At 38.3% G+C, this 1,153,433-nt stretch overlaps 2 protein-coding genes across 5 annotated transcripts in view; both read right to left on the bottom strand.

Moving 5' to 3' along the window:
- The window catches only part of LOC150075057 (transducin beta-like protein 3), a 472,089-nt gene extending 325,324 nt beyond the window's left edge, over nucleotides 1–146,765 (bottom strand). For all 4 annotated transcript variants that reach the window (XM_090388931.1, XM_090388932.1, XM_090388933.1 and 1 more), the window contains exons 1-5: nucleotides 146,691–146,765; nucleotides 105,747–105,798; nucleotides 66,608–66,703; nucleotides 32,289–32,414; nucleotides 8,502–8,650 (exon numbers count right to left, since the gene is read on the bottom strand). In XM_090388931.1, the coding sequence (XP_090245057.1) occupies nucleotides 8,502–8,650; nucleotides 32,289–32,414; nucleotides 66,608–66,703; nucleotides 105,747–105,798; nucleotides 146,691–146,713 (446 nt within the window). In that variant the 5' untranslated portion in view covers nucleotides 146,714–146,765. The remainder of the gene's footprint in view (nucleotides 1–8,501; nucleotides 8,651–32,288; nucleotides 32,415–66,607; nucleotides 66,704–105,746; nucleotides 105,799–146,690) is intronic.
- A 52,957-nt stretch (nucleotides 146,766–199,722) lies between these two features.
- LOC150075056 (band 3 anion transport protein-like) lies at nucleotides 199,723–1,134,351 on the bottom strand. Its single transcript, XM_090388866.1, has 26 exons — nucleotides 1,134,249–1,134,351; nucleotides 937,826–937,904; nucleotides 903,873–904,041; nucleotides 867,412–867,704; nucleotides 844,700–844,857; nucleotides 766,445–766,599; nucleotides 735,871–735,922; nucleotides 710,079–710,230; nucleotides 672,063–672,214; nucleotides 659,124–659,304; nucleotides 634,956–635,178; nucleotides 585,477–585,582; nucleotides 562,025–562,225; nucleotides 545,125–545,229; nucleotides 495,842–496,025; nucleotides 465,448–465,459; nucleotides 457,006–457,209; nucleotides 414,158–414,306; nucleotides 389,680–389,874; nucleotides 358,676–358,900; nucleotides 324,888–324,977; nucleotides 306,869–307,035; nucleotides 266,117–266,370; nucleotides 263,553–263,722; nucleotides 234,443–234,613; nucleotides 199,723–200,053 (listed from the first exon to the last, which is right to left on the bottom strand). The coding sequence occupies exons 2-26, from the start codon at nucleotides 937,862–937,864 to the stop codon at nucleotides 200,000–200,002; spliced, it is 3,861 nt and encodes a 1,286-aa protein (XP_090244992.1). The 5' UTR covers nucleotides 937,865–937,904; nucleotides 1,134,249–1,134,351; the 3' UTR covers nucleotides 199,723–199,999.
- Between the last annotated feature and the right edge of the window lie 19,082 nt (nucleotides 1,134,352–1,153,433).

The raw sequence follows: 1,153,433 nt of genomic DNA, 5'->3' as shown, positions 1-1,153,433 counted from the left end.
TGGGAACAGTGTTGTTTTTGATTTTCTTAAATGACATCAATGAAGGGATAGACAGTGATGTCTAAATTTGCTGATGATGTAAAGATCTGTAAAGTAGTTAATGATCACAGCCAAGCAGAGCTTCAGAGTGACCTGGATAGACTACAGGAATGGTCAAAAAATGTATGCTATGCTTTAATTCAGCAAAATGCAAGGTCTTACATTTGGGAAAAAGAAACCCCAAAATAACTTATACACTCGAAGTTGAACTAAAGTCAGTAGTGGAAGAAAGGAACTTGTGAGTTATGAGCTCAGAGAACTCGTCAGACAGAGTTCTCTGAGCATTGTAGACAGTTTGCAATGAAGGGCCATGGTGTCCTATTGATGATTTATTGAACATTTGCTAGTAGAGATAAAGACATAATCCCATTATATAATGCTATTGTTAGACTACGCTCGGAATACTGTGCTCAAGTGTGGAGACTGCACAAAAAATGACATCGAGCTTCTTGAAATGGTCCAAAGACAGGTAACTCACCTGGTGAGATCGGTAAGACCAAGCTTGGAATACTATGTTCAAGTGTGGAGGCACCTAAAAAAAGACATCAAGCTCTTCTTGAAAGGGTCCAAAGACAGGTAACTTGCCTAGTTAGATCAGAAAAATGGCATCCATATGAGGAAAGACTTTGAATATGTGGGGTCCACAGCTTAGAGGAGACTTGATTGAGGTGCAAGGCTCTGAGAGGCAAAAGTAAAATGAACAAGGATGAAATTTTCACGGTTATAAATGATTCTAGACCTATGGATTGCAGGAAGTTTTATTTTAGCCAGAGAGTTATAAATTAATGGAGTAAGTTACCTACATGGGTTGTTGAGGCTATGAGTTTAGAGAAATTCAAAGGTAAGCTGGATAGTTACCTACAGAAAGAAGGAAATACATAGGTTGTCTATTTCCTTTTCTTTTATTATTTATTTATTTATTTTATTCTATTTTATTATTATTTTACTCTTTCTTTTTCTTTCTTTCTTTTTTTTTTTTTTTTCTGGCGCAGCTTAAGCCTTAGACTTCCTTGCATCATATGGCCATTGCTAATACTAATACATAATTTGTGTTCTGCTATGCATGTTTTTAATTTGCATTCTGTATTTAATTTGTATAAAATATTCCTAAAATTTACATGTGTTTCTGTATATCAGATCTTCTTTTAACTATAGTTTCTAATCTTTAAATAAGATCCCCAATTTGTTTATCACTTTGAAGACCACTTCTATTCCATAATTTTGTTAAGGTTTCTCTTTTTCTTGACACCGTGGCGATTTTTTCTGATTATTATTCATTTTTATTTGTCTTATGACCTTTTCTCCCTTATGACCTTTTCTACTGTTAAATATTACTTATCCTGAGACAGGCATAAGTAAGAAAGTTCAATTAATTCTATGAATAATAAGTATAAATTATTCAGTAAAAGACACTAAAAAGATGCTAACTTTAAATAAATATTCAGCAGAAATTGTTTTATTGGGTACTGAATGTATCTCCATACATTCTAGTCATTACAACTACCATACAGGTGGAATTTACTTTATATTCAAGCACTAGATAATCCTGCTTTCACAACATTACAAACCCAAATTTGGAAATTTGGGGAAACAATTTTGCTTTGTAGAATACACCAGACTTCATAACAATTGCAAAGTCAAAATAAAGGTGTGCAGGGGCTGTGCTAATTTCATGTATACAGTAGTTTTTAACAACTAATTTATATGGAGACAGTTCAACATCCAACAAAATGACAACTTTAGACAGTAGAAAAGTAGAAATTCGTACTTTTCTACAGTGTTTAATATCTTAGAAACCAATCAAACAACGTTCTCAATAGAATGCAATAATAAATGCTCCCATAGACTATGGATAAGGCTCATAGAGAACATATTCTTAACAAGGGAACACAAGGAAAATGAAACTGCACTCCTTTAGACATTATATGAATAATATAATGAAAAAATAAAATTCAAACTAAAGATTCAAATTAAAATCAAAAATACAGGTGAACAATTAGGAACATGTTTACAGAGAAAACAAACACTGATATATGTTTTCATGTTTGACTACAAGAAGTATGAATGTTGCTTAAAACAATATATCCGTTATATCTTCTTGCCCTCTCATCTGTTTTCACCTACAATGAAACAGCAGAATTCATGGGATACCTTGTTCCTGGGCAACACCCAGGAGAGCACAAAAGGTGATATAGTTGTACACATTGGCACTAATGATATTAAGAGTAGGAGACCGGCAGAATTACTTAACAAGTACAGGTCACTATTGAAAAAAAGCCGTGAATTAGGGCTAAATTTGAAAGTGTCTGCAATTCTGCCCAGACACAATAGGGGGGAGTTTATGATGAGAGCCTTGTGATCAATTCGGCCCTGGAAAGATTGCGCAAGGCTCAAGGGGTAGAATTTTTTTCATCCTGGTCATTACTTGTTAACAGGAGAGACTGCTTCTACAAGGATGGAATACACTTAAACAGAAAGGTGCAAGAATATTTGCTGATGCTATCGAGGCAGTGTTAGGTGGGCCGGAAAACTGCTAGCTTGGGGAGATACAAGGACTAATAGATTAACAGTAGCCACTCTTGCACTGCTTCTATTGGAATGAGCAGCCGCCTAGAAAACAAGATGCAGGATATTTCAGAGACTGCTGGGAGTCATTGCGGTACAAGTAAACACATGGGTTGTGTTAGGGTAGCTAAGAATAGGAACAAGTGTATGCATACTTGCGTGTACATCAATGATAGGAGTTTGGTAAATAAATTTGATGAATTTGAGGTATTGCTCAAAACATCAAAGGCAAATATTGTTGGGATATCAGAGACATGATGTCACCCAGATATAAGGAATACAGAACTGGAATCTGGAGAGTACAATGTGTACAGAAAGGATAGACAGGATAGGAAGGGAGGAGGAGTTATGCTATTAGTTAAGAAACACAAAATCCAAGGAAGTGAAGCCAGTCGACATAGCTGGACAGTGCAGTGTCAAGTCAGTTTGGTGTGATATAAGCATTGGGAGATCAAAATTGACAGTAAGAGTGTGCTATAGGCCTAATGACTCTGATGAGTAAAATAAGAAACTGTACAGGGAAATAGAGTGGGCCAGTAAATCAGAGAGTCTTATAATGGAGGAATTTTAATTTCCCAGATAATGACTGGAATTTGTGGGTTGGTCACCCACACACTAGCAAGGCTTTTTGTGGATTTATTGGATGATTGTTTTCTACATCAGCATGTTCAGGAGGCAACTAGAGGGAGTAATACTCTTGATCTGATTATCAGTAGTGATTCTTCATGCATTAAGAATCTGCAGATAAAGGAACCACTAGGTGGCAGTGACCACAGTGTGCTGAAATGGGATTTACAAAAAGAGGTAACTACCATCAGGGGTAAAGGGAAGGGTTTTAGCTTTTGTAAAGACGACAACGATGGTATGAGACAGTATTTAAATTCTATACAGTGGGACCAACTGATGATGTTACCAACAGCAAATTCAAAATGGGAAGCATTCAAAGAACTTATCTTGGAAGCTACTAGGCTTTACATACCAACTAAGAAATATTGTTCAAGGTTTAGGCCTAAATGGATGTCAGATGAACTAATAAGACATATGGCAGAGAAGAAAAATGCATGGGATACATATTAACATGTGACACAGAAGCCTATGATAGATATAATTTGATCTGTAACCAAGTTACAAAGGAGGTTAGGCAGGCGAAGACAGATTATGAGAAATCTTTGGCAAAGGATGCAAAGAAAAACAGCAAAGAGTTCTTTACTTATGTAAACTCTAGAAGGAAGGGGATGAATCATATTGGTCCACTTGATATCGATGGTTCAACTGTTGATGATCCTGCTCAGGTAGCTAACAAACTAAATGAATATTTTGCATCAACATTCACACATAAGGAGTTATTCAGTGAGGGGAATGCCAGAGGTGTATTCAACTCTGGCAGTAAGCTAGATAATCTTGTAATAACTGAGAGTAAAGTGGAGGAGAAATTGTTGAAGATAAACACAAGAAAGGCACCTGGGGTGGATGGGATCTATCCAGTTATATTAAAGGAGGCAGCAAAGGAAGTAAGCAAACCCTTAACCATAATTATGAGAGCTTCCTTGGACTCAGGGGAGGTATCCATAGACTGGAGAAGTGCAAATGTGACCCCAATTCACAAAGGAGGCTCAAAGGCTGACACAAGTAATTATAGACCTGTGAGTTTAACTTCTGTTCTGGGAAAATTAATGGAGGCACTGGTTAAAGAAGCACTGCAGGATCATCTAGGCAAGACTTCAGTTATAGCTCGGACACAGCATGGTTTTGTTAAGGGAAAGGCTTGCCTGACCAATTTGATTGGATACTATGATGCAGTCACAAAAGAACTGGATGCAAAGGGAATAAGTTTGATATTATATATTTGGATCTTAGAAAGGCTTTTAATACTGTTGCACATGGAAGACTGCTGCACAAATTGGAGCAGTGTGGCATTGGAGGCAAATTGCTGTTATGGATAAAGGGGTGGTTGAGGGGGGGGGAGAAGACAGAGAGTGGTAATCAATGGGCACTGCTCATCGTGGACTAATGTTATTAGTGGAGTCCCTCAGGGTTCAGTGTTCGGTCCATTATTGTTTTCTGTATTTATAAATGATATTGATGACAGTATATCAAGCTTGATGTCCAAGTTTGCAGATGATACAAAGGTTGGCAGGGTTGTTAAGGACACTACTGATGCTATGCTGCTGCAACAGGATTTGGAAAGGTTGAGCAGGCTGAGAGGCGGCAAATGAAGTTTAACATTGACAAATGTAAAGTACTACATATGGGAAACAGCAACCCCAGAGCAACATATCAACTCTGTGGTACTACACTGACAGTGGTAGAGAATTAAAAGGACCTGGGGGTAATTGTGCAGAAAGATTTGAAGTTCTCTGAGTAGTGCAGACGGGCTGCAAGAGTAGCTCATGGTGTCTTGTCAATGATATACAGGAATTTTTCTAGCAGGAATAAGAAGGTGATTATTCCCTTGTATAAGGCAATGGTCAGGTCACACCTTGAGTACTGTATATAGGTCTGGAGGCCTCATTTCAAGAAGGATGTAGAGCTGCTGGAACGAGAAGGGCAACAAGATGAGTGAATGGAATTGGGGAAGGGTTGAATAATTGAGTAAAGGGTTGCTCTTACGAAGAAAGGCTTAAGTTTTCCAAATTACAGTGTCTGGAGACCTGGCACCGGCAAGGTGATCTGATAGAGGTGTATAAAGCCTTGAACGGTTTGAGCGTGCTCGATGCCGATGGGATTTTTCCTCTTGCTCAGAATAATCACCTGAGAGGGCATAAATTCAGATTGAGTAAATACAGGTGTAGGATAGATGTGCGGAAATTTGCCTTTAGCCAGCGGGTAGTTGGTTGGTGGAACAGACTTCCATCCCTTGTTGTGGAAGTTGATAGCCTAAATAAATTTAAGGCTCAGCTGGACAGGTATTTTGAACGAACAGAGGGGTGAAGTGGAAGTGGGTTTTTTTTTTTTTTTTTTTTTTTGGCTGATGCTGCATAAGCTTGCTTTCTTGCATCATACGCCTCTACTAATGCTAACACAAGGCTGTCATCCCTCTAGCTAGTGGACGAACCCACCGTTTGGCAGGTATATAGGTACACTGCATTCATGTAAACTGTAATTCGATGTCAGTGTGGATAAACGTCATGAGTTAGCAGACTTTGAAAGAGGGATGATAGCAGGTGCCCCAACACATGGGTTGCTCTATCATGGAGATGGTACAGAAATTGCACTATCCCCATTCGACAGTATCAACAGTGCATCAGAAATACACCATGTCTGGAATAATATCTCATCATAGACAACGCTGTGGGTGAAGAAAGGCGGTGGATGAAGTAAATATTATACAGTAACGTGGCCATCGACGTCTTCTCACATTGTTTCAGCCAACCAGAGAGCAACATTGGCACAAATCACCACCAACTTCAATGAGGGAGGTGCCAGAAACGTCCCACCAAGACCACCATGTGATCATTAACCGCAATAGATTATGGGAGCCACCGACCCACCACATTCCCATTGCTAAGGCCACGACACAGTATACTACGCTTCAACTGGGCAAAAGAACATCGGCACTGGATTATGGATGACTGGAGACAAGTCTCCTGATCCGATGAGTCCCATTTCCAGTTATTTTGAGTGGACGGGAGGGTGCATATCTAGAGGAAACTGCATGAACCTATGCACCCATCATGTCAACAAGGAACTGTTCAGACAGGTGGATGGTAATAATGGTCTGGGGCACGTTCAACTGGCACAACTTGCTGAACAATCCAGGTTGCATATCCATCCTTGCAGACCATCTGCATCCCTTCATGGTCATTATGCACCTACAGGGCAATAGACTCTTCCAGCAGGACAATGCACCTCTCCACAGAGCGGTAGTGACTAGAACATGGTTCAAATAGCATTCCGCAAATTTTACCACCATAGAATGGCCACCCTGTTCATTGGACATGAACCCTGTGGAGCATCTTTGGGATTCTGTGGAAAGGTCCATTCGAGGTTTGGATCCTCCACCCAGGAATGCAATGGAATTATGGACAGCGGTGCAGCAAGCGTGGATTAAAATACTTGTGGAACACTTTCATGAACTAGTGGATACAATGCCTCACCATTTGACTGATTTCTGTCCACTCAATGTAATGTAGACAGAGTTGGTAAAATATATAGCTAGTAGAGTGTACATTTCTAGCATGATAAATCATTTTGAGCAACACAAGGCAACATTTGTTTGATCAGACTTGCATTTTGGCTGTAAAGGCTTTCAAAATGAAACTATTGCTTTGGGAGCAGTAGCTGAAAAGAGGAAATCACCCGCTTTTCATGTTTGAGAGAACCAGGAAAATTTTTATGTTGATAAACTTCCTGGAATCAGTCACGATCTTTACACTGAATTCTGGGAACAATTTTGGGAACTTTAACAAACTGGAAGAAGAAATTCAGCTACTCCATTCAATAAGGATGCATGCAAACAAAGTCCCATGAAAAATTCAAACAGAAGTTCTCAGACTGCAATGGGATTATCAACTGCTTGAGTTCTATAAATGCACTAGGGCCATTTTCGACACCATATTTACCATGCAAAAGATTTGTCTGCATCAATGTATTTTACAAACAATGAAACTGAACAAAGATTGATTGAGAAACACACTAATTCTCATCAAGGTGATATGCTAAAAGCAGCATCTTCAACACTGGAACAAAACATTTCCCACTTTATATTTCTCATTCTGACTCCAATAAATCAGTGATGTAAATAAAGAATTTACTGGAGTCATCCAGTAAATCTAGTAAATAAGGAATGTCATAAAGCTATCTTGAGATAGCTTTATGACATACCCCATTTCATTGAATTAATAATTTGAAATGAAGTTTCAGATTAAAGTGACCCCAATTATGTATGTTCCTGTTCATGCAGCCAGTAAGATCATAAAGTATAAGCAACCTCTGGGGTATACAACTGCATAAAAAATTGAAGACAAACTTATGACAGACCTTTAAAAAAAAAAAGTGCTTGTCCAACCAAAACATCATCTACTTTAAAAAAAACACTAGATTTCACAGGTTAAAAAAAAAAAAAAAAAAAAAAAAAAAATTTTTTTTTTTTTTTTTTTTTTTTTCAGATATTTTTAAACAAATTAAGTCCTACAACTTTTTGTGATTCTACCTCACACATCAAACACCATTCTTAAAATTTATTTTAAAGCAAAAATTATCTTCATCATTTTAACAGCATAAAATGTTATATTTCTAAATATAAATAAATATTTATAAGTCAATTTCTATTTACTTCTAAACATATAAAAGTAAATACAGTAGACTTTCAGAATAACGGCACCTTCAGGGATTCAAGATGCCGTTAATTTGATTTTTCCGTTATCTAGAAAGTTTTATTTTAAATATATTTAATGCAAAAATAATGAGGCTAAAAAGAAATAGACAGATTACGAATGCAATTTTATTAACTGCACATAAAAAACAAACATGTTGACAATCCAATATTATACTCTGCCATTTAATACACTCCTACTTATGCCCGTTCTGTTTTCTATTTTTATATTGTTTGTCACTAAACTTTAATATTCTTAATTATTTTTCTTTTCTTCTCTGTATGAAGCTTATTAACATTAGGAGCCATAGTAATGGGTTTTTAGTTTAAAATAAATGTAAAACAGAGCATAATCCATGATATTAATACAGAATTCACTTTCAAATTGGGGAACTTAAAATACAGTAATCACATGACTTGCCATTTTCTTTTTTTCAGCATCGATCTCAATGTGCCATTATTTGGGGTGCCGTTATTTCGACAGTCTACTGTATAATATTTACTTCTATAAACTTTATCATATAATGCTACTAAAAATGCCTATAAACAATTATTAGAAAATGTGAAATAAAGTATGGAATACCTAAGAACTCCCTGCACACCTTTCAAACTGTGAGTAATATATTTCCGTACAACATCCCAGATTTTAACAGTAGAATCAGTTCCTCCAGATGCCACAAGGGTACTAGTGTTATCAAAAGCCATACATACCACTGGTCCTAGATGGACAGACTAAGCAAAGGGGAAAAAATTGCTACTTAAAATTTTTCACCTTATGTTCATAAATGGTATATAACTTAGGGAAAAAAATTCTAAATCTTTAAAATCAAGCACTCTCAGGAATTGAGAGGTGCCAGATTTTAAAATTTTCAGGATTTTATAAAGGCATAACTAGTGGTTGAGCAGTTTTGGAGAAGCACATTTCAATGAATATTAATGACTAACAACTGAACTTATTTAGATCTGCAAATGTTTATACTGATTGAAAGATAATGACTATTGGTTAAAATGTAAATAACAGCTTAATTTGTTAAATATGTGAAGAAATGACACAGAGCCACAAAATCAGTTTCTTGAATAATAACAAATCACCAAGTTTCATTTCTGTTGCCATTTTTATAGCACAGCAAAAAAAAACAATATGCTGTTCAAGGTCAATGACTAGCTAGCTATTCCATAGCATTAGTACAGATTGGGAAGAGAGGTGAGTGACCTTGAGCTGCCTATTTTTTTCTCCCTGCTTCAACTCATGTACTGACAAGTTATTTGGCTAGTTTATAGTGAAGGAAAGAAAAAAAATAGTATGTGTGCAGAATTAAATCTATTACTTGTGCACAGCAGCAAGTCATGATTTATAATAGAAATTAACCATTGATATAACAAAGCATACATTTTTCCAGCTGTACAGACTGGGCATTTTCAATCCCTTTGTTTTCAGTTGTCCTAAAGTGATATCAAAGTTGTGAGCACAGAAAAGCACTTTATGACCGGCAGCCAATATACAGCCATACCCCGACTTGCAACGCTTCGCATTTACGGAAGAGAGAGAGCCTAATTGCAGACGTGGAGAGACTTTTAATGATATGGAATGATGATCTGACTAGTCGCCATGTGCCTTTAAGCCACGGTATCATTCAAAATAAAGTCCAAAGCTTATTTGATGAAATGAAGGCTAAGAAAGGTGAGGCAGCTAAGGATGGTAAATTTGGAGCAAGTAGAGGGTGGTTTGATAGGTTTAAGAGACATTCTAACCTACATAATATCAAAGTGCAAGGTGAGGCAGCAGCTGCTGATATTGCTGCAGAAAGCTTTCCATGTGACCTTGCCAAAATTATTAACAACAGTGGCTACTCAAAGGATCAGATTTTTACTGTGGATGAGAATGGGCTGTTTCGGAAAAAGATGCCATCTAGAACGTTCATTGCAAAGGAGGAGAAAACCATGCCAGGCTTGAAGCTGCAAAAAGATAGGCTTTTGTTAGGTGCAAATGCGTCAGGTAGCATTAAGCTAAAGCCTATGCTCATTTACCACTCAGTCAACCCTAGAGCTTTAAAGAACTATGCTAAGACTAGCCTTCCAGTTCTTTGGAAGTCTAATTTGAAGGCATGGGTTACTGTGTCCCTTTTTGAAGAATGGTTTTGCACCTACTTCATACCAATAGTTAAAGGGTATGTAAAGACAATAAGATTCCATTTAAAATTATTCTCCTAGACAATGCACCCGGACACAATCGAATGTTAGATGATTTAAACTCTAACATTTGAATGATATTCTTACCACCAAATATGACCTCACTTCTCCAGCCCATGGATCATTGTGTCATTGCAACCTTCACCAAGCACATTACAGCAATTGACACAGAAGAAGGAAGTAAGCAAGAAGTTGTCAAGAAATTTTGGAAAGGCTTCAACATTTTGGATGGAATAAAGACTATACAAGATGCTGGGAATGATGTGAAGATAACAACACTACAAAGGTTGTGGAAAAAGTTATGCCCACAGTTGCATGATGGCATCGAAGGATTTGGAAATCCCATTCCAGATGTAACTAATAACAATGTACAGATGGCAAGGCAATTAGAACTGGAAGTTGACCCAGAAGATGTAGCTGAACTTCTGGAGTCACATTATGAGCCTCGAAGCAATGAGATCTCCTTGCACTTCATGATAACAGGGCAGATGAAGAAATGTCTGAAGGCATATCAAGCTCTGAGTCTGAAGGGCTAACCACAAATATTCTATCAGAAGCTATCTGGCATTAACCCAAGGGGCTCACATCTGGTGAGTATGGGTTGGCACACCCAGGGTCCTGAGCTGGATATCATCATTCTTCTCTTTTGGTGATTCCTTTCTTTTCTCTCTCTCTCTCTCTCTCTCTCTCTCTCTCTCTCTCTCTCTCTCTCTCTCTCTCTCTCTCGGGGTAACTTAGAGAATTTTTTTTTTTTTATTTTGGCTGGTGCAGCATAAACCTCAGGCTTCCTTGCACCTTATGGCTAATAATAATAATAAAAAGAAAATAATTTTGAAATTGGCATGGCTTTTTTAGAGAAGCATGATAGGGACTTTGAAAGAAGTTCAAAAGTCAATGTTAACCTTGTAAGGGATTATGCTTATTATACCGAAATATACAGGGAAAAAAAAGGCAATCTAGCATGTAAACCTCTTTAGACAGGTACTTAAAAAAAATACCAGCACCCACTGAAAGTCCTACTCAACCATCACAACATCCACCGAAAATCCAGTCACACCATCAACATCAACCCAAAGCCCTACTCCTTCTAGGCCTATTACTGCTTCCAAATCTCCTGCAAGAAAGCATGTAGCCCTCCCCTTCAGATGTCCTCCAATAAATTTCTGTGTCTCTATTTTACAGCTGCCAGCCCTAATAAGGCCTACAGTGTTTATTTTAGTTTCAAATGCATTATTTACATAAGTTATGCCCATATATGCCAATTTCAGTGCAGTACATGCATAAATAAGTGAAAAAAAAAAGGCATTGCTTCGAGTTACGATTTTTGAGTTACAACAGTTGTCTGGAACCTAACATGTCATATGTGCAGGGTATGGTGGTATATAATTTGCAAGAACAGTTTATGCTAAGTGATGAAATTTACTGAATAAGAGAGAGAACTAAAAGAGAGGAACTCAAAGTTATAATATAGATAAATTTATAAGGTTTCAGAAAAATTATAAAATGTTTGCAGAACTAATTATAAAATGTTGGCTTTTCATCTGCTTTTATGGCAAGCAGTATTTAAACTACACTGAAATGCATGGGCATGCAATATACCATACAATTATTTTGTATGGCATATCACACTACTTTCAAACAGATGGCCTTGGCAAAAAGCTATTGTCTAAAAGATGACAGTCTTTCAGGACTAACCAATCTCTCATCAGGTAGCAGGTGATGATACCTGATGAGAGAAATTGAATTTCATCTACTGCATGGTAGCTCACATCAACCAACTTCTTTACAACTGTTTTTGTCAGCATGTTGCCAATAAAGCTCACCTACTATCTGATAAGGAACCAATTGGTCCTGAAAGAGGCTGTCATAGCAGTCATATTTTAGACAAATGGCCAATTAACATTCTAGCAAGGATCCTGTTTGAAAACAGTGCAATATCAGGGGCAAACTCATTGCAAATCAAGTTTATTCCATTCTGCTGTGAGAAGTAAGGACACTACACTGTCTATATAGTTTACTTTTTTGAAGCCAGAAAGACAAAGACAAAATAACAGTTCAAGCGTCTTATACAGAGAGAAACATTACCAGTTTTTTTGCATGGATTTTTAAAGACAAATGCCATTGTTGATACAGTTGCCAGATTTCTTTTTTTTTTAATTTGCCAGTTTTTAAAGAATTACTTGTCAAACACAATTGCTGATTATCGTAATTTACTTATATACCTATCTGTCACCAGTAGCAAAATTATTTTGCATGGCATTCAACTGGCTAATTGTACCAAATGACTAAACATATCAATATGCTTTCATGAAAATAAAATAAAATCGATAAATACACTTTATGACCTAATGTATTCATATACAAAAAAAGGTTTTTAATTCAAAAATCAATATATAGCAGGGCCACCTTTGGTCTTTATGACAGCCTCACCCTCCACGTATACTTTCTACCAATTTCCAATTGTTACTAAATTTACCACCATTCCTTAGGTAAAACAACCATCGGAGCCAGTCTGGAAGGAAACAGATTGGACTGCTTTGGCCACAACCTAATCTGATGCTCCAATTCATCCCAAAAGTGTTCAGTGTGATTGAGGTCTAAGCTTTGAAATAATCAGTCTAACTTTAATATCACTCTCAACCAAATAGTCCTTTGTGACGCTAGCTGCATGACATGGAGTGGCTGATAGGAACAGTACCACTCAAATGCTGTTTAACACTGGTGATATCAATACTAGACTAATACCAGCTTCCTCTACCAAGATTATGCAACTCCCAAGGGATGGTAATAATAATGGATGTTCCACAAGTTTCTTTTACACAGATGATATGTAGAAAGCACAAAATACCCTCTTACGATTTATTGCATGCATTATGTGAGTTTATGAGGAAGAGTGACTGAAGACTATATCACCTACAGGCTTCCATCAGCGGATTTTGGGAGGTTCAGATAAGTCACAGTCACAGTCACACACACACACACACACACACACACACACACACACACACACACACACACACACACACACACACACACACAGGTAATTGATATGGCATCAAACTACCAGTCCATGTTTTGAAAATCTAAGTTATAATCCATGACTCTGGCTTCCAACATACTGCTGCTGCACAGGCATATATAAAATTTATATTGGTATGCTAAGCTAATACATATACACTGGAAACTTCTGTCACAGTACACAATGTTCTCAGATATTTGTGCTGCTTTGGGCCTATGCCTAGCCAGGAATACTATTGTGTTCAATGGTTCTTTATATCAATGGATTCAGGGTACAACTACAGGTGCCCCAATCAGTTCCATCATAGCCAATATCACTACGGAGAAAGCAAAGACAAGCATTTTTTGAATCTATCGGTTCTGGTGAGGTGCTGCCAAAACCTAACGACCAGAACCGACAAGTTCAAAAATATGATTGTCTTTGCTTTCTCCATAGTGATTTTGGCTGTGATGTCATCTCTCAGTGATCAGATCTCTCAAATTCTCTTTCCTCATAAATACAATTCAACATGAAAAATGGAGATCGATACCATTCACCATTTTCTGGATGTTGTAGCACATGTGGGTTCATGCCTTGAAACTTCTATTCTTAAGAAGTCCATAACATAGTGTTGTCACTAACTATAGATAACCTAAGAATCTGAGTTTCATGCTCTGTTTAAATGAGCAGGGTCACACTGAAGCTCTCCCACATACAGAGATGTTGAGATATCTAAGGAAAGGGCAGACCCGACAAAGTGTGGATATTCTATGTTCTGGAGAAGACTGAGCTAGAAACTCTAGTTAAAAACAATGTTATGCAATAAAAGGTAAACTGCAGCTATTATCGATTGACTGCTCCTCAAACAATTCACGTTGAGGGAAATGGACCATCAGTGTAGGTTGGCAGATTGACTATATTTAGGAATCAGGGGCTTGAACCCCGATCTACCCAAAGAGCATGTGCTACAGCACCCCTGCTGCTGACCACTCAGCTACGGAGGTCATTTGTAATGCAATAAGCCTCTCCCAAATATACCAATTTTTTCAATGAACCACACCCAACAATCTAAGTGTTTCTGAGAGTGCAATGGCAAGGTTTCATGGTGTTAACACATTATGTGTGTACGTCTTCCTGTAAGGGAGCTGTAGTTCATTATTACTAACAGAAAAGAACTCATTTGTTTGTCTATGTAGAGCAGTTCTCTTTACCACACAAGGTAATCAGATAGAGGAATAAGTCATGTTGAGAAAAATAGTATTAGTATTAGCAATGGCTACACAGTGCAAGGAAGCCTAAGACTTATGTTACACTAGCAAAAAAATAAATAACTAAATAAAATAAAAATAATAAAATAATAATAAGAAGAAAATTTTAAAAAAATAAATAATTAATAAGAGAAAAGGAAATTGACAACCTATGTGTTTCCCTCCTCCTGCAGGTAATTATCCAAATGACCTTTGAATTTCCTCAAACTGTCAGCCTTTACCACCCATGTAGGTAACTTATTCCAGTAATTTATAACTCGCTGCCTAAAATAAAACTTCCTGCAATCCTGCTCTGCAACCCACACATTCAGTCTTTCCGCATAGGACATCCGTTTGCCAATCTCACCTGGCAAGTTACTCATCTTTGGACCCTTTCAAGAAGCAATGTATTTTTTTAGGTGCAGTCTCCATAAATCATCAATAAATGATTAATCATTTATTGATGATTTATGGATAAATCATTGATAAATGATATATCAGTAAGTCACTGATAGGACACCTTCCTTGCAACCTGTCTACAATGCTCGGAGAACTTCATATCTGTCTGTATTGTAACATCCAAGTCCCTTTCCTCCACTATTGGATTTAGTTCAACCCCACCAAGCATATAAGTTATTTTGGGGTTACTGTTTCTCAGATGTAATACTTTACACTTTGCTGGATTAAAGCATAGCTGCCATTTTTCTGACCATCCCTGAAGTCTATCTAGGTTGCTCTGAAGAAGCTCTGCTTGGCAGTGATCATTAAATGCTCTACAATCTTAACATCATCTGAAAATTTAGACATTGCCCTCTACCCCTTCATCGATGTCATTTATGAAAATCAAAACAACAATGGCCTAATATTGATCCTTGGGAAACCCCACTGCTTACATCGACCCAATCTGAGGAATAACCATTTATCACAACCCTCCTGCCCTGAAGCCATCCAGCTATCCATCTAAGAGTCAACTTTATACTGTCGTATAACATCAGTATGATTATATCAACTCTTAACTGACTTAAGGCCACCATCTTAAGGCAGTTAAGAGTTGATATAATTATCCATCTACGAATTTTCCTTGCGATTCCAACCTGTTCCAGCTTATAAAGTAACCACTCGTGTGGGACTCAGTCAAACGCTTTGCTGAAATCCAAATAAAGAATGTCAAAATTATTCCCTAAATCCAGCTCTTTTAGTTAGCTATTTTCAGTGACCCACTGAAAATAGCTAACCAGATTAGTCAAACATGATTTTTCCTTCACAAAGCCATGCTGAGTATCCTTCAGAATTCCATTTCTATCTAAGTGATCCTGAATTCCAGCCTTGATCATAGTCTCCATGATTTCCCTACTACTGAAGTTAGATTTACCAGCCGATAATTTCCCGCTTCACTCTTAGAACCACCCTTATGTATTGGAGATACATTGGCACTTTTCTAATCCAAAGGAATCAATCCCGAGACCAGTGATTCTATCATAATTAGCCTCAATGGTTCAATGCACTCACTTGCCAACTCCCTTAAAATTATAGGGTATATGCCATCAACCCCAGGATCTGTTATGGACAATGTACGGTGTTTGCACTTTACACCATAAGAGGCACTTCCTTTATGCATTGAAACCATGGCTGGGGCTAAATGTGAGCAGGTTATAATAATAATAAATGCAGAAAAACAAATGGGGTATGGCTTTCCAGTGTTTACGAGTTCGCACCAACAGCTAATGCTGCAACCAACGCCACCAAAACAGTAGTGGCAGGTCCGTGCACCAACCCGGGAAAATTTGAAATTATGTTCATGGAAATTATGTTTGAATTAGCGGTGGAACCGGATTAGCGATGGTTGACCCGTATAGTACAGTATACAATTATTTACAATACAAATTTCACATTACAAAATCAACTGTTCTGTCCAATGGTCATACTCCTTAGCTAAAGCACAACAACCTGCCAAGCAGGCTACAGCAGAAACCATGGAAGAGACACCATGGACAAATAGGCTACATCAGAAACTGATGAAGAGACACTTTCATATTGTGCACAAGCATCACATCCTAGAGATTGATCATCACCGGTATTCTCCAAAAGACGAAGAGTTCAATGAACAGCCAACTACAAGCAGCCAGAGAGCTCAACAGAAGTTACTCATATTAACCAGCAAAACCAAGCTGGAAGAAGGTGTTATTGCAGGATCAAATCCAAGAAAAACAACTAAGGCTTCTTGCCAACTGCTTTCGCAGGAGCAGAAGTGAACACCCACCCATTAAGGAAACAGAGTATCAACAACCTGTCCACTGTTCCTATATAAAAATTAACATACTGTTCCATGTAAAGAAGAGGGTACAGTCCACTAATTCATCCATTATTCAACCTTAACTCTTCCAATTGCAAAAGTATATTTCTTCTCACGAAAGTTGAATTTGCAAAATTTTCCCTTGTTTTAATAAGTAATGGCTCAATCCTATCAACATTATTCAGTAAATCCAAAAGCAAATCAGCATATTCCAAACAATTAAACACATGTTCCCAGATCACCACACGTACAGTTGCATCTTGCTACTATTCCAAGACTATTCAAGTTTAGCAAAAAATGATCCGTGACCTGTTAGTAAGAATGTACAATGTAGATTTGGTACTAACCAGATTGGTTTAATATAATTAACAATATAAGGGAAAATTTTGAATGTTATTCTATCTTTTTCCGAACAATTCCATCTGTTTTGCCATTTTGGTGAAAGGAGCCCCCAAATCCTCTTCTTTTCGTTTCTCAAAATGGTCATTTAAAGTGTTAATTTCAATGCCCAGCAACTCGGATTTTATACCTCTTTTCAAACAAAAGTATAGTCTTATAAATACTAACTGCAAATCAAGCGGCATTTTGCCAGCTAACACTTGCAAAGCTTCTGTGGAAACGGTTGTGCAGGCCATCACCATTTTGAGTAACATAACTTGACGTATAGAACAGAGCTTTCTGGTGTTGTCTATTTTGATTGCATGGCCAACCCAGATTGATGCACCATACATAACAATAGGCAGAAAAATGCAATCATAAATCAAATGGTGTGCTTTCCCCTTTATCCCCATTCCACCTGTATTATTCTTGAGATCATTGTAATAAATTTCTTCACTTTTTCTGATATATAATTAATATGCGAGATAAATTTCAAAGCCACTAGCAATACAGGTATTTAATCATTAACACCTTCTGTAAGGAAATACCATTCAACCTTACAAGCGGAGGTCTACTAAGAGTCAATTTACCCTTCAACATCATGATTTTAGTTTTGGATGTAGAGATTGTCAACTTATGTAAATTACACCATTCGCATAATCCTTTCAATATGCAATCAGACCTCATTTCAAGCTCCTTTCTTGTGTTTCCAGGCACAAATATTACCATATCATCTGCATAAGCTATTGTGTGTGAGTGATCACATTCTCTCTCTTGAGCCAATCTTCCAAAACCAAGTTCCACATTCAAGGACCGAAGACAGATCCCTGCAGACAGCCTCGAGTCACACAACATGTAATTGTTCCAAAATTCAACTTAACTGTCACTGTGCGATCCCTAAAGTAATCTTTAATTATAAAGAAAATTTAGAAACTTTTCTTTATGCGCAACATCATCAGTACATTGTCCCAACTAATGGAATCAAAGGCACCAGCAAAGTCTACAAAAATTCCCAAGGCATATTCATAATTCGATTCCCGAACATTGCGAACTAAAGAGTGAAGTGCATCCTCAGTACCAACACCAAGAGTGAAACCATATTGTTTGACAGAAACACCAATATTACTTCTTTGGTAGATAGCAATCCACATGGCTAAAAGCTTCTCATAAACTTTACCAAGACCAGGAAGCAATGCAATAAGTCTAATGAAGCAGGTGAACTGGTTGGCTTGGTTGGAGATTTAAGGATAATCTTGAGCAGTGCATCCTTCCAAGGAGACAGAAATACACCATCTCTTAGACAGTTATTAAAAACTTGTAACAATTCATTCAAATAAAGATTAGAGAACTTTTTGATTACTCTCCCTCCAGTAGGTCCATACCTGGACATTTGTTATTTTTAATGGACTTAACAACTGTGAGAAGTTCATCATGGGTAAAGGGTAATTCTTCAATGTCGTTACCATATGACTCATTCAATACCTGCACATGATGATGTTCTCGATGGTAAGTCCTGTTACGTCACTTAGGTGGCAACGAACGTGTAGAGTGGATCTCTTCAATTCGCCTGGTCAGCATGAAGAGGAAAAGACCAAACCCTCCACCATATGACAGCACGACAAAACAAATGGCCCTCAGTCCCCAGCAGCTTTCATTCCCCCTCTTACCGCAGCGAGAGGATCAGAGTGGAAGCAGAGGGTGCTAAGAATCTCTGGGTACGACCAGGCTGCCATGCATGGAAACTGAACTTGGACTGTTATAACGTAAGATCATTCATCAGTGAAGACAGGATATTAGAGCTGGAAAAGGAATTAGAAAATGTGAATTGGAATATAATCGGTTTGGCTGAAACAAGAAGAAGAAATGAATCACTTACAAGTTTATCAAGTGGAAATCTGCTGTACACCAATGGAAACAGTGAAAGGAGTGAAGGTGGAGTTGGGTTTCTGGTCCATAAAGATTTTAAAAACAACATTTTGAAATTCAAAAGTACATCACCAAGGGTGTCAAGACTAATACTCAAGATTTCTAAGAAGTACAAGCAAAAGATTATAATGATTTATGCACCAACATCGAGTCATGATGATGAAGAGGTTGAAGAAATGTACACCGAAATTGAGTCTTCTAGATGAGCAGAAAATCCACTACACTATTATTATGGGGGACTTCAATGCTAAGGTTGGAAAAAGGCAAAACAGCACAGAAAGAGGAACTATAGGAAATTTTGGAATTGGTGAAAGAAATAAAAGAGGTGAAAGACTCGTGGAATTTGCAGAATCCCATGCACTGTCAGTAATGAACACTATTTTCAAGAAAAGGGTGAACAGAAAGGGGACAGGGAAGAGTCCAAATGGATTAACAACTAATGAAATCGACTTCATCCTCACTAACATAAGATATATTGTGAATGATGTTACCGTCCTGAATAAGGTAAACGTTGGAAGTGATCACAGAATGGTAAGATGTACACTTGATATAGATGTAGGAAAGGAGGGAAAAAACTGACTCAAGTAAATAATACAAAGGTCTTTGAGATAACAGAGGAGGAGAAAAAGCAGTATGTACTGGAACTTAAGAACAAGTTTGAGCTTCTGCAGACTGCTCAGAACCAAGATAGACGAGAAATATTACAACTTTCTGAAAGTGATAAAGCCCAAGAAACCTATAGGGAAAAAGAAATCCAAAGAAGATAAAATTAGTCAAGAAACACTTGTCTTGATGAACCGAAGACGACAAATGAAGAGCAAGAAAAACACTGACAGGGAGAAAATTGAGTATACTGAGTTATGTAAAGTCATTAGAAAGAGACTCAGAGAGGACATAAGAAGATTTAACACAAGAAAAGTAGAACAAGCATTAAGGGAAAACAAAGGATTTAAATCAGCAGCCATGAGCAGTAATACAGAAAGACAAATGATACTGAAACTGAAGAATAGCAATGGTGTACTTATAAACAGCAGAGAAGGCATAATTCAAATAGCAGAAGACTACTATAGAGAATTAGGAGCGAGAGAATGATGCCAGCAGTGGGGAAGATGGATTGCAAAGTAGCAACACATACGACATACCCGATATTCTTCCTGATGAGGTAGAACATGCATTAAAGAAAATGAAGAATCAGAAAGCCCCAGGGGAAGATGAAGTTACTGTAGAGTTATTAAAATTGGGAGGAAGAGACATAACACAAAAACTGGCAAGGCTCTTCACAAAGTGCATTAGAAAAGGTGTGACACCTAAGCAGTGGAATAATGCAATCATAGTTTTGCTGCATAAGAAAGGAGATAAATCAGAAATTGGAAATTATAGACCAATTAGTTTGTTATCCCAAGTTGTTCACAAGGGTCATTACTAACAGTTTAGAAACAATACTTGATGAAAATCAACCGAAAGAGCAAGCTGGCTTTAGGACAGGATTCTCAACTATGGATCACCTTCACATAATATCACAGCTAATGGAGAAAGCAAATGAATATAAAACACCATTTTGCCTGGCATTTGTAGATTATGAAAAGGCATTTGACTCCATACAGCATAAGGCAATGTTTCAGGCACCGCAAAGACAAGGCATAGATACCTGATATATTATGATTTTGAAGAAAATATATGAGAGTGCTACCTCCTTTATTAGACTAGACAAAAACAGTAGGAAATTTAAAATCGAGAAAGGAGCTCGACAAGGAGACACAATATCTCCGAAGCTGTTTGCTGCTGCCCTTGAGGAAGCTTTCAGAAGATTAGACTGGTCGCAGAAAGGAGTCAACGTGAACAGAGAGTACCTAAACCATTTACGATTTGCAGATGACATTGTGGTCATAAGCCACAATCCCAAAGAATTAGAGGAAAATCTTAATCAGTTATGCACAGTTAGTAAGGATTTTGGACTAAAGATGAATATGGCTAAAACAAAAGTAATGATGAACAAGTATGCCACAGAAAGGGAAATAATGATTGAAGGAGCAGTAATTGAAAAGGTGGAGTCATATACTTATCTGGGACAAGTTATTAGCTGTAATAATGATAAATGGCTGGAAGTCAAGAGAAGAATAAATTTTGGATGGATAGCATTCAGGAAATATAGTCACATACTCAAGAGCAATATCCCAGTTTGTCTGAAACATAAAATAATGAATCAATGTATACTCCCCATCATGACTTATGGAAGTGAAACTTGGGCACTCACCAAAAGAATGGAAGAGAAGCTGAGAACTACACAGCAAAGAATGGAACAAATTATATTGGGAATCAGACTGTTAGATAAGAAGAGAAACACATGGATTAGGCTTAGAGAAACACATGGAAAGGACATTCTTATCAAAACTAAAGAACTAAAATGGTCTTGGGCAGGACACATAGCTCAAAGACATGATGACAGATGAACTAAGAAAATAACAGAATGGTACCCAAGAGGAGCTAGAAGAAAACCTGGAAGATAAAGGCGGAGATGGATAGATGAAATTCATGAGTTTTTGGGTAGTAAATGGATGGCCTGTGCTCAAAACAGAAGGAACTGGAAAGTTGCTGGAGAGGCCTTCATCCTGCAGTGGATCGAAAATGGCTGATGATGATGATGATGTTCTAGATTAACACATGGGTTATCATTACCTATAAGGTGATCTAAGTTTGCACTCATGGAATCTTCCCAACTACACATCTCAGTGGTGCCCTTGCCAATAGAATATATAACATCAGCAGCTGCTCTGAATTTGCCAGTACAAATTTTATAAAGTAATCCACAGGGGTTATTATTTCTTGCTGTTTTCACCAACGTTTTCCAGCAGTCATATTTCTGTTTAGCAATAGCATGGACATACTTATTACGAAGACTTTGATAATATTTCTTTAATTGAATAACTTCCAAGGCACTTTAGCTAAGTTTGCTCTTCTGAAATTGCTTCCTACCCTTATTAACCTGTTTTTTTCAATAGAATAAGCTTAGGTGTCGACCACTTAACTGGTCTGTTTTATCTGTTTTCGTTTCATAGCAGCTATACATGCATCATAGATAAGTTTTTACAAAAACCCCACAGAATTCTCACCTGTCATGTTAGATAACTCAGAGATCACAATCATGGTCCACTGAAGACATCTCTCAAAGTTATCCCAGTTTGCATGCTTAACAGAAAATTGCCATAATTGATTCAAGCCAACACTGTTTTCCCTATGTGTACTGATTTCATAAAACATCGCACGATGATCACTCAATACCTAGTCAGATTTGACTTTCCATCCACAGACAAATCTAGCGCCAATTGAGTTTGTAAAAGTTACGTCTATGTTTGATTCACCATTTACTGTTCAAAAGGTGGATACCTCCCGAGGTTAAGCCTTCAGATGATATTATCATATCATCTAAAGCCTTCCCTCTATGATCAGTAGTGCCACTGAACCAAAGTGAACTCTCAACATTAGAATCAATTGCAAAGAATACAGGCAAATCTCCTAGCTTATCAAAAACACTATCCATATAAACTAAATATGACCGAATGTCAGAGTTATATTTAAAATATATTGAAACAAATACACATGCACCAACAGTAGACTGAATGGTAATGCAAACCACATGACTGCTACTTAAGGAGTCAATTGTGGTTAATACTAAATCAGAATTAAAAACAATTATTGCAGCTCTCACTTCTGGACAAGGATTATATATGACCCTAGAAGAAAGGGGATAACCAACTATCTTATCATTCACATAATAAGGTTCTTGGATGCAAGCAACATTGATATTTTCTAGTTGACATACAATTTTTATTTCATCTGCAACAGATTAAGAATGCTCGCATTCTGCTGCATTATTTTCAAACCTTTAAAGAACTTATATTGTGAGTGTACTGATTTGAGTTACAGTAATTCAGATTATTGGCCATAGTTACAAAAGGACTCGGCTGTATGCGGTTTAATTAGTTTTAAGTACTCTGATATTCTTTTATTTTTATATGTATAGTCTTTCCTAGCACAATTGCTGCACACAGGGTCTCGTCATCTACATGTTTTGGTAGCATGCCCAAAACCTTGACAACTGTAACATACGGTCACAAGACAGAAATCGTTTAACCTGTATGACAACAGTTCAACAAACAAGCACTGCTGTTGCACAGAGGTGTATCACTAAAAATAATAGTACCGGAACACTCGTCGTACAAAAAAATAGTACTGGAACCCTCGTTCTCTCGAAGACTACAGGTGACCCCCGCTTAACGCTATTAATTCGTTCAATGAAAACAGAGCGCTAAGTGAATCCGCGCTAAGCGAGCTCCGCATTCCCATAAGGTAACATATGTATTTGTGAGTTGCGGTCGGTGCCATAGGATATTTCCTAATCAATAATAAACGGTAGGAAAAGATGCACAAATGTCGGTCAAAATATTTAATATTCAAATATTTGTACATATAAAATATTCTGCATTACATACGTATATAATTATGTGGTAACTACTTATGTATCAAAATTAAACTTAAAATTCCAATTAAAATCATGAATTTAATTGATCTAAATTGATTTAATTTAGTTGATGAATTTAATCATGAAAAATGTGTTGATTTTGGGTTGAACTTTGGCCCTCTTCCAAATAAACTAAAAGGGGTATTAATTTTAAATCCCCTGCAGCATTACCACCCAACAATAAAGTGAACCGATCCTTCGCTGCTTTGAAACCTGGCATGTTTTTTTCTTCTTTCAATATGAAACTTCTTTTAGGCATTCGTTTCCACAAAAGTCCTGCTTCATCTATGTTAAAAACTTGTTGAGAAGTACAGTATAACACATAATATCCCTCTTCAATAATTTGAGCAAGTTCTTTTTTGAAAATTTCGGCTCCTTCTGCACTTGCGGCTTCTCCCTGGATTTTAAATCTATTCAACCAGCCCTTACTAGTTTTAAATGGTACCACATTTTTTTTTTTTTTTTTTAGATGAGTTTTCTTCAGATCATCATATTGGCTAATCTCTCTCTCTCTCTCTCTCTCTCTCTCTTTTTTTTTTTTAATAATATTTAACTTAAATGAATTCTGCATTGGATATTATGTTCAATAAAATTAGTTAAAGTCTTTCCATTTCAATCCTAATAGCCGGCCTAGCCCTAGTTGCTTGCAGTGGAACAGCTATCTTTCCCGCTGCTAAACTTAATTCCTTATTTTTTTTTATAATTGTTCTTACAGTTAAACTTGCAAGTCCTAAATTATGGCACACATCCGCTTGTCTTTGACCGGAATCGATTCGCTTCAAAACGTCTAATTTAATTTTCAAATTCAGTCTTTTTCTTACATTTATAGTCTTCGTACTGCGCCCAGACGTTGTTGCTTTTTCATTCTTATCGGCCATTATTAACTCTTTGAAAATCTCTTCTAAAATGTAACTGCGTTGGTTGCATTAATTACGATACAATATTCGAGTAAACTGTCCATTTCGCACGATGTCTAATACTGTACTGAATGATGACTAGACTTCGGATAAATGCATATAACGCAAATATTACAAGCAATATACTTGATCATTTTTTAAAATGTTGATCTCGGAACTACGTAACAGGTGACTGTACTGCAATTAAATTAGCGTGCGAGAAAATTTCACTGAGCGTGGGAAACGTTTTAATGCTGTTTTGGTATTCAATTTCAAGCTATCGACTCCAACAAATGAAATGATTTGTTAAATATGCCAAAAATCCAATCTGTAAAAGAGCATTATAGTGATCTGAGACAGCGTTATAGTCAGATACAGGTTATAATATAAGAACAGCGTTATAGCGAATCAGCGTAAAGCGAACCGCGCTATAACGGGGGCCTGCTGTATATGATAATGGCACATTGATTCAGTTACTGTACAGTCAGACTTCAGACTCACGGTTCATAGAACAACCAGTTCTAGCGTTCAGCTTGGCAAATCAAAATGCAGCATTCGCACACATCACAGTATATCTCATTCGTTGGATCTCTTTATCTAACACATTGTACTTTAGTAAGAAACGTTCAAGTTTCATTGAGAAATTTATATTTTTGTTTTTAAATAAATTTTTAAAGAAATCTATCAATTTTAAAGATTACTATTAATATATATTTTTAGTAGCAATGGGTAAAATAAATATTTCTCCCTCCCCTTTGATTATGCCATTGTTTCATAATATTAGGTGCATAAATTTAATGGTTTTCTATTATGACATTTAGAAAAAGTACGGGAACGTTGTTCCGGCGCATTCGGGCCCGAATAACGACTGCTGTTAAGTTAGAAACATTCTAATTCTTTGTGAAACTTCCAAAATTCAGTTATTCCCGGAATCACTCCTGTTTCTACTTATGAAGCGAACAGTGACCTCAGCGACCATCTCCTCTTTCGTCAATCCCAAATGCAAAAGATTTTTCTCATACATGTCACGTAGAAATTCATCCTTCTGAACTTCCATACTAACATCATACACAATTAACTTCATTTCAGGTCTTTTGGGAAATCCAAGCCATGTCAATTGTTCGCATGTTTTTATTTCTTCTATGTCTTTTTTAGTTTGCATCTCTAAATGGCACGATCAAATACTTTTCTTACCTTCTGTATCCTGACCCCTCTCAACGAGTTTCTCATTTCTGTATCCACAGCAATTCGGACATCTTCACTACATTTAAGTACAGAGTTGTCATTAGCTTGAATTAATAAAATATGCTCTAGACAGTATTCCTCTCATTGAACTCTGATTAATACCACTCTCCTTGGCAAAATGGAAATTTTCCAAATCTCTGCGTAATTTATATTATTTCTGTAAAGCTATGAGTATTATCTCCTCCGAAATCATCATCTGCGTGAGGCAGTTTCTCTCTCCAGAAGAATCATGTTTTTTGACAACAGGATTAAAATCCATGTTTTCATTCCTAATTTCTTTTGAACACGATGACAAGATACTCGCTTCAGTGTTGTTCCCTATCTCAATTTTAGCTAAAGAATTTTTAATTTTTCTCAGCCAAATTCATATCACTCTGAACATTTTTCTTAACTTTACGTAATTCATTATCCCAATCATTTTTAGGCATATTGATCTTGACTTTCCTCTTATTATTTCGTCTTAAAACGGAAGACCTACTGCATGATGAACACAGTGATCCAACTGAACTTTCTTCCTCACCATACCATAACTGCCTTTGACGTGTTTTGATGGAATATTCAGTTGATCTACGTGGTGTCAAAAGTGCAATGTCCTTATCATCCCTATTATCCTCACTATTCATTTCTGTTAACATGATACCTTTACCCGAGAGAATCTCCTCCCATTCCAACATCTTCTCACCTGCACCTCCAGGGATAGACGCTTCAGAAGATTCTTTGCTTTGACTCAGTGAAATTTAGCTCGATATATACTTGGATATTGAAATTCTAGCTTACACGAAGAATTCCAATTCTTCCTTAATCTACGTTTGAAATTTGCAGACTTAGTGGCATGGCACTGTAGCAACAGTGAGATCAGACTCATTAGCACCACTTTCAAGATTCTTAGAACCTGCAACTTCTTTCAATTCAACGCCACAAATTTTTTCATATGTGAGATCAACCCTGTGTGTATCTGACTCTATTTGATAAACAGTTTTTTTTGTTTTTTTTTACTGAGAGGACACTAATAAGGCTGATAGTGGCCCCATATAGGGAGCACTACCAGCCTTCTTCTTTCATTAACAATGGCCATCTAAAATTCTTTCTTAAAATTATATATCTTTTCTGATAAGAAGATATTTTGTTCCAAACTTAGATGAAACTAATCAGCCAGATATACCCTTCCACCTATTTGAAGTCCCCTTCATCCATACCTTGCAGATTTTAAAAAGTAGCTCTTCAAATTTTGAAGTACCAGTGCTATGCTAAAGCACAGGCAGCTGGAACTGACAGTTAGAATTGTCAAACCTAGTAGACCTTATCAGAACATATCCATGTATCACAAGAGTATTTAAAATAAGCACTTTAAAACCATATTTATATTTTTATTTTAATACTTTACACATTAAAGGTTTTAACCTTAAATGGTAAATATGGTATTCCGACCATCTTGACACAATTGACTTAAAACACTTGTAACTTGTTCCTAGAACTTTGTTCAGTTCCTCTAGTAGGACCTCGAACTTTGTTCAGGGTCCTACTAGAGGAACGGAAATTGCAACCCCGAATCACCCGAGCACTACCTTTGTCACTCTTCCTCATGCATTTATTTACTATCCTTATACCCTATTTTGACTTCCTTCTTGAGCACAATTAGATATTCAAAAGCAATCAAGATGCTACTTTCTAATATATTTACCGTTTTTGCTTTACACTAAGTTTAGCGTCCATATCACACAACTTTTACAGTCAATTAGAGAATTCTCTATGCTTTCCTGGGATGCATGCTACACGCATTTAATTCGTTCTCAACCAATCGTAATCCTACTTCTTATTCTTTTCACTTTCCAACACGAGGTCGCTTCACCTCCACATATAAGCTACCTTAAGAGCAGTAAACTTCTTTCTTATTCTCCTACATTGCATGTTGACTTACGCCTCACGGCACACATTTCAGTATTGGCATGGCACATTAGTAAGTACAACTTTGGCCCACTGATTTATATTAACTTCATTTCATTCTTTCTTCGAAACTTAATTATTTTAATTTCGCTTCCTTCTTGCTTCCTAAATTATTTCCTTATTTTCTTGCTTTGTAAAGTATTCTTTACACTGGTTATTATTTTTCATCTCTGCCTCTGTAGGGTCAGTACAAGATATATGTCAGCTATTATACGCTTTCCTCTCTTTTGTTAATTTCTTAAACCTCTAAAATTATGTTCTGAGTATATCTCATGTTCAAAACAGAGGCCTTACTTATTTGTTGCATTTCCCTTGATTTTGGTGGCTGACTCCTGAAGAAAACACTAAAATCATCGTAATTGCAACACTAAATACTTTCACTAAACTTATTTCACATTATTTTCTATACAGGTACTGACGTGCTTTTTAATATAGGTTTTTGACGGATGGGTCTTTACCCCATATTCAAAGCCTATATATATATGTTTATATGTTTCTCTGTATGTGCATATATATGCATATATGTTTCTCTGTATGTGCATATATATGTATGAACACTGGATTTTCTGAAAAGAAAATTCAGAGTTTTATGTTTAAAACAACAACTTTATTCTTATTTTTACATAAATATATAATAAAAACTTTATTTATCATCAATTTACTATACACAGAACAAATAATTTGACCAGTTTCAGAAGGTTTTCGTGGACCCCCCCTGGAACTGGTCTCAGGTGGTGGTAGTAGTAGTAGTAGTAGTAGTGGCATGTGATGCAAGAAAGCAAGTGTATGAGTAGTAAAGAATGGGCCTGGTGTACTGGGGTCCATGGTTTTTTAATAACATACACATATAAGTTATAAATCCAGTTATAAATTCAGTGGAGTAGAAAGCAGCGCACGTCCGTACAACAACAATGACGCATGATTAACATGCCTCACTCAGCTCACTGCACTTATCCGTTGTATTTTGTATTTAAATGTCAGTTGATGAACAGACACGCGTCTCGAAGGCTACTGTTAGTATATATTTGTATTCTTACATTAAACTGGATTTATAACTTATACGTGTATGTTATTAAAAAACAAGTGTATGAGCTTATTCAGAATCAGCCAAAAAAAAAAATTACAAAACAAATCCCTCAATGTTTGTCCAGTTCCTCCTTAAATTTATTTAACCTATTTAAAGTAAGCACTTTAAAACTATATTTAGATTTTTATTTTAACTCTTTACACACTAAAGGTTTGTCTGTCTGTCGTTTACTAAAGGTATACAACAGATGGAAATTTGTTCCAGGAATTAACCACCTGCTGGCTAAAGGCAAATTTCCGCACATATTCTACATCTATCTTCCCTCAATTTGAATTTATGTCCCCTTAGGTTCGTAATCTGAACAAGTGGAAGAATCCCATCAGAATTCAGTGTGCTCAACCCATTCAAGGTCTTATACACCTCAATCAGATCACCACACAGGTGCCTAGTCTTCAGCCACTGCAATTTGCAGAATTTAAGCCTCTCTTGGTAACAGGATCCCTTCATTCCCCTCACAAATCTTGTTGCCACTTGTCTGTACACACTCAAGCAAATCTACATCCTTCCTAAAATGAGGCCTCCAGACCTGTATACAGTACTCCAGGTGCGGCCTGATCATTGCCTTATACAGAGGGACAATCACCGCCTTTTCCCTGCTAGCAAAATTCCTATATATCATTGACAAAACCCCATGACCTGTCCTGGCAGCCTGTCTGCATTGTTCAGAAAACTTCATATCTGACTGCACAATTACTCCCAGGTCTTTTTCATTTTCTACCACCTTAAGTGTAGTACCACACAGTTGGTACGTTTCTCTGGGGTTACTTCAACCCATATGCAGTACTTTGCATTTGTCAAGGTTAAACTTCAGTTGCTACTTCTCAGCCCATCTGCCCGAATTTTCTAGATCCTGTTGCAGTAGCACACTGCCATTACTGTCATTAACAACCCTGCCAACCTTTGTATCATCTGCAAACTTCGACACTAAGCCCGGTATACCTTCATCAATGTCATTGATAAATATACAAAACAACAGTGGACCCAACACTGAACCCTGTGGGACTCCACTAATAACATTAGTCCACGAAGAGCAGCACCCATCGATTACCACCCTCTGTCTTCTCCCACTCAACCATCCTCTTATCCATTGTAGCAACTTACCCTTAATACCATTCTGCTCCAATTTGTACAGTGGTCTAGTCTTCCATGTGCAACAGTGTCAAAAGAAATCCTGAAATCCAAGTATATGATATCAAAATTATTTTTTGCATCCAGTTCCTTTGTAACCACATCATAATATCCAATCAAATTTGTCAGACAACTTTTCCTTAACAAACCCATGCTGTCTGAAGTATTGCTGCAGTGTTGTCTAGATGATCCTGCAATGCATCTTTAACCAGTGACACCATTATTTTACATGGAACAGAAGTTAAACTAACTGGTCTGTAATTACTCGTGTCACTCTTTAATCCCCCTTTGTGAATTGGGGATACATTTGCACATCTCCAGTACGTGGGGAACCCCCCACCCCTGATTCCAAAGATGCTCTCACAATTATGGCTAAAGATTTGCTTACTTCCTTTGCCACCTCCTTTAATATAACTGGATCCCATCCACCCCCAACAGACAACTTGAGTCAAATTTTGACAAGCTGATTATGAGATATTTCCAAAAGTGCAACTTCAACTTTGCATAAGAGTACATTTGCGTACACATTTTACTCTATATTCTATATTATATATATTTGTGAATAGGTTTCCAATAAATGACAGGTTCAGAGCTTCAATCAACTTATAACATCAATCAAATTGAAAAAGACACAAGAAATATTTTAAGAATTAAACATGACCATAAAAATCTTCCTGAAAATATGACCATTCCTTTTTTTTTTTTTTTTTTTTTTACAAGTTTAATAAGTTCAGTCTTCAAAGGTGGTTTTTTTTTTTTTTGCAACAATAAATTTTTTAATAACTATTTTTGACAGATTGAAAATACTTTTAGTCAGCTTTAAAATTTCTTCTTCAACTTCACTGTCACTTTCGTTTTCACTCATGAAAACGAAACCAATTACCTCACCTTCTGTAGCATAATCTTCCGTGTACTGGCCTTATATGTATTTAGGTTTGTGTTAGCTTTATTCAATTTTATTTTAGCAGACAGTGAGTAATACTGTCATCTTCGTAGCCTCTGGAAGGGTTTTCAGGTTCGATAATTACTTTAACTAGAATAACACGTGTAGTTACTTATGGATATATCTGGTCAGAAATGACCAGATATATCCATAAGTAACTACACATTCCTGTAACAAAATACTATTAAAATTCTTTTTTTCATTTCATTTTAGTTTTGGTAAAAAATGAAACATAAAAAATTAAGACTTGCAACTTAAATTTACAGTAAAAAAAAAAAAATCATTTTACTTCCCTCTAAGGAAAACAAAAAGAAAACACTACAAAACAATCAGCTCTTTTTTAAGCTCATTCCAACACAATTCTTTTTTAAGTTGCTACATACTTTGCCGATGTTCTACGAATGATCACATGTGCTCCTACACTTATGAGTACTGGCAGCCATTTTATTCTCGCATAAATTAAGTCTTATTTGGATTAGTTTGTTTTTTAGGAGCATTAGCAACTAAGGTCATGTTGCTCCGGGGATATGCGGTGGTCATTCCCTAACCTTTCCACATTCTCTGTATTTGGTGGGCACAGGCTCGAATCCCAGTCTAATCAAGAAGCGTGTGCTATGCATTATTGTTCCTGCCCATCTGGCTACGGAGGCGCCATATATGAACTAAGTGTAAGTTCTGCAGATACAACAGAATATTTCTTTCCAAAAATAACCATTTTAAAGTAACCTAAATCATTCAATTTTCAATTTCAGATATATATATATATATATATATATCTCAACAATTCTGAATTTTCAAAATACATTAACAGCTAAGCTATTGCTTTTAAATTAAACCATTCAGCTGTTTATCAATATTTTATTATGATCTACAGCATACTATAGCAAAGTGTCTATTAAGATCCTTAACAAATGATTACAGTATTACATCCTAGGTTTTTTATTTCCAACTATAATTTATTTAAATGTCATTTAAATACAGTTTATACTGAAAACTAGCTAGCAGTGCACTGGGCATAGATTTCTCATTAAAATGGGTTTAGTTTGGTTTGGTTTGATTGAGGTTTTTATTACATACCAGTTCCCAAAGCTTTAATGCATCCCACCTAATGTTTAAAGCAGTACCTAAACTTTGGAGGTTAAAATTTCATAGAATATTTCATTCTGCTAATCTACAAGGTTTGAGAATTAAGTTCCAAGATTGAGCCAGTTAAAACAAAACCAGATGTTAGAATAAAAAATAAAAAAAAGTGTGATGGATAAAATATTGCAAATGCTGAAAAAATTATTAAGGAAAGCAGTTCAAGTGACCACACAACTGACAACTGCAGCGCATAACAATAAGAATAAGAAATGCGTATTTTTTATGAGGAAATCTTGCGCTGAAACAAAAATACATTTTCAAGGTCCTCAATCCCGGTACCATATGTATTCAAATAAATGTAGTTCTCAAATGAATACTGTATATAATCAATATGTAATTCATTCTATTTTTATTTAAGTGTTGCAGTTAATATCAAATTACAGCTGCCTACCATTTACATAAAATATATAAATATATAAACTTTTAGGCTCACTTTCCAACTTCTCTCCAAAGAAAAATTTTCTACATTCCAATGCCTTATTAATCCATTTTTTCCTGCAGTAATTAAGATTTTGTCATCAGGACTTAATATAAAAGTAGTCAGTTCACTATCACCTTCCTATTTAAAAAAAACAAACAAAAATCAGGTAAGTAAAAGAAAATCACATTATTTTAAAATATTCCTTTCTTAAAATATTCAAGATAACTATCTTAAATTTAACGGCTAGCTCTGCATTCTCACAGACTGATAATAATTTGAGGTGAGGGGTAGTATTTCATGTGCATTAACAGCAAAAATTCTTATTCAACTAAATGTAATATTAGATATAAAGCCTGTGTCTGTAATTTTATGATTGTGTATTTTCTAATATACACTGGTGTTCGAAGAAAGTGCATCACCCCTTAAAATTGTAATTGTTGCCCAAATAACCTAAGTATACGGCAATATTTCTTACAGAGTGCATCAAATAAGATTTACACGCATAGCATCACTGATGATGTAATATTGCTTCAGCTGTTACTTTCAGCTACATAAGCATGCTCTGCAAGAGTTGCAGTCATTCCTTGCTTGCATCAGGGTGGCGAGTTATGTGCAGTTGACGTCACAAAGAAAGAGTGCTACTGTTGCTTTACATGAGGAAGGATGTTCTTCCCGTCATATTGCTTATAGAGTGTCTTGAATCAGTTGACAGTGAGTAGATTTCTTTCCAAACTCAAGAATACTGGTTCTGCTGATAGAAAAAAAGGAACAGGATGCAAACGAGTCTCTACACCAAAACAGGACCGCATTTTGAAGCACTTATGCCTTAAAAACCATAAAGTTTCTTCGTCTGAGCTGAAAAGAGAATGGGAAGAACATACAGGAGTGGTAGCAAATGCAGTAACAGTCAGAAGACGCATCTTTAAAAATGGACTTGTAGTCCATCATCCTAAGAAGCGGCTCTTCACACAAAAAATGAAAAAGGCCCGATTAATTTGGTGTACGGAGCATGGACTCCCCCCCCGTGTAGTGTAAGTCAGTTAATTTTCTCGGATGAGAAGAAATTCCAATGAGAGACAGATAATTCGCCGTAGTCTGGATGGTAGTCTTCACCACGTCTACGGCGAATTATCTGTCTCTCATTGGAATTTCTTCTCATCCGAGAAAATTAACTGACTTACACTACACGGGGGGGGGGAGTCCATGCTCCGTACACCAAATTAATCGGGCCTTTTTCATTTTTTGTGTGAAGAGCCGCTTCTTAGGATGATGGACTACACTGTACAGTGTCTACAGTGAAATTCACTAGCAGCCAAATGATATGGGGATGCATTTCGTATCGTGGAGTAGATCACCAGCAGTTTATAAAAGGTTCCGTAAATGCCAATGGATACCTGGCTATATTGGAACGCAAATTGCTGCCAACCATTAGAGACCATTTCAACCTGCCAAGTAATTGCATCTCTCAGGATGACTCTGCTCCTTGTCATCAGGTGAAAAGTATAAGTAGGCACTTCTGTAGTTACTTTAGCTTCATTTCTGCATTAGAGGTTCAACATTAATGTGTTTACATTTGTTACAGGTGAAAAAATGGTTGGAAGAACAGTCTATTACAACTCTTAGCTGGCCAGGAAACAGCCCAGACCTGAATCTTATAGAGAACTCTTGGCATTGTGTGGAATCTGCAGTTGCCAGAGAGAAACCAAAGACCCTTCGTGAACTTCAGGAAGCCATAATTCGTGTTTGGAACCATAAACTATCAGTTGATTATCTTCAGAAATTGATCTTGTCAATGCCTCGACAGTGTGCTGCTGTCATCAGGGCCAGAGGCGGTTCAACTAAATAGCAGTTTGCAGCTGGTGAACTTTTCATTTTGTTTTCCATTCAAAATGATAAACTGAAACAAAGTGAGGGTTTCTGATAACATTTCAGCCATAATTGTCATGTTTACCAAAATTGTTGTATAAAGGTTGCAAATGCTCATTTTGGAATATTTTGAGAGCACCTGTCAAATATTACTTAGCTTTACCTTAACTATTAATGAATATCTTTTGTTTATATTTCTATTTGCAATGCTAGTCATTAATGTAACATATCATCCCGAAAAAGGGTTAGAAATGTGAAATTCCTAGGTGATACACTTTCTTTGAACACCAGTGTAACTTTCATAATATACTTACCTTTCACATACTGTATTTGCCCATTTTTTTAATAAAAAGAAAGAAAAATTTAATTAATTAAATTTATTTATTTCCGCTACATACAGTACAAGTATAGGAACAATAATACTCATCACGCAACATGGCCAGAAGTTTTACATTAAAGCAGAAAAAGACATATGGGATTAAAAACTAGGAAAGGGAAAAGTTACATAGGAAATTATAAGTTACATAATTCAAAAAAAGCATATAAAAATTAAATTATAATAAACAGAAAAATTTAAAGAGAAAAAAATATGAACATTGTAGCAAAAAACCAAGAACAATTAAAAACAAAGGCAGAGAAGTTGAATCAAAATCAAACCATGGATTTGATCAAACAAATGCAGATGAGAAAAAAAAAATAAGCCTGCTCTTACGAAGAAAGGCTTAAGTTTTGCAAATTACAGTGTCTGGAGACTAGGCACCAGCGAGGTGATCTGATAGAGGTGTATAAAGCCTTGAATGGTTTGAGCAGCTCAATGCTGATGGGATTCTTTCTCTTGCTCAGAATAATCACCTGAGAGGGCATAAATTCAAATTGAGGAAAGACAGATGTAGGATAGACGTGCAAAAATTTGCCTTTAGCCAGCGGGTGGTTGGTTGGTGGAACAGACTTCCATCCCTTGTCGTGGAAGTTGATAGCCTAAATAAGTTTAAGGCTCAGCTGGACAGGTATTTCGAACGAACAGAGGGGTGAAGTGAAAGTGGTTATTTTTTATTTATTTATTTATTATTTATTTTTTTTTTTGGCTGATGCTGCATAAGCTTGCTTTCTTGCATCAAATGCCTCTACTAATGCTAATTGTTGTTGCCGCTAAAAAACACAGTGCAGTAGGAATTGGTGAGGTGAAAAGCTGGTGTCCGTGTTTAGTAAACTGGCACAGTTTAAACCACAAGATTTGGAAGGAGTTATTCCAGTTGAACAGATTCGATCCACTTTAGGAGAATGCAATGCTGTTTGTAATCAGTAGTCATTCTCAGATTATCTCAGATTATCACTCATGTGAAAATTTTTACCCTAATCATTAAGCACCTGATGTCAATTAACCTTGGGAGCCTGGGTACATTTTGCTCCTCAGCCATGTCAGTGGTTCTTGGCGATACTTATGTGGCCAATTTCAGAGTCCAGTTTTCATATGCGAATGCCTAGATGGTGGGACGAAACCAGATGGTGGGATTAAGATAAGCAACTTTATATCATCAGCATATATTAAAGCATCATCGTGGGGTCTCATAAAAGGAATAAGAATGGCTGAGAAAAGGAGGCCAGAAAGGACAACACCTTGTAGAACTCCTGCAGTGATTTTCTGGGTAAAGTATGACTTCTTCAGTGTGAGGTGGACACTTATATTCCTGAATAAAGTGATGAAGAAAGCTGGAAGATCGCTATTAATCTTGAAGGATTGCAGAAGACTGAGAAGGGATGTGATGTCTATGCTGTCAAAGGCAGCTTCGATATCAGCATACAAAATAGCTAATTTAGATTTAGTTTCGAAGGCCTGAAGGATGGATGGATGTCTGTCTGTTCGTACTGTCACGAGGTTTATTATGAGTGATCTATTTATGACTGCAAAATGGAGCTCTTTCAGTTTCTGTGGCATGAGTGCTTTGCTTAATGTTGGAAGGGGTCAAATTTGTCAAATTTTCTAGGAATTGAGGAGAACAGAAGTTAAGATTGGTCTGAAATATTTTGGGCTTGTTTGCACTTCAGGCAGTGGAATCATAAAGCATCTCAATCTACTGAGTTGTAGATTGAGATACTTTGATTGAGATACGCTAGGTTTAATTAGGACTATACAGCAACAAGCAAAAAATAAATCAAAATCGATATTAATGAGCAGTAACACTGCACATAAATACTTTATTAAAGTTCCTTGTGTACAACAGTGGTATAAACAGTTTATTAATATTTTTAAAAATACAGAATTTAATATAGTGGCACAACCTATAAGTAAACTCCACAATGTATTGAAGATGAAAAAATCCTCAATCTCTAACATGGAACGTACCAACATAGTTTACAGCATTGCATGTGGGGAATGTAACTTTTTTTACATTGGTTCTACCCAAAATTACCTTTCAAAGCAAATACAACAGCAGCAAGCATCAGTGAGGGCAAAAAGGACAGGTGCTTCTGAACATTCCTTTCATGCCATCCATGAGAACCAAGTTTTTATTTTTAATGCTAAAGTTATTAATATACAAAATGAATATATAAAACTCTTAATAGCTCAAACACTTTAAATGAAGTTAAATTTTAATTCTATAAATGTTCGTAGACCATACAGTAAGGTGAGCCCCGCTTAACGCTGATAATTCGTTCCTGAAAAACAGAGCTAAGTGAATCCACGCTAAGTGGATTCACTTAGCGTGGATTCATATTCCCATAATGTAACCTATAAGTGAGCTCCATATTCCCATAATGTAACCTGTGTATTTGTGGATTGCAGTCTATGCCATAGGATATTTCCTAATCAATACTAAACAAACTTTCAGTAGTGAAAAGACGCACAAATGTCGGTCAAAATACTTAATATTAAAAATTTGTACATATAAAATATTCTCCATTATATACGTATATAATTATGTGATAAGTAACTACATCACGTATCAAAATTAAACTTAAAATGCCAATTAAAATCGTGAATTTATTAATCCGATGGCCGTGGGCTGTTGAGTTTTCATATCTTTGGTCGATTTTGGGTTGTACTTTGGTCCTCTTCCTAGTAAACTAAAAGGGGTTTTACTAATAACTACTGCGATGATCTTCAACCAATCTTCACCGCTTTGAAGCCTGGCATGCTTTTTTATTCTTTCGATATGAAACTGCTTTTAGGCATTCATTTCCAAAAAAGGCCTGTTTCATTTATGTTAAAAACTTGTTGAGAAGTATAACACCCCTCTTCAATAATTTTTAGAAGTTCTTTTTTGAAAGTTTTGGCTCCTTGATCTGCACTTGCAACTTCTCCCTGGATTTTAAATCTATTGAACTAGTCCTTACTAGCTTTAAATGGTGCCACTTTTTTTTTTAAGGTGAGCTTTCTTCAGATCATCATATAGGCTAATCGCTTTTTCTTTAATAATATTTAACTTAACGGAATTGTGCATTGGATATTATCTTCAATAAAATTATTTTGAAGTCTCTCCATATGAATTATAATAGCTGGCCTAGACATTACCAATTTAGTTGCTTGCAGTGGAACAGCTGTCTTTCCCACTCTAAAATTAATTCTTTATTTTTTATAATTGTTCTTACAGTTGAACTTGCCAGTCCTAAATAATTGAACACATCCACTTGTCGTTGAACGAAATCGATTTGCTTCAAAACGTATAATTTAATTTTCAAATTCAGTCTTTTTTTTTTACCTTAGTAGGCTTCGTACCGCGTCCAGGCATTGTTGCTTTTTAATTCTTATCTGCCATTATTAATCTTCAAAAATGTAAATGCATTGCATTAATTATGATACAATGTTCAAGTAAACTGTCTGTTACGGATGATGTCTAACACTGTACCGAGTGATGACTAGACTTCAGGTAAATGCATATAACACAAATATTACAAGCAATCTACTTGATCATTTTTTAAAATGTTGATCTTGGAACTATATAACAAGTCTGTACTGCAATTACATTAGCGGGCGAGAAAATTTCACTGAGGGTGGGAAAATTTCGCAAGTTGGTGTGGGAAACTTTGCTATTCATTTTTAAGCTATCGATTACATCAGATGAAAAGTTTTCATTAATTAAACATACCAAAAATTCAATCTGTATGCTGGTAAAAGAGCGTTATAGTGAGTTGTGACAGCATTAGAGTGAGATATGGGTTATAATATAAAAACGGCGTTATAGCGAATGAGCGTAGAGCGAACCGTGTTATGTTGTTGTTGTTATTGTTTTGGTTTTTTAGGAGCATTAGCAACGAAGGCCATATTGCTCCGCAAATATGCGATGGTCATTCCTTGACCTTTCTGCATCCTCTGTATTTGGTGGTGACGGGCTCGAACCCCGGTCTAATCAAGAAGCAGGTGCTATGCACTGCTGCTCCTTCCCACCTGGCTACGGAGGCGCCATGAACCGTGTTATAACGAGGGCCTGCTGTATTCACATTGGTTAACAAAAATAATCTTGATGCGGGGTAGTATTAAATTTGGTTTATAAGAGAGTGGATATTGTTAAGTTTGTCATTTTACTTCTTGTGAGCAAGGGTTTCAACCAATATAACTTAGTAACTTATAAAGAAGTTTAACTAAAAATAATGAGGAAAATTTGCCAATTGTCTTTGATTCCTGGTCTGGATTGTGAGTTGGTTTGGTGTGCATCGACTATGCTTCGCTTTTCCTTTTGGCAGTTGATAGATAATGGGAATTGAACACAAGAGTAGTTTTTTTAATAAAACTGAATGTACTGATAATAAATTTTATGGATAATACGCATTACTAACTTTAATCTTTTTTTTTCATAATGGATTAACTGGATAAGTTGAGGGACAGTGTTAGTTGAAGAGCAATTCCTGTAGTAAGGTATGAGAATTTCTCTTAAATTTAACAATTATAAAAGGAGGTACCTTATCTCAGACTGCCATACTAGATGAAAGCAAGGACTTTATAGCATTTACAGTTGCCTCTGGTGATAGAAATGATGGGTTATGAAGATGGGTTACAAATGAAGTGGATGGCTTTGGGCCTTTCGGCTCATAAAATGGTCTGATTAGGATGCCAATTGGCCAAACTTATGTGGATGAAACATATCCGAAGACCAGACTAACACAAACCATTTTAAAGAGGAGTCATTCAGCTTTTTGAGTAAAGTTGCAGATATTTTGGTATACAGTTCTTGACTCATTGCCACCTCAATATCCTGAACTGTTGTCAGTGGTCCCAGTCAGGAAATAAAAAGGCTTCTGTGATGGGAGGTGGGAGGCTTGTTTCATTGGTCTCAGAATAGGGACATGGAGGTGCCAATCCTAATCTGAAATTTTTCCTTAATGTTAGCAGGGTGACTTAATTTGAGAAAGTGACCCGCAGGAATGAGAGTTCTGACGAGCTATCAATTGAGGAGACAAAACAGAGCGAGTAGTGGCGATTCAGCCCAAGCAGTGGTGTATTCGGGCCGGAACGCACTGGAACAACGTTCCAGTACTTTTTTCCTAAATGTCATAATAGAAAATCATTAACTTTATACACCTAATATTATGAAACAATGGCATAATCAAAGGGGAGGGACATATCTATTTTACTCACTGCTACTAAAAATAAATATTAATAGTAATCTTTAAAATTAACAGATTTCTTTAAAAATTTATTTAAAAACAAAAATATAAATTTTGCAATGAAACTTGAACATTTCTTACTAAAGTACAACGTGTTAGACAAAGAGATCCAACAAATGAGATACAGTGAAACTTCTCCTAACAGACACCTCTCTTTAACGGACATTTTCAAATTCCCCAACTCTCCTCTATTGGTTTTAACGTGTTTTCAGCTTCTGTCTAGCGGACATTCTCTGTAACGGACACGAACAGGCAATCTGCACTGTTTCGTTTAGATTAGCACTTAATTTGATCTCCCCATAACAGACAGTGAGCGAGCTCACGGCCCTTTTTCTAGGAACGTTTCTTCCACGTATTGCCTCAACGTGTGTTTATTTTCTATTTCCGATTCTCTGAATTTTATCAAGGCTTACGTCGCGATTCTAAACCCTTTTTCAAGAATTTTAAGGCACGTGTAAAACTTCTGATGAATTCGGTGTGTCGGGGGGGATTTGGTTGGCCTTTTGTCTTTTGAGTTTCAGTTTTCAGTTTTGTTCAGTGTCGTGTGAAGTGCACAATGTCTTCTCATAAACATTTAACTTTGAAAGATAAAGTCGAACTCATTAATGTGTATGATCGGCAAAAAAATAGTGTTGGCAATCTCGCTGCAAAATTCAAAATCGGAAAGACGAAGGTAAGCGACATCCTAAAGGAAAAAAATGAACTACTCAAACAATTTTGGCAACACGTAAATGATCAGGTTCAAAAATCATTCCCGAAAACTGTTGGACTTCAAATTGACAATGTTACATATCAGAGGTTTTTGTCACGCACGTGCTAAAAAAATTCCCATTAATGGGCCTATTATTAGGGAAAAGGCTTTGGAGGTTGCGAAATCTATGGGAGTAAATGAGTTCAAAGCTTCTGTGGGATGGCTAGACAAGTTCAAAACTCGGCATAAAATTTCTTGGAAAACCGTAAGTGGTGAAGGTGGATCTGTTGATACTGGGGTTGTAACAGAGTGGACCGTCAAATTGGAAGAGTTATGTCGTGATTTTGAAGCTAGGGATATTTACAACCGTGACGAAACAGGGTTGTTTTTTAAAGCTCTTCCTGAAAAAACAATGAGTCTAAAAAACGAAAAGTGCCAGGGCGGAAAAATTTCTAAGGAACGCTTGACTGTACTATTGTGTACAAATATGCTGGGAGACTTCGAACAACCTCTTGTTATAGGAAAACCACAAAATCCTCGTTGTTTCAAGGGCATAAAGTTGAATCTTTTGAATGTTGACTGGAAGTCTAATAAAAAAGCGTGGATGACACAAGATATCATGAGCGAATGGATAAGTCACTTTAACCAAAACATGATTCTTCAAAACAGAAAAATTATTCTTTTCATGGATAATGCTGTATCTCACCCGCACATTGAATTGTCCAACATTCAAATCTTTTTTCTGCCACCGAACACATCTGCAGAGTGTCAGCCCTTGGATCGAGGGATAATAAAAAATTTTAAACTTCACTACAGAAAACGTGTTTTAAGAAATCTCATTGCAAACATGAACGATGTAACATGTGCGAGTGACCTTGCAAAGAAACTCAGCATCCTAGGTCTGATTCAATGGATTTCCTCTTCAGTAAACGCAATTAGAAAACAAACTGTTGTGAACTGTTTTGTAAAGTCTGGCTTCTCAAACGCAAAAATTGAAGTTGTGAACAGCAATGTGGAGCACCAAGAAGAACAAGAACTTCAACATCTATTGATAATGTACTATACTTCCGCTACAAGTGACCCTGGCTACAAAGATACAGACTCGAACCTCACTACAGAAGATGGTGCTCTAGATATCAAAGACATTAACATTGATATTTTTCAAGAAGTTCCTCATGAGGATGAAGAAATGGAAGGAGGTCATTCTGTCGAAGAACATATTAACAACGAACCACTGATGAAAATAGAAGAAGCGCTCATACAAATCAATCGTTTAAAAATGTTTTTTGCCGCTGAAGAAGATACTGAAGGACATTCGATGGTTTCTTCACTCCAAACAAATGTTGAAAACAAAATTATCAGCCGGAAGAAAATAAGTGATTACTGTATGTATTTTTCTTAAGATAAAGTCATAATATGCATAGCACAATTGTATATATATTATTTACAAAAATATTGTGCAAAATCTGTATATAATTTAATTTAATTTAATTTTACATTAAACGTTTAACGATTTTTCTTTATCTCTTGTGTAATTGTATATTATTTACAAAAATATTGTTCAAAATCTGTATATATTTTAATTTAATTTTACATTAAATGTTTAACGATTTTTCTTTCTTTTTTTTTTTTTTCTCCCTCAGACTTCTTGTTAGCGGACACTTCTCCCTAACAGACAAATTCTTGTTCCCCATGGCTGTCCGTTAAAGGGAAGTTTCACTGTGTACTGTGATGCGTGCAAACGCTCCATTTTGATATGCCATGAGCTGAACGCTAGAACTGGTTGTTCTATGAACCGTGAGTCTGAAGTCTGATTCAGTTATTGTACAATCGATGTGGCGGGATCATGTAGTCTTCTGGAGAACGACGTACAGGATTTTTTTTTTTTTTTTCCATATATGTATTATATATGTAATATGTACATGTGAGCTTATGACCGATCTCTACTATTTAGAATAATTAATTTATTTATTACTGTTTCTTCTAAGGTAAAAATTAATTATTACGGGATTAAACATATAAATTTAAATTTATGTAATTTCAGTATTTAAAAATTAAAAGAAATTGCAAAGAAATTTGAAAGAAAGAAAGAAAAGAAGAAATTTTCATTAAATACAAAATGAGCAAAAAATGCAAGAAAACAACATTAAATAGATTTATTGATAAAAAAACTGAAAACTATGCAAGAAAATGTACAAACATGTGGAAATGATAACAACATGCCATGAAGACCTAAAGATGAGAGGAAACAGTGACACAGAATTAAAATTGAATTGGCCCCATGTTTGTTATGCAGACCAGTTAGTTTAACTTCTGTTCTGGGTAAAATAATGGAGTTGCTGGTTAAAGATGCATTGCAGGATCATCTAGACAAGACTGCATGATTTGATTGATTTGGTAGTTGTTGGCGCATCGGCTTCTGTGGCCATATTGCACCTCCCAAGGTTTTTGCAGTACTTTGATCCAAGCCCAAGGCGGGAATCGAACCCGCGACCTTTGGGTTGCCGGGCAGGTACTTTACCCACTCGGCTAGCCCGGTCGGCTGACAAGACTGCAGCAATCATTCAGACACAGTATGGGTTTGTTAAGGGAAAGTCTTGTCTGACAAATTTGATAGGATATTATGATGTGGTTACAAAGGAACTGGATGCAAATATAATTTTGATATAGTAGTAGTAGTAGTAGTGGCACTTGATGCAAGAAAGCAAGTGTAGGAGCTTATGCAGCATCAGCCAAAAAAAAAAAAAAAAAAAAAAAATCACACCATACCCTCCAATTGCCTGTCCAGTTCCTCCTTAAATTTATTTAACCTATCAACTTCCACAACGACAGATGGAAGTTTGTTCCAGCAATTAACCACCCGCTGGCTAAAGGCAAATTTCAGCACATCTATTCTACATCTATCCTTTCTTAATTTGAACTTATGTCCCCGTAGGTTTGTATTCTGAACAAGTGGGAGGATCCCATCAGAATTCAGCGTGCTCAACCCATTCAAGGCCTTATAGACCTCAATCAGATCACCGCGCAGGTGCCTAGTCTCCAGCCACTGCAATTTGCAGAACTTAAGCCTCTCTTGGTAAGAGGATCCCTTCATTCCCCTCACCAATCGTGTTGCTCTTCTCTGTACACGCTCAAGCAAATCTACATCCTTCCTAAAATGAGGCCTCCAGACCTGTACGCAGTACTCAAGGCGTGGCCTGACCATTGCTTTATACAGAGGGACAATCACCTCCTTTTCCCTGATAGCAAAATTCCTATATATCATTGACAAAACCCCATGACCTGCCCTAGCAGCCTGTCTACATTGCTCAGAAAACTTCATATCTGACTGCACAATTACTCCCAGGTCTTTTTCATTTTCTACCACCTTAAGTGTAGTACCACACAGTTGGTACGTTTCTCTGGGGTTACTTCTACCCATATGCAGTACTTTGCATTTGTCAAGGTTAAACTTCAATTGCCACTTCTTAGCCCATCTGCCCAAATTATCTAGATCCTGTTGCAGTAGCACACTGCCATTACTGTCATTAACAACCCTGCCAACCTTCGTGTCATCTGCAAACTTCGACATTAAGCCTGATATACCTTCATCAATATCATTGATAAATATACAAAACAACAGTGGACCCAACACCAAACCCTGTGGGACTCCACTAATAACATTAGTCCACGAAGAGCAGCACCCATTGATTACCACCCTCTGTCTTCTCCCACTTAACCATCCTTTTATCCATTGTAGCAACTTACCCTTAATACCATTCTGCTCCAATTTGTACAGTAGTCTTCCATGCGCAACAGTGTCAAAAGCTTTCCTGAAATCCAAGTATATGATATCAAAATTATTTTTTGCATCCAGTTCCTTTGTGACCACATCATAATAACCAATCAAATTTGTCAGACAAGACTTTCCCTTAACAAACCCATGCTGTGTCTGAATTATTGCTGCAGTCTTGTCTAGATGATCCTGCAATGCATCTTTAACCAGTGACTCCATTATTTTACCCGGAACAGAAGTTAAACTAACTGGTCTGTAATTATTCGTGTCACCCTTCGAACCTCCTTTGTGAATTGGGGATACATTTGCACATCTCCAGTCCGTGGGAACCTCCCCTGAATCCAAGGATGCTCTCATAATTATGGCTAAGGGGTTTGCTTAGTTGCTTTGCCGCCTCCTTTAATATAACTGGATAGATCCCATCCGCCCCAGGTGCCTTTCTTATGTTTAACTTCAACAATTTCTCCTCCACTTTGCTCTCAGTTATTACAAAATCATTAAGCACACTGCTACAATTTGATAACCTTCTTCCATTTTCAAACTGTAATGATTCCTCACGTGTGAATGTAGATGCAAAATACTCATTCAGTTTGTTTGCTATCTGAGCAGGATCATCAACAGTCGAACCATCGATGTCAAGTGGACCAATCATATTCAGCCCCTTCCTTTTAGAGTTTATATAAGTAAAGAAATCCTTGCTGTTTTTCTTAGCATCTTTTGCCAAAGATTTCTCGTAATCCGCCTTTGCCTGCCGAACCTCCTTTGTGACCTGATTACAGACTAGCTTATATCTGCTACAGGCTTCTGCGTCGCCTGATAATTTATATGCATCCCATGCATTTTTCTTCTCTGTCACGAGTCTCATTAGTTCATTTGATAACCATTTAGGCCTAAACCTTGAACAATATTTCTTCATCGGTATGAAAAGTCTAGTAGCTTCCACAATTAATTCCTTGAATGCTTCCCACTTAGAATTTACTGTTTGTAACATCGTCAGTCGATCCCACTGTACAGAATTTAAAAACTGTCTGAGACCACTGTACTCCCCTTTACGGAAGCAAAAACCCTTTCCTTTACCCCTGACGGTAGTTACCTCTTTGAGTAAATCCCACTTCAGCACACTGTGATCACTGCCACCTAGTGGTTCCTTTATCTGCAAATTCTTAATACACGAATGATCACTGCTGATAACCAGATCAAGAGTATTACTTTCTCTGGTTGCCTCTCGAACATGCTGCTGCAGAAAACAATCATCCAATAAATCCACAAAAGTCTGACTAGTGTGTGAGTGACCAACCCACAAGTTCCAGTCAATATCTGGGAAGTTAAAATCCCCCATTATAAGACATTCTGATTTACTGGCCCACTCTATTTCTCTGTACAATTGTTCATTGTACTCATTCGAGTCATTAGGCCTATAACACACTCCTACTCTTATCTTTGCTTTTGCAGTGCTTATGTCACACCAAACTGACTCAACAGTGCACTGTCCATCTATATCAACTGGATGCACTTCTTTTGATTTTATGTTTTTCTTAATTAACAGCATAACACCTCCTCCCTTTCTGTCCTGTCTATCCTTTCTGTACACATTGTACTCCCCAAATTCCAGTTCTGCATTCCTTATATCTTTGTGACACCACGTCTCTGCTATCCCAACAATATCCGCCTTTGATGTCTTGACCAACACTTCAAATTCATCAAATTTATTTACTATACTTCTAGCATTGGTATACATGCAAGCATACATGCTCCTATGCCTATTCCTTGTTACCCTAACACATCCCATATACCCAACTATTCCAGGATGACTGCCATCCGTCCCTGAAACCCCCAACACCCCTCGCTCCAGGTCGCTTCTTATTCTAATAGAAGTTGTGCAAGAATCACCTTCACCTCTGCCTGCGGTTACTGTTAAACTATTAGTCTTTGTATCCCCCCAAGCTAGCAGTTTTCCGACCCACCTAACACTGCCTCGATAGCATCAGCAAATATTCTTGCACCCTTTCTATTTAAGTGTATCCCATCCCTGTAGAAGCAATCTCTCCTGTTAACAAGTACAGTCCAGGCTGAAAAAAATTCTACCCCTTGAGCCTTGCACAATCTTTCCAGGGCCGAATTGATCGACAAGGCTCTCATCATATACTCCCTCCTATCGTGTCTGGGCAGAATTGCAGACACTTTCAAATTCAACCCTAATTCTCGGCTTTTTTTCAACAGTGACCTGTACTTGTTGAGTAATTCTGCCGGTCTCCTACTCTTAATATCATTAGTGCCAACGTGTACAACTATATCACCTTTTGTGCCCTTGAATGATGATATCCGCTCTACAACGTCATCAACCTTGGCCCCTGGCAGACATACCCTGGTCCTGTTCCACCTATCCTTTTTACATAGCATGTTCCCCGTTTCCCTGACAATAGAGTCACCAACAACTAATAGTTCCTGTGGGACCAGCGCATTCTGCCTTGGGGGTTGCCGCTGTGTTGCGTGATGACCAAGTGCAAGCTCTGGCGTTGATGTGGGCAGCTGAGAGCTTGATGGGCCCCTCAATTTATTTCCTTCGAGGGCATCCACCCTGTCCTTCAAACTCTCATATAGGCCCATAACAACGCTGAGTTGTCGCCTGATTTCCTTACACTCCTTACATCGCGCACATCCATTATATCATCCATTTGGATTTCAGGAAAGCTTTTGACACTGTTGGGCATGAAACACTATTGTACAAATTGGAGCAGAATGGTATTAAGCTTAAGTTGCTACAATGGATAAAAGGATGGTTAAATGGGAGAAGACAGAGGGTAGTAATCAATGGGTGCTGCTCTTCGTGGACTAATGTTATTAGTAGAGTCCCACAGGGTTCGGTGTTGGGTCCACTGTTGTTTTGTATATTTATCAATGATATTGATGAAGGTATATATCAGGCTTAATGCTGAAGTTTGCAGATGATACAAAGGATGGCAGGGTTGTTAATGACAGTAATGGCAGTGTGCTACTGCAACAGGATCTAGATAATTTGGGCAGATGGGCTAAGAAGTGACAACTGAAGCTTAACTTTGACAAATACAAAGTACTGCATATGGGTAGAAATAACCCCAGAGAAACGTACCAACTGTGTGGTACTACACTTAAGGTGGTAGAAAATGAAAAAGACCTGGGAGTAATTGTGCAGTCAGATATGAAGTTTTCTGAGCAATGCAGACTGGCTGCCAGGGCAGGTCATGGGGTTTTGTCAATGATATATAGGAATTTTGCTAGCAGTGAAAAGGAGGTGATTATCCCTCTGTATAAGGCAATGGTCAGGCCACGCCTTGAGTACTGTGTACAGGTCTGGAGGCCTCATTTTAGGAAGGATGTAGATTTACTTGAGCGTGTACAGAGAAGGGCAACAAGATTGGTATGGAGAATGAAGGGATCCTCATACTAAGAGAGGCTTAAGATCTGCAAATTGCAGCGGCTGGAGACTAGGCACCTGCGCAGTGATCTGATTGAGGTATATAAGGCCTTGAATGGATTGAGCACACTGAATTCTGATGGAATCCTTCCACTTGTTCAGATTACGAACCTAAGGGGGCATAAATTCAAATTAAGAAAGGACAGATGTAGAATAGATGTGCGGAAATTAATTTTAGCCAGCGGGTGGTTAATTGCTGGAACAAACTTCTATCTGTCGTTGTGGAAGTTGATATGTTGAATAAATTTAAGGAGGAACTGAACAGGCATTTGGAGGGAATGGTGTGATTTTTTTTTTTTTTTTTTGGCTGATGCTGCATAAGCTCATACACATGCTTTCTTGCATCACATGCCACTACTACTAGTACTACATGTGGACTGAGAAGAAAAAAGCATATCCTTGGTTTTTTTTTTTTTTTTTTTCCCAAACACGAGATGTATTAGAACATATAGTACTTAGTACCGTGCTTGGGTTGGAGCTTGAGAAGACATTGGACTTTTTGGAGATATTTGTTGACATTGGACTTGAACTTCTGTAGAATGTAATTTTCAGGAAATACGTATGAAGGAAGGTTGTTCCAGAAAACGGCAGTTGAATGAATAAATGAGGAAGATGAAAAGTTGGTTTTGTGGGTTTGAAGTCGGACAGTAAATGGATGTTGGCGGCACGTGTTCGGACTGTTTTGAAAGAGAGAGAGCGGGAATCATGGAAACCAATTCAGAAGAACAGTGCCCATGGAAGTATCTGTAGAAGAGGCATGCAACAGAAACAGTACGTCTATGAGAATGCGAGTGGAGAGACTCTGTTAGAGATGAATCATTAATTAACCTAACTGCCCTCTTCTGAATGGAATCAAGAAGCCTGAGAGAAGTTTTGGGGGCACCACCCCAGATGTGGGAACAATATTCCATGGCAGGGCGGATTTGCGATTTATACAGAATGAGTAGTTGTTTGGAAGAAAAGTAACGCCGAGAGAGAAAGAGAAAACCAAGTTTTTTAGATGCAGAGGAAGCAATATTTGTAATGTGCTTGTGCCAAGAGAGATTAGAAGTCAGGGTAATCCCCAAAAGAGATATATCATTTTGCCTAGAAATCGGAGTGTCACTAAAGATAAGCATAGGAGCAGAAGAATCCTTTTTGCGAGATATAAGACAAGACTGAGTTTTAGAAGGGTTGAAATCAACTAAGTTGTCTTTGCCCCACTGGAGAATTACCTGAAGATCGGCATTTAAGGAATTGATAGCAGATTTTCAAGAAGTTGAAGCTGATTGAGCAGGACAAGGTTTCTCAAAATGGAAAGTTGAATGCAGTGTGCTATCATCGGCAAAACTATGGATAGGATTTCCAGTCAATGGAAGAAGGCCATTGATATACAAGAGGAAAAGAGTGGGGGAAAGAACTGAACCTTGGGGGACACCGGCATTAGTGGAGAAGTTAGAAGACAGAGAGCCATCTACCATCACCCTCAGTGAGCGATCAGAGAAAAAACAGGATAACCAATTACTAAAAACAGTTGGCAAACCATAAGATGGAAGCTTGTTTATAAGACCTTTATGCCAAACACGATCAAAAGCCTTTGAGATGTCAAGAGCTACTTGTGTTTCACTGAACCTTTCCATTGAATTAGTCCATAAATGGGTAACATAAGCCAGAATATCACCAGTGGATCGACACTGACGGAATCCATACTGGTGATCGTTGATCAGACGGAAGGTTTCTAGGTAGTTTACGAGATTTGTAATAGTTGGCGGTTAATTGATTTCTCCATTACTTTAGAAAGAGTAGAAGTAATTGCAATGGGACGATAATTGGATGGGAGGGATTTGTCACCCTTTTTAGGAACTGGCTGGATATGAGCAAATTTCCAAGCAGAAGGAAAAACATCTTTTGAATAAGAAAGTGAAAAAAGGAGGCAAAGAATAGGAGTAAGTTCAGGAGCACAGGTTTTGAGAACAAGTGGAGAAATACCATCAGGACCTGGAGCTTTCTTAGCGTCAAGATTTATCAAAATCCTTCTGATATCCTTTTGACGGAAGACCACAGGAGGCATTGAATGGAGCGTGTTGGGAATGGTGGGAGGTGTTTTACCAAGATCATTAATACATGAGCTGGAAGAAAAATGGGATGCTAGCAGGTCAGCTTTATCCTTGGCTGAAGTGACAACAGAACCATCTGGTTTAGACAGAGGTGGGAGCAGAGATGGGCAAAAGTTGCGGCCAATAGCTTTGGCAAGAGACCAGAATGCTCGGCTACCATTAGGGCAAGAAGCAAGTTTTCTACTCTTAGCCTGTTCAAACTCTAGTTTGGACTGATTAATAACTGCTTTACAATTGTTGCGACCTTTGGTGTAGGCAGAAAATGAAACTGAAGAATTAGAAACAAGCCAATTACAATATGCAACATTCTTCTCTTGGACAGCCTTAGCACATTTATTGGAAAACCAAGGTTTAGATAAAGGACGAGATTTTAAAGTGGAGTGTGGGATAAAGGATTCCATTCCTGCAAGAATAATTTCACTGACACGATCTGAGCTTACATGCGATGCCGGAAAAGTGGTATGTTTGACTTTTGCTGCTGTAAAAAAATTAGGGCCGTCTAAAACGCAGGAAGTTAGCATTTCAAAGGAATGGAATTTGGTAGTGGTATCATTTTATGGCAAACAGAGAAGTACAAAATTGACATCTTTGCATAAGAAAATTTATGAACATTCAAAAAACTTCACATATACACGCTGAAAAAATCTTGCAAGTTGCAAATGAACAGTTAGAAGCAGCAATTGATGAAATGAATTACTCCGAAATTTCTAGCACCTGTAAGGTTTTTAGAACTGCATATTATATTGCAAAACATGATTGGCCATATGCTGACCATTTTAAGTTGTTACAACTTCAAGAATTGGACGGCACTGTTATTGCTCACAGTGTGTGTTCAAGATTAAATGCTACTAATATAACAGAGCATGTCGCAAGGCAAATGGGAAGGGTTAAAGGGAAGGGCTTTTGCTTTCATAAAGGTGACTACAGAAGTCTCAAACAGTTATTAAACTCTGTACAGTGGGATCAACTGATGATGATGTTACCAATATTGAATTCCAAATGGGAAGTCTTCAGGGACTTAACTTTGGAGGCTACTAGGCTTTTCATTCTAACTAAGAAATATTGTTCAAAGTTTAGGCCTAAATGGAGGTCAGATGAATTAATGGCAGAGAAGAATGTATGGAATGCATATCAAGTATCAGGTGACACAGAAGCCTATGGCATGTATAAACTAGTCTGTAATCAAGTCACAAAGGAAGTTAGGCAGGTGAAGGCATATTGCGAGAAATCTTTGGCAGAGGATGCAAAGAAAAACAACAAAGAGTTCTTTACTTATGTAAACTCTAGAAGGAGAGGGATAAATCAGATTGCACCACTTAACATAGATGGGTTGACTATTGATGATCATGCTCAGGTAGCTGATAAACTGAATGAGTATTTTGCATCTACATCAGGGGTGGTCAACTTTTTTCGTCAGCGGGCCGAATGAAATTTTTGTATCATGACGCGGGCTGGAATAGATTGAACGATTTAACAAAAAAAAATCAGAACCCAAAAAATGTTATAATACTTGAATTACCAAATTATTAATGTATTTTAAAAAAAAGTAAATACAATATTTAAATAGGAGTCTATTATAGATAGGTACAGATAAGAACTACAATTTGGAATAAACATTTTTATTGTTATGATAACAAAGTAAATGCAGAAAACAAAAACTTTAATGTGAGAGATTACATTTGGAATGTTCCTGATTTATGATTTCATCAAAATTGGGATTCAATTCACTAGTGGCTATTCGTAGAACTGCTCCTAAATTTTCATCCGTTATTCTTGATCTAATTTTGCTCTTTGAATTTTTCATTAAAGAAAATGTAGTTTCGCATAGGTATGTCGATCCAAAGAATGCCAAATATTTCTGCGCATTATCCAGAATATTTTTAAACATTTCTGGATTTAACGAGGCATAAAAGTCCATTATTGTTTTTTCAGCAAATTGATTCTTTAATTATTAAATTTGATTGTAAATTTATCAGTTCCAACTGGATACAAGGTGGTGCATCATTGACATTAAAATTAAATGGTAGGCTTACTAAAGATAGATCTTTAGAAATTTTCTGAAAATCATCAAATGTTCTTGTAAATTCATTAAATAAGTCACTTATTATAGCCTCATATTTCTTAAAATCAGCACATTTCAAGTTTTCTCTTTTTTGTAACATTGGAAAGTGAGTTAACTGTTTATTTTGAAATTGTTGCGAAAATAACTTGAGTTTTCTCGTAAACGATGTGACATTTGTATACATATCAAAAATAAATAGTCCTTTCCCTTGTAAAAATAAATTTAATTCATTTTGATGCAAAAACATATCAACGGAGAAGAAAAAGTCGTTCAGCTATTGCTCATCTTTTAATTCACAAAATTCATTCAGTTTGTCCTTAAGAAGTTTACAATTTAATCCAACAAATCATGAAATCGTTTTAACACTTTTGCAAGACCAAGCCATCTTATGTCCATATGGTAAGGAATATCAGTAAAATCACATTCAATTTCTTTCAAAAATGTTATGAATTGCCAGTGGTTTAAAGCTCTTCCACGAATAAAATTAACTACTTTCGTTACAACCGATATAACATGCTTCAGTTTTAGAACTCTTTTGCAAAGGGTTTCTTGATGAATTATACAATGTACGAAAATTATTTCTTTTCCTGGAATACGCCTTATTTTGTCGCTTATTCTTTTTAATAATCCAGTGTTTCTTCCTGTCAAACTAGGACACCCATCGGTTGTGTTGACAATTTTATCCCACTTTATATTGTTTTTGCAAAGCTTCTTGAAGAGCTATAAAAAAATCTTCGCCAGTCGTTCTCTTTCATAGGATATGTGGAAAGTAATTCCTCCGTAATTTCAAATCTATGGTTTATACCTCAAATAAAGATTAAAAGTTGCCTCTTATTGGTAATGTCACATGACTCATCTAAAGCCAGTGCATGGTAAGTACAATCTTCCAATTTTAATTTTAATTGATCACATAAATTACTTGAAATATTATCAATTCGTCTCACAAGAGTTCTTCGTGACAGAGAAATTTTTCCAAATGTCAGTGTTTTATCAGGGCATAATAATTCAGCATCTATCCAACATTCATGGTTTTTTTTTTTTTTTTTTCTCTTTGGCTGGTGCAGCATAAGCCATAGGCTTTCTTGCACCATGTGGCCATTACTAATACTAATTAAAATACTAACATTCCTTCACAAATTCCCCATCAGAAAATGATTTACATTATTTTGCAACCTTATGTGCAACAATGTAACTAGCTTTTGTCAGAGCTCTATCTGTATTTGACAAAATATTCAAAGTATTTCATTTCTCACACAAACCACATTTTAAATTTTCTGCTTCAATTTTCATTTGTTCCGGTGAAAATAGCTTATATTTTAAGAAATATTTTGTTGAAAAATGCCTTTTTAGATTATATTCTTTAAAAATGGAAATAGTTTTGTTACAAACCAAACAAACAGCTTTATCGTCTATATTTGCAATTAAATATTTGAATGTCCAATTATCATTGAAAATGCAGCATTCGGGATCAATTTTTCTTTTTTTTTAATTGGCTCATTTTATGGGCTATAGATTTTACTAAATTAAAAATTGTAATAATTAGAAAGGGCATAAACTGACTTATAAAATATCTTGCACCAATATTATTTTTTTCAATAAGAAGTCAAATCCAAAGGAACTTTGTTCGATCGATGCTACAATAATAATTAGGAAATAATACTCTTTGACACTGCGTAGAATCACCTGGTTAACTGCGCACTGCTTACTGCTGTACACTGCACTGGCCGCGATTCCCGATTGAACCGTATTAGGACGAACATTTACAGCAAGTGTAGTCAGGTATGGATTTTCTATATTTATGCATTTACGGAGAGGGCCGGATTCAACATCGTCGCAGAACGTATATGGCCCTTGGGCCGGCTGTTGCCCGCCCCTGATCTACATTCACACATGAGGAGTTATTCAATGAGGGGAGTGCCAGAAGTTTATCAAACGCTAACAGGGAGCTAAGTAATTTTTTAATAACTAAGAGCAAAGTGGAAGAGAAATTGTTGAAGTTAAACATAAGGAAGGCACCTGGGGTGGAGGGGATCTATCCAGTTATATTAATGGAGGCAGCAAAGAAAGTAAGCAAACCCTTAGCCATAATTATGACAGCTTCCTTGAACTCGGGGGAAATACTCCATGGACTGGAGGTATGCAAATGTATCACCAATTCACAAAGGGGGTTCACAAGTAACTACAGACCTGTTAGTTTAACTTCTGTTCCAGGGAAAATAATGGAGTCACTGGTTAAAGAAGCATTGCAGGATCATCTGGACAAGACTGCAGTTATAGTTTAGGCACAGCATGGGTTTGTTAAGGGGAAGTTTTGTCTGACAAATGTGATTGGATACAATGATTTGGTCACAAAGGAACTGAATGCCAAAAATAATTTTGATATGATATACTTGGATTTCAGGAAAGCTTTTGATACTGTTACACATGAAAGACTGCTGTACAAATTGTAGGGGTATGGCATTAAGGGTAAGTTGCTACAATGGATAAAGGGATGGTTGAGAGGGAGACAACAGAGAGTGGTAATCAATGGACACTGCTCTTCATGGACAAATGTTATTAGTGGAGTTACACAGTGTTTGGTGTTGGGCCCATTGTTGCTTTGTATATTTATCAATGATATTGATGAAGGTATATCAGGTTTAATTTCTAAGTTTGCAGATGATACAAAGGTTGGCAGGGTTGTTAACGACAGTAAAGACAGTATGCTACTCTAACTGGATCTAGATAAGTTTGGAAAATGGGCTGAGAAGTGGCAACTGAAGTTTAACATTGACAAACAAAGTACTGCATATGGGTAGCAATAGCCGAAGAGAAACATATCAAGTGTGCAGTACTGCACTCAGGGAAGTGGAAAGTGAAAAAGACTTAGTGGTAATAGTGCAGTCAAATATGAAGTCCGCTGAGCAGTGCAAACAGGCTGCCAGGGTAGATCATGGAGTCTTGTCAATGATATATAGGAATTTTGCTAGCAGGGACAGGGAAGTGATTACCCCCGTTATACAAGCAATGGTCAGACCACGCCTAGAGTACTGTGTACAGGTCTGGAGGCCTCATTTTAGGAAGAATGTAGAGTTGCTAGAACAAGTAGAAAGAAGGGCAACAAGATTGGGAAGGGGGAACAAAGGGATGCTCTTAACAAGAAGGCTTAAGTTTTGCAGATTACAGTGTCTGCAGACTAGGCACCTGCGAGGTGATCTGATTGAGGTGTATAAATCCCATTTTCAGCAGGGTTCAATGTACTGTGCATTGTGACACATTACTCCTGTCATCAGCATTCCAATTACTGGCGAGTTAAGCCATAGTTGCCCTTCTGTTGTCACATACCATCTGGGTGAGCATTCACTCACCTCAAGCATCGATGAGCCATGGTCATCCAACACCTCACCAGCGATTTGTAGATTCCCACTCCTTGGACCACTTTCGGTAGGTACTAACTACAGCTAACCATGAGCACACCACCAGCCATGCCGTTTTTCATATGCTCTGACCCAGTCGTCTGGCCATTACAATTTGGCCTTTGTCAAACTCGCTTAAGTCTGCTGTTTTTCCCATCTGAAGAACAAGAGTATTACCGATTAATGGAGCTCAGTATCAGTTGTTTTTTATACCGTATCCCAACCCGTGCACACGCCATAATTCGTCTGCAGTTGCTTTGATTTGCATAATGATTTGCTGGTCATAATGTTTTGGCCCATCAGTGTATATTCTATCATCTGGTGTTGTAGAAGTGGGTAGTTTGAATTCAACTAATTGCTGGCTGAAGGCGAATTTCTGTACATCCACCCTGCACCCATCCTTTCTCAATTTGAATTTATTCCCCCTCACATGTATTTTGAACAATCAGATCTCCTTGAAGGAGATCTGATTGCTCAAATTAAACTCCTATTCTCCAGACACTGCAATTTGCAGATCCTAAAAACTACTTTCCTGGTAAGAACACCCTTGTCATTTAACAAACAGATAGTTAAATGCACATCTGAATGGCACAAAGTTTCATGCATATCATCCTACCTCTCGATGACTTCTGAAAACTTTCTGGACACAGGCCTTGTAACAATCTTAAAATGCAAGAATATGTGCCCAATTCACAGAGGGGGACATGAGTAATTACCTGTTAGTCGACTTAATGAGAATAATAGCAATAACAGCTTTACTGATGGTACTCACCTCAAATAATCCTCTTAGTTGTATGGTGTTTAAGGCAAAGTTATGAAAATTCAATTAAGTTGCATAGAAATGGAATTTAAAAATAAATAGAGTAAAGATTATTAAAAAAAACCTGTAATTAAAATTTGCCCAAAGGAAGAAGAAGTGCATCAACTCATCCACTGGTTGTCCTATATAAATTGTTGAAACTATGAAGAATTAATAAATGAAGCCAATAGTCATAACGGATGACTTTCGTAATAACATCTTCGGTTAGCAATAACAAGAGAGAAAAGGAATTGTATATTTAAAGAAATCCTAAGTTTCAGTGATGCATTTCAGGACACGTGGGAACTTTACATGTGCAAGATTCCAGATGGTTGAAAGGTTTGTTGGAAGTTTCATATTCAAAACGTTAAAATTGGTGTTATGGAGACACCATTCTATGACAAGTGCTTCATGTTGGAAAATTTTATAACTTGACTTTAATTTTATAATTGTGATAGCTGAATCAATTAGGGGGCAGTTGTGGTTGTGGAAATGTACATGCTGCGTGAATTCGGTGCTGTCTTGATTGGTCTTAAAGCTGTTATAGTGATAATGTGCACGTGTTGGAAGTTTTAATTGTGCCGTATTTAGTAGCAGTGCTCTCGGATTGGCATTTAATCACCTAAACAATGTTGTTGATATCACTTATTGGATATTCGTGTGTTTCTTTGTATGTGTTAAACATAGTCCCCAGTTTTTGTATCATGAAAATATTAATGTTATGTCTGTGTTGACGAACACTTGACAAAGCTGTCTGACAAGTCAACTGTGATAGGAGAGGACGATACATATGTTTTGTTTGTTGTTCTGGTTGGTGTTGTTATTATGTGGGTTGTTCATCTTATTTTCTGCAACAGAAATTCTGTGTCGTATCAAATGTAAAGGGTATTTCCTAGCTGTGAATGTTTTTGTAAGGTATTGTAATTCTGTTGCCAAATCATCGTGTAAAGAACTGTATTTAATAGCTTTATAGACTTGTTTGTAAAGAATGGACTTTTCAGTACTGAGTGGGTGATGTGATTGAAAGTGTAAATATTTTCTTGTGTGTGTATCTTTTCTATAAATTTTGGTTCCTAGCTTCGGGCCTGTTTTGTATATCGTAAGACTGAAGAAATTAATCTGGTTGTCAGCTTCTATTTCAAGGATGTATTTTAATCTTTCATGTATTGCATTAAATTTAATAAAAAGACTATCAATAGTGGACTTTTCTCCTATTAATAACACATCGTCAGCGTAACACATATAAAGCTTAATACCAGAAGGGAAAGGTTGGAGTAATTGGTGTTCATTAGTGACTAGATAAATTTCCAATGGGGGGGGGGGGGGTTGCAAATGTTTGTTCAAATATTTGGTTTTGAAAATGGAAATGGTCTATCCTTTCTATCCTGTTCCCTAATGGATTCGGACACACTTAACGAGAAATCCCACTATTCCAAGATACTCATTAAATACTTCACGAGTAAACTTCATATTTTGTTTTTGCAAAAATGTTTCGCACCCAACATTATTCTGAAATTCACTCATGTTTGCACTAGGAATACATGTAAGAAGTATCCTCATATCATACATCAAATGTCAACTGCAATTATTCGGGAAGAATTGCACAAAAGGTTCTGGGATCATAAATACCAATCTTTACACCAAATACATCACCTTAGATTTGGATTAAAAAGAAATATTCACCCAAAACATGGTCAGATTTTGTTAATTTTAATAACACATGTATCAAGGCAGTGCTCAACAATGTGACAGAATTTTTTTTAAAAAATGGAACATGCTTACACAAAATACCCGCATCCCTCAGAAATCTTCCATTGTTAACATTTCATCACAATCATTCTCCCCGGCCGAATTATTTGTGTTAAAATATGGGTTTAACTTCACGATAAACAATAATCGTTATCCTATTAAGGACTGAATCGTCAAGTTGCAAGCTAAATTAGGGAATCATCCAGACAAATGGCGAATCATGCACAAGACAAACGGTATTATTAATTCACGGTTGATATCACAACCAAACATGAGTAAACAACAACTTTCCAACATACAAAATATTATCGTACAAAAAGCTGATAAAGAAGACACTATCACAATCTTAGATAAAAGTGCGTACATAGACAAAATGCAACACATTCTCTCTGACACAAATACCTATAAAGTCATAGGTATTTGTGTCAGAGGCTCCAGATTAAAGAACAACCTTGATGGTATCTTAAGGAGGCTAAGGTCCAATAAGGAAATTAGACTACATATGCTACAGCAAATTGGCATACATATCAACATTATTCCACACGTTTGGCATTACCAAACTTTACAAATCTAGCCACCCCTTATGGCCAATCGTTTCTTTCAGCAAATCCACTTTTGCTTACCTATCAACCTTCTTAGTTAAAATTATATTGCCCCTTACAAGATTTTCAAAATTTGGAGTTTGCAACCAACCTTTGAACATATAAATACCACCACAATTTCCTCTTTTGATGTCATTCCTTTATATACCAATATACACCTGGATTTTACACTACAAGCTTTAAGAGAACCTTTAACTGTAAACAACAACTTGGTCAAGCGTATTTCCCTTAGCATTAACAGCATTCTAAAGCTCATTTCGGTTTTACTTCATGCTAGACACTTCCATTTTCAAGACCAAATATTTGAACAAATATTTGGACTCCTCATGGAACTAGGAACTCAGCCCCCCCATCAAAAATTTACCTAGCCACTATTGAACACCAATTACTCCAACCTTTCCCTTCGGGTATTAAGCTTATATGCATTACGCTGATGATGTGTTATTAATAGGAGACAAGTCCACTACTGATAGTCTTTTTATTAAATTTAATGCAATACAGATACACCCTTGAAATAGAAGCTAACAACCAGATTAATTTCCTCATTCTTACAATATACAAAACAGGCACAAAGCTAGGAGCCAATATTTATAGAAAAGATACACAACAACCTGGTTCTTTACAACCAGGTCTATAATGCTATTAAATACAGTTCTTTACAAGATGATTTGGCTACAGAATTACAATACCTTACAAAGAAAGTTCACAGCTAGGAAATACCCATTACAATTGATTCGATACACAATTTCCGTTGTAGAAAATAAGATCAACAACACCAACCAGAACAACAAACAAAACATACGTATCGTCCTCCCCTATCACAGTCGACTTGCAGGACAGCTTCGTCAAGTGTTCGTCAACACAGACATAACATTAATATTTTCATCATACAACAAACTGGGGACTATATTTAACACATACAAAGAAACACACAAATATCCAATATGTGATATCAACATTGTTTAGTTGATTAAATGCCAATCTGATTGTAACGCATGCTATATCGGGAGTACTGCTACTAAATACAGCACAATTAAAACTTTCAACACGTGCATATTATCACTATAACAGTGATATTATGCAATTGTGTTGGAAGTGTCATATACTTATCTGGGACAATGACTTGTCCCAGATAAGTATATGACTCCACTTTTCAATTACTGCTCCTTCAATCATTATATCCCTTTCTGTGGCATACTATTTCATCGTTACTTTTGTTTCAGCCATATTCATCGTTAGTCAGAAATCCTTACTAACTCTGCATAACTGGCTAAGATTTTCCTCTAACTTTGGGATCATGGCTTATGACCACAATGTCATCTGCAAATCGTAAATGGTTTAGGTACTCTCCATTCACATTGTTGTTGTCGTGGTGTTTTCTGGTGCAAGAGCAACTTAGGCCATATTGCGCCTCCCAAATCTATTGAATTTACATATAAGCAGTTAGAAACGGTCATACATTTGAATTTGTTTTAAATAGAAAAAGAATTCAGAGATTTGGTTCCTTACCTATGATGCTATTGAGAAACAGAGGTTGTTGCAGATCTGAAATGAAACTTAAAGCCAATCGTCGGGCGTTGTTAAACAAGCTATGTTGTTGTTATTTGGTTTTTAGGAGCATTAGCAACTAAGGCTATATTGCTCCGGTGCGGTGGTCATTCCCTGACTTTTCCGCATGTTCCGTATTTGGTGGTGACGGGCTCGAACCCCGGTCTAATCAAGAAGCGTGTGCTACCACTGCTGCTCCTTCCCACCTGGCTACGGAGGCGCCTTAAACAAGCTACTTTCAAGGAGTATGTGTTTTACTGTAAGTGGTTGTGAGCAGTTTGCACACTGAGGAGGATCATTGCCTATAAGCAGATATAGATGTGTGAGGTGAGTGTGACCTATTCAGATTCTGGCTAAGATTACTACTTCTTTTCTATTTTTACGAAGACTAGAAGTCCATAATTGTGGTTCGGGTTTTATTTGAAATAGCTTGTTATTTGTTCGCATTTTCAACAGAAGTGTGCATTGTTCCATGCATGTTTTCCGAATACTGTGTCTATAATCACGTTATAGGACTAGATCATTTGTTGAGGCTATGTTGGAAGGATGCTTTGCAGCATCATCTGCACATTTATTTCCCGGAATACCACTGTGACCTGGGATCCAAGAGAAGACAACAGTTTGCTGATGCTTATGAAGACATATCAGCTCATGTTTTATGAGCTTTAATAAAGTATTGCAAGGTGTGGAACTGCTTTTCAAAGCTATAAGAGCACTCTGTGAATCAGTATATATTATACTTTTATTTAGTGACAGCAGTGAGATATTTTTCAGGGAGGGCGAGCTTGATAGTATGGAGCTCTGCAGTATAACTGCTGCATTCAGCCGGAAGTGACACTGAGACAGTTGTATTTTAGGGAGACAGCAGCTGCACCTACTTGACTGTCAGACTTTGAACCATCAGTGTAGATTTTAGTAAAGGTGGGATACTTTTGCGTGTGAGCAAAATGTAGTTGTTGGATATTAATATTTGCTATAGAACCTTTACCCCATTGCTCAAAGTATTTATCACAATAAAGTGTGAAGGTAGTCCACGGGGGATCCTGATCTTTTGATTCTCTGAGAATATTATCAAGTTTAATGTTCCAGCTTTCTGTTAGATTCTGCAGTCTGATACCAGTAGGCCGAATTGATCTTGGATTATTTGAATAGTGAGCTTTCCACAGAGGATCATGCAGTAGTGGCCAAACAGGATGAATAGGCAGGCTTTTAATCTTAGTTGAGTAGTTCATCAATAACATCTTTCTTCTGATGCTAAGTGGAGGTTCATGAGCCTCAACATAAAGACTTTGAACTGGTAATGTTCTGTATGCAGCTGTTAGTATAGCATTTCTCTTAGGATAGCTAAGAGAAGAATGCTGGATGGACGCAAGGTGGGCCAAGGTGCTCTCCCTGGCTGAGTCATAAACAGGTGCTCCGTAATCTAGCCATCTAATTAGGGACTTATATAAGTGGAGCAGAGTATAACGATCTGCACACCAAGATGTACCGGAGATAACCTTGAGTGTGTTCATTTTCTTTGTGCAAGTAGTTCTTAGATATCTGATGTGCTCCTGGAAGTTCAACTTCTTATCAAAAATTAGCCCTAGGAGGCGAATACTGTTCACAATTGGCAGAGGAAGATTGGCCAAGTGCAATTCAGGTTCAGGATGTATTGTGCGCTTGGTGCAGAAATGTATGGCTGTAGATTTGTGGCTTGACAGTTTGTATCCAGTTTGTGCCATCCATAATTCAATGTTATTAATGGATATTTGTAGATGTCTCTCAATATAGTTCATATTCTGAGAATGGCACGATATGGTAAGATCATCTGCATAGCTATACGAATCAACAGTGTTTGGAATGGTGTTTGTGATGTTGTTTATTCGTATTGCAAACAGAGTGGCGCTAAGAACAGAGCCTTGTGGGACTCCTTCTTCTTGTATGTACGTTTGAGATAAAACCTGCCGGTACCTAACTTGGAAAGATCTGTGCCGAAGGAAGCTTTGAATTAAATATGGTAAGTAGCCTCTCAAATGAATAGAATGGAGATCTCGTAGGATACCGTAGCACCATGTGGTATCAAAGGCCTTCTCTATATCGAGGCATAGCATGACAAGATGTTGATTTTTGATGAATGCATTTCTTATGTTTGATTCAGCTTTTGTCATGAGGTCTAGTGAAGATCAATTCTTTTGAAAGCCAAACTGATTATTACTGATTATGTTTTGGGATTCAAGGTACCAGGTGAGTCGAGGGTGAACCATTTTTTCCAAAGTGTTAGTCAGGCAGAGAAATTGGTCTATAGTTGTTGGGAATCAAATGATCTTTTCCAGGTTTAGGTATGGCTATTACATAAGAATGTCACCAGAAAGTGGGGAATATATGTTCTGAGAATATCCTATTGTGTTTGTGTTGTTGTTATTTGGTTTTTAGGAGCATTAGCAACTAAGACCATATTGCTTTGGGGATATGCGATGGTAATTCCCTGACCTTTCCGCATCCTCTGTATTTGGTGGTCACGGGCTCGAACCCCGGTCTAATCAAGAAGCGTGTGCTACGCACTGCTACTCCTGCCCACCTGGCTACGGAGGTGCCTATATATCCTATTGTAAAAGTTTAACAATGACAATAGTGATTTCTGATTGAGGTATTGAAGCATTATATTCTAGATTCCAACAAGACAATGAGAGTTACTTCTTGAGGTATATATAGATTTTTCCAGTTCAGACATTGTGAGTGGTTGGTTATAGGGTAAAGGACATGCAGTTTTGAAGTTCAGCTTCCTTTTCTCAGCTTCAGTTTTAATTTTTTGAAAAGACGGCTGATATGAGGTTGAGGCGGACAATTCACAGAACACTGTTCCTAAGGCATTGGCAATTTCCTCAGCAGACGAGATCTCCTTCCCATTCCAATTAATAATAGGAGAAGGTAACATATGATATTTACCATTTAGTTTCTTTATTTTTTCCCAGATTATTCGGGTATCAGTATCTTTGTTGATTGAGGAGGCAAATTTTATCCACGAGTCTTTTTTAGCCTTCCACCGGATATATCGAGCTTTGGCTCTCAGTCTCTTGAAGTTAATAGGGTTGGCAATGGTGAGATATTTGCAGAAGGTGTTCCATGGTGCATTTTTTTTTTCCTCTCTTCACTTTGTTACAATGAGCAAGGATATGAGCAAATTTCCAAGCAGAAGGAAAAACACTGCTGGAATAAGAAAGTGAAAAAAGGTGGCAAAGAAACAGCAGTAAGTAAGAGAGCACAGGTTTTGAGAACAAGTGGAGAAATACCATCAGGACCTGGAGCTTTCTTAGCATCGAGATTCATCAAAATCCTTCTGATATCCTTTTGACGGAAGACCACAGGAGGCATTGAATGGAGCGTGTTGGGAATGGTGGGAGGTGTTTTACCAAGTTCATTAATACATGAGTTGGAAGAACAGCTTTATCCTTGGCTGAAGTGACAACAGAACCACCTGGTTTTGACAGACGCGGGAACAGAGATGGGCAAAAGTTGCAGCCAATAGCTTTGGCAAGAGACCAGAATGCTCGGCTAATCATTAGGGCAAGAAGAAAGTTTTCTACTCTTAGCCTGTTCAAAATCTAGTTTGGACTGATTAATAACTGCTTTACAATTGTTGCGAGCTTTGGTGTAGGCAGAAAATGAAACTGAAGAATTTGAAACAAGCCAATTACGATATGCAATGTTCTTCTCTTGAACAGCCTTAGCACATTTATTAACAAACCAAGGTTTAGATAAAGGAGGAGATTTTAAAGTGGAGTGTGGAATAAAGGATTCCATTCCTACAAGAATAATTTCACTGACACAATCTGAGCAAACGCTGACATCAGAAGTTTTGAAACAGTAATCCGACCAAGGAAAAGAAATCTCGTAGGTCATCCCATTTTGCATTCTTGTAATGCCAAACAACATGAGGTTGGGAATAGCCATGAGATAAAGGCTCCATTGGAGAAGAGACAATCGCCAAGTTGTGGTCTGAGGTACCTAAAGGACCACTTCACAGGTACATAAACAAACAGAGCAAAACATATGATATATACAAAGTTCAGCTATATTTTTCATCTAATGTCAGTGTTAGCATTAGGAGAGGCATATGATGCAAGAAAGCAAGCTTATAACAACATCAGCCAAAAAAAAATAAAAAGTAAAGAAATAACCCTTCTCATTTCACATATCCATTTGCACTCCAAATGTTTGTCTAGTTCTGCCTTGAATTTATTTAAGCTGTCCACTTCTAAGAGATGGAAGTTTGTTCCAGAAATCAACCACCTGCTGGCTAAAGGAAAATTTCTGCACATCTGTTCTACAACTGTCTTTCCTCAATTTGAATATATGTCCCCTCAGATGATTAATCAGAACAAGAGGAAGAATCCCATCAGCACTGAGCTTACCCAAACCATTCAGGGCCTTATACACCTCAGTCAGATCACCTTGCGGGTGCCTAGTCTCCAGGCACTGTAATTTGCAAAACTTAAGACTTTCTTCATAAGAGAAACCCTTTGATCTATTCACTAATCTTGCTGCCCTTCTCTGTACTTGTTCCAACAGCTCTACATCTTTCTTAAAATGAGGCCTCCAGACCTGTATACAGTACTCAAGGTGTGGCCTGACCATTGCCTTATACAAGGGGTTAATCACCACCTTATCCCTGCTAGAAAAATTCCTGTATATCATTGATCTCACAATTTAAATAAAGATAATTATTACATTAAATGATACTGTTGTAATAACATGTATATTATTGTTAAACTATTCTCAAAGACTTGCTCACTTTAACAAGACCACACATACATATTAACATAAAACACTGAAAGCAAACTGTCTGACAAAAGATTAGCTACCCGTTTTGCCCCACTTTCCCCTATAAGTAAGTAATCTCCGATTTGATGCTTACCATTGGCACATTCATCATTTATTGATTCCAAAAATAGGTGCACATTGTAAAAACAACCAAAAGTATACTGCAATAAATTTTTGATGACAAGTAAAAGCAGAAAAGCAAAAAAGTCCAGCATAACAACAATAATTTTCATTTTTTTTTTGTATACTCATGTTTATTACGTTCATTATTTGTATACTCATGTTCATTGTTCATAAATTATTTTTTTAATTTTTTTTTCCTATACTGATGTGGAGGCCCCTTGTAATGTAAGCTCCTAAGCTGTAGTTGGTCTAGCTTATGCATAAATCCAGCCCTGCCTGGGAGACTCCACTAATAACACAGTCCACAAAGAGCAGTGTCCATTTATTATCACTCTCAATCTTCTCCCACTCAACCAACCCTTTATCCATAGCAGCAATATGCCACCACTGCCACGCTGCTCCAATTTGTACAGCAGTCTTCCATGTGCAACAGTATCAAAAGCCTTCCTAAGATCCTAGTATATGATATCAAAATTATTCTTTGCAGCCAGTTCCTTTGTAACCACTTCATAGTGACCAATCAAATTGGTCAGACAAGACTTCTCCTTAACAAACCCATGCTGTGTCTGAACTATAACTGAAGTCTTGTCTAGATGATCCAGCAGTGCTTCTTTGACCAGTGTCTCGATTAATTTCCACGGAAATTAATCAAGACACTAATCGGAACAGAAATAAAACTAACAGGTCTGTAATAACTTTTGTCACCCTTTGATCCTCCTTTGTGAATTAGGATCACATTTGCACATCTCCAGTCCATGGGTACCTCCCCAGGGTCGAAGGAAGCGCTCATAATTATGGCTAAGGGTTTTCTTACTTCCTTCGCTGCCTCCTTTAATATAACTGGATAGATCCCATCCCCCTCCAGGTGCCTTTCTTATGTTTCTCTTCAACAGTTTCTGTTCCACTTTTCTCTCAGTTATTACAAAATTATTTAGCTCACTGCCAGAGTTTAATACACCTCTGGCATTCCCCTCCCACCTGATACTAGTATAAGTATGTTGTTAACACATACTTATACCAGTAGCATGTGGCCATTATAATTAAATTAACATGAACAAAGATACCTAACATTGACTTATAAGTGCATAAATCATTATATTTAGCAAACATAAACTTGACTAAGAACTAGAATAAAAACAAAACTGTCATCTTACAAATAAATTGGAAGAGTCGATATGTATATGATGTCAGAAGGTTCCTAATGCTGTTTTATTATATTACTGTTGTTTTTTGATTTCCCATTAATTTTTACATTTATTGATTTCTTTGTTCTTTCTTATTACTAGATTGTTAAATCCTGATCCTCTGGCGAGCAAGTGAATCATTTCATGGTGGCAATTAAATTAAGATCTCTCTCTCTCTCTCCCACACACAGATTAAATTATATGCATTTCATGCAATAAATCAGCATATCATCTGGACAATCTCCAATTTATCTAAACAATCTCCACCTTTTACAATTCCAAAGACACTCTCTGGAAAAAGATTAATCAAGGTTCAGGTTTATCTGTATGCAAATATCATCTACCATTACTTACTTCAGCTGCTTGGGATATAATTTTATTGGAGATGAAACATTAGACAAATAAGTTGTGTATTTAATATAATTTATAATATAAAAAAGGTGTGTGTGTGTGTGTGTGTGTGTGTGTGTGTGTGTGTGTGCGCGCGCGCGCGTGCGTGCGCGCGCGCGTGAATAGATAATATTTTATAATTTATTTCCAAATCAAGTTAATTCTGCCTCATTTTATGGAATGCACTCACCTTATATAAAGTGCCTACTAATTTCCCATTTCTGATATCAAGAACCTTTACAATGTTTTCACAACAACAGTATGCAAGCCTACCATCACTGCTGAACTGAAACAAAATAAACATCAGTTAACCAAATTCACACAAGATCAAACATTTTAAAAAATAATAATAATATCCATAGCACTGAAGTATGAAATAATACTTAAAACTACAGGGCATATCAAAATTATAACACTTATATGGAAAAAACATTTATTGTAATCAACATTTATTGTATTGTATGATGGGTGGAATATTATGTATGTAAAATAAAATTCAAATGTTCATTTCATATAAGTGTTAACATAATTTTCACATACCCTGTATAATACTCCACATCACACATATGGAACAAGCAATGAACATCTAAACTTAATTTTTTTTCACTCCAGTTCAGAAAAATCAAAATTTCAGTTCAATTCCAGTTTCACTTGGATAGTCAACAGTGGAACGCTCTGAAGTATTGGATGTTTTAGGGCACGAGGGCAACTGTGACCAAAATGTGCCTATTCTTATGTTATAATTTTATGTACTTAATTGGTCGGATTTTCGCATCATAGGAATTCATATATTCTTATTTCCTTTAGAAAGATAAATAGCTCATTTAGATTCGCATTATTTCCAATAATATGGACAAGTGATATAGGTTCTTGTAATGTTGACAGTGACAGGAAAGTACGTTTTCTGATATGAGCATAATGCATACAATCTAGGAGTATATGTCTGACAGTGAGTGGCGATGAACAGTGCATGCACAGGGGTGACCGCCATGAGTAGGTACATATGGGTTTGGGTGTGTATGTTCTATACATAATCTTACTAGTACAACCTCTTCCTGTCTGTTTTGCCTTAGCAAAAATTCCACGATTCTGTTTTTCCTTTGATTTGGAGCAATCTGTTTTTTTATTTGTGACTTCCAGATTTTGGACCACTGAACTGTAGAGATTTTTTTAATATGCTTTAAATAATCTATATATGGCACTTGGTATTTTGCTGGTGTACTGTTCGGTTGTTTGGCTGCCTGATCTGCTCTCTCTCTCTCTACCTGTGATACCAGAATGCCCAGGGATCCAGCAAAATTTCACTGGATGATTTTTACATTTTAGATGATTTAAACGGGATAAGATTTGTTTTATGATGGGATGTGATATTGAAAACTTATTGTTGTTCAGTACAGAGGCTGCACTCATGGAATCAGTATATATTACACTGCTAGCATTGTGGAAATTCTCTAAGGCTAATTTTATTGCATATAATTCTCCAGTATAACTACTACAGTCAACTGGTAGTGATATGGAAACTGTAAAAGAAGAAAAGGCAACAGCAGTCTGTTTTTGAGCCATTTGTATATTATTATTATTATTATTATTATTACTAGCCATATAGTGCAAGGAAGCCTGAGGCTTATGCTGCACCAGCTAAAAAAAATTTCCAAATTAGGAAATTAGTTAAAAATTTCTCGAGAGAGAGAGAGTCAGAAGGGTCTGATATTATCCAGCTCAGAACCCTGGGTGTGCCAAGACCACCCCTAGGAATATATTAGGGAACTTTGAGCATTGTTGAGTGCATGCCTTTATGAAGTTGATTAATGTTGTCATTTGAGACATTTCTTACCCCATTGATGAAAAATAGATATCACAGTGAATGAGATTTACAGACCAGGGTAGATCAGTTACATTAGTCTCTTGATGTATATTGTCAAATGGAATGTTCCAGGTATGCAAATAAATCTTTCAGACAAATACCAGCGGGTCTATTTTCTGCTGGTTTGCCGTTATAGAATGAGTTCCATTCCGGGTTGAAAAGCATTGGTCGAAGAAGATGGGCTGGAAGACTGAATTTTGGCTGAATAATTGAGAAGCAGCACTTTCCTTCTAAGGTGAAGTGGAGGTTCATGTGCATCTACATAAAGGCTTTGGACAGGGGATGTTCTAAATGCTCCTAGAGCAGTTTGGAGGGCACTGTGTTGGATAGTATTGAGTCTAATCAGTGCACTTTTCTTAGCCGAGTCATAGAAAACAGCACCATAATCTAGACGAGACCTGATAAGGACACGATACAGATGTAGAAACGTGTATATTTATCAGCACCCCATTTCATGGCAGAAATGGATCTGAGCATGTTAAGTTTCTTCAGACATACTGTTCAGAGGTATGCTATAATGAGACAAAGTTGAGTTTGGTATCTATCATTAAACCTAGGAAATGACTGGTGAGAGGCATCAGGTGATTCTTTAGCCGAAGTTCTGGTTCTGGATGCATTTTTTGCAGAAGTGAATTGCAACTGTTTTTTGTTCAGACATATGATATGCATACTGCAGTGTCCATATTTCTAGCTTATTTAGGGATAGTTGTAACTGTCTTTCAATGGTGTTAATATTTTTTGAACTGATATCATCGGCATACATATATAGTTCTACAGTATTAGGAACGTTCTGAGTTATGGTGTTCAGCATAAGTGAAAAAAAAAGCGCAGCATTAAGTATTGATCCTTGTGGGACCCCTTGTTCCCGAGTAAAGATACGAGAAAGAACTGTTTGGTAACATACTTGAAAGATTCTGCTTCGAAGAAAGTTTTGAATGAATTTCGGTAGATGTTCTCATAATCGTAGGGAGTAAAGTTCTCACAATATGCCATACCTTCAAGTTGTATCAAAAGCCTTTTCAATATCCAAATTTACCATTACAAGATGTTCGTTTTCACATAAGCATTACAGATATTAGTCTCTGATTTCACCATGAGATCCAAAGTGAATCTATTTGTCGGAATCCAAACTGATTTTTTAGCAGCTTTTCAGTTTCAAGAACCCAGGAAAATCATCTGTGCATCATCCTTTCTAGAGTTTTACCCAGACAACTGGTGAGAGAGATTGGTCGGTAATTTTTTTGGTGATTGATCTTTTCTGGTTTGGGAAAGGCTAAAATAACGGAATGATGCCAGGTAGATGGATATGTACCTTCAAGAAAGATCTGGTTAAAGAAAGTTATTAGTAAATTCAAATTTGTATTGTTTAGATCAGGGATTCCCAAAATGGTCGGTAGCGACCCACAGGAGTCTTTAGTTCCTAATAAAGTCACTGGGAGTTAAGATTATTTTAGGGGTCTTTAAAGAAATTATTTCCTCACAAAGATAATTTAGAAATATAGAATTAGTATACGAAACAAGTCATTAATGAATATATCGTTAACTCGGGCAGTCAGCAAAGTGGCTTGGGGTGGAATCACACTATTATCACCTCATGTGAGGAAACAAGTCAAACGTATAAGAAAGAGAGAGAGCTATATTTCCCGTTTTGTTTATTTGTCAGAAACAAACTGTTGTTAATGGCTGCAGTCGCAAGATAATGTGTTGGCCTTCAAAGCCGATTCACATCCTCACAAGTTCGTAGTTTTCTATTCAAGCAGAAAATTTCGTACGATGTGAGTTTTCTGTCATGCTGACAGAAGAAAATAGAGGAAATGATAATAGAAACGTCCGGTCACATAGACACTCAAAGACGGCCAAAGGAGGAAAAGAGACCAACAGTATTACAATTTACAAATTTAGAGGAGAAACAAGTCCAATTATTTCACTTTGTACAACTCATAACAATTTCTAACAAGTTCAATTTTTAGCATTGTGAAGTTGTTTTTGTTATTAAATTTAATTTTAAAATATTTTGTTTTGTACTGTGATCAAATAAATCCTTATTCCAAATTAAACTTACAGTATTTCAACTTCCTCACCTGAAGAGGGGCCTCATTTTCAGTGTAAATATTTTCTGAAGTAGTGATAAAAAATTAAAAGTGTACCCAAAATTAAATACGGCCGGGGCCTATTTCATCTTTAATCCACCTCTGTTCTCAGCTATAAAAAAATCATTTCGCTTTAGCTTTCCCCAAAGAGAACAGCACACATATAACGCAGCGTGATAGTAATGTCTCCTACGACCGACTTCGCAGTTTACACTGAACAGTGTGTTTACGGTCAAATGGCACTGGGGAGGGGGGGGGGTTCTCCCTTCTCTGGGTGACACGACGTGAGGTGATAATCACTGTGTGCCCTTGAAAACATAAATAAATTGTTTTAGTTAGTGTCCAAGCAGATTTTAATTTAGTGGTCATACTCAGTTTTCGTTTTACCGCCATTGCTGTTGTCAAACTTCAGTGCTATTTCTAGTGTCAGTAAATATTTTTGTTCTGCAGTGTCTGGGATTGAATTATTCATTTTGTTTTAAAAGTTTATTAAAATTATTTTAGTAAGAGGTCGAGTTGTGTTGAAATAATTTCCTACAGAAAACTCCTAATGATCGTGTCTGACGCAAAAAAGAAGTGTCGTCAATATTCAGTAGAATATTTAAATTTCGGGTTTGTGCCTTCTCCCAGTAATGAAACAAAACTAATGTGTCTTTTATGTGAGAAAACATTTAGTAATGATGCTATGAAACCTTCAAAAATGAGAGAACATTTAAAAAAACAGTATAATGATAAAGGCGACAAAGACCTTGAATATTCCAAGACAACAAAGGAAAAATTTTTTAAATCGTACAACACTTAAGCCCTTTATAAAATCATCTGCAGTAACGGCAGCCAGTGGTGGACAACAGAGGATTGCTGAGAGGGCAAATGATGTCCAAACAACAAATAACTCAGTGGTGGAATTTCTGTCCGAGCAGGATCAATCATTTGCTGATAAATTTAGTCAGTGTAAAAACTACCTCTTTTACCTTGCTGATTTATTTTCAAAATTCAATGAAGCACAAAAAAAACTGCAAGGCAAAGACATTACAATTATACAGAGTAATTTAGTCAGTGTAAAAACCACCTCTTTTACCTTGCTGATTTATTTTCAAAATTCAATGAAGCACACAAAAAAACTGCAAGGCAAAGACATTACAATTATACAGTCGTACAATTATTTTGGAATTTCAAGAAAAGTTAATGCTCTTCAAAACTTCACTGGGTCGTAGAAATTTTCACTTCTTAGCAAATATGTCATCTTTAGAAGAAGCCGAAGGAAATTTTTCAGATGCTGACATATTTATTTATGTAACTCACCTCGAACGCTTAAAAGAGGATTTTAAAAATTGATTCAAGAATCTCGAAGATATGAAAGTTCCAGAATGGATTATGTCTCCATTTTGTGTAGAGGGTGATAGGGACGATTTGGATCTGGATTTGCAAGAGGAAATTATTCAAATGAAGATGGACCTATAAGCTAAATCACTGCACTCAAAAGAAGGTTTCAGGGGATTTTGGACAAGTAAAAATATTATTGAAAACTACCCCAAACTGTATAAAACTGTGGAGCCTTTATTATTGACCTTTCCAAGTTCATACATGGTAAAAGCAAGATTTAGCCATACTAACAGTATTTTAACTAAGCAGAGAAATCAACTAGATCTCAAATTCTAAGATTAAAACTACAAATCTAAGAGATCTAAGATTAAAACTACAAATCACGAATCCAATATTTCCTCTCTTCTAAGTCAATTTCTAAAAGCACATCAACCACATCCTTCACATTAGACATGTGGTAAGTGTTAGTGTTCATTAAATTTTTTTAATATGAATTGCAATTCATAATTGGATACATTTTATAAAAAAATTGTTTATAAAATATATTAACTTGAAGCTTATTGCTCTTGGGAGTCTTTGTTAAAACTGAATTTTTACTTAGGGAGTCTCTGACCAAAAAGTTTGGGAACCCCTGGTTCCCAAACTTTTTGTAATGTAATGTTTATATAATGTTTCAGCATTACATAAAAGATTCCATCAGCTCTAGCAGCGCTATTAGGTGATCTATTTAATGCTGTTTGTCGTATCAATTGGCAATTTGGCAATAGTTCAAATAGACAAAAAGGTTGATTGTAGGCAAGAGACTGTATAGTTTGAAAATTTATCTTGTATCTTTCTGATGAGGGCTTTAATACAAAGGGTACTAGGAAAGTTTTGCAATACAGCTTTGTTTATTTAATTTTTTCAAAGTAATTTCCTCTACATTCAATACACCTCTCCATCCTCCGAAACCAATTTTTAAACCAGTTCTGCCAAGTTTCACTAGGGAGTAAAGCACACTCGTTGTCCCAAGCCCGTAGAAGGTCCTCATTACTGGAAAACCGCCTCCCTTTTAGCTTCATTTTCACATGCGGGAACAGTGCAAAGTCGCAGGGAGCAAGGTCTGGACTGTAGGGAGGGTGCTCGAGAAGTTTCAGTCCCGTCGTGGTCAAATATTCGGTGCAGGCTTTGGCGTGGTGAGCTGCAGCATTATCGTGATGGAGGTACCAGGTGTCCATTCTTGACTTTGGCCACAGGTTCTTCATAGATCCAATGACTTTAGGCAGGCATTGTTCATTATACCACTTAGCTGTGACTGTCTTCTGCGTGTCCAAAACGACACGTTCCACAATTCCACTCGATTTGAAAAATACAGCTATCATTTTCTTCTTTACAGATCGGGATTTTCTGACAATTACGGGTGTGTCGTCATCATCAAAGACCCAAACTTTGTTTTGAGCCTTGGTCGGCAGATCGTAATAGTACAGCCAAGTCTTGTCACCTGTCACGATGTTGTTCACATACCGAGATTGTCCCTTATCAAACTTTTTTAACATCTCCCGGCACCAAGTCACACGTCGTGTCATCTGCTCTTCAGTCAGTTGATGTGGCACCCAGAGAGAACAAAGTTTCTTCACGTGCAAATGATCTTGCAGAATCGAACGAATTGCTGGTGCATTTAGGCCCAAAGTATCCTCTATCTGTTGGTAGGTCACTCGCCTGTTTTCGTCAAGCATTTTCCTCACAGCAGTGAAATTTCCCCTTTGGAATTCTCTATACCACCTGAATATCGTTGTACGATGTGGACAATCATCATCTAGTGCAAGAGTCATTTCTTCTAAGCACTGGTCTATGGTTAAACCACGCACGAAATTATACCGCAAAACTGTCCTTATCTCATTTCGTGACCACGATGCCATCGCAAGCACTTTACACTCTCACTACTAATGAATAACTGAGCCCATCGACTTGGCGCGGCGGCTACTATGCACGTATGAACATGTCTCAACATGCAGCAACAAGCAGCTTCCTGTGATTCATTGTTGCGTCATATTGCAAAACATTCCTAGTACCCTTTGTATGTAGAAAGGAAGATCTTAAGTTGTAGTGGCAGACATTTCAGAGACAGTTTCTGCTAGTGCATTAGCTATTTCTTGTCCATTCTTGGTTAAGATTGGAACAGAAACTAGTAGATATTTTCCATTCAGTTGTCGAATTTTTCCAAATAATTAGACTGCTAATATCCTTTGTGATAGAGGAGGCAAACTGTATCCATGAATATTTTTTGGCTTTTCTTCCAATCTGTGTTGCTTTTCCCTTAAGCCTTTTAAACTGAAAAAAACGGTTGCCATTTTTAAACGGTTGCCAGTGGTTAACTTACAGAACAGATTCCAAGCTTTATTTCTTTCCCATTTTGCTATGGTACACGCATTATTCTACCAGTGTGTTAGGTTTCTTTGTTTGAATGCAGAAGACTGTGGTATTGCTTCAGAAGCTGCTGCCAGTATTTCCTTAGTAATGTGCTCAGTTACATCATCAATGGATGATAGTCGTATCAATTAGCAATAGTCATATCAATCTTATCAATTCCAAAGAAGATGGAGGTAGAATACTTTTCCCAATCTGCTTTAGAAAATTTCCATATTACCCAATGATCAGGGCACGGCATTTGCTTTGTTTGAATTCTGCATATAATTGGGAAATGATCACTGTTGTGCAGCTCATTTAAAACTATCCAATCTATAATAGGAAATAATTGAGAGAAACAAATAGATAAGTCAATTGTTGACATAGATCCCGTAGAGCGGTGAGTGTAGGTGTTATGACCAATGTTCAGCAATGTTAGGTCCAGTTGGTCTAGGATCTTTTCTATCATGTCCTCTATTATCCATGTAGGCAGATCCCCATAGCAGATGATGTGCATTGAAGTCACCAAGAAGATAAAAAAGAGATAGTATTTTTTTTATAAGATCTTCCAATTCTTTGAGAACGTGTAGATATTGTTAGGTGGAAGGTATAATGAGACCAGAGTTCTTCTTTGTCTCATTGCTACACATACTGCAACAACATTAAGTGGGTCTGAAGCAGAATGTTTCTAGCTGGTATTTTACAATCCACTAGAATTGCGATGCCTCCGTGTGCATGGCTTGAAGAATTTCTATCTTTTCTGTAGGCTTATAATTTTTAATTGAACAAGTTACCTGTGGATTTAATTAAGTCTCTTGCAAGCAAATGGCTACAGGGTTATATTGTGAAATCAAATCGTAGACATCATCAGTATTACTGTGTAAACCTCTGCAATTCCAATGTACAATGTGCTGCATTATTTGGTTTTAAAGAGGGAAGATGAGTCTGTCTATTCCTTGTAAGAGGGTGCAGTTTGCTTTTGCCTATCATATTTAGTCTTATCCTTTCTAGGGAAAAAAAAAAGGGCATCCGTATTCTGTACTCTCTTCTACAGCTTCAGTTCCAGTAAGTGAAAATCCAGTCTCCATATCATCTTCTGCATGAAGATCAAGGACTGTTTCTTCTTGTGCATTTAACCTTCGCTGTCCACATTGCTTGAATTTGGTTGTGGCAATTCAGTGGCGCACTGCCTTTGTGGTTTCCTTTATACTTTATCAATTGATGTAATTTTAGATGGATCTGAGAATGGTGTATTGTTTATTTCACCCACTGAAACAGGTTTGTTAGCAGGCTGATTTGTCAGTAGTACAGATTGTGCCCATTCTGCAATGGATGTGTTAGGCGGGATTGACATCTCAGTTTGGATCACAACAGCTTGACAATTTTGGGTAGCAGTAGCATAGCTGCGTTTTGGCATAGTTACCTTGACTTGCAATCTTGCTTCTTGATATGATACTTTGTTTTCAATCTTATACTTCTGTATATTTTTTTTTTTCCATTTTATATAGATCATATGATTTTGAACAAGCTGGGCGATCCCTCTTATAATTTGGACACTGGAGATTTTGCAGTACAATTTGCTTGAGAATGGTTTTTTGACCCACAATTAGGACACGTAATTTCACCTCTGCATGTTGTTTGAGAAGGGCCAAATTTTTGGCATTTGAAACATCTTAAGGGATTTGGAATGTATACACAGACTCAAACAATGCAGATAGCCTGCCTTCACTGAATTTGGTAAATTTCGTGTACTGAAAGTCAATATGATATTTCGTGTTGGAACTAGTTTATTGTTCTTCCGGATCATAATTCGCCTTGTTTGTGTTATTTTTTGTTCTTGTAATTCCATAACTATCTCCTCTTCGATGACATTCAATAAATCCCACCCACTTATCACTCCTTTTGAGGAATTCAGTGTTATGCAGCATGACTTTGATTGGGATTTCACTTATAGATGACAGTTTCGATAACAGTTCAGTGTCTTGCTTGTGTGGTTTCAATTAACAGATCTCCTGACTGGAGTCGTTTCACCATTTTTGGTGTATCTGCCGAATTTTCAAGACATCTCTGAATGATAAAGGGAGACAATTTGCTTACCGGATGAGACAATAATGAATGCATTATCAGAAAAGCTGGTGGTTCTGGTTTGCTAGAATCTGTTCTCATTCTTTTTGGGAGACTAATATCATGTTCCCTTGTACGGGTGTCAATATGTTGAGAGCCTGTTGGCTCTAGTGGTGAATAATCATCGCAATCCATTGTTGTTCCTTTTAGCCCAGGGAAAGGGACATCCTTCTCCCAGATTACTGGGCCCACCACGTGGAGGCAGGAGCACCAAATTTTCGGATCCTGTTTGAACTGAAAGAGTTTATCAGAGGGCTGTCCATTCTGATAGGCATGCAGCATTAAAGACCAATGTATAGTCTGATGCTGGAACACATATTGGTTAAATCAAGGGTGGATGGATTTTTATCCATCCACCCTTGATTTAACCAATATACCAGAATGTGCCAGAATCCAACAGAAAGTTACCCGTTGATGGCATTCTTCAATCTGCAGTAATAATCTTCTAATTTCATTTATAACAGAGTGAACTTTATTTGAGGAATAATCCAATGCCTTGATTGAGCTGAGGGAATCAGTATAAATAACAGCTTTTAAAGAACAGTCAGAACAGAGATTTTCTAAGGCTAGTTTAATTGAATGTAATTCCGGTGAGAATATACTGAATTCAGATGGGAGTGACGCTGAAATAATGGTATTCGGAAACACTGCGGCTGCTCCAAGTTTGAGTTCGATTTAGACCCATCTGTATAAATTGGGGGAAAATCAGTATATCGTTGAGTGTGAAATGCATGAAGCTGCTTGATAGTGGAAGCTGGTAAAACACTCTTTCCCATTGGCAGAGTTGAGTGTCAGAAAGCTGTATAGAAGGAGGATCCCATGGTGGTTGAAAGCAAGTTTCTATCTGTTGTATGGAATGGATGGAAACATTCCAAATCTACATCATTTCAAGAAGGCAAAGAACAGCTGGCTTCACTATGCTAGGTTTATTTCTGTAGTGGTTTTCTAATGGTGGATTGAATAGGCATAGCTGAATGGGATGTGACACACACAACTTTGTATCTTAACAGCATACTTCAGTAACTGCTTTCTCTACTTAAAGTTAGTGGGGCTCATGAGCATAAATGTAGGGACTGTGTGCTGGCAATGTGCTGAATGCACTAAGTGCAATTCTCAAAGCACTGTGTTGAACTGCGTCAAGCCAACGCGATGCACTCGCTCTGGCAGAATCATAGATAGCAGCTACATAATCCACACGTGATCTGATTAAAGCACTGTATAGATGAAGCAGGGAGGTACGATCTGCACCCCCATGTTTGGACAGATATAGCTCTGAGTATGTTCAACTTTTTTAGACAGCCAGTATGTACATTTTTAATATGCTCTAAGAAGTTTAATTTATTATCTAGGATTAAACCTAGAAATCGGATGTTATTAGTGGCTGGGATGGATATATTAGAGATTTGAAGTTCAGAATCCAGGTGAAACTTGCATTGTCTACAGAAATGGATAGCAACCGTTTTCTGCTGCGAGAGTCGATAGCCATTGAGGCTGGTCCATTGCTGTATTTTATTAAGAGATATTTGAAGCTGTCTTTCAACAGATCTCATGTTTTGGGAATGGCAGGAGATAGAAAGGTCATCTGCATAAAGGTAAGTTTCTACTGTATTTGGAAGCTGTTTAGTGATGGAATCTATTCTAAGAGTGAAAAGAGTGATACTCAGTACTGATCCCCTGAGGAACACCTTCTTCTTGAATAAACGCATGCATGCTGGTATCGAACTTGAAATGATCTAGTATGTAGAAAATTCTTCACAAATATAGGAAGGTTGCCCCGTAGACCAAGGGAGTAAAGATCTCTTAAGTATGCCATGCCGCCAGGTGGTGTCAAAAGCCTTCTCTATATCTACTGAAACCATTACTAGATATTCACGTTTAACAAAGGCATTACGAATAGCAAACTCAGTCTTAACCATAAGGTCCAAGCATGACCTGTTTTGATGAAAGCCATATTGAGTATGGCCCATTAACTGTTCTGACTCTATGATCCAGATGAGTCTACTGTGGACAATTTTTTCAAGGATTCTGCTAAGACAGCTTGAGAGAGATATCAGTCTGTAGCTATGGGGGTTGGTTGGATCTTTTCCAGGTTTTAGGAAAGCCAAAACAGTAGAATGATGCCAAGAAGCTGGATAAATATTTTCTAAAAAAATACGGTTGTAAAAGACCAGGAGGAGGCGCAAAGCTTTTTCATCAAGATATTGTAGAATAACATAATAGATCCCATCTGGTCTGGTAGCACCATTATGGGCTGTTCTAATAGCATGCAAGAGTTCAGAATATTGCAGAGGTTTGTTATATGGCAGAAGACAGGTAGTTTTAAAATTACTGTTCTGTTGTGTTTCAGAATACTGTTCTGATGTGTTTTTAATTCACTGAAAAGATTAAGGATAAGCTGATGCTGCTGAGATTTCAGCAAATGTATTGCTCTATGATCCAGACATGTCTACTGTGGACAATTTTTTGTCCACAGTAGACTATATATTAGCTATATCCAAAGGATTAGATAGCTCTTGCCCATTCATTCCAGGAGAAGATTGGTGAAGGTGTGGTTGGAAACTTACCAGAAAGCTGTCTAATTTTTTTCCAAATTAATTTGCTGTCAGTGTTTCTGTTAATGCTGAATGCAAAATGGATCCAGGATTCCTTCTTGGCTTGTCTTTGTATGAAACGTGATTTTGCCTTTAACTTCTTATAATTTATCAGACTGGTTGTGGTTGGATATTGCCAAAACAAATTCTAGGCTTTATTTTTTGCTTTTGTGCATTCCTCATTCCACCAATAATTATAATGCTTATGGCATGGAGGATTTGATAGTGGTATTGTCTTTAGCCACATTTAGGAGATGCGACGTCACATCATCAATAGGCTGGAGACGCATTTTTCCCTCATCGAAAGATATTCGTGGCTGGAATTTTGCCCAGTTTGCTCAGACAAATTTCCATTTTCTGCATGGTTGAGCTAGAGGAGTCAGTGCTATCAAGAAGTTGCATACTATTGGGAAGTGGTCACTGCCCATGGGATTATTTATTACGTACCACTCTATGGTTGGAACCAATACTGGAGAACAAATTGAGAGATCTATTGCTGAGGTGTGTCCAGTTGCGAACTGTATGTGCGTGGGTGCACCAGTATTAAGTATGGTGAGATTTAGTGCCTCTAAAAAGCTTTCAATTAGTCAACCCCCGCCTATCTAATTTAGTAGCCCCCTATAAGGGGTGATGCCCATTAAAGTCCCCTAATATACAGATTAGTGGAGGTATCTGTATGAAGAAGTCTTCAAGATCTTTTAAAGAGTTAAAAATGGTTTGGCTGAGACAAGTGTTATTGCAATATGGAGAGTTATACGAACAGCAACAGCTTCTATTTCCATTTTAAGTAGTATATGTTTAGTTAGGATCTTTGAATTTATTAGGATTGCCACATCACCATGGCCAGCATTAGCCGTATTTCAATCTCTTCGATAAAGGCAATAATTCTTTATCGAAGGAGAAATTTGCAGGTTTAGGTAAGTTTTCTGAAGATAAAGAGCAAGTGGAGAAAATCAATTAATTAGATCCTAGATATCATCTGTATTGCAACAAAAGCCTCTGCAGTTCCATTGTAAAATACAAGGCATTATTTCTTGTTAGTTGATGGAGCTGATTCTGACTGCTTTTTGAAGGTTATGGTGTTCCAATTTCTGTTTGTCTTTTTTTAGTAAAACTGGCCGACCAGTGTCCATTTCTTCTTCTTCGGCATGGATTTCTAAAATAGTAAGTTCCTGTACAGATGTGCCATCTGTGTCCATGGTTGTGTCCTCAATATTTTTCATAGCATTTGTGTTTGTAATACAGGATGTGGTAGCAATCACTGGAGAAGGAGGTGCCACTGGTATTGACAGAGGAGTATTATTTGCTTGGTCTATGGTCTTGGATTGTTGCTTGAGTACAGTTGGTGAACTACATAAGTAGTATAAAAAGCATAGTTTTAATTGTATCTCATATTGTGGTTAGAGATACAATTAAAACGATGCCTTCTATACTACTTATGTAGTTCAAATTTATGGGTTAACTATGGTGTATTTACACCAATATTATATAGTTAAATACCAAAACCTATAAGAATTATGCCTTGTGCATTTCATTTTCAAATTACATTTTTACCAACACCCTTTGGCATCTCTCATATTGTGGATATAACTTCGCAACTGTGATGGCATATTGCATTACCAGGGTACCTGTGTGCCCACTGATGATGAAGCCCAATAGCTTTGAAACGATCATCTGGGTGGTGGTATCCTCTGAAAATAAATAACAGTACACCTAATTCTGTTTTTACACGATAGATACGTTCCTGAAAAATACGTGTAAAAAAAATTCGTGTAAAAAAAGACATTGTATTTATGGAAGAAAAGAAGATTGGTTCCGGATCTAAAAAAAATCAGTAAAAATAATTAAAAAAAAAACACATAAAAATATTCATTTTAAGCTTATTATTTTATTTAAACAAAATACACATGTAATAATATGTAATTAAAATGTATTAAAATAAATTTGTATGCATATGAAATGAAAAAAAATTCTTCATGAACAAAAAAATCTGTTTTACGCATAACAAGATTTTATTCATTTTCACTTTCTGATAATAAACGGCGCATATGTTTGCGTACGACTGGAATATCACTGCCATCACTAGAAATGTTGTGGACATTGTCTTCTTCCTCTATTAATGAAATTCTTTCTGTGATCTCTTGAGCAAAATCAGCACGAGTCTCCTCTGGTGCTGATGTTTCACCGGTTTTACGAACGAATTCAGTTATTAATGGTTGTGTTCGTGTTTTGGTTAGGCCGTTATATAATTCTCTGTAAGAGGCTGTCAACAACTTCAGTTCACGTTGAAACTTCCCAGCGCGTTCCTCATTAGGGTCATTTTTGACAAAATGATTACCTAATTTTCTGGCCAGTTCCAGACCTTCTTTTATTAAATCTGCATTTAGAACAGGATCATTTTCTTCATTATCACTACGTTCTGTGGGATAAGGAGTCCCAAGGACAACCTCTAATATTTCATCTTCGCTTAGGGCTTTGTCGGTTAACAATTCATCAATATCTTCAAACGATAGATCATCGAATCCTTCTCCACCAATTTTGTGTGCCATTGTAATGATGTTGGGAAATTCGGTCGTATTAGGGATGATGGGATCTTTGCTTTTTACACATTGTGGCCAAACCGCTTTCCAACACGCATTTAAAGTTGCTGGTTTTAATTCAGTTAACGCTAATCCAACTTGATTGATACAATCCATAATTGAGAATTTCTTCCACACATCAATGACTGTTAGTGTTTCATCATTCAGCTTGTCCAAAACGTGTTGGAATGCTCGTTTTACGTAGTATGTTTTAATTGTCGCAATTATACCTTGGTCTAGCGGTTGTATCAAAGATGTAGTATTAGGTGGCAGAAATAAAATTTGTACGTTTGGGTGTTCCAAGACAGGATGGCCGGGTGCATTGTCAAGAATCAGAAGAACTTTAAATTCGAGACCTTTCAAATTCATATAACGTCTGACTTCTGGGATGAAACATTTGTTGAACCATTCTGTAAAAATAGTAGTGGTCACCCAGGCCTTCTTGTTTGCCATCCAGTGAACAGGCAGTTTATTGATATCTACACCTTTCGTTGAACGTGGGTTTAGGGCTCGATTTACCAGCAGTGGTTTCAACATACGATCTCCTGAAGCGTTGGAGGAAAATAATAACGTCACGCGATCCTTAGCTACCTTAAAACCACCAGCAGTTTTCTGCGATTTGGCTACATACGTTCTGTTGCATTCGTTTCCAGAAGAAACCAGTTTCATCTGCATTCCACACTTGATCAGGAGTGTATCCTCCATCTTCAATAATTTTTGAAAGTTCCTGCTGGAATACTTTAGCAGCCGATTCATCTGCAGATGCAGTTTCACCTTTAATTTTTATATTATGAAGAGCATTCCTTTTAAGAAACCCTGTCATCCAACCTGTACTCACAGAAAATTCATACTTTCTGTTTAACTGAGATGAAGTGCTTGGCTCCTTTTCTTTAATCTGTTTGTAAATTCTTAGTGCTGTTTGCTTGATGCCATTTCCATCTACTGGTACTCTTTTTTGTGACTGATCTTCTATCCATATTACCAGGGCCTTTTCCATTTCTTCCTTGACAATATCTCTTGTATATGATGATGAATTAACACTTACTTTTGTTCCAGAACATACCGACTTCCTAATTGCAGCTTCATTTTTCTTAATAGTTCTTACGGTAGCTTCATGTACACCAAAATGCTTTCCTAGAGACGTAGCCACTTGTCCAGTTGCAAGACGATCTAAAATTTGAATTTTAAGTTCCAAAGAAATCGTTTTCCTTTTCATTTTGGTAATAGGCGAATTATTCGACATTATATAAGGGCTACCGAAAAATATCTCAGTTATAATTAATAAAAAAAGGTATGAAAAATTTGTAAACTTACAATTTATTGACTATCGGCAAAATTAATAAATTTATATGTGCACAAATTTCACTAAAGATTCTTTCACTTTGAAATAGAGCTTACTACTACATGTCTTCCGAAGGTACAATGCACGAATACCGTAAATGTGCACAAAATTCAATAAAAACGTTGATGATTCATAGATACCTAGATGTACACATTGGTAAGCAAAAGCACGTGTTTCAAAACGCACACACTAGCTGTTATCCAATCTATTGGTGCGTGTAATATAGAAATGATACTAATATGCCACAAATAAAAAAAAAATTCTTACAATTTAGGCAAAAAAAAATTCATAGAAATCGTGTTAAATCAAAATGACTCGTATAAAAAGAGAATGAAATATTTATTTAGAATTCGTGTTAAATCGAATTCGTGTAAAAAAAGTTCGTGCAAAAACAGAATTAGGTGTAATCTTCTTTACTACAGAAGCGTTATTTATTGAAGCAGTGCAATACCGCTATCTCGTTATGAAGGCAACCACAATATAAGATACAATTAAAACGATGCCTTCTATACTACTTATGTAGTTCAAATTTATGGGTTAACTACGGTGTATTTACACCAATATTATATAGTTAAATACCAAAACCATAAGAATTATGCCTTGTGCATTTCATTTTCAAAAAAAATCATGGATAAATAAAGAAAGGTGGGTTTCCTTTCTGTGTTAACTTAGGAACTTAGAAATAACTTTAGTTGCTTTTGAAGATCACACTATATATTGCAGAAATATCGCTTGGCACCCGGGACCGCATCATTTTTTTATGTAGTGTTATATCATGGCAACTTGTGAAGGTTTTAACATTATGAGATACAACTAAAATGATGCCAATTTATCTAAAAACACTACGTACAAAAATGATTTATCTTCACTAACTCGCCATTCAGTAAACAGCTTGCTGATTACTATTGTATTTGGGGCAATCAATGAGAACACGTTGGACAGTGAGCTAAGTGTTGCAGTTTGTGCAGTGTGGTGGATGAGTGCCTGCCAGCAACTAAAGGTGTGGTAGGTTTACGACTTCTTCATGCCTGTTCTCACGTATACTAGATTTTCAAAGTTTGAGATCTTTCTTTATATGGTAGCTCGTCCAGATGTGTTTTCATTGTTCAAGACATCACAATTGCTTCTTTGTAATTAACTTGTAATTTGAGACTGGTACTAAAAGACTGATCTATAGCAGTTTGGCAGCTAGGTCAGCACATTCATTTCCAGCAATTCTAATGTGACCAGGGATCCAACAAAAGAGAACTTTTTTGTTCTTATTTAACTTGGTCATGGTATTCCAAATCTGTATGAGTAAGGGGTTATCATGATTTTTATTCTGCTTTATAGCTTGGATAGCACTAATGGAGTCTGTATAGATAACACTGTGCAATTTGTTTTGTGAGAATGTGAAATTTAAGGCTATGTAAATAGCACAGTACTGCAGTGTAGCTGCTACATTCAAATAGGGAGTTCCTTGGCTATGGTAAGGTTAGGAAATAATGCTGCTGCGCCAAAATGGGTGTCAGTTTTAGATTCATCCATATAGATTGGCATGTACTGTGCATGCTGGATTCTCAATGAGATTGAATTTGCAGTACATTATGTTGGGATAAGGTGTGTTTCCCCAACAATGTGAGTGAAAGGTCGCACGGCAATGTGTGATACATTTCATGGTGGGACTGTACAAGAGGCAGTAGACTGTATCATACCAAGTTCAAGTTGCCAGTCAGTGAGTAGCAGGGAACGAAGGCGTATCCCTGTTGATGGGTAAGATATGTAAAGGTTCTCCCATTTGGGTGAGAAAAGTCCATTCCAGGTAGGGTTGTCCGGTTGATTGCAAGGTGCCATCAACAAAGTTGATGGCACCTTGCAATCAACAAAGTTGTTAAATGGTCACAAACTGTTTTTGCCTTTCACCACAAAAGACTGTCGGGATACATTTCTATAGGAAGTATAACCTACATCCAGACCAGGAACTTCACTGAGAAAATCAAATCATTCACACTATTCAACCGAGCGACCACTTTACACATATTATTATGTCGACGCCATAAAATGTCCCACATAAAATGTAGAGGGATGACAGAGTAAGTCAAATCTTCAACACATCTTGTGGCGAGCTATTGAACCAAGTGACTACTTTACACATATTTTTACGTCAATGTCATTTATTTCCTGTTTTGTCCCACATAAAATGTAGAGATATGATGGAGTAAGTTAAATCATCTACACCTGTCTTGTAATTATACTAATTATAATGCAGTAATTAATTAAATATGAAATTATAATGCACTGATCGAAATCTAATCAGGAAATCACCTGTGTAAATATTTACCTGCCCATTTGTAGTGACGTAATTGCCCCGCCCACTTGTACGTCACCCCGCATAATTCTTCAAAATTAGTTGGCCGAAACTACCAGCTGCTGACTGGTAAAGAGATCGAAGCTATGACAGAAGGAGAGACCTACAAATACCTAGGGATGATGCAGGCTGAGCAGTTAAAACACAAGGAAATCAAGAAGTGCCTGACCGAAAAATATCATCAGAGGCTCAGAAGCCTGCTGAAAGCAAAATTGAATGGAGGGAATACAATTAAAGCCATAAACACCTATGCAGCTCCAGTATTAACATACACATTTGGGGTCATAGATTGGACTAACACCAAGCTAGAAGATATCATTAGAAAGACAAGGACAATGATGACCAAGAGTCGCCAACACCACCTGAAGTAAGCAGAGAATAACAATACCTCAGAAAGAGGGAGGAAGAGGCCTGATAGACTTAATAGAACAACAGAATACAGCGATAGTTAACCTGGAAGATTACTTCGAGAACAACACAGCACCACTCCACCAGGCCATAAGGAAGAGAGATAAGTAGTATACCCCACTCAACCTAAGCGAGGAAACCCCTCCCACTCAGACGTTACAAGAAACGAAGTTAGAAAGATGGGCAAAGAAGACACTCCGTGGCAGACACTACAATGACCTCCATCAAGATCACATCGATAACAATGCTTCCAATGCATGGCTCACAAGCGGGACGCTCTTCCCTGAGACTGAAGGATTCATGCTGGCCATCCAAGACCAGGTAATCAACACCAGAAACTATAGAAAATACATCGCAAAGGAGCCTGGAATGTCAGATGACACACGTCGACCATACCACCTGGCCTCAGAAACAATCCAACACATCACCGCGGGTTGCAAGGTGATCACCCAGACTGAGTACACTCATAGTACACTCAGAGACATAGACTGAGTACACTCAAAATGGGTGTCAGTTTTAGATTCATCCATATAGATTGGCATGTACTGTGCATGCTGGATTCTCAATGAGATTGAATTTGCAGTACATTATGTTGGGATAAGGTGTGTTTCCCCAACAATGTGAGTGAAAGGTCGCACGGCAATGTGTGATACATTTCATGGTGGGACTGTACAAGAGGCAGTAGACTGTATCATACCAAGTTCAAGTTGCCAGTCAGTGAGTAGCAGGGAATGAAGGCGTATCCCTGTTGATGGGTAAGATATGTAAAGGTTCTCCCATTTGGGTGAGAAAAGTCCATTCCAGGTAGGGTTGTCCGGTTGATTGCAAGGTTCCACAACAAAGTTGATGGCACCTTGCAATCAACAAAGTTGTTAAATGGTCACGAACTGTTTTCGCCTTTCACCACAAAAGACTGTCGGGATACATTTCTATAGGCACGACCAGGTAGCCAGGATGGCCATACTACAAGTACGAACCCCAAGTACTGGAGACCAGAACCCACAAGCTGTACTGGGACCACACCATAACAACGGACAAGACCATCCCGCACAATAGACCTGACATAACCCTTGTGGACAAGATGGAAAAGGCTAACCAACCTGATCGACATAGCGGTGCCGAACACTGGCAATCTCCAGAAAACCCATGAAGTAAAAATTAGGAAAACTTGAGACATGAGATCAAGGAGATGTGGCATATGCAAGAAGTATCGAGCATCCCGATCATCGTGTCAACCACTGGTATGGTACCAAAGACTCTACATAGCAGCCTAGCAGCAATAGGTCTCCCAGAGAACACCTACAATCAACTCCAGAAAGTCGAAATCCTGAACACCTGTAGGATAGTCAGAGATTCCTCGGCCGACAGTAACACCAGACATTACAACCACCCTGTGTACATGGTAGCTTGTTTGTTATTTGGTTTTTAGGAGCATTAGCAACTAAGGCCATATTGCTCCGGGAATATGCGGTGGTCATTCCCTGACCTTTCCGCATCCTCCGTATTTGGTGGTGACGGGCTCGAACCCCGGTCTAATCAAGAAGAAAAAATATAAGAGCAATAATAATAATAATGATGATGTCTAATTAGTTCATCTGACATCCATTTAGGCCAAAATCTTGAACAATATTTCTTAGTTGGTATGAAAAGCCTAGTAGCTTCCAAGATTAATTCTTTGAATGCTTCCCATTTTGAATTTGCTGTTGGTAACAAGTTGGTCTCACCATACAGAATTTAAATACTGTCTCAGAATACCGCAGTCACCTTTACAAAAGCAAAAACTCTTCCCTTTATCCCTGATGGTAGTTACCTCTTTGAGTAAATCCTACTTAAAGCACACTGTGATCACTGCCACCTAGTGGTTCCTTAATCTACAGATTCTTAATGCATGAAGAATTGATAATCAGATCAAGAGTATTATTACCTCTAGTTGCCTGCCGAACATGCTGATGTAGAAAACAATCATCCAATAAATCCACAAAAGCCTTGCTAGTGTGTATGACCAACCCACAAATTCCAGTCAATATCTGGAAAATTAAAATCCCCCATTATAAAACACTCTGATTTACTGGCCCCCTCTATTTCTCGGTACAGTTGTTCAATATACTCAACAGAGTCATTAGGCCTATAACACACTCCTACTCTCAATTTTGCTTTCCCACTGCTAACTGACTCGACACTGCACTGCCAGCCATGTCGACTGGCTGTACTTCCTTGGATTTTATGTTTCTTAACCAATAGCACAACTCCCCTCTTCCCTTACTATCCTGTCTATTCTTCCTGTACACACTGTACTCCCCAAATTCCAGTTCGCATTCTTTATATCTGTGTGACACCACGTCTCTGTTATCCCAACAATATCTGCCTTTGAAGTTTTGACCAACACCTCAAATGCATCAAATTTATTTACCAAACTCCTAGCATTGGTGTACATACAAACACCTGTTCCTATTCTTAGCTATGCTAACACAGCCCATGTATTTACTTGTTCTGCAATGACTCTCGGGAATCTCCTGCACCTTGTTTTCCAGACTGCTGCTCATTTCAATAGAAGCAGTGCAAGAATCACTTTCACCTCTGCCAGTGACTACTGTTAATCTACTAGTCTGTATCCCCCCAAGCTAGCAGTTTTACAATCCACCTAACTCTGCTTCAATAGCATCAGCAAATATTCTTGCACCCTTTCTATTTAAGTGTATCCCATCCCTGTAGAAGTAGTCTCTCCTGCTAACAAGCACAGACCAGACTGAGAAAAATTCTACCCCTTGAACCTTGCACAATCTCTCCAGGGCCGAATTGATCGACACAGCTCTCATCATATACTCCTTCCTATCGTGTCTGGGCAGAATTGCAGACACTTTCAAATTCAACCCTAACTCCTGGCTTTTTTTTCGACATTGACCTGTACTTGTTAAGTAATTCTACCAGTCTCCTACTCTTAATATTATTAGTGCCAATGTGTACAACAATATCACCTTTTGTGCCCTTAAAAGATATCTGCTCTACAGCATCATCAACCTTTGCCCCTGGCAGACAAACCCTGCTCTTGTTCTTCCGCCTATCCTTTTTGCACAATATGTTCCCTGTTTCCCTGACAATAGAGTCACCGACAACAAGTAGTCCTTTAGGATCAGCGGAACATCTATTAAAACCATTAAGAATGTCTATGAGACAGAGTGGAGAGACTGTTAGAGATGGGTCATTAATTAACAAGACTGCCCTTCTGAATGGAATCTAGAAGCCAAGTTTTGTTTGGGGGGGGGGGGGGGGGGGGAACCACCCCCAGTTCTTGGAAAAATATTCGATGGTTAGGCAGATTTGGCTTTGTAAAGTGAGCAGCTATTTGGAAAAAAAGCTGAGAGCAAAAGAGAAAACCCAGTTTTTCAGATGCAAAGGAAGCAATATTTGTGATGTGCTTATGCAAGAGAAATTAAAATTCAGGGTAATCCCGACCTTGTCTAGAAATCTGGGTGTCATCAAAGATGAGCATAGAAGCAGAAAAATCCTTTTTTGTGGGATATAAGACAAGATTGAGTTTTAGAAGAACTGAAATAAAATAAGTTATCTTTGCTCCACTAGAGAATTAACTGGAGATCCGCATTTAAGGAATTCATAGAAGATATTCAAGAAGTTTGAATAAAAGGAAGTACTAGTTAAATTATCAGAGAGGGTAGCAGAGTGGTGTGTCTGCGTGTGTGCGCGTCCATTTGCAGCTACTAATACCAATATGAAAAATTCCACATATCAATTTTAATGAATCATAGCAGTTAATAGATAACGGCCAGACAAAAGTTCCCATTAACAAATCCATTCTGTGATTGTCATACGCACGAATGTATCCCCAATTCAATGACATTGATGAAGGCATATCAGGCTTACTGTTCATGTGTGCAGTTTATACAAAGGTTGGCAGAGTGGTTAATGATAGTTATGATAGTATGCTAATGCAACAGAATCTAGAAAAGTTAGGCAAATGGGCTATGAAATGGCAACTGAAGTTTAACGTTGACAAATGCAAATACAGGCAATCCCCGTATAACACAGTACTTCTACAACATGGTTTCGCTCTAACATGATTGATAAATTGCGGTAATCCTCGCACAGCATGGTTTCGCTCTAATATGGTTAGGAATTTTGGTAAAAATTGCATACACGGGTATTTTTGAGCTTTTGTGCAAGGAAAACCTTGCTATTATGTTTGATGCAATTTTTCAAAATTTCCACTCTTTTTCAATTCCCACTGTTGACTTGCTAGTCAAAAAAAAAAAAATTATTGAGAAATCCCAGTACAGGTGACCCCCACTTAAAGCTGAAATTCATTCCGGAAAAACAGAGCACTAAGTGAATCCGCGCTAAGCGAGCGCCGCATTCCCATAAGGTAACATATGTATTTGTGAGTTGCGGTCTGTGCCATAGGATATTTCCTAATCAATAATAAACGGTAGTGAAAAGATGCACAAATGTCGGTCAAAATATTTAATATTCAAATATATGTACATATAAAATATTCTGCATTACATACGTATATAATTATGTGGTAACTACTTACGTATCAAAATTAAACTTAAAATTCCAATTAAAATCCTGAATTTAATTGATTTAATTTAATTGATGAATTTAATCAAGAAAACTGTGTCAATTTTGGGTTGAACTTTGGCCCTCTTCCAAATAAACTAAAAGGGGTATTAATTTTAAATCACCTGCAGAGTTATCGCCCAACAATAAAGTCAACCGATCCTTCGCCGCTTTGAAACCTGGCATGTTTTTTTCTTCTTTCAATATGAAACTTATTTTAGGTATTCGTTTCCACAAAAGTCCTGCTTCATCTATGTTAAAAACTTGTTGAGAAGTATAACACATAATATCCCTCTTCAATAATTTTAACAAGTTTTTTTTTGAAAGTTTCGGCTCCTTAATCTGCACTTGCGGCTTCTCCCGGGATTTTAAATCTATTCAACCAGCCCTTACTAGTTTTAAACGGTTCCACATTTTTTTTTTTAGGTGAGTTTTCTTCAGATCATCATATTAGCTAATCTCTCTCTCTCTCTCTCTCTCTTTTTATAATATTTAACTTAACTGAATTCTGCATTGGATATTATTTTCAATAAAATCCTAATAGATGGCCTAGCCCTAGTTGCTTGCAATGGAACAGCTATCTTTCCCACTGCTAAAATTAATTCTTTATTTTTTTTTATAATTGTTCTTACAGTTAAACTTGCAAGTCCTAAATTATGGCACACATCCGTATTTCTTTGACCGGAATCGATTTGCTTCAAAACGTCTAATTTAATTTTCAAATTCAGTCTTTTTCTTACATTTGTAGTCTTGGTACTGCATCCAGACGTTGTTGCTTTTTCATTCTTATCCGCCATTATTAACTCTTCGAAAATGTAACTGGGTTGGTTGCATTAATTATGATACAATGTTCGAGTAAACTGTCCGTTACGCACGATGTCTAATACTGTACTGAATGATGACTAGACCGGATAAATGCATATAACGCAAATATTACAAGCAATATCTTGATCATTTTTTTTAAAATGTTGATCTCGGAACTACATAACAAGTCACTGTACTGCAACTAAATTAGTGTACGAGAAAATATCACTGAGCGTGGTAAAATTTCTCAAGTCGGCGTGGGAAACGTTTTAATGCTGCTTTGATATTCATTTTCAAGCTATCGACTCCATCAAATAAAATGATTTCATTAAATATGCCAAAAATGCAATCTGTAAAAGAGCGTTATAGTGATCTGAGACAGCTTTATAGTCAGATACGGGTTATAATATAAGAACAGTGTTATAGCGAATCAGCGTAAAGCGAACCGCGTTATAACGGGGGCCTGCTGTATTTTATTTTGTTGGGAAATCCCCATATTACATTCTGTGTTATTGAACTTTTGCTTATTGATCTTGGGGAAAAATCTAGATTTCAAAGTTTATTACTAATAGCAACACCAGGCCATCCAAAAGATTTAAGTCATCCAAACATTGAAGTTATATTCCTACCACCCCAGTTGTACTAGGTTAATACAACTTCTTTCATTCAGCCATTAGATCAAGGCATTATATCAACCTTTAAAATTCATTACATCAGAAAATCATTGCAATGGATTTTGGAAAAAAATTGATTCCGAATCTACTGAAGTAATGGAGGAATGGAAACAGTTCTCAATTGTGGACTGTATCAGAATCAGAGCTTTATCGCTGAAAGAAGTAAAACCGTCAATGTTAAATGCGTGTGGAAGAATGTTTGGCCAGAGTCAGTTCATTCAGGAAATATGGTCAAACCGGCAGAAAATACAATCAGTGCAATAGTAGAACTTCCTACATCGGTAGGAGGGGAAGGTTTTGATGATATGACTGCTAAATCCCTCATGGGTAGCACAGTTGATAGAATCTCCCACCACTCCACACTGGGTAGAAAAGACCTGAGTTTGAATCCCATCAATGATGGGAGGAATTTTTATGGGTATTTTTCACAATGTGGCCAAGTTGGTTGAGTGACAGTAGCGTGGTTTTCATCTCCTGAAAACACGAGTTTTTAATCCACCAAAACATGAAATCATTCTCACTACACACGCACAATTTATAGACTATATACACAGAGTAATAGGGCCTTTGATTAAGGCCATAGAGTTATATACACACAGAGTAATATAGCCTTTGACTAAGATGAGAAATGCTGACTGTATTAATAATGGCCGCTGCTCCTAAAAAAATTTTAAAAAAGATATGAGTACTGAAGACATTCAAGAATTACTGGTAGAAAAAGAGGCTGGCGACCCAATTTGGTGGAAATGGCATCGGAGGTAAAACCAAATCAATTCAGAAAATGATAATGCAGATGAAAATTCTAAACTTCCAAATTTTACACTAAAAAGCATACGGGAAGGCATAAAGTTAGCCAAGCAATTAGAATCTTATTTTTTGAATTCAGATTCTTCGACTGAAAGGAGCCCAAAGTTCAAAAATGCTAAGTTCCACACAATGAAATTCACAAAGATTTATCAAGCAAAAGTAAACAAACCCAGTTTACTGATTTTTTAAAGAGAGCAGAAGATACACATAATCTAGTATGGTCTATTTTTGTTAACATTTTGTTAACGAAATAGTGTATTTTTGTTATCTTTTGGTACGTAACCCCGCCTTTTTTGTACTTTTTCTTAGTCCAGTATAACACAGTTTCTCGCAACATGACATTTTATAAAACCTAACTACTGTGTATTATACGAGGGTTACCTGTACTGCATATGGGTAGCAGTAACCCAAAATAAACGTAACAACTGTGTGCTACTACGAGGGCAACGAGATTGGTGAGAGCAACAAAGTGGTGCTCTTATTCAAGAAAGTTGATGCACATGAGGTGTTTATGGCTTTGAATGGATTTAACAAACTCAATGCTGATAGAATTCTTCCTTGTGCTTAGACTACACACATGATGGGGCACAAATTTAATTTGAGGAAGGATGGTTGCAGAACAGATGTGTGGAAGTTTACCTTTAGTAAGCATCAATGGTGGACTGCTGGAACAAACTTCCATCTGTCGTTGTGGAAGTTGATAGCTTAAATAAATTCAAGGAAGACCTAAACAAACTAATGGAGCAAATGAATAGGTGAAATGGGAACTGTCATGATTTTTTTCTTTATTGGCTGATGCCGTATAAGCTTGCTTTCTTTCATTTGCCACTACTAATGCGAATGCTAGTTTAGAAAGCACTGGATTAACCCACATTTATTAAAAAAAAGGCCACGTAATATCTGATGAGGGAGGGATCACTAAATCCTCAAAAAGGTTGCCAATAGAAGTCTCATATTTTAAATATATGGAAGAATAATCTTCCAGCAATGACATTTGTGAAAGTAAAATTCTACTTGTGAGCAATAACACCTTATCACTGTAATACACACTAGCTAATGTGTTATCTAACATGTTATCTGATAACATTACATAACACATTAACTAGGCAATTTAAAATCCTGATGGCCACAGTAATACATGTAAAGATTAGACAGTCCTCTCAATTTCATATAAAAGGTCAAATAATAACATTAGTTATTTTATAATTATGAAGCTCTAACTGTGCACAATTAGAACTTCATAAATTTCATTTGCATAATATCAAAAAATAAAATTTATATACAGTGGATTCCGGTTATTTGGGCCACCGGTTAATCGAGGCAGCCGTTGGGGCAAATCTTAAAAAACAGAAACCAATCGAAAAAATAGCCAGGGTTTACTTTGCTTAATTTGGACAGCATGCCGTTTAATCAGGGAAGGAGACTGCAGTACTGGAGATTACGCTATGATTGTCTCTGACGGTACCACGTGGTTCAGTCGAAATTCTGGAGGTCACAACCATAAAACAATAAAAAATATTAGCAGTCACCTGTTTATTGGGCTTTTCTGTTAGTGAAATCTATCATAAAAGGACAGTAAACTCGACCTTACTGAATCTGCGATAACACCGACAGCTGGAATTCTGTGGGTTATTATGGTGAAATGTGTTTACACTTCCATGAAATCTTCAATTATATAAAAAATGATTTTCAGATCTTCTCTTCATTCCTATTTTTAAAGCTTTGTAACTTGTTACTCTGTAATTTGTAACTAATTACTTTGTATTACTTGTTACTTTGTAATTTGTAACTAATTTTATTGAAGATAATATGCAATGCAGAATTCAGTTAAGTTAAATATTATAAAAAAAAGAGAGAGAGAGAGAGAGAGAGAGAGAGAGATTAGCCAATATGATGATCTGAAGAAAACTCACCTAAAAAAAAAAAAAAAAAAACTGTGGAACCATTTAAAACACTCAGAGCTGGTTGAATATATTTAAAATCCAGGGAGAAGCTGCAAGTGCAGATCAAGGAGCCGAAACTTTCAAAAAAGAACTTGCTAAAATTATTGAAGAGGGGTATTATGTGTTATACTTCTCAACAAGTTTTTAACATAGATTAAGCAGGACTTTTGTGGAAACGAATGCCTAAAAGAAGTTTCATATTGAAAGAAGACAAAAACATGCCAGGTTTCAAAGCAGTGAAGGATCGGTTGACTTTATTGTTGGGCAGTAACACTGCAGGGGATTTAAAATTAATACCCTTTTTAGTTTATTTGGAAGAGGGCCAAAGTTCAACCCAAAATAGACACATTTTTCATGATTAAATTCATCAATTAAATTAAATCAATTCAGATCAATTAAATTCAAGATTTTAATTGGAATTTTAAGTTTAATTTTGATACGTAAGTAGTTACCACATAATTATATACGTATGTAATGCAGAATATTTTTATATACAAATATTTGACTATTAAATATTTTGACCGACATTTGAACATCTTTTCACTACTGTTTATTATTGATTAGGAAATATCCTATGGCACTAACCACAACTCACAAATACATATGTTACCTTATGAGAATGCGGCGCTTGCTTAGCGCGGATTCACTTAGCGCTCTGTTTTTCCGGAACGAATTATCAGCGTCAAGAGGGGGTCACCTGTATATACGGGGGTCACATAGGTGCCTCCATAGCCAGGTGGGAAGGAGCAGCAGTGCGTAGCACACGCTTCTTGATTAGACCGGGGTTCAAGCCCGTCACCACCAAATACGGAGGATGCGGAAAGGTCAGGGAATGACCACCGCACTGGAGCAATATGGCTTTAGTTGCTAATGCTCCCAAAAAAAACCAAATAACAACAATAACAATATGGGGGTCACCTGTGTGTATATATATATATATATACAGGTGACCCCCGTATCCGCAGGGGATAAGTTCCAAGTCTTACCACAGATGGCTGAAACCACAGTTATTAACATTAGCATTAGTAGAGGCATACTATGCAAGAAAGCAAGCTTATGCAGCGTCAGCCAAATAAAAAAAAAAAAAACCCGCTCCCATTTCACCCCTAAGTTTATTCCAAATACCTGTCCAGCTCAGCCTTAAATTTATTTAGGCTATCAACTACCACAATAAAAGATGAAAGTCTATTCCACCAATCAACTACCCGCTGGCTAAAGTCAAACTTACCGCACATCTATCCTACAACTGTCTTTCCTCAAATTGAATTTATTCCCTCTCAGGTGATTATTCAAAACCATGCTCAGACACAGCATGGTTTTGAATAAATGAATAAGAGAAAATTTGTGCTTCTTGAATAAGTGAATTCGTGAATAATGAGTTTGCTGATATGGAAGGTAAAGCACATTACTGAAATGATCTATGTGATTAGGCAGCTCATTTCAATAATTACATCATGTTTTTCATTAATTAGGGCATATTTTTTAGATTTGCTGTAGCCTAATGGTTAGGCGCGTGGGTGCATAAGCTCACGTGCCTTGTGTGAGTGAGGTTCAAGCCCGTGACTGCTGAATATGGTGCTGTTTCTTGTATTCTATGTTGTGAACTCCTCTGACCATTTGATCAATCTGGAGTATAAACAGAAAATTTATTTATTATTATATATACACACAGTAAGACCCCCAGTATCCGCGGGGGATAGGTTCCAAGACTTACCATGGATGATTGAATCCGCGGATATATAAGCAAACACCTGCTGACCCCATATATAACGTGATTTTCTTGTACATACATGCGTATAATAAAGTTTAATTGATAAATTATACACACTGTAAGACATTATCAACATTAAATACAGTAATAATAAAGTACAGCAGACTCTCGATTTACCGGGAGACTCCCAATTAAAAAAAAACAAAAAAAAAAAAACCAGAAATCATAAAATTCAAGTAATAACTAGGAGAGGTATAAACAGATATTTTGCAAGTCGTAAATAAGCGACAAGAATCGGCATTATAAGTTGTCTTTGGGAGATTAGTCTCCCAAAGTCGACTTATCATCTTACAACCCCCACTGTCTTCAACACCTACCGCTCAAAACAAAAACAATAAAAAGGAGACCAAATGTTTAGCTTGATTTAGTGCATCGCATCGATTGTTGTGTTCCGTCACACCTCAAAAGGACAAATTTTGTTTCGTTATTTATGTCAGGGATGTCGGAATTCTTTTTTATAGTAACTATTTTTTTTTTGTTTAGAAATCGCAAAAATGATGGGCAAACATAAGAGTTGTGCTTTCAATTAAACAAAAACTTGAGATTAATCAAAAAATTTGAAAACGGTGCGTCCATTAAATCTGTAAAGAACCATTATAATGTTGGTGACCAAATCATATGCAACATTGTAAAAAATAAAGGGAAGCTATTCGATTTAAAATCGACATCAAAAAAAATAAAGGGAAGCATCGTACTGGACATGCAAGTAGTACGTGTTAAGTTTTTCGGTTTTTTTTCGTGGTTAACTGCAGGTAACTGAATCAGCGGGGGCACAACTGTGTGTATGTATATATATATATATATACAAAGGGTACTAGGAAAGTTTTGCAATACAGCTTTGTTTATTTAATTTTTTCAAAGTAATTTCCTCTACATTCAATACACCTCTCCATCCTCCGAAACCAATCTTTAAACCAGTTCTGCCAAGTTTAACTAGGGAGTAAAGCACACTCGTTGTCCCAAGCCCGTAGAAGGTCCTCATCACTGGAAAACCGCCTCCCTTTTAGCTTCATTTTCACATGCTGGAACAGTGCAAAGTCGCAGGGAGCAAGGTCTGGACTGTAGGGAGGGTGCTTGAGAAGTTTCAGTCCTGTCGTGGTCAAATATTCGGTGCAGGCTTTGGCGCGGTGAGCTGGAGCATTTTCATGATGGAGGTACCAGGTGTCCATTCTTGACTTTGGCCGCAGGTTCTTCATAGATCCAATGACTTTAGGCAGGCATTATTCAGTATACCACTTAGCTGTGACTGTCTTCTGCGTGTCCAAAATGACACGTTCCACAATTCCACTCGATTTGAAAAATACAGCTATCATTTTCTTCTTTACAGATCTGGATTTTCTGACAATTACGGGTGTGTCGTCATCATCAAAGACCCAAACTTTGTTTTGAGCCTTGGTCGGCAGATCGCAATAGTACAGCCAAGTCTCATCACCTGTCACGATGTTGTTCACATACCGAGATTGTCCCTTATCAAACTTTTTTAACATCTCCCGGCACCAAGTCACACGTCGTGTCATCTGCTCTTCAATCAGTTGATGCGGCACCCAGAGAGAACAAAGTTTCTTCACGTGCAAATAATCTTGCAGAATCGAACGAATTGCTGGTGCATTTAGGCCCAAAGTATCCTCTATCTGTTGGTAGGTCACTCGCCTGTTTTCGTCAAGCATTTTCCTCAAAGCAGTAACGTTTTCCTCCGTAACTGACGTTCGTGGCCTTCCCGGCCTCTCAGAGTCCTCCAGAGTGAAATTTCCCCTTTGGATTTCTCTATACCACCTGAATATCGTTGTACGATGTGGACAATCATCATCTAGTGCAAAAGTCATTTCTTCTAAACACTGGTCTATGGTTAAACCACGCACGAAATTATACCGCAAAACTGTCCTTATCTCATTTCGTGACCACGATGCCATCGCAAGCACTTTACACTCTCACTACTAATGAATAACTGAGACCATCGACTTGGCGCGGCGGCTACTATGCACGTATGAACATGTCTCAACATGCAGCAACAAGCAGCTTCCTGTGATTCATTGTTGCGTCATATTGCAAAACTTTCCTAGTACCCTTTGTATATACAGGTAGCCCTCGTATAACACGGTAGTTAGGTTCCTATAAAATGTCATGTTGTGTGAAACCGTGTTATACAAGACAAAGAAAAAGTATAAAAAGTGAGGTTACGTTCCAAAAGCTAACAAAAATACACTATTTCGTTAAAAAAATGTTAATAAAAATACACCATTCTAGATTTCTTGTTTCTTTTGCTCTCTTTAAAAAAAATTAGTAATCTGGGTTTGTTTGCTTTTGCTTGATAAACCTTTGTGAATTTCATCATATGGAACTAAGCATTTTTGAAGCCCCCTTTTGAACTTTGGGCTCCTTTCAATCAAGAATCTGCATTCAAAAAATAAGATTCTAATTGCTCGGCTAACTTCCCGTATGCTTTTTAGTGTAAAATTTGGAAGTTTAGAATTTTCATCTGTATTATTAGCTTCTGAATTGATTTAGTTTTACCTCTGGTGTCATTTCCACCAAATCCATTTGCCAGCCTCTTTTTCTACCAGTAATTCTTGAAAGTCTTCAGTAATCATATCTTTTTTTATTTTTTCAGGACCATCAGCGCCTAAGGTCATGTTACTCTGTTCATTGTCTATAAATTGCATGTGTCCTGAGGTAAATTTTCTGTTTTGCTGGATGAAAAACCATGCTACCCTCACCTGACTAACTCAGCCACGTTGTAAAAAATACCCATAAAAATTCCTCCCGTCATCGATGGGATTTGAACTCGGGTCTTTTCCACCCAGTGTGGAGTGGAGGGCAATTTTATCAACTGTGCTACCCACGAGGGCATCAGTAGTCATATGAAAACCTTCCCCTCCTACCGACGTAGCAAGTTCTGCTATCGCACTGTTTTCTCTCGGTTCGACCATATTTCCTGAATGAACTGACTCTGGCCATATATTTTTCCACACACATTTAACATTGACAGTTTTACTTCTTTCAACAATAAAGCTATGATTCTGATATAGTCCACAATTGAGAAATGTTTTCATGCCTCCTTACATAATTCAATAGATTCAGAATCAATTTTTTTACAAAATCCATTGTAACAATTCTCTGATACGAGTTTTAAAGGTGGATATAATGCCTTGATCTAATGGCTGAAAATGAAAGAAGTTGGTTTTGGTTTTTATTATTTTTTTATTTTTTTAGTTGTTGGCACACTGGCTTCTGTGGCCATAATGCACCTCCCAAAGTTTTTTGCATTTTACTCTGATCCAAGCCGGAGGCGGGATTCGAACCTGCAACCTTTGGGTTGCCAAGGCACTTTACCCACCTGGCTAGCCCGGTTAGCAAAAAAAGTTGTATTAACTTAGTACAACTATGGTGGAAGGAACATAACTTCAATGTTTGGATGACTTAAATCTTTTGGATGGCCTGGTGTGCTATCCAATAGTAATAAAACTTTGAAATCTAGATTTTTCCACAAGTTCAATAGCAGAGAATGTAACACGGGGATTTGCCAACAAAATAAAATACAGGGATTTCTCAATAACTTTTTGGACTGGCAAGTGAACAGCGGGGATTCAAAAATGTAGACATGTTGAAAAATTACATTCAACATAATAGCAAGGTTTTTCCTGCATAAAAGCTGAAAAACACCCTGATTGTCTTCGCGTGTGGCACAGTGGTATCGTCACCATCCTCCCCCACCAGGTGGAAAAGGCATGGCGTCGAATCCCGTTGTTGACGCGAGGAACTTTAATAAGCTTTTTTCACTCAGTGGCTGAGTCAGTCAGTCTCAGGCATAAATAGCAAGGTTTTTCCCCAGAAACTGATGTTTTTTCGTCCAGCAAAACAGGCAAATTGACCAAAGAACACACGGAAGTTAGAGACGCAATACATAAGTGGTTATATGTAATCATTTACGGACGACCCTAATATAATAATTAATAATTTGTTATGCGAGGTTTACCAAAATTCTCTAACTGCAATTTATCAATCATGTTAGAGCAAAACCGTGTTGGAGAAGTACATGTTATATGGGGGTTGCCTGTATATATATCATTACTACTGTAAGAGGTAATTGGTACCATATAGGTATCCAAAAGAACTTTAGCATAAAAGTACTAGGCAGGCCACTGTGCCAAAAAACCTATAAAGACTAAGATAGCCTGTGTTGGTTTACTTCGTTATACCCTAGAAATAAACATATAATTAGCAATAAAATAAAAAATATAAAATAGAATAAAATAAAATAGTGATTTTGTGGCTAATTATTGATAACTGGATACAATGAATGGCATTTTTTTGAGGGCTAACACCATTCAAAAAATCCCGTCAATACTCAGCAAGGCTACCTGTTTCTGATTGTTATCAGCCTGTTTAACTAGGTCCAAATAATAAACATTAAGGCAATCTATAGTTAAATTTAAATTTAACAGCAAACAGGCAAGGTAGCTAGCCCGACAGACAGCTTTGAAACAAATAATACAGAAAATAGTGTCAACCATAATTTTCACTTGAGTTGTGGCGTTTTTTATTTAAATTTATACATGTATAAAAGAAAGCTTATGCTGACATAAGTAGAAAGGAGGTAAGAATAAGTAAAGTAACAATACCTCAATTTCCCCCAATTACATTCGATTACGATTACACTCTTAGAGTAGTAATTAGAATACAAACTGATGTAATGTTTAATCTATAATCAATGCATTAATCTGATCTTATATACCTTTTACATTCATTCCATTATTTCATAATGATATACTTATTAGATTCATTCCATTATTTCATAATGATATACCTTTTACATTCATTCCATCATTTCATAATAGATTAAATACTATATATACAGGGTGTCTCAAAAATATTGGTGCAAACGTTTAGGGGAGGTAGATAACATCTAAAGGAATGTGAATCCCATAGGAACCCATAACCAGAAACGTCATGGGAAAGTAGCAGCAGAGGCACAAGAAGCAGAAACGACACAAAACTTTCTGAGTGGTCGCAGAAAGTTTTTAAATTCTGTACAGTGGGATCAACTGACGATGTTACCAACAGTAAATTCTAAGTGGGAAGCATTCAAGGAATTAATCGTGGATGCTACTAAACGTTTCATACCTATTAAGAAATATTGTTCAAGGTTTAGGCCTAAATGGTTATCAAATGAACTAATGAGACTCGTAACAGAGAAGAAAAATGCATGGGATGCATATAAATTATCAAACGACTCCGAAGCCTATGGCAGATATAAGCTAGTCTGTAATCAGGTGACAAAGGAGTTTAGGCAGGCAAAGGCAGATTACGAGAAATCCTTGGCAAAAGATGCTACGAAAAACAGCAAGGATTTCTTTACTTTTATAAACTCTAAAAGGAAGGGGATGAATCTGATTGGTCCACTTGACACAGATGGTTCGACTGTTGATGATCCTGCTCAGATAGCAAACAAACTGAATGAGCATTTTGCATCTACATTCACATATGAGGAATTATTAAGGTTTGAAAATGGCAGAAGGTTATCAAATTGTAACAGGATACTTAATGATTTTGTAATAACTGAAAGCAAAGTGGAGGAGAAATTGTTGAAGTTAAACATAAGAAAAGCATCTGGGATGGATGGGATCTATCCAGTTATATTAAAGGAGGCGGCAAAGCAACTAAGCAAACCCTTAGCCATAATTATGAGAGCGTCCTTGGACTCAGGAGAGGTTCACACGGACTGGAGATGTGCAAATGCATCCCCAATTCACAAAGTGGGATCGAAAGGTGAAACGAGTAATTACAGACCAGTTTAACTTCTGTTCAGGGTAAAATAATGGAGTCACTGGTTAAAGATGCATTGCAGGATCATCTAGACAAGGCTGCAGCAATTATTCAGACACAGCATGGGTTTGTTAAGGGAATGTCTTGTCTGACAAATTTGATAGGATATTATGATGTGGTTACAAAGGAACTGGATGCAAAAAAAATTTTGATATCATATATTTGGATTTCAGGAAAGCTTTTGACACTGTTGCGCATGGAAGACTATTGTACAAATTGGAGCAGAATGGTATTAAGGGTAAGTTGCTACAATGGATAAAAGGATGGTTAGGTGGGAGAAGACAGAGGGTGGTAATCAATGGGTGCTGCTATTCGTGGAGTAATGTTATTAGTGGAGTCCCACAGGGTTCGGCGTTGGGTCCACTGTTGTTTTGTATATTTATCAATGATATTGATGAAGGTATATCAGGCTTAATGTCGAAGTTTGCATATGATACAAAGGTTGGCAGGGTTGTTAATGACAGCAATGGCAGTGTGCTACTGCAACAATTCTAAGTTGATCTAGATAATTTGGGCAAATGGGCTAAGAAGTGACAACTGAAGCTTAACTTTGACAAATACAAAGTACTGCATATGGGTAGAAATAACCCCAGAGAAACGTACCAACTGTGTGGTACTACACTTAAGGTGGTAGAAAATGAAAAAGACCTGGGAGTAATTGTGCAGTCAGATATGAAGTTTTCTGAGCAATGCAGACAGGCTGCCAGGGCAGGTCATGGGGGTTTTGTCAATTATAGGAATATATAGGAATTTTGCTAGCAGGGAAAAGGAGGTGTTTGTCCCTCTGTATACGGCAATGGTCAGGCCACGCCTTGAGTACTACGTACAGGTCTGGAGGCCTCATTTTAGGAAGGATGTAGATTTGCTTGAGCATGTACAGAGAAGGGCAACAAGATTGGTGAGGGGAATGAAGGGATCCTCTTACCAAGAGAGACTTAAGTTCTGCAAATTGCAGTGGCTGGAGACTAGGCACCTGTGCGGTGATCTGATTGAGGTGTATAAGGCCTTGAATGGGTTGAGCACACTGAATTCTGATGGGATCCTTCCACTTGTTCACATTACGAACCTAAGGGGGCATAAATTCAAATTAAGAAAGGACAGATGTAGAATAGATGTGCGGAAATTTACCTTTAGCAGCGGGTGGTTAATTGCTGGAACAAGCTTCTATCTGTCGTTGTGGAAGTTGATATGTTGAATAAATTTAAGGAGGAACTGAACAGGCATTTGGAGGGGATGGTGTGATTTTTTTTTTTTTTTGGCTGATGCTGCATAAGCTCATACACTTGCTTTCTTGCATCACATGCCACTACTACTACTGCAAGTTAGTAATTAGTGGGAAACATTTATTTGACATAATATTAACAATGGAGTACGAGTGGATGCATTTCGTGATGTTACAACACATGCCCGAAGGTTCCACCATGAGACGCGATGTATGCATGACACCGACGCAGCAAAGATTGGCGGACATGGTCGAACACACCTGGAGTTTCTTTCACAGTAGCAGCAGCACAGAGTCTCACCATGAGATCAATTTCCATCTCCACAGGCGATTCATACACGATAGATTCGAGGCCCCCCCCACAGAAAGAAATCAAGGCTTGATAAATCAGGTGAGCGTGGGGGCCAGGCATAACGTCACGTTGAAACCAAATGTTGCGTCTCACATTTGCTGGAACATTGTCAAGTAACCCTGGTAGAACTTGTTCAAGAAAGATCCGATATTTAGCGGAGTTCATGTGAGATGGTAACAGGTATGGGCCGACTAAGCAGTCACCGACAACACCTGTCCACACATTTATTGCGAAGCGATGTTATGCCACATGGGGGTGCACACTGTGTGGGTTGTCGTGAGCCCGCACATGAGCATTGTGCTGATTGAATAAGTCTTTCCAAGTGAAATAAGCCTCATCCGTGAACAAAACATAGGCTAGAAAATTCAAGTCTTTCTTGAGGAGAAACCACTTTCTTGGAGAAACCACTGTGCAAAAGCCCCACGGGTAGGATGATCTTGGAGGCAGTAACTGAACCCTTAGAGATGAAAGGAGTATAAGGAATCGTTGTGCCAGACCTGCTGCACACTGCAACAAGACACTCCTAAGGCAGAGGCAATGGCACGTGTGCTGGTAGTAGGATTATTCTGGACGGCATTCAACACACTTTCTTCTATGGCAGGAGTTCGCGTCGAACGTGGTCTGCCCACACTACTCCTGTTACCTCTAAATGACCCATAATCGCACAAATTTTGATTCATGTGTGCAAACAAACAGTGGTCCGGTACAGGTCTGTCTGGGAAGCGTTCTCCATAAATTCGTCGAGCGGCTCGTCCATTGCCCTCAGCTAATCCATACACTAGGTGCATGTCTGCCAGCTCACGGTTCGTATATCGATGCATGCTCTTCGTGCGGCGACTACTGCTTGAATGAGTAAACCAGAAATTTTCCCTCTGATGAACAGCGCCGTCTACCAACTTACATTGATGTTTCCGGTTATGGGTTCCTATGCAATTCACATTCCTTTAGATGTTACCTACCTCCCCTAAACGTTTGTACCAATATTTTTGAGACACCCTGTATATATATATATATATATACACACACACACACACACACACAAGGGGTTTCCGAAAAGTAAGGTAACACATTTTTTCTCTCGATGATGTTTAACAATACAAAGTTGAAATTACACACCAAGAAATAGGTGAACATGCACTACTTCTCCACAAAGACTCCAGTTTTATTGATGCAATGGTCCCACGATTGATCAGTTTATCAATACCAGTATTGAAGAAGTCCGTGCCCACATGCAGTAACCAACATCGCACTGCCTGATGAACTTCCTCATCCGTGGTGAAATGCTTTCCTGAAAGGTGCTTTTTCAGAGGACCAAACAAATGGAAGTCTGAAAGCATAAGTCTGGGCTGTAGGGGGGGGATGTGACGGTTTCCCAACAATTATGACACAACCACTCACGAGTGGTGTGGGCAGTGTGTGGAGTTGCACTGTCGTGCAACAAACTCACGCCGCTTGTCAGGAGTCCTGGTTGCTTGCGTTGAATGTTGGCTTTCAGTTTTTCCAACGTTGCACAGTAAAGCTGTGCATTGATTGTTCCTCCCTTCAGCAAGAAATCCACCAACAAAATACCTTGGCAATCCCAGAACACTGTGGCCATGACTTTTCAGACACTGGGAACAGTTTTGAATTTTTTGCACACAAGAGATTGTGGATGTTTCCAGATCATGCATGGTTAAGGGGTTAATAAGCTGCATCTGTCCACCCCCTCTAAATCTGACCCCAGACTCGAGATATCATACCGGTCAAGAAAAATGGGTTACTTGCTCTAATCACACTAGTAGTACGAGTGTGGGAAGCATCTCCAGCGGAAGCGTCGGATGACGTCACTTCCGTGACCGATCAAATTTACCCGGTAGAAAGTTGGAAAAACTGCGAGCCCATTGTTAAAATATTCACAGCTCACCACTATATATATATATATATATATATATATATTCTTTCTAAAGTCATCTTATAATTTTAAGGACATCAAAATCCCAGCTCTAGTAATCAGTATTAGTATTAATAGAAGCAAAATTATGCCACAGAAGTCAGTTTTATATAGTATTATGTATTTTAAAAAAAATGCTATCACCCAATTTCATCTATTCCATACAACATATAATGCCACATCTGACTGAATGTTACTGATATGGGATATTCTGGATGAATCACCATCCTTGTAGAACAACAACATAAAAACTAACAAAAAATCCCTCCACGTCCCCCAACAGAGACATTAACTAAGTTTCTATCTTAATCCAATAGTTCAAATTGCCAATTTATATATTAAAAATAAGATTTTGGAGTTAAAAAAACTGCTTACCTGAATTGGACCTCCTTTATAGAAAGCTTCATACTTGGCTACAACTGCAAATCTGTACAAAGATTTCAATTTATTTCCAAAACAATATTTCTATGAAACTATATATTAAAATGCAAAGTATGAGATATGGAACCTGGAAAGCAGATTTCATATAACAGATACAAAATTACTTTAAAAATGATATCAAATACTATATATAATCCTTGTAATTTGTTAATGTAAAATTTCATGTTAAAGCCTTCACAAAACATAACGTAAAACAGAAATAAAACTATAATATGCAATATAGTGTAAAACAGAAATAAAACTATAATATGCAATATAGTGTAAAACAGAAATAAAACTATAATATGCAATATAGTGTAAAACAGAAATAAAACTATAATATGCAATATAGTGTAAAACAGAAATAAAACTATAATATGCATATATACTGCATTTTACAGCAAACTATTCTTTTTTTTTTTTTTTTTTTACAGAAAGCTTCGTACTTAGCTACAACTGCAAATCTGTATAATGATTTCAATTTATTCCCAAATCTACAAGCATGAAGTCAAGGACAATACACCACAGTGGTTCCCAACCAGTCGTTTGTGAACCACTGGGGGTTTGCAAAAGTGTTTCCAGGTGGTTAGCACTAAATGTTCTGTAATGGAGGCTGCTTAGATTTACATAGGTATATTTTTGTCAACTACAAAATAGTTTAATATTAATTTATGCAGTCTGGTTCAAAATTTATATTTAGTTGTGGTTGGGGTCACACTCCCTTACATAGTGACCATGCACGACAAGATGTTAGTTGGGGGCGGGAGGTGCAAAAGTGCCGATATGATTGCACCATTTGCCTGTGGTAAAAGTGTTATAAAAATTATAACTAATAATAAACAAATATAAAATCAAGTAAAATAAAATTAAATATAGAATTAAGTATTGCCAACAAAAGAAACTAACCTCCAATAATTTCTTATTGGTTTACTATCTTACAGTATATCGTGTTAAATAAATGTTTTAGGACGTACATGTTAATGCAATTGCATTGTTTCTGTACAGAGCCAACTATTTAAGTAGTTATAAATTGGCATCATTAAATATATCTCATATTGTGAATACCTTCAACGAGTTGCCATGATATTGCACTACCTGAAATAAGTAACATTTTACCGTAACAATAGTCTTGTTAACATTTTAACAAGACTATTGTTACTTATTCTCAACAGATACCATCACCCATACAGCACCGTTTCGGAGTTTATTGGCTCCTCAACAGTGGGTGGGTGGGCAGGTACCCTGGTGTTGCAATGATGGCAACCAAGTTACGAAGTATAACTCCACAATATGAGAGATGCCTGATGGTGTGGAGTAATTTACGGTGCTGTATGGGTGATGGCATACGCTCAGAATAGGTAACAACAGTCTTCTCCTATGGTGAGCGTTACTTATTCAAGGTAGTGCAATATCATGGCAACTCATTCCTATTGTGAAGGTATTCACAATATGAGATGTATTTAATGATGCCAATTTATAACTACTTAAGTAGTTGGCTACATACAGAAATGATGCACTTGCACTAACTTGTACATCAGTTCACTCTATACATAACCTGAGGCTTTAGCCCTAAACTATTCTGTAATCTAAATTACTCCACACCATCAGGCATCTCTCTCATATTGTGCAGTTATACTTCACAACTGGGTTGCCATCATTGCAACTCCAGGGTACTTGCCCACCCACTGACGAGACGGCAATAAGTTCTGAAACGGTGCAGTATGAGGAGGGGCCTGATGGCCATTGAGAATAGGTAACAACAATCTTCTCTACTGGGGAAGCTTTGCCTATTTTAGGAATTTATGAGTTTTTGAGTAGTGTGAGTTGAAGGAGTAACTCTCCTTTTCTTTCTTTGACGGTATTTATTCCTCTTCCACACCTACTATCACCTTCCTACATCTTTTTTGCTTTCCTAAGTCTAATAGGGATAGTATGAGGATAATAGAGATCTTTATCCCATACCATATTTCAAACGGTGCCGTATGGGTGATGGTATCTGCTCAGAATAAGTAACAATAGTCTTCTCCTATGGTGAAGAATTATTTATTCAAGGTAGTGTAATATCATGGCAACTCATTGTGACGGTATTCACAATGAGATATATTTAATGATGCCAATTTATAACTACTTAAATAGTTGGCTACATACAGAAATGATGCAATTGCACTCAGTTAACTCCCTGCATAACCTGAGGCTTTAGCCTAAACTATTCTGTAATCTAAATTACTCCACACCATCAGGCAGCTCTTATATTGTGGAGTTATACTTTGCAACTGGGTTGTTATCATTGCAACACCAGGGTACCTGTCCATTCACTGATGAGGAGCCAATAAGCTCCGAAACGGTGCCATACGTGATGGTATCCACTGAGAATACCATCTATGGTGAAAGTATTACTTATTCAAGGTAGTGCAATATCATGTCAACTCGTTGTGAAGGTATCTACAATATGAGATATATTTAATGATGCCAATTTATAACTATTTAAGTAGTTGGCTATGTACAGAAGTGATGCAATTGCACTAACTTGTACATCAGTTAACTTCCTACGTAACCTGAGGCTTTAGCCCTAAACTATTCTGTAATGTTTTCCATACTAAATTTTTTTTCTTTCTCAAAGACCATTGTTATGTACAGGTACTTAATAATAATTTTAGGCTAAGGTAAAGAAAGCCAACACAAGAACCATGGGAAACTTCGGGAAACTTTTAACGGTCAAAAGCATTTCCCGGTACTGCAGCTTCTCCCTGCATTCTCGGTAAACATATGATGCGTGTTATCGGTAGTGGCAGTAGAAGTTGATAATGATGTATTGATTAGTTTTTTCATATTATTAAAAGCAGATTATCGGAGTTCATGAGTGGGCTGAAATTTACTTTTAGGTACACCTTCCAGACTGCCTCAGCCTTAGGGTGTTCATCTCCCCCTACCGCTCGCTCTTTTAACCCGATACGAAAACGACTTCTACAGGAGGTGCATGTTATCGGCAGTTGCAGTAGAAGTAGTTTTCCTATTGGATTAAAACAGCGGGAATAGGGGATAAACACCCTAAGACTGAGCCAGTCTGGAGGGTGTACCCGTAAGTAAATTTTAGCTGCAAAGGCACTACACTCATGAACTCCAATAATCTGTTTTCAATAATGAGAAAAAACTAATCAATACATCATTATCGACTTCTACTGCCATTACGGATAACACATACCATCTTTATACCAAGACTGCAGGGAGAAGCTGCAATACCGGGAAACGCGTTTGACCACTAAAAGTTTCTCGTGGTTCTTGTGTTGGCTTTTTTTTTCTTTGCCTAATTTTATATTATTATGCAATATCGCTTATAAAAAAGTGGTGCTGGAAATATTTTATAATAAAAATTTGGAACTATTATACAATTTCAGAGAATATAGGCAACTACACACTGACTGAAGACAAATTTAAGCATATCTATCCTGCAACCATTCTTCCTCAATTTGAATTTATACTCCCTCATGTTATTATCGCTGTTATGAAGGTTTCCTAGCATCAGGGCTACTCAGGCTATATTGCACAGTTCAGGGAAATTGCAATAACAGGTGATGACTGCAAAGAAATCAGTCACAAGTGGTCATGCATTTGTATTTCTTTTAAGTAGGAAAGAAAAAAGTTCAGAAACATTTGCCTATGATATGAGGAAAGTGATAGAGGTTCTTGTAGATTGGAGAGGAAGCTGAATGCAAAGTATCGAGGCTGAAAAAAGGAACATTCGATAAGTATATGCTTTCTCGTGAGTGGTGTGAAGTGTGAGTGAGTGTGACCTATTTGATTTCTTGCTAGAACAACTTCTCTTCTGAAGAAGAGAAGAAGTTGTTCTAGCAAACTGTTCTTTTACGAAGGCTAGAGATCCAATATTGTGGTTAAAGTTTGAGTTAAAACAGCTTGTTGTCTTATGTTTTCCATAGGAGCGTCCACTGCTCCATGCAAGCAAAACATCCTTCCAGCACTGCCTCAATGCTGAGATTGTGCTGGAGGGATGCTTTGCAGCATGATCAGCACATTTGTTGCCTGGAATTCTGGTATGGCCTGGGATTAAGCAGAAGATAACTGTTTGTGGATTATCATGGAGATATATGTCTTGTTTCATGTTTTAATAGAGATTTAAATTCATGTTTTAATAGAGAATTGTTAGGTGGGTGGTTATTTTTTAAGGCTAGGACAGCACTCTATAAGTCAGTATATACATTATACTTTTGTTGACTGACAGGCATAAAATATTTTCTAGGGAATTTTAATGGCATATAATTTGCAATATAACTGCTGCACTCTGAAAGAAGTGAAACAGAAACTGTTGTTATAGAGGAAGACAGAAGCTGCGCCTACTTTATTTTCAGACTTCGAACCATCGGTGTAGATCTTAGTACATTAAGAATATTTTTCTTTGTGAGCAAGATGTAGTTGTCGGATGTTGACATTTGCTGGAGTAGTCATCACAAGGAAATGTGAAGGATATCCACAAGGGTTCCGAGTTCATGGGTCTCCAAAGATTTTACATGTTGAATATTCTAGAATTCTATAAGGTTCTGTAGTCTGATGCTGGTAGGTTGACTCAATCTAAGTGTGTTTCTACAGTGGGCCGGCAACTTTGATCATTCAGTAGAGGCCAAATAGGATGGGTGGTAAGGCTTTTAATTTTAGCTGCATAGTTAAGGAGTAACTTTTTTCTTGTGATACTGAGTGGAGGTTCATGTGATTCACCATACAGACTTTGAACTGGAGATGTTTTGTATGCACCTAGGGTAATAGGTCCAGAGTGTTGAACAGGTGCAAGACATACCAAGGTACTCACCCAAGCATTCGAGACCTATGTAAGTGGAGCAGGGTATAGCGATCTGCTCCCAATGTTATACTGGAAACAACTTGGAGAATATTCATTTTCTTTGCACAAGTATTTCAAAGATATTTTACATTTTCTTGGAAGTTCAGCTTGTTGTCAAATAGTAGGCTAAGAAGATGTGTACCATTTAATATTCACAGAGGGTGGTTGATTAATATTAGCTCAGGCTCAGGATGCATCTTGCACTTGTTGCAGAAAGGTATGGCTGTGGATTTCTGATAAGATTTTCTATATCCATTCTGTGTCATCCACTGCTCAATGTTTTTTACTGAGATTTGCAGTTGTTTCACAATATAGTTCATGTCCTGGGAGTGACAGTATATGGTAAGGTTGTCAACACAGAAGAATGAATCAACAGGGTTTGGAATACTGTTTATAACAGTGTTTCTCAACCTGTGTGCCATGGAAAATGCAAATTTAACAAACTAGTAAATCCAAGTTTTATAATAAAAATTAATTCAAACAAAAAATTAGTTTATTTAAGCTGTACCAATCTGAGCGCCTTCCAGCAGTCGATGTGATGTCATGTGTCGATTCATAGTACTAGATCTATTCATCTATACTACACAAATACAGGCACTCCCTGACTTACACAATACTCGACTTCTGTAAATTCAACTTTATGTAAGTTTTTGCAGATGTGTAAGCTTAAAAAAATTGTGGAAGCATATTTTGTATCCTGTAGGAATATAGGGAGGTATTGTTGTTTTTGTTATTTGGTTTTTAGAAGCATTAGCAACTAAGGCCATATTGCTCCAGGGATATGCAGTGGTCGTTTCTTGACCTTCCGCATTCTCTGTATTTGGTGGTCACGGGCTCGAACCCTGGTCTAATCAAGAAGCGTGTGCTACACACTACTGCTCTTGCCCACCTAGCTATGGAGGCGCCTGGAGGTATTGTGAAAACATCACAATGTGAACCCAATAACACTGTTTCTTTTGGTAATTCATTTCAAGACCTCGGAAGTTGAAATTTTCGGAAGGGGAATTTTACACCCCCTCCCCCACCCAGAAACAATATACACGCATTTTTTAAAATTTTTTTTTTTATTTATAAAAAAAATTCACATACAAAATATAAATTAAATACATATACAGGGTTGTCAAATTTAAAGTATCCCTACGTAGAGGGCGCTGGAGTGAGTACTGAAGAGAAATTTGGACAACGGGTACAACAAAGAATGCACTAGTCATTTATTGGGAAAAAAAATTAATTACAAAATTTGTCACTGTATGGTGCGTAACTATCTTAGTTACAATTATGCAAATAACTTAGGTTATTTCCATAATCATAAGTTATTGCCAAAGTGCCACTACTCAGCTCTCCTTACTGTATAAAAGCAAAGCAGTCTCTTCAAAATCATACAGTAGATGTTTGCTTGCACTACAGCAGCAATGCCAACAACGTTGCAGGAAAAGGCGCTATTAGTGAAGCTGTACTATCAGAGAAGCAGCTGCAGCTATCAGAGAATTCCAGCGTCAGAAGCACACAAGGCGTGGACCTATGACTGTTTGCGCTGTCTGCAAAATGATTGTGAAATTTGAAACGACAGGACATCTTGGTGTTCAACCAGGTAGAGGTCGAAAACAAGTGGACTCCTCTTGTGTTGAAGATGTGGCTATGGCTGCCATACATTTATCAAGTCAATCGCAATGTGTGCCAGCTGTTTCTCATGAAGTGGACGTGCATATTCCACTGTAGGCTAGTAATGCGTCAGGTATTGCGGTACTATCCTTAAAGATGCACATGCTACAGCAGCTAAAGCATGATGATGCAGATATTCGTTTCACATACACACAAGTTTCTGGCGTGAATTACAGTGGATATCGCTTGGCCATGGAACATCCAATGGAGTGATGAAGCCCACTTCTGCTTAAATGGACAAGTGAATATGCACAAATGTTACATTTGGGCAACAGAAAACCCTCGAGTTATCCAAGAGGTCCCGTTGCATTCTCCAAAAGTGACAGTGTGGTGTGGATTTACAGCCACATTCATGATTGGGCCATTTTTTTTTTTTTTTTTATGAAAACCCCAAACACGAAAGGTATCAAAACCTATAGTACTTAGTACCATGCATGGGTTGAAGGAGAAGTATAGGGGGAGGGGGATGCCGGAAACTTTGCTCTAGAGACTAAACATGGGTTTCACCACTTCAAGCCTCTAATAAGCAAAGTGGTGGTATTTCACCGGTTGATGAAAGTCATCTGCCACCTACGAACAGGTAACATTGATTGGATCCTGCACCAGCGAAATTATGAAATGTTGGCAATTTTGCAATACCAGAGCTGCAACAACGTGGGTGCCTTCAGGATACCATATTCATGAAAGATGGTGCGCCACCCCACATCCACTGTTGTGTCCAAAGGTTGTTAAGGTAACACTTTACAGACGAATGGGTCATCAGCCGTTGTTTCCCAACATCTTGGCCACACCAATCACCGGACCTCACCCCATGCGACTTCTGGTTGTGGGGTTTTTTGAAGAACCAGGTGTATTGGGAAGGATGTCACACTCTGGCAGCTCTGAAGGACAGCATTAGACGTCAAGTGCTGGCTATTCCAGTTGACATATTACGTTCTCTTGTAGAAAATGCTGTTCTTTGAATGGAAACTGTTGTTGACCAAAATGGAGGACACATTGAACAATTGTAGCACTGGTCTAGTGATATGTATTGCCACAGCACCATATAGTCATAAATTTTGTAACTAATTTTTTTTTTACAATAAATGGTGAGTGCATTCTTTATTGTGTCTGTTGTTAAAATTTCTCTTCAGTACGAGCCTTAGAACTCGTTCCAGAGCCCTCTACATAGGGATACTTTAATTTAAACAACCCTGCACTTCTTTGAACTAAACTTATAAAATATCACACTTCTTAAAAAAAAACAAAAAACAAATATAGCCACTATATATATATATACACACACACACACACACACAGTGGATTCCAGTTATTTGGGTCAACGGTTAATCGGGTCATCCGTTTATTATTCAGGACAAATCTTAAAGAAAAGAACCTAATTGAGAATACAGCCAAAGTTTTCTCCACTTAATTGGGATAACATGCCGTTTAATCGGGGCAGGAGACCGCAGCACTCGAGATTACTCTACAATGGTCTCCGGCCATACCACGTGGTCTGGTCAGATTTCTGGAGGTCCCTACCATATAACAATTAGCAGATTCTGGTTTATTGGGCTTTTCTGTTAGTGCAATCTATTATAAACGGATAGTAAACTTGATCTTATTGAATTTGCAATAATACGAACAGCTGGAATTCTGTGGGTTTTTATATTATTGTGGTGAAATGTTCCCCCTTTCATGAAATCTTCAATCATATAAAAAACAAATAAATTTTCAGAATCTTCTCTTCATTCCTATTTTTCAAGCTTCGTAACTTGTTACTCCATTCTCACTTGCACATGTCGCGTTAGTTGCAATTTGTGTGGGCCGTGTTCTTTGTTATTGATTGCTTATCTTTTTTACTGTTTTAAATTTTAACCCCTCACCCAAATGTCAGTGAACAGAAATATCAACTAGTTAGCATGTACATATTACAGTATGTATTAATTAAGCTATGCACGTATCATTTAATTTTTAATTGGTAAGGTAATAAAGTGTAAATTTGTGCTTAATACATCTTTACTTTTATAGTCTGTGGATAATATTCCTCCCATTTTCGGTTATTAGAATCGCTGTTTAAAAGAATTAAAATTAAATTCTGAAACATGATCACAATAACTGCCGCTTACTACATTTCGTATAGTGAACGGTACTTTACTATGGTGAGTCCATCGTAACATGATTTGATTGTAGAAAATCAATTGTAAAGCAGGGGTCTACGGTATTTTTAACTATTTATATGAAACTTTTCATAATTGGGGCAGTCGCTTAATCGGGCCAAAATGCACTAGTCTGAATATGTCCCAAATAACAGGAACTGACTCTGTGTGTGTGTGTGTGTGTGTGTGTGTGTGTGTGTGTGTGTGTGTGTGTGTGTGTGTGTGTGTGTGTGTGTGTGTGTGTGTGTGTGTGCGTGTGTGTGTGTGTGTGCGTGTGTGTGTGCGTGTGTGCGTGTGTGTGTGCGCTTGTGCGTGCGTGTGCGTGTGTGTGTGTAATTTTTTTTTTTTTTTTCTTTCACAGAAAAGCTGAAATTCCGCATAGGCACCCCCTCATGTTGGAAAGACAACTTGTGTGTTCGAGACCTGCTAATATTTGTAAAATCGGACAAATGCTAACACTGTGATTTTCTGTTATAGAAAAGCTGTCTTAATTCTGAATTTAAAATGATGTTTTGAATTGAGACCAAATAAAAATAGGATAATAAATATAAAGGATATTAAGAAATATTAAAATTTTGAAATATCATATTTTAAGTCAGGAAAGGTATCCCTCATGTTATGCTACATGACGAACAGCATGAAGGACATGAACTAAGAAAAATAGTTGTTATTAGAAGTGAAAAAAAAAAAAAAAAAAAAACTTATTTGAGGGGTCATGTGTTTAATCAACTTTCACTTTTGTTTAGTGAAAAAATGCTATGTTTTTTCTGTATAATAATACTAATAATAAAAATACATACTTCTTTTAACAATAAAAACAAAAGAAATTAAATAATATAATTAAACATATTTTTCTGAGTGAATTTTTCTTAATAATTCTTTGTTATTTTGTAGTATTGCTTTTAGCGTTTCTACGGTCAGGTTTTTTTTTTTTTTTTTTGTTTACTTATTTACTACTAAAAACACTCTTTCCGTTGTACTATTTGTTCCTGGCAAATAATGCAAATTTGCATTGTGTTTACTTAAGGGCAAACATAATGCAAATCATTTGCATTATGTTTGCCATAAAGTATGGAGGCTACATGTTCAATCCAGGACATTTTCTGGGATAGTTTGCAATGCTGGGAAAACAACTGAAATCGAGGACTGTCCCACATAATCTGGGACGTCTGGTCACTTTAACTATATAATTAAACTATTTATCTTTCTGAAAGGTAATTTTTATGATGGAGCACTACCCTTTCATCATTATCATATGTTCCGTTATAAGAATCAATTTTGAACGGCTTTGTTGATATTTTTCTAAAACATTTCTGGAGGTCATGACCATAAAACAATAAAAAAATTTGCACTTTCCAGTTTATTGGGCTTTTCTGTTAGTGCATCTAATTATAAACGGGTAGTAAACTCGATCTTATTGTATCTGCGATAAATCCCGATAAATGGAATTGTGTAGGTTTTTACGTTATTATGGTGAAATATGTTTCCCCTTCACTGAAATATTCAATCATATAAGAAACAAATAAATTTTCAGAATCTTCTCTTTGTTCCTATTTACTTATTACAATGATGAATGGAAAGCGACCAACGGAAAGTGCAAGTGGTAGAAGTGCTAGGAAACCAAAAAAAATTGATTTAGAAACGAAGATGAAAATGATTAAGCAAGAAGTAGGGCAAAATTTGCCATCCATTACATGAGAATTAAGTCTCGCTGCTTCAAGAGTAAATGCTATTTTAAAGTACAGTGTGCTCATAAAAGAACATGTTAAAGAATCAACGCATTTAAGATTAACAGTGATCACAAAACAGCGTTCAGATTCTATATAGAATATGGAAAAGCTATTAATAATATGAATTGAAAATCAGATTCAGAAGCAAGTGCTTCTGAGTCTAATGGCCATTCAAGCAAAAGCAGCAAGTATTTATGAAGATATTAAGGATAAGTATAGCAAACCCCAAGTCAAGTTTGTGGCATTCAACAGGTGGTTTAATAGGTTCAAGCATAGCACTGGTTTCCACAACTTTAAAGTATGCAGTGAAGTCACCAGTGCCAATTCTGCAGCACCAGACAAATTTTGTGATGTGTTGGAAAAACCCCTTTTAAATTTCCACAGCACTCAACCTCTGCAGCAGCGTAGTTATCAGCTGGAGACACTGATTCTGGCAACTATGGTCGAAAGGTAAAACTTGCTGACTTATGCCTTTCCCCTCCCTGTTTTTGTAATTTTATAATTTTGAAATTTTTGTAATTGTATACTTATGTAATTTTCCTATGCATGAGATAAAAAAAATTGAATAAATAATTCTATTTACATGTTTGTCGAACATTTCTTTTTTTTTTTTTTGCTTCAATCAAATTCTGCAAGCATAGTTGCAAGTGCTGAATAAGCCTTTACGGAAATTCCGTCTTACGTAAAATTCAACTTATTATTATTATAGCCATATGGTGCAAGGAAGTCTGAGGCTTATGCTGCACCAGACAAAAAAAAAAAAAAAAAAATTCTGAATTACCCAGAGAGAGAGAGAGAGAGAGAGAGAGAAGTAGAAGGGAAGAGAAGAAAGAGAAGACTAATGATATCCAGCTCAGGACCCTGGATGTGCCAAGCCCATACTCACCAAATGTGAGCCCCTGGGACTTATGCAGAGTTCCACGGAATGCAACCCTTACATAACTCGGGGAGTGCCTTTAATAAGTGCATTAATAAATATACCCAACAGAAATAACTTCCTGTATGTGAATATACGAGTATTGTAGTGTGTCGCAAAATTTTAGCATCATTAAAAGTGTACCGCAGCAACATTGTTGGGAAACACTGGTTTATAATATTGCTTATTCATATTGCAAGTTGCTTACTCATATTGCAATTCATTATTCATGAATATTGCTTATTCATTATTCTTGTTGCATAATACTGCTTATTCATATTGTAAATGTAAATAATGTGCCGCTGAAAACAGCGGCACATTATTTAGAATTACTTGTAGAATTCCTTCTTCTTGTATGCAGTATAGTAAAGTATTATATATAGCAGGAGTGGAGAACTTAATTTGTGATGCGATCTACTTTTTCCTTCAAAATGTGCCGCGATCTAGCATCTCAAAAATTTCATTGCACAAGGTGCACAAATCGAGAGATAACTGTATATTTAAAATTCGTCGTGATCGACCAAAATTAAATCCGCGTATATCAAGCTTAATGTCCAAGTTTGCAGACGATACAAAGGTTGGCAGGGTTGTCAGGGACACTACTGACACTATGCTGCTGCAACAGGATATGGAAAGGTTGAGCAGATGGGCTGAGAGGTGGCAAATGAAGTTTAACATTGACAAATGTAAAGTACTACATATGGGAAACAGCAACCCCAGAGCAACGTATCAACTCTGTGGTACTACACTGACAGTGGTAGAGAATGAAAGGGACCTGTGGGGTGGTTGTGCAGGTAGATATGAAGTTCTCTGAGCAGTGCAGACGGGCTGCAAGAGTAGCTCATGGTGTATTGGCAATGATATATAGGAATTTTTCTAGCAGGGATAAGGAGGTGATTATTCCCTTGTATAAGGCAATGGTCAGGCCACACCTAGAGTACTGTATACAGGTCTGGAGGCCTCATTTCACGAAGGATGTAGAGATGCTGGAACGAGTACAGAGAAGGGCAACAAGATTAGTGAATGGAACAAAGGGGTGCTCTTACGAAGAAAGGCTTACCTTTTGCAAATTACAGTGTCTGGAGACTAGGCACCGGCGAGGTGATCTGATAGAGGTGTATAAAGCCTTGAATGGTTTGAGCATGCTCAATGCTGATGGGATTCTTCCTCTTGCTCAGAATAATCACCTGAGAGGGCATAAATTCAAATTGAGGAAAGACAGATGTAGGATAGACGTGCGGAAATTTGCCTTTAGCCAGCGGGTAATCGGTTGCTGGAACAGCCTTCCATCCCTTGTCGTGGAAGTTGATAGGCTAAATAAGTTTAAGGCTCAGCTGGACAGGTATTTCGAACAAACAGAGGGGTGAAGTGGACGTGGTTATTTTTTATTTATTTATTTTTTTTTTTTTTTTGGCTGATGCTGCATAAGCTTGCTTTCTTACATCAAATGCCTCTTCTATCAAATGCCTCTGCTAATGGCTAACTGGTTCATCATCATCATCAGCCATTTTCAATCCACTGCAGGATAAAGGCCTCTCCAGCAACTTTCCAATTCCTTTTGTTTTGAGCACTGGCCATCCATTTACTACCACAAACTCATGAATTTCATCTATCCATCTCCGCCTTTGTCTTCCAGGTTTTCTTCTAGCTCCTCTTGGATACCATTCTGTTATTTTCTTAGTTCATCTGTCATCATGTCTTTGAGCCATGTGTCCTGCCCAAGACCATTTTAGTTCTTTAGTTTTGATAAGAATGTCCTTTACTTGAGTTTGCTGCCTAATCCATGTGTTTCTCTTCTTATCTAACAGTCTGATTCCCAATATAATTTGTTCCATTCTTCGCTGTGCAGCTCAGCTTCTCTTCCATTCTTTTGGTGAGAGAGTTTTACTTCCATAAGTCATGGTGGGGAGTATACATTGGTTCATTATTTTACGTTTCCGACAAACTAGGATATTGCTCTTCAGTATGTGACTATATTTCCTGAATGCTATCCATCCAAAATTTATTCTTCTCTTGACTTCCAGCCATTTATCATTATTACAGCTAATAACATGTCCCAGATAAGTATATGACTCCACCTTTTCAATTACTGCTCCTTCGATCATTATTTCCCTTTCTGTGGCATACTTGTTCATCATTACTTTTGTTTTAGCCATATTCATCTTTAGTCCAAAATCCTTACTAACTGTGCATAACTGATTAAGATTTTCCTCTAATTCTTTGGGATCGTGGCTTATGACCACAATGTCATCTGCAAATCGTAAATTATTTAGGAACTCTCCGTTCACACTGACTCCTTTCTGCAATCAGTCTAATCTTCTGAAAGCTTCCTCAAGGGCAGCAGTAAACAGCTTCGGATATATTGTGTCTCCCTGTCGAACTCCTTTCTCAATTTTAAATTTCCTACTGTCTTTGTCTAGTCTAATAAAGGAGGTAGCACTCTCATATATTTTCTTCAAAATCATAATATATCAGGTATCTATGCCTTGTCTTTGCAGTGCCCGAAACATTGCCTTATGCTGCATGGAGTCAAATGCCTTTTCATAATGCCTCTATTGGAATGAGCCTCAAATGTCTGTCAAATGCCTCTATTGGAATGAGCAGAAGCCTGAAAAACAAGATGCAGGATATTTCAGAGACTGCTGGAAGTCATTGCGGTACAAGTAAACACATGGGTTGTGTTAGGGTAGCTAAGAATAGAAACAGGTGCATGTATACTTGCGTGTACACTAATGCTAGGAGTTTAGTAAATAAATTTGATGAATTTGAGGTATTACTCAAAACATCAAAGGCAGATATTGTTGGGATATCAGAGACGTGGTGTCACACAGATATAAGGAATGCAGAACTGGAATTTGGGGAGTACAACGTCTACAGAAAGGATAGACAGGATAGGAAGGGAGGAGGGGTTATGCTATTAGTTAAAAAACACATAAAATCCAAGGAAGTGAAGCCAGTTGACATCGCTGGACAGTGCAGTGTTGAGTCAGTTTGGTGTGACATAAGCATAGGTAAATCAAAATTGAGAGTAGGAGTGTGCTATAGGCCTAATGACTCTGATGAGTATAATAAGATACTGTACAGGGATGTAGAATGGGCGTAGTAAATGGATGTAGTAAATCAGAGTCTTATAATGGGGGATTTTAATTTCCCAGATATTGACTGGAATTTGTGGGTTGGTCACTCACACACTAGCAAGGCTTTTGTGGATTTATTGGATGATTGTTTTCTACACCAGCATGTTCGGGAGGCAACTAGAGGGAGTAATACTCTTGATCTGATTATCAGTAGTGATTCTTCATGCATTAGGAATCTGCAGATAAATGAACCACTGGGTGGCAGTGATCACAGTGTGCTGAAGTGGGATTTACTCAAGGAGGTAACTACCATCAGAGGTAAAGGGAAGGGTTTTTGCTTTCGTAAAGGCGACTATGCTGGTCTGAGACAGTATTTAAATTCTATACAGTGGGACCAACTGATGATGTTACCAACAGCAAATTCAAAATGGGAAGCATTCAAGGAACTAATCTTGGAAGCTACCAGGCTTTACATACCAACCAAGAAATATTGTTCAAGGTTCAGGCCTAAATGGTTGTCAGATGAACTAATGAGACATATGGCAGAGAAGAAAAATGCATGGGATACATACAAATTAATGGGTGACATGGAAGCCTATGATAGATATAAGTTGGTCTGTAACCAAGTCACAAAGGAGATTAGGCAGGCAAAGGCAGATTATAAGAAATCCTTGGCAAAGGATGCAAAGAAAAACAGAAAAGAGTTCTTTACCTATTTAAACTCAAGAAGGAAAGGGATGAATCAGATTGGTCCACTGGATGTTGATGGTTCAACAGTTGAGGATCCAGCTCAGGTGGCTAACAATCTAAACGAGTATTTTGCATCTACATTCACACATCAAGAGTTATTCAGGAAGGGGAATGTCGTAGGTGAAGTAAACATTGGCAGTGAGCTAGATGATTTTCTAATAACTGAGAGGAAAGTGGAGGAGAAATTGTTGAGGATAAACATAAAAAAGGCACCCGGGGTGGATGGGATCTATCCAGTTATATTAAAGGAGGCAGCAAAGGAAGTAAGCAAACCCCTAGCCATAATTATGAGAGCTTCTTTGGACTCAGGGGAGGTACCCATGGACTGGAGATGTGCAAATGTAACCCCAATTCACAAAGGAGGATCAAAGGCTGACACCAGTAATTATAGACCTGTTAGTTTAACTTCGGTTCCAGGAAAATTAATGGAGGCACTGGTTAAAGAAGCACTGCAGGATCATCTGGACAAGAATTCAGTTATAGCTCAGACACAGCATGGGTTTGTTAAGGGCAGGTCTTGTCTGACCAATTTGATTGGATACTATGATGTAGTCACAAAAGAACTGGATGCAGGGAATAACTTTGATATTATATATTTGGATCTTAGAAAGGCTTTTGATACTGTTGCGCATGGAAGACTGCTGCACAAATTGGAGAAGTGTGGCATTCGAGGCAAATTGCTGCTATGGATAAAGGGATGGTTGAGTGGCAGAAGACAGAGAGTGGTAATCAATGGACACTGCTCAACGTGGACTAATGTTATTAGTGGAGTTCCTCAGGGTTCAGTGTTGGGTCCATTGTTGTTTTCTGTATTTATAAATGATACTGATGATGGTGTATCAGGCTTAATGTCCAAGTTTGCAGACAATACAAAGGTTGGCAGGGTTGTTAAGGACACTACTGATACTATGCTGCTGCAACAGGATCTGGAAAGGTTGAGCAGATGGGCTGAGAGGTGGCAAATGAAGTTTAACATTGACAAATGTAAAGTACTACATATGGGAAACAGTAACCCCAGATCAACGTATCAACTCTGTGGTACTACGCTGACAGTGGTAGAGAATGAAAAGGACCTGGGGGTAATTGTGCAGGCAGATATGAAGTTCTCTGAGCAGTGCAGACGAGCTGCAAGAGTAGCTCATGGTGTCTTGTCAATGATATACAGGAATTTTTCTAGCAGGGACAGGGATGTGATTATTCCCTTGTATAAGGCATTGGTCAGGCCACACCTTGAGTACTGTATACAGGTCTGGAGGCCTCATTTCAAGAAGGATGTAGAGCTGCTGGAACGAGTACAGAGAAGGGCAACAAGATTAGTGAATGGAACAAAGGGTTGCTCTTACGAAGAAAGGTTTAAGTTTTGCAAATTACAGAGCCTGGAGACTAGGCATCGCCGAGGTGATCTGATAGAGGTGTACAAGGCTTTGAATGGCTTGAGCATGCTCAATGCCGATGGGATTCTTCCTCTTGCTCAGAATAATCACCTGAGAGGGCATAAATTCAAATTGAGGAAGGACGGATGTCGGATAGATGTGCAGAAATTCGCCTTTAGCCAGCGGGCAGTTGGTTTGTGGAATAGACTTCCATCGCTTGTTGTTGAAGTTGATAGCCTAAACAAATTTAAGGCTCAGCTGGACAGGTATTTCGAACGAATTGAGGGGTGAAATGGGAGTAGTGGTTGTTTTTTTTGTTTTTTTTTTTGGCTGATGCTGAATAAGCTTGCTTTCTTGCATCATATGCCTCTACTAATGCTAATGCTAATGCTAATAATCCACAAATGCCAGGCAAAATGGTGTTTTATATTCATTTGCTTTCTCCATTAGCTCTGATATTACGTGAAGGTGATCCATAGTTGAGAATCCCGTCCTAAAGCCAGCTTGCTCTTTTGGTTGATTCTCATCAAGTATTGTTTCTAAACTGTTAGTAATAACCCTTGTGAACAACTTGTAGATGTGGGATAACAAGCTAATTTGTCTATAATTTCCAATTTCTGATTTATCTCCTTTCTTATACAGCAAAACTATGATTGCATTATTCCACTGATTAGGTGTCACACCTTTTCTAATGCACTTTGTGAAGAGCCTTGCCAGTTTTTGTGTTATGTCTCTTCCTCCCAATTTTAACAACTCTACAGTAACTTCATCTTCCCCCAGGACCTTCTGATTCTTCATTTTCTTCAATGCATGTTCTACCTCATCAGGAAGAATATCGGGTATGTCGTATGTGTTGCTACTTTGCAATCCATCTTCCCCACTTCTGGCATCATTCTCTCGCTCCTTGTATAATTCTCTATAGTAGTCTTCTGCTATTTGAATTATGCCTTCTCTGCTGTTTATAAGTGCACCATCGCTATTCTTCAGTTTCAGTATCATTTGTCTTTCTGTATTACTGCTCATGGCTGCTGATTTTGTTTTCCCTTAATGCTTGTTCTACTTTTCTTGTGTTAAATCTTCTTATGTCCTCTCTGAGTCTCTTTCTAATGGCTTTGCATAACTCAGTATACTCAATTTTCTCCCTGTCAGTGTTTTTCTTGCTTTTCATTTGTTGTCTTCGGTTCATCATGACTAGTGTTTCTTGACTAATTTTTTCTTCTTTGGAATTTTTTTCCCTTTCGGTTTCTTGGGCTTTATCACTTTCAGAAAGTTGTAATATTCCTCGTCGATATCTTGGTTCTGAGCAGTCTGCAGAAGCTCAAACTTGTTCTTAAGTTCCAGTACATACTGCTTTTTTCTCCTCTTCTGTTATCTCAAAGACCTTTCTATTATTTACTCGAGTCAGTTTTTTCCCTTCCTTTCCTACATCTATATCAAGTCTAGGGCGCTGACTCTACAGCGCCCTAGACTTGATATAGTTACAGCTGACAGTTACAGCTGTAACTGTCAGCTGTAAAAGTTACAGCTGACAGTTACAGGCTCCGCAAAAACGATAAGTGTTTGCCTTTTATTTACATGATTGTTGGTTTTTATTGTACTTAATACGTAGTCATATAGTTATAGTTACGCTGGTTATTTTTTATTTTAATTTAGATAAAGAGTTTTCTGGATTTTACTTACGATAGGTAAAACCGTTATTTTTGTTCGATTTTTGTAGCCATTGTTTTTGTATATAGGGAATTCAAAGTTTTTGTAGGGAATTCAAATTTTTTAATTGAGGTAGCTCTAACGCATAATTATATAGTAATACGCTTTACTGTTTCTATTTCATAGTTTCTATTCAAATACTACTGACATTTAATTTATTGATTTTATTAATTTAAACTACCATGCCCCGAACTAGAGCAGCAAAGCAACGGGCACAAAGTGGCAGGAGTGTTGTGACTCGGGGGAGAACTGAGGGGGGCGATTCTCCAACGCGTCACAGCCTAAAAAAATGTGCAACTTGTGAAATGTTTGCCGAACTCTCTGGAACAGAACATGATATTGCCATGGGGGATGTCTTTGTGTGTGCGCGATGTAAGGAGTGTAAGAAAATCAGGCGACAACTCAGCGTTGTTATGGGCCTATATGAGAGTTTGAAGGACAGGGTGGATGCCCTCGAAGGAAATAAATTGAGGGGCCCATCAAGCTCTCAGCTGCCCACATCAACGCCAGAGCTTGCACTTGGTCATCACGCAACACAGCGGCAACCCCCAAGGCAGAATGCGCTGGTCCCACAGGAACTATTAGTTGTTGGTGACTCTATTGTCAGGGAAACGGGGAACATGCTATGTAAAAAGGATAGGTGGAACAGGACCAGGGTATGTCTGCCAGGGGCAAAGGTTGATGACGTTGTAGAGTGGATATCATCTTTCAAGGGCACAAAAGGTGATATAGTTGTACACGTTGGCACTAATGATATTAAGAGTAGGAGACCGGCAGAATTACTCAACAAGTACAGGTCACTGTTGAAAAAAAGCCGAGAATTAGGGTTGAATTTGAAAGTGTCTGCAATTCTGCCCAGACACGATAGGAGGGAGTATATGATGAGAGCCTTGTCGATCAATTCGGCCCTGGAAAGATTGTGCAAGGCTCAAGGGGTAGAATTTTTTTCAGCCTGGACTGTACTTGTTAACAGGAGAGATTGCTTCTACAGGGATGGGATACACTTAAATAGAAAGGGTGCAAGAATATTTGCTGATGCTATCGAGGCAGTGTTAGGTGGGTCGGAAAACTGCTAGCTTGGGGGGATACAAAGACTAATAGTTTAACAGTAACCGCAGGCAGAGGTGAAGGTGATTCTTGCACAACTTCTATTAGAATAAGAAGCGACCTGGAGCGAGGAGTGTTGGGGGTTTCGGGGACGGATGGCAGTCATCCTGGAATAGTTGGGTATATGGGATGTGTTAGGGTAACAAGGAATAGGCATAGGAGCATGTATGCTTGCATGTATACCAATGCTAGAAGTATAGTAAATAAATTTGATGAATTTGAAGTGTTGGTCAAGACATCAAAGGCGGATATTGTTGGGATAGCAGAGACGTGGTGTCACAAAGATATAAGGAATGCAGAACTGGAATTTGGGGAGTACAATGTGTACAGAAAGGATAGACAGGACAGAAAGGGAGGAGGTGTTATGCTGTTAATTAAGAAAAACATAAAATCAAAAGAAGTGCATCCAGTTGATATAGATGGACAGTGCACTGTTGAGTCAGTTTGGTGTGACATAAGCACTGCAAAAGCAAAGATAAGAGTAGGAGTGTGTTATAGGCCTAATTACTCGAATGAGTACAATGAACAATTGTACAGAGAAATAGAGTGGGCCAGTAAATCAGAATGTCTTATAATGGGGGATTTTAACTTCCCAGATATTGACTGGAACTTGTGGGTTGGTCACTCACACACTAGTCAGACTTTTGTGGATTTATTGGATGATTGTTTTCTGCAGCAGCATGTTCGAGAGGCAACCAGAGAAAGTAATACTCTTGATCTGGTTATCAGCAGTGATCATTCGTGTATTAAGAATTTGCAGATAAAGGAACCACTAGGTGGCAGTGATCACAGTGTGCTGAAGTGGGATTTACTCAAAGAGGTAACTACCGTCAGGGGTAAAGGAAAGGGTTTTTGCTTCCGTAAAGGGGAGTACAGTGGTCTCAGACAGTTTTTAAATTCTGTACAGTGGGATCGACTGACGATGTTACAAACAGTAAATTCTAAGTGGGAAGCATTCAAGGAATTAATCGTGGAAGCTACTAGACTTTTCATACCGATGAAGAAATATTGTTCAAGGTTTAGGCCTAAATGGTTATCAAATGAACTAATGAGACTCGTGACAGAGAAGAAAAATGCATGGGATGCATATAAATTATCAGGCGACGCAGAAGCCTGTAGCAGATATAAGCTAGTCTGTAATCAGGTCACAAAGGAGGTTCGGCAGGCAAAGGCGGATTACGAGAAATCTTTGGCAAAAGATGCTAAGAAAAACAGCAAGGATTTCTTTACTTATATAAACTCTAAAAGGAAGGGGCTGAATATGATTGGTCCACTTGACATCGATGGTTCGACTGTTGATGATCCTGCTCAGATAGCAAACAAACTGAATGAGTATTTTGCATCTACATTCACACGTGAGGAATCATTACAGTTTGAAAATGGAAGAAGGTTATCAAATTGTAGCAGTGTGCTTAATGATTTTGTAATAACTGAGAGCAAAGTGGAGGAGAAATTGTTGAAGTTAAACATAAGAAAGGCACCTGGGGCGGAAGGGATCTATCCAGTTATATTAAAGGAGGCGGCAAAGCAACTAAGCAAACCCCTTAGCCATAATTATGAGAGCATCCTTGGATTCAGGGGAGGTTCCCACGGACTGGAGATGTGCAAATGTATCCCCAATTCACAAAGGAGGTTCGAAGGGTGACACGAATAATTACAGACCAGTTAGTTTAACTTCTGTTCCGGGTAAAATAATGGAGTCACTGGTTAAAGATGCATTGCAGGATCATCTAGACAAGACTGCAGCAATAATTCAGACACAGCATGGGTTTGTTAAGGGAAAGTCTTGTCTGACAAATTTGATTGGTTATTATGATGTGGTCACAAAGGAACTGGATGCAAAAAATAATTTTGATATCATATACTTGGATTTCAGGAAAGCTTTTGACACTGTTGCGCATGGAAGACTACTGTACAAATTGGAGCAGAATGGTATTAAGGGTAAGTTGCTACAATGGATAAAAGGATGGTTAAGTGGGAGAAGACAGAGGGTGGTAATCAATGGGTGCTGCTCTTCGTGGACTAATGTTATTAGTGGAGTCCCACAGGGTTCGGTGTTGGGTCCACTGTTGTTTTGTATATTTATCAATGATATTGATGAAGGTATATCAGGCTTAATGTCGAAGTTTGCAGATGACACGAAGGTTGGCAGGGTTGTTAATGACAGTAATGGCAGTGTGCTACTGCAACAGGATCTAGATAATTTGGGCAGATGGGCTAAGAAGTGGCAACTGAAGTTTAACCTTGACAAATGCAAAGTACTGCATATGGGTAGAAGTAACCCCAGAGAAACGTACCAACTGTGTGGTACTACACTTAAGGTGGTAGAAAATGAAAAAGACCTGGGAGTAATTGTGCAGTCAGATATGAAGTTTTCTGAGCAATGTAGACAGGCTGCTAGGGCAGGTCATGGGGTTTTGTCAATGATATATAGGAATTTTGCTAGCAGGGAAAAGGAGGTGATTGTCCCTCTGTATAAGGCAATGGTCAGGCCACGCCTTGAGTACTGCGTACAGGTCTGGAGGCCTCATTTTAGGAAGAATGTAGATTTGCTTGAGCATGTACAGAGAAGAGCAACACGATTGGTGAGGGGAATGAAGGGATCCTCTTACCAAGAGAGGCTTAAGTTCTGCAAATTGCAGTGGCTGGAGACTAGGCACCTGCGCGGTGATCTGATTGAGGTCTATAAGGCCTTGAATGGGTTGAGCACGCTGAATTCTGATGGGATCCTCCCACTTGTTCAGAATACGAACCTACGGGGACATAAGTTCAAATTAAGAAAGGATAGATGTAGAATAGATGTGCGGAAATTTGCCTTTAGCCAGCGGCTGGTTAATTGCTGGAACAAACTTCCATCTGTCGTTGTGGAAGTTGATAGGTTAAATAAATTTAAGGAGGAACTGGACAGGCAATTGGAGGGTATGGTGTGATTTTTTTTTTTTTTTTTTTGGCTGATGCTGCATAAGCTCCTACACTTGCTTTCTTGCATCAAGTGCCACTACTACTACTACTACTACATCTTACCATTCTGTGATCACTCCCAACATTTACCTTATTCAGGACGGTAACATCATTCACAATATATCTTCTGTTAGTGAGGATGTAGTAGATTTCATTAGTAGTTAATCCATTTGGACTCTTCCATGTCCACTTTCTGTTCACCCTTTTCTTGAAAAAAGTGTTCATTACTGACAGTCCTTGAGATTCTGCAAATTCCACAAGTCTTTCACCTCTTTCATTTCTTTCACCAATTCCAAAATTTACTATAGTTCCACTTTCTGCGCTGTTTTGGCTTTTTCCAACCTTAGCATTAAAGTCCCCCATAATAATAGTGTAGTGGGTTTTCTGCTCATCTAGAAGACTCTCAGTTTCAGTGTACATTTCTTCAACCTCTTCATCATCATGGCTCGATGTTGGTGCATAAATCATTATAATCTTTAGCTTGTACCTCTTAGAAATCTTGAGTATTAGTCTTGACACCCTTGGTGATGTACTTTTGAATTCCAAAATGTTGTTTTTAAATTCTTTATGGACCAGAAACCCAACTCCACCTTCACTCCTTTCACTGTTTCCATTGGTGTACAGCAGATTTCCACTTGATAAGCTTATAAGTGATTCATTTCTTCTTGTTGTTTCAGCCAAACCGATGATATTCGAATTCACATTTTCTAATTCCTTTTTCAGCTCTAATATCCTGTCTTCACCGATGGTTAACTGGTTAAGATATGTCAAATTAGGGTAACAAAAATTAGTCTGCATACTGCCTTCCCCCAAACTAACAGTTACCAATCACCTAACACTGCCTCAACAGCATCAGGAAATATTCTTGAACCCCATCTATTTAAGTGTAATCCAACCTGTAAAACCAATCCTGTTTCTTAACAAGTACTGCCCATGGTGACAAAAATGTCCCACAATGAGCCTTCCACAAGCTCCCCAGAGCCATATTGATTAACAAAGCTCTGACTGTAAATTCCCTATTATGTCACAGCAAAATTCCAGACAATTTCAAATTCGCACCTAACTTGTGGCTTTTCTCAACATCACCGACATATTTGTTTAAGAAAAGCATCAGAATGACTATGCTTAACTACAACAATATCATCTTTTGTGCTCTTAAAGATGAGAGTACCCATATATTTTAAATAACAGCTACGATAACTAACTTGTAAATTCTGACACCTTCAGCATTAAGATGTGCTAGATTTTAAAGATTTTACTTTATGGTTCGAATTCAATTCAGTTCAGTTCAATTCAGTTTTGTTCGAATTCAATGAACATCAGGCACAAACAAGTGAACTTATAACATCTGTAAATGTTTTTAATAACTGAATTGTCTCTTCTGTTTTTGCAAGCAAACTGTGTGATAATGCACTGGTCTTAATACTTGCTGCAGAACAAACTTCTCTTTTTAATGAGAAGCACTGGAATTGCACTACTTTCAACAAGTAACTTTATCGCAACTTTGAAAACTGATTTCAACACAACTGCTCACAATGAACAACTTCTTAACTGTTTTGCCTGCCAATTGCCAGTAGAAGCAATCAGCTATACGATAAGGAACTAATTATTCCTGAAACAAGTTATTATAGTCTCATCTGTTAAAGAAGTGGTCAATTAACCTATCAGCAAGCCAACTGTTTTAAATCCTTAAGGAAATGGGAAATATATTGTTCAAGAATAGGACCAGCATATGTACGAGAGGAGCAAAGGCAGATGACATAGACCAGACATCATTTTTAAGGGCAGAAGGATTACATTGTAATGTTGGCACTAATAATATTAATAGTAGATCTGAGGACTTAATTAACAAGAACATGGCAATGTTTGGAAAAGGTCTGAGTTATGATTCAATTTCAGTTGTTGTTGTTGTTGTTTGGTTTTTAGGAGCATTAGCAACTAAGGCCATATTGCTCCGGGATATGCGGTGGTCAGTCCCCGACCTCTCCGCATGCTCCGTATTTGGTGGTGACAGGCTCGAACCCCGGTCTAATCAAGAAGCGTGTGCTACACACTGCTGCTCCTTCCCACCTGGCTACGGAGGCGCCATTCAATTTCAGAGTTTCTGCAATTCTGCCCAGACACGATAGGATGGACTGAAGAGAATGTGCAAGGCTCATGGAGGTACAAATTTTCACAGCATGGTCTGTGGTTGTTGTTAACAGGAGAGACTGTTTTTACAGGGATGGTATCCATTTATATAGAACGTGGTGCAAAAATATTCATTCATGAAAGGAACATCAGAGCTAGTGCACATGGGAAATTGTTAGCCGCTTAGCCATACAATGTTTTAACCACCTTGACAGAACACATTATTGTATATGGTCATTTTATATGGTCAGTTAAAAATGCAACAATTTCCATTTTGGCAGAGGTGCAATTCCTGCAGTGGCAAATTAAACATGTACACATGCATGCATGAGCAGTCAAACAACTGCTTCAGCAATACTGCAACAAACAGGTCACTGAATAACATATTTTTAAAATGGCTTTTCATTCAGGTTATTTTTGTAGAGAAAAATCATTTATCGAAGTTGAAAAAAAAACTCGCACTTTATAAAAAAAACATACTGGAATATAGTAACTGTAACATATGTAATAATTCATTGAAATTCTCTGACTCATTCTAAAATATTCAAAAAAATATTTTTTAATACATACACAACGTGTCATCTAATTTCTAAAACTGGCCTTTTAGAACACTTTGGCTTATAAATGGATGGACCCAACTTTTCTTTTTGTTTTTTTCGAAAATGTAATAAAAAGGCACATGCTGCAGCTTTTCCATGAAATTCATTTTCATCTGCATTCATTAGAATGCAGTTGTTTGAATGCTCATGCACACGTGTTAATATGTTCTATAAAGGCAAATAAAAATAGTGTGATGTTTAAGCAGCGAACAAACATGTTGACTGTGCACACAAGCTCTTGGGAAGTTGGGAACTACTGGCTTGGGGGGGGGGGAGGTTAGATTAACTAGAGCCACAGGCAGATGTGAAAGTGATTCTGGCACTGTTTCTATTATTCCATGCAGAAGCCTCGGAAGCAAGATGTTCAGGATTTCAAACCCTGTTGTGGGTCATCAGGGAACAAGCAAATACGTGAGCTAAGTCAGAATAACTAGGAGTAAGAACAGGTGCATGTATACTGATTGATGTATTTGATAATATATTTGAAATACTGATTAAGTCATCAAATGCAGACACTGTAGGGATATGGAAGACAAGGTGTCACTCAGACATAAGTGATGCTGAATTTGAATATGAGGAGTACATGAACACAGGAAGGACACACTTAACAGGAAGAGAGGAGTTAGCTCTTAGTTAGAAGCATATTAAATATAAGACAGTGAATTCAGTCAACACGGTGGCCAAAGCAATGTTGAATCAGTTTGGTGTGAAATAAGCACTAAGAAAATGAAAATAATAGTAGGAGTGCATTATAAGCCAATGATTGTTATGAGTATAACAAACAACTACACAGAGAAACAGAGTGGGCCAGTAAATCAGAATGTCTTACAATGAAGTATTTTAACTTTCCAGATGTTGACTGGAATTTGTGAGTTGATCAGTGACTGACACACTAGGAAGACTTTTGTGATTTTATTGGATGACTGTTTTCTACAGCAGTATGTGAGAGGCAACAAGAAGAAGCATAATCTTGATCTGGTTGTCAGCAGCAATTCTTCAAGCATTTAAAGATCTACAGAAAACAGACCACTGGGTAGCAGTGATCACAGTTTACTGATGTAGAATTCACTTAAAGACATAACTACTATGAAGAGTAAAGGAAAAGGTTTTAATTTTACACAGTGGGATCGACTAATGATGTTACCAACAGCAAAATCTAGGAATACAGTTCAAGGCCCATAACTAAAGGGATATCAGATGAAACTGACACATGTGGCAGAGAAGAAAAATGCAAGCATATAATGCATATAAATTATCAGGTGATACAGAAGCCTATGGTAGTTATAAACTGTCTGCAATAAAGTCACAAAGTAAATTACGAGAAGTCTGGCAAAGAATGCCAAGAAAAGTAACAAAGACTCCATTAATTATATTAACAGTAGAATTAGATGAATAGATAACAGAGCAGAAAAAGGCTCGATATAAATAAATCATTTTATAAATGGAGGAATTATCTCTATAATGTCTTGTAGAACACTTCAGCACTGATACTCTCCTTTGTTGAATAACTATACAAATAGATTACATGTATTCCATACCCTGATAGAAAAAATCAATGATCCAATGTACCACGGAATAGGAGGCCCGCAGACACCAAGCACAACCCCAAAATACACTGAATCACCAGCCCTAATCTTTGAGCGAGAGAATACAATATGTCCATATTTTAAAAACAATTTAAATGCTTTGAAACCAAAAAATAATGAATCCATACTTTTAAACTTTAAAAACTAATATTAAACCATAAAAAACATTGACTCCTCTGAAACATTAAGAAATTAAAGAATTTTGTTACTTCCCTAAGGGAAGTAACAAAATTCTTTAGTTCTAACAAAATTCTAATACTTTAAAAACTAATATTAAAACATAAACAACATTAAGACTCCTCTGAAACATCAACTAAAGAATTTTGTTACTTCCCTTAAGGAAGCAACAAAATTCTTGTTCATTCTTATTAACAATATTTAGTTCCTTAGTAAAGTAACAAAATTCTTAAGAAACTAAAGAATTTTGTTACTTCCCTTAATTTGATGAATTTGATGATTCAGTTTTAGCTCGGACACAGCATGGTTTTGTTACGAGTAAGTCTTGTCTGACCAATTTGATTGGATACTATGATGTGGTCACAAAGGAACTGGATGCAGGGAACAACTTTGATATCGAATATTTGGACCTTAGAAAGGCTTTTGATACTGTTGCACATGGAAGACTGCTGCACGAATTAGAGCAATGTGGAATTGAAGACAAACTGCTGCTAGGGATAAAGGAATGGTTGAGTGGTAGAAGACAAAGTGGTAATCAATGGACACTGCTCTTTATGGACTAATGTTATTAGTGGAGTCAGTCCCTCAGGGTTCAGTGTTGGGTCCATTGTTGTTTTCTGTACAAGTGACCCCTGCTTAACGCTGATAATTTGTTCCGGAAAAACAGAGCACTAAGTGAATCCGCACTAAGCAACTGTCGCATTCCCATAAGGTAACATATGTATTTATGAGTTGTGTTCAGTACCATAGGATATTTCCTAAACAATAATAAATGGTAGTGAAAAGATGCACACACATAGTCAAAATATTTAATATTCAAATATTTATACATATAAAATATTCTGCATTACATTCATATATAATTATAAGTATTAGTAATTGCCGCATGGTGCAAGAAAGCCTATGTGTTATGCTGCACCAGCCAGAAAAAAAAAAAATAACCGAATAAAACAATGATAAAAAAAAAATAAGAAGAAAAATTAATAAAAGAAAAGGAAATTAAACCTATCATCCTAGTGTTTCCCTCACCCGAAGGTACTATCCAGATGACCTTTGAATTTTCCCAAACTGTCAACCTCTACCACCCATGTAGGCAACTTATTCCAGTAATTTATAACTCGCTGGCTAAAATAAAACTTCCTGCAGTCCAATCTAAAAATCATCTCTTCCCGTAATTTCAATTTGTCCCCTAGTTCTAGCATCATTTATAATGTTGAAAATTTCGTCCTCATTCATTTTACTGATGCCTCTCACAGCCTTAAACACCTCAATCAAATCTCCTCTAAGGTGTCTAGTTTCCAAACTCTGCAACCCACATATTCGAAGTCTTTCTTCATAAGGACACCCTTTTGCCAATCTCACCAGGTGAGTTACCTGTCTTTGACCCTTTCAAGAAGTTCAATGTCTTTCTTTAGGCACGGTCTCCCTACTTGAACATAGTATTCCAAGTGTGGTCTAACAAAAGCCTTATACAATGAGATTATCACTTCCCTATCTCTACTTGCAAAAGTTTGATAGATCATTGACAGGACACTATGGGCCTTCCTTGTAACCAGTTTACAATGCTCAGAGAATTTCATGTCTGACCGTATAGTAACACCCAAGTCCCTTTCCTCCAGTACTGGGTTTAGTTGAACTTCACCAAGTGAATAAGTTATTTTGGGATTACTGTTTCCCAGGTGTAATACCTTACACTTTGTTGGATTAAAGCATAGCTGCAATTTTTCTGACCATTCCTGAAGTCTATCTAGGTCTCTCTCTGAAGAAGCTCAGCTTGACAGTGATCATTAACTACTCCACCAATTTTAACATCATCTGCAAAGTTAGACATCACACCCACTATCCCTTCATCAATGTCGTTTATGAAAATTAAAAACTAGAGGTACTAATACTGATCCTTGGGGAACCCCACTTTTTACATCAACCCAATCGGAATAGCCATTTATCACAACCCTCTGCCTCCTACCCTGAAGTCATCCTGATTCTAAGGATTTTCCCAGTGATTCCAACCTGTTCCAGCTTATAAAGCAACCGCTCATGTGGGACTGAGTCAAAAGCTTTGCTGAAATCTAAATAAACAATATCGAAATTATTCCCTAAATCCAGCTCGTGAGTGACCCTTTCAAAATAGCGAACTAGATTTGTTAAACATGATTTTCCCTTTACAAAACCATGCTGAGTATCCTTGAGAATTTCAATTCTATCCAAATGATCCTGAATTCCACCCTTGATCATTGCCTCCATGATTTTCCTATCACTGAAGTCAGACTGACAGGTCGATAATTTCCAACTTTACTCTTAGAACCACCCTTATATATGGGAGATACATTAGCACTTTTCCAATCCAATGGAATCTCCACAGTCTAGTGATGCCCACATAATTAGCCTCGATGGTTCAATGCATTCACTTGCTGCTTCCCTTAAGGTTATAGGGTATATTCCATCAACTCCAGGAGCCTTACTGGCCTGTAGGCTCAAAAGTTTTTTCATTAAATAATCTTGCAAAATTTCAATATCATTAATTACATATTTTTCAACTTCACTCCCACAATATTCCATTGCCACAAAAGGTTTTTTTTCTGTAAATAAATTATGTGGTAACTACTTATGTATCAAAATTAAACTTAAAATTCAAATTAAAATCATGAATTTTTTTTTATTTTAATTGATTTAATTTAATTGATGAATTTAATCATGAAAAATGTGTCGATTTTGGGTTGTAGTTTGGCCCTCTTCCTGGTAAACTAAAAGGGGTTTTAATTAAAAATCCCCGGCAGCGTTACCATCCAACAATAAAGTCAACCGATCCTTCGCTGCTTTGAAACCTGGCATGTTTTTTTCTTCTTTCAGGCATTCGTTTCCAAAAAAGTCCTGCTTCATCTATGTTAAAAACTTGTTGAGAAGTATAACACATAAATACCCTTCTTCAATAATTTTAACAAGTTCTTTTTTAAAAGTTTTGGCTCCTTCATCTGCACTTGCGACATCTCCCTGAATTTTAAATCTATTCAACCAGCCGTTACCAGTTTTAAATGGTTCCATTTTTTTTTTTTTAGATGGGCTTTCTTCAGATCATCATATAGGCTAATCTCTCTTTTTTCCTTTTTTTTTTATAATATTTAACTTAACTAAATTCTGCATTGTATATTATCTTCAATAAAATTAGTCAAAGTCTCTCCATTTCAATCCTAATTGCTGGCCTAGTCCTAGTTGCTTGCAGTGGAACAACTGTCTTTCCTGCTGATAAAATTAATTCTTTATTTTTATAACTGTTCTTACAGTTAAACCTGCCAGTCCTAAATTATGGCACACATCCACTTGTTGCTGAGCAGAATTGATTCACTTCAAAACGTCTAATTTAATTTTCAAATTCAGTCTTTTTCTTACATTTGTAGTCTTTGTACTGAGTCCAGACGTTGTTGCTTTTTCATTGTTATCTGCCATTATTAACTCTTCGAAAATGTAACTGCGTTGGTTGCATAATTATGATACAATGTTCGAGTGTACAGTCTGTTATGCCTGAAGTGTAATACTGTACTGAGTGCTGACTAAACTTCGGATAAATGCATATAACACAAATATTACAAACAATACTCTTGACCATTTTTTAAAATCTTGATCTCGGAACTACGTAACACATCCCTGTACCGCAATTAAATTAGTGTGCGAGAAACTTTCACTGAGCGTGGGAATATTTCTTAAGTTGTCGTGGGAAATGTTTTAATGCAGTTTTGCTATTCATTTTCAAGCTATCAACTCCATCAGATAAAATGTTTTTGTTAAAAATGCAATCTGTACACTGGTAAAAGGGCGTTATAGTGATTTATGACAGCGTTATAGTCAGATACCGGTTTAAAATATAAGAACAGCATTATAGCGAATCAGCGTAAAGCGAACTGCGTTATAATGAGGGCCTGCTGTATTTATTAATGATATTGATAATGGTATATCAGGCTTAATTTCCAAATTTGCAGACTATATGAAGGTTGGCAGAGTTTTAAATGACACTAATGACAGTACGCTGCTGCAACAGGATCTAAAAAAGACGAGCAGATGGGCTGATAGGTGGCAACTGAAGTTTAACATTGACAAATGTAAAGTACAGGTAGTTCTCGACTTTACGAGTTACTTCATTCCTAGCATGCGCTTGTAAAGCAAAAACTCGTAAAGCAGGAATTTATTTCCCATAAACATAAGGTTAAAAATAGGGGTTACGTTCTCAACAATAAAATTAGTTAGCTAATTAGTTTATGCGTTTAAACAGTGGTTGATTTATCGAAAGAAATGAAAATGCAGCCTGCAAAATCAAGCAAATTATAATTAAAGAGAGAAAGTATTTACAACTTACAAATGTTAAAGAATGTTATTCTTCTTCATCATCAACTAAATGCACACTCGTTGATCACTCATTATTGGCTCAACACTTGTTGGTTTGTTGCACATGGAGTCGTCTTCAGAAATGCTTCAATAGGCATTTATTTCCAAGATAATCTTCTCTTTTAATTATAAATTTCACGATTGCATGCATAAGACTTTGCTTATTGGAGGCTTGAAGTGGTGAAACCCATGTTTAGTCTCTAGAGCAAAGTTTCCAGTATCCCTCCACCATACTTCTCCTTCAAACCGTGCACGGTACTAAGTACTATAAGTTTTGATACCTTTTGGGTTTGGGGAGTTTTCATAAAAAAATAAAAAAATAAGCATTTTTTAAAGGCACACACAAATTGCAACTAACATGATTCGTGTGGAGTAAGTAACAAGTATACAAAGCTTAAATAAAAAGGAATGAAGAGAAGATTCATAAAATTTATTTATGTTTTTTATACGATTGAAGATTGATTGAAGTAAAGGGGAAACACATTTCATCATAATAATGTAAAAAATCACACAATTCCAGCTACTGGTATTTTCGCAAATGCAAGAAGATTGAGTTTACTACCCGTTTATAATTGCTTGTAGTAACAGAAAATCCCAATAAACTGAAAAGTACAAATTGTTTTTATTGTTTTGTGGTTGTGACTTCCAAAAATGTCACAAAAATTAGAAAAATATCACAAAGCCATTTAAAATTGATTCTTATAACAGAACATATGATAACGATGAAAGTGTAGTGCATTTTAATGATTTGAATTGGTAACTAATATCGTAATATCGTAATAAATTCGTAACTAATATCGTAATGTGAACCCAATAACAATGTGTTATTGGGTTCACATTACGATATTTTAATGATACGACGGTGTCTCTGGAACTGATTAATATCGTAAAGCGGGATACACTGTATTGTATAGCTACACACATGGATTGGAATGCGGTATTTATAAATGTTTCATTCATTTTTTTTGCAATTAATGTTCATATTTTCGATTTGTTGATACTTGATATTTGGGGGGGAAAAACTCGTAAACCCGGGAACTTGTAAAGCGAGAACTGCCTGTACTGCATATGGGAAGCAGTAACCCCAGAGTAACGTATCAACTGTGTGGAACTACGCTGACAGTGGTAAAGAATGAAAAGGACCTGGTGGTAATTGTGCAGCCAGATATGAAGTTTTCTGAGCAGTGCAGATGGTCTGCAAGAGTGGCTCATGGCATCTTGTCAATGATATACGGGAATTTTTCTAGCAGGGATAAGGAGGTGATTATCCCCATGTATAAGGCAATGGTCCGGCCACACCTTGAGTACTGTATACAGGTCTGGAGGCCTCACTTTAGGATGTAGAGTTGCTAGAACGAGTGCAGAGAAGGGCAGCAAGATTAGTGAATGGAACAAAGGGTTGTTCTTGCAAAGAGTTATGGGAGTTTAATGGCACATAAGCTACTATGGCTATAATGCTCTTACAAAGAAAGGCTAAAGCTTTGCAAATTAGTGTCTAGAGGCACCTACAAAGTGATCTGACGGGTATAAAGCCTTGAATGGTTTGTGCATGCTCAATGCTGATGGGATTCTTCCTCTTGTTCAGAATAATCACCTTAGAGGGCATAAATTCAAATTGAGGAAAGGCAGTTGTAGGATAGATGTGCAGAAGTTTGCCTTTAGGCAGCGTGTGGTTGATTGCTAAACCAAACCTCCATCTGTTGTAGAAGTTGGTAGCTTAAACAGATTCAAGGCAGAAAAAAGGAGAGCAAGAGTGTGTTATAGGCCTAATTACTCTGATGAGTACAACAAACAATTGTATAGAGAAATAGAATGGGCCAGTAAATCAGATTGTGTTATAATGGGGGATTTTAACTTCTCAGATATTGACTGGAATTAGTGGGTTGGTCACTCGCACGCTAGCACGGCTTTTGTGGATTTATTGGATAATTGCTTTCTGCAGCAGCATATTTCAGAGGCAACCAGAGAGAGAGAGAGTTACACTCTTGATATGATTATCAGCAGTGATTTTTCGTGCATTAAGAATATGCAGATAAAAGAAACACATTTGCAGATAAAGGTGGCAGTGATCACAGTGTACTGATGTGGGATTTACTTAAAAGATATAATTACCATCAGGAGTAAAGGGAAGAGTTTTTGCTTCCATATAGGTGACTACAGTGGTCTCAGACAGTTTTTAAATTCTGTACAGTGGGACACACTGATGATGTTACCAACAGAAAATTCTAATTGGGAAGAATTCAAGGAACTAATCATGAAAGCCGATTAAGAAATATTGTTCAAGGTTTAGGCCTCGATGGATGTCAGATGAACTAATGTGACTCTTGGCAAAAAAGAAAAATGCATTGGATGCATATAAATTAACAGGTAATACAGGCAAAACCTATGGGAGATTGGCAGATATAAGCTAATCTGTAATCAAGTCACAAAGGAGATTATGCAAGCGAAGGCAAATTATGAGAAATCATTGGCAAAGGATGCTAAGAAAAACAGAAAGGACTTCTTTACTTTTATAAATTCTAGAAAGAAGGGGGATGAATCAGATTGATCCACTTGATAGTTGGTTGGGTTTTATTGGCACATTAGCAACTAATGCACCAAAACCTGGTCATAAAATAGTAAAACTTTCAGTGGCCTAATGAATTAGGTCACTAAGTCAAGGTATAAAAACAAGTATAAACTGTAAAAGACAAATATCAATAACAAGGAAGATTTTTTAAATACCAGTAAAAAGGTTTACTGATTTCAAAAAGCTAAAAATAGCAGACACATGGTCATTGTCAGATAAAATCTGACTGAATTTTAACTCAGTCAGCTCAGTGACAGCTCAGTCAGATAGTTAAAAGGCGGTAAAATGTATATTGCTAAAAACTGGACAGTCAATTAAAATGTGTCTGATTGATAAAATTGTGTCACAGGACTCACACACAGGAGGATCATTAGCCCTCAGCAAATACGAATGAGTCAAATGACTATGTCCTATGCGGATCCGGGCAAGAACAACTTCCTCCTTACGATTCCTGCGCAGACTAGACTGCCACGGTTCAATTACAGGCTTTATACGATATAATTTATTCGTAGTCTGTCTATTCCATGAATCCTGCCAATGGGAGTGTATCTTTTGGTGTGACTATTGATAATCCTGCTCAGATAGCTGATAATCTAAATGAGTATTTTGCATCTACATTCACACGAGGTGTTATTAAGGGAGGAAAATGAGAGAACTGTAATCAAACTGTATCAGGGTGCTTAATGATTTTGTAATAACTGAGGGCAAAGTAAAGGAGAAATTGTTGACATTAAACATAAGAAAGGTACCTGAGGTGGATGGGATCTATCCAGTTATATTAAAGGAGGTGGCAAAGGAAATAAATCATTAGCCATAATTATGAGAGCATTCTTGGATTCAGGGGATGTTCCCACAGACAGGAGATGTGCAAATGTATCTCCAATTCACAAAGGGGGGATCTAAGGGTGAGACCAGTTGTTTAACTTCTGTTCTGGGGAAAATAACGGAGTCACTGGTTAAAGATGCATTGCAGGATCATCTAGACCAGTGGTTCTCAACCTTTTTTTGCTTGCGGCACACTTCTGAGTTTCGACCACCTCTGTAGACCCATCCCTCAAACTGTTTAATTATAAAAATGTAATATTTATAATAAAAAGGTCGCTGTAGCCGACTGGTCAGGCACGCGTGTGCATAAGTTGCCTTGATTGACTGGGGTTCAAGCCCATGACTGCTAAATACGGTGCTGTTTCTTGTATTCTCTCTACCTTGTGAACTCCTCTGAACATTTTTGGTCGTCCCGGTGTATAAACAGAAAATTTATTTAAATATGTACTTTATCAACTGCACTTTTTATTTATAACATAGTATAAGGAATATTAATACTAAAAAGGGGTTAATTAACTACAAACTTTATTTATGGGTTAATTAACTACAAACTTTATTTATAATAGAATTTTTACACATATAATATTGTTTAGTCACAATATACAATTATGCTCCTAACAAAAAATATTACAATAATATTATTGTAATATTTTAAATTAATAATAATTTTATTTTAGAAGTGAACTTTTTATGGCACAATTAACAGTTTCCATGGCCCCCAATTTTACGAATTTTACCTGTGGCCCCTCAGAAATACGACATAGCCCCCCCATTGAGAACCACTGATCTAGACAAGACTGCAGTAATAATTCAGACATAGCATGGGTTTGTTAATGGATAGGCTTGTCTAACAAATTTCACTGGATACTATGTTGTGGTTACAAAGGAACTGGATGCAAAAAATAATTTTGATATCATATATATGTACTTGGATTTCAGGAAAACTTTTGACACTGTTGCACAAGGAAGACTACTGTACAAATTGGAGCAGTATGGTATTAAAGGTAAGTTGCTACGATGGATAAAAGGGTGGTTGAGTTGGAGAAGATAGAGAGTGGTAATCAATAAACACAGCTCTTCATGGACTAATGTTATTAGTAGAGTGGTGGGTCCACTGTTGTTTTGTATATTTATCAATGATAAATATCGATGAAGGTATATCAGGCTTATTGTCAAAGTTTGCAGATGATACAAAGATTGGCAGGATTGTTAATGACAGTAATTTCAGTGTGCTATTGCAACAGGATCTAGAAAATAGGCAGATGGGCTGAGAAGTGGCAACTGAAGTTTAACCTTGACAAATGCAAAGTACAGTACTGCATATGGGTAGAAGTAACCCCAGAGAAACATACCAACTGTGTGGTACTACACTTAAGGTGGTAGAAAATGAAAAAGACCCGGGGGTAATTGCGCAGTCAGACATGAAGTTTTCTGACAATGAAGACACACTGCCAGGGCAAGTCATGGGGTTTTGTCAATGATATATAGGAATTTTGCTAGCAGGGAAAAGGAGATGACGTCCCTTTGTAAAAGGCAATGGTCAGGCTATGCCTTAAGTACTGTGTACAGGTCTGGTGGCCTCATTTTAGGAAGGATGTAGAGTTTCTTGAGCGTGTACAGAGAAGGGCAACAAGATTGGTGTAGGGAATAAAACAGTCTTCTCATTAAGAAAGGCTTTAGTTCTGCAAATCTCTGATTGAAGTGTTTAAGGCCTTGAATGAACTGAGTAAGATCAATGTTGATGGCATTCTTTTTCTTGCTGAGACTATACCCATGAGGGAGACAAATTCAAATAAAGGAAAGATGGATGCAGAAAAGATATGTGAGTTTGCCTTCAGCCAGCAGATGGCTGATTGTTGGAACAAACTTCACTTTGTTGTTTTTGTGGAAGTGACTAGTTTGAATAAATTCAAGGAAAAACTAGAGAAATTCATGGAAGGGATAGTAAGGAAGGTGTGCAGGTTTTTTTTTTTTTTTTTGGCTGATGGTCTATAAGCTTGCTTTCTTCAATCATTTACCACTACTATTACTAATTAGTGTAATACTAAACAAATAGATTTGTTAAGAGGCAACCTTATCTGCAGTAACAAAGGAAATAGATGGCAAAAGTAATTTTGATATCATATGCTTGGATTGCCGGACAGCTTTTGATGCTGCTGACTGCTACACATAAACGACTGCTGTACAAATTGTAGCAATGTGCCAATAAAGTGACTGCTACTGATAAAGGGATGGGTGAGGAAGAGAGGACAGAGAGTGGTTTTCAATGGATACCGCTCTTCATTGACGAATATTATTAATGGAGTCTGCTGTTGGTTTCTATACTTATTTATGATACTGATGAAGGTAAATCATGCTTAATGTCCAAATTTGCAGAGGAGAGAAAGATTGAAGGGAGGTAAATAACAGTAATCAAGGTATGCTACTGCAACAAGATCAAAAAAAATTAGGTATATGGACTTAGAAATGGCACCTGAAGTTTAATATTGACAAATACAATCTACTTCATATGGGAAGCAGAAATTCCAGATTACCATAATCATTCTCCACTTCCCTGAGTGTGATAATACATCCAGGAGAGTGGAGAAGAGAGAATACCAGGGAGTAATTGTGCCATCATATATGAAATTCTCTGAGAAGTGCAGACATGTGGCCAGGACAGCTCATGGGGTTTTTTCAATTTTATTTCTTACTTCAACGATAATCCTGGATTACTTTCTTATTATTCCCAGATTTCAAACACTGCTTTACATAAAATGGGGCGATTTTATGAACCGCTGGTTTATTAAGTGCCAGATTTTCTATGATTTATTGTATGTTTCTCTACTGCTTAAAAAAATGCAATACAGATTTCTTCAAGATATCTGTATTGGCTGAAACAGTATAATAAGTTATTACAGTAATCCTGCACTTTAGTGTCGTGAGTCACAGTCAACCCGCAAGTCACTGCCAGCTCCAACCTGTCGTGAATCGTATTTTGACGGGCAGTTCGGCTTGCTGGGCATGCATGACACACACTATCTGCCAGTCTGTGCTGGAAATTGTTGCGGAGCATGCGCGACACTGCCGGCCCACATATTCTGATGGAGCAGTTCCAACTGGGCTGAGCATGCACGACACTCACTGTATCTGCCAGTCTGTATACCATACTGGCAATGTACTAGGTACTTGCAGTATTTTTTTTTTTTTTTTTTGTTTTTGGAAAGAATAAAAACAATTTTTCCTGATTACATAAGAATTTGATAATAAAAATAAAAGTAGATAGTTATAAAAACACAAATGGACAAACCTATATACTTTTTTTTTCATTTTCAGAAAAAATAAAAAACATTTTCCTGAATACATAAGAATATAATTATAAAAATAAAAGTAGGTAATATCATTAATTTTTAATTATTATTTTCAGGTAATATATTTTGTATTCCCCGAAAATAATAATATGAGTATATTTTGTGATTATTTGTAATAATTTGTGAATTATTACACTTGTGAAAAGGTGAATTAAATAAAAATACATATATTACTTAATGCTATTGATCCAATGATTTTACTTTCTATCTAATATATTGAGACACCCTATATATATATAGGGTGTCTCAAAAATACACAGCATAACTTCAGGAATGAGTTCCTCATATGTACACAATAAAAATATTTCATATCAACATAGTTCCGGAAATGCTTGGTTTCCAAGTTTTGACGGTCTGTCTATGACACTTACCTGTTCACATCACCTTATAGTAATTGTTCAAATTGTCCACCTCCTGCCTGAATACAGGCCTCACATCGACATCTCATGGACTCGCAAAGTCGATGCCAAATTCCTGGCATGTTTCGTATTGTCTCTCAACCTGCCACAATTTGACTGCGGAGAGTTTCCACATCAGCTACCGAAGTCGAATACACCAATGACTTTAAATGGCCCGACAAGAAGAAATCTTTAAATCAGGTGAGCATGGAGGCCAGGCAGTTGATCCACCTCTAACTATTCACCAACCAGGAAACCTTAGATTCAGGTAATTGCCGGCTAGGTGGCTGAAATGTGCGGAAGCACCATCGTGCATGAAGTGTGTTTGTTGATGAATGAAGTGGCATGTCGTCCAAGAAATCAGGCATGTTTTTTCCAGAAAGTTTCCATACGCCTGCCCTGTGATTTTTTTTTGGAAGTATATGGGGCTCAAATAACTTATCACCAAAAACACCCACTCAGATGTTGAGGCTGAACCGCTATTGGTAATGTGATGGAAGAATTACATGTGGGTTTTCCTCAGCCCATACATGCTGGTTGTGAAAGTTTTGGATTCTGTCTCATGTGAACTGTGCTCCATTTGTGAACATCACTAAGGCAGGAAAGTGAGGAGTTATACCACACTGCTGCAAGAACTACTGGCAAAACATTACTCGTGCAGGGTAATCTGTTGATGACAAGGCCTGTACCCATTGCAGATGGTAAGGATACAGTTGGTGTTCTCGCAACAAATAATCGAACATTGAACAGCCAGTTGCATTGCTGTTCTGCATGTGCTGATTCCAGGAGTGGCATGCACAGCATCCAAAATCTCCTCTACTTCAGGAGGAGTCTTAGATCTTGGTCGTCCTCTGTTGGCAGCATGAGGTGTAAAGGTCTCATGTTCACAAAGTCAGTGATGGATGGAGTGATTGAAAACCTTCAAACGTTTTCCTGTCTGGACATCTTCGTTCTGGGAACCTTTCGTGGTAAAAACGAGCCTCCAGAGAATTGCTGTCCACCAAACCGTACATAAAGTGCATATCTCCTTGCTCCTGATTTGAGTACAGGGTCGGAATGGAAAACCACCAGATTCTGTTAGTACCTTGTAATGAAGGAAATCACCTGCGGAAGATAAGACATTCTGGTTAATAACTCGGGAACCAAGCATTTCTGGAACTATGTTGATATAAAATATTTTTATTGTCTACATATGAGGAACTCATTCCCGAAGTTATGCCGTGTATTTTTGAGACACTGTGTGTGTGTGTGTGTGTTATTAGCCATATGGTGCAAGGAAGCCTGAGGCTTATGCTGAACCAGCCAAAAAAAAAAAAAAAATTTCCCACATTACCCTGGGAGAGAGATAAGTAGAAGGGAATCACCAAGAAGGCAAGGAAAAGAAGAATGATGATATCCAGTTCAGGAACCTAAGTTTGCCAAGACCATACTCACCAGATGTGAGCCCCTATATAAAACTTTCCATTTCAAGTGAAAATAACTGAACATGTGCAATGAAGATGTACTGTATTATTTTAATTGAATTTTTCTCCCTTTTGCCGACGCAAAATCATCAATAATTTTATCCTAATTTATGTTTTGTGCAACGTGAGTTTCAGTGGATACAATTCATATATTGGTTAGTCGTTCTTGCCTGAGTTTTTAATCTAAGGTGATTTTTAATCAATTTGAGTTTACTCGAGGACCTTTCACAAGAAGCTATTATTACAGGCAGGATAAGAAAAATTCGTAACGCTATATCTGTCTGGATAAGTTTCAATTATACAGTACTCCTGAATCAATTGGGCAAGATACATGTAATATATAAATAGAAAGTTAAAATCAATGGATCTAGCATTATGTACTATATGTATTTTTATTTAATTCAACTTTTCACAAATGTAATAATTCACAAATTATTACTAATATATACAAATAATCACAAAATATTTTCATTTTGTGATTTTCAGGTAATACAAAATATATTACCTGAAAATAATAATTAAAAATTAATAATAATTACCTATTTCAATTATTGTTTTTATAACTATCTACTTTTATTTCCATAATCAATTTCTTATGTAGTCATAAAATTGTTTTTTATTCTTTTTGAAATATATACAATACAAATTATTACATTAAGGCCACCCGTAATTTCTTACATATATTCTTTCTGGAAACGAAAAATTACTGCACGTACGTAGTACATTACCACTCAATGTACTGACTATATACATTGCCACTCAATGTAAATAGTCAGTCGCGCATGTTCAGTCAAGTCAGAACTGCCCGACTGAATACTATTCACGGCAGGTTGGAGCTGGCGACGACCGGGCTGACCGTGATAGTGATTCGCGGCACTAAAACGCAGGATTAACGACAGAATAAGGCCAGTTGGCAAACCCAGAGTATAAAGTGGTCTGCTACTTGCTTTTATTGAAAATGTTAGAAAATCTTATCAAGGTAATACAGATTTATTGAAAATGAACTAAATATTCTTAATCCAAGTTCAAAAACAGTGAAAAAGTTACTGCACCATAAGCAATAACTCATTTCACCGTTGATACGTCTATACTATACAATTGCATTTTAGAAATCATCTGAATATCTATAACTTATCAAGGTAAAAGCCGACTTACTTTTCAATATGCAGAGATGCCATATCAAAAATTAAATAGTAGACAAAAAAAAATTTAAATTATAATTAAAAAAAATGAACACACCGGCATTGAACACCACGAGTGAAAAAGCCAAAGACGCCCTCTCTTTAGCTCAAGATAAAACGTAAAACTAGATAGAGTAATAATTATTACTGCATTTATTATTAGCCACATGGTACAAGGAAACTTGAGGCTTTTGTTGCACCAGACAAAAAGAAATTTCTGAGTTACCCAGTGAGAGAGAGGGAGAGAGTCCAAAGTAGAAGGAAATCACCAAGAAAGAGAAGAATGATGATATCCAGCTCAAGACTCTGCCAAGCCCGTACTGACCAAATTTGAGCCCCTGGAATCAGGAATTATAAGTGCAGTATTGACAATTAGTTAATTAAATTCATTAATCTTTATTAATTTTCATTATTAATGATTATATTCAAACAGAAATCATTCCCCAGACTAGAGCAACAAAGTAACGTTCGCAAAGCATCGAGAGTGCTGAAACTCTTGAGAACACTGAAAGGGACAATTCTCCAAAGCATCAGAGCTTAAAAAAATGTGAAACTTGTGAAATGGTTGCCGCTCGATGGAATAGGGCATGATCTAGCCAAGGAGGATGACTTTGTGAGTGCAAGGTGCGGAAAATGTCAAGAAATTAGGTGCCGACTCATCGTTCTGATGGACGTATTGAGAGTTTGAAGAGTCAGGAAGATACCCTTGGAGGAATTAAATTTGCGAACCCATTAAGCACTGAACTGAACATCTCAACGCCAGAGTTTACTCTTGTGAATCAGGCAACATAGTGGCACTCTTCAAGGCAGAATGCGTTGGTCCCAAAGAAGCTAGTTATTGCTGGTGACTTAACTGTCAAGGAAATATATTGTGAAAAAAAAAAAAAAAGATATCGTCTGCGCTAGTGGCACAGTGGTATCGTCACCGTCCTCGCCACGCCCGTCGTGGGGAGGACGGTGGTGATTTTAATGGGCTTTTTTCACTCCGATGCTGAGTTAGTCGGTCTCAGGCGTAGAGGGCAGGGTTTTTTCCCCCAGAAACTGGGTTTTTTCTTTAAGTAAAGGAAGCAAGTCGACCCGAGAAAACAGGCAATTTACAGATATAATTCATAAACGGGTATATGTAATCATTTACTGAATACCCTAATATAATAATTTTTTTCTGAAACACGAATAGATCGAATAGAACCATGTCTGCAAGCGGCAAAAATTGAACACATTTTAGAGCAGATATCATTTTCTTAAGGGTACAAAGGTTGATATTGTTGTTCCCGTTGCCACGAATAGCATTAAAAGAAGGAGATCTGCAGATTTACGAAACAAGCACAGGTCAATTTTGAAAAAAAAGTTGCGAGTTAGAATAAAATTTGAAAATGTCTGCAATTCTGCCAAAACACGATAGGAGGCAGAATAAGATGACAGCCTTGTCAATCAATTCGGCCCTGTACAGATTGTGCAAGGTTCACAGGGTAGAATTTTTTTTTCAGTGCGGTCTGTGCTCGTTAACATGAGAGTTTGTTTCTACACGGATAGGATACATTTAAACAGAAAGGGTGCAAGAATATTTGCTGATGCTATCGAAGCACTATTAGCTATGTCGAAAAACTGCTAACTTGGGAGGATTTGCAGAGCAACAGGTTAACGGAAGCCACAGGCAGAGGTGAAAGTGATTCTTGCACTGCTTCTAATAGATTTAGCAGCAGCCTGAATTAGTGGTGCTGGGGATTTCAGGGAAAGGCAGAAATAATCATGGAACAAGTAAATACATAGGCTGTGTTAGTTTAACTGAGAGTAAGAACAGGTGGAAGTATACTTGCATGTACACCAATGCTAAGAGTATAGTAAATAAATTTGATGAATTTGAAGTGCTCGTCAACGCATCAAAGGCAGATATTGTTGGGACATCACAGGCATGGTGTCACACAGATATAAGCAGTGCATACTTAGAATTTGGAAAGTACATTATGTACAGAAAGGATATACAGTGTAGCATTAGCATTAGTAGAGGCATTTGATGCAAGAAAGCAAGCTTATGCAGCATCAGCCAAAAAAAAAAAAAAAAAACCCACTTCCACTTCACCCCTCTGTTCGTTCAAAATACCTGTCCAGCTGAGCCTTAAACTTATTTAGGCTATCAACCTCCACCACAAGGGATGGAAGTCTGTTCCACCAACCAACCACCTGCTGGCTAAAGGCAAATTTCCGCACGTCTATCCTACATCTGTCTTTCCTCAATTTGAATTTATGCCCTCTCAGGTGATTTTTCTAAGCTAGAGGAAGAATCCCATCAGCATTGAGCACGCTTAAACCATTCAAGGCTTTATACGCCTCTATCAGATCACCTCGCTGGTGCTTAGTCTCCAGACACTGTAATTTGCAAAACTTAAGCCTTTCTTCGTAAGGGCACCCCTTTGTTCCATTCACTAATCTTGTTGCCGTTCTCTGTACTCGTTCCAGCAGCTCTACATCCTTCTTGAAATGAGGCCTCCAGACCTGTATACAGTACTCTAGGTGTGGCCTGACCATTGCCTTATACAATGGAATGATCACCTCCTTATCCCTGCTGGAAAAATTCCTGTATATCATTGACAATACTCCATGAGCTACTCTTGCAGCCCATCTGCACTGCTCAGAGAACTTCATATCTGCCTGCACAACCACCCCCAAGTCCCTTTCATTCTCTACCACTGTCAGTGTAGTACCACAGAGTTGATACGTTGCTCTGGGGTTGCTGTTTCCCATGTGTAGTACTTTACATTTGTCAATGTTAAACTTCATTTGCCACCTCTCAGCCCATCTGCTCAACCTTTCCAGATCCTGTTGCAGCAGCATAGTGTCAGTAGTGTCCTTGACAACCCTGCCAACCTTTGTATCGTCTGCAAACTTGGACATTAAGCTTGATATACCATCATCAATATCATTTATAAATACAGAAAACAATAATGGACACAACACTGAGCCCTGAAGGACTCCACTAATAACATTAGTCCACGATGAGCAGTGTCCATTGATTACCACTCTCTGTCTTCTCCCCATCAACCACCCCTTTATCCATAGCAGCAATTTGCCTCCAATGTCACACTGCTCCAATTTGTATAGCAGTCTTCCATGTGCAACAGTATCAAAAGCCTTTCTAAGATCCAAGTATATAATATCAAAGTTATTCCCTGCATCCAGTTCTTTTGTGACTGCATCATAGTATCCAATCAAGTTGGTCAGGCAAGATTTCCCCTTAACAAAACCATGCTGTGTCTGAGCTATAACTGAAGTCTTGTCGAAATGATCCTGCAGTGCTTCTTTAACCAGTGCCTCCATTAATTTTCCTGGAACAGAAGTTAAGCTCACAGGTCTATAATTACTTGTGTCAACCTTTGATCCTCCTTTGTGAATTGGGGTCACATTTGCACATTTCCAGTCTATGGGTACCTCCCCTGAGTCCAAGGAAGCTCTCATAATTATGGCTAAGGGTTTGCTTACTTCCTTTGCTGCCTTCTTTAATATAACTGGATAGATCCCATCCACCCCGGGTGCCTTTCTTGTGTTTATCTTCAACAGTTTCTCCTCCACTTTACCCCCAGTTATTTCAAGATTCTGTAGCTTACTGCTAGAGTTGAATACACCTCTGGCATTCCCCTTGCTGAATAACTCCTCATGTGTGAATGTCGATGCAAAATATTCATTTAGTTTGTTAGCTACCTGAGCAGGATCATCAACAGTTGACCATCAATATCAAGGGGACCAATCTGATTCATCCCCTTCCTTCTAGAGTTTACATAAGTAAAGAACTCTTTGCTGTTTTTCTTTGCATCCCTTGCCAAGGATTTCTCGTAATCTGCCTTCGCCTGCCTAACCTCCTTTGTAACTTGGTTGCATATCAACTTGTATCTATCATAGGCTTCTGTGTCATGTGTTAATTTGTAAGTATCCCATGCATTTTTCTTCTCTGCCATATGCCTCATTAGTTCATCTGACATCCATTTTGGCCTAAACCTTGAACAATATTTCTTAGTTGGTATGTAAAGCCTAGTAGCTTCCAAGATAAGTTCTTTGAATGCTTCCCATTTTGAATTTGCTGTTGGTAACATCATCAGTTGGTCCCACTGTATAGAATTTAAATACTGTCTCAGTCCATCGTATCGCTTTTACGGAAGCAATAACCCTTCCCTTTACCCCTAATGGTAGTTACCTCTTTGAGTAAATCCCACTTCAGCACACTGTGATCACTGCCACCTAGTGGTTCATTTATCTGCAGATTCTTAATGCATGAAGAATCACTGCTGATAATCAAATCAAGAGTATTACTCCCTCTAGTTGCCTCCCGAACATGCTGATGTAGAAAACAATCATCCAATAAATCCACAAAAGCCCTGCTAGTGCGTGAGTAACCAGCCCCCAAATTCCAGTCAATATCTGGGAAATTAAAATCTCCCATTATAAGACTCTCTGATTTACTGGCCCACTCTATTTCCCTGTACAGTTCCTTATTATACTCATCAGAGTCATTAGGCCTATAGGACACTCTTACTCTCAATTTTGATCTCCCAATGCTTATGTCACACCAAACTGACTCAACACTGCACTGTCCAGCGATGTCGACTGGCTTCACTTCCTTGGTTTTTATGTGTTTCTTATCTAATAGCATAACCCCTCCCCCCTTCCTATCCTGTCTATCCTTCCTGTAGACGTTGTACTCCCCAAATTGCAGTTCTGCATCCCTTATATCTGTGTGACACCACGTCTCTGATATCCCAACAATATCTGCCTTTGATGTTTTGAGCAATACCTCAAATTCATCAAATTTATTTACTAAACTCCTAGCATTGGTGTACACGCAAGTATACCTGCACCTGTTTCTATTCTTAGCTACCCTAACACAACCCATGTGTTTACTTGTACCGCAATGGCTCCCAGCAGTCTCTGAAATACCATGCATCTTGTTTTTCAGGTTTCTGCTCATTCTAATAGAAGCAGTGCAAAAATCTCTTTCACCTCTGCCAGTGGCTAAAAGGGAGGAAGGGTTATTCTGTTAGGAAACATATAAAATCTAAGGAAATGCTTCCAGTTGACATAGGTGGATAATGCAATGTTGAGTCAGTTTGGTGTGACATAAACACTGGGAAAGAGAAAATGAGTGCGGGAGTGCGTTACAGGCCTAATGACCCTGATGAGTACAACGAACAGTTGTGCAGAGAAATAGATGGGCCAGTAAATCAGAATGTCTTGTAATCAGGGATTTTAACGTCCCTGATATTGAATGAAACTTTTGGTTGTCACTAGCAAGACATTTGTGGATTTTCTAAAACAGAGGAAGTACTACTCTGAATCTGATTATTAGCAGTGCATTAAGAATTTGCAGATAAATGAACCACTAGTTGGCAGTGATCACAATGTACTGATGTGGGATTTAGTTAAAGACGTAACTACCATCAGCGGTGGTGAAAAAAAGGGTTTTTGTTCCTTAAAGATGACTACACTGGTCTCACACAGTTTTTAAATTCTATACAGTGGGACCAATTGATGATGATGGTAACAACAGCCAATTCTAAATTGGAAACATTCAAGGAGTTAATCTTGGAAGCCACTACGCTTTTCGTACCAACTAAGAAATCCTGTTCAATTTTTAGGTCTAAATGGACGTCAGACGAACTAATCAGACTCGTGGCAGAGAAGGAAATTGCATAGGATACATATAAATTATCAGGCGACACAAAAGCTTGTGGTAGATAAAAACTAGTCTGTTATCAAATCACAAAAGAGGTCAGGCACGCGAAGGCAGATTACGAGAAATCTTTAGCAAATGTTACAAAGAAAAACAGCGGAGACTTCTTTCTTATACCTACTTTATCAGGAAGGGATTGAATCAGATAAATCCACTTGATATCGGTGGTTCGACTTTTGATCCTGCTCTGGTAGCTGAAAAACTGAATGATTATTTTGCACCTACACTCACACATGAGGAATTGTGTAGGAAAGTGAAGGCCAAACGATTATCAAACTCTGACAGGGCTCAAAATGATTTTGTTATTAACTGAGAGCAAAGTGTAGGGGAAATTGTTGAAGTTAAACATAAGAAAGGAACTAAGGGTGAAAAGGATTTACCCAGTTATATCAGAGGAGGCCGCAAAGGAAGTAGGAAAACCTTTGGCCATAATTAGTATAATTACAGTCCAAGGACGCTATATCTGATATAGCCTCCTTGGACTCAAGGGAGGTTCCAAAGGACTAGAGCTCTGGATATGAATCCCCAATTCAGAAAGAGTAATCCAAGGGTGACACGCGTAATTACATTTCTGTTAATTTAACTCCTGTTCCAGGGAAAATAAGGGAGTCACCAGTAAAAGAAGCATTACAAGATCATCTAGACAAGACTTCCGTAATAATTCAAACACAGCATGGGTCTGTTAAGGGGAATTTGATTGGATACTGTGATTACAAAATAATGAATGCAAAAAATAATAATTTTGATCTTATAAACTTGGATTTAGGGAAAGCTTTTGATACTGTTGCACATGATAGACTGCTGTACATTATTGTTGTTGTTGTTGATGTGCGAATTCATAACCGGATCGGCAACTATGATCATAGTGCTCCCATACATAAGGTAAGTACTCATGCTATTTCCTATCAAATTGAGATAATGGCAAAAAAAAAAAAAATAGTACCAGCAAGTTAGTTTTTAACTAGCTAAAGGAGGCGGTACACATTAATCATTTTGAGAAAACAGGAGACTTTTTTTTTTTTTTGCCTAAAAGGGAAGTGAGTTTAAGATCTTCGGTTGTGGCTGGCTGGAGTGAACAGATTCTGGCGTTCTCTTGCATATTTTAGGCATTCGTCGAGGATATGTTTTACTGCAAGCACTGTGTTGCAGTGATGACACTCGGGGAGGTCTCCCCTCTTAAAAGATAATTATGGATGATATTTGTGTGACCTATTCATAGGAGTGACAACTTTATTGGCACTGTTGTCGAATTGGGCTGAAGTTTGAAGGCCATCGCTCACGATTTGGCTTGCTACTTCGAAGCCTATTGTTATATTGATTTTTCCATCATAATTATCACTGGTAGATGCATTTTCCCTGGATTATTGATTTATAGTCTTAATAAGGGGCTTTCCAATTGTCATCTGGTGAAAAGACGGCCAATTTTGCAGATTGTCGACTATTTCATTTCCTGGAACACCCATATGTGCAGGGAACCAGCAGAGGTATATTGTAAAAATGCTTTCATTTTTACCTCTTGGCTTGCCTTTTAGAAGCAGTATTCTGCTCCAATGCGCCCTGTATTTTGCTACTGCTATGTTTGGAGAATAACGACCCCTTTCAGCAGAAGATTATTTTTGTCTGCTCTTGCAGGTGCCCTTTGACGCCTTGCTACAGAAAACAGCAATTGAGAGGCTTTCCCACGTTATGAGTCCGGCTGGTTCACAGCGAGAGATCGTCACTCGATCTGATCAGACAAACGTCGCGGACATAATAATCATGAAAACTATGGGAAAGCATTTGACTCTCGGCGGAGAGATGAGAGTAATGTCAGTTACGGGTCATGCTTTTGGGTGAAATCTGAACTGGGGTAATTGTTATTTGAAAATTCATAGTAATGAACAGACTTTAGATCTAGTGACGAACGCCGGACAGTCTGGAAATGCCACCTCCATGCAGACGCGACGTTCCTCTTTCTTCTCATAAATTCCACTTTTGACTGTGTCAGGTCATCAAGACAATAGTCCCTGGAAATGTCTTTTCCCCACAAAAGTAGCCTCTTTGACCAATACGAGGGTTCGAAACTAGAAAAGGGGGGGGGGGTCATATATATATGTTGAAGGGAGAAAAGAGAGAAGTTCGGGGGAGCTTACTGATGTTGGATAGTCGGGAAAAAACGAAAGGGATTGAGACGGAAAATCGAGGAAACGGAGAAAACGAGGACCAAGGAAAGGCTGAAAAAAGCCAGAGTGAAAAATCGTTTCTGACGGACTGCTACTCTCAGTTCACACCCCTAGAGTCACGCAGGAGTTTTTCTGGTAAATCCACCCTAGTTTTTAATGGTTAACCGGACGAAATCATCTTACAATGAGACGTACCCCTTTTCTTACTGATGTCACAAACAGACATCCCTCCTCCTAAGTAATCACTGTAATGAATATCTATTTTATCACACTTCGATTCTGGAATGTTGTACCAGTACGATCCCCTATTAATTGTAGCATTATCAGTTATTATCAAGTATACATGCCAACCTTACACTATACCTGGTTATCTACCAAAGGTTACATTAAGAACCTAAACAAAGGAGTATTGAGGAGAATATTGAGTTTTACCTCTTTTCTTTTTATCATTAGCCAGTTACCACTCCTAATTACCCTATAAGGTATATGTTTTAAGGGCACAAAAGGTGATATAGTTGTACACGTTGGCACTAACGATATTAAGAGTAGGAGACCGGCGGAATTACTTAACAAGTACAGGTCACTGTTGAAAAAAAGCGGTGAATTAGGGTTGAATTTGAAAGTGTCTGCAGTTCTGCCAAGACACGATAGGAGGCAGTATATGCTGAGAGCCTTGTCGATCAATTCGGCCCTGGAAAAATTGTGCAAGGCTCAAGGGGTAGAATTTTTTTTAGCCTGGTCTGTACTTGTTAACAGGAGACACTGCTTCCACAGGGATGGGATACACTTAAATAGAAAGGGTGCAAGAATGTTTGCTGATGCTATCGAGGCACTGTTAGGTGGGTCGGAAAACTGCTAGCTTGGGGATCATATAAGGATTAATAGATTAACAGTAACCACTGGCAGAGGTGAAAGTGATTCTTGCACTGCTTCTACTGGAATGAACCGCAGCCTGGAAAATAAGATGCAAGATATTTCAGAGACTGCTGGGAATCATTTGGGTACAAATAAACACATGGGTTGTGTTAGGGTAGCTAAGAAAAAGAACAGGTGCATGTACACTTGCATGTACACCAATGCTAGGAGTTTGGTAAATAAATTTGATGAATTTGAGGTATTGACCAAGTTACAAAGGAGGTTAGGCAGGCGAAGGCAGATTACGAGAAATCTTTGGCAAGGGATGCAAAGAAAAACAGCAAAGAGTTCTTTACTTATGTAGAGTGGGCCAGTAAATCAGAGAGTCTTATAATGGGGGATTTTAATTTCCCAGATATTGACTGGAATTTGGGGGCTGGTCACTTACACACTAGCAAGGCTTTTGTGGATTTATTGGATGATTGTTTTCTACATCAGCATGTTCGGGAGGCAACTAGAGGGAGTAATACTCTTGATTTGATTATCAGTAGTGATTCTTCATGCATTAAGAATCTGCAGGTAAATGAACCACTAGGTGGCAGTGATCACAGTGTGCTGAAGTGGGATTTACTCAAAGATGTAACTACCATTAGGGTAAAAGGAAGGGTTATTGCTTTCATAAAGGCGAATACGATGGACTGAGACAGTAGTTAAATTCTATACAGTGGGACCAACTGATGAGGTTACCAAAAGCAAATTCAAAATGGGAAGCATTCAAAGAACTTATCTTGGAAGCTACTAGGCTTTACATACCAACTAACAAATATTGTCCAAGGTTTAGGCCTAAGTGGATGTCAGATGAACTAATAAGTCATATGGCAGAGAAGAAAAATGCATGGGATACATACAAATTAACACGTGACACAGAAGCCTATGATAGATACAAGTTGATCTGTAACCAAGTTACAAAGGAGGTTAGGCAGGCGAAGGCAGATTACGAGAAATCTTTGGCAAGGGATGCAAAGAAAAACAGCAAAGAGTTCTTTACTTATGTAAACTCTAGAAGAAAGGTGATGAATCAGATTGGTCCACTTGATATCGATGGGTCAACTGTTGATGATCCTCTCAGGTAGCTAACAAACTAAATGAATATTTTGCATCGACATTCACACATGAGGAGTTATTCGGCGAGGGGACTGCCAGAGGTGTATTCAACTCTGGCAGTAAGCTCGAGAATCTTGTAATAACTGAGAGTAAAGTGGAGGGCAAATTGTTGAAGATAAATACAAGAAAGGTACCTGGGGTGGATGGGATCTATCCAGTTATATTAAAGGAGGCAGCAAAGGAAGTAAGCAAACCCTTAGCTATAATTATGAGAGCTTTCTTGGACTCAGGGGAAGTACCCATGGACTGGAGATGTGCAAATGTGACCCCAATTCACAAAGGATGATCAAAGGACGACACAAGTAATTATAGACCTGTTAGTTTAACTTTTGTTCCCGGAAAATTAATGGAGGCACCCGTTAAAGAAGCACTGCAGGATCATCTAGACAAGGCTTCAGTTATAGCTCAGACACAGCATGGTTTTGTTAAGGGGAAGTCTTGGCTGACCAATTTGATTGGAGTACTGTATACAGTTCTGGTGGCCTCATTTTAAGAAGGATGTAGAGAGGCTGGAACGAGTACAGAGAAGGGCAACAAGATTAGTGAATCGAACAAAGGGATGCGCTTACGAAGAAAAGCTTAAGTTTTGCAAATTAGTGTCTGTTGACTAGGCACGAGCGAGGTGATCTGATAGAGATGTATAAAGCTTTAAATGATTTGAGCATGATTAATGCTGATGGGATTCTTCCTTTTACTCAGAGTAATCACCTTAGAGGGCATAAGTTCAAATTGAGGAAGGACAGATGTAGGATAGACTTGAGGAAATTTGCCTTTAGCCGGCGAGTGGTTTGTTGGTGGAACAGACTTCCATCCCTTGTCGTGGAAATTGATAGCCTAAAAAGTTTAAGGCTCAGCTGGACCGGTATTTCGAACGAACAGAGGGTTGAAGTGGAAGTGGTTATTTTTTATTTATTTATTTATTATTTATTTTTTTCTTTTGGCTGATGTTGCATAAGCTTGCTTCTTGCATCAAATGCCTCTACTAATGCTAATGCTAATGCTAATGTTTATTCTGTATGATATATGTTTATATTTAATAAATCATGTTTTGTTTATTCATCCTTGCCTCTTAGCCATTCTCTTGTCACACACTATCCACAGCTCAAGTTATAATAAAAGAACCATTTTTCGGCACTCTGGGGCCTAACTTCAGGGAGGATTTCAGAGTGAAAATCACAGCGCTACCTTGATGTTGCGAGTCTATTTTCTATGCCTCAGAATAGATCTTGAGAACACGATATTTTGCCCTAAATTTAAACTAGTCGATCATGAAAGCACAGGCATCTTCTGGAAAATTAATATTAGTGATTGAACTTGCCGGAGAACCACATAGTACACATTTTTGAACGTCGAATGATAGTAAGACATGATTGCCTTGATCGTCTTGTGAAGAAAGTTATCTAGCAAGCACACTATAACGGAGGAGGCCTGTGGAAAAATATGCTTTTCCAAGTTCGGATAAAGTATGCAAAGAGGAGGTTATTTCCTTTAAGATTGGATGGGTGATATTCATGTCATTTTTCAGGGCTTGAAATGCATTTAAAAATTATACTGTTTTCAATATTGGAGGACTCGATATGCTTCAGTGCAATCTCAATTTCCATTAGTTGGCAGAAAATACACTGAACTCATATGGCAATTCATAGGCCGATGTGATGTTCGGAAAAACTGCTGCAATTCCGACGTGGGCTTCATTCTTTGATCCGTCTGTACGCACAACGACGAAGTTGTGCAACTGATCCACTATTGCATGACACAGTTGTAAGAAATTTTCTTTATGTAATGTAGAAATGTTCCATTGATGTAGGATAATATAAATCGCCTGAAAGTGAAAAAAAATCAAATTATTATTTTAGCGTCTTCCGTAAATGATTGCATATACCCGTTTAGGAATTATGTCTATAAATTGTGTGTGTTCTCTGTTTGATTTGAATGTTTTGCTGGAAGAAAAACCCCAGTTCCTTGGGGGGAAAACTTTGCTATCTACGCCTGAGACCGACTAACTCAGCCACGGAGTGAAAAAAGCCCGTTAAAGTTCCTGACGTCATTGATGGGATTGGAATCCGGACCTTTTCCACCCAGTGGCATGAAGGTGAAGTAATGTCCCAATGAGCACAGGAAATTGGAAAGATATTTGCAATATTATTAAAAGACAAATTAAGTTCTTCGGAAAATTTTATTCACATATCTAATGGTCGATTAGCAGAAGGGCGGTTTCGGTATAACATGTGCTGTTGTATGAAAAGTATTTGTCCCTTAGGGCGATCAGGCATAGATCTAATTTTATATGCATAGCGTGATATAAGTAGCGGTCTTCTGATAAAAAGAGGGAGTTCCTGCGCTTCAGCATGAACTTCCTTTCTCTATCAGAAGACCACAACTTATCTTGGAGACGTGCAATATGCTCCTAGGGCAATGCGTATTGAATTGTGATGAATAGGATCAAGCCAGCGAAGGAAACTATGTCTTGCTGAGCTATACATTGGTGCTCCGTAGTCGAGCTTTGATCTTATTAAAGCTTTGTATAATCGTAACATGGTAACAGACCAGCTCTCCACTTAGTTGCTGAGAGAACCCGAATTATACTTAGCTTTTGCTGACAGGATTTTCTTAGTTTTTTAATATGCTCTAAAAAGGTAAGTTTATGATCTAATGTGATTCCTAAGAACCGTATGCTGGGATGAACCGCTATTGGTTGGCCATTCAGTTGTAGTTTCGGATGTGGGTGAAGTTTACGTTGGCGGTAAAAATGGATGCAACGTTTTATGCGGACAGTGCTGAAATCCAATAGTTTGTATCCATGATCTGCTCTTAGTTGTTGCTCCTTGTAACTGTCTTTCGTCTACGTGAGTAGCACAGTGGTATCGTCACCATCCTCCCCACACCGGGTGGAAAAGGCCCGGGTTCGAATCCCGTCGATGACGCGAGGAACTTTAGTGGGCTTTTTTCACTCGGTGGCTGAGTTAGTCGGTCTCAGGCGTAGATAACAAGGTTTTTTTCCCTCAGAAACTGAGGTTTTTTCGTCCAGCAAAACAGGAAAATCGACCAGAGAACACACGCAATTTACAGACACGAATACGGGTTAATGTAATCATTTACGGGTAACCCTAATATAGTAATTTGATTCTTTTTTTTTTTTTTTTTTTTTTTGTAACTGTCTTTCAACGGTATTCATGTTTTTTGGATGAAACGAAATGCTAAAATCAACTACAAATAGTGTTGTATCAATAATTTGGAATTTATTTGGCAATGTTGTTTATTGCAATTATTGCACTAAGTACAACGTTTTATGCAGACAGTGCTGAAATCCAATAGCCTTCGGGGAACTCTTCTTTTAAGAACACTTGGGAAAATGTAGTTTTAAAACGAACATAAAATGTGTGTTTGTACAGAAACTTCGGAATGAAAATCGATAGATGATTCCGTAGTCCATGGTGATATAATTCGCGGAACTTTTATGTGGAATCATACGCCTTACTGATATCAAAGCAGGCCAGGACTTGATGTTCCGATCTAAGGAATGCATTTCGGATGGAGTTCTGAAGTCTTATTAGCATGGGCGCTGGAAGGATATTTTCAAGAGTGGTGGAAAAAAAAAAAAAACTACTGTAGAACGTCGATTATCCGAACCTTGATGGGCTACCCCACATCGTACAAAATTGTCCTCTGTACAAATGACCAACCATGGGCTGCGATTGTCATCAACAACCCTGGCATCGCAGCAACCAAAATCACCCCACTATGCACTTCCATCAGTGCCTGTGCGCAAATCATGACTTCACTTGAATCGCTGTTCCTCCTCTCCCTCTATAGCCATCACTGCTTCGATCTCCCTGATTGAAATGGCACTCTAGCTCCTTCTGGGTAGGCGGCTACTGTTAGGTATGGACTCAAACTGTCGCTGGCCACTGTGGTACAGTCAGCCGCCAGATAGGAATGCCGTAGGACAGCGTTTCCCAAACTGGGGTCCTCGAAACGATCAGAAGTTATGAAATACTTTGTATGCGTTTATTTTTTTTAAAAATATACTGATAGAACCATAATGAACTTCTCAAAGAACATTACTTATTTTCGATAAGATTAGTGAATATAATTTTATGCATATTTGCATTGTGTGATAAATAAAGTTATTATTATGTATCTGCATAAAATAAGAATAAAGTTGAGTTGTTTCACTCATCAAACTTTCTTTTCAGAAAACGCAGTGTTCAAACTGGGTTTTCTTTTTTGAAGGAGGTTCCCAAACTTCTTTGTTTTGATTTTTGAAGAAGTCCGTAAATCTCAGTAGTTCGAAAACCACTGTCCTAGGAAATGTCTCAAGACTTGAGGAATTTATTTTCACATAAGGCTTGCAAATCTTAAACCGTCCAGGACATCTACCCACCTACAGCAGTTCACTCTGGGAGAGCGATATTGATATCACAATAGCTACGCATGACTTGGCCAACAAATTATCGGTTTGACGTTCAAGGAGTCCTGGAATACGTCGGACCACAGAGCGATAACATTCTCCCTTGTTCGCTCTGTGGAACGCCGCATCGATTCCTAGGGACGCAGCATTCATGGGAAACTACGCCAACAGGAGAAATTACCAGAACATTCGCCCCATCCATTGACATGATTTTCCGAAAGCCCCCTCCCTGGTTTTCTCCTGATCTGCAAGTTACTTTCCTAAGCATATGACATGTACCCTTTCAGAAGAAATTAACAGTAAGGGGAATTGAGAGAAATCCATTCTGCCACTGTGGCAAAGAGGAGTAGTGAGCGCACCTTGTGTATGAGTGCCTTGCTTACGATTTTTATAGGCTCAAGTTTTTTTACTGAAATCCAGGGAAGCCCTCAACAATCAGGAAACATACCTCCTTCAGGATGAAACAACATACAAAGCCCTGAGTTATGTGCAAGCTGTCTTTACCATCAGACGAGAAAAGCTTGCTGAACTTAGAGCTGCTCAGAACAACGAACCTCAAGTACAAACAAAAACTGCAGTCAGATAGCATTTTACACACTGATAAAAGAGTTAGACAAAAGATTGTGTTAACGATGAAGATACTATGCTGGCATCATCATCGTGGTTCGCCCTCCTTGGAGTGCCGACTCCCATTGAGTGTTTGATGGGCACCTGCCCCTGTGATTTTTATCCCTCTCCCCAACCTCTATTTCGCCTTACTCCGGTGGACTGCCTTCGCTATCTGTTCACCTTAACTTTTCCCCCCACATCCGGACTTCCCTTCCTCTCGTTCCCCAGGTCTTCTTTCTTTTTTTTTTTTTTTTTTTTTTTTTTAACTTGGTCTTAGTTTAGAAGGCTCAGGCGACCCTGGCGGAGACCAGCCAGAGAATAATGGGCAGCCTCACTACCTCCTAGCGGTGGGTGCGGGCAACATGCGGGTTCCACTAGGGGCCCTGTGGTCAAATGCCAGTACACACAACAGAACCTAACGCAATATTATATACAACATATGTTATATACAACGCACAATACTTTTCTGGCATTTACAGTAGTACTGCATTTCTTCACAGCATACATATGGTGCAGACGTGAGAAACCACAGGTGGTGCCTGACCCCAACACTATATCCGAACCACCGTCCACCCAAATTACAGTATCTACTTTTAGTGCACTGGTTGTTACACTGAAATATTACTCGTCCCGCTTGATGCGTTTGTTTACGATTATTTATTTGAAGATATATGCAGTACAGCCTAGAAATAGCATTTTGTTTCTAATCACTCAAAGTTCAAAATTTATTCATGGCTGTTTCTTTGGGAAATGCTGTTGCATTTTGCTTTTTAATTTTAATACTGTTGTCCCTTTGTTAATAATGGCGTCTACAGGCAAAAGAAACCACGTGTTGTGAATAGAAGACAAGATAACAATTATTAACAGACTGGAAAAAGGCGAAACGTGTGTATCTCTTGCTAAGATTTTTAACGTTGATAAAGCAACCATATCTGACATAAACAACAGAATAAAAAAAGAAATTCCACCTGGGCCTTTTCCAACTGGTGGAACAATGGCGGCAAGTTAAGAAAGGTAAATCTACGGACTCGAGGTATCATTTACTTTCCAAATCTTGCTATCTAAATTCAAAATAAACCACGGAGCTTGACTAGGCCTATAAGCTACTTAAAGAAAATAATTTAATCTAACAATCAAGTCAATAAAGCGGCTAAATATAATTAAAAACGTAGCGTTCGCAGGAGCTCCAAAACTTGTCAAGCAGGTGGATTTGATACCCTTACCGATAATAAGTAATAACCTACAAAACCTCTTAAGTTCAAATTAAACTAAAGTATTGTTACTAGGAATATAAAGCAACTCTAGAAAATAAATTAATATGTCAATTTAAGTCAATAAAAAAGCAAAAACTTCTCTATTAGCTGGAGCTGTAAAAACTTCGCCTGTTCGCGTGTACTCTCGCACCCAATCTTGTCCCTACCAAGTTCTCCGTACCAAATCTAACATCGGCACGGCAAGACTCCGTCAGCGAAGATACGCCATTAACAATGAAGATTCGAACTGCTTTGAAGAAGCCATTCAAAATATCCAAACAAATATGGATGTAAACCGCCTTGACTTATACCCACGAGCTCTCACTGACGCCATCGCATAGGCGGTAGACTGTGTATCAAAAAGAAGATAACCGCCATGGTGCTGTCCCCCTGGTGGCTCTGGTAACTCCAAAATCTCATATATGAAGTTCATACCAAGAGATTAGCATTAGTGGAGGCATATGATGCAAGAAAGTAAGCTTATGGAGCATCAGCCAAAAGAAAAAAAAAAAAAAAACAGCTCCCATTCCACCCCTCCTTCGTTCCAAATACCTGTCCACCTCAGCCTTAAACTTATTTAGGCTATCAACTTCCACAACAAAGGATGGAAGTCTGCACCACCAACCAACTACCCGCTGGCTAAAGGCAAACTTCCGCATATCTATCCTACAACTTTTTTCCTCAATTTGAATTTATGCCCTCTCAGGTGATTATTCTGAGCAATAGGAAGAATCCCATCAGCTTTAGTAGCAGTAGTAGTAGTAGTAGTAGTAGTAGCAGCAGTAGCATTTGAGGCAAGAAAGCAAGTGTATGAGCTTATGCAGCATCAACCAAAAAAAAAAAAAAAAAAATCACACCATTCCCTCCAAATGTCTGTCCAGTTCCTCCTTAAATTTATTCAACCTATCAACTTCCACAACGACAGATGGAAGTTTGTTCCAGCAATTAACCAGCCGCTGGCTAAAGGCAATTTTCCGCACATCTAATCTAGATCTGTCTTTTCTTAATTTGAATTTATACCCCCTTAGGTTCGTAATCTGAACAAGTGGAAGGATCCCATCAGAATTCAGCGTGCTCAACCCATTCAAGGCCTTATATACCTCAATCAGATCACCGCGCAGGGGCCTAGTCTCCAGCCACTGCAATTAGCAGAACTTAAGCCTCTCTTGATAAGAGGATCCCTTCATTCCCCTCACCAATCTTGTTCCCTTCTCTGTACACGCTCAAGTAAACCTACATCCTTCCTAAAATGAGGCCTCCAGACCTGTACGCAGTACTCACGGCGTGGCCTGACTATTGCCTTATACAGACGGATAATCACCTCCTTTTTCCTGCTATATAAAATTCCTATATGTCATTGACAAAATTCCATGACCTGCCCTGTCAGCCTGTCTGCATTGCTCAGAAAACTTCATATCTGACTGCACAATTACTCCCAGGTCTTTTTCATTTTCTACCACCTTAAGTGTAGTACCACACAGTTGGTACGTTTCTCTGGGGTTACTTCTACCCATATGCAGTACTTTGCATTTGTCAAGGTTAAACTTCAGTTGCCACTTCTTAGCCCATCTGCCCAAATTATCTAGATCCTGTTGCAGTAGCATCTGCCATTACTGTCATTAACAACCCTGTCAACCTTTGTGTCATCTGCAAACTTCGACATTAAGCCTGATATACTTTCATCAATATCATTGATAAATATACAAAACAACAGTGGACCTAACACCGAACCCTGCGGGACTCCACTAATAACATTAGTCCAAGAAGAGCAGCACCCATTGATTACGACCCTCTGTGTTCTCCCACTTAACCATCCTTTTATCCATTGTAGCAACTTACCCTTAATACCATTCTGCTCCAATTTGTACAATAGTCTTCCATGCGCAACAGTGTCAAAAGCTTTCCTGAAATCCAAATATATGATATCAAAATTATTTTTTGCATCCAGATCCTTTGTAACCACATCATAATATTCTATCAAATTTGTCAGACAAGACTTTCCCTTAACAAACCCATGCTGTGTCTGAATAATTGCTGCAGCCTTGTCTAGATGATCCTGCAATGCATCTTTAACCAGTGACTTCATTATTTTACCCTGAACAGAAGCTAAACTAACTGGTCTGTAACTGGTCGTTTCACCTTTCGATCCCACTTTGTGAATTGGGGATGCATTTGCACATCTCCAGTCCGTGTGAACCTCTCCTGAGTCCAAGGACGCTCTCATAATTATGGCTAAGGGTTTGCTTAGTTGCTTTGCCGCCTCCTTTAATATAACTGGATAGATCCCATCCATCCCAGATGCTTTTCTTATGTTTAACTTCAACAATTTCTCCTCCACTTTGCTTTCAGTTATTACAAAATCATTAAGTATCCTGTTACAATTTGATAACCTTCTGCCATTTTCAAACCTTAATAATTCGTCATGTGTGAATGTAGATGCAAAATACTCATTCAGTTTGTTTGCTATCTGAGCAGGATCATCAACAGTCGAACCATCGATGTCAATTGGACCAATCAGATTCATCCCCTTCCTTTTAGAGTTTATATAAGTAAAGAAATCGTTGCTGTTTTTCTTAGCATCTTTTCCCAAGGATTTCTCGTAATCTGCCTTCGCCTGCATATCCTCCTTTGTCAACTGATTACAGACTAGTTTATATGAAAGTGTGCAAAAAAAACTTATGAAAGGGTGCAAAGAAGGGTAATTCGCCTGGTGAGATCGGCAAAAGGGCGTCCTTATGAAGAAAGACTTCGAATATGTGGGTTGCAGAGTTTGGAAACTAGACACCTTAGAGGAGATTTGATTGAGGTGTTTAAGGCTCTGAGAGGCATCAGTAAAATGAATGAGGACAAAATTTTCAAGATTATAAATGATGCTAGAACTAGGGGACATAAATTCAAGTTACGCGGGGAAATGTTTAGATTGGACTGCAGGAAGTTTTATTTTAGCCAGCGAGTTATAAATTACTGGAATAAGTTGCCTTCATGGGTGGTGGAGGCCGACAGTTTGGGGAAATTCAAAGGTCATCTGGATAGTACTTTCGGGTAAGGGAAGCGCATAGGATGATAGGATTAATTTCCTTTTTATTTAATTTTTAATTTCATTTTATTATTTTTATTTATTAATTATTATTATTTATTTATTTAATTTTTGTTTTTATCATTGTTTTGTTCGGATTTTTTTTTTTTTTTTGGCTGGTGCAGCATAAGCCATAGGCTTTCTTGCACCATACGGCCGTTACTAATACTAATACTAATACTAATATCTGCCATAGGCTTCTCGAACATGCTCAATGCCATAGGCATTGAGCATGTTCGAACCATTCAAGGCTTTATACAACTCAATCAGATCAACTAGCAGGTGTCTAGTCTCCAGACACTGTAATTTGCAAAACTTAAGCCTTTGTTCGTAAGAACAACCTTTGTTCCATTAACTAACCTTGTTGCCCTTCTCTGTATTCGTTCCAACAGCTCTACATCCTTCTTAAAATGAGGCCACCAGAACTGTATACAGTACTCAAGGTGTGGCCTGACCATTGCCTTCTACAAGGGGATAATCACTTCCTTAACCCTGCTATAAAAATTCCTGTATATCAACGCCATGAGCTGCTCAGAAAACTTCATATCTGCCTGCAGAATGAGCCCCAGGTCCTTTTCCTAACACTGTCGGTGTAGTACCACACAGTTTGTACGTTACTCTGGGGTTACTGCTTCCCATAGTAGCACTTTACATTTATTTACCTAATTGTTATTTTATACTATACTTTATTCGTAGTCTTACGCTTATAGTTACGCTGGTTATTTTTAATTTAGATAAAGAGTTTTTGAAGATTACTACTTCATATAAGTAGTAATCTTCAGAGACAAAAGGTTAAAAGCAGCTGCAGGCAGAGGTGAAGGTGATTCTTGCACAACTTCTATTAGAATAAGTAACGACCTGGAGCGAGGAATTCCGGGGGTTTCAGGGACTGATGGCTATCATCCTGAAACAGGTGGGTATATGGGATGTGTTAAGGTAACTAATAATAAGAATAGGAACATGGATACTATGGAGACTCGTGATACTATGGAGACCAATGCTAGAAGTATAGTAAATAAATTTGATGAATTTGAAGTGTTGGTCAAGACATCAAAGACTGATATTGCTGGGATAGCAGAGACGTGGTATCACACAGATATAAGGAATGCAGAATTGGAATTTTGGGAGTACGATGTGTACAGAATGGATAGACATGATAGGAAGGGAGGAGGTGTTATGCTGTTAATTAAGAAAAACATAAAATCAAAACAAGTGCATCCAGTTGATATAGATGAACAGTGCACTGTTGAGTCAGTTTGGTGTGACATAAGCAAGGCGAAAGCAAAAATTAGAGTAGGAATGTGTTATAGGCCTAATGACACGAATGAGTACAATGAACCATTGTACAGAGAAATAGAGTGGGCTAATAAATCAGAATGTCTTATAATGGGGGATTTTAACTTCCCAGATATTGCCTGGAACTTGTGGATTGGTCACTCACACACTAGTAAGACTTTTGTGGATTTATTGGATGATTATTTTCTGCAGCAGTATGTTCGAGAGGCAACCAGAGAGGGTAAAACTCTTGATCTGGTTATCAGCAGTGATCATTCGTGTATTAAGAATTTGCAGATAAAGGAACTACTAGGTGGCAGTGATCACAGTGATGTGGGATTTACTTAAAGAAATAATTACCAGCAGGGGTAAAGGAAAGGATTTTTGCTTTCGTAAAGTTGAGTACAGTGGTTTCAGACAGTTTTTAAAATCTGTACAGCCGGATCAATTGACGATGTTACCAACAGTAAATTCTAAGTGGGAAGCATTCAAGAAATTAATCGTGGATGCTACTAAACGTTTCATTCATATTAAGAAATACTGTTCAAGGTTTAGGCCTAAATGGTTATCAAATGAACTAATGAGACTCGTGACAGAGAAGAAAAATGCATGGGATGCATATAAATTATCAAGCGACTCAGAAGCCTATGGCAGATAAATGCTAGTCTGTAATCAGGTCACAAAGGAATTTAGGCTGGCGAAGGCACATTACGAGAAATCTTTAGCAAAAGATGCTAAGAAAAACAGCAAGGATTTCTTTATTTAAATAAACTCTAAAAGGAAGGCGATAAATCTGATTGTTCCACTGGATATCGATGGTTCGGCTGTTGATGATCCTGCTCAGATAGCAAACAAACCTGAATGAGTATTTTGCATCTACATTCACACATGAGGAGTCATTAAGGTCTGAAAATGCCAGAAGGTTATCAAATTGTAGCAGGGTCCTTAAATGATTTGTAATAACTGAGAGCAAAGTGGAGGAGAAATTGTTAAAATTAAACCTAAGAAAGGCACCTGGGGTGGATGGGATTTATTCAGTTATATTAAAGGAGGCGGCAAAGAAACTAAGCAAACCCGTAGCCATAATTATGAGAGCATCCTTGGACTCAGAGGAGGTCACGACGGACTGGAGTTGTAAAAATGTGTCTCCAATTCACAAAGAGGGATCGAAGGGTGACACGAACTAAGCAAACTAAGCAAAACTAACGCCATATTACTCTGTGCATATTTTTCTAAGGTCGATTCTGTGTCTGCTGGTTGAAAAACTGTTTCCAGGAGAAAAATCATGCTACCCTCGCCTGTGACCGACTAACTTAGCCATATTGTGAAAAAGGCCATTAATGATTCCTCACATCATCGTTGCAACTGAAACAAAGGTGTTCTCCATCATGTGAGGAGGATGGCGATTCTACCAACTGTGTTAACCACGGCTCCTGCGTTTCCTGTCCCCTTAAAACCCAATTAAACCACCCGTAAATTGCTGTTTTCTTCAAACCATCATCTCAAACCTTTTGTCATTCTTGCAGCGTCACTGTAGCACTGAACTCAAGTTTAAAAAAGAAACACGTTAACATGCTGCTCAAACTGTGACATTCCACAAGAGATCTGCTGCAATGCTGCCTGCAAGGCTTTAAAAAGTGTTGGAAGAGGTGAGGGTTTAATGTTGTTTTATGGTTTAATGTATACATATGTAGCCCTGATGGGTATTAGAGTTGGTATAATCGCCGTCCTCCACCCTCGTGGGTAGCATAACTGGCAGGATTGCAGTCATCCCCACACAGGGTGGAAAAGACCCGATTTTGAATCCCGTCGATGACAAAAATTTTAAAACTCAGCAGATGTGCCTACGCACGTAATTCTCTGCAAGACCCACCTTCAAGTTTTGTAGAATAAATGGGAGCCCTATTGATGCTGTAGAAGGGAATGACACATCTGAGATGGTAGAAAATCAGTAGACTACTCCAGACTCTATTGGATTGGATTAAGTTTCTACCCAATGTAGGGATGAAACATGAAGTTAAATTCTCTTATGCAACCAGATGAATTTATAGAAGGACAGACTTCAGCAAAAAGACAGTTTCATCAAGTTGTACAAAGCGACAGTGGCAAATTTTATTACAGTTGCCTGTTTATTTTCAGATCAAATTCAATTGGATCAAAGTTGTATCTATAGTCTTTACAATATCAATACAGCAATGGGTGAACTTATATCGGACTCTTTCCTTTTGGATTATCTGCTGTGAACAAAATATTTTTATCACTAATTAACAATGCTCCGAAAAGCCGCTGACTGGCAGAACAGCAACAAACAGTACATTACTGTTCAAAAATACTCTAACCCTTTCATAAATAAACTACAACTGTCCAAGTAGATTTCTATATTGTTAAACAACTGTCATTACATGACTGTTTTCAAACTGGTTGAAGCTTTCTAAGTAATTTTGGATCTGAAATAAACCATTGGTCTGTCAATAGTTAAACGATATTTTTTTTTCTCTTTCATTATATGGTGCAATGAGTGAGTACAAAGAACAATTTTTGGTCTTGAGAAAACATATACTCAGTGTTCACAAAATTATTACCAGCTGTGTTGAGCCACCATTCACGTGGATAATGAAAAAACTTTCGAGCCTACAGGCCAGTAAGGCTCCTGGAGTTAGCATTAGCATAAGTAGAGGCATATGATGCAAGATAGCAAGCTTATGCAGCATCGGCCAAAGGGAAAAAAAAAAAATTCCACTTCACCCCTCCGTTCGTTCGAAATACCTGTCCAGCTGAGCCTTAAGTTTATTTAGGCTATCAACTTATACAACAAGTGATGGAAGTATGTTCCACCAACCAACTACCCGCTGGCTAAAGGCAAATTTCCGCACATCTACCCTAAATCTGCCTTTCCTCCATTTGAATTTATACCGTCTCAGGTGATTATTCTGAGCAAGATGCAGAATCCATCAGCATTGAGCATGCTCCAACCATTCAATGCTTTATGCACCTCTATCAGATCAGCTCGCCGGTGCCTAGTCTCCAGACACTGTAATTTGCAAAACATAGCCCTTTCTTCGTAAGAGCAACCCTTTGTTCCCTTCACTAACCTTGTTGCCCTTCTTTGTACTTGTTCCAGCAGCTCTACATCCTTCTTGAAATGAGGCCTCCAGACCTGTATACAATACTCAAGGTGTGGGCTCACCATTGCCTTATACAAGGGAATAATCACCTCCTTAGCCGTGCTAGAAAAATTCCTGTAAATCCTTGATAAGACATCATGAGCTACTCTTGCAGCCCGTCTGCACTGCTCAGAGAACTACATAGGTGCTTGCACAATTAACCCCAGGTGATTTTCATTCTCTACCACTGTCAGTGTAGTACCGCAAAGTTGATACATTGCACTAGGGTTGCTGTTTACCATATGTAGTACTTTACATTTGTCAATGTTAAACTTAATTTGCCACCTCTCAGCCCATCTGCTCAACCTTTCCAGTTCCTGTTGCAGCAGCATAGCGTCATTAGTGTCCTTAACAACCCTGCCAACCTTTGTATCGTCTGAAAACTTGGACATTAAGCTTGATATACCATCATCAATATTATTTATAAATACAGAAAACAATAATGGACCCAACATTGAATCCTGAGGGACTCCACTAATAACATTAGTCCACGATGAGCAGTGTCCATTGATTACCACTCTCTGTATTCTCCTCCTCAACCACCCCTTTATCCATATCTGCAATTTGCATCCAATGCCACACTGTTCCAATTTGTGCAGCAATCTTCCATGTGACACAGTATCAAAAGCCTTTCTAAGATCCAAGTATTAAATATCAAAGTTATTCCCTGCATCCAGTTCTTTGACTGCATTATAGTATCCAGTCAAATTGGTCAGGCAAGACTTCCCCTTAACAAAACCATGCTGTGTCCGAGCTATAACTGAAGTCTTGTCTAGATAATCCTGCAGTGCTTCTTTAACCAGTGCATCCATTAATTTTCCTGGAACAGAAGTTAAACTCACAGGTCTATAATTACTTGTGTCAGCCTTTGATCCCCCTCTATGAATTGGGGTCACATTTGCACATCGCCAGTCTACGGATACCTCCCCTGAGTCCATGGAAGCTCTCATAATTATGGCTAAGAGTTTGCTTACTTCCTTTGCTGCCTCCTTTAATATAACCGGATAGATCCCATCCACCCCAGGTGCCTTTCTTGTGTTTATCTTCAACAATTTCTCCTCCACTTTACTCTCAGTTATTACAAGATTCTCTAACTTACTGCTAGAGTTGAATACACCTCTGGCATTCCCCTCGTTAAATAACTCCTCACGTGTGAATGTCGATGCAAAATATTCATTTAGTTTGTTAGCTACCTGAGCAGGATCATCAACAGTTGAACCATCGATATCAAGTGGACCAACCTGATTCATCCCCTTCCTTCTAGAATTTACATAAGTAACGAACTCTTTGCCGTTTTTCTTTGCATCCGTTGCCATAGATTTCTCGTAATCTGCCTTCGCCTGCCTAACCTCCTTTGTAACTTGGTTACAGATCAACTTATATCTATCATAGGCTTCTCTGTCACGTGTTAGTTTATATGTATCCCATGCATTTTTCTTCTCTGCCATTTGTCTCATTAGTTCATCTGACATCCATTTAGGCCTAAACTTTGAACAATATTTCTTAGTTGGTATGTAAAGCCTAGTAGCTTCCACGTTCTTTGAATGCTTCCCATTTTGAATTTGCTGTTGGAAATCTCATCAGTTGGTCCCACTGTACAGAGTTTAAATACTGTCTCAGACAATCGTAGTCGCCTTTACGAAAGCAATAACCCTTCCCTTTACACCTCATGGTAGTTACATCTTTGAGTAAATCCCACTTCAGCACACTGTGATCACTGCCACTTAGTGGTTCCTTTATCTGCAGATTCTTAATGCATGAAGAATCACTACTGATAATCAAATCAAGAGTATTACTCCCTCTAATTGCCTCCCGAACATGCGGATGTAGAAAAGAATCAACCAATAAATGCACAAAAGCCTTGCTAGTGACCAACCCACAAATTCCAGACGTTATCTGGGAAATTAAAATCCCCCATTATAACACTCTCTGATTTACTGGCCCACTCTATTTCCCTGTACAGTTTCTTATTATTCTCATCAGAGTCATTAGAGTCATCGCTGCACTGTCCAGCGATGTGGACTGGCTTCACTTCCTTGGATTTTATGTGTTTCTTAACTAATAGCATAACCCCTCCTCCCTTCCTATCCTGTCTATATTTTCTGTAGACGTTGTACTCCCCAAATTCCAGTTCTGCCTTCCTTATATCTGTGACACCTCGTATGATATCCCAACAATATCCACATTTGATGCTTTGAACAATACCTCAAATTCATCAAATTTATTTACCAAACTCCTAGCATTGGTGTACACGCCAGTATACATGCACCTGTTCCTACCCTAACACAACCCATGTGTTTACTTGTACCGCAATAACTCCCAACAGTCTCTGAAATATCCTGCATCTAATTTTCCAGACTGCTGCATCATTCCAATAGAAGCAGTGCAAGAATCACTTTCACCTCTCCCAGTGGCTACTGTTAATCTATTAATCCTTATATGTCTCCCAAGCTAGCAATTTTCCGATCCACCTAACACTGCCTTGATAAAATCAGCAAATATTCTTGCACCCTTTCTATTTAAGTGTATCCCATCCCTGTAGAAGTAGTCCCTTCTGTTAACAAGTAAAGACCAGGCTGAAAAAAATTCTACCTCTTGAACCTTGCACAATCTTTCCAGGGCCGAATTGATCGACAAGGCTCTCATCACATACTCCCTCCTATCGTGTCTGGGCAGAATTGCAGACACTTTCAAATTCAACCCTAATTCCCGGCTTTTTTCAACAGTGACTGTACTTGTTAAGTAATTCTGCCAGTCTCCTACTCTTAATATCACTAGTGCCAACGTGTACAACAGTATCACCCTTTATGCCCTTAAAAGATGATATCCGCTCTACACCGTCATCAACCTCTGCCCCTGGCAGACATACCCTGGTCCTGTTCCACCTATCCTTTTTTCAAAGCATTTTCCCCGTTTCCCTGACAATAGAGTCAACAACAACTACTAGTTCCTGTGGGACCAGCGCATTCTGCCTTGGGGGTTGCCGCTGTGTTGCGCGATGACCAAGTGCAAGCTCTGGCATTGGTGTGGGCAGCTGAGAGCTTGATGGGCCCCTCAATTTAGATCCTTCGAGGGCATCCACCCTGTCCTTCAAGCTCTCATATAGGCTCTTAACAACACTGAGTTGTCGCCCGATTTCCTTACACTCCTTGCTTCGCGCACAGACAAAGACATCCCCCATGGCAATATCATGTCCCGTAGCCGATTGCTCCACAAACATTATGCAAGCAGTGCATTTTAAAAGGCTGTGATTCAAAGGGCAACTGTACCCCTCAGTTCTCCCGAGCCGCAGCACTCCCATTCGCTTCAGCCTTTTGCTTTGCTGCTCTGAGTCATGATTTAGATTTAATTTAAAGAAAATTTCAATTTCAGTACAAAATTATAACCCTAAACCTGTATCCCAACACAGTTATAACGCTATATATATTTTTTCAGTATCAAATATTATCTACGAGTTCCGTTTATATAGCTTCCGTATCAAGTTATGTATTAATTAATTATGTTACGTTTGTAATCTAAGTCGTTATATGTATTTAGTTAAAAGTGCAATTTAATTGACAACGAAGTTTAACAAAATTAATAGATTTTGCTAATTAATTGACAATATTATATTATAGACTATACTATACTATACTAACGCTATCTAGTTCGGATATAACGTTGTATCGTATAATAATAGAGCAAGTTACGAACGGTAAATCTAAGGACACTTAAGTATTAATTAACTTCCAAATCTCGCTGTCTCAGTTCATAATTAACTAAGGATCCCGACTTGGTCTGTAAGCTTCTTATAGAAAATAATTTGATGTATTAATTGGTCAATAAAGCGGCTAAATAACTACTCGTTCAGCGGAGCTGCAACTTGTAACACGTGGATATGATACCCTTATAGATAGTTTTACGCAATTACAAGGCCCAGTACAGAATAAATACACCAGATTAATCAGAAAATCACAAAATAATGCTATACTACTAAATTTAAATCAAAAGTTTTACGAAAACAATAATTTCAAATCAATAAATAAGTAAATCTACTTAGCGGCTTTGAACACGTCTGGCTCCCACTAGCCTCGTCAGCAGACAGTCTGCAGTCTGCTGAATGTCAACTCCTCGTCAGCAAGAGTTGATGGAATATACCCTATAATCTTAAGGGAAGCGGCAAGTGAGTGCATTGAACCATTGAGGCTAATTATGCGAGCATCACTAGACACTGGAGAGATTCCCTTGGATTGGAAAAGTGCAAATGTATCTCCCATACAAAAGGGTGGCTCTAAGAGTGAAGTGGGAAATTATCGACCTGTCAGTCTGACTTCAGTGGTAGGGAAAATCATGGAGGCAATGATCAAGGGTGGAATTCAGGATCATTTGGATAGAATTGAAATTCTCAAGGATACTCAGCATGGTTTTATAAAGGGAAAATCATGTTTAACAAATCTGGTTCGCTATTTTGAATGGGTCACTCACGAGCTGGATTTAGGGAAGAATTTCAAAATTGTTTATTTAGATTTCAGCAAAGCTTTTGACTCAGTCCCACATGAGCGGTTGCTTTATAAGCTGGAACAGGTTGGAATCACTGGAAAAATCCTTAGATGGATATCAGGATGACTTCAGGGTAGGAGGCTGTTGTTGTTGTTGATGGGGTTTTAAGTGCAATGGCTACTTAGGCCATATTGCACTTGGAAAGGTGGTTCATTCTGCCTGTGTTGGTTCATGTAGAAGCAGTTAGAAACGGCTATATAATCCTATTCGTTTTAGGAAGGAGAAGAATTCTGCGAATTTGATTTTTCGCCTATGATATGGCTAAGTGACAAAGGTTCCTTTAAGCTTGCCAGAGAACTGAATGACACTAGTCGGGCATTATTATACAGAGTACATTCCAGAAGTATGTGTTTGACTGTGAGTGGTGTCTAACAATTGTTACACTGAGGTTTTTTTTTTTTTTTTTTGATTTGGTAGTTGTTGGCGCATCGGCTTCTGTGGCCATATTGCACCTCCCAAGGTTTTTGCAGTACTTTGATCCAAGCCCGAGGCGGGAATCGAACCCGCGACCTTTGGGTTGCCGGGCAGGTACTTTACCCACTCGGCTAGCCCGGTCGGCCAAACACACTGAGGTGGGTCATTTCCTGACAGGAGGAACAAGTGAGTTAAATGAGTATGGCCGATTCTGGCTCTGGCTAGAATTACTTTTTCTTGTCTGTTTGCAATGAAGGTTGAAACCCATAATTTTGGTACACGTTTAATTTGACAAAGTTTATTATGAATTTGCGCTTGCCATTGAAGAGTGCATCGATCTTTACATATACTTCGGATCTTCATTTTATAATCCCCGGGGGCTCACATCTGGTGAGTATGGGCTTGGCACACCCAGGGTCCTGAGCTGGATATCATCATTCTTCTCTTTCTTGGTGATTCCCTTCTACTTTTGACACTCTCTCTCTCCCTCCCCCCTCTCTCTCAGGGTTACTCGGGAACTTTTTTTTTTTTTTTTTTTTTCCTGGTGCATCATAAGCCTCAGGCTTCCTTGCATCATATGGATATTATTAATAATAATAATAATAATAATAATAATAATAATCTGTGAACGGTAAGGAATTCGTTGGGGCTGCTCTCGATGGATGTTTGGCAGCATCATCCGCAATAACACTTCCTGGTGTTCCAGTATGGCCAGGTATCCAGCAGAAAATAACCTTTTGTTGATGCTCTCTCAAACGTATCAACTCTGTTCTAATGAGCTTTATTAGAGGGTGAGTAGATGGGGAGTTGTTTTGCAAGGCTAACAAGGAACTCTGCGAGTCTGTGTATATTAAACTCTTTTGAATTGACATATGGAAAATATGTTCTATAGCAAGCTTTATGGCATATAATTCAGTCTTGTAACTACTTCACTCTGTTGGGAGAGATAGAGAAATGATAGTATCACGGAGTACTACTGCTGCGCCCGTTCCACTCTCAGACTTCGATCCATCTGCATAAATTTTAATGAAGTCAGGATAACGTTGAGTATGCGCTATGTGTAGCTGTTGGATGTTAATATCTGATAGGGAGTGTTTACCCTATTGTTGGAAATAATTGTCACAAGATGGCATGATGACAGACCATGGAGGGTCGGGATCTATAGGATCTTGTAATATTTTATTGAAGTGTTTATCCCAATCTTCTGCTAGTTGTTTTAGTCTAATACCAGGAGGCCGAACTGACTGTGGTTTGTTTCTATAGAAGGTCGTAAACTGTGGATTATAAAGTATTGACCAATTAGGATGGGTCATCTGGCTTTGGCAGATGACCCATCCAAATTTCAGCAGCAGCATCTTTCTCCTGATATTCAGGGGACGTTCATGAGCTTCAACATACAAACTTTGCACTGGAGATGTTCTGAACGCATCTAGTGCTGTTCTGAGAGCTCAATGTTGAATAGGGTTATAAAGCACTCTCCCTAGCAGAGTCGAAGACAGGTTCGCCGTAGTCCAGTCGTGATCTGATTATGGTTCTATATAAATGAAGCAGGCCGTAACGATCTGCTCCCCATGTTGTGGCTGATAAGACTCTGGGTATGTTCAGTTTTTTTTTGACAAGTAGTCCGGAGATGTTCAATGTGCTTTTGGAAATTTAACTTATTGTCAAAGAACAATCATAGAAGACGAATACAATTAGCTATGGGAAGAGGATGGTTATTCAAGTGCAGCTCGGGTTCCGGATGCATATTGCGTCTGGAGCAGAAGTGAATGGCAGTAGATTTCTGGCTGGATAGTCTATAACCATTTTGTGTCATCCATTTCAGAATGCGATTCATTGATATTTGAAGTTGGCGTTCAATGTAATGCATGTTTTGAGAATGACAAGAAATTGAGAGATCGTCTGCGAAAAGGTATGAATCCACAGATTTCGGAATGAGTTCAATTATATGATTCATTCTCATTGCAAACAAGGTAGCGCTGAGAACAGACCCTTGTGGAATTCCTTCTTCTTGGATAAAGTTTTTAGAGAGGTTTCTCGATAACGAACTTGAAAGGGTCTCCGTTGAAGGAAATTTTGGAAAAAATATGGTAAATTACCTCTCAGGCCAAGAGAATGTAGATCCTTTAAGATGGCAAAACGCCACGTAGTGTCAAAGGCTTTCTCAACGTCAAGACAGACCATGACGAGATGTTCCTTTTTGATGAAAGAATTTCTGATATTTGTCTCGGCTTTGATCATGAGATCCAATGAGGATCGGCTTTTCCGGAAACCGAATTGGTTGTTATTTATCAAGTTTTGAGACTCGAGGAACCAAGTGAGACGGCGATGTATCATTTTCTCAAGAGTTTTGCTGAGACAGCTGCTAAGGGATATCGGTGTGTAATTTTGAGGAACAGAATTATCTTTACTGGGTTTTGCAATCGGTAGTACATATCAATGACTCCAGGAGCTTGGGAAGGTATGTTCAGAAAAAATTCGATTATAAAATAGGAGCAGCGAAGAGAGTGATCTTTGATCCAGATTTCGGAGCATTACATAATATATCCCATCAGGCCCAGCAGCACTGTTTTTTGAGTTTGTAAGAGATTTCTGTAGCTCAAACATGGTAAATGGTTGATTGTAAAATAAAGCAGAATTGTCAGTGTAATTCAGTCTGGATTTCTCTGCAACTGTTTTACGTTTTTGGAATGATTGATCATAAGCATTACAAGAAGACAACAGAGAAAATACAATTCCCAGTGCATTTGATATTTCTGTGGGATTAGAGAGTTCTTGTCCATTCCAGTTTAGTAGCGGGGTGGATAGAGGTAGAAATTTATTGTTCAAACATTTTATTTTTCTCCAGATTAATCTGATATCGGTATTTTTATTAACTGATGAGGCGAATTTAATCCAAGTTTCTTTTCTTGCTTTGCTTCTGATATAGCGACGCTTTAGCTCTGAGCCTTTTATAGTTAATAAGATTGGAGGTGGTTGGATATTTGCGGAAAAGATTCTATGCTTTGTTTTTCTCTTTTTTTTGCATTATTGCAATCTTCATTCCTCCAGTAATTTATTTTTCGTCTATTTCATGCTTGGTATTCAGGAATTGCGACGGATGCGGCTGCCAGCATTTGATTCGTGATGTGCTCGGTACACGAAGAAAGGCTTAAGTTTTGCAAATTACAGTGTCTGGGGACTAGGCACCAGCGAGGTGATCTGATAGAGGTGTATAAAGCCTTGAATGGTTTGAGCATGCTCAGTGCTGATGAGAATTTTCCTCTTGCTCAGAATAATCACCTGAGAGGGCATAAATTCAAATTGAGAAAAGACAGATGTAAGATAGACGTGAGGAAATTTGCCTTTAGCCAGCGGGTGGTTGGTTGGTGGAATAGACTTCCATCCCTTGTCGTGGAAGTTGATAGCCTAAATAAGTTTAAGGCTCAGCTGGACAGGTATTTCGAACGAAAAGAGGGGTGAAGTGGAAGTGGTTATTTTTTATTTATTTATTTATTATTATTTTATTTTATTTTTATTTTTATTTTTATTTTTTGGCTGATGCTGCATAAGCTTGCTTTCTTGCATCAATTGCCTCTACTAATGCTAACACTATTGATGGAACTGGACTGAATGATATCGAATGATATTATTATTATTATCCATATGGTGCAAGGAAGCCTAAGGCTTTTGCTGCACCAGCCAAAAAAAAAAAAAAAAAATTTCTGAGTTACCCCTGAGAGAGAGAGAGAGAGAGAGAGAGAGAGAGAGAGAGAGAGAGAGAGAGTCAGAAATAGAAGGAAATCACCAAGAAAGAGAAGAATGATGATATCCAGCTCAGGACCCTGGGTGTGCCAAGCCCATACTCACCAGATGTGAGCCCCTGGGGGTAATCGTTGTCAAATGAGATGTGCAATCTGTATTTTGCCCAGTCAGCCTTTGAAAATTTCCATTTAATTGGACTTTTTGTTGGAAAGGAATAGGATGTTTGAATTTTGCAGATTAACGGATAATGGTCGCTACTATAAGGACCGCTCAGAGATATCCAATCTATACTTGGAAAGAGGATTGGGAACAGATGGAAAGGTCTATGGCAGATGTTGAGCCCGTAGGGAGATGCACATATGTAGGACCCAGTATTCAGTAATGATAAATTCTGCCTATCGATCAACATTTCGATAAGCTTTCCTCGTCTGTCTGAGGTGGGGGAACCCCATAATGGTGATGTGCATTAAAGTCTCCTAGTAAACAAAACGGTGATGGTTATTGCATAACAAGATCTTCAAGTTCCTGAATAGTATATTGATGATTACGCAGAAGATAAATGGAGACCAATGTCAGAGTAATACCATTAACAACACGCATGGCAGCGACTTCCAAGGATGTTTTTAATGGAATACGTCGGGCGGGAATGTTTGATTCCACTAGTATCGCTACTCCTCCATGAGCGTTATTGGAGTCAGCCCAGTCATGCCTGAATACAGTGTTATTAATTAATTCATGTATATCATCTATGTTACTGCGAAGACCTCTACAGTTCCATTGGATAATATGTTCCATTATTTGGTTTTGTAAGAGGAAGATGAATCTGTCTGCTTTTTATGCGTGGGTTTTTTATAACAGTCAGATTTAGATTTTTCTTTTCTGGGAAAATTAGGGCGTCCTGAATCATTTTTATCCTCCATATCTCCATCTGCATGTTATTCAAGAAATTCTTCTTGGTTGGGCATATCATCTGTCTCCCTGCTTGTTGGTTGTTTCACCTCCACAGGATCTGATTTATGCAATTTTTCTGCCATTGTACTGTGGGGTTGCGTTTTGAGTTGGAACTGTGAGTGCGTATTATTTTGCCTCTACATTCACACACGAGAAGTTATTAAGGTTTGGAAATGGCAGAAGGTTATCAAATTGCAGCAGGATACTTAATAATTTTGTAATAACTGAGAGCAAAGTGGAAGAGTAATTGTTGAAGTTAAACATAAGAAAAGCACCTGGGGTGGATGGGATCTATCCAGTTATATTAAAGGAGGCGGCAAAGCAACTAAGCAAACCTTTGGCCATAATTATGAAAGCATCCTTGGACTCAGGGGGGGTTCCCACGGACTAGAGATGTGAAATGTATCCCCAATTCACAAAGGGGGATCGAAGGGTGACATGAGTAATTACAGACCAGTTAGTTTAACTTCTATTCCGGGTAAAATAATGGAGTCACTGGTTAAAGATGCATTGCAGGATCATCTAGACAAGACTGCAGCAATAATTCAGACACAGCATGGGTTTGTTAAGGGAAAGTCTTGTCTGACAAATTTGATAGGATATTATGATGTGGTTACAAAGGAACTGGATGCAAAAAATAATTCTGAAATCATATATTTGGATTTCAGGAAAGCTTTTGACACTGTTGCGCATGGAAGACTATTGTACAAATTGGAGCAGAATGGTATTAAGGGTAAGTTGCTACAATGGATAAAAGGATGGTTAAGTGGGAGAAAACAGAGGGTGGTAATCAATGGATGCTGCTCTTCTTGGACTAATGTTATTAGTGCAGTCCCACAGGGTTCGGTGTTGGGTCTACTGTTGTTTTGTATATTTATCAATGATATTGATGAAGGTATATCTGGCTTAATGTCGAAGTTTGCAGATGATACAAAGCTTGGCAGGGTTGTTAAAGACACTAATGGCAGTGTGCTACTGCAACAGGATCTAGATAATTTGGGCAGATGGGCTAAGAAGTGGCAACTGAAGTTTAACCTTGTCAAATGCAAAGTACTGCATATGGATAGAAGTAACCTCAGAGAAACGTACCAACTGTGTAGTACTACACTTAAGGTGATAGAAAATGAAAAAGACCTGGGAGTAATTGTGCAGTTAGATATGAAGTTTTCTGAGCAATGCAGACAGGCTGCCAGGGCAGGTCATTGGGTTTTGTCAATGATATATAGGAATTTTGCTAGCAGGGAAAAGGAGGTGATTGTCCCTCTGTATAAGGCAATGGTTAAGCCATACCTTGAGTATTGCGTACAGGTCTGGAGGCCCCATTTTAGAAAGGATGTAGATTTACTTGAGCGTGTACAGAGAAGGGCAACAAGATTGGTGAGGGGAATGAAGGGATCCTCTTACCAAGAGAGGCTTAAGTTCTGCAAATTGCAGTGGCTGGAGACTAGGCACCTGCCCGGTGATCTGATTGAGGTATATAAGGACTTCAATGGCTTGAGCACGCTGAATTCTGATGGGATCCTTCCATTTGTTCAGATTACGACCTAAGGGGGCATAAATTCAAATTAAGAAAGGACAGATGTAGAATAGATGTGCGTAAATTTGCCTTTAACGAGCGGGTGGTTAATTGCTGGAACAAACTTCTATCTGTCGTTGTGGAAGTTGATAGGTTGAATAAATTTTAAGAGGAACTGGACAGGCATTTAGAGGGAATGGTGTGATTTTTTTTTTTTTTTTTTTTTTTTTTGGCTGATGCTGCATAAGCTCATACACATGCTCTCTTGTATCACATGCCACCTACTACTACTACTGATCAAGCCCAGTCGGCGATCGATTTGTCGGGAGAAACTGACACTTCTGTCTGACATGCTACTGATTTGTAACTATGGGTAGCCGAAGTATGTGATTTTTGGAATACTTGATTTTACTTGTCTTCTAGTTTCTTGAAAAGATACTTTATTTTCAGTCATGTATTTCTGTATTTTTTTTTTCCTAACTTCCAGAGATCACAATCTTTGGAGTAAACTGGATGATTGCCCTTGCAATTTGGACAGTGCAGAGTTTGGGCCTTGCATTCATATTGAGTATGAGTTTTGCAACCGGAGTTTGGACATGCTGCATCTCCACGGCATGCTGTCTGGGAGTGGCCAAATTTCTGACATTTGTAGCATCTCAGTGGGTTTGGGATAAAGGGCCAAACACGACAGTTTAAATAGCCTGCTTTCACTGAGGATGGTAAATTCGGTGAACTAAAGGTTAAAATTATGCTACGTGTTGGAACTAAGATGCCGTCTTTTCGTATCATAATTCCCTTGGCCTGAGTGACATTTTGATCCTTTAGTTCCTGGATTATTTCTTCCTCGGAAACGTTCAATAGGTCCCATTCACTGATCACTCCCTTGGAAGAATTCAGGGTGTTATGTGGAGTGACTTGAATTGGAATTCCACTTAAAGATGTAAGTTTTAACAGGAGGTCAGAGTGTCTTGGGTGAGAGGTCTCTATTAGCAAGTCACCAGATTGAAGACGTTTCACCATTTTTGGAGATGCTGCTGCATTTACAAGGCATTGTTGTATGATGAAAGGAGAGAGCTTGCTGACAGGTTGTGAAGACAGAGAATGGATGATCAGGAAAGCTAGAGGTTCCTGCTTGTTTTCATCCTTTTTGACAATGAGAAGTCATGATCAGTTTCGTGGTTTTCATGTTGAGAGCTCTTTGGCTCTAATCGTGGGAAATCAGTAGTGTCCATGTATACTCCTTTTAGCCCTGGGAGAAGGGCTTTCTTCTCCTAGATTGGGTAGGAGGCAGAGCGTTGTGGTAAATGGCTATTCATCAGATTGGGTTGATGTAAGAAGAGTGGTTCCCCAAGGATCAGTATTAGGACCACTGTTGTTTTTAATTTTCATAAACGACATCGATGAAGGGATAGAGGGTGTGATGTGGATAAAGGGGTGGTTGGGGGAGAGAAGACAGAGAGTGGTAATCAATGGACACTGCTCATCGTGGACTAATGTTATTAGTGGAGTCCCTCAGGGCTCAGTTTTGGGTCCATTATTGTTTTCTGTATTTATAAATGATATTGATGATGGTATATCAAGCTTAATGTCCAAGTTTGCAGATGATACAAAGGTTGGCAGGGTTGTCAAGGACACTACTGACACTATGCTGCTGCAACAGGATCTGGAAAGGTTGAGCAGATGGGCTGAGAGGTGGCAAATGAAGTTTAACATTGACAAATGTAAAGTACTACACATGGGAAACAGCAACCCCAGAGCAACGTATCAACTCTGTGGTACTACACTGACAGTGGTAGAGAATGAAAGGGACCTGGGGGTGGTTGTGCAGGCAGATATGAAGTGCTCTGAGCAGTGCAGACGGGCTGCAAGAGTAGCTCATGGAGCATTGTCAATGATATACAGGAATTTTTCCAGCAGGGATAAGGAGGTGATTATTCCATTGTATAAGGCAATGGTCAGGCCACACCTAGAGTACTGTATACAGGTCTGGAGGCCTCATTTCAAGAAGGATGTAGAGATGCTGGAACGAGTACAGAGAAGGGCAACAAGATTAGTGAATGGAACAAAGGGGTGCTCTTACGAAGAAAGGCTTAAGTTTTGCAAATTACAGTGTCTGGAGACTAGGCACCAGCGAGGTGATGTGATAGAGGTGTATAAAGCCTTGAATGGTTTAAGCATGCTCAATGCTGATGGGATTCTTCCTCTAGCTCAGAAAAATCACCTGAGAGGGCATAAATTCAAATTGAGGAAAGACAGATGTAGGATAGACGTGTGGAAATTTGCCTTTAGCCAGCAGGTGGTTGGTTGGTGGAACAGACTTCCATCCCTTGTGGTGGAGGTTGATAGCCTAAATAAGTTTAAGGCTCAGCTGGACAGGTATTTTGAACGAACCGAGGGGGTTTTTTTTTTTTTTTTTTGGCTGATGCTGCATAAGCTTGCTTTCTTGCATCAAATGCCTTTACTAATGCTAATGGCTTTCCACAGTGTCTAAATTTGCAGATGATGTTAAAATTGCTAGAGTAGTTAATGATCACTGTCAAGCTGAGCTTCTTCAGAGAGACCTAGACAGAGTTCAGGAATGGTCAGAAAAATAGCAGCTATGCTTTAATCCAACAAAGTGTAAGGTATTACAACTGGGAAACAGTAATCCCAGAATAACTTATTCACTTGGTGGAGTTAAACTAAACCGAGTACTGGAGGAAAGGGACTTGGGTGTTACGATATGGTCAGACACGAAATTCTCTGAGCATTGTAAACTGGTTGCAAGGAAGGCCCATGGTGTCCTATCAATGATCTATCACTTTTGCAAGTAGAGATAGGGGCGATAACCCCATTATTTAAGGCTTTTGTTAGACTACACTTGGAACACTGTGTTCAAGTATGGAGACCGCACCTAAAGGAAGACATCGAGCTTCTTGAAAGGATGCAAAGATGGGTAACTCGCCTTGTGAGATCAGCAAAAGGGCATCCTTATGAAGAAAGCCTTCGAGTATGTGGGTTGCAGAGTTTGGAAACTAGACACCTTAGAGAATTTCGTGTGACCATAAATTTAAGTTACGGGGAGAGATGATTTTTAGATTGGACTTCAGGAAGTTTTATTTTAGCCAGCGAGTTATAAATTACTGGAATAAGATGCCTATATGTGTGGTAGAGGCTGACAGTTTGGGAAAATTCAAAGGTCATCTGGATAGTACCTTTGGGTCAGGGAAGCGCATAGGATGACAGGTTTAATTTCCTTTTCTTTTATTAATTATTATTTTTTTATCATTGTTTTATTCGGTTTTTTTTTTTGGCTGGTGCAGCATAAGCCATAGGCTTTCTTCCACCATTCAGCCATTACTAATACTAATAACAAAAGCTATTCGCATCAACAGATCTCTGAAGAGATCTGCTGCAATGCTGACTGCAAGGCTTTCAAAAGTGTCAGAAGAGATGTGGGTTGCATGTCCACCTTCCTCATTTCCCATTCCACATGTGTTCAATTGAGGTCACATGAATTTGGAGGCCAATTAAGGTGGGTGATACTGTTCCTCGAACCAGTCGTGCACATGGCGAGCCTGATGACATTACTGTCTTGGAAGATCCCATTTCTCTCCAGGAAAAAATGCAAATAGCAGGATGTACATGGTGTCTTAAGAGCTGCCATGCTAGTTTTTTTAAGATTTCACTCGTGAAACGTTTGTCCATATGCACCAGGAACCTACTTCTTGCTAGCAAAACGCCCCATATTAAGCGTCCACCACCATCTGGAGCATGGGTACCATGCCTCTGTGGACTCTTGTTGCTTGGGCAATACACAAAAGGGTCCATCAGTGTCTCAAAATTGGATGAGTCAAAATACCTGGTTGCACCAGGTATTTTGACTCATCCAACCAGCACTTCTTTCCAGTCCTCCAATATCTAATCAGCACCTTATTCCCACCTCAGCATTCACCATCGATGATCAGCAGCGAGAGGGTGTTTTTTTATCTGCTGTGGAACCCCATATGTCTGTGTGACAGATTGTCATTTGGGGTATTGTTCTTGCATTCCTATTGTATTGTAATGTCAGCTGTCACATGGCCTGCAAATGAGCCCATATAACACAATGCAACCTGTGCTCACGGGCATCCACCTTACGTAATCGTTTACAGTTTTCAGCGAGGTGGTTTGACACATTCAACCCCATTCTTTGAACACTTTAACCAGTGGTCCAACAAGCAACCAACGAGACTTGCCATTACCGCACCGACAAGACTTGCCATTACAGATATATGGAAGCACCCAACACACAAGCTCCCACAACTTGCTTATTTGAAATTCCGCGATATCTTTGCTACATCCCATAACTGCTACTTTATCACTTTTACTTGTACGACTAAATGCAAATTTCCATTGCTCTAGTATATATGTACAGGTCCACCTTCTGATGACAGGGACAAGTGTATTCTGGTGATTGCTTCCTCCTAGTAGCTGAGTGGCTAGTCTACATCACTAGAACATAACCAACATAACTCTCACAATATACACTTCATTGGCTTTCACTTTTTGTTGCTAACAAATGTAACCCTAACATGACAGTTACAAAAATCTGTCATATTAGGGTCACACCCAAATAACCTTACCTCATCTACCCATGTGTATTCTGTTCCATTTGCTTGTTTTGTGGACAAGAAACTAGCTTCTGGGGGAAGAGAAAGTTATAAGGCATATTTTGGTTAACTCTGAGCTGTCAAGATGGAGACACTTACGTGTATGTACATATCCTGCACCTGCCAAAAAAAAAAAAAAAAACTTTTTATATTATCCCCATAGTCAAAATGTGCCTATTAATTCTTGAATTTTGTCAAAGTCTGATTTGCTACACTTACAAATAATTCATTCCAATGTAAAGTCCACTAACATTTTGTATTTGTATCCTCTGGTTCTTGTATCACCCAGTAATGAGAATATTCCTGCATTCATTTTATCAATTCCCTTCATAGTCTTATATACCACAATCAAATCCCTGTCCATGGGGACACGGATTTGATTGTGGTCAGGGATTTGATTAATGTCAGAGATTTGATTGTGGTATAGTCAGTCCTCGTATAACTTGTTTACACTACACAAATTTGATCATACACGATTTATAAATAGGGGAACAATATCTTATATAACACGAACCGAATTCGCTTATGCATGACTCGCCTTTGTGTTTAGAAGAAATGGCAGTCGAACCTGGAATCACCCCAACCGAACGAAACACGATAGGAATGAAGAAAAGATTCCGAAAATGTATTTGTTTTTCATATCAGTGAAGGGGAAACACATTTCACCATAATAACGTAAAAACCCACACAATTCCAGCTACTGTATTATCACAAATGCAATTAGATTGAATTTACTACCCGTTTATAACAGATTCCACTAGCAGAAATGCAACTGGAAATTGTTTTTATTGTTTTATGGTAGTAACCTCCAGAAATGTGCTTTAGTAAAACTTGAGCCAGTGAGGTATTAATGGTGTGTCTCTGCATTTACGGTGTTGTTTATTCAGTTGCTACAGGTGTGCAGCTTTGTTTATGTGTATCAAGCGTGTCTCCTCATTTTGTAATTGTGCTTTATTCCCTAAAAATGAGTAAAATTCTTAAAAGGTGTGAAAAGGAAGCATCCTGGTGAAGACACTACATTCAAAGAGAAAAAGAAAAGCAATATCAATAGACAGAGGTGGACTGGGTCAAAAATTCTTACCCGCGAAAATTTGTAGTAGCCTCATACTAGCGTTTATGGCCCAAATCACACCGGCCTCCAGCCCACCGGGGTTTTGCTGGTAAGGCTTATGGCCAGTCTGCCTCTGTCAATAGAGAAAAAAATATGAAATTGTGAAATGCTTTGAACGAAATGAAAGAACACATGATATTGCACGTGCTGCAGGCACGTGCAATATCATGTGTTCATGAGGTAATGCTGAGAATTAGAAATAATGAGGTAATGCTGAGAATTAGAAATAATGCAGAGAAAATAAAAACAACTTTCATAGCAGGAACAACTCAATGTGTGTTTTTTTTTTTTTTTTTTGGCTGATGCTATATAAGCTTGCTTTCTTGCATCATGTGCCATTGCTAATGCCTAATGCTAAAAATCCATTAGATCAAGACACAAAGAATTGGAAGGGATGGAACAGCTGTCATCTGTTTGGAGAGAAGATCACACAAAGCACAAGATGGAAGTTTGTTCCAGAAATCAACCACCCACTGGCTAGTGTTTCTGCCAGTAAATTAAAGGTAAATTTCTGCACATCTATTCTAAAACTAGCTTTCCTCGATTTGAATTTATGTGCCCTAATCTGGGCAAGAGGTAGAATCGCATCAGCACTGAGCTTAAGATAGAAGCAAAAGCATTAGCAATATTTTATTACATAATAGTCATAATAAAATACGTAAGTATTTTATTACGATTATTTATTGTGTTTGGTAATGTTTTGGTTACAAATGTGTGTTCAATCTTGAGTGGTTGGCATCTAATGCTTTTGCTCAGGTGATTAATCTGGGCAAGAGGAAGAATCCCAGCACTGAGCTTAAGATAGAAGCAAAAGCATTAGCAATATTTTATTACATAACAGTCATAATAAAATACCTAAGTATTTTATTACGATTATTTATTGTGTTTGGTAATGTTTTGGTTACAAATGTGTGTGTTAAATCTTGGGTGGTTGGCACCTAACCCTATTTTTCCCATAAGACCTGTTATTTATATTGCACAAGGGTTTCTAGGAACACAACTATCGTGCTATACAAGGACTGACTGTATATAAGATTATGAAGCTTAGAGCTGTTGACCAGTCTAGTTGCTATAGCCTGCATTCACACCTGCCTGGATACAATATTCCAAATTGGTCACATTGTCTTATAAAGGGAGGGTGGGGATAATCTCCTACTTGCAAAATTCCAATCAATCATACACTGAATACCACATGACATTCTTTCTATGTGCTTAACACTGCACATTGATCTTCATATATTTCTGTATTGCAATCCACAATTTGCAAATTTTTAAACTACTGCTGGGTTTCTGTATCCCAACTGCAATACTTTGAATTTAGTAGTATTCAACTTTGGGTGCCATTTTTCAAACCATACTCAACTAACCCTTAATTAATTCACTGAATATTCCTTGTTAATCGAACCTTCTCTGGTTCATACAATAGCCTCTCACGAGGAACTGTATAGCAATTTACAAGATTTTTCAGGCAAGACCTCCCCTTCATGGAACAATGTTAGAAACCCATTTAGGATAACATGGATTAGGAATCAGGATTTTTGTTGAGACGATCCTGTATCTTAAACCAGACATTCCATAATCTTACTAACCACAGAAGTCAAACTCAATAGTCTATAATTGCCCATCACTTCTTTAGCTCCTCTCCTATGGATTGGGAAAGATGTTGGCACTTCTCCAGAAAAGAAATAATCCCTAAATCTAAAGATCTCATTAATATTATTAATGGCTGGATGTACTCTCACTTGTATTTTCAGTAAAATTGGATGATACTGTTACTAAGGCAATGCATGTCATTTCTACTCAGCCTCAGTACCTTTTTAAGAAAGACCCATCTCTAATACCATTATAACACTTATTTTGGTCATTCTTCTGTGGCACTTTTCAACTGGAATGAATGTGCTTGTGACAGGATAAATCACTTACCTCCCATAATGCTTTACTGTATACCATAATGGCATATAGTAATTAGCATTAGTAGAAGCATATGATGCAAGAAAGCAAGCTTATACAGCATCAGCCAAAAAAAAAAAAAAAAAAAAAAAAAAGCTTTCCATTTCACCAATCATTTCATTCGCTTCATTTCTTCCCATTTCATTCGCTTCATTTATTCCCATTTCATTTGCTCCAAATGTTTGTCTAGTTCTGCCTTGAATTTATTTAAGCTGTCCACTTCTACAACGACAGATAGAAATTTGTTCCAGAAATCAACCACCTGCTGGCTAGTGTTTCTGCCAGTAAATTAAGGTAAATTAAATTTAAATTTCTGCACATTTATTCTACAATTAGCTTTCCTCGATTTGAATTTATGTGCCCTCAGGTGATTAATCTGGGCAAGAGGAAGAATCCCATCAGCACTGAGCTTTCTCAAACCATTCAAGGCCTTATACACCTCAGTCAGATCACCTCACAGGTGCCTAGTCTCCAGACACTGTAATTTGCAAAACTTAAGTGTTTCTTCATAAGAGCAACCCTTTGTTCATTCACTAATCTTGTTGCCTTTCTCTGTACTGATTCCAGCAGCTCTACATTCTTCCTAAATTGAGGCCTCCAGACCTGTAATACAGTACTCAAGTTGTGGCCTGACCATTGCCTTATACAAGGGGATAAACACTTCCTTATCCCTGCTAGAAAATTTCTTGTATATCATTGACAAGACACCATGGGCTACTCTTGCAGACTGTCTGCACTGCTCAGAAAACTTTATATCTGACTGCACAATTACCCCCAGGTCCCTGAGTGTAGTACCACACAGTTGATATATTACTCTGGGGTTACTGCTACTCGTATGCATACTTTATATTTTACAATGTTAACTTCAGTTGCCACCTTTCAGCCCATCTGCTCAACTTTTCTAGATCCTGTAATAGCTTCAGTTAACAGAGTTTAAGGAATACCATAGTCCTTAAAGTAATTAAGCCCTGACCTTTTCCTATGACCTCCAAAATTTCTTTAGATGCCAGCTATTTTATGACAATTCAATCCCTGAACTGCCATATTTTTTAATATTGCTTGGATCCTTGTTGAGAACTACATAAGGATATTTTATCATATTATGCTTTCTCTGAGTTAAAATAAGTCACCTAATTAATTCAAGAAATTATTCCTGCATTTCCATGATTTTCAATCTGTAAGACGGAAATTATAGTTGATCATAATGATGCACTGGCTCTTGCCTGCATTACATAAAGAGATTTTTATTATACGTTTTAGAATCATTTGGCCTGTAATGCCCCCCCCCCCCTCTCCACCATCATCATATATCCTTAACCACCATTCATTGCACACCACACAGACCTAACCTCTGCCTGGACTTGATCAAGCTTTAGACACAACAACAATGTTATGCACATATGTACAAGCAGCATAACCCTCCGCCTCTTTGCTCCCATCTCTCTTAAACACACTGTATCAACAAAGTTAAAAATTGTCATCCCCTATGTCAGAAGATTGGCATCTTTCAGTTAGTCCAATATCAGTGTTAGTTGATCTTGCCAGAAGCTCAGGTTTGCCATTTTATTTACAAAACTCCTGGAATTACTACATAGATTAAATTTTGTAATTTTTTTAATTATCATAGATAGATTAAATTTTGTAGTTTTTTTAATTATCAGGTGATATATATATGAGATGCGGAAATAAAGTTCCCAGACTGGTGTTACCAAAGTCATGTTCGATGAGTTTGAAAATTTGACAAACACTGATAAATGCAATGTATTGCAACAATCCTAGATTAATGTATCAAATGTTGGGTACTAGACTAAAAAAGGAAAGAATTCACTGGATACCCGGTTCCTGGGCAACGCGATGCTGTCATCCTTCTTGCTAGTGGGATCAACCAATCGTTGGCAGGTATATAGGAACACTGCATTCACATAGACGGTAATTCGATGTCAGTATGGATAAACGTCGTGAGATTTTTCAATATGGATAAACCAACTTTGAAAGAGAGATGACATAGGGTGCCAGACGCACGGGTCACTCTATCGTGGAGGTGGTACAGAAAATGCACTATCCTCGTTTGACAGTATCAAGCATGTATTGGGAATATGCCACTTCAGCCACGTTCATCCACCACCTTTCTTCTCCCACATCTCATCGTAGGCAGCGCTGTGGGAGAAAAAAGGTGGTGGATGAACGTGGCTGTCGACGTCTGTCTCGCACTGTTTCAGCCAACCGGAGAGCGACATTGGCAAAAATCACCATCGACTTCAACGAGGGATGTGCCAGAAACATCTCCACCAAGACCATCAGTTGATCATTAGCCACAATAGGTTATGGGAGCTGCTGACCCACCAGAGTCATTATATACTGATCCATCAGTACCCACTCCAATTATCCAAGGTCCATGCCAATGATGAACATTGGCATGGACCTGGGATGATTGGAGACGGATCTCCTGGTCCAATGAGTCCCCTTTTCCAGTTATTTCGAGCGGATGAGAGGGTGCATATCTAGCAGAAACCGTATGAGTCGCCAACAAGGAACTGTTCAGGCAGATGGACAGTCGGTAATGGTCTGGGGCATGTTCAACTGGCACATTTTGGGACCTCTGGTATGTATAGACACATTTCTGAATGGTCCAGGATGCATGCCCATCCTTGCAGACCATCTGCATCCCTTCATGGTCATTGTGCACTCACAGGGAAATGGACTCTTCCAGCAGGACAATGTGCCTCCCCACAGAGCCATGGTGACTAGAACATGGTTTGAAGAGCATTCTGCAGTTTTACCACCATGGAATGGCCTCCCTATTCACCAGACATGAAGACTGTGGAGCATCTTTGGGATGATATAGAAAGGTCCGTTCAAGCTTTGGATCTTCCACCCAGGAATGCGACAGAATTATGGACAGCGGTGCAGCAAGGATTGATGGAAATACCTGTGGAATGCTTTCACGAACTAGTGGACTCAATGCCTTGCCATGTGACTGCCCTTATCTGAGTGAAAGGTGGGTACTAGGTACGTTTCCAATATCTCATGATTTCTGAGGTATTGAGATATTGGAAAATGAAAGATATGATATGAAGTTTTATGAGCAATGCAGACATGCTCCAAGGACAACTCAATGACACTTCAATGAGATACAGGACCTCTGCTAGCAAGGATAAGGAAATTATTATTCTACTGCACAAGGAAATTGTGCAATGAAATAATTTTGAGTTCTGCATAAAGGTCTGGAGGCCTCATTTTAGGAAGGATGTAGATCTGCTGGAATTGGTGCAAAGAAGAGTAACAAGATTTGTGAAGGAAACAAAAGGGTGGTCTTACCAGATTTGAGCATCTGGAGGCTAGGCACCAGTGAGGTGATCTGGTAGAGGTGTTTAAAGCTTTGAATGGATGGAGCAAACTCAATGCTGATGGGATTCTTCCTCTTGCTCAAGCTATGCACATGAGGGGATATAAATTTAAATTGAGGAAGGATGGTTGCAGAACAGATGTTTACCCTTGGCCAGTGGGTGGTTAATTATTTGAACAAACTTCCTTCAGTTGTTGTGGAAGTGAATATGTAAGTGTTTGAATAAATTCAAGGAAGAACTAGATAAACTACTGGAGGAGATGGAAGGTGATGTTGTATAAGCTTATAAGCTTGCTTTCTCGAATTACATAACACTACAAATACTAACAACTCTTTCTCCTGTTAAGAAATATGGACCTAGTATAGCCATCCATGAGAGTCAGATAACTCAAAGACAAATATCTGCTGGAACGAGGTCATGGGATCCTTTTGGAATTGCTGAAAAATGCCTGTGCACTGGAAATACTCTCATGTGAGCTTTCAGTTTTTGTAAGGTAGTTGTGCATCATCTTACATAAAGACTGTGGAATGCATATGTATTTGGTACGGTATGCATTCTCTCCCCATCCTCTATTCAAGCAGTGCTAGTACTGCATCAATCAATCAATGTACCATATTGTTCGGCATCACTGAACAATACTGTAACCGATTTCATGCAGTATTTTTCCAAGTTGTTTGGGTTTGTCTCTTCCAAATGATGAACTCGTGCACACTGATATTGCTGGCAATGCTGAAAGGAACTTTCTTTGCTAGGCTATTGGGTTAATCATGTTCAAGAAGAATTGTTTGACAAAGTAAGCACATTTATCTGGATCCATAAGAAGCTCCATAGCTTGGACATGTTGAAGCACATAAGTATTCATCTTCAGGGTAGTATTAGCACTTCTTCTAACATCCATGGTTGAGAAACACCAGAAGAGATGATGAGAGATCGCCAATCGATTTGTTTATCACAGGGGCAGCCCATTTTCAATTTTCTCAATAAGATTGAAAAAGGTCAACAGAGTCCACAATACTTTGCCGCTGTTGCAGCATTGCTGCTATAGTTTTACAATATGACTTCTTTGCTTGCCTATTTACAGTGCCGGATTAAGATTTTTAAGCACATTTTTTCTGCACCAGCTTTCAGGTGGTGCAGAAATTTCATTTTGCACCACCTGAAAGCTAGTGCCTATATGTATTAAAATACCATATTATTTTATATAGTAGCCAGTATGTTTAGTTTTTCTATTAAACATGACGAAACAAAAAAACTTTTGCAATAACAGTTTTAATGCACATTAACAAATAAACACTCATGCTGGATTAATGTCTCTTTTAAAATAATTTTACAGTGAAAACAAAAATAGTACACAATTGCAGAATTGTTTTCAGTATAATAAGGCAGTTCTCGCTTTACGAGTTTTTTTTTTTCTCAAAGTATCAATTATCAACAAAATCGAAAATATGAACATTAATTGCAAAAAACGAATGTACCCCCAGGGGCTCACATCTGGTGAGTATGGGATTGGCACACCCAGGGTCCTGAGCCGGAATTCTTCTCTTTCTTGGTGATTCCCTTCTATTTCTGCCTCTCTCTCTCTCTCTCTCTCTCTCTCTCTCAGGGGTAACTCAAATTTTTTTTGGTCTGGTGCAGCAAAAGCCTCAGGCTTCCTTGCACCATATGGCTAATTATAATAATAATAACATTCATAAATACCACATTTCAAACCACGTGCATAGCTATAAAATGCAGTGTACCCAGCTTTACGATATTAATCTGTTCTAGAGACACCATCGTAATCGTGAAAATATCGTAATGTGAACCCAATAAGACATTTTTTTTTGGTAATTCGTTTCACGACCTCGGAAGTTGAAATTTTCGCTATATAACTCACTAAAAGGTAGCATTTTTATGGTGCAAATTGTATTAGTTACCAATTCAAATCACTAAAATGCACTACACTTTCATCATTATCATATGTTCTGTTATAAGAACCAATTTTGAACGGTTCTGTGACATTTTTCTAAAGCACATTTCTGGAGGTCACGACCATAAAACAATAAAAACAATTTGCACTTTCCGGTTTATTAGGTTTTTCTGTTAGTGCAAGCGATTATAAACGGGTAGTAAAGTCAATGTTATTGTATTTGCGAAAATACTGATAGCTGGAATTGTGTGGTTTTTTGTGTTATTATGGTGAAATGTGTTTCCCCTTTACTGAAATCTTCAATTGTATAAAAAAAATAAACAAATTTTCAGAATCTTCACTTCATTTCTTTTTTTTTCAAGTTTCATAAACTTGTTACTCTGTGCAAATCGTGTTAGTTGCAATTTGTGCGTTCCGATAAAAAATGCTTATGCATCTATTGAAATTTATAAAGAAAAGAGAAGATTATCTTGGAAACAAATGCCTCTTGAAGCATTTCTGAAGACGACTCTTTGTGCAACAAACCAACGAGTGCCGAGCCAATAATAAGTGATCAGCGAGTGTGCATCTTTTTTTATGAGAACCCCAAACACGAGAGGTATTATAACCTATAGTACTTAGTACCGTGCTTGGGTTGGAGGTTGAGAAGACGAAAGAAGATATTTGTTGATATTGGACTTGAACTTCTGTAGATTGTAATTTTCAGGAAATATGTATCAAGGAAGGTTGTTCCAGAAAACGGCAGTTGAATGAATAAATGAGGAAGATGAAAAGTTGGTTCTGTGGGTTTGAAGTTGGACAGTAAATGGATGTTGGCTGGTGGCGGCACGTGTTCGGACTGTTTTGAAAGGGAGAGCGGGAATTATAGAAGCCAATTCAGAAGAACAGTGCCCATGGAAGTATCTGTAGAAGAGGCATGCAGCAGAAACAGTGCGTCTATGAGAAAGCGAGTGGAGAGACTCTGTTAGAGCTGAATCATTAATTAACCTAACTGCCCTCTTCTGAATGGAATCAAGAAGCCTGAGAGAGGTTTTGGGGGCACCACCCCAGATGTGGGAACAATATTCCATGGCAGGGCGGATTTGCGATTTATACAGAGTGAGTAGCTGTTTGGGAGAAAAGTAACACCGAGAGCGAAAGAGAAAACCAAGTTTTTTAGATGCAGAGGAAGCAATATTTGTAATGTGCTTGTGCCAAGAGAGATTAGAAGTCAGGGTAATCCCCAAAAGAGATATATCATTATGCCTAGAAATCGGAGTGTCACTAAAGATAAGCATAGGAGCAGAAGAATCCTTTTTGCGAGATATAAGACAAGATTGAGTTTTAGAAGGGTTGAAATCAACTAAGTTGTCTTTGCCCCACTGGAGAATTACCTGAAGATCGGCATTTAAGGAATTGGCAGCAGATTTTCGAGAACTTGAAGCTGATTGAGCTGGACAAGGTTTCTCAAAATGGAAAGTTGAATGCAATGTGCTATCATCAGCAAAACTATGGATAGGATTTCCAGTCAATGGAAGAAGGTCATTGATATACAAGAGGAAAAGAGTGGGGGAAAGAACTGAACCTTGGGGGACACCGGCATTAGTGGAGAAGTTAGAAGACAGAGAGCCATCTACCATCACCCTCAGCGAGCGATCAGAGAGAAAACTGGATAACCAATTACTAAAAACAGTTGGCAAACCATAAGATGGAAGCTTGTTTAGAAGACCTTTATGCCAAACACGATCAAAAGCCTTTGAGATGTCAAGAGCAACTACTTGTGTTTCACCGAACCTTTCCATTGAATTAGTCCATAAATGGGTAACATAAGCCAGAATATCACCAGTGGATCGACACCGACAGAATCCATACTGGTGATCGTTGATCAGACGGAAGGTTTCTAGGTAGTTTGATTTCTCCATTACTTTAGAAAGAGTAGAAGTAATTGCAATGGGACGATAATTGGATGGGAGGGATTTGTCACCCTTTTTAGGAACTGGCTGGATATGAGCAAATTTCCAAGCAGAAGGAAAAACACGTTTGGAATAAGAAAGTGAAAAAAGGCGGCAAAGAATAGGAGTAAGTTCAGGAGCACAGGTTTTGAGAACAAGTGGAGAAATATCATCAGGACCTGGAGCTTTCTTAGCATCAAGATTCATCAAAATTCTTCTGATATCCTTTTGACGGAAGACCACAGGGGGCATTGAATGGAGCGTGTTAGGAATGGTGGGAGGTGTTTTACCAAGATCATTAATACATGAGCTCGAAGAAAAATGGGATGCTAGCAGGTCAGCTTTATCCTTGGCTAAAGTGACAACAGAACCATCTGGTTTGGACAGAGGTGGGAGCAGAGATGGGCAAAAGTTGCGGCCAATAGCTTTGGCAAGAAACCAGAATGCTCAGCTACCATTAGGGCAAGAAGCAAGTTTTCTACTCTTAGCCTGTTCAAACTCTAGTTTGGACTGATTAATAACTGCTTTACAATTGTTGCGAGCTTTGGTGTAGGCAGAAAATGAAACTGAAGAATTAGAAACAAGCCAATTACGATATGCAACGTTCTTCTCTTGGACAGCCTTAGCACATTTATTGGAAAACCAAGGTTTAGATAAAGGACGAGATTTTAAAGTGGAGTGTGGGATAAAGGATTCCATTCCTGCAAGAATAATTTCACTGACACGATCTGAGCAAACATTGACATCAGAAGTTTTGAAACAGTAATCAGACCAAGGAAAAGAAGAAAAGAAGTCTCGCAGGTCATCCCATTTTGCATTCTTGTAATGCCAAACAATACGAGGTTCGGAATAGCCATGAGATAAAGGTTCCATTGGAGAAGAGACAATCACCAAGTTGTGATCTGAAGTGCCTAAAGGACCTCTCACTTCAACCTTATACTTAGAAGGGTTGTTTGTGAGAAAAAGATCAAGCGTATTGGCTGTATGATTAGGATTGTCCGGTATTCTTGTAGGTAAATGAACAATCTGTGCTAGGTCATTAGTAATTGCAAAAGCCTCAGTATCGCGACCTGCTGGGTCGGTGTGACTAGAAAATGGAAGCCAGCTGGAGTTGTGAACGTTAAAATCACCAAGGAAAATTACCTCACTGTTAGGAAAGTTGGACTGGAGAAAGTCAAGTTGCAAAGAGAGGAAGTCAAAGAGCTCCAAGTGATTAGTGGAGTTGGGAGAACGGTAGAGACAACAGATGAATTTTACACAATGAGGTAGAGAGATTTTAAGCCAGAGAAGATCAAAGAGAGGAGATTCCAAATTGCCAAGTCTCTGACAGGGAATATCAGAATGGACATATGCACAAGTACCACCTTTGAGGCGAAAGGAATCATACAGCAAATAATTTGGACATCTGAGATGAGCAGTAGTTGAATCAACTGATAACTGAGATTCAGTCAGAAAAAGTACATGGGGTTTGGAAGACTGCAAGTGGAAATGGACATCGTTGAGATTAGAATTGAGACCACGTATATTTGTGAAATGAATTAGGAAGTCCTTGGGAGGTTTAAATCTTTTTGCAGATAAGCTTGCTCTATTATTTTGACAATTCATGGTGTATTCAATAGTAAGAAAAAGTGGGTGGGACATGCTGTATGAAGTAATGAAATTTTTGGATATGGCTTACATGTGGTAAGAATATACCCATGAATATATCTAGTCGATGATGAAGAATAAACATTCTTTAAAATTTGTAAGTCATAAATAATTTCTTTATTATTATAATTGCCTGATTTTACAGGCTGCATTTTAATTTCTTTGGATAAATCAATCATTGTTTAAACATAAACTAATTAGATAGCTAATTTCATTGTTGAGAACATAACCCCTATTTTTAACATGTCTATGGGATATAATTCCCGCTTTACGAGGGCGCTAGGAATGAATTAACTTGTAAAGTCAATAACTACCTGTACATGATTTAAACATGACAGCTTTTTGTAATAAAAATAAATTTTAATTATATCCTTAAAATAAATTCACATATATTTGTGAAGTGAGTATTTTTTTTTATTTAAAGGAAAGTGCTTCTAAAGTGCAACAAATGAATAACAATTTCAAAAATTGCTGAATCTTTTTACATGAAGTTTATAAGTTTTATAATCTATCAAAAGAATATTTTTGATATATGTTAAAAAAAAAAACCTGAAAAAAAAAAAAATTCAAAAAACAAAGCTTTTTAATACATAAAAGAATACTCTTTTACACATTTAAAGTTAAAATATTCAGCTTAATGTCTGTGAAATGCATTTTGTTTCCTTCATTTATGCTATTTAGTTTCCTATATTTATGCTAAAAATATTCTGAAATGTCTCATATGACTGATTCAGGAAGACAGAAATAATGTGATTTTGATATTCCAATTTTTACTATAGCTATATTATTTTCCCTTACTGATAATAGTACATAATTTTTTACAAGCAATCTTGATGTAAACAATGATTATTAACACGTATTTTCCCGATACTAGTCAAACCATATGTAGTACCTAATAATAAAAGCAAATGCCAACTGGATATGAAAATATATCACATATACAAAAATTTTTTATCACTTTTCATGTATAACTAAAATATTCTTACAAAACATTTTAATGAAAGAACAGACACAACATGTAGAACAGCTATCACAGAATTGAAGAAATTAAATTGCAAGAAGTCAATTTAAGAAACAAATAAATATTTCAGATAAATTGAATATTTCTATACCTTTCTAAGAAACTAGAAAAAAAAAGTTCTAAAGGAGCTTTTCATTACATTATGTGGTGTGCTATTTACAGCTAGAATAGAAAGCTGATATATATATAAAAAAAAAAAAACCTCTTAAGAATGTATTCAAGCAAAGCTTATATATAAGAATTTCATGTATTTAAAGTAGAAATATTAAAAAAGTGAAAAGAAATTGTCAAGCAGCCACTGGCATTAATGTATAGAAAATTTTTAAAATGTAAATAGCTATAGACCTTTTATTCAATATCAGACAAGTAATCTTCACATTTAAGATGGGATAAGTCAAAAATATTTCACTTTCTAAAAAAATAGGCCTCTAAAGTACACATTATGTTTAAGGATACAATTTTGGCTGAATGTAACATTACTATACCAGCTACATCCAAAGTATACATCTTTTAATATTATCGCTTAAATTTAAAGGCATAATAATAATAATACAGCTATACAAAATCCTCCTGCAATATTATGAAAGGTAAAGTCATATATCCAGGCTAAGATAATCGTATGGTCCCATTAGACAAAGGCTTTTTGAATCATTACTATATATATTCATTCAATCACTCACTCACACAAACGCTAGCTCATTCACTCCTTTGCATCCATAGATTACTGGCTAAAGAATTAAAACGTGATAGTCTATCAAGATGAGTTAATAAAAGATATTTTACACAATATAAGATCTATTTAATATCACAAAAAAATTATTATTTTTTTTCCTGACACCATGGTACAGAAATATGAAAAATAAATCAGCAAGTATTCATTCATTTTAGAGATCTGTATCTTCATCATCACTTTCATCTTTTATTTCTTCTCCATCAAGCTGGAATTAATAAGTTAATTTTGAGCTTGAGAATTTTACTATATATGTAAAAAATAATTTTATCTATAAATATTTCAAAGCTTGACTAGTGAATGTATTATCAACACTTTTGATTAAATCATTAAAAATGTTCAATTTTCTTAATTTATACTCAAAGTTCTCACTTGAAGAAAATCAGAAATATATTTTTCCCAAAAGTTATATTTCATATTTAAAGTGGGGAAAAATCCAAATATGCTGTACTTGTTCAATACCTTTTCTCCAAAGGATGGCCAAGTGATAATAAACTACAGTTAAGTTAAGTGAGTGTGGACACAATAACTTAATTTTGAAAAGTAATTTATAAACTTGCTAAAAATTTCTTAATTGTAAATACTTTTAATACTCAGGGCCCACATAACACATCAAGTATGGTTGTGATTCTGTGTATATTGGTCAATTGTATAGAAGGTTTAGTGTTCAGTGAAATGAACATATCAAGGACATTCAATATGCAAGGGTCAAGAAGTCTGAAAAATAGTAGCACATTCACAGAATTTTCATTCAATACTCATTAAATGAAACTCTAATTCTTCATATCATTGGAGAGAATATTGATGGGATTCAAGGCTGTTTTCTTTATTAAGATTTTCAGGACTACAGTGATTAAAACAGCAAGAAGTAAACTAATGTGGCCTACTTCAATCTATTTCAATAATAAATTTTTGCCACGATAAAAACTAAGTGAAAAAACACCTGGTTTCAGCTTTAATAACCAATATAATAACAATATATTAATTAAACAACAGCAGAGTATGATCTCTCCAACCTGAGTGAAACATCCAAATCAATAGCCGAAGATGAAAACATCCCATAATTATAACTAACACAATAAGACTGTCTCAGTCCTTTTTCATCACAATAAGAAAACAAAAGTTGCCAAAGTTAGAAAGAATAATGGCCAGTAAAAGCATCATTATAATAATTCATAATAATAATTCAACCATTCCAAAAATGGACCTACCATTAACTTCTTTCTGGTTCTTGCAGAAAAGCAGTATTATCATAATTAATTTGGAACTGTATCTTTTATAACAATACATAATAATTCAAGTAAAACCAATACTCCAACTCTTTTTGGCAAAAATCTTGATTTAATTTCCTGACAATTCTGGTTTAAATGGGTCTAAGCTTATTTTATTTTTATACATTTATTTTTATTTTTGTCCTGTTTTACTTTTCTTCAATCCCATTTCCATTGGCTGTTTAATTTCACCAGTCTTATTCTACATTTCACCAATCAACAAGTCATCTAAGTCTGTTATTTTGAGTGTAAGTGCAGGCTCCATATAATCCTTGTTCACCTTTACTAAGATTAGTCTCAGACTTGTTTTCAACTGTGCATAATCTGGCTTCCAGAGTATTACTAATCTTATAAATAGGGTAGGTGGGTCATTTGTATTAGTTACTTCGTTTCTTAGTTGTATTTATATAGTGGTCACATTTTCTTCGTTGAGATATGCTTTTTATTTCTTAAACATCACAAAGTTATGCTGCTATGTTTTGGTCGTCTTTAATAAGTGTATTATTTCAAGATACCTTATATCATACCTTTAATTACAGTTATATTTCATCTAGCTTTGGCCAGTTATAAGAAAACCTTTTAGAGTTTATCTCAAGGGCAATTTTAACTTAGCAATACATACATATTAATTTTGAATTAATTAATTCTATTATTTAATGTTAAATATGTCATGGCTTCGTGTTTTCAAGGTTCAGTTTAGCAGTGGCATTTCCATTTCCTTAATGTGTTATAGGGAGTTCGACTAGAAGTCCACCTAATCTGAATCCCCAAATTAATATTAGCATCAACAGAGGCATATGATGCCCCGAAGAAAGCTTATACAGCATCAGCCAAAAAAAAAAATTTCTCTTTCACCTATCCATTTCCTCCAAAAATTTGTCTAGTTCTATGTTGAATTTATTTAAGCTGTCAACTTCCAAGACAAATGGAAGTTTCTTCAAGCAATCAACCACCAGCTGGCTAAAGGCAAATTTCTGCACATCTATTTTACAACTGTCTTTCCTCAATTCGAATTTATGCCCCCTGAGATGCTTAATCTGAACAAGAGTAAGAATCCCATCAGTGTTCAGCTTAACGTACCAACTGTGTGGTACTACACTTAAGGTGGTAGAAAATGAAAAAGACCTGGGAGTAATTGTGCAGTCAGATATGAAGTTTTCTGAGCAGTGCAGACAGGCTGCTAGGGCGGGTCATGGGGTTTTGTCAATGATAAATAGGAATTTTGCTAGCAGGAAAAAGGAGGTGATTGTCCCTCTGTATAAGGCAATGGTCAGGCCACGCCTTGAGTACTGCGTACAGGTCTGGAGGCCTCATTTTAGGAAGGATGTAGATTTGCTTGAGCGTGTACAGAGAAGAGCAACACGATTGGTGAGGGGAATGAAGGGATTCTCTTACCAAGAGAGGCTTAAGTTCTGCAAATTGCAGTGGCTGGAGACTAGGTACCTGCGCGGTGATCTGATTGAGGTCTATAAGGCCTTGAATGGGTTGAGCACGCTGAATTCTGATGGGATCCTTCCACTTGTTCAGATTACCAACCTACAGGGACATAAGTTCAAATTAAGAAAGGACAGATGTAGAATAGATGTGCGGAAATTTGCCTTTAGCCAGCGGGTGGTTAATTGCTGGAACAAACTTCCATCTGTCGTTGTGGAAGTTGATAGGTTAAATAAATTCAAGGAGGAACTGGACAGGCATTTGGAGGGAATGGTGTGATTTTTTTTTTTTTTTTTTTTTGGCTGATGCTGCATAAGCTCCTACACTTGCTTTCTTGCATCATGTGCCACTACTACTACTACTAATCAAACCATTCAAAGCCTTATACACCTCAATCAGATCACCTCACAGGTGCCTAGTCTCCACACACACCTTTCTTGGTAAGAGCAACCATTTATTCCTCTCACCAATCTCACCCTTCTCTGTACTTATTCTAGCAGCTATACATCCTTCCTAAAATGAGGCTGCCAGACCTGTACGCAGTACTCAAGGTGTAGCCCGACCACTGCCTTATATAAAGGAGTAATCATCTCCTTATCCCTGCTAGCAAAATTCCTGTATATCAATATAATACATTAATAAATGAGCTGCTTTTGCAACCTGTCTGTACTGCTCAGAAAACTTCATATCTGATGGCACAATTACTCCCAGGTCTTTTTTATTCTCCACTAGCCCAGTTTGATGCCACACAGTTGGTATGTTACTGAGGGGTTACTGCCTCCCATATGCAGTACTTTACATTTGTCGATGTTAAACTTCAGTTGCCACCTCTCAGTCCATCTGCCCAAATTTTCTAGATCCTGTTGCAGTAGCATACTGTCATTAATGTCATTAACAACCCTGACAACCAAAATTAATGTCATTAACAATCCTGTATTATCTGCAAATTTGGACCTTAAGTCTGATATACCTTCATTAATATCATTGATAAATATTAAAAACAACAATTGGCCCACCGCTGAACTCTGGGGGACTCTACTAATAACATTAGTCCATGAATAGCAGTGTCCATTGATTATCAAAAGATTTTCTAAAATCCAAGTATAGCTCTATGGCACCTTTGGTGCTGTACATAGCTTATTAAGACAAGTTTATCTAGTCTTTAGCAATGCTATTAGTAGTGGAATATGATGCAATAAAGCAAGCTCATACAGAAAAACTTGGATCATCAACAACCAAAGCTCTTAGAAGCTGAATATTAGCAGCAAAAGAGTGCAATAGGCAGGAGCGGTTTAAGGTCGGTTGAGGCCCCGGGCGCAGAAGAAAATATTGGGCCCCTTAAAAAAAAGAGAGAGACAGGGAAAATAAAAATACATGTTAACCATTTTTTTAAATAAATAAAAAATATTATGTACTATTAATGTTTTATTTCCAATAAAATTTGAATATAATATATGTATAATATAAGTAATAATAGCATAATAATAATCTCAAAAAATTTTGAACTAATAGTTGAACATATTAGTTCAACTATTAGTTGGACTAATATGTTGAACTAATTTGTTGGGGTTTTGCGTGGGCCCTTCAGAAGTCGGGCCCAGGGCGCGTGCCCGGTGCGCCCGCCGTTAAATCCGCCTCTGGCAATAGGAAGTATTTCCTCCTGGTCTCTGTCGACTTGGCGGGGCATGTGGCTCACTTTGTGGCCAAGCGTCCTTGGCAGACTCAGAGAGGCTAAAATGCCTATTAATCTATACAAAGTTATAACAACCTACCTAACAGAAAGAGAAATAGAGATAAACATTCCATATAGGAAACTTACAAGGCCAGTATACAGGAGCTCCCACAAGGGTCAGTGCTGGGCCTCTTATTCTAGAACATAGTATTCAATGAGTTTCTAAAGGTGGATCTGGGACCTGTCAAGGCACAGGCCTTTGCAAGATGACCTCATCCTAACTGTGGAGGCAGACTCCAGAATACAACTGGAGACCCAGCCAATTATGCCCTACAACTACTCGAGCACTGGGCAATTAGAAACTTTCTCACCATCTCACCGACCTAAACATCATCAGTCCTGTTGAAGGGGACTCTGGACTTTCGACAGTCTCCACTGATCAAAATTCACAGGTCCACAATTAAACTTGCCAATGAAATAAAATATCTAGTCATAATATTGGACAGTAAACTCTCCTTTCAACCCCACCTCAAGTCCTTAAGAACAAAGATCAGGAACTACTCAGCACTGGTGACTAGAGTTACAAGACACAATTAGGCCTTAACGCTATACTACAAGTCAACATTCATACCCGTTATTACATACGCCTCTGTGGTGTGGTAATGATAAAACCAAACAAGTGGTGAACAAAAGAACCCTGGACACGACCCAACGCACCATCTTACTGACTATTACCCGCACCTGCAGAAAGGTGAGTACTCCAGCAGTTCAGGTGCTGGCGGGAATGCTCCCACTAGACCTAGAAATAATGTCATTAACATTATTTCTAAATAAAGGACTTTAGATAGGAAATAAAGGACTTCTTTATTTCCTATCTAAAGGACAAACTGTCACCTTTCTAAACTTTACAACAAACCTGGAAAACAACCACAAAGCAGAAAATTTCCTGTTGCAGATGTATCAAGGTAGATGGACTGAAACAACCAAAGGGGGAAGTCACCTGGAAGCTGAGCGGAATCTACCCAAAAACACTTACGTGGCTCTGCCCAGGGCTAGATACAACGTATTTACAGATGGAGCATGGCTCCTTCAATGCAAAACTCTCCAACTTTGGTCTCACCGAGGTTACACCGAGGCTTCTATGGAGGGATTGAGGACTGGAACCACTTTATGTTTGAATGCCAAGAATATGAAGAATTCAGAAGCATGTTGATCACAAGGATAAGATTCCTTCCGAGGAGACGAGAGTCTCATCTCCTGGACACAGAAGAGGAATACAAAGCCCTAACAAAGTTTGCACAAGACCACTTAACAAGGAGGAGAACTTTAACAGCTATTTGCCAAAACTGAGAGAAAACAACCCTGCAATCAGCAGCCAAAGATCATAATCCAACGCTGCTCAGAAAACAAGAAACCAGTTTAAAACTGACTAAGATGGACAACCCTGACAGCCACTGACATCTTGCCTGGACAGGCTCCGTCCCTGGAGAAATATCATCAGAACTGAAAACCAACTGATACTGGACTGGTGCTACACTGTCACCAACTTCACATATGTGAAGTATTATGGGAAGTGACACCCGAGTGCAGTATTACGGGAAGTGACCACAACTCCCAGATGGACTCAATCCCACGTGTAACAGTACTTGTACCAGGAAGAATGACAAAACATGGACTGGACTGGCACTACATCGCCATATTGAGAAACACCAGAAGAGATGACAAGAGATCGGCAATCCTAGATAAGACCCAGTCCCAGGAACGAAAACCCACGTGGACTTGGATGGACGCGGTCCAAATAATGGAAGGCACCTGAACCTAGGAAGATCACAAAGTTGAAGATGACAAAGTTCACACAGCTGTTGGCCATATTGGCCCTCCAAACCACATTTCCTTGTGTGGCCTTATCATTCCTTTCTTCCACTGTGTGTAGGGGGGGAGAGTTTTCTGTCTCCTCTGCCCCTCTTTTTTTGCCGACCGGGCTAGCCGGGTGGGTAAAGTGCCTGCCTAGCAACCCAAAGGTCGCGGGTTCGATACTGCAGTGGTTTTCAACCTTTTTTTTTAATAATGGCACCCTAAGTAATTTATTTTATTTTGCGACACCCCTACTCAATTTTCTGCCTGTTTGATCCAATTCTCACTCTCTCTCTCTCTCTGTATATATCCGTGTATACAGTGGTGGGATTCAGCCGGTTCGCACCGGTTCGGCAGAACCGATGCCTAATTTTTTGTTGAGTTCAGCGAACCGGTTGTTAAAATGGCACTTGTGATCAGGGTTCTCTCTAAGGTGGGCGCCTGTTATTCTATGCCATTTATTAATTCAGCAAGAAATTTTCGTTTAGTATCGATAAAATGAAGAAAATGTATGTTCTGACTGATGTTTATCAATGGTATAAGCATAGTGCTTTGTTTATAAAAGTTTATGATATGCCCACACGTGGACAGAACCAGTAAAAATATTCAAATATATTGGCACATATCCGCTCCTGCTCTATAATATATTAAAATAAAACATTTTTAAAATTTTTGGCATCAATGCCAAATAAACATCAATTGATGTTTATCAATGGTATAAGCATAGTGCTTTGTTTATAAAAGTTTATGATATGCCCACACGTGGACAGAACCAGTAAAAATATTCAAATATATTGGCACATATCCGCTCCTGCTCTATAATATATTAAAATAAAACATTTTTAAAATTTTTGGCAGTAGCTCTTAAAAGGACGAAAAGGCAACAGAGTTTGGCAGATTTTTTTCAATAAGAAACCAAAATCAGAATTTGTTGTATTAGAATTGGCCTTGGATTCAGTTCCAACAATTTTCGTTGAACTAGTTGAATTGGAAAAACAAGATGCAGAGACAATATGTTCTTCAGTTATGGAAAGTTTAAATAATGTTGGGCTTACTAAGAACTACCTAGAAAAAAATTTAATAGGATTTTGCTCCGATGGTGCCAGCGTTATGCTTGGGAGAAAATCTGGAGTGAGCACTAGGATTGCAAAAAAGTTTCCAAACATAATAATATGGCACTGTTTAAATCATCGCCTCCATCTTGTTTTAGATGATTCGATAAAGGAAACAAAGCAAGTAAATCATTTTAAAATATTTATTGATAAGATATATACTAATTTTCATCAATCCAATAAGAACCAAATTGAACTTTCCAAAATATCCGAACAACTTGGAATTGAAATTATAAAGATTGGTAGAGTTTTGGGACCAAGATGGGCTGCCTGTAGTTTAAGGTCAACCCTAGCTGATGTAGCGCTGGATAAGTGCTGCATCACTATTTCTATTCAAATAAAAAGTACTTAGGTATGGCTGCCCTTCTTGAAAATATATATTTTATATTTTATAACTGATTTGGCATTGATGATTGATATTTTAAACGAAATTTCTCTTCTTTCAAATGCACTGCAAGCAAGAAATATAGACATAATAAAGGCTGAAAAACTCGTGATAAGATCTATTAAAGCATTTCAAATGCTTGGAAAGGAAAAGGGTCCATACGAAAAAAAGTTGATGAATTAATTACTTCCGAAACCTTCAAAAATATAAAATTTGTAGAAAATCATCAATTTGTCTTGGGCTTCCTCGAGAAAGACTTTTAGAAAACATCGTAAAGAATTTGAAAAAAAAAAAGACTAATGGATTGTGAACATTTAAAAGCAAGTTGCAGCCAGTTTCAAGATAGGAATAAATTACAATTTCTCAATTTTTTGGAGTCAGATTACTGGAATATTGAAGAAGTACTAGTTCCATGGAAAGCAGCTGAAGAACAATTGCTCGTATTTAATGACATTTTTAATTACCAAATTGATATTAATGATTATCGAGATTTCTTGGAAAACGTTTTAAAAAATTCCCAGAATTATGCAATTTCAGAATTATGCTGAAAGTGTTCAAAGAGCTAAAAATATTGTCAGAACAATTTCTGTAAGTTCAGCAGAAGCGGAAAGGGGTTTTTCAAAGATGAACATAATATGTTCAGAGAAGAGAAGTCGCCTAACTGTTTCTAATATATCAAACACAATGACTATTAGTCTAATCGGCCTACCTCTAAAGGAATGGGATCCTACTCCTACAGTGAGTGATTAAGGATTAATCACTCAGCCGATGATGCTCGGATAAAAGCGAAGAAAATTGCAAGCGAGGACGCCAATCAAGAAGCAATATGGAAATATCTTAAATAACAGTTTTAGTCTTTTGTCAGGTATTATTTAATATTTTTTCATTAATATTTTAAAACTCCTTCTTATACCATAATCTAGTTTTGTGGACCTCTTTTGTTGTTCTTATTTAAGTATTAACTGCATGAAATAATAAACTACCTTTCGGTATATAGTTTTTTTATACTTAGAATGGTCATTAGGGCAGCGAACCGGTTGTTAAATTATTTGTATCCCACCACTGCTTGTATATATATATATATATACATAATATTAAGAAATATATATGTTATATGATATTTATTACAATAATATAATTATAAAAATTACATTTCATAATACAAATTATATACAGGGTGATTCACTACCAGTGCGACAAACTTGCAGGAGGTGTAGGGGGCACAAAGACGAATCGGAATCACATAGCATTGCAGGGTCCGAAATGCCTTCGTCATGTGGTAGAGGACGTTGAATGGGAGGTTGTGTGAACAGCGATCCCGCTGGAAGTCAGCATTTGCGAACCGGTTCCCGGAATTCAAAAGTTGAACTGGCCGACATGCACCTCACGTATGGAGATGCGGACTGTAACGGGCGTGCCGCTCTGCGCTTGTACCAGGAATGTTTCCCGCACAGGCGTGCTTCTCATCATACGATTTTTGCACGTATGCACAGAAGGTTACGTGAGACTGGTTGTTTCACGAGAGGTATCATGAATCGAGAGCGAACGACGAGGACGCCAGACAATGAGGAGAATGTCCTACGTCTTGCAGAAGGCAATCCGAGTACGAGTACTCGAGCGATAGGCCAACAATTGGATATTTCCCAATCCACTGTATGGAGGATACTGTCAACAAACCAAATGAGTTCATACCATCTGCAACGTGTCCAATCATTGGAGCCTGCGGATTATCCACTCCGGAGGACTTTTGCTACTTGGTTTCTTCAACAGAAACGGTTCGCAAATTCTGACTTCCAGCGAGATCGCTGTTCATGCAACCTCCCGTTCAATGTCCTCTACTGCATGATGAAGGCATTTCGGACCCTGCAATGCTATGTGATTCCGATTCGTCTTTGTGCCCCCTACACCTCCTGCAAGTTTGTCGCACTGGTAGTGAATCACCCTGTATATAGAGTATATAATAATTTTATTCTTTATATAGAAATACTAAGTAAACGTCAATTATAGATCACCAGAAAATTAAAAAGATACTGTACACCTTTTTATAATGAAATAAACATATAAGTTAAAAAATAATAATAAGTTTAAGTAACTTAAACCCAAATTACTTGGCACTCCTGGAATGTTGTTGCGGCACCCTCGGTTGAAAACCACTGTGCTAGTGTATGCCCATAAAAGCTGTCAAAATCTAATAACGTTCAAATCTAAATCGTGTCTGTATAAACCTCTTTCGGCCTATCCTATTCCCAGGGCTTAACCATCTTTCTTTTTTTGAGCCTTTGCCACTGAAATCTCAGGAAACTAGGTGGCAGGGCCTGCCAGAGTAAATATAAATCTACTGGGTACCTGGCCTGGCTCCATGGGGCAAAGTGCGGAAACGGCGGGTCCCAATAGGGTGGACCCAATGGCTAAATGGCCAGAAGAACAACGGTACGTAACACTACACATATACACAGCCCATACACTTTTCAATCTCTGGCCTTGACAGTGTATTGTCTCACACTCATGAAAATTACAGGCAGATGGGGGAAATCTCTAATGCTGTAAGACCCTGAACACACTTTACACTTTACAGCATCATCCAAAAAAAAAAAAAAAAAAACAAACCACACACATGCACTTCCCATTTCCACAATTCATTCACTCCAAACGTCTGTCTAGTTCTTCCTTAAATTTATTTAAGCTATCACCTTCCACAATAACAGATGGAAGTACGTTCCAGCAGTCAACCACTTGCTTGCTAAATGAAAATTTCTTCACATCTATTATATATATACAGTCTACTCCGGTTATTTGGGACACATCAGGACTAGTACATTTTGGCCCGATTAAGCGGCTGCCCCAATTATCCGAAGTTTCACGTAAATAGTTAAAAAATTGGTTCACTGTACAATCAAATCACGTTACGACGAACTCAACATAGTAAAGTACCGTTCACTATACGATGTGCAGTAAGCGCCGGTCATTGTAATCACATTTGTGAATTGAATTTTAATTCTATTAAACGGCGATTCTAATTAGCGAAAATAGGAGAAATATTATCCACAGGCTATAATAGCAAAGTTATAAGCAGAAATTTACCCTTTATTACCTTACCAATTAAAAAATACGTGAAAATCGTAAGAATATACGTGATAATTGGAATAATTAATACGTACTGTAATATGTACATACGAACTAGTTGACATTTCTGTTTACTGACATTTGTGGGTGGGGGTTAAAATTTAAAACAGTAAAAAGATAAGTAATCAATAACAAAGAACACGGCACACACAAATTGCAAGGCCGACCGGGCTAGCCAGGTGGGTAAAGCGCCTGCCTGGAAACCCAAAGGTCGCGGGTTCGAATCCCGCCTCGGGCTTGGACCAAAGTACTGCAAAAACCTAGGGAGGTGCATTATGGCCACAAAAGCCAATGCGCCAACAACTACAAAAAAAAAAAAAAAAAAAACAAATTGCAAGTAATACAATATGCGCAAGTGAGGCCGAGTAACGAGTTACAAAGCTTTAAAAATACGAATGAAGAGAAGATCTGAAAATTAATTTTTTTATATGATTGAAGATTTCACCATAATAACCCACAGAATTCCAGCTGTCAGTATTATTGCAAATTCAGTAAGATCGAGTTTACTGTCCATTTATGATAGATTTCACTAAAAGAAAAGCTCAATAAACAGGTGACTGCTAATTGTTTTTATTGTTTTATGGTTGTGACCTCCAGAATTTCGACCGAACCACGTGGTACCGTCGGGGACAATCGTAGGGTAATCTACAGTGCTGCGGTCTCCTGCCTCGATTAAACAGCATGCTGTCCCAATTAAGCGAAGTAAACCCTGGCTATTTTCTCAATTGGTTTCTGTTTTTTAAGATTTGCCCCAAATAAACGGCTGCCCCAATTAACCGGTGGCCCAAATAACTGGAATCCACTGTATTTATATATATTCACATGTATATAAGGGGTTGCTCTTACGAAGAAAGGCTTAAGTTTTGCAAATTACAGTGTCTGGAGATTAGGCACCGGCGAGGTGATCTGATAGAGGTGTATAAATCCTTGAATGGTTTGAGCATGCTCAATGCTGGGAGCTTCCCTTTGAGCATGCTCAATGCATGCTCAAAGGGAAGGGGTATTGCTTTCGTAAAGGCGACTACAATGGACTGAGACAGTATTTAAATTCTATACAGTGGGATCAACTGATGATATTGCCAACAGCAAATTCAAAATGGGAAGCATTCAAAGAACTTATTGTGGAAGCTACTAGGCTTTACATACCAACTAAGAAATATTGTTCAAGGTTTAGGCCTAAATGGTTGTCAGATGAACTAATGAGACATGTGGCAGAGAAGAAAAATGCATGGGATACATATAAATTAATGGGTGACATGGAAGCCTATGATAGATACAAGTTGATCTGTAACCAAGTTACAAAGGAGGTTAGGCAGGCGAAGGCAGATTACGAGAGATCCTTGGCAAGGGATGCGAAGAAAAACAGCAAAGAGTTCTTTACTTATGTAAACTCTAGAAGGAAGGGGATGAATCAGATTGGTCCACTTGAGATCGATGGGTCAACTGTTGATGACCCTGCTCGGGTAGCTAACAAACTAAATGAATATTTTGCATCGACATTCACACATGAGGAGTTATTCAGCGAGGGGAATGCCAGAGGTGTATTCAACTCTAGCAGTAAGCTAGAGAATCTTGTAATAACTGAGAGCAAAGTGGAGGAGAAAATGTTGAAGATAAACACAAGAAAGGCACCTGGGGTGGATGGGATCTATCCAGTTATATTAAAGGAGGCAGCAAAGGAGGTAAGCAAACCCTTAGCCATAATTATGAGAGCTTCCTTGGACTCAGGGGAGGTACCCATTGACTGGAGATGTGCAAATGTGACCCCAATTCACAAAGGGGGATCAAAGGCTGACACAAGTAATTATAGACCTGTGAGTTTAACTTCTGTTCCCGGAAAATTAATGGAGGCACTGGTGAAAGAAGCACTGCAGGATCATCTAGACAAGACTTCAGTTATAGCTAGGACACAGCATGGTTTTGTTAAGGGGAAGTCTTGCCTGACCAATTTGATTGGATACTATGATGCAGTCACAAAAGAACTGGATGCAGGGAATAACTTTGATATTATATACTTGGATCTTAGAAAGGCTTTTGATACTGTTGCACATGGAAGACTGCTGCACAAATTGGAGCAGTGTGGCATTGGAGGCAAGTTGCTGCTATGGATAAAGGGGTGGTTGAGGGGGAGAAGACAGAGAGTGGTAATCAATGGACACTGCTCATCGTGGACTAATGTTATTAGTGGAGTCCCTCAGGGTTCAGTATTGGGGCCTTTATTGTTTTCTGTATTTATAAATGATATTGATGATGGTATATCAGGCTTAATGTCCAAGTTTGCAGACGATACGAAGGTTGGCAGGGTTGTCAAGGACACTACTGACACTATGCTGCTGCAACAGGATTTGGAAAGGTTGAGCAGATGGGCTTCGAGGTGGCAAATGAAGTTTAACATTGACAAATGTAAAGTACTACATATGGGAAACAGCAACCCCAGAGCAACGTATCAACTCTGTGGTACTACACTGACAGTGGTAGAGAATGAAAGGGACCTGGGGGTGGTGGTGCAGGCAGATATGAAGTTCTCTGAGCAGTGCAGACGAGCTGCAAGAGTAGCTCATGGTGTATTGTCAATGATATATAGGAATTTTTCTAGCAGGGATAAGGAGGTGATTATTCCCTTGTATAAGGCAATGGTCAGGCCACACCTAGAGTACTGTATACAGGCCTGGAGGCCTCATTTCAGGAAGGATGTAGAGCTGCTGGAACGAGTACAGAGAAGGGCAACTAGATTGGTGAATGGGACAAAGGGGTTCTCTTACGAAGAAAGGCTTAAGTTTTGCAAATTACAGTGTCTGGAAACTAGGTACCAGCGGGGTGATCTGATAGAGGTGTACAAAGCCTTGAATGGTTTGAGCATGCTCAATGCTGATGGGATTCTTCCTCTAGCTCAGAAAAATCACCTGAGAGGGCATAAATTCAAATTGAGGAAAGACAGATGTAGGATAGATGTGCGGAAATTTGCCTTTAGCCAGCGGGTGGTTGGTGGGTGGAACAGACTTCCATCCCTTGTCGTGGAAGTTGATAGCCTAAATAAGTTTAAGGCTCAGCTGGACAGGTATTTTGAACGAACAGAGGGGTGAAGTGGAAGTGGGTTTTTTTTTTTTTTTTTTTTTTTGGCTGATGCTGCATAAGCTTGCTTTCTTGCATCAAATGCCTCTACTAATGCTAATGCTAAAAAATGCTAATGCTAATGCTGATGGGATTCTTCCTCTTGCTCAGAATAATCACCTGAGAGCAGTGGCATATTACCCATTAAGGCAATGAATGCACGTGCCTAGGGGCCCCCAGGCTTTGGGGCCTCCAAGTCAAGACATTTTCCTATAGTGTTCTAAAATAGATTAATGTTTTCAGTAAACATCATAAAAATCTTGATTAATTTAAGCAAAAAATTCAAAAGTAAAAAATTTCATTTATTTGCCACCTAACTTTTATTTATTTTTTATAATTTTTTTTTATTATTATTATTTTTTGGGGGGCCCCCCAAATATAATTTGCCTAGGGGCCCCAACTATCCTTAATCCACCACTGCCTGAGAGGGCATAAATTCAAATTGAGGAAAGACAGATGTAGGTTAGATGTGCGGAAATTTGCCTTTAGCCAGCGGGTAGTTGGTTGGTGGAACAGACTTCCATCCCTTGTTGTGGAAGTTGATAGCCTAAATAAATTTGAGGCTCAGCTGGACAGGTATTTCGAACGAATGGAGGGGTGAACTGGAAGTGTTTTTTTTTTTTTGGCTGATGCTGCATAAGCTTGCTTCCTTGCATCATATGCCTCTACTAATGCTAATGCTATTCTGCAACCATACTTTCTCAATTTGAATTTATGCCCCCAAATGTGTAATCTGAGAAAGAAGCAGATTCCCATTAGCAATGAGCTTCCCCAAACAATTCAAAGCCTTAAATACCCCAATCAGATTATCTCACATGTGTCTAGTCACCAGATGCAGCAATTGGAAGAACTGAAGCCTTTCCTAGGTAAGGGAACACCTTTGTTCCCTTCACCAATCTTGTTGCCTTTCTCTGTACTTCTTCCACCAACTCTACATCCCTCCAAAAATGAGATGTTCAGACCTGTATGCAGTACTCAATTGAGTACTGCATTACCTATCCTGACCATTACCTTATACAAAGGGATAACCACCTCCTTATCACTGCTAGCAAAATTCCTGTATATCATTGACAAAACCCCATGAGCTAACTTGGCTGCCTGTCTGCGCTGCTCAGGGAACTTCATATCTGACTGCTCAATTACCACCAGGTCTTTCATTCTCTACTACTCTGAGGGCAGTATCACACAGTTGGTAGATTATTCTGGAGTAACTGCTACCCATTGCTCAACTTCAGTTGCCATTTCACGGCTAATGTGCCAACTTTTCTAGATCCTGTTGCAGTAGCTTACTGTCACATTATTGTCATTAACAAACCTGCCAAACTTGATCTCATCTGAAAACTTGGACTTTAAGGCTGATATTTCTTCATCAATATCATTGATAAATATTGAAAACAACAATGGGTCCAGCACTGAACCCTAGGGGGACTCTACTAATAACATTAGTCCACGAAAAACAATATCCATTGATTACTACTTTCTGTTTTCTCCCACACACAATCATCCCATAATCCAAGCAGCAACTTGCCCTTAATGCCACACTGCTCCAATTTGTACAGCAGTCTTTTATGTGCAACAGCATCAAAAGTCTTCCTGAAACCCAAGAATATATCAAAATTATTTTGTTCACCTAGTTCCTTTGTGATCACACTGTAGTATGCAATGAAGCTGTTCAGACAATACTTCCCTTTAACAAACCCATGCTGTGTCTGAACTATAACCCTGCACTCCTGTCTAGATGATACTGCATTACTTCTTTAATCAGTGACTTGATTATTTTCCCTGGAACAGCAGTTAAACTAACAGGTTTCTAATTATGCATGTCACCCTTTGATCCCTCTTTGTGAATTGCATGCACACACACCTCAAATCCATTTTGACCTCCCCTAAATCCAATGATGCAATTATAATTATGGCTAACAGCTTGCTTACTTCATTTTCTTCTTGTCTTAATATAATTAGATAGATCCCTTCCACCCCAGGGTGCCTTTCTTATGTTTAACTTCAACAATTTCTCTTCCACTTTCTTCTCAGTTATTACAAAATTATTTAGCTTTCTGTTAGAGTCTGATAAACTTCTGGACTCCACTTCCATAGAGTATTACTCATGTGTGAATATACATACAAACTACTCATTCAGTTTGTCATCTACCTGAGCAGGATCATCAATAGTCGATCCATCAATATCAAGTAGCCCAATCGGATTCATCTCCTTCCTTCTAGAGTTCACATAAGTAAAAAAGTCTTTGCTGTTTTTCTTTGCATCTTTTACCAACCATTTCTTATTATATGCCTTTGGAAGTCTATGGTAGCTGATATCAACCATAGGTTTCCATGTCACCTGATAATTTATATGCATTCCATACATATTTTTTCTCTGTCATGAGTCTCATTAGTTCAGCTGACGTACATTTAGGCCTAAACCTTGTATATTATTATTATCATTATTGTTATTATTATTATTAGCCATATGGTGCAAGGAAGCCTGAGGCTTATGCTGCACCAGGCAAAAAAAAAAAAAAATTTCCCTATTACCCTGAGAGAGAGAGAGAGAGAGAGAGAGAGAGAGAGAGAGAGAGAGAGAGAGAGAGAGAGAGAGAGAGAGAAAGTAGAAAGGAATCACCAAGAAAGAGAAGAATGATGATATCCAGCTCAGGATCCTGGGTGTGCCAAGCCCATACTCACCAGATGTGAGCCCCTGGGGGTAATATTTCTTGGTTGGAATGAAAAGCTTTAGTAGCTTCCATGTTTAATTTCTTAAATGCATCTCATTTAGAATTTGCTATTGGTCTCACTGTATAGAGTTTAAAAGTGTCTGAGACCACTGTAGTCACCTTTATGAAAGCAAAGTCCCTTCCCATTAACTCTGATGGCACTGTGATCACTGCCACCTAGTGGTTCCTCTGTCTGCAGATTCTTAATGTATTAATAATCAGTGCTGGTAATCAGATCAAGAGTCAAGTCGATAAAACATCGCAAGTGAGAATTGAATTTGAACACGTGTGCAATACTGACTAGATACGATAGTAGGGAGTATACTTTGAGAGCCTTGACAATCAATTGACCCTGGAGAGAGTGTGCAAGGCTCATGGCATAGAATTTTCTGTCAGTGTGATCTGAGCTTGTTAACAGGAGAGATTGCTTCTACAGGGATGGATACACTTAAATAGAATGGGTGCAAGAATATTTGCTGATGCTATTGAGACGGTGATAGGTGGGTTGGAAAACTGTTAGTTTGGAGAGACACCCAGAATAATAGCTTAACTAGAGCCACAATCAGAGGTAAAAGTGATTCTTGAACTGCTAGTATTGGTACATGCCTCAGCCTGGAAAGAAAAGTTTCTGAGACTTCAGGCCTTGCTGTGGGTCATCATGGAATTAATAAATACATGGGCTGTGTTAAGGTAACTATGAGTAAGAACATTTGTATGTATAATTGCAAGTACACTAATGCTAAGATCATTGTAAATAAATTTGATGAATTGAAGTACTGATTAAATCAGTGTTTCTCAACCTTTTAATTGTTGCAGCACACTTTTAAAGATGGTAAAATTTTGCAGCACACTACAATCACTATTATACTCATATATATTATAAATGTCTATAAATAAAATTTATAATAAACAATTATATATATATTCACAAATTGGAAGTTATTTTTGTTGGGTACATTTATTAATACATTTATTTGTTTAAATGATTTAATTTTGAACAAACATGAATTGCATGAAATTTAAAAGAAAATATGTAAAAAATTAACAATAGTGAAATTATATTAACCTTATAATACCGTGATAAATCTGATTAAAAAATGAATAGCAAATGCTTATAAAACGGTACTCACCTTGTATAAATCTGCAATAAAATATTTTTGGTAGATGGTGGTTAAATTTAGGTTGGAAGAAGCATTAAAAAGAACTAAGGCGGGGAATGGGGTGAAAATATTTTAAACAGATTTTAAAATGAGTGCAAGGAAGTAGAAATGCAGATCTCCAATCCTTGGTTGTCATAAAGAGGTTAAAAAACGTAAGTGAAAAAAAGATTATATAAATTTCTTCCGATTATATAAATACAAAAAATATACAATTATAACATTTTAATCAGTCTTCTCTCTTTTTTTCACTTACGTTTTTTAACCTCTTTATGACAACCAAGGATTGGAGATCTGCATTTCTACTTCCTTGGGCTCATTTTAAAATCTGTTTAAAATATTTTCACCCCATTCCCCGCCTTAGTTCTTTTTAATGCTTCTTCCAACCTAAATTTAACCACCATCTACCAAAAATATTTTATTGCAGATTTATACAAGGTGAGTACCGTTTTCTAAGAATTTGCTATTCATTTTTTAGTAAAAAATTAACATAATTATATAAATACAAAAAATATACAATTATAACATTTTAATCAGTGAGATGGTTGGGTTTAATAGGAGGCACAGTTTTTTAATACGAGGATTTATTGTGGATAGGCTTACTCTTAACTCTCTTCAAATGACTTTAGTCTCTCTCTCTCTCTTTTTTTTTTGTTTAATCTCATTTAAGGGGGAAAACCAAGTTTTGCACAAGTAGGAAGTGGAACTGGCAATAAAATTCTAATTGCCCTTTCGGAAATTCGTGGATTCTCTTTTTAATTCAAAAAATTTATTGCTAATACAGTAAATCTCCACTATTCGCAGGGGTTACATTCCTCAGAAATTCCGCGAATACCGAAAACACGAATAGTGAGTTATGGCTCCCATAGTAATAAAGGGGTTCTGTTCCAATGTATGAAATATATAAGAAAAACTAGTCTAAAATTTTGTCTATGTATGTATTATATGTACCTTCATAATATGACTATGTACATAGACAGTATATAGTAAAATGCAAGCATATGGCATCGAAATGAGAGTAAGAAACAATTTAATATTAAATGTAATATTTATTAGAAATTTCAAACCAGTGCCTTTGCTAGCTAAAAAACTTATCCCGCCAGTGCTATCACCAGTTTCACTAAAGTGTTAATAAAGGAATTTTGCCTTTTCGCGAATGATGAGTGAACTTAAGGGAATTTTATTTTGGTTCGGTCTTCTATCCACAGATTTAAAGCCTTTTACATTTTTTCTAATTTAACATCACGAGTTACAGAGCAAATTTTTGAAGCAATTAGCGCGTTTTCACGGACACTACGGTGGATTTTATCTTCCGATTTCTTGATTGATCGAATCGTTGACTCATTGATTTTATAATGTTTTGCCACTGAGGAGACACTTTCACCATTAGAAATTTTATATAATAACTCAATTTTATTCGCTAATGTCATCACCTTTGATCTTTTCACATTTCCCTTGTTATTCGTAGCCATATTTTTGTACAGGTTAGAAAGAACTTGTCCACAATAAAGTCACTTTCTTCCATTAACACACTTGAAAAAAGTCTGTTTTACACTGCAAAACAGTAGATTTATTACTTGTGTAAGCATATAAATTTATAAATTGATAAATTTATTCAATTTATAAGCATATAAATTTATAAATTGATAAATTTATTCAATTTATAAGCATATAAATTAAAAGCAAACGAAGAAAGCTTCCATGACAAGTGCATCACACATACTGAATAAGGATTAGCGAGAAACATCGACACTCGCGATTTTGTCACCTCTCGCCCCCACCACTCAGCGCTGTTTTGACCGGAGAAGTAATTTTAGCCACGCCCATGTTTTTTTATGGCGGAAAATGTTCACGGCACTTTAAAATTCAAATTTTTTTATGTTTCATTTTATATTAAATCAGTGACCGCGAATAGCGGGGATTAACTGTATTAGTTTTTTTTATGAAAACCCCAAACACGAGAGGTATTAGAACCTACAGTATTTAGTACCGTGCTTGGGATTGGAGGTTGAGAAGACGAAAAAAGATATTTGTTGACATTAAACTTGAACATCTGTGGACTGTAATTTTCAGGAAATACGTAGGAATGAAGGTTGTTCCAGAAAACAGCAGTTGAATGAATAAACGAGGAGGATGAAAAGTTGGTTCTGTGAGTTTCAAGTTGGACAGTAAATGGATGTTGGCTGCTGGCAGCAAGGGTTCGGACTGTTTTGAAAGAGAGAGCAGAAATTATAGAAGCCAATTCAGAAGAACAGTGCCCATGGAAGTAAGTGTAGAAAAGGCATGCAGCAGAAATAGTACATCTATGAGACAGCGATGGAGAGAATCTGTTAGAGAGGAGCCATTAATTAACTTAACTGCCCACTTCTGAATGTCATGTAGAAGCCTGAGAGTTGTTTTGGGGGCACTGCCCCAGATGTGGTAACAATATTCCATGGTAGGGTGGATTTGCAATTTGTACAGAGTGAACAGCTGTTTGGAAGAAAAGTAACACCGAGAGCGAAAGAAAAAAACCAAGTTTTTTAGATGCAGAAGAAGAAATATTTGTAATGTGCTTGTGCCAAGAGAGATTAGAAGTCAGGGTAATCCCCAAAAGAGATATATCATTTTGCCTAGAAATCGGAGTGTCACTAAAGATAAGCATAGGAGCAGGCGAATCCTTTTTGTGAGATATGAGACAAGACTGAGTTTTAGAAGGATTGAAATCAACTAAATTGTCTTTGCCCCACTGGAGAATTACCTGAAGATCGGCATTTAAGGAATTGGCAGCAGATTTTCGAGAACTTGAAGCTGATTGAGCTGGACAAGGTTTCTCAAAATGGAAAGCGGAACGCAATGTGCTATCATCGGCAAAACTATGGATAGGATTTCTACTCAATGGAAGAAGGTCATTAATATACAAGAGGAAAAGAACTGAAACCTTGAAGGAGACCAGAATTAGTGGAGAAGTTAGAAGACAGAGAGCCATCTACCATCACCTTCAGTGAGCAATCAGAGAGAAAACTGGATAATCAATTACTAAAAACAGTTGGCAAACCATAAGATGGAAGCTTCTTTAGAAGAGTTTTATGCCAATCACAATCGAAAGCATTTGAGATGTTAAGAGCAACTGCTTGTGTTGCACAGAACTTTTCCATTGATTTTGTCCATAAATGGGTAACATAAGCTAGAATATCAAGTAGATCGACATTGACAGAATCCATAGTGGCGATCGTTTTTCAGATGGAAGGTTTCTAGGTAGTTTAAGAGTTGGCGGTTAATTGATTTCTCCACTACTTTAGAAAGAATAGAAGTAATTGTAATGGGACGATAATTGGATGGGAGGGATTTGTCACCATTTTTAGGAACTGGCTGGATATGAGCAAATTTCCAAGCACCTTTGGATGAAATACACCTTTGGATGTATACACCTTTAGATGAAAAAAGGCAGCAAAGAACAGGAGTAAGTTCAGGAGCACAAGTTTTGAGAACAAGTGGAGAAATACCATCAGGACCTGGAGCTTTCTTAGCATCAAGATTCGTCAAAATCCTTCTGACATCCTTTTGACAGAAGACCATAGGAGGCATTGAATGGAGCATGTTGGGAATGGTGGGAGATGTCTTATCAAAATCATTGATACATGAGTTGGAAGAAAAATGGGATGCTAGCAGGTCAGCTTTATCCTTGGCTGAAGTGACAATAGAACCATTTTGGTTTTGACAGAGGTGGGAGCAGAGATGGGAAAAGTTGTGGCTAATAGCTTTGGCAAGAGACCAGAATGCTCGGCTACCATTAGGGCAAGAAGAAAATTTTCTACTCTAAGCCTGTTCAAAATCTAATTTGGACTGATTAATAACTGCTTTACAATTGATGCGAGCTTTGGTGTAGGCAGAAAATAAAATTGAAGAATTGGAAACAAGCCAATTACGATATGCAACATTCTTCTCTTGAACAGTCTTAGCACATTTATTGGAAAACCAAGGTTTAGACAAAGGACGAGATTTTAAGGTGGAGTTTGGGATAAAGGATTCCATTCCTACAAGAATAATTTCACTGACATGATCTCAGCAAATGTTGACATCAGAAGTTTTTAAAAAGTAATCAGACCAAGGGAAAGAAGAAAAGAAATCTCGCAGGTCATCCCATTTTGCATTCTTGTAATGCCAAACAATATGAGGTTGGGAATAGCTATGAGATAAAGGCTCCATTGGAGAAGAGACAATCACCAAGGTGTGATCTGAGGTGCCTAAACCACTCACTTTGATGGTGTGCTTAGAAGGGTTGTTTGTGTGAAAAAGATCAAGTGTGTTGGCTGTATGGTTAGGATTGTCTGGTTAGGATTCTTGTAGGTAAATGAATAACCTGTGCAAGGTCATTAGTAATTGCAAAAGCCTCACCATCTCGACCAGCTGGGTCGGTGTGACTAGAAAACGTAAGCCAGTTGGAGTTGTAAATGTGCATAAAAGTTATTAATTTAAATATTCACCCAACAACCAATTCTCTTGTTGTCTGTTTTCAACATTTTCACAGCAAAAAATTCGTTACTACCAAGTGAGCAGTGAGGAGAGAAGTATGTGGATGGACAATGGGTGCATAAATCATAAATGTAACCTAAGAAACTACTGTGTGAGATTAGAGCTTTTGCTGATAAAGAATAAACATAACAGGTACGTGTTTTCATTTTGTGCATACACTGCAAGGCTTATTTATTTTAATGTAGTGTAATTTAATTTAGGGCACCCACACAGAAATGTTTAAGTCAGGTTTGGGTCATTACAAAGTTTTTATACATTCGAAAAGAGAAAAAATAGTTTGTGCTCTGTAAGCAAAGAATTATTATTATTATAGGTTCAGCCATGTCAGATAGGAAAACAAAACGTCAGTCCGGAGCTTTTTATCGCAAGCGGAAGAATGAAAGTGATAAGGAAAAGGAAAAATTATGAGGATCCATGCTGAAATTCGTAAAGTTGGACAAGGGTGACCCGACATCAGTCGCTTTGGAATTCATTTCAGACAGTAAGGACGAAATGGAAGGTGAAAAATCAACTTCCATTTCATCAAGGAAGGTGATTTTAACTTCTTCACTTGACAAGAAATATCAGTGCCTGAATCAAGCTTGGTGAGGATAATTTAGAAAATAATAATTATGTTGAATTGACGGCCGAATATGATACACAGGATCCTTTTAGCTGGCCACCAATTACACTGGTTTACAGTGTATCTGGGGTTTGAGTAAAAGTATGTGGCAGTTATTTATGCATGTTTACTGATTATTAAACAGAAGTCCGTTTGTTTCTATCACGTAAAGAATTTTTAAAATTCATTAACAAAATATTACCTTAGGTATTATATGCAAATGTGTACATAACTATAGTTTCTGCAATGGTTTACAAGTTTTATACCCCTATATTTGTAATCAGTATCAAATATTTGCCTCAAATACAAAGATTGTGCATGTTTAACCCGTAACTACACACACTGCAAGGTAGCTGACCTTGACCCAGGAAGGTAAACAGCCCCCTACCTGGCTTTTCCGGCCCATCTGTGATTCCCAGAATTTTATTTTCCAAGTGGAGTCTAGGAGACTCCTTTGTGTAGTTACAGGTTAAACTTGTCTGAGAATACACTAACTTGTTTGTACAGTCCACTCAACCACAGAGCCTATATAAGTGGCACATCCCTTATGCGGTCACAGTACTCCTGTAAAAACCGTCTTGAGCTCTCATTGTGTGTTAGTTTTCTTTTAGTATGGCAACCAGAAAGTGTATAAACAGTCCCGACATATTTTGTTACATATGTGGTTGTTTTGTTCCTGTAAAGCAGATGCAAAATATTACTGATTTTGTAAAAAAAATTGTATTATGCATACTTTGACATAAAACTAGGTGAACAGGATAAATCGTGGGCATCAAATAAAGTATGTCATACCTGTGTCGAACATCTTAGAAAATGGAGTCAAGGAAAAAAGGTGTGCTTGCCATTTCCTATTCCTATGGTGTGGCGCAAGCCAGTAAGCCATGCCAAATGTTATTTTTGTGTATGTGATGTTAAAGGTTACAATTCAAAAAATAAAAAGGACATCAAATATCCAGATCAACCGTCAACCATAAGACTGGTTCAGCATGGACCTGATCTGCCGGTAAAACCACCACCAGAAACTTTGGAGTTGACATCTTCTTCCACCAAAGCAGCTAAAGAGGTTAGTGAAGAGGAATGTTATCAACCAGAAAATATTTTAACGCCACAGCAATTCATGCAAGTCGAACTGAATGATTTAGTAAGGGACTTGGGTCTTCCAAAGTACACTGCGGAAATTCTGGGATCCAGACTTCAAGCGATGAACTTACTTGAATGGGTTCAGCACGCTGAATTCTGATTGGATCCTTCCACTTGTTCAGATTACGAACCTAAGGGGGCATAAATTCAAATTAAGAAAAGACAGATGTAGATTAGATGTGCGGAAATTTGCCTTTAGCCAGTGGGTGGTTAATTGCTGGAACAAACTTCCATCTGTCGTTGTGGAAGTTGATAGGTTGAATAAATTTAAGGAGGAACTGGACAGGCATTTGGAGGGAATGGTGTGATTTTTTTTTTTTTTTTGGCTGATGCTGCATAAGCTCATACACTTGCGTTCTTGCATCACATGCCACTACTACTACTACTACATCATTTTCCTGGTACAGAAATCGTGAAAGGGAGTTTATACAGTATTTTTCACAAGGTCCTCTCGTATATTGCAGTGATATTGCTGGTTTAATAAGTGCCTTAGGAGCTCCATCATATGTTCCTAGTGAATGGAGACTATTTATAGACTCTTCTAAGACTAGTTTAAAAGGTGTTCTTTTGTATAATGGGGATAAGTACACATCTGTGCCAGTTGCTCATTCAGTCTACTGAAAAGAAACTTATGACAATCTAAAGTTGCTTCTGGAGAAAATTAAATATCAAGATCACGAATGGCAACTATGTGGAGACTTAAAAGTGTTGTGTATGTTGTTTGTTGTTAGTTTGTTATTTGGTTTTTAGGAGCATTAGCAACTAAGGCCATATTGCTCCGGGAATATGCGGTGGTCATTCCCTGACCTTTCTGCATCCTCCATATTTGGTGGTGACGGGCTCGAACCCTGGTCTAATCAAGAAGCGTGTGCTATGCACTGCTGCTCCTACCCACCTGGCTACAGAGGCGCCATATGTATGTTGTATTTATACGTATTTTAGTGTATCCACCCAACAGGGTGGATACACTAAAATGACATGTTTTATTTGTGAATGGTATAGCAGAGCTAAAGCGCTGCACTGGACAAAGAAGCAATGGTCTCGGAAGGACAATCTTACACCGGGGTAAAAAAATATTGTGCACGAAAGTTTGGTGAAGCCAGATAAAATACTTTTACCTCCACTGCATATCAAGTTAGGCATAATGAAGCAATTTGTTGAAGCATTGAATAAGGATGGCAACTGCTTTAAGTACCTTTGCAGTAAATTTCCCGGTTTATCTGATGCAAAACTTAAGGAGGGTATCTTCATTGGTCCCCAAACTAGAAAATTGGTTTTAGACGGTCAGTTTGAAACTACTATGACTGACGTTGAAAGGGCTTCAGTGTAATGGAAAACTTTCTAGGAAATCATAAATCACAGGATTATGATAAAATTGTTCAAAATATGCTCGAAAAGCTGCGCAATTTAGGTTGCAATATGAGCATCGAAATTCACTTTTTGCATGCCCATCTTCATTTTTCCCCCCCGAAAATCTTCCACAGGTGAGCAAAGAACAAGGGAAGAAATTCCATCAGGACATAAAGGAAATGGAGCAGAGGTACCAGGGAAGGTGGAATACAAGCATGATGCCGACTACTGCTGGTGTTTAAAAAGAGAGAAACCTGGCACTGTACATAAAAGAAAAACGATTAAACATTCTTTTCAAACAAAGAGACAAAGGTCTGATTAATGAAAGTTTCAGAATTTTGATTAATACATTTTAGTATTTACGTATTTTTTAATATATGAAAATGTAATCCTATCAATTTATCATTACTAAATACAATAAACAGTATTTAGTAATGATAAATTGATAATAAAATGATAAAAAACTACCAACTGTGTGGTACTATGCTTAAGGTGGTAGAAAATGAAAAAGACCTGGGAGTAATTGTTCAGTCAGATATGAAGTTTTCTGAAGAAAAAAATTGTTTGTTGTTGTTGTTGTTTGTTTGGTTTTTAGGAGCATTAGCAACTAAGGCCATATTGCTCCGGGATATGCGGTGGTCATTCCTTGACCTTTCCGCATCCTCCGTATTTGTTGGTGACGGGCTCGAACCCCAGTCTAATCAAGAAGTGTATGCTGCGCACTGCTGCTCCTTCCCACCTGGCTACGGAGGCGCCAAGAAAAAAATCCAAGTCACATTTGAAATCACAGCAACATATTCGGCAGTAGGACCTATTGAAATTCAAACCCCAGTGAACAAACTTTAATTTGTAAACTAGTATTATTAATAATCAGTTATTAGAACTCATAATTCAGAAGGGACCTGTAACGCTCCAAAATATGAAATTTCCTAAAGATAACAATGGAAGATAATTTTCTGTGTCACAATATATGAGACTTTTACCTAATGGTGAAAAAGTTCAAAGAACTTGGTTAATCTATTCTACAAAATCGAATAGTGTGTTTTGCGTTTGTTGAAAGTTGTTTGCTTTAAAGCAAAACAAAGTAACGATAGTCAGGGGTTTTCAGATTGGCGACATTTAGCCACTCATTAATCACAAAATGAAACAAGTGTAGAACATATGCAAAATTGTAAAAAGTGGTATGAAGTAAAAACACGCCTTGACAACAATTGTACAACTGACAAAGAACAACAACGGTACTTTGAATCTCAAAAAAGACAATGGTGAGCCACTATTGAAAGAATCATTGCGATTGCCCAGTTTTTAGCTTGTTTATCTTTCAGAGGTAAAAATGATAAATAATGAAATATTTTATAATAAAATAAAATTTTTATTTTATAAAAATTTCCAAATAATGGAAATTTTTTAAAGACTATAGAAATTTTGGCAAAATTTAACCCATTATCTCAGAGCATGCCAATAACATAATACAATCTCAACCTGCTAAAAGTAATATACCTCATTACTTAGCCCATGTTTTTCAAAATGAAACGATATTTGTTTTAGTAAGAAAATAAAATCAAAAATCAAGGAATTTGTAAATAAAGCAAAATATTTTTCGGTAATTTTCAACTGCACTGTAGATGCCACTCACACGGAACAGATAGCATTTGTAGTAAGAATTGTAAATATTTTTCAACCTGGTCTGTACTTGTTAACAGGAGAGACTGCTTCTACTGGGATGGGATACACTTAAATAGAAAGGGTGCAAGAATATTTGCTGATGCTATCGAGGCAGTGTTAGGTGGGTCGGAAAATTGCTAGCTTGGGGGGATACAAGGACCAATAGATTATCAGTAGCCACTGGCAGAGGTGAAAGTGATTCTTGCACTGCTTCTATTGGAATGAGCAGCAGACTGGAAAACAAGATGCAGGATATTTCAGAGACTGCTGGGAATCATTACGGTACAAGTAAACACATGGGTTGTGTCAGGGTAGCTACGAATAGGAACAGGTGCATGTATACTTGCATGTACACCAATGCTAGGAGTTTGGTAAATAAATTTGATGAATTTGAGGTATTGCTCAAAACATCAAAGGCAGATACTGTTGGGATATCAGAGACGTGGTGTCACACAGATATAAGGAATGCAGAACTGGAATTTGGGGGAGTGCCATGTGTACAGAAAAGATACACAGGATAAGAAGTGAGGAGGGGTTATGCTATTAGTTAAGAAATACATAAAATGCAAGGAAGTGAAGCCAGTCGACATCGCTGGACAGTGCAGTGTTGAGTCAGTTTGCTGTGACATAAGCATTGGGAGATCAAAATTGAGAGTAGGAGTGTGCTATAGGCCTAATGACTCTGATGAGAATAATAAGAAACTGTACAGGGAAATAGAGTGGGCCAGTAAATCAGAGAGTCTTATAATGGGGGATATTAATTTCCCAGATAATGACTGGAATTTGTGGGTTGATCACTTACACACTAGCAAGGCTTTTGTGGATTTATTGGATGAATTGTTTTCTACATCAGCATGTTAGGAAGGCAACTAGAGGGAGTAATACTCTTGACCTGATTATCAGTAGTGATTCTTCGGGCATTAAGAATGTGCAGATAAAGGAACCACTAAGTGGCAGTGATCACAGTGTGCTGAAGTGGGATTTACTCAAAGAGGTAACTACCATCAGGGGTAAAGGGAAGGGTTTTGTTTTCGTAAAGGCGACTTACATAAAGTCGCCTTTTCGTAAAGGTTACAAAGAGCAAATTCAAAATGGGAAGCATTCAAAGAACTTATCTCGAAAGCTACTAGGCTTTACATACCAACTAAGAAATATTGTTCAAGGTTTAGGCCTAAATGGATGTCAGATGAACTAATGAGATATATGGCAGAGAAGAAAAATGCATGGGATACATATAAATTAATAGGTGACATGGAAGCCTATGATAGATATAAGCTGGTCTCTAACCGTCACAAAGGAGATTAGGCAGGCAAAGGCAGATTATGAGAAATCCTTGGCAAAGGATGCAAAGAAAAACAGAAAAGACTTCTTTACTTATGTAAACTCTAGAAGGAAAGGGATGAATCAGATTAAACGAGTATTTTGCATCTACATTCACGCTTGAGGAGTTATTCATGAAGGGGAATGCTAGAGGTGAAGTAAACTCTGGCAGTGAGCTAGATGATTTTGTAATAACTGAGAGAAACGTGGAGGAGAAATTGTTGAGAGTAAACATAAAAAAAGGCACCCGGGGTGGATGGGATCAATCCAGTTATATTAAAAGAGGCAGCAAAGGAAGTAAGAAAAACCCTTAGCCATAATTATGAGAGCTTCTCTGGACTCAGGGGAGGTACCCATAGACTGGAGATGTGCAAATGTGACCCCAATTCACAAAGGAGGATCAAAAGCTGACACAAGTAATTATAGACCAGTGAGTTTAACTTCTGTTCCCGGAAAATTAATGGAGGCACTGATTAAAGAAGCACTGCCGGATCATCTAGACAAGAATTCAGTTATAGCTCGGACACAGCATGGTTTTGTTAAGGGAAAGTTTTGCCTGACCAATTTTATTGGATACTATGATGGTGTCACAAAAGAACTGGATGCAGGGAATAATTTTGATATTATATATTTGGATCTTAGAAAGGCTTTTGATACTGTTGCACATGGAAGACTGCTGCAAAAATTGGAGCAGTGTGGCATTGGAGGCAAATTGCAGCTATGGATAAAGGGAGGGCTGACTGGGAGAAGATAGAGAGGTAATCAATGGACACTGCTCATCGTGGAGTCCCTCAGGGTTCAGTGTTGGGTCCATTATTGTTTTCTGTATTTATAAATGATATTGATAATGGTATATCAAGCTTAATGTCCAAGTTTGCATACGATACAAAGGTTGGAAGGGTTGTTAAGGACACTACTGACGCTATGCTGCTGCAACAGGATCTGGAAAGGTTGAGCAGATGGGCTGAGAGGTGGAAAATGAAGTTTATCATTGATGCAATCATGCAATAATAATATCCAAGGATGTCTTTGTGTATGTTTGATGCAGAGAGTGAGAGGATATTAAGCATTATTTCAGCATTCTGATGAGTGTTTATGAGAGCTTGAAGAGCAGAGTGAATGCCCTCACAGGAATCGAGGAAGCCCAACACAATCATCCCATAATCTTCAAGGCGAGCTTTCACTTATGCATTGAGCACAGCATCAACCCCACAAGACAGAATGTGCTGGTCCCACAGGAGGCAGCTTTAGTCAGTGACTTCATTGTCAGGGAAAAGGAATATATATTGTGCAAAAAAGATAACTGAAATAGCACCAGCGCATGTCTGTCATGGATAAAAGTTCATGACAACATACAGTAGATATCAACTTTTAAAGACACATCAATGATATTTTTGCTTACAACAGCCTAATGACATTAAGAGTAGGAGATCCAAGGCAAGGCAATGTTAAGAAAGCGTCACAAGTTGGGGTGTTAAATTTGAAAGTGTCTGCAATTCTGCCCAGACAGGATATGAGGGAGTACATGCTGAGAACCTTGTCAATCAATTTTACAGTGGAGACATTAAAGCAAAGCCTCACAGGGTTGAATTTTTCTCAGCATGGTGTGTGTGCTTGTTAACAGGAGAGAATGCTTCTACAGGGATGGGATACTCTTAAATAGAAAGGGGACAATAATATTTGCTGACGCTGAAAAAAGTCATTTTTGCACTGCTTCAATTTGAACATTCAGCAGCCCAGTAAGGTACTGATTATCAAGGCCTGCTGTGGGTTATCATGGAAATACGTGGGCTGTGTTACGATAACTAACGCAGCCCAGAGAAAGAACAGGTGCACATATACATGCATATACACCAATATTAGGAACATAGTAAATAACTTTGATGAATTTGAAGTGGTAGTCAAGTCATCAAATGCAAATATTATGGGGATATCAAAGACGTTTTATTACTCAGATATAAGGAATACAGAATTTGAATACATTTGTGGAGTACAATGTATACAGGCGCCTCCGTAGCCAGATGGGAAGGGGCAGCTGGGCATAACACACACTTCTTGATTAGACCGGGGTTCGATCCCATCACCACCAAATACAGAGGATGTGGAAAGGTCAGGGAATGACCCCCGCATATTCCTGGAGCAATATGGTCTTAGTTGCTAATACTCCTAAAAACCAAATAACAACGACAACAATGCATACAGAAAGGACATAGTGTTACAAAGAACATAATGTTACAGGTCTTGCGGCCCAAGGGGGTTCCCCCAACTCAACAATGATCTTTTGTGATCATTGCAGATGAGTAAGAGTGTGTTAGAGGCCTAATGACTCTGATGAGTAAAACGAACAACGGTACAGAGAAATCAGAATGTCTTATAATGGGAGATTTTAACTGGAACTTGTGGATTGTTCCCTCACACACTAGCAAGACTTTTGTGGAATTGCTGGATGACTGTTTTCTACAGAAGCATGTGAGAGAGGCAAACAGAGGGAGTAATACTCATGATCTGATTATCAGTAGTGATTATTCCTACATTAAGAATCTGCAGATAAAAGAACCACAGTTTATTGATGTAGAATTTACTTAAAGTTGTAATGACCATCAAGTGTAAAGGGAAAGGTTTTTGCTTTCGTGAAGACAACTACAGTGGTATCAGATAGTTTTTAAATTTCATACAGGGACCAACTAAAGGTGTTACCAACAACAAATTCTATATAGGAAGCATTCAAGGAATTAATCTTGGAAGCTACTAGGCTTTTCATAAACTAAGAAATACTGTTCAAGGCTTCAACCTAAATGGATGTCAGCGGAAATACTGACACATGAAGCAGAGAAGAAAAATGCATGAGATGCATATAAATTATCAGGTGATACCGAAGCCTTTGGTAGATATAAACTGGTCCGCAATCAAGTCACAAAGCAGTTCAAGTAAGCTATGGCAGATTATGAGAAGGCTCTGCCAAAGAATGCCAAGATAAACAGAAAAGGCTTCTTTACTTATTGTTCAAGGTTTAGGCCTAAATGGCTATCAAATGAACTAATGAGCTCGTGACCGAGAAGAAAAATGCACGGGATGCATATAAATTATCAAGCGACTCAGAAGCCTATGGCAGATATAAGCTAGTATGTAATCAGGAGGTTAAGCAGGCGAAGGCGGATTATGAGAAATCTTTGGCAAAAGATGCTAAGAAAAACAGCAAGGATTTCTTTACTTATATAAACTCTAAAAGGTAGGGGATGAATCTGATTGGTCCACTTGATATCAATGGATCCACTGTTGATGATCCTACTCAGATAGCAAACAAACTGAATGAGTATTTTGCATCTACATTCACACAAGAGGAGTTCTTAAGGTTTGAAAATGGCAGAAGGTTATCAAATTGTAGCAGGGTGCTTAAAGATTTTGTGATAACTGAGAGCAAAGTGGAGGAGAAATTGTTGAAGTTAAACATAAGAAAGGCACCTGGGGTGCCTTTCTTATGTTTAACCAGGATGGGTGGATAGATCCCATCCACCATTCCTGGGGTGGATGGGATATATCCAGTTATATTAAAGGAGGCGGCAAAGCAACTAAGCAAACCCTTAGCCATAATTATGAGAGCATCCTTGGACTCAGGGGAGGTTCCCACGGACTGGAGATGTGCAAATGTATCCCCAATTCACAAAGGGGGATCGAAGGGTGACACGAGTAATTACAGACCAGTTAGTTTAACTTCTGTTCCGGGTAAAATAATGGAGTCACTGGTTAAAGATGCATTGCAGGATCATCTAGACAAGACTGCAGCAATAATTCAGACACAGCATGGGTTTGTTAAGGGAAGGTCTTGTCTGACAAATCTGATAGGATATTATGGTGTGGTTACAAAGGAACTGGATGCAAAAAATAATTTTGTTATCATATATTTGGATTTCAGGAAAGATTTTGACACTGTTGCACATGGAAGACTATTGCACAAATTGGAGCAGAATGGTATTAAGAGTAAGTTGCTACAATGGATAAAAGGATGGTTGAATGGGAGAAGACAGAAGGTGGTAATTAATGGGTGCTGCTCTTCATGGACTAATGTTATTAGTGGAGTCCCACAAGGTTTGGTGTTGGGTCCTCTGTTCTTTTGTACATTTATCAATGATATTGATGAAGGTATATCAGGCTTAGTATCGAAGTTTGCAGATGATACAAAGGTTGGCAGGGTTGTTAATGACAGTAATGGTAGTGTGCTAATGCAACAGGATCTAGATAATTTGGGCAGATGGGCTAAGAAGTCACAACAGAAGTTTAACCTTGACAAATGCAAAGTACTGCATATAGGTAGAAGTAACCCCAGAGAAACGTACCAATTGTGTGGTACTACACTTAAGGTAGTAGAAAATGAAAAAGACCTGGGAGTAATTGTGCAGTCAGATATGAAGTTTTCTGAGCAATGCAGACAGGCTGCCAGGGCAGGTCATGGGGTTTTGTCAATGATATATAGGAATTTTGCTAGCAGGGAAAAGGAGGTGATTGTCCCTCTGTATAAGGCAATGGTCAGGCCATGCCTTGAGTACTGCGTACAGGTCTGGAGGCCTCATTTTAGGAAGGATGTAGATTTGCTTGAGCGTGTACAGAGAAGGGCAACAAGATTGGTGAGGGGAATGAAGGGATCCTCTTACCAAGAGGCTTAAGTTCTGCAAATTGCAGTGGCTGGAGACTAGGCGTCTGCGCGGTGATCTGATCGAGGTGTATAAGGCCTTGAATGGGTTGAGCATGCTGAATTCTGATGGGATCCTTCCACTTGTTCAGAATACGAACCTAAGGGGGCATAAATTCAAACTAAGAAACGACAGATGTAGATTAGATGTGCGGAAATTTGTCTTTAGCCAGCGGGTGGTTAATTGCTGGAACAAACTTCCATCTGTCGTTGTGGAAGTTGATATGTTGAATAAATTTAAGGAGGAACTGGACAGGCATTTGGAGGGAATGGTGTGATTTTTTTGGCTGATGCTGCATAAGCTCATACACTTGCGTTCTTGCATCACATGCCACTACTACTACTACTTATATTAACAGTAGAAGGAAGGGGTTGAATCACATTAGTCCACATGATATGAATGGTTTTACTGTTGATGATCCTGCTCAGGTTAAATAGATATTCTGCATCTGCATTCACACGTGAAGAATTATTTAGGGAGGGGGAAGCCAGAAGTTTGAAGTTCACCAAACTCTAACAAACAGCTGAAAGATTTTGTGGTAACCGAGAGGAAAATGGAAGATAAATTCTTGATGTTATGAAAGGCACCTTGGGTGGAGGATCTATTCAAATATATTAAGGGTATTGGTGAAGGAAGTAAGCAAACCTTAGCAATAATTATGAGAGCATTCTTGGATTCAGGGGACATCCCTGCAGACTGGAGATGTGCAAAGGCAACTCCAATTCACAAAGAGGAATAAGTGTAACATGAGAAATTATAGACCGGTTAGCTTAACTTATGTTCTAGGGAAAATAATGGAGTTACTGGTTAAAGAAATTATGCATGACCATCTAGACAGTAGGGTAGTTATACTTCAGTCAGCATGGGTTTGTTGTAAGGGGAGATCTTGTCTAACCAATTTGATTGGATACTATGATTCAGTAACAAAGGAACCTGATGAAAAAAAAATAAATTGATATCATATACTTGAACTTCAGGAGAGCTTCTGACACAGTCGCACATAACAGACCACTAGAGCAGTGTGGCATTAAGGGAAAGTTACTGCTATGGTAAAGGGATGGTGGAATATTCAGTTATTTAAAGAATACAATTTAACATGCTAATCAAGTCAATAAAATGGCAAAAATTTTTAAAACCTTATCTGTTTCCAAGAGCTCAAATTCTTCTACTAGCACATGGATAGTGGATATTGAATTCAGACATGTAGGTGTTGACTTTCTGGATTTTACATTGGATTGGGTCACTGATATAGCCAAGCTGTGTTCCCAGAATTGATAACAGTGAGCAATTTTATATTATCAGCAAAGGTGATGATGATGTTACTTTTTTTTATGTTTATATTTATATATGAACACCTTATATTTTATATATTAAACGCAAAAAAAAAATAAACAAGTGGTAGGAAATGACTTAAAAGTAAGCATATTATAATGTTTACTTAAAAATATTTTTACTTATACAACATTAAAAATTAAGTATACATACTGCTTGTAATTCACTTTCTGAGAAGCAGTCTTTTAGTCGCCAGCGTACAAACACCATAGAAAGTACGACAAATGGGAAGGCTATAGCTGCATCTGTTGATTTTACTGTCCACAGCACAGCAAAGCAGATTATTTGAATCGTGGTGTAAAAATGCATCTTTAGAGTTTTCACCTGTAAAACAGCACCATATTTATTCATGTACAATTACAATGTATTATAAAGAGAAACTAATGACATTGGTCCAGATACACTAAATGCATTGCAATATAATGAATAGTACTATATTCGTAAACAGTACATTTTAAAGGGAAAGTCAATCACATTTTCCAAATTTGCACTCAATATTTAGCATCATAATGAAGTATGGTAAAACTGAATTAGAGCAAACAACATTTTAATGAAAATTTCACTGTAACAATTATAGGTCCTGGTTGATGTATCCTATTGTTAGTGCTGGGTAGGTCTAGTCTGAACTAAGCAGTTTTGATTTAAAATTAAGTACGATCCATTGATTTAAAATCTAACTGGATTACAATGAAAGAAAATTTTAATCGAAAATTAAGAATGGCATTGTGCAGCCAATATTGTAAATACAACTACGAAAGCATTTGCTTGAATAAAAAATTTAAGTTTGAAAAAGATGCATAAAAAAGAATTATCACACTATTAGCTATGTTTCTTGATGTTTTTTTTAAGCATGCAGCACCCACATAATTTCATAATAATGCAGTTGAAAAGGGGGTAAAATTTATCAGACTTCACAACGGCTTTATTTCTGTGATTTCTCATTTCCACTGAGAGAATATGCACAGATAATATAAATGAAGACTAAAATCTTCATTAATATCACATAAGTAAAATTAAATTGTAGCTATTGCACCATATTTAGCATTAGCATTAGTAGAGGCATTTGATGCAAGAAAGCAGGTTTATGCAGCATCAGCCAAAAAAAAATAAAAATAAAAATAAAATAAAATAAAATAAATAAATAAAAAAAAAACAAAAAAAAAACCACTTCCACTTCACCCCTCTGTTCGTTCGAAATACCTGTCCAGGTGAGCCTTAAACTTATTTAGGCTATCAACTTCCACGACAAGGGATGGAAGTCTGTTCCACCAACCAACCACCGCTGGCTAAAGGCAAATTTCCGCACATCTATCCTACATCTGTCTTTCCTCAATTTGAATTTATGCCCTCTCAGGTGATTACTCTGAGCAAGAGGAAGAATCCCATCAGCATTGAGCATGCTCAAACCATTCAAGGCTTTATACACCTCTATCAGATCACCTCGCCGGTGCCTAGTCTCCAGACACTGTAATTTGCAAAACGTAAGCCTTTCTTCGTAAGAGCACCCCTTTGTTCCATTCACTAATCTTGTTGCCCTTCTCTGTACTCGTTCCAGCAGCTCTACATCCTTCTTAAAATGAGGCCTCCAGGCCTGTATACAGTACTCTAGGTGTGGCCTGACCATTGCCTTATACAAGGGAATAATCACCTCCTTATCCCTACTAGAAATATTCCTATATATCATTGATAATACACCATGAGCTACTCTTGCAGCACGTCTGCACTGCTCAGAGAACTTAATATCTGCCTGCACAACCACCCCTAGGTCCCTTTCATTCTCTACAACTGTCAGTGTAGTGCCACAGAGTTGATACGTTGCCCTGGGGTTGCTGTTTCCCATATGTAGTACTTTACATTTGTCAATGTTAAACTTCGTTTGCTACCTCTCAGCCCATCTGCTCAAACTTTCTAGATCCTGTTGCAGCAGCACAGTGTCAGTAGTGTCCTTGACAACCCTGCCAACCTTCGTATCGTCTGCAAACTTGGACCTTAAGCTTGATATACCATCATCAATATCATTTATAAATACAGAAAACAATAATGGACCCAATACTGAACCCTGAGGGGGTCTCCACTAATAACATTATTCCATTAATTACCACTCTCTGTCTTCTCCCCCTCAACCATCCCTTTATCCATAGCAGCAATTTGACTCCAATGCCACACTGCTCCAATTTGTGCAGCAGTCTTCCAAATGCAACAGTATCAAAAGCCTTTATAAGATCCAAGTATATAATATCAAAGTTATTCCCTGAATCCAGTTCTTTTGTGACTGCATCATAGTATCCAATCAAATTGGTCAGGCAAGACTTCCCCTTAACAAAACCATGCTGTGTCCGAGCTATAACTGAAGTCTTGTCCAGATGATCCTGCAGTGCTTCTTTGACCAGTGCCTCCATTAATTTTCCGGGAACAGAAGTTAAACTCGCAGGTCTATAAATACTTGTGTCAGCCGTTGATCCTCCTTTGTGAATTGGGGTCACATTTGCACATCTCCAGTCCATGGGTACCTCCCCTGAGTCCAAGGAAGCTCTCAAAATTATGGCTAAGGGTTTGCTTACTTCCTTTGCTGCCTCCTTTAATATAACTGGATAGATCCCATCCACCCCAGGTACCTTTCTTGTGCTTATCTTCAACAATTTCTCCTCCACTTTATTCTCAGTTATTACAAGATTCTCTAGCTTATTGCCAGAGTGGAATACACCTCTGGCATTCCCCTCACTGAATAACTCCTCATGTGTGAATGTCGATGCAAAATATTGATTTAGTTTGTTAGCTACCTGAGCAGGATCATCAACAGTTGACCCATCGATATCAAGTGGACCAATCTGATTCATCCCCTTCCTTCTAGAGTTTACATAAGTAAAGAACTCCTTGCTGTTTTTCTTTGCATCCCTTGCCAAAGATTTCTCGTAATCTGCCTTCGCCTGCCTAACCTCCTTTGTAACTTGGTTACAGATCAACTTCTATCTATCATAGGCTTCTGTGTCATGTGTTAATTTGTATGTATCCCATGCATTTTTCTTCTCTGCCATATGTCTCATTAGTTCATCTGACATCCACTTAGGCCTAAACCTTGAACAGTATTTCTTAGTTGGTATGTAAAGCCTAGTAGCTTCCAAGATAAGTTCTTTGAATGCTTCCCATTTTGAATTTGCTGTTGGTAACATCATCAGTTGGTCCCACTGTATAGAATTTAAATACTGTCTCAGTCCATCGTAGTCGCCTTTATGAAAGCAAAACCCTTCCCCTTACCCCTAATGGTAGTTACCTCTTTGAGTAAATCCCACTTCAGCACACTGTGATCACTGCCACCTAGTGGTTCATTTATCTGCAGATTCTTAATGCATGAAGAATCACTACTGATAATCAAATCAAGGGTATTACTCCCTCTAACTGCCTCCCGAACATGCTGATGTAGAAAACAATCATCCAATAAATCCACAAAAGCCTTGCTAGTGTGTGAGTGACCAGCCCCCAAATTCCAGTCAATATCTGGGAAATTAAAATCCTCCATTATAAGACTCTCTGATTTACTGGCCCACTCTATTTCCCTGTACAGTTTCTTATTATTCTCATCAGAGTCATTAGGCCTATAGCACACTCCTACTCTCAATTTTGATCTCCCAATGCTTATGTCACACCAAACTGACTCAACACTGCACTCTCCAGCAATGTCGACTGGCTTCACTTCCTTGGATTTTATGTATTTCTTAACTAATAGCATAACCCGTCCTCCCTTCCTATCCTGTCTATCCTTTCTGTAGACATTGTACTCCCCAAATTCCAGTTCTGCTTTACTTATATCTGTGTGACACCACGTCTCTGAAATCCCAACAATATCTGCCTTTGATGTTTTGAGCAATACCTCAAATTCATCAAATTTATTTACTAAACTCCTAGCATTGGTGTACACGCAAGTATACATGCACCTGTTCTTTTTCTTAGCTCCCCTAACACAACCCATGTGTTTACTTGTACCCCAGTGACTCGCAGCAGTCTCTGAAATATCCTGCATCTTATTTTCCAGGCTGCTGCTCATTCCAATAGAAGCAGTGCAAGAATCACTTTCACCTCTGCCAGTGGCTACTGTTAATCTATTAGTCCTTGTATCCCCCCAATCTAGCAGTTTTCCGACCCACCTAACACTGCCTTGATAGCATCAGCAAACATTCTTGCACCCTTTCTATTTAAGTGTATCCCATCCCTGTAGAAGCAGTCTCTCCTTTAAAACACACACACACACACACTAGGTAGGACTTAATAAGAATCATTGATTAACTGAATCAGCCAGTATTGAATCAAAACAGATATTTTATATGTTACATTGTGTAAAGTTCTTCTCTTATTTCTAATAAAAAAAAAACTCCTCCTCTATTAGTCAATTTATTCAAACTACCCACCTCTATGACACCAGATGGAAGTTTGTTCCAACAAGCAACTACCTGCTGGTTGAAAACAAATTTCCATACATCAATACTGCACCAATTCTTCCTCAACTTGAATTTATGCTCCTTCATGTGTGCAGAATGAGCAAGAGGAGGAATGATATAAGCAGTGAGCTTACTCAATCCATTCAAAGCCTTAAGTACATCAATCAGACCTTGCAGGTCTGACCGATGGGCTTACTCTCCAGATGCTGCAATTTGCAGAACACAGGTACTCTTACCAAGCCTTTCTTGGTAAGAGTGCCTTTTTTTCCTATATCAATCTCATTGTTCTCTGCACATCTTCCTACATATCCACAATCTTCCTAAAGATGAGGCTTCCACACCTGCATTCAGTTACCTAGTTATAGCTTGGCCTTTGTCATTTCCTAATCCATGAGGTCAAAAAGTCTGTATATAATCAACAATACCTCAGGAACTGTCATGCCAGCCTGTCTGCACTGCTCAGAGAACTTCTTATATGACTGCACAATTATTCCCAGGTTTTTTTCATTCTTCACTTCTCCGCATGTGATACTACACTCAGGGAAGTGGACAATTAATCTTTCATTATTATTCCCCATATTAAGTACCTTGTATTTGCCAATATGAAACTTCAATTGCCATTTCTCAGCTCATCTCTCAAATTTTTCTAGATCTTATTGCAGTAGCTACCTTGATTACTGTCATTAACTACCCTGCAAAACTTTGTATACTCTGTAAACTTTGAAATTAAGCCTGATATGCTTTCATCAATATTATTAATAAATACAGAAAACAACAATGGGCCTAGCCATGAACCATGGGTGACTACACTAATAACATTAGTCTAAGAACAGCAGTAACTATTCTGATTCTTTTCCCACTCAACCAACCCTTTATCCACAGCAGTAACCTGCCCTTAACACCACACTGCTCTAGTTGCACTGCAGTCTTTTATGTGTAGAAGTATCAAAAGCTTCTCCGAAATCTAAGTATATGATGCGAAAATAATTTTTTCCATTCGGTTCCTTGGTTACTGCATCATCGAATCTGATGAGATTGGTCAGACAAGATTACTCTAAACTAATCCATGCTATAATGCAACACAGCGACAACCCCCAAGTCAGAATGCGCTGGTCCCAAAGGAACTAATAGTTGTTGGTGACTCTATTGTCAGGGAAAGGGGAAACATGCTTTGTAAAAAGGATAGGTAGAACAGGACCAGGGTATGTCTGCCAGGGGCAAAGGTTGATGACATTGTAGAGCGGATATCATCTTTTAAGGGCACAAAAGGTGATATAGTATTACATGTTGCCACTAATGATATTACGAGTAGGAGACCGGCGGAATTACTTAACAAGTACAGGTCACTGTTGAAAAAAAGCCGTGAATTAAGGTTGAATTTGAAAGTGTCTGCAATTCTGCCCAGACACGATAGGAGGGAGTATATGATGAGAGCCCTGTCGATCAATTTGGCCCTGGAAAGATTGTGCAAGACTCAAGGGGCAGAATTTTTTTCAGCCTGGTCTGTGCTTGTTAACAGGAGAGACTGCTTCTACTGGGATGGGATACACTTAAATAGAAAGGATGCAAGAATGTTTGCTGATGATATCGAGGCAGTGTTAGGTGGGTCGGAAAACTGCTAGAAAACTGCTTAACAAAACCATGCTGTGTTTGAACTATAACTGAAGTCTTGTCTAGATGACAAAACTTCTTTAACCAGTGCTTGTCTTGACTAGATGACAAGACAAGCAATTAATGGAAGCAAGACAAGTGCCTCCATTAATTTCCCTGGAACAGAAGTTAAAGTAACAAGTCTGTAATTACCCATGTCTCCCTTTGATCCTCCTATGTGGATTGGGGTCACATTTGCATCTCCAGTCCGTGAGTACCTCACCTTAGTCCAAGGAAGCTCTCATAATTTTGGCTAAGGGTTTGCTTACTTCCTTTGCTGCCTCCTTTAATATAAATGGATAGATCCCATCCACCCCAGGTGCCTTTCTTTCTCCTCCACGTTGCTCCCTTTGCTGCCTCCTTTAATATAAATGGATAGATCCCATCCACCCCAGGTGCCTTTCTTTCTCCTCCACGTTGCTCCCTTTGCTGCCTCCTTTAATATAAATGGATAGATCCCATCCACCCCAGGTGCCTTTCTTTCTCTTCCACGTTGCTCAGAGTTATTACAAAATCATTTAGCTTACTGCCAGAGTTTTTAATACACCTCTGGAATCCCCCTCCCCACAAATAACTCCTCATGTGTAAATGTAGATGCAAAATACTAATTCAGTTTGCTAGCTAACTGAGAAGGATCATCAACAGTTGAACCATCAATATTCAAGTGGACCAATCTGATTCATCCCTTTCTTTCTAGAGTTTACATAAGAACTCTTTGCTGTTTTTCATTGCATCCATTGCCAAAGATTTCTCATAATCTGCCATTGCCTGCCTAACCTTCTTTGTGACTTGATTACAGACTAGCTTATATCAACCATAGGCTTCTGTGTCACGTGTTAATTTATATGTATCCCATGCATTTTTCTTCTCTTCCACATGTCTCATTAGTTCATCTGACATCCATTTAGGCCTAAACCTTGAACAATATTTCTTAGTTGGTATGAAAAGCCTAGTAGTTTCTTTGAATGCTTCACATTTAGAATTTGCTGTTGGTAACATCATAAGTTGGTCCCACTGTATAGAATTTAAAAACTGACTCGGACCACTGTAGTCACCTTTACCAAAGTAAAAACCCTTCCGTTTACTCCTGATGGCAGTTACCTCTTTGGGTAAATCCCACATCAGCACACTGTCATCACTGCAACCTAGTGGTTCCTATATCTGCAGATTCTTAATGCATGAAGAATCACTACTGATAATCAGATCAAGAGTGTTACTCCCTCTAGTTGCCTCCCAAACATGCTGCTGCTGCTGTAGAAAACAATCATCCAATAAATCTACAAAAGTCTTGCTAGTGTGTGAGTGACCAACCCCCAAGTTCCAAGCAATATCTGGGAAATTAAAATCCCCCATTGTAAGACAATCCTGGCCCACTCTATTTCTCTGTTCAGTTTTTCATTATACACATCAGAGTCATTTTTGGTCTACAACACACTCCTACTCTCAGTTTGGCTTTCGCAGTGCTTATGTCACACTAAACTGACCCAACACTGCACTGTACACCCATGTCAACTGGCTGCACTTCCTTAGATTTTATGTGTTTCTTAACTAACAGCATCCTCTTCCCTTCCTACTCTGTCTATCCTGCCTGTACACATTGTACTCCCCAAATTCCAATTCTTTATTCCTTATATCTGTATAACATCAAGTCTCTGATATTCCAACAATATCTGCCTTTGATGTTCTGATCAACACCAAAAATTCATCAAATATATTTACCAAACTCATAGCATTGGTACACAGAGCTGGATTAAGGATTAAACAGACCTATAATTAAATTTGAGGCCCCTTTAATATATATAGACTGTTGTTGTTGTTATTTGGTTTCTAGGAGCATTAGCAACTAAGGCCATATTGCTCCATGATATGCGGTGGTCATTCCATGACCTTTCCGCATCCTCCGTATTTGGTGGTGACGGGCTCGAACCCCGGTCTAATCAAGGAGCGTGTGCTACGCGCTGCTGCTCCTTCCCACCTGGCTGGGAAGGAGCAGCAGATGTTCTGATCTGCTGCTCTGATCTGCAGAGGCACCTGAATATATATAGATTGCACATACATATAAATACTGTACAAATACTACCTAGGTTTTTATATTTATAATTGTGAATAATATACTACATAGGTTTTTATATTTATAATTGTGAATAATATACTACATAGGTCGGTTTTTATATTTATATAGGTTTTTATATTTATAATTGTGAATAATAAATTCTTGACAAAAATGTAAAATAAGAAGTCAAAAATGTTTTGTTTTTTCACTTGGAAAAATAAAATAACATTAAAAACAATTTTAAAAGAAACTTTTGACTTATTTATTGTACAATAAAAAGGTATAAGAATAAAATGTAAACACTTAACAAGTTAAGTTTAAGCATGCTTTTATATTACATATTTTCTTGGTTTATTGTTATTATTAGAAATTTTTATCACTACTTCAGAACATATTTACACTGAAAATGAAGCCCTTATTTGGGTGAGGGCTCCCTGGCCATGGCCAGTTTGGCCATAGTATTAACACGGCCCTGGGTGTACACACAAGTATACATACACCTGTTCTTATTCTTATCTCCCCTAACACAGCCCATGTATTTACTTGTTCCGTGATGACTCCCAGCAGTCTCTGAAATCCCCCCCCCCCAGGACCATATTTTCCAACCTGCTGCTCATTCCAATAGAAGCAGTGCAAGAAACACTTTCACCTCTGCCAACAGTTACTGTTAATCTATTAGTCCGTGTATCCCCCCCCCAAGCTAGCAGTTTTCCGACCCACCTATCACTGCTTCAATAGCATCAGCAAATATTCTTGCACCCTTTCTATTTAAGTGTATTCTATTCCTGTAGAAGCAGTCTCTCCTGTTAACAAGCGCAGACCAGGCTGAGAAAAATTCTACCCTGTGAGCCTTGCACACAGGGTAGAATCTTGCATCTCTCCAGGACTGAATTGACTGAACAGACAAAGCTCTCGTCATATACTTCCTTGTATTGTGTATGGGCAGAATTGCAGATACTTTCAAATTTAACCCTAACTCATGGCTTTTTTCCAGCATTGATCTGTACTTGTTAAGTATTTCCGCCAGTCTCCTACTCTTAATATCATTAGTTCCAATGTGTGCAACAATACAGGTGACTCCCGCTTAACGCTGATAATTTGTTCCCGAAAAACAGAGCGCTAAGTGAGTGCCATATTGCTGTAATGTAGCATATGTATTTGTGAATTGCGATCTATGCCATAGGATATTTCCTAATCAGTAATAAACGATAGCGAAAAGATGCACAAATATCGGTCAAAATATTTAGTATTAAAAATTTGCACATATAAAATATTCTCCATTACATACGTATATAATTATGTGGTAAGTAACTACATTATGTGTCAAAATTTAACTTAAAATCATGAATTTATTAATCCGATGGCCCCGGGCTGTCGATTTTTCGTAACTTTTGGTCGATTTTGGGTTGTACTTTGGCTGTCGTCCTAGTAAATTAAAAGGGGTTTTACTTTAAAATCCCCGCAGCATTACCACCCAACAATAAAGGGGACCGCTCTGAAGCCTGACGAAATGAATGCCTTCTTTTAGGCATTCATTTCCAAAAAAAAAAAAGTCCTGTTTCACCTATGTTAAAAACTTGTTAAGAAGTTTAACACCACTCTTCAATAATTTTTAGAAGTTCTTTTTGGAAAGTTTTGGCTCCTTCTTGATCTGCACTTGCGGCTTCTCCCTGGATTTTAAATCTCTCTTACCAGCCCTTACTAGCTTTAAATGCTTCCACATTTTACTTTTTTTTTAAAGGTGAGCTTTTTTCCGATCATCATATAGGCTAATCGATTTTTCTTTAATAATATTTAACTTAACGGAATTGTGCATTGGATATTACCTTCAATAAAATTATTTAGAAGTCTCTCCATTTCAATTATAATAGCCAACCTAGTTGCTTGCAGTGGGACAGCTGTCTTTCCCACTGCTAAAATTAATTCTTTATTTTTTATAATTGTCCTTACAGTGGAATCTGCCAGTCTTAAATTATTGCACACATCCACTTGTCGTTGAACGGAATCGATTCGCTTCAAAACGTATATTTTAATTTTCAAATTTAGTATTTTTCTTACCTTAGTAGGCTTCGTACCGCGTCCAGACGTTGTTCCTTTTTAATTCTTATCTGCCATTATTAATCTTCGAAAATGTAAGAGCATTGCATTAATTATGATACAATGTTCAAGTAAACTAACGATGTCTAAAACTCTACCGAGTGATGACTAGACTTTGGATAAATACATGTAATGCAAATATTACAAGCAATATACTTTATGATTTTTTTAAAATGTTGATCTCGGAACTACGTAACAAGTCACCATAGTGCAATTAAATTAGCACTAGTGGGAGAAAATTTCACTGAGCATGGGATAATTTCACAAATCAGCACGGAAAACTTTGCTATTCATTTTCAACATATCGATTTCGATATGTTTCGATTTCGATAGATGAAACATTTTCGGAAACATGGCAAAAATTCAACCATTCTGTGCGCTGGTAAAAGAGCATTATAGCGAGTTGTGACAGCGTTAGAGTGAGATATAGGTTATAATATAAAAACAGCGTTATAGCAAATCAGCGTAGAGTGAACTATGTTATAATGAGGGCCTGCTGTATCACCTTTTGTGCCTTTAAAAGATGACATCTGCCCTACAATGTAATCAACCTTTGCTCCTGGCAGACATACCGTGGTCCTGTTCCATCTATCCTTCTTGCACAATATATTCCCTATTTCCCTGACAATAAAGTCACATACAACAACTAGTTCCTGTGGGATCAGTGCAATCTGCCTTGGGGATTGCCGCTGTGGCACGTGATATTCAAGTGCAAGCTCTGACTTTGATGTTGACAGTTGAGAGCTTGATGGGCCCCTCAATTTAAATCCTTTGAGGGAATCTATCCTATTCTTCAAGCTCTTATATAGGTCCATAACAATGCTGAGTTGGCACCTGATTTCCTCACACTCTTTACATCAAGCACACACAAGACATTTCATTCCCCCTTGGCAATACTATGTCCCATTCCTGAATGCTCCACAAACATCAAACAAAACATTACATTTCAAAAGGCTGTGATTCAGAAGACAACCTCCCCCCACTCAGTTCTCCTCTGAGCAACATCATTTCCACTAGCTTGAGCCTTTTACTTTGTTGCTCTGGTCTGATGCACGATTTTGATTCAATTTCAATTAAAATTTCAAATTCAATACAATTAAAAATATAACACTAAACTTATATCCGAATGCAGTTACGACACTATATATATTTCAGTATCGTGTTTTATCTCCATCTGAGTTACGTTATATGAATTTCATATCTCCTATCAAGTTATATGTATTAAGTTGTTGTTGTTGTGGGGGTTTTATGGCGCATAAGCTGCTTTGGCTATAATGCGCCTATTCCTTTATTGTAATAAAATATGAGAATTTATTGTCACGTCAGAAAAGGCTGAAATCAGAAATGACTAAAAACTCCAATTTTCTTCAGAAAGTTAAAAAATTCAGGAATATTTTTGCATTGTCAACAATGACATTCTCTAGAGTTACTGGTTTCCAAAATTTAACCAACGATAGCAAGGTTGAATTTCTGTCTTGTTTATAGTATGGGCATTCAATGAGAATCTGTTTCACAGTCAAATTTAGAGAACAATGTGGACACTGTGATGGATCATCTCCTGTGAGTAAATAAAGGTGAGTCAAATGTGTATGGTCTATTCTTGCTCTTGAAAGGAGTACTTCTTCTCTTGATGAATGGACACGGGAATGCCAAATTCTAGGATTCTGTTTAAATTGAAAAAGTTTGTTATTTGTTTGAGAGTGCCAGAGTGCGGTCCATTTTGTTAGGCATGCACCATGAATGATTTGTGGATAGTCTGATGCTGGAACAGGGATATTGGTTAAATCTAAGATAGTTGGATTTTTTGCAGCTTTATCAGCCAGTTCATTACAGAAATTCCAGAATGTGCCGGAATCCAGCAGAAGGTGATCAGTTGGTGGCACTCTTTAATCTGCAGAAATAATCTTCTAATTTCATTTAGAAAAGGGTGAACTTTATCTGAGGAGTTAGATAATGCCATAATTGAGCTGAGGGAGTCAGTGTAAATGACAAATTTTAATTGAGCAGTCAGAACAGAGATTTTCTAAGGCTAGTTTGATTGCATATAATTCTGCTGAGAAGATGCTGAATTCAGGTGGAAGGGATGCTGAAATAGTGGTATTTAGGAAAACTTCTGCTGCTCCAAATTTAGAGCCATCTGTATAAATTGGAGAAAAATCAAAATATCTGTGAGTGTGACTTGCATGAAGTTGTTTCACATTTGATGCTTGAAGAACATTTTTTCCCCACTGGCAAAGGTAAGTGTCACAGGTGGATAGAGGAGTAAGAGTCCATGGTGGTGGAGTGCACGTTACTACCTCTTGTACAGAATGAATGGGAAAATTCCAAACCTGCATCAGTTCAAGATGGCGAAGACCAGCTGGTTTTACTATACTAGGCTTAATTCTGTAGAGGTTTTCTAATGGTGGATTAAATAGGTATGACTGAATTGGATGCGAGGCACAACTTTGTATTTTGACAGCATACTTCAGTAGCAGTGTTTTCCTAAGAGTTAAAGGGCACTCATGAGCGTCAATGTAGAGGCTATGTGCTGGTGATGTTCTGAAAGCCCCAACGGCAATCCTCAAGACTGTGCTGAACTGGTTCAAGCCAGTGCAAAGCACTTGCTCTGGCAGAATCATAGACAGGAGCACCATAACCGAGATGGGATCAGATTAATGCCCTGTATAACCAAAGTAGGGAGGTGCGATCTGCACCCCATGTTAGGGCGGATAAAGTTCTGAGTATATTTAACTTTTTTAAACAGGAAGTACGTACATTTTTAATATGGTCTAAAAAACTTAATTTGTTGTCAAGGATTAATCCTAGAAATCTGATGTTAGTAGTGACTGGGATGGAGACGTTAGAAATTTGAAGTTCAGGATCCAGATGGAGTTTGTGTTGTCTACAAAAATGGATAGCAACTGTTTTCTGTTGTGAGAGACGATAGCCGTTAAGGTTGGCCCATTGTTGTATTTTATTTAGTGATATCTGAAGCTGCCTTTCAATAGATCTCATGTTTTGGGAATGGCAAGAGATGGAAAGGTCATCCGTATAAAGGTACGTCTCAACTGTGTTTGGAAGCTGTTTAGTGATGGAATCGATTCTAAGAGCAAAAAGAGTGGCACTCAGTACAGATCCCTGAGGAACACCTTCTTCCTGAATGAAAGTTGTAGAGAGGTCATTTTGGTATTTTACTTGAAACGATCTAGTCTGTAGATTTGGATTTGGATTTTGATTTTATTGGCGCAAAAACGACTAAGGTTATACTGCGCCAAGAAAAGATTAAAATATCAACAAAGATAAATTCTGGTAACCTTTAAAAAGGTTACCTCGTCAAACTGTTATTTATATATATATATATATATATAAGGCAGTATAAGTTTAAAAGTAAATTATCCAATTTATATATGTGTGTATATATTAATAGCTTATAAAAACTTAAAAACTGCTGACATGTGGTCGTTGTCTAAAATCTGACTGAGTGTATAAGGCTTAGTCGGATGAGTAAAAATGGTAAAATATATATTGCGAACATGGGTAAAATTAACGAAATCTATTAAAATATGCTTTAATGATAAAATGGTGTCGCACGACTCGCACATAGGAGGGTCACCTGACCTCAGCAGAAACGAATGTGACAGATGACTGTCCTATGCGGAGTCGAGCAAGAACAACTTCCTCGCTCTGATTCCTGCACAGACTGGACTGCCATGTTTCTATTACAGGCTTTATTTGGTATAATTTATTTGTTCTCTCTATGCCATTGGGAATATATCTTGTTGCATATTATTTGCCTGTAGTCTGTATAGGGGACTGACAGGCAAAAGTTATTAGTGGGAGCTGCCAATCTGGCTGCAGGGTCAGCCAAATCATTTCTCCTTATCCCAATGTGGCTAGGAATCCAGCAGAAGCGGATATCAAACTTGTATTCATGAAGAGAATCTACCTTCTGCTGAACCCAATAGAGAGAGAACTGGATGACAGTTGTGTCTCAAAGATAATAAAGCCTGTAATACACTCAAAGAATCAGAACATATTATTGACCTTTGGCATTGACAAGTTCAAATGTGATCCAAGGCTAACTCTATAGCATGCAGCTCTGCAGTGTATATGTTGGATTCAGGAAGAATCTGCTGAGATATTATAGTGTCCGGAAAGACAACAGCAGATCCTACAAACGATTCAGACTTCGAGCCGTCTGTGTAAACAGGCAGGAAGTCGGAGTGATTAGCTTGGTTGCAGAATAGAGCTGCTGGTAGACAGATGATGGAGTGTCAGACTTCACCCATTTCTTAAGGGAAAAGCCGCACGATGGGGTATGAGCATGCCAGGGTGGAAGAGTTTCTTTTGGTGTTTGTGCAACCTTGTTTGCCATGATGTTAACTCTCTGAGTAGCTCTTGGACACAAATACCAAAAGGTCGGTTGGCAGTCTGACGGATATTATACAAGTTTTCCCAACATGGCTCAAAAACAGATGTTCACGTAGGATGGTCTGGCAGGGATTTAAACTTTAAAGCATAGTTTAAAGACAACTGCTTACGTTGAAGGGATAACGGTGGTTCATTTGCTTCGACATATAAGCTCTTGACAGGAGATGTTCGAAATGCTCCAGTAGCGATACGGATAGCCTGATGGTGGACAGGGTCCAGCCATCGAAGGACACTGTCTCTGGCTGAGGAGTATACCTGGGTCCCGTAGTCTAATTTGGATCATACAAGTGCACAAAAAATACGTAGTAGGGTGCACCTGTCTGCTCCCCAATGCGTAGAGGAGAGAGAGCGAATAATATTTAGTCCCCTCGTGCATTTTGTACGAAGTTGACGAATATGTTCTAGAAAGGTCAACTTTTTATCAAACACAAGTCCCAAGAATTTTGTGTCTGACACTACTGGAATAGCATTTTGTCCAAGCTTTAATTCAGGTTCAGGATGAAGATTACGCTTACGACAAAAGTGTACACAAACGGTCTTCTCCGGCGAGAACCTGAAGCCATTAGCAAGTGCCCAGGAATTAAGGTGATTGATGGCTTGTTGCAGTTGTCTTTCAATAACCCTCATGTTGCATGACTGATAAAATATGCTAAAGTCATCAACATAGAGGGCACTATTTACCGTTGGAGGAAGTTGTTCTGTGATGGAATTTACTTTGATGGCGAAAAGCATGATACTTAAAACTGATCCTTGTGGTACTCCCTCCTCTTGGCTAAAGGAACGAGAGAGTGAGGATCCCACACAAACTTGGAAAGATCGATTGGCTAGAAAGTTTTTAATAAAAATGGGGAGATGCCCTCTAAGACCAAGGCTATGCAAATCTTTTAAGATGCCAAATCTCCAAGTTGTGTCATACGCTTTTCCATGTCAAAGAACACAGACACCAAATGTTCACGTTTTAGGAAAGCATCCCGGATGGATGTTTCCAGTCTAATTAAGTGATCAAGAGTTGATCTATTTTTTTGGAAGCCGCACTGGATGCTGGAGAGAAGATCATTCGATTCTAAATACCACATTAACTGAAAATTAACCATTCTCTCCAGAATTTTGCACAGACAGCTAGTCAGAGCTATAGGATGGTAATTAGTAGCGAGTTTAGGATCCTTTCCTGGCTTCGCAAAGGCAAGTGCCATGCGCCAGGAATCTGGAAATTGCTCTTTTATATAGATTCTGTTATACAGAACAAGCAGGTGATCCATAGATGTAGGTGAGAGATGTTTAAGCATTTCATAATGGATGCCATCTGGTCCAACAGCACTTGCCTTGGAATGGTAGAGAGCTCTTTTTAGTTCCTGCAGAGTGAAAGGCACGTTGTAGGGAAAAAGGCCTTTCGATGTGAAATTTAGTGCCTATTTTTCTCTTTTATGCTTCAGGACCAGGAACTCTGGGGAATAGGATGATATCCCAGAGATGTTTGAAAATGTTTCCCCAAGAGCATTGGCTATTGCAGTGGGCTCTGCTATAGTGCATCCATTATAGTCTAGGATCAATGAAGGGTGGGATGTATATTTTCCCTTCATTTTTCAGATTTTATCCCAGACTACCTTAGAGTTGGTAGACTAGTTAATAGATGATGTAAAACGGATCCATGATTCCTTTTGACTCTGACGGCGAATGTAGTGTGCTTTGGCTCGTGCACGCTTGAAGGCTATTAGGTTAACAGTGGTAGGATATCGGCGGAATATCCCCCATGCTTTGTTTTGAGCCTTTTTTGCTTCTGTGCATTGTGAATTCCACCAAGGTTTGGGAAATGGTGGAAACCGGGCAGATGTTTTTGGAACAGCATTCGCAGTTGCTTGGACAATAATTTCTGTGATGTACGTTACTGCATCATTGATTGGCTCCTGACTGATGGTACTGAGGTCAAAATTTGTCTGATGTTGGAAGGCAGTCCAGTCAGCCTGATCAGTCTTCCACTGTGGTAACCTGAAAGGAAGACATGATCTTCCACTGTGTAACGAGGTTATCACAGGGAAGTGATCACTTCCGTATGGGTTCGCCTCCACTTCCCCAGTGAGTGAAGGGAGTAGAGAAGGGGAGCAGATAGAGAGATCAATGTCAGAAAAAGTACGGGTAGGCATGTGGAAGAAGGTGTTTGTTCCAGTATTTAGAAGGGAAAGTCATTGTCATTTAGCATACGCTCTATGACTCGTCCCTTTCCATTGATGTTAGCACTACCCCACAGGGTGTTATGTCCATTAAAATCCCCGAGAAGTAAGAAAGTGGGAGGCAATTGCGTTACAAGATCATCAAGGTCTTCCTGGGAGATGTCAGTCCCAGGTAGCAAATAAATAGAGCACACGGTTAATAAAAATCCCACTGTAAGGCAAATTGCAACAGCCTCTATGCTGGTTGTAAATAGCAAGGGCTGAACTGGGGTCTGGTTGCCTACAAGGATAGCCACTCCTCCATGAGCAGGACCATCCAAAATTCTGTCCTTATGAAAAATTGTGATGTTATGCATGGTGGGGGTCATCATTTGCCTTTAGATAAGTCTCCTGCAAGCAAAAGCAAACTGGCTCGTGTTTATGCAGGAGGGCCTTGATGTCATCAGCAGTTCGCCAGAATCCACAACAATTCCATTGTAGGAATTTAGCCATTATTTTGGCTTGGTGGGTCCATCAGGCGGCTTCCGAGGTGCTGAGGGCTTACTTTTGTCAGTCTTGGATTTATCTTTTTTTGGGGAAGTGTGGACACTGTCCCGTGTCCATTTCTTTTAGGAGATGAGACGTGATGTAATCTGTCACATCATCAATAGGCTGAAGACGAATTTCTTCCTCGTCGAAAGAGATTAATGACTGAAATTTTGCCCAGTTTGCTCGGGCAAATGTCCATTTCCTGCAGGGTTTAGTTAAAGGAGCCTGTGCTATCAATAACTTGTATACGATTGGGAAGTGATCACTGCCCATATGATCATTTATAACAAACCACTCTATGGTCGGGTCCAGTACTGGTGTACAAATGGAGAGATCTATTTCTGATGTATATCCAGTTGGGAGCTGAATGTGAGTGTGCGAACCAGTATTCAGTATGGCAAGGTTTAGTGCATCTAAAAGGCTTTCAATGAGTCGACCCCATGTAGCTAATTTAGAAGCACCCCATAGGGGGTTGTGCCCATTAAAGTTGCCTAATATATAGAAAGGTGGAGGTATCTGTATGAAGAGGTCTTCAAGTTCTTTTAAACAATAAGTATGGTTTAGCTGTAAGTAGATTGAGACTAGTGTTATTGCAATATGGAGAGTTATATGGACAGCAACAACTTCTATTTCAGTTTGAAGTGGGATGTGCTTAGTTGGGATCTTTGAATTTATCAGGATTGCTACACCACCATGGGCAGCATTTGCTATATTGCGATCTCTTCGATAAAGGCAGTAGTTCTTTATCGAAGGAGAAATTTGCGAGGTTAAGTAAGTTTCTTGAAGACAAAGAGCAACTGGAGAATACTGGTTAATTCGATTATGGATATCATCAGTGTTGCAACGAAAGCCTCTGCAGTTCCATTGTACAATGAAGGCGATTATTTGTGTTTAATTGTTGGAGATGTATCTGACTGTTTTTTGAATGTGACTGGCTTATGAAGTTCCAATTTTTGTTTGTCTTTTTTTTAGGAAAACTGGCCAACCAGTGTCCATTTCTTCTTCATCGGCATGAATTTCTAAAATCGGATCTTCCTGTATAGATGTGCCATCTGTGTCCATGGTTGTGTCTCGAATATTTTTCATTATATAATACATGGTGCGGTGGCATTCATTGAAGGAGGAGATTCCGCTGGTATTGTAAGAGAAGTATTATTTGCTTGGTCTGAGAGTTTGGGTTGTTGTTTACATACATTTGGTTTTTCCTCAGAGATGACAGTTCTAGCCCAATCTGAAATTGAATTATTAGTAGGAAGAGTGACATTAGTTTGAGTAGAGACTGTTTGGTATTTTTTAACTCCATTAGCATAGGAAATATTTTTATTCATAGTAGGTGCCACTAGTCTTCTCGCTTCTGGGTAACTGACTTTATTCTCGACCTTGTATTTTACTATTTGTTTCTCAGTTTTCCATTTGGCTCTCTGTCATCTAACTTCTCCACTAATGCCGGTGTCCCCCAAGGTTCAGTTCTTTCTCCCACTCTTTTCCTCTTGTATATTAATGACCTTCTTCCATTGACTGGAAATCCTATCCATAGTTTTGCTGATGATACCACATTGCATTCCACTTTCCATTTTGAGAAACCTTGTCCTGCTCAATCAGCTTCAACTTCTCGAAAATCTGCTACCAATTCCTTAAATGCTGATCTTCAGGTAATTCTCCAGTGGGGCAAAGACAACCTAGTTGATTTCAACCCTTCTAAAACTCAGTCTTGTCTTATATCTCGCAAAAGGATTCTTCTGCTCCTATGCTTATCTTTAGTGACACTCCGATTTCTAGGCAAAATGATATATCTCTTTCCTTGACTTCTAATCTCTCTTGGCACAAGCACATTAGAAATATCACTTCCTCTGCATCTAAAAAACTTGGTTTTCTCTTTCGCCCTCGGCGTTACTTTTCTTCCAACAGCTGCTCACTGTGTATAAATCGCAAATCCACCCTGCCATGGAATATTGTTCCCACATCTGGGGTGGTGCCCCCAAAACCTCTCTCAGGCTTCTTGATTCCATTTAGAAAAGGGAAGTTAGGTTAATTAATGATTCATCTCTAACAGAGTCTCTCCACTCGCTTTCCCATAGACGTACTGTTTCTGCTGCATGCCTCTTCTACAGATACTTCCATAGGCACTGTACTTCTGAATTGGCTTCTATAATTCATGCTCTCTCTTTCAAAACAATCCGAACACGTGCCGCCACCAGCCAACATTCATTTGCTGTCCAACTTGAAACTCACAGAACCAACTTTTCATCTTCCTCGTTCATTCATTCAACAGCTGTTTTCTGGAACAACCTTCCTTAATACATATTTCCTGAAAATTACAGTCTACAGAAGTTCAAGTTCAGTGTCAACAAATATCTTCTTTCGTCTTTGTTTATCAATGATATGATGAATGTATATTAGGCTTAATATTTAACTTTGCAGATGATACAAAGGTTGGCAGGGTGGTTAACAACAGTCATCACAGTGAGCTACTGCAACAGAATGAATGAAAATTGGTCGATAGGCTGAGAAATTGCAATTGAAGCATGTTACCCATGTGCAAGGTACTGCACATGGGTAACAGAAACCCCAGAGTAATTTATCAACTGTGTGGTACTACACTCTAGGTAGTGGAAAATGAAAAAGTCCTGGGTATAATTGGGCAGTCAGACATGAAATTCTCTGAGCAGTGCAGAAACCCTAGGCACCCCCGTAGCCAGGTGGGCAGGAGCAGCAGTGAGTAGCACATGCTTCTTGATTAGACCGGGGTTCGAGCCTGTGACCACCAAATACGGAGGATGCGGAAAGGTCAGAGAATGACCATCGCATATCCCTGGAGAAATATGGCCTTAGTTGCTAATGCTCCTAAAAACCAAATAACAACAAAACAAACAAGTAGAAACACTGTCAGGATAGCCCACGGTGTTTTGCCAATGATACTTTGTTAGCAGGGATAAGGAGGTGTTATCCCTTTGTATAAGACCATGGTTAGGTCACATCTTTAGTACTGTACACAGGTCTGGAGCCTCACTTTATATAAGGATGTTGAAACGGGTGCAGAGAAGGCCAACCAGATTGTTGAAGGGAATAAAAGGATACTCTTACCTAGAAAGGCATCTGCCTGGAGATCTGATTGAAGTGTTTAAAGCTGTGAATCGACTGAGTAAGCTGAATGCTAATGGTATTCTTCCACTTGCTGAGACTACACACAAAAGGGAATAAACTAAAGTTGAGGAAGGATGGTTAGAGGACAGATGTGCAGAAGTTTGCCTTCACGCAGCAGGTTGTTGAGTGTTGGAAGAGGCTTCCATCAGTTGTTGCGGATTTTTTTATATAAATATAAATTTTTTTGGCTGATGCTATAGAAACTTGCTTTCTTGCATCATATGTCATTACTACCACTACTACTTTGGTTGCAAGATAGATGTACAGAAATCTGCCTTCAACCAGCAGTTGGTTGATTGTTGTAACAAGCTTTTATCTGTTGTTGTATAAGTGAGTCATTTTAAATAAATTCAAAGAAAAACTACACAAATTCTTGGAGGGTATGAATGGGTTAAGTGTGTAGATTTTTATTTTTTTGGCTGATGCTATATAAGCTTCATTTCTTGCATCATTTGCTACTACTACTTCTAAAAATGCAAGCTTGTTTAGAAGGCCTTTAAGCCAAACACAACTAAAAGCCTTGAAAGTTTCACAGGCAACTACTTGAATTTTAGCAAATGCTTCCATTGAATCTGTTCAGAGAAGAGTATCAAAAGCAAAGATATCATATTAGCAGTTTGACACAGACAGAATCCATATTGGCAATCACTGATCAAAGAGAAAGTTTTGAGAAAGTGTAATAGTTGGCAGTTGATGATGAATGGATGTCAGATGAACTAATGAGGCATATGGCAGAGAAGAAAAATGCATGGGATACATACAAATTAACACGTGACACAGAAGCCTATGATAGATACAAGTTGATCTGTAACCAAGTTATTAGGCAGGCGAAGGCAGATTATGAGAAATCCTTGGCAAGGGATGCGAAGAAAAACAGCAAAGAGTTCTTTACTTATGTAAACTCTAGAAGGAAGGGGAAGATTCAGATTGGTCCACTTGATATCGATGGGTCAACTGTTGATGATCCTGCTCAGGTAGCTAACAAACTAAATGAATATTTTGCATCGACATTCACACATGAGGAGTTATTCAGCGAGGGGAATGCCAGAGGTGTATTCAATTCTGGCAGTAAGCTAGAGAATCTTGTAATAACTGAGAGTAAAGTGGAGGAGAAATTGTTCAAGATAAACACAAGAAAGGCACCTGGGGTGGATGGGATCTACCCAGTTATATTAAAGGAGGCAGCAATGGAAGTAAGCAAACCCTTAGCCATAATTATGAGAGCTTCCTTGGACTCAGGGGAGGTACCCATGGACTGGAGATGTGCAAATGTGACCCCAATTCACAAAGGAGGATCAAAGGCTGACACAAGTAATTATAGACCTGTGAGTTTAACTTCTATTCCCGGAAAATTAATGGAGGCACCAGTTAAAGAAGCACTGCAGGATCATCTAGAGAAGACTTCAGTTATAGCTCGGACACAGCATGGTTTTGTTAAGGGGAAGTCTTGCCTGACCAATTTGATTGGATACTATGATGCAGTCACAAAAGAACTGGATGCAGGGAATAACTTTGATATTATATACTTGGATCTTATAAAGGCTTTTGATACTGTTTCACGTGGAAGACTGCTATACAAATTGGAGAGGTATGGCATTAAGGGTAATTTGCTACAATGGATAAAGGGATGGTTGAGTGGAGACAACAGAGAGTGGTAATCAACGGACACTGCTCATCGTGGACTAATGTTATTAGTGGAGTCCCTCAGGGTTCAGTGTTGGGTCCATTGTTGTTTTCTCTATTTATAAATGATACTGATGATGGTATATCAAACTTAATGTCGAAGTTTGCAGATGATACAAAGGCTGGCAGGGTTGTTAAGGACACTACTGACGCTATGCTGCTGCAACAGGATCTGGAAAGTTGAGCAGGTGGGCTGAGAGGTGGCAAATGAAGTTTAACATTGACAAATGTAAAGTACTACATATGGGAAACAGCAACCCCAGAGCAACGTATCAACTCTGTGGTACTACACTGACAGTGGTAGAGAATGAAAGGGACTTGGGGGTGGTTGTGCAGGCAGATATGAAGTTCTCTGAGCAGTGCAGACGGGCTGCAAGAGTAGCTCATGGTGTATTGTCAATGATATATAGGAATTTTTCTAGCAGGGATAAGGAGGTGATTATTCCCTTGTATAAGGGAATGGTCAGGCCACACCTAGAGTACTGTATACAGGAATGGAGGCCTCATTTCAAGAAGGATGTAGAGCTGCTGGAACAAGTACAGAGAAGGGCAACAAGATTAGTGAATGGAACAAAGGGGTGCTCTTACAAAGAAAGGCTTAAGTTTTGCGAATTACAGTGTCTGGAGACTAGGCACCGGCGAGGTGATCTGATAGAGGTGTACAAAGCCTTGAATGGTTTGAGCATGCTCAATGCTAATGGAATTCTTCCTCTTGCTCAGAATAATCACCTGAGAGGGCATAAATTCAAATTGAGGAAAAAGAGATGTAGGATAGACGTGCGGAAATTTGCCTTTCGCCAGCGGGTGGTTGGTTGGTGGAACAGACTTCCATCCCTTGTCGTGGAAGTTGATAGCCTAAATAAGTTTAAGGCTCAGCTGGACAGGTATTTTGAACGAACAGAGGGGTGAAGTGGAAGTGGTTATTTTTTATTATTTTTTTTTTTATTTTATTTTATATTTTTTATTTATTTTTTTATTTTTGGCTAATGCTGCGTAAGCTTGCTTTCTTGCATCAAATGCCGCTACTAATTTCTCTATTACTTTGTAAAGAACAAAGGGAAGTGCCATGGGGCAGTATAACTGGGAGGGGAGGGAGCTGGCTGGATATGAGTAAACACTCTTAGGAACTGGTTGGATATGAGTAAATCTTGATGCAGAAGGAAAAACACAAATGGAATAAAAGTACAAAAAAGGTGACACAAAACAGTAGCAAGCTCTGAAGCACAGGTTTTAAAAACATGTGAAAAAAACAAAATCAGGACTCAGAGACTCCTTAGCAGATTGTTCAGAATTCCTCTAATGTTCTTGTGTTGGAAAAGCAGGTTGGCATTGAGTGGAATGTGTTATGGTGTGGTAGGATTTAATTTACTAATATCGTCAATGCTTAGAAGAAAAGTAGATTCCTAATAAATCAGCTTTATCTTTAGCTGAGGATGCAACAGAATCAGACTGTAACAGAGAAGGACTTAAGACTGGGCAAAAATTATGTCCAATAGTTTTAGCCTGAGACCAGAGGCCTGACAACCATCGAGCCAAGAAGCATGTGTCTTACTCATAGCCTATTCGAAATCAGTTTGAATTGATTATTAACATTTTTTTTTTACAATTGTTGCAAAGCTGAGTGAGTTGGAAAATGAAGCTGGAGATCTGGATACAAACTAAGGGTAGCATTAGCATTAGTAGAGGCATTTGATGCAAGAAAGCAAGCTTATGCAGCATCAGCCAAAAAAAAAAAAAAAAAAAAAACCCACTTCCACTTCACCCCTCTGTTCGTTCAAAATACCTGTCCAGCTGAGCCTTAAACTTATTTAGGCTATCAACCTCCACCACAAGGGATGGAAGTCTGTTCCACCAACCAACTACCCGCTGGCTAAAGGCAAATTTCCGCACGTCTATCCTACATCTGTCTTTCCTCAATTTGAATTTATGCCCTCTCAGGTGATTTTTCTGAGATAGAGGAAGAATCCCATCAGCATTGAGCATGCTTAAACCATTCAAGGCTTTATACACCTCTATCAGATCACCTCGCTGGTGCCTAGTCTCCAGACACTGTAATTTGCAAAACTTAAGCCTTTCTTCGTAAGAGCACCCCTTTGTTCCATTCAATAATCTTGTTGCCCTTCTCTGTACTCGTTCCAGCAGCTCTACATCCTTCTTGAAATGAGGCCTCCAGACCTGTATACAGTACTCTAGGTGTGGCCTGACCATTGCCTTATACAATGGAATAATCACCTCCTTATCCCTGCTGGAAAAATTCCTGTATATCATTGACAACACTCCATGAGCTACTCTTGCAGCCCGTCTGCACTGCTCCCTTCATATCTGCCTGCACAACCACCCCCAAGTCCCTTTCATTCTCTACCACTGTCAGTGTAGTACCACAGAGTTGATACGTTGCTCTGGGGTTGCTGTTTCCCATGTGTAGTACTTTACATTTGTCAATGTTAAACTTCATTTGCCACCTCTCAGCCCATCTGCTCAACCTTTCCAGATCCTGTTGCAGCAGCATAGTGTCAGTAGTGTCCTTGACAACCCTGCCAACCTTCGTATCGTCTGCAAACTTGGACATTAAGCTTGATATGCCATCATCAATATCATTTATAAATACAGAAAACAATAATGGACCCAACACTGAGCCCTGAGGTACTCCACTAATAACATTAGTCCACGATGAGCAGTGTCCATTGATTACCACTCTGTGTCTTCTCCCCCTCAACCACCCCTTTATCCATAGCAGCAATTTGCCTCCAATGTCACACTGCTCCAATTTGTGTAGCAGTCTTCCATGTGCAACAGTATCAAAAGCCTTTCTAAGATCCAAGTATATAATATCAAAGTTATTCCCTGCATCCAGTTCTTTTGTGACTGCATCATAGTATCCAATCAAGTTGGTCAGGCAAGACTTCCCCTTAACAAAACCATGCTGTGTCTGAGCTATAACTGAAGTCTTGTCTAAATGATTCTGCAGTGCTTCTTTAACCAGTGCCTCCATTAATTTTCCTGGAACAGAAGTTAAGCTCACAGGTCTATAATTACTTGTGTCAACCTTTGATCCTCCTTTGTGAATTGGGGTCACATTTGCACATTTCCAGTCTATGGGTACCTCCCCCGAGTCCAAGGAAGCTCTCATAATTATGGCTAAGGGTTTGCTTACTTCCTTTGCTGCCTCCTTTAATATAACTGGATAGATCCCATCCACCCCGGGTGCCTTTCTTGTGTTTATCTTCAACAGTTTCTCCTCCACTTTACTCCCAGTTATTTCAAGATTCTGTAGCTTACTGCTAGAGTTGAATACACCTCTGGCATTCCCCTTGCTGAATAACTCCTCATGTGTGAATGTCGATGCAAAATATTCATTTAGTTTGTTAGCTACCTGAGCAGGTTCATCAACAGTTGACCCATCAATATCAAGTGGACCAATCTGATTCATCCCCTTCCTTCTAGAGTTTACATAAGTAAAGAACTCTTTGCTGTTTTTCTTTGCATCCCTTGCCAAGGATTTCTCGTAATCTGCCTTCGCCTGCCTAACCTCCTTTGTAACTTGGTTGCATATCAACTTGTATCTATCATAGGATTCTGTGTCATGTGTTAATTTGTAAGTATCCCATGCATTTTTCTTCTCCGCCATATGCCTCATTAGTTCATCTGACATCCATTTTGGCCTAAACCTTGAACAATATTTCTTAGTTGGTATGTAAAGCCTAGTAGCTTCCAAGATAAGTTCTTTGAATGCTTCCCATTTTGAATTTGCTGTTGGTAACATCATCAGTTGGTCCCACTGTATAGAATTTAAATACTGTCTCAGTCCATCGTAGTCGCCTTTACGGAAGCAATAACCCTTCCCTTTACCCCTAATGGTAGTTACCTCTTTGAGTAAATCCCACTTCAGCACACTGTGATCACTGCCACCTAGTGGTTCATTTATCTGCAGATTCTTAATGCATGAAGAATCACTGCTGATAATCAAATCAAGAGTATTACTCCCTCTAGTTGCCTCCCAAACATGCTGATGTAGAAAACAATCATCCAATAAATCCACAAAAGCCCTGCTAGTGCGTGAGTAACCAGCCCCCAAATTCCAGTCAATATCTGGGAAATTAAAATCTCCCATTATAAGACTCTCTGATTTACTGGCCCACTCTATTTCCCTGTACAGTTCCTTATTATACTCATCAGAGTCATTAGGCCTATAGCACACTCCTACTCTCAATTTTGATCTCCCAATGCTTATGTCACACCAAACTGACTCAACACTGCACTGTCCAGCGATGTCGACTGGCTTCACTTCCTTGGTTTTTATGTGTTTCTTACCTAATAGCATAACCCCTCCCCCCTTCCTATCCTGTCTATCCTTTCTGTAGACGTTGTACTCCTCAAATTGCAGTTCTGCATCCCTTATATCTGTGTGACACCACGTCTCTGATATCCCAACAATATCTGCCTTTGATGTTTTGAGCAATACCTCAAATTCATCAAATTTATTTACTAAACTCCTAGCATTGGTGTACACACAAGTATACCTGCACCTGTTTCTATTCTTAGCTACCCTAACACAACCCATGTGTTTACTTGTACCGCAATGGCTCCCAGCAGTCTCTGAAATACCATGCATCTTGTTTTTCAGGCTTCTGCTCATTCTAATAGAAGCAGTGCAAGAATCTCTTTCACCTCTGCCAGTGGCTACTGTCAATCTATTGGTCTTTGTCTCCCCCCAAGCTAGCAGTTTTCCGACCCACCTAACACTGCCTCGATAGCATCAGCAAATATTCTTGCACCCTTTCTATTTAAGTGTATCCCATCCCTGTAGAAGCAATCTCTCCTGTTAACAAGTACAGTCCAGGCTGAAAAAAATTCTACCCCTTGAGCCTTGCACAATCTTTCTAGGGCCGAATTGATCGACAAGGCTCTCATCATATACTCCCTCCTATCGTGTCTGGGCAGAATTGCAGACACTTTCAAATTCAACCCTAATTCTCGGCTTTTGTTCAGCAGTGACCTGTACTTGTTAAGTAATTCTGCCGGTCTCCTACTCTTAATATTATTAGTGCCAACGTGTACAACTATATCACCTTTTCTTATCTTATCAGCCTTAGTACATATAACAGAAAACCAAGATTTAGATGGACTGCTACAGAAACCTTTCCATAGATCTCACACAATTGGTTGTATCCTATAACTGATGTTACCTGTTATTGGCTTGAATTTCACTGATACTTTACAGTTGGGCATCTTTTGTTTTAGTTAACATGAAGTCACTGCTCTTGTTTAGAATTTTAAGAGGAGGAAAAAAGTTTGTTGAGTGTTAAATGATAAAAAGAAAACAGTATATTTGCAAGAGTTAAAACTTACAGTGAATTTTAGGTCTGAGGGGAGTTCACTGATTGGCTTTTAGAACATTTTTGAAACTTTACTATCCCATAAAAACAATAATAAATCTTGTGTGAAAATATAGATCCAGAATGCCAAGTTTATCACTCTAATTTGTGGATTGGTAGAAAAACAGCAGTAGCAGTATAGTATGATATACCAAGGAACAGTATTTTTACTGATACATTTTTAATATAATGTAGAATATATACTTTCACAGAATGATTTAGAAGATTCCACTGTTGTAGCCTCGAAGCCAAAAGCTATGCCTTATTCTTTGGCAGTTTGAGATCCCTGATGAGGTCATTAAGCTTACTTCCTGTGATTTTATGTGGTTTAGAAGGATAAAGGTTAGGATAAAATGATGGATCCCTTGATGTAGACAGCTGCGTACTTCTTTGTGTATATCAAGTTGATATTCATCAGTGTCTTCATCTTCATCAGGATGTACAGCAAAATGGTTGGGGGGGAAGGGGTTCAGGAATAGGTAGTACTTGACCGTGAGGCATGGGATGAATTGCAGATGGTATATTTAGGTACATCACTGTCCACTTTTTCTTCATTGTCATCCCTTTGCAGACGATATAAAGATTGGCAGGGTTGTTAATGACACTAATGACAGTACGCTGCTGCAACAGGATCTAGAAAAGTAAGCAGATGGGCTGAGAGGTAGTAACTGAAGTTTAACATTGACAAATGTAAAGTACTGCGTATGGGAAGCAGTACTCCAAAGTAATGTATCAACTGTGTGGTACTACACCAACAGTGGTAGAGAATGAAAAGGACCTGGAGTAATTGTGCAGGCAGATATGAAGTTTTCTGAGAAGTGCAGACAGTCTGCAAGAGTAGCTCATGGTGTCTTGTCAATTATATACAGGAATTTTTCTAGCAGGGATAAGGAGGTGATTATTCCCTTGTACAAGGAAATGGTCAGGCCACACCTTGAGTACTGCATACAGGTCTGGCGGCCTCATTTTAGGAAGGATGTAGAACTGCTGGAGTGAGTGCAGAGAACGGCAACAAGATTATTGAATGGAACAAAGGGTTGCTCTTACGAAGAAACGCTTAAGGTTTGCAAATTACAGTGTTTGGAGGGTAGGGACCTGCGAGGTGATCTGACTGAGGTGTATAAAGCCTTGAATGGTTTGAGCATGCTCAATGCTGATAGGATTCTTCCTTTTGCTTAGAATAATCGCCTGAGAGGGCATAAATTCAAATTGAGGAAAGATAGTTGTAGGATAGATGTGCAGAAGTTTGCCTTTGGTCAGTGTGTGGTTGATTGCTGGAACAAACTTCCATCTGTCATTGTAGAAGTTGATAGCTTAAATAGATTCAAGGCAAAAATAGACAAACATTTGGAATGAGTGGATGGGTGAAATTAGAAGATTTGGGTTTTTTTTTTTTTTTTTTTTTTTGACTGATGCTATATAAGCTTGCTTTCTTGCATCATGTGCCTTTACTAATGCTAATGCTTTTCTAATAGGAGACACTATACATAACAGTCTGTGACATGATTTGTTGGTTGTGTTTGTAAAGCTGTGTTTATGTGTAAAGTCTATGCTATCTTGTCACAGGATAAGAACTTTAAGGAGAGTTCAAAATACATAACTTTTAAAGTAGTTAATATAAATTAAATCCTGGTGTTCAGCCAACAATTCAATCCTTGTAATAAATTTAATCCTAATGAATTCACCTAAGCTAAAATTGAGGCATATAGAAATAATAACCTTCTGCACATAAGGAACAACAGGATGATGTTTTACAGGAACAAACATTAACACTACACGATCGAAAAAGAGGACACCAGTCATAGATGATACTCCCATATATAAAAAGACTCCAAAGAGAACAGCCACTGGAACTTGCTGCAGTATTGGTGCCATTAAAACAGAGATACCTAGTAAAAACAATAATAATTGTCAATATAAAAAAAAAAATAAATAAAAATAAAGAATGTTTTAAAGAAACATTTTAACTTAAAATGTTTTTTTTTTTATTCTCTGAGGCAGCCACACTTGAGAAGCTAGCATAAGCATTTTAGAAGATATTGGTTAGTTAACTAACACTACACCAAACATGTTATTACCAGAAATGTGTCTGTTCAGATTTAAACATGCAATTTGTTTAATTTTTTACCAGTTTGCTCCCCAGTGGATTATGGATGAATATGATTCTGTTTGTATATACAATTTTTGGGTTTTAAAGGAGAGATAAATCCCATTTAATTAGTTATGTGACGACTGTTCAGGAAAGATCAGTAATAGTACAACATGTAGTGTAGAAAAAGTCATAAATCTCTTTTTTTTTCTAAATAATAAAATGCCAAGTACTGTGAATAACTCATCCATATTTTCAGAATAAATCAGAAACTCAAACAGACGTTTATATTCCACTTATTTTTCATAAAGCAGTTTTGCTGCAGCAGTCATTTAAATGACTGCTGCAGCAAAACAATGTTGATTTCAGCAAACTTTCCATTACTTTCCCATGTATATCATTCAATTGATGTGGAATTTATGGTAAATTCTTTCCTTCAGAAATCTCCAAATGAAGCCAGAAGGCATCCTACATCAGTTTATGGAAGGTCACTTTTTGGAAATGATCTGTATAACAGATAGGTCTTGCAGCATAAGTGGATCCATCCCACTACACCTATATAAAAAAAAAAAAAAAACACTCCAGAGGCCTTTATAGCTGGATTTGGAAATTCACAATCATTTCTCCTATTTATAAGCACTGAAATGATGTGTTCAAAAAGTTGTATAGTGCAATTCAAGTGGGAACTAATCTATAAAGCAAAAAAGACAAAGCATATTTGCAGTAATGAAATATAAGATCATGCTGGGTCAAATGTTACTGTCTGCAATTATGCCCAGAAATAACAGGAGGGAACATATGATAATAGACTCATTGATTAACTTACTGACAGACTTCAGAGATCTCAAAGGCTTATGGGGATATTTTTCTTAGCATAGGCTGCCCTACTATATACAGGGTGTTTCAAAAGTGATGGTCAATAATTTAAAGATGAACTGTAGAGACTACAATATGCAAAAAAAGCCTAATAAACCTGGGTCCTTAAGTGAATCGTTTTTGAGATATTGCACATTTCTAGTTGGGATCCGCCACTAACAAGGTGAACTGTACAGAGTTGGGATCCACCACTGACTTGTCTGTTTAAGTTAGGTTATGCTCATTCTCTCCCTTTCCCCTCTCTCAATGCTCTGAGACGTGGCAGGCATACTAGTACTTGTCAAAGGATAGTCAACATGGAAAGAGGTTACGGCAATGAAGAGTATGCAGACATGTATTTCATGTATGGAAAAGCCAACGGCAGTGCACTTGAGGCTGCATGTTTGTACCAAGGAGCATTTCCCCTGCGGAAGGCAGCCCAATAGGCACACATTCATCAGGGTATGTCAATGCCTTAGAGAACTTGGGTGCTTTGCACATGGAGTATGAGCAGGTAGGCCCAGAAGCATAATACCTGATGTTGAGGAAAGGGTGTTAGAAAGAACATCCTGTAATATGTAACATCTGTAAAATCCTGTAGTGTTGAAACCAAAAATTAAAACTGTATTATCTTATGTTTAATAAAACCACCCTTAGCAAAGGCTTCACAGCTTTTTGCTAAACTAGTGCTCCCATAGTCAGTGGCGGATCTTAATAGAAAATATGCATTATCTCGAAAACGGTTCATTTGCAGCCCAATGTTCAATGGGACTTTTTTGCTTATTTTAGTTTGAACTTTTCACCTTTAAATTATTGACCATCATTTTTGAAACACCCTGTATAATGAATTAAGTCAAGATGGTGCAAGAAAGCTCAAGGTTTTTGCTTACTAACAAAAAAAACAAAGCCGCATGTGTACCTTGTCACTTAACCCATTCAGCAAACTGAATTAATTTTCATAAAGTTTAATTAATTAATTTTATTTATTTTCATAAAGTTTGCTGAATAGGTAAACAACATCAAACACATTCACCAACTATGACTTTTGCTAAAGGTTTGATCTGGAGTCTTTGGGGTTACTATGTTTAGGTTTTAGGTTTCCTATCACTTTTCAAGGTCATAGAAGGGTAGAGAAAAAATAAAGCCTCCAATCCATTTTGAAACAAATGTGATATTATATAGTATTATACATGCTTTCAGAATGTGAGTTACAAAAGAAATCCTTGTTGTATTTTTATCCTAATAAATCTCATTTAACAAATTAATTTTCATTTACAAAAACTGAAAATAAATAAATTAACAAATATATGTATATTTAAATTTAATCTAAAATACATACCTATGAAAAGGGCAACAAGAAATGTGGATAACCTTTGCTCTTTGACTTCGACAATATGAGGTGATTCCCCTGGTGCATGTGTCCTACTCATAACTGTGACACTAATGACATGAGAAACGGAGCGCACAGTTGCAGCTGACATCCAAGGACCTCCGAGCAAGGCACAGCCTATTTGCATGTAACCAATTAGAAGAAGATCTAGATGAAAACCTGAGCCTTTCTTCAGTTTTCTTTCCTTTTTACATATGATCAATCTGGGAAAAAAAAAATATATATATATATATATATATATTCATTACCACTACTCATTATTATCATTATTAGCCATATGGTGCAAGGAAGTTTGAGGCTTATGCTGCACCAGCCAAAAGAAAAAATTCCAAAGTTACCCTGAGAGAGAGAGAGAGAGAGAGAGAGAGAGAGAGAGAGAGAGAGAGAGAAGTAGAAAGGAATCACCAAGAAAGAGAAGAATGATGATATCCAGCTCAGGACCCTGCCAAGCCCATACTCATCAGGTATGAGCCCCTGGGGTTAATTATCAACATCAGAAGAGTTATTTAATATTATAAAACATTAGAATAACATATAATATTATACAGTATAGTACTTCAATTTGAATTCTTAAATAAGCAGAATTTTTTGATATTGCCAACTCCAACCTTCACAATGATGAGACTGTTAGTAACCCTGGGTTTAACTCCCATGTGCAAGTCCTGAAATATGGCATCTGGCACACTGTAGGTGACCACAGGTGCAAACCAACGTAAGCAGGAGGTCAAGGTGTGGCACCTATGCTACAAAGAGGAATGTCACACCTCGGTGTTACCAGGCAATACTACATGGTGGATATTTTCTGACAAGTGGTGGTATTGCGCTGGTTGATGACTCTCATCAACCGGTGCAATACCACCACTTTGCTTATTGGAAGCTCAAAGTGATGGAACCCACGTTTAGTCTCCAGAGCAAAGCTCCAACAAACCTTCCCCATCTCTTCCATCATGCAATATGATTGATGTGGTTATGATGGGCATCATGGAGAGATCCAATCTTCCTTACATTTCGAGGTTACAGCTCAAACAGAGTGTTCACAGGCCAGTCGCTAGATAGTCCACCAGACCGAACCTATTAGTAACTTTCTAGGAGGCTTCCAGATCAGCTACTGTATAATCTCACTACCTGAACTTTGCCAGATAGCGAGTGGATGGAGTCTGAGTAATGTGTATGCTGGGGGCATTGTTGAGGCCACGTTGTTTCAAGAAGCTGGATATATTCTTGCCACATGTATCAAAAAGTTTTTCATTACTTCATGCAGCATTCCCCCCACCTTTTCTTACTACTGAATACACCATGAATTGTCAAACAAATAGAACAAAGTTATTTGCGAAAAGATCTAAACCTCTCAGACACTTCCTTGTTCATTTCACAAATACACGTGGTCTCACTTCTAATCTCAATTTCCAATGTCCATTTCCACTTACAGTCTGCCAAACCCCATGCACTTTTCTGACAGAATCCCAGTTATCTGATGGTTCAACCACTGCTTATCTCAGTTGTCCAAGTTATTTGTTGTATGGTTCCTTTATCTTCAAAGGTGGTACTTGTGCATATGTCTGTTCGGAAATTCCCTGTTAGAGACAGTAATTTGGAATCTCCTATTATCGATTTTCTCTGGCTTAAAATCTCTCTACCACATTCCATAAAATTCATTTGTTGCCTCTATCATTCTCCCAACTCCACTAATCACTTGGAACTCTGAGTTCTGCTCTTTGAAACTTGACTTTCTCCATTCAACTTTTCTAACAGTGAGGTAATTTTCCTTTGGTGATTTTAATGTTCAAACTCCAGCTGGCTTCATTTTATAGTCACATGGACACAGCTGGTCGAGATGATGAGGCTTTTGCAATTACTAATGCTCTCACACAGATTTTTCATTTACCTATCAGAATAACAGACAGTCCTAACCACACAGCCAAAATGTATAATCTTTTTCTCAAAAACAACCATTTAAGTACACGGTTGAGAAAAGTGGCCCTCTAGGCACCTCAGACCACAACTTGGTGATGATCTTTTTAGCATTAGCATTTAGCATTAGTAGAGGCATTTGATGCAAGAAAGCAAGCTTATGCAGCATCAGCCAAAAAAAAAAATAAATAAATAAAAAAATAATAATAAATAAAAAAATAAAAATAAATAAATAAATAAAAAACAACCACTTCCACTTCACCCCTCTGTTCGTTCGAAATACCTGTCCAGCTGAGCCTTAAACTTATTTAGGCTATCAACTTCCACGACAAGGGATGGAAGTCTATTCCAGCAACCAACCACCCGCTGGCTAAAGGCAAATTTCCTCATGTCTATCCTACATCTGTCTTTCCTCAATTTGAATTTATGCCCTCTCAGGTGATTATTCTGAGCAAGAGGAAGAATCCCATCAGCATTGAGCATGCTCAAACCATTCAAGGCTTTATACACCTCTATCAGATCACCTCGCCGGTGCCTAGTCTCCAGACACTGTAATTTGCAAAACGTAAGCCTTTCTTCGTAAGAGCACCCCTTTGTTCCATTCACTAATCTTGTTGCCTTTCTGTGTACTCGTCCCAGCAGCTCTACATCCTTTCTGAAATGAGGCCTCCAGAACTGTATACAGTACTCTAGGTGCGGTCTGACCATTGCCTTATACAAGGGAATAATCACCTCCTTATCCCTGCTAGAAAAATTCCTATATATCATCGACAATACACCATGAGCTATTCTTGCAGCCCATCTGCACTGCTCAGAAAACTTCATATCTGCCTGCACAACCACCCCCAGGTCCTTTTCATTCTCTACCACTGTTGATACGTTGCTCTGGGGTTGCTGTTTCCCATATGTAGTACTTTACATTTGTCAATGTTAAACTTCATTTGCCACCTCTCAGCCCATCTGATCAACCTTTCCGGATCCTGTTGCAGTAGCATAGTGTCAGTAGTGTCCTTGACAACCCTGCCAACCTTCGTATCGTCTGCAAACTTGGACATTAAGCTTGATATACCATCATCAATATCATTTATAAATACAGAAAACAATAATGGACCCAATACTGAACCCTGAGGGACTCCACTAATAACATTAGTCCACGATGAGCAGTGTCCATTGATTACCACTCTCTGTCTTCTCCCCCTCAACCACCCCTTTATCCATAGCAGCAATTTGCCTCCAATGTCACACTGCTCCAATTTGTGTAGCAGTCTTCCATGTGCAACAGTATCAAAAGCCTTTCTAAGATCCAAGTATATAATATCAAAGTTATTCACTTCACCCAGTTCTTTTGTGACTGCATCATAGTATCCAATCAAATTGGTCAGGCAAGATTTCCCCTTAACAAAACCATGCTGTGTCTGAGCTATAACTGAAGTCTTGTCTAGATGATCCTGCAGTGCTTCTTTAACCAGTGCCTCCATTAATTTTCCTGGAACAGAAGTTAAACTAACAGTTCTATAATTACTTCTGTCGCCCTTTGATCCTCCTTTGTGAATGGGGTCACATTTGCACATCTCCAGTCCATGGGTACTTCCCCTGAGTCCAAGGAAGCTCTCATAATTATGGCTAAGGGTTTGCTTACTTCCTTTGCTGCTTCCTTTAATATAACTGGATAGATCCCATCCACTACAGGAGCCTTTCTTGTATTTATTTTCAACAATTTCTTCTCCACTTTACTCTCAGTTATTACAAGATTCTCTAGCTTACTGCCAGAGTTGAATACACCTCTAGCATTCCCCTCGCTGAATAACTCCTCGTGTGTGAATGTTGATGCAAAATATTCATTTAGTTTGTTAGCTACCCGAGCAGCATCATCAACAGTTGACCCATCGATATCAAGTGGACCAATCGGATTCATCCCTTTCCTTTTAGAGTTTACATAAGTAAAGAACTTTTTGCTGTTTTTCTTTGCATCCCTTGCCAAAGATTTCTCGTAATCTGCCTTCGCCTGCCTAACCTCCTTTGTAACTTGGCTACAGATCAACTTGTATCTATCATAGGCTTCTGTGTCACATGTCAATTTGTATGTATCCCATGCATTTTTCTTTTCTGCCATATGTCTCATTAGTTCATCTGACATCCACTTAGGCCTAAACCTTGAACAATATTTCTTAGTTGGTATATAAAGCCTAGCAGCTTCCAAGATAAGTTCTTTGAATGCTTCCCATTTTGAATTTGCTGTTCATAACATCATCAGTTGGTCCCACTGTATAGAATTTAAATACTGTCTCAGTCCATCGTAGTCGCCTTTACGAAAGCAATAACCCTTCCCTTTACCCCTAATGGTAGTTACCTCTTTGAGTAAATCCCACTTCAGCATACTGTGATCACTGCCACTTAGTGGTTCCTTTATCTGCAGATTCTTAATGCATGAAGAATCACTATAGATAATCAGATCAAGAGTATTACTCCCTCTAATTGCCTCCCGAACATGTTGATGTAGAACACAATCATCCATTAAATCCACAAAAGCTTTGCTAGTGTGTGAGTGACCAACCCACAAATTCCAGTGAATATCTGGGAAATTAAAATCCTCCATTATAAGACTCTCTGATTTACTGGCCCACTCTATTTCCCTGTCCAATTTCTTATTATACTCATCAGAGTCATTAGGCCTATAGCACACTCCTACTCTCATTTTTGATCTCCCATTGCTAATGTCACACCAAACTGACTCGACACTGCAGTGTCCAGCGATGTCAACTCGCTTTACTTCCTTGGATTTTATGTGTTTCTTAACTAATAGCATAACCCCTCCTCTCTTCCTATCCTGTCTATCCTTTCTGTAGATATTGTACTCCCCAAATTCCAGTTCTGCATTCCTTATATCTGTGTGACACCACGTCTCTGAAATCCCCACAATATCTGCCTTTGATGTTTTGAGCAATACCTCAAATTCATCAAATTTATTTACTAAACTCCTAGCATTGGTGTACACGCAAGTATACATGCACCTGTTCTTTTTCTTAGCTACCCTAACACAACCTATGTGTTTATTTGTACCCCAATGATTCCCAGCAGTCTCTGAATATTTCAGAAACTGCTGGGAATCACTGGGGTACAAATCTTATTTCCCAGGCTGCGGCTCATTCCAATAGAAGCAGTGCAAGAATCACTTTCACCTCTGCCAGTGGCTACTGTTAATCTATTAGTCCTTGTATCCCCCCAATCTAGCAGTTTTCCGACCCACCTAACACTGCCTTGATAGCATCAGCAAGCATTCTTGCACCCTTTCTATTTAAGTGTATCCCATCCCTGTAGAAGCAGTCTCTCCTGTTAACAAGTACAGACCAGGCTGAAAAAAATTCTACCCCTTGAGCCTTGCACTATCCTTCCAGGGCCGAATTGATCGACAGGGCTCTCATCATATACTCCCTCCTATCGTGTCTGGGCAGAATTGCAGACACTTTCAAATTCAACCCTAATTCACGGCTTTTTTTTCAACAGTGACCTGTACTTGTTAAGTAATTCCGCCGGTCTCCTACTCTTAATATCATTAGTGTCAACATGAACAACTATATCACCTTTTGTGCCCTTAAAAGATGATATCCGCTCTACAACGTCATCAACCTTTGCTCCTGGCAGACATACCCTGGTCCTGTTCCACCTATCCTTTTTACAAATCATGTTTCCCGTTTCCCTGACAATAGAGTCACCAATAACTACTAGTTCCTTTGGGACCAGCGCATTCTGCCTTGGGGGCTGCCACTGTGTTGCGTGATGACCAAGTGCAAGCTCTGGCATTGGTGTGGACAGCTGAGAGCTTGATGGGCCCCTCACTTTTAATCCTTTGAGGGCATCCACCCTGTCCTTCAAGCTCTCATATAGGCCCATAACAATGCTGAGTTGTCCCCTGATTTCCTTACACTCCTTGCATTGCGCACACAAAAAGACATCCCCCATGGCAGTATCATGTCCCGTACCTGACTGCTCCACAAACATCAAGGAAGTAGTGCATTTTAATAGGCTGTGATTCAGAGGGCAACTGCCCACTGAGTTCTCCCCTGAGCCACAGCACTCCCATTAGCTTGAGCCTTTTGCTTTGCTGCTCTGGTCAGAGTCATGATTTCGATTTAATTTCAATAAAATTTCAATTTCAGTACAAAATTAAAACCCTAAACTTATATCTCAACACAGTTATAACGCTATATTTATGTTTCAGTATCAGGAAGTTATATAAAGGCATTTTGTAGATAACATCTACGAAATGCCTTTATATAACTTCCGTATCAAGTTAAGTATTAATTATTTATTTTTTACTAATTATTTATGTTACGTAACCCAAGTCGTTTTATGTATAATTATAAGTACAATTTAATTGACAATGAAGTTCAACAAGATTAATTATCTGATTAATTGACAATATTATGTACTATTCTATACTATATTAAGCTTATGCTATCTATTTCGAGATATTTTGTATCGCGTTACAATGGCGGCAAAATCTTTTTTCCAATGGAGTCTTTCTCTCATTGCCATTGTCAACTTCATGTTGTTTAGCATTACAAGAAAGCAAAATGGGATGATCTGTGAGATTTCTTTTCTTATTTTCATTGGTTGGATTACTGTTTCAACTCTTCTGATGTCAACATTTGCTCAGATTGTGTCAGTGAAATTATTCTTCTAGGGATGGAATCCTTTATTCCACACTCCACCTTAAAATCTCATCCTTTATCTAAAACTTGGTTTTCCCATAAATGTGCTACAGCTATTTAAGAAAAAGAATGTTTTATATCATAACTGGCTTGTATTCAAATCTCCAGATTCATTTTCTGCCTACACCAAAGCTCGCAACAATTCTAAAGCAGTTATTAATCAGTCCAAACTAGTTTTGAACAGGCAAAGGGTAGAAAACTTGCTTCTTCTCCAAATGGTAGCCAAGCATTCTAGTCTCTTGCCAAAACTAGTGGAACAACTTTTGCCCATCTCTGTTAAAACCAAATGAGTCTATTGTCACTTCAGCATAAATTAAACAAGACCTGCTAGCATCCCGTTTTTCTTCCAGCTCATGAATTGATGATCTCGGCAAACCACCTTCTACCATTCCCAGTAATTCATTCAATGCCACCTGTGATATTCCCTCAAAAGGATGTCAGAAGAATTTTGACGAACCTTGATACTAAGAATCTCTAGGTCCTGATGGTATTTCACCACTTGTTCAAAACTTGTTCTGTGTCATCTTTTTTTCACTTTCTTATTCCAAAGATGTTTTTCCTTTTTTTTGGAAATTCATAAAAAGAGTGACAAGGTAAGACAAATCCCTCCCATCAAATTATTGTCCCACTGCACTTACTTCTACTCTTACTAAAGTAATCAATTAACTACCAACTCTTAAATTACCTAGAAACATTCTGTCTGATCAATGATCGCCAGCATCAGTGTCGATCCACTGGTTATATTCTGGCTTATGTTACCCATTTATGGACTTTGTTTGTTTGGTTTTATTGGCGCATTAGCTACTAAGGCTATAATGCGCCAAACTATCCATTTATGGACAAATTCGTTTTGTTTGCTCTTGACATTTCAAAGGCATTTATTCGTGTCTGGCATAAAGGCCCCTTCTAAATAAGCTCCAATCTTATGGTTTGCCAACTGTTTTTTGTAATTGGGTATCCTGTTTTCTCTCTGATTGCTCCCTGCAGGTGATGGTAGATGGCTCTGTCTTCTAACTTCTCCACTAATGCTAGTGTTCCCCAAGGTTCAATTCTTTCTTCCATTCTTTTCCTCTTTTAATTAATGATTTTTTTCCATTGACTGGAAATCCTATCCATAGTTTTACTGATGATGGCACATTGTATTCCAACTTCCAGTTTGAGAAATTTTGCCCTGCACAAACAGCATCAACTTCTCAAATAACCACTGCCAATTCCATAAATGCTGATCTTCACATATTCTCCAGTGGGGCAAAGATAACTTAGTTGATTTTGATCTTTCTAAAATTCATATCTTGCAAAAAAGATTCTTCTGCTCCTATGCTTATTTTCGATGACACTCCGATTTCTAGGCAAGTTCATATATCTCTATTAGGGTTGTTTGGTTTTTAGGGGCATTAGCAACTAAGGCCATATTGCTCCAGGATATGCGGTGGTCATTCCCTGACCTTTCCGCATCCTCCGTATTTGGTGGTGACGGGCTCGAACCCCGGTCTAATCAAGAAGCATGTGCTACGCACTGCTGCTCCTTCCCACCTGGATACAAAGGGGCCCTCTATTGGGGATAACCGACTTCTAATCTATCTTGGCATAAGCACATTACAAATATTGCTTCTTCTGAATCTAAAAAACTGTTTTCTCTTTGGCCCTTGGCATTACTTTTCTTGCAAACACCTGTTCACTGTATAAATTGCAAATCCACCCTACCATGGCATATTTTTCCCACATCTGGAGTAGTGCCCCAGAACATCTTTCAGACCTCTAGATTCCATTCAAAAGAGGGCAGTTAGGTTAATTAATGAATCATTACTAACAGAGTCTCTCCATTCACTGTGTCATAAACGTTCTGTTTCTGCTGTGTGCCTTTTCTATAGATACTTCCATCTTTCATGGGCAATGTTTTGAATTGCCATCTTTAATTCCCACTCTCTCTCTTCCAAAGCAGTCTGAACATGTGCCACAACCAGTCAACATCCTCTTACTGTCCAACTTCGAACTCAAAGAACCAACTTTATTCTTCCTCAATAATTCATTCAAATTCTGTTTTCTGGACCAATCTTCCTTCATATGCATTTCCTGAAAATTACAATCTACAGAAGTTCAAGTCTAATATCAATAAATATCTTCTTTCAACTTCTCAACCTTCAACCCATGCATGATACTAAGTACTATAGGTTATAATACCTCTCGTGTTTTAGGTTTTCACTTAAAAAAAAAACACAATATTGCCTTCAAAACCCTACAGAAATAATGTTTAAAGAAAAATTTCAAGCTAGCAATAACTACATTAAATTCAAAACTGAATTTATTGCAGTTCAATAGCTTGAAATGTTTGCAATTGGATTTTGTATAATTAGCTCAACATAAAATGTATCATGAATCTTATTCCAAAAAGAAGTACTCAGGGAGCACATCAGCACCACAGTCTTTATATCAGTTCATGAGAGTTGGATAGTTGGATTCTTTTCCAGTGAATCACTGGCAAAATCAAGCAATCTTCTCCTGTCAGTCAAATAACCCTCCATAAGTGCAAAGAGTATGAGGAGAATGGGTGCAAACTCTACTGGCCTTTAGCCAGTGGGTAGTTGATTGTTGGAACAGACTTCCATCTGTTGTTGTGGAAGTTGATAGCTTAAATAAATTTAAGGCTGAACTAGACAAACATTTGGAGTGACTGGATGGGTGAAATGGGAAGGATTTTTTTTTTTTTTTTTGCTGATGCTGTATAAGCTTGCTTTCTTGCATCATATGCCTCAACTAATGCTAATGCTAACTCAGCATTGTGATGAGCATTTATGAGAGTTTGACGAACAGGGAAGATGCTGTCAAAAGGATTAAAATAGGGTTCCCATCAAGCTCTCAGTTGCCCAATTCAACACTAGAGCTTACACCTACACATCATGAAACAAAGCATCAATCTCCAAGGCAGAATATGTTAGTCCCAAAGTAGGTAGATATTGTCAGTGACTCTACTGCCAGGGAAGCAAGAAATATATGGTAAAACAAGGATAAGCAGAATATGATGAGAGAAAGTTGGCAGAAGTAAATTCATGTGACGTTGTAGAGCATATATCATCTTTTATCTTTTAAGGGCACAAAAGGTGATATTGTATATACATGGACACTTATGTAATATACAGAAAAATATTATCAAAAAGTCACGAGTCAGGATTAAATTTGAAAGTGACTACAATTTTGCCAAAATGTGCCAGTAGGGAGTACATGTTGATAGCTTTGCAAACCAATTCAATCCTGGAGAGAATGTTCAAGCCTCATGGGACAGAATTTTTCACAACACAGTTTGTGCTTATTAACAGGAGAGACTTTTTACAAGAATATTACCTGATGCTATCAATGGATTAGAGGGGAACAGGTATTCTGTGTGTTATCAGACACTCAGTCTAAAACACTGATGGATCCAATATCTTTCTATTACAGAAGATTTAGAAGAAGTCCGGTTGGCCTGCCTCCCTAAAATCCACTCATGCACACCTTCTCGATGGTAAGCCCTGTTATGTCACACAGCTGGAAACGGAATTAGAAAATGTGAATTGGAATATCATCGGTTTGGCTGAAACAAGAAGAAGAAATGAATCACTTATAAGTTTATCAAGTGGAAATCTACTATACACCAATGGAAACAGTGAAAGGAGTGAAGGTTGAGTTGGGTTTCTGGTCCATAAAGATTTAAAAAACAACATTTTAGAATTCAAAAGTACATCACCAAAGGTGTCAAGACTAATACTCAAGATTTCTAAGACGTACAAGCTAAAAGTTATAATGATTTATGCACCAACATCAAGCCATGATGATGAAGAGGTTGAAGAAATGTACACCGAAATTGAGAGTCTTCTAGATGAGCAGAAAACCCACTACACTATTATTATGGGGGACTGCAATGCTAAGGTTGGAAAAAGACAAAACAGTGCAGAAATGGGAACTATAGGAAATTTTGGAATTGGTGAAAGAAATGAAAGAGGCGAAAGACTTTTGGAATTTGCAGAATCTCAAGGATTATCAGTAATGAACACTTTTTCCAAGAAAAGGGTGAACAGAAAGTGGACATGGAAGAGTCCAAATGGATTAACAACTAATGAAATCGACTAAATTCTCACTAACAGAAGATATATTGTGAATGATATTACCATCCTGAATAAGGTAAATGTTGGAAGTGATTACAGGATGGTAAGATGTACACTTGATATAGATGTAGGAAAGGAAAAGAAAAAAACTGACTCAAGTAAATAATACAACGGTCTCTGAGATAACAGAAGAGGAGAAAAAGCAGTATGTACTGGAACTTTAAAACAAGTTTGAGCTTCTGCAGACTGCTCAGGTCCAAGATATCAACAAGGAATATTACAACTTTCTGAAAGTGATAGAACCCAAGAAACCTATAGGGAAAAAGAAATCCAAAGAAGAAAAAATCAGTCAAGAAACACTTGTTATGATGAACTGAAGGCAAAAAATTAGTAGAAAGATAAACACTGACAAGGAAAAAATTGAGTATACTGAGTTATGCAAAGCCACTAGGAAAAGACTCAGAGAGGACATAAGAAGATTTAACACACGAAAAGTAGAACAAGCATTAAGGGAAAACAAAGGATATAAATCAGCAGCCATGAGCAGTAATACAGAAAGACAAATGATACTGAAACTGAAGAATATTGATGGTGTACTTATAAACAGCAGAGAAGGCATAATTCAAATAGCAGAAGACTACTATGGAGAATTATACAAGGAGCGAGGGAATGATTCCAGCAGTGGGGAAGATGGATTGCAAATTAGAAACACATACGACATACCCGATATTCTTCCTGATGAGGTAGACCATGCATTGAAGAAAATGAAGAATCAGAAAGCCCTGGGGGAAGATGAAGTTACTGTAGAGTTGTTAAAATTGGGAGGAAGAGATGGATTATAACACAAAAACTGGCAAGGCTCTTCACAAAGTGCATTAGAAAAGGTGTGATGCCTAAGAAGTGGAATAATCCAATCATAGTTTTGCTGCATAAGAAAGGAGATAAATCAGAAATTGGAAATTATAGACCAATTATCTTGTTATCCCACATCTACAAGTTGTTCACAAGGGTCATTACTAACAGATTAGAAAGAATACTTGATGAGAATCAACCGAAAGAGCAAGCTGGCTTTAGGACAGGATTCTCAACTATGGATCACCTTCACGTAATATCACAGCTAATGGAGAAAGCAAATGAATATAAAACACCATTATGCCTGGCATTTGTGGATTATGAAAAGGCATTTGTCTCCATACAGCATAAGGCATTGTTTTGGGCACTGGAAAGACAAGGCATAGATACCCCACATATTATGGTTTTGAAGAAAATATACGAGAATGCTACCTACAAAGACAGTAGGAAATTTAAAATTGCAAAAGGAGTTCGACAAGGAGACACAATATCTCCGAAGCTGTTTGCTGCTGCCCTTGAGGAAGCTTTTAGAAGATTAGACTGGTCGCAGAAAGGAGTCAATGTGAATGGAGAGTACCTGAACCATTTACGATTTGCAGATGACATTGTGGTCATGAGCCATGATCCCAAAGAATTAGAGGAAAATCTTAATCAGTTATGCAAGTTAGTAAGGATTTTGGACTAAATATGAATATGGCTAAAACAAAGGTAATGATGAACAAGTATGCCACAGAAAAGGAAATAATGACTGAAGGAGCAGTAATTGAAAAGGTGGAGGAGTAGCTAAACCATTTGCGATTTGCAGATGACATTGTGGTCATGAGCCATGATCCCAAAGAATTAGAGGAAAATCTTAATCAGTTATGCAAGTTAGTAAGGATTTTGGACTAAATATGAATATGGCTAAAACAAAGGTAATGATGAACAAGTATGCCACAGAAAGGGAAATAATGACTGAAGGAGCAGTAATTGAAAAGGTGGAGTCATATACTTATCTGGGACAAGTTATTAGCTGTAATAATGATAAATGGTTTGAAGTCAAGAGAAGAATAAATTTTGGATGGATAGCATTCAGGAAATATAGTCACATACTGAAGAGCGATATCCTAGTTTGTCGGAAACGTAAAATAATGAACCAATGTATACTCCCCACCATGACTTATGGAAGTAAAACTTGGGCACGCACTCACCAAAAGAATGGAAGAGAAGCTGAGCTGCACAGCGAAGAATGGAACAAATTATATTGGGAATCAGACTGTTAGATAAGAAAAACACATGGATTAGGCAGCAAACTCAAGTAAAGGACATTCTTATCAAAACTAAAGAACTAAACTGGTTCTGGGCAGGAGACATAGCTCGAAGACATGATGACAGAGGGACTAAGAAGATAACAGAATGGTACCCAAGAGGAGCTAGAAGAAAACCTGGAAGACAAAGGCAGAGATGGATAGATGAAATTCATGAGTTTGTGGGTAGTAAATGGTGGCCTGTGCTCAAAACAGAAGGAACTGGAAAGTTGCTGGAGAGGCCTTCATCCAACAGTGGATTGAAAATGGCTGATGATGATAATGATGCTATCAATGAGGATGGAAAACAGAGTTTGGTGGTGATACAGCCTAATAGATTAACAAAAGCTGCAAGTATATTTGAAAGTGATTCTTGCAATACTTCTATTTTAATATGTAGCAGTCTGAAAAGCAAGTGCCAGGGATTTCAAGTCCTGCTGTGAGACATCATGGAACAAGTAAATAAAAGGATATATACTTGAAATTCTGGGAGCATATTAAATAAATCTGATGAATTTGAAGTATTCATTAAGTCATCAAATACAGATACTGGCAATATGGTATCACTTAGATATAAGAGAATGTCAGCATGTCTTACAATGGGGGATTTTAACTTTTCAGATATAAACTGGAACTTGTGGGTTGGTCACACAAACACTAACAAGACATTAGAAACTTGTCATGATGAACCAAAGACAACAAATGAACAGTTAGATGAACAATGACAAGGACAAAATTGAATATACTGAGCTATGCAAAACCATTAGAAAAAAAATCAGAGCGGATATAAGAAGATTTAACACAAGGAAGTAGAACAAGCATTAAGGGAAAGCAAATGGCTTAAATCACAGTCATTAGCAGCAATAAAGAAAGACAAATGATACTAAATCTGAAGATTTGTTTGTTTGTTATTTGGTTTTTAGGAGCATTAGCAACTAAGGCCATATTACTCCAGGATATGCAGTGGTCATTCCCTGACCTTTCCGTATCCTCTGTATTTGGTCATGACGGGCTTGAACCCTGGTCTAATCAAGAAGCATGTGCTATGCACTGCTGCTCCTTCCCACCTGGCTATGGAGGCGCCCACTAAATCTGAAGAATAGAGATAGTGTACTTGTACATGTTGATGGTAAGTACATGTTGATGAGCAGATGGGCTGAGAGAGGTGGAAAATGAAGTTGAACAATGACAAATGTAAAGTACTACATATGGGAAACAGTAATCTCAGAGCAACATATCAACTCTGTGGCACTACATTGACAGTGGTAGAGAATGAAAAGGACCTGGGGGTAATTGTGCAGGCAGATATGAATTTTTCTGAGCAGTACAGATGGGCTGCAAGAGTAGCTCATGGTGTCTTATCAATGATATACAGGAAGTTTTCTACCAGGGATAAGGAGGTGATTATTCCCTTGTATAAGGCAATGGTCAGGCCACACCTTGAGTAATGTATACAGGTGTGGAGGCCTCATTTCAAGCATGATGTAGAGCTGCTGGAACGAGTACAAATTACAGTGTCTGGAGACTAGGCACTGGCGAGGTGGTCTGATTGAGGTGTATAAAGCCTTGAATGGTTTGAGCATGCTTAATTCCGGGGAGATTCTTCCTCTTGCTCAGAATAACCACCTGAGAAGGCATAAATTCAAATTGAGGAAAGACAGATGTAGGACAGATGTGCGGAAATTTGCCTTTAGCCAGCGGGTAGTTGGTTGGTGGAACAGCCTTCCATCCCTTGTTGTGGAAGTTGATAGCCTAAATAAAAATAAGGCTCAGCTGGACAGGTATTTCGAACCAACGGAGGGGTGAAATGGGAGTGGTTTGTTTTGGCTGATGCTGCATAAGCTTGCTTTCCTGCATCATATGCTTCTACTAATGCTAATGCTAAATTGCAGAGAAAGCATAATTCAAATAGCAGAAGACTACTATCAAGTATTATATTACATAAGGAGCAAGGGAATGATGCCAGCAGTAGGAAGATGGATCATAAATTAGCAACACATATGACATACCAGATATCCTTCCTGATGAGGGAGAACATATATTGAAGAAAATTATGAATCAAAAAGCCCCAGGTGAACATGAAGTTACTGTACAGTTGTTAAAATTAGGAGGAAGAGGCATGGCACAGAAACTGGCAAGACTGCACAAAACACATTAGGAAATGTGTGACGCCTAGAGAGTGAAATAATACAATCATAATTTTGCTGCATAAGAAAGGAGATAAATCAGAAATTGAAAATTATAGGCCAGTTACCTTGTTAACCTACATCTACAATTTGTTCACAAGGGTTATTACTAACAGATTAGAAAGAATGCTTGATGAGAATCAACCGAAAGAGCAAGATGGCTTTAGGACAAGATTCTCATCTATCTGAATATCAAACACCATTATGTCTGGCACTTGTGGATTATGAAAAGGAATTTGCCTCCATAAAGCAAAAGGCAATGTTTTGGGCAAAAGGAAAGAGAAGGCATAGACATCTCATACATCAGAATTTTAAAAAAAATATAAGAAAATGGTACCTCCTAGCATGGGGGAAAATCTTTTGGTCATCATCTCGCTTCATTTTGGATATTTCTTTACAAAATTTGGTTAGCTAACATTAGCTAATGGTATTTACTAGGAAACACTCAGTTTTTAAAGTAATCCTTAAAACTAATAAAGATGTGTGAGAGTGTCTGCCTCCCATAATAAAGTATGGGAAAACAGTTTCCCTCTTCTTCTTCCGGTCACATAGTTCCCCGAGGAGCTGCTGTGGCCACTAACAAATTCCTCCAACTGCATCGATCATATGCTATACGAACGGCATCATAAAATGTCAACCCCCAAAAGTCCGCTGATCCCATCCTTCCACCAATCGCAGGTCTTCCATTAACAGCAGTTTTTGGAGTTGGTTTTGTTATGGTCTCTGTGGCATCAGATAATGAGGTGGTATGCCATTGCCTTTGATTGTGTTCAGCATGAGACACCATGGGAAATGATGACTAATATGGGTTTCCCAATCCACATAATTCAGCAGATTAAGCTCTTATACCAGGAACAGGAAGGAACTGTGAGAACCAACGTAGGAAACATGGACGTTTTCACAATACGTAACGGTGTCAGACAGGGCTGTATTTTGTCACCTCACCTTTTTAATCTTTATGCCGAAGATATCATGCTTGAAGCTTTGGAAGATTTAGAGACTGGCATAAAATTGGAGGACTGAAAATAAACAAGATAAACAGCCTTCGTTATGCAGATGATACTGTGCTAATGTGCAATTCTAAGGATCATCTTAAAGAAACTCTGAGGAGAGTATTTGGAGCAAGTAAGAAAAAAGGATTGTTTCTGAATCTGTGTAAAACTAAAATTATGGTGATTAGTGACAATCTTGGTTCCAGTCAAGTGAAGGTTAATGGTCAAGATCAAGATATCGAAGAAGTTGATGAATCTGATTACTTAGGGTCAAGAATAAATAAAAATAGTGACTGCTCAAACAATGTAAAGAGACGACAGGCAATTGCTAAAACGTTGGTCACTGATCTGACAAAATTATGGAGAGATCAAGATCTACCTCTAAAGATGAAAATGAGAATCATTGATTTGTTAATTTTTTCAGTTCCCCCTTATGGATGTGAAGGATGGAATCTGAAAAGAGTTGACAAGAAGAAAATTGAGGCATCTGAAATGTGGTGTTACAGGATAATCCTGCATAAATCTTACTTGGATCGAAGAAAAATGAATGGGTATTGAATAAAATTAGCAGGCTTAAAATTCTTCTTCATAGCATCAACAAAAAAAACTGAAGTTTTTTGGTCATATAGTAAGAAGGGAAAAATTTCTGTGGAAGAATATAATGGAAGGAAAAATTGAGGGGAAGAGGTGCAGAAGAAGACCTGCAACTAGGTGGAAGAATGAGATCAGTGAACTTCTGGGCATGATACTTTGCGATACCGCTCATAGAGCACATGATCGATGCAGTTGGAAGAATTTGTTGGTGACCACAACAGCTCCTCAGGGAGCTATGTGACTGGAAGAAGAAGACCTCCTTTATTAGACTAGACAAAGATAGTAGCAACTTTAAAATTGAGAAAGGAGATCAACAAGGAGACAAAATCTCTAGAGTTGTTAACTGCTGTCCTTGAAAAAGCTTTTAGAAGATTGGATTGGTCACAGAAAGGAGTTAATGTGAATGGAGAGTACCTAAACCATTAAAATTTGCAGATGACATTGTGATCATAAGCCATAATCCTGAAGAATTAGAGGAAAATCTTAATCAATTATGTAGAGGTAGTAAGGATTTTGGACTAAAGATGAATACAGTTAAAGCAAAATAATGATGAACAGGTATTCCACAGGAAGGGATATAATCATTGAAGAAGTAGAAATTGAAAAGTTAGATTCATCTGCTTATCTTGGACAAGTCATTAGCTATAATAATGTTAAATGGCTGGACGTCAAGAGAAGAATAAATTTTGGATGGATAGCATTCAGGAAATATAGTCAACTACGTACATTCTTATCAAAACTAAAGAACTGAAATGGACTTGGTCGGGACACAGTGCAGCTTGAAGACATGACGACAGAAGGACTAAGAAAATAACAAAATGGTACCCATGAGAAGCTAAAAGAAAACCTGGAAGACAACAACAGAGATGGACAGATGAAATTCAAGAGTTTGTGAGCAGTAAATGGATGGCCATAGCACAAAAAGAGAAGGAACTAGAAAGGCCTTCATCCTGCAGTTGATTAAAAATGGTTGATGATGACTCTCATTTTTGGTTCCCATTGCTTATGTCACACCAAACTGATGCATTGCACTGGCCAGCCATGTCAACTGGATGCACTGTCTTAGATTTTATGTGCTTCTTAACTAAGAGCACAACCCCTTTCCCTCTACTATCCTGTATATCCTTTCTGCATACATTGTACTTCCCACATTAAAGTTCTGCATCCTTTATATAGGCGCCTCTGTAGCCAGGTGGGAAGGAGCAGCAGTGCGTAGCACACGCTTCTTGATTAGACCGGGGTTCGAGCCCGTCATCACCAAATACGTAGGATGCGGAGAGGTCAAGGAATGACCACCGCATATCCCAGAGCAATATGGCCTTAGCTGCTAATGCTCCAAATAACTCCTTTATATCTGAGTGACACTATCTCTCTGATACCCCCAACAGTGCCTCAATTTGATGTCTTGACCAGAACTCTATGGAACAGAAGTTAAGCTAACAGGTTTGTAATTACTCATGTCACCTTTTGATCTCCCTTTGTGAAATTGGGACACATTTGCATATCTCTAGTCCATCACTTCCTCCATTAATTTAAAGATGGTTTCATAATTACGGCTAAGAGTTTGCTTACCTCCTTAGCCACTGCTCTTAATATAATTGGATAAATCCCATTCACCCTAGGCTCTTTTTTATCTTTATTTTAAACAATTTCTCTTCTACTTTCCTTTTAGATGTCACAAAATCAATTAGCTTTCCAGATTTATTGGATGATTGTTTTCTCCAGCAGCATGTTCGAGAGGCAACCAGAGAGAGTAATACTCTTGATCTGGTTATCAGCAGTGATCATTCGTGTATTAAGAATTTGCAGATAAAGGAACCACTAGGTGGCAGTGATCACAGTGTACTGATGTGATATTTACTTAAAGATATGTGGCTTCTCCGTAGCCAGGTGGGAAGGAGCAGCAGTGCATAGCACACACTTCTTGATTAGACCGGGGTTCGAGCCTGTCACCACCAAATACGGAGGATGCGGGGAGGTCAGGGGATGACCACCGCATATCCTAGAGCAATATGGCCTTAGTTGCTAATGCTCCTAAAAAAAAAAAAACCAAATAACAATAACGTAAAGATATAATTACCATCAGGGGTAAAGAAAAGGGTTTTTGCTTCCGTAAAGATGAGTACAGTGGTCTCAGAAAGTTTTTAAATTCTGTATGGTGGGATAAACTGACGATGTTACCAACAGTAAATTCTAAGTGGGAAGCATTCAAGGAATTAATCTTGGATGCTACTGTGGGGAGCTTGAGTGCTGGGAGCACATTATGTATGATTGCACCCATTATTAGGACCTCAGGTGCAGACTGATCACTGCAATACACTACCTCCCCAAGAACTTGGAATCACATCTATTGGACTCACTTGAGAAATACAGGGAGCTAAAGGAATATGCCCAAAACTATTTGGTAGGCGTAAAACATTGATAGCCATCTACAGAAGATAAAAAAAAAAAAAAAAAAAAACACAGAATATGCGTGGAGAGGACTCAAGGAGAACCTCGCCCAGGAACCTGCTTACTACTAATCATCTAAAACCAGTGATCACAAGAATAACCCCATGGAGCTGCGGATCTTCCCATGATGAAGAGAACCACAGCCATAGCTAACAGACCAACAATGGACCTGACCAGTGTTCATAGCTGAGGAAAAATATGGCTACCAATGACAGAGAAGACCAACGAAGATAGAGAAACTCCAAGTTGCTGCCTCAACGGAGCCATATTGGCTCTATGCTCTGCACTCTCTTGTGCAGTGCAATTCTTTTACTCCCACACCCGGCAGGGGAGGGAGGTGACGGCTTGCTGTCGCCTCTCTTCCCTGCCACACCATTTCTTCCCTCTGGTGGGGCATGGGCATGCCTCACTGAAAAATTGGGGGTCACCTACCCTATCGACCCTCTTCTTCCTATTTCACCCACCAGCCTTCATTCTCCCCTCCCAGCACTTTTTCTTGCACAGCGTATAGCCCTACACGTCCAAATTTAAATACACCAAAAAATTTCGCCCAACCTTTTAGGCACTTCAGAAACAGGCTTTCAGCGTCAAACCCCATATCAGTGCTTTAATGTAAGTGATTTAAAATCAACCGCGGTCGTTCCAATTTTTTTTTTAAGGTCCTAGCCACTAAAATCCCAGGAAAGTAAGTGGCAGGACCTGCCAGAGTACAATTGACTCAATGGTAACACCCGGCTAGCCTCCACGTGGCGAGGTATGGACAACGTCTGGTCCCATTAGGGGCCTGGCGGCCAATAAGCCGGATAAACAATGGGCACAACATATAACACTACTCATGACTCACACACTTCTAAATCTCTGGCTTTGACAGGGTACTGTCACCGATACATAGAACATTCGCGGAGATGGGAGAAATCCCAGGAGCCGCTAGACCCTCAATATACCTCATACCTATTAAGAAATATTGTTCAAGGTTTAGCCCTAAATGGTTATCTAATGAACTAATGAGACTCATAACAGGGAAGAAAAATGCATGGGATGCATATAAATTATCAATTGACTCAGAAGCCTATGGCAGATATAAGCTAGTCTGTAATCAGGTCACAAAGGAGGTTGAGCAGGCGAAGGCAGATTACGAGAAATCCTTGGCAAAAGATGCTAAGAAAAACAGCAAGGATTCCTTTACTTATATAAAGTCTAAAAGGAAGGGGATGAATCTGATTGGTCCACTTGACATCGATGGTTCAACTGTTGATGACCATGCTCAGATAGCAAACAAACTGAATGAGTATTTTGCATCTACATTCACACATGAGGAATTATTAAGGTTTGAAAATGGTAAAAGTTGTCAAATTGTAGAAGGATACTTAATGATTTTGTAATAACTGAGAGCAAAGTGGAGGCGAAATTGTTGAAGTTAAACATAAGAAAAGCACCTGGTGTGGATGGGATCTATCCAGTTATATTAAACGAGGCGGCAAAGCAACTAAGCAAACCCTTAGCCATAATTACGAGAGCATACTTGGACTCAGGGGAGGTTCCCATGGACTGGAGATGTGCAAATGTATCCCCAATTCACAAAGGGGGATCGAAGGGTGACACGAGTAATTACAGACCAGTTAGTTTAACTTCTGTTCCGGGTAAAATAATGGAGTCACTGGTTAAAGATGCATTGCAGGATCATCTAGACAAGACTGCAGCAATAATCCAGACATAGCATGGGTTTGTTAAGGGAAAGTCTTGTCTCACAAATTTGATAGGATATTATGATGTGGTTACAAAGGAACTGGATGCAAAAAATAATTTTGATATCATATATTTGGATTTCAGGAAAGCTTTTGACACTGTTGCGCATGAAAGACTATTGTACAAATTGGATGAGAATGGTATTAAGGGTAAGTTGCTACAATGGATAAAAGGAAGGTTAAGTGGGAGAAGACAAAGGGTGGTAATCAATGGGTGCAGCTCTTCGTGGACTAATGTTATTAGTGGAGTCCCAGAGGGTTCGGTGTTGGGTCCATTGTTGTTTTGTATATTTATCAATGATACTGATGAAGGTATATCAGGCTTAATGTCGAAGTTTGCAGATGATACAAAGGTTGGCAGGGTTGTTAATGATAGTAATGGCAGTGTGCTACTGCAACAGGATCTAGATAATTTGGGCAGATGGGCTAAGAAGTGGCAACTGAAGTTTAACCTTGACAAATGCAAAGTACTGCATATGGGTAGAAGTAACCCCAGAGAAACTGGGGTTACTTCTACTTAAGTGTAGTACCAACTGTGTGGTACTACACTTAAGGTGGTAGAAAATGAAAAAGACCTGGGAGTAATTGTGCAGTCAGATATGAAGTTTTCTGAGCAATGCAGATAGGCTGCTAGGGCAGGTCATGGGGTTATGTAAATGATATATAGGAATTTTGCTAGCAGGGAAAAGGAGGTGATTATCCCTCTGTATAAGGCAATAGTCAGGCCACGCCTTGAGTACTGCGTACAGGTCTGGAGGCCTCATTTTAGGAAGGATGTAGATTTACCTGAGCGTGTACAGAGAAGGGCAACAAGATTGGTGAGGGGAATGAAGGGATCCTCTTACCAAGAGAGGCTTAAGTTCTGCAAATTGCAGTGGCTGGAGATTAGGCACCTGCGGGGTGATCTGATTGAGGTGTATAAGGCCTTGAATGGGTAGAGCACACTGAATTCTGATGGGATCCTTCCACTTGTTTACGAACCTAAGGTGGCATAAATTCAAATTAAGAAAAGACAGATGTAGAATAGATGTGCGGAAATTTGCCTTTAGCCAGCGGGTGGTTAATTGCTGGAACAAACTTCCATCTGTCGTTGTGGAAGTTGATAGGTTGAATAAATTTAAGGAGGAATTGGACAGGAATTTGGAGGGAATGGTGTGATTTTTTTTTGGCTGATGCGGCATAAGCTCATACACATGCTTTCTTGCATCACATGCCGCCACTACTACTACTACTACTACTACTACTACTATGAGTAATTACAGACTTGTTAGTTTCACCTTTGTTCCAGAGGAAAATAATGGAGTCACTGGTTAAAGAAGCATTACAGGATCATCTAGATGAGACTGCAGTAATAATTTATACATAGCATGAGTTTGTTGAGGGGAAATCTTGTCAGACCAATTTGATTGTATACTATGATGTAGTCACAAAGAAACTGGATGCAAAAAATAATTTTGATATTATATACTTGTATTTCCGGTACAAATTCGACATTATGGTATTAAGGGCAAATTGCTACAACGGATGAAATGATGGTTGAGTGGGAGAAGACAGAGAGTGGTAATCAGTGGACACTGCTCTTCGTGGACTATTATTAGTGCATCCCCCAGATTTGGTGTTGGACAAGTTGTTTTGAATATTCATCAATGATATTTATGAAGGTATATCAAGCTTAATGTCAAAGTTTTCAGATAATACAAAGGTTGGTAGGGTTGTTAATAACAGTAATGACAGTATGCTAATGCAACAGGATCTGGAAACGTTGGGCAGATGGGGTGATAAGTGGCAACTGAAGTTTAACATTGACAAATATAAAGTACTACATATGGGTAGCAGTAATAACTCCAGAGAAATGTACCAACTGTTTGGTATTACACTCAGGATAGTGGAGAATGAAAGAGACCTGGGGGTAATTGTCCAGTCAGATATGAAGTTTTCTGAAGAGTGTAGACAGGCTGCCAGTGTACGTCATGGGGTCTTGTAAATGATATACCCGAATTTTGCCAGCAGGAATAAGGAGGTGATTATCCTCTTGTATAAGGCAATGTTCAGTCCACACCTTGAGTACTGTGTACAGGTCTGGAAGCAGCATTTTAGAAAGGATGTAGAGTTGCCAGAACAAGGACACAAAAGGCTTAGGCTCTGCAAATTGGTGTGTCTGGAGACTAGGCATCTACGAGGTCATTTGATTGAGGTGTATAATTCCTTGAATGGATTGAGCAGGCTCAATGCTAATGCGACTCTTCTTCTTGCTCAGATTACAAACCTGAGTCGCAAAAACTGAAATTGAGGAAAATCAGTTGTCAAATAGATGTGCAGAAATTTCCCTTTAGCCAGTAGTAGTTGATTGCTGGAAAAAACTTCCATGTGTCGTTGTGTTTAAATGAATTCAGGAAGAAGTGGACAAACTTTTGGATCTAATGGATGGGTGAAATGGGAAGGTGTTTTTTTTTTTTTTTTTGTTTTGGTTGATGCTGTATAAGCTAGCTTTTTTGAATCACGTGCCTTTAATAATGCTAATACTAAAAGAGTATTACTCCCTTTGGTTGTCTCTTGAACATGCTGCTGTAGAAAATAATCATCTAATAAATCCACAAAAGTCTTGCTAGCGTGTGAGTGACCAACCCACAAGTTCTAGTCTATATCTGGGAAGTTAAAATCCTCTTTTATAACACAATCTGATTTACTGGCCCATTTCCCTCTATTTCCCTCTACAGTTGTTCAATGTACTCATCAGAGTCATCAGGCCTATAACAGACTCTCAACTTGAATTTCCCTGTGCTTATGTCACACCAAACTGACTCAACACTGCACTGTCCACCCATGTCAACTGGATGCATTTCCTTAGATTTTATGTGTTTCTTAACTAACAGCATCATCCTCCCTTCCCTTCTATTATGTCTATCCTTTTTTTGTACACTGCACTTCCCAAATTCTAATTCTGCATTCCTCATCTCTGTGTGACACCATATATCTAATATCCCAACAACATCAGCCTTTGATGTCTTCATCAGTACCTCAAATTTATTTACTATACTTCTAGCATTGGTGTACATGCAAGTATACATGCACTTATTCTTACTCTCAGTTATCCTAACACAAGCCATGTATTTACTTGTTCCATGATGACTCCGAGCAACCGTTGAAATCCCCAGCACTTCGCTTTAAAGACTCCTACTCATTCCAATAGAATCAATGCAAGAATCACTTTCACCTGTGCCTGTGGCTACCGTTAATCTATTAGTCTGTGAATTCCCCCAAGCTAGCTGTTTTCCAACATACCTAACAATGCCTCGATACCATCACAAATATTCTTGCACCCTTTTTATATGTAAGTGTATCCAATCCCTGTAGAAACAAACCCTCCTGTGAACAAGCAGAGACCACACTGAAAAAAATTCTACACTGTGAGCCTTGCATACTCCCTCCAGGGCCGAATTAATTGACAATGCTCTCATCACATACTCCCTCCTACTATGTATCGGCACAATCTGAGTCCCACCTAGCCTCGTCAGGTCTGCTGACGAGGCTAGTGGGAGTCAGAAATGTTCAAAGCCGCTAAGTGGATTTTCTTATTTATTGATTTGAAATTATTTTTTTTCTAAAACTTTTGATTTAAATTTAGTAGTATAGCATTATTTTGTGATTTTCTGATTAATCTGGTGTATTTATTCTTTACTCGGCCTTGTAATTGAATTGTAAAGCAGAGCTGCAACGTATCAAATCCACGTGATACAAGTTGCAGCTCCGCTGAACGAGAAGTTTTTTAGCCATATTTAGTCGCTTTATTGACCTATTGTTACATCAAATTATTTTCTATAAGTAGCTTATAGACCTAGTCAGGATCCTTAGTTTATTCTCAATTGAGACAGCGAGATTTGGAAGTTAATTAATACTTAAGTGTCTGTAGATTTATCGTTCTTAACTAGCCACCATTGTTATATGACACAACGTTATATCCTGAACTAGATAGGGTAAGCTTAGTATAGTACAGTATATAATATAATATTGTCAATTAATCAGTAAAATCTATTAATTTTGTTAAACTTCGTTGTCAATTAAATTGTACTTTTAACTAAATACATATAACGACTTAGATTACAAACATAACATAATTAATTAATACATAACTTGATACGGAAGTTATATAAATGGAACTCGTAGATAATACTCAATACTAAAAAATATATATATATATATAGCATTATAACAGTGTTGGGATACATTTTAGGGTTATAATTTTGTACTAAAATTGAAATTTTATTGAAATTAAATCGAAATCATGACTCAGACCAGAGCAGCAAAGCAAAAGGCTCAAGATAATGGGAGTGCTGTGGTTCAGGGGAGAACTGAGGGGGTGCAGTGCCAGGTATTTACTTGTACCATGATGACTCCGAGCAACCGTTGAAATTCCCAGCACTTCGCTTTAAAGACTCCTACTCATTCCAATAGAATCAATGCAAGAATCACTTTCACCTGTGCCTGTGGCTACCGTTAATCTATTAGTCTGTGAATTCCCCCAAGCTAGCCGTTTTCCAACATAACTAACAATGCCTCGATACCATCGCAAATATTCTTGCACCCTTTTTATATGTAAGTGTATCCAATCCCTGTAGAAACAAACCCTCCTGTGAACAAGCAGAGACCACACTGAAAAAAATTCTACACTGTGAGCCTTGCATACTCCCTCCAGGGCCGAATTAATTGACAATGCTCTCATCACATACTCCCTCCTACTATGTATGGGCACAATCTGAGTCCCACCTAGCCTCGTCAGGTCTGCTGACGAGGCTAGTGGGAGTCAGAAATGTTCAAAGCCGCTAAGTGGATTTTCTTATTTATTGATTTGAAATTATTTTTTTTCTAAAACTTTTGATTTAAATTTAGTAGTATAGCATTATTTTGTGATTTTCTGATTAATCTGGTGTATTTATTCTTTACTCGGCCTTGTAATTGAATTGTAAAGCGGAGCTGCAATGTATCAAATCCACGTGATACAAGTTGCAGCTCCGCTGAACGAGAAGTTTTTTAGCCATATTTAGTCGCTTTATTGACCTATTGTTACATCAAATTATTTTCTATAAGTAGCTTATAGACCTAGTCAGGATCCTTAGTTTATTCTCAACTGAGACAGCGAGATTTGGAAGTTAATTAATACTTAAGTGTCTGTAGATTTATCGTTCTTAACTAGCCACCATTGTTATATGACACAACGTTATATCCTGAACTAGATAGGGTAAGCTTAGTATAGTACAGTCTATAATATAATATTGTCAATTAATCAGTAAAATCTATTAATTTTGTTAAACTTCGTTGTCAATTAAATTGTACTTTTAACTAAATACATATAACGACTTAGATTACAAACATAACATAATTAATTAATACATAACTTGATACGGAAGTTATATAAATGGAACTCGTAGATAATACTCAATACTAAAAAAAATATATATATATATATAGCATTATAACAGTGTTGGGATACATTTTAGGGTTATAATTTTGTACTAAAATTGAAATTTTATTGAAATTAAATCGAAATCATGACTCAGACCAGAGCAGCAAAGCAAAAGGCTCAAGATAATGGGAGTGCTGTGGCTCAGGGGAGAACTGAGGGGGTGCAGTTGCCCTCCGAATCAGCCTTTAAAAATGCACTGCCTTGCATGATCTTTGTGGAGCAATCAGGTACGGAACATGATATTTCCATGGGGGATGTCTTTGTGTGTGCGGGATGCAAGGAGTGTCATGAAATCAGGCGACTCAGCGTTGTTATGGGCCTATCATCATGATAGGCCCATAACAACACTGAGTTGTTGCCTGATTTCGTTACACTCCTTGCATCCCGCACACACAAAGACATCCCCCATGGAAATATCATGTTCCGTACCTGATTACAATAGGAACAGGTGCATGTATACTTGCATGTACACCAATGCTAGGAGTTTGGTAAATAAATTTAATGAATTTGAGGTATTGCACAAAACAGCCAAGGCAGATATTGTTGGGATATCAGATACATGGTGTCACACAGATATAAGGAATGCAGAACTGGAATTTGGGGAGTACAATGTGTACAGAAAGGATAGACAGGATAGGAAGGGAGGAGGGGTGATGATATTAGTTAAGAAACATATAAAATCCAAGGAAGTGAAGCCAGACGACATCGCTGGACAGTGCAGTGTCGAGTCAGTTTGGTGTGACATAAGCACTGGGAGATCAAAATTGAGAGAAGGAGTGTGCTATAGTCCTAATGACTCTGATGAGTATAATAAGAAACTGTACAGGGAAATAGAGTGGGCCAGTAAATCAGAGAGTCTTATTATGGGGGATTTTAATTTCTCAGATATTGACTGGAATTTTTGTGTTGGTAATTCACACACTAGCAAGGCTTTTGTGGATTTATTGGATGATTGTTTGCTAAATCAGCATGATCGGGAGGCAACTAGAGGGAGTAATACTCTTCAGCAGTAGTGATTCTTCATGCATTAAGAATCGGCAGATAAAGGAACCACTAGGTGGCAGTGATCACAGTGTGCTGAAGTGGCATTTACTCAAAGAGGTAACTACCATCAGGGAAGGGTTTTTGCTTTCGTAAAGGCGACTACGATGGTCTGAGACAGTATTTAAACTCTGTACAGTGGGACCAACTGATGATGTTTCCAACAGCAAATTCAAAATAGGAAGCATTCAAAGAACTTATCTTGGAAGCTACTAGGCTTTACATACCAACTAAAAAATATTGTTCAAGGTTTAGGCCTAAATGGACCTCAGATGAACTAATGAGACATATGGCAGAGAAGAAAAATGCATGGGATATATATAAATTAACCTGTGACAGAGAAGCCTATGATAGATATAAGCTGGTCTGTGACCAAGTTACAAAGGAGGTTAGGCAGGCGAAGGCAGATTACGAGAAATCTTTGGCAAACGATGCAAAGAAAAACAGCAAAGAGTTCTTTACTTATGTAAACTCTAGAAGGAAGGGGATGAATCAGATTGGTCCACTTGATATCGATGGTTCAACTGTTGATGATCCTGCTCAGGTAGCTAACACACTAAATGAATATTTTGCATCGACATTCACACATGAGGAGTTACTCAGCGAGGGGAATGTCGGAGGTGTATTCAACTCTGGCAGTAAGCTAGATAATCTTGCAATAACTGAGAGTAAAGTGGAGGAGAAATTGTTGAAAATAAACACAAGAAAGGGACCTGTGGTGGATGTGATCTATCCAGTTATATTAAAGGAGGCAACAAAGGAAGTAAGCAAACCCTTAGCCATAATTATGAGAGCTTCCTTGGACTCAGGGGAGGTACCCATAAACTGGAGTTGTGCAAATGTGACCCTAATTCACAAAGGAGGATCAAAGGCTGACAAAGTAATTATAGACCTGTGAGTTTAACTTCTGTTCCAGGAAAATTAATGGAGGCACTGGTTAAAGAAGCACTGCAGGATCATCTAGACAAGACTTCAGTTATAGATTGGACATAGCATGGTTTTGTTAAGGGAAAGTCTTGCCTGACCAATCTGACTGGATATTATGATGCAGTCACAAAAGAACTGGATGCAGGGAATAACTCTGATATTCCCTGCATCCTTTGGATCTTAGAAAGGCTTTTGATACTGTTGCAAATGGAAGACTGCTATACAAATTGGAGAGGTATGGCATTAAGGGTAATTTGCTACAATGGATAAAGGGATGGTTGAGTGGAGACAACAGAGAGTGGTAATCAATGGACACTGCTCATCGTGGACTAATGTTATTAGTGGAGTCCCTCAGGGTTCAGTGTTGTTTTCTCTATTTATAAATGATACTGATGATGGTATATCAAACTTAATGTCGAAGTTTGCAGATGATACAAAGGCTGGCAGGGTTGTTAAGGACACTACTGATGCTATGCTGCTGCAACAGGATCTGGAAAGTTGAGCAGGTGGGCTGAGAGGTGGCAAATGAAGTTTAACACTGACAAATGTAAAGTACTACATATGGGAAACAGCAACCCCAGAGCAACGTATCAACTCTATGGTACTACACTGACAGTAGTAGACAATGAAAAGGACCTGGGGGTAATTGTGCAGGCAGATATGAAGTTCTCTGAGCAGTGCAGATGGGCTGCAAGAGTAGCTCATGGTGTCTTGTGAATGATATACAGGAATTTTTCTAGCAGGGATGAGGAGGTGATTATTCCCTTGTATAAGGCAATAGTCAGGCCACACCTTGAGTACTGTATACAAGTTTGGAGGCCTCATTTCAAGAAGGATGTAGAGCTGAAACGAGTACAGAGAAGGGCAATAAGATTAGTGAATGGAACAAAGGGTTGCTCTTATGAAGAAAGGCTTAATTTTGCAAATTACAATGTCTGGAGACTAGGCACCGGGCGAGGTGATCTGATAGAGGTGTATAAAGCCTTTAATGGTTTTAGCCTGCTCAATGCCAATGGGATTGTTCCTCTTGCTCAGAATAATCACCTGAGAGGGCATAAATTCGGATTGAGGAAAGACATATGTAGAATAGATGTGCAGAAATTTGCCTTTAGCCAGCAGGTAGTTGGTAGGTGGAACAGACTTCCATCCCTTGTTGCGGAAGTTGATAGCCTAAATAAATTTAAGGGTCAGCTGGACAGGTATTTCGAACGAATAGAGGGGTGAAGTGGAAGTGGTTTTTTTTTTTTTGGCCGATGCTGCATAAGCTTGCTTTCTTGCATCATATGCCTCTACTAATGCTAATGGCAGACATTTTCAAATTTTACCATAACTCACAATGTTTTTTCAACATTGAACTGTACTTGTTTAGTAAATCTGCAGATCACCTTTTTTTAATGTTACTGGTGGCAATTTGTAGAACAATATCCCCCTTCGCCCCTGGCAGACATACTCCTGGTGCTATTCAACCTATCCTTTTTTGCACAATACATCAGCATTAGTGTTAGCAAAGGCACATGATGCAAGAAAGCAAGCTTATAGAGCATCAGCCAGAAAAAAAAAAAAAAAAAAACCCTTTCTCATTTCACCCATCCACTCATTCCAAATGTTTGTCAGTTCTGCCTTGAATCTATTTAAGCAATCAACTTCTACAACGACAGATGGAAGTCTATTCGAACAATCAACCACTCGCTGGCTAAACGCAAACTTCCGATATCTATTCTACAACTATCTTTTCTCAATTTGAATTTATGCCCCCTCAGGCAATTATTTTGATCAAGAGGAATAATCCCATCAGCACTGAGCATGCTCAAACCATTCAAGGCTTTATACACCTCAATGAGATCATTTCGCAAGTGCCTTGTCTCCAAACACTGTAATTTGCAAAACTTAAGCCTTTCTTCGTAAGAGCAATCCTTTGTTCCATTCACTAATCTTGTTGCCCTTCTCTGTACTCATTCCACCAGTTCTACATCCTTCTTAAAAAGAGGCCATCAGACCTACATACAGTACTCAAGGTGTGACTTGACAATTGCATTATACAAGGGGACAATCACATCCTTATTCCTGCTAGAAAAATTCCTGTACATCACTGATATAATTCCATGGGCTACTCTTGCAGACTGTTTGCACTGCTTAGTAAAACTTCATATCTGCCTGTACAATTACCCCCAAGTTCCTTTTCATTCTCTACCACTGTCAGTGTAGTACCACACAATTGATATGTTACTCAGGGGTTACTGCTTCACGGGCGCCTCCGTAGCCAGGTGGGAAGGAGCAGCAGTGCGTAGCACACGCTTCTTGGTTAGACCGGGGTTCGAGCCTGTCACCACCAAATACGGAGGATGTGGAAAGGTCAGGGTATGGCCACCGCATATCCCGGAGCAATATGGCCTTAGTTGCTAATGCTCCTAAAAACCAAATAACTAACTAACTAACTACTGCTTCACATATGCAGTACTTTACATTTATTAATGTTAAACTTCAGTTGCCACATCTTAGCCCATCTGCTGACCTTTTCTAGATGCTGTTGCAGCAGTGTACTGTCATTAGCAACCCTCCCGACCTTCGTATCGTCTGCAAACTTGGACATTAAACCTGATGAACATCATCAATACCATTAATAAATACAGAAAACAACAATGGACCCAACACTGAACCCTGGGGGACTCCATTAATAATATTAGTCGACATAGAGACGTGTCTATTGATTACTACGCTCTGTCTTCTCCCACTCAACCATTCCTTTCATATATTTGGATATCATATATTTGGATCTTTCTAAGATCCAAATATATGATATCAAAATTATTCTTCACATCCAGTTCCTTTGTGACCACATCATAGTATCCAATCAAACTGATCAGACAAGACTTCTTCTTAACAAACCCATGCTGTGTCTGAGTTATAACTGAATTCTTGTTTAGATGATCCTGCATTGCTTCTTTAACCAGTGCCTCCATTAATTTCTCTGGAACAGAAGTTAAACTAACAGGTCTGTAATTACTTGTGTCGCCCTCTGATCTTCCTTTGTGAATTGGGGTCACGAATTTCCTGTATCCCTGACAATAGAGTCACCGACAGTAACTGGCTCCTGTGGGACCAGTGCATTCTGCCCTGCAGGTTGCCACTGTGTTGCGTCATAATCAAGTGCAAGCTCTGGCATTGATGTGGGCAGCTGAGAGGTTGATGGAGCCCCAGCTTAAGTCCTTCGAGAGAATCTACCCTGTTATTCAAGCTCTCATAAAGGCCCATAACAATGCTAATTTGGCAGCTAACTTCTTCACGCTGCTTACATCAAGCACACTCAAAGACATCCTCCTGGGTATATCATGTCCCGTTCTAGAAAGTTCCGCAAACATTTCACAAGTTGCACATTTTTTTAGGCTGTGAAGCGTTGGAGACTCGCCCCCTTCAGTCCCCCCCCCCTCCCCAAGCCACAGCACTCCCACTACTTTGTGCACATTGTTTGCTGCTCTATTCTGGTGTATGATTTCCGTTTATATACGATTTAATTAATTAGCAATGAAAATTAATAAGGCTAATAAATATAATTGATTAATTTACTATACTGTACAATACTAATGCAGTAATATGTATTCCGCTATATAGTTTTACATTATAGCTGTTGTTTTAACATATACCTTAGCCATTAAGTTCGAGATATACATTATCAAGTCATGTTATATCATAAGGATCACAATGTTAAATAATTACATTTTTAGCTAAATACAAAAGATATATGCCCAAAAAGTAATTAAAACATTCAAGATACTTATTTATTATAATTAAAACCCTACTATTCTCCTGCATACTGGTTATGCTACGATATTCCAACAAAAATACTAATACGATAGCGGTAGGAGTAGAGTTGTAAGTTACAAAGTCACTAGTTAAATTTTAAAAATATGCTAACGAATGCAACTAAGTCTATTTCAAACAAAAATTAATATGTTAACTAATCAAAAATATGATAAAATACAAATGATATATGCCCAAGAGGTGATTAAAACTTCAAAATACTTATTTATTACAATTTAAACTGTACTATTCTTCTGAGCTACTTGTTACGCTACAATATTCCTGCCAAAACACCAGCATGAAAGCAGTATGAGTAGCAAGTTGTAACTTACAAAATCGCTAGCTAAATTTAAAAAAATAAGCTAACAAATGCTACTAAGCCTATGTAATCCATTTGTATAACATAAAATAATACATGAAAATCTGAAAAAAAATGAAGGAATTCACAATTTATGTAATGCAAAGAGGGAGAGGGGAGGAGAGTGGATAAAACGTGATGATGCATTGTAGATGAAGCACACAAATATTAACAACTTCTTTTATAGAAAAAAGTGCATTGAATTATGCTGTTTCATTAAATAATTATGGAGATCAAAGCTGTTATACTCTAGAATTTGGGTACAAGTTTTCTATGCTCAGTGGCGTGGTCTTAAACTATGCCCACTGGAGACAGAGTGGAGTTCTGTGATTGGATGATTACTGTAAATGCGTAATTTTTGCTTCTGATTGTTTCATTGGATGTGAATTTAGTTTGGTTGAGGGAAATATGAAGTTATCATTTGCACGTGTGTTTGGTTCTTTTCTGGTGCTGTTAGTATATTTTGTGCTACCTTTTGCTTGTCATGTTAGGTGTTTAATGCTTTCGTTATTGTGCCATTTATGCATATTACTCTCTGCTGCCATGTGCTCTACTGCCGTCACGTGTTATTTTCCCTTTTAGTTGTTTTTATTCCTTGTTTAGTCCCAAAGGAACGAGTGAATGCGAAATGTGAATGTGAAATGTGAATGTTGCGTTTACCCCCCCACCATAGAGCTGTTTTTGTAGTGGAAAGGGAGTCCACTATTTTTTTTTTTTTTTTATGTGAACCCCAAACACGAGAGGTATTAGAACCTATAGTACTTAGTACCGTGATTGGGTTACAGGATGAGAAGACGAAAGAAGATATTTGTTGACATTGGACTTGAACTTCTGTAGATTGTAATATTCAGGAAATACGTATGAAGGAAGGTTGTTCCAGAAAACGGCAGTTGAATGAATAAATGAGGAAGATGAAAAGTTGGCTGGTGGCAGCACATGTTCAGACTGTTTTGAAAGAGAGAGCGGGAATTATAGAAGCCAATTCAGAAGAACAGTGCCCATGGAAGTATCTGTAGAAGAGGCATGCAGCAGAAACAGTACGGAGTGGAGACACTCTGTTAGAGATGAATCATTAATTAATCTAACTGCCCTCTTCTGAATGGAATCTAGAATCCTGAGAGAGGTTTTGGGGGCACCACCCCAGATGTGGGAACAATATTCCATGGCAAAGTGGATTTGCGATTTATACAGAGTGAGCAGCTGTTTGGAAGAAAAGTAACGCCGAGAGCGAAAGAGAAAACCAAGTTTTTTAGATGCAGAGGAAGCAATATTTTTAATGTGCTTGTGCCAAGAGAGATTAGAAGTCATGGTAATCCCCAAAGGAGATATATCATTTTGCCCCCTAAACCGTAGTGTCACTAAAGATAAGCATAGGAGCAGAAGAATCCTTTTTGCGAGATATAAGACAAGATTGAGTTTTAGAAGGGTTGAAATCAACTAAGTTGTCTTTGCCCCACTGGAGAATTACCTGAAGATAGGCATTTAAGGAATTGGTAGCCAATTTTCGAGAAGTTGAAGCTGATTGAACAGGACATGGTTTCTCAAAATGGAAAGTGGAATGCAATGTGCTATTATCAGCAAAACTATGGATAGGATTTCCAGTCAATGGGGCGCCTCCGTAGCCAGGTGGGAAGGAGCAGCAGTGCGTAGCACACGCTTCTTGATTAGACCGGGGTTCGAGCCCGTCACCACCAAATACGGAGGATGCGGAAAGGTTAAGGAATGACCACCGCATATCCTGGAGCAATATGGCCTTAGTTGCTAATGCTCCTAAAAAAAAACCAAACAACAACAACAACAATCCAGTCAATGGAAGAAGGTCATTAATATACAAGAGGAAAAGAGTGCGGGAAAGAACTGAACCTTGGGGGACACCAGCATTGGTGGAGAAGTTAGAAGACAGAGAGCCATCTACCATCACCCTCAGTGAGCGATCAGAGAGAAAACTGGATAACCAATTACTAAAAACAGTTGGCAAACCATAAGATGGAAGCTTGTTTAGAAGGCCTTTATGCCAAACACGATCAAAAGCCTTCGAGATGTCAAGAGCAACTACTTGTGTTTCACCGAACCTTTCCACTGAATTAGTCCACAAATGGGTAACATAAGCCAGAATATCACCAGTGGATCGACACTGAAGGAATTCATACTGGCGATCGTTGATCAGACGGTAGGTTTCTAGGTAGTTTAAGAGTTGGCAGTTAATTGATTTCTCCATTTTAGAACGAGTAGAAGTAATAGCAATGGGACGATAATTGGATGGGAGGGATTTGTCACCCTTTTTAGGGACAGGCTAGATATGAGCAAATTTTCAAGCAGAAGGAAAAACACCTTTGAAATAAGAGAGTGAAAAAAAGGCGGCAAAGAATAGGAGGAAGTTCAGGAGCACAGGTTTTGAGAACAAGTGGAGGAATACCATCAGGACCAGGAGCTTTCTTAGCATCAAGATTCATCAAAATCCTTTTGATATCCTTTTGAAGGAACACCACAGGAGGCATTGAATGGAGCGTGTTGGGAATGGTGGGAGGTGTTTTACCAAGTTCATCAATACATGAGCTGGAAGAAAAATGGGATGCTAGCAGGTCAGCTTTATCCTTGGCTTAAGTGACAATAGAACCATTTGGTTTGGACAGAGGTGGGAGCAGAGATGGGCAAAAGTTGCGGCCAATAGGTTTGGCAAGAGACCAGAATGCTCGGCTACCATTAGGGCAAGAAGCAAGTTTTCGACTCTTAGCCTGTTCACACTCTAGTTTGGACTGATTAATTGGAAAACGAAGGTTTAGATAAAATACGAGATTTTAAAGTGGAGTGTGGGATAAAGGATTCCATTCCTGCAAGAATAATTTCACTGACACGATCTGAGCAAACGTTGACATCAGAAGTTTTGAAAGAGTAATCCGACCAAGGAAAAGAAGAAAAGAAGTCTCGCAGGTCATCCCATTTTGCATTCTTGTAATGCCAAACAACACGAGGTTGGGAATAGCCATGAGATAAAGGTTCCATTGGAGAAGAGACAATCACCAAGTTGTGATCTGAAGTGCCTAAAGGACCTCTCACTTCGACCGTGTACTTAGAAGGGTTGTTTGTGAGAAAAAGATCAAGTGTATTGGCTGTATGATTAGGATTATCTGGTATTCTTGTAGGTAAATGAAAAATCTGTGCAAGGTCATTAGTAACTGAAAAGCCTCAGCATCTCGACCTGCTGGGTCGGTGTGACTAGAAAACGGAAGCCAGCTGGAGTTGTGAACAATAAAATCGCCAAGGAAAATTACCTCGCTGTTAGGAAAGTTGGACTGGAGAAAGTCAAGTTGCAAAGAGAGGAAGTCAAAGAGCTCCAAGTGATTAGTGGAGTTGGGAGAACGGTAGAGACAACAGATGAATTTGACACAATGAGGTAGAGAGATTTTAAGCTAGAGAAGATCAAAGAGAGGAGATTTCAAATTGCCAAGTCTCTGACAGGGAATATCAGAACGGACATATGCACAAGTACCACCTTTGAGGCGAAAGGAATCATACAGCGAATAATTTGGACATCTGAGATGAGCAGTAGTTGGATCAACCGATAACTGAGATTCTGTCAGAAAAAGTACATGGGGTTTGGCAGACTGCAAGTGGAAATGGACATCATTGAGATTAGAATTGAGACCACGTATATTTGTGAAATGAATTAGGAAATGCTTGGGAGGTTTAGATCTTTTCGCAGATAAGCTTGCTCTATTAGTTTGACAAGTCATGGTTTATTCAATAGTAAGAAAAAGTGGGTGGGACATGCTGTATGAAGTAATGAAATTTTTGGATATGGCATACACATGGTAAGAATATACCCAGATCCTTGACATAACGTGGCCTCGACAATGCTCCCCGCATATACACGACTCGGACTCCCTCCAGTCACTATCTGGCAGAGTAGAGGTAGCAAGAGGTATACACTAGCTGATCCGGAAGCCTCCTAGAGAGTTACCAATAGGTTCGTTCCAGTGTACTAACTAGCGGCCGGCTGCGAACACCGTTTTAGAGCTGTATCCTCGAAATGTAAGGAATATTGGATCTCGCCACGCCGTTCATCATAACCTCAAAAGTCATCAATCATACTGCATGATGGAAGAGATAGGGAAGGGTTGACCGGAACTTAGCTGTGGAGACTAAATGTGGGTTCCACCAATTCAAGCCTCCAATAAGCAAAGTGGTGGTATTGCACGAGAGAGTCATCTACCACCTAGTACTGCCTGGTAACATAGAGGGGCAGCGTTCCTCCATGTGGTGTGGGCGCCACACCCCAACCCCTGCTTACGTTGGTTCACACCTGTGTGGTCACCCACAATGTACTTGTGCATGGAGGTTATACCCAGGATTACTAACAGTCCCACCATCGTGAAGGTGCAAGCAGAGGATTTGGCTGTCACAGACCGTCCGGACTTCGCCGAAATTTGGTCCACTTGACTTGAGTGTTACTCGAATATCAGTTCCATCGGCGTTTTAGATCCGCAGGTAGCAAGTACAGCTTGTCTTGCATATCTGATAGAATGTCTGTGACAACCTCAAGGACCAAAAACAGTGGTAATGGATATTCTATTCCAAGATTATGCCCAGCCCTCACTATCTGCAGTTTTGGTTAAGGTATTTATCCCCCACCATACTGCGGTTTTTGTAGTGTAAAACGAGTTCCCTATTTAAAAACAATTATTAAAAATTAAAAACAATCAAAAAAATGCCCAGCCCTCGCTATCTGCAGTTTTAATTAGGGTTTTTATCCCCCACCATACCACTGCTTTTTTGGGGAAATGAGTTCCCTATTTAAAAACAGTGGTAACGGATATTCTATCCAAAGATTATGCCCAGCCCTCGCTATCTGTAGTCTTAGTTAGGGTGTTTATTCCCCTCCTTACCTCTGTTTTTATAGTGGAAAATGACTTCCCTATTTAAAAACAGCGGTAATGGATATTCTAACCAAAGATTATGCCCGACCCTTGCTAACTGGAATCTTAGTTAGGCTTTTAATTCCCTTCCTCACCACTGTTTTATAGTGAAAAAAAAGAGATCCCTATTCAAAAAAACAGCTGTAAAAGATATTTAAACCAAAGATTATGTTTTTACGAAACTTCGGAAGATATTTAATTAAAAAACGGACTTATTTTTCAAAACTTATAATTATTTTTACTTATTTTAATAACGCATTGTAGTTTCCCTTTATGTTCATTTAGGCTTTGATGTATTACGATATCACGTGACTTTGGCGTGTTACACGTGGGCATGGAAAGCAGTGAGTGGCAGCTGTCAATCACTGCATTGTTTCTGACCGTTAGTCGAAATATGGACTTGTACCCAAGATCTGGAGTATTACAGGAAGAGGAGTTCAGAAGTTAAAAAATCATGCTAAATCATCATAATTTTTAAGTAGTCACTAAGATTGTGAGTATTTCATATATTCCACGGTCAATTTGTCTGCTCTGCTAAATGAAATACAGGTCGACCATCACTAATCTGGCCACCGGTAATCTGGTTCCACTACTAATTTGGACATAATTTCTGCGAACGTAATTTCAAATTTCCTGGGTCGGCGCACCGACCTACTGCTACTGTTTTGGTGACATTGGTTGCAGCATCAACTGTCGGCGCGAACTCATAAACACTGGCAAGCCATTCCCACTTGTTTTTCTGCATTCATTATTATAACCTGCTCACCTTTAGCTCCAGCCATGGTTCCAATGCATAAAGGAAGTGCCTCTCGTGGTGTAAAGCGCAAACATCGTACATTGTCCGTAACAGATAACGTTGAACTTCTGAAAAAACTCGACAGCGGTGTGTTTGTGAGAAGTTTAACTCTGCTTAATTGTAAATTTCAGCAATTTTTCTCAGTTCCTCTTATCTTAGTAATTTTCTTTTGGCCATTCCTTTTTTGATTTTTTTTTTTTTTTACAACACACTTATGCAAACTTGCGGAAAAACACCACACAATATAATGGATAATACAGCGCACTAACGATCACAAAATTTTTTCACAAAATCTCTCACAATACTGACAAACTTATTGCGATGTTTGAGAGTTTATTTTATCGTAATTAGTTTTATTGCAGCGCTTGCAATGAACTAATCACAAATGACTTTCATATGTATGCCGTAATAGCATCACACATATGTGGCTGACACAGTTTCTCAAGAAATAAAGTAACCAACATATGTAGCCACGTTGACCACATATATGTGACATAAAAAAATACTTTTTTTAATATATATTTTAAGCGAAAAAACGACAACCCTGACATTACAATATTTATTTTAGAATTACTAATCAAATTATTTCCTAAATATTTTTTGGCCTCTGGGGAATTTTTTTCTTAAACTAGCTTGGCAGTTAATGTGTTAAAGGCAGAACGAGGTGGTTAGCTATTGGATAAAATGTATGTGCTAAAATAACCACCAGTGATCTGGCAAACTCACTAATCCAGCACCCCACAGGTCCCAATGCTGCCCGATTAGTGATGGTCGACCTGTACTAGTTTCTAAGAATTAAAACCATACAATCTGGCCTGATTAACCTAGTCAAAATATAAAAAAATAAAATAAAAAATAAATAATTCCTCCTATCTAAAAGGACTCGAACATAGGCCTAAGAATAGTGTTTCTAGATACTGTATTACCTCCTAGGGCTTGATAGTTTTAGGATTTTTTTTTTTTTTTTTTTTAGAAAGCTGATTGTTTTGATGTAAAAGTCAGTACTATTTGCAGATTTTGGGACTGAAAGACTCATGGGTGAAAAACTCTTGCCTGAGATCAAAGGCACCTTTAATAAATCCTCTGATAAGATCTGAACCCAGAGCTCTCCAAATGAGTAACAAGTAGAAAATTCCCTATACTGTCACAGAAGACTTACAAGGACAATGTGGTTGATACTTATTGAGGTCTGATAAAAATTATTTGGATAAAATAATCAAAAAATGTTATGCAAATTAAAAAGCTAAACATGTTGTTATAAAGCTCAAATTTATATTTATAATATTTAAATATGAGGTAAAACATAACTCAACAAAACATAGAGTAAGTTTAAATTATACTGTGTTTTATTTAATATGCACCAGCTGTTAACTTGATTAGTTTTGATTTTAGAAAAATTTAATGCACAGGCTACTTTTGCGATATTTCCTGAACTTCAAGATATCCCATAAAAAACAAGATAAGTGAACATGTAAGATTTTATAATTTCTGTCTTCAGAATATATCTGTTCAATTGCTTTTTTTTTTTACCAATTCAAAAATTTTCCACCATCACTATTTAAAAATAAACAGCGATGGTGAAATGTGATAGCGTATCTTCAAATCTCCAAACTTGAAACTCTGTACTTAATAAGTACAGAATTTCATTATCTATGCATTACTGTTGTTGCTTACACTTAATTAATGGATCTGAATAATTACAACATAAATCATTAATTACTGAATATTAGTATTAGCATTAGTAGTGAAAAATGATGCAACAAAGCAAGATTATCCCCCTCCCCCTAAAAAACCTACCCACCTTATTTATCCATCTAGACAGATTATTAGAGGAAATAATCTGTCTAGTTCTTTGATAAATTTATTTAAACTGCCTACTTCCACAACATCATATGGAAGTTTGTTCAAAAAAGTCAATCACTCCCTAATTGAAAGAAAATTTTCACACAACTAATTTGCATGCATCCTTTTTTTAATTTAAGTTTATATCTTCTCATTATTCCTACAAGATGTAAAAGCAAGTTCTCTCTGTATGTTAGAATCCTTCATCCTTAAAAATAGCTTTACTGACAAACTGAACATGGTTGTCATTGATAGAAGACAATTCCTTTTTACATAATAAATCAGGTTTAAAGGGGGATTTGAAATTAAATTGTTCTTGTTTTAGGCAACATATGATATGGAACAACTTTCTCATTGAGAAGAAGAGCAACTAATTAAACAAACTTTAAAATCAGCTTGCAAAATTGTATCTCTAAGCTTTGTTTTGATTTTGACTAGATAACTTGAAAGTTAAAGAAAAATATAGTATAAGAGTTCCCCGAATAACGTTTTCTAAGATCAAAACTGAGTGAGTTAACAACTGGTACACATTAAATGAAATGTTTGATGTATACTGTTTATTACAAAAAAAAAAAAAAAAATGATTTCAGAAATTAAGCTTCTTTTCTTTTCTAAGGAATTTGAAAATCTGTATTTCTTAAAAATATAATTTTATCACATTTTTATTTATATTTTAATAGTGAAAAAAATCACTAAAACAATTCAACATAAAAATAGCAGATAATAGCAAAGTAAATATTTCAATCATACATACTCACAAATCTCTACTTCTAGGAAGAGTAAAATGAATATCAATAATGAGCCAACTGATGCTGCAAATGCATGCCAAACAAGAATATTCTGCTGAAGACCTAAGGGAGAAATGATCCAACCCCTAACTGCACTGTTTGTAGGACTTAGTCCTTCAGGAACACTAAGCTTCTAGAAAACAAAATTATAACATAAAGAATTAAATAATCTTTAAATCTCAGCAGGCCAATGACAGAATCAAACTGAAAACTTGAAAATGCACTTTCTGAATTGAAAATGATGAGGAAAATAGCATATATTACACAGTGATTATAAAACAATTTACATTTTCAAAAACACAAATTTGCTAAAGTTCTTGGCTCATTCATCTGCAGTTTAATATTTCTATATTTATAGGGTAATTAATGAAGCTAAAAGTAAATATGGCACCTAGGGATGATAGGATTTATTCAATTATATTAAAAGAAGCAAAAGATGGGGTAAGCAAACACTTGGCCATAATTATAAGAGCATCCTTGGATTGGGGAGGTTCCTATAGACTGGAGATGTGCAAATAAATTTCCTATTCACAAAAGGGGATCAAAAGGCAATATAGGTATTTATAGACCTATAAGCTCAACTTCTGTTCCAGGGAAAATAATAGAGTCAGTGGCTAAATAAATATTAAAGAATCATCTTTACATGAATGCAATTATATGGAAATCATAGCATGAGTTTTTAAAAGAAGATATAGTCTAACCAATCTGATTAGTTACTATGATCCAATAACGAGGCAAAAGGTTGCAAAAAATAATTTCAACATAAACTTAGATGTCAGTAAAGCTTTTGACACTATTCCACATGAAGACCATTGTACAAGTTAGAACAGTGTATTAGGGGTATTAGGGAACAAGTTACTGCTATGGATAAAGTGGCTTTCATTGGTAGAAGACAGAGGGTGATTGTCAAAGAGGCCTTGCTCATCTTGGAGTAATCTTTTTAGTGAAGTCCCTCAGGGTTCAGGCCCTTTTACTGTTTTCAGTATTTATAAACCAAATTTTTTGTCTAAGTTTGCAGATGATACAAAGTATGGCAGATGGTTAATGATAAGAATCAAGGCCTACTACTGCAACAAGACATAGATAAATTAGGTAGATGAGCTGAAACGTGGCAACTGATGTTTAGCATTGGTAAATACACTGATACTGTGAATGGGAACAGTAATTCCAGAATAAGATAAAAATTAGGTATCACTCAAGGTAGTGGAGAACTAAAGACATCTAGGGATAATTTGAAGTCCAACATGAATTTCTCTGAGCAGTGTAGGCAGGCTACCAGAACAGTTCATGGAGTTCTGTCAATGATATATATGAACTTTGCCAGCAGGGATAAAAAAATGATTATCCCATGGTGTAAGGCAATGGTTAGGCCACACCTTGAATACTACAAACAGAGCTAGAAACTTCATTTTAAGAATGATGTGTATAACCTTGGAATGGGTGCAGAGAAGAGAAGAGAAACCAGATTAATATCAAGAACATAAAGGACTCTTACCACAAAAGACTTTGGTTCTGTAAATTGCAGCACTTGAAAACTAGGCAAGTTGTGAAGAGACCTGACTGAAGAGTTTAATGGATAGAGTAAACTTGATGATAGCAATTGAATTCTTTCTGACAATGTACACACAAGGGGAGGTATAAATTTAAACTGGAAAAGAATGACTGTAGGATAGATATGTGAAAATTTGCATTCGGCCAGAGAGTAACTGACTGTTTGAACAAAACTACCATCTGATATTGTGGAAGTGGGTATTCTGAATAAATTTAAGGAAGAATTAGACTTATTATTAGATGGGCTGGACAGATGAAGTGGGCAGTGCTGTTGGTTTTTTTTTTTTTTTTTTTTTTTCTGCTGTTGCTGTATGATCTTGCTTGTTGGGTTTGTTGTTGGTTTTTTATTGGCTTGTACTGTATGACTTGCTTCCTTGCAATTTTTGAGTATTGCTACTACTAATAACAATAATAATCATACATTCAAACATAGTAAGTGATATTAAATAAAACGAGTGGTATGAAATATAATAATAATAATCATATGACTTTTTAGAGTGGGCTGAGTAATGCCTTGTACAACAGAATTTCTAAAGGACACTTAGAGATAAATTAAAGAGAAAAAACTTCCTTGATAATAAAAAAAAAGCTTTAATTTAATGTATAATTTTTCTATATATGTCTCACCTAACTCAATATATTTTTTCCAATGCTTATAATGAATTTGTGGATGCCATTTGAGTAAAATTCTTTCAGATGAGAGGCCAGCTATCTCCTTGCAGCTGCTTTAACTTCTGTTGGTCATATCAGTTGCCCTGAAAGTGTCCTTCAAGCTTTGTAAGAGGGAAAAAAAAATAAATAAACAGTTACATGTGCTCAACCTGAACTATAGGGGGGGGGGATACAGAGCAACTTCAAATCCCAGCAATAAAACTCTTGCCAATTTTACTGCTGCCAGTGAGGTCATGTACTGTCATATTGAAGCAACATTACTATAATCCCGGGGCCTTCTTCATCTTTGAGCTTGTTCAGCACCTTGATATATTGAACTGAACTGACTGCGAGTCCTCTTCTCAAAAATCTGGTGTAGATAATACTTACTGAATTTTTTTGGATACAGAATTGTCTTATGGTGAAATGTTGTTGTTATTTGGTTTTTAGGAGCATTAGCAACTAAGGCCACATTGCTCTGGGGATATGCGGTGGTCATTCCCTGACCTTTCTGCATCCTCCATATTTGGTGGGCACGAGCTCGAACCCCGGTCTAATCAAGAAGCGTGTGTTATGCACTGCTGCTCCTGCCCACCTGGCTATGAAGGTGCCGATAGTGAAATTCCTTGGACTATCTCCTTTTGTGGATCATAGTGGATAACCTGTGTTTCATCTCAAGTCACAATAACTCACTGAAAATGCAACCTGCTTGCATTCCAAATGGAGACAAAAGTGGGTGGTTGATTGACTTCTGCTTGTCTTTTCATTTCTTCCATAAACCTCTTGGGGACCTATTTGGCACATATCTTTCAAAATATGTGTGATTTCTAAAGAATATCCGGAGCACATTCTTTAGAAATTGCTAAAGTTTTAGTAATATCTGATTATTTCATCTGAAAACCACCACCACCACCACCACGAAAAACAAGTTCATCTGCTTTTTTGTTTATGTGTTTTGTTATTCAACATTACTGGTCATCCACTTCAATTTTGATCATTGAAAACAGGTTTACCAACTTCAAACTACCTTTAACTTATAAAACAACTGATGAACAGTGATAATATCAATAGCTTTATCCTTATATATGACTAGTAACCATCAATGAATACATTTTCAGCAGTCAGAAACTCAATAATTGCTTGTTGTTTGAGTAATGTGTTCAAATATGATTTAAAACACCTTAACCTAACTGAAAAACCATACAGAAATGTAACTGCACATTTACTAAGCAGAAACCATTAGCTACATTAGCTGCATCAGCATTAGTAGAGGCATACAATGCAAGAAAGCAAGCTTATGCAGCATCAGCCAAAAAAAAAAAAAAAAAAAAACCACCCCCATTTCACCCCTCCATTTGTTCCAAATGCCTGTCCAGCTCAGCCTTAAATTTATTTAGCTTTATTTAGGCTATTAGCCTCCAAAACAAAAGATGGAAGCCTGTTCCACCAATAAACTACCCGCTGGCTAAATGCAAATTTCAGCACATCTATTCTACAACTATCTTTCCTCAGTTCGAAACTGTGTCCCCTCAGGTTCTTAGTCTGAGCAAGAGGAACAATCCCATCAGCATTCAGCTTGATCAACCCATTCAAGGCCTTATACACCTCAATCAGATCACCTCGCAGGTGCTTACTCTCCAGATCTTGCAATTTGCAGAACTCAAGCGTTTCTTGTTAAGAGCACCCCTTTGTTCCCCTCTAAATATTGTTGCCCTTCTTTGTACTCGTTCTAGAAACTCCACATCCTTCCTAAAATGAGGCCTCCAGACCTGTACACAGTGCTCTAGGTGCAGACTGACCAGCGCCTTGTATAACGGCATAATCACCTCCTTGTCCCTGCTAGCAAAATTCCTATATATCATTGACAAGACTCTATGACCTGTGCAGGCAGCCCTTCTGCATTGCTCAGCGAACTTCATATTTGACTGCACAATTATCCCCAGATCTTTTTCACTTTCCACAACTCTCAGTGTAGTACTACAGAGTTGGTATGTTTCTATTTGGTTATCGCTACCCATATGCAGTACTTTGCATTTGTCAATGTTAAATTCTTAGCCCATTTTCCCAACTTATCTAGATCCAGTTGGAGTAGCATACTGTCTTTACTATCGTTAACAACCCTGCCAACCTTTGTATCATCTGCAAACTTGGACATGATATACCTAATAACATGATAAACCTGATATACATTCATCAATATCATTGATAAATATATAAAACAACAATGGGCCCAACATCGAATCCAGGGGAACCCCACTAACATTTGTCCATGAACAGTAGTGTCCATTGATAACCACTCTCTGTTGTCTCCCACTCAACCGTCCCTTTATCCATTGTAGCAACTTACCCTTAATGCCATACCTCTCCAATTTGTAGAGCAGTCATCCATGTGCAACAGTATCAAAAGCTTTCTTGAAATCCAAGTATATGATATCAAAATTATTTTTGGCATTCAGTTACTTTGTGACCGCATCATAGTATCCGATCAAATTGGTCAGACAAGACCTCCCTTTAACAAACCCATGCTGTGTCTTAACTATTACTGCAGCCTTGTCTAGATGATCCTGCAATGATTTTTAACCAGTGATTCCATTATTTTCCCAGGAATACAAGTTAAACAAACAGGTCTGTAGTTAACTCGTATCACCTTTTGAACCCCCTTTGTGAATTGGTGATACATTTGCACACCTCCAGTCCATGGTGACCTTTCCTGAGTCCAAGGAAGCTCTCATAATTACGGCTAAGGGTTTGCTTACTTCCTTTGCTACCTCCTTTAATATAACTGGATAGATCCCATCCACCAAAGGTGCCTTCCTTATGTTTAACGTCAACGATTTCTCCTCCACTTTGCTCTCAGTTTTTACAAAATCACTTAGCTCCCTGTTAGAGTTTGATAAACCTCTGGCATTCCCCTCATTGAATAACTCCTCATGTGTGAATGTAGATGTAAAATACTCATTCAGTATATCAGATACCCGAGCATGATCATCAATAGTCAATTAAATCTATGTTAAGTGGTCCAATCCGATTCATCCCTTTCCTTCTAGAGTTCACATAAGTAAAGAACTCTTTGCTGTTTTTCTTTGCATCCTTTACCAAAGATTTCTCATATTCTGCCTTCGCCTGCCTAACCTCCTTTGCGACTTGATTACAGACTACTTTATACCTGCCATAGGCTTCTATGTCACTTGATACTTTATATGCATCCCATACATTCTTCTTCTTCTCTGCCACGAGCCTCATTAATTCATCTGACATTCATTTCTGCCTAAACCTTGAACAGTATTTCTTAGTTGGAATGAAAAGCCTAGTAGCCTCCAAAATTAAGTCCTGATGACTTCCCATTTAGAACTGAACATTGGTAACATCATCAGTTCATCCTGTTGTACAGAATTTAAGAACTGTTTCAGACCACTGTAGTCACCTTTACGAAAGCAAAAGTCCTTCACTTTAGCCTTGATGGTAGTTACATTTTTAAGTAATTCCCACATCAGTATATTGTGATCACTGTCACCCAGTGGCTCCTTTATCTGTAGATTCTTAATGCATGAACAGTCACTGCTGATAATCAGATCAAGAGTATTACTCCCTCTGGTTGCCTCTCAAAGATGTCTCTGTAGAAAACAGTCATCCAATAAATCCACAAGTCTTGTTAGTGCGAGTGACGAATCCACAAGTTCCAGTGAATATCTGGAAAGTTAAAATTCCCCATTATAAGACATTCTGATTTACCCACTCTATTTCTCTGCACAATTGCTCATTATACTCATGAGATCGATTAGGCCTATAACACACACACACACACACACACACACACACACACACACACACACACACACACACACACACACACACACACACACACACCTATTCTAATTTTTCCTTTGCCAGTGCTTATTTCACCCCAAACAGAATCAACACTGCATTGTCCACCAACATAAATTGGATGCACTTCCTTAGATTTTATGTGTTTCTTAACTAACAGCATAACTCCTCTTCCCTTCATATCCTGTCTATCCTTCCTGTACGCATTGTACTCCCCCAAATTCCAATTCTGCTTCCATCTTATGGTTTGCCAACTGTTTTTAGTAATTGGTTATTCTGTTTTCTCTCTGATCGCTCACTGAGGGTGATGGTTGCTCTAAAAATTTTTTTCTAAAAGTTTTTCAGTCATTCATTCTTTTTTTTTTCCCCCTAATAATAGTGCTAGTAGTGGCATGGGATGCAAGAAAGCAAGTGTATAAGCTTAAGCAGCATCAGCTAAAAAAAAAAAATTACAAAACAATCCCCTCTAAATGTTTGTTCAGTTCCTCATTAAATTTATTTAAACTATCAACTTCCACGACAGATGGAAGTTTGTTCCAGCAATTAACCACCCACTGGCTAAAGGCATTTTTCTGCACATCTATTCTACATCTGTCCTTCCTCAATTTCAATTTATGCCCCCTTGGCTTCGTAATCTGAACAAGTGGAAGAATCCCATCAGAATTCAGCATGCTCAACCCATTCAAGGCCTTATACACCTCAATCAGATCACCACGCAGATGCCTAGTCTCCAGCTGCTGCAATTTCCAGAACTTAAGCTCCTGGTAAGAGGACCCCTTCATTCCCCTCACCAATCTTGTTGCCCTTCTCATCTACATCCTTCCTAAAATGAGGCCTCCAGAACTACACGCAGTACTCAAGGTGTGGCCTGACAACTGCCTTATACAGAGGGACAATCACCTCCTTTTCCCTGCTAGCAAAATTCCTGTATATCATTGACAACACCCCATGACCTGCCCTGGCACCTGTCTGCATTGTTCAGAAAACTTCATATCTGACTGCACAATTACTCCCAGGTCTTTTTCATTTTCTACCACCTTAAGTGTAGTACCACACAGTTGGTACATTTCTCTGGGGTTACTTCTACTCATATATAGTACTTTGCATTTTTCAATGTTAAACTTCAGTTGCCACTTCTCACCCCATCTGCCCAAATTTTCTAGATCCTGTTGCAGTAACACACTGCCATTATTTTCATTAACAACCCTGGTAACCTTTGTATCATCTGCAAACTTCGATACTAAGCCTGATATACCTTCATCAATATCATTGATAAATATACAAAACAACAGTGGACCCAACACAAAACCCTGTGGGATTCCACTAATAACATTAGTCCACGAAGAGCAACACCCATTGATTACCACCCTCTGTCTTCTCCCACTCAACCATCCTTTATCCATTGTAGCAACTTACCCTTAATACCATTCTGCTCCAATTTGTACAGTAGTCTTCCATGCACAACAGTGTCAAAAGCTTTACTGAAATCCAAGTACATGATATCAAAATTATGTTTTGTATCCAGTTCCTTTGTAACCACATCATAATAACCAATCAAATTTGTCAGACAAGACTTTCCCTTAACAAACTCATGCTGTGTCTGAATTACTGCTGCAGTCTTCTCTAGATGATCCTGCAATGCATCTTTAACCAGTGACTCCATTATTTTAACCGGAACAGAATTCAAACTACCTGGTGTGTAATTACTCGTGTCACCCATCTGTCGTTGTGGACGTTGATAGGTTGAATAAATTTAAGGAGGAACTGGACAGGCATTTGGAGGGAATGGTGTGATTTTTTTTTTTTTTTTTGCTGATGCTGCTTAAGCTCATACACTTGCTTTCTTGCATCACATGCCACTACTACTACTATCCTTCGATCTTCCTTTGTGAATTGGTGATACATTTGCACGTCTTGAACAATTAAACTTTACACCAGCCGGTATTCAAATAAACAAATTCCAATTCTGCAACTAAAACACTTTATTTACAATAAAATAAAATAAAATACGAGCATATAAAATGAAATTAAATGAAATAAAATAAAATATATAGTAGTCTAAAACTGATGTGATTTAATTTACAATAAAATACAAAAAATATAAAATATATAAAATATGATGATAAAAGCGATAAAAACAGTTAATAAAATACCGTAACAACCAAGCAGTTGTTACAGTATTTTATTAACTTTTTGTTGCTTTTATTATCATATTTTATATTTTTTGCACAGTTGTTACGGTATTTTATTAACTGTTTTTATCGCTTTTATCATCATATTTTATATATTTTATATTTTTTGTATTTTATTGTAAATTAAATCACATCAGTTTTAGACTACTATATATTTTATTTTATTTCATTTAATTTTATTTTATTTTATTGTAAATAAAGTGTTTTAGTTGCAGGATTGCAATTTGTTTATTTGAATACCGGCTGGTGTAAAGTTTAATTGTTCAATATGAATTGTTCCAGCCTTGTAGGCCTAATTAGAGACATTTGCACATCTCCAGTTCGTGGGAACCTCCCCTGAGTCCAAGGACGCTATCATAATTATGGCTAAGGGTTTGCTTACTTCCTTTTCTGCCTCCTTTAATATAACTGGATAGATCTCATCCACCCCAGGTGCCTTTCTTATGTTTAACTTCAACAATCTCACCTCCACTTTGTTCTCAGTTATTACAAATCATTAAGCACCCTGTTACAATTTGATAACCTTGTGACATTTTCAAACCTTAATAACTCCTCGTGTGAATGTAGATGCAAAATACTCATTCAGTTTGTTTGCTCTCTGAGCAGGATCATCAACAGTCGAACCATTGATATCAAGTGGACCAATCAGATTCATCCCCTTACTTTTAGAGTTTATATAAGTAAAGAAATCCTTGCTGTTTTTCTTAGCATCCTTTGCCAAAGATTTCTCGTAATCTGCCTAATCTCCTTTGTGATTTGATTACAGACTAGCTTATATATATGATAGGCTTCTGTTTTGCCTGATAATTTATATGCATTACATGCATTTTTCTTCTCTGCCACGAGTCTCATTAGTACATTTGACAACGATTTAGGACTAAACCTTGAACAATATTTCTTAATAAGTGCGAAACGTTTAGTAGCTTCCACTATTAATTCTTTGAATGCTTCCCACTTAAAATTTGCTGTTGGTAACATCATCAGTTGGTCCCACAGTACAGAATTTAAAAATTGTCTGAGACCACTGTAGTCACCTTCACGGAAGCAAAAACCCCTTCCTTTACCCCCAATTATATCTTTAAGTAAATCCCACATCAGTACACTGTGATCACTGCCACCTAGTGGTTCCTTTATCTGCAAATTCTTAATGCACGAATAATTACTGCTGATAACCAGATAAAGAGTATTACCCTCTCCGGTTTCCTCTCGAATATGCTGCTCCAGAAAACAATCATCCAATAAATCCACAAAATCTTACTAGTGTGCGAGTGACCAACCCATAAGTTCCAGTCTATATCTGGGAAGTTACAATCCCCCATTATAAGACATTCTGATTTACTAGCCCTCTCTATTTCTCTGTACAATTGTTCACTGTACTCATTCAAGTCATTAGGCCTATAACACACTCCTACTCTTATTTTTGCTTTCACAGTGCTTAACAGGAGAGACTGCTTCTACAGAGATGGGATACACTTAAATAGAAAGCGTGCAAGAATATTTGCTGATGCTATCGACGCAGTATTAGGTGGGTTGGAAAACTGCTAGCTTGGGGGGATACAAGGAATAATAGATTAACAGTAGCCACTGGCAGAGGTGAAAGTGATTCTTGCATTGCTTCTATTGGAATGAGCAGAAGCCTGAAAAACAAGATGCAGGATATTTCAGAGACTGCTGGGAGACATTTCTGCACAAGTAAACACATGGGTTGTGTTAGGGTAGCTAAGAATAGAAACAGATGCATGTATACTTGCGTGTGCACCAATGCTAAGAGTTTGGTAAATAAATTTGATGAATTTGAGGTGTTGTTCAAAGCATCAAAGGCGGATATTGTTGGGATATCAGAGATGTGGTGTCACACATATATAAGTAATGCAGAACTGGAATTTGGGGAGTACAATATCTACAGAAAGGATAGACAGGATAGGAAGGGAGGAGGGGTTATGCTATTAGTTAAGAAACACAAAATCCAAGGAAGTAAAGCCAGTTGACATCGCTGGACACTGCAGTGTCGAGTCAGTTTGGTGTGACATAAGCAATGGGAGATCAAAAATGAGAGTAGGAGTGTGCTATAGGCCTAATGACTCTGATGAGTATAATAAGAAACTGTACAGGGAAATAGAGTGGGCCAGTAAATCAGAGAGTCTTATAATGGAGGATTTTAATTTCCCAGATATTCACTGGAATTTGTGGGTTGGTCACTCACACACTAGCAAGGCTTTTGTGGATTTAATGGATGATTGTGTTCTACATCAACATGTTCGGGAGGCAATTAAAGGGAGTAATACTCTTGATCTGATTATCTATAGTGATTCTTCACGCATTAAGAATCTGCAGCTAAAGGAACCACTAAGTGACAGTGATCACAGTGTGCTGAAGTTGGATTTACTCAAAGAGGTAACTACCATCAGGGATAAAAGGAATGGTTAATGCTTTCATAAAGGTGACTACGATGGTCTGAGACAGTATTTAATTTCTATACAGTGGGACCAACTGATGATGTTACCAACAGCAAATTCAAAATTGGAAGCATTCAAAGAACTTATCTTGGAAGCTACTAGGCTTTACATACCAACTAAAAAATATTGTTCAAGGTTTAGGCCTAAATGGATGTCAGATGAACTAATGAGACATATGGCAGTGAAGAAAAATGCATGGTATACATATAAATGAACATGTGACAGAGAAGCCTATGATAGATATAAGCTGGTCTGTAACAAAGTTACAAAGGAGGTTAGGTAGGCGGAGGCAGATTACGAGAAATCTTTGGCAAAGGATGTAAAGAAAAACAGCAAAGAGTTCTTTACTTATGTAAACTCTAGAAGGAAGGGGATGAATCAGATTGGTCCACTTGATATCGATGGTTCAACTGTTGATGATCCTGCTCAGGTAGCGAAAAAACTAAATGAATATTTTGCATCAACATTCACACATGAGGAGTTATTCAGCGAGGTTAATGCAGAGGTGTATTCAACTCTGGTAGTAAGCTAGATAACCTTGTAATAACTGAGAGTAAAGTGGAGGAGAAACTGTTGAAGATAAACACAAGAAAGGCACCTGGGGTGGATGGGATCTATCCAGTTATATTAAAGGAAGCAGCAAAGTAAGTAAGCAAACCCTGAGCCATAATTATGAGAGCCTCCTTGGACTCAGGAGAGGTACCCATAGACTGGAGATGTGCAAATGTGACCCCAATTCAAAAAGGAGGATCAAAGGCTGACACAAGTAATTATAGACCTGTGAGTTTAACTTCTGTTTCAGGAAAATTAATGGAGGCACTGGTTAAAGAAGCACTGCAGAATCATCTAGACAAGACTTCAGTTATAGCTCGGAGACACAGCATGGTTTTGTTAAGGGGAAGTCTTGCCTGACCAATTTGATTGGATACTATGATGCAGTCACAAAAGAACTAGGTGAAGTGAATAACTTTGATATTATATACTTGGATCTTAGAAAGGCTTTTGATACTGTTGCACATGGAAGACTGCTGCACAAATTGGAGCAGTGTGGCATTGGAGGCAAATTGCAGATATGGATAAAGGGGTGGTTGAGGAGGAGAAGACAGAGAGTGGTAATCAATGGACACTGCTCATCGTGGACTAATGTTATTAGTGGAGTCCCTCAGGGTTCAGCGTTGGGTCCATTATTGTTTTCTGTATTTATAAATAATATTGATAATAGTATATCAAGCTTAATGTCCAAGTTTGTAGATGATACAAAGGTTGGCAGAGTTGTTAAGGACACTACTGATGCTATGCTGCTGCAACAGGATATGGAAAGGTTGGGCAGATGGGCTGAGAGGTGGCAAATGAAGTTTAACATTGACAAATGTTAAGTACTACATATGGGAAACAGCAACCCCAGAGCAACGTATCAACTCTGTGGTACTACACTGACAGTGGTAGAGAATGAAAAGGGCCTGGGAGTAATTGTGCAGGCAGATATGAAGTTCTATGAGCAGTGCAGATGGCTGCAAGAGTAGCTCATGGTGTCTTGTCAATGATATACAGGAATTTTTATAGCAGGGATAAGGAGGTGATTATTCCCTTGTATAAGGCAATGGTCAGGCCACTCCTTGAGTACTGTATGCAGGTCTGGAGGGCTCATTTCAAGAAGGATGTAGAGCTGCTGGAACGAGTACAGAGAAGGGCAACAAGATTAGTGAATGGAACAAAGGGTTGCTCTTACGAAGAAAGGCTTAAGTTTTCCAAATTACAGTGTCTGGAGACTAGGCACCAGTGAGGTGATTTGATAGAGGTGTATAAAGCCTTGAATGGTTTGAGCATGCTCAATGCTGATGGGATTCTGCCTCTTGCTCAGAATAATCACCTGAGAGGGCATAAATTCAAATAGAGGAAAGACAGATGTAGGAAAGATGTGCGGAAATTTGCCTTTAGCCAGCGGGTGGTTGGTTGGTGGAACAGATTTCCATCCCTTGTCGTGGAAGTTGATAGCCTAAATAAATTTAAGGCTCAGCTGGACAGGTATTTCGAATGAACGGAGGAGTGAAGTGAAATTTTTTTTTTTTTTTTTTTTATCTGATGCTGTATAAGCTTGCTTTCTTGCATCATATGCCTCTACTAATGCAAATGCTAATGTCACACAAACTGACTGAACAGTGCACTGTTTATCTATATCAACTGGATGCACTTCTTTTGATTTTTATGTTTTTCTTAATTAACAGCATAAACTCCTCCCTTCCTATCCTTTCTGTACACATTGTACTCCCCAAATTCCAGTTCTGCATTCCTTATATCTGTGTGACACTACGTCTCTGCTATTTCAACAATAACCGCCTTTGATGTCTTGACCAACCCTTCAAATTCATCAGATTTATTTACTATACTTCTGGCACTGGTATTCACGTAACTATTCTTATTATTAATTACCCTAACGCATCCCATATATCCACCTGTTTCTCGATGACTGCCATCAGTCCCTGAAATCCCCAACACTCCTCGCTCCAAGCCGCTGCTTATTCTAATAGAAGTTGTGCAAGAATCACCTACACCTCTGCCTGCGGCTACTTTTAACCTTTTAGTCTAATGATGACAATGATACCAATATATAGCATCAAAGTAGGGAAACAGGGTTATTTATACTGTAATCAATTGTTGTATCTCAACACTTTACTTTACTTATACAGTGAATGGAAAATATTTACTCATTTAGCTTAACAAAAAAAAAAAAAAAAAAAAACTATAAAGATAATTATGAGTGCTAAAACAACTTATAAGTAACCTGACAGTTACTCAACTAATATAATACATCATTATAATGCTGACAATGTTTTTGCAATACATTCAACAATTAAAAAACAATATTACTCAGTAGCAACAGAATTGATTGAAAAGATCATTTTTCTTCAAGTTGTCTTTCAAACAGTTCATCACCCAGCATAGTGTTTAAAAAGGAATATTAAAATGTCTCTAACCTCTACACTCTCATCTGTGTCATTCAAAAAGTGTAAGGATGCCACCAACACTTAATTTACTCAATTCATTCAGTGTCTTAAATATTTCAATCAGGTCAACTTCCAGGTGCCTAGTTTTCAAATGCTGCAGTTTACACAACTCAAATCTTTCTTTGTAATACACTTTTTCGTGTCCACAACTAATCTTGCCACTCTTTTAAATAAATAAATTTTCTGTTTATACTCCGGCACATGTTCTGTTTATACTCTGACATTCTGTTTATACTCTGACAACCAAGTCAGTAGAGTTTACAATAAATCGTCAATACAAATATTTATCATATTTAGTAGTCACGGGCTTGAACCTCGGTCACTCAAGGAACGCGTGCTATGCACTCTCACTCCTGACCACTCGGCTACGTCAGGCCTTGTTAATTTTTCTGTGCCCATTCCAACAGATCTATATCCTTCCTAAAGTGAAGCTTTGAAACCTATATATGCTGTATTCGAAACAGCTTAACCACTGCCTTATACAACAAGAAAATCATCTCTTTGTCTTTGCTGGCAAAATCCTTGTATCGTTGACAGAACCATGGGCTGTCCTAGAAACCTGCCTGCAATGCTCAGCGAATTTCACACTGCACAACTGCCCCTGGGATCTTTTCTATTCTCCATTAGCTTAACATATTATTTAGTACTACCCATATAGTATGTTATTATGGAATGCAATGAGATGCAAAAGTACAAGGATGCCACCAATTTACTCAACATGTTCAAAGTTTTAAACACCTTAATCAGGTCTCCTTGTACATCTACAAACGTATAAGGAGACCTGTGTTCTACAAACTGCAGTATTTATTTTCTAGATGCTGCAATTTGTAGAACAAAGGTCTTTCTTGGTAGGTACCATTTTATACTCTGACTAGTCTCTTTGTTCTTCTCTGTGCCAGTTCCAACAGAACTACAAACCTATTAAAATGAGACTTCCAAACCTGTATATATGGGAATAATCATTTCCTTGTTCTTGCTGCAAAATGTATATCACTGACAGGAGCTGTCCCTAATAGCCTATCTGCATGGCTCAAAGAACTTCACGCCTGACTCCTTCATTTCTTCCCTTGATATCTTTTTCATCTGCATTTCAGTGATACCAAACCTTTAGTTCGATATTATCCAAATAGTATGCTATTCTGTGATTGTTGTTACCTAAAAGCAGTAACTTGCATATAACAAAATTAAACCTCAATTGTCCCTTTTCCGCTCATCAGCCTAATTTATCCAGGTCTTGGAGTGGCATACCCTGATTATTGTCATCAATAGCAAAATTAGACAATAAAACTTGATATGCCTACATCAATAAACATAAAAACAAAGGGACCAGCACTGAGCCCTGAGGGTCTGATTCATATTGTTAGTCCATTCATATAGTATTAAATCACTGATTCAATATGAAATGAAACCTAAAAAAAAATGTGAATTTTAAAGCGACATGAACATTTTTCACCATAAAAAAACATGGGCGTGGCTAAAATCTTTCATGGTCAAAACAGTGCTCAGTGGGTGGGGGAGAGGGGTGACAAAATCGCGAGCGTGGATATTTCCTGCTAATCCTTGTTCAGTATGTCTTATGCTCTTGTTGTGGAAGGTTTCGAGTTTGCTTTTAAATGCTTATAAATTGAATAAATTTATCAATTTATAAATTGATATGCTTACAAAAGTGAAAAATCTACCGTTTTGCAGTGTGTTAGTGTAAACAGACTTTTTCGAGCATGTTAACAGTTAAAAGAAAGTGACTTTATTGTGGACAAGTTCTTTTCTAACCCCTACAAAAATATGGCTACAAATAACAAGGGAACTGTGAAAAGATCAAAGGATGATACATTAGCAAGTAAAATTGAGTTATTAGACAAAATTTCTAATGGTGGAAGTGTCTCGTCAGTGGCAAAACATTATAAAATCAATGAGTCAACGGTACGATCAATCAATCAAGAAATCGGAAGAAAAAATCCACCGTAGTGTCCGTGAAAACGCACTAATTTCTTCAAAAATTTGCTCTGTAACTCATGATGTTAAATTAGAAAAAATCGAAAAAGCTTCAAATCTGTGGATAAAAGACCGAACTAAAAATAAAATTCCGTTAAGTTCACTTATCATTCGTGAAAAGGCAAAACACCTTTATCAACACTTTAGAGAAACTGGTGATAGCACTGGGGGGGGGGGATAAGTTTTTTAGCTAGCAAAGGCACTGGTTTGAAAGATTTGTTTGAAATTTCTAATAAATATTACATTTAATATTAAATTGTTTCTTATTTTCATTTCGATGACTTATGCTTATATTTTACTATGTACTGTCTATGTACATAGTCATATTATCTCTGTATATCACGTATTTGTTAGCATGTCTTGCTGAGAAAATGAAGGTTGAGGCACTCTTTTAATAGGAAATAAAAATTCCTTATTAAAAAAATAAGGAATTTTTATTCCTTTTTTTTTTTTTTTTAAAGGTACATACAAAGACAAATTTTAGACAAATTTTTTTTCTTATATATTTTATACTTTGGAACAGAACCCTTTTATTACTACGGGAGCCATAACTCAGTATTCATATTTTCAGTATTCACGGCATTTCTCAGGAATGTAACCCCTGCAAATAGTGGGGGTTTACTGTAGTTGGTTATTTTCATATAAATAAATACAGTATAGATTTACTGTATTTATTCACATTAAAATAAAATTTATTTATTTATTTATATAAATATACAGTATATATTTACATGAAACAAATGTATTCTTGTTTTATTTTTAAGCATTTATATTTAGCTTAAAGATTTTATTATTCCAAATTTTTATGTTTACCAATTGAAATTTATGATTTTATTTTTTTACTGATATTTAAAAGTGGAGATCTTATATAATGTTAGTTCACTTTCTCTGTATATCACATATTTGTTAGCATAAAGCCTTTTCTGTCTCTGTATATCACATATTTGTTAGTATAAAGCCTTTTCTTTCTCTGTATATCACATATTTGTTAGCATAAAGCCTTTTCTTTCTCTGTATATCACATATTTGTTAGCATAAAGCCTTTTCTTTCTCTGTATATCACGTATTTGTTAGCATGTCTTGCTGAGAAAATGAAGGTTGAGGCACTCTTTTAATAAGAAATAAAAATTCCTTATTAAAAAAATAAGGAATTTTTATTCCTTTTTTTTTTTTTAAATAAGGAATAAAAATACAGAATAAGAATGTTAAATACTTGTACATAACAGAGTTTTTGTTTTAACATTTCGCTTTCAGCGCTACAGGTTTAAAAAGAAATGTTGAAATAAATTTAAGTAATATCGAATGCATGCTGGCTATTCTTAATGAAAGGAATAAAATGGTCAAAAGCAAGAACTGCAACAAAGATAAGCTTCAACTATTAATATTAATTTTTTGGAGCTAACTTTGCTACATAAGCCTAATTCAATTCAGCATTTAAAAGGCAAGGAAGAACACTACCAGAATAATGTTCAGGTTAATGTTGTTGAAGTTTAATGCTATCCTACTTCTATTAGATACAAGAAATACAATGCATTTAAGTAATAACAGGATAAACAGAGATTATATATTTTTTATTAGTAATGCAGATATAGAATTAAATCCTCTTTTATATGCAACTATTGTGTATCAAAGAGGCTGGACTTTATTGTAATGCAGTTAGTCAAGTTAAACTAATGATAGCAATTCTTCTATGGGAACGAAGTGTGAATCTTAATTATGTTGTATTATGTAATATATCTTATTCTCTTAAACAAAACTTGTCATTATAATTTACTTAATATTTCTAGAAATTTATAGTTTCTTTTTTGAAGAGTGAAATTATTAAATTATTATAAGATTAAACTTATCAATTCAAAGGATGAAACCAAAACCTTAGTCACTCATTTTTCCACAAAATTTGATGGGTGATTTGACTAATCTGTACAATTAAAGAAAAAAAAAAAAATCAATTTGACAGAGGGCCCATTTTTCCCTATTTGGAAACTCAAATTTTTCAAGCCTGGTATGAGAATGGTAGTTTCTTTAGATTTTTCAATTATTTGTTTGCATTCGGGCATTAGATATGGACAAAAAAAAAAAAAAAAAACACCTAACTCATACTGACTTCTCTATGCAAACATAATTTTTAATAGTTGTCATGCCAGGTCTCAAGTGTGCTGCCTACTGACTTTATTCACCCTGTCAATCAAACAGTTTTTCTAAACAATGAGACAGTCCATTTTTCTCATTCTTATTTACTTTAGCAACAAAAAAGTTGTCAAGCTAATTTGCTTTCATCATATGTTACAAATAAATTATGAAGAATAAACTCACTTGTGTATATACATCTTCAATTACGAAATCCAAAATAACCATGATCACAATTGCAATAGGAACCCCAAAATCTGACAGTATTCGCCTAGCCTAGAAGAGAAAAATAATGACACAAAACATATTTTTCTGAGATAAAATTATAATACTCATATCATAATGAATTTTTATCATTAATAATGTTGTTAATAATAATGTACAATAACATTAGTTATTATATGTATAATATTATTGTCTAAACAGGCATACTAGCTGTCGCTTCATTTTGTATATAGTAATGAGCAAAATAAAGAACACGAGCTTTCTCCTTATGTGCCTATCTTACTATGAGTTGTGTGAGTACAGCACTACTCTAAATAAAAAGCGGTGAGCCAGTGTAAACCTATATTGCTTTTGTTTAAAATAAATACCATTGCTTATACTGAATATCTAACCTTCTCTAGGGACTCATCAGTGGGCAGTGAGTATTGTAAAAACTTTAAGAACTCATTGAGAAGATATATCTACAATATGTGAGATGCAAGATGGCAGAACAGACAGGGCCACATATACACTTTTGGAGACCCTAGGTGCAACAGAATTATTAGGCCTCAAAAGGTCAGGTCAAGTCAGTAGAAAGTAAAAAAAAATTCTTTCAAACATTTATTTCAGTTAAACAAACTCATAAATATTTTTTTTAATTTATTGAAAATAAAAGTCAACATTTCTATAAAAACTCATTTTAATAAAATAAAAATAACACAGCATAGGTATGTATGTATTAAAAATAAAGTATTATACATACATACACAAGTATATATGTATTAAATTAAAAAAAAAATAACTAAAAGTTTTTTTTTTCTGGCTTTGGTCTTAGCAAATATATCTATAATATCATCATAAGTAATTGAGTCCATTGCATCTGATTCAATGAATAATAATGATAGGTCATTTGTTTTATTTTGGTGCAGGTTACTTCTTAAATAATTTTTAATTTGTTTCAATACCGAAAATGAGTGTTCAGAACTTGCATTTGAAATAGGCATAGTCAAAAATATTTTTAAAACAGTTTCTACATTTGGGAAGGTAGACCTTAACCCGCTGTTTATAAATTTGTACATATTTTTAATTAAAAATTTTCTTCTTTCATCATTATTAAAAATTGTTTAATTTCGTCAATAAATTTTTCCGAGTCAATATCAGTCCTATAAGTTTGTAAAATTTGGTTAATACTAGTCATGTACTTGTCTTGATCTATATCTTTCTTTAAAAATATGTCAAACATATCTAATATGTCTAAATATCCTTTCGTCCTTTCGTTAATTTCCAAAATTAGCTTATCGCAAATGACGTTAAAAGTATTAAACAAAGAAATTTTCTTTCCCATGTAATAAAATGTCATTGTCAGATTGTGAAATGTCATCACACATTTTTTTGTTTTTTTTCATTCTTTTCTTCCCATCTTTAAATTGTGTCTCATCTGTTAATAAATTCGCTTCTTCATTAAAAGCAGCTAAACTATTTCTTATATCTAAAATAAAACCGACAAAACACTGTAACAAATTATTAGCTAATAGCAAATCCATATCGGGATCTTGTAGAGATTTACTAGTCGCATTTATTCGATGTAAAATTTTGTCCCACACAATTGTTGAAATCATCATCATCATCAGCCATTTTCAATTCACTGCAGGATGAAAGCCTCTCCAGCAACTTTCCAGTTCCTTCTGTTTTGAGCACTGGCCATCCATTTACTACCCACAAACTCATGAATTTCATATATCCATCTCCACCTTTGTCTTCCAGGATTTCTTCTAGCTCCTCTTGGGTAACATTCTGCTATTTTTTAGCCCATCTGTCATCATGTCTTCGAGCTATGTGTCCTGCCCAAGACCATTTTAGTTCTTTAGTTTTGATAAGAATTTCCTTTACTTGAGTTTGCTGCCTAATCCATGTGTTTCTCTTCTTATCTAACAGTCTGATTCCCAATATAATTCGTTCCATTCTTCGCTGTGTAGTTCTCAGCTTCTCTTCCATTCTTTTGGTGAATGCCCACGTTTCACTTCCATAAGTCATGGTGGGGAGTATACATTGGTTCATTATTTTAAGTTTCAGACAAACTGGGATATTGCTCTTTAGTATGTGACTATATTTCCTGAATGCTATCCATCCAAAATTTATTCTTCTCTTGATCTCCAGCCATTTATCATTATTAAAGCTAATAACTTGTCTCAGATAAGTATATGACTCCACCTTCTCAATTACTGCTCCTTCAATCATTATTTCCCATTCTGTGGCATACTTGTTCATCATTACTTTTGTTTTAGCCATATTCATCTTTAGTCCTAAATCCTTACTAACTTGCATAACTGATTAAGATTTTCCTCTAATTCTTTGAGATCGTTGCTTATGACCACAATGTCATCTGCAAATCGTAAATGGTTTAAGTACTCTCCGTTCACATTGACTCCTTTCTGCGACCAGTCTAATCTTCTGAAAGCTTCCTCAAGGGCAGCAGTAAACAGCTTCGGAGATATTGTGTCTCCTTGTCGAACTCCTTTCTCGATTTTAAATTTCCTACTGTCTTTGTCTAGTCTAATAAAGGAGGTAGCACTCTCATATATTTTCTTCAAAATCATAATATGTGGGGTATCTATGCCTTGTCTTTCTAGTGCCCGAAACATTGCCTTATGCTGTATGGAGTCAAGTGCTTTTTCATAATCCACAAATGCCAGGCATAATGGTGTTTTATATTCATTTGCTTTCTCCATTAGCTGTGATATTACATGAAGGTAGGTGATTTTTTTAGCATTAGCATTAGTAGAGGCATTTGATGCAAGAAAGCAAGCTTATGCAGCATCAGCCAAAAAAAAAAGAAAAAAAAAAAAACCCACTTCCACGTCACCCCTCTGTTCGTTCAAAATACCTGTCCAGCTGAGCCTTAAACTTATTTAGGCTATCAACCTCCACCACAAGGGATGGAAGTCTGTTCCACCAACCAACCACCCGCTGGCTAAAGGCAAATTTCCGCACATCTATCCTACATCTGTCTTTCCTCAATTTGAATTTATGCCTTCTCAGGTGATTTTTCTGAGCTTGAGGAAGAATCCCATCAGCATTGAGCATGCTTAAACCATTCAAGGCTTTATACACCTCTATCAGATCACCTCGCTGGTGCCTAGTCTCCAGACACTGTAATTTGCAAAACTTAAGCCTTTCTTCGTAAGAGCACCCCTTTGTTCCATTCACTAATCTTGTTGCCCTTCTCTGTACTCGTTCCAGCAGCTCTACATCCTTCTTGAAATGAGGCCTCCAGACCTGTATACAGTACTCTAGATGTGGCCTGACCATTGCCTTATACAATGGAATAATCACCTCCTTATCCCTGCTGGAAAAATTCCTGTATATCATTGACAATACTCCATGAGCTACTCTTGCAGCCCGTCTGCACTGCTCAGAGAACTTCATATCTGCCTGCACAACCTGTCCGTTAGAGAGAAGTGTCCGCTAACAAGAAGTCTGAGGGAGAAAAAAAAAAGAAAGAACGAAAAATCGTTAAACGTTTAATGTAAAATTAAATTAAATTATATACAGATTTTGCACAATATTTTTGTAAATAATATGCATACAATTGTGCTATGCATATTATGACTTTATCTTAAGAAAAATATATACAGTAATCACTTATTTTCTTCTCCACCTTCTTCCGGCTGATAATTTTGTTTTCAACATTTGTTTGGAGTGAAGAAACCATCGAAAGTCCTTCAGTATCTTCTTCAGCGGCGAAAAACATTTTTAAATGATTGATTTGTATGAGCGCTTCTATTTTCATCGGTGGTTCGTCGTTAATATGTTCTTCGACAGAATGACCTCCTTCCATTTCTTCATCCTCATGAGGAACTTCTTGAAAAATATTGATGATAATGTTGTTGATATCTAGAGCACCATCTTCTGTAGTGAGGTTCGAATCTATATCTTTGTAGCCAGGGTCACTTGTAGCTGAAGTATCGTACATTATCAATGGATGTTGAAGTTCTTGTTCTTCTTGGTGCTCCACATTGCTGTTCACAACTTCAATTTTTGCGTTTGAGAAGCCAGACTTTACAAAACAGTTCACGACAGTTTGTTTTCTAATTGCGTTTACTGAAGAGGAAATCCATTGAATCGCATCTAGGATGCTGAGCTTCTTTGCAAGGTCACTCGCACATGTTACATCGTTCATGTTTGCAATGAGATGTCTTAAAACACGTTTTCTGTAGTGAAGTTTAAAATTTTTTATTATCCCTTGATCCAAGGGCTGACACTCTGCAGATGTGTTTGGTGGCAGAAAAACGATTTGAATGTTGGACAATTCAATGTGCGAGTGAGATGCAGCATTATCCATGAAAAGAATAATTTTTCTGTTTTGACGAATCATGTTTTGGTTAAAGTGACTTATCCATTCGCTCATGATATCTCGTGTCATCCACGCTTTTTTATTAGACTTCCAGTCAACATTCAAAAGATTCAACTTTATGCCCTTGAAACAACGAGGATTTTGTGGTTTTCCTATAACATATTTGTAGTCTCCCAGCATATTTGTACACAATAGTACAGTCAAGCGTTCCTTAGAAATTTTTCCGCCCTGGCACTTTTCGTTTTTTAGACTCATTGTTTTTTCAGGAAGAGCTTAAAAAACAACCCTGTTTCATCACGGTTGTAAATATCCTTAGCTTCAAAATCACGACATAACTCTCCCAATTTGACGGTCCACTCTGTTACAATCCCAGTATCAACAGATCCATCTTCACCACTTACGGTTTTCCAAGAAATTTTATGCCGAGTTTTGAACTTGTCTAGCCATCCCACAGAAGCTTTGAACTCATTTACTCCCATAGATTTTGCAACCTCCAAAGCCTTTTCCCTAATAATAGGCCCATTAATGGGAATTTTTTTAGCACATGCGCGACAAAACCACTCGTACGTAACATTGTCAATTTGAAGTCCAACAGTTTTCGGGAATGATTTTTGAACGTGATCATTTCCATGTTGCCAAAATTGTTTGAGTAGTTCATTTTTTTTCTTTAGGATGTCGCTTACCTGCATCTTCCCGATTTTGAATTTTGCAGCGAGATTGCGAACACTATTTTTTTGCCGATTATAAGCATTAATGAGTTCGACTTTATCTTTTAAAGTTAAATGTTTACGAGAAGACATTGTGCACTTCACACGACACTGAACAAAACTGAAAACTGAAACTCAAAAGACGAAAGGCCGACCAAATTCACCCCGCCCCCTGCACACACCAAATTCATCAGAAGTTGTACAAGTGCCTTAAAAATTCTTGAAAAAGGGTTTACAACCGCGACGTGAACCTTGATAAAATTCAGAGAATCGGAAATAGAAAATAGATTGAGGCAATATGTGGAAGAAAAGTTCCTAGAAAAAGGGCAGTGAGCTCTCCCGCAGTCCGTTATGGGGAGATCAAATTAAGTGCTAATCTAAACGAAACAGTGCAGATTGCCTGTCTGCATCCGTTACAGAGAAAGTCCGCTAGACAGAAGCTGAAAACACGTTAAAACCAATGGAGGTGAGTTGGGGAATTTGAAAATGTCCGTTGTAGAGAGATATCCGTTAACGAGAGGTGTCCGTTAGGAGAAGTTTCACTGTATATAATTAGGTATATGTCTTGTATACTGCTATACAAATACTAATGGTAACTAAACTCTCGGTCATTACGCATGCTTATGAACGACGGTTAACTTCGATCAGTTACAGCCGTGCGATAAAACAATATTTCAAATGGAGGCGGGAGTCCTCACAAATTTTTCAGGGACTCTAGTTTTTATGTTATGAATTTAATATTTAAAAATAAGTATTTTATTTTGAAACTATAGCTAGACTGTTTTTTATATACAGTAGTTGTTTGTGAGGAGTTAGGTTTTAAAGTTAGGCCCCCAGCTGGGGGCTAATGCGCCTTATGGTAAATGCGGCCCTGAGAACAGATAAAACAAACTCAAGTAAATTTAGAGTGAATATGGCACAAGGCTTTTATCCTAAATCTACTTGAGTTTCTTTAATAATAAAAGCAATTTATTAAGCAACAATTAAAGTAACAGCTATGACCACTTAGAAAAGCAAAGGTGACAAAATGGATAGCACAATAATGACCTCTGTGTGGTTAGCATCACTCACATTAACTTACAAATGCCATAGTAATTAGTATTGGTCATAAGTGCAAGGAAGACACAGGCTTTTTGTTCCACTGGCCTAGAAATAAATAAATTAAATAAAACAAAATAAATTAAAAAATAAAACAAAAACAAAATAAATTCAAATATAACACAAACAAAATTAAATTAAGAAAAGAAAAGAAATATATAAATAAATATAGAAGTATATATATATAAATAAATAATAAAAAATTAATGTAAAAATAAAAAATAAATATATATATATATATACAGTATATATATAAAAGAAAATAATGTATCTGTGTCCATCCTCATAGCTGACCACCAATTTCCCCAAGTGGTGAGCGTCAACCAACCAGAGGTAACTTATTCAAGCAATTAACAAATTGCTGACTAAAAGAAAACTTCCTACAATTCAGTCTAAATCTCATTCCCTGTAATATGAATATATGGCCCTGAGTTCTGGAATCATAACAGTGAAAATTTTGGTTCCAATCATTTTGCAATTTCCTCTCAGAGCCTTACCAACCCAAATCACGTCCCCTCTAATAAGCCCAGTAAACAAGGTCCAGACCAAATATTTTAAATCTTTCTTCATATGAGGTTCCTTTTGCAGCCCTCACCAAGCAGTTAAACCTGACACAATATTTTAAGTGTGGTCTTAAAATTGCCTTATATAGTGGGATAATAACCTAATCTCTCTCTCTCTCTCTCTCTCTCTCTCTCTCTCTCTCTCTCTCTAAGCAAATGTTCAATAAATCATCAATAGGACACCAAGAACCTTTCCTGCCACCTGTCCACACTGGAGAACAGCATATCTAACCATATCATAACTTCAAAATCTCTTTCCTCTTTTGCTCTTTTTAATTCTAATCTTCACCCCCTGATTATATAAATTATAAAAGAACACAGACAGTAAGTACAAACTATTCTGCACCCAAGTGACTAAGGGGGTTAAGCAAGTTAAGGCAAATTATGAGAAGTCTTTAGTTAAGAATACAAAGAATTCTTTACCTATGTTAACACTATGATTACAGGTGACCCCATCTTAATGCTGATAATTCATTCTGGGAAAAACAGAGCGCTAAGTGAATCCGTGCTAAGCGAGCACCGCATTCCCATAAGGTAACATATGTATTTGTGAGTTGTGGTCGGTGCCATAGGATATTTCCTAATCAATAATAAATGGCAGTGAAAAGATGCACAAATGTCGGTCAAAATATTTAATATTCAAATATTTGTACATATAAAATATTCTGCATTACATACGTATATAATTATGTGGTAACTACTTACATATCAAAAGTAAACTTAATTCCAATTAAAATAATGAATTTAATTGATTTTAATTGATTTAATTTAATTGATGAATTTAATCATGAAAAATGTGTGGATTTTGGGTTGAACTTTGGCCCTCTTCTAAATAAACTAAAAGGGGTATTAATTTTAAATCCCCTGCAGCATTACCACCCAACAATAAAGTCAACCGATCCTTCGCCGCTTTGAAACCTGGCATGTTTTTTCTTCTTTCAATATGAATCTTCTTTTAGGCATTCGTTTCCACAAAAGTCCTGCTTCATCTATGTTAAAAGCTTGTAGTAGTAGTAGTAGTAGTAGTAGTAGTAGTAGTGGCACATGATGCAAGAAAGCAAGTGTAGGAGCTTATGCAGCATCAGCCAAAAAAAAAAAAAAAAAATCACACCATTCCCTCCAAATGCCTGTCCAGTTCCTCCTTAAATTTATTTAACCTATCAACTTCTACAACGACAGATGGAAGTTTGTTCCAGCAATTAACCACCCGCTGGCTAAAGGCAAATTTCCGCACATCTATTCTACATCTGTCCTTTCTTAATTTGAACTTATGTCCCCGTAGGTTGGTAATCTGAACAAGTGGAAGGATCCCATCAGAATTCAGCGTGCTCAACCCATTCAAGGCCTTATAGACCTCAATCAGATCACCGCGCAGGTGCCTAGTCTCCAGCCACTGCAATTTGCAGAACTTAAGCCTCTCTTGGTAAGAGAATCCCTTCATTCCCCTCACCAATCGTGTTGCTCTTCTCTGTACACGCTCAAGCAAATCTACATCCTTCCTAAAATGAGGCCTCCAGACCTGTACGCAGTACTCAAGGCGTGGCCTGACCATTGCCTTATACAGAGGGACAATCACCTCCTTTTCCCTGCTAGCAAAATTCCTATATATCATTGACAAAACCCCATGACCCGCCCTAGCAGCCTGTCTGCACTGCTCAGAAAACTTCATATCTGACTGCACAATTACTCCCAGGTCTTTTTCATTTTCTACCACCTTAAGTGTAGTACCACACAGTTGGTACGTTTCTCTGGGGTTATTTCTACCCATATGCAGTACTTTGCATTTGTCAAGGTTGAACTTCAGTTGCCACTTCTTAGCCCATCTGCCCAAATTATCTAGATCCTGTTGCAGTAGCACACTGCCATTACTGTCATTAACAACCCTGCCAACCTTTGTGTCATCTGCAAACTTCGACATTAAGCCTGATATACCTTCATCAATATCATTGATAAATACACAAAACAACAGTGGACCCAACACCGAACCCTGTGGGACTCCACTAATAACATTAGTCCACGAAGAGCAGCACCCATTGATTACCACCCTCTGTCTTCTCCCACTTAACCATCCTTTTATCCATTGTAGCAACTTACCCTTAATACCATTCTGCTCCAATTTGTACAGTAGTCTTCCATGCGCAACAGTGTCAAAAGCTTTCCTGAAATCCAAGTATATGATATCAAAATTATTTTTTGCATCCAGTTCCTTTGTGACCACATCATAATAACCAATCAAATTTGTCAGACAAGACTTTCCCTTAACAAACCCATGCTGTGTTTGAGTTATCGCTGCAGTCTTGTCTAGATGATCCTGCAATGCATCTTTAACCAGCGACTCCATTATTTTACCCGGAACAGAAGTTAAACTAACTGGTCTGTAATTACTCGTGTCACCCTTCGATCCACCTTTGTGAATTGGGGACACATTTGCACATCTCCAGTCCGTGGGAACCTCCCCTGAGTCCAAGGATGCTCTCATAATTATGGCTAAGGGTTTGCTTAGTTGCTTTGCCGCCTCCTTTAAAATAACTGGATAGATCCCATCCACCCCAGGTGCCTTTCTTATGTTTAACTTCAACAATTTCTCCTCCACTTTGCTCTCAGTTATTACAAAATCATTAAGCACACTGCTACAATTTGATAACCTTCTTCCATTTTCAAATTGTAATAATTCCTCACGTGTGAATGTAGATGCAAAATACTCATTCAGTTTGTTTGCTATCTGAGCAGGATCATCAACAGTCGAACCATCGATGTCAAGTGGACCAATCAGATTCATCCCCTTCCTTTTAGAGTTTATATAAGTAAAGAAATCCTTGCTGTTTTTCTTAGCATCTTTTGCCAAAGATTTCTCGTAATCCGCCTTCGCCTGCCGAACCTCCTTTGTGACCTGATTACAGACTAGCTTATATCTGCCACAGGCTTCTGTGTCACCTGATAATTTATATGCATCCCATGCATTTTTCTTCTCTGTCACGAGTCTCATTAGTTCATTTGATAACCATTTAGGCCTAAACCTTGAACGATATTTCTTAATCGGTATATAAAGTCTAGTAGCTTCCGCGATTAATTCTTTGAATGCTTCCCACTTAGAATTTACTGTTTGTAACATCGTCAGTTGATCCCACTGTACAGAATTTAAAAACTGTCTGAGACCACTGTACTCCCCTTTACGGAAGCAAAAACCCTTTCCTTTACCCCTGACGGTAGTTACCTCTTTGAGTAAATCCCACTTCAGCACACTGTGATCACTGCCACCTAGTGGTTCCTTTATCTGCAAATTCTTAATACACGAATGATCACTGCTGATAACCAGATCAAGAGTGTTACTTTCTCTGGTTGCCTCTCGAACATGCTGCTGCAGAAAACAATCATCCAATAACTCCACAAAAGTCTGACTAGTGTGTGAGTGACCAATCCACAAGTTCCAGGCAATATCTGGGAAGTTAAAATCCCCCATTATAAGACATTCTGATTTATTAGCCCACTCTATTTCTCTGTACAATTGTTCATTGTACTCATTTGAGTCATTAGGCCTATAACACACTCCTACTCTTATTTTTCCTTTCGCAGTGCTTATCTCACACCAAACTGACTCAACAGAGCACTGTTCATCTATATTAACTGGGTGCACTTCCTTTGATTTTATGTTTTTCTTAATTAACAGCATAACACCCCCTCCCTTTCTGTCCTGTCTATCCTTTCTGTACACATTGTACTCCCCAAATTCCAGTTCTGCATTCCTTATATCTTTGTGACACCACGTCTCTGCTATCCCAACAATATCCGCCTTTGATGTCTTGACCAACACTTCAAATTCATCAAATTTATTTACTATACTTCTAGCATTGGTATACATGCAAGCATACATGCTCCTATGCCTATTCCCTGTTACCCTAACACATCCCATATACCCAACTATTCCATGATGACTGCCATCCGTCCCTGAAACCCCCAACACCCCTCGCTCCAGGTCGCTTCTTATTCTAATAGAAGTTGTGCAAGAATCACCTTCACCTCTGCCTGCGGTTACTGTTAAACTATTAGTCTTTGTATCCCCCCAAACTAGCAGTTTTCCGACCCACCTAACACTGCCTCGATAGCATCAGCAAATATTCTTGCACCCTTTCTATTTAAGTGTATCCCATCCCTGTAGAAGCAATCTCTCCTGTTAACAAGTACAGTCCAGGCTGAAAAAAATTCTACCCCTTGAGCCTTGCACAATCTTTCCAGGGCCGAATTGATCGACAAGGCTCTCATCATGTACTCCCTCCTATCGTGTCTGGGCAGAATTGCAGACACTTTCAAATTCAACCCTATTTCACGACTTTTTTTCAACAGTGACCTGTACTTGTTGAGTAATTCCGCCGGTCTCCTACTCTTAATATCATTAGTACCAACGTGTACAACTATATCACCTTTTGTGCCCTTGAAAGATGATATCCGCTCTACAACGTCATCAACCTTTGCCCCTGGCAGACATACCCTGGTCCTGTTCCACCTATCCTTTTTACAAAATATATTCCCCGTCTCCCTGACAATAGAGTCACCAACAATAACTAGTTCCTTTGGGACCAGCGCATTCTGCTTTGGAGATTGCCGCCGTGTTGCCCGATGCCCAGGAGTGAGCTCTGGCGTTGAGGTGGGCAGCTGAGAGCCTGATGGGCCCCTCAATTTAGATCTTTCGAGGGCATCCACCCTGTCCTTCAAACTCTCATATAGGCCCATAACAACGCTGAGTTGTCGCCTGATTTCCTTACACTCCTTACATCGCGCACACACAAAGACATCCCCCATGGCAATATCATGTTCCGTTCCAGAGAGTTCAGCAAACATTTCACAAGTTGCACATTTTTTTAGGCTGTGATGCGTTGGAGAATTGCCCCCCTCAGTTCTCCCCCGATTCACAGCACTCCTGCCACTTTGTGCCCGTTGCTTTGCTGCTCTAGTCTGGGGCATGGTAGTTTAAATTAATAAAATCAATAAATTAAATATCAATAGTATTTGAATAGAAACTATTAAATAGAAACAGTGAAGCGTATTACTATATAATTATGCGCTAGAGCTACCTCAATTAAAAAATTTGAATTCCCTACCACTATATCCAAAAACAATGGCTACAAAATGGAACGAAATAACGGTTTTACCTATCGTAAGTAAAATCCACAAAAACTCTTTATCTAAATTAAAAATAAAAAATAACCAGCGTAACTATAACTATATGACTACATATTAAGTACAATATAAAATAACAATCATGTAAATAAAAGGCAAACACTTATCGTTTTTGCGGAGCCTGTAACTGTCAGCTGTAACTTTTAAAGAGATTCAGCCTTTGTTGAGAAGTATAACACATAATACCCCTCTTCAATAATTTTAACAAGTTCTTTTTTGAAAGTTTCGGCTCCTTGATCTGCACTAGCAGCTTCTCCCTGGATTTTAAATCTATTCTACCAGCCCTTACCAGTTTTAAATGGTTCCACATTTTTTTTCCCTTTTAGGCGAGTTTTCTTCAGATAATCATATTGGCTAATCTCTTTCTCTCTCTCTCTTTTTTTTTTGGAACAGCTATCTTTCTCGCTGCTAAAATTAATTCTTTATTTTTTTATAATTGTTCTTACAGTTAAAGTTGCAAGTCCTAAATTATGGCACACATCCGCTTGTCGTTGACCGGAATCGATTTGCTTCAAAACATCTAATTCAATTTTCAAATTCAGTCTTTTTCTTACATTTATAGTCTTCGTACTGCGCCCTGACCTTGTTGCTTTTTCATTTCTATCAGTCATTATTAGCTCTTCGAAAATGTAACTGCATTGGTTGCATTAATTACGATACAATGTTCTAGTAAACTGTCCGTTATGCACAATGTCTAATACTGTACTGAGTGATGACTAGACTTCGGATAAATGCATATAAAGCAAATATTACAAGCAATATACTTGATCATTTTTTAAAATGTTGATCTCGGAACTATGTAACAAGTCACTGTACTTCAATTAAATTAGCGTGCGAGAAAATTTCACCGAGCGTGGGAAACGTTTTAATACTGTTTTGCTATTCATTTTCAAGCTATCGACTCCATTAAATGAAACGATTTCGTTAAATATGCCAAAAATGCAATCTGTAAAAAAACAGAGTGTTATAGTGATTTGTGACAGCGTTATAGTCAGATACGAGTTATAATATAAGAACAGCGTTATAGCGAATCTGTGTAAAGCAAACCGTATTATAGCGGGGGCCTGCTGTACTTGAAGAAAAGGGAATTCCCATTAGACATGAGTGGCATAACTGCTGATGATTCTGTTCAGGTTGCTCTCTCCTATTCACAAGGGAGAACAAAGAGCAACATCAGTAATTGCAGACTAAGTTTGACCTCTGTTCCAGGGAAAATTATGGAATCACCAGTTAATAGTGATTTCATAATCTGCAGGACTGTTTTTACAGGTACAGAGTTATACAGAAATCACAGAATGGATTTGTTAAGGAAAGATATTAACTGACCAAATGATTAGCTATAATTTTAGCACTGGCATTAGTAGAGGCATATGATGTAAGAAAGCAAGCTTATACAGTATCAGTTAATGAAAAAGAAAAAAATAATAAATAATAAAATAAAATAAAATAACAAAAAAATATAAAATATTAAGAATAAAAATAAAATAATAATAATATGAAGAAAACTAAAAAAAAAGAATAACTAATAAGAGAAAAGGAGATGGACAACCTATGCATTTCCCTCCTCCTGTAGATGATTCAGCTGACATTTGAATTTCCACACTGTCACCCTCTACTACTCATGTAGGTAACTTATTCCACTAATTTATAACTCACTGGCTAAAATAAAACTTCCTGCAATCCAGTCTAAACAACTCCTCCCCGTAACTTGAAATTATGACCCCTTGTTCTAGAATAATTTCTAAAACCATGAAAATTTTGTCCTCATTCATTTTTCTTTTGCTTCTCAGAGCCTTAAACACCTCAATCAAGTCTCCTCTAAAGGTGCTTAGTTTCAAGCTCAGCAACCCACATATTCGAAGTCTTTCCTCATATGGACGCCCTTTTGCCAATCTCACCAGGTGAGTTACCCGTCTTTGGACCCTTTCAAGAAGCACAATGCCTTTCTTTAGGTGTGATCTCCATACTTGAACACAATATTCCAAGTGTGGTTTAACAATAGACTTATATAATAGGATTATGATGTCCTTATCTCTACTAGCAATTGTTCGATAAATCACCGATGGGGCACCATGGGCCTTTCTTCCAAACAGTCTACAACGCTGGGAGAAATTCATATCTGACAGTATCGTAATACTCAAGTCCCTTTACTCCACTAATTGTTTGTTATTTGGTTTTTAGGAGAATTAGCAACTAAGGCCATATTGCTCCGGGAATATGCGGTGGTCATTCCCTGACCTTTCCGCATCCTCCGTATTTGGTGGTGACGGCTCGAACCCCGGTCTAATCAAGAAGCATGTGCTACTCACTGCTGCTCCTTCCCACCTAGCTACGGAGGTGCCTTACTCCACTAATGGCTTTAGTTCAACTCCACCAAGTGTATAAGTTATTTTGGGATTAGTGTTCCCCAGGAACAATACCTTACACTTTGCTGGATTAAAGCATAGCTGCTATTTATCTGACCATCCCTGAAGTCTATCTAGGTCATCCTGAAGAAGCTCTGCTTGGCAGCAATCATTAATTACTCTACCTATCTTTATATAATCTGCAAATTTAGACATCACCTCCCTCTATCTCTTCATGATGTCATTTATGAAAATTAAAAACAAGAGTGGTCCTAATACTGATACATGGGGAAACCCCACTTCTTATGTCAACCCAATCTGAGGAATAACCATTTATCACAACCCTCTGCCTCCTGCCATCCAGCTATCCATCTAAAGATTTTCCCTGTGATTCCAACCACTCATGTGGGACAGAGTCAAATGCATTGCCGAAATCCAAATAAACAATGTTGAAATTATTCCCAAAGTTCAGTGCTTGAGTGACCCTGTCAAAATAGCTACCTAGATTAGTTAAAAATGATTTTCCCTTTAAAAAACCATGTGCTGAGTATCTTTCAGAATTCCATATCTCTCTAAGTTATCCTGAATTCCACCCTTGATCATTGCCTCCATGATTTTCCCTACTACTGAAGTTAGACTATCTGGCTGGTAATTTTCCTCTTCACTCTTAGAACCACCCTTATGTATGGCAGATACGTTGGCACTTTTCCAATCCAACAGAATCAATCCCAAGTCCAGTGATGCTCTCATAATTAGCCTCAATGGTTCAATGCACTCACGTGCCCCCTCCCTTAAGATTATAGGGTACATCCAATCAATCACAGGAGCCTTACTGGCCTGTAAGCTTTATATTTTTTTAAACTTTACTCCCATAATTTCTCATTGATGTAAAGGGTTTTCCTTCTGTAAATATCGATGAAAAGTAACTGTTGACTTCATCTGCAACTTCAGCTAGGGTATTTAATACTATCCCAAGTCCATTACAAAGGGTCTGATCTGGTTTGTACATAAGGGTCTGATCTGGTTTGTACATAAGGGTCTGATCTGGTTTGTTTGTTTTTTTTTTTTTATTTTTTTATATTTTTTTTTTTAGGAGCATTAGTAACTAAGGCCATATTGCTCCAGGGATATGTGGTGGTCATTCCCTGACCTTTCCACATCCTCCGTATTTGGTGGACACAGGCTCGAACCCCGGTCTAATCAAGAAGCGTGTGCTACGCACTGCTACTCCTGCCCACCTGGCTACGGAGGCACCAATCTGATCTGTGTTGTCCTCTTTGCATATATATACGTGAAGAATTCCTTATTCCCTCCCCCCCCTTTGCTCTCTTAGCCAGCGATTTCTCATAATCTGCCTTTGCCAACCTAACCTTTTCTGTGGCACTATTACAGATAAATTTGTAGCTAATATAGGCTTCAGTACTTTTAATTGCTCTGTTACTTTTCCATGCCATCTTTTTCTACTCAAGTAATCTGGCAACTTCATTATTCATCCAACTTGGAATCCTCCTAGTGGAGTATTTTTAATGGTATATAAATATTCAAGGCTTCTGTGATTAATATTTTAAAGGTATACCCTAATTCAATTGTATTCGCTCGTTGTGAGATATCTACCCAGTCAATAGAGGCCATGTAGCATTTAAGCCATCATAATTTCCTTTCCTGAAATTATAACACATTCCTTTGCCTTTAACTACTGCTACATCTTTCTTATTACGGTGGACGATGAAGAAAGATGTAACTACCGCTACATCTTTCTTCATCAAACATTGTAGAACTCTGTGATCACTTCTTGCTATTGGTTCCTGTTCTCTCAGCCCTATTATGTCATCTGGTTCATCGGTGATGATGAGGTATAGAGTATTCCTTTCCCTAGTACTTCCCTGACGTGTTGATACAAATAGCAATCATCTGGATGATTTAAAAATTTTGTCCCCAGGTGGAGTTTCCCTCCCATTTGCTCCAATCAATTAAAGGCAAATTAAAATCACCCATAAGAAGACATTCACACTTACTAGCCCATTCCACTGCATGTAGAGGCTCTCATCATAATCTTCACAATCCTGTAGATTATTCCCATTCTCATTATACCTTTGCTTCGAACTATCTCACACCATACAGATTCTATACTAGCATGCAAAAAGTCTCAATCCAGGAAAGCTTTCATCGTTCCTGGGCTGCTTTGGATAAGAAGCATGACCCCACTGCCCCGTCTATCTTTCCTATTCTTCCTAAATACAGTATACATACCATACTGAAACTGAAATTGAAACCAAGATACGATTCTAACAATAGAATAGTCGAATAGAAGAGTTTTAAAGAAGCATGGTTTTAATAATTTAAAATATCCTAAGACACTGAAACAGCCATTTATTATTTAATTATTTCCGCCTGATTATTGAGAGATACGAAACTCTCGGTTAACAGAAGGCTGTTGTTACTCATTCTCAGTGGATACCACCACCCAGATGGCACCATTTCAGGGCTATTTGGCCCTTCGTCGGTGGGTGGGTAAACAGTTATGAAGTATAACTCCACAATATGAGAGATGCATGATGGTGTATAAGATGAATTAAGACTAAGATGCATTTGCACTTGTATGATCTAATTTTCTTGCAGCCTGAGGCATAAGCCCTTAAGGCATCTTAGTCTTAATTCATACAACATCAGGCACCTCTCATATTGTGGAGTTATACTTCATAAATGTTTTGCCATCATGACATCACTAGGATACCTACCCATCCATCGAAGAAGGACCAAACAGCCCTGAAACGTTGTCATCGGGGATGTGAAATGGTTCTGTCTGGGTGGTATATCCACTGAGAGTAAGTAACAACAGTCTTCTCCTTTGGTAAAATGTTACTTATTCGAAGTAGTGCAATATCATGGCAACTCGTTGTGAAGGTATTCACAACATGAGATATAACTTAAACGATGCTGCCTTTGCAAAAAATTTGATAATTCAGAGTTTAGCTATGTACTAATATGATGCATTTGCACTAACTTATATGTACCAAAATTAAATCCATTTTAAATGATCATACTATTGATTGCTTAATTTCTTAAGAGCTCACTTTATTCAGACAGGTAGTGTGGATGCTTAAAAATCACTAAAATTTGTTATATATATATATTTTTTTTTTGTTTTTAGAATAATTGTAAGTTTAATAATTTTTTTTCGGAATATTTATTACTGTAATAAACGTTTGATTTGAAACATGAATTCAAGTAATTTCTTGTTTTTTTTCATACTTTATTATAACTAATTGTCATCAAAATTTATGGCGAAAAATGTTTTTTGGAATACCACTATTAATCAATGGACACTGCTCAACGTGGACTAATGTTATTAGTGGAGTTCCTCAAGGTTCAGTGTTGGGTCCGTTGTTGTTTTCGGTGTTTATGAATGATATTGATGATGGGATATCAAGTTTAATGTCCAAGTTTGCAGATGATACAAAGGTTGGCAGGGTCGTTAAGGACACTACTGACGCTATGCTGCTGCAACAGGATCTGGAAAGGTTGAACAGATGGGCTGAGAGGTGGCAAATGAAGTTTAACATTGACAAATGTAAAGTACTACATATGGGAAACAGTAACCCCAGAGCAACGTATCAACTCTGCGGTACTACACTGACAGTGGTGAAGAATGAAAAGGACCTGGGGGTAATTGTGCAGGCAGATATGAAGTTCTCTGAGCAGTGCAGACGAGCTGCAAGAGTAGCTCATGGTGTCTTGTCAATGATATACAGGAATTTTTCTAGCAGGGATAAGGAGGTGATTATTCCCTTGTATAAGGCAATGGTTAGGCCACATCTTGAGTACTGTATACAGGTCTGGAGGCCTCAGTTCAAGAAGGATGTAGAGCTGCTGGAACGGGTACAGAGAAGGGCAACAAGATTAGTAAATGGAACAAAGGGTTGCTCTTACGAAGAAAGGCTTAAGTTTTGCAAATTGCAGAGTCTGGAGACTAGGCACCGGCGAGGTGATCTGATAGAGGTGTATAAGGCTTTGAATGGTTTGAGCATGCTCAATGCCAATGGGATTCTTCATCATGCTCAGAATAATCACCTCAGAGGGCATAAATTCAAATTGAGGAAGGACGGATGTCGGATAGATGCGCGGAAATTTGCCTTTGGCCAGCGGGTGGTTGGTTGGTGGAACCGACTTCCATCACTTGTTGTTGGAAGTTGATAGCCTAAACAAATTTAAAGCTCGACTGGACAGGTATTTCGAACGAACGGAGGGGTGAAATGGGAGTGGGTTTTTTTTTTTTTTTTTTTTTTGGCTGATGCTGAATAAGCTTGCTTTCTTGCATCATATGCCTCTACTAATGCTAATGCTAATGCTAATACCGGTATCCCGGTTTCATAAATTAAAAATACCGAAATACTAGTATTAAGAAGTTGACCAGTATTGTGAACCTTGTTCCTTCCTAATCGGAAGGAATGAGAGGTTAGGTTATTAATTAAGAAAACATAAAATCTAAGGAAGTGTATCCAGCTGACATGGATGGACCATGCAATGATGAGTTGACATAAGCATTGTGAAAGCAAAAATCAGGGTAGGAGTCTGTTATAGGCCTAATGATTCTAATGAGTACAATGAACAATTGTACAGAGAAATAAAATGGGCTAATAAATCAGATTGTGCTATAATGTGGGATTTTAACTTTCCAGATACTGAATGGAACTTGTTTGTTGTTTGTTTGTTATTTGGTTTTTAGGAGCATTAGCAACTAAGGCCATATTGCTCCGGGATATGCGATGGCCATTCCCTGACCTTTCTGCATTCTCTGTATTTGGTGGTGACGGGCTCGAACCTCAGTCTAATCAAGAAGCGTGTGCTATGCACTGCTGCTCCTACCCACCTGGCTATGGAGGCGCCAAATGGAACTTGTGGGTGGTCAATTGCATACTAGAAAGAATTTTGTGGATTTATTGGATAATTACTTTCTGTAGCAGCATATTTGAGAGGCAACCAGAGAGAGAGAGTGTAACACTCTTGATATGATTATCAGCAGTGATTATTCATGAATTAAGAATTTACAGATAAAAAACCATTAGGTGGCAGTGATCACAGTGTACTGAAGTTTACTTAAAGATGTAACGGCCATCAGGGATAAAGGAAAGGGCTTTTACTTTCATAAAGGTGATTACAGTGGTCACAGATTTTTTAAGTCCATACAGTGAGACCAACTTATTAAATTTACCAACAGCAAATTCTAAATGTGAAGCATTGAAGGAAGTAATCTCGGAAGCTACTAGGCTTTTCATTCCTACTAAGAAATACTTTTCTAGGTTTAGGCCGAAATAGATGTCAGATGAACTGAGATTCGTAGCAGAGAAGAAAAATGCACGAGATGCATATTAATTATCAGGCGACACTGAAGCCTATGGCAGATATAAGCTAGTCTGTAATAAAGTCACAAAGGAGATTAGGCAATCGAAGGCAGATTATGGGAAATCTTTGGTAAAGGATGCTAAGAAAAACAGCAAGAAAGAGAAATTGTTGAGTTAAACATAAAAAAAAGGACCTGGGGCAGATGAGTCATGATTTCGATTTAATCTCAATAAAATTTCAATTTCAGTACAAAACTATAACCCTAACTTGTATCCCAACACACTTATAACGCTATATATATTTTTCAGTATTGAGTATTATCTACGAGTTCCGTTTATATAACTTCCGTATCAAATTATGTATTAATTAATTATGTTATGTTTGTAATCTAAGTCGTTATATGTATTTAGTTAAAAGTATAATTTAACTGACAATGAAGTTTAACAAGATTAATAGAATTTTTTGATTAATTGACAATATTATATTATATATACTGTACTATACTATACTAAGCTTATGCTATCTAGTTCGGGATATAACTTTGTGTCATGTAACAATGGCAGCAAGATATGAACGATAAATCTACGGACACTTTACTATTAATTAACTTCCAAATCTCGCTGTCTCGATTCAGAATAAACTAAGGATCCTGACTAGGTCTATAAGCTACTTATGGAAAATAATTTGGTGTAACAATTGGTCAATAAAGCAGCTAAATATGGCTAAAAAAACTTGTAACACGTGGATTTGATACCCTTACCGATACTTTTCTGCAATTACAAGACTGAGTAAAGAATAAATAAACCAGATTAATCAGAAAATCACAAAATAATGTTATACTACTAAATTTAAATCAAAAATTTTAGAAAAACAATAATTTCAAATCAATAAATAAGAAAATCCACTTAGCGGCTTTGAACATTTCTGACTCCCACTAGCCTCGTCAGCAGACTTAAAAGTGTTATGTATGTTGTTGGGCAACAGGGTGGATACACTAAAATGCCATGCTTTATTTGTGAATGGGATAGCAGAGCTAAAGCGCTGCATTGGACAAAGAAGCAATGGCATCGAATGCACAATCTTACACCGGGGTAAAAAAATATTGTGCACGAAAGTTTGGTGAAGCCAGATAAAATACTTTTACCTCCACTGCATATAAAGTTAGGCATAATTAAGCAATTTGTTAAAGCATTGAATAAGGATGGCAACTGCTTTAAGTACCTTGGAAGTAAATTTCCCAGTTTACTGATGAAAAAGGAGAAGGGTATCTTCATTGGTCCCCAAATTAGAAAATTGGTTTTAGACAGTCAGTTTGAAACTGCTATGACTGACACTGAAAGGGAAGCCTGGATTGCTTTTAAAAGTGTAATGGAAAACTTTCTAGGAAATCATAAATCACAGGATTATGAGAAAATTGTTCACAATGTGCTTGAAAAGCTTTGCAATTTAGGTTATAATATCAGCATCAAAATTCACTTTTTACATGCCCATCTTGATTTTTTGTCCCAAAAATCTTGCTCAAATGAGTGAAAAATAATGGGAAAGATTCCATCAGCACATAAATGAAATGGAGCAGAGGTACCAGGGAAGGTGGAATACAAGCGTGATGGCCAACTACTGCTGGTGCTTAAAAAGAGAGAAACCTGGCACTGTACATAAAAGAAAAACGATTATACGTTCTTTTCAAACAAAGAGATGAAGGTCTGATTTATGAAAGTTGCAGAATTTTGATTAATACTTGTTAGTATTTACATATTTTTTGATATATGAAAATGTAATCCTATCAATTTGTCATTACTAAATACAATAAAATTATATACTTTCGAAAAAAACAATACTTTTTTTATTTCTTAAATTGTGATGTTTCTGGATGTAATAGAAAAAATCTAAGTCATATTTGAAATCACAGACACATTTCGGCAGTAGGACCTATTGAAATTCAAACCCCAGTGAACAAACTTAAATTTGTAAACTAGTGTTATTTGTGTCACCCTTTGAATCCCCTTTGTGAATTGAGGATATGTTTGCACATTTGGAATGTAAATCCTCACTGGGCAGCTTAAGTACCCTGCCTTGATGGAACTTGGAGGCCGCGGGTGTTAAATCATCCTTTCGCATGGATATTCACTTGACAGCTGTCACTCCTTGTTCTTTTAATTAAGAGCAGATCTCTTCTTCAGAAATGAAGAAGATTTCACTCTGATATGACACCTCGTGACGAGTTCAGAGTTTTGTGAGGGAGGTTATGATGATGGGTATTTCCCCCTATAGATGTGGCTTTCAAAATTTTTTTTCAGCATGCATTGTATTTTGATGCTTTGATTAAAATATCTCCAGAACGCAGCCTTTTTACAGATTTAGATGATCCTGCCATCCCTTCTAATCCTTTCTGGATAAGGAAGGGTGACATTTTCCAAATTGGCTGCTTTCTGGTGGAATGGAGAATGAGGAAAAAAAAAAAAAAAGTGTCACAGATGGTGTTTTCTCCTCAGTGCTGGCTCTTTTAACAGAATTGGTGAATAAGGTAGGGGACTAGTTGGGGGCCCCTGAAGAAGTATGATTCATATTACTCATAAGAGTAAGATAAATATTTCCGATGCCCTAAGTATATCATCCACCATGGAGCCCTACGAGGGGACGTCCACTCGTGAACTAGCAGGTACTGCGTACACGAATGGAATGCCAAGTTTGCTTGGGAGCACCACACCCACATTTCCAATAATCCTTGATCCCATTCCAGGACCAAAGGGAGGGAGATTTATTGGAATGCAGTTGACCCTAGCAGTAAGAACCACCCACCGATTGATCCCAGTCGGGCCGGTCTAGGATTACCTGTCTTGTTGAAGCAGGGGCTGAAGTGGTGTATTAAGGCTGGGCCCCTCAACCACCAGGATCCCCTTTTCTGAGTTTCCACGGGTTGCGCCGCACGGCTGCACAAGTTGGATTCCAACGATGTAACCATGGAACCAAGGTATGGGTGTTAGATCACACTGATGCTAATCTGGAAGGCCAGCAGCACCACTGGGAGGTCCCCCTCACCACGTATAGGTACCCACATTGAGTGGTGTGCTTATCTAAGATGAGATATCTATGCCTCTTGTCCTCTACTATTGGAGTTGAACTAGATGGAGCTTCTGATAAGGGAGAAAACGATCTTTAAGAGAGAGCAATAAAGCTTGGGAGTGGAGTGGAGAGCAGGCTGGGGGATCCTCCAACACGTTGTTACAAATGTTGAGTGCTGAGATTCTACCAGTGATCATTTTGATGGTACAGATTAGTCTTCTTTCATGGATTAAGGCTGAAAGTCTAGTTAAATTCAGTGCTTTGGCCATCGGTGTTGTGTGCTGCTGTGGTGGAAGACGACACTTCCAGGTTGCCCACTTCAGGAACTAGTATTCTGAGGCATTTAATGGTTTAATTGTTGTGTTTGCAGCCAAGCCCCACAACTCTACTCCATACATTATGCCTTTGAAAATCAGCATCCTGATATATATATTTTTATCAGATTTATTTTCTGAATATGTAATAAGTGCTGCTTGGCAATCCACCATTTCCTATTGAATTTGGCCCGGAGCTGAATAAAAAGATGGAATTTTAGTTTTTGGTCAAAGATCACACCCAGATCTCTTTGCTTTTCAGTGTGTGTGGGGGGGGGGAATCAAAACTCCTCCAATTGCTGGCTGAATTAATGTTGGTGTGGGTTTCAGTAAGAAGACCACAATGGAGGATTTTTTCAGGGTTAACTTGCAAGTTAAATCTTGTGTATTTCTGATAAGGTCTTATTGATGGTTTCTGTAATCTATTGCAATGTCAGCTGATTTTATTTTTGTTAAGAGCTTCAAGTGATCGGTATATGATAATATATCTGTTCTGTTGTGTATTAATGGGTCAATTATAGTTGTAAAAAGAAGGCTTCAGAATAGAACCATCCATCTGGACAAATGGATGGTTCTATTCTGAAGAAGGGATGTCAGAAACTTCAATACTTTGCCCGTGATGTGATAATAATTTTGAATGAGCTTATGCAAAGCTGTGAGGTTAACACTATCGAAAGCAGTTTGTAGGTCTAGATAAGTGATTGCAATTTCTTCTTTCTCCTCAAATGATTCAAGGACGGCATTGGCAGTTATAAGTACATTACTAACCGTTGATCTATTCTGCAGAACATAATGAATTTGTTGAGGCCTGTGAGGAAGGATGAGCATGGTAAGTGTTTTCAGCAATGTTTTCTCAAGCAACTTCAGTATTCAACCTCGGATTCCAGTGTTGGCATTCGAGGTGAGCGAACGCGCTTCGTCAGGGTTCCTCAGTTAAGTGGATTGTTGATTAGTGCTTTTAAATATTTGATTTATTTAGATACTGTTGGATTATTTTGTTATAGGTTTTTCTGTAACAGTTTGATTTTAATAATATTATAGATATAATTTTTTAAAGTTCATTTTCATTGATATTTAGCTAATTTTATAATGGTAGTTACAAGATCTGCCTCAAACACGTCACAGGGTATCGTGACTCACACGGAAATAGCTGATGGCGGTTTACGGGTGAGTCATGATTTAATCCGTTGCAGAACCTGTGGAATGTTTTCCAAGGTCAACCTGGTGATTAATCACAGATCAGTTAGGGATTCTTTTCTTTGTGATCGATGTAAGGTGTGCACCGATCTTAAATTACAATTTGGTGCACTGATGGAACAATTTGAGTCCCTGAAAAAACGGGTGCTTGCCCTCGAGAATAATGTGGGAGCTCGTCAGGGACTGAAGACTCCAGCATTCTACCAAGTGATGCACACCTGATTTGGGCCTCAAAACAGAAAAACCAAGTGCAAACTACTCTGGTTAAAAAGGACATTGTTTTATTAGGAGATTCCATTGTCAGGGAAACAGGAAATATTTTTGTAATAAGGATAGGTGGAGTAGAACCAGGGTATATCTGCCGGGAGCAACTATTAATGATGTCACCAACAGATAGCCAGATTTTAAGGGGGAGGTAAACAGAATATTATAATTCATGTGGGGACTAATGATATTAAACGTACACGATCTGACAATTTGTTGGAAAAATACAGGACCATGATGAGGAAATGCCGCGAGCTAGGCCACAATGTCAATGTGTCTGCAATTCTGCCCAGACACGACAGTAGGGATTATATGTTAAAAGCCTTGTGGATTAACTCAAGACTTGAAGGACTCTGCAAGGCTTTAAGGGGGGAAATTTTTATCAGCTTGGCCCACACTTGTAGGTAGAAGGAATTTGTTTTGTAGAGACGGGATACACTTAAACAAAGGTGGTGCAAAGGTTTTTGCCAGTATTATTGAAGATACCTTAAAGGTTCAGGGAAACTGCTAGTTAGGGGGGATGTGGGTAGTACTGACACGCATTTATCTGATAATATTGGTCAAAGTAACTCTTGCACATACCTTAAGAGTTTTTATCTGTTACCCCAACTGGACGTATTATCTAGATGTTCTTGGGGGCAGAAACGTTTCACGTGAGTGGGTAGCTAATATCAGGGAAGAGAGCCTAAAAAACTTCAAGGGTTGTGTTAGGGTTGTTAAATATAGAAGAACAGTAAATCTTAATTGTTTATACAGTAACGTTAGAAGTGTTGTCAATAAAATGAGCAAATTTGAACTGCTGGTTAAAACAAGTAACGTGGATATAATAGGGCTTACAGAGACGTGGTGCCACCCGGAAATTGGGGATGATGAGTTTAAGTACAGCTTGTATAATGTATTTAGGAAGGATAGAGTAGATAGAAGGGGTGGTGGGGTAATGCTTCTTAAGAAGCAGCCTGAGTGCGACGATAGCTTTCCCGGATTCAGACATTTCACATGCTAGTATAGAGTCTGTATGGTGTGAGATAGTTGGAAACAAAGGTATAATGCGAGTAGGAGTAATCTACAGACCAGGTGATTGTGAAGATTATAACGAAAGTCTCTACATGCAAATGAAATGGGCAAGTAAGCGTCAATGCCTTATTATGGGTGATTTCAATTTGCCTCTAATTGATTGGAGTAAATGGGAAGGAAACTCGACATGGGAAACAAAATTTTTAAATCAACTAGATGACAGTTATTTGTATCAACATCTCAGGGAAAGTACTAGAGAAAAGAATATCCTAGACCTCATCATCACACATGAATCAGATGACATAACAGGGCTGACAGTAGAGGAACCAGTAGCAGGAAGTGATCACGGAGTTCTACGGTGGATGATGATGAGAGAGGTAGCAGAAGTAAATGGCAAAGGAATGGGTTTTAATTTCAGAAAAGGAAATTATGATGCCTTAAGGTACTACACGGCCTCTATTAACTGGGCAGATATTGTGCAGAAAATGAATACATTTGAACTGTGGTACGCTTTTAAAACATTAATCACAGATGCCTTTAATGCGTATATACCATTAAAAAAAATACTCCATGAGGAGGGTTCCAGGTTGGATGAATAGTGAAGTCGCTACATTACTTAAGCAGAAAAAGGTGGCATGGAAAGGTTACAGAGTAATAAAAAGTACTGAAGCCTATAACAGCTACAAGGTGATACGTAATAGAGCCACAGAAAAGGTTCGACAGGCAAAGGCAGTTTATGAGAAATCACTAGCAAACAGAGCAAAGAAGGGGGATAGAGAATTCTTCACATATATAAATGCCAAAAAGAGCAGGACAAACCAGATCGGACCTTTACTTAAGGGGAAAGGGGATAGTATTAAATACACCAGCTGCTGTTGCAGATGAACTCAATTGAAATTTTGCAAGATTATTTAATGAAAAAACTTTCGAGCCTACAGACCAGTAAGGCTCCTGGAGTTGATGGAATATACCCTATAATCTTAAGGGAGGTGGCAAGCGAGTGCATTGAACCATTGAGGCTAATTATGCGAGCATCACTAGACTCTGGGGAGATTCGTTTGGATTGGAAAAGTGCAAATGCATCTCCCATACATAAGGGTGGCTCTAAAAGTGAAGTGGGAATTTATCGCCCTGTCAGTCTGACTTCAGTGGTAGGGAAAATCATGGAGGCAATGATCAAGGGTGTAATTCAGCATCATTTGGATCGAATTGAAATTCTCAACGATACTCAGCATGGTTTTGTAAAGGGAAAATCATGTTTAACCAGTCTGGTTTGCTATTTTGAAAGGGTCACTCACAAGCTGGATTTAGGGAATAATTTCGACATTGTTTATTTAGATTTCAGCAAAGCTTTTGACTCAGTCCCACATGAGCGGTTGCTTTATAAGCTGGAACAGGTTGGAATCACTGGGAAAATCCTTAGATGGATAGCAGGATGGCTTCAGAGCAGGAGGCAGAGGTTTGTGATAAATGGCTATTCCTCAGATCGGGTTGATGTAAGAAGTGGGGTTCCCCAAGGATCAGTATTAGGACCACTGTTGTTTTTGATTTTCATAAACAACATCGATGAAGGGATAGAGGGCGTGATGTCTAAATTTGCAGATGATGTTAAAATTGGTAGAGTAGTTAATGATCACTGTCAAGCTGAGCTTCTTCAGAGAGACCTAGATAGACTTCAGGAATGGTCAGAAAAATGGCAGCTGTGCTTTAATCCAACAAAGTGTAAGGTCCCAAAATAACTTATTCACTTGGTGGAGTTCAACTAAACCCAGTACTGGAGGAAAGGGACTTGGGTGTTACGATACGGTTAGACATGAAATTCTCTGAGCATTGTAAACAGGTTGCAAGGAAGGCCCATGGTGTCCTATCGATGGTCTATCGAACTTTTGCCAGTATTATTTAGAATACCTTAAAGGTTCAGGGAAACTGCTAGTTAGGGGGGATGTGGGTAATACTGACACACGTTTATCTGATAACATTGGTCAAAGTACCTCAAGAGTTCTTATCTGTTACCCCAAATGGACATATTATCTAGATGTTCTGGGGACAGAAACGTTTCAAGTGAGCGGTAACTAATGCCAGGGAAGAGAGCCTAAAAATCTTCAAGGGTTGTGTTAGGGATGTTAAATATACAAGAACAGTAATTGTTTATACAGTAATGTTAGAAGTGTCGTCAATAAAATGAGCGAATTCGAACTGCTGGTTAAAACAAGTAACGCGGACATAATAGGGCTTACGGGAGACGTGGTGCCACCTGAAAATTGGGGATGATGAGTTTCAGTACGGCTTTTATAATGTATTTAGGAAGGATAGGGTAGATAGAAGGGGTGGTGGGGTAATGCTTCTTATCAGAAGCAGCCTGAGTGCGATGATAGCTTTCCCGGATTCAGACGTTTCACATGCTAGTATAGAATCTGTATGGTGTGAGATAGTTGGAAACAAAGGTATAATGCGAGTAGGAGTAATCAACAGACTAGGCGATTGTGAAGATTATGACGAAAGCCTCTACATGCAAATGGAATGGGCAAGTAAGTGTCGATGTCTTATTATGGGTGATTTCAATTTGCCTCTAATTGATTGGAGTAAATGGGAAGGAAACTCGACATGGGGAACAAAATTTTTAAATCAAATAGATGACTGTTATTTGTATCAACATGTCAGGGAAAGTTCTAGAGAAAAGAATATCCTAGACCTCATCATCGTCCATGAATCAGATGACATAACAAGGCTGAAAGTGGAGGAACCAGTAGCAGGAAGTGATCATGGAGTTCTACGGTGGATGATGATGAGAGAGGTAGCAACAGTAAAAGGCAAAGGAATGGGTTTTAATTTCAGAAAAGGAAAAGGAAATTACGATGCCTTAAGGTACCACATGGCCTCTATTAACTGGGTAGATATCGCGCAGAGAATGAATACATTTAAACTGTGGTATGCTTTTAAAACATTAATCACAGATGCCTGGAATGTGTATATACCATTAAAAAAATACTCCATGAGGAGGGTTCCAAGTTAAATGAATAGTGAAGTTGCCACATTACTTGAGCAGAAAAAGGTGGCATGGAAAAGCTACAGAGCAATAAAAAGTACTGAAGCCTATAACAGCTACAAGGTGATCTGTAAGAGAGCCACAGAAAAGGTTCGTCAGGCAAAGGCAGTTTATGAGAAATCACAAGCAAACAGAGCAAAGAGGGGAGATAAGGAATTCTTCACATATATAAATGCCAAGAAGAGCAGGACAAACCAGATCGGACCTTTACATAAGGGAAAGGGGATAGTATTAAATACACCAGCTGCTGTTGCAGATGAACTCAACAGTTATTTTGCATCGATATTTACAAATAAAAAACCTTTTGTGGCAATGGAAAACTGTGGGAGCGAAGTTGAAAAATATGTAATTAATGATATTGAAATTTCGCAAGATTATTTAACGCAAAAAACTTTCGAGCCTACAGGCCAGTAAGGCTCCCGGAGTTGATGGAATATACCCTATAATCTTAAAGGAGGTGGCAAGTGAGTGCATCGAACCATTGAGGCTAATTATGCGAGCATCACTAGACTCTGAGGAGATTCCCTTGGATTGGAAAAGTGCCAATGTATCTCCAATACATAAGGGTGGCTCTAAGAGTGAAGTGGGAAAATATCAACCTGTCAGTCTGACTTCAGTGGTAGGGAAAATCATGGAGGCAATGATCACGGGTGGAATTCAGGATCATTTGGATAGAATTGAAATTCTCAAGGATACTCAGCGTGATTTTGTAAAGGGAAAATCATGTTTAACAAATCTGGTTCACTATTTTGAAAGGGTCACTCACGAGCTCGATTTAAGGAATAATTTCAACACTGTTTATTTAGATTTCAGCAAAGCTTTTGACTCAGTCCCACATGAGCGGCTGCTTTATAAGCTGGAACAGGTTGGAATCACTGGGAAAATCCTTAGATGGATAGAAGAATGGCTTCAGGAAAGGAGGCAGAGGGTTGTGATAAATGGCTATTCCTCAGATTGGGTTGATGTAAGAAGTGGGGTTCCCCAAGGATCAGTATTAGGACCACTGTTGTTTTTAATTTTCATAAACGACATCCATGAAGGGATAGAGGGCGTGATGTCTAAATTTGCAGATGATGTTAAAATTGGTAGAGTATTTAATGATCACTGTCAGTATTAAATGAGCTTCTTCAGAGAGACCTAGATAGACTTCAGGAATGGTCAGAAAAATGGCAGCTATGCTTTAATCCAACAAAGTGTAAGGTATTATACTTGGGAAACAGTAATCTCAAAATAACTTATTCACTTGGTGGAGTTCAACTAAACTCAGTACTGGTGGAAAGGGACTTGGGTGTTTCGATACGGTCAGACATGAAATTCTCTGAGCATTGTAAACAGGTTGCAAGGAAGGCCCATGGTGTCCTATCGATGATCTATCGAACTTTTGCAAGTAGAGATAGGGACGTGATAATCCTAATATATAAGGCTTTTGTTAGACCACAATTGGAATACCGTGTTCAAGTATGGAGACCGCACCTAAAGAAAGACATCGAGCTTCTTGAACTCGCCTGGTGAGATCGGCAAAAGAGTGTCCATATGAAGAAAGACTTCGAATATGTGGGTTGCAGAGTTTGGAAACTAGACACCTTAGAGGAGATTTGATTGAGGTGTTTAAGGCTGTGAGAGGCATCAGTAAAATGAATGAGGACAGAATTTTCAAGGTTATAAATGATGCTAGAACTAGGGGACATAAATTCAAGTTACGAGGGGAAAAGTTTAGATTGGACTGCAGGAAGTTTTATTTTAGCCAACGAGTTATAAATTACTGGAATAAGTTGCCTACATGGGTGGTAGAGGCTGACAGTTTGGGGAAATTCAAAGGTCATCTGGATAGTATCTTCGGGTCAGGGAAGCACATAGGATGATAGGTTTAATTTCCTTTTCTTTTACTAATTATTATTATTTATTTATTTTATTTATTTATTTTTTTTATCATTGTTTTATTGTTTTTTTTTTTTTTTTTTTTTTTTTCCCCGCCGGTGCAGCATAAGCCATAGGCTTTCTTGCACCATGCAGCTATTACTAATACTAAACAGGAGGATCATGAGATGGGTCTAAAGTGCCTGGCTTCAGTTGGCTGGGAAACTTTGGGAGTGGCTTAACAGGATACATATTCCATGTTGGAGGGAAAATTCTCCTTTTAATATGGTGTTAAAAATCATTAAGAGAGGATCAATAAGATATGGGCTCAAATATTTGATGATAAATTGTGGAACTTTGTCAATCCCTGAAGTACCAGTTTTAGGCAATTGATTAATTGCAGATATAAGATCATGTCTTGTGATTAAGATGGTTGCAAGTGCATCTCTGGGAACATAATCATCAAACATGGGAATATAAAATAAAAAAAATAATAAATAAATTTTCTGTTTATACACTGGGACGACCAAATGGTCAGAAGAGTTCACAAAATAGACAAAATACAAGAAACAGCATAGTATTCAGCAATCATGGGCTTGAACCCCAGTCACTCAAGGAATGTGTACTTACGCACCCACGCACATGACCACTCGGCTACGGCCACCAGACTCATGGTGACCTTGCTGAAATCGTGCAATAAAGTCCATCCAGACATCAGGATCGAGCTGTAAGGAAAGTTCATAGTGTTTCTGTGGGTGTTTCATAGTGGTTCATAGTGTTTCAAAATGTGGCTTCAACATGATGTTTTATGGCTTGAGACTTCAGGCGGTTGAAGCTTGCTTGTGCTTTGGAGTATGCAGTTCGGTCTGGAATTTGTCCTATCCTTTTCCATTGTTTGTAGAGTTGCTGTTGTTCAGCTCAGGGGGCGTTGCGAGATCCTTATTTTCTTTGAGGCTACAAAGTTAGAAATTGTGATGAGCCAGATAGTTAACAGATACAAGGCAAGTTGACTATCACACCTTGGAATGCTCATGTGCATTCCAAGGGACTGCTTCAAGGCATTTAATAATGTTGATTAATTTCGGGCTCGTTATTACCGTGGTGTGGATCCGAGTCAAGACATTGTAATTTGGAGTGGGTAAAGACATGTTAATGAAAATTGGTATATGGTCAGATTGAAAGGCCGTTTCTGCTGTTGAATCAAGTTCACAGTCACTTGATGATAGCAAAAGATCAAAATGGTTGTCACCCCTTGCTGGAGATTATGAATTAGATGGATTCCTAACAGATGAAGGTTATTTAGCATTCTGGACTGAAGATGCACAAGTTGAAGGGATAAATTGAAATCTCCACAGATTACACGCCTTGCAGAAGAACTAATTGGCCCAGGAACAAACCAATTAGTTATCTCATTTATGGTTTCAGCATCAGGTCCCAAGAGGGTATAGATAACTGAAATATCAATGTGGGCTGATTTAAATTGGCATGATGCAATTAGGCCTTCGAACTTAGTGGAATGGCTTTTGTAATTCTTGATAAGCATTAACACTATTTAAGAGTGGTTCACAAAGGGAAATTTTAAGTTCATATAAATTTAAAACTTTAAAAAACTCTTTATTTATATCCTGTTTATATTTATTAATAGCCTGAGGAAGTCATCTAAATAGCAGCACTTTTATATGCTTTTTAATAGATATTATTTCGTGAAACATCCGAGTTTCAGTGACTGTTGTTTAATGGGTCAGGCACATATTAGATTGGCATGGTGTAAGTTATGAGATGAAATGTGTATTCACTGAAGTCAGAAAAGTTAAGAACACTGTAGTTTCAGGTTCATTCATGATATAGAGGCAACTAAACAGTACCTGTGGTTGTTTTCCAACAAATAACAATTATTGAAAATGAAATCTGCTATTGGAAACAAGTCTTTTATATGGCAAAGTTCTTTTACAACACAAAAAGAAATCAAGATAACAGCTGTTTGGAGGTACTTCCTGCTTGTGTTCAACAGGCAGACAGTCAATTCATTACATAGGAAGTCTTCTTCCAGTTTTTCAGTTTATAATTCCAAAATGGAGTCAAAATATTAAATAGGCAGAAATTCTTTTTTCCATACAAACTGTTTGGAAAAAAAAAAAAAAAAAATTCATTGAAATTCAAATTAAATGTACTTTCAATGCAGTATTATTAGCTTTAGACAATTTGTGCATGCTACTTGTGTAAAATTTAAAACATTTTATGCAAGACCCATGAATGTGATGTCACCTGTGAAGAGAGACATGTATACAGAGTGAAAAGAGACTTAAAAAAAAAAAAAAAGAAGAAGAAGTAATACAGGAGGAGAGTAATAAATAATTATAGAGTCGTAATAAAATTGAATGGCCAAGTCTATATATTTTTATTAAGTGTTCTATAAAGTTATCATCTTAGTAATTAATTAGTATATAGCTAGCTAGCTATATATTAATAGATAATACAATAATAGCTAGCTAAATATTAATAAATAGAGAGCTACATTTACTTTTCTGTTCTATTAATCACAGAAAAAGAAAGAAAAAAAAAATTAATTTAAGAAACAATCAGACAGGCCATTTGCAAGTGTCTGTATTTTTGACAATTAAAGATCTTAATGGATTTGGTACATATGACTTGACTGGCAGTGTAGGTACCTAGCTGTGATGGAATTGGGAGACATCAGGGAGTTGAAAGGAGAGTTCTAAAGAGAAGATTCCCATCCCTATGCACGAATATTCTCTTTACAGCTATCACTCCTTGTGATTTAAGTTTGGAACAGATTTCTTCCTCCAACACTTCCATAAGATCCCACTTGGATATCATGAGACGCGATCAATTTATCAATTTTATACCAGTATTCTATAAATGGTTATACAGTATTTTCGGTTTTCACTTCATTATACTATGATTTATGAGACAATTTTTTGAATGGCATTTAACAAACATCAGGGACCAAAGTGTACATCGTCCTTCTCCACAATTCCCATTCCTACGTGGCACTTGTGAGATACCAGTAACAAGTGTGTCATCTATTTGCAACAAGAAGATCAAGATTAGTGAGAGTAATGAAAATGTACTCTTACCAAGAAAGACTTCAATCTTGCAAATAGAAGCTTCTGGAAACTAGATGAGATCTGGAAATGTAAGGAGATTTTAGGCTTTAAATGGAATTAGTAAGCTAAATGTTAATGGCATCCTTACTCATGTTGAAACAACATACACGAGTGGGCATAAATTAAAAGGTGGGAACTTTTTTTTTTTCTAACACTGTATAAGTTTGCCTCCTTGTATCATTTTACACTACTAATATTAACTTTTGGACATCAATATACGTTTCAAATACAAACACATATATGAAATGAGAGGAGACTAAGCAACACAAAATCTTATTCCATATTAATTAAAACAAACTTACTGTTCTTCCTAAAAATTTACTATGTCTAAAAGGTCTGAAGAATAGAGCTATAATAAATGTGCCAAAAGCTAAAAATAAAGAAAGTAAAGCAGTATTTGGTTGATGAGTGGGTAGGTGACCAGGTAGATATCTTTCTTTAGGATCCCAATATCCTATAGCAGCAGAGGAAGAGGAATTCGAAGAAATATTACAATAGTTGGGAAGAAGTGGATTTTCACGAAATACCTAAACAATCAACAAAGTTTGCTATGAGATCCTTCAAGTATACAAAAATGCAGTAAGATACATGAAATTCTAAACATAAAATAACATGATCATTAAACGAAAAAAAAACAGTATTTTTATTTTTGATAAAATTTGAAATTAAATAAAATTAAATTTGAAAATTTATTTGTATTTCTTAATATTTCAACACACACACACACACACACACACACACACACACACACACACACACACACACACACACACACACACACACACACACACACACACCTTTATGATGAATAGCTGTATCTTAATTGTATTTGTGTTTCTAAGGTTCATAATTTCTCGTGTTATTTTTTCTGTTAAAACCAATTACACTTTAAAAAAAGTGAAACAAATGCACCTTAAATTTCAAACAAATTCAGTGTTTTTGTTAAAATATGCAAATCATATGAAAATGCTATACTTACATATGATCATACACTTTTTAATGCTAGTTTTGCGATCTGAAACAATTTTGTTATAAATTTTTAAAATGTCATAAATATGGCACGTGACTAGGTTTACAATGGTCTGATCTAGTAATACCTCTTCTGAAAAAATAAATACAAAGAAATAGTGCATAGTTTCTTGTTTCTCAAACAAATGGAAAGAATAAAAAATGGTAAATCTACTTTCACTAGCAATAGTATAAAGAAAGGTTAGATATTTACACAATGAAATGAGAATACAGCACCTATATATACATTTATTCAGAATATAACACTGAAAAGAGGTGGATTTTTTTTTTTTTTTTTTTAAATTCTGAATTACAAAAGTATAAAATTTAAATTACATTTAGATATTCATTAAACTAAACAACCCTTATTCAAAAATAAAAATATATGAAAGAAATAAGAAATAAAAAAATATATATATATGTATATATACATTAGAACAATTTTTGGTTTTAATTTTCACAATTCAGAAGAACTCAGATTGCAAAATAATAATTGTTTATTCCAATTAATATTTCTAGAATTTCTTGGCAAGTCACTTAGTAATTCATTTGGACTATTAACTAATCAGAAGTTGCGCAAAAATTTGAAGTTCCTCTGCATATGAAAATTTGAAAAATCAGCAAAAAATTATTCAAAATTGTTCATTTTTTAAAATGCCACCTATATTTTCCATATTTTCTGTGAAAAATGCATGTTCTATATTAAAAACTTATAGTTTTAATTAAACCTCTCTTCAGATCTAATGGTGAGCACATGCAAATTTATAAACTGCACCCTCCAGTGTATGTAAGCCATTCACAGGAGCACCTGGCAAGAAATGTACACAGAATCATTTTGATGCCAGATGATGCATCAATGTCACTAAGCCAGAGAGCATTACTGATTAGAGGGAAGTGCACAGCAGTAAGGAAAACTTACTATCAATAACTCTTCACGACATATGTCAATATGCATGATCTCTCTCTCTCTCTCTCTCTCTCTCTCTCTCTCTCTCTCTCTCTCTCTCTCTCTCTCTGATACTAATATAATTAAATTTAACTTAATCATGGTTTTTTTAAAATTATGCTATAGTTAACAGACATTCTGGAATTTTTTTCTAATGAATTCAAATAAAACCATTTCAACAAGAGATTATTACGAGTTTCAGCTATGTGGATGAAGTAGATGAAGCACAAATTGCTGAAATATTGTCAGGATTGAATCAATCCCATGACTGAAACAGGATTAAGAGAGATTTTCAGTTTCAACAGTCATCAACCACTTTCCCACTTTCCAAAAATTGTAACCAGCAAAAAAAATTCTCTCTCAAATGCAAACACATTAAAAGAACTGGAGTAATTTTCTTGAATCTTGGGGTCAAATACAATACCATTTGTATAGCTGCCACTTCAGACTTTCAAAAAGCAGGATCAAGTAATTATAAGCAAGAGAAAAACAGTCAAAACAGCCAAAAAACAGAAATTTTTTACAAAAAAGTAGGAGTTCTCCACAAAACCCAGATTCTTTTTTTGGAAAAAGCAGGTGGTTTATTTAAGTCCACACTGCACTAAGAATTAAATTTCACTGATAACATACACATTTTATATTGAAATACAGCCACAGGATTCCTTACGAGTAAAGAAATTTGCTCTGATTATAACTGTTTTGAGAACGATACTGTTTCAGATTTTGCCTTCTGCAGAAATGTCAAGTCAAACTTTTTTTTATAACAAAGTACTACCTTTCAATGCTTGGCTCTAAAAGAACATTTTCAAACCTTCACCAGAAAGAGATCCAATTTGTTTACCCCCCCACCTCACCTGGTTGAATATTCTCTCACACTCAGCATTGATATAAGGAATTATTAAAATGTCAAGAATGATTAGTGAAAACCTATTGTATTTGATGCTTTGCAGTGCACTTTTCAGTTCCCCAACAAAGGACCCTGTATATCAATTCTTTCATTACAACAGTCTTCAATGATACTAAGAAGTACTGGAAACAGTGTGTGTGTGTGTGTGTGTGTTTTGCAAAATTGATTTATTTCAATTTAGTTAAAAACAATCTGTTCTCCAGATGCTACTGGACAATGAATTCATTCTCCAAATACAATTATATTTAAGTTAAAGTTAAGTAAAATTAAATGCAAAAGGAATCATATCTTTAAGAGTATAGTAATCCATATAATATTGGTGTAAACACACCATAGACAACTCTTAAGCAACTTAAACTCTTAGACAACTCGACCTTAAACTTAACCAACTTAAACTCTTAAAAAAACTATGTTAGTAGCTTGAAGGGCATCATTTTATCTGTATCTCATATTGTGCTCTTCCTTCACAATGAGTTGCCATGTATTTCACTACCTCAAATAAGTAACCTTTCACTAAAAGAGAAGACTGTTACTTATTCTGGTGGGCACAACAACCCAGACGGCACTGTTTCGAGGCTTTTTGTTTATGTGTGAGATAACAACTCTATTATCCACTTGTCCCTATCAGACTTAGAAAAGCAAAAAGTTGAGGGAAGGCTATAGTAGGAGTGGAAGAAGAAAAGAAATGGTTTAGAAGCATGAAAGGGACAGTAACTCCTTCAACTCATACCACTCAAAAAACTCCTCATATAGGCAATGCTTCCCCAGTAGAGAAGACTGTTGTTACCTATTCTCAGAAACTCTGTGAATATCAGGTTCCCCCTGGTGACTGATTCAAGGCTTGCTGACCTTTCATCGGTGGGTGGGCAGGTATCCTGGTATTGCAGACATGACAATCGAGTTGCGGAGATAATCCCACAATATGAGAGAGACCAGAAGGTGTAGGTGATAATATTTAAGTAAAATTAAATGCAGCGAGGCATCATATCTTTAAGAGTATAATAATCTATATAATATTGGTGTAAACACATCATAGACAACTCTTAAACAAAAAACTACATTAGTAGTTTGAAGGGCATCAAATTTATCTGTACCTCGTATTGTGCTCTTTCTTCACAATGAGTTGCCATGTATAGCATTACATCAAATTACTAATAATTTTTTATTTAATAATTACGAATAATTACTTAGTCAAGGTAGTGCAATACATAGCAACTCACTGTGAAGGAAGAGCATAATATGAGATACAGAAAAAATGATGCTCTTCAAACTACTAAAGTAGTTTTTTGTTTAAGAGTTGTCTATGGTGTGTTTACACCAATATTATATAGATTATTATACTCTTTAACTTATACTCTTAAGTTAAAGTTAAACAATATTTAACTCAATACTTCTGAAAACTCAGTTTGGCAATTTGCTGTGAATTCTGTTTGAAGCCAGCTGACATTTGAATGTTGTAAGTTAATAGTCTGGATTTATATATTCACAGCAGAAGGTCAGTCGAAGCCAAAACTAAGTCCATTACTAAATGTATTTCTAAAGTCTATAACTTCTTCTATATTAGCATTAGTAGAGGCATATGATGCAAGAAAGCAAGCTTATGCAGCATCAGCCAAAGAAAAAAAAAAAAAAAAATTCCACTTCACCCCTCCGTTCGTTTGAAATACCTGTCCAGCTGAGCCTTAAATTTATTTAGGCTATCAACTTCCATGACAAGGGATGGAAATCTGTTCCACCAACCAACTACCGGATGGCTAAAGGCAAATTTCTGCACACCTGTCTTTCTTCAATTTGAAATTATGCCCTCTCGGGTGATTATTCTGAGGAAGAGGAAGAGAATCCCATTGGCATTGAGCATAATCAAAAAATTCAAGATCACCTTGCCGGAGCCTAGTCTCCAGACACTGTAATTTGCAAAATTTAAGCCTTTCTTCGTAAGAGCAACCCTTTGTTCCATTCACTAACCTTGTTGCCCTTCTCTGTACTCGCTCCAGTAGCTCCACATCCTTCTTGAAATGAGGCATCCAGACCTGTATACAGTACTCAAGGTGTGGCCTGACCATTGCCTTATACAAGGGAATAATCACCTCCTTATTCCTGCTAGAAAAATTCCTGTTTATCATTGACAAGACACCATGAGCTACTCTTGAGACCCGTCTGCACTGATCAGAGAACTTCATATCTGCCTGCACAATTACCCCCAGGTCCTTTTCATTCTCTACCACTGTCACTGTAGTACCACAGAGTTGATACATTGCACTAGGGTTACTGTTTCCCATATGTAGTACGTTACATTTGTCAATGTTAAACTTCATTTGCCACCTCTCAGCCCATCTGCTCAACCTTTCCAGATCCTGTTGCAGCAGCATAGCGTCAGTAGTGTCCTTAAAAATCTGCACAACCTTTGTATCTTCTGCAAACTTGGACATTAAGCTTGATATACCATCATCAATATCATTTATAAATACAGAAAACAATAATGGACCCAACACTGAACCCTGAGGTACTCCACTATTAACATTAGTCCACGATGAGCAGTGTCCTTTGATTACCACTCTCTGTCTTCTCCCCCTCAACCACTCCTTTATCCATAGCAGCAATTTGCCTCCAATGCCACACTGCTCCAATTTGTGCAGCAGTCTTCCATGTGCAACAGTATCAAAAGCCTTCCTCAGATCCAAGTATATAATATCAAAGTTATTCACTGCATCCAATTCTTTTGTGACTGCATCATAGTATCCAATCCAATTGGTCAGGCAAGACTTTCCCTTAACAAAACCATGCTGTATCCGAGCTATAACTGAAGTCTTGTCTAGATGATCCTGCAGTGCTTCTTTAACCAGTGCCTCCATTAATTTTCCTGGAACAGAAGTTAAACTCACAGGTGTATAATTACTTGTGTCAGCCTTTGTCCTCCTTTATGAATTGGGGTCACATTTGCACATCTCCAGTCCATGGGTATCTCCCCTGAGTTCAAAGAAGCTCTGATAACTATGGCTAAGGGTTCGCTTACTTCCTTTGCTGCCTCCTTTAATATAACTGGATAGATCCCATCTACCCTGGGTGCCTTTTTTATGTTTATCCTCAACAATTTCAATTCCACTTTCCTCTGAGTTATTACAAAATCATCTAGGTCACTCCCAGAGTTTACTTCACCTCTGACATTCCCCTTTCTGAATAACTCCTCATGTGTGAATGTAGATGCAAAATACTTGTTTAGTTTGTTAGCCACCTGAGCAGGATCCTCAACTGTTGAACCATCAATATCCAGCGGACCAATCTAATTCATCCCTTTCCTTCTAGAGTTTACATAGGTAAAGAACTCTTTTCTGTTTTTCTTTGCATCCCTTGCCAAAGATTTCTCGTAATCTGCCTTTGCCTGCCTAATCTCCTTTGTGACATGGTTACAGACCAGCTTATATCTATCATAGGCTTCCATGTCACCCATTAATTTATATGTATCCCATGCATTTTTCTTCTCTTCCATAGGTCCCAATAGTTCATCTGACATCCGTTTAGGCCTAAACCTTGAACAATATTTCTTAGTTGGTATGTAAAGCCTAGTAGCTTCCAAGATAAGTTCTTTGAATGCTTCCAATTTTGAATTTACTGTTCGTAACATCATCAGTTGGTCCCACTGTATAGAATTTAAAACTGTCTCAGACCATCGTAGTCGTACGAAAGCAAAAACCGTTCCCTTTACTCCTGATGGTAGTTACATTTTTGAGTAAATCCCACTGTGATCACTGCCACCTAGTGGTTCCATTATCTGCAGATTCTTAATGCATGAAGAATCACTACTGCTCAAGAGTACTACTCCCTCTAGTTGAATCCTGAACATCCTGAATTATTGGATGATAGAAAACTATCATCCAATAAATGCACAAAAGCCTTGCTAGTGTATGAGTGACCAACCCACAAATTAAAGTCAATATCTGGGAAATCAAACCCCCCCCCATTATAAGGCTCTCTGATTTACTGGCCCTCTCTATTTCCCTGAACAGTTTCTTATTATACTCATTAGACCTATAGCACACTCCTACACTCAATTTTGATCTCCCAATGCTTATGTCCAGCGATGTCAACTGGCTTCACTTCCTTGGATTTTATGTGTTTCTTAACTAATAGCATAACCCCTCCTCCCTTCCTATCCTGTCTATCCTTTATGTACACATTGTATTCCCCAAATTCCTGTTCTGCATTCCTTATATCTGTGTGACCCCACTTCTCTGATATCCCAACAATATCTGCCTTTGATGTTTTGAGCAATACTTCAAATTCATCAAATTTATTTACCAAACTCCTAGCATTGGTGTACACGCAAGTATACATGCACCTGTTTCTATTCTTAGCTAACCATGTGTTTACTTGTACTGCAATGACTCACAGCAGTCTCGGAAATACCCTGCATCTTGTTTTTCAGGCTTCTGCTCATTCTAATAGAAGCAGTGCAAGAAACACTTTCACCTCTGCCAGTGGCTACTGTTAATCTATTAGTCCTTTTATCCCCCCAAGCTAGCAGTTTTCCGACCCACCCAACACTGCCTCGATAGCATCAGCAAATATTCTTGCACCCTTTCTATTTAAATGTATCCCATCCCTGTAGAAGCAGTCTCTCCTGTTAGCAAGTACAGAGCAGGCTGAAAAAAAATTCTACCCCTTGTGCTTTGCACAATCTTTCCAGGGCCGAATGGATTGACAAGGCTCTCATCATATACTCCCTCCTATCGTGTCTGGGAAGAATTGCAGACACTTTCAAATTCAACCCTAATTCACGGCTTTTTTTCAACAGTGACCTGTACTTGTTAAGCAATTCTGCCGGTCTCCTACTCTTAATATCATTAGTGCAATGTGTACAACTATATGACCTTTTGTGCCTTTAAAAGATGATATCCACTCTACAACGTTATCAACCTTTACCCCTAGCAGACATACCCTAGTCCTGTTCCACTATCCTTTTTACAAAGCATGTTCCCCATTTTCCTGACAATAGAGTCATTAACAACTACTAGTTCCTGTGGGACCAGTGCATTCTGTCTTGGGGGTTGCCGCTGCGTTGCTTTCTGTGATGACAAAGTGCAAGCTCTGGCATTGATGGGCCCCTTTAATTTAGATCCCTCGATGGCATCCACCCTGTCCTTCAAGCTCTCACATAGGCCCATAACAACGCTGAGTTGTTGCCTGAATTTCTTACTCTCCTTACATCGTGCACGCACGCACGCACGCGCGCGCGCGCACACACGCGCGCGCGCACACACACACACACACACACACACACACACACACACACACACACACACACACCCCCCGCTTGGCAATATCATGTCCTGTACCCGATTGCTCCACAAACATCAAGCAAGCAGTGCATTTTAAAAGGCTGTGATTCAGAGGGCGAATACCCCCCTCAGTTCTCCCCTGAGCCTTTTGCTTTGCTGCTCTGGTCTGAGTCATGATTTTGATTTAATTTCAATAAAATTTCAATTTCAGTACAAAATCATAACCCTAAACTTGTATCCCAACACAGTTATAATGCTATACTGTATATATTTTTTTTCAGTATTGAGTATTATCTACGAGTTCCGTTTATGTAACTTGCGTATCAAATTATGTATCAATTAATTATGTTATGTTTGTAATCTAAGTTGTTATATGTATTTAGTCAAAAACTACAATTTAATTGACAATGAACTTTATATTATATACAATATTATATTATATACTATACTATACTAATGCTATCTAGTTCGGGATGTATCGTATAACAATGGCGGCAAGTTATGAACGGTAAATCTACGGACATGTAAGTATTAAGTTACTTTCAAATCTCACACTGTCAACTCAGAATAAACTAAGGATCCTGAGTAGATCTATAAGCTACTTACAGAAAATAATTTAATATTACAATTGGTCAATAAAGTGGCTAAATATGGCTAAAAAACTTCTCGTTCAGCGGAGCTGCAACTTGTAACATGTGGATTTGATACCCTTACCGATACTAAGTAATACCTACAAAATCTCTATCTAAGTTAAACTTTAAACTAAGTATCGTAGCTAGGAATATAAAGCTACTCTAGAAAATAAGTTAATATGCAATTTAGGCTAATAAAACAGAAAAAACTTCTCTATTCCAGGAGCAGTGAAAACTTCGCCTGGACAAGGCTACCCTCATTCTCTACCATGTAAAGTAAAGTTGTAAAGTTTATTAGATCATATCAGCACAAATCACCTTTAGAGCAAAAACAATGGTAGAACTACACTAATTCTTCTCTCTCTCTCTCTCTTTCTCTAAAGCAACTTACTAGAGTAAAATTTGCTGCATTAACCTGTTTTGATGTTCATCACATATTGTCTTTCCACTTGTCTCTGAATGGTCTTTTGCAGTTGTGACTGTCAATGAAAGCAGCATTTACCACAGACATTTTCCCAGGTATGAGAGAATGTCTGGGGCAAGACAAGCAAGGGCTTGCTACTTGGAAGCCTGAAACACCAATGGAAATGATATTCAAGTGACACTTGTGAGTCAAGTAGACTGAATTTCACTGAAGTCCAGTCATACTGAAAACAACCAAATCTTATTCATGTATCTTCATGACGGTGGGACTGTTACTAACCCTTGGTATATCTGCCCCATGTGCAAGTTCTAAAACACTGCACCAAGTATACTGGAGGTGACCACCCAGGTGTGAATCAACGTAAGAAGGAGCCAAGGTGTGGCATCCATACAACACAGAGGAATGCTGCTCAATTGTGTCAGCAGGCAATACTAAGTGGTAGACGCCTCTCATCAACAGCTGCAATACCACCACTTTGCTTATTGGAAGTGGTGAAATGCTCAGTCTTGACATCTCTTCCATCCTGCAACATGAGTGATAGCTTTTGAGGTTATGGTAGGCATCAAGGTGAGATCCAATCTTCCATACATTTCATGGGTACAGCTCTAAAACAGGCTTTCAAAGGCTAGGTGCTAGATAGTCCAGTGGACCAAACCTAATGTTAACTCTCTAGGAGACAACTGGATCAGTTAGTGTATAATCTTGCTGTTTCTATTCTGCAAGCTATTTAGGAGAGAATCTGAGTAGCATATATGGAGGCCACTGTCAAGGCCCCATTATACCAAGGAACTAGGTATATTCTTGATGTCTGTGTACAACATACCTAAAAATTTCATCCTTCATGAACAATCAAACTAATAGAAAAAACTTATCTGCAAAAAGATCTGTACCTCCTAAAAACTTCCTCATTAACTTCACAAATATATGAGGTCTCAAATGAAACTCAATGACATCCATTTCCACCGATGGTCTGCCAAGCCACACTTATTTTTTCTGACAGAATCCCTCAGTTGTCCTAAATTAATCACTGTATGATTCCTTTCGCTTCAAAGGTGGTACTTGTGCAAATGTCCACTCTGATATTCCTTGTAAAAGACTTAATAAAATTATTAAAATCACATTTTAATCTTCTCTGGCTTAAAATCTTTCAAATACATCTATTGCTCCAATTGTTCGCTCAACTCTATTATTCACTTGGAACTCTCTGACTCTGAAACTTTATTTTCTCCAGTCCAAATGTCCTAATATCGAGGGAATTTTGCTAAAACAATATACAATGCAAAATGGGAAGATCTATGAGATTTCTTGTCTTCTTTTCTTTGGTTAGATTAATGTTTTAAATCTTTTGATGTCAGTGTGTCAGTGCTCAGATCAGGTCAGTGAAATTATTCTTGTAGGGATAAAATTCTTTACTCCACACTCCACCTTAAAATCTAGTCCTTTATCTGAACCTTGGGTTTCCAACAAATGTGCCAAGGCTGTTCAAGATAACAATGTTGCATATTGCAATTGGCTTGCATTCAAATCTCCAGGTTTATTTTTTCCTACACCAAAGCTTGCAACAAAAGTAAAACAGTTTTTAGTCAATCAAAACTAAATTTTGAACAGGCCAAGAGTACAAAATTTGCTTGAACACAGAGGACCTTCTTGTCCAAACAGTAGTTGAGCATTCTTGTCTCTTGCCAAAGCTACTTGCTACAACTTTAGTCCTTCTATACCTCTGTTAAAATCTAATGGTTCTATTGCCTCCTCAGCTTAAGATAGAGCCAATTTACTAACATCCTACTTTTTCTCTAAAGCTACCCACACAGAGGACCTTCTGTCGTCTCATTAATGTCACAAATGACTGCAGTACAATACAACAGTTTTGATGCTGTACCTCTGCACACCAACAACTAAAATATTTTCTAGTTACCCAGATTCAAGGTGGATTTCGATGATAATATGAATGAGAAAGAAAAAGAGAATTCTGGGACAGCAAAAGTTCACTAAAGGAAAATTCTATATAATGTACGATGAGTTGTGAGATTATTCTCTCAAGTTCTATTCATATTTCAGAATGAGTATTACCAACTTTGATGAATTATTACCAAAAATATATATTCTTAAACAAAAATATAAACACATTAAGGTAAGTACACAAATTTTATTAGAACAAATTCTCTTCATTTTCTAATAAACAATTATGTACTTTAAAACGTGTAAAAATATATTTTTTAATAATACAGTCGATTCCGGTTATTTGGGACACATCGGGACTAGTGCAATTTGGCCTGATTATCCGAAGTAAATAGTTAAAAATACAATGAACCCCCGCTTTACAATTGGTGCGCTGCAAAATTAAATCACATTACAATGGACTCACCATAGTAAAGTACCATTCACTATATGATGTGTAGTAAGCACCGGTCGTTGTGATCACGTTTGTGAGTTGAATTTTAATTCTCTGAAACAGAGATTCTAATTAGCAAAAATAGATGGAATATTATCCACAGGTATAAAAGTAAAGATATATTAAGCACAAATTTACCCTTTATTACCTTATCAATTAAAACATTAAATGAGCAAAAGGCTCAAGTTAATGGAAGTACTGTGGCTCAGAGGAGAACTGAGGGGGGCAGTTGCCTTATGAATCACAGCCTTTTAAAATGCACTGCTTGCATGATGTTTGTGAAGCATTCAGGTACGGGACATGATATTGCCATGGGGATGTCTTCATATGTGCGAGATGCAAGGAGTGTATAGAAATCAGCTCAACAACTCAGCGTTGTTATGGGCGTATATGAGAGCTTGAAGGACAGGGTGGATGCCCTCGAAGGAACTAAATTGAGGGGCCCATCAAGCTGTAAGCTGCCCACATCAACGCCAGAGTTTGCACTTGGTCATCACGCAACACAGCGGCAACCCCCAAGGCAGAATGTGCTGGTCCCATAGGAACTAGTAGTTCTTGGTGACTCTATTGTTAGGGAAACGGGGAACATGCACTGTAAAAAGGATAGGTGGAACAGGACCAGGGTATGTCTGCCAGGGGCAAAGGTTGATGACGTTGTAGAGCGGATATCATTTTTTAAAGACACAAAAGGTGATATAGTAGGAGTCCGGCAGAATTACTTAACAAGTACAGGTCACTTTTGAAAAAAAGCCGTGAATTAGGGTTGAATTTGAATGTGTCTGCAATTTTGTCCAGACACGATAAGAGGGAGTATATGATGAGAGCCTTGTCGATCAATTCGGCCCTGGAAAGATTGTGCAAGGCACAAGGGATAGAATTTTTTTCAGCCTGGACTGTACTTGTTAACAGGAGAGACTGCTTCTACAGGGATGGGATACACTTAAATAGAAAGGGTGCAAGAATATTTGCTGATGCTATCGAGGCAATGATAGGTGGGTCGGAAAACTGCTAGCTTGGGGGGAGACAAGACTAATAGATTAACAGTAGCCACTGGCAGAGGTGAAAGATATTCTTGCACTGCTTCTATTGGAATGAGCAGAAGCCTAAAAAACAAGATGCAGGATATTTCAGAGACTGCTGGGAGTCATTGCGGTACAAGTAAACACATGGATCGTGTTAGAGTAGCTAAGAATAGAAACAGGTGCATGTATACTTGCGTGTACACCAATGCTAGGAGTTTGGTAAATAAATTTGATGAATTTGAGGTATTGTTTAAAACATCAAAGGCAGATATTGTTGGGATATCAGAGAAGTGGTGTCACACAGCTATAAGGAATGTAGAACTAGAATTTGGGAAGTACAAAGTCTCCTGAAAGGATAGACAAGATAGGAAGGGAGGAGGGGTTATGCTATTAGTTAAGAAACACATAAAATCCAAGGAAGTGAAGTCAGTTGACATCGCTGGACAGTGCAGTGTCGAGTCAGTTTGGTGTGACATAAGCATTGGGAGATCAAAATTGAGAGTACGAGTGTGCTATAGGCCTAATGACTCTGATGAGTATAATAAAAAACTGTACAGGGAAATAAAGTGGGCCAGTAAATCAGAGAGTCTTATAATGGGGGATTTTAATATCCCAGATATTGACTGGAATTTGTGGGTTAGTCACTCAAACACTAGCAAGGCATTTGTGGATTTATTGGATGATTTTTTTCTACATCAGCGTGTTCGGGAGGTAAATAGAGGGAGTAATACTCTTGATTTGATTATCAGTAGTGATTCTTCATGCATTAAGAATGCAGATAAAGGAACCACTAGGTGGCAGTGATCACAGTGTGCTGAAGTTGGATTTACTCAAAGAGGTAACTACCATTAGGGGTAAAGGGAAGGGTTATTGCTTTCGTAAATGCGACTACGATGAACTGAGACAGTATTTAAATTCTATACAGTGGGACCAACTGATGATGTTATCAACAGCAAATTCAAAATGGGAAGCATTCAAAGAACTTATCTTGGAAGCTACTAGGCTTTACATACCAACTAAGAAATATTGTTCAAGGTTTAGGCCTAAATGGATGTCAGATGAACTAATGAGACATATGGCAGAGAAGAAAAATGCGTGGGATACACACAAATTAACAAGTGACAGAGAAGCCTATGACAGATACAAGTTTATCTGTAATCAAGTTACAAAGGAGGTTAGGCGGGCGAAGGCAGATTACGAGAAATCTTTGGCAAGGGATGCAAAGAAAAACAGCAAAGAGTTCTTTATTTATGTAAACTCTAGAAGGAAGTGGATGAATCAGATTGGTCCGCTTGATATCGATGGGTCAACTGTTGATGATCCTGCTCAGGTAGCTAACAAACTAAATGAATATTTTCCATCGACATTCACACATGAGGAGTTATTCAGCGAGGGGAATACAAGAGGTGTATTCAACTCTGGCAGTAAGCTAGAGAATCTTGTAATAAATGAGAGTAAAGTGGAGGAGAAATTGTTGAAGATAAACACAAGAAAGACACCTGGGGTGGATGAGATCTATCTTGTTATATTAAAGGAGGCAGCAAAGGAAGTAAGGAAACCCTTAGCCATAATTATGAGAGCTTCCTTGGACTCAGGGGAGGTACCCATGGACTGGAGATGTGAAAATGTGACCACAATTCACAAAGGAGGAACAAAGGCTGACACAAGTAATTATAGACCTGCGAGTTTAACTTCTGTTCGAGGAAAATTAATGGAGGCACTAGTTAAAGAAACACTGCAGGATCATCTAGACAAGACATCAGTTTTAGCTCAGATACAGTATAGTTTTGTTAAGGGGAAATCTTACCTGACCAATTTGATTGGATACTATGATGCAGTCACAAAAGAACTGGATGCAGGGAATAACTTTGATATTATATACTTTGATCTTAGAAAGACTTTTGATACTGTTGCACATGGAAGACTGCTGCACAAATTGGAGCAGTGTGGCATAGGAGGCAAATTGCTGCTATGGATAAAGTGGTGGTTGAGGGGGAGAAGACAGAGAGTGGTAATCAATGGACACTGCTCATCGTGGACTAATGTTATTAGTGGAGTTCCTCAGGGTTCGGTGTTGGGTCTTATTGTTTTCTGTATTTATAAATGATATTGATGATGGTATATCAAGCTTAATGTCCAAGTTTGCAGAAGATACAAAGGTTGGCAGGGTTGTTGTTATTTGGTTTTTAGGAGCATTAGCAACTAAGGCCATATTGCTCCGGTGGTCATTCCCTGACCTTTCCGCATATTCCGTATTTGGTGGTGACGGGCTCGAACCCCGGTCTAATCAAGAAGCGTATGCTACGCACTGCTGCTCCTTCCCACCTGGCTACGGAAGCGCCTAAAGGCAGGGTTGTCAAGGAGACTACTGACACTATGCTGCCTGCAACAGGATCTGGAAAGGTTCAACAGATGGGATGAGAGGTGGCAAATGAAGTTTAACACTGACAAATGTAAAGTACTACATATGGGAAACAGCAACTCCAGAGAAACATATCAACTCCGTGGTACTACACTGACAGTGGTAGAGAATGAAAGGGACCTGGGGGTGGTTGTGCAAGCAGATATGAAGTTCTCTGAGCAGTGCAGATGGGCTGCAAGAGTAGCTCATGGTGTACTGTTAATGATATATAGGAATTTTTCTAGTAGGGATAAGGAGATGATTATTCTCTTGTATAAGGCAATGGTCAAGCCACAGACCTGTATTGTATACAGGTCTAAAGGCCTAATTTCAAGAAAGATTTAGAGCTGCTGGAACGAGTACAGAGAAGGGTAACAAGATTAGTGAATGGAACAAAGGGGTGCTCTTACAAAGAAAGGCTTAAGTTTTGCAAATTACAGCGTCTGGAGACTAGGCACCAGCAAGGTGATCTGATAGAGGTGTATAAAGCCTTGAATGGTTTAAGCATGCTCAATGCTGATGGGATTCTTCCTCTTCCTCAGAATAATCACCTGAGAGGGCATAAATTCAAATTGAGGAAAGACAGATGTACGGAAATTTGCCTTTAGCCAGAGGGTGGTTGGTTGGTGGAACAGACTTCCATCCCTTGTCGTGGAAGTTGATAGCCTAAATAAGTTTAAGGCTCAGCTGGACAGGTATTTCGAACGAACGGAGGGGTGAAGTGGAAGGGTTTTTTTTTTTTTTTTTTTTGGCTGATGCTGCATAAGCTTGCTTTCTTGCATCAAATCCCTCTACTAATGCTAATGCTAATGTTCGTCGTAACGTGATTTGATTGTACAGTGAACCAATTGTAAAGGGGGTACATTGTATTTTTAACTATTTACGTGAAACTGCGGATAATTGGGGCAGCCGCTTAATCGGGCCAAAATCCACTAGTCCCAAATAACTGGAATGGACTACAGAAATTTTACAAGCATGGATAATAAGGTGATTGCCCCCTTGTATAAGGTAATGGCCAGGCATCGCCTTGAGTACTGTATACAGGTCTGGAGGTCTCATTTTAGGAAAGATGTAGAGGTGCTGGAATGAGTGCAGAGAAGGGCAACGAGATTAGTGAGGGGAACAAAGGTTGGTTGTTGTTGTTTGGTTTTTAGAAGCATTAGCAACTAAGGCCATATTGCTCCGGGAATATGCAGTGGTCATTCCCTGACCTTTCTGCATCCTCTGTATTTGGTGGTGACGGGCTCGAACCCCTGTTTAATCAAGAAGCGTGTGCTACGCAGTGCTGCTCCTTCCCACCTGACGCCTCCGTAGCCAGGTGGGAAGGAGCAGCAAAGGGTGCTCTTACGAAGAAAGGCTTACATTTTGCAAATTGCAGCTTCTGGAGACTGGGCACCTCTGAGATGATCTAATTGAGGTGTATAAGGCCTTGAATGGATTCAGCAAGCTCAATGCTACTGGGATTCTTCCTCTTTCTCAGATTACTCACCTGAGGGGGGGCACAGATTCAAACTGAGGAAAGACAATTGTAGAATAGATGTGCAATAATTTGCCTTTAGCCAGCAGGTGCTTGATAGTTGGAACAAACTTCCATCTGTTATAGTGGAGATCAGCAAATTAAATAAGTTCAAAACAGAACTAAACAAATATTTGGGGTGAATGGATGGGTGAAATGGGAATGGTGTTTTTTTTTTTTTTTCTGATGCTATATAAGCTTGCTTTTTTGCATCATATGTCCCTATTAATGCTAATGCTAAGAGTAGAAGCAAGTGAAATGAAATGAAAATTGAACAGGAGGGATTTGTCACCATTTTTAAGAACTGGCTGGATATGGGCAAATTTCCAACCTGGATATGGGCAAATTTCCAAGCCGTGGAATAACAAAGTGTAAAAACAGGCAAAACAGAACTGGAGGAAGTTCAGGAGCACAGGTTCTGAGCATAACTAGAGAAAAACCATCAGGACCTGGAGCTTTTTTGGCATCCTTCTTACAGAAGACCACAGGAAGCATTGAATGGAGCATACAGGGAATACAGGAGGTAGGTTACAAAGATCATCAATAGAAGACTTAGAATAAAAGTACGATGCTAGCAGGTCAGCTTTACCTTTAAATGGCAACAAAATCATCAGGAAGTAACAGAGCTGGGAGTACAGATGGACAAAAAGTTGCAGCCAATAATTTTGGCAAGAGAGACCAGAATGCTCAACTACCATCAGGACATGAAGCAAGTTTTCTACCCTTAGGTTGTTCAAAATATAGTTTGGAAAGATTAATAACTGCTTTACAATTGTTTGGAGCTTTGGTGTAGGTAGAAAATGAACATTGAGATGTGGATGCAAGACAACTGTAATATGCAACATTATGTTGAACAGTGTTAGCACATTTATTGGAAAAACAAAGTTCAGACAAAGATAAGATTTTAAGGTGGAATGTGTAATAAAGGACATCATCTCTACAAGAATAATTTCACTGGCATGACCTCAGCAAAAATTGGCATCAGAAGATTTAAAACAGCAATCCAACTAAGGAAAAGATCAGAAATCTCATAGTTCAGTTCATCTCATTTTGCATTCTTCTAGTACAAAAACAACATGAGACTAAGAAAAGCTCCCTTGGCAAAGTGACCATCACCAAGTTGTGATTGGAGGTGCATTGAGGACCATTCACTTTGACCATATACTTGGAAGGGTTGTTCACTGAGGAAAAAACCAAGAGTTTTGGCTGTGTGTTTAGGATTGTCTGGTAATCTGGTAGGATCTGTGCAAGGTCATTAGTAATTGCAAAAAACTCAGCATCTAGATCAGCAGGATCAGTGTGACTAGAAAAGCAAAGCTAGCTGGAGTGCAAATATTAACATCATGAAGGAAAATTACTTCACTATTAAGAAAGTTGGACTGCAAGAAATTCGAGTTTTAAAGAGAGGAGTAGTAAAGAAAAAGTGTGTGTGTGTGGGGGGGGGGCATTGTAGTAGTAGTGGCATGTGATGCAAGAACGCAAATGTGTGAGCGTACGCAGCATCAGCCAAAAAAAAAAAAAAGAAAAAAAAAAAAAAAAAATCACACCATTCCTTCCAAATGCCTGTCCAGTTCCTCCTTAAATTTATTTAACCTATCAACTTCCACGACGACAGATGGAAGTTTATTCCAGCAATTAACCACCCGCTGGCTAAAGGCAAATTTCAGCACATCTATTCTACATCTGTTTTTTCTTAATTTGAATTTATGTCCCCTTAGGTTCGTAATCTGAACAAGTGGAAGAATCCCATCAGAATTCAGCGTGCTGAACCCATTCAAGGCCTTATACACCTCAATCAGATCACCGCGCAGGTGCCTAGTCTCCAGCCACTGCAATTTGCAGAACTTAAGCCTCTCTTGGTAAGAGGGTCCCCTTCATTCCTCTCACCAATCTTGTTGCCCTTCTCTGTACACGTTCAAGCAAATCTACATCCTTCCTAAAATGAGGCCTCCAGACCTGTACGCAGTACTCAAGGTGTGGCCTGACCATTGCCTTTGCCTTATACAGAAGGACAATCACCTCCTTTTCCCTGCTAGCAAAATTCCTATATATCATTGACAAAACCCCATGATCTGCCCTGGCAGATTATCTGCATTGCTCAGAAAACTTCATATTTGACTGCACAATTAATCCCAGGTCTTTTTCATTTTCTACCACCTTTCTACACACAGTTGGTATGTTTCTCTGGGGTTACTTCTATCCATATGCAGTACTTTGCATTTGTCAAGGTTAAACTTCAGTTGCTACTTCTTAGCCTATCTGCCCAAATTTTCTAGATGTTGTTGCAGTAGCACACTGCCATTGCTGTCACTAACAACCCTGCCAACCTTTGTTTCATCTGCAAACTTCGACACTAAGCCTGATATACTTTCATCAATATCATTGATAAATATACAAAACAACAGTGGACCCAAATCGAACCCTGTGGGACTCCACTAATAACATTAGTCCACAAAGAGCAGCACCCAATGTTTACCATCCTCTGTCTTCTCCCACTCAACCATCCTTTTATCCATTGTAGCAACTTACCCTTAATACCATTCTGCTCCAATTTGTACAATAGTCTTCCATGCGCAACAGTGTCAAAAGCTTTCCTGAAATCCAAATATATGATATCAAAATTATTTTTTGCATCCAGTTCCTTTGTAACCACATCATAATATCCTATCAAATTTGTCAGACAAGACTTTCCCTTAACAAACCCATGCTGTGTCTGAATTATTGCTGCAGTCTTGTCTAGATGATCCTGCAATGCATCTTTAACCAGTGACTCCATTATTTTACCCAGAACAGAAGTTAAACTAACTGGTCTGTAATTACTCGTGTCACCCTTCGATCCCCCTTTGTGAATTGGGGATACATCTGCACATCTCCAGTCCGTGGGGACCGTCCCTGAGTCCAAGGATGCTCTCATAATTATGGCTAATGGTTTGCTTAGTTGCTTTGCTGCCTCCTTTAACATAACTGGATAGATCCCATCCACCCCAGGTGCCTTTCTTAATTTCAACAATTTCTCCTCCACTTTCCTCTCAGTTATTACAAAATCATTAAGCAACCTGCTATAATTTGATAACCTTGTGGCATTTTCAAACCTTAATAACTCCTTGTGTGAATGTAGATGCAAAATACTCATTCAGTTTGTTTGCTATCTGAGCAAGATCAACAGTCGAACCATCAATATCAAGTAGACCAATCAGATTCATCCCCTTCCTCTTTGAGGTTATATAAGTAAAGAAATCCTTGCTGTTTTTCTTAGCATCCTTTGCCAAAGATGTCTCGTAATCTGCCTTCACCTGCCTTATACACCTCAATCATAGATATAAGCTGGTCTGTAATCAAGTTTGTAACTTGATTACAGACCAGCTTACATCTATCATAGGCTTCTGTGTCACATGTTAATTTATATGTATCTCATGCATTTTTTCTCTCTGTCACACATCTAATTAGTTTGTCTGACATCCATTTAGGCCTAAATCTTAAACAGTATTTCTTTGTTGGTATGAAAAGCCTAGTAACTTCCAAGGTTAATTCTTTGAATGCTTTCCAGTTTGAATTTACTGTTGGTAACATCGTCAGTTGATCCCACTGTACAGAATTTAAAAACTGTCTGAGACCACTGTACTCACCTTTACGGAAGCAAAAACCCTTTCCTTTACCCCTAATTGTAATTATTTCTTTAAGTAAATCCCACATCAGTACACTGTGATCACTGCCACCTAGCGGTTCCTTTATCTGCAAATTCTTAATACACGAATGATCACTGCTGATAACCAGATCAAGAGTATTACCCTCTCTCTGGTTGCCTCTCGAACATGCTGCTGAAGAAAACAATCATCCAATAAATCCACAAAAGTCTTACTAGTGTGTGAGTGACCAACACACAAGTTACAGTTAATATCTGGGAAGTTAAAATCCCCCATTATAAGATATTCTGATTTACTAGCCCACTCTATTTCTCTATACAATTTTTCATTGTACTCATTCAAGTCTTTTTTTTTTTGGTAGTTGTTGGCGCATAGGCTTCTTGTGGCCATAATGCACCTCCCAAGGTTTTTGCAGTACTTTGATCCAAGCCCTAGGCGGGAATCGAACCCGCGACCTTTGGGTTGCCAGGCAGGCACTTTACCCACCCGGCTAGCCCGGCCGGCACTCATTCAAGTCATTAGGCCTATAACACACACCATCTTTTAAGGTGGGGGGGGGGGTTGTTCAGTAAAAGTTAATCGCAATCCAGGTGTAAACCTTGGACTGCTACTAACTTTGTCAGGAAGGGGACCTAGGAGAAAAAAAAAAGAATAGAAGAGGAAAATGTGAAAGGGATAACAGTGAAGAGGGAGGGAACAGATTAAGAAGATCAATGTGGATTATAGGAAGGCTATCTACCTGGAATTAGGAAGTTAAAGGGATAGAGGTGAGGTGCACCCGTGTGAGAGGAGCCCATCCTCACAAGGGGGGGGGGGAGATTGGAGTGGGGAAGAAAACAAACCATAGGGTCAGAGTGTTCTATATGAGGGAGAGGGATCCATTCTGCATGAAATTCCACGCCAATCCCACAGTGTCAGCAGTTCCCAAACCAGAAGTTCCCAAAAGAGAAGATGCATGGTATCAGCAAGACAGGGGTGGTTCCCTGTGGGTAACCCCACTGCAGTCCAAGTAGGGGTGTGGTGCCTGCTGGAACACTACAGACACTCTTCATATGTTCAAAACTTACATATACTTTCCACTCTTACAGATACACAAATATGCACATTCCTTTTTATTATTATTATTCATTTAGGGGTGTACTGGTAAGTAATAATGGACAACAATCATTCCCTAATGTGTCTCTTTTCGAACTCAAGAGACAGGACACATATACCAGCAAAATAAACACAACTATCAAGACATCCACACATATTTTTTTTTTTTTTTTTTGACTCATTACAATTAAATTCACTCGGCCGCAGCACATTTTACACAAGTGACTATACTTGCATTCACATTTGTACATTTTAACCAGGAAAGATACTTTTTTTATGCGGGCACACACACGCACACCAATCCCTTTTATAACTGTATCCTGAATAGATGTAGCACACATATACACACAGATTTTGTGTGTATATGTGGACTCATTTCCCACCCAGCAAGTTACACATATCAACACACACACACACACATCATCAAAAACACCTCCCTTCATACTGGCACTGGTGGGAAACATATTCTAGCAGGCCTGTCATTATCAGTAGTTGTCACCGTCAGGGAGAGAAACTTTTCAAGGTAGAGGCAGGTGTCACAGTTTAGGTTATCACTCCATGGTTGCTTCTCCTAGTCTCTAAATTCAGAGAAGGCCATGTAATGCACCTCATCAGATGTGAGTTGTTCGTCTTCATGGCTCATGAGTCCTATTATTGTCACGAGTGTACATCTGTAGGGATGATAATTGGGGCAGTCATATAAGACATGGGCTCAAACCTTATCAGCACCACACGTACATTTTGGGTCCTGTGTGAGGCCAAGTTGACATAGTTTTGCATTCAGAGAGTTCATGCCCTGTTAGCAAAAATGTAGTGTATAAGCCTGGTGCAAACCAGGGTAGAAGTTTGGGGGAGACTAGGGTTACCTCTGGGAGGAACCTCCTATTGACAGACGCTTTATCTGATTGGTCCCATTTATCTTGCCATTGCTGGTATTGACAGATCAGTATCCTTTTCTTTTCCTGTTTAGGATCAGCTGTTAGGCCCATGTTGATTCCTATAATGTCAATAGGGCTATATCTGAGACCTCTTCGAATTATTTCCAAATCTAATGGCAGTGCACCAGCCAGAACCTGCAGGGATGCTGACTGTGTGGCTGCCCTGGTAATTGTAAGTAGGATGACATGCTGGACGGATCCTAGTTTAGCTCTATTGTTGATTAGTAACATAATAGAAAATACAGTCTGGGAGGAGACTTTAGCCCTCATTTGTAAGGCTGTCTGGGAGGAAGACAGCCTTACAAATGAGGGCTAAAGTCTTTTTAAACCACAATCGGCTCTACTTATTCTGGCAAGTTGCCGCATACCTTCTCACTTTTTTTTTTTTTATAAACATTTGTTAGATGAGGGTGAAACGTTAGCTTGGAGTCAATCATGACTCCAAGGTATTTTAGTTCTGTTGTGAGGACTACTGTTTTTCCTGAAATCTTCATTGGAGGTGATCTTAATTTCCCTTTTAGTAGGATGGATTTAGTTTTTGTAATAGAAATTACCAGCTTAATGGGTTTGTGCCCAGTTCTGTAGAAGGTTTAGGGCGTGATCATGATTTGCCAGGTCTTCCATAGCCCTTCTGGTATTACCCTTTACAAGGAGAACAAGGTCATTCACAGAGGTGGATGACCTTGTCCACTTGGTCTGAGTCAGCCTCCAGGAAATTGTCCAGTACAAGGTTCCAAAAACAGGGATCCAGCACTGAACCCTGATGTGAGGGCATCCACAGAGAACATTTCTCTTTATACTTTGAAATCTAGTTTGCACTGCTATTTTCCTGTTATTAAGATAATTGTTGATACAATTATACAGGTTCCGTGGAAGACCAGCATGGCATATTCTCCTGAGAATGCTGGCTACCATAAGGTATCAAAGACACAAGCCAAATCAATTAAAACTGCCAGCATGGAAGTTTCCTGGGTGGTTTGAGCTGCAGTCATTAATCTGTTCATTGCATTCTCAGTCAAACATCCAGATTTAAAGATAAACTGTCTGTCCAACTGAAGGTTTGCATTTAGATAATGTGCTTCTAAGTGGTATACTATGAGCCTTTCCAATACTTTGCCGATAACTAGTAATTTTTTGTCCAGAACAAGACTATTGGCCTGTATGATTTAGGTTCATTTGGAGGTTTTTCTGGATTCTTTAAGATTAAAATCACTTTTGGTAAAAATTTTTATCATTTCTGATTCAATTAAATTGTGGCCAGGGCATTTCTTTTCCTTGGTAATATTAAGAGTATTTGTTAGTTGTTCTATTGTGAAGGGGCTTTTCTATATCTGGTGTTACATAGGCCTCATTCTCATCTGGGAACAGAGGGTCAAGGATGTTATTGATTGTTCCATCCCAAGTGTATGTCGGTAGTCCTGTCACACTATGATTGGTGTGAACTACATCACCTTTTGACAGTTTGTGGAAACTATGTGGTATACAATAACCCAGGGGTCCAAATTACTGGAGGTACCAACAAGAGCCCTCCATGTTTCTTTTTTCTTTTGTCTTATTAGTTGGGTATAGTTATTTCTTGGGGAGCTGGGATATGTCTCCCTTCGGGCATTTACCTCAGCCAGAGGCCAGCTATATCTAGATCTTTGAAAATGCTTCCTTGCCTTACTATTCACCTTCCAGTTCAGGGCACCACCATGGAACTGCATTTGTTTGGGGCCTTTTCTATCTAAGGTAACATCAATGGCCTTTATAATTAGTTTAGTAAATTTAAACACCTGTTCATCAGTGTGTGATTGATTATTATGTTGTGGGGGGATTCCCTGAAAGGCAGACAGTGCTTCAATAAATTTGGTCCAATTTGCGTTATTAATATTATTAATATACTGATGATATTATATACTTGGGGAGGAATCTGATCTAGCTGATGAACCAGTTGGAAAGTGACTGTACAGTGGCCGGATGTAGTCCAGGACTCCTGCACTCTCCAATTCATGAACTTGTGTGCAATGGCATTTGTGGCCATTGTTACATCAATAACACATTCATACAATGTACTACTGTAAGTTCCAATATTGTGTGGGTGGTTTAAAACTCTAAATGGTGAAGTAGCAAAGAGTCCTCCAAGTCATGCCTGTCCCGAGTGCCTGTTCTGTCTGAATTAGGTCTGTCAGAGTTGCCAAGATTTTACTGTCCAGTAAGGATAGTAAATCTGTTTGCACATATTTTAAGTTTTTAAAACAGCCCAGCAGTTTTACAATTTGTGCACTTCACCTCATGAGTCTTTCTACATTCCTTGCAGTCATGGCCTCTGACAGTGCAGTGGCCACATGTTTGATCTTTTTGGGAGCAGGTGTGTGAAGTGTGCCTGAACTTCAAATACCTGTAGCATTTAGGTATTGGAAAATGTTCTCTATACCTATGGCCTCCCCAGCCAATGTATATTCTCTGTTGGTTGCTAAGTAATTGTCATACTCTAGGTGAGATTTCAGCAATCCACTTGGTGGATTGTGTTGACTTGGCTTTAGAGTTATATCTTAGTGTAAATTCACTCTTCAGTTCTTCTTTAGTAATCTTGGAAATTCTTTTTTATAAATTTCTGCAATGATATCACTTTTGGCCTTGTTGTTGTCAATATCAAAGATAATAATGTTTGGACCCCTGATTTCGGGTTTGTCCATTTTCAGACCCATCTCATTTACCTTGGGACTATGCCTGATTTTATCTGCATCAGCTTTAGTGGCTGTCTCAAATACCAGTCAGATTTTCACAAGTCCCTTGATTTTTAATGACTTAAATTCATTTTCCAAGGTTTTTTTTTGTGATGACTTGTTTTATGGCTTCACTTGTGTCAAGTTTAGAGCCTTCAGAAGGTCTTAAGATGACCACATTTTCATCTTTGTCCTATTTATGTGGAGTTTCTTGCTTCCTAGATTTACTGGGAATCTTGCTGTTCTTTAATGCTTGTGCACAAGACAGTGTTTGGTGCTTCTGTATTTCAATTTCTGTTTTTTTTTTGTGTCTACTTTTGTTCTCAAAATTTTTGATTTTCTATGTGCAGGTCACTCACTGCATGTTCAAGTATTGTCCAGTACTGTATCATCTTTTCTCTAGTTGTAGTGGTGATTCTGCTAGTTCCTTTATCATTAAGTGCTCAAGTTTGAGCCTGGTCATGATAATTTTATCCAGGGCAGTGCCAGCTGCCTGAGGAAGTATCTATGTTCTCTATATTGGCCTCATTAGAATCCTGGGTATTTTCCTCAGGTTTTGAGGACTCAGTGGTAGATCTGGTTTTCGCATTTTGCTTCTTTTTTTGAAGCAGAAGCTGGAGGGATTTCTTCATCCTCTGAGTTGATTTCACATTTACTTTATTGTTTGTGCAAGTATGGCACACTTTATGTTGCAGATTACGTATGACTAATCAAAGATTTGTTCAGTTTAAGCTTAGCTTCTGAACTTCCAGGGTACAAGGAATCCAGAAATAAGTCATAAATAAAGTAGCTCTTAACTGTAGGCTCAGTAAAAGAGTGTAAGCTTAGTTCTGCAAACAGGGGAGGGATGAAATCGAGCAGTAAAGTAGAGTGGACAGTTGATTCGAAAATTATAAATGTTTTGGCACAGCAGTCTTACACAAATTACACGTAGTTTTAGTAGGCTCTCATATTCACCTTTGAAGTTCAGCTAGATGTGAGCATGGGAAGAGAATCCTTCCAAAAAGCAAATAACTCTAAACAATAACAACAGCAATCACAATTGAGACCACCATTGTTAGTGCTCAAAAAGTTGGAGTGGTCAGATCCAGCAAAAAACCTCAGCTCAGAAATATTCTTAGAATGAATCTCAATAATGTATCTATATTTTCCTGCATTTAAGGAAATAACACATTTTCACAACTCCAAGCATCTAATAAGTAAAGGGGTAGTACGGCACTGGCTGAAAAGAGTCATCTATCATCTAGGATTGCCTGGTAACAGAGGAATGGCATTCCTCTTGTGGTGTTGATGTCACACCACCAGAGGCATTTTGTACATTAATGATTTTCTTCCACTGACTGGAAAACCTGAATAAACAGTTTCAACTGATCAAATGTCCAATATCAATTCCTAAAATGCTGATCTCCAGGTAATACTATAATGGGATAAAGATAATCTGGTGAATTTCAATCCTTCTAAATCTCAGTCCTGTCTTATATCTTGCAAAAAAAAAAAAAAAAAAAAAGCATCCACTTCTTCCATGCCAATCTTTGATGACACTTTTGATGATTTTTAAACAAGATAAACAACCTCCATTAGGGATTACCCTGACTTCTAATCTCTCTCTCGGCATAAGCATATCACAAATATCATTTCCTCTGTATCTAAAAAAATGGGTTTCCTTTTTTCAGTCTCGGAGTTACTTTTCTTCTAAACTACTCACTCTCTCTCTCTCTACAAATCTGCCTTACCCATGGAAAATTGATCACACATCTAAATGGTTAATGAATGAATGACCTGTCCCTTATACAAAGTCTTTCCTGAAATCCAAATATATGATATCAAAATTATTTTTTGCAACTAGTTCCTCTGTGACCACATCACAGTATCCAATGAAATCGGTCAGACAAGACTTTCACTTAACAAACCCATGATGTGTCTGAATTATAACTGCAGTCTTGCCTAGATGATCCTGCAATGCTTCTTTAACCAGTGACTCATTCAGTATGATTATACTGATTCAGTATGTCTGAGCAAGATCATCAACAGTTGAACCATCAATATTAAGTGGACCAATCTGATTTTTCTATACAGTTGTTTGCTGTACTCATCAGAGTGATCTCAAAATCAACTCTAAACTCATGCACAGTACTAAGTGTTTTAAGTTCTAAATACCTTTTGGTGTTTGGGGCTTTTCATAAAAAGAAATGAAAAGAGGAATACAGAAGTAAAGTGTGTTAGGAGTAAAAAACCCAAAATTTATTTACTTTGAAAATAAATCAAAGTAAATTTGAATGATATTAGTTTCTAAGAATCTTTTATTAATCTTTATTGTTTTCTAAATTGAGAGATGGTATCTTTCATTCCTGTGTTGCAATGCATGTCTTGAAAATGAAAAACCTGAAGAAAAGTTTGCTTTTTTTTTTTTTTTATGGATAACTGAACACTTTTGGCAACTATAGTCAGGTATTTACATCCATATTCATTAATTAAAATAGGAACAAATTCAAGTAATTTTTAAAAAATAAAATTTCTATTTAGTTACAGAAGGACACTACATGGTTGTTTTCGGTTATTATTAGTAATATATTATTGGTAATTGTAATTGCAAATTGGTATTGTAATTTTATTATTGGTAATTGTAATATTCTAATTCATTCAAATTTATTTGTAACCCTTTCTGTTTTCTGTTCCCCCAACAACTTGGTCTGATGATGGGCATCAGTAAGATACCCGAAACATCACCCTAATGCAGTGGTTCTCAAAGTGGGTGCTGCTTACTCTTTATAGGGGTACAGTGATGTCAAATTTAGCACTGGCTTACATCGTGGCTGTTGCTACAAAAGGTCATTGATTTTCATGCAACTGTGTAAATTAGAAGTCATCATGAAATAATTGCTGACCGCATTGTAGTGTTCATGTTCATACACCTACATATACAGAACAGCTGAGGCGAGATGTCTGTTGAGTATATTATATTTCAAACAGCACAGCGCCACTGCGAATGCTCATACTCACTTAGCAGATCTTAGCCCTTAGTTTGCATTCCTCCTTTGGCATATAAGTGTGCCTAGTTGGGCATACAGTTGAGCATGTTTTATATGTTAAAGTTTTAGTTAATATTTCTATTTCAAATACTTTAAAACAGTGGCCATGGAAAACTTTATTCTTAAAAAGAGAAAAAAATCAAGATAGTACTGAACATTTGAATCAAGAAATAGTGGCATACAACGAAGATACTTCACAGAGCAGCAGAAAAACTGAAGTAAGCACAAGTTCAACTATAATAAAAAGAAAAAAAAAGTAATATTAGCAAATGATGCTCTGAATCCAAGCAAATTATCGGGACATTTCACTACAAAACATAGTAACCTTTCAATCAGGCACCAGATTACTTCAAAAGATTATTAAAATCACAAGAAAAACAAAGTACTAGTTTTATAAAATAATTTAAAGTTGCTGAGCGAGCACAAGAAACCAGTTATTTAGTGATAGAAATAATAGCAAAGAAATGAAACCACATACTATTGCAGAGAAACTAATTCCCCCATCTGCAGTAATTTGTAAAACAATGTTTGGGATAGAAGAAAAAGAATTAAAGCAAATTCCTTTGTCTGATGATAGGATTCACAGACGTATTTGCGATATGTCAGATAATATTGAAAAATTGTTTCTTCTAAAATTAAAGAATCTCCTATATTTGCATTACAAGTAGACGAATCTACAGATATAGGAGATAAAGCCCAACTATTGGCATTTGTTCGTATTACTGAAAATGATAAAATAATAGAATAATTTTTATGTTGCCAAGAATTAGAACAAACCACAACAGGTAAAGATGGTTTTAACATTTTGAATGAATATTTAATATCTATAGATGTATCTTGGGAATCATGTGTGGGAATATGCACAGATGGGTAGCAATTATACAAATATACAAGAATTATACAACCAGTGAGGGAATGATGCCAACAGTGGGGAAGCTGGATCACATATTAGCAACACATACAACATACCCGATATCCTTCCTGATAAGGGAAAACGTGCATTGAAAAAAATGATGAATCAAAAAGCCCCAGGTGAATATGAAGTTACTGTAGAGTTGTTGAAATTAGGAGGAAGAGACATGGCACAGAAACTGGCAAGATGCTTCAGAAATAAATTAGGAAAGGTGTGACACCTAAAAAGTGGAATAATGCAATCATAATTTTGCTGCATAAGAAAGGAAATAAATCAGAAAATGGAAATTATAGACCAATTAGCATGTTAACCCACATCTACAATTTGTTCACAAGGGTTATTACTAACAGATTAGATAGAATACTTGATGAGAATCAACTGAAAGAGCAAACAGTTTTTAGGATAGGATTCTTAACTCTGGATCACCTTCACATAATATCACAGCTAATGGAGAAAGAAAATGAATATAAAATGTCATTATACCTGGCATTTTTGGATTATGAAAGGGAATTTAACTCCATAAAGCATAAGGCAAAACACTGCCTTATGCTTTATGGAAATACAAGGAATACATTATGAATACATTATGAATTTGAAGAAAATATGAGAATGCTACCTCCTCAAAAATGTTTTTTTGTTTTTTTCCTAAATAATCTTTACTAAATTATGGGTGTGTATTATGGAGGAAATAAGGTAATTGCAAAGATCCCATCCATCCCTTAAGATGGGCCTTTACTTCTTGAACAAAATTATTTTCATATGAAATAGATTTTGCCTGAAATTGTGAAAGGTGAATTACACATGTCCTTTATAATGCTGGGAAAGGCTATCACATTCTCTCTCTAAGTATCAATTAGTAGTAGTACTACTACTATTACCAATTATGAATTTTGCCAACTTTTTAGCCACACAGATTTTCCTCCAAAAATGTAATTAGTTTGCACTGCTCATGACAAAAAATTTAGATATGTTAAAAAATATTTCTTTCATCTGGGAATTCTTATTTGCATACACTGGTGTGAAGGACTCTATTACAATCCAGCTTATACAGGTCCTCAAGAAAGGTTACTGTATAAGCTGGAACATGATGAGATTATGGGAAAGATTCTAAGATAGAACACAAGAAGGCATCTGGAGGCAGAAAGTTCTGATTAATGAATATTCTTCAGACTGGTGAAATGTTAGAAGTTGCATTCCCTAAGAATTGGTTCTTCTGATTTTCATAAACAACATCAATAAAGGGATAGAGGGTGTGAAGTCAAAATTTGCAAATGATGAAAAGATTGGGAGAGCCATTAATGATCAGTGCCAAGCAGCACTTCTTCAGGATGACTTGAACAGGCTTCAAGATCAGAAAACTGGCAGCTATGTTTTAATGCAACAAAATGCAAGGCTTACACTTGGGAATAGCAACTTCAAAATAATTTATACACCTGGTGGGGCTGAACTGAAAACAGTAGAGGAAGAAAGAGATCTGGTAGTTACGATATCAGCATAAATGAAGTTCTCTGAGCAGCGTGAAGGTCAGCACATATCAGAACCAAGGTACATCAAGTGACAGAAAAACCATGGCGTCCTAATCCCACTGCATAAGGTAATTGTAAGACTGCATTTGGAATATTGAGACCTCATCATTAAAAAAGACACTGAGCTTCTTGAAAGGGTCCAAAGATGGATAATTTGCAAGGTGAGGGCAGCAAAGGGGGACATACTATGTATGAGAAAAGACTTCAGTTATATGGGCAACAGAACTTGGCAACCAGATATTTTAGAGGGGAACCTGATTGAGTTTTATAAGGCTATAAGAGGGGTCAGTAAAACCAATTTTCACTGTTATAAAGAATTCCAGATTCACGTTGCAGAGGAAGAGGTTTAAACTACATTGCAGGAAAGTTTTGAGGCTAAGTTTGAAGAAATTCAAAAAAGTCAGCAGGATAATTACCTACACAAGGGGGGAAATGCATGTTTTAAATTTTTTTGGCCAGTGCAACAAAAGCATGTGGCTTCTTTGCACTATAGAGCTAATAATTTATTTGTTTTTTTAAATTAGGTTAAAGGGCATAATTTATTTTGCTAACATTATTACTTCTGTATTGGTGTGTGTGGGGGGAAGAGGTCTAATAAGATGTTCCATGAAATGCAGGAGAACTACATTTTAGTTTCTTTCTATGTGGTAAAATCATCCAGTCAATCCATAATATTATTTTAATTATATAGGTTTATTTTATGGTTCAGTAAGTTTCTTCTACATGTAAGAATAGTGTACAATTAGTATAACAATCATGCAATGGGAGATTAATGTTAACTTATGTTAACAAAAGTTGGAATTTGAACAAATTCCAACTAATTTGAACAAATATCAACAAAAGTTGGAATTTGAACAAATTGTAATCAGTAAACATTACACTGTAATGACAGAAGATTTATGCATATTGCAGGTGTGAAATATACTTACATGTATCAATTTCCGAATACTTTCATATATAAACAGTACAGAAATCAAAGCAGAAAATATTTCTTGTGTAAATCTGCTAAAATACCGAACTAGAACAGACCCTTCAAAAGCAACTACAACTGTTACTAAAAATGCCAACCATAAGCTTATCCACATTCGGAAAGGAAGAAATTCGATACCATTGTCTTCACAAAACTGTAATAAAGAAAACTTACACATAAGCATTCAGTTAAAATGGCATTTACTGCTATAAATCAACCAATAAAACATTACAAAATTAAATGTTACCCATAGTTATTATACATAATAATTTGGATGACCGTTATAATATGACAAATGGAATAACAGGATTTCTATAAGCATGTGGAATAAAGATAGAAAATAACACATATAAACTAACTTTTAATTTTACTTTCTAATGATGTTCTGCTGGATAATTACAGAAATGCTGTTGACATCCAGGAATATCAAGTCATTCGCACAAAATAATATAAAATAACTACAATGAAAATGAAATAACAAAATAAAAATAAAATCTCAGAAATAGAAAAAAAAAAAACAATGAATTATACTGATTTTTTCATGCATGTTGCATTTTGAAATAAAGAATGGTTGACACATATTGTACACAGAGGTTAAACCTACAATTTTCCAATAAGTTCAAATTTAGATTCCAGTATTAACCTCATAAGAAATTCATAAAATTCCCTACCTAAGTCATTATAATAAATGTGGGTACAAATCTTAGAGAACTAAACATCTTAAGGGAAAAACTTACCAGGCAGAAGAATTAATGTATTTCAAAACATCTTAATTCATTTTTCTTATCTAGTAGCAATGCACCACATTACTGATAAAATGAGTCTCATTCTTGAAACAAAACATTTGTTAGCAGAGAGCAGCAAATCCTTGAAAAGAACATTTAAGAAATACACACAGATTCTGTGTACTGACTGCATCTTTAAATATTAATCTTAAAGATTTAAGTATCTCTGAATTAACAAATGCTTAACTGTAGACTATAGACTCGTAGACTTCAGACCTGTATCTGAAAACTGGGAATCCATATTTTCAAAGGACTGAAAAATGGGGATTCTTGTTTCAAAGAACATTTTAACTGAGATATTACTAATGGGGATATATTAAGACAGACAGATTTTCACTTTCTTTAATAATGTCCAGATGAAGAATTTTTTATAGTAAAATTTTCTACAGGAAACGTCTTTATACTAAAGATTTTCATTAAGAAATGCAATAAAGGTAATTATTACTTGAATTTCTATTTCTACCATTCCTTCACTACTAAGAAAGTAGTTTTATACAGACAGTTGCAAAATGCAAATGCATTTAAATACAGTTTTAAAAATTACAAGATCTCAATGCCAGTATGTAGTATTTAATCTCAGCCTTTAAAAACTGAAAATTTTTGCTCATTATTAGGGCCATTCTAAAAATAATTAAAAGTAAGTTTAATTAAAAATTAATAGAAAGCTTAAGAAGCAGAATGTCACATATCAGTAGGAAATGCACAAATGCATGCACTAGTAGGAGTTTAGTGCATAAACATTGTGCTAAATTTATGCTTCTAAATATGGTTATTATTTTTTACAGCACATTATAATGAATAGAATCTTCCTCTCCAATCAGTATTAACAGTAATTTTTTTATGAAATGAACTAAATGGCCAGCCTGACAGAAATGAACTTTATAAATTTTGGTTAGTATTTTGAAGAATCAAAATCATAATTTGTTATGTGATTGTTACAGTTAATTTGTATATTCCTTTATCTTTATGTTGTCTAATCCAAAATAATCCTTATTATTTAGAAATAGTGATGAATACAACTATTATTTTATTTAACATTTGTCCCTATATATTCACTGCACTTCAGCTTACTGCAACATATGCTTTTCCCATTATTATATATGGTTTAGTTTATCACTGTGTTTGAATATACTACAACCAGCAATTAAACAAGTTTACAGTTTTAGTCATCGTACTGTGATTAGCATTTTGAAGCACTGTCAGGCACATTGTTGTAACATGACGTGTTTGAGTGAAAACATAGAAAGAAAAAGGAAATGAGAAGGTCCTTTTAAATAGAATTAGAAATATTAGGCAATAGTATCTTCCTTAGTTTTTAAATATTCAAGTTATGAGTGTGATAAGTGCAATCATACAGGAAAGTTTCCAGTATTTATATGGAGCCTGAAATGTGCTTAATTTTAATTTAATTTAAAAAAAACAACTTTTGAAAATATTGTTAGCATTGACATTAGTTGAGGCATATGATACAAGAAAACAAGCTTATATAGCATCAGCCAAAAAAAAAAAAATCTTCCCATTTCACCCATCTGGTCACTCCAAATGTTTGTCTAGTTCAGCCTTAAATTTATTTAAGCCATCAACTTCCACAACAACAGATAGAAATCTGTTCCAGTAATCAAATACCCACTGGCTAAAGGCAAACTTCCAAACATCTACTTTACAACTATCTTTCCACACTTTGAATCTATGCCCCCTGAGGTTCTTAATCTCAATAAGCGGAAGTATCCCATCAGATTTGAGCCTGCTCAAAGCATTCAAGGGATTATACACCTCAATCAGATCACCTCACAGGTGCCTAGTTTATAGATGCTGCAACTTGCGGAATTTAAGCCTCTCATGGTAAGAGCACCCCTTTGTTTCTCTTACCAATCTTGTTGCCCTTCTTTATACTTGTTCAAGCAACACTGCATCCTTCCAGCTCAGGAAAATAGAGAAGCTATTTCTTTTATTAACGTAAATTTCTTATTAACTTATTTTCTAGAGTAGCTTTATATTCCTAGTTACGATACTTAGTTTATATTTTAACTTAGATAGAGATGTTGTAGGTTATTACTTAGTATCGGTAAGGGTATCCAATCCACATGTTTTATAAATTTTCCAGAGCCGGTGAACAGGAAGTTTTTTTAGCTATATTTAGCTGCTTTATTGACTAATTATTATATTAAATTATTTTCTATAAGTAGCTTATAGACCAAGTCAAGATCCTTGGTTTATTCTGAATTGAGACAGCAAGATTTTGGAAGTTAATTAATACTTAAGGGTCCATTGATTTAGTGTTTGTAACTTGCCGCCATTGTTATACGATACAACATTATATCCTGAACTAGATAGTGTGAGCTTAGTATAGTATAGTATATAATATTATCAATTAATCGGTGAAATTTATTAACCTTGTTGAACTTCATTGTCAACTAAATTGTACTTATTAACTAAATACATATAACGACTTAGATTTTACAAACGTAACATAATTAATTAACATATAACTAATATGGAAGTTATATAAAGAAACTCGAAGATAATACTTGATACTGAAAAAAAAATATATAGATATATAGTGTTACAACTGCGTTGGGATACAAGTTTAGAGTTAAATTTTTGTACTGAAATTGAAATTTTAATGGAATTCAATCAAAATCATGACTCAGATCTGAGCAGCAAAGCAAAAGGTTCAAGCTAAATGGAGTGCTGTGGCACAGGGGAGAACTGAGGAAGGGCAGTTGCCCTCTGAATCACAGCCTTTTAAAATGCACTGCTTTCCTGATGTTTGTGGAGCAATCAGGTATGGGACATGATATTGCCAAGGGAGATGTCTTTGTGTGTAAGGAGTGCAAGGAAATCAGACGAAACTCAGCGTTGTTATATGAGAGCTTGAAGGACAGGGTGGATGCTTTCGAAGGATCTAAATTGAAGGGGGCCCATCAGGCTCTCAGCTGCCCCCATCAACGCTAGAGCTTGCACTTGATCATCATGCAACACAGGGGCAACCCCCAAGGCAGAATGCACTGGTCCCACAGGAACTAGTAGTTGTTGGTGTTTCTCTGTCAGTAGAGTCGCCAACAACTAGTAGTTGTTGGTGACTCTACTGACAGAGAAACGGGGAACATGCTCTGTAAAAAGGATAGGTGAAACAGCACTGGGGTATGATTTCCAGGGGCAAAGGTTGATGACGTTGTAGAGCGGATATCATCTTCTAAGGGTACAAAAGGTGATATTGTTGTACACATTGACACTAATGATATTAAGAGTAGGAGACCGACAGAACTGCTTAACAAGTACAGGACACAGTAGAAAAAAACCATGAATTAGGGTTGAATTTGAAAGTGTCGGCAATTCTGCCCAGACACAATAGGAGCGAGTATATGATGAGAGCCTTGTCGATCAATTCGGTGCTGGAAAGATTGTGCAAGGCTCAAGGGGCAGAATTTTTTTCAGCCTGTGTGTACTTGTTAACAGGAGAGACAGCTTCTACAGGGATGGGATACACTTATATAGAATGGGTGCAAGAATATTTGCTGATGCTATCGAGGCAGTGTTAGGTGGGTCGGAAAACTGCTAGCTTGGGGGGGGGATACAAGGACTAATAGATTAACAGTAACCAGTGGCAGAAGTGAAAGTGATTCTTGCACTGCTTCTATTGGAATGAGCAGCAGCCTGGAAAACAAGATGCAGGGTATTTCAAAGACTGCTGGGAGTCATTGCGGTACAAGAAAACACATGGGCTGTTTTAGGGTAGCTAAGAATAGGAACAGGTGCATGTATACTTACATGTACACCAATGCTAGGAGTTTGGTAAATAAATTTGATGAATTTGAGGTATTGCTCAAAACATCAAAGACAGATGTTGGGATATCAGAGACGTGGTGTCACACAGATATAAGGAATGCAGAACTGGAATTTGGGGAGTACATGTACAGAAAGGATAGACAGGATAGGAAGGGAGGATGGGTTATGCTGTTAGTTAAGAAACACATAAAATCCAAGGAAGCGAAGGCCAGTCGACATCGCCAGACAGTGCAGTGTCGAGTCAGTTTGGTGTGACATAAGCATTGGGAGATCGAAATTGAGAGTAGGAGTGTGCTATAGGCCTAATGACTCTGATGAGTATAATTTCCCTCTATTTCCCACTCTATTTCCCTGTAAAATGTACAGGGAAATAGAGTGGGCCAGTAAATTAGAGAGAGTCCTATAATGGCGGATTTTAATTTCCCAGATATTGACTGGAATTTGTGGGTTGGTCACACACACTAGCAAGGCTTTTGTGGATTTATTGGATGATTGTTTTCTACATCAGCATGTTCGGGAGGCAACTAGAGAGAGTAATACTCTTGATTTCATTATCAGTAGTGATTCTTCATGCATTAATAATCTGCAGATAGAGGAACCACTAGGCGGCAGTGATCACAGTGTGCTGAAGTGGCATTTACTCAAAGAGATAACTACCATCAGGGGTAAAGGGAAGGGTTATCGCTTTCATTAAGGCGACTATGATGGTCTGAGATAGTATTTAAATTCTATGCAGTGGGACCAACTGATGATGTTACCAACAGCAAATTCAAAATGGGAAGCAGGAAGCATTCAAAGAACTTATCTTGGAAGCTACTAGGCTTTACATACCAACTAAGAAATATTGTTCAAGGTTTAGGCCTAAATGGATGTCAGATGAACTAATGCGACATGGCAGAGAAGAAAAATGCTTGAAATACATATAAATTAACACGTGATGCAGAAGCCTATGATAGATATAAGTTGATCTGCAAGCAAGTTACAAAGGAGGTTAGGCAGGCGAAGGCAGATTACGAGAAATCTTTGGCAAGGGATGCAAAGAAAAACAGCAAAGGGTTCTTTACTCGTGTAAACTCTAGAAGGAAGGGGATGAATCAGATTGGTCCACTTGATATTGATGGTTCTACTGTTGATGATCCTGCTCAGGTAGCTAACAAACTAAATGAATATTTTGCATTGACATTCACACATGAGGAGTTATTCAGCGAGACAAATGCCAGAGGTGTATTCAACTCTGGCAGATAATCTTGTAATAACTGAGAGTAAAGTGGAGGAGAAATTGTTGAAGATAAACACAAGAAAGGCACCTGGGGTGGATGGGATCTATCCAGTTATATTAAAGGAGGCAGCAAAGGAAGTAAGCAAACCCTTAGCCATAATTATGAGAGCTTCCTTGGACTCAGGGGAGGTACCCATAGACTGGAGACGTGGAAATCTGATCCCAATTCACAAAGGAGGATCAAAGGCTGACACAAGTAATTATAGACCTGTGAGTGACAATAGTGAAATTATAGTATCCTTATAATACCGTGATAAATCTGACTAAAAAATGAATAGCAAATGCTTAGAAAACGGTACTCACCTTGTATAAATCTGCAATAAAATTTTTAGTAGATGGTGGTTAAATTTAGGTTGAAAGAAGCATTAAATAGAACTAAGGCGGGGAATGGGGTGAAAATATTTTAAACAGATTTTAAAATGAGTGCAAGGAAGTAGAAATGCAGATCTCCAATTCTTGGTTGTCATAAAGAGGTTAAATGACGTAAATGAAAAAAAGAGAGAAAACCGGTGGTGCCAATAGTCCTTACGATATACTTTCGTGAGTAAACCGTCATCAGTTGGCAAATGGAAGAGAAGTGAGCACGTGTTGTATTTAAAGTTTTTCTAAACTCCCATGATGCTCTTTTTGACATGTGGGAACTTTAGCCGCGAGAAGTTCCAAGCCCGTGAAAGGTTGAAGGGAAGTTTAGCGTTAATAATGTTGAGATCAGAATGGTGTCGGTACCATTCGATGGAGAGCTCTTCATATTGAAGAATTCTGTAGCTCGATCTAAGTTTAATAATAGTGATGGCAGAGTCAACAAGGGGGGTGTGGTTGTGGGTTTGAGAATGGGTTGTTAACTCAGTGCAGGATTCACTTGTCTTGAAACTGTTAAAGTGGTAGTATGCACGGGTATTGGAAGTTGTGGAGGAACCGAATTTGGTGGTTGTGCTGCCGATGTAACCGAACTGCGACACCTGTTATATCGGCAGCACAACCACCAAATTCGGTTCCTCCACAACTTCCAATACCCGTGCATACTACCACTTTAACAGTTTCAAGACAAGTGATTCCTGCACTGAGTTAACAACCCATTCTCAAACCCACAACCACACCCCCCTTGTTGACTCTGCCATCACTATTATTAAACTTAGATCGAGCTACAGAATTCTTCAATATGAAGCCCTCACCATCGAATGGTACCGACACCATTCTGATCTCAACATTATTAACGCTAAACTTCCCTTCAACCTTTCACCGGCTTGGAACTTCTCACGGCTAAAGTTCCCACATGTCAAAAAGAGCATCATGGGAGTTTAGATAAACTTTAAATACAACACGCGCTCACTTCTCTTCCATTTGCCAACTGATGACGGTTTACTCACGAAAGTCCATCGTAAGGACTATTGGCACCACCGGTCTTCTCTCTTTTTTTCATTTACGTCTTTTAACCTCTTTATGACAATCAAGGATTGGAGATCTGCATTTCTACTTCCTTGTGCTAATTTTAAAATCTGTTAAAAATATTTTCACCCCATTCCCCGCCTTAGTTCTATTTAATGCTTCTTTCAACCTAAATTTAACCACCATCTACTAAAAATTTCATTGCAGATTTATACAAGGTGAGTACCATTTTCTAAGCATTTGCTATTCATTTTTTAGTCAGATCTGTGAGTTTAACTTCTGTTCCAGGAAAATTAATGGAGTCACTGGTTAAAGAAGCACTACAGGATCATCTAGACAAGACTTGAGTTATAGCTCGGACACAGCATGATTTTGTTAAGGGAAGTCTTGCCTGACCAATTTGATTGGATACTATGATGCAGTCACAAAAGAACTGGATGCAGGGAATCATTTTGTTATTATATACTTGGATCTTGGAAAGGCTTTTGATACTGTTGCACATGGAAGATTGCTGCACAAATTGGAGCAGTGTGGCATGGAGGCAAATTGCTGCTATGGATAAAGGGGTGGTTGAGGGGGAGAAGACAGAGAGTGGTAATCAATGGACACTGCTCATCGTGGACTAATGCTATCAATGGAGTCCCTCAGGGTGCAGTGTTGGGTCCATTATTGTTTTCTGTATTTATAAATAATATTGATGATGGTATATCAAGCTTAATGTCCAAGTTTGCAGACGATACAAAAATTGGCAGGGTTGTTAAGGACACTACTGACGCTATGCTGCTGCAACAGGATCAGGAAAGGTTGAGAGGTGGCAAATGAAGTTTAACATTGACAAATGTAAAGTACTACATATGGGAAACAGCAATCCCAGAGCAACATATCAACTCTGTGGCAATACACAGACAGTGGTAGAGAATGAAAAGGACCTGGGGGTAATTGTGCAGGCAGATATGAAGTTCTCTGAGCAGTGCAGACGGGCTTCAAGAGTAGCTCATGGTGTCTTATCAATGATATACAGGAATTTTTCTAGCAGGGATAAGGAGGTGATTATTCCCTTGTATAAGGCAATGGTCAGGCCACACATTGAGTACTGTATACAGGTCTGGAGGTCTCATTTCAAGAAGGATGTGGAGCTACTGGAGCGAGTACAGAGAAGGGCAACAAGGGTAGTGAATGGAACAAAGGGTTGCTCTTACGAAGAAAGGCTTAAATTTTGCAAATTACAGTGTCTGGAGACTAGGCACCGGCGAGGTGATCTGATAGAGGTGTATAAAGCCTTGAATGGTTTGAGCATGCTCAATGCTGCTGGGACTCTGCCTCTTGCTCAGAATAATCACCTGAGAGGGCATAAATTCAAATTGAGGAAAGACAGATGTAGGATAGATGTGCGGAAATTTGCCTTTAGCCAGCGGGTAGTTGGTTGGTGGAACAGACTTCCATCCCTTTTTGTGGAAGTTGATAGCCTAAATAAATTTAAGGCTCAGCTGGACAGGTATTTTGAACGAACAGAGTGGTGAAGTTTAAGTTTTTTTTTTTTTTTTCTGGCTGATGCTGCATAAGCTTGCTTTCTTGCATCATATGCCTCTACTAATGCTAATGCTAATCTGACAATTTATATGCATCCCATGCTTGGTTTGGTTTGTTTTGTACTGCGGTTTAGTGATGCAGGGATTACGTGGGTCCTAATGCACCAGTTCATTTGGCATGATGTGTTTCAGAGGTATTTACTTTGGATTTAAATTGTTCCTTGTAACCTGATTTGTGCTTCATTGGGATAGTCTGTTGCTTATGTTTACTTCCTTATAGGAGATGGTATAAATTAATAGCTTTAAGGAAGGTGAAAACATCTGTGAAGTCATCTATATCGTTCAAGAGATCCCTCAGTGTAATGGTATGATGTGCCCTTTAAGTTTCTTTGAAGGCTTGTTTGCATTCATTTTTATAAAGAGATCGGTCTATAAATATATCTGTGGGATTGACTGGATAGTGTCCCAAGTCTGGCCTCGCTGTGTGGATTCTGCTCGCAACAAGAAAGAATGCATAATATTGGCATGTCTGATTCTTAGTCTAGCGAACACAGTTTCTTCTTTTCTCAACTTTCGTGTGCTATAAACCTAGTTTTCAATATTCAGCTTTATTTGGTTTAATTTGTTAGCAGTTTGCTGGTGCCACGTTTCTTGCCATTGCAAGTATGCCATATTGCAGGCTTGTAATCGTAATACACTATAATTATGGGGGACTTCAATGCTAAGGTTGGAAAAAGACAAAACAATGCAGAAAGGGGAACTAAAGAATTTTGGAATTGGTTAAAAAAATGAGAGGTGAAAGACTTGTGGAATTTGCAGAATCTCAAGGATTGTCAGTAATGAACACTTTTTCACTTTTTTCAAGGAAAGGTTGAACACAAAGTGGACATGGAAGAGTCCAAATGGATTAACAACTAATGAAATCGACTTCATCCTCACTAACAGAAGATACATCGTGAATGATGTTACCGTCCTGAATAAGGTAAATGTTGGAAATGATCACAGAATGGTAAGAAGTACACTTGATATAGATGTAGGAAAGGAAAAAACTGACTCGAGTAAATAATACTAAGGTCTTTGAGATAACAGAAGAGGAGAAAAAGCAGTATGTACTGGAACTTAAGAACAAGTTTGAGCTTCTGCAGACTGCTCAGGACCAAGATATCGACGAGGAATATTACAACTTTCTGAAAGTGATAAAGCCCAAGAAACCTATAGGGAAACAGAAATCCAAAGAAGAAAAAATTAGTCAAGAAACACTTGTCATGATGAACCAAAGACGACAAATGAAGAGCAAGAAAAACACTGACAGGGAGAAAATTGAGTATACTGAGTTATGCAAAGCCATTAGAAAGAGACTCAGAGAGGACATAGGAAGATTTAACATAAGAAAAGTAGAAAAAGCATTAAGGGAAAACAAAGGATTTAAATCAGCAGCCATGAGTAGTAATACAGAAAGACAAATGATACTGAAACCGAAGAATAGCGATGGTGTACTTATAAACAGCAGAGAAGGCATAATTCAAATAGCAGAAGACTACCATTATAATTATACAAGGAGCGAGGGAATGATGCCAGCAGTGGGGAAGACTGATTGGAAATTAGCAACACATACGACATACCCGATATTCTTCCTGATGAGGTAGAACATGCATTGAAGAAAATGAAGAATCAGAAAACCCCGGGGGAAGATGAAGTTATTGTAGAGTTGTTAAAATTGGGAGGAAGAGACATAACACAAAAACTGGCAAGGCTCTTCACAAAGTGCATTAGAAAAGGTGTGATGCCTAAGCAGTGGAATAATGCAATCATAGTTTTGCTGCATAAGAAAGGAGATAAATCAGAAATTGGAAATAATAGACCAGTTAGCTTGTTATCCCACATCTACAAGTTGTTCACAAGGGTCATTACTAACAGATTAGAAAGAATACTTGATGAGAATCAACCGAAAGAGCAAGCTGGCTTTAGGACAGGATTCTTAACTATGGATCACCTTCACGTAATATCAGAGCTAATGGAGAAAGCAAATGAATATAAAACACCATTATGCCTCGCATTTGTGGCTTATGAAAAGGCATTTGACTCCATACGGCATAAGGCAATGTTTCGGGCACTGGAAAGACAAGGCATAGATACTCCATATATTATGATTTTGAAGAAAATATATGAGAGTGCTACATCCTTTATTAGACTAGACAAAGACAGTAGCAAATTTAAAATCGAGAAAGGAGTTCGACAAGGAGACACAATATCTCCGAAGCTGTTTACTGCTGCCCTTGAGGAAGCTTTCAGAAGTTTAGACTGGTCGCAGAAAGGAGTCAATGTGAACGGAGAGTACCTAAACCATTTACGATTTGCAGATGACATTGTGGTCATAAGCCACGATCCCAAAGAATTAGAGGAAAATCTTAATCAGTTATGCACAGTTAGTAAGGATTTTGGACTCAAGATGAATATGGCTAAAACAAAAGTAATGATGAACAAGTATGCCACGGAAAGGGAAATAATGATTGAAGGAGCAGTAATTGAAAAGGTGGAGTCATATACTTATCTGGGACAAGTTATTAGCTTTAATAATGATAAATGGCTGGAAGTCAAGAGAAGAATAAATTTTGGATGGACAGCATTCAGGAAATATAGTCATATACTGAAGAGCAATATCCCAGTTTGTTTGAAACGTAAAATAATGAACCAATGTATACTCCCCACCATGACTTATGGAAATTAAACTTGGGCATTCACCAAAAGAATGGAAGAGAAGCTGAGAACTACACAGCGAAGAATGGAACGAATTATATTGGGAATCAGACTGTTATATAAGAAGAGAAACACATGGATTAGGCAGCAAACTCGAGTAAAAGACATTCTTATCAAAACTAAGGAACTAAAATGGTCTTGGGCAGGACATATAGCTCGAATACATGATGGACTAAGAAAATAACAGAATTGTACCCAAGAGGAGCTAGAAGAAAACCTGGAAGACAAAGGCTTAGATGGATAGATGAAATTCACGAGTTCGTGGGTAATAAATGGATGGCCAGTGCTCAAAACAGAAGGAACTGGAAAGTTGCTGGAGAAGCCTTCATCCTGCAGTGGATTGAAAATGGCTGATGATGATGATGAATTGTAATACAACACTGATATACCTTCTCCAATGTGTAGTTTGGCTTCTTTTGCTAATTTGTATGCTGCTTCATTTCCAGCAATCCCTGTATGCCCTGGGATTCAGCAGAAAAGAGTATCCTGTTCATTTCTGGCGGTCAGTTAGTATTTGTCATATGTGCCAAAGGACTATGTGTTTGGGTGTACCTATGTTTTGCATGGCCTGCAAAAAACTCAAAGAATCTGTATATATTACACTTCTCATGTAACTCTTACCTTGTAGATGAGTTAAGGCTATGTTTATTGCGTATAATTCTGCCATGTAGACGCTGCACTCTTTCAGTAGTTGTTGGGTTAAAGTAATATCTTGCTGCTCCCACTAAAGTGTCTGTTTTCAAGCCATCTATGTATGTTGGAATATAGTCAGGAAACTGAAGTCTGTGTGCTGCATGTAACTATTGCAAGATTGTTGCAGGTATTGCTTTTTTATTCCATTTTTGAAAGGAGAAGTCACATATCGGGATATGCGAATCCCATGGTGAAGTGTGAACTAGCAGGTGTTCTGTCTATATTAAGGTTATGTACTGCTAAAAAGTCTTGCAATCTGATTGCTAGAGGTTGATTTGTTGTTGGCAATTCTGGTAGATATTTCTGCAATGTGGATCAAAGAGGGTCTCCCAAGTAGGGTGTCCAGGCATAGATTTTATTTTAAATGTACAGTCTAACGCCAATTGTCGTCACCTAAGAGTTAAATGTGGTTCATTGTCTTCAGCATAGAGACTATATATATGGGAGAGGTACGATAGGCGGCAGTAGCTATACGCAGTGCATTATGAAGAACTGGGTCCAGCCATTTCAGAGCTGTTTTCGTGCTGAATCGTACACTGGAGCTCCATAGTCCAACTTTGATCTAATTAGTGCTTTATATAGGTTAAATAAGGAATATCTGTCTGCTCCCCATGCTGTTGATAAAAGGACTTTATAAGTATGTTCAGCTGTTTTGTACAGCTTTTACGTAGCTCCCGGATGTGTTCCATGAATGTGAGTTTTTTATCTAAGATTAGCCCAAGAAATTTTGCTTTTGGCTGCGTTGTATATTCTGGGCTTCTAGTTTTAATTCAGGATCAGGATGGAGATTTCTTTTGCGGCAGAAATGTACACATATTGTTTTTTGTGTTGACAGTCTCAATCCATTATCTAGGGCCCACTTAGTTGTTGTTGTTGTTGTTGAATTTTACGACACATAGGCTGCTGGGGCCATATTGTGTCTTTCTAATGGTGAATGTGAAACAATAACTACTATATTTTATGATATATTTCTATCCAATTTAGGAAAGTAAATAGTTCCTTTTTATTAGGATCATGTCCCAGAATCTGCATTAAATTTATTGATGACTGTGTATTAGAAATTGACTTAAAGGTGTCTAAGCGGATGGTTTGAAAGTGGGGACAGTCCACTAGCAAATGGTGAATGGTCAGTTGAACTTGGCATGATGTGCATTGGGGAGCGCTGTCATTAGTTAATAGATACAGGTGAGTGAGGTGAGTATGCCCAATCCTAAAATTATTTCTTCTTGTCTATTTTTCCGGAAACTGGAGAGCTACAGCTTTGGTACTGGTTTTATTTGGTATAGTTTGTTTCCTGGATAACCTCTCCAGATCAGTGACCAGCTATTGTAACATGCTTTATGGATGATATGTTTGAAATCAGAATACGGAACTTGACAATTCTGTAAAATAGAGGTATTTGGTTGTTTGGCTGCAAGATATGCTCTTTCATTTCCTGCTATACCAGAATGCCCTGATATCCAGCAGAATGTCACAGTTTTGTTTGACTCATTGCACACAAGTAATTTAGAATGGATTTGTTTGATAACAGGGTGAGAGGAGGTGGTATTACTATTTATGGCAGACACAGCACTGAGGGAGTCAGTGTATATTAAGGCAAATGAAATTAGAATTTGAGCAATGTTACCTAGAGGCAAGTTAATAGCATAAAGCTCAGCAGTGAAGATACTGCATTCTACAGGTAATGAGACAGAAGCGGTGAATGATGGAAAGATTGTCGCAGCGCCTACTTGGGTCTCAGTTTTTGATCCATCTGTATATATCTTACAGGCCTGTGAATTAGAAGCAGAATGAGTTTTGTGTAACTGTGCGATATTGAAGGGACACAAGGTGTTCTTTCCCCGCTATTGGAAATAGTCATCGTAAATTGCAGGGATAATTGTCCATGGTGGATCAGGTGGTGTTATGTCCTGATATATATATTGCCGATTTCAATATTCCGTGTTTGAGTTAGTTCTTTAAGTCTAAGTGCAGCAGGTCTGTTTTCATTTGGTTTACTGTTGTAAAATGAGTCCCATTCGGTATTGTACAGACATCTCCAATTCGGGTGAGCGGGAAGACTGCGGATTTTTGTGGCATATATCAAAAGCAATGTTTTCCTCTGAAGATGTAAGGGAGGTTTGTGGGCTTCAATGTAAAGACTCTGGACTGGGGGGGGGGGGGGTTCTGAAAGCCTCTAGAGAAACTTGAAGGGCACTGTGCTGGATGGTATTTAATCTCTCTAAAGTACTCTTCCTCGCAGAGTCATACACTAGAGAACTGTAGTCCAAACAGGATCTGATGAGAGCTCTATAAATATGGATAAGCGTATGCCGATCAGCGTCCTATGACATGGATGACACACACACCGAAGGATATTCAATTTCTTCAAGCAGATGGTTCGAAGATAGGCCACATGTGCTTGAAAGTTCAGTTTTCTATCTAGTATCAGTCCAAGAAAGACCAGAGGAACCAACATATTTTTTATCTTTAACTCAGGATCAGGATGAAATGATCGGAGTTTGCAGAAATGAGTGGTAGTGGATTTCTGTTCAGCAAGATGGTGATGAGTGGTAGTGGATTTCTGTTCAGCAAGATGGTGTCCATTGTGTAAAGTCCACGATTCTATTCTGTTTAGAGTAATTTGTAACTGTCTTTCGATAGTATTCATATTTTGTGATTGGCAAGGTGAGGTCATCTGCATACATATATACTTCAATAGTTTTTGGAAGGTCTTCCAATATATTGTTGACCCTAATTGCAAATAGGGTTGGACTCAGTACGAAACCCTGTGGGACACCCTCTTCTTGAATGTGTTCCAATGATAGGAAGTTTTGATATCTGACTTGAAAGGTACATAACTTTAAAAAGTTCTGAATAATTTGAGGGAGATAGCCTCTCAACCCTAACTGATGCATATCTTTGATAATACCATGATGCCATGTGGTTGAATGCTTTCTGAATATCCAGGTTGACGATAACTAAATGTTGTCTCCTGATGAAGGTGCTACGTATGTTGGATTCAATTTTGACAAGTAAATCTAGGGTGGACCTATTTTTGTGGAAGCCATATTGGTGATCAGAAAGCAGATTTTGGGAGTCTAGAATCCAGGTGAGCCTCTTATGCATCATCCTTTCGAAGATCTTACCCAAACAGCTTGTCAATGATATTAGTCTGTAATTTTGAATTAGAGAGGTGTCTTTTCCCGGTTTTGGTATTGCACAAATATAGGAATGATGCCATGAGAGAGGATATGTGTTTTCTGAGAAGATCCTGTTATAAAATAGCAATAGTGTGTACAGATCAGCTTCACACAGATGTTTAAGCATTCTGTAGTGAATGCTGTCTGGTCCTGCTGCACTATTTGGAGATTTACTCAAGGATTCTTTGAGTTCAGCTATAGTAAAGGGCTGGTTATATGGAAGTGGGAGTTTAGTTGAAAAATTCAATTTTTTACGTTCTTCATTAATTTTAATTCTCTTAAAAGCAGTCACATAAGTGGTAGAGGTGGAAGTATTATAGAAAGATTCTGCTAAAGCATTTGCAATGTCAGTAGGAGAGAATAGGTCCTGCCCATTCCACTGTATTATTGGAGACTGTAATGGTAGAAACTTTCCATTGAGAGCTTGTACTTTTTTCCAGATAATCCGAGTGTCAGTATTTTTGTTAATAGTTGAGGCAAAGTTAATCCAGGAGTCACGTTTTGCTTTTTTCCTAATTTGTCTTGCTTTGGCTCTCAGTTTTTAGAAAACTATAAGGTTGGCGGTAGTGGGGAATTTGCGAAATTGGTTCCAAGCACGGTTTTTTTTTTTTTTTTTATACTTTCGCTATGGTACAATCTTGATTCCACCACTGGTTTTGGTGTACCCGCTTGCTCTGGTTGGATTTTGGAATAGAAATTTCAGCTGCTGATAATATATGGCTGGTAATGTGTTCGGTTACATCATCAATATGTTGTTGCTGTACAAACTGTTTGTTTAGTAGGACACAAATAGAGTAGTTTTTCCAGTCTGCTTTGTGGAAATTCCAAGATATACGGGCTTTAGGGCATGATACGACCTGTGTTTGAATTGAGCTGATGATGGGAAAATGGTCACTGTGGAATGGATCATTCAACACCAACCATTCCATGCTTGGAAAAAGAGATGCTGAACAGATAGATAAGTCTACGGCAGATGTTGTACCTGTAGGTAATCGAACATGGGTTGGAGAGCCAGTGTTTAATACAGTCAGATTATGAATGTTTCAATTAATTGGCCTCTCTTATCCATAGTGGAGGATCCCCACAATGGATGGTGACCGTTGAAATCACTGAGTAAACAGACAGGAGGTGGCAGTTGTGTTAAAAGGTTGTCAAGTTCAGTCTGGGAACAAGGATAAAATTATGTGGTATATAAACAGATGCAAGAATTAATGATATTCCCATTGCTATCCGAACTGCTACAACTTCTAGGGAGGTTTCTAGTTGGAGATGTCTTGATGGTATGGTAGTTTTGACAAGAATACTTACCCCTCCACGAGAAGAAGAGTCAGAATCCCTGTCTTACCTAAACATAATATAGTTTTTGAATATGAGTGAAACTTTTGGTGATAAAAATGTTTCCTGTAAGCATACTCCTAATGCGTTAGTTTGTATGAGTAAATCAATCAGGTCATCTATATTACTGCGTAATCCTCTGCAGTTCCATTGTAGGAATTTGCTCATTGATTGGGTTTATTTGAGAAAGATTGAATTGGTGATTTTTCATTTCTGGGAAAGGTTGGGCGTCCTGTGTCCATGGTATCATTGGCATGTAATTCTAGTACTGTGTCTTCGTCCTCTGAGTGAACCTCCATTTCCATGTTGCTATAGTTGTTTCATTGTCTTTTGATTTTCAACACTAACAGATTTTGTTCTTTCGGGCAAGGTTGAAATGGCATTAGTTGGGATGCTGATTGGCGTGTTACTGGTTTCATTAACTGTAGATTTTTTTATTGCACGTTAGCATAGTTTTGGCCCAGGTGGCAAATGAAATGTTTGGTTCTATGGAGACATCTATTTGAGTTGCATTTGACCGGCTGTTTTTAGTGACCGAAGCGTATGATCGGCTAGGCATGGTTAACAGTATTTGCTTCCTTGCTTCAGGGTATGTGACTTTATGCTCTACCTTATATTTCTGGATTTGTTTGCCTGTTTTCCAAAGGTCACATGCTTTAGAAAAGGCAGGATGGCTTCCTTTACAGTTAGGGGCAAGTAGGAGTGGAAGCTGTACAGTCTCCTTGGGAATGCTCCTTAGAGCCACAAATAGGACACACAGCATAGTCTCGGCATGCCGTCTGAGAATGGCCATACTTCTTGCACTGGGTGCCTCCGTAGCCAGGTGGAAAGGAGCGGCAGTGCGTAGCACACGCTTCTTGATTAGACCGGGGTTCGAGACCATCACCACCAAATACGGAGGATGCGGAAAGGTCAGGGAATGACCACCGCATATCCTGGAGCAATATGGCCTTAGTTGCTAATGCTCCTAAAAACCAAATAACAACAACAACTTCTGGCACTTAAAGCAACGAATGGGATTTGGGGTGTAGGGCCGAATCTTGCGGTTTAAATAACCTGCTTTAACAGAAGATGGAAGAGTCGGAGTACTAAATGTCAAAATGATGGACATGGTTGGTAGTAGGTTGCCATCTTTTTTGGTCATTATTCTCTGTGCATGAGTCACTTTTTGTTCCTTGAGTTCTTGTATTATCTCTTCTTCTGACATGGATAGCAAGTCCCATTCGCTGATAACGCCTCTAGAGGTGTGAAGAGTGTTATGGGGCATAACTGACACTGGAATACTGTTAAATGATGTTAATTTTAACAGCTTCTCTGAGTGAGTTGTCTTAGAAGTTTCAATTAGAAGGTTTCCAGATTGGAGACGCTTAACCATTTTAGGAGATCCACAAAACGATTCTAAACATTTCTGTATAAGAAAAGGCGACAGTTTGCCAACAGGTTGCGTGGATAATGAGTGCATTATAAGAACTACTGGCACATCTTTATTCTGATTTTCCGTCCTTAGTCACTTCGGACGATTGGAGTCATGGTCGTTGTCAGGAATTTCTGATCTTGAGCTCGAGGGCTCTAACAGTGGATAGTTATTTATATCCATGTCGGCTCCTTTTGGCCCTGGGGGTTTGTCTTTACCACCCAGGTTACCGGCCCCACCACGGGGAGGCAGGAGCAGTGCCACGAGGTGACCAAGCAGCTATTAGTTGTATTAGTAATAAAGAAAATGAAACAGAAAGGTTTCTTTCCTTTCTGGGCCTTTGCCTACTTCTTGTAGAACAAAATAGCTACTTAAATATAAAATGAGAAAAACGGTATTCAGAAATAAACAGAATATATACAATGGCAAAAGCTCTTTAGATAGCTCGCTTTGAGAAACGCACTGAGAACGCTTGGCACCCGGGGCCAAGACTTTTTGGATGAAAAAGTCCAAAAATGGGGATTTCTTTCCTAATGTCTCCTCTCCAGTGGAGTAATTGATTAGGAATAGGGATGTTGGTTTTGAACTGTCTGTCCTTTGCCTTTAGGCAGTGTTTTCAGGATCTTCAGCAATTCGATTTATTGGGATCTTCTCTGAAGTCCCTTGGGATTTAGTGACTTTACTACTCATGTTTTGCTCTTTTTAGCCCTGGGAGAGATTTGAAATTCCACCATCATTCAATTTCCCCTCCAGTGCCTTATACAATTCAACCAGATTGCCTCTCCTCATATCCTTTTGCTATCATCAGCAGAAAAGTCCCTGTCTTTGGACCCTTTCACGTAACTCAATCTTTCCTTGAATGCAGTATTCATACTAAACCTGAATGCAGTATTCTAAATTCAGCCTCACCAGTGACATGTATAAAGATGCGATATCCTCCTTCTCCATAGAAGCAAAGGTATAGTAAATTGCCGATGCCACACTATGTGTCTTTCTGGCCACTTACTTACATTGCATGTCTTAATGCGTCATATCAACCAAGCCTCTTTCTCCATTTATACCCTTCATATCCCACTTAGTTATGTTATTTTCAGATTATTATTTCTTTTCATGTGGCATATTTCATATCTCATACTTTTCTTTCATATTTCCTTACATGTGACAACATCAAAACATAAATGCCATCGGTATCTTAGTTGCATTGTTAATGCCTTTTGCATGCTTCTCGTGAAATTTCAATGAAATTTACCGGTAAAAGTACTTTGCCATAACGGCATTTGTATTGCTGCTCGCTCGGTAAACAGACGGTGGGTGTTATAGGTCAGGAGTAGAAATTGTATCCCATGGGAGTTTGAAACCCTCTCGAAGTGGAGGGGTAACCTGACCTTTTTTCTTTGGAATCACTGGTGGACTAGTGGATAAATTGTTTATTAAGAAAAAAAAAAAAAAAAGGCAAAGGAAGCCCACACGAGAAGCATTGCAAACTTCAAAAAGTTTAGCAGTGGAACTGTGTTACGAACATTTTTTACGATGCCAGAACTTCCAATATGACTCTGTTCATAATTCAATTAGTTAATCCAATTAGTGACTCTAAAGAAAAAAGGTGAGGTTCCCCCCCCCACACACTTCGGGAGGGTTTCAAGCTTCTGTGGGATTCAACTTCTACTCCAGACTGATAACACCCACTGTCTGTTTACCAAGCGAGCAACAATACAAATGCCGTTACAGCAAAGTACTTTTACCGGTAAATTTCATCAAACTTTTGCAAGCTTCTCGTGCAGGCAAATGTTCTTCCACAAATGTTTTTTTTTTTTTTTTTACTACTTCACTATTGAAAAACAGTTCTGAACAATATGTTTGCCTGCATGATTAGCTCTGAGGAACATTATGTTCTATGACAAAGAATACAAATAAACACTCAGCTTGTGTGAAATCATCGCTACAAAATCCACTTTTCCATTTATTTCTATGCACCGAATGCCATCTTTATACTTATTTGTTTACAAATAAAAATCAGATCTACATGGAAAATCTTGCATATATGTCTTCTGAAATTCTACATCATATATCTTTGACATCTTACTGAACATTAATTAGTTTTGTACTACACAATTGAAATGAAATTAATAAACAAAGCATATCTCAGTTTTGCAACACAGACTACCACAGAACACCCAACAGTCAATCTGTTAGTGAAAATAAGGTGAAATTCGCAAAATTAAAAATTTGATAGTATATAACAGAGCTATGGTGCTCAATACATTCTACATTAATATCAATATTTGTAGAAGAATAAGAGAAATTTACCTCAATATTATACGTAGAACACTTCCGTATGATAATCCCCAGAAATTAAAACAAATAAAAGATTAATGCAAAATGATTACCGAAAAAATCAATTGAACGTAATTCAAAAATTAACTGAAATTCAAAAAACAATTTTAAAAAATTAATTAAAAAATCAATCAAAGTTAAACGTGAATTTTGAAAAACAATTTTTCTTCATGAAGCAGACAATACTTTTCGACCATGTTTCGCGATCACAGGAATGAAAATTACGAAGTGTGTGAGCTTAAATAGAGAGATTTGCCCTTATGCATGTGTGTGAAATGCTGCGATTATTTCTCTTCGTGCATGTTTGCAAAAGACCACGAATCGGAGATTAGATATGGATGACGAACATTAATAGAATTCTCATAATTTTATTTTGACAGCTCCTGCAATTAATAGTCTCATATAATTACATTGGACACTAAGTATTTTGACCTCATTAAATAAAAATGTATGTTTTTTCTTAACAGCATGAAAGGCCAATTCTAACGCTGCTGAACTCAAAGCATGAACTAAGATTCTGTTTTATGCAAACAATGAGTGAAAATTGCATAGATCCTAGATAAGATGAGTCACAATCACTGCAAGAAATGTTGTATACCAAGTCATTTATTTGTGTTGCGAAAGAAGAAAGGAACGAGCGATTTTTCAGTATAGCATGTAATTTCCATATTGGTCTGGCCACAATCTTAAATTCGGTATCTTTAAAGAATCTGTTAAGCTGCTTGTGCCATTATTCCATGCATAGGACAGAAATAAAGTATTTTTTGATGTTACTATTGTCGGTTGGTGTAGTATTTTATATCCTTTCTTAGCTTGTACCCCAATTCAGTTTATTGTAGAAAGGGGGTAACCCCTGTTTAAGAATCTTCTGGTTAATATCCATATTAGCATTAGTAGAGGCATTTGATGAAAGAAAGCAAGCTTATGCAGCATCAGCCAAAAAAAAAAAAAATAATAAAAATAAATAAAAAAATAAAAATAAATAAATAAATAAAAATAACCACTTCCACTTCACCCCTATGTTCGTTCGAAATACCTGTCCAGCTGAGCCTTAAACTTATTTAGGCTATCGACTTCCACGACAACAGATGGAAGTCTATTCCACCAACCAACCAACCACCCGCTGGCTGAAGGCAAATTTCCTCACGTCTATCCTACATCTGTCTTTCCTCAATTTGAATTTATGCCCTCTCAGGTGATTATTCTGAGCAAGAGGAAGAATCCCATCAGCATTGAGCATGCTCAAACCATTCAAGGCTTTATACACCTCTATCAGATCACCTCGCCGGTGCCTAGTCTCCAGACACTGTGATTTGCAAAACTTAAGCCTTTCTTCGTAAGAGCACCCCTTTGTTCCATTCACTAATCTTGTTGCCCTTCTCTGTACTCGTTCCAGCATCTCTACATCCTTCTTGAAATGAGGCCTCCAGACCTGTATACAGTACTCAAGGTGTGGTCTGACCATTGCCTTATACAATGGAATAATCACCTCCCTATCCCTGCTAGAAAAATTCCTATATATCATCGACAATACACCATGAGCTACTCTTGCAGCCCGTCTGCACTGCTCAGAAAACTTCATATCTGCCTGCACAACCACCCCCAGGTCCCTTTCATTCTCTACCACTGTCAGTGTAGTACCACAGAGTTGATACATTGCTCTGGGGTTGCTGTTCCCCATATGCAGTACTTTACATTTGTCAATGTTAAACTTCATTTGCCACCTCTCAGCCCATCTGCTCAACCTTTCCAGATCCTGTTGCAGTAGCATAGTGTCAGTAGTGTCCTTGACAACCCTGCCAACCTTCGTATTGTCTGCAAACTTGGACATTAAGCTTGATATACCATCATCAATATCATTTATAAATACAGAAAACAATAATGGACCCAATACTGAACCCTGAGGGACTCCACTAATAACATTAGTCCACGATGAGCAGTGTCCATTAATTACTACTCTCTGTCTTCTCCCCCTCAACCCCTTTATCCATAGCAGCAATTTGCCTTCAATGCCACACTGCTCCAATTTGTGCAGCAGTCTTCCATGTGCAACAGTATCAAAAGCCTTTCTAAGATCCAAGTATATAATATCAAAGTTATTCCCTGCATCCAGTTCTTTTGTGACTGCATCATAGTATCCAATCAAGTTGGTCAGGCAAGACTCCCCCTTAACAAAACCATGCTGTGTCTGAGATATAACTGAAGTCTTGTCTAGATGATCCTGCAGTGCTTCTTTAACCAGTGCCTCCTTTAATTTTCCAGGAACAGAAGTTAAACTAACAGGTCTATAATTACTTGTGTTGCCCTTTGATTCTCCTTTGTGAATTGGGGTCACATTTGCACATCTCCAACAAAGTCATATGCTTTGTTGGAGATGATTTGGGGTGAGCAACAAAGTCATATGCACTTGGCCAAAAGCTCGCGAGCATGCGTTTGAACTTGTATCAACTTGTCTTGATACCCACTATAATGTATTCAATTTGTTAGTGTGTCTATTTTTTATTTCTGTGGCCTGTTCTTCACATTGTAAATCTATGGAGGCTTTCAATATGGACCAATCATTTGGATGTAGATAGTTTTTTAATCTGTTGCAACTTTTCTAACCTGGGAAAGGTATCTTTGTTTATTGGAATACCGAGATTTTAAGGAAAGTTTAACTAAATTATTTGATGTTCTTTGGGCAAAGGTAAAGAAAGCCAACACGAGAATCCTGGAAAACTTCGAGTACCTTACTGGACAAACTGGTTTCCCACTACTGCAGTTTCTTCCTGCATTCTGGCATTCTGGTAAACAGACGGAGTGTGTTATCAGTAGTGGCAATAGAAGTTGATAAAGATGTATTATTTAGTTTTTTCTCATAATAAAAAACAGATTATTTAAGGTCATGAGTGTAATGCCTAAGTGGCTGAAATTTACTTACGGGTACACCCTCCAGACGTAGGGTGTTTATCCCCCTCCCACTGTTTTTAAATAGGAAAACGACTTCTACAGACGCACATGGTTTCGTTAGTAGCAGTAGAAGTTGTTTTCCTATTTTAAAACAGCAGGAAGAGGGGGGATAAACACCCTAAGGCCTAGGCAGTCTGGAGGGTGTACCAGTAAATAAATTTCAGCTGCAAAAACACTCATGAACTCTAATAATCTGTTTTTAAAAATGAGAAAAAATTAATCCATACAACGTTATCTACTTCTACTGCCACTACCGATAACATGCACCATCTGTTTACTGAGAATGCAGGGAGAAACTGTGGGAGTGGGAAACCAGTTTGCCCAGTGAGTTTTCTGATATTTGCAGTAGTTCTTGTGTTGGCTTTCTTTACCTTAGCCATTCTTTGTACTTGCATTATTCTTGGTTATGTTCATATCTCACTTGGCTTTGCCATTCTGCATTACTAATTTTAATTTTGCAATTGACATATATAAACACATGATCATACTTATTGAATAGTCTGCTAAAAGTCAATAAAGACTTTTTAGCAGACTGTTTTGAGCTTTGCTGTGCTTCTTTTTAACATAATTAATGATCTATTTTTCACTTGCTCAAAAGATTCCTTCTGGAACAACCTGTAATTTTGTTGATTTGAGTGATTAAAGTTCAGTACAGAATTATATAACATAAATACTATGTGCAAATTTGCAGAGAAATAAATAAATAATCATCATTTACATACATGAAAAACTAAGCTTTCATACAATGCAACTATTCATGATTTGAAAATCAACATTTAGATAAACTGTTGTTTCACTCTTATTTATATCAAATTATGTTTCATATATTCGGTCTTTTTACATACAAATTTCCACAGGGAATACAAATTTATATTGCATACCATAAAACCGAAATGATATTGATATCTAAGTTGCAGCTTGTTTTTCAAATCTTGACAATCTGGTCTGTTTTTTAAAATTAAAAAAAAAAAAAAAAAAAACATTTAATATAATAAACCACCTTACCTTGTACAAGATTTCATCAAAAAGCATTACTGGTCCAGTTATACCAACAATCAGAAGAGGTTGTGCACTGAATAAAGAAAATATCACTCCAGTCACTGCAGTACTTATAAGGGTTTCTGATACCCCAATTAACTGTCCAGTTTTATCAGCTGAAAATTATATGAGACCTCAAATATTTAACATAAAAGGCAAATTAGGTAAATGTAGATTAAAAATTTCAGGTAAACAATGTTCTGCAACTGAATATAAATGTATTTTATAAAACAGAATACCAGTTAAAATATTCGCAAAGAGTAATTATATAAAAAAAAAATAAGTTTCTGAGTTCTAGCATAATCTCACGAAAATTCTGATGTGATATAATCCTATGAGTATGTGCCCAGTTACTCGATATTTGAGAAGTAAAGGGCAATAGTCTTAATTTTTTCACAAGGTGTCAGCCATAATTAATTTCAGCTGCAAATTTCTCAAGACATTCTAAAATGCTTAAAAAAATGCATATATATATATATATATATATATATATATATATACTGCATTCAACCTCCCTGTCTTAACCTTATTTTACAATAGAATAAAAGGAATAAAAACTAGTTCAGTGGGCTCTAACATGCACCAATTTCATGGAAGTTAAAGAAAGTGGGAAGAAGTTGGGGAAGGACGTTACGTGGTTGCTTTCCATTAAGATTAATACTATATTTAATATCACTTATATACCATGTGAAATTAATAATATAGTTTATAAAGCTATTTGCCTAAACTTATATGTTAAGGTGATGTTTCGGACATCTTTCCGATACCCATCATGGTGTGATGATGAGCATTGGTAAGATGCCTGAAATGTCACTTTAACATATAGTAGTTTAGGTGAATGGCTTAATAAATTATATTATTAATTTCACATTGTATATGAGTGGTATTAAATATAGTAATAATCTTAAAATGACAAGAATCATAGATGCAAACTGGATGGTGAAAACTAACCATGGAAGTTGGTTATAAACAATAATGGAGCAGACACTCCATTAACAAAAAATGAAAGATACAAGAAGACATACACTGGGTTTCAAAGATATGATATGGATTCATTGCAAAATATTTATTTAATTGAAATAGTTATTGCTAGTGATACCAAAGTTAGGCCAAATGCAGTCTCCATCAAAAGGAAGAAGCTACACAACACAGAACAAATTCCAGAAATGAACAGTTTCCGTGACTTTGAACTCAAAGTTACTGATATCTCAGATAAATAGTGGAATTGCAAAGATTTTCAAATATCCTATCATTGTTGAATAAAATACTTCACTTTCCCTGTTCTTGCCAATAATTTGTCCATTAAAAAATTTATTCAAATTATCCCCCCCCCCCGCTGAATGCCAAGTTCCACTTATCTATTCTGCAACTGCCTGTTTCTATTTAAATTTATGTCCCATTTTGGGTGTGTGTGTCACCCGAGAAAGAGCAAAGATGCATTTAGTTTACTCAGCCCTTTTAAAACCTTATACATTTCAACTAGGTCATCACACAGTTGGTCAAGTTTCCAAAGATTGCAATTTACAGAACTCCAGTCATTCTTGGGTAGGATGTTGGATATCCAGAAAAGGATATCCTTTTCTGCCTGCAACTAATCTTGTTGCTTTTCTCTCCATCCTTTCCAACAGACCTGTCTACCTAAAATGAAATTTATAAAGCTATATATCTGATGTATATCAGCAATATCATTTAACCATTGTCCCTACTGGTTACACTGGTTACATTGCCAGCAGACACAATACCTCTTTAACCCTGCTGGCAATGTTCCTATATCATTTACAGAATCCTATGGTCTGCCCTAACATTGCTCAGAGAATTTCATGTCAAAGTCACAGGAATACACCCACAATTTATTACCAGTAATGATGGTAGAAACACAGGGTAGGTCAACAGCAGCATGTTGACAAAAGTTCCTGCTATGCAAGAACTTGTCACTCTCTCTCTCTCTCTCTCTCTCTCTCTCTGTGATCATCAGTGAGGAGGTGAGGCACAAACTTTGCAAAAACATGTCACATTTCCAAATCTTGTATTGAAATTGATTGACATGTTTTATAAGAAATACCAATTTGCTAGAAACATCAAAATTGATAACTCACGGATAGTTTAATGTTGATCACTGCTTGTTCAATGAAAATGAGTGATTGAATCATTAATTTTTGAAGTTAAAGGGCAGCCAGACTAAGTATCATCTTTGATGGAATAAGCAGTGTTCCCTTTAAAATCTGTGAACTGAACAATCTTTGAATAACATATAGCATCTCCTCTGTAAGCTGTTTTTTTAATATTTCATGGGTTTCTGACAAAATTTTCCTTAATTTGAAATAAAATTTGTTGCAATTTGGTTGCCCGATTAAATCTCTTATTTTGAAATGCAATGCAACACTATATCTAGATGACTTATTTTGTGACAAACTGCAATGCATTATGATCTTACAAATTCAAGATACAAAATCAGTCCCAGAACTTTTAACTACACCTCATAAAATTAATTGGCACAATGAGTTACATAATTTCAGGTTGGCCGTGTTCATTTTTTATATGCAAAGTAAACATTAAAGTTGCAAGCTCAGCCCAGTGGTTTCAAGGTAGTAGACAAATGCCAAAGATGTCTCTGGTAAGATGTATAGCAAAGGTCACTTGAAAGAATCTGTTAATCTGTCTGTTCAGTAATCTCAATCCATTTCGAAATTAACAATATCTGACATTTATGCTTATAAGTTCTTTTCTTCTTCTTTAAATGTTAATATTAAACAAAAATATACTGAAATTTGTATTACTTTACAACCATGTATGGACTGAGAATGAGGAAGCCGGGATTGAACTTGAATTTCTGTAAATTATTTTAAGCTAATAGATGAAAATGAGATTGGAAGAAATTAAAAAGCAGATCTGTAGGTGGGTTTAAACTAATAAGAAAAAAAAGAGTAAGTGAAAGAAGAGAACCTGAATACTCCGGCTCTGTTCTTTCATTTACTCTTTCTCATTAATGAGAGTTTTGTTGATGAAGGAAAATTAGGCCCAATTTTCATGAATCGCTATCCACAAACAGCCACATTATCCATAAATTATCCATAAATAGCCATAAACTCAAATATCTTTATTAGTTCCTTAAATGATTATCTCTAGGTAATTCTCCAGAAGAGAATAACTTCAGTCTTTATAAAAGCCATCCCTTTTCCCAACTTCTCTACTATTTCTTGTTAGAGAAACAGTGAATATATTTTATGAAAAGGATGAAACAACATATCTTCCAGGAGCAAAAGTTAATGATATCATAGGACAATTATCAATTTTAAGGGCACAAAAGATGATATTATTGTACATGTAGGCACTAATGATATTAAACATGGACAATCTCAGGTTTTGCTTAATGGAAATGAGATGATTTTGGGAAAAAGCAACAGATTAGGATTCACTGTGTTGGGAAAAAGTCAAAGGTTATCAATGTGAAAGTATCAGGAATTTTACCTAAGCATGAGAGGTAGGTGTATATCACTAAAAGCATGTCAATCAGTTCCAGCCAGGAAAGACTGTGCAAAGCTCAGGTGGTAATATTTTTAATGGCATGGATTACACTTACTGAAAGAAGGGAGTGATTTTGTGAGAAGGGATATACTTGAATAGAAGTACAAGAATATTTTACAAGGACAAAAAAATGTTATTGTGGCTGAAAGCAGAGGTAGATTTGATTCTTGCATTTCTTTTCAACTGTTAGGCTATATTGTGAAGAATTATAGCTCTAAGGCTTCTAGTTTTTGAATTTCAACAGTAATGGTTTAGAAACGTTTTCAAGAACAACTCACCACTTTATTCCACATACTTAAATTTTTCATGTGGTAAAGGATTAAATTAAAAGAAAGAAGGCTAATAAGTTAAAACTGTTAAAACACTGCCTCCTTGATTGGTTGGTTGATTGGGGATTTTTTTGGCACATCAGCATCTATGGCCATAGTGTGCCATATACAGTGAAACTTCCCTTTAACGGACAGCCATGGGGAACGAAAATGTGTCCATTAGAGAGAAGTGTCCACTAACAAGAAGTCTGAGGGAGAAAAAAAAAAAGAATGAAAGAAAAATCGTTAAACGTTTAATGTAAAATTAAATTAAAATATATACAGATTTTGAACAATATTTTTGTAAATAATATACAATTACATACACAAGAGATAAAGAAAAATCGTTAAACGTTTAATGTAAAATTAAATTAAATTATATACAGATTTTGCACAATATTTTTGTAAATAATATACATACAATTGTGCTATGCATATTATGACTTTATCTTAAGAAAAATACATACAGTAATCACTTATTTTCTTCTGCACCTTCTTCCGGCTGATAATTTTGTTTTCAACATTTGTTTGGAGTGAAGAAACCATCGAAAGTCCTTCAGTATCTTCTTCAGCGGCGAAAAACATTTTTAAACGATTGATTTGTATCAGCACTTCTGCTATTTTCATCAGTGGTTCGTCGTTAATATGTTCTTCGACAGAATGACCTCCTTCCATTTCTTCATCCTCATGAAGAACTTCTTGAAAAATATCGATGATAATGTCGTTGATATCTAGAGCACCATCTTCTGTAGTGAGGCTTGAGTCTATATCTTTGTAGCCAGGGTCACTTGCAGCGGAAGTATCGTACATTATCAATAGATGTTGAAGTTCTTGTTCTTCTTGGTGCTCCGCATTGCTGTTCACAACTTCAATTTTTGCATTTGAGAAGCCAGACTTTACAAAACAGTTCACGACAGTTTGTTTTCTAATTGCGTTTACTAAAGAGGAAATCCACTGAATCGCATCTAGGATGCTGATTTTCTTTGCAAGGTCACTCGCACATGTTACATCGTTCATGTTTGCAATGAGATGTCTTAAAACACGTTTTCTGTAGTGAAGTTTAAAATTTTTTATTATCCCTTGATCCAAGGGCTGACACTCTGCAGATGTGTTTGGTGGCAGAAAACGATTTGAATTTTGGACAATTCAATGTGCGGGTGAGATGCAGCATTATCCATGAAAAGAATAATTTCTCTGTTTTGACGAATCATGTTTTGGTTAAAGTGACTTATCCATTCGCTCATGATATCTCGTGTCATCCACGCTTTTTTATTAGACTTCCAGTCAACATTCAAAAGGTTCAACTTTATGCCCTTGAAACAACGAGGATTTTGTGGTTTTCCTATAAAAAGAGGTTGTTCAAAGTCTCCCAGCATATTTGTACACAATAGTACAGTCAAGCGTTCCTTAGAAATTTTTCCGCCCTGGCACTTTTCGTTTTTAAGACTCATTGTTTTTTCAGGAAGAGCTTTAAAAAAACAACCCTGTTTCGTTACAGTTGTAAATATCCTTAGCTTCAAAATCACGACATAAATCTTCCAATTTGACGGTCCACTCTGTTACAACCCCAGTATCAAACAGATTCACCTTCACTACTTACGGTTTTCCAAGAAATTTTATGCCGAGTTTTGAACTTGTCTAGCCATCCCACAGAAGCTTTGAACTCATTTACTCCCATAGATTTCGCAACCTCCAAAGCCTTTTCCCTAATAATAGGCCCATTAATGGGAATTTTTTTAGCATGTGCGCGACAAATTTGAAGTCCAACAATTTTCGGGAATGATTTTTGAACCTGATCATTTCCGTGTTGCCAAAATTGTTTGAGCAGTTCATTTTTTTTCCTTTAGGATGTCGCTTACCTGCGTCTTCCCGATTTTGAATTTTGCAGCGAGAGTGCGAACACTATTTTTTTGCCGATCATACGCATTAATGAGTTCGACTTTATCTTTTAAAGTTAAATGTTTACGAGAAGACATTGTGCACTTCACACGACACTGAACAAAACTGAAACTGAAAAGACGAAAGGCCGACCATATCCCCCCCCCCTCCGCACACACCGAATTCATCAAAAGTTTTACACGTGCCTTAAAATTCTTGAAAAAGGGTTTAGAACCGCGACGTAAACCTTGACAAAATTCAGAGAATCGGAAATAGAAAATAAACACACGATTGAGGCAATACGTGGAAGAAACGTTCCTAGAAAAAGAGCGGTGAGCTCGCCCGCTGTCCGTTATGAGGAGATCAAATTAAGTGCTAATCTAAGCGAAACAGTGCAGATTGCCTATCCGCGTCCGTTGTAGAGAGATGTCCGCTAGACAGAAGCTGCAAACACGTTAAAACCAATGGAGGTGAGTTGGGGAATTTGAAAATGTCCGTTGTAGAGAGATGTCCGTTAGGAGAAGTTTCACTGTATATGGTAAGTATAGATGTTATTTCTTGCAGGTAGGGATAATTTCCTAACTATAGCTACAAAATTATTATTATTATTTTTTTTATTAGCTAAAGAAGGTGATATATATTAATTTTGAGAAAAGTAATGATGTTTGAGACATTTATTTTATTATCCATGATTGAAGTAAGTATAAGAGGGTCTTTCGTTATGTCAGTAGTAAGATAGTTCTGGCGTTCTCTTGAATATTTTGTGCATTCGACAAAGATATGTTTCACAGAAAGTGTAGTGTTACAGTGATGACACTGAGGGGGAGTCTTCCCTTTTAAGAGATAACTATGAGTAATGTTAGTGTGGCCAATTCTCAAGCGAGCTAATATTACCTCCTGCTGTCGAATTGAACTGAAGCTTGATGGCCATTGCTCAAGATTTGGTTTAATACTTCGAAGTTTATTGCTAAGCTGTTGCTGCCATGATAACTGCCACCAGTACGTGCATTTTTCCTGGAATATTGGTCTATAGTCTTCATGAGGGGCTTTCCACTTGCTGTCGGGTAGTAGGTTAGCAAATTTGGCAGCATTGTCTGATAGTTCATTCCCAGGAATTGCCATATGTCCTAGGACCAAACAGAAACATATGTTTCTCCCAAATTCTGATAATGTATGCAATGAGGTGATTATTTCTTTTACAAATGGGTGAGTGATGTTCATGGTGTTTTTCAGTTCCTGAACTCCTCCTTCTTAAAGAATCTGAGAAAATCAGGTTGTTTTTAATATCAGAGGACTCAATGTAATTCAGTTCAACCTGAATTGCTATTAGTTCGGCTGAGAATATACTGAACTCACATGAAAACTGATATGCTAATGTGATGTTTGGGAAAACTGCGGTGATTCCAATGTGGGCATCATTCTTTGATCCATCAGTATGTATACTATGACGAAGTTAGGAAACTGGTCACTGCTGCATGGTATAGCTGCAAGAAATTTTTTCTATGTAAAGTAGATTTATTCCATTCATGAATGTGTAAGTCGCATGAAGGTGGAGTGATATTCCAAGGAGCAAGAGAGAGAATGGGAGGGTTTAAGGTTAAATTTAGTTCTTCTAAGAGGTGTTTTATTCTCATACCCAAAGGACGATTTTTAGTAGGGCAGTTTTGGTATAACCTGCTATGCTGTGATGTGAAAAGTATCTGCCAGTTTGGGTGTTCTGGCATAGATATAATTTTATATGCATAGCATAGTATCAGCTGTTGTCTTCTGATGGAGAGAGGGGGTTCATGTGCTTCGGCATGTAAACTATGTATTGGAGACGTGCAATATGCTCCTAAGGCAATGCATATTGCACTATGATGGATAGGGTCAAGCCAGTGAAGGGCACTGGTCTTGCTGATCTATACATTGGTGCTCCATAGTCAAGCTTCAATCTGATTAAGGCTCTATATAATTGTAACAAGGTAAGGCGATCGGCTAACCACTTAGTTGCTGAAAGAACCAGATGATATTTAGCTTTTTCTGACAGGATAGTCTTAGTTTTTTAATGTGTTCTAAAAAGGTAAGTTTATGATCTAATGTGATTCCTAAGAACCGTATGGTGGAATGAATTTCTAATGGTTGTCCATTCAGTAGTAGTTCGGGGTGTGGGTAGAGTTTATATTGGCGGCAAAAATGGATGCATAATGTTTTTTTGGGGACAGAGTTGGTAGCCATTAGTTTGTGTCCATCAACTGATTTTATTTATTACCCCTTATAACTGTCTCTCAACAGTATTCATGTTCTTCGCATGACATGAAATGCTAAGATCATCTACAAATAGTGGTATCAACAGTCTTCGGAAGTTGTTCAGCAATGGTGTTTATTGCAATTATAAAAAGTGTAGCACTTACAACTGAGCCTTGGGGAACTCCTTCTTCTTGTAAGTATACTTGGGATAACGAAGTTTTAAATCAGACCTGAAATGTGCATTTGTACAGGAAGTTCTGTATGAAAATCGGTAGATGATCTTGAAGTCCAAGGTGATGTAATTCATGGAGAATGCCATACTTCCACATGGAATCATATGCTTTATTGATATTGAAGCAAACCATTACATGATGTTGTGATCTGAGGAATGCATTCCGAATGGAGTTCTCTAGTCTTACTAGTATATCTAGGGTTGATCTGTTTTGGTGAATACCAAATTGTGCAGAACGTAGAAGATTAAAGTTTTCTAGGTACCATATCAGTTGACGGTTTATCATCTTTTCAATAATTTTGCAGAGGCAACTAGTAAAGGCAATGGGTCTATAACACGTGGGGTTTGTTGGGTCTCTTCCTGGTTTCAGGAAGGCAAGGACTGTGGCATGATATCATTGTTTAGGGAATGTATCTTCTAGGTAGTCTATTAAACAGATCAAGGAGTGACTGCAATGATTCAGCACTTAGTTCCTGTATCATTGAATAGTGGATACTGTCAGGTCCTACTGCGCTGCATCTAGATGTTTACAGAGCTCTAAGCAGTTTGTGGATAGTGAACGGTAGGTTATATTGTTCTTTCCCTTTTGATGAGAATTTTAATTTTTGTTTTTCTGTATTTGTTTTAAATCTCCTGAAAGTTGGTGTATAACTTTCCATTGATGATGCTTTGGTAAAAGTTTCCCCTAAGATATTGGCAATTTGAATAGGGTCAGAAATGTTCTGTCCCCTCCATTCCATGACAGGCACAGGAGTTGTCTGGTATTTGCCACTTATTTTTCTGATTATTTTCTAAATTTTATGTGTAGGGGCTTCTTGATTGATGGTTGAAGTAAAGCGGATCCAAGCTGCCTTTTTATTACTACATCTAACATACCTTGCTCTTGCTCTGGAATGCTTATAGTGGATAAGATTAGCTTTAGTTGGACTGCAGTGAAAGTTATTCTAGGCTTTATTTTGCTCTTATTAGCCGTATGGCATTCATCACTCTGCCAGATTTTTGGTGTATCAGCAATTTTGAAGAGGATTTTGGTATGGGTTTTTCAGCTGCATGTAATATTGTTTTTGTGACATAGTCAACCACTTCATCAGTTGGGGATTCATGAATTATATCCGGGTTAAATTTAGCTAGTTTTTTATAGGTCTGTGAATCTGCTTTATCAGCGAGCCACTGCGGAATTTTAGTAGGTTGATAAGAGGGCTTGTTCATCAAATCAATTGGTATGGGAAAATGATCATTATACAAAAGATCATCATTTATTGTCCACTTTAGAGTAGTATACAGGGTTGTTGAACAGATGGACAAGTCTACTGCAGTATTAGTTCCAGAAGGAAGGTGAACATATGCTGGTGACCCATCATTTAGAAGAAGGTTGTTGTTGTCTTCTAAACATTTTTCAATTAATTTTCCTCTTTGATCTATGTGGTTGTTACCCCATAGTGTGTGATATCCATTTAAATCTTCCAGAATGAGGAAAGGTGTGGGGAGCTGGGCAATGAGACTATTTAGATCATTTTGTCAAACGATATCACTTGGTGGAATGTATAAGGAGCAGATTAAAATGTGAATGTCGCAGCTACATTGACGGCTACTGCCTCAAGTGGAGAATTCAGTGAGACAAGATTGGAAGGAACATGTGGGTTTACTAAAACAGCTACACCACCAGTATTTTGTTGTAGCTGCCCAAAATATTTGGGCAGTATTTTGGTGGATTCTATCTTTTCTAAAGATATTATACTGAGACAGCTTTGGTGTATCTGGAGGTTTTAAATATGTCCCTCGAAGGCAGAGACATATTGGCATATATTTAGAGGTAAGGTCATACATATCATCAATATTGGCACAGAAACCACGACAATTCCATTGAATTATTACGTTCATTATTTGTTTCTTGTTAGGCTTTCACAGAGTTTTCGTGTTAGTGAAGTTCTCTGATTTTCACCCGTGTTTTTATCTTTCTTTGGAAAGTAAGGCTTTCCTGTGTCCATGTCTTCTTCGACAAAAATTTCTAGGATACCATCATCTGTAGATTTTTCATTAATATCCATTTTTTCTTGATGTCTGGAAGTTCTGATTTGTTTTTCTTTGCATTCTTTATCCGAGGGATATAGTTTTTCGCGTGGTATGGATATTGGTGTATTGACTGTTTGAGTTTGGGTTGTACTGTACACATTTTTGACGTAATTTGACAAAGACTCTTTTGGGGGTACTGATAATTCAGTTTGCACTGCTGATGACTGGTATGTTTTGGTGATTTGGGAGTATGCAGGTCTGTTTGGATGGGTTAGCATTAGCAAGGGCACATGATGGAAGAAAGCAACCTTATATAGCATCAGTCAAAAAAAAAAAAAAAAAAAAAAAAAACACACACACACCCTTCTCATTTCACCCATCCACTCAATCCAAATGTTTGTCTAGTTCTGCCTTGAATCTGTTTAAGCTATCAACTTCTACAATGGATGTTTGTTCCAGTAATCAACCACCTGCTGGCTAAAGGCAAACTTCTGCACAGCTATCCTACAACTGCTTTTCATCAATTTGAATTTATGCCCTCTCAGGCGATTATTCTCAGCAAGAGGAAAAATCCTATTAGTATCGAGCATGCTCAAACCATTCAAGGCTTTATAAATCTCAATCAGATCACCTAGCAGGTGCCTAGTCTCCAGACACTGTAATTTGCAAAACTTAAGCATTTCTTCGTAAGAGCAACCCTTTGTTCCATTCACTAATCTTGTTGCGCTTCTCTGTACTCATTCCAACAGCTCTACATGCTTCTTAAAATGAGGCCTCCACACCTGTATACAGTACACAAGGTGTGGCCTGACCATTGTGTTATACAAGGGGATTATCACCTACTTATCTATGCTAAAAAAATTACTGTGTATCATTGACAAGACACAATGAGTTACTCTTGCAGACCATCTGCACTGCTCAGAAAACTTCATATCTGCCTGCAAAATTACTCCCAGGGCTTTTTCATTTTCTACCACCCTAATTGTAGTACCACACAGTTGATATGCTACTCTGGGGTTACTGCTTCCCATATGCAGTACTTTACATTTATCAATGTTAAACTTCAATTGCCACCTCTTAGCCCATCTGCTCAACTTTTCTAGATCCTGTTGCAGCAGTGTACTGTCATTAGTGTCATTAACAACCCTGCTGACCTTCGTATCTTCTGTAAACTTGAACATTAAACCTGATATACCATCATCAATATCGCTGATGAATACAGAAAACAACAACAGACCCCACGCTGAACTCTGGGGGACTCCACTAATAACATTAGTCCACGAAGAGCAGAGTCCATTGATTACCACTCTCTGTCTTCTCCCACCCAAGCATCCCTTTATCCATAGCAGCAATTTGCCTCCAATACCACACTGCTCCAATCTGTGCAGCAGTCTTCCATGTGCAACAGTAACAAAAGCCTTTCTAAGATCCAAATATATGATATCAAAATTATTCTTTGCATCCAGTTCCTCTGTGATTACATCATAGTATCCAATCAAATTGGTCAGACAAGACTTCCCCTTAACAAACTGATGCTGTGTCCGAGCTATAACTGAAGGCTTGTCTAGATGATCCTGCAATGCTTGTTTAACCAGTGCCTCCATTAATTTCCTGGAACAGAAGTTAAACTAACAGGTTTGTAATTACCTGTCTCTCTTTGATCCCCATTTGTGGATTGGGGTCACATTTGAGTCCAAGGAACCTCTCATAATTATGGCTAAGGGTTTGCTTACTTCCTTTGCTGCCTCCTTTAATATAACTGGATAGATTCCATCCACCACAGGTGCCTTTCTTATGTTTATCTTCAACAATTTCTCCTCCACTTTACTCTCAGTTATTACAAGATTATCTCGCTTACTGCCAAAGTTTAATACACCTCTGGCATTCCCCCTCCCTAAATAACTCCTCATGTGTGAATGTAGATGCAAAATATTCATTTAGTTTGTTAGCTACCTGAGCAGGATCACCAACAGTTGAACCATTGATATCAAGTGGACCAATCTGATTCATCCCATTCCTTCTAGAGTTTACATGAGTAAAGAACCCTTTGCTGTTTTTCTTTCCATCCTTTGCCAAAGATTTCTTGTAATCTATCTTTGCCTGCCTAACCTCCTTTGTGACTTTGTTACCTACCAGTTTATATATATCATAGGCGTCTGTGTCACCTGTTCATTTATATGTATCCCATGCATTTTTCTTCTCACCCACATGTCTAATTAGCACAATATTTCTTAGCTGATATGAAAAGCTTAGTAGCTTCTAAGATTAATTCTTTGAATGCTTCCATTTTGAATTTGCTGTTGGTAACATCATCAGTTGATCCCAAAAAGTTGGTCCCACATATAGAATTTAAAAACTGTCTGAGACCACCATTTTAATCTTTACGAAAGCAAAAACCCTACCCTTTAACCCTGATGATAGTTATTTCTCTGAGTTATTTCTTCAGCACACTGTGATCACTGCCACCTAGTGGTTCCTTTATCTGCAGATTCTTAATGCATGAAAAATCACTACTGATAATCAGATCAAGAGTAATACTCCCGAACATGCTGCTGTAGAAAACAATCATCCAATAAATCCACAAAAGCCTTGCTAGTGTATGAGTGACCAATTCACAAATTCCAGTCAATCTCAATCTCTGGGAAATTAAATCCCTCATTATAAGACAATCCTCTTTACTGGCCCACTCTATTTCTCTGCACAATTGCTCATTATACTCATCAGATTCGTTAGGCCTATAACACACACTTATTCTCATTTTTCCTTTCCCAGTGCTTATGTCACACCAAACAGACTCAACAATACATTGTCCACCAACATCAATTGAATACACTTCTTTAGATTTTATGCGTTTCTTAACTAACAGCATAACCCCTCCTCCCTTCCTATCCTGCCTGTACACATTGTACTCCCCAAATTCCAGTTCTGCATTCCTTATATCTGTGTGACACTGCATCTCTGATATCCCAACAATCTGCCTTTGATGTTATGAGCAATACCTCAAATTCATCAAATTTATTTCCAAACTCCTAACATTGGTGTATACGCAAGTATACATGCAGCTGTTCCTATTCTTAGCTACCCTAACACAACCCATGTATTTACTCTCTCCTGTTCACAAGCACAGACCGGGCTGAGAAAAATTCTACCCCTTGAGCCTTGAATAATCTCTCCAGGGCTGAATTGATCGACAAGGCTCTCATTGTATATTCCCTTCTATTGTATATGGGCAGAATTGCAGACACTTTCAAATTCAACCCTAATTCACGGTTTGTGGTGAGATGATCTACTTTGCTTCTTGATAGGAAACATTGTGGTTTGTTTTGTACTTCTGAATAGGTTTTTCATTTTTCCAGCGCTCAAACGTTTTAGCATAGGCAGGGTGGTCTTTTTTACAGTTTGGGCATATTGGTTGAGGGACAGTACAGGCTTCGCAGTCATGTTCTACTGAACTGCATTTTGCACAAGTAGGGGTTCCCTGGCAAGCTGTCTGGGAATGCCTGTACTTTTGACGTCGGAAACACCATAGCGGGTTTGGAATATATGGCCTGACATTGCATACCAGATATCCGGCCTTAATGGATGTTGGACGATGCAGTGTGTTAAATTCAAGATGAGATTTCATGTAGGGGTCAGACTGCCATCTTTTCTGGTGGAGATCCTTTTGATTTGAATTACTCCTTAATCTTTGAGTTCTTCTAGCATTTCCTCTTCAGATACATCTAATATAGATGTATAAATCACAGATATAAATCACAGTCTGAGATCACTCCTTTAGAGGTGTCAAGTGATCTGTGGGGTGTCACAATTACTGGTAAAACTCCAAAGAGATTAATGCTCAAAAGTTGCTCAGAATGTTTGGCATTGGAGGTCTCGATAAGAATATCTCCTGACCTCAGTCTGTTTATGGACTTGGGAGATCCAGCTCTATTTTCTAATTCCTTTTGGACTTTGAATGGTGAGAGTTGCCAATTGCATTTTCACCAGTTGAGTGATGTGTCTCTGTCTCAGTTTTCTGGCATTTGGAAGTTTTTGAATGGAACTATCTTTCTTTTTAGATGTCTGGGGGGTGCATCTGGCAGCCCAGATAAGTCAGAGTTTAATTTACTTGTGACGTGCTTTTTTTGGCCCTGGGAGATTACCTTTTTCTCCCAGGTTACCAGCCCTGCCACATGGAGGCAAGAGTGGTAAAATGATAAAATATAATACACGGTTAACAATATAATATACTCAATTTTATTGCATTTCTTTGTCCAATGTTATAAATTTGTCATTACAAAATGTTCACTAATGCAGAACTTGATCCCTTGCAATTTGGTGTTAGATTTGTGGTATGTCAAATAAATTACACAATAAAAGATGCTATTGTTGAAACAAAAATTAAATTAAGAAACACCTATCTTTCAACAACTAAACAGAGCCCTTAACCCAGAAATAAAATGCAAATCCAATTTAAACTTATCATAATTACATCCCTTAAAAATGCTTAGTAACAACAGTCAGATAGTTATAAAAAAAACTGACAAAGGCAATAAAATTGTCTTAATGGACAAAGTTATTATGAGAAAACACTAGACCAAATCATTCAACATACAAATACCTATAAAATTAACAATTATTTTAGTATGTCAGTAAAAATAGCCAATACCTTTCTCAGAAATTTAAGAAAAAAGAAAGAGTGTTTTTGAAAACAACACTTCCTTGCTCGTTGTTCAAAATAAGTTTATTGATCCTACATAATATTGGTATATGAAATATGGTAATGCCCTTTATGTTCTGAACTGTAAAAATTTATAAATCAGGCCACAATTACATCCAGTCATTTTATATAAACTGTCTGCTTTCTTCATAAACAGTAAACATTATTTCAGCTTCAGCTATCTTGACGTAAGCATTGAGAATTAACAACAAAGAAGAGGTCTTCTCCTGGTCCAGTTTAACGGAAAACTGAACCAAAAGGACATTTTGGCCCTCACATTACATAGTTTCCATTCACACAACTGTAGACATCACTTTTACAATGGGGGAAAAAAAAAAAAAAAAAACCACTAGAGGTATTAAGACTGGATACCATGCTAAAAACAAAGTACAAAATTAACTCTGGAAGACATTGTAAAACTGACTTCTTTTCTCTTAGTTGAACCGTGTTTTGTATATAAATTTTGCACTAATGAGCACATTTTTGGACACCTGATTGGTTTAGCTATATCAGCCCAAATTTCAGATATTTCTTTATCTAATATTGAAAATGAAATATTAACTTCATACTGTAAGCCAAAAATTAAGTTTTTTGCAAGGTTTGCCAATGACATTCTTCTAATAAGCCATAAATCAACTACAGACAACCTATTAAGTAAATTCAATTCATTCATCCAAGAATGAAATATACCACTGAAGTAGAAAAGATAACAGTATTAATTCCTTGAATTTAACCATTTTATATAACTATAAAACAAGGCCTTTCCTTTGGCACCCGTATTTACAGGAAGCCTCTCATTCTGGCCAGTTTTGCATTATATTTCCCATCACTCACCCTTTGGATATGCAAGTCATTGATGCAAAAAATACTGCACTTTTACTTCAAATCTGGAACAGAACTTCCTTACCTTTGTTTGTCTTTCTGCATGAGTGGTTATACCCATCATAAATGAAATAATAACACTTATCATACATTCGCCTTCACCATCAACAATAATAATTTGTTAGAAAACTTTATTAAAATTGTATCCTTGCCTTATCACAGTTCTCTAGCTAACATAATTAAAGATATATTTACACATACAAAGTAAAATTAGTCTTTTCATCATACTGAACCACTGGTTCAATGTTCTGCAATAAACAAATTCACTTAAAAAATTAATAATTTAAATAATATATATCTAATTAGATGTCAACAACAATTTTCAACCCTGATATAATGGGTCAACTTCCATCAGGTATGGACATTCCAACATATTAAACACACATGCTTACTTTTATGAATACAGCATATGTATTAAAAGGAATTAAAAAACTTATAAAACAAGCACATAATAATAATGAATATAAACCAAAATCCCAATTAAAAAAAAAAAAAAAAATTATAAATTTCTAACCACAGAAGCACTCACCATAATGAAAAATATAAGAAAACTGGTACACATTAAATTCCAGACCCCCCTTCCCCGATTGATTATTCTATTGTCTGATGTCTCGAGAAAGTTAAGGTCTGGGCTAGCCAATCAGAAATAATAATAATAATAATAATTTATTTATCCCTATTTTATGTTACACTTTTTTATGAGATAACACCAAAAAGGGAGGGAGAACACACAAGCCAATGGCTTTTTCGGGGGTGTTCCCTTAAAAAAATTATGAATATACAAATATACAACTGAAAAATGTACAGTTCTGAAATTGTACAGGTAATGTTCAACAGGAAAGACATAAATAAATTTGAGTTTTTTTATACATTTCTTTACAGAAGACTTCAAAAAAGCATCACTACTTATAACATCATTGTGAGCTCTGCATTCATCAGATTTCTCACAATATTTAAAAACCATTATCTTCCATGTGCACATTACATAATATGGCAATTAACAATATGCTTATGAAAAAATTAGTTCTCTTCTTGCCATTATGTTTGTTGTGTCCCTGAATTCAATTTTATGTTTTGTTGCCATTTGACAGGTTTCACCGGACTCAGTGAAATGCAATTTTGGAGATATAGCATTTTAACGGTTTTAAGTTTTTAGTCTTCTTTCTTTTAACCCATTCACTGCCTTTATGCATATACGTTTAAAACAGCACTAGAAGTGATGTGCTACATGCCACATATGTGTTCAAAATGCACCCAAGCACTGTGCTGTAGCACGCATGAACAGTCATTCTTAAGCAGTCAACTGTGTGCTGTAAACATAAAGGCACATGAAATTAATGATTACTGAGTACTGGCACACTGATTGAACACTTTGCAGCAATATTGGGCTTTTGTTTATAAGCATGATATAGAATTTTATTTATTTCTTGCCTATGTTAGTTTATGAACATGAATAAACTTTTTATAAAATTTTAAGTTCTGTTCTAATTTACAGCTGAACACAAAAGTGTTCACTATTAGCACTGAATTCCAAACTTTTAATTTTCAATCATTATTACAAATTTCAGAATGCCAAGGATGACAGAATGTTGATTTTTTTCAATATTCCAAAAAATTATGGCACACCAAATAAGTTTTCTCACATTAAGGTGGTTTAGCCATTTACCATGGGAAAATTTAAATATGCAGAATAAAGAGGCGAGTTGTCTCTGAAGACGTTCCTAAACATTGCTGTTAAGTTCAGTTCTGCAAAAAGGTGCCTCTGTAGCCAGGTGGGAAGGAGCAGCAGTGTGTAGCACACGCTTCTTGATTAGACCGGGGTTCGAGCCCATCACCACCAAATATGGAGGATGCGGAAAGGTCAGGGAATGACTACCGCATATCCCGGAGCAATATAGCCTTAGTTGCTAATGCTCCTAAAAACCAAATAACAACAACAACAGTTCTGCAAACTGCAGCATCTAGAAACTAAGCACCTGTGAGGAGATCTGATTGAGGAGTTAAGCCTGAATGTACTGAGTAAGCAAAATGTTCATTTCATCTTCCTCTTGCTCATATAATACACATAAAGATCCATAAATTTAAATTTAGGAAGGATGGTTGCAGGAGAGTTGATCATTGGAACAAACTTCCATGTGGTATTGTAGAAGTGGGCTGTCTGAATCCATTTAAGGAAGAATTACAAAAATTATTAGTGGCTGGATTGGTAATATTGGAAGTATTTGGCTTTATTTGCTAATGCTGCTTACTCTACTAATAATAACAATTAAATTACTCTAAAAAATTACTCTACTGCTAATAATGATCATAACAGACTTTTGTAACTGTCATCACAAAGAACTGGAAAGGCATTGTGAGGATGTGATTAAATGCTAACAGTCCCAATGTCATGTCCGATTTACATATGGTAGTGTTGTTATACTCTTTAGTTTCCAAGCATTAGAGATAATGAGGTTTCTCAGATTTACTGTCTCTCAGCATAAAAGAATTTCAAAATGAACGAAATGTGTGTGTAACGTTACTGAAAAATTCAAAGTTTTTTGTGATTGGAAATGACAATGTATCAACTTGGATGTGCTTTCACTATTTGCACCAATGGATTGATGATGCATAGGGTAACTCGGGATTTTTTTTTTTTTTTTTTGGCTGGTGCAGCATAAGCCTCAGGCTTCCTTGCACCATATAGCTAATAATAATAATAATAACTGATCTTACTGTAAAAAATGCAATTTGAATCAAGTATCCTGAAGGTCACTGCAGTGTAGGTAACAGATTTCGAAAAGTATATATATATTTTTTACCCCAGAACATCTAAACTAGAAGAGTTTACAAGGATGATGTGTTATGCATGGTCTCTACCAAGATACAAAAGATGGTCTACTAGATAAATTACAAACCATCACAACAATACATTAAAAACCAGTTAATCCCACCTTATATGTAAATTTTTGTAGCTATCATCATTTAATTATAAAATGTTAATACAGTTAGTATTTCTTAGAGATCTTACCATCTGAATTACAGTTACTAAGAGGGAGGAGTGAAAGAGAGAGAGAGAGAGAGAGATTAACTAAAAGGAATTACTCCATTACAGTTTGGCTCAGCAGTGTAGCTACATACACTGCTGAGCCAAAACATTATGACCACCAACCTAATATGATGTTGGTCCTCCATGTGCAGCCAAACCATCTCGTACCCACCGAGGCATGGATGCTACAAGATTTCTAAATGTGTCTTGTCGTATCTGGTACCAACACGTAACCAGCAGATCCTTTAACTCCTGTAAGGTAAGTGGTTGAGACGCTGCAGATCACAGTTGCTGTTCCAACACAAACTACAGATGCTCAATGGGATTAATGTCTGGGGAATTTGTAGGCCAGGGCAATACCTGGTAGTCTTCCTCATATTCCACGAACCAGTCTCGAAGAATCTGGGCAGTGTGGCATGGCGCATTATCCTGCTGAAAGACGGCACCGCCAGAGGGGAAGACCGTTGGCACAGAAGGGCGTACCTGGTCAGTAATGATGTTTAGGTAGGTGGTAGACGCCAGAGTCCTGGCACATAGATGACTGGACCCAAGGTATCCCAGCAGAACATCGCCTGAAGTATGACACTGCCGACACCGGCTTGTTTTCGTCCCATGGTGCATCCAGGCACCATCACTTCACCAGTTAAATGACGCACACGTCCCCGTACCAGGTAAATGACGCACATGTCCACATGGTGCAACAGGAAACATGATTCATTGGACCCGATGACCTTCCAATCATTCAAGGTATAGTTTTGATGCTTGCATGCCCATTGTAGGCACCGTCGCCAGTAAACTGTGGTTAGCATGGGCACTCGGAGCAGCCTGCTGCTACGCAGCCCCATTTTCTCACAGTATTTAAAAACCATTATCTTCCATGTACACATCATAATATGGCAATTAACAATATGCTTATGAAAAAATTAGTTCTCTTCTTGCCATTATGTTTGTTGTGTCCCTGAATTCAATTAATGTGTAATGCGGAAGTAATGTGTCACAAATATGTTGTGACACATTACTTCCGCCACCAGCATTCCAATTAACAGTGAGTTGTGCCATAGTCGCCCTTCTGTTGCCACGTTCCATCCGGGAGAGCTTCCGCTCACCTCGAGCATCGATGAGCTGTGGTTGTCCAACACCTCACGGGCAGTTTGTGGGTTTTCCCTCCTTGGACCACTTTCGGTAGGTACTAACATGGCTGACCGTGGCACTCCATATGCTTTGACCCAATCGTCTGGCCATTACAATTTGGCCTTTGTCGAACTCACTTCAGTCCGCTGCCTTTCCCATCTGAAGAACAAGGATAACACTGATTAACGGAGCTTGGTATCAGGTGGTTTTTATGCCGTGTCCTGACCCACGCACGTGCCATCGCTCACTTGCAGTTGCTGCGATTTGCATAACGACTTGCTGGTCATAATCTTTTGGATCATCAGTGTATAATGCAGAATAGCTTCCCAACTCCTGCCATATGATGTATGCCAAGAATATCATTTGACTTTCTTTGTGAGTGCAAAAGTGCAAATTACTGACTGTTCAGTGGCATTACAACAACTTGAATGCAAGAAGAAATTTTCTGATGTTTTTATAACATTACATAACTTTTTATATATTATTTTTATATATTATATAACCGCTTATATAACATTAATGTGATATATTTAACATCACATTCAATTCTAAATTGTGTTTTATGGGATAGATAAAGGTAACGTGTAAAATCTGTTGGTGCATACATGGAAGATACGTCCAAATTACATCATACCATTTCTAACCACAACAACCCAGAATTATCCCTAACAGACAGTTATTTTAGGTACATTATTTAGGTAATAGGCATGATGCACCTATTGTATTCAACATATCCATCCAACTCTCCACCTGCATGTAATAAGTCATTTCTCCAGTGGATGGATTTTTATTAAATTTTATATTTGGGCCTTTCAGAAAGTTTTATTAAGCTATCCCAAATTTCATTAAAATTGGACGAGTCGAAACTGCAGTTATTATATATATATATATATATAATAACTTATATTATATATATAATTATATATATTATATATAATTATATATATAATATATATATAATTATATTTTTATAATTATATTAGTGATAAAAAAGGAAAGAAAGAAAGTTAAAACGACAATAACTAATATTTATAGGTCAATGCAGTTGCAAGCAATCATGCAATACACCTATAATGTCTATAGAATATTAAGAATAATAGAAAATTATTAGAAAAAGTAAATCAATCCAATAATAATACCATAAAGGACCTAAGAAAACGGAAAGAGAAAAAAAAAAAAAAAATTTATCGCTTTTTACCGACAATCTAGATGACTTCAACTGGGGCCAACCACCCAGAATGAAGGCAAAAAACGAAAAGAGGTTCTCTGTTTCTGTGATGATCAATATATGCTAAGTAATTTAAATCTAAACCAAATATAAACCAGTATAGGCCAAATATAAATCGAATATAAATAAATCGAATGATGATAAAAGTTAAGAAAATTTAGAAATATTAGAATCAAAGGTAAGAAATATAAGTAAAATATAAATGTAAGCATATTTAATCATCGTTGACCCAACAGAGAACGTAATTTAATGATTAAAATAAGATCAAATATATAATACATACTACATATTTACCGTATCTAGGACATAATGTAATAGTCGTCAAAATAATATGTGGTGCCCCCTATGTGATGGATACGGTAAAAATAAATAAATAATTAAATTACCACAAAGAGAAACATGCAGATAGTAAGAAGAAAAACTAAAGGAGTAGGAATAATAGAACCTGAACTCCACAAAGGCAAAAAATAGTGGTATAGATAAGAAATAGTTTCTTCTACGTCCTCGGATTGCCCTAATAATTTCGGAGAAATAAAAATAAAGAGTGTAGGACAGTTTAAAGACATTACAAGATATAAGTTGTGGCTCGGGTCTGCATTGGTAGAGGCATTTGATGCAAGAAAGCAAGCTTATGCAGCATCAGCCAAAAAAAAAAATGAAGTAAAATAAATAAATAAAAAATAACCACTTCCTCTTCACCCCTCTGTTCTTTCGAAATACCTGTCCAGCTGAGCCTTAAACTTATTTAGGCTATCAACTTCCACGACAAGGGATGGAGGTCTGTTCAACCTACTAACCACCCGCTGGCTAAAGGCAAATTTCCACACATCTATCCTACATCTGTCTTTCCTCAATTTGAATTTATGCCCCCTCAGGTGATTATTCTGAGCAAGAGGAAGAATCCTATCAGATTTGAGCATGCTCAATCCATTCAAGGCTTTGTACACCTCTACACTTTGTACACCTTTGTACATCTCTCAGATCACCTCGCTGGTGCCTAGTCTCCAGACACTGTAATTTGCAAAACTTAAGCCTTTCTTCGTAAGAGCACCCCTTTGTTCCATTCACTAATTTTGTTGGCCTTCTCTGTACTCGTTCCAGCAGCTCTACATCCTTCTTGAAATGAGGCCTCCAGGCCTGTATACAGTACTCTAGGTGTGGTCTGACCATTGCCTTATACAAGGGAATAATCACCTCCTTATCCCTGCTAGAAAAATTCCTATCTATCATTGATAATACAACATGAGCTACTCTTGCAGCCCGTCTGCACTGCTCAGAGAACTTCATATCTGCCTGCACAACCACCCTCAGGTCCCTTTCATTCTCTACCACTGTCAGTGTAGTACCACAGGGTTGATACGTTGCTGTGGGGTTGCTGTTTCCCATATGTAGTACTTTACATTTGTCAATGTTAAACTTCATTTGCCACCTCTCAAGCCCATCTGCTCAACCTTTCCAGATCCTGTTGCAGTAGCATAGTGTCAGTAGTGTCCTTGACAACCCTGACAACCTTCGTATCGTCTGCAAACTTGGACATTAAGCTTGATATACCATCATCAATATCATTTATAAATACAGAAAACAATAAAGGACCCAATACTGAACCCTGAGGGACTCCACTAATAACATTAGTCCACGATGAGCAGTGTTCAATAATTACTAGTCTCTGCCTTCTCCCCCTCAACCACCCCTTTATAGCAGCAATTTGCCTCCAATGCCACACTGCTCCAATTTGTGCAGCAGTCTTCCATGTGCAACAGTATCAAAAGCCTTTCTAAGATCCAAGTATATAATATCAAAGTTATTCCCTGCATCCAGTTCTTTTGTGACTGCATCATAGTATCCAATCAAATTGGTCAGGCAAGACTTCCCCTTAACAAAACCATGCTGTGTCTGAGCTATAACTGAAGTCTTGTCTAGATGATCCTGCAGTGCTTCTTTAACCAGTGCCTCCATTAATTTTCTGGGAACAGAAGTTAAACTCACAGGTCTATAATTACTTGTGTCAGCCTTTGATCCTCCTTTGTGAATTGGGATCACATTTGCACTTCTCCAGTCCATTGGTACCTCCCCTGAGTCCAAAGAAGCTCTCATAATTATGGCTAAGGGTTTGCTTACTTCCTTCCTTTGCTGCCTCCTTTAATATAACTGGATAGATCCCGTCCACCCCAGGTGCCTTTCTTGTGTTTATCTTCAACAATTTCTCCTCCACTTTACTCTCAGTTATTACAAGATTCTCTAGCTTACTGCCAGAGTTGAATACACCTCTGGCATTCCCCTCGCTGAATAACTCCTCATGTGTGAATGCCAATGCAAAATATTCATTTAGTTTGTTAGCTACCTGAGCAGGATCATCAACAGTTGACCCATCGATATCAAGTGGACCAATCTGATTCATCTCCTTCCTTCTAGAGTTTACATAAGTAAAGAACTCTTTGCTGTTTTTCTTTGCATCCCTTGCCAAGGATTTCTCTTAATCTGCCTTCGTCTGACTAACCTCCTTTGTAACTTGGTTACAGATCAACTTGTATCTATCATAGGCTTCTGTGTCACGTGTCAATTTGTATGTATCCCATGCATTTTTCTTTTCTGCCATATGCCTCATTAGTTCATCTGACATCCATTTAGGCCTAAACCTTGAACAATATTTCTTAGTTGGTATGTAAAGCCTAGTAGCTTCCAAGATAAGTTCTTTGAATGCTTCCCATTTTGAATTTGCTGTTGGTAACACCATCAGTTGATCCCACTGTATAGAATTTAAATACTGTCTCAGTCCATCGTAGTCGCCTTTACGAAAGCAATACCCCTTTCCTTTACCCCAAATGGTAGTTACTTCTTTGAGTAAATCCCACTTCAGAACACTGTGATCATTCATTTATCTGCAGATTTTTAATGCATGAAGAATCACTACTGATAATCAAATCAAGAGTATTACTCCCTCTAGTTGCCTCCCAAACATGCTGATGTAGAAAACAATCATCCAATAAATCCAAAAAAACCTTGCTAAGTGTGTGAGTGACCAGCCCCCAAATTCCAGTCAATATCTGGGAAATTAAAATCGCCCATTATAAGACTCTCTGATTTACTGGCCCACTCTATTTCTCTGTACAATTTCTTATTATACTCATCAGAGTCATTACGCCTATAGCGCACTCCTATTCTCAATTTTGATCTCCCAATGCTTATGTCACAACAAACTGACTCGACACTGCACTGTCCAGCGATGTCGACTGGCTTCACTTCCTTGGATTTTATGTGTTTCTTAACTAATAGCATAACCCCTCCTCCCTTCCTATCCTGTCTATCCTTTCTGTAGACATTGTACTCCCCAAATTCCAGTTCTGCATTCCTTATATCTGTGTGATACCACGTCTCTGAAATCCCAACAATATCTGCCTTTGATGTTTTGAGCAATACCTCAAATTTATTTACTAAACTCCTAGCATTGGTGTACACGCAAGTATACATGCTCTTCCTCTTAGCCACCCTAATACAACCCATGTGTTTACTTGTACCCCCATGATTCCCAGCAGTCTCTGAAATATCCTGCATCTTATTTTCCAGGCTGCTGCTCATTCCAATAGAAGCAGTGCAAGAATCACTTTCTGCTCTGCCAGTGGCTACTGTTAATCTATTAGTCCTTGTATCCCCCCCCAATCTAGCAGTTTTCCGACCCACCTAACACTGCCTTGATAGCATCAGCAAACATTCTTGCACCCTTTCTATTTAAGTGTATCCCATCCCTGTAGAAGCAGTCTCTCCTGTTAACAAGTACAGACCAGGCTGAAAAAAATTCTACCCCTTGAGCCCTGCACAATCTTTCCAGGGCCGAACTGATCGACAGGGCTCTCATCATATACTCCCTCCTATTGTGTCTGGGCAGAGTTGCAGACACTTTCAAATTCAAACCTAATTCACGGCTTTTTTTTTATCAGTGACCTGTACTTGTTAAGTAATTCCGCCGGTCTCCTACTCCTAATATCATTAGTGCCAACGTGTAAACTATATCACCTTTTGTGCCCTTAAAAGATGATATCCGCTCTACAAGTCAACCTTTGCCCCTGGCAGGCAAACCCGTTCCTATAGTAGGACCCTGAGCTGAATTTGCATGTTATCTCAGCCTGAACTTAAGTAAATTTAAATGAATTTAACTATATGTGTATATATCTTAAAAAAAAAAAAAAATTATACACTGCAATTTGATACACTGTATATATATATATACAGGGTGTCTCAAAAATATTGGTACAAACATTTAGGGAAGGTAGGTAACATCTAAAGGAATGTGAATCGCATAGGAACCCATGAAAAGAAGGAAAAAAATACCCATGAGAAAAAGGAAAAAAATACCCAGAATTAGAAAATGAAACTTGGCTTTCTGACTTAATGTTCCTTACAGACATTATAGAACATTTGCAAACACTTAATTTGGCTTTACAAGGAAAGGAAAAAATTATTATTGATTTGTCACAAACTGTATTTAGTTTTGAAGCTAAACTTTGGCTTTTTGTGTACAGTCTTAAGAACAAAATATTTAATCATTTTCCACGAGTAAAAGCAAATATAATTAATACCAAAGACGAAAAGTTAGACAAATACAAAGAAAAACTGGAAGAATTGCAAGTAGATTTCAAAAATAGGTTTGAAGATTTGAAAAGTTTGAAATCTACATTTGCATATTTGTGAACCCATTTATTTGTGATATTATTAAAGATGGATTTCCAATTTCTGAAATAATACTTGTTGAAAAAGCGGCTGGGGAATTGGAGTTATTAGAGATGAAAGAGGATCAGGCAATTCAAATACAGCACAAATCTACTTCTATAATTGAATTTTGGAAACTCGTGCCAGAATCAAAATATCCACATTTAAAGAAATCTGCTTGCTATCTAATTTCAATTTTTGGTACAACATATTGGTGTGAATCTTTGTACTCCACAATGAAGTTTGTGAAGTCGAAATATCGTTCACAGTTGACCAATATCATCATCTCACAGAATTGCTGCGAATGGCTTTAACAAATTTTACGCCAAATTTCAAAGATTTGACCAAATTTTTCATTAAATGTTATACTTTTTATTAATGCATTTTTATTATATTTTATTTTTATTATTAAAATTTTGAAATAATTATTTTGTATTTTCTTTCTCTTAATTATATTTTCTTATATATGTATACATTTTACATAGCAATTAAGACTTGTGTAGAATATGTAATCATATTAATTAAATTAAATTAAATTAAATTTGAATTTGTGTATTTAATACTATGTAACTATGGTGTGGCTCTTTATAATATATGAAAAACCTGACCTCATGCATGCCCACCCCTGGTATATACCCCATAATTTTGAGAGTGGCAGCAAGTGAGTACGTTGAACCGTTAAGGTTAATTACAAGAGCATCGTTGGACTCAGGAGAGATTCCATTGGATTGGAAAAGTGCCAATGTATAGCCTACACATAAAGGCAGTTCTAAGAGTATAGTGGGAAATTACCAACTGGTCAGTCTAATGAGGATTCCATTGGATTGGAAAAGTGCCAATGTATAGCCTACACATAAAGGCAGTTCTAAGAGTATAGTGGGAAATTACCAACTGGTCAGTCTAATTTCAATAGTAAGGAAAATCATGGAGGCAATGATCAAGGGTGGAATTTAGGATCATTTAGATAGAAATGGAATTCAGAAGGATAACACAGCATTGTTTTTTAAAAGGGAAAATCATGTTTGACAGAGCTGGTTAACTATTTCAACAGGGTCACTCATCAGCTGGATTTAGGGAATGATTTTGACACTGTTTATTTAGATTTCAGCAAAGCATTTACCTCAGTCCCACATGAATGGTTACTTTATAAGCTGGAAAAGGTTGGAATCACATGGAAAATCAGTAGTAGGATCGCTTCAGGGCAGGAGGCAGTGGGTTGTGATAAATAGTTATTCCTTAGATTGGGTTAATGTAAGCAGGGGGTTCCCCCAAGGATCAGTATTGGGACCACTGTTGTTTTTGATTTTCTTAAATGATATCGATGAAGAGATAGAGGGCATGATGTTTAAATTTGCAGATGATGTAAAGATCAGTAGAGTAGTTAATGATCACCACCAAGCAGAGCTTCTTCAGAGTGAGAGCCTCTACATGCAAACTGAATGGGGATGTACGCATCAATGACTTATTATGGGTGATTTTAATTTGCCTCTAATTGACTGGAGCAAATGGGAAGGAAACTCGACAAGGGGGGGAAAATTTTAAATCAACTAGATGATTGTTATTTGTATCAACATGTCAGATGGATAGATAGTCAGATGTTCAGGGATGGTCAAGTGACAGCTATGCTTTAATTCAGCAAAATGCAAGGTTTCCACCTGAGGAACGGCAAGCCCAAAATAACTTATACACTGGGTGGAGTTGAACTAAAGTCAGTAGTGGAAGAAACGAACAGGGGAATTACGATTCGGACAGACATGAAATTCTCTGAGCACTGTAGACAGGTTGCAAGGAAGACCCATGGTGTGTTAACAATGATTTATCAAACATTTGCTGGTAGAGATGAGGATATCATAATCCCATTATACAAGGCTATTGTTAGACCACCCTTAGAATACTGTGTTGAAGTATGGAGATTACACTTAAAAAAGACACTAAACTTCTTAAAAGGGCTCAAAGAATGGTAACTTGCCTGGTGAGATCGGCAAAAGGGCATTTAAGATGTTTAAGGTGCTGAGAGGCATAAGGAAAATATATGAGCTAGAAATTTTCACGGTTATAAATGATTCTAGAACTAGGGACCATAAATTGAAATTATGGTGGGAGATGTTTAGACTGGAAGTTTTATTTTAGCCAGCAAATGATAAATTACTGAAATAAGTTACTTATGTGTGTGGTTGAGATTGACAATTTGGGGAAATTCAAAGATCAGGCAGATAGTTACCTATGGGAGGAGAGAAAGGCATAGGCATTGTCTATTTCCTTTTGTTTTATTATTTATTAGTTATTTATTGCTGCCTTTCTCTGTAAAAGTTCAAGCAACTCTATATCCTTCCTAAAATGAGGCCTCCAGACCTGTACACAGTACTCAAGGTGTGGCCTGACCATTGCCTGATACAAAGGGATAATCACTTCCTTTTCCCCACTAGCAAAACTCCTGTATATCATTGACAATACCCCATGACCTCTCTGGCACCCTGTCTGCACTGCTCAGAAAACTTCATATCTGACTGCACAATTACTCCCGGATCTTTTTCATTTTCTACCACCTTAAATGTAGTACCCAGAGTTGGTACGTTTCTCTGGGGTTATTTCTACCCATATGCAGTAATTTACATTTGTCAAGGTTAAACTTCAGTTGCCACTTATCAGCCCATCTGCCTAAATTTTCTAGATCCTGTTGCAGTAGCACACTGCCAATATTGTCATTAACAACCCTGTCAACCTTGGTATCATCTGCACACTTCAATATTGAGCCTGATATACCTTCATCAATATCACTGATAAATATACAAAACATCAGTGGGCCCAACACTGAACCCTAGGGAACTCCACTAATAATAGTATTCCACAAAGACCAGAGTTCATTGATTACGACACTCTGTCTTCTCCTACTCAACCACCCTTTTATCCATTGTAGCAACTAGCTCTTAATGCCATAATGCTCCAATTTATACATTAGTCTTCTATGCACAACAGTGTAAAAAGCTGTCATGAAATCCAAGGATAAGATTAAAATTATTTTTTTGCATTCAGTTCCTTTGTGACCATATTATGGTATCCAATCAAATTTTTAAACAAGACTTTCCCATAACAAACCCATGCTGTGTCTGAATAACCACTGCAATCTTGTCTAGTTGATCCTGCAATGCATCATTAACCAGTGACCCCATTATTTTCCCTGGATCAGAAGTTAAACTAACTGTTCTGCAATTACTCGTGTCACCGTTAGATTCCCCTTTGTGAATTGCTGACACATTTGCACATCTCCAGTCTGTGGGGACTTCCCTGAGTCCAAGGATGCTTTCATAATTATGGCTAAGGGTTTGCTTAGTTCTTGTGCCGCCTCCTTTAATATAATTGGATAGATCCCATCAACCCTCGGTGCCTGTCTTATATTTAACTTCAACAATTTCTCCTCCTTTTGTTCTCGGTTATTACAAAATCATTAAGCATCATGTTACAGTTTGATAATTTTTTCTGGCATTTTTCTCCCTTACTAACTCCTCATGTATGACTAGATCCAAAATACTCCTGCAGATAATCAGCTATCTGAGCAGAATCATCAACAGTCAAAGTATCGATATCAAGTGGACCAATCTGATTCATCCCTTTCCTTCTAGAGTTTATATAAGTAAAGAAGCCCTTGGTGTTTTTCTTTGCGTCCTTTCCCAAAAATTTCTCGTAATCTGCCTTGCTTGCGTAATGTCCTTTGTCACTTGATTGGCTTATATCACTAGCTTATATCAGCCATAGGCTTCTGTGTCACCTGATAATTTATATGCATCCCATGCATTTTTCTTCTCTGCCATGAGTCTCATTAGTTCATCTCACATCCATTTAGGCTTAAACCTTTAACAATATTTCTTAATCGGTATAAAAAGCCTAGTTGCTTCCACGATTAGTTCTGTGAATGCTTCTCACTTCGAATTTGTTGACAACATTAGTTGGTTCCACTGTACAGAATTTAAAAACTGACTGAGACTATTGTGGTCACCTTTATGGAAGCTAAAAACCTTCCCTTTACCCCTGATGGTAATTATATCTTTAAGTAAATCCTACATAAGTACACTGTGATCGATGCCACCTAATGTTCCTTTATCTGCAAGTTCTTTATACACGAATAATCACTGCTGATAACCAGATCAAGAGTATTACCTTCTCTGCTTACCTCATGAACATGCTGCTGCAGAAAACAATTATCCAATAAATCCGCAAAAGTCTTGCTAGTGTGGAAGTGACCAATCCACAAGTTCCAATCAATATCAGAGAAGTTAAAATCACCTATTATAACACAATCTGATTTACTGGCCCATTCCATTTCTCGGTTCAATAGTTCGTTGTACTCATTAGACCTATAACACACTCTTACTCTCATTTTTCTTTTCCCAGTGCTTAGGTCACACCAAACTGACTGAACGTTGCACTGTTCATCCTTGTCAACTGGATGCATTTCCTTAGATTTTATGTTTTTCTTAATTAACAGCATAAATCCTCTTCCCTTCCTATCCTGTCTATCCTTTCTGTACACATTGTACTCCCCAAATTCCAATTCTGCACTGCTTATATCTGTGTGACACCATATCTCTGATATCTCAACAATATCTGTCTTTCATATCTTGATCAGCACTTCAAATTCATCAAATTTATTTACTATACTTCTAGCATCGGTATACATGCACCTATTCTTATTCTTAGTTACTCTAAAACAACCCATGTATTTATTTGTTTCATGATGACTCCCACCAATCTCTGAACCCCCCTCAGCACCCTACCCTCCCGGCAGCTGCTCATTCTATTAGAAGCAGTGCAAGAATCACTTTCACCTCTGCCTGCAATTACTATTAACTTTTTAGTCTGTGAATCCCCCAAGCTAGCAGTTTTCCGACCGACCTAACGCTGCCTCAATAGCATCAGCAAACACTCTTGCACCCCTTCTATTTAAGTGTATCCCATCCCTGTAGAATCAGTCTCTCTTGGTAACAAGCAGAGACAACACTGAGAAAAATTCTACCCCACAAAGCTTGCACAATCCCTTTAGGGCCGAAATGATTTACAAGGCTCTCATCATACACTCCCTCCTATCGTGTCTGGGCGGAATTGCAGACACTTTCAAATTAACTCTAACTCATGACTTTTTTTCAGCATTACCCTGCACTTGTTAAGTAAATCTGCAGATCTCCTACTCTTAATGTCATTAGTGCCAATGTGTACAACAATATCACCTTTTGTGCCCTTAAAAGATGATATCTGTTCTACAACATCAACTTTTGCCCATGGCAGACATACCCTGGTCCTAATCCACCTATCCTTTTTACGCAAAATATTACCTGTCTGCATGACAATAGAGCCATCGACAATAACTAACTCCTGTGGGACTAGTGCATTCTGCCTTGAAGATGGCCGCTGTGTTGCCTGATGCACAAGAGTTGGGCAGCTGAGAGCTTGATGGGTTCCCTATTTTAACACCTTTAAGTGCACTACTCTTCAAACTGTCATAAGTGCCCATCAGAATGGTGAGTTGGCACCTAATTTCTTGACACTCTTTACACCTAGCATGCACAAAAACACTCTTCTTGGCTAGATTGTGGCTTCCAATGGATGAATTTCCTTTATTTTCTGTTAGTAGATACAATACACATTGAAGAAAGGAAGTACAATCTTTTCATTTTTCAAAAACAATTCGTTGCAATTCTTTAAGTTATCATGCCAAGGAATAGTTGTGTGCTCTTTTTTTCCTCCTGTATCACGCTCGTGAGTGACGGGGCCTTCTCGTCACTTACTGCTCTGTGTCCCAACTTATAATTCCCTTTAGCCAGCAGCGAAACACACACGCAGGAACTTCAAACAAATTCAGTGATGCGTTCTATAATCAAAGTCAATGCCTGATTGTTTTTCTTGGGAATAATTAGAAAATGCATAGTGAATGTACATTTTTGCTGTTTGAGCATTTATAGAATTTTCTGAATTTTAAAGTTGGGATATCAAAGAAAACACTTCTATTTATGTATATTGAGAGTTTAAATTTTGTAAGGATAGAAATTATAGAAATAATTAGTTAATTTCACTATGGTAATTTTCACCACAAAAGATTAACAACGCTTGAAAACGTGACAGGACTTTATTGCAGGGTATTTGTTGGAAATAATATTCCTGCAAAATTGCTAGCTGAGATAATCCCACATAGGCTGCCATGTAGGGAAGGGGATGGTGGAAAGGAAGCACAAAAGGTGATGAAATAAGCGTGCCTCGGCTGGATTACAAGCTTTTTGCCCAAATCTACAGTTTAAAGTCCTTGTCGGTTTACATACTGGCTTGCAAAATTCATGAAAATTTAACAACTGGGTCGTGCGAGTCAGTTCTAGCATACCACTGATATATACACATTCAAGGCTTCTGTGGTTAATGTTTTAAAGGCATACCATTTCTCAATTGTATTTGCTCTCTGTGAGATATCTACCCAGTTAACAGAGGCCATGTAGCACCTTAAGCTGTCATCATTTCCTTTCCTGAAATTATAACCCTTTCCTTTGCCTTTAACTACTGCTATCTCTCATCATCCACCGTAAAACTCCATGATCACTTCCTGCTACTGGTTCCTGTACTCTCAGCCTGATTATGTCATCTGGTTCATGGATGATGATCAGGTCTAGATTATTCTTTTCCCTAGTACTTTCCCCAACATGTTGATACAAATAACAGTCATCTAGTTGATTGAAAAATTTTGTCTCCATGTCAAGTTTCCTTCCCATTTGCTTCAATCAATTAGAGGCAAATGAAAATCGCCCATAAGACATTCATGCTTGCTTACCCATTCCATTGGCATGTCATGACTCTCATTATAATCTCCCACTCTCAATACACTTTTGCTTCCAATTATCTCATACCGTAGATAATTGGAAGATTATCTATACTATAGATTCTATACTAGCATGCAAAACTTCTGAATCCAGAAAAGCTTTTGCTGCACTCAGGCTGCTTTAGATAAGAAGCATGATCCCCACAACCCCTTATATCTGCCCTATCCTTCCTAAATACATTGTACATACCACACTGAAACTCATCATCCCTTATTTCCAGGTGGCACCAAGTTTCTGTAAGCCCTATTTTATGTCAGAGTTACTTGTCCTAACCAGCAGTTCGAATCACCTCATTTTATTGATGACACTTCTGACATTACTGTATAAACAAGTCTTACTTGTTTATACAGTAATAAACAACACACACCCCCTTGAAGTCATTTAAGCTTGCTTTTTTGGCATTAGCTACCCACTCATTTGAAACATTTCTGTCCCCAGAACATCTTGCTAATATGATCTGTTGTAGTAACAAACAAGAATGCTTAAGGCATATGCAAGTGTTACTTTGACCAATATTATTAGATAAATGCATATTGATATTACCATGTCACCCTACAAATTAGCAGTTTGTAGGGTGACATTAAGGATACTGGAAAATAACTCTGCACCACCTTTGTTTAAATGTATCCATTCTCTACAAAACAGATTCCTTCTACCTATAAGTGTGGGCAAGCTGTTAAAAATTTCCACCCCAAAAGGCTTGAAGAGTCCTTCAAGTGTTGAGTTAATCCACAAGGCTTTTACAGCATAGAACCTCTCCTATCCTCTCATGCCTGGGCAGAATTGCAGAAATATAGGCATTCTGATCTAAATTGCAGAATTTCTTCAGCATGATAATATTCTCTTTGCCACTCTTAAAATCTGACAATCTGTTGGTGACATCATTAATTGTTGCTCACAGAAGACATACCCTGGTTTTAGTCCAATTATCCTAATTAGAAAAAATATTTCCCATTTCCCTGACAATGGAGTCTCCTAATAGCATTAGCATTAGTAGAGGCAAATTATGCAGGAAAGCAAGCTTATTTAGCATCAGCCAAAAAAAAAAAAATTATCCCATTTCACACATTTATTCGCTCTAAATGTTTGTCCAGTTTTATCTTGAATTTATTTAAACTGTCAACATCCACAACAACAGATAGAAGTTTGTTGCAGCAATCAACCATCTGGGCTAAAGGCAAATTTCTGCACATCCATTCTACAACCGTCTTTCCTCTATTTGAATTCATGCTGTTGTTGTTGTTGTTGTGTTTAACGACACATAGGCTACTTGAGCCATATTGTGTCTTTCTAATGGTGAATATGGAATAACTATATTTTATTAAATATTCCTATCCGGTTTAGGAAAGTAAATAGTTCTTTTTTATTAGGATCATCTCCCAGAATCTGCATTAAATTTATTGATGTCTGCATATTAGTAAATGATTTAAAAGTGTCTAAGCAGATGTTTTGAAAGTGGGGACAGTCCACTAACAAATGGCGAATGGTCAGTTGTACTTGACATGATGTACATTGTGGAGCGCTGTCATTAGTTAATTGATACAGGTGAGTGAGATGAGTATGCCCAATTCTGAGCCTTCCTAAAACTGTTTCTTCTCGTCTGCTTTTCTGGAAGCTGGAGGGCCACAGCTTTGGTTCCGGTTTTATTTGGTAGAGTTTATTTCCTGGATAGCCTTTCCAGATTAATGACCAGCTGTTATAACATGCTTTACGGATAATGTGTTTGTAATCTGTATATGGAACTTGAAAATTCTGCGAAATAGTAGTTTCTGGTTGTTTGGCTGCATGATCTGCTCTTTCATTGCCGGCTATTCCAGAATGTCCTGGAATCCAGCAGAATGTCACAGTTTGGTTCAATTCCTTACAGGCAAGTAACTTAGAATGAATCTGTTTTATTACAGGGTGAGAGGAGTTGGTATTAGTATTTATGGCAGAGACAGCACTGAGTGAGTCAGTGTATATTAAAGTAGTCGTAATTAAAAATTCAGTTATCCGATCGAGAGCTAAATTAATAGCATAAAGCTCAGCAGTAAAGATACTGCATTCTGTTGGTAATGAAACAGAAATGGTGAATGAAGGGAAGACTGCTGCAGCACCTACTTGGGTCTCAGTTTTTGATCCATCTGTATAGATTTTACAGGCCTCTGAGTTAGAAGAGTGAGTTTCATGTAATTGTGCAATATTGGAGGGCGACAAGGTGTTCTTACCCCACTGTTGAAAATAATCGTCGTAATTAACAGAAATATTTGTCCAAGGTGGATCAGGAGGTGTCATGTCCTGAAATATATTGCTGATGTCTATATTCCATGCTTGAATGAGTTCTTTAAGTCTAAGTGCAGCAGGTCGGTTTTCATTTGGCTTACTGTTATAAAATGACTCCCATTCGGTATTATACAGATATTTCCAACTAGGGTGGGAGGGAAGACTTGAATTTTTGCGGCATACATCAGAAGTAATGTTTTCCTCCGATGATGTAAAGGTGGTTCATGAGCTTCGATATAAAGGCTCTGAACTGGGGAGGTTCTGAAAGCCCCTAGAGAAACTCTCAGCGCACTGTGCTGGATCGTATTCAATCGCTCTAAAGTAGTTCTTCTCACAGAGTCATACACTGGAGAGCCATAGTCTAAGCAGGACCTGATGAGAGCTCGATAAAGATGGATCAGGGTATGTCGATCAGCACCCCATGACATAGATGACACACACCGGAGAATATTCAACTTTTTCAAACAGATAGTTCTAAGATAAGCCATATGTGCTTTAAAGTTCAGTTTCTTATCCAGTACGAGACCAAGAACACTGACAGTGTGAACAAGAGGAATTGAAATGTTATTGATCTTTAGCTCAGGATCGGGATGTAGTGAGTGTAATTTGCAAAAATGAGTAGTGATGGATTTCTGCTCAGCTAGGCGGTATCCATTACGTAAGGTCCATGATTCTATTCTGGCGAGAGCAATTTGTAACTGTCTTTCAACAGTATTCATACTTTGTGACTGGCAGGATATGGTGAGGTCATCTGCATACATGTATATTTGGATGGTTTATGGAAGTTCTTCCAATATGTTGTTGACCCGAATCGCAAATAGGGTAGCACTCAGTATGGAACCCTGTGGAACACCCTCTTCTTGAATGTGAGTTGTTGATAGCACGTTTTGATATCGGACTTGAAAGGTGCGTAACCTTAAAAAGTTCTGGATGAATTGTGGAAGGTAGCCTCTCAGCCCCAACTGACGTATATCTTTAATAATACCATGACGCCAAGTGGTATCAAATGCTTTCTGAATATCTAGGTTCACCATCACCAGATGTTGTCTCATGACAAAAGCATTACGTATGTTAGTTTCAATTTTGAGTAGTAAATCTAGGGTAGATCTGTTTTTACGGAAGCCATATTAGTGATCGGAAAGAACGTTTCGGGAGTCTAGAACCCAGATGAGCCTCTTTTATGCACCATCCTTTCAAAGATTTTGCCCAAACAGCTTGTCATTAGTTGGTTCCACTGTACAGAATTTAGTTGGTAGAATTTCAACTATGGAAGGATCTTTACCTGGTTTTAGAATAGCACAAATATAGGAATGACGCCATGAGAGAGGATATGTATTTTCTGCGAAGATCCGGTTATAAAAGTGTAATAGTATGTAGAGATCAGCTTCACATAGATGCTTCAGCATACTGTAGTGAATGCCATCTGGTCCTGCTGCACTATTTGGAGATTTGCTCAAGGATTCTTTGAGTTCAGCTATAGAAATGGGTTGGTTATACGGAAGTGAGAGTCTATTTGAAAAATTAAATTTATGACGTTCCTCAACAGTTTTAATGCGTTGAAAGGAGGTGACATAAGAAGAGGAGGCGAAAATGTTATAGAAAGATTCTGCTAAAGCATTTGCAATGTCAGTAGAAGAGGATAGGTCCTGCCCATTCCACTGTATTATCGGAGACTGCTGTGGAGGAAATTTTCCATTGAGAGCTTGTATTTTTTTCCATATAATTCGAGTGTCAGTATTTTTGTTAATAATTGATGCGAAGTCGATCCAGGAGTCACGTTTTGCTTTCTTCCTAATTTGCCTTGCTTTTGCTCTGAGTTTTTTGTATAAAATTAGATTGGCAGTAGTTGGGCATTTGCGGAACTGGTTCCAAGCACGGTTTTTTCTACTTTCGCTTTAAAGCAATCCGCATTCCACCACTGGTTTTTGTGTACACGCTTGCATTGGTCTGATTTTGGGATGGAAATTTCTGCTGCAGATAAGATTTGGCTGGTAATATGGTCAGTTACGTCATCAATATGTTGATGTTGAACATATTGAGTGTCGAGTAGGACACAATTTGAGTAGTTTACCCAGTCTGCTTTATAAAAATTTCAAGAAGTACGGCCTTTAGGACATGACACGACCTGGGTTTCAATTGAACTGATAATAGGAAAATGGTCACTGTGGAATGGATCATTCAGCACTAACCATTCCATGCTTGCAAAAAGAGATGCTGAACAGATGAATAAGTCTATGGCTGAGGTAGTACCTGTAGGTAGTTGTATAAAAGTTGGAGAGCCAGAATTCAGCAGGGTCAGGTTATGGTTATCCAGGAATGTTTCAATTATTTGGCCTTTCCTATCCATGGTGGAAGATCCCCACAATGGATGGTGGCCGTTGAAATCACCGAATAAGCAGACAGGAGGCGGAAGTTGTGCGATTAGATTGTCAAGTTCAGTCTGGGAGCAAAGATAATTGGGCGAGATATAAATGGATGCAAGCGTTAATGATACTCCCATTGCCATCCGAACTGCTACAACTTCTAAGGAGGTTTCTAGCTGGATATGTCTTGACGGTATAGTAGATTTTATGAGAACAGCTACCCCTACACGGGCAGGACCATCAGAATCTCTGTCTCGTCTAAACATGGTGTAATTTTTGAATCTGAGAGAGACTTTTGGTGATAGAAATGTTTCCTGTAAGCATACACCTACTGCATTTGTTTGAAAAAGTAAATCACTCAGGTCATCAAAATTACTGCGTAATCCTCTACAGTTCCATTGTATGAATTTATTCATTGTTTGGATTTGATTGAATAAGATTGATCTGACTGTTTTTTCTGAGAAGGTTTCAGTCTGCTTTGTTTCGATTTTTCATTCCTTGAAAAGGTTGGGTGTCCTGTTTCTATGGTATCATTAGCATATAATTCTAAAACCGATTCTTCATCCTCTGGTTGAATATTAATTTCCATTTTCCTATTGCATTGTTTCACTTTTTCCTGGTCTTCAATGTTTGCTGATTTTGCTGTTTTGGGCAAAGATGGGATAGCATCAGTTGGGATACTAATTGGTGTATTGCTGGTCTCGTTCACTGTAAGTTTCTTTTTGGATGTTAGCGCAGTTTTGGCCCAGGTGGAAAACAAACTGCTTGGTTCTATGGATACATCTGTTGAATTCATGCATCCTCAGGTGTGGAATCTGAGCAAGAGGAAAAATCTCATTAGCACTAAGCTTGCTCAAACCATTCAAGGCCTTATACACCTCAATCAGATAACCTCGCAGGTTCCTAGTCTCCAGATGCTGCAATTTGCAGAACTTAAACCTATCTTCGTAACAGCAACCCTTTGTTCTACTAATCTCGATGCCTTTCTCTGCACTCATTCTAGTAGCTGAACACCTTTTCTAAAATGATGCCTCCAGACCTGTATGCAGTACTCAAGGAGTGGCCTGATCATTGCCTTATACAAAAGGATAATCACCTCCTTATCCCTGCTAGAAAAATTCTTATATATTATTGACAACATGCCATGAGCTACTCTTGCAGTGCTCAGAAACTTCATTTCTGAGTGCACAATTACCCCCAGATCTTTTTCATTCTCCACTACCTCAGTGCAGTAAAGCACAGTTGGTATGTTACTCTGGGGTTATTGCTACACATATGCAGTACTTGACATTTGTCAGTGTTAAACTTCAGTTGCCACCTCTCAAACACATCTGCTCAACTTTTCTAGATCCTGTTGCAGTAGTGTACCATTTTTACTGTCATTAACAACCCTACCAATCTCTGTATTGTCTGCAAACTTGTACATTAAGCCTGATATACTTTCATCAATATCATTAATAAATACAGAAAACAACAATGGACCCAAGATTGAACTTTAGGGGACTCCATGAATATAATTAGTCCACAAAAAACAGTGTCCATTGATTATACACTATCTCTGTCTTCTCCCACTCAGTCATCCCTCTATGCATTAGCAGCAGCTTGTCCTTAATGCCATTCTGCTCCAATTCGTACAGCAGTCGTTTATGTGCAACAGAATCAAAAGCTTTCCTGAAATCTAAGTACAGTCAGTCTTCGTATAGCACGATCGTTGTGTTCCTAGAAACCCTCATGCAATGCAAAATCGTGCAATATAAACAACAGGCCCTATGGGAAAAATAGAGTTAGGTGCTGACCACCCAAGATTGAACACACATTTGTAACCAAAACATTACCAAAGACAATAAATAATCGTAATAAAATACATAAGTATTTTATTACGACTATTACGTAATAAAATATTGCTAATGCTTTTGCTTCTATCGTAAGCAATCTTGTTTTTCATTTGATTTTCTTTCCAAACAGATAACAGCCATTCCATCTCTTCCAGTTCTTTTTGTCTTAATCTAATGGATTTTAATTACGCTTTGAGTTGTTCCTGATATGAAAGTTGTTTTTATTTTCTCTAAATTCTTTGTAATTCTTGGCGTTGCCTCATTTAGGCCTGTAGCACGTGTAATATCACATGGTCTTTCATTTCGCTCAAAGCGTTTCACAATTTCATATTTTTTTCTCTATCAACAGAGGCGGACTGGCCATAAGCTTACTGGGGAAACCCAGTAAGGCTTATCACACCGGCCTCCGACACTATAAATTTTCCCAGGTAAGATTTTTTTGACCCAGTCCGCCTCCGTTTATCGACATTGCTTTTCTTTTTCTCTCTCAATCTGTAGTGTCTTCACCGGGACGCTTCCTTTTCACACCTTTTAAGTACTTTACTCATTTTTAGGGAATAAAGCAAAACGAGGAGGCACGCTTGATACACATAAACAAAGCTGTGCGCGGGTAGTAACTGAATAAACAACACCGTAAAGGCAGAGGTACACTATTAACACCTGACATTTTACTAAAGCACATTTCTAGGGGTTACTACCATAAAACAATAAAAACAATTTCCAGTTGCATTTCTGCCAGTGGAATCTGTTATAAACTGGTAGTAAACTCGATCTAATTGCATTTGCGATTATACCGATAGCTGGAATTGTGTTGGTTTTTACATTATTATGGTGAAGTTGTTGTTGTTATTATTTGGTTTTTAGGAGCATTAGCAACTAAGGCCATATTGCTCCGGGATATGCCATGGTCATTCCCTGACCTTTCCGCATCCTCCGTATTTGGTGGTGATGGACTCGAACCCCAGTCTACCTGGCTACGGAGGCGCCTCATTATGGTGAAGTGTGTTTCCCCTTCACTGAAATAAAAAACACTGAAAAATACATTTTCAGAATCTTCTCTTCATTCCTATCGTGTTGCGTTTGACTGCCATTTCTTGTAAACACAAAGGCGAATCGTGCATAAGCGAATTCGATTCATGCTATATAAGATATCGTTCTCCTATTTATAAATCGTGTATGATCGAATTCGTGTAAAGTAAACACGTGTTATATGAGGACTGACTGTATATGATATTAAAATTATTTTTTGCATCCAGTTCCTTTGTGAGCACATTGTGGTATCCAATCAAATTGGTGAGAAAAGACTTCACTTAACAAACCCATGCTGTGTCTGAACTATAACTGCAGTCTTGTCTACATGATTCTGCAGTGTTTCTTTAACTAGTGACTCCATTATTTTCCCCAGAAGAGAAGTTAAACTAACAGGTCTGTAATTACTCATGTCACCTTTCTAATCTTCTCTAACAGACTCATCTCTAACAGAGTCTCTCCACTCTCTGTCTCATAGATGTTCTGTTTCTGCTGCATGTCTTTTCTACAGATACTTTCACGGGCACTGTTCTTCTGAATTAGCTTCTATAATTCCTGCTCTATCTCTTTCAAAACAGTCTGAACATGTGCCGCCACCAGCCAACATCCATTTACTGTTAAACTTCAAACTTCCTCATTTATTCATTCAACTGCCATTTTCTGGAATAACCTTCCTTCATATGTATTTCCTGAAAATTACAGTTTACAGAAGTTCAAGTCTAATGTCAACAAATATCTTCTTTCGTCTTCTCAACCTCCAACCGATGCACGGTACTAAGTTCTATAGGTTCTAATACCTCTAGTGTTTGGGAGTTTCATAAAAAAAAAAAAAAAAAAAAAACTTATAGAACTAAGTCCTTTGAACCAGAGCAGTTTTCACTTGGTATTCTGTTCTGGGAGAACAAATTGGGAGTACATCTTTGTGGGTTACTAGAGCCTTGAGTCTCTGACATGCTCGAAGTTACATTATTCTCGAGGGCAAGCACCCGTTTTTTTCAGTGACTCAAATTCTTCTAGCAAAGCACCAAATTTTAATTTTAGATTAATAACCTCCGTAAAACAGTGAAAAAGAAAAGAATCGCCAGGTGAGCTATAATTATCCAGTAGGTCAACCTTGGAATACATATCACGAGTTCTGCAAACAATGAAATCATGATTCACCCAAAAATCACCATTGGCTATTTCTGTATTCATGTTACCCTCTGATGAAGTGTTCAACATTCATAACCATTGTTTAAATTTACTAAATATTACAGAAAATAACTTTTAAAAAATTATATTTCTCTCTTATACATTAAAAAAGTTTTCCTTCTAGTGATATCTAGTCGAGCCAATGGGATAAGAGGGTGGGGGGGGCGATATTACATCACTTATTTGAGCTAACTGGAGAAGAGGGTGGGCCAATTACGTCCCTACAAATGTGCAGGTAAGTAATTACATCGTTGTCTTCCATTAAAAGACAACTGCCTCCAAACATTCCAAACCCATGCACATGCTTCATTGTCTAATACCTGACCACGGCTGGCATTATTTGATCTTCCATTGTAATGTCAGCTGATGAAGGGACCCGATATAGTTTGTATACTTGTAAATGGTTTAGTGTTTTGTAAATATTTTAAATATTTGTATAGTTTATAAATATTTTAGTCCTGCTCTTTCGGATGCAACAATATTCCTCATGCATTATGGAACCTAAAGCAAAAGGCCTTTTCCTAAGTGATCTATGTAAATGTGGGTAAATAATTACATAGTGTTATTTATTCCACCTTGAGAATGCCAATTAGTGGGGTAGCCAATGGGAGAAGAGGGATACGGGTCACATGGTAAAAGTGGGTTGGGCAATTACATCACTACAAATGCACAGGTAAATAATTACACAGGTCATTTCCTAATAAGATATCGATCGGTAAGCTTCGACAGGTGTGTCTTTTAAGTAGAAAAGATTTTACTTACTCCATGATACCTCTACATTTTACGTAGAAAAGCATGCAATTGGGTTGGTGAGCAAAGCGAGAAGGGGGAGAAGCCCCCTAGTATAACAATACAAAAATTAAATTTACAAACTATTACAGAAAAACAGAAAAAACTTATATAAAAATACATTTTACAATATATTAAAGAAAATAACTAAAAGCAATTATCTAACCTCTCTAATCACTATGCTCTCCCTGCACTTAATCCTACAGCACTATGAAAACACGTTTGCTCACTAGGAATATTTACTAAACATTCACAATATTAAAATTTTATAAGGAATGTATTTCTTTTAAATAATATCAGAACATATATTTTTAGTTCTGCAGTACATAATTTGTAATTTTATATATTATTGATTTTAAAGTCAGTATATAAGTAAAATAAGTTGGAAATTGCTGCTCTTCTGTGTGAGAAATCTACAGCAGAACTTATTTGAATAAATAATGTCTCTTGATATAATTTTCAGTGACAATCATTAAAATGAAAATTCAGTACAATAAAATCATTCATGCATACCTGAGAAGTTTGTTGTAATGCGATTATACATCTATTCATATTAGATTATACATCTATTCATATTAAATTTTGCATCCTATTCATATTAAATACATAATGAAAGAACTAATATTCATTACCCATCAATCCACCAAAGGTAATAGATGCAGAAAGAGCAGCAAAATAGATAAAAACTGATGAAGCAAGGCACTGGCCATTTAAACCATCTAAGATATCGCTAAGATACCAGGGATATCGATTTTTAACATCACTAATTAGACCACCAAAGCATCGATGTGTACGACTGAGGGGATCATATGGGATCTTGCCATCGCCTTCAATTCCTGAAAAAAGAAATGCATTATATAATGTTTCTAAATATATTTAAGCACATATATGTAACTACCGCGTGAGAGCAATTTTCAAACCTGCAAAGTACATTTTTTATACTTCCTAAAACTGTTTCCTTACCCCCAACAACTTTGTTTAAAATTAGTAATGCAGTATTATTTGTGTCTATCTGATAAAGTAAGTGAAACTACTTCATACTTGGCCTCGGGAGATTGCTCAATTGTTATTGTTATTGTTATTTGGTTTTTTAGGAGCATTAGCAACTAAGGCCATATTGCTCCAGGGATATGCGGTGGTCATTCCCTGACCTTTCCGCATCTTCCATATTTGGTGGTCATGGGCTCGAACCCCGGTCCAATCAAGAAGCGTGTGCTACGCGCTGCTGCTGCTCCTGCCCACCTGGCTACGGAGGCACCAGATTGCTCAAGAACAACAGCTGAAGTGGAAAGGAATTCTGGCACCACTATTCAATGTTTATTGCATTCATATAAGAACAACATAATGTAGGTTATTTAATATTCTTTTACATAATTCTGTTTGAGTATAATTAACATTAGAAGTGTTTTTATTAAGTCTGTAAACTATAAATTTATAACAATACAAATACAGTCTCATAGCATAATTTTATAAGAATACATGAAGTAATTTGATAACACAGTATTACTACCCATAACCTGGGAATAACATTGGTTGGTTAGTTGCTGTTTTATGTCACAATAGCATGAGAATAATGTAGTTTTATTACTGTTCTTATGTATCTTAGTTTAGTGTGGCATTTTTAATTTAAATATAACCTAAAATCATATCACAGACATATCAGAGCAAAATCCACAAAGTAGTGAGAATTCTTTGGCTTGGGAAAGAACGTGGTTTTATAAAACTCGCTACCAATGGCTTATTTGCAAGGTTATCAGTTATCCATTGTTTGTTTTCAATGCAAACATTATAAGGAGATTAAGTGAAAATTCAGCATTCTGATGGGTGAATATGAGACCTCCAAGAATATAGTTGATTAAAGGAATTAAAACGAGGGACACCATCAAGCAATCAGCTGCCCGGCTCAATGCTAGAGCCTGTATCAGACAAGAAAGAAGCACTCCAAAGCAGAATACACTGATCCCAATGTATTCACTGTACTGAGTACAATATATACAGAAAGGAAAGAAAAGAAAAGGCAGGAGCAGGGAAGGAGTTATATTCTTGGTTAAGAAGCACTTAGAATTTAGGCAGTGCACCCAGTTAAAGAATGAGCACGAGCATCATGTTATTTGTACCTTTTTTCCTTGAATGCATTGCTTATCTTGTTCCAGTTCCTTTGATGCGGTCTCAAAGGAACTGGATGCAGGGAATAACTTTGACACATATATTTGGATCTTAGAAAGGCTTTTGATACTGTTGCACATGGAAGACTGCTGAACAAATTGGAGTAGTGTGGCAATGGAGGCAAATTGCTGTTATGGATAAAGGGATGGTTGAGTGGGGGAAGCCAGAGAGTGGTAATCAATGGACACTGCTCATTGTGGACTAATGTTATTAGTGGAGTCACTCAGGGTTCAGTGTTGGGTCCATTGTTGTTTTTTGTATTTATAAATGATACTGATGATGGTATATCAGGCTTAAGGTCCAAGTTTGCAGAAGATACGAAGGTTGGCAGGGTTGTTAAGGACACTAATGACAGTAACGCCGTCGCAACTGGATCTAGAAAAGTTGAGCAGATGGGCTGAGAGGTAGAAAATGAAGTTTAACATTCAGAAATGTTAAGTACTACATTTGGGAAGCAGCAAGCCCAGAGTGACATATCAACTCTGTGGTACTACACTGACAGTGGTAGAGAATAAAAACAGACCTGGGGGTAATTGTGTAGGCAGAAAGGAATTTTCAAAGCAGTGCAGACAATCTGCAAGGAAACTCATGGTGTCTTGTCAATGATATACAGGAATTTTTCTAGCCGGGATGAGGAGGTGATTATCCCCTTGTAAAAGGCAATGGTCAGGCCACACCTTGAGTACTGTATACAGGTCTGGAGGCCTCATTTTAAGAAGGATGTACAGCTGTTGGAACGAGTACAGAGAAGTGCAACAAGATTAGTGAACGGAATAAAGGGTTGCTGTTACAAAGAAAGGTTTAAGTTTTGCAAATTACAGTGTCTGGAGACTAGGCACCAGCGAGGTGATGTGATAGAGGTGTATAAAGGCTTGAATGGTTTGAGCATGCTCAATGCTGATGGGATTCTTCCTCTTGCTCAGAATACTCACCTGAGAGGTCATAAATTCAAATTGAGGAAAGACAGATGTAGGATAGATGTGTGGAAGTTTGCCTTTAGTCATCAGTTGGTTGTTGGAACAGACTTCCATCCTTTGTTGTGGAAGTTGATAGCCTAAATAAATTTAAGGCTGAGATGGACAGATATTTGAATCGAACGGAAGGATGAAATGGGAGCATTTTTTTTTTTTTCTGCTGATGCTGCAATCAGCTGGCTTTCTTGCATCATATGCCTCTACTAATGCTAATTAATTCTGATATATCTTCATCAATATCATTGATAAATATACAAAACAAAAATGGGCCCAACAGCGAACTCCACTAATAACATTAGTCCACAAAGAGAAGTGTCCATTGATAACCACTCTCTGTCTTCTCCCACTCAACCTTCCCTTTATCCATTGTAGCAACTTTTCCTTAATACTACACTGCTCCAATTTGTACAGTAGCCTTCCATGTGCAACATTATCAAAAGATTTCCTGAAATCCGAGTATATGATATCAAAATTATTTTTGACATTCAGTTCCGTTAATCGGATTCATCACAGTATCCAATTAAATTGGTCACACAAGACCTCCCTTTAACAAACCCATGCTGTGTCTTAACTACAATGCAGTCTTGTCTAGATGATCCTGCAATGCTTCTTACCTTGTGTCTCCAGAACATAAGTTAAACTAACAGGTATATAGTTACTTGTGTCACCTTTTGAACCCCCCTTTGTGAATTAGAGAGATTAAGAATTCAATTTTATTAATTGCACACAAAAAACATAAACATGTTGACAATCCAATGTTATATTCTGCCATTATTACACTCCTATTTAAACCTGTTCTAATTTCTATTATTATATCAAGTTTGTCATTAAGCTTTAATGTTCTTAATTATTCTACTTTTCTTCTCTATATGAGGCTTATTAACTTTAGGAGCCACAGTGTGGGGATTTTAATTTAAAATAAATGTAAAACAGTGCCATAATCAGTGATATCAGTAGAGAGTTCACTTCAAAATGGTGAATTTAAACAAAAAAGTAACCATGTGATGCCATTTTCTTTTTTTTCGGCACTGCAAGACATCTGCACTGTATGTAAACATTCGATCTCAATGTGCCATTATTTCAACAGTCTACTGTACTCAGTGTACTTCTGGTATTCCCAATCCTAAAAACTGTTTTACATACAAAATATTTATTCAGTTTTTCAGACACCTGAACAAGTGCATCAGAAGTTACACCATTCATGTCTAGTGGGCCAAAGTGTTTCATCCCTTTCCTTCTAGGGTAACATAAGCAAAGAATTCTTTGCTACTTTTCTTTGAAATTTTACCAATGATTTCTCAGAATCTGCTTTAGCAACTTGATTGCATACACTAATTTCAGGTGCTGTTGGTTTCTGTGTCCCTTGCCAATTGCATAGGATGATTTATAATCATCCTATGCATTTTTCTTCTCTGCCACAAGTTTCATCATGTCTTCTGACATTCATTTAGGTCTAAACATGGCCCTTAGTTGGAATGGAATAAAAAGAATACTGGCATATACGATGGCCTTAATAAATGCTATCCATTTAGAATTTGTAGATGGTCCCACTGAAGCAAATTTAAAAACTGTCTATAATGACTATACATGCCTTTATGAAGGCAAAATCCCTTCTGTTTACCTTGACAGTAACCCAAATACAGAAAAGTCTTCTTGCTGCTGTGCAAGTTGCAAGTGACCAAATCACAAGTTATCTGGAAAGTTAAAATCCCCCATTACTGGTCTATGAAATTAGCATTAGCATTACCAGAGGCATATGATGCAAGAAAGCAAGTTTATGCAGCATTAGCCAAAAAAAAATAAACACTCCCATTCCACCCCTCCATTCGTTCGATATACCTGTCCAGGTCAACCTTAAATTTATTTAGGCTATCAACTTCCACAACAAGGGAAGGCAAAAGGAATGCTGGCTAAAGGCAAACTTCTGCACATCTATACTACATCCATCTTTCCTCAATTTGAATTTATGCTCTCTCAGGTGATTATTCTGAGCAAGAGGAAGAATCCCATCAGCATTGAGCATGCTCAAACCATTCAAGCCTTTATACACCTCAGTCAGAACACGTCACAGGTGCCTAGTCTCCAGACACTGCAATCTGCAAAGTTTAAGCCTTTCTTCGTAAGAGCAACCCTTTGTTCCATTTACTAATCTTGTTGCCCTTCTCTGTACTCATTCCAACAGCTCTACATCCTTCTTAAAATGAGGCCTCCAAACCTGTATATACAGTACACAAGGTGTGGCCTGACAATTGCCTTATATAAGGGGATAATCATCTCCTTATCCCTGCTAGAAAAATTCTTGTATATCACTGACAAGACACCATGAGCTACTCTTGCAGACCGCCTGCACTGCTCAGAATACTTCATATCTGCTGCACAATTATCCCCAGGTCATTTTCGTTATCTACCACTGTCAGTGTTGTATCACAGAGTTGATACGTTACTCTGGGGTTACTGCTTCCCATATGTAGTACTTTACATTTGTCAATATTAAATTTCATTTGCTACCTCTCAGCCCATCTGCTCAACTTTTCTAGATCCTGTTGCAGCAGCGTACTGCCATTAGCGTCCTTAACAACCCTGCCAACCTTCATATCGTCTGCAAACTTGGACATTAAACTTGATATACCATCATCAATATCATTTATAAATACAGAAAAGAACAATGGACCCCAACGCTGAACCCTGAAGGAATCCACTAATAACATTAGTCCACGAAGAGCAGTGTCCATTGATTACCACTCTGTCTTCTCCCACTCAATCATCCCTTTATCCATAGCAACAATTTGCCTCCAATGCCACACTACTCCAATTTATTCAGCAGTCTTCCATGTACAACAGTATCAAAAACATTTCTAAGATCGAAATATATGATATCAAAGTTATTCCCTTCATCCAGTTCCTTTGTGACCACATCATAGTATTCAGTCAAATTGGTCAGGCAAGACTTCCCCTTAACAAAACCATGCTGTGTCCGAGCTATAACTGAAGTCTTGTCTAGATGATCCTGCAGTGCTTCTTTAACCAGTGCTCCCATTAATTGTCCTGGAACAATAGTTAAACTAACAGGTCTATAGTTACTTGTGTTGCTATTTGATCCTCCTTTGTGTATTTGGGTCCCATTTGCACATCTCCAGTTCATGGGTGCCTCCCCTGAGTCTAAGGAAGCTCTCATAATTATGGTTAGGGGTTTGCTTACTTCCTTTGCTGCCTCCTTTAATATAACCGGATAGATCCCATCCACCCCGGGTGCCTTTTTTTATGTTTATCTTCAACAATTTCTCCTCTACGATCCTCTCAGTTATTACAAAATCATCTAGCTCACTGCCAGGGTTTAATTCACCTCTGGCATTCCCCTCCCTGAATAACTCATGTGTGAATGTAAATGCAAAATACTCATTTAGTTTGTTAGCCACCTGAGCAGGTTCATCAACAGTTGAACCATCAATATCCAGTTGACCAATCTGATTCATTCCTTTCCTTCTAGAGTTTACATAGGTAAAGAACTCTTTGCTGTTTTTCTTTACATCCTTTGACAAAGATATCTCATAATCTATCTTTGCCTGCCTAATCTCCTTTGTGACATGGTTACAGACCAGCTTATATCTATCATAGGCTTCCATGTCACCCATTAATTTATATATATCCCATGCATTTTTCTTCTCTTCCATAGGTCCCATTAGTTCATCTGACATCCGTTTAGGCCTAAACCTTGAACAATATTTCTTAGTTGGTATGTAAAGCCTAGTAGCTTCCAAGATAAGTTCTTTGAATACTTCCCATTTTGAATTTGCTGTTGGTAACATCATCAGTTGGTCCCACTGTATAGAATTTAAATACTGTCTCAGACCATCGTAGTCACCTTTACAAAAGCAAAAAGCCTTCCCTTTTACCCTTGATGGTAGTTACCTCTTTGAGTAAATCCCACTTCAGCACACTGTGATCACTGCCACCTAGCGGTTCCTTTATCTGCAGATTCTTAATGCCTGAAGAATCACTACTGATAATCAGATCAAGAGTATTACTCCCTCTAGTTGTCTCCCAAACATGCTGATGTAGGAAACAATCATCCAATAAATCCATAAAAGCCTTGCTAGTGTGTGAGTGACCAACCCACAAATTCCAGTCAATATCTGGGAAATTAAATCCCTCATTATAAGTTTCTGTGATATACTGGCCCACTCTATTTCCCTGTACAGTTTCTTATTATACCCATCAGAGTCATTAGGCCTATAACACACCCCTACTCTCAATTTTGATCTCCCAATGCTTACGTCACACGAAACTAATTCGACACTGCACTTCCTTGGATTTTACGTGTTTCTTAACTAATAGCATAAGCCCTCCTCCCTTCCTATCCTGTCAATCCTTTCTGTAGACGTTGTACTCCACAAATTCCAGTTCTGAATTACTTATATCTGTGTGACACCACGTCTCTGATATCCCAACAATATTCGCCTTTGATGTTTTGAGCAATACCTCAAATTCATCAAATTTATTTACCAAACTCCTAGCATTGGTGTACACGCAAGTATACATGGACCTGTTCTTTTTCTCACTACCATAACACAACCCATGTGTTTACTTGTACCGCAATGACTCCCAGCAGTCTCTGAAATATCCTGCATCTTGTTTTCCAGGCTTCTGCTCATTCCAATAGAAGCAGTGCAAGAATCACTTTCACCTCTGCCAGTGGCTACTGTTAATCTATTTGTCTTTGTCTCCCCCTAAGCTAGCAGTTTTCCAACCCACCCAATACTGCCTCAATAGCATCAGCAAATATTCTTGCACCCTTTCTATTTAAGTGTATCCCATCCCTGTATAAGCAGTCTCTCCTGTTAGCAAGTACAGACCAGGCTGTAAAAAATTCTACCCCTTGAGCCTTGCACCATCTTTCCAGGGCCGAATTGAATTGCAATAATCACAAGCTGCACCTCTTAAGTTTCCTGTTAAATATTGATTTTACATCTTCACCTACCGATTCTATAAATATTTTAGGGGGGGGGGGATCTTACACCTCCGTATAATCTAGGTGCTTTATATTCACCTCATATTGAATATCATTAAGTTATTTAACATAATAAAGAAACTCACAAGTTTACGTTTTTGCTAATTCATTGTATAAGAATCTTTGGAATTTGATCTAGCAGTATGCATTTTTTCGATATTATTTTCAAAATCTGCATATATAACAAATGGAATTTTTAACGAATAATTATAAATTTTAAAAATGCTGAATCACTTTCAGGCATTTTAACTTTTACAGGTTTTTGTTCTTCCCAATTTATTACATATTGTTTTTTTTTTAATTTTTCTTCTGAATAAAAATATGTTAAACACATATCACATACACATTATTTCTTTGTGATTCTTCACCTGTGAACATGTATATTATCATATTTAGGATAGGTGTAGTATTATTATGGTGAACATATATTTGAGATATTTTGGGATATGTTAAATTGACATTTTTTTTTATCCAATAATAATGATCTTTAATAATATTGTCAGTTTCAACATGTTCCTTCATACAGAACAGATTCTCATGCTTATCTAATTTATTATTAGTTATATGTAAAGAAAAAATTGAACTTTTTTTGTAATGATAAACATTAATAGAAATATTGTTTTGATTTTCAAATTTAATGATGCTATCTAGTGAAATGGGAAATGAAATTCCTTTATAATTTAATTCATTTTCATATTTTTTATAATTTGAAATTCTTTGAGGATTTCTTTCTACTGAATGTAAAGCAGCTAATATGCTCCATTTAAAACATCATTATCTTGATTTTCACATAAACAATAGTTTTTTACTCTTAATAGTTTGAGCTAAATCATTTAAGAATTCCCTCATAAAGGATTACATACATTAATATTAAGATATAAATATTCAACACCACACATAACCTAAGCAAAATCATGAAATATTACTTGCGTCATTTTCTTTTGCATTTCATTCAAAGGTAAATTAGAATAGTCATTTAAGTTAGCCCTGGTAGAATTCTACGATTTTCACTTTGAAATTACATAATACTCGACTTATGGAAATTTGACTTTACTTAAGTTTTTGCCGGCCAGTGCAAACTTAAAAAAATTGTGGAAACATTTTTTTCTAAAACACATTTCTGGAGGTCACATAAGACAATAAAAAAAAATTGCACTTTCTGGTTTATTGGGCTTTTCAGTTAGCGCAATCTATTATAAATGGGTAGTAAACTTTATCTTATTGCATTTGCAATAATACCAATAACTGGAATTCTGTGGCATTTTACATTACTGTATTATGGTGAAATGTGTTTCCCCTTCACTGAAATCTTCAATCATATAAAAAAACATAAATAAATTTTCAGAATCTTCTCTTCATTCCTATTTACTTATTACAATGGTGAAGGAAAAATGACCAACGGAAAGTGCAAGTGGTGTCAGAGCTAGGAAACGAAACAAAATTGGTTTAGAAATGAAGATGACTACGAAGTACGAAGCAGGACAAAGTTTATCATCTATTGCACGGAATTAGATCTCACTGCACATATGTTTGTTTGTTATTTGGTTTTTAGGAGCATTAGCAACTAAGGCCATATTGCTCCGGGTTATAGTGGTGGTCATTCCCTAACCTTTCCGCATCCAACGTATTTGGTGGTGACGGGCTCGATACTGCACATATAAAAGAACATGTTAAAGGATCAACACATGTAAGATCACCGGTGATCACAAAACAGCGTTGAGGTACTGTATCAAACATAGAAAAGATATTAATAATATGGATGGAAAATCAGATTCAGAAGCAAGTGCTTCTGAGTCCAATGGTCATTCAAGAAAATGCAAGAAGTATTTATGAGGGATAAGTATGGCAAAACTCCAGCCAGTTTCGTTGCAAGCAATGGGTGGTTTAATAGGTTTAAGCATTGCGCTGGTTTCCAAAATATTAAGGTATGCAGTGAAGTCACCAGTGCTGATTCTGCAGCTGCAGAGAAATTTTGGGATGTGTTGGGAAAAAACCCTTCTAAATCTCCACAGCCCTCAACCTCTGCAGTGGTGTGCTTATCAGCTGGAGAGTTAATTCCAGCAATGATGCACGAAAGATAAAACTTGCTGACATTATGCCTGTCTCCTCTCTTTGTAATTTTATAATTTTTGTAATTTTTCCTGCGAATGAAATAAAATTGAATAAATAATTCTATTTACACGTTCATTGAACATTTCTTTTTTTGCTTCAATCAAATTCAGCATGCATAGTTGCACGCTGAATTTGATTGAAGCAAAAAAGAGTGCTGCATAAACATTTGGGGAATTTCCGACTTACGTAAAATTCGACTGTGCAAAGTTCCACGGAACGCAACCCATACGTAAGTCGGGGAGTGGCTGTATAGCAAATTCATCTTGTTTACAAATTTCAACTGTTCAGTTTATTTCACAATGGTGAAGGGAAAGTGACTAACGGAAAGTGCAAGTGGTGGCAGGGCTAGGAAACAAAACAAAACAAAATTGGTTTAGAAATGAAGATGAGTATGAAGCAGGCCAAAGTTTATCATCTATTGCATCTGAACTTTAAAAATCATTTGCTGTGAATTTGCTTTTACTTTTTTAATAATAGTATCTTTTTTTATTTTTTAAGAATATCATAGGATCTAATTCACTTATCGAATTTCTAATGGAAGGATTATAATATTTCACAAGTTTCAAATTTTATGAATCATGTAAAACATTTTCTTAATTTTGCTTTAGGAATTAACACATTAGCATTAAGTATACCAAATATTCTAGCAAATATTTGTCTTTTTTCTTCTTTCATGTTATGTTTCTCACTTTTTTTGTTTTTCATTCATTATAAACTGAATTAAATCTTGTCTATGTTTTTTGTTTTATTCTTGTATAGCCACCATTTGATTTTCATCACAATATTTTTTGAATTCACCAACTCTTTTATTTTTAAGAATATATTGAATGCTATTGTTTTTACATAACTCTGTTTTTCACATTATAAAATTAATTAAATTTTCTCTTTAAATTTGTATATCCTATAAATTGGCTGTATTTTGCGCTCATGAAATTGGATAAGCTTTTTGGAAATTACTACTGTTGTTTTGATTAATAAACATATTAAATTGTGTTTTACAAATAGTTTAAACAGTCTTAGTCATGTTCATTAGCTTATTTTTAAATTTAGCTCGTGATATTGTAAATTATGACTGACCATTCGTACTGCTAATGTATAGGTGTTTTAGTTCAAATATCATGTTAGTTTGTTTGTTAGTTATTTTGGTTTTTAGGAGCTTAAGAAACTAAGGCCATATTGCTCCGGGGATATGCGGTGGTCATTCTCTGACCTTTCCGCATCCTCCGTATTTGGTGGGCACTGGCTCGAACCCCGATCTAATCAAGAAGCGTGTGATACGCACTGCTGCTCCTGCCCACCTGGCTATGGAGGCGCCACAAATATCATAGCACGTAACAAATAGTGCAGAGGAATAGCAGGGTTTTAACTGCAATAAATATGTAAGGTTCTAATCATTATTGGGCATGTAACTTTTTTGTTTTTAGTTGAGGAATTTTTACCTTTTAGCAAGGATTTAACAAATTTAACATTGTAATCATTGTAGCGTAAAGTACATCTTGAACTTAATAGCGAACTATATAACATAAAACTAGATAGCGTAATACATATCACTGCATTTAGGAATCTATTAGCTTAGAGTAGTATTAATAATCAATTAAATTTATTAATCTTAATAATTTTCACTGTTAATGAATTAAACTGTATTTAAACAGAAATCATGCTCCAGACTAGAGCAGCAAAACAATGGGCATAGAGTAGCAGGAGTGCTGTGGCTTAGGGAGAAACAAAAGGGGGAGTTTCTGCAAATAATCACAGCCTAAAAAAATGTGCAACTTTTGAAATGTTTGCAGAGCTTTTATCCAGCAAAGGAGGATGTCTTTGTGTGTGCTAGCTGCAGAAAGTTCGAAGAAATTAAGCAACAACTCAGCATTCTCATGGACGTTTATGAGAATTTGAAGAGTTGAGGCTCTCAAAGGAATTAAAATGGGGGCAACATCAAGCTCCCATCTATCCAACTCAATGTCAGAGCTCACACTTATGCATCAGGCACCACAGTGGCAATCTCTAAGGCAGAATACACTGGTCCCACAGGAGGTTATTATTGTCGGTGACTCTATTGTCAGGGAAATGGGAAATATATTGTGCAAGAAGGATAGGTGGAATAGGACCATGGTATGTCTGCCACAGGCAAAAGTAGTAATGCAGAGCAGATATCATCTTTTAAGGGTACAAAAGTTGATATTGTTGTAAAAATTGGCATAACAATATTAAGAGTAAGAGATCAGAGGATTTACAAGTACAGGGCAATGTTGAGAAAAGGTCGTGAATTGGGATTGAATTTGAACGTGTCTGCAATTCTGCCGGGTCACATAGGTACATGTTGAGAGCCTTGTCAATCAATTCGATCCTGAAGAGAATGTGCAAAGCTCGTGGAGTAGAATTTTTCTCAGTGTGGTCTGTTCTTGTTATGGGATACAATTGAATAGAAGGGATGCAAGAGTATTTGCTGATACTATTGAGGCAGTGATAGGTGAGTCAGAAAACTGCTAGCTTGAGAGGATACACAAACTAATAGTTTAAACAGAGCTGCAGGAGGATTTGAAAGTGATTCTTGCATTGCCGCTGTTATTCAAACATGCAGCAGACTGGAAAGCAAGGTGTCTGGAATTTCAGGACTTGCTTTGAGTCATTAGCATTAGTAGAGGCATTTGATGCAAGAAAGCTAGCTTATGCAGCATAAGCTAAAAAAAAAAAAAAAAAACCACTTCACCCCTCTGTTCTTTCGAAATACCTGTCCAGCTGAGCCTTAAACGTATTTAGGATATCAACTTCCACGACAAGGGATGGAAATCTGTTCCACCAACCAACCTTTGGTCCTTGAGGTTGTCACAGACATTCTCTCAGATATGCCAGACAAGCTGTTCTTGCTACCTGGAAGTCTAAAACGCTGATGGAACTGATATTCGGGTGACACTCAAGTCAAGTGGACCCAATTTCGGCGAAGTCCGGACGGTCTATGATGGCCAAATCCTCTGCTTGCACCTTCACGATGGTGGGACTGTTAGTAATCCTAGGTATAACCTCCATGCACAAGTACATGGTGGGTGACCACCCAGGTGTGAACCAACGTAAGCAGGGGTCGAGGTGTGGCGCCCACACCACATGGAGGAACGCCGCCCCTCTATGTTACCAGGCAGTACTAGGTGGTAGATGACTCTCATCAACCGGCGAAATACCACCACTTTGCTTATTGGAGGCTTGAAGTGGTCGAACACATGTTTAGTCTCTAGAGCTAAGTTCCGGCCAACCCTTCCCTATCTCTTCCATCATGCAGTATGATTGATGATTTTTGAGGTTATGATGAATCTCGTGGTGAGATCCAATATTCCTTACATTTCGAGGGTACAGCTCTAAAATGGTGTTCGCAGGCCGGCCGCTAGATAGTACACTGGACGAAACCTATTGGTAACTCTCTAGGAGGCTTCCGGATCAGCTAGTGTATAATCTTGCTACCTCTACTCTGCCAGATAGTGACTGGAGGGAGTCCGAGTAGTGTGTATGCGGGGAGCATTGTCGAGGCCACGTTATGTCAAGGATCTGGGTATATTCTTACCACATGTATGCAATATCCAAAAATTTCATTACTTCATACAGCATGTCCCACCCACTTTTTCTTACTATTGAATACACCATGAATTGTCAAAATAATAGAGGGAGCTTATCTGAGAAAAGATCTAAACCTCCCAAGGACTTCCTAATTCATTTCACAAATATACGTGGTCTCAATTCCATCTCGATGTCCATTTCCACTTGCAGTCTTCCAAACCCCATGTACTATTTCTGACTGAATCTCAGTTATCAGTTGATTCAACTACTGCTCATCTCAGATGACCAAATGATTTGCTATATGATTCCTTTTGCCTCAAAGGTGTTACTTGTACATATGTCTGTTCTGATATTGCCTGTCAGAGACTTGGCAATTTGGAATCTCCTCTCTTTGATCTTCTCTGGCTTAAAATCTCTCTACCTCATTGTGTCAAATTCATCTGTTGTCTCTACCGTTCTCCCAACTCCATTAATCACTTGGAGCTCTTTGACTTCCTCTCTTTGCAACTTGACTTTCTCCAGTCCAACTTTCCTAACAGTGAGGTAATTTTCCTTGGTGATTTTAACGTTCACAACTCCAGCTGGCTTCCGTTTTCTAGTCACACCGACCCAGCAGGTCGAGATGCTGAGGCTTTTGCAATTACTAATGACCTAGCACAGATTGTTCATTTACCTACACGAATACCGGACAATCCTAGTCATACAGCCAATACGCTTGATCTTTTTCTCACAAACAACCCTTCTAAGTACAAGGTCGAAGTGACAGGTCCTTTAGGCACTTCAGATCACAACTTGGTGATTGTCTCTTCTCCAATGGAACCTTTATTTCATGGCTATTCCCAACCTCGTATTGTTTGGCATTACAAGAATGCAAAATGGAATGACCTGCGAGACTTCTTTCTTCATTTCCTTGGTCTGATTACTGTTTCAAAACTTCTGATGTCAACGTTTGCTCAGATCGTGTCAGTGAAATTATTCTTGCAGGAATGGAATCCTTTATTCCACACTCCACTTTAAAATCTCGTCCTTTATCTAAACATTGGTTTTCCAATAAATGTGCTATGGGTGTCCAAGAGAAGAATGTTGCATATCGTAATTGGCTTGTTTCTAATTCTTCAGTTTCATTTTCTGCCTACACCAAAGCTCGCAACAATTGTAAAGCAGTTATTAATCAGTCCAAACAAGAGTTTGAACAGGCTAAGAGTAGAAAACTTGCTTCTTGCCCTAATGGTAGCCGAGCATTCTGGTCTCTTGCCAAAGCTATTGGCCGCAACTTTTGCCCATCTCTGCTCCCACCTCTGTCCAAACAAGATGGTTCTGTTGTCACTTCAGCCAAGGATAAAGCTGACCTGCTAGCAACCCATTTTTCTTCCAGCACATGAATTAATGATCTTGGTAAAACACCTCCCACCATTCCTAACATGCTCCATTCAATGCCTCCTGTGGTCTTCCGTCAAAAGGATATCAGAAGGATTTTGATGAATCTTGATGCTAAGAAAGCTCCAGGTCCTGATGGTATTTCTCCACTTGTTCTCAAAACCTGTGCTCCTGAACTTACTCCTATTCTTTGCCGCCATTTTTTACTTTCTTATTCCAAAGGTGTTTTTCCTTCTGCATGGAAATTTGCTCACATCCAGCCAGTTCCTAAAAAGGGTGACAAATCCCTCCCATCCAATTATCGTCCCATTGCAATTACTTCCACTCTTTCTAAAGTAATGGAGAAATCAATTAACCGCCAACTATTACAAATCTCTTAAACTACCTAGAAACCTTCCGTCTGATCAACGATCACCAGTATGGATTCTGTCAGTGTCGATCCACTGGTGATATTCTGGCTTATGTTATCCATTTATGGACTAATTCAATGGAGAGGTTCGGTGAAACACAAGTAGTTGCTCTTGACATCTCAAAGGCTTTTGATCGTGTCTGGCATAAAGGTCTTCTAAACAAGCTTCCATCTTATGGTTTGCCAACTGTTTTTAGTAATTGGTTATCCAGTTTTCTCTCTGATTGCTCACTGAGGGTGATGGTAGATGGCTCTCTGTCTTCTAACTTCTCCATTAATGCCGGTGTCCCCCAAGGTTCAGTTCTTTCCCCCACTCTTTTCCTCTTGTATATCAATGACCTTCTTCCATTGACTGGAAATCCTATCCATAGTTTTGCCGATGATAGCACATTGCATTCAACTTTCCATTTTGAGAAACCTTGTCCTGCTCAATCAGCTTCCAGTTCTCGAAAATCTGCTGCCAATTCCTTAAATGCTGATCTTCAGGTAATTCTCCAGTGGGGCAAAGACAACTTAGTTGATTTCAACCCTTCTAAAACTCAGTCTTGTCTTATATCTCGCAAAAAGGATTCTTCTGCTCCTATGCTTATCTTTAGTGACACTCCAGTTTCTAGGCAAAATGATATATCTCTTTTGGGGATTACCCTGACTTCTAATCTCTCTTGGCACAAGCACATTACAAATATTGCTTCCTCTGCATCTAAAAAACTTGGTTTTCTCTTTCGCTCTCGGCGTTACTTTTCTTCCAAACAGCTGCTCACTCTGTATAAATCGCAAATCCGCCCTGCCATGGAATATTGTTCCCACATCTGGGGTGGTGCCCCCAAAACCTCTCTCAGGCTTCTTGATTCCATTCAGAAGAGGGCAGTTAGGTTAATTAATGATTCATCTCTAACAGAGTCTCTCCACTCGCTTTCTCATAGACGCACTGTTTCTGCTGCATGCCTCTTCAACAGATACTTCCATGGGCACTGTTCTTCTGAATTGGTTTCTATAATTCCCGCTCTCTCTTTCAAAACAGTCCGAACACGTGCCGCCACCAGCCAACATCCATTTACTGTCCAACTTCAAACCCACAGAACCAACATTTTTTATCTACCTCATTTATTCATTCAACTGCCGTTTTCTGGAACAACCTTCCTTCATACGTATTTCCTGAAAATTACAATCTTCAGAAGTTCAAGTCCAATATTAACAAATATCTTCTTTCATCTTCTCAACCTCCAACCCAAGCACGGTACTAAGTACTATAGGTTCTAATACCTCTCGTGTTTGGGGTTTTCATAAAAAAAAAAAAAAACCGCCCGCTGGCTAAAGGAAAATTTTCGCACGCCTATCCTACATCTGTCTCTCCTCAATTTGAATTTATGCCTTCTCAGGTGATTATTCTGAGCAAGAGGAAGGATCCCATCAGCATTGAGCATGCTCAAACCATTCAACGCTTTATACACCTCTGTCAGATCACCTCGCCGGTGCCTAGTCTCCAGACACTGTAATTTGCAAAACTTAAGCCTTTCTTCGTAAGAGCACCCCTTTGTTCCATGCACTAATCTTGTTGCCCTTCTCTGTACTCGTTCCAGCAGCTCTACATCCTTCTTGAAATGAGGCCTCCAGACCTGTAAACAGTACTCTAGGTGTTGCCTGGCCACTGACTTATACAAGGGAATAATCACCTTATCCCTGCTAGAAAAATTCCTATATATCATTGACAATACACCATGAGCTACTCTTGCAGCCCGTCTGCACTGCTCAGAGAACGTCATATCTGCCTGCACAACCACCCCCAGGTCCCTCTCATTCTCTACCACTGTCAGTGTAGTACCACAGAGTTGATACGTTGCTCTGGGGTTGCTGTTTCCCATATGTAGTACTTTACATTTGTCAACGTTAAACTTCATTTGCCACCTCTCACCCCATCTGCTCAACCTTTCCAGATTCTGTTGCAGCAGCATAGTGTCAGTAGTGTCCTTGACAACTCTGCCAACCTTCCTATCGACTGCAAACTTGGACATTAAGCTTGATATACCATCATCAATATCATTTATAAATACAGAAAACAATAATGGACCCAACACTGAACCCTGAGGGACTTCACTAATAACATTAGTCCATGATGAGCAGTGTCCATTGATTACCACTCTCTGTCTTCTCCCCCTCAACCATCCCTTTATGCCTAGCAGCAATTTGCCTCCAATGCCACACTGCTTCAATTTGTGAAGCAGTCTTACACGTGCAACAGTATCAAACGCATTTCTAAGATCCAAGTATATAATATCAAAGTTATTCCCTGCATCCAGTTCTTTTGTGACTGCATCATAGTATCCAATCAAATTGGTCAGGCAAGACTTCCCCTTATCAAAACCATGCTGTGCCCGAGCAATAACTGAAGTCTTGTCTAGATGATCCTGCAGTGCTTCTTTAACCAGTGCCTCCATTAATTTTCCTGGAACAGAAGTTAAACTAACAGTTCTATAATTACTTCTGTCGCCCTTTGATCCTCCTTTGTGAATTGGGGTCACATTTGCACATCTCCAGTCCATGGGTACTTCCCCTGAGTCCAAGGAAGCTCTCATAATTATGGTTAAGGGTTTGCTTACTTCCTTTGCTGCCTCCTTTAATATAACTGGATAGATCCCATCCACCCCGGGTGCCTTTCTTGTGTTTATCTTCAACAGTTTCTCCTCCACTTTACTCCCAGTTATTTCAAGATTCTCTAGCTTACTGCCATATTTGAATACACCTATGGCATTCCCCTCGCTGAATAACTCCTCATGTGTGAATGCCAATGCAAAATATTCATTTAGTTTGTTAGCTACCTGAGCAGGATCATCAACAATTGACGCATCGATATCAAGTGGACCAATCTGATTCATCTCCTTCCTTCTAGAGTTTACATAAGTAAATAACTCTTTGCTGTTTTTCTTTGCATCCGTTGCGAAAGATTTCTCATAATCTGCCTCCGCCTGCCTAACCTCCTTTGTAACTTGGTTACAGATCAACTTGTATCTATCATAGGCTTCTCTGTCACTTGTTAATTTTTTGTATCCCATGCATTTTTCTTCTCTGCCATATGTCTCATTAGTTCATCTGACATCCATTTAGGCCTAAACCTTGAACAATATTTCTTAGTTGGTATGTAAAGCCTAGTAGCTTCCAAGATAAGTTCTTTGAATGCTTTCCATTTTGAATTTGCTGTTGGTAACATCATCAGTTGGTCCCACTGTATAGAATTTAAATACTGTCTCAGTCCATCGTAGTCGCCTTTACAAAAGCAATAACCCTTCCCTTTACCCCTAATGGTAGTTACCTCTTTGAGTAAATCCCACTGCAGCACACTGTGATCACTGCCACCTAGTGGTTCATTTATCTGCAGATTCTTAATGCATGAAGAATCACTACTGATAATCAAATCAAGAGTATTACTCCCTCTAGTTGCCTCCCGAACATGCTGATGTAGAAAACAATCATCCAATAAATTCACAAAAGCCTTGCTAGTGTGTTTGTGACCAGGCCCCAAATTCCAGTCAATATCTGGGAAATTAAAATTCCCCATTATAAGACTCTCTGATTTACTGGCACACTATTTCCCTGTACAATTTCTTATTATACTCATCAGAGTCATTAGGCCTATAGCACACTCCTACTCTCAATTGTGATCTCCCAATGCTTATGTCACACCAAACTGACTTGACACTGCACTGTCCAGTGATGTCGAATGGCTTCACTTCCTTGGATTTTATGTGTTTCTTAACTAATAGCATAACCCCTCCTCCCTTCCTATCCTGTCTATCCTTTCTGTAGACGCTGTATTCCCCAAATTCCAGTTCTGCATTCCTTATATCTGTGTGACACAACATCTCTGATATCCCAACAATATCTGCCTTTGATGTTTTGAGCAACACCACAAATTCATCAAATTTATTTACTAAACTCCTAGCATTGGTGTACACGCAAGTATACATGCACCTGTTTCTATTCTTAGCTACCCTAACACAACCCATGTCTTTACTTGTACCGTAATGACTCCCAGCAGTCTCTGAAATATCCTGCATCTTGTTTTTCAGGCTTCTGCTCATTCCAATGGAAGCAGTTCAAGAATTGCTTTCACCTCTGCAGTGGCTTCTGTTAATCTATTAGTCTTTGTCTCCCCCCCAAGCTAGCAGTTTTCCGACCCACCTAAAACTGCCTCGATAGCATCAGCAAATATTCTTCAAATTATGGAACAAATGAATACATGGGCTGTGTTCAGGTAACTAGGAGTAAGAACATGTACACATATACTTGCTGTACACTAATGCTAGCAGCACTGTAAATAGATTTTATGAATTTAAGTACTGATTGAGTTTTTGAATGCAGACATTGTAGAAATAGCAAAGACGTGGCGTCGTCATCGCTGTCACTCAGACATAAGTGATGCTGAATTTGAATATGGGAGTATAATTTATACAGAAAGGACAGACAAGAGGGGAGAGGTGGAGGGGTTAAATCTAAGGCAGTTCATTCAGTTCATCCAGATTTTTTCTGGGAAAACAAAACCGAGAGTAGGAGTATGTTATAGGCCTAATGACTGTGATGAGTAAACCAAACAGCTATATACTTTTGTAGCATGTTAGAGAGGCAACAAGAAGAAGCAATATGTGATTCTAAATGTGTTAAGAATAAACAGGTAAAAGAGGCACTGGGTGGCAGCGATACAATATACCATTGTGAAATTTAATTCAAGACATACCTACTTGTCAAGGATAAAGGGAAAGGCATTTGCTTTCGTAATGGTGATACAGTGGTCTCAGACAGGTTTTAAATTGTATGCAGTAGGACCAACCAATGATGTTACCAAAATCAAATTCTAAATGAGAAGTATTGAGAGAAGTAATAAAGAAGCTAGTAGGATTTTCCTACTAGGCTGTTCAAGGCTTAGACCTAGATAGATGTTAGATGGAATTATGAGACACATGGCAGGGAAGAAACGTGCACGGGATGCATATAAATTATGAGGTGATATAGAAACTTATTGTAGATATAATTTAGTCTGTAATCAAGTCACAGAGCAGGTTAGCCAAGCTAAGGCAGACTATGAAATGTCTGTGGCAAAGAATGCAAAGACTTCTATGCTCATATTAACAGAAGAAGAAAGGGCCCAAATCACTTTGGGCAACTTGATGTCTATGGGTTAACTGTTGATAACCCTGATCAGGTTGTGGAAAAATTGTATGTTGCATCAACATTCACACACAAGTAATGGAACTTTAGGGAATGGAATGCTAGATGCTCATACTCTAATGAGGAGCTAAATGACTTTATCATAACTGAAAGGGAAGTGGAGGAGAAATTGTTGATGATGGACATAAAAAAAGGAGCCTGGGACAGATGGAATTTATCCAATTATATTAAAGGAGGTGGCAAAGGAAGTAATAAACCCTTAGCAATAATTATGAGAGCATCCTGGGATTAGGGGAGGTTGCAATGGACTGGAGAAATGCAAATAAGTCTCCAATTCATAATGGATGATCAAAGGGTGACACATGTAAATACAGACCTCTAAGCTTAACATCTGTTCCAGGGAAATAATGGAATCACTGGTTAAAGAAGTAATGTAGGACCATTTCGGCAGGCATGTAATTATACTGCAATCACAGCATGGATTTGTCAAGGGACGTTCTTGTCAAGACCGCCCCTTGACAAATCCATGCTGTGTTTGCAGTATAATTACAAGACCACTCAATAATCACTATGATGCACTGACCAAGAAACTAGATGCAAAAAATAATTTTGACATCATATACTTAGGTTTCAGGAAGGCTTTTGATACTGTTGCACATAAAAGACTGCTGTACAAACTGGAGCAATGTGGCATTAAGGAAAAGAAGACAGAGAGTGGTTATCAATGAGCATTGCTCTTTATGGACTAATGTTATTAGTGGAGTTAGCATTAGCATTAGTAGAGGCATTTGATGCAAGAAAGCAAGCTTATGCAGCATCAGCCAAAAAAAAAAAAAAAAAAACCCACTTCCACTTCACCCCTCTGTTCGTTCAAAATACCTGTCCAGCTGAGCCTTAAACTTATTTAGGCTATCAACCTCCCCTACAAGGGATGGAAGTCTGTTCCACCAACCAACCACCCGCTGGCTAAAGGCAAATTTCCGCACGTCTATCCTACATCTGTCTTTCCTCAATTTGAATTTATGCCCTCTCAGGTGATTATTCTGAGCTAGAGGAAGAATCCCATCAGCATTGAGCATGCTCAAACCATTCAAGGCTTTATACACCTCTATCAGATCACCTCGCTGGTGCCTAGTCTCCAGACACTGTAATTTGCAAAACTGAAGCCTTTCTTCGTAAGAGCGCCCCTTTGTTCCATTCACTAATCTTGTTGCCCTTCTCTGTACTCGTTCCAGCAGCTCTACATCCTTCTTGAAATGAGGCTTCCAGACCTGTATACAGTACTCTAGGTGTGGCCTGACCATTGCCTTATACAAAGGAATAATCACCTCCTTATCCCTGCTGGAAAAATTCCTGTATAACATTGACAATACTCCATGAGCTACTCTTGCAGCCCGTCTGCACTGCTCAGAGAACTTCATATCTGCCTGCGCAACCACCCCCAAGTACCTTTCATTCTCTACCACTGTCAGTGTAGTACCATAGAGTTGATACGTTGCTCTGGGGTTGCTGTTTCCCATGTGTAGTACTTTACATTTGTCAATGTTAAACTTCATTTGCCACCTCTCAGCCCATCTGCTCAACCTTTCCAGATCCTGTTGCAGCAGCATAGTGTCAGTAGTGTCCTTGACAACCCTGCCAACCTTTGTATCGTCTGCAAACTTGGACATTAAGCTTGATATACCATCATCAATATCATTTATAAATACAGAAAACAATAATGGACCCAACACTGAGCCCTGAGGGACTCCACTAATAACATTAGTCCACGATGAGCAGTGTCCATTGATTACCACTCTCTGTCTTCTCCCCCTCAACCACCCCTTTATCCATAGCAGCAATTTGCCTCCAATGTCACACTGCTCCAATTTGTGTAGCAGTCTTCCATGTGCAACAGTATCAAAAGCCTTTCTAAGATCCAAGTATATAATATCAAAGCTATTCCCTGCATCCAGTTCTTTTGTGACTGCATCATAGTATCCAATCAAATTGGTCAGGCAAGACTTCCCCTTAACAAAACCATGCTGTGTCCGAGCTATAACTGAAGTCTTGTCTAAATGATCCTGCAGTGCTTCTTTAACCAGTGCCTCCATTAATTTTCCTGGAACAGAAGTTATGCTCCAGGGTTTCCAGGGTTCAGTGCTGGGTCCTTTATTGTTTTCAATATTTATTGATGATAGTGATGAAGGTATATCAAGCGTAATGTCGATGTTTGCAGACAAAGATACAAAAGTTGTATCTTTGATACAAAGGGATATGGAAGGGATCATCCCTTTGTATAAAGCTGTGGTTAGGTTGCATCTTGAGTACTTTTACAGGTCTGGAGGCCTCATTTTAGGAAGGAAGCAGATTTGCTGGAACAGGTGAAGAGAAGAGGAACCAGATTGGTGAAGGGAACAAAAGGGTGCTCTTATGTAGAAAGCTTCAATTCTGCAAATTGCAGCTTCTGGAGACTAGGGGTTGATATGATTGAAAATGGAAACTGTGGGTTGATGCGATTGAGGCATTTAAGGCCTTCAATTGATTGAGTAAGCTGAATGCGAATAGCACATTCTTCCTTTTTCTCAGACTACACACATGCGGGGGCATAAATTTAAGTTGAGGAAGGATGGTTACATGATAGATGTGCAGAAGTTTGCCTTCAGCCCACAGGGGTTGATTGCTAGAACAGGCTTCCATCTGTTGTTGTCATTTAAGTGGATGGTTGAATAAATTCAAGGGAAAATGAGACAAATTCTTGGAACGTATGGATTGGTGAACTTTTTTTGTTTTATTTGGCTGTGCTATATAAGCTTCCTTTCTTGCAACATTTACCATTACAACTACTACTATTTGTAAATATCTTTTAAGTCTCTAACAGTCATTTGACTTAATACAGAGTACTCTTTCTTACTCATATACAGTGGATTCCAGTTATTTGGGACATCGGGATAGTGCTTTTTGGCTTGATTAAGCGGCTGCCCCAATTATTTTTCAACTATTTTTTAACTATTTTATCTATTTACGTGAAGATTCACATAAATAGTTACGTGAAATAGTTAAAATAGTTAAAAATACAGTGTACCCCTGCTTTACGATTAATTCTCCACGAACAAATCACAGTACAATGGACTCACCATAGGAAAGTACATTCACTATACGATATGTAGCAAGCACCAGTCATTGTGATCACATTTGTGAATTAAATTTTACTTCTATTAAACAGTGATTCTAATAAGCAAAAATAGGAGGGATATTATCTACAGGATATAAAAGTAAAGACAAAGCACAAATTTACACTTTATTACCTTACCAATTAAAAAATTATACGATATGTGAAAATTGGAAGAATATTTTCCCCAGATTAGCAAAATAAAAATAAATTTATGCTTATGTGCATAACTTAATCAGTATGCACTGTGATATGTATATACTACCTAGTTGATATTTCTGTTCACTGACATTGGGGGGGGGGGGGAGTTTAAAATGTAAAACAATAAAAAAGATAAGCAATCAATAACAAAGGACATAGCACACACAAATTGCAACTAACAGGATATGAGCAAGTGAAAACAGAGTAACAAGTTACAAAGCTTAAAAAATAAGAATGAAGAAAAGATTCTGAAATTTATTTATGTTTTTTATATGATTGAAGATTTCACGGAAGGGAAAACACATTTCACCACAATAACGCAAAACTCCACAGAATTCCAGGTGTCGGTATTATCACAAATTCAATAAGATCAAGTTTACTATCAGTTTATAATAGATTTCACTAACAGAAAAGCCCAATAAACCGGAAACTGATAATTATTTTTATTGTTTTATAGTTGTGACTTCCATAAATCCGAATGGACCACGTGTTATGGTCAGAGACAATCGTAGGGTAATCTCAAGTGCTGTGGTTTCCTGCAGCACATTGTCCCAAATAAATGGCTGCCCCGATTAACTGGTGGCCCAAATAACCGGAATCCACTTACTAGAGAAAAATTTATGAAATAAAAATCACTTATTAAAGCTTGATTTTTTCAACTTTTTTTAATGGTCAAATGAATAAAAAAATTCAGTGATTTTTGCATGATTTTAAAATTAATTCATTTTTTCTCACATTTTTTTTTTTTTTTTTTTCTAGAAGATTCGTTTTATATTGGTCTGATTTTCTATGATTATACATACTTAATCTTCAAACTTTCATTCTGCATTCACAATCTATGACATAATTACACTTGCTAATGAGATAATTTTTTGCATGTTCTTTACATACTCTTCTTCGATAAATATCACATCTTGAATATTTTGGAAATTCTGAAATAAGCTTCTCTTTTTTATAATTTTTGCTTACTTTTTTTCCCTTTAGTTCCATAAGACTTCTTACATTTAAATCTGTATTTCTGTTTCTCCAAATAAGTTTTTTGCATTTCTCTTTCAAATTCACATGAAATAACTTCTGTATTTTTGAGTGATATTTTAGATTTATAACATTCTTTCTGATATGCTTTATTAAAATCTCTACAATATGGATGAGATTTGATAACTTCACTCTTTTTTTTCTTGCTCAGATTCCTTGCAAAATTTTATTTCCAAAAATATTTGAAAAAAATATGTTTTTATAAATGGAACTAATAAAATGACTACAACGTAACAGTTGGCAATTTCGATGTATTCCATTAAAAAAATTACAAGACTTAGATCTTAATGAAAAAATTACTTAAAATTTTTTCTCTTAAAAAATTTGAAATAATTTTTTTTATTTCAAATTTTTTAAGAGAAAAAGGAGATAATGTATTTTTACTAAAAAGATTCAGCCACAAAATAACATAAAGATATTGAAGATTACAATATAATAAAAATGAAACTAATTTATGGAAAAAAGGAGGAAAAAATAAAACTCAATTGATTTCGAAACAGAAAATATGAAAAATAAATAAATTTATTAAAAAGGGAGACTTTTTTTGTCATTTTTTGTTTAAACATAGATTATTTTCTTAAAAAAAATTAAATAATTGGAATTTTTCAATTTTTATAGTTTATTTTGGGACATTGCTCCTTAAAGCTCTTCAAACAGAGAAGTTTTTCCTGATTTATTTTCTGCTTTATTAGTTTAAATTGTCATATTAACTTATTTTCTAGAGTAGCTTTATATTCCTAGTTACGATACTTAGTTTAAAGTTTAACTTAGACAGAGATTTTGTAGATATTACTTAGTATCGGTAACGGTATCAAATCCACGTGTCACAAACCAAATTTTTTTTTTTTTTAACCAAATTTAGTCGATTTATTAACCAACTGTTATATCAAATTATCTTCTATAAGTAGATTATAGACCTAGTCAGGATCCTTAGTTTATTCTAAATTGAGATAGCGAGATTTGGAAGCTAATCAATACTTACGAGTCCGTAGAAATACCGTTCGTGAATTCCCGCCATTTTTACACGATAGCATAAGCTTAGTGTCGTATAGTGCATAATATAATATTGTCAACTAATCAGTAAATCTATTAATCTTGATAAACTTTATTGTCAATTAAATTGTACTTTTAACTCTATATATATATATATATATATATATATATAACGACTTAATCTAACAAATAATTAATACATAACTATAGTGGTACACGTGATACGGAAGTTGTATAAAGGGAACTCGTAGAAAACACTAGATACCGAAAAAAATATATATATAACATAACTGTTTTGGGATATAACTTAAGGATTTAATTTTTGTTTTGAATTTTATTGAATTAAATCGGAATCATGACTCTGACCAGAGCAGCAAAGCAAAAGGCTCAAGCTAATGGGAGTGCTGTGGTTCAGGGGAGAACTGAGGGGGGCAGTTGCCCTCTGAATCACAGTCTAGTAAAATGCACTGTTTGCTTGATGTTTGCGGAGCAGTCGGGTACGGGACATGATACTGCCAAGGGGGATGTCTTTGTGTGTGCACGATGTAAGGAGTGCAAGGAAATCAGGCGACAACTCAGCGTTGTTATGGGCCTTTATGAGAGCTTGAAGGACAGGGTGGATGCCCTCGAAGGAAATAAATTGAGGGGCCCATCAAGCTCTCAGCTGCCCACATCAACGCCAGAGCTTGCACTTGGTCATCAGGCAACACAGAAGCAGCCCCCTAGGCAGAATGCGCTGGTCCCACAGGAACTAGTAGTTGTTGGTGACTCTATTGTCAGGGAAACGGGGAACATCCTTTGTAAAAAGGATAGGTGGAATAGGACCAGGGTATGTCTGCCAGGGGCAAAGGTTGATGACGTTGTAGAGCGGATATCATCTTTTAAGGGCACAAAAGGTGATATAGTTGTACACGTTGGCACTAATGATATTAAGAGTAGGAGACCGGCGGAATTACTTAGCAAGTACAGGTCACTGTTGAAAAAAAGCCGTGAATTAGGGTTGAACTTGAAAGTGTCTGCAATTCTGCCCAGACACGATAGGAGGGAGTATATGATGAGAGCCTTGTCGATCAATTCGGCCCTGGAGGGATTGTGCAAGGCTCAAGGGGTAGAATTTTTTTCAGCCTGGACTGTACTTGTTAACAGGAGAGATTGCTTCTACAGGGATGGGATACACTTAAATAGAAAGGGTGCAAGAATTTTTGCTGATGCTGTCGAGGCAGTGTTAGGTGGGTCGGAAAACTGCTAGTTGGGGGGGATACAAGGACTAATAGATTAACAGTAGCCAGTGGCAGAGGTGGAAGTGATTCTTGCACTGCTTCTATTGAAATGAGCAGAAGTCTGAAAAACAGGATGCAGGATATTTCAGAGACTGCTGGTAGTCATTGCGGTACAAGTAAACACATGGGTTGTGTTAGGGTAGCTAAGAATAGAAACAGGTGCATGTATACCTGCGTGTACACCAATGCTAGGAGTTTGGTAAATAAATTTGATGAATTTGAGGTATTGCTCAAAACATCAAAGGCAGATATTGTTGGGATATCAGAGACGTGGTGTCACACAGATATAAGTAATGCGGAACTGGAATTTGGGGAATACAATGTGTATAGAAAGGATAGACAGGACAGGAGGGGAGGAGGGGTCATGCTATTAATTAAGAAACACATAAAGTCCAAGGAAGTGAAGCCAGTCGACATCGATGGACAGGGCAGCGTCGAGTCAGTTTGGTGTGACATAAGCATAGGGAAATCAAAATTGAGAGTAGGAGTGTGCTATAGGCCTAATGACTCTGATGAGTATAATAAGATATTGTACAGGGAAATAGAGTGGGCCAGTAAATCAGAGAGTCTTATTATGGGGGACTTTAATTTCCCAGATATTGACTGGAAATTGTGGGTTGGTCACTCGCACACTAGCAAGGCTTTTGTGGATTTATTGGATGATTGTTTTCTACATCAGCATGTTCGTGAGGCAACAAGAGGGAGCAATACTCTTGATCTGATTATCAGTAGTGATTCTTCATGCATTAAGAACCTGCAGATAAATGAACCACTAGGTGGCAGTGATCACAGTGTGTTGAAGTGGGATTTACTCAAGGAGGTAACTACCATCAGAGGTAAAGGGAAGGGTTTTTGTTTTCGTAAAGGCGACTATGATGGTCTGAGACAGTATTTAAATTCTATACAGTGGGACCAACTGATGATGTTACCAACAGCAAACTCAAAATGGGAAGCATTCAAGGAACTAATCTTGGAGGCTACCAGGCTTTACATACCAACTAAGAAATATTGTTCAAGGTTTAGGCCTAAATGGTTGTCAGATGAACTAATGAGACATGTGGCAGAGAAGAAAAATGCATGGGATACATACAAATTAATGGGTGACATGGAAGCCTATGATAGATATAAGTTGGTCTGTAACCAAGTCACAAAGGAGATTAGGCAGGCAAAGGCAGACTATGAAAAATCCTTGGCAAAGGATGCAAAGAAAAACAGAAAAGAGTTCTTTACATACTTGAACTCGAAAAGGAAAGGGATGAATCAGATTGGTCCACTGGATATTGATGGTTCAACAGTTGAGGATCCTGCTCAGGTGGCTAACAATCTAAACGAGTATTTTGCATCTACATTCACGCATGAGGAGTTATTCAGGAAGGAGAATGATGTAGGTAAAGTAAACATTGGCAGTGAGCTGGATGATTTTGTAATAACTGAGAGGAAAGTGGAGGAGAGATTGTTGAGGATAAACATAAAAAAGGCACCTGGGGTGGATGGGATCTATCCAGTTATATTAAAGGAGGCAGCAAAGGAAGTAAGCAAACCCTTAGCCATAATTATGAGAGCTTCCTTGGACTCAGGGGAGGTACCTATGGACTGGAGATGTGCAAATGTGACCCCAATTCACAAAGGAGGTTCAAAGGCTGACACAAGTAATTATAGACCTGTTAGTTTAACTTCTGTTCCAGGTAAATTAATGGAGGCACTGGTTAAAGAAGCACTGCAGGATCATCTAGACAAGAATTCAGTTATAGCTCAGACGCAGCATGGTTTTGTTAAGGGCAGGTCTTGCCTGACCAATTTGATTGGATACTATGATGTAGTCACAAAAGAACTGGATGCAGGGAATAACTTTGATATTATATATTTGGATCTTAGAAAGGCTTTTGATACTGTTGCACATGGAAGACTGCTGCACAAATTGGAGCAGTGTGGCATTGGAGGCAAATTGCTGCTATGGATAAGGGGATGGTTGAGTGGCAGAAGACAGAGAGTGGTAATCAATGGACACTGCTCAACGTGGACTAATGTTATTAGTGGAGTTCCTCAAGGTTCAGTGTTGGGTCCGTTGTTGTTTTCGGTGTTTATGAATGATATTGATGATGGGATATCAAGTTTAATGTCCAAGTTTGCAGATGATACAAAGGTTGGCAGGGTCGTTAAGGACAATACTGACGCTATGCTGCTGCAACAGGATCTGGACAGGTTGAACAGATGGGCTGAGAGGTGGCAAATGAGGTTTAACATCGACAAATGTAAAGTGCTGCATATGGGAAACAGTAACCCCAGATCAACGTATCAACTCTGCGGTACTACACTGACAGTGGTGGAGAATGAAAAGGACCTGGGGGTAATTGTGCAGGCAGATATGAAGTTCTCTGAGCAGTGCAGACGAGCTGCAAGAGTAGCTCATGGTGTCTTGTCAATGATAAAGAGGAATTTTTCTAGCAGGGATAAGGAGGTGATTATTCCCTTGTATAAGGCAATGGTAAGGCCACATCTTGAGTACTGTATACAGGTCTGGAGGCCTCATTTCAAGAAGGATGTAGAGCTGCTGGAACGGGTACAGAGAAGGGCAACAAGATTAGTAAATGGAACAAAGGGTTGCTCTTACGAAGAAAGGCTTAAGTTTTGCAAATTACAGAGTCTGGAGACTAGGCACCGGCGAGGTGATCTGATAGAGGTGTATAAGGCTTTGAATGGTTTGAGCATGCTCAATGCCAATGGGATTCTTCATCTTTCTCAGAATAATCACCTCAGAGGGCATAAATTCAAATTGAGGAAGGACGGATGTCGGATAGATGTGCGGAAATTTGCCTTTGGCCAGCGGGTGGTTGGTTGGTGGAACCGACTTCCATCACTGGTTGTTGAAGTTGATAGCCTAAACAAATTTAAAGCTCAACTGGACAGGTATTTCGAACGAACGGAGGGGTGAAATGGGAGTGGGTTTTTTTGTTTTTTTTTTTTTGTTTTTTTTTTGGCTGATGCTGAATAAGCTTGCTTTCTTGCATCATATGCTAATGCTAATGCTAATGCTAATTTTAGAAAAATGAATGATTTTAAGGAAAAATGAGGTGTTTTTAGAGAATTTATTTTTTTTTGTGTTTGTAAAAGTGGAAAAGTGTGCTAGAATCCTCATTTTTAATTCTATTGAGTGCCCTTAAGATCTATTGGCTACCAGATAGAAATCCTTCAATAAGTAGTCACCTTTTTTTTTTTTTTTTTTTTGTCAAAGATTTAAGGTCAGATGCCTGCAAAGAATTTGGAGTGCTGGCAAGGTTTTCTGAATATATTTTCTCAAAAGTATAGGAACGTCTAGTTATTTCTATATTTGATTCCTTAGCACTCCAAATTCTTTGTAGTGCATTAGTATTTAAAAATACAGTTGACTCTGCTATAACACACAACCAGTGGTGGACTGGTCAGGGTGTCAGCTTGCTTGATTACAAGTGGGGCCCTTGCAATAACATTAGACTATATGTTTAAAATGTTAATGACCTTTTAGTAGCTTGAAAATATAATAGTTGTGGGTGGGGCCCCTTTTTCTCCTGGCAACCAATATTTTTAGACCCAGTCTGCCACTGCACACAACATACATTAAAAAAATCGTGAGTAATGCATACTACACACACTACAGCATGCACATTTAGATGTATCAGTCATGGATATGCTCCATAAAAGCTATAAATCAAGCTAAAAGCTATAAGAAGTCACATCATTACTTACTATTTTAAAATTTATTTTTATGAATACAGTACATATAGTATTATAAGTACTTTTCATATATTATGCTATGACTGGTAAATAACATAGTAAAACTCAAAGGTTATTAAATAAAAGTAATAAAAAGTTATTGAAATAAAATATACATGGCATGGCAATATTGTTTTGTTTTTGATGACTAATTTTCATTTTTAAAGAATGAATTTAAGGTCAGATGTCTAGCATGTCTTTTTTATTTTTATTTCTTTTAAATAAATTAGTCAATAATTTGTTTTTAAATAAACTGATCATCATATTATCCAATTTTCTTTTTCTTTTGAAGGGACATCTTTCAATCTATTTTCACCAAAACTTTAAAACTTCCATTTTTATTTCAGCATTTATTTCATTGTTTGTTACAGGTAGTATGAATTTAAGTATGAATATGTATATACAGGAAGTGTATAAAAATTTGTAAAATAATAAGAGAAGTTTACCTCAAAATAGTGCGTAGAACACTTCCATATGATACTCTCCAGAAATTAAAACGAAAAAACTGAAAAACTTACATTAGAGTAACAAATAATTTTAAAAAATAATTAAAAATCAATTTAACACAATTAAATATCAATTTAACACAATAAAACAGAATTAAATATCAATTTAACACAATAAAACAGAATTAACAATCAATTTACCGCAATTAAAAAAAAGAAAATTAATTAAAAGAATTTAACGAAAAAAATTGCAAAACGATTTTCTAAATGCCTACAAATATTCAATGACAGAATCTGCTTTGGGCTCAGAAATACAAATATTAACCAGCAGATTCTTAAATAGGGGTTATTCTTGCTACAATAAACCGAATTAGGGTACAAGCTAAGGATAGGATAAAAAATACTATACCAACCAACAACAGGAATATCAAAAAATACTTCATTTCTGTCCCATATGTTGAACAGTGGTGCAAACAGCTTAACAGGTTCTTTAAAGATACTGAATTTAAAATTATGGCCAGGCCAATACGGAAATTACACACTATACTGAACTCAGTCCTTTCCTCGTTCGCAACACAAATTAATGACCTGGTATACAACATTTCTTGCGGTGATTGCAACTCATCTTACCAGGGTTCGACACGTTTTCCTTTGAATATTCGTGTTAATCAACATGCAGCCTCAGTTCATGCCTCTCATTCAGCAGCATCAGAATTAGTCTTTCACGCTTTTAACGAAAAACACTTTTTTATTTAACGGGGCCAAAGGCTTTTTTTATTACGTGTCAAACGTAATTATATGCGACTATTAATTGCAGAAACCGTAGAAATAAAATTACATGAAAATTCTGTTAATGTTTGTCGGCCCTATCTCATCTCTGTTTTGTAGGCTTTTATGCGCATGTGCGAAGAAAAATAATCTCTATTTAAGTTCCATACTCACCCCTATTTGGTAATTTTCATTCCTGTGATCACGACATACGGTCAAAAAGCGGTCAGCTTCAGGAAGAAAATCGTTTTGCAATTTTTTCTCATTAAATTGATTTTTAATTTTGTTAAATTGAGTTTTATTGTGTTAAATTTATTTTTAATTATTTTTAAAAATTATTTGTTACTCTAATGTAAGTTTTTCGATTTTTTCGTTTTAATTTCTGGAGAGTATCATACGGAAGTGTTCTACGTACTATATTGAGGTAAACTTCTCTTATTATTTTATAAATATTGAGATCAGCATAGAACGTATTAAGCATTACAGCTCTGGTTCATATTATCAAATAGAAATTTGTATACACAAATTGTGCAACATGCATTCACAGACAACCATAGAATGAAATAACACTAATGAGAAAGAAGTATGCAGGCATGGGGGTTCGTGTTGTAACTTTGAGTTTTAATGTGAAATGCATATTGTAAGATGGCACGCTATAGAAGGATGTGCTGTATAAGAATCATTACAAGTCCTGAAATATGTTTTCGAAAACAAATATTCATTACATATTAAAAAAATAATTACCCAATTTTCTCACTTTTCCACTTTAGAGAAGAAACATTTTGTTCAGTCTTTGTGACAAAACAAATATGAGATTGTTAGTTATTTTCAACACTTTTCTATTTTTACCTTCTCATTGATAAACTTTCAACTCTGTTTCTCCTGTTTTTTAAGCCACCTCTCATGGTAATATGTGATTCACTGTGATTCACGGCACCTCCATAGCCAGGTGGGAAGGAGCAGCAGTGCATAGCACACGCTTCTTGATTAGACCGGGGTTCGAGCCCATCACCACCAAATACATAGGATGCGGAAAGGTCAGGGAATGACCACTGCATATCCTGGAGCAATATTGCCTTAGTTGCTAATGCTCCTAAAAACTAAATAACAAACAAACAAACAAACTGTGATTCACTATGTAACATGTGCTTGCTTATGACAGTAAACTAAAGTAGTGCTGCCAAGAACTATGACTCCACCAAAGTACATTAAACCAATTTTAACAGTACTTTTATCAGATTGCATTGTAGCTACCTTATATTAATATGACACAAGGTACGTTATAAACTATATTAAACAACAGAGATGCAGGGTGAAAATTATTATTAATAAAATTTCAATAACAATTCTCTTGTTCATGCTCTTCTTGTGAATAAAACAGTTCAAATATTTTCCCACTCTGAATGAAAAGTCTTTAAAAAATATTCACTAGTATATAATATATTTTTAAAATAATGTATTTTTTTTAAATAATCTACACATTCTGCAATGTGAGTGGTTGAACAAAAGGGAAAAGTTAATGCCATTTGATATATTCATGATGCAGAGAGAGCCAGAAGACTAATGATGTGGAGGGAGCCAAAAAACCACAATGACTGTTATTTTGTAATATAAATGTAAGTGGATCCTCAGCAGAGAATAAGCGCAAAACTGTTTATCCAATCTGTATTCAGCAATGAGACCAATCCCTCACAATGAGCAATTAGTCTGATCACAATAAACCAAATCTGGTACTTCTGTAGCATGGACTAGATTCTTCATATGACAAAATGAAATTTGATGAAGGCGTAATTGATGAAGACCTGAGAATATCAGCCATTCCCAAACACACCCTGCAAACATCGGTGTCACAACTATTAAGATGAATTGAATAAGCTCATTAGAGCCTAGCCATCTCCAGAGATAAAGCTGAACTTCTCGCCTCGATACTAAAGTAGAAACATTTGGTTAAGAAGAACACCAAAGCATCTCACTATAAAAAAATAAACCAAGTTATGGCAACATCCTTTACAGTAAATGGTTTGCTCTGCTACTGCCATTAACAATAGAGATTTTAGGGAATTGTCTAAAGTGTATGGTACATCTGAATGGAATTTCTTCATTAACCCCTCACAGTTGAAAATGGTCCTCTTGCATAATAGTAACTTAAAGTCATCCATTCCGATCTTTAGAAAAGTGAGTTTACTTCTTTGGTAAAAAAAAAAATTCATTTTGTTAAACCACATAAAACTTCATGTTGGATTGTACAATCATCCCTTTCTTACTGTCTGCCACCTTGAATTTTGTACCACACAAGTGTTATGTTTATTTTGGCATTATTTCCCAAAATGAGGTACATTACATTTATCAATTTTAAAACTCAACTATCATTTTTTGGCTGGTCTGCCAAATTTATCCAGATATTATGGGGTAGCATACACTAATCTCTGTAATTAACCACCTTTTCCATCTTTACATCATCAACAAACGTAAACATTAAAACTGATGTGTCGGCATCAATATCATAATAAATACTGAAAACAGTAAAAGATCCAATACAAAATGACGTTTTGTCCATAATAATAATAATAAACTATTAATAATAATAATTATCCTCAGTCTCCTGCTACTCAGCTATCCCTTTATCCATAGCAGTAAATTGGCTCCAATTTGCATTGCATTGCAATTCCTGTGGATCAGTATTAAATCTTCACTGAAATCTATAGAATATCAAAATTATTTTTTGCATCTATTAACATATGCAAATTACTGCTACCCATATTCAAAGTACTGCACATGGGTAACAGATATAAAGGTTGGCAGGGTTGTATGCTGCAGCAACAGGATCTGTAAAAGTTGGGCAAATGGGCTGAGAAGTGGCAACTGAAGTTTAACATTGACAAATACAAAGTACTGCATATGAGTAGCAGTAACACCAGAGAAATGAACCAACTGGGTGGTGTTACACTTAGGATAGTGGAGAATGAAAGAGACCTGGGGGTAATGGTATGAAGTTTTCTGATCAGTGCAGACAGGCTGCCAGAGTAGGTCATGGGGCCTTGCCAATGATATACAGGAATTTTGCTAGAAGGGATAAGGAGGTGATTGTCCCCTTGTATAAGCAATGATCAGGCCACACCTTGAGTACTGCATATAGATCTGGAGGCCTTATTTTAGGAATGATGTAGAGCTGCTGGAACAAGTACAGAGAAGGGCAATGAGATTTGTGAGTGGAAGAAAGTTTTTATGTTACCAAGAAAGATTTAAGTTCTGCAAATTGCAGCATCTGGAGTCTAGGCACTTGCGAGGTAATCTAATTGAGGTGTATAAGGCCTTGAATGGTTTCAGCAAGCTCAATGCTGATGGAATTATACCTCTTGCTCAGATTTCTCACCTGAGGGGAAATAAATTCAAATTCAATAAAGACAATTGTAACATAGATGTGCGGAAATTTCCTTTAGCCAGCGGGTGGTTGATAGTTGGAACAAACTTTATCTGTTATAGTGGAGGTCAACGACTTAAATAAGTTCAAGACAGAACTAGACAAACATCTGGAGTGATGGAAGGGTGAAATGGGAAGTGGTTTTTTTTTTTTTTTTTTTTTTGCTGATGCTATATAAGCGTGCTTTCTTGCATCATATGCCTCTACTAATGCTAATGATAATTGTGTGGCACTACACTCAGGACAGTAGAAAATGAAAAAGACTCCCCAGAGGAGCATACAAACTGTGTGGTACTTGGGTGGCAGAAAATGATAAAGACCTGGGAGTAATTGTGCAGTCAGATATAAAGTTTTCTGAGCATGCAGACAGGCCGCAAGAGCAGGTCATGGGGTTTTGTCAATGCTATACACGAATTTTGCTAGCAGGGAAAAGGAAGTGATTATCCCTTTATATAAGGCAATGGTCAGGTCATGCCTTGAGTACTGCCTACAGGTCTGGAGGCCTCATTTTAGGAAGGATATAGATTTGCTTGAGCATGTACAGAGAAGGGCAACAAGATTGGTGAGGAGAATGAAGGGATCCTCTTACCAAGAGAGGCTTAAGTTCTGCAAATTGCAGGGGCTGGAAACTAGGCACCTGCGCGGTGATCTGATTGAGGTCTATATGGCCTTGAATGGGTTGAGCACACTGAATTCTGATAGGATTATTCCACTTACTCAGATTAAGAACCTGAGGGGCATAAATTCCAATTCAGGAAAGACAGTTTTAGAATAGATGTGCAGAAATTTGCTTTTAGCCAGTGGTGTTTATTTGCTGGAATAACTTCCATCTTTCATTGTGGAAGTTGATAGCTTAAGTAAATTCAAGAGGAACTGGACAAACATTTAGAGGGAATGGTTGTGTGAATTTATTTATTATTATTTTTTTTTTTTTGGCTGATGCCACAAAGTCATATGTTTGCTTTCTTGCATCACATGTCTCTTTTACTATTACTATATAGAAAAAATTTGCTAGCATGGATTATCTCTTTGTACAAGGTGCAGCCTAACCATTGTACAAGGTTAGGCTGCACCTTGAATATTGGATACAGATCTGGAGGCCTCACTTTAGGAAGGATGTAGATCCATTGGAATGGGTGCAGCAAACAGATTGGTGAAGGGGAACGAAAGGGCGCTCTTACCTAGAAAGGCTTCAGTTATGCAAATTGCAGCTTCTGGAGACTACACTCACAGGGTGATCTGATTGAGTTGTTTGTTTGTTATTTGGCTTTTTTGCTGCTCCTGTCCACCTGGCTACAAAGGCACCCTGATCGAGTTGTTTAAGGCCTTTAATCGATTGAGTAAGCTGAATGTGAATGACTTTCCTCATTTTTCTGAGCCTACATAAGCGAAGGGGAATAAATTCAAGTTGAGAAGGACTGTTGCAGGATAGGAGTTTTTTTTTTTTTTTTGGATCATGCTATATAAGCTTCCTGTTTTTTGATTGTTGTTGTTTTGGTTTTTAGGAGCATTAGCAACTAAGGCCATATTGCTCCGGGAAATGCGGTGGTCATTTCCTGACCTTTCCTCATCCTCCGTATTTGGTGGTGACGGGCTCGAACCCCTGTCTAATCAAGAAGCGTGTGCTACGTACTACTGCTCCTTCCCACCTGGCTACGGAGGCGCCAACCTGTTTTTTGATCATTTGCCCCTTTTACTACTACTAAAATTATTTGATAATTATAATCATCCCATGAAAATATTTCTCCTCATAAGCTAATGTCATCAATTCATTTGATATTTCCTTTCTGTAAACAAATGTCCTTTCTCTTTCCAGTAGTTATTTTTCAATATATCTCGTATTAATAATACACTGATTATATCATGTTAGTGGTTTCCTCACTGGAAGATTTATAAATGTCCACCAAACCTTTGCTGATAATTAGATCAACAATATTGCTTTCCATAAGGTCATCAATTCATTTGACATTTCCTTTCTGAAAACAAATGTCTTTTCTCTTTCTAGTAGTTATTTGTAAATAAATCCAGTATAAATACAGTGATTTTTGAAACCACTAACATGATGTAATCAGTGTAATACACTGATTACATCATGTTAGTGGTTTCTTCACTTTAAGATTCATAAATGTCCACCATATAACCTTTGTTGATAATAAGATCAAGGATATTATTTTCCATAGTGACATGTCCAATATGCTGCTGCAAGAAAGCAAGCTTATAACAGCATTAGCCAAAAAAATAAAAAAATAAAAATCCATTTCACCTATCCATCCCCACCAACAGTTCATCTAGTTCTTCCTTGACTTTATTCAAACTATCCTTTTCCACAATAACAGACAGAAACTTGTTCCAGTAATCAACCACCAGTTGAGTGAAAGCAAATCATTTATTATTTAGTATGACTGCATTAATTAGTTGATGTTATATAGACCTTTAATTTTTTATCATTAGTTGACCTTTTGCCGGATATAGCTGTGATCATGAGTGTGTAACATAGAATCGTCCTAGAAGACTGAAATTTAGTACAGTACAGTACAGTACAGAACACGTACAGTAACTTAGAAGCTTATTAACTCCTGATAATTGGAATAATTTCCATTAATTTGTTCAAAATTTAGAAGATCAAAATTCACCTTTAATGATCCAGGCCGTCAGGTAACAACTCCAATTTTTTTTTTTTTTTTTGACTTGCTTATGATCACAAAAGTGAGAACTATACAACAGATTTATTTTTCTAATTTTATTCATGAAAATAAGAGTAGAATTATGTGTGGTAAAATGGCTAAAGATCTAATAAAGAAGATTTAGGTTAGGATGTTATAAAAGCTAAAAGGAATAACTGAATTAACAGTATAATAGAAGAAATGGTATTGGGTAACACTGCAATAAACAGACAATACATTGAAATAAAATAAAATAAACAGAGAATCAGCCTTTCCATTCTACTGAAAATTAAGCAGATGAAACTATGGCTGTACAATAAATGCACTCTAGAAGTTATAGATAAATGTCGGTGGGAAATAGAGGCCCATGAGGACAGTTTAAAATAATGAAAACTGACATAATCAAGGAAATAATCAAAATTTTGAACAATTAAAAAATAGCAGCATTACAGAGCAGAGTAAATGATTGCAATGGAATCCTATAATAATAAGACAGCCAACCTATAGCCAAGTTGTGGCAAAGACTGTGGTGAACACAAAAAAAAAAAAAAAAATCAGCCTCTACCCCAACTAAAATTACCATATCTATGAAAGAATGCTTGAAAGGCATAAAGATAAGAAGTATGAGGAGAATGTCATGAGTGGGGGCATTCATTAAAGCAGAGTTCCAAAAATGATATTCTATGTAAAAAAGACTGTGAAAAGTTCAAAAAGAGTAGAAATAACCATAAAAGAACCAAAGGGTTCCCTCCCCCGTGATGAGAGACCTAACAAATTAAGAGATCATGACAAGTAAATATTTTGAGGAGTACTTCACTAAGGATGAAATGCAAAAGGAAATAAATATCAAATCAAGTGATATAAATAGGAGGATAGGGAGAAACAGGACGATTGTGTGTGTGTGTGTGTGTGTGTGTGTGTGTGTGTGTGTGTGTGTGTGTGTGTGTGTGTGTGTGTGTGTGTGTGTGTGTGTGTGTGTGTGTGTGTGTGTGTGCATTCTATTCATACCTTTTTCTGGTTCCCCCTTTCTTTTCTTTAACTGTGCTGTTTTCTTTCGTAGATCTTGTATGGGAAGTAAGGATTGTTTTTTCCAGTCACCAGGTGGAAGCACTATGCTGTCATCCAAAAATTCATTAATGGCACTGAGAAGATCTTTTCTTTCTTCAGCTTTATATGCCACTTCATGAAAATCCTGCATTATGAAGAGTAATTTGTTGTTACTAACCAATAAAATACTTACTGAAAGCTGAAATATTAAATTTTTTATTTTATTACTATGAAATTGTTCTGAAATTTATTTTCAAAGGAATGCCCATTTTCATCCATTTACGAGCAATAAATTATAAATGCAAACTCAACAGATGTATTTTAAGGAAGATGCTACATTGAGCATTCAAAATTCCACATAAACACACTGGAATATATCTAGTGTATCTCTACGCAGCAGTCTAGATAAGCACTGGAAATGGCACGTTGGATGGAATTCATTTTACTATGTCTCGATTGGATAGAACACTGCCTGTGATATTCAGCCCACCCAACACACCCCAATACATTTTTAAAACTAGATGAGTGATTAACATGTTTTCTCCAATGAGCAGCAGAGTATTGCTGTATCAACTATAGTGATGGTGTTAGAATCTCATAGTGAAAAATTTATTAAGTAACCCAAAATTTTTGCTATTTGCTTTTCTGTATACTCTTTATTTTGTTTCATCTGAATATTATTTTATGCACTAAATTAAAAATACATAAAACTATAAAGGAATATTATTATTTTTTAAAATAAATTATATAAAATTAGAGATCAAATTATAAGAGCTAATATTATTTGGCCTTACTGAAATCATATGAGATTAGGAAAAATGTCTTGCCTTTTCATGTGTGCCAGCAGGATTTAAACTGTCCAGTAAATGCAATGGTTTTATTGCTCATAGCACCCAGATCCAGAACTGAAACTGGAAGTCCAATACTGGTACAGGGCCACAACAGGACATTTATTTTTCAAGAATAATACTCATCATAAACTGATCCTCTTCAAACACATTAAACAGATGAGAACCAACAAACGTTGCTTTTGCAACAACTACACAAAGCAGCAGTATATATTTGCTGAACTTACAGTGATAGTAGTATAGTAATAATATTCATCATATAGTGCAAGGAAGCCACAGTCTTTTGCTACACTGGGAAAAAAACAAAAACCCAACCAAGTAGATTAGAAACACAAATTATATGATTCCCTCCTCACACAGGTAACTATCCAGTTCACCTTTGAATTTATTCAAATTATCCACCTCAACTACCTGTGAGCACAAATTGAACCAGCAATCAACAACTCAGTGGCTAAAAGAAAGCTTCCTACAATCTAATCTAAACCTCAACCACGGTAATTTTAATTTATAACCCTTAGTTCTAGAATTCTTTACATAGGGGATCCTCGTTATCCGAAGATAACTGGTTCCAGAAAATTCCACTTAAAACGGGGACAAATTTTCATAATGTTTATTATTTAAATAAACCTAAATGCTTTTTTTTTTTTTTTTGTTAGTTGTTGGTGCATCGGCTTCTGTGGCCATAATGCACCTCCCAAAGTTTTTGCATTTTACTATGATCCAAGCCCACGGCGGGATTCGAACCCGCAACCTTACCCACCTGGCTAGCCCAGTCAGCATTTAAATAAAACTAAAATGCAACTAGGCATAATATTTTAGGAGTTTAAGATTCTATATCTATATAATATCGGTGTAGATACACCATAGACAACTCTTAAAGAAAAACTATGATAGAAGTGTGAAAAGCATCATTTCATCTGTATCTCATATTGTGCTTATCCTTCACAATGAGTTGCACATTTATTGCACTACCTCAAATAAGTAACAAAAGAGAAGACTTGTTACTTATTGTCGGTGAGCGCCGCCACCCAGACGGCACTGTTTCAAAGCTAGTTGGCTTTTCATCGGTAGGTGGGCAAGTAACCCTGGTATTGCAAGTGAAGCGTTACTTATTCGAAGTAGTGTAACACGGGGGCAACTCGTTGAGAAGGATGAGTAGATATGGTGTATCTACACTGATATTTAAGTAAGACTAAATGCAACTGGGCATTTACACCGATATTATACAGTATTACATCTACACCAATATTATATAGTAATGTTTATTATGTACTTCTACATAGCAAAAAATGAATTGAAGGAACTGAAAATAAGGAGAAAATTATTTTATTAGACATTTTTTATTATAATATGCTACACAATGTAAGGTTAAATAAAGTTTATTGAAGTTACACTATTTTTCAGTTGTACGAATAAAGAATGAATCCAGAGTTGTTCGTGTTTTTTTTTTTTTCTTTTTCTTCTTCTTTTTCTGTTGTCTTTTTTCATATAAAATTGTGTCATAGCATTTATTATGTCTTTAACTTTGCGCTTAACATTTGTTGCATGATCGTGAGGAAAATCTTTCTCACAAGAAAAAAAAAAAAAAGAAAAAAAAGGGTGCTTGGTCAATTTTCTCAAGGGAAAAAGCTTTAATTCTTTAATTTTCAAATCCTCAAAACGGCAGGGACTCAGATAATGAAGACTCAGATACAGGGGACCCCCTGTAACAGTGAAAATTCCACCTTCATTCATTATACTAATGCCTCTCAGAGCCTTGCAAACCTCAATCAGGTCACCTCTGAGGTGCCTGGTTGCCAAGCTATGTAGCCCACATAATCGATTTTCCTCATACAGTTGTCCTGTCGATCTCACCATTCAAGTTGCCTGTCTTTGGATTCTTTCAAGAAGCTCAATGTCTTTTTTCAGATGAGGTCTCCATACTTGAACACAGTATTCCAAATGTGGTCTTACAATTGGCTTATACAGTGGGATTATGACTTCCTGATCTCTAAAGGATAACATACTTGCATGTATACCAATGCTAGAAGTATAGTAAATAAATTTGATGAATTTGAAGTGTTGGTCAAGACATCAAAGGCAGATATTGTTGGGATATCAGAGACGTGGTGTCACCCAGATATAAGGAATGCTGAACTGGAATTTGGGGAGTACAATGTGTACACAAAGGATAGACAGGATAGGAAGGGAGGAGGTATTATGCTGTTAATAAAGAAAAACATAAAATCAAAAGAAGTGCATCCAGTTGATATAGATGAACAGTGCACTGTTGACTCAGTCTGTTGTGACATAAGCACTGCGAAAGCAAAAATTAGAGTAGGAGTGCGTTATAGGCCTAATGACTCGAATGAGTACAATGAACAATTGTACAGAGAAATAGAGTGGGCTAGTAAATCAGAATGTCTTATAATGGGGGATTTTAACTTCCCAGATATTGACTGGAACTTGTGGGTTGGGCACTCACACACTAGTCAGACTTTTGTGGATTTATTGGATGATTGTTTTCTGCAGCAGCATGTTCGAGAGGCAACCAGAGAAAGTAATACTCTTGATCTGGTTATCAGCAGTGATCATTCATGTATTAGGAATTTGCAGATAAAAGAACCACTAGGTGCCAGTGATCACAGTGTACTGACGTGGGATTTACTTAAAGATTTAATTACCATCAGGGGTAAAGGAAAGGGTTTTTGCTTCCGTAAAGGCGAGTACAGTGGTCTCCGACAGTTTTTAAATTCTGTACAGTGGGATCAACTGACGATGTTACCAACAGTAAATTCTAAGTGGGAAGCATTCAAGGAATTAAGCGTGGAAGCTACTAAAAGTTTCATACCTATTAAGAAATATTGTTCAAGGTTTAGGCCTAAATGGTTGTCAAATGAACTAATGAGACTCGTAACAGAGAAGAAAAATGCATGGGATGCATATAAATTATCAAGCGACTCAGAAGCCTATGGCAGATACAAGTTAATCTGTAATCAGGTCACAAAGGAGGTTCAGCAGGCGAAGGCAGATTACGAGAAATCCTTGGCAAAAGATGCTAAGAAAAACAGCAAGGATTTCTTTACTTATATAAACTCTAAAAGGAAGGGGATGAATCTGATTGGTCCACTTGACATCGATGGTTCGACTGTTGATGATCCTGCTCAGATAGCAAACAAACTCAATGAGTATTTTGCATCTACATTCACACGTGAGGAATTATTAAGGTTTGAAAATGGCAGAAGGTTATCAAATTGTAGCAGGGTGCTTAATGATCTTGTAATAACTGAGAGCAAAGTGGAAGAGAAATTGTTAAAGTTAAACGTAAGAAAAGCACCTGGGGTGGATGGGATCTATCCAGTTATATTAAAGGAGGCGGCAAAGCAACTAAGCAAACCCTTAGCCATAATTATGAGAGCATCCTTGGACTCAGGGGAGGTTCGCACGGACTGGAGATGTGCAAATGTATCCCCAATTCACAAAGGGGGATCGAAGGGTGACACGAGTAATTACAGATCAGTTAGTTTAACTTCTGTTCCGGGTAAAATAATGGAGTCGCTGGTTAAAGATGCATTGCAGGATCATCTAGACAAGACTGCAGCAATAATTCAGACACAGCATGGGTTTGTTAAGGGAAAGTCTTGTCTGACAAATTTGATAGGATATTATGACGTGGTTACAAAGGAACTGGATGCAAAAAACAATTTTGATATCATATATGTGGATTTCAGGAAAGCTTCTGACACTGTTGCGCATGGAAAACTGCTGTACAAATTGGAGCAGAATGGTATTAAGGGTAAGTTGCTACAATGGATAAAAGGATGGTTAAGTGCGAGAAGACAGAGGGTGGTAATCAATGGGTGCTGCTCTTCTTGGACTAATGTTATTAGTGGAGTCCCACAGGGTTCGGTGTTAAGTCCACTGTTGTTTTGTATATTTATCAATGATATTGATGAAGGTATATCAGGCTTAATGTCGAAGTTTGCAGATGATACAAAGGTTGGCAGGGTTTTTAATGACAGTAATGGCAGTCTGCTACTGCAACAGGATCTAGATAATTTGGGCAGATGGGCTAAGAAGTGGCAACTGAAGTTTAACCTTGACAAATGCAAAGTATTGCATATGGGAAGAAATAACCCCAGAGAAATGTACCAACTGTGTGGTACTACACTTAAGGTGGTAGAAAATGAAAAAGACCTGGGAGTAATTGTGCAGTCAGATATGAAATTCTCTGAGCAATGCAGACAGGCTGCCAGGGCAGGTCATGGCGTTTTGTCAATGATATATAGGAATTTTGCTAGCAGGGAAAAGGAGGTGATTATCCCTCTGTATAAGGCAATGGTCAGGCCACGCCTTGAGTACTGCGTGCAGATCTGGAGACCTCATTTTAGGAAGGATGTAGATTTACTTGAGCGGATACAGAGAAGGGCAACAAGATTGGTGAGGGGAATGAAGGGATCCTCTTACCAAGAGAGGCTTAAGTTCTGCAAATTGCAGTGGCTGGAGACTAGGCACCTGCGCGGTGATCTGACTGAGGTATATAAGGCCTTGAATGGATTGAGCACGCTGAATTCTGATGGGATCCTTCCACTTGTTCAGATTACGAACCTAAGGGGGCATAAATTCAAATTAAGAAAAGACAGATGTAGAATAGATGTGCGGAAATTTGCCTTTAGCCAGCGAGTGGTTAATTGCTGGAACAAACTTCCATCTGTCATTGTGGAAGTTGATAGGTTGAATAAATTTAAGGAGGAACTGGACAGGCATTTGGAGGGAATGGTGTGATTTTTTTTTTTTTTTTTTTGGCTGATGCTGCATAAGCTCATACATTTGCTTTCTTGCATCACATGCCACTACTACTACTACTACTACATTAGATAAATCATCAATAGGATGCCATAGCTTTCCTGGCTGCCTGTTTACACTGTTCAGAAAACTTCATATCTGCCCGTATTGTAACTCCCAGATCCCTTTCCTCCTCCAAGGTTTTCAATTCGACCCCACCAAATGTAAGACTTTACATTTAGCAGAATTAAAACATACCTGCCACTTTTCTGATGATCTTTGAAAGTCTGTTCAAGTCATCCTGAAGGAGTATAAAATCACTGTTCAATCTATCCTCCATACATTATAAAACAGCTCATCCCTTGTTATTCATTTGGAAAGGTCTTGGTTAGAATCATGTCACAGACTGGAGAGAAAAAACACTATACTCTCTAGTTTCAGCCAGAGTGGGTAGGGCTTCCCTCTTGAGTTGCTTTGGGGTTCTTGGCCAATGCAAGGGGCCAAGAACCCCAAAACAGGCAGGCTTAAAAATCAAATTTACAGACATAATACACAACAATTCAATATAGTAGTAAGTTGCAGATGTGTCTAAAAACCAAAACAACTACTACAACAGCTTCACAAGAAGCTGCCTTAGTACTGTCCTAGATTTGATTGAGCTAATCTTTGCACTATCTGGTAGCTTTGTACCTAGAGTTTCTTGTGCCAATATTTCTTAATTGTTAGAAGAAAACATACCATTAGAAATTTGACAATGCACTCAAGTTCATAAAAAATGAGGCAACAATGCACTTTATAAAAATGAGAGAGAGAGAGAGAGAGAGATTTTCTGAATGCTTAATGTTCTCAACAATGGACAGGGAAAGTCAATCCCACACACACACACACACACATTCAATTTGTTTGCCAGCAATAAATCTATCAACTTTAAATTCTAGGGTGATTTTGATTAGATTGAGGTTTTAATCGTGCAAAAACAACTGACGTTATAATGCAGCATCAGTGAGCAGAATTAAAATAAAAATAAACTGTCTTATTTCTTATTTGTCTTATTTTATATAAGTGTATACAGATTATCTGTTTGTTAAAAATTAAAAACTGCTGACACGACACAAAAAAAACTGACTGAGAGTAAAGACTCAGTCAAATGGTTAAAAGCAGTAAAATGAGCATTTCTAAAACTGGTACTTTCGGTTAAAACATACTTAGTGGTTAAAACAGTGTCATACAGGATGTTCATCAGCAGAAAGGAATATGTCAGATGACCATGTCCGATGAAGAGCTGAGTAAGAACAACTTTTCTTCTCTATAATTTGTGCACAGACAAGACCTGCCGCCATGTTTTGATCACAAGCTTAATCTGATACAATTTGTTTGGCTTGCCCATGCTACAAATCTGGTTACTGTGAACATATCTTATTACTGATTATTTGCCTGTAATCTGTATAGGGAAAACTGGCAGGCCAAGATTATTTGTGGAGGCAGCTGATTTGGCTGATACTGCAGTCGAATCATTTCCACTAATGCCGATGTGTTTGGGGATTCATGAGAAGCGGACACCAAATCGACCTTCATAGAAAGAGAGAGAGAGAGAGAGAGAGAGAGAGCTTATCATATGCTGAAACTGAGATGGGTTGGATACGTAATGAGTAAAGCCTGCAAAACAATCGGTAAATATAGTAAACTGCTGGCATCAGCAAGTTCTTATATGATTCAAGGCCACCTCTATATAGCATGCAGCCCTGCAAATATTGGAGAGCAGAAAATCTAAAATTGGTACATTCTGTTGGATACGATATCACACTGTTTTGCACATAGGAAGGTCATCAGCCCTCAGCAGAAAGGAATATGTCAGATGACTATATATATTCTGTATTGAGTGAGGATTCTGCTCATACAGCACTTTCTGAAAAGACAGTAGATCCTACATATGATTTTGACATTGAGCCATCTGTGTAAATATTCAAAAGATGTTAGAAGGCTCAGCTCAGGGTAGTGAACAGAACTGAAAGTAGATGGAAGACAAAGCATCAGGCTTCATCCAGTTATTAAGGGAGAAGCTGCATGCTGGTACTTGAGTATTCCAGAGTGGAAGGGGCTGCTTTGATGATCAGGCAATATTGTCTACCATGATGTTAAGCTCTTTTAATAGTTCTTGGACGTGTATACTAAATGGTCAGTTGGCAGTCTGATGAGTGTCATAAACAATTTCCTATCATGGACCAAAAACGGATGTCCACATAGTATGGTCTGGCAGACTTCAGCTTAAAAGCATACTGTACAGATAACTATTATCAGTGAAGTGACAAGAATGGTTCTTTTGCTACCACATATATACTTTGGATAGGAGATGTTCTTAATGCACTAGAAGCAATATAAATAGTCTGGGGATCAAACCACTGAAGGATGCTATTTATAACAGATGCAGATACCTGAGACCCATAATCTAATTTTGATCGCACAAGTGCACAATATAAATCGAGTAAAGTGTACTGATCTGCAACAAGTGGAGGGGAGAGAGAGAGAGAGCACCGAGAATATTTAAGCCTCCTATGTACGTGTGGTTGATGCTTATATTAAGAGAGTAAACGATGAATATGTATTTGGAATGAATGGAGGGGAGAAACTGGAGCTTTTTTTTTTTTTTTGGCTAATACAGCATAAGCTTGCTTTCATGCATCGTGTGTCTCTACTAATAGTAGTAGTAGTGGCATGTGATGCAAGAAAGCAAGTGTATGAGTTTATGCAGCAAGAGCCAAAAAAAAAAAATTCACGCAACCATTCCCTCTAAATGTTTGTAAAGTTCCTCCTTAAATTTATTTAACCTATCAACATCCACAACGACAGATGGAAGTTTCTTCCAGCAATTAACTATATACTGGCTTAAAGGAAATTTCTGTACTTTTATTCTACATCTGTCTTTCCTTAATTTGAATTTCTGCCCGCCTAGGTTCGTAATCTGAACAAGTGGAAGAATCCCTTCAGAATTCAGTGTGCTCAACCCATTCAAGGACTTATATATCTGCGTGGATCACCGTGCATGTGCCTAGCCTCCAGCCACTGCAGTTTGCAGAACTTAAGCCTCTCTTGGTAAGAGGATCCCTTCATTCCCTTCACCAATCTTGTTGCCCTTCTCTGTACACGTTGAAGCAAATCTACATCCTTCCTAAAATGAGGCCTCCAGACCTGTACACAATACTCAGGCATGGCCTGGCCATTGCCTTATACAGAGGGACAATCACCTCCTTTTCCCTGCTAGCAAAATTCCTATATATCATTGACAAAACCCAATAACCTGCCCTGGCAGCCTGTCTGCATTGCTCAGAAAACTTCATATCTAATTGCACAATTACTCCCAGGTCTTTTTCATTTTCTACCACCTTAAGTGTAGTACCACACAGTTGGTACATTTCTCTGGGGTTACTTCTACTCATATGCAGTACTTTGCATTTGTCAAGGTTAAACTTCAGTTGCCACTTCTCAGCCCATCAGCCCAAATTTTCTGGATCCTGTTGCAGTAGCAAACTGCCATTACTGTCATTAACAACCCTGCCAACCTTTGTATCATTTGAAAACTTCAACACTAAGCCTAATATATCTTCATCAATATCATTGATAAATATACAAAACAACAGTGGACCAAACACCGAACCCTGTGGGACTCCACTAATAACATTAGTCCACGAAGCACCCATTGATTAGCACCCTCTGTCTTCTCCCACTCAACCATCCTTTTATCCATTGTAGCAACTTACCCTGAATACCATTCTGCTCCAATTTGTACAGTAGTCTTCCATGCGCAACAGTGTCAAAACCTTTCCTGAAATCCAAGTATATGATATCAAAATTATTTACTGCATCCAGTTCCTTTGTAACCACATCATAATATCCTATCAAATTTGTCAGACAAGACTTTCCCTTAACAAACATATGCTGTGTCTGAATTATTGCTGCAGTCTTGTCTAGATGATCCTGCAATGCATCTTTAACCAGCGACTCCATTATTTTATCTGGAAAATAAGTTAAACTAACTAGTTTGTAATTACTCGTGCCACCCTTCGATCCCCCTTTGTGAATTGGGGATACATTTGCATATCTCCAGTCCGTGGGGACCTCCCCTGAGTCCAAGAATGCTCTCATAATTATGGCTAAGGGTTTGCTTACTTCCTTTGCCTCCTTTAATACAACTGGATAGATCAAATCCACCCCAGGTGCCTTTCTTATGTTTAACTTCAACAATTTCTCCTCCACTTTGCTCTCAGTTATTACAAAATCATTAAGCACCCTGCTACAATTTGATAACCTTCTGCCATTTTCAAACCTTAATAAGTCTTCATGTGTGAATGTAGATGCAAAATACTCATTCAGTTTGTTTGCTATCTGTGCACAATCATTAACAGTCGAACCATCAATATCAAGTGGACCAATCAGATTCGTCCCCTTCCTTTTAGAGTTTATATAAGTAAAGACACTGTACGTCTATAAGGCAACGAGTGGAGAGACTCTGTTAGAGATGAATCATTAATTAACCTAACTGCCCTCTTCTGAATGGAATCAAGAAGCCTGAGAGAGGTTTTGGGGGCACTACCCCAGATGTGGGAACAATATTCCATGTAGGGCGGATTTGCGATTTGTGCAGAGTGAAGAGCTGTTTGGAAGAACAGTACCGCAGACAGCGAAAGAGAAAACCAAGTTTTTTAGATGGAGTGGAAGTAATATTTGTAATGTGATTGTGCCAAGAGAGATTAGAAGTCAGGGAAATCCCAAAAGAGACATATCATCTTGCCTAGAAATCGGAGCGTCACCAAAGATAAGCATAGGAGCAGAAGAATTGTTTTTGCGAGATATAAGACACTACTGAGTTTTAGAAGGATTGAAATCAACTAAGTTGTCTTTGTCCCACTGGAGAATTACCTGGAGATAGGCATTTAAGGAATTGGTAGCAAATATTTGAGAAGTTGAAGCTGATTGAGCAGAGCAAGCTTTCTCAAGATGGAAAGTGGAATGCAATGTGCTATCACTGCATTCCATTGCATAGGCAAAACTATGATAGCACATAGTTCAGTGAGTTGTGTGGTACTACACTTAAGGTGGTAGAAAATGAAAAAGACATGAGAGTAATTGTGCAGTCAGATATGAAGTTTTCTGAGCAATGCAGACAGGCTGCCAGGGCAAGTCATGGGGTTTTGTCAATGATATATAATAATTTTGCTAGCAGAGAAAAGGAGGTGATTGTCCCTCTGTATAAGGCAATGGTCAGGCCATGCCTTGAGTACTTCGTACAGGTCTGGAGGCCTCATTTTAGGAAGGATGTCGATTTGCTTGAGCGTGTACAGAGAAAGGCAACAAAATTGGTGAGGGGAATGAAGGGATCCTCTTACCAAGAGAGACTAAAGTTCTGCAAATTGCAGTGGCTGGAGACGAGGCACCTGCGCGGTGATCTGATTGAGGTATATAAGGCCTTGAATGGGTTGAGCACACTGAATTCTGATGGGATCCTTCCACTTGTTCAGATTATGAACCTAAGGGGGCATAAATTCAAATTAAGAAAAGACAGATGTAGAATAGTTGTGCGGAAATTTGCCTTTAGCCAGCGAGTGGTTAATTGCTGGAACAAACTTCCATCTGTTGTTGTGGAAGTTGATAGGTTGAATAAATTTAAGGAGGAACGGAACAGGCATTTAGAGGGAATGGTTGTGTGGATTTTTTTTTTTTTTTTTTTTGGCTGATGCTGCATAAGCTCCTACACTTGCTTTCTTGCATCACATGCCACTACTATGGATAGGATTTCTAGTCAATGGAAGAAGGTCACTAATATACAAGAGGGAAAGAGTGGGGAAAAGAACTGAACCTTGAGGGAAACCAGCAATAGTGGAGAAATCAGAAGACAGAGTGCCATCTACTATCACCCTCAGTGAGCACTCAGAGAGAAAACTGAATAACCAATTACAAAAAACAGTTGGCAAACTATAAGATGGAAGCTTGTTTAGAAGACCTTTATGCCAAACATGATTGAAAGCCTTTGAGATATCAAGATCAACTGCTGTGTGTTTCACCAAATTTTTCCATTGAATTTATCAATAAATTGGTAACACAGGCCAGAATATCACCTGTGGATCGACACTGACTGAATCCATGCTGGCGATCATTGATCAGACGGAAGGTTTCTAGATAGTTTAAGAGTTGACGGTTCAGTGATTTCTCCATTACTTGAGAAAGAGTAGAAGTAATTGGATGGGATGGATTTGTCAGCCTTTTTAGGAACTGGCTGGATATGAGCAAATTTCGAAGCTGAAGGAAAAACACCTTTGGAATAAGGAAGTGAATAAAGGTGGCATAGAACAGGAGTAAGTTCAGGAGCGCAGGTTTTGAGAACAAGTGGAGAAATACCATCAGGAGCTCCATCGAGAATTACCATCAGGACATAATGTTCATTATGTTTTGAGATTGATGTCACAAATTTGCAACCAAATGTTGAACAATTATTTAAAAATATCCAGCCTCAATCACCTCATTAAATGTTAAGTTTTGTCCAGTAAATGTTATTGTGTATTGTTCTTAATAAAATTTTTGAATATTTCGATTTTATTTATTTACCTTAATATCGAAAAGCAGTGATCCTTTCAGGTTGTAAATTTTCTAAAATGAGCATTTAAAAGCAAAAGTAAAGTATTTCTTTTTTTTTAAACAAAAGTCAAGTATTTCAAACCGAAACAAAAGTGTAGTACACCTAAACCTCTTTTTATGCGAATTTTTTTTACGCGAATTGGAACATCAAAAATAATTGTTTTTACGCGATTTTTTATTCACTTTTACGTGACCAACCTAAAGTCTAAGTTAGGAAAAAATCTGTAATTCAAGAAAATTCTGAGAATTCTGTAGAATTGCATTCTCTTTTCAATTAAGAAAATTCTAAATTCCCCAAATTACAATACTTACTGCGCATAAATAAAAAAAAACAGCAGTTGTTTGCAGTTTGAATTCGGTTTCTTGTATCAACTTAGAAAATTCTTATGAATTTCATTTATTGGGAATTCCCCAAATTACATAACTGACTGCGCATAAAAAGGAAGTTCTTAGCAGTTTGAATTTGATGTTTGAGTAAACAACACAGTTACCGCATTTTTTGCATTTGCATTTTTTAAGTGAAATCAAAATAAAAATCGCGTTATAAAATTAAAAATTTTGCGAAGAAATAACAAATGGTAAGCTACATTTTATGTAATTTTCAAACTTTCATTTCATTAACCAAAGATTTAAATCCAGCCCTCACATGGTGTTGCCAATAACCAAAAAAATAAGGAAAGCCGTTTACTTGAATATAAAAATTCAAATTTTAGATCGTCTTCAAACTGGAGAAGGTGCGACGGCTCTGGGTAAGCATTTTGGAGTCCGTGAATCAACTATCAGATCTATAAAGAAAAATGAAGATGCTATCAGAAAAGCGGTATGTTCTTATACAAAATCGAGTGTGAAATTATCATCATACACAAGAGAAGTTGTTCTAGAAAAGGCCGAAAAAGCTTTATTGATGTGGATAGAAAATAACATACAAAAAAGAATGCCAGTTGACGGAAATTCCATCAAGCAATCAGCATTGAGATTTTATGAACAGATTAAAAAACTGCAGCCAGATACTTCATCTCAATTGAGGAAAAAAATATGAATTTCATGCAAGCAATGGTTGGCTGGCTAAGTTTATTAAAAGACATGATCTTCATAATATAAAAATTAAAGGTGAAACGGCTTCCTGATGAAATAACTGCTAAAGCATTTCCACAAAAACTTGCTAAAATAATTGAAGATGGAGGTTACACTCGTGAACAAGTCTAGAATATGGATGAAACTGGCCTTTCCTGGAAAAAAATGCTAAACAGAACTTACATATCAAAAATGCAAAAAACTGTTGGTGAGTTCAAAGCAGCAAAGGATCGCATAACCTCCTATTTTGTTCAAACGCTTTAGGAGATCGGATGTTAAAACCACTGCTCATAAATCAATCATTAAGACCACGGCCAATGAAAGGCGTAGTTTTCGAAAATTGCCAGTTCATTGGAGGGCCAACAAAAGAGCTTGGGTGACCATTGATGTTTTCACTGAGTGGTTCTACAAACGTTTTGTGCCAGAAGTTAGACACTATTTGAATAACAAGTGTCTCGAATTTAAAGTGCTTTTGATTCTTGATAATGCACCCGGTCATCCTGCCATAGAACACCCAAAAGTGCAATTTTGTTTTCTGCAGCCCAATACCACATCATTGCTACAACCTCTTGATCAGGGTATAATTGCAACTTTTAAAACATATTATGTCAGATGAACATTTCAGTTCGTTTTGAACAAGCTAAATAATAATGAAACACTATCAGTTATGGATGTGTGGAAAAAATTTTCAATTATGGATTGTATTGATCAGGTTTGATTTTCATTATCAGAATTGAGACCAGAAACTATGAATGCATGCTGGAATGCTATTTGGCCCACATGTGTTAAAGAGAATGCTCCTGTTCCCTTCAACCATACTGCAGAATTCCCCAATATAATAAGTTTGGCATGTGAAATTGATGGAGCAGGATTCGATGATCTTACGTTGGCAGATATCGAAGAATTGTTAATTGATAAACCTCTTGTTATGTTTGTTTGTTATTTGGTTTTTAGAAGCATTAGCAACTAAGGCCATATTGCTCCAGGGATATGCGGTGGTCATTCCCTGACCTTTCCACATCCTCTGTATTTGGTGGTCACGGGTTCGAACCCCGGTCTAATCAAGAAGTGTGTGCTACACACTGCTGCTCCTGCCCACCTGGCTACGGAGGCACCTGATAAACATCTTAGCCAAGACGAAATAGTATTGATCAGGTTTGATTTTCTCCTGAAAGCGAAGACGTTAATGATAATGATCAAGATAATCCTACTTTTACTGCAGGTATAATTAAAGAAGGTCTTAAACTGGCCAGTAATTTAGGCAATTATCTTGCCCGACATGATCCAAATGAAGAACGTGCTGGGAAGTTTTCATGTGAGCTTAAGCTGTTAATGTCTTCATACAGAGAGTTATATCTCAACTTATCTAAAGCATCAACACAGAGATTAATAACTGAGTTCATGCCTAAAACTACTGAAACAACCAGTGGTACTTTTGTTCAAGACATGACTAGGAGTTATCTTACCAAGAAAGGCTTAACTTCAGCAAATTGCAGCGGCTGGAGACTAGGCACCAGCAAGGTGATCTGACTGAGGTGTACAAGTTGAATGGGTCGAGCATGCTGAATTCTGATGGGATTCTTCCGCTTGCTCACATTACGAACCTGAGGGGCATAAATTGAAATTGAGAAAAGACAGTTGTAGAATAGATTTGCAGAAATTTGTCTTTAGCCAGTGGGTGGTTAATTGCTGGAAGAAATTTCCATCTGTCATTGTGGAAGTTGATAGCTTAAATAAATTCAAGGAGGAACTGAACAGACTTTTAGAGGGAATGGTTGTGTGAAATTGTTTTTTTTATTTTAGCTGATGCTACATAAGCTCACACGCTTGCTTTCTTGCATCACATGTCTCTATTACTACTACTACTACTCTACTATACAGTTTAAGTTCTGTGCCTCATTGCTGAATTGGTGGTGTCTTTTTTTTTTTTTTTTTTTTATGTAAACCCAAAACATGAGATGTATTAGAACCTATAGTACTTAGTACCGTGCTTGGGTTGGAGGTTGAGAACACGAAAGAAGATATTTGTTGAGATTGGACTTGAACTTCTGTAGACTGTAATTTTCAGGAAATACATATGAAGGAAGGTTGTTCCAGAAAACAGCAGTTGAATGAATAAACAAGGAAGATGAAAAGTTGGTTTTGTGAATTTCAAGTTGGACAGTTAATGAATGTTGGGTGGTGGCGGCACCTGTTCGGACTGGTTTGAAAGAAAGAAAGAAAGAGAGAGAGAGAGAGAGAGAGAGAGAGAGAGAGAGAGAGAGAGAGAGAGAGGGGGAGAGAGAGAGAGAGAGAGAGAGAGAGAGAGCGGGAATTATAGAAGCCAATTCAGAAGAATAGTGCTCATGGAAGTATCTGTAGAAGAGGCATGCAGCAGAAACAGTACGTCTATGAGACAGCAAGTGGACTCTGTTAGAGATCAATCATTAATTAACCTAACTGCCCTCTTCTGAATGGAATCAAGAAGCCTGAGAGAGGTTTTGGGGGAACCACCCCATATGTGGGAACAATATTCCATGGCTGTGCGGATTTGCAATTTATACAGAGTGAGCAGCTGTTTGGAAGAAAAGTAATGCCGAGAGCGAAAGAGAAAACCAAGTTTTTTAGATGCAGAGAAAGCAATATATGTAATTTGCTTCTGCCAAGAGAGATCAGAAGTCAAGTTAATCCCCAAAAGAGATATATCATTTTGCCTAGAAATCGGAGTGTCACTAAAGATAAGCATAGGAGCAGAAGAATCCTTTTTGCGAGATATAAGACAAGATTGAGTTTTAGAACGGTTGAAATTAACTATGTTGTCTTTACCCCATTGCAGAATTACCTGAAGATCTGCATTTAAGGAATTGGTAGCAGATTTTCGAGAAGTTGAAGCTGATTGAGCAAAACAAGTTTTCTCAAAATGAAAAGTGGAATGCAATGTGCTATCATTGGCAAAACAATGGATAGGATTTCCCGTCAATGGAATAAGGTCATTAATATCCAAGAGGAAAAGAGTGGGGGGAAAAGAACTGAACCTTGGGGGACACCGGCATTAGTGGAGAAGTTAGAAGACAGAGAGCCATCTACCATCACCCTCAGTGAGCAATCAGAGAGAAAACTGGATAACCAATTACTAAAAACTGTTGGCAAACCAAAAGGTGGAAGCTTGTTCAGAAGACATTTAGGCCAAACATGATCGAAAGCCTTTGAGATGTCAAGAGCAACTACTTGTGTTTCACCGACCTTTCCTTTGAATTAGTCCATAAATGGGTAACATAAGCCAGAATATCACCAGTGGATCGACACTGACAGAATCCATACTGGTGATCGTTGATCAGACGGAAGGTTTCTAGGTAGTTTAAGAGATTTGTAATAGTTGGCGGTTAATTGATTTCTCCATTACTTTAGAAAGAGTGGAAGTAATTGCAATGGGATGATAATTGGATGGGAGGGATTTGTCACACTTTTCAGGAACTGGCTGGATATGAGCAAATTTCCAAGCAGAAGGAAAAACACCTTTGGAATAAGAAAGTGAAAAATGGCGGCAAAGAATAGGAGTAAGTTCAGGAGCACAGGATTTGAGAACAAGTGGAGAAAAACCATCGGGACCTGGAGCTTTCTTAGCATCAAGATTCATCAAAATCCTTCTGATATCCTTTTGACGGAAGACAACAGGAGGCATTGAATGGAGCGTGCTGGAAAAGGTGGGAGGTGTTTTACCAAGTTCATTAATACATGAGTTAAAAGCAAAATGGGATCCTAGCAGGTCAGCTTTATCCTTGGCTGAAGTGACAACAGAACCATCTGGTTTGGACAGAGGTGGGAGCAGAGAGGGGCAAAAGTTGTGGCCAATAGCTTTGGCAGGAGATCAGAATGCTCGGCTGCCATTAGATCAAGTAGCAAGTTTTCTACTCTTAGCCCATTCAAACTCTAGTTTGGACTGATTAATAACTGCTTTACAATTGTTGCGAGTTTTGGTGTAGGCAGAAAATGAAACTGGAGAATTAGAAACAAGCCAATTACGATATGCAACATTCTTCTCTTGAACAGCCTTAGCACATTTATTGGAAAACCAAGGTTTAGATAAAGGACAAGATTTTAAAGCAGAGTGTGGGATAAAGGATTCCATTCCTCAAAGAATAATTTCACTGACATGATCTGAGCAAATGTTGACATCAGAAGTTTTGAAACAGTAATCCGACCAAGGAAAAGAAGAAAAGAAGTCTCACAGGTCATCCCATTTTGCATTCTTGTAATGCCAAACAACACAAGGCTGGGAATAGCCATGAGATAAAGGTTCCATTGGAGAAGAGACAATCACTAAATTGTGATCTGAAGTGCCTAAAGGACCTCTCACTTCGACTGTGTACTTAGAAGAGTTGTTTGTGAGAAAAATATCAAGCATATTGGCTGTATGATTAGGATTGTCCGGTATTCTTGTAGGTAAATGAACAATCTGTAAGGTCATTAGTAATTGCAAAAGCATCAGCATCTCGACCAGCTGGGTCCGTGTGACTAGAAAATGGAAGCCAGCTGGAGTTGTGAACATTAAAATCATCAAGGAAAATTACCTCACTGTTAGGAAAGTTGGACTGTAGAAAGTCAAGTTGCAAAGAGAGGAAGTCAAAGAGCTCCAAGTGATTAGTGGAGTTTGGAGAACGGTAGAGACAACAGATGAATTTGACACAATGAGGTAGAGAGATTTTAAGCCAGAGAAGATCAAAGAGAGGAGATTCCAAATTGCCAAGTCTCTGACAGGCAATATCAGAACAGACATATGTACAAGTAACACCTTTGAGGTGAGAGGAATCATACAGCGAATAATTTGGGCATCTGAGATGAGCAGTAGTTGAATCAACCGATAACTGAGATTCTGTCAGAAAAAGTACATGGGGTTTGGCAGACTGCAAGTGGAAATGGACATCATTAAGATTAGAATTGAGACCATGTATATATTTGTGAAATGAATTAGGAAGTGCTTGGGAGGTTTAGATCTTTTCACAGATAAGCTTGCTCTATTAGTTTGACAATTCGTGGTGTATTCAATAGTAAGAAAAAGTGGGTGGGACCTGCTGTATGAAGTAATGGAATTTTTGGATATGGTGTACACATGGTTAGAATATACCCAGATCCTTGACATAACGTGGCCTCGACAATGCTGTCCGCATACACACTACTCGGACTCCCTCCAGTCTCTATCTGGCAGAGTAGAGGTAGCAGGATTATACACTAGCTGATCCAGAAGCATCCTAGAGAGTTACCAATAGGTTCGGTCCGGTGTACTAACTAGCGGCCAGCCTGCGAACATCATTTTAGAGCTGTACTCTCGAAATGTAAGGAATATTGGATTTCGCAACGATGTTCATCATAATCTCAAAAGTCATCGATTATGCTGCATGATGGAAGAGAAAGGGAAGGGTTGAAGAGAACTTAGCTCTAGAGACTAAACACGCGTTCCATCACTTCAAGCCTCCAATAAGCAAAGTGGTGGTATTGCACCGGTTGATGAGAGTCATCTACCACTTAGTACTACCTGGTAACATAGAGGGGTGGCATTCCTCCATGTGGTGTGGGTGCCACACCTCGACCCCTGCTTACGTTGGTTCACACCTGGGTGGTCACCCACCATGTACTTGTGCATGGAGACCATACCCAGGATTACTAACAGTCCCACCATCGTGAAGTGCAAGCAGAGGATTTGGCTGTCACAGACCGTCCGGATTTCGCCGAAATTGGATCCACTTGAGTTGAGTGTCACCCGAATATCAGTTCCATCAGTGTTTTAGACTCTCAGATAAGCCAAACAAGCAAGTACAGCTTGTTTGGCTTATCTGAGAGAATGTCTGTGACAACCTCAAGGACCAATATATCGATATCGATGTCATTATTTTCCTGTGGGTAATGTCTTGGGGCCTCATAAGAAAAGTTTAGATTATCAGAATTCATAGTGTTTTTTTATTTTTTTCCACACCCACCCCAGAGCCCAAATGGTACCTCCTTAACTGACAAGAAATAAATCCACTCAGTAGTGGGATGCCAGGGCTACCCAGGCACTATACTGACACAACCAGAAACTCTGATTTCATGGCTGAAACTCTGATTCTGGTGGTTAAGGTGCCTGAACCACCAGGATCCGAGTTTCAGTGGATAACAGCACACAGCAGATATGCCAATTCCTATGATGTTAGCCTGGAACCTAGGCTGTGAGATTGGATCTTAGTGACACTAATCTGTAGAACAAGCAGCACTCACTGCTGGTCCTACAAATTTTAACATCAAATTCAGAAATTCTCAAATAGGACAAAAAAACCCAAATGACAAACAGCCTAAAACTAAAAAGCAGGAGAAAACCCCATGCCTTTTATTTGTAACAACCTGTATTAATAAAAAATAAATAAATTTCCATTTCACACTCTGGCCAGCCAAAGCCAGAAGAGTTTACAGTTTCTCTCATAGTAACTGATTATTTTAATTTCTTATGTTTTTATTTTTTTATAACAAGCAGTCTCAGCTTGTCCCAAGAAAACCAGGTGAATGTGATGGTGGCACAATGCCTAATAAGAATGAACATAATAAAGAAACATGGGAATGGATGGAAAACATAAGAGAACCAACTGAATTAACAGATCAGAATATTGAGACAGCTTATAGAGTTTCGCTGAAATCTTGTAAGCCCAATTCATGCAGGAGAAATTGCAAGGGTAATTCTCATTGTCTTATTGGTTTAGGAGAAAGGGGATGGATGCAAGATATTGCAGATGAAGACTGGCATGGAATTTAAGATCCAAATTGAGAAAGGAGGCCACAGGATTCATGTTGGATTGAAAAATTTGGGTGCCACATGCTATGTGAACAGTTTTTTGCAGGTATCATATCACAATCATGTACTTAGAAATCCATATACCTGAGGAAAATCCACAAGGAGCTAGAAAGTATAGCTAATAGAAAACAATCTGATCAAGGAGCGTTAATCAAACTCACGTTATGCGAGGCCTACCTGTATATTTTATATTTATGTTTGAATTTTATTCCTTCCTTTTGGTCTCTGTCAGGTCAGCTACGATTTAAACGTTTCGTATGTTTACATCATAACATCATAAGAGAAACAGAGACAGAAACTGTTCAATTTTTTCCTACGGTTTTGGCTGCTGACCCTTTGATGAAGTAGTTAAAGTCCTAGGACCCCACTGCTTTAGGTTTGATTTGATTTTGATTTGATTTCGATTTTATTGGCGCATTAGCAGCTAGGGCTATAATGCGCCAAGACCAACTGCTTTAGGTACCATCGTTGTTATCATTATTATTTTTATGTTAATCTTAAGTTCACTTAATTCCAGGTAATCTGCTTTTACCCTGCAAGCATTCTCAATTTTTTCCATGATAATTACACTTGACGGGTCAGCACCCCTACCCAATACACTGAAAATATACATATATATATATATATATATATATATTGTCTTTTAATAGTTTTAAATTTTTACACACATCTTTTCCACTACACATGCTAATTATCATTATATATATATAATTATAATATAATATATAAAATATTATATATAAAATAAATAATATAACATCTTATGATTTCAACGATGTTGAAATCAGGAGAGTCTATATGCTTCCACTGTATGGAGTGGTGTTGGCTAACCTAGGTCTCGTTGCCAGTCATTAGTCAGAGTAACAAAGGATCACCATCCTCTGCAGAAATATTAATGTGCTTACCACTCATCCTGCTTTGCTAACATTTCGGCTAACATTTTGGATATCCATCAGACACAATCTACAGCAGTTCAGATGCTGTTTTGCAATTCATGAAGGAACTTGAGTTATCAGGGAAACTGTTTATGATTATCATAAATTGTTTGGCTCTTGTCCTCACAAATTCATTCTTAAACACTAGGAATCAGATTGTTGAAAAAAAAAAAAAGTTGTGAGTTAGGGTTAAATTTAAAAGTGCCTGTAATTCTTCCTAGACACAACAGGAGGGAATATATGATGAGAGCCTTGTCAATGAAATGTGGTCCTAGAGAGATTTGGCAAGGCTAATGGGATAGAATTTTTCTCAACATAGTCTGTGCTCATTAAAGAGAGGATGCTTCTAAAGGGGTAGGATACACTTAAATAGAAAGGGTGCAAGAATATTTGCTGATGCTATCGAGGCAGGGTTAGGTGGGTTGGAAAACTGCTAGCTTGAAGAAATATACAAATAAATAAATTAACAAAAGCCGCAGGCAGAGGTGAAAGCGATCTTGCACTGCTTCAAATCATCATAAAACAAGTAAATACATGGGCTGTGTTAGAGTAACTAAGAGTAAGAACAGGTGCATGTATATTTGCATGAATACCAGTGCTAGGAGTATAGTAGATTAACTTGAAGTGCTGATCAAAACATAGGGGCCATAAATTCAAGTTTAGGAAGGATGGTTGCAGGACAGATGTGTGGAATTTTGCCTTCAGCCAGCGGGTTGTTGATTCTTGGAACACGTTTCCATCTGTTGCGAACATGTTTCCATCTGTTTCCATCTGTAGTTGCAAAAGTGGATGTGCTGTTTAAATTCAAGGAAGAACTAAACAAATTATTGGAGGGTACGGATGGGTGAACTGTGGACCATTTCCCCCCCCCCTGGCTAATGCTATACAAGCTTGCATCCTTACATCACTTGGCATTACTACTATTACTATTACATCAAATGCAGATATTACTGGGATAAGAGACCTGTGTCACTCAGTTTTAAGGGATGCAGAATTTCAATACGGGAAGTACAATATACAGTGGTACCTTGGTTTGCTAGCATAATTCGTTCTGGAAACGTGCTCGTAATCCAAAGCACTCGTATATCAAAGTGAATTTCCCCATAAGAAATAATGGAAACCCAGATGATTTGTTCCAAAACTCAAAAATATTCATATACTGTAAAAATAATTAATACAAAATACATACATACCTTTTTATATTTTTAATATTTAAATTTATTATACATAAAGCAATCGAATTTATTAATTATTGGGTAGGACGACTTTCACTGTCACTAACGGAATCACTGCTATCTGTTGACTTTTTCTTTTTGTGCAACTTTAACAAGGAACCTATCCAGTGACACTTGCTTTTGCCTCCTTTTGAGGATTTCACGGAAATATGACATTGCATTGTCGTTAAACAGATTCATCGCTCGCACTGCCACAGTTTTATTCGGGTGGTGCTTTTCTACAAAATTTTGCACTGTTTCCCACATTTTACACACATCCCTAATCTCATTTGAAGAGAGGGATGTCTCCATTTTTTTCTCCTCATCCTCAGATGACATCTCCTCCATAACCTCTTGCTGTTGCTCGTGATGCAGATCCACAGTTCGTCGGTGGTAAACTCCTGGCCATGTTCCTCCACCAGCTCTTGAATGTCATCCTTATTCACCTCCAGTCCCATGGTTGTCCCCAAGGACACAATTTCATCGACAACTGGCAGCTCCTGTTCATGAGCAAACCCCTCAACGCAATCAGACCACAGTTTTCTCCAAGCAGAATTGAGTGTTCTCTTGGTGACCCCATCTCAGGCTTTATCGATGATCTTGAGGCAGTTTACAATGTAGAAATGATTTTTCCAAAACTCTCGGAGGGTAAGGTTAGTTCCTTCACTGTACAGTCACTGTGCCTTGATGTAAAGCTTTTTAAAGTTCGAAATGACCTGCTGATCCATGGGCTGGAGTAATGGAGTAGTGTTGGGAGGAAGGAACTTGAACTTGACCTTAATGAACTCAAATTCTTCCAGTAAGTCGTTCTCAAGGTCTGGAGGATGAGAAGAGCATTATCCATAACCAGCAAGACTTTGAGTGGGAGTTTTTTTTCTAAAAGGTATTTCTTCACTGTAGGACTGAAGACCTTGTTGATCCACTCAACAAACAAGATACAAGTGACCCAAGCCTTGTTGTTGGACCTCCACATAACGTTTAACTGGCTCTTCTGCACTTTGCATTTGTTGAAGGCTTGTGTATTCTCAGAATGATACACGAGCAGGGGCTTGACTTTGAAATCGCCACTTGCATTAGCACACAGCAAGAGGGTGAGACGGTCTTTCATGGGCTTGTGACTGAGCATTGCATTCTCTTCTGCTGTAATGTAGGTCCTCTTAGGCATCTCTTTCCAAAAAATCCCCTTCTCATCGCAATTAAAAACTTGCTGTGGCAGGAAACACTCGAAAACCACGAGTTTCTGGAACTCGGGAACATCTGAACTCGCAGCCTCCCCGTGCCTCACAACACTATGGATGCCACTTCTCCTCTTAAAGTTATCAAACCATCCCATCGCCTTGAAGCCTTGTTCGTTTTCTGTAGACGTACCTGGCAGTTTACTTACAAGGTCAGCGTACAAGGCCTTTCCCTTCTCACAGATCAAGTTCTCGGTCACAGTATCACCTGCTAGTTGCTTCTCGTTTATCCACACCAAAAGCAACTTTTCTACATCTTCCAGAATACGTGGCCATTTGCTTTGATATTCTCGTGATTCCTTTTGCTACATCTAGTTCCCTTAGTTCTTTAATACTGTGCAAATCGTTAACATAGACTTCTTATAAAATCTTGCAATGGCGGCCACTTTCATACCTTGTTCGTGCTTCCTGATGATTTCCTTCTTAACTTCTACCGTAATCATCTCCTTCTTCTTACCGCCTTCCTTTTCAACCCTTTTCTTCATTGGGGCCATTTTCGTAGTGTACAGTTAATAAAGAAATTTTTTTTTTTTTTTTTGGTAGTTGTTGGCGCATCGGCTTCTGTGGCCATAATGCACCTCCCAAGGTTTTTTTTGCAGTACTTTGAACCAAGCCCGAGGCGGGATTCGAACCCGCAACCTTTGGGTTGCCAGGCAGGTACTTTACCCACCTGGTTAGCCCAGTCGGCTAATAAAGAACAGTCACTACATTTGAACAGAAAATAAAAAAATGCTTTACGCACATACACGTGGTCACAATGCTAGCACGAATGTTGACTACAATGCTGACTGTATACGAATGAGGTATGCCGACTGAGACCGAGCATGCGAGACGATTACCCACAATCTCGATCAGCATGTGATCACGTGACGCTCGGCTGAAATTTTTAGGGAATAAAGCACAATTACAAAATGAGGAGGCACCCTTGATACACATGAACAAAGCTGCGCACGTGTAGCAACTGAATAAACAAAACCGTAAAGGCAGAGATAGGCTATTAACACCTCACATTTTATTAAAGCACATTTCTAGGGGTTACTAGAAACAATAAAAACAATTTCCAGTTGCGTTCCTGCTAATGGAATCTGTTATAAACTGGTAGTAAACTCGATCTAATTGCATTTGCAATTATACTGATAGCTGGAATTGTGTTGGTTTTTACGTTATTATGGTGAAATGTGTTTCCCCTTCACTGATATAAAAAACATAAATACATTTTCAGAATCTTCTCTTCATTCCTATCGTGTTGCGTTCGGTTGGGGTGATTCTGCATTTGACTGCCATTTCTTGTAAACACAAAGGTGAATTGTGCATAAGCAAATTCGGTTCGAGTTATATAAGATATCGTTCCCCTATTTATAAATCGTGTATGTTCGAATTCGTGTAGTGTAAACACGTGTTATACGAGGACTGACTGTACTCGTATTACAAGACCTCGCTCGTTTATCAAGTTAAAATTTATTAAAAATTTTTGCTCATCTTGCAAAACACTCGCAGACCAAGTTACTCGCAATTCAAGGTACCACTGTATATACAAAAAAGAGAGGAGAACCACATCAAATATAAAGCAGAGCATCCAGTTGACACGGACACCAGTCCAAGGTTGAGTCAATTTGGTGTGACATAAGCACTGGGAAAGCAAAAATGACGGTAGGAGTGTATTATAGGCTTAATGACTATGACGAGTACAATGAACAACTGTACAGAGAAATATGGTGGGTCAGTATATCAGAATATCTTCTGATGAGGGATTTTACCTTTCCAGATATTGACTGGATCTTGTGGATTGGTCACTCACAGACTAACAAAACTTTTGTGGATTTATTGGATGACTGTTTTCTACAGCAGCATGTTGAAGAGTCAACTAGAAGGAATAATACTCTTGATCTGATTATTAGCAGTGATTATACATGCATTAAGATTCTACCTATAAAAGTCCCACTAGGTGGCAGCAATCACAGTGTACTGATTTGAGATTTATTTAAAGATATAACTACAATCAAGGGTAATGGGAAGAGTTTTTGCTTTCTTAAAGATGATTACAGTGGTCTCAAACAGTTTTTAAATTCCATACAGTGGGCCCAACTGATGATGTCATTATCAGCAAATTCTAAATGGGAAGAACTCAGGGAAGTAATCACAGAAGCTACTATGCTTTTCATACCTACTAAAATATACCATTCCAGGATTAGATCTAAACCGATGTTGGATGAAATGATGAGACTTGTGGCAGAAAAGAAAAATTCATGGGAATGCATATAAATTACCAGGTGTTACAGAAGCCTATGGAAAATATAAACTAGTCTGTAATCAAGTAACATAGGAGGATATGCAAGCTAAGGCAGATTACGAGAAGTTACTGGCGAAGAATTCAAAGAAAAGCAGCAAAGACTTCTTTACTTTTATTAACAGTAGAAGGAAGGGCTTGAATCACATTGGTCCACTTGACTTTAATTGTTTTCCAGTTGATGATCTTGCTCAAGTTGCTGAAAAACTGAATAAGTATTTTTCATTTACATTCAGACATGATGAATTCCTTAGGGAACTGGGGTACCAGGATTTTATCAAACTCTAACAGAAAGCTATATGATTTTGTAATAACTGAGAAGAAAATGGAAGAGAAATTGCTGAGGTTAAACACAAGAAAGGAACCTGAGGTTGTGGGATCAATCCAATTATATTCAGGAAGTCGGCAAGGGAAGTAAGCAAACTCTTAGCCATAATTATGAGAGCATCCTCGGCTTCAAAGGAGGTCCCCACAGACAGAAGATGTGCAAATGTAACCCCAATTCACAAAAGGGATCAAAGGGTGGCACAAGTAATTACAGACTTTTTAGTTTAACTTGTGTTACAGGGAAAATAATGCCATCAGCGGTAAATGAAGTAATGCAGGATCATCTAAACAATGCTGCAATTATACTTCAGACACAGCACGGGTTTTCTGAATGGGATATGTTATTTGACAAATATGATTGGGTTCAGGTTCAATGATGTTGTCAAAAAAAAGAACTGTCTGCAAAAAAATAATTTTGATATCATATACTTAGATTTCAGGAACGCTTTTGATACTGTTGCACATAAGAGACTGCTGTACAAATTGGAGCAGCGTAGCATTATGGGCAAGTTGCTGCTAGGATAAATGGATGGTTGGGTAGGAGAAGACAGAGAGTGGTAATCAACGGACAGTGCTTTTCGTGGACTAATGTTATTAATGGAGGCCCTGGAGTTCAGAGTTGGGCCAACTGTTTTCTATATTTATAAACGATACTGATGAAGACATGTTAAGCTTAATGTTGAAATTGCAGATGATACAAAGGTTGGCAGTTTGGTTAAATACAGGAATGACAGTATGCTACTGTAACAGGATCAAGAAAAGTTAGGCATATGGGCTGGGAAATAGCAAGTTGTAGTTTAACACTGATTACAAATGCAAACAATTGGATATAGATAGCAGTAACTTCAGAGTAACATACCAACTGTGTGTTACCACACTCGGGCTAGAGGCAAATAAAGAAGACCTGCGTGAAATTGTGCAGTCAGATATGAAGTTCTTGGAGCAATGCTGGCATGCTGCCAGGACAGCTCACGAGGTTTTGCTAATGATATACAGGAAATTTGCTAACAAGAATAAGAAGGTGGTTAGCTTTTTGTATAAGGCAATGGTCAGGTCACATCTTGACTACTGCATACAGGTCTAGGCACCTCATATTAGGAAGGATGTAGAGCTGCTAGAATGAGTGCAGAGAATGGCAACAAGATTGGTGAAGGGAAGAAAGGAGTGATTTTACCAAGAAAGGCTTCATTTTTGCAAATTGCACCATACGGAGACTAGGAACCTACAAAATGTAATCTAATTGAGGTGTTTAAGGCTTTGAATGGATTGAACAAGCTCAATGCTGATGAGATTCTTCCTCTTGCTCAGTCTACACACATAAGTGGCAGAAATTCAAATTAAGAAAGGATGGTTGCTGAACAGATGTATGGAAGTTTGCCTTTGGCCAGAAGGTGTTTGATTGCTGGAACAAAGTTTTATATTTTGTAGTGGAAGTTGAGAGCTTAAATAAATTCAAGAAACAACTAGACAAACTATTAGAGGGAATGAATAGGTGGGCGAAAGTAAAGAAAGCCAACACGAGAACGATGAAAAACGTCGGATAACTTACGCGGAATATTAGTTTTCCGATACGGCACTCTAGTGTGGCTCGCTCAGTAAACAGACAGTAGGTGTTATCGGTCTGGAGAAAAGTCGAGAATGATATATTGATTGACAGGTAGGTGTGACAAACGATTTGCTGATTGGCACACGATAACATCAGGTTAGTATCATTTTAGTAGCACTCAGAAGCACTAACGGTAACTTGCCCTAATGGACGCTTTCCATAATGGTGAAAAAAGGTCAGGTTAGCTCCACTTGAATCCCATGGGAGCTTGAACCCCTCCTGAAGTGGTGGGGTAACCAAACCTTTTTTCTTCAGAATCACAGTCATATTTAGAAATACATTCATAAAAAATTAAGTTTTTTTATGACTGTATTTTCATTCTCTTGTTCAATAATATGCCCTAATGGTGAAAAAAGGTCAGGTTACCTCCACTTGAATCCCAGTGGAGCTTGAACCTCTCCCGAAATGGAGGGGGTAACATAACCTTTTTTCTTTAGAATCATGTGGACTAGCGCATAAATTGTTTATTAACAAAATATTATTTTTTTTTATTACTGTGCTTTTATTTTTAAAGACACTTGTGCAGATACACACATATCATAACGTCAATCAACATGCCAACAGCTATTCACTATATATATATATATATACATATATACAGTATATAGAATCTTTCTTTCTTTTCTTATATTATATTATTTCCTAACCTAACATTTAAGGTTAGGTCACTAAATATAAGGAAACCTTTTCAATTATTTCCTAACCTACCATTTAAGGCCAGGTTACGAAATAACGAAAAATAAAGAAACCTCTTCCTTTTTTCGTAACCAAAATTAAGTCAACAGTATAGTAAAAACATTCACGAACTCCAAAAATCTGATTTTAATAATGAGAAAAAAAACATAATAAAGATCGTAAAAATGAACAGAACGAAACTTTTATTAATTTAGTTTTCATCAAAAAATCAACCAACGTTTTATTTTTCCTACAAATTTCTTCCATCTTTAAAAGATTCATCGCTACTATTACCTGTTTACCGTTCATTACAAAACTATTATGCACCGTTCTTTACTCATAAATACACATTATAATGCCAACCAATTACTACACATTAGCTTGTCCTCTATCGCGCCCACCACCAATCATTTCAACATTTGCCACGCCTACATGTCAATCAATACATCCTTCTCGATTTCGGCTTCAGACCGATAACACCTACCGTCTGTTTACAGCGCGAGCAGCACTAGAGTCCAGTGTCAGGAAACTAATTTTCCGCGTAAGTTATCCGACGTTTCTCGTGTTGGCTTTCTTTACCTTAGCCAATAGGTGAAATTGGAAGTGTTTTTTTTTTTTTTTTTTGGCTGATGCTGTATATAAGCTTGCTTTCTTGCATCATTTACTACTAATAATGCTAATCGTGGATCATCTTCCACTCCTTTTTTGTTTTTAAGTAGCTCTCAGATGTTTTTTAAGTAGATCTCAGATGTCCTATATGCTTGCAACGTTTTATCCATAAGTGTCTATTAAGTACTGTTGAATGTCAGCAAGCTGAACAACCCTAAAACTTAAAAATCTGAACAGAATGAACCTTACATTTGATGTGAGTTTAAATGTGTGCTCATTTCTTTTAAGTTTTACCACAAAGTATTCAGTATAAAAACAATGGCTTGATTAAGTGAACTAGCATACTATATTACTGACTTAATGTGTAGTACCACTTGGTCACCATGGCAGCTCTATCCCCCATTCCATTTGTTGTATGGCTGATGTATGCATCAGTTCATTATTTCCTGGCCACAACATGTAAATGGAACTCTATTCTATTTTTTATAAAATATATAGGCACTCCCAGGCTTACGTAACACTCAACTTACGGAAATTCGACTTTATCTAAGTTTTTGCCAGTCAGTGCAAACTTAAAAAAATCGTGGAAACGTATTTTATATCCCGTAGGAATAAATGGAAGTATTGTGAAAATATCGTAATGTGAACCCAAAACACATTTTTTTTTGGTAAATCATTCCATGACCTCACAAGTTGAAATTTTCGCGGTAACAACTTAGCCATCTATTTTTCTAAAAGGTCATTTTTATAAAGGAAATTGCACTACACTTTCATCGTTATCATATGTTCTGTTATAAAAATCAATTTTGAACGCCTTTGTTAATATTTTTCTAAAATACATTTCTGGAGGTCACCACCATAAAACAATTTACACTTTCCCGTTTATTGGGCTTTTCTGTTAGTGCAATCTATTATAAACAGGTAAAAAATTCAATCATACTGCATTTGTGATATTACCAATAAATGGAATCCTGTGGGTTTTTACGTTATGGTATTATGGTGAAATGTGTTTCACCTTCACTGAAATCTTCATTCTTATAAAAAACATAAATAAATTTTCAGAATCTTCTCTTCATTTCTATTTACTTATTACAACAGTGAAGGGAAAGAGACCAACGGAAAGTTCAAGTGCTGGCAGTGCTAGGAAACGAAACAAAATTTATTTAGAAATGAAGTTGATTAATTAAGAAATACAAAACAGGACAAAGTTTGTCATCTTTTGCATGGAATTAGGTCTCGCCGCTTCAACAGTGAATACTATTTTAAGGGACAGCATGTGTATAAAATAACATGTTATAGGATCAAAGCATTTAAGATCAACAGTGATCACAAAACAGCGTTCAGGTACTATATTGAAGATGGAAAAGGTATTAATAATAGGGATGGAAAATCAAATTCAGAAGCGAATGCCAGAGTCCAATGGCCATTCAAGCAAAAGCAAGAAGTATTTATGAAGACATTAAGGATAAGTACGGTGAACCCCAAACCAGTTTTGTGGCAAGCAACGGGTGGTTTAATAGTTTCAAGCATTGTGCTGGTTTCCAAAACATTAAAGTATGTGGTGAAGTCGCCAGTACCAATTCTGCAGCTGCAGAGAAATTTTGTGATGTGTTGGAAAAAACCCCTTCTAAATCTCCACAGCCCTCAACTGTCGCAGCGGCGAGCTTATCAGCTGGAGGGTTAATTTTGATAACGATGCTCAAAGGTAGAACTTGCTGATGTTCTATGCCTGTCTGTTCTTTCATTTTATAATATTATTTGAAATTTTTGTAATTCTGTACACTTTTATAATTTTTCCTGCACATGAGATAAAAAAATTGAATAAATAATTCTATTTACATGTTCATCGATAATTTTTTTTTTTGCTTCAATCAAATTCAGCATGCATAATTGTGAGTGCTGCGGAACACATCCCTTATGTAATTCAGGGAGTGGCTGTATTTGGTAAACTTGAACCAAACGGGCCTCAAATACATGAGATACACAGGTAAGGAAATGGATCACAAAACCTAAGTCAGATATTAAAAATATTATTACTGTTGCTCTTATATTATTTATCCCTGATCGGGGGATTCCACTCTGTGACGGGTACTGCTACCAAGTACACAGGGTGGTTGTAATGTCTGGTGTTACTGTTGGTAGAGGAACTCTCTGACTATCTTACAGGTGTTCAGGATCCTATTGCTCCTAGGCTGCTATGTACGGTTATTGGCACCATACCGGTGGTTGACAAGTTGATTGGGATGGTCGTTACTTCTTGCATATGCCACATCTCCTTGACCTCATGTCTCAGGTTCGTGTACTTCTGAATTTTTTTCCTCATGGGTTTTCTGGAGAGTGCTAGTGTTCGGCACCACTATGTCAATCAGGTAGGTAACCTTTTCCATCTTGTCCACAAGGGTTATGTCCGATGTGTTGTGCGGGATGGTATTATCCGTTATTTTGGCATGGTCCCAGTACAACTTATGGGTTGGGGTCTCTAGCACCCTGGGGGTTCGTATTTGTAGTATGTTACACTTTCTTTGGTCAACTGGTATTTCCTCTCTAGCTTCTGATGTATTATCCTGGCTACCTGGTCGTGTCTATGAGTGTACTCGGTGTGAGAGGTCACCTTGCACCATGCGTTGATGTGTTGGATCATTTATAAGGCCAGGTGGCATCATCGACATGTGTCTTCTGACATTCCGGGCTCCTTCGCAATGTATTTTCTATAGTTTCTGGTGTTGATTACCTGTCTTGGATGGCCAGCATGAATCCTTCAGTCTTGGGGAAGGGTGTGTCCTGCTTGTGAGCCATGCATTGTAAGCAATGTTATCGATGTGATCTTGATGGAGGTCATTGTAGTGTCTTCTTTGCACATCTTTTTAGGTTCATTTCTTGTGCCATCTGGGCAGGAGGTGGCTCCTTGCTTAGGTTGAGTGAGGTATACCACTTATCTACCTTCCTTATGGCCTGGTGGAGTGGTGCTGTGTTGTTCTCGAAGTAATCCTTCAGGTTAACTATCGCTGTTTTCTGTTGCTCTATCAGGCCCCCCTTCCTTCCTCTTTCTGATCTACTATTAGTCTCTCCACTGCTGACTTCAGATGGTGTTGGTGGCTCTTGGTCATCATTGTCTTTGTCAGGATCTTGTACATCATTGGGAGGCAGGTGATTGGTCTGTATTTCGCTGTGTTTCTTGTATCTTCATCTTTAGGCTTCAGATATGTGACTCCTTCAGTGAGAAACTACGGGATTGTCTCCGGGTGTCTTATTATTCGAGTGAACTACTCTGATAAGTGCTTGTTTGTGCAAGTGAGCTTTTTGTACCAGTAGTTGTGGATTATCAATTCCTCGGGTTCGCCAGTTGTGGGTGTTCCCGATCGACTGTTTTACTACTTCTCGAATCTCCCACTCTCTCATCTCTTGTACATCCTTGGTTTTCTTCCATTCTACTTCTATCCAGGGAGCTCAGCTGTTATGTCTTACTTCACTGCTCCATTTATTTCCCCAGAACCCCTCGATCGTCTTCTTCTCAGTGGGTCTGTTTCCTCATCTTCTCCCAGATTCCTGTAGAAGGCTCTTTGATCCTCATCAAAGATTCGGTTGTTTATTTTCCTCTGAAAGCTCTCTTTGTAACAGGATAGGTCTTTTGCTGAGTGTGAGGCGGTTCTGCTTCAGTGTATCCAAGTATTCTCCTATTCTCTGATTTCATGGTTGCATGTGGACACTATCTCTCTTGAGGATGCTCTTCACCTTTTCAATCAATTTCTTACTTCTATTACCCTGTTGCTATTGGGTCAACTGACCTATCTTGACTCCAAATTCTTCTATCTTCTGCTGAAGTCTTCTTTCCCAAGCTGGTAGTTCCTTCTGTTTTCTGTTCTTCTACTGCAAGTCTCTCGTTTCTTTTCCATTAATCCTAGTAGTTGCTATGGCAGCACAGTATACGGCTGTGTGGATAGCCTCCAGCATTGCACCATTGCTGTCAAGGTAATGTGGTATTATTTACCAATTGAGGTGGTCTGTTACTCTCCACAGAATTTTATTTGGCCTTTGCTTAGGTATCCCGTGGGTTCTTGTAGGTAGAATCCTTAATATTCTGTTAAGGTCTTCTTCCTGGATATCATGACTTTGTCTCTTTCCACTTTGGCTATTCTGGGTTATATTTCTTCTTGCTCTTCTTCCTCTGGTTCCATAGTATGCTGTTCCTCCTCTGGTTCCATATTGACCATATTCTTTGTTCTTTGTAATTGATCGCTCACAACCGGCTTGAATTTTTCTAAGATGACAGGAGCTATTAGGTTCTTCATGACGATGGTCCCTCTTTGGTCTGCTAATCACTGTTAGGTGACCTGAATATCTGGGAATTGTTCCAACCATTTGGCATGTATTCGCGACCTGCACATTGTCATATTGGTCTCTTGGTTATTTCATAGTATGCTCACGCGATGTACGTATTCATTTCAATGCTCTACTTTGCGTTGGCGTCTTCTTCCTTCCTGGGTGGTCACTAGTGCAGTTGCCCAGGAAGCACTTCCAGTTGGTGGGACTGGATGGTCATGCCCTTCTCTTGTGGTAGCCATAGGGTGCACAGCGAGTGACTTTATCCTTCACCACACTCGATGCAGTATGATTAATATTTCTCTGCAACATCATCCATCTATGGAAGTCAGCTTGTTTTAGCTTCAGCTTATGTCCAGTGGATTTTTAGTTCTCCTGCATGACACCAGATGGTGCCATTATCTGCCTCAGCCATCACTCCAATCTTGCGGAAGGTAAGCCCAATGGAGAAACTTTTGCAATGTTTTTTTTTATTCTTCTTCTTCTTATTATTATTATATCGGTCTCCCCGCGTAACAGAGCAACGCTCGTTTCCACAAAGGTGGGATTTGAACTCGAGTCCACATGCTGGTAGTCTGGTGTCTTAACCACTTATTATTATTATTATTAGTCATATGGTGCAAGGTAGCCTGAGGCTTATGCTGCACCAGACAAAAAAATATTTGAGTACCCTGAGAGAGAGAGAGAGAGAGAGAGAGAGAGAGAGAGAGAGAGAGAGAGAGAGAGAGAGAGAGAGAGGGAATCACCAAAAGAGAGAAGAATGATGATATCCAGCTCACGACAATGGGTATACCTAGCCCATAATCACCAGATGTGAGCCCCCTGGGGTTGTTCACTACGCACCAGCAGGAACAGGCAAAATTCTCGGTTTTCAACAACTTTCTCCCATACGGTTTTTTTTTTTTTTTTTTTTTTTTTGATTTGGTAGTTGTTGGCGCATCGGCTTCTATGGCCATATTGCACCTCCCAAGGTTTTTGCAGTACTTTGATCCAAGCCCGGGGCGGGAATCGAACCCGCGACCTTTGGGTTGCCGGGCAGGTACTTTACCCACTCGGCTAGCCCGGTCGGCCTCCCATACGGGAAATATATACGTCAGCTGTAACTTTGATTGCTTCCTGTGATATCATTACCTGGAAATCCCTACAAAGTTTGTGGTTTTATGAGAGCAAATAATCTTTAAAATTCACCCAGCAACCTATTGTTTGGGAAATTCATGTTTCAGACAGGCATAGACATCAGATTAAAAATGTGGAGGTGTCCATTCCTCCCATTGAGAAAACACTAACAAGTCCAGAAACATGTTTCTTCTATAGCAAGATTGTGTCATTAGCAGTAGTAAGGTAGACATGTAATGCAAGAAGGGAAGCAAATGAGCTTATGTAGCATCAGCCAAAGAAAAAAATAATAATAAAATAAAAACTAATAATAATTTCACACATCCATTGCCTCTAAAGGTTTGTCCAGTTCCTCCTTGAATATATTTAAGCTATTAACTTCCACAACAACAGATGGAAGTTTCTTCCAGCAATTAACCACCCGCTGGCAAAAGGCAAATTTCCGCACATCTATTCTACAACTGTCTTTACTCAGTTACAATCTATGCCCCCTCGGGTTCTTAATCTGAGCAAGCAGAAGTATCCCGTCAGCACTGAACCGGTTCAAACTATTCAAAGCCTTATACACCTCAATCAGATCACCTCACAGGTGCCTAGTCTCCAGACTGTAATTTGCAAAACTTAAGCCTTTCTTTATAAGAGCAAACCTTTGTTCTTTGCCCTTCTCTGTTCTTGTTCCAGCAGTCTATATCCTTCTTAAAATGAGGCCTTCAGACATGTATACAATACTCAAGGTGTAGCCTGAACATTGCCATATACAAGGGGATCATTACCTCCTTATCCTAGAAAATTCCTCTATATCATTGACAAGACACCATAAGCTGCTCTTGCAGGGACCGTCTACACCGCTCAGAAAATTTCATATCTGATTGCTCAATTACCCCCATGTCTTTTTCATTATCTACCACCCTCAGTGCAGTAGCACACAGTTGATGCGTTACTTTGGGGTTACTGATACCCATATGCAGTACTTTACATTTGTCAATATTAAACTTCAGTTGCCACCTCTCAGTCCATCTGCTCAACCTTTCTAGATCCTGTTGCAGCAGTGTATTGTCATTAGTGTCATTAACAACCCTGCCGACCTTAGTATCATCTGCAAACTTGGACATTAAGCTTAATATACCATCATCAATATCATTAAAATATACAGAAAACAACAAAAATAAAATTAGTCCACAAAGATCAGTGTCCATTTATTACACTCTCTGCCTTCTCCCACGCAACCATCCCATTGCAGCAATTTTCCTCCAATACCACACTGCTCCAATTTTTGCAGCAGTTTTCCATGTGAAACAATATAAAAAGCCTTTCTAAGATCCAAATATACAAAATCAAAATTATTCTTTGCATCCAGTTACTTTGTGACTACACAATAGTATTCAATCAAATTGGTCATGCAAGACTTTCCCTTAACAAACCCATGCTGTGTCCAAGCTAAAACTGAAGTCTTGTGTAGATGATCCTGCAATGCTTCTTTAACCAGTACCTCCATTAATTTCCCTGGAACAAAAGTTAAACTAACAGGTCTGTAATTACTTGTGTCACTCTTCGACCTTCTTTTCTGACTTGGGGTCACATTTGCACATCTCCAGTCCATGGGTACCTCTCCTGAGTCGAAGGAAGCTCTCATAATTATGGCTACGAGTTTCATTACTTCCTTTGCTGTCTCCTTTAATATAACTCGATAGATTACATCCACCCCAAGTGCCTTTCTTATGTTTATCTTCAACAAACCATTCAAGACCTTCAACAATTTCTCCTCCACTTTTCTCTCAATTATTACAAAATCATCTAGCTCACTGCCAGAGTTTAATATATCTCCCGCATTCCCCTCCCCGAATAACACTTCATGTGTGAATGTAGATGCAAAATACTCATTTAGTTTGTTAACTACCTGAGAAGGATCATCAAATGTAGAACTCGATATCAAGTGAACCAATCTGATTCATCCGCTTCCTTCTAGAGTTTACATAAGTAAAGAACTCTTTGCTGTTTTTCTTTCCATCCTTTGCCAAAGATTTCTTGTAATCTCTCTTTGCCTGCCTAACCTCCTTTGTGACTTGGTTATAGACCAGCTTATATCTAACATAGGCTTCCGTGTCACCTGTTAATTTATATCTTTCTGCAGCATTTTTCTTCAATGTTTCATGTCTCATTTGTTCAACTGACATCCATTTAGACCTAAACCTTGAACAATATTTCTTAACCGGTATGAATAGCCTAGTAGCTTCCAAGATTAATTCATTGAATGCTTCTCATTTTGAATTTGCTGTTGGTAACATCATCAGTTGTCCCACCATATAAAACTATCTCAGACCACCGTAGTCACCTCTACGAAAGCAAAAACCCTCACCCCCTGATGGTAGTTACCTCTTTGAGTAAATTCCACTTCAGCACACTACGTTCACTGCCACCTAGTGGTTCATTTATCTGCAGATTCTTAATGCACGAAGAATCGCTACTGATGAGATCAAGAGTATTATTCTCCCTAGTTGCCTCCCGAACATGCTGCTCTAGAAAACAATCACCCAATAAATCCAGAAAAGTCTTGCTAGTGTGTATGTAAGCAATCCACAAATTGCAGTAAATATCTGAGAAATTAAAATCCCCCATTATAAGACAATCTGATTTACTGGCCTCTATTTCTATTTCTATTTTTCTCTATACAGTTGTGTATTATACTCATCAGAGTCATTAAGCCTATAACACAGTCCTACTTTCAATTTTGCTTTCCTAGTGCTTATGTCACACCAAATTGACTTGACACTGCTCTGTCCGCCCATGTCGAATGACTGTACTTTCTTGGATTGTGTTTCTTAACTAATAGCATAATTCCTCCTCCCTTCCTATCCTGTCTTCCTTCCTGTAACCATTATACACTTCTATTTCGGCATTTCTTATATCTGTGTGATACCATGTCACTGACATCCTAACAATATCTGCCTTTGATGTTTTTAGCAACACCTCAAATTCATCAAATTTATTTACCAAACTCCTAGCATTGGTGTACAAGCAGGTATACATGCACCGGTACCTATTCTTAGCTACCCAAGGAAATCCCATGAATTTATTTGTTCCGCAATGACTCTCAGCAGTCTCTGAATTCCCTCACTCATTGTTTTCAAGGCCGCTGCTCATTCCAGTAGAAGCAGTGCAAGAATCACTTTTACCTTTGCCAGCAGCTACTGTTAAATTATTAGTCCGTGTATCCTCCCAAAGCTAGCAGTTTTCCGAGCCAAATAACACTGCCTCGATAGCATCAGAAAATATCCTTGCACCTTTTCTATTAAAGTGTATCTCATTCCTGTAGAAGCAGTCTCTCCTGTTAATAAGCACAGACCACGCTGAGAAAAATTCTACCCCTTGAGCCTTGCACAATCTCTCCAGGGCCGAATTGTTTGACAAGGCTCTCATCATATCTCCCTCCTATCATATCAGGGCAGAATTGCAGACACTTTCATATTCAACCCTAAAAATTCACAGTTTTTTTCCCATACTGATGTGCTTGTTAAGTAATTCCATCGGTCTCCTACTCTTAATATCATTAATGCCAATTTGTACAACAATATCACCCTTTGTGCCCTTAAAAGATGATATCTGTTCTACGTCATCAACTTTGCCTCTGGCAGACATACCCTGATCCTGCTCTACTATCCTTTTTGCACAATATATTCCCCGTTTTCCTGACAATAGAGTTACCAACAATAACCAATTCCTGTGGGACCAGCACATTCTGCCTTGGGGGTTGCCACTGTTTTTGCATGATGTTCAAGTGCAAGCTCTGGGAGGTCCCTCAATTTAAATTATTCGTGGGCATCTACCCTGTTCTTCAAGCTCTTTTATAGGCCCATAACAGTGCTAAGTTGGCACCTAATTTCCTCACACTCTTTACATTGTGCACACACACACACACAAAGACATTGCCCTTGGCAATATCATATCCCATTCCTGATTGCTCCACAAACATCAAACAAGCAGTACATTTCAAAAGGCTGTGATATAGAGGACATCCCCTCCCCCTCAATTCTCCCCTAAGCCACAGCACTCCCATTAGCTTGAAGCCTTTACTTTGCTGCTCTGGTCTAAGTCATGTTTTCGATTCATTTTCAATACAAAAATATAACATTAAACTTTTATAAAAATGCAGTTATAACACTATATATATATATATATATATATATATATATATATATATATATATATATATATATAAATTATTTATTTTTTTATTATTATTATTAGTCATATGGTGCAAGGAAGCCTGAGGCTTATGCTGCACCAACAAAAAATATATCTAAATACTTACGAGTCCGTAGAAATACCGTTCGTGAATTCCCGCCATTTTTACACGATAGCATAAGCTTAGTGTAGTATACTGCATAATATAATATTGTCAATTAATCAGTAAATCTATTAATCTTGATAAACTTTATTGTCAATTAAATTGTATTTTAACTCTATAAATATATATAACGACTTAATCGTAACAAATAATTAATACATAACTATAGTGGTACACGTGATACGGAAGTTGTATAAAGGGAACACTAGATACCGAAAAAAAAAAAAAAAAAAATATATATATATATATATAACATAACTGTTTTGGGATATAACTTAAGGATTTAATTTTTGTTTTAAATTTTATTGAATTAAATTGGAATCATGACTCTGACCAGAGCAGCAAAGCAAAAGGCTCAAGCTAATGGGAGTGCTGTGGTTCAGGGGAGAACTGGGGGGGGGGGGGGGGGGCAGTTGCCCTCTGAATCACAGTCTATTAAAATGCACTGTTTGCTTGATGTTTGCGGAGCAGTCGGGTACGGGACATGATACTGCCAAGGGGGATGTCTTTGTGTGTGCACGATGTAAGGAGTGCAAGGAAATCAGGCGACAACTCAGCGTTGTTATGGGCCTTTATGAGACCTTGAAGGACAGGGTGGATGCCCTCGACGGAAATAAATTGAGGGGCCCATCAAGCTCTCAGCTGCCCACATCAACGCCAGAGCTTGCACTTGGTCATCAGGCAACACAGGGGCAGCCCCCCAGGCAGAATGCGCTGGTCCCACAGGAACTAGTAGTTGTTGGTGACTCTATTGTCAGGGAAACGGGGAACATGCTTTGTAAAAAGGATAGGTGGAATAGGACCAGGGTATGTCTGCCAGGGGCAAAGGTTGATGACGTTGTAGAGCGGATATCATCTTTTAAGGGCACAAAAGGTGATATAGTTGTACACGTTGGCACTAATGATATTAAGAGTAGGAGACCGGCGGAATTACTTAGCAAGTACAGGTCACTGTTGAAAAAAAGCCGTGAATTAGGGTTGAACTTGAAAGTGTCTGCAATTCTGCCCAAGCACGATAGGAGGGAGTATATGATGAGAGCCTTGTCGATCAATTCGGCCCTGGAGGGATTGTGCAAGGCTCAAGGGGTAGAATTTTTTTCAGCCTGGACTGTACTTGTTAACAGGAGAGATTGCTTCTACAGGGATGGGATACACTTAAATAGAAAGGGTGCAAGAATTTTTGCTGATGCTGTCGAGGCAGTGTTAGGTGGGTCGGAAAACTGCTAGTTGGGGGGGATACAAGGACTAATAGATTAACAGTAGCCACTGGCAGAATTGGAAGTGATTCTTGCACTGCTTCTATTCAAATGAGCAGAAGTCTGAAAAACAAGATGCAGGATATTTCAGAGACTGCTGGTAGTCATTGCGTTACAAGTAAACACATGGGTTGTGTTAGGGTAGCTAAGAATAGAAACAGGTGCATGTATACCTGCGTGTACACCAATGCTAGGAGTTTGGTAAATAAATTTGATGAATTTGAGGTATTGCTCAAAACATCAAAGGCAGATATTGTTGGGATATCAGAGACGTGGTGTCACACAGATATAAGTAATGCGGAACTGGAATTTGGGGAATACAATGTATATAGAAAGGATAGACAGGACAGGAGGGGAGGAGGGGTTATGCTATTAATTAAGAAACACAAAGTCAAAGGAAGTGAAGCCAGTTGACATCGATGGACAGGGCAGTGTCGAGTCAGTTTGGTGTGACATAAGCATAGGGAAATCAAAATTGAGAGTAGGAGTGTGCTATAGGCCTAATGACTCTGATGAGTATAATAATATATTGTACAGGGAAATAGAGTGGGCCAGTAAATCAGAGAGTCTTATAATGGGGGATTTTAATTTCCCAGATATTGACTGGAATTTGTGGGTTGTTGTTGTTGTTGTTTGGTTTTTAGGAGCATTAGCAACTAAGGCCATATTGCTCCGGGAATATGCGGTGGTCATTCCTTGACCTTTCCGCATCCTCCGTATTTGGTGGTGACGGGCTCGAACCCCGGTCTAATCAAGAAGCGTGTGCTACGCACTGCTGCTCCTTCCCACCTCGCTACGGAGGCGCCGCCTTAATTTGTGGGTTGGTCACTCGCACACTAGCAAGGCTTTTGTGGATTTATTGGATGATTGTTTTCTACATAAGCATGTTCGTGAGGCAACAAGAGGGAGCAATACTCTTGATCTGATTATCAGTAGTGATTCTTCATGCATTAAGAACCTGCAGATAAATGAACCACTAGGTGGCAGTGATCACAGTGTGTTGAAGTGGGATTTACTCAAGGAGGTAACTACCATCAGAGGTAAAGGGAAGGGTTTTTGTTTTCGTAAAGGCGACTATGATGGTCTGAGACAGTATTTAAATTCTATACAGTGGGACCAACTGATGATGTTACCAACAGCAAACTCAAAATGGGAAGCATTCAAGGAACTAATCTTGGTGGCTACCAAGCTTTACATACCAACTAAGAAATATTGTTCAAGGTTTAGGCCTAAATGGTTGTCAGATGGACTAATGAGACATGCGGCAGAGAAGAAAAATGCATGGGATACATACAAATTAATGGGTGACATGGAAGCCTATGATAGTTATAAGTTGGTCTGTAACCAAGTCACAAAGGAGAATAGGCAGGCAAAGGCAGACTACGAAAAAGCCTTGGCAAAGGATGCAAAGAAAAACAGAAAGGAGTTCTTTACATACTTGAACTCGAGAAGGAAAGGGATGAATCAGATTGGTCCACTGGATATTGATGGTTCAACAGTTGAGGATCCTGCTCAGGTGGCTAACAATCTAAACGAGTATTTTGCATCTACATTCACACATGAGGAGTTATTCAGGAAGGAGAATGATGTAGGTAAAGTAAACATTGGCAGTGAGCTGGATGATTTTGTAATAACTGAGAGGAAAATGGAGGAGAGATTGTTGAGGATAAACATAAAAAAGGCACCTGGGGTGGATGGGATCTATCCAGTTATATTAAAGGAGGCAGCAAAGGAAGTATGCAAACCCCTAGCCATAATCATGAGAGCTTCTTTGGACTCAGGGGAGGTACCCATAGACTGGAGATGTGCAAATGTAACCCCAATTCACAAAGGAGGATCAAAGGCTGACACAAGTAATTATAGACCTGTTAGTTTAACTTCTGTTCCAGGTAAATTAATGGAGGCACTGGTTAAAGAAGCACTGCAGGATCATCTAGACAAGAATTCAGTTATAGCTCAGACGCAGCATGGTTTTGTTAAGGGCAGGTCTTGCCTGACCAATTTGATTGGATACTATGATGTAGTCACAAAAGAACTGGATGCAGGGAATAACTTTGATATTATATATTTGGATCTTAGAAAGGCTTTTGATACTGTTGCACATGGAAGACTGCTGCACAAATTGGAGCAGTGTGGCATTGGAGGCAAATTGCTGCTATGGATAAGGGGATGGTTGAGTGGCAGAAGACAGAGAGTGGTAATCAATGGACACTGCTCAACGTGGACTAATGTTATTAGTGGAGTTCCTCAAGGTTCAGTGTTGGGTCCATTGTTGTTTTCGGTGTTTATGAATGATATTGATGATGGGATATCAAGTTTAATGTCTAAGTTTGCAGATGATACAAAGGTTGGCAGGGTCGTTAAGGACACTACTGACGCTATGCTGCTGCAACAGGATCTGGAAAGGTTGAACAGATGGGCTGAGAGGTGGCAAATGAAGTTTAACATTGACAAATGTAAAGTACTACATATGGGTAACAGTAACCCCAGAGCAATGTATCAACTCTGCGGTACTACACTGACAGTGGTGGAGAATGAAAAGGACCTGGGGGTAATTGTGCAGGCAGATATGAAGTTCTCTGAGCAGTGCAGACGAGCTGCAAGAGTAGCTCATGGTGTCTTGTCAATGATATACAGGAATTTTTCTAGCAGGGATAAGGAGGTGATTATTCCCTTGTATAAGGCAATGGTTAGGCCACATCTTGAGTACTGTATACAGGTCTGGAGGCCTCATTTCAAGAAGGATGTAGAGCTGCTGGAACGGGTACAGAGAAGGGCAACAAGATTATTAAATGGAACAAAGGGTTGCTCTTACGAAGAAAGGCTTAAGGTTTGCAAATTACAGAGTCTGGAGACTAGGCACCGGCGAGGTGATCTGATAGAGGTGTATAAGGCTTTGAATGGTTTGAGCATGCTCAATGCCAATGGGATTCTTCATCTTTCTCAGAATAATCACCTCAGAGGGCATAAATTCAAATTGAGGAAGGACGGATGTCGGATAGATGTGCGGAAATTTGCCTTTGCCCAGCGGGTGGTTGGTTGGTGGAACCGACTTCCATCACTTGTTGTTGAAGTTGATAGCCTAAACAAATTTAAAGCTCAACTGGACAGGTATTTCGAACGAACGGAGGGGTGAAATGGGAGAGGGTTTTTTTTTTTTTTTTTTTTTTTTGGCTGATGCTGAATAAGCTTGCTTTCTTGCATCATATGCCTCTACTAATGCTAATGGTAATGCTAATGCTAATGCTAAATTACCACAAAAGAGAGAGAGAGACAGAAGTAGAAGGGAATTACAAAGAAAGAGAAGAATGATGATATCCAACTAAGGACACTGGGTGTGTCAAGTCCATACTCACCCGATGTGAGCCCTTGGACTGAAGTAAATGCTTTGCTGAAATCTAAATAAAGAGTGTCAAAATTATGTTTCAGTATTGAGTTACGTTATATGAATTTCACATCTCCTATCAAGTTATATGTAATAATTTTTAATGTTTATGTCATTGATAAATATACCAAACAACAATGGGTCCAACACCGAACTCTGGGGGACTCCACCAATAACATTAGTCCATGAAGAGCAACATCCACTGATTACTATTCTCTGTCTTCTCCCACTCAACCATGCTTTTATCCATTGTAGCAACTTACCCTTAATACTATACTGCTCCAATTTGTACAGTAGTCTTCCATGCACAACAGTGTCAAAAGAAATCGAAATTAATTTTTGCATCCAGTTCCTTTGTAATCACATCATAGTTTTATTTGACAATCAAATTTGTCAAATAAAACTTTCCCTTAACAAACCCATGCTGTGTCTGAATTATTACAGCAGTCTTGTCTAGATGATAGTGTAATGCATTTTTAACCAATCACTCTATTATTTTCCCGGAACACAAGTTAAACTAGTCTGTAATTACTCGTGTCACCCTCAGATTCCCCCTTTTTTTTTTTTTTTTGGTAGTTGTTGGGGCATCGGCTTCTGTGGCCATAATGCACCTCCCAAGGTTTTTGCAGTACTTTGATCCAAGCCCGAGGCGGGATTCTAACCCGCGACCTTTGGGTTGCCAGGTCCCCTTTGTGAATTGGAGATACACTTGCACATCTCCAGTCCATTGGGACTTGACCTGAGTCCACGAATTTAAATTTAAGAACTGAAAAACTGTCTGAGACCACTGTAGTCACCTTTATGGAAGCAAAAACGCTTCCCTTTACCCTTGATGATAATTATATCTTTAAGTAAATTCCACATCAGTACACTGTGATCACTGCCACCTAGTGGTTCCTTTATCTGCAAATTCTTAATGCACGAATAATCACTGCTGATAACCAGGTCAAGAGTATTACGCTCTCTTGCCCCCAGAACATGCTGCTGCAGAAAACAATCATCCAAAAAATCCACAGAAGTCTTTCTAGTGTCCGAGTGACCTTTGCACAAGTTCCATTCAATATCTGGGAAGTTAAAATCCCCTATTAGAACACAATCTGATTTACTGGCCAATTCTATTTCTCTGTACAATTGTTCATTGTACCCATTAGAGTCATTAGGCCTATAATGCATTCCTACTTTCATTCATTAAGAATTCAAGATAACTCTGCCTAGTAGCAGTATCATTAAATCTGTAAGTGCTGATTGTCCCAAGAGGAAAGTTTCACATCTTTCTAGGCATTTTTACATCTTTCTAGAGAGTGAGGTGAGGAATTGGCTCCCGTCCAGTAAACGCAGATGTGACAATTTAAATGGTCATTTGAATTCTCACAACTTCATAAAAGCAAGCTAGTTCATGCTTACACAGGAGGGCCTTTATGTCATCACTATTTTGATTGAATCCACGACAGTTCCTTTGTAAGAATTTGGATGTGGTCTTTATTTAATCTGATGATTCTGTTTGTCAACTTTCAAATGCTAAGGCCTCGTTTTTCTCAGCCTTGGATTTATCTTCTTTTGGGACTCTGCTTTGTGTCCATTTTTCCCTCTGCAAAAAAAAAAATTTCCGCGATTGAGTCTTGTGTCGCCTTCTCCTGTACTTTTTTTGTTCTTGAGATGGAAGTGATTTTTGCTCTTTTCTTACTCTCTCACATTTTTTTCGGAGGCAGTTGCATAGGAGATATGGATATAGGTTTGGTGGTGGTGGCTGATTGGCTCTTTTGAGTTGGTTTTAATAAACTAAGTAAATGGTGATGAGAGGTGTACAGTAGGGCATTGATAATCTAAACTAATTGGGACTGGAGTAATTCAGACTTACGATTTGTTTGGATTTTCAAACTTATCAAAAATAATGTTCTGGAGAGTAAAAAAAATACGGTTCAGTAAGCTTAGAAATAAAAACACTAAGTTGTATTTATGCATTTTTATTCATGGGTAACAAAACAAATAGAACTTTCTGTCACAATAACATGTATAGGCCTTTAACGAAAATAATTACGGTACTTATTTTTTGCTGCACCTTTTTTGACTTTCCTTTCTTTGCTGCCATATCTCTCACTCTTGTCAGAAACAGTGGTTGAGTTGGATAGCATTCAGTTTGTTTGTAAATTTTCATATCATTTAATTTTGATAATTGGTAAGCTAATAAAAGTGTAAATTTGTGTTTTATATCTTAATTTTTATAGCCTGTGGATAATGTTCATCCGATTTTTGCTTATTAGAATTGCTGTTTAAAAGAATCAAAATTCAATTTGCAAATGTGATCACAATAACCACCACTTACTGTAATTGTTTTATGGCACCAGAATAAAAAAAAATAAATGCTGGCTCGTTTGGATTACTGACATTTTGAATTATTGACATTCAGATTTTCGATACTCTACTGTAATTTATGCTGACAGCAGAATGGCCATCTCTGTTTGTGTTCTGACAGTACACTTCCAAGAAACTTTCTGGGCATATAGATATTTATTTAAAGTATACCCAGTATAAAATAAAATAAAATAAAATACTTTCAGTAGCTTTCGGAACTCGTGTCCCTTCGTCAACTGACAAATTTGAATACATTACAAGCAAAGTGTGGCACGTTACTCATTCGTCATTGTTGTAGCACGGACGTGTGCTGCCTTGCGCCAGTGATCATCCATCAATAAAACGGTTGTCTCCAGGATTGGATGTATACGGATGCCTTTCTGGCGATTTAATGCCTTAGGGTTGTTCATTATGTTTAGTGACTCTAGCCATAGGCGGTGGCGAAAGTGTCGCGCGTGGTCCACTATCTCAAAGTCGCGCTTGGGGTCAAGATCGTGGTTGGTAGCCCAAAAATGTTCTGCAAGCGCGGACTGGTCAGTTTCGGCAAGCCGGATTGCTCTGTCGTGTTCCGTGAGGCGATCCTGGAGACGTCTCGATGTCTCACCTACGTAGCAACTGTTACAGGCCCTACAGGTGATACGGTACACTACATTGCTGCGTAAGACAGGTGTGACAGGGGTCTTCACACTGGAGACAAGTGAACGTAGGTTCCTACCTGGTAATTGTACACATTTTATGTTGTAACTTCTCAGGATCTTCGAGATACGTCCTGACACTCCTGGATAGTACGGAATGTAGGCGGATGATATGCCGACTTGCTTCGGAGGTCTTGGGTTGGAAGTAAGTTCTTGTGCCTGTAACAAGCATCTGTTTAGTACATGGGATGGATAACCGCATCTGGTTAAGTCCGCCTTCACACGGGAGATCTCGTTACGTCTAATTGTGTCGGTGCTGGAATGGCTCCAGGCCCTGGAGAACAGGGTGCGGGCAGTGCTATTGAGATGGCTTGGAGCGTGGCTGGACCCGTAGTTGGTGAATTGACCGCACCACATGGGTTTGCGGTATACTGAGGTCTCTAGATGTGGGCCTACGCGATGCACTAGCACGTCCAGAAACGGGAGCGAACCGTCCACCTCTGATTCTACGGTAAACTTGATGAAATTGGATAGAGAGTTGAGGTATTCTAGTAGTACGGTTTCAGAACCACGTGGTATTATGGTAAAAATATCGTCGACATATCTACACCACGTTGTAATAGGTGTAGGTGGGTTCTGGTGTATCTGCTTTCTGGGCATATGTTGTCTTTCTGCTATATACAGATTGGATGCATTTTCTGGCCTTTTGATATAAAAACAATCAGCTCTGTTTTCACTTTTTGAATTTCTTTTTCTTCCTTCTGCCACTTGCATGCTCTAGAATAGCAGGGTGCTCTCCTTGGCAATTTGTACAAATTAGCTTTGAAGTTGGCATTCCTTGTTTCTGGCCTCTGGCACTACATCAAGCACAGGCAGGATTGTCACAACTGGCTGTATGCAAGCGGGCATACCTTTGGCACTTTAAACAGCTCAGTAGATTTGGAATGTCTATCCTTATGTCTTGATGGAACTTAGAGGCCATAGGGTGTTGAATGTAAGGAAGAACTTGAGAAGGAACAAGATTCCCATACTTTTGAATCAATATTCACTTGACAGCTGTCACTCCTTGATCTTTTAAAAAGAGCAGATCTCCTTGTAAGAACATGAAGATCCCACTCTGATATGACACCACGTGAAGAGTTCAGGATTTTACTGTGGATGTGGCTCTCAGAATTTGTTGGGTACATCTGGCACACAAGGCTTCAACTAAAAATCTCCAGATCATAGAATTTTCGCAGATTTTGGGCATCTTTCCAACCTTTCCAAATCCTTCCTAGATGAAGAATGGTGACGTTTTCTCAACTACCTGCTCACCACTGGAAAGGAGGACGAAGAAAAACAGTATCACTGATGGTGGCATAGCCTTAGTTCTGGCTCGTTTTAAAGAATTGGTATAACAGCTGTTCGATTAGGCGGGACCTGTTGGGGACCAGAAGAAAAAGAAGGATTTATATTGCTCGTGGGAGTAAAATTAAAAACTTCTGATGCCTTAAGTATCTCACCTACCACAGAGCCTGATGAGGTGGTGCCCACTCACAAACTACCTAGTTAGGTACTGTGTCCCATTTGTACACAGCTACTGTGTGCGAATGGGATGACAAGTCCACTTAGGGCATCATATCTACATTAAGTTTTGACCCTCTCCGAGGACCAAAGGGAAGGAGACCTAATGGAATGCAGTAGACCCTAGCAGTAAGAACCACCTGCCAAATGATCCATCAGGCAATTCTGGGACCTCCTTGATGAAGCAGGGGCCCAAAGTGGTGTATTAAGGCTGAGCATTCACCTACCAAGATTCCCCCCCCCCATTTCTGAGTATCCATGGATCATGGTGCATGGCTGCACATTCAGATTGCAGTAATGTAACCCTGGAACCAAGGACAGTTGCTAGCAATACAAAACAGTAACCACTATATAGTCGTGTTCAAAAAAAAAAACGGAAGGAGGGGCAATCAGTCAGGATCTGGCAAAGAAAAACAATATATAAGGGGGACACAAAAAGTACACTACTGATCATTATACTGTAAGAATGGATACCTCCGGTTCAATTAGTACTGTTAACCTGATGTAAGAATATGAAGGGCCTAGAATCACAAGCCGTTCAGGAAAACTGAACAACATAAAACAAGCCTACACGATAACTGTGGGAATGATCAACAACTCAGTATTATAATGGTTAAGCTGGTCTTGATAGTCATGCTAAAAGCCAAATTCTTACATAGAGTCACAAAATTATTCACAATTTTTGGGGAAGGCCTGTATAAATCCAGTTATGGAGGTAGCCATTTTACAACATGACCTGTCAAATTTGGTACATACTTTTTGCTGTAATTCTACAGTGCTAGACACTGGCCGATTATTCCTCTTACTTTTTTTTTTTTTGTAATGGTATTAGTGTCTAGCATATCAAGCTGGTGAAGAAGCAACTTACTTCAAAAAATTCTCACTATAGTATATTTTATTATTATATTTTTACTATTTGATTTATTCTTTTTATCTCATAATATTATACATCTACATTTTATTTTACCATTAGTCTGTTTAGCCAGCAGTGACAGGAATTTTATGCTTGGATTATCAAATCAGCATCTGCTATGACTCATGGACATTATCTTAGAGGGACCATAGTAAAATGGGAAAAGGTTTCAGAGAATCCAAACAATAACAAATGCTAAATTCCATTTCTAGGAGTTTTTGAAACAATTTAATTTTTTTTGAATCACCTTAAATACGAATAACCTTAAAAATTCTTCTGTTAAGAAAAAGGAAAAATTATCTTGTTAAATATACCCTATTTTATTTAAAATTGCATGCCATAACTCTCTAAAAACATACCCTGTTAGACATAAGTGTTGACATTGAACGTCCAACTTCATGATAGTCTAAATCAGAATTTACAGGTCCAAGAACCACGAACAAAAATCTTATAGGAATGGGAACCTTGGAAGAGAAAAAAGGAGTAATTTATTATTTATTTTTATTTATTTTAATCAAATTTAAATTCATACATTTCACCACTGGTACAATATAGAGCTGGGGAGGGTTAATTTTTTTTTTGGTATTTTTTCTGTTCAAATAATATATAAATAAATAAAAAAAACTCAGTCAAATATATGAATATGTAAGATAATTTCAAACAAAACATTTCAACATCCTCTTACATAGAAAAACTGTTAATCTGAAAATGAAGAAAACTAAAATTCTAAGGTTTGCATTAAACGAGTTTAAGTAATCTCTTTCATTCTGATGACAAAATTTAAAATTTGATACAGCATATCAGCTACTGCTTTTGATAAATTTTTAACAGAAAAAATAAACAATTAGCCTTTTTTTTAAAGGAATTTGCAATTGGAAAAGAAACTACTTCTCGTCCGTGCAGAAAGTCCCTTTCTGTTGGGACAAGAAGTAGTCTGTGTTATCTTCACTTAATCAAACTGCTAAATTGGATTTAACAGTGAAGATACACTAATGAGCCAAAACATTACCCCAGGGTCCTGAGCTGTAGATCATTCTTCTTTTTCTTGCTTTCTTGAATTCTCTTCTACTTTTCTTTCTCTCTCTCTCTCTCTCTCTCTCTCTCTCTCTCTCTCTCTCTCTCTCTCTCTCTCTCTCTCTCTCTCCCTCCCTCTCAGGGTAATGCGGAATTTTTTTTTTTTTTTTTTTTGGCTGTTGCAGCATAAGCCTCAGCTTCCTTACATCATAGGGCTAATAATAATAATAATTATGACCACCTACCTAATGTGATTTTGGTCCTCTACATGCAGCCAAAACAGCTCGTACCTGGAAAGGCATGGATGCTACAAGATTTCTAAATGTGTCTTGTGGTAGCTGGTACCAACACGTAACTAACAGATCCAAGGTCCGTGGTTGAGACGCCATAGATGGGAGTTGCGGTTACAACACAAACTACAGATGCTCGATGGGATTGATGTCTGGGAAATTTGGAGGCCAGGGCAATACCGGGAAGTCTTCCTCATGTTCTGTGAACCAGTCTTGAACAATCCGGGTGGTGTGGCATGGCATATTATCCTGCTGAAAGGTGGCACTGCCAGAGGAGAAGACCGCAGCCATGAGGGGATGTACCCAGTCGGCAATGATGTTTAGGTAGTGGCAGATGTCAGAGTGCCTGGCACATGGATGACTGGACCCAGGGTACCCCAGCAGAACATCACCCAAAGCATGACACTGCCACCACTGGCTTGTTTTTGTCCCACGGTGCATCCAGGTGCCATCACTTCCCCAGGTAATTGACGCACACATACCCAGCCGTCCACATGGTGCAACGGGGAACATCATTCATCGGACCAGACAACCTTCTTCCAATCACTCAAGGTCCAGTTTCGATGCTCAGCTGCCCATTGTCAGCGCTGTCGCCGGTGAACCGTGGTTAGAATGGACACTCGGAGTGGTCTGTGGCTATATAGCCCCATTTTCAGCAGGGTTCGATGTACTATGTGTTGTGACACATTACTCCCGTCACCAGCATTCCAATCACTTGTAAGGTGTGCCACAGTTGCCCTTCTATTGCCACATGCCATCCAGGAGAGCCTTTGCTCACCTCAAGCATCGATGAGCCATGGTCGTCCAACACCTCGCTGGTGGTTTGTGGGTTTCCCCTCCTCGGACCACTTTCAGTAGGTACAAACCACGGTTGACAGTGACACCCCATATGCTCTGACCCCAGTCGTCTGGCCATTACAATTTGGCCTTTGTCAAACTTGGTTAAGTCCACTGCCTTTCCCATCTGAAGAACAAGAGTAACACTGATTAACGGAGATCAGTATCAGGTGTTTTTTATACCATGTCCCATCCCACGCACACACTGTAGTTCACCTGCAGTTGCTTCAATTTGCATAACGACTCACTGGTCATAATGTTTTGGCTCATCAGTTTATAACCAATATAAACTTACAAGACAAAATGAAATTAATAAAAATTAAAGTTGCATTGCTTGCTTTCACCTCTAAAAGCAAGAAAATAGGTCATCAACTAAACCATATCCTGCTTAACATTTAGAACTCCTAATCACAACTAATATATACCTTATTCTTTAGAAACTGAGTAAAAGAAGAACACTGATTTAATGACAGTTAATAACCAAATGACTCAAGCTTAAAATAATATTCCAACTTAAATAAGTAAAAAACTAATAATATTTAAATAACTAAATTAAATTAAAATAAATAAAACATTAAAAATATTAATTTAAATAAAATAAATATACAAGGGATGATCACTTAATTTGCAGACTGGTGCAAGATCTTATCTTAACTGTCATCATCTGAATCTTCTATGGATTTCTCCTAAAAATACTCTCCCTTGAACTTTCACCACTGTTGTACCCATGCATTAAATGCTTCTTGCAAGCAATTTTTCGAAAGACTGCGAAGTGCTTCCGTTGTTGCTCTGCAAGCATTGTTGTAGGATATGAAACGCTTGGCATTCAGAGCTTTCTTCACACATGGAAACAGGAAAAAATCACACAAGATAACGAATAAGGGGGGGTTTGGCAGAACCTCAGCACCTATGGCAGTGATCACTGCCATAGGTGCTGAGGCCTTTGATGGTGAAATCGTTTCACAACTGGAAAGTTCTTGATGTTTCTCATGAATTGAGCCGCAAAGTTTTGACCCCAAGAACCTCAGAGTATGCTTTCTTATTCGTGGTTGTTCCACAAGGCACAAAATGTATAACAGGAATGCCTTTTATGTCAAAAAACACAAGAACCATTTGTTTTCAGCAGAATGAGAAGTTCGAAATTTCTTAGGTCTTGGTGAATCAGAATGCTTTCACTCACTCGACTGTTGTTTTGTCTCTGGATCACAGTGAAAAATCCAAGTTCCATCACAAGTCATATTTGATTTAAGAAGTTTTGGCCCTGTGTTTCAAAACGATCAAGCATTTCTTAGCACAAGTCAACTCTCCTGATTCACGACATTTTCAGGTGATCTTTCACAATAATGTAAGCACTATCATAAGAAAAAAAGATTCTAATAGCTAATTCACAAAGTGTAATTTGCTTGTCTTCATCCAAGATTTCCTGGGCTTTTGCAATTTGCTTAGGGTTATTGAGGAGGAAGGCTGACCAGGTCATGGGTCATCTGCAACAGACTCATGGCTTTTAGTGAATCACTTGTGCCATTTAAAGATGGCCAGTCTACTGAGACACTCAATACCATATACTTCATTCATTTCTTTAACTGTTTCCAATGCATTTAAGCCCAGTCTAACACAATAACAAATCACATATCACTGTTTGGTCTGTATGTCCGACAAGACACCTACTTCCTCCACTCAGTATCTGTATACCTGAGACTACTGTAACTATATATCAGTGACATGTGGCGAAAGAAAACTCTCTTTGCGCAACACTAGCTCGACAAGTATTGACATGCACACACAGTCTGCTCAGTAGCGACCAGGGAGAGCACCTCTAGAGGCAGTTATGGAAATTTCACACGGTAAACATAAAATCTTGCACTGGTCTGTGAATTAAATAATCACCCATTGTACATATGCACTCTTATGTACAAAAGAACCATTTAAATGCTTGTTAAGCATTTTGCTAGAAAGAATGTTAGAGAAGCAGGGTGTACACAGTCAGCAAGCAGCTGACGATAGCGAAGACCACTGATTTGTTGTTCCATATGCACCAGGGGTCCAAGTTCCTGCCGGTGAAACATGCCCCACAACATATAACTGCCTCCACTGCCATGCGCTTTTGATATCATGCATGATGGATGAAGAGCCTCATGTTGTTGATGCCGAATCCGTACACGACTATCCACAGTGTGGAGTAAATAACATTACTCATCCAACGAGCACACCTTCTTCCAGTCTTCTAATGTCCAACTTGCATGCTCTTTGCACCAGGCAAGTCTTTTACGCCGATGAAACTTCATTAGGAGAGAATGCCGCAGGGGTTGTCTGCTGGTATAGCCCATACGTGCGAGCGTGCGACGCATGGTCATGCCAGATATTGTTCCAGGCTGGCCCATGTTGTTCTGGGTAGTCAACTCTTCAACAGTGCTGTGTCTGTTCGCCTGTATGAGTCATCTGACCCAGCACTCACCTCTAACATCAACATTTTGTTGACCTCCGCAGTTTTCCTGTCGGGTCATTGTTTGACCATTTTGAAGCCAGTCCTGGTACACTTTAACTGCAGCGGCTCTTGAACACCCCACCAGTTCAGCCATTTTGGAAATCGAAGCACCAGCTTGTCGAGCACCCACAATCTCTCCTTTATCAAAGTCCGATAAATCCTTCCTTTTATCCATCATGCTTGGAATTTTGCTACCTACTGAACCATTGACACCTTATCTATGCTACATAGGTCGACAAACTAAGCACTCTTGTACCTCACGTGGTCAATGGGTTGCATTCAGTTTTCATAGGATTGGTCATAATTCAGTGTTCACTCAGTGTATATTATTTCCAACCATTTGGAAATACAACACATGAAGCTTTTTCTTTAATTTCGAATTTTTGGTTTGGGGGCTCTATTCCCCTGAATATGCTCCTGGCCGGCACGGGAGATAACTTTATTCATTATGAGAGGCGCTTCCGTAGCCAGGTGGGAAGGAGCAGTAGTGCGTAGCACACGCTTCTTGATTAGACTGGGGTTCGAGCCCGTCACCACCAAATACGGAGGATGCAGAAAGGTCAGGGAATGACCACCGCATATCCCGGAGCAATATGGCCTTAGTTGCTAATGCTTCTAAAAACCAAACAACAAAAACATATTTATTATGAGTTCCTTGCCTGCCTACACATTTATTATTAATTTTTCAGCGTTTTCAGAGGATATTGCCAATACTTCTGGAATATGTTCCTTTAAGTGTACGTACCAACATGTGGTTTCAGCATGATGGAGTGCCTCCACATTTTGGGCAACGAGTAAAAACATTCTTAAATGATCATTAGTGGAATCACTTGACTGTTTGCGGAGGTCCCATTTCCTAGTCATCTCACTCTCCTGATGTTAACCCACTGGATTTTTATGTGTGGGGTCACATGAAACGAACTGTTTATGCTGCAAAGATTTACACTACTGGGATGGCTTGTTGAATCATATCCATGAAGCTGTTGCTAGTAAAAATAACACAGTGCTATTCGCACATGTATGGGATTCTTTCTCAAGCTGTGTCAAAGCCCATCTCCTCATATGACACTCATTTCAAAAATCTTTTGTGATATTTCTTTTGATTGTGCTTCAGTTTGATTGCAGTGTTTATAAATTTCATTTACTCCTGCTGTGTAATGTTATTCTAGAAAAACAAACCAGGGAAAGTGCCATGGAATTATTCAATTAGAGAAAGACTCAAAGTCTTTGTAACATAACAAGTATGTTCATGCTATCACAAAACTGAAATATAACTGCTGAAAAACAGTGAAAACAGCAAGGAATAATCTGGTGATTGGTTTATAAAATTTTGTACTGACAAATTTAGATGAGCTGCTAATGTTATACATTCTATTGGCAAGGGCACTGTTGATACAAGTAATTGGGAAGATTCCATAAGTGCAATCTTAGATCACCTTATAGGTAATGATAAAATGACTGATAACCCATGTGTTAATCTAGAACATCATCATATGCTTGCATTGAATAAGCCTTATGGTAATGAAATTGAAGAATTACCCTTTACCCTTGATGAACTTCTCAATGTTGTTAAGTCCATAAAAAATAACAAATGTCCTGGTAGGGACCTACTGGAGGGAGAGATAATCAAAAGTTCTCTAATCATTATTCGAATGAACTGTTATAAGTTTTTAATAATTTTCTAAGGGATGGTGTGTTTCCAACTCCCTGGTAAGATGGACTGCTCAAGATTATCCTAGTCTTCAACCAACCAAACTAATGAGTTTGTCTGCTTCATACAGACCTATTGCATTGCTTCCTGGTCTTGATAAAGTTTACGAGAAGCTTTTAGCCATGCAGATTGCTGTCAACCAAAATAATAATGTTGGCCTTTCAAACTAACACATGGCTTCACTGCTGGTGTTGGCACTGAGGATGTGGCGCACTCTTTAGTTTGCAATATTCAAGTATCAAATTATAAATATACCTTGGGAATTTTTGTAGACTTTGCTGGCATCTTTGATTCCATTAGTTGGGACAGTGTTTTGATGACATTAACCTGGCTAAATGTTCTTTTAACATTTTCTCTGTAATTAAAGATTACTTTAGAGATCACACTGTAACAGCAAAATTGAATTTTGGATCAATTGCACGTTGTGTTAGGCTATCCATAGGGATCTGTCTTTGGCCCTTTGAGGTGGAACTTCGTTATGGAAATTTGGCTAAAGACAGACTTTGAACACTTGCATACAACAGCTTATGCAGATGATGCGGTAATACTTGTGTACAGAAATTCCAGGAAGGAGTGTGAAATAAGATCTGTTCACATATTGAAAGAATTATGCAAATGGTGTGGTTTACATAAGTTAACAATCGCTACATCCAAAACCAAGATCATGATGTTAAAGGCTAAATTCGCTCTTAGCAGACCTCCTTTTGTAAGGTTAAATGGCATCCCCTCTTATGGCAGGTGTTAATGGTTAAGTACTGGGGAATATGTATTGCTAGTGGCTTGAACTTTATCTCACATATTAACTATATATATCAGAGAAAGCAAAAAAGTTTATTGCACTGATCTCGAAAATAACACAGGCGGAATGGGGATAAAGGGGGAAGCACTCCATTTAATTTATAATTGTATCTTTCTTTCAATTGTTATATATGGTGCATCAATCTGGGATGGCCATGTGGTCAAGGTAAGAAACTTGATAAAAAGCTTTATTCTATACAGTGAATTATATCACTCAAAATGATAATGGCCTGAAACACAGTTTCCACAGAAGCTTTGCAGGTGTTGGCTGGCAAAATGCCACTTGATTTACAGTTAGTATTTAGAGGCCTGTCATTTTATTTGAGAAGGGAAATAAAATCTGGGTTGATGGACATTGAAATTAACACTTTAAATCACTTAAAAAATGAAAAGAGGAGGATTTAGCAGCTCCTTCTACAAAAATGGGAAAGCAGATGGAATTGTTCGGAAAAAGGTAGAATAACGTTCAAATTTTTCCCTTATGTCAATGGTGTAAATTATATTAAACCGATCTGGTTAGTACCTAATTTCTGTTGTATATTCTTATTCACTGTTCATGGATTATTTTTTGCTAAACTGCATACTCCTGGAATATTAGAAAGATGCAACTGTATTTTTGGTAATCTAGAAATAAAGGAACATGTTATATTTGATTGTTTGCAATATGTTGATTTATGTCTGGAATTACTAGATAATGTTACTTGTTTGGTAGATGGGATTACTTATAAAAACATGGAAAAATTTTATTGTCTTTTAAAACTTTCCAAATTCAATTTTTGCAATAAGGAATATTCTTTTGCAATTGGAAGGGTTCAGATTACATAATGGATGAATTGGTGGACTGTACCCAATTTACAGGGAATAGTATGTTATTTTTTTTACGTAGGAACAGAGAAAGTTCTTTTCAGAAGTGGACAGGATGGTGGTACCCTGTTTCCTTCATGGGTGGGTGTCCACTTCTGCTCCTGCCAATGCTGTTGGCAAGAAGCCTTTGTTGTTTTTCTTGGGTTTTATCGTGCAATAACACCTTCTTCCAGCTTGTTTTGGCGGTTAATATGGGTAACTTCTGTTGCACTCCCTGACTGCTGTTCCTTGGATTGTTTATCTTTTTGGAGATTACTGTGGGCTTCCTGCAATGTATTATTAGTTGTTGTTGTTGGTGACTTTATAGTAGTAGTAGTTGTTGGTGACTCTATTGTCAGGGAAACAGGGAACATGCTTTGTAAAAAAGATAGGTGGAACAGGACTAGGGTATGCCTGCCAAGAGCAAAGGTTGATGACGTTGTAGAGCGGATATCATCTTTAAGGGCACAAAAGGTGATATAGTTGTTCATGTTGGCACAAATAATATTAAGAGTAGGAGACCGGCGGAATTACTTAACAAGTACAGGTCACTGTTGAAAAAAAAAGCCTTGAATTACGGTTGAATTTGAAAGTGTCTGCAATTCTGCCCAGACACGATAGGAGGGAGTATATGATGAGAGCCCTGTCGATCAATTCGGCCATGGAAGGATTGTGCAAGGCTCAAGGGGTAGAATTTTTTTCACCCCGGTCTGTACTTATTAACAGGAGAGACTGCTTCTACAGGGATGGGATACACTTAAATAGAAAGGGTGCAAGAATATTTGCTGATGCTATCGAAGCAGTGTTAGATGGGTCGGAAAACTGCTAGCTTAGGGGGAGACAAAGACAAATCGATTAACAGTAGCCACTGGCAGAGGTGAAAGTGATTCTTGCACTGCTTCTATTGGAATGAACAGAAGCCTGAAAAACAAAATGCAGGATATTTCAGAGACTGCTGGGTGTCATTGCGGTACAAGTAAACACATGGGTTGTGTTAGGATAGCTAAGAAAAGAAACAGGTGCATGTATACTTGCGTGTACACCAATGCTAGGAGTTTAGTAAATAAATTTGATGAATTTGAGGTATTGCTCAAAACATCAAAGGCAGATATTGTTGGGATATCAGAGACGTGGTGTCGCACAGATATAAGGAATGCAGAACTGGAATTTGGGGAGTACGTCTACAGAAAGGATAGACAGGATAGGAAAGGAGGAGGGGTTATGCTATTAGTTAAGAAACACAAAATCCAAGGAAGCGAAGCCAGTCGACATTGCTGTACAGTGCAGTGTCGAGTCAGTTTGGTGTGACATAAGCATTGGGAGATCAAAATTGAGAGTAGGAGTGTGCTATAGGCCTAATGACTCTGGTGAGTATAATAAGAAACTGTACACGGAAATAGAGTGGGTCAGTATATCAGAGAGTCTTATAATGGGGGATTTTAATTTCCCAGATATTGACTGGAATTTTTGGGTTGATCACTCGCACACTAGCAAGGCTTTTGTGGATTTATTGGATTATTGTTTTCTACATCAGCATGTTCGGGAGGCAACTAGAGGGAGTAATACTCTTGATTTGATTATCAGTAGTGATTTTTCATGCATTAAGAATCTGCAGATAAAGGAACCACTAGGTGGCAGTGATCACAGTGTGCTGAAGTGGGATTTACTCAAAGAGGTAACTAACATTAGGGGTAAAGGGAAAGGTTATTGCTTACGTAAAGGCAACTACGATGGTCTGAGACAGTATTGAAATTCTATACAGTGGAAACAACTGATGATGTTACCAACAGCAAATTCAAAATGGGAAGCATTCAAAGAACTTATCTTGGAAGTTACTAGGATTTAGATACCAACTAAGAAATATTGTTCAAGGTTTAGGCCTAAATGGATGTCAGATGAACTAATGAGACATATGGCGCCGACTGGGCTAGCCGAGTGGGTAAAGTACCTGCCCGGCAACCCAAAGGTCGCGGGTTCGATTCCCGCCTCGGGCTTGGATCAAAGTACTGCAAAAACCTTGGGAGGTGTAATATGGCCACAGAAGCCAATGTGCCAACAACTACCAAATCAAAAAAAAAAAAAAAAAAAAAAAGAGACATATGGCAGAGAAGAAAAATGCATGGGAAACATACAAATTAACATGTGATACTGAAGCCTATGATAGATACAAGTTGATCTCTAACCAAGTTATAAAGCAGGTTAGGCAAGCAAAGGCAGATTACAAGAAATCTTTGGCAAGGGATGCGAAGAAAAACAGCAAAAAGTTCTTTACTTATGTAAACTCTAGAAGGAAGGGGATGAATCAGATTGGTCCACTTGATATCGATGGGTCAACTGTTGATGATCCTGCTCAGGGAGCTAACAAACTAAATGAATATTTTGCATCGACATTCACACATGAGGAGTTATTCAGCAAGGGGAATGCCAGAGGTGTATTCAACTCTGGCAGTAAGCTAGAGAATTTTGTAATAACTGAGAGTAAAGTGGAGGAGAAATTGTTGAAGATAAACACAAGAAAGACACCTGGGGTGGATGGGATCTATCCAGTTATATTAAAGGAGGCAGCAAAGAAAGTAAGCAAACCCTTAGCCATAATTATGTTCCTTGGACTCAGGGGAGGTACCTACAGACTGGAGATGTGCAAATGTGACCCCAATTTACAAAGGTGGATAAAAGGCTGACACAAATAATTATAGATCTGGGAGTTTAACTTCTGTTCGAGGAAAATTAATGGAGGCACTGGTTAAAGAAGCACTGCATGATGATCTAGACAAGACTTCAGTTATAGCTCGGACACAGCACGGTTTTGTTAAGGGCAGGTCTTGCCTGACCAATTTGATTGGATACTATGATGCAGTCACAAAAGAACTGGATGCAGGGAATAACTTTGATATTATATACTTGGATCTTAGAAAGGCTTTTGATACTGTTGCACATGGAAGACTGCTGCACAAATTGGAGCAGTGTGACATGGGAGGCAAATTGCTGCTATGGATAAAGGGGTGGTTGAGGGGGGAGAAGACAGAGAGTGGTAATCAATGGACACTGCTCATCGTGGACTAATGTTATTAGTGGAGTCCCTCAGAGTTCAGTGTTGGGTCCATTATTGTTTTCCTTATTAATAAATGATATTGATGATGGTATATATTAAGCTTAATGTCCAAGTTTGCAGACGATACATAGGTTGGCGAGGTTGTCAAGGACACTACTAACACTATGCTGCTGCAACAGGATCTGGAAAGGTTGAGCAGATGGGGTGAGAGGTGGCAAATGAAGTTTAACATTGACAAATGTAAAGTTGGATTTGATTTGATTTGGATTTAATTGCGCATTAGCAACTAAGGCTATAATGCGCCAAGACCAGGTCAAATGTAAAGTACTACATATGGGAAACAGCAACCCCAGAGCAACGTATCAACTCTGTGGTACTATACTGACAGCGGGAGAGAATGAAAAGGACCTGGGGGTAATTGTGCAGGCAGATATGAAGTTCTCTGAGCAGTGCAGACGGGTTACAAGAGTAGCTCATGGTGTATTGTCAATGATATACAGGAATTTTTCTAGCAGGGATAAGGAGGTGATTATCCCCTTGTATAAGGCAATGGTCAGGTCCCACCTTGAGTACTGTATACAGGTCTGGAGGCCTCATTTTAAGAAGGATGTAGAGTAGTTGGAACAAGTACAGAGAAGGGCAACAAGATTACTGAATGGAACAGAGGGTTGTTCTAACGAAGAAAGGCTTAAATTTTGCAAATTACAATGTCTAGAGACTAGGCACCACGAGGTGATCTGATAGAGGTGTATAAAGCCTTGAATGGTTTGAGCATGCTCAATGCTGATGGGATTCTTCCTTTTGCTCAGAATAATCACCTGAGAGGGCATAAATTCAAATTGAGGTAAGACAAATGTAGGATAGACGTGCGTAAATTTGCCTTCAGCCAGCGGGTAGTTGGTTGGTGGAACAGACTTCCACCCCTTGTCGTGGAAGTTGATAGCCTAAATAAATTGAAGGCTCAGCTGGACAGGTATTTCGAACAAACAGAGGGGTGAAGTGGAAGTGGTTTTTTTTTTTTTTTTTTTGGCTGATGCTGCATAAGCTTGCTTTCTCACATCAAATGCCTCTACTAATGCTAATGCTAATTATAGCTATGTGATGATTAGTCTCTGGGATGTGGTGCTCATCTGTGGACAATGTCTCTAAAGCGTTACTACTGCACAATATAGTTGGTTTGTCATGTGTGCTAATTGAACTAAGTGATGACGTACAATGTTTTCTTGTATATAAGATATTGTTAATTTGTAATAGAGAAGTGAAACTTCTCTATTACAAACTTCTATTTAACAAATTTCTCTATATTACGAATTGTTTTGCCAAAAGTTGCACCTTAAAATGAAATTACATGTAACATTAACCCATGTAGTGAAGTGTTAATCTCTCTATAACAAATTTTTAAAAAAATTAGCAAAAAATATTTTAAAGATTTTTAAGCATTTACTGCTAAACATCAGCTCAAATATAATACAGTCTCCTTCCTTCTAAAATTGCTCATTAGCACCTGGAATCCTTTTAGTAAACATTTGTGGTCACCGATGCCCATAGGACGTCATTAATTTGTTTTTCATTTTTGTTATGGGATAAAACCAAATGGTCTTAAAAGTGGTCATAAACTTTGCAATAAATAGGGAAGATTTGTAAATTGATGTTGGCTAAGGGGAAAACTGTTAGTGATCTGTGGCGGCAATACACAGAATGCTTTGGTAGTCAGTTTTTAGTAACGCCTACTGAGTGACATTCACCTCAACATTACCACGTGATCGTTCTGTCAATCATTATACATACGATAGTTTCATCTAACTGGACACCCGGTAGATGGTTTTCATGAAATTTTTTAAATTTGTTTTTGAATGATTTGTCATCAATCACATAGGCTATATGCTCTATCCCCCCCACCAAAGTAACATACAGCATACATTAGCAATAAATTTTCTTTCATGTATATATGAATGAAAGCAGAATAAAAGGAAATCACAAAGTGATTGATAAGAAAGCTCACGTGATACTGTTGAATCGTCAAGTGAATGTCATTGAGCAAGCGGTATTAATAATTCACTATATGGTCAGTGCAGAGAACACTGTGGTGGCTACAATGTATACTCATTGTATACATTGTATTGGCATTGAGCTACAGCCTGTCGCAGCCAAGTAATTTTTACCATTGTGGAAACAATGTTGAAGAGAAAATGTTTAAGTGTTCATTGTGATTCTTCATAAAGTGAAGATTCTTCATAAAGTGAAGATTCTTCATAAAGTGAAGATTCTTCATGATATTGCCCAGGGCTTTAGGGGAAAAGATACTGTGGAGAAATATAGCATACCTGCAAGCAGTTTATCTATGATTTTAAAAAATCAAGAATTGATTTTAAATGCAATTGAAGAAGAAGGAACAGACAAGAAGCGAATTAAGTCGTGTGTATACGAAGATGTTGATAAAGCTGTTCTAAAATGGGCGCAAATGATACGCGAAAAGAATATAGCAATATCAGGTCCAATAATTAAGCTAAAAGCTCTGAAATTTGCACAGCCTCTTGGACATACATATATAGAATTTAATGAGAGCAGTGGGTAGTTAGATAAATTTAAGTAGTGCCACCAAATTGTGGAGAAGATTATTTCTGGAGAAAGTGTTGATGTAAGTGAAGAAGATTGCGGCCATTGGAGGAACAATACCTAAACGAAGATTTTGGAAGAATATGAACCTAAGGATGTTTTTAATGCTTACGAAATGGATTTATTCTTTAAATGTGTACCTAATAGAACACTTGCTTTTAAGAATCATAAATGTTTTGGTGAAAAACAAAGCAGAGAAAGAATCACTGTGCTAGCTGGAACTAATATTACAGGAAGTGAAAAATTAAGACTTTTAGTCATCGGAAAATCAAAAAAACCCAAGATGTTTTATAGGCACAAAATCATTGAGAGTTGACTACACCTTTAATGAAAAAGCATGGATGACAAGCGATATTTTCGAAGAATGGATATTAAAACTAGACAAGCTTATAACAAGAGAAAAAAGAAAAATAATGTTGATTACTGATAACTGTCCGGCACATCCTGTCAGTATTTCTGCCAAACAAACTTAAATTTGTAAAGTTGTTTTTAATGTCAAAACTCCAGCCAATAGACCAAGGCATTATTAAAAATTTTAAATTTCATTATTGAAAGAGAATATTAATGAATATTATCAATGCATTAAAAGAAAACAGAACTTGGAAATTACAATAAAGCTTAGAGATTGCATCTCTGAACTGGCAAAAGTTTGGACAAACAATGTTACACTATTCAAAATTGTTTTTTGAAAGTGGGGTTTGCATTGGATACAGAAGTCATATGACAACCGGACAAACAAGATTAACTGCCATTTTCACAATTGAAAAACTTTTGCATTATTAGAATCGTCTAGAAACACCAAAAATCAAGATCTGGCTAAAACAGAACATCCAAATGAAGATGAAATACTGCTGCACAGTATTAGATGTGACCATGATCAGAAATTAACGATAATGCTGAAGACACATCAGAACAACCCACAGAAAAGCCAACTCACAAAGAAATGATTCATGCTTTTAAAACGGTTCATCTGGGTCTACAGTTTTGTGAAAATGTTCTTGATAATGTTTTTAATACTCTGAATAAATGTGAGGTTTTCTTCGAGAATCAGACATTTTTTAATTGTACTGTACTCACAAAAATTACCGATTTTTTAAAATTGTAATGCTTACCTGCGAACATTGTGTAAACATGTAATTTAAATAAGTATGTTTTTGAAATAAAATACATTAAAAATAAATTTGATACTAGAGAGCTATTACGTGCTCAATAATTCCTATATTCTATTATATTATGAATCAACAGGGCTTACCTTTATTTTTTGATATAGGAAGCTTCTTTTCCAACTCTCCTTGTCCAACTCGCTAATAATTCATGGGGAAGGCGATATCAATTTTGCAAAACATTGTCATAAAGTAATGTCACTAACTTTATGACAATGTTTTGCAAAATTGATATCGCCTTCCCCATGAATTATTAGCGAGTTGGACAAGGAGAGTTGGAAAAGAAGCTTCCTATATCAAAAAATAAAGGTAAGCCCTGTTGATTCATAATTAAAAATAAATGTATGTTCGTTTTCATTTTCTAATTAGATAATTTCCAATAAAAAAGATATTCTCTGTATAACGAGATTTCACTATAATGAATTATCTTGCTGGATTAATTGAATTCGTTAGAGGGAAGGCTGACTGTATTTGTATATTGTACCATGTGTACAATATGTATAACGGATTTACCAGTTTTTTGGCTAGGGGCCACTTTACTCAATAAAAAAAATAATAATAATAATAAAAAAAAGAAATGTACAATGTTATCGAGTTTCTGACAGCTCTTCAATTCATAGCTAAATTTTAATCAATAAACATTTATTGTTCTGGATCTATTGATAATCCATGTACAGTACAAGTAACATTATTCAGATACTTTGATAATTAAAATAAAAATGTTTTTACATAAATAAAAGATTTCTAATTAAAGCAAACTTTTCCATAATGACTGCTTTTTCAAAAATTTACTATTATAGGCAAAATGCTAGAAGTGGAAATGACATCACTAATTTGTTTAACGCTCTAACTCAAAACTCATTGATTCTACTTCAAAATGAGTGTACACTTTCCATCTTGCATTTTAATGAACCATTCCCTGATTAGATATCGACAGGGATATTCAGGACATCCTGTATAAGGCAATGCCTGATCTACATATTGGGTATTGTATAGAGGTCTAAAAGCCTGAGTTTAGGAAGAATGTGGATCAGTTAGAATGGGTATAGAGAAGAGTAACAAGATTAGTCAATGACACAAAAGGGTAATCTTAACAAGAAAGACTTGAGCTCTGTTAGTTCAGTTCTGTAGCCTGAGATGAAGAAAAACTTCAGATCTGAAAGTTAGTGCTGTAATTTATTGCAGCACTAACTTAATAATTTTCATCTAGTTTCCAGATGCACCAGTATGGGGACCAATTTAAAGTATTAAGCCTTAAAATGGGTTGAGTAAACTAAATGTTGATAGCATCTTCAAGCTTTCTCAGATGACATTCACTGTAGAACAGTATCTTAAAGAAGGCTTAGTGAAATTATTCAAGGGATTGATAAATGAAATTTGTAGGGATTTTTTTTTTTTTTTTTTTCCCTTTTCCATGGCTGAAACTGTATGAGCTTCCTTCCTTTCATCGTTTTCCTAATATTAATATTAATATCCAGCAGATAACTATATTGAATCATTATGGCATGACATGAGCAAAATACAATGATGGGAATATGACAGTGTTATATATAGCTCAGAGGATGGCAATAAGTATGATGAGGTAGCTAATAACGGACTATTGGAACAAACTCCCAACTGCACTTTTAGTAGATGTCAGAAGTTTATATAAATGAAGTGAAGGAAGGTGACATTGGTTACCTTACTTTATTTTTTAATTCAATTTAAATTTGATTGATCTATTTATTTTTATTTTATATATATATTTTTAAGATGGTGCTACATAAGCTTGCTTTTTTTTGTATCACTTTGCCAATACGAATATTAATATTATTGTTATTTTTGGGATGACACACTGATATGGGTTAAATAAATAACACATTAAACCAATTATGAATACTGAATTACATAAATTTAGATCTTTGTCTGGAAACACCTTTTTAATATCACATAAATCTTATCTTAGTGCTACAGAACTTTATTTTCATTTACATTTACAATTTTAGGAATTCTCCCCTACACAGAAGAAGAACCTTTGTTAAACCCATTTTGAAAGCAACTCTTTTTAAATTTGCACTTCCTGACACATTCAATGCCTAATATGATTATGCCAACTATTGACATCACTATAAACATTCTAAAAAACTGCAGAAAATTTATTTTCTCTTGAAATATTTTTAAGGAAAGCTTGAATGTTTTCTGGAACGTCATAACACATTATATAGCATATTTACTATTATTTTGTATAATACATATTTTGAAAATAAGTGACATCATCTTATTTGAGTGAATTTATTATGATCCTCTTGAAACTACAACTTAAATGACACATTTATGGCAAAAAATACACAATGTCAATAAGGTAAAACACATCAGCTGCAATGAATGGAAATTCTCTACAGTTTGATAACTGTCAAATGAGATTTAAAAGAAATGGCAAAGGCATTATTTCTGTTAAAAGAACTACTTGCCTCAATTAAATTCGACATAGTATGCCCTTCTGAAAGTCGTACAAAAGATGCAGCAGGCTTATCTAGGAAATTAAGAGCACCCACCAAGACCAAGGTTGCTTCGGAGCCTACAGGTATTCTTCTTAATATTGCACTATCAGTTTTAGACTGAAAGTCTTCAACAGAAAATGACTTTTTAACTGAAAATACATCCTGATTACTCTGAAAAATAAAAAACAGGGGGATAACTCCTTATTATCTTAACAAAAAAATAGCATTCACAGTACAAAAAAAAAAAAAAAAAAAAAAAAAAAAATTCAGTAGAATTTTTTTTTTTTTTTAACAATCTCTGAAATTTGAATCTGAAACTAAAAAAATTAAAAAAAATCCCCAAAAAAAAAACATTAAATAGTATATTTTCCTGAAAAATAGTTTCTCCATTTCTCCTATACACAATCTGATGACTGGTTAACCCTTTAGCAAAGTGCACACTCACACTTGGACAAATACATCTGACATATGCTAATAAATGAGAATAACAAAATACCTTAAACAGTACATATATACAAAACTGGTCTCAATACAGGATGTGGTGAGTTGTACAGACAAACTGCACAACATGAATTTATCCATCATCACTGGCATGGATAAGAACATAATAGCAGAACAAACAAAATATGCTTCACATTAAATAAAACATGTTCATCTTATTATAATCTTCAGTATTTTTCATGAAAATTATAGAGAATCATCAGAAATAAACCCCATTTAAGTTCTGTTTGTTTGTTATTTGGTTTTTAGAAGCATTAGAAACTAAGGCCATATTGCTCCGGGATATGCAGTGGTCATTCCCTGACCTTTCCGCATCCTCCATATTTGGTGATGATGGACTCGAACCCCGGTCTAATCAAGAAGCGTGTGCTATGCACTGCTGCTCCTTCCCACCTGGCTACAGAGGCTTGTTTGTTGTTTGTTATTTGGTTTTTAGGAGCATTAGCAACTAAGGCCATATTGCTCCGGGAATATGCGGTGGTCATTCCCTGACCTTTCCGCATCCTCCATATTTGGTGGTGATGGGCTCGAACCCCGGTCTAATCAAGAAGCATGTGCTACGCACTGCTGCTCCTTCTCACCTGGCTACGGAGGTGCCCATTTAAGTTCTCTAACTGTGAACAATGCCAGTCAAAAAAATCTTGAGAAAGATTTTTTTCTCATCAGCTCTATACAGGTAGTTCCCAACTTTATGAATTAATTTGTTCCTAGCGTGCACTCATAAAGCAGAAATTTATTTCCCATAGACATAATGCTAAAAATGGGTTACATTCTCAACAATGAAATTTGACCATAGAAATGTTAAGTAAAAGTCAACAAATAATACTTTATGCTTATATAATGATTTATTTATCCACAGAAATGAAACCACAGCCTTTAAAATTATGTAAATTATAATAATAAAGGAATTATTTGTATTCCACAAATGTTAAAGAATATTTATTCTTCATCATCATTGACTAAATGCACACTCGTTGAGGGTTCAGCACTCATTGTTGGAAGCTTGAGGAGTCATCTTCTTCTTCTTTGCAAATGCTTCAAGAGTCATTTGTTTCCAAGACAATCTTTTCTTATCTTTATAAATTTCACAATAGCATGCATAAGCATTTTTTAGATCTGTAACAATTGAGATTTTTGAGTCACAAGATTCAAAGGTCGAATCTTGTGACTCGAAAATCTCAATTGCTTTTTCTGTGTTGAAAAGCTTCGTCACCCTTGAGAGTGAAGGAATGAACAGGAGTTTCAGCTGTTAAACCTTTTCCCTCAGCTTCTTCAGATTTTGCCATTTCAATGAGGTCGTGATTTGAGAGCTCTCAATTGTGTACTTGAAGCAGATCACTGACTTCAGTTGTAGAAACCTCAAGCTGAAAATGGTAAGCAACATTTACAACCTCTTCTGTTTTATTTTGTACGATCTCTGCTGGTTTCAAAGTTACCAATAACCTGATGTGAAAGTTTATCACAAACACACTTCATGTTTCTCTCTGTAATTTTGTCTCATGCTCATTTTATTTTGATTGCACCTAAAATATGGAATTCTTTAAGAACTGGACTTCCCTCATTATCTCTGCCTGAACAAACAAATGCATGCACAGTAGTACTATACGGGGATTTGATAACGAGAGTTATTATATAGCTATGCATGCGGTTTCAAATGTTGTATTTATGAATGTTTAGTATTTATTTATTGTAATTAATATTCATATTTTCGATTTTGTTGATACTTGAAAAAAAGAAATCATAAACCTGGGAACTTTCAAAGTGGGAACTGCCTGTACTTTGTTTTTGTGAGTGTATTTAGAAATGCATTCACTACACAGCAGATTATTCCACAATCCAAGAAGCAGGTAATCGACATGTTTACGGAGAAGAGTCTGTGGATAGTGAGCCTGGTCGACCAATCACATCCAGTTAACCCTACCGTTAGACCTGGCTGAATGGAGCAATCATGTGACTTGGTTCTTCAAAACAGACAATGAAGCAGCAGGCTTCCCCTCGAATAGTACATACCCACTATGACATAACTAACCCTAATAAAGTTTCGCTATGCAAAGAGGAGCCAATCAAGACCATCAATGCCCTGGTCATAAGAAAATGATTGGAAGTGACTGAATTCCCACCTTTTTTCCTAAAAATTGCTACCTACTTCGTCAATAAGGAACTGATGAAATTGTACAACAGAATATAACAACAGGGAGTCATCCCAGTCACTTGGTTGAATTACAGAGTCATCCCAGTTCCCAAGGTGCAAAACCCCAACTAACTACTGACTATGGGCCAATTTATATTTCCTCACCTTTTTCAATGCTTAGAAAAATGCATTTTCAAAGATCACCAATAACATGTCTACAGGCTCTGAATTTGAAAACCCTACAAGGCTCTGTTCTTCATGCTGTTTTTCTGTATCTGAAAGCTATCTCAGTATGGATTAATCCTCTTGTGTGCCTCCTGGAGAACTACTACGGTTTCACATGTAATGTCTCTAAGCTTCTCAGAAGCCTACTCATCAAGAGATTTCACACCTTCAGCAAGGGAATCACTGCATCACCAAGCAGGCAGAAGTTCGTATACCCCAAGGTGAATGCTTTTCGGCAATATTTCTACCGCTAATGAATGAGATACCTGCATTTATGGCTTATGCCAACAATATTGTATGCTATCTACCAAGACCTACTAACACCGCACCAGACCTGGCAAAGGATTTATCGAATTCTGTTACCTTCAACAAATATCTGTCCTCCTTCTGTGAATATGCTGCTTTTTTGGGCTAAAACTAAACCCGGAAAAATCAAAGTATATCATCTTCTCACCAAGAGCACAAGCAGACCTCAATCCAGCAGTCTCTCTGAAGCCCTCAATTGCGGGGCATTTTCTCGCCACTGCTCATTCAGCTAAATTCTTAGTGGTTAAATTCTTAGGTGATAATGGACGAAAATCTGACTTATAAGGATCAAATCCAGCAACTGCGCTCAAACGTGCTACGGGCCTTCTGGGGAGTAAAACTCAAACTCTGCAGTCAGGAAATTTCTCTTCTACTACTTCGGCTCAATCATCGGTTACGGTATCGAAGTCTGGTCTGCAGCTCCTTTGTTCAGCCAGAAGACACTTTGCAGCCTAGAATTCTGGACCCTGAAGTGGGCAAACAATTGGGCTCACCTTCCCTATATGACATCAAGATCACAGCTCTGTAAAGATCTAAGCTAAACCCCAGCCCAGAACTTGACATAAGTGTGGAAGCTCAAAATATGGCACTCAATCTGTGCTCTGCAGCTCATGACTTTATCAACATGTGGGAATTCATGGGCTGTAAAATCCCAGGTAGAGCTCTCAGAAACCCTTCGGTGCTCTGCTCAAACCTGCAGAAGCTCTCGACCTTCTAGTGGCACTTTCCAAACAGCATCATCAGAACACTAAGTTCTGCCAATATTGATTTTGATCTGTGGTCCACTGATTCAACCTACAGAGGAAAAAAGAGAAAATCCATATTCACATGCTGTCAGAATTCCTGCAACTATCGTTAGAACTAATACTGACTCCAAGTGAAAGATTTCCAAGACTGGCTCGACCTGGTCGAGCAGGTTATGCCTAGATCGTATTCCTCACTACGGCCCTATATCATCGGTATCTCAGAAGAACCAGTTGAAATGCAATTTCCACTGGTTCTTAATTTTATTAGCATTAGCATTAGTAGAGGCATTTGATGCAAGAAAGCAAGCTTATGCAGCATCAACCAAAAAAAAAAAAAAAAAAAAACCCACTTCCACTTCACCCCTCTGTTCGTTCAAAATACCTGTCCAGCTGAGCCTTAAACTTATTTAGGCTATCAACCTCCACTACAAGGGATGGAAGTCTGTTCCACCAACCAACCACCCACTGGCTAAAGGCAAATTTCCGCACGTCTATCCTACATCTGTCTTTCCTCAATTTGAATTTATGCCCTCTCAGGTGATTATTCTGAGCTAAAGGAAGAATCCCATCAGCATTGAGCATGCTCAAACCATTCAAGGCTTTATACACCTCTATCAGATCACCTCGCTGGTGCCTAGTCTCCAGACACTGTAATTTGCAAAACTTAAGCCTTTCTTCGTAAGAGCACCCCTTTGTTCCATTCACTAATCTTGTTGCCCTTCTCTGTACCCGTTCCAGCAGCTCTACATCCTTCTTGAAATGAGGCCTCCAGACCTGTATACAGTACTCTAGGTGTGGCCTGACCATTGCCTTATACAAGGGAATAATCACCTCCTTATCCCTGCTGGAAAAATTCCTGTATATCATTGACAATACTCCATGAGCTACTCTTGCAGCCCGTCTGCACTGCTCAGAGAACTTCATATCTGCCTGCACAACCACCCCCAAGTCCCTTTCATTCTCTACCACTGTCAGTGTAGTACCACAGAGTTGATACGTTGCTCTGGGGTCGCTGTTTCCCATGTGTAGTACTTTACATTTGTCAATGTTAAACTTCATTTGCCACCTCTCAGCCCATCTGCTCAACCTTTCCAGATCCTGTTGCAGCAGCATAGTGTCAGTAGTGTCCTTGACAACCCTGCCAACCTTTGTATCATCTGCAAACTTGGACATTAAGCTTGATATACCATCATCAATATCATTTATAAATACAGAAAACAATAATGGGCCCAACACTGAGCCCTGAGGGACTCCACTAATAACATTAGTTCACGATGAGCAGTGTCCATTGATTACCACTCTCTGTCTTCACCCCCTCAACCACCCCTTTATCCATAGCAGCAATTTGCCTCCAATGTCACACTGCTCCAATTTGTGTAGCAGTCTTGCATGTGCAACAGTATCAAAAGCCTTTCTAAGATCCAAGTATATAATATCAAAGCTATTCCCTGCATCCAGTTCTTTTGTGACTGCATCATAGTATCCAATCAAATTGGTCAGGCAAGACTTCCCCTTAACAAAACCATGCTGTGTCCGAGCTATAACTGAAGTCTTGTCTAAATGATCCTGCAGTGCTTCTTTAACCAGTGCCTCCATTAATTTTCCTGGAACAGAAGTTAAGCTCACAGGTCTATAATTACTTGTGTCAGCCTTTGATCCTCCTTTGTGAATTGGGGTCACATTTGCACATTTCCAGTCTATGGGTACCTCCCCTGAGTCCAAGGAAGCTCTCATAATTATGGCTAAGGGTTTGCTTACTTCCTTTGCTGCCTCCTTTAATATAACTGGATAGATCCCATCCACCCTGGGTGCCTTTCTTGTGTTTATCTTCAACAGTTTCTCCTCCACTTTACTCCCAGTTATTTCAAGATTCTGTAGCTTGCTGCTAGAGTTGAATACACCTCTGGCATTCCCCTCACTTATATGGGAGAAGCAATGAATTCACTGTGATCTTTGTATTCTATGGTTTTTCTATGCATTATATGGATGTTATGTAAGTAAATATAATGTCTCCAATTAGATTGTTAGATTCTTCTGGATGCCTGTAATGGGAATCGTATCCTTGTAAAATTTTGGGAATAAAGAATTTTATTATTATTATTATTATTATGAAGAAGACATAAAACCATGGGAGGTTTGTGGTATGTACGTACTACTCATTTTATTTGAAAGTTATTACTTCATGTTTAGTAGTGTGAAAATTTTAACCAAAAATCTGCTTCTTTACTCATTTAAAAAAACAAAACTATTACAACTATGGAAATGACAATTTATTTTTAGAATATTATTAATTACAAGTAGAATAACAATTCATTAATAAACACAACAGCATATATTAGCTTTTGAATAATAGTATGTGACTCTATAGATGACTGAAAATCAACACTTTAAGTATTAAAGTGTTGATTTTCTTATTTTTCTTATAATTTCCCAAGATTGTAAGAATTGTGTGTATGTATGTATGTATGTATGTGTGTATGTGTGTGCGTGTGTGCGTGTGTGTGTGTGTGTGTGTGTGTGTGTGTGTGTGTGCGTGTGCGTACGTGCGGTTACACTATGGTGTTGATGGTATGAAAAGAGGTACTATGAAAATGGCTCTATATGATGTCTTAGAACACATATATCATGAATTAATAAATGGATTTTTAAACAAAAAAAAAAAAAAAAAAAAAAAAAAAGTATATATTTATGAAACCCTAACCACAAAATGTACTAGAACCTACAGTACTTAGTACTGTGCACAGGTTGAAAGTTGAGAAGACAAAAGATACTTGTTGAAAAGTTAAATTTAAGGCTGAGCTGGACAGGCATTTGCAACGAATGGAGGGGTGAAATGGGAGGGTTTTTTTTTTTGGTTTATGCTGCATAAGCTTGCTTTCTTGCATTGTATGCCTCTACTAATAATGCTAATGATAATAATGCATGTGGAAGTGATGGAATGTATTCAAATATACAAGAAAGAAGCAGCAAAAGAGGAAAGCAAACTTTAGGCATATCATGAGAACATCTCTGGATACTGGGGAAGTCTCTACAGATTGTAGTGTGAAAGTATCTCTCCTATTGTCAGAAGGTAGCAGAGGGAAAGGCGAGTAATCATAAACCTATAATAATAATTATTATTAATTGTTATTATAGGTATAAACACAGATCTATAATAATTATTATTAATTGTTATTATAGGTTTAATCATAGACTTATAATAATTATTATTATACATCTATGATTAACCTTCTTGCTCACACAAAAGTCAATGATTATGATCATTGACTTTTGTGTCAGGAAGAAGGCTAATTGAATCAGTGGATAAAGAAGTAATGCAGGATCATCTTGACAGGAATGCAATCACACCAAAATTAAAGCATTTATTTCTTAATTGGAGGTCTTATCTGACAAATACGATTAGTTACTGTCAGGCAGTCCCAAATGAACTGGATGCAAAAAATAATCAATATCACGCTTTTAGTTTTCAGATCAGTTTTTGAAAGCATTAGAAATTATTGTGGTATTAGAGGCAAGTTAGTGCTATTACGAGAGAGAGAGAGAGAGATTATTGAGTGGCAAGAGACAAAGCAGTTACTAATGTTATTAGTAGAGGCATATGATGCTAGAAAGCAAGCTTATGCAAAATCAGCCAGAAAAAAAAAAAAAACACTTCCATTTCACTCCCCATTCGTTCGAAACACCTGTCCAGCTGAGCCTTAAATTTATTTAGGCTATCAACTTCCACAACAAGAGATGGAAATCTGTTCCACCAACCAACTACACGCTAGCTAAAGGCATATTTACGCACACCTATCCTACATCTGTCTTTCCTCAATTTGAATTTATGCCCTCTCAGGTGATTATTCTGAGCAAGAGAAAGAATCCCATCGGAATTGAGCATGCTCAAACCATTCAAGGCTTTATACACATCTATCAGATCACCTCGCCAGTGCCTAGTCTCCAGACACTGTAATTTGCAAATCTTAAGCCTTTCGTCGTAAGAGCAACCCTTTGTTCCATTCACTAATCTTGTTGCCCTTCTCTGTACTCGTTCCAGCAGCTCTACATCGATCTTGAAATGAGGCCTCCAGACCTGAATACAGTACTCAAAGTGTGGGCTCACCATTGCCTTATACAATGGAATAATCACTTCCTTATCCCTGAAAGAAAAATTCTTGTATATCATTGACAAGACACCAAGAACTACACTTGCAGCCCATCTGCACTGCTCAGAGAACTTCATATCTGCCTGCACAATTACTCCCAGGTCCTTTTCATTCTCTACCACTGTCAGTGTAGTACCACATAGTTGATACTACACTGACAGTGTGGTACCACAGAGTTGATACGTTGCTCTGCAGTTGCTGTTTCCCCATATATAGTACTTTACATTTGTCAATGTTAAACTTCATTTGCCACCTCTCAGTCCATCTACTCAACCTTTCCAGATCCTATTGCAGCAGCATAGCGTCAGTAGTGTCCTTAACAACCCTGCCAACCTTTCTATTGTCTGCAAACTTGGACATTAAGCTTGATATACCATCATCAATATCATTTATAAATACAGAAAACAATAATGGACCCAACACTGAACCCTAAGGGACTCCACTAATAACATTAGTCCACGATGAGCAGTGTCCATTGATTACCACTGTCTGTCTTCTCCCCCTCAACCATCCCTTTATCCATAACAGCGATTTGCCTCCAATTTGTGCAGCAGTCTTCCATGTGCAACAGTATCAAAAGCCTTTCTAAGATCCAAATATATAATATCAAAGTTATTCCCTGCATCCATTTCTTTTGTCACTGCATCATAGTATCCAATCAAACTGGTCAAACAAGACTTTCACATAACAAAACCATGCTGTGTCCAAGCTATAACGGAAGTCTTGTCTAGATGATCCTGCAGTGCTTCTTTAACCAGTGCCTCTATTAATTTTCCTGGAACAGAAGTTAAACTCACAGGTCTATAATTACTTGTGTCGGCCTTTGATCCTCCTTTGTGAATTGGGGTCACATTTGAACATCTCCAGCCTATGGGTACTTCCTCTGAGTCCAAGGAAGTGCTCATAATTATAGCTAAGGGTTTGTTTACTTCCTTTGCTGCCTCCTTTAATATAACTGATAGATCAGATCCACCCCAGGTGCCTTTCTTGTGTTTATCTTCAACAATTTCTCCTCCATTTTACTCTCAGTTATTCCAAGACTATCTAGCTTACTGCCAGAGTTGAATAAACATCTGGCATTCCCCTCGCTGAATAACTCCTCATGTGTGAATGTCGATGCAAAATATTCATTTAGATTGTTACTTACCTGAGCAGGATCATCAATGGTTAAACCATCGATATCAAGTGGATCAATCTGATTCATCCCCTTCCTTTTAGAGTTTACATAAGTAAAGAACTCTTTGCTGTTTTTCTTTGCCAAAGAGTTCTCGTAATCTGCCTTCGCCTGCCTAACCTCCTTTGTAACTTGGTTACAGACCAGCTTATATCTATCATAGGCTTCTGTGTCACATGTTAATTTATATGTATCCCATGCATTTTTCTTCTCTGCCATATAAGTTCTCATTAGTTCATCTGACATTGATTTAGGCCTAAACCTCAAAGAATATTTCTTAGTTAGTATGTAAATTCTAGTAGCTTCCAAGATAAGTTCTTTGAATGCTTCCCATTTTGAATTTGCTGTTGATAGCATTATCAGTTAGTCCCACTGTGTAGAATTTAAATACTGTCTTAGACCATCGTAGTCTCCTTTACGAAAGCAAAAACCCTTTCCTTTACCTCTGATGGTAGCTACCTCTTTGAGTAAATCCCACTTAAGCACACTGTGATCAGTGCCACCTAGTGGTTCCTCTATCTGCAGATTCTTAATGCATGAAGAATCACTACTGATAATCAAATCAAGAGTATTACTCCCTCTAGTTGCCTCCCGAACATACTGATGTAGAAAACAATCATCCAATAAATCCACAAAAGCCTTGCTAGTGTGTGAGTGACCAGCCCCCAAATTCCAGTCAATATCTGGGAAATTAAAATCCCCCATTATAAGACTCTCTGATTTACTGGCCCACTCTATTTCCCTGTACAGTTTCTTATTATACTCATCAGAGTCATTAGGCGTATAGCACACTCCTACTCTCAATTTTGATCTCCCAATGCTTATGTCACACCAAACTGACTCGACACTGCACTGTCCAGCGATGTCGACTGGCTTCACTTCCTTGGGTTTTATGTGTTTCTTAACTAATAGCACAACCCCTCCTCACTTCCTATCCTGTCTATCCTTTCTGTACACAGTGTACTTCCCAAATTACAGTTCTGCATTCCTTATATCTGTGTGACACCACGTCTCTGATATCCCAACAATATCTGCCTTTGATGTTTTGAGCAATACTTCAAATTCATCAAATTTATTTACCAAACTCCTAGCATTGGTGTACACGCAAGTATACATGCATCTTTTCCTATTCTTAGCTACCCTAACACAACCCATGTGTTTACTTGTACCGCAATGACTCCCAGCAGTCTCGGAAATATCCTTCATCTTGTTTTCCAGGCTGCTGCTCATTCCAACAGAAGCAGTGCAAGAATCACTTTCACCTCTGCCAGTGGCTACTGTTAATCTATTAGTCCTTGTATCCCTCCAAGCTAGCAGTTTTCCGACTCACCTACTCTGCCTCGATAGCATCAGCAAATATTCTTGCACCCTTTCTATTTAAGTGTATTCCATCCCTGTAGAAGCAGTCTCTCCTGTTAAAAAGTACAGACCAGGCTGAAAAAAATTAGCATTAGCATTAGTAGAGGCATTTGATGCAAGAAAGCAAGCTTATGCAGCATCAGCCAAAAAAAAAAAAAAAAAACCCACTTCCACTTCACCCCTCTGTTCGTTCCAAATGCCTGTCCAGCTGAGCCTTAAACTTATTTAGGCTATCAACCTCCACCACAAGGGATGGAAGTCTGTTCCACCAACCAACCACCCGCTGGCTAAAGGCAAATTTCCTCACATCTATCCTACATCTGTCTTTCCTCAATTTGAATTTATGCCCTGTCAGGTGATTTTTCTGAGCGAGAGGAAGAATCCCATCAGCATTGAGCATGCTTAAACCATTCAAGGCTTTATACACCTCTATCAGATCACCTCGCTGGTGCCTAGTCTCCAGACACTGTAATTTGCAAAACTTAAGCCTTTCTTCGTAAGAGCACCCCTTTGTTCCATTCACTAATCTTGTTGCCCTTCTCTGTACTCGTTCCAGCAGCTCTACATCCTTCTTGAAATGAGGCCTCCAGACCTGTATACAGTACTCTAGGTGTGGCCTGACCATTGCCTGATACAATGGAATAATCACCTCCTTATCCCTGCTGGAAAAATTCCTGTATATCATTGACAATACTCCATGAGCTACTCTTGCAGCCCATCTGCACTGCTCAGAGAACTTCATATCTGCCTGCACAACCACCCCCAAGTCCCTTTCATTCTCTACCACTGTCAGTGTAGTACCACAGAGTTGATATGTTGCTCTGGGGTTGCTGTTTCCCATGTGTAGTACTTTACATTTGTCAATGTTAAACTTCATTTGCCACCTCTCAGCCCATCTGCTCAACCTTTCCAGATCCTGTTGCAGAAGCATAGTGTCAGTAGTGTCCTTGACAACCCTGCCAACCTTTGTATCGTCTGCAAACTTGGACATTAAGCTTGATATACCATCATCAATATCATTTATAAATACAGAAAACAATAATGGAACCAACACTGAGCCCTGAGGGACTCCACTAATAACATTAGTCACGATGAGCAGTGTCCATTGATTACCACTCTCTGTCTTCTCCCCCTCAACCACCCCTTTATCCATAGCAGCAATTTGCCTCCAATGTCACACTGCTCCAATTTGTGTAGCAGTCTTCCATGTGCAACAGTATCAAAAGCCTTTCTAAGATCCAAGTATATAATATCAAAGTTATTCCCTGCATCCAGTTCTTTTGTGACTGCATCATAATATCCAATCAAGTTGGTCAGACAAGACTTCCCCTTAACAAAACTATGCTGTGTCTGAGCTATAACTGAAGTCTTGTCTAAATGATCCTGCATTGCTTCTTTAACCAGTGCCTCCATTAATTTTCCTGGAACAGAAGTTAAGCTCACAGGTCTATAATTACTTGTGTCAGCCTTTGATCCTCCTTTGTGAATTGGGGTCACATTTGCACATTTCCAGCCTATGGGTACCTCCCCTGAGTCCAAGGAAGCTCTCATAATTATGGCTAAGGGTTTGCTTACTTCCTTTGCTGCCTCCTTTAATATAACCTGATAGATCCCATCCACCCCGGGTGCCTTTCTTGTGTTTATCTTCAACAGTTTCTCCTCCACTTTACTCCCAGTTATTAAATTCTACCCCTTGAGCCTTGCACAATCTTACAGGGCCGAATTGATAGACAAGGCTCTCATCATATACTCCCTCCTATCGTGTCTGGGCAGAATTGCAGACACTTTCAAATTCAACAATAATTCGCAGCTTTTTTTCAACAGTGACCTATACTTGTTAAGTAATTCTGCCGGTCTCCTACTCCCTATAGAGTTTTTATCTATTAGGGTTCGGTGCTGGATCCTTGCTGTTTTCAATATTCACTAACAATACTGAGAAAAGCAGATCAAGTTTAATGTCTAAATGTGCTGAGGATAAAAATATTGCTATGGTCAGTCATTCGCTCACTCATACATAAATACATGAATTGTCCATCCCTTCTAAGAATGTGTATATTTTTTCCTTAACATTATTCAAACTAACCACTTTCACAACATCAGTATATTCCGTTAACTATCTTCCTCAATTGAAATTTATGTCCCCTCATGTGTGCTGGCTGAACAAGAGGAAGGATACCATCAGCATTTTACTTACTCAATCCACTGAAAGCTTAAACACCTCAATCAGATATCCTCATGGCCTGAAATTAGGCAGATCAAATGAACAGTGATGACTGAGATTTAATTTTGATAAATGCAAATTACTGCATACAGATAATCTCAGAAATCTTATTCTCTACAGATATTGCATGAAATAAGAATAAGCTGGCCTGCTTCATTGTAACACATTCCAGGCAGTAAAGAATGAAAAAAGACCTAGAGGTAATTGCACAGCCGAACATTAAGAACTCTCAATATTAAAATTACATCAGATAACTGAATGAACTTTAATAAAATAAATATACAGATATAAGTAAAAATAGATAAAAATTAGTTAAGAATGAATACAACAAATAATTTTTTTTGAGCATCAACACGTCCTTAAGACATACTCAATGATATGAAAAAACTGATATTAATATCATATCAACTAATATTTATCATATCATGCCATGCACTATTTTGTTGAAAAAGAGGTACCTTGCCTTGAAAGCGACACATTATATCTTGATGTTTCGTGATTTAATTAATTTTATCCAGCGATGTTTATTATTGTATCATGCACTATTTTGAAATAAGTATGTAGCTTTCTGGCTTGAAAGCTACACACTTATGTTTTGTGATTTTAATTAATTTTATCCTGTATATATTTTATCACTTTTAGTATATTATTTGTATTCAGTCTTAATTTGTTTTTAATTGTTTCTGTATATTTATTTTAATAAAGTTTAGTTAGTTTTCTCAAGTAATTTTATTATTGATATCATCACTGATGCATAAAGCCTTTTTTTTTTTCCTAATAAATTTGCCTCTGCAGTGCAGGCAGGTTGCCAGAATAGCTCATTTGGTTCCTACATTCAAGAACTTTTCCTGCATGGAGAAGAAGGTGATTATCCTGCTGTATAAGCAATGGTTGCGCTACATCTTGAGTACTGTAATGAGGTCTGGAGGCCTCATTTTAAAAAGGAAGTGGAGCTGCTGAAATTGGTAAAGAGGAGAGCAACAAAATTAGTCAGAGGCACAAATGGATACTCTTACCAAGAAATATTTTAGTCCTACAAATTGTAGAATCTGAAAACTAGGCACTTTCAAGGAGACCTGACTGAAGTGTTTAAGACTGTAAATGGATTGAGTAAATTAAATTCTGATGGCAACTTTACTCTTTCTCAAAGGACAACACACATACACAAGAGTACACAAATTTAAATTGAAAAGAGTATGGTTGCAGGAAGATATGCAAAAATTTGCTTTCAGCCAGAGAGTAACTGACTGTTTGAATAAATTTTCATCTGGTGTTGTGAAATTTGGTAGTTTGAATAAATTTAAAGAATGAAGGAATATATAAATTATTGTGAGCAACGGGAAAATTAAACAGCTTTTCATTTATTTATGGTATTTTATTTTTTGGCTGATGTTGTATAAGGTAGCTTGCTTCCTTGCATCATTTACCGTTACTAATACTAATAATTCATTTATTATTCGGCTGCTTCCGTAGCCAGGTGGGCAGGAGCTGCAGTGTGTAGCACACACTTCTGGATTAGACCGGAGTTCGAGCCCGTGAACACCAAATACGGAGGATGCGGAAAGGTCAGGGAATGACCACCGCATATCCCCGGAGCAATATGGCTTTAGTTGCTAATGCTCCTATATATATATATAAAAAAAAAATTATTATTCAAACTATTAATATTGCCATTAATATCCATACACACACAAATTCTTGTAAACAAATGTTTTCTTAGCATTTCTCAAGACAGAAACAATGATCTGAGATCATGCATTCTGAATATGTCCTTCTGGTGTCTGTTTATATGTGCATTTTTTGCAATTTCTCTTGAACACCTGTACAGCAAGGGCAAATGCATCAGTCTGACAATTGAATTGCCCATATGTGGTACATGCACCACATGTTTTATGCAACTTGCATTAGCATTATGTGATTTATCTGTAAAATTATAATTTTTTTTCTCTAAGGTAATTTGCCTATTGTTTAATAGATGGTCACTTTCAGGTAGCAATAGATGTTTTACTTTTACATGAGGGAAAGAAGCTGGTATTATGTGAAATATAATAGAAGTTATTCCAATTGCTTTTATATTAACAACTTTTCAAATGAAAATGGCAGGTAGTAACAATTCTGAAATGGATATTCCCTTTCTGAACTGCTACTGCCAGCAATATAGATAGTAGCAATTCTTTTATTTATTTTATTATTATTTATTTTTTATTATTTTTCTTTAAATCCAGAACCTGATTCTTAGTGAATCAGATTCTGGATCAAAATATAAACAAAGAAATAAAATTAGCATTAGCATAGGCACATGATGCAAGAAAGCAAGATTATATAGGATCGGCCAAAAAAAAAAAAAAAAAAAATCCTTATTTCACCTGTCAATTCGCTCCAAATGTTTGTCAAGTTATGCCTTGAATCTATTTAAGCTATCAACTTCTACAACAACAGATGGAAGTTTGTTCCAGCAATCAACCACCCACTGGCTAAAGGCAAACTTCTGCACATCTATCCTACATCTGTCTTTCCTCAATTTGAATTTATGCCATCTCAGGTGATCATTCTGAGACAGCGGAAGAACCCCCATCAGCATTGAGCATGCTCAAACCATTCAGGGCTTTATACACCTCAATCAGATCACCTCGCAAGTGTCTAGTCTCCAGACACAGTAATTTGCGAAATTTAGCCTTTCTTCATTAGACCCTCTGTTCCATTCAGTAATCTTGTTGTCCTTCTCTGTACTTGTTCCAACAGCTCTACATCCTTTTTAAAATGAGGCCTCCAGACCTGTATACAGTACTCAAGGTGGAACCTGACCATTGCCTTATACAAGGGGATAATCACCTCCTTATCCCTGCTAGAAAAATTCCTGTATATCATTGACAGGACACCATGAGCTATTCTTGCAGACCTTCTGCACTGCTCAGAAAACTTCATATCTGCCTGCACAGTTACCCCCAGGTCCTTTTCATTCTCTACCACAATCAGTGTGGTACCACAGAGTTGATACGTTACTCTGGGATTACTGCTTCCCATATGTAGTACTTTACATTTGTCAATGTTAAACTTCATTTGCCACCTCTCAGCCCATTTGCTCAACGTTTCTAGATCCTGTTGCAGCAGTGTACTGTCATTAGTGTCATTAACAACCCTGCCAACCTTTGTATCGTCTGCAAACTTGGACATTAAGCCTGATATACCATCATCAATATCGTTTATAAAGACAGAAAACAAATGGACCCAACACTGAACCCTTAGGGTCTCCACTAATAACATTAGTCCACGAAGAGCAGTGTCCACTGATTACCACTCTCTGTCTTCTCCCACTCAACCATCCCTTTATCCATAGCAGCAATTTGCCTCCAATGCCACACTGCTCCAATTTGTGCAGCAGTCTTCCATGTGTAACAGTATCAAATGCCTTTCTAAGATCCAAATATATGATATCAAAGTTATTCTTTGCATCCAGTTCCTTTGTGACTACATCATAGTATCCAATCAAATTAGTCAGACAAGACTTCCCCTTAACAAACCCATGCTGTGTCCGAGCTATAACTGAAGTCTTGTCTAGATGATCCTGCAATGCTTCTTTAACCAGTGCCTCCATTAATTTCCCTTGAACAGAAGTTAAACTAACAGGTCTGTAATTACCTGTGTCAGCCTTTGATCCTCCTTTGTGGATTGGGATCACATTTGCACATCTACATCTCCAGTTCATGGGTGCGCCTCCGTAGCCAGGTGGGAAGGAGCAGCAGTGCGTAGCACACGCTTCTTGATTAGACCGGGGTTCGAGCCCGTCACCACCAAATATGGAGGATGCGGAAAGGTCAGGGAATGACCACCGCATATCCCGGAGCAATATGGCCTTAGTTGCTAATGCTCCTAAAAAAAAAAAAAAAAAAAAACCAAAAACCAAAACCAAAAGTTCATGGGTACGTCCCCCTGAGTCCAGGGGAGCGCTCATAATTATGGCTAAGGGTTTGCTTACTTCCTTTTCCACCTCCTTTAATATAACTGGATAGATTTCAAACACCCCAGGTGACTTTCTTGTGTTTATCTAAAACAATTTCTCCTCCACTTTACTCTCAGTTATTATAAGATTATCTAGCTTACTGCCAGAGTTGAATACACCTCTTGCATTCCACTCCCTGAGTAACTCCTCATGTGTGAATGTCAATGCAAAATATACATTTAGTTTGTTAGCTACCTGAGCAGGATCATAAACAGTTGAACCATCGATATCAAGTGGACCAATCTGATTCATCCCCTTCCTTCTAGGGTTTACATAAGTAGAAAACTCTTTGCTGTTTTTCTTTGCATCCTTTGTCAAGGATTTCTTGTAATCTGCCTTCGCCTGCCTAACCTTCTTTGTAACTTGGTTACAGACCAGCTTATATCTATCATAGGCTTCATTTATATGAGTAAATCTTGAACCTATTAGCCTAAATCTTGAACAATATTTCTTTGTTGATATGAAAACCCTAGTAGCTTCGAAGATTAATTCTTTCAATGCTTCCCATTTTGAATTTGCTTTTGGTAACATCATCAGTTGGTTCCACCGTATAGAGTTTAAATACTGTCTCAGACCACCGTAGTGATCTTTACGAAAGCAAAAACCTTTTCCTTTACCTTTGATGGTAGTTACCTCTTTGAGTAAATCCCACTTCAGCACACTGTAATCACTGCCACCTAGTGGTTCCTTTATTTGCAGATTCTTGATGCATGAAGAATCACTACTGATAATCAGATCAAGAGTATTACTTCCTCTGGTTGCCTTCCGAACATGCTGCTGTAGAAAACAATCATCCAATAAATCCACAAAAGCCTTGCTAGTGTGGAGTGACCAACCCACAAATTCCGGTCAATATCTGGGAAATTAAAATCTCCCCCATTATAAGACACTTTAATTTACTGGCCCACTCTATTTCTCTGCACAATTGCTCATTATACTCATCAGATTCATTAGGCCTAGAACACACACACCTACTCTCATTTTTCCTTTCCCAGTGCTTATGTCACACCAAACAGACTCAACATTGCATTGTCCACCAACATCAATTGGATGCACTTCCTTATATTTTATGTGTTTCTTAACTAACAGCATAACACATCCTCCCTTCCTGTCCTGTCTATCCTTTATGTGCACATTGTACTCCCCAAATTCCAGTTCTGCACTGCTTATGTCTGTGTGACACAATGTCTCTGATATCCCAACAATATCTGCCTTTCATGTCTTGACTAGCACTTCAAGCTCATGAAATTTATTAACTGTACTCCTGGCATTGGTGTGCATGCAAGTATACATGCACCTGTTTCTACTCTTAGTTACCATAACATAGCCCATGTATTTACTTGTTGCACTATGACTCCCAGCAGTCCTTGAAATTCCCATTGCCTTGCTTTCCAGACTGCTGCTCAATTGCATTTCAATGGAAGTAGTGCAAGAATCACTTTTACCTCTGCCGGCGGCTACTGTCCGTGTATCCCCCGAAGCTAGCAGTTTTCCGACCCACCTAAATCTGCCTTGATAGCATGAGCAAATAAAAAATAAAAATAAAATAAAATAAAATAAATAAAATTTTATTAGTTCACAGCTGATCATATTTTTATATTAGAAGTACAGTCAAAGCTCTTTATAGTGACCCTCTTTATAACATCCAACCATGTTATCCTATGGTTGATCCCAGCCAATTTCTCATTAACCTAATGCTACATTCAATATAATGATCTTTAAAATAAAAGGATTTCTCTATAAACGGCGCCTCCATAGCCAGGAGCAGCAGTACGTAGCACACGCTTCTTGATTAGACCGGGGTTTGAGCCTGTGACCACCAAATATGGAGGATGCAGAAAGGTCAGGGAATGACCACCGCATATTCACGGAGCAATATGACCTTAGTTGCTAATGCTCCAAAAAACCAAATAACAAACAAACATTTCTCTATAACGACTATAAATTTCTACCTATTAATCTAAATTTTCACCACCATAGTACCTACCACCAAATGTCAGTTCTTCAGCCACTTAATCAAAGTGTAATCCAGTTTATTAAAAAAAACCACCAAAGAATGCAATTAAACAAAATTGTGCTATGTCTTGAAAGCAAAATTCATCCTTCAAGGCAACGTATTTATGTGTTTAAGCATGGAATTAAGTTGATGAAAAACTGATTACCAACTGCTTCAAACATGCAGGATTTAGTGCCTTGAATGATGCAATGTATGAAGTTTTGCAACCTTCGCGTGCTTCTTTTTCTATTAATTTAATATTCTAGTATATATTGTAAATAAGATACTACATTCCATTTTAGAATTACATTAAATAATCAAGCTTTTACTTGTTTTGCTGGGGATTTTATGAACAAATGTTATTAACTGTTGTTATATGGAAGGATATAACATCCTTCCATATAACAACAGTTTTTCTCATTCCCTGGAGGGTTGTTATATAGAGCGTCGGCTGAATTACAAAGAAAATTAAAGTATTTTACTTTATTATATAATTATAAATTACATTACAACTACTTATACATACACTGGAAAGTTAAAGCCACAGAAAATAGATGTTTCTCTCTTTGCTCTGTAGATGGGTGGATAAAGAATTCAGTAGGCATATATCTTTCACATAATGTAAATTTAATTTTTTATAAATTTTGAAGCTACTTTTTTTTCTTTTTTTTCTTTTGTAAATTTAATTCTTACTTTTTGCAAAGCTAATTCTGTTTAAAGTAAATTCTTTAAAGTTTAATGTATAAAGCCTTAAGTTAAAGCAGTTGAAAATTTTTGGTATATATCTAATTATTTATGTAATATTCAGTAAAGTTAATTCTATAATCTTTAGTAAATTTAATTCCCGCCTTAACAATGTCCGTTACAAGATCAACAATGAATACTTCTTCCAAGGATATTGTGACTTAGACAAAAATGGCTGTAGATGACTCCAGCAGGAGTCATGAATTCGTCGCTTGCATAGCCCGTGGCACATATTCAATGTTTGATCTAGTTGATAGTCATATTCACTGACATTTCTTTGTTCCAAATTGTAAGGAACCAATCTCAAATTAAAAATTATTGCATTTCTAAAAGAATTTGAGTCGCAGATGACACAGGTGCTTGCCCAAGAGAAAATTTTAAAAAATTCATACGTGATGTTCTCATATAATTCAAAAACACAATTTGAGCAGTAAATATATTGTTTCAAGGTGACAGCTTGAAAGGCAAGTAATCCTATCACAAAGCACCACCCCTGCCTCCCCCACCAAAAATTATTGTAAATTTCATTTGGATAGGGGTGAAATACACGTTCTGAACAGGTGGCATTTACACTCAGTGATCAATGAATTATGATCATCTCATCCATAACGGACTATGCCACATGGCTCATATAAAAAGCAGAATAATTTTTTATGCTAGAGCAGCGGTAATTTGAATCTGGTCATGCAAATCAAAGTGATAAAGTAGCAGTTATAGGAAGTAGTAAATATATTAGAGTTTCAAAAGGGCATGATTGTGGGAGCTCATGCATGGGGTGTTTCTATATCGGAAAGGGCACATCTTGTCAGTTGTTGATGGGCCACCACAGTTAATGTGTACAAAGCATGGTGTCGAACATATCAAACTACCTTCCACCGATAGCACTGTAAAGGATTACACAACGTGCACGATCATGGTAAGTGAAGGGTGCAGCACACTTTATGTGCTCATTAGCAACAGTTTAGGTCACAATAAAATAAAGTGAATGCAAGAACAACATCCTAAATAACGATGTGCTGTACACTCAGCCATGCAGAATTTCACAGCAGACAACCCAAGAGACACCCTCTCCTCACATCTGATCAACACTGACGGCAAATGCTGTGGCATCAAAAACACGCTAGTTGAACACTGGATACGAGTGTGCTGGTCAGATGAGCACAGCATACTGATGTATGCTGTGTGGTGCAAGCAACACAAATCCACAGCCCACTGTGCATAGTGCCCACTATCCAGGCAGGTAGTGTTGGTTGCTTAATATGGGGCACACTTTTCTGGCAAGAACTAAAACCCCTGGTGTATATGCATCAATGTTTCACTGGCAAGGTCTACCAGCAGATTTTAGGAGAACACGAGCACCCTGCCATGTTCCATTTTTCTAAGGGGTCTTCCATCTTGGAAGATCCCCAAGATCTGCCAAAATGATAATGTGCAGTGTCTTCATGCCCACACTGTGCACAAGTGGTTTGAAGAACACAGTGAAGATATCAACCCACCTTGATTGACCTCCAGTATTTGACTGACCTAAATTTAATTTAACAGCTGTGACTTGTTTTGGAACAGGAAGTGCACATGCAACTGTCATCTATTCCAATACTGTGGAAGGCCTTGCAAGCAGCATGGCTATTATCCTTGGAAATGGTGGCTAAACACCGTATTAGGTAGGTAGCCATAACTCGGTGATTATTCAGTGAATATTGAATGGTGGCCATCTTGTTTCAAGGTGTGAGATTAAAATAAATATAGTCTCAGCAGTGTTCTCTTATACTGTCTTATACAGGGAATAACTTTGATATCATATATTTGGATCATAGAAAGGCTTTTGATACTGTTGCACATGGAAGACTACTGAACAAATTGGAGAAGTGCGGCATTGGAGGCAAATTGCTGCTATGGATAAAGGGATGGTTGAGTGAGAGAAGACCATCCCAGAGAGTGGTAATCAATGGGCACTGCTCATCGTGGACTAATGTTATTAGTGGAGTTCCTCAGGGTTCAGTGTTGGGTCCATTGTTGTTTTCTGTATTTATAAATGATATTGATGATGGTATATCAAGCTTAATGTCCAAGTTTGCAGACGATACGAAGGTTGGCAGGGTTGTTAAGGACACTAATGACAGTACACTGCTGCAACAGGATCTAGAAAAGTTGAGCAGATGGGCTGAGAGGTGGCAAATGAAGTTTAACATTGACAAAGGTAAAATGGGAAGCAGTAACATTGACATATGGGAAGCATTAACCCCAGAGTGACGTATCAACTCTGTGGTAATACACTGACATTGGTAGAGAACGAAAAGGACTTGGGGGTAATTGTGCAGGCAGATATGAAGTTTACAGAGCAGTGCAGATGGTCTGCAAGAGTAGCTCATAGTGTCTTGTCAAGGATATACAGGAATTTTTCTAGCAGGGATAAGGAATGATTATCCCCTTGTAAAAAGGCAATGGTCAAGCTACACCTTAAGTACTGTAAAAAAGTCTGGAGGCCACATTTTAAGAAGGATGTAATGCTGTTGGAATGAGTAAAGAGAAGGGCAACAAGATTAGTGAATAGAACAAAGGGTTGCTCTTACGAATAAAGGCTTAAATTTTGCAAATTACAGTTTCCAGTGTCTGGAGACTAGGCACCTGAGAGGTGATCTGATTGAGGTGTATAAAGCTTTGAATGGTTTGAGCATGCTCAATGCTGATGGGATTCTTCCTCTTGCTCAGAATAATCACCTAAGAGGGCATAAATTCAAATTGAGGAAAGACAGATGTAGGAAGTTTGCTTTTAGCCAGTAGGTAGTTGGTTGGTGGAACAGACTTCCATCCTTTGTTGTGGAAGTTGATAGCCTAAATAAATTTAAGGCTGAGCTGGACAGGTATTTGGAATGAATGGAGGGGTGAAATAGGAGCAGGTTTTTTTTTTTGGCTGATGCTGCATAAGCTTGCTTTCTTGCATCATATGCCTCTAGTAATGCTAACTGCAGTTTAACAAATGCTAACTTTCATCTCCTTTTGTTTTCAATCAGACTGTAACCAAAAGAGTTCCAGATTCACCTGTAATTCCAGTGGCAGCCATCATTTCAAGATAGTTCAAAACAGAAACAGTGAAGGTGTACCCAACAGGTGTACTCTTCTCCACTACCACCTCCCCCTTAAAGAGACTAATTTTGGTTGGAACTGGAATGGAGACAGTTCTAAACAGGTGGTTCAAACCATATTTGATGGGCATGGTTTGATTTCTGCACCCAAGTACCCTCTCCTCCCCACCAATGTGCATGGTAAATCTGGTTTCAATCAGACTGTAAACAGAAAGGGCATTAGAATGGGAGGACAGACACAAAGGTTTTCAAAAGCAGACTAAAGAATTGAGAAAAGTTTTTAATGTTTTTAATTAGTTAATCTGTTAAGTGGTTTCAAATTAGGACTTAATTGGCAAATTGGTTGTTAATTGGCTAATAAGTTTTTAATTAGTCAATCAGTTGTTTAATTCATTTCAATTAGATACTGCATGGAATAAAAATATGATGTCTGATAGAACTATTTACATAAACTTACTTTGCGGGCATCACATCATCATATTCTAAAAATTCATATATGAGAAAAGGTTCTGACAGAATTTTCTAGATAAATTGATATAATAACTACACTAAGCTTTAAACATCACAAAGACATTTTTGTCTATAAAAAGGCAGCCATCGCACACTACCATCCTCATATAATTTTTTATATTTTATATTTTCCTGTTAATCATAAATTTTTTTTTTTTTTTTTTAATTTTCACAGAATTACATTTATGCTATTTTTTTATCCAAATAAAATAGTCAAAAAATAATAAAATAATAATAGAGAAATCAAATGAAGTGAAGTAAAATGTTTAATAACCTACAATTAGTGCTTTCTCTGGCATCTGGATCCTCATTTCTGATACAGTATTTTCCTCTTGATGACATGCACCAGATTTACTCTTTGACAGAGGGCTGAAGTGTGGTGATCTAAAAATTTGTTTCACAATATATTACTATTTAAAATTAAATGTGAGAATAATTAAATAATGATATGACTGTTAAACAAGAATGTTAAGTTCATAAACCTTAATGTCATCACTTTATTTCGAATTAATTATCTGTAATTTATCCTGAGGTTCTACAAACTACCAAATTTGCGATGTATCTACTCTTATTTTACTATCATGAATACTGCATTAAAATTATGAAGTACACAAGCCAATTAACTGCAATTGGTATTTCTAAACCTGCCATTTGCAATTGTCAAGTTATTATCAAGGTAAGCAATACTTCACTTAGCACAGCTATAAACAGCACGGGTTTCACTATAACACGGTTTTCAATTAAGTTTAAGTCAAAAATTTACTGTACACATTAAAACCCATTCAATAGCCTAGACACATACTCTACATATATGCTGTGTTGTCGTAGCCTAGGTATGCATACATATATGCTGCAGTGCTAACTCTATTGTCTCACATGCACATGCACCAACAGCTCCCCTCAGGCAGTCAATGGCAACGTCCAACAATGTTCAGTATTCTTAATTCCATCCTGATGAGATGACGTGATAGATTTCAAAGTTTTCATTTCACAATTTATTTTTTACCCCTTTAAATACGATCGAAAATATATCTGCATCTTGGCTAGAAATCACTGCCAATGACATGTATTCTGTTTGGCAGAATGTTTTGTCCCATTTGGCAAATGATTTCACTGGTTTTGAATCACAAGTTCAGAAAATTGCCAAAGAAATTGTGAAAATCGGAAAAGACGGGATTTGAAACTTTGGACACTGGCAATGTATGTGACTGCATTGACTCACATGCAAATCTCTTCATTTTCCTCTTCATCGTCTAAGAGATGATGAAGGAAGAAGAAGAGGAAAACAATTCTGAAGTGGCAACAAAAGAATTTTCAGCAGAAGAATTGGAGAAAGTTTTTCGGGGGATTGACATGGCCTATGAGGCTATTATGAATGGAGATCAGAATGTTGAATGCAGCATCAAGATATGGAAAATTTTATAAGATGAGATTCAATGCTACAAAGACCTGTATGCCAAGAAAAAGAAGAGATGACTTCACCAAATTTCATTATTAAAATAGCTAAATAAACAAAGTTTTTTTTCTCATCTCTCAGGATGTTACCTTTTCATTAATAAAATTTTTGCAGTATTTTTTATTTCAAATCCTTTTAATTGGCTATCAAGTGCAAATTGTTTATAGATTTATTATAATTTGTTTATAGACTGTTTCTCTGGTACACAAACCATTAAAACCCATTATAATTAAACCTCGATCAGCATGGTTTCACATAGCACGGAACAGTTTCGGTACCAATTATCAGTGCTAGGCAGTGTATTGCTGTAATCCTTAAGAACTCTGAAGCTGATGCAATGACTTTCAAAAAGATGGAGATTCGGTAAGTGATAATTTGTTCATTGACAACATACACTTTTGGAAGGTTTGTTTGGGGATTTTTTAGGTGCATCAGCATCTATTGCTATAGCATGCCACTTTAGGAAGAAGGCCTCACTTTATGAAGGATGTAGATTTGCTGTAACAGGTGCAGGGATGGGCAATGTGATTGGTATAGGGAATACAAGGGTGCTCTTACCTAGAAAGACTTCAGTTCTGCAAATTGCATATCTTGCGACTAGTCACCTGCAGGGAGACCTGATTGAGGTGTTTACGACCTTGAATGGACTGGGTAAGCTGTATTTGAATGGCATTCTTCCTCTTGCTGAGGCTACACATATGAGAGGCATAACTTTAAATTTAGGAAGGATGGGTGCAGGGGAGATGTACAGATGCTTGCCTTCAGCCAGTAAGTGGTTGATTGTTGGAACAGACTTCCATGTGTAGTTGTGAAAGTGGATGGTCTGAATAAATTCAGGGAAGAACTAGACAAATTTATGGAGGGTATGGATGAGTGAAGTGTGTAGTGTTTTTTTATTATTTTTTTTTACTGATGCTATTTAAGCTTACTTTCTTGCATCATTTACCACTCCTACTACTAATACACATTTTATACTAAATACAGATAGAGGACTGTTTGTTGGTACAATACTTTCAACATTTACTTACCTAAGATTTTTCTGTCTGTGGATTTCAGTTTGAATACTCTATTGATATCAATTGATTATCATTGCTTCAAGAAAGATACTCTGGCAGATATCTCCTTAGGAAATGTTGCTTCCTGTAGCGCTTTTAACATCCTCTTGAATACTTTCACGAGTGCGGTGTCTGCCTTGTCACTTTTTTTTTTTCATGCAATAAAATGGCTTCTGCATTTTTCCATGCTACAGGCACTTTGTTAAGTAGAATGCATTTTGAAAATAGTTTGTCTAGAGTTTTATATATCAGCTGGTCTCCAGATTTGTCCCTTTTCATTAAATTTATAGCATCTTCTATTTCTACCAAAATTTCTGGTACAGCATCTGCATCTGGTGTTGGATTCAGTTGCAGTCTTTATCCTTATAGAGATTTGCAAAAAATTCTTCAACTCATTTTAGTATTTGTTGTTAGGTTTTTGTTGTTGTGCCATCTCCAAGATTCAAAGCAAACATCTGGCTTTATGTGTAACCATTTTTCATTAACATTTATATTAACATTTGCTTCATTTCTAATCATGGCAATTCATCATTTTAACATTCTGATAGGTTTTTCTTGTTTTGCAGTAGGTGCAAGTGCAAACATTTATATAAGTAGCATCTACAATAGTTTTAATGACTTTGTCATTATTGGTTGAAATAGCTGTATCCTGAAGGCCTTGGGCAGCACACAAAAATGAATGAATAGTTCTAGTATTGACAATATTTCAATAATTGGTTATCATCGATCCACTTCACTTTAGTTGACTTGACCAATTTTTGTTCTTTCTTGCAATCAACCTTGATTTTTGCTATCAGTAACTGATGATGGTCATTTCCAACAAGAAAATGGTGCAAGACTGAGCAGTCAGTGAATATTGTTTTATTGTTTGTCAGTATGGAGTCATTAGTATTTCCAAGAGGGCTCTTCCACATCCATTTTCATTGGGCCTTTAGAATGACTTTAGGACTTTAGAATGAAAGGAAAGTAATGGCATTTCGGTAACTCACATCTGGTGAGTATGGGTTTGGCTTACCTAGGGTCCTGAACTGGATATGATCATACTTCTCTTTCTTGGTGATTCTTCTCTCTCTCTCTCTCTCTCTCTCTCTCTCTCTCTCTCTCTCTCTCTCTCTCTCTCTCTCTCTCTCACAGGGGTAACTCAGAAAATTTTTTTTGGCTGGTGCAGCAAAAGCCTCAGGCTTCCTTGCACCATATGGCTAATTATAATAATAATAATAATAATAAAGTTTATGAAGCTTAAAAAAATAGGAACGAAGAGAAGGCTGAAAATGTATTTATGTTTTTTCTATGATTGAAGATTTCATGGAAGGGGAAACACATTTCACTGGAATAACGTAAAAACCCAGAGAATTCCAGCTATCGATATTATTGCAAATGCAGTAAGATCAAGTTTACTACTCATTTATAATTAGATTGTACCTACTGATGAAAAGCCCAATAAACTGGAAACTGCAAATTGTTTTTATTGTTTTATCGTAGTGACCTCCAGAAATGTGCTCTTCTGCTCACGCTATCACGTCTCACAAAATTTCTGTTCGAACAGAAAACTGTAAGCTCTGTAGTGTGTTTCCAACCAATACAACTACAGTAAATGAGAAATATAGCTGTCACACATTTGATGTTTCACATTTTTTAAGCTTCGTAAACCTGTATCTATTAATGCGCTAAGTTCAGCTTGGTGCCAAGTTTTGCGTTCACCTAGTGTTACTTGCAGAGGTATTCGTGCATGAGCCAATGCAAAAATCACATTATATTCACATTGTTCCCTAACCCTAATATATCAGTTGGAGCAAATTTGCATTACAGCAGAACTGACTAGTAGTTCTTGGATTCACTGACACATGAAATACTCCTGCCAGAATAAGGTATCAATCCATGGGAATGTGCATTTAAATATAAAAGCATCAATTGGAAAATATCATAAAAATATTAAAAAATGCATTAAAAATAAAAATAGGTGATAACTTATTTTTTTCTTTGACGTAAATATACTCTGCATATCATTTGTTCAGCTTCATAAAATTCTGGATCTGAATTACAGAAAATTTCTTCAATTCTTGGCTTATGTAAGACCACACCATATCGAAGCAGTTAAATGAGCCACACTCTCCTACAATTTTCAAAACTATTATAAATATAGAAACAGCTACTATTACTTGTAAACATGGTTGACAGAAGCAATGTGTCTCAGTAAAGGTTCAGGTAAATCTATACACATACGGATGTAATTTGCTGCCTATGCATAATAGAAACTTGAAAAAGGTTTCGCTGGTCCTTTGTATGGAAAAAAAAAAAAACATAATTATGTACACGAATGCTCCATTGGTCTCTTAAATGGGAAAAAAAAACACATATATCTGCATATTCAAAGAATAAAACAGACTTCTGAGAGATGCAAGTCTAGAGTTTACTATTTTACTAATCTAGTTAAATCAGTCAATCGGTATACATTCACATTTTTCAAAATCTTTTTTTACTTCACTGGCATGTACAGCGGATTCCGGTTATTTGGGACACCGGTTAATCGAGGCAGCCATTTATTTGGGGCAAATCTTAAAAAAACAGAAACCAATCGAGAAAATAGCCAGGGTTTACTTCACTTAATTGGGACAGCATGCCATTGAATCAGGGCAGGAGACTGCAGCACTGGAGATTACCCTACGATTGGCTCCGACGGTACCACATGGTTCGGTCGAAATTCTGGAGGTCACAACCATAAAACAATAAAAACAATTAGCAGTCACCTGTTTATTGGGCTTTTCTGTTAGTGAAATCTATCATAAACGGACAATAAACTCGATCTTACTGAATTTGCGATAATACCAACAGCTGGAATTCTGTGGGTTATTATGGTGAAATGTGTTTACACTTCCAGGAAATCTTCAATCATATAAAAAAATTAATTTTAAGACCTTCTCTTCATTCGTATTTTTAAAGCTTTGTAACTCGTTACTCGGTTCTCACTTGCGCGTATCGTGTTACTTGCAATTTGTGTGTGCCGTGTTCTTTGTCATTGATTGCTTATCTTTTTACTCTTTTAAATTTTAACCCCTACCCACAAATGTCAGTGAACAGAAATGTCAACTAGTTCGTATGTACATATTACAGTAGGTATTAATTATTCGGATTATCACATATTTTTTAATTGGTAAGGTAATAAAGGGTAAATTTGTGCTTAATATATCTTTACTTTTATAGCCTGTGGATAATATTCCTCTTATTTTTGCTAATTAGAATCACTGTTTAATAGAATTAAAATTCAATTCACAAACGTGATCACAATGACCGGCGCTTACTGCACATCATATAGTGAACGGTACTTTGCTATGTTGAGTTCTTCGTAACGTGATTTGATTGTAAAGTGAACCAATTGTAAAAAAAGGGGGATGCATTGTATTTTTAACCATTTATGTGAAACTTCGAATAATTCGGGCAGCCGCTTAATCGGGCCAAAATGCACTAGTCCCGATGTGTCCCAAATAACCAGAATAGACTGTATTAAGGTTTTAATTAATTTATGTTTAAATCTATCTTTCTTTTTAGCAGTTATTTCTAATTATTAGTAAATGTTCATCAAATATTCATCTCCTTTCATATGAAGGTATGTAGCCCCAGTTTTTAGCATTCAAATTAATCAGATAACAAGAATATCTGATACCTGTTACCACCAAGTGGTCAAGCTCTTCTTTCAATATGTCTGCCACTCAGTTTTTAGGCCTAACATAACAGACACATTATAAGCACTATATGCAAGACAATTTTCTAAAAGAATCGCACACACATTCGGGTGTGTCCAGAAGAAGATACCGAATGTTGCACCTTAAAGAATCACCTCTCTTACAAAACTGACAATAAGAGCAAGTTGCTTGCTTTCCATTTGAAAATCTTTTTTTTCATTAACTTGCATGAAAGCAAGCTTATACAGCATTAGTTGAGGGGGGAAGACACCCCATTTCACCTATTCATTTCCATACAATAGTTTGTCTTCGAATTTATTTAAACTATCAACTTCCACAACAACAAATGGAAGCATATTCCATCAATCAACCACCCACTGGATAAACGCAAACCTCGCACATCTGTTCTGCATATGTCCTATCTCAATTTGAATTTTTGCCACTCCCTCATGTGTGTGTGTGGTCTGAGCAAGAGGAAGAATCACATCATCATTGAGCTTGCTCAATCCATTCAAAGCCTTAAATACTTCAATCAGATCACCTCGCAGGTGTCTAGTCTCCAGATGCTGCAATCTACAGAACTGAAGCCTTTCTTAGTAAGGGCACCCCTTTGTTTCACTCACCAATCTCATTGTCCTTCTCTGTACTTGTTCCAGCCGCTCCACATGTTTCCTAAAATGAAGCCTCCAGACCTGAATACAGTATTCAAGATGTGTTCTGACCATAGCCTTATACAATGGGATAATCACCTCCTTATACCTGCTAGCAAAATTCCTGTATATCATTGACAAAACTCCACGAGCTGTCTTGGTAGTCTGTCTGCATTGCTCGGAGAACTTCATATCTGACTACACAATTCCTCCCATGTCTTATTCATTTTCCACTAGTATGAGAGTAATGCCACACAGTTGGTATGTTACTCTGGGGTTACTGCTATGCATGTGCAGTAATTTGCATATATCAATGTTAAACTTCAACTGCCATTTTTCAACCCAGAGGACTAACTTTTCTGGATTCTATGGCAGTAGCATACCATCACTACTGTCATTAATCACCCTGCCCTAAAGCCTGAGATGCCTTCATCAATTATCACTAATAAATATAGACAACAACAATGGACTAAATGCCAAACCCTGAGGGACTCCACTAATAACATTATTCCACAAAGAGTGGTAATCTGTGAACTACAAAGTCCACTGACTACCACTTTACCATCCCTTTATTCAGAGCAGCAAGTTGCCCTTAATGCCAAATTGCTCTAATTTAAGCAACAGCCTTTTATTTGCAATAGTATCAAAAGCTTTGCTGAAATCCAGGTATATGATATCAAAATTATTTTTTGCATCCAGTTCTTTTGTGTCCCCTTCATACTATCCAAGCAATTGGTCAAACAAGATTTCCCTTCAATAAACCTATGCTGTGTTTGAAGTATAACAGCAGCCTTGTGTAGACGATCCTGCATTACTTCTTTTACCAGTATTATTTTCCATGGAACCCCGGGGGCTCACATCTGGTGAGTATGGGCTTGGCAAACCCAGGGTCCTGAGCTGGATATCATCATTCTTCTCTTTCTTGGTGATTCCTTTCTACTTCTCTCTCTCTCTCTCTCTCTCTCTCTCTCTCTCTCTCTCTCTCTCTCTCTCTCTCTCTCTCTCTCTCTCACAGGAGGGTAACTTGGGAATTTTTTTTTTTTTTTTTGGCTGGTGCAGCATAAGCCTCAGGCTTCCTTGTACCATATGGCCATTAATAATAATAATAATAATAATAATAATAATACTAAACTAACAGGTCTGTAATTACTTGTGTCACCCTTTGATTTCCCCCCTTTGTGAATTGGGGATAAATTTGCACGTCTCCAGTCTGAGGGGACCTTCCCTGAATCCAAGGATACTTCCATATATATGGCTATGTGTTTGCTCACTTCCTTCACTGCCTCCCTTCATATAAATGGATAGATCCCATCCACACTAGGTACCTTTTTATGTTTAACTTCAACAAACACTCTTCCACTTTTTTCTCAGTTATTAGATTTCTTCTCAGTTTTTTTTTAAATCATTTAGCTCCCCATTAGAGCTTTATAAACTTCTGGCCTCCCCTACCCTAAAAAAATTCCTCATGTGTGAATGTAGATGCAAAATACTCATTCAGGTTGTCATCAACCTGAGCCGGATCATCAACAAACTGATATGGAGCGGACCAATTTGATTCACCCCCTTCCTTCTTGTGTTTACATAAGTAAAGAAGTCTTTGTTGTATTTCTCTGCATCCTTTTCCAAAGATTTCTCATAATCTGTTTTTGCTTACCTAACATCCTTTGCAACCTGATTACAGACAATTTATATCTACCATAGGCTTCTGTGTCACCTGATAATTTATATGCATCCCATGCATTCTTCTACTCTGCCCCAAGCCTCATTAATTCATCCGACATCCATTTAAGCCTGAACCTTGAACAGTATTTCTTAGTTGGTATGAAAAGCCTAGTAGCCTCCAAGATTAAGTCCCTGAAGGCTTCCCATTTAGAATTCACCATTGGTAAACATCATCAGCTGGTCCCATTGTATAGAATTTAAAAACTGTCTGAGACCACTGTAGTCATCTTTACGAAAAAAAAAACCCTTCCCTTGATGGTAGTTGCATCTTTAAATATATCCCGCATCAGTACACTATGATCACTGTCACTTAGTGGTTCCTTTATCTGAAAATTCTTAATGCATGAATAATCGCTGCTGATAATCAGATCAGGAGTGTTACTCCCTCTGGTTGCCCCTCGAATATGTTGCTGTAGAAAACAATCCTCCAATATATCCACAAAGTCTTGCTAGCGTGCGTGACCAACCCACATTTAATCACTCCATGATGGATGCAAGGTGTCCTATCTACACTAAAGCAGTAAACCAGCTTAAACAGAAAATAGATTATGGATATTCTCCATAATTCCAATAATGACCAGGCTTTAAGGTTCTTACAGTTAAATGCCCAGTGTGAATGTTCAGTGGTAGACAGGGAATAAATCTGAAGAGCAGATTGGTAGATAGAGTGCAAGAAAAATAAAATAAAAATAAAACAAAACATCCAATTCTGCTTTGAATTTAGCCAGATTCACTATCCCTACCACTGTGGCAAGTAACTTTTTCCCTTAGATGTCTAGTTTATCAAACCTTGCAGGCCATATCTTCTAAGCACTATTTCACATGTGCATTGATTGCATTCATCACTAATCTGGTTTCCCTTATTGGAACTCTCTCCATACACATTCCTAGCTGCCTGTTTAGGCTGCATCCAAAATTTAAATCCAGGTTGAATGATAACGCCTAAGCCTTTTTCATATTGAACTATTTTTGGGTTAGTTTATTAGCGACTTCGTGAGTTTGGTTCTCTCGAAATGCATAACCTTACATTTAGAAGCATTAAACTTTAATTGCCATTTATCAGAACATACAAGTAACTAATTCAATCTTTTTGAAGCATCGTCCCACCTTCAAAAATCTTCAAGAAACTTAGACAACTTCCCTTGAATACCTTCATCAATATCATTTACGAAAACTAAAAATAAAAAGGGAATGAACACCAAGACCTCAAGAACTCCAATTTTTGCAATGAAAACTGACCATTTAAATAGCATTCTTCCATGAAGGATGTATCAAAAGCTTTAATAAAGACTATGTGTTTGTCAGTAACTATTCTATGCCTGTTTCTTTTGAACACTTAAACAATTCTTCAACCCAATAATCCATTTTGGCATCTTATATTTATGGAACTTGCTCACTGGTGTGAATCCATTTGTGGCTTCAAGGATAAATCCCATGAAATGGTTAGTACATTAAACTGCTAAATAACTGTGTTATAGTACCAAGTTGGTCTGACATGACCTTCCCTTAAGAGATGCATGTTTCTATCTATTCGTGGTACCATGATTCATGAGAAGGTTATTTCTTGCCTTCTTAACCACATGCCTACTGTATATATTATATATATGTATATACAGCAGGCCCTCAATTTAATAGACTTTAGATTTAAAGGGAAAAAAATTTCAGTCCTAAAGGAGAAATTTAGAACATATCTGATAGCGTTGCACATCAGACAGATGTGCTGAAAATTCCCTCTAATAAAATAAAGGCTACTTTTACTGCTAGAAAATGCACCTGCTCACCCTAATGCTGAGAGTTTAGTTAGCAGGGATGGGAGAATTAAATGTTTATTTTCTGCCTCCTAACACTACTTCACTAATACAGTCAATAGATCAAGGTGTAATCATTGCTTGTAAGAGATTGTATAAGAAGAAGTTTTTGGAAGAGGTGATGGTTGTTTTGGAAGAAACAGAAGACACAGAAGAAGATACAAGAGGCATCAGGACACTGCAAAATTTACATGCATACAACATCAGATCTGCTATCTTCAACTTAGCAGCTGTGTAGAAAGATATGGAGATTACAATCTTGATCAATGCTTGGAAGAAGTTGTTGTGCGACGCAGAACCTGAAATGGACTTCAGGTTCTACGTCACAGGGAGAGATTGCAGAAAATTTTCTTCATGGAGAACAAGAGGACGATCATGATGACAAAGACAAAGAATAAGTTTCACCTCATCCTAAATTGTGTGTGTTATGTTATTTATTTGTTGTTATTTGGTTTTTTAGGAGCATTAGCAACTAAGGCCGTATTGCTCGGGGGACATGCGGTGGTCATTCCCTGACCTTTCCACATCCTCCGTATTGGTGTCATGGGCTCGAACCCCCGTCTAATCAAGAAGCGTGTGCTACACACTGCCATTCCTGCCCACCTGGCTACGGATGTGCCCAATGTCTGTTATAAGACAATCTATGGATTACATCATATATTATATTCAATTATCATCATCAGATCCTGATGTGCTTCCTCATTATGAACATTTTAGAGAATTTCGATCTACAGTAATAAGGAAGGAGCACCAAGGTGTAAGGCAACTACTTCTCCAGGACCACTTCATCAACTGGACCTGTTTCGCCAGAACCCTTTACCAGCAACACTTACTTATTTAACCCTAAAGGGGTTAAATATGTAAGTGTCAGGAACGTAACCCCGCTATTCGTGGGGGTTACGTTCCTGAGAAATTCCGCAAATACCGAAAACGCGAATAATGAGTTATGGCTCCCATAGCAAAGGAGTTCCGTTCCAAAGTATGAAATATATAAGAAAAATTAGTCTAAAATTTTGTCTATGTATGTATTATATGTACCTTCATAATATGCATAGTCAAATGCAAGCATATGGCATCAAAATGAAAATAAGAAACAATTTAATATTAAATGTAATATTTATTAGAAATTTTAATGCCATATGTTTGCATTTCAAATCAATGCTAAAGTATTGATAAAGGAGTCTTGCCTTTTCACGAATGATGAGTGAACTTAACGGAATTTTATTTTGAGTTCGGTCTTCTATCCACAGATTTAAAGCTTTTTCCATTTTTTCTAATTTAACATCACGAGTTACAGAGCAAATTTTTGAAGCAATTAGTGCATGTTGACGGACACTATGGCGGATTTTTTATTCCGATTTCTTGATTGATTGTACCATTGTCTCATTGATTTCATAATGTTTTGCCACTGAGGAGACATTTTCACCATTAGAAATTTTATCTAATAACTCAATTTTATTCGCTAATGTCATCACCTTCTTTGATCTTTTCACATTTCCCTTGTTATTCACAGCCATATTTTTGTACGGGTTAGAAAGAACTTGTCCACAATAAACTCACTTTCTTCCATTAACACACTCGAAAAAGTCTGTTTTACACTGCAAAATGGTAGATTTATCACTTTTGTAAGCATATCAATTTATAAATTGATAAATTTATTCAATTTATAAGCATATAAATTAAAAGCAAATGATGAAACCTTCCATGACAAGCGCATAACACATACTGAACAAGGATTAGCGAGAAACATCCACGCTCGCAATTTTGTCACCCTTCTCCCCCCACCCACTGAGCGCTGTTTTGACCGGGAAAGATAATTTTAGCAAGCCCGTGTTTTTTTATGGGGGAAAATGTTCACGGTGTTTTAACATTCACATTTGTTTAGGTTTCATTTTAAATTAAATCAGCGACCACAAATACGTGAAACCGCGAATAGCGGGGGTTTACTGTATATATATAAATATATATATATTTATCAATGATGAATATATCAGGCTTAAGGTCCAAGTTTGCAGACAATAGAAAGGTTGGCAGGGTTCTTAATGACACTAATGACAGTAAGCTGCTGCAACAGGATCTAGAGAAGTTCAGAAGATGTGCTGAGAGGTGGCAACTGAAGTTTAATGTTGACAAATGTAAAGTACTGCACATGGGAAGCAGTAACCCCAGAGTAATGTATTTCATATATGCCTGCACAATTACCCTGGGGTAATTGTGCAGGCAGATATGAAGTTTTCTGAGCAGTGTACACAATCTGGAAGAGTTGCTCATGGTGTCTTGTCAATGATATACAGGAATTTTTCCAAGTTGTTGGAAGAAGACGATCTGGAAGAGTAGCTCATGGTGTCTTGTTAATGATATACAGGAATTTTTCTAGCAGAGATAAGGAGGTGATTATCCCCTTATATAAGGCAATAGTCGGGCCACACCTTGAGTACTGTCAGTACAAGGTACTGTCAGTACTTCAGTACGTCAGTACTTGAGAACAAGGCAATAGTCAGGCCACACCTTGAATACAGGTCTGGAGGCCTCATTTTAAGAAGCATGTAGAGCTGTTGGAATGAGTATAGAGAAGGGCAACAAGATTAGTGAATGGAACAAAGGGTTGCTCTTATGAAGAAAGGCTTAAGTTTTACAAATTACAGTGTCTGCAGACTAGGCATCTGCAAGGTGATCTGACTAAGGTGTATAAAGCCTTGAATGGTTTGAGAATGCTCAATGCTGATGGGATTCTTACTCTTGCTCAGAATAATTGCCTGAGAGGGCATAAATTCAAATTGAGGAAAGACAGTTCTAGGATAGATGTGCGGAAGTTTGCCTTTGGCCAGCGGGTGGTTGATTGCTGCAACAAACTTCCGTTTGTCATTGTAGAAGTAGAGAGCATAAAGGATTCAAGGCAGAACTAGACAAACAGTTGGAGCGAGTGGATAGGTGAAATGAGAAGGGTCTGTGTGTTTTTTTTTTTTTTTTTGGCTGATGCTATATAAGCTGGCTTTCTTGCATCTTGCCTTGCTAATGCTAATATAAAAGTGAGAATGGATGACAGCAGAACAAATAAAAGTATAATGAAATGGAAACAGAACAAATAAAAGTATAATGAAATGGAAACCTACCAGTAGGAGGACAAGAGGAAGACTGCAGAAAAGATGGATGGATGACATAGAGGAGGACATAAAGATCACGAGAATAAGAAGTTGGAGTTGGAGAAGTTTGACTTCTGGGAGGGATAAGATCCACCCTGGGTTATAACGCCACACAATGCTGATGAGATTCTTCCTCTTACTCAGAATAATCACCTGAGAGGGCATAAATTCAAATTGAGGAGATACAGATGTAGGATAGATGTGCAGAAATTTGCCTTTAGCCATTTACACATTTCACCATAATAACGTAAAAACCGAAACAATTCCAGCTATCGGTATTATCACAAATGCAATAAGATCAAGTTTAGTGCCATTTATAATAGCATTAGCATTAGTAGAGGCATATGATGGAAGAAAGCAAGCTTATGCAGCATCAGCCAAAAAAAAAAAAAACCCACTCCCATTTCACTCCTCTGTTTGTTCGAAATATCTGTCCAGCGGGTAGTTGGTTGGTCAAACAGACTTCCATCCCTTGTTGTGGAAGTTGATAACCTAAATAAATTTAAGGCTCAGCTGGACAGGTATTTTGAACAAACGGAGGAATGAAATGGGAGTGGGTTTTTTTTTTTTTGGCTGATGCTGCATAAGCTTGCTTTCTTGCATCATATGCCTCTACTAATGCTATTATAAATGGGTACTAAACTCGATCTTATTGCATTTGCAATAATACCGATAGCTGGAATTGTTTAGGTTTTTACGTTATTAGGGTGAAATGTGTTCCCTTCACTGAAATCTTCAATCATATAAAAAACAAATAAATTTTCAGAATCTTCTTTTCATTCCTATTTACTTATTACAATGATGAAAAGAAAGTGACCAATGGAAAAAGTGCATGTGGTGGCAGTGGTAGGAAACCAAAAAAATTGATTTAGAAATGAAGATGAAAATGATTAAGTACAAAGCAGGACAGAGTTTGTCGCCTATTACATGGAATTAGGTTTTATTGCTTTAAAAGTGACTACTATTTTAAGTGATAGTGAACATATTACAGAACATGTTAAAGGATGAACACATTTAAGATCAACAGTGATCACAAAACAGCTTTCGGTGCTAAATCGAAGATGGAAAAGCTATTAATAATATGGATGGAAAATCAGATCTGAGTCTAATGACTATTCAAGCAAAAGAAAGAAGTATTTTTGAAGATATTAAGGATAAGTAAGGCAAACCCCAAGCTAAGTTCATGGCAAGTAATGGGTAGTTTAATAGGTTCAAGCATTGTGCTAGTTTCCAAAACATTAAAGTACGCGGTGAAGTCGCCAGTGCCGATTCTGCAGCTGCAGAGAAATTTTGTGATGTGTTGGAAAAAAATCTCTTCTAAATCTCCACAGCACTCAACTTCCACAGTGGTGCACTTATGAGCTGGAGAGTTAATTCTGGCAATGATGCTCGAAAGGTAAAACTTGCTGATGTTATGCCTGTCTCCTCTCTTTGTAATTTTATAATTTTTCCTGTGCATGAGATAAAAAAACTGAATAAATAATTCTATTTACATGTTGGTCGATCATTTCTTTTTTGCTTCAATCAAATTTTTGAGTGCTGATTAAGCATTTAGGGAGATTCCAACTAATGTTGAGTTCTGCGGAACACAACCCTTACGTAAGTCAGAGAGTGGCTGTATACCATATTCAATTGTATTCGCTCTGTGCGATATCTACTCAGTTAATATAGACCATGCAACATCTTAAGCCGTCGTAATTTTCTTTCCTGAAATTAAAACCCATTCCTTTGCCTTTGACTACTGATACCTCTCTCTCTCTCTCTCTCTCTCTTCATCGTCAACCATAGAACTCCGTGATCAATTCTTACCACTTGTTCCTGTACTGTCAGTCCTATTATGTCAACTGGTTCGTGGATGATGATGATGATGTCTTAAGTTTTCTTTTCCCTAGTAGTTTCCCTGATATGTTGATACAAATAGCAATCATCTAGATGATTTAAAAATTTTGTCCCCAATGTAGAGTTTCCTTCCTATTTCCTCCAATTAATCAGAGGCACATTAGAATCACCCAAATAAGATATTCACGCTTACTTGCTCATTTCATTTGCATTGGTTGTCCAGAATCAGTGTGTCTGCCAGACACTACAATTGATGATGTCACCAACAGATTGTGAGATTTTAAGGGAGTTAAAGAGAGCATTATTATTCTTGTGAGGACTAATGATATTAAATGAATATAAACTAACCATTTGTTGGATAAAGATAGGATAATAAAAATTTGTCACGGGTTAGGTAAGAATGGGTTTGTGACTGTAGTTCTGCCAAGACATGATAGGAGAGATTATATGCTGATAGCCTTATGTATTAACTGAAGATTTGAGAGAATCTCCAAAGCTCTAGGAGGGCAATCTTTATCAGCGTGACCTGCATTTGTAGGTACAGTAGAACTTCAATTATCCATCAGAGTATGGGACCGAGACCATGACGTATAACCAAATAGATGGATAATAGAATATGTACTTATACACAGTACATATATAATAGAATATATACATTAAAAACATTATATATATAATAGAGTGGATCAACTAATGTGTTTATTTTATTACATAATACATATTCTAATGAAATTTAATTAAACTTTATTATTATTTTTTTTTGGGTCATCAAAAAAATCACAGTACAGATATTTACATACATATCTATTTTTAATATTTTAACTTACATTTATATAGCAATGTCATAAAATTTAAAAGAAAACAATATTACACAATTAAATTTCTTTTGTTTCATTACCCCTCGAGCCTTTTCCGAGGCACTGTTATGAACTTTTACTCAATAAATTTATTTAGGCTACCAACTTCCACAACAAGGGATGGAAGTCTCTTCGACCAACCAACTACCCACTGGCTAAAGGCAAATTTCTGCACATCTATCCTACATCTGTCTTTCCTCAATCTGAATTTATTCCCTCTCAGATGATTATTCTGAGCAAGAGGAAGAATCCCATTGGCATTCAGCATGCTCAAACCATTCAAGGCTTTATATAACTCTATCAGATCACCTTGCCGGTGCCTAGTCTCTAGACACTGTAATTTGCAAAACTTAAGCCTTTCTTCGTAAGAGCAACCCTTTGTTCCATTCACTAATCTTGTTGCCCTTCTCTGTACTCATTCCAGCAGCTCTATATCCTTGAAATGAGGCTCCAGACCTGTATACAGTACTCAAGGTGTGGCCTGGCCATTGCCTTAGGGAATAATCACCTCCTTATCCCTGATAGAAAAATTCCTGTATATCATTGACATGACACCATAAGCTACTCTTGCAGCCCGTCTGCACTGCTCAGAGAACTTCATATCTGCCTGCACAATTACCCCCAGATCCTTTTCATTCTCTACCACTGTCAGTGTAGTACCACAGGTTGCTGTTTCCCATATGTAGTACTTTACATTTCTCAATGTTAAACTTCATTTGCCACTTCTCAGCCCATCTTCTCAACCTTTCCAGATCTTGTTACAGCAGCATAGCATCAGTAGTGTTCTTAACAACCCTGCCAACCTTTGTATCGTCTGCAAACATTAAGCTTGATATACCATCATCAATATCATTTATAAATACAGAAAACAATAATGGACCCAACACTGAACCCTCAGGGACGCCACTAATAACATTAGTCCATGATGAGCAGTGTCCATTGATTACCACTCTCTGTCTTCTTGTACTCAACCATCCCTTTATCCATAGCAGCAATTTGCCTCCAATTCCACACTGCTCCAATTTGTGCAGCAGTCTTCCATGTGCGACAGTATCAAAAGCCTTTCTAAGATCCAAATATATGATATCAAAGTTATTCCCTGCATCCAGTTTTTTTTGACTGCATCATAGTATCCAATCAAATTGGTCAGGAAAGACTTTCCCTTAACAAAACCATGCTGAGTCCGAGCTATAACTGAAGTCTTGTCTAGATGATCCTGCAGTGCTTCTTTAACCAGTGCCTCCATTAATTTTCCTGGAACAGAAGTTAAACTCACAGGTCTATAATTGCTTTTGTAAGCCTTTGATCCTGCTTTGTGAATTGGGGTCACATGTGCACATTTCCAGTCTATGGGTACCTCCCCTGAGTCCAAGGAAGCTCTCATAATTATGGCTAAGGGTTTGCTTACTTCCTTTGCTCATTAGTTCATCTGACATCCATTTAGGCCTAAACCTTGAACAATATTTCTTAGTTGGTATGCAAAGCCTAGTAGCTTCTAAGATAAGTTCTTTGAATGCTTCTCATTTTGAATTGAACACTTTCATTTTGAACTTTGATGGTCTGAAGTGTTCATTTTGAACACTTCAGACCATCATATTCACCTTTATGAAAGCAAAAACCCCTCCCTTTACCCCTGATGGTTGTTACCTCTTTGAGTAAATCCACTTCAGCACATTGTGATCACTGCCACCTAATCGTTCCTTTATCTGAAGATTCCTGATTTCATTACACTCCTTGCATCGTGCACACACAAAGACCTCCCCCATGGCAATATCATGTCCCGTACCCGATTGCTCCACAAACATCACGCAAGCAGTGCATTTTAAAAGGCTGTGATTCAGAGGGCAACTGCCCCCCCTCAGTTCTCCTCTGAGCCACAGCACTCCCATTAGCTTGAACCTTTTGCTTTGCTGCTCTGGTCTTTATCAGATTTCGATTTAATTTCAATAAAATTTCAATTTCAGTACAAAATTATAACCCTAAACTTGTATCCCAACACAGTTATAACACTATATATATTTTTCAGTATTGAGTATTATCTACGAGTTCCGTTTATATAACTTTCGTATCAAGTTATGTATTAATTAATTATGTTACGTTTGTAATCTAAGTCGTTATATGTATTTAGTTAAAAGTACAATTTAATTGACAATGAAGTTTAACAAAATTAACAGATTTTACTGATCAATTGACAATATTATATTATATACTGCACTATACTAAGCTTACGCTATCTAGTTCGGGATATAACGTTGTGTTGTATAACAATGGCGGCAAGTTACGAACGGTAAATCTACGGACACTTAAGCATTAATTAACTTCCAAATCTCGCTGTCTCAATTCAGAATAAACTAAGGATCCTGACTAGATCTATAAGCTACTTAGAGAAAAAAATTTTATGTAACAATTGGTCAATAAAGCGGCTAAATATGGCTAAAAAATTTCTCGTTCAGCGGAGCTGCAACTTGTAACACGTGGATTTGATACCCTTACTGATACTTTTATGCAATTACAAGGTCGAGTAAACAATAAATACACCAGATTAATCAGAAATCACAACTAAATTTAAATCAATAGTTTTAGAAAAACAATAATTTCAAATCAATAAATGAGAAAATCCACTTAGCGGCTTTGAACACTTCTGACTCCCACTAGCCCCGTCAGCAGACCAGTTTCAATAGTTTCAACTTCACAGTGGCTAATTATGTTTGTTGTTCCATCAGCAGCAGCAGCTTTTTTCTTCTTCTTCTTCAGTTTCAGAATCATTCGAAATTGTCATTACTCTTTGCACAATTTCGTCATTGTCTAAAATTTCACATCCAATGACTATTTTGTTCATATTTAGCCAATCATTTACTTTCTCCATTGAAATATTTTTAAAACCAGGAAAATTCGAACATAACTGCAAAACTTCAGTTTCTTTTGGAATGGTTTCTGTATCAGTTGAATATATTTCTGGCCTCAACTTACTCCAGCTTCTTTGTATTGTTTGAACTGGTACATCATTCCAGGCATCAGTGACAATGAAAACTGCATCTTTTATAGTGTAGATTTTCCAAAACTTTATCGCATCTAATTTATTTTCTGCCAAAACAAGTTTTGAATGAACATTTTGTGATAACGACGTTTCATACTCTCAATCATGCTTTGGTCCATCAGTTGAATGAGAGGTGTCATGTTTGCTGGCAGAAAGTGGCATGATATTTTGCCATCCATCATCACTTTTTAAATCACATACTTGTATGGGATGAGTAGGTGCAATGTACATCAGTTGCTTTGCATATTGTGGTAAACCCTTTGGGTAATCCTGTGCTTTAGTGTCGTGAGTCACGGTCAGCCCGCAAGTCACTGCCAGCTTCACTATTCTGACAGGCAGTTCCGACTTGCGGAGCATACGCAACACTCACTCTATCTGCTGGTCAACATATTCTGATGGAGCAGTTCCGACTTGACTGAGCATGCACAACACTCACTATATCTGCCAGTGTTGGGAATTGTCAAGGAGCACGTACGACACTCACTGTATCTGCCAGTCTGTATACTGTACTGGCAATGTACTATGTACTTGCAGTCATTTTTTTTTTCCCCCCCCGTTTTTGGAAAGAATAAAAACAATTTCCTGACTACATAAGAATTTGATAATAAAAATAAAAGTAGACAGTTAAAAAAACAATAATGGACAAACCTATATACTTTTTTTTTTTCGTTTTCAGAAAGAATAAAAAACAATTTCCTGACTACATAAGAATTTGATTATAAAAATAAAAATAGATACAGGCAGGCCTCGCATAACGCGAGTTCGATTAACGCGATTTTCAGTTAACGCTATTTGAAAAATTATACCACTTTTCACTTTACACGATGAAAATTTCCAGTTAACGCGATCTTTTATGCGATAGTTGAAAAAGATTTGAATCGCGCGTTAGTTGAGTCATACTGGCAATAAACAAATGTTTGCCTGCTGCCCGCGTCGGTATGTTCCATCAACCATCGGAAGAAGACGTGTGACTTGTTTGTCTCCTGCTAATAAAGTCAATGCACACTTGCATAAAAATTCAAATTTTTAAATGAGCCAGATGAAAATGTTACCGCGAAGGAGATAACGGTAAAAGAATTAGATGAAATCTTTCCTATCGCAGAGAACCTCAAACAAAAGGTTTGAGGTTTTCTGCGATATTTATTTCGCCAGGGCCCAGAGAAGATTGTTGTCGGCTATTGGAAATTGATTGATGAAAAGAGAAAGCCAACACTGTTCAAATATTTCCGCAACAGTCATTTCTTTATTGTGTATTTTATGTCAGAGGTTTCCAAACCTTGGTTCACGGCGCCCTTAGTGTCTCAGTAATTTTTTCAAGGCGCACCCAGACCAAAAGAAATATCTAACAGTTCCATTTAGTAGTTAGGTCCAAACAACTTAATAAGAAATGCTGAAACTGTGAACTACTTCGAGCTAGTAGTTCGCGCAGTGTCCGACAGATGTCGAGTATCGCTGTGTTTCCTCGAAAATTTAAAATATTCCGCGGTGCGCAGTTTGGGAACCGCTGTTTTATGCAATAAACATTTAATTCCATAATTATTTTCATTATCATTTACATTGTATACAGTTAAAAAGTTATTTAAAAGGTATTTTTAAAATTCTTTATGGACATTCCAGAAGGTCAAGGACCAATTATAATTTTTCCTATTGACTATTATATTCAATTAACGCGTTTCCGTTTTGCGCGATGCGCTCGCGGGACGAATTAATCGCGTTAATCGAGGCCAGCCTGTAGTTATAAAAACGATAATGGAAATAGGTAATTATTATTTAATACTTGTAGTACTTAATACTATAGATCCAATGATTTTAACTTTCTATCTATATATATATATATTAAACTTTCCAAATGTAGTAGTACATTTATTAAAAACCATTTGTAAGTGACAATAAAATGAACACGTGCAATGAAGATGTATTATTTTAATTGAATTTTTCTCAAATTTTGTTGATGCAAAATCATCAATAATTTTATCCTAATTTATATTTAGTGCAACGTGAGTTTCAATGGAGTTACAATTCATATATTGGGTAGTCATTCTTATCCAGTTGTTGATCTAAGGTGATTTTTAATCAATTTGAGTTTACTCGAGGACCTATTACAGGCAGGGTAAGAATAATTGGATACTACAATGTTTCAATGGTTTGTTCAAAAAGGTAAATTCATAATGCTATTTCTGTGTTTGGATGCTTTGATAACACAATACTCCTGAATCAATTGGGGAGGATACACATATATATAAATATATATAGATAAAAATTAAAATCATTGGATTTATATCATTAAGTACTATATGTATTTTTATTTAACCTTTTCACAAATGTAGTAATTCACAAACTATTACAAATATACACAAATAATCACAAAATATACTCATATTGTTTTCAGGCAATACAAAATATATTACCTGAAAACAGTAATTACCTATTTCCATTACCGTTTTTATAACTATATACTCCTATTTTTATAATCAAATTCTCATGTAGTGAGGAAATTGTGTTTTATTCTTTCTGAAAACATAAAAAAAAAAAAAAATTACTGCATGTACGTAGTACATTGCCAGTATACATATATAGTCAGTGTCACTAATGCTCAGTAGTCAAGTCGGAACTGCCCATCAGAATACGATTCACGTCAGGTTGGAGCTGGCTGTGACTTGCGGGCTGACCATGACTCACAACACTAAAGTGCAGGATTACCAACTCTTTGATGCCAAATGTGATCTTACACATGGTATAAATATTTTATGAAACCAATCATGAAATATAATGTACATTATATCTTGGCTCATCCATATGCTGTTTTGTGAGAAATATTTAACTGGCAAAGCATTTAAATTAATATTTTTAAATGATCTAGGCTTTTTTTGGTTTTCCTATAATAACTAAAGGCAATTTATGACTACGCTGGCATCAGCACATACTATTATAGTTATGAGATCTTTTTGCATCTTATATTCTGGTGCCATATGTTCAGTCATTGAGGCCAGTGTCTTTTGAGGTAGTGCCTTCCAATTAAGGCCAGTCTCATTGCAGTTGTATATTTGGTCTCTAACCAAACTAAATTGCTGTGCTATTTGCACTTAGCTCCTCACCCCGGATCACAACTGCCGTATACCACAGCAAAACTTAAATTTGTCCAACCATCCAATGCTGGCCTTGAATGAAAAATCACTGCCCAGTTTTTTATTGATTTCAATGGCTTTCTCAATTATTATAAATCCTGACAATGGAATTCCTTGGCTACCTTTTTGAACAAACCATTGAAACATTGTAGTATCCAATTATTCATTTTTTACCATCAGTGGTCCAGGAACCTTGGCATGCTAATAGAGATGGAGACAAAGGAAGAAGCAGAAAAGATCATCAATAACCCAAAAATCCCAGAACTAGCTTACAGCGACCTTGCCCAAGCAGAAAAGGTGTCCATAACAATATATGACTTAGAAAATGACCTGACACCAAACCAGTTGGCAGATGAAATCTACCAGAGAAATCTCTCCAACTATCTACCTAACTCTGACATCCAAAACCTGCTCACCCCAAATGATACTCCTACAAATCCAAAGATGCTAGATCCACTAACTGGATTGTGGAACTTATACGGCTGGGAAAGAGTTTTCAAGGTGTAAGCATGATTTCTTATGCAGATGACCTTGTAATTCTGATTAAAGGTAACTTGAGGAAAACTTTAGAGGAGACTGCAAATTTTGTACTAGCACTGGACAAAAATCACAAGCTTTAGGTCTCTATTACAAAGACGCATCAAATGCTTCTAAAGGGAAAGTTGGATCTGGATGTCCTCCTGTCATTAAATATAATGAGAAGGTAATCAAATATGGTGTTACAGTGAAATATTTAGGCATACTATTGGACGATCGAAGGAGTTTCTTACTGCATGTAAAATATGTCAAGGGCAAATGCAAAGTTCTTGGCCAAATTACGACAAATCACACATAAAGAATGGGGTTTGAAGAGTGGAACCTTAAGGTTATATTATAACTGTATATTTTTGGAATATTTAACTTATGGGGCTTGTGCCTGGGGCTATAGATCTGATAAAGTGATAATAATTAAGCAATTGCAACAAGCTCAGAGAGCAGCCATGCTCCTGATGTTCAGAGCCTGCAAAACCACTTCTACTGCAGCTCTTCAAGTGCTCCTTTGTAAACTTCCAATACAGTACCAGGTGCAATTTAGATATTTAGTTTATCATCATAGGAGACAAATTCATGTAACAATTGGTGGCATCAGTCTTAACTTGGAGAATAGCCAAACCCAAGAAAAGAAAAGGCTTTGGATGCTTTTTGTCAATAAATGGCAATAGGATTGGACTGCAACTGATGTCGGTATAATCACTTAAGGTTTTTTTTTTTCATTTGTTAGGGAGTTTGTCAAGAAAGATTTCCTCTGGCTATTCCCAAGCCTTCATACCATTTTTAATTACCGGTCATGGTACTTTAAACAGCAAACTGTATAAATTAAAACTGGCAACTTTTCTATTATGTCACTGTAGTGAAAAAGAAACTGTAGATCACATCTTGTATCACTGTTCATCTTACAGTGACCTGCGGATGGACTTAGAGGATCATGCTGATGACTTTTCTCATGGAAATAAAATGGTGTTGGTTTCTTCTCAAACTGCCTTTGTAAGATTCAATACATTTGTCAATCGTGCTTTCGAAAGAAGAGAGCATTTGCAACAAGCTTCTTGATATGCATATGGTGAATTGTTTATGAAAAATTTCAACCTTGGAATTACGTATGGGAAAAAGTTTTTTAATGTTTCTTGGATTATTTTGGAAGGCATCACTTATATATGTGGCTACTATACTGACCTAGTGAATCTCACAGTGGGCATGAACTTTCGCAACTACTGGAAGTCACTGCTGCTGTGCCTATCATATAGCTCTGAATATACTGGTACTCATCTTCCTCTCGAACTTTCACATATGGAAGTCGATTATAGGACTTTTGATGAGTTTTATAAGTTATTGAATTGATCCTTCTAGATCTTGTGATACCTTGTTACTTATGTATATTATGTATTTATATTGTTAATTAAGGGTCTTTATAACATTTCTAACTCGGGTCCCTATGAACTTTCACCTACTGGAAGTGATGGGAAATTGGTGACCTTTCGGACTTTCATTTTGGAAGTCAAGGGTATTTTGCTATGTGTTATACAGATGATATATTTGCTATGTATTACAATCAATTTTTCTTTAGTTATTTTGGCAAATGTTTTTGACATAATATTGTTAAATTAATCATGATGCTAGCTCTGGCTGGGCTAATCGTTGGACCACAATTGATTGAATATTAATTGGATTGAATCATATCGATTCAATATTAATTGAATTGATATGATGTTTGTTAGCTAAACCTCTTTATTACCTTTTTAATTGAGTTAACTGCTATATGTTAATTACTTACATCTAAAGTTTACTGATGTAACTGAATTGTCTATTTAACTTGTCATTTTTGTATGAAAGTCTTATGGTGTCAGTTTGATGTCTTGGTTGTTACTAGGAATTACTATGTAATGGCAAATGCTATATAAGCTGTAATATACAGTAAATTTTGTTGTAAATTATTGCTATTCTTCAAAGCTTGAAGATGTGTCTGAAAACAAACTCCCACTTTATATATACTGTTTCCATATGATGTGAATAGTTGCAACTTTTCATGTTGTAAATAATTGCATCTCTTCAAGGTTTTAAGATATGTTTGGAAGATGACTCCTGCTTTTATCTGATGTAATTATATGCTGTACATTACTTCATTTCGTCAGAGTTTTTTGAGGTGATAGGACAGTCAGCTACCTCCACTCTCTTTGACTTTTGCTGTTTTATATGATGTAAATATACACTGTAAACAATTTAATTTCTTCAGAATTTGGAAAGGCGCCAGGAAGACAACTTCCACTTTCTATACTGCTACTTTCCTTTTTCATTCTATTAACTTCTATTTCATGACGGGTACCTCTGTGATCCTTCTCTTTTCTACTCTATTTACCCAATCCCATTCATTACCCATACTTTACCTAACTTGTATATATACCCTTTCTATTTATTCTCAATTGCACTCACAGAGCCTTGACCTCTGTAAGTGTGGCAATATGTAAGTTGATCCTGGCCACCTTGCATGGCCAACATTTGCATTGGCTTCACCACAAGATGTTTACAAGTGGCTAATACGGGAAAAACCTGGGGTCCGCTAATTTTACCATATGAATATAAATATATATGGCACCAGGGGTTCCCCCATCTCAGCATTGCTTTCATTGTGGATGTACCAGTTTGCTGGGAAATGCCAGAGATTTAAAAGTGTGCGGGAGTTGTTCATGTGTAGTGTCATGTATCGTTGTTCATCTGGTAATTTAGCCGCTAGACCCCTACTGAGGCCCAACACTGCCCCACTTATGCCCAATGGAGGCAGACCAGGAACCCAGTACACTCAGTTTTACTCTGGCAGGTCCTGCCGCTTACTTTTCTGAGATTTTGGCACCTAGGACCTAAAAAAAAAAAAAAAAAAAAAAAAAAAAAGGAAAAAAAAAAATCTGTTAGGTTAGGTTATGTTAGTGACGATGCGTACACACACACACACACACACACACACACACACACACACATATATATATATATATATATATACACACACACACACACATGTACAATTACATACACATATATACAAACACATATTTGTTGGCGTGGGAGCATGATTGCTAAGGTTGTTATATCGAATTATGGGTGCAAAGGATTTTTGGCACATTAAGTTTTTGTTGCGTGGGGCTTTCGCTAGAGTAAACATAAAGGTTGAGGGGAGACAGAAAACTGGGGGGGGGGTGAGAAACAGAAATATGGGACCAATAGGGTAGGTAGTTTTCAGTGAGGCATGCCCATGCCCCACCAGAGTAGAAGATGTAGAGGTGGAGAGAACAAAGGTCGTCGTGCCCTCCCCCAAGGATGTGGGAATAAAAGGTGAAGGGGGCTAGGATGCCCTCTTCAGGCTGCCATCAGTCTGTTGGCAGTTATGCTGCTTTTAGTCTCTTCTCAGTTTTCGGTGTCACTCATGGGGGAAATCCCCATCCTGGTGTCTCCTCCAGTGATCAGCGTACTGCCTTTTGTCTCTTCTCTGTTTTCAGTGTCACTCATAGGGTAATCCCTGTCCTAATGCCTCTTCCAGTTGTCAGCGTTCCACTCGGTCGAGTCTGGTGTCCCGCGAATTTCGATTTTCTGTTTCATCAGGTAGCATTTCTTGTCACTCTCTGTGCTGAGTGCTGTAAATTGCAATTAGCATTTTCCTCCTGCCGAATAGATCCTGCATGAAGAGGGAGAGCACCCTGTATTCTTCCTATGATTCCAGGAAGTGAGACTCCAATCCCTTCGGAAGGTATCTGATTCTTGTTAGGAGAATCCCTCTGAGGTCCTCACATTGTGGACATTCATAAGCTATGTGGCTTCAGCTTTTTCTCTCCCCACATGTACAGCTGGGATCATCGATGAGGCCCAGCCTGAAAAGCTTTTCATTGTAGGAGCCATGTCCTGTAAACAGCGTTGTCATGGTATCCTCGGAACTATCACACCGGTTGTTTTGGATATATCTTGCGGATGTCCAGTAGGAATTTTTTTGTCACTCCACCCTTGGTGGTCTCAGTCCACCTTCTCTGCCAAAGGTTTAGGAGATGGGTCTGTAACCTGACTTTTTTCATTCTTTAGGCTGTTTGCCAGATCAGTCATGTAGCCGTGGTGGGTGGCAGCCACTCCCCTGAACAGCACCCCCCCCATAACCTCCAGATCCATGGGAAGCACTCAGACAAGCACATGCAGTGATGGGGTGCTTACTGTGGTGCAAGCTCGTGTTGTTGTGAGTAATATGGTCCTTTGGATTGTTTGAAGTGTTCTTCTGTTCATAGCCAGTGCTGCTTTGGGAAACCACACCACTGCTGCATAGGTGATTGCTGGTAGGAAAGTTGTTTTGTAGTATATTGACAGGGTTCTCTTTTTGAGACCCCAGTCTTTCTTTGTGGTCCTGGCTACCATTCCAGAGTAGCCCCTGATTTTTCTCTGGATGTATTTCAGGTGCTGCTGGAAAGACAAGTTATTATCCTGGATTACACCTAAGTACTTTAGCTAGCTCGCGAATTTTATGGTGACATTTTCAATTTTTATTTGCCGGGGCCACCGCAATTGTAGTTTCCCTTTGAGGAGCATTGATGAGGTCTTTTCTGGTGAAATTCTTAATTGGTTTTTGGAAGCCCATTATTGTTGCCGCTGTAGTGCCCGATTTGCCAACGACTCCAGTTGGGCACTGGAGTCTGCCTCCACTGTCAAGGTACAGTCATCTGTGAATGCATGCACTCTCACAAGTCCCAGGTCCATTTCCTGGAACTCACCGAGGACCATGTTCCACAGGAGTGGCCCCAGAACCGACCCCTGCAGACGTCCTCTGTGCATCTCTTTCATAAGTTTCTGGTACTGCACGTTTATCTCCACTCTTCATTGGGTTAGACAACTTTCGATTACTTTATACAAGTTGATTGGCACTCGGGCCTCCTTCGGCTTCACCAGGAAGCTTAGCCACCAAAGTGAGTCAAACACCCTGGCAAAGTCAACAGATATGAGCAGCAAGTACTTTTGTACTCAAGATAGTGCAGTCCTGCACTATCTTGAGCAGGTTCCCCAGTGCAAGCACAGTTGAGTTCCCCGGTCTGAAGCCATACTGGTTTGCGGACTGGAGGCCTGTTGTTTCATAGTGATTTGTTATTCTTTTATGGAGCAATCTTTCAAACAGCTTACTAGCCACTGGGAGCAGTGTGATTGGTCAATAGGCCTCAGGGTTTTCTGGATTCTTTGTAGGATTTTTTTAGGATTAATTTTAGGTTAGCTATTTTCCATGTAGTTGGGAATAGACCGGTTTCTAAGCATCTATTGTATAATGTGAGGAGTAATTGTGGCTGAAATTCCACTGTTTTCTTCAGTATTTCGGGCTCGATGAGATCAAGGCCTGGGCATTTCTTGTTTCTGATTCAACATGTAGCCTCCCCGAGTTCATTCAGGGTAAAAGAAGATTCTATCTCTTGATTGTTGTAGTTGTTGTTTTCACATATGTGTTGCTGTGCTGGTAAGATTGGCATTTCTAGTTTTAGGAATATTGCATCTAGGATGTTATTTATCGACTGCTCCCAAGTGGTGGTAAAATTTCCATGCCGGTTCCTGGTGGTAGCAGTCACCTCTCCCCTGGGCAGCTTATTGGTAGTTCCCTTATAGATTACTCCCCAGGGGTCAGTGTTTCTGGTTGTGGAGACTAGGAGCTGCCAAGATCATCTTTTGCTTTTCCTGATGGCTTCGGTATATTGGTTTCTGGCTTGTTTATATCTCCGTCTCAATGTTTCAACTTCATTTGCTGGCCATGTTCTTCGGACTCTTTGAATGTCTTTTCTTTCTTTCATCATTTGCCGCAGGAGCGCTGCAATCTCCCAGGTCCACCAAGGGATCGCTCCCATTTGGGGGTGTTTTCTCCAGAGGGTCTGATTGCTTATGTCAAATATCAGTTCCGTGATTGCCTTCTGCAGGTCATGTGGGTTGTTTCGTGGATCCAGGGACAGTGGTCTGTTAAGAATCGCTGTAGTTAAAAGCTCCTTATATTTTGGCCAGTCTGCCTTGGCGGCTGTGCATCTGTGGCGGCTGTGCATCTGTGGCATATTTTCTTTACTATTTTTTCTCTTGTCAGTGTTCTAGTCATTTTGCAGGTGATGACTCAGTGGTCCACGGTGGTCCATGCTTCCTCCACTCTCCAGTCGGCCATGTGGTTTGCCAGGTTTCTAGTTGCCAGGGTGATATCTATAGTGGCCTCCCAGAGGTTTTTGTTTGTTTGTTATTTGGTTTTTTAGGAGCATTAGCAACTAAGGCCATATTGCTCCGGGAATATGTGGTGGTCATTCCGACCTTTCCGCATCCTCCATATTTGGTGGTGACGGGCTCGAACCCTAGTCTAATCAAGAAGCGTGTGTTACGAACTGCTGCTCCTTCCCACCTGGCTACAGAGGCTCCCGCCTCCCAGAGGGTATCGCAGTATGTTGATAGCTGGTGTGGCTGGTTCAATACTGTGAACTACGAATCCAATATGAAATCCTTGAGCTGAAGTTCATTTGCGGTTCCCCTTCAGTCAGCAGTGGCACTATGCCATAGCAGGGAGCGACAGTTGACATCTGCTCCTATAATTATTTTTTTGTTTGGTAGGGTGTTCTGGAGGTGATGTAAGTAGCTAATTGTGGTCTCCATTTCCTGTTCCAGCCTGCTGTTGAGGGCCACAACATAAAAGGAGCCCAGTGCTATGATAATCTGGGCACAAGCAGTCCAGGCCATACAGAGTTGGGTTATTTTGGTTGCGGTTATGTTTGAATTTCTGATTAGAACCACTACCCATGGGGTGTCCTCTTCCATGTGGATTATCTTATATCAAAGTGGGTACCTCACTACCCACCCTGCGTGGACATATGGCTCCTGTAGAATAATTATGTCTATATTTTCCTCGTCTGCCTTGACCCTGATTTGGTCTGCCACTGCTTTGGCTCGCTGTGCATTTGTTTGTATTATTTTTATCATTGTTTTATTATATTCTTTAGTTCTTGTCCCCATAGATGATTCTATTTTGGTAGATGCTCTTGGCTTTGGGATAGGTTTGGGCAATTGGGGTCCCTGATTGAGTGGGCATTATCCAACTTCATGGACTTGCTGTTTGAACAGGCAGCTTCTTTGTCTTTGTGCAAACACTCCTTAAACTTGGGAACTGCCACTCATTCCCGAAAGTGATAGCTGCCCCATTCTATGTATATTCTTGTCCTATCTTTTAAGACTTGCCACGACTCCGGGCTGAGTTCAAAGCTCCAACTATTATTGATTCCTCCCCTTGCCTTTATGTTGAATTTTGGAGTTATTTCATTATGTGGTTTTTTATCTGGTATTTCCTTTGGAATTTTTTTTGTAGTATAGTTCTTCCACGAGCTGTGTGGCTGTAACTTCCATCAAAGATTAATATTGATAGTACAGAGCTGTGTGGCTGTAACTTCCAGGCTGTAACTTACATCAAAGATTAATATTGATAGTACATTCCTTTTGGGTGGCAGGGCTGTAAGACAAAGGGCATCTATTTTAGGGTTTTCTATTATGCTCTGTGCTTCTTGTCTGGTTTCTGTTTCTATCACCAGCCCTACGTCTCTCATTTTTTGCATTCCTTTATTCTCGTGTGCCTGAGGCCCTCCCTCATGTTATTGATTATCTTTGTTTTAAGCTCCTCGCTTGTGGGGATTTTACATGCCTCCTTAGGTTTAAGGACCACTAGGTTGGTGTGGGTAATAGGGCTCTCTTCCTCTAGTGCTTCTCTGTGGTCAGCTGAGCTTCATTCGTTAATGGAGTCCTCAGCGCTTCCAAGTATGTTGGGGCATGCTGTGGCATTTATTTGACTCCGCATTCTATATCGGCTTGTAGCGTTGTAGCGTTGGCTTTCTCGGTATGTGGCATGGAGGACTGTCTCCATTTTGTAAAATATGATCACTATTTGGGACCTCAGACCCGTAGATATCCTATTGGGGTTTTCTTTAAAAATATTCTTTAGGGTCATTTTCAGTCTGAGGGATTGTTCATAGACTTAGCCTTCCGGCAGTGCATGATGCAGGTGTGGCTCCTGCTGTCTTTCATCATTTTGCACCTCTTTGCAATGCTCCCTTGTTTCGGCCTGCGAGCGGGTTTCCCTTTCGAATTTAGGGACCACTTCCTTTCGGTTCTTCCTTTTGCTTAAGGTAGCCCTGGAATGGGCCTCCTCCATCTCATCTGGTTGATCTATTATGGTCAGTTCGTCACTTTGATTCTGCATCCGGGAGACCTTAATTTTTCAGGTCTCCCTTCCATTGTTATGTATTCCGAATAATTGGGAATAGTTCAGTATATTCTGTAGCTCTTTTAAAAAGATGGCAGTTGTTGCACACACCACAAGTTCATAGGTTTATCTGTTGCTGCACAAACAGTTTTCAAAGATTTAGGCTATCCCTACTTCACTTTGAGGGGAGGAGAGAGCCAAATGCAAAAATACCCCTAGAAGAGTGGAACTTCTTCTCTAGGGGCTTTCTGCGGGCGGTGAGCACGATGGTGGCATTTAAAATCCAGTAGTGTGGTTGAGAAGATAATTCGCCCTTTACCACGGAAAGTTTATTGCAGAAGGCGGGGACTACATGATATCCCATAGCTTTCTTCATAAAATCACTCACAGTTTGTTAAAAGGTTGGGATCCAGTCACTTTCCAAAAGTTATAGTCGCTATAGCACCTCCCTAGTCGAGGTGTCAGGCTGAGAGGTGGCCGCCGGGTTATATCGGCAGCCTCTCTATAGCCGTGCTGCCAGCCACATGGTGACCACGCGGTCTGGCAACAAAGGATACAGATAAAAAACGCTTCAACCAGACAATATTCCCAAATAAATGAAAAAACTTTCTCACCAGCATGATCCTCTGTTCTTTATAATCCTGTGTGCATACTTTTCTTGGGTTAAATAATATTTAAAATAAAAAAAAATGCAGCTGACTAAAACACATCCGCAGGGTAAGACGGCCATATTGGCTATCCTTACCTGGAGATTGTGGGCAAAGGATTACTTTACCACCTGGCAGAGGGCACCTCAAGGACTTGTCTTGGGCATACAACTAACCCAGCAAATAACCGCACTGCTGAAAAGAAGAGGCTCTTCTTTTCAGCAGTGCTTGCCACACCAGCAGCTCACCTGCTGCTGGTGTGGCAAGATGGATGGACGAACTCCCACACAGGGGAGATAACTAGAAAATTTATACCTGATGTTGGCAGGGTTTACCCTAAGTTCCCAACCTGGTTCTCACCTGGACTCCATGCAGCATACCTGCTCACCGGACATGGCGCCATCAACGGAAAACTTTTCCTTTTGGGAATTGAAGAGGACCCTACCTGTGTCTGCAGTGGTCTGGAGAGCTGGCAACACCTAATGTATGATTGCCAGCTTCATGATGACCTCCGCAACATCCTAATAACAAAGATCCTATATTGTCCTAGAGGACAGGAGCTCAACATACTGGATACAAAAGACGAGTACTGGGCTTTCTCCTGTTACGCCCAAGAGCTCTTCACAAAAAGACAAGTGCTCACTGCGATGGAGCGCAATTGATCCCTACACATGACAACCAGGAACAAAAACTAAACATACCTAACAAATAACAAGAACTGTATAAACCCCCAGAACTGGGTGGCACGAACCAGACTACCACACCTGTACTCACAACCGACAGGTGCTCTATGCCATTATATGCAAAACAACCTGCGAGGATGATATGCACAGACATAGCCCCTGGCTGGTGAACTTGATCAGGAAGAAATACCAGCTAATGGCATGAATTGAGCAATGGACTGGACTGTAACTAGAACCAGCAAATTCCACCGAAACTGGCCATAGACCAGTAACTCTGACAATGACCGGCAACCCTCTGTGACAAAAGCGCACAAAGAATTAAGGAAAAGACAATTCCCCCCCCCTTTCCTGAAATCCTGAAGGAACATGATCACTGCACTTCATATGGATCCTGGAATTGACACCTCTACTACCTGGACAAGACTTGGCCAACAGTGATAAACCACTAGACTTGACATTTATCAATACTGACTTGAATGAACTGGGTGGGACCTGGTCCCATGAGTGATATCCCAAATGGGAACACCAATATGACTGAACATCAACCACAGCTTGCTGCCGGCCATCTTGGCTCTCAAACAATGCTCCCTTGCAGGGTCCTATCTTCCCTCTCTTTTCTGTCCACTCCTCTCTTCGCCTGGTGGGGCTTGGCCTGCCCCACTGATTATCTGGGGTCGTCTTCTCTATCGTCCCCGAATTTCGGTGTTTTCCCCCCAGCCTTCAGTCTCCTCCCCACTCTACCTAATACACTAGTGTATACCCCACATAAGTTACAAAATTTAATAAAGACTAAATTTAATTGCATTCACACTAACCTCATTTGGCTTTCCTACTTAATTTGCTTAACCCCCACCGAGCAAGATTTTTTTTTTTTTTAGATCCTAGCCACTGAAATCTCAGGAAATTAGGTAGCAGGACCTGCCAGAGTAATTACCTAAATACTAGAGTACCTGGTCTGCCTCCACAAGGCACAGTGTGGGCAACGCTGGGCCCAGCAGGTGTCTAGCTGCTAAATGGCCAAAAGAACAACGATACACAACACTACACTTACAAAATCCATACACTTTTAAATCTTTGGCCTTTACGGTGAACTGTTACACCTACAATGAAAGCAACATAGAGATGGGGGAAACCCTTGGTGCCATTAGACACGAACACACTATACACTAGATACCATGAGTGGTTTTCATTTTTGACATGTGGTTTTCATTTTTTTCTACATCATGCTTTATATCATTTATTGTTGTTCTTCCTATTCCATAAACCAATGCTATACTTATAGCACTTTCACTTTTTCCTAGACGATTGATTATTTCAATTTTTGTGAAATCTGAACACTACTTGTTTACGTTTCGCTGTCATTTCAATGGGTTTACTAAATAATAAAAATTATTAAAATATAAAATGAGTTTAAAGTACAACTGTATACAGTAAGTTGTAAACAATGACTGAGTGATATGTGGTGCCAATATTACTATGCATTATGGCATAGTGGGGTTAAGTGACGGTTAACAGAGACTGACGGTAAACAGGGTAATGGGCAATCGAAGTTCTGCTGTAGAAGGAACCTATTTTGTAGAGGTGGTATTCATTTGAACAAAGGTTGTGCAAGGAATTTTGCCAGTGTCACTAAGAGTACCTTAAGGGTTCAGAGAAACTGCTAGTTGGGAGGGGGGGGTCATTTAGATCCACATTTATCAGATCATATGGGATCTTACCTCAGAGAAACTGCTAGTTGGGAGGGGGGGGTCATTTAGATCCACATTTATCAGATCATATGGGATCTTACCTCAGACTAAACACGGAGTGGGCATAAATTCAAATTGAGGAAGGATGGTTACAGAATAGATGTGCAGAAGTTTGCCTTCAGTCAACAGGTGGCTGAGTGCTCGAACAAGCTTCCACCTGTTGTTGTGGAAGTGGGTAGTTTGAATAAGTTCAAGGAAGAACTAGACAAACTATTTAGAGCGATGGATAAGTGAAATGGATTTTTTTTTATTAGCTGATGCTGTATAAGCTTGCTTTTCTTATGTCATTCACCCTTATTAATACTAATACTAACTCGAATGGTAAACCGAGTGGGTAAAGTACCTGCCCGGCAACCCAAAGGTCGCGGGTTCGATTCCCGCCTCGGGCTTGGATCAAAGTACTGCAAAAAAACCTTGGGAGGTGCAATATGGCCACTGAAGCCGATGCACCAACAACTACCAAATCAAAAAAAAAAAAAAAAAAAAACTGAATGGTAAGATCGGTACGAGGTAAGTCTCCAATTATGTGGGCTACAGAGCTTGGCCACCAAGGCATCTCAGAGGAGTTGGTAAAATGAATGAAGGTGGAATTTTCACTGTTATAAAGAATTCCAGAACTAGGGCCCATAAATTAAAATTATAGGGGATGGGGTTTAGAATAGCTTGTAGGAAGTTTACATTTTGTCAGCTAGTCATTGATTGCTGGAACAAGATACCTTGCAGGTAATTGAGCCTGATGGTTTCAATATATTCAAAAATCAACTGGATAATTACCAATATGAAAAGGGAAGCATATAATTCGCATATTCTGATTTTTTTTTCAGTATGGCAAAAGGCTTCCTTGCTCTATACGGAAAATAATATTACTATTACTGTTGTTATTATTATTATTATTATTATTATTAGCTATATGGTGCAAGGAAGACTGGGGCTTATGCTGCACCAGCCAAAAAAAAATTCCCAAGTTACCTGAGAGAAAAAGAGAGTGAGAGAGAGAGAGAGAGAGAGTCAAAAGTAGAAGGGAATAACAAAGAAAAGGAGAATGATGATATCCAGTTCAGGACCATGGGTGTGGCAAGCCCATACTCACCAGATGTAAGCTCTTGGAGTTTACCAAGAGGCACAAGATGACTAAAAAAAAAGGAGGTTGACTTACAGGGCAAATAGGTGATATTCAAGCACTAGAATACACATAATTTAAAAAAATTTATTTTCCAGTGCTGTTACATGTCTCGGTCTCATCACCTCTGATATTTAAGATCCCACTAAATAATTTTTGGGACAACTCATACAAGACACATTGAATTCAAAAACAAAACATGCTTTTGTTTTTTTTGTTTTTGCAAAATGAGAAGCATTCAAAGAATTCATCTGGAAAGCTACTAGAATTTACATACTAACTAAGAAATATTCTTTGAGGTTTAGGCCTAAATCGATGTCAGATGAACTAATGAGACATATCGCAGAGAAGAAAAATGCATGGGATACATATAAATTAATGGGTGACATGGAAGCTTGTAATAGATATAAGCTGGTCTGTAACCAAGTCACAAAGGAGATTAGGCAAGTAAAGGAAGATTATGAGAAATCTTTGGCAAAGGATGCAAAGAAAAACAGCAAAGAGTTCTTTACCTATGTAAACTCTAGAAGGAAAGGGATTAATCAGATTGGTCCAATGGATACTGATGGTTCAACTGTTGATGATCCTGCTCAGGTGGCATACAAACAAAATGAGTATTTTGGCATCAATATTCACACATGAGGAATTATTTAGGGAGGGGAATGCCAGGGATGAATTGAACTCTGGTAGTGAGCTAGATGATTTTGTAATAACTGAGAGGAAAGTGGAGGAGAAATTGTTGAAGATAAATATAAAAAAGGCACCCGGAGTGGATGGTATCTGTCGAGTTATATTAAAGGAGGCAGCAAAGGAAGTAAGCAAACCCTTAGCCATAATTATGGTAGCTTCTTTGGACTCAGGGGAAGTACCCATGGACTGGAGATGGCAAATATGACCCCAATTCACAAAGGAGGATCAAAGGGTGACACAAGTAATTATAGACGCGTCAGTTTAACTTCTGTTCCAGGAAAATTAATGGAGGCACTGGTAAAAGAAGCACTGCAGGATCATCTAGAGAAGACCAGTTATAGCTCGAACACAGCACAGTTTTGTTAATGGAAAGTCTTGCCTGACCAATTTGATTGGATACTATGATGTGGTCACAAAGGAACTGATGCAGGGAACAACTTTGATATCATATATTTGGATCTTAGAAAGGCTTTTGATATTGTTGCACATGGAAGACCTGAACAAATTGGAGCAGTGTGGCAATGGAGGCAAATTGCTGCTATGGATAAAGGGATGGTTGAGTGGGAGAAGACAGAGAGTGGCAATCAATGGTCACTGTTCATCATGGACTAATGTTATTAGTGGAGTCACTCAGGATTTAGTGTTGGGGTCATTGTTGTTTTCTGTATTTATAAATGATAATGATGATGGTATATCAAGCTTAATGTCAAGTTTGCAGACAATACGAAAGTTGGCAGAGTTGTTAAGGACACTAATGACAGTACACCGCTGCAACAGGTTCTAAAAAAGTTGAGTAGATGGGCTGAGAAACCCCAGAGTAACGTATCAACTCTGTGGTACTACACTGACAGTGGTAGAGAACGAAAAGGACCTGGAGGTAATTGTGCAGGCAGATATGAAGTTCTCTGAGCAGTGCAGACGGTCTGCAAGAGTAGCTCATGGTGTCTTGTGAATGATATACAGGAATTTTTCTAGCAGGGATAAGGAGGTGATTATCCCCTTGTATAAGGCAATGATCAGGCCACACCTTGAGTACTGTATACAGTACAGTACTCAAGGTGTGGCCTGAGTCCTGTATACAGGTCTGGAGGCCTCAGTTTAAGAAGGATGTTGAGCTATTGGAACAAGTACAGAGAAGGGCAACAAGATTAGTGAATGGGACAAAGGGTTGCTCTTACGAAGAAGGGCTTAAGTTTTGCAAATTACAGTGTCTGGAGACTAGGCACCGGCGAGGTGATCTGATAGAGTATAAAGCCTTTAATGGTTTTAGCATGCTCAATGCCGATGGGATTCTTGCTCAGAATAATCACCTGAAAGGGCATAAATTCAAATTGGGGAAAGACAGATGTAGGATAGGTGTGCGGAACAAACATAGGGGTGAAATGGAAGAGGTTTTTTTTTTTTTTTTTTTCGCTGATGCTGCATAAGCTTGCTTTCTTTCATCATGTGCCTCTACTAACTAATGCTAATGGTTATGTTTGTCAATGTAGCCACTATGCCGACTTATGTAAGTTGAATTTTATGTGTTGGAATTTCCCTAAAGGCTTATGCAGCACTCGCAACTATGCGTACTGAATTTAATCGAATCAAAAAAAAAAAAAAAAAAAACAGAAATGTTTGGGGAACATGCAAATAGTATTATCTATTCAATTTATTTTAATCTTATCCAAAGGAAAAGATTCAAAAGTGCACAAAATTACAAAAATTTTACTTTAACTTTGTGGACCAGAGGATGCTTGAACCTATAAAACCACCCTTTGCTTGCAAAACATGGCTTGGGGTTCACCTTACCTATCTTAATATCTTCATAAATACTTTTGAATTTTGCTTGAATGGCCATTAGATTCAGGGGCACTTGTTTCTGAATGTGATTTTTCCATCCATATTATTAATAGCTTTTCCATCTTCAATATAGCACCTGAACGCTGTTTTGTGATCATTGCTGATCTTAAATGCATTGATCCTTTAACATGTTCATTTATATGCACACTGTCCTTTAAAATAATATTCATTGTTGAAGCAGTGAGACTTAATTCCTGTGCAATAGATGACATATTTTGTCCTACTTGTTACTTCTTAATCATTTTCATCTTCATTTCTAATAAGTAAATATGAATGAAGAAAAGATTCTGAAAATTTATTGATGTTTTTTATATCATCGAAGATTTCAGTGAAGACGAAACAAATTTCACCCTAATAACATAAAAACCCACACAATTCCAATTATTGGTATTATCAAAAAAAGCAATGAGATCAAGTTTACTACCCATTTATAACCAATTTCACTAACAGAAAAGCCCAATAAGCCAGAAAGTGAAAATTGTTTTTATTATTTTATGGTAGTGACCTCCAGAAATGTGCTTTAGAAAAATGCGTTCAAAATTGATTCTTATAATCGAACATACGATCATGATGAAAGTGTAGTGCATTCCATGATTGGACTGCATAGCCCTTCCTCAGCCAATAGTAGCGTTTGTAAACGTGTTTTGTTTTTGCATCCTTTAGTTAAAAGGGATTTTGTGTTGTGTTTATTTGACATAAATTTATATAAAACAATACAATTTCCATTAAAAATATGACCTTTTAGAGAGTTAAATAGCTTAGTTATATAGCAAAAATTTCAACTTCTCTGGTCGTGCCTCTTAACAAATTACCAAAAAAAAAAAAAAAATTTTTTTTTTAGGTTCACATTACAATATTTTCACAATACCTCCATTTATTCCTACAGGACGCAAAATATGTTTCCATATATATATATATTTTTTTTTCAGATTGCACTGGCTGGCAAAAACATACATAAAGTTGACTTTATGTGAGTCAAGGGTTATGTAAGTCTGGGAGTGCCAGTGTATTGTTAACAGGAGATATTGCTTCTACAGGGATAGGATACACTTAAACAGAAGGGGTGCAAAAATATTTGCTGATGCTATCGAGGCAAGGTTAGGTTCGTCGGAAAACTGCTAGCTCGTTGGGATTCATAGACTAATAGATTAATGGTAGCCACCGGCAAAGGTGGAAATGATTCTTGCACTGCTTCTATTAGAATGGGCAGCAGCCTGGAAAGGCAGTTGCTGGGGATTTCAGGAACTACTGGAGGTCATGAAACAAGCAAAAAAAATGGGCTGTGTTAGAGTAACTAAGAGTAAGAACAGGCACATGTATACTTGCATGATGACCGGGCTAGCCGGGTGGGTAAAGTACTTGCCTGGCAACCCAAAGGTCACGGGTTCGAATCCCGCCTCGGGCATGGATCAGAGTAGTGCAAAAACGTTGGGAGGTGCATTATGGCCACAGAAGCCGATTCGCCAACAACTAAAAAAAAAAAAAAAAACTTGCATGTACACCAATACTAGGAGTATAGTAAATAAATTTGATGAATTTTAAGTGCTGATTAAAACATCCAAGGCGGATATTGTTGGGAAATCAGAGACGTGGTGAAACTCAGATATTAGGAATGCAGAATTGGAATTTGAGGAGTACAATGTGTACAGAAAGGATAGGAAGGGAGGAGGGGTTATGCTGTTAGTTAAGAAACACAAAATCTAAGGAAGTGCATCCAGTTGACAAAGATGGCAAGTGCAATGTTGAGTCAGTTTGGTGTGACATAAGCACTGGGAAAGCAAAAATGAGGGTAGAAGTTTGTTGTACGCCTAATGACTCTGATGACTGCAATGAACAATTATACAGAGAAACAGAGAGCGGGCCAGTAAATCACAGTCTTATTATGGGGGATTTTAACTTCCTCCAGATAAAGAGTGGAACTTGTGGGTTGGTCACGTGCAGACTAGCAAGGCTTTTGTGGATTTAACGGATGATTATTTTCGACAGCAGCATGTTAGAGGCAACAAAAGGGAGTAACACTCTTGTTCTGATTATCAGCAGTGATTATTCATGTATTAAGAATTTACACATAATAAAACCTCTAGGTGGCAACGATCACAGTGTACAGATGTTGGATTTACTTAAAGATGTAAGTACCATCAGGGGGAAAGGGAAGGTTTTTGCTTTCGTAAAAGTTACTACAGTGGTCTCAGAGATTTTTTAGGTTCTATACAGTGGGACCAACTGATGATGTTACCAACAACAAATTATAAATGGGAAGCATTCAAGGATGTAATTTTGGAAGCTACTAGGCTTTTTGTTCCAACTAAGAAATACTGCTCTAGGTTTAGGCCCAAATGAATGTGAGACTCGTAGCAGAGCAGAATAATTCAAGGGATTGACAGGCCACTCAGAATCCTATGGTAGATACAAGCTAGTCTGTAATCAAGTCACAAGGTTAGGCAAGCGAAGGCAGATTATAAAAGATCTTTAGCAAAGGATGCAAAAAAAAAAAAAAAAAAAACCAGCAAAGACTTCTTTATTTATATAAACTCTAAAAGGAAAGGGATGAATCAGATTGGTCCACTAGATATCAATGGTTTGTCTGTAGATGATCATTCTCAGATAGCTGCTGAACTAAATGAGTATTTTGCATCTACAATTTCACATGCGGAATTATTCAAGGAGGAGAGGGCCAGATGTTTATCAAACTCTAACAGGGAGTTAAATGATTTTGTAATAACCGAGAGCAAAGAGGATGAGAAATTGTTGAAGTTAAACATAAAAAAAGGCACCTGGGGTAAGCAGGATCTATCCAGTTATATTAAAGGAGGTGGCAAAGGAAGCAAGCAAACCCTTAGCCCTAATTATGAGAGCATCCTTGGACTCGGAGAAAGTCCCTTCGACTGGAGATGTGCAAATGTATCTCCAATTCAAAAAGGCCGGATCAAAGATTGACACAAATAATTATAGACCTGTAAGTTTAAATTCTGTTCTGGGGAAAATAATGGAGTCACTACTTAAAGAAGTGAAAGAGGATCATCCAGATAAGACTTCAGTAATAGTTCAGACTAGAGCTTACAATACCGGGATACGGATAATTTTTTCCGGTACTGAAATACTGGTATTGATACAAAAAATACCACTTTTTCGGGACTAATTTAAAAAAAATAATTGTTTATAATTTAATCACATAAAAGTTATAAAATCACCTTTATGTGATTATGATGTCCTTATCTCTACCAGCAAATGTTCGATAAATCATCAATAGGACACCATGCAACATTGCAACCTGTCCTCAACTTCATGTTTGACCGTATCGTAACTCCCAAGTCCCGTTCCTCCACTACTGACTTTAGTTCAACTGCACCAAGCGTATAAGTTATTTTTGGGTTGCTATTGCCCAGGTGTAAGACCTTGCATTTTGCTGAATTAAAGCATAGCTGCCACTTTTCTGACCATCCTGGAAGTCTATCTAGGTCACTCTGAAGAAGCTCTGCTTGGCGGCGATGATTAACTACTTTACTGATCTTTATATCATCTGCAAGTTTAGACCTCATGCCCTCCATCCCTTCCTACATGTCATTTAAGATAATCAAAAACAACAGTGGTACCAATACTGATCCTTGGGGAACCCCAGTTCTTATATTAACCCAATCTGAGGAATAACCATTTATCACAACCCTCTGCCTGGTGCCCTCAAGCCATTGTGCTATCCATCTAAGGATTTTCCCTATGATTCCAACCTGCTCCAACTTAAACTAACCATTCATGTTGGAAATGCTTTGCTGAAATCCAAATAAACAATGTCGAAATTATTCCCTAAATCCAGATCACAAGTGACCTGTCAAAATGGCTAACCAGATTTGTTAAACATGAGTTTCCCTTTACAAAACCATGCTGTGTATCCTACAGAAATCCGTTTCCATCTAAATGATCCTGAATTCCACTTTTGATCATTGCCTCCATGATTTTCCCTACTACTAAAGTTAGACTGTCCGGTTGGTAATTTCCCGTTACACTCCTTTATCTTCCAATTTACACCAATCCAACAGAGCCTCTCCTGAGTCCAATGATGCTCTGATAACTAGCCTTAATGGTTCAATGCACTCACTTGCCACTCCTTAAGATTATAGGGTATATACCATCAACCACAGGAGCCTTACTCGGCGGTAGGCACGAACGTTCTCATTAAATAATCATTTGAAATTTCAACATCATTAATTACATTTTTTTCAACTTCACTTCCATAATATCTTATTGACAAAAAGGGGTTTTTTTATTTAAATATCGATGCAAAGTAACTGTTGAGTTCGTCTGCAACTTCAGCTATGCTATCTAATACTGTCCCGCATTCATTACATAAGGGTCCAATCTGATTTGTCCTTCCGATCTTTGCATTTATATATGTGAAGAATTCCTTAACTGCACTCTTTATTCCTTATCACCATGGTTGTAGATTTTTTTTTAATTGCATTTCCCGCTTTTTCGCGCTTACTTGCATTTCCCGCCTGTTGTCCTTGCGCTCATTTTTTCGCACTTGTTACCAGTATATTAGGTTACGTTTTGCCACGTTCTGCCCAGAAATGGCTCAGAAAAGATTTTTGTACAGTGCTGAATTCAAGTTAAAAGTGATTCAGTTTGCAAAAGTGAATGGAAATCGTGCTGCTGAACATAAGTTTGGTCCTCCTCCAACTGAGAAAACAATCCGAGACTGGCTATGGGAAGAAGAAACCTTACTGAAAGCGCCACGGCAGAAGAAGGCCATTAGAGGCAAGTCAGCAAAATGGCCTGATTTAGAGACGGAATTGAAGATATAGATTGAGGAGCAAAGAGCAATTGGAATTTCTGTGTCCACAAAGATGGTTCAGCATGAGGCAAGAAGAATTGCTGATGAAAAAGAAGTTACTGATTTCAAAGGAGGACACAATTGATGCTTCAGGTTTATGAAACGGAATGGACTAAGCATGCATACATGCACCAGACCTGCACAAAAGATGCCTGAAAGCTATGAGTAGAAGGTCCTTGAATTTCATCGTTTTGTCATTCAATGTCGAAAGACACATCAGTTTGAGTTGGGACAGATTGCAAATATGGACGAAGTCCCCCTACGCAAACCTGCCCTATTGATGCTTGATCAGTTCAGGGCACACATAACAAAAAATACAAAGAAGATTGCTGCAGAGCAAAAAACAAAACTTGCCGTCATACCTGGAGGCTTGACATCCCAGCTCCAACCACTTGATGTCAGCATTAACAAACCCTTCAAAGCTGCCATGAGAGACGAATGGAACCAATGGATGAAGTCTTCTTGGGACAATTTGACACCAGCATGAAGAGTGAAGAAACCAACTGTAGGAGAAGTTTGTATCTGGGTGAAAACATCCTGGGATAATATCAAGATTGAGATCGTCGTCAAGTCATTTAAGAAGTGTGGCATTTCAAATGCCATAGATGGAACTGAGGACAAGGCAATATATGAAGACAGTGATTCGTCATCAGACACAGATGAGGACAAGCTAATGGATGGGAGTTTTGACAGTGATGAGTTGTATGAATTTTATGATGAATAAAACTTGAGTTCAATAACTTTATGTAATACATTTTTTTTTAAATTTGGGGCCCCAAATTTAAGGTGCATCTTATATATGGGAGCGTCTAATACATGGGGAAATACGGTATGTACCAAAAATAGATCCATTTTAAACAATCATACTATTCATTGCTTATGTTTCTTAAGAGCTCATTTTATTCGGACAGGAATGTGGATGCTTAAACATAAATAAATTTAGCAGTAACAATAAGCATTTCTTTATTTTTAGAATAACTGTATTTTAATGATTTTTTTCACAATATTTATTATTGCAATAAATGTTTATTTAAAACTTGAATTCAAGTAATTACAGTACTTGTTTTTTCCTTACTTTATTGCACCTAACTGTCATCAAAATTTATTGAGAAAAACGTTTGTTTTTGGAATACCAGTATCCCAGTTTCATAAATTAAAAATACCGAAATACCGGTATTAAGATTTTGACTAGTATTGTAAGCCCTAGTTCAGACACAGAATGGGTTTGTCATGGGGAAGTCTTGTCTGACTAATTTGATCGGATACTATGATGTGGTCACAAAGGAACTGGATGCAAAAAATAATTTTGATATCATATACTTAGATTTTAGGAAAACTATTGATACTCTTGCACATGGAAGACTACTGTATAAATTGGAGCAGTATGGCATTAAGGGCAAGTTGCTCCAATGGATAAAAGGATGGCTGAGTGGGAGAAAACAGAGAATGGTAATCAATGGTTACTGGTCTATGTGGACTAATGTTATTAATGGTGTCTCTCAGGGTTCGTTGTTGGGTCCATTGTTGTTTTGTATATTTAGCATTAGCATTAGTAGAGGCATTTGATGCAAGAAAGCAAGCTTATGCAGCATCAGCCAAAAAAAAAAAAAAAAAAAAAAAAACCCACTTCCACTTCACCCCTCTGTTCGTTCAAAATACCTGTCCAGCTGAGCCTTAAACTTATTTAGGCTATCAACCTCCACCACAAGGGATGGCAGTCTGTTCCACCAACCAACCACCCGCTGGCTAAAGGCAAATTTCCGCACGTCTATCCTACATCTGTCTTTCCTCAATTTGAATTTATGCCCTCTCAGGTGATTTTTCTGAGCTAGAGGAAGAATCCCATCAGCATTGAGCATGCTTAAACCATTCAAGGCTTTATACACCTCTATCAGATCACCTCGCTGGTGCCTAGTCTCCAGACACTGTAATTTGCAAAACTTAAGCCTTTCTTCGTAAGAGCACCCCTTTGTTCCATTCACTAATCTTGTTGCCCTTCTCTGTACTCGTTCCAGCAGCTCTACATCCTTCTTGAAATGAGGCCTCCAGACCTGTATACAGTACTCTAGGTGTGGCCTGACCATTGCCTTATACAATGGAATAATCACCTCCTTATCCCTGCTGGAAAAATTCCTGTATATCATTGACAATACTCCATGAGCTACTCTTGCAGCCCGTCTGCACTGCTCAGAGAACTTCATATCTGCCTGCACAATTACCCTCAAGTCCCTTTCATTCTCTACCACTGTCAGTGTAGTACCACAGAGTTGATACGTTGCTCTGGGGTTGCTTTTTCCCATGTGTAGTACTTTACATTTGTCAATGTTAAACTTCATTTGCCACCTCTCAGCCCATCTGCTCAACCTTTCCAGATCCTGTTGCAGCAGCATAGTGTCAGTAGTGTCCTTGACAACCCTGCCAACCTTTGTATCATCTGCAAACTTGGACATTAAGCTTGATATACCATCATCAATATCATTTATAAATACAGAAAACAATAATGGACCCAACACTGAGCCCTGAGGGACTCCACTAATAACATTAGTCCACGATGAGCAGTGTCCATTGATTACCACTCTCTGTCTTCTCCCCCTCAACCACCCCTTTATCCATAGCAGCAATTTGCCACCAATGTCACACTGCTCCAATTTGTGTAGCAGTCTTCCATGTGCAACAGTATCAAAAGCCTTTCTAAGATCCAAGTATATAATATCAAAGTTATTCCCTGCATCCAGTTCTTTTGTGACTGCATCATAGTATCCAATCAAGTTGGTCAGGCAAGACTTCCCCTTAACAAAACCATGCTGTGTCTGAGCTATAACTGAAGTCTTGTCTAAATGATCCTGCAGTGCTTCTTTAACCAGTGCCTCCATTAATTTTCCTGGAACAGAAGTTAAGCTCACAGGTCTATAATTACTTGTGTCAGCCTTTGATCCTCCTTTGTGAATTGGGGTCACATTTGCACATTTCCAGTCTATGGGTACCTCCCCTGAGTCCAAGGAAGCTCTCATAATTATGGCTAAGGGTTTGCTTACTTCCTTTGCTGCCTCCTTTAATATAACTGGATAGATCCCATCCACCCCGGGTGCCTTTCTTGTGTTTATCTTCAACAGTTTCTCCTCCACTTTACTCCCAGTTATTTCAAGATTCTGTAGCTTACTGCTAGAGTTGAATACACCTCTGGCATTCCCCTTGCTGAATAACTCCTCATGTGTGAATGTCGATGCAAAATATTCATTTAGTTTGTTAGCTACCTGAGCAGGATCATCAACAGTTGACTCATCAATATCAAGTGGACCAATCTGATTCATCCCCTTCCTTCTAGAGTTTACATAAGTAAAGAACTCTTTGCTGTTTTTCTTTGCATCCCTTGCCAAGGATTTCTCGTAATCTGCCTTCGCCTGCCTAACCTCCTTTGTAACTTGGTTGCATATCAACTTGTATCTATCATAGGCTTCTGTGTCATGTGTTAATTTGTAAGTATCCCATGCATTTTTCTTCTCTGCCATATGCCTCATTAGTTCATCTGACATCCATTTTGGCCTAAACCTTGAACAATATTTATTAGTTGGTATGTAAAGCCTAGTAGCTTCCAAGATAAGTTCTTTGAATGCTTCCCATTTTGAATTTGCTGTTGGTAACATCATCAGTTGGTCCCACTGTATAGAATTTAAATACTGTCGCAGTCCATCGTAGTCGCCTTTACGGAAGCAATAACCCTTCCCTTTACCCCTAATGGTAGTTACCTCTTTCAGTAAATCCCACTTCAGCACACTGTGATCACTGCCACCTAGTGGTTCATTTATCTGCAGATTCTTAATGCATGAAGAATCACTGCTGATAATCAAATCAAGAGTATTACTCCCTCTAGTTGCCTCCCGAACATGCTGATGTAGAAAACAAACATCCAATAAATCCACAAAAGCCCTGCTAGTGTGTGAGTAACCAGCCCCCAAATTCCAGTCAATATCTGGGAAATTAAAATCTCCCATTATAAGACTCTCTGATTTACTGGCCCACTCTATTTCCCAGTACAGTTCCTTATTATACTCATCAGAGTCATTAGGCCTATAGCACACTCCTACTCTCAATTTTGATCTCCCAATGCTTATGTCACACCCAACAGACTCAACACTGCACTGTCCAGCGATGTCGACTGGCTTCACTTCCTTGGTTTTTATGTGTTTCTTAACTAATAGCATAACTCCTCCCCCCCTTCCTATCCTGTCTATCCTTTCTGTAGACGTTGTACTCCCCAAATTGCATTTCTGCATCCCTTATATCTGTGTGACACCACGTCTCTGATATCCCAACAATATCTGCCTTTGATGTTTTGAGCAAGACCTCAAATTCATCAAATTTATTTACTAAACTCCTAGCATTGGTGTACATGCAAGTATACCTGCACCTGTTTCTATTCTTTGCTACCCTAACACAACCCATGTGTTTACTTGTACCGCAATGGCTCCCAGCAGTCTCTGAAATACCATGCATCTTGTTTTTCGGGCTTCTGCTCATTCTAATAGAAGCAGTGCAAGAATCTCTTTCACCTCTGCCAGTGGCTACTGTCAATCTATTGGTCTTTGTCTCCCCCCAAGCTAGCAGTTTTCCGACCCACCTAACACTGCCTCGATAGCATCAGCAAATATTCTTGCACCCTTTCTATTTAAGTGTATCCCATCCCTGTAGAAGCAATCTCTCCTGTTAACAAGTACAGTCCAGGCTGAAAAAAATTCTACCCCTTGAGCCTTGCACAATCTTTCCAGGGCCAAATTGATCGACAAGACTCTCATCATATACTCCCTCCTATCGTGTCTGGGCAGAATTGCAGACACTTTCAAATTCAACCCTAATTCTCGGCTTTTGTTCAACAGTGACCTGTACTTGTTAAGTAATTCTGCCAGTCTCCTACTCTTAATATCGTTAGTGCCAACGTGTACAACTATATCACCTTTTGTGCCCTTAAAAGATGATATTCGCTCTACAACGTCATCAATCTTTGCCCCTGGCAGACATACCCTGGTCCTGTTCCACCTATCTTTTTTACAAAGCATGTTCCCCGTTTCCCTGACAATAGAGTCACCAACAACTACTAGTTCCTTCGGGACCAGCGCATTCTGCCTTGGGGGTTGTCTCTGTGTCACGCGATGCCCAAGTGCAAGCTCTGGCGTTGATGTGGGCAGCTGAGAGCTTGATGGGCCCCTCAATTTAGTTTCTTCGAGGGCATCCACCCTGTCCTTCAAGCTCTCATATAGGCCCACAAGAACGCCGAGTTGTTGCCTGATATCGATACACTCCTTGCATCGCGCACACACAAAGACATCCCCCTTGGCAGTATCATGTCCCGTACCCGATTGCTCTGCAAACATCAAGCAAACAGTGCATTTTATAAGGCTGTGAGTCAGAGGACAACTTCCCCCCTCAGTTCTGCTCTGAGCCACAGCGCTTCCATTAGCTTGAGCCTTTTGCTTTGCTGCTCTGGTCTGAGTCATGATTCTATTAATTAATTAATTAATTATGTTATGTTATTAATTATGTTAAATATAATTAATAATATTACGTTTGTAATCTAAGTCGTTATATGTATTTATTTAAACGTACAATTTAACTGCTAACGAAGTTCAACTAACGCTATCTAGTACGGCATACAACTATCGTATCACAATGGCGGGAAAATTACGAACGGTACCGGAGTTGAAACACATGGAAACCTTTACCGATACTTTTATGCAATTACAAGGCCGAGTAAAGAATAATTACACCAAGTTAATCAGAAAATCACAAAATAATGTTATACTACTAAATTTAAATCAAAAGTTTTAGAAAAACAATAATTTCAAATCAATAAATAAGAAAAATCCACTTAGCGGCTTGGAACACGACCGTCTCTAGTAGCCTCGTCAGCATATCAAGCTTAATGTCAAAGTTTGTAGATGATACAAAGGTTTACAGGGTTGTTAATAACAGTAATCACAGTATGCTGTGATTACTGTGATTACAGTATGTTGCCTGCAATAGGATCTGGAAAAGTTGGGTAGACGGGCTGAGAAGCGGCAACTGAAGTTTAATATGCCTCATAGAAATGTAGTGTTACACTCAGGGTAGTGGAGAATGAAAAGAGACCTGGGGGTAATTGTGCAGTCAGATAAAAAGTTTTCTGAGCAGTGCACACAGGCTGCTAGAGTAGGTCTGGAGTCTTGTCAATGATATAGAGGAATTTTGTGAGCAGGTATAAGGCAGTGATAATCCCGTTGTATAAGGCAATGGTCAGGCTACAAATTGAGCACTGCATACAGGTAAGGAAACCTCATTTTCGGGAGGATGTAGAGTTGCTAGAATGAGTACAGAGAAGGGCAACAAGACTGGTGAATGGAACAAAGGTACAGAGAAAAAAAGGCTTAAGTTTTGCAAATTGCAGCTTCTGGAGACTAGGCACCTGCAAGGTGCCTAGTCTCCAGAATGGATTTAAGAGGCTCAATTCTGATGGGATTCTTCCTCTTGCTCAGATTACAAACCTGAGGAGGCATAGATGCAAAGAGGAAAGACAGTTGTAGAATAGATGTGCAGAAGTTTGCCTACAGCCAGCGGAAACTTGATTGCTGGAACAGACTTCCACCTGTTGTTGTGGAAGTTGATAGCTTAAATAAATTCAAAGCAGAACTAAACAAACATTTGGAATGAATGGATCAGTGAAATGGGAAGGTTTTTTTTTTTTTTTTTGGCTTATGCTGTATAAACTTGCTTTCTTGCATCATGTGCCTCTAATAATGTAAATACTAATATATTACATAAACTGTGTAACCTGCAAATTCCTTAAAATTCTGAATAAGAAGACAAAGTTTGAAGAATATACTTCATTAGAAATCACTCTTTTTCCCCATTATGGAAAGAAAATATAACTTTATACACTTGTGTGAAAAAATATTATAAATATAACTTTAGAGCAGTAGCCATTAAAACGAAAAAACTAAAAAAATTAAAATTCAAGTTCAGGTGTACTGCTGAATTAGTGTTATAATGATAAATTATAATTAACTAGAGGAAGTGTAATACAACCAAAAGGTCTTACTTTCTATCATGCCCTAGCATGTTTAAATTAGCATATCCTGAGCTATTTCGCCGCATTGAAAATCCAAATGGTTTTTCATGAACATGGCGATGTCTAAGAAGTAGAACTTCCATTACTGCTTCTTTTTCTTCTGACTGTATTTGATCAGAGTTTATCATACTTTCGACTATGCAGATGGAAATACCTGCAAGATCTTTTGCCTCTACATCTAAAAGAACTGAAGCTGAAAAGAAAATTACAATAAAATTACAATATTTAATTTCAAAGAAAAAAATTCTAAAGAATAATGATAATGTGCTATTTTTTAAAGAACAAAAGTTTTTTCTTACCCATAAAATGATATAATTAGTTCATTATTTAAACAAAATCTCCATTGGCCATTAAATAATAATAAAATTAATTATGAAGGTATCTAAACCAATTATTTCTGAAAACAAGATTTTTTTTGTGTCCGTTTCTGTTTCCTCAAACAAAAAAACAGATTATAGTGCTATTTCATATATATTATGCAAGAAATCTTCCCCTTCATTCAACAGACCAGAAAAAAAATACTTGGAATTTAGAAATTTTTATGGGAGCCATTTTATACCCTAGAAAACAATAAGGCTGATCTACATCCCAATCATATTACTAGAATCACAGCTTCTTTTTAATGGAAGTACTTCTTTACATTGTGAAAAGCAGGAAAAAAAACTTACAGCACAGTAATTTCAAATAACACTAACTGTCACCAGTAATAAATTCGAACAACATGCAAACTGTTTTTCAGTTTGCATTTTGTTGAAAATTCTATCTTCGTTAAGCAGCTTGAGATTTTTGCTATTCTAAATTATCATCATATTATTAATTGTTATTATTAATATTATCTACATGGTGCAAGGAAGCCAGAGGCTTAGGCTGCACCAGCCAAAAAAAAAATTCCCAAGTTACCCTGACAGAGAGAGAGAGAGAGACTAAAGTAGAAGGGAATCATCAAGAAAGAGAAGAATAATCATATCCAGCTCAGGACCCTGGGTGTGCCAAGCCCACAGTCATGAGATGTGAGCCCCTGGGGTTATCTAAGAATACATCACAGTGCTTGGCAATACCTGAACAAAACCTCATATACATTGGTAACTCTATTAACTTCATAATTAAAAACTCTAAAAGATCACTTGGCCCCACCCAACAACCTGATTTTTAGACATTGTAGGACAGGTTTACTAACAATGCCATCTGGAGGCAGATCTACTGACACAACTTAAAATGACATTATTAATGATTCAAAGTTATGACCTTACACACTGACCATTCTATAAATAAAATTATGTATAAAAACCATTTTTATATACATGCCTTTTCATTAATAAGCTATTCACATTTACAATAAAAACTTTCCTTCTGGAGTGACATAAACATTAGGAAAGCAAAAATGAGAGTAGGAATGTTTTAGCATTAGCATTAGTAGTGGCATATGATGCAAGAAAGCAATCTTATGCATTGCTTTCTTGCATCTTTCAACAAAAAAAAAAAAAAAAAAAAAAAACACTCCAATTTCACCCCTCTGTTCATTCGAAATACCTCTCCAGCTGAGCCTTAAATTTATTTAGGCTATCAACTTCCACAACAAGCGATGGAAGTCTGTTCCACCAACCAACTACCTGGCTAAAGGCAAATTTACACACACCTATCCTACATCCGTCTTTCCTCAATTTGAATTTATGCCCTCTCAGGTGATTATTCTGAACAAGAATCCCATCGGCATTGAGCACGCTCAAACCATTCAAGGCTTCATACCCCTCTATCAGATCACCTCGCCGGTGCCTAGTCTCCAGACACTGTAATTTGCAAAACTTAAGCCTTTCTTCGTCAGAACAACCCTTTGTTCCATTCACTAATCTTGTTGCCCTTCTCTGTACTCGTTCCAGCAGCTCTAAATCCTTCTTGAAATTAGGCCTCCAGACCTGTATACAGTGCTCAAGGTGTAGCCTGACCATTGCCTTATACAAGGGAATAATCACTTCCTTATCCCTGCTAGAAAAATTCCTGTATATCATTGACAGGACACCATGAGCTACTCTTGCAGCCCATCTGCACTGCTCAGAGAACTTCATAACTGCCTGCACAATTACCCCCAGATTCTTTTCATTCTCTATTACTGCCAGTGTAGTACCACAGAGTTAATACGTTGCTCTGGGGTTGCTGTTTCCCATATGTAGTACTTTACATTTGTCAATGATAAATTTCATTTGCCACCTCTCAGCCCACCTGCTCAACCTTTCCAGATCCTGTTGCAGCAGCATAGCATCAGTAGTGTCCATAACCCTGCCAACGTTTGTATCGTCTGCAAACTTGGACATTAAGCATGATATCATCAATATCATTTATAAATTCAGAAAACAACAATGGACCCAACATTGAACCCTGAGGGACTCCACTAATAACACTAGTCCATGATGAGCAGTGTCCACTGATTACCACTCTCTGTCTTCTCCCCCTCAGCCAACCCTTTATCCATAGCAGCAATTTGCCTCCAATGCCACACAGCTCCACATTGTGCAGCAGTCTTCCATGTGCAACAGTATGAAAAGCCTTTCTAAGATCCAAATATATAATATCAAAGTTATTCCCTTCATCATAATATCCAATCAAATCGGTCAGGCAAGACTTTCCCTTCACAAAACTATGCTGTGTCCGAGCTATAACTGAAGTCTTGTCTAGATGATCCTACAGGGCTTCTTTAACCAGTGCCTCCATTAATTTTCCTGGAACAGAAGTTAAACTCACAGGTCTATAATTACTTGTGTCAGTCTTTGTCCTCCTTTGGGAATTGGGGTCACATTTGCACATCTCCAGTCTATGGGTACCTACCCTGAGTGCAAAGAAGCTCTCATAATTATGGCTAAGGGTTTGCTTACTTCCTTTGTTGCCTCCTTTCATATAACTGGATAGATCCCATCCACCCCCGGTTACCTTTTTTTGTTTATCCTCAACAATTTCTCATTCACTTTCCTCTCAGTTATTACAAAATCATCTAGCTCACTGCCAGAGTTTACTTCACCTCTGGCATTCCCCTTCCTGCATAACTGCTCATGTGTGAATGTAGATGCAAAATACTCTTTTAGTTTGTTAGGCACCTGAGCTGGATCCTCAACTGTTGAACCATCGATATCCAGTGGACCTATCTGATTCATCCCTTTCTTTCTAGAGTTCACATAGATAAAGAACTCTTTTCTGTTTTATTTTGCATCCTTTCCCAAGGATTTCTCATAATCTGCCTTTGCCTGTCTAATCTCCTTTGTAATTTGGTTACAGACCAGCTTATATCTATCATAGGCTTCCATGTCACCCATTAATTTATATGTATCCAATGCATTTTTATTCTCTGCCATATGTCTCATTAGTTCATCTGACATCCACTTAGGCCTAAACCTTGAACAATATTTCTTAGTTGGTATGTAAAGCCTAGTAGCTTCTAAGATAAGTTCTTTGAATACTTCCCATTTTGAATTTGCTGTTGGTAACATCATCAGTTGGTTTGTTGTTTGTTTGTTTGTTTGTCTTTTTAGTTAGTTGTTGGCGCATCAGCTTCTGTTGCCATAATGCACCTCCCAAAGTTTTAGCAGTACTCTGAGACAAGCCCGAGGCGGGATTTGAACCCACAACCTTTGAGTTGCCAGGCAGGTACTTTACCCAACCGGCTAGCCCGGCCGGCCATCAGTTGGTCCCACTGTATAGAATTTAAATACTGTCTCAGACCATCGTAGTCGCCTTTACAAAAGCAAAAACTCTTCCCTTTACTCCTGATGGTAGTTACCTCTTTGAGTAAATCCCACTTCAGCACACAGTGATCACTGCCACCTAGTGGCTCCTTTATCTGCAGATTCTTAATGCATGAAGAATCACTACTGACAATCAGATCAAGAGTATTACTTTCTCTAGTTGCCTCCCGAATATGCTGATGTAGACAACAATCATCCAAAAATCCACAAAAGCCTTGCTAGTGTGTGTGTGACCAACCCACAAATTCCAGTCAATATCTGGGAAATCAAAATCTCCCATTATAAGACTCTCTGATTTACTGGCCCACTCTATTTCCCTGTACAGTTTCTTATTATACTCATTAGAGTCATTAGGCCTATAGCACACTCCTACTCTCAATTATGATCTCCCAATGCTTATGTCACCAAATTGACTCGACACTGCACTGTCCAGCGATGTCGACTGGCTTCATTTCCTTGGATTTTATGTGTTTCTTAACTAATAGCATAACCCCTCCTTCCTTCCTATCCTACTTATCCTTTCTGTATTCATTGTACTCCCCAAATGCCAGTTCTGCATTCCTTATATCTGTGTGACACCACGTCTCTGATATCCCAACAATATCTGCCTTTGATGTTTTGAGCAATACCTCAAATTCATTAAATTTATTTACCAAACTCCTAGCATTGGTGTACATGGAAGTATACATGCACCTCTTCCTATTCTTAGCTACCCTAACACAACCCATGTGTTTACTTGTACCGCAATGACTCTCAGCCATCTTTGAAATATCGTCCATCTTGTTTTCCAGTCTGCTGCTCATTCCAATAGAAGCATTGCAAAAATCACTTTCGCCTCTGCCAGTGGCTACGGTTAATCTATTAGTCCTTGTATCCCCCAAGCTAGCAGTTTTCAGACCTACCTAACACTGCCTCGATAGCATCAGCAATTATTCTTGCACCCTTTCTATTTAAGTGTATCCCATCCCTGTAGAAGTAGTCTCTCCTGTTTATAGGTCTAATGACTCCGATGAGTACAACAAACAACTGCACAGAGAAAGAGAGTGGGCCAGTAAATTAGATTGTCTTACAATTGAGGATTTTAACTTTCCTGATATTGACTCGAACTTGTGGGGTGGTCACTCACACGCAAGAAGACTTTTGTGAATTTACTGAATTACTGTTTTCCACAGCAGCGTGTTAGAGAGGCAACAAGAGGGAGTAATACTCTTGATCTTGATACACTGATCACTGCCACCTAGTGGTTCTTTTATTCATTCAGTAAAACCTGCAGATAAAAGAACCACAAGGTGGCAGTGATCAGCGTATTGATTTAGGATTTACTTAAAGATGTAATTAATATCACGGGTAAAGGGAAGATTTTTGCTTAATGGAAGGGTCTTTTTTTTTTTTTTCTTTCATAAAGGGGTTACCATGGTCTCAGACAGTTTTTAAATTCTATACAGTGGGACTGACTGATGATGTTACCATCAGTTTGTTTGTATTAAAGTTTAGTGGCACATGGACTATGTGGGTCATAATGTGCCAGTTCATATGGTGTGATGTGTTTCACAGGTCTTTCACTTTGGATTTAAATTGTTCCTTCTAGCCTGATTCGTACTTCATTGGATCATTCTTTTGCTTATGTTTACTTCCTTAGAGGAAGTATAAATTAATAGCTTTAAGGAAGTTGAAAACATCTGTGAAGCCATCTCTATTATTCAAGAAGTCCGTTAGAGTAATGGTGTGATGTGTCCTATAAATATCCTTGAAGGCTTGTTTGTATTCATTTGCTTATGTAGGACAGTTTATTAATATGTGTTAAACTGATTGGATAGTGTCAAGTCTGGCATTGTACTGATTCTTCTGCACACAACAAGAAACAGTGTGTAATATGGGTAGGCCCAATTCTTAGTCTGTCCAGTGCTGTTTCTTCTTTTCTTGACTTTCATGTGCTATAAATTCAATTTTCGATTTTTTTTTTTTTTTTTATGTGAACCCCAAACACGAGAGCTATTAGAACCTACAGTACTTAGTACCGTGCTTGGGTTGGAGGTTGGGAAGATGAAAGAAGATATTTGTTGACATTGGACTTGAACTTCTGTAGATTGTAATTTTCAGGAAATACGTATGAAGGAAGGCTGTTCCAGGAAACGGCAGTTGAATGAATAAATGAGGCAGATGAAAAGTTTGTTCTGTGGGTTTGAAGTTGGATAGTAAATGGATGTTGGCTGGTGGCGGCACGTGTTTGGACTGTTTTGAAAAAGAGAGCGGGAATTATAGAAGCCAATTCAGAAGAACAGTGCCCATGGAAGTATCTGTAGAAGAGGCATGCAGCAGAAACAGTACGTCTATGAGAAAGCGAGTGGAGAGACTCTGTTAGAGATGAATCATTAATTAACCTAACTGCCCTCTTCTGAATGGAATCAAGAAGCCTGAGAGAGGTTTTGGGGGCACCACCCCAGATGTGGGAACAATATTCCATGGCAGGGTGGATTTGCGATTTATACAGAGTGAGCAGCTGTTTGGAAGAAAAGTAACGCCGAGAGTGAAAGAGAAAACCAAGTTTTTTAGATGCAGAGGAAGCAATATTTGTAATGTGCTTGTGCCAAGAGAGATTAGAAGTCACGGTAATCCCCAAAAGAGATATATCATTTTGCCTAGAAATCGGAGTGTCACTAAAGATAAGCATAGGAGAAGAAGAATCCTTTTTGCGAGACATAACACAAGACTTGTGTTATGTCAAGAGTTTTAGAAGGGTTGAAATCAACTAAGTTGTCTTTGCCCCACTGGAGAATTACCTGAAGATCGGCATTTAAGGAATTGGTAGCAGATTTTCGAGAAGTTGAAGCTGATTGAGCAGGACAAGGTTTCTCAAAATGGAAAGTGGAATGCAATGAGCTATCATCGGCAAAACTATGGATAGGATTTCCAGTCAATGGAAGAAGGTCATTAATATACAAGAGGAAAAGAGCGGGGGAAAGAACTGATCCATGGAGGACACCAGCATTAGTGGAGAAGTTAGAAGACAGAGAGCCATCTACCATCACCCTCAGTGAGCGATCAGAGAGAAAACTGGATAACCAATTACTAAAAACAGTTCGAAAATCATGTTTGCGAACTGTTTGTTTGGAAGCTTGTTTAGAAGACCTTTATGCCAAACACAATCAAAAGCCTTTGAGATGTCAAGAGCAACTACTTGTGTTTCACCGAACCTTTCATTGAATTAGTCCATAAATGGATAACATAAGCCAGAATATCACCAGTGGATCGACACTGACGGAATCCATACTGGCGATCGTTGATCAGACGGAAGGTTTCTAGGTAGTTTAAGAGTTGGCAGTTAATTGATTTCTCCATTACTTTAGAAAGAGTAGAAGTAATTGCAATGGGGCGATAATTGGATGGGAGGGATTTGTCACCCTTTTTAGGAAATGGCTGGATATGAGCAAATTTCCAAGCAGAAGGAAAAACACCTTTGGAATAAGAAAGTGAAAAAAGGCGGCAAAGAACACGAGTAAATTGAGGAGCACAGGTTTTGAGAACAAGTGGAGAAATACCATCAGGACCTGGAGCTTTCTTAGCTTCAAGATTCATCAAAATCCTTCTGATATCCTTTTGACGGAAGACCACAGGAGGCATTGAATGGAGCGTGTTGGGAAAGGTGGGAGATGTTTTACCAAGATCATTAATACATGAGCTGGAAGAAAAATGGGATGCTAGCAGGTCAGGTTTATCCTTGGCTGAAGTGACAACAGAATCATCTGGTTTGGTCAGAGGTGGGAGCAGAGAGGGGCAAAAGTTGCATCCAATAGCTTTGGCAAGAGACCAGAATGCTCGGCTACCATTAGGGCAAGAAGCAAGTTTTCGACTCTTAGCCTGTTCAAACTCTAGTTTGGACTGATTAATAACTGCTTTACAATTGTTGCGAGCTTTGGTGTAGGCAGAAAATGAAACTGAAGAATTAGAAACAAGCCAATTACGATACGGAACATTCTTCTCTTGAACAGCCTTAGCACATTTATTGGAAAACCAAGGTTTAGATAAAGGATGAGATTTTAAAGTGGAGTGTGGGATAAAGGATTCCATTCCTAGAAGAATAATTTCACTGACACGATCTGAGCAAACATTGACATCAGAAGTTTTGAAACAGTAATCCGACCATGGAAATGAAGAAAAGAAGTCTCGCAGGTCATCCCATTTTGCAATATTGTAATGCCAAACAACACGAGGTTGGGAATAGCCATGAGATAAAGGTTCCATTGGAGAAGAGACAATCGCCAAGTTGTGATCTGAAGTGCCTAAAGGACCTCTCACTTCAACCGTGTACTTAGAAGGGTTGTTTGTGAGAAAAAGATCAAGCTTAAGTGGAAGTATGATTAGGATTATCTGGAATTCTTGTAGGTAAATGAACAATCTGTGCTAGGTCATTAGTAATTGCAAAAGCCTCGGCATCTCGACCTGCTGGGTCGGTGTAACTAGAAAACGGAAGCCAGCTGGAGTTGTGAACATTAAAATCACCAAGGAAAATTAGACTGGAGAAAGTTAAGTTGCAAAGAGAGGAAGTCGAAGAGCTCCAAGTGATTAGTGGAGTTGGGAGAACGGTAGAGACAACAGATGAATTTGACACAATGAAGCAGAGAGATTTTAAGCCAGAGAAGATCAAAGAGAGGAGATTCCAAATTGCCAAGTCTCTGACAGAGAATATCAGAATGGACATATGCAAATGTACCACCTTTGAGGCGAAAGGAATCATACAACAAATAATTTGGGCATCTGAGATGAGCAGTAGTTGAATCAACCGATAATTGAGATTCTGTCAGAAAAAGTACATGGGGTTTGGCAGACCGCAAGTGGAAATGGACATCGATGAGATTAGAATTGAGACCACATATATTTGTGAAATGAATTAGGAAGTGCTTGGGAGGTTTAGATCTTTTCGCAGATAAGCTTGCTCTATTAGTTTGACAAGTCATGATTTATTCAATAGTAAGAAAAAGTGAGTGGGACATGCTGCATGAAGTAATGAAATTTTTGGATATGGCGTACACGTGGTAAGAATATACCCAGATCCTTGACATAACGTGGCCTCGACAATGCTCCCCGCATACACACTACTCGGACTCCCTCCAGTCATTATCTGGCAGAGTAGAGGTAGCAAGATTATACACTAGCTGATCCGGAAGCCTCCTAGAGAGTTACCAATAGGTTCGGTCAGGTGTACTAACTAGCGGCCAGCCTGCGAACACCGTTTTAGAGCTGTACCCTCGAAATGTAAAGAATATTGGATCTCGCCATGACATTCATCATAACCTCAAAAGTCATCAATCATACTGCATGATGGAAGATATAGGGAAGGATTGGCCGGAACTTAGCTCTAGAGATTAAACATGGGTTCCACCACTTCAAGCCTCCAAAAAGCAAAGAGGTGGAATTTCACCGGTTGATGAGAGTCTTCTACCACTTAGTACTACCTGGTAACATAGAGGGGTGGCGTTCCTCCATGTGGTGTGGGCACCACACCTCGTCCCCTGCTTACGTTGCTTCACACCTGGGTGGTCACCCACCATGTACTTGTGCATGAAGGTTATACCCAGGATTACTAACAGTCCCACCATCGTGAAGGTGCAAGCAGAGGATTTGGCTGTCACAGACCGTCCGGACTTCGCCGAAATTGGGTCCACTTGACTTGAGTGTCACCCGAATATCAGTTCCATCAGCATTTTAGACTCCCAGGTAGCAAGTACAGCTTGTCTGGCATATCTGAGAGAATGTCTGTGACAACCTCAAGGACCATTTGGCTTTATTTGGTACAATTTGTTTGCAGTTTGCTGACTGCAAGTATCTTGCCATTGCAACTGGCAAGTATGCTGTATTGCAGGCTTGTAATCGAAATACGGCACTGATATATCTTCTCCAATCTGTAGTATGGCTTCTTTTGCTGACTTGTCTACTGCTTCATTTCCAGATATCCTGGATGTCCTGGGATCCAGCAGAAAAGTGCATCCTGTTCATTTATGGCACAGTCAGTATTTGTCGTATGTGCCAAAGGATTGGGTGTTTGGGTGTACTTATGTTTTGCCTGGCTTGTGAGGAATTCGTATATATATTACACTTATCGGGTAACACTTATCTTGTACATGAGTTAAGGCCATTTTTATTGTGTATAATTCTGCTGTGTATACACTGCACTCTTTAGTAGCTGTTATATATCTGTAGTAATATCTGGGAATACAGCTGCTGCTTCCACTTAAGTGACTGTTTTCGAACCATCTTTGTATATTGGAATATAGTCAGGAAATTTAGTTCTGCGCACTGCATCTAACTGTTGGAAGATTGTTGCATGTGTCGCTTTTTTATTCCATTTCTGAAAGTAGAAGTCGCATATTGGGATATGCTATTCCCACGGTGGAGTGTGAACTGGCAGGTGGGCTACATTGTCTTTGTTAAGGTTATGCTAAAAAGTTTTGCTAAAAAGACCCGAAGGGAATCTGCTTCAGGTCTGTGAACCCGAAAAGAAGATTCGGTAAGCAGACAGCACGGTCTGATGATGGGTATCGGCAAGGTACCTGAAACGTTACCCAATGTATATTAGTTTAGGCTAATGTTTAAATAAAATATATTTGTAACTCCACATGGTATAAGAGTGGTTTATGATATATATTAATAATTCATAATGAATAACAACCACGTAACATCGTTCCCAAACTATATTTGTATGAAGTATTTAGAAGAGAAATCCTTCTTTACAGTCTGCTCTAGATCCTTTTTTGTGAATGGGACTTATTACGTTTTCTTTCCATTGATCAGGTAATTGTTCTTTTCTCCAGATTTGTGTTATTAGGTTGTAAATGGCTTTATGCAGGATTTCCCCTCCACCTTGATGAGTTCAGCAGGTATCACTTCCAGATGCTTTGTGATTTGTCAGTTTGAGGATACCAGATTTTACTTCTTCTAGTGTGGGTTTCTGGCTCTACAGGGTGGATTTCCTCTTTTTGTCCATCCTCTTCTTCCATTTTTACATTCAGAAGTTCATTGAAATGTTCCTTCCATCATTTAAGAATCTCATCTTTGGATATTAGGAAGTTTTGGTCAGTGTCTTGGATAGGGGTGTATGGTCCTTGGTCCTTGTCTTGGATAGGGGAATAAACCAGTGGAAGAATAAACCATTCTTCCACTGGTTTATTCCACTATACAACTGCCTTATATTTTTGTCTTTGTGGTTGTTTTCCATGTTTACTATTTGGTCTTCTTGGAAGTGTCCTTTCTTCTTTCTAACGAAAGCCTTAGTTTCTTTGCAATGTTGTACTGTACTGTTCATACTTCTTCTCATGGTTGGGACTCCTTTGCCATTCTAATCGTTTGACTCTTCTTCCCTCCACCTTTTGTAACATTCCCCATCATACTATTTCTTAACCTTTGTCTTAGATTCTAATCCCAGAATGTCTTTTGCCAATTCCAGGATAGCATCTTTTATGTATTTCCAAATGCTATTAACATCACTAAATTCATGTTTCTCTGATTGACCAGTGATTATATTTTATATATTTCTTTGAAAGTTAAGCTTATTTTCATTGTCTTTTTGTCTATTATGTTGATTTTTAGTGGAGCAGATCTTTTTTCATGGCCTGTTGCTGACAGTCTTTCTTTTAGCTTTCCAATGACAAAAAATATGATCTGAATCAACATCAGCACCTCTTTACAATCTAATATCTGCGATTGTCTTCTTTTTCCGACTAAAACATGGTCAATTTGGTTAAATGTTTTTCCATCTGGTGACATCCAGTTTTCTTATGTATTTGTTTATGCGGGAACACTATGCTTCTAATTATCATATTTTTGGATGTTGCAAATGATATGGGCTCACATATCATTTGCAACATCTGGTGAGTATGGACTTGGCACACCCAGGGTCCTGAGCTGGATATCATCATTCTTCTCTTCCTTGATGATTCCCTTCTACTCTCTCTCTCAGGGTAACTTAGAATTTTTTTGGCTGGTACAGCAAAAGCCTCAGGCTTTCTTCTTCTTCTTCTTCTTCTTTGGTCCTTAGCTGGCAGCTGGGGGAGGCGGTTGGCCACGCAACCAGTATGCTGCTGTAGGTGCCGCAGGGTTTCTGACTTGCTCTGTGATGTTCTTCCATACCTTACGATCCATGGCTTCAGTCCTGGCCTGGTTAAGGTCGAGACGTCGGCTCTTCAAGTCATCTTCCACTTGCTTGGCCCACGTTTTCCTAGGCACGGTCCGCTGGATGCTCCATTGGGTGGGTCGTTGTCTCCAAAGGAGTGTGGATGGTATTCTGTTCGTGCCCATTCTACATACGTGGCCAAACCATCTGAGCCTTCGCTTCTGGATTTGGTCGGCAATGGTTGGTTGCTGTTGGCATCTGGCGCAGATGGTATCATTAGTGATGCGGTCGCGAAGAGAGATGCCCAAGATCTGCCGCAGGCATCGCATTTGGAATACCTCAAGTTTGTTCAAATCTAACTTGAGACAAATCCATGTTTCCGATCCGTAAAGAAGAATGGGCAGGATCAAAGTCCGGAAGAGTCGGATTTTAGTCTTTGTGGAAATGTTGGTCCTCTTCCACAGACACCATTTGAGCGAGGCGAACGCAGTGGCCGCCTGTCCAATTCTGCTGTGGATTTCCATGGTGGATGCAACTTTCTTCTCCTGGACCAGCGACCCAAGGTATTTAAAGTCCTGCACTTGCTCGATCTGGATGCCTTCGAGATAGATGGTGGCTTGCGACCCATCTGTTGTCAGGGCCTTTGTCTTACCAGCATTGATCTTCAAACCGTATGGTCGGGCAATGCGGGCAATGTCGTAGAGGATGTCCGTGGCTTCAGCGTCGTTACCGGCAAGGATAGCACTATCATCAGCAAACATCAGGTCAGTCACATAGTGATCCTTGTCATATTGTATGCCCTGTCTGTTTCTGAATGCTTGCCTCATAATGGCGTCGACCACGATGTTGAAAAGCAACGGGGAAGCTACATCCCCTTGGCGGACTCCAGTTTGGATGGTAAATTCCTCAGATAAATCATTCTGGATGCGCACCTGGCTGGTTAAACCGTTGTATGCAGTTTGGAGGAGTGTGATGACTTTTCGAGGTACATGTTCAACCTCTAGTAGTTTCCATAAGGCAGGCCGGTGGACACAGGCTTTCTTCAACCTATGGTTAATGATAATAATAATATCAATCTTGTGTCATTGTCATTAGGCATTTTGTGAAGGCTTTCTTTCCCAATGGTTGGCCACCATATGCCTTCTCTTCCAATTTTTGCATTGCAAATCCCCAGGATGATTTTGCAATCATATTTTGGCAATTTATTATTTAGTTCTTCAAGATCTTGGTAGAATATATCTTTAATTTCCTTTTTTCATTTTTGTCTTCTGTTGGGGCATGTACATTGATAAAAAAACATGTTGAACCAGTTACCTTTAATATTTATATAGGATCTGTCTGAGTTGAATTCCATCTTTAAGATATTTTCTAATAGTTTGCTGTTAACTACAAACCCTGTTCCAAATTCATGTTTTGTATTTAAACAGCTCATAAATCAGTTTTTTGAGTGTGCCAGTTATAAAAAGGCTTCTTACATTCCACAACCCGAAATATAGTCCTTTTTGCCATAGCCAGGAGAGGCAGTCTGTTTAATTAGCTGTTTTGGTTTCATAACGGATATGTTTTTTTATCAAAGTACTATAGATTTAATATATTTCATGTCTGGGATTACCATTGAAAAAAAGAAACTGTTGTCTTTTACTAATTACCAGCTCATGTAGAAATATTCCCTTTCTGCAGCATGTCCAAGAATAATTTTTGTTGGCAGTTGTAACAAACTGTTAAGACCCGTACCATGTATGTGTTATCTTTTCCTGTTAATTACTGTAAATTAGTATAAAAAATCACTGTAAAATAATGTTGTTTGCCAGTTGTCTAATATAGCTTTAGTTTTACTCTGAAATTTAATTTCGATTCTAAACTACCAAAAATAAATTCTTTAGATACCAGGGGTATCTGTTTGTTGAGTAGGGAGTTCAAAATTGAGAGCATATTTCCAGAAATATGCTCTCATTTGAGAACAAGGGTAGCCTGTGCAGATATAGCTTTTTGCCGCTCCTGGAACAGAGAAGTTTTTTCTGATTTATTTTCCATTTTATTAGCTTAAATTGGCATATTAACTTATTTTCTAGAGTAGCTTTATATTCCTATTTACGATACTTAGTTTAAAGTAACTTAGATAGAGATTTTGTAGGTATTACTAGTATCGGTAAGGTAACAAATCCACGTGTTTACCGTTCGTAAATTGCTGCCATTGTTAGGCGATACAAAATATCTCGAACTAGTAAGCATAAGCTTAATATAGTATAGTATAGTACATAATATTGTCAATTAATCAGTAAAATCTATTAATCTTGTTGAACTCCACTGTCAGTTAAATTGTACTTTTAACTATACATATAACGACTTAGGTAACATAACATAAATAATAAGTAAAAATAAATAATTAATACTTAACTTGATACGGAAGTCACATAAAGGGATTTCGTAGCTAACACTCGATACTGAAACATAAATATAGCGTTATAACTGTGTTGGGATACAAGTTTAAGGTTTTAATTTTGTACTGAAATTGAAATTTTATTGAAATTAAATCGAAATCATGACTCAGACCAGAGCAGCAAAGCAAAAGGCTCAAGCTAATGGGATTACTGAGGGGACAGTTGCCCTCTGAATCACAGCCTTTTAAAATGCACTACTTGCTTGTTAAATTATTGTGGAGCTGTCGGGTACGGGACATGATATTGCCATGGGGGATGTCTTTGTGTGTGCGCAATGCAAGGAGTGTAAGGAAATCAGGCGACAACTCAGCATTGTTATGGGCCTATATGAGAGCTTGAAGGACAGGGTGGATGCCCTCGAAGGATTAAAAGTGAGGGGCCCATCAAGCTCTCAGCTGCCCACACCAATGCCAGAGCTTGCACTTGGTCATCACACAACACAGCGGCAGTCCCCAAGGCAGAATGCGCTGGTCCCAAAGGAACTAGTAGTTGTGGGTGACTCTATTGTCAGGGAAACGGGAAACATGCTTTGTAAAAAGGATAGGTGGAACAGGACAAGGGTATGTCTGCAAGGGGCAAAGGTTGATGACGTTGTAGAGCGGTTATCATCTTTTAAGGGCACAAAAGGTGATATAGTTGTACACGTTGGCACTAATGATATTAAGAGTAGGAGACCGGCGGAATTACTTAACAAGTGCAGGTCACTGTTGAAATACAGCCGTGAATTAAAGTTGAATTTGAAAGTGTCTGCAATTCTGCCCAGACACGATAGGAGGGAGTATATGATGAGAGCCCTGTCGATCAATTCAGCCCTGGAAAGGTTGTGCAGGGCTCAAGGAGTAGAATTTTTTTTCGGCCTGGTCTGTACTTGTTAACAGGAAAGACTGCTTCTACAGGGATGGGATACACTTAAATAGAAAGGGTGCAAGAATGTTTGCTGATGCTATCGAGGCATTGTTAGGTGGGTCGGAAAACGTCTAGATTGGAGGGACAAGGACTAATAGATTAACAGTAGCCACTGGCAGAGGTGAAAGTGATTCTTGCACTGCTTCTATTGGAATGAGCAGCAGCCTGGAAAATAAGATGCAGGATATTTCAGAGACTGCTGGGAATCATTGGGGTACAAGTAAACACATGGGTTGTGTTAGGGTAGCTAAGAAAAAGAACAGGTGCATGTATACTTGCGTGTACACCAATGCTAGGAGTTTAGTAAATAAATTTGATGAATTTGAAGTATTGCTCAAAATATCAAAGGCAGATATTGTTGGGATTTCAGAGACGTGGTGTCACACAGATATAAGGAATGCAGAACTGGAATTTGGGGAGTACAATATCTACAGAAAGGATAGACAGGATAGGAAGGGAGGAGGGGTTATGCTATTAGTTAAGAAATACATAAAATCCAAGGAAGTGAAGCCAGTCGACATCGCTGGACAGTGCAGTGTCGAGTCGGTTTGGTGTGACATAAGCATTGGGAGATCAAAATTGAGAGTAGGAGTGTGCTACAGGCCTAATGACTTTGATGAGTATAATAAGAAACTGTACAGGGAAATAGAGTGGGCCAGTAAATCAGAGAGTCTTATAATGGGGGATTTTAATTTCCCAGATATTGACTGGAATTTGGGGGCTGGTCACTCACACACTAGCAAGGCTTCTGTGGATTTATTGGATGATTGTTTTCTACATCAGCATGTTTGGGAGGCAACTAGAGGGAGTAATACTCTTGATTTGATTATCAGTAGTGATTCTTCATGCAGTAAGAATATGCAGATAAATGAACCACCAGGTGGCAGTGATCACAGTGTGCTGAAGTGGGATTTACTCAAAGAGGTAACTACCATTTGGGGTAAAGGGAAGGGTTATTGCTTTCGTAAAGGCAACTATGATGGACTGAGACAGTATTTAAATTCTATACAGTGGGACCAACTGATGATGTTACCAACAGCAAATTCAAAATGGGAAGCATTCAAAGAACTTATCTTGGAAGCTACTAGGCTTTACATACCAACTAAGCAATATTGTTCAAGGTTTAGGCCAAAATGGATGTCAGATGAACTAATGAGGCATATGGCAGAGAAGAAAAATGCATGGGATACATACAAATTAACACATGACACAGAAGCCTATGATAGATACAAGTTGATATGCAACCAAGTTACAAAGGAGGTTAGGCAGGCGAAGGCAGATTACGAGAAATCCTTGGCAAGGGATGCAAAGAAAAACAGCAAAGAGTTATTTACTTATGTAAACTCTAGAAGGAAGGGGATGAATCAGATTGGTCCACTTGATATTGATGGGTCAAGTGTTGATGATCCTGCTCAGGTAGCTAACAAACTAAATGAATATTTTGCATCGACATTCACACATGAGGAGTTATTCAGCGAGGGGAATGCCAGAGGTGTATTCAACTCTAGCAGTAAGCTACAGAATCTTGAAATAACTGGGAGTAAAGTGGAGGAGAAACTGTTGAAGATAAACACAAGAAAGGCACCCGGGGTGGATGGGATCTATCCAGTTATATTAAAGGAGGCAGCAAAGGAAGTAAGCAAACCCTTAGCCATAATTATGAGAGCTTCCTTGGACTCAGGGGAGGTACCCATAGACTGGAAATGTGCAAATGTGACCCCAATTCACAAAGGAGGATCAAAGGCACTAATAATATTAAGAGGTAGGAGACCGGCAGAATTACTTAACAAGTACAGGTCACTGTTGAACAAAAGCCGAGAATTAGGGTTGAATTTGAAAGTGTCTGCAATTCTGCCCAGACACGATAGGAGGGAGTATATGATGAGAGCCTTGTCGATCAATTCGGCCCTGGAAAGATTGTGCAAGGCTCAAGGGGTAGAATTTTTTTCCGCCTGGACTGTACTTGTTAACAGGAGAGATTGCTTCTACAGGGATGGGATACACTTAAATAGAAAGGGTGCAAGAATATTTGCTGATGCTATCGAGGCAGTGTCAGGTCAGAAAACTGCTAGCTTGGGGGGAGACAAAGACCAATAGATTGACAGTAGCCACTGGCAGAGGTGAAAGAGATTCTTGCACTGCTTCTATTAGAATGAGCAGAAGACTGAAAAACAAGATGCATGGTATTTCAGAGACTGCTGGGAGCCATTGCGGTACAAGTAAACACATGGGTTGTGTTAGGGTAGCTAAGAATAGAAACAGGTGCAGGTATACTTGCGTGTACACCAATGCTAGGAGTTTAGTAAATAAATTTGATCGGAAAACTGCTAGCTTGTGGGTCGGAAAACTGCTAGCTTGGGGGGAGACAAAGACCAATAGATTGACAGTAGCCACTGGCAGAGGTGAAAGAGATTCTTGCACTGCTTCTATTAGAATGAGCAGAAGCCTGAAAAACAAGATGCATGGTATTTCAGAGACTGCTGGGAGCCATTGCGGTACAAGTAAACACATGGGTTGTGTTAGGGTAGCTAAGAATAGAAACAGGTGCAGGTATACTTGCGTGTACACCAATGCTAGGAGTTTAGTAAATAAATTTGATGAATTTGAGGTATTGCTCAAAACATCGAAGGCAGATATTGTTGGGATATCAGAGCCGTGGTGTCACACAGATATAAGGGATGCAGAACTGCAATTTGGGGAGTACAACGTCTACAGAAAGGATAGACAGGATAGGAAGGGAGGAGGGGTTATGCTATTAGTTAAGAAACACATAAAAACCAAGGAAGTGAAGCCAGTCGACATCGCTGGACAGTGCAGTGTGGAGTCAGTTTGGTGTGATATAAACATTGGGAGATCAAAATTGAGAGTAGGAGTGTGCTATAGGCCTAATGACTCTGATGAGTATAATAAGGAACTGTACAGGGAAATAGAGTGGGCCAGTAAATCAGAGTGTCTTATAATGGGAGATTTTAATTTCCCAGTTATTGACTGGAATTTGGGGGCTGGTCACTCACACACTAGCAGGACTTTTGTGGATTTATTGGATGATTGTTTTCTACATCAGCATGTTCATAAGGCAACTAGAGGGAGTAATACTCTTGATTTGATTATCAGCAGTGATTCTTCATGCATTAAGAATCTGCAGATAAATGAACCACTAGGTGGCAGTGATCACAGTGTGCTGAAGTGGGATTTACTCAAAGAGGTAACTACCATCAGGGGTAAAGGGAAGGGTTATTGCTTCCGTAAAGGCAACTACGATGGACTGAGACAGTATTTAAATTCTATACAGTGGGACCAACTGATGATGTTACCAACAGCAAATTCAAAATGGGAAGCATTCAAAGAACTTATCTTGGAAGCTACTAGGCTTTACATACCAACTAAGAAATATTGTTCAAGGTTTAGGCCAAAATGGATGTCAGATGAACTAATGAGGCATATGGCAGAGAAGAAAAATGCATGGGATACATACAAATTAACACATGACACAGAAGCCTATGATAGATACAAGTTGATATGCAACCAAGTTACAAAGGAGGTTAGGCAGGCGAAGGCAGATTACGAGAAATCCTTGGCAAGGGATGCAAAGAAAAACAGCAAAGAGTTATTTACTTATGTAAACTCTAGAAGGAAGGGGATGAATCAGATTGGTCCACTTGATATTGATGGGTCAACTGTTGATGATCCTGATCAGGTAGCTAACAAACTAAATGAATATTTTGCATCGACATTCACACATGAGGAGTTATTCAGCGAGGGGAATGCCAGAGGTGTATTCAACTCTAGCAGTAAGCTACAGAATCTTGAAATAACTGAGAGTAAAGTGGAGGAGAAACTGTTGAAGATAAACACAAGAAAGGCACCCGGGGTGGATGGGATCTATCCAGTTATATTAAAGGAGGCAGCAAAGGAAGTAAGCAAACCCTTAGCCAGAATTATGAGAGCTTCCTTGGACTCAGGGGAGGTACCCATAGACTGAAAATGTGCAAATGTGACCCCAATTCACAAAGGAGGATCAAAGGCTGACACAAGTAATTATAGACCTGTGAGCTTAACTTCTGTTCCAGGAAAATTAATGGAGGCACTGGTTAAAGAAGCACTGCAGGATCATTTAGACAAGACTTCAGTTATAGCTCAGACACAGCATGGTTTTGTTAAGGGGAAGTCTTGCCTGACCAACTTGATTGGATACTATGATGCAGTCACAAAAGAACTGGATGCAGGGAATAACTTTGATATTATATACTTGGATCTTAGAAAGGCTTTTGATACTGTTGCACATGGAAGACTGCTACACAAATTGGAGCAGTGTGACATTGGAGGCAAATTGCTGCTATGAATAAAGGGGTGGTTGAGGGGGAGAAGACAGAGAGTGGTAATCAATGGACACTGCTCATCGTGGACTGATGTTATTAGTGGAGTCCCTCAGGGCTCAGTGTTGGGTCCATTATTGTTTTCTGTATTTATAAATGATATTGATGATGGTATATCGGGCTTAATGTCCAAGTTTGCAGACGATACAAAGGTTGGCAGGGTTGTCAAGGACACTACTGACACTATGCTGCTGCAAAAGGATCTGGAAAGGTTGAGCAGATGGGCTGAGAGGTGGCAAATGAAGTTTAACATTGACAAATGTAAAGTACTACACATGGGAAACAGCAACCCCAGAGAACGTATCAACTCTGTGGTACTACACTGACAGTGGTAGAGAATGAAAGGGACTTGGGGGTGGTTGTGCAGGCAGATATGAAGTTCTCTGAGCAGTGCAGACGGGCTGCAAGAGCTTGCAGCCCGTCTGCACTGCTCATGAGAATTCATATACTGATTGCACAGCACCCCAAGTCCTTTCATTGTATAAGGCGATGGTCAGGCCACACCTAGAGTACTGTATACAGGTCTGGAGGCCTCATTTCAAGAAGGATGTAGAGCTGCTGGAACGAGTACAGAGAAGGGCAACAAGATTAGTGAATGGAACAAAGGGGTGCTCTTACGAAGAAAGGCTTAAGTTTTGCAAATTACAGTGTCTGGAGACTAGGCACCAGCGAGGTGATCTGATAGAGGTGTATAAAGCCTTGAATGGTTTAAGCATGCTCAATGCTGATGGGATTCTTCCTCTAGCTCAGAAAAATCACCTGAGAGGGCATAAATTCAAATTGAGGAAAGACAGATGTAGGACAGATGTGCGGAAATTTGCCTTTAGCCAGCGGGTGGTTGGTTGGTGGAACAGACTTCCATCCCTTGTGGTGGAGGTTGATAGCCTAAATAAGTTTAAGGCTCAGCTGGACAGGTATTTTGAACGAACAGAGGGGTGAAGTGGAAGTGGGGTTTTTTTTTTTTTTTTTTTTGGCTGATGCTGTATAAGCTTGCTTTCTTGCATCAAATGCCTCTACTAATGCTAATGCTAATGCTAAATGGTCAGGCCACAACTAGAGTACTGTATACAGGCCTGGAGACCTCATTTCAAGAAGGATGTAGAGTTGCTGGAATGAGTACAGAGAAGGGCAACAAGATTAGTGAATGGAACAAAGGGTTGCTCTTACGAAGAAAGGCTTAAGTTTTGCAAATTACAGTGTCTGGAGACTAGGCACCAGTGTGGTGTTCTGATAGAGGTGTATAAAGCCTTGAATTGTTTGAGCATGCACAATGCTGATGGGATTCTTCCTCTTGCTCAGAATAATCACTTGAGAGGCCATAAATTCAAATTGAGGAAAGACAGATGTAGGATAGACGTGCGGAAATTTGCCTTTAGCCAACGTGTGGTTGGTTGGTGGAACAGACTTCCATCCCTTGTCGTGGAAGTTGATAGCCTAAATAAGTTTAAGGCTCAGCTGGACAGGTATTTCGAATGAACAGAGGGGGTGATGTGGTTATTTTTTGTTTATTTATTTATTTTTTTTGGCTGATTCTGCATAAGCTTGCTTTCTTGCATCAAATGTCTCTACTAATGCTAATGCTAATGCTAATATGGAAGTGCCTCTGACAAAGTAGGAGGAGTGCTGATACAAAATGGTCCTCCTTGTTGAGGTTCAGTGATGTGTGCCGTTCGTATATCTTTCTCATGGCTTGGTAAATTGGTGCTGTAATTTTCTGTAAATAACCCCTCAGGTTCTTAATCCTCTTCCGTTGTTCAATGAGATCTATCACACCTCTCCTTCGATTCTCCTTGAGGTTCAGTGATGTGTGCCATTCATATATCTTTCTCGTGGCTTGGTAAATTGGTACTGTGATTTTCTTTAAGTAATCTCTCGGGTTCTTAATCACCTTCTGTTGTTAAATGAGATCTGTCACACCTCTTCCTCCTTTCTGGGCTATGAGCAATGGTAAAATTCAGGTGATGTTGGTGCCCATGGTTAATCTCATTATGTCATCCATATCAATATTGTCTGATCATTGATGAGACAATATTGATCTGGGGCTGCACAGTGTTTAGAGCTCTGATCATGTTGATATTAACAAGCTTCTCAGTCTCTGATGGTGTTTCTCAATCAGGTGGGCCTTGATCTTCATGTTTTATGGCTGTTAAGCCTGCATTATCCCCAGATATTTGTTGGTCCCTCCCTCTGTCATGGTATTAATCTCTTCACCAGTCTTCAGCTGGTAGTTTCAGCCAACTGGATTTCCCTGATGCAATAAATGGGTCTTGCATTTGTCTAGGCTAAATTGCATCCTGATGTCAGTACTAAACTCTTTGGTGATCCCGAGTAACTGTTGGAGTTGATTCTCAGTTTCCGCAGAATTTGATGTCATCCATGTACATCAGGTGAGAGGTGTATAGGTTCTTCCTACCCTCATTTAGGTTATTAGAACCTCATTTAGAACCACCATGCTCAACAATAGCAAGTACAGTGGACAGCGGGTTGAGTGCTAAAGAGAACCACAGTATCTCCCTGTAAGAATTCTCATCTGATGGCAATTTGTCTGGTTGTGATGTTCTGGACCTTGATTCTAGCAAGTGTGTCAGTGTCAGGCTGACTTTGTAGATTTAGTGTCTCTACCAGCCAGCTAAGGGGCACAGCGTTGAAGGTCTTCACAGAATGAGACAAAGAGTGGCACCAGATGGTGCCGCTCTCCGCCTTAACTATCACTTTGACCTTGGAGGAGGTAGATCCAATGAAGCAACTTTCATGATTTTTTTCCCACCCATGTGATTTTTTAAAATTTTTTCTTCACGGTGGGATTCAAACTCAGGTCCGTCAACATTGGTGGTTGGTGCATCGTCATAATCACTGGGCTAATCGCATCCCTTTATTATTATCAATGTCATACATGTAGGAAAAGCCAGTGTGAAGTATTATTTGCAATGACTGAGCTTCAAAACAGACTTTAAGAAGATTAATCCACAGGCCTGCAGCAAACAATTTTATGCAACAATCTTGTTAATGTTATTTATTACCCACAAAATAGATTACGAAGGATTCACCATCATAAGCAATTTTAGAAAGAACTGTAAATAATGTAATTGTTATTCTAATCAACTTTAAGCATACTCTCTCTTGTACACCATTAATACTGCGTCCCTTATAGGTTGTAATGTATGTAACACATCTACACAACCACAATAATATAAAGTGATAATTTTACAGTTTAATTCGGAAAACAAAATGTGAAAAGTTAACTGTTATCTCATAAATAAGTGCATTTAATATATATACTATATAACAGGGGTGGCCAACAAGTCGATCACAACAAATTTTAAATATATATAAAAAATAGATTAGTCAAAATCTAAATGTTATTATTATTATTATGAGCCCCACTACACTTGCTAATTACAAATCTGTTGAACCACATGATTACTCTTGTCACGCTTGTCTAGTGAAAATTCACGCAGTTACATTGTGGAGAGCATAGTTTCTGTGTCGAATTTTTATTTAGTTTACTTAATATTAATAACTGGACAGTTATTAATATGTTAATTTTATACCCTTTGTTTTAAAATGAATACTAGAAAAAATAGCAAAATGTATCATTTTCATCAAGAGTGGAAACTAGAATACTTTTTTGTAATGATAAAAGAAAAATGTTGTTTGATTTGCAATGCTTCCATGGCTATACCCAAAAAAGGAAATTTAGAAAGGCACTTCAACACACTCCACGGTAAATACCAATCAGATTTTCCGTCTAATAGTGACTTTAGAAAAAATAAATTAAAAGAACTTAAATCCAGACAATTCGCACAACAAAATTTCTTCATGGCACCTAATTTACAAACTAAAGCAGTAACTGTAGCATCATTTAAAGTGGGTCATCTTCTTGCAAAAAAATGCTAACCATTTTCCATTCATGGTCCATTCATCAAAGACACATTTTTAGAAATAACAGATTCTCTTTTTGAAAATTTTAAAAACAAAATTGAAATTAAAAGTGCTCTTCAATATCTGCAATATTCTCTCCTGATTCTCTAATAGGATTCTTATTATAGAAAACAGATTGACCAGATCCAATGCCCACATCAGGAATATGCCTTACCCTTTGCCAAAGGTTGTGGACAGCTGAGCAGCAGGACTTCTTGGTATAGTAGTGTATAAGTTGTATTGGTTTTACTTATTTTTAGCCATTGCTGACGCTCTGCTGCGGTGCAAAGGCCTCTCCCAGAACCTTCCATCTTTTTCTATCCCACACCGTGGTTGGCCAGTGCCTGCAGGGTTTAACAGGCACAATTAAATTGTAAAATGTTTTAGCTCTCAATTCATGGAATTAACGCCTTTAGCTATTAAAGCTAAATTTGTGCTTTCTATAGCATCAGCTCTATTGCCTAAAGGCCAGAGGTGCAAACAATGGTCTCTCAAAATCAGTTCGTTATACGGAAACTACTTTCAATACAATGACTAAGGGGAAATCAAAATAGTTCGGTACATAGAAAATTTCGCTATACGAAAGTTTGTTAAAGAGAGGTCCAACTGTATATTATCATATGTAAAAGTTAATAAATATTTTTAAATATTCAAACCTTGTTCAAGACACTTGCGGAGATTAAGTAAGCTGTGAAAAGATAAGGAAGCAACATGAGGTTTTCCCCATCTATCAATGCCTTCTTCAACATCTTCTTCATATTTTATCCAACGTGCTGTCTCTTTCCATTCTAGTCTTCCATCAAATGCCACTTCAAGTTCATCAAGCTCAACAAAGATCTTTAAAAAAAAAAAAAATAAAGAAACTTCACAATAAAATTCTAAGGAATTATGATATAAACTAAATCTCATAAAATACAAATACCATTAAATTCATATTTCACTACAATAAAAATATTTCCAGTTTATGAATAACTTTCAACATTAATAGCACAGGATGAGTGAATCACATTAAAAAAAAATTCATAAGTTGGCTGTTCGGGATAGAAAACACAATTTTCTGTAGAAACAATGTGGGAATCATTTAACATAAACTATGGAATAAAAATTAAATCAATAAAAAAATTGGGAATTCACAAGGCTGATTCTAACACAGAAATTAGTAATTCAAATATGGAACATACCAGTATGTAGGTATTGATAAAATAAGAATTAACCAGGTTACACTGCTTTGCAAAGATATAATTTATAACATTTAATAAATAACAATGTACCTTGAGACTTTTCACATTCTGGCATGGTTAAACCTCTTCCATGACAGTAAATACAACCACTCAATAAAAACCTTTTCAGTGACAGGACAGTAACATCTTACAATATATGTACATTCAAAGAGCATAGGACATCCTCCTACACTCTTTTACACTAATAAGTGACACCAACATTGGAGTGATAACCTGTAGCCTTGCTCTAATAGACAGAACAGAAGCAGACTAAGACTATTTACCACAGTTCATTTTAGAGATTATTACACATCCTTTCTGTCATATCTAGATAAATTCCAATACCCCTTTATTCTAAGCTCCAACTTCTGTTTTCTTAGCATTATATTACAACTTAGATTGGTGTCTTCAGTTTGCATATCTCTAATGTCATAAATTCTTACATTAATAGCAACACAACCTGAGGATACCAATATTTCTACCATGACAAGTTGGGGGACATTGGCATTTACGGCTTCCAATCCCCTCCACACCTTTTAATTAGTATGGTGCTTATGTGTTTTGATCTATCTCTTTCATTTGAATAACATATCAATTTTTTCAAAACATAAATAAATTGTTCAAATTTTTTATAAGAAGAAAAAAATTAACATATACCCCCTCCCCCCGTGTATGATGAATGTGGAAAGCCTTCAATAATGCAAATGACATTGCCAGTGAATTCAAAAGGTACTTTGCATCAATCTTTACAGAAGAAAGACATTAATAAATAGTAGAAAAAACTTAATTTTCAGTACTTACTTTAATATAATCTGCAGTTGGGCTTAGAGTGAATAAGGCGGAATAGGCTAAAAATTGGATTTAATGCGGATGAGCTTAAACACACACAAGATAGAGAGTTTCGTCGAATATTTGCAAATACCGACATTACACTCAAATTTTCAACATACAATAAACTAGGATCCATGTTTAATTCTTATAAAGAAACTTATAAATACCAAATCTGTGATTTGAACAATATAGTATATTTAATAAAATGCCAGCAAAAATGTAATGCATGCTATATCGGTATAGCATGCTACAAATGTAATGCTACAAAAACATCAAATACATGAGCATACTATCATTATAATAGCTTTAGAACTGGGCAAGCAAATACAGAACTGACTTTATATGTACAATCCCATAACCACACACCTCTAGTAGATTCAGCATCCCCCATTATTAAATTACAATCTAGTTTCAGAATTTATCAGTATGAAGCCCTTATCATAGAATGGTTTCGGCATCAATCCAAATTAAACGTATAAAATGCAAAATAACCCTACAACCTCTCCCCTGTCTGGAATCTCATGCACCTGAGATTCCCACATGCATCAAAGAGCATCACGGGAACTTAAGAGTTCTTTTAAAATACACGCGCTCTCTCTCTCTTTCTTCACTATTACCAACTGAGGACATTAATAATGAAAGCTTAATGTTACGGCTATTGGTCTCTTGATTATACTCTCACAGTCTCAATTCTTTTGAACTTTAATTCATGACAACCAAGGATGAAGATGTGCACTTCTATTTCCTTGAGCATATTTTAACTCCGTTTCAAAAATTTAAGCCCAACTGCAGATTATATTAAGGTAAGTACTGAAAATTAAGCTACTGCTACTATTTATTAAGTCAATCAAATCGGTACCCTAAGGAATCCTACAATTTATCCAATCGTTAGAATAAAGACTTTTCATAATGATAAGAGGCTGCAAGAGTGAGGCTGAGCAATATGAAATTAGCAGTCACAGTGAAATTACACAGTGAAATTACAGAATATTGTTTATTAGGAAACTTTTGATCTAAATGCAAGTAAAGCCCTTGGAGTTGATGAAACATAGCGAGTAATTTTAAGGGAGGCAGCAGAGAGAGAGAGAGAGAGAGAGAGAGAGAGAGAGAGAGAGAGAGAGAGTTTATATGTGCATTAAACCATTAAAGGTAATTAGAAGGACATTACTAGACTCAGAAAAAATTACTTTGGAGAATGGCCAATGTATCAGCAATACATGAGGGCAGTAGTAGATATATAGGCATGTAATGCTGTTTGTTTGTTTGGGATTTATTGGGCGCATCGGCAACTATGACCATAGTGCGCCATACATATGATAATTATGCGTGCCATTTCTTCTCAAATAGAGAAAATGGAAAAAAGGAACCAGAAAGTAATTTTTTTTTTTTTTTTTTTTTTTGCTAACTAAAGGAGGTGATATACTTTAATCATCTTGAGAAAGTTATATATGCTTGAAACATTTGTTTCATTGTTTAAAAGTGAGGTAAGTGTAGGATCTTTTGTTGTGGCTGAAGTGCAAAGATTCTGGCGTTCTCTTGTATATTTTGTGCATTCAACCAGAATGTGTTTCAATGAGAGTATTGTATTACAGTGATGACATTGAGGGGGGTATCTCTCTCCTCTTAAAAGATAACCATGAGTGATATTTGTGTCACCTATTCGCAGACGAGCCAATATTACCTCCTGATGTCGGATTCAACTAAAGCTGGAAGGCCATCGCTCAAGGTTTGGCTTGATACTTGAAGTTTATTATTAGGTTGATTTTCCCACGATAACTGCCATTGGCACATGCATTTTTCCTGGATTAGTAGTAGTAGCAGTAGTCGCATGTGATGCAAGAAAGCAAGTGTATGAGCTTATGCAGCATCAGCCAAAAAAAAAAAAAAATCACACCATTCCCTCCAAATGCCTGTCCAGTTCTTCCTTAAATTTATTCAACCTATCAACTTCCACAACGACAGATGGAAGTTTGTTCCAGCAATTAACCACCCGCTGGCTAAAGGCAAATTTCCGCACATCTATTCTACATCTGTCCTCTCTTAATTTGAATTTATGCCCCCTTAGGTTTGTAATCTGAACAACTGGAAGGATCCCATCAGAATTCAGCGTGTTCAACCCATTCAAGGCCTTATACACCTCAATCAGATCACCGCACAGGTGCCTAGTCTCCAGCCACTGCAATTTGCAGAACTTAAGCCTCTCTTGGTAAGAGGATCCCTTCATTCCCTTCACCAATCTTGTTGCCCTTCTCTGTACACGCTCAAGTAAATCTACATCCTTCCTAAAATGAGGCCCCGAGACCTGTACTCAAGGTCTCGGGGTACTCAAGGCAGTACTCAAGGCATGGCCTGACCATTGCCTTATACAGAGGGACAATCACCTCCTTCTCCCTGCTAGCAAAATTCCTATATATCATTGACAAAACCCCATGACCTGCCCTGGCAGCCTGTCTGCATTGCTCAGAAAACTTCATATCTGACTGCACAATTACTCCCAGGTCTTTTTCATTTTCTACCACCTTAAGTGTAGTATCACACAGTTGGTACGTTTCTCTGCGGTTACTTCTACCCGTATGCAGTACTTTGCATTTGTCTGGAAAACAGATTGCAATTGCTGGGATGAACTGCTATTGGTTGGCGATTCAGTTGCAGCTCCGGATTGGATGCAAAATGATTTTTCCGGACAAAGTTGAATTTGATTATTGGTCGATAGTCTTGATGAGGCACTTTCCACTTATTCTCGGGTGATAGGTGAGCTAATTTGGCAGCATTGTCCGTTAGTTCATTTCCAGGAATTGCCATATGTCCTGGGACCCAGCAGAAGTGTATGTTTTTTCCAAGTTCTGATAAGGTATGTAAAGAGCTGACTATTCTTTTCACGACTGGGTGGGTGATGTTCATGGTGTTTTTTAGTGCTTGAAGTGCACTTAAAGAATCTGTAAAAATTATGCTATTGTTAATATCAGAGGACTCAATATGATTCAGTGCAACCTGAATTGCTATTAGTTCGGCGGAAAATATACTGAACTCACATGACAACTGATAAGCTAATGTGATGTTTGGAAAAACTGCAGCGATTCCAACGTGTACATCATTCTTTGATCCATGTACTATGGAGTATGTACTATGGAAAAGCTGGGAAACTGGTCCACTACTGCATGGTATAGTTGCAAGAAGTTTTCTCTTTGCAATGTAGATTTATTCCATTCATGCAGATGTAAGTCACATGAGCGTGGAATGATATTCCAAGGAGCAAGAGAGGATGGGAGGCTATGTGCCACATTGTCTAAGGTTAAATTTATTTCTTCTAAGAGGTGTTTTATTCTCATACCCAAAGGACGATTAGCATTAGGGCGGTTTTGGTATAACCTGCTGTGCTGTGATGTGAAAAGTATGGGCCAGTTTGGGTGTTCTGGCATAGATCTAATTTTATAGGCATAACGTAATATCAGTTGTTGTCGCCTGATTGAGAGAAGGGGTTCGTGTGCTTCAGCATATAAATTTTGTGTTGGAGACGTGTGATATGCCCCTAAAGCAACGTGTATTCCACTATGATGGATAGGGTCAAGCCAGCGAAGGGCACTAGGTCTTGCTGAACTGTAGACTGGTGCTCCGTAGTCAAGTTTCGATCTTATTAATGCTCTATATAACCATAATAAAGTAAGATGATCAGCTCCCCAATTAGTTGCAGAGAGAAACAGGATGATATTTAGTTTTTGTTGAATGATGTTCTTAGTCTTTTGATATGCTCAACGAAAGTGAGTTTATGGTCTAAAGTGATTCCTAAGAACTGTATGCTGGGATGAACTGCTATTGGTTGGCAATTCAGTTGTAGCGCCAGATTGGGATGGAGTTTGCATTGGCGGCAAAACTGGATGCAAAATATTTTTTCCGGACAAAGTTGAAATCCATTAGTCTGAGCCCATGAACAGATCTTAGTTATTGCCCCTTGCAACTGTCTCTCAATAGTATTCATGTTTTTCGCATGACACTAAATACTAAGGTTGTCTACAAACAGTGCTTTATCAATAGTGTCTGGAATTTGTCCAGCAATGGTGTTTATTGGAATTATAAAAAGTGAAGCACTGAGGACAGAGCCTTGAGGAACTCCTTCTTCTTGTGAAAATACTTGGGACAGTGAGGTTTTAAATCGAACCTGGAATGTAGGCTTGCATAGGAAATTTTGTATGAAAATCGGGAGGTGACCCCAAAGTCCATGGCGATGTAATTCATAGAGTATTCCATACTTCCACGTGGAATCATAGGCCTTACTGATATCAAAGCAGACTAACACATGATGTTCCGATCTGGGGAATCCATTCCGAATGGAATTCTCTAGTCTGACTAGTATATCTAGTGTAGATCTGTTTTGTTGAACACTGAATTGTGCAGAATGTAGTAGATTGAAATTTTCAAGATACCAGATCAGTCGGCGGTTCACCACCTTTTCGAGAATTTTGCAAATGCAACTGGTCAAGGTGATTGGTCTATAATGAGTGGGATTTGTAAGATCTTTACCTGGTTTAGGGAAGGCAAGGACCGTAGCATGATGCCATTGATTAGGGAATTTATCTTCCAGGAACAGTCTATTGAATAGATGAAGAAGTGACTGTAATGATTCGGTACTTAGTTTCTGTATCATAGAATAATGAATATTATCTGGTCCTACAGCACTGCTTCTAGATGTTGACAAGGTTCTATGTAATTCGTGGATGGTAAAAGGTAAGTTGTATTGTTCATCTCCTTTTGAAGAGAAGTTTAACTTTTGTTTTTCTAAACTTGTTTTTAATCTTCTGAAGGTCACTGTATAACTTTCTATTGCTGATGTTTTTGCAAAGGTTTCACCTAGTATATTGGCAATTCCAGCAGGATCATTTACATTCTGCCCTCTCCATTCCATGATGGGTAGAGGTATCATTTTATATTTACCACTCATTTTTCTGATTGCTTTCCAAATTTTATGTGTAGGAGTTGCTTGATTGATAGTCGAAGTGAAGCGGATCCAAGCAGCCTTTTTATTGCAGCGCCTAACATATCTCGCTCTTGCTCTAATGCACTTATATTGAATGAGATTGGTTGTAGTTGGACTCCGGCGAAAAGAATTCCATGCTATGCTTTGCTCTATTTTAGTCACAAAGCATTGATCACTCCACCAGGTTTTTGGATGAATCAGTAAATTTGAAGAGGATTTCGGCATGGTTTTTTCTGCTGCATGTAATATCGTTTTTCTGACATAGTCAACTGCTTCATCAGTTGTGGAATTTTGGATTATTTCGGGATCAAGCTTAGTTAATTTTTTATAGGACTCCAATCTGCTTTATCAGTGAGCCAATGTGGAATTTTAGTAGGATGATGAGAGGGCTTATTAAGTAATTCAATTATTATGGGGAAATGATTGCTATGTAGTGGATCGTTGTTTAACGTCCACTTTAGAGTAGGATATAAGGTTGCTGAACAGATAGACAAGTCTATCGCAGTTTTTGTTCCTGAAGGAAGGTGAACGTATGTAGGTGAACCGTCATTTAGAAGAAGGAGGTTGTTATTATCTAGACACTGTTCAATTAGTTTTCCTCTTTGATCGATATTGTTGTTACCCCATAGAGTGTGATGCCCATTTAAGTCTCCCAGAATGAGGAAAGGTGTTGGGAGTTGAGCTATAAGATTGCTGAGATAATTATGTTGGAAGGTATAGCTTGGTGGGATGTATAAGGAGCAGATTGTCATATGGATGTCAGCAGCTAAACGGACTGCTATTGCCTCGAGGGGGGGGGGAAAGTTCAGTAAGACCTGTTTGGTAGGAATATGTGGGTTTGTTAAAATAGCTACACCACATGTGCAATATTCTGATTGGTTCTGTCTTTTCTAATAATGTTATAACGAGACAGTTTTGGTGTATTTTGGGGTTTTAAATTAGCATTAGTAGAGGCATTTGATGCAAGAAAGCAAGCTTATGCAGCATCAGCCATAAAAAATAAATTAAAATAAATAAATAAAAAATAACCACTTCCACTTCACCCCTCTGTTTGTTCGAAATACCTGTCCAGTTGAGCCTTAAACTTATTTAGGCTATCAACTTCCACGACAAGGGATGGAAGTCTATTCAACCAACCAACCACCCGCTGGCTAAAGACAAATTTCCTCACGTCTATCCTACATCTGTCTTTTCTCAATTTGAATTTATGCCCTCTCAGGTGATTATTCTGAGCAAGAGGAAGAATCTCATCAGCATTGAGCATGCTCAAACCATTCAAGGCTTTAAACACCTCTATCAAATCACCTCACTGGTGCCTAGTCTCCAGACACTGTAATTTGCAAAACTTAAGCCTTTCTTCGTAAGAGCAACCCTTTGTTCCATTCACTAATCTTGCTGACCTTCTCTGTACTCGTTCCAGCATCTCTACACCCTTCTTGAAATGAGGCCTCCAGACCTGTATACAGTACTCTAGATGTGGCCTGACCATTGCCTTCTACAAGGGAATAATCACCTTCTTATCCCTGCTAGAAAAATTCCTATATATCATCGACAATACACCATGAGCTACTCTTGCAGACCGTCTGCACTGCTCAGAAAACTTCATATCTGCCGGCACAACCACCCCCAGGTCCCTTTCATTCTCTACCACTGTCAGTGTAGTACCACAGAGTTGATACGTTGCTCTGGGGTTGCTGTTTCCCATACGTAGTACTTCACATTTGTCAATGTTAAACTTTATTTGTCACCTCTCAGCCCATCTGCTCAACCTTTCCAGATCCTGTTGCAGTAGCATAGTGTCAGTAGTGTCCTTGACAACCCTGCCAACCTTCGTATTGTCTGCAAACTTGGACATTAAGCTTGATATACAATCATCAATATCATTTATAAATTCAGAAAACAATAATGGACCCAATACTGAACCCTCAGGGACTCCACTAATAACATTAGTCCACGATGAGCAGTGTCCATTGATTACCACTCTCTGTCCTCTTCCCCCTCAACCACCCCTTTATCAATAGCAGCAATTTGCCTCCAATGCCACACTGCTCCAATTTGTGCAGCAGTCTTCCATGTGCAACAGTATCAAAAGACTTTCTAAGATCCAAGTATATAATATCAAAGTTATTCCCTGCATCCAGTTCTTTTGTGACTGCATCATAGTATCCAATCAAATTAGTCAGGCAAGACTTCCCCTTAACAAAACCATGCTGTGTCTGAGCTATAACTGAAGTCTTGTGTAGATGATCCTGCAGTGCTTCTTTAACCAGTGCCTCCATTAATTTTCCAGGAACAGAAGTTAAACTAACAGGTGTATAATTACTTGTGTCGCCCTTTGATCCTCCTTTGTGAATTGGGGTCACATTTGCACATCTCCAGTCCATAGGTACTTCCCCTGAGTCCAAGGAAGCTCTCATAATTATGACTAAGGGTTTGCTTACTTCCTTTGCTGCCTCCTTTAATATAACTGGATAGATCCCATCCACCCCAGGTGCCTTTCTTGTATTTATCTTCAACAATTTCTCCTCCACTTTACTCTCAGTTATTACAAGATTCTCCAGCTTACTGCCAGAGTTGAATACACCTCTGGCATTCCCCTCACTGAATAACTCCTCATGTGTGAATGTCGATGCAAAATATTCATTCAGTTTGTTAGCTACCTGAGCATAATCATCAACAGTTGACACATCGATATCAAGTGGACCAATCTGATTCATCCCCTTCCTTCTAGAGTTTACATAAGTAAAGAACTCTTTGCTGTTTTTTTTTGTATCCCTTGCCAAAGATTTCTCGTAATCTGCCTTCGCCTGCCTAACCTCCTTTGTAACTTGGTTACAGATCAATTTGTATCTATCATAGGCTTCTGTGTCACGTGTTAATTTGCATGTATCCCATGCATTTTTCTTCTCTGCCATATGTCTCATTAATTCATCTGACATCCATTTAGGCCTGAACCTTGAACAGTATTTCTTAGTTGGCCTAGTAGCTTCCAAGATAAGCTCTTTGAATGCTTCCCATTTTGAATTTGCTGTTGGTAACATCATCAGTTGGTTCTACTATATAGAATTTAAATACTGTCTCAGTCCATCGTAGTCGCCTTTACAAAAGCAATAACCCTTCCCTTTACCCCTAATGGTAGTTACCTCTTTGAGTAAATCCCACTTTAGCACACTGTGATCACTGCCACCTAGTGGTTCATTTACCTTCAGATTCTTAATGCATGAAGAATCACTACCGATAATCAAATCAAGAGTATTACTACCTCTAGTTGCCTCCCGAACATGCTGATGTAGAAATCAATCATCCAATAAATCCACAAAAGCCTTGCTAGTGTGTGAGTGACCAGCCCCCAAATTCCTGTCAATATCTGGGAAATTAAAATCCCCCATTATAAGACTCTCTGATTTACTGGCACACTCTATTTCCCCGTACAGTTTCTTATTATACTCATCAGAGTCATTAGGCCTATAGCACAATCCTACTCTCAATTTTCATCTCCCAATGCTTATGTCACACCAAACCGACTCGACACTGCACTGTCCAGCAATGTCGACTGGCTTCACTTCCTTGGATTTTATGTATTTCTTAACTAATAGCATAATCCCTCCTCCCTTCCTATCCTGTCAATCCTTTCTGTAGGCGCCTCTGTAGCCGGGTGGGAAGGAGCAGCAGTGCGTAGCACTCGCTTCTTGATTAGACCGGGATTCGAGCCCGTCACCACCAAATACGGAGGATGCGGAAAGGTCAGGGAATGACCACCGCATATCCCGGAGCAAAATGGCCTTAGTTGCTAATGCTCCTAAAAAAAAAAAATCAAAACCAAACCAATCCTTTCTGTAGACATTGTACTCCCCAAATTCCATTTCTGCATTCCTTATATCTGTGTGACACCACGTCTCTGAAATCCCAACAATATCTGCCTTTGATGTTTTGAGCAATACCTCAAATTCATCAAATTTATTTACTCAACTAATTGCATTGGTGTACACGCAAGTATACATGCACCTGTTCTTTTTCTTAGCTACCTAACACAACCTATGTGTTTATTTGTACCCCAATGATTCCCAGAAGTCTCTGAAATATCCTGCAACTTATTTTCCAGGCTGCTGCTCATTCCAATACAAGCAATGCAAGAATCACTTTCTCCTCTGCTAGTGGCTACTGTTAATCTATTAGTCCTTGTATCCACCCAATCTAGAGGTTTCCAACCCACCTAACACTGCCTCGATAGCATCAGCAAACATTCTTGCACCCTTTCTATTTAAGTGTATCCCATCCCTGTAGAAGCAGTCTCTCCTGTTAACAAGTACAGACCAGGCTGAAAAAAATTCTACCCCTTGAGCCCTACACAATCTTTCCAGGGCCGAATTGATCGACAGGGCTCTCATCATATACTCCCTCCTATCGTGTCTGGGCAGAATTGCAGACACTTTCAAATTCAACCCTAATTCACGGCTTTTTTTTCAACAGTGACCTGTACTTGTTAAGTAATTCCACCGGTCTCCTACTCTTAATACCATTAGTGCCAACGTGTACAACTATATCACCTTTTGTGCCCTTAAAACATGATATCCGCTCTACAACGTCATCAACCTTTGCCCCTGGCAGACATGCCCCTGTGTAGTACCACACAGTTGGTACATTTCCTTGGGGTTACTTCTCCTGATATACAGTACTTAGCATTAGCATTAGTAGAGGCATATGATGCAAGAAAGCAAGTTTATGCAGCATCAGTCGAAAAAAAAAAAAAAAAAAAACCACTTCCATTTCATCCCTCCGTTCATTCGAAATACCTGTCCACCTGAGCCTTAAATTTATTTAAGCTATCAACTTCCACAACAAGGGATGGAAGTCTGTTCCACCAACCAACTACCTGCGGGCTAAAGGCAAATTTCCGCACATCTGTCTTTCCTCAATCTGAATTTATGCCCTCTCATGTGATTATTCTGAGTACGAGGAAGAATCCCATCACCATTGAGCATTCTTACGAAGAAGGGCAACAAGATTGGTGAGTTGAACAAATGGGTACTCTTACCAAGAAAGGCTTATGTTCTGCAAATTGCTGTTCCTGATGAGTAAGCACTTGTGAGGTTATCTGATTGGTGTGTATAAGGCCTTGAATGGGTTGAGCAAGCTAAATCCTGATGCAATTCTTCCTCATGCTCACATTAAGAACCTGAGTGGGCATAGGTACAAATTGAGGAAAGACTGTTGTAGATGGATGTGTTGAAATTTGCCTTTTTCCAGCAGGTGGTTGATTGGTGGAACAGACTTCCATCTTTTGTTGTGGAAGTTGATAGCCTAAATAAATTTAAGGCTGATCTGGACAGGCATCTGGAAAGAATGGAATGGTGAAATGAGAATGGAAAAGTTCGGTGAAACACAAGCAGTTCCTCTTGACATCTCAAAGGCTTTTGATCATGTTTGGCATAAAGGTCTTCTAAACAAGCTTCCACCTTATGGGTTGCCAAGTTTTTTTGTAATTAGTTATCCAGTTTTCTCTCTGACCGCTCACTGAGGGTGATGGTAGATGGCTCTCAGTCAATGCATGTCGACTGGCTGTATTTCCTTGTATTTTATAGGGGTTATGCTATCTTAACTAATAGCATAACCCCTCCTCCTTCCTATCCTGTCTACCTTTCCTGTACACACTGTACTCCCCAAATTCCATTTCTTCATTCCTTCTACCAGTGACACCATGTCTCTGATATCCCAACAATATCTGCCGTTGATGTTTTGACCAGCACCTCAAATTCCTCAAATTTACTTACAAAACTCTTAGCATTGGTGTATATGCAAGTATACATGCATCTGTTCCTATTCTTGGCTACCCTAACACAGCCAATGTATTTACTTCTTCCGAAATGACTCCTAGCAGTCTTTGAAATCCCCCGCACCTTGTTTTCCAGGCTGCTGCTGCTCATTCCAATAGAAGCAGTACAAGAATGACGTTCCCCTCTCCCAGCGGCTACTGTTAATCTATTAGTCCATGTATCCCTCAAAGCTTCTAGTTTTCCAACCCAAATAACACTGCCTCAATAGCATCAGCAAATATTCTTGCACCCTTTCTATCAGATGTGAAAGAGGTTCTCCCCTCGTGGTTATAAGTACAAGCACCAGTGGGGTACATTTCATAGACATATGCTTTTCCATTCCTCGCTTCCCCTCACTTTCTTTTATTTTTCTTAATTCTCTTAGACATGAGTTATCTTTGTAAGGAAGTTTCTATTTCATTTATGACTGCTGCTTGGATAATTAGGATTGCACAGGATTTAACCCACTAAGAGGGTTTTTTCAACTAACAGTAATGTGGAATTTCAGGTAGTAGGGCATAGCAAATATAGTCCTTTCAGCAAACGTTTTGCTGAAAGGACTATATTTCCTATGGATAGCATCACTTTAATGCATGCTATGTAATTCTCCGCCATAAGCAAATGAAGTGGCTGCATCAATAAAAAATAACTTTATATATATTTTCGGATTCACAGTCATTTAGTTATTCTTAATAACAGTACTATAAAAGTTGATTACATCAAACTGATATAATATCATCATAAAAAGTTCAGACAAACCTCATGAGGTTGATGATCATATAATTTTTTGACATAAGGAAATGATGTGCCATCTTCCCCATCTTTACGGCTCAGATGGATGAATGAAGCTACTGAACTTTTAGCTTGAATTTTGTGTCGCCGAATTGCTCTTGGATCTTCAAATCGATGACCTGTTAGGGGAGGAGGGAGAGAGAAGAGTCCTTCTTAAATATTTAATTATAACAACAGTAAAGTAAATTCTGAATATGGAACTTATAATAACCATGCCCTCATTCAAGATAATATATGAGGTCTGATCAAAAAAGCTCTAAGACTTTGTTTATTACAAAAGCAGTGGACAAGTAGAGGACCAAAACACAAGCAAGTATAGGAGATGAATCAGTATATTACTGTTTTGTGCCACTTCCTGCTCCCATCAGACGAATAATGAATGGCACATTTTTAAGATCAGACGAGTCTTAAGCCTCTATTACAATCATAACGGAAAGAATGGTGCAAAAATTCTCCAATAGCTAAACATTAAATTCAGTGATGCCGGTTTAAGTAAAGGTTTCATCTATTAGAGGATGGAAATCCTCTAATAAATGATAGCTTTACATGAATCTGCTGACGAAGTTAGGGGGAGCCAGACGTGTTGAAAGCTGCTAAGTGGATTTTCTTATTTATCGATTTGAAATTATTGTTTTCCTAAAACTTTTGATTTAAATTTAGTAGTATAGCATTATTTTGTGATTTTCTGATTAATCTGGTGTATTTATTCTTTACTCGGTCTTGTAATTGCATAAAAGAATCGGTAAGGGTATCAAATCCAAGTGTTACAAGTTTCAGCTCCGCTGAATGAGAACATTTTTTAGCCATATTTAGATGCTTTATTGACCAATTGTTAAATGAAATTATTTTCTATAAGTAGCTTATAGACCTAGTCAGGTTCGTTAGTTTATTCTGAATTGAGACAGCGAGATTTTAAAGTTAATTAATACTTAAGTGTCCGTAGATTTCCCATTCGTAACTTGCTGCGTTTCTTATACGATACGTTATATACGAACTAGATAGCATTAGTAAGTATACTATAGTATATAATATAATATTGTCAATTCATCAGTAAAATCTATTAATTTTGTTAAATTCGTTGTCAATTAAATTGTACTTTTAACTAAATACATATAACGACTTAGATTACAAACATAACATAATTAATTAATACATAACTTGATACGGAAGTTATATAAATGGAACTCGTAGAAAATACTTGATACTGAAAAATATAAATAGCGTTATAACTCTGTTGGGATACAAGTTTAGGGTTATACTTTTGTACTGAAATTGAAATTTTATTAAAATTAAATCAAAATCATGACTCAGACCAGAGCAGCAAAGCAAAAGGCTCAAGCTAATGGGAGTGCTGTGGCTCAGAGGAGAACTGAGGGGGGCAGTTGCCCTATGAATCACAGCCTTTTAAAATGCACTGCTTGCATGATGTTTGTGGAGCAATCAGGTACGGGACATGATATTGCCATGGGGAATGACTTTCTGTGTGCGCGAAGTAAGGAGTGTAACGAAATCGGACGACAACTCAGCGTTGTCATGGGCCTATATGAGAGCTTGAAGGACAGGGTGGATCCCCTCGAAGAATCTAAATTGAGGGGCCCATCAAGCACTCAGGGGAACATGCTTTGTAAAAAGGATAGGTGGAACAGGACCAAGGTATGTCTGCCAGGGGCAAAGGTTGATGACGTGGTAGAGCGGATATCATCTTTTAAGGATACAAAAGGTGATATAGTTGTACACGTTGGCACTAATGATATTAAGAGTAGGAGACCGGCGGAATTACTCAACAAGTACAGATCACTGTTAAAAAAAGCCGTGAATTAGGGTTGAATTTGAAAGTGTCTGCAATTCTGCCCAGACATGATAGGAGGGAGTATATGATGAGAGCCCTGTCGATCAATTCAGCCCTGGAAAGATTGTGCAAGACTCAAGAGGTAGAATTTTTTTCAGCCTGGTCTCTACTTGTTAACAGCAGAGACTTCTTCTACAGGGATGGGATACACTTAAATAGAAAGGGTGCAAGAATGTTTGCTGATGCTATTGAGGCAGTGCTAGGTGGGTCGGAAAACTGCTAGATTGGGGGGATACAAGGATTAATAGATTAACAGTAGCGAATAGCAAAGGTGAAATTGATTCTTGCACTGCTTCTATTGGAATGAGCAGCAGCCTGGAAAATAAGATACAGGATATTTCAGAGACTGCTGGGAATCATTGGGGTACAAGTAAACACATGGGTTGTGTTAGGGTAGCTAAGAAAAAGAACAGGTGCATGTATACTTGCTTGTACACCAATGCTAGGAGTTTAGTAAATAAATTTGATGAATTTGGGGTATTGCTCAAAACATCAAAGGCAGATATTGTTGGGATTTCAGAGACGTGGTGTCACACAGATATAAGGAATGCAGAACTGGAATTTGGGGAGTACAATATCTACAGAAAGGATTGACAGGATAGGAAGGGAGGAGGGGTTATGCTATTAGTTAAGAAATACATAAAATCCAAGGAAGTGAAGCCAGTCGACATCGCTGGACAGTGCAGTGTCGAGTCGGTTTGGTGTGACATAGGCATTGGGCGATCAAAATTGAGAGTAGGATTGTGCTATAGGCCTAATGACGCTGAGTATAATAAGAAATTATACTGAGTATAAAAAGACTTATGAGTATAATAAGAAACTGTACAAGGAAATAGAGTGGGCCAGTAAATCAGAGAGTCATATAATGGGGGATTTTAATTTCCCAGATATTGACTGGAATTTGGGGGCTGGTCACTCCACACTAGCAAGGCTTTTGTGGATTTATTGGATGATTGTTTTCTACATCAGCATGTTCGGGAGTAAACTGGAGGGAGCAATACTCTTGATTTGATTATCAGTAGTGATTCTTCATGCATTAAGAATCTGCAGATAAATGAACCACTAGGTGTCAGTGATCACAGTGTGCTGAAGTGGGATTTACTCAAAGAGGTAACTACCATTAGGGGTAAAGGGAAGGGTTACTGCTTTCGTAAAGGCGACTATGATGGACTGAGACAGTATTTAAATTCTATACATTGGGACCAACTGATGATGTTACCAACAGCAAATTCAAAATGGGAAGCATTCAAAGAACTTATCTTGGAGCTACTAGGCCAACTAAGAAATACTGTTCAAGGTTCAGGCCTAAATGGATGTCAGATGAACTAATGAGACATATGGCAGAGAAGAAAAATGCATGGGATACATACAAATTAACATGTGATAGCTATGATAGATCTCCCAATGCTTATGTCACACCAAACTGACTCAACACTGCACTGTCCAGCGATGTCGACTGGCTTCACTTCCTTGGTTTTTATATGTTTCTTAACTAATAGCATAACCCCTCCCCCCTTCCTATCCTGTCTATCCTTTCTGTAGACGTTGTACTCACCAAATTGCAGTTCTGCATCCCTTATATCTGTGTGACACCACGTCTCTGATATCCCAACAATATCTGCCTTTGATGTTTTGAGTAATACCTCAAATTCATCAAATTTATTTACTAAACTCCTAGCATTGGTGTACACGCAAGTATACCTGCACCTGTTTCTATTCTTAGCTACCCTAACACAACCCATGTGTTTACTTGTACCACAATGGCTCCCAGCAGTCTCTGAAATACCATGCATCTTGTTTTTCAGGCTTCTGCTCATTCTAATAGAAGCAGTGCAAGAATCTCTTTCACCTCTGCCAGTGGCTACTGTCAATCTATTGGTCTTTGTCTCCCCCCAAGCTAGCAGTTTTCCGACCCACCTAACACTGCCTCGATAGCATCAGCAAATATTCTTGCACCCTTTCTATTTAAGTGTATCCCATCCCTGTAGAAGCAGTCTCTCCTGTTAACAAGTACATACCAGGCTGAAAAAAATTCTACCCCTTGAGCCTTGCACAATCTTTCCAGGGCCGAATTGATCGACAAGGCTCTCATCATATACTCCCTCCTATTGTGTCTGGGCAGAATTGCAGACACTTTCAAATTCAACCCTAATTCACGGCTTTTTTTTCAACAGTGACCTGTACTTGTTAAGTAATTCCGCCGGTCTCCTACTCTTAATATTATTAGTGCCAACGTGTACAACTATATCACCTTTTGTGCCCTTAAACTCTGTGGTACTACACTGACAGTGTAGTATCAACTCTGTGGTACTACGCTGACAGTGGTAGAGAATGAAAGGGACCTGGGGGTGGTTGTGCAGGCAGATATGAAGTTCTCTGAGCAGTGCAGACAGGCTGCAAGAGTAGCTCATCATGTATTGTCAATGATATATAGGAATTTTTCTAGCAGGGATAAGGAGGTGATTATTCCCTTGTATAGGGTCAATGGTCAGACCACACCTAGAGTACTGTATACAGGCCTGGAGGCCTCATTTCAAGAAGGATATAGAGCTGCTGGAACGAGTACAGAGAAAGGTAAAAAGATTAGTGGATGGAACAAAGGGGTGCTCTTACGAAGAAAGGCTTAAGTTTTGCAAATTACAGTGTCTGGAGACTAGGCACCAGGGAGGTGATCTGATAGAGGTGTATAAAGCCTCGAATGATTTGAGCATGCTCAATGCTGATGGGATTCTGCTTCTTGCTCAGAATAATCACCTGAGAGGGCATAAATTCAAATTGAGGAAAGACAGATGTAGGATAGACGTGAGGAAATTTGCCTTTAGCCAGCGGGTGGTTGGTTGGTGGAACAGACTTCCATCCCTTGTCACGGAAGTTGATAGCCTAAATAAGTTTAAGGCTCAGTTGGACAGGTATTTCGAACGAACAGAGGGGTGAAGTGGAAGTGGTTATTTTTTTTTTGGCTGATGCTGCATAAGCTTGCTTTCTTGCATCAAATGCCTCTACCAATGCTAATGCTAGTATTTTGCATCGACATTCACACAAGAGGAGTTATTCAGCGAGTGGAATTCCAGAGGTATATTCAACTCTGGCAGTAAGCTAGAGAATCTTTTAATAACTGAGAGTAAAGTGGAGGAGAAATTGTTGAAGATAAACACAAGAAAGGTACCTGGGGTGGATGGGATCTATCCAGTTATATTAAAGGAGGCAGCAAAGGAAATAAGCAAACCCTTAACCATAATTATGAGAGCTTTCTTGGACTCAGGGGAGGTACCCATAGATAGTAGATGTGCAAATGTGACCCCAATTCACAAAATAGGATCAAAGGCTGACACAAGTAATTATAGACCTGTGAGTTCAACTTCTATTCCAGGAAAATTAATGGAGGCACTAGTTAAAGAAACACTGTAGGATCATCTAGACAAGATTTCAGTTACAGCTCGGACACAGCATTGTTTTGTTAAGGGGATGTCTTGCCTGACCAATTTGATTGGATACTATGATGCAGTCACAAAAGAGCTGGATACAGGGAATAACTTTGATATTATATACTTGGATCTTAGAAAGGCTTTTGATATTGTTGCACATGGACGACTGCTGCACAAATTGGAGCAGTCTGGCATTGGAGGCAAATTGCTGCTATGGATAAAGGGGTGGTTGAGGGGGAAGAGGACAGAGAGTGGTAATTAATGGACACTGCTCATCGTGGACTAATGTTATTAGTGGAGTCCCTTGGGGTTCAGTGTTTAGGTCCATTATTGTTTTCTGTATTTACAAATAATATTGATGATGGTATATCAAGCTTAATGTCCAAGTTTGCATACGATACAAAGGTTGGAAGGGTTGTTAAGGACATTACTGACGTTATGCTGCTGCAACAGGATCTGGAAAGGTTGAGCAGTTGGGCTGAGAGGTGGAAAATGAAGTTTAACATTGAGAAATCTAAAATACTACATATGGGAAACAGCGACCCTAGAGCAACGTATCAACTCTGTGGTCCTACACTCACGGTGGTAGAGAATGAAAATCACCTGGGGGTAATTGTGCAGGCAGATATGAAGTTCTCTGAGCAGTGCAGATGGGCTACAAGAGTAGCTCATGGTGTATTGTCAATGATATACAGAAATTTTTCTAGCAGGGATAAGGAGGTGATTATTCCCTTGTATAAGGCAATGGTCAGGCCACACCTTGAGTACTGTATACAGGTCTGGAGGCCTCATTTCAAGAAGGATGTAGAGATGCTGGAACGTGTACAGAGAAGGGCAACAAGATTAGTGAATGGAGCAGAGGGGTGCTCTTATGAAGAAAGGCTTAAGTTTTGCAAATTGCAGTGTCTGGAGACTAGGCACCGGCGAGGTGATCTGATAGAGGTGTATAAAGCCTCGAATGGTTTGAACATGCTCAATGCTGACAGGATTCTTCCTCTTGCTCTGAATAATCACCTGAGAGGGCATAAATTGAAATTGAGGAAAGACAGATGTACGATAGATGTGCGGAAATTTGCCTTTAGCCAGCGGGTAGTTGGTTGGTGGAACAGACTTCCATCCCTCGTTGTGGAAGTTGATAGCCTAAATAAATTTAAGGCACAGCTGGACAGGTATTTCGAATGAACGGAGTGTTGAAGTGGTTTTTTTTTTTTTTTTTTTTTGGCTGATGCTGCATAAGCTTGCTTTCTTGCATCATATGCTTCTACTAATGGTAATGCTAATGCTAAATCAACAGAAATCTGTGGAAGGTTGATTGATTTAGTTTTCAATAGTGCATTAGCTACTAAAACATAATGTGCCAAGTCAAAATAAAGGCAAAAAAAAATTTTTGGTAGCCTATAAATACTATATACAGGGTGTTTCAAAAATATTGGCACAAACGTTTAGGGGAGGTAGGTAACATCTAACGGAATGTGATTCGCATAAGAACCCATAACCGGAAATGTCACGGGAAAGTAGTAGCAGAGGCACAAGAAGCAGAAATGACGCAAGACAGTAATTAGTGGCAAACATTTATTTGACTTAATATTAACAATGGAGTACGAGATGGATGCATTTCATGATGTTACAACAGATGCTAGAAGGTTCCACCATGAGACGCGATGCATGCATGACACCAATGCAGCATGGATTGACGGACATGGTTGAACACAGTTGGAATTTCTTTGACAATAGCAGCAGTGCAGACGAGTCTCGCCACGAGATCCATTTCCATCTCCACAGGAGATTCATACAGAATAGATTTGAGGGACCCTCACAGAAAGAAATCAAGGTTCGATAAATCAGGTGAGCGTGGGGCCAGGCAACGGGTCCACCACGGCCAATCCATTGACGCCCAAAACGCTTGTTCAGATGGTCACGAACATGCCTTCCATAATGGGCAGGCGCCCCGTCATGTTGAAACGAAATGTTGCATCTCACATTTGCTGGAACGTCATCAAGTAACTCTGATAGAACTTGTTCAAGAAAGACCGGATATTTAGCGGAGTTCATGCAGGATGGTAACAGGTATGGGCCGACTAAGCAGTCACCGACCATACCTGCCTACACATTTATTGCGAAGCGATGTTGTGTGCGCATGGGGGTGCACACTGTGTGGGTCCTCTACTAATCCATACACTAGGTGCATGTCTGCCAGCTCACAGTTCGTATAACAATGCATGCTCTTTGTGCGGCAACTACCTTGAATGAGTAAACCAGAAACTTTCCCTCTCACGAACTGATGAACAGCGCCATGTACCGACTTATGGTGCCGTTTCCGGTTATGGGTTCCTATGCGATTCACATTCCTTTAGATGTTACCTACCTCCCCTAAATGTTTGTACCAATATTTTTGGGACACCCTGTATAATGGTAAGCTACAATGTCAAAAAGATAAATACGATATACTATGGCATACAGTTAAACAGAAAATATAAAAATATAAACCTTTATATATAAATTAATCGGGTGTAAAAAGTTAAAAATGTCAGACATATTGTCTCTGTCACCTAAAATCTGACTGAGTGTTAATCGTTCAGCCAGATTATTAAAAGTCCTAAAAAATAAGCAGCATACTTCTCTAAAAACAAGACATTCATTAAAACGGGGTGAACAGTAAAAATAGTGTTGTATTCCTCACACATAGGTGGTTCCTCCGTATCCAGGTGGGCAGGACCAGCAGTCCAAAGCACACGCTTCTTGATTAGACTGGGGTTCGAGCCCGTAACCACCAAATACGGAGGATGCAGACAGGTCAGGGACTGACCACCATATATACCCGGAGCATATGGCCTTAGTTGCTAATGCTCCTAAAAACCAAATAACAACAACAACGCACATAGGTGGGTCATCCGCCCTCATCAAAAAGGAGTGTGTAAGATGACTATGACCTATGAGGAGCCAAGCAAGAACAACTTCCTCCCTTCGGACCCTGCGTAGACTGGGCTACCATTATGTGATCACCGGCTTAATGTGATGTAGTTTATTTGTAGCCTGTCCTTACCAAGAAGCTTACCAATGGGAATATAGTTTAGCGTGCATTATTTGCCTGTAGTCTGTATAGGAGATTAACAGGCAAAGATTATCCAAGGAAATGATTTGGCAGCAGTATCCTCCGTATTTGGTGGTCACAAGCTCGAACCCTGGTCTAATTAAGAAGCGTGTGCTATGCACCGCTGCTCCTGCCCACCTGGTTACGGAGGCATCTCGGCTAATTCATTTTCCTGGATCCCACTGCAGCTTGGGATCCAGCTGAAGTGAATGTCAAATTCCGATTCTACAAGAGAAAAAAAGCATCTGCCAGATCTGGGACAAGACCGAATGAGGGTGATACTTCATCGACAGTAGAGACTGTAAAACGTTTAATGATTTATTATAAATCATATTTCTTTGGTAATCACTGTTTATAATGTAATCAAGGGCTATTTTTATTGCATTTAAACTGCAACTATGAAGTATTATTGGTAGTTTCTTGTGGGATCTTCTTGAATAAAGTTTTGTGAGGAAACACAACAGCACATCCCACATAAGATTCTGACTTAGACTGGCAGAAAGTTAGAATACTGCATTCTATGAGATGCAAAGAGTTGCTAGTAGACACTTGCCCCAGTAATAGGCCTTCTCCAAGATCTTAAGGGAGAAGTCACAAGGTGGAAGATGAGCATGCCAGGGTAGAAGCAGTTGTCTTGGTGACTGGGCAATGCTGTGTACCATCATGCTTCGTTTGTTTAACAGCCCTTTGATCTGAATACCAAAAGGTTCGTTGGCAGTCTGACGGGTGTTGTAGAGATTTTCCCATCATGGCTTGAAAACTGATGCCCACGTGCAATGATCAGGCAGGGATTTCAATTTAAAGTCATACTGTAAAAACAACTGCTTATGTCAAGTGATAGAGATGGTTCATTTGCTTCAACATAAAGGCTTTGGACGGGAAATGTGCGAAATACTCCAGTAGCTGTCCGGAACCACCGAAGTACACTATCTCTAGCAGAACCATGAACCTGAGACCCATAATCAAGTTTGGAATGGTCAAGGGCCTGATAGAGACGAAAAACGGTAGAACAATCTGCATCCCATGAAGTTGACAAAAGGGCATGGAGGATGTTAAGCCCTTTAACACACCTTGTCTTAAGCTGACGAATATGTTGTAGAAATGTCAGCTTCTTGTTGAAAATAAGTCCAAGGAATTTGACTTCTGCTACAACTGGGATGTTGTGTTGCCTAATCCTTAAATCTGGGTCAGGATGAAGATTACATCTGCAACAGAAGTGTACACAATCGGTCTTCTGTGATGAAAACCTGAATCCATTAGCCAATGACCAAGATGTAAGGTGATCAATGGTTTTTTGCAGCTGCCTTTCAATGACCCTCATATTGAATGAATGAAAAAATATAGTAAAATTGTCAATGTAGAGGGCATTGTTTACCTTGGGCGGAAGTTGTTCTGTAATAGTTTGTTTTGATTGCGAAAAGCATGACACTTAGAACGGATCCTTGTGGGCACCCTCCTCCAGACAAAATACTCAAAAGAGCGCGGAATCTAAATGGACCTGAAATTGGCAATTCGCAAGAAAGTTTTTAACAAAAAGAAGAGGTTTAACCCAAAGACCAAAGTCATAGATGTCTTGCAATATGCCAAATCTGTGTCATACACCACTTTTTCAATATCAAAGAAAACTGCTACCAGATGCTCAGATTTAATAAAAGCATCATGAATATATGTTTCAAATTGGATTAAATGATCCAAAGTGGTACTATTTCTTTGGAAGCCACACTGTGTCCTGGAAAACAGACCATTTGTTTCCAAATATACTACGTTAAAATTAACCGTTCTTTCCGGAACCTTGCCCAAACAGCTTGTCAGAGCAATAGGATGGTACTCACTTGGATTTCTAGGATCTTTTCCTGGTTTTGGGAAGGCTGTTGTTGTTATTATTTGGTTTTTTTAGGGGCATTAGCAACTAAGGCCATATCCGGGGATATGCGGTGGTTATTCCCTGTCCTTTCCGCATCCTCCGTATTTGGTGGTGACGGGTTTGAACCCCGATCTAATCAAGAAGCGTGTGCTAAGCACTGCTGCTCCTTCCCACCTGGCTATGGAGGTGCCACTTTGGGAAGGCACAAGAATGATAGCCTTTTGCCAGGAATACGGTAATTGTTTATTAAGAAAAACTCTATTAAAATTAAAAGGTGATCCTTAGATTGTGGAGAGGTGTTTTATGATTTCGTAGTGGATGTCATCTGGCCCGACAGCACTTGCACATGTGAGAAAGAGTGTTGCATTTAACTCTTCCTTTCTACAGGGCTTGTTATACGGTTCAAGTCCTTTTGAAGAGAAGTTTAATGGATATTTCTCATATTTCTCTTTCAGGTCCAAAAACTCTGGGGGAATAATGTTATTGCAGAGGTTTTTGCAAATGATTCCACTACTAGAATAGTGTTTCTCAACCTGTGGTCCACGGACCACCAGTAGTCTGTGAGTTGGCTGTAGGTGGTCCGTGGGAAGGTAAATTTTATTGTAAGTATAAAATATAATCACAAATATAAAATTAAAATTGGCAATCAACTGTTTACTTTGTTGTCACAAATCAAGATGTATCCCATACAATGTACATTGTATTGGATTTGTTTTTTTGTATTCGTAAAGTATTTTTTACATTTTCACAAAATCAGAATAAGCAGTGTGAGGAAAGTGAGAGAAAATGGGATTGCTACTGGAAGTAGGAAGCCCATTATACTGGAAGTAGCAAACAAAGAAGATTGGAAAAAGGTAGAAACTAACTCTGAAATCTTAAAACTTGGTTTAAAACCAGAGAAACCAAAGGGAAAGCACCCACATATTCTACTATTTAATGTCATACAATATACTCCAGAGAAAGAATTAATGATAGATATATATTATAAAAATTCCCAAGAAATAATGGATATATATGGCTGAACAGTTTCAACTCAAAAAAGCCACAAAAAGCAGGAAAAATGGCCAGATAAATAAATATTTCTGGGGCTTTTCCCAAAAATCTGGAGACATCTACAAGGACAGCAAAGGATTAATGCTGGCTGGATCAGCCACAGATTTAGGGAGCACATCACTGTAACATGATGTTATTGTAATAAATTTGGATACACTGCCAGGGACAGCAGTTGGGAAGAACTTGTCTGTGGTCACTGCGCATGACTATAAAAACTAGAAATAAAAATTAGCAGCCAAAAAGTGATACTGGAAAAGCAGCATGTCTGACTGACATGTGCCCATATCACCAGTGCAGTAAGACAGTTTATATCATATCTCTTTATGCAAGACCAGACGAAGACATAAACCTTACTATAGCCTCCATAGCCGAGTAGTCAGGAGCAGGAGTGCAGTACAAAACGCTCTTTGAGTAGACTGGGGTTCAAGCCCCTGACTGCTGAATACGGTCGATCTGCCAACCCGCAATGGACCAGCGTGGCAGATTATGGTCCATTTCCCTCAGCATGAATTGTTGAGGAGGCTTCCATCCTGCAGTGGGTTGATAATGGCTGAACTTTACCTTTTATAGATTACTTAGAAGCAGTCATAAATTTGTTACCTACTGCTAGTGCTTTTTTTGTAAAAGAATAGGTGCCGGTACTGATTCTTTGCTATCAGGAAAAATTGAAAGTTAAAAGGACATGAAAAGTATTGTACTCTGAAAAATTATTTCCTAATACTGCTACTTTAGTAGTAATGTTTTTGGAATAGGAACAACAAATTAAGTATATTAACACACAGTTTATTAAGCATAAATTTATTATTCAAGTACATATACTAGGGTGCTTCACCCTCTGCTCACTGCTCTCGCTTCTTTTGATAAAATAAAACAAAACACTTAACAGAAACTTTCGACACAGCGTGTGTCTCTTTCTTAGCTATGAATACATATATACGTTACATAAGAAAATCAAGAATGGTACCACGTGGTCATGTTGGATAAACAAAGCAAGTGCACGAGTTTATCTAGCATGTGCATGCTTAAGGAGAAGCTTGTTTTACCACAGTATTAGCATTAGTAGAGGCATATGATGCAAGAAAGCAAGCTTATGCAGCATCAGCCAAAAAAAAAAAAAAAAAAACACACTTTCACTTCACCCCTCCGTTCTCGTTCGAAATACCTGTCCAGTTAAGCCTTAAATTTATTTAGGCTATCAACTTCAACAACAAGGGATGGAAATCTGTTCCACCAACCAACTACCCGCTGGCGGAAGGCAAATTTCCGCACCACATCAATCCTCATCTGTCTTTCCTCAATCTGAATTTATGCCCTCTCAGGTGATTATTCTGAGCAAGAGGAGGAATCCCATCAGCATTGAGCATGCTCAAACCATTCAAGGCTTTATACACCTCTATCAGATCACCTCGCTGGAGCCTAGTCTCCAGACACTGTAATTTGCAAAACTTAATCCTTTCTTCGTAAGAACAACCCTTTGTTCCATTCACTAATCTTGTTGCCCTTCTCCGTACTCATTCCAGCAGCTCTACATCCTTCTTGAAATGAGGCCTCCAGACCTGTATACAGTACTCAAGGTGTGGCCTGACCACTGCCTTATACAAGGGGATAACACCTCCTTATCCCTGCTAGAAAAATTACTGTATATCATTGACAAGACATCATGAGCTATTCTTGCAGCCCATCTGTACTGCTCAGAGAATTTCATATCTGCCTGCACAATTACCCCCAGGTCCTTTTCATTCTCTACCACTGTCAGTGTAGTACCACAGGGTTGATACGTTGCTCTGGGGTTGCTGTTTCCTATATGTAGTACTTTACATTTGTCAATGTTCATTTGCCACCTTTCAGCCCATCTACTCAACCTTTCCAAATCCTGTTGCAGCAGCATAACGTCAGTATTGTCCTTAATAACCCTGCCAACTTTTGTATTGTCTGCAAACTTGGACATTAAGCTTGATATACCATCATCAATATTATTTATAAATACAGAAAACAATAATGGATCCAACACTGAACCCCGAGGGACTCCATTAATAACATTAGTCCCCGATGAGCAGTGTCCATTGATTACCACTCTCTGTCTTCTCCCCCTCAACCACCCCTTTATCCATAGCAGCAATTTGCCTCCAATGCCACACTGCTACAATTTGTGCAGCAGTCTTCCATGTGCAACAGTATCAAAAGCCTTTCTAAGATCCAAGTATATAATATCAAAGTTATTCCCTGCATCCAGTTCTTTTGTGACCATCATAGTATCCAATCAAATTGGTCAGGCAAGACTTCCCCTTAACAAAACCATGCTGTGTCTGAGCTATAACTGAAGTCTTGTGTAGATGATCCTGCAGTGCTTCTTTAACCAGTGCCTCCATTAATTTTCCTGGAACAGAAGTTAAACTCACAGGTCTATAATTACTTGTGCCAGCCTTTGATCCTCCTTTGTGAATTGGGGTCACATTTGCACATCTCCAGTCTATGGGTACCTCCCCTGAGTCCAAGGAAGCTCTCATAATTATGGCTAAGGGTTTGCTTACTTCCATTGCTGCCTCCTTTAATATAACTGGGTAGATCCCATCCACCCCAGGTGCCTTTCTTGTGTTTATCTTGAACAATTTCTCCTCCACTTTACTCTCAGTTATTACAAGATTATCTAGCTCACTGCCAGAGTTTACTTCACCTCTGGCATTCCCTTTCCTGAATAGCTCCTCATGTGTGAATGTAGATGCAAAATATTCATTTAGTTTGTTAGCTACCTGAGCAGGATCATCAACAGTTGAACCATCGATATCAAGTGGACCAATCTGATTCATCCCCTTCCTTCTAGAGTTTACATAAGTAAAGAACTCTTTGCTGTTTTTATTTGCATACTTTGCCAAAGATTTCTCGTAATCTGCCTTCGCCTGCCTAACCTCCTTGTAACTTGGTTACAGATCAACTTATATCTATCATAGTCTTCTGTGTCACATGTTAATTTATATGTATCCCATGCATTTTTCTTCTCTGCCAGTAAAACAAGCTTCCGTTACGTATTCTAGTATTTGTTGCGTATTGCCACGTAACCTGCATCTTTCTTTCTCCATTTGAATAAATATCACTAGGAGGAAAATTATTTTAATGTATATAAAGATAAAAAATAAGTAATAAGTAAAAAATAATAAGCAAAAATTAGTAAAAAAAATTTTCATAATAAAGTTTTTATAGATTATTCTAAATTTTTACTGAGTAAAAATTTGGAATAAAAATTTGTTGTTCCACCTACTTCTTTTCTCGTTTGTGTCTGTTGCTGAATGACATTTCTGGAGCAGTCACGAATCAACATATTTTGCTGCATCGTAGTGTGTCGGTGGTGGGCCTACAATTTTAAGAAACAGTAGTGAAGAAACTGTTTTTATCATCAACGAAACTCTGGTTGGGCTTGCAATCAGATTCATTTGTGAAAATCCTCTTTCACATTCACCCGATGAAATTGGTATCCTATTCAGAGCGTCCATCAAATACTTAAATTCTTCCGAAACCATCTTTTCAATTAGGTATTCCCAAAATCCTCGAATTGTATTTCTTTCATTTAAATGTAACCTCATTGACAATTTCCTAACTTCATTTTCACCAAATGCCAATAGTTCATGTCTAGAAGGTTTAATAACTTTGTTGTCCTCGTTTTCTTTCTCTTGTCATCGGTATTGTCACTAGTTATATAATTTGAATTTTTTTTTTTTTTTTTTTTTAATTGTCCAAAATGTCAGTGTACTGCAACCATGTAAACAGAGAAAGGGAAAATTTACAGAAAAATGTGAATAACGCACGTCTGCTAAACAACAGATGATTATTTGTCAGGGTAAAAGAAAATCGCTCTCCCCTAATTCTCAGAGGGGGGGGGGGCGCTCACATTTGGTTCACAGAGGTGTCCAACCTGCGGCCCGTTTGCAAAGTGAATTAAAACAGCATTTTAAATTTTGCTAATTATGAAAAAAATTTCAATAGGCAATTTCTATTGGCTTTGCTGGGCCATTTAACTCACTCTGGTGGTCTAGTATCCTTAGGAGACTCCACCAGGCAAATGCTACCTTACAGACAGAAGTGTCTCAGCATGCACAATTTTCTAGGAATTGACAAGCCCTGTGAATAAAGGCTGCCTGCATGGTTCAATCCTTGGCCCTTTCTTCTGGATCATTATTCTGGATGAATTTCTGGCCTTGTATCTGGACCCCGTGGAAAGACTGGCCTTTGAAGATGACATGATTTTCCTTGTAAAAGTTAACACATTAGTGGTTTAGAGCAAATTAAATGCCATCCTTTTGAAGCTGCAGGAGTGGGCACAAATGCACATGTTCAAAATATCGCCTGCCAAAACCAAACAAATACTTCTAAAAGGCAATTTGTACATAAGAAGACGTCCACAAATCAAAATAAACACAGCCACTACAAAAATGGTAACGGAACTAAAATATCTTGGAGTAGTTTTCGAATCAAAATTAGCTTTTTATCCCCATTAGACCTACTTGGGGAAGAAAATGAGAAATTGTGCAGGTATGATTGTCAGGATTAGTCGAACATACTGGAGGCTGAAAAGAAAAACCCTAGCAATCATATACCATGCAATGTTCCTACCTGTTATCACCTATGGAGATGGTGTGTGGTTCACCTGCTTGGCCATAGTAAGAAACACGAATAAATTAGAATCAATACAAAGAACAATACTTCTCACTATTACCAGAACATATTGCACAGTTCGCACATCTACACTACAGATATTGACTGGAGCTCTCCTACTTTACCTGGAAGTAGCCAAGAGAAGCTTGTATTATAGACTTAAAAAGGGCATACCCACAGATTTTCTGGAGACAGCCCTCAACACAGCCAACACCATCAAGACTGAAAGAAAAAGAATAGCCACAAAGCTCCATGAGCTAGGGCTAACAAATTGGGAGTAGGAAAACAGAGGACTGGTTACCAAAAGGTTTCTGCCATGGGTGCCAATGGTTAGCCCAAAGCCACCTAAGTGGTATGCCCCTGGATGTTTTACAACATTTATATTGAGAGGTCATGGCTCACTAAAGACGAAACTAACCTCCTTGGGGGCTTACTGATGACCCAACCTGCAACTGTAGCAAGAGTAAAGACTGGGCACACATTCTATATGAATGTATAATTTGTGACATCCCCAGAACACAGCTAATAGCACAGACTGGGCCCCTTCCCAGGGGAGAACATCTATACATCACATAAGAGGAAAATTATAAAGCCTTTATAACCTTCACACAGAAAGTATTCGAAATGTGCAGAACTATCCAAAGAAAGGCAATTCGGCCCCTAACAATTAAATAATAATCAATAGTTAAACCTGCCTATGTCTCGCACTATGCCCAGATTATAACTTAAAAACTGTCAGGATAGCAGTACTCTACACCCTGACAGAAACCTGACATGACAAAACTGGATTGACCTGGGTACCCCCCCACTACTACCCTGCCAAGATTGCTGATGCTTTTGCAGAAGCAATGTCAATTGAATTTGTGGTACTGCAGCACCCACCCTATTCTTCTGACCTACCTCCGTAAGACTTCTTGTTTTGAGAAATGAAGAAACCATTGTGTGGACGCCACTTTTGATTCATCTCAGGAAGTCATCAACAAAGTGGAATCATGGTTTCAGGTAAAAAGTGGATTTCTATGATCAAGGCAATAAACAACTGATCCATAGATGAGTGAAATGTGGAGAGTACATAGAAAAGGATTAAAGTTCCTATGAAGTTTCACCTTTCTAGGGCTATTATTTTTAGGTAAGGGTACAAACTTTTTGATACCCCCTTGTATACATAAAAAATACATATAACCTAATAGGAAAAAAAAAAGTATAAAAATATAATGCAAGTAGAGTGAGAATGCAGATTATGAATGAAGTAAATGTGTCTCTCCCCCCCCCCCAACACCTGATAACATGCAGCTCTGCTGCCAGCACCATTAGGTGCCTCCGTAGCCAGGTGGGAAGGAGCAGCAGTGTGTAGCACATGCTTCTTGATTAGACCGGGGTTCGAGCCCGTCACCACCAAATACGGCGGATGCGGAAAGGTCAGGGAATGACCACCGCATATTCCCGGAGCAATATGGCCTTAGTTGCTAATGCTCCTAAAAACCAAATAACAAACAAACCAGCACCATTTGGTGATCTGTATAGCACTCCCTGGCATGGTATCTCTATTCCCCTTCCCCTGGTGGAAGGATCATTTCCTACCCCCCTTCCTCTGGTGGGGCTTATCCCCACTGATATTTCTGGGGCCACCTTCCCTATCATCCCCGTACTTCTGTTCTCCCCCCCCCAGCCTTCAGTCTTCTTCCCTACTCTAACTTACCCAACCATCGTGCTTTGCTTTTAATCTAAATTAAACTTAACTTAGCATCTAAATTTAACTCAACCCTAACTTTAAACTGCAATTCTGCCTTAACCTAATTTCCATGGCTTAAAAAAAATGTTTTTTCCTTTTTTTTTATATATAGGCCCTAGCCACTTAGGAAACTAGGTGGCAGAGCCTGCCAGAGTACTATTAAAAATCATTGGGTGCCTGACCTGCCTCCCTGTGGCAAAGTGTGGACAATGTTGGGTCCCACTAGGAGCCCAACGGCCAAATGGTCAGAGATACAACAGTAACAACACTACACAACATTTCACTCCCCCATACACCTTTAAATCTCTGGCAATCACAGAGTTCTGTGTCACATGAGTATTCTTTGTACATGTGGGAAATCCCTGGTGCCATCAGACAACTAACACACTTTCTGAATGTCCACGGATCGCAGCGCACGGCAAAGACGCTGGATTCATATGATGTTAGCCTGGAACCTAATCTGTGGGCACTGGATCCCAGTGATGCTAATCTAGAGGACCAGCAACATCACTGGAAGGTCCCCTCACCACACACAGGTACCCACATCGAGAGGGGCTGTGGAAGGAGACCAATGTTAAGGCTGATAAACTACAACAGTAATGTACTGGTTGCTAAGGTGCATCAAAAACTCATTCAGATCTGTAATTAACTATCCAAGAATTACTAATTAAGTGGTAATCACCTTTTACAGTGATTTTTCCCAAAAACCTTGGCATGCAACAAAAACGTTTTCCTAGATTGTTGAATGGTGACCGAGAGGTTAACCATCAGAAAATTGGGTTTTTTAAAAGAAGAATGAAAGTGATCTGTTATTTCATCAATTGCATTGCTACTGGTTATAGAACATTTGTATGGTAATAAACCTGAAATTAGATTCCAGTGAGGTGAGTGGAAGTCAACAAAATTCACCCTGTCCAAAAAAAAAAAGTATGCCAGATTTGATCAAATGTGAAAATTGGGTTTTTTGACATTCAGGATATCATTCATAACCATTTGTTCACAAAGTCAGACAGTAAACCATGACTGCTACAAAAGGGGTTCTGATTCAACTGACAGAGAAAGTGGAGAGAAAATTCCATCAGCTGTTTCAAAATGGTACATGATATCTCTTCATGATAATGCTCCTGTACACATCACATTTCCATTCAACAGTTTTTGGCACAAAGAAAATACAATATTCCTGTAGCCTCTCACCTTCCATATTCACCTGATCTTACCAGACAAGTTTCATCTTCCAATAACTCAAAACAAAACAGTAAGGATGACATTCTAATTATCAACTTAACTAGCTAACAGTTAAAAGAGTTAAATAGTGATGCTTCTGGGGTATAGAAACATTGGGGCTTGCATATTAATGGGGAAATACTTTGGATGGGACCATTTTTTTTTTCTTTAATAGAGTCTTAAAAATTTCTGATCAGATATCTTAGTCTAACTAAACAATATGTATTTCATTAGAGTGATTATAAAATTTACACTAATTGCTAGTTCAATTTTGAAATTCACTTATGCATCAATAGCTGGTGTTATCAGTATTGAAATACAAAAAAAAAAAAAAAAAAAAAAATGTTTTCAGGGTAATAACCATTTATTTATACATTAAATGCCTTATTTTTAGAATACAAAAAATACTGATTTTTTTTAAATTTAAATGCTTTTTTTTTAAGGTGGTTACACAAATCATTCCTAATATGGCTACAGCAGAAAATATCACCAGGAAATACAAAGTAATCCAATTAACCTGGTGGTGGAGCTCCCAAGTGTACCGAATGAACTGCATGACACCTAACAGGTGGCAATTTTCATTTTCATTTCTATTAAAGATTTTAAATTTTTTTGAATTCTGCTTGAAAAATATGAATACAGTATTTAGATTTTCTTAATGAATTGCAATAATTATCATATGTAACCTTTTAATTTAAAATAATAAACCTTTCTTTTCAGAAAAAGTAAAAATAAATAAATGCAAACCTTGGTATTAAGACAGTCACAGACAGAAGAAATGTAAACAGAGGCATAGAAAACTGTGACATAGGGTGATGACATGTTGCCTTGTTGAGACTAAAGACTGCACATGCTGTTCAACTGCAGTAATCTGAAGCCAGAATGGTGAAAATATATGAAAATGTGTGATCTATCAGATGTTAGAAAAGTCTTATCACAGGTGCATATTTAGCAGGAGCCATGATTCAAGAAATGAAGGGCATGACTGATTTTTCAAAACCATCCATTGTTGTTGTTGATGGTGGTGGTGGTTTTTAGGAGCATTAGCAACTAAGGCCATATTGCTCCGGGAATATGCGGTGGTCATTCCCTGACCTTTCCGCATCCTCCGTATTTGGTAGTGATGGGATCGAAACCCGGTCTAATCAAGAAGCGTGTGTTACGCACTGCTGCTCCTTCCCACCTGGCTAAGGAGCACCTAAAACCATCCATCTCAAAGGTTTGTAATGACTGGAAAGCAAGCAGTTCTCCCTCATCTTAAAGATACAAATGTGGAAGAAAAACAATACACCAAGAGCAAAGCTATCATACTCTAAGACGGGCAGTATGGAAAAATGATATTTCTATTATTCTATTAGAATAAGTAGCGACCTGGAGCGAGGGGTGTTGGGGGTTTCAGGGATGGATGGCAGTCATCGTGAAACAGGTGTGTATAAGGGATGTGTTAGAGTGGCTGGGAATAGGAATAGGTGCATGTATACCAATGCTAGAAGTATAGTAAATAAATTTGATGAATTTGAAGTGTTGGTCAAGACATCAAAGGCGGATATTGTTGGGATATCAGAGACATGGTGTCACACAGATATAAGGAATGCCGAACTGGAATTTGGGGAGTACAATGTGTACACAAAGGATAGACAGGATAGGAAGGGAGGAGGTGTTATGCTGTTAATAAAGAAAACCATAAAACCAAAAGAAGTGCATCCAGTTGATACAGATGAACAGTGCACTGTTGAGTCAGTTTGGTGTGACATAAGCACTGCGAAAGCAAAAATTAGAGTAGGAGTGTGTTATAGGCCTAAAGACTCGAATGAGTACAATGAACAATTGTACAGAGAAATATAGTGGGCTAGTAAATCGGAATGTCTTATAATGGGGGATTTTAACTTCCCGGATATTGACTGGAACTTGTGGGTTGGGCACTCACACACTAGTCAGACTTTTGTGGATTTATTGGATGATTGTTTTCTGAAGCAGCATGTTCGAGAGGCAACCAGAGAAAGTAATACTCTTGATCTGGTTATCAGCAGTGATCATTCATGTATTAGGAATTTGCAGATAAAAGAACCACTAGGTGGCAGTGATCACAGTGTACTGACGTGGGATTTACTTAAAGATTTAATTACCATCAGGGGTAAAGGAAAAGGTTTTTGCTTCCGTAAAGGCGAGTACAGTGGTCTCCGACAGTTTTTAAATTCTGTACAGTGGGATCAACTGATGATGTTACCAACAGTAGATTCTAAGTGGGAAGCATTCAAGGAATTAATCGTGGAAGCTACTAAAAGTTTCATACCTATTAAGAAATATTGTTCAAGGTTTAGGCCTAAATGGTTGCCAAATGAACTAATGAGACTCGTAACAGAGAAGGAAAATGCATGGGATGCATATAAATTATCAAGCGACTCAGAAGCCTATGGCAGATATAAGTTAATCTGTAATCAGGTCACAAAGGAGGTTCGGCAGGCAAAGGCAGATTACGAGAAATCCTTGGCAAAAGATGCTAAGAAAAACAGCAAAGATTTCTTTACTTATATAAACTCTAAAAGGAAGGGAATGAATCTGATTGGTCCACTTGACATCGATGGTTCGACTGTTGATGATCCTGCTCAGATAGCAAACAAACTGAATGAGTATTTTGCATCTACATTCACACGTGAGGAATTATTAAGGTTTGAAAATGGCAGAAGGTTATCAAATTGTAGCAAGATACTTAATGATTTTGTAATAACTGAGAGCAAAGTGGAAGAGAAATTGAAGTTAAACGTAAGAAAAGCACCTGGGGTGGATGGGATCTATCCAGTTATATTATAGGAGGCAGCAAAGCAACTAAGAAAACCCTTAGCCATAATTATGAGAGCATCCTTGGACTCAAGGGAGGTTCCCACGGACTGGAGATGTGCAAATGTATCCCCAATTCACAAAGGGGGATCGAAGGGTGACATGAGTAATTACAGACCAGTTAGTTTAACTTCTGTTCCGGGTAAAATAATGGAGTCGCTGGTTAAAGATGCATTGCAGGATCATCTAGACAAGACTGCAGCAATAATTCAGACACAGCATGGGTTTGTTAAGGGAAAGTCTTGTCTGACAAATTTGATAGGATATTATGATGTGGTTACAAAGGAACTGGATGCAAAAAACAATTTTGATATCATATATTTGGATTTCAGGAAAGCTTTTGACACTGTTGCGCATGGAAGACTATTGTACAAATTGGAGCAGAATGGTATTAAGGGTAAGTTGCTACAATGGATAAAAGGATGGTTAAGTGGGAGAAGACAGAGGGTGGTAATCAATGGGTGCTGCTCTTCTTGGACTAATGTTATTAGTGGAGTCCCACAGGGTTCGGTGTTAGGTCCACTGTTGTTTTGTATATTTATCAATGATATTGATGAAGGTATATCAGGCTTAATGTCGAAGTTTGCAGATGATACAAAGGTTGGCAGGGTTGTTAATGACAGTAATGGCAGTGTGCTACTGCAACAGGATCTAGATAATTTGGGCAGATGGGCTAAGAAGTGGCAACTGAAGTTTAACCTTGACAAATGCAAAGTACTGCATATGGATAGAAGTAACCCCAGAGAAACTTACCAACTGTGTGATACTACACTTAAGGTGGTAGAAAATGAAAAAGACCTGGGAGTAATTGTGCAGGCAGATATGAAGTTCTCTGAGCAATGCAGACAGGCTGCCAGGGCAGGTCATGGGGTTTTGTCAATGATATATAGGAATTTTGCTACCAGGGAAAAGGAGGTGATTATCCCTCTGTATAAGGCAATGATCAGGCAATGCCTTGAGTACTGCGTACAGGTCTTGAGGCCTCATTTTAGGAAGGATGTAGATTTACTTGAGCGTGTACAGAGAAGGGCAACAAGATTGGTGAGGGGAATGAAGGGATCCTCTTACCAAGAGAGGCTTAAGTTCTGCAAATTGCAGTGGCTGGAGACTAGAGGCACCTGCACGGTGATTTGACTGAGGTATATAAGGCCTTGAATGGGTTGAGCACGCTGAATTCTGATGGGATCCTTCCAGTTGTTCAGATTACAAATGTAAGGGGGCATAAATTCAAATTAAGAGAGGACAGATGTAGAATAGATGTGCGGAAATTTGCCTTTAGCCAGCGGGTGGTTAATTGCTGGAACAAACTTCCATCTGTTGTTTTGGAAGTTGACAGGTTGAATAAATTTAAGGAGGAACTGGACAGGCATTTGGAGGGAATGGTGTGATTTTTTTTTTTGGCTGATGCTGCATAAGCTCATACATTTGCTTTCTTGCATCACATGCCACTACTACTACTACTACTACTACTATTAGTATTAATGGCAAAAGATACAAGAAAGCAAGCTTATACATCACCAGCAAAAAAAAAAAAAAAATTCCATTGCTCTTATCTATCACCTGCAATAGTTTGTCTAATTCTTCTTTTAGTTTATTCAAACTATCTACTTCCAACAATGGATGGTAGCTTGTTCCAACAATCAACCACCAATTATGAACTTGGCAGAAGGCAAACTTCTGCACATCTATTCTGCAACCATATTTTTTCAATTTTAATTTATATACTTTATGTGCACAGTCTAAGTAAGAGGAAGAATCCCGTCGACATTGAGTTTGCTCAAGCCATTCAAGGCCTTAAACACCTCAATCAAATCACTTCGCAAGTGCCTACTGACTAGACACAGCAATTTCCAGAACTAAAGCCTTTTTTTTTTTGTAAGAGCATCTCTTTGTTACCGTCACCAGTCTCATTGCCCTTCTCTACCCACTCCAGCAGTTCAACATTCTTCCTGGTCAAAATCTTACAAAAAATGGACTCCGCTTCGATTGTTAAGACAATACAAGCATTGGAAGGTGGTATCATTTTATGGAGAATATTCATTGGTGCAAACTGGGGCTGTTAATACTAGTGTAAGGTCAAATGTCATCCTTAAAGTACCAGAAGTTTCTATCAGATCTACTGCATCCTGAAATGTTTCTTTTTAATCCCAAAGGTGATGGCCACTTAACTAATGATAATATAACAGCATATCAATCCAGAATCATGAAAGATTGGCTTGGTGAACATGAAATGGACTTCCACCATCTTCCGTGGCCCCCACATTCACCTGATCTCAAAAATAGTATCAAGAGTGTGTGGGATATGCTGGAGAGAGTTATTCAACATCGAAGTCTTTTTCCTTCAACTTTGTCACAGCTGCTCAATATTTTGCTGTAAAAATTGTTACAATTAAACCAAAATGCACTAATACCTTGCAGAATCTAAGCGACGCCGCACACTTGCTGTTATTTGGAACAAAACCGGCCCAATTCAATATACTAAATAAAGGTTCGTATTTGCTGCCCAGTGTGTGTGTGTGTGCGTGTATTAGCATTAGAATTTGATGCAAGAAAGCAAGCTTATGCAGCATCAGCCAAAAAAAAAAAAAAAAAAAAAAAAACCACTTCCACTTCACCCCTCTGTTGGTTCAAAATACCTGTCCAGCTGAGCCTTAAACTTATTTAGGCTATCAACTTCCACGACAAGGGATGGAAGTCTGTTCCACCAACCAACCACCCGCTGGCTAAAGGCAAATTTCCGCACGTCTATCCTACATCTGTCTTTCCTCGATTTGAATTTATGCCCTCTCAGGTGATTATTCTGAGCGAGAGGAAGAATCCAATCAGCATTGAGCATGCTCAAACCATTCAAGGCTTTATACACCTCTATCAGAGCACCTCGCTGGTGCCTAGTCTCCAGACACTGTAATTTGCAAAACTTAAGCCTTTCTTCGTAAGAGCACCCCTTTGTTCCATTCACTAATCTGGTTGCCCTTCTCTGTATTCGTTCCAGCAGCTCTACATCCTTCTTGAAATGAGGCCTCCAGACCTGTATACAGTACTCTAGGTATGGCCTGACCATTGCCTTATACAAGGGAATAATCACCTCCTTATCCCTGCTAGAAAAATTCCTATATATCATTGACAATACACCATGAGCTACTCTTGCAGCCCCTCTGCACTGCTCAGAGAACTTCATATCTGCCTGCACAACCACCCCCAGGTCCCATTCATTCTCTACCACTGTCAGTGTAGTACCACAGAGTTGATACGTTGCTCTGGGGTTGCTGTTTCCCATGTGTAGTACTTTACATTTGTCAATGTTAAACTTCATTTGCCACCGTTCAGCCCATCTGCTCAATCTTTCCAGATACTGTTGCAGCAGCATAGTGTCAGTAGTGTCCTTGACAACCCTGCCTACCTTTGTATCGTCTGCAAACTTCGACATTAAGCTTGATATACCATCATCAATATCATTTATGAATACAGAAAACAATAATGGACCCAACACTGAGCCCTGAGGGACTCCACTAATAACATTAGTCCATGACGAGCAGTGTCCATTGATTACCACTCTCTGTCTTCTCCCCCTCAGCCACCCCTTTATCCACAGCAGCAATTTGCCTCCAATGTCACACTGCTCCAATTTGTGCAGTAGTCTTCCATGTGCAACAGTATCAAAAGCCTATCTAAGATCCAAGTATATAATATCAGAGTTATTCCCTGCATCCAGTTCCTTTGTGACTGCATCATAGTATCCAATCAAATTGGTCAGGCAAGACTTCCCCTTAACAAAACCATGCTGTGTCCGAGCTATAACTGAAGTCTTGTCTAAATGATCCTGCAGTACTTCTTTAACTAGGGCCTCCATTAATTTTCCTGGAACAGAAGTTAAACTCACAGGTCTATAATTACTTGTGTCAGCCTTTGATCCTCCTTTGTGAATTGGGGTCACATTTGCACATCTCCAGTCCGTGGGTACCTCCCCTGAGTCCAAGGAAGCTCTCATAATTATGGCTAAGGGTTTGCTTACTTCCTCTGCTGCCTCCTTTAATATAACTGGATAGATCCCATCCACCCCGGGTGCCTTTCTTGTGTTTATCTTCAACAATTTCTCCTCCACTTTACTCTCAGTTATTACAAGATTCTCTAGCTTACTGCTAGAGGTGAATACACCTCTGGCTTTCCCCTCGCTAAATAACTCCTCATGAGTGAATGTCGATGCAAAATATTCATTTAGTTTGTTACCTACCTGAGCAGGATCATCAACAGTTGACCCATCGATATCAAGTGGACCAATCTGATTCATCCCCTTCCTTCTAGAGTTTAGATAAGTAAAGAACTCTTTGCCATGAATAGCCATGAATCTATCAGTCACTTCCACTTTCCAGTTTAAAAGACTGTTAAGCATGTGAATGTTCAAACGTTGGTCACCCGACAGGCGACCAATTTCATTTGTGCTCAATCACTTTGGGAAAAACAAAAATATCACTTCAAACACTACACGAAGTAAAAATTTGGTCTATATTTTTAAAAGTTGTGGTCTATATTTGGTAGTGTCTGGTGGGGGAACACCTGTCAGGCAGCTCCTCCCCCAGGACCTACTACTGTAGTGCAAATTACTTATTTCACAGCAAACCTTTGAAAAATAAATGAAGGTGGAAATATTATAATTCTCAATTTCTTATCTACTTTACACTTCTAGTCACACTCTTGGCATTCTTTCTGGTATGATGTATAGTCCTTGCACTGTAACTTAGTGCATGGAAAAATGGCTCTATTTTATGGCCCCTCATAATAGTGCCTGCACTATCCCAGAGGGTATTATGTCCATTAATATCTCCTAATAAAAGATTAGGGACAGGCAGTTGTACAATGGGATCATCAAGATCTGTCTGTGAGATATTGATTCCAGGTGGCAAATATACCACACAAACTGTAAAAAGAAACACAACAACCAGGTAAATAGCAACTGCGTCTACAGTGGTTGTCAGAGGGATTACTTGAAAAGCAGTATGGATCACAATACCACCATGAGCAAGACCAACCCATCTTCTGTCTCTACCTGTCATACTGACATTATAATATTATTATTATTGTCGCTCTTATATTATTTCTCCCTGATTTGAGGATTCCACCATGGGACTGGTACTGCTATCAAGTACACAGAGCAGTTGTAATGTCTGGTATTACTGTTGGTCGAGGAAATCTGACTATCGAAAAGGTGTGCAGGATTGCGACTTTCTGGAGTTCCTTGTAGGTGTTCTCTGGGAGACCTATTGCTGCTAGGCTGCTATGTAGAGTCTTTGGTACCATACTGATAATTGACATGATGATCGGGATGGTCAATACTTCTTCCATATGCCACATTTCCATGATTTCCTAATTTTCCTAATTTACTACTTTATTTAATTACTTCCTAATTTTTTCTTCGTGGGTTTTCTGGACATTGCTAGTGTTGGGCACTGCTATGTCAATCAGGTAGGTAGCCTTTTCCATCTTGTTCACAAGGGTTATGTCCGGTCTGCTGTGCAGGATGGTCTTATCTGTTATTATTGCGTGGTCCCTGTACAGCATGAGGATTCAGGTCTCTAGTACTGCCTGGGGTTCGTACTTGTAGTATGGTACACTTTCTTTGGTCAACTGGTATTTCCTCGCTAGCTTCTGATGTATTATCCTGGCTACCTGGTCGTGTCTATGACTGTACTCAGTCTGGGTGATCACCTTGCACCCCACGGTGATATGTTGAATAGTTTCTGAGGTCAGGTGGCATCATCGACATGTCTGACATTCCAGGCTCCTTTGCGATGTATTTTCTATAGTTTCTGGTGTTGATTACCTGGTCTTGGATGGCCAGCATGACTCCTTCAGTCTCAGAGAAGAGTGCCCGCTTGTGAGCCATGCATTGGAAGCAATGTTATCAATGTGATCTTGATGGAGGTCATTGTAGTGTCTGCCATGGAGTGTCTCTTGTTTGCCCAGCTTTCTAACTTCGCATCTTGTACCGCCTGGGCAGGAGGGGGTTCCTCGCTTAGGTTGAGTAGGGTATACTACTTATCTATCTTCCTTATGGCCTGGTGGAGTGGTGCTGTGTTGTTCTCGAAGTTATCATTCAGGTTAACTATCGCTGTTTTCTGTTGCTCTATCATGTTGATCAGGCCCCTTTCTCCCTCTTTCTGAGCTACTGTTAGTCTCTCCACTACTGACTTCAGGTGGTACTGGTGCCTCTTGGCCATCATTGTCCTTGTCTTTCGCATGACATCTTCTAGCTCCGTTTAGTCCAATCTATGACACTGAAGGTGTATGTTACTACCGGAGCTGCATAGGTGTTTATAGCATTAACTGTGTTCCCTCCATTGAATTTTTCTTTCAGCAGGCTTCTGAGTCTCTGTTGATATTTTTCGGTCAGGCCCTTCTTGATTTCCTTGTGCTCTAACTGCTGAGCCTGCATCATCCCTAGGTATTTGTAGGTCTCTCCTTCTGTCATAGCTTTGATCTCTTTACCAGTCACCAGCTGGAAGTTTCAGCCAACTAATTTTCCCTGCTGCAGTGTGTGGGTCTTGCATTTGTCTAGACCAAATTCCATCCTGATGTCCTTCCTGAATTCTTCGGTGAGCAAGAGTAGTCACCAGCTGGAAGTTTCAGCCAACTAATTTTCCCTGCTGCAGTGTGTGGGTCTTGCATTTGTCTAGACCAAATTCCATCCTGATGTCCTTCCTGAATTCTTCGGTGAGCAAGAGTAGTTCCTGGAGTTGATTCTCGGTTGCTGCATAGAGCTTGATGTCATCCATGTACATCAGGTGGGTGAGGATATATAGATTCTTTCTTCCTTCTTTGAGGTTATATCCATATTTGCTGGCATTAAGCATGGTGGATAACAGGTTGAGTGCTAGACAGAACAACAGTGGGCTCAGAGCATTTCCCTGAAAGATTCCTCTTCTAATGGGGATTGGTCTGGTTGTGATATTCTTGACCTTAATGGTGGTACTCCATTTCAACATTGTTGCTCCTAGGAAGTTTGTCACTATTGGATTGACCTTGTAGATCTTCAGGGTCTCTATTAGCCAGCTATGAGGTATGGAATCGAAGGCCTTGCGGTAATCGATGTAGGCCGTGTATAGTTTGCAATGCTTCTTGTAGGTTTGCTCCATAACTGGGGCATCTATGATTAACTGCTCCTTGCATCATTTGCTCCTCCACTTGCATCCTTTCTGCTGTTCGGCCGTTATGTTCTGACTCTCTAACTGGTCTGATATCTTCTTGATTATGCAGTTGGTCAGGATCTTGTACATCATTGGGAGGCAGGTGATTGGCCTTTATTTTGCTGAGATTCTTATATCTTCATCTTTAGGCTTCAGATATGTGACTCCTTCGTGATTGTCTCTGGGTGTCTTATCATTCGAGTGAACTGCTCTGCTAGGTACTTGTGTGTGTGTGTGTGTGCAGGTGAGATTCTTGTACCAGTAGTTGTTGTGGATTTCATTAGTTCCTGGGGTTCGCCAGTTCTGGGTGTTCCTGATTGACTGTTTTACTTCTTCTTCTAGAATCTCCCACTCTCTCATCTCTTGTATGTCCTTGGTTTTCTTCCGTGCTACTTCTATCCAGGGTGCTCTGCTGTTATGTCTTACTTTACTGCTCCAGATATTTCCCCAGAACTTCTTGATCGTCTTCTTCTCAGGTGGTCCATTTCATGCTTTCTCATCTTCAGTTAGTTTCCTGTAGAAAGCTCTTTGGTCCTCATTGAAGATTTTGTTGATTATTTTCCTCTGGGAGCTCTCTTTGTATCTGTGTAGTCAATTGCTGAGTGTGAGGAGGTTCTGCTTCAGTGTGTCCAAATATTCTCCTATTCTCTGATTTCTGGTCTTGTGTTTGCTGTCTCTCTTGAGGATGCTCTTCACCTTTCCAATCAATTTCTTACTTCTATTACCCTGTTGGTACTACGTCAACTGACCTATCTTGACTCTTAATTCTTCTAGATTCTGCTGAAGCCTTCTTTCCCAAGCTGGCAGTTCCTTCTGTTTTATGTTCTTCTACTGCAGGTATCTCATTTCTTTTCCATTAATCCTAGTAGCTGCTATGGCAGCACAGTATACGGCTGTGTAGATAGCCTCCAGCGTTGCACCATTGTTGTCATGGTAATGTGGCATTAATTGCCAATTGAGGTGGTCTGTTACTCTCCACAGAATTTTATTTGGCCTCTGCTTAGGTATCACATGGGTTCTTGTGGGGTCCATTCCTTTGAATTCTGTTAGGGCCTTCTTCCACTCATCTTCTATTCTGGATATCATGACGTCATCTCTTTCCACTTCAGCTACTCAGGGTTGTATTTCTTCTTGCTGTTCCTCCTCTGGTTCCATACTGACCATATTCTTTGCGCTTTGTAGTTGATTGCTGACATCCTGCTTGATTTTTTCAAGATGGTAGGAGCTATTAGGTTCTTCGTGACGATGGTCCTTCTTTGGTCTGCTAATCGTTGTTCGGTGACCTGAATATCCGGGTATCATTCCAACCACTTGGTATGTTGTCACGACCTGTACATTGTCATATCAGTCTCTAGCCTGGTTATTTCATAGTATGCTCGCATGATGTACATATTCATTTCAATGCTCCACTTCATGCGTTGGCATTTTCTTCCTTCCTGGGTGATCACTAGCGCAGTTGCCCAGGAAGCACTTCCAGTCAGTGGGGGTGAATGGTCTTGCCCTTCTCTTATGGTAGCCTTACAAGGGACAGCAGCATTTGCTCCACTGGCTTGCTCGGGAGACCGTCCCCAACTTTTCGAACCAACCCCTCTGCCTGAACGCGAGTGAATTTATCTTGCGCCACACTCGATGCAGTATGAATAATATTTCTCTGCGACATCATCCATCTATGGAGGTGGACTTGTTTGTTTAGCTTCAGCTTATGTCCAGTGGTTTATTTTATGTATTTATTTATTTTTAGTTCTTGCGAGTGACACCAGATGGTGCCACTATCTACCTCAGCCGTCAACTCCAACCTTGGGGAAGCTAAGTCCAATGGGCTGATATAATAATTATTATTATTATTCGTATTATTAGCCACCTGGTGCAAGGAAGCCTGAAGCTTTTGCAGCACCAGCCACAAAAAAATTGAGTTACCCCCCAAGAGGGAAAACAAGAGTCAGAAGTAGAAGGGAATCACCAAGAAAGAGAAAAATGATGATATCCAGCTCAAGACCCTAGATGTGCCAAGTCCATACTCACCAGATGCGAGGCCCTAAGATAGGGTCTTCATTTGCTTTTAAATATGTCTTGTGCAAATAGAGGTACATTGATTTATGCCTATGGAGGATGGCCTTCGTGTCATCAATATTCTGTCAGAATCCATGGCAGATTCTGAATTCCAAATTCCAAATTCCACTGTATGAATTTGACCATTATTTTGGATTTGTGGAAAACATCCGATGACGTCCAAAGTGTGTCAAACTTTACAGTTGACACATGTAGGTTTGGTGGTGGTACATTCATTGCTTTTGTGGTCTTTTGCACCATACCAAACACAGGCAGATGAACCATGGCAGGCCATTTGTGAATTCCCATATTTCTGGCCTTTTAAACGTCGCAGTGAGTTTGAAATATATGGCTTTACATTGCAATTTATGTACCTAGCTGTTACTGAATTAGGAGATGGTGAAGTATTAAATGTAAGGACAATGTTTCTCATTGGTACTGATTTCACATCCCTATATACGGCAATTATTTTAACAGGTATCACTCCCTGTGGCTTCAGATCAAAGCAAACAAATTTCCTCTTCTGAAACCTCAAGGAGGCCCCACTCTGAAATGCAAAGGCATTCCTAAGGAATGTGGTGCCCAGGTGCCAATTGCAATTTGGCACCCCCTCGAAAATATTTATATATTTTGTTGTACTTTTATTCCTATAATGATAATTAATAACAAAAGCAATACACAATTATAATTATTGACAACAAAATGTATATAATCACAATTAATAAAAAGTATAACTTCAAAATTAATTAGAAAAGAAACAATGAAGTAATGGTTATACATACAAAAGTATTATGTTTATACATATAAATTATATAACAAAGAAGAATACAATAATATCATAGTAAGAAACTAAATAATGTTTATTCTTCTTGATTTTCTTATTGAAAAATCGTTCACAATTTCAGAAATATTGAAACTGGACAGAATAATAATAGTTTGAAAATTACTTACCTTAGTACCACTATGACAATACTATTCAAAATCACTATTATTAGTAAAAATTTATTTAAAATAATTAAATGCACAAGGCATAATACATTAAGAGTTTAATATCTATATAATATCGCTGTGTAGATACACCATAGGCAACTCTTAAAAAACTACAAAGTAGTTGTTGTGGGCATCATTTGCTCTTTCTCATATTGTGCTCTGCCTTCACGACAAGTTGCCATGATATTGCACTACCTCAAATAAGTAACGCTTCACTAATAGAGAAGACAATTGTTACTTATTCTCAGTAAAAATTTATGAACCGACCAACAATCAGCTTTGATATTCATTATCGAATAACAAATAATGTATACACAGTAGAAAATCTTAGCAGCATGTCACTTCAATTCAACAAGCAAAACCACATTGAAGCAGCAACTCAATGGATGCTGATCGCAACAGGCCACTGCACATTTTTAGGTAGGAGTCTCAAAACTTAGCTTGTCTTAAGTAGACCCAGGGCAAGAACAAGCTGCACAGTCTTCCTAAGCAGATTAGCTCCTCCTCAAAATTCCATTCATAAATAGAATAAGCGAATGAGTCTTGCACAATTTTAGAGAGGTGCTGTGAACAGTGTTTCTGGTAATATTTTGACCAACGTACACCCACGTAAAAAAAGCTTCTGTTCCAACTACACCTCATGCAAGTATCGAAGGGTTAATTTATATAGTAAATTTTAGAGTAGACTAGCAATATGCACACAACAACAAAATTTCAATAGCATGTTCATTATCCGAAAAATATGAAATATTTAAAATTTTCTTTATATGTATATGTAAGTTTCATGTTTTCAAGCATCCCTTCAACATTGGACCCTGTGTGTAGTGCACCTCAGGCACCCTCGGGGTGGCCTCCCCCTGCTGAAATGACACCTCTCAATGAATTCAGTGGACTGTGTGGTGCACAGTAATTGGTGTTCCTCCAATTCATGTTGCTCAGAGGAGCTGCTCAGAGTGCCTGTAACTTTTTCTTATTAAGAGGTCCCAAAAATGAAGCTTCTTAACTGATTTTAGGGAACCTCCTGACCCCTCTAAACTCTTCTGTATAAAAAATGGTTATAATTTTACAATAGGTTTATCAGATTTTGAATGCATTATTAAAAATCTTGGGATGTCACTGGATATTACTTCTGTCTTTGGGGACTTTCTGTTGCATTGGGTTTCTGTTTCATGGTCTTTATTTTCTGACAGAGACCGTGGTGGAGACCCCTGAAGAAATAACATTATCATTCCTAGTGTCTTTTTTTTTTCTTTTTTTTTTTTTTTTGTTTGGGAATGGGATGTCAGTGCTATCCAGACACTATACCTGCACCGCTGCCAGCCTCAATCCTGTCCCTCGGACCATGAGGATGGGGCATGACATTGACACAATTCACAGTTTACACTTTCAGGCAGACCCACTAGCCAAATGATCCTGGCCAAGCCATCCAGGACCAGCAGTCTTGTAGAAGCAAAGGCCAAAGTGGTGTGTTGAAGATGGGCCCTCTCAACCACCAGAATCCCCCTTTCTAAATTTCCACAGGTTGTTGTAGCTCACAGCAAACAGGCCAGATTGCTATGGTGTTAGCCAGGAAATACCACAACTGTTAGCCACTAGACTGTTGGTGTTGGATCCCAGTGATGTTAATCTGGAGGATCAGAAGCATCACTGGGAGGTCTCCTCACAATGTAGAAGTGCCCACATCGAGGGGGGTGCAAGCCAATGCTGACGTGCAATATTCTTATATTGAACAGATTTAGCACATTTATTGGAAAACCAAGGTTTAGATAAAGGACAAGATTTTAAGGGAGAGTGTGGAATAAAGGATTTCATCCCTACAAGAATAATTTTGCTGACATGATTTGAGCAAACACTGATATCAGATGACTAAAAACAGCAATACAACCAAGGAAAAGAATAAAAGAAATCTTGCATGTCATTCCATTATGCATTCTTGTAATGACAAACAACACAAGAGATAGGGAAAATCACCTCACTGTTAGGAAACTTAGACTGGAGAAAATAAGTCAAATTTCAAAGAGAGGAAGTCAAAGAGTTCCAAGTGATTAGAGAAGTTAGGAGAACAATAGAGACAACAGATGAATTTAACAGAGTGGGTAGAGAGATTTTAAGCCAGAGAAGATTCTAAATTACTAAGTCTCTAACAGAATATCACAACAGACATGCACAAGTATCACCTTTGAACAAAAAGGAATCATACAGAAAATAATTCGATAACTGAGATAAGCAGTAGTTGAATCAACGAACAATTGGGATTCTGTCAGAAAAAGAACATGGATTTTGGCAGACTGTAAGTGGAAATAGACATCACTGAGATCAAAAGTGAAATCACATATATTTGTGAAATGAATGAGAAAGTGTTTGGGGGGGGGGTTAGTCTTTCCACAGATAAGTTTGTTCTGTTGGTTTGACAATTTATGGTGTATTCAGTAATAAGAAAGGGAAGGGGAATAGAAAATTTTTGGATACACATGGTAAGAACATATTCAGCTCATTGACATAACATGGCCTCCACAATATGCTCCCCCCCCACGCACCCACTACTCGGATTCCCTCCAATCACTATCTGGCAGAATAGAGCAAAAAGATTATACACTAGCTGATCCGGAAGCTGTTTGTTGTTTGTTTGTTATTTGGTTTTAAGGAGCATTAGCAACTAAGGCCATATTGCTCCGGGAATATGCTGTGGTCATTCCCTTGACCTTTCCTCATCCTCCGTATTTGGTGGTGACGGGCTCGAACCCCAGTCTAATCAAGAAGCGTGTGCTACGCACCGCTGCTCCTTCCCACCTGGCCACGGAGGCGCCCAATCCGGAAGCCTCCTAGAGAGTTACCAATAGGTTTGGTTCAGTGGACTATCTAGTAACTGGCCTGTAAACACCGTTTTAGAGCTTTACCCTGAAATGTAAGGAAGATTGGATCTCGCCATGATGTCCATCATAACCTCGAAAGACATTAATCATACTGCATGATGGAAGAGATGGGAGGGAGGGGGGGATCTGCTGTAGCTTTGCTCTGAAAACTAAACATGGATTCCACCACTTCAATCCTCCAGTAATGAAAGTTGTGGTATTTCACAGGTGGAAGAGAGTCATCCACCACCTAGTTTTGCCTAGTAACACAGACTGGTGGCATTCCTATGTGCGATGTGGGCGCCACACCTTTAGCCCTGCTTACGTTGGTTTGCACTTGGATGGTCACCTAGAGTGTGCTAGGTGCCGTATTTCAGAACTTTCACATGGGGTTATACCCAGGGTTACTAACAGTCCCACCACTGTGAAGGCAAGCAGAGGGTCTGGCTGTCGCAGACCAACCAGATATTGCCAAAATTAGATGCACGACTTGAGTGTCATCCGAATATCAGTTCCATCAGTGTTTTAGACTACCAGCATAGCTTGACATATCTGAGAATGTCGGCAACAGCATCTGAATAGTTAAAATTCCCCATTATAAGTCATTCTGATTTACTGGCTCACTATTTCTCTATATGGTTGTTTATTATCCACACCATTATCCACACCACAATGGATCAATAATATACTCATACTCTCATTTTTTTTTCATTTTCCCAATGCTTATGTCACACCAAACTGACTCAACATGGCAGTGGCCATCTATCTCAAGTAGATGCAGTGCCTTAGATATATTAAGCTTCTTATCTAAGCATATAATCCTCTCTCCTGTCTTGTCCATCCTTTCTGTATACATTGTACTTCCCATATTCAAATTCTGCATCCCTTATGTCTGAGTGACATCATTCATATAGCCCCACAATCTCCGCATTTTACAACTTCAACAGCACTTCAAATTCATCAAATTTATTATACTATGCTCCTAGCATTAGTGCACTTGCAAGTATGCATGCACCTGTACCTATTATTAGTTACCATGACATGGCCCATGTATTTGCTTGTTCTGAGGACCTTCAGCAGGCATTGAAATCTGTAGAACCTTGCTTTCCAGGTTGCTGCATGTTTGAATAAAAGCAGTGCAAGGATCACTTACACCTCTGCTGCAGTTCTAGTTAATCTAATAGTCTGATTATCCCACCAAGCTAGCAGTTTCTGATCCACTAACATAGCTGAATAGCATCAGCAAATATTCTTGCACCCCTTCTATTTAAGTATATTCCATCCCTCTAAGAACAACAGTCTCTCCTGTTAACAAACACAGTTCACACTGAGAAAAATTCTACCCTATGAGCTTTGCACAGTCTGTCTTATTAAGATTAATCATGCTAGTCTATACAAAACTGTCTTTAGACAGAAAACATTTTTGTGGAGAGGAAAAGGCCCATGCCTGGACTTACCTCTGCCTATTACCGATGCAGTCACAAAAGTACTGGACGCAGGGAATAACTTTGATATTGTATACTTGGACCTTAGAAAGGCTTTTGATACTGTTACACATGGAAAACTGCTGCACAAATTGGAGCAGTGTGGCATTGGAGGCAAATTGCTGCTATGGATAAAGGGGTGGTTGAGCGGGAGAAGACAGAGAGTGGTAATCAATGGACACTGCTCATCGTGGAATAATGTTAGCATTAGCATTAGTAGAGGCATTTGATGCAAGAAAGCAAGCTTATGCAGCATCAGCCAAAAAAAAAAAAAAATAAATAAATAAATTTTAAAAAAATAATAAATAAATAAATAAAAAATAACCACTTCCACTTCACCCCTCTGTTCTTTCGAAATACCTGTCCAGCTAAGCATTAAACTTATTTAGGCTATCAACTTCCACGACAAGGGATGGAAGTCTATTCCACCAACCAACCACCCGCTGGCTAAAGGCAAATTTCCTCACGTCTATCTATCTCACGTCTATATGTTATTAGTGGAGTCCCTCGGGGTTCAGTGTTGGGTCCATTATTGTTTTCTGTATTTATAAATAATATTGATGATGGTATATCAAGCTTAATGTCCAAGTTTGCAGATGATACAAAGGTTGGCAGGGTTGTTAAGGACACTACTGACACTATGCTGCTCTAACAGGATCTGGAAAGGTTGAGCAGATGGGCTGAGAGGTGGCAAATGAAGTTTAACATTGACAAATGCAAAGTACTACATATGGGAAACAGCAACCCCAGAGCAACGTATCAACCTACACTGACAGTGGTAGAGAATGAAAAGGATCTGGGGGTAATTGCGCAGGCAGATATGAATTTCTCCGAGCAGTGCAGATGGGCTGCAAGAGTAGTTCATGGCATCTTATCAATGATATACAGGAATTTTTCTAGCAGGGATAAGGAGGTGATTATTCCCTTGTATAAGGCAATGGTCAGGCCACACCTTGAGTACTGTATACAGGTCTGGAGGCCTCATTTAAAGAAGGATGTAGAGCTGCTGGAACGAGTACAGAGAAGGGCAACAAGATTGGTGAATGGAACAAAGGGTTGCTCTTACGAAGAAAGGCTTAAGTTTTGCAAATTACAGTGTCTGGAGACTAGACACCGGTGAGGTGATCTGATATAGATGTATAAAGGCTTGATTGGTTTGAGCATGCTCAATGCTGACGGGATTCTGCCTCTTGCTCAGAATAATCACCTGAGAGGGCATAAATTCAAATTGAGGAAAGATAGATGTAGGATAGATGTGAGGAAATTTGCCTTTCGCCAGCGGGTAGTTGGCTGGTGGAACAGATTTCCATCCCTTGCTGTGGAAGTTGATAGCCTAAATAAATTCTAGCCTAAGGCTCAGCTGGACAGGTATTTCGAACGAAAGGAGGGATGAAGTGGAAGTTTTTTTGTTTTTTTTCGGCTGATGCTGCATAAGCTTGCTTTCTTGCATCACATGCCTCTACTAATGCCTCCAATGCCTCTATTAGTTTCATTCCTGTTTTCAAAGCATCATGTAACAATATATCAAGCTTTTAAAAAAAATAATACTAAATATATGGCAGAATATATACATTTTATGCACACAATCTTTAATAATCGTTTCACAAGTTTAACTCTTAATGCTCTAAATGGATATTATGTTTACTTGCACATTTAGAAAGAAGTGCTACTAAGAAAAACAAAATATTGTTATCTAGATCTTACTAGTCAAATCATCAATATCCATCATCTGCAACAATTCTGCTTCTTCAGGTTCCAGCACCTCAGAAAAATTCTTGGATGCAAAGTCACTGCCTTGATGTTGCCGTTTTGATAAACTATGATCATGGTCTTTATGACGCTTTCCATGATGATTTCTAAAATAAAATTAAAAAATAAAATGAAAAATATAACAAATTTTCATTTCTCATTTATACATGTTAGTTTCCCGTTTCTAGTTAATTTTATATCTTTTTTCATGTGATTATTTTTGATTGATTGATTTCGAATGTTATTTTGATTGTTGGAAAAATGTGAATATTTAAAAACAATGTGACACAACATAAAAAAGTGACTAATTCATTATACATGATTTTTTAGCTGAAAAATAAAAATAAATGTAAATATGTGACTAAGTGGAAGAATGTTATGGAAGAGTGGGAAAAGCAATTTTCTAATATAACATTTTTTTATATATATATAAACCGTAAAACACAAAAGGTATTAGAAATTATTGTACTTAGTACCATGAATGGATCGAAAGCTGAAAAGATGAAAGAAAATACTTATTGACATTAGACTTAAATTTCGGTACACTGTAATTTTCAGAAAATACATGTGATGGGAGGATGTTCTATAAAATGAAATTTGAAGGAATAAATGTGAAAGAAAAAAAGTTGGACCTGTGAATTTGAAGTTGGACGGTAAAAAGAGGGTTACTGGGTGTGGTACATACTCGGACTGATTTGGAAGAGAGAGCAGGAATTATAGAATCCAATTAAAAAAACAAGAAAGTATCCAATTCAAAAGAACATGAAAGAATCCATATAGAAAAGGCATGAAGCAAAAACAGAACATACATGAGATGGACAGGCAAGAGAATTTCTAAGAGACAAGTCATTAATTAACCTAACTGCCTTCTTTTGAATGGAGTTTAGAAGGCAGAGAGGTTATGGGGTGCCACCCCAAATGTGAGAACAATATTCATTGGTGGGGCAGATTTGATGTTTGTACAGTGCAAGTAGCTGTTTAGAAGATGAGTAACCCCAAGAGCAAAAGAAAGAGAACCACAGTTTCTTTTTTAAGCAGATGAAGCAATATTTGTGAATGAGTACACCAAGGGAGATTAGAAGAGGGTGTATTCCCTAATAGTGATATGTGGTCATGTCTAGAAATCCGAGTATCATCGAAGATAAGCGTAGGAACAGAATAATCCTTTTTATGACACATAACAAGAACTGAGTTTTAGAAGGATTGAAATCAAATAAGTTATTTTTGCCTGAGTGGAGAATTAACTAGAAATCAGCATTTAAGGAATTGGTAGTGGATATTCGAGAAGTTGAAGCTGCTGTTTCTGCAGGGCAAGGTTTCGTCAACTGGAAGATGGAATGCAATGTACTATCATCAGCAAAACTAGGGTTAGGCCATCCAACCAATGGAAGAAGAAGGTCATTAATACACAATAGAAAAAGATTGGGTGAAAGAACTGAACCTTAGGAAACACAGCTCAGTAGAGAAGTGACTGCCATCTTCCACAACACACAGTGAGTGGTCAGAGAGAAACTGGGATACCCAATTAGAAAAAAACATAATTTGGCAAACCATATGATGGAAGCGTATTTAGATGAGATTCATGCCAAACATGATCAAAAGCCTTTGAAATGTCAAGAGCAACTGCTTGAGTTTCAATAAACTTTTCCACTGAATTTGTCCATAAGCATGTCACCAGGAGATCAACACTGATGGAATCCATACAGGCAATCATTGATCAGATGGCAGGTTTTTAGATAGTTTAGGAGTTGGCAGTTTTTTGGATTTCTCCATATCTTTAGAAAGAGTAGAAGTAAGTGCAATGGGACAATAACTGAGTAGGAAGGATTTATCACCCTTTTTAGAAACTGGCTGTATATGACCAAATTTCCAAGCAGAAGGAAAACACCAATCAAACACAGTGTAAAACAGAACACAGAATAGCGTTAAGCTCAGGCGTGCAGGTTTTTCTCAGGACCCAGCACTTTACTGGCATTAAGACGGTTCAAAATTCTTCTGACATCCTTTTGAGGAAGACCACAGGTGTTGAATGGAATGTACTGGGAATGGTAGGAGTTAGTTTACCAAGATCATTGAAGATATACAAGAGTTAGAAGAAAAGTAGCATGCTAGCAGGCTGGTTTATCTTTAGCTAAGGTGGCAATAGAATCATTGGTTTTAACACAGATGGGAGTACCAATCAGCAAGAGACCAGAATTCTTGAATACCATTTGGACTGTTCAATAACAGCTTTACAATTGTTGGTGTTTTCACGTTGGCAGAAAATGAAGCTTGTATGCAAGCAAACTGCAATATGAAACATACAGTAAACCCTCGCTAATCCAGATCGAAATATCAAAAATTCTGTTCACAGTTGAATTCTTTGAATGACATGAGATTTAGGAAGGCATATGAGTTACTCTGACTACATGCTGATTGACTGTGCAGAAAGAGACAGATCAGGCGATACTGAACAACACGCAAGACTGTCTTGATTTGTTGTTCAGTATCATTTTTAACTCTCAGTGTGAAGGATGTTATTGCTTATATCGCTTCATTTGGGTACTTCTTTATACGTACAGTATATATATGTATATAAGTTAAAATATAACTTATTTTTATATTTTAACTTATAAAAAGTTAAAATATAAAACTTTTTTATATAAAAAAAAAGTTTTTTTAAAAAACTTTTAAAAAGTTTAAAAGTTTTTTTAAAAATTCGGCCCTGGAGGGATTGTGCAAGGCTCAAGGGGTAGAATTTTTTTCAGCCTGGACTGTACTTGTTAACAGGAGAGATTGCTTCTACAGGGATGGGATACACTTAAATAGAAAGGGTGCAAGAATTTTTGCTGATGCTGTCGAGGCAGTGTTAGGTGGGTCGGAAAACTGCTAGTTGGGGGGATACAAGGACTTATAGATTAACAGCAGCCACTGGCAGAGGTGGAAGTGATTCTTGCACTGCTTCTATTGAAATGAGCAGAAGCCTGAAAAACAAGATGCAGGATATTTCAGAGACTGCTGGGAGTCATTGCGGTACAAGTAAACACATGGGATGTGTTAGGGTAGCTAAGAATAGAAACAGGTGCATGAATACCTGCGTGTACACCAATGCTAGGAGTTTGGTAAATAAATTTGATGAATTTGGGGTATTGCTCAAAACATCAAAGGCAGATATTGTTGGGATATCAGAGACGTGGTGTCACACAGATATAAGTAATGAGGAACTGGAATTTGGGGAATACAATGTGTATAGAAAGGATAGACAGGACAGGAGGGGAGGAGGGGTTATGCTATTAATTAAGAAACACATAAAGCCCAAGGAAGTGAAGCCAGTCGACATCGATGGACAGGGCAGTGTCGAGTCAGTCTGGTGTGACATAAGCATAGGGAAATCAAAATTGAGAGTAGGAGTGTGCTTTAGGCCTAATGACTCTGATGAGTATAATAAGATATTGTACAGGGAAATAGAGTGGGCCAGTATATCAGAGAGTCTTATAATGGGGGATTTTAATTTCCCAGATATTGACTGGAATTTGTGGGTTGGTCACTCGCACACTACCAAGGCTTTTGTGAATTTATTGGATGATTGTTTTCTACATCAGCATGTTCGTGGGGCAACAAGAGGGAGCAATATTCTTGATCTGATTATCAGTAGTGATTCTTCGTGCATTAAGAATCTGCAGATAAATGAACCACTAGGTGGCAGTGATCACAGTGTGTTGAAGTGGGATTTACTCAAGGAGGTAACTACTATCAGAGGTAAAGGGAAGGGTTTTTGTTTTCGTAAAGGCGACTATGATGGTCTGAGACAGTATTTAAATTCTATACAGTGGGACCAACTGATGATGTTACCAACAGCAAACTCAAAATGGGAAGCATTCAAGGAACTAATCTTGGAGGCTACCAGGCTTTACATACCAACTAAGAAATATTGTTCAAGGTTTAGGCCTAAATGGTTGTCAGATGAACTAATGAGACATGTGGCAGAGAAGAAAAATGCATGGGATACATACAAATTAATGGGTGACATGGAAGCCTATGGTAGATATAAGTTGGTCTGTAACCAAGTCACAAAGGAGATTAGGCAGGCAAAGGCAGACTACGAAAAATCCTTGGCAAAGGATGCAAAGAAAAACAGAAAAGAGTTCTTTACATATTTAAACTCGAGAAGGAAAGGGATGAATCAGATTGGTCCACTGGATATTGATGGTTCAACACTTGAGGATCCTGCTCAGGTGGCTAACAATCTAAACGAGTATTTTGCATCTACATTCACGCATGAGGAGTTATTCAGGAAGGAGAATGATGTAGGTAAAGTAAACATTGGCAGTGAGCTGGATGATTTTGTAATAACTGAGAGGAAAGTGGAGAAGAGATTGTTGAGGATAAACATAAAAAAGGCACCTGGGGTGGATGGGATCTATCCAGTTATATTAAAGGAGGCAGCAAAGGAAGTAAGCAAACCCCTAGCCATAATTATGAGAGCTTCTTTGGACTCACGGGAGGTACCCATAGACTGGAGATGTGCAAATGTAACCCCAATTCACAAAGGAGGATCAAAGGCTGACACAAGTAATTATAGACCTGTTAGTTTAACTTCTGTTCCAGGTAAATTAATGGGGGCACTGTTTAAAGAAGCACTGCAGGATCATCTAGACAAGAATTCAGTTATAGCTCAGACGCAGCACGGTTGTCTTGCCTGACCAATTTGATTGGATACTATGATGTAGTCACAAAAGAACTGGATGCAGGGAATAACTTTGATATTATATATTTGGATCTTAGAAAGGCTTTTGATACTGTTGCACATGGAAGACTGCTGCACAAATTGGAACAGTGTGGCATTGGAGGCAAATTGCTGCTATGGATAAGGGGATGGTTGAGTGGCAGAAGACAGAGAGTGGTAATCAATGGACACTGCTCAATGTGGACTAATGTTATTAGTGGAGTTCCTCAGGGTTCAGTGTTGGGTCCATTGTTGTTTTCGGTGTTTATGAATGATATTGATGATGGGATATCAAGTTTAATGTCCAAGTTTGCAGATGATACAAAGGTTGGCAGGGTTGTTAAGGACACTACTGACGCTATGCTGGTGCAACAGGATCTGGAAAGGTTGAACAGATGGGCTGAGAGGTGGCAAATGAAGTTTAACATTGACAAATGTAAAGTACTACATATGGGAAACAGTAACCCCAGAGCAATGTATCAACTCTGCGGTACTACACTGACAGTGGTGGAGAATGAAAAGGACCTGGGGGTAATTGTGCAGGTAGTTTTATGAAGTTCTCTGAGCAGTGCAGACGAGCTGCAAGAGTAGCTCATGGTGTCTTGTCAATGATATACAGGAATTTTTCTAGCAGGGATAAGGAGGTGATTATTCCCTTGTATAAGGCAATGGTTAGGCCACATCTTGAGTACTGTATACAGGTCTGGCCTCATTTCAAGAAGGATGTAGAGCTGCTGGAACGGGTACAGAGAAGGGCAACAAGATTAGTGAATGGAACAAAGGGTTGCTCTTACGAAGAAAGGCTTAAGTTTTGCAAATTACAGAGTCTGGAGACTAGGCACCGGCGAGGTGATCTGATAGAGGTGTATAAGGCTTTGAATGGTTTGAGCATGCTCAATGCCAATGGGATTCTTCATCTTGCTCAGAATAATCACCTCAGAAGGCATAAATTCAAATTGAGGAAGGACGGATGTCGGATAGATGTGCGGAAATTTGCCTTTGGCCAGCGGGTGGTTGGTTGGTGGAACCAACTTCCATCACTTGTTGTTGAAGTAGATAGCCTAAACAAATTTAAAGCTCAACTGGACAGGTATTTCGAACAAATGGAGGGGTGAAATGGGAGTGGTTTTTTTTTTTTTTTTTTTTTTTGGCTGATGCTGAATAAGCTTGCTTTCTTGCATCATATGCCTCTACTAATGCTAATGCTAATGAAGCAGGACTTTTGTGGAAACGAATGCCTAAAAGAAGTTTCATATTGAAAGAAGGAAAAAACATGCCAGGTTTCAAAGCGGCGAAGGATTTAAAATTAATACCCCTTTTAATTTATTTAGAAGAGGGCCAAAGTTCAACCCAAAATCGACACATTTTTCATGATTAAATTCATCAATTAAATTAAATCAATTAAAATTAATTTAGATCAATTAAATTCATGATTTTAATTGGAATTTTAAGTTTAATTCCGATACGTAAGTAGCTACCACATAATTATATACGTATGTAATGTAGAATATTTTATATGTACAAATTTTTGAATATTAAATATTTTGACCGACATTTGTGCATCTTTTCACTACCATTTATTGTTGATCAGGAAATATCCTATGGCACCGACCGCAACTTACAAATACATATGTTACTTTATGGGAATGCGGAGCTCGGTTAGCATGGATTCAATTAGCGCTGTGTTTTTCCAGAACGAATTATCAGCGTTAACCGGGGTGTCACCTGTACTAAATTAAGAACTTCAGCTTGTATGTCTTGATATTCTCTACCTCCTCCTTCACAGATTTCAACAACCCTTCAACTGTTATCTATCGTAGATATGGGAATTAATAAACAATATTATCTAATTTAGGATGATTTGCTAGTCACCACTGAACAAGCAGGTGGCACTCCTGTAGTTCTTTTAACTCATGAAGGAGACATCCAAATGGCTAACTTGGTTGAATTACCATGACCGTGGGATTTACAAAAATTAATAACTCAATAAGAAATGAATATTTTTAACTACAAATAGATACCCTGGAAACCTCTACAGAAAATCTATCAAGTAGCACAGCTCTTCTGTTAAGAAGAGCTGTGCTACTTGATAGATCTGGTAAAAAGAAGTCCCAGTGACCTTAAAATTTTATTGACCGTGACATTTCCTATGCTTTTCTACACTTAAAAAAAAAAAAAAAAAAAATTTATATGAAATACTATTTCTTAATAATTACAATATACTTCAAAATAATGATCCCTGAATATATATTTTAATTTTTATGGTACATGTTTTTGTATATGTTGCTATTACTGATTTTAATGTTGATATTTGAATAAAATAAAGAGGAAATACTATATAGGCAACCCTTGTATAACACGGACCTTCTACAATACAGTTTTGCTCTAACACGATTGATAAATTGCAGCAATCCTTGAAGAACATGGTACTTATATAAAGCGGTTTCGTTCTAACATGGTATTTTTAAGCTTTTGTACAATGAAAACCCTGTTGGATGTAATTTTTCAAAATTTCCATTCTTTTTTGTTTTTGTGAATCTCTGCTGTTGACTCACTAGTCATTATTCACTAGTCACTAGTCCCATGTTAGGTTCTGTGCTACTGAACTTGTGATTGTTTCAAACCAGAAAAAATTTTAACTTTGAAGCATGCAGTTCGTGATTTTTAAGGTTTTTGTGAGGTTATTTTAGTTTTTATTTGATCGTTTATAAATTTTTTTGGGTATGTATTACTAAACTTTGTTCTTAAGAACCATATTGGAATAATTTCTTTCTTGTGAATTAAATTCCAGCCCTAAATTATGCCTAAGGAACTTTGGCATAATTAGGGTATATTTAGAGATCTATTTAAAGAATGGTTTCTAAATTGTTTTTTTGCAGGCTAGGGAAAACTATTTAAAGTGGAAAAATTTATATTTCAAAGTTTTATTACTAGAGGATAACACGCGAGGCCATCCAAAAGATTTAAGTGGTCCAAAATGTTGAAGAAATGTTCCTACTACTTAATACAACTTCTTTAATTCAGCCATTAGATCAAGGCATATCTACCTATAAAACTAATTACAATAGAAAATCATTACAATGGATTTTGGAAAAATTTGATTCTGAATCTACTGAAGTGATAGAGGCATGGAAACATTGGAAACATTTTTCAATTGTGGACTGTATCGGAATCACAGCTTTATCATTCAAAGAAGTAAAACCATCAGTATTAAATGCATGTTGGAAAAATCTAGGGCCAGAGTCAGTTCATTCAGGAAATATGGTCAAACCAGCAAAAAATAGTATTGGTGTGATAATAGAACTTGCTAAGTCGGTAGGAGGAGAAGGTTTTGAGGACACGACTACTGAAGCATTCATGAATTACTGGTAGAAAAAGAGGCTGGCAAAGTGGATTTGGTGGAAATAGAATCGGAGGCAAATCAAATCAATTCAGATGACAGCTCAGATGAAAATTTTGAAGTTCGAAATTTTACACCAAAAAGCATACAAGAAGGCATAAACTCAGCCGAGCAATGAGAATCTTATTTTTTGAATGCAGATCATTCAACTGAAAGGAATACAAAATTCAAAAGGGAACTTCAAAAATGCTTAGTTACATACTATACAATATGTTCCATGTCGCATGGTTCCATATCATGCAATTAATCTCTCGCCGACAGGGCTAGCTGGGTAGGTAAAGTGCCTGCCTGGCAAACCAAAGGTTGCAGGTTGAATCCCGCCTCGGGCTTGGATCAGAGTACTGCAAAAACCTTGGGAGGTGCATTATGCCCACAGAAGCCGATGCGCAACTAACTAAAACAAACAAACTAAAACAAAACAAATTAATCTCTCAAGCAAAAGCAAACAATCCCAGAATATTGATTTTTTAAAGTTCAAAAGGTGAATAAATTCTGCAACAGAGAAAATATTCTCATTTGATTGTGCTTAGCAGCAATGAAGAGGAATAAAATTAAATGAACATATATTATCTAACTTATATGAATCACAGTAAGGCATTTGTTCAGTTATTACTATTTTTAATAAAAAATTAAGTTTCTAAGGGTTATAAAAAAATTTATTTTTTCAGCTTTTGGAACTTAACCACCCTTTCTGTACTGGTTCTTAGTCCCTTATAACATAGTTTCGCACTACAAAAGATTTTGTAGGAATCTAACTACTGTGTTATATGAGGGTTACCTGTATGTGGAAATTTCTAGATATAGTTCTATACAGAGAAAAGTGCAGCAGAATTTATTTGAACAAATAACAGCCTTTGGAAAAAATTTCAGTGATATTCATTTTAGCGTAATTTCCGTTGTTGTTGTTGTTTGTTTTTTAGGAGCATTAGCAACTAAGGCCATATAGCTCCGGGATATGCGGTCATTCCCTGACCTTTCCGCATCCTCCGTATTTGGTGGTGACGGGCTCGAACCCCAGTCTAATCAAGAAGCGTGTGCTACGCACTGCTGCTCCTTCCCACCTGGCTACGGAGATGCCGTAATTTCCGTACAAAAAAATGATTCATGAAGAGTTTTGTTTTAACAGAATTTTCATGTATACCTAATATGCTGCTAAAAATAACTTCAGAAAGACTACTCTAAGATCTTTCCACTCAGTCAGTGATGAAGTACTACAGCAGAAACTGGTGCTTACCCAATGAATATTAATAAACTCTGGTTTAGACTAAAAAGGTTTTAGGGCTAAAAGCCTCAGCCTACGGAATATTCACTTATCGAACAAGTTAGTGCAGAGCATCATACTAGTTTATAGTAAATCCTTGGAGTAGGAGAAATGGCATCGTTATATCTCAAACTGTGAATGCCTTCACAATGAGTTGTCCTGCTTTTGCACTACATCGAATAAGCAACACTTGGCCAGTGATGAAGACTAATGTCACAATACGAGAAATAACAAAAACAATGCCATTGTTTTTGTCCTGAGGCTTTTAGTCTTAAAACCTTTTGAGTCTATACTGTTGCATCATCTGGCATCTCTCATATTGTGGAGTTATACTTCATAACGAGAAATCCTTGGCAAGAAATCCTTTACGAGAAATCCTTGGCAAGGGATGCGAAGAAAAACAGCAAAGAGTTCTTTACTTGTGTAAACTCTAGAAGGAAGGGGATGAATCAGATTGGCCCACTTGATATCGACGGGTCAACTGTTGATGATCCTGCTCAGGTAGCTAACAAACTAAATGAATATTTTGCATCGACATTCACACATGAGGAGTTATTCAGCGAGGCGAATGCCAGAGGTGTATTCAACTCTGGCAGTAAGCTAGAGAATCTTGTAATAACTGAGAGTAAAGTGGAGGAGAAATTGTTGAAGATAAACACAAGAAAGACACCTGGGGTGGATGGAATCTATCCAGTTATATTAAAGGAGGCAGCAAAGGAAGTAAGCAAACCCTTAGCCATAATTATGAGAGCTTCCTTGGACTCAGGGGAGGTACCCATGGACTGGAGATGTGCAAATGTGACCCCAATTCACAAAGGAGGATCAAAGGCTGACACAAGTAATTATAGACCTGTGAGTTTAACTTTTGTTCCCGGGAAATTAATGGAGGCACTGGTTAAAGAAGCACTTCAGGATCATCTAGACAAGAATTCAGTTATAGCTTGGACACAGCATGGTTTTGTTAAGGGGAAGTCTTGCCTGACCAATTTGATTGGATACTATGATGCAGTCACAAAAGAAATGGATTCAGGGAATAACTTTGATATTAGATACTTGAATCTTAGAAAGGCTTTTGATACTGTTGCACATGGAAGACTGCTGCACAAATTGGAGCAGTGTGGCACTGGAGGCAAATTGCTGCTATGGATAAAGGGGTGGTTGAAAGGGAGAAGACAGAGAGTGGTAATCAATGGACACTGCTCATTGTGGACTAATGTTATTAGTGGAGTCCCTCAGGGTTCATTATTGGGTTCTTTATTTTTTCTGTATTTATAAATGATATTGATGATGGTATATCAAGCTTAATGTCCAAGTTTGCAGACGATACGAAGGTAGGCAGGGTTGTCAAGGACACTACTGACACTATGCTGCTGCAACAGGATCTGGAAAGGTTGAGCAGATGGGCTGAGAGGTGGCAAATGAAGTTTAACATTGACAAATGTAAAATACTACATATGGGAAACAGCAACCCCAGAGCAACATATCAACTCTGTGGTACTACACTGACAGTGGTAGAGAATGAAAGGGACCTGGGGGTGGTTGTGCAGGCAGATATGAAGTTCTCTGAGCAGTGCAGAGGGGCTGCAAGAGTAGCTCATGGTGTATTGTCAATGATATATAGGAATTTTTCTAGCAGGGATAAGGAGGTGATTATTCCCTTGTATAAGGCAATGGTCAGGCCACACCTAGAGTACTGTATACAGGCCTGGAGGCCTCATTTCAAGAAAGATGTAGAGCTGCTGGAACGAGTACAGAGAAGGGCAACAAGATTAGTGAATGGAACAAAGGGGTGCTCTTACGAAGAAAGGCTTAAGTTTTGCAAATTACAGTGTCTGGAGACTAGGCACCAGCGAGGTGATCTGATAGAGGTGTACAAAGCCTTGAATGGTTTGAGCATGCTCAATGCTGATGGGATTCTTCCTCTTGCTCAGAATAATCACCTGAGAGGGCATAAATTCAAATTGAGGAAAGACAGATGTAGGATAGATGTGCAGAAATTTGCCTTTAGCCAGCGGGTGGTTGGTAGATGGAACAGACTTCCATCCCTTGTTGTGGAAGTTGATAGCCTAAATAAGTTTAAGGCTCAGCTGGACAGGTATTTCGAAGGAACAGAGGGGTGAAGTGGAAGTGGTTATTTTTTTTTTATTTATTTTACTTTATTTTTTTTTTGGCTTATGCTGCATAAGCTTGCTTTCTTGCATCAAATGCCTCTACTAATGCTAATGCTAATGCTAATAACTGGGTTGTCACTTAGTGTAAAACCAGGGTACCCGCCCACTGATGAGAGGCCAAAAAGCCTTGAAAAGGTGACATCTGGGTGGTGGACTCTGCCAAGAATAAGAAACATTAGTCTTCACTGTTCGTGAAGCATTGCTCATTTGAGGAGGTGCAACATCAGGAAAACTCCTTGTGACGACATTCACAATATGAGATATAACAAAAACGATGCCATTTCACCTACTCCAGTAATTGACTATGAACTAAATTATGAACAATAAACCAGAATTTATTGAACTTTGTTCAATAAACTCTGATTTTTGAGAAAGTATTTTTATATCATTAATACTGGAGTGGCTATTATCATATAAAGTTTATCAAGAAAACCTTAATTAGGTCTAAAAGAATGGAAGATATCATGGGTGCTGGTCAGTCAGGACACTCAGGGTATCAGACCTTGTTTAGGATGCCTTTAAGGTTCTAGCTTAAGATCATCCTAACGTATTGACACAGTGACCTAAAAATATACCGTATTTCCCCATGTAAAAGACACACCTTTTTTTTTGAAAAATTTGGGGTAAAAAAACTGGGTGCATCTTATACAGTGGTTGTAGATTTTTTTAATTGCATTTCACGCTTTTTCACGCTTGTTGTCTTTGCACTCATTGTTTCGCACTTGTTACCGGTATATTAGGTTACGTTTTGCCACGTTCTGCCCAGAAATGGCTCAGAAAAGATTTTCGTACAGTGCTGAATTCAAGTTATGAGGAGCTGTATGAATTTTATGATGAATAAAACTTGAGTTCAATAACTTTATGTAATAGATTTTTTTTCAAATTTCAGGCCCCAAAATTAAGGTGCGTCTTGTACATGGGGAAATACGGTAGATCACTATATCAAAAAAGGCATAAAGTATCTCAAAGAGGTATAAAAGATACATTTGATATAACAGTAAAAATGATTTAGAGCTTTTAAGTAATTAAAATTGGCTGACAGCTGATCACAGTCAGATAAAATCTGACAGTGTATAAGGTTCAGTCAGAGGACTAAAAACAGTAAAATAAAAGACACATTCATGTCTATAACGTGAAAACTCAGATAAAATATTTGATGAATTTGAACTGCTGATCAAGGCATCAAAGGCAGATATTGTTCAGATATCAGAGACATTGTGTCACACAGATATAATCAGTGCAGAATTAGAATTTGGGGAGTACAGTGTGTACAGAAAGGAGTGAGAGGGTAGGAAGGAAGGAGGGGTTATGCTGTTAGTTAAGAATCACATAAAATATAAGGAAGTGCATCCAGTTGACAAGAATGGTCAGTGCAATGTTGAGTCAGTTTGGTGCGACATAAACACAGGAAAAGAGAAAATGAGAGTAGGAGTGTGTTATAGGCCTAATGACTCTGATGAGTACAATGAACAATTTTGCAAAGAAATAGTGGGCCAGTAAATCAGAATGTCATGTAATGAAGGATTTTAACTTTCCAGATATTGACTGGAACTTGTGGATTGGTCACTCGCACGCTAGCAAGACTTTTGTGGAATTATTGGAGGATTGTTTTCTACAGCAACATGTTCAAGTGGCAACCAGAGGGGATAATACTCTTCATCTGATTATCAGTAGTGATGAGTCATGCATTAAGAATTTGCAGATAAAGGAACCACTAGATGACAATGATCACAGTCTACTGATGTGGAATTTAAATAGAGATGTAATTACCATCGAGGATAAAGGGTAGGGTGTTTGTTTTTGTTTGGGTTTGGTTTGGTTTTTAATGGCGCATTGGCAGCTAAGGCCATAATGCGCCAAGACAAATTTAAAATCTTATTAAACATTTTGGTAGCAAAGGCTACCACGTCAAACAATTAATTATTATGTTTAAAAAGGTATAAAAGTAAAAGCATAAAACTTAGATCTTTGTATAAACATTAATAAATTGTAAAAAGTTAAAAACGTCAGACATATTGTCTCTGTCACATATTATCTGACTGAGTGTAAATGGCTCAGTCAAATTATTAAAATCAGTAAAACACAAGCGTCGTGCTTCAATAAAAACAGGACATTCTACAAAAATGTGACTGACGGTTAAAATTACGTTACATATCTCGCACATAGGTGGGTCATCCGCCCTCAGCAAGTAGGAATGTGTTAGATGACTATGACCTATGTGGAGCCGAGCAAGAACAACTTCCTCTTTTCGGTCCCTGCGTAGACTGGACTGCCATTGCGCAATTACAGGCTTAATGCGATGTAATTTATTTGTGGCCTGTCCGTGCCAAGAATCTTGCCATTGGGAGAGTAATTTAGAACGTATTATTTGCCTGTAGTCTGTATAGGGGACTGACAGACAATGATTATCCAAAGAAATGGCTGATTTAGCAGCGGCATCAGCCGATTCATTTCCCCGGATCCCAATGTGGCTTGGGATCCAGCAAAAGCGAATATCATATTCCAATTCTATGAGAGAAAAAAGAATCTGCCAGATCCTGGACAGGATCGGATGAGGGTTAAAACTCACCAATACCAGAGCCTGTAACGGGCTTGATGAATCACAATAAATCATATACCTCTGGTAGTCGCGATTTTTAATGTGATCTAGGGCTGATTGTATTGCATGCAACTCAGCAGTATAGATGCTAGTTTCTTGTGGGATCTTATAGGATAATGTTTTGTGAGGGAACACAACAGCAGATCCCACATGACATTCTAACTTTGAGCCATCTGTATAGATTGGCAGAAAGTCAGAATACTGCTGTCTATGTGATGCAAAGAGTTGCTGGTAGACAGATGGCGGTGTCGTAGCCTTCTCCCGTTTGTTTTTGTAAAGGTGACTTGTTAATTAAGAAAAACATAAAATGTAAAAAGTGCATCCAGTTCACACAGATGAACAGTGCAATGTTGAGTAAGTTTGGTGTGGGAAAGCACTGGGAAAGCAAAAATAAGAGTAGGAGTGTGTTATAAGCCTAATGACTCTAATGAGTGCAAAGAACAATTGTACAGCGAAATAGAGTGGGCTAGTAAATCAGAATGTCTTATAATGGGGAATTTTAACTTCCAGATATTGACTGGAACTTCTCGGATGGTCACCCGCACAACAGCAAGGCTTTTGTGGATTTATTGGATGACTGTTTTCTGCAGCAGCATGTTAGAGAGGCAACCAGAGAGAGTAATACTCATGATCTGGTTATCAACAGTGATTATTCCTGTATTAAGAATTTGCAGATACAGTAACCACTATATGGTAGGGATCGCAGTGTACTGATGTGGGATTTACTTAGATATGATTATCATCAGCAGTAAAGGGAAGGGTTTTACTTCTGTAAAGGTGACTAGTGGTCTCAGATAGTTTTTAAATTCTATACAGTGGGACCAACTGTTGATGTTCCCAACAGCAATTTTCTAAGTGAAGTATTTAAGGAATTAATCGTGGAAGCTACTAGGCTTTTCATACCGATTAAGAAATATTCTTTCAGGTTTAGGTCTAAATGGTTGTCAAATGAACCAATAAGACTCGCGGCAGGGAAGAAAAATGCATGGGATACATATAAATTATCAGGCAACACCAAAACCTATGGCAGATACAAGCTAGTCTGTAATCAAGTCACAAAGGAGATTAGGCAAGTGAAGGCAGATTAAGAGAAATCTTTGGGAAAGGATTCTAAGAAGAAAAAAAAAAAAGCATGTCTTTACTTATATAAACGCTAAAAGGATGGGGATGAATCAGATTGGTCCACTTTATATCGATAGTTCGACTGTTGATGATCCTGCTCAGATAACCAACAAACAGAATGAGTATTGTCCATCTACATCCATACATCAGGAGTTATTAAGGAAGGAAAATTCCAGAAGTCTATCAAACTGTAACAGGGTGCTTAATGATTTTGTAATAACTGAGAGCAAAGTGGGGAGAAATTGTTCAAGTTAACCATAAGAAAGCCTACTGGAGTGGATGGGATCTATCCAGTTATTTTAAAATGAGGAGACAAAGGAACTAAGCAAACCCTTAGCCATAATTATGAGAGGATCCTTGGACTCAGAGGAAGTCCCGACAGACTGGAGATGTGCAAATGTATCCCAAATTCGCAAAGGGGGATCGAAAGGTGACACGAGTAATTACAGACCAGTAAGTTAAACTTCTGTTCTGGGTAAAATAATGGAGTCACTGGTTAAAGATGCATTGCAAAAATATCTAGAAAAGACTAGCAATAATTCAGACATAGCATGGGTTTGTTAAAGGAAAGTATTGTCTGACAAATTTCACTGGATAATATGATGTGGTTACAAAAGAACTGGATGCAAAAAATAATTTTTGATATCATATACTTGGATTTCAGGAAAGCTTTTGACACACTTCTGCATTGAAGACTATTGTACAAATTGGAGCAGAATTGTATTAAGGGTAAGTTGCTACAATGGATAAAAGGGTGGTTAAGTGGGAGAAGACACAGAGTGGTAATCAATGGTTCCTGCTCTACGTGGACTAATGTCATTAGTAGAGTCCCACAGGGTTCAGTGTTGGGCCCACTGTTGTTTTCTTTATTTATCAATGATATTGATGAAATTTACATCAGGCTTAGTTTAAAAGTTGCAGATGATAGAAAGGTTGCAGGGTTGTTAATGACAGTAATGGTAGTGTGCTACTGCAGCAGGATCTAGAAAATTTGGCCAGATGGCTGAGAAATGGCAACTGAAGTTAACATTCACAAATGCAAAGTACTGCATATGGGTAGAAGTAACCCCAGAGGAACGTAACACTTAGGGTGCTAGAAAATGAAAAAGACCTGGGAGTAATTGTGCAGTCAATTATGAAGTTTTCTGAGCAATGCAGACAGGATGCAAGAGCAGGTCATGGGCTTTGTCAGTGATATACAGGAATTTTGCTAGGAGAAAAAGGAGGTGATTATCCCTTTGTACAAGGCAATGGCAATTATCCCTTTGTACAAGGCTGCACCTTGAGTACTGCATACAGGTCTGGAGGCCTAATTTTAGGAAGGATGTAGATTTGTTTGAGCATCTGCAGACAAGGGCAACAAGTTTGGTGAGTAGAACGAACACATCCTCTTACCAACAGAGAGGCTTAAAATCTGCAAATTGCAGTGGCTGGCGACTAGGCACCTGCAAGGTGGTCTGATTGAGGTGTACAAGGCCTTGAATGGGTTGAGCACAATGAATTCTGATGGGATTCTTCTGCTTGCTCACATTACAAACCTAATGTGGCATAACTTCAAATTGAGGAAAGACAGCTATAGAATAGATGTGCGGAAATTTGCCTTTAGCCAGCGGGTGGTTAATTGCTGGAACAAAATTCCATCTGTCGTGAAAGTTGATAGCTTAATAAATTCAAGGAATGGTGTGTGATTTTTTTTTTTTTTTTTTTGTCAGATGAACTAATGAGGTGTGTGGCAGAAAAGTAAAATGCGTGGGATGTATATAAATTAGTAGGTGATACAGAAGCCTACGGCAGATATACACCAATGAACCACAACCTTATGACGACTTAACTAATATGATGTTAGTCCTCCACGTGCAGTCAAAACAGCTCATACCAGCAAGCCATGGATGCTACAAGATTTCTAAATGTGTCTTGTGGTATCTGATACCAACACGTAACCAGCAGATCCTTTAACTCCAGTAAGGTCTGTGGTTCAGACGCTGTAGATCAGATTTACTGTTGCAGCTCAAACCACAGATGCTCGATGACATTGATGCCTGGGGAATTTGGAAGCCAGGGCAATACCCGAAAATCTTCCTCATATTCCATGAACGAGTCTCGAACAATCTGGGCGGTGTGGCATGGCGCATTATCCTGCTGAAAGACGTTACCGCCAGAGGGGAAGACCATTGCCATGAAAGGGTGTACCTGGTCAGCAATGATGTTTAGGAAGGTGGTAGATGTCAGAGTGTCTGGCAGAACAGGCACTAACCCAGCAGAACACTGCCAAAGCATGACACCGCTGCCACTGGCTTGTTTTTGTCAAATGCTGCATCTAGACATCATCAGTTCCCCAGGTAAACGATGCACACGTACCAAGCCTTTTCACATGGTGCAACAGGAAATGTGATTCATCGGACCAAACCACCTTCTTCCAATTACTCAAGGTCCAGTTTCGATGCTAGTATGCCAATTGTAGGCACTGTCGCCGGTGAACCATGGTTACCATGGGTACTCGGAGCGGCCTGCAGCTACACAGCCCCATTTTCAGCAGGGTTCGATGTATTGTGTGTGTTGTGACACATTACTCTCATCACCAGCATTCCAATTACCAGCTAGATGCACCACATTCACCATTCCATTGCCACATACAGTCCAGGAGAGCCTTCACTCACCTTGAGCATCGATGAGCCGTTGTCGTCCAACACCTCGCCATCGGTTCGTGGGTTCTCCCTCCTCGGATCACTTTCAGTAGGTTCTAACCACAGCTGACCATGAGCATTACACCAGCCGTGCCGTTGCAGATATGCTCTGTCCCAGTAGTCTGGCCATTACAATTTGGCCTTTGTCAAACTCGCTTAAGTCTGCTGCCTTTCCCATCTGAAGAACAAGAGTAACACTGATTAGGGGAGCTCAGTATCGGGTGCTTTTTATACCATGTCCCGAATAGCGCACATGCCGTAGTTCACCTGCAGTTGATTCGATTTGCATAATAACTCACTGGTCATAATGTTTTGGCTCATCACTGTAAGCTAGTTTGTAATCAAGTGACAAAGGAGGTTAGGCAAGTGAAGGCTGATTACGAGAAATCCATTGCAAAGGATGCAAAGAAAAACAACAGACTTCTTTACTTATGTAAACCCTAGAAGGAAGGGGGATGAATCAGATTGGTCCACTTGATGTTGGTTGTTGACTGTTGATGATCCTGCTAAGATAGCTGACAAACTGAATGAATATTGTCCATTTACATTCACACATTAGGAATTCTGTAAGGAAGGAAAGGACAGAAGTTTACTAAACTCTAAGAGGGAGATAAATGATTTTGTAATAAAGGAAAACAAAGTGGAGGAGAAATTGTTGAATTAAAACTAAAAAAGGCAACTGGAACAGATGGAGTCTATCCAGTTATATTGAAAAAGGCAGTGAGGGGAAGTAAACAAACCATTAGCCAAAATTATGAGAGCATCCTTAAATTCAGGAGCGGTCCCCCTGGACTGGAGATGTGCAAATGTATCCACAATTCAAAAGGGGGTTCAAAAGGTGACACAAATAATTATAGACCAGTTAGTTTAACTTCTCTTCCGGGAAAATAATGGATCACTGGTTAAGGAAGTGATGCAGGATCGCCTAGACAAGAATGCAGTAATAGTTCAGATACAGCATGGGTTTGTTAAGGGGAAGTCTTGTCTGACCAATTTGATTGGATACTACGATGTGGTCACAAAGGAACAGAATGAAAAAAATAATTTTGATATCGTATACTTGGATTTCAGGAAATCCAAGTAAATGATACTTTTGCACATGAAAGACTGCTGTACAAATTGGAGCGGTATGGCATTAAGGGCAAGTTGCTGCAATGCATAAAGGGATGGTTAATCACCTCTTTATCCCTACTGGTAAAACTTCTTTATTTCACTGACAAGCCCCATGACCTGCTCTGGTGCCTGTCTGCACTGAGAAAATTCATATCTGATTGCACAATTACCTCCACATCTTTTTCATTCTCCACTACCCTGAGTGTAATGCCACAAAGTTGGTATATTTCTCTGGAGTTACTGCTACCGATATGCAGTACTTTGCATTTCTCAAAGTTAAACTTTAGTTGTCACTTTTCATCCCATCTTTTCTATATCCTCTTGTAGTAGCATACAGTCATTACTGTCAATAACAACCCTGCCAACCTTTGTATGATCTGTAAACTTCGACATTAGCCAGATATAAAGGCCTCCGTAGCCGAGTGGTCAGGAGCGGGAGTGCAGTAGCACACGCTCTTTGAGTATACCGGGGTTCAAGCCCCTGACTGCTGAATACGGTCGATCTGCCAACCTGCAATGGACCAGTGTGGCAGATTATGGACCATTTCCCTCAGCATGAATTGTTGAGGAGGCTTCCATCCTGCATTGGGTTGATAATCGCTGCACTTTATCTTTTTTTTTACCTTCATCAATATCATTGAAAAATATACAAAACAACAATGGGCCCAGCTGAACCATGGCGGTCTCTCTAATAACATTAATCAACCCAGAGCAGTGTCCATTGCAATCAATGAACAGTGCTCTTCATGGAATACTGCTGCATCAATAATAGTCTTCCATCTGCAACAGTATCAAAAGCTTTACTGAAATCCAAGTACATGTTTTCAACCTTATTTTTTGTATCCTATTGCTTTGTGACCACATCACAGTATCCAATCAAATTGGACAGACAAGACTTCCCCTTAACAATCCCATGCTGTGTCTGAATTTCTACTGCAGTCTTCTCTAGATGATTCTGCAATGCTTCATTAAGCAGTGACTCGATTATTTTCCATGTAACAGAAGTTAAACTAATTTAACAGGCCTGTAATTACTCGTGTCACATGTGAATTACAGATATATTTGCACATCTCAAGTCCATGGAGACTTCCCTTGAATCCAATGATGCTCTCATAATTATGGTGACGGGTTTACTTACTACCTTTGCCACTTGCTTTAATATAACTGGATAGATCTCATCCACCCAACATACCTTTCTTATGTTTAACTTCAACAATTTCTCCTCCACTTTTCTCTCAGTTATTACAGAATCATTTAGCTCACTGTTAGAGTTTAATAAGCTTCTGCTCTCCACTCCCCTACAGGATTCCTCGTGCGTGTGAATGTAGATGCAAAATACTCATTCAGTTTGTCAGCTATATGAGCAGAATCATCAACAGTCAATCCATCGATATCAAGTGGACCAATCTGATTAATCCCCTTCCTTCCTTCCTTCCTTCTAGAGTTTATTTTGGTAGTATAAAACAGAGCTATGGAGCTATTGATATTAAATTCTACATATCAATATTTGTAGAAAATAAAAGAAATTTACCTCAATATCATAAGTAGAACACTTCTGTATGATACTTTACAGGAATCAAAACAAATAAATAATTAAAGCAAAATGATTGCAGTAAAAAATCAATTGAAAACAATTCAAAAATTAATTAAAATTCAAAATATATATATATACAGTCGATTCCGGTTATTTGGGACACATCGGGACTAGTGCATTTTGGCCCGATTAAGCGGCTGCCCCAATTATCCGAAGTTTCACGTAAATAGTTAAAAATACAATTTACCCCCCCCCCCCTTTACAATTAGTTCATTGTACAATCAAATCACGTTACGACGAACTCAAAATAGTAAAGTACCGTTCACTATACGATGTGCACTAAGCGCCGTACATTCTGATCACGTTTGTGAACTGAATTTTAATTCTATTAAACAGCGATTCTAATTAGCGAAAATAGGAGAAATATTATCCACAGGTTATAAAAGTAAAGATATATTAAGCACAAATTTACCCTTTATTACCTTACCAATTAAAAAATTAAATGATACGTGAAAATCTGAAGAATATACGTGATAATCGGAATAATTAATACGCACTGTAATATACATACTAACTAAACTAGTTGACATTTCTGTTCATTGACATTTGTTGGTGGGGGCTGAAATTTAAAACTAAAAAGATAAGCAATCAATAACAAAGAACAGGGCACACACAAATTGCAAGTAACACAACACGCGCAAGTGAGAACAGAGTAACAAATTAGGAAGCTTTAAAAATAGGAATGAAGAGAAGATTGTGAAAATTATTTTTTTTATATGATTGAAGAGTCCATGGAAGTGTAAACACATTTTACCATAATAACCCACAGAATTCCAGCTGTCGGTATTATTGCAAATTCAATAAGATCGAGTTTACTGTCCGTTTATGATAGATTGCACTAACAGAAAAGCCCAAATAAACAGGTGACTGCTAATTGTTTTTATTGTTTTATGGTTGTGACCTCCAGAAATCCGACCGAACTAAGTGGTACGGTCAGAGACAATCGTAGGGTAATCTCCAGTGCTGAGGTCTCCTGCCCCGATTAAACGGCATTTTGTCCCAATTAAGCGAAGTAAACCCTGGTTATTTTCTCCATTGGTTTTTGTTTTTTAAGATTTGCCCCAAATAAACGGCTGCCCCGATTAACCGGTGGCCCAAATAACCGAAAAAATTAAAGTTAAACAAATTTTGAAAAACAATTTTCCTTCCTGAAGTAGACAATTCCTGTGACAGAGATATACTTTTTGACCATATGTCGTGATTACAGGGATGGAAATACATTTAACTTTAATTAATTTTTGAATTAATTTCAATTGATTTTTTACTGTAATCATTTTATGTTAATCCTTTATTCGTTTTAATTTCTGGAGAGTATCGTACGGCAGTGTTCTAGTTATCATACTGAGGTGGTGCCTCCATAGCCAGGTGCGTAGCATACTCTTCTTGATTAGACTGGGGTTCGAGCCTGTGACCACCAAATACGGAGGATGCTGAAAGGTCAGGGAATGACCACTGCATATCCCCGGAGCAAATGGCCTTAGTTGCTAATGCTCTTAAAACCAAATAACAACAACAACAACAACAACAACAACATATTGAGGTAAATTTGTCTTATTCTTCTACAAATTCTAGAGTTTATATAATGACGAAGTCTTTCCTGCTTTTCTTTGCATCTTTTGCCAAAGATTTCTCGTAATGTGCCTTCGCTTGTCTAACCTTCTTTGTGACTTGATTACAGACTAGTTTATATTTACCATAGACTTCTACATCACCTGATAATTCATATACATCCCATGCGTTTTTCTTCTCTGCTACCGTATGGCGCCTCTGTAGCCGGGAGCAACAGTGCATACCACACACTTCTTGATTAGACCGTGGTTTGAGCCCGTGACCACCAAATACGGAGGATGCAGAAAGGTAAGGGAATGACCACCGCATATCCCCAGATCAATATGGCCTTAGTTGCTAATGCTCCTAAAAAAAAAAAAAAAAAAAAAACAAACAAACAACAACTGCCACCTGATAATTTATATTCACCTGATATAATTTATATTCACCCACGTCACCTGATAATTTATATACATCCCATGCATTTTCTTCTCTGCCACAAGTCTCATTAGTTCATCTGACATTCATTAAGCCTAAACCTTGAACAGTATTTCTTAGTTGGTATGAAAAGCCTAGTAGCTTCCAAGATTAGTTCCTTGAATGAAGAATTTGGAATTTGTTCATTTAGAATTTGCTGTTAGTAACATCAACAGTTGGTCCCACTGTGTAGAATTTAAAATCTGAGACCACTATAGTCACCTTTACAAAAGAAAAAAAACCTTTCCCTTTATCCCTGATGGTAGTTACATCTTTACGTATATCCCACATCAGTAAACTGTGTGGGTTCATTTATCTCTAAATTCTTAATGCTTGATTAATCACTGCTGTAAATTCTTAATGCTTGATTAATCACAAATCGAGAGTATTACTCCCTCTGGTTGCCTTTTGAACGTCCTGCTGTAGAAAACCATCATCGAATAAATCCACAAAAGTCTTGCTAGTGCATGAATGACCAAATCGCAAGTTCCAATCAATATCTGGGAAGTTAAAATCCCCCATTATAAGACGTTCTGATTTACTGCACTGCTCTATTTCTCTGTACAGTTGTTCGTTGTATTCATCAGAGTCATTTGGTCTATAACACACTCCTAATCTCAATTTTGCTTTCTCAGTGCTTATGTCACTGACTCAAAATTGCACTGTCCACTCATGTCAAGTGGATGCACTGCCTTAGAGTTTATGTTTCTCAACTAACAGCACAAACCCCCCTCCTCCTTTTCTATCCTGTCTATCCTTGCTATATACATTATACTCCCCAAAGTCCAATTTTGCATTCCTTATCTCAAGGTGACACCACTTCTCTGAATCCCAATATCTGCCTTTGATGTCTTCACCAGCACCACAAATTCATTAAATTTATTTATTATACTCCTAGCATTGGTGTACATGCATGCACCTATTCTTACTCTTAGTTATCTTAACACAGCCCATGTATTTACTTGTTCCATGATGACTCCCAGAAGTCCTTTAAATCCCCAGTACCTCACTTTTCAGACTGCTGCACATTGCAATAGAAGCAGTGCAAGCATCACTTCCACCTCTGCCTGCGGCTACTGCTAATCTATCAGTATGTGTACTTCCTGCAACTACTGCTAATCTATCAATCTGTGTCAATCCCCTCCAAGCTAGCAGTTTTCCGACCCACCTAACATTGCCTTGATAGCATCAGCAAATATTATTACACTCTTTCAATTTAAGTGTAGAAACAATCTCTCCTGTTAACAAAGACATCTCTTATTTTAGAGATATCAGTCACAATACATAAAAAAGGGAATACGGGAAGCAAAAGAAAGAAAAGCAAAGGAAAATCTGAAACTTTTCTGTGGAATTCAAAACAGTTTTGGCTATTTCGGGCTTTTTATAAGCAAACTTGCAGTAGCACAACAGACCAAATCATCATCCTGTAGTATCACATAGGCAAGTACCAGCTTAGCCTTTCCTCTAAAGGGTATGGATTATACACCAAAATCCCTTGTTATATTTATCACTGATGGTGATATTTCACATAAATTTGGACCTGGTGCCCGTCAGAGGGGGCACCGTTAAATTTCTATTTAATTGGCTTTTAAAACTCAATGAATTATTATTCATATATTTAGATTTTCTAAATTATTTTAGAGAGTTTCTGCTGCAATATTTTTACTCTTATTACCCCTCTCTTCCCTCCCTGCTTGGTTTAATTTAATTTAGGTTAAATGTTTATTGCTCTTGTCTTGCCATACTGCTGGCATTATTTTATTTTTATCCTTATTCTAATTTATTTGTATGGTTATATTTCAAGCATCATGTAGAGGAATATGCTTTTTGCTTCCTCTGATGTATGCTGTACCCTTCCGTTTCGTGGAAACGGAAGCTTTCATTTAAACGTTATTCAAATATATGTATATATATATATATATATATATATATATATATATATATATGAGGTATTAGCCAAAAAAAAAAAAAAAAAAAAATATATATATATATATATATATATATATGTGTGTGTGTCTGTGTCTGTGTGTAGTGGCTAGCACCTAATCTTATCTAACATACTAGAGGTAACAGAATGCTTATTAAAAATTATGTCAACATAACAACGTAAACAGAAAGTGCTGAAAATGTGGTTATTAGAGAATGATTGGACTTGGATGAAATTCTACATACATTCAAATAAATAACATCAGATTTTAGACTTTCATGCGGCCGCCCATTTGGTATCTGTTATTATTAAACTTGGTAAAATAATATCTAAATTTTTGAGTCCCCTTGAGTTTTCCATTAATGAAGTTTTCATGCAGCTATTGTCTTTATAAATTTAGCAAAGTTCAGTAATTTCTATGTTAGCATTAGATGAGGCATATGATGCAAGAAAGCAAGCTTATACAGCATCAGCCAAATAAAAAAAAAAAAAAAAAAAACACCTTCCCATTTCACCCATCCATTTACTCCAAATGTTTGTCTAGTTCAGCCTTAAATTTATTTAAGCTATCAACTTCCACCAACAACAAGTGGAACTCTGTTCCAGAAATCAACTACCTGCTGACTATAGGCAAACTTCCAAACATCTATTCTGCAACTGTCTTTCCTCAATTTGAATCTTGCTCTGCCAGGTTTTTAATCTGAGCAAGAGAAAGAATCCCATCAGCATTGCTCCTGATCAAACCATTCAAGGCCTTATACCCGTCAATCATAACACATTGCAGGTGCCTAGTCTCCATATGCTGCAACTTTTGGACTTGAGCCTTTCTTGGTAAAGAGCTCCCCCTTTGTTCCTCTCACCAATCTTGTTGCCCTTCTTTGTACTCATTCTAGCAACTCAACATCCTTCCTAAAAAGAGACCTCCCGACCTGTATGCAGTACTCAAGGTGTGGCCTGACCATTGCCGTATACAAGGGGATAATCACCCCCTTGTCTCTACTAGCAAAATTCCTATATATCATTGGCAAGACTCCATGACCCGCTCTGGCAGCTCTGGAATTTAACATTTATGTTAAATGTTATTTAATATTTAACATGTATAATTTTTTCTTATCTTAATACATTGTGTACATCTATCAAACTTGCCTGTCTTTCTGAGATTTTTTCTTTGTATCTTCTTCGTGTTCTGCTTCTTCACCTAAAAAAAGTTATATATTTGTTTATTTCAATATCATTCAAGCAGGTTGCTCAGCTGCATGGTAGAAAGGATACTTATAGGTATATATACAAAAAAATTTAAATAAAAATGTACAGTCATCCCTCGATTCGCTCGGGGGTTACTTTCTGGGAAAACACCGCACAGTCTGAATCTGAGCAACGTGAAATGTAGTTTATATGACAAAATGAGGGTTCCGTACCTGTACACAAAAAAATGTTCCAAAAAAAAAATTAAATTGAAAAAAATCGTATTCTTTTTTTATTATTATTACTATTATCATTAGCCATATGGTGCAAGGAAGCCTGAGGCTTATGCTGCACCAGCCAAAAAAAATTTCTGAATTACTCTGAGAGAGAGAGAGAGAGAGAGAGAGAGAGAGAAACAAGAGTCAGAAGTAGAGGGGATTCATCAAGAAACAGAAGAATGATGATATCCAGCTCAGGACCCTGGGTGTGCCAAGCCCAAACTCACCAGATGTGAGTCCCTGGGGTTAATTTTAATCGGTAAGAAAAAAGAAAACAATTACAAACATATCTTATAATTAATCTTGCTAATACATACCTCTAGATTTTTAATCTAAATTCATTGCTTCTTTGTCACTTTTCCTGTGACAAACTTACAACAGTATCCGGCACTTTTTGGAAAAAATTAGTTAAAACTGTTTGCTTAGAAGCATACTGTTTTTCTCTATAAATTTCTTCATAAGGACCTAAAGCTAATGATTAGATTCTGTGAAAATTTAAACTACTCTCCAAATTAGGATCCATGCCCAGAGCTTCTTGGCTAAGCTGATTTACAAGTCTTAAAATCTCAGGTAGTCTCTTCGCGGTCAAATTTTTGTGTGCATCTTCTTCCTTTTTATCATTTTTGTTATCTTCTTCCCATTGTGAAAAAATATCGTCCACTGATAATTGTTTCTATAAGATTCAAGGACTTCTGTGATATCTGCTGGTTCCAGTTCTTAAAATCCCTCTCAGCTAATCATTTTGCCAAGTCTCACAATCTCAACTATCTCCAGAATTTCAAACAAGGCTTCTTTTGCAGCTTTGTGGCCATAGCTTTTTCCACACTGCATTCACTGTTGAGTTCTTAACCCATTAACAGCCATTGTCCCATTTATGGGATGCAACTTTTAATGAAAATAAAAATAATGGAAATGCAGAAAACTGGATTACAAGCAGCACAGTAGTTTGAAACTGATCTATAATCACAGTGTTTATTGTCAGATGGCGCTGAAATACAAAAAGTTAGGACAGAAAGCATTTACAAATTTTTCGTTTTCAAGCATGTGTGTGTCATAAGAATGATAAGTGTATAAAAGTTTCTCTGTTTTTTCAAACACTATAAGGGCTCTAGAAATATATTCTAGAATAGTTGCTTTCTGTGATTCAACTAAAAGGGTAAGCCACCTACACTATTATTTATTGCAAATTTGTTATTTATGTTGATGTTCCATTTTTAGGACATTGGCTGAAAATAACATCAGCAAGCACTTGGATGTTTCTCGCGTCAAAACGAAATTTTAGTAGTTTACCTTTGTAAAAATATTATATAACAAAGCCATGAGTGGTGGAAAGTACACTGTTAGAAAATATCTAACTACAAAAGAGACAGAGGAAATGTTTGCGGATCCTGCATTTTAGGAAGACAGGGATAATGACGATGTTGATGTTCCAATCCAATGTTGAAGAAAATAATCTTGAAGGAGAAGAAGTGGAAGATGTTGCAGGTACCCTAGAGTTGTTTACACCTATAAATGATGAATCTGAATTGAGCAGCGATGACGACGCACTGGCTGTAAAAAAACGTAAGCTGTGTAAAGTGACAAACCATCTTCTGCATAATGAAGATACATCAGAAAGCTTTTCAAGCCTATCAGAAACTCGCAATAAATACAAAAAATCAATTTCTCAAACAGTTGCAAAAACAAGTCACATAAAAGGAAAAACACCAGAGTGGACAAAGAATCAAATATAGTACACTGAGACGAACAGTTTATCCCAAAATAATTTTGAAAATGTTACATCTCTTTTATACGGTAAAACAGCAGTTGAAATTTTTGAAGAGTTTGTCTCTCAAGGCATTATAGATCATATAGTAGAGCAAAGCACATTGTACGCACAACAAAAAAATTGCCCAAATTTTTTGCTTAGTGCCGATGAATTGAGAAGTTTTATTGGGGTTCTATTGTTTAGTGGTTATCACAAACTTCCAAAAGAGGACATGTATTGGGAACAAGCCCCGGATGCTCGTATACCTTTAGCATACAATGCCATGCCAAGAAGACGATTTAAAGAAATAAAAAAGTATCTCCATTTAGTGGACAATTCACACCTTGATATAAACTACAAAATGTTCAAAGTACAACCATATTTTGATATGCTAAAGCAAAATTTTTAAAATTTGGTATGATTGACGCCCATTTATTAATAGATGAAATGATGATTCGATATTATGGACGACATTCTGCAAAAATGTTTATGTGTGGAAAACCAATCAAATTTGGTTACAAACTCTGGTGTTTATGCAGTTCAAGCGGTTATTTATATAATTTTGAAACATATTGTGGCAAAAGTGAGAAAATGGAGGGACCGTTCGTTGGGAGTTCGAGTTATTACAAACCTAATTTCATCAATACCTGCTGACCAATATAAAAAACATGAACTGCTTTTCGATAATTTCTTCACCGGCCATGAACCTTAGAGAGCTGAGAATGACAGCAACCGGAACAGTCCAAGAAAACTGAACACAGAAAACTGAACACAAAGGGTCCTTTGATTTCTAGCAAGCAAATTTTTTTCGAAAAAGAGAAGAATCAGGGCTATTTTGATTATAGATTCGACCAATCAAATGAAGTACTTGTGCTAAAATGGAATGATAATAAACCGGTTTCACTTTCCACTAATTACAGTTGCATTGAGCCATTAGGACAAATTAGACGTTACTCCCGTAAAGACAGAAAGCAAATTCAAATTCCTATACCAAAGGTCATACAAGAATAAAATTCACATATGGGTGGAGTGGACATGTTAGATAAGCAAGTTTCACTTTATAGAATCAGAATTCGTTCAAAAAAATGATGGTGGCCATTATTTACACAACTCCTGGATATGCATTGTCAACACTTGGAGATTGTATCAAATTACAAATTCTCAAGAAAATGTATCGCTTCTGGATGTACGCAGGAAAGTAGTGTTGGCCTACCTTTCTAAAACAACTTCTTCTGCTTCAAAAAGGCCGGGTCCACAAAAGTCTAAACTTCTAAACTTCTAGGTGTACGAGTGAGCTTGGATGTGAGATTTGATGGCAATGGACATTTGGTAGTTCCAATAACGACACAACGAAGATGTGCTTTATGTGGTAAAAAAACAAAGAGACTTTGCAACAAATATGATGTACCCCTACATGATATGTTTTGTTCCCTTTCACACAAAATTACTTTTTTATTATTATATGTTTGATACATAGTTAGTGTAAAACACCATTGTTTGGTTTTGAATAATTTTTTTTTTTCCCTTTGTCTAATATCCTAAATATTTCTTATTCTCAGCCAATGTCCCTGGTTACAATTTTTTCTGTAACCAGGGAGTTTTTTGAATAAAATTTTTTTACAATGTCTTCATTTGATTGCTTTTAGCTGATATTAAGCGAGAAAATGGCGTTTTTCTTTTAAATTAAATTATGGCTGGTAATGGGTTAACTTTACCCCAACAGAACTAATATTTTTTTACAGCATCAAGAATTTTTTTATTCCACCAATAATCTCGAATTGAAACACTGCCTATTCCATCAGTAGCATTTACCAATTGCAAAAAAGATCTTCTTAGGTAATAAAGTTTGAAGAAAGCTATAACACCATGGTCCATTGGCTAAATTAACAAACTTGTATTCACTGGAAGAAAGGTAACTTTCATATTTGGGTGCAGATCAGACAAATGGGCAGGATGAATGGGAAGAGTTTGAATGCTATGTTCTTCTTCAGACAATATCTTTTTGTTTCGATGCAAAAGTAATTTAAAAAATCAAATCTCGAAGCTTTTAGCTGTCATCCAGGCTTTCTTGCTAGATTTCCAGTTAACTGGTAAGTAGCTTTTTCATATTCCTTTAAAAGCACAAGGATTTTCTGACATATAAATTAGAAGCAGTTTACACTTAAAGTCACCCTCTGCATTGCCACATAACAAAAAATGTTAACCTACATTTTGCAGCTTTGAAACCTTGGGCGGTTTCTCTTCTTCTGAAATTAACATTGGGCTTGGCATACACTTCCAAAATAAGCCGCTAATCGGCATTAAACACTTGATTGCTAGATAGCCCTCAGTCGCAATAACATCCTTTAAAGTTTTTGGATACAAAGAAGCAGCTTCCGTATCTGCACTGGATGCTTTGCCCATTAATTTTAGATTGTGAAGACTGAAGTTTTTTTTAAATTTTCAATTCAACCCTTATTGGCCTGAAAGATGTCTGCACTGGATGGACCTTCTTGTAAGCGATTAAAAATTTACCGTGCAAATAATATTTGAACAAAAAAGCATTATTTTTTGATTAAGATCTTCTATCCAGAAAAAGAAAGTAAGTTTTCAGTTTCAGTTTTCAATTTCAGTTTTTTTTTATTAAAGGATTTCTCACTTTTGTAGTGCTTTTTGCAGCCAATGAAGTTGAATGGATAATTGAACTTTTAATTTTCTCAAAATTTTTCCTAATTCATCGAATGATAAATTCATTTATGCTGTATTTCTTGGCCAAAGGCACAAACCTTTTGCCATTTTCTAACTGCTTAACAATTTTTAATTTTATCCTCTAAATTTAAAATTTTTTTGTTGTAGCTTTCTTCATTTTAGGCACAAATTAATATAGACAAGAAATATTAAATCAGCAAAAGCAAGGTTTACCGATTAAAACACTTTACATTGTGTGAACCAGTAAAAGATTCTGTTTGAACAGCTAACATAGGAAAACTGAGAATGGAGTTCCCGAATTAGGAAGTTGTTTCAAAAATAAGTGGAAAAAACACAACACTGTTTATTGCTATGTTTCGTTACAGGAATCAGTTTTGAACGCCATTGTGATATTTTTCTAAAGCACATTTCTGGAAGTCACGACCATAAAACAATAAAAAAAATTTCTCTTTCCAGTTTATTCAGCTTTTTAGTTAGTGCAATCTAATTATAAATGGGTAGTAAACTCGATCTTATTGCATTTGCAATAATACTGATAGCTGGAATTCTGTGGAAATGTACATTATTATGGCGAAATGTGTTTCCCCTTTAATGAAATCTTCAATCATGTAAAAAAATTAAATAAATTCTCAAAATCCTAACACAGGATAGGATTTCCTATTTTTGAAGCTTTGTAAACAAAAATCGCGCAGGTAGCAAAACTCACCGCACAAGAGCAGAATGGCGCAAATCAAAGGATGACTGTATATACATATTTCTGTCAGTCTGTGATGTGTGTGTGTGTGTGTGTGTGTGTGTGTGTGTGTGTGTGTGTGTGTGTGTGTGTGTGTGTGTGTGTGTGTGTGTGTGTGTGTGTGTGCGCGCATGCATATATATATAATATTTCATATATTATTTCATATTTATATTATATTTCATATATATATATATTGGATTAAATTATATACCATGTTTACTAAATATGGTATGCAATTAAAAAATATTCACTACTGTGGTTCAAATATGTGATAATGAAACCACTAAAAAATATTTAGCAGTTTCATTATCATATATTTGAACAAGTATGTGCTACTTACTTACCTATATAAAGTGTTTAATAAACCAGTAACTTGTTTACTTAAAAACATTTCACATAAGTGAAATGTTTTAAAGAAATATAAAGATGTATAAAAGCAGTAATTAATTTTAATAAATTTACAGTGTAAAGCTTTCATCATGAATCCAAGAGTAAAAGGTTTTGTATAGCTTTCCTATATTTGAACAGACTGTACATACATTAATATTATACAATAAAACTTCTCAAAATAAATACCATTAGGATCTAACAATTTTCATTTTTAATAACAATGCCCAATAAAAAATAACCTCACCTTGCACAAAGAATAAATCAGCCTACACTGATTTATTCTTTGTTTTTACATATCATTTAAATACAATATATACTCTATGTAAAAAAAAAAAAAAATGAAATAAAGAAAAAAGAAAATTAAAAGAACCATTTCTTTTTTATTTACTTAGTATACCATCTTTTTCATTCCTAAAAGTGAAGTATGGAGGGAGAAAAAAATATTAATTTTAATAATAATTAAAATTATTAAAAATGTTTAAAAATGCAACAGACAAGGAAATAGTGGATATGAAGCAATAGAGATGCATGTTACAATGATGGTTTGAGGAATGTAATCAAGTAGAGCGCTATTTTTCAGATAAATAAACACCAGCTAAAACTAGTTTAATGATAATTTTACTGATTTAAATGCAACATTGATTTTACTGGTTTTTGATTTAAACACATATATCGGTTTACTCCTTGAAGGATATACAGTGACTTCTTACTTTATGCATGTTTAAATTACACAAATTTAAAATAACATGCAGTAACCATATTTACATAAAGCGACACGAGAGGGGGTCCTCTCGTGTTGCTTTATGTTTCCATACCCAAACAGATATTCAACCTTGATGAAACAGGTTTATATTGGAAAAAAATGCCTGATCACATTTATATTTCCATTGCTGAAAAGATGTGCCTGGCTTTAAGGTGGCAAAAGATCAGCTAACACTTCTGTTTGGTGGGTCAAAATCTTGTCTAATAGGGTCTAATATGGAGGGCCTAAAAAGCTGGTCTAATATGGAGGGTCATAAACTGAAACTTGTGCATTTAACACTATCAAAACCCTCATGCCCTTAAAGGTTACAACAGGTTGTACATTTGTTTGTTTGTTATTTTGGTTTTTAGCTGCATTAGCAGCTAAGGCCATATTGCTCCATTGATATGCAGTGATCATTCCTTGACCTTTCCACATTCTCCATATTTGATGGGCACGAGCTCGAATCCCAGTCTAATCAAGAAGCGTGTGTGACACACTGCTACTCCTGCCTACCTGGCTACGGAGGCACCCAGGTTGTACGTGCCTGTGTACTAGTACACAAACCCTAAAGGGCGGATGACGGCTGTTATTTTCAGAAGTTAAATTGGATCTCAGTTACAACGTGAATTGGAAGTGTATTTCAAGGCAGAAGAATCCCATTCAACATCTTACTAATTCTTGATAATGCCACTAGCCATCCAACCAGTATTGTTGATGTCTGTTTCAATATCAAGATTGATTTTTCCCTAGCTAATAGCAGCTCAATATTCCAGCCTATGGACCAACATGTGATTAAAAAGCTCAGTATCTAAAGTGTATCGTGACTGATCTATAGTTGACACAAGCAACCATGAACAGATGAGAATGCAGCAATACTGGCGACCCTTCAATATAAAAGATGCTTTAAAATTCATTGATGCTGCATGGCACGAAGTTCCATATAACTGTATTCAAAGTTTGTGGAATAAGTTTGTCCTGATCTTAGCAGCTCCTTCAAAGGCTCTAATATCGATGAAGATTATGCACAAGCTAAAGACAAATGCATGAAACTCGCTAAAAAGATAGGGCTCACTGAAGTGGAGGCAATTGATGTTGATAATTTAACTGATTTGCATCATCAAGAATTGTCAAATGAAGATCTGTTTCCACTGGGGCACCATCACATTCAAGAGGAGGATGCAGGTACAGCAGCAAGTGAAAGCCCAAGTGGTTAAAGGAGAATGGAGTCTGAGAGTGAAAGGAATATCGAAATCATTAAATCTTATAGATGAATGCCTAAATCTGTTAGTTGATGACGATCTTAATCTTCAGCAAAGCTCTAAACTTACACAAGAACTTGGTTGCTACTACGAGTTGTTGCAAAAGAGGCAACATGCAAAACAACTAACTCTGGATTCCTTTTACAAGGGCTCAAGGGAGCAGTCAAGTGAACTCTCCACTTCCCGGGTTAGCATGACACCCCCCACTTATCCGGTCCAAATCCGAGGGAATGGAATCTGACCATGCTGATCCCTTTCATCTGTCTAAGGCCACCTTCAACCACAATCTCTCTTCCTCTCTCTCAATTGTTGTTTGTGTTGTACTGTATATGATGGTTATAGTGAACATACTTTTTCTTACTGTACAAAAAAAATAAGTAAATAATAAAGATCAATGAATCTCTTTGGTTGCACATCATTTTCTTTAGAGAGTGCAGCCTTCCAACCAAGGAAAATGAATGGTATATACTGGCAGGGTAACATATCTATATGTGAGAGTTACTCTCATAGGCCTATTATCATATTTTTTGGTGATTATTTACATTATACATGAATTTAAATTGTGCGAGACATTCTGGAATGAAACCCTCACATAAATTAAGAAGTCACTGTACCAGGAATTTAAAATCTAGAAGATGAGGGCTATAAATTTCTGGAACACAATCCTTCTTCTTCCAAAAGTAATCTAGAGTTAGTTGCATCTTTGCCTTCCTCTCACTGATTCAGCAGAACCTCCAAGTCCACTGCAGAATATCTCCTTATTTAAGCACTCAACAAAATATTCCATTTCCTCTCAATGCATGAACAAATCTGTCAAAACAAAGTACCTTCTTTTCTTTTTCTTCTTTTCCACCTCATTTTGGTGACCAACAGTATTTTAAACAATCTGCAATGACTTCTCTGACCCATGGCAGTCCCACTCTTAGAACAAGGCCCTAGTTACCCAAGATTTCTTATTCAAAACCACAGGAAGCTGAAGTCTTTCAAAGCTGTTGGATTATTGTACTGGAAACCAAGTTCACATTCTAACTGAAATTCCAAGCAGCATATTTCCCAGAAGAAGTCAGTTGATTCTAGAAAAAAAAATTAGGACCTAACAAGCTCTTTTCCTTTATTATCAAAGCTTTATTATGTAACTTCTTCGTGCACAGCCCTGTGTCATCAATGACAAAGACTTTGGCAATGTATCCAAGCCCCCTAATAATTTCTATGGTATGTAAATCCCTGCTAACTGGATATAAGTACTGAATGATTAACAATCAAATAAATTAGTACACACAGAAGGAAAAAAAAAAAAAAACCAAAGGAAGGATGCCAAGCTTTTTGATGCATCAGCCAAAACAAAAAATAAATAAATAATTAAAAAATAAAATAAAATGATTTAGCCAACAAAATGATGTCCAATGTACTAGTTTCCCTCAATATTTTGAAATTATATTCCCCGGTTTTTGAGTTCCATTTCAGATGCTCTCGCTCTCTCAATCCACACACCAAAATTATGCCTGGTTTCCCTAGTCTGTAACAAATACCTTTGTAGTTTCTCCTCATACATATATACTTTTGCTATTCTCACCAGCTGGTTTGTCTGACTTTGTACCTATCATGAATCTTAATTCCGTTCTTTACATGTTGCCTCCAAAACTGAATACAATGTTCCAAATGTCGTCCCATTAGTCCTTTAAATTTATCAAAAAATCTGCCAAAAATCTGCAATTTTCTTCATGCACCTTGAAATAACTGAACATGCTCTTAGCCTACAGCTGTATTAAAATGTAATTCACATTACACATTAACTCCCTTAGCATGCTGGCCAGAAATCCATATCAAAACTAATTTTCCCATTTTCGGCAAATGGTTTCTCTGGTTCTCAAACATTTAATTATAAAGCACTACTAATTTTGCAACATCTAAAGTTATATTTTTGTTTATTTATCAACTACAAATATTTTTAATATTGTACACCATATTCCATGTATGTGTGAAAAATGAAATGCTCACTTGCAAATTTAAAAGCAAGCAATAATTTTCAATTTCTTTTTTAAAAGTGGGGACTACTTGGACTCTTATCTCGAAAAGTAGCCACCTCAGAAGAGATTTCATTGAGGTGTAAAAGGCTCTGGGAGATAAAAGTAAAATAAATGAGGGTGAAATTTTTTCTGTTAAGTATGATTACAGAACTAGCAGCCATAAATGTGAATTACAGAGGAAAAGGTTTAAACTGGATTGTAAGAAGTTTCCTTTTAGCAGATAAGAAATTCTAGCTAAGAAATGCATACTATATTGTATTTTAGGTTCACTTGCAATAGAGCTAAAGTACAATGAAGCATGCATTTCTTAGGCAGTATTTCTATATAATTCTTAATTGTTTGACATGTAGTTAACGGCACAATATGGCCTGAGCAGCCCTTGCGCCAAAAATAACAACAACAACAACAACAACATGTAGTAATGGTAGTAGCAGTAGTTAGAAGAAAAAGAAGGGCGGCACCGTAGCCAGGTGGGCAGGAGCAGAGTGCATAGCACATGCTTCTTGATTAGACCGGGGTTCGAGCCCGTGACCACCAAATACGGAGGATGTGGAAAGGTTAGGAAATGACCACCGCATATCCCCGGAGCAATATAGCCTTAGTTGCTAATGCTCCTAAAAACCAAACAAACAAACTAAAAGAAGAAGAAGAAGAAGAATTAAATGTCAAGATAGGCCAATTGACCCAGTACCAACGGTGTAATAGGAGTAAGAAACTGATAGGAAAATTAAAGAGAATCCTTAAGACAGACAGCATCCATAGCAAACACAAGATCAAAAATCAGAGAACACTTAGACACACACTGAAGCAGAACCTCGTCAAAATCAGCAAGAGACTATGCTGATACAAAGAGGGCTCCTAGAGAAAAATAAACAAACGAATCTTTGATGAGGAGCAAAGAGCCTTCTACAGGAGGCTCGGGGAAGATGGGAAAGACTGAAACACACCACACAAGCAGAAGACAATCAAGGAGTTCTGGGGAAACATATGGAGCAATGAAGTAAGACATAACAGACAAACCTCCCCCCCCCCTGGATAGAACTAGAATGGAAGAAAACCAAGGACATACAAAAGATGAGCGAGTCGGATATTCGGGAGGAAGAAGTAAACAGTCGATCGGTAACTGCCACAACTGGTGAAACCCAGAAAAAAATAACATCCACAACTACTGGTACAAAAAGGTCACTTGCGCACGCATACGCACGCACGCACGCACACACACACACACACGCACGCACGCACACGCACACCTATACCTAACAGAGCAGTTCACCTGATGATAAGGCACCCAGAGAAGTCCCAAAGTTTCTCACTCAAGGAATCACATATCTGAAGCCTAAAGACCAAAATCAAAGAAACCAGGCAAAATACAATCACCTGTTTACCAACAATGTACAAGATCCTAAGCAAAAAAATATCAGACCACTTGGAGAGCCAGAACATAATGGCCAAACAACAGAAAGGATGCAAGGAGAAATTAACCACAGATGCCACAGTTATAAAGCAAGCTTACAAGAAGCGCTGCAACCCGAATACAGCCTACATTGATTACCACAAGACCTTCAGCTCTGTGCCTCATAGCTGGCTAATAGAGAAGCTGAAGATCTACAAAGCCAATCCAACAGTGATAAACTTCCTAGAAGAAACTATTGGCAAATTGGAGTACCACCATCAAGGTCAAGAACTTCAAAACCAAGATCCTCATCAGAAAGGAATCTTTCAGGGAGATGCCCTGAGCCCAATGTGGTTCTGTCTAGCACTCAACACGCTATCCACCATGCTCAAGAGCAGTAAGTATGGACATAACCTCAAAGAAGGAAGGAAAATCCTGTACCTCACCCACTTGATGTACGGGGATGACATCAAGCAGAAGCAACTCCAACAACTACTCCAGATCACCAAAGAATTCAGCAAAGATATCAAGATGTAATTTAGCCTAAGCAAATGCAAGACCCACGGATTGCATCAGGGGAAATTAGTTAATCGAAACTACCAGCTGCAGACTGGTAAAGAGATTGACGCCATGACAGAGGGAGAGACGTACAAATACATGGGGATGATGCAGGCCCAGCAGTTACAGCACAAAGAAATCAAGGCCTTCCTAACCAAAAAACACCATCAGAGACTTAGAAGCCAGCAGAAAGTAAAGCTGAACAGAGGAAACACATTAAAATGATAAACATCTATGCAGGCCCAGTGTTAACATACTCCTTCAGGATCATAGATTGGGCTAACACCAAACTAGAGGATATCATGAAGAAGACAAGGACAATGATGACCACAAGCCATCAATGCCACCAGAAGTCAGCTGTGCAGAGACTGACAATAGCTTAAAAAGAGGGAGGAAGGGGGTCTGACAGACCTCATCAAGCAACTCAAAACAGTGATAGCTAACCTGAAGGATTACTTCCAGAAAAATGCAGCAGCACTCTACTAGGCCATAAGGAAGCTAGACAAACAGCATACCCCATTCAACCTAAGTAAGGAGTCACCTCCTGCACAGAAGGTATAAATGAAAATAGAGAGATGGGCAAAGAAGACACTCAGAGGCAGATTCTAAAAAATTCTAATGAATGACTCCTGAGCACGATGCTCTTTCCTGAGACTGAAAGATTCATGCTCACTGTCCAAGACCATCCATAATCAATACCACAAACTATAGAACAGTGTTTCTCGACCCATGTATTACAGAAGATCAGTGTGCCACGATTATGCTTAAAGTGTGAATAACAAAAATTAATAAATCCAATTTTTATAATAAATATCTGTTTATTTATGCTGCACCAATCCGAGCCCCTTCTGGCAGTCAATGTTACATCACGTTTTTATTCTTAGAATTAGATCTGTTCACTTTTATTCACCTTTTGTTTCCTAGTACTAGAATTGTTCACCTTAATTCAACCATTGTTAACACCGAGTCTCTCTCTCTCTCTCTCTCTCTCTCTCTCTCTCTCTCTCTCTCTCTCTCTCTCCCCCCCCCCAGGCACCCTACAGTGCATTTTGCAGTTGTATAAGTCAAAAGTGCAACACTTGTAAACAGCATAGTAAGAAATTTCCTTTTTATTTTAAAGTACTTTTTTGTGTTTTTATCTATAAAACGTCATATTCACTTAATTCGTATAGAACAGGTATTTTCAATTAACTGTATTAGTTTCTAGAAGTAACTTTAATAATTTTTTTAGATATTATTAGCAATGAATAAATATTTAGTGAAAGAAAATGAGAAGAGGCAACTTGGAGAAAATGATAAAAACAAAATCGAGCAACCACCAACATCAAAAAAGAAGAAAACATCATAAATATGATGATGATTATCTGGTGATGGGATTTTCTTATACTGGTACCCAAGATTTTCCTCAGTCTTTATGTGTGCAATGTGGTTTAAAATTGTCGAACGAATCAATGGTGCCGAGTAAATTACAGCGCCATTTTTCTACGAAACATGAGAATTTATCATCAAAAACTATGGAGTATTTTAAAAAGACTGCAGGCCTCTACTAGAAAACAAGGTACAGAATTTTATAATATGGCTAAAATATCTGATAAAGCCAGGAAGCCAGCTATTTAGTAGCCTAACTGATGGCAAAAAAAAAAAAAAAAAAAAAAAAGAGAGAGATCCCACCTGATTGCAGAAAGTCTGATTATACCAGCATGTGTATTGTGAAAAGTATTTTGGGAGAAGAAGCTGGGAAAAAAATGACAGTACCACTTTCAAAAGGCACAATTAGCAAGCATTTAAAAGAAATGCCCGATTATATTGAATAACAAGTTATTCCACCTATTAATAATTTTGGGCTACTGTTTGCATTGCAAGTAGATAATTCTACAGATATTAGTGGGAAAGCCTAATTTATTGCCAGATTTATCAAAAACAACACAATTATTAATCTTTTCTTTCATTTTTTTTTTTTTTTGTTGTAAAAAACTCACTGAAATAACAACTGGCCAAGATATTTTCAAAGTAATGAATAATTATTTACAAAGGTGTGGTATATTATGGAAGTTGTGTGTTGGCATTTTTACTGACAGTGCTGCTCCCGCAATGACAGGAGCACTAAAAAGATTCGTAAACAGCAAAAAACACAATTCAAATATTATTACAACACACACACACACACACACACACACACACACACACACACACACACACACACACACACACACACACACACACACACACACACACACTGTTTTATACACAGACAAATTCTAGAAGCGAAGAGTCATACCCAATTTAAAAATTGCACTTGATCAAGTGCAATTTTTAAAGTGCAATCAAACCAGACCACAAAAAAATACGTATTTTTGAAAATTATGTGAGGAACTAGAGTCCAATTTTTTTTTAATAATGCATACTGAGGTTCTGTGGCTATCAAAAGGTAATGTACTTAAGCATACATACGAGCTGCATAAGGAAATGCTCATATTTTTTTCACTGGAGCAATCAGAATTTTATGATTATTTAAGTGATGAAATTTGGTGATGCAAATTAGCTTTTCTAGTAGATTTATTTGTGCAACTAAATAAATTAAATATCAGTATGGAAGGCTCAGAGAAAACCTGTCACTTCTACAGACAAGTTTCTACTGACACTAATATTAATTAATTAATTGTGATATTATTTAAATGTGATATTAATATCACAATTTCACAAATGTTGGATCAAAATTCAAAATGAATTTTCACGAATTTCGGAAAACGTAATTCGAATTTTATTGCTTTTCCACTTTGTACTTGTACGAGACAGGGTTCCCCTTTAAACAAGATTAAACAAAAAAAAAGAGAGAGAGAGAGAGAGAGACTAAAGTCGGTAGAAGAGTTGCTGAGAATAAGCTTATCCTGAATAAATCCTCATATTAAAAAACTGTGCCTCCCATCAAACCCACCTTCTCGCTGATTAAAAAAATATAATTGTATATTTTTTTGTTTTTATATAATTATGTTAATTTTTTATATATTTTCTTTAAATTTTTTTTTTTAATTTCACACAATTAATGTAAATTCAAAAAAGAGACATTTAAGCATTTAAAACAAATAATAAACTGTATTATTAAATATACCCAAACAGAAATAATTTCCATTTGTGAATATATATATATATATATATATATATATATTCACAAATGGAATAATTATTTATTCATTTTATTATAATTTAACTTTATTTAATATAATTCAATGATAGTATATATTTCGGCTTCATATGGAGGAATTGCAAGTTGCTGCCTCTAATGAATGCTTAATTATTTTAATTTTTTATTATAATTTAATTTTCGTCAACATTTAATATAATTCAATAGTAATGGGTCGATATGCTAATTTAGCAACGCCTGTGCCGCCATCTATTTTCTTTTTTTCTTCAATATAAGCTGATTCAGCTTACAGTATGTCAGTGGTGTGGCTCTGCTTTAGAGTGCTGTCTGTTCTATAGTTTATTTTCGCTGCATAAGGACCACCGCCATGCAAATCCTCTGCATTGGTTGATCTATCGGAGTATGGAAGGGTGGTTTGGTTCTTCGATATTTCCGCCTTTGCGATGTTTTGTATGACGATTGAAATGCAGCGATTCCATGACCATTATTGGCCTCGTGGTCCTCTGTCGATATGGGGCATGATGGTCAGTCTATTTTATTTTAGTTTATTTTGATTTTGTTATCGTTTGGTAGTTCCTTTAACCCTCTTTGGGTGATATTTCACGTCTTTCGGAACTGGTACCTCTCGGGGGGGTACCGCTAAATTAATAACTAATTGGCATTATCCTAAAATTTGTATAGTTTTTGTTAATTGGATTTAAAGATCGAAATTATATTAGGGTTTCTGGGCTACTATTTATATCTATTCTTTCTTTTCGTTCGATTGTTTATTTGGGTTATTTTTATGTTAATTTTCGCTCTACAGTTTAGCCATACTACTGGCTTATGTTTTATTTAATTTAAAATAATGGATGTATTTCAGCTTCATATGGAGGAATTGCATGTCGCTGCCTCTAATGAATGCTTAATTATTTATTCATTTTATTATAATTTAACTTTATTTAATATAATTCAATGATAGTATATATATATATATATATATATATATATATATATATAGAGAGAGAGAGAGAGAGAGAGATGTATTATACATATTGTAAATATTATAATATATATATTATTTATATAATTTAATTTATTTTTATTGATAATATTTATAATGTTCAGACCACTTGCAACACCAGAATATCACAGCCAAGAAACAGAAGGGATGTAAATAGATGAGCAAAGGATGCAGGGAGCAATTGACAAATGATGCAGTGGTTATGTTGCAGACCTACAAGAAGCAGAACAATTTTTATATGGTCTACATAGACAATTGCAATGTCTTCCAGCTCCATCCCCAATTCTTGGCTGACAGAGACACTTAAGATCTACAAAGTCAACCCATCACTGACAGACTTCCTAGAAGAAGCACAACAATTTTTATATGGTCTACATAAACAACTGCAATGTCTTCCAGCTCCATCCCCAATTGTTGGCTGACAGAGACACTTAAGATCTACAAAGTCAACCCATCACTGACAGACTTCCGAGAACCAACCATGGAAATGTGGGGGACTACCATCAAGGTCAAGAACATCATGACCAGACTGATCCTCATTAGAAGAGTAACCTTCTAACTGATGCCCTGGGTCCACTATGGTTCTGTCTAGCACTCAACCCACTGTCCATCATACTCAACAACAGCAAGTACAAATATATCCTTAAAGAAGGGAGAAAGAACCTGTATATCCTCTCTCACCTGATGCACACAGATGACATAAAACCCTATGCAGCAACTAAGAATCAACTCCAAAAGCTCCACTATCAGCTGAAGACCAGTGGAAGAGAGAGAGAGAGAGAGAGAGAGAGAGAGAGAGAGAGAGAGACCAACAAATATCTGGGGATGATGCAGGCTCAACAGCTAGAATGCAAGGAGATCAAGGACTGCCTGTTGAAAAATACCATCAAAGAAGAGGAGTCTGCTGAAATAAAAGCTGAATAACGTTATGTTATTTGGTTTTTTTAGGAGCATTAGCAACTAAGGCCATATTGCTCCGGGATATGCGGTGGTCATTCCCTGACTTTTCCACATCCTCCGTATTTGGTGGAGATGGGCTCGAACCCTGGTCTAATCAAGAAACGTGTACTACACACTGCTGCTCCTTCCCACTTGGCTACAGAGGTGCAAAGCTGAATAACAGGAAATGGTCAGAGCCATAAACACCTATGCAGTCCCAGTATAAACACACTCCTTTGAGATCACAGATTAGGCCAACACCAAGCTGGAGGAGATTGACCAGGATAATGATAACCAAAATGATAACCAAAAGCCCTAACACTCCCATAGTTGTTCCTCAAGAGATAGCCTAGTAAGGAGGGAGGAGGCAAGGTTTGAGAGACCTCATTAGACAACAAAAGAAGGTAATTAAGGACCTGAAGTGTTATTTCCAGGAAAATGCAGTACCAATCTACCAAGCCAAAAGGAAGACAGACAAATAGCACAAGCCATTCAACCTCAACAAGGAGACCCCACTCACACAGACAAAAAAAGATGGGCAAAAGCACACCATGGCAGGCACTACAATGGCTTCCATCAAAACTACATAGTCCAACATGTGGCTCATGAGAAGGAGGCTCTTCCCTAGACAAGGTAATCAACACCAGGAACTACAAGGTTTTTTTTTTTTTTTTAGGAGCATTAGCAACTAAGGCCATATTGTTCGGGGATATGCGGTGGTCATTCCCTGACCTTTCCGCATCCTCCGTATTTGGTGGTGACGGGCTCGAACCCCGGTCTAATCAAGAAGCGTGTGCTATGCACTGCTGCTCCTTCCCACCTGGCTACGTAGGCGCCGGAACTACAAGAAATGCACTACTGCCAATAACCCCACAGTGACAGAGGACAAATTCTGACGTTGACACCTGGCTCCAGAAACAGTGCAGCACATCAGTGCAGGGATTGCAGGGTGACCACCCACACATAATACACTTAAAGGCATGACCAGGAAAATACATTAAAAGCTAGCAAAGAAATACCAGTTGACCAAAGAAAGTATATCATGCTGCAAGTCCATACTTCAGACCATACTAGAAATCCCTACCCATGAGTTGTACTGGAACTGTTCCATAGGAATGAACAAGATTATCCCACACAAGAGACCAGGAGTTTTTTTCCCACCCTGTGAAGGGTGGGAAAAAAACTCCCTATGGAGAAAATGTCATGATAATAATAATTATAATAACAATGTCATAAAATGACCTATCACAATTTTTCACAAGTGCATCTCTATTTTAACTAAAATTCACTAGCTGTAAAATGATTATAATTTTTTTATCAAAATAAACACATTAGATAAGTAGGTGCCTAACAATATGAAGTTAACCAAAAACAAAAATATTAGGAAAGTAATCAATGAGATTTCTAGTATTTGTGAAAATAAAATTTAATTTTTGCCAGAAAATAAGATTACATTTTCATTTCTATGCACTGAATATCTGCTAACCCTTTTTTTAAACTATAGCATGGATAACCCGGAAGTTAGAAATCTAATTAGAAGTATGTTATCACAGTCCTTTTAGTCAGTTCCCCCAAATAAATAAACAATTAACAAATTGATTTCTTAGGTAGAAAGCAATCTAAAAAAAAAATTTTTTTCCATTCATATCACTGATTTTGAAAAGGTGGCAACGCTACGTCAAACTGATCAGTTCATAGTTAGATCACCAGCAAAAAAAAAAAAAAAAGCACATCTATTTTTTCTGGATTTCTAACAAGTTAAGTAAACACTCCAAGAATGGAAAATCCCAGACAAAAGCAGCTATTCATTGCTTAAATCCATGCAGGTCACACCCACGCCCCCATTTGTATATGCTAATGAGAAACAATTCTCTCCTTGGTTCTTCTCTATTCTTCCAATGCACATTGATGTATTGAATTGCAGCATCTCGCAGGGAATGATTCTATTCTATGTTGAATCATGACCAAGACTAGAGAAGCAAAGCAACGAGCACAAAGTAGCAAGAGTACTGTGGCTCGGCGGAGAAATAATGGAGCAATTCTCCAATGCATCACAGTCTAAAAAAAATTGTGCAAAATGTGTTATGTTTGCAGACCTGTCTTAGAACAGGACATGATCTAGCCAAAGAGAATGTGTGCGTGCGTGCACCAGATGCAGAGACTGAAGAAATTAGATGCCAACTCAGTGTTCCGATGGGAGACTATGATAACTTGAGGTGTAGGGTCGATGCCCTCAAAGAAATCAATATGATGGGCCCCATCAAGCTCTCAGCTGCCCAACTCAATGCCAGAGCTAACTCCTGTGCATCAGGCAACACAGGGCAATCTCTAAAGCAGAATGCACTAGTCCTACAGGAGCCAGTTATTGTCGGTGACTCAATTGTCAGGGAGACAGGGAATATATTATGCAAAAAGGATAGGTAGAGCAAGACCAGGGTGTGTCTGCCAAGGGAAAAAGATGATGACGTAGAGCAGATATCATCTTTTAAGGGCACAAAAGGTGATACTGTTGTACACGTTGGCACTGATGACCTTAAGAGTAAGAGATCTACAGATTTACTTAACAAGTACAGGTGAATACTGAAAAAAAGTTGCGAGTTAGGGTTAAATTTTAAAGTGTCTGCAATTCTGTCCAGACACAATAGGAGGGAGTATATGACCAGAGCCTTCTAAATCAATTTGGCCCTGAAGAGAGAGAGAGAGAGAGAGAGAGAGAGAGAGAGAGAGAGAGAGAGAGAGATTGTGCAAGGCTCACGGGGCAGAATTTTTTTCAGCGTGGTCTGTGCTTGCTAACAGGAGAGACTGCTCCTAAAGGGAAGGCATACACTTAAACTGTAAGGGTGCAAGAATATTTGCTGATGCTATTAAGGCAGTGTTAGGTAGGGCAGAATTTTGGAGGGGTTCACTGACTAAAAGATTAACAGTAGCCGCAGGCAGAAGTGAAAGTGATCCTTGCATTGCTTCTATTGTAATGAGCAGCAGCCAGGAGAGCAGATTGATGGGGATTTCAAGAGCTGCTAGGAGTCATTAGGGAACAAGTACAGTAGACTCTCGATTTTCCAAGATAGATGGTAAAAAGCAAATCCAGGATAATCGATTTCACGGTTAATTCAAAAATACAGAAGACCTCGACATATACGTTCCAGGACTTCTTAATTCGTCGAATTTAACGTAACTCAGGAATTATTATTAGCCATATGGCGCAAGGAAGCCTGAGGCTTATGCTGCATCGGCCAAAAAAAAAAATTTTCCCTATTACCCTGAGAGAGAGAGAGAGAAAAGTAGAAAGGAATCACCAAGAAAGAGAAGGATGATGATATCCAGCTCAGGACCCTGGGTATGCCAAGCCCATACTCACCAGATGTGAGCCCCTGGGGGTAGCAACATATTGCTACTATATTATTATTGACAAATCTGAATTCAGTGCAATACTTGTTAATGTTTGACCATTTTCATGTATTCTTATTAGTTTAATATACTGATCCAAATCAATCACTTTCCTTTTCTTGATAGATTTGCTAGTACCGCTGTCACTTATTCTCATAGTCGGCACCATAATAACGGTCAAAATGAAATTTTCTGTAAAGAACTTCACAGGGTTAAGGTGAAAACTCACTATTATCACCCGGCGTGAGCTCACATTTTACTAAATCACCTGGAGGTCAACAAAAAACAATAAAGACAATCTGCACTCTCCATTTTATTGGATGTTTTTCTTAGCGCAATCTATTATAAACGGTTAGTAAACTCCGTCCAATTGCATTTGCGATAATACCAATAGCTGGAATTCTGTGGGTTTTTATGTTATTATGATGAAATGTGTGTCCCCTGCACTGAAATCGTCAGTCAAATATAAATAAAACCATAAATAATTGTAAGAACCTTCTCTTTTTTTCCTATTTTTTTGCTTATTACTCTGATCTCAATTGTGCAATTTGTGCGTGCCATGATATTCATTATTGATTGCTTATTATTATTATTTTTTTGTTCTTTTAAATTTTATATTTCTAAAAATAAAAAAAATTGAGTGAAAACAAATTTATGTAAATCCGTAGTTGCGTAAGTCGAGGACTTACTGTATCGAAAAGTGTTTGGCAACCTATGTAAAAAATATGGCGATAGAAAAAAAACTTACCACGTACTACTCGTGTGTCCAATACGATGCTTCCCTTTATTTTTCGCGATGTCGATTTTAAATCTAATAGCTTCCCTTTAATTTTTACAATATCGCGTATGGTTTGGTTACCAACATTATAATGGTTCTTTAGAGATTTAACAGATGCACCGTTTTCAAACTTTTGAATAATTTCAAGTCTTTGTTTAACTGAAAGTGCAACTCTTTTGCATTTACCCATCATTATCACGATTTCTAAACAAAAAAATTTACATATATATTTACTATAAAAAAAATTTTGACATCCCTGACATAAATAATGAAACAAAATTTGTCTTTTTGCGGTGCGACGGAACACAACAATCGCCATGATTCACTAAAACAAACTAAGCATTTATTCTCTCTCTCTCTCTCTCTCTCTCTCTCTCTTTTTTTTATAGTGGTGGGTGTGACGACAGCAGGGTTGTAAGATAACAGGCAAATTATTCTCCCAATTATGACTTAAAACGCCACTTCTTGTCACTTATTTACGACTTACAAAACATCCGTTTATAGCTATTCCAGTTATTACTTGAATTTTATGATTTCTGGTTGATTTTTTTTTTTTTTTTTAATTTGAAGTCTTGAAGTGTCCCGGTGAATCCAATCTCGGTAAATCGAGAGTCTGCTGTAAATACATGGGGCTGTATTAGGGTAACTAAAAGTAGAAACAGGTGCATGTATACCAATGCTAGAAGTATAGTAAATAAATTTTATGAATTTGAGGTACTGATCAAGACATCAAAGGCAAATATTGTTGGGATATCAGACATGGTGTCACACAGATATAAGCAAAGCAGAACTGGAATCTGGGGAGTACAATGTGTACAAAAAAGATAGACAAGACAGGAAGGGAGGAGGGGTTATGCTGTTAGTTTAGAAACACATAAAATGTAAGGAAGTGCATCTAGTTGATAGGGGTGGACATTGCAATGTTGAGTCAGTTTGGTGTGACATAAGCACTGGGAAAGTGAAAATGAGAGTAGGAGTGTGTTACAGACCTAATGACTCTGATCAGTAAAATGAATAATTGTGCAGAGAAATAAAGTGGGCCAGTAAATCAGAATGTCTTGTAATGGGGAATTTTAATTTCCAGATATTGACTGGAACTTGAGCATTTGGTCAATTGCACACTAGCAAGACTTTTGTGAATTTATTGGAGGATTGTTTTCTACAGCAACTTGTTTGAGGGGAAACCAGAGGGATAATACTCTTGATCTGATTATCAGCAGTGATTATTCACTAGGTGACAGTGATCAAAGTCTACTGATGTGGGATTTACTTAAACATGTAACTACCATTAAGGGAAGGGTTTTTGTTTTCATAAAGGTGACTACAGTGGTCTCAGACAGTTTTTAAATTCTATACAGTGGGATAAACTCATGATGTTTAAAGCAGGGAATTCTAAATGGTAAGCCTTCAAGGAATTAATCTTGGAAGTTACTAAGCTTTTCATACCAACTAAGAAATACTATTCAAGATTTAGACCTGAATGCATGTCAAATGAACTGATGAGGCTCGGTGCAGAGAAAAAATGTGTATGATGCATATAAATTATCACGTGACTCAGAAGCCTATGGCAGGTATCAGCTAGTCTGTAATCAAGTCACAAAGGAGGTTAAGCAAGCAAAGATTGATTATGAGAAATCCTTGGCAAAGGATGCAAATAAAAACAACAAATACTTCTTTACCTATGTAAACTCTAGAAGGAAAGGGATGAATCAGAGATTGGTCCACTTGATGTTGGCGGTTCGACTGTTGATGATCCTGCTCAGATAACTGATAAACTGAATGAGTATTTTGCACCTACATTCACACATGAGGAATTCTGTAAGGAAGAGGAGGACAGAAGTTTACTAAACTGTAACAGGGAGCTAAATGATTTTGAAATAACAGAGGGCAAAGTGGAGGAGAAATTGTTGAAGTTAAACATAAAAAAGGTACCCGAGGTTGAAGGAATCTATTCAGTTATATTAAAGAAGGCAGCGAGAGAAGTTAGCAAATCCTTAGCCATAATTATGAGAACATTTAAATTCAGGGGAGGTCCCCATGGACTAGAGATGTGCAGATGTATTACCAATTCAGAAAGGGGATTCAAAGGATGACAAATAATTATAGGCCTGTTAGTTTAAGTTGTGTTCCGGGGAAAATAATGGAGTCATCGGTAAAAGAAGACATGCAGGAAGGCATACACAAGACTGCAGTAATAGTTCAGACACAGCATAGTTTTTTTAAGGGGAAGTCTTGTCTGACCAATTTGATTGGATATTACAATGAGGTCGCAAAGGAACTGGATGCTAAAAATCATCGTGATATCATATACAGTCGATTCCGGTTATTTGGAACACATCGAGACTAGTGCATTTTGACCAGATTAAGCAGCTGCCCCAATTATCCGAAGTTTCATATAAATAGTTAAAAATACAATGGACCCCGCTTTACAATTGGTTCACTATACAATCAAATCACGTTACGATGGACTCACCATAGTAAAGTACCGTTCACCATATACGATGTGTAGTAAGCACCAGTCATTGTGATCGCGTTTTTGAATTGAATTTTAATTCTATTAAACAGCGATTCTAATTAGCGAAAATAGAACGAATATTACCACAGGCTATGAAAGTAAAGATATATTAAGCACAAATTTATCCTTTATTACCTTACCAATTAAAAAATTAAATGATACGTGAAAATCAGAAGAATATATGTGAAAATCGGAAGAATATATGTGATAATCAGAATAATTAATATGTACATACTAACTAGTTAATGTCAGTGTAATAAGTACATACTAACGAGTTAATGTCAGTGAACATTTCTTTCCACTGACATTTGTGAGTGGGGGTTAAAATTTCAAACAGTAAAATGATAAGCAATCAATAACAAAGAACACGGCACACACAAATTGCAAGTGACATGATAAGTGCCAGTGAGAACGGAGTAACAAGTAACTGCATTCTCACTGGCAGTTCTCTCTATTCATTCCTATTTAAATATAAAAATGGAGAGAAGATTCTAAAAATTAATTTTTTTTATATGTTTCCTGTTTTGGTTTTTAGGAGCATTAGCAACTAAGGCCATATTGCTCCGGGATATGCAGTGGTCATTCCCTGACCTTTCCGCACCCTCCATATTTGGTGGTGACGGGATCAAACCCCGATCTAACAAGAAGCACGTGCTACATTTTTTTTTTTTTTTTTTTTATATGATTGAAGATTTCATGGAAGTGTAAACACATTTCACCATAATAACCCACAGAATTCCAGCTGTCGGTATTGTCGCAAATTCAATAAGATCGAGTTTACTATCTGTTTATGATAGATTGCAGTAACATAAAAGCCCAATAAACAGGTGGCTGCTATTTGTTTTTATTGTTTTATGGTTGTGACCTCCAGAAATCCGATCGAACCACGTGGTATGGATGAGACAATCATAGGGTAATCTCCAGTGCTGCGGTCTCCTGCCCTGATTAAACGGCATGTTGTCCCAAATAAGCGAAGTAAACCGTGGCTATTTTCTCGAATGGGTTCTGTTTTTTTTAAGATTTCATCCAAATAAATGGCTGCCCCGATTATCCACTGTATTTGTATTTCAGGAAAGCTTTTGATACTGTTGCACATGGAAGGTAAAATAAAAAAAAAAGGAAAACTGCAGCCATTATAAACCCACTGCAGGATGGACGCCTCCTCAACAATTCATGTTGAGGGAAATGGAACATAATCTGTCACGCTGGTCCAGTGCGGGTTGGCAGATCGACTGTATTTAGCAGCCAGGGGCTTGAACCCCTGTCTACTCAAAGGGCGTGTCCTACTGCACTCCCGCTCCTGACCACTCGGCTATGGCGGCTGCACATGGAAGACTACTGTACAAATTGGAGCAGTATGGCATTAAGGACAAGTTGCTACAATGGATAAAGGGATGGTTGAGCAGGAGATGGCAGAGAGTGCTAATAAATGGACATTGCTCTACATTCACTAATGTTATTAGTGGAGTCCCCCAGGGTTCGGTGCTGGGCCTATTGTTGCTTTGGGTATTTATCAATGATATCAATGAAAGTATATCAGGCTTAATGTCCAAGTTTTCAGATGATACAAAGGTTGGCAGGGTTGTTAATGACAGTAAAGAAAGTATGCTACTGCATCAGCATCTAGAAAAGTTAGGCAGCTGGGCTGAGAAGCGGCAACTCAAGTTTAACATTGACAAATGCAAAGTACTGCATATGGGTAGTAGTAACCCTAGAGAAATATACCAACTGTATGGTACTACACTCAGGAGGTGGAGAATGAAAGAGACCTGGGAGTAATTGTGCAGTCAGATATGAAGTTCTCTGAGCAATGCAGTTGGGCTGCCAGAGCAGGTAATGCAATTCTGTCAATGATATATAGGAATTTTGCTAGCAGAGACAAGGAGGTAATTATCCCCTTGTATAAGACAATGGTCAGGCCACACCTTGAGTACTGCATACAGGTCTTGAGGCTTCATTTTTGGACGGATGTAGAGTTGGTGAGTGGAACAAAGGGGTGATCTTACCAAGAGAAGCTTAAGTTCTGCAAGTTGCAGCATCTGGAAACTAGGCACATGCAAGCTGATCTGATTGAGGTGTATAAGGCCTTGAATGGTTTGAGCAGGCTTGATGCTGACGGGATACTTCTGCTTGCTCAGATTAAGAACCCGAGTGGGCATAGATTAACTGAGGAAAGACAGTTGTAGAATAGATGTGCAGAAGTTTGCCTTTAGCCAGTGGGTAGGTGATTGCTGGAACAGACTTCCATCCCTTGTTGTGGAAGTTGATTGCCTAAATAAATTTAAGGCTCAGCTGGACAGGTATTTTGAACGAACGGAGGGGTGAAGTGGAAGTTTTTTTTTTTTTTTTTGGCTGATGCTGCATAAGCTTGCTTTCTTGCATCATATGCCTCTACTAATGCTAACTTATACTCGAAATGTAGAAAACAACAGGAAACTCTCATATATCCATATAATTGTGCAAGATTTTGAAGCCATAGAATAGCCATACGTTAATGGCACACTAATAAAATGACTGACAGTACGTAATTATGAAAGATTCACTTCAGCAGGCTGACAAAGAACTATCTGTTAAAAGATTATTTGCTAATCAAATGCAAATACTTTTAACTTAACTACAACAGTGGATAGGAATACCATCTTATAATACTAGAATTTTAGATTATTCGTATTAGTAATGGCTGCATGGTGCAAGAAAGCCTATGGCTTATGCTGCACCAGCCAAAAAAAAAAAAAAAATCCGAACAAAACAATGATAAAAAAAAAATAATAAAAATAAATAAATAAATAAATAATAATAATTAATAAAAAAAAAAAAAAAAAAAGGAAATTAAACCTATCATCCTATGCGATTTCCTTACCCGAAAGTACTATCCAGATGACCTTTGAATTTCCCCAAACTGTTGGCCTCTACCACCCATGAAGGCAACTTATTCCAGTAATTTATAACTCGCTGGCTAAAATAAAACTTCCTGCAGTCCAATCTAAACATTTCCCCTCGTATCTTGAATTTATGTCCCCTAGCTCTAGCATCATTTATAATCTTGAAAATTTCATCCTCATTCATTTTATTGATGCCTTGCAGAGCCTTAAACACCTCAATCAAATCTCCTCTAAGGTGTCTAGTTTCCAAACTCTGCAACCCACATATTCGAAGTCTTTCTTCATAAGGACGCCCTTTTGCCGATCTCACCAGGCGAGTTACCCTTCTTTGCACCCTTTCAAGAAGCTCGATGTCTTTCTTTAGGTGCGGTCTCCATACTTGAACACAGTATTCCAAGTGTGGTCTAACATAAGCCTTATATAATGGGATTATCACGTCCCTATCTCTACTTGCAAAAGTTCGATAGACCATCGATAGGACACCATGGGCCTTCCGTGCAACCTGTTTACAATGCTCAGAGAATTTCATGTCTAACCGTATCGTAACACCCAAGTCCCTTTCCTCCAGTACTGGGTTTAGTTGAACTCCACCAAGTGAATAAGTTATTTTGGGACCTTACACTTTGTTGGATTAAAGCACAGCTGCCATTTTTCTGACCATTCCTGAAGTCTATCTAGGTCTCTCTGAAGAAGCTCAGCTTGACAGTGATCATTAACTACTCTACCAATTTTAACATCATCTGCAAATTTAGACATCACGCCCTCTATCCCTTCATCAATGTTGTTTATGAAAATCAAAAACAACAGTGGTCCTAATACTGATCCTTGGGGAACCCCACTTCTTACATCAACCCGATCTGAGGAATAGCCATTTATCACAAACCTCTGCCTCCTGCTCTGAAGCCATCCTGCTATCCATCTAAGGATTTTCCCAGTGATTCCAACCTGTTCCAGCTTATAAAGCAACCGCTCATGTGGGACTGAGTCAAAAGCTTTGCTGAAATCTAAATAAACAATGTCGAAATTATTCCCTAAATCCAGCTTGTGAGTGACCCTTTCAAAATAGCAAACCAGACTGGTTAAACATGATTTTCCCTTTACAAAACCATGCTGAGTATCGTTGAGAATTTCAATTCGATTCAAATGATGCTGAATTACACCCTTGATCATTGCCTCCATGATTTTCCCTACCACTGAAGTCAGACTGACAGGGCGATAAATTCCCACTTCACTTTTAGAGCCACCCTTATGTATGGGAGATACATTTGCACTTTTCCAATACAAACGAATCTCCCCAGAGTCTAGTGATGCTCGCATAATTAGCCTCAATGGTTCAATGCACTCGCTTGCCACCTCCCTTAAGATTATAGGGTATATTCCATCAACTCCAGGAGCCTTACTGGTCTGTAGGCTCGAAAGTTTTTTCATTAAATAATCTTGCAAAATTTCAATTGAGTTCATCTGCAACAGCAGCTGGTGTATTTAATACTATCCCCTTTCCCCTTAAGTAAAGGTCCGATCTGGTTTGTCCTGCTCTTTTTGGCATTTATATATGTGAAGAATTCTTTATCCCCCTTCTTTGCTCTGTTTGCTAGTGATTTCTCATAAACTGCCTTTGCCTGTCGAACCTTTTCTGTGGCTCTATTACGTATCACCTTGTAGCTGTTATAGGCTTCAGTACTTTTTATTACTCTGTAACCTTTCCATGCCACCTTTTTCTGCTCAAGTAATGTAGCGACTTCACTATTCATCCAACTTGGAACCCTCCTCATGGAGTATTTTTTTAATGGTATATACGCATTAAAGGCATCTGTGATTAATGTTTTAAAAGCGTACCACAGTTCAAATGTATTCATTTTCTGCACAATATCTGCCCAGTTAATAGAGGCCGTGTAGTACCTTAAGGCATCATAATTTCCTTTTCTGAAATTAAAACCCATTCCTTTGCCATTTACTTCTGCTACTTCTCTCATCATCATCCACCGTAGAACTCCGTGATCACTTCCTGCTACTGGTTCCTCTACTGTCAGCCCTGTTATGTCATCTGATTCATGTGTGATGATGAGGTCTAGGATATTCTCTTCTCTAGTACTTTCCCTGACATGTTGATACAAATAACTGTCATCTAGTTGATTTAAAAATTTTGTTCCCCATGTCGAGTTTCCTTCCCATTTACTCCAATCAATTAGAGGCAAATTGAAATCACCCATAATAAGGCATTGACGCTTACTTGCCCATTCCATTTGCATGTAGAGACTTTCGTTATAATCTTCACAATCACCTGGTCTGTAGATTACTCCTACTCGCATTATACCTTTGTTTCCAACTATCTCACACCATACAGACTCTATACTAGCATGTGAAATGTCTGAATCCGGGAAAGCTATCGTCGCACTCAGGCTGCTTCTTAAGAAGCATTACCCCACCACCCCTTCTATCTACTCTATCCTTCCTAAATACATTATACAAGCTGTACTTAAACTCATCATCCCCAATTTCCGGGTGGCACCACGTCTCTGTAAGCCCTATTATATCCACGTTACTTGTTTTAACCAGCAGTTCAAATTCGCTCATTTTATTGACAACACTTCTAACGTTACTGTATAAACAATTAAGATTTACTGTTCTTCTATATTTAACAACCCTAACACAACCCTTGAAGTTTTTTAGGCTCTCTTCCCTGATATTAGCTACCCACTCACGTGAAACGTTTCTGCCCCCAAGAACATCTAGATAATACGTCCAGTTGGGGTAACAGATAAAAACTCTTAAGGTATGTGCAAGAGTTACTTTGACCAATATTATCAGATAAATGCGTGTCAGTACTACCCACATCCCCCCTAACTAGCAGTTTCCCTGAACCTTTAAGGTATCTTCAATAATACTGGCAAAAACCTTTGCACCACCTTTGTTTAAGTGTATCCCGTCTCTACAAAACAAATTCCTTCTACCTACAAGTGTGAGCCATGCTGATAGAAATTTCCCCCCTAAAGCCTTGCAGATTCCTTCAAGTCTTAAGTTAATCCACAAGGCTATTAACATATAATCCCTCCTATCGTGTCTGGGCAGAATTGCAGACACATAGACATTATGGCCTAGCATGCGACATTTCCTCAGCATGGTCCTCTGTTTTTCCAACAAATCGTCAGATCATGTATGTTTAATATCATTAGTCCCCACATGAATAATAATATTTTCTTTACCCCCTTTAAAATCTGACAATCTATTGGTGACATCATCAATAGTTGCTCCCGGCAGACGTACCCTGGTTCTGCTCCACCTATCCTTATTACAAAAAATATTCCCCGTTTCCCTGACAATGGAGTCTCCTAATAAAACAATGTCCTTTTTAACCAGAGTAGTTTGCACTTGGTTTTTCTGTTTTGAGGCTCGAATCGGGTGTGCATCACTTGGTACATTGCTGGAGTTTTGAGTCCCTGACGAGCTCCCAGGTGCATTATTCTCAAGGGCAAGCACCCGTTTTTTTAGGCACTCAAATTGTTCCATCAGTGCACCAAATTGTAATTTAAGATCGGTGCACTCCTTACATCGATCACAAAGAAAGGAATCTCCAGGTGAGGTAGGATTAGTCACCAGGTCGACCTTGGAAAACATTCCACAGGTTCCACAACGGATTAAATCATTACTCACCCGTAAATCGCCATTGGCTATTTCCGTGTGAGTCACAATACCCTGTGACGTGTTTAAGGCAGATCTCGTAACTACCATTATAAAATTAAATAAATATCAATGAAAGTTAACTTTAAAAAGTTATATCTATAATATTATTAAAATCAAACTGTTACAGGGAAACCTATAACAAAATAATCCAACAATATCTAAATAAATTAAATATTTAAAAGCACTATCCAAAAGTAAACCACTTAACTGAGGAGCCCTGACTAAGCGCGTCCGCCCACCTCGAATGCCAACACTGAACTAGTTTAAGGCTTTATACAAAAGAGGGATCAGCAAAATATTTAATAGTGTTAAAAAAAAAAAAAAAACAATAACTTCATTATAACCTTCTTCACATTACATTAAATTTTAAAATATTTTAATTCATACCTAATAGAAATGTAACTTTAGGCTTTGAAGAGGAGTCATCTGAAGTATCTCTGCCACTGTCGGTAATCGAGAGAAATGAACCACTATCTTTAACAAGTTTCTCTTTGGATGTGGATGGATACATGGAACAACTTTGCAATTGGCTAGTGCTAGAGCTGGAAGGTAAGATGGTTTGTCTTCACACATAGAAGCTGTGTAAGGAGAAGAAATGCTCAGAGAAAATAATAATGCCTGATAAAAAATTGGAGTTAAGATGGGATATACAGGGGCTCACGCCTTTTTTTTTTTTTCTTTATTTTTGTTCTCGTAAATGTTATGAAATTTAGATGAAAATGGAATTTTACAAAAATAACTACAATTCATTATAATAAATTTTCAAAAAAAAAAAAAAATTTCTGCTGCAATTCTGGAAAATGTTGATATGCTACTCAAAGCAAAAACATGTATTGTACAAGATGATTCAAAACTCGTGAAACCCAAAATGAAAGCTAATTTTTCTCTTATTTCAGAACCATGCACAATTCTTACAAAAGCACATGGGTGGCAACACAGTATACTTCTGCATAGCAGGTGTAGTGAACAGGGTGTTCAGTTAACTTAAACAAACTGGTATGGATAAGTTTGTGAAATTGTAGTTGAGCTAGATATCCTCATTCTTCTCTTTCTTGGTGATTCCCTTTTGTCTGTCTCTCTCTCTCTCTCTCTCTCTCTCTCTCTCTCTCTCTCTCTCTCTCTCTCTCTCTCTCACACGGGGTGGCTCAGGAATTTTTTTTTTTTTTTTTGGCTGGTGCAGAATAAGCCTCAGGCTTCCTTGCACCATATAGCTAATAATAATAATAATATCATGACATATTCCCTGTTGGAATGAATGGTATAGTCAATAATACATTCATTCAAAATCATCTGTGAATGAAAAAGTCTAATTTCTTCTTAACGAATATTTAATTCCTAATAAATTGAATAAATATTTCAATTTATTCAAATTCATATATTTCAATTTTTTCAACTGAAGAACAAATCAATTCAAGTGCAGAGTTTATCCAATTTACAAGAGAATTAAATTGTAAAGAATGTGATAGATACTGGTATCGTTTAACATGGTTTGCAATTATGCATGAAATACTTAAATGTAAAATTCGAGTTGAAAAAAAAAAAAAAAGACTGAACTCTATGAGAGAACTAAATTAAATAATACTGATATCTCCGACGATATAAATTTATTGTCACGACACTACTTTTGTTTTTTTAATATTATTATAAACAAACGTGGATTGGCAATGGGATCGTCCATCGTGTCTACAGTGCTAAGGAGAGCACTGATCCTCAGTTATGGAGAAGTTAGAAGAAAAAATCAGGACACAAAAGAAGGAGGAAGAAGGACGCTATATCATATCTAGGTATCGAGACACTATATTGATGATCTATTCATCATAATTCCCAAAGGCCAAATAAAGAACATCTCAAATTATCTAAACCAACTATGAGAAAGATTCCTTTGAACTGGAAAAGTGCCAGCATATCACCAATACATAAAGATGGCTCTAAGAGTGAAGTGGGTAACTACAACCTGGTCAACCTGACTTCAGTGATTGGCAAAATCTTGTTGGCAATAATAAAGAGTGCAATTCAGGGACATTAGATAGAATTCTGAAGGATACAACATGGTTTTGATAAGGGAAAATTATACTTAACTAACCTGGTTAGCTATTTTGACATAGTTACTCTGGATGTAAGGAATAATTCTGATACAGCTTATTTGGATTTTAGCAAAGCATTTGGCTCAGTCCATCATGAGAGGTTACTACATAACCTAACACATATTGGGATCATAGGAAAGATTCTAAGATGGATTGCAAGAGGCAGAGGGTTGAGATTAATAATCCCCACTTCTAACATTACACTAATCTGAAGAATATTGTTTTTTGTTTTTTTTTTATTCCTCAGATTGGTGTAATGTTAGAAGTTGGGGAGGGTTCCCCAAGGATTGGTTCTTGGACCACTGTTGTTTTTGATTTTCATAAACAACATCGACAAAGGGATAGGTGTAACAGCGATGTAAAGATTGTCATTGATGGCCAATGCAAAGTGGTGTTCCTTCAGAATGACTTGAACAGACATCAAGAATAGTCAGAAAGTGACAGCTGTTTTAATTCAACGAAATACAGTAAAATCTCGTTAATACAAACTTCGTTTATACAAAGTACTCGTTTATATGAAGAACATACCATTCCCCTGCGAAAGGATAGGCTTTTCTATGTAAATATATTCGTTTATTACAAAATTCAGTTAATATGTATTACAAAGTTCTTTTTCACCCCTTGAAAAATAAATACTGTCATTTTGTATGTTTAATACAAATCTTGGCAGAGTGATCCGATTATTGGCCACAGCCACCTGGCTCCCTACTTCCCGATGGATGGCACTGACTTGTTAGAAATTAGTTTTGTGTAAACAAAAGCAGTTTATGGTAGCTACAATGTCAAGTGCACTCTGAAAACATCTTTCTGAAGGATGAGTTGTTAAATTAACAAAAGAATAAAAAGTTTTTCTAAGTTGTTTACATGCATTCCCTCACTCTCGGAATAAGGTCAATTGCAATTGTTACATCAGTTCAAAGAGTCTTTTGCTATCATATACAGCAATCTGTTTTTTGTGCCATTTTATCTGAGCTGATGTCTTTTTTGGAACTTGTGTCTTTAAATTAATTTAAATTTTCTTTATATTAAATCTTATCTAGCAGTGTTATGGCGACAAAAGGTAGACAGACAGAATTAAGCCTGGAAATTAAAATAAAAATTAAAAAACAGGATGAAAAGGAAAACAGACATTGCAAAGGAATACAACATCCCTTTACCTACTTTATCTACAATAATGAAAAACCTAAAAAGACTTGAAGAAGTGCATGACACTGGAGAAGCAATGAAAAACATGAAACGAATTCGTGGTGCAAAACACAAGGAGCTTGAAACAAAACTTTTCAAGTGGTACCAACAAATGCGTGCATCTAATTTGCCAATATCAGGTCCGATTTTGCAAGAAAAGGCAAATTATCTAGTTCAGCAACATGGGATTAGCAACTTCAAATGAAGCAGTGGCTGGCTCCAAAAATTTAAAGACAGGAATAACTTGGTTTCATGAAATTTTTATGGTGAGTCTGGATTAGTCGACAAAGAAAAGGCTACAGACTGGTTGTGTTCTGTACAGTCCATCCTTGAAAAATATGAGGCAAAGGATATTTTTAATCTTGATTAGTCAGGTTTATTTTATAATTTGCTGACAAACAAAACATTTGCTGTTGGAGGAGAGTCTTGTCATGGTGGAAAATTATGTAAACAAAGACTTACTGTTCTGTTATGCTGCAATCTAGCTGGCAGTAAAAAACTACGTTCACCTGTGACTGGTAAGTTTTCCAAGCCAAGATGTTTTAAAGCAGTTAACCAACTTCCCTATGATTATAAGGCCAACAGAAGTGCTTGGCTTATGGTCAAAATTTTTCAGTCTTGGTTATCAAAATTGGACAAAAGAATGGCTTTAGAAAAAAGGACCATTTTGATGATTCTAGACCGTACTGCACATTCTGCCGAGACACTTAAGTTGACAAATATACAGCTGTTGTTTTTAACCCCCAAATACCACCAGTTTAATGCAACCACTGGATCAAGGCATTATTTATAACCTCAAAAGAGCATATAGAGCCCACCTGATAAGGTACTTGATCCGCAACATTGGAGGGAACAATTTGCAGCCAAATTGGAATGTCTTGGATGCTATCCATAATTTTTTATTGCTTGGGAAAGTCTTACATCAAGTGTAACAATCAACTGCTTCAGAAAGAGTGGCTTTGGAGAGAACATCATCGAAATACATGGTGACGAATGGAGAAATTTGAAGGAGCATATGGATTTTGCTGGTGAATTTAAAAAGTTTGTGAAGGTAAATAATGAACACTGCAACACCAACAACACCAGAAGAGCTGCTGGGTACCAAACAAAACGATGATGTTTTTTTTACCAGTGACAGCAAACAAGAGCGCACACTGCCATCTAAAAAAGATGCCCAAAATGCATTGAAAATAACAGAGAATGTGTTGGCCTGCAGTAACGTTGATAAAGAAACAACTATTGCATTTGATAACATCTGTACTGTAGTTAAAAATGTATATAGGACAAAAACTGCGCAAACAACATTGGATTCTTTCTTTAAATGAGATTAATTTATTAAAAAGTTAATGGTTTGTATGTCTCCTTTTATATTAAGATTGTAATTCTTTTTACCGTAATACTAAAATATTGTATATATCAAAATATATACTGTACAATATTTTCATTTCCATTAATATTGCTTTTTTCTTAGTTTATCTTACAAATGAAATGTTTAAAAAATATGTTATTCCTATTACTGTATTATTAGACAAGACTTTTGTTTTTATTTTATTTTATTTTTATTATTTTATTTTATTAATTTATTTTTGATATTATTATTATTTATTATTATTCTTAGATATACAGTATGTACCAAAAAAAAAAAAAAAAATGGTAAAATTTTGTCACTTTTGGGGGACCTTGTTACTACAAACCTCGATATTACAAAATGTGAAAATTTAGATCCCTTGAACTTTGTATTAACGAGATTCCACTGTATTCCACTTGTCATACACCAGCCTAAAAAAAATAGTAGTTTGTGCACTAACAAACAGAGCTAGGTCATATGGCAGCAAGATGGAAACCAGACAACAGGAGGTCATCAGTATGCACAAGTCTTCAGGCATGTGGTTTCATAGAACAGATCTTCAACAGGCATAAAATTATAGCCAGTCATAACTCTGGACGAAGAGAATGCTCAACTAATGCTGGTATGGCATGAACCCCATTCTATCTCAGAATGTCTTATAAGATTTCCAGAATACTTATGTAATATAACATCCAATGCCAGGATACTTATGTAATATAACATCCAATAACTAATGCTGGTATGGCATGAACCCCATTCTATCTCGGAATGTCTTATAAGATTTCCACGATACTTATGTAATATAACATCCAATGCTCCCTCAGACCTGAAATGTTTAGAAGTAGGGCAATTTACAAAATTAAGTACTCTGAATGCAATGGAATACATCTACCACAACTTAAGGGCAAGCCCAACCAACTGGAAGTACTTCCTGTGAAACTGCATTAGTGACCACCCAGAAAGGAAGAAAGAGCCAACACATGAAGTGGAACATTGAAATGAATGCATCCATCATGTGAGCATATTACAAAATAATCAAGCTACAAACCAAAATGACAATGTACAGCAGGGGTACACAACCTTTTGCTAATCCCGACCTCTAAATTTAGATGGCAAATGATGGTACTTTGCTGTCCACGCATTTAACCAAAAATGTCATGCCCATGAAACAGAATAACAAGTTTCAGTAACAAGTACAATAACAGACATCATAGACAGTATAAGCTCATAAGACTTATTCAAACTGTTCACCTACATTTATGGTATCATGTCTTGTGGAATTATAGGAACTAAAATGGGGCTGTGAGGGAATGTTGCCAAATATGGAATTTTGGATGAAATAAGACCCGAACATAATACTTTTATCATTTAGCATGGAATTGTAGTTCCTACAATACTCAGTACTTTAATCATATTGCATGCATTGTAGGAAGTACAATGTCGTGCGATATGATAAAATTATTATGTTTGGGTATGATTTCTTTTTCAATGTTCCTTAAGTGGTGATCCTTCCCTTGCGACCCCTCAAACCACTTCTGCAAAAGGGGTTGCAACCCCTGGGTTGAGCATGCCTGATGTACAGGATAAAACTACAGACCAAGTGGTTGTAACAGTACCTGACTAGGTATTATTACAATCACCAAACAGCAAACCAGAGAAGAACCATCATCATGAAAAACCTGACAGCTCTGCAAACTTGAAAAAAATCGAGCAAAATGTGAGCTTGGTTTGTAAATTGTATTAGTTACCAATTCAAATCATTAAAATGCACTACACTTTCATCGTTAACATATGTTCCATTATAACAATCAATTATAAATGCCTTTGTGATAATTTTCTTAAGCACATTTCTGGAGGTCATGACCATAAAACAATTAAAAACAATTTGCACTTTTCTGTTGCTGCAAGCAATTATAAACGGGTAGTAAACTTGATCTTTTTGCATTTCCTAAAATATCGATAGCTGGAATTTTGTGGTTTTTTACGTTAGTATGGTGAATGAAATATGTTTCCCCATTACTGAAATCTTCAATTGCATAAAAAACATAAATAAATTTTCAGAATTTTCTCTTCATTCCTTTTTTTTTAAGCTTTGTAAACTTGTTACTCCACGCGAATCGTGTTAGTTGCAATTTGTGTGCTGTTAAAAAATGCTTATGTATGCAATTGTGAAATTTATAATTAAAAGAGATTATCTTAGAAACAAATGCCTCTTGGAAAATTTCTGAAGAAGATGACTCCTTGTGCAACAAACCAATGAGTGCCGAGCCAATAATTGGCACACCCAGGGTCCTGAGCTGGGTATCATCATTCTTCTCTTTCTTGGTGATTCCCTCCTACTTCTGACTCTCTCTTGGGCTAATTCAGAAAAAAAAATAAATTTTTTTTTGGCTGGTGCACCATAAGCCTCAGGCTTCCTTGTACCATATGGCTAATAATAATAGTAATAATGAGTGATCAACGAGTGTGCATTTAGTCAATGATGATGAAGAATAAACATTATTTAACATTTAGCATGAAGGTAAAGAAAGCCTGCACGAGAAGCATGCAAAAGTTCATTTACCGGTAAAAGTGTAAAAGTACTTTGCCATAATGGCATTTGAATTGTTGCTCGCTCGGTAAACAGACGGTGGGTGTTATTGGTCAGGAGTAAAAATTGAATCCCATGGGAGGTTGAAATCCTCCCGAAGTGGAGGGGGTAACTTGACCTTTTTTCTTTAGAATCACTGGTGGACTAGTGGATAAATTGTTTATTAAAAAAAGAAAAAGGCAAAGGAAGTCCACACGAGAAGCACGGCAATTTTCAAAAAGGTTTACTGGTGAAACTACGTTACGAACATTTTTTACGATGCCAGAACATCCAATATGACTGTTCGTGATTCAATTTGTTAATTCAATTAGTGATTCTAAAGAAAAAAGGTCAAGTTACCCCCCCCCCCAAATTCGGGAGAGTTTCAAGCTCCCATGGGATTCAACTTCTACTCCAGAAAGATGATACCAACCGTCTGTTTACCGCGCAAGGAACAATACAAATGCCGTTATGGCAAAGTACTTTTACCGGTAATTTCAACGAACTTTTGTGCTTCTCATGCAGTCTTTCTTTACCTTAGCCACATTTGTAAGTAGTAAATAATTTCTCTATTATTATAACTTGCTTTACTGGTTACGTTTTCATTTCTTTCGATAAATCAATCACTGTTTAAACATAAACTAATTAGCTAACTAATTTCATTGTTGAGAACTTAACCCTTATTTTTAACCTTATGTCCTTGGGAAATAAATTCCCAAGGACATAAGGTTAACTATATCCTTGGGAATTTCCGAACGAATTAACTCGTAAAGTCGAGAACTACCTGTATATTGAAGGGCTTTTCTTTCTGATTGTTTTGTGTCATCAAGGAATGGGGGGCCAACCAGGCTAGACAGGTGGGTAAAGTGCCATGCTGGCAGCCCAAAGGTTGCAGGTCCGAATCCCGCCTCGGGCTTGGATCAGAGTAAAATGCAAAAACTTTTAGGAGGTGCATTATGGCCACAGAAGCCAATGTGCCAAGTAACAAAAAAAAAAAAAAAAAAAAAAAAAAGGGAGTGAGGGTGCTTAACTTAGGTAGAGGGTTCTACCCCCTCCCCCATCCGGCTGTTTTAAAATCGATAAACGAGTTTGTGATTTAAAACCAGCATCACGTGGGGGGAAAACACCCTAGGCACTGATTGTATGGTCGAATTCTGTAATTGGGTGATTATTCTGAAGGCGTTTTCTTTCTGATTGCTTTTGTCTTGGAGGAGGGTGGTGATTAACTGAGGTAGGGTGTTTCCCTCCCAATATACTGCTGTTTTAAAATCGGTAAAGAGTTCGCGATTTAAAAACAGCATCAAGTGGGGGTAAAAGACATTAGGGGGAAAGCAGAGTGGCACCTGTCAATCAATGATCTGGAGTTTTACCTACTTATTTAATCTTATTATAATAATAACAAGAAAATGTGATATTTTTACCGGAGATATTTTTTTCCGGGATTCATCTCATTGGCATTGAAAACCGGATGCACTTTCCACTTGAATTTTTATGTAATGTAATAATAAGCGGTTTTTAAATGGCTCAAACCAAAGTTTACTGGCAGCAAACTCCGGCTAAACAGATGATTCTCCATTTTCTTTTAAATGTTTAGTGCCTTTTGTTTAATTTCATTGCCATCTAATGGGATCCATTTTTTATTGCTATAGTTAAGCCAAATACTGAGTGCTTTTTCCATTTTCTCAATTATTGGCGCTCGGGCAAGAGCTGCCAAATTCGCAGAAATGAAAGATCCTGCAGCAACAGCAGTTCTAAGTTTCTGTTCATTTTTCTTTATAGTCTGGATTGTTGCTTCATTTAAATTTAAACTTTTTGTAACATATGATACCTTTCCCCTTTTTCAAGACATTTCAAAATTTGTATCTTTCATTCTAGAGAAATAAAGTTTCTTTTGAGTGGTGCTTTTTTACTTTCCTTAGGCATAATTTAGGGCTGGAATTTCATCCACAACAAAGAAATTATTCCAACACGGTTCTTAAGAACAAAGTTTAGTAACACATACCCGGAAAAATTTATAAACAATCAAATTTAAACCAAAATAACCTTACAGAAACCTTAAAAGTTATGAACTGCATGCTTCACAGTCACAATTTTGAGTGGTACTCTGTGGCGTAGCTACCATGTAGGCAGACAAGGCAATCGTCTCCGGGCCCGGGCACTTTACGGGTCCGGCATCTTTCGCTGTCTCCTCTTTTTGCAATTTCTATTAATTAAGTAGGGGCCCGGACATGTTCTTTGCCTCCGGGCCCAAAAAAGGGTAGCTACGCTACTGGTGCTACTACAGCGTGCGGCCTACCAGATGCTAGAGTGTGGAAATACACTACGGGCACTATAGCATGTGGTCTACCGGGCACTATAGTGGAGGCTAAAAATATGATATATGAATAAATAAGAAAAATATGATATATGATAAAAACACAAATTTATGTGATAAATGATTTTTAATAAAGACTAAATATTAGTTACTCTAATTTTATGTAGTGCAGTATTAACACATAGTTATGTGCTAATGTTTGTTTGTTGGTTTTACGGTGCAAGGACAGCAAGGCCATAATGTGCCTACCTTATGTACTGAATGAGTTTTGATGCGACATCCGCACACTATAGCTTGCGGTCTACCTTCAGCTAAAAATAAGAAACCTGAAGTTTGAGAATAACAGTCTAAAAATTTTACCCTATACAATGCTGTCGAAAGATTTCTACAGAAGTGTCATCTTGACATAAGACCTAAGGGAGCATAAATTCAAATTGAGGAAAGACAGCTGCAGAACAGATGTGCGTAAATTTGCCTTTAGCCAGCAGGCGGTTAATTGCTGGAACAAACTTCCATCTGTCGTTGTGGAAGTCAACAGCTTAAATAAATTCAAGGAGGAACTGGACAAACTTTTAGAGGGAATGATTGTGTGATTTTTTTTTTTTTTTTGGCTGAGGCTACATAAGCTCATACACTTGCTTTCTTGCATCACATGCCTCTATTACTATTACATAAGGCACTGCGGCTGTATTTCTATGTGAACACCATCTTCTGGATGTACTCCGACTGTATTTCTATGTGAACACCATCTTCTGGATGTACTCCGAGAAGTATGGCCTTGTCACCGATGTGGTAACATCATGCAAGAAAAAATAAAATGTGACAGAGGTGGACAACACTGATTAACAGCAAGCTTTTTCAATCTGACCTTGATGACTTCTGCTGGAAAGTGCTAAGAAAAGATGCAGATGATTTATTTGGAACATTTTTAAATGATATTTGAAGTGTATATCGTTAAAAAGTAAGTCTTTAATTTAAATGTACTATTTAACCTGTTTGTGTATAATTCATAGAGAATATCATTTAAGCTAATATTTAGTCTTTATTAGAAATCATTTAGCACATAATTTTATGTTTTTAATCCATTCATATTTTTCATATTTATTCATAAATCATATTTTTAGTATGCACTATAGCATCTGGTAGACCGTATGCTATATTGGCGGAAGACCACACTTTATAGTGCAGTGGTCCACGAGAGAATTTTGGTGGTCCACAGAGTGATTTGAATATATTTGCAATTTTCATGTTTATTAAAATGTTTCATTATATTCTGATTCTACTTTTTTGCAATTTTCACCTTATTACGTAGCATGTTTATAAAAGGTCCAGTGCAATATCCAGTATTAGCGATGCTTTTATTGTAAAAAAATATACAAAGCTATTTCTATTTCTTATCGATGGCCTAGCCTGGGCACGGCGCAGTTCGCAAGACCTGCCCGAGCGGCAAGCAGGATGGCAAGTTACAGCTCAATTGGCGAAAAAGAGAAAAACACTACTTTGACATCTGTCCTTGTCTACGCTCGGGGAAAGATCTGCGCCACGATAAGCAATGCTGCTCAGCACTGTCAGTAGTGCTTCTGCCGTCAACAGTCAATTTGCTCAGTGAATAACTGATTCTAGTCTGATTGTTTCGTTTTGTTCGGCTTATTCAAGAAGCGAATTTTCGTCATCGCTATACTGGTGTTTATTCAACACGATATTCTTCTTAGGTAAGTGACCAGTGATATTTTTATGCTGGAAAGTGCTAAGAAAAGATGCAGATGATTTATTTGGAACATTTTTAAATGATATTTGAAGTGTATATCGTTAAAAAGTAAGTCTTTAATTTAAATGTACTATTTAACCTGTTTGTGTATAATTCATAGAGAATATCATTTAAGCTAATATTTAGTCTTTATTAGAAATCATTTAGCACATAATTTTATGTTTTTAATCCATTCATATTTTTCATATTTATTCATAAATCATATTTTTAGTATGCACTATAGCATCTGGTAGACCGTATGCTATATTGGCGGAAGACCACACTTTATAGTGCAGTGGTCCACGAGAGAATTTTGGTGGTCCACAGAGTGATTTGAATATATTTGCAATTTTCATGTTTATTAAAATGTTTCATTATATTCTGATTCTACTTTTTTGCAATTTTCACCTTATTACGTTGCATGTTTATAAAAGGTCCAGTGCAATATCCAGTATTAGCGATGCTTTTATTGTAAAAAAATATACAAAGCTATTTCTATTTCTTATCGATGGCCTAGCCTGGGCACGGCGCAGTTCGCAAGACCTGCCCGAGCGGCAAGCAGGATGGCAAGTTACAGCTCAATTGGCGAAAAAGAGAAAAACACTACTTTGACATCTGTCCTTGTCTACGCTCGGGGAAAGATCTGCGCCACGATAAGCAATGCTGCTCAGCACTGTCAGTAGTGCTTCTGCCGTCAACAGTCAATTTGCTCAGTGAATAACTGATTCTAGTCTGATTGTTTCGTTTTGTTCGGCTTATTCAAGAAGCGAATTTTCGTCATCGCTATACTGGTGTTTATTCAACACGATATTCTTCTTAGGTAAGTGATCAGTGATATTTTTATTTTAACTGTGCACAGTGTGATATATAATGGCATCAAAGAACTTGAGTTTGATAACTACCTTATATCTTGTTGGGTTTTAGCGAATAAAGTAACCCCAATGAGTGAGAAAAAGCAAGCAAGCATTTTGCGCTTCTTAGGTAATACATTGCGTTGTCATGAGTTGGTTAATAAATCAGGGCCTCCACAGCCACCACAAGGAAGGACATTAGAACTGGAGGCGAGACATCTTGTTTACTCATTGTATTATACATCGTGAGCAACTTGTGGTGAAAAGATTATCTCAAGAACTGCACCAAGTATTCTCTGATGTAATTAAAATTGAAAAAGAAATTCGCCACAAAGTGCTCAATTCTCGAATATTTGAGGCACTTTGTGAAGAAATTGGCTCTCGGCATACTCATATTCTTCTTCACGCTGAGGTGAGATGGCTGTTGAGGGGCAAAGTACTAACCCGATTGTTTGACCTGCGCCAAGAAGTCAAGTTATTCTTCCAGCAGCAAAATAATTTGAGGTTCCATGATCTCTTGTCCGACAATGATCGGCAGATATTTTTTCTCTGTTAAATCGAATAGCTTCCCTTTATTTTTTACAATACCCATTTTAAATTGAATAGCTTCCCTTTATTTTTTACGATGCCCATTTTAAATCAAATAGCTTTCCTATTTTTTATGCACGTATGGCTCGGTCATCAACATTATAACGATTCTTTAGAGATTTAATGGGCGCACCATTTTCAAACTTTTGAATAATTTCAAGTTTTTTAAGTTTTTTGTTTAAATGAAAGCACCACTCTTGTGTTTGCCCATCATTTTTGCAATTTGTAAATAAAAATAAATAAAATAAAAATAGTTACTATAAAAAAAAATTCCGACATCCTGACATAAATAATGAAACAAAATTTGTCCTTTTGCGGTGAGATGGAACACAACAATCGATGCGACACACTAAATCAAACTAAACATTTGGTCTCTTTTTTTTTTTTTGAGCGGTAGGTGTGAAGACAGCGGGTGTTGCAAGATAATAGGTACGCTAATCTCCCAATAACGACTTATAACGCCAGTTCTTGTCGCATATTCATGACTTGCAAAATATCTGTTTCTACCTATTCTAGTTATTATTTGAATTTTATGATTTCTGGTTGATTTTTTAATTTGGTGTCCAGATTGGTGTCCCCATTCCCTGGACATGATCCCTGTGGAGCATGCTTGGGATGCTGTGGAAAGGGGTCCATTCGAGCTTTGGATGCTCCATCCAGGAATGCAATGGAATTATGGACAGCAGTGCAGCAAGCATGGATAGAAATACCCGTGGAACGCCGCCAAGTGTCCTGGTTAATCCAATCCCGGTAAATCGACAGTCTGCTGTACTTTATTATTACCATATTTAATGCCGGTAATGTCTTACAGCATGTTTAATTTATCAATTAAACTTTATTATATGTATGTTCAAGAAAATCGCGTTATTTATATATGGGGTCAGTAGGTGTTCGCTTATATTCGCGGTTTCAGCCATCCACATTAGGTCTTGGAACGTATCCCATGCAGATACGGGGATATTACTGTACATTTCTGCCTAATGCACAAAAAACCCTAGCGTCACGCCTGCGTGCAACACACTTGATATGTATATTTACTGCTGCCACACATTAGAATTTGTGCTGTAGGAAGCACGAATTAAGAGCTAAAGGCAGGGCTGGATTTTGGTGTTCGTAAGCACTTGGGACTTTTATTCTGAAATGTGCAAAAAAAAGGAGTAACATTTTTCTTCTATTTTAACACTTTAACTGCAAATCACGTCAATTGACGTGACTATAATAATTTCAACTATAATAATTGATAACTACCTCAATCGATGGAGTGACCATCACTTTGATTCTTCTAGTTTCGAGAACAGTCACTAGATAGCATATGTGTATTGAATTGAAGTTCATAGAGTCGATTGCGGATATGTTTTCTCGGCTCGTTTTTCGTTAGTCACAGGGAAAAGAGTGAAGCACTTTTTTTTTTAAATTTTTACCTTCCTTCGTAGGCCCTAGGTAGTGCCTATGGTGACAATAGGAAATCCGGCCCTGGCTAAAGGAATTAATTGAGTAGTACTTCTCAGTACCACTCGGCATTTGATTAGTACTGAGAAGTAGCACTAGTCAGCTGTTTATTGTGTCCATAGCCACACTAGTCAGCTGCTTTTTGTGTATCCATAGCCAGTGAGCAAATTAAGGTGTATTCCTGACGCGGTGGGCAGTAGGGTTCATTCTTATCTCAGACTTAATTTGAATAGCAAGGTCTCTACACCTACAGTATTGAAGAAGTAATTTTAACAACAGGTTTATAGCTTTTATGTACACAAAAAATAAATTTATTTAAAAATTTCCATGACCCCTCTGGGGCCATGCCCCAAAGGTCTGGGGGTGTGTTTAACTGGCACACATTGCGACCTCTGGTACATCTAGATGCATCTCTGAACAGTCAGGTTAAGTGTCCATCCTTGCACACCATCGGCATATCAGTGGGGAGGTGCACTGTCCAGCTGTTCTATTCACCACGGCTCTGTGGGGAGGTGCACAGAGATTACACTACCGTGGAATGGCCTCCCCATTCCCTGGACATGATCCCTGTGGACCATGCTTGGGATGCTGTGGAAAGGTCCATTCAAGCTTTCGATCCTCCATCCAGGAATGCAACGGAATTATGGACAGCAGTGCAGCAAGCATGGATGGATGGAAATACCCATGGAATGCCTTCGTGAACTGGCGAACGCAATGCTTCCCCATGTGACTGCCCATATTCGGGCGAAAGTGGGCCTACCCGTTACTAGGTAGGTATCCCATGATTTCTGTCCACTCAGTGTATATCCTGAAGTTAAATATATATATATTTTTTTTATTTTCGTGTTAACTTTTGTCCTTATCACTATTGTCTTTTTTTCTTTTCTGAAAATAAAGCATTCCCTGTATAACACGGTACTTCTACAACACACTTTCGCTCTAACGCAATTGATAAATTGCGGAAATCATTGCACAACACAGTACTTATATTACACAGTTTCCCTCTAACACGTTTAGAGAATTGCAGAAAACCTTGCATAACACAGTATTTTTGAGCTTTTGTGCAGGGAAAACACTGCTATTATGTTTGATGTAATTTTTCAACGTTTCAATTCTTTTTTTTGTGAATCCCCACTGTTGACTCACTAGTCGTTCTGGGAGGGGGGGGAATGTTGCGAAAATCCCATATTTTATTTTGTTGCAAAATCCCCATGTCAGGTTCTGTACTATTGAACTTGTACTTGTTTGAAACCATAAAAAATTGGGTGCTACTATAGCGTGCGGTTTACCCCGTATACCGGCGTTGCCACCATAATATTATTATTATTATTATTATGGTGCCGACGATACTGGACGCTATAGTGTGAGATTATACTATAACAGCGCTCACCAACCTTTCGGACCTCACGGACCATTAAACTGAAAATTTTGAATCCCAAGGACCACTAACATGATTTTTTCCATAAAAGTAATATTCTAAATATGAAATGGTGCTTACACTTTTTTTTTTTTTTGCCCTCGTTTTTGCACTCCAAGTTATTTGAAAAAAATTAGATATCATTAATGTTAATATAATTAATAATATAATGGCCTTATAATGATAAAAAAAGTATAATAAATAAACGCAGATACATTCATTGTAAAAAATGCAAAAAAACATTTTAAATTTCATTTTATTAAAAAAGAATTAATAGAAACGATTAATATTAACAATTATCAAATATCGAGTGCACCTCGACATAGAGGTGTATAAAGGATTAATTATAACAAAATAATCAGTGTGACATTTGTTGTTGCTTGTTTGAAACAGCTGTTGGATTCTTGACTCCAGTGACGTTACTGCAACACGGAGAGCCATTTGCATTTCTAGCCGACAGTGGTACTTGTTTTTAATTGCCATAACTGATGAAAATGTCTTTTCACACATATATGTAATTGCGAATGGAATTAAAATTTTGATGGCCTTTTCACTCAGCACTCAATTTTTAAGGAAAGCCAAAAATGAGATCGTGTTAGGGATGAATGGAATTGACCTTTGAGACTGTCGTCGGATGATAGATTGATTAGGTTTTCTCTTTCTTTCATGATCAAATTACTATCCTCGCTTTTTGCCAAAAATGGATCTATTATCATCCACGTATTCCTTTGGGTAATAATGACCAAAAGAGTCAGTGAGCGACTGTAAGTGCAATCGAACAAGAGTTATTACCTGTCGGTTGACATCCTCCTGTTTAATATAATCATGAAAATTTGGGAACATTTGCAGATCTTCTTCAGCCAACTGGTTTTGCCACAGCAATATCTTCCTTTGCAATGCATGCATTTTGCCTCGCAGTATGAACACGTCCGTAAGCTGTCCTTGCAAGGAGGTGTTCAGCTCATTTAAGAGCAGTCAGAAATGTATTCGAATGTTCAAATATACAGGAGTAACTACAGTTATTTCTTTTTTCGTTGCCATTTGGAAAGGTCCAAGTTCGATCCTTCCTGCTAGCTGGAGGAACTACTCGAAACCTAGATGGAGAAACAGGATGGAGGTGCAGGTCTACCGAAAGTTCCCCCCCCCCATATAACGCAAATACAGTAATTGGCCAGACCATTTGTGTGAAACACAAATGGTCCGTACCCATAATTATGGAAACAGCGATCCATCTTGGTTAATTATCAGACCGACTAACCTCACCTTCTTTGCAGACACCTAAAAGTAATCGACACCACAAAACAGCTGAGAATCACTGTATTAAGAAACATTCGCTTAGTGGAAGATTCAAATGGATGTGAAATCAAGTTTGTATACAACACATGATGTAAAAAAAAATGTGGCTGTTCAGTTATACTCTGTGCAGTTATGCTCTTTTAAGAAAAATTTTGAATGGCACAAGTACAAGTAGGAAAATTGAAAAGGAAAAAAAAATCATATGGTTATATTATTATTATTGCTGCTCTTACATTATTTCTCCCTGATTGGGGGTTCCACCACATGACGGGTATTGCTACCAAGTACACTGGGTCATTGTTGTTATGTCTGATGTTACTGTTGGTCGAGGAACTCTGACAATTCTACAGGTCTTCAGGATTGCAACTTTCTGGAGTTCCTTGTAGGTGTTCGCTGGGAGACCTATTGCTGCTAGGCTGTTATGTAGGGTCTTCGGCACCATAAGTAGTATTGCAATACCGTATGAACTCATTTTACCCAGAATCCTTTGCAAAGGGGTGGGGGTACACAAAGGGCAGTGGGAAAAAAAGTGGTTTATATTTTTCTGGTGTTAGTTTGATTTTCCCTCAATAGATGGCATTAGTTGTAATTTCTGAATTTAATTTTCAGATTAACCTGAGAATAATGAACTTTGGATGGTAGGCATGATCTCTGGTTGTCATGCTTGGTGAGTGGGCATCTTAGCTTGTGACTGTGCTGGGTTCCCCCGTTATATTTGGGTTAGATGTTGGTTTTGAATATATCAATTGTGGCATCATAGCGAATTTTTGTTAATAATTTAAACATTACTTTGGTAGCAATGCATTGTGGGTGTTAATAGGTAGTGTGTATTTTGGGGATGTTTATGGTGGGGGAGAGCTGCCGCCGTCGCCCGCGTTGCAGATGAGGCACCTTGTGTGCGGGATGAAAAGCCAATTGAGATGATTTTTTTTTTTTTTTTTTCTGAAAGATTATAGGGAAGGTGTACTTTGGGGATGCTTATGCTGTGGGGCGAGGGACGCCGCATTCATCACCCGCCCGAACCACCACAGCACCGTCGCCCGCCCATACCACTGTACCCCCTCCCGGCCCAACATCGGCGACATGGTACCTTGTGTGCGGGATGAAATTTTTTTTTTTTTTTCCTGGAAGATTCCTTGTCGATTCCAACTGTTGTGTGAGATCTGAAAATAAAATCCGCATTCTTCAAGTTTTATCCTTCCAAAGTTCCATCTGTACTTGAAAAAACTGAAAATTTAAACTGTGTATTTCATTGCAGTTTATCTGCAATGTTGTTGTGTAAAATTTATTCCAAAGTAAAATTTAGCAGTTGGTAAAAGGTTATTACCTGTTCTTGAAAAGCTGAAAATTAAACTTGTGTATGTGTTATTTGGTTTTTAGGAGCATTAGCAACTAAGGCCATATTGCTCCGGGATATGCGGTGGTCATTCCCTGACCTTTCCGCATCCTCCGTATTTGGTGGTGACGGGCTCGAATCCCGGTCTAATCAAGAAGCGTGTGCTACGCACTGCTGCTCCTTCCCAACTGGCTACGGAGGCACCTGTGTGTGTGTGTGTGTGTGTGTGTGTGTGTGTGTGTGTGTGTGTGTGTGTGTGTGTGTGTGTGTGTGTGTGTGTGTGTGTGTGTAGTCTTGTCTGAAAGCAATGATTGTAATTTTTTTTTTTTTTTTTTTGTAACTTCTGTATATGTTGTTGGTGTGTAAAATTTAAGATTTGAAGATTAAGTTCATCCCACTTAATCCGAAAATTTGAACAGACTGAAAATAGAAAACAGACTGTTTTCTATTTTCGGAAAAAGGAGACGTTATTCGAGTTTTAAATAAACTTGAAGTTTGGAAGTATACAGTGTGAGAAAAAACGTGTACGTGAAATGTCGTAAATTTTACAAATAAACCCACTTGCTCATATGTCCCCCCCATTTTTTTCTTGACCCCCTCAGCCCAGGGGGGGGAGATTTAAACGAATCAGAGTTTGATTTGTTTTTAAAAACTGACCAATCAGTGTTCGAAAGTTCAGTTCGGGATCGAACTTTCCCAACCGCCATAGTTACAAATGACGAGACACTTTGTCTATTCGTTACACAAACGAAAAGGAAACCGTCAGCAATGAAAATTTATCCCTTAAAATGAGAGCTTTTCAATAATTTCCAGAGCGATAGTTACAGCGTAATTCGTGATAGTATCAGTTCTAAATATCAATTCCGAATTCACAGCTCGGAGAACTAGTTCCAGGTTTAAAGTATTTAAATATAAGTGTTTAAAAAGCCATATTTCTCTATTTGTGTGTGGAGTTAATGTACATGTAATTACTATCTGTTTCTCGGTAGAATGCAAAGATTGTGAATAGTTAAAATAGACCCTCGTGTTTGTTTCCGATATAAATGAGCGTGTTTTTCAATGAAAACTCAGGCGAAAAATAAGAATTTTTCCATTTGGTTTTAAACGAAAAATGTCGATTTTAATTCAGATGACAGAAACGAAAATACGTTATTACGTATAATTTTATTCTGTATACATGGAAACATGGCAATTTTTTATTCAGCATATCAGTTAAGTGTATTTTTCCCTTATAGACTGCATTTTGGATCTATCATAAAAACGTAATCACATGTCTTGAAAATAAAAAAACGGGTAATTTCGTTCTCTTCAAACTGATCGGAACAAGAATCGAATGCATCGGTGTCTTCAAAGCTATATTCTTCTTTGAGCGGATATCAGTTAAACTGGTTGTTTGTACTATGTATATAAAGTGCTTAGCATCATAATACACAGCCATTTCTGAATAAACAGAAAATTTTTAAGGTGGCATCGTTTTAGGTTATATCTCATATTGTGAATGCCTTCACAACGAGTTGCCATGATATTGCACTACTTCGAATAAGTAACGCTTCACCTAAGGAGAAGACTAGTGTTACTTATTCTCAGATAGGTACCACCACCCAGACAGCACTGTTTCAGGGCTATTTGGCCCTTCGTCAGTGAGTGGGTAGGTACCCAAGTGATGCAATGATGGCAAAAACAGTTATGAAGTATAACTCCACAATATGAGAGATGCCTGATGGTGTATGATGTATTTAGACTAAGGCGCATTTAGGGCTAGAGCCTCAAGCTGCGAACAAATTTAGACTATGTATATAAAGTGCTTAGCATCATAATACACAGCCATTTCTGAATAAACAGAAAATTTTTAAGGTGGCATCGTTTTAGGTTATATCTCATATTGTGAATGCCTTCACAACGAGTTGCCATGATATTGCACTACTTCGAATAAGTAACGCTTCACCTAAGGAGAAGACTAGTGTTACTTATTCTCAGATAGGTAACACCACCCAGACAGCACTGTTTCAGGGCTATTTGGCCCTTCGTCAGTGCTAAGCACTTTATATACATAGTCTAAATTTGTTCGCAGCTTGAGGCTCTAGCCCTAAATGCGCCTTAGTCTAAATACATCATACACCATCAGGCATCTCTCATATTGTGGAGTTATACTTCATAACTGTTTTTGCCATCATTGCATCACTTGAGTACCTACCCACTCACTGACGAAGGGCCAAATAGCCCTGAAACAGTGCTGTCTGGGTGGTGGTACCTATCTGAGAATAAGTAACACTAGTCTTCTCCTTAGGTGAAGCGTTACTTATTCGAAGTAGTGCAATATCATGGCAACTCGTTGTGAAGGCATTCACAATATGAGATATAACCTAAAACGATGCCACCTTAAAAATTTTCTGTTTATTCAGAAATGGCTGTGTATTATGATGCTAAGCACTTTATATACATAGTCTAAATTTGTTCGCAGCTTGAGGCTCTAGCCCTAAATGCGCCTTAGACTGGTTGTTTGTTTGTTTGTTTGTTCGGGGATTTTTTTGGCGCATGGGCGTCTATGGCCATAGTGCGCCATACATAGGTTAGTATTTATGCAGTTAAACTGGTAGAAACGGTGTGTACAGGGGAGTTTTCGCTAGTGATATTCAAGTGAAAAAAAAAGGGGGGGGGGGAATTAAAAAGAAACTATGTTATTTCTGTCGGTTGAAGTTGTATACGTGTTGTGCTTTCATACAGCTAAGTGGGAAAATGTGTTTTCTTGTTTACCTTGTGATACAGTTGACATGGGGTTGAATATATTTCCAGTGAATAATACGAAAATCTTGAAATGTATGTGAATTATCGTTTTGTGTTTGTGCTTCGCGAAGCAGCTGCACAATTCTGCTTCCACAATGGAGCAGTCCTGGCGAGTTTTCGATTCAGCTTGTCTGTGCGATTCCAAAACAAAAGCTTTAGTGACTATACCCTTATTAAGCCGTTAAATAGTTTTTTGGCTTTTGTAAATGCTATCAGCACCTATGTTTACTACGAGTAAGCTTAAGTAGATTTTAAATTCAATCTTATAAACTTTTAACTTTAGGAATTTTTACCATTAGGTCGATCTGCAGATTGTGAAAACACAGAGACACTCGCTCATGCGTTGCACATTGGAATACATGAAATCATACATGAAAATGCTTTCAATGTGGAATCATACATGAAATTCCTACAGTGGAATCATACATGAAAATGCTTTCAATCACACACACGGTAATTTTCACTTTGACAAACATACTTAATGTCGCTGAATATACACTTTTATTGTAGTTGTGACAGCTAAAACGTCGAACTTAAAGTTGGTAATTTTCTCATTAACGTCTTGTGCTAACAACTAAAACGGCAAAATTACAATCTAAAGGAAAAACTAACTACAGTCACTAAGAAATAGTTTGCGAAAAAATGAACACAAACGGACGTGGGAAAAACAAAATATATTTCATTCAGAAGAAAGGAAATAAATATCAGGTTTATTTTCAACCAATCAGAAATCGTTTGCAGATACAGTTGAATCAACAATTAAAACGTTTTTAGACACACGCACACACACGTCTTGTACTTTTAAAACTTTTTTCCCAATTTGGATCCATCAGAAATTGTATTCACGTCTTGAACATAAAACGAATGATTCTGTTCGTTTCGGACAGGAAATGTCCCCCCCCTCCCCCAAAATGGATTGGTACCTCCCAAAAGCGATGTTCGGTACTTCTCTTTTCAAGCGGAAATGGTCAGCTGCATTCACTGGAGTTGGTGGCATGTAGACGTGATTTGTGAAGATGAAAGCTGATGATATTCAAAAATAACCAGTGAAAATAAACAAGAAAAATAATTTACATTAGGTCGTTTCAATATGTAAATGGTTTGTGTTTCCCAGAAATTTTCTACTTTGCTAACTGCAATTATCTCTTGTGACAATGTAAATTCGTATTCTGTTTAAATGAAAATAATCTTTTGTGTGGTTCTTTCCGGAAAAAGTGTAAACAAGGACTTTCATTACACTTGAGAAGTTCATTTCCACTCAGCAATGACAATAGGACAGAAATCGTGGAATGTTCTTTCCAACTCAGTTAGAATCAATAGGGGCTGATTCTAACAACTCGGCAGATGTAGTTTTCGAACGCAGGCAAAAGTGTAACTCCGGGCAGATTGAATTTATGTTCTGCTGTTAATATGTAAGTAAACTCATTTACATTCAATCAACTGAAAAAGGACTAAAATCTTAGAGAGAATAATAACTTTTTAAGAGTTTAATTTTAAATCTTACCTTGGAATAGATTTCACACATCAAGTATATACGGAGGTTACAAAAAAAATACAATCAGTGCAGAAAAACAAGACAAGACTTCAAGGAAGCAGAAAAATCATCTTTTAACAACTCAATCTTAAAATCTTAAATTTTACACACGAACAACATATACAGAGGTTACAAAAAATTACAATCATTGCTTTCAGACAAGACTTCAAGCGCAGACGCCCACACGTTTAATTTTCAGCTTTTCAAGAACAGGTAATAACCTTTTACCAACTGCTAAATTTTACTTTGGAATAGATTTTACACATCAAAATTGCAGATAAACTTGATAAATCTGAATTAAACTTTCAGTTTTTTCAAGAAAAGATGGAATTTTGGAAGGAAAAAACTTGAAGAATACGGATTTTATTTTCAGGTCTCAGCAACAGTTGGAAACAACAAGGAATTTGTCTTCCAGAAAAAAAAATTTCATCCCGTACACAAGGTATCACCGTTGCCGCCATGCCGTGCTGCGGGAGTGGTACGGGCGGGCGACGGTGCCGTGCTGCGTTGGTTCGGCCGAGCGACGGATGCGGCATCCTTACCTCCCCACACAGCATAAGCATCCCCAAAATACACCTTCCCTATTAATTTTTCAGAGGAAAAAAAAAAAAAAAAGTTTTTCATCCTGTAAATAAGGTGCCGCGTCTGCAACGCAGGCGGCGGTGCGGCGGGCGACAGCCTTCCCCCACCATAAACATCCCCAAAATACATAGTCCCTATTAACACCCACAATGCATTGCCACAAAAGTAACGTTGAAATTATTCACAAAAATTCACTATGACGTCATATTTTTTTTTTTTTTTGATTTGGTAGTTGTTGGCGCATCGGCTTCTGTGGCCATATTGCACCTCCCAAGGTTTTTGCAGTACTTTGATCCAAGCCCGAGGCGGGAATCGAACCCGCGACCTTTGGGTTGCCGGGCAGGTACTTTACCCACTCGGCTAGCCCGGTCGGCACGTCACAATTGATACATTCAAAACCAACATCCAACCCAAATCTAACGGAGGAACCCAGCACAGGCACGAGCTAAGTTGCCCCCACTCACCAAGCATGACAACCAGAGATCGCACTTACCATCCAAAGTTAATATTAATAATCTGAAAATTAAATTCAGAAATTACAACTAGCACCATCTATTGAGGGAAAAACAAACTAACACCAATTTTTTCCACTCACCTTGTGTACCCCACCCCTTTGCAAAGGGCTCTGGGTAAAATCGGTTCATACAGTATCCCAATACTTTACCATACCTGTAGTTGACACTACTTGTTGCATATGCCACATCTCTTTGATCTCCTATCTTAGGTTCGTGTACTTCCCGATTTTTTTTCCCCCATGGGTTTTCTGCAGGTTGCCAGCGTTGGCTACCGCTGGTCTGTTGTGTGGGATTGTCCTATCTGTTATTAGGTACGGTCCTAGTACTGCCTTGGGTTCATACTTTTAGTACGGTACACTTACTTCGATCAACTGGTATTTCCTTGCTAGCTTCTGATGTATTATCCTGGCTCCCCGGTCGTGTCTATGAAAGTACTCAATCTGGGTGATCACCTCGCATCCCACAGTGAAGTGTTCAATCGTTTCTGAGGCCAGGTGGCATCGTCGACATGTGTCATCTAACACTCCGGGCTCCTTGGCAATGTATTTTCTACAGTTCCTGGTGTTGATTACCTTTACCTGGTCTTGGATGGCAAGCATGAATCCTTCAGTCTCGGGGAAGAGTGTCCCGCTCGTGAGCCATGCATTGGAAGCAATTTTATCTATGTGACCCTGATGGAGATCTTTGTAGTGTCCTCTCTGCCCATCTTTCTAGCTTCGTTTGTATCTCCTGAGACAAAACCCCAATCCCACCCAACCTAAGCAGTATAGGTTGGGTGGGATAAAAAAAAGAAAGACAAGCAGTTGCTGAAGGTGCTTCTCGGTTCCCATGTAGAGTATTCCCCCCAAGGGGGGACTCCTCGCTTAGGTTGGGTGGGATATACTGCTTGCCTATCTTCCTTATGGCCTGGTGGAGTGCTGCTGTGTTTCTGGAAGTAATCCTTCAGGTTAACTATCGCTGTCTTCTGTTGCTCAATGAGGTCTATCAGGCTCCTTCCCGAGCAATTGTCAGTCTCTCCATGGCAGCAATCGGGTGCTGATGGCGACCCCAAAGCAGTATGTTCTGAGACTGCATAGATGTTCATGGCTTTAACTGTGTTCCCTCCATTCAGCTTTGCTTTCAGCAGGCTTCTGCGTCTCTGATGGTATTTTTCGGTCAGGCAGGCCTTAATTTCCTTGTGCTGTAACTGCTGAGCCTGCATCATCCCCAAGTATTTGTAGGCCTCTCCCTCTGCCATGGCTTTGATCTCTTTACCACTCTGCAGCTGGTAGTTTCGGTTGACTAATTTTCCATGACGCAATCCGTGGGTCTTGCATTTGTCTAGACCAGATTCCAACCTAATATCATTGCTGAATTCTTCGGTGATCTGGAATAGTTGCTGAAGGTGCTTCTCGGTTCCCATGTAGAGCTTGATGTCATCCATATACATCAAGTGGGCGAGGGTGTACAGGTTCTTCCTTTGAGGTTACATCCGTATTTGCTACTGTTGAACATGGTAGATATCAGGTTAAGTGCTAGACAAAACCACAATGGGCTCAGGACATCTCCCTGAAAGATTCCTCTCCTGATGGCGATTGGCCTGGTTGTGATGTTTTCGACCTTAACAATGAGAAACAATGGCGAAATGGTGGTACTCCATTTCGCCATTGTTTCTCCTAGGAAGTTTTTCACTATCATATTGACTTTGTAGATTTTCGGCGCCTCTATTAGCCAGGTATGAGGCACGGAGTCGAAGGCCTTGTGGTAATCGATGTAGGCGGGGTACATGTTGCAGAGCTTCTTGTAAGCTTGCTCCATAACCACAGCATCTATGGTTAATTGCTCCTTGCATCCTTTGCTCAGCCGCTTGCATCCTTTCTGCTGTTCGGCCATTATGCTCTGGCTCTCCAAGTGGTCTATTATCTTCCTGGTTATGCAGTTGGTCAGGATCTTGTACATTGTTGGGAGGCATGTGATTGGACTATATTTTGCCGGGTTTCTTGTATCTTTGTCTTTAGGCTTCAGATATGTGATTCCTTGATTGAGAAACTTCGAGATTAACTCTGGGTGCCTTATCATTTCGGTGAACTGCTCTGCCAGGTGCTTGTGTGTGCAAGTGAGCTTCTTGCACACATCCCCAAACATCCAGTGGTTGTGGACGTTATCTATTCCTGGAATTCGCCAGTTGTGAGAGTTTTTGATCATCTGTTTTACTTCTTCTTCCCGAATCTCCCATCCTCTCATTTCTTGTACGTTCTTCGTTTTCTTGCGTTCTAGTTCTATCCATGTGGCTCGGCTGTTATGTTTTACTTCCTTGCTCCATATGTTCCCCCATAAATCCTCAATCGTCTTCTTCTCAGGTTGTCCATTCCCTTGTTTCCCGTCTTCTATGAGATTCCTGTAGAAACCTCATCAAAGATTCAGTTGTTTATTTTCCTCTTGGAGCTCTCTTTGTATCGGCGTAGTCTCTTGCTGAGTGCAAGGAAGTTCTGCTTCAATGTGTCCAAGTACTCTCCTATTCTCTGATTTTTTTTTTGTCTGATGTTCTCTGTGGACGCGCTCTCTCTCTCTCTCTCTCTCTCTCTCTCTCTCTCTCTCTCTCTCTCTCTCTCTCTCTCTCTCTCGAGGATGCTCTTCACTTTTTCAATCACTTTTCTTACTCCTATTGCCCCATTGGTACTGAGTCAATTGGCCTATCTTGACTCTATTCTTCTATCTTCTGCTGAAGTCTTCTTTCCCAAGCTGGTGGTTCCTTCGGTTATTATTATTAGCTATATGGAGGAAGGAAGCCTGAGGCTTTTGCTGCACAAGCAAAAAAAGAAAAAGAAAATCCCGATTTACTCAGAGAGGGAGAGTCAGAGGTAGAAGGGAATCACCAAGAAAGAGAAGAATGATGATATCCAACTTAGGACCCTGGGTGTGCCAAGCCTATACTCACCAGATGTGAGCCCCTGGTGTTATGGTTCATTTATTTTAAATATAAATTATTTGTCCATATATACATACGCATTGCAATAATTTTAAGTAAAGAAAGAAAATAAATAATAAGAAGAACAGAATGTATATGTGTACACTGAAAGGAGAGAATTCATGGGATATCTGGTTGCTGGGAAACGCAACGCTTTCACCCCTCTCGCTAGTGGACGAACCCTCCGCTTGGTAGGTATATAGGTACACTGCATTCACGTCGATGGTAATTCGGTGTCAGTAAGGATAAACGTCGTGAGGTAACCAACTTTGAAAGAGGGATGATAGTGGGTGCCCGTGGATGATATGGGCCACTATATCGCGGAGCTGGTACAGAAATTGCACTGTCCCCGTTGACAGTATCAAGAATGTATTGGGAAACGCCATTTCCGGAATAACATCTCAGCGTGGGCAGAGAAAGATGGTGGATGGACGTGACCGTCGTCTGTCTCGCATTGTTTGGGCGGAAGAACATCGGCAGTGGACCTTGGATGACTAGAAACGGGTCTCCTCGTCTGATGAGTCCCGTTTCCAGTTATACGGGAGCGTGCGTAGCTAGCGGAAACTGCAAAAAGCTATGCACCCATCATGAAAACTTCTGAGCATTTTGAAAACTTCTGAGTATTAATATATTTGTTCCCTATCCTAGAAGACTTAAATTTAAATCATTGTATATCAACGAGGTTGCAAAGTTTTCCAAGCCATTTTTTAATTGTAAACAATTGAGCAAGATTCTGATCTGTATCTGATAAATACAATAAAACTTCATATCAAAAAGACGTCGCAACACTTTACCACTGGACAACCACCTCACACTATGATTTTTTAGTGTTTCTCACCAACCATAGAAGTAAAAACGAAAGACGAAAAACCAAATTCTTAAAATTTTAATATTTACAATAAATTTATTTACAAACAAAACAAAATACCATATTACTGATGATAGCAATTTTAAAATAAGACAACTGTGATATACAGTAAATATACAAGGTGATAATACAAATACCGAATTTAAAATACAATAAAATATACTAGGTTAAAAGCGCTAAAATACTAACTGAAGCTTTCAAAGGCTTCTGCCTTCTTTCTCAACAGTGTACTTCTATTCTGCGGTGCATCATTAAATACCAGCAGGTTCGCGGTGCGTCTCACGTAAACGTATACTGTTCCCGTCGGAACCGGAAGTGGCTCGGGAGCGTTTCAGGCAAAAACGTTCATCCCCTCCAAGGATTACCGCCTCAAAGAGGGGATGAATGCGTGTGCCCCTATCTCTATTTATATTATTCTCAATAGAACTAATTCGTAAGCTCTCGAGCCACTTGCAGTCCCAAAATCTATGCGCCCGATCAGTGATGATAGCTTCGTCTGGGGAGATTTGATGTTGCTTCTCCCAGAAGTGTTCAGCTACGGCGGATTTACCATAGTCTGCATTTCTTATCGCATTTGTGTGCTCCCCCAGACGATCTTTGAGACGCCGTTTTGTTTCTCCCACATAATACTCCCCACACTCCGGGCATTTAATACTATATACGACCCCACTTATATTTTCATTTAAGACAGGGTCCTTGACCTGTGACACAATTGTGTGCAGCTTCCTGCCTGGGAGCTGCACACAACGTGTCTGGTAATTCCTTAATATACGAGCTAAACGTTCGGATAAACCCGGATAGTAGGGGATGTATGCAGTGGCTATTGGCGTGAAGGACTCACTTCTACTCTGCCCTCCACTAATGTATTTCTCTATGATCCTCCGGGGGCAGCCACACTTCAAAAGATCCGCCGTAACACGTTCATACTCCATTTTTCTATCCTCTGAGGTATTACAATGAGATTTTGCCCTATCCACTAATGCCCTTACCACACTGTTCCTGTGATGATTAGTCTGAGCTGAGTTGTAGTGTGAGTATTGGCCTTTGCACATAGATTTTCTAAATACTTTTGTTTTCAAATGCTGGCCTTCTCTACAAATCAGCACATCCAGGAACGGCAAAACCCCTCCTTCCTCTACCTCAGAGGTGAATTGTATGAACGGGGAGAAGCTATTAAGAAACTTCAACATATCATTCTCACTCCCTTTCCGAATAACTGAAAACGTATCATCAACATACCTTTTCCACGGACGCATAGGGAGAACTGTAGTATTAAACAGTCTAGACTCGAGCTCCTCCATCGCTAAATTAGCTATGATGGCACTGATGGGGGAGCCCATAGCTGCACCGTTAACCTGCTTGTACATGGTATTGTTAAATACCATAGTAGTGCTCGAAAGGCATAACTCTATGCCTTTACATATGTCCTCTAAGTTTAGTTGCGTCCTATTGTTCAAGGTGGTGTCTCTTTCTAAGGCCATGTACGCACAATGTATTCCATGGTCAATTGGGATGCAGGTAAACAACGATGTCACATCAAAGGATATCATAACCTCGTTTTCTTCTATACATTGTCCTCTTATGAATTGTACAAATTCTTTGCTATCTCTGATACTATGTTCAGAGAGTCCAACTAATGCAGGACGATAATGTTGTGATCCTTCCAGCTGACAAAGGTAGAGCAATGGTGGTTTTGGATAAAGAGGCATATGTAAGTAAAGCATTAGATTTATTAAATGATCACACAACCTATATGAGTATCCATAAGAATCCATTGTCGAATCTGGAACGACAAGTTAATAAAATGGTGCAGGGTTGGATGAAATCCAATAAGATTTCAAAGGAGCGGTATTGGGCATTACACGCCACAGAAAGCCAGATACCGAGGTTTTACAGTTTGCCAAAAATACATAAAGTGGGTGTGCCACTCAGACCGATAGTCTCGTTTATAGGTAGCCCCACGTATGCATTATCTGGTTTCCTAGCCAAACTACTGTCACCATTAGTTGTGACAGTAGTTTGACATTAGAAGTAAAGAAAGGAAAGTGTGCAGCTTCCTGCCTGGAAGCTGCACACAATTGTGTCACAGATCAAGGACCCTGTCTTAAATGAAAATAAAAGTGGGGTCGTATATAGTATTAAATGCCCGGAGTGTGGGGAGTGTTATGTGGGAGAAACAAAACGGCGTCTCAAAGATCGTCTGGGGGAGCACACAAATGCGATAAGAAATGCAGACTATGGTAAATCCGCCGTAGCTGAACACTTCTGGGAGAAGCAACATCAAATCTCCCCAGACGAAGCTGTCATCACCGATCGGGCGCATAGATTTTGGGACCGCAAGTGGCTCGAGAGCTTACGAATTAGTTCTATTGAGAATAATATAAATAGAGATAGGGGCACACGCATTCATCCCCTCTTTGAGGCGGTAATCCTTGGAGGGGATGAACGTTTTTGCCTGAAACGCTCCCGAGCCACTTCCGGTTCAGACGGGAACAGTATACGTTTACGTGAGACGCACCGCGAACCTGCTGGTATTTAATGATGCACCGCAGAATAGAAGTACACTGTTGAGAAAGAAGGCAGAAGCCTTTGAAAGCTTCAGTTAGTATTTTAGCGCTTTTAACCTAGTATATTTTATTGTATTTTAAATTCGGTATTTGTATTATCACCTTGTATATTTACTGTATATCACAGTTGTCTTATTTTAAAATTGCTATCATCAGTAATATGGTATTTTGTTTTGTTTGTAAATAAATTTATTGTAAATATTAAAATTTTAAGAATTTGGTTTTCGTCTTTCGTTTTTACTTCAATGGTTGGTGAGAAACACTAAAAAATCATAGTATGAATATACCCAACCCCAGAGGCCTATTTGAACAACCACCTCACTTTCGTATATAAAAGAAGCGTTTCATAAGTGGATCCCATTTCATTACAAAGTATAGTGAAAAGTCTACTTTCAATAAAGTTGATCACATTTACTGCACCTTTCAAAACTTCGTGCAAATCAGTTTGCATTTCCTTCGCTACTAATACTTCCCTATGTTATTATGTGTTGTGTTATTATTATTAGCCATATGGTGCAAGGAATCCTGAGACTTATGCTGCACCAGCCAAAAAAAATTTCTCAGTTACCCTGAGAGAGAGAAAGAAGGGAATCACCAAGAAAGAGAAGAATGATGATATCCAGCTCAGGACCCTGGGTGTGCCAATGTATAATGCAATGATTAAAAACTATATTTGGAGTAATTTCCTTTACTTTGTCTTTTAAATCTTTATTTTCTCCTGTTAATGCAATCATCAGTACAAATCGCAACACAGTTGTTCCAAGTTAGATTATTTGTTTGAAAGAAAATATTTATAACATCAAAAATCTTCTGGCCCTCGTTCTTCCTTCCAAAGCTTTGCAAAATAGAATATCCTCCAAAATATCCCCCTTGTAGCAGTATTCAACATATACAATAAGTTGAGCAGGGTTTGAAATATCTGTGGATTCATCTAACTGTATTTAAAAAATTGGACTTTCTCTCATTCGATTTAATAAATTGAATTTTACGTTGTCCGATAACTGTAATACATCTCGAAACTGTCTCTGGACAGAGGAATGGTTTTTAAATCGTTGCTGTACTTTTGTCCATGCATTTCATATAATTTTTATTGCAGCAAGGAAAATGCACCGAATTACGAAGAAGAATAAAGCTTGTGTGTAACCAGGGCCGACGGAACACGGTAAGCCTGGTAAGCAGGGCTTAGGGGGCGACAACGTCTTGGAGCGCAAAAATTCCAGATTTTTATTATAATGATATTTAATAAAAGTATCTCAACGGCGCCAAATACAGTTGTGACCCCATATCCGCTGGTTCAGTTACCCGCGGTTAATCATGGAAAAAAAACGAAAAATCTTAACACGTATTACTCGCGTTTCCAATACGATGCTTCCCTTTATTTTCAGGCACCTCCGTAGCCAGGTGGGAAGGAGCAGCAGTGCGTAGCACACGCTTCTTGATTAGACCGCGGTTCCAACCCGTCACCACCAAATACGGAGGATGCAGAAAGGTCAGGAAATGACCACCGCATATCCCAGAGCAATATGCCCTTAGTTGCTAATGCTCCTAAAAACCAAATAACAAATCCCTTTATTTTCTATGATGCCCAAATTTTAAATCGAATAGCTTCCCTTTATTTTTTACGATGCCCATTTTAAACATGCTTAGTTCAAGCTCTGAGATTAGCTAAAAATTCAGATCTTAAATTAACTGCCAAAAAGCTGAAAATAAGGAAATGGGCATTAAACAGCTTCAATAAGAATATAACCGGTATTAATGATAATGGGCGTTCATTCCATAAGATCAGAGCTGTAATACAATCAATTTTTTTTTCAAATTAGAGACTAGATATTTAGCTCTTAAAGCATATTGCAAAGTTATATGGGCAAGATTTTTACGAAAGTAACTTTATTGAAACTAATTCTTAACACCAACTAGGTAAAGGTTTACACATAAAATGTAAACAATTCATGTTATAAAGTAAAGTATACATACATTTAAGTGCTCTTCTGGTGATGTTTTCTGAGATAAAGAAAACAGTTGGGATTTAAAGAACAAATAACACCTGATCGAAAAGATACCGCAACACGTGATCCGATTTATTATTATTATTATTTTTTTTTCTCCTTACATAGTTGCGCTATTATACAACTGAGTTTGAATTGTTTTTTTTTTTCGTTTAAGTACAAAATTTTCTTCAACAACATTAAATATTTTAAAAAGTGAGTAAACAATTTTAAGAAGGCTAAGGCTTCTGCAGAAATGATCAATGGCTGTCAACACATAAATAAAATCAAAGTCTGTGCTGCATAAAACCATTGAATACCTTGTATTTTCTAGTGTGATCACTAAACATTGAGCAGTTCGTTTATACTGGTCGCAGCTGATCAGAAAAGATTAAAAATACGATTACTGATTTGCAAATCTATTGGACACTTGTTGGTCGGTATATTCCCCTTTAAGCAAACTTGCTGCAGAAAGTTGTGTATGGCCTAGAGAGAAAGGCCCCATTGCGGAACAGACGTCACAAAATTATGATCTAAGGTGCCTAGGGTGGTTAATAACAGTAAAAGATCGAGTGTTGGCTGTATGGTTAGAATCGTCTGATATTCTGGTAGGTAAATGAACTGCAAAAGCCTCAACATCTCGACAGTTTGGGTCCGTGTAACTCGAAAACGGAAATCGGCTGGAATTGCGAATACATTAAAATCACTTCACTGTTAGGAAAGTTGGACTAAGGAAAGTCAAGTTTCAAAGAAAGTCAAAGAATTCCAAGTGATTAGTGAAGTTGGGAGAACGATAGAGGCAACAGATGAATTTGACAGAACGAAGCAGAAAGAAATTTCAAGCCAGGGAAGACGGAAATGGGGTTATTCCAAATTTACTGAGTCTCTGACAGCGAAAATCAGCGCGGATATATGAAGAAGTACTGCCTTTGAAGCAAAACGAATCGTACAGTGAATAATTAGAATAATTGAGATGAACAGTGGTTGAATCAACGGATAACTAGGATTCTGTCAGAAAAATTATGTGGTGTTTGGCAGGCTGTAAGTGGAAATGGACTTCATTGAGTTGGAACTGAGACAACGTATACAGTATTTGTAAAATTAATATCTGGGAGGTTTAGGTCTTTTCGCAGATAAGTTTGTTCCATTAGTTTGACTATTCATGACGGTATTCAGTTGGAAGAATAGGTAGGGAGGACATGTAATTCAGTAGTAAGAATAAACTTCTTTAGTCACGGAACACTTTTCATCTCACAATATATTTACGGAACACTTACGAAACATAAGTTTAGCGGGAATCGAAGAACTATTTGCTAATATTTTATTACATACGACGCACTGTACAGATGCTCCTGCTTTTTATCAGGAGCATCTTTATCTTCAACACATGTAAAGCCGAAATTAAAATAACTGTCATCATACTTTAGTATTGGTCTTTTATTAGTTGCTTCCTGTTTTTTCACTTCAGATTTTTGGGGAACACAACGCTGCGATTCATCCTCAGATGAATCGCAGTCTTTAGGCTGAGGATTTTCATCCTCACTTTGAAGTGTGACAATATTGTGTTCCTTTTTATCGACCACAGTTGATAAAATAAATGATCATGGATTTGTGGTTGAAAAAAGTTTTTTTTTTTTTCAACCACAAATCCATGATCATTTATTTTAATAATAATATTTCGCAATACTGATAATTATCGGGAAAAAAAATTAATATCGGTTCGCTTCCCCTCTCCTCAACCCGTGTATTCCAGGCTAAATCGCATACGAATGGCATAATTAGAATCACTACATTGCTACTTTTTCGTAGATGTCATTACTGTACCTCTACGCATACTTCTCTATCCAAAAGCCTATAGGCAAAAAGACATCCGTGTTATCCTATAGGCAAAAAGACATCTGCTTAGGGCCCCGATCAGAGGGGGGGGGGGAGGCCAAAATCACTGTTTTTACTAATATTTTTAAGCGATTTTTATCGGAAACTGAACTTTCTACCTGCCAAGGTCAATGAACTTTACTTCACGAAAATTAAATTTTTTTTTTTTTTCTTTCCAAAAATGATTTTACCAATTTCGACGAAACTATATTTAGTTCTAGTCATATAATTTGTTGTCACAATAAAATGTTCTTTATTAGTTTTTTTTTAGATGGAGCCACCAAATTCCATTTTGCCTTGAACCCCATGAGCGTACAGATGGAAACCGCATATTCCATTTGGCCTTGATCCCCCATGAAGGTATAACGCACCAGTAGTAACGGAGGTCGGTATGAACCGATTTCACAGTGGACGGGTCCCAAGGAGGAGGCGGGTCCAGACAATATGAACAGGTCTTGCGGGCGCGGAGTGATCCCGATTTAGTATTAGTAATGGCCGCATGGTGCAAGAAAGCCTATAGCTTATGCTTCCTTTTTTTTTCATTCTGCTTGTTGACATCCTGGCCGACGCTCTATTCCTTTTTTCCTTGCTGGTCAAGGTTGTGGGATTTAAACTTTTTTTTTTTTTCTTTTTAAACTAAACTTTTTCCTTTTTTTTTTTTTCGCGTTCTGACCTGGGTTGGGGCTCCGGAGACCAGGAAAGCTCCTCTCTCACACTATACGTTTATTTATTTATTTATTTTTATTATTATCTTTTTAAAATTATTTATTTATTATTATTATATTTTAAATTATTTATTTATTATTTTTTAAATTATTTATTTATTATTTTTTTTTTTGTTTGTTTGCGTTGTTGTTCTAGCAATCCATCCTGGATTGGGACTTTCCTGGGCTGGGATAGTCCTTCTCCTCTTTACTCCTCCCTTCTCTTCATCTTATACAAGTTTTTCTTTCCTCCCTGGAAACTCTTTCCCCAGGGAGGAGGGCGTGCAGATAGTAGGGGAGGCCTTGCCCTCCTTTTGCTAGGGACGAGTACCTGGAGGAAGTCGTCCAGGTGATCACTGCTTCCAGGTAGCCAAAAGGCCAAAACACAACATTACGCTACAGAACACACACACATAAGCTCACAAACACAGTTTTTCTTTCCTATCACTTTCTTCCGTGCGGGATGAAAAACATTTTTTTTTTTTTTTTTTCTCTCGCCTTCCTTTTCATCTCATCATCATCAGCCATTTTCAATCCACTGCAGGATGAAGGCCTCTCCAGCAACTTTCCAGTTCCTTCTGTTTTGAGCACTGGCCATCCATTTACTACTCAAAAACTCATGAATTTCATCTATCCATCTCCGCCTTTGTCTTCCAGGTTTTCTTCTAGCTCCTCTTGGGTACCATTCTGTTATTTTCTTAGTCCATCTGTCATCATGTCTTCGAGCTATGTGTCCTGCCCAAGACCATTTTAGTTCTTTAGTTTTGATAAGAATGTCCTTTACTTGAGTTTGCTGCCTAATCCATGTGTTTCTCTTCTTATCTAACAGTCTGATTCCCAATATAATTCGTTCCATTCTTCGCTGTGTAGTTCTTAGCTTTTCTTCCATTCTTTTGGTGAGTGCCCAAGTTTCACTTCCATAAGTCATGGTGGGGAGTATACATTGATTCATTATTTTACGTTTCAGACAAACTGGGATATTGCTCTTCAGTATGTGACTATATTTCCTGAATGCTATCCATCCAGAATTTATTCTTCTCTTGACTTCCAGCCATTTATCATTATTACAGCTAATAACTTGTCCCAGATAAGTATATGACTCCACTTTTTCAATTACTGCTCCTTCAATCATTATTTCCCTTTCCGTGGCATACTTCTTCATCATTACTTTTGTTTTAGCCATATTCATCTTTAGTCCAAAATCCTTACTATCCTTTCTATCCTTTTCATCTATCCTCATCCAACCTGGGATTTTCTGTGTGGATTTGGTTTGAGGGGGAAAATTTATTTATTTTTATTATCTTTTTATTTATTTATTTTTTACACGACACACACTGGCCTCACCTCGACAGAGTGTAAAAACTGAACAGAGCAACGAGGCGGAGATGAACTTCTGTTCTAGGAGCCGCCCATACAAAAACACAAAAAAAAAAAAAAAAAAAAAAAAATATGGCTTATGCTGCACCAGCCAAAAAAAAAAACATTTCGCAGGAATAAAAAGGTTTGTTTTTCTCTTGATCCACGGCGTTAGTTGTAATTTCAGAATTTAATTTTCAATATATTTTTGGGCTGGGACGCTTTCTGAGTTTTGTCTGGGGGGCGTGTATCTGCGTTTCCTGGGGCTACGTTGTTTATTGGGAGATATTGTATAGGTGGTAGTTCAAGGTCATAACGGTCTATGACTTCAAAAGAGTTTGTGAATGTGTAATTAGGTTTGCGCTTTGAACTATGGGTCTTAATTGGGGAGCAGTGTTGCCAATTTAGCGGTTTTCCCGCTAGATTTAGCGAAATTGCTTCAGGCTTGGCGGATTAAATATGTAATAGCGGATAACGTTTTTTTTTTAGCGGAATGAGTTTAAATGTAAACAATTTAAATATGTTTAGCATTTCATATATTTTACCAATGAAACATTTAAATTAAAAAATATTTTATTGATATACATCGTAAACATAGTAGGGATATCTTATTTTATTGTTTTTTTTTTTTTGTTTTTTTTTTTTATAAAGCGAAGAATCGGTTTTATATTATTCAGGGATCCCCTGAGGGGAACCACAACAATTTCAATACGTAGTTACATTCGCGGTCAAACGATATGTCAGGTACAAGAATCATCAGTGATGGATGGCCTACATATAAAGATCTCTACCGAGACATTAATTATACCCATGATGAGGTTATTCATCGCTATAATTTTGTAATTTTGTTTCTCCAGATAATTCAAGTACGACGAAGAAAAATAATCGGTTCATAGCTTTAAATAATTTGGTTCATAGCTTTAAATTGCTGAATCAAATCTAAAAATGTGGAAAAAATTCTAATGAATTAGCCCCACTTTTTTTTGAAACCGCGAAGGAATGCCATTCGATTATTTTTCTTCGTCGTACTTGAAGCATCTGGAGAAACAAAATTATAGCGATGAATAACCTCATCATGGGTATAATTAATGTCTCGGTAGAGATCTTTATATGCAGGCCATCCATCACTGATGATTCTTGTACCTGACAATATTCTCTCTTATAATTGATAATAGTTACATATTTTATTATCAGTGATATTGCCAATTCATCAACTCTGTTAAACGGTAGTTGTTATTTTTGACTTCTTCCTCACAATAAACTGCATTTGATATGCAATTTGGAGGTTTTTGTCTGGATATAATGTAGGGTCTTAATTTTTTATGGCGCCCATTAATAGGATTTAACCCAAATGAAAAATTAAAAAGTTGGCGGGTTAAGTGTTAAAAATAGCTGATTTTGAGCATGCGGCTAGCGGGAAGTATTATTAAGAGTTGGCAACACTGTTGGGGAGGTGTATTCTGGTAAGTTTATTTTGGGGTGGTTCCGCCCGCCGGCTCCCCCGCGTGTGCGGGATGAAAAACAGTTTTTTTTTCCTTAAAGATAAAAATTCCTTGCTGTTTCCACCTGTTGTTGAGACCTAACGATAAATTTATCTGTATTCTTAAAAAGTTTTTCTACTGAAGTTCCACCTGTTCTTGAAAAACTGAAAAATTAAACCTGTCTGTTTGTTTGAAGTCTTATCTAGTTTATCTGCAATGATTGTTATTTTCTCAAACCTCTGTATATACTTGATGTGTAAAATGTAGTGAAAACTGTCTGTATCTTTGAAACCTAATCCAAACAATTAAAAAAATGTTGGTGGATGACAGGTACAAAATCCTTTCTTCTGGAGCCCTGGTGGTTGTGACGTCCGTTGGTGTTCATTTTTGGCAAAACTATTTTCAGTGACTCCAGTTAGTTTTTCTTAAGATTGTAATTTCCAACGTTAAGTTCAACGTTTTAACTGTCACAACAACAATAAAAGTGTATATTAAGCGTGCTTGCTTAAATGAGTTTAATTGAAAATTACCAACGTTGCGGTAGGCATTTAGGCTATTTTCGATGTCACCTCAAGAATAAAACTGTATATTTAGCATTATCAATTGCGGTATTTTAATTCGATTTAAATTTCCAAAAACAAACCAAACACACATGTTAAGCTTAACCGTTTATTTTTGTCATGCAATTAAAGTGTGTATGCAAAACCGACATGCGCTTCTTAAGTGACCAACAAATAACATTGTTTTTCTCAAAAACTTAAAATTACCAATATCAACGTTGACATCTAACAGGCCAGAAAATAACGTGAACAAATAGCAAATAACAGCAACAGTTTAGCAATTAAAAAAAAAATATTGTGCTCACGTGTGTATGTGCTTGTGCGTATTTTTCAAATGCGTTTTCTTAAAGTCTACTTAAACTTTCTGAAAGTATTAAGATGATAGTTTTTATTGTCTATTTGGTTTTCAGGAGCATTAGCAACTAAGGCCATATTGCTCCGGGGATATGCGGTGGTCATTCCCTGACCTTTCCGCATCCTCCGTATTTGGTGGTGACCGGCTCGAACCGCGGTCTAATCAAGAAGCGTGTGCTATGCACTGCTGCTCCTTCCCACCTGGCTACGGAGGCGCCTAAAAAACAAGTAATTACCATATTATTTGTAACAAAAATTAACACCACGTGCAACGATTGTGATCGGACGATTTCACGAGTAATAACACTGAAAATTGCTGATGCCCGTCAACAGAAATGCTAAAAGGACAGAAACCACTCACCTCATCAATCGAATTATGTTTTCTAAACGATCCAACATTTTTGCACTGATATTTTGCAGGAATAAATCATCCAATTGAAGAGACACTTGCACTTAACAAAGGCAAAGAGAAAAAGAAAATCACAAGCAATCGAATAATCACTGATAACTACACGATTTCGCGCTTAAAATTGCCGATGCCCGTCAACAGAAATGCTAAAAAGACAGAAAACCATCACCTCATCAATCGAATTATATTTTCTAAACGACGCAACATTTTCGAATTAATATTTCGCAGGAAAAAATCACCCAATAAAACAGACACCTGCACTCAACCAAAAAGTAAATCACAAGCAATCGAATATGCAAATAGGGAAATTTTTTTCCCCCCAGACCCCTGCTTCTGTGGGGTTTCCTGCCCCCACATCCCCGATACATGTATTATTCAGCGTTTTCCAAAACCAAACAACTTTTTTGTTTTTAATTACGCATCCATAAAATTAAATAATCAGCTAATCCAATTCAGTGGATTCCGGTTATTTGGGTCACCGGTTAATCGGTCAAATTTTAAAAAACAGAACCCAATCGAAAAAAGAGCCAGGGTTTACTTCGCTTAATTGGGACAACATGCCGTTTAATCGGGGAGAGGAGACCGCAGCACTGGTGATTACCTTACGATTGTCTCTGACTGGTCACGTGGTTCGGTCAGATTTCTGGAGGTAATAACCATAAAACAAATAGCAGTCACCTGTTTATTGGGCTTTTCTTCCAGTGCAATCTATCATAAACGGATAGTAAACTCGATCTTATTGAATTTCTGATAATACTGGCAGCTGGAATTTTGTGAGTTATTATGGTTAAATGTGTTCACACTTCCATGGAATCTTTAATCATATAAAAAAAAATTAGTTTTCGGAATCTTCTCTTCATTCCTATTTTTAAAGCTTCTTAACTTGTTACTCCGTTCTCACTTATGCGTATCGTGTTACTTGCAAATTGTGTGTGCCGTCTTCTTTCTTACTGATTGCTTATCTTTTTACTGTTTTAAATTTTAACCCCCCCACCCACAAATGTCTGTAAACAGAAATGTCAACTAGTTAGTATGTACATATTACAGTACGTATTATTTATTCCGATTATCATGTATATTCTTCCGATTTTCAGTATAATTTAATTTTTTTAATTGGTAAGGTAATAAAAAGTAAATTTCTGCTTAATATATCTTTACTTTTATAGCATGTGGATAAATTTCCTCATATTTTTGTTTAATTCTCTTAAACGGCGATTAGAATCGCCGTTTAAGAGAATTAAAATTCAATTCACAAACGTGATCACAATGACCGGTGCTTCCTACACATCGTATAGTGAACGGTACTTTACTATGGTGAGTCCATCGTAACGTGATTTGATTGTACAGTGAACCAATTGTAAAGCGGGGTCCATTGTATTTTTAACTATTTACGTGAAACTTCGGATAATTGGGGCAGCCGCTTAATCGGGGCAAAATGCACTAGTCCCGATGTGTCCCAAATAACCGGAATCGACTGTATTAACACTATGTGATATTTCGAACAGCGAAGTTCATAACCTGAACATCTGGTACGCGTGCCAACAGTGCGTTTGTTTTGTTGTTTGTTTATTTTGGTTTTTAGGAGCATTAGCAACTAAGGCCATATTGCTCCGGGATATGCGATCATATCACGGAGGATGCAGAAACGTATTTGGTGGTGACGGGCTCGAACCGCGGTCTAATCAAGAAGCATGTGCTACGCACTGCTGCTCCTTCCCACTTGGCTACAGAGGCGCCATCATGAGTGCGTGTCACCCGTGCCATATGTTTCCGTGTTAAGAAGATGACGTGACACTGGGAGGAGTCAGCACCCGTCAATCACAGCCGTATCGCCGAGGTCTGTAAGCAGTCGGAATGTTGTACCCTTAATTGAGTTTAAGTGAAAATTACTAAATTTAACGTTCACATTTTAGGTTATTTTCGATGTTACCTCAAGAATAAAACTGTATAATTAGCATTATCAAGTGTACTTTTGGCTGGACTTAAATTTCCAAAAACAAACCAAAACACACGAGCTTAACCATTTAGTTTTGTCAAGCAATTGAAGCATGTATGCAAAACTGAGATGCACTTTTTAAGAGACCAACAAATAACATTGTTTTTCTCAAAAAAATTAAAATTACCAATATTGATGTTGACATCTGCTTCTTAACAGACCAGCAAATAACATTAACAGTTCAGCAATTAGAATTTTTTTTTATTACTTTTCTCTCAGTCAGCAAATAACTGGTTTTTTCCCCTTAGTTTCCAAAGTTTGAAAGAGAAAAACCAGACTAAGTTTATTTGTCAAACTCTTTAAACCCAATTAAGGTGGTTAGACTTATTAGTTGTTAATTAATGGGGCTTAGAGGGGAACAGCTATCCTGTGTGTTATCAGACATCCAGTCTAAAACACTGATCGATCCAATATCTTTCTATTACAGAAGACTTAGGAGAAGTCCGGTTGGCCTGCCTCCCTAAAATCCACTCATGCACACCTTCTCGATGGCAAGCCCTGTTACATCACTTAGGTGGCAACGAACATGTAGAGTGGTTCTCTTCAAGATGCCTGGTCAGCGTGAAGAGGAAAAGACCAAACCCTCCAGCATATGACAGCACAACAAAATAAATGGCCCTCAATACCCAGCAGCTTTCATTCCCCCTCTTACGGCAGCGAGAGGATCAGAGTGGAAGCAGAGGGTGCTAAGAATCTCTGGGTACACCCAGGCTGCCATACACGGAAACTGAACTTGGCCTGTTACAATGTAAGATCACTCATCGGTGAAGACAGGATATTAGAGCTGGAAAAGGAATTAGAAAATGTGAACTGGAATATCATCGGTTTGGCTGAAACGAGAAGAAAAAATGAATCACTTATAAGTTTATCAAGTGGAAATCTGTTGTACACCAAGGGAAACAGTGAAAGGAGTGAAGGTGGAGTGGGGTTTCTGGTCCATAAAGATTTAAAAAACATTTTGGAATTCAAAAGTACATCACAAAGGGTGTGAAGACTAATACTCAAGATTTCTAAGAGGTACGAGCTAAAGGTTATAATGATTTATGCACCAACATCGAGCCATGATGATGAAGAGGTTGAAGAAATGTACACCGAAATTGAGAGTCTTCTAGATGAGCAGAAACTACACTATTATTATGGGGGACTTCAATGCTAAGGTTAGAAAAAGACAAAACAGTGCAGAAAGGGGAACTATAGGAAATTTTGGAATTGGTGAAAGAAATGAAAGACTTGTGGAATTTGCAGAATCTCAAGGACTGTCAGTAATGAACACTTTTTTCAAGAAAAGGGTGAACAGAAAGGGGACATGGAAGAGTCCAAATGGATTAACAACTAATGAAATCGACTTCATCCTCATAACAGAAGATATATTGTGAATGATGGTACCAACCTGAATAAGGAAAATGTTGGAAGTGATCACAGAATGGTAAGATATATACGATATAGATGTAGGAAAGGAAAGGAAAGGAAAAACCTGACTCGAGTAAATAATAGAAAGGTCTTTGAGAAAACAGAAGAGGAGAAAAAGCAGTTATGTACTGGAACTTAAGAACAAGTTTGAGCTTCTACAGACCGCTCAGGACCAAGATATCGACGAGGAATATTACAACTTTCTGAAAGTGATAAAGCCCAAGAAACCTATAGGGAAAAAGAAATCCAAAGAAAAAAAATTAGTCAAGAAACACTTGTTATGATGAACCGAAGGGAAAAAATTAAGAGCAAGATAAACACTGACAAGGAAAAAATTGAGTATACTGAGTTATGCAAAACCATTACAAAGAGAATCAGAGAGGACCATAAGAAGATTTAACACAAGAAAAGTAGAACAAGCATTAAGGGAAAACAAAGGATTTAAATCAGCAGCCATGAGCAGTAATACAGAAAGACAAATGATACTGAAACTGAAGAACAGCAATAGTGTTCTTATAAACAGCAAAAAGGCATAATTCAAATAGCAGAAGACTACTATAGAGAATTATACAAGGAGTGAGGGAATGATGCCAGCAGTGGGGAAGATGGATTGCAAATTAGCAACACATACGACATACCCGATATTCTTCCTAATGAGGTAGAACATGCATTGAAGAAAATGAAGAATCAGAAAGCCCCGGGGGAAGATGAAGTTACTGTAGAGTTGTTAAAATTGGGAGGAAGAGACATAACACAAAAACTGGCAAGGCTCTTCACAAAGTCCATTAGAAAAGGTGTGACGCCTAAGCAGTGGAATAATGAAATCATAGTTTTGCTGCATAAGAAAGGAGATAAATCAGAAATTGGAAATTATAGACCAATTAGCTTGTTATCCCACATCTACAAGTTGTTCACAAGCGTCATTACTAACGGATTAGAAAGAATACTTAATGAGAATCAACCGAAAGAGCAAGCTGGCTTTAGGACAGGATTCTCAACTATGGATCACCTTCACGTACTATCACAGCTAATGGAGAAAGCAAATGAATATGAAACACCATTATGCCTGGCATTTGTGGATTATGAAAAGGCATTTGAATCCATGCAGCATAAGGCAATGTTTCGGGGCACTGGAAAGACAAGGCATAGATACCCTACATGTTATGATTTTGAAGAAAATATATGACTTATGGAAGTGAAACTTGGTCACTCACCAAAAGAATGCAAGAGAAGCTGAGAACTATACAGCAAAGTATGGAACGAATTACTGTATACTGCGATTCATACTGTTAGATAAGAAGAGAAACACATGGATTAGGCAGCAAACTCAAGTAAAGGACATTCTTATCAAAACTAAAGAACTAAAATGGTCTTCGGCAGGACACATAGCTCGAAGACATAATGACAGATGGGCTAAGAAAATAACAGAATGCTACCCAAGAGGAGCTAGAAGAAAAACTGGAAGACAAATGCAGAGATGGATAGACGAAATTCATGAGTGTGTGGGTAGTAAATGGATTGCCAGTGCTGAAAACAGAAGGAACTGGAAAGTTGCTGGAGAGGCCTTCATCCTGCAGTGGATTGAAAATGGCTGCTGATGATGATCCTTAACTTGACAAGCTAGCATTACTGCTAGCTTGTAAAGTTTTCTCAGAAAAAAAAAAAAGAAAAAAAAAGGGTATATTAACGTGAAATTTACATTCTGTTTATAATCTTGGAAAATAAATTTTGTATGAACAATAAGTTATCCTTTTTTGTAAATTTTATCAGTATCTGTGTTCCTTTTTAATAGTTAATTTTTTTGCTTTATTACTTAGCCTTACTAACCACAGACGCTTGTAGAATTTTCAAAAAGCAAAGTAAACAAAAGCACACAAATTATTTACAAGCTTAATAAGAGGGACCAGGAAGCAGATGTGATGTTTGTAAGTGGAATGAAAAAACGTTAAACTTACTATTTCTCTGTTGATAAAGGTCTGAGCACCATCATGTTGTTTGTTGACCTAATGTGATGTGTAAAGTGGACACTTCCAGCTTTTATAGGGTTAAAAACCTTAAATTTAGAATTTGTGTGCGTGCGTGCGTGTGTGCGTGCCCGTGTAACATTTTCAAAAAATGTTAAGTTGTTATCGTCATGAGTTTATACTAACCCATATATCTCTATCTACAATAATTATGTTTAGGAATCACAACTCCAGTTAGTTTTTCCAGTTAGATTGTAATTTTGCCATTTTAGTTGTTAGCACAATATTTTTATGTGAAAATTCTCAACGTTATATTCGACATTTTAGCTGTCACAACAACAATAGTGTCTATTAAGCGACAACAAGTGTATGTGATTAAATGAGTATAATTGAAAATTACCAACTTTAACATTGACATTTTAGGTTATTTTCGATGGTACCCCAAGAATAAAACTACATATTTTAGCATTAACAAGTGTACTTTCTGACTTGACTTTAATTTCCAAAAGCAAACCAAAACACATTACTCTTAACCGTTTAGTTTTGTTGTTTGATTTTTAGGAGCATTAGCAACTAAGGCCATATTGCTCCGGGGATATGCGGTGGTCATTCCCTGATCTTTCCGCATTCTTCGTATTTGGTGGTCACGGCTCAAACCCCGGTCTAAATCAAGAAGCGTGTGCTATGCAATGCTGCTTCTGCCCACCTGGCTATGGAGGCGCTGTTTAGTTTTTTCAAGTAATTGAAGTGTGTATGCAAAACCGAGATGCACTTTGTCAGAGACCAATAAATAACACTGATTTTCACAAAAACTTAAAATTACCAATATTAACGTGGACATCTGCTTCATATCTAGAAAAACTAAATGGAGTTAATGAGAAATAGTTTTGCAAAAAATGAACACAACCGGATGTCAGGACCACTAGGGCTCCAGAACAAAGGATTTTGTACATGTTATCTACCAACATTTTTTTTTAATTGTTTGAATTAAGATTCAAAGATAGAAATAGAGAGTTTTCACTATATTCTGCACTTCAAGTATTTACAGAGGTTTGAGAAAATACCAATCATTGCAGCTAAACTAGATAAGACTTCAAACAAACACACAGGTTTAATTTTTCAGTTTTTAAAGAACAAGTGGAACTTCGGAAGAAAAACTTTAAGAATACAGATAATTTTATTTTCAGGTCTCAAAAACAGATGGAAACAGCAAGGAATTTTTATTATTCAGGGAAAAAAAAGGTTTTTCATCGCACACACAAACAAGGTGCTGCGTTTGCGACGCAGATGCGTCGATGGCTGCGGCAGCTGGTGGCCCACTGCATAACCACCCCAAAATAAACTAACCAGAATACTCCTCCCCACAATTCAAAGTGCAACCTAATTACACATTCACAAACTGTTTTGACGTCACAGACCGCTACCTTCAACTACCACCTTTACTCTCAATCTCCCAATAAACAACTTAGCCCCAAGGAAACGCTGATAGACGCCAGCCAGACAAACCCCAGATTGCATCCTGACCCAAAAATAAACTGAAAATTAAATTCTGAAATTAAAACTAACACCATCTCACAAGACAAAAACAAACCTTTTTATTCCCAAACGCCATTTTCCGCCAAATCGGAACCCGCCTCCGCCCCAGCAAAATCGGTTCATTTGTTGGGACTGGTCCCCGTGAAATAGGTTCATACAAACCTCCATTACTACTGGCGCCACTCTGTATGACGGTAGAGGTGAGCAGGTTGCGGGGGCTTTTACCTGAAAACTAAACATGGGGTTCCACGACTCCAATCCTTCAATAAGCAAAATGGTGGTATTGCACAGGTTTAGTCATCTGTATTGCCTGGTAACAAAGAGGGGCTGCATTCCGCATGTGGTGTGGCCGCCACAACTCAAACTCTGCTTATGTTGGTTCGGACCTGAGTCAGCTACAGTGTGCTAAGTGCCGTATTTTAGGACTTGCAAATGGCGGGGATTATATCCAGGGTTACTACAGTAGCACCATCGTGGAGGTGCAAGCAGAGCATCTGGTAGTCACAGAATGACCAGACTTCACCAAAATTCAGTCCACCTGACTTGAGTATCACTGAATATCGGTTACATCAGAGTTTTAGACTCGAAGGTAACAAGCCCAAATTGATATATGTGCAAGAATGTCTGTGACAGCTTCAAGCACTCTCATTTCCTATTATAGAATAAATACACCAATGAGTGAAAACATTACGACAAGTGAGTCATTATGCAAATCGAAGCAACTGCAGCACATGTGCATTTGAGGACATGGTATAAAAAAACACTCAATACTGAGCTCCGTTAATCAGCGTTAGCCTTGTTCTTCAGATGGGAAAGGCAGCGGACTTAGGTGAGTTTGACAAAGGCTAAATTGTAATGGCCAGACGACTGGGTCAGAGCATATCCGAAATGGCGCAGTTGGTGGGATGCTCATGGTCAGCCGTAGTTAGTACCTACCAAACATGGTCCAAGGATGGAAACCCCACGAACCGCCAGCGAGGTGTTGGATGACCAAGGTGGATCGATGTTCGAGGTGAGCGAAGGCTCTCCCGGATGCTACGTGTCAACAGAAGGGAGACTGTGGTGCAACTCACCGATAATTGGAATGGTGATGAAGAGAGTAATGTGTCACAACACACAGTACATCAAACCCTGCTAAAAATGGGGCTGCATAGCCGCAGTTGCCACGAGTGCCCATGCTAACCACAGTTCAAAGGTGACAGTGCCTACACTGAGCACGCGAGCTGGTCTGATGAAACATGATTCCTGTTGCACCATGTGGATGGCCTGGTAGTTGTGCATCTGGAGAACTGATGGTGCATGGATGCACCGTGGGATGAAAACAAGCCAGTGGCCACAGTGTCATGCTTTGGGCGATGGTCTGCTGGGATACACTGTGTTCAGTGATCCATGTGCCAGGCACTCTGATATCTACCACCTACCTAAACATCATTGTGACCAGGTACACCCTTTCATGGCAAAGGTCTTCACCTCTGGCAGTGCTGAAAGACAGCACTGCCAGAGGGGAAGACCAGAGGGGTTGTGCCATGCCATACGCCCGAATTGTTCGAGACTGGTTTGCGGAACACGAGGAAGACTTCCAGGTATTGCCTTGGCCTCCTAATTCCCCAGATATCAATCCCATCCAGCATCTGTGGTTTGTGTTGGAACAGCAACTTCGATCTGCGACGTTTTTTTTTTTTGTTTTGTTTTTTTTTGTTAGTTGTTGGCGCATCAGCTTCTGTGGCCATAATGCACCTCCCACAGGTTTTGCATTTTTACTCTGATCCAAGCCCAAGGCAGGATTCGAACCCGTGACCTTTGGGTTGTCAGGCAGACACTTTACCCACCTCGCTAGCCCGGTCAGCGATCTGCGGTGTCTGAAGCACAGACCTTACAGGAGTTAGAGAAGCTGCTGGTTATGCACTGGTACCAGATACCAGATACCACAAGAAACATTTACAAATCTTGTAGCGTCCAAGCCTCGCTGGGTACGAGCTGTTTTGGCTGTACGAGGAATACCAACATATTAGGCAGGTGGTCATAACGTTTTGACTCGTCAGTGTATATATTTTTTGGATGATAATGAATTGTAATGACAACATATGACACCAAAGCCCACCACAACAAGGGATTAAAACAGTTTGAGGTCCAAGGCACAAAGGATTTTTGAAGCCCAAACCATTAACTCCAGTGGCTCACACCTGGTAAGTATGGGCTTGCCACACCCAGGGTCCTGGGCTGGATATCACCAATCTTCTCTTTCTTGGTGATTCCCTTCGGCTTCTCTCTCTCTCTCTCTCTCTCTCTCTCTCTCTCTCTCTCTCTCTCTCTTCAGGATAATTCAGTAAATTTTTTTTTTTGGCTGGCCCAGCATAAGCCTCAAGCTTCCTTGCACATAATAATAATTATAATACAGTTCTTATGTTATATAGCGGCATGTTTTATTATTTTAATTTCAATAGCTTTAAAGTTTTGTTTTTAAATAAAAAAACACATAGCATACAACACCATTTTGTATTACTTATTATATCACAAAACTGTGTATTGCAAATCATAAATGTAACATCTGGGGTGATCTGACTGAGGTGTATAAGGGCTTGAACGGTTTCAGCAAGCTCAATGTTGATGGGATTCTTCCTCTTGCCCAGATTAATAGCCTGAGGGGACATAAAGTCAAGTTGACTCAAAACAGCTGTAGAATAGATGTGCGGAATTTTTGTCTTTACCCAGTGGGTGGTTGATTACTGGAACAAGCTTCCATTTGTCGTTGTACAAGTTGACTGCAAATAAAGCGTTTAGGGCGTAAGCCTCAAGCTATGGAAAAGTCTAGATGATGTATAAGTATAGTGCGAAAGCATCAATAATACATAGCCAAATCTGAATGAACAGAATATTCGCAAAGCGGCATCATTTTAAGTTATATCTCATATTGTGAATACCTTCACAATGAGTTGCGATGATATTGCACTACTTCGAATAAGTAATGCTTCCCCTGAGGAGAAGACTAACGTTACTTATTCTCAGATGGATACCACCACCCAGACGGCACCATTTCAGGGCTATTTTGTATTTGTGTGGGATAATAACTCGACTATCCAGTTGTCCCTATTAGACTTAGAAAAGCAAAAAGGTAGAGGGAAAGTAACAGTAGGAGTGGAAGAAGAAAAGAAACGGTGTAGAAGAATGAAAGGGATAGTAACTCCAACTCACACCACTCAAAAACTCAAACTCCTCGAATAGGCAATGCTTCGCCAGTGGAGAAGGCTGTTGTTACCTATTCTTGGAAACTCCAGATATCATCAGGCTCCCCCTGGTGCTTTGTTTGTTTGTTTGTTATTTTGGAGCATTAGCAACTAAGGCCATATTGCTCCGGGGATATGCGGTGGTCATTCCTTGACCTTTCCGCATCTTCCGTATTTGGTGGTGACGGGTTCGAACCCCGGTCTAATCAAGAAGCGTGTGGTACCCACTGCTGCTCCTTCCCACCTGGCTACGGAGGCCCCCCCCGGTGCCGTTTCAAGGCTATTTGGCCCTTCTTCGGTGGGTGGGTAGGTACCCGAGTGGAAAAACAGTTATGAAGTATAACTCCACAATAGGAGAGATGCCTGATGGTGTATGATGTATTTAGACTATAAAGCATTTAGGGCGTAAGCCTCAAGCTATAGAGAAGTGTGAAAGCATCAATAATACATAGCCAAATCTAAATGAACAGAATATTAGCAAAGACGCATCGTTTTAAGTTATATCTCATATTGTGAATATCTTCAAAACGAACTGCCATGATATTGCACTACTTCGAATAAGTAAAGCTTTACCTGAGGAGAAGACTAGTCTTCTCCTCAGGTGGGTGCGATAAAGGATTCTATTCCTGCAAGAATAATTTCACTGACACAATCTGAGCAAACATTGACATCAGAAGTTTTGAAACAGTAATCCGACCAAGGAAAAGAAGAAAAGAAATTCTCGCAGGTCATCCCATTTTGCATTCTTGTAATGCCAACCAACACAAGGTTGGGAATAGCCATGAGATAAAGGCTCCATTGGAGAAGAGATAATCACCAAGTTGTGATCTGAGGTTCCTAAAGGACCACTCACTTCGACCGTGTACTTAGAATGGTTGTTTGTGAGAAAAAGATCAACCGTGTTGGCTGTGGAATTAGAATTCTCCGGTATTCTTGTAGGCAAATGAACAATCTGTGCAAGGTCATTAGTAGCATCTCGACCAGCTGGGTAGGAGCGACTAGAAAACGGAAGCCAGGTAGAGTTGTGAACGTTAAAATCACCAAGGAAAATTACCTCACTGTTAGGGAAGTTCGACTGGACAAAGTCAAGTTGCAAAGATAGGAAGTCAAAGAGCTCCATGTGATTAGTGGAGTTGGGAGAACGGTAGAGACAACAGATGAATTTGGAACAATGAGTTAGAGAGATTTTGAGCCAGAGAAGATCGAAAAGAGGAGAATCCAAATTACCAAGTGTCTGACAGAGAATATCGGAATGAACATATGCACAAGTACCATGTTTGAGGCGAAATGAATAATACAGCGAATAATTTGGGAAATTGAGGTGAGCAGTAGTTGAATCAACTGATAACTGTGATTCTGTCAGAAAAAGTATGTGGAGTTTGGCAGACTGCAAGTGGAAATGGACATCGTTGAGATTAGAATTGAGACCATGCATATTTGTGAAATGAACTAGGAAGTGTTTGGAAGGTTTAGATCTTATTGCAGATAAGCTTACTCTATTAGTTTGACAATCATTGTATATTCAATATTAAGAAAACGTGGGGGGGAGACATGCTGTAGGTAGTAGTGAAATTTTTGTATAAGGCATACACTTTGTAAGAATATACCCAGATTCTTGACATAACGTGGCCTCGGTAATCTCCCTGCATACACTACTTGGACTCTCTCCAGTCTGGCAGAGTAGAGATCTGGCAGAGTAGAGCTAGCAAGATTATACACTAGCTGATCCGCAAGCCTCCTAAAGCATTACCAATAGGTTCGGTCCGGTGTACTAACTAGTGGCCAGCCTGCGAACGCCTTTTTAGAGCTGTACCTTTGAAATGTAAGGAAGATTGGATCTCGCCATGATGTTCATCATAACCTCAAAAGCCATCAATCAAACTGCATAAGGGAACAGATGTGGAAGGGTTCACGGGAAATTAGTTCTGGAGACTAAACATGGGATCCACCACTTCAAGCCCCGAATAAGCAAAGTGACTGGTATGGGACCAGTTGATGAGAGTCATCTACCACCTAGTATTGCCTGGTAACACAGAGGGGGTGGCATTCCTCTATGTGGTGTGGGCACGACACCTCAACCCCTGCTTACATTGGTTCACACCTGGGTGGTCACCCACATTGTGCTTGTGCATGTAGGTTATACCCAGGATTACTAACAGTCCCACCATCATCAAGGTGGTAGCAGAGGACTTGGCTGTCACAAACTGTCTGGACTTCGCCGAAATTGGATCAATTTCACTTGAAATTCATCCGAATATCAGTTCCATCAGCGTTTTAGACTCCCAGTTAGCAAGTACAGCTTATCTGGCATATTTGGGAGAATATATGACAACCTAAAGGACCATATATCTGTATATATATTTTTTTATTGTTTTTATTTTTTTATTTTTATTTATTTATTTTTTGTCATTATTATTTTTTATTTATTATTATTTTTTAATTTTTTCAATTTTTTTGTAATTTTTATTTTTTAATTTATTTTATTTTTTTGTTTCCCAGGTGTGGGCAGCTTGGAAGTAGGGGGAGTCGGCACCCAGTAGGGCTATTGCACTACATCTGATGGGTGCGGTGTTTTGTGCTCAATGCACTGACAGTGAAGTAGACCCAGGCCCGGATCCTCGTGTCCAGGATGGGCACCAGGATCCATGCCTGGGTCCTGGTGGTTGAGATTGTCACAGACATTCTCTCAGATATACCAGACAAGCTGTACTTGCTACCTGAGAGTCTAAAACGCTGATGGAACTGATATTCGGGTGACACTTAAGTCAATTGGACCCAATTTTGGCGAAGTCTGGACAGTCTGTGACAGCAAAATCCTCTGCTTGCATCTTCAAGATGGTGGGACTGTTAGTAATCCTGGGTATAACCTCCATGCACAAGTACATGGTGGGCGACCACCCAGGAGCGAACCAGCATAAGCAGGGGTTGAGGTGTGGTGCCCAGACCACATGGAGGAATGCCGTCCCTCTATGTTACCAGGCAGTACTAGGTGGTAGATGACTCTCATCAACCAGTGCAATACTACCACTTTGCTTATTGGAGGCTTGAAGTGGTGGAACCCATGTTAAGTCTCTAGAGCTAAGAGTTCCGGTCAACCCTTCCCTCATCATGCAGTATGATTGATGACTTTTGAGGTTATGATGAACATCATGGCGAGATCCAATATTCCTTACATTTCGAGGGTACAGCTCTAAAACGGTGTTTGCAGGCTGGCCGCTATTTAGTACACTGGACCGGACCTATTGGTAACTCTCTAGGAGGCTTCCGGATCAGCTAGTGTATAATCTTGCTGCCTCTACTCTGCCAGATAGTGACTGGAGGAAGTCCGAATAGTGTGTATGTGGGTAGCATTGTCGAGGCCACGTTACGTCAAGGATCTGGGTATATTATTAGAATGTAGGAATATACATGGTAAGAATATACCCAAATCCTTGACATAACATGGATATGTACATCATATCCAAAAATTTCCTTACTTCATACAGCATATCCCAACCACTTTTTCTTACTATTGAATACACCATGACTTGTCAAACTAATAGAGCAAGCTCATCTGTGAAAAGATCTAAACCTCCCAAGCACTTCCTAATTCATTTCACAAATATATGTGGTCTCAATTCTAGTCTCAACGATGTCCATTTCCACTTGCAGTCTGCCAAACCCAACGTACTTTTTCTGACAGAATCTCAGTTATCGGTTGATTCAAGTACTGCTCATCTCAGATGCCCAAGTTATTCCCTGTATGATTCCTTTCGCCTCCAAGGTGGTATTTGTGCATATTTCCGTTCTGCTTTTCCCTGTCAGAGACTTGGCAATTTGGATCTCCTCTCTTTGATCTTCTCTGGCTTAAAATCTCTCTACCTCATTGTGTCAATTTCATCTGCTGTCTCTATCGTTCTCCCAACTCCACTAATAACTTGGAGCTTTTTGACTTCCTCTGTTTACAACTTGATTTTCTCTAGTCCAGATTTCCTAACAGTGAGGTAATTTTCCTTGGTAATTTTAATATTCACAACTCCAGTTGGCTTCCATTTTCTAGTCACACCGACCAAGGTGGTAGAGATGCTGAGGCTTTTGCAATTACTAATGATCTTGCACTGATTGGTCATTTGCGTTCAAGAATACTGGACAATCCTAATCATACAGCCAACATGCTTGATCTTTTTCTCACAAACAACCCTTCTAAGTATGCAGCCGAAGTGAGAGGTCCTTCAGGCACTTCAAATCACAACTTGGTGATTGTCTCTACTGCAATGGAGCCTTTATCTCATGGCTATTCCCAACCGCGTGTTGTTTGGGAATAGCCATGCACCCGGATTGTTCGAGACTGGTTTGGGGAACACGAGGAAGACTTTTCGCAGGTCCTCCCATTTTGCAAGGAATGCAAAATGGGAGGACCTGCGAGATTTCTTTTCTTCTTCTTTTCCTTGGTTCAATTACTGTTACAAAACTTCTGATGTCAATATTTGCTCAGATTGTATCAGTGAAATTATTCTTGCAGAAATGGAATCCTTTATCCCACACTCCACTTTAAAATCTTCCTTTATCTAAACCTTGGTTTTCCAATAAATGTACTATGGCTGTTCACGGGAAGAATGTTGAATTTCGTAATTCGCTTGTTTCTAATTCTTCAGTTTCATTTTGTGCCTAACCAAAGCTCGCAACAATTGTAAAGCAGATATTAATCAGTCCAAACTAGAGTTTGAACAGGCTAAGAGTAGAGAACTTGCTTCTTACCCTAATAGTAGCCAGGCATTCTGATCTCTTGCCAAAGCTATTCGCCGCAACTTTTGCCCATCTCTGCTCCCACCTTTGTCCAAACCAGATGGTTCTGTTGTCACTTCAGCTAAGGATAAAGTTGACCTGCTAGCATCCCATTTTTCTTCCAACTCATGTATTAATGATCTTGGTAAAACACCTCCCACCATTCCCAACACGCCCCATTCAATGCCTTCTGTGATCTTCCGTTAAAAGGATGTCAGAAGGATTTTGACAAATCTTGATGCTAAGAAAGCTCCAGATCCCGATGGTATTTCTCCACTTGTTCTCAAAACCTGTGCTCCTGAACTTACTCCTATTCTTTGCTGCCTTTTTTCACTTTCTTATTCCAAAGATGTTTTTCCTTCTGCTTGGAAATTTGCTCATATCCAGCCAGTTCCTAAAAAGATTGATAAATCCCTCCCATCCAATTATTGTCTCATTGCAATTACTTCTACTCTTTCTAAAGTAATGGAGAAATCAATTAACCACCAATATTTAAACTACCTAGAAACCTTCCTGATCAACGATCGCCAGTATGGATTCCGTCAGTGTCAATCCACTGGCGATATTCTGGCTTATGTTAACCATTTATGGACTAATTCAATGGAAAGGTTCAGTGAAACACAAGTAGTTGCTCTTGACATCTCAAAGGCTTTCGATCATGTTTGGCATAAAGGTCTTCTAAACAAGGTTCCATCTTATGGTTTCCCAACTGCGTTTAGTAATTGGTTATTCAGTTTTCTCTCTGATCACTCACTGAGAGTGATGGTAAATTGCTCTCTGTCTTCTAACTTCTCCATTAATGCCAGTGTCCCCCACCCCAAGGTTCAGTTCTTTCCTCCACTTTTTTCCTCTTGTATATTAATGATCTTCTTCCATTGACTGGAAATCCTATCCATAGTTTTGTCGATGATAACATTGACACTGCATTCCACTTTTCATTTTGAGAAACCTTGCCCTGCTCAATTAGTTTAAACTTCTCGAAAATCTGCTACCAATTCCTTAAATGACGATCCTCAAATAATTCTCCAGTGGGGCAAAGACAACTTAGTTGATTTCAACCCTTCTAAATCTCAGTCTTGTCTTATATCTCGCAAAAAGGATATCTCTCTCTCTTTTGGGGATTACCTTGACTTCTAATCTCTCTTGCCACAAGCACATTACAAATCTTGCTTCCTCTGCATCTAAAAAACTTGGTTTTCTCTTTCACTCTCGGTATTACTTTTCTTCCAAACAGCTGCTCACTCTGTATAAATCGCAAATTCGCCCTACCATGGAATATTGTTTCCACATCTGGGGTGGTGCCCCCAAAACCTCTCTTAGGCTTCTTGATTTCATTCAGAAGAGGGCAGTTAGGTTAATTAATGATTCATCTCTAACAGAGTTTCTCCACTCGCTGTCTCATAGTCGTACTCTTTCTGCTGCATGCCTCTTCTACAGATACTTCCATGGGCACTGTTCTGAATTGGCTTCTATAATTCCCGCTCTCTCTTTCAAAACAGCCGAACATGTGCCGCCAAGAGCCAACATCCATTTACTGTCCAACTTCAAACTCAAAGAACCAACTTTTCATCTTCCTCGTTTATTCATTCAACTGTCGTTTTCTGGAACAACCTTCCTTCATACGTATTTCCTGAAAATTACAGTCTATATAGAAGTTCAAGTCCAATGTCAACAAATATTTTCTTTCGTCCTCTCAACCTCCAACCCAAGCATGGTACTTAGTACTATAGGTTAGGTTCTAATACCTCCTGTCATGTTTGGGGTTTACATAAAAAAAAAAAAAAAAAAAAAGGAAACAGCCTCCCTGTTTGCAAAACTGCCTCTTTTTTTTTTTTTTTTTTTTTTACATTCATACTAAACGCGCACTTTTTCACTCACACTGCGGGTCCATTTGTAGAGGTTCTACTTGCATACAGAGGATACTGGTGGAGATGGATACTGGTCCAGGTGCCACCTTAGACATATACATATACAAAATAAACTCCCCAGAATATATCTTCAGAATTAAGACCCACAATGCAACGCCACATAATTAACATTAAAAATATGCACAAAAATTCACTTTGATTCACAGCCGATACGTTCAAAGGTTACATCTAACCAAAACTAATGGGGGACCCACACAGTCGTGAGGAAATGTCAATGCCTGCCAAATACAACAATCCCAGATTGAGCCCCGGCACAAAAAATAAATTGAAAATCTAAATTCTGAAATTAACGCTAATGCCATCTACTGAGCAAAAAAACAAACCAATGCCAGAAAAATTGAAATATTTTTTTCCTGACCCCCTCACGCCATGGTCAAGTCAGACACGTGTACTGAGAAGCATTCAGTTACTATTCTATCCCATTACTACTCACATGCTCTTTGAGTAGACCAGGGTTCAGGCCCCTGACTGCTAAATACAGCTGATCTGCCGGCTCGCACTGAACCAGCGTGGCAGATTATGGTTCATTTTCCTCAATATGAATTGTTCAGGAGCCTTCCATCCTGCAGTGGATTGATAATGGCTGCTACTTACCTATTTATTACATCAGTATTATTATCATATAAAACCTTAATTGCTGATAATAACTGTGAATTTACACCATAAAATTTTAAAATTTTTCACAGAGTTGGAGGGTATATCCTATCATGTGCTTGCTTACACTCATCAAGCAGTAGGAGTTACAGCAATTTCAGAATGACAGCTAAGGCAGCTAGTGGCACATCTGGTATCACTCCTAAGAACTGATAACTGGGAGTAAGCTGAAACTAAACAGGTCCACTTCTATAGATGGATGATGTCACAGAGAAATAATAATCATACTGTATCAAGTGTGGTGCCAGATAAAGTCACTCGCATTCAGGCCTTAGGCAGAGGGATCAGTTTGAAAAGTCAGAGATGGTCTCCCAAGAGGGACAGTGGTGCAAGTAGTGCTGTCCCCTGTATGGCTACCACAAGAGAAGGGCAAGACCATTCAGTCCCCACCAACTGAACGTTTCTGAGCAACTGCACTGGTGACCACCCAGGAAGGAAGCAAATGCCAATGCGTGAAGTGGAGGATTGAAATAAATACATACATCATGCAAGCACACTATGAAATAACCAAGCTCAAGAATGATATGACAGGTACAAGTCAAGACTACATACCAAGTGGTTGGAACAATTCTTGGATATTCAGGTCACTGAACAGCAAATAGAGGCCCACAGAAGGGCCATCATCAAGAAGAACCTGATAGCTCCTACAATCATGGAAAAAAAATCAAACAGAGCATGAGCGATCAACAACAAAGAATATGGACAGCACAGAACCAGAGGAGGAAGAGCAAGAAGAAACACAACCCAGAGCAACTGAAGTGGAAAGAGACAAGGCCATGATATCCAGAACAGAAGACAAGAGGAAAAAGGCCCTAACAGAATTCGAAGAAATGGACCTCACAAGGACTAACGAGCTACCAATGCACAGACCCAATAAATTTTCTGTGGAGAGCCACAGACCACTTCAATCAGAAAATAATACCGCATCATCCTTGACAGCAATGGTGCAACACTGAAGGTCATCCACACAGCTCTATACTCTGCTGCCACAACAGCCACTAAAGGAAGAAAAATGAGAGACCAGCACCAGAACTGAAAAAAGAATGAACCACCAGCATGGAAAAGAAGACAGGGTAATAGGAGTAAGAAATTGATTGGAAAAGAGAAGAGTATCCTCAAGAGAGAGTCCACAGCAAATACAAGACCAAAAATTAGAGAATACTTGGACACACTGAAGCAGAACCTCCTTGCAATCAGCAAGAGACTGTGCTGATACAAAGAGGGCTCCCAGAGAAAAATAAACAACCAAATCTTAGATGAGGACCAAAGGACCTCCTACAAAATTCTTGGAGAAGAGGGAAATGAACCACCAGAGCAGAAGACGATAGAGGGGTTCTGGGGCAACATATGGAGCATTGAAGTAAGACATAATAGCCGAGCTCCCTTGGAGAGAACTAGAACGGAAGAAAACCAACGACATACAAGAGATGAAAGAGTGGAATATTTGGGAGGAAGAAGAAAAACAGTTGATCAGGAACTCCCAAGTGAACCCCAGGAATAGATAACGTCCCCAACTACTAGTACAAGGAGCTCACTTGAGAAGCACCTAGCAGAGCAGTTCATCTGAACGATAAGGCACCAATAGGCAAATCGGAAATTTCTCATTCGAGGAATCACATATCTGAAGCCTGAAGACCAAGATCCAAGAAACTTGGCAAAAATAGAGGCCAATCACATGTCTCACAATGTCATACAACATCCTGGCCAGCTGCATAACCAAAAAGATATCAGACCACTTGGAGAGACAGAACATAATGGCCTCACAGCAGAAAGGATGCACGGAGTAATTAACCATAAATGCCATAGTTATAGAGCAAGCCTACAAGACATGCAGCAACCTGTACACAGCCTATATCAATTACCACAAGGCCTTCAACTCCGTGTCTCATAGCTGGTTAATCAAGATGTTGAAGACCTACAAAGTCAATCCAACAATGAAAAACCTCCAGAAGCAACAAGGGCAAAATGGAGTACCACCATTAAGAACAAGAACATCACAACCAGACTGATCCCCATCAGGAGAGGAATCTTTCAGAGAGATTCCCTGAGCCCAGTGAAGTTCTCTGTATCTGTATATCCGTACCTACTACTATCCAACAGTAAGTATGAATATAACCTCAAAAAATGAAGGAAAAACCTGTACACTCTCACCCACTTGATGTACATGGATGACATCAAGCAGAAGCAATTCCAGCAACTACTCCAGATTATCAAAGAATTCAGTAATGATATCAGGATGGCATTAGGTGTAGACAAATGCAAGACCCACGGATTACATCAGGGGAAATTAGTTGGACGAAGCTAGCAGCTGTAGACTGGTAAAGAGATTGCATAACAGAGAGGGAGAGACCAACAAATACCTGGGGTGATGCAGACTCAGCAGTTAGAGCAAACGAAATTAAGGCCTGCCTGGCTTAAAAATATCATCAGAGACTCAGAAGCCTGTTGAAAGCAAAGACGACCGGAGGCAACACAATTAAAGTCATAAACACCAATGCACCCCCAGTGCCAACATTCTCCTTCAGGATCATAAATTGGACTAACACAGAGCTGGAGGATATCACGAGAAAGATAAGTACAATTATGACCAAGAGCCGCCAACATCATTTGAAGTCAGCCGTGAAGAGACTGACAATAGCTCGGAAAGAGGGAGGAAGGGCCCTGAGAGACGTCATCAACCGAAAATGGCAACAGATAACTTGAAGCATTACTTCCAGGAAAATGCAGCAGCACTCTACCAGGCCAAAGGAAGACAGACAAATGGCATACCCCCACCAAACCTAAGCAAGGAGTCCCGTCCCACGCAGCAATCACAAATGAAAATAGAAAGATTGGGAAAGAAGACACTCCATATAGACACTGCAATGATCTCCATCAAGATCACATAGATATAATTGCTTCTAATGCATGGCTCACGAGTGGGATGTTCTTCTTCGAGACTGAAGGATTGATGCTTGAAATCCAAGCCCATGAAATCAACACCAGAAACTATAGAAAATACATCACAAGGAGCCTGGAATTTCAGATGACACATGTTGACGAGGCCACCTGGCATCAGAAATGATCCAACGTATCATCGCGGAATGCAAGATGATCACCCAGACTGAGTACACTCGTAAACACGACGAGGTAGCCAGGGTAATACATCAGAAGCTAACAAGGAAACACCAGTTGATCAAAGAAAGTGTACCATATTACAAGTACAAACCCCAGGCATTACTAGAGAACCCAATCCACATCTGTACTTCAACCTCACCATAACAGACAAGATAATCCAGCACAAGACCAGGCTTAACCTTGTTGACAAGAAGGAAAAGGCTACCTATCTGATTGACATAGCAGTGCCCAAAACATGCAACCGCCAGAAAACACGAGGAAAAAATCAGGAAGTACATAAACCTATGACAGGAGATCAAAGAGATGGCATATGCAACAAGTAACGTAGTTGCGATCATCGTGTAAACCACCTGTATGGTGCCAAAGACCCTACATAACAGCCTAGCAGCAATAGGTCTCCCAGGAAACACCTGGAAGGAACCTGCAAAGTCATAATCTTGAACATGTATAGGATAGTCAGAGATTGCCTAGAGCCCTAGACCAACAGTAACACCAAACATACAACTGCCCTGTGTTCTTGGTAGCAATACCCTTCACGGGGTGGAATCCCGATCAGGGAAAAATTATATAAGGGCAACAACAATAATAATAATGATAATTGCCTTTATGTACTGGCAATACATTAGCACTTCTCCGATCTGAGAGTATCCGAGTGCACTGGCACTCGGATACTGTCAAATTACTGGGTATATGCCATCAACTCAAGCAGCTTAACTTGCCTTTAGGATTCAACTTTTTATAATAAATAATCATTTGAAATTTCAATTTTCTAATTAATTTTATGCTTTCCAGCTTCACCTCATCACGGCAGGTCTTTCTTCTACAGGTACAAGTTGTTGTTGTTATTTGGTTTTTAGGAGCATTAGCAACTAAGGCCATATTGCTCAGGTGCGGTGGTCATTCCCTGACTTTTCCGCATGCTCCGTATTTGGTGGTGACGGGCTCGAACCCCGGTCTAATCAAGAAGCGTGTGCTACCACTGCTGCTCCTACAGGTACAAGTACCTGTTCAAATCATCTAAAACATCAGCTGGGTTATCTAAGACTTTCCCACACCCATTACATAAAAGTCCAAACCGATTCTTTTATTCTCTTAGTTTTATTCACATACATATGAAAGTCCCTGTCCTGCTCTTTACTTTCTTAGCCAATGATTTCTCATTATCTGTGTTTGCTATCCTACCATTTTCTGTTAGCATTAGCATTAGTAGAGGCATATGATGCAAGAAAGCAGGCTTATGCAGCATCAGCCAAAAAAAAAAAAAAACACGCTCCCATTTCTCCCCCTCCGTTCGTTCCAAGTACCTGTCCAGCTCAGCCTTAAATTTATTTAGGCTATCAGCTTCCACAACAAAGGATGGAAGTCTGTTCCACCAACCAACCACCCGCTGGCTAAAGGCAAACTTCCGCACATCAATCCTACATCTGTCTTTCCTCAATTTGAATTTATGCCCTCTCAAATGATTATTCTGAGCAAGAGGAAGAATTCCATCAACATTCAGCATGCTCAAACCCTTCACGGCTTTATACGCCTCAATCAGATCACCTCGCAGGTGCTCTGACAAATTACAGTGTCTCTAGACACTGTAATTTGCAAAATTTAAGCCTTTCTTCGTAAGAGCATCCCTTTGTTCCATTCATTAATCTTGTTGCCCTTCTCTGTACTCATTCCAACAGCTCTACATCCTTCTTAAAATGAGGCCTCCAGACCTGTATATAGTACTCAAGGTGTGGCCTGACCATTGCCTTATATATAAGTGGATAATCACATCCTTATCTCTGCTAGAAACATTCCTGTATATCATTGACAAGACACTATGAGCTACTCTTACAGACCGTCTGCACTGCTCAGAAAACTTCATATCTGCCTGCACAATTACCCCCAGGTCCTTTTCATTCTCTACCACTGTCAGTGTAGTACCACAGAGTTGATACGTCACTCTGGGGTTGCTGCTTCCCATATGTAGTACTTTACATTTGTTAATGTTAAACTTCATTTGCCACCTCTCAGCCCATCTTGCCAACTTTTCTAGATCCTGTTCCAGCAGCGTACTGTCATTAGTGTCATTAACAACCCTGCTGACCTTCATATCATCTGCAAACTTGGATATTAAGCCCTGATATACCATCATCAATATCATTTATAAATACAGAAAACAACAATGGACCCAACACTGAACCCTGAGGAACTCCACTAATAACATTAGTTCACGATGAGCAGTGTCCATCGATTACCACTCTCTGTCTTCTCCCACTCAACCATCCCTTTATCCATAGCAGCAATTTGCCTCCAATGCCACACTGCACCAATTTGCGCAGCAGTCTTCCATGTGTAATAGTATCAAAAGCCTTTCTAAGATCCAAATATATGATATCAAAGTTATTCCCTGCATCCAGTTCCTTTGTGACCACATCATAGTATCCAATCAAATTGGTCAGACAAGAGTTTCCCTTATCAAAACTATGCTGTGTCCGAGCTGTACTATTACTGATCAATTTATAGTTTTAATAGACCTTCAGTGCTTTTAATTGCTGTATAACTTTTCCATGCCATTTTTTTCTACTCTGTTAAACTGGCTAGCTCATTATTCATCCATCTCAGAATCCTCCTCATGCTATATTTTCTTAATAGTATATATGTATTCAAGGCTAATGTTTGCATAGATTTAAAAGTACAGTATACCATAATAATTGTACACTTGAATTTCTAGGGATTATATGGGTTGCAGGTCAACTGGGATCTCTGCTGCCCACAAAGTTTAAAAACAGTCTAAATTTGATAACCAAAAGAAATACATGGAATCATTTACAGGTGTTTGTGTGCATTTTGTCATGTTCAATATGTTTAATTTTAACATTCTTTTCAGGTTTTTTCTCTTTGCATCCATTGTATTAAAACCGAAATGGTTTGTTCTTTCTACTGAACAGAAACTTCAGGTCTGTCTATAAACTTGGAACAGGGGGCTAAAGTGTCAACTTTAATGTCTCTGCTATCTTTACAAAGTCATAAGATGCTACTTCAGTAACAGATCAATTCAGGTCACTGTCTACACCTGACATATTAAAAATTTATAAACAGAGGTTGCACTGTTAAAAATCTATAAACAGAGGTCCTAGCACTGACCCCTGACCCACAGGGATCAGTGCTAGGACCACTCCTTTGGAACTCCATACTTGACCAGTGGCTCACCAGAAGCTTTGACAACTGCATCAATTTCACTTATGCAGACGATTTGGTTATTTGCATTGCAGGAAGATCCAGGAGAACCCTTGAGGACCGAGCAAAGATTGTCCTGGATGCACTGGCAAGCTGGACCCTCACAAATAAATTAAAAATATCAAACACAAAAACAATGCTAATGATCTTAAAAAACAGGTTGGATTACCACAGACCCCCCCCCCCTAAAGTGCTTATTCACAGGAAGCAAATTCCATATGTGGCACAAACTACATACCTTGGCATCATATTGGACAACAAGCTCAGTTTACAACGAGACATGAACAGTTTAGCAAACTGTTCACGGGTTTGGACTGGGGACTCACCAAAAGAACCTCTCTCTCTCTCTCTCTCTCTCTCTCTCTCTCTCTCTCTCTCTCTCTCTCTCTAATATAAAGCTATGTTCATGCCAATTGCCTCCTATGCTGCTGGTGGGTCTGGTTCCATATCCTACATCCTAACAGTTCCATGTCCTACATCCTAACAGTAAAATCCAGGCCAAACTCCATTCCATGCAAAGAACCATGTTGCTTGCGACACACTGAATACCAAGAACAACCTCAAATAATGCACTGCAGGTTCTATCAGAGGTCCTTCCCATGGACCTATATAGAGCTTATAGAGGCTGCACCTACAAACAAAAAAAAGGCCTACCAACCTCACTCCTTGGAATAGATTGCGATCCTGCTACAAATATCAAACAGGAAAAAATAAACCTATGGAATAAACTCCACTCCCTTTGGCAGGTTAGATGAGATGAAAGTTCCACTGGAGAGGTCACCAGACTATTTATCCTGGATGTCACCTTTGCCACGAATAAGCTGCATTGTAATTGGTTATACCATTCCATGAGCATGTCCTACATCCTAACAGGACATGGCACTCTTAAAGCGAAACTGTTCCAGTTCGGACTGGCTACAAATCCTCATTGCTCCTGTGGAGAAGAGGAATCCTGAAACCACATCTTATTGTCCTGCCCAACTATATAGAACAACGGACAACACTTAAAAATAAGGTTCAGAAAATCTCAGAAGTCAATCTTAAAGCCTTAATTGAAAATGAGACTAACTTTCAAGCCCTTCAAACCTTCACCAACGATGTCTTCAGCAGAAGACTGCAGATGCTTCATCACACTGGATAATTCAACAAGCTCTTGCTGAGCTATTCCCTGTGTCACCTACCAGTCATCCTGGACTTGAATTCTTTTGATCTCTGAGGTTGTTCAGAGATGTCAACCACTGGTGGGTTTTTTTTTTATTATTATTTTATTTATTTATTATTATTAATTTATTTTATTTGTATTTATTTATTATTATTTTTTTTTTCTTTCTGGTGGTACTCAGGACTGGGAATTCTGAGTATGGGATTACTGGCATCCACTGTTATTGCACTACCTCCAGTGTATGCGGGATTTTAGCGCACTACTGAGGTGCAGATAGTAGATTATGCCTGGCTCCACATGCCATGGGACCTGGCTAGGGTATACTTACAAACGACATCGCAGGAACTGGCCACCCCCTGACATCGAAAGTCTTAAAACAGAATATCAGGTTCTCAAAAGACAGTACGTCAAGACCATCACCATCTGTAAAATAAAATCTTGGCAGAACTTGGTTACTTCTACTGGCAATTGGGAGCCATGGGGGCCTTGTTTATCACCTTACCAGAAACAAATCCTATTCCCCTGCTGTTTATTGTTAGGTACCTGCAAACGGCACTGAAACTCTCAACGGGAAGGATACCATCAACACTTATCTTGGACAACCTGTTTCCTTCTGATCACCCAGAGGATGGACGACTTGGCTACTCATTTGGCTCAATAACTCCTACACTACTACTTCTGAATCTCAGCCATTTATGCAGCTGGAGGTGGATACAGCTGTTCTAAAAATTAACAAATCTGGTTGTCCAGGCCTCGACCTTCATGAGGGCATCTTTATCAAACAATTCCACAAGCTATGTCCAACGGTTCTTCCTACTCTATTCAACAAATGTCTGAATGAAAGCACTTTCCCTGTTATCTGGAAGACAGCTCTTTTTAAACTAATTCCTAAACCTTTAAACACCCCGAATGGCAAGTCCATCCTATTGCTCTGTCATCGCATTTGGCCAAAACACTTGAAAGATTGATTGCTATAAGACTCACTTCTCTTTTCATAACACCTCTCTTGTATCAGATGATCAATATGGTTTCCGAACTGGACGAGGCACTGAAGAAGCAGTCGAATTCCTTTCTCAAGTTAACTCTGCAAACTCTAAATACATTCTTGCTATTTTTGTTGATTTCTCTGCAGCCTTTGATCTGTTATGGTGGTCTAGTTTGTTTGCTCGCCTACATGCTGCCGATTGTCCTCTTCCTCTTTATAACATTCTAAGAAACTATTTTGAAAATCGTAGTTTCTATTATTTCTAGGTCTAACTCCGTCTCCTGCTCTGTCACTAGGGGCTGCCCCCAGGGCTCTGTTGTTGGACCACTCGTCTGGAACATCATTCTTGACAAATGGCTCCTCAAAACTATTCCTTATACTTCCAAATTGGCTTATGCAGATGATCTCACCCTGCTGATCCAAGGCAATTCCCATGCCTTTCTTGAAAGTACTTCCAATTTAGTCATGTCAGATCTCTCTCAATGGTCCACCATAAATAAATTATCCATATCCACCACGAAAACTAAAATGATGCTGGTTAAGGGTTCGCTTAATATTTCACGGCCACCTGTTGTAAAATTTCAAACCAAATCACTGTCCATGGTTTCTTCTCTAAAATTTCTTGGTCTGATCATTAATAGTAAACTTACATTTACTAAACACTTGGAAGATCTCTCAGAGAAAGTCAAAACTTACCTTCTCACTTTTGCGTCTCTCTCTAAACAGGCTTAGAGTCTTAATTCTCACTCTCTACAGTAACATTACAAAGCTGTGTTTCTGCCAATTTGTTCCTATGGCGCAGCCGCCTGGTTCCGGCATGTTAAGAATGTTTCAGTCCAGACTAAACTTCATAGCATTCAATGTAAAGTACCTTTAACAATGTGCAGGGCCTATAGGACTGTGTCTAGTCTTGGGGTCTTAATTCTTGCTCTTTATGGTTATATTACAAAGCTATGTTTCTCTACCAATTTGTTTCCTATGGCGTGTTAAGAAGGTTTCAGTCCAGACTAAACTTCATAGCATTCAACAAAAAATGCCTTTAGCAATGTGCAGGGTCTGTAGGACTGTGTCTACTCCTGCCTTGCAGTTCCTTAATGGCTATCTGCCCCTCAATCTCTTTCTTCTGTACCAAGGTCTGTGCTTCTACATTAGGCTCGCTGTCCCTATGACCTTCCTGGGTATTACTATCAATGTCACTGTGAATCCCAAGGCAGAGAAAATATGCCATTGGAATATCTGATGCAGCGTTGGCAAGACAGATGGTCCGCTATCTCTAAGGGTCTTGTTACTTTGAAGTTCATCCCTAACATCACCTTTGCCATGTTAGAGTCCACTCAGAAACGGTTTCACCCCGGTGTGAACACTCTCTACTTACTCTCTGGTCATGGCTCCCTTAATGCCAAACTAGCAACTTTCAACCTTACTAATTCACCTCTCTGCTCTTGTGGTGCCCCAGAAGACTGGGATCATATTTTATACCGCTGCCATCAATACCTAAATCTTCAACAGAATCTTCTTCTCTCAACTAGTACAGTCCCCGGAAATGAGCTGGACTTACCGAGCACCAGAGAAAATTTCCAGTCCCTGCAAGAATTTGCTCATCACACTTTTGATTGCCAGAGATACCTTCTAACTCAAATACGGAATACTTCCTAGCCTTCCTAGTGAAGACTTCTGCTGGCACTGGCTTTTGGCCAGTGTGGGTTCAGATATATATAAAAGCAATATTTTTATTTCTAAATTTTTTTTTTTTTTTTATTAGTAGAGCTTTAGTTATTCGGAATAATTTATGTCAGACCTCTTCCAGAAAGCCAAATTTTCCAGATCATTTTTCCGGTAAGATTAAATAAATTTAATTAAATAAAATGAAATAATTCAGATTAATTAAATTTAAAATATTATAAACTAATATATATATATATAGGTTAAAAGATATATATACGTTTTCTTTCTCGTACTTTGCTTAACCAAAGCAAACTTACTTAATAATTTCCATTTTTTGTTTCAATATTAAAACTATGCGTTTTATTTCCATTCACATTTGACTGTAAAAAAATGAGAATAATAATAAATCACAGAGTTTCGGGCTGATATTATTTTTACCAAATCTGGAGCTAAACTAATCTGAAATTCACTCAGATTAGTTTAGCTCCAGTGAAATTCACTCATGGTTTCTAAAAAAACCCAGTAGTCTTCTGTAATATTTTTCTAAAGCACATTTCTGAAGGTCACATAGAATTCTAGAGCTCACAACCATAAAACAATTAAAAAAAATTGCAGTTTTCTGTTTATTGGGCTTTTTGTTTGTACAATTGGGCTTTTTGTTTTTAAACGGGTAGTAAACTCGATCTTTCACATATTATAATCGAAATTCAATTTGCAAACGTGTGATCACTATAATCGGTGCTTTTTGTACTACTTTTAATAAAAAAAAAATAAAAAAAAGAAGAAGAAAGATCAGACTTTCAAATTATTCCAGATAGCCAACGTTCTACTGCAATTCATTTTATTTCACTTTTTATTTTTATTTATTTACTGATTTATTTTTGCTGGTATCCTAGGTTTGGGCTGCCCGAGGGACAAAATTTTTATTATTAACTTGCATATTTTTTTTCTTTTTATTTATTATTAATTTTTGTGTTTTATATATATATACAAAGGGTACTAGGAAAGTTTTGCAATATGACGCAACAATGAATCACAGGAAGCTGCTTGTTGCTGCATGTTGAGACATGTTCATACGTGCATATTAGCCGCCGCGCCAAGTCGATGGGCTCAGTTATTCATTAGTAGTGAGAGTGTAAAGTGCTTGCGATGGCATCGTGGTCACGAAACGAGATAAGGACAGTTTTGCGGTATAATTTCGTGCGTGGTTTAACCATAGACCAGTGCTTAGAAGAAATGACTCTTGCACTAGATGATGATTGTCCACATCGTACAACGATATTCAGGTGGTATAGAGAATTCCAAAGGGGAAATTTCACTCTGGAGGATTCTGAGAGGCCGGGAAGGCCACGAACGTCAGTTACGGAGGAAAACGTTACTGCTGTGAGGAAAATACTTGACGAAAACAGGCGAGTGACCTACCAACAGATAGAGGATACTTTGGGCCTAAATGCACCAGCAATTCGTTCGATTCTGCAAGATCATTTGCACGTGAAGAAACTTTGTTCTCTCTGGGTGCCGCATCAACTGACTGAAGAGCAGATGACACGACGTGTGACTTGGTGCCGGGAGATGTTAAAAAAGTTTGATAAGGGACAATCTCGGTATGTGAACAACATCGTGACAGGTGACGAGACTTGGCTGTACTATTACGATCTGCCGACCAAAACAAAGTTTGGGTCTTTGATGATGACGACACACCCGTAATTGTCAGAAAATCCCGATCTGTAAAGAAGAAAATGATAGCTGTATTTTTCAAATCGAGTGGAATTGTGGAACGTGTCGTTTTGGACACGCAGAAGACAGTCACAGCTAAGTGGTATACTGAACAATGCCTGCCTAAAGTCATTGGATCTATGAAGAACCTGCGGCCAAAGTCAAGAATGGACACCTGGTACCTCCAACACGATAATGCTAAAGCTCACCGCGGCAAAGCCTGCACCGAATATCTAACCACGACAGGACTGAAACTTCTCGAGCACCCTCCCTACAGTCCAGACCTTGCTCCCTGCGACTTTGCACTGTTCCCGCATGTGAAAATGAAGCTAAAAGGGAGGCGGTTTTCCAGTGATGAGGACCTTCTACGGGCTTGGGACAACGAGTGTGCTTTACTCCCTAGTGAAACTTGGCAGAACTGGTTCAAAGATTGGTTTAGGAGGATGGAGAGGTGTATTGAATGTATAGGAAATTACTTTGAAAAAAATTAAATAAACAAAGCTGTATTGCAAAACTTTCCTAGTACCCTTTGTATATATATATATATATATATTGTTGCTCTGATATTAGGGCAGTAACAGCTGGTAAACCAGAGGGTTCAGAGGTCGACTGCGATACATGCATAGGTGTGGCCTACCTCCCCGTGGTGTAGACGGACACTGGCAGACTTTCCAGGCGATCGCCTGCCTGGTGACAAAATGGCCATAAACAACACAAAACATACACTGCCCAAACATAAAATTACACATGTTTCTGACTTTTTACAGTTCTCTGTAATAATGATAGTGTACAAAGGCAGAGTTGAACTGATGTTCAGGTGCCACCCTACATAAGATACCATACATGTCTACATGCTCACATTTCAGGCCCTGTTTACACAGATTCTGTAGTCAATACAGAGAAGTTTGCAGAGATGGACCCAGGTCGTGGAGCCGCTACAAACCATCCACATACATACATGCACATATACATAAATGTCAATGAGTGTGCATACATGCATTTCTTTTACTTTTGAGTCTTTGAGAGTTTTGTTGCATTTTACAATTTTGTAAGAGAAGCTCCATTTTCTCCTGGAGTTTCTTACACAGGTTCGAATTATTGTAAATAGAGAGTGTTTCTGTTTATGTATTTTTGTATTTATGTGCATAAATAAAAATAATACGCTACATAAAATAAAAACACACTGCTCTCCCTGGCAAGGTAATGCCTTGAAATTTATGTAGTACCATTTGCAGTAATGTAAATCAAGATAAAAAGTGAACAAGGGAATTAATCCATAAAGTTTTCAGCATGTAGTCCTTTCTATCGTGCCTGGGCAGAACTACAAACATTCTCAATTAATTCATAGCATTTTTTCAGCACAGTCCTTTAATTATTCAATGAACTGTCAGTTTGTTATTTACCTTAATATCCTCAGTCTGCATATGAATAATAATAATCCCTTTACCCCCCCCCTTACAAACTTAAATTCTTTTGGGACAATGTTCATTATTAATTATTATAAATAGTAGACTAGAATCATGGTGTGTCTGCTCCCAATAGGCCCAGGATATATCTGCCAAGGCAAAAGTCAATGATATTGTACAGCAGATATCATCTTTTAAGGGTACAAAAGGTGATATTGTACGCGTTGGCAATAATCACATTAAGAGTGGGAGATATGTAAACTTACTTAGCAAGTACAGGTCAGTGTCAAAAAAAATCATGATTTAGGATTAAATTTGAAAGTGTCTGCAATTCTGCAAAGAGACAAGATAGGAGGAAGTATATGGTGAGAGCCTTGTCAATCAATTGGGGCCCTGCAGAGATTGTGCAAGGCTCATGGGGTAGAATTTTTACAACATGGTCTGTGCTTGTTAACAGGAGAGACTTCTTCTACAGGGATAGGATACACTTAAATAGAAAGGGAGAAAGAATAATTGCTGATGCTATTGAGGCAGTGTTAGGTGGGTGCAAAAACTGCAAGCTTAAGGGGGGGGGGGGATTCCAGTCTAATAGATTAACAGTACCTGCAACCAGAGGTGGAAGTGATTCTTGCACTACCACTACTGGAATGAGCAACAGCCTGGAATGCAAGGTGCTGGAGATTTCAAGAACTGCTGGAATTCATCATGGAACAAGTAAATACATGGGGTGTGTTAGGGTAACTAACATTAAGAACAGGTGAATGTATACTTGCATGTACACCAATATCTGAGGTATAGTGAATACATTTGATAAATTTGAAGTGCTGGTCAATGAAAGGGGGATAGTGTTGGGATATTACAGATGTGGTGTCACACAGATATAAGGAATGCAGAATTGAAATTTGTGGAATACAATGTGTACCGAAAGAACAGACAGGATAGGAAAGAAGTAGGGGTTATGATGTTAGTTAAGAAACACAAAATCTAAGGCAGTGCATCCAGTTGACATCAGAGTACAGAGCAATACTGAGTCAGGTTGGTGTGACAAAAGCACTGGGAAAGCAAACACGAGGGTAGGAGTGTGTTATGGGCCTAATAACTCTGATGACTACAATGAACAACTGTACAGAAAAATAGTGTGATGAGTCAATAAATCAAAATGTCTAATAATGGGGGATTTTAACTTTCCAGATATTGACTGGAACTTGTGGATTGGTGACTCGCACACTAGCAAGACTTTTGTGGATTTATTGGATGATTGTTTTCTACAGCAGGACATTCAAAAGGCAACCACAGGGAGTAATACTCTTGATCTGATTCTCAGCAGTGATTATTCATATATTAAGAATCTTCAGATAAAGGAACCACTAGGTGGCAATGATCACAGTGTACAGATGATATTTGCCAGAGAGTTCTCATAATAAGTGTTTGCTTGTCTAGCCTCCTTTGTGCCTTGATTACTATATCTACCATAGCCTTCTGTGTCACCTGATAATTTATATTAATCCCATGCACTTTTCTTCTCTGTCATGAGTCTCATTAGTTTATCTGATATTGATTTAAGCCTAAACTTTGAACGGTATTTCTTATTTGGTATGAAAAGCCTACTAGCTTCCAAGATTCATTCCTTGAATGCTTCCCATTTAGAATTTCCTGATGGTAATATCAGTCAGTCCTACTGTATAGAATTTAAAACCTGTCTGAGACCACTGCAGTCAATGGTCTCAGAGCTTTTTCAACCATTGAGTGCATATTGATATATCAGTTAGTAACTGTAATTAAATATTAGTCATTTTTTACATTGCATTGCAAGATAATTGAGGAGTTGATTAATACCTAGAAGGATCTAATTTATACGTATCGGAGAAGGTAAAGAAAGCCTGCACGAGAAGCATGCAAAAATTCGATGAAATTTACCAGTAAAAGTACTTTGCTGTAACGGCATTTGTATTGTTGCTTGCTCGGTAAACAGACGGTGGGTGTTATCGGTCAGGAGTAGAAATTGAATCCCATGAAAGATTGAAACCCTCCCAAAGTGGAGGGGGTAAACTGACCTTTTTTCTTTAGAATTACTGGTGGACTAGTGGATAAACTGTTTAGTAAGAGGAAAAAAAAAAAAAAAAAAAAAGGCAAAGAAAGCCCACACGAGAAGCACAGCAATTTTCGAAAAAGTTTACCGGTGAAACTAAGTTACGAAAATTTTTTTACGACCGCAGAACTTCCAATCTAACTCTGTTCATTATTAAATTAGTTAATTCAATTAGTGATTCTAAAGAAAAAGGTCAGGTTACCCCCCCCCCACACACACACTTTCGGAGGGGTTTCAAGCTCCCGTGAGATTCAACTTCTACTCCAGACCGATAACACCCATCGTCTGTTTCCCAAGCAAGCAACAATACAAATGCCGTTACGGCAAAGTACTTTTACCAGTAATTTCATCGAACTTTTGTGTGCTTCTCGTACAGGCTTTCTTTACCTTAGCCTAGGCATCTAAACAAGCATCTCTAAAATTTTAAATATATCAGGTAATAAGAGCACATCAGTTTTTAGATACAAATCAGAATATTCACCCGTTTTTAGGTTCAATTCTTTCCTATCTTTTTGTCTGTGAATAAAACCTTCTTCAGATATCACTTTCATTTAATATGATATAAAATTTTTCTTTTTTAGGTAATTTAGGTTCTTCACATTTTTTCTAATGAGTTCATGTCATCATAAAGGTATAGACCTTTTCTTATCACTAAATCTAGCTTATTTTCTGCAAAGTATTTCTTTATGTTTCTGAACTGATATATTTTAAGATTACTAGGAAACTTATCTACACCAGTTCCCGTAAATCTGAATGAATCTAAAAATCTCAAATAATGTTTTGAAAATCATTGCTTTGAATTTTCTTCATCATCTACAAAATACTCATCATTTTCAAGTTTAATTTCCTTATCAAAACTGATATATACAGGGTGTTTCAAAAGTGATGGTCAATAATTTAAAGGTGAACGTATCAACTGTGTGTTACTACACTGACAGTGGTAGAGAGTGAAAAGGACCTGGGGGTAATTGTGCAGGCAGATATGAAGTTTTCTGAGCAGTGCACACGGTCTGCAAGAGTAGCTCATGGTGTCTTGTCAATGATATACAGGAATTTTTCTAGCAGGGATAAGGAGGTGATTACCCCCTTCTATAAGGCAATGGTCAATATGCAAAAAAAAAGCCTAGTAAACATGGTCCTTAAGTGACTCATTTTAGAGATAATGCACATTTCTAGTTGGGATCCACCACTGACTTGTTTGTTTAGCTCATTCTTTCTCTTTTCCCTTTTTCAATGCTCTGAGAAGTAGCAGGCAAACTAGTACTTGTCAAAGGATAGTCAACATGGAAAGAGGTTACAGCAACGAAGAGTATGCAGACATGCACTTCGTGTATGGTAAAGCCAACGTAAGATCACGCTTTTGTTCTCTTCATCAATCTGGCTGCCCTTCTCTGCACCCATTTCAACAGCTCTACATCCTTCCTAAAGGTAAGCCTCCGGAACTGTACACGGTACTCAAGATGCAGCCTAACCATGGCCTTTTATAAAGGGATAATCACCTCCTTATTCCTGTTATCAATGTTTCTGTATATCATTAACAAAATGTATGTCCTGGCAGCAGGTCTGCACTGTCAGAGAATTTCATGTCTGACTGCACAATTATCCCCGGCTCTTTTCACTCTCCACTACTTTTCACTCTCCAATTGTGTAGTACACCACACAATTGATGTTACTCTGGGGTTACTGCTACCCATATACAATACCTTGAACTTGTCAATGTATTATATATGGGTCAATTGCCATTTCTCAGCCCATTGATCCTATTTTCCTACATCTTTTTGCAGTAGCTCACCCTGATGACTGTCATTAACCACCGTGGCAACCTTTGTAACTTTGTCTGCAAATGTAGACATTAAGCCTTCATCAATATCTCAAGAATATTGAAAATAACAATGGACCCCCACACTAAACCCCGGGGAACTCTACTAATAACATTAGTCCACGAAGAACAGTACCTACTGATAACCACTCTCTCTTTTCTTCAACTTAGCCATGCTTTTATCCTTAGCAGTAACTTGCCCTTAATGCCACAATACTCTAGTTTCTACAGCAGCCTTTTATGCACAACAGTATATGTTTGTTGTTTTGTTTGTTATTTGGTTTTTAGGAGCATTAGTAACTAAGGCCATATTGCTCTGGGATATGCAGTGGTCATTCCCTGACCTTTCCGCATCATCCGTATTTGGTGGTGACGGGCTTGAACCCCGGTCTAATCAAGAAGCGTGTGCTACGCACTGCTGCTCCTTCCCACCTGGCTACGGAGGCACCACAACAGTATCAAAAGCCTTCCTGATATCAAAATCTATGATATCAAAATTATTTTTTACATCCATTCCCTTGGTCACTGCATCATAGTAACCTACAGATTGGTTACACAAGACCAGACCTTTAAAAATCCATGCTCAGATTGCAGTATAATTCCATGCCTGTCCAAACGTTCATGCATTACTTCTTTAACCAGTGATTCCATTATTTTCCCTGGAACAGATATTAAGCTATCAGGTCTGTAATTACTCTTGTCACTTTTTGATCCCCGTTTATGAACTACGGAAATATTTGCACTTCTCCAGTCCATAGAGACCTCCCCTAAATCCAAGGATATTCCATAATTAGGGCTAATGGTTTACTTACCTCCGTTGCTGACTCCATTAACACAATTGGATAGATTCTAGATTTGATCTGCAACAAATGCCTTTTTTATGTCCATCCTCAACAATTTCTCCTCCACTTTCCTTTAAGTTATCACAAAGTTATTTTGCTCCTTGTTAGAGTTTTAGAAACTGCTGGCATCTCTACCCTAAAGAATTCCTCATGATGTAGATGCAAAATACATATTCAATTTGTCTGCAACCTGAACAGGGTCATCAACAGTTAACCCGTAAACATCAAGTGGTTCAATGTGATTCAACCCCTTCCTTCTACTGTTAAAATAACCCCAGGGGCTCACATCTGGTGAGCATGGGCTTGGCACACCCAGGGTCCTGAGCTGGATATCATCATTCTTCTCTTCCTTGATGATTTCCTTCTACTTCTCTCTCTCTCTCTCTCTTAGGGTAAATTAGAATTTTTTTTTTTTTTTTGGCTGGTGCAGCAAAAGCCTCAGGCTTCCTTGCACCATATGGCTAATGATAATAATAATAATAATAATAATAATAATAATATAAGCATAAAACTCTTTGTTGTTTTCTTGGCATTCTTTGCCTAAGACTTCTCATAATCTGCCTTAGATAGCCTAACCTCCTTTGCGACTTGATTACAGACTAATTGATATCTACCCTAGGCATCTGTATCACCGGATAATTTATATGCAATCCATGCACTTTTCTTCTCAGCAACTGAATAGTTCACCTGACACACAATTAGGCCTAAGCCTTGAACAGTATGATCTCCTAACATCTCCCCTTAGACCTCAGAAGTGAAAAGTTGGTCCATATGCAACAGTGTTTTGCCAGCAAAACATGCCCCATATTAAGCAACCACCACCACCTGCCTGAATAGTGAGCACCATACACAATGGGTCCATGGACTCAGATTGCATGTGCCACACAAAAAGGCATCGATAAGCATGTTGTATCAGGTATTCGACCCATTCGACCAGTGCACTCATTTCCCATCAAGCAGTGTAAAACCAGCATGTTGTCAACAGAAAACACATTATTCAGCATCGATGATGATCAGCAGTGAGGAGAGGATGTCTCTTGGAGGGGTCACCTGTTGTGGAACTCCCCTATGCCTGAGTGTGCCACACATTGTCATTTGAAATACTTTCTTGCATCCCCTACAACTGATAAGACATGCAATTTCCAATATGGAACCACCCAATGCATGAGCTCCCACAATTATGCCGTTTTGAAACACCGTGATTTCGATACTATATCTCATAACTGCTACTTCATCACTAACAGGAGAGACTGCTTCTACAGGGATGGGATACACTTAAATAGAAAGGGTGCAAGAATGTTTGCTGATGCTATCGAGGCAGTGTTAGGTGGGTGGGAAAACTGCTAGATTGGGGGGGGATACAAGGACTAATAGATTAACAGTAGCCACTGGCAGAGGAGAAAGTAATTCTTGCATGCCTTCTAGTGGAATGAGCAGCAGCCTGGAAAATAAGATGCAGGATATTTCAGAGACTGCTGGGAATCATGGAGGTACAAGCGAACACATGGGTTGTGTTAGGGTGGCTAAGAGGAAGAGCAGGTGCATGTATATTTGCATTTACACCAATGCTAGGAGTTTAGTAAATAAATTTGATGAATTTGAGGTATTGCTCAAAACATCAAAGGCAGATATTGTTGGGATTTCAGAGATGTGGTGTCACACAGATATAAGGAATGCAGAACTGGAATTTGGGGAGTACAATGTCTACAGAAAGGATAGACAGGATAGGAAGGGAGGAGGGGTTATGCAATTAGTTAAGAAACACATAAAATCCAAGGAAGTGAAGCCAGTCGACATCGCTGGACATTGCAGTGTCGAGTCAGTTTGGTGTGACATAAGCATTGGGAGATCAAAATTGAGAGTAGGAGTGTGCTATAGGCCTAATGACTCTGATGAGTATAATAAGAAACTGTACAGAGAAATAGAGTGGGCCAGTAAATCAGAGAGTCTTATAATGGGGGATTTTAATTTCCCAGATATTGACTGGAATTTGGGGGCTAGTCACTCACACACTAGCAAGGCTTTTGTGGATTTATTGGATGATTGTTTTCTACATCAGCATGTTCGGGAGGCAACTAGAGGGAGTAATACTCTTGATTTGATTATCAGTAGTGATTCTTCATGCATTAAGAATCTGCGGATAAATGAACCACTAGGTGGCAGTGATCACAGTGTTCTGAAGTGGGAGTTACTCAAAGAGGTAACTACCATTAGGGGTAAAGGGAAGGGGTATCGCTTTCGTAAAGGCGACTACGATGGACTGAGACAGTATTTAAATTCTATACAGTGGGATCCACTGATGATGTTACCAACAGCAAATTCAAAATGGGAAGCATTCAAAGAACTTATCTTGGAAGCTACTAGGCTTTACATACCAACTAAGAAATACTGTTCAAGGTTTAGGCCTAAATGGATGTCAGATTAACTAATGAGGCATATGGCAGAGAAGAAAAATGCATGGGATACATACAAATTAACACACGACACAGAAGCCTATGATAGATAAAAGTTGATCTGTAACCAAGTTACAAAGGAGGTTAGGCAGGCGAAGGCAGCTTACGAGAGATCCTTGGCAAGGGATGTGAAGAAAAACAGCAAAGAGTTCTTTACTTATGTAAACTCTAGAAGGAAGGGGATGAATCAGATTGGTCCACTTGATATCGATGGGTCAACTGTTGATGACCCTGCTCAGGTAGCTAACAAACTAAATGAATATTTTCATCGACATTCACACATGAGGAGTTATTCAGTGAGGGGAATGCCAGAGGTGTACTCAACTCTAGCAGGAAGCTAAAGAATCTTGTAATAACTGAGAGTAAAGTGGAGGAGAAATTGTTGAAGATAAACACAAGAAAGGCACCTGGGGTGTATGGGATCTATCCAGTTATATTAAAGGAGGTAGCAAAGGAAGTAAGCAAACCCTTAGCCATAATTATGAGAGCTTCCTTGGACTCAGGGGAGGTACCCATGGACTGGAGATGTACAAACGTGACCCCAATTCACAAGGGAGGATCAAAGGCTGACACAAGTAATTATAGACCTGTGAGTTTAACTTCTGTTCCTGGAAAATTAATGGAGGCACTGGTTAAAGAAGCACTGCAGGATCATCTAGACAAGACTTCAGTTATAGCTCGGACACAGCATGGTTTTGTTTTGGGGAAGTCTTGTCTGACCAATTTGATTGGATACTATGATGCAGTTACAAAAGAACTGGATGCAGGGAATAACTTTGATATCAGAATAATCACCTGAGAGGGCATAAATTCAAATTGAGGAAAGACAGATTAGCATTAGTAGAGGCATTTGATGCAAGAAAGCAAGCTTATGCAGCATCAGCCAAAAAAAAAAAAAAAAACCCACTTCCACTTCACCCCTCTGTTCGTTCAAAATACCTGTGCAGCTGAGCCTTAAACTTATTTAGGCTATCAACCTCCACTAAATAACTCCTCATGTGTGAATGTCGATGCAAAATATTCATTTAGTTTGTTAGCTACCTGAGCAGGATCATCAACAGTTGACCCATCAATATCAAGTGGACCAATCTGATTCATCCCCTTCATTCTAGAGTTTACATAAGTAAAGAACTCTATGATCTATAAAGATGTAGGATAGATGTGCGGAAATTTGCCTTTAGCCAGCGGGTGGTTGGTAGGTGGAACAGACTTCCATCCCTTGTCGTGGAAGTTGATAGCCTAAATAAGTTTAAGGCTCAGCTGGACAGGTATTTCAAACGAACAGAGGGGTGAAGTGGAAGTGGTTATTTTTTATTTATTTATTTTACTTTATTTATTTTTTTTTTTTTGGCTGATGCTGCATAAGCTTGCTTTCTTGCATCAAATGCCTCTACTAATGCTAATGCTAATGACTTTGCTTGACCAGGTGCAAATTACCATTGCTCTAGTGAATTGAAGCAGTCTGGCTTTTTACATTTCAAGCTATGGGGCATATCCATTACAGATCAGGTGGTCATAATTCAGTGATTACTTAGTCTATTTCACACGATTTTGTTATTCTACCATTATTCAGTCCATTTTTATTTTCAAAATATACTATATCAGCAAACTATCCAACAACAATCAAGTGAACTATTCAAACTGAATTATTTTATTCTTTTCTACAGAAAATCAGAAATAGGATAACCCTTATTCAGTGGCATACCTAGATATATCTTAATAAACAGAATCCCTAAAAGGCACACTTTTCTACCTCAATATATAGTTGCAAAGAACCTTTGCAACTATATATGCTGCCCAACCTAAACTACACTGGGGCCATGACTCTTTCCAGCCTCCTGGCATGCAGCAGCCCTTACATTTTCCATTACACGTGATTTAAATTATACATGATTTCAGTGATAATTAACACAATATTTAAAGTGTTCCTATAACATAGAAAAAATAACTAAATATTCTAACTAATAACAAACAACTTAAAGGCAACTCACCTTAGAGAAGCTGCTGTTTGCTTTGCTGTTTTTAAAGCAGATTTCAGTGGGCTGTAGTGTGCACTTGATATCTTCGGCATAAGTTCATCTCTTGAAAGTTGTGTAGAACTACCCAAAACAAAGTGGACATCCTTTTTATTTGATAAATCAGCTTTATCCTGAAAAGTAGATATTAAAACAGATTATTAACCTCATAAGTAAAATGACTTAAATAAATCTAAGATATGTACGTAATGATCTTTCACTTATCTACAGCTGATGTCTGAAGAGAGGAACACACATGTGAATGCACATACACACAAGTGTGTGCAGATTTCCAACACTGATTGATTTCCAACATTTTCATTTTATCTTGTATATAGAGCTGGCAATATAACCTATTAAAAAGTAGGGAGTACCTGTTTCACATTTTCCAATGTGCAGGCAATCAATCTAATCAATGGAAAAGTGAGCAGCTGAGATCTAATTGAGCCTCTTGTACACCATCTTTATAAATATTTTGTCCAAACAGCTTGGCAAAGAGTAAAGGCTCCTTGCATGGTTTTGGTATGGCACAAATTTAAGGGTGGTGCCATGAAAGAGGATAGGGGTTTCCTGAAAATATCCGGTTGCAAAAAAATTAATACAATGCACAGGTCAGCTTTGGTCAGATTCCCAGGCAAATTGTATTGAAAAGTATCTAGTTCTGCTGCACTATGTGGAGGAGATTCAGTGTTCTCCCGAGAGCCTATCAAATGGGCACACCGCTCGGCGAATTTAACTGACTGCTCGGTGAATTAAACTGACCGCCCAGTTAAAGTTTAAGCGATTCTCGAGGTACCATATGGTATTGCTCACTGATCTCAATCAATATTAATTCTAACGTACTATGCGATCAAGGCCAATGCGACAGGAACAAATAATGTAAAATTATGCAATTAATTTTTGCTCTGTATTGCTTAAGTCACATTTATAAATAACAGAAAATTTTATAATATTGGAAAGTATTACACTTCCCTGCCCGGCTACTTCATAATGCCGCGAGGCTGGCAAAATTTTCTAAGGAGAACACTGAGATTTGATTAATGATTCTTTTAACTCAGCTAGAGTAAAAGGTTGATGTTGTCGGAGTGAGAGATTTGCCGAGAACTTACCTTTGTAACTCTCATCATCAGTTTTAATGAACTAAAAACAGGATATATATATATATATATGAGGAAGTTCAGATATTATAAAAATATTCATCTAAAACATTGCAATATCAGTAGGAGAGAACAGCTCATGTCCATTCCATCATATTATTAGAGGATGAAGTGGTAGAAGTTTCGTTCTTTCGTTTCATTGAAAGTTATGTTTGGGTTGCCACTCGGCTGTAGTTTCAAGTGGCTGATGCAACATATTAGTTAAAAAAACAGAACTTGTTTACATGCCCCAAGATACATAATTCTAGATATTTTTGAATTATGAATAGCAATAGCCTGCCTATAGACTGAGCAGATAGAGAATGTATCACAAGAAAAACTGGAATGTCACAATTTTGTATTTCTTTCTGCTGTCTCTTTGGTTTGTTATTTGGTTTTTAAGAGCATTAGCAACTAAGGCCATATTGCTCAGAGAATATGCGGTGGTCATTCCCTGACCTTTCCGCATCCTCCGTATTTGGTGGTGACGGGATCGAACCCCGGTCTAATCAAGAAGCATGTGTTACAAACTGCTGTTCCTTCCCACCTGGCTACAGAGGTGCCGCTGTCTCCTTGCAAAGTTGGAGTTATGTTCCATTACAGTCTTAAGTCATGAACTTGAAAGCTCTAATAATGAGCAGTAGCTGGAAAGCAAGGGGGCTAGAGATTTCAAGAGCAACTGAGAGTTATCATGGAACAAGTAAATACACGGGCTGTCTTAGGGTAACTAAGAATAAGAACTGAAGCATGTATACATGCATGTACAACAATTCTAGGAGAGTAAAGTAAAAAAAATTTATGAATTTGAAGTGCTGGTCAAGGCATCAAAGGCAGGGATATTGTAGGGATATCAGAGACGTAGTATCACACAGGTATAAGGAATGTAGAATTGGAATTCAGGGAGTAAAATATGTATAAAAAGAACAGACAGGATGCGAAAGAAGTAGGGGTTATGCTGTTAGTTAAGAAACACAAAAAAATCTAAGGAAGTGCATCCAGTTGACATGGGAGAACAGAGCAATGTTGAGTCAGGTTGGTGTGTGACAAAAGCACTGGGAAAGCAAAAATGAGGGTAGGAGTGTGTTATAGGCCTAATGACTCTGATGACTACAAGAAAAAACCGTACAGAAAAAAGGTGTGGGCCAGGAAATCAGAATGTCTTATAATGTGGGATTTTAACTTTCCAGATATTGACTGTAACTTGTGAATTGGTCACTCACACATTAGAAAGAGTTTTGTTGATTTATTGAATTATGATTGTTTTTCTACAACAGCATGTTAAAGAGACAACCAGAGGGAGTAATACGCTTGATCTGATTATCAGCAGTGATTATTCTCGCATTAAGAATCTACAGATAAAGAAACCACTAGATGGCAGTGATTACAGTTTACTGATATGGGATTTACTTAAAGATGTAACTAACATCATGGGTAAAAGGAAGATTTTTGCTTTCATAAAGGTGGCCTCAGACAGTTTTTAAATTGTATATCGTAGGATCAACTGATAACATTACCAACAGCAAATTCTAAATGGATAGCATTCAAGGAATTAATCATGAAGCTACTAGGCATTTCATACTAACTAAGAAATACGTTTCATGGTTTAGGCATAAATGGACGGCAGATGAACTAATGAAACTCATGGCACAGAAGAAAAATGATTGAGATGCATATAAATTATCAGGCAACACAGAAGCCTATGGTGGATATAAACTAGTCTTTAAAGTGGTCACAAAGTACATTAGGGAAGCGATGGCAGATTATGAGAAATCTCTGGCAAAGGATGCAAAGAAAAAAGCAAAGACTTCTTTACTTATGTAAACTCTAGAAAAAAAAGGATTAATCAGATTGGCCTACTTGATAACAATGATTCGAATGTGGTAATCCTGCTCAAGTAGCTGACAAACTGATTGAGTATTTAGCATCTACATTCACACATGTGGAATTCTGTAGGAAAGTGGAGGCAAGGAGCTTATCAAACTCTAACAGGGAGCGAAATGCTTTTGCAATAACTGAGAGCAAAATGGAGAAGCAAATGTTGAAATTAAACATAAGAAGGCATCTGGGTGGCTTTCTTAAGGAGGTAGCAAAGAAAGTAAGCAAACCCTTAGCCATAATTATGAGATCATCCTTTAGAATCAGAAGAGGTCCCCAAGGATTGGTGATGTGCAAATTTATCCTCAATTCACAAAGGGAGTGATCAAAGGTTGATATGAGTAAGTCCAGACCTGTTAGTTTGACTTCTTTTCAGGGATTAATAATGGAGTCACTGGTTAAAGAAGCATTGCAGGATCATCTACACACGATTGCAGTTAAAATTCAGACACAGCAGGGTTTGTTACAGGGAAGTCTTGACTGACAAATTTAACTGGATAATATCATGTAGCCACAAAGGAACTGGATGCAAAAAATAATTTTATTGTCATACTTGGATTTAAGGAATATGATGCAAGAAAGCAAGCTTCTACAGCATCAGCCAAAAAAAAGTCACCGAGAATCACTACATCCTGTGGGACCAGCGCATTCTGCCATGGAGATTGCCGTTGTGTTGCCTGATGCACAGGAGTTAGCTCTGGCATTCAGTTGGGCAGCTGAGAGCGTGACAGGCCCCTCATCTTAATTTCTTCGAGGGCATATACCCTACACTCAAACTCTCATAAATGCCCATCAGAATGCTGAGTTGGTGTTTGATTTCTTCAGTGTCTCTCCTAGTTCTCCTTGGCTAGATCATTTCCTATTCTAGACAGCTCTGCAAACATTTCACATTTTTTTAGACTGAGATGCGTTGGAGAATTGCCCCTTCGGTTCTTCCACAAGACACAGTACTACTGCTAATTTGGGCTCGCTGCTTTGCTGTTCTAGTCTGGGTCATGATTCCCTTTCAGTATAATTTAATTAACAACGAAATTTAATAAAATTAAAATAAATCTTACTGATTAATTGATAATATTATCAATCTAACAGATTTCAAATACAGTGCTACGTATTTCGCAATTCAGTTTTACATTAAACCTTATGATATGAAGTTCGGGATTTACGTTACGCTATTCCGTATTGTATAACAATGGCGGAAAGTTACGAAAAGTAAGATCTACGGACTCCAAGTATTAATTTTCAAAATCTTGATCTATATTCAAATAAACCAAGGAGCTTGACTAGGACTATAAACTACTCATAGAAAATAATTTAGTATACAATTAAGTCAAAATAATGACTAAATATATATAAAAACTTAGTTTTCGCCGGATCTGCAAAAATCTTATCAAACATGGTAATATTTTCGAACCCAGGTCAAATCTGTAATGGCATACAGCAGACTACTGTAAAAACTGAAGTAGTATGACATTAAGGGTAAGTTGATGCTATGGATAAAGGGTTGGTTGAGTGGGAGAAGACAGGGTGGTAATTAGCATTAGAATTAGTAGAGACATATGATGCAAGAAAGCAAGCTTATGTAGCATCAGCCAAAAAAAAACCCCACTTCCACTTCACCCCTCCATTCATTCGAAATACCTGTCCAGCTGAGGCTTAAATTTATTTAGGCTATCAACTTCCACGACAAGGGATGGAAGTCTGTTCCACAAACCAACTATCCGCTGGCTAAAGGCAAATTTCTGCACGTCTATCCTACATCTGTCTTTCCTCAATTTGAATTTATGCCCTCTCAGGTGATTATTCTGAGGAAGAGGAAGAATCCCATCAGCACAGAGCATGCTCAAACCATTCAAGGCTTTATACACCTCTATCAGATCACCTCGCTGGTGCCTAGTCTCCAGACACTGTAATTTGCAAAATTTAAGCCTTTCTTCGTAAGAGCAACCCTTTGTTTCATTCACTAACCTTGTTGCCCTTCACTGTACTTGTTCCAGCAGCTCTACATCCTTCTTGAAATGAGGCCTCCAGACCTGTACACAATACTCAAGGTGTGGCCTGACCATTGCCTTATACAAGGGAATAATCACCTCCTTATCCCTGCTACAAAAATTCCTGTATATCATTGACAAGACACCATGAGCTACTCTTGCAACCCGTCTGCACTGCTCAGAGAACTTCATATCTGCCTGCACAATTACCCCCAGGTCCTTTTCCTTCTCTACCACTATCAGCGTAGTACCACAGATTTGATACATTGCTCTGGGGTTGCTGCTTCCCATATGTAGTCCTTTACATTTGTCAAAGTTAAACTTCATTTGCCACCTCTCAGCCCATCTGCTTAACTTTCCAGATCCTGTTGCAGCACCATAGTGTCAGTAGTGTCCTTGACAACCCTGCCAACTTTGTATCATCTGCAAACTTGAACATTAAGCTTGATATACCATCATCAATATCATTTATAAATACAGAAAACAACAATGGACCCAACACTGAACCCTGAGGGACTCCACTAATAACATTAGTCCACTATGAGCAGTGTCCATTGATTACCACTCACTGTCTTCTCTCCCTCAACCACCCCTTTATCCATAGCAGCAATTTGCCTCCAATGCCACACTGCTCCAATTTGTGCAGCAGTCTTCCATGTGCAACAGTATTAAAAGCCTTTGTAAGATCCAAGTACATAATATCAAAGTCATCATAGTATCCAATCAAATTGGCCAGGCAAGACTTCCCCTTAACAAAACCATGCTGTGTGTGTGTGAGCTATAACTGAAGTCTTCTCTAGATGATCCTGCAGTGCTTCTTTAACCAGTGCCTCCATTAATTTTCCTGGAACAGAAGTTAAGCTCACAGGTCTATAATTACTTGTGTCAGCCTTTGATCCTTCTTTGTGAATTGGGGTCACATTTGCACATTTCCAGTCTATGGGTACCTCCCCTGAGTCTAAGGAAGCTCTCATAATTATGGCTAAGGGTTTGCTTACTTCCTTTGCTGCCTCCTTTAATATAACTGGATAGATCCCATCCACCCCCGGGTGCCTTTCTTGTGTTTATCTTCAACAGTTTCTCCTCCACTTTACTCCCAGTTATTTCAAGATTCTGTAGCTTACTGCTAGAGTTGAATACACCTCTGGCATTCCCCTCGCTGAATAACTCCTCATGTGTGAATGTCGATGCAAAATATTCATTTAGTTTGTTAGCTACCTGAGCAGGATCATCAACAGTTGACCCATCAATATCAAGTGGACCAATCTGATTCATCCCCTTCCTTCTAGAGGTTACATAAGTAAAGAACTCTTTGCTGTTTTTCTTTGCATCCCTTGCCAAAGATTTCTCGTAATCTGCCTTTGCCTGCCTAACCTTTTTTGTAACTTGGTTACAGATCAACTTGTATCTATCATAGGCTTCTGTGTCACATGTTAATTTATATGTATCCCATGCATTTTTCTTCTTTGTCATATGTCTCATTAGTTCATCTGACATCCATTTAGGCCTAAACCTTGAACAATATTTATTAGTTGGTATGTAAAGCCTAGTAGCTTCCAAGATAAGTTCTTTGAATGCTTCCCATTTTGAATTTGCTGTTGGTAACATCTTCAGTTAGTTCCACTGTATAGAATTTAAATACTGTCTCAGACCATCGTAGTCGCCTTTATAAAAGCGATACCCCTTCCCTTTACCCCTAATGGTAGTTACCTCTTTAAGTAAATCCCACTTCAGCACACTGTGATCACTGCCACCTAGTGGTTCCTTTATCTGCAGATTCTTAATGCATGAAGAATCACTACTGATAATCAAATCAAGAGTATTACTCCCTCTAGTTGTCTCCCGAACATGCTTTGTCTTTAGCCAGCAAGGTTTATCATTATCATTAGCCATATGGTGCAAGGAAGCCTGAGGCTTACGCTGGCACCAGCCAAAAAAAAAATTTCTGAATTACCCTTAGAGAGAGAGAGAAAAAAACAGTCAGAATTAGAGGGGATTCATCACGAAAGAGAAGAATGATGATATCCAGCTCAGGACCCTGGGTGTGCCAGGCCCATACTCACCAGATGTGAGCCCCTGAGGTCAGTGGTAGATTGCTGGAACAAGCTTCCAACTGTCATTGTGGAAGTTGATAACTTATATAAATTCAAAGAACAACTGGACAAACTATTGGAGCGAATGGATAGGTAAAATGCAAAGGGTTGTGTTTTTTTGTTTTTTTGGTTGAGGCTGTATAACCTTTTATTCTAGTATCATATGCCTCTACTAATGCTAATCAGAATATATAATTATATCAATACCCATATTAATTGGGACTTTATTTGGCCTGAGTGATCTCTTTTAACAAGAGTGGGGAATGTCGGAGACAACCCAGTATGATGTTGCTGATCAACTTATAAGTAGGGAGCACTGATCTGTACTGAAAAAAAAAAAGACCCTCGATTGTGAGGAGAGGCTGTGCAAGTGAGACTGAGTTATATGAAATTAGCAATTTCAAAATTAACGATGACTGTTTATTAGAAAAACATTTGGGCCTAAAGGCTCGTGAAGTTGAGAGCACATGATGATTAATTCTGAGAGAAGTAGCCAGAGTGCATTGAACTATTGAGATTAGCATTAGTAGAGGCATATGCTACAAGAAAGCAAAATAATGCAGCATCAGCCAAAAAAAAAAAAAAAAAAATCTCCCATTTCATTCTTCCATTCATTCCAAATGCCTGTTCAACTCAGCCTTAAATTTATTTAGGCTATCAACTTCCACAACAAGAAATGGAAGTATGTTCCAGCAATCAACTACCCACTGGCTAAAGGCAAATTTCCAGACACCTATTCTACAACTGTCTTTCCTCAATTTTAATCTATACCCCCCCATCAGATTCTTAATCAGAGCAAGAGGAAAAATCCCATCAGAATTCAGCCTGCTCAAACCATTCAAGACCTTATACACCTCAATCAGATCACCTCATATGTGCCTACACTCCAGACATTGCATTTGCAGAACTTAAGCCTTTTTTGGTTTGTTTGTTTGTTATTTGGTTTTTAGGAGCATTAGCAACTAAGACCATATTGCTCCGGGATATGTGGTGGTCATTCCCTGACCTTTCCGCATCCTCCGTATTTGGTGGTGACGGGCGCAAACCCCGGTCTAATCAAGAAGCGTGTGCTACGCACTGCTGCTCCTTCCCACCTGGCTACGGAGGCACCTTTTTTTTTTTTTGGTAAGAGCACCCCTTTGTTCCCCTCACCAATCTTGTTGCCCTTCTTTGTACTCGTTCTACCAACTCTACATCCTTCCTAAAATGAGGCCTCCAGACCTGTACAGTACTCATGGTGTGGCCTGACCCTTGCATTGTACAATAGGATAATCACCTCCCTGTCATTGCTACCAAAATTCCTATATATCATTGACAAGACTCTATGACTTGCCCTGGCAGCCCGTCTGCGCTGCTCAATGAACTTCATATCTGACTGCACAATTACCCCCAAGGTCTTTAACACTTTCCACTTCCCTGAGTATAGAACCAGACAGTTGGTATATTTCTCTTGAGTTATAGCTACACGTATGTAGTACTTTCCATTTGTCACCATTAAACTTCAGTTGCCACTTCTCAGACTATTTTCCCAACTTATCTAGATCCTGTTTTACTAGCATATTGTCTTTACTGTCATTAGCAACCTGGCCAATCTTTCTATCATCTGCAAACTTGGACATTCAGCACGATATACCTTCATCAATATCATTGATGAATACACAAAACAACAACGGGACAGTACCAAACCCTGGAAAACTTCACTAATAATATTCATCCACGAAGAACCCATTGATTACCATTCTGTCGTCTCCCACTCAGCCATCAGTTTATCCATTGTAGCGACTTACCCTTAATGCCATACCTCTCCAATTTGTACAGCAGTCTTCCATGTGCAACAGTATCAAAAGCTTTCCTGAAATCCAAGTATATGATATCAAAATTATTTTTGGCATTCAGTTCCTTTGTGACCACATCATAGTATCCAATCAAATTGGTCAGACAAGACCTCCCTTTAACAAACCTATGCTGTGTCCTAACTATTACTTCAGACTTGTCTAGATGATGATCCTGCAATGCTTCTTTAACCAGTGATTCCATTATTTTCCTCGGAACATAGATTAAACTAACAGATCTTTAGTTACTTGTTAACTTTTGAACCCCCTTTGTGAATTGGTAATTCATTTGGACACCTCAAGTAAATGGGGTGTGCAAATGAATTACCAATTCACAAGTAAATGGGGAACTCCACTGTGTCTAAGGGAGCTCTCATAATTATAGCTAAGGGTTTGTTTACTTCCTTTGCTGCCTCCTTTAATATAACTGGATAGATCCCGTCCACCCTAGGTGACTTTTTTTTATGTTTATCTTCAAAACTTTCTCCTCCACTTTGCTCTCAGTTATTACAAAATCACTTAGCTTCCTGTTAGAGTTTGATAAACTTCTGGCACTCCCCTCATTGAATAACTCCTCATGTGTGAATGTTGATGCAAAATACTCATTCAGTTTTTCAGCTACCTGAGCATGATCATCAATAGTCAACCCATCTATGTTAAGTGGCCCAATATGATTCATCCCTTTCCTTCTCGAGTTTACATAAGTAAAGAACTCTTTGCTGTTTTTCTTTGCATCCTTTTCCAAAGATATCTCGTATTCTGTGTTCGCCTGCCTACCCTTCTTTGTGACTTGATTAGAGACTAGTTTATATCTGCCATAGGCTTCTGTGTAACCTGATAATTAATATGCATTCCATACATTTTTCTTCTCTGCGACGAGATTGGTTTAGTTCATTAGTTCATCTGACATCCAATTAGGACTAAATCTTCAACAGTATTTCTTAGTTGGAAACATTCCCATTTAGAATTCAACGCTGGTAGCATCATCAGTTGATCCCACTGTATAGAATTTAAAAACTGTCTCAGACCGCTATAGTTACCTTTACGAAAGCAAAAAGCAAATGCTCTTCCCTTTACCCTTGATGGTAGTTACAACATTATGTAATTCCCACATCACTACATTGTTATCACTGTCACCCAGTGGTTCCTTTATCTGCAAATTCTTAGTGCATGAATAATCACTGCTGATAATCAGATCAAGAGTACTACTCCCTCTGGCTGCCTCTCGAATGTGTTGCTGTAAAAAACAGTCATCTTCACCTGTCTTAGACCACTGTAAGTAACTACAGTGGTCTCAGACAGTTTTTAAATTCTATGCAGTGGGACCAACAGTTGATGTTACCATCAGCAAATTCTAAGTGGCAAATTCTTCATGGCCAAGAAGAAATGTGCATGGGATGCATATAAATTATCAGGGGATACAGCAGCCCATGGTAGATATATACTTGTTTGCAATCAAGTCATTATGGATGCTAAGCAACCTAAGGCACATTATGCCTTAGCTTTGGCCAAGACTCTTTATGTAAACACCAGAAGGAAGAGGAGGGATCATGTTGGTCCACTTGATATGATGGTTCAATTGTTGATAATCCTGCTCAGGTTGCTAAAAAGCTGAACAAGTACTTTGCATCTACGTTCACAGACAATGAATTCTTTAGGGGAGTGGATGCCAGAGGTTAATGAAACTATAATGGAGCTAAATGATTTTGTAATAACTGAGAGGTAAGCGGAAGAGAAATTTTTACACAAGAAAAAAAAGGCACCTGAGGTGGGTGGGATCTATCCAATTATATTATGGGAGGTAAACAAACCCTTGGTCATAGTTATGAGAGCATCCTTGAGGGAAATTCCCGTGGACAGGAGACATCCGAATGTGTCCTCAAATCACAAAATGTGACATGAGTAATTACATATGTGTTTAAATTCTGTTGAAAGGAAAATAATCGAATTACTGTTTAAAGAATTAATGCAGAACCATGTAGACAGAAGTGCCATTATAATAATTCAGTCAAAGGAACTGGATGCAAAAAATAATTCTGATATCATATACTTGGATTTCAGGGCAAATTTTGATACTCTTACATTTAACAGAGTGCTATTTAAATTGGAGCACTGTGGCATTAAGGGCAAGTTACTACTATAGAAAAAGGGATAGCTGAGTTTGAGAAGACAGACAGTTATTATTAATGGACACTACTCATTGTGGACTAATGTTATCACTGGAATTCCGCAGAGTTCGGAGCTGGGCCCATCACTGCATCAGGCTTAATCTCTAAGTTCACATTTGAGCATTAGTAAAGGCACACGATGCAAGAAAGCAAGCTTATGCTGCATCAGCCAAAAAAAAAACAAATTCTGATTTCACCCCTCCATTCATTCCAAATACCTGTCCAATTCAGCTTAAATTTATTTAGGCTATCAACTTCCACAACAAAAGATGTAAGTTTATGCCACCAATCATCTACCCGCTGGCTAAAGGCAAACTTCCGCATATCTATCCTACAACTGTCTTTCCTCAATTTGAATTTATGCCCTCTCAGGTGATTATTCTGCGCAAGAGGAAGAATCCCATCAGCATTCAGCATGCTAAAACCTCAATCAGATCACCTCGCAGGTGCCTAGTCTCCAAACACTATAATCTGCAAAACTTAAGCCTTTCTTCATAAGAGCAACCCTTTGTTTCATTCACTAATCTTGTTGCCCTTCTCTGTACTTGTTCCAGCAGCTCTATATTCTTCTTAAAATTAGGCTTTCAGACCTGTAAACAGTACTCAAGATGTGGCCTGACCATTGCCTTATACAAGGGGATAATCACCTCCTTAACAATGCTAGAAAAATTCCTGTATATCACTATGAGCTACTCTTGCAGACCGTCTGCATGGCTCAAAAAACTTCATATCTGCCTACACAATTACCCCCCAGGTCCTTTTCATTCTCTACCAATGTCAATGTAGTTCCACAGAGTTGATAGATTACTATCAACTCTGTGGAACTACAATGCTACACTGCTCCAATTTGTGCAGCTGTCTTCCATGTGCAAAAGTATCAAAAGCCTTTCTAAGATCCAAATATATGATATCAAAGTTATTCCCTGCATCCAGGTACTTTGCGTGTATACTTGCGTATACACCAATGCTAGGAGTTTAGTAAATAAATTTGATGCATTTGAGGTATTGCTCAAAACATCAAAGGCAGATATTGTGGGGATCTCAGAGACGTGGTGTCACACAGATATAAGGAATGCAGAACTGGAATTTGGGGAGTACAATATCTACAGAAAGGATAGACAGGGTAGGAAGGGAGGAGGGGTTATGCTATTAGTTAAGAAATACATAAAATCCAAGGAAGTGAAGCCAGTAGACATTGCTGGACAGTGCAGTGTCGAGTCAGTTTGGTGTGACATAAGCATTGGGAGATCAAAATTGAGAGTAGGAGTGTGCTATAAGCCTAATGACTCTGATGAGTATAATATGAAACTGTACGGGGAAATAGAGTGGGCCAGTAAATCAGAGAGTCTTATAATGGGGGATTTTAATTTCCCAGATATTGACTGGAATTTGGGGGCTGGTCACTCACACACTAGCAAGGCTTTTGTGGATTTATTGGATGACTGTTTTCTACATCAGCATGTTCGGGAGGCAACTAGAGGGAGTAATACTCTTGATTTGATTATCAGTAGTGATTCTTCATGCATTAAGAATCTGCAGATAAATGAACCACTAGGTGGCAGTGATCACAGTGTGCTGAAGTGGGATTTACTCAAAGAGGTAACTACCATTAGGGGTAAAGGGAAGGGTTACTGCTTTCGTAAAGGCGACTACGATGGACTGAGACAGTATTTAAATTCTATACAGTGGAACCAACTGATGATGTTACCAACAGCAAATTCAAAATGGGAAGCATTCAAAGAACTTATCTTGGAAGCTACTAGGCTTTACATACCAACTAAGAAATATTGTTCAAGGTTTGGGCCTAAGTGGATGTCAGATGAACTAATGAGACATATGGCAGAGAAGAAAAATGCATGGAATACATACAAATTAACACGTGACACAGAAGCCTATGATAGATACAAGTTGATCAGTAACCAAGTTACAAAGGAGGTTAGGCAGGCGAAGGCAGATTACGAGAAATCTTTGGCAAGGGATGCAAAGAAAAACAGCAAAGAGTTCTTTACTTATGTAAACTCTAGAAGGAAGGAGATGATTCAGATTGGTCCACTTGATATCGATGGATCAACTGTTGATGATCCTGCTCAGGTAGCTAACAAACTGAATGAATATTTTGCATCGACATTCACACATGAGGAGTTATTCAGCGAGGGGAATGCCAGAGGTGTATTCAATTCTGGCAGTAAGCTAGAGAATCTTGTAATAACTCAGAGTAAAGTGGAGGAGAAATTGTTGAAGATAAATACAAGAAAGGCACCTGGGGTGGATGGGATCTATCCAGTTATATTAAAGGAAGCAGCAAAGGAAGTAAGCAAACCCCTAGCCATAATTATGAGAGCTTCCTTGGACTCAGGGGAAGTACCCATGGACTGGAAATGTGCAAATGTAACCGCAATTCACAAAGGAGGATCAAAGGACTGCTGCACAAATTGGAGCAGTTTGGCACTGGAGGTAAATTGCTGCTATGGATAAAGGGGTGGTTGAGGGGGAGAAGACAGAGAGTGGTAATCAATGGACACTGCTCATCGTGGACTAATGTTATTAGTGGAGTCCCTCAGGGTTCAGTATTGGGTCCATTATTGTTTTCTGTATTTATAAATGATATTGATGATGGTATATCAAGCTTAATGTCCAAGTTTGCAGACGATACGAAAGTTGGCAGGGTTGTCAAGGACACTACTGACACTATGCTACTGCAACAGGATCTGGAAAGGTTGGCCAGATGGGCTTCGAGGTGGCAAATGAAGTTTAACATTGACAAATGTAAAGTACTACATATGGGAAACAGCAACCCCAGAGCAACGTATCAACTCTGTTTTACTACACTGACAGTGGTAGAGAATGAAAGGGACCTGGGGGTGATTGTGCAGGCAGATATGAAGTTTTCTGAGCAGTGCAGATGGCTGCAAGAGTAGCTCATGGTGTATTGTCGATGATATATAGGAATTTTTCTAGCAGGGATAAGGAGGTGATTATTCCCTTGTATAAGGCAATGGTCAGACCACACCTAGAGTACTGTATACAAGTCTGGAGGCCTCATTTCAAGAAGGATCTAGAGATGCTGGAACGCGTACAGAGAAGGGCAACAAGGTTAGTGAATGGAACAAAGAGGTGCTCTTACGAAGAAAGGCTTAAGTTTTGCAGATTACAATGTTTGGAGACTATGCACCTGCGAGGTGATCTGATTGAGAGGCATAAAGCCTTGAATGGTTTGAGCATGCTAAGTGCTGATGGGATTCTTCCTCTTACTCAGAATAATCACCTGAGAGGGTATAAATTCAAATTGAGAAAAGACAGATGTAGGATAGACATGAGGAAATTTGCCTTTAGCCAAAGGGTGGTTGGTTGGTAGAATAGACTTCCATCCCTTGTCGTGGAAGTTGATAGCCTAAATAAGTTTAAGGCTCAGCTGGACAGGTATTTCGAACGAACAGAGGGGTGAAGTGGAAGTGGTTATTTTTTATTTATTTATTTATTTTATTTATTTATTTTTTTTATTTATTTATTTATTTATTTTTTATTTTTTTGATTTTTTTTTGGCTGATGCTGCATAAGCTTGCTTTCTTGAATCAAATGCCTCTAATAATGCTAATCCTAATGCTTTGTGACCACATCATAGTATCCAATCAAAATGGTCAGACAAGACTTCCCCTTAACAAACCCATGCTGTGTTTGAGCTATAACTGAAGTCTTGTCTAAATGATCCTGCAGTGCTTCTTTAAACAGTGCCTCCGTTAATTTCCCTAGAACAGAAGCTAACAGGTCTATAATTACTTGTGTCACCCTTTGATCCTCCTTTGTGAATTGGGGTCACATTTGCACATCTCCATTCCATCGGTACCTCCCCCGAGTCCAAGGAAGCTCTCATAATTATGGCTAATGATTTGCTTACTTCCTTTGCTGCCTCCTTTAATATAACTGGATAGATCTCATCCGCCCAAGGTGCCGACGATACAGAGGTTGGCAGGATTGTTATTGAGAGTCATTACAGTATTCTACCAAAACAAGATCTAAAAAAATTAGGCAGTTGGGCTGAGAAATGGCAACTAATATTAGTAGTAGTAGTAGTGGCATGTGATGCAAGAAAGCAAGTGTAAGAGCTTATGCAACATCAGCCAAAAACAAAAAATCACACCCACCAAATGCCTGTCCAGTTCCTCTTTAAATTAATTAAACCTATCAACTTCCACAACGACAGACGGAAGTTTGTTCCAGCAAATAACCACCTACTGGCTAAAGGCAAATTTCCGCACATCTATTCTACATCTTTTTATTTTTAATTTGAATTTATGCCCCCTTAGGTTCGTAATCTGAACAAGTGGAAGGATCCCATTAGTATTCAGCATGCTCAATCCATTCAAGGCCTTATACACCTCAATCAGATCACTGTGCAGGTGCCTGGTCTTCAGCCACTGCAATTTGCAGAACTTAAGCCTCTCTTGGTAAGAGGATCCCTTCATTCCCCTCACCAATCTTGTTGCCCTTCTCTGTACACACTAAAGCAAATCTATAACCTTCCTAAAATGAGCCTTCAGACCTGTATGCAGTACTCAAGGTGTGGCCTGACCATTGCCTTATACAGAGGGACAATTACCTCCTTTTCCCTGCTAGCAAAATTCCTATATATCATTGACAAAACCCCATGACCTGCCCTGGCAGCCTGTCTGCATTGCTCAGAAAACTTCATATCTGACTGCACAATTACTCCCAGGTCGTTTTCATTTTCAACCACCTTAAGTGTAGTACCACACACTTGGTACGTTTCTCTGGGGTTACTTCTACCCATACGCAGAATTTTTGCATATGGGTAGAAGTAACCCATATGCAAAACATTTCTTTGCATTCGTCAGAGTTAAATTGACACTGCTTAGCCAATCTGCCCAAATTATCTAGATCCTGTTACAGTAGCACACTGCCATTACTGTCATTAACAACCCTGCCGACCTTTGTATCATCTGCAAACTTCGACACTAAGCCTGATATACCTTCATCAATATCATTGATAAATATACAAAACAACAGTAGAACCAACACCAAACCCTGTGGGACTCCACTAATAACATTAGTCCACGAAGAGCAGCACCCATTGATTACCACCCTCTGTCTTCTCCCACTCAACCATCCTTTATTCATTGTAGCAACTTACCCTTAATACCATTCTGATCCAATTTCTACAGTAGTCTTCCATTTGCAACAGTGTCAAAAGCTTTCCTGAAATCAAAGTATATGGTATCAAAATTAATTTTTGCATCCATTTCCTTTTGTAACCACATAAAAACCAATCAATTTTGTCAGACAAGACTTTCCCTTAACAAACCAATGCTGTGTCTGAATTATTGCTGCAGTCTTGTCTAGATGATCCTGCAATGCATCTTTAACCAGTGACTCCCTTATTTTACCTGGAAGAGAAGTTAAACTAACTGGTCTGTAATTACTCGTGTCACCTTTTGATCCCCCTTTGTGAATTGGGGATACATTTGCACATCTCCAATCTGTGGGGACCTCCACTGAGTCCAAAGAGGCTCTCATAATTATCGCTAAGGGTTACTGGACAAGGGTAGCAGTAATCCCAGATTAACGTAACAACTGTGTGATACTGCAGTCAGGGTAGTTGAAAATGAAAAAGACCTGGGGTAATTGTGCAGTTAGATATAAAATTCTGTAAACAGTGCAGACAGGTAGCCATGCCATTGGGTTTTATCCATGATATACAGGAATTTTTCTTGAAGGGATAAGGAGGTGATTATTCTATTGTAAAGGCAATGGTCAGTCACATCTTGAGTACCGCGTACAGGTCTAAAGACATCATTTTAGGAAGGAATTCAGGCTGCTGGAGGGGGGGGATACAGTGTAGGGCAAACAAGATTGGGGAAGGAAACAATGGAGTGCTCTTACAAATAAAGGCTTCAGTTATACAAATTGCAACATCTGGAGACTAGGCGCCTGCAAGGAGATCTCATTGAGTTGTTTAAGACTGAATGGATTGAGGCTCATTGCTGATGGGATTGTTCCTCTTGCTCAGACTATGCACATGAGCAAGCAAAAATTCAAATTGAGGAAGGATTGTTGCAGAATAGATACGTGGATATATGCCTTTATCCAGCAGGTGGTTGACTGCAGGAACAAACTTCTATCTGATGTTGTGGAATGGATATTTTAAATAAGTTCAAGATAGAACTAGACAAACTGTTGTGGGAATGGATATATGAAATAGGAAGGTGTTTTTTTTTTTTTTTTTTGCTGATGCCGTATAAGCTTGCTTTCTCACATCATTAGTAATACTAATACTAACCAAGTGAATAGTATGTACTTTGTTAAAAGAAGGGAAAAAAATGTATGGTATTATGGTCTTTACATCCTGGATGCACTATCTGGTCTGCATGCAAGCAGGAATGAATGATGGGCAAATAGTGAGTGAAAATATGTGACAGTGCCTGTACATCTGTTTTTGCTCACAAGAATATATATCTATATGTAATTTAAAAAAAAAAAAAAAAAAAAGAATAGAAAAGTGTGCTGCATACATGTAGGCACGAGAGGGGTGAGATTGATTGGAGCGTATGTGTTGACCCTTGTGTCTGACAGGTGTCCTCTCCCAACTTGAATGAAATGCAGGAGGCAACCTACCTTGGAAACACCACCTTTGCTGATACCATGCTTTTTCTGTTTCTCAGGCAGAATAGCATGGGATGCTGGCAATGGCTTCAGCTGGGCTGCCTGGTGTGGGACATCAGAGTACCGACAAAAAAAATGCGTAGATGGTGAGCAAAACCCCACACTGGGCCCCCTGGTCCTATGAGTGTTCTCACAGTCTCTCATAAGGGCTCTTCCCTCACCTCTCCCAACACATTTTTCCTGGTGGTACCCTAGAACTCTTCTTTCCCAATTCTTCTATTTCCTGGTGGGAGCCTCCCTATCATTCACCCCTTTTCTCCAAGATTCAAACTGTCAACCCTGTACCTGTTTCAATAATCCCCCCCCCCACTTTGGGTCCTCCCTGGCAAGCTCAGCCGTTCCCAGGGTTTGTCCAACCAGAAACATATGCAACCCACTGCTTGGTCCGCATCCATGTGGTAAAGGATAGGCATTTGTGGGACTTTGATCTTCCAAAAAAGCAAAAAGGCCAGATGAACAACAGGCAAATATGCCTCAACACTACATTATGCAGACTACACTATAATCTACATTTTTCTGGCCTTTACAGAGTCTGTTCATCACAAAAGATCATCATGGAGTTGACAGCAACTCATAGGCCACAAGACCTGTAACCTTATACCGTATGTCACCAAGACATCAAGACAGTTCTAAAAATGTTGTTGTTGTTGTTGTTGTTGTTGTTTTGGTTTTTAGGAGCATTAGCAACTAAGGCCATATTGCTCCGGAATATGCGGTGGTCATTCCCTGACCTTTCCGCATCCTTCGTATTTGGTGGTGACGGGCTCGAACCCCGGTCTAATCAAGAAGCATGTGCTATGCACTGCTGCTTCTTCCCACCTGGCTACGGAGGCGCGTTGTTGTTGTTGTGGGGGTTTTATGGCGCATAAGCTGCGTTGGCTATAATGCGCCTATTCTTTTATTGTAATAATATATAAGAAATTCTTGTCACGTCAGAAAGGGCAGTAATCAGAGATGACTAAAAACTCCAATTTGTTTCAGAAAGTTAAAAAATTCCGGAATGTTTGCATTGTCACCAATGATATTCTCTAGAGTTATTGGTTTTCGAGGGTTAACCAAAGATAGCAGGGTTGATGTTCTGTCTTGTCTATAGTAGGGGCAGTCAATAAGTATGTGTTTAACAGTCAGATTTATAGAACAATGTGGACACTGTGGTGGATCGTCTCCTCTAAGTAAATAAAGATGGGTTAGATGGGTATGCCCTATTCTTGCCCTTGACAGGACTACTTCTTCTCGTCTTGATGTACGGATACTGGAGCTCCAAATTTTTGGATCATGTTTAAATTGAAAGAGTTTATTATTTGTTTGAGAGTGCCAGATTGTTGTCCATTCTGACATGCAGGCAGCTTGAATAGTTAAGACAAAATCTGACGGCGGAACAGGGATGTTAGTTAAGTCTAAGCTAGATGGATTTTTTGCAGCTTTATCAGCCAGTTCATTGCCCAAAATACCAGAATGTGCTGGAATCCAACAGAAGATGACCTGTTGATGCCGTTCTTCAATTTTTAATAATATACTTTGAATTTCGTCTATAAAAGGGTGAACTTTATCTGAGAAATTACATAAAGCCATGATTGAACTAAGCGAATCGGTGTAAATAACAGATTTTAAAGATCGATCAGCACAGAGATTTTGTAAGGCCAGTTTAATAGCATATAATTCAGCTGAAAAGATACTAAATTCAGGTGGAAGTGATACTGAAATAACAGTATTCGGAAACACCGCAGCTGCTCCAACGTTTGAATTAGATTTAGATCCATCTGTATAAATTGGGGTAAAATCACTATATCTTTGAGTGTGAGCTGCATGAAGCTGTATGATATTAGATGCTTGTAAAACTCCCTTTCCCCATTGGCAGAGATAAGTGTCACAAGTCACCAGAGGAAGAGAAGCCCATGGTGGTTGACAGCAGGTTGCTACCTGTTGTGCGGAATGAAAGGAAAGATTCCAAACTTCCATCAGTTCAAGGAGACGTAGACCAGCTGGCTTTACTATGCTAGGTTTATTTCTGAAGAGGTTTTCTAATGGGGGGATTGAACAAGTAGGACTGAATGGGATGTGCGGCACAACTTTGTATCTTAGCAGCATATTTCAGTAACAGTGTTTTTCTACGTAACGATAGTGGGGGCTCGTGAGCATCAATATAGAGACTGTGTGTGGGCGACGTTCTAAAAGCACCAAGTGCAATCCTCAAAGCACTGTGTTGAATGGGATCAAGCCAGCGTAATGCGCTCATTCTGGCAGAATCATAGATGGGAGCTCCATAATCAAGGCGGGATCTGATTAATGACCTGTATAGCCGAAGCAGAGAAGTACGATCTGCACCCCATGTTTGAGCGGATAAAGCTTTGAGTATGTTTAACTTTTTAAGACAGGAAGTACGTACATTTTTAATATGGTCTATAAAATTTAACTTGTTGTCAAGGGTTAATCCTAGAAATCTGATATTATTGGTGACCGGGATGGAGACATTAGAAATTTGAAGTTCGGGATCCGGATGAAGTTTGCGCTGCCTACAAAAATGGATAGCAACTGTTTTTTGCTGCGAGAGCCGATAGCCGATAGCTCTCTTTTGCTCTTAGCTTCTTGTAATTAATGAAGTTGGTTGTGGTTGGACAACGCCGAAATAAATTCCAGGCTTTAATTTTTGCTTTCTTTGCTTTGGTGCATTCCACCAGCAATTATAATGTTTGCGACCAGGGGGATTTGATAAGGGTATTGTGTCCTTGGCCACTTTTAGAAGATGTGACGTGATGAAATCTGTTACATTATCTATATTCTGGAACTGGATTTTTTTCTCATCAAGAGAGATTGATGTTCGAAATTTTGCCCAGTCTGCCCAAACAAATTTCCATTTCCTGGGGGGTTCGTTTGGAGGAGTTTTTGATATTAAAAAATTACATATGATTGGGAAGTGATCACTGCCCATAGGATCATTTGAAATATGCCACTCTATGCTTGGGACCAGCACTGGAGAACAAATTGAGAGATCTATTGCTGAGGTGTGTCCAGTTGGGAGTTGTATGTGAGTGTGTGCACCACTATTGAGTATGGTAAGATTTTGCGTTCTAAAAAATGAAGTTAGTAACTATACGCCAGTTAGACTGACTTTAGTGGTTATAAAATTTAAAACGCAATAATTAGGAGTGTAATTCAAGGCTATTCATATATAAATGGCATTCTGAAGGACACAACATGAATTTTATAAGGGAAAACCATGTTTAACTAAATATGCAGCTATTTCAACATAGTTTCTCATCCAGCTTGCAAGATGACAAGACCAATTTTCACATAGCTTATTTGTATTTTAGCAAGGCATTTGGCTCAGTTTCACATGAGAAGTTATTGTATAAGCTGGAACATGTTGGGATTTCTGGAAAGATTCTAAGGTAATCGCAGCAGGGCTGCTGAAGAGAAAAAAGGAAGAGGGTTGCGACTAATGGTTATTCTTCAGAATGCTGTAACATGAGAAGTGGGATCCTCAAGGAATATGGCCTTAGTTGCTAATACTCCTAAAAACCAAATAACAAACAAACAAACTATAGGTTCTAACACCATTGTGTTTGGGGTTTCATAAAAAAAAAAATGCTGATGGCATCTTTACTCTTTTTAGGACAATGCACATAAGGGATAAATTTAAATTTAAAAAGGATGGTTTTCAGTACAAATGTGCAAAAATTCCTTTCAACCCAAGAGTAACTGATTCTGGGAACAAACTTCAAACTAACCACTTTCCTGATACCATCAGGTGTCACAGAAGTGAGTAGTTAGACATATTATTAGACAGGATTGAGAGGTGAGGTGGGTGGTGTTGCTGATTTTTTTTTTTTTTTTTTTTGATAACACTGTGTAAGCTTGCTACCCTGCATCATTTGTTACAACTAAGGATAACAGCAGAAAAATTGGAATGGAAAATATAAAATACTGTTTACTAACATGGAGAAGATGGAGATGGGTGCAAGCTGAAGGCTTTAGGCCCAAAGTCAAAAATGGTACCAGCACACAAGGAGTGGGGAAAAAAAAAGTTTGTTATATTACAGGACAGCTGTGTGGCAAAAGAAATTATACTAAAAACTTACCATTACAGAAACCCAGGCATAGCATTCTGTTGCCAAATAGGCCTTGTATATTCTGTGGGGTCATGTGGATCTTAAAAATCATATGCAGAGTTATGTAGGTGTTCAAACACTGTAGTATAAAATCACCAGTATTCAAGTATCACTGTTCAATACTTGTATCATAAGTACAGGTCATATTCTCTAAATTTCAGTGTAAATGATTCAAACTGATGTGATAAAACTAGTATGAGACACAGAGGGGCAAGGAATTGACAGTCTTCTCTTGAACTCACCAAAAAAATAACAAAAGTAACTGAATGAAAATAAAAATATAAAATTCTTCATTATAAAACTTAATAATTAAAATAAAAAAAATATAAAAAAAATTTAAAAATAAACAACCTGATGCGTTTCCCTCCTCGTGTGAATTTCCCCAAGCTATCATTCTCAACCACTCACAGAGGTAACTTATTATAGAAATTAAGAACTTGTTGGCTAAAACAAAAAAATTTGTTTGTTTTAGTAGCAAGTTTTTTTTTTTTTTTTTTGTTTTAGTGAACATTTTGTCGTTATTTGTTTTAATATCTTCTCTCACAGCTTTATAATAGACCTTGGTAAGGTTCCCTTAGAGGGCTTCAGGGGTCCCCTCAGTGAGCCACAGAGCCCACTGAGGGGACTTCGATACTTGGACACAGTATTCCAACTGCAGTTGAAATGGATATAACTGATATAAATTAAATCTTATTTCTAGGAAAATAACAATAACTGATTACAGTAATGATAGGCATATGCTTCTAAAAAAGAAAATATAAGGATGAAAGGTAAGAAATTATTCCATTAATAATAAAATGTGTAACTACCTCATCAACTGGACTTGCAGTATTACTACTAAGTTCAATAAGTGGATGCGAAGAAGAAAATTCTACAACATTTAGATCCTGCTGAGATCTGGTTAATAATGGCTGTTTGGAAACAAGATCTTCCTGTTCTTGTGCTTCCACCTCCTCCTCTTCCACCTCTTTTGCTTCATGGGCCACCTCTGTATGAAGCCCAGTTTCATCTTCCTGTTCATGATCTTTATGTGAAATATGTCTATGTCGATGATGTAGTCGATGAAGTGGCTGATGATGGTGAAGGCTAGTAACTCTGTGCACTATTCAAAAAAATATGAATAGTGAACATTCTAAAGTTTAATTACTGTATATATCTACAGAAAATATTAAAATCAGTTTACACAAAACTGATCCATTTCTTTTAAAATATTTAGTAAGAAGCACACAAATCAATTTAAATACTTTATCTATTAATACAATATGATAACTGCAAGCATTTTCAATTTCAAAATAATAATAACCTAAAGTAGTAGTAGAAGTGGCATGTGATGCAAGAAAGCAAGTGTATGAGCTTATGCAGCATCAGCCAAAAAAAAAATTACAAAATTCGCTCCAAATGCCTACCAGTTCCTCCTTAAATTTATTTAACCTATCAACTTCCACAACGACAGATGTTTGTTTGTTCCTGAAATTAACCAACCGCTGGCTAAAGGCAAATTTATTTCCGCACATCTAGTCTACATGTCTTTTCTTAATTTAAATTTATGCCCCCTTAGGTTCGTAATCTGAACAAGTGGAAGGTTCCCATTCAAGGCCTTATACACCTCAATCAGATCATCGTGCAGATGCTTAGTCTCCAGCCACTGCAATTTGCAGAACTTAAGCCTCTCTTCGTAAGAGGATCCCTTCATTCCCCTCACCAATCTTGTTGCCCTTCTCTGTACACATTCAAGCAAATCTACAACCTTCCTAAAATGAGGCCTCCAGACCTGTACGCAGTACTCAAGGTGTGGCTTGACCATTGCCTTATAAAGAGGGACAATCACCTCCTTTTCCCTGCTAGCAAAATTGCTATATATCATTGACAAAACCCCATGACCTGCCCTGGCAGCCTGTCTGCATTGCTCAGAAAACTTCATATCTGACTGCACAATTACTCCCAGGTCTTTTTCATTTTCTACCACCTTAAGTGTAGTACCACACAGTTGGCAAATTTCTCTGGGGTTTTTTCTACCCATATGCAGTATTTTGCATTTGTCAAGGTTAAACTTCAGTTGCCACTTCTTAGCCCATCTGCCCAAATTATCTAGATCCTGTTGCAGTAGCACACTGCCATTACTGTCATTAACAACGCTGCCAACCTTTGTATCATCTGCAAACTTCGACACTAAGCCTGATATACCTTCATCAATATCATTGATAAATAGACAAAACAACAGAGGACCCGAAACTGAACCCTGTGGGACTCCACTAATAACATTAGTCCATGAAGAGCAGCACCCATTGATTGCCGCCCTCTGTCTTCTCCCGCTCAACCATCCTTGTATCCATTGTAGCAACTTTCCCTTAATACCATTCTGCTCCAATTTGTACAATAGTCTTCCATGCGCAACAGTGTCAAAAGCTTTCCTGAAATCCAAATATATGATATCAAAATTATTTTTTGCATCCAGTTCCTTTGTAACCACATCATAATATCCTTTCAAATTTGTCAGACAAGACTTTCCCTTCACAAACCCATGCTGTGTCTGAATTATTGCTGCAGTCTTGATGATCCTGCAATGCATCTTTAACAAGTCACTCCATTATTTTACCTGGAATAGAAGTTAAACTAACTGGTCTGTAATTACTTCTGTCACCCTTCGATCCCCCCCCCCTTTGTGAATTGGGGATACATTTACACATCTCCAGTCCGTGGGGACCTCCCCTGAGTCCAAGGATGCTCTCATAATTATGGCTAAGGGTTTCTTTAGTTGCTTTGCCACCACCTTTAATATAACTGGATAGATCCCATCCACCCCAGGTGCCTTTCTTATGTTTAACTTCAACAATTTCTCCTCCATTTTGCTCTCAGTTATTACAAAATCATTAAGCACCCTGCTACAATTTGATAACTTCCTGCCATTTTCAAACCTTAATAACTCCTCATGTGTGAATGTAGATGCAAAATACTCATTCAGTTTATTTGCTATCTGAGCAGGATCATCAACAGTGAATCATCGATATCAAGTGGACCAATCAGATTCATCCCCTTCCTTTTAGAGTTAATATAAGTAAAGAAATCCTTGCTGTTTTTCTTAGCATCTTTTGCCAAAGATTTCTCGTAATCTGCCTTCGCCTGCCTAACCTCCTTTGTGACCTGATTTATCAAATGAACTAATGAGACGAGTCTCATTAGTTCATTTGATAACCATTTAGGCCTAACAATATAACCTTGAACAATATTTCTTAATTTATGAAACTTTTAGTAGCATCCACGATTAATTCCTTGAATGCTTCCCACTTAGAATTTACTGTTGGTAACATCGTCAGTTGATCCCATTGGCTGATGCTGCATAAGCTTGCTTTCTTGCATCAAATGCCTCAACTAATGCTAATGCAGAATTTAAAAACTGTCTCAGACCACTGTACTCACCTTTACGGAAGCAAAAACCCTTTCCTTTACCTCTGACGGTAATTATATCTTTAAGTAAATCCCACATCAGTACACTGTGATCACTGTCACCTAGTGGTTCCTTTATTTGCAAATTCTTAATACACGAATGAATATTAAGAAAGTATGGTGGCAAAGACCCTACACAGCAGCCTAGCAGGAATGGGTCTCCCAGAGAACACTTACAAGGAAGTCCAGAAAGTTGCAATCCTGAACATCTGTAGGATAATCAGAGAATTCCTCAACCAACAGTAACACCAGACATTACAACCATCCTATGTACTTGGTAGCAGTACCCGTCACAGAGTGGAATCCCCCAATCAGGGAGAAATAATATAAGAGCAACAATAATAATAATAATCAGGAAGTACACGAATCTAAGACTGGAGATCAAAGAGATGTGGCATATGCAACAAGTTACAACCATCCCAATCATCACGTCAGCCACCGCTATGGTGTCAGAGACCCTATGTAGCAGCCCAGCAGCAATAGGTCTCCCAGAGAACACCTACAAGAAACTCCAGAAAGTCACAATCCTGAACACCTGTACAATAGTCTAAGAGTTCCTCAACCATCAGTAACACCAGACACAACAAAAACCACCCTGTGTACTTGGTAGCAATACCCGTCACAAGGTGGAACCCCCAATCAGAGAGAAATAATATAAGAGCAATAATAATAATAATAGAAGTGTGGATTTTTTTGTTTTGAAGTGCATTTGAGTTTATCACGATTGCTCATTACTGAAACACAGTGAATATAAATTCACCTGAAGTGTAAACAACGCTGTTGTCATAAACACAACAGAATTATAATGGTATAAAGCTGGGCAATGTAATGTACATTTTTCAGTATAATGTACATGAGAAAAAAGTGGTCTCCATAGCCAAGTTGTCAGGAGTGGGAGTGCAGTAGCACATGCTGTTTGAATAAACCAGGGTTCAAGCCCCTGACTGCTAAATGCGGTCAATCTGCCAACCCGCACTGGACCAGCATGGCAGATTACAGTCCATTTCTCTCAACACAAATTGTTGAGGAGGCTTCTATCCTGCAGTGGTGGATTGATAATGGCTGTAGTTTACCTTTTTTTAACATGAAAAAATAAAATAAAAAAAACTGCCGTCCAAGCATCAGGAATAGGTATAAAATATACACTGCTCTATCATTAATATCCAGACACCTGCCTTTAGATAATAAAAAAGAGCTTTTATTGTGTCATTTAATATTTTGTGCTAAAAACCTTTTGCTTTTATGATGGCCTTCAATCTTCACGTCGTAATCTCAACTAACTTTTTATAAATGTTAGGTGATATGTTCCTCCATTTGGCCTTTAATGCAGCCACTAGTTGCCCTTCTTCTTTGGGCAATCTTGACATGCACATACCCGATGATCCAATACATCCTAAGATGCTCGATAGGGTTCAGATCAGAACTCTGGGCTGGCCAATCCAACTTTTCAACACCCATGTCCTGAAACTACTCTGTTACGACCCAAGCAGAATGAGCTTCCACAGTGCATTGTCTTGCTGATACCGGTATGGGCCTTCCCCAAAGTATTGCCATAGTGCATAAATGTCCAGGCTGTCTTGGTATTACACAGCATTCATGGTTTTGTCGATAACGACTAATGGGCCCAAGCCAAATCATGAAAAGCAGTCCCATACCATCACACTGCCTCCACCAAACTTCATTGTTGGGAGGATACAATCAGGAAGCAACTGTTCCCCTGGCATTCACCACATCCAGGAACAGCCATCAGACTGGTAGAGTGCGAGCCTTGACTCATCTGTCCATAGGACTGTTTTCCACTGCTCTACAGTCCAGGATTCGCGCTCCTTACACTATGTTAATTGGCATCTAGCATTGTTGAGACGATTAATGGCTTGTGAACAGATGCATGACCACTGTAACCCATATCATGAGAGTCCTTCATATTGTACTAGTGCTGACATTTAGTACCAATACTCTCACAGAGGGTTTCTGTGACTTGAGACAATAGACAATGGCAAATTACAATTTAGTGCACAGTTCTTTGCAGAATTAGTCCCGTTCTGTTAGTTTTTGGGGTTTACCTGGCCATTTTTGGCAGATTCAGTCCGATTCCTCTTCCATTTGCATATGATGTCACTAACTATTGATCTAGGGATCCCCAGAGTGACTGTGATGTCTCGTACAGAATGCTTGCTTATGAGGCATCCTACTATCATTCCACATTGGAAGCCTGTTAATTCTGCTGAACGTGTCATCTTGCGTGCCCACTTCTGCAATTGTCTGTTCGAAGCCCAGTGTGCATATTTATAGCAAGTTCTGTGACACGTGTTGCAAGCATAGGACCTGTTTCCCCATCTATGGAGGGGTGTCCGGATATCGATGGTAGGGCAGTGTATATATAAATAAAATAAACTTTCTTCAAACAGGCCCCTGAGGTTGGATAAATTCATATTGTAGTTTTAAATGTTTTTCACCAACCTTATGTAGAAATAAAACACAATGAAAACGAAAACTGGAATCTTGATAACTATTTATTTATAATAAATTATATTTGCCTGTATTTACAATAAATTATATTTAACTTTACAACTAAAATATATGAAATATACATTAAAATATACTGGGTTAAGAACAATAAAATACATTAAAATATACTAAATTAAAAGCGATAAAACCATAGCTTTCGAAGGCTCCTGCCTTCTTCTTCAGCGGTATTTTCTTTGTTCTGCGGTGCATCTTTAAATACCAGCAGTTTCACGGTACTCATCACGTGTTTCATTCCCATGTGTTCTGTTCTCTTGTGTTATGGAATCAGAAGTGGCTCGAGAGTGGGTCATATGGAACCGTTCATCCCTTCTGAGGATGGTAGCCTCAAAGAGGGGATGGATCTGCGTTCCTCTATCTCTATTAATGTTCACTTTGGAACAGATCCGCAAACTCTCGAGCCACTTGCGGTCCCAGAACTTATGCGCCCGATCGGTGATGATAGCATCGTCCAGGGAGATCTGGTGCTGCTTCTCCCAAAAATGCTCGCCCATGGCGGACTTACCATACTCCGCATTTCTTATTGCCTTAGGCTGAACACAATCGTGTCACAAGTAAAGGACCCCATTCAAAAAGAGAATGCAAGTGGGGTCGTATATAGTATTAGATGCCCGGATTGTGGGGAGTGTTATGTAGGGGAAACAAAACGCTGTCTCAAAGATTGTCTGGGGGAGCACACTAAGGCAATAAGAAATGCGGAGTATGGTAAGTCCGCCTTGGCCGAGCATTTTTGGGAGAAGCAGCACCAGATCTCCCCGGACAATGCTCTCATCACCGATCGAGCGCATAAGTTCTGGGACCGAAAGTGGCTCGAGAGTTTGCAAATCTGTTCCACAGTGAACATTAATAGAGATAGAGGAACGCGGATCCATCCCCTCTTTGAGGCTACTATCCTCAGAAGGGATGAACGGTTCCATATGACCCACTCTCGAGCCACTTCCGATTCCATAACACAAGAGAACGGAACACGTGGGAATGAAACACATGATGAGTACCGTGAAACTGCTGGTATTTAAAGATGCACCGCAGAACAAAGAAAATACCGCTGAAGAAGAAGGCAGGAGCCTTTGAAACTTTGGTTTTATCGCTTTTAATTTAGTATATTTTTATGTATTTTACTGTTCTTAACCCAGTATATTTTAATGTATATTTTATATGCATATTTCATATATTTTAGTTGTAAAGTTAAATATAATTTATTGTAAATACAGGAAAATATAATTTATTATAAATACATAGTTATCAAGATTCCAGTTTTCGTTTTTGTTGTGTTTTATTTCTACATAAGGTTGGTGAAAAACATTTAAAACTACAATATAAAATAAACTGTATTCATGCTATGAGTAAGCAAATCCGCAAAATGTAATAGTGGGTCAAGGTCGAGCTTAGCAACTTCCACAGGGGGTCGTCACTGGAGGCCACTGCAGCAAAACTGAAATGCTCTACATCAATGATGGCTGATGTAATCACCAAATGCCATGCAGCAAATATTTAGGTAGACCACAAAAAATTCACAGAAAAACAATGTGCATTCAAAAGTGTGATGCACAGATCCTGTCAGCCTTTATCAAATATCATATTACGTTCTTAGCGTTTTTTCACCAACCTTTCATGGAGTAAAATAAAATTAAAATAAAATAAAACAAAACAAATCTTGATAACTATATTTACAATAACCTGTATTTACAAAATTAATATACGTATTACAATGTTAAAAGTATTAAAACACAAGATTAAAATGCATTAAAATATACTAAGTTAAAAGCGATAAAATCCCGTAGCTTTCAAAGGCTCCAGCCTTCTTCTTCAGCAGTACTCTCTATTATTCAGTACACCTTTAAATATCAGCAGGGTAATGGTAGGCATCACATGTTTCCATTCTCACGTGTTCCGCTCTCTTGCATTGTGGAACCGGAAGTGGCTCGAACGGAAGTCGTACGGAACCGTTCATCCTTTTTTAGGGTAATAGTCTCTAAAAGGGGGTGAATCCGTACACCCCTATCCCTATTAATGTTGGTTGTAGAGCTGATCCGCAAACTCTCGAGCCACTTACGGTCCCAGAACCTATGCGCCCAATCGGTGATAGTGGCATCGTCTGGGGAGATCTGGTGCTGCTTCTCCCAAAAATGTTCGGCCACGGCGGACTTGTCATATTCTGCATTTCTTATTGCTTTTTTTTTTTTTTTTTAATCCGGGCTTGACGGATTATATAACTAGAGTATTAAGAAAATATCAGACACGCTGTGTGCAGCTTCCGGGACGAAGACTGCGCACAGTTGTGTCTCAAGTTAAGGACCCCATTCAAAAAGAGGATGCTAGTGGGGTCGTATATAATATTAGATGCCCGGATTGTGGGGAATGTTATGTAGGGGAGACAAAACGTCGGCTCAAAGATCGTCTGGGGGGAACACAAAAAAAAAAAAAAAAAAAAAGCAATAAGAAATGCGGAATATGACAAGTCCGCCGTGGCCGAACATTTTTGGGAGAAGCAGCACCAGATCTCCCCAGACGATGCCACTATCACCGATCGGGCGCATAGGTTCTGGGACCGTAAGTGGCTCGAGAGTTTGCGGATCAGCTCTACAACCAACATTAATAGGGATAGGGGTGTACGGATTCATCCCCTTTTAGAGACTATTATCCTAAAAAAGGATGAACGGTTCCGTACGACTTCCGTTCGAGCCACTTCCGGTTCCACAATGCAAGAGAGCGGAACACGTGAGAATGGAAACATGTGATGCCTACCATTACCCTGCTGATATTTAAAGGTGTACTGACTGAATAATAGAGAGTACTGCTGAAGAAGAAGGCTGGAGCCTTTGAAAGCTACGGGATTTTATCGCTTTTAACTTAGTATATTTTAATGCATTTTAATCTTGTGTTTTAATACTTTTAACATTGTAATACGTATATTAATTTTGTAAATACAGGTTATTGTAAATATAGTTATCAAGATTTGTTTTGTTTTATTTTATTTTAATTTTATTTTACTCCATGAAAGGTTGGTGAAAAAACGCTAAGAACGTAATATGAATATACCCAACCTCAGAGGCCTATTTGAGGAGTTTATCAAATATCATCTACCAGGTGTTCACAGAAACTGATATTAATAGAGCAAGGATACATAGGGAGACACACAGAACTGTACTTTTCAGAACAGCTCTGGCACACAAAGCCAAATATTGCAGCATGGAGTTCTCAACTTGCTTGGTGCACAATACATTGTAACTGCTCTCATGAAAGTTAGAAAACTGTAATAGAGTAAAAAAATCGGGATCTGCTATATGAATATTAATTTCTTAATTGAATCTGCTAGAGGAAACACACAGCTATCACATGGTTTTCCATCTGACAGCTGTATTTTTCTCTAGCAGATTCAATAAAGAAATCAGCAGATTCAAATTTGAATGAATAGTTCACTACACCCGATTCTGACATATTAGAAACCTCATAAATCTGAAAATATTAAAAATCTTGCATGTTTTGAATATTTTGCTGACCGTATAGGGGCAGGGGGGGGAGAAGAACCACAAGTATAGTAGTTATGCATTATGTTCCCTTAATAATTTCTAAACACCACTCTCATACTGCTTCACATATTTTCTGGACTGTATGTCATTGTCCCATTTGTATTTGCAACAAATCATTTATTTTGTGAGACATTCAGTACTAATTCAAAGTATAATACTTAGTAGTAGAGTAGTATATATTTAGTTCTTAAGGCAAATTGATTGCTAAAATCATATCATGCCATTTGTCCCACATATTAGAATATATTGGACTTTCACAAGAAATGACCTAAGAAATGACCTTCATTTCTTAGGCAAGCACACTATTCATCAGACCAAGTCGGTAGCACAGGCTCACACTTTGAGTTTAACTCTCTGTGATATCACACTTTGAGTTTAACTCTCTGTTTCTATAACCTTCACAGAGATATGTCTCTATGAAGGTTATAGAAATCGAGGGTAGTGTATTAATTAATAAAAATATTTAAATGTTATTTTCAACAACATTTTCAGATTATTTAGTTAGCAAAAGCCATATTTATTTTATTAGGCAATCTAAAGCTCTTCCTGAATTCACAAAGGTAAAGTTAAAATTTTGTATCTGATCATGTAGTTGCACTGAATTATGTTATCTGTTCACCTAAGCTTGCTGAGTATAGATATATACATACATAATATAAATTACCAATGAATACTTAGGCAATTTGTATAACCTTAAAAAAAAAAAACAGAACCTTCAAAAATATGGAATGTGCTGTCTTAAATATGCTAGATTTATGAGATTCTACAGTATTTTTGCATTTGTTGATACACTAATGCTTTACACTGGACATGCATAAAAATTAATTATTATACATTAATAACCACACTTATACCACGTGAAATTAATAATATAGTTTATTAAGCTTATAGCCCAAGCCACTATACATTTAAGGTGACATTTCAGACATCTTACTGATATGCACAATCAGACCATGCCGTTAGAGGTAGAAAATAGAAAGAGTTACAATTTGAGAACATTTGTAATTAATTATAATCCAATAAATATTAATTGTGAATTTTAAGTATAAAGAATTTTAGGTTAAATTTCTGTTTGGGTTACACTAGAAAACAGATATTAAGAATAAGTAAAAAAATACAGATAAACATGCATAAAAATTAAATTCTTAACAGCTGTCAGACCCCTGCTTGCCAATACTTCCAAAACCAGATGTGCATATTGGCAAGAGGTGCTGCCAATAGTTAATTTATGGGAGAGGCATTAAATCTATTAACCAATAATAAGCTACCAAGTTAATTTATGGGTGAGGAATCAAATCTATTAACCAATTATAAGATACCAAGTTTTACTCTCCTAGATCCAGTAGTTCTGGTTGGAGTGGAAACCTTGGAGTGAACTTTACCCTTATACTCCGATTGTCAGTGTTTGTTGTGCACATGCGTTCTGGGAGTCTGGAGGGGGTTATATGTGGGCTGCTCTTCCAGATATCTGAACTATTTTCTTTTTTTATATATTTTCTTCTATTTTCTTGTTGAATAGATGGAAATATTGAGGGCAGAATTCAATGCCTTGTTTTATTGATGAGGCCCCAAACATTTTTATGAAGAAGGCTTATTTAAATTTTCTTCTGTTGTGCTGGTTGTATGTAGAAAGGATGCTAGTATTGGTAAAGTCCCGTGTGTCACCACATTGGAATGCATATAGGGCTGTGTCAGATTCTTTCATATTGTACATCTTTTTGATGTTCTTTGATTCTGCAGTTCAGTCTGCTATATGATTCTCCTATGTATGTACCCACCACACCTAGTCTATGTTATAAACAGGTCCTCTAGGATTTTGGGGTTATTGGACTGTTGTTTTAGAATCGGCTTAACCGAGACCAAACCGTTGAAAAAGGTGGTAATTCCATATTTTCTTGCTTCTGTTGCTATTTTCTGTACTGATTGTTGGTATGTAAGGTATGCATATGGTGGTTCGTCTGTCCCTGCTTGGTTGGGATTATGTGAAGGTCTTGGAGATGTCTTCTATTGCTCTGTTCTTAACATGTAGATGATTGCATTTTATTATGCAATGTTTTATTGCATAATAAATTCATAAACAAAAGTTTTAGTGTACATTTTCTGAAACTGCTGTTGTTAATATAGGCAATGTCTTCAGAACTTAGTGCAGATTCCCAAATACGTTCAAATTAATCAGGCATTTTTTTTTATATTTAATTCATAAAATTATAGGTTTTTCTTCCTTTTCATGTGGCTCATAATCTGCATTAGAACCATTACATGGATCTAATGCAGAGTGATTGAAGAAGCTCAGTAATTACTAAACTATGCAGTGCAATTAACACACTGGGTTGTTGCACCTGGTCTACAAGAAAATTTGACTTTTTTTTCCTTTTTTTTTAATCCAGAAAATTACTTCCCATGTGGTTTGAATGTACAAAATTTGTTAGGGCACAGGATTTTTTAATTGCTGTTTACAAACAAGATTAATGACTTCTGATAATAAGTAATTTGATTCTTGCACTACTTCTATTGGAATGAGCAGAAGCCTGGAAAACAAGATGCAGGGTATTTCAGAGACTGCTGTGACTCATTGCACTATAAGTAAACACATGGGTTGTGTTAGGGTAGCTAAGAATAGAAACAAGTGCATGCATACTTGCATATACACCAATGCTAGGAGCTTGGTAAATAAATTTGATGAATTTGAGGTATTGGCCAAAACATCAAAGGCAGATATTGTGTGGGATATCATAGATATGGTGTCATACGGATATAAGGAATGCAGAACTAGAATTTTGGGAGCACAATATGTACAGCAAGGATACACAGGATAGCAAGGGAGCAGAGGTTATGCTATTAGTTAAGAAACACATGAAATCCAAGGAAATGTAGCCAGTCAACATCGCTGGACAGTGCAGTGTCGACTCAGTTTGGAGTGACATAAGCACTGAGAGATCAAAATTGACAGTAGGAGAGTGTTATAGGCCTAATGACTCTGATGAGTATAAATAAACTGTACAGGGAAATAGAGTGGGCCAGTAAATCAGAGAGTCTTATAATGGGGGATTATAATTACCTGGATATTGATTGGAATTTGTGAGATGGTCACTAGCAAGGCCTCTGTGGATTTATTAGATGATTGTTTTCTACATCAGCATGTTCGGGAGGCAACTACAGGGAGTAATACTCTTGATCTGATTATCAGTATTGATTCTTAATGCATGAAGAATCTACATAGAAAGGAACCACTAGGTGGCAGTGATCACAGTGTGCTGAAGTGGGATTTACTCAAAGAGGTAACTACTGTCAGGGGTAAAGGGAAGGATTTTTGCTTTCGTAAAGGCAACTATGGTGGTCTTAGACAGTATTTAAATTCTATACAGTGGGACCAACTGAGGATGTTACCAACAGAAAATTCAAAATGGGAGGCATTCAAAGAATTAATCTTGGAAGCTACTAGGCTTTACATACCAACTAAGCAATATTGTTCAAGGTTTAGGCCTAAATGGATGTCAGATGAACTAATGAGACATGTGGCAGAGAAAAAAAATGCATGGGATACATATAAATTAATTATTTATTTATTTATTTTTAATCGGTGACATGGAAGCCTCTGACAGATATAAGCTGGTCTGTAACCAAGTCACAAAGGACACTAGGCAGGCTAAGGCAGTTTATGAGAAATCTTTGGCGAAGGATGCCAAGAAACACAGCAAAGAGTTCTTTACCTAAGTAAAATCTAGAAGGAACGGGATGAATCAGATTGGGACACTGGATATTGATGGTTCAACTGTTGATGATCATGCTCTGGTGGCTAACAAAGTAAATGAGTATTTTGCATCTACATTCACACATGAAGAGTTATTCGGGGAGGAGAATGCCAAAGGTGAATTAAACTCTGGCAGTGAGCTAGATGATTTTGTAATAACTGAGAGTAAAGTGGAGGAGAAATTGTTGAAGATAAGGATAAAAAAGGCACCCAGGGTGGATGGGATATATTCAGTTATATTAAGGGAGGCAGCAAAGGAAGTAAGCAAATCCTTAGCCATAATTATGAGAGCTTCCTTGGACTCAGGAGGGGTACCCATGGACTGGACACTTGCAAATGTGACCCCAATTCACAAAAGAGGATCAAAGGGAGACACAAGTAATTATAGACCTGTTAGTTTAACTTCTGTTGCAGGGAAATTAATGTAGGCACTGGTTAACGAAGCATTGTAGGATCATCTAGACAAGACTTCAGTTATAGCTCGGACACAGCAACGTTTTTAAGGGGAAGTCTTGTCTGATCAATTTGACTGGATACTACGATGTGTTTACAAAGGAAGTGGATGCAGGGAATAACTTTGATATCATATATTTGGATCTTAGAAAGGCTTTCGATACTGTTGCACATGGAAGACTGCTGCACAAATTCGAGCAGTGTGGCATTGGAGGGAAATTGCTGCTATGGATAAAGAGATGGTTGAGTGGGAGTAGATCGAGAGTGGTAATCAATGGACACTGCTCTTCATGTATTAATGTTATTAGTGGAGTCCCTCAGGGTTCAGTTTTGGGTCCATTGTTGTTTTCTATATTTATAAATGATATTGATGATGATATATCAGGCTTAATGTCCAAGTTTGCAGATGATACGAAGGGTTGCAGGATACTAATGACAGTACGCTGCTGCAAAAGGATCTAGAAAAGTTGAGCAGATGGGCTGAGAGGTGGCAAATGAAGTTTAACATTGACAAATGTAAAGTACTACAAATGGGAAGCAATAACTCCATAGTAACGTATCAACTCTGTGGTACTACACTGACAGTGCTAGAGAATGAAAGGGACCTGGGGGTGGTTGTGCAGGCAGATATGAAGTTCTCTGAGCAGTGCAGACGGGCTGCAAGAACATAACATAATTAATTATAATTAATTAATAAATTAATAGAATCATGACTCAGACCAGAGCAGCAAAGCAAAAGGCTCAAGCTAAAGGAAGCGCTGTGGCTCAGAGCAGAACTGAGGGGGGCAGTTGTCCTCTGACTCACAGCCTTATAAAATGCACTGTTTGCTTGATGTTTGCAGAGCAATCGGGTACGGGACATGATACTGCCAAGGGGGATGTCTTTGTGTGTGCGCGATGCAAGGAGTGTATCGATATCAGGCAACAACTCGGCGTTCTTGTGGGCCTATATGAGAACTTGAAGGACAGGGTGGATGCCCTCGAAGAAACTAAATTGAGGGGCCCATCAAGCTCTCAGCTGCCCACATCAACGCCAGAGCTTGGGCATCGCGTGACACAGAGACAACCCCCAAGGCAGAATGCGCTGGTCCCGAAGGAACTAGTAGTTGTTGGTGACTCTATTGTCAGGGAAACGGGGAACATGCTTTGTAAAAAAGATAGGTGGAACAGGACCAGGGTATGTCTGCCAGGGGCAAAGGTTGATGACGTTGTAGAGCGAATATCATCTTTTAAGGGCACAAAAGGTGATATAGTTGTACACGTTGGCACTAATAATATTAAGAGTAGGAGACCGGCAGAATTACTTAACAAGTACAGGTCACTGTTGAACAAAAGCCGAGAATTAGGGTTGAATTTGAAAGTGTCTGCAATTCTGCCCAGACACGATAGGAGGGAGTATATGATGAGAGCCTTGTCGATCAATTCGGCCCTGGAAAGATTGTGCAAGGCTCAAGGGGTAGAATTTTTTTCAGCCTGGACTGTACTTGTTAACAGGAGAGATTGCTTCTACAGGGATGGGATACACTTAAATAGAAAGGGTGCAAGAATATTTGCTGATGCTATCGGGGCAGTGTTAGGTGGGTCGGAAAACTGCTAGCTTGGGGGGGAGACAAAGACCAATAGATTGACGGTAGCCACTGGCAGAGGTGAAAGAGATTCTTGAACAGCTTCGATCAGAATGAGCAGAAGCCTGAAAAACAAGATGCATGGTATTTCAGAGACTGCTGGGAGCCATTGGTGTACAAATAAACACATGGGTTGTGTTAGGGTAGCTAAGAATAGAAACAGGTGCAGGTATACTTGCGTGTACACCAATGCTAGGAGTTTAGTAAATAAATTTGATGAATTTGAGGTATTGCTCAAAACATCAAAGGCAGATATTGTTGGGATATCAGAGACGTGGTGTCACACAGATATAAGGGATGCAGAACTGCAATTTGGGGAGTACAACGTCTACAGAAAGGATAGACAGGATAGGAAGGGGGGAGGGGTTATGCTATTAGTTAAGAAACACATAAAAACCAAGGAAGTGAAGCCAGTCGACATCGCTGGACAGTGCAGTGTTGAGTCAGTTTGGTGTGACATAAGCATTGGGAGATCAAAATTGAGAGTAGGAGTGTGCAATAGGCCTAATGACTCTGATGAGTATAATAAGGAACTGTACAGGGAAATAGAGTGGGCTAGTAAATCAGAGAGTCTTATAATGGGAGATTTTAATTTCCCAGATATTGACTGGAATTTGGGGGCTGGTTACTCACACACTAGCAGGGCTTTTGTGGATTTATTGGATGATTGTTTTCTACATCAGCATGTTCAGGAGCCAACTAGAGGGAGTAATACTCTTGATTTGATTATCAGCAGTGATTCTTCATGCATTAAGAATCTGCAGATAAATGAACCACTAGGTGGCAGTGATCACAGTGTGCTGAAGTGGGATTTACTGAAAGAGGTAACTACCATTAGGGGTAAAGGGAAGGGTTATTGCTTCCGTAAAGGCGACTACGATGGACTGAGACAGTATTTAAATTCTATACAGTGGGACCAACTGATGATGTTACCAACAGCAAATTCAAAATGGGAAGCATTTTGAATTTGCTGTTGGAGCAAATTCAAAACTGTCCAAGAACGCTGTTGGAGCAAATTCAAACTGTCAAAGAACGTATCTTGGAAGCTACTAGGCTTTACATACCAACTAAGAAATATTGTTCAAGGTTTAGGCCAAAATGGATGTCAGATGAACTAATGAGGCATATGGCAGAGAAGAAAAATGCATGGGATACTTACAAATTAACACATGACACAGAAGCCTATGATAGATACAAGTTGATATGCAACCAAGTTACAAAGGAGGTTAGGCAGGCGAAGGCAGATTACGAGAAATCCTTGGCAAGGGATGCAAAGAAAAACAGCAAAGAGTTCTTTACTTATGTAAACTCTAGAAGGGGATGAATCAGATTGGTCCACTTGATATTGATGGGTCAACTGTTGATGATCCTGCTCAGGTAGCTAACAAACTAAATGAATATTTTGCATCGACATTCACACATGAGGAGTTATTCAGCAAGGGGAATGCCAGAGGTGTATTCAACTCTAGCAGTAAGCTACAGAATCTTGAAATAACTGGGAGTAAAGTGGAGGAGAAACTGTTGAAGATAAACACAAGAAAGGCACCCGGGGTGGATGGGATCTATCCAGTTATATTAAAGGAGGCAGCAAAGGAAGTAAGTAAACCCTTAGCCATAATTATGAGAGCTTCCTTGGACTCAGGGGAGGTACCCATAGACTGGAAATGTGCAAATGTGACCCCAATTCACAAAGGAGGATCAAAGGCTGACACAAGTAACTACAGACCTGTGAGCTTAACTTCTGTTCCAGGAAAATTAATGGAGGCACTGGTTAAAGAAGCACTGCAGGATCATTTAGACAAGACTTCAGTTATAGCTCAGACACAGCATGGTTTTGTTAAGGGGAAGTCTTGCCTGACCAACTTGATTGGATACTATGATGCAGTCACAAAAGAACTGGATGCAAGGAATAACTTTGATATTATATACATGGATCTTAGAAAGGCTTTTGATACTGTTGCACATGGAAGACTGCTACACAAATTGGAGCAGTGTGACATTGGAGGCAAATTGCTGCTATGGATAAAGGGGTGGTTGAGTGGGAGAAGACAGAGAGTGGTAATCAATGGACACTGCTCCTCGTGGACTAATGTTATTAGTGGAGTCCCTCAGGGCTCAGTGTTGGGTCCATTATTGTTTTCTGTATTTATAAATGATATTGATGATGGTATATCAAGCTTAATGTCCAAGTTTGCAGATGATAAAAAGGTTGGCAGGGTTGTCAAGGACACTGCTGACACTACACTGCTGCAACAGGATCTGGAAAGGTTGAGCAGATGGGCTGAGAGGTGGCAAATGAAGTTTAACATTGACAAATGTAAAGTACTACACATGGGAAACAGCAACCCCAGAGCAACGTATCAACTCTGTGGTACTACACTGACAGTGGTAGAGAATGAAAGGGACTTGGGGGTGGTTGTGCAGGCAGATATGAAGTTCTCTGAGCAGTGCAGATGGGCTGCAAGAGTAGCTCATGGAGTATTGTCAATGATATACAGGAATTTTTCCAGCAGGGATAAGGAGGTGATTATTCCATTGTATAAGGCAATGGTCAGGCCACACCTAGAGTACTGTATACAGGTCTGGAGGCCTCATTTCAAGAAGGATGTAGAGCTGCTGGAACAAGTACAGAGAAGGGCAACAAGATTAGTGAATGGAACAAAGGGGTGCTCTTACGAAGAAAGGCTTAAGTTTTGCAAATTACAGTGTCTGGAGACTAGGCACCAGCAAGGTGATCTGATAGAGGTGTATAAAGCCTTGAATGGTTTAAGCATGCTCAATGCTGATGGGATTCTTCCTCTAGCTCAGAAAAATCACCTGAGAGGGCATAAATTCAAATTGAGGAAAGACAGATGTAGGATAGACGTGCGGAAATTTGCCTTTAGCCAGCGGGTGGTTGGTTGGTGGAACAGACTGCCATCCCTTGTGGTGGAGGTTGATAGCCTAAATAAGTTTAAGGCTCAGCTGGACAGGTATTTTGAACGAACAGAGGGGTGAAGTGGAAGTGGGGTTTTTTTTTTGTTTTTTTTTTGGCTGATGCTGCATAAGCTTGCTTTCTTGCATCAAATGCCTCTACTAATGCTAATGCTATTGTCAATGATATATAGGAATTTTTCTAGCAGGGATAAGGAGGTGATTATTCCCTTGTATAGGGCAATGGTCAGGCCACACCTAGAGTACTGTATACAGGTCTATAGGCCTCATTTCAAGAAGGATGTAGAGCTGCTGGAACGAGTACAGAGAAGGGCAACAAGATTAGTGAATGGAACAAAGGGGTGCTCTAACGAAGAAAGGCTTAAGTTTTGCAAATTACAGTGTCTGGAGACTAGGCACCAGCGAGGTGATCTGATAGAGGTGTATAAAGCCTTGAATGGTTTGAGCATGCTCAATGCTGATGGGATTCTTCCTCTCGCTCAAAATAATGACCTGAGAGGGCATAGGTTCAAATTGAGGAAGGACAAATGTAGGATGGACGTGCGGAAATTTGCCTTTAGCCAGCGGGTGGTTGTTTGGTGGAACAGACTTCCATCCCTTGCCGTGGAAGTTGATAGCTTAAATAAGTTTAAGGTTCAGCTGGACAGGTATTTTGAACGAACAGAGTGGTGAAGTGAAAGTGGTTTTTTTTTTTTTTTTTGGCTGATGCTGCATAAGCTTGCTTTCTTGCATCAAATGCCTCTACTAATGCTAATGCTAATGTGCTTGTGCCAAGAGAGATTAGAAGTCAGGTTAATCCCCAAAATTGATATATCATTTTGCTTAGAAATCGGAGTGTCACTAAAGATAAGCATAGGAGCAGAAGAATCCTTTTTGCGAGATATAAGACAAGACTGAGTTTTAGAAGGGTTGAAATCAACTAAGTTGTCTTTGCTCCAATGGAGAATTACCTTAAGATCGGCATTTAAGGAATTGGTAGCAGATTTTCGAGAAGTTGAAGCTGATTGAGCAGGACAAGGTTTCTCAAAATGAAAAGTGGAATGCAATGTGCTATCATTGGCAAAACTATGGATAGGATTTCCAGTTGATGGAAGAAGGTCATTAATGTACAAGAGGAAAAGAGTGGGGGAAAGAACTGAACTTTGGGGGACACCGGCATTAGTTGAGAAGTTAGAAGACAGAGAGCCATCTACCATCACCCTCAGTGAGCGATCAGAGAGAAAACTGGATAACCAATTACTAAAAACAGTTGGCAAACCATAAGATGGAAGCTTGTTTAGAAGACCTTTATGCCAAACACGATCAAAAGCCTTTGAGATGTCATGAGCAACTACCTGTGTTTCACCGAACCTTTCCAATGAATTAGTCCATAAATGGGTAACATAAACCAATGGTGTTATGTTATGGGTAACATAACACTAGTGGATCGACACTGACGGTATCCATACTGGCAATCGTTGATCAGACGAAAAGTTTCTAGGTAGTTTAAGAGTTGGCGGTTAATTGATTTCTCCATTACTTTAGAAAGAGTAGAAGTAATTGCAATGGGACGATAATTGGATGGGAGGGATTTGTCACCCTTTTTAGGAACTGGCTGGATATGAGCAAATTTCCAAGCAGAAGGAAAAACACCTTTGGAATAAGAAAGTGAAAAAAGGCGGCAAACAATAGGAGTAAGTTCAGGAGCACAGGTTTTGAGAACAAGTGGAGAAATACCATCAGGACCTGGAGCTTTCTTACCATCAAGATTCATCAAAATCCTTCTGATATCCTTTTGACGGTAGACCACAGGAGGCATTGAATGGAGCGTGTTGGGAATGGTGGGAGGTGTTTTACCAAGATCATTAATACACGAGCTTTAAGAAAAATGGTATGCTAGCAGGTCAGCTTTATCCTTGGCTGAAGTGACAACAGAACCATCTGGTTTGGACAGAGGTGGGAGCAGAGATGGGCAAAAGTTGCAGCCAATAGCTTTGGCAAGAGACCAGAATGCTCAGCTACCATTAGGGCAAGAAGCAAGTTTTCTACTCTTAGCCTGTTCAAACTCTAGTTTGGACTGATTAATAACTGCTTTACAATTGTTGCGAGCTTTGGTGTAGGCAGAAAATGAAACTGAAGAATTAGAAACAAGCCAATTACGATATGCAACATTCTTCTCTTGAACAGCCTTAGCACATTTATTGGAAAACCAAGGTTTAGATAAAGGACGAGATTTTAAAGTGGAGTGTGGGATAAAGGATTCCATTCCTGCAAGAATAATTTCACTGACACGATCTGAACAAACGTTGACATCAGAAGTTTTGAAACAGTAATCCGACCAAGGAAAAGAAGAAAAGAAGTCTCGCAGGTCATCCCATTTTGCATTCTTGTAATGCCAAACAACACAAGGTTGGGAATAGCCATGAGATAAAGGTCCCATTGGAGAAGAGACAATCACCAAGTTGTGATCTGAAGTGCCTAAAGGACCTCTCACTTCAACCGTGTACTTAGAAGGGTTGTTTGTGAGAAAAAGATCAAGCGTATTGGCTGTATGATTAGGATTGTCCGGAATTCTTGTAGGTAACTGAACAATCTGTGCTAGGTCATAAGTAATTGCAAAAACCTCAGCATCTCGACCTGCTGGGTCAGTGTGACTAGAAAACGGAAGCCAGCTGGAGTTGTGAACATTAAAATCACCAAGGAAAATTACCTCACTGTTAGGAAAGTTGGACTGGAGAAAGTCAAGTTGCAAAGAGAGGAAGTCAAAGAGCTCCAAGTGATTAGTGGAGTTGGGAGAATGGTAGAGACAACAGATGCATTTGACACAATGAGGTAGAGAGATTTTAAGCCAATGGTCTATATAATCCCTGATTATATAGATAAACAATGAACTATGGATGACAGCACAGGCGCAACATTAGCAAATCCGCCCACTACTGTCATGTGATATAAATAAATTTGAATAATGTTTGAAATGGTTGAAAACTGCATCTTTTATAATAAAAAAAAGAAGTAAATTATAATGATAATTAAAAATAAATAAATAAATAAAAATATAAAAATAAAAATTTTTAAAATAAATAAATAATACCAGTAGCATGGCAAGACAGAAGAGCAAAAATAGTCAAAATTAAACATAACGATCAAACAACAGGGAGGGAAGAGAAGGGTGACAAGAGTAAAAATATTGCAGCAGAAACTCTCCAAGCTAATTTAGAAAATTTAAATGCAAAGATAATAATCAATTAAATTTTGAAAGCCAGTTAAATAGAAATTTAACGACTCCCCCTCTGAAGGACACCAAGGCCAAATTATTGTGAAATATCACCAGCAGAGATGTAAACCAACTACAATAAAATAAAACAAATATAGAATGACCATTACATCCCCATCTCAACAGCAATTACCTGACCATTATTGACCACAAGGTCAATAATGGTCAGGGAATTGACCATTATTGCTAATGCTGCACCCGTGCTGCCATCCAAAGTTCATTGTTCGTCTATATAATCTGGTTAAGATTACTTTTGTCAGTAGTGTGGCTTTGCATTGGAGTGTTTCTATCTGTGCTATTTTTAATTTTCGCTGCACCAGGACCACTGCTATTCAGGTTCTCCGCATTGGCAGTTCGATCTGGGGATCGGATGGCGGACTGATCTTTCGGTCGACTCACCTTTGCGGCAATTTGTCTAGCAATTTAAATGCAGCGATTCCCTGACCATAATAGGCCTTGTGGTCCTCTGTTGAGATGAGGCATAATGGTCAGTCAATTTTTGGTTTATTTTTGTTTTATTTTTATTGTAGTTGGTTTACATCTCTGCTGGTGATATTTCACATAAATTTGGACTTGGTGCCAATCAGAGGAGGGGAGGAGCCGTTAAATTTCTATTTAATTGGTTTTCAAATTTTAATTGATTATTACATTTGAATTTAGATTTTCTAAATTATCTTGGAGAGTTTCTGCTAGAATAATTTTACTCTTGTTACCCTTCTCTTCCTTCCCTGTTGGTTTGGTCGTTATGTATAATTTTTACTATTTTCACTCTTCTGTCTTGCCATGCTACTGGAATTATTTATTTACTATATTTATTTATTTTTTTTAATTATCATTCTAATTTACTTTTATATTTCAAGCATTATGTAAAGGAAAGGTTTTTTCTGCCTCTAATGTTTGCTTTATCTTTCCATTTACCTATATATGTGGGACCAACTGATGATGTTATCAACAGCAAATTCAAAATGGGAAGCATTCAAAGAATTTATCTTGAAAGCTACTAGGCTTTACATACCAACTAAGAAATATTGTTCAAGGTTTAAGCCGAAATGGATGTCAGATAAACTAATGGGTGATATGGAAGCCTATGATAGATATAAACTGGTCTGTAACCAAGTCACAAAGGAGATTATGCAGGCAAAGGCAGATTATGAGAAATATTTGGCAATGGATGCAAAGAAAAACAACAAAGAGTTCTATACCTATGTAAACTCTAGAAGGAAAGAGATGTACCAGATTATCCACTGGATATTGACAGTTCGACTGTTGATGATCCTGCTCAGGTGGATAACAAACTAAATGAGTATTTTGCATCTACATTCACACATGAAGAGTTATTCAGAGGTGAGTTAACTCACCTCTGAATAACTCCTCATGTGTGAATCTAGCTCACTGCCAGAGGTGAGTTAACTCTGGCAGTGAGCTATATGATTTTGTAATAACTGAGAGGAAAGTGGAGGGGGAATTGTTGAAGATAAACATAAAAAAGGCACGCGGGGTGGATGAGATCTATCCAGTTATATTAATGGAGGCAGCAAAGGAAGTAAGCAAACTCTTAGCCATAATTATGAGAGCTTCTTTGGACTCAGGGGAGGTACCCATGGACTGGAGATGTGCAAATGTGACCCCAATTCACAAAGGAGGATCAAAGGGCGCCACAAGTAATTATAGATCTGTTAGTTTAACTTCTGTTCCAGGAAAATTAATGGAGGCGCTGGTTAAAGAAGCACTGCAGGATCATCTAGACAAGCCTACAGTTATAGCTCGGATACAGCAAAGTTTTTAAGGGGAAGTCTTGCTTGACCAATTTGATTGGATACTATTATGTGGTCACAAAGGAACTAGATGCAGGGAATAAATTTGATATCATATATTTGGATCTTAGAAAGGCTTCTGACACTGTTGCACATGAAAAACTGCTGCACAAATTGGAGCAGTGTGGCATTGGAGGCAAATTGCTGCTATGGATAAAGGGATGGTTGAGGGGGAGAAGACAGAGAGTGGTAAACAATGGACACTGCTCGTCGTGGACTAATGTTATTAGTGGAGTCGAGTCCCTCGTGGTTCAGTGTTGGGTCTATTGTTGTTTTCTGTATTTATAAATGATATTGATAATGGTATATCAAGCTTAATGTCCAAGTTTGCAGAAAATACGAAGGTTGGCAGGGCTGTTAAGGCCACTAATGTCAGTATGCTGCTGCAACAGGATCTAGAAAAGTTGAGTAGATGGGCTGAGAGATGGCAAATGAAGTGGAATTTTAACATTGACAAATGTAAAGTACTACATATGGGAAGCAGTAACCCCAGAGTAATGTATCAACTCTGTGGTACTACACTGACAGTGGTAGAGAACAAAAAGGACCTGGAGGTAATTGTGCACGCAGATATGAAGTTTTCTGAGCAGTGAAGACTGTCTGCAAGAGTAGCTCATGGTGTCCTGTCAAAGATTTACAGGAATAAGGAGGTGATTATCCCCTTGTATAAGGCAATGGTCAGGCCACACCTTGAGTACTGTATACAGGTCTGAAGGCCTCATTTTAAGAAGGATGTAGAGCTGTTGGAATGAGTACATAGAAGGGCAACAAGATTAGTGAATAGAACAAAGGGTTGCTCTTATGAAGAAAGGCTTAAGTTTTGCAGATTACAGTATTGGAGACTAGGAACCTGCAAGGTAATCTGATTGTGGTGCATAAAGCCTTGAATGGTTTGAGCATGTTCAATGCTGATGGGATTCTTCCTCTTGCTCAGAATAATCACCTGAGAGGGCATAAATTCAAATTGAGGAAAGACAGATATAGGATAGATGTGCGGAAGTTTGCCTTTAGCCAGCGGGTAGTTGCTTGGTGGGACAGACTTCCATCCTTTGTTGTGGAAGTTGTTAGCCTAAATAAATTTAAGGCTGAGCTGGACAGGTATTTGGAACGAACGGAGGGCTGATATAGGGGTGTTTTTTTTTGGCTGATGCTGCATAAGCTGAATAATGCTTGAAAGAGTAAACCAGTTCAAACATTAAACCAGTTCAAACATTAATCAAATTTATGTACAAGTGTGTATATATATACAGTGCTTTTTTTGTAAAAAAAAATAGGTGCCAGTACTCATTCTTTGCTATCAGGAAAAATTTAAAAATAAAAGGATAAGAAAAGTACTGAAAAATTTTTTTTCCCTGATATTGTTACTTTAGTATTAATATTTTTTAAATAAGAACAACAAATTTAGTATATTAACACTTATTAAGCATAAATTTATTATTCAAGTATATAAAAAAAATAAGTAAACTGTGAGTAAAATAGGTAAATAAATCAGTCAACTACTGAGTGCCGTGCACTCAGGATGAACGGTCCGTAGTCAAGAATGGTCGTACAGTGTAGTGTCTCAAATAGAGAGCTTTATGGTAATTGGAAAAAAGTTTCTAGTACCCTGGCTTGGCTAAAAACTGAGGAACTAACGAAAACATTGTCTATTTGAGTCTTTCCAGTTGTTGTGAATGACAAGGGTGGTAGAAGCGATTCAATTCTTGGGGGAGAAGTGACTGGCAGGTGAGGGCCATGCAAGATTCCATGCAAACGCCTCCCCACCACCGCCACCTCAACATTGGCTCTCTGAGAACCTCCTTGCCGGGACAACTCCAGCTTTGAAAATTATTAAAAATGCTTCTCGTCGCAAAATTTATAAATGACCTTTATAGAATTATTAACTAACTATTTAGCAACCTTTTTGTCACCAAAAGGAGAGTTACTTAGTACAAAGAAGCGCGCTATCAAAGTGCAAAAAAAAATTGTTTTTTTAATTTTAGTACAAAAAGTAAATGATAGATATCAATCAGAATAGTTTTCCCTTGATAAGCATCGAATAATGCATAGCTGGTGTGATTTTTAAATTTTCAGATCCATTAGCGACAGAAATAGGGGGGTGACACAAAAATTACTCACATTTTACTGCCTGGTGCCGCCATTTTTAATTTTAAAATTATATTTTAAACCTACTCGTTTAGCTCTTTCCAATTGTGGACAACCCACATTTTATCCCTCCCATTTCTCAGACAAATTTTTGTCAACAACGATCAATATGGCGTTATGTTAGCCCCCAGGATATACAAACCCATGCAAAATTTAAAGTCAATAGATTGAGTGGTTCTAGAGATACAATGCTGTGACAGATGGACAGACCGTGTGACATTATAAGGGTCCTTCATTAAACAATGGCCCCTAAAAATAATAAGTAAAAATAAATAATATAAGTAAAAATAATCTCATAATAAAGTTTTTGTAGAATATTCCGAATTTTTATTGAGTTATATTCCAACACATTGCTGAATCACGTTTCCGAAGCAGCCACGAATCAACATATTTTGCTGGATCAAAGTGGGTCAGGGGTGGGCCTACAATTTTAAGAAACAGTAGTGAAGAAATTGTTTTTGTCATCAACGAAGCTCTGGTTGGGCTTGCAATCAGATTAATTTGTGAAAATCCTCGTTCACATTCCGTCTATGAAACTAATTGAAGCATTTGATGGAGAGCATCCATCAAATGCTTGAATTCTACCGAAACCAACTTTTCAATTAGGTATTCCCAAAATCCACGAATTGTATCTCTTTCACATTTAACAGTAACCAAATTGACAATTTTCTAACTTCATTTTCACCAAATGCAACATTTCACATTTAGAAGGTTTAATACCTTCGTTTTCCTTCTCTCATCATTAATGTTGTCACCAGTTCTTAAATTTGAATTTTTTTCTTTTCTTTTCTTTCTTTCTTTCTTTCTTTTTTTTTTTTTTTTTTTTAAACTGTCCAAAATGTCAGTGACATTCGGATATTCAGGTACTGCGACCGTGTAAACAGAGATAGGGAAAATTTACGAAAAATGTGGATAATGCACTTCTGCAAAACAACAGATGATTATTTGTCGTGGTAAAAGAAAATAGCCCTCTCCTAATTCTCGAACAGGGTGCTTATAGTTGATTCACAGTGTCAAACTTACAGCCTGCCCAGAAAGTGAACTAAAAGAGCATTTTCAATTTTGTTAATTATCAAAAAAATTCTCATTAAATGTTTTTATTACATTTAATTCTCATTAAATGTAATAAAATTTTTGAATATTTTGAATTTTACATTTACATGCAACAAGCTACGGAAAATGCAACACATAAATTTAACTTTGAAGATTTTTTTTAATATAATTTAGACACCACTGCAATAGAAGGTGAACCAGAGCCCATTAGGATATTCCTTGATCTGTTCACTGCTGACCAGCACAACTTCTCCATATTTGGGACAGGTGGTTGGATACGTTTTACCAGGTACCACTAAATTGTAAAATGGTAATCCCTTTAGCTCTCTTAATTTGCGCAGCAGCACTAATTGCCTGAAGGCCAGAAATGCGAACAGTGCATACCGAGTTAATTCTCTCCACTCGCTATATGAAAATTTTCTTCACTCAATGGAAACTATTTTAAATGTTACTTCCAGGGGAAATTCAAAATAATTTGCTATAAAAGGACTTTGTTAAACAGAGGTCCAACTGAGTAAGGCAGAATTATGAAATTGGTTATACAGTTTTATATAGACAATATCTTAACAATAGATGGTGAAAAAAATGCAAATTTAGTTAAATAATTTTAAGCTTATTTGAATAGTAGGTAAACATGTGAAAAAAATTTATGGAATATTACAAATTTCGAAGTCCACTGCATCCAAATGTCACATGTCATTGTTAATAAATGTGCTGATGCTGCGTACTGTCCAAAAAAAAGCACTATATATATATATATATATATATATATATATATATATATATAGGTGGTGTATATATATATATATATATATACACAGTAGAACCTCGATAAGAAGATTTCCCAGTGACTAGAGGTTTAGAACTTCTTACATGGGAAAACTTTTTAAAAGGGCAAATGACTTAAGGGTATGAAATATTTACTACACAAATAAAAATGAAAAGGTACACATACATAAGTTAAAGATCATTTTTAAGTAATATTTCAGAATTTATAAATATTTTACTCTGCCCAATCGACAGAGTAAAACATTTAAACCGAGGATTTCTAATTGCTTGTAATTCTAATCATTAAAGGATGAGCTCCTTTAAAGTTTCAGCATACCTTAAAGCTTAAAAGGTGACAATTACAGTAAGCCAGAAGAACAATCCACTAAGTATTTCAGTAATTCGCAACCATCACAACTTAACAGCAAATGCTTCACTGTGCTTCATGTGGTCGACACTATCCATTTACGGATATTAATGAAAAAAAACAGCAATATGTCAACTTCCATTATATCAAAACGTTCAATTGAAAAACCTTTTTATACTAAAAAGGTTTTTGAGCTGAAAGCCTCAGACTATGGAAAATTCACCAATCAATACATTAATTAGATAGCATCATTTTAGTTTGTAGAAAATCACTGAAGTAGGTGAGAAATGGTATTGTTATTATGAAATATCTCATATTGTGAATGCCTTCATAATGAGTTGTTCTGATATTGGACTACTCCAATAACCTTCTCCATCGGCAAAGTGTTGCTTATTTCAGGTAGTCCAATACCAGAACAGCTGAAGGCATTCACAATATGAGAGACTGTACATCAAAACAATGCCATTTCACCTACTTCAGTGATTTACTACAAACTAAAATGATGCTTGGCACTAACTTGTTCGATTGCCGAAAGGTTTATATTGTTTAATATTTTTTTAATATTAAAATTAAATAATTTCTATATTTAAAAAATGTATCGAGTCGGAAAAAGTCATCATAATAATACACTGCATATTCTTTATCGCGAACTTTTTATGTGGGAAAACTTTTTGCCCGGGAAACTTCGTACTAGGGAAAAAAATACATTACAATATATAGAGTTGAAACTGGGAGTTAAGAAACCAAACTAAACCTAGTACATGGGAAAACTTCTTATGCACGAATTTTTTATCTGTGTTCTACTGTATATATACAGGGTGTCTCAAAAATATTGGTACAAATGTTTAGGGGAGGTAGGTAACATCTAAAGGAATGTGAATCGCATAGGAACCAATAACCGGAAACATCACGGAAAAGTAGTAGCAGAGGCACAAGAAGCAGAAATGACACAAGACAGTAATTAGTGGCAAACATTTATTTGACATAATATTAACAATGGAGTACGAGATGGATGCATTTCATGATGTTACAACAGATGCTCGGTAGGTTGGTTATTAGGATTTTTATGGCGCATCAGCATCTAAGGCTATAGTGAGCCAATACTCGAAGGTTCCACTATGAGACGCGATGCATGCGTGACACCGATGCAGCATGGATTGGCGGACACGGTCGAACATACCTGGAGTTTCTTTGACAGTAGCAGCAGCACAGACGAGTCTCGCCACAAGATCCATTTCCATCTCCACAGGCGATTCATACACAATAGATTTGAGGGCCCCACAGAAAGATATCAAGGCTCGATAAATCAGGTGAGCGTGGGGGCCAGGCAACGGGTCCACCACGACCAATCCATCGATGCCCAAAACGCCTGTTCAAATGGTCATAAACACCCCTTCCATAATGGGCAGGCACCCTGTCATGTTGAAACCAAATGTTGTGTCTCACATTTGCTGGAACATCGTCAAGTAACCCTGGTAGAACTTGTTCAAGAAAGGTCCGATATTTAGCGGAGTTCATGCGGGATGGTAACAGGTATGGGCCGACTAAGCAGTCACCGACCATACCTGCCCACACATTTAATGCGAAGCGATGTTGTGCCGCATGGAGGTGCACACCGTGTGGGTTGTCGTGAGCCCACACATAAGCATTGTGCTGATTGAATAAGCCTTCTCTAGTGAAATAAGCCTCATCCGTGAACAAAACATAGGCTGGAAAATTCAAGTCTTGAACACTTTCTTTGAAAAACCGTCTACCGACTTACGGTGACATTTCCGGTTATGGGTTCCTATGCGATTCACATTCCTTTAGATGTTACCTACCTCCCCTAAACGTTTGTACCATTATTTTTGAGACACCTTGTGTGTATATATATATATATATATATATATATATATAAAATGATATTTTCCTTCTCAAAGAAATTAACTGAATTATAACCTCATAAAATGAACTTTACAAATTTCTGTGTTTGTAACTTTGAAGAATGAAAATGTGTAATTTTTACCTAATTATTGTTGATATTTCAGATATTCCTTGAATCCATTTACTATAATAGATGCACACTGTTCATAATCGTTTAGAAGAAATGAGGAATACAGCCATTCTACTACTTCATTTTTTTCTTGTAAATATGCACTACACTTATTATTATTATTAGCTACATGATGCAAGGAAGCATGATGCTTATGCTACACCAGCAAAAAAAAAAATTCCTGAGTTACCCTGAGAGAGAGAGAGAGAGAGAGTCAAAAGTAGAAGGGAATCACCAAGAAGGAGAAGACTGATGATATCCAGTTCAGGCCCCTGGGTGTGGCAAGCCCATACTCACCATATGTGAGCCCCTGGGGTTAAACTTCAGTTTATTTAGATGCATGCTATCCTGTTCACAATACATAGCTACTCAAATACATTGCTGTGTTGGATACTTTGCAACTGATGAGTAAAGAAGTTCAGTTTTTTGCCAGTGCAATGGTGTCAGTGATGTGACTGGAGAGTGAAATACTTGACATGAATACATATAAGAGAGAGAGAGAGAGAGAGAGAGAGAGAGAGAGAGAGAGAGAGAGAGAGAGAGAGAGAGAGAGAGAGAGAGAGAGTGCAAAAAAAAATAAGTTAATGAATATAGGATGGTGCTTTCATTAAATTTATTACTTAAGTTCTAAATGAACAGTGTTTTATTTTTAAATGAAACTTTATTGCTGATGTATGAAATAAAACAAGTAAGTCATACTGTTTTAAAAGAGAAGTTAAATAAGATTGTTTATTCAGTTTTTTTAGTGATGTTGAACAATTTACGTAGATATTGCACTAACTTTAAATAATGCACTGATTCTTGCCTGTGCCTGTTGGCAAGACTCAGTGTTATTTAAAGTGTTACATAATGCAAGGAAGCTTAATGCTTATGCTACACTAACCAAAAAAAAAAAATTCCCGAGTTACCCTGAGACAGAGAGAGAGAGAGTCAAAAGTAGAAGGGAATCACCAAGAAGGAGAAGACTGATGATATCCAGCTCAGGACCCTGGGTGTGCCAAGCCCATACTCACCATATGTGTGCAATAATACATCATTATAGCAAAGTCTCTTTAAGAACAATGAAATGAAAGTTTAAAGTTTTATGGGAATTAATTGATTAAGCAATATACCACATGAAAAACGTTTTACTGAAAATATTAAAATTACATTGAAAATACAGTCACAGACATTCTCTCAGAGAGGCCAAACAAGCTGTACTTCCCACCTGGGAGTCTAAAGCACTGATGGGACTGATATTCGAGTGACACTCAAGTCAAGTGGACCCAACTGTGGCAAATTCCAGGCAGTCTGTGACAGCCAAATCCTCTCCCGCACCTTCATGACGGTGGGACTGTTAGCAATCCTGGGTATAACCTCATGTGCAAGCACACTGTGGTAGCCCACCCAGGTGTGAACCAATGTAAGCAGGGGTTGAGGTGTGGCACCCACACCACATGGAAGCATGTCACCCCTCTGTGCTAACAGGCAATACTAGGTTCTAGATGACTCTCATCAACTGGTGCAATACCACCACTTTGCTTACTGAAGGCCTGAAGTAGTGGAACCCATGTCTAGTCTCAAGAGCTAAGTTGCGGTCAACCCTTCCCAATCTCTTCCATCATGCAGTATGATGGACATCATGGCGAGATCCAAACTTCCTTATATTACGAGGGTGCAGCTCTTAAATGGTGTTCACAGGCTGCCCGCTAGCTAGCACACCGGACCAAACCCATTGGTAACTGACTAGGAGGCTTCGGGATCAGCTAGTATATAATCTTGCTACATCTATTCTGCCAGATAGTGACTGGAGGAAATCCGATTAGTGTGTATGCAGGGGGGGGGCATTGTCGAGGCCACGTTATGTCGAGGATCTGGGTATATTCTTACCATGTGTACACTAGATCCAAAAATTTCATTACTTCATATAGCATACCCCCCCCCCCACACACACACACTTTTTCTTACTACTGAATACACCATGAATAGTCAAACTAATAGAGCAAGCATATGTGCAAAAAGATCGAAACCTCCTAAACACTTCCTAGTTCATTTCACAAATATACATGATCTCAGTTCTAATCGCAACTATGTCCAATTCCACCTGCAGTCTGCCAAATGCGATGTACTTTTTCTGACGGAATCTCAGTTATCAATTGATTCAAATACTGCCCATCTCAGTTTCCCAAATTATCTGCTGTATGATTCCTTTCGCCACAAAGGTGGTAATTGTGCACATGTCCATTCTGATATTCCCTGTCAGAGACTTGGTAATCTGAAATCTCCTCTTTTCGATCTTCTCTGGCTTAAAATCGCTCTACCTCATTCTGTCAAATTCATCTGTTGTCTCTACCGTTCTCCTTACTCCACTAATCACTTGGAGCTCTTTAATTTCCTCTCTTTGCAACTTGACTTTCTCCAGTCTAACTTTCCTAACAGTGAGGTAATTTTCCTTGGTGATTTTAATGTTCACAACTCCAGCTGGCTTCCGTTTTCTATTCAAACTGACCCAGCTGGTCCAGATGCTGAGGCCTTTGCAATTACTTATGACCTAGCACAGATTGTTCATTTACCTACAAGAATACCAGACAATCCTAACCATGCAGCCAACACGCTTGATCTTTTTCTCACAAACAACACTTCTAAGTACACGGTCAAAGTGAGTGGTCCTTCAGGCACATCATATCACAACTTGGTGATTGTCTCTCTTCTCCAATGGAGCCTTTATCTCATGGCTATTCCCAACCTCATATTGTTTGGCATTACAAGAATGCAAAATGGGATGACCTGAGATATTTCTTTTCTTCTTTTCCATGGTCAGATTATTGTTTCAAAACTTCTGATGTCAATGTTTGCTCAGATCGGGTCAGTGAAATTATTATTGTAGGAATGGAATCCTTTATTCCACATTCCACTTTAAAATCTTGCCCTTTATCTAAACCTTGGTTTTTCAATAAATGTGCAAAGGTTGTTCAAGAGAAGAATGTTGCATATTGTAATTGGATTGTTTTCAATTCTTCAGTTTCATTTTCCGCATATACCAAAGCTTGCAACAATTGTAAAGCAGTTATTAATCATTCCAAACTAAATTTTGAACAAGCTAAGAGCAGAAAACTTGCTTTTTGCCCTACTGCTAGCCGAGCATTCCGGTCTCTTGCCAAAGCTATTGGCCGCAACTTTTGCCCATCTCTGCTCCCACCTCTGTCAAAATCAGACGGTTCTATTGTCACTTCAGCCAAGGATAAAGCTGACCTGCTAGATCCCATTTTTCTTCCAACTGATGTATTATAATGATCTTAGGAAAACATCTCCCACCATTCCCAACATGCTCCATTCAATGGTTCCTGTGGTCTTCAGTCAAAAGGATTTTGATGAATCTTGATGCTAAGACAGCTCCAAGCTCTGATGGTATTTCTCCACTTGTTCTCAAAACTTGTGCTCCTGAACTTACTCCTGTTCTTTGCTGCCTTTTTTCACTTTCTTATTCCAAAGGTATTTTTCCTTCTGCTTGGAAATTTGCTCATATCCAGCCAGTTCCTAAAAAGGGTGACAAATCCCTCCTATCCAATTATTGTCCTATTGCAATTACTTCTAGTTTACTAAAGTAATGGAGAAATCAATTAACCACCAACTGTTAAACTACCTAGAAACCTTCCGTCTGATCAACAATCACCAGTATGGATTCCATCAGTGTCATTCCAATGAAGATATTCTGGCTTACCTATATATGGACAAACTCAATGGAAAAGTTCAGTGAAACACAAGCAGTTGCTCTTGACATCTCCATGATTTCGATCGTGTTTGGCATAAAGGTCTTCTTCTAAACAAGATTCCATCATATGGTTTGCCAAGTTATTTTTCTAATTGGTTATCCAGTTTTCTCTCTGACCACTCACTTAGGGTAATGGTAGATGACCCTCTGTCTTCTAACTTCTCCACTAATGCTAGTATCCACCAAGGTTCAGTTCTTTCCCCCACCCTTTTCCTCTTGGATATTAATGACATTCCATTGACCAGAAATCCTATCCATAGTTTTGCCAATGATAGCACATTGCATTCCCCTTTCCAGTTTGAGAAACTGCTCCCTACTCAATCAGCTTCAACTTCTCAAATATCTGCTACCAATTCCTTAAATGCCGATTTCCAGGTAATCGTCCAGTGGGTCAAAGACAACTTAGTTGATTTCAATCCTTCTAAAACTCAGTCCTGTCTTATATCTCGCAAAAAGGATTCTTGTGCTCCTATGCTAATCTTTGGTGACACTCCAATTTGTAAGCAAGATGATATATCTTTTTTGGGGATTACCTTGACTTCTAATCTCTCTTGGCACACGCACATTACAAAGATTGCTTCCTCTGCATCTAAAAAACTTGGTTTTCTCTTCTCTTTCGCTCTTAGTGTTACAGGCGCCTCCACAGCCAGGTAGGAAGGAGCAGCAGTGCGCAGCACATGCTTCTTGATTAGACTGGGGTTCGAGCCCTTCACCACCAAATACGGAGGATGCAGAAAGGTCAGGGAATGACCACCGCATATTCCCGGAGCAATATGGCCTTTAGTTGCTAATGCTCCTAAAAACCAAATAACAATAACAATCTCAGTGTTACTTTTCTTCTAAACAGCTGTTCACTCTGTACAAATCGCAAATCCGCCCTACAATGGAATATTGTTCCCACATCAGGGGCGATACCCCCAAAACCTCTCTCAGACTTCTAGATTCCATTCAGAAGAGAGCAGTTAGGTTAATTAACGACTCATCCCTAAAAACTCTCTGCACTATCTGTCTCATAGATGTACTGTTTCTGCTGCATGCCTTTTCTACAGATACTTCCATGGTCACTGTTCTCAATTGGTTTCTATAATTCCCGCTCTCTCTTTCAAAACAGTCCAAACACGTGCCGCCACCAGCCAACATCCATTTACTGTCCAACTTCAAACTCTCAGAACCAACTTTTCATCTTCCTCATTTATTCATTCAACTGCCATTTTCTGGAACAACGTTCCTTCGTATGTATTTCCTGAAAATTACAGTCTACAGAAGTTCAAGTCTAATGTCAACAAATATCTTCTTCCATGTTTTCAACCTCCAACCCAAGCACAGTACTAAGTACTATAGGTTCTAATACCTCACATGTTTGGGGTTTTCATAAAAAAAACAAAAAAAAAAACATCTTAAGCAATTTGGTGACATTTCCGTAACTCTTTCTTGTTGTCAAGCCTACAGGGTTGGTTAGAATAACAGTTGCAGACAGAAATTAGTTCAAAGTATTATTATAAAATTATTCATGCATCCAATTAAAAGAATTATAAAAACATTATAAAATTATTTGTTAATCCACTTACACAAATGACATTAACCTAGGTAAGACAAAGAAACGATGATGTGGTTATTCTTCTAGGTAGGGGGGGTGGACATCTTTAGAACCTAACATAAATTGAGTTCACCTGTAGTAACGATGCATTACTAAGAAAGGGGAAGGAAAAACTTAATAATATCCTAAGGAAATTTGAGAGAAAATATCATAAAGGAAATTTGAAAAAACCATTAGAAAGGCTTGCTTACTTGTTAGAGAAGTAAGTTTTCCTTATGGTTTTCCACTGCTAAGTAAGAAAGTTTTTTTTTAAGTTTGACAAAGATAACACTGTTTCTTTTATCTAACAGTGATGAAAACATTTAGAATGTAGACACACAACAGAATAACCACAGTATGCCATAACATTGCATAAGACTTTCAATGAAGTGGTCTTTGTCTTATTTTGGTAGCTGTTATAGCTATTCATTGAACAGTAGCTGTTTGTCGTTACTTAGTACAACAACTCAAAGGGGGTTCAAAAGGCGACACAAGTAATTACAGACCTGTTAGTTTAACTTCTATTACAGGGAAATTAATGGAGGCACTAGTTAAAAAAGCACTGCGGGATCATCTAGGCAAGACTTCAGATATAGCTCGGACACAGCAGGATTTTGTTAAAGGGAAGTCTTGTCTGACCAATTTGATTGGATACTATGATGTGGTCACAAAGGAACTGGAAGCAGGGAATAACTTTGATATCATATATTTGGATCTTAGAAAGGCTTTAGATACTGTTACACATGGAAGACTGCTGCACAAATTGGAGCAATGTGGCATTGGAGGCAAATTGCTGCTATGGATAAAGGGATGGTTGAGTGGGAGAAGACAGAGTGGTAATCAATGGACACTGCTCTTCATGGACAAATGTTATCAGTGGAGTCTCTCAGGGTTCAGTGTATTGGTCCATTGTTGTTTTCTGTATTTATTAATGATATTGATGATGGTATATCGGACTTAATCTCCAAGTTTGCAGACAATACAAAGGTTGGAAGGGTTGTTAATGAGACTAATGACAGTATGCTGCTGCAACAGGATCTAGAAAAGTTGAGCAGATGGGCTGAGAGGTGGCAAATGAAGTTTAACATTGACATTGAGGTTTAACATAACAGTGTAAAGTACTGCATATGGGAAGTAGTAATGTATCAACTGTGTGATACTAGACTGACAGTCGTAGACAATGTAAAGGAGCTGAGGGTAATTGTGCAGGCAGATATGAAGTTTTCTGAGCAGTGCAAATGGTCTGCAAGAGTAGCTCATGGTGTCTTGTCAATGATACACAGGAATTTTTCTAGCAGGGATAAGGAGGTGATTATCCCCTTGTATAAGGCAATGGTCAGGCCACACCTTGAGTACTGTATACAGGTCTGGAGGCCTAATTTTAGGAAGAACGTGGCGCTGCTGGAGCAAGTACAGAGAAGGGCAAAAAGATTAGTGAATGGAACAAAAGGTTTCTCTTACGAAGAAAGGCTTAAGTTTTGCAAATTACAGTGTCTGGAGACTAGGCACCTGCGAGGTAATCTGATTGAGGTGTATAGAGTCTTGAATGGTTTGAGCATGCTCAATGCTGATGGAATTCTTTCTCATGCTCAGAATAATCGCCTGAGAGGGCATAAATTCCAATTGAGGAAAGACAGTTGTGGGATAGATGTGCGGAAGTTTGCCTTTAGCCAGAGTGTGATTGATTGCTGGATCAAACTTCCATCTGTCATTGTAGAAGGTGATAGCTTAAATAGATTCAAGGCAGAACTAGACAAACATTTGAAGCGAGTGGATGGTTGAAATTGGATGGTTTTTTTTTTTTTTTCTTTTTTGGCTGATGCTCTATAAGCTTGCTTTCTTGCATCATTTGCCTTTACTAATGCTAATGCTAACTCTGTAAGGCAAGCGAGTGCAGTATGATACACTGATAAGAATTTTTTTAAAAAAGTTTGTATTTGAGTCTGACATGAAGTTGTTGGTAAAAAGGATGACAGGAGTTTTGAAGAGAATAATAAATAAGTTGGGCAAAGCAGCAAAATAGAATAGAAACCTAATAAAAAAACCCAAATAATGTATAGTACAAAAAAATTGGAACAATGATAATCATGATATTTCATAGATTTATTACATAACATAAATTTCGAATTATTTAATTGTAAAAAGATTTCATATACTTTTGTTATTAAAATTAAAAATCACTCCTTTGCTTATAGAGAACTGTATATTATTGAAAATAACGTATTTTTTATAAACACTGTAAACTTACAGCGATAATCACTCTCATCATAATGAGGTGTCCTCTCAACGTCAGTTTCACTTCTTAAGTCAGATAGTGAAAAATGATGCCTTGTAGGATGAAAAATTTCTTCCATTGCTTCATCAAGAGATTCATCTCTCTGAGCTTGTGAAGACTTCTTTCTTTTTTGGGATTCAAACTAGGAAAAAAAAACAATAATAATAATTAAAACAAAAAACATTTTTAAAGTATATAATGTTCTTCAGGGAAAGCTTTACATCCTAAACCCTATAAAGAATTGTGTGGTTCAATTACCTTAGCTGTAAGGTAAGATCACAAATCTTTTAATAGGATTTGTTTAAGAAGATCAATGGTAGAGCATAACAATTTTTCAGAGGGGCTATACAAGTGATGGAGAGAAAAGGGGGAAGGGATTAATTTGATTTTTTTTACAAATGTTACACAGTTAAAAATCAGAACAAATGCTTTACATAAAATACAATACATGCATTCAACTGAAATTGTCAGTATTTGGCAATGGCCAACACTGAATGCCAATCCCCCTCTCCTCTAAAAAAAAAAAATTGCTCAGCCTTGACTAGTGATGTGATCATTTTTAAAGCCAATTTCCACTAACAACACTTGAAAATTTTTATACAAAACTTTTTCTTCATTTTATTTATTGAATTAGTCAGGATCTCTAAATCGTCTGGTAAAAACATCAAAATTATTAATTGTTACTTAATAACTTTTAATCAGTAACATCTGAATAACTTTTAATATGTTACTAATCTATCATTATTAAATCTAAAATGAATCATATCATCAAGAACAATTGACAAAGGGCTGCAGCTTACAAAGGCTAGCCCAATACATTCAGTCAATTATATATTATACCATGGGGTGGTTGAACATTACCAAACATAGAAAGGTTTTTTATAATTTTTTTTTTATATATATTTTAAAATTAAGTTATCAAAATTCTACTGCCTTTACTAGTCTACATCCTACCTATCCTAGAAAAATAAGTCTCACTGTCTTAGTTCAGTGGTTCCGCATATAGTGGAATGCAGTAGGACTGATGAGTACATTGGGCTAGCCCAAAACAAGTAGAACATGGCTAGCCATCTTCCACTAGCCACTCACAAATGCCAGCTGGATGTTTTGTTTGTTATTTGGTTTTTAGGAGCATTAGCAACTAAGGCCATGTTGCTACGGGAATATACGGTGGTCATTCCCTGACCTTTCCGCATCCTCCGTATTTGGTAGTGACGGGTTCGAACCCCGGTCTAATCAAGAAGCGTGTGCTACGCACTGCTGCTCCTTCCCACCTGGCTACGGAGGCACCTATGCCAGGTGGAAACTCAAAAATTAAAATAATACTTACTTAATTACAAAATATTGGGCATTTACATGTGCAGTATTTTCTCAATTTGTTTACTGGACAGTAAGCTCAAACAGCAGACTGTCCAGGTAAAATTTAAACACCTGGCAATACTGTCTGGCAGCAAATCACATTTAAGAAATTAAGCTACTTCATGTTCTAGAATTTCAGCAATCCCAAACTAGTAAAAGTTTGATAATCCAGCATCTCATTTATCCAAGAAATTCAATCAACTGGCATTTTAGTGACCCAGCAAACATATTACATAGTGTACCTTCCCTCCTATCCCCTCCTTGAATGCTTAGATATTTCACTACAACATAATAAAAATTCTCACCACATTCAGCACTCACAAGTAACAACACAACAGTAGTAGCATTGTTATCACCATCCTTCCGAGGCGCCTCCGTAGCCAGGTGGGCAGGAGCAGCAATGCGTAGCACACGCTTCTTGATTAGACTGGGGTTCGAGCCCGTAACCACCAAATACAGAGGATGTGGAAAGGTCAGGAAATGACCACTGCATATCACCAGAGCAATATGGCCTTAGTTGCTAATGCTCCTAAAAACCAAATAATAACAACCACCATCCTTCCACACTGGAGGAAAATGCCTAAGTTTGAATTTATCAATGATGCAAGGAATTTTGTGGGCTTTTTTCAAACAGACTGAGTCAGTCATTCTCAAAAGAGGATTTCGTGGGGGGTTTTTTTTGCCTAGAAATTTGGGTTTTTTTGTACAGAAAACCAACTGAAGAATACATGCCATTACAGGCACAATGTACAAATGCCTCACAGTCTTAGTTGCATAATGTGGAGGATCCAAAGCTCAAGCGGACCTTTCCACAGCATTCCAAAGATGCTCCACAGGGTTCATGTCTGATGAATGCGGAGGCTATTCCATGGTGGCAAAATCTACGGAATGCTCTTCGAACCATATTCTAGTCACCGTGGTTCTGTGGGGAGGAGGCACACTGTCCTGCTGGAAGAGTCCATTGCAATGTGGGTGCACCATGACGATGAAGGGATGCAGACGGTCGGCAAGAATGGACCGTTCATAACTTGGACTGTTCAGAGATGCATCTAGATGTACCAGAGGTCCCAACGTGTGCCAGATGAACATGCCCCAGACCATTACTGACTGTCCACCTGCCTGAACAGTTCCTTGTGGACATGATAGGTGCATAGCTTCGTGTGGTTTCCACCAGATACGCACTGTTCCGTCCGCTCAAAATAACTGGAAATGGGACTCATCGGACCAGGAAACCCATCTCCAATCATCCAAGGTCCAGTGCTGATGTTCTTTCGCCAGTTGAGGCATAGAATCCTGTGTCGTGGTGTTAGGTAGTGGGACTCTGGTGGGTCGGTGGCTCCCATAACTATTGCGGCTAATGATCACCTTATGGTCTTGGTGGAAACGTTTCTGGCACCTCCCTCGTTGAAGTCAGTGGTGATTTGTGCCGCTGTCGCACTCCAATTGGCTGAAACAATGCGAGACAGACGAGGCCATGTTCATCCACCACCTTTCTCCGCACACAATTCCAGAAATGGCATATTCCTGATACACTTGTGATAGTGTTGAACGGGGATAGTGCAATTTCTGTACTACCTACGCAATAGAGTGACCTATGTGTCGGGCATCCACTATCATCCCTTTTCAAAGTTGGTTAACTCGCGACGTTTATCCATACTAACATTGAATTACCATCTAACATGAATGCAGTGAGGCAGTGTACCTATATATCTGCCAAGCGGTGGGTTCGTCCAATAGTGAGAGAGAGAGGTGATAGCGTCACATTGCCCAGGAACCAGGTATCCCATGAATTCTGTCCTTTCGATGTACATTAAGCATTCAAACAAGGGGTCACCAATATGACTGCCTTACTGTTCGGACATGTATTTTTCAGCTCCCTGATTTTTGCTATTAATTATGCATTTCAAGTGTCCTCCAGTTGAAGGAAGGTATACCCACAGGAAGATAAATACCTAAGGATTCCACTGGTGAGATTCTTTTGCCAATTTATTGGGAATTTGGTCAAGTTGAAGCATTAGTTATCTGTATCCTTTGTTGCCAGACAGCATGATTAGCATGTGGCTGACAGCAGGGCTATAGAGATGCAGCCGATATAATGTGGCTGCCACATTTTCACCTGATACCTTGACTGGGGAGGTGACCCAAGCAGTGGGAGTAGTTCACTATCCTTGGACAGTGAACTAGTCCCAATAATCCCAACGTTTTTGTGTGTGCACTATGCAAGAAACAATGATTTCAGTGCTTTCCCTCCTCTGCTATAGAGTTAATATGGACAGACATATCACTGTACCTACATGCGCAGTTAAAAAACTAAGCTCACTATTGTTGTCCACGCTTTGGAAAAACCCCCACGGAAAGTAGTCCGGTTCCTCTAGGGCTACTTTAACAATCAGGTGTCCCCCCCCCCAATACTGCCAGTGGGGGACAGCCCAAAACTTTGATTGAGAGCTGACAGGCAACGAATTGTGCTACAGACTTACAGTTAACACCATTCACAAGCATATTTCAGCCTCTTACTGAATGAGAAATCCTGACCTCGATAATTTGAAATGGTTCGGTTATACGAGTTCATATAATGCTGTGACAAAATGAGTAATCTGAGCCAGAAATCGACAGAACAAATCATGAATGAAGAACAAAAACTAAGAAGACAGCAATACAACCAAGATCCAAATGAGGAACTCCAAATAATAGAGCAAAATGGAGATGCGACAATGCCCAGTTGCAGCCAACCTCTAAAAAGAAATACAAGAGATACGCTGACCTGAAACCAGGAAGAGAGACTAAATCACAAAGTGATCAACAAAGCAAAGAGGACCCACAACCAGACTTCTGGAAGGAGGAGTTCTGGACCAAGTATTGGCCCTCCGGGTAGAGCTCAAAAATAAATTGAAAGAGTCAACGAACAGATACCCCTGAGGTGAACAGAATTTCACCTCAGGGGTGAAATTATGGGAATATGGACCAAATTAGAGACAGTTCTCCACAAGGTCCACAGTGAGGCAGAGAGAAATGCGGCCAAATTAGAGGCTTTCATGGAGTGTGGGGGTATACAACAAATGCAACAGTGCACCCCTACATACGCCCAAGCACTGAGGAATATACCAAGCGAGGCAGGGAAAACAAACAACGTACAAATACAATAAAATGACTCCAAACATTTTCATCCTCGGACAGGTGCATTATGGCCTTGCTGCCCTTGCGCCGTAAAGCCTACACACAAACATCCTCAAACCCATGGGGAGGAGAAAAACTCTACTGAACAAATCAAGCAAAAGGTCATAGACAACCTGAAAGAAGACTTTGAAAACACCACGATTAAATCTATCAGGAAAACAAGGAATCCTGGATTTGTTATCGAGACGGAAAGTAAGGATGAGGCAGAAGAAATACTAGCGAACCCAAGGATAAATGCCCTGGTACTCACGATGGAGCTCCCAAAAGAAAAAGGCCATCAATTACTATATTTAAAGTAGACCAAGACCTACAATCCCAACAACTGACAGAGGAGATTTACAGAAGAAACCTCAAACACCATCTACCGGACCCGAAAGGGGAAACACTAGTGACCCCAAAATATAAGACACCATCGAAAAATGGTGGAGGGTGCAACTGGACAGTGGAGCTGGCTCCGTCTGATTGGCAGGCCCTAAAAATGCAGAGCAGAATTTCCATTGAGTGGAGTAGCTCAAGATTCCGGGAGCACGTGGTCATACCCAAGTGCAATATGGGAGGTGTGGCTATACTTACAGCATCTGAAGCACTTGGGTATGACCACATGCTTCAGTGCTGCAAGTATAGCCACACCTCCTATATTTGCAGCCAAAAGGAACAGACCTGCGGCCACTGCAGAGAGAGAGGACATGACTACAAAAATTGTCCCAATAAAGCCAAGGAGCCTGTCTGTGTAAATTGCAAGAGCCTAAGACTTGAGCATACGCACTAAATAAGGGATGCAAAATGTCCCACTTATCTAAAGATTATGAGTACCTTCCAATTGAGAATAGATTATGGGGACACACCATAAAAGATACAACAATGGTGTACTAAAGATACACCAACTGAATGCACAGCGGGCTCAAGCAGTGATTGGCGAAGTTCGACTTAAAGCAGACGAGGAAAATGCAGATATGATAATGATATGATAATTGTCCTTGACCTATACACCCACCAGAAACAAGTTAGAGGCTACCCACTTAACAAAATAGTCCAAAATGATGAAGATACCCTCGGCAGCTGTACTGATAGGGAACCCGGAGATAACAGTTACAAAAATCCTCCAGCTATGCACTCCTTGAGCCATCTGTGCCCATATCATTATCTCCATAGGAAGCTTCTATGCGATTGTCCTCTACTGCAGACCGGGAATTGAAATTGACTTTGCCACAGCCTACTTTCAGCCTACTTTCAGGCCATACAAACAACCCTAGCTGGGCAGAAAATCCTTATGGGGCAGATGTCAACTGCCATTCCCCCTTTGGCATAGTGCAATGCCAGACTGGCATAGTGCAATGAATGGCCAACGACTAGAAGAATTTTTGCTAACTCAATTTTCATGGTCAAGAATCAGCCCTTCTGCCTCCCAACATACTGCAATACACTCTGAGAGACAACAATTAATATAACCCTAACCTCCAGGAACATTGTGAGCCATATCACCAACTGGACTGTGCAAAATGCATAGACCACGTCCGATCATCGAACAATCACCTACTGCATAGAAAGGAACTTAACTAGAGCACCAGTAACCAGATACATGCAGCACATGTTTGCAATAGGCAAGGCAAACTGGGATATATTCCGAACAACACTTAGAGAAACTGGCAGAACAGGGAAGTGGCAACAGGAGCGAAAATACTGACCAGCTACAACAAGAAATAACTCAAATTATCAAAAGTACTGCTGAAGCAGCCATGAAGAGGAGAACCCCACATCAGGGACAATGCCCTGATGGACCCTGGAGCTCCAGAGACTCAGAAAACAAGTGTAAAATAAACGAAAGCAGTATCAGAGGGGCCCGATCAACATGCCCCCTCTGGACCCTGGAGCTTCAGAGACTCAGAAAACAAGTGTAAAATAAACTAAAGCAGTATCAGAGGGTCCGATCAACATTTCCCCCCCCCCCCGACGAAGTAATGGAACTTTGACAACAATATAGGCAACTCATGGAACCTATACACCGAAACCATAAAAAAGAATAAGAAGACATCTTGGGAAAGGCTCGTCCAAACAACAGGAAACAAAGATCACTGGGGAGTGGTATACAAAATTACCACGAACATAATACAAGACCTGCCTGAACTATTAACAGAGGACCAACAGACAATTTGCCAGGCAAAAAAGGATTATACGTCACACAAAATAGAGCCCCCTTTTACAATGGAAGAACTGCACAAAGTAGCAGCAAAAATAAGAAACAAAAAATGTCCAGGCCCAGATCTAATAGAACCAGAGATGATCAAAAAAGCAAGAGAAAACATCCCAGAACTGATGCTCCAACTATACAAATGCTGCCTAAGGACAGGCCATTTCCCCATCCAGATGGAAAACAGCTAATCTAAAACTAATACCCAAAAACCCAACTAAACTCCGGCAACTACCAAATTCTTATAGACCAATAGCACTACTCTCAACATTCAACAAGCTCTACGAGAGACTACTCCACAAGAGGATTATACAGCATTACCACACAGCAAATCTAAATATGCCCAGGCAGTATGGATTCACACCAGGATCATTGAAAGTTGAGGCCATTCAGGGCCTGGTCAGAAAAACCGCTGCTCAATGCACCAAGAAGTACTATCTCGTGATTACTGTGGATTTTTCCGGGGCGTTCGACATCCTATGGTGGCCGAGCGTCCTGGCCAGGTTCAGTGCATTAAGAGCACCAATGAACCTATACAACAGCATCAAAGCCTACCTCAGTGACAGAGAGGTAAAAGTAGTGACACCCTTCCAAAGCTTACTAGACTGGTCCGCAGGGACTGCCCTCAAGGTTCTGTCCTGGGGCCGCTGCTGTGGAACATGGTCTTCGACAAGTTACTCACCATAGATCTGGGTGAAGTCGAAGCCCAAGCTTTTGCGGATGACTTGGTCCTGATGATTGCGGTGGACACAAGATCCGGACTGGAGATACAGGCAAACCAAGCCCTCCGAACTCTGCAGGACTGGGCCATGCTCCACACCTCAGGATCTCACCGGAGAAGACAGATTCGGTATTACTCAAGGGTAACTTAAATCTGAAAAGACCTCCATAAATAAAGATTGCGAGGAAAACAATAAAATTGTCAAACCAGATCAAATACCTAGGAATCATCCTTGATCACAATCTATCCTACAAACCACACCTGCTGTATCTAAAAGACAAACTTCGAAGATATGTGGTATTGGTGGCTAGAGTTACACGCAGGGATTGGGGACTAAACAGGTGGACCCTATCACTCTACTATAAATCAATCTTTATCCCAGCTATCACTTACGGATCACCCATTTGGTATGTGAAAGCAAGTCCTGCAGTAAACAGACGAATACTGGAGACAATTCGAAAAAACATCCTGCTCACAATAACAAGGGCCTGTAGTACAGTAAGCACAAGTGCACTGCAGGTCCTGGCAGGGGTCCTACCTCTGGATCTAGAGGTGACATGCTGCAGACTAATGTATCACCTATCCAAAGAAACACCAACCACGATAAATGGCTTTACCATCAACATCACTAACAACAAGAAGAGAGAAAACGAACGAATAATAGACCGCTTGACATGGACATGGCAGAACAGGTGGAATGAAACCAGCAAAGGAGCGATAACACGAAAATTCATCCCGTACGTCACCAAACTATACCCAAAGGCCCCAGAATGGCTATACCTGGGATTGAACTCAACCTTCCTCCTCACAGATCATGGGCCATTCAAAGCAAAACTGCATGCACTGGGCATCACAGAGGATTCCAGCTGCCCATGTGGAGAACCCGAAACATAGCAGCATATTATGTACCAGTGTGAACAAAGGGGATCTCAGAAGCCTACTAATCACTAAGGTACAATACATACCAAACAGTGAGGAACACCACCTGCTGGACATGCCCAATGAATTCACAGACCTCAGCTGCTATGCTCAAGAACTTCTCCAGAAGGAAGACTTTAATAGCCATCTATCTCAGGATGAACCAAGCTGAAGAAGCTACAACCTAAAATGATAAATCGCGAAGGCAACCAAGCATAACATGACAATTAAGTGCAGATAAATTTTCATAAGAATAACACACCAATCTGTAACCTAACTATGGAAAAGACTTGATGGGATGGAGCTATATGCTAGGAACGACACAACCAAGAATCAAGACTAAATGGAACTCCACCGGACTTTACAAATGCAGCGATGCTGCAAAGGCAAAGTTTAGGTAAATCCTCACAAGAATATAACACCAAACTGGCAACTTGACAATGGAAAAGACTGGATGGAGTTATACTACAGGAATGGCGCCACCAAGAAGACAAGACTAAAAGGAATCCTACTAGGCTTGACAAATTTAGCGATGCTGCAAAGCAAAGTCAAAACCTCACAAGAACAACTGGTAACTTGACCATACAGAAGACTATACAGGCCCACTAGATGGAGCTGTACTCCAAGAATTACACTGCAGAGAAGCAAGACTAAAGGAAACTACACCAGACTTGACAAATGCAGCAATACTGCAAAGTTGCCACATGATGACCTGCACAGCACCCCTAGTGCCACACCTTTTCTTTCACACTCTGGGTGGGGGGAGGAGCCATATTGCTGGCTCGTTCCCCCTCACCGCCCTCTTTCTTATACAAAGTATTAAGTTGACATAAAGTATAAACAGGTGCAGAATAGCTAGGGACATTGAAAAGGTTTTCACCTTTGGCAAGGTGCAAACCAAGTGCTGGCAAGATGACGCTGTAAGCTTTTAGAACCAACATTATGTATACTAATCAATCACCTTTCACAAGGCCTGTACTATAGCGCGGTGTATAGTGTTTCGTGTCTAGCGGCACTGAGGGTTCCCCCTACAAACGACGAAGTATGCTTTGTGACACAATACAAACTCTGTAAATGCCAGAGATAGTGTAAGTATTTGGTTTGTGTAGTGTTTGGTTATGATGGTCCTCCAGCATTTAGCTGCCAGGTCCCTCAAGTAGGACCTTGTGTTTCCGTCCACTGCCTTGGTGGGGTAACCAGGGTACAGTAGGAGAAAGACTCTGGCAGGGGCAAACCCTGGACTGCACCTGAACTTGGCAGGGATGGCCCCAGTTAAAAAAAAAAAAAAAAAAAATCTAAAAGAGGAAGACTTGAAGGGAGTGACAGTGGAAGGGGAGAGGGAGCAGAGCAAAAAGGTTAGGGTGAATGGTAGGAAAGATATTCAAGAAGTAGGAAGTTAAAGGAATAGATGGATTGGTTTGGTTTGGTTTGGTTTGGTTTGGATTTTATTGGCCCATTAGCGCCTAAGGCTATAATGCGCCAAGACCAGGTAATATCTAAAAATTTAACATCTCAGTGACCTATTTAATTAGGCCACCATGTCCAGATCTAAAAACAAAAAAACATAAATAAATAACAATAACATATAAATTTTAAATACGATTAAAAACCTTTATTGCTTTCAAAAAGCTAAAAATAGCAGACACGTTGTCATTGTCGGATAAAATCTGACTGAGTGTATACGGCTCAGTCAGATGATTAAAAGCGGTAAAACGGGTGCTGCTAAAATCTGGACAGTCAATTAAAAGGTGTCTGATCGTTAAAATTGTGCCACAGGACACACACATAGGAGAGTCATCAGCCCTCAGGAATAGATGGATGCCACTGTAGAAGAAGCACATCGTCATATGGGGGGGGGGGAGTCTGGCAAGAAAAAGTAAAAGATCTGTAGTGATAGGATCCACTAAGCAAAAAGTAGGGATAAGCAGTGGGGGAAGGGAAAGTATGGGTAATTTGATGTCAAAGTATAGGTCCAGGGTATAGCCTATGCTGAAGGGAACAACGGCTGTGCTATGGCGAAGTATTATTCTAACCTCCTCATAAAGATACGTGCCGCTATAAAAGAAAAAGATGTGCACCTGCTCCATGATAATGCCGAGATTGATAGTAGGAGGTAAAAAGTGAATGGTTGTATGCTGTGCTCCATAGTTTTTTCGTTTCTTGTTTATTAAGGAAGTGGTATTTAGTACCTTTTCAATGTCACTACATCAATGCCAGATGTTATAAGCATTTGTCCATGCTTATTCCGTTATAGGCATGGACAAAAGATAAATAGTGTTTGAATTTCTACACACTCTTTACACTATAACTGCATGTTCAGTGGGAGATCAGAATATGGAATACTCATTCCTACTCATTCTACCTGCATGTTCAGCCACTGACAATTGTTCCGACAGTTCTCCAAATGCATGTCTGAGGACAAGCTGGTGAGGATTAATGGGATGCTTTAGCAGATCTCTGGACAACAGTGGTCTGCTAAAGCATCCCATTAATCCTCACCCCTGCATACAGTGGGGTTACAGCACATGGATTGAGAGCTAAGCCTTTTGTTTGTCATACATGCTGCAATAAACAAATGAAGTTGACAGATTTCCTGTCTAATTCTGTACTATGCAATTACTGCACCAGACTGTCACTTTTACTGTGATGTAAACTACACAGACTTTGTACTACACTTTAACACAACCTTATGACCAAAAAGAATATTTGCTTGCCTCTTTGAGGCTCAGTTTAAATTATTTTACAATCCATTCTAACTTTAATTAGGTTGCTATAATGGATGTTTTATCTTCAACAACATGAGACATTATCATCAACCTTGACTGTCCCCACGAGGGCTCATCTCCTGATTTCGAAGTTGAAGTCCTTCAGGGAGTTGATACTGCACCTTGTATTAGGCCTACTCATTCTGACCTACCATGCCTAGAAAATGCTAATCCTGCAATGATTATATGAGTATTCTCCTTCTCAGGGAATTAGTCAAGGTACCCAGTAGAAAATGGGCTGTGTATCTCCAACTCCTTAGACCAAGCTTTGACTCAAGCCACTACTACTCAGTGTAGGCCTGACAATAAAAAATTAATCACCTAAAAATCTATGCTCATTCCATATTCTGATCTTCCACTTAAAAAAAAAAAAAAAAAGCTGCAGAAGTCTATGGAAAGATCTGGAAAATTACTTTTTGGCACTCTAGCAAATTTATAAAGTAACCATCAGGCAAATTCTTTGGAATTGGTGTCGGCTTGAGCATGTAGTATACGAACTTACAACTGAATGTGAAAAGTTGCAGGTGCGACTAGATGAGCATGAGAAGTAAGCTGCTCTCTATAACCCATCCTCAGGTTCTACATTAAATTATGCTGATATTGTACAAAAAAATCTTACTGTTTATGTCTCTAATTCTGAACTTTCTGTCTCTAAACAGTCAAGCTCTCCTATCTCAGGGGCTTCACTGCATCCTGATTCCACAGTCAATAAGCAAAATTTGCTTATACTTAAGACTGCAGAGTGATTTTCCCTCTGCAATCTTAAGTTACCAAAACTCTGGAGGAAAATCTCAAAGATGTGCAAATAAAAACAATGAGGATGATAAGGAACAACAATTTAATAATCAAATCTGACTCTGAGGTTGATTCTGCGTGCATTGCTCCTCTGCCTGCTTTCTCTAATGCAAGTATTGTATCTTCTTCATCTAAGAGAACTGATCCCTCCATAGTTCTCTATGACTTTGAGAAGGATTTAACCAAAGACCAGATTTTAGAAGACATTTTCCATAAAAATCTTACTTACAAGACTTTAATTTCACCATGGATAATATTAGAAAAGAAATAACACTTTGCTTTACTACAAAAGCTAATGTGAAGAGCTGCACTCATTGGGTTTTAGATTTGTCACTCAGACTTCATAAAGTAATTATGACCCTACCTAGAACCTACATGAGCAGGACTGTACGTATATTTAGACCTTTCTTTGCAGCCACCAAGTGCTACCTGTCTGAGGTACGGGCATACTGTCAAGAAAAAACAACCTGCAGATATTTCTCATGTAAAGGACATGTTTATGGGGAGTGTCCAAATAAAAATGATGCCCATCTTTCTGTGTCAGAAAGTAGGACTCAAAACATTCAATATGTAACTCCAATTGCCAGAATTTTATGGAACTCTTAAGATAATGGACCAACTATGGATAAATTGTCTTTTACTACTCACCTGCAGAAGATTCAATCTCTGAACTTAGCTTGCTTCAACTGAATGCTCAGCAGTCACGATTGGTAGACGATGAAGTCCAAAAGGTAACCAACAAAATTAAATATAACATAATAGCCTTACCATTTCCACAGTAAAATAACTGGATACTTTTTTTTTCTTTTTTAGTGCTGTTCAGCTAGAATATGCTGAGCTATATATAGCCTTCATTAAGTCAATCCTATATTGGATGTAGTCAAGGTAATTAGTCTTACCAATCAATAAGCTGCTTGCATAAGTGAATCTACTCCTTATGACTTACTTTTCAGCTTCACTGTACAGTCCACTAACTTTCAACATTACATTCCATCTTGGCTATCTTGATAAGTTACTTCTTTGGTAGGTACTGCCAACATTATTATAACGTCAGATATTAATGCCAAATCCAGCCTCTGGTAATCCAACCATACTGATTACAAGGGTTAACTCATAGAAGACTTTCTCCTTTCACATATGCTAACTGTTTTAAATAAATCTGGCTTTAAATGGTGAATCAAATATAGAAATCACTGTTACTTCCAACACTGTTTCTTCAACTATTAATAACTGGATATGTGGAACTGGTTTGATGACTGCAGGAAGTCAGTCAACACTCACTTTTCACTTGAAACCATAAGCTTCATCAATTTACAGCTTCTGAATTAGCTTCCTGTGTTAATGATGCTCTCTGGTGTACCTGTAAAAAAGAAAATTCAGTTCTCCCATCCCACTCCTTGGTAGAACCAGGAACTTTGCCTTGTCATCAAGGTCATCGTGCTAGGCATACTTGCAAGTTCCTGCAATGCCTTGTAGGAACTAGCCACCTGACATTCTGTTTTAAGCCTTTCAACACAGGGACCTGTGCTACCAGCATCATTGAAAGGCTTAACACAGAATATCAGATTCTCAAAAGACAAAAATTCAAGAACATCGCTACATGTAACATTAAATCTTGGCAAAACTTAGTTACTTCTACATGCAATTAAAGTGATAAAAAAGAACCCATGGCCTTTTTTATCACTTTAACAGGAACAAAATTACATCTTCCTGCTGCTTATTGTTCCATACCTGCAAACTGTAATGAAGCTCTCAACTGGAAGGACACTATTAACACTATCTTGGACACACTGCTTCCTTCTGATCACCCAGAGGGTGACTTCACTATTCATCAACAAATCAACTGCTCACCCACTTCTACACTACGACTTCTGAATCTCAGCCATTTATGAAGATGGAGGTGGGCACAGCTGTCCTAAAAATTAATAACTCTGGTTGCCCAGGCCTCAACATTCATGAAGGCATCTTTATTAAGCAATTCCAAAAGCTTTGTCCAATGGTTCTTCTGACTCTATTCAACAAATGCCTGAATGAAAGTACTTTTCCTGTTATCTGGAAGACAGCTCTTCTTAAAGTAATTCCTAAACCTTCCAACATCTGGATGGCAAGTCTTTTCATCCTATTGTTCTGTTTTCTCATTTGGCCAAAACGCTTCAAAGATTGATTGCTTTAAGGCTCATTTCTCTTTTTATTAATACCTCTCTTGTGACATCAATATTAGCATTAGTAGAGGCATTTGATGCAAGAAAGCAAGCTTATGCAGCATCAGCCAAAAAACAACACTTCCACTTCACCCCTCTGTTCGTTCGAAATACCTGTCCAGCTGACCCTTAAACTTATTTAGGCTATCAACTTCCACGACAAGGGATGGAAGTCTGTTTTACCAAACAACCACCCGCTGGCTAAAGGCAAATTTCCGCACGTCCATCCTACATCTGTCCTTTCTCAATTTGAATTTATGCCCTCTCAGGTGATTATTCTGAACAAGAGGAAGAATTCCATCAACATTGAGCATGCTTAAACCATTCAAGGCTTTATACACCTCTATTAGATCACCTCACTGGTGCCTAGTCTCCAGACACTGTAATTTGCAAAACTTAAGCCTTTCTTCGTAAGAGCACTCCTTTGTTCCATTCACTAATCTTGTTGCCCTTCTCTGTACTCGTTCCAGCAGCTCTACATCCTTCTTGAAATGAGGCCTCCAGACCTGTATACAGTACTTTAGGTGTGGCCTGACCATTCACTTATACAAGGGAATAATCACCTCCTTATCCCTGCTAGAAAAATTCCTATATATCATTGACAATACACCATGAGCTACTCTTGCAGCCCATCTGCACTGCTCAGAGAACTTCATATCTGCCTGCAACCACCCCCAGGTCCCTTTCATTCTCTACCACTCTCAGTGTAGTACCACAGAGTTGATACATTGCTCTGGGGTTGCTGTTTCCCATATGTAGTACTTTACATTTGTCAATATTAAACTTCATTTGCCACCTCTCAGCCCATCTGCTCAACCTTTCCAGATCCTGTTGCAGCAGCATAGTGTCAGTAGTGTCCTTGACAACCCTGCCAACCTTCGTATCGTCTGCAAACTTAGACATTAAGCTTGATCAATATCATTTATAAACACAGAAAACAATAATGGACCCAACACTGAACCCTGAGGAACTCCACTAATAGCATTAGTCCACGATGAGCAGTGTCCATTGATTACCACTCTCTGGCTAATGCTACATCATCACCTAGACAAGACAGCAGTAATAGCTCAGACACAGCACAGGTTTGTTAAGGGGAAGTCTTGTCTGACCAGTTTGATTGGATACTACGATGTGGTATCCAATGGATGCAAAAAAATAATTTTTATCATATACTTGGATTTCGGGAAAACCTTTAATACTGTTGCACATGGAAGAGTGCTGTACAAACTAAATATGGTTTCCAACCTGGATGAGGAACTGAAAAAGCACTCATTTGATTCCTTTCTCGAGTTCATTCTACAAATTCTTGCTATTTTGTTGATTTCTCTGCAGCCTCTGACCTGTTATGGTGGGCTAATCTATTTGTGCCCTTACTTGTTACTGATTTTCCTCTTTATAATTTTCTAAGAAGAGTTATTTTAAAATTTGCATAGATTCTATTATTACTCACGGGTCTAACTCTGTCTCCCACTCTGTCATTAGGGGCTGTCCTCAGGGCTCTGTCCTTGGACCAATCGTCTGGAACAACGTTCTTGATGAATGGCTCCTTAAAACTTTTCCTTCTACTTCCAAATTGGCTTAAGTAAACAATCTCACTCTACTGATCCAGATCTCATGCCTCTCTCTCTCTCTCTCTTGTAACTAATGCCAATTTAGTCGTGTCAGATCTCTCTCAAAGGTTAACTATAAATAAGTTATCCATATCCTCCACAAAAGACTAAGATGATGCTGGTTAAGAGTTTGCTTAATATTTCAGTTACCTGTTGTAAAACTTCAAAACAAATCATTGTCCATGGTTTCTTCTCTAAAATTTATAGGTCTGATCAATGATAGTAAGCTTACATTCACAAAACACCTGGAACATCTTTCAAAGAAAGTCAAAAAATTTCGTTCTCACTTCTGCATCTCCCCAAACAGTCTTGGAGTCTTAACTCTCACTCCTTACAGTTGATATAAAGCTATGTTTTTTGTCCATTTGTTTCTATGGTGCAGCCACCTGGTTCTGGCATGTTAAGAAGGTTTCAATCCAGGCTAAATTCAAATTTCAATTCATGGCATTCAATGTAAAATGCTTTTGATAATATGCAGGGCCTGTAGGGCTGTGTCTACTCCTGCCTTGTCTGTCCTTAACAGTTGTCTGTCCCTCGTTCTGTTCCTTTTGTACTAAGACTTGTGCTTCTACATCAGGTATGCTGTCCCTGTGACCTTCCTGGATATGACTATCAATGTCACTTTGGATCCCAAGGCAAAGAAAACATGCTATTGGAATTTTTTGATGCAGTGTTGGCAAGACAGTTTATCTGCTACCTCTAAGGATCTTGTTACATTAAAGTTTATCCCTGTGTTATGTTAAAGTCCACTCAAAAATGGTTTCACCCTTGCCTGTACACTCACTACTCAATCACTTTATCCCTGTGTTATGTTAAAGTCCACTCAAAAATGGTTTCACCCTTGCCTGTACACTCACTACTCAATCACTGGTCATGGCTCTCTTAATACTAAACTTGCAACTTTCAACCTTGCTGAACCATCACTCTCTTGTTGTGCCCTAGAAGACTGGGAATATATTCTATACCACTGTCATCAATACCTAGATCTTCAACACAGAACCTTCTTCTCTCCGCTGGTGTTACTGTCCCTGGAACCGGATTTCCGTAACCAGACTTCCTCAGTACCAAAGAAAATTTCCAGTCCCTGCAAGAATTTGCTCACATGGCACTAATTGCCACAGATGCCTTCTCACTCAACTACAGGAAACATCTTTGCATACTTAGTGGAGTCTGAGACACTGCTAACAATGGCCTTTGGCCAGTGCAGAATTAGATATATATCTAATATACTTTTTCTCTTGATGTCCTCTTTTTTATCTTTTTATTTTTCTCATTTTTATTTTATTTAATTTATTATTATTATTAATTTTTTTTACTTATTTTACTGGCAATCACAGGTTTTGCCTTTCACTTCCTGTTGGTGCAGGATTTTATTTTATTTTATATTTATTTTTTAAATTTATTACTTTAAGGATGCCACATGTATGCATAAATGTTGCCTGCCTATGTATGGTTAAAAAACAGACTCTGTGCAGGCTTTTCGGTGGCAAAATGGCCAGAAACAAATAAACACACGCATATTGCGCAAATATAACATTACACGCATTTCTGGCTGGCCTTTTAAAGAGATCTGTATTCATCAGAGAATACCAAGTCAGAGAGTTGAACTGATGTTTGGATGCTGTCCTACATAAGATCCTATACATGTCTACATATCTACAATAATGCCCCTGAGCATTCCATGCATACTGCAGTGAGGCATACCCACAAATGAGGGTGTGAAATATTGCAACATCCTGCTTATCCCCCAACCTTGTCACCGTTGAATTTCTTCCTCTTTCCTGCCCCCGAAGTCCTCTATCTCTCTTCATGAAAAACATTCTGCTGCTGAGTTGCAGTTTGAAGTTTTTAAAATTAAATGATATGTTTTTTGTAGAAGTCGGATGACTTCAACAAAACTGACCTACAAAGGTGTATTCAGAGGTAGCAAAAATGTGCCATTTTGTCTGGCGACTACATTAGCATAAGTTAGCAGAGGCATATGATGCAAGAAAGCAAGCTTATGCAGCATCAGCCAAAAAAAAAAAAAAAAAAAAACTTCCACTTCACCCCTCCATTCGTTCGAAATACCTGTCCAGCTGAGCCTTAAATTTCTTTAGACTATCAATTTCCGGAAAAAGGGATGGAAGTCCGTTCCACCAACCAAATACCCACTGGCTAAAGGCAAATTTCCACACATCTATCCTACATCTGTCTTTCCTCACTTTGGAATTATGCCCTCTCAGGTGATTATTCTGAGCAAGAGGAAGAATCCTATCAGCACTGAGCATGCTTAAACCATTCAAGGTTTTATACACCTCTATTAGATCACCTCACTGGTGCCTAGTCTCCAGACACTGTAATTTGCAAAACTTAAGCCTTTCTTCGTAAGAACACCCCTTTGTTCCATTCACTAATCTTGTTGCTCTTCTCTGTACTCATTCCAGCAGCTCTACATCCTTCTTGGAATGAGGCCTCCAGACCTGTATACAGTACTCAAGATGTGGCCTGACCATTGCCTTATACAAGGGAATAATCACCTCCTTATCCCTGCTAGAAAAATTCCTGTATATCATTCACAAGACACCATGAGCTACTCTTGCAGACCATCTGCACTGCTCAAAAAACTTCATATCTGCCTGCACAGTTATCCCCAGGTCCTTTTCATTCTCTACCATTGTCAGTGCAGTACCACAGAGTTGATACATTGCTCTGGGGTTGCTGTTTCACATATGTAGTACTTTACATTTTTCAACGTTAAACGTCATTTGCCACCTCTCAGCCCATCTGCTCAACCTTTCCAGATCCTGTTGCAGCAGCGTAGTGTCAGTAGTGTCCTTGACAACTCTGCCAACCTTCGTATCGTCTGCAAACTTGGACATTAAGCTTGATCAATATCATTTATAAATACAGAAAACAATAATAGACCCAACACTGAACCCTGAGGGACTCCACTAATAACATTAGTCCACGATGAGCAGTGTCCATTGATTACCACTCTCTGTCTTCTCCCCCTCAACCAACCCCTTATCCATAGCAGCAATTTGCCTCCAATGCCACACTGCTCCAATTTGTGCAACAGTATTAAAAGCCTTTCTAAGATCCAAGTATATAATATCAAAGTTATTCCCTCTTCTTTTGTGACTGCATCATAGTATCCAGTCAAATTGGTCAGGCAAGACTTTCCCTTAACAAAACCATGCTGTGTCCGAGCTATAACTGAAGTCTTGTCTAGATGATCCTGCAGTGCTTCTTTAACCAGTGCCTACATTAATTTTCCTGGAACAGAAGTTAAACTCACAGGTCTATAATTACTTGTGTCAGTCTTTGATCTTCCTTTATGAATTGGGGTCATATTTGCACATCTCCAGTCTATGGGTACCTCCCCTGAGTCCAAGGAAGCTCTCATAATTATGGCTAAGGGTTTGCTTACTTCCTTTGCTGCCTCCTTTAATATAACTGGATAGATCCCACCCACCCCACATGCCTTTCTTGTGTTTATCTTCAACAATTTCTCCTCCACTTTACTCTCAGTTATTACAAGATTATCTAGCTTACTGCCAGAGTTCAATACACATCCGGCATTCCCCTCGCTGAACTCCTCATGTGTGAATGTCGACGAAAAATATTCATTTAGTTTGTAAGCTACCTGAGCAGGATCATCAACAGTTGACCCATCGATATCAAGTGGACCAATCTGATTCATCCCCTTCCTTCTAGAGTGTACATAAGTAAAGAACTCTTTGCTGTTTTTCTTTGCATCCCTTGCCAAAGATTTCTCATAATCTGCCTTATCTCCTTTGTAACTTGGTTACAGATCAACTTATATCTATCATAGGCTTCTGTGTTACATGTTAATTTATATGTATCCCATGCATTTTTCTTCTTTGCCATAGGTTCATTAGTTCATCTGACATCCATTTAGGCCTAAACCTTGAACAATATTTCTTAGTTGGTAAGCCTAGTAGCTTCCAAGATAAGTTCTTTGAATGCTTCCCATTTTGAATTTGCTGTTGGAAACATCATCATTTGGTCCCACTGTATAGAATTTAAATACTGTCTCAGACCATCATAGCTGCCTTTACGAAAGCAATAACCCTTCCCTTTACCCCTGATGGTAGTTACCTCTTTGAGTAAATCCCACTTCAGCACACTGTGATTACTCCAACCTAGTGGTTGCTTTATCTGTAGATTCTTAATGCATGAAGAATCACTAGTGATAATCAAATCAAGATTATTACTCCCTCTGGTGCAATACATGGTGCAATACATGGTGTTTGTTTCAACCTTCTATCACAACTTCTTCTGGGTGAATACAAATCTTATTTCAACCCCCCCCCCCTCTCATATGGGTATTCAAACATAGCTATTTAACAATTTGTGCATTGAAGCTGCACAAACTTCTGGATTTTTTGTATCAGCCACTTCAAAGTAAATACAGTGGACCCCTGCTTTATGATTGGTTCACTCTATGATCGATTCACTTTATGATGGACACTCCATAATAAAATATCATTCAGTATACGATATGTAAGTGCTGGACATTACTGAGCACATTTGTGAAATGAATTTTAATTCTATCAAATGGCTATCCTAATAAGCGAAAAAAGGAGGAATATTATCCATAGGATATAAAAGTAAAGATACAAAGTGCAAATTTATACTTTACTACGTTACCGGTTAACAAAATTAAATGATACGTGAATATTGGAAGAATATTTTTATAGTTTAGCATAATAACAATAGATTTACGCTTACGTAAAAAAAAAAAAAGTAAAAAGTAAAGTGCAGACATTAACAACCCACTGCAGGATGGAAGCCTCCTCAACAATTCATTTTGAGGGAAATGGACCATAATCTGCCACGCTGGTCCAGTGCGGGTTGGCAGATCGATCGTATTCAGCAGTCAGGGGCTTGAACCCTGGTCTACTCAAAGAGTGTGTACTACTGCACTCTCACTCCTGCCCACTCGGCTACGGAGGCGCTTATGAAATTACGCTATGTACGCTTATGTACATAGCTTAATTAATACTGTAATTTATACATACTACTGAAATATCAATTAGTTGGTATTAATTGACATTTTTGTTCACTGGGTTGTTTCCCCCCCGCCTTTTTTTTTGGGTTGTAAAATTTAAAACAATAAAAAATATAAGCAATAAAGAACACAGCACACACAAATTGCAGCTAACAGTATACGTGCAGCTGATATACAGAGTAAGAAGTTTATGAAGCTTAAAAACATAGAAATGAAGATAAGATTCTGAAAAGTTTCCTATGTTTTTTATATGATTGAAGATTTCACAGAAGGGGAAACACATTTCACCATAATAACATTCCTGTTAGTGCAATCTAATTATAAACGAGTTTACCACTCGTTTATAATTAGATTGCACTAACAGGAATGTCCAATAAACTGGAAAGTGTAAATTGTTTTTAATGTTTTATGGTTGTGACCTCCAGAAAAGTGCTTTAGAAAAATATCACAAAACTGATTCTTATAACCAAACACAGAAACTGTAAACAGCAAAACTGTAGTGCGATTAATGATTTGAATTGGTTTTCTTGAAATTTGATTCTATAAACGATTGTCTCCGACCAAACCACGTGGTCCTTTCTCTCAGCCAATAGCAACATTTGTAAACATGTTGGCAGAGTGTGTTTTGTTTTTGCATCCTTTAGTTGAAGTGATATTTTTTGTTGCGTTTATTTTCCATAAATTTACCGTATTGAATTCTTGAACGAACAACACTGTGTAAACCGATAATATGACCCCTAAAGAGCACAGTAACAACAAAATTTCAATTAAAATTAAACAATAAATAGTAAAAAAAAAAAAAAACATGATGATGGTGAAAAAATTAGTTCATTGGTGCGTGAATATGGTTTTTCCCAGTCAACCATTTCTACCATAGTGAAACAAAAAGAAAACCTTAAAAAAATTAAAGTAAGTGATAAACCTAACACAGTCCAAAAAGGCAGAGAAGTGATTGTAGAAATGGAAAGGCTTTTGTTGCTGTGGATAAAAGAAAACAAATAAGTGTGATACAGTTCTTGGACAATACATTTACAAATGCGCAAAACATATTTTTGAGGACTTATAGGCTAAAACACCTTCAATCAGTGGTAGTACATAATATGAGAACTTTAAAGCCAGCAAAGATTGGTTCAACCATTTCAGAAAAAGGTCCAACATTAAAAGTGTCGTAAGGCATGGAGAAGCTTGCGGTGCTGATTAGGAAACAGGTGAAAACTTTAAGGTGGAGTTTCAAGAGCTCGTTGGTTGGGAACTCAACAAGTCTTTAATACAGACGAAATGGGCCTCTTTTGGAAAAGAACACCCAGGCGAACAAGCAACGCAAAACAAGAGGCCTTGTTGCCTGGGAATAAGCCTATGAAGGATAAGCTTACTCTGCTATTGGCATACAATGCCTCTGGTGATGTTTTACTTAAACCAATGTTGGTCTACCACTCAGAAACTCCAAGAGTGTTTAAACAGCAAAAGGGTCATCAAAGGCAGGTTGGGAGTCTTCTGGCGGTTTAACAAGAAGGCCTGGATGACAAGACACCTCTTCGATGAATGGGTATTTAAAGTGTTTTGTCCTTAGTTGGTTCTTAGAAAAGAACAAACTCCTTTAAAGGCACCTAATTTAGGATAATGCTCCAGGCTATGATCCCAAACTTGCCCAATCTTGGGAAGAGCAATTTGACTTTGTTACTGTCAAATTTCTCCCACCCAATGCCACCCCTCTGCTTCAGCCAATGGATCAGCAAGTGAATGCCAACTTTAAAAAAAATTTACATGAAGATGATGTTTGCCAAGTGCTTTCAAGAGACTTCAGGAGACAGAGCCATCACCTTAAAGGAATTCTGGAAGACCAGGTTTAACATCTTAGAGTGGGTAAAAATCATTGTCAATTCTTGGAATGAAGTTTCAGCTCGGTGTCTCTATGCAGTCTTGAAGAACTTATGACCTTCAGTCATCCATGATTTTGAAGGATTTGAAGCTGAAGGTGTTCTAGAGTAGGAAGTTATCAGTCTTGATGAGTCATTGGCTCTTGGACTGAGGTAGAGAATGTGGAGGAATTGACTGAGAAGCATGGAAGAGAGTTGACAACAGTGCCAGAGGCTGTTATTTAGTTTGTTATTTGGTTTTTAGGAGCATTAGCAACTAAGACCATATTGCTCCGGGATATGCGGTGGTCATTCCCTGACCTTTCCACATCCTCCGTATTTGGTGGTGATGGGCTCGAACCTCGGTCTAATCAAGAAGCTTATGCTATGCACTGCTGCTCCTTCCCACCTTGGCTACGGAGGCACCCAGTGCCAGAGGAGTTCCAGGAATTAGAGCAGAGGGTGAGCATGACAGTGGAGAAAAGGAACGTGAGGACAGTGACCATGTAGATGTAGCAACAACTCAAGAAATTAAGGACATGTTTGCTGCATGGGACCGGTGTTGCTTTGTAAAAAGGACAGTCAGAAAAAACCCAGATAAAAACCCAGATGTTAAGTTATTTCAAGAACCTTCAGTGAAAGCAGCAAAAGCAAACCACTTTGGACAGTTTTTATACCATAAGAAGTAAGAGGCAACGATTTAAAAGAACACCAGATTCTAAAGGTTGTCCTATCTTAATGGCAGAAGATTCTCTTTAAGGACATTGAATAAAAATTGCCATTCTTGTTTTTTTTAATATTTATAATTATCAATTATCATTTTAAACAACATTTGGCGGGTGGGGGGGGCAAAGATAAGTAAAAATGCGGAACCATCAGCATTTTTAACTTTTTTCTTTTTAAAATTTGTATCATGTTTTAATGTTTATTCCGGTGTACAAGATGCACCACAATTTTATGGTAAATTTTTTTAAATAAAAGGTGTATCGTACACACTGGAAAATACAGTATTCAGTATTCTATATAAAACTAATACAATTTCCATTATAAAAAATCACCTTTTAGAGAGATAAATAGCTTAGTTATATAGCGAAAATTTTAACTTCGAAGGTCTTAGAATGAATAACCAAAAAACAGTGTGCTATTGGGTTCACATGACGATATTTTCATGATTTGATGGTGTCTTGTCTCTGGAACAAATTAATATCATAAACCAGGGGTTCACTGTATACTGAATACAAACTTCAGTGTAAAAAAAAAATAAAAAAATGTTCTCATTGGAAGGGAATGGGTCTCTGGAATGAATTAATATTGTAAAGCAGGGATTCACTGTATATTGAATGCACACTTCAGTATAAAAAAATAAATTTAAAAAAAAATTTTCTCACTGGAAGGGAATGGATAGTAAAAAATCTAATCTAAAATATGAAGGAACTAAACTGAAAATCATATATAAATTTGATTGTTCTGCTTTAATAATTTCATTTAGAGAAAACATTTTTCACATCCAAACAATTAAGAGTAGTAGTAATCACTGCAAATGATTCAAGAAAGCAAGCTTATAATATCACCCGAAAAAAAAAAAAAGTTCACCCAATCAATAACCTTCAAGAAGTTGTCTAGTTCTCCCTTGAATTCAATCAACCCATCCACTTCCACAACAACAGATGGAAGTCTGTTCCAACAATCGACCATCCGCTGACTGAAGGCAAACTTCCGCACATCTAGCCTGCGACCATCCTTCCTCAACTTGAATTTATGCTCCCTTCTTGTGTGTAGTCTCAGCAAGTGGAAGAATGACATAAACATTCAGCTTACTCAATCCATCCAGGGCTTGTAACACTTCAATCAGATCTCCCCACAGGTGCCTAGTCTCTTGCAGCAATTTGCAGAACAGAAGCATTTCTAGGGAAGAGCACCCTTTTATTCCCTTCACCAGTCTGCATCTGTTCCAGCAGTTCTACATCCTTTCTAAAGTGAGGCCTCCAGACCTGTATACAGTGCTCAAGGTGTTGCCTAAGCTTGGCCTTATACAAAGGGATAATCACCTCCTTATCCCAACTAGCAAAGTTTCTGTATAGCATTGACAAAACCCCACAAGTTGTCCTGATAGCTTGTCTACACTACCAAAAGAATATCATGTTTGACTTCACAGTTCTCCCGAAGGTCTCTTTCATTCCCCGCTACTCTGAGTGTAGTACAACACAATTCATAAGTTACTCTGGGGTTACTGCTAACCATATGCACTACTTTGCATTTGTCAATGTTAAACTTCAACTGTCATTTCTCAGCCCATCGACCCAATTTTCTTAGATCTTGTTGCAATAGCTCACCTTGATGACTGTCTTTAACCACTCTGCCAACTTTTGTATCATCTGCAAACTTAGACATTAAACCTGATATACCTTCATCAATACCACTGATAAATACTGAAAACAACAATGGGCACTGAACTCTCAGGAACTCGACTAATAACATTAGTCCACAGTGCCCATTGATAACTACTCTCTGTCTTCTTCCACTTAACCATCCCTTTATTCACAGCAGTAACTTGCCCTTAATGGCACATTGCTCTAGTTTGTACAAGTATTTTATATGCAATAGTATCAAAAGCCTTCCTGAAATCCAAGCATATAATGTCAAAATTATTTTTTTTATTCAGTTCCTTGGTCATTCATCATAGTAACATATCAGAATAGTTATACAAGGGTGCCCAGTGGTGGGTAACAGAGGGCTCACATGGGCTCCGAAAGGCCATTGTTATTTTTTTTTTTTTGAAAATTTGCGAGCCCATTGTTGAGACGATCATTTATTTTAGCATTAGCATTTAGCATTAGTAAAGGCATATGATGCAAAAAAGCAAGCTTATGCAGCATCAGCCAGAAAAAAAAAAAAAAAAAAACAACCTTCCACTTCACCCCTCTGTTCGTTCGAAATACCTGTCCAGCAGATCCTTAAATTTATTTACGCTATCAACTTCCACAACAAGGGAGGGAAGTCTGTTCCACCAACTACCCGCTGGCTAAAGGCAAATTTCCACACATCTATCCTACATTTGTCTTTACTCAATTTGAATTTATGCCCTCTCAGGTGATTATTCTGAGCATGAGGCAGAATCCCATCAGCGTTGAGCATGCTCAAACCTTTCAAAGCTTTATACACCTCTATCAGATCACCTCGCCGCCAGACACTGTAATTTGCAAAACTTAAGCCTTTCTTCGTAAGAGCAACCCTTTGTTCCCTTCACTAACCTTGTTGCCCTTCTTTGTACTCATTCCAGCAGCTCTACATCCTTCTTGAAATGAGGCCTCCACGCCTGTATACAGTACTCAAGGTGTGGACCGACCATTGTCTTATACAAGGGAATAATCACCTCCTTATCCCTGCTAGAAGAATTCCTGTATATATCATTGATAAGGCACCACAAGCTACTCTTGCAGCCCGTCTGCACTGCTCAGAGAACATATCTGCCAGCAGAATTACCCCCAGGTCCTTTTCATTCTCTACCACTGTAAGTGTAGTACCACAGAGTTGATACGTTGCTCTGGGGTTGCTGTTTCCCATATGTAGTACTTTACATTTGTCAACGTTAAACTTCATTTGCCACCTCTCAGCCCATCTGCTCAACCTTTCCAGATCCTGTTGCAGAAGCATAGCATCAGTAGTGTCCTTAACAACCCTGCCAACATTTGTATCATCTGCAAACTTGGACATTAAGCTTGATATACCATCATCAATATTATTTATAAATACAGAAAACAATAATGGACCCAACACTGAACCCTGATTGACTCCACTAATAATATTAGTCCACAATGAGCAGTGTCCATTGTTACCACTCTCTGTCTTCTCCCCCTCAACCACCCCCTTTATCCATAGCAGCAATTTGCCTCCAATTCCACACTGCTCCAATTTGTGCAGCAGTCTTCCATGTGCAACAGTATCAAAAGCCTTTCTAAGCCTTTCCTTGGACTCAGGGAAGGTACCCATAGCCTGGAGATGTGCAAATGTGACCCCAATTCACAAAGGAGGATCAAAGGCTGACACAAGTAATTATAGACCTGTGAGTTTAACTTCTGTTCCACTGCAGAAGCACTGCAGGATCATCTAGACAAGACTTCAGTTATATAGATCAAAGTATATGATATCAAAGTTATTCCCTGCATCCAATTCTTTTGTGACTTCATCATAGTATCCAATCAAATTGGTCAGGAAAGACTTCCCCTTAACAAACCCATGCTGTGTCCGAGCTATAACTGAAGTCTTGTCTAGATGATCCTGCAGTGCTTCTGCAGTGGAACAGAAGTTAAACTCACAGGTCTATAATTACTTGTGTCAGCCTTTGATCCTCCTTTGTGAATTGGGGTCAAATTTGCACATCTCCAGGCTATGGGTACCTTCCCTGAGTCCAAGGAAGCTCTCATAATTATGGCTAAGGGTTTGCTTACTTCCTTTGCTGCCTCCTTTAATATAACTGGATAGATCCCATCCACCACAGGTGCCTTTCTTGTGTTTATCTTCAACAATTTCTCCTCCACTTTACACTCAGTTATTACAAGATTATCTAGTTTACTGCCAGAGTTGAATACACCTCTGGTATTCCCTTCGCTGAATAACTCCTCATGTGTGAATGTCAATGCAAAATTTTCATTTAGTTTGTAAGCTACCTGAGCAGGACCATCAACAGTTGAAACATCGATATCAAGTGGACCAATCTGATTCATCCCCTTCCTTCTAGAGTTTACATAAGTAAAGAACTCTTTGCTGTTTTTCTTTGCATCCCTTGCCAAAGATTTCTCGTAATCTGCCTTCACCTGCCTAACCTCCTTTGTAACTTGGTTACAGATCAACTTATATCTATCATAGGCTTTTGTGTCATGTGTTAATTTATATGTATTCTGTGCATTTTTCTTCTCTGCCATATGTCTCATTAGTTCATCTGACATCCATTTAGGCCTAAACCTTGAACAATATTTCTTAGTTGGTATGTAAAGCCTACTAGCTTCAGAGATAAGTTCTTTGATGGTAACATCATCAGTTGGTCCCACTGTATAGAATTTAAATACTGTCTCAGACCATCGTAGTCGCCTTTACAAAAGCAATAACCCTTCCCTTTACCCCTGATGGTAGTTTCCTCTTTGAGTAAATCCCACTTCAGCACACTGGGATCACTGCCATCTAGTGGTTCCTCTATTTGCAGATTCTTAATGCATGAAGAATCACTACTGATAATCAAATCAAGAGTATTACTCCCTCTAGTTGCCTCCCTAACATGCTGATGTTGAAAACAATCATCCTATAAATCCACAAAAGCCTTGCTAGTGTGTGAGTGACCACCCCACAAATTCCAGTCAATATCTGGGCAATTAAAATCCCCCATTATAAGACTCTCTGATTTACTGGCCCACTCTATTTCTCTGTACAGTTTCTTATTATACTCATCAGAGTCATTAGGCCTATAGCACACTCCTACTCTCAATTTTGATCTCCCAATGCTTATGTCACACCAAACTGACTTGACACTGCACTGTCCAGCGATGTCGACTGGCTTCACTTCCTTGGATTTTATGTGTTTCTTAACTAATAGCATAACCCCTCCTCCTTTCCTATCCTGTCTATCATTTCTGTAGACGTTGTACTCCCCAAATTGCAGTTCTGCATCCCTTATATCTGTGTGACACCACGTCTCTGATATCCCAACAATATCCGCCTTTAATGCTTTGAGCAATACCTCAAATTTATTTACCAAACTCCTAGCATTGATGTACACGTAAGTATACATGCACCTGTTCTTTTTCTTAGCTAGTCTAACACAACCCATGTGTTTCACAATGACTCCCAGCAGTCTCTGAAATATCCTGCATCTTGTTTTCCAGGCTTCTGCTCAATTCCAATAGAAGCAGTGCAAGAATCACTTTCACCTCTGCCACTGGCTACTCTTAATCTATTAGTCCTTGTATCCACCCAAGCTAGCAGTTTTCCTACCCACCTAACACTGCCTCGATAGCATCAGCAAATATTCTTGCACCCTTTCTATTTAAGTGTATCCCATCCCTGTAGAAGCAGTCCCTTCTGTTAACAAGTACAGACCAGGCTTTTTTTACAAATGAAATCTTGAATCCAATTGTTGAGTATCCAGAGCCGAAACTACAGTCCCATTCCCAGCGTTTTAATGGCGCAATCAATCGGTTATGTATTTTAAAATTGCTTATTTTTGATTTAATTACAGTCGGACCTTTGTGTAATGAACTTCTTTATAGTGAATTTTTTTGATGCCCCTCGGTAATTAAATTTAAATAGTTTCCATTGAACGAAGAAAATTTCCATGTAATAAACAGATCAGGAAAGACAAATGTGTATGCATTGTTCTCAACTCTGGCCTTTAGGCAATTTAGGTAATTAGAAAATGCAAATTAAGGGTGAAAGGGATTACCATTTCACGATGTTAGTGGTGTCCGTAAAACCTTTGCAGTCATATACCGAGAAGTTGCACTAGTCAATACGCTTTCCATAGCCAGTCAGAGAATTAAGAAGATTCTTGACACAGATTTTAGCCTCTGGTCAACCTGTGTTGTGGTTCCCCTTTACTCCAACAAACGGGCATATGTTTTTCGGAGAAGTGAGTAATCCTTGCCTTCTAGTAAATTTCTTGTCTATGTTTACATGGTCATAGCTGCATATCCGTGTGATTCCGACATTTTGCACTGTATTCAAAAAACTAGTGAGAGTAGCAATGTAAGGGGGGAAATGAGGCAACTAAGATATTATATAAACTTTACGAATGTGAAATGTTGGCAGATTTTGAAACTTTATCGAGCCTTTCACTGTGTCGAAAATGTTCTAAAATATAATGGCATACAGGCAATAATTAAAGGGGAAAAAAAAAAAACTGTATCACCAATCTCCAAAAAACTGCGAATTAAGAATGATTCAATAAAGAACCTGATGTGGAGACTATAAAGATCGGTCGTGTTCAGGCCACGATGAGCAGCTTGCGGACGGCAATTGTGGGTTGGATGAATTATCCTGCTTTGAGCAAACATTTTGAATCAGAAGTTAAATATTCCAGATTATTAAATCGACTTTTAAATGTGGAATTTCTTAACCATTTAGCACTATGATCGACATCCTGCAGGAGCTCTCTTACCTTTCAGGAACTTTACAGAATCACACTCTAACCAGTGATTGAATTTTTTCCCTAGAACAGACATTATGCTAACAGGTCTGTAATTACTCACGTCACCTTTTGATCCCGATTTATGAATTGGGGTAACATTCGTGAATCTCCAGTCCATAGGGACCTCCCCTAAATCCAAGGATACTCTCATAATTATGGCTAACAGTTTCCTTACCTTCTTTGCTGTATCTCTTAATATAATTGGATAGATTCCATCCACTCAAAGTGCCTTGTTTGTATCCATCTTCAAGAATTTCTCCTCCACTTTCCTTTCAGTTATCACAAAATCTTTTAGCTCCTCATTAAAGTTTAATAAACTTCTCGTATCCCCTGACCTAAAGAATTCTTCATGTGTGAATTTGATAGTATAAACCAGAGCTGTGATGCTCAATGCATTCTACGTTAACTTCAATATTTGTAAAAGAATAAGAAGTTTACCTCAATATGATACGTAGAACACTTCCAGATGATACTCTCCAGAAATTAAAACTAATATAACATTACAGTAAAAATTAAATTTAAAAATCGAAAATATTACATTACAGTAAAAAATAAATTGAAAAACAATACATCACAATTGAAAAACAATACATCACAATTAAAAATCAATTGAACACAATTAAAAATTAAGTAAAAAATTAATTAAAAGAATTTAACGAAAATATTGCAAAACAATTTTCCTTCCTGAGGCTGACAACGCTTTTCGACCATATGACGTGATGACAGGAATAAAAATTACCAAATAGGGGACAGCGTGAATCTTAAATAGGGATTATTTGTCTCTGCACATGCACGTAAAAGACCACGAATTGGAGATTAGATATGGCCAGCGAACATTAACAGAATTCTCATGTCATTTAATTTCGATGGTTTCTGCATTTAATAGTCGCATATAATAATAGAAAAGGCGTCAAATTGACCCCAGGGGCTCACATCTGGTGAGTATGGGCTTGGCACACCCAGGGTCCCGAGCTGGATATCATCATTCTTCTTCTTCTTTTTCCTTGGTGATTCCCTTTTATTTCTAACTCTCTCGCTCTCTCTCTCTCTCTGAGGGAGACTCAGAATTTTTTTTTTTTAGCTGGTGCAGCATAATCCTTAGGCTTCCTTTCACCATATGGCCATTACTAATACTAATACTAAATGTATACGCTCAATCATTGAGAGATAGACCTCTGATATTAAGCTGCTCAGGCTCAATCCCATTGGTAAACAAAAAAAAAAAAAAAAAAATTGTTTATATACTTTGTCTCGAAAGGTGATATAGTTGGCTTTTTTCAATTTCTGGAGAGTATCATACGTAAGAGCCTGAGGAGGAGGGTTGCCTGTGCGGACGTGCCTTTCTGCCGCTCTTGGAACAGAGATGTTTTTTCAGATTTATTTTCTGTTTATTAGTTTTAATTGACATATTAACTTATTTTCTAGAGTAGCTTTATATTCCTATTTACGGTACTTAAGTTTAAAGTAACTTAGATAGAGATTTTGTAGGTGTTACTTAGTATCGGAAAGGGTATCAAATCCACGTGTTTACCGTTCGTAAATAGTCGCCATTGTTACACGAAAATTAATCAGTAAAATCTATTAATCTTGTCGAATTTCATTGGCAATTAAATTGTACTTTTAACTATACATATAACCACTTAGGTTACGTAACATAAATAATTAGTAAAAATAAATAATTAATACATAACTTGATACGGAAGTTATATAAAGGGATTTCGTAGATAACACTCGTTACTGAAACATAAATATAGCATTATAACTGTGTTGGGATACAAGTTTAGGATTTAATTTTGTACTGAAATTGAAATTTTATCGAAAGTAAATCGAAATCATGACTCAAACCAGAGCAGCAAACCAAAAGGCTCAAGCTAATGGGAATGCTGTGGCTCAGGGGAGAACTGAGGGGGGGGGCAGTTGCCCTCTGAATCACAGCCTTTTAAGATGCACTATTTGCTTGATGTTTGCGGAGCAGTCAGGTATGGGACATGATACTGCCATGGGGGATGTATTTATATGTACGCGATGCAAGGAGTGTAAGGAAATCAGGCGACAACTCAGCGTTGTTATGGGCCTATATGAGAGCTTGAAGGACAGGGTGGATGCCCTCGAAGGATTACAAGTGAGGGGCCCATCAATCTGTCAGCTGCCCACACCAATGCCAGAGCTTGCACTTGGTCATCGCGCAACACAGCGGCAACCCCCAAGGCAGAATGCGCTGGTCCCAAAGGAACTAGTAGTTGTTGGTGACTCTATTGTCAGGGAAACGGGAAACATGCTTTGTAAAAAGGATAGGTGGAACAGGACCAGGGTATGTCTGCCAGGGGAAAGGTTGATGACGTTGTAGAGCAGATATCATCTTTTAAGGGCACAAAAGGTGATATAGTTGTACACGTTGGCACTAATGATATTAAGAGTAGGAGACCGGCAGAATTACTTAACAAGTACAGGTCACTGATGAAAAAAAGCCGTGAATTAGGGTTGAATTTGAAAGTGTCTGCAATTCTGCCCAGACACGATAGGAGAGAGTATATGATGAGAGCCCTGTCGATGAATTCGGCCCTGGAAAGATTGTGCAGGGCTCAAGGGGTAGAATTTTTTTCAGCCTGGTCTGTACTTGTTAACAGGAGAGACTGCTTCTACAGGGATGGATACACTTAAATAGAAAGGGTGCAAGAATGTTTGCTGATGCTATGGAGGCAGTGTTAGGTGGGTCGGAAAACTGCTAGATTGGAGGGATACAAGGACTAATAGATTAACAGTAGCCACTGGCAGAGGAGAAAGTGATTCTTGCACTGCTTCTATTGGAATGAGCCGCAGCCTGGAAAATAAGATGCAGGATAGTTCAGAGCCTGCTGGGAATCATTGGGGTACAAATAAACACATAGGTTGTGTTAGGGTAGCTAAGAAAAAGAACAGGTGCATGTATACTTGCGTGTACACCAATGCTAGGAGTTTAGTAAATAAATTTGATGAATTTGAGGTATTGCTCAAAACATGAAAGGCAGATATTGTGGGGATTTCAGAGACATGGTGTCACACAGATATAAGAAATGCATAACTGGAATTTGGGGGAGTACAATATCTACAGAAAGGATAGACAGGGTAGGAAGGGAGGAGGAGTTATGCTGTTAGTTAAGAAATACATAAAATCCAAGGAAGTGAAGCCAGTCGACATTGCTGGACAGTGCAGTGTCGAGTCAGTTTGGTGTGACATAAGCATTGGGAGATCAAAATTGAGAGTAGGAGTGTGCTATACTACTAATGCTAATGCTAAAGTGTTCTACTTATCATATTGAGATAAACTTCTCTTATTCTTTTACAAATTGATGTGTGAATGTAGATGCAAAACACGTATTCAACTTGTGTGCAACCTGAGCAGGGTCATCAACAGTTAACCCATAGACATCAAGTGGCCCAATGCGATTCAACCCTTTCCTTCTACTGTTAACATAAGCATAGAAGGCTTTGCATTTTTCTTTGCAATATATTAATATATTTGCAATAAGTAAGATATAGTAAAAATGCAAAGTTGCTTTTTACAGCTTCAACTCAAACTTATAAAAATATAATATATAATATAAAACATCGTTAAGCTGTTTAAGTTGTCACTTTCTTGCTCTTTAATGTCACTGAGAAATCGATTAAAGATAATAGATCTTTTCTAGATGAACAAGTCAGGGCTGTTATAATGTATAATGCATAGTAGAAAAGCTGACATTAAACTATAACATGATTACATTGTTTTTTTGGAAATTTCATACAGAACTTTAGCCTGCTTGAAAACTTTGGTGTAGCCCCTGAAAGTAGTCTGATTTTTCTAAAGTTATATGGCAATAGTACTTCCAAAGAAGGTGGAGAAGGCTCACTAATCCTTCTTACCCAGGGCTCTGAATTTGCTACAGTACCACTGAAAGTCAGAGATATTACACCAAATACATTTGCTTATTCAATTAGTTTAGAAAACTATATAAATTTTGTAATTTGCCAATAAACAATTTCCAAATTTCTTTTTTTATGAACATTCAAATTTTTTGGGAGACTAATCATCCATTGCTAATTCAAGCAAAAATATTTATAAAGTGTACTTTACAGCTACATTAAAATTAAAGAGGAAGTGAGGAGAAAGACTCGTCCCTTACCTTAAATGACTCCTTTGATTCTTTTTGAAACTTATCCATTCCAATGTGATGAAGATTTATGAGGTATTTTCGCAGCCAACTGAAAAATCACATAATAAAAGATAATTTGCCATATACAGTATTTATTTTGCAGTATAAGGTGAATTACTTTATATTAATATTAAAATAAAATATAAATGCTCAAGGCATAATATATTATGAGTTTAAAATTCACCAAGAAAATATTGGCGTAAATATACCATAGTGAACTCACAATGAAAAACTACTTAAGTAGTGTAAAGGCATTGATTTAATTGTATCTCATATTGTGACTACCTTCACAACAAGTTACAATGTATTGCACTACCTCGAATAATGTTGTACTTATTCGAGGTAGCATCAATGCATTTCCTGCTGGTTATAGAGACCAAATATGAAGACTAATGGGAAATTTATACACACTGTTCACACGTGGCTTCAAATTTTGTTGGTAGGTTGGGGGAATGAATCTCTCTCTCTCTCTCTCTCTCTCTCTCTCTCTCTCTCTCTCTCTCTCTCTCTCTCTCTCTCTCTCTCTGCCCCCCCCCCACTGAACTACTTACTCAGCAATTTATATATGGGGGTTACTTATTCTAGGAGGCCAGAAATAAAGTCAATCAAATGACTATTAATGCCAGTATTTGGGGCAGATCACTGCTTACTGCTGCTCATGCAGATCTCAAAAGGAAGATGCAAGGAGGAAGAGTAGTTGGTGTCTCATATATTGAAAATAAGGTTGAACTACATGGTAATTCCCTCTAATCATTTCCAGAACTAGGGTTTGTTTGTTTGTTTTTTTGTGGAAATAAAGGACAAGTCCTAGAGAGATGTGAAACACGTCATTCAAATGTGCTCAGCAATATTCAGAGGGGGCCAACCTTTTTCCTGCAGTGTGCCACACAATCATGTTGATAGAGTGCTTGTGCCACCATAAACTATCAATACTTCCCACCTATGGCATAAACCCTGTAGTTTTGAGGGACAGCACCAGGATATTGAACCATTGAGGTTAATTATGAGGGCATCTTTGGACTCAGGGGAGATTTCTTTGGATTGAAGAACTGCCAATATATATAAAGACAGTTTTAGGAGTCAAATTGGTAACTACAAAACCACTTAGTCTTTCAGTGGTAGTAAAAACCTTAGAAGCAATGATTAAGAGTGCATTTCAATAACATTTAGATAGATATGGCCTTCGGAAGTACACATAACATGGCTTTGTTAAGGGAAAATCTTGTTTAACTAACTTAGTAGAAACTTCGTAGGCTATTTTGACACACTTACTCATAAGCTGGATTTAGGGAACAATTTCAACATAGTTTATTTGGATTTTAGCAAAGCATTTGACACTCTCTCTCTCTCTCTCTCTCTCTCTCTCTCTCTCTCTCTCTCTCTCTCTCTCTCTCTCTCTCATGAGAGGTTACTGTATAAGCTTAACAGTGTATAAGCTTATACAGTAACTGTATAAGCTTATACTGTATAAGCTCAATACTGTATAAGCTGGGTAGAAGGCAGAGGGTTGTGATTAATGGATCTTCTTCAGACTGATGTAACATCAGAAGTGGGATACCTCAAAGATCAGTCCTTGGACCACTGTTGTTTCTCATTTTCATAAATGACATGATGTCAACATTTGCAGACAATGTAAAGATTGTTAGACTCGTTGATGATCAGTGCCAAGCAGCACTCCTTCAAGATGACTTGAACAGACTTCAAAAATGGTCAATGTAGCCCACATACTGAGAGTCTAATGCTGCTAAATGCACTTGGGGACAGCAAATCCCAAATAAATTATACACTTGGTGGGGTTGAATTAAAAACAGTGGAGGAGGAAAGTGTTCTGGGAGTTATGATACGGGTGAATATGAAGTTTTCTGAACAGCATAAACAAGCAGCCAGGAGAGCCCAAGGTGTCCAATCGAATCGATGATTTATCGAATGTTATCCCGTAGAGATAAGGAGGTCATAATCCCACTGAATAAAGTAATTGTAAGACCACATTTAGAATACTGTGTTCAAGTATGGAAACCTCAGCTGAAAAAAAGACTGAGTTTCTTGAAAGGGTCCAAAGACAGGCAACTCGAATAGTGAGAGTGGTAAAAGGACAGCCATAAAAGGAAAGGCTCTGAGTATGTGGGCTACAGAGCTTGGCAACCACATACCTCAGTGGGGAACTGATTGAGGATTATAAGGCTCTGAGAGGGATTTATAAAATTAATAAAGCTGGAATTCTCACTGTTATAAAGAATTCTAGAAATAGGAGGCATAAATTCAAATTACAGGGCTGAAGTTCAGATTTCATTGTAGGAGTTTTCTTTTAGCCAGAAAGTCATTGATTGCTGGAAAAAGTTGCCATCACAGGTAGTTGAGGATGACAGTTTGAATAAATTCAAAGGTCAACTGGACAGATACCAGTGGAGGAAGGAAGCATATAATTTGTACCGTATTTTTTTTTCCCCCTTGGCGGATTTTTTTTTTTTTTTGGCCAGTGCAGCAAAAGCCTGTGGTTTCTTTTCACTTTATCACAAATACTATTAACGATTGATCCACTCCACTGAATATTTGCTAACTATATAGAAGGATTACTGTATATTCTAAAGTGCTTATAATCAAAAAATAATAATAACAGACAATTTTATTTTTATAAAATAAATAAATTTAATCTAGGTTAACAAATAAATATTTGGGCCTTACAGAATTAATGCCATGAGAAGCTCACTAATGCTTCATCTAACTTAAATTAATGCTAAAAAGCCAAATTATCACATTGAAATCCACATTTGTTATTATCATTGTTATTTTTTTGGTTACAAAAGTGGAATTTAAACTGTATATTCATTTCTGATTTCTTACTTTTTTTTTTTTTTTTTTTTCAGGTTGATAGCTGTGATGCTACCATGAGCTGTGTGCAGCTGGTGTGCCGAAAAAGTTGGCCACCCCTGCAACATAGCAATATGCACTCTGATCTATGGACAGGAATAATAAAAAAATAAATAAATATATACCTCATCATCATCAGCCATTTTCAATCCACTGCAGGATAAAGGCCTCTCTAGCAATTTTCCAGTTCCTTCTGTTTTGTGCAGTGGCCATCCATTTACTACTTACAAACATGAATTTCATCTGTCCATCTCCGTTGTTGTCTTCCAGGTTTTCTTCTAGCTCTGCTTGGGTACCATTCTGTTATTTTCTTAGTCCATCTGTCATCATGTCTTTGAGCTATGTGTCTTGCCCAAGACCATTTTAGTTCTTTAGTTTTGATAAGAATGTCCTTTACTTGAGTTTGCTGCCTAATCCATGTGTTTCCTTTCTTATCTAACAGTCTGATTCCCAATATAAGTCGTTCCATTCTTCGCTGTGTCATTCTCAGCTTCTCTTCCATTCTTTTGGTGAGTGCCCAAGTTTCACTTCCATAAGTCATGGTGGGGAGCATACATTGGTTCATTATTTTACATTTCAGACAAATTGGGATATTGCTCCTCAGTATGTGACTATATTTCCTAAATGTTATCCATCCAAAATTTATTCTTCTCTTGACTTCCAGCCATTTATCATTATTACAGTTAATGACTTGTCCCAGATAAGTATATGACTCCACCTTTTCAATTACTGCTCCTTCAATCATTATATCCCTTTCTGTGGCATACTTGTTCATCATTACTTTTGTTTTAGCCATATTCATCTTTAGCCCAAAATCCTTACTAACTCTGCATAACTGCTCAAGATTTTCCTCTAATTCTTTGGGATCGTGGTTTATGACCATAATGTCATCTGCAAAAAAATAAATGGTTTAGGTGCTCTTTTTTGCAACCACTCTAATCTTCTGAAACCTTCCTCAAGGGCAGCAGTAAACAACTTCAGAGATATTGTGTCTCCTTGTCGAACTCCTTTCTCAATTTTAAATTTACTACTGTCTTTGTCTAGTCTAATAAAGGAGGTAGTATTCACATATATTTTCTTCAAAATCATAATATATGGGGTATTTATGCTTTGTCTTTCCAGTGCCCAAAACATTGCCTTATGCTGTATGGAGTCAAATGCCTTTTCATAATACACAAATGCCAGGCATAATGGCGTTTTATATTTATTTGCTTTCTCAATTAGCTGTGATATTACGTGAAGGTGATCCATAGTTGAGAATTCTGTCCTAAAGCCAGCTTGCTCTTTCAGTTGATATATACCTACTTGTGCCAAGTACACATTTCAGACCATAAGATGCAAGTACACAATATTTTTTCAAAAAAAAGCCTTATCGTCAAATGCAATAGTTCTTCCAGCAAATATGGTAGTTCAAACAGAAAATCTAACATCAGGCTGACTGCCTCAGAGAAAAACCCTTTTCCTACAAATAGCTCACATTGTATAGACTTGGGGATTGGTCAGAAAAGTGGCAGCTATGTTATAATGCAGCAAAATGCATGGTCTTACACTTCAGGAATAGCAACCTCAAAATAACTTATACACTTAAGTGGATTTTAATTTAAAAAAGTTGAAGAGGAAAGGGTTTTTGATGTTACAATATGGTCGAACATGAAGTTAAAACATCATAGACTTTCTTTGCCGCATGTTCTTATAGAATAGGCAGCAAGAAAGACTTCACATAATAAAAAAGACATCAAGCCTATAGAAAGAGTCCAAAAATAGGAAATATACCTAGTGAGATTGGCAAAGGGATGCTCATATGATATAAGATGTCATAATATGGGCATCCATAAGATTTTGAATATAGGGTATAGAGATCTTGGTAACTAGACACCTTACAGGAAATCTAACTGCAGGTGTATATAAAATGAATGGGGTGATATTTTGACTCACTATTATAAGTGATTCCAAACAAGAGACATTTCAAATTATGAGGGGGGTGGGAGTTTAGACTGGATTGCAAGAAGTTTCCTTTTAGTCAACAAGTTAATTATTGAAATAAGTCATCTTCATGGATAGGGTAGAGTCTGATGGCTTGAGAACATTAAGGATCAGCTGGATATGTACTTACATGGCAGGTTGTAATGACAGAATAATTCTGGGCTTCTTATTTTAACTACCCCAGGGGCTCACATCTGGTGAGTATGGGCTTGGCAAACCCAGGATCCTGAGCTGGATATCATCATTCTTCTCTTCTTGCTTTCCTGGTGATTCCCTTCTACTTCTGACACATACTCTCTCTCTCAGGGTAATGTGGGAATTTTTTTTTTTTTTTTTTGGCTGGTGCAGCATAAGCCTCAGGCTTCCTTGCACCATATGGCTAATAATAATAATAATAATAATAAGAGAAGGGAGTTACATAAGCAATGTAATTGCTTATGTAATTTCTTTTATCCCTATTATTTTTTTTGATACAATTGTTATCATTATTTTGTTATTTTTAGATAGTACATCAAAAGCTTCTGACTTCCTTGCACCAATAGCTAAATACTAATATTATGGTACTAATCCATTTTAAAGCATTCCTTAAATACTTCCGTCAGGTCTCCTTGGAGGTGATTACTCTCTAAACCAGTGGTTCCTAAACTACTGAGATCTATGCACCCTTTCAAAAAACAAAAAAAATTTACAGACCGGACCGCCTTCAAAAATTAAAAAAATATATTTACGGACCCCCTTCAAAAATCAAAAAAAAAGGTTTGCGGACACTTAAATATATATATATATATATATGTTTCTCTAGGTATGCGTATATATATGTTTCTCTAGGTGTGTGTATATATATATATATATATATGAACACTGGATTTTCTGAAAAGAAAATTGAAAGTTTTATATTTAAGACAACTTAATTTTATTCTAATTTTTACATAAATATATAATAATAACTTTATTTATCATCGATTTGCTATACATAGAACGAATAATTTGACCAGTTCCAGATGGTTTTGCAGACCCCCCCTGGAAATGGTTTTATAAAAAGATTTGTGAAAGCAATGGACAAAAAAGAAGAAGGATTTTCCTGTTTGAGGAAAAAGTTTCCTCGAACAAGTGGGGCCAAAATAAAAGAGGGAATTTTTGTGATTCCTCAAATCAAACTGCTATTCCAAGATTAGGAGTTCATTAAAAAATTTTATTGGATGGTGTTCGAAAAATTCTGCCGGAACTTTTTAGGCAATGAGAAATCACAAAATTACAGTGAAATTGAGGATGAACTAATTGTGGATGATAATTGTGGATAAACAAAGAGATGGGATACAGCATGGGGGGATACAAGGACTAATAGATTATCAGTAGCCACTGGCAGAGGTGAAAGTGATTCTTGCACTGCTTCTATTGGAATGAGCCGCAGCCTGGAAAATAAGATGCAGGATAGTTCAGAGCCTGCTGGGAATCATTGGGGTACAAATAAACACATAGGTTGTGTTAGGGTAGCTAAGAAAAAGAACAGGTGCATGTATACTTGCGTGTACACCAATGCTAGGAGTTTAGTAAATAAATTTGATGAATTTGAGGTATTGCTCAAAACATGAAAGGCAGATATTGTGGGGATTTCAGAGACATGGTGTCACACAGATATAAGAAATGCATAACTGGAATTTGGGGAGTACAATATGAACAGAAAGGATAGACAGGGTAGGAAGGGAGGAGGGGTTATGCTATTAGTTAAGAAATACATAAAATCCAAGGAAGTGAAGCCAGTCGACATTGCTGGACAGTGCAGTGTCGAGTCAGTTTGGTGTGACATAAGCATTGGGAGATCAAAATTGAGAGTAGGAGTGTGCTATAGGCCTAATGACTCTGATGAGTATAATAAGAAACTGTACGGGGAAATAGAGTGGGACAGTAAATCAGAGAGTCTTATAATGGGGGATTTTAATTTCCCAGATATTGACTGGAATTTGGGGGCTGGTCACACACACACACTAGCAAGGCTTTTGTGGATTTATTGGATGATTGTTTTCTACATCAGCATGTTCGGGAGGCAAGTAAAGGGAGTAATACTCTTGATTTGATTATCAGTAGTGATTCGTCATGCATTAAGAATCTGCAGTTAAATGAACCACTAGGTGGCAGTGATCACAGTGTGCTGAAGTGGGATTTACTCAAAGAGGTAACTACCATTAGGGGTAAAGGGAAGGGTTATTGCTTTCGTAAAGGCGACTAAGATGGACTGAGACAGTATTTAAATTCTATACAGTGGGACCAACTGATGACGTTACCAACAGCAAATTCAAAATGGGAAGCATTCAAAGAACTTATCTTGGAAGCTACTAGGCTTTACATACCAACTAAGAAATATTGTTCAAGGTTTAGGCCTAAATGGATGTCAGATGAACTAATGAGGCATATGGCAGAGAAGAAAAATGCATGGGATACATACAAATTAACACATGACACAGAAGCCTATGATAGATACAAGTTGATCTGTAACCAAGTTACAAAGGAGGTTAGGCAGGCGAAGGCAGATTACGAGAAATCTTTGGCAAGGGATGCAAAGAAAAACAGCAAAGAGTTCTTTACTTATGTAAACTCTAGAAGGAAGGGGATGAATCATATTGATCCACTTGATATCGATGGATCAACTGTTGATGATCCTGCTCAGGTAGCTAACAAACTAAATGAATATTTTTCATCGACATTCACACATGAGGAGTTATTCAGCGAGGGGAATGCCAGAGGTGTATTCAACTCTGGCAGTAAGCTAGAGAATCTTGTAATAACTGAGAGTAAAATGGAGGAGAAATTCTTGAAGATAAACACAAGAAAGGCACCTGGGGTGGATGGGATCTATCTAGTTATATTAAAGGAGGCAGCAAAGGAAGTAAGCAAACCGTTAGCCATAATTATGAGAGCTTCCTTGGACTCAGGGGAGGTACCCATGGACTGGAGATGTGCAAATGTGACCCCAATTCACAAAGGAGGATCAAAGGCTGACACAAGTAATTATAGACCTGTGAGTTTAACTTCTGTTCTCAGAAACTTAATGGAGGCACTGGTTAAAGAAGCACTGCAGGATCATCTAGACAAGACTTCAGTTATAGCTCGGACACAGCATGGTTTTGTTAAGGGGAAGTCTTGCCTGACCAATTTGATTGGATACTATGATGCAGTCACAAAAGAACTGGATGCAGGGAATAACTTTGATATTATATACTTGGATCTTAGAAAGGCTTTTGATACTGTTGCACATGGAAGACTGCTGCACAAATTGGAGCAGTGTGGTATTGGAAGCAAATTGCTGCTATGGATAAAGGGGTGGTTGACGGGGAGAAGACAGAGAGTGGTAATCAATGGACACTGCTCATCGTGGACTGATGTTATTAGTGGAGTCCCTCAGGGTTCAGTATTGGGTCCTTTATTGTTTTCTGTATTTATAAATGATATTGATGATGGTATATCAAGCTTAATATCCAAGTTTGCAGACGATACGAAGGTTGGCAGGGTTGTCAAGGACACTACTGACACTATGCTGCTGCAACAGGATCTGGAAAGGTTGAGCAGATGGGCTGAGAGGTGGCAAATGAAGTTTAACATTGACAAATGTAAAGTACTACATATGGGAAACAGCAACCCCCGAGCAACGTATCAACTCTGTGGTACTACACTGACAGTGGTAGAGAATGAAAGGGACCTGGGGGTGGTTGTGCAGGCAGATATGAAGTTCTCTGACCAGTGCAGATGGGCTGCAAGAGTAGCTCATGGTGTATTGTCAATGATATATAGGAATTTTTCTAGCAGGGATAAGGAGGTGATTATTCCCTTGTATAAGGCAATGGTCAGGCCACACCTAGAGTACTGTATACAGGTCTGGAGGCCTCATTTCAAGAAGGATGCAGAGCTGCTGGAACGAGTACAGAGAAGGGCAACAAGATTAGTGAATGGAACAAAGGGGTGCTCTTACGAAGAAAGACTTAAGTTTTACGAATTACAGTGTCTGGAGACTAAGCACCAGCGAGGTGATCTGATAGAGGTGTACAAGGCCTTGAATGGTTTGAGCATGCTCAATGCTGATGGGAATCTTCCTCTTGCTCAGAATAATCACCTGAGAGGGCATAAATTCAAATTGAGGAAAGACAGATATAGGATAGATGTGCGGAAATTTGCCTTTAGCCAGTGGGTGGTTGGTAGGTGGAACAGACTTCCATCCCTTGTCGTGGAAGTTGATAGCCTAAATAAGTTTAAGGCTCAGTTGGACAGGTATTTTGAACGAACAGAGGGGTGAAGTGGAAGTGGTTATTTTTTATTTATTTATTTTACTTTTTTTTTTTTTGGCTGATGCTGCATAAGCTTGCTTTCTTGCATCAAATGCCTCTACTAATGCTAATGCCGTTAAAGCTTCATTTCCTACATTCCCATTTAGACTTTTTTCCTGAAAACTTGAGAGTGGTCTCCGATGAACATGGTAAAAGGTTTCACTAAGATATTTCTAAAATGGAAAAAGATGCCGCAGAAAATACAGTCCAAACATGTCGATACCAATGGACGATTAATAAAAGACAAAAAATGACAAAATAAGTGTTTTTTTATCAGGTAAAAGTTTTTGTAAATAGAATAAGGTTAAGAGACCCATTGTTCAATATTTAGAGTAACAGTAAATGAAAAGTAACAAGGACTGGTATGTCCTATATTATTAATCAATTTTCAAAATAATGAGAGGAATTATCACAATATATGCATGTAGGAAGTTTTTTCACTAACGCTCTCCTTGAATTTAATGAATATTAAAATAACAAAATGAATTCTACCCTCGGAGGCAAACTATTAATGAACCAATATATCTGTGGTCCGAGAACTTTAAACCTGTCACCAAAATACATCAGAGCTCCGATGAACAACAAGTGGGAGAAGACATTGTGCCTTCTCCTCAAAATGTATACAAATTACTTTTGAAAATCCTAAAAATTCTAAAACCTTATTTAGGAAAGTAAATAAGGTTTTAGAATTTTTGAAAGTTATTTGTATTCATTTTAATTTATAGACACAATGTCTTCTCCCACTCGTCATTCATTGGAGTTCTGATATATTTTGGTGACAAGTTTAGAGCTCTTGGACCACAGATACCGGGTAAATTGGATCACTAATGGTTTGCCTCTGAGGGTAGAACTTATTTTGCTATTTTAATATTAGTTTAAATTCAAGGAGAGTGTTAGTGAAGAAACGTCCTACATGCATATATTAAGGTAATTTCTCTCATTATTTTTTAAAATATTTAGTACTGTAACATTTTCTTAAAATATATGAAATCTTTTTTACTAGAAACTTAGTTTTTGACTTTTATCCCTTCTTCCTTAAAACTGGTGGGTGTTAAGGTAATATGGTTGCCATATTTTAATTCAGCAACATCAAATCTACAAGAATCATCCTGAATTTTAACAAAGAGCAAAAAAAATTATACTTTTTTTTTTTTTTTTTTTTGCTGACCAGTGCTATTAGAAGGGATGGAGAGGTAAAGTAAAGTAAAGTGTAAAGTGTGTTGTGTCAAACGGCACCAGGGGTTTCCCCCATCTCCGCGTGGTTTTCTTTGTGGGTGTAACAGATCACTGTTAAGGCCAGAGATTTAAAAGTGTATGGGATTTGGAAGTATTGTGTTGTGTATCGTTGTTCCTCTGGCCATTTAGCCGCTAGACCCCTGCTGGGGCCCAACGTTGCCCACACTCAGCCCCGTGGAGGCAGACCAGGTACACCCAGCATAATTATTTACTCTGGCAGGCCCTGCCACCTAATTTCCTGAGATTTCAGTGGCTAGGGCCTAAAAAAAAAAAAAAAAAATAGTAATAATAAATAAAAATAATAATAATAACGCGATTTTAGGGGGTGGTTCGCTAATGAGGTTAAGTTTCGGAATTGATGCACGATTTGGCTGTTATAATTTGGAAGTTTAAGTTTTTGTCGTGTGGGGCGTACACTGTGATGTATAGAGAGAGAGAGTGGGGGAAAGACTGAAGACTGGAGGGGAAAGACAGAAGTATGAGGCCAATAGGGTAGACGACCCCAGATATCAGTGTGGCATGCCCATGCCGCACCAGGAGAAGTAAACGGGGGAGACGGGGGAGGGGACGGTCCCGGCCCCTCCCACCGCCAGGATATGGAGAGAAAGTGGGCCAGACTAGGTGTCCAACCCAGATCGCCAAAAGGCGAGGCAACAGCGTAGCTGCAGTCACAGTCATGGTTTTTGGATGTTCAGTTCAGTGTTGCTTCAGGTGGGTCACAGTCTTGGTTCAGTCTCACTTGTCTCGTGTTCATCTTATGGGATCAGGAAGAGGAGTGATGACTCTGGTCAGTTTGTAGTACTGCTTTGATGTCAATTCAGGTAGTCATATTCGTTGAGAGCATCAGTCCTGGCCATTTGCACCAGGTCATGAATGGAGAGTTATCTTTGTTGGTAATTTCTTCTGATCGGTTGTAGTCATGCGGTATGTTCATGCTGTAGTCTCCTCCTTGGTTAGTTTCAATGGAGTTCTTCTATTCAGATGTTTCCATATTGTTGCGGATAGCGATTTCTGTTCTCCTTCTGTTAAAGATGTCCTGGGCGTAGCGGCTGAACGCGGTGTACTTGTCTTCCGAATCCAGGAGGTGATGCTCGTTGTCTTTTGGTACAAATTTTATACTGGTGATGAGTACTGATCTTTGTTCCTCATAGCATTTACATTTGTGCATGATATGTTGCCACGTCTCCATATTGCCACAGGTGCAAGTTGGGTCCTCGGTCAGTCCGAATGAATTCAGTTTTGCGTTAAAGGGCCCATGGCCCGTCAGGAGGAAGGTGGTGTTCAGTCCTGGGTAGAACCATTTGGGGGCTTTTGGATAGGTCTTGTGTACGTAGGGTATAAATTTCCGTGTGACTTCACCCTTGGTCGTCTCTTGCCATCTCCTCTGCCAAGTTTCTTTCAGGTGTTCCATGATTTTCTGTTTTTCCATTCGGTGGTTGTTTGTAGGGTCCAGTGTAAAAGTGTCAAACATGGTCGGTGTTCCCTTTGCCAGGTAGTACATCAACCCACATCTCGCCACCTCCAGGTCCAGAGGGAGAGTTCCCGCCAGGACCTGCAATGCACAGGTACTCACCGTGTTACACGCCCTGGTGATGGTGAGGAGTATTTTTCGCTGTATTGTATCGAGGATTCTTTTATTTACTGCAGTTCTTGCTTTGACGTACCATATTGGGGCTCCATAAGTAATTGCTGGGACGAAAATTGCTTTATAGTAGAGGGATAATGTTCTTTTGTTTAGTCCCCAGTCTCTGCGTGTTACTCTGACTACTAGTGCTGCGTATTTTCTCAGCTTCTCCTTCAGATATAAGAGGTGTTGTTTAAAGGACAGGTTGGAATCTAGGATAATGCCTAGGTATTTCATCTGTTTTGCCAGTTTGATTGTGCTTCCCCTTACTTTTATCTGGGGCGGCCGTCTGATGTTGAGTGTTCCTCTCAGTAGAATTGAGTTCGTTTTGGTCGGGGAAATCTCCAGTGTATGCAGGTTTGCCCAGTCCTGGAGCACTTGCAGTGCATGGTTTGCACGGGCTTCTAACTGTGATCTAGAGCTCGCTGCCACCGTTAGGACGAGATCATCCGCGAAAGCTTGTGCGTTGACATCACCCAAGTCGAGTGCCAGGAATTCATCAAAAACAATGTTCCACAGGAGCGGCCCCAGGACAGATCCCTGCGGGCAGCCCCTGCGGACCGATCTTGTCAGGCTCCGGAACGGTGCCATTACCCTGATTTTTCTATCTGAGAGGTAGGATCTAATGCAATTATATAAATTCATGGGGATTTTTGCCTTGCGGAGTCTGCCCAGGACGCTCGGCCACCAGAGGGTGTCGAACGCCCCAGCGAAGTCGACCGCAATTACCAGGAAGTACTTTTCATTACATTGTGCTGCGCTTTCTAGGAGGTTCCGAATTGCTTCAATCGTGGAGAGTCCGGGTTTGAACCCATATTGTCTGGGTGACTCTAGGTCAGCTTCTTTGTAGTGGCTGAGTATTCTTCGATGTAGTATTCTCTCCAGGAGTTTACTTAGTGTTGATAGCAGCGCTATAGGACGGTAAGAGTTTGGTTGTTCAGGTGGTTTAGTTGGGTTTTTCAGGATGAGCTTGAGATGTGCTGTTTTCCAGCTAGTTGGGAAATGGCCCACTCTGAGGCAGCAGTTGAATAGGTGCAGCAGGGGTTCCGGTATGTGCTCCACCGCCCTCTTAACGAGTTCTGGGTCCAAGAGGTCAGGGCCAGGGCATTTCTTGTTGCGCATTTGTGTTGCAGCTTCCTGCAGCTCATCCATGGTAATTGGCGGCTCCATTTGTTGGGTGTTATAGGTCTCGTTTGCCTGTATGATAGCTTGTTGGTCTTCCGTGAGTATATTCGGTGGGTCTTTTATAATGGTGTTCAAAATGTTGGCCACCGAGTCGTCCCATGTTGTGGTGAGGGTGCGTTGCGGCGTTATAGTTGCTGTGGTTATTTCCCCCCTGGGGAGTTTATTTGTTGTGATCTTGTAGACCACTCCCCAGGGATTCTCATTACCTTTAGTTGAGACCAGTCGTTCCCAGGAGGACTTTTTACTTTTCTTTATACTCTCGGTATAAGTATTTCTCAGTACTGTATATTGGCGGCGCAGGTAAGTGACCTCAGCGGGTGGCCACGACCTCCGTGCTCTCTGATATTCCTTCCTTTTTTGTTGGACTAATCTCCTTTGTCGTTGCAGCTCTGGGGTCCACCAGGGCATGGTCTTGCTCGAAAGCGTTTTTCTTTTTATGGCAACTTCAGCTGCCTTGGTTATGATGTTTGTTATTATTTGTTGCAGTTCGTCTGGGTCCTCTCTTATTTCTTGACCATACTGTCTGGTTTGCCCAATTCTATCATGTTGGGCTCTACTAATAAGCTGTTCTCGGTAGAGTTCCCAATTGGCTTTGGAGATTGCAAATCTGTTTAGCATCGTCCTTTCTGTTGCGATTCTTGCTGTGGTTCTCTGTATCCGGTAGGTGATGGTACGGTGATCCGACGTGGTCCAAGCATTTTGCACCGTCCAGTCGGTCACGTGGGAATCGATATTTCTTGTGATTAGGGTGATGTCAATGGTCGCCTCCCAAAGTGTATTACAGAAGGTTGGGAGGCAGAAAGGTTGATTTTTAACCGTCAATATTGAGTTAGCCAGGAACTCTTCCAGTCTTTGGCCGTTTCTGGTGCCTTGCCGGTCCGGCGTGGCGCTGTGCCAGACTGGGGATCGGCAGTTGACGTCGGCACCTATTATGATCCTCTGTCCTGCTAGGGTAGTTTGGACATCCTGGAGATATGTAATGGCGAAGTCAATCTCGACGCCAGGTCTGCAGTAGAGAGAGACTGCATATAGGCAGCCGACAGAGCTGATTATATGTGCACATGCTGCCCATGGCGTGCATAACTGTGGGATCTTGGTTACTGTTATTTCTGGGTTGCGGACTATAATTGCTGCCCACGGTGTATCTTCGTCACTCTGTACTATTTTAAACCTGAGCGGGTATCCCCTAACCTTCTTCATGTGAGTGTAGGGCTCTTGAATAAGGATGAGATCAGCATTGTCTTCTTCTGCTTTTAGGCATACTTGGGCGACCACTGCTTTCGCACGTTGCGCATTTATTTGGTGAATTTTTAGCACTCCATCGTTATATTTTTTACGTTGCGTATCCATAATCGGTTCTGAGTTGATATATACACTTGAACTTTTGATATGTCGGACATTTTGGATCTCTTATGGAATGCGTATGATCTAGCCTTAGTAGCTTGCAGTTGACGCATACAGGGTCTTTTGCTTTGTTTGGGCAGCTACTGAAGTTGTGCCCCTTTTCGGAGCAGTGGCCGCAGGTTGGTTCCATTTGATTACATGTGTGTGTCGTGTGCCCATATTTGCAGCACCTAAAACACTTTACTATAGCCACGTGTTCTCTGTACCTGTGGCTACTCCACTCTATATAAATTGATCGCTGTTCCCGAAGGACTTGCCAGGCCTCTGGGGCCAGCTCCACTACCCAGTTACAGTTTCCGCTGCTTCTGGCCCTTGTTTTATACTTGGGCATTACCATTAGCTTTTCATCCCTCTCTGGTAGTCCTCTCTGTAGGTTTTTCCTATAGATTTCCCCGGTTAGAGTCTCGGGGGTGATGTCTTGGTCCACGTCAAATATTATAACAGATGGCCCTTTTCTTCTTAGGGTTTCAGCAGTAAGGCCCAAGGTTGGGATCTTTGCATTGGACATGATTATTTCCGCTTCTTCCTTGGTCTCCGTTTCTATTACAATCCCTGGGTTTCTTGTTTTCCTTATTGCTTTAATTCGGGTAGCTTCGAGGTCTTTCCGCAGGTTTTCCATTACCACCTTCTTTATTTCTTCGCTTGTATGTTCATCTTGTCCTGTTGACTTTAGGATGACTATGTTGGGTGTTGGTAGGAGTGTTCTTCTCGAGGACACTCTTGCAGGTTTGGCAGCAGGTTCATTTATGTTTGCAGTGGTGGTTTTGTTCCTCAGCGCTTCTGAGAAGGTCGGGGCACGCTGTGGCATTTCTCTTGCCCCGCCTTGCAGGTATGCCTCTAATGTGGCGTTTATTTTTTCGTTCTCTATGTGGGTTTTGTACAGGATAGTTTCCAGTTTTGTCCACAGTGAGACAATGTCTGCTCGAATCGTTGTTGTAACTCGATTGTTCTGCTTTGCAAAAATTTCCTCCAGTGCAGACCTGAGTATGAGAATCTGGTCTGGTACTGGGCCCCCTGGTAAGGTGTGGTCTAGGGTTTGCGTTTCTTCAGTCATCTCAGTCAGTTGGTTTTGTTGTTCCAAATTACTTTTGCTCAGGTCAGATTGCGACCTGGTTTCCCGTTCGAATTTCGGGACGCCCGGTTTCTTGTTCCTTTTTTTTGAAAGTGGGGTCGGTTTTTGTTCCTCGGTGTCGTCCCTATTGCCATCAATCAGGATGGGTTCTGGTTCTTTTCCGATGTTTTCTTCGGTTTGGTTGGGGTTTTCCGAAGGCATTTCTGGCCAGATCGGAAAATCGGAGTATTCGGATTAGCGGGGTTCTGTTTATATATTCTTGTAGCTGATTTAAAAAGACGAAGTTTGGTGGGTCACACAAGTTCGTGCGTTGTATGGTTGTCACACAATACCCTGGCAACGATTTCAGCTATCCCCAAGGTCAAATCATTGGGGGGGGAGTCAAGTGTTAAAATGCCCCTAGAGCAGTGGGATTACCTCCGCATGGGGTTTCCTGTGACATCTAAAATATTGAAATAGGCACGTGAGAGAAGATTCCACAACATCATGGAAGTTTATGGCGGGGGGGAGTCACTAAAAACATTATTCACTGTCTTTTAAAACAGTTGTAAGCACAGCTTGTTAGAGCAGCTTTTGCTCTGGATATATCACAGATCGTGGCACCCTCCCCAGTCAAGTACAAGGTACCAACGTGGCTTCCGCGTTAAAATCGGTGCCTCTCTATATCCCTGCTGCCAGCCACATGGTGACCAGTGTAGGTCTGGCAAACAAAGGAAACAGATAAAAAACGCTGGTAACTTGCAAAATTCCAGTTAAATACTCAAAAGTTCCTCACCTATAGAGTCCACTGTAGTTTATAAATCACTGGACATACTTTTCCTGAAATAAAAGCACTAAGAACTCATAATTTAATCCATAAATCGCAGAGCGCTGTTTCAGCGTGGCAGTAACAACGGCAGCCATATTGGCGATCGGGATGGAGAGGTGATGTGAGAAGTGTGTGTTTGCTTTCTTTTTTTTTTTTTTTTTTTTTTTTTGATGTGAGAAGTGTGTGTTTGCTTTCTTTTTTTTTTTTTGCTGATTTTGGGAGCATCCCACAATCTCTTCTAACAGCCTGTGTACGCTGCTCAGCCAACTTCATGTCAGACTTTACAATTACCATTTAAGTCTTTCTCTTACTCAATCTTCAGTGTTACAACCCAATTGGTACATTATTCTGGGATTACTGCCACATGCACCATCTCACATTTATGAATGTTAAAGATCAACTGCCGCTTACCAAAAATGATGCAAGAAAGCAAGCTTACACAGCATCCATCTGTCAAAAAAAAAAAAAAAACCCAACACTTTCCATTTCACCCATCTATTCACTCCAAAGTTTGTCGAGTTCTTCCTTGAATTTATTTATGCTATCAACTTCCACAACAACAGGCGGAAGTTTGTTCCAACAATTAACCACTCGCTAGCTAAAAGCAAATTTCCGCACATCTATTCTACAACTGTCTTTCCTCAATTTGAATTTATGTCCCTCAAAAGCATAATCTGAGCAAGATCTGTTGTATGAGTATGTCTTCATTCCTGTCAATAACGACTATGGCAACATTTATATCAACAGCACACATCAACATTAAACTTGATATGCTTTCATCACTATTGAAAGCAGTATAGAAGCCTGACACTGAACCACAAATAACATTAGTCCTGAAGAGCAGTGGGCAAGTAACAATTCTCCTGCCACTCAATTATTCCTTTATATCCATAGCAACAAGTTTCCTAATGCCTTACTCTTCCACTTTGTACAGCAGTATTTCACATTAAATAGTGTCAAAAGCTTGATTTACATCTATGTGTATCATGCCAAAATTAATTTTAGCATCCAGTTCCTTTTTGAATAAACCAGAGCAGTTAATCTGGTTAGTCAGACAAAATCTCCCCCTTAACAAATCGATGCTGTGATTGCATTCCTATGGAATTGACCTTGCATTACTTCTTTACCCATTATCTCCATTATTTTTCCAGGAACAGAAATAAAACTTACATGTCTGTAATTAGTTTATATATTGATCCCCTTTTTCCATAGTAGAGACATTTGCACATCCGTAATCTGTAGGGAGCTCCTCTGAATCAGAGGAAGTTCTCATAATTATAAGAACATTCTTGGATTCAGGTGCAGGGAGGATGATAATTATATAAAATCTGCTATCCGTGAGGACTAGTAGGGTGAAGGACATCATTATCCTTCTATAAAAGGTAATGGTTAAATGCCATTTGGAATACTGCATTCAGGTCTGATGATCATACCTCAAAAAGACACAGAACTTTTGGATAAAGTTTAAAGAAGAGCGACCAGATTAACAACAAGTGCAAATTGATAAACATATGGATAGCCGAGATGGTGTGGACTGCAAAGTTTGACAACTAGACATCTAAGGGGAGGCCTGATTGAGTTGTAAAAAGCACTGAAGGCTTAAGTAAAATGAATGAAGAAGGTCTGTCGCCCTTGTAGCTGAGATAAGATCCAGGAGACACAAATGCAAAAAAACAACAGAATACTAGATCTAGTGAAGTTCTCCGACAGAGAGTAGGCCATCAAACATTAGAATAATTTTTTTCCAAAATGTGCCAGAAACAATGAGTTAGGCCAAGTTCAAAGCAAAATTTATTTATACCATTCCCACAAGGTATACTGTGGGAATGGTATAAATATTATATTTTATTATTATTATATTTTACATTTTTTTATATTTTATATATATATACATACACAGTAAATACTTGCTAATCCGATTTCAGTTAATCCAGATCGAAACATGAAAAATTCTATTCAGAGTTGAGTACTTTGAAAGACACACAGGTTTAGGAAGGCAGATAAGTAACTCTCACTGCATGCTGATTGACTGAGCAGGGAGGGACGGAACAAACATCACATTGTCTTGTGTGTTGTTTAGTATCATTGTTGACTCTGAGTCAGACAGATGTTATTGCTTATATCGCTTCATTTGTGTACTTCTTTTTTTTATATACATATGTACATAAGTTAACATATTTTATGTAATTATAATTATGGGTTCTAAAGAATTAAAAAGCGAAATAAAAAGAAAACACTACTTTAACTATCATTAACAAGCTCAAAGTGATAGAACAACTTGAAAATGGTGTTCCTGAGAAAAAAAAAAAAAATTGCTGAAGAATTTGGTATTGGCCAAAATGCTGTGTCAGATATTAAAAAACAAAAAGAATCTATAAAGACGTTTCCTTTAAAATTTGATGTGGGGAGTGATAAAATCAGTGTATCAAACAGACAGACATTAAAAAAGACAAAAGAAGTGTTGCTGGAAGAAGCTGTATACCCAGCAACACTAGCACCACGTGATAAATGTATAAAAAGACAAAAGGCAATACATTTATCCATTTATTGAGGGATAAATGTATTGTCTTTTTATAGTTTTTAAATAAAGGCTCTACAGTGATATTTTTAGCTTATTTTCATCAGCACTACCTATATCATTAATTTTCTATTTATTTGTTTTTTAAGTTTTTTTGTCTTTTAGGGCTATCTTTTGCTTCACTAATCCGGATGACCTCTACCTCAATTGCTCCGGATTAGCGAGGGTTTACTGTGTGTATATATATATATATTTAATATAAGTTAATTTTATTAAATATAAATATATAACCCCCAGGGACTCACATCTGGTGAGTATGACACACCCAGGGTCTTGAGTATTCTTCTCTTTCTTGGTGACTCCCTTCTACTTCTCTCTCTCTCCCTCTCTCTCTCTCTCTCTCTCTCTCTCACACAGGGTAGCTCAAATTTTTTTTTCGCTGATGCAGCATAAGCCTCAGGTTTCCTTGCACCATACGGCTAATGATAATAATAATATTTACTTACATTTTTATATTCTTTATTTTCATTTATTTATTTTATTTTTTGGCTGATGCAAAAAAATTCACTTCCTTACATCATTTGTTCTTGCTAACACTTAAGAAAAATAAAAAAGTTCTTTGTTTGAACCACAGTCCACTCAACCAGTGTGTTGGAGCAATCTTGCACTTTACCATTCAGCGATGCCATATCTAAAATGTTCTGTTTGTACTCCAACCCAACTCAAAAGTTTACAGTTATTTCAAAAATAAATACAATCGTTAACCATATTTAGAATCACACAGGCTCGAACAAACAACCACTCAAACACATATGCTACTGCACTCCTGTGATTGACCATTACTATGTCAGGCCTACCCTACTGTCTTGATTTGATTGGTCTTTATGAAGAAGTTGGCATTAATCAGTCTGGACAAGTAGAATCTCTTCCTAAATAGTTAAAAAAAAAAAAAAAAACTTGCTGCTTCAGTGAGAATATACATGGCATCATTAAAAAGCTAGGGGACTAAACTATTATTTGAAAAATGACACAACTTATTGGCTTTTCAAATTAGCCTCCTTGACAATGTATACACAGACTCCAAAGCTTTGGCAACTTCTGGAAGCATTCTTCATAAGCTTTTTTTGTAAATGCTAACAGTTTCCATGTTGTGCTCTGAAAATACGTTCCTCAATCACTGTCAATCTGTGACTTTTTAGTTTGGAAGAAAAAAATCACAGTGTATGAAAGTTGGAAAATCAATGACAAACAATTCTGCAGGAAATTCTTGAGAGGGAATTGTTTCAGTTTGCTGACAAACTAAATAGGTTAGGTTAAATGTTTTTTGCATTTACGTTCACACAAGAGAAATATTTTTAGTGGTGAGGATACTAGAAGTGTGTCAAATTCTAACAGAGAGGTAACCGACTTTGTGACGTGAGAGGAAAGCGAAAGAAAACATTTTGAAGCTAAGCATATAAAAAGCATGTGGAGTGGAGAAATATATCCAGTTATATTAAGGGAGGCAGCAAATAAGGTAAGCAAACGGTTAGCCATAATTATGAGTACATCCTTGGATTCGGAGAAAGCCCTGATTTACAATTGTTAGTTGAAATTTCTATTTGACTCAATTTAATTAACAATTTTTATATTAACCATCAGAAGCAGAGGGTGCTAAGGGGCTTGGAGGGAAAAAGGCATTCTGTGTTTAATGACACACTCAGTCTAAAATACTGATGGATCCAATATCTTTCTATTTCAGCTGATTTAGGAGAAGTCCGGTTGGCCTGCCTGCCTCCCTAAAATCCACTCATGCACACCTTCTCAATGGTAGGCCCTTTTAGGTCACTCAGGTGGCAACTAACGCGTAGAGTGGTTCTCTTCAAGATGCCTGGTCAGCGTGAAGAGGAAAAGACGAAACCCTCCAGCACATGACAGTAAGAAAAACAAACGGCCCTCGGTCCCCAGCAGCTTTCAATCTCCCCCTCTTACGGCAGTGAGAGGATCAGAGTGGAAGAAGAGGGTGCTAAGAATCTCTGGGTACGATCAGGCTGCCATGCACGGAAACTGAACTTGGCCTATTACAACGTAAGATCACTCATCGGTGAAGACAGGACATTAGAGTTGGAAAAGGAATTAGAAAATGTGAATTGGAATATCATCAGTTTGGCTGAAACAAGAAGAAGAAATGAATCACTTATAGGTTTCTCAAGTGGAAATCTGCTGTACACCAATGGAAACAGTGAAAGGAGTGAAGTTGGAGTTGGCTTTCTGGTCCATAAAGATATAAAAAACAAAATTTGAATTCCAACATTTTGGAATTCAAAAGTACATCACCAAGGGTGTCAAGACTACTACTCAGGATTTCTAAAAGGTATAGCTAAAGGTTATAATGATTTATGCACCAACATCGAGCCATGATGATAAAGAAGTTGAAGAAATGTACACGGAAATTGAGTCTTCTAGATGAACAGAAAACTCACTACACTATCATTATGGGGGACTTCAATGCTAATGTTGGAAAAAGGCAAAACAGCGCACAAAGAGGAACTATAGGAAATTTTGGAATTGGTGAAAGAAATGAAAGAGGTGAAAGATTTGTGGAATTTGCAGAATCTAGAGGAATGTCAGTAATGAACACTTCTTTCAAGAAAAGGAGGAACAGAAAGTGGACATGAAAGAGCCCAAATGGATTAACAACTAATGAAATCGACTTCATACTCGATAACCGAAGATATGTTGTGAATGATGTTACTGTCCTGAACAAGGAAAATGTTGGAAGTGATCACAGAATGGTAAGATGCACACTTTAAGGTTAGCAGGGTTGTTAAGGACACTACTGACGCTATGCTGCTGTTGTTGTTGTTGTTGTTGTTGTTTGGTTTTTAGGAGCATTAGCAACTAAGGCCATATTGCTCCGGGATATGCAGTGGTCAGTCCCTGACCTTTCCGCATCCTCCGTATTTGGTGGTGACGGGCTCGAACCCCGGTCTAATCAAGAAGCGTGTGCTGCACACTGCTGCTCCTTCCCACCTGGCTACGGAGGCGCCGCTATGCTGCTGCAACAGGATCTGGAAAGGTTGAACAGATGGGCTGAAAGGTGGCAAATGAAGTTTAACAATGACAAATGTAAAGTACTACATATGGGAAACAGCAACCCCAGAGCAATGTATCAACTCTGTGGTACTACACTGACAGTGGTAGAGAATGAAAAGGACCTGGTGGTAATTGTGCAGGCAGATATGAAGTTCTCTGAGCAGTGCAGACGAGCTGCAAGAGCAGCTCATGGTGTCTTGTCAAGGATATACAGGAATTTTTCTAGCAGGGATAAGGAGGTGATTATTCCCTTTTTAAGGCAATGGTCAGGCCACTAGAGTACTGTATACAGGTCTAGAGGCCTCATTTCAAGGATATAGAGCTGCTGGAACGAGTACAGAGAAGGGCATAAATTAAATTGAGGAAAGACAGATGTAGGATAGATGTGCGGAAATTTGCCTTTAGCCAGCGGGTAGTTGGTTGGTGGAACAGACTTCCATCCCTTGTTGTGGAAGTTGATAGCCTAATTATAAAATTAAGGCTCGGCTGGACAGGTATTTCGAACGAATGGAGGGGGTGAAGTGGAAGTTTTTTTTTTTTTTTTTTTGCTGATACTGCATAAGCTTGCTTTCTTAGATCATATGCTAATGCTAATGATATAGATGTAAGAAAAGAAAGGAAAAAACTGACTCGAGTAAATAATACAAAGGTCTCTGAGATAACAGAAGAGGAGAAAAAGCAGTATGTACTGGAACTTAAGAACAAGTTAGCATTAGCATTAGTAGAGGCATTTGATGCAAGAAAGCAAGCTTATGCAGCATCAGCCAAAAATAAATAAATAAATAAAAAATAACCACTTCCACTTCACCCCTCTATTTGTTTGAAATGCCTGTCCAGCTGAGCCTTACACTTATTCAGGATATCAACCTCCACGACAAGGGATGGAAGTCTGTTCCACCAACCAACCACCAGCTGGCTAAAGGCAACTTTCCTCACGTCTATCCTACATCTGTCTTTTCTCAATATGAATTTATGCCCTCTCAGGTGATTATTCTGAGCAAGAAGAAGAATCCCATCAGCATTGAGCATGCTCAAACCATTCAAGGCTTTATACACCTCTATCAGATCACCTCGCCGGTGCCTAGTCTCCAGACATTGTAATTTGCAAAACTTAAGCCTTTCTTCGTAAGAGCACCCCTTTGTTCCATTCACCAATCTTGTTGCCCTTCTCTGTACTTGTTCCAGCATCTCTACATCCTTCTTGAAATGAGGCCTCCAGACCTGTATACAGTACTCTAGGTGTGGCCTGACCATTGCCTACAAGGGAGTAATCACCTCCTTATCCCTGCTAGAAAAATTCCTATATATCTTCGACAATACACCATGAGCTACTCTTGCAGCCCGTCTGCACTGCTCAGAGAACTTCATATCTGCCTGCACAATCACCCCTCTTCTAATTCTAAGTGGGAAGCATTCAAGGACTTAATCGTGGATGCTACTAAAAGTTTCATACCTATTAAGAAATATTGTTCAAGGTTTAGGCCTAAATGGTTATCAAATGAACTAATGAGACTCATAACAGAGAAGAAAAATGCATGTGATGCATATAAATTATCAAGCGACTCAGAAGCCTGTGGCAGATATAAGCCAGTCTGTAATCAGGTCACAAAGGAGGTTAGGCAGGCGTAGGCAGATTACGAGAAATCCTTGGCAAAAGATGCTAATAAAAACAGCAAGGATTTCTTTACTTATATAAACTCTAAAAGGAAGGAGATGAATCTGATTGGTCCACTTGACATCGATGGTTCGACTGTTGATGATCCTGCTCAGATAGCAAACAAACTGAATGAGTATTTTGCATCTACATTCACACATGAGGAATTATTAAGGTTTGAAAATGGCAGAAGGTTATCAAATTGTAGCAGGATACTTAATGAATTTGTAATAACTGAGAGCAAAGTGGAGGAGAAATTATTGAAATTAAGAACGGCACCTGGTGTGGATGGGATCTATCCAGTTATATTAAAGGAAGCGGCAAAAGAAGTAAGCAAACCCTTAGCCATAATTATGAGAGCATCCTTGGACTCAGGGAAGGTTTCCACGGACTGGAGATGTGCAAATGTAACTCCAATTCACAAAGGGGGGGATCGAAGGGTGACACGAGTAATTACAGACCAGTTAGTTTTAACTTCTGTTCCGGGTAAAATAATGGAGTCACTGGTTAAAGATGCATTGCAGGATCATCTAGACAAGACTGCAGCAATAATTCGGACACAGCATGGGTTTGTTAAGGGAAAGTTTTGTCTGACAAATTTGATAGGATATTATGATGTGGTTACAAAGGAACTGGATGCAAAAAATAATTTTGATATCATATATTTGGATTTCAGGAAAGCATTTGACACTGTTACGCATGAAAGAGTATTGTACAAATTGGAGCAGAATGGTATTAAGGGTAAATTGCTACAATGGATAAAAGGATGGTTAATTGGGAGAAGACAGAGGGTGGTAATCAATGGGTGCTGCTCTTTGTGGACTAATGTTATTAGTGGAGTCCCACAGGGTTTGGAGTTGGGTCCACTGTTGTTTTGTATATATATCAATGATATTGATGAAGGTATATCAGGCTTAATGTCGAAGTTTGCAGATGATACAAAGGTTGGCATTGTTGTTAATGACAATAATGGCAGTGTGCTACTGCAACAGGATCTAGATAATTTGGGCAGATGAGCTAAGAAGTGGCAACTGAAGTTTAACTTTGACAAATGCAAAGTACTGCATATGGGTAAGAGTAACCCCAGAGAAACATACCAACTGTGTGGTACTACACTTAAGGTGGTAAAAAATGAAAAAGACCTGGGAGTAATTGTGCAGGCAGATATATCCCTCTGTATAAGACAATGGTCAGGCCACGCCTTGAGTACTGCGTACAGGTCTGGAGGTGTCATTTTAGGAAGGATGTAGATATGCTTCACAGTGTACAGAGAAGGGCAACAAGATTGGTATGGAGAATGAAGGGATCCTCATACCGAGAGAGGCTTAAGATCTGCAAATTGCAGTGGCTGGAGACTAGGCACCTGCAAGGTGATCTGATTGAGGTGTATAAGGCCTTGAATGGGTTGAGCACGCTGAATTCTGATGGGATCCTTCCACTTGTTCAGATTACGAACCTAAGGGGGCATAAATTCAAATTAAGAAAAGACAGATGTAGAATAGATGTGCGGAAATTTGCCTTTAGTCAGCGGGTGGTTAATTGCGAGAACAAACTTCTATCTGTCATTGTGGAAGTTGATAGGTTGAATAAATTTAAGGAGGAACTGGACAGGCATTTGGAGGGAATGGTGCGATTTTTTTTTTTTTTTGGCTGATGCTGCATAAGCTCATACACATGCTTTCTTGCGTCACATGCCACTACTACTACTACTTCATTTCACTTAGTCTTTTAACTCTTAAAGATTTTCTAAATGTTTAAGGAGTATGTCCCATCTTCTTATTGAAGATGAAAAGTAATTATATACATTTTGAACAAAACAAAAATATTGCAGTGCTTCCAGACAAGATTCCACGGCATAGTTGCCAATTAAATTTAAGGAATGACTAGAGCATGGTATGTACATGTAACATGCAAAGAGACTGTTTTGTCAGCCTAGCTTGTAAACCTGTATAGACACCTTTCATATTGGCAGTGTTATCATAGCTTTGCCCTCAGCACATTTTTATATCAAAAGATAATTCTTCTAATTTTTTTAATACTACCTCTTCTAAATATAATGAATTATGTTGTGTAATACTGATTAACCCAATAAATGTTTCTCCAATGTTAGAATTTGCTGTAACGTACCTAATTATAACAGCTAGTTGGTCATTATGGGCAATGTCTGGTGTTGAGTTGAGTATTATTGCAAAATAAGCAGCTTCCTTAATTTCTGATATTAATATTTCTCTTGTTTTATTAACTCTATGAATTCATCACAAGTGTGGCAATAAAGATAATTTGATCTGCCAGAACCACAGTTGGCGTACATTTTAATATGATGTTTTAAAAAAATCATCAAATCCACTAAAATAATGTAGACACGATAAATAATTTCCACAAGGATCAGAAAAAATATCATTTGTATTGTCTCTAAACGATAGTCCCAATTTACTCAGTAACTTAACGGTAGCTATTATTCTTTTTAAAACCTCTCTCCAATAATTTTCTTCAAATTGTATTTGTTTCATCAATTCAGAATCAATACGACTATTTGAAGAACCTGACTTTCTTTTGCGATAATTGCACATCGCTCAGTAGGATGTCTCATGATCACATAAGGTTTGCGTTATATTTCTCCAGTCATTAAAACCCTTCTTTAACATAGTGGAAACCAGCACGATACTTGAATCTATTAAACCATCCATTTCTTTCCACGAACTTGGCTTGGGGTTCGCCGTACTTATCCTTAATATCTTCATAAATACTTGTTGCTTTTGCCTGAATGGTATTAGACTCAGGAGCACTTGCTTCTGAATCTGATTATTTTAAATTCATATTACAGCTGTTCTATCTTCAATATAGCACCAGAACGCTGTGTTGTGATCACCGTTCATCTTAAGTGTGTTCACTGTTGAAGCAGCGAGACCTAATTCCCTTGCAATAGATGGAAAACTTTGTCGTCCTGCTTCGTACTCCTTAATCATTTTCATCTTCATTTGTAAATCAATTTTGTTTCTTCACCTGGCATTACAACCACTTGCCCTTTTCGTTGGTCGCTTTCACTTCACTATTGTAATATGTAAATAGTAATGAAGAGAAGTTTCTGAAAATTTGTTTTTTTATATGTTTGAGATAGTAGTAGTAGTGGTGGTGGTGGTGGCATGTGATGCAAGAAAGCAAGTGTATGAGCTTATGCAGCATCAACCAAAAAAAAAATAATAATAATAATTACAAAACAATCCCCTCTAAATATTTGTCCAGTTCCTCCTTAAATTTATTTAACCTATCAACTTCCACGACAGATGGAAGCTTGTTCCAGCAATTAACCACCATCTGGCTAAAGGCAATCCTTTAGCCAGCTGTCTATTCCGCACATCTATTCTACATCTGTCTTCTTCAATTTCAATTTGTGCCCCCTTAGGTTCATAAATCTGAATAAGTGGAAGAATCCCATCAGAATTCAGCGTGCTCAACCGATTCAAGACTTTATACACCTCAATCAGATCACCTTGAGGTGCCTAGTCTCCAGCTACTGCAATTTGCAGAACTTAAGCCTCTCCTGGTAAGAGGATCCCTTCATTTCCCTCACCAATCTTGTTGCCCTTCTCTGTACACGTTCAAGCAAATCTACATCCTTCTTAAAATGAAGCCTCCAGACCTGCACGCAGTACTCAAGGCGTGGCCTGACCCTTGCCCTATACAGAGGGACAATCACCTCCTTTTCCCTGCTAACAAAATTCCTGTATATCATTGACAACACCCCATGACTTTCCCTGGCTGCCTGTCTGCACTGCTCAGAAAACTTTATATCTGACTGAACAATTACTTCCAGGTCTTTTTCATTTTCTAACTCCTTAAGTGTAATACCACACAGTTGGTACATTTCTCTGGGGTTAATTCTACCCATATGCAGTACTTTGCATTTTTCAATGTTAGCATTAGCATTAGCATTAGTAGAGGCATTTGATGCAAGAAAGCAAGCTTATGCAGCATCAGCCAAAAAAAAAAAAAAAAAAAAAAATTAAGTAACATAAATAAATAAAAATAACCACTTCCACTTCACCCCTCTGTTCGTTCGAAATACCTGTCCAGCTGAGCCTTAAACTTATTTAGGCTATCAACTTCCACGACAAGGGATGGAAGTCTGTTCCACCCACCAACCACCCGCTGGATAAAGGCAAATTTCCGCACATCTATCCTACATCTGTCTTTCCTCAATTTGAATTTATGCCCTCTCAGGTGATTTTTCTGAGCTAGAGGAAGAATCCCATCAGCATTGAGCATGCTCAAACCATTCAAGGCTTTGTACACCTCTATCAGATCACCCCGCTGGTGCCTAGTTTCCAGACACTGTAATTTGCAAAACTTAAGCCTTTCTTCGTAGGAGAACCCCTTTGTCCCATTCACCAATCTAGTTGCCCTTCTCTGTACTCGTTCCAGCAGCTCTACATCCTTCCTGAAATGAGGCCTCCAGGCCTGTATACAGTACTCTAGGTGTGGCCTGACCATTGCCTTATACAAGGGAATAATCACCTCCTTATCCCTGCTAGAAAAATTCCTATATATCATTGACAATACACCATGAGCTACTCTTGCAGCTCGTCTGCACTGCTCAGAGAACTTCATATCTGCCTGCACCACCACCCCCAGGTCCCTTTCATTCTCTACCACTGTCAGTGTAGTACCACAGAGTTGATACGTTGCTCTGGGGTTGCTGTTTCCCATATGTAGTACTTTACATTTGTCAATGTTAAACTTCATTTGCCACCTCGAAGCCCATCTGCTCAACCTTTCCAAATCCTGTTGCAGCAGCATAGTGTCAGTAGTGTCCTTGACAACCCTGCCAACCTTCGTATCGTCTGCAAACTTGGACATTAAGCCTGATATACCATCATCAATATCATTTATAAATACAGAAAACAATAAAGGCCCCAATACTGAACCCTGAGGGACTCCACTAATAACATTAGTCCACGATGAGCAGTGTCCATTGATTACCACTCTCTGTCTTCTCCCCCTGAACCACCCCTTTATCCATAGCAGCAACTTGCCTCCAATGCCACACTGCTCCAATTTGTGCAGCAGTCTTCCATGTGCAACAGTATCAAAAGCCTTTCTAAGATCCAAGTATATAATATCAAAGTTATTCCCTGCATCCAGTTCTTTTGTGACTGCATCATAGTATCCAATCAAATTGGTCAGGCAAGACTTCCCCTTAACAAAACCATGCTGTGTCCTAGCTATAACTGAAGTCTTGTCTAGATGATCCTGCAGTGCTTCTTTCACCAGTGCCTCCATTAATTTTCCGGGAACAGAAGTTAAACTCACAGGTCTATAATTACTTGTGTCAGCCTTTGATCCCCCTTTGTGAATTGGGGTCACATTTGCACATCTCCAGTCAATGGGTACCTCCCCTGAGTCCAAGGAAGCTCTCATAATTATGGCTAAGGGTTTGCTTACCTCCTTTGCTGCCTCCTTTAATATAACTGGATAGATCCCATCCACCCCAGGTGCCTTTCTTGTGTTTATCATCAACAATTTCTCCTCCACCTTGCTCTCAGTTATTACAAGATTCTCTAGCTTACTGCTAGAGTTGAATACACCTCTGGCATTCCCCTCGCTGAATAACTCCTCATGTGTGAATGTCGATGCAAAATATTCATTTAGTTTGTTAGCTACCCGAGCAGGGTCATCAACAGTTGACCCATCGATCTCAAGTGGACCAATCTGATTCATCCCCTTCCTTCTAGAGTTTACATAAGTAAAGAACTCTTTGCTGTTTTTCTTCGCATCCCTTGCCAAGGATCTCTCGTAATCTGCCTTCGCCTGCCTAACCTCCTTTGTAACTTGGTTACAGATCAACTTGTATCTATCATAGGCGTCCGTGTCACGTGTTAATTTGTATGTATCCCATGCATTTTTCTTCTCTGCCATATGCCTCATTAGTTCATCTGACAACCATTTAGGCCTAAACCTTGAACAATATTTCTTAGTTGGTATGTAAAGCCTAGTAGCTTCCACGATAAGTTCTTTGAATGCTTCCCATTTTGAATTTGCTGTTGGCAATATGATCAGTTGATCCCACTGTATAGAATTTAAATACTGTCTCAGTCCATTGTAGTCGCCTTTACGAAAGCAATACCCCTTCCCTTTACCCCTAATGGTAGTTACCTCTTTGAGTAACTCCCACTTCAGCACACTGTGATCACTGCCACCAAGTGGTTCATTTATCTGCAGATTCTTAATGCATGAAGAATCACTACTGATAATCAAATCAAGAGTATTACTCCCTCTAGTTGCCTCCCGAACATGCTGATGTAGAAAACAATCATCCAATAAATCCACAAAAGCCTTGCTACTGTGTGAGTGACCAGCCCCCAAATTCCAGTCAATATCTGGGAAATTAAAATCCCCCATTATAAGACTCTCTGATTTACTGGCCCACTCTATTTCTCCGAACAGTTTCTTATTATACTCATCAGAGTCATTAGGCCTATAGCACACTCCTACTCTCAATTTTGATCTCCCAATGCTTATGTCACACCAAACTGACTCGACACTGCACTGTCCAGCGATGTCGACTGGCTTCACTTCCTTGGATTTTATGTGTTTTTTAACTAATAGCATAACCCCTCCTCCCTTCCTATCCTTTCTGTAGACATTGTACTCCCCAAATTCCAGTTCTGCATTTCTTATATCTGTGTGACACCACGTCTCTGAAATCCCCACAATATCTGCCTTTGATGTTTTGAGCAACACCTCAAATTCATCAAATTTATTTACTAAACTCCTAGCATTGGTGTACACACAAGTATACATGCACCTGTTCTTTTTCTTAGCTACCCTAACACAACCCATGTGTTTACTTGTACCCCAATGATTCCCAGCAGTCTCTGAAATATCCTGCATCTTATTTTCCAGGCTGCGGCTCATTCCAATAGAAGCAGTGCAAGAATCACTTTCACCTCTGCCAGTGGCTACTGTTAATCTATTAGTCCTTGTATCCCCCCAATCTAGCAGTTCCGACCCACCTAACATTGCCTCGATAGCATCAGCAAACATTCTTGCACCCTTTCTATTTAAGTGTATCCCATCCCTGTAGAAGCAGTCTCTCCTTTTAACAAGTACAGACCAGGCTGAAAAAAATTCTACCCCTTGAGCCCTGCACAATCTTTCCAGGGCCGAATTGATTGACAGGGCTCTCATCATATACTCCCTCCTATCGTGTCTGGGCAGAATTGCAGACACTTTCAATTTCAACCCTAATTCACGGCTTTTTTTCATCAGTGACCTGTACTTGTCAAGTAATTCCGCCGGTCTCCTACTCTTAATGTCATTAGTGCCAACGTGTACAACTATATCACCTTTTGTGCCCTTAAAGGATGATATCCGCTCTACAACGTCATCAACTTTTGCCCCTGGCAGACATACCCTGGTCCTATTCCACCTATCCTTTTTACAAAGCATGTTTCCCGTTTCCCTGACAATAGAGTCACCAACAACTACTAGTTCCTTTGGGACCAGCGCATTCTGCCTTGGGGGTTGCCGCTGTGTTCCGCGATGACCAAGTGCAAGCTCTGGCATTGGTGTGGGCAGCTGAGAGCTTGATGGGCCCCTCACTTGTAATCCTTCGAGGGCATCCACCCTATCCTTCAAGCTCTCATATAGGCCCATAACAATGCTGAGTTGTCGCCTTATCTCCTTACACTCCTTGCATCGCACACACACAAAGACATCACCCATGGCAGTATCATGTCCCATACTTGACTGCTCCGCAAACATCAAGCAAATAGTGCATCTTACAAGGCTGTGATTCAGAGGACAACTGCCCCCCTCAGTTCTCCCCTGGGCCACAGCATTCCCATTAGCTTGAGCCCTTTGCTTTGCTGCTCTGGTTTGAGTCATGATTTAGATTTACTTTTCAATAAAACTTCAATTTCTGTACAAAATTAAATCCTAAACTTGTATGTTAAACTTCAGTTGCCACTTCTCAGCCCATCTGCCCAAATTTTCTAGACCCTGTTGCAGTAACACACTGCCATTACTGTCATTAACAACCCTGCCAACCTTTGTATCCTCTGCAAACTTCGATACTAGGCCTGATATATCTTCATCAATATCATTGATAAATATACAAAACAACAGTAGAACCAACACCAAACCCTGTGGGACTCCACTAATAACATTAGTCCACGAAGAGCAGCACCCATTGATTACCACCCTCTGTCTTCTCCCACTCAACCATCCCTTTATTCATTGTAGCAACTTACCCTTAATACCATTCTGATCCAATTTCTACAGTAGTCTTCCATTTGCAACAGTGTCAAAAGCTTTCCTGAAATCCAAGTATATGATATCAAAATTATTTTTTGCATCCATTTCCTTTTGTAACCACATCATAAAAACCAATCAATTTTGTCAGACAAGACTTTCCCTTAACAAACCAATGCCAATGCTGTGTCTGAATTATTGCTGCAGTCTTGTCTAGATGATCCTGCAATGCAACTTTAACCAGTGACTCAATTATTTTACCCTGAACAGAAGTTAAACTAACTGGTCCGTAATTAGTCGTGTCCCCCTTCGATCCCCGTTTGTGAACTGGGGATACGTTTGCACATCTCTAGTCCGTGGGGACCCCTAATGGTTCCTTATCTGCAAATTCTTAATACACGAATGATCACTGCTGATAACCAGATCAAGAGTATTAACCTCTCTGGTTGCCTCTCGAACATGCTGCTGCAGAAAACAATCATCCAATAAATCCACAAAAGTCTTACTGAAGAGAGATTTCACTGAAGGGGAACACATTTCACCATAACAGCCTAAAAAACTCAAACAATTGCAGTTATCGGGATTATTGCAATGTAAAAAGATCGAGTTTACTACCCGTTATAGATGCACTAACAGAAAAGCCCAATAAACCGGAAAGTGCAAATTGTTTTTGTTTTATGGTCGTGACCTCCGGAAACGAGCTTTAGAATAACATCACAAAGGCGTTTAAAATTGATTCTTATAACGGAAACATATGATAACGATGAAAGGTTAATGCAATTTCCATTATAAATATGACCTGTTAAAAAGATAAACAGCTTAGTAATATAGCGAAATTTTCAACTTCCAAGGACTTGGAACGAATTACAAACAAAAAAAACAATGTGTTACTGGGTTCACATTACGATATTTTCACGATACCTTCTACGAGATGCAAAATAAGTTTGCACCGGCCGGCAAAAAGTTCGTCAAGTCGAATTTCAGTAAGTCGAGTATTATGTAAGTCGGGGAGTTCCTGTATATTCTTACCGCTACTTTAACCATATAATTAGGTATACATACTCGTATACTGCTATATAACTACTAACCAAATACAGTACTAATTATAACTAAACTCTCAGTCGTTACGCGTGCGTACGAACGACGGTTAACTTCGATCGGTTACGGCCATGCGATAAAACAATATTTCAAATGGAGGTCTCACAAATTTTTCAGGGCCTCTAGTTTTTATATTATGAATTTAATATTTAAAAATAAGTATTTTATTTTGCAACTATAACTAGACTGTTTTTTATATACAGTAGTTGTTTGTGAGGAGTTAGGTTTTAATGTGAGGCCCCAGGGTTGCGCCGAATGCGGCCCTGTATCTAAATACAGTCAGACCTCTATAGAACAAAATCGATCGTTCCCTTGAAAAAATTCGTTATACAAAAATTTGATTATACAGAAATACGACCTTTTCAACAATGAAAAAAATACTATAAATTCAGAAATAAGTGGGAATGAATAAATTTTCTAACATTTTAAAACAATTAATTTATTAATACATACATATTATGGAATGACTACTTACATGATACGCACTAGGGCTTGCAAACCGGTTTTTATAAAACCGGTTAAATCGGTTTTCATATTGAGTTGTTAAAACCGAAACCGAGCTTCTAAAACCGGATTCGAATATTTTTTTTTAGTTAGCTCTCCAATATAGTTTTTTGTTACGCACATTTTCTTTTGTTTGTTCGTTTGTCTAGATCGTTCAACTGCTTTATGTTTAAAACATGTTTTTTATTTTATTTTATGTTTAGATACGAATCTCATGGGCAAGTGGCCCAAATCTAGGAGGGGGTAACTTTTATCTTCCCACCTGTATCATGGCATGATGCAGGTACTCATTCACGACTGAGTGAGTCGGAGCGATAGCGTAAAAGAAAATTCTCAACATTTCTCCGTTCCATCTATGTTGTTCGCCAGGCAAGTTATGGAACTCGCCTTATTGATGATTACCCACTAGAAACAGATTCTCTGAATATTGCATCAAATTTCAAACGTAGAAAGTTTATTGCTTCTTTATTCCTATTAAATTTGCGATCAAATGTTCTCCAAAAAGCAGCTTCAAAAATTTCTTTCGTGAAAATTAGAAACTTGCCTCATTTAGACTCTTCATTCAGTGCTTGCGGGAGTGACGAATAGTATTGTGCCTTTGTTATCTTCAATATTTTTATTTAAAATTGTCGGTGATATAAATTCCTACTAATTTATATTTATTACTCTTAATATGTCTAAGATGAAATCAAATGTATGGAATTATTTTGTTCGAAAAAGCAAAGATGAAGCACAATGTTCGAAATGTCAGAGGATAATGAAGTCGTCCGGAGGATCTACATCATCTTTGATGTTGCATTTAAAGAAAATGCATCAGATTGACATTAAACAAGATAACAGTGAGGGCGCCTCCGTAGCCAGGTGGGAAGGAGCAGTAGTGCGTATCACATGCTTCTTGATTAGACCGGGGTTCGAGCCCGTCACCACCAAATACGGAAGATGCGGAAAGGTCAGGGATTGACCACCGCATATCCCGGAGCAATATGGCCTTAGTTGCTAATACTCCTAAAAACCAAAACAACAACAAGATAACAGTGAACCTCCCGTAAAAATGGTAAGAACATTAGAAAACTTTATCGTTAAAAAATCTATGGAAGAAGAGATTTCAAGATTAGCTGCTTTAGATGGAATTTCTTTTAATTCAATTGCCAAGAGTGAGTTTATACAATCAAGCCTTCACCTTCAGAGAAATAAATACGATAAATTACCACCAGCCTCAGTGAATGGAATTAAAAATATGGTTCTGAATTATTATAAAACTAAGAAAGAAGAACTCATTCAGCATTTCAAAAATTCATTGGCTTTGGGTGCACAGTATTCATTGACTCTAGACGAATATACGTCTATACAAAATAAAAGGTATATGAATATAAATGTGCATTCAAAAGACAATCGTTGGTCGTTAGGTCTTATTGAGATTAATGGTTCACTTGATAGCAGAAGAACTGAGCAAGTTGTGAATGGACACTTGAAGGAATTTGGTTTGAACCTGGATGAGGATATTGTTGCCTGCCCCACCGATGGGGCAGCAATGATGATTAAGTTTGGCAAGCAAACTGTTCTTTTAGAAGAAAACAAAGACTCGTCTAGTTCCGATGCTGGAGATACACTCATGCGAGAGTATGATAGTGTAATAAAGAGATTAACTGAAGAGCCTTCAAAATATCCGAGTGGATTGGAAATCAGCAAAGAATTTAAAATTTTGGAGGCAATTAACAGTAGAAGTGAAAAGCTGGAGAAAGTTTAGAGAGCACTGCTGACCATTAAACCAACAAATGTCCAATCCGAGAGAGTGTTTTCGATCACTGGTCTCTTTAACACAAAAATAAGGTCAAGTCTATCAGGAAAAATGCTTAATATACTGTGTTTTTTAAAGGATCATTTTCAGAAAAAAGCTGAGCGACAAATAGTAAAGTAATTTCCCCAAGCTTTTTTTCTTCACATTATTTTTATTTATTTATTATTATTTTTTTTTTTTTTGTTTACTATACGAGAAGATAGTTTTTATTCAAAGGATTTGAATACAATTTGTAATTTTGTATAATCTCAAGCTGGTTACTTTTTTGGACATTTTAATTTTTTTATTTTTTTTTTACTATAAGAGGTGATAGATTTTGTTTAAAAGATTTGATTACGATTTTGTACAATCTACCCAAGATAAAATAAATACCTGTGTTATAAGCTTTTAATTATTTTCCCTAAGTCTGAGAAAATCGGTTTTAAAACCGGTTTTAAGAGTACACTTCGGTTAAACTCGGTTTTGAAGTTTCTCGGTTTTATGCAAGCCCTAATACGCACAATGTATTAGTACACTTTTAAGAATTATGTCGTAAAATATTTGATTATTTTTTGTTGTACAGTGGATTCTACTGTACACCGTTCAAATGTTCGCATTTGTTTAAACACTCAAATATATTTTCAGTTCCATTTTCTTCCCACAAAGTTTCAAATGGTGCCAACATTTCTTGTTCGGAAAGTTTAATATTGCTATTTTTCTCATTTTCATCCAACTCATCGTCGATATTGTCACTGGTTCTTTAATTAAATAGACTCCAAAATGTTGGAGTCACTCGGATATTCAGTTACTATGACATAATTACCAACGCCTAAAAATTCGTCAAGAACAATTTCTCTACCAATCAAACCTCGCTTGGAACTCTTCCCGAGATTGTTCAATGTCTTGCAATAGTTCGTCCCTCTCATCGCTGTTAATAAGCGTTTTAGCAAAACCTGCTTTTGCGAAATAATTCTTAATCGTTGTTTTCGTCACATCTTGACTTCACACTTTCTCCAACTCTGATATGCACATCCACAAATCTATAACAGAATCTATAGGTTGGTTTCTATTCTCAGTATAATTTTTTCAGTATGCGCATTCGGTAGTGCATTTTCAAATCCTTGCATCACTGGCTGCAGTTTAGACGAGGTATTCGGAGGGAAGAAAACAAGCTTCACACTTGTAAGTTCGAAATTAACGCGATTTTTCTGTTTTCCTGCCGCCGTAGCCTAGTGGTCAGGCGCGTGGGTGCATAAGTACACGTGCCTTGAGTGACCGGGGTTCAAGCCCGTGACTGCTGAATACGGTGTTGTTTCTTGTATTCTGTCTATCTTGTGAACTCCTCTGACCGTTTGGTCGTCCCGGAGTATAAACAGAAAATTTATTTTTTATCTTTCTATCGAAATTTAAAATCCACTACTCAAAAATTTCACTTGTCATCCAAATTTTAGATTTTTTGTTGTAGTCCAACTCTAACGACTTCACTCCAATGAAACATCGGGGCTATTTACTTTTTGCCTATTATCAAAAGCTTCAGTTGTTTATTACTGGACATATTTGCACCAACCAAGATGGTAATTCCCTCCTTACTATTTTTACCACCTAAACATATATCACCTTTAAAAGTCAGTGTTTCGTTCAGAAGACATATTGACCGGAAAACATATAAAAATATTGACCTGTTTCATCAACGTTGAATGTCTTTGGGCTCGAAGTCCTCTATAATTTTTTTCAAAACTGTTTATTTCCAATGGGTATAGTCTTCTTCGATAACAACTCCATTTTCACCAGAAATAACTTTTTTTAAGTAATCCATGGAGCTGTTTAAATTTGTCCAGTCAACCAGAATTGGCTTAGAATGTTTTATGCCCAGAAAAGGTGCATACTCCATAGCCTTTTCTTTTATCAATGGCCCTGATAGCGGCACGTTTTGGTCTGGAATCACCTTGATTCACATAAAAACTGATTCATCTACATATTCACACAGTCATAATTTCGTACGCTTCAGACTGGGTCCCGTTTCCTCAAGCAGGCTAAAAATCGAAACAGTTTTTCACAATGGTTATCTCACTATTGGCAAGAATACCAAATTTTAAAGCAATTTCTTTTTTTTTTTTTTTTTTTAGCTCCGATCTACACTATTAAGCACTTTCACTTTTTCACACTACACTCAAGGATTTCCTCTTAGACACTGCAGGTTACTTGCACAGCAGCTAAAACAAAAATGATTTAGCCACCACTTGTACTTACCATGTAAACAGAGATAGGTGAAATTTAGTAAAAGTGTGGATGACTCATTTCTTCAAAACAACAGAAGAATTTCAGGGATAACGGAAAATCACTCTCTCCTAATTCTCTAATAGGATGCTTACAGTAGAAAACAAATTATTATTAAATTATTATTTTAGGGTTGCCCGTAATTAAATACATTAACCCGTATTTGTGTCTGTAAATTGCGTATGTTCTATGGTTGATTTGCCTGTTTTGCTGGACGAAAAAACCGCAGTTACTGGGGAGAAAAACCTTGCTATCTACGCCTGAGATCAACTAACTGAGCCACGGAGTGAAAAAAGCCCATTAAATTTCCTCGCGTCATCGACGGGATTCGAACCCAGTAACGATACCACTGTGCTACTGCGCAGACAATCGGTTCGTTACATGGAAATTTTCTTCGTTGTACGGAAACTATTTTCAATGTAATGACCAAGGGGAAGTCAAAAAATTTCGCTACATAGAAAAATTCGCTATATGGAAGGTCGCTAAAGAGAGAGGTCCACTGTAGTTCACTTTATATCCTCATTCAACTTATATTCTCGTAATACAGGGTCATCGAAAAAGGTGTCCGTGATTTCCCTTTTAATTATCTTCGAAAATATTTGATCAATTGCTGTGCTCGTAGCAGCAAACGATGTGGTAACTCACTAAGTTTTATTTGACACCTCAACCTTTGCTGCGTCGTGAGTGTGCACAGAATGGCTCTTACGCGCACCGCTCAGTCAGTGTCAGTAATATGGCCGTGCAACAGAAAGTGCAGTATGCATTGTGGTACGCTAAATTTAAATCTGTCAAACAGTGCAACGTCAGTACCGACGTACGTCGGTATTGAAATTCAGCGTACCACAACACGCATTGCGCTTTTCTGTTGCACGGTCATCTTACTAACACCGACTGAGATGGTGCGCCGAGTCATTCTGCACACACTCTCGGCGCAGACAAGGTCATTGTTGAGGTGTCAAATAAAACTTAGTGAGTTACCACGCTGTTTGCTGCTACGTTCACAGCAATCGATCAAATATTTCCGAAGAGAATTAAAAGGGAAATCACGGACGTTTTCGATGACCCTGTATTAACTCCAAGCCGCTGTTTAGTTACTCAAACTATTATATTAGGGCCACCCATTATTTCTAAATATACCCATATATGCAGAGGCGGATTTAACGGCGGGCGCACCGGGCATGCGCCCCGGGGTCCCGACTTCTGAAGGGCCCACACAAAACCCCAACTTTATACGCAAAACCCCAACAAATTAGTTGAACATATTAGTTCAAAACTTTGTGATTATTATTATGCTATTATTAATTATATTATACATATATTATATTCAAATTTTATTGTAAATAAAACATTAATAGTACATACATAATATTTTTTATTTATTTTAAAAAAATGGTTAACATGTATTTTTATTTTCCCTGTCTCTCTCTTTTTTTAAGGGACACAATATTTTCTTTGCGCCCAGGGCCTCAACCGACCTTAATCCGCTCCTGCATATACGTAGAAGTAACCCTCTCATATAACACGGCAGTTAGGTTCCTATAAAAAGTCGTGTTGTGCGAAACTGTGTTATACGGGACTAAGAAAAAGTACAAAAAGGGGGTTGCATTCCAAAAGCTAAGAAAAATACACTATTTCATTAACGAAATATTAACAAAAATACACCACTCTATATTTCATGTATCTTCTGCTCTCTTTAAAAAATCAGTAATCTGGGTTTGTTTGCTTTTGCTTGATAAATCTTTGTGAATTTCATCGTATGGAACTAAGCATTTTTGAATCCCCCACTCCCTTTTGAATTCTGTACTCCTTTCATTCAAGAATCTGCATTCAAAAAATAAGATTCTAATTGCTCGGCTAACTTTATGCCTTCCCGTATGCTTTTTAGTGTAAAATTTGGAAGTTTAGAATTTTCATTTGCGCTATCATCCTCTGAATTGGTTTGGTTTTACTTCCGATGCCATTTCCACCAAATCCGCTTCGCCAGCCTCTTTTTCTACCAGTAATTCTTGAACGTCTTTAGTAATCATATCTTTATTTATTTTTTTAGGAGCATCGGCGACTAAAGCCATGTTACTCTGTGTAATTGTAGATAAATGCTTGTGTCCTGAAGTCAATTTTCTGTTCTGCTAGAAGAAAAACCCGAGTTTCTGTGAGAAAACACCATGCTACCCTCACTGAGCCCGACAAACTCAGCCACTTTGTGAAAAAGACCCATAAAAATTTCCAGGGATTCGAACTCAGGTCTTTTCCACTAGGTGTGGGGAGGAGGGCAATTCTATCAATTATGCTACTCACGAGGGCTTCACTAGTCATATCATCAAAACGTAGCAAGTTCTACTATCGCACCAATTCCGTTTTCTGACGGTTCGATCATATTTCCTGAATGAACTGACTCTGGCCATACATTTTTCCAAAACACGCACCTGTTGACAGTTTTAATCCTTTCAGCGATAAAGCTATGCTTCTGATACAGTCCACAATTGAGAAATGTTTCCACGCCTCCATTACTTCAACAGATTCGGAATCAATTTTTTACCAAAATCCATTGAAATGATTTTCTGATGTAACGAGTTTTAAAGGTGGATATAATGCCTTGATCAAATGGCTGAATAAAAAAAGCAGTTGTATTAACCTAGTATAACTGTGGTGTTAGGAACGTAACTTCAACGTTTGGATGACTTGTTATGTTGTTGTTATTTGGTTTTTAGGAGCATCAACAACTAAGGCCATATTGCTCCGGGGATATGCGGTGGTCATTCCCTGACCTTTCCGCATCCTCCGTATTTGGTGGTGACGGGCTCGAACCCCGGTCTAATCAAGAAGCATGTGCTAAGCACTGCTGCTCCTGCCCACCCGGCTACGGAGGCGCCTTGGATGATTAAATCTTTTGGATGGCCTGGTGTGCTATCCAATAGTAACAAAACTTTGATATTTAGATTTTTCCACAAGTTCAACAAGCACAACTTCAATAGCACAGAACGTAACATGGAGATTTTACAACAAAATAAAATACAGGGATTTATCAATAATTATATTTGCTGAGGACCATGCTGAGGAAATGCCGCGAGCTAGGCCATAATGTCTATGTGTCTGCAATTCTGCCCAGACACGATAGGAGGGATTATATGTTAAGAGCCTTGTGGATTAACTCAAGACTTGAAGGAATCTGCAAGGCTTTAGGGGGTAAATTTCTATCAGCATGGCCCACACTTGTAGGTAGAAGGAATTTGTTTTGTAGAGACGGGATACACTTAAACAAAGGTGGTGCAAAGGTTTTTGCCAGTATTATTGAGGATACCTTAAAGGTTCAGGGAAACTGCTAGTTAGGGGGGATGTGGGTAATACTGACACGCGTTTATCTGATAATATTGGTCAATGTAACTCTTGCACATACCTTAAGAGTTCTTATCTGTTACCCCAACTGGACGTATTATCTAGATGTTCTGGGGGAAAAGACGTTTCACGTGAGCGGGTAGCTAATATCAGGGAAGAGAGCCTAAAAAACTTCAAGGGTTGTGTTAGGGTTGTGTTAGGGTTGTTAAATATACAAGAACAGTAAATCTTAATTGTTTATACAGTAACGTTAGAAGTGTCGTCAATAAAATGAGCGAATTCGAACTGCTGGTTAAAACAAGTAACGCGGACATAATAGGGCTTGCAGAGACGTGGTGCCACCCGGAAATTGGGGATGATGAGTTTCAGTACGGCTTGTATAATGTATTTAGGAAGGATAGGTTAGATAGAAGGGGTGTGGGTAATGCTTCTAGTGGGGAGTGCGACGATAGCTTTCCCGGATTCAGACATTTCACATGCTAGTATAGAGTCTGTATGGTGTGAGATAGTTGGAAACAAAGGTATAATGCGAGTAGGAGTAATCTACAGACCAGGTGATTGTGAAGATTATGACAACAGCCTCTACATGCAAATGGAATGGGCAAGTAAGCGTCAATGCCTTATTATGGGTGATTTCAATTTGCCTCTAATTGATTGGAGTAAATGGGAAGGAAACTCGACATGGGGAACAAAATTTTTAAATCAACTAGATGACTGTTATTTGTATCAACATGTCAGGGAAAGTACTAGAGAAAAGAATATCCTAGACCTCATCATCACACATGAATCAGATGACATAACAGGGCTGACAGTAGAGGAACCAGTAGCAAGAAGTGATCACGGAGTTCTACGGTGGATGATGACGAGAGAGGTAGCAGAAGTAAAAGGCAAAGGAATGGGTTTTAATTTCAGAAAAGGAAATTACGATGCCTTAAGGTACTACATGGCCTCTATTAACTGGGTAGATATCGCGCAGAGAACGAATACAATTGAACTGTGGTACGCTTTTAAAACATAAATCACAAGATGCCTTGAATGCGTATATACCATTAAAAAAATACTCCACGAGAAGGGTTCCAAGTTGGATGAATAGTGAAGTTGCCGCATTACTTGAGCAGAAAAAGGTGGCATGGAAAGGTTACAGATCAATAAAAAGTACTGAAGCCTATAACAGCTACAAGGTGATGTGTAACAGAGCCACAGAAAAGGTTCGACAGGCAAAGGCAGTTTATGAGAAATCACTAGCAAACAGAGCAAAGAGGGGGGGGGGGATAAAGAATTCTTCACATACATAAATGCCAAGAAGAGCAGGACAAACCAGATCGGACCTTTAAGTAAGGGAAAGGGGATAGTAATAAATACACCAGCTGCCGTTGCAGATGAACTCAACAGTTATTTTGCATCGATATTTACAAATGAAAAACCTTTTGTGGCAATGGGAAATTGTGGGAGCGAAGTCAAAAAATATGTAATTAATGATATTGAAATTTCGCGAGATTATTTAATGAAAAAACTTTCGAGCCTACAGACCAGTAAGGCTCCTGGAGTTGATGGAATATACCCTATAATCTTAAGAGAGGCGGCAAGCGAGTGCATTGAACCATTGAGGCTAATTATGCGAGCATCACTAGACTCTGGAGAGATTCCCTTGGATTGGAAAAGTGCAAATGTATCTCCCATACATAAGGGTAGCTCTAAAAGTGAAGTTAGAAATTATCGACCTGTCAGTCTGACTTCAGTAGTAGGGAAAATCATGGAGGCAATGATCAAGGGTGGAATTCAGAATCATTTTGATCGAATTGAAATTCTCAAGGATACGCAGCATGGTTTTGTAAAGGGAAAATCATGTTTAACTAATCTGGTTCGCTATTTCGAAAGGGTCACTCATGAGCTGGATTTACGAAATAATTTCGACATTGTTTATTTAGATTTCAGCAAAGCTTTTGACTCAGTCCCACATGAGCGTTGCTTTATAAGCTGGAACAGGTTGGAATCACTGGGAAAATCCTTAGATGGATAGAAGGATGGCTTCAGGGCAGGAGGCAGAGGGTTGTGATAAATGGCTATTCCTCAGATTGGGTTGATGTAAGAAGTGGGGTTCCCCAAGGATCAGTATTAGGACCACTGTTGTTTTTAATTTTCATAAACGACATTGATGAAGGGATAGAGGGCGTGATGTCTAAATTTGCAGACGATGTTAAAATTGGTAGAGTAGTTAATGATCACTGTCAAGCTGAGCTTCTTCAGAGAGACCCTAGATAGACTTCAGGAATGGTCAGAAAAATGGCAGCTGTGCTTTAATCCAACAAAGTGTAAGGTATTACACCTGGGAAACAGTAATCCCAAAAAAACTTATTCACTTGGTGGAGTTCAACTAAACCCAGTACTGGAGGAAAGGGACTTGGGTGTTACGATACGGTCCGACATGAAATTCTCTTAGCATTGTAAACAGGTTGCAAGGGAGGCCCATGGTGTCCTATCGATGATCTATCGAACTTTTGCAAGTAGAGATAGGGACGTGATAATCCCATTATATAAGGCTTATGTTAGACCACACTTGAAATACTGTGTTCAAGTATGGAGACCGCACCTAAAGAAAGACATCGAGCTTCTTGAAAGGGTGCAAAGAAGGGTAACTCGCCTGGTGAGATCGGCAAAAGGGCGTCCTTATGAAGAAAGACTTCGAATATGTGGGTTGCAGAGTTTGGAAACTAGACACCTTAGAGGATATTTGATTGAGGTGTTTAAGGCTCTGAGAGGCATCAGTAAAATGAATGAGGACGAAATTTTCAAGATTATAAATGATGCTAGAACTAGGGGACATAAATTCAAGTTACAGGGGGAAATGTTTAGATTGGACTGCAGAAAGTTTTATTTTAGCCAGCGAGTTATAAATTACTGGAATAAGTTGCCTTCGTGGGTGGTAGAGGCCGACAGTTTGGGAAATTCAAAGGTCATCTGGATAGTACTTTCGGGTAAGGGAAGCGCATAGGATGATAGGTTTAATTTCCTTTTTATTTATTTTTTATTTTATTTTTTTATTTATTAATTATTATTATTTAGTTATTTATTTTATTTATTTATTTTTTTTTTATCATTGTTTTGTTCGGATTTTTTTTTTTTTTTTTTGGCTGGTGCAGCATAAGCAATAGGCTTTCTTGCACCATGCGGCCGTTACTAATACTAATACTAATTATTTATTATTATTATTTTAATTTTTTTTTTTTTTTTTTGACTAGCGAGTCAACAGCGGGGATTCAAAAAGAGTGAAAATTTTCAAAAATTATATCCACCATAACAGGGTTTTCCCCGCAGAAAAGCTCAAAAATACCCTGTTATTGAGGTCTGCAAATTGCGACGATTATGTCTACAAAGTCTTACGGTCTTATTTTTGTGAACGTTCAGTCAAGAGTAGTGCTAAGCATCTTACTTATAATTCTCAGGTTTCCAGAGGATTCCCCCAGGGGGTCGGTGTTGGGGCCTCTCCTCTGGATTGCAGTCCTGGATCAATGGCTCTTGAGAACGCATCACAATGTAGTCAAAATTGACCTGGTGGTGGCTGTCGAAGGAAGGTCAAGAAAAAAAAAATCCTTGAAGAGAAGATGCAACCTATTATCGATGATTTGTTATCCTGGGCCAATACTAACAAACTGAAAATTTCTCAAAGCAAGACAAATTTTGACTTTCGGCAAACATTTTAATTATAACAGACCTCCTAGGATCCTACTCAATAATAGGCAGATACCTTATGTACCTCAGACCAAATATCTAGGTATAGATAGGATGAGTTTCCAGCCACATGTCTCAAATTTAAAGAACAAAATTCGGAATTTTACTGCATCGGTGGTCAGGATCTCCAGGAAAGACTGGAGTCTGACTATTATTATACTACAAAACAATTTTCCTGCCTGTGGTATTCTATGCAGCTAGTGTCTGGCACCAAAACGTTTTCAAAGTAAAGATGAAAACTAAGTTAATTTCTTTGCGGAGATCCGTATTATTGACGATACATAATATTCCTAAAACCATTTCAAACAACGCCATACAAGTCTTAGGAGGAGTGATGCCCTATATCTATACATTACTTATCGTGGAATGCTGTACAAACTAAAGAAGAGCCTTTCGATTATTGTGCATGGCATAACATCTGATCCTGCAAATGATACAAAACACGAAAAGGTTAGAATTTGGAGAGAGCTAACAGGAATATGGCAACAAAGATGGGATGAGAGTCAACATGGCCTAACCACAAAGAGATATATTCAATAAGCTGATTACTTAGCATCTCCAGGTATAAAATTATGGTTCACGCCTAAAATGTATACGCCCTATTTGTTAACGGGGCATGGCTCTTTGAGGGCTAAGCTTTTTTGAGCGTGGTTTAGAGCCGGACCCGTTTTGTACTTGTCGCGGTTTTGAGACCTGGGAACATGTTTTGCATTGCCCAGAGTATGTACAATTCAGGCACACACTATTGAGTCTGGTTCCAGAATTATTGGAGGAGAATGTCAGTGTTCTTATGGATAATGCTGGCAATTTCAGAGCCCTGCAAGACTTCGCTTCTAATATTTTTAGAAAGCGACTTCAACTGAGGGCCTCAGCTGCTCAAGGAACTTGGAAAAAAAAAAAAAAAAGGGGGAAAGGAAAAGAAAAAACGATCCCATATGATTATTTTTTAAAGTATTTATTCACTTATTTTATTATTTTTTTTATTTATTATTATTATTTATTCATTTTATTTTATTTTTATTTTTTTTTTGCTGGCTCCCAGGTATGGGCTACCTGGGAGCGGGATTGGTGGCACCAATCGTATTGCACTACCTACAGTGGGTGAGGAATCTGTGCAAAAAAAAAAAAAAGGCACATTCAGATGATAACAACAAAACTCACCACTCCTAACACTAAATACCAACACTTTTTCACGATCACAGAGGACAAGGTGGAGATGGGCATCTGCCTATGAGCCACCCCGATACCGGAATACACACACACACATGTACACCCTTAGGATGGATATGTTGAGAATGTACATAAAATTGTATATAAATCTTGTATAAATCATGTATATAAATTAATTGTATATTTATCTTGGAACTGTACATAAACTTTGTGTGTGTGTAAATAAATGAAAATGGAATGAATGTTATGCGAGGCTTACCGAAATTCTCTAATCGTGTTATATAAGTACCGTGCTGCGCGTGAATTGCCGCAATTTATCAATCGTGTTAGAGCGCAACCGTGTTGTAGAAGTACAGTGTTATACGGGGGTTGCCTGTAAATTTCGTGTGTTCTCTGGTCGATTTGCCTGTTTTGCTGGACGAAAAAACCCAGTTTCTGGGGGGGAATAGATAACAAGTTTCACCTTGTTATCTACGCGTGAAACCGACTAACTCAGCCACGGAGTGAAAAACGCCCATTAAAGTTCCTCGCATCATCGACGGGATTCTAACCCGGTGTGGGGGGAGGGGTGACGATACCACTGTGCTACGGCGCAGACACTGTTTAGCTACTTTTTTTATTTATTTATTTTTTTTTTATTTACATACATTTTTATTACATATATACATAGATACAAACACTTTCCATTTACAATCATCGCATTCTGCGTAAGAAACAATTTTAATTATACAGCTGCACTTGCAAGCAATAAATCACAATAAAAGATATACTATGTATGTTATGCGGATGTACTTGTTTTAGGTGGCACCTAGACGTTTAGTCGAACTCCACCTTGGAAAATCTGTGTTGAGAGAGAGTGTAACTGTCTACATTCTACAGCGATCAACACCCTGTCAATCACTGCCCATTTCTAAGCACGAGTAGTTGTGCCTGGTTCTATTATCTAGTGCTGCTGCACCAATTTGTCGTCCAGTGGAAGGAGTGCAATACCAGACAGACTGTTTAGCTACTGTGAATGCTATTTTGCTACTAGCTAAACATCATTTGATTTCTGTGAGGCGTAATGTTCAACCGTCTTCTAAAACTACATAATACCGCCGCAATGAACCTACCGAAATACTAACGATCTTACAATAACACCTGTCAAGCACTTCAAACTGAATTGACTAATAAATGTATGAGGAAATGCATGCATTTCGTGCAGTAAATAAATAAAATTAAGAGGAAAGAATAAAACAAATCAATGTAATTCTTAATAATTTGGTTGACACTGTGTGTGAAGAACTCTGATAAGTCTCCAAGAAATATTATACAGTACTTTGTGGGCTACAACTGCAATAAAGCATAAAATTCTTCATTTCCTCGAGTTGTTCGGGTGACCATGCGCAATCCACGTGTTCTGGAACAGTGCCAAACTAAGACTCATGGAACAAGGTTAATCGTTTACATCACGGTTTTAACTATCTCATATACACTGCAATGTGAGGATACGCGAATTCAAGGAAATGAAATTAAATTTCAGTCGGTAATACAAGTTTAGCTTGCACAGGGAAGAAAAGAAGAAATCTCTCTCTCTTATTCCGCTTATTTATTTTTTATTACCCAAGCTATAAAAACATTTTTATTGTCCACATAATTTTATCTTGTTTTAAAATTCAGCGGGATATATCTCAACATATAGCCAACCTTTAAAATAATGAAATCTTTAAATCTACAGATGGCATCTTAAATCTTTAAAATTTGAGGCTAGTAATTTTTGGCACTAATATATTTGCAGTGACATCAGAAGTTTACAACGATTTTGTAAAAATAACGGATTTCATTAAATCAAAAAATACGACTGAAATTTATAAGGTTTGTTCTATCCACAAAAACAACAATAGCAGGCGTAGCTAAACCCTGGGCCCCATGAAGAGGGGACTCCAGGGATTTATCAAGACACAAAAAAAAAAAAAAAACGACCAATGTAACAGAAGGTATACTGTATCAAATAATACAGGGTACCTTCCCTACAAATAATCCCTACTAAGCACAAGGCCAATGGTGACTTTAATTCCCTATACCCTCTCCCCACTTCGAATTAAATCACCGGGTTACCCCTTCACCTTGGTCTACCCTTTTTTTTTTTTTTTTTTTTAACTTGGCCTCTGTCAGGAAACTCAGGCGACCTGAGACCAGCCAGAGAACTATGAACTGCCTGGCTTACCTCCAAGCGGTGGAGGCGGGCAAAACAAAGTCCCATTAGGGGCCCTGCGGCCAAAAGCACAACAGAACCCAATACTACTCTAACACAGAACAACACACCACACCCACTTCTAGCATTTACAGAGTTCTGTTTACTTCACCCAAGAAATGAGAGCGCAGTTTTGGGACACTACCGGTGGCGCCCCAACACAAAACACTATGCATCAAATAATAATAATACTTTTTTCTCCTTTATGGGGTTTTTTTCCGCTCCATGACAGGTACTAACATGGAGTGGTTGGTTTTGTTTAGTTACTATAATTATTATTACAGTATTGCTACTGTTGGTCGAGGAAATCTCTTATAACCTACAGGCGTTCAGTATCGCGGCTTTCTGGAGTTCCATATAAGTATTCTCGGGGAAGCCTAAATTATGTTACTTGGGTTCTTATGGAGGCTCTTTGGCACCATGCCGGTGTTTCACACAGTGATCGGGATGGTCATTACTTGTTGCATATGCTACATATCTGAGTATTTTTCCTCGTATGTTTTCTGGAGGTTGGGAAAAACAAAATTGGTGTTAGGCACCGCTATGTCGATCAGGTAAGTAGCCATTTCCTTCTTTTCGATGAGGGTTATCAGAGCCGTGCCGAGCCATTTCAGTGCCTAAGGCAAGAATAAAAAATTGCGATGGTAACGTTGGCAATTATTTAATCTTTCTTTTGGCGTCCCTTTCAGCTTTTAACCTGAGGCAAGAGCCTCGTTCGCCTCACCCTCGGCGCAGCTCTGAGGGTTATGTCTGGTCTGTTGTGCAGGATCGTCTTGTCCGTTATTATGGCACGGTCTCAGTAGACTTGTGAGTAAGGGTTTCAGTACGTCCTGAGGCTCGTACTTGTAATACAGCAAACTCTCTTTGATCAACTGGTATTTTTGCGCTAGCTTCTTATTATTATTACTTTTTCTCCTTGTGGGATTTTTTCCACTCCTTGACGGGTATTGGGTGGGTGGTTGTGTCCAGCTATTATTATTATTACTCTTGGTCAAGGAGCTCTCTGACTGTCCTACAAGTTTTCAGGATATGGAGTTCCATCCACGTAAGTGTTCTCTGAGAGACCTACTGCTAATATTATTATTAATATTATCAATTTATTTCCAGAGAAATGTCCCTTTCGAGCTATGTAGCTAGAGGACACGGGACATGAATAATATGGAATATAAAATAACATACTATTTACAGTCAATGAACAGAGTACTCAAAAGAATAAATAATCCATGGCCTTACACAGTCACTGGTAACATACGTAAATACAACAATGCGAGGAACATACATAAAGGCGAAAGTGCGAGAGATGTAGCATCACTGAAAAAAATCTCACCGAGGGCATGATGAAGGCATACATGTCTGCAAGAGTGGAAGACTTGTAGGTTCTGTCCTTGCACAGCTTCTGAAAGTCTATGGATAGTCTATTAAATAATTCGATGAAGTTAAACGGAAATATTATTCAAGGAGGTCATGCTACGCATCTTAGAACTTATGGAGGCTCTTTGATACCATGCCAGAGGTTTACACGGTGGTCGGGCCGTCATTATACATGTACTTGTTCCACGTGTCACATTTCTTTGACTTTCTGTCTTAGGTCTGTGTACTTCCTGATCTTTTCCTTGTAGGTCTTCTGAAGATTGCTGATGTTGGGCACCGCTATGTAGATATCCTACTCCATAATAATGGACAAGACGATCACGCTCATGAGTGGGATCGTCTCTCACTCATCAGCAGAATCGTCTTGTTCGTTACTATGGCGTAGTCCCAGTGTAGTTTGGGAGTAGGCGATTTGCCCATCACGGTTTGTGGTTCGTGCTTGTAATACGGTACACTTTCTTTGACCAGCTGGTAAATTTGAGCTAGCATCTGATGTATTATACTGGCTAGCTGGTCGTGTCTGTGAATGTATTCCGTCTGGGTGATCACCTTGCATTCCGCGGTGTCTTCTAGATTATTTCTGGGGCGAAGATGCATTGTCGACATATCATTTGTCACTGCCGATTTATTTCCTATCGTTCTAGCTGTCTGCGCGGTAGCACAGTGGTAACGTCATCGCCCTCCCCACAACGGGTGAAAAAGGCCGGGGTTCGAATCCCGTCGATGACGCAAGAAACTTTAATGGGCTTTTTTCACTCCGTGGCTTCAAGGCAAATCGACCAGAGAACACGCGCAATTTACAGACATAATACATATATGGACATATAAAGAAATTATGGGTGGCCCTAATATAATATATATCGTTCCAGCTGGGTTTGGAAACTACCGACACAAGCCTCGGTCAACAGCAGGACTGGACGCACACTGTATTCCACTGTCCTTATTATTGAGACTTGAGAAATTCCCTACTGGAAAACGTTCCGCACTTCTCGACTAACAACATAAAAGTTTTGATCGAAACTGTCTGCAATTTCAAACATTATCAACAGTTTTCTGTTGACGTTTTCAACAAAAAGGCAGTTACTGACGGCTTACATGACTAGTTCCAACGACATAGCATTGTAAATGACTGCTTTCTTCTCAAATCCTGCTTGCCTTTCAGGGCTATCTTGGAAGTTTTGCTATTCGTGAAGATTTTAGTGATGACTTCAGTGAATTAATATATTTACCTTTTTTTTCTCTCTAGTTTGGGCAACTAGAGAAATCTGATGGCACCCACCGAAATAGCACTGCCTTCGGTGGGGCAGTATCTGCCCCTTTTCTGACAATTAGGGCCCACCTCGTCGTGATGGGAACGGGCACCACTCTGCTGCTACCCAGGTGACGGAGGCATATACAAATTTGTACAAATCACATTTGGCCAAGCTACATACAGTAGGCTTTCAGAATAACGGCACCTTCGGGGATTTAAGGTGCCGTTATTTCGATTTTTCCGTTATCTAGAAAGTTTTATTTTTGATATATTTAAGGCAGAAATAATGCTAGCTTAAATAAGAAATAGAGAGATTAAGAATGCAATTTTCTTAACTGCACATAAAAAATAATAATAAATAAATAAACATAATGACGATCCAATATATTTTCTGCCATTAATATACACTCCTACTTACGCCCTGTCCTATTTTCTTTATTATATCAAGTTTAGTCTGCGCGGTAGCACAATAGTAACATCACCGTCCTAACCACACCACAGCGGGTGGAAAAGGCCCGGGTTCGAATCCCGTCGATGACCCGGGGTACTTTTATAAGCTTTTTTTTCACTCCGTGGCTCAGTTAGTAGGTCTCAGGCATAGATAGCAAGGATTTCTCCCCCCCTCCCCCAGAAACTGGAGTTTTTTTTTCCAGCAAAGGCAAATCAACCAGAGAACACACGAATTTACAGACACATGCATATATGAATTAACATTCCAGGTGGCCCTAATGCAGTGGTTTTCAACCGGGGTGCCTCAACAACATTCCAGGGGTGCCACGTAATCTGGGTTTAAGTTACTTAAACTTATTTTTTTTTTTTTTAAATTTATATGTTTATTTCATAATAGAAAGGTGTACAGTATCTTTTTAATTTTGTGGTGATCTATAATTGATGTTTACTTAGTACCTCTATATAAAGAATAAAATTATTATATACAGTATATATATAATTTGTATTATGTAAATGCAATTTTTATAATTATATTATTATAATAACTATCATATAACATATACTTTTTAATATTATATATATATATATATATATATATATATATATATATAAACACACACACACACACACAGAAAATAATAAGTTTAAGTAATATAAACCCAGATTACGTGGCACCCCTGGAATGTCGTTGAGGCACCCTAGGGTGCCCCGTCACCCCGGTTGAAAACCACTGCATTAGGGCCACCTGGAATGTTAATTCATATATCCATGTGTCTGTAAATAAAATAAATTACTTAGGGGTGCCGTTATTAAAAAAAAAAAAAAAGGTTGAAAACCACAGGCCAATTGTAATAGTTTGGATTATATCAAGTTTGTCACTAAGCTTTAATGTTATTCTTCTTTTCTTCTCTGTATGAGATTTATTAACTTTAGGAACCATAATGAGGGGTTTTTAATTTAAAATAAATGTAAAACAGCGATATAATCCGAAAAATGCATGGGATACATACAAATTAATGGGTCACATGGAAGCCTATGATAGATATAAGTTGGTCTGTAACCAAGTCACAAAGGAGATTAGGCAGGCAAAGGCAGACTACGAAAAATCCTTGGCAAAGGATGCAAAGAAAAACAGAAAAGAGTTCTTTACCTATTTAAACTCACGAAGGAAAGGGATGAATCAGATTGGTCCACTAGATATTGATGGTTCAACAGTTGAGGATCCTACTCAGGTGGCTAACAATCTAAACGAGTATTTTGCATCTACATTCACGAATGAGGAGTTATTCAGGAAGGAGAATGATGTAGGTAAAGTAAACATCGGCAGTGAGGTGGATGATTTTGTAATAACTGAGAGGAAAGTGGAGGAGAGATTGTTGAGGATAAACATAAAAAAGGCACCTGGGGTGGATGGGATCTATCCAGTTATATTAAAGGAGGCAGCAAAGGAAGTAAGCAAACCCCTAGCCATAATTATGAGAGCTTCTTTGGACTCAGGGGAGGTACCCATAGCCTGGAGACGTGCAAATGTAACCCCAATTCACAAAGGAGGATCAAAGGCTGACACAAGTAATTATAGACCTGTTAGTTTAACTTCTGTTCCAGGTAAATTAATGGAGGCACTGGTTAAAGAAGCACTGCAGGATCATCTAGACAAGAATTCAGTTATAGCTCAGACGCAGCACGGTTTTGTTAAGGGCAGGTCTTGCCTGACCAATTTGATTGGATACTATGATGTAGTCACAAAAGAACTGGATGCAGGGAATAACTTTGATATTATATATTTGGATCTTAGAAAGGCTTTTGATACTGTTGCACATGGAAGACTGCTGCACAAATTGGAGCAGTGTGGCATTGGAGGCAAATTGCTGCTATGGATAAGGGGATGGTTGAGTGGCAGAAGACAGAGAGTGGTAATCAATGGACACTGCTTAACGTGGTCTAATGTTATTAGTGGTGTTCCTCAGGGTTCAGTGTTGGGTCCGTTGTTGTTTTCGGTGTTTATGAATGATATCGATGATGGGATATCAAGTTTAATGTCCAAGTTTGCAGATGATACAAAGGTTGGCAGGGTTGTTAAGGACACCACTGACGCTATGCTGCTTCAACAGGATCTGGAAAGGTTGCACAGATGGGTTGAGAGGTGGCAAATGAAGTTTAACATTGACAAACGTAAAGTACTACATATGGGAAACAGTAACCCCAGAGCAACGTATCAACTGTGCGGTACTACACTGACAGTGGTGGAGAATGAAAAGGACCTGGGGGTAATTGTGCAGGCAGATATGAAGTTCTCTGAGCAGTGCAGACGAGCTGCAAGAGTAGCTCATGGTGTCTTGTCAATGATATATAGGAATTTTTCTAGCAAGGATAAGGAGGTCATTATTTCCTTGTATAAGGCAATGGTTAGGCCACATCTTGAGTACTGCATACAGGTCTGGAGGCCTCATTTCAAGAAGGATGTAGAGCTGCTGGAACGGGTACAGAGAAGGGCAACAAGATTAGTGAATTGAACAAAGGGTTGCTCTTACGAAGAAAGGCTTAAGTTTTGCAAATTACAGAGTCTGGAGACTAGGCACCGGCGAGGTGATCTGATAGAGGTGTATAAGGCTTTGAATGGTTTGAGCATGCTCAATGCCAATGGGATTCTTCATCTTGCTCAGAATAATCACCTCAGAGGGCATAAATTCAAATTGAGGAAGGACGGATGTCGGATAGATGTGCGGAAATTTGCCTTTGGCCAGCGGGTGGTTGGTTGGTGGAACCGACTTCCATCACTTGTTGTTGAAGTTGATAGCCTAAACAAATTTAAGGCTCAACTGGACAGGTATTTCGAGCGAACGGAGGGGTGAAATGGGAGTGGTGTGTTTTTTTTTTTTTTTTTTTTGGCTGATGCTGAATAAGCTTGCTGTCTTGCATCATATGCCTCTACTAATGCTAATGTTAATGCTAATACCAGCACAGAATTCACTTTCAAAAAGGCGAACGCAAACAAATACAGTAATCACGCGACTTGCCGTTTCCTTTTTTTCGGCACTGCAAGACATCTGCGCTATATGTAAACATCCAATCTCAATGCGCCGTTATTTGGGGTGTATTAGCAAAGGCACATGATGCAAGAAGGCAAGCTTATATAGCATCAGCCAAAAAAAAAAAAAAAACAAAAAACCCCTTATTTCACCCATCCCCTCGCTCCAAATGTTTGTCAAGTTCTGCCTTGAATCTATTTAAACTATCAACTTCTACAACGACAGATGGAAGTTTGTTCCAGCAATCAACCACCCGCTGGCTAAAGGCAAACTTCCGCACATCTATCCTACAGCAGTCTTTCTTCAATTTGAATTTATGCCCTCTCAGGCGATTATTCTGAGCAAGAGGAAGAATCCCATCAGCAGTGAGCATGCTGAAACCATTCAAGGCTTTATACACCTCAATCAGATCACCTCGCAGGTGGCTAGTCTCTAGACACTAATTTGCAAAACTTAAGCCTTTCTTCTGTTCACTAATCTTGTTGCCCTTCTTTGTACTCGTTCCAACAGCTCTATTCTTCTTAAAATGAGGCCTCCAGACCTGAATACAGTACTCAAGGCGTAGCCTGACCATTGCCTTATACAAGGGGATAATCACCTCCTTATTCCTGCTAGAAAAATTCCTGTATATCATTGACAAGACACCATGAGCTACTCTTGCAGACTGTCTGCACTGCTCAGAAAACTTCATTTCTGCCTGCACATTTACCCCCAGGTCCTTTTCATTCTCATCACTGTCAGTGTGGTACGGAAGCAGTTTCAAAGATCTCGAAGTAGCTGGCCCGCAGCCGAGGTCGCTGCCCTAAGGGAAAGCGATAGGAATGCCAGGAACCGCTACACCAACCTCATTCAAAAATCCAAGCGGAAGGCCTGGGAACAACTGGCCTCCACCACCGGAAACAACGATCCGTGGAGAGTGGTGTACGAAATTATCACTAACAAACTCCCCAGAGTTGAAGTCCTCACATCAACAATAATGCCGCAGAGTACATTGTCCACAACGTGGGACGAGTCAATAGGAAATATATTGAACATCTTTCACGAACTAGTTCAGCCTTACACACTGAAGCAGCATGAGATCTGCCAAGCCAATGACGAATACCACACGGAGCAACTGGAGGCGCCCTTCACTGTTGAGGAACTCCAAATAACAACTGCACAGATCGGAAACAATGTGTCCAGGACTCGATCTCCTGGAACCAGAAATCGTGAAGAAAACAGTCGAAACCGCACCACAATTACTGCTACAACTGTTCAATACATGTCTCTCTACAGGCACCTTCCCAGAAAACTGTAAGACAGCAAACGTAAAGTTGATCAAAAACCCAATAAAACCAGAGTCGTATCAGCCAATTGTCCTGCTTACCGTGGCAAGTAAGCTTTTAGAGAGGTTGCTACATAAAATAATTGAACACCACTACAATGCGGCCGGACTCTCAAACCCAAACCAATTTGGCTTCAAGCCTGGAACCTCGACTATTGATGTGCTAAAGACCCTTCTGGATGCTACTGCAGTGTGTGACAGGAAATACTTCCTAGTCATCTCAATAGATTCTGCGGGGGCGTTTGACACAATAAATCGCCAAGCGTCCTCGCCAGACTCAGGAGAGAGTCCATACCAATGAATCTATACAGCATAATGAAAACGTACTTGTCTGGAAGAAGAATACAAGTAAATGCCCCATACAGGAGTCTGGCTAGGCCTGTCTTCAGGGGTTTCCCCCAAGGATCTGTCCTGGGACCACTTCTGTGGAACATGGTTCTGGATGAGTTCCTGGCCATGGATTTGGGAGAAGCTCGCACCCAGGCCTTTGCAGATGACCTTATTTTGACAATAACTGCAGACTCCAGGGCCCAACTAGAAGCCACTGCAAATCCAGATGTGACAATACTACAGGAATGGGCCTTAACCCACTGCATGCAGATCTCTCTCTCTGGCAAAGAGCTGCACAATGCTCCTGAAAGGAAAACTACAAACCCGAAGACAGCCACAGATCAAGATTGGCAACACAACTCTCAAACTTAACACCCAAATCAAATATCTGGGTGTCATCCTGGACCCCAACCTCTCATTTCAAGCCCACTTGAAACACATAAGAAGCAAAATAAGGAATTATTCAGCTCTTGTCCCCAGAGTTACCAGGAGAGAGACGGGGGACTCAACAAACACACCCTAACACTCTACAATAAAACCACCTTTCTTCCTATAATCATGTATGCCTCACCAATCTGGTCCCAGAAAGCTACAACTGCAGTCAACAGAAGAACGCTTGATACCATCCACAGATCTGTCCTTTTGATTACTCGTGCCTGCCGCACAGTGTGTATGCATGCCCTCCAGGCACTGGCGGGTGCTCTTCCACTAGATCTTGAAGCTGCTAGAACAGCGATGATATATTACCTTGCCAAAGGAGTACAAATTATCCGCGTGGGACACACCACCAACCCCGCAAACAACCATAAGATGGAGAAAACCAAGCTGATTAAACACCTGCGGAAGCCATGGCAGAGTAGATGGGCCCACTCCAACATGGGAGAGGTCACAACAAAATTCATCCCAGACATTCAGAGGGTGTACCCCCAGTCTCCTCCCTAGTTCCTCCCAGGACTGAAAACAACCTATCTGATAGGACATTGCCCTTTTAATGCCAAATTGACAGCCTTTGGGCTGGTTGACAGCCCTCTCTGCTTCTGTGGAGAAGCAGAAACCTGGCATCATTTGATGCATAGATGCGAATACTACGAGGATCTACGATGCCTCCTAATTACCAGAATTAGACATATGCTGCAGGACCAGGAGGAGAAATACTGGGTATCTCCTTGACACAGAGGAGGAATACAGGGCATCTCCTTGACACAGAGGAGGAATGCAGGGTACTTTCGCGATTTGCCCAAGGCTTGTTCTCCAGAAGAAGAACACTACTTGCGATTCACAGACCAGACTAATTAAAACAAGATAATTAGGCTTTCATCCTTAGACCTCCCACGACTTGACTAAGACTGCAGCTCTGCTGTCATCACCAAAGAACCAAGAACATCATCTCCTGGACACAGAAGATGAGCACACACCATTCAGCCGATATGCGCAAAATGCCTACAGCTGAAGAAGAATCGAACACGACCGACAAACCAGGACATTGACTTTACCTGACCAAAACTGTAAAGAACAGGAGAAAACCCAAATTGATGAGGAAAACATACCCACTAGAACAAGAGTGAACGGAGGATATCCCCAAATGATGTTGGACGGAGTGCAAACATCAACCCTTCGATTGCCCACTGGGACACAGGGTTCGACTCGGGCTCATATCTAGAACTGAGATAAGCAGACTTGATCCTGAAACTGACTGAAATAACCTTTGAGAAAACGAAACATAAGCCAACCAAGTGGACTAAAAACCCTAACGTCACAACGGAACTGAACAGCAGCAATTGCAGCCATTATGCCCTATTGGCGATCTGTGCTGGGCTCTAACCCAACACACTTTTATTCCCTTCCGTGGCGGGGGAGGGGAGACGACAGTGTTTCTGTCTCCTCGCGACCCCTATATTAATCCTCGTGTGGAATGGGCATGCCCCCACTGTTCTGCTTTGGAGTAACCTTCTCTATAGTCCCCATTCTTCTGTCTCCCCCCCCCCCCGTCTTCATTCTCACTCCCTACTCTTCCCATATCACCAGTGAACTCCACACAATGAAATTTTTGTAAAAGTGTCCCAAATTCTCACCCGCATACGTGAACCCCTTTCGGCTTAACTATATTCTAGCGTCCACCACCCCCTTTTTTTTTTTTTAATTATTATTATTTATTATTATTATTTTTTATTTTTTTTTTTTTTCCCATAGGCCCTAGCTACTGAAATCTCAGGAAACTGGATGGTAGGGCCTGCCAGAGTAAATGATTTCTCAATACTGGTGTACCTGGTCTGCCTCCACGGGGCCAAATGTCGGCAACGTTGGGCTCCAACAGGGGTCTAGCGGCTAAAGGGCCAGAAGAACAACGATACACAACACCACACTCATACAATGTCCATACACTTTTAAATCTCTAGCCTTCCAGTGAACTGGTATGCCTACAATGAAAGCAACGCGGGGATGGGGGAAACCCCTCGTGGCAGTTTGACATTAAATACACTTTACACTTGTCACTGTGGTACCACAGAGTTCATATGTTACTCTGGGATTACTACTTCCCATATGCAGTACTTCATATTTGTCAATGTTAAACTTCATTTGCCACCTCTCAGCCCATCTGCTCAACTTTTCTACATCCTGTTGCAGCAGTGTACTGTCATTAACAAAGCCTACCAACCTTCGTATTGTCTGCAAACTTCGACATTAAGCCTGATATACCATCATCAATATCATTTATAAATACAGATTTGATTTGATTTTGGTAGTTGTTGGCGCATCGGCTTCTGTGGCCATATTGCACCTCCCAAGGTTTTTGCAGTACTTTGATCCAAGCCCGAGGCGGGAATCGAACCCGCGACCTTTGGGTTGCCGGGCAGGTACTTTACCCACTCGGCTAGCCCGGTCGGCCTATAAATACAGAAAATAATGGACCCAACACTGAACCCTGAGGGACTCCACTAATAACATTAGTCCAAGAAGAGCAGTGTCCATTGATTACCATTCTCTGTCTTCTCCCACTCAACCATCCCTTTATCCATAGCAGCAATTTGCCTCCAATTCAGCACTGTCCAATTTGTGCAGCAGTCTTCCATGTGCAACAGTATCAAAGGCCTTTCTAAGATCCAAATATATGATATCAAAGTTATTTTTTTGCATCAAGTTGCTTTGTGACTACATCATAGTATCCAATCAAATTAGTTAGACAAGACTTTCCCTTAACAAAACCATGCTGTGTCCGAGCTATAACTGAAGTCTTGTCTAGATGATCCTGCAATGCTTCTTTAACCAGTGCCTCTATTAATTTCCCTGGAACAGAAGTTACACTAACAGGTCTGTTATGATCTGGGTCTCCCTTCGATCTTACTTTGTGAATTGGGGTCACATTTGCACATCTCCAGTCCATGGGTACTCCCTTGAGTCCAGGGAAGCTCTCATAATTAGGGCTAAGAGTTTGGTTACTTCCTTTGCCGCCGCCTTTAATATAACTGGATAGATCCCATCCATCCCAGGTGCCTTTCTTATGTTTATCTTCAACAATTTCTCCTCCACTTTACTCTCAGTTATTACAAGATTATCTAGTTTGCTGCCAGAGTTGAATGGCATTCCCCTCCCTGAATAACTCATGTGTAAATGTAGATGCAAAATATTCATTTAGTTTGTTAGCTACCTGAGCAGGATCATCAACAGTTGAACCATCGATATCAAGTGGACCAATCTGATTCATCCCCTTCCTTCTAGAGTTTACATAAATAAAGAACTTTTTGCTGTTTTTCTTTGCACCCTTTGCCAAAGATTTATCGTAATCTGCCTTCGCCTGCCTAACTTCCTTTGTAACTTGATTACAGACCAGCTTATATCTATCATAGGCTTCTGTGTCACGTGTCTAATTATTTCATCTGACATCCATTTAGGCCTAAATCTTGAACAATATTTCTTTGTTGATATGAAAAGCCTAGTAGCTTCCAAGATTAATTCTTTGAATGCTTCCCATTTTGAATTTGCTTTTGGTAACATCATCAGTTGGTCCAACGGTATAGAATTTATCTCAGAGACAAATTCTATACAAATTCTAGACAAATTTGTCGTCTGAGACAGTATAGAATACTGTCTCAGACGACCGTAGTCACCTTTACGAAAGCAAAAACCCTTCCCTTTACCCTTGATGGTAGTTACCTCTTTGAATAAATCCCACTTCAGCACACTGTGATCATTGCCACCTAGTGGTTCCTTTATCTGCAGATTCTTGATGCATGAAGAATCACTACTGATAATCAGATGAAGAGTATTACTCCCTCTAGTTGCCTCCCGAACATGCTGCTGTAGAAAACAATCATCCAAAAAATCCACAAAAGCCTTGCTAGTGTGTGAGTGACCAACCCATAAATTCCAGTCAATCTTTGGGAAATTAAAATCTCCCATTATAACACTCTTTGATGTACTTTTTTTTTTTTTTTTTTTTGATTTGGTAGTTGTTGGCGCATCGGCATCTGTGGCCATATTGCACCTCCCACGGTTTTTGCAGTACTTTGATCCAAGCCCGAGGCGAGAATCGAACCCGCGACCTTTGGGTTGCCGGGCAGGTACTTTACCCACTCGGCTAGCCCGGTCGGCTTTGATGTACTGGCCCACTATTTCTCTGCACAATTGCTCATTATACTCATCAGATTCATTTAGCCTATAACACACACCTACTCTAATTTTTCCTTTCCCAGTGCTTATGTCACACCAAACAGACTCAACATAGCATTGTCCACCAACATCAATTGGATGCACTTCCGTAGATTTTATGTGTTTCTTAACTAACAGCATAACCCCCTCCTCCCTTTCTGTCCTGTCTATCCTTTCTCTACATTGTACTCCCCAAATTCCAGTTCTGAACTGCTTATGTCTGTGTGACACCATGTCTCTGATATCCCAACAATATCCGTCTTTGATGACTATTCTACTAGCATTGGTGTACATGCAAGTATACATGCACCTGTTTCTACTCTTATTTACCCTAACACAACTCATGTATTTACTTGTACCGCAATGACTCCCAGCAGTCTCTGAAATATCCTGCATCTTGTTTTCCAAACTTCTGCTCATTCCAATAGAAGCAGTGCAAGAATCACTTTTACCACTGCCAGCGGCTACAGTTAATCTATTAGTCCGTGTATCCTCCCCCCCCCCCCAAGCTAGCTGTTTTCGGACCCACCTAACTCAGCCTCGATAGCATTAGCAAATATTCTTGTACTCTTTGTATTTAAGTGTATCCAATCCCTGTAAAAGCAGTCTCTCCTGTTAACAAGCACAGACCAGGATGGGAAAAATTCTACCCCTTGAGCCTTCCACAATCTCTCCAGGGCCGAATTGGTCGATAAGGCTCTCATCATATATTCCCTCCAATCGTGTCTGGGCAGAATTGCACTTATTTGGGCATTTATTTGGGGTGCCGTTATATCAACAGTCTACTGTATATATGTATACAATACGGTGATCAGTGGCGGAGTTGAGCTATGTTCCAGGAGCTAACGCTACACAGAATATTTACATACATACATGTTTTTTCTATTGAGCGTTAATTGTTTTAGTTATCTATTTTTATTTATTTTTAACATACAATATACACAACAGTCATGCGCTCAGTTAAAGTGTATAAAAAATTAGTAGAAAAACATAGAAGAAAAAATGATAACAGAACAAAGATTGTACAAAACATAAAAATAAATAGTAGAGTAATACACTTTGTAAAATGAAAATTCATTCAAATGGGGAAAAGTCCAATTCACGGAAATAAAAGGTATTCATGAAAGTCCAGCGCCACGAAAAATCACAGAGAGCAGTTTGCTGCAGGAGACATCATCACAATTAATGGGGACATCTTTAGCCAGAACTCATCCTTCAACCAGTCAACCTACTCCAAATAGTTCTGTGAAACTGTTTCTTGTTCACAGCCATATCCAAGTCAAACTTGTTCATGAGTGCCAATGTTCTTTTGAAGAAGAAGTTCCTGGATATCTCTAATCTCGAGTTACCGATGTGGAATCTAGTCTTCTGTCTAGTAGCCACTGCTGGAGCGTGAAGATCAATATGGCATAGAAGATCCGGCAGTTAGGTTGAACCAGCGAAGACATGGTACAACAGTTTTAAATCAAGAACAGTTCGCCGAGTTTCCAGAGATTCAAGCTATTGCTTTTCATAGTTTGTAAGCGAATCTTTATAATTGGAAAGAGTTTCTTACACAGTATCGGATGATTGTAAATAGTAACTACAGTATTTGTATCTATGTATATTTGTATCTACATATATATAAATAAAAAATGTAATGTAAAATATATCGTTCCATTTACGATGCGCTTTCTATACAGGGTGTCTCAAAAATATTGCCACGTTTAGGGGAGGTAGGTAACATCTAAAGGAAAGTGAAGCGCATGGGAACCCATAACCGGAAACGTCACGGGAAAGCAGTAGCAGAGGCACAAGAAGCAGAGATGACACAAGACAGTAATTAGTGGCAAACATTTATTTGACATAATATTAACAATGGAGTACAAGATGGATGCATTTCATGATGTTACAACAGATGCTCGAAGGTTCCACCATGAGACGCGATGCATGCGTGACACCGACGCAGCATGGATTGGCGGACACGGTCGAACACACCTGGAATTTCTTTGACAGTAGCAGCAGCGCAGACGAGTCTCGCCACGAGATGCATTTCCGTCTCCACAGGCGATTCATACACGATAGATTTGAGGGCCGCCCCCCCCCCACAGAAAGAAATCAAGGCTCGATAAATCAGGTGAGCGTGCAGGCCAGGCAACGAGTCCACCACGGCCAATCCATCGACGCCCAAAACGCCTGTTCAAATGGTCACCTTCCATAATGGGCAGGTGACCGGTCATATTGAAACCAAATGTTCCGTCTCACATTTGTTGGAACATCGTCAAGTAACCCTGATAAAACTTGTTCAAGAAAGATCCGATATTTAGCGGAGTGCATGCGGGATGGTAACAGGTATGGGCCGGCTAAGCAGTCACCAATCATACTTGCTCACACATTTATTGCGAAGCGATGTTGTGCCGCATGGGTGCCTACACCGTGTGGGCCCTCTGCTAATCCATACACTAGGTGCATATCTGCCAGCTCACAGTTCGTATATCGATGCATGCTCTTCGTGTGGCGACTACTGCTTGAATGAGAAAACCAGAAATTTTCCCTCTCGCGAACTGATGAACAGCGCCGTGTACCGACTTAGGGTGACGTTTCCAGTTATGGGTTCCTATGCGATTCACATTCCTTTACCTAACTCCCCTAAACGTTTGTACCAATATTTTTGAGACACCCTGTATAACAACAGCGATTTGCTATACAAATACAGTTCGAGGAAAGCTATAAGCAAGAGAAGAAACTTGTATGGGATTCTCTGATAGCTATTTGGCAAGACCGATGGATAAAGTGACCAGACGTCCCGGATTATGCGGGATAGCCCCAGATTTCATTCGTTTGTCACGCACTGCAAACTGTCCCGGAAAATATCCCGATTTACCGATGGAGCATTAGGAAAAAAAGGGGTAATATTTATCCCACATGTGGCAAAAGAAGATAGGAGGATACCACGCTAGTTTAATCCAACCCTACAGACTACATTTTTCATAACAGCCATGGGTCCTTTTATGCTAAATAGCACGACTTAGGAATCTATGAGGGTAGGCACTGTGTTTGCGGGAACGTAGGCACTGTGTCATACTACAGACGCGGATAAAAAAACTGCATAACTTTAAAAAAGGTAACATTTCTAGTGAAACGTATAAGATATTGTTTGATTACAGTCATTTCGTTTGTCGCAAAGCAAAGGTTTTGAGTCAGATAACGCTTATATTGCATCAGACAGTAATTGCAAGATATTGCATCAGCCGTTTCTATAAATATGGAAGGGCTTTGCGGAGGTGTAAGCTTGGTTCCATATGTTCAGTTGACGCCAAGAAAACAAAGTGTAGCTGTTGCTCTGTCCCAAGAAGGGCTTTATACGCGTGCTATCGCTGATAAAAATAGGCTGTCACGCTTTAATTTCAGCACCGGGGATACTGTTGATTGGTGGCAGCCTACTTTTATCAGCGATAGCACGTGTGAAGTGAAAAGAAGACCTGGATCAGGCAGTAAGACAGTGACTACGCCTTCCTAAGATCGATATTTGAAATTGCTATGCCTTCGTAATCGCAATGCTGATCTAAAACAGAACTTTGAGATGGCCTATGACGTTGAAACAAGTGCACGAACTATCCAAATACGGGGTTTCGTAATAGTGGCATAGTGATATAGTGCGCAGAGTAAGGTGCCACTTGTGGTCTGCCACAACTGCACTATCTGTACTCTTGTGAAGTATACAGGACTCTGTAAATGCCAGAAATGTATGTCGCATGTTGTATGTGTATAGTATTGTGCTGGGTTCTGTTGTTTCTCTGGCTTCTTGCTCGCAGGGTCCCTAATGGTACCTTACGTTGCCCGCCACCACCACTGGGAGGTGAGCCAGGCTGCCCATCATACTCTGGCTGGCCTCTGGCAGGGTCGCTTGAGCTTCCTGTGGAAAAAAAAAAAAAAAATTTCGAAGAGAGTTCACAGAGAATAAGAGAGGATGAAGTCAGACTGTGGGGTGAAAGAAAGTTGAACTTATAGTGAAGACAGTCCACCATGGATTTAGGCGAGGTAGGGATAGGGAAGGGAATTAAAAGTAGAAGGAGCAGGTGCCCCTGTCCTGTGTATTGATCTACCACCAGTTGAGTGCCAGCAGCGATCCCATACCCTAAACTGGGTGCCAGCAGTGATCCCATATCCTAAATTGGGTGCCAGCATGAATCCTACCCATAAAGGGGTTGAAGTATTGTTTCTGTGGCACAGGTTTACATTTATCCTCCCGGCGCCCCTACTTTCTCCTGGTGAGGCATGGGCATGCCTCACTGACTTCTGGGGTTGCCTACTCTATCATCCCCATATTTCTGCCTTAACCCCCCCAGCCTTCAGTCTCCCACCCACTCTATCTTTATGCTAGCGAATGTCCCACACACAAAAACTTAATTATGTCAAAATTCCCGTTCGCCCATTCTTTCGGCTTTTATTATGCAAGCATTATCCCCCTCACCTAACGATCATCAAACCGACGATGATGGATATATGTATCTGTCTGTACGTACGTGCATATAAAAGAGTGCGCGCGTTTTTTTTTTTTTTTTTTTTTTTGGGTCCTAGCCTCTGAAATCTCAGGATATTAGGTGGCAGGACCTGCCAGAGTGAAACTAAAACTACTGGATTCCTGGTCTGCCTCCACGGGGCGAAGGTGGGGTAACGTTGGGCCTCAGCAGGGGTCCAGCGGCTAAACGACCAGATAAACAACGGTACACGACATCACACAGATACAAAGCCCACACACTTTTAAATCTCTGGCATTTCCCAGTGAACTGGTACACCCACAATGAAAGCAACACGGAGATGGGGGAAACCCTGGTGTCTTCTGACACTAAATACACCTTACATAACCCCCTACAGCTCAGACTTAGTGCATTGAGACTTCCATTTGTTCGGCACTCTGAAAAACCACCTTTCAGGAAACCATTTCACCACGGATGAGGAAGTTCATCAGGCGGTGCAATGTTGGTTACTGGCTGTGGGCACGGACTTCTTCAGTATTTCTTGAAACTGGAGACTTTATGGAGAAGTAGTGCATGTTCACTTATTTCTTAGTGTGTAATTTCAACTTTGTATTATTAAACATCATCTAGAGCAAAAATGTGTTACCTTACTTTTCAGAAACCCCCTCGTAAGAGCAGAATGGCCATTGTGGCTATATATCTTCTAGTTTTGTATATGAAGTGAATATCCCTTTATGATCCTGGTTGCTGCCACTGCACCTCCTTGAGGTGCACTGGTACGTTATTCTGTACTACTTAATGGTTATGCAACAGGTAATAGTGATCATGCCCTTGTGGTGCATGATCACTATTACCTGTGCCTCCTTGTGGCGCATCTATAATCCTTTAAAATTACTCCTGTGTTCTCTCATATTATCTCACTGTTCCTTATTGCATCTTCTTGTAGTGCAGTGAAATCTCGATCTTCGACTTTTATCTGGATAGCAGCTGGATAGACAAGTTCGGTAAGTAATCTAGGAATCAGCAATGCATTCTACAGCCATGCGAGTATACAGTGCGACTCATGCTTCCAAACCATACTGTCAGCGTTACAGTTTTTCATTAAGTTGTATTGGCTGGTTACAGCCTTCTTAACCGAAATTTCTTTAGGACCGTGTAAGCACAGAATGTGCGCTTACCTGGTCGAAACAATGCAGGTTTCTCTATATGAATATCATGTTATGGATAATTTAACTCCAAGTGTTCGGCATTAGAATGATCTGACTTATGGTGTAGGCACATCATGGCTGCCTCCACATGGCAGGGATGGGATGGGATGTTGACCGTGATGACCAGGTGTTACCGCATCCAACCTGCTAAGAGCCAGGTACTGCACCAACAACACAACACATCATAACATTTACAAACCCAACATGTGGACAATGTGTATATGTAATGGGCGGCACCTAGAACGTCTGTTCAACTCCGCCTCGTGTCTCTGAAGAACAGTATCACTACAAATGGGTCAGATATGTGTGGGACGTAGGTTTGTGTGTATTGTGTGTGTGTTCTGTTGTTATGTTCTGGCCACTTGGCTACCCAGAAGCATCAGTCACCTGGATATTTTCTGGGTACTCGTCCACACCACGGGAAGGTGGGCCAGTTCCAGTAGAGCACGTAACACCTCAAAAGAGACTCTGACCCACCTGATGTTGCCAAAAGATGGGCCAGATTCCTCCGGGGGCCCATTCCAGAGGAAAAAGGAAGGAGCGAGAGAGAAAAGAAAAAAAAAAAAATAATAAATAAAATAATAATAGTAATAAAAAAAATATAATAATAATAATGATAAAGTAAACACAACCCGTGATGCTGGTGAAAAAAAAAAAAGACACGTTGCGATAAAAAAAAAAATACTAAATAAATAAAAGAATAAAATAAAATAATAATAAACTAATAGTAAAAAAAAAAAAGAAAAAAAAAAAAAAAAAGGGTAGTCTTCAGTAAATATTCTTGATCCAGAATAATTCAGATATGGAACTGATGACCTTTAGGATCAGTGCAATGACAATTCATGCAGACATGAACCATAGAAGAAAATAAATCAGAGAAGCAAACTATTGTCCCGCTTACATTGTATTTGGTGGATTGTTCTGGCGCACTAATCTGGCGTTGATTCTTTTTCTGCGAGCAAACACCTCGGAGGCAAAGTTCTGAAGAGCTGAGAGATGATTCTTATTATGCAGAAGCATTTCCTTGTACCGGAAAGTCAGTTCGGAGCTTCACCCTAAGATCGTCGTAGATTGCACAGTTAAAGAGCAGGTGACTCCAATCTTCTGTATACCCGCAGCTGCAGAGATTGGTGTGATGCAAGCGAAACTGAAAGAGTTTTTGACTGAGAGAGCCATGTCCTGTTATCAGAAAGGAAGTTTGCATAGTTAAAGAGCACCAGGTTTTACCGATTTAGAGAGTAAGAAGGTCACATCAGGCAGGAATTTTCTTGTCGTCGCTCCAAGTGCGGTTGTGTCCCATCTGGTCTGCCAGATGCTAATTAGCTCGTTAAACCATCTGGATTTCTCCTTTTTAGGATCTTCATTTAAATTTAGCTGGATACCAAGTAATTCTGAAGGTATTTGTTTTTTGTGTCAAAAGCAGATGCCACGATAGATGACAAATAGATCCAGTGGGAGGGACAAACCCAACAAAACACTACATACAAATGGCCGGTTTTGGCGTAAACTTCAACAAAAGAAGTACAATAGCGGCTAATGGGGGGAATCCCGGGGTCCGCCACAACAACACGTGGATATCCCTGTAGAATGGCACAATGGGTTCAATATACATAATAGCTGCACCCAGCTCATGTCTTCATTTGTTGGGGCATGGTGACTCGTAGTTTGGCTTGAAGAAAGGGAGTGTCATCTGATCCGTGCCACTTGTAGAATAAACGACTGCAAGACGTCTGGCAAGGATATCTAGATCACATACTGAAGTATGCGATCTAGATATCCTTGCTTGTGTAGATCACATACTTCGGTATGTGATCTACACAAGCAAAGAGAGGATTGCCGACGTCAGGTCTTTTTTACCGAGTGGAAGAGGCCTGTTATTTGTTATTGTTTGTTTGTTATTTGGTTTTTTGGGAGCATTAGCAACTAAGGCCTTATTGCTCCGGGATATGCGGTGGTCATTCCCTGACCTTTCCGCATCCTCTGTATTTGGTAGTGACGGGCTCGAACCCCGGTCTAATCAAGAAGCGTGTGGTACGCATTGCTGCTCCTTCCCACCTGGCTACGGAGGGAAAGAGGCCTGAGTTGGAGTCCAGTCGATGACGGGAAGAATTTTTATGGGCCTTTTTCACAATGTGGATGAATTATTTGGCTTTAGGCGAGGGTAGCGCGGTTTTTTCTTCAGAAACTCAGGTTTTTTTCAATCAGCAAACAGAAAATAGACCCCAGAACACAAGCAATTTACAGCCAATATGCACGGTGCAATACGGCTTTGGTCACTGATGCTCCTACACCCAACAACAACAACAACAGCTGCACTTCGCAAGAGCGATATGGCTGATTCAACTCGAAACAAGGAAATCTGTTCAAGAGCCTGGCATTACGACTGCCATTTCCTGGGACAAATGTTGGCAAGTAGCGGGACTCGCTGGAAAAAATTTGGGGGATCCAGTGGAGGATTAGACCACGGCAAACCTGCCGCTGTACGATGGCTGTTGTCCAGTGTGGTCCATCGGGTGCTTTATGTACGCAATGCAACTTTATATGATTGCAAAGCTAGGGACTGATATGAACTTTTTGAAGTGAAACTTCTTTAAGTGCGCTCCACGCAGTTTTCACATGGGAGTAACTTATCGAGTGCAGTGTGTTAGTTGGCTGACGGCACCAGGGGTTCCCCCTCATCTTCGCGTTGTGAACTCTGTTTGTGTAACATTGTGTAGGCCAGAGATTTAAAAAGTAGGGGGGGGAGTGGAAGGATGTGTTGCGTTGTGTACCGTTGCATCAGTGGACTGACAAAAATCGCCAAGAAAATTAGACACAAAAAGATTCATTGCCCCCATCATTGTACCACTCCGTACCAGGGGCGACGTGGCGCCATACGTAGGAGCGACAAGTGACGCAATCAATACCTCTACAGCGCAGCCACAGTGTAACTCGCACGTATATCAAATTTACGTTTTAAAACGCTATATCTCACCTTCTAGTAATCCGATTTTAAAATTTTAAAAACCAAAATATTTCTTTGGCCATTCTCTATAGTATTTCATAAAAAAATTCGACGGAAAATTCAACATGCCGAAGACTAAGTAAACATTTCAAAAGATTCTAAAGAAGATTCACTTAACTTCCGCTATGCGTGCTGGGCACACACAATATACTGTATTTTTTAAGAGCATTAGTAACTAAGGCCATATTGCTCTGATATACTGTCTGTAAATTTCGTGTGTTCTGTGATCGATTTTCTGTTTTGCTGGGCGAAAAACCCAGGTTTCCTGGAGATAAAACCACGATGACCTCGCCTGAGAACGACTAAATCAGCCAAGCTGTGAATAAAGCCTATAAAATTTCCTCACTTCATCGACGGGACTCGAACTCCTTCTTTTTCACCCAGTCTGGGAAGGATTGCGATTCTACAAACTGTGCTACACAGGAGGACATTAGTAATAGTAATCCTTCAACTTGTGTGTGATAAAATTGTGCGACCAATAAGTTCCTCTACTTGCGATGCAGGACTGATATCCTGGTTTGTTTTTTTTTTGTTTTTTTTTTGCTGGCTGCTAGGTGTGGGCAGGGAAGCCTGGTAGCGGGATTGCTGGCACCCACCAGTATTGCACTACTTCTGGTGGGTGCAAGATTTCTGTGCGGGATGCACAGTGAGAATAGTAGAACCAGGCTCTGCTCCTTGTGCCAGGGCGGGCAGCAGATGCACTACCGTATCTGCTCCCCGGTGGCAAAGTAGCCTGCAAAATACACAACACGCTACACTTCATTAACCACATATTACACTGCAGGCCTATTTGCGGAAGTTCTACGTGGATATAGAATATACAGGTGGAGATTGCGTTAGTCTGGGTACCACACCTATAAGTACATAAATAAAAAAAAAAGTTCCTCTACTTGGGACCCTTTTATAGTGAAGTGAACTAATCTGGTTCACTTCTAACCCTCAAATGTCATACCAATTTTATTGTCAATTTTGTTGCCATAAATTGAACATGATCCACTTATTGATCATGTTCATGATCAATAAATTCTTCATGAACAATTTATTGATCATGCACATCTAGGATGAGACAACTGTTTCTATTGAAACAGGAGCTAATGTAATGATATACCCTCTGAATTTGAGAATATCTTATTGATGTATTTTACAAGCAGACATGTCTGAAATAATCAGTACAGTATTGTAAATAGCTGTTGGCAAAAAACCTGGCTGGGACCGTCTTCTTTATTACATTTTTTAAAACATGTTATTCCTTACATACCTGGTCTTGGATGGCGATCTGAGAATTGCCTACCCCCTCGTCAGCCATGTAGTCTTGATGGAGGTTATAGTCTGCCAATGGAGAGCCTTTTTCGACCATCTTTCTGTCTATGCCCTCGTGAGTAGCACAGTTGGTAGAATTCCTCACGTCATCGACGGGATTCAAACTCAAGCATTTTCCACCCGCAATGGTCCGTCTCTGTCTGCTATTCGCTGTTCAGAGACGTGAACAGTCGGGAACCATTCCAACCACTTTATGTGTAGTTTCATAAAGTACATCGTGTGACATCGGTCTCTAGCTTGGTTATTTCGTAGTATGCTCGCATAATGAACATATTCATTTCGACGCTCCTCTTCATGCATTAGCTCTTTCTTCCTTCCTGGGTGGTCTTGCCCTTCAGTTGGGATAGAAATATGGGGACAGTGCCACTTGTTCCACTTTCATCCTCGAAAGACTGTCCACGACCTTTCGAACCCACTCAAGTGTAGCGCATGATAAAGTCAAAGGCTTCCAGCCGGAAATCCTTTCCTTTGCCTTTATATTTCTCATTATCATCCAACTATGTAGGTGGACCAGTTTAACTCTAGCTTTTGCATCCAGTGGTAGGAGGCAGCTACTGGGAGCAACAGCAGGTTGCCCTACTCTCTGTCTTAGCCATCACTTCGACCATGGCGAGCAACCGGGGAAGTAGTTCTGATGAATCGAATTTCGCGATTGACAGTCGCCTGCCTTTTCGGAAGCCAACGGTTTCAGAGAAGAACTTAAAAATCCGCTTACAGGGGTGCTGCGGAGGTCATGATTGGACGCGCAGTTGGTAGGATCGCCGTCCTCCCACCAGGTGGAAAAGGACCGAGTTCGAATCCGTTCGATGCGAGAAGAATTTTTATGGGCCTTTTTCACAAAGTGGCTGAGTTAGTCGGTCTCAGGCCAGGGTAGCATGGTTTTTTCTCCCGAAATCGTATTTTTCGTCCAGCAAACAGAATATCGACCTCAGAACTTGCGCAATTTACAGAGAGTATACACGGAGTAGTATGTCCTTAGTCGCTGTTGCTCCTAAAACCCAATAACAACAATAGTGATTGGACAGTAGAACAATGGGAAGTCTATGGTCAGACGAATCACGATACTCGGTTTTGCACTGAGGGTAAACAGAGAGGGTGGTGAGAAACTCCCAACGAGACGGGCCCTGCTTTCCTTGTTAAGACGACCTCAAGCATCTGGAGGTAGTATCATGGTATGAGGAATGTTGTGTTGGCACGGACTGGGTCCGTTGATAATGGTGGAAGGTCGAATGTCATCAAGGGAATACCTGAATTTTGGATCGAATCTACTGCACCCTGCAATGCTACACTTTTATCCCGAAGAGGTAGTGAACACTTTACGGATGACAACGCACCAGTGCATCGCAGAAGAATGCTTCAGAAAAGATGAAGGTTTCTACCATCTTCCCCAATTCCTGCATTCGCTTGATCTCAATCCTATTGAGAATGCGTGGGATATGCTGGAAAGAGCTATTCGGCAATGAAGTCCTCGTCCTTCAACGTTGTCTCAGCTGCGTGATATTTTGCTAGAAGAATGATAATAATTAGACCAAAATGCACTAAAACACTTTATAGAATCCATCTTGCTGCACACTTGCTGTTATAGAAAGAAGTAAGATAGTAAGACAGTAATGATTTGCAGAAAGGCAAGTTAGATTATGGAAGGCCACCGAAATTAATAATTAATGGAAAGCAAATACCTTTGAGATCTCAAGTTAAATACTTAGAAATTTTACTAGATGATAAATTGTCATTTTTCCCGCATCTTGATTATATATAAGTAATAAGATAAAAACATTTTACATCAGCAATTATTAGAGTAACAAAAACTGATGGGGGACTTGGGAAAAGAGTCTTGAGTTTATATTATAAAGGCGGTATTTCTCCCAATCATAGTACAGTATATATATATATATTGTTGTTTGTTATTTGGAGCATTAGCAACTAAGGCCATATTGCCCCGGGATATGTGGTGGTCATTCCCTGACCTTTCTGCATCCTCCGTATTTGGTGGTGACGGGCTCGAACTCCGGTCTAATCAAGAAGCGTGTACTACGCACTGCTGCTCCTTCCCACCTGGCTACGGAGGCGCCACAGTATATGCAGTCTGTATGGTTTAAGCGTATAAATATTGTTAAGTTTAGACAAAAGTTATTATTCCTACAGAGGGTAATAATGATGGCTTTTATAAGAGCATGCAAGACCGGTTCAACAAATGCTTTACAGGTTGAGGGGGGTACAAGAGGGGTATTGCCTTTAGATTTATATCCTATTTATAGAGGATTTTGTTATTTCTTGAGAAAAAGGGTAAGAACAAGTTCTTGGGTGATGTTACTTGTATGGATGATGGTAAAAAAGAAAAGGAAGTGAATTAGAAGTAGATTAGTAGAGATGTGGCAATACCGTTGAGAGCAGAGTTTAACGGTCAAGTTACCACATTATTTATTCCCAATGTGCGGTTTAATCACAATGTCAAAAATAAGTAATGATTTTACCCAAATGTGGAAACATCATATTTAATTATAGGGCATGGATCTTTAAGCCAAAAGTTCTTTTATTTTGGGTTAGAAACTCATCCTAATTGTACATGTACACTGCCGAGATCGTGGGATCATATTTTATTTGATTGCCCCATATATGAGAACAAGATTATGTTGCATGTTTAAATGATAAAGTTGTTCAGGCCTTACAAAATTTTGCAAGATTAGTTTTTAAGAAGAGGAGAACTCTTTTCTGTTGCTTACAGTTCATAAATGTTGTACACTCCCCCCCCCCCCCAGCTTAATTTGGCCTTTTGGAGGGGAGGATTTATATATATATATACACACACACAGTATATTTTTTTATTGCTATTTATTTATTTTGTATTTTACTTATCATATATAGATTTTTTTTTTTCATTTTTATTTTATTTATTTATTATTTTTTTTCTTTTGCTGGCGATCTAGTGAGTTACTAGAACGCGGGATGCTGGCACAATTAGTACAGGAACTCCCCGACTTACGTAACAGTCGACTTGCGGAAATTCGATTTTTACGTAAGTTTTTGCAGGCCAGCGCAAACTTATTTTGCATCCCGTAGGAATAAATGGAGGTATCGTGAAAATATCGTAATATGAACCCAATAACACATTGTTTTTTTGTTTGTAATTCGTTCCAAGTCCTTGGAAGTTGAAAATCTCGCTATATTACTAAGCTGTTTATCTCTCTATAAGGTCATATTTATAATGGAAATTGCATTAACCTTTCATCGTTATCATATGTTCTCGTTATAAGAATCAATCTTAAACGCCTTTGTGATATATTTTTCTAAAGCTCGTTTCTGGAGGTTACAAACATAAAACAATTTGCACTTTCCGGTTATTGGGCTTTTCAGTTAGTGCATCTAATTATAAACGGGTAGTAAACGCTCTTTTTTGCATTAATCCTGATAACTGCAATTGTATGGGTTTTTAAGGTATTATGGTGGAATGTGTTCCCCTTCACTGAAATCTCAAACATATAAAAAACAAAAAGAAACTTCTTTCTTTCAGAAGCTTCTCTTCATTCCTATTTACGTATTACAATGGTGAAGGGAAAGCGACCAACGAATAGGGCAAGTGGTTGTAATGCCAGGAAACGAAACAAAATTGATTTAGAAATGAAGATGAAAATGATTAAGGAGTACGAAGCAGGACGACAAAGTTTGCCATCTATTGCAAGGAAATTAGATCAACAGTGAACGCACTTAAGATAAACAGTGATCACAAAACAGCGTTCAGGTGCTATATCGAAGACAGAACAGCTGTTAATAATATAGATGGAAAATCGGATTCAGAAGCTAGTGCCCCTGAGTCTAATGACCATTCAGGCAAAAGCAACAAGTATTTATGAAGATATTAAGGATAAGTACGGCGAACCCCAAGCCAAGTTCGTGGCAAGAAACGGGTGGTTTAATAGGTTCAAGCATCGCGCTGGTTTCCACTACGTTAAGGTAGGTGATGAAGACGCCAGTGCCGATTCTGCAGCTGCAGAGAAAAATGCCGGATACATTGCTAAAGAGGAAAATACAATGCCAAGTTTCAAGACGTCGAAAGATAGGGCCACGGTCTTGCTTGGGGCTAATGCAGCGGGAGATTACAAATTAAAACCACTGCTTGTGTACCATTCTGGAAATCCTCGTGCATTTAAAGGCATCAATAAAGCCACCCTACCCGTGCATTTCCGATCGAACCAGAGAGCATGGATAGTAATATCTCTCTTTGAGGATTGGTTTAAATGATGCTTCATTCCCGAGGTTGAAAAATATTGTAAAGACAACGACGTTCCTTTCAAGATTTTGCTTCTATTAGATAACGCTCCTGGACATCCTACGCATCTAGATGATTTCAATTCGAACGTGAGAGTCATATTTCTACCGCCAAACACGACTTCACTCATCCAACCTATGGATCAGGGTGTTATTTCGAATTCAAAAGCATACTGTTTACGCACAACATTTGCTCAGGCATTGTCTGCAGTAGACGATGAGAAAAATTATGTTAAGAGACTTTTGGAAATCTTATAATATTTACCACGCCATCTTAAACATTAATAAGGCCTGGGCAGAAATTACTAAAAGTTGTTTAAATGGCGCACGGAAGAAAATATGCCCACGGCACGTAAAATGCTTCGAAGGATTTGAAAAAGCCGAATCATATGAAGAGGTTACAGATAAGTTTGTAAAGGTTGCAGAGCTACTTCAGTTGGAGGATGATGCCAAAGACGTAGAAGAGTTAAAAGAGGAAGAAGAGAAGGAATTATCTAACGAAGAACTTATTGACTTGCAGGCAGCGAAAGTGAAATAAGAAAATGCTGACGAAGCTCAAGAAGAACCAAATGAGGAGCCGAGACGCTTCATCACCAGAGAGAGATGGCAATGGCATTTCGCGAAATTGCATCGGTAATGGCGAGGTTTGAGAAGGTGGATCCTGACAGCGAACGATTCTTAAAAGTTAACAGAGGGGTGAATGATATGCTTGCTTACTACAAAGAAATCTACGATGAAAAGAAAAAAGCCACCGTCCGGTCATCCATTAATATGTTCTTTCGTAAGGTTGAGCGGCCGACCCCTTCTAAACCTCCACAGCCCTCAACCTCCGCAGCGGCGTACCTATCAGCTGAAAACGTCGATTCTGGCAAAGATGCTAGAGAAGTAAAACTTACTGACGTTATGCCTGTCTCTTTTCTTTTTTTGTAATTTTATAAATTTGAAATTTTTTAAATTGCACGCTTTTTTGTAATTTTTCCTGCGCATGAGATAAAAAATTTAATAAATACAATAAATAGTTCTATTTACTTGTTTGTCGAACATTTCTTTTTTGATTCAATCAATTCAGCGAGCACATTTGCGAGTGCTACACAAGCATGGGGGAAATTCCGACTTACGTAAGTCAGAGAGTTCCTATATTGACCACTTGGTGCGGGATTGCAATATGACTGAAAAGCTGGAATATTGTATGTTCTGGCCTTCAATTCCTTTAACTGAGCCATAGTAACGTAGTTGTTTTTTTCGATACGTGGTTAACGTTTTATTGTATTGATTGACTAAATTGGTAAATAGTGCAGGGTCTACTTCAAGATAAGTGGAGGTATCTGAAATAACTCATTGTAACTTAATAATATAATCAGGTTTATCGAATATCTCCTTTATCTGCCCTCTGTATAATAATGTTTTTATTTTCCCGAAGTTCACGTAAAGCTGAACTGTCATGTGTATTCAATTTAGGAAGTCGCATTTCTTTTATGTTATTCACCAACTGGTTAACTTGTTGAATGAATAAATCTTTTTGTGGAACATTACGAAGTACAAATTCAATATCAATTACGCAATATTTTTTAGGTAGTTTTCGAGGTGGTAAATTATAATTTAATCCTTTGGATAAAAGTGAAATCTGGTCCTGCGATAGTGTATAAGAGGAAAGATTTGTAACCTGTTGATATGTCGGTTCGTTGAATGCTGGGAGAGGGGATGTTCGCGAACTAGCTGACGTCTTCTCTGGTAGCATATTGTGTGTATGCGGCGGGGGGGGGGGGTCGTCTTCCAACTTGTATGCACTTGATCGCAAGCCCGCAACAATGTGTTAGAATTCGCATGAATGTGTCTTGACCCTCCCGATAATGTTTGTAATTTGTTAACGTGTCTTGTTTTTTTATATCTGAGGCCTGCCTGTGCTTCCCGTCGCAAATCTATGGAGGTCTTCAATACAGACCAATCGTTGGGATGTAGATAATTTTTTTAATTTATTGCGAAGCTTCCTAACCTGGGAAAGGTATTTTTGTTTATTAGTATACCGAGATTTTAAGGTAAGTTTAACGATATTACGCGATGTGGGAAGTGCTAGTTGTTTTATGCCCGAAATTTTTTTATTTAAATTGACCCTAGCAAACTTCGGAACGATGTTGTTTTGAAGGCAATATTTTAGAAACGAAATATGGTAACTTTTGGCCGAGTATCTTAGTGTTAATTTAACGTAATTTTGCACAAAGCTGAAAAATCCCCCATAATTATGTGTATCGATTATACCTGGAGAGAAAGGAAGTGAATGATATAGTCAATGAGTTTAAAAAATGAATTAGATAGTATGAACCAGAGTTGTAATGCTCAATACGTTCTACGTTGATATCAATATTCGTAAAATAATAAGAAGTTTACCTCAATATAGCACGTAGAACACTTCCGTATGATACTCTCCAGAAATTAAATCGAAAAACTTACATTAGAATAACAAACAGTTTTAAAAAAAAATTTTAAATCAGTTTAACACAATAAAACTCAATTTTACGCAATTAAAAATAAGAAAATTAATTAAAAGAATTAACGAAAAAAATTGCAAAACGATTTTCCTTCCTGAAGCTGCCAACGCTTTTCGACCGTATGTCGTGATCACAGGAATGAGCACGAAACTTAAATAGGGATTATTTGTCTTCGCGCATGCGCGTAAAAGCCCACGAATCGAAGATGAGATATGGCTGACGAACATTAACAGAATTTTCGTGTAATTTAATTTCTACGGTTTCTGCAATTAATAGTCGCGTATAAAAGTGTTTGTACACTAAGTATTGTACACTAATTACGTTGTACACTAAGTATTTTGGCCTCGTTAAATAAAAAAGTACGTTTTTCGTTAACGGCGTGAAAGGCTAATTCTGACGCTGCTGAACGAGAAGCACGACCTGAGGCCGCATGTTGATTTACACGAATATTCAAGTGAACCGCGTCGAACCCTGATAAGAAGAGTCGCAATCACCGCAAGAAATGCTGTATACCAAGTCATTAATTTGTGTTGAGAACGAGGAAAGGACTGAGCGATTGTTCAGTATAATGTATACGGAAATTTCAGTATACGGAAATTACACACTGTAATTTCCAACGTAGAATTAGATAGCGTATAGGTTAGTGCAAACGCATCATATTTGTACACAGCTAAACTCTGAATTAGCAAATTTTTGCAAAGGCGGCATCGTGTAAGTTATATCTCATATAATATGATGCGTTTGCACTAACCTGTACGCTGTATAATTTTCTCGCAGCCTGAGGCTTAAGCCCTTAAAGCATTTTAGTCTTCATTCATCTTATACACGATCAGGCATCTCTCATATTGTGGAGTTATACTTCACAACTGTTTTGCCATCATTGCATCACTAAGGTACCTTATGTACTAAGATATCCACCCACCAAAGAAGGGCCAAATAGCCCTGAAACGGCACCAGGGGGAGCCTGATGATGTCCGGAGTTTCCAAGAATAGGTAACAACAGTCTTCCTCACTGGGGAAGCGTAGCCTATTCGAGGAGTTTGAGTTTTTGAATGGTGTGAATTGAAGGAGTTACTGTCCCTTTCATTCTTCTACACCATTTCTTTTCCTCCTACTACTGTTACTTTCCCTCTACTTTTTTGCTTTTCTAAGTCTAATAGGGACAATTGTATAGTAGAGTTATTATCCCACACATATACAGGGTGGCCACTGAAAGACTGAAAGGTTTGAAAAAGTCATAACTTGTTCATTTTTAATCTTTTTTTTCAGGTTATAGAGCATCCCTTGAAGATTAAAATGGCTACGTATGATGTCCGGCAACGAGTAAAACTCGTTAGGTTTTTCTATTCCAGTGAAAGATCAATTTTTGAAACTCAGAGAAAATACCGGCAACATTTTAAAGTCCTCCTAGCCATAACATGATTCGGGACCTAATCGCCCGGTTTGAAAGAACTGGATCAGTCGGCGATCTTCCGGGAAAAGGTCCTAAGCGCACTGTGCGCACTGACGCAGCAGTGGAAGCTGTACGGCAGAGTGTCCTTGAGGATCCATCTGCCTCTACCCGTCGTCGCTCTGCTCAACTAGGCATCGCCAGAACATCACTTCAGAAGATTCTGAAAGGGTGGTCAGTCTTTCAGTGGCCACATTTTAGTCTCCAAGGGATGCTCTATAACCTGTAAAAAAAGAAAATAAAAAAGATTAAAAATGAACAAGTTATGACTTTTTCAAACCCTTCAGTCTTTCAGTGGCCACCCTATACAAATAGCCCTGAAACGGTGCCGTCTGGGTGGAAGGGCTGATGGCCACAAAGTTTCCGAGAATATATAACAATCTTCTCTATTGAGGAAGCTTTGCCTATTCGAGGAGTTTTTGAGCGGTGTGAGTTGAAAGAGTAACTGTCCCTTTCTTCCTTCGACGGCATTTCTTCCTCTTCCTCTCCTACTATCACCTTCCTACATCTTTTTTGCTTTCCTAAGTCTAATAGGGATAGTATGAGGATAACAGAGATCTTTATCGCATACCATATTTCAAACGGTGCCGTGTGGGTGGTGGTATCCGCTGAGAATAAGTAACAATAGTCTTCTTCCTTTGGTGAAGCGTTACTTATTCGAAGTAGTGCAATATCATGGCAACTCGTTGTGAAGGTATTCACAACATGAGATATAACTTAAATATTGTTTGTTTAACTAAGGTTGCACGCTAATATATGTATCAAAAAGTTGTTTCTTTAATATTACTTTGTTATTAATTAAAAATAAATGAAAAGAAGTTACAACCTGTTTCTTTGCCATTGTCCCTTAGTCGTTGACATTACTTTTACTAATTACAGAATCTAATTTCCATTAAGTCATACGCAACAGTTTCATTATGTTACGCTAAGTGAAAATTTGCTAAAACAGTCTGATATGATTCTCCAAAAAGAATTTAAAATAAAACGTTCGACAGCATATTTAAAGAATAAAAGCCTGTGTTCCATCAATGGGGGGTGGGTACATTTATAAATCTCTAGAGCTTCAAAAAATATTCATATGCAGGAATCCTCTAGACAAAATATTAGATTTCCATACCCCAACAGAGGAGAGGAAGTGAGAAAATTTGTCAAATAACGATACCTAAAACTTTAAACTGAGGTATCCCCCCCCCCCCCATCTCTAAAAAAAATAATAATATGATGATTGTTGCAACGTGTATGCAATCTAAAGTGGCCCAATTAATGAAACAGAACCTGGGCCGGGTCACAGACGAGGCCGTCATCTTCCTATGTTCGTCGCTACATAGAAGCCAGAAATCAATCGAATCTCCCACCTCTATATGTCTCTGACCCTCCCTTCCTTAACATACCCATATAACCTTTTAAACTAAACTAAACTAAAAAACCTGAACTAAACTACCTCAGCCACGCTGTGGGGAAAAAAAAAAAAAAAAAAAAAAAATGTTTAACTAACCTTTTCCTTAACTTGATGTACATTCTCGCTATAAATATTTGCTTCCTCTTCTCAAATATTATCTTACCTACTGAAAGTATATTCTAGTTCAAATTTCCTGTTACGTCTACCATCCCTTGATAGGGGACAGCCAAACATTTATTCACTTGTAATATCCTCTTATTCATCCATTTTCCTTTTCATCCCTTCCTGCCATCATAACTTTAGTGTAGGTAGTCCCCGATTCAGGTCGGGGATATATTCCTATGAAGGGCGAAGTATAACAGACACATGTGCTGTTAGTTTTTTTTTTTTTTTCGCATCAGCAACTAAGACCATATTGCGCCGTATATAATGTCTATAAATTGCATGTGTTCTGTGGACGATCTGCTATTTGCTGGACGACAAACCCAAGTTTCGGCGGAAAAAAAAAAAAAAAAAAACCACGCTGCCCTTGCATGAGGCCGATTACCTCAGCCACGCTGTGGGGAAAAAAAAAAAAAAAAAAAAAAAAACATACACAAAATGCTCGTCATCGATGAGATTCGAAATCAGGTCTTTTCTATTCCGTGTGGAAAGGAAGATGATTACACAAACTGTGCTACCCACGAGGGTAGCACAGCATACATTACCCCCTAAAAGTCTGGAATTAGGTTTCATTTTTATTAATTTTCAAAGTTTGTATTAAAATAGGGCAACATTGTTTACTAATTTTTATTAAAATATTTTTTTATTTTGTACAAAAAAAATAATATTTAAGAAATTTCTAGAATATTCCAGAGAGGTGTAAAGATTCCTGGAATGTGGTAGAACGTTGTATATGATTCTAGAAAGTGGGAGTAGTTTCAATATTATAAAAAACTACATTATTCCAAGGTAGTTTTAAATAATATAAATTGAGGAGTAAAGGTTGTTAGATTTATAAAATCGAACACGTGTTTCGTAATAAACATGGCAAGAAATATGGAAATGAGTGTTGAAAAAATAAGTGCTATTATAAAGCTGTATAAAGTTGTTCCATGAGAACTAGGGGTTTCGTTTAAAGAGTACAAACTACCATTCGACAATTCAACGAGATTGGTGGTTTAAATGACAAACAAACCACGATCAGAAAGACTGCGCGTAACAACGGAAGCACAAAATAAGACCATAACACTAATTTCGAGTTTCAAAACGCAATCGACGACTTAAAAAAAGAAAGAAAAAATCGACGACTTACTGCACCTGAAATGAGTTCTATACTGTGAAACATGCACTATAAAACCTCGTCTTAAGAAACGGTTGGCTTCGGCTAGTCATCAACATTGGACAACTGAAGATTAGAAAAAAAACGTAGTGGACAAATGAGTCCAAATTCGAAATTTCTGGATCGAAGCAGAGTTCGTGTGAGACAATCAACTAAAGAAAATATGGTGCCGCATTGTTTAGTGCCTACGTTCAAAAACGGTGGCGGTTCCAGCTTGATCTGGAGTTGCTTCGTTCTCCTGGAATGGGTGAAATCATCAGCATTGAAAGATTTTTGAAGAAAATAAGGTTATAAAAACATTCTTGAACATAATGCAACATCCTCTAGACTTTGACTTTGTGGAAGAAAATGTTATATCACAAGACAATGAACTTATATCTCTAAGCTGTGCAAGGACTTTCTAGCAACTAAACAACAGGAGCGGTATTGCAAATTATTGTGTGGTCACCACAATCGCCTGACTTAAACCGAATAGAACTTTTATGGGATCTTCAAGACCAGTGGTCCAACATTTTCTCGTGCAGGGGCCATATTCAAAGTTAGATTTGTTTCGCGGGCCGCACTGAGTGATTCGAGAAAAATTAGTGTGTTACGTTTTCCGTATCTTGTTACATGTAAAAGGAAGTTTCTATTTTCATGTTACCGTTTTTTATTTTCAAGATAAATATATATAAAATAAAAATTCCCAACAATTTTATGTGCAACAAATCTGTCAGTGATTTATTTTTCAGATTTCATTAAAATTATTAAAATATGACTTACTTTTGTTTTAAAAAAATACTTTACTTTGTTTATTTTTTTAAAAAATACCTTACTTTTGCTTTTAAATGATTACTTTAGAAAATTTACAACCTGAAAATGATTACTGCTTTTCAATATTAAGGTGAAAAAATAAATATGATACACCTAAAATTGAAAATACATGTATTCGAAAATTTTATTTGGTACAATACACTATAACATTTATTGAACAAAACTTAAAATTTAATGAGATGATTGAGGCTGGATATTTTTAGATAATTGTTAAAAATTTGGTTGAAAATTTGTGACGCCAATTCTTAATACGGAATAAAGATGCTCCGTTTCTTTTTAAATATTAATTGGATTTTATGTGTGAAAAAATTTGCTCGAAAACACGTTGATCCAAAGAAAAGCCATTTTCATGGCAGCGCGGGCCGTATAAAAAATTTCACGGTCACATCCGGCCCGCGGGCCATAGGTTAGACACCACTTCCGGAACGTCAAGTCCATGAAGTCTGCCCATCTTCACAAAATTTATAGAACCTTGCAGATCGCTTGTAATAATGTTACTCAAGACACTATTATAAAATCAATCACCAGAATGCTGCGTCTGTGTCGGCATTGATAAAACTCGTGGAGGATATATTGATGATGAAAAATCTGTATAGTTGTTATTTTCAATATTTTCGCAGTAAATTTTTCAATACTTAATAAAATATTATAAAATACTTTGCAGTGTTTTTTTTTTTATTATTAAATCCTACATTGTCATAGCTAATTTCAAAAATTAAAAAATTCTGTAGCAGGTAGATAGTGTCCTGCCGCTAGCATATTTAACGTGTTTTACATTTAAGAGTCATATGCAGGCGTTAAAAACGTTTTAATTTTCAGATACAGTATTAATAAAATTCATGGATAATAATTTAACAATGTTTTTATTTTATTAATAATAATTATATATCGGTTACTGAAAGTATTGGTCTGAGATGACTTAAGAAGGATATATAATTTTTACATTGAAGAGATTTTAATTTTAGTTCACGACTAAATACACCATCTATAGTATTTATCGAAAGATCTGATGATATATCCAAGTTGAAGAATGTTTTCATAAATGTGCAGAACTCTTTTCCAGCCTCAGAGTTTAAATGTAAAGAAAAAAATTACATTCAATCTGAAAACACCAGGTAGACTTGAAACCAGATTTCCAAGTTTCCGAAAGTTTTTTTTTTATCTTAAAATCTTAATATTTCTGTTTCTAAATTCCTTAGCTTTCCAACGATATATGCTATACGTCCACATTATCCTCTTTATTACGTGAAAAAATTCCCTTGATCACATGTTCATATTTTCCTATTGTCCAGGAAATGTTCCATATTCCGGAGAGGGGAAAAAAAAAAAAAAAACACACTACTGCAATTTTCAGAGGTTTGAAAGTTTTTCCTGCTAAGATGACGCTCCGTGCAAAATTTCATTAAATTTGGTTAGTAGAAGATAAATAAAACTGGAATAAGTTTTCGCAAGACGGTTTTTCGTTATAAAACTTTTCGAATAACCCAGTAAAACGTTTTTAACATCAAAAACTGAACGACAACTGTTGTCATACGCAGTGATTTCAAACTTTTAGGTGGGAGTTGTTCTTGTGTTTTAGGCGTATAAGCAAATTAAGCCTTATTATTGCACCGTACATATACTGGGTGTCCTTGAAATCGACGTCGATATTTATTGTTGTTTGTCATTTGGTTTTTAGTAGCATTACCGATATTTATTCAGGGAAGATTTGGTAAAATAGAAGAAGAAAAGTCTACACTCAGTTTAAAGTAGGAGCAGGGGCGGCTAGTTGGTAGGCAAATACGGGACTACAATCCCCTAGCTTTTTAAATCTAAATATACAGTCAACGGAGTTATATGAAATTTTGTGAAGAACAATGCAAAGCAATGATTAATTTTATTAACAGGTCCTGCATATAGTATACTCATCCTCTATTTTCAATATTCATTTTAATAATAAACCAATAAAACCATGAGATCGTTTTCAACTTTGAAGTTTAACCGTAGGTAGAACTGGACGCTACACGGTTCCACATTTAGGCCCCCAGTGGTTGAGTCATTGCTTAGTTGGCAGGTTGTCAATACGCACTTTTAGACATGATAAAACGAGTCAACGGAACAGGAGCCAGCAGTGCCAATATCAACACTGCACCAAACTTGAATGAAAAAGTTATAAATCTATTTTCAATAAATAAAGACCGAAGAATGCATTTTACTTTAAAATAAACTTTCGAGATTACCCAAGTCTGTTAATCGTAAGTGCCAAGTTAATGTTTTGTAGTATTTTTAACTTGCTTATTATTATTATTGATGCTCTTATATTATTTCTCCCTGATTAGGGATTCCACCTCGTGACGGGTATTGCTACCAAGTACACAGGGTGGTTGTTGTTATGTCTGGTGTTACTGTTGGTCGAGGAACTCTCTGACTATCCTGCAGGTGTTCAGGATTGATGCTTTCTGCAGTTCCTTGTAGGTGTTCGCTGGGAGACCTATTGCTGCTATGTAGGGTCTTTGGCACCATACCTGTGGTTGACACGATGATCGGGATGGTCGTTATTTGTTCCATATGCCACATCTCTTTGATCTCCTGTCTTAGGTTCGTGTACATCCTGATTTTTTCCCCCATGGGTTATCAACAAGGATTATGTCCTGTCTGTTATTCTGATGCAGTCCCGGTAGAGCTTGTGGGTTTGTGTCTCTAGTACTGCCAGGGGTTCATACCTGTAAGATGGTATACTTTCTTTGGTCAACTGGTATTCCTTTGCTAGCTTCTGATATATTATCCAGGGTCCTGGTCGTGTCTGAGTGTACTCCCTCTGGGTGATCACCTTGCATCCGACAGTGATTTGTTGGATAATTTCCGAGGCCAGGTGATCTCGTCGCCATGGTTCATCTGACACTCCGGCCTCCTTGGTGTTCATTACGTGGTCCTGATGGTGAACATGAATCCTTCATTCTCGGGGACACTCATGAGCTGGAAGCCATTTTATCTATTGTTGTTGTTGATGATGGGGATTTAAGTGCAATGGCTACTTAGGCCATATTGGACTTAGAAAAGTTTGTTCATACTGCCTGTGTTGATTCATACAGAAGCAGTTAGAAACGACTATACAGTCCTATTCGTTTTAGGAAGGAGAAGAATTCTGCAAGATTTGATTTTTCGCCTATGATATGGCTAAGTGACAAATGTTCCTTTAAGCTTGCCAGAGAACTGAATGACACTAGTTGAGCATTATTATACAGAGTACATTCCAGAAGTATGTATTTGACTGTGAGTGGTGTATGACAATGGTTACACTGAGGAGGGTCATTCCCTGACAGGAGGAACAAATGAGTTAAATGAGTATGGCCGATTCTGGCTCTGGCTAGAATTACTTCTTCTTGTCTGTTTGCAATGAGGCTGGAAGCCCATAATTTTGGTACAGGTTTAATTTGAAAAAGTTTATTACGAATTTGAGCTTGCCATTGAAGAGTCCATTGACCTTTACATATACTTCGGATCTTCATTTTATAATCTGTGAACGGTACTAAGGAATTCGTTGGGGCTGTTCTCGATGGATTTTTGGCAGCATCATTCGCAATTTCATTTCCTGGTATTGCAGTATGGCCAGGTATCCAGCAGAAAATGACCTTTTCTTCATGCTCTCTCAGATATCAACTCTGTCCTAATGAGCTTTAATAGAGGGTGAGTAGACGGGGAGTTGTTTTGCAAGGCTAATAAGGAACTCTGCGAGTCTGTATTTAAGCTCTTTTGAACTGACATATGGAAAATATTTTCTATAGCAAGCTTTATGGCATATAATTCAGTCGTGTAACTACTGCACTCTGTTGGGAGAGAAAGAAATGATAGTATCAGGAGTACTACTGCTGCGTCCGATCCACTCTCAGACTTCGATCCATTTGTATAAATTTTAACGAAGTCAGGATAACGTTGAATATGCGCTATGTGTAACTGTTGGATGTTAATATCTGATAGAGAGAAATAACCCCACTGGTGGAAATAATTGTCACAAGATGGCATGATGACAGACCATGGAGGGTCGGGATCTACAGGATCTTGTAAGATTTTATTGAAGTGTATATCCCAATCTTCTGCTAGTTGTTTTAGCCTAATCCCAGCAGGCCGAACTCACTGTGGTTTGTTTCTATAGAAGGTCGTAAACTGTGTATTATAAAGTATTGACCAATTAGGATGGGTCATCTGGCTTTGGATCCTGGTTGCATAGTTCAGCAGCAGCATCTTTCTCCTTATATTTAGGGGAGGTTCATGAGCTTCAACATACAAACTTTGCACTGGAGATGTTCTGAACGCACTAGTGCTGTTCTAAGAGCTGAATGTTGAATAGGGTTGAGGCGAGATAAAACACTCTCTCTGGAAGAATCGAAAACAGGCGCCCCGTAGTCCAGGCGTGGTCTAATTATGATTCTATATAAATGAAGCAGGCTGTAACGATCTGCTCCCCATGTTGTGGCTGATAAGACTGAGTATGTTCAGTTTTTTTTGACAAGTACAAATTTGTAGTCCGGAGATGTTCAATGTGCTTTTGGAAATTTAACTTATTGTCAAAGAACAATCCTAGAAGACGAATACAATTAGCTATGGGAAGAGGATGGTTATTCAAGTGCAGCTCGGGTTCAGGATGCATGTTGCGTCTGGAACAGAAGTGAATGGCAGTAGATTTCTGGCTGGATAGTCTATAACCATTTTGTGTCATCCATGTCAGGATGCGATTCATTGATATTTAAAGTTGGCGTTCAATGGAATGCATGTTTTGAGAATGACAAGAAATTGAGAGATCGTCTGCGAAAAGGTATGAATCCACAGTTTTCGGAATGAGTTCAATTATATGATTCATTCTCATTGCAAACAAGGTAGCGCTGAGAACAGACCCTTGTGGAATTCCTTCTTCTTGGATAAAGATTTTAGAGAGGGTTCCCAGATAACGAACTTGAAAGGATCTCCGTTGAAGGAAATTTTGGATAAAATATGGTAAATTACCTCTCAGGCCAAGAGAATGTAGATCCTTTAAGATGCCAAAACACCATGTAGTGTCAAAGGCTTTCTCAACGTCAAGACAGACCATGACGAGATGTTCCTTTTTGGTGAAAGCATTTCTGATATTTGTCTCGGCTTTGATCATGAGATCCAATGAAGATCGGCTTTTCCGAAATCCAAATTGGTTGTTTTGAGACTCGAGGAACCAAGTGAGACGGCGATGTATCATTTTCTTGAGAGTTTTGCTGAGATAGCTGATAAGGGATATCGGTCTGTAATTTTGAGGAACAGAATGATCTTTACCGGGTTTTGCAATCGGTAGTACATAAGAATGACTCCAGGAGTTTGGGAAGGTATGTTCAGAAAAAATTCGATTATAAAATATTAGCAGCGAAGAGAGTGAGTGACCTTTGATCCAGATTTCGGAGCATTACATAATATATTCCACCAGGGCCAGTAGCACTGTTTCTTGAGTTGGTAAGAGACAGTTGTAGCTCAAACATGGTAAATGGTTGATTATAAGATTGTCAGTGTAATTCAGTCTGGATTTCTCTGCAACTGTTTTACGTTTTTGGAATGATTGATCATAAACATTACAAGAAGACAACAGAAAAAAATACAACTCCCAGTGCATTTGATATATCTGTGGGATTAGAGAGTTCTTGTCCATTCCAGTTTAGTAGCGGGGTGGATAGAGGTGGAAATTTATTGTTCAAACATTTTATTTTTCTCCAGATTAATCTGATATCGGTATTTTTATTAACTGATGAGGCGAATTTAATCCAAGTTTCTTTTCTTGCTTTGCGTCTGATATAGCGAGCTTTAGCTCTAAGCCGTTTATAGTTAATAAGATTGGAGGTGACAGGATATTTGCGGAAAAGATTCCATGCTTTGTTTTTCTCTTTTTTTGCATTATTGCAATCTTCATTCCACCAGTAATTTATTTTTCGTCTATTTCTTGCTTGATATTGAGGAATGGTGGCAGATGCGGCTGCCAGCATTTGATTAGTGATGTGCTCAGTAACACTATTGATGGAACCGGACTGAATGATATAGTTGTCAAATGAGATGTGCGATCTGTATTTTGCCCAGTCAGCCTTTGAAAATGTCCATTTAATTGGACTTTCTGTTGGAAAGGAATAGGATGTTTGAATTTTGCAGATTAACGGATGGTCGCTACTATAAGGATCACTCAGAGATATCCAATCTATACTTGGAAAGAGGATTGGGGAACAGATGGAAAGGTCTATTGCAGATGTTGAAGCCCGTAGGGAGATGCACATATGTAGGATTTTTTTTTTTTTTTTTTTTGATTTGGTAGTTGTTGGCGCATCGGCTTCTGTGGCCATATTGCACCTCCTAAGGTTTTTGCAGTACTTTGATCCAAGCCCGAGGCGGGAATCGAACCCGCGACCTTTGGGTTGCCGGGCAGGTACTTTACCCACTCGGCTACATATGTAGGAGACCCAGTATTCAGTAATGATAAATTCTGCCTATCGATCAGCATTTCGATAAGCTACCTCGTCTGTTTGAGGTGGGGGAACCCCATAATGGGTGATGTGCATTAAAGTCTCCTAGTAAACCTAGTAAATGGGTGATGGTACATTTAAGATCTTCAAGTTCCTGAATAATATATTGATGATTAGGCGGAAGATAAATGGAAACCAATGTCAGAGTAATACCATTAACAACAAGCATGGCAAAGGCTTCTAAGGATGTTTGTAATGGAATACGTCTGGCGGGAATGCTTGAATCCACGAGTATCGCTACTCCTCCATGAGCGTTATTGGAGTCAGCCCTGTCATGCCTGAATACAGTGTAATTTTTGATTGAAACTGAGACCAGAGATGTCAGATTAGTTTCTTGCAAGCACATTGCAAGAGGTTTATAGTGATGAATTATTTCATGTATATCATCTATGTTACTGCGAAGACCTCTACAGTTCCACTGGATAATATGTTCCATTATTTGGTTTTGTAAGAGGAAGATGAATCTGTCCGCTTTTTATGCGTGGGTTGTTTGTAACGGTCAGATTTAGATTTTTCTTTTCTGGGAAAATTAGGGCGTCCTGAATCATTTTTATCCTCCATATCTCCATCTGCACGTAATTCAAGACAATCTTCTTGGTTGGGCATATCATCAGTATCCATGCTTGTTGGTTGTTTCACCTCCACAGGATCTGATTTATGCAATTTTTCTGCCACTTTACTGTGGGTTAGGTTTTGAGTTGGAATTGTGAGTGGCGTATTATTACTTTGGTCTACTAACTGTGATTCAGATGTAGGCTGAGTTGATAGTACAGTCGGCGATCGATTTGTCGGGAGAGACTGACACTTCTGTCTGACATGCTACTGATTTGTAACTATAGGTAGCCGAAGCGTAAGTGGTTTTTGGAATACTTGATTTTACTTGTCTTCTAGCTTCTTGAAAAGATACTTACTTTTCAGTCTTGTATTTCTGTATTTTTTTTTTTTCCTAACTTCCAGAGATCACAATCTTTGGAGTAAGCTGGATGATTGCCCTTGCATTTAGGACAGTGCGGAGTTTGTGCCTTGCATTCAGATTGAGTATGAGTTCTGCAACCGCAGTTTGGACATGTTGCATCTCCACGGCATGCTGTCTGGGAGTGGCCAAAATTCTGACATTTGCAGCATCTCAGAGGGTTCGGGATAAAGGGCCGAACACGACAGTTTAAATAGCCTGCTTTGACTGGGGATGGTAGATTCGGTGAACTAAAGGTTAAAATTATGCTACATGTTGGGACTAAGGTGCCGTCTTTTCGTATCACGATTCTCTTGACCTGAGTTAACATTTTGATCCTTTAGTTCCTGAATTATTTCTTCCTCGGAAACGTTCAATAGGTTCCATTCACTGATCACTCCCTTGGAAGAATTCAGGGTGTTATGTGGAGTGAATTGAAATTCCACTTAAAGATGTAAGTTTTAACAGGAGGTCAGTGTCTTGGGTGAGAGGTCCTATTAGCAAGTCACCAGATTGAAGACGTTTCACCATTTTTGGAGATGCTGCTACATTTACAAGGCGTCGTTGTATGATGAAAGGGGAGAGCTTGCTGACAGGTTGTGAAGACAGAATGGATGATCAGGAAAGCTGGAGGTTCCTGCTTGTTTGTACCCTTTTTTAGTCTTTTCGACAATGAGAAGTCATGATCAGTTTCGTGGTTGTCGTGTTAAGAGGTCTTTAGCTCTAATCGTGGGAAATCATTAGTGTCCATGTTTACTCCTTTTAGCCCTGGGAGAAGGACTTTCTTCTCCCAGATTACCGGCCCCAACACGTGGAGGCAAGAGCGGTGCCACCAGTGACCAAGCCGTTATTAAGGTTAGTAGAGTGAGTTAGTATTTAATATAAATACTAAAAAAGAAAGGTAGATTCCCTTTCTGGGTTCTTACGTAAGACGACTTTAAGCAAAGAACCACTTTAAGTGAACAAAACAGAAGAAAATCGCACAACAAAAATAGAACTATATCATATTCAAAGATCACTTTATGAGTCGAAGAGAAAAATCGCTTGTCACTATCGCTTGGCACTCGGGGCCCCATTTTATCCATTGGAAGTATTTATGAGTATTTCTACTCGTTGGAAGCCATTTTATCTATGAGGTCTTCATAGAGTTCACTGTAATGTCTGTCGTGGAGTGTATTCTTTGTTCATCTTTCTAGCTCTGTTTTGTCATCTGGGCGGGAGGAGTCTCCTCGCTTATTTTGAGTGGTGGTATACAGCTTGTCTATCTTCCTTATGGCCTGGTAGAGTGCCTCTTCATTTTTCTGAAGTAATCCTTGTCTGTTGCACGATGAGGTTTATCAGGCCCCTTCCTCCCTCTTTCCGAGCTATTGTCAGTCTCTCAATGGCTGGCTTCAGGTGGTGTTGGTGGTTCTTAGTCATCATTGTCCTCGTCTTTCTCATGAAATCCTCCAACTCAGTGTTAATCCAATCTATGATCCCGACTTAATATGTTCTACTGGAACTGCTCAAATATTTATGGCTTTAACTGTGTTCTCTCCGTTCGGCGTTGCTTTCAGCAGGCTTCTGAGCCTCTGGTAGTATTTTTTGGTCAATCAGGCCTTGATTTCGTTGAGCTGCCGAGCTTGAGCTTACAAATACATTCCCAGGTATTTCTAAGGCATGACAGATGAGAAGAAACTCCTTACCAGTGGGCAGTTCGTAGTTGCGGTAGACTAATATCCCCTGACGCAATCTGTGGATCTTGCATTTGTCTAGAAAAAATTCCATTCTGATATCTTTGCTGAATTCTTTTGTGATCTGGAGTTGCTTCTTAGTTTCCGCGTACTGCTTGATGTGATCTATGTACATCAGGTGGATGAGGTGTACAGGTTCTTCCTTCCTTCAGGTTATATCTGTACTTGCTGCTGTTTAGTATGGTGGTGTGCAAACCCTAATAGGGTAGGATCCACTGCAGGCACCATCCAAGGTGCGGGATGCTGGCACTCCTCGGAGTGCGGGATTTAAAAGTCATCGCAAACCCGAAATGGGTAGGATATACTGCTGGCACCGATCTAGGTGCGGGATTGCTGGCACTGACCTCAGTGCGGGATCTACAGGCACTATGCCATTGACAATTACACAGGGGCACCTGTCCCCTGTGACTTTTAAACCCACACTCTTTCCTATACTTCGCCTAAATTAGGGTGGATTTATTCTCCCCTGTCAACCCACCCAAATTCATTCTCCCTCAAATCCTCTCTTTTTCTATGCTCCTCTCTCTCTCTTCCCTTTTTTTTTTTTTTTTAATCTGTTACTTTATTTTACTTAATTTTTTAATTAATTTATTTTTTATTTATTTATTTTTTATTTAATTTTTTTATTTTATTATTTTTTTTATTTTTTATTTATATTACTTTTTATTTTTATTTATTTTATTTATTTATTTTATTATTTTTTTTATTTTTATTTTTTTTATTTTTATTTATTTTTTATTTTTTTGGCTCCGTCAGGAAGCTCAGGCAACCCTGGCGGAGGCCAGCCAGAGTAAAATGGGCAGCCTGGCTCACCTCCCAGTGGTGGTGGCGGGCAACGTGGGGTTCCCTTAGGGGCCTTGCGGCTAAGCAGCCAGAGACAGAACAACAGAACACAGCACAACTCTGTCACAAACCAGACACCACACTTTTTCTGGCTTTTACAGAGATTCTGTAAATTCTTCACAAAGTACCATGGCGCAGATGTGGGAAACCACCGGTGGCGCCTTCCACAAAACACTATGCCACTATGTTTAGTATGGTGGATAGTGGGTTAAGTGATGGACAGAACCACAGTGGGCTCAGGGCATCTCCGCGAAATATTCCTCTCCTTATGGGGATCAGTCTGGTTATGATTTTCTCAACCTTAATGGTGGTACTCCATTTCGCCATCATTACTCCTAGGAAGTTTGTAACTATCAGATTGACTTTGTAGATATTCAGCATTTCTATTAGCCAACTATGTGGTACAGAATCAAAGGCTTTGTGGTAATTGATGTAGGCCGTGTACATGTTTGGCGCTTCTTCCACAACCACGGAATCTATGGTTAATTGCTACTTATATCCTTTGCTAGTCCGTAAGAGGATTATGGGTAAATGTGAAATGACAGAGAACACCGACGAAGATAGAGAAACTCCAAGTTGCTGCCTCAACTGAGCCATATTGGCTCAAGGCTCTGCACTCTCTTGTGCAGTGCAATTCTTTTACTCCCACACCCGGCAGGGGAGGGTGTCTGTCTCCTCTCTTCCCTGCCACACCATTCCTTCCCTCTAGTGGGGCATGGGCATGCCTCACTGAATAATTTGGGGTCACCTACCCTATCGAACCGCCCCGGAGGCGACGCTGGGCAATGTTTTATTTTTGCTGATATTGTGCCATTTAGCTTGTGCGAGACATAAGTTATTGATTGCATTCTAGGCAAATAAAACTAAGCGTCTAAGGCTCACACCTCCTCGTGGTCCGGGGCGGGCAGGTAGGGGTGATACCCCTACCTGGCGAAGTTGAGCCAGACAGATCAAAGGGGGCGAAGGTCTCGTTAATTTTCTCAAGAGGTGGGGTGTTTAAATTTTCCTCCTCTTGAGGTGTGTTAGAGCATTTCCGTGCTCTTGGTTTAAATTGTGAGCATTTCCGTGCCCTTTGGCACAGTTTGCCTTTTTGGCACAAATTTGTGAGTCGATCCTCTGGGACCTTTGTCCGTTAAACTTGGGCAAAGTGTTTTAGACGCATTTATTGAATAGATTTTCTAAGTGCAATTTTAATATTCCATTTTGACAATTGGATTGTGGCTCCTTGTTTGCTTACATTGATTGTATATTTGTAAATAGTTACTGATTTCTGTTGTTATTGGCTCAATATTGTCAGCCATCAGAGGGAATGGAACAACATATAAAGTATTTAGATAAATTATGAAGAGCCACATTACAAGAGCCAACTAATATGAATTAGTTGGCTCTTGTAATGTGGTGGTTACCTTGGACTCTAATGCTTGTTCTCCATTGTGGGGTAGTGATGTATCCGATGAAAGAGGAGTGATGCTGGAGGAATTCATTGCTGCCTCAGGTGTAGAGGTGTTAAATGTGACCGGACATGCTCCTACTTATTCCACGGTACATGGTCAGTCATGTATTGATTTAACTTTGGCAACTACCTCTATTGTGGATAGTATTAGAAATTGGAAAGTGATAGAACATCATACCACTAGTGATCATAATAGCATCTCTTTTTCCTGTGTTATAAAAGATTCAGTAAGAATACTGAATGATATTGATAGATTTATGGATAAAACTGCAAAGTGGCCAAAGTTTGAGCAGGTGTTTTTGAGTAGTATCAATGAAATAAACTGGGTAGGCCTGACATCAAATAATTATGTTAAACAATTAACTGTTATTTTAATAGATGCATGTTCTTGTAGTATGAAGAAAAGGTATAAGGTTAATAGGCCAGTATTCTGGTGGAGTACTGAATTATCTGAAAAAAGGAGAGAAACATTTTGTTTAAGAAGAAAGTTCCAGGCTGTAAGAAGAAACGGAGATTTAGATTTGTGTGAGATGTATAAAAATATGTATAAAGCTTGTCGTAAAGAATATGTTACAGCTATCTGTAAAGCTAAACAGAATAAGTGGAGAGAATATGTGAGCAAACAAGGATCTAGGGATCCATGGAATTCCATTTTTAAATTATTAACTAATAAAAGAAGCCTATCGGAAATAATGAGTACTATCGGCAATGAAAATAGTCAAACATTAACTTGGGAAGAATCAGTGAACAGGATATTGGACGATCTCTTTCCAGATGAAAATGAAGAAGTCGATGATTTAGAAATAGATGGTCAGAATTTTATCGTGACACCAGAAGAACAGTTTACATTAGAAGAACTGACAACGGCCATGGGCCAGGCGAAGGATGGTAGATCGCCGGGCCTAGACAAAATAGAAGTATTGGTGATGAAAAGATCTTTTCAAATGGCTCCAGAGTTATACTTAAATCTGTATAATCGATGTTTAGAAGAGGGTGCCTTTCCGGATGAGTGGAAGAGAGCACAGATAAAATTACTTATAAAAGGGACAGATCGTATGCTTAACGAAACTGGTACATATCGTCCAATCGCTCTCCTCTCCGTTTTGGGTAAGATATATGAAAGATTATGTATGAACCGTCTTATGATGAGATATGAAACAAGAAATATGTTATCACAAAACCAATATGGTTTTAAGAAAGACTCATCAACTGAAGATGCGGTATATAGATTGCTTCAAGCGGTGGAGGACAGTGAGGAACGGTATTGTTTAGGTATATTTATTGATTTTAAAGGTGCTTTCGACCACTTATGCTGGGATGGCATCATGTCTAGAATTAAAGAAGTATGTAAGACAAAATTATATAAGGTGTTTAGAAGCTACTTTTCCAATAGGGAAGTAGTAGTTAAAACTAGATATAGAGAGATAATTAGGAAAGTTGTTAAAGGATGTCCACAAGGATCGGTGATAGGCCCCTTTGCGTGGAACATGGTCTTTGATGAATATTTAAATGAAGAAATGGCGAGTCACAAAAATAGCTTATGCTGACGACTTGGTAATGATGGTTCAAGGAATTTCCAGATCTTCCATAGAAAGTAAAGCAGAAGAAGCTTTGACTACATTGGAAATATGGACAAAGAAACATAAATTGCAGGTTTCAAAGGAAAAGACGGTTCAGATGTTGCTTAAGGGAAGACTAAGCATGAATAGAGCTCCTACTGTATGGCTGATGGGGAGTGCCGTTCGATATGCACGAGTAACGAAATATCTTGGTTTAATGACTGAAGAACGTTTGTTCTTTACAGAACACGTTAAGTATTTAAAAGTCAAAATTAAAACCTTATATGCCAAGCTCCGGAGGGTGATTAGAAGAGATTGGGGCATAAAAGGTAGAGGCCTCAATCTGTTATACGATTGTTTGTTTTCACCTATAATGTGTTATGCTGCCGGGGCTTGGGTTCATAGGATTGGGAATAAGATTATTCAAAAACACCTAGTACAAGCACAAAGATTTGCATTACTAGGGATTACTCGGGCATGTCGGACGGTGTCCACAGAAGCCTTGCAGGCAATATCAGGTAGGTTGCCAGTCCAGTATGTAGTGTTAATAGCTGGAGTAGGATATCTTACTAAACGGAATATTAGGAAGACGATAGTAAGAATAAGAACTTGTCCAGAACCAGATAAAATTTATACAAGAGCAGATGTTAAAAGTGAAAAGAATAGAGTTTTAGAAGAAGTTAAAATAAGATGGCAAATAGAATGGGAAACATCTGAAAAAGGACGACAGACCTTTATGTTTTTGCCGAAAATAAATATAATTGATACTAAAAGAAAGACTTGGCAACAGTTTGGTCTTTGTTCTATGTTTCTGTTAACTGGACATGGATTGGCATTGAGACTCTTTCAGCTTGGACTTAAAGAAAATGGGTTATGTAAATGTGGAGAGCTTGAGACATCTGAGCATGTTATGCTTGACTGCAATTATTATGTTGACTTGAGAATGGAATTGGAACTATCAATTGGCTATCTGGAGAAGGAGAGACTCCATGTCATGTTCACTGATAAAAGACTATTTACTTATTTTAATAAGTACGTTTCGGAAGTATTTAAAAGGAGATTCAGATTGCTGGGTAGTAGAGGCACGCCTCTAAGTGGCAGGGATGTCAACTCATCCAATTAGGATCAATGATAGAAAATCAAAGTTGATTCTCCTTGCATGAGGCTAAGTGGCCAGATAGGAATTATTTGTTTGGTTATTATTATTTATTTATTTATTTATACTAACAAAATTGAATTCTAAAAGTTAGGAAAAATCCCATTCTCTGATTTTACCGCGGATAGGCCACGGCCTAGGGAGCGGATTTGGCGAATGGAGGTTAAAATGGTATACCCTATCGACCCTCTTCTTCCTATTTCACCCCCCAGCCTTCACTCTCCCCTCCCAGCACTTTCTCTTGCACAGTGTATAGCCCTACACGTCCAAATTTAAAATACACCAAAAAAATTTTCGCCCAACCTTTTAGGCACTTCAGAAACAGGCCTTCAGCGTCAAACCCCATATTAGCGCTTTAATGTAAGTGAATTAAAATCAACCGCGGTCGTTCCAATTTTATTTTAGGTCCTAGCCACTAAAATCCCAGGAAAGAGTGGCAGGACCTGCCAGAGTACAATTGACTCAATGGTAACACCCGGCTAGCCTCCACGTGGCGAGGTATGGGCAACGTCGGGTCCCATTAGGGGCCTGGCGGCCAATAAGCCGGATAAACAATGGGCACAACATATAACACTACTCATGACCCACACACTTCTAAATCTCTGGCTTTGACAGGGTACTGTCACCGATACATAGAACATTCGCGGAGATGGGAGAAATCCCAGGAGCCGCTAGACCCTCAATATACCTCATACCTCATTCCTATGTGATGCACTTTCTTTGAACACCAGTGTATGTTATATGATAATTGTTATAATACTATAATTATAAACAAAATTACAATTAATAATACAAATTATATATACCGTACAATGGAAGGTATTTAAACACTTGGTTTACGTAACTTTTCCATGAGATATTTGTCTGGTGTGATTCGCAGATCTTTTTCATATTAGGTGGAATGGAAAGAGATGCTCTCATTTCTTCATCAGTCGTTGGTAGTCTTTCTTCTTAGTTTTTATAGTGGTAAGCACAGAAAATCCTAACTCACTTAGGTAAGATAAGGATGTACCTTTTAATAATGAAATACAGGGGTGGACAGAGTGGGGATATGTCCCCCTTAACCAAAAAATTGAAATTAAAGAAAAAACGTAGAAGGCGTTCTAAAAAAAAAAAACTCAAAAGCCTGGTCGCCATGCCCCCCCCCCCCCTTACGATGATACCTGGACACACCACAGATGAAATAAATATAAATTTAAAAAAAAAAAAAAAAAAAAACGTTCAGTAACTTAAACCGAAATTACGTGGCAACCCTGCACTCCGGTTGAAAACCACTGGCTTACACAGTCCGTGCATGCTTCTGATGTATTGTTATCTAAAACTCTGGAAGGTGGTGTCGCTTGTGAAGAGATACATCAACATATAGAGGGGAAAGGTGGGGGGAGAGTATATCAGAGAAGAGCAATAAAGTTCATAAACTGAATGGCTTAATTAAGAGAACGTAAAAGCATAGAGTTTTATTAAATAAAGTTATAATCTTAGTTAATTAATAACTATATTTACTTTTCACTTCTATTAATCACAAAAAAATAATAATAAATAAATAAACAAACAAACAAAAAATTCAGTTAATTTAAAAAAAAGAAACAACGCGTCTGAAATGTAACGCACTGCATTCATTAACTAATATTTAACACTGATTTAGAATGTGCAGCCTGTTTAATTGTACTATCCTAAGTTCTCAAGAAATTTCATGTTTCACATATTCAGACAAAAATTTCCCTCTCTTTCTCTATTCATATTTAGTTGAATCGCTGATTGACAATTTCTAAAGTCTGGAAGTTTCCTACAATTTCTGTTAGTTATGGGGCAAAATCGAGAGGTTATAATAGATTATACTTATATCATTCGATGATTTCATTAGAATGATAATATCGAATTATTTCTTTCGATTATATTCAATATATTTAGTATACTAAGTAAGTATATTAAACATCTTGATTACTAATCATTTCCCTTTGGGAATCATTATGCCCACCACGTTTTTCTATATGAGAACAGGTGGGATAGCCCGGCTCCGAGCATGTTGGGCGGGTGTATAAAGAATACGTCCTAGATAGGCCAATCAGTCGTATGATTGTGTGAATCAGCGTTGTTACAGCTCCTTATGTGTGTTTTGATTAAACAATTAACTCTCACAGATAATCTGTAACTTCCCTATTAAAATCTGTCCATCATGCCCACTAGGCCAGAGGAGTTTACAGTTAATCATTTCGACCATGAATACAATTTTTTTAACTGTATTTAGTCATACGAATTTAAACTACGGTTCACTAAATTGAGTGTGCTGCAGCACTGTGGTGCTTTACTACTCAGCTAAATCGGGCCGGGCCGTAAGAAATCACTGAACTTAATTTTGGCTGCATATTAGGTGATCAGGACAAGAAGTAGGCATCCTCACATATGCTGCACTAATTGCGAATTGTGGTTCCGTGTCGGATGCTTCTTAAAAAAAAAAAAAACAATGAACTTAAAGCATCACTGCCGTCCACCATAACCATGTAGTGGAGGAAGCTAACCAATCATTTCAAACTACTCTATTCTTTTCATAACCCAATTGAATGAGGGAAAGACGGGATAAAAAATGTATCCGAATATCTCATCGGCCATTAGACCAATTGGTAATAGTGAAGAACTATCTGTTCCTCTAGAAGCTCGTCATTAGAAGAGGAAAACGCAATGATTCAGTGGCTCATACAGTAAGTACTAGGGCTTGCAAACCGGTTAAATCGGTTTTCATATTGAGTTGTTAAAACCGAGCGTCTAAAACCGGATTCGAATATTTTCTTAGTTAGCCCTCGAATATAGTTTTTTGTTACGCACATTTTCTTTTGTTTGCTCGTTTGTCTGGATCGTTCAACTGCTTTATGTTTTAAACATGTTTTTTATTTTATTTTAAGGTACGAATCTCATGGGGAAGTGGCCCAAATCTACGAGGGGTACCTTTTATCTTCCCACCTGTATCATGGCACGATACAGGTGTACTTATTTACGACTGAGTGAGTCGGAGCGATAGCGTAAAAGAAAATGCTCAACATTTCTCCGTTCCATCTATCTTGTTCGCCAGGCAAGTTATGGAACGCGCCTTATTGATGGTTACTAACTAGAAACAGATTTGCTGAATATTGCATCAAATTTCAATCGTAGAAAGTTTTTTGTTTCTTTATTCCTAATAAATTTGCGATCAAATGTTCTCCAAAAAGCAGCTTCACCAAATTTAGTTTTTATGTAATTTTGAAAATACAAGAGATTTAATTTGGGGGAAAAAAATTGCAAGTAAATAAACAAAAAATTTCTTTCGTGAAAATTTTGAAACTTGCCTCGTTTAGACTCTTCATTCAGTGCTTGTGGGAGTGATGCATAGTACTGTGCCTTTGTTATCTTCAATATTTTTATTTAGAATTGTCGGTGATATAAATTCCTACTAATTAATATTTATTACTCTTAATATGTCTAAGATGAAATCAAATGTATAGAATTATTTTGCTCGAAAAAGCAAAGATGAAGCACAATGTTGGAATATCAGAAGATAATGAAGTCATCTGGAGGATCTACATCATCTTTGATGTTGCATTTAAAGAAAATGCATCACATTGACATTAAACAAGATAACAGTGAACCTCCCGTAAAAATGGTAAGAATATTAGAAAACTTTATCGTTAAAAAATCTATGGAAGAAGAGATTTCAAAATTAGCTGCTTTAGATGGATTTTCTTTTAATTCAATTGCCAAGAGTGAGTTTATACAATCAAGCCTTCACCTTCAGAGAAATAAATACGATAAATTACCACCAGCGTCAGTGAATGAAATTAAAAATATGGTTCTGAATTATTACAAAACTAAGAAAGAACTCATTCAGCATTTCAAAAATTCATTGGTTTTGGGTGCACGGTATTCACTGACTCTAGACGAATATACGTCTATACAAAATAAAAAGGTATATGAATATAAATGTGCATTCAAAAGACAATCATTGACCGTTAGGTCTTAATGAGATTAATGGTTCACTTGATAGCAGAAGAACTGAGCAAATTGTGAATGAACACTTGAAGGAATTTGGTTTGAACTTGGATGAGGATATTGTTGCCTGCACCACCGATGGAGCAGCAATCATCAACAATGTATAGCACATTGTATACCTCTGTCAGTTATAGATGTGCTTTATGAAAAAGCAATCAATTATGGTGCCACAGTCTGAGTCTCCCAAAGACAATGAAGAAAATGAAAATAATGAAGAAAGTAGTGATGATGAAAAAGTTGAAGAAAGACAGCAGGGCATGCTTTATCAAACCGACTTTACCGATGAGCTCATTTATTTCTTCAATACAATGGCCAATATTGCACAAACTATTAACTAAGTCAGAAAAATTTGCAAGCTTTTTCGAAAATCGCCTACCAAAAATGACATATTACAAAATTTTGTTAAAGCAAAATTTAATGGGAAAGAATATAAACTTATATTAGATTGCAAGACTAGATGGGATAGCACATTCTATATGATTGAGAGATTATTGAAATTGAAAAATTGCATTCCAAATGCTCTACGTGCAGAACCGTCAACTGAAGCTGTGTCTGATGATGACTGGAAAACACGTGAATTGCTATGTGAAATTTTGCGACCAGATGAAATGATTCTGAAGTCTATAACCGCAGATGATACAGACTTACTTAAAGCAGAGCCTTCAATAGAATTTCTGCTTGCTAAGCTTGATACAGCAGAAAACCTATTTGCTTTAAAGTTTCACCAAAGCCTTTTGCAACGTTACAATGCAAGACGAAATTGCCAAACTGTGGCTTTGCTGGGCTAGTGGGAGTCAGAAGTGTTCAAAGCCGCGAAGTGGTTTTCTTATTTATTGATTTGAAATTGTTTTTCTAAAACTTTTGATTTAAATTTAGTAGTATAGCATTATTTTGTGATTTTCTGAGTAATCTGGCGTATTTATTCTTTACTCGGCCTTGTAATTGCATAAAAGTATGGGTAAGGGCATCATATCCACGTGTTACAAGTTGCAGCTCCGCTGAACGAGAGGTTTTTTGGCCATATTTGGCCGTTCTATTGATCGATAATTACATCAAATTATTTTCTATAAGTAGCTTATAGACCTAGTCAGGATCCTTAGTTTATTCTAAATTGAGACAGCGAGATTTGGAAGTTAATTAATACTTAAGTGTCCGTAGATTTACCGTTCGTAACTTGCCGCCATTGTTATATGACACAACGTTATATCCCGAACTACATAGCGTAAGCTTAGTATAGTACAGTATATAACATAATATTGTCAATTAATCAGTAAAATCTATTAATTTTGTTAAACATCGTTGTCAATTAAATTATACTTTTAACTAAATACATATAACGACTTAGATTACAAACGTAACATAATTAATTAATACATAACTTGATACGGAAGTTATACAAACGGAACTCGTACATAATACTCGATACTGAAAAATATATAGCGTTATAACTGTGCTGGGATAGAAGTTTAGGGTTATAATTTTGTACTGAAATTGAAATTAAATCGAAATCATGACTCACAGCAGCAAAGCAAAAGGCTCAAGCTAATGGGATTGCTGTGGCTAATGGGGAGAGCTAGGGAGGTAGTTGCCCTCAGAATCACAGCCTTTTAAAATGCACTGCTTGCATGATGTTTGTGGACAATCAGGTACAGGTCTTGATATTGCCATGGGGGATGTCTTTGTATGTGCGCGAAGCAAGGAGTGTAACGAAATCAGGCGACAACTCAGCGTTGTTATGGGCCTATATGAGAGCTTGAAGGACAGGGTGGATGCCCTCCAAGGATCTAAATTCAGGGGCCCATCAAGCTCTCAGCTGCCCACATCAACGCCAGAGTTTGCAATTGGTCAATGCGCAACACAGCGGCAACCCCCAAGGCAGAATGAGCTGGTCCCACAGGAACTAGTAGTTGTTGGTGACTACTGTCAGGGAAACGGGGAACATGCTTTATAAAAAAGGATAGGTGGAACAAAACCAGGGTATGTCTGCCAGGGACAAAGGTTGTTGACGTTGTAGAGCGGATATCATCTTTTAAAGGTACAAAAGGTGATACAGTTGTACATGTTGGGACTAATGATATTAAGAGTAGGAGACTGGCAGAATTACTTAACAAGTACAGGTCACTGTTGAAAAAAAAAGCCGTGAATTAGGGTTGAAATTGAAAGTGTCTGCAATACTGCCCAGACACGATGGGGGGGGGGAGTATATTATGAGAGCCTTGTCGATCTATTCGGCCCTGGAAAGATTATGCAAGGCTTAAGGGGTAGTATTTTTTTCAGTTTGGTCTGTACTTGTTAACAGGAGAGACTGCTTCTACAGGGGTATGATACACTTAAATAGAAAGGGTGCAGGTATATTTGCTGATGCTATCGTGCCAGTTTTAGGTGGGTCGGAAAACTGCTAGCTTGGGGGAATATAAGGACTAAAAGATTAACAGTAGCCACTGGCAGAGGTGAAAGTGATTCTTGCACTGCTTCTATTGGAATGAGCAGCAGCCTGGAAAACAAGATGCAGGATATTTCAGAGACTGTGGGAGTCATTGCGATACAAGTAAACACATGGCTTGTGTTAGGGTAGCTAAGAATAGGAACAGGTGCATGAATACTTCCGGGTACACCAATGCTAGGAGTTTGGTAAATAAATTTGATGAATTTCAGGTATTGCTCAAAACATCCAAGGCAGATATTGTTGGGATATCAGAGACGTTGTGTCACACAGATATAAGGAAGGAAGAACTGGAATCTGGGGAGTACAATGTGTACAGAAAGGATAGACAGGATAGGAAGGGAGAAGGGGTTATGCTTTTAGTTAAGAAACACAAAATCCAAGGAAGTAAAGCCAATCGACATCGCTGGACAGTGCAGTGTCGAGCCAGTTTGGTGTGACATAAGCACTGTGAGATGAAAATTGAGAGTAGGAGTGTGCTATAGGCCTAATGACTGATGAGTATAATAAGAAACTGTACAGGGAAATAGTGGGCCAGTAAATCTGAGAGTCTTATAATGGGGGATTTTAATTTACCAGATATTGACTGGAATTTGTGCGTTGGTCACTCACACACTTGTGTGATTTATTGGATGATTGTTGTCTTAAGCATTGTTTGTTTGTTTGTTTGCTATTTGGTTTTTAGGAGCATTAGCAACTAAGGCCATATTGCTCCGGGAATGTGCGGTGGTCATTCCCTGACCTTTCCGCAACCTCCGTATTTGGTGGTGACGGGCTCGAACCCCGGTCTAATCAAGAAGCGTGTGTTATGCACTGCTGCTCCTTCCCACCTGACTACAGAGACGCCTTTCTTAAGCATGTTCGGGAGGTAACTAGAGGGAGTAACACGCTTGATTTGATTATCAGTAGTGATTCTTCATGCATTAAGAATCTGCAGATAAAGCAACCACTAGGTGGCAGTGATAACAGTGTGCTGAAGTGGGATTTACTCAAAGAGGTAACTACCATCAGGGGTAAAGGGAAGGGTTTTTGCGTTCGTAAAGGCGACTACGATGGTCTGAGACAGTATTTAAATTCTATACAGTGGGACCAATTGATGTTACCACCAGCAAATTCAAAATGGGAAGCATTCAAAGAACTTATCTTGGAAGCTACTAGGCTTTATATACCAACTAAGAAATATTGTTCAAGGTTTCGGCCTAAATGGATGTCAGATGAACTAAGGAGACATATGGCAGAGAAGAAAAATGCATGGGATACAAATAAATTAACATGTGACACAGAAGCCTATGATAGATATAAGCTGATTTGTAACCAAGTTACAAAGAAGGTGGCGTCTCCGTGGCCAGGTGGGAAGGAGCAGCAGTGCGTAGCACACGCTTCTTGATTAGACCGGGGTTCGAGCCCGTCACCACCAAATACGGAGGATGGGGGTAGGTCAGGGAATGACCACCGCATATCCCGGAGCAATATGGCCTTAGTTGCTAATTATCCTAAAAACCAAATAACAAACAACAAAGGAGGTGAGGCAGGTGAAGGCAGATTACGAGAATTCTTTGGCAAAGGATGCAAAGAAAAACAGCAAAGAGTTCTTTACTTATGTAAACTCTACAAGGAAGGGGATGAATCAGATTGGTCCACTTGATATCGATGGTTCAACTGTTGATGATCCTGCTCAGGTAGCTAACAAACTAAATGAATATTTTGCATCGACATTCACACATGAGGAGTTATTCAGCGCGAGAAATGCCAGAGGTGTTTTCAACTATGGCAGTAAGCTAGATAATCTTGTAATAACTGAGAGTAAAGTGGAGGAAAAATTGTTGAAGATAAACACAAGAAAGGCACCTGGGGTGGATGGGATCTATCCAGTTATATTAAAGGAGGCAGCAAAGGAAGTAAGCAAACCCTTAGCCATAATTAAGAGAGCTTCCTTGGACTCAGGGGAGGTACCCATAGCCTGGATATGTGCAAATGTGACCCCAATTCACAAAAAGGAGGGTCATAGGCTGCCAAGTAATTATAGACCTGTGAGATTAACTTCTGTTCCCAGAAAATTAATGGAGGCACTTGTTAAAGAAGCACTGCACGATCATCTAGACAAAATGATTATAGCTCAAACACAGCATGGGTTTGTTAAGGGAAAGTCTTGCCTGACCAATTTGATTGGATACTATGATGCAGTCACAAAAGAAATGGATGCAGCGAATAACTTTGATATTACATATTTGGATCTTAGAAAGTCTTTTGATACAGTTGCACATGGAAGACTGCTGCACAAATTGGAGCAGTGTGGCATTGGAGGCAAATTGCTGCTATGGATAAAGGGGTGGTTGAAGGGGAGAAGACAGTAGTAATCAATGGACACTGCTCATCGTGGACTAACGTTTTTAGTGGAGTCCCTTAGGGTTCAGTGTTGGGTCCATTTTTGTTTTCTGTATTTATAAATTATATTGATGATGGTATATCAAGCTTAATGTCCAAATTTGCAGACGATACAAAGGTTGTCAAGGACACTACTGACGCTGTGCTGCTGCAACAGGATCTGGAAAGGTCGAGCAGATGGGCGGAGACAAATTAAGTTTAACATTGACAAATGTAAAGTACTACATATGAGAAACAGCAACCCCAGAGCAACGCATCAACTCTGTGGTACTACACTGACAGTGGAAGAGAATGAAAAGGACCTGGGGGTAATTGTGCAGGCAGATATGAAGTTCTCTGACCAGTGCAGACGGACTGCAAGAGTAGCTCATGGTGTCTTGTCAAGGATATACAGGAATTTTTCTAGCAGGGATAAGGAGGTGATTATTCCCTTGTATAAGGCAATGGTCAGGTCACACCTTGAGTACTGTATACAGGTTTGGAGGCCTCATTTCAAGAAAGATGTAGAGCTGCTGGAACGACTACAGAGAAGGGCAACAAGATTAGTGAATGGAACAAAGGGGTGCTCTTACGAAGAAAGGCTTAAGTTTTGCAAATTACAGTGTCTGGAGACTAGGCACAGGCGAGGTGATCTGATAGAGGTGTATAAAGCCTTGAATGATTTGACCATGCTCAATGCCGATGGGATTCTTCCTCTTCTTCTCCAAGAGGAGTGTTTCCATTTACAATGGGTTTCCTCAGCCTACAAGTTATTTCTTGTTAGGAATTTTTTCCCGCCATAAAGTGCGGTTCAAGGTGTCTTTGTCGGTTAAGCCTCGGGCCGTCATGCACTCCCGTACTCCATCCATCCGTGTCCTCCTAGGTCTTCTTCTTCTCCTTCCAGGAGATATCCATTCCAGGATAGTCTTTGGATATCTGTTTTCTTGCATCCGTTTTACATGTCATGTCCATACCATGTTAGACGCTTTTCTTTGATGGTGTAAATAATAGTCTTTTTCACTTCCATTTTTTCCCTTATGTCTTCATTCCGTTTTCTGTCTCTTCTAGAAGTTCCTGCTGACTCCAAAAATCCATTTCTGTGGAGAGCAATTTTGTTTTCCGCTCGACTATTCGATGTCCAGGTTTCCGCTCCATACAATAGAAGACTTTGTATAATCGTTTGAAATATAAGTTTCTTTGTTTTATTTAGGATATTTTTGCTCCACAGAACAGAGTTTAACATGCCAATAGCCTTTCTGCCATCTGTAATTCTCTTATTGATCTCTGCTTGGGATGATCCATCACTTTGTAAGATTGATCCCAAATATTTGAATTTATCGACTTGTTTGATTTTAAAACCTGCAATATTTAGAACGTGTCCTCGCCCTGAAGACAACATTTCAGTCTTGCTAAAATTGATTTTTAGACCCCATTGTTTATATTCCTCAAACAATTGACGACATGCATACTTTGCATCTTTTAAGTCTTGTGCTTTCACCACCTGATCATCTGTAAAAAGTAAATTGTGAATATAGGTGTTCTTAATCGGCAATCCCATTTTATTACTTTTTTTTGACCAGGATCTTGGGCAGATTTCGATATAAATTTTGAAAAGTGTTGGTGACATGTAACAATCTTGTAATAAGCTTTTTGAAGTGTGGAATTCAGGTGACAAAGCTGATCCCACTTTAATTCTGCATCTATTATTCCTGTAAATTGCTTTAATAATGTTAATCAGTTGTCCATCAATATTTGCCTCTTTCAGTGCTTCCCATAAGAGTTTTCTTGGAACACTGTCATATGCCTTTTCAAGGTTATGAAAATCATAAAGATTTTTTTCCCTTTTGATTGGCATTTTTCAAGGATCTGTCGTACTGTTGAGATATGATCTATACATGACCTCCCAGCTGAAAAACCACTTTGTTCTTCTGATACCTCGATTCGGGCTTCTAAATGGTTCCTGATCCATTTTCCAAGGATCTTTAACAGCGGGTTCAGGACGCATATTCCTCTGTAATTTGAACAGCTTTTCCGATCGCCCTTCTTATAAATTGATGTAATATATCCTGTTATCATTTCTTTCGGTATTTCTTCTCCACTCACTATATTATTTAACAGTTTTTGTATCAGAACAGCCACTCCTTTTCCTCCATATTTCAGAAGTTCCATGTAAACTCCTCCAGGTCCAGGTGATTTGCCATTCCTTCCTTCAGCAGGAGTTCCACTTCCCTAACAGAAACCTTTAAGCCCGAGTCTTCTAGACCAAAATCCTCCAACGTCTTGAACTCTTCCCGGTCTTCTTTTAAAAGTCCTTCATAGTACTCTGTCCAGTCTTTCAAAGGTATTAATTGCAAACCAGCATTGTGTTTATTCTGTTTTCTCAAGTCTTTAAGGACCTTCCACAATTCCGCTGATTACTTGAAGCCCAATTTGCTATTAATAGTTGCGCATTTCCTTTCCCATTCTTCGCTTCTACTACCAACCGATTGGCTATTTTCTGTTTTTTTCAACATAAATGTTCCTATATGCATCATTCCTATCACCCAACCATTTCTGATATGCAAGTTTCTTTTCCTCTACAGCAGCTCTTACTTTCTCTGTAATCCAGGTCTTTTTTAGTCCTTGGCTCTTCTTTTTGCCTAGGATTTCATGAGCTATTTTTTAACAGTATTTTTTAAATATTCGTAGATTTGTTCAGTATTACCTTTTATCTCTATGTTAATTGCAGCATCCAGTCTTTGGGTGAAGTTGTTTCTAATGCTGTCGTCCTGGAGTAGGTCAATGTTAAATTGATCCACTTGTAGTATTTCTTCTTCCCTGCATTGTTGGTTGTCCACACATATTTTCTTAATCCAGTTCCACCTCAAGTGGTTTTTTAACAAGAAAATAGTCAGATCCACATTCAGCTCCTCTATAAACTCTGACATCTTTCAATACATATGTCCCTGAATGTTTTGAAATAATGTAATCTATAACTGATCTAATTTGTCTTGTCTCCTGTGACCAAGTATATTTATGGATATCCTTGTGTTGGAAAAATGTGTCGTTTATTCTCAAGTCGAACTGTTCACAAAGATTGCATAGTCTATCTCCGTTGTCATTCCTCTCTTTCTCTCCAAATCTTCCAATAACTTTGCTATTTTGTTCAGTTCCTACTCTTGCATTGAAATCTCCCATTAGAAATATCTCTTTGTTCTTAGGAATTTTTTCTATTAGTTCTCTCAGATCCTCCCAAAATTCATCCTTCAAGGTATCGGCGGTGTCATTAGTCGGGGCATATATTCCCAAAATACATATTTCTCTCCCGTATATTTTCAGTTCCAATGAGATCATTCTTTCATTAATAAATTGGCAGTTTTTGATGTTGTGTCTCAATTTCTTTTTAACAGCAATAGAAACTCCTGATCTTGCTCTTTCACTCTTATCAACTCCACTCCAAAAATGTAGTATTCTCCCATTATTTCCTCTCCAGATCCCTTTTTCTTTGTCTCTGATAACACGACGATGTCTAACTTGAATTTTTGCAGTTCATCCGAAAGAAAGTTTCTTTTAGTTGAAAGGCCTTGAATATTCCAGCATCCCAAAATCATAGTCCTTTTCCGTTTGCCGAGTCGTTGCCGAAAGTGCAGTCCATTTTCACTTGTAGGTCGTTTGGCATTTGTGTATTTTTTACACTGAACGAGGAGCTAGCCCGTTGCAGCAACCCCCAACCTGGAGGGCCGGGGTATCTCTCTTAGTCTGGCCCCCTACCCTTTGACCTGTCCGGCTTGGGAGGCCCTACCAGTAGCTAAGCTACCGCCGACTTAGCTCTCCGGGTCATCGGGACACGCAAGCTCCCCCACCGCGACAAGGTGGAGAATACCATCGGGGGAGGATTCTTCCTCTTGCTCAGAATAATCACCTGAGAGGGCATAAATTCAAATTGAGAAAAGACAGATGTAGGATGGATGTGTGGAAGTTTGCATTTAGCCAGAGGGTAGTTTTTTTTTGTTTTTTTTTTATGAAAACCCCAAACACGAAAGGTATCAAAACCTATAGTACTTAGTACCGTGCATGGGTTGAAGGAGAAGTATGGGGGGAGGGGGATGCCGGAAACTCTGCTCTAGAGACTAAACATGGGTTTCACCACTTCAAGCCTCCAATAAGCAAGGTGGTGGTATTTCACCGGTTGATGAAAGTCATCTACCACCTAACTTTGGTTGGTGGAACAGACTTCCATCCCTTGTGGTGCCTCCGTAGCCAGGTGGGAAGGAGCAGTAGTGCGTACCACATGCTTCTTGATTAGACCGGGGTTCGAGCCCGTCACCACCAAATACGGAGGATGCGGAAAGGTCAGGGAATGACCACCGCATATCCCGGAGCAATATGGCCTTAGTTGCTAATGCTCCTAAAAACCAAACAACAAACCATCCCTTGTTGTGGAAGTTGATAGCCTAAATAAATTTAAGGCTCAGCTGGACAGCTATTTCGAACGAACGGAGGGGTGAAATGGAAGTGTTTTTTTTTTTTTTGTTTATGCTGCATAAGCTTGCTTTCTCGCATCATATGCCTCTACTAATGCTATCTACACAACCCAAAAAAGTTTAGGAAAGAAGATTCAGGTTCAAGAACTTTTGATATTCCAAGTAAGCAAGTTTTGAAAAAGCATGCTGAAGAGATTTATCAGAGATTATTTGCAAAACATTCCGAAGGAGTCTTAGCGTTGAATGAAGAAACTGAAAATAAACGAACTGTTCTTTTAGAAGAAAACAAAGACTCGTCCAGTTCCGATGTTGGAGATACACTCATGCGAGAGTATGATAGTGTAATAAAAAGATTAACTGAAGAGCCTTCAAAATATCCCAGTGAATTGGAAATCAGCAAAGAATTTAAAATTTTGGAGGCAACTAGCAAAAGTGAAAAGCTGGAGAAAGTTTATAGAGCACTACTGACCATTAAACCAACAAGTGTCCTATCTGAGAGAGTGTTTTCGATCACTGGTCTCTTTAACACAAAAATAAGGTCAAGTCTATCAGGAAAAATGTTTAATATACTGTGTTTTTTAAAGGATCATTTTCAGAAAAAAGCTGAGCAATAAATAGTAAAATAATTTCCCCAAGCTCTTTTTTTTTTTCACATTATTTTTATTTATTTATTATTATAGGGCTTATTATTTTTTTGTTTACTATACGAGAAGATAGTTTTTATTCAAAGGAGTTGAATACAATTTTTAATTTTGTATAATCTCAAGCTGGCTACTTTTTTGGAGAATTTTAATTTTTTTAACTATAAGAGGTGATAGATTTTGTTTAAAAGATTTGATTACGATTTGTAGAATCTACCCAAGATAAAATAAATACCTGTGTTATAAGCTTTTAAATATTTTCCCTAAGTCTGAGAAAATCGGTTTTAAAACCGGATTTAAGAGTAAACTTCGGTTAAACTCGGTTTTGAAATTTCTCGGTTTTATGCAAGCCCTAGTAAGTACGAGCTCTGAATGAAAATTTCAATGTCCAGAAGCTAAACAAGCGTAAGCTTATATAACTCTAAGTGAATAAAAGACCTTGTGCGTGGTGTAAATTAGACTATGGCACAGGCAGAGATTTTGGGATCTAGGCTGAAAGGAATGGAATTTTCTCCCAAAAAGGTACAACTATATCTGTATTTCATAAACGACAAAAAAACAGGTTTCTTCATATTTTGCTGCAGAAAATTCACTTTGCTATGATGTTGATGGATTGCTTATGTACTTGGAAGAGAACAGACTAAACCTGATGAATGGAGAATTGTAAAGCCAAAAGTGTTCTTTACGAAACCTTTATAGCAACTAAAGAAAGAGAATCCCCGTTCCGGAGAGAGAGAGCCAGGCCATTTGCTTATTTTTTTTTTTTTTTTTTATTCAGAATGTTAGAAGTATTGCTAACAAACTGCACAAATTACGGACATTCCTACACCTTGAAGAATATCACTTTATTTGCATTATGGAGACTTGGCTAAATCATTACAGACAACTTGATATGCTGGTACAATCCTCTTGTTACAGATTTATTGGGAACAACAGAAAAGAAAATAGGGGGTGGAGGTGTTGCTATCCTTTATCTTGAAAATCTTCATTCTACACTGGTGTGCAAAACTTAGGGACCAAACACTATTTCACTAACTCTCATCAGTAAAGAGTACCTTAAGTAAAGATTTTGTGGTTGTAACCACAAAATCTTTACTTAAAGTACACTTAATGATGAGAGTAGATTCAGTCTCAGCATTGATTCTGGACGTCAGCAAATCTGGCAAGAGGTTAGCACGGTATCACCCCGAAAAGATCACTGAAAGGCACCGATATGGCGGTCGAGGTGTTCTCGTCTGGGGAGGCGTTATCTTGGATGGACGTATACAATTTGTACCTCAGTACAGTAGCGTGCACCGGTTACAGTACCGCCTTCCAGTATCTGGAAGGCGGTACTGTAACCGGTGCACGCTACTTTACTGAGGTAATCCTTCCCCATGTGTGTCTGTTCCGAGGTGCCATTGGCCCCGAGTTCGTGTTTATGGATGATAACACTACACCCCATCGCACTGCAGCTGTTGATATGCTTTTGGAAAGTGAGGACATTGTTCGTATGGATGGGCTTGCCCATTCCATCAATCTAAATCCCATCAAACACATTTGGGACGCTCTGGGGGAGACACCTAGCGGCACGTCCACACCCACCAGAAAATATTCACAAGCTGAAGATGGCGCTGACAGAGGAATGGACGATGTTATCGCAAGAACATATCAACAACATTGTTCTAACCATGGACAGGCGGTGCAAAGCCTGCATCGACATTAGAGTTGGTCATATCTCCTACTGAGGACCACCTCTTCCCTTTGTTCCATCTTTGGTAGTGATGCATCTGTATTATGGCAGCCAGTGATATGTTGCCATTTTTGAATAAAGTCCCTCTGTACCGTTTTGTTTCCATTGTGTCGTGTTGATTCCTTCATCATTTCTGTACTTCACGAGGTTCCTATGGTATGCTTTTCCCACATCCAGGCCACTCCTATGAGAAGCTACAGGTGAAAACCTGACTGATCCTTAAGTTTTGCACAGCGGTATACAAGAATAAAACCAAGCCAGTCTGAAACTTTGAAGCTTTATCAGCCTCATTTAGGAAGAAGGCTCAAAAAATCCAAGTCTACCTTATCTATCTTCCACGGAAGCACAGTGCAGACACCCAGGCCGAGCTTCTTGCGTGGATTACAGAGAATCTTGCCAATGATATTCCCTTGATTGTAACTGAGGATTTTAGTATGCCTAGCCCAAGACACGATCCTGCTAAAGAACATCTTGATGCAACCCTCACCCTACTGGGTGCGCTTCCGACTAGGAGAGAGCAGTATTATGGGCATAAAAATGTCACCCCTCAAACTGAATTCCAGTCAGATCACTGCTCAATTTGTTGTGAAATTTCCCCATCCAGTAGTCCAGGTATGCAACACATCGTTTAGCAAACAAGTCAAACTAAGAAAATACACTGGTGTTCAAAGAAAGTACATCACTTAGGAATTTCACATTCCTAACCGTTTTTCGCGATGGTATGTTACATTAATGACTAGTATCACAAACAGAAATATAAACAAAAAGTTATTTATTAATAGTTAAGGCAAAGCTAAGTAATATTTGTCAGGTGCTCTCAAAATATTCCAAAATCAGCATTTGCAACCTTTATACAACAGTTTTGGTAAACACGATAATTATGGCTGAAATGTTATTAGAAGCCCCCGATTTGCTTCAGTTTACCATTTTAAATGGAATACAAAATGAAAAGTTCACCAGGTGCAAACTAATATTTAGCTGAATCCCCCTGGCCCTGATGACAGCAGCACGCCGTCGAGGCATTGACAAGATCAATTTGTGAAGATAATCAACTGATATTTCGTGGTTCCAAACACGAATTATAGTTTTCTGAAGTTCACGAAGGGTTTCTTTCTGACAACTGCAGATTCCACACGATGCCAACAGTTCTCTATAGGATTCAGGTCCGGGCTGTTTCCAGGTCCAGCTTGGAGTTGTAATGGACCGTTTTTCCAACCATTTTTTCACCTGTAACAAATGTAAACACATTACTGTCTAACCTCTAATACAGAAATAAAGCTAAAGTAACTACAGAAGTGCCTACTTACACTTTTCGCCCGATGACAAGGAGCAGAGTTGTCCTGAAAGATGCAGTTACTTGGCAGGTTGAAATGGTCTCTAATGGTTGGCAGCAATTTGCCTTCCAATATAGCCAGGTATCCATTGGCATTTACGGAACCTTTTATAAACTGCAGGTGACCTACTCCGTGATACAAAATGCACTCCCATATCGATTCGCTGGTACGGAATTTCACTGTAGACACCATACAGTCTGGATGGTATTCTTCACCACGTCTACGGCGAATCGTTTGTCTCCCATCAGAGCCATGCAAGTTGAATTTCTTCTCATCCGAGAAAATAACTGACTTCCACTGCTCGCGGGTCCATTTGACATGCTACTTACACCAAATTAATCAGGCCTTTTTAATTTTTTGTGTGAGGAGGGGCTTCTGCTTAGGACGACGGGCTACAAGTCCATTTTTGAAGAGGCATCTTCTGACTGTTACTGCATTTGCTACCATTCTTGTATGTTCTTCCGAATCTCTTTTTTTTTTTTTTTCCTATCATCAGAACCAGTATTCTTGAGTTTGGAAAGAAATCTACTCGCTGTCGACTGATTATAAGACGCTCTATAAGCAATATGATGGGAAAAATCTTTCCTCACGTAAAGCAACAATAGTACTCTTTCTTCATGGCATCAACTACACGTAACTCGCCATCCTGACACAAGCAAGCAATGACTGCAACTCTTGAAGAGCGTATTTATAAAGCTGAAAGTAACAGCTGATACAATATTAAGCCATCACGTATGCGTGATGACGTAATTTGCATCAGCTGTATTTTAACTGATGCAATCTGTAAGACATATTGCCATATACTTACGTTATTCGGACGACAATTTTAAGGGGTGATGCACTTTCTTTGAACACCAGTGTGTGTGTGTGTGTGTGTATATATATATATATTTTTTTATTATTATTATTTTTTTCTTTCAATATTAGATACATATATACAGTGAGAGAATAGGATCTAACAGGCAGAAAATTCAGTAGGGGTGTCACAAAATGAAATAAAATAAATTACTTAAGGGCCATTGTTAAAAAAGGTCGAAAATCACTGGTCTAAGCTAACAATACTGCATTAAAACTAATCTATTGATTTTTTCCATACAATTTGTAGGGAAAAAAAATATTAAGATCAGATATTTATTGGTCCAAGTTTAATGAAATTTGGGAAGATTCAAGAAATATTTTGTTATTACCCGCTTTGTTTTCCTTTTAATTTTATTTCTTTCAAATTTCAAAACACAGTAACGAAAATATCACCCTCCTCACTACATGTGTAAGACTAAATGTAAACAAATCACCCAATGTACGGAACTATAGCCGTAAGCAACTAGCCGTAAAGAAGAAAGGTCGTGTTGCCCGGTAGGAGAAGGTATTTACTCGTATTCTTAAATTCCCATTATAACAGGAATCACTATGTCGGCTTCACGTAGAGTTAGTGAATCCCCTCATAATACACATTTTAATATGTCACTTCCATAGACGACATTACTTACCGTTATCACCTGTTGAGTAGTAGCACGTGACAAAGTATAACGAGATTGAACTAGTGATACAGGCACTGAGTATAAACCGTACTCGAGGTGCAAGGGTAGACGGAAGATGTCGAGACGTGCAGAGCGTTCTTCCGGTGCTTAGAGAAAGCACTGCCTTGATGAGACTCTCGTGTTGTAACGCTGTTTTCTGAATCGTGTTTCGATGAAATGCAACTTCCTACTGCTACGCAGTCATCGATGGCATCATAAAATCGCCGAACGGCCAGTAATACCACTTAGTTATAACTGTTTCCTCTTTAGTAGGTACAGAAATGTCTAATGTTATCAAGTTCCTCTTCTGGCAAGAGTTGAGATTTTCACCAAGGAATAACCAGAATTGAGCATTTGCTTTAGTAGGCAAGGAAATATTCTACGAAATACTTCGATACTCCACAAGTAACCTCATTAGGACACTGCACTCCTGTAATTCTAGGGAAAGTGAAATTTACATCCATCATGTTAAGAACTCTTCGAATGCAAGCAAAAATAAGAACATGGTAACTATTTTTTTTTAGCATGCATTTGACAAGTTTGTGAATCAAGCACCAACCGTAAGTTCCTCGAAGCTGTATACGTTTTCAGCATGGGTATGCTACGTAATGAAGCTCTTTCATATCGGTTCACTCTCCCCTCCTTCCCCTTTAATATTACTCGTTTTAGTTATCAGTTTTTTTTTTTTTTTTTTTTTTGGTTTTTTATTTGGTTTTTTTTTTTTGATTAAGAACACCTGTTTGTCAATGTAATTTTTAACTTTACGGACAAGGGTCAATGTGGTCAATGTTCTTTACGTAAGACTAGTTTACAAATTTCATTATCTTAGGTTTGCGTGCCTATTACTATTTCGATATACGGTAGAACCTCAAAGAAATCCGGCACTTTTTGAATATTTCTCCACGATAATCGACTATATAAGGACAAAGGAAATACGCTAGCTCGACTTTTTAAAAAATAAAAGTAAAATAAGCAGCGCAGGTTCCAGATTTATGCATTATGTTCCATTTAATAATTTCCGAACACCAATGTCATTTTGTGTTACATATTGCATAGACCAGAGGATCCCAAAGTCTGGGACGCAATCTCCTCCTGGGGTGACGTTATTTTTTTTTATCATGCACATTTTTTTTTTTTTTTTCCTCAACGAAATACCTATAAGTACGAAGAGTGTTTTACTTCAATATTTACCATTAAATGTAATGAAGGATAAAATTAATTTATAAGAATACAGGATGTCTATAAATTATTCACCCGATTATGAAGCTCTATTAAAATTTTATTGTAATAGGTATCTTAAAAGGCTTTGCTACAGTTATCAAAGCAATTCAATGAGTTTTTTCCTAATGCAGTTGCAGACTTGATCAAAGCAAGCATTGCGAGTACAATATTAAAATGGCTACAGTGCAGGAGAAAGAAAGGTGCGTGTTGTGGCTACCGAACCTACAGTGACTGTAAAGACACATTTTCAACAGGAATTCCAGAAAGCTTCATCTACCCCCTCATTGATAGAACAATCAGTAACACGACGGTTGAAACAGTTTCAAGAAACCGGCAGTGTGCTGCACCAGAAATATATGTCACAGGTCTGGAGGAACCAGGAACGTTTATTCAACAGCGACTTTAAATCTATAGCTTTTACAGGACACTGTGAATTAAAAGGGACAAAACCAAAAAGCCTCCACAGCAACCCATCCTGTCCGCGCAGAGAAAGGCCTCAACAGCCAGTCTTGTTGGTCCTTAGAAGACTGATATCCCATACTCAGGAGGGAATAAAAACCACAAAGGAGGAGTTAGGCCTAATGTGCCTGCATATGAAGTTTCGGAAATTCAAGAAGTGTTTATCCGAAGTAGTTCTACAAAATCTATCAGCCGGGCAAGTCTGCAGCTGCAAATACCGCGAGCAATATTGCACAGGGTGGTTCGCAAGCTTGAAACTTTATGCTTACAAAGTGCAAATCGTCCAAGAAATGTTCACATTATAAATGTAATAGGACGATATTGCACTTTGCTAAGAAAAAGTTTAAGTTCAGCGACAGTCCACCTGTCTGGTTAAATTAATGGACACAAATGTCGCATATGATAATCTAGAAATTCCCACTCAGTTCGTGAATACGAATGTGATAGTCCCAAGGTAAACAAGTGGTGAGCACTGTCCTTCAGCCAGGTGATTGGGTCATTTTTCTTCCATGAAAACGCTGTAAACTCCGCAAATTACCTAGGTATGCTGCACCTAAGGTGGAAGATATGCAGTCTCATGTGTTCTATCAGCAAGATGGGGCACCACAACACTGGAGCTTGCATGTGCGCAATTTCCTCAATAAAAAAATATTCCAAATAGATGGATCGACCGAGATGGTCCCATTCCATGGCCTTCTCATTCTCCGATATTTTTTGTATGAGGCTCCGTAAAGGAAATGTGTATGCAGAAAACGTTAACAACGTCAGAGTTAAAAGATCGGACTGAAGTATATTTCTCAAGAAATGGACACAAATGAAGTATATTTCTGAAGTATATTTCTCAAGAAATATACTTCAGTCTTACGTGCTAACAAAAGGTGCCCATGTTATTGGAATAAGGTTGTGTGATAAATTCTTTGAGTTCTTTATTCAGTGCAGGAAACCGTTTTACAGTATATATTACAATACAATTTCAATCAAGCTTTATAATGAGGAGTAATTTATAGATACCCTATATGTATAATGATAGCTAAATTTTATGTTAAATCTGTTTATTTTAACTTGTTCTGGGAGATGAGGGCGTAACATTCAAGAAATATTTTAAGGTATAAGTGGGACAAAGTATAAAAATTTCGGAATCTCTGTCTTGGACTATGTCATTGTTACTATTTTAAAATACATGTATTTGCAACATACAAAAATTCGTTTTGCGAGACATTAAAAAAAAAAAAAAAGTTTCGTGTACTACTCCGGCACGACCACCAGATCAGTGGAGTTTACAATAATACAAACGGTAATCATATTTAGCAGTCATGGGCTTGAACCGCGGTCCACTCAAAGAGTGGATGCTACTCAACTGCGCTCCTGACCATTCGGCTACGTCAGGCCTTAATAGTAATTTACAGTGTAGCACATAACAGCAAAATAGTGCGCATCTAGTGTTTAAGGGACTCGACTGCTGCAATCATATCGTACTATTTATACGGCCGTACCCCAGTTAACGGCACACCCTTCTAATTGGCTGTGAGAACGGGGGGGGGAGCGGGAGCAGTGATTGACAGTTTGTGACTCCGCCCACTCAATGAATCCCCTCTTCGTTTCAGGTGGATGTCACCTGATACGACGTCACTGGAGCGGTAAATGCGAAAAATGTCGCGTATGGGTTCATTTGCATGCTGGTTTCTAGTGTGTGCTGCTTGTTAATGTTCCGTTGCTGCTTGGCACGTGGTCGCTCATTTAGTCCTGAATTCCTATGTCGTTATCCTGTTTCGTTGTTTGTTGCTGCCGTGTGTTGTCGTCACATGTTCTTATTTTGTTTATTTCTTTTTGTGTTTTTTATACAAGCCTACAGGCCAGGACTGGTAAGTTTTATTTGCATTTCTGTGTTTTCACATATCATTAACCTAGTATTGTGTTGGTTGAGTGTTGTCGTTGCGTTCTTTAAAAAAAAAAAAAATTCTATATTGTCGTTTTGTGCTTATGCAAAGAGCAATTTTATTGTTCATTGCACGTGTTCATTAATTAATTTAAAAATGTTTAGCGAAAAAGGTTGTTTTTATTCGACTTCGGGATGGATTCAAGCAAAAACCGGCCGTTCGACGAAAAAATTATAATGGGAGTCATGTTTTTAATCGACTTTCATTTGTGTGTTTAGTGAAAACTGGTTAGGTTTTTAGGTTACCTTTTTAAAAATTGGTCGTTTCCAGCATGTCATATTACTCTTTGTTTCTTGTTTCGGAAAAAAATGAGTTTTTGTGAATTTTCTTAATTTTAACTGTGACATTTTGTCTTCCCGGAATAAATTGCATTTATTTTAGTTGTTCCTATAAAAAAATTGCCGTTAATTTCGTTGTTTTTCAGCTCCGACGTACTGTTATAGCCCATGACATCCGCCACGTGCAGTCGTTAAGAAGAGGGGGAACGCAGTGAGTGGGCGGAGTTACGAACCGTACGTCATTGCTTCCCCCCTCTTCTCGGCGCCATTTCGTAAAGGGTACCGTTATCTGGAGATTTACCATTTACACCTCATATTAAAAAAAACTGGACAATTTTAACACCCAGTGGCCGTTTTAAAAACTCATTGCTGTTTTTTACTATTTTTTTAATTTTTATCGGAAACTGAAACTTTCTACCTACCAAAGTCTATGAACTTTAAAAAGAATACAATGATATAAACCAGTAAAACGTATTTGAGTAACAGTTTTCAGAAATTCAGATCAAAATTTAAATTTACTTTGAATGACTATAATCAATTTTTTTATCTTGTGTAGCTATGAATTCTCTGGTACGAAAAAAAATAAATAATAAATAATTCCAATTTCCTGCTCATTAAATAATAAACTAATTCCTATTTACCCTAGATGTCTGAGAAAAAAAATCAAAATTATCTGTTGTTCAAAATAGCAAACGGAAGGCATTGTGCAAACAATTGTCTGGTTCTTTAAACAAGTCCTTAGAAACCGCAGAAATAAGACTGAAAAATCACCACCATATTCTGAAATTTTTCAATCTGAAGAAGGAAGTGGAACAGAAGCGCAAGAACAACGGGGTGTGCCATCAAAGTCCACTGTTATTTTTTCAGAATTGATTGATCAAACTGAACCAGAAAAACAAGTAGAACAAAAACGCAAATACAACAGTGTACCATCAACATCTACTCTTCCAGAATCGATTAAACAAACAGAAATTTATGACGTTTCTAAAAATTTCTCCCAATTCGAAGATCCAGGTACGTGGCCAAAATTTTTAACAATGAAACAAACTACTTAGTCGAACATCCTCCTCAAATAATCAAATGGGATTTTCCAAAAGATAATTTAGAAAGGAAATTTTCCACTTCTTATTATAGTAGGTTACTTCCAAATGGAGAAAGTATTGAGATTATGGCTAGTATACTCAGTTTCTAGAGATTCGGTATTTTGTTTGTATTGCAAACTTTTCGGAGATGGCAAATCGCAACTTAATAGAAACTTTTCAAAATTTGATTCAGTTATGGCGGAACATTTACGCCCTATTCAAAGCTCAACTTAAAAAAACATTGCTCATTATTTGGGACATCAAAATGAAATTGTTGAACTACTTTCTGATGCTATTAGCCAAAATATAATAGAAATGGTCAAAGATGCAAAATATTATTCCATTATTTTGGACACAACCCCTGATGTAAATCGCGTCGAACAAATGGCAATTATAATCCGTTTCGTACATTATAATAAAGAAGCAAGCACAAATTAAATCAGAACATTTTTTAGGCTTGTGTCCTGGTAGATGACACAACTGGACAGGGATTCTATGAATTTATTTATAGACGAAAATTGGACATTCAAAATCTTCGCGAACAGGGATACGTTGTTGTTTGTTTGATTTACTGGTGCAAGGGCTACTAAGGCCATAATGCACCTATTACAATCATATTTGGTATATGATTGTTATATTAAAAAATAGGATTCAGATCAGATATTTGTTTATCATTCTCAGGAAGATAAAAACATCATTAATATCTTGTCGGTCTCCGAGAATCTGCTGTAAGTTTACAGGCGTGAAGAGAAAGTTGTTTGTCGTTCTCTGAAGTAGCGGACAGGGACACGATAATGCCGCTAATATGAGGGGTAAATAGAATTGGCTACAGCAAAAAAAATACTGGAAACTAACTCTAAAGATTTTTTATGTTCCTTGCTCAGCCCATAGTCTTAATTTAGTCGTCAATGACGCTGAAAAAATTTCGTTTTAAACTGCTAATTTTCTTAGGTGTAGTTCAAGAAATTTACAATTTCTTTTCTGTATCCACGAAGCGATCGAGTATTTTACTTAAATATGTAAAAAACACTAAAACGATAATCTAATATGAGATGGGAAAGACGAGTCAAAGTGATTAGACCTTTAAAATTACAAACCAAAGAAATATATTTTGGCTTAAAAGAAATTGCAAGTAATTCAACAAAAGATTTCAGGCTAACACACTGATATCAAAATTAACATTTAAATTTATTTGTTCCGTTATTGTGTGGCGTGATATTTGAAGTAAAATTAATGTCGTTAGCAAAATGCCATAGTCCCGATTTTAACTTGAGCGAAGCACTCGAAAATTTAAAAAAAATTAAAGATTATTTAAAAGAATTTAGAACAGATGAATCATTTGAATCTATCATAAGTTGTGCGATTCAAATCGCAGAAGACATATCGAACCAACGTTTCCTGTCAATCAAGACAGAGGAAAGAAAAGATGTTTTTTATTACGAATCAACAGACGAATGCATCATAGATCCAAAATTAAATTTTAAAACATTTTTTTTTTTTCAGTATTCATAGATTATGCTTTAATGTCATTGTGTGGGCGTCATTATATTCTTTTAGAAGAATATAATGACGCGTTTAAAGTTATATCGAAATTAAGCACACTATCGAATTGGGATGAAAGTGAAATCCTACACATTGTAAAGATTTACAACTAAAACTAACAGATTACTCAAGTAAGAGTAGTGATATTAATACTAAAAAAAGATGTTTTAAAATTTAATTTTGGATCTATGATGCATTCGTCTGTTGATTCGTATAGATGGTGTATCTGTATTCGAAGAAATCAAATCTTTACAATGTTTCTTAAATAAAAACATGACACCCAATGATGTTTTGAATTTTATTTATAATAATCATTTAGTTGATTCTTTTCTAAATATTGTTATTTCTTTAAGAATATATTTGTCATCACCGGTCAGTTGTTACTGCCGAACGAAGTTTTTCAAAATTGAAGAAAATAAATTATTTAAGATCCTCAATGTCTCAAGAGCGATTATCTAATTTATCAACAATTTCTACAGAAAGTGAAGTATTAGAAAAATTAGATTTAAGTAATATAATTAAAAAGTTTGCTAGTTTAAAGGCCAGAAAAGTTACAATATTGTATTAAAAATGTTAGAAATATCTTTATAATCATAATATAAAAATGATATTTTTCTTGTAACTATTCATTATTTTTGTTATTAAAGCATTTATGTAGTGAAAGGTTGTTATATGTATGTAGTATCAACATGTTTCCTTTTTGTCTTTCATAAACAGTGACTATTATAGTTCTTCTGGGTCTAGAGGCTTAAATTTACAGTTAGGTCATTGAAGGGGCACCGAAAAGCTGTTTGCATAATGGCGCCTTACATATCAGCGCAGGCCCTAGTTAAAATTTTAGCATAATTCGGTCAACTATCGTTCTGTAGAAAATACGGTGATCACAGGTACTCCTATTTTCTAATAAAAATAACAAATTATCCGTGAATACTTGGCTGAATGCATAACCTTCAAAAAACCGGATTATGAAAATTCCAGCAAGCGCTCGCTACCAAGGATTCGGAATTTATGAAGTTCTACTACATTTTGATCCACTGTTTTTTTTTTTTTTTTTTGTTTACTTAGTCCAGCGTTGTTGATAACGGTCGATTTCATCCAGCTGAGCAGGAAACACTGCATCTCCACATGAGACCGCCAAACTTGATGTTCCACCTGAAAAGCACCTAATTTTCTTAGAATAAAAATTTTCAGTAAAATAATGGTCAAAAGGTGAATAACAATGACCCTATCAACCAGGAACAGGCCGTGCTGAGAGTGAAAGAAGTGCACTGCACCCGGTCGTCTGAAAACCAGAAATTTACATACACATATGAAGAAAATTTTAAGGGAGCGCCAAATGGCGATTGGCACCCAGGCGCTATATACGCTAGGAACACCCGTACTACAGTAGAAGCTCTTTAGCTTTATAGCGTCTCACCCGTTACAACGTCCTATATGGCTGGTACCGGCCAATTTCTCATTAACCGAATGCTATTTTATGATATTCCATGTTATGATTTCTGTTATGTGTTGGAATATTTCAATACATAGAGAACAATCGATATAACGACCGTTTTCTCATTCCCCTGGGTAGTCTATAATGTACAGAGCTTCAACTGTAGTAGATTTGTACAACATAAACACTATTTTTTTATTACCATTTTTAAAAAAGATCTCAAATTAAGTCTTAATTTCACAGTACGAGATTACCAACAAGTCAGATTCCGTATAAATCAAAACTTCGTGTAACACTTTTCAGGCGCGTTAGCATATATGCGTAAAGCGCTTATTGTCTCCACCATTTCCGTCCACCTATTCTCAGCGGGGGATTTTCATGAAATTTGACTTGCCTCATTTAGAACGATTTTTCGATCCTCTCCAAATTTATAACTTCCGGAATAACAGAAATCTGGCTCTGGCAGTGATTTTGGCTATCTCCACTTAGCGGTACACCCTTCAAAATGGCGGGGGAAAACAGTGATTGACAGGTTGACTCCGCCCACTCATGCAGCCCCCGCTTCGTTTCAGGCGGAGTCACATGACACGACGTCACTGCAGCGGTAAATGCGAAATTAGTATCGTTTCATAGTCTCATTTGCTTGCTACGTGTACCTCGTGTCGTCCTGAGTTAAAGAAAAGTGAAACTTAAATATTCATAAATTGTTCATATTTTTCCTTTAACATCTTTTTAATTACCGTAAGTGTCCAAAAATTAATACTTGGTTAGCTTGCTATGTGGTTCCTCGTGTCGTCCTGAGTTTGTGTCGTGCATCATGTTTCATCCTGCAAGTAAACTGTTTCGTTGTGTTTTGCAGCCGCGAGCCCGCATGGCTGGGACTGATTGAGGTCAGTTTTCTTTTCCCGTCTCATTAACCTAGTATTGTTTGTTGTTACGTTCTTTAAAAGAAAAAAAAAAACTATTGGCGTATTCTGCAAATACAAAGGAATTTTATTGTTAATTGCTCATATTAATCGACTTTCATTTTTGTTTGGTGAAGAAAGGTCAAGTTTTTAGGTTGTTTTTACGTGACTTCGGTAGGGTTTAAGCAAAAACCAGTCGTTGGGGAAAAAAAAAAGACAATTATAAGAGGAGTCATGTGTTTAATTGACTTTCATTTGTTTAGTGAAACAAGGTTAGGTTTTTACGCGACTTCGGTAGAGATTCAAGCAAAAACCAGTCGATGGAAAAAAAAAAAATAAATAAATATATATATATATAAATAAAATATTTTAAAAAAATAGATTAAATTGAAAAAAAAATTATAAAAATAATAATAAAACATTTCCACCCATAAACCAGCAGGAGTGTAATATGTCCCGCACTGCTGATCTTTTACCTGTGCCAGCAAAAAAAAAAAAAAAAAGCAATCCTGCAAGTTACAGTATGACATTTACATACTTGGATAAAACCAACTATTCTTTTAACCATTATAAAACAAATTAACATCAGGAATAAATAAACGCGTAACCCACTGGCATCTCAGCGCGCTTGCCACATCGTGACAAGCTTCTTCATAACATCCGTCCTGGTAACTTTAGTTTGAGCTTCGAATTCATTTAATAAATTCATATATGAATAATTTAATCCCTTTCTTAAAGAATACCAACAAGATCTATAAATAATATACAAGTCAAAAGGAATCTGCCCTGCAATAACTTGCAGTGCATTCGTAGAAACAGTTTTACAGACTACTAATTGCTAACAACATTGATCTTTGAATAGAGAGTACCATAATTTATTCCTAAATTTTATATTATCCATCCTCTTATACCAAACAATAAATCCATAGGAGGCAATGGGCAGAAATTCAGCCTAATGATATAACTGTAACACTCTCCAATATGTTCGAGTAATATGTATTACAGCGGCCGTGAAGTTCTTAATCTTTTCACTTATAAAAACCAGAGGTGTCATAAACAGCAATCTATTATCTAAAATAATTCCTGGATGCTTAACCTGTGATACCGTTGGTATCTGTTTACCATGTAGTAAAACTTTTTGTGGTCTACCAGGATCCAGTTTCCCTTTAAATACCATCATTACTGATGACCAAACTAGATAAAATTGCCTCGGCTCTTCTAAAATTTTCCTGGATCTATCAGGTATACACAAGACGAGATCATCGTCTTGTGTATACCTGGTCATCAGCACACGCCACTTTTCAGCAAAACTCGTGTTCTAATGATAACCACTGGTGCAGTACCAGGTTCCAGAACACAGGCCCAAACCCCGACCCCTGTGGGTGGCCTCTGGACATTGCTTTCATAAACACCTTGTGCTCAGCCTTCAATAATATCTGTCTCCCATTTAAATAAATAAACACTGTACGGTATAATAACCTAGAACAATTTAGTAATCTAAATGAAAATAAAATACTTGGGAACAAGACACTATAAAAGGCTCCTTCAAAATCTATAAATATCGCCAATCCATACTTATAAGTAGAATTGTGTATATAAGAAGTCAGTTCTCCAATAGCATCGACCGCAGAAAGCCCCTTTGTGAAACCATATTGGTTTACAAACCTGAAGTTTAATTCCCAAAACAGATCATTTAGTCTAGTAATATCAGCGTCTCGTAAAGCTTTCCTAGATTTGCCAACAAAGAGATTGGCCGGTATCCCAGGAGATCACTCAACTTTTTACCGGGTTTCCTCAATAATTTCAATAGGGCTAGCTTCCAGAAGCCAGAAAAAACTCCGTCAATATAACATTTGTTGTACATATTTAACATCACAACTGGGAACAGTTCTATCAGTTTAAGAACCACACAGTTTTCGACCATATCAGTTCCTGGACACTTATTAATAGTTATTTGTGAAGCAGCCGTCCTTAAAAATATTATTAGGAGGTATGTTATTCCTCAAAATCTTATAAACAAGACCCCACGGGTCTGAGTTGCCTACAAGCAGAACCAAGTTCCTCCAAGCATTTTAGATTCGAAAATCTTTTTATCATATAACCTTTTTTATTTATTATTTCTTAAAGTATGCAGCTTCATAACCGCCTCCCCAGCTTCTATACCTCTGATAAGATTTCCTTGCATTAAAAACTTCTTTCCTTAAGGATGAAAATTCTTCATCAAGACTACCAGGGTACTTGCTTATTAACCCTAATTCTCTTCCTAGTAGCATAACTTAATGCTCTAAAAAGTGTTCTGCACATACATCGAATATTCTAAAATACTGAAGCTGTTGGTTTCAAATCTGGTGCCTCAAAAGGTTTTAGTGGATTTTGAGAAGGCTTGCCTGAATGCAGTGAAGATTGCCTTTCCACACGCTGAGGTCAAAGGATGCTATTTCCATCTGTGTCAGTCTCATCAGGAAACTCAGCAACGTTGACTTGAAGACTGAATTTGAAACTGATATAAACATAAAACAAGATTGAAGTCTCTTGCTGCATTAACCCAGTCCATGATGTGGGGAGTGTCTTTGATGAGCTTGCCGCCACATTTCCAGACGAGGATAGCTATAATGAGGTGCTCACGTACTTCTTTTCCACATACATTGAGGGTGCAGCAGGTAGAGATCCCCAGTTTCCAATAAGAATAGGGAATCATCATGATGCAGCTCTTGAACGGTCGCCTAAAACTACAAACTGCTGTGAGGGATTTCACAATGTACTTATTACCTATTCCCTATGTGTGGTTTTTGTTTGGTGGCCTGAAAAGGGACCTGGCTTGCCACAGATTGACATTGGCTAATGCACAGGCAGGTGAAAAAGAGAAGACATGATGCATTGCATGACGTGGTTGCCACTTTTGTGCAGGAATATGAGCAGGTAGAAGACAAACTGAAATATTTGCAGAGATTGGCTAACTTACAGTAATGAAAACCTATTTAAATCCTTGACAAATAAATAAATCACTGAAATATGTCTGAATTAGTTGTTTGTTGATAAAAAAAAAAGTGTTGACTGTTCACTTTGTAAGACAGAGGAAAAAATAATTCATTTTTATAAATAAAATAAAAGGTTTTAGTTGCAATAAAACCAGAGCATTTTATTTCCTGTTGTTTTGTAATTTGTTTTTTGTAAACTAAAAATAATGTGAGCATCCTTCCGTATGGGTATTTTTCTTGTGAGCATTTATGAAAGTGGGGTTTTTTTGTGCGGAATTTTCGTGTGGGCTTTTTTTCATGTGCGCATTTATCGGGTCACCGGACAAGAGTAGGAGAATCGACAAAATTATTAACGAGATTTTATATAAAATAAAAGCCATGCAAATCGTGCCAATAACGGAGAGAGCGAGCGCAAACTGTAATAAGAGCACAGGGAACTGTAATTCACGCGAGGAAGCGTTACACGATTTCTGTAACACAAAAATCGAAGAAATTGAGATGTGCTCAACATAAGACAAATACTGATCGTAAGGAGACCAAACTGTCACAATCATCTAGTATAGGAAGGCTATTTTGCTAAGCAATATTCGTATTCGGTATGGATAATACTTATTTTTCAAATTTACAAATTTATTTAGAAACGGACTTATTAATAAGTAAGGAAAATGTAGGGCGTATCCATATTATGTAATTACTATTTTTCAGAATTCTATACAATACAGAAAAAAGGAGTTCGTTTCTCTTTTGCGACAGCACTGCTTTGTTTTATGATAAGGATAACAACATGTTTCAAGGCCACCGCGTTAAACAGGAAGTGTAAGGCTGCAGCGAATCACGTGTTTATTAGGACAAGTAAGCTATTTTACAACATCAAAACAAAGAGGCCAATTCCAACCAAATGTGAATGCAATCGCTGCTTTAAAAAAAAATTAGACTTATTTCAAATAAAACGTTACAAAAGACGAAGGCAAATAGAAAAGCAAGGTCCACAACAGAAGCGGACTAAGCTACAGGGAAATCCCGATGGATACCTTGGCTATAGACTTTTCACCTCTTCTGGTTTAATCATGCCACGTTCGAGTTCCGGGTTTTGTTCTTTTCTCAAGGTCACAGATAGCAGAAAAAATAAATAATAAAATGGAACCCTGAAGATAATACCATATTGGAGCACAACGGAATGCCATTCCGGTTCGGCACACGCACATTGATACCATGTACATCATTAAAATAAGATATTTTATGAACGAGATATTTTATTTTATTGATGAAACGGTAACTTTTACAGATTATTATATGCTTTTATAGATGGTATGTAACTTACGAAACTATTTAATACCTATAGCATGTTACCGACCTGTGGTCAGCACATGATATATAACGGCTACTGTTCTTCATGCACTTTTGTCATTACTGCAGATTCTGAGGGTTCAGTGCTGAGCATTTTCCGATTTCAATATTTATTAATGAAGGAATATCAAGTTAATTGTCTACTAATGATAAATGCAGGGTGGTATGTGACAGAAATCAGAGTCATTTACCCTACTACAACAAGAACCAAGAGTAACTATGTAAGTGTGAGAAGTGTCAATTGAGGTTTAACATTAATTAATAAATGCAAAATTGTTCTGCATTTGGCTAAAATAACCCCAGAATAACATACCTACAGAGTGATACAACATTCAAAGCAGTGGAGGGTGAAAAAGATCAAGAGGTAATTGTACTTTTCGAATGAAATTCACTGGGCAGCACATACAAGCTGCTAGGGCAACTCACGGCGTTTCCGTCAATCATATGCAGGAATTTTGCTAGCAGAAAAGGAGGTGATTATCCCGTTGTACAAGGCAATGGTTCGGCCGCATATTGGGTGCTGCATACAGTTCTAGAAACATTAATTTTAGAAATGGGCGCAGAAAAGAATAATAAGATTAATCAAGAGCACAAAAATGGTACGTTACACAAGAAATACTTCAGTTCTGTAAATTGCAGTGTCTGGAAAATAGGCACTTGCGAGGAGACCTAATTAATACTAAGGATTTTAACCGGCGGAACCTTTTACATTAACTGAAAGAAATTATACTTCCTTCCGTGGTAGAGTTTCCAACCAGCTATCTGGTTTCAATATACACTGTGTATATCCAAATACACACACAGTCAAAATTTTATGACCATCACCGTGTTTTAGCAAGCTACCATTCCTCCCCGACTAGTGGTACAGTATATGTATCACGGTGAGAACCGGTAAATGTGATATTGCAGGTTCTTGGCATAAGGTTCATACGAAATACTTAATCGACATGGGCAAGGGACGTGATAAGACGGACTTCGAAAAGAGTAACGATTGACAAGTACCAGCTGAAGGATGGCAATATGGAGAATCTGTTGGCCGTTCACGTGTTCCAAAAGTGGACAGAGCAGCATTCGCTGGCCTCTCACACCTCATCGATGGTCGTGGTCAAAGTAGACTATCCCGCCTTGTGCGATAGACGGAAGACTTTAATTTCTGTTTCCTCTTCATTCTCATTTTACTTATTTTCTGTCTACTATCCTTCATCTGCAGATATGATTCCCTAAATTACCAGGAAAATGCACTTAACCATTTGGGCCATTCTAATATTATAATTATATCTAATTGTACCCGGCGTAACATACGTCATAAGCATCATATCTTAAAGGCTATTAATTAAATATCAACACATTTTATTTATTTATTCATAAATTTCATTATAAACACAATTAAAAATTTCATTCTTCTCACATAGAACACTTAATGAGTCCAGTGATCTAACTCTTGGGAGACCAACATATAGTTGCCCGTGGCTGAATACAGGTTTCGGAAGGTATAAGCACATTCTTTCAAAAGTCTGTCCCTGTGATTTGTTGACAGTCATTGAAAATGCTAAATGAATAGGAAACTGTCTTTTGAATTTGAAAGGCATATTTGTATCAAATGGAATAAGGGGTATTCGCGGTATGAGAACAGCATCTAAGTTCAATCCATCTACTGCACGAGCCTCAACGATGTGTCTTTGTAGACGTGTAATTAACAATCTTGTTCCATTGCCGATGGCATAAGATTCCGTAGTAGCATGATTACAGCACTTACTTTCAGTTCTAGGTCATGAGGAGGCATTCCTGTTGGTATCAAGCTGTTGAAAAATTCTTCAGGGTATGCCAGATGCTCACTTGGTTCATCGCATGCTACACACCCTGACTGTTTACCGGAGAAGTGACTGTTTACAGAAGTGCGTATCCGCACTTTTGTAAACAGTCACTTCTCCGGGAATACAGTCTAACACTTTGTTGTTCAGTTCCAAAGAATCCTCATTTGTAACACTTAGTATTGCTGAGCTGTAACAGAGTTGAAGTTAGTATCACTATATAGAGTTTTTCTGCAGGGTCTTGTGTGTTTGAAAAACAGGCTGTAGGCAAACGTATAGTTAAATCCACTTCTTCCATCGCCTACTTATAATAGCCAGTCTGAAAATTCCTTCTCGCTTGCTATTGTTCGCATATTACGTGTAAGTTTCAGTACATGGAATTGGGTACATAGCCTATGTTTTCTTTATACAACTGGCAACTGTTAGAGATCTTGAGCCTCATAGTATCACCGGTAGGACTTGACTGAAGTCTCCGCCTAGTAGTATAACTTTCCCTCCAAAAGACTTGTCTAATCCTGTCAGATCGCACAGTAGTCTGTCTACTGCTTGAAAGGCATGAACATGAGTCATTGGGGCTTCGTCCCGCACTATCAGTAAAATTATTGCCTTTAAAAATCTGAAGTGGCTTAGTTTCCACAGCCCTTCTGCTGCGCAGGACAGTGGCAGCTGGGATGGTTGGAGGCCCCCCCGTTCAGATGCCCTTCAGTTCGTTTTGAGTAGCAAGTGGGCCCACCTTCGGTCCCTCTGATGCTCGGGGGGGGGGATCAGAAATGCACCCTAGCTAATGCTCTGTTAATTCAAGCTGGGGACGACTTGTCATCTTAAAGCAGGCGTGTCTGGTTGGAGAAAATTTTTCTCCAACCAGACACGCAGATTTTCTCCAACCAGAAAAATTAATAATAAAAGAAATTGCCGTTTCTAATAATAAGTATTTTGTTGTGATCCACCCAGTTTGTACATGGTGGTTATTGCCCTTAAAAATCTGAAGACAGAACCGTTGGCTAGAGGGTAACAACCACAGAATTCCGTGGCAGGCTGGCGAATTATCACAAAGTGATATCCGTGCATAGTTTGGGCTAAAACAAGCAACATCGATCGTATTTTTGTTAAAGGGCTAGAAAAAATAAAAATATTGAAAAACTTTACATTGCTGCCCCTTTCAGATGTGACCGATCTGAACTGTTCACCAATCAGAAAACTCCATTTCGATACGATCGCGTGTCCTTTTTGTCACTCGAGTCACTACTGCGCAACTCACATTTCACAATTGCTCTGGTTGTGGCTCAAGGAGCCATTTCATTCTCAGTTCTTGAGCGTCCTGCTCGGGTAAGAAAAGTGTTTTCTATCTATAGACGCTTGGGTACGCACTCAATGCTCCGAGCGGTTTTTCTATTTCCATCCAGTTATCCTCATCAAAACCTCTAAAGCTTACACAAGGCTGTTCAAAAACCAATGGACTGAGCTGAAAGGAAAACTTGATGAAATTTTACTTCTCATACGCGGAAGGGTTAAAAAGACTTTACATCTGCACAGGCTAACAATAGAAATAGGTAATTCCCAGGCAAGTATAGATTGGCTCACTGACGTTCGTAAGGCTGATGTGCTTATAAGTGAAGTGATTAACTCTTGACATTTCCGAGTTGGAAGTCTTATCTCTTGAAATCCCATTTATTGACGATTTCCTACAGACACTGGAATCAGAAAAGCCTGTATTCCGCCTAATGGAGGCCTGCGTGTTGGCGGACCTAGAAGTGCGAGAGCGACTGAGATCGGAATATTTCCCAACAACAGTCAAAATACCATTTCAACCTGTTTATGTCCGTACGATAGTATCTTTTAATACGATACAAATTTTTTTAGCTAAATGTAAGAGGGAGGATAGACACTCTGTATTGCTATGGGGTCTTCCAGGCGGTCGTCGTTATCGTCAGAGTTAGATGAGCTATTCTCTCTCTCAAATACAGCACATTCCCGTTCAACTAGATGAAAACGACAGAAAAAATGTGTGCTCGGTAAAATTATGCGAGTGATTATTTATATATTGACATAGACTTACACATTCCGTTGCTTGCTTAGAAATAACTTTGTATGGTTACTGCTATTTTGTAAATAATGTCTGGCTAGCACCAATAAATGATTCCTTGTAAATTTCTATCTGTGTCTATGTGGTTCCTTAGTATTACCGATAAAAAAAAAAAAGCTTTTAAGTGCTAGAACTTATGAAAATAACAGCACAACTAACTGTGAAATTTTTAATCTTAAATTTTTACTTTGGATTTTTTTTTTTTTTTTTTTTACACATTACGTAGATTCAAAGATTTCAGAAAAGCACACTCATTGTTGGTAGAGTTGACAAAGTTTTTATCGTGAAATTTTGTATGTAAAATTACCAATTTCACAAGTTCCAAGGAGTTGACCGATTTGTGCTTCTTCATCTTACTATGAGAGAAACTCACGGCGACAATATGAATATATATTTAAACTGGAGTTATTGCGTGAAAAGAGGTGTTCGCAAGTGTGGACATCAATTTTTTTTTTTTTTTTTTTTTTTTTTTGAGAAAAAAAAATTATTTGGTGGTTACATATCAGTTCTGCATACACACTTCAATTGTTTGACAAAACTAAATGGTTAATCGTAACATGTCATGTTTCGGAAGTGTGTATCCGAAACACACTTATTCAATACCTTATTACACTCGTTAGCACAGTTGATAATGCGAAAATATACAGTTTAATTTTGAAGTAACAATTAAAATAAAATAAACTGTATACCTTAACGTTGGTAATTTCCACTTAAACTCATTTAAGCAAGTACACTTGATGGCGCTTAAATATACTCTTTTATTCTTGTGACAGCTAAAATATCGAACTTAACGTTGGAATTTTCACATTAATGGTTTTTTCATTCCCTAAGCAACGATATAGCTACGAATCATTGTCAATACTTTAAGAGGGAGGAGTGTGGACCTCAGAAATTCTGAGGTCCACAGCTTTTGTGATTCCTCAGTATTACTGAGCAAAATAACCTTTTAACTGCTAAACTATTGACAACTACTTAATTTTAAATCTTAAATTTTACTTTGGGATAGATTTTACACATCAAGTATATAGAGGTTTCAGAAAATAACAATCATTGCAGATAAACTTGATAAGACTTCAAAGAAGCGACTACACAGTTTTAATTTTCAAGAACAGGTGCAACTACGGCAAGAAAAACTTTTAAGAATATTAAGCTGCGGATAATTTTATTTTCAGATCTCAACAACAGATGGAAACAGCAAGGAACTTTTATCTTTCAGGTTAAAAAATAAATAAATAAAATTTATCCTGCAAAGCTTTTCATCCCGCAAACAAACAAAATGACACGTCTGCGATGCGGCGGGCGGCCCTCTCCCACAACATAACCACTCCAAAATAAACTTCCCAGGAGGCGCAGGGATGGCCCTCCCCCCACAGCATAACCACCCCCACATAACTAACGTTACAAAAATTCACTGACATCACAACCGATACATTCAAACACTTTTGTAATCTGAAGCTAACGGGGCCAGCACAGTCGTGAGAAAACGTCAACGCCCGCCAAACAACCTCCCCCCCCCAAATTAAATTAGTCTGAAAATACCACTAACGCCATCTATCGAGAAAAAAATAAAAACAATAACAGAAAAATAAACACCCCCCCCCCTCCTCTCCGAGTGGCGAACCCACCACACTGACATTAGGTTACTACTTACGCACATTCATTTTCATTGTTGGGTTGTCCTGGGTTATTTTATGCATTTGTTTATGACTCAGCATATGGGTTAACTTGTCGCAGCATCTCGTCCAAGTGTTGCATTACTTCGGCCAAACACCCTTGGTTTGACTGTTTTTCAAGTTGTTTTGTTGTTGCTTCAGCAGAATCGAAAATATAAAGTTATCCATATCCTGGCTTATTTTTACCTCGTTTAGATATAGCGGTGAGACAAAATGGTAAATCTGACCGTGTATTCTAAAACAGTATGGACCATTTCCAAGCCGTAATTTAATATCTGCACCCACTGATACGAACGCCAATGCTGAGTTGTACTCTCATATATGTTCTCTGTAGTTATTTGCTTCATATGTATCCCCTGTAAGCAGCTCTCATAATAGAGTAGGTATCTCAGACAGTGAAACCTTTCCATCATGACAGCATTTAGTATATTTATTCGATGTGTTTAACTCAGTTTCATTGTTTTATTTATTTTCTGTCTACTGTCTTTTATCTGCAGATACGTTCCGTGTTTTTATAGGCATGAATAATTTGCATAATGTGCAGCTCTGTAAGGTGGTAGATCGATTTCTATTGGATACTCCGAATTTGTATAAATGATTCCCTAAATTACCTAGAAAATGCACTTAAACATTTGGACCATTCAAATATAATTATATCTGACGTTAATCCTAACCTTTATGGCCCAGTGATACTGTTGATGATGATCGAGGTAGATTAGCAGAAGAATTTATTACTTCGTTTAATCTATCCGATATAAATCGACCAGGCCAACCGTATACATACAGTAGTTATACCGGAGAAACTAACATTGGTGTTACCTTGACTGGTCATCACCTTGTTGACCGTACTTCTGAGTGGATGTTTATTACCACTGGACTGTGGGTAATCAGACCTGGTCTCTGTTACCTCTAACCTGCTTAATACTGTAATCAATTTATTTTAACTGGGCTCATCAGATTTTCCATTAGAAAAGGAAAATTTGGAGGCCCATATTAAAAATTATTTTCGCCTGTGAACATGCTGATCTTTTGACTTCGTTTTCTGCCACTGGTTTTGCTTCTTTCACACAGCATTCCGTAATCAAGGCTTCTTTATAAGAGTACAGTACTAAAAGGAAAATTATAACACCGAAAATTTTCCCCTCACGGAATCGAGATTTAACTATTCTTCGTAAAGAAGTTCATAAAGCTCGACATAAATATCGTCAACGACATTAGATGTATGAAGAACCTGATTGTTTAAAAAATATTCATTATAATCTTAAAAAATCATATGTCAAAATTTCCATCTCCAAGCGAGAATCTTGGACAAATTTAATACGTTCTATGAGTAACTCCAACTCATGGGGCTTGATTTACAAAATTCCTCGTAATAAAATCCACTCTCCAGATATCTTCTCAACTGTTCTGAACAATGACATCGAAACTACTAACTGAAAGAATACTATAGAGACAATCCTGGATCGCCTTTTTCCTACTGATGATCCTACTTACGACAGTGCTAAACATTGTTCTATCCGGAGTGCCAATCTCACATATCATTCTGGCGATACTACTCCATCTTTTACAGATAAAAGTTAGTTACAACAGTTTTAAAGATACAACAGTAAAACAGAATTAAATTCTGTGACTGTTGTTTAATAAGCATCTCCAGGAAGGTCTTTCCTAGTATCTAGAAGACACTAGGAAAATACCTTCCTGGAGACACTTATTAAACAGAATTTATGGTTGTCTTTTAGGCTTATTTCTTTATTAGCAAATTTGGGTAAGCTGCTAGAACACTTAATTGCATTGATAATCTGAACTCCATTCGTCTTACAATATCTACTTTCTCCGAGACAGTATGGCTTTGTCCTGCGAAGATGCAATTGTAGACCTGCTTTCATGTTGTCTTCTTGTTCTAAGTACGAGTTTAGCATATTTGCAGACTTCGAGGGCGCCTTTGATTCCTTTTGGTGGCAGAGCACCTTCGAAAGACTTAAAATAGATGGTTGCTCTATGCAGTTATTCGAGATCATTAGAAGTTATTTCCAGGACACAAAGATTATTCTCAGATCTAAATTCCATCATGTTACCCGTGCTGTTTCCAGAAGGTGTCCCCAGGGTTCTATCCTGGGGATACCCTCTGGAAATAGCACGGAGACAGTGTTGCCAACAGACAATGCCTGTTGGCAACACTGTCCATGCTTCACAAAAGTCTTTTCCGTTTGCACAGTGAGCATCACTGAACACTGATGTCGTAGAAACGTAGACTTAAATTTTTTTTTCAAATAATTGTTATTACTTACGTAAAAGTGTATTTTATTAAAAAAATTAAAAATACTGATTCACTGTCAAAAGACGAAGGACGGTAAGCGCAAATTTATTTAAAGTTCATTTTAAAGTGGAGTTCATTTAAAGTGGAATGGCTTGACGAAAATAGTAGAAACTGTTACTCCTAAAAGTCAATTTGATATATTTCGTTGCAAGAAATATTTCAATCAAAAAATGGCGTTATCTGTTTGTATTGTAGTGATGGAGAATTCCAGGAGAATTTGATAATGGAAAGAGGTGAGACAATGTTGGAAACTTGACTTTTTTAAAGCGTCATTTCACAAGAAAATCACATGTCGACGGTGAACAAAAACTCCACACCAAAATCCTTTACTACCAGCTTCAAGGTGCTGCGTATGCTGCATGAGTGGGAACGAAAACGCTTAAGCGTTTTCGTTCCCACTCATGCAGCCAGAGGAGATTAAAGCGCTTATCGACAGTTTTCTGTTAGCCATTAAAATGAATAAACCTTTGCTTTCAAATCACAACATTAATGAACATATGGCAAAGTATGTGAAAGGTCCTGATTACTTTTAGTTTACGAAGCAAAAATTAAGCGTTTGAATTTTCGGAGGTTATCAACAGCATTGTTCTCAAAGAAATAATGTATGAAATAGCTTCAGCAAATTTTCATACGTTAACGTATACGTTTCATACGTCAAATGCTTCATACTATACTTAATGTAGGCCTAAAACTTCTGCTGTGTATAACACTTATTTTGGTGAAATAGTGCAGGTTCAGGCATGTGATGCTTCTACTATTTTGACAATCAAGCAGTTTTACGGTAACTACAATCTTGACCTGCAGAAAATGGTAACGTTTATATCTGACAGTGCGCCAGTGGTGTTGGGCAAAGTTAATGGTAAAGCGGGAAATACCACATTTGGTTCAACAACACTATGTTGCACACTATCAGAATTTGTGAAGCGTGGACAAAAGTCACATTAATACGAGATACTGAAACTCTAATGCGAACGATATATACCACTCGATCCAGGACAAAAAAGATACAAATATCAAGAAATTATAAATGCTTCTGAAAATAAATCCCTGATGAGATCATTAAGCTCACTTTATGTGATCTTATGTGGTTCAGAAGGATGAAGGTTTGGACCAAAGGGTGGGATCAGGGCCACTCCAGGGTATATATTCACACTGGTGCAAACTTCTTATTGCCATCCCCTCCCCACGGCCATTTTTCTTACATCAAATTTTTTTGGGAATTTAAAAAATATATCTTTCCAAAATAATATATACTTTTATTTTTTAAACATAAAATAATGAAATTACATTAATTTGCTTTAGCTGCAGACAAAAAAGTTTCAATATTCAATTAATATTGCTCACCGTTTAGTGCTATTAGAAAAAAAAAAAAAAAAAAAAAAATTATAGTTCCTGTATAATTCCAAAAAAAAAAAAATTGTCTCAAAATATATTTTTGCTGCATCATTCACCACGAAATTCAAAGTATGTGCAGCGCTAGGTACATGTTAATGTTATATTTTCTAAAATGAATGTAGGAGGCCAACTGCCAGTCATATTTTCAATTTCACATAAACTTAAAAGGCCGCTGTAGCCCTGTGGTCATGCGCGCGGGTGCATTAGCCTTGAGTGAGCGGGGTACAACCCCGTGACTGCTAAATACGGTGTTGTTTCTTGTATTCTGTCTATTTTGTGAACTCCTCTGACCGTTTTTGGTCGTCCCGGAGTATAAACAGAAAATTTATTTATTTATTTTTTTATAAAAAATGTTCCCTAATTTAATTTTTTTTTTGTTTCATTATTATAAATTACAAATCTTAAAATAATTGTCAATTATTCCTGAAGACTGGCATTAGGTGTACAATACAAAATCAAAGAATAATATTTAGGTTGGTTCCTGTAACTTATATTGGATGAACGTTGGATGTGTTCTGATAAAGTGGAATCAAATTTGGCAATCATTTGCATTAATTGCAAAAAGTTTCCGTTATTGTTATCGAATAATTTTGAATTAGTTCCCCTGGTATTTTGTCAATGATATATAGGAAGTTTAACCTTGACAAACGCAAAGTACTGCATATGGGTAGAAGTAACCCCAGAGAAACGTACCAACTGTGTGGTACTACACTAAGGTGGTAGGAAATGAAAAAGGCCTGGGAGTAATTGTGCAGTCAGATATGAAGTTTTCTAAGCAATGCGGACAGGCTGCCAGGGCAGGTCATGGGGTTTTGTCAATGATATATAGGAATTTTGCTAGCAGGAAAAGGAGGTGATTGTCCTTCTGTATAAGGCAATGGTCAGGCCACGCCTTGAGTACTGCGTACAGGTCTGGAGGCCTCATTTTAGGAAGGATGTAGATTTGCTTGAGCGTGTACAGAGAAGGGCAACAAGATTGGTGAGGGGAATGAGGGGATCCTCTTACCAAGAGAGGCTTAAGTTCTGCAAACTGCAGTGGCTGGAGACTAGGCACCTGCGCAGTGATCTGATTGAGGTGTATAAGTCCTTGAATGGGTTGAGCACGCTGAATTCTGGAGATTCTTCCACTTGTTCAGATTACGAACCTAAGGGGGCATAAATTCAAATTACGGAAAGACAGATGTAGAATAGATGTGCGGAAATAATCACGTGTTTCAGTTCCTTCATCAATAGTAGTAAAGCAAGAGGAAATTGAAGTCGATGGACCTGGCTGTTGCTGGATGTATTCATAACCAGAGAGTCGTTTCCTTCCTCAAACATCTGAGAAATATTGAAAACAGAAGTTTTAAATTTAAAATTCATTATTTGTTAATATCAAATACGACAAAACACATTCTTGGATTCCATTGAACTTTTAGTCTTTGCCGTCTCTTTTAGTGTTTACAGAACATTGGTCTTTACCGCCTCGGTCTCTGCCACCCCGGTGCGGTACACCACTTGCACCACCGGGTTGGCGCGGCTCTGGGTGGGATTCCTTGACGTAGACGGCTGCTGTACTTCTTCGTGAATATCAAGTTAATTCAGTGTCTTCATTTTCATCAGAGTGTGCAGAAAAACAGTCGGGTGGTTCAGGAATAGGTAGTACTTCACCGTGAGGCACGGCACGAATTGCAGATGGTATATTTGAGTACATCACTGTCCACTTTTTCTTCATTGTCATCCCTTTTCTAATAGGAGGCACCATACAGAAGTAACAGTCTGTGACGTGATTTGTTGGCTCCCTCCATATCATATGGGCACTGCGAAAGGCATAAAACGTCCATTTCGATTCATCCAGGGCTGTGCAAAGGTACTTGGGGAATCCGGGTGAAAAAAGGGTTAAGGGCCTCGTTTATTTATTTTGGGACTGTGATGGCTCCCTCAATTGGCTTCCCCTAGGTGGAGGGGAGCCTGGTGCAGCGCATTCAATGCAACCACTATTTGCACAACCCTGGATTCACCGAGGTGTTGAGTTTTGATGAACAGGTAGTGAAGCATATTTGTGTGGATCCCAGTTCTTGTCCTGGTCGACTGCTTTACACCCAAAGGCCTTTTTTATGGCGAGTTAAGGGACGCTTTCTTGAAGCTAACGTGACTTCTCCACATACGTAACAGAAGTCATCCGGACTATTCACACAATTACGGGGCATATTAATCTTACACGACACAAATACGGCGACAACTTATCACGTGATGCAGAGCGTCACGTGATGAGAATATGTGGTATTGAAACTGCGGTGCTGCCATGCGTTTTGCCGAGAGCCGTAATTGATAATGTAGAACAGCTTGCTAATATGAGACCTGAACTGTAATTCGAAAACAAGAGCCAATCGACAAATCTTAATGTGATTTTCGTGTGCAGCAGCATAAAATTACATGATTAGGTATTTTCGTTTTCGTAACATTTTACGTATAATATGCTTTCCCAACAAGCTCATTAGAATTACATCGGTATGAATTTCAGTACTCCATCTGTACTGTTTTAACTCTCAATGTATTTGATTGCATTAAAATTGGAGAAGTGTAAACATAACAAAAAAAAAAAAAATTCTCAAAACGGCAGAGTAGGCGGTAACAGTATCGTGAAGCCCAAATCATCATCCCCCCCTTCCTGTGTTCCCTCTGAAAGTTTATAAAAACAGTTAAGTAGTAAGGAACTACACCGAATCAAGATCTTATAAAGAGCTACGCTAACGTCTCCTGTAGAATTTGCACCTTTAAAATGCTCAATAAAAATTTTATCAGCGCAGAAACGTGAGAAAGTAACTTCTGATTCCTTCCCTTGCTATTAAAGTTATGAACGCTTGTTGCAAAAAGAGGCTATTAAACGAAACAGGAATGCGAAACATCAGTTAACAGCATACATAGCACTGCCACTAAATAATACGAAAATACCCTCTTGTATAAAGAAATTTTTCTTGCTACATTTCAGTAAAGGCAGCTCTGACCATGAGCTGTATCATGTCTATAACTGCCACATTCTTTGACATACAAACAAAACAATAAAATTTTTATTTCGATATCAATATACTGATAAACAATTACAACTTGTACATAATCGTTTTTTATTAATCAACTGTGCTGACACGTGACAACTGACAAGCCTCCAAGCATCGAAGAAAAAATTTATTGAAAAACGTAACTACTATCCCTTAAGAGATGGCTTTAGTAGCCTACTGCAGTGTTGCTCACTAAGTAGTACTCTCTAGTTTTGTCAATAGTCAAAAATAACTACTTTACTTCTTTTTTTTTCCCCCTCCCCTCTCAATGGTTTCGAAAGCTCTTTCTGTTCTGGGACGCAAAAACCGGATTATCCAGCAATCTTAATTATGTCTGCATAGTTTGTGAGTTTTAATGTTTGGTTTCTGCGCATTGCTTTTAAAAGCCTCTTAAACTTTGCTGAAGAAAAGCACATGTTGATTTGAGGCCAACTTGATAAGATAAAAATAAATAAATACTAACAACATAAAATAAATATAAATAATAATAATAAAGTCTTTCTTTTCTTTTTTTTTTAAACTAGAAAGGAGACATTATTACACATCATGTAACCTAAACGCTGGGGTATGGGATTGCGTAGGCTGCCTTTAGAAACGTGCTTTCAGGACGGTTTGCGCAGACGGGCAAGGAAAAACTCCCACCTAACCACACTGCACCTCTACTCGGCCAGCAATTATCCTGTCTAACAAGCCCCAAGGAAACATAGCTAAAATAATATATTAATATTTAACTAAATGAAGAAGAAAAAATTCTGTTTGATTTTCCGGCACGACCATATTAACCATTTTAACAATAATACAAACAAACATTAACAACAAACCATTTTAACAATAATACAAACATTAACCCTATTTAGCAGTCAAGCGAGCTCAAACCATAATCAACTCAAACGCGAGGGTTACTGAGTTCGCAAGCTAATAACTAATTCTCTTATATTGAACTTGAATAATGCAATTTTCTTACATATCAGTATAATCCTTTCTCTCTCTTAAAACCTGAAACTGTGAGCTAAATAAGAATTCCCATTCAACCCAACAATGACTCATAACAATAAAAACAAAATTAAGATTTTTAAAATGAGAAAAAATAAATAAAAGCTTAAACTTCATGTGATAAATTGCGTACTTCTCGGACCTAGTACAAACCTGTTGTGCAATAACTTCCTCTATACACAAAATATGATTAGTCATAAATCTCATTATTTATTATACATCATAATTTAAGCAACGAAACCTACATAGTGATTATGCAGTTTGGCCTCGACAAGCCGTATTTCAATAATGCTATCAATCGGGAACCTGACACTAAACAGGGGTTGAGACAAAAGTCCACACATCTAGTCATACCGCCGTCGTACTATGATCATTTATTCTTTGAAAATCTAAGTGACTTAAACTAGAACAGAAACAGAGTATATGAATTACAGTATATTACATATACTGTAATTCATATACTGAATTACAGTATATGATATACTGTAATTCAGTAATGTTTTTGCTAGCTCTGAGTTTCCTCATATTTACGCAATTTCGATGCTGACACATTTATTTAGAAGAAAGAAATCTCGCAATTTCCGAGGATTAGTTCCGTTTCGTTCAGAACGCCCAGATGCCAATGTTGTTATATTATATTTATAAAAGTATATTTAAAACATTCTGTTTTTCAAATTTATACCCATAGCAAAAAAGCAACGACAAACTCTAACCCTCCCGTATTAACTACAGCCAGAACATCAATTCCAAATATACGGAAATGAAAGAATAATTGACGAATCTTACTGTGTAAAACCGAGTAAGACAATACTCTCTGTATTTTATTAAAAAAAAATTCTATTCTCTCTATTGAAAAGAGAACAAATGTAACCATTGTTTATAAATATAACTTACAATGTAAAAAATACACTTCGGCTAGAAGAAAATATATTAGACGTCGTTTACAAATGAATCAAAAGACAAGGTTGTGGAAAGCCTATTTATTTCGGATCATAAGGACATTTTCGTAATGCAAAGATCGTGGTGTCTCGCCCAATTACACTTGAAGTGATTAAAAAATAATAAAAATAAGGATATACCCTAAAAGAAGAAAGAACGTTTACACCCTCTCTCACCCGATGTACATGGATAAAACAAAATTCTAAGCGAAAACTGATAAATTAACTCCAACAGTGCGGATCACTGTTGATCACGTTCAGCAATGATATCAGCATGCAATATAGCTTAAACAAATGCAAGACCCATGGATTTCATCGGGGAAATCTCGTAGGCCGAAACTACCAGCTGGAGACCAGTGAAGAGATTGAAGCTGTGACAAAGGAGAAGACCTTCAAGTATCTGTGGATGGGTGAGATGTAGGCAAAACAGTTTGAACACAAAGAGATCAAGGCCGCCTGACTGAAATATACCATCAAATACAGAGGTCTGCTAAAAACAAATCTGAATGGCGAGAACATGATCAGAGACACCTATGCAGTCCCAGTACTAACATACACCAGGATAACCCCAGGGGCTCACATATGGTGAATAAGGGCTTGGCACACCCAGGGTACTGAGCGAGATATCATCATTCTTCTCTTTATTGATGATTCCCTTCTACTTCTGACTCCTGTGCTTGCTTGCTTGATCTCTCTCTCTCTCTCTCTCTCTCTCTCTCTCTCTATCTCTCTCTCTCTCTCTCTCTCTCTCTCTCTCGGGGTAACTCAGAATTTTTTTTTAACTGGTGCAGAAAAAGTTTCAGGCTTCCTTTCACTATATAGCTAAGAATAATAATATATTATATTAACACTGAGTTGGTGATTATGAGATCTCCAAGGATAATGATGACCAAGCGCCGCCAAAGTCGGCCATCGAAAGGCTTTGACCGGAGAGAATAAGGGATGGGTTTGACAGACCTCAGTGAACAACAGAAGGCGATTAAGATTCTAAGGGTTTACTTCCAGAAAAATACATCGCCAATATACCAAGCCATCAGGAAGATAGACAAATGACACACACACCACTCAACCTTAACAAGGAGACCCGACTCACACAGACAGAAGAAACCAGGATAGAAAGGTGGATGAAGAAGGCATTCCATGGCAGACAATACAATGACCTCCATCAAGGCTACATAGATAAAGGTGGCTTCTAACGCATGACTCTTGAGCGGGAAGCTCTTCCCCGAGCAAAATGCTCAGCATCCAAGAACAGGTAATCAAAACTAGGAAATATTTCATCAAGGAGCTGGGAGCGAAGATGACACATGTCAACGATTCCACCTGGCCTTAGAAGCAATCCAGCAAATCACCGCGGGATGCGGGGTGATGTGCCAGATAACAGGGTTTTTTTTTTTTGTTTTTTTTTTTTGTTTTGTTTGTGTGTTTTTGTATGGGCAGCTCCCAGAACAAAAGTTCTTCTCCGTCTCGTTGCTCTGTTCCAGTTTTCACAGACTAAGGTAAGGCCAGTGTCTATCGTTTTAAAAAAAAAAAAAAATACCACGCATAGGAATATCCCATGCTGGATGAAGATAGATGAAAATGGGGGTGAGAGAGAGAGAGAGAGAGAGAGAGAGAGAGAGAGAGAGAGAGAGAGAGAGAGAAAGAGAGAAAGGTTTTTCATCCCGCACGGGAGAAAGTGACAGGAAAGAAATTGTGTTTGTGTGTGTGTGTTCTGTAGGGTGATGTGTTGTGGCCTTTTGGCTACCTGAAAGCAGTGATCAACTCCTGGTACTCGGCCCTAGCTGCAGGAGGGCAAGGCCTTCCCCTATCTGCAAGCCCATTTCACCCCTCCGTTCGTTCGAACAGAGGGGTGAAATGGAAGTGTTTTTTTTTTTTTTTTTTTTTTTGGCTGATGCTGCATAAGCTTGCTTTCTTGCATCATATGCCTCTATTAATGCTAATGCCCTCCACCCTGGGGAACGAGTTTCCCAGGGAGGAAAAGAAAAACTTGTATAAGATGAAGGGATGGAAGGAGAAAAGAGGAGAAGGACTTCCCCGGCCCAGGGAAGCCCCAATCCAAGATGGATCGCTAGAACACAACACAAAACAAAAAAAAAAAAAAAAAACACATATAGGGTGAGGAAGGAATCTGATCTGTGGAGTCCCCAGCCCAGGGCAGGACACGAAGGGAAAAAAAAAAAGTTAAATTCCGCAACCTAGTCGAGTAAAGGAAGAGAGCGTTGGCCAGGATGAGACAGAGAGAAAAATAAATAAAATAAGTTTTTCATCCCGCATGGGAAGAATAAATAAAGGCTAGAAGGAGAGGACCAGGCCTACGTCAGGTGAGCGAACGCTCCCCACACCCAGAGCAGAGCGCGAGAAGGGAAGAGCGAGGGGAGGGAAAAAAAACTCATTTCTTCCCGCGTAGACGAAAGAAGCAGTGAGTCGGCGTTAAGCCAACCAACCAGCCACTAGTTTGATTTGCAGAAGCTGCTAGGATGATCCTCCTTCAGCGCTTGAATACCCCTGCCGAAAAGTGCTGTAGCACATCTAAGTTCTTTTGGGATTATACCAGGAGTTCTATTTGGTCAGGAGAAAATCCCGAAATGGAGTTGCTGGAGTTGTCCGAGGTCCTCGAAGATAGTGCATTTAAAGAGTAAATTTGTCCAACTCTCGATAGACCCACAGAAACAGAGATCGGTATTTAGTGGACCTAATTGGTGGAGTTTCTGGTTGAGGGATCCGTCTCCAGTGACCAAAAAGGAGGTCTCCGTGCTGAGGAAGAACCACTTGTTGACCGCTTTGCTGGTTGCGAATGTGACATCCGGTATAAATGTTCTTGTAACAAGTACTTTTGTTGTTGTGTCTCAGCTCCCAACTAGTCTGCCAGACATTGATTAGCTCATTATGGCAATGAGCCCTTTCCTGTTTGGTATCATTGTCCAGGTTGAGTTGGATATCCAGTATTTCAGTTAGGATTCTTTTATTCAGGCGGTAGGTAAGCTCTCCATAGATGAGGAAGAGATCCAGGGGGATGTTTCCAGTTATTACTTGCAATGCAGCCGTTGACATTACAAGCGCGATGGGTAGCAAGAATAATCCTTCTCTGGATGGAGTTAAACTTCTCTATGATTTTGCAATTGGTTGCTCGGCGAAAACGCACCAGCAGCATTGGTGGCGATAGGTAAGAAAACTGCTTTATAGTATAACTGTAGGGTACGCTTAGAGAGACCCCAATCGCACTTGGAGATTCTGATAATTATAAAAAAATAAAAAACCTATTATTTTTAGGCCACCCGAATAATTAAATTCATCTGCAGGGCTGTGTCTTATGTCTGTTAATTGCGTGTGTTCTATGGTCGATTTGCTGGACGAAAAACCTTGCTATCTGCGCCTGAGACCGACTAACTCAGCCACGGAGTGAAAAAAAGCCCATTAAAGTTCCTCGCGTCATCGACGGGTTTTGAACTCGGGCCTTTTCCACCCGGTGTGGGGAGGACGGTGACGATACCACGCGCAGACTCTGACAATTATAATCGTTAATCAAAGAAAGTGTACTGTATTACAAGTTGAACCCCAGGGATGCTCTGTCGACTGTCACTCGACAGCGCAGCAGTTGCTGTGCCGAAGACTGCCGCCCTCGCCTCGTCGAATATTGGTAAACGTACGCTGTTCCGCACTGTGCGAGCCGATTGATGAGAAAACAATGTCTGGTGGCTGCACGTCATCACGTAGGCTCACACTGCTGAATTCTCCATGGAAATTATTACAACTATCTCCATAGCTATTTCTCTTCTAGCAAGCTGTCCATACATACCAAACACCACCAAATTTTCTCACCGGTGACAAGAGGATGATCGCAGGGATCGATTATCGGCCCACTTCTTGGAACGTTGCGCAAAACTAATGGCCGATTCGTTGCTTCCCCATCACGTCTATCCAATCCTATGCCGACGATCTGATCACCATAGACGGCTCCAGTAGAACAGTAACTGAAACTGGGGCCAATAAAGTGCTGTTTAAGTTCACTGCATGGGCTTCTGTCTGAAGTTGATTATCTCCACCGACAAATGTGATACCCTTATGCTAAAATGCAAACTTAACATTCATAGGCGGCCGACTATCTGGCTTCATGGCAAGGGCATCGCCAATCACCGCTCCATTAAATGCCCGGGTATAATTCTGGATATTCGGCAGTCTTTTCTACCACCCGTTCAATACCTAAAGGGAAAGTAGTAATTTTCAGACTTTCCCTAAAGGGAAAGTCTTAAAATTACTACATTTTGCTCGCCAATTACCTAGAATAGACTGGTGATTGAAAGGAAAGACGCTACCGCTGCTCTGCAACGCTGTCTATATTCCGATCATGATATGGTGCGGCTGTATGGTATCAACGAGCCAGCAATATCCCACTTGCCAACCAATTGCTTAGCTCCACATGCTTTCAATGGCCTGTCGTACTACCTCCACACAGGGCCGAATTTACACATAAGCTAAACAAGCTATAGCTTAGGGCCTCGCTCCACCTTAAAAATTCTTTTTTAATATTGTCAGAGTGAACCAGTGGAAGGCCTCATACATGTTATAGCTTAGGGTCACAACAAGTTTAAATCAGGCTCTGCCTCCACAGCAGACCTTCACAGTCTTACTGGGAAACTTCCACTACATTTGTATCATGTGTAATGCAGTCTGGTTCACCTCAGAAAGAAAAATGAAACTGCAACTTATCTTGACATCAGCACACAGGTAGATATAGAACATTAACCCGAAGAAAAAAAGAACGAGGAACATCTTTATTGCTCGATTAGAATTAGAACTTTTGCCCTAAGGGCAGTATAACTAGCTAATTCTTTACCACAGTGAAAATCTTTGAAAAACTTACCATTGAATGATTCAAACCAAATCCCCTCTTTACTGGTTATGGTTCCTACAACAGCAAATTACATCAGCTTGGCATCCAAGAAGACTCAGTTCGCACAGGCAAAGAGGAGACCTGGACACATATCAATGGATCAATATCCATATCCCATCTATCTATTTCAATCTCAGGGCAGATCTTGTGCACTTCCTAAACAACTTTACCCTCACCACAGAAGTGTTTGAGGTCATTTGCCAATAGATTGTTAGGAGCGCAAGAGCAAAATCGGCCAAAGACTATCTCTATCAACTACTCAAGCAGCCACTTGAACTTCTACACTTGCTCACCAGTTGTGAATGTGCCTTTCTGGTCATGAACCTTTGTTTCAAGCTCTAGATCTCAGACTCATCACTGGACTCGATTGTTGCACAAATTTTGGGTCATATCTTGTTACCGGCATGAAAGCAAGTTTACTTTATAGATTTTGGGGTGCTAAATATGGAAATAATGCTTAAAATGTCAGATTTCCTCTAGTTTTAGAAAAACAGTTTTTTACATTTATACGACGTATTTTTTATTTATATGGCAGTAAGGTGTCGCTAAGAACATACCTGTATCAAACACGGGACCTTTTCGCCTTTCGCTTCTATTCAGCTTTCGGGAGTATCCCTTTTCGCCATCCAACAATAATCGGCTAACATTGCGGCACTCGTTGCGATGTCTTAATGGAAGCGTTCACCATGTTCATCGCTGACGCCACCACAGTTTGGCGGGAATAAATCCAAGTGTGAGTGCAAGAAATGCACCTTCAATGACTTGTTGCACCCCAGTTTTTCGTAAGAAGTAATGAGATCTTCCACAAGCTGCCTGTAGCTGCCGGCCTTAACATTTTCTGAGACCATTTCCAAGGGCATCCCACGCTGATTTCTCCCTATCACTAAGGGCACGTTCGAACTGTTCTCTGAAAAGTTGCCTTATTTGTGGACCAATGAAAACGCCTGCCTTAATCTTCTCTGTACTAAGTCTTGGAAATGTCTCTTGCAAGTGTGAATGCAGAATCGTTCACTTCCGAAGCCTTCACGAAATTTTTCATGAGCCCCAGTTTGATATGGAGTGGTGGAAGCAAAACTTTATTTGGATCTACCAGAGGTTCAAATGCTATATTCTTCATTCCAGGTGTTATTGATTTTCGTTGAGGTCAACTCCTCTTCTCGTATTTCACAGGGTCTATTGTCAATGAATTGAAAAGGGTGACTGTGTAGTACATATCCTTGGCACGACTATCCCACTCGCAGAGAAAGCAACAATACTTAGTGTAACCCTTTTGTAGTCCTAATAAAATGACGATTAACTTTAAATCACTACATATCTGCCACTCATACTTCTGATAGTGTACACCTAAGAGGATGATCTCCATGTTTGCCTATGTTTCTTTTTTGTGGACGGCATACACAAGAGGTTTTGAAGGCAGCCTATTTCCATTGTGTTATAACACAGCCGCTAACCTTAGAAGCGTCTACAAATAATCACCATTTTTCGGGAATGTGCATCATGTTCATTGCTGCCATTGAACCATCAGCATCCTTACAAACAGTGAGTTCACCTTCTGTTTGATAGAATTTGTCATGGTCTTTATTTCGAATACGAAATGTTGTCACTTTCACAAAATGATCCAAAACAGCGGCTGCATATATATACACAGGGAGATTCAGGAGGAATAGTAATTATTTTGGGAAGTTATAGTATCGATTATTCTGAGTAAAAAAGTTCATATAAACATGGGTCCAATTGCAGTTATTGGATTGCAAAACCCTTTCGAATACAATGGAAAATATGACAGAAAGATTTCTTGGAGTTAAATTTCCTATTCAAAGATCTTTGCAGAGTCTAAATCTAAGCCCTTTGTGGATATCACAGGCTGATAAAGAAATATCAAGTATACTGAACGTTTAAAAACCGGTCAGAATAGCTATTGAATCTACGAGTCACCTATTAACTGGTGAGGGTGTGTCCTTAAATTTTTATTTAAGGCTCTAGAAGAGAACACGTCAAAAATATTATTATTATTAAATCCGTTTATTATTGTTGCAAATGATTGCTTTCACCCCTTTTGCACAGCCGACCGGCTAGAAGGGTGTACAAAAATGGAATGGCAATTTTTACAATACTTACAAAAGTGCGGATCATTTACAGTATTACGTACAGAATGTAATTATCGACAACATTAGAAGAGGTAATTATTCACAGTATCATATAAAAATGGATGCCCAACAGTTATTTTATATTTTGGTCATTCCATCCTATTTCTAAAGTTCAAGTTCCTAGTTTCTTTCTAGTTCAAGCTTCTTCTTCATACTTCTATAGTTCAAGCAAGCTGTAAGCTTCAAAGAGGCTATTCACACTGTACTGCTTGCCTTCACAGTATTTCACAGGGTCTATTGCCAATGAATTGAAAAGGGTGACTGAGTTGTTCGGAAAGAAGTTCTTCAGACAGACAGGTTGGACAGTGTAGAATGCAACGGTAAGTATGGGTTGTCATTACTGCGTCTAGCACGTGGAGTAGCGATAACTCCATGAAGACTGGGGGCGTCAATCACACCAGTAAGCATCTAAGACAGAAGAATATTCCTGGATGCAATGTGAACTCTCCATGGAGTGATATTTAAGTTGGTAAATATCATTCACCATCTCCAGGGCTATAAAACAGCCCTGGAGATGGTGAATGCGTTGCCCGTGACCCTGTTCATCCATCACATTACCCAGTACTCGACTGCGAGGAATCTGTTTATGTACGATTATTGTTATTTTTTTTAGGAGCATTAGCAACTAAGGCCATATTGCTCCGGGGATATGCAGTGTTCATTCCCTGACCTTTCCGCATCCTCCGTATTTGGTGGGGGCAGAAGACCAGATTGGTGATGCATATAGTGCGATAGGTTGTAGGAACCGCTGGATGTATCCTCCGACTACATCGACGTTGAGTAACCCCGTCAGCTCTTGTCGCATTGCCCACATCGCCGAGAAAGTCTTAGTTTTCATGGTCGAAGAACGGTTCTGAAAAGTGAGGCCCTCGTCCCAAGTCAAGCCGAGGTCAGTGTGAGACTTCACTTTCTTTATCTGCACTCCGCTGTGATAGGCTGTAATGTCATTTTTGATTCTCTTTTTTGTAAATGTGATTTGGGCTGATTTAGATATGTTTAGCTCCAGACCTATCTGCAGTAGATATGTTACAAGGCTAGTATCACGCTCTTTCTTTGCTTTGCTTCTTTAGGATAGGTAGCAGAGCCAGCTCGTCAGTGTTCAGGTGTCTGGTCTGTTAATATCTTGTAACTGTGCTAGGACGGCGTCTAGTTTCTTATCCAAATAAGTGCGAAACTCCTCGTTGCATTAAAAAAAATTCCGAAAAAAAAAAAAAAAAAAAGAGATGTGTCATTAAACTTCATTAAAAAATTTCTTCAAGATCCGATTTGTCTTAAGAGAGGTGAAAAGGCCGATTACTTTGCCATTAATTCGAAAGGTGAAATTAGGAGAAAAGCGAAAACAATCACGAAAAGACTTTCAGTTATTCTTCAGATGACAAGAATATTGCTGAAGAACCAGATGAAATTATCTTGGAAATGGATCAAAATGGTAACATGAGTCTGAATCAGCAAATGGAAGAATCAATCCGTAAAAGCTTGCGAACTCAATTGATTGCCAACCCAATTAATTGATGTCTTCCGGTCATTATCCAAAGAGATGTATATAGTAACGGAAAGATAACAACCAATTTGGAAGAACTAAAAAATGTCTGGAGTACAATTGTCTCCAGAAGAAGGACAAGATTATCAGATAAATCAACAGACCGTGTGTTTCTTGAAATGTAATAAAAACTAATGCATGAATATAGGTGTTTTCTTTTTGATCCTTCAATGTCTTATAAGCTTTGTTTATAGTTAAGATTCGGATAAAATTAATCATATCATATTCATTTCGAAATGATTTCCGTTGTAATAATATTAAAGAAAATTATTTCATAATATCTAAGTATTTCACTGTTACCAATAGTAGTCATATGCTTAATATTACATAATACATATTATATATTACATAATAATAATATACAGAAACAGAGTAACTTTCGCTGTGGGATCTGCGTTACTTGTATACTTTTTCTGAAATGTCAAGTATAATAAAATTTCTCGTCGGTAAGATTTTTTTCTCATTTCCATTGCAGTCTACTTTAAAAAGAAAACAGAGTTCATATTCGTACGAGAAATACAGGTATTAATTAAAATTTATTTTAAATATTTTAGCATCCTTACCTCTCAATATTATCACGTTTAAAGAAAAAAATATTTAATAATAATTCCATACAATAATTGCTTTCTTTCTCGAGAAGGCAAAATAAATTCTCAAATTCTGGAGAAAAAATACTGGGAAAAATATAAAGCTCTTTCTTTTTTGTACAATATGTAGTTCCCCTTGGATTTGCCCTCGGATGATATGTTCAATTAATTCTTACTTCCATCCAGTTCCAGAGCTACCTCGCCTACATTTCCTGGTTAATGACTAAACACTTCTTAGACAACCTAGGTGGTCTGAAAAAGTGTTTAGTCACTAAAATAGGAAATGTAGGAGAAGAAATGTAGTTACCACAGTGGCGATTTCACATCAATTGTTTCAACAATTCTTTTTTATACCGAAAAACCTCATTTCTCACATTCGTAATCCTGACACTTCTATAATAATCTATTTCTAAGGCTCTTGGTCTAGCCTTATTGCGCATACAGTATTTAAAATATGCCACTGCTATAATTCATACATATAATCAAACGTGGTGCATGTTATAATAAGACTGAATACGGCTTTCTAAACAGCACCACTCATTTCTAGTCTGGCGCGGTGCAGAAAGCTTCTGATTCGGTTTTCTCATTTGTCTCTATGCCTTATCTTTCCAGTTCCCGGAAAATTGCCTTGTGCTGTATGGAGTCAAATGCCTTCTCATAATCCACAACACGCTGAACACATACCTACTGAACTCTATATACATGTCTATCCCTGAAAATGAATAATTTGCGCTATTTCATATAACAAAAAAAGTTCCGAACAACAAATATCCTAAACTTAAAAATAAGTAAGATATACCTTGATGAATTTTAATTGAAACACTCTGTGGTATGTATGTTCTTATCCCTTTGTGTACCTGCTCCACAAAGGGATAAGAACTAGTGATGCATATTCAAAAAGTTGCAACTACAGGCACTCTACTATGTACAAATGACTAACATACAACTCGTAGATACGTACAACATTTCTGAAAATTAATAAAAATACTGTAAATCGGACTAGGGCTTCCTAAACAGCACCACTCATTCCTAGTATGACGCAGTGCAGCAAGCACCTGATTCGGTTTTCTCATTTTTTTTAGACTGCACTGCAGAAGTATCAAGAGTTGCGGATGCTACTGGCTGGGTGAGGGCAGGATAGTCGCAAACTGAAGTGACCAGAGGCTTTACCCTACCAAGAAGAATAACTGCAGGTTGTGGCAACAGCAACATGAGATAAAAGAATAGTAAGGATTAAGCATCTTCAGCCAGGGGTTATAACAATGCAGGATGACAACAGCGAGACGTCGTACGAATACAACAAATTTAAATTATTATTATTATTAAAATTATTATTAAAATCAGTTTGTTTCCCAAGAAACCTTGGGTCACTCCGGGACGGCTCTGTGCCAGAAGGGTGTGAATATTTACAGACTAAGGTGCGAGGAACACAATGTACCATAAACAAGAGTACATGCGTGCTCGACCCGAGACTTTTACAGGATCGAATATACAATAATATACAAAATATATGATTGCATGAAGACAAAAAGTCTTTGTCATATACAAATAGGCAAGTTAAAAAAAAAAAAAAAAAAAACAGTCTGTCCAGGAGCAGATGAGTATTATGTTATGGCCACCTGTAATTCTTACGTATACCCGTATATGTACTATGTCTGTAAATTTCGTGTGTTCTCTGATCGATTTGCCTGTTTTGCTGGACGAAAAAACCCTCAGTTTCTACGCCTGAGACCGACTAACTCAGCCACGGAGTGAAAAAGCCTATTAAGGTTCCTCGCATCATCGGGATTCGAACCCGGGGGACTTTTCCACCGTGTGTGAGGAGGTCGGTGAAGATACCATTGTGCTACCCGCGCAGACGTACGAATACGACAAAAAAAAAAAAAAAATTCAAATTATTATATTAGGGCTACCCGTAATCTCTTACATATACCCATATAGGCATTATGACTGTAAATTGCGTGTGTTCTCTAGTTGTTTTGCTGTAGGAAAAAACTCCAGTTTGGGGGGGGGGGGGGGGGAACCTTGCTATCTACGCCTGAGACCGACTAACTCAGCCACGGAGTAAAAAAAGCCCATAAAAGTTCCTCACGTCATCGACGGGATTCGAACCCATACGAATACGACAGGTAGCCAGCTCTATATAGCGCTGACCGACTGCAGGAACAATTGCATGGCTTACTGTATAAAGCTTCATAAAAGGAAGCTAAACGCCACCGCCCATGTCAAGGACGGACTACCTTTCCTGATTTGGAGAGGGGGCATAACATTACAGGAAGCAGTTTTTTTTAACAGGTAAGTATGCTTTTATATAATTTGGGAGGTTTATCCTTCCAGGATCTGCCCTTTCCTCGTGGTTCATGCTCCCCTCATCTCCCACAAGAAAGTCAGCCTGACTATTTTTACCTGCACCCAGTGAGGCTGAAGTTCTCTTTACGAAAGAGTTGACATTCTTGAAACTGATTCAAAAATATTCCCATCTGGAGAGAACATGAAACGTGCTTCCATTTTCCTCTAGCATCACAAAAAAGGCACTACTACTACTATAGCAGTGCCTATTGGTCTAGAATACGCATCGATCTTCAGGTTTTAACCATCGCAGTTGTCAGAATCGCCGTCCTGTCCCACACCGGCTGGAAAAGACCTGAGATCGAATCCCGTCAATGACGCGAGGAATTTTTATAGGCCTTTTTCACAACATGGATGAGGCAAGGGTACATGGATTTTTCTCATTAAGACGGCTTTTTCGCCCAGCAAAAAAAAAAAAAAAAACGCAATTTACAGACATTTTATACGATACAATGGGCAGTTAGCTCGACCATATAACTAGATTCGCCGCCCAGCCAGAATCCACAACACCAATGGAATTCCCAATCAATCCGATTTCAACAGACCCCTTAAATTCAGTTCAACTCACCAAATACCAACTGATCGACGCAATAAATAGTTTAGCACCTACGGCCGCATCCAGTGCCGACGGAATTCCTCAGTTTATGCTGAAATGCCTCAGTACATTTGTTGTTGATCCTATCCTGTCGTTATTTAACAAGATACTTAATCAAATTTTTCCCTCCTATGTGGCATGTCTATCTAGTAAGACCGCTGCCGAAAATACGCTCTGCCTCTCAGCCCAGTCACTTCCGTCCAATTTCTTCTGCATCAAGCCTATTGCAGCTCCCAACGCCCAACTTTAATGTCTCCCACTACGTCAAAAGGAAGATCATCATCTCTCCCACCTTCCTACAACCGAACAGATGCCTTTATGCAACAAGATTAATTCCCTGGGAAGTTCTCGAATCAGGAGATCCGGAACTGGCTCTAGACATATTAACTAGATGGTTGCACACTGTTACTATGTTCTCAGCAGCTAAACAGGTCAGTATCTCCGCTAGAACTAATGCTTGGTGGTCTTCGGAGCTAAATTACAGTTTCAAGTGCAAACAGTCCCTCCATAAACAATGGAAACAGTCTGGTACAGCATATGACCGAACTCAGTACTCCAAAGCTAGAGCACTGTTTAATAGACTGAAATCGCAAGCCATTAAAGAATACACTGACAAGACCTTATCCAAAGGCAAAGTGCCATATACCCGTAACTCTGAACCAGATTCCAATTTCAATCCAGTTGAATGGATCAACTATGTAGCCAGATTCCAAGACAACATTACACAACCATATGATTACCAACCAGACCCCATTTCAAGTCCAGATGATGAGCTGTTTTCCATTCAAATCGATCGACAGCAGCTTCGTCAAGCCATCAACTCGCTGCGTCCGTCATGCACCGCTGGCATCGATAATGTCCCACATTTCATCGTAAAGTGCCTCAGTCCATATATCCTTGATCCTCTGCTCTACTTGTTCAACTCCATCCTCTCTCATAGAGTGTTTCCGGCATCCTGGAGCAAATACAGTCTTGCCCCACTACCTAAAGTTCAACTACCAAGCCAGCCGAAGCACTATAGACCGATTTCCACTGCATCCACGCTCCTAAAGCTACTGGAAAAAGTCCTTCTTCCGCATATAACACGCCATCTTCTTCCACAATCATCAAAACAACTCCATTATGTTCTCCCTAATAGATCAACTGTCTCCAACCTTCTGGCAGTCCAAACGGAAATTTTAAATGCATTTGAGGCCAAATCAGAAATGGCGGTTGTTTATGCCGATATTGAAGCTGCTTTTGATAGCCTCAACATCTCAGCCCTTCTGAATCTCCTAACCAATTTCTTTCGGATCAAAGGTGACGTTTTCGCTTTTCTGCACTCGCTCCTCCGGAACAGAACAGTGTACCTCACTCATCGTAACCTCTGCTATACCCGATCCATCAATGCTGGTGTGCCGCAAGGTGGCGTTTTATCGGGGTTACTTTTTACCGCCCTCCTTATTCCGTTTGTGTGTAACAGAGATGATGTCATTACCTACGCCGACGATATAAAGTTCCTAACGGAAATACCACCATCAGCCGACAGGGGAGTGATCACATCGGAAATCTGTAATAAGATCACAGCTTTCTCTAGCCATCTCAACCATTTCGGTCTCAAACTGAACCCCCAAAAATCCGTTATTATGGTTTTTTCTCTGAAGAAGTGTCCCACATCCATACAACCCTCACTGCAGGGTGCAGTTATTCCAAGTGTTACTAAACACAAAGATCTCGGTGTAACCTTCGGCCCAAACCTTATGTTCAACTGTCACATCGAATGTGTTCTACGCAAGATCAACCGAATGCGCTGGATTGCCGTCAACATCTTCTTCATAACACAGACGCAAGAACCACAATCAGATATCTGGAAACCATTGTGTATCCTACCTTTCTGTATGCCTCTGAAATATGGGCATCCGCAGTACCTTCTCTCATGAAGCCCATCTTCGCCAGTGAATACTGGATATTGAAGTGGGCAACCCACAAACATCGACTTCCCCCCCCCCCCGCCAACAGAGGATCACCCACATGGCCGACCAACTCCATATCCCGCGGCTGCCTCAAATAATCAGCATGAGGAGAACTGTGACCACAGTCAAAATGCTGGTTGGCAAAATCAACTCCCCTGACTTCTGGGATATATGCCAGTGGCATGTTCCACTTCCTTCCTTACGAGCCACCCCTCTTCTTCAGCTACAACGGAACAGGCTGAAGATCAGTGATAGATTCCTACCTGGACAAGTACTTCCTACAGTACAAGCCCTGCTAATGATCGGAGTTGACCTGCAGAAATTCGCTTCTGATCGCAATTACAGGCGCTCGTTGGCCGAACTTGTTCCCCTTTTGTTTGGCCCCTGATGTCGACTCATACTGATATCTCCATCTGCTATCTCCTATGAGGCGCATAACGGCACGTCGCAGGCAAATCGACGAACTGTCTTCACAAGAAAATGCAATACCGAACAATAATTTGGCACTGTGAAATTTTCTGACTTGTGTGAATATGCTTAAATATGTGCTTTGTACATATGAACGTGTACATACCTTGGTGTACTGTCTGCCTCACAACTATGTACATACTCATATCTATTGAATGGCTAATGCTACGTTTTTAATTGTTATGTAATCTTTTATACTGCACAAATTTTTATACTGTACATATTTTTATATTACCCTATATCATTGTCAAGCCCCTGGCCTCCTGGCTGTGGGGGGCACATTATTGTATCTTTACTGTACAATAAAGATTTTCTTCTTCTCCTATTAAAGCTCTTTGAGAAATCTCTTCTGAGAACGTTAACCATCCAAATTATGACACAACAGCTACTGCAGATCACCTATGCTACCCGGTCTAGATTCACCGCTACAAATCTAGTTACCACCACTACCAAGATCCTCGAGGCATTTGAGCACCGTTCGGAAATCACCGTTACGTATATCGACGTAACGTGAGTATTACCTCATTGGTAGAGACGTGCTCTTCTTTATTCAGACAATGCTTGAGAATAGGACCATTACTGTTCGCGATGGCAATCTTACACCAAGACTATTATAGATGGAGTCCCACAAGGCGGGGTCCTGTCCGGAATCTTGTTCTCAGCTGTTCTGGAGACACTGCTGAATATATCAATGCCTTAATCCTTCAGAAAATCCGGAACCTTGAGGCCTTTCTCTCCGGTTTCGGACTTCACATCAATCCTGAGAAGTCAAAACAGTTAACTTTCTCTCTCAAACGGAACCCAACAATAGTGCAACTTATTTTAAGAGGATCCGGGATTTCTGCCGTCCAACAACATACAGATCTGGACGTTATTTGTGATCGAAAGCTCTCCTTCCCACCCACATAGACCACCTGCAAATAAAGTTCTGTCGACTCCGGTGGATGATTAAACAACAACTTATGCACGTCCATGACTAGGCTGTTGGGTGCAGATATATTAAGACCTGTGTTTATCCGGTTAGACTCCATGGCGCCGAAGTCTGGACTTCAACTGCTATGACCCATCTTAGACGGATTTTCGCGGGGTAATTCTGGCTACTGAAGTGGGCCATATGGAAATTTTGGCTTCCCCTGGTACCAAGGACCACCCAGATGGCGGCAACTCGCAGCATCAGACGTCTTTCTTCCATCATTCATGAGAGAAGACTCGTCTTCGCCGTCAAAATGACGGTTGGCATTATTTCAGTACCAGATTTCTGGGTTTAAGTTCGGATGGAGGATCCCGGTCCCAAGCCTTAGGGCTAATCCAATTCTTCAGGCCATTCCAAACCGATTAAAAGTTATCTGATCGGTTCCTACCCGTGCAAATGCTGCAGGACATACACTCCTTGGACGGCGACCTCTACAAGTTCGCAGTCGATAAGAAATATAAACAGAAAGTACTCGGTTGACTCCCTTCCCAGGACCATGTCACAGGACATTAGAACCTGCTCCCGAGGACCTGTCCATCACTGCCATGGATCCATCACTCCAGTGTTCAAACCTTTCTGGAGTCATTATGCTGTTTTTTTTTTTTTTTTGGTTTTTTTTTCATCTTTGTTTATTGTGTAATTTCTTTCATGTAAACCCCTGGCTTGTAGCCGTGAAGGGAGTTGTATACAGCAATGTGCCTTCTGTATATAATAAAGAGTTCTTCTAAAACCTACAAGCAAACAAAGTAGAGTTTTGAGGAAGGCATCTGGTAATTTTGTAGATATGTAATTTCGAACTTAGAACGTGTTTCTGGATTACCTCAGAAAATTAACAGCTTGATTAATCGATTGACTGATTCAGAATTTTATGGCGCATCAGTGTTCGAGGCTACCAGAAAATTAACAGCCCAATAATAAAAATTCTAAAGCAGTTCTTATTTCATGAACTGCTGTTTTCATAAGGTTCTTACCGATTTGTCACAAGATGTTACATAGGGGTGGCTTGGGGTGGCGGATGCTATTCGAGAAATTTCTTTTCTTTTTAAGATTTATTATTTTTTTTTTTTTCAGGCTACAAAATGGAACGTCGCCAATGTAATTATAAATTTGTTTCAGTATATGACATCAATAAATTTTTCAGGAGAATTTAGAATTATACTAGAATATTACCTAATACCTTCCTCTTTCTAATGAGTTATTTTCCACTGCCATTTAAAATATCGGAAAAATTTGTTTACCTTCGCAGTGTACTTTAAATTTGTGGTTTAAAGGATCTCATAAAACTCCAACTCTAACGGCTGTTTAAAGGATTAATGTGGCAGATTTTCGGGCGTTGTTGTTGCTGTTGGATTTTTAGGACTAAGGCCTAAAAGGCCATATTGCTCCGTATACAGGGTGTTTCAGTTAAACGTTTCAGAACTTCTAAGAGGGGTAGGGTACATCCTGACAACTCGAAATCATATAGCAATGTGGGGTCGGAAATGCTTTCCTGAAGCGGTGTTGTACACAGAAGCACCATAAAGAAAAGAGACCGTAAGTGAGAAATCGTTTTAATAATACATGAAAAGAAGCAAAAGGTACATGGATTAAAGTAAGTGTTCGAAGTTTCTTCCACGGGCTACAATGCACGCCTCACATCTCCGACGCATGGACATCCGAACATTCTGGAATACTCCAGGCGAATTTCGAATTTCTTCGGCAGCTACTGCGATTCTTGCAACCAGCTCCTCAGCATTGTCAACAGGGGTGTCATAAACTAGCGATTTCATATCACCCCAGAAATAAAAATCAAGACATGATAGGGCGGGTGACCGAGCAGGCCAACGCGCGGGACCACCACGTCCGATCCACTGTTGACCAAATGTGACATCCAGATAGTTACAAACATCTCCGCTATAATGGGCAGGGGCTCCATCGTGTTGGAACCACATTGTCTGTTGCGTCGATGCAGAAATCTGTTCATCTCTCAAAGGTTGTGGCAATACTTGCTGCAGAAAGATCAAGTAGATAGGTCCGGTTAGACGACACGGTAACAGGTAAGGTCCGATGATGTGATCTCCCAATAATACCGGCCCATACATTGACCGAAAATCGAATCTGTGCTGCACGACGTCGTATTGCATGCGGGTTCTCGACCGCCCAGATATGGTCGTTATGCGTGTTGAAAATTCCTTCCCTTGTGAAGGATGCCTCATCGGAAAACAACACTTCAGCAGGAAAAAGGGGATTTGTAGCACATTTTCCAAGGTACCACTGTGCGAAAGCAATACGAGGTTGAAGAAACTTCGAACACTTACTTTAATCCATGTACCTTTTGCTTCTTTTCATGTATTATTAAAACGATTTCTCACTTACGGTCTCTTTTCTTTTTATGGTGCTTCTGTGTACAACACCGCTTCAGGAAAGCATTTCCGACCCCACATTGCTATATGATTTCGAGTTGTCAGGATGTACCCTACCCCTCTTAGAAGTTCTGAAACGTTTAACTGAAACACCCTGTATAAGTCTGATTGCGTGTATTCTGAGGGCGATTTTCTCTTTGCTGGAGAAAAAAAACCATGCTACCCTCTCTCCTGGGACCGACTAACTCAGCCACATTGTGAAAAATGCCCCTAAAAATATCCTCTCATCATCGACGGGACTCGAACCCAGGTCTTTTCCACTCGGTGTGGGAAAGACAGCGATTCTACCAACTATGCTACCCATGAAGGCTTTTGTGGCATCTAAAGCATTATACCTCATAACGTGGCTGCATTAAAATAAGGTTTATATTTCATAGCAGCGCGGTCTCAAACTCATAAGGGCTTTCGGGCCTCACTAGTGGGGCTCACAAGGGGAGGTGTTCCTAACACGTGACTGATTTATACTGAGTAGTAAACTTCGGAATTATTAATATTCAATGACACTTATTTTCTGACAATGCTCAGAAACAAAAATAAATAAAAAAGCTTAGAGACAACTTCCACAGTCGCACTTGACCGCCTGCTTGTTTACCATACAAAAACTTGCTCGACAGGAACAGCCTTGGTGCACGAAAGAAATGAGTATATAAAGAAAAAATTATCGTCAACAGCCAGTTAGAATACTGAAGAGAAGTGCTGCAGAAAAAGTCCTAAAATTTAACCAACTGTTAGCAGGTACAAATGTTAGAAGGCCAAGTGTCAGGAGAATTTTACCACAACCTCCAATTGTTTCTATGTAAACTCCTTCTTCTTTACACTCGAAACTACCAAGTTCTGGAAACAGGTTTCGTTACGGTCGAATCATGCACAGCATATATTGTAATGTATAATGTTTAAATAATATTATAATAAACATCATGCATTACATTAATGAGTGTACTGCTATGGGATTTATCAAAAAAAAATTAGTCTACATTATTACACTTGTTTTCGCAGGCCGCTAAATAACCCAAGAACCGAACCCATTAGTAACTCTAGGAGGCATCCGATCAGATAGTGTCATTTCGTCCTACTCTTACAGTTGGCGACAGGAGGGAGTCCAAATAGTTTGTATGCGGGAGCCACTGTCCAAGTCAATTTATCTATATTCTTGAGGTTCTATGAGTATATTGTTGGAGTTCAGTATATTCTTGCTGTGTGTATACAAGTGATCACTGAATTATGACCACCTACCTAATACTTCGTAGGTCCTCCTTTTGCCCTCAGTGCAGCAGCTATCCGACGTGACATTGATTCCACAAGATGTTGGAAGCGTTCGGGAGGTATGGCCAACCAAGGTGTGTGTAATGCGGTCAGCAATGCAGATGTAGAGGTGATTGGTGTATCTACACGCCTGATATGAATTTCCATAGTGTCCCACAAGTGCTCTATGATATCGGTGGAATTCGGAGGCCAATCGATATGCTGGAAGTCAGAACTGTGTTCCTCAAATCATTCCTGCACAACAAGTGCCCCAATGCTCGGCGCACTGTCATTTTGCAAGACACCATCGCCATTCGGGAAAAAGTGTAACATAGCAGGGTGTACACAGTCAGCAAGCAGTTGACAATAGCGGAGACCACTGACACATTGTTCCACATGCACCAGGCGTCCAAGTTCCTGCCAGTGAAACATGCCTCACACTATACAACCGCCTCCTCTTTTTATACCATGCATGATGGATCCAGAGCCTCATGTTGTTGACACCAAATCCGTACACGACAAACCACGGTGTGGAGTAAATAACGTGACTCATCCGACCAGCACACCTTCCAGTCTTCTGACGTCCAACTTGCATGCCCTTTGCACCAGGCGTCTTTTACGCCGATGAACCTTGGTTAGGAGAGGTTGCCGTAGGGGTCGTCTGCTGGTATAGCCCATGCGTGCAACGCATGGTCATGCCAGATGTTGTTCCAGTTTGGCCCATGTGTTGTATCGGGTAAACTCTTCAACAGTGCTGCGCCTGTTCGCCTTTGCGAGCCGTCGAACCCGGCGCTCACCTCTAACATCACCCTTTCGCTGACCTTTGCAGTTTTGCCGCCGGGTCGTTGTTTGACCATTTTTACGCTAGTCCTGGTACACTTTAACTACAGCGGCTCTCGAACACCCCACCAGTTCAGCCGTTTGGGAAATCGAGGCACCAGCTCGTCGAGCACCCACAATCTGTCCTTTATCAAAGTCCGATAAATCCTTCCTTTTACCCATCACGCTCGGAATTTTACTACCTACTGAACCACTGACACCTTATCTATGCTACACAGGACGACTAACTTCGTACTCTCGTACCTCAAGTGGTCGTATTCAGTTTTCATAGGGGTGGTCATAATTCAGTGAACACTGAGTGTATAATATTCAAAAATTTCATTAATTCATTCATACACGTTCCCCATGATTGTTATCAATTTTACTGAGCTTTACATTTAGATACTTCACTTAATAAAGTTCCATTCTGGACGGAGCACAGAGAAGATTGGTTAGTTGTACAGTTTTAGGCACTTCAGCAACTTAAGCCATATTGGGCCTTATATAATGTCTATAAATTTCGTTTGTTCTGTGGTCGAGTTGCTGTTTGCTGGACGACGAATCGAGTTTCCGGAAGTAAAAAAAAAAAAAAAAAAAAAAAAAAAAAAAATTGCCAAAAATTAAAGAAAAAGAAACAGACTAATTCAGCCACGTTGTGAAAAAAGGCCTTTAAAAATTTGTCGCGTCATTGGGATGGTCATAATTCATTTATGCTTAACAAAATAGCAAAATTGGTAAGTTTTATGCTATTTAGATTTAATGAGTTTGTCTTCTTGTCTCACAAGGCTTAAAACATAAGCCTTGGGAGACAAGAATTGGTGTAAAACATATTTACACCAATGTTTTTCTCCCTTAAGGTGCAATCATACCTCAGAAATATTGGCATTACAGTGTTGGACTGGCCTGGCAACAGTCCGACACGAATTTATGGTACATAATGTCGTCTAAAATTACTCAAAAGAAGCCAACAAGTAAGATTCAGCTGCAGGAGAGCATTGTAAGGGTGTGATACCACGAAATTGGGCAACCGTACATCCAGAAGTTGATTAACTCTATGCCAGATCGTTGAAAGGCTGTAATTGCAGCTCTAGGAGGAATAACAAAATATTGAGGAACGTAGTTTGTGATTTACAGTATATAATACTATTACGTTAACATGTCATTTCAGTTTGTACACGTAAATGCAATAAAATGTATGTCTGGTTGTCATTTGTATGATTTCTCATATTTCCATTAATTACGCATTTTACCCTTTGGGAAGATATTTATGGCAATTAGGTATATCAGGTGGAGTCTTTTTATTATATTTCATTCCCAGAGATATATATCCCATCTAGCAAACGCATTTCGAACCCACAATGCCGCGAAAAACATTATTTGCAAAATTCACAAGTGACGCAGTTTTTTTGTCCGCCATTGTACTTTTTCTGAATTGACTGAATCTCAATTACCAATAACCTCAACCACCACCCATTTCATTTGTCCTAAATTTTGCACTCTACGATTATTTTAACTTCAAATACAGTACCGTACTTGTGCCTATTTCCGCATCGATTTTCCTTGTTAGAGAAAACTGATTTGGAATCACATCTTTTTTGATCTCAACTCGCTTGAAGTCTCATCACTCCCAAATCTACAAATAACTCAAATCTCTTTCTCCAATGGAAATGGTTAGTTTAAAAAAAAATCTCTGAGCACAGAATATACATAGTAATAGCCATACAGTGCAAGGAAGCAAGAGGCTTTGCTGCTCTGGCCGAAAAAAAAAAAAACACTATGAGTAGATAAGAAAATGCAAATTATTTGCTTCCCTTCTCACATAGATAAATATCCGGTTGACCTTTGAATTTATTCGAACTGTCAGCCTCAACTACCCGTGAAGGCAACCTGTAAACCACTCTCTGGCTACAAGAAAACTTCCTACAATCTAATCTAAACTTCTTCCCCTGTAATTTGAATTTATGCCCACCAGTTCAGGAATTCTCTATAACATTGAAAATTCCGTCTTCCTTCATTTTACTAACCCCTCTCACGGACGTATAAACCTCAATCAGGCCACCTCTGAGGTGCCTGGTTGCCGAGCTCTGTACACACATTCGGAGTCTTTCCTCATATGGTCGCCCATTTGCCGATCTCATCAGGCAATTGCCTGTCTCTGGATCCTTTCAAGAAGCCCAATTGCCCCTGTACAATGGTCAGAAATGCGGTAGTGCTATGTTTGCGCGCGCGCGCGCGCGCGTGTGTGTGTGTGTGTGTGTGTGTGTGTGTGTTGTTTAGTTGTTCCTGGCCGATTTACTACCAGGAATGCTGCTTCCCAGTACCCGTCCACGCCACGAGGAGGCATCATCATATTTCATATTAACAACTTCATCCCACACGTGCCTCCAGGACACGTGTGGGATGCACCGACAAGTAGAATATAATTTTTCTCTGGCCACGTGGAGGCAGAAAAGTCCTCTTTTAACAACTTCTAAGTATGGTGGCTCCAGGGCCTAGGCCCATATGCACTGACACATAGATTATAATTTTTCTCTGGCCACGTGGAGGCAGAAAAGCCCTATTTTAACAACTTCTAAGTATAGTGGCTGGCATCCACTTATTACCTGCAGAGCAGGGGTGCTGACAGTTCGGCACGCCCTGCAAATTGAAAGGAGCATGAACCTCTGGACTGAATCCAGCTTACGTTTGTTTCTTGCTAGGATGGCTTGTCAGAACCAGGTGGAGACACCATAACACACAAATGGCACGTATACCACTTGGTATATGAGGGTAATGGCCTTTTGTTTCAGCCCCAGTCTGCCCTGCTGACCCGCCTTATCATAGCAGTGTATCTTTAGTTTCGTTGGCTAGATACTTTAGGTAGGGGTGGAAGATAAGCCACGAGTCTAAGGTATCTAGGAGCTTGATTTCCGTGTGCAATTGTATATGGGTAAAGTTCCATTTCATTATAGGTGGTCTCCTGATTTGTAACCTGCCTTTAAGAAGTATGGATTTTGTTTTCTCTCCTGAGATAGTAAGGTTGTACAGGGCCGCCCAGTCCTGAAGTTTCACCAGTGCTCCATTTGCAATTGTCTCCAGGTTCGCCCTGGTATCGGCACATACCAAAAGCAAGATCATCCGCGAAGGCCAAGGGCTTCACTGCTACATGCAGGGAAGCGTGTAATACGCCACTTCTTTAATCTCTCTAAAGATTTATTTAATCTTTTTAATATTTTTATTATTTCTATTTTTTTTTCTTTTTTTTTTTTTTTTTTTTCTTTCGTTTGCTGCCCCTCCGCTTGAAGCGGGATTTTACTGGTGCCTGAGAATCGTGGCATCCACTGGCCTTACAGTTCACCAGTGGACATAGACATGTTAGGCACTTCACTAAGAGGCACCACCAGGACCGAAGTACATATGCGCTTTCAGCAGTGGACGAGAGATGTGTTTCCTCCCCTCCACCTTTTCTTTGAATGATTCCGAACTCGTTTTGGGCATTCGGTATGTGTTAATTGAGGTCCGCCACAGTTGTTGTGACCCACCTCCCTAAGGTGTAGATGGCCACTGGGAAAGCTTTTCGGGTGATCGCCGTCCTGGTGAAAACTGAACATGCGCACACTGCACAAAGATAACATTACACACATTTCTAGCCTTTTACACAGTTCTATATTCTTCACAGGGTACCAAGGCGAAGTTGAACTGACGTTCGGGTGTCGCCCCACATAAGATACTATACACATCTACATGCGCTAAAAATCATTTGTCATTCTATTTGAAAAGTGACTCGTCACTTTTTCCTGTGTGCCTGTCATTGTGACACTCATATATTAATATCTAATATCTTCTTAAAAAAAAAAAAAAAAAAAAACTCCTCGTTGTTCATGCAATATCTATTTCAAGAAATTAATTCAATGGTCACTGCATAATAAGACCAGTTTTGTAAATTCAATTTTGATTCGATTATCCGAAACACGTTGAGTGGAATATCGGCAGGAAAATAAGTGCGAAACAGCACGTGATACATATGACTTAAAATTCCTCTTATATAACTTACATACATTTTTCTATTGAAATAAATACAGATGGGTAACTACATGAAAAAGACTAGTCATTCTGAAACTTTTCGTACTGTAAACTGTATTGCGCATACATAATTTAAAATAAACACATGACATCCGCAGAATCAATCAAAACAATTTATTACAAAAAGCCATTTTCAAAAAAATTTATTATAAAACGTCCAGTCATTTATTATAAAATGACTAGTTCATCTTCTAGTATTGCAAATGTGGATTTGACTGGACATTTTATGTCCAGTCAAATCCACATTTGCAATACTAGAAGTACTTGTCTTTCAAAACTACAAACAAAAAAAAAAAATCTATACAAGGAAGTGAGTTCAGTTATGATATCGATTCGCTTCTCCATCTCCTTTAACCCGTGTATTCCAGGCTAAATCGCATACGAATGGCATATTAGATCACTACATTGCTACTTTTTCGTAGATGTCATTACCTCTACGCATATTACTATTATCATTAGCCAGATGGCGCAAGGAAGCCTGAGGCTTTTACTGCACCAGCCAGAAAAAATTTCTGAGTTACCCTGAGAAGAAGGGAATCACCAACAACGAGAAGAATGGTGATATCCAGCTCAGGATCCTGGGTGTGCAAAGCCCATACTCACTAGATGTGAGCCCTGGGGCACATACTTAGCATACTTCGTAGTCTATGCAAATATATTAATAACCGAAAAAAAATAACGTTAAAAATTACAATGATAAAAAAAGAGGTGTACGCTGAAAATTTGCAAAATTTATTTACTTTTTTAATTGTTAATTACGATTTTTTACGGAACATTTGTTCACATCTCACGGAACACAGTTTGAGAAACGGTGACCTAGCTAATCAGTGGCAGTGCAAGTATCATTTTTGTACTACCATGGTCGTTTATGGGAGGTAACTACCTGTATCTGGCTTAGAATAACAAGCAAATCATGCTCTAAATATTTTTCAGGACTAGGCCAAAACCCACAAATTAGTAATCTTAAATACAAAGACTAAATCAATGCTATTAAAATGAAATCTTAATAAAGAAGACCACCACATTAAAATATCAGAAAAAAACAATAGCACTGGTCACAGAAATGAAATATCTAGGTGCCATGTTTGACAAACTGACTTGCCACCCACACCTTATTCATGTAGCGAAGAAAATGAGAAATTATGCAGACATGATTGCAAGATTCAGACATGCTGAATGGGGCTTAAAGAGGAAGACATTTGCACTTATCTATAAGGCAATCTTCCTTGCAGCCATCACTTAGGGCACCTGGTTTTCTAGGGCTACCTTAGTTAGAAATAGAGCTAAGCTAGATCCTATCTAGCTGTTTGTTGTTGTTTATTTGGTTTTTAGGAGCATTAGCAACTAAGGCCATATTGCTCCGGGATATGCGGTAGTCATACCCTGACCTTTCCGCATCCTCCGTATTTGGTGGTGACGGGCTCGAACCCGGTCTAATCAAGAAGCGTGTGCTACGCACTGCTGCTCCTTCCCACCTGGCTACGGAGGCGCCTCCTATCTAGCATATTACACTATTAATGATAACAAAAGCCTGCTGTACTGTAGCACACCCACTCTCCGGTTCTAGTAGATACAGTCCCCCTTGACTTAGAAGTAATTAGAAACAGCCTCGATAGGATTAAGACGCAGATCCCTACAAACATCATGGCAATTACTCTAAACCTTGAAAGCAACACAAAACAAGAAAGAAAGATAGTGCTTACTGCTCTTCATCCCTGGCAAATCAGTTGGGACGAGACAACCAAAGGGGAGGTGCTTCAAAATCTGCTTCAAAACCTCCCACCAGTATATGGTGCGAGGTTTTGAAGCAGATTAGGGCACATTAAATGAACATTAAATGAACCATGCCCAATTAGTATAGAGTCCCCTGGGCTCTATACTAATTGGGCATGGTTCATTTAATGCTAAACTATTCCGATTATGACTTACCCAAGACCCCAAATGTATCTGTGGTGTGCTGATGAGGACTGGGCGCACATTCTCTTTATGATTGCTCTAATTACCATAGACATAGAAGTATATTAATGACAATAACATCGGACAACCGAGGCTTACGCCTGTGTTGTATATATATATATATATACAAAAACAGAACAAAATTCTCAACCGTACTGGCCTGTAAGGGTATTACACCTCTCTACCACAAGGGAACAGCCATCAAATGGACCAGCCTTTCTCAGTCTTTTTACTCTGGGGGAACCCTTGAAATAATTTTCAGGTCTCAGGGGACCCCTGCAAAAATTATTATATCTACAGCTCACGGTACGTTAGCGTGATCAGTAAGTTGTAGATACAATAATCCAATAATAATTGTCAATGCTCTTTTGAGTAAAGAATGATATTTTTCTGTGGATCTGTTTATTTTGCCCAACTTATTAGCCAATCTTTTTGTGTGGTTCCCTCCTTCCCTCCCTACAAAGGATATCAACTCTAATACAAGTTAGTAGTGCAGGTAGAGGAAACTTCAGTTTTTACTTTTTTTTTAATTTCCTACTTGATTTTTTTTTTTAATTTCCTACTTGATTTTTTTTTTTTTTTACCTTATCCCAGTAGACTTAAATCTTATCACAATTTTATACTATACAAGATGCTAATGAAAGAGGTATGGTATGATCAAGAGTGGTTTTTTCCCATATTTAAAACTAAAAATGACTTTTCAGCCAACCTTTCTTGAAAACAGGCAGTTAAGCTTAGCTTCCCTTTCGTGAAATTATTTTGTCCTTTCTTTCTCTTTCTTTCCTTTTCATAAATTTTAAAAGACAAAATGGAATTTTGGCTTAAGCCAAAATGGAATTTAATTTTTTTAAAGGTAGGCTCGGTAGATTTAATTTAAATAAAGGTTGAAAATTGATTTTAATTAATGCTATTAATAACATGAAAATTTATTGACAATTTTGAATAGTAAAGCTACTAAAACCATAATCCATCAAAGCAATGTGAACAAAAATATAGCCTAAAACAATGTTATACAAGACTGAAAAACATTTCCTTACTGAGTGCCATGATCAGGCTCAAATATAGGCCTAGCAGTTACAAAATTATTATACACGTGTTAGTTTCTTGATCTCTTTTATAGGCCTATATATGCATAAAAGTGTTATTTTTGAAACTAAAAGTAAAGAATGGAATTTACCTCTTTAATGAGAAACCTGTGCTTGTTTTTTTTCTGCACAAATACTCAATTCTGGGTTGAACGTGAGATAATAACACACACACGGACGGATTTCATCCTCAGCTAAAATGAGACGATTTCGGTCCTTGCTCTTAATGCTTGTTAAACAACAAAAGCTTGCTCACAAATGTAAGAAGATGAAAACTGCAGCAAAATGTTCACTGCTTTCCTATGAATGGCAGGATACTCTTCTTTCAAGAAAATCCAGAACTTGTCTAGGGACAGATCAGTAAATATCATCTTGAGCGTACGATCAGATTGCAGCTCAAAGTTTTCTTCTTCTCTCAAAGTCAAGTTCTCAGGCTGAGCAGAAGATTCAGAGCAAGGTTCCCTCACCCAGTCATACACTTGTGTTAAAATGGAGGGAAGATACTGTTCAATTTTGTTCTACAGTTCTTCCAGGTGGTTTTCAATAAGACTTGCTGATATCCTTTCTCACTCTCAAGCCCACTGCCATACAGCAGTGGAAACATTTCAAAATTTCCTTTTGCAGTATGATTTTTCCAAAGTTTCAGTTTCCTTTTAAATCCAAGAATCTTGTCAATTGAAATCAAAACATTTTCTCCAAGACCTTGCAGAGACTTGTTCAACTGGTTCACGTTATGAAAAATGTCTGCTAAGTAGACTAGTTTCTGCAGCCATTCTTCATCTTCAAAGTACTCAGCAAAATTTGGCCTAATATTTTCTTGAAAGTAGTACTGCAATTCACCTTTCAGCTCAAACAGCCTGTTGAGAACTCTTCCTCTGCTAAGCCAACGGATGTCCGTATGTAGCAGGAGATTTATGTGCTCTTTGTAACTATTGAATTATTGTAACTTGTATTGTTGCAATCATACTTATATGATAGCAACAATAATTTATCTTCTACTGGACCAAATTTAACGAAATTTTGCATGGAGCTTCATCTTATTGTATTTCTTCATCACTGACCTTATCAGAATTATCCGTAGGCCTAGGCTCCTCCACTTCCATCTCACACCTCGTCGTCAAAAATCGCCACATTGGACCGTCAGACATGTTTCAAAAATACAAACGCTAATAAAATCTAAAACAGACGGGCATAATAAATAAATAAACGAGAAAGTCGCAAAAAATACGAAAACTTCGCAATACAATTCACTTCTAACCTACATAATCCACGTTTACAACAACAGCAGTTTGGGGAGGTAATTCGGTAGGCTGACGTTTTCAGCCTACCGTCTCCCCCTCTGTGCAATAACAGTGCTCACCAATTATCAACGGCCTCCCCTATCTCGCGTCAAAAACTGAGAATGGACTCAAACAAATGAACATGGCCCTACTGCGCATTGCCATACAGGGCTGAAAGACCGCTAACGAAATTGCAAACCGGGCTGCTCGGTCACTGTCCGTCACTGAGAGCGCTAGCATCGCGAGGCACGCGAAATTCAAAAAACGATGTTTATTATTAATTTTTTTAAAATCAGGATCTCTCGTGGAAACCCTAGCTACATCTCAAGGAATGCTGGCTGAGAAACCCTGAAATAAATAAATTTTCTGTTTATACTCCGGCACGACAACCAAGTCAGTAGAGTTTTACAATAAATCGTCAATACAAATATTTATCGTATTTAGTAGTCACGGGCTTGAACCCTGGTCCACTCACGGAACGCGTGCTATGCACTCTCGCTCCTGACCACTGGGCTACGTCAGACCTTATAGACAAACGCAACCTGGCTCCCGTCCCTGGCACAAGGAGCCAGGCCTGGGTTCACCATCTCATTCTGTGCAGTTAAACACAATCATCCTGTCAGTGAAGTGCAAGACTAGTGGGTGCAGCACTCCCGCTCCCGGGCTGCCAAAATCCGGGAACCCTCAAACAAACAAACAAACAAACAAACAAAAAAAAAAAAAAAAAAACACACGCACGTAGACATACACTTACAATATAATAAAGAAAAAAAAAAAAAATATATATATATATAACAATTAACCCCAACCAAAGCAATGCAGAAACAAACAAAAAAAAACCTCCCCTCCCCCATTAACAAACCTATAGTAAGAAACAATAACCTTCAGCATTAACCCTTAATGTATAATTGCAAGATTAATCTAGTGTCTTCCCCTCTTTAACACATCAACACAATATTGTTGCAATGCTTCGAATCTAAATTTATTAGCCAAGTAAGTACTTTCATTATCATGGTTAAAATCCTCAATTTGAGACATCAAACTTTCTCTTTGCACAGTATAAAAATTACATTCATAAAGAACATGGCTCCAAGTTTCAGACAAACCACAAATACACAATGGAGAACTTACCAAATTAAAATAATACCACTTAAAAGTTTAGTGACCCATGGCCAGTAAGGACATATGATGTTATCATTGCCGGAAAAAAACATTTATTAATTTTACTAGAAAAGGTAAAAGTGACACTATTATGTTTCCTGCCTAGTACAGGTACGAAAGATTATCCGGAGCGTGTATTGGAAACCGGGTGAAAGTAGTGGGTATGAGTGTCGTAACCGAGTGGTCAGGCGCGCGGGTGCAAAGTACACGTGCCTTGAGTGAACGGGGTTCAAGCCCGTGACTGCTAAATAGTTCTATTTCTTGTATTCTGTCCATCTTGTGAACTGCTATGACCGTTTGGTCGTCCCAGAGTATAAACAGGAAATTTATTTATTTATTTTATATGGGAACTGTCCCCGCCCTGCAAAGATGTGACCGAATGTGAGTGTTTAAGCATGTAGGAAACGTGTCAGCGCAAAAGCAAACTAAGTCGTATTGTGGCAACTACGGTATACTGTACTGTATTTGTGTCTGCGTGTATTCTTCGGACAGTTTTCTGTTTGCTAGTCGAAAAACCTAACTTTCCGGGGCAAAAACAACGAAACTCTGGTCTCAGACTGCCTAAACTCTTATTCTTTAGTGGCAGAGTTAATCGGTATTAGTGAGTGATGAATGCGGAAGTGTATTCATGAACACATCGTGTTCATGACTTAAAAATTCGACACATTTTTAATTAATTGTGGTTTCCGAATATCAACATCACTGAGAACTGGAGTATAATATTAGCGTGTGTTCGTTAACCTTTTCACTAATAAGGTATAATTTTTTTTTTAAGATTAAATGCTAATATTTTTAAACTAGCGTTCCAGCTATTAATTTTTTCAAGTCTGAGTATTGACTGCCTCGCTGGACAGCACTCTTGTGAGCAGCTGCACAGTATCAAAAATTAAATTCCCGTTATCTGACGTGCCTCTTTATGAGTAAGGACGGCTGGATCACGATTTCCTGCTATAACACGTTTCACCTGGCTGCAACATTTGCGAGTCAGTGGTCATCAAGATTTCAATGAATGGTAGTATTATCCTGTTTTCCGTGGCCGTACCAACAGTTGATATGATGCGATTTAGTTTTCTGTTTAACGAATAAACGGCATTTTGAAAATATCGGCATAAATGGGGGTCACTAACACGGACACTGGCCAACTCACTGGAGCAAACTTATAGGAAGCATGCCATCACACTCATTCCGTATTCTCACGCAACCCTTAACAGTTAAATTTCAATGTTCGCAATGAAGAGAAAGTTATATATTACTATATGAAATATAAGTTAATGATTAAATACTTGGGAATATGTATTGCTAGTGGCTTGAACTTTATCTCTCATATTAACTATATATCAGAGACGGTGAAGAAATTTATTGCAATGATCTCAGGAATAACGCGGATGGAATGAAGGATTTTTAAACTAGCATTCCAGTTATTAATTTTTTCAAGTCTGAGTATTGACTGCCTCCAGAAAGCACTCCATATGATTTATGATTGTATTTTTCTGCAGATTGTTATGTATTGTGCATCAATCTGGGTTGGCCATGCAATCAAAGTAAGCAACACCAGAAAGCTCTATTCTATACATCGAGTTATGTTATTCAAAATGATTATGGCCTGCAGAACTGTTTTCACGCAACTTTGCAAGTGTTAGCTGACAAAATGCCACGTGATTTGCAGTTAGTGTTTAGAAGCCTATCCTTTTATTTGAGAAGAGGTATAAAATCTGAGTTGTTAGGCATCGAAATTAACATTTTAAATGACTTGAGAAACGAAAAGAATAGGATTTGGGAGCTCCTTTTACAAAAATGGCAAAACAGATGGAATTGTTCGGAAAAAGGTGGAATAACATTCAAATTTTTCCCTTATGTTAATGATGTGAATTATATTAAACCGATCTGGTTAGTGTCAAATCTACATTGTACATTCTTATTAACAAGTCACGGATCGTTTTTTGCTAAACTGAATAGTCTTGGAATCGTAGCAAGATGCAACTGTAAGTGTGGTTATCTGGAAACATGGGAACATGTGTTTAATTGTTTAGAATATGCTGATTTGCGTTTGGATTTACTGAATAATATAACTCGTCTGGTGGATGGGATTGAGCCAGTACTTATTAAAAGAAGGAAAAATTTTAATGCCTTCTAAAATTTTGCAAATTCAGTTTTCGTGAGAAGGAATATACTTTTGCAACTGGAAAGAGTTAAGGTTGAATAATGGATGAATTGGTGGACAGGACGTTGGTACTCCGTTTCCTTAATGGGGTGTCCACTTCTGTGCCTTAGTTATTGTTTTCTTGGATTTGACCTGCAATAACATCTTCCAGCTTGGTTTTGCTGGTTAATATGAGTAACTTCTGTTGAGCTCCCTGACTGCTGGTAGATGGCTGTTCGTTGAACTTTTTATCTTTTGGAGATAACCGGCGATGATCATAGGATTGGACAGTGTCTCTTCATCGGTTTCTGTTGTAGCCTACTTATTCAGGTTGTTGTGCTGTCGCTGAGGAGATGACCATTGCACAGTATAGTTGATTTGTAATGTGAAATTTGTATTGTTAGTAATTGTGTACTGTACTATACCATTTCGATAATAACTTGGAGAAAACAACAGGCATGCGTATTAATGATTCATCAATATAATCTCAACCACTTGAATATCTTAATCTTCTTAATCACCAAACCCGACTAACAAGGCATGGTCTGGTGGATTTGGCTAGGGGCCGGAATGAAAAAAAAAAAAAAAAAAAAAAAGAAACGTATGAAATATAAAAACTAGCAAAGTACAAAATATTACCGTGTTACTGACTGGTATTTTAAGATATCGCCCAAAGAATAATTGCCTTCTACGGCGCAATATTGTTCCATTTTGCTATGTGGTAGGGTTAATAAAATGCCGATCCAAACTTCTCTTCATACAGCACACTCACACTTGTTATTGGTGAAAAGAGACAACTATGTGGAGCGATTTCATTCATGTATTTTAGGGCAATTTGCACAAGCAATCTCTTGTTCGCTCGTAAATGAGACCAGCTCTGGTTTTAGTCTCCCAAGTACAGCATAATATTTAGCTATAAGATCACAAAAATCGAATGCTGAAGATTTTCCCGCCAAGTGAGACCCAGGTCTTTAAGTGTAGTAAATGTGCCAATTTGTTACTGATCAACTTAGCCTTGGACGTCGTTCTCTTCGGGATTTTTTTCCCGAAAAGAAGATCGGCATAAAACAAAAAAATTTGAATGTGCTCACTAAAATGGGTAAAGTACTACAGTTTGCAGCTACAAGAACATCATTCCATCTTGTGGACGGCTATTTGCTAAATAAGCAGAACTTCGAGTAAAACTTAATTTTAATAAGTTAGAAGCAAGGTTGTGTTGCCAATTTGTTAACAAGGGAACTTGCTCGAGAACAATTTCAGCCAGTCATCTCCAGTTAAAATAGTCTGTTAAATTTCATCTTAAAAGGGAAGGGGGGCTCGGATAATCCCAAAAAATATATAAATAAATAACAGGTAGCTCGCGCGAGTCCCTTCCAACACACACCCCTGTAGGAGAAGAGATAATAACTATAAAAAAAAATAATTAAAAAAAAGGAGCTAAAATAAAGCCGAAAGATTTTGCACAGAGATAGTCATCTAACCTTAGCATGGGTTATGAGAAATTCTGCATACTGGCCTCACCAAACCGCATTAATCTCTTTACAAAATACTTTAAATATTCTTAATTTGCTAGCTTTAACTTTTAATTGAGGTACAAAAAAAAAAAAAAAAAAATCCTACTTAAGCAATAAAACCTAATTCATTTTGTTGAAAATACGCATTAGTCCAACAGAATATATTATTATTACTTTAGTGTAGGTGGTAGATGACTCTCATCAACCAGTGCAATATCACCACTTATTGGAGGCTTGAAGCGGTGAAAAACTCATGTTTAGTCTCTAGAGTATAGGGGGGGTCACCAAACAGCGGATCGCGGTCAAAAAATATTTTTGCGGACCGCGAGGTAAACGAACCTAATAATTAATTTAAAAATACAGGCAGACCTCCATTTAACGAGCTTCTTTATAGCCGAATTTTTCTATTATTTCTGTCAGTTGTACAATCATTTAATAAGGAACTCGACGTATTTGCTTCTGATTTAATTGATGAGACGCTGCACTTTTTATTATTATTAGCCATATGGTGCAAGGAAGCCTGAGGCTTATGCTGCACCAGCCAAAAAAAAAAAAATCCTGTGTTACCATGAGAGTGAGTGAGTGAGAGAGAGAGAGAGAGAGAGAAGTAGAAGGGTAGTAGAAACCAAGAAAGAAAAAAATTATGATATCTAGCTCAGAACCCTGGGTTTGCCAAGCCCATACTCACTAGATGGGAGGCCCTGGGGTAGTTTTTCCGCGTATGAAAGAACTATTGACGGAAGAACGTAACATACAATTAGATAAAAGTGAATACAATAATTTCCTATGTTTGTTTGTTATTTGGTTTTTAGGAGCATTAGCAACTAAGGCCATATTGCTCCGGGATATGCGGTGGTCATTCCCTGACTTTTCCACATCTTCCGTATTTAGTGGTGACGGGCTCGAACGCCGGTCTACATCAAGAAGCGTGTGCTACGCACTGCTGTTCCTTCCCACCTGACTATGGAGGCGCCAATAATTTTCTAGAAAAACTGAAACATGAATTCGACGAAAGGTTTTCAGATTTAAAAAAAATAATAAATAAATAGGAAAATTAACAATTCCTCATATGCCCATTTTAACTTGAACCAAATTGGGGAAGCAAAACAGTTTAAAATTAAGCTGCACTACAATTAGAAATGACTGATTTTGAAGAAGGTTTTCCTTTGAAATATAAAATGAATAAATTGAGTGATTTGCAACAGTTCATATGTGCAACGTGAAAAATATCCTGAAATAAGGAAACTGTGTACCATGGGCGTCCGCAGAGAGGGGCAAACGGGGAACTTGTCCCTCCCTGGGATCGAGTAAAAAATTTCACAAATTATAATCGTAAAAGTGATTGAGATATGTAACCTTACACCCTCGACCATGGGACGCTTTGTCTGCCTTAAAATTTTATTACGGGTTGGCTGGTTTTTGCCCTCAGCAGGTGAGGAGTAGCAGTGCGTAGCACACGCTTCTTGATTAGACCGGGGTTCGAGCCCGTCACCACCAAATACGGAGGATGCGGAAAGGTCAGGGAATGACCACCGCATATCCTGGAGCAATATGGCCTTAGTTGCTAATGCTCCTAAAAAAAACCAAAACTGAAAGAAGTTTCAGCACCTTGAGCCGTGTTAAAACATGGTTAAGGTGTCCACTGTCTCAGAAATTCGCTTATCAGGTTTATGTATGATTAGTGTGCCCAGGAAGAAACTAGGAGAGGAAGCGGCAAAGAAGAAATTTATTGAAAATGTCATCAATATGTTTGCAAGCGATAGACGGATAATTCAATTTTGTACAATACGTGATTATTGAAATTACTATTATCTATCTATCTATATATATATATATATATGTTAATTCTTTTTTCCTTTATATTTTAAATTTATATACATTATGTATGTGTTTTTGTATTGATGCAATACTGTATTCTACAATCTACTTGTTTAATTAAATAAAAAATTAAATAATGAAATAAAAATTTATTGATGTAATTATTTGTCTCAAAGCTGTCCTTCCCCCTGGAAAATTTTCTGTGACGCCCATGCTGTGTACTCAATTAAGTGCAATGTTCGGATCAACACATACATACAGGGTAATTCACTACCAGTGCGACAAACTTGCAGGAGGTGTAAGGGGCACAAAGACGAATCGGAATCACATAGCATTGCAGGGTCCGAAATGCCTTCGTCATGCGGTAGAGGACGTTGAACGGGAAGTCGCGTGAACAGCGATCCCGCTGGAAGTCAGCGATCCCGCTGGAAGTCAGCATTTGCGAACCGTTTCTGTTGAAGAAACCAAGTAGCAAAAGTCCTCCGGAGTGGATAATCTGCAGGCTCCAATGATTGGACGCGTTGCAGATGGTATGAACTCATTTGGTTTGTTGACAGTATCCTCCATACAGTGGATTGGGAAATACCCTGGCTCGAGTACTCGTACTCGGATTGCCTTCTGCAAGACGTAGGACATTCTCCTCATTGTCTGGCGTCCTCGTCGTTCGCTCTCGATTCATGGTACCTCTCGTGAAACAACCAGTCTCACGTAACCTTCGGTGCACACGTGCGAAAATCGTATGATGAGTACGCCTGTGCGGGATACGTTCCTGGTACAAGCGCAGAGCGGCAAGCCCGTTACAGTCCGCAGCTCCATACGCGAGGTGCATGTCGGCCAGTTCAACGTTTGAATACTCGTCCATCCTACTGCCTCGGGAACCGGTTCGCAAATGCTGACTTCAAGCGGGATCGCTGTTCACGCGACCTCCCGTTCAACGTCCTCTACCGCATGACGAAGGCATTTCGGACCCTGCAATGCTATGTGATTCCGATCCGTCTTTGTGCCCCCTACACCTCCTGCAAGTTTGTCGCACTGGTAGCGAATCACCCTGTATGATATCGGTGTAAATACACCATAGTTAACCCATAAATTTGAACTACGTATGTAGCGTAAAAGGCATCGTTTTAATTGTATCTCATATTGTGGTTACCTTCACAACGAGATAGCTGCTATTACATTACTTCAAATAAATAACAATTCTCTAGTAGAGAAGACTACTGTTATTTATTTTCAGCGGATACCACCACCCAGACGATGGTGTATTTACACCGATATTATATAGTTAATTACTTAAACCCATAAGGAATTATGCCTTTGAGCATTTATTTTCTAAAACTGTACATTATTAACAACACCCTTTAGCATCTCTCATATTGTGGAAATAACTTCGCAACTGTGATGGCACATTGCAATACTTGGGTACCTGCCCGCCCACTGATGATGAAGCCTAATAGCTCGAATCGATCGTCTAGAGGCTAGTTTGTGAATTGTTTCGTTCAGATGTGTTCTACTCCTGAAGGTTGAGGAAAGTGTCCGATCGTATCAAGAGGTTAGCGGCGGTCCTTTCAGCTGAGGTTATCCCGTTGTGGGGAACCTCCTGTAGGAGGGTAGTAAGTGATTGATTTTCTTTTGTTTACATTTCTTTGAAATTTATTTCTGCCAAGTTAGGTATTTTCGTTTTGCTGGTGTCAGGCAGGACACGGGATTTTTAACTATTCATTTTCCTTAAGGAACCGAGATTAATTATGGTACAGTTCTTTTTTATAGAAAGAACAGTGGAGTTTCAGACTATAGAGGTTTGTCCAATTAGAGAGGTAATGCGGGGAGTGACTCAGGTTGTTTCGGTTCACGAGATAAAAGGATTAACTCCATTACCGAGGCAGAAATATCAGTTGGTCTTGAAAACAACAGAAGCAAGAGAAAAGGTTTTGAAAGGGTTTTCTATTAGAAACGTAACGATCAAACCTGTGCAAATTGGTAACATACGCAAAGTGGTTACTATTGACAGGTTTCCGGTAGAAATGTCTAATAGTCCTGTTGAGAGCTATTTTAACAAGTTTGGTAAGGTTGTTAAGATTCACAGGAAAGAATATAAGGAATGGCCAGGCGTAGAAACAGGTACGGTGCAAATTCATATCGACAAGAAAACGCCCGTGCCAAACATAATCGATTTGATGGGTCATAGGTTATTAATAAATTACCCAGGAGTTCAGAAAGTTTGTTTGAGGTGTGGAGGTAAAGACCATTTGGAAGGAGAATGCCAAAAATCACGTTGTTTTAATTGTAATGGCACAGGTCATATTACGGCGAACTGCCTTAATAATTGTAAAAAATGCGGAGCTTCCACGCATAAATTCATTCAATGCCCGGAACGCACGTTTGCCGAAAGAGTTGCTGGTGGGGGAGGACAGTAGAAATCGAGCGAGCCGCCAAAAGATATGCCTAACGCTGAGAGCGCAGAAACTATAGTAGCGCAGAGGGGTGAGACGCAGATTAAAGAAATCACACCAACGTTTACAATAGCGTACGATATGTCGGCAACACAATCGGAACACGCGGAACTAACTGAGGACATGGAAGCGGAAAATACAGTACAAAATACAGTACACAATACATTACATAAGCGAGGAGAGAAGGAAGAAATAAGCGGTAAAACTAAAAGAACAAAAGGGAGAACAGAGGAAATTCAAGAAGAGACAGAAACAAAACAAATAGAGGGGGAAGAGGTATCAATTTTGTCAGGCGGCAAGAAAGATTGCAAAACACTTTCGGGGTCTGATTCGGATTCAGAAATGGCATAAAAGCGAGGGAATACGAAGGAATAGAATGGTTAAATGTAGTAGGAAACACAAAAGAATACAGGGAATATAGGCGAAACTTGGCGGAAATTGTTAAAACTCGAGGAGAACCGATTTTTCTTTGGAATGAAAACGAGGGTGAAGTAATAAATATACAGTTCGCTTGGGGAGATTTCGTTATTTCCAATATTAAAAACAAGAATGTTGGAGATCTCACTGTGTTGCTCACCAATAACAAATTACAGTTGAACGTAGGAATATCTTAGCAGAAGTTCTAGTAAAGTTCTGCTCATAATGTCCGAAATAACATTTATGTCGTTAAACGTACAGCGTCTGAGAGCGGTTAACAAACAAAGGATGATATGGCAAATTATGATGAACATGGGGGTGAAGATTTGGTTTCTACAAGAAACCCACTTTGCAAGTTTAGCAGACATCCAGCAATTTCAAAACAGATACCGGTTGTTAGGATTTTGGAGTTTTGGGACAAATCGATCCGCAGGGGTGGGAATAGTAGTGGTTCTTCCAATTTTAGGGCGTGTACGACTGGCGGGTAAGGATAGAGAAGGTCGGGTTGTGGCAGTGGATTGGAGTTATGGGGGACGCACAATTAGACTAATCTGTGTCTATAGTCCAAATTCCACTTTAGAAAGGAAAACTCTGTTTCAGGGACTGGGCAACTATATGAGGGGGGTGCAGTACCCCAGAACGCAGCTCCCAATTGCGTTCTGGGGGGTACCCCGAATCATGGTACGGGGGGGGGTCTTGAATTAATCGAAGTTTGTACTAAATGGGACTTGGTAGACGTCTGGAAGGGAAAAAATCCGGAGAAACGAGCGGCCACCAGAATAACCAATAATATAGGAACTAGGATAGATCGCACTTGTGCAACGAGTCAGTTGAAGGGTAAGATAACAATGATACGGCATGTGAAATTTAGCATTAGTAGAGGCATTTGATGCAAGAAAGCAAACTTATGCAGCATCAGCCAAAAATAAATAAATAAATAAAAAATAACCACTTCCACTTCACCCCTCTGTTCGTTCGAAATACCTGTCCAGCTGAGACTTAAACTTATTTAGGCTATCAACTTCCACGACAAGGGATGGAAGACTGTTCCAGCAATCAACCACCCGCTGGCTAAAGACAAATTTCCGCACGTCTATCCTACATCTGTCTTTCCTCAATTTGAATTTATGCCCTCTCAAGTGATTATTCTGAGCTAGAGGAAGAATCCCATCAGCATTGAGCATGCTCAAACCATTCAAGGCTTTATACACCTCTATCAGATCACCTCGCTGGTGCCTAGTCTCCAAACACTGTAATTTGCAAAACTTAAGCCTTTCTTCGTAAGAGCACCCCTTTGTTCCATTCAATAATCTTGTTGCCCTTCTCTGTACTCGTTCCAGCAGCTCTACATCCTTCTTGAAATGAGGCCTGTATACAGTACTCTAGGTGAGTACTGTATTCAGTACTCTGACCATTGCCTTATACAAGGGAATAATCACCTCCTTATCCCTGCTAGAAAAATTCCTATATATCATTGACAATACACCATGAGCTACTCTTGCATCTGCACTGCTCAGAGAACTTCATATCTGCCTGCACAACCACCCCCAGGTCCCTTTCATTCTCTACCACTGTCAGTGTAGTACCACAGAGTTGATATGTTGCTCTGGGGTTGCTGTTTCCCATATGTAGTACTTTACATTTTTCAATGTTAAACTTCATTTGCCACCTCTCAGCCCATCTGCTCAACCTTTCCAGATCCTGTTGCAGCAGCACACTGCCATTACTGTCATTAACAACCCTGCCAACCTTTGTATCATGTGCAAACTTCGACACTAAGTCTGATATACCTTCATCAATACCATTGATAAATATACAAAACAACAGAGGACCCAACACTCATGTTTTACGTATGTTCTTCAGAAATTGGGAATATAAGCATATTACAGGAATGTTATACAGGAATAGTATTTTGTAATAATTAGTGGATTTTTGTATGTAATTATTAAATTAAAAAACTGTAAATATACAGATAACCGAAATTAAATTGTATCTCGAAAAATGTATAATCAGTGATAAGGAACTAGCCTTGTGGCCCGCAACTTGCTTGCCGACAACCCAAACGGCCCTCGATCTTCGGCATTTTATCTGTTTTGACCTATAGCCAAAACAGATAAAATACCTTTTATACATACTGGTCTAAAAGAACTGCAAAAGTTGTCTTGGAATAGACGCTTATTGCTTATGGTTTGAACTTAAACTAGATTATTTTCCTGTATATTTAGAATTTCTGCGTATAAATATTTGGCTTCAACAAAATTTATTTTGTAGCAGTGAATGCCAAAGAGGTCAGCAAACAACTATTCTGGACACTGGAAGGTACCAGAGCGATAATGCCAAAATTCACCTACCGAACCAATTGTGTTCACCAGTCTAAAATAAGCTTAAAAGAAGAAACGAAATTAGGTCCTAGTTTTGCTGTTCCTGTGATTTCTTGGATCTTTTATTGGATTAGGAAAGAAATATCTCTCATCTTTGATTGGATTCGATAGTTGCAACTGATTAGTATCATAAGTGCTACACTTTCCTGGATTTTATAATAGACTTGTTCTTGATGTGGAATTATTTTCAGCAGAATAGGTATTTACTGTACATGTATAAGGAATTTTGCTCTACTCATCGAGATACTGTATGGCATTTAGCATTTTCGAGTTTTTGGAATTAATATTTCTTTGTGAGTGAATATCACTGACATTTCATATTAGAGACATTTCCTAGTAACTCTGTTATTAACTGTCTTGGACTTTTTGGGCTCTCTTAGAGCTCGTATTTAGGCAAGAACTTTTAAAAACATCATAATTTAGAACCCTGCCTAATGTGAGCTCATCTAGAATTTGGAACATGGATATTACTTTTGCGTTAACCCTGAAACCTTTTATTTATTGGGCCAGGTATTACATTTCGGGCATTACATTGGACGTATCTGTATATAGTGTACATTCTGCTGTGTCTCTTCAGGATATTGCACATAGCGTCTTTCTGCGGAGCTTTTTAGAATTCGTGGAATTTGCTTTCACTGTGTTTTTTGTTAGAAGATCAATTATTTCTTCAACAACTGAAGAAGTTCTGCCTACAAGGGGTTAGGCAAACTGTAAATTAAGAAGTTTTGCTGATCCAAGTTCCTAGGATGGGATTTTCCATGGGTAGAGAAGTTAGTCCACTTCTTCCTATTTTATTCTTGCTTTACTTCTTCCCACTTCTAATTATTGGAGAGTCCCTCTGTTGATTCTCCTCTATTCTATCCATGTACCTCCCCAGCTCCCAAACTTCTCCCTCTCTGTATTCCTCCTTTTCCCCTTCATTCTTTTTCGGGCACTCTTAGGACTTATGCCCTGGGCTTGCCGAACAGGAGATAGTTGATCCTGGCGGTCTCCACGTGGCAGGGATGGGGGGGGGGAGACGTAGTGACCAGGTGTTACTGCTTCTCACCTGCTAAGAGCCAGGCACTGGCTGATAACATAACAACAGAACACATCATAACACTTACGCATCCAACACACTACATACAAATGGCCCTCTATCACAAGAAGTACGATAGCGGCTTATGGGGGAAACCCTGGGGGTCCGCCACAACAACAACACATGAATACCCCCTGTGTTCACCAGTCGAGTCCCTGCAAGAATTTGCTCGTCATGCTTTTGATCGCCGGAGACGCCTTCTCACTCAACTACGCAATACCTCCTAGCCTTCCTAGTGGAGACTCCTGCTGGCACCGGCCTTTGCCCAGTGCGGGATCAGATATATATACTGTTTATCTTTTTTTTTTTCTCTTTTTTTTTTTTTTTTTTTCACTTTTTATTTTTATTTATTTACTTATTCATTTTTGCTGGTACCCTGGGTTTGGGCTGCCCGATGGACGGGATTTTATTTAGTTTTTATTATTTACTTTCTATATTTACTTTATTATCTACTTTATTTACTTTATTTACTAAAGTAATTATTTACTTTTTTATCGCCTCAAAGGTGGTATGTGCATATGTCCGTTCTGATATTCCCTGTCAAACACTTGGCAATTTGGAATCTCCTCTCTTTGATCTTCTCTGGCTTAAAATTTCTCTACCTCATTGTGTCAAATTCATCTATTGTCTCTACCGTTCTCCCAACTCGACTAATCACTTGGAGCTCTCTGACTTCCTCTCTTTGCAACTTGACTTTCTCCAGTCCAACTTTCTAAACAGTGAGGTAATTTTCCTCGGTAATTTTAATGTTCACAACTCCAGCTGGCTTCCGTTTTCTTGTCACACCGACCCAGCTGGTCGAGATGCTGAGGCTTTCGTAATTACTAATGACATTGCACAGATTGTTCATTTACCTACAAGAATGCCGGACAATCCTAATCATACGGCCAATACACTTGATCGTTTTCTCACAAACAACCCTTCTAAGTACACGGTCGAAGTGAGAGGTCCTTTAGGCACTTCAGATCACAACTTGGTGATTGTCTCTTCTCCAATGGAACCTTTATCTCATGGCTATTCCCAACCTCGTGTTGTTTGGCATTACAAGAATGCAAAATGGGATGCCCTGTGAGACTTCTTTTCTTTTTTTCCTTGGTCGGATTACTGTTTCAAAACTTCTGATGTCATTTGCTGAGCTCGTGTGAGTGAAATTATTCTTGCAGGAATGGAATCCTTTATCCCACACTCCACTTTAAAATCTCGTCCTTTATCTAAACCTTGGTTTTCCAATAAATGTGCTAAGGCTGTTCAAGAGAAGAATGTTGGATATCGTAATTGGCTATTTTCTAATTATTCAGTTTCATTTTCTGCCTACACCCAAGCTCGCAACAATTGTAAAGCAGTTATTAATCAGTCCAAACTAGAGTTTGAACAGGCTAAGAGTAGAAAACTTGCTTCTTGTCCTAATGGTAGCCGAGCATTCTGGTCTCTTGCCAAAGCTATTGGCCGCAACTTCTGCCCCTCTCTGCTCCCACCTTTGTCCAAACCAGATGGTTCTGTTGTCACTTCAGCCAAGGATAAGCCTGACCTGCTAGCATCCCATTTTTCTTCCAACTCATGTATTAATGATCTTGGTAAAACACCTCCCACCATTCCCAACACGCTCCATTCAATGCCCCCTGTGATCTTCCGTCAAAAGGATGTCAGAAGGATTTTGACGAATCTTGATGCTAAGAAAGCTCCAGGTCCCGATGGTATTTCTCCACTTGTTCTCAAAACCCGTGCTCCTGAACTTACTCCTATTTTTTGACGCCTTTTTTCACTTTCTCATTCCAAAGATATTTTTCCTTCTGTTTGGAAATTTGCTCATATCCAGCCAGTTCCTAAAAAGGGTGACAAATCCCTCCCATCCAATTATCGTCCCACTGCAATTACTTCTACTCTTTCTAAAGTAATGGAGAAATCAATTAACCGCCAACTCTTAAACTACCTAGAAACTTTCCGTCTGATCAACAATCGCCAGTATGGATTCCGTCAGTGTCGATCCACTGGTGATATTCTGGCTTATGTTACCCATTTATGGACTAATTCAATGGAAAGGTTCGGTGAAAGGCTCTCTGTCTTCTAACTTCTCCACTAATGCCGGTATCCCCCAAGGTTCAGTTCTTTCCCCACTCTTTTCCTCTTGTATATTAATGACCTTCTTCCATTGACTGGAAATCCTATCCATAGTTTTGCCGATGATAGCACATTGCATTCAACTTTCCATTTTGAGAAACCTTGTCCTTCTCAATCAGCTTCAACTTCTCGAAAATCAGCTACCAATTCCTTAAATGCCGATCTTCAGGTAATTCTCCAGTGGGGCAAAGACAACTTAGTTGATTTCAACCCTTCTAAAACTCAGTCTTGTCTTATATCTCGCAAAAAGGATTCTTCTGCCCCTATGCTTATCTTTAGTGACACTCCGATTTCTAGGCAAAACAATATATCTCTTTTGGGGATTACCCTGACTTCTAATCTCTCTTGGCACAAGCACATTACAAATATTGCTTCCTCTGCATCTAAAAAACTTGGTTTTCTTTTTCGCTCTCGGCGTTAGTTTTCTTCCAAACAGCTGCTCACTCTGTATAAATCGCAAATCCGCCCTGCCATTGAATATTGTTCTCACATCTGGGGTTGTGCCCCCAAAACCTCTCTCAGGTTTCTTGATTCCATTCAGAAGAGGGCAGTTAGGTTAATTAACGATTCATCTCTAACAGAGTCTCTCCACTCGCTGTCTCATTTATATATATATATATATATATATATATATTTTTTTTTTTTTTTTTTGCTCTGATATTAGGGCAGTAAGAACTGGTAAACCAGAGGGTTCGGAGGGCTGCCGCGATACATGCATAGTTGTGGCCTACCTCCCCGCGGTGTAGACGGACACTGGGCAAGCTTTCTAGGTGATCGCCTGCCTGGTGACAAAACGGCCAGAAACAACACACACACACACTGCACGAACATAATGTTACACACATTTCTGGCCTTTTACAGTGCTTTCTGTAATCATCACAGAGTAAAGGCGGAGTTCAGGTGCCGTCCTACATAAGATACTATACATGTCTACATCAGTCGATGACGCGAGGAACTTTAATGGGCTTTTTTCATGACTGAGTTAGTCAGTCTCAGGCGTAAACAGCAAGGTTTCTGGGGAAAGGTTTCTTTCCCCAGAAACTGGCGGTTTTTTGTTCAGCAAAACAGGCAAATCGACCAGAGAACACGCAATTTACATACATAATACATACACGGGTATATGTAAGAAATTACGGGTGGCCCTAAGATAATAATCTGAATTTTATTTATTTATTTATTTATTTTTTTGTATTCACTAGCGATTCAAAACGTGTGATGTCTTAAAATGGACAATTACCATCACCAAAATAAATCGCTGCCACCAGTCCCTCCAAAGGACAAAAAAAGAAAGAAAATAAGAAAAAGGAAAAAAAAAATACTGTTTCATATGCATGCAGATATATTTAGAATTACGGTTCCACCACAAAACACCCCTGAGGCTGTCAGAGACATTCTCCAGTATGACAAGCTAGTCTTGCTACTTAGGAGTCTAAAACACTGATGGCACTAATATTCAAGTGACATGTCGACGGGCCAAATTTCGGTGAAGTCCTGTCTTTCTGCGACAACCTAATCCTCTGCTTGCACCTTCACCATGGTGGGACTGATAGTAATGCTGGGTATAACCCCCATGTGCAAGTCCTGAAATAAGGGACCTAATACACGGGAGCTGACCACCAGGTGTGAACCAAAGTAAGCAAGGTTTTGGCGCCCACAAAACGTGGAGTAATGCCATCCTGATGTGTTACCAGGCAATATTAGGCGTCAGATGCTCTCGGCAACCGGTGAAATACAACCACTTTGCTTATCGGACGCTTGAAGTGGTAGAACCCATCTTTAGTCTCCAGAGCAAAGCGCTAGCGACCCCCCCTCCCCCAATATCTTCCATCATGCAGTATAATTAATGTCTTTTGAGGCCATGATGGGCATCACAGCAAGATCCAATCTCCCTTACATTTCATGAGTACAGCTCTAAAACGGTGTTCGAAGGCTAGTCTCTAGATAGTCCACCGGATCGAATCTATTGTTAACGCTCTAGGGAGCATCCGGATCAGATATCATATAATCTCGACGCCGCTATTCTGCCAGATCGTGTATGGAGGGAGCCTGAGCAGCGTGTATGCGGGAAAAGGCATTTTCGAGACTACGTTATGTCAAGGAAATGGGTATATTCTTGTTGTGTATATGCCATATCTAAAAATTTCATTAATGTCCTCCCCACCATTTCTTACTACATCATGAAAACAAACTAAAAGAATAAATTATCTGCGAAAAGATTTAAGCCAGCCAAACACTTCCTTGTTCATGTCACAAATATACGTGGTCTCGGTTCCAACTTCGACCCCTTTTCCACTTATAATTTGCCAAATGTTTTTCAAGTACCAAGTCCCCGGGTACTTTTTCTACCAGAATCCCAATTATCGTTGTATTCAACCACTGCTCATCTCACAGTTGTCCTAATTTTTCACTGTACGATCCTTTCGCTTCAAAGGTGGTAGTTGTGCAAATGTCCACTGTGATGTTCCTTCTGATATAGTACATTGGAATCTCCTCTTTTCGACTTCTCTGGCTTAAAATTTCTCCTTCCAATTCTGTCAAATTCATTTGTTGAATCTGTCGTTCTCACAACTCCACTAACCATTAGGAACTCTTTGACTTCCTCTATTTGAAAACTGACTTTCTCCAGTCCAACATTCCTGACAGTCTGGTAATTTTCATTGGTGATTTTATAGTTCACAACCCCAGCTGACTTCCGTTTTCTAGTCACACGGACCCAGCTGGTTGAGATGCTGAGGCTTTTGCAATTACTAATGACCTTGTACAGATTGTTCATCTACCTAGTAGAATAACAAACAATCATAACCATCCGGACAACACTTGATCTTTTTCTCACAAGCAAACCTTTCGCGGTTAAGGTGAGTGGCCAGCTAGGCACCTTAGATCACAACTTGGTAATGGTCTCTTGTGGCCATTCTCAACCTCGTGTTGAGAATATCAACGAGAAAGGGTCGTGGCTATTCACTCGTGGCATTACAAGAATGCAAAATGGGATGGTTTGAGAGATTTTTCTTCTTTTCATTGGTCGGGTTACTGTTTCAAATCTTCTGATGTCAGCTGTTTCTCGGATCGTGTCAGAGAAATTATTCTTGTAGGGATGAAATCCTTTATTCCAAACTCCACTTTAACATCTCGTCCTTCATCTAAACCTTGGTTTTTCAATAAATGTGCTAAGGCTGTTCAAGATAAGATCGTTACACTTCGCAATGTGCTTGTATCCAAATCTCCTGTTTCATTTTCTTCCTACGCCAAAGCTCGCAACGTAAAGCCGTTATTAATCAGAACTAGATTTTGAACAGGCTAAGAGTAGAAAACTTGCTTCTTGTCCAAATGGTAGTCAAGAATTCTTGTCTCCTGCCAAAGCTATTTGCCGCAAGTTTTACCAATTTTCACTCCAACCTCGGTCAAAACCAATGGTTCTACTTCTACATCAGCTAAAGATAAAGCTGATCTGTTAGAATGCTAACTTTCTTCTAACTTGCGTATTGATCATCTTTGTAAACTACTTCCTACCATTCCCAGTACACTCCATTCAACGTCCTCCAGTGGTCTTTCATCAAATGGCTGTCAAAGAATTAAAGTCTTGATGCCAAGAAAACATCAGGTCCTAAAGTTATCTTTCCACTTAATGTCAAAAGCTGTGGCCCTGAGCTTACCCCTGTTCTGTGTTGCCTTTTTACGCTTTCTTATTCAGAGATATTTTTTCTTCTGCTTGGAAATTTGCTCATATCCAGCCAGTTTCTACAAAGGTTGACAAATCCCTCCCATCCAATTATCGTCCCATTTCACTTACTTCTTCTCTTTGTAAAGTAATGCAGAAATCCATCAACCGACAACTACTTAGAAACCTTCTATTTATGTTTGTTTATGACTTATGTTTCCCATTTGTGGCCAAATTCAGTGGACAAGCTTGAAACCAAGCAGCAGCTCTTGACATATCAAGTGCCTTTGATTCGTATTTAGCATAAACGTCTTCTAAATAAGTTTCAATCTTATGGTTTGCCAACTGTTTTTGTAACTGGATATCTAGTTTTCTCTCCGACTGCTCATTACGGGTGATGGTAGATGGTTCTGCTCTCTGTCTTCTAACTTCTTCGCCAATGCTGGTGTTCCCAAGGTACAGTTCTTTCCCCTTTTGTATTAATGACTTTCTTCCACTGACGGGAAATGCTATCCATAGATTTGCTGATGATAGCACATTGGAGAGTCCACCTCACAATTTGAGAAACCTTGTGCTGAAGAAACAGCTTCAACTTCTCAAATATCCGCTACCAATACCTTAAATGCTGATCTCCATGTAATTCTCCAGTAGCGTAAAGATAACTTGATTTCATTCCTTTTAAAACTCGGTCCTGTGTTATATCTCGCAAAAAGGATTCTTCTGCTCCTATGCGTATCTTCGATGACACTCCCATTTCTAGACAAGATCACATATCTCTATTAGGATCACCCTGACTTCTAATCTCTCTTGACATAAGCATATCACAAATATTCTTCCTTTGCATCTAAAAAACTGGGGATTCTCTTTCGCTGTTGGCGTTGCTTTTTTTCCAAACAGCTACTTACTCTGTACAATTCTCGAGTCCGCCCTACTATGGAATATTGTTTCGACATCTGGGACAGTGACCACAAAACCTCTCTAAGGTTTCTAGACTCCATTCAAAACATGTCAGTTAGGTTCATTAATGACACATCTCTAACAAAGTCTCTCTACTCTCCCATAGACGTTATGTTTCAGCTGCATGCCTTTTCTAAAGATACTTCCATGCAGGGCCAACTTGAGGATATGCGAGCCCTCGGCAAATGTTCTTTGGGGGGGTCCTGTAAAAATTTCTTATGAAACGGCCTACTTTAATAGTAAAAAATAGGGCATAGAAGCCCTCGGAAAATTAGGATTACACAATCAATACAAAAATGTCAAGCAAATACAACAGCGGACAAAAAAACTGCATCACCTTGAAAAAAAGTAACATTCGTAGTGGAACGTATAAGATATTTTTTGGTTAGAGTCATTTTGTTTGTCGCAAAGAAAAGATATTGGGTCAGATAACGCTTCTATTGCATCAGACAGAAATTGCAAGGTATTACATCAGCCGTTTCTATAAATACGGCGTTGGACAGGTATACACGCTCAGTAGTATCCTGTTTTGCGGAGGTGTAAACATGGCTCCATATGTTCAGTTGACACCAAGAAAAAAAAAAAGTGTAGCTGTTGCTCTGTCCCAGGAAGGGCTTTAACTATCCAAAGACGGCTTTCGGAATGTGATCTGCATGCCTATCGGCGCAAAAAGAAGCCTTTGTTGACCCAACAAATGAGAAAGGACTTACTTGGGCTAAAATGCATGTTTAATGGACAAAAGAGTAATGAGATACCATAATCTTTTCTGCCGAATCGAAATTCAACCTGCATTACTCGGATGGAAAGCGATATGTCAAAAGACGAAAATCGGAGGGATACCATCCTGACTGCATAACACGGACTGTAAAGTTCCCCGCAAGTCAGATGGTCTGGGGATGCATAACAAGCAAAGGGGTGGGGCGAATTACGTTTATTAACGAAACGATGAATGCAGAAACCTGCACTGCAATCTTGGAGGAGCGCCTGAAACCGGTTATTAGGATCACCACACAGACGTCCAAAACCGTATTTTTCAACAAGACTCAGCACCTTGTCACACAACAAAACTGGCAAGTTTTATGCTATTTAGATTTAATGATGAGTTTATCTTCTTGTCTCACAAGGCTTAAAACATAACTGTTTTTCCAAACACCAAAGTTTTTCTCCCTTAAGGTGCAATCATACCTCACAAATGCTGGCATTACATTGTTGACTGGCACGGCAACAGTCCGATTTGAACCCTATTGAAAATTGCTAGTACATAATGTCGTCTAAATTTGCTCAAAAGAAGCCAACAAGTAAGATTCAGCTGCAGGAGGGCATTGTAAGGGTGTGGTACCACAAAATTGGGCAACTGTATATCCAGAAGTTGATTAACTTTGTGCCAGATCATTGCAAGGCTGTAATTGCAGCTCGAGGGGGAAATAACAAAATATTGAGGACTTATTTTACTGATTTACAGTATATAATACTATTACATTAACTTGTCATTTCAGTTTGTACACGTAAATGCAATAAAATGTATGTTTGGTTGTCATTTACATGATTTCTCATATTTCCATTAATTACGCATTTTACCCTTTGGGAAGATATTTATGGCAGTTAGGTATATCAGGTGGAGTCTCTTTATTGCATTTCATTAACACAGATATATATCCCATCTAACAAATGCATTTCGAAAACATTTCTACAATCCACAATGCAGCGCAAAACACATTATTTGCAAAATTCACAAGTGATGCAGTTTTTTTGTCCGCACTGTAAATCTGTATATATTTCTAAGGAAATATATACACTAGTGTCCAAAGAAAGTGCATCAACTAGGAATTTCACATTTCTAACCCTTTTTCGCGATGGTATGTTACTTTAATGACTAGCATCACAAATAGAAATATAACCAAAATATATTTATTAAGAGTTAAGGCAAAGCTAAGTAATATATGACAGGTGCTCTCAAAATATTCCAAAATCAACATTTGCAACCTTTATACAACAGTTTTGGTAAACACGACAATTATGGCTGAAATATCATCAGAGGCCCTCAATTAGCTTCAGTTTATCATTTTAAATGGAAAACAAAATGAAAAGTTCACCAGGTGCAAACTAATATTTAGTTGAACCGCCTCTGGCCCTGATGACAGCAGCCCATCGTCGAGGCACTGATAAGATCAATTTCTAAAGATAATCAATTGATAGTTCATGGTTCCAAACACGAATTATAGCTTCCTGAAGTTCACGAAGGGTCTCTGGTTTCTTTCTGGCATCTGCAGATTCCGCACGATGCCAATAGTTCTCTATAGGATTGAGGTCCGAGCTGTTTCCTTGCCAGCTAAGAGTTGTAATGGACCGTTCTTCCATCCGTTTTTTCCACCTGTAATACATATAAACACATTATTGTCGAATCTCTAATGCAGAAATGAGGCTAAAGTAACTACAGAAGTGCCTAATTACACTTTACGCCCGATGACAAGGAGCAGAGTCGTCCTGAAAGATGCAGTTACTTGGCAGGTTGAAATGGTCTCTAATGGTTGGCTGCAAATTGGCAGCAATTTGCCTTTCAATATAGCCAGGTATATTTGCCTTCCAGGCATCCATTGGCATTTACGGAACCTTTTATAAACTGCAGGTGACCTATTCCGCCATACGAAATACACTCCCATAATATTTGGGGGTGCATTTCGTAGGGAATTTCACTGTAGACCCCGTACAGTCTGGATAGTATTCTTCACCACGTCTACGGCGAATCGTTTGTCTCCCATCAGAGCCATGCAGGTTGAATTTCTTCTCATCCGAAAAAATAACTGACTTCCACTCCTCGGGGGTCCATTTGACATGCTCCTTACACCAAAGTAATCGGGCCTTTTCCATTTTTTGTGTGAGGAGTGGCTTCTTCTTAGGACGACGGACTCCAAGTCCATTTTTGAAGAGGAGACTTCTGTCTGTTACAACTTGCTACCACTCCTGTATGTTCTTCCCATTCTCTTTTCAGCTCAGACAAAGAAGCTTTAGGGTTTTTAAGGCATAAGCGCTTCAAAATGCGGTCTTGTTTTGGCGTAGAGACTCGTTTGCGTCCGTTTCCTTTTTTCCTATCTGCAGAACCAGTATTCTTGAGTTTGGAAAGAAATCTACTCACTGTCGACATTACAAGATACTGTATGTGGACATATGTATAGGGCGGCATCTAGAAAGCGTGTTCGACTCCGCCTCGTGTCTCTGTGAAGAACAGTATCACAACAAATGGGCCAGATATGTGTGTGACGTATGTTTGTGTGTATTATATGTGTGTTCTGTTGTCGTGTCTGGCCGCTTGGCTACCCAGAAGCATCAGATACCTGGACAGATGATTCTGGGTACTCGTCCACACCACGGGAAGGTGGGCCAGTTCCAGTAGAGCACGTAATGTCTCAAAAGAGACTCTGACCCACCTAGCGATGCCAAAAGGTGGGCCAGGATCCTCTGGGGCCATTTCCAGAGAAAAAGAAAGATGCAAGAGAGGGAAGAAAAAAAAGAAAAAACCTGTGGTGCTGGTTGAAAAAAAAAAAAAAAAAAAAATATATATATATATATACACACACAGTACATATAAAATATAATAAAAAAATAAATATTACTAGTAATAAAAAAAGAGTAAATAAAAAATTTAAGAAAAAAAATAATAATAAAAAGGGGACTGGTTCTGGATAAAAAAAAAGAGAAAAGTAGTCTTAAATAAGTACTCTTGTACCCAGGATAATTCAGATGTGGAACTGGTAACCTCTAGATCAGTGCAATGGCAATTCTTGCGTACATAAGCATAGAAGAAAATATATCGAATTGTGATGCAATTATGCTTAATTCATGAGTAGCCTAGCACTGCACAGAGAAATTTCTGAATGTTCCTTGAAAGTACATATTTTGTTATCCAGAATAGCAAAGAAGCAGACTATTGTCCCACTTACACAGGTGTATGTGGTGGATTGTTTTGGTGCACTACTCCGGCGTTGATTCTCTTTCTGCGAGCAAACACCTCGGAGGCAAAGTTCTGAAGAGCTGAGAGATGGTTCTTATTCTCCTGGAACGTCAGTTCGGAGCTCCATCCTAAGATCGCCGTAGATTGCACAGTTAAAGAGCAGGTGACTCCAGTCTTCTGTATTCCCGCAGCTGCAAAGATCGGTGTGATGTAAGCGAAACTGAAAGAGTTTTTGATTGAGAGAGCCAGTTACCAGAAAGGAAGTTTCCATAGTTAAGGAGCACCAGATTTTAACCGATTTAGAGAGTAAGGAGGTCACATCAGACAGGAATTTTCTTGTAGCCGCTCCAAGCGGGGTAATGTCCCATCTGGTCTGCCAGATGCTAATTAGCTCGTTAAAGCATCTGGATTTCTCTTTTTTAGGATCTTCATTTAAATTTAGCTGGATACCAAGTAATTCTGAAGGTATTTGTTTTGTTTTTTTTTTGTGTCGAAAGCAGAGGCCACGATAGATGACAAATAAGTCCAACGGAAGGGACCCCACAATAACTTGCACTGCGGCGGTGGAAACTATTCTACAGACTCTGAGAATAGAGAGGAGCATGCTCTGCTGGATGGAATTCAGTGTTAACCTCATTTTAAAATTGGTGGCCCGATGGACAAGATATAAGCAATGTGGCGGAAAAAACATCCTTCGTGGCGTCAACTGCATGTAACTCGCCATCCTGATACAAGCAAGGAATGACTGCAACTCTTGTAGAGCGTGCTTATATAGCTGAAAGTACAGCTGATGTAATATTACGTCATCACCTACGCGTGTCAATCTTATCTGATGCAATCTGTAAGAAATACTGCCATATACTTAAGTTATTCGGACGACAATTACAGTTTTACGGGGTGATGCACTTTCTTTGAATACCAGTGTATAAATCTCAACATATCGGCGGCACGCGCATTTCGACTAGAAGTTACATTACAATTTGAAAGTATATTTTATTTGCAAATTTTATAAGGAATATGAGCACCCATGCCTGTCGTTACCTACTAGATATCACCGATTTTGGCTGTGTTCATTGCCATTTACGGGACCTCTCAAAGTACGGGCCTAGGCACATTCCTAGTTTGCCTTGGCCTAAGATAGACCCTGCTTCCATGGGCACTGTTCTTCTGAATTGGTTTCTATAATTTCTCCCTTCTCTCTTCCAAATGAATCCGAACAGGTGACGCAACCAGTCGGCATCCTTCTACTGTCCAACTTCATACTTTTCTGCTTGTTTATTTATTCCTTCAACTTCCATTTTCTAGAACAACTTCCTTACAATATATTTCCTAAAGTTACAATCTACAGAAATTCAGATCTAATGTTAACAAGTATCTTCTTTCATCTTCTCAACCTTCAATCCACGCACGGTACTATAGTTTCTAATACCCTTCGTGCTTGGTATTTACACAAAAGGGAGGGGGAAGATAAAAAGGCTGTCATACCTCTTAGTGCGCAAATCCAGATTATGAAATCCATGCAATGCGAATTATTAGCACACAAGCCGAATGAATGCATTGCAGAAAGTTTGGATTTCATTAAGTATTGAAGGTTTCTAAAATCTGGTCACTGAGTAATAAATTATAGTGAATACTCTACGTGTGACAAATGCCATCAACAGTTACTTCTGCAAGTGCCATCTGGAAATTAATCAGTTCCTTACCCAAGCCTACACCGTTGTTTCTTATCAGACTAACGCTACTTAACCTCTTCTCAGTATCAAGGAAAGTAAGCAGCTAAAGTGAAAGGATGTCAATCACACTTACTTAATGGCGTTCGTCTAGATTAGATTATACTCTGGTTTCAAATAACATCCGTATTAAAATGGCCCAACGCCATCTTAATACATATAAGTGCGCTTGCAGAAAAGCAAAAGGTTGTTACTTAGCATAATGCATTCTAAATAAATAAAAATAAAACACTCTGGGTTTGTACTTTATCTACTTCCAAATATTTATCTAATCACCTTTAAAACTACGTAAGCTCTTCGATTTTCCAAGGCAATTTCGGTAACGTTAGTCGCTGATTTTTCTTTGAAGTGATGACTGGTAGGCTGAGATTGTGAAAGGTTTTCCTTTAACTTGACCAAAAATGATCTGATCCAATTACATTACGTAACAAAATTTCAAGAAGGTTCTGTTTTTTTACCTGCATTTCCCGCTGGTTATGAATTTGGCCAAGCTGATTGTGAATACGAACTCAGTCATTTCTGAACATCAACAGTTTGTCCAGAAATTAAATAAAAGTAAATATACAATAATACTATAACCATGTGTATTAACAATCTTTAACTTCTATACATAATAGAGTATCAAACTTTGGTAAAATTGCACAATAATCTAAAAAATAATAAAAAACGAAATAGAAAACGTTCCTCTAGTTAATCAGAGAAAAAAAAAGCTGCCTTGGAGGTTAAGACCAATGTGGCTTTGGGACGCCTCCAGAGTTTAGCCAGAACACATCAACATTCTCCCTCTCCGGTGAGAAAACGATGTCGATCTTATTGAAAGGGAAACTCCAGATACGCAGACCACCAGTTATGAAGATTAATAATATTCCAATTCGTCTCTGTGAGGAAGTTAAATACCTAGGCCTCTACATTGACACCAGGCTAACCTTCTATCCTCCACTTGAAATGCCGAGCAATCAAGTAACAGAAATATGCAGCTATGATTAGAAGAATCAGTAGGGCAAATTGGGGCCTAAAACACAAAGCCCTCTCCCTAATTTACAAAGCAGCTTTTGTTCCGATTGTCAGTTACGGTGCTTCTGTCTCGTGCACCAAAGTTGCACTGGAGCGAAACAAACGTAAGCTAGACTCCATACAGCGATTTATGCTTCTATCGGTAACCAGGGCATGCCGAACTGTCAGCACCCCTGAGCTCCAAGTCATCGCAGGATATATGCCCCTATACCTTGAAGTTGCCAAAAGAGGACTTTTCCATTGTCTGAAAAAAGGTATACCTACACAGCTACTTAATCTCCAACTGGACCTGAAAAGCGACCACAAACAGGAAAAAAGACGAATCTCAGATCACTTGCAGCGCCTCTGGCAGGAATCCTGGAATTCAACCCACAGAGGAGAAATAACAAAGAAGTTCTTCCCTTCAGTCAGCTTCACCTTTCCCAAGCCTCCTCCCTGGTACTCACCTGGATTGCAAGCAACCTTTTTATAAACAGGACACGGATCATTCCAGCAAAAACTGAACAGTTTTTGGAGTCCATTGAGGAGTCCTGGGTCCACGTTATAGTGCCCACCCTATGAAAACCACCGGTTACAACTGTTTACAGTAATCTGAGGAACTCCCCGCAATCAGGGGCAAGATCTACTAAATGACGAAGATAAATATATTGCGTTCACTCGATTTGCCAGGCTGTCTTCACCAAAACGCGTGCCAAGCTCACCGCAGCTAGGACAGTCCAGAACACTCTCCACTCCCTGCTGACCCCTTCGGGAGTAGGATAAATGTAAATCTGTGATACAGAAACAATACTACAAACCCTTTATGGGTAGGATTCATGCTGGCACCCAATTTAGGGTACGGGATCACTGCTGGCACTCAACTGGGTGCTAGATCAATACACAGGGCACGCAGACGGGGCTAGCCAGGTGGGTAAAGTGCCTGCCTGGCAACCCAAAGGTCGCGGGTTCGAATCCTGCCTCGGGCTTGGATCAAAGTACTGCAAAAACCTTGGGAGGTGCATTATGGCCACAGAAGCCGATGCGCCAACAACTACAAAAAAAAAAAAAAAAAACAGGGGCACCTGCTCCTGCGACTTTTAACCCTACCCCTACTTCGCCTAAATCCATGGTGGACTATCTTCACTATTAGGCCAACTTTCATTCACCTCACAGTCTGACCTCCTCTCTTATTCCCTGTGAACTCTTAAACAATTTTTTTTTTTTTTTTTTTTGTGGAAGCGACCCTGGCAGAGCTCAGCCAGAGTATGATGGGCAGCCTGGTTCACCTCTCATTGGTGGTGGTGGGCAACGTAGGGTCCCATTAAGGGCTCTGCGGCCAAGAAGCCAGAGAAACAACAGAACCCAACACAATACTATACACATACCACACACATTTCTGCCGTTTACAGAGTCCTGTATACTTCAGAAGAGTACAGATGGTGCAGTTGTGGGAGACCACAGGTGGCGCCTTACCCTAAACACTATGCACATCGTTCATAGAAATATTCATAAACACTGCATTTGTTTAAACACTCAAATATATTTTCTGGCACATTTTCTTCGTAATATATAGGTGAAGTCGAATATAGACAATATAGACTCACTGTCGATATTGTCACTAGTTCTTCGAACACTCTCTAAAACGTTGGAGTCACTCTAACATTTAGTTACTATGGCATCATTATCATCTCTTAAAAATTCGTCAAGAACAATTTCTCAAATGATCAAACCTCTCGCTTGGGGTTCTTCCCAAGATTGCTTGCTCAATATGCTGCAGTAGTTCATACCTCTCGTCGCTGTTAACTGGCGTTTTAGAAAAACCTGGAAACAATTCTTAATTGTTGTTTCCGTCACGTCTTGACTCCAAACTTTCGCCAACTCTGATATACACATCTGCAAATCTATAACAGAATCAATAGGTTAGTTGATTTCTATTCTCAGTATAATTTTTTCAGTATGCGCCTCATGTAGTGCATTTTCAAATTCTTGATAATGCCTTGGTCCTTTAGACAAGGTATTCGGAAGGAAGAAGCAAGCTTCACACTTCCGAAATTTCCGTGTAAAAGTCCGAAGGGCAGTTGTCTACAGTGAAGGCGATTTTTTTTTGTTTTATTTTGTCATCTTTCTATCGAAATTTAAAATCCACTGTTCAAAAATTTCACATGTCATCCCAGAATTTTTGTTGCAGTCCAACTCTAACGACTTTGTTTCCTTTGAAACATCCGGGTTGTTTACTTTTGCCTATTATATATATATATATAAAATAGGCAAAAGTAAACAACCCGGATGTTCCAAAAGCTTGTTTTCCCTTACTAGACATATTTGCACCAACCAAAGACATTCTCTATCCTTACTATTTTTTACCATCTAAACATTTATCACCTTTAACAGTCAGTACTGTATAAATCGACCTCAGAACACAGGCAATTTACAGACAATATACACGGAGCAAAATGGCCATAGTTGCCGAAACTCCATAAAAACCCAATTACAACGTCAGTGTTCTTGTTCGGCATAAAAAAAAAAAAAAAAAAGGCCCAGTTTCATCAACGTTGAATGTCTTTAGTGTCAGAGTCCTCCAATATTTTTTTCAAATCTGTTTCTTTCCAATGGGTACAGTCTTCTTAGATTATAACTCCACTTTCAACAGTAACTTTTTTTTGAGTAAGCCGTGGCGCTTCTTAAATTTGTCCAGCCAACCAGACTCGCTTCGAATGTTTTATGCCCCAGAAAAGATGTGTACTCCATGGCCTCTTCTTTTATTAATGGTCCTGATATCGGCATTTTTCGGTCTCGAATCAGCTTCACCCACTTAAAAACAGATTCATCTACATCTTCCATAATTTCGCACGCTTCCGACTGAGTCCCGGTTTTTCACAATGGTTCACACACATACCGGCAGGGATACCAAATTTTAAAGCCCCGATCGACATTATTAAGCACTTCCACTTTTTCCAATACACTCAAGGATTTCCTCTTAGACATTGTAAAGTTACTTGCACAGCAGCTAAAACAAAACTGATTTAGGAATCACTTGTACTTACCATATAAAGATGAAAAGACAGGTGAAATTTAGTGAAAGTGTGGATGACCCATTTCTGAGAAACAACAGATGAATTTCCAGGTTAACGGATTGATCCTAATTCTCTAATAGGGTGCTTGCAGTAGAAAACCGGTTGACCAGTGCCAATGTCCTTATCAGGAATATGCATTAATCTTTGCCAATGGCTGTGGACACGGCAATTGTCTAGTGCGACTTCTCGGTACATTAGAGGCCGTTGTATAGATTTTACGGGCACCACTAAATTGTGGAATGTTTTAGCTCTTAATTTGTGCTCTTAAGAATTAATCCTCTTAGCTCTTAAAAGCCAAAAGCTAAATTATTAATCCTTAGCTCTTAATTTGTGCCTTCTACAGCATCAGTTTTATTGGCGAAAGGCCAGAGGTGCGAACAATGCATACCCAGGTCTCTCGAAATCAGTTCATTATATGAAAATTTTCTTCGTTATACGGAAACTGTTTTCAATATAATGACCAGGGAAATAAAAAAAAATCGTTATATGGAAGTTCGTTAATGAGTGGTCCGACTGTATATTATACAATTACTAAAGTCTCTTATATATCACAGTACTGGTATGCAATAATTGAATACATAAATGTCAACAACATAAAATTTCAACTAACAACAAAATATTGGCTAAACAGGAAAAGCTGTTGACTTCGGAACATAATATACATATAATGTTAAATATAGACTGTGTTGTTGTATTATTAAAATTTATAATTTATTATTAGCATTAGTTGAGGCATATATAATGCAAGAAAGCAAGCTTATATAGCATCAGCAAAAAAAAAAAAAAAAAACCTTCCCGTTTCACCCATCTGTTCACTCCAAATGTTTGTCTAGTTTGGCCTTAAATTTATTTAAGCTATTAACTTCCACAACAGATGGAAGTCTGTTCCAGCAATCAACTACCTGCTGGCAAAAGCCAAACTTCCACACATCTATTCTACAACTGTCTTTTCTCAGTTTGAATCTATGCCCCCTCAGGTTCTCAGTCTGAGCAAGCAGAAGTATCCCATCAGCATTGAGCCTGCTTAAACCATTCAAGGATTTATACACCTCAATCAGATCACCTCACAGGTGCCTAGTCTCCAGATACTGCAACTTACAGAACTTAAGCCTTTCTTCATAAGGGCATCCCTTTGTTCCTCTCACCAATCTTGTTGCCCTTCTTTGTACTCGTTCTAGCAACTCTACATCCTTCCTAAAATGAGGCCTCCAGACCAGTACTCAAGGTGTAGCCTGACCATGCCTTATACAAGGGGATAATCACCTCCTTGACTCTGCTAGCAAAATTCCTATATATCATTGACAAAACTCCATGACCTGCTCTGGCAGCCTGTCTGCACTGCTCAGAGAACTTCATATCTGACTGCGCAAAAACCCCCAGGTCTTTTTATTATTCTTTATTTATTATCTTTTCTTTATTATTATTATAAAACTTTTTCTTCTCATGGGGTTTTTTCACACCTCAGTGATGGGTATTGGTACCAAGTGCATAGGGTGGTTGGTTGCGTCCAGTTACTATTATTATTGTTATTATTACTGTTGGTTGAGGAGCTCTCTTACTATCCTACAGGTGTTCAGCATCACAGCTTTCTGGTTCCATGTAAGTGTTCTCTGGGAGGCCTATTGCTATTAGATTTTCATGGAGGCCCTTTGGTACATTGCCGGTGGTAACATGATGATCAGGATGGTTATTACTCATTCCATATGCCACACATCTTTGACTTCCTGATCTCTTTTCCTCTTATGTTTTCTGGAGGTTTCTAGTGTTGGGCACCACTCGATCAGGTATAGGTAGCCATTTTCTTCTTGTCACTGAGGGTTATGTCTGCTCTGTTTGTGGGATCATCTTGTCTATCATTATGACACAGTCCCAGTACAGTCTGTGAGTAGAGGTCACTAGTATGGTCTGAGGTTCGTAATACGGTAAACTTTCTTTGATCAGCTGGTGTTTTTTTTATTATTCTTATTTATTACTTTTATTACTAACAATATTATAAGTTTGAGAATAAGTTCAACAGAATCAAAAAAAATTGTTTTTTTATGCTACTGACACTGTATTTATGAAACGTATTAAAACCTTAAAAAAACATCTGTAAGTTTCCATAGTAACAGGCCAGTAGCGCTCACAACAGTAGTAGCGGGCACCCACATTCAGTCACCTATCTAACACTGACACTATTGATGACTTATTTAGCAATAGTATTGGTATTTGATGGGTGAGTTGGAAACACTTATCCCCTTCTAACTCCTTTAGAAGTTCCAATCCAGAATTTCCATGTAATAAAAACCTATATCTTCTGCCTTACACAAACCCAGAAAGATCCCTACATGATAAACGCATTTCATAGAAAATTCTTGAAGCCTGTGATCCACTGCTTGCTGTAGATCTTTTACCTAGATGGCTAAATTTGGTAATATTACTTCCTGTCCATTAATACCATTCTTATACCAATTGATATTATATTAATACAATAATATTAACTGGTATTAATATAATAATAATCTTAATGAATAACAATCACAGAGTCCCTCCCTAACTATATTACTTGATGTGGCAAAAAGTTGTCCTCCAAGGTCTAACAGTCTTGTGGACTTAACTTCTCGAGCCTTTAAGTGTGCATGTTAAGTGTGCATGTTAGACATCTGTTGTCTAACATGCACACTGACCACATTGCCTACTCTAAATCAAGGGCAGTTTTAATAGACAGAAGTGAAACAGACTGTTTAATGAATGCACTCAAATTTAAATTCAGTCAATCTAAATGAAGTTTGGATGGAAAATAAAGCTTGCTTCTCAGCTTAAGCTGAGGAACAAGATTGTCTGGGGTTCAGATAAGATATTATACTGAAAGCCCACACACAGAGGATGTGTGTGGGCTTTCAGTATGTGACAACCTAAACTCCAGGTTGTTACATCACTTCTCAACCAAAGTAGCCATTATCAGGACCTACATTAAGAAAGCCATAAGAATTTTCAGCCAACCACAATTACTTCAACGTGAAGTTGGAACCATAAAGGCTATAGCTCGGAAGAACCAATATCCTGCAACAGTAGCAGACCAAATCAACAGAATTCTCAACAATAGCTATAATGCCCCTAGCAGAAAAAAGAATAAAAACCAAAGAACCAGCTCATCATACCATACATTTAAGGAATCAGCAGCATTATAGCAAAAACCTATAACATACCTACAGGAACCCAATTCCTAAAATGTTCCAAAAAAATAATACAGGAATACCATACATTTAAGTATATGACATCGGTGTTTAGATACACCATAGATAACTCTTAAGAAACTACAAAGTAGTTGTTGGCGGCATCATTTGCTCTTTCTCATATTGTGCTCTGCCTTCACGACGAGTTGCCATGATATTGCACTACCTCGAATAAGTAACGCTTCACTGATAGAGAAGACTATTGTTACTTATTCTCAGTTGAGTACCACCACCCAGACAGCACTGTTTCATGGCTATTGGTCTGGGTAGTGGTACTCAACTGAGAATAAGTAACAATAGTCTTCTCTATCAGTGAAGCGTTACTTATTCGAGGTAGTGCAATATCATGGCAACTCGTCGTGAAGGCAGAGCACAATATGAGAAAGAGCAAATGATGCCGCCAACAACTACTTTGTAGTTTCTTAAGAGTTATCTATGGTGTATCTAAACACCGATATCATATATAGATACCAAACTCTTAAAGTATTATGCCTTGTGCATTTATTTATTTTAAATATTGACATACATTTTAGGAATCAGCAGCATTATAGCAAAAACCTATAACATACCTACAGGAACCAAATTCCAAAAATGTTCCAAAAAAATAATACCATACATTTAAGGAATCAGCAGCATTATAGCAAAAACCTATAACATACCTACAGGAACCCAATTCCTAAAATGTTCCAAAAAAATAATACAGGAACACAAGAATCACACCCAACACTGCAGAATCCAGAAATCCGATACAGCCAGCTATGCCCTTTTGTGCAGGGCATTTGGAACTTTACCAATCACAAGAAAAGAAGATTCCAACAACTAAATCCATAGAGTCACTCTCCTCCACCTCGTTGACAGCAAGGAAGTAATTCCCCATAATATTACATCCCAAACACTGTTAAAAACCTTCCATTAGCTACATCAAAATCAACCCTACCTACAAATATATATAAATCCTCTCTCGAGACCACCCCCAAGTACCTCCCAGAAAACTTAACTCCAGGATCACATAAACAGGTAAGCTTCACCAACTTAATAGTACAGAGGAGGAACTAAGGATTCCAGCAAAACTATATGAATGAATTAACTAATTAATTGCCTATGATATACTAATAGTCTTTGTAAAATGCATAATAAATGTAAATTGGATATTGTATATTATATAGTATATATTGTAAGATACTGTAACTAAGACTCATGATAATGTTTTATGTTACCAAAATTACCCATAAAAAAATTAAGTAATCAAAAACAAAACCAAGCAGCTGTAACCTCATCAGTAACTTCTACAACCTTAATTAATTATTTAACATAATTAGATTATTAATAAAATTCTGTGAAAATTTCTAGAAAACTGTACTTCAAACCAACTAAGACTCTTGTAACCCCATAGGCCTGAAAATGGGAAGCAATGAGTTCCCGAAATGTGGCATTTTGTGTTTGGCATTGAGGTCTTTCACTCATTCAAATTGATGTATTTCAATAATAAATTACTTAAATCTACCACGTGATATAATAGTGTAGTTTCAATTAATTAATTATCTCACAATGATGAACAATCACATAGCTGCTCTCTACCAATTAATGATTCTCTTTTATCATCCGCTTCCCTATATTACGGTGTGTATTAAGATGTCCCATTTTGTTTTATTTAGCAGTTACATGAAAATTTTATATTAGTATTTTTTAATTTTATTTGAGGTCAGTCAAGTTGACTGCACAACGGGAAATAATCATTAACACTGTTGCACTAAAATATTTCTCTTTTATCTAGAACATTCTTTATGAGTAAGACTCACATTTGACATTAAGATTATATATTTAAAAAAAAAAAAAAACTGTAACAAAATAATGTTGAATAAGATTGCAAGCTTATAAAATCCATATGCATATCAACATGTTATACTATTTGTAGCTCGAATAATATAGTTTAAAGCAGATTTTATAATAAAGTACTGAATAACCCCCCACCTGAAATCAACTAACTATAGCCCCAACTGAAGACACCTTTCAAAATTCCTCCAGTCTATGACAGGACTCAAACCCACATTTCTAACAAGCGATGACCGACAAACCACTTTCACTCATGGATCCAACTACTATCATGGGAATATCTCATAATTTGCATTTCCTCGTCCATTTGATCAATTTGTTAGAAGCAGGGCTCAACAAACACAATCAATGCAGCAACCAAGAAATCCAGCTGGGTTGGCTAGAATTTCATAGGTAAAGCTAGTTGAAAGATTGAGCTCCAAATCTGTTTTTTAATCACTATAGTCTGTATCTTTGAAGAATTGCACAAGTTTGTAAAGTCCACTGTACTGCACAAAATTTAATGCAACAAATCTCAGTGGTTTAGGGACAAAAGATTAACTACTTAACCAAGTATATCTGGCTTTCATTCAGAATAGCACATAAATTAAAATTACTTGGAGAGCATTTCATAATTATGTTTTATGTTTTCATTCAATGCTGATACAGCTAACTATCTTTTAACTGATAAAGGAAACGACAAATACGAAAGTCATTCATGAAAACATTATATACAGCACTACCTCTTATGGGGGGTGCCTCTGTAGCCAGGTGGGCAGGAGCGGCAGTGCGTAGCACGCTTCTTGATTAGACTGCGGTTCGAGCCCGTGACTACCAAATATGGAGGATGCGGAAAGGTCAGGGAATGACCACTGCATATCCTCGGAGCAATATGGTTTTAGTTGCTAATGCTCCTAAAAACCAAATAACAACATCTTATGGAGTTTTGTTTGTATACACAATGGTTTAAATCACATATTCATAACATAGAGAATGCCTCTCTGCAATTTATCACCTCTTTTTGCTTACCTCACTGCAATTTGCTTACTCTATTAAGCTAATAATAGTTAAAATATCATTTAATTTTGAAACATTGGCTTATGGTGACAAAATCTTTAGGTGAAGTTTTATGAAGGAATGCAATAAAATAAGATCTTTAGCTTTACTTACTTGTCTATTATTAATTACAGAAATATGTCTTATATATAGATGCTACTGTTTACCTCAATTTTCAATTTCCTTTAATCGCTGGGAATAGAGATAGGGCATATTCTCCCCCACCCCTCACACAATTGCAATTTCTATCCCTAAGTCTAATACTTCTATATTATTTTCAAAAAGCAATTAAAAGTATCGTACACAAGGAAAGTTTCATTACCACACAGTGAACATTTACATTCATAGTTTAACTGTCAATGGATCAATGAATATCACAGTACAAGGTGACTTACCAGCATCTTTGGAAAGTTTGCATTATATGAATTTAACAAGCAAGATAAACACTGATATTTTCACTTCATTATAACCAAATCATGCTCATCTGATGATACAGCATTTTTTTTTTTTATCTTTCTTTCTCAGATGACACTCACAAGGGGGAGGGGGCACAAATTTAAATTGAAAAAGGATAGTTGAAGAAGAACAGAAATTTGCATTCAGTCAAACAGCAATTGATTGTTGGAATAAACTTCTAGCTGGGTTGTAGAAGTGGGTATTTGAATAAATTTAAAGATTTAGATAAATTATTAGCTTTACTTATATATTCTTATTTATTCTTATATAAGCTTTACTTATTTATTCTTATATAAGCTTTACTTCCAATATTACAATCTGGACATGTAATATGGTATACAGAACCACTCCGTAGGAGAGGAGGAACGGGCGTTTTCACCTAAGAAATAACAGAATGTAATTTCCTTCCCAGAAGTTGCACACATCGTATATGGTGGAAATGCAAAATCCTAGCAAGACATTCCAACACGCCTGGATAATATGGGATGTAGGCAGTAGAAATAAATTCATCGACACAATTCATCCTGTAACAGAGCAAGGGCTTTACTGCAAGATCGGGAGACTTATGAAACTGTGCAAGGCTCCCTGTTAAAGTGTTGGAATCTAAAGTTAATAAACTTGTGCATTCCTGGGTTTTAGCTAACAAGAACATTCGTTGGAAGCTTCATGCAACAGGTTGTTGACTCCTGCAATTTTATGGGCTTCCAAAGAGCCATAAACCTGATATTCCTTTGCAACCCATTGTCTCTTGTTGTTCATATGTACATGTTGCAATACACGTACGTATGAACTTTCTAAATATGTTGCCAAGTTATTAGTACACCTTGTTGGAAAAACTGTTTATGCTGTTTCTAGTAGTAGACATTTTTTGCATATTATTAAAGATTTTACTATTTATGAGAGTGAGGTTACGGTCTTCTTTGATGTGGTTTCCCTGTTAACTCCTGTTCCTGTACAACAGGCTATTGTATGTGTGAGATATCTTTTGAATGGGAATATCACATTAGGAGACAGAACCTCGCTCTCAATCTGTGCTTAACAGGGACAGGGATGATCATGTTCAATAACTCTACTTTGCCAAATAAAGGGCACAGCTATGGGTGCCCTGTTAGTCCTATTGTGGCCAATATTGCCACAATAGGACTAACAGGACTTGAGAATCAGAGTTTCTTGAACTTACCTGTTCTTATCACTCTCTGTTGTCATTATGTTGATGATATCTTTGCCATTGTTCCTGGGGGATCAGAAACTTGACTGCTGCAATATCTCAATTCACTGTCACCTTTCATTCAGTTTACGATTGAACTGGAGGTAGATAATATTCTTCTTTTGGGTGTTTTAGTCCAAGGAGTGGGTTTGTGTTTTGTAACTTCCGTTTTTAGGAAGCCAACGTGTGCAGGCCAATTTACCAACTATGGGTCTGCACACACCCTGGTCATTTGCACAGCACTGCTCACACTTTATTTTCCCGCACTTGAACGCACACTAGTTCAATTTGCAAGAGGAAATTGGAGATTTCCAAAATTAGGGCGGAGCTTTCAAACTGCAGTTATCTACCTCAGGTTCTAGATTGATGTGAGCTCTAGGCTCATGAATTTGTTTTGCAATATAACCCTCAGGTTTCTGAACATGAGGTGGCTCTTCGAACCATTAATTTTGAACTCTCTGCAGTCACCAATTATTGGGCTGAGATGATGCTCATCTGCCAGCACTCATGGCTTGAGGTGCACACAGGTAGCAGTAATAGTACCATGAATCACAATAGGGAAGTGCACTTGCATCCCATTATGGAATCTACTGTTTTGCAGTGCAATGAGTGCTGGCGATCGTCATGTGTACATAATTCTGATCTACCGCCACCAGACTCATGATGCACGATTATGATCAGTTTACTTTTGCTGTTTTAACCAACATATATATATACAGGCAACCCCCGTACAACACAGTACTTCTACAACACAACTTCTCTGTAACGTGACTGAAAAATTGCAGCATTTTTCGCACAACATGGTATGTATACAACACGGTTTTGCTCTAACACGGTTAGAGAATTTCGGTAAACCTTGCATAACAGGGTATTTTTGAGCTTTTGTGCGGGAAAAACCCTGCCATTATGTTGGATGTAATTTTTCAACATTTCCACTCCATTTGAATCCCCACTGTTGACTCGCTAGTCAAAAAAATATTTTGAGAAATTCCTGTATTTTATTTTGTTGGGAAATCCCCGTGTTACGTTCCGTGCTATTGAACTTGTGGAAAAGTCTAGATTTCAAAGTTTTATTACTATTGGATAGTACACCATGCCATCCAAAAGATTTAATTCATCCAAATGTTGAAGTTACGTTCCTACCACCACAGTCGTACTAGGTTAATACAATTTCTTTCATTCAGCCATTAGATCAAGGCATTATATCCAACTTTAAAACTCATTACATCAGAAAATCATTATAATGGATTCAGTAAAAAATTGATTCCGAATCTATTGAAGTAATGGAGGCATGGAAACATTTCTCAATTGTGAAATGTATCAGAATCATAGCTTTACTGCTGAAAGAAGTAAAACCATAAACATTAAATGCATGTGGAAAAATGTATTGTCAGAGTCAGTTCATTCAGGAAATATGGTTAAACTGGAATCGGTGCAATAGTGGAACTTGCTGCTTCCGTAGGAGTTGAAGGTTTTAATGATATGGCTACTAAAGCCCTCATTAATAACACAGTTGATAGAATCGCCCTCCTCGCCACACTGGGTGAAAATGACCTGAGTTAGAATTCCATCGATGACAGGAGGAATTTTTATGTGTCTTTTTTTCACAATGTGGCTGAGTTAGTCAGGCTCAGGTGAGGATAGAATGATTTTTTCTCCCGGAAACTCGAGTTTTTCGTCCAGCAAAACAATGTCAGGACATGTGCTATTTATAAACAATATACACAAATTAACATGACCTTAGTAGCCAATGCTCCTAAAAAAAAATTTAAAAAGATATGATTATTGAAGACGTTCAAGAATTACGGGTTGAAAGAGAGGCTCGTGAAGAGGATTTGATGGAATGGGCATCGGAGGTAAAACCAAATCAATTCAGAGGATGATAACGCAGATGAAAATTCTAAACTTCCAAATTTTACACTAAAAAGCATATGGGACAGCATAAAGTTAGCCGAGCAATTAGTCTTATTTTTTGAATACAGATTCTTTAATGAAAGGAGCCCAAAGTTAAAGGCTGTGCCAAGCCATTTTAGTGCCTGAGGCAAGAATGAAAATTTGCGCCCTACTGTTAATGATAGCAATGTTGGCAATTATTTAATCTTTCTTTTGGCACCCATTCCAACTTTTCACATGAGGAAAGGGCCTCGTTTGCCTCGCCCTTGGCACGGCTCTGCCAAAGTTCAAAAGGGAGCTTCAGAAATGCTTAGTTCTATATGATGAAATTCACAAAGACCTATCAAGCAAAAGCAAACAAATCCAGATTACTGATTCTTTAAAGAGAGCAGAAGATACATGAAATTTATAATGGTGCATTTTTGTTAGTTTACTTAATGAAATACTGTATTTTTGTTAGCTTTTGGAACGTAACCTCCCTTTTTGTACTTTTTCTTAGTCCCATATAACACAATTTTGCACAACATGACATTTTATAGGAACCTAACTACCATGTTATACGATGATTACTTGTACTGCAATACATCATTCACCTACTAAGCTGATGAAGAGGCAATTCGTCTCGAAGGCTATTATATATTTTTAGTTTTGTCCATATTTTATTGTATTTTAAGGCTTTTATCTTATTGTATTTTAACACTTTTATTTTATATCTGTTTTAGTATTTTGTGTAGATATTATTTATTTATTTTAAATTTATGTTAATTCAGTTTGTAGGTCGTTGCTATAAAGTTTTGTTATATGCAATCCGAAGCTCAAGGACTGTTTTCCAACTCTGCCTTCTTCCACTCAATCCTCCCATTATCCACAGCAATAAGTTGCCCATAATTCCACACTATTCTAACTTGTACAGAAGTCTTTCACGTGGAACACAATTAAAAGCTTTGCTGAAATCTAAGTAAACAACGTAAAAATATTTTGCAACCAAATCCTTCGTTACCATGTAGTAGCCGATCAAATTGGTCAGACAAAATTGTCTTTAATGAATCCAAGCTGCGATTGAAGTATAACTGCATCCCTGTCAAGATGATTCCACATTACTTGTTTAATCACTGACTCCATTATTTTCCTTGAAACAGCAGTCAAGCTTACAGATCTATAATTACTCACTTTGATTGTCCCTTTAACTGTATAATATATACACTGAGTGGACAGAAATTATGGGATACTACCTAGTAACAGGTAGGCCCACCTTTCGCCCAGATAAGGGCAGTCGCGGTGAGGCATCGAGTCCACTAGTTCACAAAAGCATTCCACAAGTATTTCCATCCATGCTTGCTACACCACCATTCATAATTCTGTGGCATTCCTGGGTGGAGGATTCAAAGCTTGAAAGGGCCTTTCCAAAGCATCCCAAAGATGCTCCATAAGTTTCTATGTCCAGAACAGAGAGGCCATTCCATGGTGATAAAATCTGCAGAATGCTCAAACCATGTTCTAATCACTACAGCTCTGTAGGGAGGTGCATTGTGCTGCTGGAAGAGTCCAATGCCCTGTGTGTGCATGATGACCACGAAGGGATGCAGATGGTCTGTAAAAGTGGACACATAACCTGAACTTTTCAGATGTACCAGAAATCCCAACATGTGCCAGTTGAACATGCCCCAGATCATTACTGACCATCCACTTTCCCAAACAGTTCCTAGTTGACATGATGGGTGCATAGCTTCATGCAGTTTCTGCCAGATAAGCACTATCCTGTCCACTCAAAATAACTGGAAATGGGGCTCATCGGACCAGGAGTCCCGTCTCCAATCAACCAAGGTCCAATGCCGATGTTCTTTTGCCAGTTGAGGCACAGAGTCCTGTGTCATGGTGTTAGCAATGGGACTCTGGTGGGTCGGTGGCTCCCATAACCTACTGCAGCTAATGATCACCTCATGGTCTTGGTGGAGACGTTTCTGGCACCTCCCTCATTGAAGTCAGCAGTGATTTGTGCCACTGTCGCTCTACAGTTGGCTGAAACAGTGTGAGACAGACGTCGTTAATCCATTCATCCACCACCTTTCTCTGCCCAAAACACTGTCCACGATGAGATGTTATTCCAGAAATGCCATATTCCCAATACACTGTTGATACTATCAAACGGGGATAGTGCAATTTCTGTACCACCTCTGCGATAGAGTGACTCGTGCATTGGGCACCCACTATCATCACTCTTTCAAAGTCGGTTAACTCATGATGTTTATCCATAGACATTGAATTACTGTCTATGTGAATGCAGTGATCCAGTGTACCTATATACCTGCCAAGCAGTGGATTTGTCCACTAGCAAGAGTGGTGATGGTGTCGCGTTGCCCAGGAACCAGGTATACCACAAATTCTGTACTTTCAATGTAGATTACATAATATTGTATAATCTATAATTGCCCCTTTGATAAGCACCTCACATGTTCTTAGCTAGTGAGAACACATGCACCTCGTGTTCTCACCAGCTAAGTGCTGGCTTTGACCTCTACATATGTTTACGTTCACACTGTGCATCAATGAAATCCACAATGCTGCCATAAAAAAATTCATGAACATTAGCAAAAACATCATAAGACCATTAAGACCACCATAAAAAAATGTGTGGCCCATTGTTAGCTAAGCAGAATTAAGTGACTACCATAACAATGAAGTTTACTAATATTCATGGGCATAAAAAGAAACTATATTATACATTCTGTTAAGGTTATCACTTAAGGTTGGGGGGGAGGGGGTTAACATATGAATTTCGGGTATACAGACTAGTGCATTGGGAAAGGGGGAACTATCGTCCAGAATGCTGCCCGGTGATAGTAAATAGGTAAAAATACTCTGTTTTATGATATTAAGTTGTATGGTAATTTGATAACTATGCATAAATTAGTTACTGGTGTTTCTTCTTGATTTACATACACAAGTAATTCTTAAATGAACATCGTTCAGTTTCAGATAATGTACTGGTGATTTCACTGAAAACAGCCAAATCAACTGCAGTCATAATACAGACATAGTGGGTTCAACAAGATATTCCTTGATCTGTATTTGTTTACATGAAAAAAAAATAATAAATAAATAAGGTAAACGTCTTAAGAATGGCCTTAGACCTACAAGTTAAGATACTGAATAATTCCCTGATACTCCACTCCATATGGCTGCTTCGGCAATTGAGATTGGTTAGGTTAGGTTGTTTGGATAATCTGAAAGCAGTTCAGGCCATCAGAACTCATCACAGTTTATCCATAAACTACATTCGACAACTGTTTTGCAAAAGAAACTGTTAGAAAATCTCTGATGACTGGAAGAAGAGCTATACTTCTGAAACCAAAATGCTCTATCAACCTTGAAAATGCCTCAATAAATTCATTACTATCAACAATATTCAGGTGCTTTGCAATCAGAATTAGAACTCTCCCTCTCAGAATTAGTATTTCTGAACTAGCAAAGAATATCTATGGAAAGGAGGTGGGAGGAATACTCTAGTTCTTGCATTGGTCTCTGTCTGTCTACTTTTGTTTTTGGCATATGCTGTATAAACTTGTCTCCTTTCCCACTACTAATACTACTTTAGTACGAATCATTCTTCCACTTTCTACTGGAACAAATCCTGCAGCTGTATTTAACATATAATCCCATTACCCTTTACAACATAAAGTTAATTTTGTTGTTTCAAAAATTTGCTTTTGGAAATGGTTTAATAAACTTACTAGACTATGGTTTTTAACAATTTATAATACTACCCTCTATCAGTGGGTAGTATTATAAATTGAGAGCCTATAATGCTTTAATTTTAAAAATAAAATTATAAAAAATGAATTCGCTATTTGTATTTCACAGTTTAAAAACCTGTGTAGTACTAAATATACTTTACGTTGGTAAGTATGCTGCAAGTTAAAAGTAGACAGAAAAAAGTTAAATCCGTTGTTTCCATATATTACGTACATAACTGTGATTTTCTTTTCTATAATTATCTCTAATAAGCGATAATTTCGCCAAACTAAAAATATGTTATTATTAAAAATCACTACACTAAATTTGTAAATATATAAAATCACTAAATCACAAAAATCACTAAATTTGTAAATATATATATATATAAAAAAATCACTCCTGAACAAAAAAAATTAACTTATCTATCTTGCTCAATTAAAACACTATATACTGTATAATGAGAAGCTGCATTTCAGCTTGGCTGATGATGTGATACTTTTTTTTTTCCCCTTCTTTTCATTACTTTTTTACTTTTCCAAAATATAACAAACGACGAGTTTATTTCATTAAAAAAGAAAAAAAAAGTGAAGAAATGTTACGATTTATAATACTTACGAAATTAATTTTTAAAAAAATAAAAATAAATCTTACCTATGAGAGATATGTTGAAATTATATGCACCATTTTTAATCATCACAATACACGTCACAAATATATCCAAAACATTTAAATCATACTTACTTTATTAATTCACAATCGAAGAAATCCTGCTACTTCTAGAATGTTCCATCTTATAATTAAAAAAAAAAAAAATGACACTTAATTTTCTACTATCATTTTGATAGCAACCTTGTTCAAGTCACACCCCTTATCAGAACACAACTCAGTAAATCAACAAAGGCACATGGCTTAAAAGCTTCAATATTATTCTACCTCCACAACGATTCTCGGCGGCAGTTTGATTACAGCTCGCTTACTGCCATCTGCTGATGATAATGGAAAATAGTAAAATAATATGTAATGTAAATTAAAATACAAGTAGTGAACGATCTTAATTTATGAATATCGTTTCGGTCTAACACGATTGATAAATTGCGGCAATCCTCGCACAACACAGTACTTATATAACACGGTTTCGGTCTAACACGATTGATAAATTGCGGCAATCCTCGCACAACACAGTACTTATATAACACGGTTTCGCTCCATAGGCGTGCGCACGTGGGGAAGGACATGTCCCCTGAAATCTCGAAGGAAACCCTCTTAGCCTCACGCGGCAAACATTTTTGTTAAATCATAAAAAAAAAAACATATTGTTGAATTTTAAAACTAAAGAATTAAAATAAATAAATATTTAAATAAAAAAATAGATAATTTTTATTTTATTCATGTTTTTTATGTGTAAAACATATTCCGATATTTCAATTTCCGCGCTCATTTTCACGGAGTTCGCAGACGGTCCTCTTGGTGATCGCGAAACGTAGGGGGTTCACAAAGCCAAAAAGCGGAGCTCAGAAAAGTGTCAACAGAAAAATTGAATGTGCTAAAATGGATATCAAGGCATGCTTCAGTAAAAAAAAAAGTCGAATGCAGTGAATCTGAAAAGGAAACGTAAGTAAAAAAAATTCTTTATATATATATATAAAATATTGGTACAAACGTTTAGGGGAGGTAGGTAACATCTAAAGGAATGTGAATCGCATAGGAACCCATAACCGGAAACGTCACCGTAAGTCGATAGACGGCACGGTAGTCGCCGCACGAAGAGCATGCATTGATATACGAACTGTGAGCTGGCAGACATGCACCTAGCGTATGGATTAGCAGAGGGCAATGGACGAGCCGCTCAACGAATTTATGGAGAACGCTTCCCAGACAGACATGTACCGGACCACCGTTTGTTTGCGTGTGTGTGTGCATCAAAATTTGCGCGATTATGGGTCATTTAGAGGTAACAGGAGTAGTGCGGGCAGACCACGTTCGACGCGAACTCCCGCCATGGAGGAAAGTGTGTTGAATG

Source organism: Mastigoproctus giganteus, chromosome 14, assembly GCF_048544385.1.
Source record: "Mastigoproctus giganteus isolate SK-2022 chromosome 14, ASM4854438v1, whole genome shotgun sequence".
Classification (NCBI taxonomy): domain Eukaryota; kingdom Metazoa; phylum Arthropoda; class Arachnida; order Uropygi; family Thelyphonidae; genus Mastigoproctus; species Mastigoproctus giganteus.
This window is presented reverse-complemented; position numbering and strand designations above follow the sequence as displayed.

Coding starts and splice junctions, on each gene's coding strand:
- LOC150075056 (XM_090388866.1), bottom strand. CDS start 937,864: ATGGATAAGTTTCAAAAAGAATCAAAGGAGTCATTTAAG. Junction 867,705..903,872: donor TGATGAGAGTGATTATCGCT/GTAAGTTTACAG, acceptor TTTTTTGAATAG/TGCACAGAGTTACTAGCCTT. Junction 414,307..457,005: donor TACCTTTGGTGGATTGATGG/GTAATGAATATT, acceptor TATAATTTTCAG/CTGATAAAACTGGACAGTTA.